The sequence below is a fragment of the Lycorma delicatula genome, chromosome 4, assembly GCF_047948215.1.
Source record: "Lycorma delicatula isolate Av1 chromosome 4, ASM4794821v1, whole genome shotgun sequence".
Taxonomy (NCBI): Eukaryota; Metazoa; Arthropoda; class Insecta; order Hemiptera; family Fulgoridae; genus Lycorma; species Lycorma delicatula.
In genome coordinates this window covers 203,534,462-204,687,894 of record NC_134458.1, presented here as the reverse complement: position 1 = coordinate 204,687,894, position 1,153,433 = coordinate 203,534,462, and the positions used below count along the sequence as shown (strand labels likewise).

General features: G+C 32.2%; 1 protein-coding gene across 1 annotated transcript; it reads left to right on the top strand.

Moving 5' to 3' along the window:
• Window positions 1-240,079: 240,079 nt before the first annotated feature.
• Window positions 240,080-1,118,929, top strand: LOC142324229 (phosphatase and actin regulator 2). The gene is made up of 13 exons (XM_075365060.1): window positions 240,080-240,787; window positions 691,097-691,261; window positions 720,324-720,443; window positions 782,247-782,336; window positions 1,074,493-1,074,756; window positions 1,094,292-1,094,513; window positions 1,096,038-1,096,266; window positions 1,101,850-1,101,992; window positions 1,106,641-1,106,797; window positions 1,108,755-1,108,810; window positions 1,113,595-1,113,698; window positions 1,115,036-1,115,208; window positions 1,118,413-1,118,929. The coding sequence occupies exons 1-13, from the start codon at window positions 240,535-240,537 to the stop codon at window positions 1,118,426-1,118,428; spliced, it is 1,992 nt and encodes a 663-aa protein (XP_075221175.1). The 5' UTR covers window positions 240,080-240,534; the 3' UTR covers window positions 1,118,429-1,118,929.
• Window positions 1,118,930-1,153,433: the final 34,504 nt, after the last annotated feature.

Here is a 1,153,433-nt window from a genome sequence, read left to right as displayed (position 1 = left end):
TCCCATGATGTAGAAGGAAATGAATGGTTGTTGGGGGAATGTAAGAAGGTATCAAAATTCAAACATGTTTGAAAGTTAGTGTTCAGCTTTTACTGGTTAAACTTCAATAAATGCTTAATAGTTTTTTGAAGAGATGATTTTCTAGCTATGCTCTTTCTACATATTTGTCCCTGTCTATTCCTCTTATTTTGTCTTTTGGTAAACTTCATTGTCTTTTAAAGTTGTATCTTGGTTTTACTAAGGATTAGATATTTTTAATTATAAATTTTATTGGAGCCCAACTTTATCCTGTAGATCAGCATATGTAGTATGACTGCATATTTGAGTATTAAAAACTTGCTAATTTCTTCTTTTTTTGTATACATGAAATTAATTCACCTGACTTAATTGAGAATCCACTTTGTTGTCAGTTGATTTAGTGGACTTCACTCTAAACCCTGGAATTTTTTAAATAAGTATATATAGTTTTTAAAAGAATTATATTAAACATCAATTAAGCATAAATAGTGGTGTAAAAGCCAAATAATTGTTATATCCATCTTGTACAATTCTTTTCAATGTTTGTATATATTTTTAATTAATCGTATATATAATGTACTGATAATAATAATTTATAAATTATGTTTTATTTTAGTTTTGTATAGTTTTAATATAAATATTAATTTTTTGATATCATGCAGTGGACATGTTTATGTAATGATGTATTTTTTTGACAATGTTTTATATGTTAATGTATTGTTGATTTAACAGAAAATTCAGTAGTATTATGTAACAAAACACCGTTTTTGATCTTATTTTACCTTGTGCAAATTAAAATTATCTTAACAAAAGGGATATTTATATCCAAATAATTCCAAAGAATAGATAGATATTATAGAAAGTCAGTCGTCCAATACATTATATATTACTTTATAAGATAGTTGTCTGGTATAATTAACACTTAGTGAAGGAATTTACTGTATTATTATTTTTTACGTTGCATTTTGGTTTACGGTTTACAAAACTATTGTAATTATTTTTTCTTTATACTTTAGTTTTACTTAAAATGGTTTTTTTTTTAGTAAAAACCAAACTATAAAGCTAAGAACCTGCATCAGTAACGCATCTTTAATATTTGTGTGGTTTGGTGGGAGTGAATATGCCTCTAGGTCTAACCTAAGACGTTGTATCTAGTGGCTATAAATCCAATCTGGGGCTGACATTCCAACCTAAAAAAAGAAAAATAAGGCCTTCGAATGCATTTATACATGTATCGCATAATAGAAAAAAGGGGTCATTCATTTTTAAGTAACCATTATTTGTTGTAAATAATCTTCTTTCTTTTTAATTTCAAATTTAATTTATTATTATGGTCATTAGTAAATCAACAACATGCAACAAACTTTATGCAGGATTGTTTCAGTGGTGTATAGGAACTAGTTGATTGATTATGGCTATATTGTTTTATTGAATATCTGTGTTGTTTAAATAAATATTAATTAATTTATCAAACATATTTTAATCACCCACCTGAGATCGAACAAAATATATGTAATCAGTTGTTTTAAAGATAAACAGTTTCTTTTTCAAACTGCACTGCTTAGATTATTTTATATGTAATACATAAAATTTTAATGATTGACTGAGGATGTATTAAAAAAAAAATCAAAAGTTATATTTTTTATTTAGATCTAATCAGAGAGATTACAATCTGAATATACAATAATATTCATAATTTGAAAATATAGAATATGTAGTATTGATATTTATTCATTTAAATATCTCTACTATTATTACTGTTTGGTGGTAATGAGTTTGGTTGTTGTCAAATAAATATCTTATACTTTACATCCCTAAATTCTCAGATTGGTGGTACCTACTCATGTGAATGGTACTGTTAAAAAAAATAATTTTGCTAAAAATTATGCGGTTGAAAAAAAATTCACCACCATAAATAAATAATATCGAAAGAATTATTTGGAAAAGTATAAAACTTATTTATTTACCTTTTGTTATATACATGCTAAAATACACTCTTTGTAATTTATCATTGTAAATAATAACTGTATATAGTATGGAAGTAATTGTTGTAAATAATAAATGGAATACAGCAAAGCTGTTTATTTATTCTTATTTAATATAAATAACTATTATTAAATTTATTATAAGCTACATACTATTGTTGACATTACTTTCTATCTTCTATTAAGCAGCTTTCTTGTAGGTTAGCTACTTTTTGCGAGAATTAAGAATAGCTGTTTAAATAAGGTTGTACAGTTTTAATTATAGATGGGTATTTGTGATTTTTCATTTGTAATATTGTTGTTTCTGACTAAATGCTAGTCCTGTATACTGAGTTACAAAAAAAAATGTTTTGTTTGAATAAATATTAATTTATAAAACATTATAATTATCTACCATAGATTGAATAAAATATTAGGTATATTTTTTTAAATAAATCGTTTAATCAATTGTTTTAAAGATAAACAGTTTGTCTTACAAATTATACTGCTTTGATTACTTTTATTTCTAATATATAAAATTTAATGATCAACTGAGGATGTACTAAAAAAAAAAATCAAAAGTTATGAAATAATATGTTTTTTTATTTAGATCTGAATGGACAGATTATAATGTGATTATATAATAATTTTGGTAATTTGAAAATATATAAAATATTTAGTATTGATATTTATTCATGTAAATATGTCGTCTACTATTCTTATTGTTTCATTGTAATGACATCACTAGAATGTTGAATATTGAATTAGTAGAATGTTTAAAATTCAATACTGTATTGTTAATGAACATTTTACTCGTAAAATTTCCTTTACAAGTTGAAATAATAAGTAATACATTGTTTCACAACAGAAAGAGGTACATTAATTTATTGCTTTATACTGCCTGTTTCAATTTTTTTTATCGCTGTGTGATTTTTTTATGTGTGTGTTTTTATGGCTTGCAGTTCTAAATATTTTCTGCATTTCGATGAGCTTGCCATGCTGATATGCAGCAGTATATTCAGCTCAATGAAGAAGGAAATAAAAAAACATTTCACTCCTTACTTTCCACAGAAAATTATTAAAATTATTATTATTCTTAAGAATGGTTATTTCATTAGTTTAGAGTAACTTGTGATTCATAGGTCAGCTACAACCATTTCAGCAATAATACCTAACACATGCACTCGTATTAAAAATAATATGAAAAAGATAAATATTTCAATTAGAAAATGTTACTCTTTTGTTTCAGTTTATTATGTTAACAATTATGAATTATGCAATCGAATAAGAATTAATTTTATCTTCACAAATTATATCACTATAATGTCTGGTTTTACTATAAATAATTTAAGTTTGTCCAGAATATAAATCTTTTATTTTTATTTTTAATTTTTATTACAAAAATAAAAAAAAGCTTTTTTTTATAATTAATTAATTTAGAATGTAAATGGATTTTTTTTTAGGGTGAAAAACACTTTTGTATTATCATTGCCCAGAATAAATGGATTTGAAATATCTCTCCAATATCAAAAAGACTATTCCAGGATGCCTTAAGATATGGGCTATAAGTCTGTCTCTTCTTTTAGCTGTATTTTTCCAAATGCTTCTTTCTTCATCTATTTGCCGTAACACTTCTTCATTTGTCACTTTATCCACCCATCTGATTTTTAACTGTCTCCTATAGCAGTGCATTTCAAATCTTATCTTTTCTTCTCAGGGACTCGGATCGTTCAAGTTTCACTTCCATATAAAGCTACACTTCAAAGATATACTTTTAAAAATTCTTTCCTGATGTTTAAGTTAATTTTTGATGTTAGCAAATTATATTTCCGACTCAAAGCTTGTTTTGCCAGTGCTATTCGGCATTTTATATCGCTCCTGCTTTGTCCATCCATCTTTAGCAGTCCATTTACTTTATTTCTACTACATTTCATTACTTTCATTTTGATCTTGTTTATTTTCTTGCTATAGTTCTTGCATAGGACTTCATCTATGCCATTCTTTGTTTCTTCTAAATATTTTTTCCTCTTAGGTAGAATTACTATATCATCGCAAATCGTAGCATCTTTATCTTTTCACCTTGCACTGTAACACTAAGCTCTGAACTGTTCTTTAACATCATTACATCATTAATTGCTAGTTCTATGTAAAGATTAAAAGGTAACAGAGATAGGGACATCCTAGTCTACCTCCCTTTTGTATTACTGCTTCTTTCTTATGCTCTTCAATTATTACTGGTGCAGTTTGGTTCCTGTAAATGTTAGCAATTGTTTTTCTATTTCTACACTTGAACCCTACATTTTTTTAAATGCTTAACATTTTATTCCAGTCTACGTTATCAAATGCCTTTTCAATGTATGTTTGTTTGTTTTTCTTTAATTCCTTCTATTATTAATCTGAGCGCTAAAATTGCTTCCCTTGACTCTCTCTATACTTTTCCTGAAACCAAATTGATCTTCTCCTAACACTTCTTACACTCTCCTCTTAATTCTAGTTAAGATGTTTGATGCATGAGTAGTTAAACTAATTATTCTTTATTCTTCACATTTATCTGCTCCTGCTTTCTTTGGTATCATGGTAATAACACTCTTTTTGAAGTTTGACGGAACTTCCCCTTTCTCTTACATGTGTGTAACTATAAAAAAATATAGGTGTTGGCTTTTATTATTAGTGTTCAAAGTATACTTCAAGTGTGCTCAGTAGTTAGATTAAATTTTTTTATCATCCACCACTTTTCTGTTTCCTTAATCCCTATTTTAAGTTCTGATGAAGGATATGTTTGATTCTGCTGGTTCTGTTCTGAGTCCTGTAGAGACTGCATTTTTTATCTTCTTGTACCGGCAGATACTCAGCATTTTTTTGATCGATGATTACAATTAGATTCTAATGGTCAATTCTAATTAGCTTACTGATAAGCTAGTGCTTATCAGATAAAACTGAGCCTATTAATTCCTTTGAAAATACAAATATGAAAAACTTTGGTTTTTTCTCTTTGTCAATAAAAAAAGAATCCTAAATATATACTATCCATATGAATACACATACACACACACACACACACACACACACACACACACACCATCAATGCTAACAAGTCAAAACAAGTATTAAAAAGTACTTAGGTATAAAATGATATCTTCTGTTTAAGTTGAGTTTAAATTATTACAACAATTGCCCTATGTTAGCACAACCTTAAAGTAAGGTTGTGCTAACATAAGCAAATCCAATTCCTGTTATTATAAACACAGCATGTAATATGTTTGGAATACATTTATTACGTTAACTTAAAAAAGATGTAATAAAACAATATAAAGCAAAAAGTGAGAGAAAAACTTATTCATGAATGATCAGTAGAAAAACTGAAATATTATTTAAAAATACCTTCTTTCAGTTGCATGATTCAATCAGATAAACAAAATTTTTATAAATTATAAAACCGTAATTTAGTAGTAAGAGTGCATCATAACCAATAAAACAGCTATACTATTTCATATGGTTCTATTCATCTTTATGTCTTGAAATGGGCAAAAGATAATCGTTGATATCATAAAACTTTTGTAAACATTATTGAAATAATGTTACTTTGTAATAATTAATAATATTAGTAATAGTTTAACAAAAATAAATTTATTGTTACGATTGATCACATTCTTTCACATTTCTCTTTAATAATATATTAATTTTATTTGTTATAATTTATATTTCTAGAAATGTTTTAATTAAAGTCCTGATATATAAGTCAGCTTCTGGCTTTTAAATTATATTTTTGATTCCTTAATCTTAAATACAGGATTTATTATGTGTTTTTGTATGTCACATTGTAATGGCACGACCTAGTACAGTAATATCTAGAATAAGTTAAATAAAGAAATTAGAATAGTGTTTTTGCACTTGTAAATAATGATTTGCTATTTTTGATTAAAATATTTGTATTAAGGTACCAGTGGTTAGGTAAATTAATGATTAATTCAACTATGTGTTGCTTGTTTTTTATTTGTCAATCAATACCTGTAGGTTGTCATTCATACAACTAATAATTGATAATAGTAACTTTTTATTTAATTCGTAACTGTTAAACTTATATAAGATTATTATTTCTGACACCTAGAGAAGCATTACTTAAATGAATATTGTGGCTGTTTGACTGTTATGTGATTATAACATTACTAACTAGTCGATTATTGTCACCGAACTCTGAGGAAATAACAACGTACATAACAAACAAAATTAATGCAAAATATCATCTGGGTGTCTTAGTATATCTGTTTTAAACTGAGCTAGCATATTTCTATTGATTATACAAGCGTGTAATTAAAAGTAAAGAATTATTTGTTAATATTCTGTTAAAGTAATGAACCTTAAGATGTTGATTGTATTTTAAAATATTGTAAATTGTTAGATATAACTTATTATGATTATTATTTTTAAGTAGCATTCATTTGTATGATTATTCATATTTAAATAAAGAATTTTAAACAAATAATTGAAAAATTATGAGTCTTTTTCCGATTACGTATTACAAAGTAAGATATTATTTAAACCATAGATATATAATTAATTTGAGAAAGTATATATTGCTCCTTGAAAAATTCAGATTTTATTTAGATCTTATCTGTTATCTATCAAGATTTCATTTATTGTATATTCTAATTTAAATTAGTATTAAGTTTAATTTGTTAATATAAACTTTAGAATTAGAAATTTGTTCTTAAATTGTGTGATTTTATACAGGGATTTTATGGTTGTGAAACATGGATATTGGCAATGCAAGAAGAAAAAGAGTAGAGGCTTTTGAAATGTGGTTTTAATGTAACATGTTGAAAAATCAAGGGGTTGATAAAATACAAAATGAAGAGGTATTAAGATGAATTAGAGAGAAAAAAGTTTATGGCAGAATCTTTTTAAGAGAAAAACCAGATTATTGGATCATGTATTAACATCAGAGTTATTTCATTTGCTAATAAAATCATATGTTTATAATAGAGGCATCTGGAATGTAGTGCAAATTAGTAATTTCTATGTATTTGTTTCAAAGACAAGACAAGGATTTATGTACCAGATATCTGGGGACATAAAATGTATTAATTATGTTAAAATTAAGAGATTAACACAAAACAGAAAGGTATGAAGAATTGAATAAAATGAAGTCTTAACAAATAATAAGATCTTTTATTTGTATAAACAATACATACATGTATTCAAACAGTTTACTTAGACACAAAATAAGCTCGTAGTCTAATGAAATTTTGTGTAGCCTGTTGCGTAAAATAAACAAATAGGTCCCTGAATATATCACTGATATTTTATGGATTGACTAGGAGTCTCACTTCAGCTCTGTACTCAAATATGTTTACATTTGATGTTATTGCTTTTTTTGTTGTTAGATTTGGAAATAGAAGTCATTTAAGGCTACCTTCTGTCTTATTATTTAATTAAAAGTATTTTATAATATTGCCCAGTATTCCAGTTCAAATGGTAGAATAGTATTGAAGTGCAATGTATTAGATGAGTGCAAATATAGAGCTTGCCAGTCTGTACTGGAGGTAAATGGTTAAGGAATTTTCCAGACCATAAGGGACACTTAATCAATCATTTTTTAAACTGGTTATTTAATATGATCTACGTAATTATGTTGAAATTATATTTAAAGAAAGGGTTAGTGGAATCTCTTCTGTTATTATAGAAGATAGTTCAATTTCCTTTCTTAATTGAATAGATAGGGGAGATGGTTATTATTTACTTATTGAAACTGCAACTCGGCTGCTTGCCAAATTCACTTTTTATATGACTACTACTTTACCTTAAAGGATATCATCCTTAGTTTAATAGAATGATTTAAATGTAATACAATATTTAAATAATAACCAATTATCTGATGTACATGAAATAGAATGCATTTGAATAATTGTTTTTTTTTTCTATTAATTCATCAATTATATTGTATATACTAAGGATTATCTATTATTTATTTAATATACTGGTGCTAACTCAAAAAAATATGTTTATTTCCAAGGATTATTTGGCTGATTTTAATTTATTCTTGTTAAATTAGAAAACATGGTTTACGAAAAAATTCTTTTTCTATTTAACAGCATCAATATTCTGTTGGAGAAAATTGGAACATTCTTCTCTCATAAAATATTTACTTCTTACCATAACAGTAATAATGAATTTGTTTTCAGATACTGTTCCCAAACCTAAAACAATCAGATTTTCTTTGTTTTGTATTCCAGATTTTTCAGTATTTTATTACACATATATTTTATATTAGTCAAATAAGGAACAATATTTATTCTGTCTAATTTTTTTTTTATGGGCTAAAGTTTTATGGATGCCCTTTGTAACACTAACAACTTGAAGGTAATGCACTATGTAAATTTGCAACATATGAAAAATGCTGAGCCTGACCATGAATTTACCCCTAGATGAAAGATAGAAATGATATTAGTTACAGAGGTTAGCATAATGGTACTGTTCCCCAAACATATTTTTTCCAGATAAGGAAACATCTGAAAAAAGTATGGTACTTTAAAAATGGGGATTGATAAAAATATAGTAAATTATCATTTGAAGTTTAGCATGTCATCTGAATTTTTCGATTTTGAATTTGGATCTATTAAAATTTGTGATTCATCTACATCACCTTCTCACCTTGAAATAAGAAACCATTTTTCAAAAACTTGGTTATGGGGATGTCTGAAATCTCCTGAAATGAATTACTAAAACTAAATTTTTCAAATAAACATTTGCTATGTTGTTATCTTAAAATTTTTGTTGGGAAATGCATATTAAAGAAAAATCTGAAAAATGTGGGAGCTTAGAAAATTAGTAGATTTTTAGTTATTAATGCATTTGTGTAAAAATTATTTTACATAATTTTTTTAACAACTTTATAATGTCTAATGATATATATGTAATAAAATACATTCTCATACTTCTAAAGGAACGTACGTACATACATACATACATTGTGTTGTGTGTATTAGAAAGTTCTGATGTATTTATATTATACATAGAAAGTGTTAGGAATAAACAGAAATATTTTGAATTATGTAGGTAAACAGTGTAAATAACTTTTGTATTGTTTGCTTTAATTACAAAATTAATTCTTGGCAGTGTGATGTAAACAGGTTTAATTAATTTATGAGTTTTATTTGTCTTTTGTACTTACCGACTAAACTGAACTGAAAATGTTGGTTATTTTGTTTTTTTTTTAAATGTAATTTATGGCATTATTTTGCATTATTATCAGTTTCTTTTTATTTAAGTTATTTATTTTACTTTAAAATATTTTTGCTTGATTATTTTTTCTTTATAATGTAATGGAATTAATTACAGATTATAATGCTCATGAAAATACATCTACATCATTAGAAAACAAAGATGAAACACAAACTGGATTATCAAGAACCACACCATCACAACCTCAACAAACTGAAGACGTTGTTCATCATTGTAATGGAGATATAGGTAAGTATTTTTATAATTCTTAAAATTAACAAATATTTTTAACATTTTTTTTTACAGGGATGTTAATTTTTACAAGGAATGTAATCCAAGGAAGAGTATTAGAAATTGAAATAATGTCAGAGTTATTCATAGGATTTCAAAAACCTAAGTGGTAGAGCAGCACCTTACCAATTCAAGGTTGCTTATTAAAATCTAGTTGAGATCAATTATTCTGATGTTTTTGCTAATAGTTCAATAGACAATTTTTAACCTAATAGTTCACTTATGCAGTGAGCCATTTATGTTGATTCATATTCAATAATGTACAGTTTAAGGGTTATATTTTAGTGAGGATGTGTTTGAATGGTATGTACAGTTCAGTTAGATTCTTCTAATTCTGGGAATGGATTTTATATCTAAAAGTTAAGGAAGCCTGAGCCTCACCTCAGATGATTCTTTACCAACTGGAAGAAAAGCAGTGTTACAGCATGTGTTTAAGGTTGTGTACCTGAATTTGTTGATTAGTAGATACATTAAAAATATTGTTGTTACCTTAAGTAAAAATAACTTGATCTCTTGGGAGGTTGTAGGTAGGATGGATCTCATCTTGGAAGAGGCTTGAGGTATTCTTTTGGGTGGTGTGGTTTGTGTCATTTTACAGCCTCTCTGTTCCCCTGAATCATCATCATCTATTTCCTTTATGATTGGATCCTTTCTTGTCAGTGTAGGTTTTTGTTAGATATGAGCCAATGATTAAGAACCATTGGTTCCTTGTTAAGGCTTAAGAACCTTTTGAGTTACTGCATTTTTATTATTTGTATGGTTTGATAAGAGTATCTCTATCTGCAGGTCACCTGTCTGATAACTCTTTCCTACCTGGTGAATGTATAAAAAGCCCAACCTGGAGCTGAGGTGCTTATTGGGTAAACTTCAGCCTCCCTTTTCCTTCCAGTTTAATAAAATATAATAATTTTAAAATGTTTGGGTTTGGCATATCCAGTCAATGTACTTTCTCATATTTATATCATCCCCACAGGGCAAAAGAGAGAACATTTAATTTTACCTTATTATCTATCACCCTTTGAAGAAACTTTATATATTTTCTGGAGTCTGTTAAGTGTTTAAAAATATACATATTAAAAAAAAGCTTTTCTTTTCATCCCGAAATTAAAGAACCTGCTACAATAGACTCAGGTTTTTTTAAATAACATTATTACCCATTCATGGAATTTAACTCATGGAAGTACTCAGCTAAATTACTAACCTGTTCACCCCAAACTCAGGCTTTTGCAACTAGAGGATGATCTTTGGATGACCTTATATCATGTTTTTATTGCTTTAGGTAAGTGTTTGAAAAATGTGTACCAAAAGGTTTTTTAACGTTCTTTTACAAAATAAAAACTAATATTTTGAAAAACTATTCTTTATTGTAGCATTTTTAATTTTTAACTGCATTAATAATTTGAATTAGGGTTAAAAGTTTTATCTACTGTTATTAATTTAAAACATTATATCATTAGAGAGTTAAATGTATACTTATACTTTTGTCTGATACATAATTTTACATTCATGCTGATTGATTTGAAGTTCTTGTATATTTATTTATTCATTTATACAGAAGCTGAATTCCAACAATTGATGATAATGTATTTTGTAGCTTGTGAAAAATGCCATGTCTGAATGGGATTCAAACCAGAAATTCCACATGAATGGCAGTGATGCTGTCACTCCATCATAGTTCAAAACATAATATAGGACTCCATTGTTATTAATATGTTCATGTAGTTTGATTGAATACAGCTTTGGTTGTTTCAATAATTAATTTGTATGTTTGTTAATGTAGTGGTTTGAGACATTTAATTCCTTCTATTATATGTTTCAGGGTTTGATAAATATTAAATATCATTCCAAAAATATGCTTTGTTTTATTACTTTTGCATTAGCATTTAATATTTGATATAAATCATTTATCCATTACTTTAAACACCAAGGAAAACAATTACATGTTTTCAAAGCTAGGAACAAAAAGTAGTTTGTTCATCTTCTTCATCATTTCTTTATCAACTCTTAGATGAATTTTTTTGGTATCTTTAGATTCTGGTCTGTGTTTCACTTTCTTATAATTGTTTTAAGTATGTAAAATTCCCTCGTTACTTAAAAATCCATTTTCTTAGTTCATAAATTTTGCTCCCATATTGATTTTTCTTTTATATCTCCATTCTCTCTTTACTTCTCATTGTAAATTTTGTAATTTTTTTCTCTCCATGCTGATTAGGACCTGTTCTTCTGATTTTGCTTTATTGTATGGTTATATTACTATACTTAAAAGTTCATATTTCAAAATTATCTGTCAGCTAATTTGGATATATATCCAGTACATGCTTTTTCAAAGATCTCTTTATATTTGGTAATTGAATTGATTACTGCTGTTATTCCAAGATAAGATCTGCTCATACATCGATTTCTTACTCTATTTATTATGAACTATACTACTGCTGTGAATTTTAATTATCAATCCAAACAAATAGATCATACAAGATTATTGTTTCCCAAAAGCTATGGCATACTTATAGAGTAAAGAAAGTCAATCCCCATTGCTCCACTTACAACAGTAACAGTTTGGCTAAATTGTTACAATAGCTTTTTCCTCATTGTTTTGACTAAACAGTTGGATTTATGTCACTGAAATATTAGGTATATTATCTAGAGTTCATTTTTCATGGTTCTGTCAGAGTGTTATGCTGCAGCTAATTGTAAACACTTCAAAAAGTTTGTTCACTTTAAGTTAGCTTCAGTAATTTTTATTAAACTTCTAACACTTATAATGATGATACTATTGAACAATATGAAAGATAGTGGGCTCCTCACTTGATAATCTGAGGGTTGAACCCCCTCACATTTCTTTTGTTTCCAGCCATTACATAAGTCCTGTTGAAAAATCTGAAATAGTATGGTTGCAGAATATTTGCAGAACTATGTATGACTACTTTAAAGCTTTATATTCAAGTAAATGCAGATTTACTAATTTCCATTTAGTTTTCCTTACTTGTTTGGTTATATTTTATTTGTAATTTCGATTTTTTGTCATCTATGTTTCTTTTCATAGCTTTTATACTTAATAAGATCTCTCTATTTTTCTATTCTTAGTTTTAAATAACTTTTGTTAACAATCTCTTATTTTATTCATATATCTCAGATCAGATGTTATCCACTAGTTAATTACTATCAAAGCCAAGGAGCAAACCAGTGGTTTGCTGGATTAACAAACTACTTGCTTTTCTTTTTCCTGTTTAGCCTCCCATAATTACCTTTCAGATAATACTTCAGAGGATGAATGAGTATGATATGTATAAGTGTAAATGAAGTGTAGTCTCTTGTACCTTCTCAGTTCAACCATTCCTGAGATGTGTGTTTAATTGAAACCCAACCACCAAAGAACACCGTTATCCACGATCTAGTATTCAGATCCATATAAAAATAACTGACTTACTAGGACTCGAACACTGGAACTCTCGACTTCCAGATCAGCTGATTTGGGAAGACGCATTCACCACTAGACCAGCCCCCTGTTGGGTTAACAAACTACCTGCTAGTTTGTATGAATCAAACTACACTAGTGCACAGTATATTCTCATAATAAATAGATAACTATAGAATCTTTTTTAAGTAATGTTTTTTAGTATTAGTTCAAAATTTATTTAATAACATTAGTTATTTTCATTAAAACTTATTTCCCCCCTAACTGTAGTGCATAAAAATATATATGTATTTATTTTTATATTTTATTATTGTATTGCTTAAAGGTTGTTCTCTTACTTAACATTACTATGATTATTATTTAATAATAGCAAGTTAGAATTTATTAAACGTTAATTAAAGTATAAAAAATGACATACCAGTGTATCATACAAATCAGTTTTGCATGACAAGTAGAAATTATGTTCATTACAATAATTTTGGTAATTTATGGTGTATAATAACAATACCTATGTGCTTATGTGCATAAAACATAACTCTTAAAACATTCCGCTCTGTTAAAGTTACCTCCCTTTAATATTACATAAACAGAGTTAATGCTGCCTTTTCATCGAGAACAATTTTCTATTTTGCTTTGTCAGGTTTCTTTTCACATGTATCAGTTATCTATATTTAAAAATTCTTTGACATACAAATACACTTTTACAATCTTAAAAGCGGCCTTTTGATTAAATAATTTTATTTTTTTTATTATTGTGCCTGTACTGTTATTCATTGTTTTTCATTGGAATACTTAATTTTAAACTTTGTTTTCATTAATGTATTTATTCTTGTTTCTTTAAGTTCATCCACTACTTCAAGAAATTCTCCTAAATTCTCTAGAAACAAGATTAGTGCTAATTGTAGAAAACTTCTGGTAATGTTATCTTTAACGCCCTTCTTTTTGTTAGGTTGGTGATTTAGATACATTTAATGATAAGTTTGTCAAGTTTGAAAATCATACAAGAGAAAAGTGATATGATAGTTAATTAAAGTAATTACAAAATTGATTTAGAGTAGAGTATTTTAAATGTAGTCTAAAAATGAAAAAGGGTTCATTAATAGTAAATAATTTAGTGAACGTTACTCTTTACAGAATGTAACTTAAGTCAAATGTGATGATAGATTGTTAGTTATTTTCATCTTGACAGTTGTGTTTACTAACCAAGCCAGTCTGGTGAAAATGTTTAAAATAGATGTATTAAAAATCTGCTTTGTGTTATTTTTATAACAAAATTCAAAGCGTTGGCAATTATTAATTTATTTTTTCTTATAAGCTTATGAAGTTTTTTATTTAAGTAAAAGTATGCATTTTTACTGTTTCTACTTTTGAAGATGTTTTCTCACAATAAAAATTGTTTTTGCAAAGATATATATTTACATTTGGTGCTTATGATTTGTTGAAACAAAACAACAAAATTGATTGACTACACATATGACAACAATAAATTGTCATTTGAATAATGATAATAAAGAATAGTGAGAACTGTTTAAAAGAAACAAATAAAATATGTTCCTAGGAATAAAGATATTCTCATTACAGCCAGTAGGCTACACACACCATGCTAGAGAACTGGAATGGTCTATAATTTTCAAGGGGGTGCTGATTTTACACTCCATGAAGTTTCTTCTACATCTTTTCTGTTAATTTCTAACTTTTTATTTATCTTTTAATCTTTTTATCTAAACATATCAGCTACATCCTCAATTATTTGTTTTACGTATTTTAACCTTTGATTTCCTCAACAGTGTTTACCTTCTCCATATTCCTGTATCACCAAATCAACTAAAGGTGACTTAATCTGCAACAGCGTGGTTTGTTTCATTACAAGGCTCTGATACAAGCTTCTCTCCTTTCCTATTCATCTCAAGACCTTTTCATTATGAATTTTATTGATCCGCTATCATTTTCATGCCCTCCTGTAATGCCACATCTTAAAAGATATCTGCAGCGTTCGTCTCCTTACTCTTTTTCTATTGTGCACATTTCATTACCAGAAACCATTACAACTTTCACAAATGTTTAAAGTAATTTATTTGTAATTCTTGCTTCAACATTTATTTGTTCTTAGTTGACTTTTTTTTTATTCATAAAAGCCCTCTTTACTTCTGCCATCCGCATTACTTTATCCATATTTGTAATTTAATTATCTAAAAAACAAAATTTTGTATTTTCTGGTATTTTATGTTCACCTATCCTAATATTTAATTCCTCTTTATCATCATTTCTATTAAATTGAATTATTTTTGTTTTATCTCCAAATTTAATTTTTTTCTTGCCAATAAATTCATGCCGTTCAGTAATTTTTTGTAAATCATTTTTGACTTTTGTCTAAAGAGCAAATGCTATCAGCAAATCTTAAATTATTCATTTTTTCCTTGAACTGTTATTCCACTCTTAAATTTGTTTTACAATTTCTGTATTCTTCTGTTGTACACAAGTTGAAAAGTGATGGGGACAGACTACTATTTTCTCCTATTTTGTCTCTTATTTTTCATTTATAAAAGTAAAATACTATGTGATTACAGAAGTCAAGTAATTTCAGTTTTAACATTAATCTAGACATTATAACATTAAAAAGAGTGGTCATAAATAAAAATGCCAATTAATTTTTTAATGGTAGTAGTAATAATATAATTTAGAGATTATTTCATGACTACATAAAGTTGTATGTTTTACGTGTACATCAGTAAAAATCATAAGTAAATTCCAACTCATTTCATATGAGTACATACATGTAGATATAATAATTTTATTCATAAAACTTTCTAATTTCCTGTTAATTGTAACTTAAACCTTTTATCCATAATATTAAGGTCTTCCTATCCTATTCGCAATAAGTTTGTGGAATATATCCTCAGGGATAGGAAGAGATAATCGTCTGCAAACGTGTGTATAATTTTTGAAGATGAGCTGTCTTGTAAACTTGAATGCTGGCAAACTCTTTTATGTTATTTTGTATTGTATCTGAACAAATAGATTAATTGTGCCAGTTACCTCATTTAATGACTCATAGTATACTGACACCGTATTTTTGTATTCGTATGTTGGCAAGCTAGTCATGTTTTGTTAAATAGAAGTATGATTCAGTTTTATGCATTACTTTATGGGTAAATTTAGTCTTTATTACTTAAGGTGGTGAAATTGCTACCATTTTTTTCATCTCCCACATTTCAAAATAAAATTCTTTTAAATGAAAACCGATACAAGATCAGATTTATTAAGGAGCATTGTCATCCCAGATTGATTACTGTTTTTGCATGGAACTATTTTTAGCTTTTTATATTACATTGTAGGCTAAAACCTTGTTAATTTTAGTAAAAATAGGTGCAACTTTATTTTCTTTAATTTATTTATTTTTGAGATGTAGGCAATAGAGGAGTAATGTTTTTTTCAGTTTCAAATATGAAACAATGAATGAATTTGTTAAGGAATGGATGATACAGATGTTAAAAGAACAAATTGTTTAATTAATTTATGTTTCAAACAAGTTGAAATTAATTTTTTTTTAAATTCATAACACTTAAATTATTAAGTATTAAATTAATCGCTTTCAGCTTGTTTGGAAAACTTTTTCCAAAAAATTCTTGTTGCTAATTAGCACCACCTTCTTCAGAGGAGTTACTAGTAGCATACCGCTATTGTTAATCGGGAACATTTCTTTTCAAAGAGATATTTAATAGTAATATTATAGTAGCAGTTGAGTGTGACAAAATACTATTACTTAAATTGTTTTTCAATAAATTAACAAAAGAAAAAAGAAAATTTAAAGTACATAACGTACAGAATAAATTACTAAAATTAAAATACTATGGTATTATAAAAATAAAAAAATAATGAAATATCCATTCCTTGCCAGTATATCAAAAACCAAATTACATCAAACTATTTTTACCAGTAACAGAAGAAATTTAATAAGCCATATAATTTTCTTGTATTTTTATTTTTTCAAAAATTATACCTCACAAGCAGATAGAAATTACAAAACAAGTTTCTTTGTTTGGTAGATTATTACAATTGTTTAGTTTTTGAATCAAGATGAATTTTAGTTCCATCGGGGTGATAAGTAAATTACACAACTTTGCTGTTTCTTAAGTTGAGTTGAGCCCCTGAAGTATGATGCTTGTAGTTATCATGTTATTCACTGTGTTGGATGCTGTATAAATTTCAATACTTGAAATCTATTTGCTGTTTTTCTTGTGATTTCCTGAAAAACTATTTTCAAACATTTCTGTCGAATGATCTGTTTTGTTTTGTTTTTCTGTAAACAAAAGAATATCAAAAGCGTATTAATTAAAAATTTTTAAATAAATAAAAAAAAAGTTTTTAAAAATAAAAATGAACAAAGATAAGCTTATTAGGCTTTGAAATTTACATGCCACCTTCAATTTAAACATTCATCATTCATTATTTTTAGTATGAAAGTGATTGAGTTAATTAATATTTTTCCAACAAAGTCAAAACTCTCCTTACGGGTCTTAGCTCCAGGGGTGTTTATCCTATTACTGTATTAAGCAGAATTGAATGGTGGAAAGGAGTAAGGGTTAGAAAAATCTTCCCTGTTTGTTGCTCAATGACATATCATACTCATTCACGCTTTGAAATGATGAACTTGGCGTTAAAGATCAGTTGCTGTCAACAGTTGCTAGACAACAGGCACCTGTGCCACGAGGTAACGCTGCATTTAAAAGGTGGTGGATGGCATGTCGCTATGACTACAGCCAATAAAGGTAGAGTACCTGTAGACTAGTCCACCTCCAAACAAAATGTGGGGTTCCTGTACAAATTATACAGGTGCAGTTTTGTATTTATTGCGATATTAATTTTTTTATTTATTTAAAGCGTAAAAGTAGACTTTTTAATTTGCATATTTTACTTGTATTTTATTATTTTGTTGTTAATAAACTAATCAACACTCTTCATAGTAGTAACACGCTTCATATTTACTGTAAATTAAATTTTATCTCTGTATTTTGAGTTACTGATTAAACAGTTTTTAGTATAAATATTTTTGAGAAAATAAATAATATTTCCTTACCTTCACTTTTTCATTTCCAATTCAGTAATGTTATTAATTTTAATTTTTTTTATCATTTTATGAAACTTTTGTACATATGAATAAGCGTCTTAGTTGTAGTATTTAAATGCACTTCAAATAAAATTTAAAAGTATTGTTTGAAGAAAATTTATGAGATATGCAAGTTAGATAGATCTATTCTTGCTTGCTACAGGCAGAGAACGTACTAAAACTAGTCGATCGTTGTTGCTATGGAATTATCAAGGAACAACAATAAAATATAAGTATAAAACGGATTTACAGATGTGAATCCTCTAAATACACGCACAATTAAATAATTGTGTATGCGGGTAGTTTGTTGTCAGTATTTGTGAACTTATTAACTTTGTATACATCTAATAAATTAGTTATTTATTTTTATTTTGCAATGCTCTGAAAGAAATAAAAGAACTGTGATACTGCAAAAATTAAAAATTTAGTTAAGGCCAGATTTACAATCCTCAAAACATGAAGAATTGTTTTGTCTCCGATTTATTTTTGTTTTGAATTTTTGAAATGAAATTAGTTAATAAAAAATGTGTAACATCAGGAACTATTTTGATAAATACAAGTAAAATGACTTGTAAATTATATATATTACTGGTAACTACAAAAAATTTGGTAATTGTGGTTTTTAGATAGCTGTTTTATACACCCTTTTTTAAGTAATCTTGTAAAATGCCATTTTATCTAATCATTTTTTTTTTACTTTTCGGCGAAAAGCTAGACATCGAAGGGGTAGCATCAAAGTATGGTGATCATCCCAAAAATAGGGTATCGGTTTTTTTTGAAAATCTTTATATTTTAGGGTCCAACTAACGCATCTAGACTAAAACATGTATACAAGTGATTTCAAGTTGCACGGAAATCTCTCGGGAGAGGATTCTATATCCAAAAATAAGAAAAAATTTAATGTAAACATAGGTCAGAAATTGTTGCGAGTTCCGGCACGCGAAACATCTAGTCTTGTTTTCTGCTCCCTTTGTGAAATTAAACAGTACTTAAATTCTGGGATACAAATTGAAGGGTAAATTTGGTGCTTCCTTGTAGTTTTTGAGCTAAGAACTGAATAAAAGTGAATCCAGACCCAAACTTACGTTTGCAAAAGTGGTTTTTCAACTATGAACTTGCTAAAATGAAAGTTCAGATCCAAGATAAATAATGAACATCTGAATGACTCCATGAATGTAACTGTAACATTGTATGTACCAACAAGAAACCGGCAGAAGAAATGCAGTCAGGTTTCATATTAAAATATGCTTTTTATATTTAATTTGTTCTTGTATTCTTAATAAATTACGCATTTTCTTTAACGTATTTTTTTTTTGCATTACGTTACGTTTTAAATTGAAATATTACTCGTAGAAGCAAAATATATATGTGGCTTGCCAAAAAAAAAGTTAAATTCTTAATCGGCTAAAGCCCAGTTAAAGGTTGGGAACCAGTGTTTTAGGATTTCTTTCAAATTTATTTTTATAATTATTACCATTTGCATGTAAGTTGTTCTGTTTAAAATCGTATCGCTTTTCCGATCCAGTTTGTGTGTTTTCTTTTTTTATTAAAGTTGAACTTCTCAAATTCGTGTTTAAATTTAATAAACGTTAATTACATCAACTTTCTCAGAATTAAATTCTCTACAAAGTGAACTAGAAATTTTTATTAGTTTATCGGTAAATTAACAAAATTATTTTATTCCAAACCTAAAAAAGTGTATTTTCCGACAAAACGTTTTCGTGTTTTACCCCGTCTTTCTTAAAACTAAGTGAAGTAGAGGTCTGGGACCGCTTTTATTCAATTTCTTAGATCAAAAACCATAAGAAAGCACCAAATTTACCCCTCGATAGTACCCCAAAAACTTTAGTACAGTTTAATTTCACAGAGGAAGAAGAAAGAAGGGACAAATGTTTTGCAAGCAGCAAGTCGCTAACTAACCGTTTTCTGACATACGTTTATAAGAACTTTTTTCCTTATTTTTGGCTGTAGAATCATCTCCCGAGAGATTGCCATGCAGTTTGGAATCACCAGTATGTCTGTACACACATGTCTGTACAGTATGTCTACGTACTTTTGACCTTATATCTCAGGGTTGACCAGATTTTCTTAAAAATTTGCCTCAAATATTTCTATGTATTGATCATATATATTTTTAAATTCGTTAATGGATGAAGGATATCACGAGAAAACAAATTTCTATTTTCCTCAGAGGCATTTTAGAGAAAACTGTAGTAAAATAAATTTGTTACCTACATTGCATGTATAAAATAAAAAAAAGTATTTCATTTTTTTTTGTTCTTTTGTTGTATCTCTCTTCGGTTTAAATATTTTTCAAAACTTTTGTACAAGTTTATACTTCATATATAGAACTATTAATAAACGGTTCAATTTTAAAAAAAATTATATACCCTAAACCTAAAATGCAGAAAATGTTTTTGAAAATTTTCTTTTTCTTATTTTAGATTTTATCGAAGGGGGTGTTTGATTTAGAGAAAATTTTACTAAAGTAAATTTGTTAAGCTTAACCTATTTGTGAATAATTTCAGAAAAATGTTTTTAAAATTTATTCCCCGGCTCTAAAATATATATATTTGTTTCTGACTCGACTCTTTGGCGCCTATATTAGAATCTGGACCCAAAAAATGAAGCAATTATATTTCCATTACACTCATAAAAAGTTGTGCTTTATTTTTTCAATATTTTTTAACAATTCTCTTTTAAATTAATTTTTTTTTGTTAGGGATCACTACTTCATAAATCAATTTTCCCCACAGAGTAAGGAATTTCCTAAAATCAAAGATTTCTTTATTCGAAGTTTGAAAATTTTGAGACTTGATCGGCGTAGCCGGGAAACATAATAATAAATTTACAGCGCTGTAGACTTGAGATACCGTTACGTACATAGACTCAACCGGGCCTATTTCGATAGAAAACTGGGAAAAAAGTAGGGATTTTTTAAAAAGATATAAAATTGAAAAGCGGAAGGTCGGACCCTAAAATGGGTTCGAGAACGCTGGTACAAACGGTTTGGAATGCTATTAAATCCGTCCTTAAAATATAACATAATATAAAACTTAAAACTTAGACCCATCATTAAATAAATAAACCCTTAAACACGCCCGATTATAGAATCATACAGCAGCAAGGGACACTGTCCAGGTTCTGCGATTCGTACGGAGAATTTGTGAAACTCCCACCACCTTTGCATACCATTCTATTCCAAAAGCGGAAGCGATTTGAAAAATGCCAATGACATATTTTTAATGCTCAGGTTAAAATAACGATTTTCCTAATTTTAAGTTTTTTTTTTTTGTAAGTCTTAGTTTCTAATCTCTAATATCTTAGGATTCTAATGAATTTTAAGATTTAATGTATACACGCTTTATCAATGAACACTGTATATATGTTTTATCTATCCAGTTATATCCATTCTACGAGCATAGTCTCTATTGAACTGCAGTAGTCGTAGAGAATCACAGTTTTTATTGTTTTCTTTTCAAATTGACTCGATACTTCTCCCTTTTTAACTGATTTATTTATTTTTTATTTTTTTGTAAAAAAGTCATTAAAGCAGACGTTTTTATATTTTGTTGCGAACTTTAATATTAAAGATTCAATCTAATTTCTAAGAATTTTTATTTATAATTAATATTTATTATAATCCCCATGCAATATCTTCTTTTTTTAAGAAGATAAAATAATATGTTAAATATATATTTTAGTATTTTTTAATGGAGTTATTAATCAAATTGTGTTAAAAAAAATTGATTTTTGTAAATTTATTTACTAAAAAAACATTTAGTTAAATATGCTGATCGTAAATCAGTCATCGTTCTTTTTTTGTTATTGTTTTTTTTACATATCGGCTTAAAAATATATTCTTGCAATCTTGAAATCACCAGAAATGTAATTTTCTGTAATATATTAAATTAATAAAAATATAAATAATAAATTACATTTTCATAATTCAATTTTTTCTTTAATAACTAAAGAAAGACTAAATAAAAAAAAGTGTTCTTTGTGATTATTTTTTAATCGTATTCCACTTTACGCCTGTGTACAAAACGCAAAACAGTTTCAAAAATATGTCCTGTTAATTTCAGAATAATGAATATTTTCTCGTAGTCATCCGATTTTAACCGGTATTTTCCCACTGATCGGCCAAATAACAGCTATTTCATTTAGGAATGATTATTTTAAAAAAATTAAAAAACTTCTATCTGTCTGATAAGCTGAATTAAAAAATGTACTTAATAATTAATTAAATATATATGTTATCATGTTAGAGGGGTAAAATTAACCTTTAAAAGAAAATTCTTCTAAACTTGCTGTTATGAAATATAGAGTGAGCAACATAAGACCGAACTTATATCGTAACCGCTGCAGAATCGGTAGGTTATTTTGGAATGAAATTTTATGAATGATACGGGTAAATTAAATAAGAAAAACATTAAATGTTGCATTTATTTACCTTATTGTTACAAAAGATGTTCAAAATGACCATCCTGGGCGTCGAAGCACTTTTGTACTCGACTGATCATGTTGAGAGAGTTGTCTGACGCAAAACATTGTTGTCAATTGCGTTGATTTCTCGTTGAATGTTCACCTGAAGGTGAACTACGTAGAAGGTGAACTCGTAGAACGTGAACTGAAGTTCACGTTCTACGAATTAACACGGCCGGATAAATGAAACCAATAAGGCATTTTACACAAATACAGCTGCACTCGCAATACTGCGCTGTAATAAAACGTATACTGCACTGATACGTAACCACCTGACAAACGGCAGCAACTATCATTAGTAACATATACATTCACTAGACGCGCTAGTTGTGCGAGAGTCTTTTGTAAATAGTGTTGGGTAGTGGTTTCATTACGGGTTCGGTTTTATGTTGCTCACCCTGTACAACAGCACTGCTATCATGAATTAACTTTACTTCATCTATGCTGGCGCGAAATATTTAATTACTTTCATTTTCTTTTGAATATCACTTCGTCTGTATCGTAATACTATTTTGTTTAATCTATTTATTATAATATGCTTTTTAAACAGCAGTTTTTGACTAAATTATAACTTTTAAACCAAAAACATCCAAATTTAGCGTGAAAATAAATATTACATATTAGGCAGCTAAATAAATGTATTTTTAGAAAATACTTTTCGTGTTTTACACCTGCATAAAGTCGAGTTACGTTTTATAATCGATTAAATTACTCGATTAATCGTAAATTATTCAAAAGGAATGCTTTTCTATAAATTTTTAACAGATTTTTGAGAGAAAAACAATGAATAACGAAATGAAATTCCATCGGTTAACAGAGAAGTTATAAGAGTCAATTACGGTAATAAGTCGTTAAATATATCGGTAATATTTATTAGGATCCGGTATGTGTGGCTGAAAAAACTGTTTTTAGCAGTTTTGAATCGATTTACTTTGAATAACGTGTGTTTATCCCTGTGGATAAGCTTAATCCCTGTGTAGCTGTATCGACGGATACGTAAACTTTGAAATAGATTTTTTAGATTATTCTTTTATACGTTAAACTCAGTAGTTCATTTTCTTTTTGTACGAACAATTCATTATCCCATTAAATTAAACACGCATAATTTTTACGTAATTTGCAATTTTCATTTGAATTACTAATGCTTTTATTTTCTTACTTGAATTTAGTATAAAAATGATCTCTTTTACATCGAATTATAATTAAAAATTACTTTATTTGCAATACACCGATTACATCTTATCGATTTTATTTTTTGAAATTTTTTTAATTTAATTTATTACGGTTCAACATACGAGTGTGTGTGCGCGAGAGCCCGGACCAGTGTGATTTGTATAAATAAAATTACAATAAAAAATAATAAATAATTGCAATTTTTTTCAGATTGAAATTACTTAACACAAGGTTCGATACTTCTACTTATATGTACTTAAATATATTAGTTAACATTAGTTCAATAGAAATATAAGTATATGAAAAATGAATGATCTGTCGTAAATAGAAATGAAATGGATGGATATGTACATATATATAATATATAAGCAGAAAACGAGCAGTTGAAGTATGTATATTCGTGTATAAGTTGGCTGTAGTGGGGGGACGAGATCAGGATGTAGTTCCCTAGGGATTGGTATACACACAGCCCGCAGTATCGGTCTATCAATGTAACTGTAAGCACGTGCTTATTGTCATTTCACGTTTAGTTAAAAGTGTTTTTATATTTATTTATTATTTTTATTTCTTTTTATCGGTTATTATTTTATAGAACTCCTTTATCGACAATGAACTTATCTATTGTAACTTAATTTTAAATATATATATATTTTTTTGAAATTATTATTGTTTTGATTATTACCTTTGTCCGTTATGTATACATTAATTATAAATATATGCTTTTATATTTTAAATAATTTATTTTATATTCTCGTTATATATTAAGTAAAACTTCAGACAGGATTGTAATGTATAATGAAGATAATGCTGGAAAATTTATTTACTTTTTATTTCACTAAATTAAATAAAAATAATAATTCTGTTAAAATTCACGTTATATTTTGAAACGTTGTTCCTAGCTTGTGAGAATTGGGGTGATGGAATTGTGAGATATTTGTAATGATAGTGAAATGTTAGGATATAACCTAGACATTTTAGGAACGCGGATTTTAGTGTTAGAATATTTTCAGAAAGAATTACAGTTTTTTTTTTAATTGAGTTTTTTTATCAAGTCTCAGAATGTTAACACATAGCTTTAGTGATGGTGAATTTCTTCTGTACACCGAAGGTAAGTGGATATATTAAATTCCATGAGAATAGTTTGATCCCTTTAACAACTTAACTATTTTGGTATTTCGTAAGTGTGTGTGTGTGTGTGTGTGTGTGTGCGCGCGCGCGCGGAGTCTTGCGTTATTCCACTTGACTAAACCTTTTTGAAGTGCTTTTGAATGGATTTCAACAGATGTTAGCAAATCGTTCGTTGAAATTTGGGAGAAAAAAGTTATAGGAAACTGGGAAAACCGGCTTTGAGCTCAGACATCTAAATTATAAATGAATTATCAGCACATTTGTAGTTTTGTTTTCTCTTTTGTCTTTTTTATATCTCTTTTGTGGAAAAAAACTGTATGTAAAATTAAAGCAAAAATATTTAACCCTATACGAAATTAGATTGAAATGGTTTTACTACGTAACGGATTGTTTTTTTGTGTTAGTGACAAAAATTCAAGTCGTTTTTCTGAAATCGTTAACAAACCGAATTCTGTATATTATTTTTATTATTCGTTAATCGATTCTGTAAATATATTTTAATTGTTTTCAAAAATATTGTTTCTATATAATATCGTATGATATATTGTTGGTTTTTTTAACCAAGTTTTATCCAAAATTATACTGTTATTGTGTGTTACCTTTGTGAACGAAAATATATAAATGAATTAACAAAACATAAAAATACCCGTATAATCATATCTTATGTATATACAAAGGAATCTTTGTTAAATCAATCGTTTACTTTTAATCGAATATTTGTGTTGTGTTTAAATTTTAATCGTTCAAGCGTTCAGATATGTTTTTGATAGATTCTTGTTTTCCTAATTGAAATTTACATTTATATTAGAAATAACGGTCTCCGAAACTTTCCGACGGGAGTGAAAATTTATGATTTCTTAAGTGTTTTCATTCGCTGCGTAATTCTTCGGACAGTCGACGGTTTCCTTAGGGAGCCTGAGTTTATTTTCATGTACTTCTTTGATACAAAGAGAAAAAAACAGTTTGCACCTTACGTATTTGAGTAAGTCATTTTATTTATAACGTGCTGCTCTCATCCTAGGTAAAGGTAATTAGAAACAATGATTTTGGCGTGCGTTTCCACTACCTTGGTTTAGGTTGATTTTGTTTTGCAGTTCCTCTGTGTGTATGGCACTGATGGGGAAGTGAAGTAGATAGCCCAAGGGCGGGCCAAACCGGTTGTATTTCAACTGCAAGAGCTTCGATGCTGTTCACGACTATCATTCTGCTTCTGTTCAATTCTATTCGACTTCGCGTTCTGGGCCGGCGATCTATGGATAAGATATTTTAATGTACCATAACTGAGGGACGCAATTGCCTGTAGGGTCTAATCAAGAAAACTATATGTATCTGAAGTTTTCCAGAATTCCATACGGATCTATCGATCTACGAGTAAATAATCCCTTTCGAGGAGTTGTAATAATAATAGATCGTCCCGAAGGTAAGAGAAAGGAATAGGATACGGTGCATAGTAACATCCTTTTCCTTTCTGTTATATTTGATATCTTTTTCTATCGATTTCTGTAGATTTTTGCTAAAAGGCATGCGGTATTTTTATAAAATATTGTGTCCTTTGTACTTGAGTGGTTTCATCTGGCAAGTTTGCCTATTAAAACTATCCGAGAACTCAGTAACCCAAACAAAACAAACCGAGGCCTCTTATCGGCAAAACCCAACCGCAGTCCCTCCTAATAAACGCTTATGTTCATAGTTCAAATTTATATTATCTAGTTATGAATGACGGTTTTGTATTTTTATATTTAAAATAGTTGTCAGCCAGAAGTGTTGTTTGAACTAAAATATTTTACCATCAGCTTATGTAAATCCTTTGTTTACACAAAATGGTGTGAAGGTAAGGTTAAATATTTTTCATCTGAAACGTATAAAAGTGGATAGTCGCAGGTATAATTGATCCTGAAGTAGGTGACAAGTCAAACGAGTTGACAGGCTAATCTGCCGGGTTATTTAACGCGAATAGAGATATGATTTTCTATTATAATATATACTGACTTTTATTAAATCAATATTTTTTGTTGGGTTTGTTTTGTCCATGTTGTGTTTCATAAATCTGGTGGTGAGCATCTGACTGAAAGTGGGTGCGCGTTAAGAAGAGTATGATTCCTTAAACGTGACGAAAAATGAATTTAGTTAAACTAGAACTCCATATTTCATTTTATTTTTAGTGATTGCAGTAGAAAATTGCAGAGTTAGTTCCAACGAATCTGTAAAAGTTTTCTAATAAAGTCTGTAGCTCTTTATTTTGTAGTTCTGTTTATTTATTTGTTTTTCGCTTCTGTAGTTATATAGTTATGTATATCAAGGACATTATTCTGTTTGGTCTTAGAATCAAGTTATTTATCTTAATTTTATTTTCGCCAATAGAACCTAATGATGGAGACAATTAAGGGATATCCATTTGATAATGCCTTTACTTATAACATTAAAGAAATAACTAGTAGACTGTCTCAGAGATAAAATAACTGATATTTCTTTTGTTTTTGTAAATATAAACCTTAGAGAAAAATTGAAAGCTATTACCTCCTCCTTCTTTTTTCGTGTTTAGCCTCCGGGAATTACCGTTCAGGTATTACTTAAGAGGATGAATGAGGATGATATGTATGAATTTAAATGAAGTGTAGTCTTGTACAGTCTCAGTTCGACCATTCCTGAGATGTGTGGTTAATTGAAATCCAACCACCAAAGAACGCCGGTATCCACGATCTAGTATTCAAATCCGTATAAAAGTAACTACTTTTACTAAAACTTAAACGCTGGAACTCTCGACTTGCAAATTAGCTGATTTGGGAAGACGCGTTCACCAGTAGACCAACCCAGTCGGTTGGAAAGCCATTACCTGGTAACATCGAACTGAACTATTTAAGCATTATTAATGAAAACACACATCAGATTTTTGAGAAAAAAGGAATTTTTTTTCCATCGGTTTTCCTTCTCTTTAAACATGTATGTATATCATTCAGGTTCTAGACAAGAAGGGCTTTTTCATGTTTCATTTTGAATAATTGATTTAATAGAAAAATAACAAAGTGTTTTTTGTTTGTTTTTTTTTTGCCAAAAATGTATATTTTATTTTCCGAGAATATTGAGAAATATTTAAAAAGTAATGGTGATACTATATTTATCATTTATCAACGGGTTTAGTTAAAACTTTGTGAATGCATGAAGGATGTATACGTTTTAAAAAGTCGATTTAATGAAAATTTCGTAGTATATGATTAGATTGATTGTAGTAAAAGGAACGTAACAAAAATGTTGTTTAGGTATAATGCACTATTTAAAATATGGAAAGTTGTTGAGCGTAAATGGTTTTCATTTTATTTTAATTTAGAAAGGATTAAGAGGTTCTTTACTTGATAAGCTTCTCGGTCTGAGGTTTGGGTTTTTATATATCTATGACTAGGAAGAAGCACGTCCCCATTTTTATCAAACCGTACCAAGAACCCAGTAACTCAAAGTGATCCCTACATCAGTAAAGAAAGAACCGTCGGTAAAAAAGGATAAACGAAAAAAAATGAATAGGAAGGAAAGGACGATTAGCGCGTGTTAAGTTCAAGAAGTTAATCAAATAACCCATCCTAAGTTATTCTTGAACTTTTGGGTTATCTGTCTTCTAATTAGAAGAAAGTCTTCTAGGTGGCCGGAACCCCTCGGGAGATTGAAATATCTTTATCCATGAACAGCACATTACTGATGAAGAGTTTACATTGATCAGCTTAAAGGAATATATATTACAGTTTTTTTTTTTTTTAATTTTCTCTGTGTCTAGTTTTACGAATCACCTGATCCTCTCAGGTGATTCGTATATCTAGATACAGAAAATTAGAAAAAACTAAAAAAAGATACATGAGCCGAGGAGGCTCATGTATCTTTACGAAAACCCTCGTCCATTCACAGAAATTGTATGGCTATGAACTTTGTAAATTCCTTATTTTCAAGGGAAAAAAGTAATTTTACTTGTTATATTATTTTTCATTTCCGTTTTTCCCGTCTTCTGGCAATGAGTTTCAGGTTTTTAACTGGTTTCAGGCCAAGGGGATATATCCGTAACCAGGCTATACGGTTTAACATTTTGAGGAAATATGATGTGGCAAAAGACTACTAATTTTACGGGCAGTAGCCTAAATACCTTTGGGGTGTTTCAGGTATGGCTGGAGATTCCCCTATAGTGGACGTTTCCTCCCTTGGAGTTATAGGTAGAGATAGTTAATTAAAGTTTCTATCTATCAATCAGTTGTAATTTTGTGTTCTTCTAAATAAACAGCTTCTTATATTCTTTATATATTTCAGTTTTACTAATTTTAAACATCATCACAAATCCAGATGATCGACGTCAGGTTAACTGTTTGTAAGTTATTAGTAATTATTTGATTTTAATTTTATGCCGACTTCAAACAATCGAGTTGAAAAAGTGTTATTTATTATGTTTTATATATTTCCTTTTTTCTAATCGTTCATGTTTATTAGATTATAAAAACCATGACAAAATTTAGGTGTGGTAAACACAACATTCATGTTTTATAGAGAAAATAAAACTTCCAGGCAATTTAAAATTAATATACAATAGGAATAAGTTGTTATTAATGTCTAAAAGTGCATTGTCGTTATTAAAAGTTGTTGAGGGTGATGGAACTTTGTAATTAGTGTCTAACTTAATTTACACATGGGGTATATATATATATATATATATATATATATATATATATAAATAAATACAAATATGGTTTCCAATACGAGGTTGAAATTATTTTTCCAAGTTCCCGTATAAATTCTTTAATTTTCTTATTTTTTATTTCAAGAAAAGAAATTAAACCGTTTTAACTTTTACTACGAGTATCTTATTTACATATTGATATTTTTTTATTTATTTTGCGTCTTAATTAATTTACATCTTGACTAATAAAAAAAAAAAAGATAAAGTTTGATTATTTAGCTACTTTATTTAGTTTTTTAATGTTATTGGATACTATTTTTATTTATTTTAAATGATTATTTAATTTTAAACAGATTTTTCTTTCAAAAATGATGATATTTAAAAACCGATCTCCGTAGCGATCCCGAGTTCGAATCCCGGTCAGGCATGCCATTCTGCATGATCAAATATCTCCGTTTTCACATTCAAAAAAAAGAACCTGTTAAAGTAAAACGATTTACGTCATTGGCAGAGATAAGCTTATATTTTACGGTTTTAGTATGTTTATTTATTTTTATTTATTTTATTTTTTATATAAAACTCCTTTCTGAAAAAGCAAAGCTCTCTACAAAAGTAATTAAAATAAACAATTAATACAGAACATGTAATTTTAACCCAATATTCTGCCAAGATACAATTAGTATTTATTATTATAAAAAAATAAATGAATTTAAAAAAAATTAAATCTTATGAGATCTTTGGAATAATAAAACTACTCAAAATAAAAATAAAGCAGTTATCAACCTTATCGTTTTTTCTAAACAATGCTGAGAATATTTGGTGGATGAAAAGAAATAAAAATATTGTTGAAAAAAATGATTAATTTGACTATTATAATTTTTATTTTGTTGCCTTGAAATACTGTATTAAAAATTCATAATTTGTAACAACATATTTGACATCTTAATAACTTTTAAAAAATGTAGCGAGATGTATTGAAGCTAGAGCGGCTGTAATTATTACACCATATATTAAACGATTTAAAATATTTCACTAAACCATAAGATTAATAATAAACATACATAATAGTAATATTAGTAATTTGTGCTGATTTTTCGAATTTACTCGCGTAAGTTGTACTTCACAAATACTTTTGGCCGGAAAATATATATATGCAAAACGATATTGATGCCTTCAAAAAAACTGTCACCAACTTGTTAAGGAGTAAGCAATAAAAATCTTCCCCGATAGGATGATACATATTTTCATTGTAAAAACAATAAATTTTTGACATAAAGATTCTTAATTCAAATACGACTTGTATATTTATAGGAGAGTATTGATCGATCACAAATCACCATTTGAAATCATGTTAAAAATGTGGATAGAATATACCGTCGCGTGCGGTGTGGAACCGCGCGGCTCGATCAGGATATTGTGAGGTTCTTGACAATTTATAATGTTTATATAACTATAGTTTATCGATTTAAAATGTTCAAATTACAACCAGGCAAATTAATAACAATAATGATAATAAATGACAATAATAAAACATGACATAAAACATAAACGAAATCAGCAAAGGTAACAATCAAAATTATTACACATCAAATAGTGATAGAAATGTCAATAGTATGTAATAAATACTGATTACACGTAAGAGAGTTTAAAATATATAATCGTTCGGAATTTACTCCAGGTATATGAACAGAAAACTAGTATTCAGACCCATTAACAAAAGAAACGGCTAGTCTTAACCCTTTTTAACCACTAATCTTACTTTAACAAACAATCATAAAATTCACTTGCAAATCCTTTTTTTGTGTATTTTAACATTTAATGAATGAAGTCTATGGCATTATTTATTTCACTTATACACTTATAGTTTTACTGTAACTCACCGATAGTACTTTCTCGGTTACTGAATTACTCGTGGCGTTACCTTAATCGTATCGAACTGGATACTCTCCTCGCTGGACTGACGTCTTCCACACTCGTCTGGCAGACTCACACTTGTGACTCTTCACGCTGGACCGTCGTCCAACAGACTGGTTCGCAGAACTCTGCCGAACTCACAGCCCCTCCTCGCAGAACTACCCTTGCGGGACCTAGGTCGTAACGCCTCGCAGACTGGTTCGCGGATTTCCGCCGAACTGAAATTTTAGCCGGTGTTACTGGGCTATTTATACTGTTAGCCTCTCTACCTGTAGGACCGGATCCAAGTCGAAGCGTGAGAAGAGTCGAACAAGGTTTTATTCCCATGAATTCCAACCCTGGTCTCTTCTCACCGTACAACAGGTGTGCATTGTGTGTTAAGGGATAGTATAACAAAAGACAATTGTAAAACGGACCTATTCTTTACAAAAAGGGTACTCCTTTTTGTCCCTTTCTGGATTCTTACCAGTCAATTACATTTTCTATTGCTTTTGTAATAATTGGTAAGAATCCGCTATTCAGGCCTGCTATATGGGTCTTGTTACAATACGTTTATAAAATCTTAAAAGAATAGGATTAATCAGAGTTATTTCTTCTTTTTTTTATAGAAATAGTTTCATGAAAATTTGTTGGATAGTTTTCAAAAGCTAGGCGTGAATAAAAAGGTCGTGTAAACTGATATCCAGTTTTATTTAACTGATTTAAAAAATTAAAATTCTGTTGTTTTTACGTTGACCACGCGTAATACGTAGATCTAACATTTTTGGCACGTATAGTGTACCAGACAGCCTAAAAAATTTGTAACTAGTGTGGGAAAACGCTCCCATATACCTAAACTCATTTTTTTAAAACTCCAAATCTTTTCTTTGTTTAAAATCTGTTCTTGTTTTAATGATTTTCTTAACAACTAACCTGAACTATTTTTAATTCTAATGTTTTCTATGAAAATTATAGAATGTATATGTTTATTATTTAAATTTAAAAATTAACATTGTTTATATACAGAGTAATTCAGGAGGAAAGGGAATAATTTGAGAACTGATTCTAGAGCTTGAATTAAGGAACAAACATATGTCCGAAAACGCTTTGTTGTGGAGTTACAGCTAGCGAAAAATTTCGCCGGATTTCAATTTCCCCAGTCAAATGATACTGAAATTTTTAAAATGTAATGTGAGGGATAAGCTTGTTGATGGTTTCTTATGCCTTTTTATCTATAAAATTGAATGCCGAAACTAGTCAAAATGGATTCAGGGATGGTCAAATGGATATTTCCGTTGAAATCTGAAAACCGAAATTTTTCGCGATCACAATTCTTCCTTTACTTCCCCGTAAAATACAAAATATTAAGAAATACGTACGTATTTCTTAACTGCAGTAATAGCCCTCACTGAGAGCTTTTCAACCACAAGTAGTACTTATTTTCATTGGTTCCTAAATTATACCCAAATAAAATGTTAATTAATGAAATATTTGGATCTTACATGGAGAAGGCACATCGGTTCAAATCCGACTTCATCTCTTTTTTTAAATTTAAACATATTGATTTTTTTTTTAAATTGACTAAAAATTGTTTACAATAAATAATAATTCAACAATAACAATAAAAAAAATATCATAAGTTATTAATGAAATAAAATGTTATATACTTTTCATTTTAAAAAAAAAATGTGTATATGTAATTTAATAGGTGTACAAGGAAGTCATGTAGGGTCTACATCAGATTAAGTTAGTAAAGTAACTTAATACCCCTCCCCTGATGGGACTCCCAATTTAAAATCAATTTTTAGTGAATAATTTTAATCATTAAAAAAGCCTCCTGATGCCTGAGCCCCGCCGGATTTTCTATAAGCCGAAACATATTTTTCGAAATTTTGATGCTGATATACTGTTTAATTTTCATTTGATTTATTTTAAAAATTATTTCGTGGCACTAAATATTTTTCGATATTTGCATTCGTAAAAGCTGAATAATATTTTTTTTGTCTTCAGTCATTGGACTGATTTGATGCAGCTCTCAAGATTCCCTACCTAGTGCCAGTCGTTTCATTTCGGTATACCCCCTACATCCTATATCCCTAAGAATTTGCTTTACATATTCCAAATGTTGCCTGCCTGCACAATGTTTCCACCTACATGTCCCTCCAGTATTAAAGCGACTCTTCCCAGGATGCCTTAATATGTGGCCTATAAGTTGCCCTCTTCTTTTAACTATTTTTCCAAATGCTTCTTTCTTCATCAATTTGCTGCAGCACCTCTTTATTGGTCACTTTATCCACCCATCTGATTTTTAATATTCTCCTACAGCACCACATCTCAAAAGCTTCTAATCTTTTCTTCTCAGGTACTCCAAACATATACTTTCAAAAATATTTTCTTGACGTTTAAATTAATTTTCGATGTAAGCAAATTATATTTTTGACTGAAAGCTCGTTTCGCTTGTTCTGTTCGGCGTTTCATATCGCTCCTGTTTTATTACTCCATTTTTTATTACGGCTTCTTTTTTATGTTCTTCTATTGTTACCGTTTGGTTCCTGAAAATGTTAGCAGTTGTTCTTCTCCCTGTATACTTGAACCCTAAATTTTTTTAAATGCTGAACATTTTATTCCAGTCTGCGTTATCATATGCCTTCTCTATTTCTATAAATGCCAATTATGTTGGTTTGTTTTTCTTTAATCTTCCTTCTACTATTAATCTAAGAGCTAAAATTGCTTCCCTTGTCCCTATACTTTTTCTGAAACCAAATTGGTCTTCTCCTAACACTTCTTTCATTCTTTTCTAAATTGTAGTTAAGATTTTTGATGCATGAGTAGTTAAGCTAATCGTTCTGTATTCTTCACATTTATCTGCTCCTGCTTTCGGTATCATGACAATAACATTCTTTTTGAAGTCTGACGGAACTTCCCCTTTTTCGTAAATATTACACACCAGTTTGTATAATCTATTTATCTCTTCCTCACCTGCACTGTGCAGTAATTCTGCAGGTATCACGTCTATCCCAGGAGCCTTTCTACCATTCAAATCTTTTAATGCTCTCTTAAATTCAGATCTCAGTATTGTATCTCCCTTTTCATCCTCTTTGACTTGTTCTTCTTCCTCTATTTCTATTAGTTTCTAATTATTTCTTCCGTATATCTCTTCAATATATTCCACCCACCTATCAATCTTTTCTTTTGTATTATTAATCGGTTTACCATCTTTGTTTAACATTTTAGTTTTTAATTTATGAACCACAACATTCTTCTTAACTTTCCTATATGCTCCGTCTATTTTACCAATGATCATTTCCCTTTCCACTTCTGAACACTTTTCTTTAATCCACTCTTCTTTCGCTAATTTTCACTTCCTTTCTTTCTTTTTCTTGTTTACCCTCCGGTAATTACCTTTCAGATAATACTTAAGGGGATGAATGAGGATGATATGTATGAGTATAAATGAATTGTAGTCTTGTACAGTCTCAGTTCGACCATTCCTCAGATGCGTGGTTAATTTAAACCCAACCACCAAAGAACACCGGCATCCACGGTCTAGTAAATTTGCACTTCCTGTATATAGTTTTTCTTAAGTGTTGATAGTTCAATTTTACTTTCTTCATCACTAGCATTCCTACACTTTCTATGTTCATCCATCAGCTGCAATGTATCCTTTGATATGCAAGGTTTTCTACCAGTTCTCTTTATTCCGCCTAAGTTTGATTCTGCTGATTTAAGAATTTCCTTTTTAACATTCTCCCATTCTACTTCTACATTTTCTACCTTATCTTTTTTACTCATACCTCTTGCGATGTCCTCCTCAAAAATCTTTTTACCTCCTCTTCCTCAAGCTTCTGTAAACTCCACCGATTCATCTGACACCTTTTATTCAGGTTTTCAAACCCCAATCTACATTTCATTATCACCAAATTACGGTCGCTATCAATATCTGCTCCAGGGTAAGTTTTGCAGTCAACGAGTTGATTTATAAATCTTTGCTTAACCATGATATAATCTATCTGATACCTTGCAGAATCACCTGACTTTTTCCATGTTTATATTCTTCTATTATAATTTTTGAACTGGGTGTTGGCAGTTACCAAATTATACTTGTGCAATAAGTCGGTCCTCTTTCATTCCTTTTGCCCAGCCCGTATTCACCTACAATATTTCCTTCGTTGCCTTTTCCAGTGCTTGCGTTCCAATCTCCAACTATTATTAAATTTTCATCCCCTTTTATGTGTTTAATTGCTTTGTCAATTTCTTCATATACACACTACCTCATGATCATGGGCACTTGTAGGCATATGGACGTTAAAAATCGTTGTCGGCTTAGATTTTCATTTTATCCCTTCGTTATATCCCTTCGTTTTCATTTTATCTCTTCGCTATCTTCTTGTTCATTACGAAACCTACTCCTGTCTGCCCTTTATTTGAGGCTGAGTTAATTATTTTAAAATAACCTGACCAAAAGTCGTTTTCTATTCCCATCGAACCTCGCTAATTCCTACTACATCTACATTTAACCTATCCATTTCCTTCTTTAAATTTTCTAACCTACCAACTTTTTTTAGATTTCTAACATTCCATGCTGCAAATAATATTTACTGTTTTTATTTTAAATTAAATAAATCTTACTTTACAACTTATTTTTATTGTATTATTTCCATTTTAAAGAGTCTTGAATATAATGCACAGCGCTGGGAAAGTTTCGCAATCCTTTGTGGACTTTTTTTTTATTAAAAAATTAATTTGTTAACTTTTGTTAAAACAAATATTGTTGTTTATGTCCCATATAAATAGAAAAGCAGACAAGAATCAAGACAATAAATTAAAATGATAATTTACTAAAAATTAAAATAATTAATTGATGTTTGGTTTAATTTTGTATGAAAACCAAACATAACTTAAAAATAAAACGCACGCATTCTTAGATTTACAAGCGAAAATTTTAATTAAGTAGTGTGTAGATGGTGAAAATTACGACACAATCGCATACATACGAAAAATGTGAAGCGATATACCGACACTGGGTGATTCAAAAAGGACTTTTAATTTTAAAATCATATGAAAATTTATTTGCATAACTTATAGATTCGGTTGAGGTCTGATTTCATAGCAAAACATCAATCAAGGTTTGACTCGTGTAGTTCATTAATACCGAATTCGACCACCAGTGGTGTTACCAATGTTGTTAAAAATGGATACATTTACTGGTGCGGAACGTTCTCGCTTTGTTTTGGTTTCACGATTTGCAGTTTAACGTAATTTTCGTAGAGAGTATGGTAGGGGGCCTCGTAGTAGGAATACAAACTCTTGGCACCAAACCTTCGTTGAGACAGGTTGTTCTGTTAAACATACAAAATCACCAGGACGCCCACTCGTCCCTGAAGCTGCTGTGAATCAATTCACAGAAAGCTTTGTACATAGTCCGAATAAATCAACTGGACGTGCGTCGCAAACAACTATTTGGCACGTATTACGCAAACGATTCACTTGAAGCCATACAAACTAACCGTTGTTCAATATATTACAGATGACGAAAATGTTGCTCGGCTGCAGTTTTGTGTGGAAATGATGGAAAGAATAATAGACGATACATTTTTGGGCAGTGTCATTTTTCGTGATGAGTCAACGTTTCACATCAGTGGCAAGGTGAACCCATAACTGCCTAATATGGAATAGCGAAACCCCTTATGAAACTTTGCGGCACATTCGTTAATGTTTTTTATGTCCTAAGCAAACAAAGATTGTACGGCCCGTTCTTCTTTCAGGAGGCGACCGTAAATGGTATCGTTTATCTGGACATGATTCAAAATTTTCTAATTCCTTAGTTAGACGATGATGACCAAGATGGACACCATTACTATCAGCAAGACGAGGCACCGCCTCACTACCGCATAGAAGCCCGAGATTTTCTTGATACTCGATTCCCCAGTCGGTTGATTGGTCGTGAAGCTCTAATTAAATGGCCACCTCGCTCCCCAGATTTGATCCCGCTATATTTTTTCTTGTGGGATATCATTAAAGATCGGGTTTATATACTACCGTTGCCTGTCGAGCTAAGACTTCAAATTAACGCCGTAGCTGCATAGGTAACGCCCGACTTGCTGGCTACAGTATGAAATCGACTTCAGTGTCGGAGTCGGATGTATGTCGCATTACAAATGGAAGCCATATCGAAAAAAAGCGAATTTTGGGTGACAGATTTGATTTATTTTTCTATGAAATGAAACCTCAACCGAATCTGTAAGTTATCTCAATAGATTTTTATATGCTTTTAAAATTGTGAAGTCCTTTTTGAATCGCCCAGTATTTAACTTGGAAAAATAAAATAAGAAATAGAGCTTGAAATATGGGGAAAACAAAATTTCTAAAAGCGGAAGCGAGAAGATACAAGTGTGAAGGAAATCTGAAAATTTTCGATACTGTCTTATGCATTAGAGACAGGAAATAGATAGGGAAATTAAGAGGGGAGAGTGTAGATGTCTGGAAAATGTTTTTATAATTGAGTAGAATAATGTTATTGTGTAACAATTAATTGTGTTTAGTAAAAGAATTTCCCTCTAGAGATTAATAGAATTGCTCGGATATTCAGAATCGGCGAGAAGAGAGTCCTGTGTCTCCTGATGGGTAATACTATTAGTTTGGCGATACCATAATTATTTGAGTGGAGAAGCCGAAAAAAATATCATTCCAGATAAGAAACAGCACAGCTCGGTAGTTGAGAGCACTAAACATTTGTCAATCGACTGAGCAACTACTAGTAAAATAATGGGAAAATTATATTGGTAATTTCTGAGAAAATGTTTATTTCATTCCTGTTCAGTCTGGAAAGACATGATGGCATCATCATTGGTAAAATATTCCCCACATCGGACCTTCTAACTGAGATTTCTCAAAAGTAAGTCTTCATAAAATATTTGAATCATGATATCCTTTGAGTCTAACCGTTGAATGACGGAATTTAAAGAAGAGCGGTAGGTTAAACAATTAAAAAAATAAATTGTATAAATTAAGTCAGATATAGAATGGATTAGTGAGGTGTGGTGGAGGGAAAGCGTGATTTTTATCATGTAATTGTACGATTATTAGCAAAGCGATTTGATTGTGGAAGTGTAAAAGTAACAGTAATAATGAGTAAGTAGATAGGATAGTCTGTAATCTACTCCATAAAGTAAAATAAGAGAGTTATTTTAATAAGGATAGATTAAAAACTCTATTTAGCATTTTATATTATCGGTTCCTACTACTGATAAAGATCTTCGTTTTAAGTAGAAGATGAAAAAATATATATGATTTGTTCGAGTAACAAAGAAGTGATAAGAACTTAATGATACTGGGAGACTGGTATGTTGCTGTAAGTGAAAGAAACAAAGTGATAATAGTTTGGAATTATTCAGAAAAATAAAAGTGGATGTAAGTTATGAGAATTCTTTTCAAATGAAAATATTGGCTGCAAAAGTTTTCATTAAAGAAGAAACATTATACATGATGCTAGTTGATGACACTACATTAGAAAGATTATATATTGTTTAAACACAATATAAAAAAAAAATGTTACAAAGAATTTTAAATCGTATCCAGCAGGAGGCATAGATATTTGTAATCATTTAATCGAATCCACGAGGTTGGATATAGATCAGATTGGACAATTCATGTAAAATATATTTTATGTGATTTACAATTTCAAAAATATGCTTGTGTGTGTGTAGAGAATCCTGGATCCCGTAGGAGAAGACACGCCTTCTGACGATCCCAGTTGTTAGAACACCCCTTTCGTTCCTAGCCCTGATGGGTTTTACCTGAGGTCGTCTTTTAGACCCTTTAAACTTGATAACAACATAGTCATCAGTTTGGCCTCTGTCAGGATTCCACCGATGCAAATGCCTTGGCAGACATTTTCATCAGTCTGTTTATACAACCTACTATCGCCTTCGTGTGGCCTACTACAATCATCTACGATAACTTACAAACCTCAATTATCAAATTAACCGATTCGCGGAAGCGCGATTCTCGCGCCTTCCTCTAACATTGAAGGTTTCACATAAAAACTCTTCCTATATCTGGCTTCAATTAGACTGTGCACTCAGATTACTTGATGAGTCTTTAAACACCAAAAATATTATTCTCATACCAACAAAACAAATGTCGATCGCAGCAATGTCAATTTCATCCTACAATTCAATTTACTCAAAGTCCTCTTGATTTACTTAAAAATCAAGAAACAACTTCACAATTTTAATAAGCCTCTAATGAGAATATACCCTATTTCTATCTGCTCCGGTCCGCTTTCTGGAACGAGGTCAATACCCATACCCCACTACACCGCAGAGTGTACTCCATCACAGAGTTCTCCACATATCCATTTCCATCCTAACAGCGAATATCTCAGCTAACCGAAGCTCGATACCAAAACGCCTATCTTCGCCAAGTCCTAACCTGGCGGACCCCTGGCCACCCGTGTTTGCTATTCTATCTATAACAGCATCAGATCCCCACAGCCATCCTTTGCAGGGCTTAAAATCTAAGGAAGCTTGCAACTATGTTCCATTCCCTTTCGGTTTTCCAATTAACTTGCAGATCAAAACCAAAATTTTTCCTCGCAAGCTTCCTATTTGCTACTTTAGTACGTTCAACTTCGTACCTGGGGTAAATGTATAAGACATGGCGCACATTATCAGCGGCCCTACACTTCGTACACAAGCTTGAATTAACCAAACCAAATCTGGTCAACCTATTTCGAAAAGCACCATGTCCAGAAAGAAACCGAGTAATATGCCGATTGGGGGAAATCAAGCTAATTCGATTGTGAGAAGTACCCACCTGCACAATTCTCACATCAGAAATACCTTGCCCGTAACGGCCATCGGACGATTCAGTCCACCTGACCTGCCATAAATGGAAACCTTGGTCGTCTATTTTTTTTTTTTTTTTTGCGCCCAGAGGTGGTATAAATATATGAGCTTACGTTTTGTATGTGGATATATGTGTAACTGCACATCGCGCGCGCGCCAGTGTGCTTCAGTACAAATGCAGCAATACCGTATTCATAGTGTTTATTTTCGTGTTATTTTGTTTAACATAATTTGAGAACAATAATTATAGTTGTAACGATAATATTTGTACACTGGGATAATTTTGGTTGATCGATGGAGAGAAATGTACGGTAAAGGAATACATGCATACTTACTCGGTTGTTAGATGTTTTGATTCTCAATGAAATAGTTTTAAATAATATTTGTGAAAAGTTGTTTTATTTAAGATAAATGAACTAAACTAGTTAAAAATGTTTGTAGGATGCATCTCAATAGACCTATTTTTATCCGACTGCAAAAGGAAAAAGGGTTATGGAGTTCAGTGTGTTCGTGTATCTCTCTCTTTTTCTATATCTGTCTGTATGTATGTATTGTGCGTGCTTGCATTATTCTTAGCGACTAAAGAAAGAGTGGTTTTTCTTAATGTTATAACTAGTCGCTAAAGTTTTCTTATATTGTAGTAGTAATTTATGTTAAATTACAATGCGACAGAGGAGGTTAAGTATATTTAGATAAATTTACAAAACGTGATCGTGCTGTTACCGTAACTAACATATCTGTTAAAAAAGAAAACAATAATTAATTAATATTCATTAAATAGAATTTTAACGTTTAACTTTGTATTCAGAAAAAAATCATTTGTTTAATATTTTAAACTGCTTTTCGTTTGAATACTTTTTTAGTTTTCTTCACCCATTTTTGCGTTTGCCTTTGTTATTATATACGTGAAGGGAATGTGTTCCTAACGGCAACACAAATGATCCACCCGTAATTTCGCTTATCTCAACAGCTTCAGATTCTTGAACTTAAAATGGGTTATATAGATAGATATTAAATCATTTTTTAAAACAGCGGTTTTAAATGTATCGATATAATGGTGTTATATCTGTTTAGTACTATTATCAAATTGTTTTAGAGGACTTAATATGAGACAGCAGTCGCTTCTGAAATTGGCATAGACATTTTCAAGAATAACAAAACCTTCAAGCTTACTGGAGAACGTTAATATAAACTTTCGTTATGAATTCGGTTACTCGTTGCTTTCTTCACTTAACCAAATGTAATATTCCTTGTCAGCGCGCTTGGTTTACCGAAAAGAAAGTAATATCCATCCGGTCGACCTGATGAGACCTTTTCTCTGTTCACCGCAGAAGCTATGAAATCTGTATATTAAACTTTATTACTGCCAAAATAAAGATCTCTTACTAATACCACTTTTGTCATGCATCCTTCACAGACCGATACAGATAATTTAATTCGACAAATTTTTTACTCTGAAAAACTGCATTGTGTCCAAAGTAGGAGAATCGATTCAATAAGAAATGTTTTTAGCTTATCAAAGGTAATACAGCTTGGAAATGAATTAGGAGAATTAAAAATTTTTATCTAATTCTCTACTGTTAAGTACAACCTGCCGATTAATTATGTTTTAATTATTCTCTCTAAACGAGCTGTCATTAAAGTGGGCGTGCTTTTGTTCCGATGGATAGGAGTACAGCGTAGACAACGTATATTTTTTTGAAATTCGGGTGTTAATTTAAATTCAATTTGTACTTTTTTTAAATAAAAAACGATAGTAGTTTGTTGAACTAATGTGAAGTTAAAGAATAGAAGTTTAATTATTTTCTTTAAATTGATTTATTCTTCTTTTTATTTTGCTGTAGTAAAATGAAAGTACATAATTCTTTTTTAAAAAGTTTGTTGACTTTTTACTACGCGGGTGGTTAGAATGAAACAGAAAAATAATAATAGAAATTACATTTTAGCTGTAAATATCGTAGTTATACGTAAAAGGTGTATCTTTTCTTTTAAATTTATTAATATTTTTTTATGTTTTTACGCTTCATTATTTAATTACTAAAAACTGATAATTTATTGTTATCGGTGTAATATTTTTCGTGTCATTTATTTTTAATTTTGTTATTTCTTGTTTAGTATTTGTTATGTAGGATAGATTTTTTTACGGTAGAGATACACGGTTAGTTAATGGTATATCCCAGTTAAAACGGACTTAGATGTGTGCGTACGTCTATGTTGTATGTTAGTGTTAGTGTATACTGTAAAATATATTTAGCTCATGTGTCGGCGGCAATACTAAGTATCTCTAGTAACTGCTGCGACGATACGTTTCGCGTTCGTTAGTTCGTTTCTGTATTATAGGCTGGTCTCTAGTATTCACGGTAGTGTGTGTAAAGTGCGGTGAAGTGAATCCTTATTACTGCTTTTTTTAACTCCCTTTTTTCTCTTGCATTATTTCTTTCATTCGATTTTTATCATTCATTCATTTAACACTGTATTTTGATTTGTTTTATCTATGCTCAATATCGAATCGTTCCGTTCACTTTTACCGTTCTCTTCATCTTCATCATCTACAATTTTTTCGGAAGGTAAGTTGAAAATATTAAAGCGGATTTATTTATTTTTTCTTTCTTTATATTTCTGTCCTTCGATAGTATTTATTGATTCCTTACGATGTACATTTATTATTCTTTTATAATTATAGGCCTAGTATAAAACTTAACGCGATTCACATCCATTTTGTGAAACAGTGTCGATGTGACTTCTTGAAGACGTGCGTGCGTAAACACACACATCATATTACATTTTTGTCTAATTTAATTAATTTTACATTCTCCTGCAGATTATTTTGTGATCATTACTCAAGTTTTCTTTGTTTCGGCGGTATAGATTATATAAATAGCCTTAACACCGGTTTAATCCGTACGATGCAAGTTTCAACAGTTTCTTCAGGCGTAGGTTGGCTTGGTGAGGCGTATTATTCCAACAGTCACGGGGTAGGATGAGAGGTTCTTTTTCTCCTTTCAAGTGTGTGCAACTGGATTACGATTTATAGCGTATAGAAAAAATTACGTCCAAAAAATTGATATACTTCTTTTTTAAATCGAATATACTTTCGATCAGTCAGCGATATAATTTGATGAAATCATATGTTTTATTAAATTTATGACTACGACTGCTCGAGAAAATATGATTCAATTTGAAGGTACAAAAGTCTTAAGCGCACTTATAATTTATTTGGATAGTTCCATACAACACTCGGTTTTGAAACGCATTAAGGTTTTCGTTCATGAATCCTGAACCTGTTCTTTCATTCCATCTTAAGTAGAAAAAAGAAATTATTTGCAGAATTTATTCCATTTTGTCAAGAATTAATCAGTTTTATAAACTTGAACCGCTCACAATTCTTTCTTTAATATTACTGCTTTCTGAAACCGGTTGAGAACCTTACAAAGGACTTGAAACATCTTTTGAATAATATTCTCTATCTCATTTTGTGATGATTCTTCATTTTCCTTTGTATCCATCCGTTTCCCTTAATTTTTATCCTTTTTTTTACGGTGTCGTTTTGTGATTTTAGCTAGGTACCCGCTGAATCATCGCTAAGTTTACGGTGATTTATTTTGACTTTAATGTCGATTAGGTTTGGTTGGAGGGGCTTCGTACGAATGGATGTGTCAGAAAACTGTTTGCAGACGGGTGGCTGTTCAAAAGCCGAATTTAAGTTTAAGATGCTTGTCGGGTCTTATTTCATTCATATATAAACGTAATTAATGGAACGGGTATCGATTATAAGAGATATATCTTTTTTAAATTTTTTGAGTTTTTTTAATATTGAAAGGTATATTCTCTTCTTAGTTATTTATTTTAAGTAATAAACAATTTAGTATCGTAAAATGTCGTTTTAGGGAAATAAACTTCCTGTAACTACGTTGAATTTGTTTTAGATTTAAATTTACTTTGAATTTTATACTTAACTACTTTAGATTTAGTTAAATTAATAACTACTTAATGTGAATTGAAGATTTCTTCAATTATTTTATGAAATAGACTAGTATTTTTATGTTCTAACGTAGAAAAAATATTTTTAAAATTACTTTTTATCCAAAAAATATTGATTTAAATCGTTACGCTTATAAATTATTCGGTTGCGAGTTTGTAGTTTACTATTTATTGATGATTAATACGAATCATTGTTTTAATTGCAAGGTAGAATTGATAATTTTCTTTTTTTCGAAGGAAACAGAAATTTTTTAACCAAAATCAAATGTGTTTCGGTCAGAAAATTGATCTAGGTTACTTAAAAATGTAATCGGGTGTCGATTTACTAGTAGCCTAAACGTCTGAACCGATTTTTTTTAATAGAATGATCTAAAAATTTGTTGTAGCCGATTAAATCAAAAGTATCACGACCGGTATGAATTATATTTTATTAAAAACTATTATTACTAAAACTATTGTTTATCTTACGTAGAAAGACGTAGTTTCAGTTCCCTAAATGGGATTTTGTTAATTTAAGCTAATTGAATTATGTGCTCAAAAAGTAAAATCTTTTTGTAAGGGATCGTTTATTACTAAAAAAATGTATAAAAAATATTTTTAAAGTCAAGCTAAATTTGGAGCGTAGATTGAATTTAAGATGTTTTTGTTCATGTAAACTTTGTATCGGTTAACAAATGCTTGATTGTATTACCAACAATATAACGATCGAAATTCATTGTTTTATGTTATGCGTTTTAGAAGTAAATTTGTTTCGTTTTCTAAATAATCGTGCATTATTTGTTATTTTATGTCTCATCGATTAAGAAGTAATAGTGTAAATAGTACTTGTAACATTTTAATTATTCCCTTGTTTATATTTTAAGAATTAAGACGTATATAATGTACTTTTAATTCATTGTGATTTAATTTTTTTTTTTTTTTAATTCGTGAAGATGTAGTGATTTTAAAATGTAGCCGGCATGATGACACTGATCTATATTAATTAGAGCAAGGCTACAGCTTGCTGGCTGTCTCTGCTATACTTGATCGTACTTTTTCTGTCTGTTCTCTCACACTGTTTCTATCACGCATATATGCACACGTGTTCACATAGTTTCTGGTCGGCTGACTTTTGAAGTTAAGGTCAAGATTTAAATTTAAATAACATAATATGATTTATGTAAAACATAAAATAATTTTAAAATTATTATTTTTTAATTATCATCTTTGTGGATTTTAATGTTTTATATATTTCTTCTTTTACAATATGTACATGTACAATTTTTACAGAAAATTCAGTTATAAATTTAAGGCGATAACCTTTTCTAAGACTAATGTATTAATATTTCTCGTTCTATCTAAGGTTTAATAAATTTTGTTTATATGTATAAAAGAAAATTAGAAAATTTACACGATAAAGGTTTATTCAGCCCAAAGTTGGGCTTTTTTAGAGCTATCTCCAGTAAACCGTACTGATATTAATTATAAAGTAACTATATAAATCTTTACAATATTCAAAAGAATTCAGGTCACCTAATCCACAGAACTATCCGGGAAATAACGGATAAAGCAGTGGCAGCTCGTAGCTAAAATTAGTGAGGATGCTGCTCCCGAAAATTTTTTCTGGATCTTTTCAAGGTCATGGTTAAAGTTTTCTGTGAAATAAAAGAACCAAAAAGAAAGAATCAAACAGAATAGCTGGAAACAGGATAATTACCTAATTCTACATATCACATCATTCATCAATTCTACATATCATTCAAGAATATTGTGCTTAAAAACTGTATTCGGTGTAACCGAATGAATAATAAAATGTCGGTATAGCTAATATTTTTTACTATTGTTAGATAACTTAATAAAATGTCCGCTTAAAAACACTATAGTCCAACGGTGCTTAATTTAAATTTCTATGTACACAGAAACAAATACATATTTAATTTGTATTAATTACTTTCTCTTTCCCCTTTCCGCCATCTTCTGATCGCTACTGAAAAAAACAACTAAACCGCTTTCATGTTGCTTCCACCGATTAAACTAGAAAAGGGAACGAACAAGGAACGTTCCATACACACGCGGAGTAAAAAAAAAACTACCTTCCACCAGCACGCCAGGGTCGAAACTGCGGGAGCGACAGTGCTTTCTCACGCAGCCTCGCTTCCTATGTGCGCATGCGCACAACAACAGCCAAACACCACGCCGCTGAAACTGTGAAGCTCACAGTTCCATACAAAGATTTTTGTACCTTTTTCATAAACTGGGGGATGACTACTGACATTAAGCTTAAGGATTATATATTGTACAACTATAAAGAAAAAAAACTCATATTAAGTGTTATCGGTAATATCAAGTGGAAATAGGGGTGCTGCAGTTCCACAGTGCCTATACGCGAGCCGCCACTGGGATAAAGGATACTAGAAACTGTATAAAGTAAGAAAAAGACGAATTAGGAGACCGGAAACAATGTTATAAACTTCACACCAAAAATTGCAGCTAGGTCCCGTCCGGTTGCAGGTATCATATGGATCTACGGTAGGACAAAGTAGGTTTATTCGGGATGGGCGCTAAAACTGTTTTTGTTTCTTTAGACAACATTATCTCATCATCGATAACTTTTTTAAGGTGAGAAATGAGCTAAATTTTGCAACAATCTTCTTGATTTCAACCGGATTAGACTTTTTTTTACGACGTCGAATGGGAAACAAAGTCCCGGGATGGGTTCATAGAAAGAACCCCCGTTTTACAACAAACCATAAAAATACCAATGATGCGGCAACTATATCAACATTTTTAGCATAAATCTTATAATTCTTACTTAAATTCCGAAAACTGATCTTACACGAGGAAAGGAGAAAATTTAGTAATAAAAAGACTATTTATCTACAAAGGATAATAAAACTAGACGAATAGCTAGCAGCTGTTGTCAAAGGAATGCTTCAAATTTTCCTCCAGATAATATGCTTGCATTTCGTTCACACTTCTTCGAGAAATCGATAAATTTTAACTAGAATGGGCGCAACAAACTATTTATTATTAATCAATTATTTTGGTTTGATCGGGTGGATGCATTTACTCCAAATTACATAAAGATCATCATTACATAAAGAGGGTTTATTAAAGAAAAAACCCTCACCCATCCCTAGAATAGTGTGCTATGTGAGAAGTATCCAATTTAAATACATGCTGTTAAACCAGGTACACATAAAAAAAAAGGTATTAAGAAAATCAAAGTTTAGATATCTCAGGTTAATACAGGGTCATTCACGGGAACCGGATGTTTTTGAAGTGGGTTGTACTCGGACGTTCGTGGTGGGAGGGGCACGTGGCTGGTGTCTGACGTTTCCTTTGTTCATAGCATTTACATTTTAGTCGTTGAGATGTAGCCGTGGACGCTAGACCAACGCCTGTACGCGTATGACAGGTTTGTGCGAAATGACGAATCCGTAACTGCTGTTCAGCGAGATTTCCGCCGTCAGTTTAATATCCATCGTAATGCAAGTGTCCCTTCTCGTAACACAATATTGCGACGGGTAAACAACCTTCGAACAAGCGGTTCAATATTGAAGAAAAAACCACCGGGTCTCCGACGAACTGCTGGCACTCCGGAGAACATCGAACGAGTAAGGGAAGCCATTGTCAGAAGCCCACGCCGCTCTATTAAGAGGCATTCAGCAGCGCTTCAAATGAGCACAAGTACGGTAAGACGAATTCTGCATACAGACCTGCATGCCCATCCTTACAAGATAGCCGTCGTGCAGCAGTTAAACGAGCAAGATTTCACGCAGCGATTACAATTTTGTCGACAAACGCTTACCATTTTTGAAGAAAATGAAAATTTGTTATTGTTAATGAGTAACGAAGCCCATTTTCATCTGAATGGCTTCGTCAACAAACAGAATTGCCGGTATCGGGCAGAAAGAAACCCACATCAGCTTCACGAGAGACCACTTCACAGCCCAAAGGTGACTGTCTGGTGTGCAATAGGAAAGGTCGGTGTTATCGGACCGTATTTTTTTAAAGAAAATGACGCTGCCGTAACTGTAACAGCTGATCGTTACATTGCGATGTTGAATACGTTTTTCATCCCTGAGTTACGAAACCGGGGAATCGATTTTCAAAATGTGTTATTCCAGCAGGATGGAGCTACAGCGAGGGCAACGATGGCTGTTCTCCGTAACTTGTTTCCGGGACGGATCGTTTCCAGATTCGGCGACATTCCTTGGCCCCCTCGGTCCCCCGACTTGAGTAGTTGTGATTTTTTTCTTTGGGGGTTTCTGAAATCGCGTGTGTACGACAATAAACCGCGTACACTGGAGGACCTAAAGATCGCAATTCGTCATCACGTCACCCAGATTGATGTAGACATGCTGCAAAGAATTGAGGCCGGTTACCGTGAAAGGCTACAACAATGTATTGCCCAAAATGGACATCACTTGCCGGACATAATTTTTCGTTCATGAGTAAATAACAAATGCTTTGATTTAACAAGTGTTTCAGTATCAATAAAACTTTTTTAAAGTAAATATTCAATTTTTTATGATTATTTTAAAAACGTCCGGTTCCGTGAATAACCCTGTATTTTAATAGAGTTGTTTTGTTGCATTTATAATCTGATTATTTTTAATTGATTTTTCCTTCCAAAAACGTTAAATTCGATAATTAGCTAATAAAAATGGTTACTTACCGCTTACTTATTAAAAATGGTTTAAAAGTGGTTTTTCTCTTCATTATTTCTTTTTTTTATTAATTTTCATATTTTATGAAAATTCATTAAAAGATAACATCAACGTATTCTTGTATATACCGTTATGAATCTAAGCGACCTAAAATGTAATAGCCATTGGGATTAAGAAATATTTCTGAAATTCTGAAATTATTGGTTTTTATTTTCTAAAAGTATGGAGAATTCCATAAATTTTTTAAACCTCTAAATTATTCTGATCACACTGGAATTTATTTGAAATGATTTTTTTTGTGTCATTTATTGTAATTGCATACTAATTTTTTAACGTACTTAGCCTTTTTGAAGTATCATACTATTTTGTTCAGTACGATATTGACTCCATTAATTTCAATGTTTTGTCGATCCAATTTGTCTTAAATTTATGTATTGTAAATTACACTACAATTTAAGTTATATTTATACTTGTTATATTTTAACAAAAAAGTAATTAAATTACAAGAATTATATCCAGTGCATACCTCGTATATATGATAGTTAAAAATAAATCCTTTAGAAATTTACCGTTTTTTCTTTAGAACCTTTTTTTGTACGAATAGACCGTCAAAGAATCTTGCAAATAATATTTTTTAATCTTCTCTGTTTCTTCCCAGAATTTTGTTCATCTGTTCTTATTTATTTTTTTATCATCTTCAGTCCAGTTTCTACAACTAGGCTTTTTCTGTTCCACAGCTACTTATGTTCAAATTTTTCAAGAATTTTCGAAATTAATTTCTGTTTGAGAAACTTTCCGTAATTAGAAAGTAATTTATTTTTGTTTTTTATTTCGATAAAAATATTAAAAAATAAATCTAAAGTTTTTTTTTTTACTGATAAATTAATTTCCCACTGAAGCTTACAAAGAAGCTTGTGCGTGAGAATATGAAATTTGCAACATATCAAAAATGCCATGTCTAACGTGATTCGAACCCAGGACTTCCGAATGAAACGCCGAGACGCTATCCTATAATAGAATATTATTGAAAATTTTTAGTATTTACTTTTCAGTTAAAAATATTTATTATATTTAATTTCTTTTTAAATTGATTAAAATTGGAACTTTAAATATTATTATTATATTATAAAAAATCAAAACTGAAATTATTTTAAATCTAGATTTTTAATTTTTATTCTAAAAACATTTACAGAATTTTATTAACTACACTTTTTCTTGTTAGATAAAATTTTGTAATGTTGATTTATATTATACTCATATAAAGAGTGGGTTTTTGTTTGTTCGGGATAAACAAAAAAACTACTCCACCAATCGCCATCAAATTTTTACCCGTGTTTCGTGACATAACTGAAGGTTTTTAGATATATGTAATTTCGAAAAAAAATATATATATATTAGTAGTAGAGATTTTCCGGTTGAAACACTAACTTTAATAAATTGAAATTATGAACTGTGAGTCTCTATCACTGTGTGAGCTGAGTTTGAACTGAATGATTCTTATCAATCGAATCAATAATACTACAAAATTTAAATTAAATAAAATAATTTTAAATAAATTAAAATGTCGGCCTCCGTGGCGCGAGTGGTAGCGTCTCGGCCTTTCATCCGGAGATCCCGGGTTCGAATCCCGGTCAGGCCTGGCATTTTCACATGCTACTTATCTTTCATCTCATCTGAAGAAATACCTAAAGGCGGTCCCGGAGGTTAAAATAAAAAAAAAACAAATTTAAAAAAATTGTGTTTAACAATAACGGGCTTTCCTTGTGGACTCCATGTGAGGCAAGTGGTGAGGCATGACCAATCGTGGGAGGCTATACCTTCATCGTGGAGGCTAGACCAATCATCAACATCCACTGGTAACAAACGGGGTACCCCTGTGGCGCTGTTTTAGGAGGTGTAATAGGGTGCTCTTATAATATCTCTGCAAACAGTTGTTCGATTTTCAAAATTCAAACGGTGTATTTGTTAGTAGGTTGAAGGTTAACTTTTGCATCCATCAGGTACACTCTCCATCTAACAGATCACGATTATTCGGAAATGCGTATACATATATATAAAATGTATACACATTTTAATGTGTCTGTTTAAATACACATTTAATGTCTGTATACACATTTAAATGTGTCTGTTCGTTTGTTATCGTATCACGCGAGAACCAACCGACCGTTTACTTTCAAATTTGCCGGATACATTCGTTTTATCCCAGGGAAGGTTTTAAGCCATCGGCCGATGCCCTAGCTCCTGTCAAGATTAAGATATTATAAATATTCATTATTTCTTTGCCCCCAAGGAGAATGAAGTTGTGAATTAAAGATATTCATTAAGAAAAAATAGGTTAATCCTTTTACTTAATTATTATATTTTTGCCACCGCGGCAAAGAAATAAGTTATGAATTTTTCGTCGTCAAAGGTGCGAGTACTTTAGTTACCTTAGTTACTATTATTCTATCTTTTGTAATTTAGTTTCTATTTCAGGTTTCTATAAAGCCTGAATACTATAATTATTATTTATCAGTATTATTCTTACAACCGTGAAGATAACATTCAGCGCGACGATCCAGGAGTGAAGCCCTTTGGGAAGATGGGAATAGCGACCGAAGCAAGCTCTGCAAGTGTCCAGGACGCCGATCCGCCTGGAAAATGGGAATGGCGAGCCAAGCGAGCTCTGCGGCCACGGGGTAGGCCCCGAGGAACCCCTGAGTTGGCTCCGGGATTTGTCTGGCCTGACCGGAGCCTCGACGGTCCAGGTTCTGGCTAGACTGGCCGGCTAGTACTTTTATAGATTAACAATATTTAATCGGTTCTTTTTCTTTTTTTTTAATTTTAATTATTTATCTAAATAATTTATCGATAGTTCACTTAGAAACCTGAAGAATACAATAAAATCTGAAAAATTCCAGTCTTGAATAGGAAAGATTTTCCAACCTGTTTTAACACATATTAAATAAGATAGTAACTAACTTACTAATCTGTAAAATGTCCTACATATAAATACTTGATTTGAGATAGAAACCGGAATAGCCAATCTCGGAAATAACTAGCGTAATGCCAGGATTTCTTAAAAAAACAATGATATGATAGTACCTTCTTTACCTAAACGAAAATTGGAATGTAGTAGATATTCTGTCCTACAGTTGACACGATCATTCTGTTCACCACTCAGATAGGAATTAAAGATAGAGCCAAAGAAAGTCATTCTTGTAGTAATAAATTAATGATTTTTAAATCTTGAGTTTGTACAAGCAGTATCTTTTTTAATATTAAATCTTATAGTATACTTTTAAAGTTTATTGAGTTGTGAAGGTAGTAGTGTACTTTTAGAATAAATATAATCGGTTCTCTGTATTTATTTATTTTATTATATCACTTTATAATTTTTGTTCTTTTTACTCTTAAATCTTTTACACATTTTTTTCTAATTATTGCTTAAAGAGTTATTTTTTACTCCATTTTATAAGATGGCGGATGACATTCTTATGATTCATTAAACGTTATGATAATTTAATAAAATTATCTACCCATGTACTATTTGTTTTAAATAAAAATTACTTCCGTGATTGACAAGGTCGGCGTGAAGATCATTAAAGATACCTGGGTAGGCGTGGTTTGTTGACAACTGATTTTATAGTATCTATTCTTTGCTGTGTATTTTTAATGACTATCCTCAAAGTATCATTCCATCTAATTTGATTTTACTTAAAAGGATCAGAATATATATATAATTGTTTTATTTATTAATATATATTTCTGATTTAACAATTCTGAATAATTATTAATTGGTTTTTCTAATTCTATCTTGATATTCAAATAACATGGCTACATTTTATTTCAGTTTAAAGTAGATTTTAAAATTAATGAGGTTGTTTCAATTCAAATTATTTAAATACAAACAAACCACGATTCGTTAGATTAAACTTTAAACCGTTCATCGATACCTCTTGAAGGCGTATTTTTTTAAAAGTTAATTAAAAATGTCTGTTCCTAATATTTATCTAAAATATTATTTTTGTTTACTTTCGTATATTAAAAAAGTCAAAATATATATTATTTGTTTATTTTCTAGTAAAATGAAAATTATAATTAGCTAGATATAGATAATAAATGTAATCTAGAGGTTCCTGATAGGCGTAGTTAGTTTGAAATTGATTTACTACTTCTCGTTTGAACAATTTTATAAAATATAATTTTTATTAAAGTAAATCAGAAAGTATGTTATTCATAAATTATTTACTCAACAAACACACGTAGTACATACATATTGTTGCGTGTTCGCGGCCTAATCAGGATATTGAGAGACTAACAATTAAAAAATGTTTGTATGATTACAATTTATTAGTTTAAGAACACAAAAAAATAAAGCAAATCAATAATAATGACCGTAATAATAGTAATAGCAACCGCAACAACAATAATAATAAATAAATTACATACAAAATAGAATTTCATGTAAGGACAGTATTTATTTACAGGGAGTTAAATCATTAAAACCAGAATTCATTATAATGTCCGCTAATATTTACACCTTTAACTGGTATTTTATTAACTACCAGATAAGAAAAGTCTAAAGTTCGTTCACTGTAAATACCTTTCCTGTGTAAAATAAAACTATCCGAACAATTTACGAATGAGTTTAATACTTTATCTCTCTCACTAATTGACTATCAGTAACTCACCGAACAACTTCCTGCATTCATCCACTGTCCACATTGGAATGCTTGTGACGTCACTTTTCATGTTGTAACTGTTATACGTCTTCTTACAATCGCGTGGACTACAACCTGCAGTATTACGCTTATACTCGCTTCATACACCTCGCTTAATTCTTCTAAATACTCGCTTCTTACTGACTCGCTCAATATTTTAAGTCGCCGGTCCTGGAGCTTGCTTACTCGTATAATGTTGGCCTGCAGAACCAGACCAAAATTTCTTTACTGTTGAAGCGTGAGAATTATCGTCCTCGTCCTTACATTTCCCCATAAATTCCTATTCTGGTCCGGTAACCCTTCTCTTGAACAACAGCTGTTACAGGTGTTTCGTTGGCAGTAATACGAAAAAAGAATTGTTAAACAGGCCTGTTAACCTTAGAAAAAAGATCCCTTCTGAATTCCTTTCACTGTTATTTTCTACTATTTTCTTCTTAATTGGCAGGGATTCGTTACTTAGGTCCGTTATACCGGTCTTGTTACAATATTAAAAATTTAGATTGTATTGAATATCATAAACCGATAAACTATACATTCCATTTCTAAAGTTACTATTTTATTATTATTATTTTTTTTATGTAAGGAATTAATTTTATCTGGCGAATTTTTTAAAATGAAAAACGGCAAAATACTATTTTACGCAAGAATAATTCCAAATGTTCGATAGCAATGTTAACATTTAGGGTTTCATAAATTAAAGAGCTTTCTACTTGACTGAATTAGTAGCTTAATGGTACCGTGTATTCCAGGGAGTTCCAGGAATTCAAGGGCAGGTTAGTAAGGAATTGTAACAAAGAGGATGCGTAATATTTTGGGGAATGAGGGAGTTGTTGAATGCCTTAGAGCTGAATTTTGAACATAGTTTGGTTAGTCTATTTTATCTTTATAACAGATTTTTTAGGTGTATTTTTATTCGTAATGAAATTCTGTTTTAACTTTTTTTTTTCATTTATATTTATTTTAAAGTAATATAATTAACATAGTTTTTTTAGCATATATGTTATGGATTTTATCGGATATAAACGTACAGGAAATTGTCTGGTACATTTATTTATCCCATATTCTTACAAAAAATAATATTACCTACCAACACACAATTGTAACAGAGCTTCAGTGGGATTATATTTGTTAATTTATTAAAAACATTTCTTTTCCTGTATTTTCACTTTAACTAACGTAAAAGAATATTGTATTGTGGTTGTTAATCCTTCCACCGTTACGCTGCGGTTGATCTAAGTTGAAATTAAGGGTCATAAAGAAATTTGTAGATATCCGCTTTTTGAAGGCAAAAATAGAATTTTATTAACCAATTCCGTATAAAATTTTTAAATTACAAGAAAAGATAAAATATCAACCAAAATGTCAAGCAAATGGTTTCCTTTGATTCGTTTTTTTATTTACAAAACAAAAAATTGGATACGAATTCAATTTCAACCAGGGATACACATAAAATTATATAAAATTTTGCAAAAAAAAAACAACCAAATTTGTTATAGTTTATTTCTGAATTAAAAAACTAATAAGCGATCTAGATTATTTAAAAAAAATAACATCTTTCATATTTAAGTAATGCCCAGGTTTAAAAATACGCTATCTGCTAAATCTACTATGAAGTTTGTTTAAAAAAAAAATTATCCTTTTTATTTATAAATAAAATCTTTAAAACTGCTGCCAATATATTGGCACGTAGCTTTGTTTACTTTTCCTCTTGTGTTATTGTTATGTTCAAGAATTATAGTAATAATATTATTATTATATTCTAGAATTAGTAAAAGATTATATATACATTTCTTATAGGTTTTAACTAATTTAAAAAGAAATTCTCTCCCCACGTTTTTAATTTGATTCTTGAAGTAAATGTTATGTCATGTCTGGGGAGAGGTAGTCTCATAAAATATTTCGGAATTGTACTATTGGGAGGAGGACTAAAAAACTAATTTTTTTTTGTTAACGTAATTTATAGGCGGCTTCTTATGGAGGTGACTAACTTTGTTGAATTCTTGAATGTAGCAGAGACCCTGTAAATTTTTAGGCAACTCAACTGTGTAGAGAACCTAATAATCTTGGGATCATAAAAAATGTATTTTTTTAGAAAATTGTCAATATGAAAAATATATTATAAAATAAATAAATAGTTTGTCTGATCTGAAACCTCTGTTATATTCTCTATGCAGAATTCGTGTGTGTGTACTCGTATGTATATGCATCTACTCGTTCAAAGATTCAGTATGAAATCCCAGCTTTCACTGTTTCTTATTTATAAAATAGCAGAGATAATCTCAAATTTAAACTAAGAAAGTGAAGAATCTTATTTTTAGATGAAAAATACTTGCAGGATCTAAAAATATGAGAAATTGACATCAGGTTTAGCATTTGCGATTACAAGAAACCTTTTCAAATTTTATCATAATCATATGAATTTTTGAGAAATTAAAATTTGAAAATTTTGAAATCATTAGATCTGTAGTAGATCTGTGTGGTGTACTAAAATAGTACGTTTTGCATTAGCTTAAGTTAGTACTTGAAACTTACGACTGATTTGTGTACTGTTTTATTTTTGGCATCGAGAAGTCCTCGTATAACGCTTTGGCTTTCCATAAGATAATTTTTTTATGAAACATTCAACCTGTAAATAACATACCCCGCAACCTATCTGTGTTTTTTAATTTAATATTTTTCTGTTTTTACGGGTAAAATTAAGTTTTATTACGATTTAACCTTTATTGTGTTCTGAATGTTTTTGTTTATAAACCTTCGAGGCGGAACGGTATCGTCTCTGCTTTTCATCCGGTAGGCCCGTAATTTGAATCCCACTGCCTTGATATTTCTCACTTGCTATAAAACTTCATCTCTCATCAGCGGCTGTAATTTTGAAGTTTTCTTATATCGACTTAAATAAATAGTAAAATGTAACAAAATAGACGGCTTCAGATTATCGTAACATTGAAGTGTACATAGATTCTATAAATCTAATTTTATACATTTTTATTCTATACAATAAGAGTATTTATTAAATTAAATAATGTAATCTATACAAAAGTATTTTCATAGAAATCTCCTGAACCTATTTTCCAGGAATGCGTTATATCGATCCGCACGGAGTGCGATATTTAAAAGTCGGTCCTACGTCCGTGCCAAAAAATGACCTTCCCCACATATCAGCAAGTTAAAAGTTGGCAAAATGTATCGCCCTTGACCCAAATCCTTGTAAAAATGAGAAGAACCCCGAAATTTCCTTCTAGAGGACCCGATGTAGAATTAAATAATATTATTTAAAATAAAGATTAATTTTATCCTGAATTACAATTTTTACTTATGTTTCTATAAAATTGGGTTATAATAAATAATGTTTTTTGAAATTAAACTTACAGTACAGCCACGCTATAACGCAGCTCGATATACCTCGGATACCGATATAACGCGAATTATAACCTGTCCCCCAAAAAATATCTGAATATCTGAAAAAATAAAATAGGATAAAAAAATGCTAGTCACCCTACCACTGTATTTGATATCGGTGTAAAACCCACCATAAATCCTTTGAAATTGACAATAATACGCTTCTAATATAACATCTGTCAATTAGTCACGACCAATTTTAAAGCCTTAGAATTCCCATAAACATGATCCAATAAAAACTAAACTATGATTCTAATACGGTAACAGTGCCTGTACAAGGCACAGTATATACGGTATCTGAATGTTATTTCGTGTTGTGATTTATTCCGAGGTGCTTTTACTGTGATTATTAGCATCGGTAAGTTTTATTACGTCGGTTAATATATTACATTTTGTAGTGTTTGTTTTCATTCGTATTTGCCTAACATGTCGTCTAAACGAAAAACGTATTCTTAAAGAAAAAATTAGAAATTATTGAAAAGGTTAAGGCAGGTCGTTCAAAAGCCAGTTTATGCCGGGAATTCGGTGTGCCTTTCACTATACGTGGTTGGGTAAAAAAAGATAAATTGCGTTCTTTTTATTGATTCGGTAGATGAAACAGTCGGACTTGATCGTAAAAAGGTTAGACTCTATGATGTTAATATTGTAGATGAGTGTATGTACTTTTGATTTTTGCAAAAACGGAGTGAAAAAATTGCCGCTGTCAGGACCAATACTTCAAGCTCAGGCACTTAATTTTCATAAACAAATTAAGAATGGAGAAGAATTCAGTGCTTCTAGCGGTTGATTATCGCGATGGAAAATCCGTCATGGCATAGGCCAAGTAAATATCGAAGGAGAATCTCGCTCGTTCAGCAGATGCTACGACAACCGAACGTTTTTCAGAAACAATATTATATTCGGTTACAGAAGAGAATAACTTCAGTGACGAACAGTTGTATAATTGTGATGAAACTGCTTTGTATTATAAACTATTGCCAACAAAAACATTAGATGCGAAGCGGGCACCAAGTTTTTTGTATGAAAATTAAAAAAGAAAGGGTGACTTTTCTTTTGTCTGCCAATAACTCAAGAAATCATGAATTGAAGCCGTTGCTCATCGGCAAGTATGCCAGTCCATGTTGCTTCAAATACGTTAATGTGAATTCATTACCGGTTATTTTTAAAAACATTAAAAATACTTGGATGACGTGTAATATTTTTTTAACGTGGTTTAACGACGAATCTGTACCTTGTGTTAAAAATTATTTACGAATTTGAAAATCGGAAGAAAAAGCTTTATAACACCTTGACAGGTGCCCTGCTCATCCGCTTATACTGAGTTGCTGAAATCTAAAGATGGGAAAATAATCGCAATGTTTTTACCCAAGAACATCACATCTTTGATCCAACCATTAGACCGAGTAATTATTCGGGCATTCAAGCTTATTACCGACGAGAGCTACTTACCGCTATCGTTAACTCAGAATTTCTTTAAAAAGTGTTGTATACAGCGCTGGAACAGCATGAAGTAACGAAAATTCTATTACGATTAAAAATTGTCGGTCGGTATTGTCACAGAGTAATACAGAAGACATTGAAACAAGAATGTTCATATTTTAATGACGAACACGCGCTAGAATTGTCAAATTTAACCGGGCAAGAATTGTCTAAGTGATCCCAATGACTTGGTTCAAGAAGGCAATCAAACACCCGTTGCCCGTTACATGACCGACGAAGAAATTGTAAACTCCGTTCTACAACCGAAGGATAATTTGTCGGAGATAGAAGGGGAAGGTGTTGCAAAGGTCGCTGTTAAGGAGAAGTCTGCACCCTTAATAAAAGACGTTCTGGAAAGTATAATTAGTGTAATAACATATGGGCGGAGAGCAACATAGTGATGGTATGATTGTCATTAATTGCATTTACAAACTGTAAAGTCATATATTATAAAGAAGAAACATACAACCGCGAAACAAAAACGCTAACTTCTCTTATTTTAAATAATAATTTGAATTCAAAGAAAAAATATCGTATCTTTCTTATATAAGTACACATTAAACTGTATTGGCTTTTTCTATTAAACCATTATTGCCTGATGTTTTGTCTATTTTTTTTAATTGATCCCCTTTGTGATTTAAAATATACTTCTCAAAATAACGCGGGTGTCACGTAGGTCCCCCGATAACCGCGTTGTAGCGGGGTTAAACTGAATTTGGTATTGTAGAATTTACTTTTTTATTGAATTTATATTTTTTTTAAAAATGAGTAAGCTAGGAATGTTGAATGAGGTCAGGAATATGTAACTAATAAATGTTTAAAACATATATTCTGTATAGTTTAGTTTAAACTCAGAATTATTTCTATCTTTTCTTTTCTTTTTTCGTATTATCCATTATAATTTTGTAATTATTATTAATACTCGTTTATTTATTATAGTTAGAAGTACGAATATATATATGTATATATATGTAAAACTCAACTTGATCCACCCAAGTACAGAGTTAAATAAAGTAAATTGACACTCACCTTATTTCTTCATGTCTACAATAGTACTTTCGTGGCAACCCGCATCATCACTTGTAATTCTTCTTTATAAAATGTTTATTACCAAATTACATATTAAATTCAAAATGATAATTAAAATATATATATATTATATAAAAACCTTGCAGAGTATGAGGATGACACACAAATAAGAGCGGTAATAGATGGCAGCACATTTTCAGATAAATATAATAATACGTAGATATTAATTATTCTTCCAGTACTATGGTACTGGCTGGCCAAACAAGTAGTATATTTTGTCTTTATCCTATTTAATTTTGTTTTATCGTAATTGACATCATATTTTTATATCAACTTTTAATTTCGATAATTGTTCATATTATTTTTTAACATTTTTTTATATTTCTTTTTAAAAATTATAAATTAAAAAATTTTTTTAAATTTTAAGTTTTTAATCTTAATTTAATTTTTAAATGTTTTATATATATATTTTAATTATCATTTTTAGTTTAATATGTAATTTGGTAATAAACGTTTTATATAGAAGAATTACAACTGATGATGTGGGTTGCCACGAAAGTACTATTGTAAACATTAAGAAAAAATAAGGTGTGTCATTTTACTTCACTTAATTCTGTATTTGGTGAATCAAGTTGAGTTATATACAATAATTATTAATACAGAGGTGGTATGGGTCTTGAAAAGATAAATTTTAGAACGAAAAAAAAATATATATATATTTTTTTTCTTTCAAACAAACGTACGTACATACATACACACGTATATACAGAGTGTTTCTGAAATGGTGGGCTGGCTATACTTTTTTGGATTCTACTTGTAAAACTAAACAAAAAATATCGTGGCCGCCATTTTGTAATTTGCGAGGATATTTAATTCCTGAATTTTTCTAATTTTAAAACTTTATTACCAAGACGTTTACCAAATATTAATGTGATTCCTCTATCCGAACTTGAGATATTAATTTTTATATAAAAATAACAAATTGGTGGACAGGGGGAGAATGAAGGAGAAATCGCCATTTTTCCTAAAGATATTTTTTGTTTAGTTTTAAAAGTAGAATCCGAAATTTACTTATGCGATTTGTAGACCGTACAAATGATGAACGGGTTGTATCTTATCTGTTATGTCACTACCATTATAAAGAAGGAAATAATTTGTACTTACAGTAGTTATACGTCACGAATAAAAAACTTTAACTAGAAGACATATTTCATTGACCACTTGATGGGAAAAATTGAGTTTTATATTATTTTAAACCCCTGGTTCTTTTCTACGTTATTTTTGTGCGTAGATATTTATTTAAAGAAATTTTGTAGAAATTACAGAAATACGCATAATCTATACCCGATTTTTTACCTCAAATTCATAAATACAAAAGAATTAGTCTGTCTAATACTTCATAAAAGTCCAGCTTAAAAAGATTATTAAATTTCTTCAACTATGACAAAGCCCTTTTAATATGTGTTGAAGGAAATGTTGTTATGCGAGAGTACTGTACTAATAAACTCCTTTACGGATAATGTTTCATATAACACTCTACTTCTCGCCCTACTAATGATTTATTTTTTAAATACTGTACATTTTTCTTACCAAAACGTTTTTCTTATTTTAGCTACCAAAACGAATATAGTAGTTCTGTTTTTAATTTTTAAAACTCTGACATAGTTACTGCTTGAAAAACTACCAGAAATCCTGTGGTAGAAAATCGGCAAAATTTGGGTAAGCCACATTGAGAAAACTTGAGAACTAAAGGATTTAATTCTGAGAAAATTTATGTAACAAGAACATGAAGAAGAATTTAAGATATCTGACTTTTATCAAAAATTGGCAGAAAAGTACTGCTGTAATTTTAAATCAAAACAACAATCAGTTCAATAACGGAAAATACCTAGAAACAGTTAGATTATTAAAAGTAAAAATTAGTTAAAATGGATAGTTTAATACAACGGTTCTCAAACTGTGGTACGCGTACCACTGGTGTTAAGCACAGCTTCTCAAAGTGGTACGCAAACAAACAGATCAATAAAAAAAGAAAAACCTATTTACTCGTAGTTTTGGCTTTAGCAATAAATCGGATGCCTGAACAATTTCTTGTAGGCCGTCAAGATGTTCAGTTTTATTCAACTGCGGGCTTTAAACTCTTGATTATTGTCGAAATTTATTCTGAAAAGGGCAGTGACCCGCATTCAGTTACTGAAAAAGGTGAGATGTCTTTCTAAAGGAAAAATGCTGAGCAGGTTATTTGAGCTACGTTCAGAGGTGCAGATGTTACTGCGTGATCGATCGTCATAGAGGTACAGATCACAATACTAGTTACTTATTAGATGTTTACAATCGCCTCAATAACTTAAAAATTAAATTTGCAAAATGAAACGACAAATCAATTTTCAGTTGACGGCAAAAAAAGGCATTTATCAAAAAATGTCAAATGATGAATATTGTGTTTTGAATAAAACCCTGCAGTCTTTTCCAAATTTTGAAAATTTTGTGATATAAATATAAAATTTTGATCAGTAATATAAAAGGCTATTGTCCAGTGCTCGCTGAAACTTCTGAAAACTATTTTAAAGAAGACTATTCTGAATTCTTATGGATACGAAATCTTCTCGTACTGGATATCATTCTTGGAAACATAACCGACAACGAAAAAGAATCTTCGATAGAACTGTCTTGTGACAAAGGTTTGAAAATGAAATTTACTGAGTATTAATTTTGGCTAAAGGTTAAAAATGAATATCCATTGCTGTTCAGATAAGCATTGTTATTTTACTTCCGTTTTCTACCGCATATCTTTTTGAAACTGGATTTTTTGCTATGGTGACAGTAAAAAGCAGATTTTATAGTAAGCTAAACCTTGACGAAAATTTTCGCCAGGTATATCTTCACTTTGTTCAAGCGTGCAGCACCAACCATTCTTTTCTCACTGAATGTTTAGTATTCAAGAATATTGTAATCATTAATGTAAGTAAATGTATAATGTAACATTTCTGTTAAATAAATAACTTTTTTTGTAAAAAAAAAAGGATTAAAAGATTGTAATACATAATGATTTAAAAAAAATAATAAATAGATACTTTCAAAAAATATTATAATTTTTAATTTCTCTACCACTATCGCTATCTTAATGTCATATTTAATAGCTCAGTACGCTACTGATTTGTAAATTCACATGAGTGGTACGTAAAAAAAGTCTGAGAACCGCTGGTGTAATATTATTATTTAAATTACCTCTCAGGTGAACTTCTAAAATAAATGGTCCAGCAATACACCAAACATAAACGGAAAAATATGTGTTTGATAACTACTTTCTTCTGTGACATGAGAATTTCAAAACTAAGAAACGAAGCTTTGACTTTAGTAATATATATTGTTACGTTTTTAATAATTTTATTATTAAGCTATAAGTTGTAATATATACGTTTCCTGCAAGTAATTTGATTATATAATTCATTGAATTTAACATTTTTAATGATATTAATATTTCTTAATAATTACTAAAGATTTCGTTCTAATTGATGTCACGTATAGTCTATATTTAATGGGTCGTAACCAAAACGGTTTATTTTGCCAAAAAACTCATTGAATGGATGTACGATGTATTAAGTAATAATTAATTATTCCTATTTACAAATAAATATGTTTAAAATTAATTGTAAATTTAAAAGTTTTATTCATTTATATGCTGTTGTTTAACTTGTTCTGGACGATGAGTTAGTTAATGTTACGTTTACTTAATGTTCTTCTATTTATATGCTATGACGTTAATCCTTTCTTATAATAATAATTATTGTTATTATTGCTATTGCTTAATTTAATATGAAATTTATTATTATTATTATTTTTTATCAGAATTATTATTGTTTGATGACTATTTTACTTTAGGTTACTTTTTTTATCAGTTTCTTAGAATTAATTATTGTATTTGTAAGGTTTTTTTTATTGTTACATGAAAGAATTTTACGTTGAAGAAAAAAGAATAGAATAAAGCACTTCAAAAAATGTATTAAAAAGCAAATTCTTTTTTCAGTAATTCTTTAAATTTTGATTTTAGAAGTTTGCTAACATTTTATTGTTTTAAGTTTTATATTATTTTAAATAGATCTACCAAAGCCGCTATCCATTCGAAAGAAACGTAAAAGCTTAAAATCTGTGTATTTTAACAATAATAAAAAAGGAACGTTGAAGAACATTAGGCAACTATTAAAAATAAGTTTAGATTCCTCTTGACTGTAGAAATATACGTGTAGATGTGATTTTTTACCTAATTTGTTTTTCAACCAATTTTGTTTAATATTTACACAAACGTTTTTTTAATATCTATGTGACCTCTCGCGATAACAATACATTCATTTACAATGAGTGATTATTACAAAAAAAGAAAAATATCGTTAAATAGTTCATGCACACTAAAAAAAGCCGACAACAAATATATTATTCTTTCCTGGCATTGGTTATTTATTCTTTTATAGTGAAAAAAATAGGTACACTAAAAAATTTTAATAAATTCGATATTTTTTACTTGTTTTTGTTCCCCAAAATCACCTCCCAAGAAACTTTTTTTAAACTTATCTTCCTTTAGTATGTTAGATGGAAGAAACTAAAAAAAAAAAAAATCCAGTGAGAAATGTACAACCCATAAAAAGTTAACTAAGATTTCTTTTTTGGGAATGGGGGATAAATTATAATGTAATTTTATTGTAATATTATTATTATTAAAAATGTAAATAAACCAAAAACAGTTTTAAAAAATTCAAAAAAATCGATATTTTTAAACTTTGATCGGATCCCCTACCCGCAATATTGTCCCCAAAGTATTTTTTTTGTTCCACTTACACTATTACTTTGTTTAGGAAAAAATTTTAAAAAAATATGCAACAAATAAAAAGATAGCTTTTCTCAATTTTTGTGGAAGCTGAGAATTTGGGGGCAATTTTTTTTTAAATGGTAAGATAAACATGTAAGCATGTACTAAGCTAAATATGAAGTGGGGTTACGTTTGAAAAATTTTGAGAAAACTATCTACCCCACCCTGGAGATATTAACTCCATAACTGCATAAGATTATAAAAAATCTTATGCAATTTTATTTACATAGCTTTTTTACAACGTAAATGTGATTATCACCGGCGATAAGCTTATCTCGTATGCAATTATAGAAATATGCATTCTTTTTTATCTGAAAATGTTAAATCATTCTTTTTTCTTAATTTTACGTGAAAATACTTTGCCTTTAAGAATATCATCAGGCTGTATATTATCAATACACTTGAACAATACAGTACTAAGCAATTAACATCAAATCGTTTACTTAGACAAAGTAATTTTTTTGATTAAAAAGTAGTTATTTTATCGGTATCTAGAAAAGACTTACAACAGAACTATTTGTGGAATTTCCTCCAAAAAATAAAACACTTAATAAATCGTACTAGATAAAACGTACACCATGAAAAACAAATCTATTTCTTCTTAAATAGGCTAAACATTTTTAATTTGCACTGCAAGATGTTTTTTTTTTAAATAAAAAAAAATTTAAAAAGTAAAAAATTATTTAAGCGTTTCAGTCACTTTTTAGGTTTTCTGCATTTTGTCTGTTATATAAATAGTTATATGTCATACAATTATTTAATACCAGCCGAATTCCAAACGTACATCTATCGAATTTCCATTGTACATCTATTTCTACTTATTTTGTTTTCTTGGGGATTTTCTGATCGTATCGGTAACAATGATTGCAGAAACTCGTCTCAAATGCATCTATGCAAATCCATATAATTGAAAATAGAGTATTACTGTGGCCTGCATTAAGACTAGCGTATGTTTGTAGAGTTTAACACAGAATGAAAGCAAGGTACACGAACGACGTATCCCATTCAATCTGTAAATGTTTATGATGTATGTAACAGCATACGTTGTCATATATAACGAAAACAGTGGTATCGATGTAAGGGTCATTCTTGTTTGTACTTGATTTATATATCCCTTACATGATTCTGTATACTGCATAATGACTTTCTCTTGTCGTATGTTAGTATCGTTTAATTAGATTCTGTTGCGTTCTAAAATGCGATTTAGGGTAACGTCTACCCTGATTTAGGATAATTGAGTAACATAATTGAAATGTGTCTATAGCTATTTCGATCGTTAAGCGAGCGTAATCGGTAGATACTAAGGAAATGTTATACAAAAAATTTGCTTTACCGGTGAATGGAATAGCTACATTAAAGGGGAAAGGAAGGTGAACGTGTCAAAAATAAGGTATCGAATATTTTGCAAACCTTTACTTTTTAGGGTCAACTAGTTCACCCGGACCTAATAAACATGTATATGTGTGTGTCGAACTAATTTTGGCCTTACGTCTCAGGATTGACCGAACCGATTTTCTTCAAATTTGGCATAAATATTTCTTTTTCTTTTTTTTTTTATTCGTTACGGGAAGCATGGGATATCGTGAAAAAATCAATTTCGATTTTCTTCAGAGGCGTTTTAGAGAAAACTTTATTAAAGCGAATTTTTTGACTGCAGTAAATATATAAATTATCTAAAAAAAATTTTCACGAAGTCAACCCCTACCTCTTAAAATTGAAATATATTTTTCTGTCTTTTTGCTCTATATCCCTTCGGTTTAAATATTTTTTCAATCGTTTTTTGAAAGTTTATACTTCGTATTTATAACTATAAAAGAAATGTCTACAATTTTGGCCCCGGACCTAAAATGGAGAAAGGTTTTTGAAAATTTGCTTTTCCTTGTTTTAACCTTCATTGAAGAGAACGTTAGAATTAGAGAAAACTTTACTTAAGCAAATCTTTTAAGCTTATCTTATAAGAAAAAAAAACTTTTTCTTAATGACTTAAAGGACTATTCAAATTTAAGTAGCTATGCAACCTATATTGTGTTCCGAATACAGAATGAGAAGCAATTTTTTTTCATTGCGTTCATAAATATTGTACTTTATTTTTTCAGACAATGCTTTTTTTTGTTAGGGATCACTTCTTTATAAGTAAATTTTCTCCGCAGAGTAATGAAGCTCATAAAATCAAAACATTTTTATTTAAAATTTGGGAATTCTGATGCTTAAATCTTATGATAATCGTGACTTCACCGGCGTAGCATGGGAATGCAATACTTTGCCTGCTTTTTTAAATCGGTGAATAAAAAAAAATAAATAAATAAATAAATGAAAAATTGTACAATGAATATTTCCATATAGTGCCGACAGAATAAAAGTAAAAATTGCAAACCACTATTGTCGTTTTAAACGATCTCAATCGAAGGCGAAAAGTTAGTTTAAAAATATTACCACCGAAACCTTCAACAATGTGATCGGCCTCAGTGACATAATGCACCCCTTTATATACGATTGTAAAAGAAATTTTTATCTCAAAAAAGATAGAGATGGCGTGAATACTAAATAAGTCAAACATATTTTTCCACCTGAAACGGTGGGGAAATTTGAGGGAGGAGATAACCGATTAATCTTTTTATAATAAAAAGCTTTCACACAAGTTAGTATAAATTTAAATTCTAAAAGATTATATTTTTCTTTTAACATAGTTATTCAACAATGACTGTATCATCATATTAAGTTTCCTAACTGTCTAATTCCTGTTTTTATTCGCTTTTTAAACCCTTGTTTTTAATAAATTACGAGTAATTTTGTAAAAAGTTTCCAGACAAAATCGGATTAAGGATTTACTTCTGCACTGTTCTGAAGAAGCTCGTTTTGTTTTCTTTGTACCATCTCTTTTTGAATTATTTTTATTTAAAAAACCTTCATTTTTAATTCGGATACCGTTTTGTTTTACGAACCACGATTTTGAACTCTATAGTTAAAAAAATAAATAATCTGGAACTCGTCAATTTTTTTACTTTTATACATTCCTTAAACTCTCTACAACTCTGTTAAATTGTTTATTTATTGCATACTTTTGTATATATTTGTGTTTGTTTTATTTATTATCATGAAAATACTTTCATCCTAATAATTGATTTTGTATTCTTAAAAAATTAATAAGATTAATTTATTTCCTGTTACTACCATTTCGTTTGGAGAACGGTCAAGATCCTTTACCGTTCATTCTGTGTTTGCTTTAATCTCATTTTATCCTCTTTGACTGACACCTAGTATCCCTCCTTCTGAATTGTATTATTCACTAGGGCTTTATGTTTAGACTACTTCAGCCAGGAATGAGGCTAATTGTTAGTTGAAGAAGTTGCAGCTTTGTAATGGAATTCAGTTTCCACCGTAACTGCTTTCAGTGGTTTTGATTAATGGAATATAGCTTTAAGTTACTGTGATAATTAAGGTATTCAAGATTAGTGTGTTTAGGCCTACACACACACACGCACGTGTGTCTAGGCCTAAATAATTGGTTTAACATTTTTTTTTAATACAGCTGTTAAAAATATATTTGAAATCAAATTCGTTATTATAAATTAAATCCATTTGAAATCAAAGAAAAAATAATAATTTTATAGATTATTACACGGTTTTATATTTTTGAATATATTAGTGATATCTCCAAAGTAAAGATCGCTGGGAAATTTCTCTCCTTAAGGTTGGCGAACCTGTGTCGTTCATTGCCACGCTAGTAATGTTCACACTGTATTGTTGTCTGAAAGTTTGCGCGTTATAGTATTACGTATGAGTTAATACGTTATAAAATTAATAAGAAAATCGTTGTTGCCGCCGACTATGAAATACTTGGAGTCATACGTTTTTTAAGCCAATAAAACTTTTAGCCGGCTGAAATTCATAGGCAGTTGGATGCTGTGTACAGTGATAATGTAATGAATGAAAGAAAGGTCCGAAAATGGTTGAAATAACATAATTAATGTGCACGATGAAAAACGTTCAGGAAGAACCGAGGACTTGTTGAAATGCGTTGATGATGAAATCAGAGAAGATCGTCGTTCAATGATTTCCGACCTGGCCCTTCTTTTTCCTGATGTTTTAAGAGCTGTTATCGGTCGCATTGTTTGTGACCATTTAGGCTTCAGAAAGGTTTGTGCACGTTGGGTGCCGCACGTTCTATCGGAACGTTACCAAAAAATCCGATTGGGATCTACTTTGGAATTTTTGATGCGCTCCACAGAAAAAGATAATGAGCTCCTTAATTCAATTTTTACCGGCCGTGAAACATGGATTTCGTATTACACGCCAGAGAGAAAACGGTAGCCATCCTCAATCACCAACTAGACCAACAAAGGTCAAGCCACAACCATTTGGACGCAAACTGATGGCCACACTCTCTTGGGATTGGTTTGGCATACTGTTAATTGATTTCATGCCATGTGGAACGACTATAAATTCAGAAGCCCACGCGAAACTCTACGTAAGTTACGGCGCGCCATTCAGAATCTGCGACGTGAGCGGCTGACGGACGGCGTCGTCCTGCTGCACAATAATGCACGTCTACATGTTGCAGGTCCGACACGTGATTTTCTGAGAACATTTGGATGGGAAATTTATGATCACCCACCATATAGTCTGGACTTAGCTCCTTCTGATTACCATTTGTTTGGGAAATTGAAAGAATTTTTGAGTGGTAAGCAATTCACGGGTGACGATTAACTTAAAATGCTTTAATGAGTGGCTAAATGGAGTGGTGGCAGAAGAATACGACGAGGGTATATTGAAGTCTGTATCGCTACGATAAATTTTTTAATTCATGTGGTGATTATATAGAGAAGTAGTATAAGGTATGTAGTTTAAGAGAAATAAAAAATATTTATAAAGTTTTCAGAATAGATTTTTTTACAGTGAAACGGTCTTTACTTTAGAGATAACCTCTCGTATTTACTGTACGTATGATCTTGGTTTAGCATGAAAATGTATACTAGTTAAAAAAGTATTTTCATGGAAGTGTTAAAAAGGGTAAAGTGTGAACTCTTATAAATTACGGTTCTGTACAAAAACAAATACTTAAAAATTTTTTTTTAATTTAAATCGGCACATTTCAGAATAGTGTTTATTTAAAACATTTTTACTTTCCCGCTGTATCTCTATTACTGTTTCATAGCTATAGCTGTAAAACGGAAAGTATGAAGCAAGGATTATGAAAGTCCCGGGAGAACTTCATGATACATTCTGTATATGTATATGTACTTGACAAATATTTAGCAAAGTTTTATATATATCCAGTTTTGGCCTCATTTTCTTCCGAAACGGACAGATGACATCACGTTATCTATATTTTTTTTTTCCCCAGCGACAGATGTCTCGGGAGTTGTTATCCAAACTTAAGGACCGATTCACGACATCAAAGTAAACACAAAAGGCTAATCTGACAAATCCCATGTCTGGCTTTTTTTCTCTGTCCGCCATTCATAGGCAAGAGCTATAGGGGTGTTTCTGGGAGGTGTCGGTCAAATTTAAGGGACTGATTCAACGTATCTAGGTAAACAAAAATTGCCGTAAAATTAATCATTTACCCTAGACAATGTTTAAAGATTTACAAACGAAACATGAAAAAATAGATGAGTAAATGATAAGAGAAAGAGACTTTTCGTTTGTTTTTTCTTAATATTATTGTAAATCGGAAAACAAACAAAAAAAAGCCTTATGTCAAGTAATAAATAAGGAGGCTCAGAGGAAATACGGATAAATGCTCTGTCTCGTTTGTTTTCCCTTTGTTCGCTATTTTGTTTTTCAGTAAAAATCTGTATCTTAAGGACGGATTTAAATATATATATATATTATTATTTTTTTTTTTTTTATGAAATCTTGTAGCGAAAACGAAAAGGTTTTGTCCCTTACAACGCATTCCATAAAATTATTTACAAAGTATAAACTAGATAGAGTCTTTACAATTCATAAAACGTAAAAAACGTTTTAATCTAAAAGTAGATTTTTAACATTTTAAATGGTATTTTTGAATCGATCTTTTGAATCCACATGAATTAGATAGAGAGAGCTATCGTCGGGCGGATGATGTATCTATACATTTTTCTAACAACGTGTCTCACTAGCAGCTACCTACCTGTTATCCTAACGTGCCTTAAATTTATTGAAACCTACGACTATTTATATTAGTTGCATAAATCATTCGTTTCTTCATTGTTTATTTATAAATCACAAAACATATTTAGCAGCATTTTGCAATAACAATAACAATAAATAATTAATCATGAATATGTCACATGAATAATAAAAAATTTTTTTTTCTAACTAAATAGTATTTATTATAGTTATAGTTTTTAATTTTTTTATTTGCATACACCGTCGTTCCAAGGTTTTTTTTTATTGTATTTATTCCTTGTTCATAGAATTTTATTCGAGTATATTACCCGCACAAATGAGTATCATTTTTACTTTACTGATATCATAGCTCTAGAGATTGCTGCAAAACATACTTTTGCAATGTGATTTTTTTTCATTTCTCGACGTTTCATGAACCAAGGACCCCAAAAAACAAAAGGAAAGTGAGAGTGGGGTAATGTTCGTACATACTATATACGCTTGTTTGATTGAAGCGTAATAACTTTTGCCTGGATAAACCGATTATGATTAAATTTTGTACAGACTCGTGTATACGAGGCACGAAATTTGTTGCGAATATTTTGGGGGTATATCTTCATGGATTTTAGATAGTTTTTTGCGATAATTTTTCTCAAAATTTTGGAAACATAACCCATTTTATATTACGCTCAGTACATGCATGCTTATCTTGCCATTTTTAAAAAACGTTTCCCTAAAAATCGAAAAATGTATTATTTAATCTACCTTTTTATTTATTACATATTTTTTATCCGATTTTTTTTTATGTCGTAGGCGTAGTAGTAATGCAACTGAAGCAAAAAAAATGCTTTGGGGGAAATATTGGGGGTGGGAGACCAGATCAAGTTTTAAAAATATCGATTTATGGATTTTTAAAACGTTTTTTGGTTTATTTAACTGTTAATAATAAATAAATAATAATAATATTACAATAAAATTTCATCGTAATTCAACCCCCACCCATAAAAATATTTGGGAAATTTTTATTGGTTGTACATTTTCAGTGGGTCTTTTTTTTTCACTTTTTTCATGTATCATGATTTCTCCACTAAAAAACCAAATAAAGTGTTGCAACTTTGTTTTGAGATTTTATTTCTTGAATGGATTGCAATTTTGGAAAAATCGCTTAGACAATTAAATATTAGCGTTCCTTTAGATTGTATCGGATAGGAAAATATAATCGTGCCCATGCTTATTTATTTATAACCTATTTAGAATTACGGTAAAAAATAAGTAAATTAAACTACTTAAACAAATACTGTTAAAATTCAAATCATTTTGTTTTTTATTTTATAAATAATTTTAATAGTAATAATGAAAGAATGAATAAATAATAAAAAGCATTTAACAAATTAAATTGCGATAAAAAAAACATTTTTGCGTTCGATTATCATAAAAAATTTTGTTTTTTTTGTTTTTAGAATAATGGCTCTATTGTAAGCTTCAGTCTCGATAATTAACTTTTGCTTTTCGATCACGACACCTTTGCAAAATTTCCTGTTCACAATAATTTTTATTCGATTGCTTTAGACCATATGGAAAGCTTTATTGAGGGTAACGTTGACATTATCTCTATATATAAATCCCCGGTATTTAGGAACTTTTTAGAAATTCAGAATTAAAAATAAATAAAAAATTTATATGTAATCTGAAATTATTGTTTCACAAAAAGAAGTTTTTTGGGCGTGAAACGTCTTTAAAATCACATCGAAACATTCGGGTACCAGAATAGAAATTTATAGCGTCTAAAGGTCTAAAAGGTCTATATCGTCCTGCCTTAATAACTCTCTAACTATTAGTCTCAGAGACGTAAATGCGGTGTCATTTTATAACTTACATGGTCAGCTCGCCGATACGACTTTGAATTTGCGCCACTGGTGAGCGGGTTCGCGGGGAGGGGGCACAGCGCAGATCGGCCAAAACTGGCGCTCTCGCTCATTTCCATTTAGTGTAGCTCACGACTTAGATGCGATAGAGCGATGATTCGTTTGTTTTTGCTTAGATTTTGTCGAGATAGATCGATTTAAGTAATAATAAGTGTGTTTTGGACAATATTTATGTGTAAAAAATTAAAGAAAGCGTAAAAAAGTATAGAAATTCAATATGTTAGCCTCAGCCCGCGCAAACTCCAGCCGAAAATATCGATTACGCATATCGTTGGAAAGGAAAGGTTATGGGCTACGCACAGGTATCCCGATGTCCGGTGCCGAGCGAGCGAAACTGTTAGGGAGTGCTGCAAAGCTGGCAATGTGCGCTCAGTGAACGACGCCGACGGCACGAGCACCTCTATCGCTGTTATTATGCCATATTTCTCTTACTTCTCATATCACAGACCGATGTTGAACAAAATTTTCCTCAAATATTAGTCGAAATAAATATGATGTACCATTTAGTGTCTGTTTTATGCTAAAATTAAATTTACTACGCAATGTCTCGTTTTTATTTCAATCCTGAAAACTTAACGTGTTTCGTTGACATTCATACAGAGCAGTTTATCTGTACAGTTGGCCAAATGAAGGGACTAAAATTTTCCATTGAAGAATTTAAAAAATATATACGATGGTGGCTGTCCCATTTAACTATTTAAATAAGTTTGTCGGTCTGTAGCTTGGAGGAACTTCATCCAAGGTCTGTAACGTTTCAGGTTAGCAGTAGGGAAATAGGAGTACGGCGTCAAAATCCAAGATGGCGGACGCCGCCATCTTGGAATGAAGTCACGAATTCAGTTAGTTGCATCAACGGCCGTACGCGCCAGCACAGCCTTACCCGATTTTTTTTGCTTATAATTGATTATACAGAGTCCATTACGAAGTTCTCCCGGGACTTTCATAATCTGTTCTTCTCGTGAAAATAATGGGAAAAGTTCATATAAACATACGTCGCAAAATGCTTCGTTTGCGACTTGGTGCTAATCAAAGATTTCGCTCGGATTTCAGCTACCCCGATGAAATGAGTCGTACTGAAATTTTTAGGACGTTAATTAAAGGGGAGAATTAGTGATTTGTTGTGAGTCTTGACCCGAAAAATCATAAAATAGATCCCAGAACCGTATCTGCAATAGTTTTAAAGAAGTCTGGTGTGAAAACCAATCAATTACGTCAAAAACCCCTGTTTTTTATGTTTGACTTACAACACCGTTGTTAAATGGGTAATAAACACATAACATTATTTTAAACAAAACTTGTAGAGAATGAAATTCTAATCAAAATCATATGAGTTGAATAAAACAAAGAAAAGTTAGAAAATTTCGAATTTTACTTAGAAACATTAATTACATTACTACATTTGTCAGAAAAGTATTTTTAAGGTAAACAAAAATCAAATTACTTTTTGGTGATGTGAAAAATTTGTATAAACAAAATTAACTCTTAAAAAAGTTTTAAAACTGGAAATTACACGATTGTAAAATAAAAATTACTTAGATTATTTTTGTCGTGAAAGTTTCTTTACTGACTTTTTTTGTGTTAAGAAATTTTTCTTGGTATTTATGATATGCACAATCCATTTACGGGATTAGTAAACAAATTTAACGTCTGCGTATTCATTATTAGAAAATTGAAAAAGCATTTTTGACTCATATGCGCTCCACTTTATTTTATTCACTTCCGTTACGTTATAAAATCATTCAAATAAATCACGCAAGTTTTTTTGATCACGAATTAATACAGCCAACTTTTGAATTGAAAGATTGATCATGTAATTCTAGTTTTAAAATTTTTTTTTTGTTTTCGTAACTTTAAAACAGTTGTAAACATCCTTTTATGTATAGATATTTTTTTAGTATTAATATTATTTCTAATTTTTCTTTACATTCAAAAGATCTTATTTTGTTATAAAATTATAACATTTTCTACCACGTTATATTTAAAATACAGTAAAGTCGGTTACAACGAGATTCAAAAGACAGAAAGTATATAGTCGTTTACCTGAATGCTTGTTATAAACGAATGAGCCTATTCATACCGGAACAAATCTTCCCCTCTAAACATGAAATAAATACTCAACATGATACTCTACATTAAAGAATGCAACATTGTATAACAAATTTGCCTGAATTTAAAAACAAAAATTAAAATCATATTACATAAAATTGTAAGCACATACTTACTACACACGTACATGCGTAAAAAATTGTAAATTTTCCTAAAATTGGTGAGGAGGAAATAATTTTTTTAATAAAAAAATAATACATTTTTTTAATCAATGGACGGAACCCATTTTATGTTACTAAAGTACAAAATTAATTTTATTCTACAGATATAATTTATTAAATATTTTAAAAGTACAGAGGCACCTTACCAGCATTTATTTTTGAATTTCTCGAGATCTTTCAGTCCTTAGACCATCGTCAGGAGATTAAAATATCATTATAAAATAAAGTTAAAAATTAAAATATTAAGCAGTCATGCTGATTGCTAGTAATCAGTTTACTGATTGAAATTTACAGTGTAATCTGGTGGAATAAAATAAAACCAACGGGAACCATGTTGTACGAATGATGTTTATTTGAATTATTATTATCTCGTTATATCTATTAGATATAAATTGTATTTAAATTATTTAAACATGCCCTAAATATAAATATAAAGAGACAATATTCAAATAAAACATCATTCCTACATAGTTCCCGTTGATTTTATTTTATTTCACCAGATTACACGAAATTTCAATCAGTATACTGATAACTAGCAATCGGTCATGACTGCTTAATATTTTTATTTTTTAATTTTATTTTATAATGATATTTTAATTTTCTGACAATGGTCTAAGGGCTGTAAGATCTTGAGAAGGTCAAAATTAGTTGCTGGTTAGTTGGGTTTGTACTTTTTAATAATATTTAATAATTTATTAATATATTAACGGTAATTATGTCTGAGAAATTGGTATAATTTTATTTGTTGAACATGCATACAATTAGTATACGCGACGAAAAAAGTCGAGTAGGTACTTTAATTATTGTTTTCAGATTACATATTCAGATTGGATATTCAGGATAGGTTGAGTTACCCCAAAATGAAAAAAAAAAAAAAACAATTACTGAAATTGCTTCAGTAGTTTCAGAAATAATGCATTGTAATTATTGATAAAATGCGCGCTGCGCACTTCTACAGGGTGATTTTTTTAGTCCTGTTACCCAATTGTTAATGTCCAGTAATTTTTTTCTAAGAAAGGGAAATTTTGTTTTGTGACACGAAGTTAGTAGCGCTACTCAACCGGTATAGATACGGCAGTGTGAGTTGATTCTCCTTGAGCCGTGTAAACCTTTGTGCCGTTTCCGGTCGTGTTACGAACAGAATGTGTTTTACCATAGAACAACGAGTTTTCATTCTTGAACAATATTTTACTACGAAATCGTACGCGAGTGTAAAAGAATCACTTCAAATTAAATTAGTTGTTGTTCCACCGCCAGAAAAAAATTTCAATTTCTAGGCTAGCAAACCGATTTCGAGAGACAGGTAGTGTTTGCGACAGTAAACGTAGCGGTCGACCGACTCGCTTGACAAATGACGTTTTAGAGAATGTGAAAACAAGATCGTTCAATTCTCCACGGAAAAGTTTACGAAAACTTTCCACGCAAGTCGGTTTGTCATATTCGAGTGTTCAGAAAGCCGCTAAAAAATTGAAATTGTATCCGTATCGCGTACGATTAGTCCAAGAGCTTCAGCCTCCAGCTTTAAACAAGCGATTGCAATATTGCCGTTGGTTTAGGTCACTCGTAAATGATAACGGAATCGAATTTTTAAACACAGTGTTCTTTAGTGATGAAGCTTGGATCCATTTCGATGGTTATGTGAACAGTCAAAACTGTTGAATTTGAGCTGTTGAAAATCCTAACGCTTTACAAGACAAATCTTTGCATGAAAAAATTGGTGTGTGGTGTGCGATATCTCGTCATCGTATATTTGGACCCATATTCTTCGAACAGACAGTAAATGGTGAAGTATACAGGAATATTGTGCGTCAATTTGTGTCCCTCCTGGAACCTCAAGAACGATATTGCTGGTTTCAGCAAGACGGCACGACATGCCACACGTCTCGAGAAACCGTGGATTTTCTGCAAGAGTTCTTTGATGATCGAATAATAAGCAAGGGCTTATGGCCTCCAAGGTCCCCAGACCTCACATCTCCTGACTACTTTTTTGGGGGCTATATTAAGTCCGAGGCCTTCAAAAACAAGTCTCACACTATTGATGAACTTAAGTCAATATTACAGACTTAATCACGAATATTTCCAATGCAACTCTTAAAAAGGTTTCTGCTAATATGCTGAAAAGAGTCCGTGCGTGTATAACCACAAGGGGTGGTCATTTTGAGCATATTCTTTAACAGTTATGTAAGTAATAGCTTTTTATTAAATCTCTTTTGCAACAAATACATTTTTTTATTCCACCTAAATTTCCCTTTCTTAAATTACATTTAAAATTGGGTAACAGGACTAAAAAATCACTCTGCATTACTATATGTTCAACTTCTCCGCCGCTGCTGTACTCCCCCCCCCCCAACATTTCTTTCAGCCGCTAGAACGAATTTGCTCATGTTTAGATGTATTTTTAACTTATTTCAACGCATTTTAACGACGTAGTGTAAATTGACAATTTTTAATAAATTTTATCTAGTTTCCAAATATTTTTTTATAAATGTCAATCGGACCATTTCTGGAGAAAATGCACACTATGCATGGCAGGTACGTAATAGTGCGTACAAAATTCCAAATGTAATTGTAAAAACACTATTTACCGATACCACCCAGATTTTGTACACGTAATATATATCATTGACTACAATTTCAATATTGCTACAGCTTCAGAATTGACCGAGCTATGAATTTTTGAAAAATGCCTTTTTTAAGGTTTTTTTTTGTTTTTCTCTGTAAAAAATGAATCAATGAAATGGTTCAAGGGCTCGTTTTAAATGTATTTTAATTGTCTACAACTTCTCTCATTGAAATATAATAGGGCCTCTCTTAACCGAGGTAATTGGGGGTGTTGCCGGCAACTGTATGTATTATGGTAAAATCAATAGTCGCTAATCACTCTCGCAACGACTCACATTAATTTAGTTTGATTTTTTAATGAAAAAGTTCTTTTGTCTTAACTGAGTAACACGGCCCATAGCAGCGCGATCACGCCAGTTTCGTAATACCGTTAAGGCAAGAAAAGGAACATAATTTCGTTCTAAATAATGGAACGCTTTTGTGAGAAATGCAATTCTTTCGTTGTGGCTAATTTTGTTTTCATTTTCATCAGTCTGTTCGTTTTCGTCACGGGAGTTCTCATTAATTTCTTCTGTCGCAACTTTAACAATCTCTTCATCGTAAGTTTTAAATGTTGGTTTCTTTGAATCCGATTCTAACCAGTCTTGCACTTCATTTTCCTTTATGTTTTCATATCCCTGTACATTTTCTAATAAAGCACAAAACTCCTCATTCGATGCCAGAGAACGCAAAATTTTCTGATAGTTAAACCTGTCGAATTTCTGGCCATATTTTTGTAAATGATTTATTGATTATTGTTTGTTCGATTAAATTCTTCCATGATTCTGCCAACAAAAAAAAATTGCTGTTTTACGGTCAGTGCCTTTAATGCGGGCGTAATTTGAAGCTCTGATACTAGAATATAGATGACATCTTTCGTTTATAATGGTTTTTTATTGCTGCTTTGACACCTTGATCCATAGATTGACAAATGGGTGTCATATTTGGTAGAAGAATTGTCCTAATGCTCCCCGAAATTAGAACATCTTCAGATGGTGGCAGGGGACATTGACCGACAACAAAACTGCTTTTTCCGGTAATTTCTTTATTTGTAGATAATTTTTCACATGCAGGACGAAACTGTGGTTAAACCGATTCTGAAAATTGTCTGCACTTATCCGCGCTGATTTTTGGTTAGGGCACTTAATAGGCAATAAATTTAATTTTAAATCTTTTAATGTCCTAGGTGTAGCAGCTTTACCGATCACAAAAAGTACTTTGCCGTCACCGCTAGCGTTACTGCAGACAAGAATTCGCTATTTACTAATTTTAAAGTCCGGTGCAGAAGCTTCTTCCCTTGATGCTAGTATTTTCAATGGCAGCATTCTGAAATTTAATCCTACCTCATTTGCGTTATATACTTGTTCTGGCCGCAGAGTTTCTGAGTGAACAAGAGCAGAAAATATTTTGATAAAATTAGCAGTGTTGTCAGTGTCAGCAGACAACTTTTCCGTTGATACGGCTAATTGTTTTATTTTCTGACGATTTCTAAATCTATTTACTGGCAGAAAATGTATCTGGACCACTCAAATTTATGTTAAGTTCAGTAACCTTTTTTTGCAAAACAGGGCCAGATACTGGTACCCCAAAGGTTTTCTGTTGCCTTAACTACAAGGAAACGGCATCATCTAAGGTATTCTGGACAGGGTTCTTCAGCATAGATCGTTTATTTAAAAACTTTTCGGACACCTTTGAAAGTATTTTTCAGTTTCTTTTTGTTCCGTTTTTAATCGTCGATGGTTGTTTCTCCGACACTAAATTCATGAGCAATCTTTTTAATCGATTCTCCGGCATTTAATCTTTTAATTGCTTCTAATGTTTTGTCCATTGACTCTATCACCCGTTACGTTGTGTATTAGTTATATCTTTGCTACAACAGGCCATTATAACAATAACTAAATTACAGTACACACAAGTGAACAAAAAACACACTACAGCTACTACACTGTATTACAGTAGAGCAGATACACACTCACAAAATATAGACCGATCTTTACGCGTAGAAGATAACAGAAACTAAAGAGAATTTATTGTTCTGTTTTACCGCCTCGCATTGTAAATACGCACTACTAGTTACTACGCATTAGTAATTACGTACAACAAATAATCTTCAGTAATAGGCTACAATAAAATTCGTACATAGAGTAAACGGCATTTCAGTTCATTTTTTTTTTTTTTAGTTTTACTGTACTTCAGGCTTTTTTACCCGAGGCTAATTATGGATTTAATGAATGATTTGTAGCTTAGTGAAAACATGTCATGCCTGAACGGGATTCGAACCCGCAATCGCCGGATGAAAGGCCAAGACGCTATTCGACCACGGCGGCCGGTCATCTCGGTTAAGAGACCTCGGTTAAGGGAGGCCCCGCTGTACTATAATTGTTCCATTACTTTCAAAGTTAGAAGCAAAAAACTTTAAAAATTTGTTTTTTTGTTTTTAAAAAATTAGTATTTGAAAACATGCACATCTTGTTCTACAAACTATCTTACATACTGTGGTACAATTGGTTTCCTGCGATCTTTTAATTCACCTCAAAATCTCTGTGTCTGTTTATCTTAGAAAAATTGGTGTGTACACCATTTTTCTTTTAGTGACACAACTATCAACAATCTACAACTGTACATTGTTTTAGTTTAATTTTATATCCTTATAAAAAAAAGAACATATTAAAATATTTTTGTAAAAATTTAATGATTCATTTTGCTCAGAATACGATCGATTCAGGTTTTATATTCGGCCTAAATTAATTAGGTTGTCAAAATTTTATTATGATTTTTACGTAAATAGATAATATAGAGGTACTGTATTGCCTGGTTATTACGTAGTTGTACCTAATCCTTAACGGATCCTGCGTAAATTCCTGCTGGAATGTAGGTTACAATAACACTGAAGAAAATCTGATTAGATAAGAGGAAGAATGAAATGGGTGTGTTTTATTCTAGATATGATTGAAGTTTATTTCTTGAAATGTTTATTGCTTGAACGATTCTTCTTTTTTTTTTAATTTTTATTGTTATTTTATTTTTATATTAGGATGTATATGAGCGTTGGTTCCTCAGCGTTTTTTGATATTTCGTAAGTCAATTTTAGGTTTTATTGATCATTTAACTTGGTGTACTGATGTAGAAATTAGATAGCCGATATTCCTTCCCTCGTTTAAATAATTTGATTTCTAAAACTTTTCCGTATGTGAATCTAAAATTGTCATTTAACTGAATATGAAATCCTGTTAACTTTAACAGGATTTTACATTATTTAAACTTTACATTAACTTTTACATTATTTTAATCAAAAAATAAAATAACATGTTTTCTAATGCTACGTAATGAAATTTAAACTACGTCTAATAATTAATTATATTTTGTTTTATTACCGTATATTAAATGTAAAATTCGAGTATAAAAATTTGATTAATTTTAATTTAAATTTGTACATATTTACGTATACAGAGTGTATCGTATAAAACGGTTTGAGGAAAGTTGAATAAAATATTAAAATATTTTATTCAAGAGTTACAGGTTAAAGTAGAATATGTTTATGTTTCTCATATTTCTTTTTATCAAAAAGAACGGACAAAGGAGATTTCTTATTATTTTAAATACGCACATGTGTGATTTGAAATAAATTTTTATATCGTTCGTCCTCTGTTATCCTCCCCGCAGTCTGCCGAATGTCATTACCCCACGATTTATATTACATTTACTGCTGCGCTTATAAAAGACTATATTAACGAATTTTATAACTCAGATTCAGGTTCATTCTTGTGTATTTAAGTTTAATATTGTCCCCGCCAAGAGGTTGGTGCAGTTATGATTACGTTAAGTTTTAACAAGCACATCATACTTGTCTGATTACATCATCGTGCTGCATGTACTATTATTTGGATCGTTTCATATTTATTTTTAAAATTACACCAGTACATCGCAGTTATTCGAGCAGTGTTGTGTTGTAATTGTCACCGTTATAACTATTGCAATTCGTTGTCGTAATGGATCTTCCTGAGAATATGTTTAAACAGTTGTTTTATCAAGAGACAAAATGAATTGTGTTCGTTTGTTTTAACGTTTTGGTATTTTACCAGAAAATACGGTTTTATCAGGGGGTACGGCATTGCGTTAAATATTTCGATTGGTGGAGAACGACGGGGGTGCAAGAAAAGGTAGTGCCTAGTCGATATAAAATACGGTCCGATATACGGTTGTATACGATATACGGACTTAGTTTTAAACTAAGTCTTGATAAAGTGTTACTATTTATTTATTCGTGGAGCTGTGAATTGACAACTTAGGCCTTCTATAAATTCATATTAAATATCCACCGCGACGCAGACGTCATCTGGAAAAATTACCGACGAGATTTGTGCATGGAGAAGCTCAAATCAAATCGTGTAACTGTAATTCTTTTTAAAAATTGCAAATTTTTTATTAATTTTTTTAATTGTAAAAATTTCTAAAATATTTTTCCCGAAATGCTAGTGCTATTTTCTGCCGTAATGGGGGAAGGATGACAAAGGAAAACTGTTATTTATGTTTTGATAGTTTGTTTATAATATCTATATTTTATAAACATTTTGTATCGTACCTCTAATACCGAATGTAGAACGCACGTCTACTAAGGCTGATTTAACAAATATAGATTTGAAGTAATGCAACTGGCGTTTTAAATAATAAAATAAATCTTTTTCTTTTAAGTCTCTTTTAAATTGACTACCGAATGAATACAAGAACATCAAATATCTATGGAGATAAAACTGCGTTGATTATACTAGTATCGCTTATAAAAATTGATTGTACCTTTCAGTGCTAGGTTATTCCAAACTGATAAATTTATGTGTAAGTAATATTTATAATTCAATATTGTATAATCTGTAAACATTAATTGGTTGTAAAGATTTCTGATATTTTTGTTATCAATCGCCAAATATTTATTTTCTCGGTTAATATTACAAATTTGAATGATATTCTTTATAATAATGATCAGTGTTGCCGAATTTAGATTAAATAAATAAAGCGTAAAGAAGTAATTTTCTAAATTAAAATTTCTATATTAAAACAGTTAAGATTTCTGCATTGAAATTCGCTAAACGAATGCAATTTTTCTATAATTGATACGCAGTGAAAAATATTAAATTTTTATCCTCCCGTACGTGCGCTAGTAAGCTGCTTATTCAGTAATGTTTTATTATCTATTTTGAGGATCATACAGAAGTTTAAAACCGAATGCTAAGACCAGCACTCTGTTATTCAGTCGACCTATATGTTCTTTGTAAAGTCGGTTAAATAAAAAATGTTCTTAGTTCAACTTATTTATTTCTTTTATTTAATTTCAGTGTTATAAATTACTTTGTTGGATTAAATAAGCTACTTAGATTTAAAAAAAAAAAATTAAAGGACACTTAAATAATGTACCTATTTTCTCTTTAAATACCACTTTATACATTTGCAAGTGCGGTTTTTGTTTTTTTTTTATGTAAGTGAACCACAGGTACTTTTCGATATTTCTTCTTAAAGGTTTAATTGAGGTATCTATGTTTATTTATTAAACCTTGCAAATATGGTTCTGCATTTTGTTTGTGAAAAATAGATTTATTATAGTAATTTTTCTAAAATGTGTCTTTCTTCATAAGTATTGGTTATTTTTTTAAAAACAACTATTTCAAATGTTAGGAATTTTTGAATTATTTTTATATATAACATCATTCGGTTTGTTTCCTGTTTTACTATTTTCCTTGTTTGTTTTGTCTTTAAAAATAAAGTATTTCTTTTTAACTCGGGTTCTGAAACTCGTCCCTATTACACCTTCACTTATTCGGTAAATCGATCGATCAGTCGGCGAATGTTGTGTAATTTTGTCTGGTTTAATTCGGTTTGGTTTGGACAAATTAAGTTTACATTTACTGTACGTGAGCGAATCGAGTACTCGATAAAAACAAACGTTAAAGTTACTACTGATAACAAAGTATATAGGTTATACGTAATGTTTTAACGTCGACATTTGGCGTCGGTGTCGGTCGACATGTTGTAAATTGGTGCTACGATACCCTCAAAGGTACACTACGAGTGTGTTTTAAATTTAGATCACGACATTACAACTCGGTGCGGTATTTGACCGCAACATTATCATCAGGAGGTTGTGCGTCACAAATTATAATTTTATTTTATTTTCTTCTTTTAAATATTCCATTATTCGGAATGATTCGCTTCTATGTTGAGTGTCTGGAGTTTTCAAGATTGTCAATTTTTCATTTTTTAACCGTTTTTAAATAAATAAAATAAAATAAAAATAAAAAATAACCGAAAAATAATGTTTAACGACTCAAAGAAACGGTAAAAAGGCGTTAACTATGTTTTCTAGAATGTGAGGATGTTCTTTTCTCAACCGATTGATTTATTATTTAATTATGCTATAAAATCCAATACTAAATAATATTAAAACTAAATAAACAAAATAATTTTTTTGTAAATTATAAATCCGACATAAAAAAAATAAATTGACACAAAGCTCTATTTAAATTAAAAAAAAAAAAACTATTTAAATTCTTCAAGAAAAGTCAACTTATACCAAATTATAATAAAAGCATAACCAACAACTTTAATCCTTAATTTTGTGCTAACTTCAAAAAATCAGCTTATAGAAGAATTAAATAAGTATTATTCTTTAGTTTTTTATGTCTGTTTTTATTATTATTTTTTAATTTATTTTGTTTAGTTTCTTTTAAATTTTGACTAGGCCTACCAAAAGAATTTCCATGTGGAAAAACTGCTCCCAAGAAAAACAAATGTGAGGAACGTTTTTCTCAATGAAATTAGAAAAAGGGATCCAAAGAAACAACGTAAAAAACCACTAACAAATGAATTTTTAAGCTTTCCGGAATGCATTTATTTATTTAGTTGTGCCCATGTAACGCGAATATACATATCACACTATTACTGTACTACTATAAACAAAAATATTCGGTTTCTTTCACCGGTTCATTGAACTGCGCCTCAAACGCCTACTTCTGTGTTATATGAGAATATATGTAAAAAAATAAATGTAAATAGAAATAAAATTAAAAAGCATGTATGTATACTCTATATTCTGGTAGAGTGAGCTGGTGCCAATGCAAAGGTTAATACGGGGAGAGGTAATGTGTAATAATACAGGCTACACAACGCATGATTTCATCAAGAACTGGCGCCTGTTTTCAGAAATGCACAAACTGAACACCTCTAAACGGTCATTCAATTCCGCAATTTTGTGGAGTTGGCTATATTTATACTACGTACAGATCGGTTTTTTCTGTTTTACGGTTTCTTACAGACCTGGCTAAGTATCAGTTTATATTTACAATACCTTTTTCTTTTCTTTCCAATACTTCCTCATCCTGTCGGATTCGGATTGGGGTTTTTCGTTCTTCTAACCAGATGTTGGGTTCTGTTTTCTTTTTCTTTGCCTAGTGTTGGAAATTTTTGAAACTGGACAATTCCCCTGTACTCTTGTCTGTTGTTGATCACTTCCGGTTGTACGTCCTTTTCTAAACCAGTTTGTTTGTATCTTCTATTTTCTATGAATTTTAGGATTCATAGTAGTGGGTATTGCCTTGATGTGATCATAGAAGCCGTAGTGACCGTAGAAGAAGTCTTCTTTTTCTAAAGATGATTTTGAGTTTTCCTTATCGGATCTTAATCTGTAATCTTTCTGATCTCATTTTGGGTGTAGGATCTTTCTGAGGATCTTTCTTCCCTTCTTCTCCAGTTTTTCTTGCAGAGTTTTATGGTTCAGAGATATGCATTCTATTGCAAATAAGCTTTCTGGTTTGATTTCTGTAATGTAGTGTCTTATTTTGGCGTTTATCGAAATGGACTTCTTGTTGTGTACGTCACGACGCAGATGATAGCTAATTCCATCTTTCTTTCAGTGATTCTTTCGGCATTCAGGCCTGTTGGTATTATTAATATATATGGTAATAACCATATATGAATAAATATCATTAAAAAACAAACATGATTTTTCCGACATTACTCATTGGCGTAGCTGTCTGAGAAAATTAACTAAAATCCTGTCATTAACTTACATTTCATCAAATTATTGAACAGTACTTACAAGCAGATAATTTAAAAAATCTTATAATTAATTTATATGTATATAGTATATATATATATATATATATATATATATATATATGTCGGAGAGGCGAGGAGATTTGTCAGGGATTCAACGTTTTGTGCTTCACTCATTCCCACCATTACAAGTGGAGAATATATAAGATTACAATAAAGTTCAATTAATAAAAATGAGTAGACAACTCGTACAATGAAATAATTACAAATGATAATTATCACTTATCAATAACTCAGTAGCACACGAATTACAATATAAGATTAATTCAATTTAGAATTCAAATAATATTAAAACAACTTGCGATAGACCGAGGCTCAGGGAAATAACGAATTCGCGATCACCAGGACGTCCGTTCGATCTGGGTTCCAAAGCAAGACTACCTTTTCTCAATATTCTCAAATAATATACCTACTGCATATTTCCTTTTCCTTATTAATTTTATGATACCCCTATCGTCCTGGGATCCCGACTACGTTGACAACCATGTGCCTACCTAGGCCTAAGCCTACCGCAATAAAACAATTTAAACCTTATTTTACAAAACATTACAAGTAATAGTACATTTCTTAAAACTACTAAAAATACAGATATTCTAAAGAATATTCTCATCGTTTTGTCGGAAGATACTCCACTGTACTTTATTCTTCGACACGGCCATTCTGACAATCACACGCCCTCGGGTGTATCTAAAACATTGAGTTACAGTGGTATTTTAATTTTTGTTTTCAACTGACCTCGGTCATTATAAAGCATTTTACAATAGTTAAAGTACAAAAGATAGATTCAGAAGTCCTCTCGAGTAACAGAAATCCATTAATTATTCATTATCCTAAATAGTCATCGTACAGTACTCAAGAGATCGAAAAGCCATCAATCATTATTCCTTATCAGTTAACTGTCAAATAAGATTTTATTTCCTCCACCAATAGACCTCTGCACTATCTCTAGGCTACCCTGTATGCCACATACAGTATCATACATATTCTGTAGTTGCCACAACTACCTGCCCGACACATCATCAGGTGCCCATCGCGCCCTGATCAAACTAACATTAGCCACTAATCTAGTTTGCAGTTACGACTACACACTGATGCATGTGCGAAAAATAAAAATCCCAGGTCCACGACCTGCTGCCAGCCATTAGTGCATTGCGTCATTGGTGGTCTCTTTTTAAACCATAGTCCCTGTTTCAGGACCAACATCAACAGTCTCCTCGGCACAACTTTCATTGTCCGAGGAAACATCCAACTCATTAGGAATATAATTCTCAGGCATTTCTCTCAACTTATCATGACTATACTTATAACTTCTACTACTACTTAAAGATTTTAGTGTGTACCTGTCGGTATCAAGTAATTCTGTTACTACGAATGGACCTCTAAATTTCCTATCGAGTTTCGTTTGATTACGTTCTTCGTTCTTAATCAAAACGTGATCTCCTATTTTAAACTTATTAACCTTCGCTTTATTTTTATCAAATCTAATCTTCTAATAATTAGCATTTTCCTCTATACTTTCAATCGCTCGTTGTCTTACATTAGAGATATCAATTTCATTTTCGTTGTCATCAACTAACAACCCGTAAGGTCTTGCCTTCTTACCAATTAATAATTCTAACGCACTAGATTTGGTAATACGATTCGCGGTTGAGTTTAAAGCTAGCTGAACTTCACCAATGGCGTCTTGCCATGGACGATTATTAGACTCAACAGCAGTGAACATATTTTTTAACGTACTCATTACACGCTCTACTTGACCATTTGCCCTACTAGTACCTGTAGCTATTAAATGTAAATTAATATTTAAAGATTTACAAAAGTCTTTAAAATCTTTCCCAGTAAAACATCTACCTTGATCGGCAATCACACGAGCGGGAACTCCCAATATAAATATTGAAGCCTTTAAAGCTTTAATAACACTATTACAGTCAATTTTTCTGGTGTGATGTAAATAAACATATTTGGTAAAACCATCTATAATAACAATAATGTATTCTTTAGTATTATTTTTACCGCTCAAATTACCTGTAATATCTATATGGACAGTATGCCAAGGTATGCGGGTCTTAGGGATGGGATGTAATTCAGCTTGAATTTTACCTGACTGAGCTTTAGAGAGTTTACAAGTAATACAATTGTCAACAAATTTACGTACGTATTTAGACATACCTTCAAACCAGTAATACTCATAAACCTTATCGAGTTCGTGAGAATGATACCTGGACTCGGCTGGGCTTGTCCTTTTACTAAAGTATTCAATAACTTTATTTTTACCGTCTACTTTATGCATGAGTATTGCTCCGTACCCATCGGACCTAGCATCGGTATGCAGTTCTATAGGATAATCCGGGTCAAAGATAATTAAGACGGGTTCGTTGGTCAAAGTATGAATTACTTTTTGTCGGGCGTTTTCATGTGTCTCAGTCCACTCAATATATTTTTTTACCTGAGCTAAGAGCATATAATGGTTTCATGATTTGTGAAAACTTAGGAACAAACCGTCGGAAATAAGATGCAAGGCCAATAAATTGTCTAAGCTGAGTAACGGTCCTTGGAGCGGGTAACATTGTTAAAAAGTTTATTTTACGAGGGTTGGGGCGAACTTGTCCTTCTTGAATCTCGTACCCAAGGTATGAAACAGATGTTTTGAGAAAAGAACATTTTGAAAAATTAAATGAGAATCCCGCATCTATAAGAATTTTTAATACCACTCGAAGTCTTTCAAACGCTTCTTCTATCGTATCTGCAATTATCAAAATTTATAATTTCGAATTTACTACATTCATTTACTACTTTAGATTTACAGATTTTAAAATTATTTTGAGATATATTTACTTCAAAACCCAAGCTCAAAATTTCTCGACCAATTAAAATATTATAACTCAAATATTCATCTGGGACAACGTGAAAAAGGATCTCTAATGTAAACAAATCCATAATTACAATAGATAAAATTTGCATGCTACAATTTACTACAATATTTCCGATACCTTTCAAAATTATTAATTCATTAATTCTACGTCCAGAAAACTTAATCGCTATCGATTCCTTTATTAATGAGCATTCCGCTCCTGAATCAAAACAATATGGAAACGACTCACCAAGATGGTTTAGAATACCAGTAGGAGCTGCAACTGTGCAAAGATTCACACGGCGTTCGACGCTACCATTCTCCTTGTTGTTCCCTGGGCCGCTACGGCTGCTACCTGGAGCCGTACAGTTTGGCGCAATATGACCAGCTACCCCACATTTGAAACACGTCACATTGCGCGATGAAGAGGATTTTCTAATAGACACAGTTGTGCTGCAGAGCACCAAGCAACAGAATCCGATCCCGCACTCTCTGGATTAAATCGTGGTAACGCAACACTTTTCTTTGTCGATAATGGCTTTTGCATACAACACTTCATAAACTCAAACAATGTATTCCACTGATCAGGTGATGGACCAGATGGAGACGATCCCACTTCTGATGTCGGAGAGGCGAGGAGATTTGTCAGGGATTCAACGTTTTGTGCTTCACTCATTCCCACCATTACAAGTGGAGAATATATAAGATTACAATAAAGTTCAATTAATAAAAATGAGTAGACAACTCGTACAATGAAATAATTACAAATGATAATTATCACTTATCAATAACTCAGTAGCACACGAATTACAATATAAGATTAATTCAATTTAGAATTCAAATAATATTAAAACAACTTGCGATAGACCGAGGCTCAGGGAAATAACGAATTCGCGATCACCAGGACGTCCGTTCGATCTGGGTTCCAAAGCAAGACTACCTTTTCTCAATATTCTCAAATAATATACCTACTGCATATTTCCTTTTCCTTATTAATTTTATGATACCCCTATCGTCCTGGGATCCTGACTACGTTGACAACCATGTGCCTACCTAGGCCTAAGCCTACCGCAATAAAACAATTTAAACCTTATTTTACAAAACATTACAAGTAATAGTACATTTCTTAAAACTACTAAAAATACAGATATTCTAAAGAATATTCTCATCGTTTTGTCGGAAGATACTCCACTGTACTTTATTCTTCGACATATATATATATATATGTGTGTGTATAGGTTTAAGATTTGTAAGATTTAGAAATACAATAATCATAATCTCTCATTGAATCGTACACCTTTGAAAAAAAATTATCTTCTTGTTGATCTTGATAATGAAACAAGAATTATTTTCGCAACAAAATTTTATTGTTATTAAAATTATTCAACCTTAAACTCTGCGTACATTTGGTATCTAGCGACAAAATGGAAATTACCTTTCTTGTTAATGTTACGTGAAATACATTTTAAATTAAATTAATCTACATTTAATTTAATGAAGTTATTTTTTTATCTTAAAAAATAGTTAAACTATGGCTCGTTACATAATATAATCTACTATTTTATGTTATTTACAATTGAAAACATATATAATATACACAGCGATTCACAAAGGATGTAACAAACTTTCGGGACATGTTCTACTGGTAAAAATAAAGAAGAAAGTTCATATAAACACTTCGTTTGAGTTTCGGCTGGCGAACAATTTCTCCCTGAGTTCTACACTTTCGTTAAAATTAAACTAGACTGTAATTCTTAGTAGACTGTACTGTTAGTCGTTTTCGAGAAATCTGGGGTAAATGTCAAAAGATTGGCGATCGAAAAACCTTCTATTTTATGTTTGTTAAATGGGTAATAAACACGAAAAGTTTTAAACAAAACTTGTTCAGAATTCTGTATAAAAATGCTAGAAATAAAGTTCACGGAAACTAAATACAAAAGTAAGAATTTCGAATTTTATTTCGACTAAAACATGCCAAAAATTCCAAATCTATGTTTATATGAACTTTCTTCTTTATTTTCACCGGTAGAACATGTCCTGAAAGTTTGGTACACTCTTCGTGAATCACTCTGTAAAAACCAACAAATATTACAATTAAGTAATCTTGACTTAAATTATAAATCTGATTTACACAGTTTATTGAAACATGTTTAAAATTCAACGATAATTAGTTAAATCAATAAATAACAGTAAACATTTGTAATTAAAAAACGAAACTAAAATATAACAAAAAAATTATTGAATGACCAAACTATACTACAGCATTATATCGTTAAAAGATTGCACTTAATACGTACGGTTTTGAATTCTCTAATAGAATGCGTAAATTATTTCTCATTGTGATTTATGAATAATCAAAGTATGTAGTAATAGATTCATCGTTCATGTAACTTCGATACGTAAATCGATATTTGATCATTTTGAGATGTTTGTAAACATGCAATAACACAATCCGTATAAATGAAGAGATCGATGAAATCTATTTCTGTAGAATAATGCAAACTGTATTTTTATATACATTTTTACGCCAGCACCTGGTTATAAACTAAATTTTTGGTTCTTCTGTTATCACAACAAATTAAGAGCTCGCTGCTCTTGCTTACTCGAGAACATACCGCATACAATAGTCCTTAAAAAAAGCAAGCAGTTCATAAATCTACACCAGCTGTACGTAAAGTTTGACCTTGTGACTTATTGATGGTCATTGCAAATCAGATATTACTGGAAACTGGAGTCTTTTAAATTGAAACGGGAAGTTATTGGGTATGATTGGAATTTTGGATAAATACAGTTTCTCCTTTTCTGCAGCCTGTTTAAAATAGTTGTTTCGATTTGTTTTTTTATTAACGTTGAATCGTTTTCTATAACATAACTGTGTGGCTTCAGATTTTTTATTAGTATAATTGGAACACCTACTTTTAATTTTAATGTGTGAGCTGGTCGTCCTGATATTGATACAGATTTCTAAAACTCAGTCGGGTAACGAACTGCATCTCTTCGCTCAAAACTGTATTAATGAAGTAGCATGTTTTTTCGTCTCCTGGAAATTGTTGCAGTATGCAGCTATTTGTGACATTTTTAGCGCGGACAAAAAACCCAAAAGATTTATTTACTAGAGTAGGTGTAGATATTGTTATTGTTATCTTATGTTGTACTGGTGTAATAATATAAATAAGTATTTTATTTTTATTTTATGAAGTGAATTTCTTTAAAGTATTTGTCGGGTGATCTGTTATGATTATTATTGTTGCGATCTGTTGTTTGTTGATAATGCAATTTATTTGTGTGTTATTCTCTACCCTTCTTAGCTTTGTCACTCTAACATTCGTAGTCGACGCGTTTCGGAGTACTTCCATTCTCAAAACTATTTCTAGCACTGAGTCTTCCTGAGTTGGAATCGTCAAATAGCTATGTTAAAGCTCCTACCACTCCCCATCGCAACTATCCTGGCCTCTTCTGCTTTGTCGCCCGCTCTAATGGTTACACAGTTTCTTAAAACTAATCCTTCTATTTTCTTCTGACGAATGTTAGGAACATGCACTGAACGAGTGTCAGTGCTAGGAAGGGTAGAAAATAACACTCAAATCAATTATGATAACCCTAGCGGAAATATAAAATATTGTGAAAAGTCTTTTGTATTCTTTATTCTTCACTTTATTAAGGTTTTATCAGATTCTTATGTATTTACAGATTAATAAAAAAAAATACAGAAAGGCGACACAAATTCATTTTAACACATAATCTGTTTGAAGAGGTAAAATCCTATACGCCCGCGAAGTCCAATATTTCGATATTATGTTTCCAATATCAATGAAAGAAAAAACATATTTGTAGTTCCGTAACGTCTATTTATCTGTCTGGCCGCCATTTTGTATCCTTTAAATTGAAATTTGTTTCGACGACGACTGACCTATGTTAATGAATTTGGCATATTTTTTTAAACTAATATTCTCTACGAAATAAATATGGAAATTTTATTTACGTAAGTCTCATAATGAACACCATCTTAATCTTTCACTTCTCGGTAACTCATGATGATTGCTAATGTTAGGTAGTAATTATTTATTAGCGAAGAGTTTAAGCGTTTCATTGTAATCAAAAAATACTTTGGTTTTTTCCAAAACGGATTTTTTTCTAACAGCCGAGTTAATGGTAGTGTTTAAGCAAAACAAATATATATATATATTTGAAGAATATTTATTTATTTATTCTATTTATTTATTTAATTTTTTTTGGAATATTCCAAAATTCCAATCATACCCAATAACTTTCCGTTTCAATTTAAAAGACTCCAGTTTCCAGTAATATCTTCAAATTACAAAATAATTTTTTGATAGTTTTTATCTTCAATGTGATATTAGTGACTGAATAGTTAATTGCGAAAATATCATTAAACGGATGATTGTATCTTCTCCACGTAGTCAAAAATACTCCAAACATTTGTTTAATAAATTTCTTCGAAAATTTGTAAAATTAAAACTGCAATTGATTTTAATATTTTGAACAAGCAATACATTGACGTGATTATTTTTTTGCAAGATTTAGGTAAAATATATACAAATCGTAAAATGGTTGGTATGCATTTTAATTTACGGAAAAGCAAATCGAATCGTGAAGCATACCCAAATCGTAAACAACCTTCCAATAGATTGTTTATTTAAATCCATCGGCGATCGTGCGAGTCATTTCAGCCGATGACAAGTTAAATCAATCTTGAATTAAAGGAACAGATTTTATTCGCGGCAGCAATATTTTTCTTAATCAATTCCTGTATCCGTGTACCATCTTCAGTGTTTTAAGCTCTACCCGGATGATATTCAAAACGGTACAGTATAATGTACAGTGAAATAATACCCTCAGATCTATTTTAATTTCGTGAAATTCAGATTCTCTTTAAATTTGATGAAATCGTATTTTTACTTATTAAAAAATTTGGTGTTTTAATTTGTTAAAATTTAATCAATTATTAAACAATATTCAATTTATCATCGGTTAAAGATTTTTGATGAAATTTTGAGAAAAAAAATATATTTTGTCAAATTTTGCAGTATTATTATAATATGCATGTATGACATCCAAGAATATTAAAACAGATAAAGCTGTATTAAATTACATAGTACGTTACAATTTATAATAATAATAATAATAATAATAATAATAATACTAGTACAAGTAGTGATATAGAAAACCGGAACGCTTCGTTGTTATTACTAGCACACCTTTTTTTTATTTCATTATAATGTTACACTCAGGAATTTCACCTTTCATTGTATTCGTTGCGATGTTGTAACGTAATGTAACTGTACATGGATGTTATAGATAGGTAGATAGATAGACATGATAGATATATCAAGTGTACGCATATGACGATGATGCTGGTGACGCTTGGATTGGTTTTGTAGTTCGTTTTTATTCATACCTACATCGGAACCAAGTTCGTTGTTACCGCGCGTTAAATCTTTCACATATTATATTTCTTTGTGAATTTCTGTTCATCGATATGCTATAATTTATAATATAACAATAGTCGATTTATTTATTTGTTTTTTTTTACGTAATACTTTATTTCTGATTTTTTTTGTGTTTTGGAATTTATCACCCGTCAATAATTTTCTTAAATAAATCCGTTTCCAATTATATGAATAGTTTTGTTGTTTATATAATTTAAAATATACTTCAATAATCGATTTTTAACGGGTCGAATTTAAGCAATATTTTTGCAATAATTATGTATTTTCAACAACAAAAATGGAATAATACGGATTGAGATAATCCATAAATAACCTTTTCTATTATAAACTGAAATAAAATAAAATACAAAGTGTATCAAAAAAAGACTTGATTTCAAACAGATATATTTCATGATAAAAGTGTGTTATAATTTCAAGACAAATTAGTTACTTCTGATCCCCCCTTTGGGGAAGACACCCGCCTTGCCTCCTCCGTTCCTCCTGATGGGCTTTACCGGAGGTTGTCTTTTAGAACCTCTAAACTAGTTAACACAACACAGTCATTGGTTTATTCTCTGTCACGAAGCTACCGATGCGAATGCCTCGGCAGACATTTTCATTGTGTATCCTAATATCGCCTTCGTACGGCCTCTTCCAACCACGACCATCTGCCATAATTTACAACACTCGTTTAACAAATTAACCGATTCGCAGAAGCGCGATCTCCGCACCTTCCTCCAACACCGAAGTTTCACACAAAAATCCTTCGTATTTCTAACTTCAATTTGAGTATGCACTTAGATCATCGCTCGATCGAGTGTTTAAACACCAAAAATATCATCGTCATACCAACAAAACAAGTGTTGATCGCAACAACGACAACTTTGTCCTACAATTCAATACTCAAAACCCTTTTAATTTACTTAAAAATCAAGAAACAGATTCGAAAATTTATAAGCATCTAATGAAAACATATTTTAGCTCTCTCTGCTCTGGTCCGCCTTCGGAAGCGAGGTCGATACCTACACCCTCCCGCATCACACTCGACCGCAGAGATCTCCACACATCTATCTCATCCTAACAGTGAATATTTCAGCTAACCGGGGCTCGATGCCAAAACGCAAAGTATGCACCCAGGCGGGCGCCTAGCCACCCGATTACTACTCTATTTATACATCTATAACTGCATCAGACCACCTCAACCATCCTCCGCAGGGCTTAAAATTTTAAGGAAGCCAGTAGCTATGTTCCATTCCCTTTCAGGTGTCCGATTAACTTGCAGAATTATTCAAAGATTTTTAATATTTCACAGCAAAGTTATAAATTTTTACATGCCCTCCATCTGCTTTACGGATAACATCAAAACGATAGTTGAATTCTTCCGTAACGTGTTGTACTCGGTCTTCTGTTTCAGAAGTTAGTGCGGTTGTGTACCTGGTGTTGAGCTTATCCAAACCGGCTGTTTCCAAACGGTGGAATATAAACACTTTGTTTCATTTATCTCCACAAGAAAAAGACACAAGCTGTAATGCTTGGGGATCTTGGGGTCCAAGAGTATAGTGCTGTCTTGGGCTCCCATACGCCTATCCAGCGTCGAGGTGGATAGGCGTATCCTATAGTTTCTTTTCATTTAGAAACCGACGAACTCGGATGTGCTGATTTAGCAGGGCCCCGTTTTGCTGAAAAATGAATTCTTCATAATAATCATATAGTTGTGCAAACTTAACTGATGTGAAAATTGCAATTATTAAATAAATGAATTATTTACTCTGAGTACTTTTATACGAGTATTAATATGCAACTTCTTGAAGGAGAGAAAAGTCCTCCAGAATTTCAAGGTAAGAATGGTCGTCCTTCAAAAAAGAAAGGCCGTAAATTTTTTAAACGAAACGGCATTAACAAATGCTTTTTTTATTTTTATAAACAAACAAAATATACTGAAAAGCCATCAGTCAAAGTTGTGTTATTTTGCGAGGTAATAATTCAAATAATGAACCGGTTCCTGTAATGAATAGTGAAGATATTTACTTTTAGAAAATAAGTTTAACGTACATTCTTTGAGCTTAGTACCGTACTAATATGCAAAAATACTCTCCAAATCCAAACTCTTGAGTAATTGCGGCTTGAAGGAAAAATGAGATGTTAAGACGGCTACTACAAGTACTACTGTTACTACTACTACTACTACTACTACTACTACTACTACTACTACTACTACTACTACTACTACTACTACTACTACTACTTCTACTTCTACTTCTACTATACTATCTGACCTTTAATTAATGCGATACATTTCATTCGATTTCTAAAAATTCTAATTAAGCGTTACCAAATAAACAAAATGCTCCATTATAGTACTAACACTTTATTTTTTCCACCTGTTTAGCCGTTGGGCTCGACCGGTAAATTCCTCTTAGAGTAAGCATCTGGAAATCATTCATTTCATTTTAATTAATATATTCTTTTTCTTTTCCCCTATTAAGCCTCTGGGAATCACCGTCAGGTATTACTTCAGAGGATGAAGGATGATATGTTTGAGTGTAATTGAAGTATAGTCTTGTACAGTCTCAGGTCGACCATTTCTGAGATGTGTGGTTAGTTGAAACCGCACCACCAAAGAACACCGGTATCCACGATCTAGTATTCAAATCCGTGTTAAAATAACTGACTTTACTAAGACATGAAAGTTGGAACTCTCGACTTCCAAATCAGCTGATTTGAAAAGACGCGTTCACCACTAGTTCAACCCGGTGGGTTATTAATTATTATACCTGTAATTGAGCGATAGAACGTTGATCGTATTCAGTTTATGCCGTTGCCGCTACAGCATTAACAATGAAATATTAATCTGAAAACCTTCTTTTTTTAATTTTCTTATAGAAAAATGTTATTTTCGAAGCTGTACATGTTTTAAGTTTAATAATAACTCTTTCTACCTAGAATATCGAAAATTTGACCTTCTAATCTGAATTTGGATGATGAAAAACACATTTATGTGAAAACTATATTAGTTATAATTTTCACAATATTATATAATCCGCTAGAATCATCGTATTTGATTTGATTGTTATTTTCTGCTCTTCCTAGCATTATCCCTCTAACATTCGTAGTTGACGCGTTTCGGAGTTCCTACATTCGCAAAACTACTTTTAACACTCGGTCTTCTTGAGTTGGGATCGTCGAATATTTAATACCGCTATTTATTTGACGATCCCAACTCCGTGATAAAAGTATTTTTGAGAATGGAAGTACTCCGAAACGCGTCAGTTACAAATGTTAGAATGATAAACTAAGAAAAGCAGAAAATAACACTCAAATCAATTATATATATTTTAGTACAAGTAAGCCATTAAATATTTATTTTTCGTCACACTAAATCCGAGTTATAATTTCAGTTTTCTCAATACCAAATTGAAAAATGTTTATGTAAAAGTAAGAAAATCTCTTTTTTATTTCCTATTTTAAAGAAAATTATGTACATATATTTAGACATTTCTAGTACGGTAAAACTTCCCTAGTGATCGTTTATCTATGCTTACGGTTACATAATTATATACGCTACTGTAAATTGTCTTTAGCAATTAGGTTCTACGCTGTTCCTCCCTACGTCTGATATAGAACTTCATTACGTCGTTTTCTATAAACTGTTACAGAAGACCTCTCCCCCCCCCCCCAAGCAATTTGAGACGTTGTTTCTGTGCACTTACGTATAAATTGCAAACTTAACGTGGCGTTTATTTAACAAGATTAATAAGGTTTGATAAAGAACTAATCTGTGAATAATATGTATCTGGTACGTGAATACTATGTAATTTTGTTATGAAGCATTAGAAACCATAAAAGTAATTCCTTCACCTTCAAAAATAAGATTTTCCCGAAAACGTGGATTCTCAAATTACAGTATTAAAATACAGTTTCTCGAGAAATCCATTCCTCGTAAAGTAAAATGCCTTCTTTTTCGAGTTATAAACAGGCAAATTTGCAAAAACGGGAAAATCGCGGCAATAATAAAATGAGGTAAATCGCAGCGTAGTAACTCTTTTATTTCGTATTACTTTGGAATCACATCCAGTAACAAACTTGAAACATTTAATGTTGAAATTAACGGCTCAAACAGTAATAATAACAGCCTTCACAGTTACAAATAAGCTAATAATATACTCATTAACTAATAATTTGCAAGATTATGACAAATTAAACGGCTAGGTCAACTATTTACATTATTACTATTTACGTAAACAAGAGTTAAATATTAAAGATTAAAAAACACGACTGCCAAAAATAAACATTGCCGACAAACATTGTTCTTTAATAAAGTTAATTACTAATATAGGATAATAATTAAAAAGCGTGCGGGTGACAATTTTGTATATAGAATAATATATTTAAACATATTTATATAACCTATTACACTCCTGGTAACGTAAGGAGTCAACGTGGGGTCATAAATTTAAATCGGTTCATCTGTTGAGCTACTACATGGTGGAAAAAACCTACATCCATGCATACATCCTAAATACATTACACTCCTTTTTGGGCAAAAAATACTTCAACAACACAAGCAGTATACAATCACAAATTACACCTTTTCATACGTAAAAGATGTCTCGCATCAAATATAAAAGAGGAGGCAAACTTTCAAATGCATTTTGAGAAAATCTAAATGGGTTAGTTAGGAAAGCCTAGGGAGTTTTTCAAACTTTAATAGTTTGGACTTTTCAAGTCCAAATATGCCCCTTTCAAAACAAAAATCGTCTGGACTACATCCGAATGCCATGCTTACCAAAATGTAAAAGAGAAATTCAGTTCTACTGATGACAACGTTCGTCATAGTCACTAGTTAGTGAACATCATACTCGTAGAGAAAGCAACCCTGAATTGTTCTTACTACATTTGTAGAAGATATAAAAAAGACTTGAGCATGTAGTGGTAAGTAATAAATTAAGGTGAACCTTTTTGTTGAAAAAGAATGGATATACGTCGTCTGTACTTAGCATGAAAAATTGGTAAACGCTAACAATATGCAGTGTGATAAAATAGAATGTGTGGAATTTAACTTATGTGATACTACATATTTAAGGAAAGCAAATTGTATAAAAAGTGTAATTGGACTCTATGGCTACAAAAACGATGAAACGCTAATTTTTGTTTCATCAACCTAAAATATTATTATATACATATTTTCTTTTTGAATCTATTTAAAATCCATTTTGTATGTTTCCTGTTTAAAAATACTTATACAATTCATATTGTACATGTAATATCATTGTATTCACGTAAGTTATAAACAATTTTACGTACAATTTATCTACCACAAATATTGATGTACATGAATTATTTTGACAGTCAGAATGTAAAAATGAATAACAAAAAAGCTACGGAAACTTCATATTAACATTAGGTAATCTTTAATAAATTAAACTAAAACATCGACCAAAGAATTTTATTTTTATATTATTCTTTATTCATAACTTTTAATATAAGTGGATTTCATAACCACAATTAAAAAATTCTTAAAAAAGGCTTTGAGGAAATCGATGGTCAGCGACAGTACTCAGTGTGGGATTAAATGTTAATAAATTCAGATGAGACGTATGTATATTTTAATTAGATGTACGTCTTGATATCTCCACTCCGTCATTCAATCTTTGTATAAGATCGGTTGAGGGATCTAATGATGAATCGATCGACAATTAGCTCGTTGGGATTACGTTTTAATTCGTCGATGACATGTCGGAGTACGTGATTTGTCTTTGTTAACGAAGATCTCATTTATTATTATTTTTTAATAGTTTCGATTGAAAATGTTTTATTTTAGATATGAAAGTTAGTTTTTAACAATAAATTTGGTAACCGTTTACCCGAACGGGTTTTAAGAAGGAATTATAAACTCGTGCGCAGTTTTTTTATGAAGTGTATAAAGTTTCGAAGAACTGGATGCCAAGGAGTAGAATCGCTTACGTTGATCTTCTAAAGTTTTACGTATTCTGATAACATGTTACTCCAAATCAGTCATTTACCGATGTAGAAGACGAAATATTTTGTGTTAGGTATGTGCCGTAAGGGGAAAAAGGCGTATAATTTTAATATCGTAAAGTAAAAATGGTTGAGTAATCATGTTTGTGTTAATTTCTGTATTCCAGTTTGTAAAATAGGCTTTGAGATAAATATGGATCATGTAAATCAAAGGAGGTATCATGGGTTGGGCCTGAAAAAGATAAAATAATCGTATTATCTATGTAAGAAGGCATAGTTATCTAGTTGTCATGAACAACTACGTATGTATATTGTAACAAGACCGGTATAGCAGACCTGAGTAACGGATTGCTGCCGATTAAGAAGAAAGAAGTAGAAAATATAATAATGGGAGAAATCCAGAAAGAGGCTAAAAGAAATCCTTTTAGTAAAGGTAACAGGTCCGTTTAACAATCATTTTTTGTAATACTGCCCGTTGACACACAATAAATACACGTCGTTCTGTGAAAAGAGTTACCGGACCAAGGTTTGGAATACATGGGAACGAAAGGACTCCGTCGATCGTTCTCACGCTTCGAGTTGGGTCCGGTCCGGCAGGTAAAGAGGCTAAGAGTATAAATAGTTTGGGGAAGACCAGCTGAGATCATTTCGTGAGGAGACTACTGCGAAATGAGTCTACCCTGAAAGAGGGCAGCAGCTCTTTCAGTAGTTGTTAGGGGCGTGAGTCAGAATGACTTAAACGGCCATATCAACATCACTCAGTCCTCTGAGTACTGCGCAGCTGAAAGCAATGGAAAACTACAGCTGCTTTTTTTCCAAGAAAATGTGACTCTCTGCATTTTCAGATAGATGGAGGCGCCTTCCTTGGTAAAATATTCCGTAGGTAAACTAGTCCCCCGTTCAGATCTCCGGGTGGGGACTACTAAGGAAGGGGTCACCAGAAAATTAAAAAATAACATTCTACGAGTCGGAGCGTGGAATATTAGAAGTTTAAAAAAGGTTGGTAGGCTACAAAAATTTAAAAAGGGAAGTGGATAGGATAAATGTGGATGTAGTAGGAATTAGTGAGGTTCGGTGGGAAGAGGAAGGCGACTTTTGGTCAGGTGATTTTAGAATAATTAACTCAGCTTCAAATAATGGGCAGGCAGGAGTAGGTTTCATAATGAACAAGAAGATAGGGAAGAGAGTAGAGTATTTCAAAACGTATAGGGATAGAATCATTGTAATAAGGATAAAATCAAAACCTAAACCGACAACGATTGTTAACGTCTATATACCTACAAGCACCCATGATGATGATGAGGTAGAGTGTGTATACGAAGAGATTGATGAAGCAATTAAACACGTAAAAGGAGATGAAAATTTAATAATAGTTGGAGACTGGAATGCAAGCATTGGAAAAGGCAAGGAAGGAGATATAGTGGGTGAATACGGGCTGGGCAAAAGGAATGAAAGAGGGGACCGACTTATAAGAGTTTTGCACGAAGTATAATTTAGTAATTGCCAACAACCAATTTAAAAAATCATAATAGAAGAATATACACTTGGAAAAAGCCAGGCGATACTGCAAGGTATCAGATAGATTATATCATGGTTAAGCAAAGATTTAGAAATCAACTCGTTGAATGCAAATTTACCATGGAGCAGACATTGATAGCGACCATAATTTGGTGATAATGAAATGTAGATTGGGGTTTAAAAACCTGAAGAAAAGGTGCCAGATGAATCGGTGGAATTTAGAGAAGCTTGAGGAAGAGGAGGTAAAGAAGATTTTTGAGGAGAACATCGCAAGAGGTCTGAGTAAATAAGATAAGGTAGAAAATGTAGAAGAAGAATGGGAGAATGTTAAAAAGGAAATTCTTAAATCAGCAGAAGCAAACTTAGGCGGAATAAAGAGAACTGGTAAAAAACCTTGGGTTTCAGACGATATATTGCAGCTGATGGATGAACGTAGAAAATATAAGAATGCTAGTGATGAAGAAAGTAAAAGGAACTATCGGCAATTAAGAAATTCTATAAACAGGAAGTGCAAACAGGCGAAAGAAGAGTGGATTAAAGAAAAGTGTTCAGAAGTGGAAAGAAAAATGAACATTGGTAAAATAGACGGAGCATACAGGAAAGTTAAGGAAAATTTTGGGGTACATAAATTAAAATCGAATAATGTGTTAAACAAAGATGGTACACCAATATATAATACGAAAGGTAAAGTCGATAGATGGGTGGAATATATTGAAGAGTTATACGGAGGAAATGAATTAGAAAATGGTGTTATAGAGGAAGAAGAGGAAGTTGAGGAGGATGAAATGGGAGAAACAATACTGAGATCTGATTTTAAGAGAGCATTAAAAGATTTAAATGGCAGAAAGGCTCCTGGAATAGACGGAATACCTGTAGAATTACTGCGCAGTGCAGGTGAGGAAGCGATTGATAGCTTATACAAACTGGTGTGTAATATTTATGAAAAAGGGGAATTTCCGTCAGAATTCAAAAAACGTGTTATAGTCGTGATACCAAAGAAAGCAGGGGCAGATAAATGTGAAGAATACAGAACAATTAGTTTAACTAGTCATGCATCAAAAATCTTAAATAGAATTCTATACACAAGAATTGAGAGGAGAATGGAAGAAGGGTTAGGAGAAGACCAATTTGGTTTCAGAAAAAGTATAGGGACTAGGGAAGCAATTTTAGGCCTCAGATTAATAGTAGAAGGAAGATTAAAGAAAAACAAACCAGCATACTTGGCATTTATAGACCTAGAAAAGGCATTCGATAACGTAGACTGGAATAAAATGTTCAGCATTTAAAAAAAATTAGGGTTCAAATACAGATAGAAGAACGATTGCTATCATTTACAGGAACCAAACAGCAACAGTAATAATTGAAGAACATAAGAAAGAAGCCGTAATAAGAAAGGGAGTCCGACAAGGATGTTCCCTATCTTCGTTACTTTTTAATCTTTACATGGAACTAGCAGTTATGATGTTAAAGAACAATTTAGATTCGGAGTAACAGTACAAGGTGAAAAGATAAAGATGCTACGATTTGCTGATGATATAGTAATTCTAGCCGAGAGTAAAAAGGATTTAGAAGAAACAATGAACGGCATAGATGAAGTCCTGCGCAAGAACTATCGCATGAAAATAAACAAGAACAAAACAAAAGTAATGAAATAGTAGAAATAACGAAGATGGACCACTGAATGTGAAAATAGGAGGAGAAAAGATTATGGACGTAGAAGAATTTTGTTATTTGGGAAGTAGAATTACTAAAGATGGACGAAGCAGGAGCGATATAAAATGCCGAATAGCACAGGCGAAACGAGCTTTCAGTCGGAAATATAATTTTTTTACATCAAAAATTAATTTAAATGTCAGGAAAAGATTTTTGAAAGTATATGTTTGTAGCATCGCTTTTTATGGAAGTGAAACTTGGACGATCGGCGTACATGAGAATAAAAGATTAGAAACTTTTGAAATGTGGTGCTATAGGAGCATTTTAAAAATCAGATGGGTAGATTAAATGACAAATGAAGAGGTGTTGCGGCAAATCGATGAAGAAAGAAGCATTTGGAAAAATATAGTTAAGAGACAGACTTATAGGCCACATATGAAGGCATCCTAAAATAGTCGCTTTAATATTAGAGGGTCAGGTAGAAGGAAAAAATTGTGTAGGCTGGCAACGCTTGGTATATGTAAAACAAATTGTTAGGGATGTAGGATGTAGGGAGTATACCGAAATGAAACTACTAGCACTAGATAGGGAATCTTGGAAAGCCGCATCAAACCAGTCAAATGACTGAAGACAAAAAAAGTACACATTTTAATTGAAAAAGAACGAAATGGTGGACTGAGGGAAATTGAAGGGAAAAAGAGCATTTTTCATCGTGAATTTTTTTTAATTCTGATATGTATATATATTTCTTTTCATTTATGTTTAAAAAAAATGTGGTTTTCGCTCGTATAAAACGGCGTACTCCAACTTTTTTCCTTCAAATTGTCGAATATCCAGTCTCATGTCCAAAAATTCAGTAATCATATAATAAGTGTTTTAAGAAAAGCGGTGCATCCATTCTGGATTTGCAAAGACACAAACAAATTACCCTCCTCCTAGCGTTGGTTGGGAAAAAATTATTTATCTTAAATTATTTACATTTTTTATGATAATCTAATAAGTAAAGTTAAAAAATGTATTTACAAAATCATTGAGTATTATGTTCTAGTTTGGTAGTATTAAACGCTTTCTTTGTATTAAATGTGGTACTGAAGTATTTAAATTTTTTAAGGTCTTTTTTTTAGAGTACGGTTAGGAAAACAACCGCGCCAGCGCTTTTACATAAACATATATACTTGTTACGTACTTCAGCCGTTGTATCTGTCATCAACAATATTTTTTAAGTTATTGAGTTATCAGACGAGTAACTGTATTTCATTTTTTCTTTTATACGGAAACCACCCTTAGGATAAAATTATAGCTACGCTTACTTGTCAGCTGCATTTGGGATAATATTTTTTTCTAAAAGTATATGTGTAATATCTCAATACTTTTCTTTTTTTCTTTTTTTATTAGTTCAGATGTCCATTATAAATATATAAATGTCATTACCATGTATAATTCTTTTTATTAAAATTACTTTACAAATTTTCAGTAAAAAAAAAATGCATCGAAGTAATTAGTATATTTAAAAATTAATAGCATATTTTTTAAATTGAAAATGTTTCTATAAACTCAGACTTTTGTTTATAGATCTTTTATTATCATTCCTTATTTTAAATAGATATGGAATGATTTTTTAAATAATTAGTCCGATTGTAATAATTAATTGGTTTCTGTATATTGGAAAAAACTGAACGGGAGCGTAGCGAAGATATTTAGAAAACAAAATAGAGATGAATGAATCATTAAAGATAGAATGACGAAAAGAAAAATCTACCCAAAATAGGAACCGCGTTATGAGACAGATATTCCTATCTAGAATTTCGCCATAGGACTTCTCCAGGCAACGGATGTTTATCCGAGCTATATTTCCTCGAGATAAAGGGTTATTTAAATCCAAGACCGTAGTAGTTCATTACCGATCAATGGTTTTACGTGTATAATGCAAAGACGATATGTTCAATAAAAGTTAGAAGATAAATATTATATACTTTCACTTTCTGCATGAATGTCAACAATGGTTTACGGATTTTCTTAAAAAACACTTTCTTTCGATCTTCGACATGACATGGAAATTTTTTACTCGTGTGTGAGCTGTCTGTTTAATTCCTCGGTGTAGATAAATCATCTATAAGTCCTACACACAAAGTTCTAAATGAAATTTTTCTTATGGCTTGGCATCTACAATTTCATAAAGAAACAATTTATAGGTTTTTTGTTTTGTTTCGTGTGTTCTTTTCTCTTCTTCTAATATTCTTTCATTCTTTTAGAGATGGCTTTCCTTCTTTCTTCCGACATTTTGGATCCCCTTTTGACTGACTTTTCTTTTTTTTAAATCTTAGGACTTCTTTTTTAATGTCGTTCTGATCTTTTATATATCGGTGATGTTGTTTTCATAGATCTTTAGTTCTTTTATATCTTCTTGACGTGTGTTTGAACCAGTATATCTTGGTTTTTCTGTTCAGAAAGAAGTCAAAAATCTGTTCAGTCGGTCTGTTTTGGTTCATCCTTTTGATGCTACAGTAAAAGTTGATTATTTTTATCGACATCGTGTCGGAGAATATCTTGTCGATTTTCTTGTATAGTTTTTTGCTTGGTATCGGTTTTGTTTCGTCGTTTTGGAATTTCAGTCCAAGGATTTTCTTGTTATTTTTCATTCTTTCTTTTTCGGTTTGGCGTTTTCTGTTTATCGTTAGCTTTTCTGCTGAGTACAGAGTTGTAGCGTCTTATTTTGGAATTCCAGGAATGAATTTATTGTTGTAGGTGATTTTCATCCGCGGGAATACTAATTCATTCTATCTTCTGTGTTTTGTTTTTCATCGAAAATTATTAAAAATAACTTTTATTTAAATTTTGAATCGCGAATAAATTCATCGAAAACCTGGATAAATTAATTTTTTGTACGATTAAGTTTCTTTTTGTTATTCTTTGCATAGTAAGGGATTTATATATAATTAAAACTGAATATAAGAATGTGGTATGAGATATCTTTAAAATTTTCTTTCGGCAAATAAAAACTAGCTTCAGTCTATTAAGCTGAAAGGTATCTAATTGTACCTTCTTATCAAAAGATCTGCAGAAAAACTAGAATTTTAATTTTGAACTACTTACTTCTAAATTTACGAGTATATACTTTACTTAAATATTCTCAGATGAAAAGCAACATAGTAATTTAATTTTAATTAGACGCTTACTGGATTAAAATTTTAAGAATTACGTCAGGGACGCTGTAAAATCTTGGAATCAATAGAAATGAATGTTGTCTTGAAAACAGATAATATTTAGGAAAAAAGATAAGGTTTCTAATCTCTAAATCGGTGGGTGATGTACTAAGAGTATTTTTATATTTTAGGCCAGTTTTTATTTTAAATCCTATCGACCCATACGTATAAAATAGTAACCGACAGCTGTCATTTATAGAAGTACTGTTCATGTAATTAACAGTGTACCGTTTATCTGAAAACAGCAACTGTTTTATACATGTTAATCGTCAGATCTTAACAATCCATTAAATAAATTTAAAAAAATGTAAGTTTCCTCTAAAAAGTAAAAATACAAAAAAAAAATCCTGTAACAGAGTTATTATGTCTCTGGTGATATGTCTACTATTCATAATGAAAAGGAGTGGGGATACTATGGTTCTTTGTGAAGTTTACTGTATGTAAGTTAGACACTTTAAATTTTTAGAATACATTCCTTGAAGCTTGGCATCGGACTTAAAACCGTGGCTGCTAGAATTTTAATGGAATAAGTTGGTTAATGGCAGAATGTACAAAAAATATTATTTAAGAGATGTTAAAGCTGTTTAATATCTCTTAACTTTGACTTACAGTAGTGAATTACAAATAAAATAAAAGAGTAAATCTTACAGTTTTTCCCTACAATGTTCAATGTGAATATCTTTCATCACGTGGCTCACAACCAACCGATTGGTGAGTTCGTCCCATACTTTAACCAAACTTTCTGGAGTAGAAGCGACAGCTGCTTCAATCCTTTGCCTCAAATAGAGTAAATGAGTAGGTAGCGGAGACATACAAAAAACCTTTCTAAACCCCATAGGAAGTAATTCATAAGCAATTAGATAGGGTGACCTTGGAAGCCACCACAAACAATGGTTCATGCTGACCGATCAACGGGTGGGAAAGCGTCGTTCAACCAATCCCATACAGTATTATGCTAGTAAGGAGACATAGTCGTGTTGCCAAATAAAATTCTCGCTTGAAAAAGGGAATCAATCTACGGCCATGCGCGCAACTAAAACCTGTCCTTTTGCTCTTTGATTCTTGCCTTAAATCATCAGTATAAACATCATCCAAGAAATATTCTAAAATATTAACATCTCGACATTCTTTGTTGTGCATGCGGCATAGTGATATCAAAACCAGTATTATTTGTCAGATGAGCGACGAGATATCTTGTAACTCCCGTCCTTTGGGGAAAATCAATAGCAAACATTAAATATTAACAGTAACGGACGTTGTTGTCAAGATGGTTGTGTTATTACAAAGAAAAAATTTGGGACGATATCCCACAGAAATACTGATTTACCCTTGTGGGTAACGAAAATTTTTGACTAAAAACTTTCATTCGGATTAAAAAAAAGTTCTAGAAATGTTAAGAACATTATTTAGTGGAATTTAAAACTATCTATATTAAGTGCCGAACATTTTTTGGAATAATACTTTCGATAAGTAAATATAAAAACAAACTTAAGATGAATGCATGTTTTTTTGCTTTTGTTTTTACTTCAAATTAGTAAAGAAACAGAAAAATTACTTCAGATTAGTAAGAAACAGAAAAATTGGTGTAAATTTATGAATTATTGTAAAATATGTGAACGTTTTTTATCATATAGTGGGTTACCAAAATGACTTATTTGGATTGCAAGACATTAACACTTGAAAAGTAGCCTATGTAAATTTGTTTGTTTGTTAATAGTGCTGTATTTTTATTGAAGTTCAACTAACAAGGTTCATGCCATGTCTTACGCACTGTACAATATGTTAGTCTGAAGTTTTTGTTTTTTGTTACTAAAAATTGCTGAGTCTTACAAATTTTAATATAAGTTAAATGACAAAATTAATGCATTGTTTATTTTTCATTTTTCTTTTTAAATTTCTTTCTTTTCTTCTTATTTAGTTCAATTGTTTTATACCTTTGAAATATTTGTTCAAAAACTTTTGAAAGAGAGTTTTAAAAAAGTTAAAATAGTATATTTCCTTTTATTTACGTAATAATGAAAGGTATCATATTCAGTTATTACATTACTCTACGTAGTTTTACGTTTGTAATATAATTTTTGTTACATAAGACCTTGTCTAAAAACAATGTTAAGTGGTTAACATCTACTGTTGTGTTTATTTCTCTTTTTCTTTTTTTCATTGTAACATCACCTCCTCACACCCTTTCTTTCGCTCCCTATTTAAATCACACTTATATCGTGAATTCTCCTGCATTGTATTTACCTCTTACCTTTTTCAAAATAAAATGATTACTCTTTTGATTTTGGTTGTTGAGAACCTTTGAAGATAGTTAATCTGAGGAAGTAGCTAAATAATTATTCCACTTAAAAACTCATATTACAACGTAAAAGTAATCAACCACTCGATCTCTCTCTTTTTTGAATTTTATTTCCTTTTTTTTTTTTTGTTATATCTTAAGTATGTTCGGGATCAATATCCTTACTCATGTACTGTTTCATAGGAGTGATAGTTTAGTTTTGATAAATGTAAGGTAGAGATTCGATTTTCGTTAAGAAGAATTACATTTTTAATTTACCTGATTGTAACCGGCTGTGATTTATTATTTAAATCGTTGCTATTATCGTTATAAATGGCGAAATAAATATATTAATCATAATAATATCACACCTTTCGTAACATTAGTTGCAAAGTGAGCATACTGGCTTCACGTTCAAATTTTCCTTCAAGGTAATATAGATTGCTCTGAGAAGATTATTTAACCTGGTAAATATTTTAGGTATCTGATAAGACTATAGGAAAATAAAGAATGTGATTTTTCAGGAGAATCTTTTATTTTTCAACATAATCTTAGTCAACGTTGGTCAAGTTTTTGATCCCATTCTTTTAGTTTGATTTTTTCCATGTCTTCAAAATAGGCAGTTGTTTCGGCGATTACTTCATCATTTCGCGTAAATCTTTTCCAGCATGTTGTTTCTTCATATTTGGAAACTGATAATAATCCGAATATAGTAAATCCATCGGGTTGGGGGATGACAAGGAATTTCGTACCCTATTTCAAACAATTTTGTTATCGCAGTCCCTTCTTAGTAGGTTTTTTAGGTAGTTTTTCACTCCTCATTTGGACGATGCAGCAAATTTGCATATTACCCGGTTATTGTTTTACCCTTCTCAAGAAAAGCAATGAAGATTATATCATGAGTATTCCAGAAGACCGTGATACCATCTTTCCTGCTGATGGTACGATTTTTCCTTCTTTCGAGCGAGTTCCCTGACTGCGAACCCACTGATTTGATTGTTGCTTGGATTCAGTTTGGTTGTGTTTATCAACCAATCAGAACGTAGTTGTCATCAACGGTTGCAAAAATACCTCTGGATTACATTGAAATAGGCCCATACCATGCTTAGAAATATTTACTGTTTTGATCAATTCTGTATAAACGTGGCACCCATATTGCGGGCAATTTTCGCATGTGTAAATACTCGTGTAAAATACGGTGCATCCGTTCATGCCTATTGTCTTTGCAATATCACGGATTTTCATGGACTTTTAAAGTCTTCCTTTAGTTTCCTGATCGATTGTCCTCTTCAAAAAGAAATGTTTGATCACCGCACGAAATTCTCTCAGTTTCTTAGTGTAAACAGTGCATATATGTACTATATTCTACTGAAAAAGGTTATTTATCTTTTGTTTTGTCAGTCTTTCTTTTGGCTTTAATAGGTAAAGCATATGAGATACATGCGCATTAATCAGAATTACGTTTCTTCGATTGTAACAATGTTCAATATACGTCCAGTCCCTTTGTTAAACAGCATTTATTTGTAGAGTTGAATACCACGTGCATATAGCATATAGCTTCTACATTAGTATGCAACAAAATATTTGGCTGAGCGAAGGAGATAGCGGAACACCATTTCACTCCTCAGGTTTCGTAGTAACATGGAATTAGATAGTTGTTTATTTTCTTGATAATTCCTGTGTTATTTTCGGGAGTATCTCAATTCAGGACATTTATACCCAGTCAATTATGGCCACTTATAGATAGAGTGTGTATATATATATATATATATTAGTTAGAGACCATTTCTAGGATATCTGAAAAACATTTGATATAATACTGGTAATTTTTATTATTGTGATAACAAATGATATATCTGTTTTGGCAAATGAAAATGAACAACTCTTAACTTTAAGAAGCTTCTCGATTAAAAGATTAAATCAAACATGACCTGATTTTTAATTTAAGAATTTGGCAGAAGTTTCGATTCTGTATTAAGAACTAGATAGGCTGCAGTATTTATTTTTTTATAAATATTTTATTAATCAATAATATTATCAAACTAGATTAAGGCGTCTTTTGTGGATTACAGGAGTAGATATCTAGTTGCAGGCTTCATGTTCCTAACGCTTACAGTCCTGTTAGAACATTAAACTTGATGGATTGTTTCCAATCCATCAAGTTGTTTCCAGCTGTCATGGTTAGAATAACCGAAGTAATTTGTCGGGGAAGGTAATTATTATCAGAATTGGTGACGTCATCTAATACTCGGGTACATTAACTAAGAAATGCATCAATTCTAATAATCAGCATCTGTGTACTGAATACTTTATGAACACTATTTTTTTACAGAAAGAATAGTTTTAAATTTTATTTATTACGAAAGATTTATAATGTACATTCCTTGAAAGTAAAAATCAGTTTGCCTTTGCATTCAGATTTAAATTCTGTAACAAATGAGAAATTTTGATTTTGCAATTAGTGATCAGGTGATATAATTACTACTCAATTGTTCAGTTCATTTTTGTACCTGTGTTGACAACAATGACGTTTTTAAGGCTAAGCGCGGAAACAAGAATGTGTTTCCGCGTTTTATTGTTGGAAAAATAATGAAGATATACCTGTGCCCTCCGTGAAAAATTTAATTTGTGATGGCCTGATTCTTTATTATCAACTCGTAAATATAGGCATTGGTTGAATATAAATTTTAAAATACTAGAAGTGTTGGAAATAGGCCTAGTTGTTGTTTAGAAAAAATTGTGTTGCGGAGATATTAAAAATGTCAGCTATAAAGGCTGTTTTAGGCTGGAAATACCCGAAAAAATTTACTAAAGATTCGAAAGGAAGTGAGATGTCATTGGTCAAAATTACTTTATGAATATGATTTTGGTAGAACAGTAAATTTTGTTGGAAATGTATTATACGGTGTGAAAGATTCTCATTACTTTACCTCAACGAAACCGTCTGATGAAACATTGCTTCGAATTGAATGGCCTTGAAAACCGTAATAATTGTATTTATTGGTCTGATGAAATCTTCGTAGTTGTGGAGAAAAACTTTAATGTAATGGAGTTCATGTTTGATGTGGAATCACATAAAAGAAATGGTGGACGGTAATGTAACAGGCAGTTTATTACTTGAGATATGTCTAGATGTTATTATTTCCGGGCTATTTATTAAACAAGTCTGAGTTTGGACATCGGCTGAGAGAATGAGACTTCTCTTTCGACACTCCAAAGATTAAACCTAATAATTTCACAGATCTATCTACAGAAGGAATGGAACGTAATTCTAACATCCGTCTGACTAAACGAAATAAATACCAGTCATGACAATCGAGTCATCGCTAAATAAGATTCAGCAGCAAACGAGAAATGTTCAGGCCCTGCGATAATAAAAAGTAGAGAGTAATGCTCCGATAGAGTTTCGTTCCGTTCCATTCTATCGGCTGTTCCAATGTTTGGCAGCAAGACTTCTACATTTTTCAAATAAGATATTTCCTTATTCAAAAGTTTCCTGAATTGATAGGAAGCTGAAGAACAATTGAATGACTCTCTCATCTCATCACTAGGGAACAAAACAGATTTTTTTTTGTCTCAGGAAGAAATATATATGCGATTCTGATAGTATGTTTTCTCCTGAATTCAAATATGATATCGGTTTTTCCCCATCATGCAAGGTTTCCGAGAGACAGGCATTTATAATTTCAAACATTTTAATATTTTCTGCATTCTTAACTACACAATATTCAAATATTTGACTCATCCAAAAAGTAAGGAATGATGATTTTCTGCTATATTTCGCCTGTGGAGCATCCCGGTTGATGGTCCAACAATAATCGGCCAGCATATTAGAATTCCATTTTCCTTGGTACCTCTTTTCCATAGCTGAAATCTGATGAAAGTGTTCCCCGTGCTCATCGCTCACTCACTGCGCCGAGATTTTCCGGGAAGAAATCTAGGTGCGAGTGCAGGAAATGTACTTTTAAGGACATATTACAACCCAAATTTTTATAAGATGTTATAAGATCGTTGACAATATCACAGTAATTTTCCGCGTTTCGATTTCCCAAAATTTCTAAGAAACATTTTTGAATGCTTGCCAAGTTGCTTTCTCCAATGGATTTAATATTTCCTCAAACTTTTCATCATGCATTAGTGATCGTATTTTTGGACCCAAAAAAATTCCATGTTTAATTTTTGCATCACTAATTTGATAAAACTTCTGTTTTAAGTACATTAAACTAGGAGTATTGTCCATGGCCTTGACGAAATTCTTCATTAATCGTAGTTTGATATGTAAGAGAGGTACATATTTTTAGGATTACACAATGGGTCATGTTTTACATTTTTCTGTTCAGGAATGAGTGATTCGCGTTTAGGTCATTCTTTTCTAATGAAATGGTTTTTTTCTCGCCCTACTATCCCATTCAGACAAAAAAAAACAGTACTTTGTGTAACCAAGCTGCAGACTAAGAATAAGTGAAATTACCTTCAAATCACCACAAATATTCCATTCATACTCTGCTTATTGAAGCTTTTCCAATGCAAATTTAAAGTTTACATATGTTTCTTTCATAGTAGCAGAGTGAGCCACAGCTACTGATGGGAATTTATTGCCATTATACTGAAGCACAGCTTTTAAACTAACTTTAATGGAATTGAAGAACCATCACCATTCTGTTGGGTTATGTTCATTACAAAGTGTCTCCATAGAGAAGAAATGTCATTACAAGAACATTAAGCCATTTTCTTCAGAAAAATAGTCTTTAAATTCAGAAAGACAATTACGTTAAGTACATATCTTTGTATTCTTTTGAAGAAGATTCCATCCTTTTAGCCGGGAAGCAAGCATCTCAAACTGTTTTTTTTTGGATAACTTTAAATCTCGTATGAGATCGTTAAGATTTTCTTGAGTCAGTAAATGAGGCTCAGATGAACTACTTTGTTCAAAAGTTGTATCACCAGAATCTGTTTCTTTCTCTTCCTTATTTCCATCAGACTCTGACCTCTGTTCATCTAATGTCACATGTTCCGGAGGCTTTAGTATGGGCAATTCTTCACAGTGTAGAACTGGTCTCGTTGCTGATTGCTAGTTAGGGTTCATCACTCTACGCTTTGATTTTGACGTAATCCCTTTAACGTTTGTTAAGCAGAAATAAAGATCAGAAAAGTGATCTTTGGGTTCCCTCCAAATCATAGGGATAGCAAATGGCATGTGGCTAGTGCCATTTTTCCATGCAGCGAGAAGCCTAGAACACGATAAACAACAGATATGTGGGGCCCAGGCCCTTGTTTGGTCCCCTACTTTACACCCAAAATAATGTTCATAACACTTTTTTACTAATAGAGTAAAGTTTCGCCTTTGGAATCTGACCGTTACTTCACCACATAAATAACAAAAATTGTTAGGATGATTTTTTTTTTTTAAGAGGTGGGGAATCCCATTTACGGACGCCTAAGCAGTGTCGGGCTCACTCATAGGTGCCGCAAGATGTTATTAATATGCGTATGTAAATCTGCGCACTACCGGCTAAACCGCCACCCCTGGCTACCACCCTTCCTGGAACCGCTAACGAAACATTCTTTCTGGAAGGGGGTTTACACGCCCTCTCACACACTCATACATCATAGTGCAATCGCATCATAATAGGAATATCAACAAAAATACATCAGTTACAGCAAACAAGATATATCACCATACATCAAGATACAAAAAACGGATTATGAAACTACATACAAAAAAAGTCACACAATATATACAAATACAAGAGAAGAAAAACTCAAGAAAACAAGTCTCACAACAATATAAATATAGAAAAATCATCAAAAAATACAGCAAGAACATAAAGATACGCCTGAAAAGAGACATTCATTAATATTACACGATCAGTGCGACAACACTATAAATGCATGCATCGGACAGCACAAAAAAAAATCTGCAGCCAAACAGCAAAATCTCATAGAATGGAGAAGATACAAAATACTACATACTACAATAAGGCCCCAAGAAAAAGGGAATTAGCCCAAGATCAGAAAGGCATCATAGACATAATATACATCAAAAGCAAAATACTCAGATATATACGTAAAGAAAAAAAAAATTACATCATAATATCAGTACAGCAAACTTACATCATAAACTAACCAGGGACATATGCATACCCCTTATACTTACTACCTTTTCTTTTCTTTCTTTTTCCTGTTTAGCCTCCGGTAACTACCGTTTAGAAAATTCTTCAGAGGATGAATGAGGATGATATGTATGAGTGTAAATGAAGTGTAGTCTTGTACATTCTCAGTTCGACCGTTCCTGAGATGTGTGGTTAATTGAAACCCAACCGCCAAAGAACACCGGTATCCACGATCTAGTATTCAAATCCGTGTAAAAATAACTGGCTTTACTAGGACTTGAACGCTGGAACTCTCGGCTTCCAAATCAGCTCTTATACTTACTACCTGCGGACGCCATCAGACACGGGAGCAAAGTGTCCGCGGCCTCTTCACGTCAAAGCGACCCCCACATGTACGGGGGATCCCCTAGTCGCTGACTCGCGAACCTGTCCGCCCCCGCACTTTCCGACGCCGCCTATTGTTTCGTGACTCCTCCCATGCTTGGAGGTCTCTCATCATGATTTTCACATATGTAGTGATCGCCTTCCAGTTTTCATTCTTTTCTATCATCATGACCATCAGTTCCTCAGGCTGGAACATCACTTCCCTGCCTGGTATGTCAAGTAGCTCTGTCGAAGGTCCTGCGTATCTCGGACAGTGGAATAACACGTGGTATGTCGTTTCCTCTTCCTCGCATACCGGGCAGTTCTGTTTATTGTCGAGGCCGTACTTATGAAGGTATGCTCTGTATCCCCCATGGCCCGCCATAAACTGGGTAAGGCAGTAATCCAGCGAGCCATGAACTCTCCTTCGCCAGTTCCTTACATCTCACCAGAAGGTGTATTCATCTGGCTTTGTGCTGCCGTCCCACCGTTCTTGCTACTTGTTCTCCGTCTCCTCCGTCAGTGTGCGTGTTCATCTTCTTCTGTCTGCGGGAGAGAGGGCTCCAAGCTCACGTAATCTTATCCGTATTTCGATTACCAGATCTATCGGGAAGGATTCTCGCAAGTACTTCTATCGCATCCTTCGACACGGTCCTGTATGCTGCCGTGATTCTTAGGCGACACCTCCTGTGTAAGGACTCCATCATGCCTTTGTACTCTTGGTACTTCGTTACTCCCCTCCATACCTATGCTCTGTAGAGTAGCGTTGAATAAACAACGCTTACAAGTAGTTTCCTCCTTTGCTGTCTCGGGCCATGGCAGTTCGGGAGAAGGGCAGCAACTAATCTCGTTGTTCTTTCGGCTTTTTCACATGCCTCCTTTACTTGTGTGCCGTAACAAAGCCGGGCGCGTCTATCCAGACGCCTAGGTACTTAACCGCCGGACATGACACTATTGTTTGTCCTTCCAGTGGTATCACTATGATGGGTCTTTGGCCTTTGTGATCACGACGGCTTCTGTCTTTTCGGGCGCCATCTGCAGCCTGCAGCCCGACCTGGCATCCATCCGCTTATTGTGTTGAAAGCATTGGTTATCTTCTCGACTGCCTCTCTCCTGTTCTTGGCTTCAGCTGCGAGGGCCAGATCATTGGCGTAGCCCGGTAAGGAAACTTTTGGGGGGAGCGGGACCCGGAATACCCCGTCATACGCAATATTTCATAAAGTCGGTCCCCTCTTCGATGATTCGCTCCACTATCCCATTCTCCACTTCACAGCGCAATTTACGTTCGGTCAAATACGGCATTATAATTTTTGTTATATATGGAGGAATTCTGCGTGTTATCAAGGCCCTGCCTATTGCTGCGTGTGAGACACTGTTGAAGGCGTTTCTCACATTAAGAATCAACAATACGCATAGACTGCCTCTGTTAGGATTATTTAAACAAACTCTAAGCATCTTGTAACTAACGACTAATTATAAGAAATAAAGTTGTAAATTTGTAATACACAATAATTCAGACACAAAGCACTCACAATAACGTGATTACTGGTTCGTTACTAACTTACAACTGGTATCTTTCTGATGAATGTATGCTACACTAGATCACTTTTGTACATGTCTTTACACGTGCACCTGCACAACAGTAGCAACGCTACCTTTTGAGTTAGCTCATTTGGTTACATCATACTTACGATGCTCTAAGAGCTTTTACTTGACAATGGACAAATGGACGAAAAAACGTTTTAAAATATTTAAAAAAATTTAATATGTATTCGGGAGAAATCCCGAATACATATTTGGAAACAGGATAAGTACAGGCATAAATACACCTACTGGTACTCGTGAGACAAAAATCATGTTGACCAGTGTAATTGAATCACGTTCAGGTGATCTGATGCCTTGCGATTTTTCGTTTCTGGAATATAGTTATAAATTTAATATTTTTTTCAAATATAAATGAGCTATACCACCTCTAGCTGTCAGTTGAAAATTCAGATGATTTTATAAATCGTATCAATATTTTAATAAAAAAGGCTTATGTGAATTTAGTGATTAAACGTTGGTTCGAATTTATTATGGCAGAAGGAAAACATTTTGAACACACATGATGTATATTAAACATATAATAATAAAAAATCTTTTTGATAAACCTTTTTTCATTAACTGATTCCTTATTAGTAACTGAAAAACTGAATTTAATCTACCGGATTTATAAAATTAAAATTGCATCTTTATGTCTTTTACCAATGTTAAAACCTAAGTTAGTTTTATGTGCAGTTATTCTTGTAGTATCGGCAGAACAGAAAATTAATAAATTATGAAATATATTTACAGGAAAAACAATAATAAGGTTATTTATAACTAGCCGGTCGGGGCTCGCTTCGGTCGCCATTCCCGTCTAGCCAGAGCACTCCTCCCCCCCCCCCCCAGACCATGGCAGCGTTCGTTACCTCATGGTTGAGAATAGTACTGATAAATAATAATTAAAGTGTTCAGGAAAGAAATTAAATTACAAAAGACAGGATAGTGGTAACTATGGTAACTAAAGTATATACATCTTTGACGACGAAAAATTCATAAATTATTTCTGTTACCATGGTGACAGAATTAATAATAATAATAAAGTAAAAGGATTAATCTTTTTTGTTTAATGAATATCTTTAACTCCCAACTTCACCTACAAGAAGGTTAGGGCCTCGGTCTGTGGCTTAAAACCTTCTCTGGGATAAAAGGCATGTATCCTGAAAAATTTGAAAGGAATCGGTCGGTTGGTTCTCGCGTGCGAGAAAAAACAAACAGACAAACTTTCGGCTTTATCTTTAAGAAGATAAATAACTATAATTTTGTACACTAGTTGTTTTAACTCAGATTTAATTACTCTTTTTTAACCTTAATTCGATGCTAATTAGTTTTAATAAATCAGCTGTGATCTGATATTTTATTTGGTAACACTAGACTATTATACGTTGCTCATCAGAAGATCCCTGATTAGGAGAACATAATGCGGATAATATTCAACAACAAGAAACGTACAATAAAGCAACCACAATTATTCATACTCGTCCACAGTACCCGACCTCCAAGTAGCTGGATTACAGGAGCCGCCACGACTCCCAGTCCATCAGAAGATCCCTAGCTATATCCTCACTGATTAGTTCACGATACGTACTTTACTAAAAACATTGCCTCTACCTTATTTTTAAAAAATTATTATTAAAAAAAAATTGAGTTTATAAAAAAAATATTTAATAAAAATATTTTTAAAAATTGAGTGTTTACAAAAAAAGATTTGTTAATTCTGCTTAATGTTTTAGTTAATAGCCGTATAGGCAATTAGGTTTTATTTTCCCCACACTTAGTCTTGAAAACCTATTCGTAAGTAAACTTATAGTAGACTAGATTGAAAAATTAAAATAATCTCCTTATGAAATTTTGAGTTTTATTTTTAAATATTTTCTCGTAAAAATACTCTTTTCTAAACCTAAATCGATTATTTATCTATTTATTATTTTTTTCTTCATTTAATCGGGGAAAAATTAATTTTTTGAATAAAGTTTTACACAACATATTTTTAAATGTTTCTTAAGAATATTGATCAAAGGTTTGAACTTTTTTTTTTAATAATCATGAACATTCTACTTCGTAGAAGTTTATTATCGAGCAAAACTATGAATAATTCGTGTAAATCAGCATTTTATTTTCCACAAATAACAAATTACTTTAAAAAAATATGTAAACGGGAGTTTTACAAGTACTAGCATTAAAAGAAACGCATTTGCGTAAGCTTTTCTAATGTAGTTTTTATTGTTCATATCGCTAGAAGTTTTTAAAAATGAGTGTTTAAAGAATTTAAATATATTTTTAAAAAGTGAAATACTTGTAGTTCATTACAGTTGAATTTGTATTATAATACTCGTAGGTTCTACTGTAATTTTGTCTTATAGCGTTTGTTTTATAAACAAAGAGGAGGGGTATATATGTTAATTAATCTCGTCGTTAATTACTCTTATCCTTAAATTTATTATCACATAAATTATACTTTGTACGCGTTCACATGCGCGTGTGTCAATGTTCATGAGGTGTTGAAGCATCAGATATACAATATATAGCACACTATTCATTAGCATACTTATTTACTGAGATAAATTCCTTGAATACTTGTGGTGATTCATTATGAAGTATGCACGGATATTATTTGCCTGTATTCTTTCATGTGTATTTTGTAGGCTATATTTCGTAACGCATATATACCTTTACCTTAAAAAAAATAATTTAACCTCAATTTTTAAACATTCATTAAATATTTGATATTTGATGTTTAAAAAGACAATTATAATATTAGCGTCGTTATTAAATTGTAAAAAAAAAAAAACGATTAAACGGGGAAGACTATTGTATAAGCCTTATATTTTATAATTAAGGTGTTCACCAAAAGAGAATTTTTTATAATTTTTTTTCTAAAATTAATTGTTTAAATTTAAAAAAAACAAATCTTTATGTGAGGACTAATATATTTAGAATAACTTTATCTAGAAATTCGTTGACTTTTTTTCCTAAAAATTAAAGATCTCTTCCATAGGTCCTACTTAATTATGTTAAAAAGAACTTTTCTTAATGATTAGACTGAACACATTTCAGTTTTATCAAATCGCATACTAATCGTTTTTGATAAAGTTGTCTATTACGTTTTAATTAGGTTAGTTTTTTATTTTATTTATTTATTTTTTTGTGCTAGACTTTGCCAAAAATGATATCTTAGTACCTTTGGTTTGATTTTCAACATGAGTCATTTTTAATTTTTAACCCCTAGGTACTCTAACGACATGATCATTGAATTGGTCAATAATGAATATGAAAAGTTAAAGTATCTGTTGTATTTTTTGTGTACCTTCTTTATTTATGTGAGTTTTATTTTCGTTAAAAATATTTCCTTATATTCAATTTTAATGATATTTTTGTTTAAAATTTGGGTTAGTTGTCAAAATATATCGTCTGCATGAAAACGATCCGCTTGCAAGAAACTAAAATGAGAGACCTGTTTCTTGATAACTAAAGAAAGGAAATTCAATGAAACTATCTAAAACGAATACTACCAAGCGTGAGCTAAGGCTATTTTTTTTAAATTGAAAATATTATGAATATATATATTATGACTGTCTGACTGACATCAAGCTAATTAGAATTATACGCAAAATCCAAAATACGGCATTGCATTTTAAATGCTCCATAACTTCTTTAAAATATTATATATAGAATTATTTTATTGTACAATAATTAAGAGTATAATTTTTTCGGTTGATAAGTATTGTTAAAAACTTGTTTTGTGTTGTCAGATTTAATATGGCAACCATTTAAAAGAAAAACTGCTAGAATATATAAACAGATTGTTTCAGAAAGCTTCTTCTCTCTTATACCTTTTTTTTTTTTTTTTTTTTTTTTTAATAATTTCACCAGAAAACTTGAAGCTTGTGTATGGGAATACGATAATAGAATTTTGTGGCGTATGAAAAATGCCTTGCCTTACCAGGATTCGAATCTAGGACCACCGAATGAAAGGCCGAGACGTTACAATTCCCCGCGGATATTTCCTATACTTTATAGGTGTATTTCTCCATCAAAATAATTTAAAAAATTTGTATAAATATAGGCCTGGTAACGCTTTATTTTTTCAGCTACGGGTAGCAAAAGATCTCACTGAAATCTTTTTACAAAGGTCAAATAATATTGTATTAAAATTGTACGGATACAGATTACCGAGCAAAATTAATGGTTTTGTATGAAATTTTATATAAAAAGTTTAAAAGAAAATAAATGGGTTTCAAAACCTTATCTTTAGTTGTTTACGAGAAACTTGTTAAACTCAAAAGATTGGTGTTGAAATGCACGCTTGTTAAAGTTTGGCATAATTTTGTTGATTTTTTAATAACCAAATAAAAGTCATTCAAAATTTAATTTTGAGAATATTGATGCAATTAAAGCCAATATTTTTTTTTTTAAAACCAGTCTTATTCAGGACGCCCAGCTTCCCTGAAGCTGCTGTGGAACAATTCAGAAAAAGCTTAGTACATAGTGCGAAGAAATCAATTCGATGTGCGTCACAAACTACTGTTTGGCGCGCATTACGTAAACGATTGCTCTTGAAGCCGTAAAAACTAACCGTGGTTCAACACATTACAGATGACAAAGTTTTTCCGCTGCAGTTTTGTGTGGAAGTGATGGGTAGAATTACAGACGATATTACATTTTTGGAGAATGTCATTTTTATAGATGAGACTACCTTCACATCAGTGGCCAGCTGAACACTCATAACTGCCGAATAAGGGCTAGCGAAAACTGTTATAAAGCTTTACAGCAAATTCGTGATAGCCCTAAGGTCAGTGATTTTTTTGCCCTAAACAAAGACTGTAAAGCTCTTTCTTCTTCCCGTTGGCATCCGTAAGTGGTATCATTTATCTGGACATGATTCGAAATTTTCTAATTCCTCCGATGGTGACCTAGATGGACGCCAATACTATCAGCAAGACGGGGCACCACCTCACAAACCATTCAGATTCCGACGTCAATGGATCGACCGTGAAGGTCCAATTGCATGGCTACCACGTTCCCCAGATTTGACCCCGCTAGATTTTTTCTTGAGCGGTTTCATTAAAGATCGGGTTTATGTACCGCCTTTGACTGCTGATCTTGTCGAACTAAGACTTCGAATTAACGCCGCAGCGGCAGATGTAACGCCCGACTTACTGACTACAGTTTGGAATGAAGTCGACCTGGGATCTGTGTCGCATTACAAATGGAAGCCATATCGAAGCAAAGTGAATGTTGGGTGACAAATTTCATGTGTTCTTCTATGAAATATGACCTCGACCAAATCTGTAAGTTATCTCGATAAATTTTAATATGCTTTGAAATTTGCGAAGTCTTTTTTTGAATTACCCGTTACTTGCCTGAACAACTGCTTCTTTGTCAAATGCTATAAAGCGACGGTAGTCTTATCAAGGTAATTATTACTTCTCTGTTAAGCTACATTGATTAGTAATTATATTAGTTGCTGGTTAAAATTTACGTAACCAAAGTAATATTCCACACCATATTTTGAATAGTAGTTATTGTCCATTCAGATTCTTAATCGTACGGTAGCGTACTTATGAATATAGAATAATTTTAAATGCATATGAATACCTTCGGGTTATAGATGTTTTTAAATTAAGAAAACGTTTTCGGTTGGGTTTTATTAACCACACTGGTTCCTAAATGGCTTATCTGAAACTGAAATTATTCATTTTTATTAGTTTGTTGTGAAAGAATATTAAAAATAATCAACAAAAATAATCCATTATCTGATAGATACTTTAGAGTATTGTTTTTTACATAAGTGGAAAATGAAGGTATCGGTAAAAAACTGAAATCGATAAAATGGTTTGTATGACAACTCCTTTATTTTCTTCCCTGATGAACTTATCTTTCGTATTTAATAAACAAACTTGCAAAGTTTTATTGAAATCCATTTAGTCGTTTGTAAATTGAAGTGAAACAAACAAATCGTGCACGCGTTTTGTATCTATTCGTTCTTCAGTTTAATTGATTACATGTTTATTTTAAGGTTTAACTGTAACGGTTTATTTACTAAAACATTGTTTTCGAAATTAAAAAGTAAATTAAATCGATTAAGATGAAATATAACAAAATATTTTTATACGTTTATTTTAAAATATTCTCTTGCACATTTTTCAATAATTCTATCTTGTTAGATTGAAATACATTTTCGCAAATTTTCTGTCAGTTTTAGCCAAAAAAGATTTGTTTGTTACGTTACACTTGTGACCAGCGCACGGTTATGCATAAGAGTGACTGGCTGCTTAAATTCTTTGCAATCTTCTAGTTTTGAAATATTTAGTGAACTGTGAACTACAGTCGCTTCTGGAATGAGAGTACGGTATGCCTCCTGCTCGCCAGTGATGTGCATAGAAGAGGGTTAGTTTTGGTTCAGTCGAGGGGACGGTTACCATGGTAACGGCTGTTCTTTCCCATTCCCCGTGCCGACCGGCTCTCATCGTCTATAGCGGAGTTCCACGTTCTAACAACTTTCTACCCGCTCCCTGCACTCTATCGCTCTTCTTCCCGTTTTGGTTAAGTACATCTTTTGTTTTATCACCAAGACCGGCTGTTTTCCTCCAGTTCTAAAACTGCTTCTTAGCGATAAGCTTTGTGCAAATTGTCTTCGATTTCACCCTTGCTTATCACTTTGGTTGTAAGTCATTCATTAAATAATGGTAATGATAATAAATATAAAGTAATTATTATCGTCGTTCTATAGTTTATAAAATCGTCTGATAACAAATTTTTATTTTTTCAATTCAAAAAGATACATCTCCGTGCTTTATTATTATTATTATTATTTTTAAATATTACGTACGACCAGTACATGTCGTTTCAGTCGTACGTTTTATAAAAAAATATAAATGTTTACCTAAAATAACCCGCTATAATATTTTTTTTAAATTATATTTATGTAGATATAATGAAAAATTGTCACTAGAATTTACCTATAGTCATTGGTATTTACGATTAATATCGGTAGTATTTATTTAAGTAGAGACAGAGACTGCATGAAACTGAAATTACTATATCCAGTTAATGTTGTCGAAAGTGGTAATTGATGGATCTTTCTAGGTGTGAAAAATAAAGATACTGATCGGGATTTGAATCCAGAAGTTTCTGATCGGAAGAGGGAGATACTACCACTCCACTTCGGAGATCGGTAAACACATTTATTAAATTTACGTTCCTTATTCTATGTATAATTTATAATTTTTTTTTGTGGAATTTTCTATTTCAATCTTCGTCGAACAGTTGTAAATAATAGTAAGTTTATTTAAAAATGGGAAGAAGTGGAAACTAAAAAATGAAAATTAATTTGGAAGACCGTATCGTTGTTGAAAATTTATATTTTAATAGTTATTAAATTTAATTTTCCAGTTGTCTTTTAAAACAGGTTATAAAGATTACATTTCTTTCCAAGATTTTTAGTATTTCGTTTGCGCATTTAAATCTTCTTAGTAAAAAATGTAAACCTTGGTTAAACAATTTTGTTTGTATGCCTGCGTATCTTGTATGCTAATAAATATATATATTTTTTTATATCTAACGAATGCTTTAACTTAAAATTATAAAATTTCGTATGATAGCTTGTGTATCAGGAGTATTGATTGATTCAGTATTCTAATAAAAAATCAGATAATAAGACATAATATCGGATAATGGTAGTTATTGAAAGAATGCTTTGTTTCGAAAAAAAAATAATTAAAATTTTTTTGTAATTTTTATCTGCGGAGTTAAAATTATTTTTTATTTCTTTCCCTTCTGAAGTATTATTAGGCTGAAAGTAGTTTTTAATCTATTACATTGGTATAGGGATAGCCTAAAATAATATATCGCTTCTCGGTCTCTGGCCCCGTGCTGTATAAATTGTGTATATTATTACCGGTAGCGATTTGCTTCAACAAGTACGTCGTGCCTACGTTCACGTCGTCGGTGCTGACAACGATCAGTGGCTTTCAGTCAGTCTACGTTGATATGGGGTTTAGGCTACACAGCTGCGTAGTGTGTTGCAGGAGTGCCACTGTCTACTAAATAAGGACGTTTCCTTTGTCTGAATTGTGTCCCCATGTCATAGGTTCGTGAAGCCAGTAAATTTTTCTGATCCTCTGGCAGGTTCCGGAAGCGATTTCGCTCCGACCTCGCCGGTGGTCTACATTAGGAGCTTTTAGTTTTTGAGTTCTCAAGCGGGTTGTGTGAGAACGGACGGCCTTGCTCGAGGAGGCGATTGTGAACGCTCATCTGGTATTGTGTTAGGTGACAGATTCATTCAGACTGTTAACGTAGTGCCTGGCATTACAGTCGGTGCTTCGTTCTTTTAAGCGGCTATGGAGCAATCGGGAGGAGGTTACTTGGACGACTTGGTCGGTGGCCGGTGACCCCTTCAAGGCAAGAACGTTGATCGGCAGGTCGCCGCCGAGTCTCCGGTCCACCGAAAAAGAGGGCGCAATCAGTCTGAAGGACGCCTCCTCACGAAGTGGAAGGTAGTGAAAGACAGTAGAGCGGTGGTCGGCCCTAATCCGGATGTCTCTGGGGCGAAGCCCTTCTATACGGAAGTTTAGCTCTGGGGTTGATGGTTTGGAGAGGATCGAGGAGATACGGTCCGTATAGCCTTATATATCTGTCCCCGATATGAGGTCGAGCGTACACCGAGCTGTTAGGGAACTTGAGAGAATACATTCCTTTCTGGATCTCCGTATTAACTGGATGATCACCGAGGAGTGGTTTAAAGTGGCTGGTGTTTTTCGCGCCTTTGCGGTGTGTAGGTCTGCAGAGGGAGTTTAATCGAGATATTCGATCATGGTAGAATCCCGGGTGGCTAGGGTTCCGGCCTCGGCATTGGATTGGTTGGAGGTAGGCGTATTGGCATCGTGCCATGGTTATATTGATATTGTTTCTGATTCGATTTGGGGCTCCCGTTGGCGGGGATAGCCGAGCCCGGGATATAGTATCCCGTGCGACCGGGGGTATGGCTTCGTTTCGCCTGTGGCGGTCCCTGATTGTGATTTTGTAATACCGCGTGAGACTCCATCATGGAACCGGGTGGGGTTTTTCCCCGACTCCTGTGCGGTCTGAAGTGAGTTTACTTCCCCTTGTTAGGTGACCTAATTTGATCGACTTATTTGGCTGTAGGTCTGGATTTCTATGTTGCGTAAAACGTAATTTTGATTAGCATGAGTGTAGCACTGATTTAACTTAAAACTCGTTCGTTTTCCAAGGCATTCACAGTCAGGAACGGTGTTGTCAGATTTGGACTAGGCGCTTCCGCGGTGTCGGTTAGCTAGTTGAGTGAATCATGCTAGGTTGGATGTAAAGATGTCCGTTTGAGACGTATATGAAGGCGAAATTTGATTTGTATTTTACTGATACAAATGTCTGCTGAGGCATTTACATCGGTGGCATCCCGACCGAGGCCTGGCTGATGACTGTGAGATGTAATAAGTTAGGGTCTAAAGACAACCCTCCGATAAAGCCTCTCAGGGCTCAGTACAGAGGGGGTGATGTGATGACAGGTAACGTCACAAGATTGGTGTCTTCCCCCTACGGTCCGCATGGACTAAGTTCTCTTCAAAGAAGGTGTCTTGGAAAGAAGGAATCTTTCGGTGGAGTGTCGGCAGATAGTCGACTCCTGCCTGTTCGAGTGTAGTTTGATGGTTGGTGAGCGGACTTTGAAGCCCGAAAGCCCGAAACGTGAGTGGACTAAGCGTGGTGCCATACACCATCGGCTTACGTGTCCCAACCGCTCATTTGTCATATATTTGCTGTAATGAGTAGGCGCACCCCGTCACATACTTAAAATATATATGACATCCATAATAAAACTTATTTCATCTAAGCATCGATTCGCTGCCACGCCTAGGTCGCTGAATGCCAGAAAGTGCCTCTCCACCATTTTATAGCGCTTGAAGCCATAGTAATTGGCTGTTGGTCGGCCATACTCAGGGTTAGCTTCCCACGGCAGTGCGGTAAGAGTCTCTTTCCCTTAAGCAAACTACGGATGCCGGTTGAACAGAGGAACATCATTTAGGCTGTGTAATCAGCCGAGTTAGAGTTCATAAGTACCTAGGTGTTTTATTTCATGAGAAGTTGCTGTTAGCAACCACATTAGGCAAGTAGTATCGGACGCCGTCTCTGTGAAGCACAGGCTTAGGAGGATTGCTAGAAAGGATTACAGGCTTTCGGGCCGTCATTTGTTCATGGTGTACCGAGGTGTCTTAGAAAGTATGATCTCCTATGCTTTGTCTGTTTGGGCCCATAGGTTGGACAGAAATCGAGCACTTATTCAAAATTTAAGGAGTTCCCAGCGCAGAACCTTAATCGTATACACTGGTGTTTTTAAAACAACTTACTACGATGCTACCACCGTATTGGGAAAGGCTCTCCCAATCGATTTAGTGGTGAAAGTTCGGGCGTCCATGCGGAAATTGCGAAGAGGTAAAAAAGCCGAGGTATTTGGGATGCGGTTTCGAGCCGGGCTTGTACCGGAGCCGAACGGTGATCGCAGTGCACCGGTTCTAAATTTCGAACAGTTGCTCAACTCCCGCCTGCGGAAGAGATTTTACAGCCTCGCTATGGAAGCATGGCAGGAAGAATGGCACGCCACGACTAAGGGTAGGTCCTGTTATAGATTTATACAGGACTTGGAGAGATGGTCTAGTTCGTTTATAAGGGCAACGGGAGCCTAAGTTCTCTCCAACCACGTGAATTTGAACTAATATTTGTTTCGGTTCCGCCTGGCAACTGATGAGCTGTGCGGTTGTGGGGAGGTCCAGTCGTACGAACACATTATGTTCGACTGCCCAGCTCTTGGGGGGCCAGAACTCAGGCCACCGTGGAACTTAGAGGTCAAGGGGAAAATTGGCCACTCATAAGCGGCGAGTCAATGTGGCGTGAGCCGCATTGCCGGACTGTGTGGGTGTTACTTGATGCCGTTTCTCCGCCAATCCTACTCATAAGCCTGGATACAGCTGATAGAGTCCTGCTGGCCTTATCAACTACCTCCATCACATGCGGCCGAAAAGAGCGTTTGGAGTCAATCCAAACTCCCAAATATTTAACCTTCTTCACCGGCTCTATAGCCACCCCGTCAACCGTCAATGTAATTTCTTCCAGACTCTTCCTCCCCCCTACCATTACCACAAACTTTGTCTTTTCTGCCGCAAGACTGAGATTTCTCTCTCTCTCAACCACTTGTCCACCATACTGATTGCCAAATTACCTCTTCGCATCACCTCCTCCACCGTCTTTCCAATGATCACCCTAGAGACACATCATCAGCAAATCCCGTAATATGGACATCCTCAGGATACTCCAACCTGAGAATGCCATCATAAGCAAGGTGTGGAAGCAATGTTCGGCACCTGTTTTTATTCAAAATTGTCTTAGCTTTCTACTGGTGGTATTTATAAGATTAAAAATAAACAAAATATTGACAAAAACTGGATATTTTTTTCAGTAAACCACGTTTTTCCATAAACAGCAAAAAATTTTCAAAATTTTGTAAAATCAATGAAATCTAAGTCAAACATTGATAAATGTCACATTTTTACATAAATTACGAAATTGCATAAAACGTTTTCATTAATTTTTTATAACAATTTCTTTATAGCGTCATTTTCATGTGATTACGAAATAAACTGACATTTACTTTTTAAAATCATTAAAAATTAAGTTTTTGAAAAACGAAACACTGGCATCTTTAAATAAATTATTTACCTTTACAAATAACAACTAAAACATTTTTATATTTTAAAAAAAATCCAGTATTAATAACTATCGATTTTGAGCATTAACAAGGTAACAAAACTCACTTTTTCTAAAAATGCAATTTTCAAACGTTGATTAATAAATAATTAAATAAAATATAGAAATATCCTGTACGGAATGAGTAGGTAGTATGCGCAAGAAATAATGCTATATTGACTCTTTAAGTTTTTGTAATTTATTTATTGTTGTAGGCGTTTTATCAAAAACTTGCCAATTTTTACAGTAGATCCGGATTAACGGGCGATCAGATATTAGAAACACTTCAAAAATTTGATTAATTTATAGCCGTACCTTTTTGATTTTTTTAATTATCTCTAATAGGAACAGAGTTATGGAAGTTTATTTATTGCGCGTCTTCGAGTTACGCTACCTATGTACTCGTATTATAGCTGTAGCGCGTTTTGGTGTTTATTGTAAAATTCGCTATCGCCCTTAGTTTTGCTCATAGAAAAAATCTAATGTGGACATCACATGACTTCCTTGTACGCCTATTAAATTACATATACACATTTCTTTTGCTGCACTTCATTTAAACTTATTTCATTTGAAAGTGGGATACGATCCTCTAATTCTTTAATAAAGTGGACAGTTACACAATTGCATTGTGGTGGACACCACATTGCATCACTTTTTTTGTGGTGTCCGTATCATCATTTTATATTAGTTTATATATTAATTTTGTTTCACGTCGCTCAAGTAGTTATGTGGTGTAAGTGAGAACGTGTCGAATCCGTAACCATTCATACATCGGTTCGCATCCGACTTCGTACACATATAATTTTTTAACTTATTTTTTTTTAATAATTATTAATAATTTATTGTTAATATTAATAATTGTTAATTATTAATATATTTAAATTAAAAAAGAAGTTAAAAAATGTATATGAAGTCAGATTCGAACCGATGTGCCTCTTTCCCCTTATAAGATCCAAAAATTTCATTAATTACAATTTTATTTGGTTGTAACTCTGGAACTAATAAAAATAAGTACCACTTATGATATATCGTTGAAGCTCTCAATGAGGGTTTATTACTGCAGTTAAGAAAAAGTTCAAAATCCAATTTTGGGCTTTTTTGGTCCAGTCGATTGCGATGAAAAGGGGAGGTGCACAACTAGATGTTACAACGATCCTAAATCCAAAATTTTAACTTCTACGACTAATCGTTTTTGAGTTATGCGTCGATACATGCGTACGTACAGACGTCACGCCGAAACTAGTGAAAATAGATTCAGGGATGGTTAAAATGAACATTTCCGTTGACATCTGAAAACTTACATTATTCGCGATCACAATACTTCCTTTACTTCGTAGAAGGAAGTAAAACGTACCCAGGAGGTTTTTTATGCGAAACTTCCTGACCTATCTATTGGTGCTTTTTATTTTTACATGTAATTAAAAATAAAGCCCCTCTGTTGGCGAAAAACTACACATTTTTCCTTAATTATTTAATAAATTAAATAATTAATCGCTCACGTCAGCTAGGGAACACTTTTATTCCACATATTTTTCCGATCCCATTCCAATAATGATAATTATTGCTGTAGTAAATTTTTTTTTGAGGTTAAAATCTCTATTGATTTAGCTAATTTTCTGAATTTTCATTAAGATAAATTGAAAATAAATGTTTTAATTACATTCTGTACTTAAAAAGATGTCTGGAGTAAACTTGATTTTAATTATTTAAAATTCTTAGTTTTTTCCCCAATGAAATATATATATATATAATAACCAGTTTATAATTGAACTAGCATGGAGCGTTAAATCTTGTAAAGGTCGCAGTGACGGAACATCGGTTTTAACTGAAAATTAAAGCCACCTAGCACATCGTTAACAACAAAACTTATGACTTCGTATACCATAGGGAGTTTAATACCTTGTTTGTCATCACTGAGCTATTGGTGTACAGGTGTATTCGATGTCTTATTTACCTCTTGACAACGCGTTAATATAACAGCTTTCTCTGTTGCTATATCTCTCTGAATCTCTCTCTCTCTCAACCTTTCTATCTTTCTTCGTTGTCGGGTTACAGGTTTTAACGGGCGCATAGTTATACCACGTGCGTGCTTGGGTCTTATTATTAAAGTTTCCGTACTTTAGCCCTGTTACTCATCTTTGAACTTCGTGTCGTCTTACTAACTTCTGCTTTAATCACATTAACGATTTAAGTCGTTCATAAAGTTTATATCACTCGGTATTATACAGATTTGTTTGAAATTTATGTTTTTAAAAAATCTGAATCTTTTTCACTTTTTTATTACAACTGTTTTTAAGTAGTCCAAGGTTTCATCTGTTGCAGTGCAATACATATTATCTTTCCAAACATCTATTATTGTTTCAAATATTTACATTTGAAGTGCTCTGGTTGTTTCACTACAGCCGATATTGTAATTCGATTTGCTTTGATGTATATTTTCGTTATTTTTATGACCAGTACTACTAATTAAGTTTGAAAGAGTAAACCCCTTTTGATATGTAAATGAAGGTTTTTTGTTTTATTAAATCCTTTTAACTTACGCGTTCGTTTTTTATTTAGAAAAATGATGTAGACTATATGTGTCTACTTTGCTGCCCTATTTTTATCCCCGGTGTAAAATAATTATTATTTTATTAATTGTTATTAAAGAATTTTATTAATAGAAACTTCAATAACTCACATTTATTTTATTCATTTTATCTCTTTTACCGATTTACCCGGAATACAACAGTTGTTACCCGTTTTCATTGTAATGTTTATTTTCTTCCAAATTCGTTTTTATTTTATAAGTGTTAACTTTACCTTCATGTATGATCATTACACGGTTGTATAGCACGTGCAGCTGTTACTGCTACGGAACCTAAACTGCTTTGATAACATTGAAAGTTTTAGTCTTCAGAGGTACACGTTCAAAGAATAATCCTTATAATAAATCCCCTCCCGTTTTTTTCTTTTAAAAATTACAATTTCATTATTAAATTGATTGATTTAAATCAAAAAAGATTCAAGGACCGGCCCAGACAACTTGGAAAATTATTGTGTTTTTACTCGCCCGAGAAAGTTTAACAATTAAAAAAAATCAAGCGGTTTGAACGTAATAATATTTAACTTTTTTTTCAAGTGATAATTGTGAGTTCTTGAGGGTTCGGAGAACATATGGTTACAGATATATTACTTTTCCAAAGAGAATGTGGCTGAATGGTTTTTACAGTTTAGTTGAATCCTTCTAAATTTAAAAAATTCCAGGAAAAAATAAGCTTGTTCCTTTAGAAACCCCGAATTTCTTATTATGTGGGTTTACTTGCTGAAGGAAACGCCATCTTTGCGGAAGCCTATATTTAAGCCGATCGATACAAAGTTGTTGATTAGTATTGTAGTGATCCCTTACTATGTAAAAATAACTATATTTCCTGAGGAATTGTGGACGGGAATCCACAATAGTTAGGACGTATTACTATTACAGTACCTGTGAAATATTCTGTTAAATGAGACTGCTTTTCTTAAGTTGTGGTTTCTCCGAGGGAAATTTTTTGTTTCTAACCGTTCACCTATTTTCCGTATCTTTGATTTTTTCATCCCTGTTTTGCGTAGATTGCCGGGTATAGATCAGCTCTTGCTAGGGTTAAGATGCTTAGGATGCCAAACCACAATAGTGAGTACGAAGGAGGCTATGTTTATTGTCCAGTAGTTCCGTAAAAGCTTCATGTCTGTAGTGATAATCGGGAAGCTGGGCTTCTGTTTTCATCTGAAGTAAAAAAAGAGAGAGGCCAGGAAGTAATCATCGTTTATTAGTAAAAAAAAAAAAAAACGGAAAAAAATTTGGTTTTACGATGTACGAAGGAATGAAAAAACTAATTTTTTTTTGTCTTTTTTATTCACAAAAACGGGAAGTTTTTTTAAAAACATTCATTTATCCTGCAATTTGAAGTGTTAAATTTTTAATTTTTAATTCGTTTAAAATTAATCCTGGTTTGGGATGATCTTTAAAGAAAATTGTTACTATTGTTTGAAATTAATTCATTATAGATCTGTTCCAAAGGTATAATCGAATTTGTTTCATTATTTTTTTTTAAATCGTGCTGTTAATATAATATATACCTCAACCATATATGAGCTTATTTTTTAATTAATTGATTACAAGAATGTAATCGATTACTTGTATGTTGAAATAAAAATATCATTATTAATTGATCTTGATTTGAACATTATTAAAATTTCTTATTATGTTCATTATATACGATCAAATGGATTGTTGTTAAGTAATGATATTATGGTTTCATAAAATTTTGCTAATACATTAATGAAAAATTTGTTCCTATTAATTTCAAATAAATGAAAGTACTGCCTTTTATTTGAGGATAGAATTAAAAAGTAGATAAAGTAATGTTATCATTAGCTATGTAAATTTTGGAATCAGGGTAGAAATTCGATAAATTCATAACTGTTTGTAAAATTTTTCTTTAATTTATATTTAAATTTTGATTATCTTAAACCGCAGTAATTACATTAACTATATAATTCTAATTGCTTAATTTTACTTGTAGTAATAGCTAAATTATATTCCACCTATATACACCATATATTACTTTTTTTTCAAGTTTGTTCTATTATTACTAGAAAATATATTATAATTCTAATTAAATATCTTGAAAATGTTATATCATAAATCAGTATATTTACATAATTTTTGTATTATACGTCATAATTAAGGTTTTACATTCCCACATCATCAAAATTTTCATTTTAAAAATTAATTTAACAACTTGAAAAGATCAGAATTTGTAAAAGTAAAAAAAAATAATAAGGGTATATTAATTTTTATTAATTGTTGAAAAATAAATAAAGTGTACCTATTTTAATGAAGCATGTGAAACACGAGATTATTAAATTTATTTATTTATTATTTATTTAATTTCAATAGCCTGGTGGGCATCCCACCAGGCTATCGAAAGTAATACCTTACTTTTCGTCAAAAAATCGGTAAAAAAAACACAAAAAAAAACAGATCAAACAATAAATTTAATAATCTCGTGTTTCACATGCTTCATTAAAATAGGTAAATTTTTCATACGCGCTTATGTGGTGAGTCACAGCAGTGAGCGAGTTTAAACTTGATGCTTGCGTGTAGGGTCTACTCATTAATCGAACCTATGTAGTGCGTTATACTTTGAAAATCACTGCGTTTCTGACTGCGAAATAGTGAGGGCGTCAGAAGCGAAAAGTCGGTCTTTCGCATAATTGCGCAATAGTTTTATATTATTTTATTAAACTATGTAAATTCATCAAATTACGTCACTAATTTCTGTTTAATATAAATATTATTAATGTAAACAATCTGTAGTAAAACAATTAATGACTTTTTAATACGTATTTACCAAGATATAACAAAATTTGGGTTGCTGTATTGTGTGTTGTTTGATAGTACATTAATTCCAACAGGGTTGTTTCAGCCACGTTAAATAAACAGACATTCCATTTTATTTGTATTAAAATTTAGAATATATAAATCTTTTTTGAAACTGTTTTTTTAGAGATATGGAAGAAAATTACCTGTTTTGCTTCGAAGGTAACGTTTGGTGTTTGTTAATATATCGTTGAAGGACTAAAACAGATAGCGTAAAGTTTGCTTCGGAAAATAGTTATCTGAAACGAGAAGCAAAATACGCAATTGAAAAAAAAATTAGAAGATCCATTTTATGAATATGAATTTAGTCATAATAAGCTGTTTTTATTTTCATATTTGATGCGTAAATAATATGGCAGTAAATAATAATATTTGTTCATTATAAAATAGTAATATGAATTCCTTTTTTTTTGTAGAAAAATAATCTATATCTTTTAACGTAGAAATGAAATAGTCTCTATATCCAGTCTAATTTATTTCGTTATGCTTCAAAAGATCCGTTCTAAAATAACTCTATATCATTTTGTCTTTGTACCTCTAATGATTCTTGACAAAAAGCTGTCTGCCAATAAATAAATAATTTTAAAAATTGACGATGGCGTTGCTAAACTTTCCCAATAAATGGCCTACACGCGAATGAATATAATTACTCCCCTTACACTTAGTGTTTATTATACTATAATTGCCGCGATAGTAAAACTGATTGTCCTGGTACCCGGTTATGCTCTCATGTTTTCTAAGAAAACATAATTATGTTTTCTTCTAGCTGTTTTTTTTTTAGTTCAGAAAAAATTGTTCATACATATGTGTAGCGTTAAATGGTTTATAGAAAGTAACGATATGAAAAGTTGTGATGAATAACGAAAGAATTTAATTTTAAAATAAATAAATGAGTAAGTTGTAGACCTAAAAGGAAATTAATAAAATTAATGAGAAATGAAATGAAAGATGTAATAAAAAATAATTAAAACGCGAAGCCATGCTGTATTTAAGGTCGAAGAAATCGTACATTTAGGTTTAAAAGTTACTAAGTTTAGATAAAATAAAGTAAAGACGACATAAAATTCATATTAACACTGTCGAGGTGAACTGAACTTTTCTTTTAAAGAAAAATATGTCAGTGCATAGAGTTGGATCTAACAGAATAACTTTTTTTGAATGTCTTTTATACAATACAACTTTTTTTCTTTCGTTTTTTCAACAACCTTGGTGTGAAATAAAATTTATACATGTAACTTAAAAAGTGAAAATGGATAACGGAAGTAAATTCATTGGCATTTTGCAAAAGGGCAACCTTTAAACTAGTTTTCAAAAAGTCTGTAAACAGTCTCCGTTCTGCAGAATTATTTTCACGTTGAAGTGCATCCATGACAGCACAAAGAGTTTTACCGTACACTAAACTTTCTCTCTCTGTTAGAGTATCAATCCTAGGATTGATTCGTGGCAGTCTTCCTCCTCCCGGCAGTTCTATCTTGTACTAATCTCTATGTTTCCATGTACGTTTCACACCTAACATCCTGCATAGTTTGCTCAATATACCCTATTCTGGGTATGCCTCGTGCATTGTTTCTTTCAGCTGTGCTCTCTGTTATGATGTGCAACAAACTGTTATGCTGTATTACATGCCCTATCCACGTGTCTCGCCGCTTCTTTAATAAGCTCCGTAAATATGGTACCTCATAAATCTTTCGTAACACCTCTTTATTGGTTATTTTTTACACTAAAATTTTCAAAGTATAAATTTTTAAATTCTTCCTAACGATTACAAAAGAAATACGCCTTTAGTGTCAGTTTGGAGAAGATTCCAGCTTTCAGCCTAGATCGCATTTGCTTGGCTTGTTTCTTCGACGGGTTAAAATACCGAACAAAGTCTTATAATTCATCTTGAGTTATCTGATGACCTTCATGGGAAGAGGATTCTGCTCCATTTGTCAGACTTCACCAAACCACATGTCAAACCTCACCTTCTAGAGTTAGATGTGTCGGTAGATGCGGTGTAGATAAGTACTCACCATGTGGTACTGGCTTTATAGCCGACGGTAAATTCGGGTTCGGCACGGTGTGTATGGATTTACTACTTATTCCTTTTATTTTTGTAATACAGAAAAAACTATCTGACAAATGGTCTTTTGGTTCACGCATCGGTATAGCCAAACTCATGAGTCGATTTACCTTAGCTCAGACGTTTCGAACAGCAGATGTAAAGGGCAGTTCTTATCTTGATCCCATCTTTACCGCCAAAATATAATTAATAACATATTTTTAATTATCGGAATCAATTTTCGTCGTTGTTATTCATACGTCAAATCACCACACGTTACATAAGATATTCAGATCATTTACGCACTTCCTTGGCATATTTATTCACTAACACAGCACGCTTTGTGTACTAAATATAAATCACAAAACAGAATGAAACCACAGAACGTGCATATGTGTTTGTTAATTATACGACACGGAAAACTACTCTGTGCTGACATATCAAAATCTACTGTAAATAAACATATACAGCTATTGTCTTCGTAATGTTGTGTTTGTACCACAGCCTCTGTTATAAAAAAAACTTTTACGTATAAATTATCCTTTAAAAAAATACGTATGTAGAATTCCGCAAAAGTAATACTTCAAAATTATTTACACAAAAACAGCGGGTGATGTAAACATTGTATTTGCGTTTTACAATTTAGAATAAAATGTTACATTAGGAACACAATTAAAACTTCATGTGGAAAAAACTATGTTTATTGGAGTTATTTGTGGTTATTTACATTCAAAATTAAACTTTTTTAAAATACAAAACCATGTCATTGGTTTATTCAAGGTGTATTTAACTATTATTTTATTTACTTTTTAAAATATATATAGAGAGATTATGAGGTGCAAGTGAATTAACATTTTTTATATAATTATTAATTTTTTTTTTTACAACGTGGATTATACACTAGTGTTTTGGATTTGCCAAAGAGTATGACGCTTAATTCGCTTCATAATAAGGATAAATCAAGGATACTCTTTTATTATTTCCCAGATAACTTTTCTTGAAATGAAAAAGATCTGGTAATCGGTTATTGAAATAAATTCATAACCAGAAAACGCTTAAAAATGTGGTAGAAAATAAATATGAAATTAGATACCTAATCTGACTGTCATTAATAAATACAAGGAATTAGTTAAAATTAAAAAAGAAAAAAATTGTAAAGAAATATAACAGAAAAATTTTAACTTTTTGCCCTATATTCTTTTTCTGTTTTACTTTTGCATTCCTATCGATTGATTATATATTAACAAGATATATATATACATACACATACACACACTCACATATTTATATAGCCTGCGACACTCCCGGTAACGTAAGGACTGCACCCGCCTTATATTTGGGGCTCCTTGTGTCGTCATCTTCACTCACGCGGATTCTGCAAACATCTCTCAGGCTACAAGTATCTCCTACTCCAGCCGGTAAATCAGAAACCATACTCAATTTAGCCCTAAGTACGTTCGGCCATCTCTTATGTAGTAACTCAATAAGTTCTTCATCCTCTAGCTCTTTTGTGAGTATTTGTTCTATACCATCTTCTCTATAGGTGGACATCGTCTGTGTGGCCTGCGTGATTAAAGTCACAGGCGCCGACGGCTCGGTCAAAGCATTTAAGCCTTCATAAATCTTCTTGAGTTCCATTTCATAGGTGCCTATATACTTAGGCAAACCGGGTCCTATATGTTGCTTAAGTGCCGCCATCGTGAGTCCTAGTTAGTGAACCAGACTACCCAATGTCTCTGGCAAAGGATCCTCCTCATCTGTGGACCCTTGCCTCGCCCTCTTTTTTCCCTTAACGTCAGTTTTCTTGACGCGAGGTAACTTTTGTGCACTAGTGCTTTGCGTGGCTATAGCTTCCAGCGGGAGCGATAAGGTTGATCAACTAAAAAACACTAAATAAAATGGTCAGTCCGTATCCAAAAATCATAAACTTTAAAAGACGCTTCCAGTAAATTTCCACCGACAATTGCCAATAATAAAGCCTTGAGGTAGATAATCCCCACGTTCGGAACACACCACCTACATTCCATGTCCTGGGCGGCAAGAGTTGTGCATACATACAATACGTATAGCTTGCTAACGGGGCTCCGAGTGTTTTCCTCGGAAATGTGATCATTTTTAACCGGTCTACCACCTTCAGGTCACTGTGTCCGATTGGATTTTCTCAGCCACCTGCAGTTCATGCACATTGCAAACGATTTGGAAATGGATTTAAACCGCATTTAAAGTTGGCGATTTGGCTGCAAGGGTCGATGTTATTGCAAGTGAAACGGAGACCCTTATTATTATTGCAAGAGAAACGTGAGGTATGGAAATGGCATTTTATTATGAAAAATGCCATCCCTGACCGGGATTACAACCTGGATGAGAGGCCGTGACGCTACTACTCCGCCGCGGTTATTGCCATAGTTTTAATATTCCTTTTAAAATAAAAGCGTTCTACTTTATTCTGCTATCACCTTCCTATTATACTTTATAATTGTATTTCATTATTGAAATGTTTCCTAAAAAAAAATCCCAATAAAACTAAAAGCAGTATCCGTTTGCTTTACTTTTTCATATAAAGTTTTAATATCTGCATAAAAATGCAAAGGGATTCTGAAAATGTAACCTGTTAACTACTTAATAATGAAGTCGATGATTTTATTTCAGTCACAGATTTAAATATCTTATTGTGAGTAAATTTTCTTTCAATTAGGCTCTTTTATAATTTTGATTTAGATCATTTCACCTGTTTTTGAGATAATGGTGAAATCAGTAGTTTTTCGTAAATATTTCCATATCGGTAATGACAGCCGTGTCACTAAAGTTAAAGAATGAAATTATAGATAGTGTTATGAATGATATTTTTCATTTGAGAATTGATTTGTCGATATAAATGATGTTAGTGGACCCAGCAATGCTTCGCTGTAGCTAAATTTTAATGTATGAAATAAATTTCGATTATATTTACAAATTGTATTACAAAAATAATAAAATGTACGATATTAATTCACTATTATTTTTTTCTTTCTTTTTATGACCCCCGGAATGTTCACCGCAGTTCAAACCGATCTCACTTCTATATAAATCATTAAAAAACAAAAAAACGTATTAATAAACACCCTAAAACCTTTTTTTAAAAAACTGTAAATAAAAAACCTACAACTTCTTTCACTAAATTTGATGTCGTTGTATATAGATATCGTCTATATGGATTGTCATTGTCTTATCGATCGTTGTCTATGTCGATGATATCGACTTCCTCAGACAGTTATTATGTGATTAAATTTTATGGAACTAAGTAAATGTAAATGTAAACACTCCCGGGACAAATGATAATAAATTATAAAATTTTCAGCGAAATCGGTTAAGTAGTTTTTGAGTTATTAGGGCACTTACAAAACAAATATTCTCTTTTATTTATGTAGATTGCAAGAAACAAACAAAAAAAAGTAATTAAAAACTTAGAAAATCGGGCAAAAGAGAACGGAATTGAATTTCCAACCGACAAAAAATCTTTATGATAAAAAATTAATTTCCTACGATACGAAATGCAGACATTACAACACTGTTATAAAACTATAAGTCTTTAAACGGCAGAAAATTTAACGTTAAATAATCAACGAACATTAGAGAAAAATATTTTGAAAAATTAAAGAAATATTCTAAGAAAAACATTCAGCCCGAAGTGTGAAAATAATAAAAATGTTTTAAGATTAAATGACGAAATTTATTGAAAATTTGAAAACGTTATCGACACGATAAAAAAACAGAGAATAATTTTTATAGTCGTTTAAAGAGAATAAATAAAGAAAGATTGACAAGCTCCTTTCATAATCTCCTTGATAATCTGAAAAGTAAAAACGATCGGCTCCTAATGATCGAAAAGGATCGCAAAGAGATCAGACTAAGAGAAGAAGAAATTTTGGTCAGAGAGAGTTTCAAAAAAAAGTACACGATTTTAAAAGATTTAAAGCGGCTCAAGACGGAAGAGGAAACAGCAAGAAGAGATTCACAGATCGCAGAGGAATGTTAAGAAAAATGATGACTGAAAGATAGGAGAATATTAAAAAGCTTCAAAGAAAGATAAAGTTAGTTCACGCGGTCCAGAGATGACAAATTCGGAAAAAAAAGAAAATGTCGGTTTAGTTTTAATCTGAAATAAGTTGAAACCAGTTATTTTGTTGTTCTATTATTATTTTTTTTTAAAGTTATTTTATCAAGTGTTAGTACGAAAATGTTTATTAAAAACAAAGTTGCAATTCCGTATTGTCACTGTTATCAATAAAATAATCGTTTTCATTTGTCTTTAATGTTCATCATATATTTTCTTCCGATCTCTTGAATTGAATTACTTTAATTTTTCTTAAGTTTGTTTTCTCAGACCAAATCTATATCTTTTCATTTACCATTCACTTTTAAACAACTTTTCCCTTATAACATCTATTGCATTTAGCCATATTTTCTACGGCCTGCCTATTGCACTGTTTCTTTCATCAAATTCTCTTTATACTTATGTACACTAATCGCATACTTTTGTTAGAAAATTAATTGTATAGATCATAAGTGTTGGCAAAAATATAATATTTTAAGACTAGTTCTTATATTTTTATTAAATTAATTTTTTAACGGCCCAGTTGTCGAAAAGTTAACGTATCATTTCGTGTTATTGTTTGGTTCAGATGTGATGAAGAGAAATTGTTTTCTTCTTTTATTTTTTTTTTAAAAACATTTTCTTCAAACAATGGAATCAAGTATAAATAAAAATATTAGGGTTATCTACAATCGTTAACTTATCCCGTTATCCTGTTTTGGTTTATGTATGTTTAGCAAGATAAAAAGAAAGTTTGTATTCAATCTGGCATGAGATTCAAGACACTTCCCGAAAACAGAAAAACCATCCTCAACTGATTTTCCATTGATTTCTTCAGTGATCCGATTATATTTACTCGAGAATGTGCTTAACTTACCAAAATTCGAATTATATTCAACCCTTTTCATTAGATCGACTTGCTGCAGTGAATATCATTATTCTCAGAAAAAATAAGATTTTTATAATGTTTTAAAAATTAAACATTTTTCAATTAAAGCACTTCGCATTTTAAACTCATTTCAAGAATCATATCTTCATACTGATGCGATTTCATATAGATCTTAATACCGATTCAGTGTTATTTTCGGTTCTTGTGACAGTTTATTTTTGCTTGATTCTAAAAAAAATATTTCCGTAATTCTTTACAGTATTTATTTATTATCTATATTAATTTCCGTTTCTCTTATTAATTATTTTTCTTTTTTGTAACTCTACTTATGGAGGCTTACGGAAAAAATAATAAACTAATTTCTTTCCCTCAGTTTTCCTTCTTATGAATACTGAATTCGTGAAAAACGAATTTTGAAATGGGAAGAAACACCAATAATAATAATAATATTTCTTATCTACTAATTTTTTTTTAATTTCAGCTGCTGCTGCTATTGCTTCTAACAATTGACTAGGAATTTAATACTACTATATTTTTCATGCAGTATGTAATATATATATATATACAATAATAACAGTTGATATCTATTGGAGTTACGATTATGGGTTGGTATAGTATGACTTGTCAACTTTTTGATATCTTACGCCGACATGTCGCGAAATGATATGGTTTCATATTATATTAAACATTATTACGTAAATATATACAGTGTTTTTTATCTATTGTATCTCTGTCGATTTTTATGTAAATTTATTTCAAGCTCTCTTGTACTTTGGAATAAATTACTTTATTTTTTGTATTTTTTTTTGCAAATGTATGTAAACACCTTTTTCACGTGTGAAAATGATATATATGGAGTGATATCGTTTAAAATTTAGACAGTACTACAAAATTAGATTTACATTCTTTAATTCTTAAGATGTTACATCTTTGCTTCTATTTTAGCACGAATAATATATAAGGGCTAACTTAACAGTAATTGAGTAATTTATCATGCAGCGTTCGGCATATCTACAGGACTCGAGATTAAGCAGTTGAATAAATTTTTTAGATTACTTTTCTATTTGCCATGACGCGATCTGGTCATTTATTTGTGATTTCCAAAGCTGTAAAATTAATCAGACGACGAGAGTTGCCGTTAACAGTAAAATTATCTCGTAATAGGTTTGTTAAACTTCAAAACGTGATACCTGCTGAAATTCATAGATAATTATTTACTGTGTGCGTTGTTAATGCAACGAATGAAAAAAAAAGAAAATGGCACGAAATGTTGCGGAAAGATAGAAAGAATTCTCAATGAACAACGTTCCGGGCGCCCTCGTTCTGTACTGATGTCTTTAAAAAAAACTGGACTGGTGATTAATAAAAGAAAGACCGTCACTTTCTCGGATTTTCAGTTAGGACTCATACATGATAAAACAGTCTACCAATATTTATGCTACTAGATTTATTTATGTTCTTACCCCGCATGTTATCGGAAGACCTTAAATGAATCCAAATTTAATCTTGTCGAAATTTTTTACTCTTGTACAAAAGAAGCTAATGAATGATCTCTTCATTCGACTGTTAACGATGATGAAGTTTGGTTGTCGTATAATACTTCAAAGAAGAACCGCTGGTCTGTTAGGTGGCATTACCCTCAATTACCGAAGAAAGTTACTTACTTAAGTGTAAAACTGTATGTAACGGTTTGCAGCCACTACCTTTTTGAATCGTCTCGGTATCCTTTAATTGGCTTTATACCGCGAGGAACAACAATAGCACAAACATTCTGTGAAATACTGAATGTTCTATCCCGTCAGGCAGAATCGGCGACGAGGGTGATTTTATATGCCGTTGTTTTTTAGCATGATAAAGCAGTTTCTGTTTCGGTAACTCGTTGTCTGCTACGAAAATTCGGATGAGCGTTTATGGTCATTCGCCATACAGTCCAGACTTAAATCTAAGCGAATTTCAGCTATTAAAAAAAGTTGAAGGAAGTTCTGTGTGGGTAACACAAAAATGCTAAAGTTAAATTATTTATAAATATTATAAAATATTGGGTTTTTTTTTTATTGAAAATGAAAATATTTAAATTTCATTGAAATAACATAAGTTTTTTTTGAGAATTAACTCGATTTTAATTTTCATGAGGAATTGAAACGACGATTACTTTTCATTTTAAAGTAGGTTTTCAAAAATATGAGTCTTAAAATTGTGGAAGTTCAAATTAAAATTATTCAGAAATTGTGTTTTCGTAATTCAAGAACACTATAGTAATATGTTGAAATTTTATACGGTTCATAACAAAAGGTTTAACATTGCTGCCGTTTGTTTTAGAATCGATACCGTATACAGAGTGTTCTATGATGTGTTGGCCAACTTATAGAATAATTCAGGGCAAAAGTGAACAAGTTCATTTGGGCAAATGATCTATATCATTTTATTTTCCCCTCTTGTTAACCACTTTGACCTCTTTTAATAAAATTATATGTTTTAAGAAAGGATCGATATATCTAAATGAATTTTGATGTACATTTATCGAAAAACATCTCCAAGATAAATAAGTTTAAAAATTTTACTTTTGAAAATTCAAAATGGCGGCTATTTCAGTTTTTTAATTCTCCGTAAATATTAGTTGTATTAATTATGTTAACCCTTTTATTCTAACTAAAATAACATCTCTTTTGTTCAAATTTAAACAGCTAAAATATAATTTTCTTATAATAAAAGGCTTATTGTTTCATTTAAAATAATATAATTCAATACAGTACGACTAATATTTATGCAGCTATTAAAGATTAAAAATTTAAAAGGCCGTAATTTTGAATTTTCAAAGGTAAAACATCAAACTTATTTATTTTGTGGATGTTGTTTGGTGTATGTACACCAAATTTCATTAGAATATCTCAATATGTTCTTAAACTTTTATTGAACAAACAAAGGCGGACAAAGGAAAAATGAACCGATATAGATCTTTACTCATTTTCAAGCGAATCGGTTTACAAGAAATGGAGTTAGAGCCAAAAAAGACCGACTTTTTAATATTTTATTTAGATATTCTCCGTTATCTGTCACCACTGAATTAAATCATGCACATAAAATAATGCTTTCATGAAAACTACAGCTCCATTTACCTATACATAAAATAATAAGGGATGTAGGATGTAGGGGGTATACTGAAATGAAACGACTAGCACTAGATAGGGAATCTTGGAGAACTGCATCAAACCAGTCAAATGACTGAAGACAAAAAAAAAATAATAAGCTAATTATTTTAAAATGTATCGTATAATAAATATAATTTTTAAAATTATAACAACAATATTACAGACAAAAGACATAAAATAATTAGCTTAATGTTTAAAGTAAAAAAAAAAGTAGTTAAAAATGTTTTAGAAAAAGCTTTGTAACACGTACTTTCAACAAAACTGTATGTGCTGCGATCTAGCGTATTTGATTTTTACATAAGTGGAGATGTAGTTTTCATGAAAGCATTAGTTTATGTGCATGATTTAATCCAGAAGTGACAGATAACGGAGAAAATACTTCTTTTAACCTTAAATTGGGCGTAACTAAAGAACGACTGGACCGATCTTCATTAAATTTTCACATGCACAACTTCAGATACACTAATACAGCATATATAAATTTCAATGAAATTGATCTAGTAGTTTTGGAAATTTTCAAGCCACAAAATTTTAGACCTGTAAATATATATATATATATATATATATATATATATATATATATATATATAAGCAAATCCCAATGTAAGTGAATGGTATTTTCTTACGCCTCACTCTTCAAAACGTAGTGAAAATCCATTTTCACCCTCCACTTCCACTATGCGACCGAAAGTAATACCGTACTTTACTTTTCTTCAAAAAAGTCGAGAAAAAACGCAGTTACATAAAAGAAGCTGCTAGTTTCGCCGTCGTACTTCAGTTTCGCAATAATTCAAAATGTAACATAGTATGAAGGAAAGGGGCTGGTGTCAAAAAAATCGTTTTTGGAGATCTAATCAGTTTTAAAATTTTGAACACATGATACTAACATAACATGAAATATCGAAAGCAATATTATTTTCAAAACCTATTACAGCAGTGTAATATCCTTTCCTTTATAACTAAAACCGAAAGTCCGCCCTTCTGACGCACTTACTGTGACAGAGTTTTTTTACTTTGATGTCCTGGCTCAGTCCCTTAAATTTGGCCAACAGGGCACTGTATTATAATGATCGCTATAAAAAATTACTTCACCCGAAGTAATTTTTTACTCTTAAGAACTAATTGTGGAAAAGCTCTAACCAAACTTACGTCCAAATAATTTTTCAATAATTTAAAAAACGTTTTTCTTCAACACAGTACTTAAATAGTATCTCCAAGTTAAATACTACAGTTCTACGTAGCTTTATTGTTCGATTTTACAGTACGGTGATTTTGTTACCAAAAATTACGTTTCTCTTATCTATGAATAATTTAAATAAATGATATTCTTTTATTTAACTGATAATTTCTTAAGAACCAATTGTCATATTTTAATAAATGGAAAATCGAAAGAAAATCCGAAGTGTATTCTAAATCTTTCTACCGAGGTCCATGTAACTACTGATTTAAAATATCATTACAAAAAAATTATACTGTAAAATGCATCATACTTCGGCACCCTTATTATTGCTTACTTAGTTATGGCGTAATATCTGTTTAAATCACAAATTTTCCTAAAAGAACAATGAATGTATTGGTAAACATTATAATCGGGGGTTCCTGAGACGAATCCAGGTAAAAACACCCGATTTATAAATCTCTAATCATCAATATTTAACTCATCGATTTCGGTTTCTGTTGTTTACATATAATATGTATAATATATATATGTAAACATATATATTATATGTATATAATATAACATATAATATATATGTTTATATATGTATAGCTGACGATTCAAGTTATCAGTATTTAGAGTAATGATTAAAATCATAATTTCCAGTAATATTTGTATTATGTTTCATGTTTAGTGGTAGTTTTTGATTTTATACGTAGTGTATGCTAATGGAAATAATAAGACGCCTAAGGATTGATGGAATGTTATAAGATTAATTAGAAAATCGCTAAAGTTGAGTAGTTAGACCTAGGAAGAGGGATGCGCAAGGTCGTTGTCTATCGCTGATCTTATTTAATGTATATTGAAGCTATGATTAAAGATTTTTAAAGCAAGATGAAGGAATCATCGTAGGAGGAAGGAAAATAAATTGTTTAAGTTGGCAGATGATCTGGTTTAGGATGTCACAGAGGATATTCAATAGATAAATTCAAAATTAGAAGATATTATGATAAAATATGAAGCGAAAATGAGTGTTAGGAAGATAAAACTGTGAAGATAGGAAACAATAAATAATCCAATGAATGTCTGCACTATAGAACAAAAGATTGAACAAATAAATCGTTACTTATACTTAGATACTGTGACTGAAACAAATGACTGAAAAAATAAAAAGTGAGTAGAAACAAAAATAATAATGACTAAGGATGCATTTAATAAAAAATAACCATTTGTAATAAGATCAGTAAGGTAGAAAATATTTCAGGTGCTATGTTTAAAATGTACTTTTTACAGATGTGAAACATACACGCTCTTTCACAAAGAGGGAAAAAGAAAGCATTTGTATTATAAAAATGAAGGAGATAGAGAAGATAGAATGGGCAAGCAAAGTGAAATATGAAGAAGTAATGAGGATAACTGAACGAGAAAAGAAAATTCATCATAACGGTTAAGAACAGGAAACTAATTGACTTGGATATATTACGAGAAAAGAGATCTTAATTAAAAGAGTACTACAAGGATCATTAGAATGTAGAAAAAGGTGAGGCTGGTAAAGTGTAAAGATTACAAACACTTATAGCACTTAGCGCCTAAGTGCTATTTGGAACTCAAAAGTTTACATGGTAGTAGAGAATAACGGAGACGTAAAAGGTGCAAAAGGTTTGCCTCTGGGCAGATAGATGAATGGCAATTTATTTTTCATTGCTTGGGTAAGAATTATTCAAAATTTTATGCGGGCTTAAATTTACGAATAAAACCGTAAAATGTAAGTGGTCTTTTACATAAATATCTACGCTTAGGTTAAATAAATAAGAAAATATCGTGTATGCAGGGTGTTATTAAAGTGTGGAAACGGCTTCTTATTTCAGTACTGGGGGGGGGGGGGGTACTAGGAGGTAAAAACTAGAAGGTAATTTTTTAAGTTTATTAATAGGAAGGTGGTAGTTTATTAATCGATCATGTGGTACATGATTTTAAATGTATCACGGATATTGCTTAAGGTTTCCGTACGCCAAGCTGTAGAGGGAAAGCACTTTAACGATTTTTTGTAGAATGGTATGCTTTCAAAATTTATTGTAGTAAATAATTTAGGACCGAAAATATTTAACTGAATTTTAAAATTAAACATAAATATCTTTAAATTTAAATACCGAATGATTCAAAAAGAACTTCACAACATTAATAGCGCATAAAAATTTATTGAGATAAATTGCAAATTCGGTTGAGATCTCCTTTCAGAGAAAAACACATCAAATTTGTCACCTAACATTCACTTTCCTTCGGTATGGCTTCCATTTGTAAAGCGAAATACGCGTACATCTCACCTGATGTCGATTTCATTCCGGACCGTAGCCGAGTCGGGCGTTACCTCTGCAGCTGCGGCTTTAAGTCGAAGTCTTAGCTCAACAAGATCACCAGTAAAAGGCGGTATATAAACCCGATCTTTAATGAAACCCCACAAGAAATGACCTAGCGTGGTCAAATCTGGGGAGCGAGGTGACCATGCGATTGGACCTTCACGACCGATCCACCGACCTGAGAGTCGAGTATCAAGAAAATCTCGGACTTCTAGGCGGCAGTAAGGTGGTGTTTCGTCTTGCTGATAGTAATGGCGTTCATCTAGGTCATCAGCATCTAACTGAGGAATTAGAACATTTTGAAGTACGTCCAGATAAACGATACCTTCTACGGTTATCTTCTAGACGAAGAACCGGCCGTACAGTTTTTGTTTGCTTAAGGCACAAAAATACAGAAGGTCCACGGTCTTATTTGTTAACAAGGTAGAGGGGTCGAAAACCATGAGCCAAGACTTGAAGCGTGATTTCCGGGCAGCCCTTCGTGGTAACCGGAATCAGTTTAAGATCAGAGGTATTAAGGAGACAAGCAAGGGGCTGGTAGTTGTCGCTGAAAACAAGGAGACGGTCCAAATCATCAAGGAGTCTTCCGGTAGTCAAGAAGCTTGAGGTCAAGGTAGACCCCAAGCATTTGAGAAGGCCCCGTGTCATAGTGTATGACATAGAACGGTGCCTCTCCGATGACGAGGTTCTGTCTCTCATCCGAGAGCAGAAAACTGACTTGGATGAGGCGAAGTGTAAGGATCAGTGTAGGCTCATCTTTAAGATTGCCAAGCGTGATGCCCCATGGTATCAGGGTGTGTTCGAGTTCGGGGCTGTTCTCCGTCAGAAGTTCGTGTCGGAGGGACGAATCTTTCTTTGTTCACTTCGCATCCTGTCGCGTCAAGGAATACCTTGATGTGCACCAATGCTTTAAGTGTAGTTTTGGCTCGTACTTTCAGTATAGGGATCCCACTGAACAGCACTAGGAAAGATGAGACAGAATTGTTAGGTTGGTAGCGAATCGTCCTATTCTAATAGGAGTTGATGCGAACGCCAAATCGCTTCTTTGGCACAGTGGGATCACGGACGATGGCGGCGAATTAATCGAAGGTTTCATGGCGCGGCATCAGTTTGATGTTTTCAGTGTAGCCGGCGAGTTGACTACCTTCGCCGGTGGAGTTGGTTTGCGGAGGGCCTTCCATGGTACCAACATTGATGTTAACATTGGTAAGGATATTCCCGGTAGGATTCTGAATTGGTCAGTAATCGGTAATTGCAAAAGCGATCACCAGCTTATTGTTTTTGATTGGGTAGGCGGGCTGCGCGATTTCTGTAGTCATGGATTTGACTTCAGCCAGCGAGTGCAAGTATATACTCGGTGTCTTCTTGGACATATCCGGGGCGTTCAATAACTTGTGATGTCCCTCTGTTTTGTTTCGACTGCAGCAGCGTGGTTGCTCGCTAAATGAGATCAAAACTTTCTCGAGTTACTTCAGCGACAAAACTGTTGTCCTTCGTGATGGCAGTTCGGAGGTAGGAAAGACCCTGTCTAAAGGTTGTCCACAGGGCAGTGTTCTAGGTCCACCCGTCTGTGTCGTTGAGTTCGATTCTCTATGCGATTGCGGATACCCAGTGACTGTCGCATCATGGCTAATGTCGACGATGGGCTGCTGCTGGTCGAGGGTACTTCCCATGCCAAGATAGAACTCAGAGCGACACAGGCATGTAAGGTATTAATGTTGTGGTGTGTTCAGCATAAGATGGTTTTCAGTGCGGAGAAAACCACTATGATGTTCTTGAAAGGTCGTCTAGCTGCAACCCGTGATCCGCGGGTTGTGATGGACAGCTTTCCGTTTAGGTACGTTACCGTTTAGAAGTATCTGGGTGTTATCCTTGACGAGAGGCTTCTCTTCATGGAGCACCTCCAGTTTGTAGCGAAGAAGGCCATTGATGCTTTCTTCGGTGTCCGTAGAGTCATTCATCCCGACTGGGGGTTGAACTATCGTACCATGCGTATTCTTTACAAAGGTGTCTGTGAGGTCATAATGTTGTACGCTGCGCCTATCTGGGCTCATCATTTACAATTCCAATGTTATAGGGATATTCTTTTACGAGCCCACCGTTTTCTTTTGTTAGCTATTGTCGGTGGCTACAGAACTGTCTCGCGAGATTTTAGTCATTGTGATCGCTGGCATCGAACCCCTTGACATCTCGGCTACGGAACGTAGCCAGCGGTATATTTCCAAGAAGGGAGGCCTTCTAACTTCAGGGCGTATGTGAGAAATTGAAGACCAAGGTTTTGACTCTTGGCAAGCTAGCTGGAATGATTCTTCTACTGGTCGATACACGCATGGTATTTTCCCAAATGTTAGAGAGTTGCGAGGGATGAGCTGGGTTTCTCCGAATCGGCATATTACTCAATTTCTTTCGGGACATGGTGCTTTTAGGGATAGTTTGGCTAGGTTTAGGTTAGTTGATTTCAGCTTGTGTCCGGACTGTAGGGACGATGACAGGGTGGACCATGTCCTGTATGTCTGTTCCCGGTACGAAGCTGAGCGTACCAGAGTCGTTAGGAAACTCGAGAGTAAACTCCTTCTTTGATCTGCGAGTCAACTGGAGGACTCGCAAAGAATGGGCAATTTTTGCTGGCTTCCTTCGATTCCTCTCCCTGTGCAGGACGGCCGAACGGATTTAGTAGAGTAGGAACCTGGGTGGCTAGGGTCCGCCTGGATAGTTTGACTGGCCGAAGGTAGGCGCTTTGGCAGCGAGCCTCGGTTAGCTAGAGTTGAGACTGATTAGAAATAAAAGCTGTCGATTGGTACTTGTAAATTTCAGTAGTTCTTATATGAGCTAAATCTGGGGTATGAACTAAAGTTGAGTTCAGTAAAGGAATTTAGGACTAAATTTCGTTGTTGCGATCAACATTTTTGGTGGTATGTTGTGTACCGAGGCATTTGCATCGGTGGCATCCCAACGAGGCCAGGCTTATTACTATGAGATGTAAAAAGTCAGAGTGCGATAGACGGCTCCCGTTAAAGCCCATCATGGCTTGGAAGGGGGGGATGTGACGGAAGGTCACTAGGCGGGTGTCTTCCCCTACGGGGTTGGGACGACTGCAAATCGTGAAACCAAAACACACAGCGATCACGTTCTGGATCAATAAATGTATCCGTTTTGTAACAACACTGTTGACAGCACTGTTGGCCAAATTCGGTACTACTGAACTACCCGAGTCAAAACTTGATGGTTGTTTTGCTATGAATGAGATCTCAGCCGAATCTGTAAATTTTCTAAATAAGTTTTTGTTTGTTTTTAATGTTGTGAAGTTGTTTTTGAATTAAAGTAAATAATATCATCAATCGACCTAGACAGCCATTTTATTTGTAGTAGTGTTGCAAATTTTTGTAGTTATTGTTTATTATTAATATTAGAGGTATTTATTATTGTGAAGGTTATTATTAGTGTTTATACATTAATTCCAGCAGTAAATGTTTAAAGTTTGTTATCAGATGCAATTGTAATGGTAATAAGAAATAAAAAGTTATTAAGGGGCATTATGTTCCGTATTTTTTTCGATTTTTACAAATGTGATTTCATATTTATGGAAATTCCATCGTTTTTGACGTAAAATTTTTAATATATTACGTGTATTACATGTTCACTTTCCTATTTAAAAAAAAAAGTTTGATTTAATGTGGCGGATCCAAGATTGCGAATAAAAATTGTCAACACCTTAAAGTAGTAATTTTTAACTATGTAGATCCGCACTTTTTTATACCTCATACTATCCCTCAGTTTTAGCATATGAAGTCGTTTTCATTCCCTGTATATTTTTTCTTTTCTCATATTTCCAACCCACATTCTATTTATTATTCAGTTCTGGAGTGGGTACACACGTACGTACGTAGTTTAAAAGCGATAGAAAAATCGGTCGGTTGCCAAATATTAAAACAAAAATAAACCTACGTAGTTAAATTCCGCCAAAATCAATTTCTACTCGACCTCTTTTTGTTTCCCCGTTATCATTTATTCCCTTTTTCATTTAATCTTATTTTCTGTTGTTTCTTCGCACATTGATGCTGTAGAAAAAGGCAGAAGGAGCGGAAGAAATAACAAACGTGATACAAGATTTGTGGTCATTCTTTGGGTTGTGTGCTACTTTTGTGCTCTACATGCGGTTGTGTATATTTCCTTTCCAAATAGGGAATGAAGTGCTTTACTTAGGGTAGCGATTTTCTGTGTGGAAATGAAAGGCCTTGAGTTAGGGAGAATATTGGTATTACATTTTACAATAAAATAGCGTCCTCCTTTTATTTTTATTTACTATCGTTTTGTTTTGGATTTATTTTTCTGTTTTATTGAATCAAATTTTTTTCAAGAAAAGAGATTTAAAATGTTGTATATTGAGGTTCCTTTTTTTGTAAAAAAAAATAATGTCAGGAATTAAATAAAGATTCTAATCTTTTTACTTTCGTCAACAAAATATTAAAAAGTAGAACTTTTTAAAATATCTTCCATTTTTACTTGGTCTTAAGTTTAATTAAGGGAAGATTTAAAGATTTTTTTTTTCCTTCGTCTATTGTAAATTTTATATATATATTTATAAAGAAATCTATTACTCTGATCAGCCAAGCTTATTATTGCCTCGTGGAATAAACCTTCCAACCGTTTCAAAAATCAGTTTTAGTGTTAAATCCTTGAAATAATACAAAGAAATAGGTGAAAATTTCCATTACTCGGTTAAAAAAGTTTACACTATTTTATTTCTTATAGATCGAATACATATAAAATAGCTGGGGCATGAGAGACATCAATTAGAATCGGTTACTGAGGTTTGTTTTGAGAATTCATTTTACAGTCTGTTTCTACAATTTATAGAGTAGTGGTGTATCTTGTAGCCTGAGTACCAGTTATATTGAACGCTGATCCACAACAATATGTTCGGCTCAGAAAAGAAGGCAGTGGGAAACCACTTCACTCCTCTTTTTTTTTAGAAAGTTCAGCGTTAGATCCTTGTTATTTTTAAGGAACGCTGTGCCATTTTTACAGCTAAATTGTGTTTCGTGTCAGATCACTTACAATAATTTCTCGGCTATGGCAACTGACATGTAACATGAATCCTGTAAAAATTTCCTATACAAACTTTGTTTCTATTGATTGGTACTTGTAGATTTCAGTGGTTCTTATATGAGCTAAGTCTGGGGTATGAACTAAAGTTGAGTTCAGTAAGAGAATTTTGGACTGAATTTCGTTGATGAGATCAACATTTTTGGTGGTATGTTGTGTTTAAATTTGCCTCCAAAATCGAGGCATTCATGAAATTGGCTCAATATAAGTAGAACTAGGCGCGGGGTTCGTGCTTCCGCGAACTCTATCAGCTAGCTCAGAGGGATACGATGCAGGACATTCGAGATGTCCGGACGAGATCTACAGCGAAGGCAAAAGCTAATAAATCACCGATGCAAATATCTACCGAGGCATTTACATCAGTGGCATCCCAACGAGGCCAGGCTTCTTACTATGAGATGTAAAAAGTCAGACAGAGGGCGATGGACGGCTCCCGTTAAAGCCCAACAATGCTATGAAGGGGGGGGGGCGACCGGAATGTCACTAGGCGGGTGTCTTCCACTACGGGGTTGGTTCTTATATGAGCACTCAAATATCAATCCTAATGAAATGAATGAAAATACTGTCATGTGTAAAGAATTCAAGAAATGTGATATATCAAAGCGAACAAAAGTGTTTAAAATTAACGAATTTTATCAAAACTAGAATTCATTTCTTTGATAAATATTTTCCTTTTTCTGACGTATACGGTTATGTGCGCGCATTTGTTGTTTTTTTTTGCGTTAATAAAAAAGAGTAAGGGAGAGATCGTCTGCCTATCAACTAAGGATGTTAGTAATTTGTTGGTGGCATTGAGAGGCTATCAATATTATTTCCTCCTCTGATTCACCAGTGTACGGTACAGCCAAACACTTAATCGTTGAACACTTCAATCTGAATAACAGCAACGTTATTGTTATATAGAATATAATATTGGTTGAATGAACCTCTAGTATGTTTTTAAGTATAATCTTTTGTTAAGACCGTTTTTATAATACTTGTTTCATAAGTATAACGTCAGTTATTTCAGTCCTTTACTCGGATGAAACTAATCGACTCGAGAGACATTTATAGGAAAACTGGTCTAATAATAAAAGCAAGAGAAAGGAGTTAGTTTAAAGTTAACCTTCTGTATATAATGTATTTTTTCATGACAGAAAAGAGGTATTTAATATGTTGATTTATACCATCTGCTTTAACACCTGTAAAGATGGAAAAAGTCAAAGTTGTTGTTTTTGAGAGTTATGATGTCCATTACATAGCCAGTCTCAGTGGTTTATTCAATGAATATGTAGCTTGTAAAGATGAATATCATACGCGATTAGTAAGGCTTAGAATGTTGATGCGGATTTAAATATTTAATTAAGTGCATAAAGCAACGGAGAAATTACTTCACTCCTTAGTAAAATAGGAATATGTTCGTTATTGTTTGAAATAGCTTCTCTATTCTCATAAGCGATTTACGTTTCATATCAGATCGATTACAACTATTAGGTTATGATAATATTTTTAAAGATTAGAATTACCAAGTTTAGTGATTTGTTTTTAAATTACATTTTTTTAAATTACTATTCAGATTTTTACTGAAAAAAATCACTCTAGTCTAGTTTGTTGATTTATAAAGTTAGCAGTTATACAGAATGATTTACCCTAATATGCAGATACTTTGGCAGCTCATTCTACATGTAAAAATGAAGAAAAAAGTAGATAAACGTAGGTCCCGAAATGCTGTAACTCGTTAACGTAGCGTTTCTGGACCTTTGTTTATGTAATTTTTCTTTATTTTTACATGTAGAATGAGCTGCCTAAGTATCTGCATGTCCTGGTAAATCACTCTGTGTAATTTATTTTTTATAAAAAGGATATACAAGAACCAAAACACATTTCTGTTTAATTTGAGGTAAATTTTTATTCTGATGCGGCGTTTTACTAATACCAGAAGATCGTTTTAAAATATAATTCTTCTTTGTGTTTCTCAGTCTACTTTTCATAGTGTTGGTCTTGGTATTAATTTAGACACAATTTCCCTGAATCATTCAATATTATGAGTTGGTATTATAATTGATAGAAGAACCGATTCGTTTAGGAATTCCTAGGTAAGCTTATTTTATAAGAAAAAAAAAGAGAATTTTACTGTTGGATATACGAGGTCTGTTCAGAAAATAACCGAACATTTTTAGTTGCGCGCCAACGAAGATATTTAGTGACGTGCGGTTGGCAGCATTGTGTTCCTCATAATCTCGTCTTTAACTACATGTTGTTGGATTGTTGATATCTCGTTTAAGTTTTGTTTTATTGTTATTTGAGGGCAAAGTGTTAAGTGATAGTAGCGATTTTTGCAATATGGGTTTTCGTCAGCAACGATACAACGTAAAATTTTGCGTGAAACTGGAGAAAACTTTCACAGAAACGTCTCAACTATTGAAACAAGCTTACAGAAATGATGCTCTGGGTCGTACACAATGTTACAAATGGTTTTCACGATTTAAAAGTGGTCGTCAGTCAATTGAAGGTGACCCTCGACCAGGTAGGCCTTCGAATTCAACTGATGACACTTACGTTTAGAAAATCAACGATCTATTGCTTGCAAATCGCCGATTGCCTGTCAGAGAACTTGCAGAAGAAGTTAGCATGTTCAAAAATGGAATATTTATCGAGTTGCAGCAAAGTTTGTTCCTTGTTTAATGACCGAACAATAAAAAGAACATCGAGTGGACGTTTGTCGGCAAATTCTTGAATAAGTCGATGACGTTGAAACATTCATGCAAAGGATCATAACGGGAGGCGAAAGCTGAGTTTACGGTTACGACATCGAGACAATGGATCGGCAAAGGATTTCCACGCCCCAAGAAAGCACGTCAGTCTCGAGCCTATGTTAAAGTGATGCTCTCTATTTTTTACTATTTTAATGGAGTCCTGGATTTTGAGTTCTTGCCTCAAGGTGAAACAATGAACTGTGCTTGCTGTGAAGACGTTTTACAACGGTTACGTGAAAAAATACGCAAAAAGAGACCAGAATTGTGGTGAGACAGCTCATGGTTCCTTCACCATGACAATGCGCCCACGCAATCAGCTTTGTTAATTGGTCAGTTTTGTGCTAAAAATCAGATGACTGTCCTCCCTAGCGTCCCTTCTCTCCAGATCTCGCTTCTTGCGATTTTTTATTATTTTCGAAATTAGAATCGGTGATGAAGGACGCCGTTTTAAGATCATTGATGACGTTAAAGCAAATTTGTCTCGGACCTTAAAGGTTATTTCAAAAAGCTATCCAGGACTGCTGAAAGCGGAAACATCGCTGGGGAAAGCATGATGATAGGGGAGGGGCGTACTTTGAAGGAGACAAGAACCAATCATCTGTAAAATTAATAATAAAAATTAAAAATATAAAGTTCGGTTTTTTCTGAATAGAAAAAGTGTAGGTGAGTTTATAATATTTTTTAAGTCTAAATTTAAATGGTAACGTTGAGTATTTTGTAATGTATCTGTACTTATAGCGTATAATATTTATTGGTAAATTCCAAATATTCCGAATACTGAATTTCAATAATTTTAGAATTTAATTAATTTGTAAACTAACACAATAGAAAATTTAATACCAGTGGATGTAGAGCAAACTGATAGTAGAGTGTAGAGTTACATAGCCAATCTGATTTATTATTCTCATAATAAGATTCTGCTATCAATATTAAAAAAAAAAATTTGCATTTTTCTGATTCTCAGTAATTTTAAATTAATTTATTGCCTAACTGTAATTGGGTAATTTTAAAATGTCTTTTTAATCATCCTACTTAACAATATTTTATAGCATCAAAATATTTTTTTTTCATGAACAATATAACTGAAATTGATGTAACACAAATGAAAAAATATCTTAAAAATTAAATCTTATAAAAATGTATAAACACATAATTAGATATATGTAAATAATAGATAATGTACTGCAATATGCATTGTTTTTTAACCGACTTCAGAAAAGGAGGTTATATATTCTGCCAGTATATTTTTTTAATGTTTATTCACGCGTAACATTTTTGCTATTAATTCGATTGAAATAAATCTAGTTGCAATCGACGCAGCTGCTTTTTGCGGTGGTACCATGATGTTGAAACCCGTTTTAGACACAAAACGTCGGTCTGAAAATGGACAAGAAAATTTTTTTCGCCTTCCGGCGGGTAAGTAGGGACAGTGGGAATCCTGATATTGTATATGTATGCGTCACGATAGATGATGTTATATGGTCTTCTGTCCGGCAAGTAATGTGAGTTTCTGCATAAGATATGTACTACCACCGTTAATAAAATCGTCAAAAATCGAAAGAGATATCTCTTTTTAAAGCTTTCAGACCCGATATACGTTATATAATCGGTAGGGACAAAGGAATCTTGCAATTCGATATACGTGCATCACATTACATGGTCTTTTGCAGTCTTTCACAAGGTCATACAGCGAAGCTAAACCATCGAAGTTTCTGATTCGACTTAGTGCAACATAAACTTGTCAGTTTGTAAAATACTTTTTTTCCCAAATCTACTACAGCTCTATTTAATGTTGTACCTTGCAACTTGTGCAAGCTAAACTTAAATTTAAAGGAAGTATACGTCTTTCTACATCTCCATATCATTTAGTAGCTGAAAACGTTGTACTTAATGGTGTAATAGGTACACCACCATCATCATCTTTCATTTTTGTAGCTACTGTTTCGTCGTCGAATTTTATAAACACAGCTTTTGGTAACACCCCTTTCCAGTCAGTCCCTTCGTAGGACAGGCCATCTGAATATCTTTATAATTCCCATAGCGCCGTTAACTAAAGCATCAGAAATCGACATATTACGCCGTAGCATAACTCTTGAACCCTCCGCCGATTGTACATTATGCAACAGTCCACCACAGTTGTTGATGTCTACCGGAAGAACACACCCGGGGTGAGTTTTCCCATACGTTTGAGCTTCTCGTGATTCATCAGTAGTGTTAATAATATGAATTCTGTTTTTGATATCGTATCATTCATATTACGATTATATTCATCTATTAATTTAATAATCGGGAATATTTTTACAGCGTTTCCATTTGCAAATCCGTCTGTTAAAGAAACCCACTTTTCGGAAAGCATTTTCAATCGGGCATTTATAACTTCGCCAAAACGCAAGTCATTCAATGAATCACCGAACTCCATGTCATTTCTTTATCGTTTGTCGTTAGTTCACCAAATGAAAACTGATACCACAAATTTATTTTTGCTTCACATCAAGGATGTTGAACAAAACACCAATGACCTTTAACTGAAGGCAGCTGTATTATATCACCAAAGAGAAGACGTTAACTTCGTCGAATAACTTATCATTATTAATCAGACACAGAAAATTATTAAACAAAAATAGAGCCGACTTCAAAATGCGTTAAATAGTAAGAAATAATTTCGTCCAAATACTTTATTAATTCCTTAGACGGTTTTTTGAATCGGCGCCAAAATACATGATCATACTAAAGTCGTACTTGAATGGACCTATAGTTGGCGTTTATAAAAATACGTAATAATCACAAACGTAAAAGCAATTAAAGCACATAAATGTGAATTCCACGGATGTAATATCGGTATTGATTTTTATAAGTATACGTTTATAGTATTATATCTAGAAATTAATTTTGTAGAAGCAGGCGGCGATTCAGGGAAATGTCTTAAGGAATTAATTAAATATTTAGACGAAATTATTTCTCACGTTTTAGCTCATTTTGATGTCGGTTTGATTTTTAAAAAATTAATTTAATAAATTTTTTGATTCTATATTTAGTTACTTGGTAAGTCTATTCCATCTATTTACTACAGCGATAAATCGATTGTTGACGTTACACAGTTTTTACGTATAGATTTTTTATTTATTTAAGAAACAGATATTTATTTAAATTACCAAACAGGCCTAATCTGGATGCAATATAGATGATCTGTGTTAATGTGATAAGTTGTCTTTTTCTAATTGTAGAAAAAATACAATGAGGTAAGACCTTGCGATCTCATGTCCTCGTATTTTTCAAAATAACATCCTGAGGGAACCATAAATTATTGTATGGGGACAAAGTTTCTTTAGTTTTTTTTTTAACTTAATAGCATTTTGTGAGTTAATTACTTAATTACTTTTGCTGTTTTTCCCATGGTTAGAGATATTTTATTCTAACTATGAAATATTAAGTGGTTTTAATTTAGTAAATGAAGATTTTATATCTGCCGCATAAAATTTTATTTAACTTGTTTTAGCCATTAAAAACTTTAATTTACCCCTTAATTAATGACGGCTTTACATGAATGAATCTGTAAGTGGAGTAACGCTTTAAATAGTACGATTAGGGATGAAAGTTTGTAGTTTCGATCGGTGTTAACTTTTCTCTTTATATAGATATAAATACAGATTGGTACCATATAGGTAAATTTCATTTAATATCAATAAAATTTACTTTTTAAAAAATGTGTGAAGTAATTAAAGATTAAAATAGGATAATAAAATTTACTCTTTTATTTTTAATTCAAAACACTATTTTTCTTATGATTTATGTGCTTAAATTTTAGCTTTGTAATTTTTTTGATGCGTAGTTAAAAAAATCATTAATTAGAAAAAAAAATATTTTAAATAATTATATAATTAATGAAACCTTCCGTGGGCTTTGACTTTTATTTAATTCGTATTCTTTACATTACCTTTAATGACGATTTTTTATAAATCACAGTATAACATTAAATAATTTCGGAAACAACTGAGTAGATTTCGATTATTTTCAATGTAATGTTTGTGAAAAATATTTGTATGAACATTTAAACTCATGTTATAAATTTACAAACAGTGTTTGCAAACTTTTATAAAGGGAAGTTCAAAAACAAATGACAATGTAACTAATATACTAAATAAAGTTTTGAGTATATTATAATGTATATTTCTGACCCGGCAAAATCGATTAAAGTTTTATTCAAATTAATTACACTGAAAGTAAAAATGTTAATTTATTAGTTATTTACGTAATCCTAATTCAAATTTCTTTATCTGGGAAACTTATTACTTAACGATTTGACTAATTTATTCAAGCAATTGTTATATATTTTTCATTTCAAAGTGAATTTTTGTATTAAAAACCTTTTTATCCTAACTACCGTGATAAATACGTGTAATTTGTTAAATTAAACGAAAACTTTTAAAGGGTTTAGAAAATGTTTCTTCTTATTTTAATGAATAAATAAAACAAAGGATTTTTATATTCGAAATAAAGTTTTGATCCACCATTTTTCCCATTTTTGGAGTAAAATCATTACCCCATCGCTGTGTACTTCTGTATTTTCTGGGCCAAAAATTGTGATAAGTGATTTCTACAGGCCTCTTTTATAGCCAACTTTCTATAGAAGAATTATTTAGAGACAGAAACGAGACCCTGATAGTTCAAGGTCAGGACTCTAGGGTGGATGCATCAAAACTTCCAAGTTTTTTTCAATTTTCGACGGTCACCAAAGATTTGTGGAGCGTAGCGTTGTCGTATGGAAGACGATACCTTTCCTGTCGATCAGTTCTGATTGCTTGGCGTAATCTTTGCAACTGTTGACAGTAGAGGTTAAAATCGATTGTTTGATCGGTGTTTCTGTTTAAATATCATATCCGAGCAGGAAGGCAGACGACAGGATGGGCCCAGGCGGCGTAAACCCAGCGAGGTTGTTGCTGAGGTGTGGTTCGTCGATTCAGTCTCTTCTTCTGGGGAGGAGAAGGCGCAGGCAGGGGCGTCAAGAACGTCTATTCAGGCTAGCAAGGGTGTTTACATAGAAGATTGCGAGAGAATGACTAGGGGCTGTCGGAAGTTCAGTTGTGTTTACTAGGCATTTAATGAACGCTTTGATAGGTTGTAAAGATTATAGAGAATTCTAGGACTGCTCGAGGAAAATCGTTCCTAAATTAAAGGAGTTTAAGCCGATCACGACTGCCCTAACAGACGGTATGAGCGGTTAGCTGCTAAGCCAGCTGTAGCTCGGGAGGTTATGTTGAGGGAAGCTGTTCCTGTTTCGGTCCCGGCTGAACAGCCGCTTACAGTTCCTCAGCGTAAATTATACGCAGATATCTTAAAAGAAAAGCGCGAGACAGATCTGCTTGTCTCAAAAACAACCAGAGGTGGTCTTCGTAGATTAAAGGAAGGGGCAACACTAAATCCAGCAAGGAGATGAAGGTCGAATTCAAATTGTCCTTAAACAAAAGAGGTCGAGCTTAAGAATTCATAATATTAAGGAAACAAGAAAGGAGTTAGCTGTCATTGCTGAAGACAAGGAAACCATTAAGGTTATTTTTGACTCTCTAAAGGTCGGTGAGTCTATATGAAAGTCAACTCTAAGAACAAGAGGCGGCCAAGAATCATAGTTTATGATATAGATCGGCGACTGTCTGAGGATGAGTTGATGACTCTCATTAGAGAGCAGAATACTCAGATGGACGAGGCTTCTTTCAAGTCTGAATGTCGGTTATAGTTTAAATCGGGTAGGTGCGAGGTAGAGCGCTACCACGGTACCTTTGAGGTAAGTAATACTTTATTTAACAGCTTCACTAAGGAGGGCAGGTTGTTTATAGACTTCTCTTCTAGTCGAGTTAAGGAATATTTAGATGTTGACCGTTAGTCATCCAGCTTTGGACATATCCAGCGTTGGTTCAGGGGGTGACGCTGGTACCTTCGACACGCGGATCTCACTCTTTTGAGCAGCTCACTCATAGGACCACCACATTTTCCCAGGCCGTCGCCTGCGGCTAACAGATGGCCCCCCGGAAGCAGATGTCATGACGGCTCCAGGCGCCTTTGATCAGCGGACGGATCACTACCCAAGGGTCCGTCCATTGGCCGTGGCCGCCGTAGGAACCTATCGCTGCCAGTCTTGATGGCCCTGCCGAATTGCTCAGCCATCAATTCCACATCCTCCCTGTACTCTATGCGCCATTCCAATTCGTGTAAGACAGCTGCATACTCGCGCCGTAGCCTTTCCTAATCCAGGTTCGTCAGGTTCTAGCGACCTGAATCTGGAGATCTTAGACCGCCTTGTCCGGCATCAAATACCTTCACTAAGCCACAAGGAGCGCAATTTGCAGGCGCGTTCTTGTTAGGACAGTTAGCTGCCCTGTGCCCAGCAAGGACGCACTGACCACACATCTCCGACTGTGCTTTACAGCGGAGAGAGGTATGACCAAAGCCTTGACATTTGAACCACCGGGGTACTTCTATATGGTCGACGACCCTGCAAGAGGTCCACCCAAGGAACAGCCGACCATCGGCAACCAATACCTGCCGGATCTTTGGCAAGGTCTCAATTATCCAGTTGTTTTTTGGGTCCTTTTTCCGCCCCAACTGCCGAAACACCCTGGTCCCCTTGAGGAAGTACTCGACAGCCATATCCAACACAGGATTTTGACTGTTTATGGTCCGGAGGATTTCGGGCTTCTCCACCCTCGTTGCTCTAGTTAAGTTATAGAACAGTATATGCCGCCTCCACTCGGACAACAAGTGAGCTCCAGCCCGTTCTTCTTAAGAACGTCGGCCTCCAGCAGCCGCTTTGCTTGCTGCTCGTTTACAACCTGCAGGACGACGCCGTGGTCTATTGTTTTAGTGACCAGTGAGATCTGGAACTTTTGCCTCCGCGGGTCCAGGACCTTCTTTAGAGTCAGCTCCGTCATCGCAGACGAAGCCCCCGGACCAGGTGCGACAGGTACCACCTTTTCAGTGGCTGGCTTAATTTTGATAGCCGACGCTGGAACTGGCGGCGGGGGACTAACCCGCCTAGGCCCTGGCGCGGCTGTTACCGCAGCGAAGGAGACAGGCTTTTTCAACTGCTCCTCCACCCGTTTAAGTGTGGATCTCGCCTAGGACCCTCCCCGTTGTCGGTGGAAGGAGTCAAGGACTCCTTCCACCGCCTTGCCCGATAGCCGAGAAACGGCTGAGTCAAGGGCTCGGTTTGCGCCTTGAAGGTTCTCATTTTTAACGCCAGCTCAGCAACAATCAAGCTACACTCAGGTAGGTACGAGTCGACCAACTGTCTAAACTCAACTGAAATTCTAGACTCTTTCTTTGAGGATATTTTGGCTCACGCGGACCACATCTCCTCGATCCGTTCAATGCCTTTGGATCCCGAGCTCGACCTTTTTAAGGGAGATGTCGCCCCGGAAACCTTCGGCACAACCTGACCGCTGCACTCCACCACTTTTGACTTTTTTTTTTTTTTTTTTTTTTTTTTGAGAGGAGCCGCCCTTCAGACTTGGATCGCCTTCCACAGACTTCCCCGCACAGCTGAGGCTTCGGCAGGAGTTTTTGTGCAAGTCGTCGGTATACAAGGACGCTCCACTACCCTCGTGTGGACACCCGAGACCTCCTTCTCGGTGGACCGGGGTCTCGGCGGCGACCTGCCGATCGACCTTCTCGCCTTGAAGGGGTCACCGGCCACCAAGTCCTTGACCAAACCGACCAAGTCCTCCAAGCAACCTCCACCGAATTGCTCCATAGCCACTTAAAAGAATAAAGCACCGACTGAAACCCCAGGCATTACGTTAACAGGCTGAATGAATCTTATCACCTAACACAATACCACGTGAGCGTTCACAATTTCTTCCTCGAGCAAGGCCGTCCGTTCGTACACAACCCGCTCGAGAAGTCAAAAGCTAAAAAGCTCCTACTGTAGGTCTCCGGCGAGGTTGAAGCGAAATCGCTTCCCGAACCTGTCAGAGGATCAGAAACATTTACTGGCCTCACGAACCTAAGAACTGGGGACACAATACAAACAAAGGAAATGTCCTTATTTAGCCGACAGTGGCACTCCTGCAACACACTACGCAGCCGTGTAGCGTAAACCCCACAGCAGTGCAGATCGTTGTCAGCCCCGATGACGTGAACGTAGGCACGCTGTACTTGTTGAAGCAAATCGCTACCGATAGCAGTATGTACAAGTTACACAGCACGATGCCAGAGGCCGAGAAGCGATCATCGAAACTAGTAGTCGTATGTAGTGCTTTGTACTTTGAAAATCAGTGCGTTTCTGCTGTGAGTTAGTGAGGGCGTCGGAAACAAGAAGTCTTCCTCGCAGAACAAGAGTTTTTGAGGTTGAAGCTGGATTTTGTAAATGTTAATTAATATTTTTGGCTAATAGCGAAGAATAATTTACTGTCAGGCTAAAAAAAAATTATTTTTAGGTGAAAGTTCGACAAATTGAAGGAAATGATGGAAAAAGAGTGGTTTTCTAAAGGAACTTTATATCAGTTTTGCCACAACGTTTTAAATATTATTAACTGTTCTAACACTAAGTTTTATTAAAAATAATCTTTTTCTTAATTTCTGTTTGTATGTTGATCGATTCGACAAATTCATTTCCTTTTGAAATGAACAATATCTTTCATAGAAATTTTATTATATCGTTTAAAGTTCATTGAACTTTATCGAATTAATATCGGTTAAAATTATTTTAAATATTGGCTAAATTTTTTTTTTTTTTGTATATGTTACATGGAGATTTTGAAGCTTGTAAAAACTGACATACCTATCAGTGATTTGAACGTGAAACCTTCAAGACGATAGGTCGAGCACTATCGTTGCGTCACGGATATCGGGACGATTGCTTTTATGTCTTCATTTCGGTGTGTGATGTCGAATTATTATAAAAATATTAATTTTTTTATATTCTACTATGTTTTCGTAAAAATGTAATATTTACTTGTCCATTTGAAATAATAAATGACAAAATAATCAAATTAAATTAAAAATATTATATATAAATATTATTATTATGATCAGTTGTTTTTTTTTTTTTTCATTTGCCATTGATATTCGAATATTTTAATTTACGTATATGTGCTATGCACCAATTATTTAACCTAACTGACGTTATACGTTTGCTTTGTATGAAGCTTATAACTGTATAAAAAATTAAAGAATGAGATTCTATAATAAATATACAACAGGAAGATAAGTAAAATCGAAATTATACCTAGTTGTTTTGATACGATACGTATTGGAACTTCTGTTATCTGTCAGAAGTCGAAATCACGGTCACGACGGATAAGAGAGAAGACGAAACTTAAAATAGGGACGTTAAAATATTGCACCGTTTAGATTTACAAAAATTCGTATTTATTTAGAAACAAAATACAGAATAATGTACAAATTAGGAGATTATAGCTGATTTAACAAATATACAGTAAATTAAAATTTTTAGAATTAATAAGAAGATAAATCAGACTTATAAATTCTATAATGCATATATGTATCCGTTTATATTTTTTTAAGTTAGGAAACACCCGATTTGGATGTTTTAAAGAACGCTAAAATGAATGCGGAAAATGAGAGAAGATTAGTTATTGATGAGTCAATCGGCACTTTTAGAAGTGGTTTCTTATTACATCTCATGTCGGCATTAAGTCGAATTAGTTAAAAGCGTAGTCTAAAAAGATTCTTCTGTTTAGTTTTTTTTAAAGAAAAATTTCAATATTGAAGTGAAATAGCTTAGTTAAACGTAAATGTGATTAGGGAATAAGATAAGATGGTAATTGTGAAGCAAAGTATTAAACTTGAGGCTCATAATAAAAAAAATACAGGGCGACCAGTATAAAGAGAATAAATCTTCCAGAAGCTGAAACACTCGTAGAATGGCAAGGTGGCAACAGGCAAACTATTCCAAGCCGTAGGTTTATTTTTGTCAGACTTACAGTTAAACGGTTGACGCATAAACGAGGTTTAATATATCTGAATAATATTGTTCAGGATTTTTTTGTATATAATTAAATAATTATTTTAAAATTAATACCGAGTAGGCCCCAAATTAAAGATAAACGACCACCTGCAGTTTAACAACTGCTAATTTCGTTCTGCTCCAGAAAGATGAAATTTAAAAGTAATAAATAATGGGAAAAATGTAATTTAAAATGTTTTAGCTGATATGAACTACTTTATTTCAGCTAATTCATATTTTCAGTTTCGTTTTCTTCCACATCTCCTTCAGTCATTTCTTCGTGTTTTTATTTTCATTCTTCTGTCCGGATATACTTCTTGCGTTGTTTTTCTTTTTCCTGGAAACATGATGTTTTACAATTTCTTTCTCGTTGCTGATCGTTTTTGATGTCTTTTTGTGTCGTTTACAGTTTTCATGTATTTTTTTCAGTTTCTTTGACCAGTTATTATTACTTTTTAGATCTTTAAAACGTATAAAATTCTATTTGCCAACCTGTCGGGATTTATTCTTTGTAGGTGACCTAAGATGGCGATTCTTCTTTTTCTGATTATATCCGATTTTTTTTCTGTACGTTCATCTTGTCTTCTATTTAACTTCTCCGTTTTGGATCGGATCCTAGGACATTTCTGAGTATTTTTCGTTCATTTATCGGTAGTTTATCGATTAGAACTTTCTTGTTATGTCAGACATTCAGCGGCGTATAGAACTTCCTGACGAACGACAGTAGCATGGTTTCGTAGTTAATCGTTCATCGATATCGATTTTTTACTGTAGTATTCTTAGTTAATCGATCGGTTAATTGTAAATTAATAATTCTTTACCTGATGGCTTCCTTTTCAGTCATCGACTTCAGCTATCACCACTATCAATTTCCGTTTTTTTTTAATTTCTCCATATGCCGTTAGTTTTTGAGGGTGACTTGTTCGTCTTGAATTCTGAGATTTGTTTTCCTGCCAGTTTTAATTTTTTAGTCTTTTTTAGTTAATTTTATTTTATATTGTTTAGTTTTACTTATATATAGAATTTAAATAAATGGATAAAACAATTTGATTAGAAAGAAAAACTCTGTCGTAGAAAGAAATTGGCTCATTTCTTATGAGCTATTTTTTTAACAGCTTTTTTTTTAACTAGCTACACTACGTTAAAAATAAGAAAATAATGTCGATAAAGATAAACATAAACCGTTATGTTATGTTATGCATAACGGTGGAAACTTTTAATGTAACTGGACGTATAGTCGACATAATTTTTTAAAACATGACAACCATTGTTGTACATTTTACATATCGACTTACATACGATGAATGAGTTTTATTTTTTTTTTAATTTTAAAATGGTGTAAACGTTTTTTGAGTTCCTGAAGACGGATTTGGTATCCGAAAGTACTTGAACACATAAAAAAGTTGTTAAATGGTTTTTATAAATTATTATTAATTAAATATTAGTTCTCGTCCTTTTTTCACTGACTTTTTATATATTTGTTTTATTTCTCATGAAAGTGTTATTAATATTTTCCATTAGTTATAATTAATAAAAGAGGTATTTATTTTTAGTTATTTTTTGATCTGCAGCAGTGTGACGTATACACTGGTTTAAAATTGTGTTATAGTTTTGTGTTGGTGGAAATTTTACATTTTTTTAATGGGTTCATTTTTTTAATATTATTATTATTAATCTTATTATTAGATATTTAATGTCACCTTTAAAAATGCTATTTTCTTTATGGAGCTAGTTTATTTGCGGTATAATGTACTGTATATTATAGTTTAATAACATTTGTGTAATAATTTATACAGTAACAAATATGTCTTGACGTTTGTTCTTTGTTAAAGCTTCACGTTGTCTTTACAACATGGTGTGCGTTACATCATACGTCAGCTCTTATAGTCATTGAATGTTCATACATACACATTCTCACGTGTACAAACACGTACACGCGTGCACATGAGATGGTAGTACCATGAAGTGTGGTAAGTTGGCCTTTACACATTCTCTCATCTTAAGGTTTTGTTAAAGCCAGCTGCTGCTAGCCGGTTCGTCTTGCCTAATTTATGTTGTGTGGCTTACAATCTGTTGCCCAAGGGGTTGTAAACAAAAAAGGGGAACTACAGTCTTACTGTATATATATTTCTTTCTTTTTTTCTTGTTGCTACAGCTTCATAGCTATAAACACTAAACTTTCCCCAATTTTCTTTTCTTTTCGTTCTTTAATTATTAACATTAATTTGTATATCTATTTTTAAAGTTGTAAGATCTCTCGGAGATTTAAAAAATGTATTCTCTGTAGTCTATATTGATTACACTGCCCAACAAAAAATTTTTTTTTAATGTTTCCTTCACTTCACGAGTCAAATGTTACTAATTTTGGGTTGAGAAAAACGAATATGACAAAGAAAAATTTTTATTACATCAAGTTTCGATGATATGCAATAGATGGAAGTATTTTATTTTAACGAATTAAGAGAAAACGAGATACATTTTAATTACATATACCAACAACATAGAAAGTCCATTTCACATTTTTTAATGACAGTTACATTTTAAGAGTTCTTAATCGATGTAAGATTACCTGGCAGTTGGTTGGGTCTGAAGAGAATCATGTGGTGGCTTCATGAGATGGTTGTCTTTTGGCTTTCCTCTTGTAAGTGAGTTCCGGAGCATCCCTACACGCAGACCAGCAGTAATCCGCAAGCATGCTTCATTCCAACGGCCCTGATATCTTTGTTCCATTACAGAAATATTCTAATGGAATCTTTCTCCGTATTCATCACTGACAACTAGGACGGAGAAAGTCCAGGTGTGATTGGAGAAAATGGATTTTAAGGGCATGTACATCCGAGTTGATGCTATTTTTTCAGAAGTACTCTTACCAACTGACTGTAGTTTTCATTTCTTTCGTTGTCTAAAAATCAATGAATGACTCCCTTTAAGGATTCCCAAGCTTCCTTTTCTTTTCGCTCCAGAATTTAGTCAAACGCAGGATCCTTTACAACTTGTCGAATTTGTGGCCCAACAAAAAATACCTTCCTTAATGTAGGAAATTTTTCCGTTGAGTACTTCCCTTAACTGTTCTTCTCGGTTCTTAATTTTAACAAAACTTTTCATCAAACTCAGCTTTATATGAATGGGTGGAAGAAGAACATCTTTTGGGTCCACGAGTTGCTCGGCAACGACATTTTTCTCGCTAGAGTTAAGATTTCTTACAGGCCAGTCTGCTTGAATATGTTTCTTATCCCTACTGTCCCACATACATAAATATCAGCAGTATTTAGTGTATCCCAGTTGCATTCCTAAGAGTTCAGCGATGACTTTTAGATCGCTACAGATTTTCTACTTGTGTGCAGCATATTTGATTGAGTCTAGGAGAATTGCCATGTTTGCATAAGTCTCATTCATGTGAACTTCATGACCAACAAGAATAGAAGGAAGACGGTTGCTGTTGTGAAGTAATACAGCTTTCAAACTAAGCTTGGTGGAGTCTATGAATAGTCTCCAGTCAGTTGGATCATGATTCAGATTCAAACATTTCATCAAGCCATTAACATCTCAGCAAACCACAAGATTGTTTTTCTTCTCAAAAAAAAAAAAAAGAAAGAAACCAGATCCCTATGACGATCTGTACTGTGAGACCCTGATATCACAGTGGAGAAGATTCCATTGCTCTAGTCTAGACCCTAGAAGTTCTGCCTTCTCCTTCGACAAATCAAGGTCTCGAATTAGATCACTCAATTCCGCTTGACTCCGTCTGTGCGGTTTATCATGTTTTTCGTCAAAATCAGAATCATGAGATGTGGAAGGCTTGTTGGATTCTTATTCTTCCACACTGTCTTCATTTTCTACTTCAAACTCATAAATTTGGGGTGGGTTGGAATCGGCAAACTATCTGAATCTGTAGTAGGTCGAATAGCAGGTGGAAGATTAGGGTATTGAACTGTTCCTCTTTGCTTCCTTGATAATCCTGCCTCTACAGGTGGAGTCAAGCAGAAGTAACAGTTGTCTGAATGGTTTGTAGGCTCCCGCCAAACCATAAGCACAGCAAAAGCCATAGATGGTTTTTTTTTTATTTTTCAGCCATTCTCGTAGTGTAACTGAACAAGAGTTGAGACATATACGTGGAGCCCATGATTTATCCTGGTCCCCTTCCTTCATACCAAAATAATGCTGATAGGCAGTCTTCACAAGAGGCGTCAGATTGCATTTCTGTGACGAAAATGTTCACTACATGTGTAACAAAAATTACTTTGAATTTATACATTTTGATTACATTTACAACAAATTTTTCACTTCAAAAGCAATCGAAAACCAGAAGTCTGCACTAATTACAACACAAATAATAAGAAATCACAGTCACAGCAACAGTAATAATGTTTATAATATACAAAAAGCTGGAGCATTGTGTTTTGTCATTTAACAGGTATGACAACTCCAAAAACAAAATTACCCCCAAACCGAAAATATAAATCGGGTAAAAAATAACATGTCATATATCTCCAAAGTAAGAACTAATCGGTCATTTTTATGGTGCTTTTTCGATTTATCTGATGGAAATACGTAAGAATAAGTCATTTTTGAGCCCGAAACATTTTCATTGTTGGGCAATACAATTAGTTTCTTTATACGTGGTCATATCTCCTGTGAAGCGTTACCACTTTTGTTTGTTCGTTTAAAAAATATCAGATATTACATCTATAAGAATAATGATTTTTAGGTCGGATTATATTTAGATCCCCTAATAAAACCTTTTCTTTTTTAAGAGTTCTATCGTACAAAAAAAAATGTTCTACCATTTATAATTTTTTTTTTTTTTTTTAATACTGTGAAGTGATCTAACACAGTTCCGAAGTATTTCTATTAAAAATTTGTTGTCAAAAACTGGCTGATATTTTTTGTCAATTGTTCAGAGATGTTTACCCCTCTGGAATTCGGGTGGTTCAATTTTTAAAAAAATTAATAATGTTGAATTTTGTTTTGTTCTTAAACTTTGTATGATTTACAAAATGTTACTTTAATTTCCTTCTGAGATCATTTGAGACTTTCGCAAGCATATATAACGTGGAAGAAGGGAGGTTTTATTGACTTGGATTCTTTCCTGACAAGGAGCGAGGCGGTCTACTCAAATGTTTACATAAGATAGGATAGACAAAAAACGAACAAAAGCGTAAAATGAACGACGAAGTAGAACTACTAGTAAAATGAATAAAAGCGTTTTGTCAATAAATATTTGACATGAAACCTAACAGAATGAACTGTTATATTATTTCTGGAATGTTTTAGAAACGTTAAAAACATTTGGTTATTGAAATATTGGAAATTTCTAACAATATTTCAGGAACAATGTTTACATTTTCGTCTTAATTTTATATAAATAATTTTTTCCTGAGAAATCGATATGTACATTCGTTTCGATATGAGAAATTGTCTCGGTAGTAAGGATTTTCGTTCGCAACACAATCAAACCGTACTGTTGAAGCGTCTTAATAAGACACTATGCTTGTCATTATTATGAAACATATATCTTTTCTATGTATATTCGTGTCAGAAATATATAGTATTTTCGCTTCAGGCACCCTTAAAAACTGAATTAATTTACAACATAAAAAAATAGCAATCGCACTTTTTGGCGCCCATAAATATAAATGGATTAAATCTCGTAAAATGCAATATAAATTATGTAAATATATTTTATATAAATATAAATTGTTTAAATTTAGTAAATTGATAATTTAAATTCAAAATAATTAATTATTCTTGGTTTTACGTCTAGCAATGCAACCCTTTGCTTAAAGAAAAACAGAATACTTACTTGTTAATATCCACCTTTTTGTAAAAAAGACGACATGACTGTTTTACTCAACACAATACTTCGACGCACGAGAAAAAATCGTATTAAGCCATTATTAATAATCTACCCGTAAACTTATTTAAAATAAAATTAAAAGATATCTTTTGCAGAAACAAATATCTCGTTGAGTTTTTGATATAATAAAAATTAAAAAATCCTGAATTTTCTGTATCTCCCTTTAATGTGTATGGACTACATAATTTTAACGCCTCTTGAATTTTTCATTCAGTGTTCTGACATTAGGGCAGGTAATGCCACGGCTGCTGCTCTCCACCTTGTTCTACCCTTTGCTATCCTCTTTGTTTCCGCATATTTTATCTTTTCCATAATCTCATCCATCATTTGAAATCCGTTTTTTCCTCTTCTTTCCTTCCATTCTCCAAACCTTCTATTGCATCCACTAACATACATCTTCTCTTACAATGTTCTAGCCGGTTCCTTTTCCTATATTCAATCGCGTTTAGCATTTTCCTGTTCTCCGTTTCTCCTTAATATATTTATCATTTTGCGTCACACCCGCATCTCAAAAGCCTCAGTCGTTTTCTGCCTGCCTTTCTCATCGTCCGCGTTTCAGCCCCGTAGGACATCACACTCCAATAAAACATTTCATTAATCTCTTCCTTAACGCGAACTTTAACTTTCCAGACAGCAGTCTTCCCTTCTTATTAAATGCCTGCTTACTTTTTGATATTCTTGTTGTAATTTCTAATGTGCAAGTCAGTTCAACGGTTATAAAGCTCCCCTTCCCTTATAAACTACTGAAATTTCATCACCTGCTCTAAAACATCATTTCCTATCTTAATTTCAATCCTCTCCTCTTTTCCACCTAATACCATACATTTTGAATTCGTTTTGTTTTTCCTCATATCCTAACTTTCCCAAGCTTGATTTAAGTCGTCGAGCATTTAATTTAGTTTATTTGGACTCTCCGCCAGTACCGCGATGTCATCAGCAAAACATGACGTTCTATTCTTCTTCCCCAGATCTTTATTCCTCTTTTCTCATTCAGACAGCATGTAAGTATTTCTGACATGCAGCATCCCTGCCTCACTCTTTTCCTAATCCCTATTTTTCTTGTCATTTCTTCTCCTACCCTCTCTTTTACTGTCTGATTGTAATAAAGCTCTTTCATTAGGCGCCTCTCTTTCTAGTTAACTCCCTTCTTTTCCAAAATTATCAGTATTTTAAAATTTATCCCATCTAGCTCTGTCAAATGTAGGTCGACAAATACAACATAACCCTCCACCTCCTTTTCATGTATCTCCCACCTATTACTCTCAGCAGCCCTATAGCGTCCCTTGTTCCAACACCTCTTCTAAACCCATACTGTTCTTCGTCAATATTGCCATCCGTTTTATTGTATATCATCTTATTTAGAGCCTTTAATAGTACCTTAGCTGCGTGTGATATTAGGCTAATCGTTCTATGTTCTTCGTACTTGTTTGTATTTCTTTTCTTTTCTATTTGTAGCATTTTCTATTGAATTTTTGGTATTTTACTCGTATATTTATGTAGTATTTTTATATATTTAATTTACTATTACTTTTTAGCATTTATTATTTTTAATCACTATTTCCCTTGTTTTTGTTTTTATTTTATTATTTATCAGTTATTTTGTAACCTATCTGATCAAAATTTAACCACACCTTTTCTTTTGATCCGTCCAGGAAAATAATGGGACAGTTCCTTTTTTTTTCATTAGAATATTTAGTATACCTACCCGTTTCTAACGAATGTATGTAATATGTTCCGTTTAAAATATTTATTTAAATTGCCTATGTCAGACTAAGTACGATAACTTCTGTAATTACTGACGTTTGTAGTTACGTTATTAACGACTGATCAACAACTTTGTGACAAAAGCCATTAATCCATTTGACTGTTTACGTGGGAATATTATTTTCTAAATTTTATTACAAGTCGTTGATTACATTAAGAACCTCGGATTAAAGGAATCATCGAACGGTAGAATAATCACGATAGAGAACTAGGTAACGAGGGGGAATTATTTCCAAGTACTTAAAAACATAAGGGTAATGGATTTACAGTTAGAAGTCCATTAACCGAGTTCACTTCTACATTACGAGATAGGAAAACAAATTAGCAAAGTAATCTCTATGTTACGTCGTATATTCTGATTACCAAAACTAACTGTTTACAAAACATTTTTCTGCAAAGAGAATTATTTTGGTAAATATAGATTAGTTTGGTAAATATAAAATAAGTTCAGAATAATCAAGTGCGACCAATCAATGAATTGTCTAATTACATTCGTTATTAAAAAAAAACCTTTTTCTTGTTTTTCATAAGCTTGGGAACGAACCACTTGATGGAAGAAAATTGACTTTAATGTTGTATTATTTTTTTTCTTAAATTATTATTCTTGAAATTACCATATTCTTGAATTTAGATGAAAAAATTGAAATTATCGAAAATTCAAGTTTTCATAATTTTATTAAAAGATTACATTAAATATTTGTTACGGATATATTTAAGAACAGAGGTCGTTTAAGAAGTTAAAACATTTATTTATCGGTGGTTGATATCAAAGAGGCAGCTATTTCAAAATTGAATACCTTTGGAAAAAATAGTAATAGCATAATAGTGAAGGAAAATGTCAGATCCTCTTGCTCTTCACGGGGTTTTTGCGCCTATTATTACTCCCATCATAATCAGAAATTTAAAAATATCTTGCGCATTTCTTCGCAAAAAGACCGACTTTTCGTTATTCTATTTTGTTTCCACGTTCAAGTTCCAACATCGTAACGAACCACCCTTATAACTTACCCCGCTCAAATTTTTCCGACTTAAATTTAATTGAGCGTAACTGAAGAACGACTCAACCAATCTTCATCAAACTTTCACATGCACAACCTCAGTACATGTGAAAATTTCAATGAAAGCTTTATTAGTTTTGGAGATTTTTGAGCTGCGAAATTTTATGAATAGACGTATAAATAAAGTAAACAAATATTCGACCGTAAATTGAGCGTAACTCAAGAACGAAATGAACAATTTTCATCGAATTTTCACATGCATAACTTCAGATACACTACTAAAGCATACATAAATTTCAATGAAATTGATTTAGTAGTCGAGCCACAAACGTTTAGGGAGTAGTCAATCCAAATTTTCACTAAAAACGAAAAATAATAATTTATTTTCCATTTCTTGATTATTTAAAATCTGCTGTATGTGATGTATATTTTTTTTCTATATTTTAACTTTAAATATTTTTTTTTTTAATGTATAGATAGTTTGATAGGTGAAATTTCTAAAATTTTTCGATTTTTTAAAATCTATTTTTCGGGTTTCCTTATTGATAAACAGTTCATTTAGGACTCATTTTAAAGCTTATTTTGTATTCTTTTAAGCTAGTTTTTCCCCCTAATAGTAGCACTACACTTTGAGTAGTATGGTTGTTTGTGTCGTGCAATTTTGTTTACTGTGTAGTATTTTAACAAATACTTTTGGGTTTTTCGATATTTTTGGATTTGTGACGTAAATTAGTTACAGTTTTTTTTTCACCTTGTGTAGTTATTTGGGATAAATAAGGTGCCGTTTTTAAAACATGCTTTACATTTGATTGTAATATTTAGGATATCTATTGCTTATAGGTACAGACATTTGCTTTCCTTTTTTTGTTTACATTTGTTATCATTTTTATTTGATTATCTTTTTAGTGTATCAAGTAAATTATAACATGGGACCTATAGTAGAGGGGAAGAGGGCATACTGTCGCACGAGTACCCTTTGGCTGCGGCCAGGAGCGCTTGTGTCGCAGCCGCCAGGTTGGATTTTCTTTTTTCCCTGTCGGAATTTCCCTTTTCCCTCGTCCAATTAGAGCGGAAGACTTGAAATTCCACAGGATACCTAAGGTAATTATTTTTTTCGCTGTAAATAATAATTATTTATTTCAATATTTCAAAACTTGGTAGCACATAAGCTGTTGTATTCGTCTACTATGACGTGTAGTCACAGGTGAGCGGTAGAGTTAAATAAATAATATTTAAATCGAAAAAAGCAACTAGTCTGGCTGGGCTTCGAACAGTTTGATTACGGGACGCGGCTGACTGACGCCTTAAACCATTCGACTACAGCGGCTCCCTGACATATTGAGTGAAGTTATTTATACATAAGTCGGGCACGACTTATGATGAACTTATAGATTCTTAAACTTTGTGTTGTTTCTTATATTATAAGTTTATAAAAATTTGTTAAAAGATACTGAAAACTGTCATAAGGTAACTGTTTGTTGTTGACGGGTAATTTAAGGTGGTGCTCCTGCTCGGATTTGATTTAGATTTTTGGATGTAATTAGATTTTGTTTAGGACTAACAGGTAATTTTATATAGAATTTTACAATATTTTAATTCCTGAAATTCGAGATTGTGTGTGTGTTGTCTGCCAACAACGTTGGCGTTACGTGTAGGCTTAAACTAATGTATATAATACTTAAACAGAGAAAGGAATAATATATCTATCTTTGCCTTTTCTTTTACAATTAAAATATATTATTTCTTCTTTTAAACAAAGACATAATATATAATTTCTGTCACGCTAATATAAATTCTTTCATTAATAATATTGCAGATAACAATGTTTTTCATGTATAAATTAATTAGATTATTTATTTTGTAAAAAACATGATTTATTTTATCTTTTCTAATTAAAACGAAACTTTTCTATTTATTTTTAAAATTTTATTATTTTATTCGAAAAATTACTTGTAAAAGTAATTTAAAATATTTGTTTTGTAAAAAAGATAAAATATTAATTTTCTCGCAATTAAAATTCACATGCACATAAAGTTAGTAAAAAATAAACCCCAAGGTTGATCCACGATGCCGTGGTTTTTGCATCGGAAGGCGACACCACGAGGCCCTCTCACGTCGAGACTCGTAACCTGGAAGCGAATCATTTGCAGAAGTGCGCGTGCGTGCATCAGCTAAGCGACATGGTGTTCGCTGTGCGAGATTTGGCGAGCGACAGAAGAACGCGGGCTGTGGTCGAACGTTCTGTTTTTTGAACCGCCATTACAGTAGTATACGCCAAAAATATTTCGCCCTGCTGGCTATACGCGCGCGACCTCGAACATCCAACTCCTTATGTATCGCAATATGTAGGTAGGTCAAATAAAATAATTATCTCAATTTATTGTGTAAATAATTTCAAAACCTACAGACGCGCAGCAGCAGAAGTCATCTGTTACAGCTATATATTCCCGAATACGAGACTGATTAAAGGTGGGGTAAGATTAAAGGACCCAATACTCCCTTTACCTTCACTCCTCAACACCGGTCTTATTTGATTATTAAAGCCACCCCCCACACTTACTTTTAAAAATTAACACTTCCTTTCCGTTACATTATTGAAAGCTTACACAACATTACATTATTTTTCATATAGTTTTCAAAGCGTAAACTGTGTCTCATTAAAGTTAATATTATTGTGCTTGTATCTTCAAAATGTTGTTAAAAATAATATCCTTTGAAAGAACACCAACAGTGCTGTTTAGAAGTGTATGCCAGTGTAACCATCAAGATATTAAATAAAAAGGTAAGTGTGTTAATAATTTACATATAAAAAATTAATTAAAAATTTCCATTATAGTAATCTGGTATAATATAGTAATAATTAATATATATTACAGGAATGTAAAACAAAGTTTACATTATTTTATCGAGGTTTTTGTTTTGTTTAAGGTGTTGTAGGCCTGAAAAGGACTATTTTGGAGATACCCTGCTCTCGATGGAGATGGTCTGAAACATACACAGATAGTATAAGTCGTTAATTAAAATTTAAAAAAAAGTTAAATAAAAAAACTAAGTTAAAAAATTTTTTTGTATTAAGTAAGTCAGCTTAGCTTACGCGCGTGCAATGTAATACACACAATATCGCATCTGTTATAATTCGGTTTATCATCGGTACCTAAGGTATTCGATATATCGTCATAATCTGTAGTAGTCGTCGATGTTACTTTACGCGTCTTAATTGCCACATCCAATATCGGTTATAATTCGATATATCGTTTTAACTTGAATTAGTCGATGTTAATATAGGCCCGCACATAGTGCCACTCCCAATATAACAAATATTGGGAGTGGTAAATATTCTTACTACTGAAAATTAAAAACAAACATCTTTCTTACTTGTTTCAGATAATGAACATTGTAAAACCAACATCAGCAACTACAACCTCTCCAGTTTTCTTTGACGTTACTTAAAAAGTAAGAATTATAATATAAATTTTAATAGTAACAATAAATTGTGCGTGTGTAACTGTCTGGAATAGTATTATAAAGTATTATTTGTTCATATGTTCCAGTTTATAGAAAGAATGTCATCTCCACTAGTTGTACGCGCCGTCAATAACAACATGAATCTCTTCAGGTGGGATCTAATTGAGTTTAATTTCACTGACATCGTAAATGTCTTTGAACAGCATAGGACATCCGTGCTGCACAATCTGAAGACGGAGGCTAGATGATTTGATGGCAACATTAAATGTTGGGTACGTTAAATGGTGGCTATGATATATATTTCATTATATCTACTAATAATTTTGTTTTCTTAGCTGAATAAATAAATACTAATAAATTTGTTTTCTTTCAGCTATTAAAAAATAATTACTCGAATCATGTACTAATATATAGCTTGTTTTTTTTGCTACAGCTACGTGGTGGTCAACGAGGGGATGAAGAAATCAGTTAGGATGGAAAAAGCGTTTGAGGTCACCTGCAACCCTATCTCTACGGGAAAACAAAAACGGTAATTAATGTAGATACTAAACAATGACCTTATTGATAATCAATGGTGTGAGTCTGTCGAAAAAATCAATAGGAGTCATGGACTTTATTCAGAACGGTAATTGGTGGGTACTGAGCAAGGTGAGTAGTGTAGATCTAAACGTTGTTCGGTACCGCTCACTATACAGCAAAGATAGTTCATACATCGAATTTCCACCGAAAATTCTAAAGTAAAAAGCGGTCAACAATATTAAAAATCTATGACCAAAATTGTTTCCTATTGTTAGTTTGGACCATTTGTTCAACAAATCTCGCTCTGACCACCGTATGTCTAGTTATGTTAGACATGTGAGGAAAATTGATATGACTGGTAAATGTATACGGTTACGAACTGGTAAAGGACTGGATCACCTGCATATGATCAACCTGTTCTAGTGACAGTCAACAACCGAGACTGGTTTCACAACTGTCTCAACACCAAAGACGGATACAACTGACTATCACGACTACTGTCTGGACTGACAAAGACATCACCCGTCTGTCACTATTCTTCTTACTACTTACATCGATTTAGTTCATCCGATGCTTTTGTTGCAAAACGAAACTTGGATAAACATAGTCGAATGTAAGCGGAATGGGCTACAATGAGTGAAGATACCCGATCCTAACGAGAAGTGTGTTATAGGATTCCGTGATTATTTATCCTTTCTGGGCACCGTATACTGTTTATCTAATCTGAAGTGTTTTATAGTTGCCGATTGATACTGCTGCCCCTCAACCGCATACCAGTTTTACGAATAAAGTGGACCTCCACCTACCTTCGTGTTACTGTTATGTAATCTTTGTTGAAAAGGGGGAGATTTATGTGTTCCTGTACTATAACGAGCGACGAATGTTGCGAAACAGATTGTGGAAAAAATAGTAGATCAGCTTATCGTGTATGGTAAACGGTTACATATGATTATGACCACGGAGAAACCATTAAAGATGAGACAAGTGGACATATTAGCCTTTAATCGGGTTATTGAATGCTTCTTTTGCCAGTCAGCTGTTATTGACGGTGTACGCCACCATTTTCATACGAAAGGTCAATATCTCGGTGCTTGTGATAAATATATTTTGCACTGTAAACGTATACTCCACATTCCTGTATTTTTCCACAATCTTCGCGGCTACGATGATTATCGTATCGTCTAGGTTCTAGGAAAATAAAGGGATGAGAAAAATCTTAAAATAGACTATTGCAAATACATATAAGCGATTCCAGTCGTTGAAAATCGGTCTTTTACGGTCCTTGGACTCATTTCCATTTCTGGGATCATCCCTCGAAAAATTTGTCGACAATATTGGAAAAGACTACCGACACGGACAACGTACTTAAATACATAAGAAGTTTTCAATGACCGAAACAAACGTGACCTTATGAGTACGGGTATATTTGTTTTTGCATACGAAAACAAATATACCCGTACGAGTACATAACGGACGAACGTAAATTTGAAACCGCTACCCCCGACAAACACATTCTCAGCAAATTATCCAGAGAGACTATCTATTAGCAAGATTCTGAACACGCCCATCAAGTCTGGAATACCTCCGTGTCGTAATTTAGGTGATCATCACGATCTCTACCTTTAGTCTAATGCTCTTCTAGCTCATGTCTGAGAATTTTCGTGATACATGTATGAATTTCTACGAGCTAGACCTATGCCACTTCTGCTCGACCCACCACTTTTCCTGGAACGCAATGTTAAAATACACAAAAAAGATTAGAACTTTTAACCGACAACGACATCCACCTTTCCATTGAGAAAGGTATACGTGGGGAAGTGGCAGTTATTTCGAATAAGTATACCAAAGCCAATAACCCTGTTATCCCAGATGATTACGACAGCACCCTTTCTATCATCTGGACACTATCTGGATTGTAATAACCTTTTCGGAACCGCCATGATGAAGCCCTTGCTTTACTGGGGTTTTCGATGAATGAGTGAAAAAGAAATCGAAAACCTCAAATTAATTCCATCAAAGATGACGGTGACTAGGGCTACAACTTGGGAGGTCGATTTATTGTATCCTGATCAGTTGCACGACCTCCATAAAGAAAATCCCAACTAACGAAATGGTTTCGCTCCGCTGTAGGTCGCAAAAGCGTTGTTCATTACCGAAACTTTTGACAACACTTTAAGAAAAGGAACGGTAAGTACTGTATTTCTGAAACCCCAAACTGTACACACAACTTAGACGTGTAACTAAAATACATAGGGTTTTTAAGTTCTCTGAATTACGTTGGTTACAACCATACATTGAGTTTAACATTCAAGTAGGGCGGTGGCTGAAAACAATTTTTAAAACGACTATTTCAAACTGATGAACAACGCAGTATACGGTAAATCCGTTTTTAACGTACGCAACAGAATTGGCTTTAAACCTTGTACTGACGAGAGATAACTTGGCAAGGTAATCGTTAAACCAAGGATCAAATCTTGGTTCATTTACAACATTGATGTTTTTGGGGTTTGTCTCAAAAAAACCCCAAGTTGGTTCTCAGTATAAAACTTTAGTAAAATGATCATGTGCCAATTTCATTACGATTATATCTTGAATAAGGTTTGGTCCTAATTTCAAGCTTTTAATGACACCGATAGTCTTATGTATGAAATATAAACTGAGGAATGTATAACGATATGCTTGAAGATTTAGTTAGATTTGATACTTCTGGCTATTCTCTTCAACATCCATGTTTTAGTTTAATTAAGAACAAACTTGTTAAGTTTAAGGATTGAATGAACGGTAAACCTATTCGGAAGTTTGTAAGACTTCGTGACAAGATGTATGGTATTCTCGATTTTGATGAGAAGGAGAAGAAAGTAGCAAAAGGTATCCCTAGAGTATCGATTGTGAAAGATCTGAGATATGATCTCTATAAAGGTTGCCTTCTTAGCAATGTCATCATAAACAGTGATGCATATTGTATAAGCGATCATCATTGTTTCTTTATCGTTCATCAGTTTAAAAAGGTGTTCTGACTATGACTAAAGATAATTTTAGAGAATCAGAGACACCATACCATACGGACATTACAGTTCAAAACGAACAGAGGATGACAATGAGGATGGTGACGATAACTTGATATCGTCTAAAAAATCGATATTTGAAAGTGCCGCATGTAGTTGATCATGATTATTTTTAATTAAAAGGTCTTTGTTGCTATTTACATTGTTTTCCCATGATATAGTGATGGTTGTTTATGGTGTTCGTTGTATTTAAATGATTACAGTTTCTTAACTATTTTAAAAGTATTTTATTTATTGTTTAAATTAATTTTTTTATTTAAATTATTTAAATATTCTTTTTTAATGTTTGTTAATATAACTATTTATTTTTAAATTATGTAATTATTTGTAAATAAATTATTTATTTTTTAAAGTAATAACACTTGTACTTTAATTTAATCATCATCATCACTATTTGTCTCCTGATCGTTCCAGTAGCAGTTTACCCATATTATATAGTGTTAAAATTGTAAACGTAATGTATAGATTATTCTTTATAATGGTTTTATTTAATAACCGAACCGAACAAACGTAAGGTAACAAGTTAATAAAATTATTTAACTTGCAGTTTAAAAAGGTTTTATTCGCTAATCCTTACTGCATACAGGAACACAAAAATAATTTTAATAATTGTTTTTTTTATGTAAATCGATTAATGATTTGTCTGTATTATAGATACTGTCGAGATACAAGAGTGATAAGAGTTGGTAAAAATATAAAAGATTATTTATTATATCTCTGTCAACATGAGATACAGTCAGTGTAACAATATATGTCAAAGCATGAATAGTTAAAGAGCTCCGTCATCAGGCTCGGTATGCTAAACATCGAGGCCCGTTAAGCTAAACAATTTTACTGATTTATACCAGGCTGACCTAGTCGAGATGATTCTTAATGCTAAATTGAACAAGGGATATCGGTATATATTGACGATGAGAAATTGTTTTTCTAAACTAGGTTTTCTTGTAGCGGTAAAAAAACAACCGCTACGGAAATCGCCAAAGCCCTTAGAACTATATTGGATAAACACGCGAAGCGACATTTTCTAATCGATTCGTGCAATGAGTTTTACAATCTGTTGGTTAAAACGTTATTGGTTTAATACAATATAAATAACTATTTTATACATTCGGGTAAAAAAGCTTCAGTTGTGGAACACTTTAAACGAGCTCTGAAAACAATAATGAGGCTAACGTTTATCGAATATGGTACTTACAAGTGGTTACAATTCCTGGCGAAATTGATCTTTAAATACAACAACCGTCACTGCACTGTCGGAATGAAATTAAAAGATATAAATAAGGAAAACGAAGCTATTTTTTAAAACGATTGATTGCGATACTCATCGAAAGCATCCTTAACCGAAATTCAAAGTCGGTGTTCAAGTACGTATAACCAAATTTAAAAAGCTTCGGCAAAGTTTATTTACCAAATTGATCAAATTAAATATTTATTGTACATAAAGTACACAACGATCCTCGTTCCTGTACCTATACGTTTAAAGCGGTAAAGTTTGCGATGAGGAACTTGGTAAGTATTCGTCGTCAACAATAACGTGAATCTGGTGGAGAAAGTCTTACAAATAAAAGGCGATAAATTGTTTGTACATTAACAAGGGGTTGATAAAAAGCACAACATTTTGATAAGTAAGGCGGATTTGGTACGGTGAACTCGTTAGTAATAAACATAAGGTTGGAACGTTAACTAAAATTAGAAGTATAAAGTTCCAAGATTTCGACGAATATCCTGGTGGCCGTGGAGGCGAAAGAAAAAAGTGACACGGGTTCTCAGTTACCAATCAATGTCAGATCTATTACTCGGAGACCGTCTAATTGCGGGGGGGAAACGTTTTATTAATTTGTTTTTTTTGCCCGACGGCTCACGATTCAAAGGTTTTTAGATTTTTCCAAATCGCTATACCAAACGAAATTTTTAGAACGGATCATGATCGGTATACTGGAGGTTGGTTATTTTGTCTACTTTAAAAACGACTATGTGATGGTTCCTGACGAGGCTAAACCGAATTCGATAATGATTTTCGACGCTGTAGCTTGCAAAAAGTAACATAATATTCGAAAGTACTTTTCTATGAGACGTCACAATAATATCGTTATTTTCTCTGACACAATCCTATTCTAATACAAGCACCTTGTACGAGATAACACCAATTTTTTGCCTGTATATAAACAATATAATCTTAACGAAATTTGAACAGTTTAAAATTTATGTGAAGAGGTTTGGAAAACAGAACACGGATTTCTGTTTACATAAGGAAAGCGATATAAACAATGGACGATATCGATTAAGCTTTGATGTCTGTGAAGGAGATAAAAAATGATGAGAAACATACACGGTAATATCGTCTGCGAACGCAAAACACCTTAAATAAGGTGATAACATGCATTAAGTGTAATCAATTATTTTTATGATGTACAAGTATAATGTCACCGCATCGTACGCGGTGATTATTGAAATCGATTGAATTAGGGATTCAATTAAAAGAAAACATTGAGCTATTTCCCAAAAAACAATGGAGACCGATGCAGTGCTACAAAAGCATTTTAAACCGATTGTCAAAGCTTTACGTTAGCGTAAGGAAACATTGAAGCAAACAAATGAACCAACAGAAGAAATAAAAGAGGTTGAGGAGGAGGTGAAGGAGGACGATGGTGAAGTATGTACACTAACAGTTATAAGAAGACTTTAAAACACCACAACATCTATGTGCTAATCCTATAGATCCGTCGTCGCCTGGTGATCGGGTAAAGTATTTCTTGGATCTAACCTTTACGGATAGAAAAAGACAAATCGAACACGTATACGGGGTGGAGAACGTAAACGACCGGTAGATTATTAGAAACCGCAATGTGTTAGAAGGAAGAAAGTTATAATCGATAATAAAACTTGTAATGGTATCAACGGTTTATAGTAATGTATATTTTTGAAGTAACTCAAAGACTATGCTACCAGAGACTTGGATAATTAAAAACGTATTACAATATACTGATCCGCATAAAAGTCAAACTACCGGAGGTATAATTTTTAACAGGACTAACAAATACAATACTATTAAAGAATTTTTTCCTTTGAAATGATTATGTATCAGTTAAGAAGAGCAACAACAAGGAAGCCCTTACAAGGAGGATGCCACTTACAGACCCCTGAGTCTGTTGAATACCATGGGGAAACTTGTGGAAAAATGCTGGCGTGCCGTATTAATGGGGAACTAGAAAAGGGAGTTGGGATTAGCCCAAACCAGTATGGTTTCTGGCGGGGGCGGTCCACTGTTAAGGCCATCTGTAGGATTTCAGACTGGGCTAATGAAGTCAGAAGAGGCACATGGCGCACAAGACGCATTCCATTAATGATTTCACTTGATATAAAGAATGCCTTTGGCTCAATCAGTTGGAGTCACATAAGGGCAATGGCTACAAAGGGATTGAGCCCTTATATATGTAGGCAAATTGAGGACTACCTTTCGATTTGATTGAAGCCAGGAAGGAAGAATTCATTTTGAGATGCACGGTGGGGTGCCACAGGGATCGGTCCTAGGGCCGTTGCTATGGTTGCTAGTTATAGATAATCTCTTGCACAGGATTTTCCCTGCTGGAGTTGAGGTTTTGGCATATGCAGATGATCTCGCGGTACTAGTTGAGGGCAGGACGGTAATTGAGGTCCAAGAGACGGCGAAGGCGGCCACTCATATCATTAATGAGTGGATGGATGATTTCTAGGGGTCTGCAGTTGTCATCGCAAAAACGTAGGTGTATCGCCTTCACCGGAAGAAAAGTATTGGATCCTATTACTATTTTCATCAATGGTAAAGTTATAGAAGAGGTACATAGTTAGAAATACTTAGCAGTTACCTTCCAGAGGAATTGTAGATACACTGACCATATAAGTAACATATGTAGGAAGGCTGAAGCAATGGTAAAGAGTGTTAACATTATAATGACAACTCAGAATGCCCCTAGAGCATCAAAACGCAGATTGTTGGTGTCAACGATAGTATCCTCGTTGATGTATGCTGTTCCCGCATGGAGTCACGCTATAGATATCAGGTGTAAAAAGGAGAAGTTAGCGAGGGTGCATAGGAGAGGGCTTCTAGGTGTTGTGGCCGCGTATAGGACAGTGTCCTATGAAGCCCTTTGTGTTCTCGCCGGAGTACCGCCGATAGACCTCATCGCGAGATATAGAGTCGAATGATCGAGGGGCAGAGCAGATCAAGAGGCCAAAGATAAAGTCAATACTACCTGGCAGGAGAGATGGACTAATAGCGGTGTGGGTAGCTGGACAAGACAACTCATCCCGGAGATCGAACCGTGGATAAGAAGAGGTTTTGGCGAGTTGGATCACTTTTTAACGCAATTTTTCACCGGGCATGGCTCATTTAATAATTACTTAAATAAAGTAGGAAGGAGAACAGAGGCAATCTGCATGTATTGCGAAGAGATCGACGATGCAGAACATACTTTCTTCATATGTGAAAGATGGGCCGCCCTCAGATTTGATATGGCGATCGACGGGATGACTCCCGAAGCTAATAGTACCTTTTATGACTAGTCGGGAATCCAACTGAAAGAAAATAGCGTGTTTCACCAGACAGATCTTATCGCAGAAAAACATCGACGAAAGGAGACAGGGTTTTTGATTTAGGTTAGGGGTGGGAGGACAGCCTCAGCGGGGAGAGCCGGCATGCTGAGGTGTGTCGGTTCCAATGACCCGCTGGGGACTCCTGGGGATATAGTTTAGGGAATACTAAAACACAAGATATAGAGAAAAGACCTTGACACCACGTCACGACACTCCAGGTATGGCGTAGTGTCTGAAAGGGGCATATAAAATAAAAGATTACTCTCAAAAAGAGCTGCTGGTAGGCGGACCTGCCATGCCAGTATATAGCTGGTAGGCGGGAAGGCCTATTTGAGTATAAAGACACTCCCTTGGGTGGCGTAATACCAACAAGTCGGTCCGGCCCAGGGGAGCTGAGAAAAAAAAGAAAAAAGGAAGCCTTATAACCGTTTCTGGACTGTTTATGATGGCAAAGAAAACATTTAGAACGGATTACGTGTATTGGGATGGTCCGAACGAACTTAGCGACAGACTGTGCTTATTGGTGGTCTCAACGCGTGCGGGTCGTACGGTTCATAATAATTAAATAGATTCCATTGCAGAAGAATTGCAAGAAAGTGGTTACATAAAAAGTAGAGGCAATATTTTATTTTAATCCGTCTAAATATACATATCGACAAGTTTTGACAATTTTTCGGCGTAGCGTACCGTAATAGACCACCGCCTACGCGAGTTATTGAAACATTTGACATAATCACTGATGGGAATTTCAATATCAAAAAACTGCGGTTGTGCAACGTGAGAAGTCTCATTGAGGATGATGATTTTTTTTAACAATAATTTATGTAAAGCAATGCGATTTGACCAATCGATACATACCAACGGTTTTGTCCTTGGACAACATCAACAACGGGCTATCCTTTTCACAGAAGCGTTTATGTGATGTCGGTGAACCTGTTGACAAGAATTATGTTGTTAATCTCAATTATATACACTACTTGTTTTGTGAAAAGAATATGATTTATATGAAACGAAGCGTCCTGATGAATTCTAGTGACGCGTTAAGAGCAAAGGATCTTGTCGCAAGGTGGTATGTTAATCTTAAGGTTCATCACATTAGAAACGTATCGCTGAAAAGTGTTTGTTTAGCAAAGTTGGACTGGTAGATGCCAACGGAAGTGTTCTTACCTACGCAAGCGTATTGATAGATTTATCGGATCTAACTACAAAGGGCTACGTTGTGGAATATCTATTCAGACTTTACAGACTTCTAATGCAAAATATATAAATATTGCATATTTAGAGGACTCCAGTTTTCGTAAAATGGATTTAGATGCTTTTATGCAACTTTTAGACAATGCTAGGGTGTCAAGCAAATAACAGTCGAATGAAGAAAAAGGGAGGATCTAAATCAAAATGAGGTACGTCTACCAATTATAGTTCCGAGGTACGTCGGTGGACGATCATAAAATATTCAGTCTTTCTCTAACATCAGAAAAATGAGGAAGATAAAATGTATTGTCAGTGATCAGATTCGTAAGGGTAAGGTAAAGAAAGCTAAAAGAATCACCAGTATTAGATGAGGCGGTTGACCGTTAACAAGTCTAACTGCAGGAGCGTTAGGATCTTATATTGAAGAAAAATCAAATGAAAGCGTCAAAAAGGTAATCGATAAAGTGATAGATAGATCCATTGGGTATAATCAAGCAAAGCAGTAGATATATTTGACACTGAAATAGTTTACGTTTTTCCAGTAAACATTCTGGACTCAAGTTGTAGTTATTAAAATTAGAATTGTAATTATTTGGCCAGGATAATGAAGATTGTGAAAGCCAACTCGGATCATGCCACCATAACGACATATTTATTAATCTATTTTGTAAACAACCTTTAGATAATAAATCAGCAGGATTATCCCAAAGATTTGACATAATGCCAGTTAGTAGCTGCCTTGTTTTATTTAATTTCAGCAATTCTATTGTGTACAAATATCTTTCGAATGGATGATTGCCCATGAATTCAATAAAGTGCAATTGTTGAATCTGTATATAGATATATCTCGCCAACATTTATCCATAAGGCATTAGCTACCTTTATCAACAAATGAGAAAGTAACAAACAAGCTTATAATTCCAATCTTGGTAAAGATATTTATTTAAGAGGGGCCAGTCTTGATTTTGAGCACAGTACATTTGATGGAGATGGTATTGTTGGGAAATAATGATCGTATATAAATACAGCAACCATAATTCTTTATAGAGGCATCAGAAAAATCTTGTATTTGTATTGACTTAATCGTACATTTAGTGTTAGGATTTATAGAACGATTTATCTTAAATTATTGAATTAAAGATAACTGATTATGTAAAGAGATCCATTGAGGTAATAGTGGTTCGGGTAACGTTTGCCATAGTGATTGGCTTGATTAATCATTTTTCAGAAATCTTGGGACCTAATTTTGTAGTTGAGAATTGAATTACAATGAGTTCATATTATATGTTAATTGGAATCTCCAATACTGCTAAAGCATTTACGTAAGAAGAGACTTCAATAATAAATCTGGACAACATGTCCAAAGATTCTCCCTTTAAAGATTTTATTCTTAAAATTCATTCGGCATTATGAAAAGCGTCATTTTAAAGGGCGACAATAATTATAGAATCCCTTTTTTAATAGCTGTAGCGTTATGATATAATTTTCATTTGTTATTGGCAAATTCTTAACAATTGCCAACTTATAAACCTTCAATGAAGAATGTAGGTAATGCAGTTTTTGTAGGTTAGTCAAATCATTTCTACTATGAACCAGATCAATGAAAATACTAAAGTAATGCTGCCAATTTAGTACATTCCTTTTAAATATTGGTATATTAATTGGCTGCAATTGTAGTTTGTTAATATCTATGTTTACTCGAATTGTTGTGATTTGAGTATTATTTTTATCACATATTGTAATCTACATTCAATGGAAGAATACTTATCTTCAGCCGGTCTGATGAATACGGTCTGATGAAATATCATCGTCATCATCAAATTCCGTTTCAAGGCGAGATTGTATAATTTCATATTTATTTTGTAAATCAAGAGGATTTCTCAATTTGATTTGAAGGGCATAAATATATCCACTGTAACTTCTAAATTATGAATAAATGTATTAATTCGTTTAACGGCGGATTTAATAGTCAGTTTCTATTGTAATAATTGTTCTCTATCCATTATAATGAAATTTTTAATAATATAAAGTAATTAAAATTAAATAAATAATATTACGTAAATCCTGGATAGATAAGATGTCGTATCTCAATTCTGATGTAAGACGCCAACTTAATTCATTTTTATGTATTACTCAGAATCCAATTGAAGATTAAGTGTAGTTAATTTGAAGAATACATTTAAATTTAAACTATCACCAAAAAATCTTTAAATCCGGCCTGGAGGACCACAAATGTGAGAGTCGAATAGCGTTCGCGTTCATGCCCACTATTCTAAATACTGTAATCCATAAAATTACTTTAAATAAAACGCACTGGTTCACTTGTTCAATTGGTTCTTTAATATTTCTTTGTTTACTTTACTTTAAACATTTAATTATATTATATTTTATTATTTTTACATGGCGTCGTATTTTGTTATTAATGAGATGGGATGAATATATCTGTCTGTATGAATTTGATTTCTGAGTGTCATGTGAAAAATACAATATGTTAATTAATATACATTTTTGACAGTTGTATTTAGCTACTTAGATAGATTTATCAATAAGAAGAAAACGAGACAGTAATATATTACTTCATTTCATAAAAAATGTAATAAATAGCATATGGGACCGAAAATGTAGAGCTGTAACCGATGGCTGCTGTGCGCGCGTAGTTTTTTTAAATATTTACACAGATTCATTCAACGCACTACAACGATGATGTACGTACACACGCCTATAAAATATTTTTTTTAATAAAATGTAATATTTTAAAAATAAATAACTTATGTGTAATTATGCATTCGTGTTGTGCATTTTAATTTCAGGAGAGGAGAGGGAGGAGAGAGAGAGAGAAATAAATAATATTCCATCTTGGTTTCAATGAAGAAACGGTTTATTTCTATTACAAAAGAATTTAAGTTGACGGGGAATTGACTAGTGCGCATGCTCCGCTTCGAATCCGAACGCTGCGATTGGTCGTCAGGGCGTGGCACTCTTTGCGCGTAACGGCGGTTCAAAAAACAGGACGTTCCACTTTAGTCCGCATTCATTAGTCGCGCGCTAAGCCTTACACTCGAAACATGCACGTCGCACCGCTGACGTGCATGTTTAGACCGCTGAACATGCACGCACGCGTACGTCTCCAAATGATTCGCCTTTGGTTTATTAGTTTCGACGCAAGAGAGGAGCTCGATGCAGTGACGCCTCCCGGCGCGACAGCCACGGCGTCGAGAGTTAATTTCGAGGTTCGTCCCTAATTTATTTTTTACATATATCTTAAGACATTTTTCTTAAGACGTAAAACGCCATAGCAGACGACTACATCAGCTGTATATAATGCTACAAACCTTTGATGAAAATTAAGTTAATATTTTAACTGTAAAACATAATTGTTGGCTGCTCTGTGTAATATATTTTTCTTAGGAAATTCCTTTAGTTTAACTTGGTCTTAACTGACCGGCTGCTGCTCGTTCTTAGGTTTAATATTTATTTACACATACACACACAGAGAGAGAGAGAGAGAGAGTGAGAGAGTGAGAGAGACAGACAGGCATATATAAAAAATGAAGAATGAATTAAATGGGGGATGCGTTATGACGTTTCAAGATGGCGTTATGTACTGAATGTAATTTCTCGCTCGCGCGACTTATGAAAACTAATTTTACTCAATATGTCAGGGATCCGCTGTAGCAGATTGGTTTAAGGCGTCAGTCAGCCGCGTTCCGTAGTCAACCGGTTCGAAATCCAGCCAGACTGGTTACTTTTTTCGCTTTAAATATTATTTATTTAAATATACCGTCACCTGTGATATCACACGTCGTAGCAAACGAATACAACAGCTGATGTGTTACCAACCTCTGAAATATTGGAATAAATTATTAATATTTAAAGCGAACAAAATAATAAGTTTTCCAACCATTGCAATTTCAAATCTTACGGTGCAATTGGACGAGTGAAAAGGGAAATTCCCACCAGAAAAAAGGAAATTCCAATATGGCGGCTGCGACACTAGCGCTCCTTGCAGTGACACGAGGTACTAGTGGAGCGTACGCCCTATTCCCGCACTACTACTGGCAAAACATCGTGCTTCACAAAAACAAAATGTAAGGGACGAAAATCAAAAATTAAAATTACGAACGAAAAACGTTTGGAAAAAATCTAATCCTGGTAGCTCCTGAGATTCAAGATATGGTACTTTTTCGGAATCCGACAGCAATTTTATTTTTAACTTAATACTTGTTAAATAGTTTGTTTTTTTTAATGATTAATTAAAAATATGTTGGAGCGATAAAGGTAAAATGATAAATTTAGGAAAATATTTTTGTTGAAAAATCGAAACTTTAATTTAGACAAAATATAATGTCTGTTGATATAAGTACATGATTGGTCAGTACACGCAATCAACATAACCTAACTAAACATAATCGACGTTAGCTTCGCTCGCTAACCACGTCTAATTACCTTCAAAAAAAATTATATACAATAAATTTTATATAAGATTTTGGTTGTGAAATATATATTTTCTTAAAGTGTGAAATATTTTTCTTTCTTACAAAACTTTCACTGTTTTTTCAGGACTATTACCATCTCGAACGATTGACGCAAAGTGTATGGAGCCTTTCTATTCAGCGATATAACATACAAATCACAAACTAGTCAGAAGAAATAAATACGAATACCGCGACTCTTCACGGGTTTTTTGAGTTATTTCTCGGATTTAATTTTTGTTTATTGCTTCTTAAAAAGTAATAATTCATCTATTAAAATAAAAAAATGGGCTTTTGGATTCCGAAAAAGAACTCAAGATAATGAACCGAAGGCTGGCTCTTCTCATGTAGAGAAAAGTGAGCTTGTATTCCCAAGTACAGAATTCATTTGCATAGAAAATGTTAATATACGGGTGTGTGATTCTCAAAAATCAGAACTTTCAGAAATTAATGGTGTTGGATCTGAATTTATCAATTAATTATCTACTAAAATTACATTTTCCTAAAACTTTTTTCCAGGAATTTAAAATGCTAGAAACTTTATAACTAAACTTGTATGCATTATATTTTAATTAATGCATTTTTAAATTGCACAGAAATTCTTGATCTGTGATGTGTAGAGAGGTCTGAAAATAATTCACATGAAATTAAATAAAAAATATCAAGGAAACGTTATCATTTTTGTTAATTTTTCGCAAAAACTTTTTTCTGACAAAGTGAAAACTGGCAAATAAAAACCGTCTCTACACATCACAGAGCAAAACGTTCTATTTATTTTGGTTAAAGAATTAGGTTTCCGGGATAAATCATATCTGAGATAAAGCATTTCCCGTTATTTACCCTCACCCTCAATTTTAGGGGTTGTAAATATGGATATGATTTTTTGTAGCATTATTTCCATTTAGTTATTTTCAGACCAGAACAGCAAAAGAATCCCAAAAACAAAAAAAAAACTAATTGGGTTGACTACCCTTTTTATTCACAGATCTATACGTAAATATATAATAAAACAACAATTTAAGTGAATGGTATTTTCATACTCCTCATAATTCAAAATGTAAATAAAATTCATGTACATTTCCCCGCTCCCACCGTGCGACCGAAAGTAATACCTTACTTTTTTTATTAGTCTGTAAAAATGTGTTCCGGTATTGCGATATTCGAATGGTTCTGCAAAATGTGTTTTTCCTTCAAAAAAATCATAAATTATGTCGGAAATGATTTATAATTCTTGCCCTTCCAAACTTTTAATATTCCTAAGTTTCTCGGTTATAATGTAAATTTATGTATTGCACTATTGGAAGATTTATTTTTAAAGATGTGCTCCGTTTATGAAAAAATGTTAAAGAAAGTAGATTTGTACAAGATATTCAGTTTTCTAGCCCTCTAATGGATTTTAGTTTCCTTTAATCCAAAATTGAAAGCTTAGGATTCTTTTTAGAAAGCTATATTTGGGGGACCGTTAAACATTTTATAAGATCGTAAATTTGAATCCTGTTCCGACTAACCTTCATTAATGAAAAAATATTTTTTCACATATTCAAATTACTTTCAACCTATATATATTTTTAGGAACACATAAATACCTCAGAGAGGTAAACCTTGTCAAAACCAAGTTTTCATTTAATCAAAATTATCGCTAATTATTTCTTTTACGTTTAAACCAATCTTTGTCAAATCATATTTTTGGACAGAATAAAAAATCATCATCTCGCTCATGTCGATTATCCTCTTTGGAAAATCCAATTATAAAAATCCGACGAGTTTCGCGTTAATTACAAATTTAATATTTCAGATAATTATGAGACCTGCTAAAATCTATGTATTTAAAATTTAAATTTTACTGTACATATTCTCATCAGTATTGTCTTTTTATGTCTCATTATTTAAAAAAAACTAATCTAAATTACCCTCATTAGTTCACCCCATTTGTACCGTTTCTGTTAATTAATTTTCTTATTACATAACACAAATTCGCCATCATTGAATTTTTTTTATACCGTTTAAAGTAAAATATCTATGAAAATATATTTTTCATGTAACAAATTTAAAATTATCTTTTCTGAGGATAATAAAATTTATATTTTTTATCTATTATTCTTATACTTATAAATTTATCTGGTAACAAATTTTACCGCAGTTTTATAATATTTTCATCATTCGGATGAAACCGGGTTCTCCTATTTGTTCCTATTAGTCGGTTATAAAAATATTCCCGTTGCTGGAACATAGTAATTACATGATTTAACTTTGGAAGGTCAAGCTTATTATAACCAGATAACATTTAATATAAATACGATGAACGGAAGAATGGTTAAGTAAGATCACTACTACTATTATGTTACATCTGTATGAAGAAATAAAATAATGCTTCGAAATGATGCGTTCAGAGAGAAGGGAATATTCTCAAAGGAATAAATCTCTCTCTACTCGGCGTAATTACATACATATTCATGCAATTGTACTTTTGCTGTTGTATATGTGGATATATGATGTTTGAGAGTTTCTTATAATATTTAAAGTATTACTTAATGTTTCATTAGTTATAATGGGATATACTGTATATCTTACTTTTCCCTTAAAGGCTTCGTTATGAATTGTTTATAGTAATAATACATACAAGTGGTAAAAGGAAAGTTTAAGTTAGAAAAGTTTTATAAAGTTCATATAATGTTATTTACTCTCATTTTACTTTTCAAGTACATTTTTTTTATTTACGTGTTGTTTTATGTTAATATTTTTTTTTACATTTTATTTTCTATTCTTGCATTATTATTATTATTATTTTAATACAATAGTATAAATACAGAGTTTCCGGGCTAAAGATTCCAAAAGTAATGGCCTATATTTAGAAAACCAGTCGTCGTAATCTCTTAAATGTAGGCTCAATCGACGGGAAATATCTCCAATATTTGTTCTGTATACTCTCAAGGTCAGCGGAATACATATGCGCAGGCAAGCCGACTCACAATCCAATCGTAGTCAGTCGGGTGTGGACCCTATAACAGAAGCTTCAGAGCGTACTTTATTTAGCGTAGTTTCAATCGGTACAAATAGACTTGGGTATAGAAGGATCGATATTCCATTCAGTTTGTACACGCCATTGAACACGCGTAACTGATTGAAACTTCGCTTAACAAAGCACGCACTGAACCTTCCGTTGTAGGATCTAAATCTCGACTGACTATAATTGGGTTGTGAGTCGGCTTGCCTGCGCATACGTATTCAGCTGACCTTGAGAGTATACAGAACAAGTCTTGGAGATATTTCCTGTCGATTGAGCCTGCATTTAAGAGATTACAACAACTAGTGTTCTAAATATAAATGTAGGCCATTACTCCAAAAGTAAAGGTACCCAAAGTACCTTTAGCCCGGACACCTGTATATTATTTTTATATTTGATTGGTATTCAATGAAAAATCATTAAATTATTTCATAAATTATTTATGTAATATTATACACTGCATATTTCAGTAATGATTTTTTATTAATATTCTCTGAAAATTTTATTAAAATCTTTCCTTTTGTTACATAATTTAAAAAATGTTAATTAATAGAAATAATGCAAATGGAATGCTAATGGGTTTGATTACATCAAATGGTTATTTTTTTTTTTAGTGGTCATGAGGGTCGAATTTTTTAGGCTCTTTAAAAGTATGGTTTTTTACAGACCTTTCAAAGAAAAGTACGGTATTATTTTTGTCGCTTGGTGAGATTGGTGGGGTGAAATTGAATTTTCTTTACGTTTTGAGGTTGGAGGAGTATGAAAATACCATTCACTTTATATATATATATAAAATTTGTGGCTCGAAAATTTCCAAAACTACTTGATCAATTTCATTGAAATTTAGACGTGCTGTAGAAGTGTGTCTAAAGTTGTGCTTCGAACATTTGATAAGATTGGATTAAATCTTTCTTGAGTTACACTTAATTTAGGTGGAAAAAATTTTGAGCGTGGCAAGTTAGAAGCGTAGCCGGCCTTTGTGGCGCGAGGGGTAGCATCTCGGCCTTTCATCCGGAGGTCTCGGGTTCGAATCTCGGTCAGGCGTGGCATTTTCTCACGCTACAAAAAATGTCATTTATCTCATCTTCTGAAGTAATACTTAACCGTGATTCCGTAGGTTAAAAAAAAAAAAAAAAATAGAAGCGTGGTTCGTTATGATGCTGCAAGTTGGATCGTTAATATTTCTTTGTATGCGGTTTATGTTGTTAGCAATGTTAAACAAAATCCAAAAAAATATACTATTAAAATATTAAAACAAAATTAAATTAACGAATAGTCGGTTTTCTTGTGCAGAACTGCGCAAGAAATCTTTTGTTTGTTTGAATAAATTCACCACAGAATCTTACTTAGAAGCTTGTACGTGGAAATTTGGCAATGGAATTTTGTGGCGTATGAAAAATGCCATACCTGACTGGGATTCGAACCCAAGTGCCCGGTCTCAAGCATACTTGTTGATTGCGGTGAGCCATCAATTTGGGATAGGCGGGACCAGCTACTAGCATCTTACTCTGCTGTCTTAAAGGACCACCAAATACGAGGTATGTGAGAAAAGTAATGAGATTGGTAACACTGCGAGCGATCTGGCAATGCTGTGTCTACCGGTTTGTGCTAGACCGGTTTGTTCATCACTTCCACATGCTCAATACGAGTTTGAACTCCGTTCAGCAACACATTATTTTTGACAGCGCGATCAGTGTAGTTGTGTTTTTGTTGTGTGTTACGAAAATGGAGCATCGGAATTTAGAGCAACGTTGTGCGATCAAGTTTTGTGTCTAACTTGGGGAATCCGCGAGTGTGACCTTTGAAAAGTTGAAACAGGCCTATGGGGAACATTGCTTATCAAGAGTATAAATTTTCCGCTGGCATTTTTGGAAGGCCGAGAACACGTTGATGATCAACCTCGCTCAGGAGACCTTCAACTTCAAAATATGACGAAAACGTTGAGCGTGTGAGGGTTCTTTTGAGATCAGACCGTCGTTTAACAATAAGAATGATGAGTGAACAGTTAAATTTAAACACTTTCTCCGTACATCAAATTTTGACAGACGATTTGGACATGCGAGAGGTTTGTGCGAAATTGGTGCCAAAAAACCTCACAAAGGAACAGAAGGACAGTCGAAGAAACGTGTGCGTTGATCTTCTTGAGAGGATTGAAAATGGCCAGAAATTATTCAATCGTGTGATCACAGGTGATGAATCCTGGATATTTGAAACAAAGCGGCAAAGTGAAGAGTGGCACACTCCGTCATCTCCTCGACCGAAAAAATGTCGAATGAGCAAATCAAAGATCAAAACCATGCTGATGTGCTTTTTTGACAGTAGGGGTATTGTGTATAAAGAATTTGTTCCTCCAGCACAAACTTTCAACCAAGTGTCTTACCAAGGTGTCCTTGAAAGGCTCAGGAAAAGAGTGCTTCGCGTGAGACCAGACATTGCAGATAAGTAGATACTTCATCATGACAATGCCCCGTGTCACACGGCCATTTCCATCAGGGAATTTGTGATCTCAAAACGCATTCCTACGGTTCCTCAACCCCCCTGTTCACCTGATTTGAGTCCTTGTGACTTTTTCCTTTTCCCGAAATTAAAACATGTTTAAAAAGGACGTCATTTTGGAACTCTGGTGAACGTTCAAAAGACTGTGACCGACCAGTTAAAAGCCCTACCAGTTGAAGCCTTCCAGCGCTGCTACCAGGAGTGGGAACAACGACTCCGCCGGTATATAGCTGCCCAAGGGAACTGTTTTGAAGGGGATAATATTGTTGTTTGAAAAAAATAAAAACTTTGGTAAGTAAAAAGTCAGTCTCATTACTTTTCTCACACACCTCGTAACCTGCTTCTTAAAGCAGTCTTCGCAAATCCTGATTTCCAACGGTATAAAAACAACATCTACGTAATACAGCACCAATGGGTGTCCGTACCCGGCGATTAATGTACGTTTTACGTTTTGATCCACCTTCTATTTTCCCATCCTATCCCTGCACATATTCTCCGTGGAGACTCGACCCCATCAATTTTAATTACGATCTCACCGTATACAATAAACAATTAACAACTCCTCTCGTATTTCAGTCAACATTTCATCATACTCTATCAGAGACAAACCCAGACGCAGTAGTATACACAGACGGGTCGAAGCAGAATGATACCGCTGGATGCGGTTGTATTGTAAATAACAGAACTTATGTGTTTGGCGTACCTGGTATTGAAATTGTCTTGAATATCATTAAATAGAAATTTCGTCACATCTTTTGTATTCCGATATCCTATTGTCACCGAAATACATAATACAATCGCTGAATTAAATCCTTGCAACATACAGATGAATTTCTACTGTATCCCTAGCCTTGTGGAAATCCTGGTAACAAACTTGCGGATTCCGCTGCTAAAGATAAACGTAGCCGACCGTTTTTCTCCACTTGAGTTAAAACTGCTGATTTCATTAATTCCATTAAACATATACTTCGCAAGATGACTGGAGTGCTACAGTAGATAATAAACTTCGACACATAAAAGACACGGTGTTAACATGGGATTCTTCATGCAGGAAAATTCGCCGCGAGGAAGTGGTCCTGTGTCGTTTGCGATTAGGATAGTGAGATACTCACGGACACCTGATGTCAGCGGAGAGTGCACCACTGTGCGTCCGATGTGACTGCCGCTTGACTGTGCCCTACATCTTTGTGGACTGCTTATGGTGTGCAGCCTTACTTCGCAAATCTAAATTGCGGAGGGACATAGGTCGCGTCCTTGGAAATGACAAGAATGTACTAGACCGGGTATTGTTACTTCTAAAAAGAATTAATATACTTAATAAGATTTAACCCGTCAAAATTTTGATATTATTTTGTTTTTTACGTTTCATGTATTATCCTAATTTTTACATTTCTTTTACTATTTCAATTTTATTCCTATTATTATCTTAGTTTTCATCATAGTTTTAACCCTATTTTAATATCCGAGATGGTGGTTCTTTGTTATTATTTTGATCCGGGCGATGATAACGTGAAAGCGTTTTTTACCCCCTCCCCAAAAACAACCTTGCAAAAGAAAGGATTGAATATCATAAACTTTAAAGGAAGCTAGAAGTCCGTGGAGGACTAGACGAACTGAACCTCTTGGATAGTAGAATTTTTTAATTTTTTTCTGACTAGACATATTTTTTTAAAAAGACATTTTTACTGTTGCAATACTTCTAAATATTTATTTCATTCATGAGACTATGGGGCATGAATACTTGGGGCGTAGAAAGCTTGAATTTTTTATTCATAAAAAATTATATGATTTACAATTTAAACGTAGTTATTACCTAATTAATTTAGTCATCGATGTAAAATAGTAATTACTTATTAAGGAAGCAGAAATATACGTATAAATTATTTCCCTTTTAAAATAGTATACAATCTTGTTTAACTGTTCATATGGCATTGATAATATTTCGGCTTAGGCTACAAACATAAGATTTATGGAGTTGTGCTCTGCAGATATTACCTATTAATCTGTAAGGAACATAAACGACGTAAGTTGTATCAGTCTTACAGTTGTGTCTGTGTTCTATACAAATTAAATTTATGAGTTAAAAAACAAATAATGTAACAGATATACAAAATATAAATAAGGTAAATTAATTAATTTATTAGGATAATAACATAATTATGGTTTATGTAGATCACGTCGGTAATGGTTTAATATTTCCTTGATAACAAAAAGGGACTTTTCTAGCATTTGCTTGGAAGGATCAAGGGAACTCGTGAAAAAATCTTGATCAGAGCAGTAATACAAAATACAAAGTTAATAAACGAGAAAGATAAGTAGTTGTTCATATTAATGCGTAAAAATAATAATTATAAAATTAGCAAGATAACACTTTATGTCAATGTATTCCAAAGCTGGTTCTCAGTTAATTTTTTTTAAAAATGCACGATTTTAGCTGCTATTTCACGGCAAAGAAAGAAAGCGAGGAAAGTCTTTTCTGTACTTTGTCGATCAGTAACTACCCGCTACTCAAAATTTGGGGGAGAACAACAGCTGCATCTATCAGCATTTCGCATACTTTGTACTCCCAACTGTACAAGCGAAAAACATCTATTGGTAAGACATACATCCTCTCTAAAAAGTACTAGAGGATTTACGAAATGCTTTTTAGCCCGAGATTCGGTGAAAGGAAAATCCTGATATTCAACTCCCTGGGAGTAGAGAGAAGGCAAAGATTGTATATATTAATAATTGTTAATATATACAAGCAGGATCTGTTACTCGCGGTGTAAAGATTTCCTCCCATTACTACGTCGCGGGAGCAACGCCCGTGCCAACGGTTTCCTCAGAGGATGCGCGGTGGTGGGTACAGGTCACACCCTGGAAATGCGAAACTTTTCAGGAAGCTTCTTCAGGAAGTCAACTTATTAGAATAAAAAAGGCAACGGAAAACCATTGTATTAAAGACCCTAGTGATAATTCCTTTCATTACGCTATGATGCTGACTTCTGTTAAATGTTCCGGATTTAAAATAGCTTCTGATTCGGATCTCCGGGAGAAGCAACAAAAAAAAGTTAAAGGACCGGTTGCGTATAGGAATTTGAAATATCAAGACTTTGTTGAGTGGGAAGTACATAAAAGAAAAGGATATCGTTTAGGACATGTGATTAGAAGAAGTAGAATCTTTACAACCTTTTGGAAAGGATCAGTAGAAAGAAGAAAGAAGCGAGAAAGAAGAAGGATTAAGTTAATAGATGAGATGAAAAATCGAAACTACACGGTAACGAAGAAGACATGAAACAGAAGTGGATGAAGTCAGCGGTGGCGTAAGGGACTGCTGCCCAGGCAGAACTCCACTTGATGTTGATGATGATGACATACTTTTTTGTATCGTGTTAGCTACCTGGTTTTCATATCTGTTAATTATTTTTAATTAGTTATCTACTAAATCTGTCTATTTTATGACTAAAATTATTTTTATGCTAAATCTATTAACCGAATAAAATAATTATTAATCGAATTCTTTATGATTTTTATTAATTGCATATCTTGTTAGATATTGAAGTACATGCTGTTTGTCCGGTTTAATGTGAGAGAAAATTTTTATCTTGTTTAAAATTGTAATTCTTCGTATCTTACTCTGAATAATCTGCGTATTTTACTCGTAATTTCCTCACTTTATTTATCCAACCTGATTTCATCCTGTTTGTGATAGTATGATTAATAACATTGTCTTAATAAATCATCATTAAGTCTGAAATATAGGCCAGTCGGAATATATTATTTAATTCTCAGGATCCAGAAAGGAGGGAATTATCACTATTTAGTAAAGATACAAACTTCAGTAACTCCTGGAATTCTTCCATTAATGTGAAGGAAAAATTTTAATATTATTATAATAAAATTGCTTCTATCTTCAAAGACAAGTAAAAACTGATTTGTTTAAAACAAGTCTTCTAAATTAATTATTCGATCTCCATGACCGTTTCGCTACCCTAGTTCCTCTCCCATTTTTCATAAAACAAGAATTGGAATATTTCAATATTCAAGTTATCATTTTTAAAAGTATTATGATTTTAAAAATAACGGCTTTGATGTTATTGAGTATAGAATTCTGCAGTTCAGGCCATTTTGTCAACTCCCTTTTACAAATAATTTTTTGAAAATCTGTAGAACTTAAAGAATAAATTAAATATTGGAAAATTAGTTTGTTATACTCACAAGATGGTCATTTAAATTTTTACTGTTTCAAACAAACCTGAAGCAAAGCGTGTAAGTTTTAACCCCTTTTTAATCTTATTTTCTGATCATCGCATCACAGTGGAATCAATTAAATCTACCTCAATAAAAACTAAAGAGTTATCTGGTAAGATAACTCTTTAGATTAGCGGATAGACTCTGGTAATATTAGTGGTAACTAATTGATATGTTTCTGGGAGATTAGTATTCACCTCTTATTGCTGGTTCATTTTTATTTTATACCTCTTTTTATTCGCCGTTTCTTTTTATTTATTCGGTTTTATTTGGGAAGGAAGTTTCTTTTTTTAATTTTACCACTTCTGAGTGTAGGTATTGGTGGCAAACCGACCTCCACCTGTGTGAAGACGATGCTGCTAATATTTAGAATAAGATTATTTACTTAATTTTTTATGTACAGAATACAGACGTTTAGAATCCCACTTTAATAATCATTAGTTTGACAATCTTTGTATTTTTTTACATTGATTACTAAAGATTATGGTTGTAACACATGATAGAAAACTCGTTATAGCTGATTTGCACTTAATTTAGTGTTAAATAAAACACGCACAAATAGTTCATGCGGTTATCGCTCTTTACCGACTTATTATTACGCATTTGTTCTAAATATGTATCGTTTGATATTGAAATAAGTTTGTTAGAATTTTTTGGGTGGGAGAAAGAATGAAATGGAATAAATAGCACATAAGGGAATCTTAAAATCGACCGGAATTAATATAAAATTATGTAACAACCTAATTTTAATACAAAAAATATCAACTTTTTCATTAATCTTCTTTAAAAAATCAGGCCACTTGTAAACATAAATATTTTTAATGGTGTATGATTAATATGTGTTTCGTTAATAAGTTTATTATCTCAGTTTAATTATTTAGCCAAATATTTTTTTTAATTTTTCATTTACTCTTATGAAAATTTTTATTTTGGTTTAATTGCATTGTGTAAGAAATAATTTGCTGATGGAATTAAAAGTGTAAAATTTATTTTGGTTTTAATTCTTTTTACGAAATTGAAACGAATTTTTTTTACGTTTTTATTATGGATTGTTGGATTGTGAGCGGTGACATGCTGCCTGTGAGAACTTAAGCTATCCTGTCGAGGACAGAATTGTTATTCTCTTATTGCGGTTCTTCCATTTGTAGATCTTCCTATCTCATCCCTATTCCTTTTCTTTAATCTCATTTCATTCTTCCCTAGTTTGGGTTATTTGTGTGAAGGCCGGTAAGTACTAAAGATACGTAGATCCACTGATCTATGTAGAGCCAATGTACCTACAATGTGATCTGGTGGGGAGGGCTAGGGACCAACGGGACTTTGTTTCCTGTTTAATGGTTCTACATTAGAGTACGTATAACGTAAAGCGACGCCTCCTATTATTCATCCTAACATAAAAATATGGATACGTAATTTAATGTTATCTCTGTCATAGGTATAACTACTACTTTCATTTATTCAAATGGTTTTAACGTCGATAACATTAAATTTTTCCAGTGGAGGAAATAAATTAAGAAGTTATTCTACGTTTTTAAACAGCTAAATTATATCTTTTCATTATAAAAATTAAAAGTTAATTATTTTTAACACATTAAAAACCCCCTTCATTTTAACACTACTTATTTTAACTACATTTTAACACAAACATCCTTCATAAAATAAGGAGGTTCTCAGTAAGTTCAACCTGTAGTTTTTGTTTATATTAAAGCCTTACGCTTAAAAAATTCCTTTTTAAAAAAGGGCGTTTTTAAAAAATTCCAGAAAATTAATATATAAATTCGGGTTACTTATAAATATGAAGTAGAAATAAAACACATTTCTTTATACCATAGAGAGCTTACGCTCAATAAAGATTTATTTAATTTGTTACTTTATATTCATCTTATTTTTATCAAACTCCAGTTTTTTTCCCGTTTCATAATTTTACTAATCAGAATTTCTTTTAATTTTTACATTTTATGGTAGGAACCTAATAAAGTAGTCTTTAATTTGGTGCCGAATTTTCAAAATTTTGATATCTAAGGAAGAATCGATAGTGTTATTTTTTACTTTTAAGCAGTTCTTTTATTAAATCAGTTTCATTTATTGATACTCTACGCTCAAGAGTAGGGTAGAAAAGTATTCACCCTAAACTGCCCAGTGAACTTTAAACTGCCCAGTCAGTTCTTTACAACGGGATATTTTAATTGTTAAAGATCTAACTAAATATCTTCTTATAAAAATTCTTATATTTTTAATTCTTTTTTTGAAATTTAAAATAATTGAATTTGATTACGTCATAAAATTTTTGTTCAGCTCACAGATTTTATGATAATAATCTATTTAATTTAATTTTTTATAATTAGATATTTAAAGTTATAATAATAATAATGATAATAGTGTTTTGTTTTTAAACTTATTTTCATAGACTATCAGTTTTCTCTGAATTTTTTGTAAATTTTTACTTTGATCACTGTTTAGGTTTTAATGAATATTTTATTATAAATTAAGTTAAATTACATTACTTTTCTTTTGCGTTTAATTAAAATTAAAAATGCTTTAAACTAGTATTATAGTTTTTCTTGAGTTGCAAAATTTTTTTTGTTTTTTATTTATTGTCGCTAACATAATTATCTTCATACCATCCGATCAGTGTAAACGCATTTTAAATACTATTATAACAGACTTTCTAAGTTTCTTCTTTACGTGTTGTCTAAAACATAATTGTTGTTTTTCACTTAAAATCTAATTTCTTTATATATATGTATAACTTTGTATAAAATTTGTGGCTCGAAAATCTCCAAACTACTAGATCATTGCCATTGTAATTTAGATATGTTGTAGCAGGGTATCTGAAGTTGTGATGTGAAAATTTGATGAAAATTGGTTGAGTCGGTCTTCAGTTACGCTCAATTTAAGGTCAACGCCAGACAAAATAATCTCAATTTGAGGTTATGTTGATTTTGTATCGGTGTGTTTTTCATACGCGCTTATGCAGTGAGTGAGTTTAAAGTTGATGCTTGTGTGTGTGTAGGATCTACTCGTTAAACGAACGTATGTTGTGCATTTGTACTCTGAAAATCAGCGCGTTTCTGACTGCGAAATAGTGAGGGCATCAGAAACGAAAAGCCCTTCTTCTTGCGCAGAACTACAGAATAGTTTATGTATTATAATAAATATATAAAATATTACTTTATGTTATTCATTTTCGTTTTTTATTAAAATCGATTGCCGACTTCTTTTTATCTTGTTGGTCTTGGGTTTTAATCCCGGTCAGAGTTGGTATTTATGCTACATAATTTCCACTTCTTATTACACCATCGAACAAAAAGCCGTGACGTAACAATGTCTTTTTTTAGTCTTTTTGAATAATATAAGGACCAAATTAAATTATTTTTATTTTTTATTACCGATAAAAAATTATTTCAGTAAATAATTTCTCCAATAAATAAACTTTTAAACCCCAAAATACAAGGGGGCTGAAATTGGATCCGTACTTAAAGTATCAGTTTTTTTTTTTTTAATCAAGAAGTTCGTTAGGATTTTGCCGGTAAGAGTCCGCAGAACTGGACAGCGCGCGAAGTCAACGGACTATGTTTACAGTTCTAAACGTTACCTAACCTAAAAGTGAAATGAAAATGGGGAAAAAATTAAATAAGCATGAAAACATTATATTTCAGTTCAGTTAGATTTGTAATAAAGAATACTTTTTAAAAATGCCTTGAATTTTGTTAGATAACGTTTTTTTCTTCCATATGATGAACCGCGGGACTCGAATATATCACTTTTTTCTCAAAAAGGTGGGTTTACGAATTGCGCCGCTGGGTAACAGTACTTATTCCTCAAAAAGGTGGGTTTATGAATCGTGTCGCTAGGTAGCAGTACTTAATGGCGCCTTTTTGCACCTGATTATATAATTGAAATAATAAAATTTAAAAGAAAATACATTATATTTTCTTTTAAAATTTTTCAGTAAACAGTAAACAGTAGACAGAGGTTTAACAGTAAATGTTCTAATGTAAATGAAAGTACTGAAGATGAAATAATTTTTTGAATTCCCATCACTTCATTAAAAAAAAATAAAAGTATTAGCTTACAAGAGATTATAGCGCAAAAAAAAAAAAAAACAAAAAAAAACACGAGAACACGAAGTAGGAAAGTGTTGCAAATGTGGCAACAAAGACTTGCTACGTAAAACAGAAATAAATTCGATCGGAAAAAATGTTAATTCTACAATTAGAACTATTTGATGGAGAAATAAAAAAGAGTTCATTTCAGAATAATATGACAAGTGTGTCCACGGATACGATAAAAATCTATGGTTATACTTACAAAGTGCAATATTACAACACGGATCTTCGATTAGTGAAGTCATTATACTAGTTTTATTAAAAAAAGAAAAATATAGTATGAAGTGAATGATATGACTATCAACAAAAAAAAATTGCCCGTTGTAATTAAAAAATTTGTTTGTTCTAGAAAGACAAAAAATTTTAATAATAAATCCATAAGATAACAATCAGTAATTCATAAAAAAAATTAAAAGAATAATCTAACAAAACGCAGTGATATCCAAAAATTACAATGAAATTGTAAACTGTACGGTAAGAGTCTTGCAGATATCATTTCTTCCGCTCAAAAAAAAAATATTTCTGTAATATAAATAAAACTATTTTTGACAAAATTATACTGATATCAAAAAAGGTAAGACACTACATTTCAATTATCAAAATCTGTTAATAATTTAGAATTTTCTTTTAAAAAAATACATGTTAAATATATGTAATAGACAATAGATATACACTAATAGATAATAAATAATGTTTAAGCGTTCCATATATAATAAGAAAAAAATAGAAAAATTTGTTACGTAACTCTTACCGGCCCGATTTCATTTTTACGTAATACATATCAGATTTACAGAAATAATACAATTCTTAGAGTTATTCGTTGTTTATTAAATGTAATTGGGCCAGTAAGAGTTTTGTAACAAATTTTTCTATTTTTTGCTTATCGCATGGAACGCTTAAACATTATTATTATCTATTATTGTATATTTATTGCCTATTACATGCATTTACCTTTTTTGATACCAATATCATTTTGTTAAAAATAGTTTTATTTATATTACAGAAATTTTTTTTTTTTGAGCGGAAGAAATGATATCTGCAAGACTTACCAAACGATTTTCAATTTCATTGTAATTTTTTTGGACTTTAATTTTCCAGATTAAACATCCAACAACTGTATGTAGTTATACTATTTACATTACTTATAATCATTGAGACGACATAGTTTTATAAACTTTCTAAAAGTCGAGTCCCGTATGACCCAACAAGAATTTAATATTTTTAAGATTATTTTATAATTTCTGATACTTTATTTGTTTTTTTAAGTTTTTGCTGTTTTATGAGATAACTGTTGAGCAAGAAAATCAAACGGTATCCAAATTTTTTTAGCAATTATATTATTAATTCAAAATAAGTTTGATGATAAAAAAACTGATTCGATCAAGAGTGCTAACGAGAATCAAAATCTTTTACTAAGAATTTTGTTTTTTCTCAGTTACACTTTTAATACTACATTATTTTAAGGTAAAAAGGTTGTTTGGTTGAGTGGTAAAGCGGTCCCAAATTTTTTACTGAATATTTTGATCTTTTATACACATGTGGTTCAAATCTGCTCCATGTACCCGGTCAGCCAAACCAGTAAAAATACTACTTTCACTTATTGATAATAATGATTATATCATTAAAATCACATGTTTAATAATAATATTCATAATTTTTCGTTCATTTAATAAAATTATTAATTTCATCCAGTAAATATTATTTAGTTTTTTCATTCCTCAAAGCTGAAAAATAATATTACAATTTTTGTTTAAAATTAAATAAATTTTACTTTACAATTTAATTGTATTATTTCCATTTTTAAATTTTGTGGAACATAAGCGACAACGCCGGTTAAGTTTTGTACTCCTTTGCGGATTTTTATTTATTTTTTTTTGTTTATTCTCTTTGAATTCGACTAAACCATTCAGATTTCAGAGTATATGACTTTTTAAAGCCCTTTGGGGAGGGGGGGGGGGTAACGTATTATATAGGAATTGGGTTTATTTTAAACTTGTTTGTTCAACTAATCTTTAATGTTTTATTATTTCATTTTACAATTTGTTTTCGTAATTTTTGTTACAGGTAAGCAAGATGACTTTGTGTTTTATTACAAATGTTACGTACCAGTACAGGTGAGATTTATTAATTACTTTCAATAATAACGCTAAGTTAAGTCTGTGAATCAGATATTTGTGTTAAATTTAAAATAAATATTTAATTTTTATCTCAATTACCATACCAAAGAATCATACTAAATTCCTTACTAAAGCCATTTTTAAAACAGATTTTAAATTAAAAAAAAAAATGTATAGGAATCTAACTCTCAGTTCCGCCTGTCGAAATGGCGATTGTCGTCATCTTATCCTACGTTGTTAACATGAATAGTTTTTTTTTCATGTACTTCATTCAGTAGAGTTAGTCCTTTTCTCTAACGTCATTGATGTAAATATTTTGTTTTTACTTCTGCCTTACAGTACAACGATCGGTATATGTATCGTGTGGAAAGATTTTATCTATTATAAATTAATTTTTTTTCAGTTTTCATAACTTCTTCGTATTTCCTTTTCTTCACTTTAAACCAAAAAGATCTGAAAAGTTGTGAAGACTTTTCTTAATAACTTCCTAGAAGTTCTTATTTCATTTGTTCTTATATTTTTTTCATTCTATCATATTTAATATAAAAATAATCTAGATGCCAAGGTATTTAATAGCCATGGAATCAACCCTCCTTTCCGCCATTTCCAACGACAGTGTTTGAAGTCTTTTCTTAGAGGTGATAAGTACATTCTCTATCTCTTCAGGGGCCATATCAAGGCCAACCACAGCCATCCAAGTGCTGATCCTAGTATACAAAGCCTAAATATTATCCACAATCTCTCTCTTTGTGGTAACCCCGACTGCAAGTACTATGTCATCCGCATAGCCGACCACAGCTACGTCCTCCGAAAGTGAAATTCGAAGGACTCCATTATATACCATATTCCATAAGGTCGGTCCAAGGACCGACCCTTGCGGCATACCCCGATCAATGGTCCTTACAATCGTGCCGTTCTCCGCCGTGTAAGTCAATCGTGTGTCTCTTAAGTAAGACAACAATAATTTTAACAGATATTCAGGAACCTGCAGATTCCGGAGAGCATTCGCAATGGCGACGTGAGAAACGCAATTGAATACGTTTCTTACGTCCAATCCCACCAACACACATTTTACGCTCTGCAAGATACATCCTAGCCGTGCCTATAAGCTCCTACACCGCATCAAGTACAGACCTGTCAGCTTGAAAACCCTATTGTCTCCCCGAGAAGTCGCCTGCATCCTCCACTGCACGAACCAGCCTTTGCTGGAGCATACGCTCCATGATTTTCCCCTGTATTAAATTTTTATTATACTAAATTACTAATTACTATTATACTAAATTTAGCCTAGCCTGCGTATCCGTACCTCGAACTTTGATTAATTAAACGTTCATGCACTTCTTTCATATGATGTTCTCTTTCAGATGGTTTTTCATTTCTCAATTTTAGGGCGCATATATTCACGCACACCAGCTGGTCTTTTTTCGTTTGGTCTTCTCTAATTTTTTTCTGCTGATATTTTCTATTATCTTCAGTTTCATTTAGCCTAACTTTTCTCATGGGAGCAGCATGTTTCGTCGATCAGTCCGTTATTTTGATCTGCGTATAATCATATTCATAAAACTATGAAATAATTATTTTAAAAAAACCACGGAACCAAAATCAAAATTCGCTAAAAAGTAAGAAATAATTTCGTCCAATTACTTAATTTATTCCTTAGACACTCTTTTGAAAAAGCGCCTGCTTCTACAAAATTAATCTCTACATATAATAAAAATTTTTTATATAATGTTTTACACGTATATTTAAAAGAAAACCAATACCGATATTACATCGGTGGAATTCATATTTATATGCTTTGATTTGTTTTCCGTTTGCGATTATTATGCTTTTATATACGCCATCTTTTTCAAGTACCACAGAAGTATGATCATGTATTTCGGAGCCGATTCAAAAAAGTGTCTTAAGGAATTAATTAATTAATTATTTGGACGAAATTATTTCTTACATTTAGCCCATTTTTGTGTCGGTTCCATTCTTTTTCTTAAATAATTATTTCATTTTGTGGAATATTTTTTCAAAAGTTGCCTTTTTTATTTCATTCTAGAAAAATGTAAAGTGGGTTAAAATGAAGAAATGCAATGGGAAAAATTGTAATCTATTTACCCACCTTACCCGTTGGATTGAATAGATTAGCATTATCACATAATATTCATACATACGAAAGTAAATTTAATAAGATTTTTTTTTTGGCCGGTTGAATAGCGTCGTAGGCCTTTGTTTTAGTATGGCGTTAGTAGTAAATATGTTTAACTGTCGGATCTTAATTAATCACCTGTCTTGACGAATGTTGTTGACACAGACGGATTAATGTAAACTATCTGCTAAGAATATCGCTAGAGTTTGGATGTTGTATACCGATTGTTCTGTTCATTTTTAGCTTCGCTTACGAACGAAATTTTCAAAAAGTTTTTAATAGGTTACATTCGATACGTTTAAGGCTGCTATATTTTATCCACGTAAATTTATATCAACGTATGAAAACTACTTACCAGTGGAGATATTTCAATTTCAAAAGCCGGATAGTTGGCTGTCACAAATTCATGTGATTTTATGTCCTATGCCTAAACTATGAAGTTTATATAGGTCTAAATTTGAACTTTGTATAGGTTGATGATCCTTAAAATGAACTTCATGTAGGATAATTTTTCGGTTGTATATTATCATGTCTTTTCATTTCCGAAAAGTTATCAAATAATTTTGTCATTCTTGGAAATGGATGGTTGATTCAAAGTTACGCATCGGTCAAATGAATACGAATGGAATAAAAAATAAAGAAAACGAAAAAGTATTAAACGATTATTCGTTTTATATTTTAACACATTCCATACGAAAGAACCGAAGACATATTAAAATAAAAAATATCAAAAAAATAACGTAATTACAGATAAATAGTGTCTTGATTCCTACTCCGAACATTCGTATCTTGTTTTGATATTAGTACAAAAGATGTTTTTCTTTAAATAAGTTAGAATTAACATTTAAATTTTTGAAGTGCGTTACGATATAACGGTCGACTTAAATGATCGTATGTTATGAATTATATCTTGAAATAGGCTTTTCAGTTTTTCAAATATCTTCCTAGAAGCTCTTTTTTCAATTCTTCTTATATTTATTTTATTCTATCACATTTCACACAAAAATAACGTTTTTATGTTGATTCGAGGATGGAAGAAACTGAAGAAAAAGAAACTAAATGTAGGAATTGTGTTTACTCGTCTCCAACCGTTGATCGGCTAATCACCGTTATCTCATTTTGTAATACACGAAAATAAATTTCATAATACTTTATTTGATGGAGTGAAAATTTGGTTCCGTAAATTTTGTTATTTACAGGAGGATGATTCCAAATACAACTGTCATTTGTAGCAATCGAGGAGTTTGTATTTTGTATATTTTCAATTGACGGTTTTCTTTTTGACCTTTAATTAGCGAAAAAATTATGAAAAATATTTTAATATGAAGTAATTTTTATTCGCTCTATTTATTTTTGAAAAGTGTTAATTTTTTTAAACAAAAGAGATTGTACAATTCATCGTAGATGTTAAATATTTAATTTTCTGAATTATCATTTTAATATCAACAAACACGGCTATATAACGGAACCAGTTTTGGTAGAGATAAGAACCAGTAAATGTTTACAGTATTATTATCTTATATAGTTTGCACACACTGTTTACACGTTAGTCTGTTTATACTGAAGTTATAGTTAGTTATTTTTTCATCGAAGATCACTTACACATTCTGAAAAGTGGAAGCACACCTTTTTCATTGAATTATATATTTTTTTGAATAATGTTTGTAATAAGTTACAAATTTTCAGAACGTTAAAAACACACCACTTTCCTCTCAAAGCGTCCAACTGTATTGTATAAGAGAATGCTTTCTCTTCAGTGAATGATCTATGACGTATATGTGGATGATTGGTTAGGTATATACTATTTTTCTGTGTGAATGATCCCAAACATTTGTTAGTGAAAGGTAGAGAACAGTTTCTTGTAAGCACCTTTTGGGTTGGGTATTTAGGATATAATAAAAGGTAACCGTAAAGCTAAAGATGAACGAATACCTCACACTGAGAAATCTTTGTGTTCGTGCATAGACAGATTTATTTACTCATTTATGCAAAAACCTACGACAAAACGTTTTTGTGTTATCCGATGGTTTTCAAGTATGTCAACTTTTTTTATTCTTCTAAATTATTTGTGCTACTTACCGTCGAAGTTAGAGCATTATAGCAGAACATATTTGAAGCATATACCTGAACGTATCAGGTATTTCGTCGAGGCCAGTGTATATCGGTATCCATCTATATATGAGTATTGCACGATACATTAATATTTGAATTATATTTTATTATGATTTATGAATTTCGGAAATTGAATATATATTATACCGGGTGATTTAAAAAGGACTTCACAATTTAAAAGCTGATAAAAATTTATTGACCTAACTTACAGTTTCGGGTGAGGTCTTATTTCATAGAAAACACATCAAGTTTATCATACAACATTCTCTTTGGTTCGATACGGCTTCCATTTATAATTCGACTGATATCCCACCTGAGGGTCGATTTCATTCCAGACTGTAGCCATCAATTCGGGGGTTGATCTCTGTGTCATAAATTCGAAGTCTTAACTCGAGAAGATGAGCAGGCAAAGTTGGTACATAAACTCGATCTTTAATGAAACCCCACAAGAAAAAATCTTACGGGGTCAAATCGGGGAAGCGATTTGGCCATGCAATTGGACCTTCACGACCGATCCACCGACCTGGAATGGAGTATCAAGAAAATCTCGGACTGCTAGGCGGTAGTGAGATGGTGACCCGTTTTGTTGATAGTAATGGCGTCCACCTTATTCATTATCGTCTAACTGAGGAATTAGAAAATCCTGAAGCACGTCCCGATAAACGATACCATTTACGGTCGCTTCCTGGAAGAAGAACGGACCGTACAGTCTTTGTTTGCTTAGGGCACAAAAACATTGACCTTATTTATCACGAGTGTGCTGCAAAGTTTCATGAGGGTTTACGCTACTCCGACGGCAGTTATTGGTATTCACCTTGCCGCTGATGTGAAACGTTGACTGATGACCAAAAATTACATCGTCTAAAAATGTGTTGTCTGCAATTCTATTCATCGTTTCCATACAAAGCTGCAGCAGAGAAACTTTGTCTTCGTCTGAAATGCGTTGAATCACGGTTAGTTTGTATGCTTCAAGTGCAGTGATTTATGTAATACGCGCATCCTTCCACAAACATTTCGACTGGCATTTCACAAACAGTCGTTTGTGGAATGCCAGTCTCACTCTCACGTGAGGCACGTCTAGTTAATTTCTTCGCACTACGTGCAAAGCTTTCCCTGAGTTGTTCCACAGCAGCTTCAGGGACGCGTGGGCGTCCTGGTGACTTTGTACGTTTAACAGTGCGATCTGTTTCAACGAAGTTTGGTGTCAAGAGTAAATTGTATGCCTACTAGGAGGCTTCCTACCGTTCTCTTTAAGAAAATTACTGCATTTCTGACTGCAAATCGTGAAACCGAAACTCACAGCGAGCACGTTCCGCACCGGTAAATGTATCCATTTGTAACAACACCGGTAGCCAAATTTGGTAGGAATGAACTATTTGAGTTAAAACTTGATATGTTTTGCTATGAAGTCAGACCTCAACCGAATCTGTAAGTTAATTAAATAAATTTTTATATGCTTTTAAGGTTGTGAAATCTGTTTTGAATCATCGGGGTATAACTTATCACCAAATAGAATATCAAGAAAATCAATGAGGTGTATTTTTCAGGTTCAAGGTTAATGCGGAACCTTTGAGCCCAAAAACATTAAGTCTAGCGTTACTGGCTCTTAGGGTTATAAAAATATTAATCTGGTCTTATCGTAAAGGCGCAGTTGACTACGATATTATCGTAGTCAACTGGGTTGACTTTTCGATATTATCGAAAAGTGCAGTTCATGTTTTTCATTTTTTGTAGGCTCTTGGTTGTTTTCTTGCACTTAGAACAGGATCTGAACAATATTTCGTGTCATCCGATATTTTATAATATCCAAAGGTTTTCTACCATATTTAATTATGTATAGAATTTTTATTATATTTTCTTTACGAGTACCTAAAAGACAAAAAAAAAATTATAAAAAGATTAAAATGTTTCAATTGTAAGTAGTTTGTTAGTTAAATACTGGTAAAATAGTATAAAATTGTTGTTAGTGTTTTCATTCGATTTAAAAAGATTTTAAAAATATGTACTTCTTTAATTTTGTATTTTCATAATTTCTTTGCGGTTTTATAACGCCAAATATTTGTAATATTTATTCAAAGAATATCAGGAAAATTAAATGAATTTTATTACACGATGTAAATGTTTCCGTCCGTTGTAGTTGTATAAAGATTATTTTTTTATTGTTTAGAGCTAATCGTGTGAAACGATAATTGGTTTCCCTTTTACGTAAATAATTTTATAGAGGACAAAAAATTTGTTTGGAGATACCCTGTCGTTTAGAAAGTAAACTTCGCTAAACTAAAATATCACCTCATAGTGTTTTTCTGTATTACGCATATGAATATTTTTGATTAGTTAAGTGAAAAGAAAGAAAAGAAAGGGAGTACCTGTGAATCATCAATCATTGTTGAATTCTTACCCTTGTGTGCTTAGTTTTTACGCGCGTAAATTATTTAACACGCAAACGCAGGAACTTGGTGTTTGTTTGAACTTCCTTGTCGTTAGATAACCGGCTATTTGTTTACAGTTTCGTAAATGCTGTATAATAAAATGATGGAAACTGAAGCTTAAATAATGGTAACACATTTTCCTTAATGTTATTTTGTCTCGATAATTATAATTATTATATTTTTAAATATTATAATTTAATTCACAGATTTAATTTTTGTTTTCTTTTTTATCATTCGGTCACTTACTAGAAAAATACATTTTTGTGTTTAAGAAAAAATAATACGCTTGCTGTTTTTAGATTAGGTGTACTAATAACGGTGTTGTTAAGCTTTTTTTTAGAATTTCCTACAGTGTAAAATCATTTTCACCTCCCCTTCATAAATATAAAAGAAGGATATTAAAGAAGGATTTTACATTGATATTGTAAGTTTAAAAAGAGACTTTTTGAACTTTAAGAATAGGTCGAGTACAAAATTATTTACTTTTGAAATTACCCATTCTTGAAAATTCCATAGACATTCCTAAAAGCATCTACCATTCCACGACAGGCGGAAGCGGTACCGAATAGTTAACCACTATACCGACGATCTTGGCAAAGTGGTAGCAAGAATATTTGTCTTTTATATGAAAGGTCTGGGTTCCAATCTCTGTCAGCCGACTACTTTCTTTCGCTACACAATTTATTTTTCTTTATTATCACTAACTTTAACCGGGACTAATATCTGTATCATTTTACGTATCGCCTTAGACATTTAATTGAAATGCATCTGGCTTTCAGCCGTACAATTGCCGCATTCATTTTGTTACAGGTAATAGTTTAATCAACATTAATTGTAGTGAAAGAAATTTTAATTCATCTTATACCTAGGGATTTATATGCAGAAGAAGGTGTAAAGGAGAAATTAATTACCTGCATTTTATGGCAAAACTGCAGGATACTAAATTACTCTTTATACCACACTAAACGAATTAGTCGATATTAATTATATGTATAATAAAAATAATAACTTGAATGATTTTTGTGTTTGATGCGTTCGTTTCAAATTTCAAAACAAATCGTTGACAAATTTATCTTTTATCTATAAAAAAAAAACTTTTAAACTTACGAGAGGTTCTAACTTTTTGCATCGAGAATAACATAATAAAAATTACGTTATTACGTAATATAAATTACGTTCATTAGTAAAAATACCAACGTATCATGTTCAAATTAAGATTCAAAAAATGAAATTTTTTACTAGCATTTACTCCGATAATCCTCCCCTGTATATTTAAGTTTAGGAAATATCTTTAAAAAATAAGCCGTAAGAGGAAAAAATAAATGAAATTATATTTCCTGATTTCTGTGTATCTTCTAAATCTATTGTGATTTAAGCTTGATTGATATTCAGCGCACAGGACAATTCCAACATTTCATGGAAGCATATCTCGGGTTTCTATTTTTATTACCCCTAAAAGGGTAAAACCGTATTAATGATATATTTCATATATCCATCGTATATCGTGTTACAAAGTAAAAGTTGGCTCGGGTAGTAACAGTTCATGAAAAAGAAAAACAAAATTGAGCCGTCCCTTTTAATCATTCTAAAAACATTAAACAGGATTTTCAGATTATTTCTAAAACAGGATATTTCTTAAAATAAAAATTGTGTATATATGCGTACTAAGAAGTTCTATAAAATCGTAATTTGGGATTTTTCTATTAAACCTTTCTTTAAGAAAATGGAAATAAACGGAGATGTTTTATCAATTTATATTCTGTAAGTGCTGCCAAAAATTTAACAAAAATATCATGCAAAAGATAAAGTGCTATCAGATAACTATTCACAAATGCATACTCTTCCGTGATCGAAGTTCAGATTCGTATGATTAAATAAATTGCATATTGATTTACGTATAAGGGCAAAAACACATTATACGAGGGTAAGTCAATTATTATCCTCAATGTAGTTATAAATTTTATTGCAATACAAATAGGAAACTTACATGTACATCATTTTTCAACATAGTCTCCTTGCATTTCAACGCACTTGGTCCATCGTTGCACAAGCTTCCTGATGCCCTCATAAAAGAAGGTTTTCGATTGAGCTGCGAGCCAGGAATGCACCGTTTCCTTCACTGTATCGTCCGAGGTAAATCGACGGCCCCTTAATGCCTCTTTGAGTGGACCAAACAAGTGGTAGTCAGAAGGGGCAAGATCAGGACTACACGGAGGATGAGCCGGTACTTCAAAGTTGAATTTCTGGAGTGTTTCACAGTGTGGGCAGCAGTATGTGGACGGGCATTGTCGTGCAACAACACAACACCTTTCGACAGCAGTCCTCGGCGTTTGCTTCGAATTGCAGGCTTCAGCTCGGTAATAAGCGTCTCACTGTAACGCGCACTGTTTATTGTCGTGCCTCTTTCCTCATAATGTTCCAATACTGGACCTTGCAAAGTTCAAAAAAACCGTAAGCATCAGTTTTCCTGCGGACGGTTGGGTCTTGAACTTTTTTTTGCTCGGCGAATTTGGATTTTCCATTCCATACTCTGCCGTTTATTCTCCGGCTCGTAATGATGGATCCGTGTTTCGTCACCACTGATTATTCTGTCTAAGAAGATGTCCCGTTCGTTACCATAGCGATTCAAATGTTTTTGGCAGATGTCTAAGCGCGTTTGTTAATGCGACTGTGCGAGTTGTTTTGGGACCCATCTTGCGCAGACTTTATGAAACCCAAGTCTGCTGTGGATGATTTCGTAGGCAGAACCGTGACTAATTTGCAGACGATGTGCCACTTCATCGTGCACGCTCAAAGTTTTTTTCATTTGTGGCGGTAAACGGTCGTCCGGTTTCTTCGTCGTGCGTAACACTTATGCGACCATTTTTGAATTTTTCAATCCGTTCGTAGACACTCCGTTGCGGCAACGCACTGTTCCCGCACTGTACCGAAAGTTTTCGATGAATTTCGTCCCCTGATACACCTTCCGACCACAAAAAACGGATCGCTAAACGTCACTCTTCTTTGGTGCAAACAGAAAGCAGAGCAGCCATTGTTAACGGCAGGGCAACGATAATGGAACTAACCTACCAGCATCAAACCTGCACAGACATAACAACAATTAAACCACGCATGCGTCATCTACACAACACGACAGTACTACCAACATAAACAACAATATAACTAAATTGCGGATAATAATTGACTTACCCTCGTATATAATATGCTTGCTATTAATAGAGTGGAAAGAATATCGCTTCAATTTCAGTATATTTACCTTGTCGTTATTTTATTATTTTCAATGCAGCGAACATTACGCCCCCGTGTTTAAAATTCGATGAATATTCTATTTTTTTATTACCTCGCCTAGTAAATAGTTCATAAGCCGATTACTGTCTGAAACAAGGCTACGGCAAAACAGTCTTAGGAAGCAAAGTAATCTAAAACAAACTGTTTTCCCCCTGTTGGAATTATTGAAGAAAACCCCATCATTTAACAGCTATTGTTCTATATTATCAAAGTAGAAAAAGCTGTGTATTGTAACTCGAGGAAATAATTTTCTTATTGACCACCGGTCGATAATCTTTTGATCTTTTTTTAACATTGTAATCGACGGTAATATATTTCATCTTAACTAAAACCAAATAATATTCCATTTTGTTATTTGAGATTTACAATCTATACTCGATACAATACAATTTTAAATTTAATAAAATTTTTAGGTGTTCCTACGATTATAATAAACTACTTTTAAAGAATCTTTTAATAAGTCGATATCACTTACTGGGAAATGTAATATTAACGTTTAAATAAAAAATAATTAAAACCAAAATTGTAAGATACGCTAAAAAGTTATGCTTTTTAAAATAATAGGTTTTTATTTAATTTGTTGGTTATAGTTGATAAACATTATTTTTTGTTTTAAATATACGTGAGCTTCAAATAGCTTAGACAGTTTCCTTTTTTAAATAGACGTACAGTTTTGTGGTGTTTTATATAATACACTATGGTAGTGGGTATTCTGTCCTTAAATAAAATAATTCATCGGTTTAAATTTTTAGCTGGCTCTTGTACACGTAAAGTGAAGGTGGGAGGAAATTGGTTTATATACGGTAGGAAAGGCGATTTGAGTTCAGAATACAAAACATGAAATACGTTTTCTCTGCAAATATTATTTTCTATAATTTTACAGCGTAAGTGTGTTGAATAAAAAAAGATATTTTCAGTAAATATTTTTTGTTTTTCAATTGCTTATCTATATAGAATCGTTATAAAAATATGTTTAATGAAATATGTTTACTGGAGTTTACTGTGAAAATTTGGCTTTAGATTTAAATTAGGATCGAATATTTGTAAACTCTCTTATGTTATTTATCCATTAAAAAGGTTCAACTTTAGACAAGAATGAATATTATTATTAATTTTTTTGTGAGTTTCCTAGATGATGGTATTTTTTTATTTTACTTTAAAAAAATATTTTTTTAAATTTGAGTTTTACTCACAAGCCTCTGAGTAAAATGAAAAAGTTTCTCACAAAGAAATCCGAAAGGCGAGAAAAGATTTTAGTAACTATTACGAAGCATTAGCTAAGGCTGTTTAGAATTCGTAAATATGTTTTTTTTATATTTTCAATTCAAAATTCATAATTATTTTATCCAAGATTCGTCAGTTATTCAATCGTTTATTATTTTTGCACAAAAATATTTTAAATAATAAAATTATCTCTTGTATGTAATATAACATTATTACATTCTAACCAATAAAGGTGACAATAAAAAAACTTTTCAAACCTTTTACGTACACCATTTAATGCATTTATATAAATCGTCCACGTATGTTATCTGGAAAAAGGTTATATCGGTCGTCAAACTATATTCTAAAAAAATGATTATTGGTATCGATTTATTTGATGAAAACCAAACATTTAGGATAAAAAAAAAAATTTACATACAGGTTGACTTGAGAATATCCCCTTCCTGTTATCATTCTGCTGACGTGTCCCCCTCTTTCAAGGATTACATGGTTCCATATTCGGAGACCACAGCATTTTTCACTCTTTACAATTTTCCAGATTATTCTCCTCTTGTAGATCGGTATCAGGAAGCGTATTCGGCCTAAAAAATACCGCGAAATTCGTATGATTTCCGATGACTGAATTCTCTCTAGATCGCACATAGATTTAAGGATACTTTAAAGTTAGATTTCATTTATCGGTATTTACCTACTGTAATTCATAGCCCAAAACGATTTTCATTTCTTATTTGTGAAAATTAACAATTTTTTCAATACTGAAAAATTAGTACTCGAGATATATCAGTAAATTTCCCCAGTCGTATTAATTTAATTTTTATTTTCACGATTCTGTAAAGTAAATGATGTACTTTTTTTAAGTTTTAAGTCATTTTTCGTTCTTAATATTGTTGAGGAGTTCTGTTGTTTGTTCAGAGTGTAGCAGGGAATACATAACCCCTCCCCTTCCCCAAAAAAACGATTAAAATGGCTTTTTATTATAAATTATTCGGTAAATGTGTTCTCTAATAATATCGCTCGTATAGCATGTCGCAGATATCGCATATTGTAGAGCCTGTCGCTCGTATAACACCTCATACTGATTTTATTAATAACCGTGATTTTAATTTTTCCTAATATTTTTGACTCAGTCAAGTTTGGATACTCATACTGTGAGGAAGTCTTATTATTGCTCCGCGTTTTGTCGCTTTTTTGATAGCTTTTTTCGGTTTTTTCATTGATTTGTTAATTGGATGATAAAGTGTTATGGTTAATGGACTAGATCTGAAAATTTCAAGAGTTTTGGACACGAATTACTTTTTTATTAGTGTTTTTTAGTTTTCAAACTATTCAGTGAATTTTTAGTGAATTAAAATAGCTATAATTTACTTTTTATAAGGTGTTGAAGTGATTTAAGTTATCAATAGTGAAGAAGTATAAACTGAGTTTACATAAAATTCAGAAGAGTGAGTAGAAGATACTTTTTTAGAGTGTTTTATTATATACTGTTGAGGTTATAATAGTATAATATTAGTGAAAATTTTCTAAGTGTTTGAACAAGCTATTGCAAGTTAATAGTTTTAAGTAAACAACCACTTAAAAAAATTTTAGAGAATTTCATAAGTTTCAATACGAGATTTTTTCTAAGTCCTACAAGACTTTCAGTAGGGGGAATTCCTTTCCTTTATAATCCCCGAACCAGACATCATAATCCAAAAATTCCTTGACCAAAATCCGAATCATAACCTTCCTGACCCTTTTACCCCCTCCCCAAATTTTACCCCCCCACCAATTTTTTGGACAGCATTTTTGGCATCATACATTTTCGATCCCCCCAAACCCCCCAAAATTTTTGTTTTGGGGCACCAAGGCTTGTGGGTACTCATAGGACTTGGGGCAGTCCCCTGAGTACTGTGACACATGAGAAGACGAAGTTTGCTCCCTCTGGAAGCTACAGCCATGCAAAGCACCAGTGCACAGAAGTTACCTCACGTCAAGAAAACCGACGTTAAGGGAAAAAAGAGAGCGCGGCAAGGGTCCACAGATGAGGAGGACCCTTTGCCAGAGACATTGGGAAGTCTGATTCACCAACTAGGGCTCACGATGGCGGCACTTAAGCAACATATAGGGCCCAGCTTGCGCAAGAACTTATTGAATTATTACATAAGAGATGGCCCAACGTACTTAGGGCTAAATTGAGTTTGGTTTCTGAGCTGCCTTCTGGAGTAGGGATACGTGTAGCTTGAGAGATGTTTGCAGAATCCGTGTCAGTTAAAATTATGATGCAAGGAGTCCCAAATATAAAGCGGGGGATATTATGAAGGATGAGCAAACTGTCTTTGGAGAGGAGACAGAAGTGAAGCGGAGGAAGTATAAAATTTACTATGACTCTAGCATGGATGAGAAGAGTACTATGTTTACCATACTGAAAGCTCTGAGAAGAATTAAAAGAAATAATTATGAATTAGCATATATATTGCCTAATAATAGTATAGGAAACTATACTAAAAAGATTTTGTCGTACCTCTATAGGGAAAAAGAAGAAGCTATCAAAGTTCTGACTCTACATAGGGACAGTGCTGATATCCAGGTTAGGCCCAGGCAAATGCGTATTAAGAAGTCAACCCCTCCTGAGGAGGATAGCAGAACATTAGTCGTCAAAGCTGCGGGTAAATCATATGCTGAGCTTTTGGGTGCCATGAAGACGGCGGTTGCAAAAGATGATACTAAAGACGTAATTTCACTACAAAAAGGAAGAAATTATGAGGTACTGGTAAGAATTCAGGGTTCTAAAAGTGCTGAAGAATTTACGAGTATTCTAAAAAGTAAAGCTGCAGACCTAAAAGTGGATCTTAAAACAAGAGCCGGGCGTCGAACCATTGTCCATATCAGAGATGTCGAAGTAGATACCACTGAAGAAGAAATCTTAGCGGCAATAACGGCAAGAGCTGGTGATATGGAGGACGTCAGGATCTCTTAAATTAGACCCGGAATTGCGGAGACTAAGAATGTTACGGTGATCACATCCTATAAGGCAGCCTGTAGGATGGTGGAGCAGCGCTTACGTATCGGCTAGGTGAACTGAAGAGCCTTTATTAGGGAAGATGACGAAAGGTGCTACAGATGCTGGGGCTCTGGGCACCGTCGACAAGACTGTAAGGGCCCAGACAGGCTGGACCTATGTTTTAACTGTGGCGGCAAAGGGCATAGGATTGCGGAGTGTCGGGAGCCTAAGAGCTGCCTCAATTGTGGAAGTCATGACATCGGACTGGTGCTTGGGCGTGTTCTCATAATAAACATGACTAAACTCCTCTTAGCTAATGCGAACAGAAGCACGCTGTCGCATGACTTGCTACATGAACGGCTTTTGAACGTGATGTTGACCTGTTGGTGATCACGGAACCTAATAGATATGAATCGGCGAAATCAGCATGGATCGCTGACACAGTGGGTGACCTGGTCATCAGGAATGTAAGCAGTAGAATGGCCCTGAGCTTTAAGGAGAGAGCTGAAGGCGTAATAGCGACGGAGTTGGATTCCATAATTATTGTAGCGGCGTATGTTTCCCCCAACATCTCAATCATCGATTATGAGAAGTTTTTGGATAACATTTATAGAATTCTGTCTAGGCAGAATAAGAAGTTTGTTTTGTTGGGGGACTTCAATTGCAAAACTGTATATGCTGGGTGCTCGCACAGTAATAGACGCGGTGAATTAATGGAAGAGTTTATGGAATCGATTGATGGTCACTGTATAAATGATGGCACACCGACCTATGAGGCTCGGGGTCATTACTCGATACTTGATCTAGTCATCATTGACAACAGATGGTTGAGGGATCAGTGTGAATTAACAGTCCTGGACAATGATATCGGCTAGTGACCATTTTTCATTACAATTGGTCATAAGAGATGGCACTTATACTGCAGTAGAAAGACCTATCGTGATTAGACCCACGGCTCGCCAGGTGGATAAAATAGTCGATAAAGTGTCACAAAGACTTAGCACTATAATTGAATTGACACCTGATACCCTCACATCAATTATTCAACAAGAGATGGACAGTGAGATAAGGGCCACCAGGAGTAGAAGACAAGTATACTGGTGGTCCAATGAGATAGCGTGCTTTCGCAATACTCTACAACAAGCTAGGAGGAAAAAGCAAAGACTAAGGATCAGAGGCGGCTCTGAATATGACACCGCAGTCAAGTGTTATATAGAGGCAAGGCGTCAGCTTAATAGGTCTATCAAGAGAGCCAAAAGGGATCATTGGGCCAGACTCTGCGAGGAGTTGGACAATGATCCCTGGGGCCAGGCATATAAAATCGTCACGAAGAAGTTCGGCAGGCGTTTACCGATATTGAGCGAGCATCACGCCAGGGTCCAGTTTAACCAGTTATTTCCGCGCGAAGAAGAAGCGATTGTCACCTTACCCGATTTTGAGCCCAGGAGATTTACACCTGCCGAACTGAATTGTGCCATTGGCCAGCTTGGCAATAAAAGAAGCCCCGGCGTAGACAGAATTCCAGCTGCTATACTTAAAGGACTTTTTAAACAACGGCCTTGGGAAATGACGGACATTGCCAGCCATGGGCTAGAGAATGACTGCCCATCTGACTCAGTGGTGAGGGCTGACATGCCGAGGTGTGTCGGTTCCGATGATCTACTGGGGACGCCTAAGGGGTTTTCGTTGGGTTAATATCAAGATCTGAGATGTCCCAATCGCCACATCACGACAATACATGGTATTGACGTGGCGATATACGGATGAGGCAATTGAACTCAAAAGAACTGACCGGTGGGCCGACCTGCCATGCCGGACTAATAGCTGGTAGGTGGGAAGGCCGATTAGAGTAGAACAGGCACTCCCCTGGGTGGCGCAATACCAACCAGTCGGACCGGCCCAGGGGAATAGAGTTCAAAAAAAAAAAAAAATCTTTGGCTCGTTTCAGAAAAATTTTATTTTTTATTTTTTTCATAAAAAGAAGCCTGCTGGAGCGAAATCATGGCTGCACATGTCGATTGAAATCGTGTGATCTTCATAAAGTAAGAGTCCATCGTTCTCTTGCAACGTTCAACATAGCGATGTATATTTAGCTGAACGAACAGAACCTGTTCTTCCGTTTTCAGACGTGCTGAAAATTGCATGATTTCGCGATAATTTTTTCCAGTGATGATCGTATCAATAAAGGTTCCACCCGCAACTTTTTTTCACGTCACCACATCTCTCTGTTCTTAGGTCGAAGGCGGGTCTCACTATATGATTTTTAATTTTAACTGGAATAAAACCGAAAATTATTTGAATTAATATAGGAGTCGGTGAGATGGTAACAAGTTTCATAAGAAAATAGGTAATTTACCAGAATACCAATTCTTTTGTGAGAAAATCCAGTAACCCGCTTACATACCCTTGGCGTATGGAAAGGCTTCATTCCCTGAAACGTTGCACACTTTGAGTACATATTTGTTTGTAAGGTCATTTTTCGGATTAATGTCTATAAATGATGTACACGTTTGTTATGAATTCATCTACTTTTTCTGATTATAATAATTTTCTTGTTTATTTTTTTATGCTGTTTGGCATTATGATTCCCGTTTAAAAAATCAGTCTCCATAGCCACTGAAAGCGAAGTGTATGGTGAAATCGCCCTAACCATGTTTTCACCCCTTCAATATTACCATAGCAACCGTAGAAATCAGAGTCACGTGGCAGTCCCCTTCTATCCCCCCTCCACCCCTCCACACACACACACACACACACACACACACCCACACATACATACGTATATATATATATATAAATTAATAAATACATCTTTAATGGAAATGTTATTTTTCTCTTTTTTTTAAATTATATTATTATCCTCTCATTATGGAATGGAAGTAGTTACTATAATGGAACGACAATTGAACAATTTAATTGATCATTTGTTTATTATTGATAACTGTTTGAGTATTTAAATATAGGTCTATTTTTTAAATTGTTTTTTGCATTACCTTAATTTTAAATCAAATTCAACACTTTTGTTTGTCACCTACAGAATAATTAGTTTCAAAAATTTTTGTTTTTAATAAATTGGAAGAAATGATGTTTTTCAATCGCCATTTTCTTCTCTTTTTTTAAATCATCATATCTCTATCTAGTACTACTTGTGTGATTTAGATGAATCGTTTATTACTTATTTAATGAAAATGGAAAAGTTACGTGGATGTGTACACAGATCTCGAACATCTTACTTGACTCGGCAGCAATCGTCAAAATAATATTATGACTTGTACTTTTTTCTTAATAAATAAAAAATTATTGTTAAAAATGATTTGTTTTGCTATTCATTAATGAGCCATGGTATTTTTTTGCCATAAGTTGTTTGTTTTTTATTAAAAAAACTAAACAGATTATTTACATTCGTTTTTATTGTCTTTTGCATCCCGTTTCCTTTTGTTGTATTTGGTATTGTTGAATTGATACTCGAATTGTTATTGTTTTATGATACTTAGTTTTTTTTTGTTTTTTAGCTTCCTGTTCTGTGAAAGTGAAAGAAAAAGGTTTGCAGCGACAAAAGCTTTTGTGCTATACGGTTGATTTTTTATGTTGAAGTTAGCCAACATTGTATTGTCTAGAGTGGTGTCCTATAACATAACAACTTTGGGAAGATTTAAAAATACGAATTCATATATATATTTATTTATTTATTTGTCAGTTGCTTACGTGCTCTCTGTTTTTACAGCTTCGTATTTTACGTAAAAATATATTTTTTTTTAAATTATTCGGTAGTTACCTTCTTAATTAATACAATATATTTTATATACAGTACTACCTCGGTTACTCGGCGTTGCCCGGGCTTTGCGCAGAGTATAGAAAGGAGACTTCATTTAAATATTTTTATTTTTGGGTGTATTTTAAGAGGAAAGGGGGTTAGTAGATGGCATACCGACCGCAATATTATTTATTTCAAAGTTTTTTTTGTAAAGCATGACGATACACTATGTTTTTCGTTTGTCCGTTCGAAGGACAAATAAATAAATTATTTGGCGTGCCGATTTCTCGCCCTTGACGTATAAGCTCTTGACACGGTCCTAGTGCAGGTGAAACTCTCTTTCCTCCAACGTTTCCTTCGTTCTTGACGTACAAAACTCTGATACGCTCTTGCTGTAGGCGAAGCTCCGATATTCAGGTGTTTCTGAGGCACAGACGGATTTTTTTTGGCTGCAAGAGTTATCTGAACGATACTCTTTCTTTTCTTCAGTGGCATTTCGATAGATTTAAAGGGTGCAAAGTTCCAATTTAAAATTTCTAAAATTATTAATTTTCCAACGCCCTTTTTCCAACATAATTATTTTCCCAGTATTATTAGTTTTCCAATTCTAATTGTCCAACTATTAAAAAATCATTTTTTCAATAATTATCCATTTCCGTAATAACGATTTTATTTTGTTACTATAACTTTGAAAACTAAATCGTAAAATTTGAGTTTGGTTAGAGGCTTCAATGAGCGAGTGAAAAGGGCGGTAGGGGTATCTCACAAAATGAAATTTAAATAACAATTTTCCTCTCGTTTGGAACAGTTAGTGTGCAAAATTTCATCACGGGCGGAATAAAACTGTAGATCTGTTTAAAACACAAACGAATACACATGTATTTTCTTTATATATATATATATGTGTGTGTATAGATTATATTACTGTTGAAGATAAGAAATTAAATTTATAGAATTGTGAGAAAAACCAAGGCTGTATTTATACTTCAACCGGTAGCGTTGCCTTGATATCATTTGTTGATATTATGATTTGTTATCTTGTACAGTACGTAAACATAAGATAATATTTTACATTTTCTTCAGTTAAATGCAATATTATAAAAAAATTACATTCTGTTAGATGGGTAGAATTTTATGAAATATTGAATACTGCCGTCTACGTACATCATAGCTGAAAGAATAACGAGTGTATATATATATAAAAGTCGTCATTCCGACGTCACTCCGTAAGCCCGGAGTGATATTTCTTTCTTTTCTCTTATGTAAATCTTTCTTTTGACACGTATCAACTGGATGTACTTCGTTTCCCCAAGTCCTTAATATTTTCCTTTATTTTTGTATAACTTCTTTCTTTGATGTATGTTAGTATTTATAACTGTCTTTTTTTCTTTCTATGATCATCTTCTGAAATTAGATCCTATTGTATATTGGAATCTAGCGAAATTATTCTCGATGTTATTATTCTTAATTACGGTTTTTACCAGTGTTACCCTTTTTAACCGATCCTCAATCCTTATTTTTCCGTCCGCTCATTTATTTACTACGTTCCCTTTTTCTCATCTTTATTAGAATTTTTAAAATTATTTTTCTTGTTTGTGATCGTGCTTGTGCCATTTTGTATTTCACACGAAACAACTAAGTAAAATGTGTTAATTCCAAGAAATTTCTTGAAACTAATTACAAAAATTTTTATTATAATAATATACCTTATTATGTTGCTCCAATTAATTTTGCTACTATTTGCTTATAAAAAACACACAAATCTTATAAAATAGATTTATGAAATATTTGATGAAAAAAGTTATATCTTGAACTTTTAAAAATTTTATCATTAGGTATCCTTGTCATTAAAAATTGTTTACCATTCTTCACGTGTTGAGTACCACTACAAAAACTTTTAAAGTTTACTAAATTTTTCCATTTAGAATAACGATAAACTGGATGGTTTTTCTACAATACATATGTTTACGGTTGTCATCACTAAAAAATACAATCTTCCTTGATATGTTGAATAGCAGTACATGAAATGTTGACTGTTCATATTCATATTGACTATTCATATTAATGTAAAATCTTCAGATAGTAAAATTTTACAAAAATATATCTTTTAAAATTTTTATCCGTTCTATAATTTTTTAGTTTTAAAAAATTTTTCCATTTGAATATTTTAGAAATCTTAACTAAAGTTTTAAAAAGTAATACAAGCATATTGAATTCAATATGTATGTGTGTGAACAGTGTTTGTTTCGGATTTTGATTGAATAGCCTCACAGTAGTGTAAAAATGGGAAGTGTGGTGCAACTTTGACCTTTGACCCCGCGACGTCATATGGAGTCTTCAGTTCCTCCGCCTTAAGTCTCGGAGGAACTTCTGCTGCCGGTATCGGACGATGCCGGCTTCGATGGCGCAGTCAGAAGTACATCGCAGTCCAGACTTGATGTACTTACGGCTAAAACATGTGGGGCGGTCGAGTTTCTCGCCCTGTCAGCTAAAGGCCCCCGTGCTTTCGGAGGCTCTATTGTTGTTTTCCTTAAATCTTCCTTTTCTAAGATCACCGTATTTGCGACACCGTAAATACTGATTTACGGTGTCGCAGATCCCAGAGTTACTTGATCTTGCACTTTTTTGTACGTTACATTTAACATATATCGGCGGGTTGCTGCACGGATCATCAGGGTGCAACAGGTCGCCACATGTGCAAATATGTTTCCTCGTTCTTCTCGCTGCCGTCTGTCCGAATTTTAGACATCCGAATCACCGTAATTCTGTTGGGATGAACGGACGTGCGTTTACCTATGGAATCCTACCTTTATTTTTTCTGGACATGTAGTTTTATTGAATGTTAATACATGCGACGCGGAGAGTAAGACTTCTCCGTTACGTCCAGTGTTTAGCCGTCGACATGCAATAAATCACCGTCTATGAAGCTCATCCACAATTTCATCTTCAGTGCAGTTAAGCAAATCCCTGCACACAACTCCTTTAGAGGTATTAAATTTACCGTGACACAACCTCGACGTTGATAACTCCAATCTTCTTAGCCTTCATTAATCGTGACGACTGTATGTCGTTGACGATCTCAACAAATAATTCCGTCGCATTCTTTCTTGTATCTTTAATCGGTCCTCCAGCTGCCAACGTGATGCCTCGAGCTATCACGAAGGGGCTGATCTTAGAAAAATCACCTTCCTTTTTCTTGATAATAGATACTTAGGAATAAGTCCTCCACTCTTAGATCGAAACTTGATTCGATCCTTCTTTTCTAGAACTATAAACAACTATTCTTTGTCACTGAATTCGACACTTTTCCTCCTCTTCGCTTCCGAAGAAAGAGGTTCTCTAGGACGAGGGTTTTTACGTGGACCCGCTGCCTCGGAAGATGTGGATAATAATAAGTTATTCATAACCTATATTTACGCCAGTTATGATGTCACAAGGTGCGGGCAAAGAGACGGTTGGGCGTGCCCCGGATCATTGATCCTGCCTGGTTTTCTCCAGTCAGCCGTTTCCCACAAATTTAACCCCGGCCGGGGTCAGGTACTGCCTGACCCACGTTACCGACATCCCAGGTTTCGCATGTGGCAGTTAAGACCTCCGATACCCTTACCTATGGGACCATCCCTTCCAAGGACCGAAGTGACTGACTTACGCTAGACGGCGCAAGACTTCGGTAGAGCAAGCTCACAGCAGCCCACCCTCAACCCAGCTCCACAACCGAGAAGAGGGATGAACACTTCCCGTTTGCACTCCGTCCAGCTTCGGCAAAACAGATCACGGTCACGCCTCTCACCCTTGCTGCAAGCAGCGAAACCGAGAAGCACAACCGCAACCAGCTCGGATAGCTCGGGACCGCCAATCCCGTACCCACAAGGACCTCCTGAGCAAGACCATTACCCGTTGGCCTACATAAGTGAAAGTGCCGAAGTACCAGGTCGTTGTCCGCCCAGGACGTGTGCGTAGGGTTATAGCACGGACGTGGGATTGGATTTGCCCGGGGCATTACTATTATGGTTGTTGTTATTGCCGTTTATTATTATTACAATTTTCATTATTTTTTTTTGTATGTATTTTTACGGGCATCGACTACTAAGGTCATTAGCCCTCCTCACATTCTTTAAAAGAAATTAGTATCACCATCAGGATCGTCATATGTAAGGGTGTAAAGGGCCCTTGCATTTTATTTAAGAGTACAATCTACACAGAAACATTAATCACAACAACAAGACAAAACAACACTTATGGGGTGTAAAGGGCCCCGTTATTAAAATTTGAGATAAGGTTCTCAAAAGACCATGAAATTAAAAATACAAGATATCAATACAATTTCCTTCTTCTACGTGGCTCGTTTATAGTTTGTTTAAGCACCCTCGGGGCGACCAGAACCGCTGTTGAGCAGTATATCAGTCGCGCCAGGACACCGTGGCAGTTGACTCCTCCTTATAAATAAATAGGCTACAGGCATGCACCACGCACACCCATAGCCTCGCGCCCTCAGTCCACCCTTGAGGGTTCCCCATGCCATCATCGGACACACCCCGACTCACTGCTCTTGAATGCAGACGAGCCAGGGTGGCCTAGGCAAGAGGGCTACCTCCCGTCACTATACGTGCCACGCTTCGAGACTCCCATATATAAATGAAGCTACTTCTCAGAGACTCTTTATCACAGCTTTAAATTTCTCACTTTTACAGACTTCTAAGAAGTCCACTGGCGTGTAAATAAGCAACTATCTTTTTTTCATTTCCATTATCTAGATCAGCACTAATGTCATTTCTTAGACGGAACCTCTTTCTGAGGTCCTTTTATATTGTACACTCTTCTATTAGATGCTTGATTGTCCGTGTTTAATTACAAACACCGCACATTGATCTCTCTTCGCCGGTTAACAAATATGAATTTGTCAATCGCGTGTGACCGATTCTAAGTCTGGTCACCGCTACTTGTTCACGGCGAGTCAACTTAAAGTCGCTTTTCCATTTATATGGAGAAGTTTTTACTGAGTTTAATTTTGTATTTAAACTCCTCCATTCAGTATACCACTTGTTTTTTACTACGTTAGTTAGACAGTTTTTAACATCTGCCACTCTTACAGGAAATGCATCCAAATCATTGCAGACTGTTGCCTTTCTGGCAGCTTCGTCTGCGCACTCATTACCTGTAATACCAGCATGCCCTGGAGTCCATACAAATACACATCGCTGTCCTCGTTGATTTAGAACTTATAAAATGGACAGGATGTTTGAAATTAGGACATCCCTAATGTTCTTGTTCCGAATTGCGACAAGTGCACTTAAAGAATCGGAACATATTAGCACTATCTCTTCGCAATAGTATTCAGTGTAGCGAAGAGCTTGCTGAATTGCAGTAAGTTCTGCCGTGTAGACACTGGCCACATCTGGCAGTTTCCAAAAGTGGGCTTTTCCATTTACATATATGGAGCATCCAACACCATGTTCGGTTTTAGAACCGTCAGTATAAATTCTAATATGTTCTTCGTAACTACTGACGGTTACCAAAAATTCCTGTTGGATGATCACTGCTGGTTTCTTTTTTATTTCTCCTTGAGAGAGATCCAACCTTGTATTTACCGCTGGCAAGAGCCATGGCGGTATTTCTCTAGTAGAAATTACTAATGTATCTCGAATGGCAATTTCGTATTTACTTCTTAATTTGTGGCACCTAATTCCGGCTGGTCTGGAATAGGTAGCACGACGTTCGTATAATGCAGCCATAGGATGGTTGTAGAAAAGTTTATTATTAATATGGGCAGGAAAAGCCCATATATTTGCTGCGTATCTTAGTAAAAGGATCTCTCTTCTATAATGTAGTGGCATTATTCCGACTTCAGACATCGGACTAGCCGCCGGACTTGTGCGGAAAGCGCCTGTTGCATATCTTATTCCGCTATTATGAATTACGTCTAACTTTCTTAAATGCAACTTCCTAGCGGATGAATATACAATACATCTGTAGTCAAGTTTCGATTGAACCAATGCCTTATAAAATCTCAATAATGTCTCTTTGTCTGAGCCCCAATTCAAGTTCGATAAGCATTTTATAATGTTTATGGCTCTTTTGCATCTATCACTCAAGTCCTGTATATGTAATCCCCACGTAAGGGATTTATCCAATACTAGTCCTAAATATCTTACGTTGTCTTTATATTGTATTGGATTATCACCAATTGTCAACGCAGGACTTTGATGAGGAATTCTCTTCCTACAAAAGTGTACACAGCACGTTTTTTCTGGTGAGAATTGGAATCTATTATTCCTTGCAACTTCATTTAGAGCGTTGATCGCTCGTTGCAATTTGTACTTCACCATAGCAGTCTTGTTGCTGGCATACATAATTGCCAAATCATCAACATAGACGCTTTTGCTGATTTCTACTGGAATGGCTAATATCAATTTATTAAAGGCGATGGGAAACAAGGTACCGCTCAACGGCGAACCTTCTGGTATGCCATTTTCCAAAATTCTTACAGATGAATATTCATTATTGACACGTACTTGGAAAGTACGGTCATTCATATAGTTGCTCAATAAGATTGGCAGCTTGCCACGAATGCCCATTCATGTATCTGGAGCATTATACCATGACGCCAGGTCATATCGAAAGCCTTCTGAAGATCAAAGAAGACTCCGACACAATGTTTCCTTGTAATAAAGCTGTTATATATAACGTTCTCTAAGTTGATCATTTGATCAGTGGTAGAATGGTATTGTCGAAAACCTGCTTGATATGGTGATATCAGGTTTTCTTTTTCCAAAACCCAGACGAGTCGATTATTAATTATTTTTTCGAGTATTTTTCCCATAGCACACGTTAAGGAAATAGGACGGTAGCTAATGGGTTCTGTTAAATTATTATTTTTCTTTGGTACTGGAACAACGTGAGCTTTTTTCCACTACTGCGGGTACATTCCATCCCGCCATATTTGATTATACAGTTCTAATAATCTGCGTTTTGCAGTGGTATTCAGCTGCCTGATCATATTATAATGGATTTCATCCGGACCAGCAGCTGTGTTGCCTGCTTTCTCCAACGCTTTCGCGAATTCTTCCATTTTAAATGGTACATTATAAGAGTAATTATACTCACTTCTGAAGTTTAGTAGACCTTCAAGTTCTTCCTTTTTCATTTGAAAATCTTCTTCGTAGTTGGCCGTTTTGCTGGCTTTCTCGAAGTGATTGGATAATATCTCTGCGATTTCGTTTGGAGTGTCCTTAATATCATCTTCATCTTGAAGGCTAGTTATGGGGGCAAAGTTTTTACGCCCACAGATCGCCTTCACTTTCCTCCAAACATCTGATGCAGAAGTAGCTCTATCAATGGATGACACGTATTGTTGCCAGGATCGTTTCTTCGAATCTATCATAAGACGTTTTGCATACGCCCTGTATTTTCTTAAAGGAATAAGATTCTCTGTTGTTGGACGTTTCTTAAAGGCGTTATACGCTCTTTTCTTTCTTTTAATAGCTTCATTAATTTCATCGTTCCACTATAGAACGGGTTTCTTTGTAAGTTTCCCAGATGTTTTGGGAATAAACCTCGATGCCGACTCAAGTATTGCATTTGTTATAGCGTCGACATCGTCTCCGATAACTCCAGTTGTTTCAGGGAGTATAGTTCTAGCTGTGAAGGTCGTCCAATCTGCCTTTTCAAACAACCATCTTTTAGAGATGGGATGTATTTTTCTTGTAACATCAGTTACAATTTGCACCGGGAAATGATCGCTTCCATGCAGATCGACTAAAACATGGAAGCTGTACCTCGGTGCTATCGATCCGCTTATCAGTGCAAGATCATTACAGGACGTCGATCCATCTCTGGCATTGAAAAAGGTTCCTGACCCGTCGTTTAAAAGCATAAGGCAGAAATGCGTTTCTTGCAGACATATACAAATCGGGTCTCCATTAATTACCCAGCGTTGGAGCTCATGTATGTTTGAAAAACATCCATTGATGTTCCATTGTACAATCGACTCGCTAATTTTAAATTAAATTATTGTCTGGGTTTGCCTTTCGGTCACCCTTTTTTCCTCTTTTTCTCCATCTTACGAACAGCATCGTGTTCGTGGAGAAGGTCGTTGCCCGTAAAGCTTCCGGTCTCCGAATCGGAGACCACCGAAGCCGCCGACGACGACGGGCATGGATCGGCACCGGTTACAGGCGCCGATTGTGGGGCGGCAACCTGGCCGACCCCAGACACGGGGGTCGCACCGGTCACCGCCTGTGGAAGGGGGGACACTCGTCCCCCCTGTGAAATTTGTTGTGCCCTCTGAGGCTTAGAGGCCACTTCAGTTACAGGAGACTTGGGAGCCTCCATAACAGACTCTGTAGCTGTTACTTTCTTTTCATCAACTAAAATCTCACTAAGACGGACTTGAATTTCAGGTTTAGCGTCCGGTTTTTTCTGTACTGGAGCAACTTTCTGTTTCGGAAATGTGTCTTCAGGAGGCTGTACAATTATTCTTGGCTTAACAGATTCTTTAGTGCTGATAGGCTTCATTTTATTTTCAATGATCCTCTCAATTAAGCCAGCCAAGGTAGGTGCAAGTTTTGTTGATGATTGTATTCTCATCAACAGCCACTGGAGCAGGAGCAGGAATAGCAGCCGTAGCCTGAGCATAGGTTGTTGTTGCTCTAGGTCTGCGGGCGTTTACGATCTTTTTTGCTTCGAAGTAGCTGACCTTTTGCAGGGTTTTTACTTCCTGCACAGCCAATTCGTCTTTGTAGACAGGACAATTCCTGGATCTACATGAGTGCTGTCCCTTGTAATTGATGCATGTAGGGGGCTCTTTACACGGCTCTCCCTCATGCACCTCTTCGCCGCACACGCACATTTGCGTTCTCTCACATTTGATAGCGGTGTGGCCAAAGCGTTGGCATTTTAAGCATCGCATTGGCTGCGGGATAAATGCCGCACATCCAGTCGATGTATCCCCGCTCTTATCTTCTCCGGCAAGGTAGGCCGGTTAAATGTGATAACATGAGAGGCTGAAGGTAGGACTTCGCCATTCCTCCTCATGTTCAGTCGGCGACACTCTATTACCCCTTGTGATGACAACTCCTCAACAATTTCTTGCTCCGAGCAATTTAGAAGATCCCGACAGACGACAACACCCCTTGAGGTGTTGAGCGTACCGCCAGTACACGTACAGCCAGTTCTCCAATCTTTTTAAGCCCTAGGATCTTTTGAGACTGGGCATCATTTACACTCTCAACATGAATGTTCGTTCGGGAAAATTTTTTTAGACTTTTCATCGATAACCGGTCTCATTTTTTTCAGCCGTTTTTACTTTCCTGGCGATACAGCTCTGGAGCTATGTTGCAAGAAGGAAAGTAAGGTAACCAGTCAAAAAATGGGGTGTAGGTTTTCCATTTTTCGACGTTTCAGACCCAGGGATTGAAAAAAAGAAAAAAAAAGAGGGGGGTAATTTCGTACGTTACGTATGCACGTGCGTTGGCGTATGAGAAGCTTAATAATTTTAAAAGACTCGTGTAATAGGGGGCAATTTGTTGGTAAAATTTTAGGAGTCAGTTTCTGCAGGAAGCGCGTTAGATAGTTTCTTTGGGGGCCAATTTTCTCAAAATTTTGCAAACAAAACCTCGCTTTATATTAAGCTTCCATCGAGCTTATTAATACGTTGCTTATTAAGTTTGATTACATCCGTAAAATAAATGTACCGCTGTATAATAATAAATAACCAATGCCGGGAAAAGTTTAAAGAACCTTATTGTCAGTTTTTTTTACTTTTTATCTTTCAAATTTACAAAATAGTTATACTTTCTATTTTCTTTCTTCCTACTTAGATATCTTATATAAAAGGCTTTTCAAAGGCTTTAGAAAGTAGTCTTTATATTATAATGTAATGTTGCTAGGCAATTGAAGTGGTGGTGGTTCCCCTTTCCGTTATTTTAGAATACCTTATATCTCGGAAAGGGTCAAGGTAGAGAACTTAAAATCGGATAATGTTTGATTTTTACGTCGAAAAATGAAATCGAAAACGGTATTGGGCCGTTGTTCAAGAGCAAAAATTCATAAGTTCACCCCCAAGGGGACTAGGGCCTTGATCCGTGGCTTAAAGCCTTCCCTGGCATAACACAAATGTTTCCTGAAAATTTTAAAGCGCTCGGTCGGTTGGTTCTCCCGTTATACTGTTGCAAACGGATAGAACCATCACAAACTTTGCTTTTTATATATTAGATATTGTTTATTTATAGCACTTTGAATTATGTTAAAATTTTAATTAAATTAAAATTTAACACAATTGAAAGTGCTATAATTAAACAAATGAAAATAAATGAATTATTTTCATTAACTAAATTTTGTTTATTTAAATGAAAATAAAAATTTATTACATCTAATCTTCATTAAATAATGACTTGCAGAAAACATTATTCGCATCGAAATTAAAAAAATAATATTAATCGGGGTTTTAAACGTGTAATTTTTTTAGATTGAGATTTTTCTTACTAAAAATAAAATTGTACCTGTATGATAAACGTTCTCTCTGTGGTGATATATTGGTATTATGACATCTGATGAGTAACGATACGTGGAATTGAATATAAACTACATAGTTAACTTTTTTTTTTAGTGATTTCACAATCATTAAAAATTTCATTGGTTTCTATTTTAAATGAATTTTGTACCCATGATAACGATCTAACGTTTTCTACTTTTTTTCAGATTTTCTAATTTACGAGGATACTATTCTAAGTAAAAATCGTTTTATCATAAACGGTTAACAAATTACTGTAATTTTTTTTTTTATTATTTATAGTCGCATTAACAATTGAAATCATTAGCGACTTAGTGTAATGTAACTATACCTGTAAATGTGTAGTTTTGAACGTACTCAGTTCGACCGTTCCTGTGTGGTTAATTGAAACCCAACCACCAGCGAAACCGGTATCCACGATCTAGTATTCAAATTCGTGTAAAAGTAACTGACTTTATTAGGATTTGAACCTGCGAACTGTCGACTTCAAAATTTGCTGATTTACGACGACGAGCTTACTACTAGATCTGTTGTATCTTGTTGTAATGCTTGTTTTTTTTTTAAATAAGAATGTGTCTTTAAACTATTTTCAACGTAATATCAGATGATATTCAAGAATTTTTGTGATCGAACCTGACTAAACCATTGAAAAGAACTCGTTTCTCCTGTACGTTGAACTTCTCAGGAGTAGTCAGTTTTATGGAAATCGGTCGAATACGTCCAAAAATGTATTTAATTTCAAGAAAATATGATTAGATAACGCCAGAACATTACTGTATGTAGGATAGTCCAGTATTTTACATCGCAGTTTTTGCAATTGTTCTATCGTTTTTTGAGTAACGTGTGAATATGTGTAATCGCTGAAGAAGCACACAATTTATCGATCAGGTTATATCTTTGTCTCTTATAATGCTCCGTAAAGTTTTAAGGGTCGCAGCGGTATGAAGTTGATAAATGATGAATTTTTTTTGTCGAATCGGTTTGTCGGTAGCAGTTATCAAATTCTCTTTTGAACGCGCATTTCGTTCATCACACTTCTCTATACTCTTCAACTAATTCTCGATAAAATGTCAATCGTGTAGATATACTATCATTTAAAACTGAAATCAGGGTAGTATCTCGCAATCAGCGAGATTAACGATCGTTATAGTTAATGAAATGCTATTAAAAAATAACTCTAGATAAATAAGTCTTCTCCCACTACCACCCCATTCGGTCGCCCTAGAGCATAGACCAAATGTTCCGTGCCAAAAACGGTATAGCGACCTCGATCCTATCTGCTCCTAATGAGCTACCTAACTTGCGTGAGCGAATAAAAGGGGGATGCGTGGGTTTGTTTGTTGTATGCGCTCGCATTTTTATTTTAGCTACTATTGGCGCAGAGCGGACCGATGGTGGTACGGCTGCGCGCAGGTTGGCGGTTGGTGCACTACGGCTGCGCGCAGTGCACCAACGATTCATTCGTTCGAACGATTTATACTTCGTTATACGGACGACTTATCGTCCGTATATATGTTATATGTCGTCCGTTATATGTTTTGGAGATAAAAAAGGAAAACATTGGGGTTAGACTGTGTTAAAAAATCACAACTTAAGAAACGGCTAAAAATGTTCAGGATTTTGAAGCTTTTCGTTGTTAGTACGCTAAATTCATTAACGTTATTTAGTTACAGTCGGCAAAAACATTTAACAGAATCAATCACGTGTAATGAGACATAAACCATGTAACATTTTCGCGGCGGGCCATAGCCCCGCCTTTTTTCTAATATATAATATTAACTAGGTGGTTCAGAAAAAAAAATCATACTTTCCAAAATCTAACCTTAATATTGGATTTTTTCCTGAACGAGCTACTATTTAAAATATGAATTGCTTTATGTCTAACAGTACAGTGGTACAAATCTGTATGGTTATTAAAATATATTTTAACGCATATTTACAGTAATTTGTCAAAAGTGAATGTACCTTTTCTTTCATTCTTATTTTCTGTAGTTTCTGTAATTGCTTGAAGAAAAGAGGAAAAATATAATTTATAATTTAAAAGGAAATTATTCTATTTTTTTAAAAGAGCTTTTTTTGTTCGGTATAATGTTAGAACAAATTCATTACTACTCTATTTAAATTTAAAATGTACAACTAATTTATGTAACCAAATGAGTACCAGTTCACCTTGATTCTATACGTAATAGTATTAGTATTTTGCTATTTGTACGTGCCGATGTAAATAATCTTATTCCTCGTTCGATCATAAATTACTTTCGATTATGCTGTAATAATTGGTACGTTTTCAAACGCAAAAAAATTGTAAATATTCATGTAAAAAGGCACTAAAATGACAATAAATAAAACTTTTTCAATTCTTTAATAACCCGGTTTTTTAATCGTCATGAAATTAAGGGTTTGTTACTTGATTTGAATTTTATTTATTTAGTTTTGATATTATTATTTTTTCGAATCGGCCATCTTTAAATCGGGTGAACAAACTATTTTTTCTTGGAGGCTTTAATCTTCTGCATTTCTCAGTCGTCATTCTTCTTAATCTTTCTCTGTGTTCTACTTAATTCTCCTGTTGTTATTATCTCTTCCGTCTTGAGCCAACTTAATTTTTTTAAACTCGTGTACTTTTTTCTTGAAAATTTCACTGTCTAAAATTTCTTCCTTTCTTATTCCTATCGCTAGAAGCTAATCGTTTTTACTTTTGATATTACCAAACAAATTGATGATTTTTCTTCACTCGTTCTCTTTAAAAGACTTTAAAACATTATTTTCCGTCTTTTAATCGTATCTATTATGTTTTCTAATTTTTTTGTTAATTTCCACGTTTGATCTTAAAGCATTTACTTTCCATTAGAATATTGCTAGAATAGCTATATTAAAAAGGAAAGTCTGATAATCATGTCAAAAATGGGCTATCGGTTTTTTTTGCACAGTTTTACGCTTTAGGGTTCAACTAGTTCATTTAGACCACAACCTTTATCTAAGTATTTATGTCACATTATTTTTGGCCTTAAATCTCAGGACTGAACGAACCGATTAAACCTTTTTTAAAGATTCGTTATAGGGGTGGGGGTTATCGCGGAAAACCCAATTTCGATTTTTTTCAGAGACGTTTTAGAGAGAACTTTATTAGAACAAATCTAATGCATATAATAATCCAAAATATAAAAATAAAATCGATCCCCAGCTCTTAAAATGGAAACATGGTTTTTGGTTTTTTTCTCCGTCTTCCTTCGATCTAAATATTATTCAAAACATTTTTTTCAAAGTATTTACTTCCTGTATACAGCTATCAAGAAATTTCTACAATTTTTTAAATTAAATACTTCGGACCTACTTGTAAAATGAAAAAAAAAAGATTTTGCAGTTAAAAAGCTGCTTTTTTATTATTTCTACGTTTCGGACTTAATATGTTTCTTAGAATTTTTATTTCCTTTTTCAAAATATTCTTTAGTCTTCCTTGATTATTTAATGTTAAAGCTTCTGCCGCATAAAGACTTTCAAGTTTTACAACCGTGTATATAAAAATGTCTAGTTGGAAGGAAAGTAATTTCCATTTTATTGGCCCGATTTTTCTTAACGATTTTTGTCTGTTTCATTTTTCTGGATTACTTCTCCGAGACATTTAAATCATTCCATGACTTTAATTTTCCTGAATTTTGTTTCTAATTCTATTACAATTATTGTTTTACTTTATTTTTATTTAAAACATTAGTTTACCTGTTAATAAAATCACCGTTCTATGGAAAAAATAGTTCTTAAGAAACGCGAAATTTTTTTATATAAGATAGTAAAAACGTGCAGACAAATTAAGGTAAGTAAATTATTACGGAAAATAAATTTACTGTAAATTATTACGATTATTACGGAGGTACTGGAAGTATTTTACAAAATAAACATATTCATTGAAATCTGTTCATTTTGTAAAAAATTACACTTTAATTGGCTTTATAATTAGCTATAAACCCGCCGGATTGGTCTAGTGATGAACGTGTCTTTCCAAATCAGCTGATTTGGAAGTCGAGAGTTCCAGCGTTCAAGTCCTAGTAAAGGCAGTTACTTTTATACAGATTTGAATATTAGATCGTGGATACCGGTGTTCTTTGTCGGTTGGGTTTCAATTAACCACACATCTCAGGAAGGGTCGAACTGAGACTGTACAAGAGTACACTTCATTTATTCATACATATCATCGTCATTCATCTTTTGAAGTAATACCTGAACGATAATTCCCGGAGGTTAAACAGGAAAAAGAAAGATAATTCGCTTTAAGAAAATTTTTAAAAAAGAAACACTGAATAAAACTAAAAACATAATTGATTTTATTTTTTAATTAATTTCTTTGCAGGGAATTATTTATTTTAATTTTATTTAAAGTAAGGATGTATTTTAATAATGAAATATTTGTTATGTGTGTCGCATAAGATATTTTTTTCTACAGGAAAAATAGTTTATTACTCGTATATTCTCAATTCGTTATAATATAAACATTAGAACTGGCTGATGTTTTCTACTTTTAGTGTGATATCTTCAATTGTATTGTAAAGTTAAATAAATAAATAAAAACCCGACTAACATTTGCTAAAAGCATATTTTTATTATACAGTCTATCGAAGTATTGTATTACTACGGAGGTCATGAACATTTCCTGTATATTTAAATTCACAATCCTACAAATCTTTAATCAAATGGATGGCGGTAATGAATGTTCTGTATGCAGAAAAACACAATTGTAAGTCAGAGAAGGTAGTAGGTAGATGAGAGATATTAATAGGGAATTTTCATATGCTGATAGTGGCAGCATTGAGCGGCAGCATGCTTTAGGAGGGAGGGGAATACGCTGTCTGTGTCTGGTTCTCCTCAGTCGACAGTTCCCTCGTCATCGTTGCACGCTGTTGTCGCGATCGGCCGTTTGGTTGTGTTTGTGTTTCAGTTATGTATACCGTTCCCTCTGGATTCTATCGAAGATAATATGGGTATATTACGGACCGCTAGACTTCGTATTTGTTTTTTAAAATCTTGATAACGTGATGTGCGATGCGTAATCGATTTCGTAGTGTGTTGTGTGGTTTTATTGTATAAACGGAGTGTTTTTTTTTTTGTTAATTTCTTTTATACAAATCTGTGGTGTGTTATTTGGTGTTCATAATGAATATCTACACTGGGAAACGTCCCTATAATGTGGCCTGCCGTTACTGGATTTTTTTATTTTTGTGATTATTACCGTAATAAAATTTATGATTGTTATTGGGAGTGTTTTCAAACAGATTATCCATTAATTAATATAAACGAAAACTTTTTTATTATGCGGCGATGGTACCGCGGTAGCGGGTAATGTCCCTGCGTGTAACAACGGGAGGTGGCGTTTGCCTTGCCCCCGGGGAAGGCTCTCCACAAAATCAGCAACCTCAAAAGCTTCCCGCCGCTGTGGCCATCGTCACTCCACAGCGTAGTAATTCCCTCGACTTCCTTAATTTTGAGGAAAAACGTCAGATTATTGCTTCATCGTTATCGTTAACGGATTTTTTACATCACAGCGGTTCGGCTACCAGTCCATCTTCACCGACTTCCGGTAATATATATTTAGGTTTGTATTCTGATTTAGTAATTCTGGTTTGATAAATAAACTCTGATTTTTATACTTATAATTCAATCTCATTTTTTGATGACGGTCGATAAAAAATTTAATTCCTTTCTTTGTACAAATGCAAGATTAGCGGGTATGAAGCCAGTTAGGATATTTTGAAGTGTGCAGAACGCGAATCTTAACGTAGGTAGATAAGATGCTACGTTAACAAGAATTGTTTAATTTCATTTTTTTTTTTAATGAAACTGAAGAATTATAAATCAATTTGTTTATTTTATTTTATACGTTGGGGGACAGTTAGTCGTAAAATGTGGCCAGCTAGTGGATGTGGTTAGCATGCTAGTGCATCAGTTACTCTGGTTCAATTCTTGGCAAGGAATTTACATTTATTTATCTTTCATTTCTTTAGTCTCATCTTCCTCGTCATAATACATAGAGTAACATATTCGTATAGTAGTAACATATTATTTTGTATAAATAAATTATCACTGTTCACTTAAAAAAATGATTTATTGAATGTAGGGAGGTAAGTCGTGAATGACTGTGCTGCAGAATTTTCCATTTTTTGAATATTTTAATTCGAACAACTGGGAAGATCTGGAAAAAAATTGTGGAATATTTTCTTGATGACTTACCGCTTAAACCTTGACAGAAGTCGGTTGAAAGAGAAAATAAACCACAGGTCTACTTCTTTTTAAGTTCCTTTTCTTTGCCGATAATAAATCAGTTTCATTTAAAAAAAAATTAAATTAAGAATTTTTATTATAAAGAAGTATAAAATTTACCCACCCAATTTAATTTGGCGCCATCTCCGAGATTGAATAATAGAGATAGTTTTTTGTGCATTTTGTTTCGATATAATTTATTTTTGTATTTTTTTTATTAAATATTTTAAAGATATTTTGATAAAAAAAAAAAATGGATGAGAAAAAACGACGTTAAATGACTGCAAACGGAGCGTTAGCGAAGTCTCTTATTTTACTTATATATATATATATATATATATATATATATATATATATATATATATATATATATATATATATAATTTCTTTTAAAATATATATTTTTAACCAAGTTTTTAAATTTATTTAATTGAAGATTTGCATGAAATAATTTTAATGTTATGATTTTATTCTGCATATTATATGCTATTACAAATACATCAAACTAATATTAAATAATTATGAGAAAAAGTAAAAATTAAATATCTCGAAAACGTCTGCGTAAACAATGTAATTCCTTCTGTTTAAAGCAAAAAAAAAAAAAAAAAACAATCACGGAATTGATGCGTTGGTCGTGAGTAGTCCTTGAACTAAATAAAAAAAGTACCTTCTATTTTGTGTTTAAAGTTTGTTTAAATAAACAAATATAGCTTGAAAGATTGTTTATTTTCAAAAAGAAATTGACTGCTTATTATTGGTGTCCAATTCTTTTCACAGTCGATTAAAATTTCAAAATATTACGAGTATATAATGTTCTTTAAGCCATTACCGATCTAGGTAATGAAATGACAGTACGATCATTTATTTACTCGTATAATAATATTTTGTTCACTTTTGTATGGTGTATTTTGACGCTTTATACCTAGTATATATTACATTCTACGGTAAGCAGAAAATTTCAGTAACATGAGAAATTTATTTGTCGCCCAAGCAATTCTATTTTCAGAATGTTTACGGTTTGTGTTGTAGCAGCGGTTGTTAATTCGGTATTGTTTCAAATCGGTTGATTAAAAATTAAAAAAAAGTCAGTCGTAATGCATTTTTCATATTAGTTAATTACGTAGTTTTATCGATACGTTACTTTTTCTATTTTTAAATGTATTTCCTCGACACTCGTACATAATCATCCTCATTCATCCTCTGAAGTATTATCTGAAAGGTAATTACCGGAGGCTAAGCAGGAAAAAGAAAAGAAAGTGAATGATTCTATCATTTCTCTCTCTCCCGATTTGCGTATGGAATGTTAATTGATATGTTAAATATAGTTACAATTTTAAGAAGTCGTTATTAGATACGTAGGAATTCGAATGCAATATTTGACGAATAGTCGTATACCGTTATACGCAACTTTACAGTCTGGTTTATGGATGCATTGTCTTAGGCGCACGCGTTGACTACTCGTTGTGTTTTGTTGTGTGTGTGTGTGTGTATGCACGCGCGCACTTTTATAAATAATATAAAACGCACCGTTTTATACTCCTCCTAGTCGTGTCAGCAGTCAGACTATGTTATTTTCATCAGACAGACGTAACAAAAAACTAAATTGTACAGAATGCACGAAGACAGAGTTGTTTTCGAATTTGTCCGGTTACATTCTTTATTGTATATTTATATTTACTGCGTTGTGTTGTCTTTCTTTGCCCTCAGGTGACTTAGTCAGTTGCTTGTTGTACTGTATAGATAGGACGACTTGTGTATCGTTCGTTTTCTTTCATCCATTTTCTATACTAAATTTGTTTTGTACTTATATTTCTTATGCTGTTATGTACCTCGTACTTTTTGTTATATGATTTTTGTAAAAAGGCTTGTTTAACGTTTTGTTTAACTTGTGCGTGTCGCACAACGTTAAACAAATTAGTGTGGATGTCAGGCTTAAGTGGTGGAACTAAATTAGTAAACGGTGTTCATGGACTAGTACCGTATTCGTATAATTATCTGTATTTAATTATTAAAAAATAATTTGTAAATTTCGTAGCGTATGAAAATGCCATGCCTGACCGGGATTAGAACCCACGACCTCCAGTTGAAAGTCCGAGACGCTGTGCTATAGAGGCTGGAAATAATAATAGTACCTAAGATGATTAATACCGATTTGTGTGGTTGCTAAACAAGTCTGTTTTTATGGAGTTTATAATTAAACAGTCCCTGCACTTTCTTGTAATTTGATTTTTTACGGTTTTTTTTAAATTAAAAATATAAGGGCAAATAAGGCAGTTTTAGGATAGAGGTTGAAAGAACTGAAAATTTTGCTCCGCAATAGGAGTGGGTGGGTGTGCTTTGCGGATGAATGTTTCCCAGAATTTGTTTGTATGGAAAAATAGGACACCTAGGTAAAATGTTGAGCAGTGTACTGTCACAGAATATAAAATTAATAAAAATGAAATAAAAAATGTGTAAAGTTTATGTTAATTCATTTAAAAAGTTATGAAATCATAATTAAATATACGAAGAAAGGAAATAATTATAAAAATAAAATTTTACAAAACTTTAATGGAATATATACGATATTGTTTTTTTTTACATAAAAAGAGATGCAGAAAATTCACCGGTTTCTTAACGGGAAAAATTTGTTTTGTTTTTTATTTTTAATTTATTTGTTTATTGCGGTTATAGGGAAAAATATATATTTCTTAGATTGATTTTGTTGTATATTATCTTAGGTAAAATTACTTATAAAATTATCAAAAGACATGTTTTTAATTGTAACCGTTTTTCCCATCTCTTTTTCCCTCCATTAACACGGTTATATTATTTTATTTATATTAAATGAAATTTTATAATAGTTACCAAAATAGGAGTAGTATTTAAGTGGTTTGGGCATCAATAACATTGGGTATCCATTACTAAGATTCTTCGTGATTTCAGTTAAACCACGAAAAAGGTGACAAAAAAGGGCAACAAAACCTTTGAACTTAAGCTTAATCGTGTGTCAACATGTTCATATTATTATTTGCCCTTTTCGTTTTCAAATTAAAAGTTACATTTTAGTAAAAAAAAAGAAGAGAAATAGTTTCAGCTTTTAAAAATTCTGTAACATTTTTTTTTTCAATTGCCGATCTCCTTGGTGGAGTAGTTTCATCCCGAGGTCCCTGGTTCTAATCTCGATCAGGCATGACATTTTCCATACTCTAAAATTTTCCATTCTGATATTCCCACGCACAAGCTTCTGTGGTGAATTAATAATCGATCGATAAAAAACCATTCTAATTTTAAATATAGGAATATTTTAGTGTTTGAGTCGTTAAAAAATTATAAAAAATACGCCTTTGGGATTTCCTCTTTTAATTGTTTATCGTTCGAGTTTTCAGTGTTATGACTAGTTTAATGCTCTTACCCGTTTCTTATTTTTTACGCAATTTATTTTTTACGTCCTCAAAATTATGTCGTATTTATAAATATTGTGGTCCATTATAGGTTTTACCTTCTTTCTATTAATCCGTCTTTCCAAATTAATTAAACCTCAACGTCTGGTTATAAACTGTTAGAAGGCGAATCGTTTCCTTATAAAATTTTATAATAAATTTTTCCTTCATCAGACTTATTTATTTCAAATTTTATCGACTCGAATTATTTTCAACGTTCTCTAAAAATACTACTTTTCTAACGTCTCTACTGTTTTTCTTTTTGTTTTTCATGTGTTTATCATTTAACAATAACATAAAAAAGTTCTATAGCTTCCTTTTATTTTACTTAAGTCGACCGAACTTTTCATGCGGTTGATTTTTTACTTCTTCGCATTGCTTATTTTGTTTGCTGTTTCCCTTATAATTCACGTGGGATTTTTATTGAAAGAAGTAAATTTATAAAAAAAAAAATATTTTATCAAATTAAATTATAAATTAAAATTTAATATTTCTAATTCAAAGTTTCCGTTAGAATTCGAATGCGACTTAAAGTTTTTACAACCGATTATTCTTGTCAATCTAACTTTAATCGCTGTTAATTTACATAGAGAAGTAAATTAAAAGCGATAACTTATTACACCGTAATGAACACTTTATTGTGAAGTGAAACTCTTTTTACTTGCTTGTTCATCAGAACTCTTTGCGGTGGTTAATTCTTCGATTCAACAAGTAAATTTATCTCTGTAACGAATAAACCACTGATTTTTGATAAGTTCCTTATTTTTAATTATTTAATTACATATTAATGCAAGAATTATGTTTTAATGCAAATATGAATAAAATATTATACAAAACGAATTTAAATAAACTTTGGATAATAGTGTTATTTTATCTATTTTTATTTGTAATTTGACAGTGTACCGTGTAATCGACTGGAAAAGTGTACGACTGCTTGGAAAAATTAGCGCAAATGATAATAATCGAACCGATTTGTTTCGATATTATAAAATTGTATACTGTATGGTTATACTGTTTGATTTAATACAAAATATATTTATCTACTTCCAACAGTAATTCTAGTTTAGTTTTGATCGTTGCGTGTTCTGCGTTATAAATTTTCTACCGAACGTTTGTTGTTTATTAATACGTAATATATATTCTACTAGAATATTTTAACTATGCTCGAGTAATTTGCCCTGTAAACCGAGTTATATTAATATAAAATTTGTGGTTTTATTTTGCGTTGTTTTCATGACAGAAATGTTTCGTTGTTATCAGGTGAACGTGATGTAATGTATCATGTCGTCAATTACTATTGTTATTTTAAATTTTAGTTAAATTATTCGTTATTCGTATATTTTATTTTGTATTCTAACCTTCTAATTTCTTGTTTAATTAAAAAAAATGTGCTGATAATTTTAAAATAGCAAATTAAATTATTATGTTAATTGAAATCTATGTTACGACTGATATTAATTCTCCTAACTGAACCAACCAATAATTTTTTCTCACAGAATAGATTGACTTAATGAGATTTATATATATATAAAATGCCGTTGTTAATGTATGAATAACATTTATATAACATTATTATATAACATTTTATTAATATAATAAGTGGTAGTAGAAGTCTTGGTTTTACCATAAATCGCTGCAGGAATTACATCAGAATTTCATGTTGAACAAACATTATTGTACTGTATACTGTGCTGCTCATCCTAATGTAGATTTACGAAACATTGAAATTTAGTTTCTCCCACCGAATACGAGTTTAATTTAACCGCTTGACATGGGAATAATAAACAAAATAAAATTTGTTTACCGAGGTAAACTAATAAGTTACATTTTACAAGAAATTGACTTCTTCGGCTACAGCTAAAGATGACTTCCTCGGCTACGACTAAAGTGCACGTGTAAATTTGATGCAGGATATTCAGTTCATCGCCGATAGTTGGAATGAAGTGAAAAGTTGATTCTATCGAAAGTTGCTTTGCCAAACTGGTGTTTAAAAGTCAATGCCAACGATGATACTGAAACAATCGATGCTGATGACAATGATTACGTTTTTTTGCAGGACCAGGTTTAAAATTTTGAAGAGTTTTCAAATATAGACGAAAAAATACAACGCTCTAATGAGAATGAAACCGGTGATGAAGAAATAATTAAAAACATTACTGGTACTCGACAACTGGACGAGATTGAAGAAGATGAAGACGAACCCGATGCCAGACGCGTATCTATACAAGATGCAAAAATATTCATTGACGCACTTCAGCAGTATTTTATACAAGAAGGCAGTGAAGGAAGCCTGCTAGAAGAACTACGAGTGTGAGCGAAATTAGTAGAACGCCAAGTATTAAAAACGGGACGACAAAGCAAAATAAAAAACTTTTTTCAAAAAGTAATAGACATTAAAGTATTTTTTTAATGTTACTGATCATAAATAGCAATCATTACTCTATTTTGTTTATCAATTGTTTTCTTTTATTTAATTATTTTTTTTTTTAATTACGTAAGATTACAAAAACTATTCAGTAATGCATTGTACCAGAATAGGCCTGTTTTTATCTGTAGCTATGTAATGTAAAAGGATAGTAAATATTGTATTGTATTTTATTAGAGACGTATTGTACGGTAGAGTATTAACATTTTTATTATGTTGTAATTAATAGCATTGTTCATCTATCTTAACATTAGAAATAAAATTCAGAATAGTTTATCGCTAATTACAGCTTAATAATTAGAATACACCCGTATATCCTATTTATTCATAACTCCTGATTTTTCGTTAATATCGCTTAATAGGGCCATTTAGCAGCGGTCCCGAAGTGGTCCGATTATCCGGAATCTACTGAATATATAAAATTTGTGGCTCGAAAATCTTCAAAACTACTTGATGAATTTCATTGAAATTTAGATGTGCTATAGTAATGTATCTAAAATTGTACATATGAAAATTTTATGAAGATTGGTTGAGTCGTTCTTGAGTTACGCTCAATTAAAGGTCAACAACAGATTTAAATTGGTGTATTTTTCATACGCGCTTATGCAGCGACTCAGATTGGCGAGTGATTTTAAACTTGATGCATGTGTGTAGGGTCTACTCATTTTATACTATTTCTTCAAATTGCGGTTGTAATAATTTAATTTTCTTATTAACAGAAAATTTATTTTAAGATTAAATTAAAAAAAATTATACTTCCTTCAGTTTTCTTATTTAACTTATAGTTTGTATATTGCTTGCAGAGAAGATTTCACAAAATAATATAATATGGTTGGTCTTGCTCTACGAATAACTGCGTAAGAATTATTTTTCTTCAGTATGAAATAAAAAAAATCTGATGTGGACAACACATAACTTTCCTTGTACGCCTATTAAATTACATTTACATATTTTTAAAAAAAATGAAAAGTACATAAAACTTTATTTCATTAAAAACTTATAATATTTTTTTCATTTTTTTTATTCATCGTAAAACGTTTTTTACGAGAGGTTAATAATTTATTAATAAATCAATTTATTTAAATTAAAAAAAGAGTTAAAAAATAATAAAAGGAGATGAAGTCTGATTCGAACCGATGTGCCTTCCCCTAAAATCCAAATATTTCGTTAATTAAACTTTTACTTGGCTATAACTCTGGAACCAATGAATATAAGTTCCACTTATGATGTACCGTTGAAGATCTCTCAATGAGGGCTTATTACTGCAGTTGAGGGAAAGTCCAAAATCTAAATGTTTTTTGATTTTGGGCTTTTTTGGACACTTTTGGTTCAGTTTATTGCAATAAAAATGGGAGGTGCTGAACTAGATTTTACAACAGTCCTAAATCCAAAATTTCAACATTCTGCGGCTAATAGTTTTTTAGTTATGCGAGATACATACGTACGTACAGACGTCACGCCTAAACTAGTCAAATTGGATTCAAGGATGGTCAAAATGGATATCTGGGAACCGAAATTTTCGCGATGATAATACTTTCTTTACTTCGTACAAGGAAGTAAAAATATTGTTCCTCATATTATGCAGTTGGTCATGTTAAGTTAAAACGCTATTGTTTAAACAGTGTCATTAATTTTAACTTAATAGCAACTGTTTATAGGTAACAAGGAATTCTGAATCTGAAACAGGATCCTGTAAATACCATAATACAGCCCATACGTAATGCGTCATTTAAAATCTTCGCCACTAAATGCGTGTGGTCATATTAATAATGTACAAAATTTACCAAAGTAATCATCTCTTTTCATTGCTGATTGTGATACTCTATCAAATAGTTGAATAAAATTCTATGTTGCATAAATAGAAGAAGATTATTTAAACTTCGTATAAAAAGTATTCATATCCTCAGGAGGTCGAGTGCCTCGCGTACGGCACTAAAAAATTTTAGTTGTTGGAATAACGATCTACTAAGTATTATTTTGATGATTATCTTAAAACTTATGATAGTTTACGGTTTGTTATGGTATAACAATTTTGTGAACATTTCCCAGGATTAATTGCCAGGATAATCCTTAATTGCCACTTAATCTTTTAATGACGTATGGATTTTGTATGATTGTTTTTCTATAATATTTTATGTATTTATTTTTCTTTAGGTGATTAATTAACCGTGTAAGCTCCTCGTAGTTTAAACGTATGAATATGATACTGTATGTAAACTTCCAAACTTGACCGAGTTATTTAAAACCCGGTCAGGGTTATGTGACCCTATCTGTCGTTGAGAAACTACTGCACGATGGAGATAGGCGGAACTGTGTTTAATTTTGTTATTTTAATCGAAAATAATTATCTTTTTTATGGGTTAAAACTCTGCCTAAAGTTATTCGTTGTATCCACCTCTAACTTATAAGATTTTAATGTAATTACATTCATGAAGATATTGATACATAAGAATATGACGCAGCTAGCTTCACATCAATACAGGACATATTTAGTCGTATATACTTTGAGCCTTTGTGTTTTTTCCCCATAATGGTTTTTTACGTTACGTATTAGTAATTGCTCATGTTTAAACTAATCGGTCATGTTTAAACATGTTTAAATTAATTGTGGTCATGTTTAAACATGTCTGATTTCTTAGTACATTGCACAATATTACTAGATTTGGTGTCGCCGTCTGTATGTAATCAGGCTGGTCTAGTTATTGCGCTGTAAAGATGTTGTTTCGTTTCGTTAATTCAGTAATTATTGCAATTATTTATTATTTAAATTTATACATTTTATTTATTGTCGATTGAAAATTACATATACAATTCTATTCAACTTATTTATCCATGACGCAGCTAGCAAAAGAAGCCCTGAGCGCTAGCCGCGAGTTCATAATAACAAGATGATTATTAAAAAGAACTAATTAAAAATACAAAATTAAATAAATGAAGATACATAAAAATTCAAATTGAAAAATTAAGTTAAATATTAAAAGAAAACATACATAGAACCAGAATGTAAAATTATTTAAATTGACATTGAAATCCGTAAAATAATATACAATAAATTCTTGATTTAAAGACTGAGAAAAAATAATAATTTCATAATGGAGAAATAAAAACTAATACCTTATAGGATAACACGTAAGACAAGAAGAAACATTGATAAGATAAGACAGCTGAATCTGTATAAATAAAAATGTAAATCCTAAATCTCCGAAAGTTCTTCACCAATTTTTTTAAATTTGGACACAACGTTGCATTCGAATACGCGAGTGTTTTTATGTACCTAAGATGTCACATCTGTGACAGGTAAAAACATGCTTTTTTTGAAAACCAGCGCTATTTGTTGGACGTAAAAGCGACATACGCTATACTAAATATTTTACGATTCCTTTTCACTGTTTCCGATACGTGTGTCCCCTATAAACTAAAAAACTACAGGACCGATTTACGCGCGGGAAAAGAGGGAGAAAGGTAAAAAGGGAAGAAGGGGAAAATGGAAAAAGTAAAAAAGGGATAAGGAGAAAAAAGAAAAGTAGATGTGTGGGAAAGAGGAAGGGAGAAAGAGAAATGGGCGAATGAAAAGGGGGAAATAGAACACGGTAAAAATGAAAATGGGAAAAAGAAAAGGGAGAAAGGGTAAAGGGGAAAGGTTAAATTTTGTGAAGTTTCGAAGTGTTCATTTTGTTAATGTTTTTTCAAACTTTAAATTGTGTTCATTTAATCTATATATATACTCAAATCTAGATATAGCGAAGTATTGCCGGGGTCTGCCGGTACGAATTTATACTTCCTTAGCGTTCACTTAGATATTCGCAGTTTTATATATATGTAGATTTTCTAATATTAATTTTTTTTGTCGTTTGCTATTCATTATAATATGTTAAATTCATTTTTATTAGTGTGGATTATTTTTGTATTTCAATTTGGCAATTTAAAATATATATTGCGTTTCATCCGTGTATCTACTTCTTTGATCAGATTACTTTTAAGTATCGGACGTTAAAATGATCAAGCGATCGACGTTAAAATGAAATGAAATAATTTGTGTATTTATTTACGCGTTGCATTATTTTCGTGACATATACTTGCCTCAAAGTAGGTACATTAAATTCTTCAAATTAGCGTGTACCGGAATATAACCTCGGTCTACCGAGAGTTACTTTAATTAAATATTTCTGGAAAAATAAATATTTTTTAAGACGGGTATCATATGTTCCTCCCCATATCTCGATTCCGTATTGAAAAAGCGAATGAGCATATGAAAAATATATAATTCACTTCAAAGAAAAGCGAGTTATATATTTTAAAGTGAACTGTTTCAAGATATTTAATTTTTTTTTATTTTGTAAAAAGTATGTAAGGTATTTAGTCTTAATGTAAGCACTGTACGTGGACATTCCATTTCATTTGATCGTCTGATATTATTAAGAGATATTTTATCGACTTGACTTCATCTATCGACTGACAACGACAGTTATTGTTTATCGATTATTATTTACTATATGTAAATAATAATTTACTGAATATGTATGTAGGTTTAGTTGAAGTTCACGAGGGGGTTTGCCGGTTTCAGTAGGCGAAATAGATACATATTTTGTCTTATTTACGTTGAGCGTAAGAATATGGCTTTCAAACCAAGATTTTACCGTAAGTAATCCACGGGTAGCACTGTTATATACTTCATTCCACGTCTCGCCCGAAAAACCAAAGCTGTGTCAATAGCGAAAGATAATACGGTACCATTAGGAAGGTTCAGTTTTAAAAGGTCTTTGACATATTTTAGAAAAAGTATTGGCGAGCGAACAGTATCATGTGGTAGTCCGAAGTTTGTAGATTTTCTGTTATCATTGACATCATTTAAAGTCAGAATTTGAGTTCTACCTTTAAGTTACAGGGTGCGGCACGAAATGATGCGACATTTGGTTTTGTTAAAAAGCATTTATTTGAATCGCAATACAGTGTTTACTATATACCTGGAAGGTTATGTTCAATATCACCACCATCACGTCTAGCAATTTCAACATGAACTCCTGTGTCGTTAGTAACTCGACGACACATATCTTCTGTTATCTCGATGCACGTCCGATGATCAGCACTCTCAGTTCCATCACTGTTCAAGGTTGTTTAGGGAAAATCTTCCTTCTCCTTTAGAAATCTCCGCCGAAAATAATCTCATGGATTCAAAGCAGGACTATTCGGCGGCCAGTTCTGTCCCCACGCAAAACTATTAGAAAATCGATTTGAAATGACATTGTGTTAAAAATTTCCTGTAGAAAGTTTAAAACAACACTAGCTGTGTGCGATCTTAGCTGAGCCACTCGGCTAAAATCCCAAGAAATCCCGAGTTGTGGTGCTGCTTTTCTTGTTCATTTGCCCGGGCTCCTCAGCAACGCTGCTCTGACAGCTTCGACATTCTGCGGAAAACGAACATCGGCCGGCCGTTCGCGCTTACTCTGAAATACAGAAACCATCATTATTAAATTTCTGTGTGAGATCTTAGCCGATTAACTGAGCCACTCGTTTTCTAATCGTAACCCTTTTGCAAGAAGCTGAGCAACAAAATTATTATGCTGCATGTTTAGATAACGTTCATTGTCTGTTCAAAAAAGAATGGTCCTATTACTCTGTGACATGAGATAGCGGCCAGTACCTTAATTCTTAGAGCGCGTGTGGATTTTCGGAAGCCCAAAAACGCACATGTTTTTTTAACAACCCATCTAGGTGAAAATGTGCCTCATCTGAAAACCAAACATCGTTCAACAATACGTCTTGGTTCACAGCCCGTTCAGCGAATGTCATTTTTTGATGTTTGTTGTCAACTGTTAATTAAGACAACACCGTTATTTTGTACGGATACAAATCCAAATCGGTTTTTAAAATTCGCTACACAGATCGCCTAGAAATCCCAAGTGTTGCTGCTAATTGTTGATTTGCCCGGGCTCCTCAGCAACGCTGCTCTGACAGCTTCGACATTTTGTGAAGGAATATCGGCCGGCCGTTCGCGCTTACTCTGAAATACGGAAACCATCATTATTAAATTTTTCGTAAAGTCTACATATTTTTTTAAATGAGGGCGACCACCGAGTTTGAAAATGTGCAAGAAACCGTCTTTGTGTAAGCACCACGTTTTTAGTTTCATTAGAAAACAACACAGTCTTTACGCGTTGTTCAACAGTCAAGTCTTACTTTGTCAGCCATCTTGGAACGATAAAGAAAAAGCGCACTTTTTTTACTTTTTTGAAACAATTCTTTTACTGATCCTCGTATACCGCAGTTATTCAGTTTATGTATTAAAATTTTGTGAGGAGGTGTGTCAAATGCCCTAGCTAAATCGAGAAATATCGCTATAGTCTTATTGTTCTTATTAAAATTGTCGTTAATTATTCTAATTAAATATAAAACCGCATCTTTTGCTGATTTTCCAGATTGAAAGCCGTACTGATTTTTATGTATAAAATTATTTTTGTCAAGAAACTATTTTAATTTTTTCAGTTAGTTTGGTAAATTTATCTAACATACTTATCGGTTTGTCATTTGCCGAATTGTTTTTATCCCCCGATTTATGTATTGCGATTATGTTGGCTATTTTAAATTTTGTATTGAAATATCCTTCGATAAAACATCTATTTATTATACGGTTTTACTCGATAGTTACTTATTCTTTTAAGTTTCCCTTTCTTCCTACAAATCGCAGAACCTGGACAGTGTCTCTTGCTGCTGGATGATTCTAGTATCGGGGGTGTTTAAGGGTTTATTTTTTCATGACAGGTCTAAATTTTTCAAGTTTTGTGTTATTTAATTGAATTCCAATCCGTTGTTAAACCGGCGTTATCGAACCCATTTTATGGGCCGACCGCGGGAGGCTAGGCTTTTGAAACCTGTCCTCCCGACGTGATTCCCCTTCAGACCGTCCACTGAAGTCCTTTCGGTGCTAAAGCTTCATAGGCTAGCAGGAATACGCCACAACGGGGCACCAACTCTTTGGAGGGAGCAATGCGCCCCCTTCTCTGGAGGAAGTCGCAATTGCTGATTTAATTTAATAGTAAGTTATGCAGGAAAAAGTTAAGTAGAAGCTCTTCATCCACTTCTTTGATGGCTGCCCTTCACGGCGCATCTCCGCTGTCCGCTCTCATACGGACTCCTGTCCGTGACGTCGGGTTGAGTCGATTGTCTTCTTTCTTCTTCCTCTTCATCTTACAGGTGGCCTCTTCTTTCTTATTTGGCCTGCACTTTCCGAGAATTGGCAGTAATCGGAATTACATACCGTTAACCTTGATATTCCCGTGGCCCCGAAGGGCTGAACGGCGGAAAGTGCAGGAAAGGAAATTGGGAACTTACAGCTTTTTGTGATACCTATTCGCGATCGCGGTCTAAGGGCGGCGATCGACTTTTGTAGAAGAAGTAAATAGCATAATTCTTACACAACATAATATTAATCTCCAGACACTCGTGTGTCCGGAAAGGGTTTGGGGGGACCGCGTGGCTGCATTGAAGAAACCATTTATGTTTGCTGTGGGGGCTGTCGTGGGTGTGGTACCTGAACCATGAGAAACAGAACACACACACGGAAAAAGGAAAGTTTATTTTTGTTATTTTATTTGGGATGAAGGGATAAAAAGAAAGGCATTTGCCCTTACTGTTTCGATGGGTGCTTAGACCTAGATCAAGACCAAGTGGGCACGAATCGCTCCACAAACACCTCTCACGCAAAAAAAAAACGCGCATTCCCGACGCCAAACGGCGTTTATTCGATACCTTACCTCTGTCGGCATTGCGGCAAGGTTTCAAGTTAAGAGTTGTCTAGCGGAAGTTGGCAATCTAAAAAAAAAAATTGACTGACCGCCTTCCATTGTCTCTTAGCGAGACGGTGTAACTCGTAGACTTGATTTGCAATTTATACTTGAAAGTTTTTAACTCGTGACCCCGGAAACGTGTCTGACGCGTTGTTCCGTTTGTAGCTTACGCGATATGGAGGCCCCTAAGCCTGGTTTCTCGATCCTCGGCTCCCACACCGCATCATCACGGTGGTTCGTCCAATAAGGCGTGAGGCTGCTTCTTTACAACTATCGGGGTTGGGTCCTCTCGGCAGATGTCCCGAAGATGACTGTGTTCGGACACAGCGGCTCTCCCGAACCGTCTGCGCGCCTGTGCCACACCCACTTCGGACACGGATTGCAATCTCGCGTCGGATCGGAGAGTGGCGTTCCTGACAAACCACGGAGCTCCAAATATCGTCCGCAACGCTATGTTTTGGACGGCCTCAATCTTCTTTTGAAGCGAGGAGCTCAACACTGCCCCCCATGCCGGGTAAGCATATGTCAGAATCGGTAGTACGTATAGCCGAAAAATGAGTAACTTAGTTGCCAGTGGGTACGGGGTGGCACTGTTCAGCACTGGGTATAGTGAGGGTCTGGCAGCCTTAGCCCTCTGGGTCACATAATTAACATGTTCGCCGAAGGTAAGCCGCCTATCCAAGACTACCCCCAGGTACTTGACGGTTTTCTCAAAAGGGATTTTCTCCCCTGAGATTTCCAACTGCCTGGCCGGTTTGCGTGTCCTGTATGTGAACATCACGGCCACCGATTTTTCACCGTTGACCCTGATTCTCCACATATCGAGCCACGGCTCCACTAAGTCCAGTTGGCTTTGGAGCCTCCGGACAGCGTAATCCACATTTACAGATTCGCAGAAATATGCCGTATCGTCTGCATAAAGGGCCGTTTTTACCCCTTCCGACAGCGGCATATCGTTAATGTGCAAAGTGTACAGGAAAGGAGAAAGCACTGCTCCTTGGGGAACTCCAGCGGCTATTTCTCTGGTGGAGGAAATTGTTTCCTCCACGCGCACGACAAAATGTCGGTCTAGCAAATATGACCGTATCAATCCGACATAGCGGTACGGAATCGCCGATTGCGCTAGTTTATAAAGCAGCCCGCTATGCCAAACTTTGTCAAAGGCCTTGGCCAGCTCCAGAAAAACGGGGCTGCAGTCACCACTTTCCTGTTCAGGCCTCCGACAAGGTCATCTATTATTTTTACCAGTTGGAGAGTCGTTGAGTGACCCTCCCTGAACCCAAATTGCTGCGGCCGCACTTCTCCCTCCATGTATCGCCTCAGTATTTCGAGGAAAATTCTCTCGAACAACTTAGACAATACCGGTAACAAGGAGATTGGCCTATAATTCCGGGGAAAGAGTAAACTTTTCCCAGGTTTGGGTAGACATACGACTTTGGCCGTTTTCCAACAATTCGGGAAATATTCAACGCACAAAATCGACGTGAATATCACTGAAATAGTTGTAATCACGGAGGCCGGTATGTTCCGGAATGCACGGGCGCTGATGCCGTCGACACCCGGAGCCTTGTCGGGGCTTGTGGCCTTAATGACTGCGGAAACGTCCGCTTCAGTGACTTGGTCTATCTCTAGAGGGGCGTCCTCCACCTGTGAGAAATAATCTACAAGAAAGGACTCCACCTCGGTTGTGTGCTCGTCGTTCGTGTCGGGAGGGGGTTTTGGAGTAAATTGCTCCTCTAAGGTATCGGTGAAAACCTCAGCCCTCTCCGCCTCCGAATATGCATGGAAACCTCGCTGCCCCACAACCGGATGGCGGGGCTTCTTCCCTTCTCGTAGTCTCCTGTTCAACCTGACCGAGGAAATGTCGTCCGAGACCGAGGCGAGGTAATCGTTCCACGAATCCTCTCGATGTTTTGTCAGCAGTTGCTTCACCCTGTCCGTTTGTTTATAAAAGGCCCGTTTATCATCGGGGGATAGGGTTATTCGATATCTACTCCTCAGTCGCCGCTTCTCCGCTATGGCGTCGGAGATCTGAGGAGGGAGGTCGTTTCGAATAACTCTGGGCGATTTCGCCGTGGAGCTGCCTGACAAGGCCTCGGTCATTGACGACGTTTCGCGCTCGACCGTGTTGTCGATTTCCTCCGGGGTGTTCAGGACCCCAGGATTCGCTGGCCTGCACTCCCTTTGGAAGGTCTCGTAAAACCTTTTCCAGTTAACTGACCTTCGGGGTATAGGCGGGGGATCTCAGCCGCCTCCTGTATGACCCAGTATTAACAAGACAGGAGAGTGAGGTCCTCTATCGTTTCAGTCATAAACGGGAGTGTTACCCCATTCCCAGCACATCAGGCCAGTTCAGCCTGTTCGGTGAACGAATGTGGGCACCTCAGGGCCTACGACGACCAAACGGTGGGCTCGTGCCCTTTCTTGTTTATTACGTTTAATATTTCAGTAATATTTGTTGGGTTAAGAAACAGGCTATTAATTAAGGGTGAGGTTAACGAAAGAAGTAGATTTACAAATTTTTTTTTTAAAATCAAACTATTACTTTTAATTAGTCATAGTTTGCGAGCGCGAGCGTTGGTTAAATTTGGTTTCATTATATTTATATTATATTATGGGGGAGAAACAGAAAAGACCACCCTATACATTTTCCCCACAAATATTTATTGATTATTTTTTTATTATCCTTACAAAAGCTGAGATTTGTACGCGAGTAATAAAATGAAAATGAATGTTTTGTTATTCATTTTTGCTATGTATTTTTAATTAATTATATATTTTTTTTTTATTTAAATATAAACATTTATGTAAAATTATTTGTCATTGTTGTAAATACCGGTACCGTTTTATTTAAAAATATTTAATAAGAAATTTTTAATTTGGAAAAAAAGGTGGGAGCGAGGATAACCGAAATTTTAAGTTTCTTTGAATTCGTTCTAATTTTGTGTTGCAAATTATTCATATTTTGTATTGGGCACATAATTTAAACGTACCGTTTTCATTACTCCAAAAAAAACTTCTGGGAAACAGTAAAACAAGTACGTTTCTAAATTCAATTTTATTTAAAATTTGACTGCTTTAGATATTTAAAATTTTGAATCCGGAATTACGTAATTCATTACAATTAAAAATATTTTTCTTTGGGCTGATAATTTTTATAATAAATACTGGAAGATGTAATCGTATACCGGACAGCTAATTGGGTTTCAAAATTCAATTTAAAAAAAAATTGATCTATAGTAACCCGTCTGATTTTTCAGTTAGTACGAGTATAAGCTGGTTATTATTTAATCTCTCCGGACTGGTTAATCGGAACGAAGGGGGACTTCATATTTGTGTGATTTTTTTGTTGTAGATAAGAGTAATTGATTTTGGGAAATTACAGCAGGTGTTCGTTATTTTTTTTATCGGTTTTTGTTTTTATTGAAGCACAGCTTGGTTAGATTCATAGGCTCGGTTTATTACTTTTGTACGAGTACATATCGCCAGATATATTCGTCGTTTGGAGTTCCTGTTTTTATAGTAATACTATCGCATTCGTTAGGTCGACTCGATGTCGGCCGAGTATTTCTCTCTTCCGCACAGTCTTTACTATCGCACTCTCTCCGGCTCCCGGTGCTTAATGTAATCAGGTTTAGCAACCTTGACCCCGCTTCAAAATTTCCCTTTCACGGGTCGCTTATGAATTCGCATGTTATTTGTCGTTTTTATTTTATAATAGTAAGAAATAATTTGACGTACTACTCGATCATTTATTTATTTATTTTTTTTGTGACTGTGTCTTTTATATATGTTTATTTCTTTAGAATATAGTATTGTATATATTTAAATATTATATTAATTTACTGTTCGATAATTATGGTTATTTTACCATTAGTTTATTTTTTCAAGCTCTAAAATTGTTATTTTTTAAAAATAATTTTTCCTTCGCTTGTACTTAGTAAATTACTTCCTTTTCGCTTTTTACGCGTGCATTTTTGTTCGTTAGCTGCTATTGCTATTATGTTTTTTAACCGAAACTAATCCGATAAAATATTTGTCGGATTTTATCATTAAAGGTTATATCTGAATAAAATAATGAGGTTTTTAAACTTTATCATTAATATTTATTTCACATTATTGAAATTATTTTTAAAAGGAATTTTTTCTAATAATTTTTATCCGTTTTTTTTAAATATTCAATTATAGTAAAACGCAACGACGCCTACTTTACGTCAACTTCATCATCGGTGATCCTTTCTCTGGTGTCTGAGAGTCGGTGACCCGATTGGTATCCTGCTGACGATTTCCCGCCTTACTTCACGGTCCTCCACCGTTCGAACCGATGCGTCTTACGTTTCTGCAGTCGCCCCTTCGATTCGGTCCGGCCGTCTTTTCTGCGGTCTTTCGCGTGACCTACCGCCCTCGATATTTCTCTGTCCGATAAGCCTCTCAAGATTTTCTCCGGGGCTACCGAATATATAGCTGAAAATAATTTACGTCTACAAATTCTCTTAAACTACTGGACTGACTTCTAAGTTATAAATCAACCTTTGAAAACCGTGGACGTGCAGTAAAGAAATTTTTCTAATTTCCTTACCTTTCCCTCAGCCAAAACGATCGTCGAAAAGTAGTGGATATTATTTTTGGCACTATTTTTAAGAATTACACACTAACGTTTATGAATTCATCACTTTATCACGCTAATACATATTAAACTGATAAACTTATAAACAAATAATGTTTATAAGATATTTTTTAAACCGAAAAGGAACTACATGTATCTGCGGTTAAGATTATGATTTTACTTATTCATGAAAAGGAAGTTATATACCTTAATAATAATTAATAAATGCTGATTGTTTTACGGCATTTAATGAAGCGGTTTACATATTGTTTCGTATAAAATCCATAGGATTATAAAGATATTTTTAATAAATACGCAAGGTATCATTTGTTATTCACTTCTGCCGTGATGTAGGAAATAAAACAAGGTAGGTTATATATTTTTTTAAATTTTCGAATATTTGCATGTCCGATGGTAATGAACAAAAACCTGTTTTTCATTTTATTTATTTATTATTTTAATATAATCCTGGATCTCCTATCTATAATAAAAGTAAATAACTTGCAAACAGATAATGTGTTTTAAAGTAGTCAAATTATTTCGATATATCGTTTTTTCCTACTGAAATTCAATATTTTGTAAGGACTAACCGAACCAAATTGTATACTAAACATTTTTAAAAACTTTACAAAATTTTAAGACGTATTTCTATCGTCTGCAGCAGCCGTTATGGTGTTCTCACGTCGGTGTCCACTGACGACACTACTAGCAGATTTTTTTAGCTAGATTTCATAAGAAAGCTTGTAATGGGTACCATGATTCGACTTTCGGAAAATTTCTACATATCTTCGCGTTTCACATTCCTCAGACCCCAAAACCACCGTCAGTTCAAAAGTTTGTGTATATACATTTTTATATATATATATATATATATATATATATATATCACTCTCTTGTGGACACGATAACTGCTGTAATTTTGCGCCAGTCACTTTCGAATTGATACATAAAATATAACGACCCAAAATCTCGGTCGACTTCGTTAATGGGCAAAATCGGGCCATGGTTGGTGGGGGGGGGGGGTAATGAGGGGGGATTTTTCTAAAACAAAATATTGCTATAACTTTCTTATTAAGTTAAATATCGAATTCGTTTAAAGTTCCTACTATTCTTTGGATAAGGACCTAAAACGTATCTAAGTAGAGTTTTTTGATATCACCGACCATTGGCCATAAAAAAAAAAAATTTGATGTAACCAACCCTTACGGCAACGGATGACCAAAATGTTGCTGGAATTGTAAGAAGATGGGGCTTGTCGCATGCTAAACATGTGAAACTTTTTTCACCTGAAACCATTGTCGTATTAAGTAAATTTGAAGTGTTTCTTAACTTTAAGGTGGAAATCTTTTTTATCCCCTAGTTAGCACCGGTGAAATCTACCTCCGCCTTCTGGCGTGCTAAAAGGTATTTTTTTAAATTAAGGTAAACGCATTATTAAAAGGCGGTCGAAAAGTGTGTATGATTTGAACTCTTCGGTTTATTTATTTCATAATGTTCAAAATGTTTTTTTTTTTTTTTAAATGTGGAATTTTTTCAAAAATTGTTTTTATAACATTTAAATAGATACAAAATAACACAATGTACATATTAAATGTATGAACACTACTCAAATTCAACACACGTTTTGATCGCAAAAAACAAAAAGAAACAGTAATATCAGCAGAATGTCAATTTGATAACAGCAATATGAATCGCTGAAGATGATCGCAAAGACGGCTGAAGATGTTTTTAAATAAAACATTTATTATAAAATTTTAAGTTAATATCGTACCCACGACCGTCGTGGACAAAAACAGAATTTTTTTCATCTTAATTATCCAAACCGTGCTGATAAAAATTTTTTTTCCTAGTCGCTCCGATGATGAATTTTTATATTACTTTTAATTATTTTCTCTTGTCCGGATTTATCAGCGTAACGGTTCGGCTAATAATTGTTTAATCTCGTAATTTTTTGTTTGTATTATTCCGTGTAACACAAAGTTAATCGTTTTTCAACGTCGATCGCGGCTCAGGATTCGTATTTCTATTTGTTCCGTTTAAACGAAATCAAACCGTTCAGCTTTCTTATTTTTAAGATGATTTTCTATCGGTTTAAGGACTTACCTTTTCGAAAATTTATCCTATTATTTATATTCAAACAGCAAATTAAGTTTCAATTTCGCATTTCAGCGGGTGTACAGCGTTATTTTATAGTTCAGAAACAGCACTTTTCTCATTTTTCATCTAACGCGAAATGTTAAATGTACGATTAAAATAAACTTTATTATTTAATATAACATTTTTCTGTAGATTAATAGTAATAACGAATAACAATATTTCGTTTAATTATAATTACTTGTATAAAAGTAATTATATATGTTTATAGAATAAACAGCCGTTCGGTTACGGTTCCTGAGATGTAATTATTTTAATTACGTGTCGTTTACGATATGCGTTTATACTGTTACATATATATTTAGTAGTACTTGAAGTGTGACCGATTAATTTAGTCGTTAAATTGCGTGAGTATGCGCGTTTTCTTGGGCCCGTATATCTACCTGGTTAGGAAAGACCTATTTATGGAATAGAGATATTGTTAATTTTTTTTTATATGTAAATCATTGTCGTAGTTAAATTTTTAGTTTTACCCTATGTCTCGAGAGAAGTTTTTCTTGGTAGTTCTGCGCAAGAAGACCGACTTTACGTTATCGGTTTAATATTTTAATACTCATATATTTTTGTAATTTATATTTAATATTGCTAACAGTAGATACTGCCTATAAAGAAATGTCAACGTTCTTACTTGCAGCATCATAACGATTCACGCTTCTAACTTGCCCCGCTCAAATTTTTTCGACCTTAAATTGAGTGTAACTGAAGAACGATTCGACCGATCTTCATAAAAGTTTCAAACGCACAACTTCAGATACACTACTACAGCTTATTTAAATTTCAATGAAATTGATGTAGTAGTTTTGAAGATTTTTGAGCCACTAAATTTTATACTTAGGCCTATATAATATGTATAAGGAAACCCCGATTTTCGTACTCCTCATACCTGAAAACTTAAAGAAAATTCATTTTATCCCTGCTCTATCAAAAATAATACCGTTCTTCCAAAAGTCGGTAAAAAAAATGGAATCTTTAAAATTGTTCAGTAAACTTTAACTTGTTTTTTCAGAATTTTCAAGTGTATATATATATATATATATGCACGTACACGCCTTCATAAAGAAATTATGAAACGTTAAAATTCTGAAAAAACAAGTTAAATTTACTGAACAATTTTAAAGATTCCATTGTTTTACGGTTGTCGTTTAAGTACAAGTATTTAAAGAAATTTAATTCTGTGTCAATAACGGTAGAAAAACCTTTTTACCCTGAATCGTGCAATTTTGTAACGAATTTGCATTGATTAGTCTCTTAACTTTTATAAACAATCTTTTAGAAAAGAGTTGTGAATGAGAGTTGAATTTACGTTAAAGCATCTTATAATCTCTCGGTCTTTTTAGAAAAAAAAAAAAAAAATTATTAGCACTGTGTTGTAGTATTAAATGTGAAAACAGTTGTTTATATTTACGCAAATCTGTACCGTATTCTAGTTACATGAAGGGCTAGACTCTTTTCTAAAAATTCAAGATTTAATTCAAATTTATTCCTCTTTCGCAATTCTTTTTTTTTCTTGTTATTGTTAATTAATATTATGTAACTATATAATACTGTAGTTGTGTTCTTAAAATGTATTAATTCGTTGCAAAAACTAAACATCCCCCTTTTCTTTCATTTGAAATAGCAATTGAAAGAAAAAAATGGCTGCCATATTGTAACTAATTATCGGGAAATTTTTTAAAATTTGTATTAAGACCAGTCAAATTTTATTTTTAAATATACATGAAATATTTTTGAATCTGTAAGTAACGTTTTTAACGTTAATTAATATTTCGGTAAATGAATTTATGTACGGTTTTTTTAAAGATTTTTTTAAAATTCGGAATAGTGATGCAGAAAAGAAAAAAGTTTTTAATCCCTTGTTAAACTCTGCTTATTCCATCGATCGAATCGTAAATATAATTCTTCAAAATCGAACTTTTTCTTTCATAAAACATATTATAGCGGTATTATTATTTGGTAAGGAACTTTTAGTCCTTATGTTGCTTTTTTTATCCTGTTGTAAAGTTTTTTTTCTTGAAGGCTACATCTTTTGTAATCTGTATAGAGCTATGCATAATTAATGCATAGAGTCTTATTGTGTAATAAGTATAATCAATTCCGTGTAATCCTATCCTGATCTTAATACGTATAAATATATTAAATCCGCAGCGAAACACAAAAAATTCTAATTTTCGTATGTGATAGTTATATGAGCTTTTTATTCCCGATCTTAACTATTGATAACTTTATAATTAATATTCTGTAAATATCTTTACGATTTATAATTTAGTTGTTAAAATCTGTCATCTGAGACAATCTAAGGTAATAGATTTTAAAAAAATTATAAAATAAAATAGTATAAAAAAAAGAAATTGACAAAACCGCAGAAAACTTTTCTTTTCTTTTTTTTGTGTAAAATTAATAAATACTTCCAACAGTGCTTGTTAATTTATTGAACAAAGAATTTTATATTACCGTGTATAAAGGTTTTCATTATCCTGTTTTTATTTGGCGATGGTTTATTCACTTGAAAAGGATGAAGAAAATTAAAAAATGTTGAAGAATGATTGCAAATTTTCCGTTTCCGACTATACTAAACGAGATACTCACCATATTTGAACTTGCAAATACTTTTAAAGTAAATATATAAAAACAGTTTTCGGGTTTTTTTTTTAATTTCTATTTTTTAAGAGGTGTACAGTGTGGTGACTCAAGTGACAGCCACTGCTACTGTTACTGTATGTGCGACGCAACTGGCTGCACCTGCGTCTGGGTACTTTTCTAAAAAAACATTAAATTAAAAAAATGAGACGAAGTACGGTTACCTCCTAATGGTGTTTATTGGGTAACGCCAAGAACCGGGCAAAATAGGTTTTTACCCGATAGTAATATTTACAGATGGTAACCATCTGTAAATATTATTTTTAAGATAAAGACCGACTATTTTGAAACCAACATTCCTCAGATCACTGAAGGTTTCGGGTCCTGTAGGGAACAAAATGTTGCTCTGAAGAAATTACAATACATTGATCGTTTTAATAAATCGTTTATAAATTGAACAGGCTTTAATTTTTATTTATCATTATTATTTTCACAAGCATGAGTGTAATGAACATCGGTGAGTCCAGGGGACAAGAGTCCCCTGGCTAGACGGAAACGACGAACGAAGGGAGCCCTGATCGACTAGTGACTATCCGGTAAGTAAAAATACACAGTCTGTCCAATGGAAAAAGTGACTGATGCGAAATAAAATACTAGACGTGATTTATTTTTTGTTCAAAATAGATTTAAGAATAGAGATGTATTGTGAGTCAATACAACGCTGGAAACGATTATAAAATTGTTCGAAGCACTTCTGATACTCATTTGTAGGAATTGCCTTCAAAACCGCGGTCGAAGCCTTCTGCATAACTGAAAACTGTGTCGAAACGCCTTCCTTTCATCGCCAATTTTAATTTCGGGAATAGCCAGAAGTGGCATGGTGCCAAATCAGGTGAATGTAGGGATGCTCAAGCACCATGATACTTTTTTTAGCAAAAAAATCGGGTACAATCTTGCACTTGTGCCCTGTGCATTGTAGTGCAGCAAAGACGATATCCCTTCTTCCCGACATTTGGGTCGAACTCGAAGAATCCTAGCCCATAAACGATTAATAATGCCGAAGTAATAGTCGCTGTTCATCGTTTGACTTTCTGGTTCAAATTCTTGATGTATAATTCCTTTGGAATCAAAGAAAACGGTTAGCAAGATCTCTTGATTCGGCTCTTCTGAATTCGCACTTTTTTCGGTTTGAGTTTTTCTTGATTCTTCCATTCCGAGCTCTGACGTTTTGTGAATGGCTCGTATTAAAAACACCATTTTTCATCGCCAGTTACGGTTCTTGATATGAAGTCTGGATCCGTATCGGCTGTTCTCTTCATATCTTTGTGCAGTGCTCCACTCTGTAATCTTTTTGATCAATAGTCAGTGTGTGCAGTACAAAGCGTGCAGAGGCCTTTCGTTTTCCTAAATTTTCTTTTAAAATAAGATGGACAGTGGATTTCATAACACCGGTGAGTGAGCTCTTCGATTAGTCTCGTAGACGCACAACGATCATTTCGAAGAATTTCAGACACATTTTGAACATTTTTTTTTCAGTTCGAACTGTGTCTAGAAATAGAAAATGTTCTTACGTCTCATTGCCTACTACCATTAACAGTCTGAAAATTTTTTAAAGTTTCTGTAGTACTTTTACCTAACTTATAACAAAATGTAATGTTAGCGCGTTGTTCCGTTGTCTTTTCGACCGACACTCGAAATGTAATGTCACGTGTTTTGTCATTCATTACAACTAAACAAAAGATGCTTGGGCTTTGACTTTTTTTTTGTGGTAAAAAGCTCAAATATGTCATCATATAACGAACGTGTTCATTCAGAGATGGCGCTGCTAGTTACACGAAGACTGTCACCTTTTCCATTGGACAGACTGTGTAGACTTCACGTTTATACATATCATCCTCATTCATCCTCTGAAGTAATACCTTACTGTGGTTCTGGAGGCTAAACAGAAAAAAGAGACTGTGTAGACTAGCCGCATGCCTATTATATCTTACTTACGTAGAGTAGTTTTTTCTTTCAATGTATAATTTCTTTTTTATTAATTGTAATTATAAATTTTTATTACTTAATAATAGAATAGTATCTTATTTCATGTTTCACGTGCTTTATTACTTTAGATTAATTGATCTGATAGTATAATCCAGTATAGCTTGGGTAACAAAAGAAGACACCCGAGTTTAAACTGTAATTAAAAAATAAAAATTTTATACACCAAATTAAAGTCTGTTCTTTTACGTCTAAGAATTCAATTAAAGAAACGCGCTTGCCTTTTTACTTTACATTTAAAGAAAAATTGTTTAGTTTTTCTAAAATTTAATATGGAAATACTAAGTTTTTCCACATTTTTATTTAATTGTAATTAGTTTTTTTTACTCCTTAAACGAGTTCTTAGCAAAATTTCGTAAAAAAGAATACGTTTAAAATTTTTTGACCTGATAACAGTATTATAACGGTTTAAATTTAGACGTCATATTTTGTTAGCCAAACTATAGTAAGTGATGGATGTGTATCCGTGTTTATTTGTAATACGTTTCTTATAATGTGGTAGTTTATTATTCTAATCATACAAAACTTTATAAGTCTAAGAAATAAATAAAATTTTTACCTATATACCAGTAGGTAACTTTGGTTGTTGTGTAATTAATTATGAAGTTAAAAAATATATAACGTAAATCTAATACGCCTTGCTATTATTTTTTTTTATTAAAAATTTATTGTTTGTAAATTTAAAAACTGTTTAAAATGATTTATTTCATAACGGTCGGTTCAAAATTCAGATTAAATTAATCTTGCTAAAAGAAAATGTACCCTTACCTTTTGAGATTATAAATTTCTTGTTCTACTATTGATGTTTAAAATAAGAAACGTGTAATTTTTTCAGGTTTTTACGAGAATTCTAGGAAATAGATAGAGGTGCAATTTATGTTATTGGTTTCTTCTAACAATTAGACGTTACACATAAGTGCATACGTTATTTAATAAAGAAATCTTGTGTGATAACAAAATTTGAAAAAAAATTGGGTTAAATTGGAAAGTACTGGCCTCTTCGTTCCCTCCGTCGGGTGGTTGCTGGATTTCTTCTCCATTCCTCATCACTGTCTTCCGTCGGTCTATTCCGTCGCTAGGATAAAGGATTGTGGAGGAGACGTACAATTAATATCAGTCGGGTTTATACGCATACGCGGGGTGACAGCGATCGCATGTTGTGGAACTTCCATAGAAAGAAAATATCCTAATCTACACATACGTGTATCAAAGAAGGGGTTGGAGAGACGCGCCATAAGCGTAGTTACTTAACAGAAATTGTCTCTATTAATCGGTAAACGATGGTAAGCTAGTGTTGTAAAAAATTTTTATACCGAAAGAAAATACCGTTTTTAACTTAAAACTATGTATTTTAAAAATAAAATGTGTTAATTGTATATTTACATCCTGCTTTATTAAAGATGATTTATTAATGTTAGTAAATAAATTAGCTAACCGTCTTATTATTTAGCTTATCGTCGTATGTACGATAAGGGTTGTAAAATAATTATGGTGGAAGAGGATAAAGATTTCGATTTTCTTAAATCGAAATTCCTATATCGATTTATTTGGCTATATTCCATTTTTGTTTAAAACGGTTACTTTCTCGCAATTTAATTGATTTTCTGTTATCATTTTTTGACTGTTAAATTTGAAATTGAAAGTTAGATTATTATTATTTTTTTAATTTATGGTAAAAAGTATTCTTCATATTCAAATATAGATTTACTTTACCATATTAATATATGGTGAATCAATCGTATTTAACCTGATAAAGAAATATATGTCGAGTAAATTGGCGAAATGGTATTGACCAAATAATTTTTTACCGAATTATTTTATTCTCTTACCTCAAATTAACTTGTGTGGTATTGAAGTAGTGTTTCTGCTGAAAAATATTTATTCATAATTAATAAATTTTAATTATAGGTAATATAATTTCAAGCATTCGACTCGTGCGAGTTAAACTGAAAGATAATACTTAACTTTTTAGGTTATTTTGTTTTCAGTTATTTAGTTGGAATATTATGTAATTATTTCTTTTAGACTCCTGAAGAGGAAAAATTCAGGAATGGCATTTTCATACGCTACTCGTCATACATCTCATCCTCTGAAGCAATACATAACAGTTGTCCCGAGGTTAAAAAAAAAAGAGGTTGCTTTGCCTGTAATAGTGGTTGGTGGAAGTAAAAATGGTCAGAATTTTACATATATAACCCATAACGCTACTATTCAACAACAAATAACCTGATCGGCATTTTTTTCTCTAAGGGAAAGTATAATTTTTAATATTATTTTTCTTTTTCGTAATGCAGAATCACAGGAGGAACAGATAAATTCTATTCAATTCAGGATCAGTTTATAATATATATATATATATATATCTACGTAGCTTATACGACTACTTCGTGTCATATAAAATACAAGAAATACCTTCGTATATTGAAACCAATACAGATATATGTAATGTGCCATAAAAGTCACGAAATAACGAATTCAGTGTAAAAATAAAAGTTTGTGTACATTAGTTATATGATGTACCAGTAACCGTATTATGTATTAAAATGTTGAAGATTTTGTCATGAAAATCTTCCACTACAGATTCTATTTACTGGATTCTTCTTAAAGAAAATATCTTAAATATATAATTCTTAGACGTTTTCGTAACTGATAACTTATTCATAGAAATAGGTTAAGTTGTACTCTTACTTGGTTGTGTTATTTTCTTTACCGGTACTGTACTGCAATTTACAACAGTATACTGAAACTAACGTTTTACTACGGTCAATACTACTACTACTACTATCTGATTTTAAGTTTCTACAGCCGTATTAGAAATTACTTTTATTTTAACTTTAAATTCTGCTACAGTTTGTTTTTATGTTTTTAAGTTGTATATTTTAATCGATCTGTGTGTCACAATTGTATTATACTTTTAATCATAAAGGTATTAATAAATCGGTGAATTACTTTCAGGGCGAATATAGCGCTAGTGTAGCTATTTTAAAAGGAGAAAATGGTATGGTGTCATGTCAAAAATAAGGTATCGGGTAATTTTTGCAAATCTGTACATTCTAGGGACCAATTAGATAATTTTATTAAAAGAAAGCATGTACGTACATATATGTGTCGCATTGTTTTCGGCCTTATATCTCAAGATTGACCGAGCCGACCTTTTTTAAATTTGGCTGAAATATTTTTTCTGTATATATATATGGGCATTGATCATATTAATCTTTTTTCCAAAATTCGTTAAACGGGTAGGAGAATATCGCGAAAAAAATTGGTTTTTTAGAGGTATTTTAAAGAAAACTTTATTAAAGCAAATTTGTTACCCACAATGTATACATAAATAATACAATAAAAAAAATTAAAAAATCAACCCTCACATTTTAAAATTAAAATAAATCTTTTTTGTTCTTTTATTCTATGTTTATCTTTGATTTAATATTTTTAAAATTATTTTAAAAAGTTTATATTTCGTATATGCTATAAAAGAAATCTCTACAACTTTGATCCCAGACCTAAAATGCAGAGAAGTTTTATTGAAAAATTGTTTTTTTCTACATTTTAGCCTCTTTTGCAGGGGATTTTAGATTTAGAGAAAATAAGTAAATGTATTAACAAATTGTGAATATTTTTAGAAAAGCCTTTCTTAAAGTTTATCCCCCTCCTCTAAAATATATATATTATGTTGGTTCTAATTTTTTTAATTTTTATTATTAAATATGTGTTCATAATTTTCTTCATTACTTAAAGAGCTATTACAATTAAAGTAGCTCTGACACCTATATTATATTACGGACCCAAAATTAGAAGCAATTTTTTTTCATTACTTCCATATAAGTATAAAACTTAAACTGTATTTTTCAGTATTTTTGAACAATTCTCTTTTAAATTAATCCTTTTTTGTTAGGGATCACTTCTTTGTAAACAAAATTTTTCCCACAAAGTAAGAAAGCTTCTAAAATCAAAATTTTTTTTCGAAATTGGGGGGGGGGAATTTTTATGCTTGAATCTTATTACACGACTGCCCAGAAAGGAATGTATTGCATTTAGGGTGTATTTATATATGTATGTTTATTCCACCGTTGCAGCTGAACGGCTGAACCGATTTATGTATGACCTCGCGTTGGAATACTTACGTTACCGGGAATGTCATAGGTTATATATATATAATTGTTACCACATATATGTTTAATTTAATATCGGCGGGCGATAACGGTAGCAACGATGGCAGCAAGCGCACAGTATACTGACACGCTCATACAAGTATCACTGCCACCGCGCACTTCTCCCACCATAGTGGCGCTGCAGCCCCGCCACTCTCAGGTTCCGATAAAATAGCGTGCACGAGAGTAAATTGGCATTACTGCCGAGTCTCGGAAAGGGCAGGTCAATGAAGAACGAAGAGGTCATCTGTAGAAGAAGAAAAAGAAGACTCACTACGCTACCCGACATGGCGTACAGGAGTCTGGAAAAGAGCCCATCAGAGAAGCACCGTGAAGGGCAGCCATTGAAGAAGTGGATGAAGATCTTCTCCTTATCCATTCCTTAAAACATCTTAATATTTACAATTAATTTAATTAAATCAGCAATTACGACTCCCTCCGGAGAAGGGGGCGCATTGCTCCCTCCAAACAATTAGTGCCCCGTTGTGGCGTATTCCTGCTAGCCTATGAAGCGTTAGCACCGAAAGGACTTCAGTGGCCGGTCTGATGGGGAATTACGTCGGGAGCACAGGTATTAAAAGCCTAGTCTCCCGCGGCCGGACCCAGAAATGGGTTTGAGAACGCTGGTGCAAACGGATATGGAATGCTAATAAATCAGTCCATAAAACATATAAAAACTTAAAACTTATACCCGTCATTAAAAAATAAACCCTTAAACACGCCCGATTACGGAATCATACAGCAGCAAGGGACACTGTCCAGGCTCTGTGATTCGAAGGGAGAATCTGTGAAACTCCCGCCACCTTTGCATACCATTCCATGAATTGGCAATTCATCGTCGACTACCACCTGGAGAAAACCAAGAAGAAGAAGAAGACAGAAGAAGTTTCCTGGCCGGCTCAACGTGGGACCTCCCGACGGATGCCAACATCCCCGCCGGAGCAGCAGACCTGGCCGGTCCGCCGAGGGAGCTGCTGGACGCGGACGCTACATTCCCGGGCAGCAGCAAGAGCCGGCCCAGCGTGGGATCGCCCGGGGAGAACCGCCTCGGCCGCGCCGGCGAAAGACGACCGACGCCGACCCGACATTGCGGGACTGGGGGGTCCACCAATACCACACTGTAGTGGGCACCCAACTGCCGCTGAGGGAAAGTCCGGTCGGACTTCAATGGACGAGCTGCAACTCCCCGATTTCGACCAGCTTCCGGAAACAACAGCTAACGCTAAAAAACGGCCCTTTTCAGGACCACCGCAAGGTTATGAATTACGTTCCGTCGAAGCCATTCGGCGACTACATATATATATATATATATATATATATATATATGTTTAAATAAATTTAAAAAGTATGAAAAAAACTATATACAAATACTGTTTAAAAAACTGTCACCCACACGCCCTTTGATTATCCTATATTAAAGAGCAGTGATTGTAATCTGCACGCGTAACGCGGTCAGAATGCGCTCATTTGAAAATCAAAAGCGAATTTCAAAAACCGTGACCAGAATTGTCGTGCGAAGTGTATTTATTTATTTTTTTCAGTTTTTTTGGCAGTCGTGTTTTTTTAATTTTTAACAGATTTAAAAGTTGTTTTGATAATCATGACGTGACTAGCATAACCGAGATTCATGTAATATTTTGCTAGCTTTTTTTTTTAATTTCTTTCGAAATATGCGTGAAAATGTTATCCATTTATTTTTTATTGCAAGTTGTAATTTTTTTCTTTACAATTTATTTCACCAGCGAATAATATTTTATCAATTTTGAGTTAATAATAGTTACTGAAAGTAAATGTTATATTGTTATTCAATAATACTGTTATTGTAAAAAAAATACAGTACTGTCCCAGGTTTCGATATTTATTCAGCCACTGACTAGGAAGAAAGTCCCTCAACCGGCCTCCAGGCAGAACTGTCCTTTCTAAACTATACCATAACTTTGAACTATTATATTCTTGAAAACATAACAGCCTAATGTAATATCTAACACGGATCCAAGCTTCACATGGACTGCGCAGAAAAGTAGCGGGGAAAAATTAATTGAGGATTATGGAAAAGAGTGGTTGATGTTAAACAATCTACTGAAAAACCACAAATCAAGTCGCACAACCTTATGTTCCTACTTAACGCAATGGGTATTTCTTATTCAAGTTTTCTTGGAAAGATAGAGTTATCTTTATTTAGGATACGATCAAGACATTAATGATTGACGATGTTTATAATATATCTACTATTAAATACGCGACAAATTAATTTTTCTCAAAATAGCAACGTACCACTTGATGCGAAGTTAAGGCTTTCTTAAGGTAAGCCCACTACCTTAACATGAATTGTGTGGCGAGTGTAACAATTTAACTGGAAAAATTCTTCCAGATTAATATTAAAATAGGTATGCGTGTTATACATTATGAACGTAAGTGATCTGAAAAGTTGGGTGTATCTTTAGAAATATAGAAGAAAATTTTCTTATTTTTGAAGTGTTATGTATAAATTTGAGAAAATAGGCCATTTGGCCCAAAACAGATGAATAAGTCATTTTTGGCCTTAAAAGTGTATTGAATATGCGCGGTAGAAATACTTAAGCTCTGTTGCCCAGTTATTTAGATTTTTCCATTATACTAGAGAAATGGAAAACTGAACAATGACATTAAAACAAAAGATCTTTGTTATTTTTGACCTAAAATACAAAAGTTTAAATGGAGAAAATCGGATATAAAGAATAAGGAAAAGAGGTGGATGATGGATGGTCTACATAATGGAGGGGTATTAAAATAAAGAATCCTGTTTGTAGATAGGAAAGGGGAAAAACCCCTTTCAGACAGTAGGATTTCATTTTATTTACATTCAAGATCTCTTTACTATGAAAAAATTCCATCTTTCAGAACTACAGCATCACGGTAGTAATTAATAATTTTGCGTTCGTGCGTTTTGTATCACAGTTATCTTTCCTCTGTAAACTAAAGAGCCGTCTGAGAAAAGGTTCAACTTTACTAAAGAAACTTATTCGTTCATCTCTGAAATATTATGGTGCTTAGAATTATAATCTATTCAGTTAGACCTCGTACAGGTAATATGGAGCGTTAGATACTTTAACCGAGAAATCTGTTACTTCTCTTGTAGAAATATATTACGGATAAAAATTTCAAAATAAGAACATGTTGGTTGTAATCGGCTAAAACTAATATTTTAAATGACGTAATTTATCTCTTAATAATCAGAAAAGGATGCGTCTTAGATGGCGTATACAATTAACGTTCCCGGGAGGAAGGTTGATATTTTTTTATTTTTTTCCCCCTACATCCCCGAGCCGGACATCCAATTAAGTATACTCGACTCGGGGACGTGTCCTTTCCAGATCTTTTAATTGCCTGCTTCTAATCTCCAACGGAAGAACCAAGCCCGGCTATGCCGTTCCCAGCCCCCCCACCGGAGACCGGGTCTCGGTCTTTCCTTTTGCCAGCCTCAAACCGACGGCGCAGGAGCCGAAGCCGCCAAAGCGTATCCGGGAACCCACCCCGCCGGCCGGGTCTCGGTCTTTTCATTCATTCACACCTAACGGACCCCAGGAGTCCCCGCTCCATCACAGGAACCCACACACCAGGGCATGTGAGCCCTCAGGAACGGGGCTGTCCGCCCAGCCCTACTATAAACTACAACCCTCAGTATCCCAGTCGTCTTTCCTCATCTTCTTTTATTCTGAGAAATGCTCTTGCAAATATTGCAAAATTATTCCAGTTTCCGAACATAGCCAAGAGCCACTCCAAGAGCTGCTCCGGTCGGGTATGCATCAGTCCTGCATTTATACGATGTTCCTCCCATCGTCTGCACTCAAAAATAGTGTGTTCGGCATCGTCAACCGCATCGCAGTAACAACAGATTGGTGACTCCCTCCTGCCAAACCTATGCTGGTATTGTTCAAACGCACCATGTCCCGGAATGAGTTGCGTTGTGTGGTAATCTAATTCGCCATGAGAGCGATTTAGCCAAACATTCAGGTCCGGGATAATTCTTCTTGTCCATGCGGCCACTGCTGAACCCGCCCATGCCACCTTCCATTGTTCTCGTATGATAGAACTGGCCTCATCTTTGGCTACGCCGGACGCCCTTAGTTTTTGTCCTTTAATCTGCAATTCTATCGGGGGCACCGAAGAAAGCACGCACAGTGCATCATACGATAAGGTTCGGTACCCCGAAACTACGCCCAGAAGCGACTTCCTATGAGTGCTAGTTAATTTTCTTCTGTTACGCTGGACATTAACCGCATCCGCCCATACCGGGGCGGCGTACAACAGAGACGACGTTATCTCCGAGGTGATAAGTCGCCTCTTCGACGAACGTGGAATTCCTTGTCCCGCAAAGAGACCTCGCGTGGCACGGATTGTTGTTTCCATTCTGTCGCAAATCATGACTGGAGTATTTGAGGTGTTTATCCAGTAACAACCCTAGATATTTAGCACTTTCCACCTTGACAATTGCCTCTCCTCTCAGGCGCAGATTTAATCTTCTTAGTATCCTCCTACCAGTGAAGAGGATACCCTTGCATTTGGAAGGAGAGACCTCCAAACTGTTGTTGACGAGCCATTCATTCACTAATTCTAAGGTAATATCCCCTTTGTCCTCCACTTCATCTAAGGTACTGGCCTCCACTAGCAGCGAGATGTCGTCCGCGTATCCTACGTCATTCACCCCCGGTGGGAATTGAAGTCGGAAAATTTCATCATAGAATATGTTCCAAAGTAGGGGTCCGAGTACAGACACTTGCGGGACTCCACCGAAGATCTGATGAGTTACCACACCATCCACCGTATTAATTTCAGTCCGTCTCTCGGATAGATAGCTGGCTACTTGCGTCATTATGTATTCGCTTATATTTATTCTTTGAAGTGCCCTCAATATAGCTGGCCAAGGTACCGAACCGAAAGCGTTCCTTATATCCAGGAGTATCATTAGCGGGATACGACTGGTTCTCCAACTCCCAGCCCTCACCGCAGCAGCCCATGAAAAGACTTTGTTGATGGCGTTAATAGTTGACCGCCACCGCCTAAAGCCAAATTGATTCTCATGGAGGAGGTTGTTGTTTTCCAGCTCCTCAATTAGCGATGAGCCTCTCCACGACTTTTCCCATATTATTAATGAGACTTATAGGGCGATATTCGAGAGCCCCTGGAACTGACTGTTTGGGCAAGAAAACAGTTCTTACCGCTTTCCAGCAAGCAGGAAAAAGCAATGCTGGACCCCATAACTCGCAATATCTGTCATCTCCCATGGGATGACGGACATCAGACCCTTTATGACTACATCTGGCACACCATCGGGTCCTGGACTCTTTTTATTTTTTAGTCTTTTAACCGCAGTCGCCACTTTATCCTGGGTGAACCTGCCGCGTTCACCAGGTATTAGTTCCGTGACGCCCGTATCAACCCGCGGGAAAAGCGCTTCCATGTGTCGTGTAGCTTCTATCTTATTAAAGACGGGCAACCGTCTTCCCAGTCTCTTCATGACTACTTGGTACGCCCGTCCTCAGGGGTCAGCATCTAGTTCACTGCATAGCTCCCTCCACTTCTGCCTTTTTGCATGCTTAATCATGAAGTTTAACTGTTTTCTTGCTGCTCGGTATTGTGTAATCGCCGTGTTCAGGTCTCGATCAGCTCCGTATGTTCTCGTTCTAAGTCTCTGCACGCGTCTCTTCATGGATTGCAGAACCCTGCGTTGATCCGCAATATCGGAAGACCACAGACACGGTGAATTCTGGTAGCTCTTTCGGGGAGCCTGGCCAGCTCAGTAATCATGATCTGTTGTAATGTATCTGGCGTGACCGGTTTGCCATCCGTTATTTTTGCAGCAACAATGGTCTCTACCTGACGTTCCGAAAGTCTAAAGCATAGATGTTGATTTCTAATATGAGTCTCAGTATCAAGGATTTCAACAGAAACAGCCAAATGATCACTTGCAGTCTCGACCTGCAAAACCTGCATGCTTACCACGTCTGGTGGAAATCTACCGTCGATCAATACCAGATCCAGGACAGAGGAATGCCCGCGGGCGTAAAAAGTGGGCGACTTATCATTGATGCACACAATCCCAGCAGTTCCTAGAAGTTCTTCTAGCGCTAGTCCTCTGTTGTTCGAGGAACCAGCCCCAGCCGCTATGGTACGGCAGTTGAAGTCACCCACAACAATTGTCCTTTCTGGGGCGTTCATCACCATCCTCTGCAGTCTGAGAAGTCTAGCTTCGTACTCCGCGAGCGTCACATTCGGGCTTATATAGACCCAAACAATATATAGTTACAGAGTTCTCTCGCAACGACTCCTTCAATCCTCAAATATAAGCTATAGTCCCAGTTTCCAGTAATTTTCTTGATAGCCACATCCCCAGCGGTATCTGGTACCCATCGAGACCCAGCCTCAGAGTATACGTTAGGCTCATTGGCAACAACAAAGTTGTACTCTTCAGTACTAGCTGTCTCCTCCACCAAGTCATGGGATAGGAGGCTTCGATGGTTATTGATTAGTAAGACTTTAGGCATCGCGCTTCATTCCGCATTCAGTACCCCCGGTGCGGTGGTTTAGGCTACGGCAATCAAGACATCTGGATGCCTCTCTGGATTCCCGGATACGGTGTCCAGCGCCACCGCAGTTATAACAGAGATTGGTTCTGTCTGGGCCCTTACAGTCTCTGCTACCGTGTCCGGTGCCCAACAACGGTAGCAGCGGTCTCCTTCTACGTGAATATAGGTCCTACAATGGACCCAGCCAACTCGTAGTCTTGTTGCCACCAGCTTTGTGGCGCCTCTATGTGTCGTGATGACGGTGGCGTTTTTAGTGTCACCATATGCTTTCCTCAGGGAGGTGACCTGAAATGTCTCCCCCGCGCCAACAACTCTGGAAACCGCTTCTCTCACCTCCTTTTCGGTTGTGTCTACGTCGAGGTCCTTAATATGGACCACAGTCCTTCTGTCACCCCTAGAACGTAGGTCCACCTGAAGTTCTGCTGCTCGATCTCTCAGAAGAGTGGTGGGTTCTCCTGCCTTCTGCGCCCCTTTTATCCTCACCTCTAATTCTTCATTTCGGCCTTTCCGGAGGGAAAGGACCTCGCCTGCCTCTTTCTGGGTGACTTTGTTTTTCATTGTTCTTAACAGGTCGGCATAAGTCTTTCCCTCAGCCTTAATAACGATAGTCTTGCTATCGGTTACCGGTGGTTTGCCCCTTCTGGTTGAAGCCGATCTTGAGCGAGCCCGAACCGAGTCCCCCAATCTGGGCTGGACCATCTTTGGGAGCTCCTCTTTTCTGGTCAGATATATGATCAGTTTCCTTATCGTTGTACCCGCGGGTCCTGGTGGAAGTACGAAGACCGGAGCGCCCTGGTTTTCACCACCACTCGTTTCAACGCCCTAAGGAGAGTGGCGGCTGTAGCACGGTCTCCTGCTGATGAGTCGTAAAGGACCGTGTATCTAGTCCAATTAGTAGAAACACTATCTTCTTTAAGAAATTAAAAAATCACCAGTATTTTTATTGAACTCTGTGCTCAATTCCAAGTCTGTAGATACCCCACTCGTGGGTGGCGGTTGGGGTTTGGGTAGGGGTGACGGGTTTTTTTTTTTGAGGGGGGTCGGAAAATATATGATCCCGAATCTCTCCTCAGAAAAATATTTGCGGTGGGGAGGTCGGGGAGGGGGTCGAATATGTATCCGATCAAAAGTGCCCCCCCAAAAAATTGGGGGGTGATGGGGGATCTATGGAAGGTAGGAAGGTTGATATATCGAGGCGCATCCGAACCGGTTATATTTTAACATTAATGATTTCTAGATATCCTTATCGGCCTCCATATATTGTCGGTTTCCAATTGCTTAAATATCTTGATACGATGATTCGTGGATGTAACAAGCTACAGGTAGACTCATTGCTCGAACAAGTGAAGCAGCTACTTATATACTGTTAATAAAGAAAGCTGTACCAAATATTTGGTGATTCTCTGAATATTATACGAATTAATCGATAAAAAAAGGATTTTTTATTATATTTTAACTCTTTATTACTGCCTATGACATGTTAGTGACAGATTTACTCGTATCTGTTAAATAATATGTTGTCTGTTCATACTAGTTGCATTGCTTATTAGACAAATTACATTAAATTATATTATGTTTGGTGAAAAAATTAATTTAGGCGTATTAAATTAATTTTTTTTTTTTTTTTTTTTTTTTTTTTTTTTTTTTTTTAAGCTAATACACCCATTTTTGTTCTGAGCAAAGTGGAGTTTATGAAGTAAGAAAGAATTTGATGTATTTGTGCTGCGAGTGTGGAAACAAATGGGGAACATTAAACGGTCAGATAAGGTTAGAAACGGAACATTTCGTAAAACAGTAAATTACTGCTGAACACTAGTCGATACAGTTTAGGAGAGAACAAATAATTGGTTTGATCATTAAGTATATAGTGGTTGAGATTAGACGCGCGCTTTGGACTTTGGATGTGAAGTAGCAAATTGCTACTGTAAAGTAGGGTTTGAGTAATTCGGAGGAACGGTTTAACAACATGTAATTAGTAAATGTATATTTACTTTTTCAGAAACATTAATTTATTAATTTTGTACTTAAAAATGTTTCTACTCACATTTTTGCACGCAGATCTGTTCGTTTTGTTGTAATTTTTAAATCTGCATTAAATTCATGTATAAAATATTTTTATATTAGAATACAGCAGTAGTAGGTTGATATTTGATCATATCGACCAGCAACAACCCGGTGTTTATTACAGTCATAACTCGCCTCATTAGTTGTTATTAAAGAACAATTGGAAAATTAATGAAATAAAACGTAGATGGATGAAAACAATACTTTTTTTGAAGTAGTAAGGTACAGAAAAAAATAAAAAAATAACTACTTTAAGTTTTAGAAATAATTTACTACAGTTTTTCGAGCAACCAACTTTTTATTCTTTGATGAAAGCAATTCATATAATTTGTGAAAGGAATCTGGCAAAATGGAACTCTTTATTGGCGACAAATCGTCATTAAATAATGCCAAAAAATTGTAAAACTACTACTCATTGTAACCACAATAATGATAATTTTAAACCGTGACTTCGTGATGGACCTGTCGTAGTATGTCCTATAGGTTTTATATAAACCTCTATAGGTTTTAGTTTTGGCCATCTCAGATGTTCATAAAAATGAAGAAATTACTTCATTGATTTGAGAGATAAATTCAGTTCACTCTTAACAAATAATTTTTCAAAATTCATAAAGGTTTGGTTGGGGATTTCGTGTGTTACTCTTACCAAAGTAAGGTCATTGGATTCGCAGCTATAAAAAAGCAGGGCTTATTCATATTTAACTAATCCTTTAAATAAAGTGTAAAAATATTTAAAGGTAGTCAGCAAACTCTAAGATTAGCAGAATAACATTTCTTTTATTTCATAAAATGAATTCAAGAACTTTTGTATATATAGTCGTATATGCGCGCGAGTGATTCACGAACGAACTTTCAGTCAATGTTTTACTGGTGAAATAAAGAAGAAAGTTAATAGGAATATGGTTCGGAAACGCTTTGTTAGCGAATATCGGCTGGCGAAAGATGTCGGCTGAGTTTTTCGGTAAAATTAACCCAGATTCTTGGGACCCAAATTAAGTCGTAAGTTTAGAAGTTTTATATGAAATCTGAACTGAAAAATTGAAAAAAGCTTCAGAACCGTATTTTTGTCTCGAATATTTTATGTTTGGCGTAATTTGATAATTTTATTTGCATGGCCCTCACCACACCATTCGATCGCCCTAAAGCACAATACCGAATGTCTGTGCCGCAAACGGCTACTGAGCCTGGAATCAGTTTAGCGACCAGTGTTCTAACTAGCTCCTAGAGCTAACTTAAGAATGTGAACGAACCAAGCATGGTGCCACACACCACTTGCTTCGAGTCCCACCGCTCACTTGTCATATATTCTAGAATGGGTAGGCGCACCCCGTCAACTACTAAAATATATATGAAATTCAATAAATTAAATTTATCTCGTCAAGACAGCAATTCGCTTCCACGCCTAGGTCGTTGAATGCCAGAAAGTACCTGTCCACCAATATTAAAGCGCTTGGTGCTTTAATTGGCTGATGGCCAGCCAATATCTCTAGATTAGCTTCCCACAGCAGCACGGTAGGAGTTTTATACCCTTAGATAAACTACCGAAGTCGATTGAACAAGGCAACCGCATCGAGGAACTCCCATACGGTCCGACAATGCGGCTCTCGCCACACTGACTCGCCGTTTGTGAGCGGCCAATTTTCCTCTTCACCTCTAAGTTCTAGGGTGGCCCGGTCTCTGCCCCCCCCCCCCAAGAGCAGGGCAGACAAACATCATATGCTCATTTGACTGGACCTCCCCACAGACGCCCAACTTATCAGCCGCCAGGCGGAACCAAAACAGTTATTGGTTCAAATTAACATGGTTGGTGAGCACCTGCGCACCCGTTGCCCTTAAAAATGAACTCGAGGCATCCCTCCAGATCCTGTATAAATTTATACAATGTTCTTCCCTTACTCGTGGCGTCCCATTCCAGCTGCCATGCATCTACCGCGAGGCTCTGCAGCCTCTTCCGCAGAAGGGAGGTTGGCAACTGAACGAAATTTAGATCCGGTGCGTTGAGATCACCGTTCCGCCGGTACTGGCCCGGCCCGAAACCGCATCCCAAATACCTCGGCCTCCCGACCTCTTCGCAACTTACACATGGCTGCCCGAACTTTCACCACTAAATCGACTGGGAGAGCCTTTCCCAATACAGTAGTAGCCTCCAAGGAGGTTGTTGTAAAAACACCACTGCATACTATCAAGGCTCTGCCTTGGGCACTCCTTAAAATTTTGAAGTAGTGCTCTATTCATATCCAACCTATGCGCCCAAATGGGCGCCGCGTAAGCGGTCTTGCTTTCAAAGACACCTCGGTACACCATCTACATTTGACGGCCTGACAACCCATAGTCTTTCCGAGCAATCCTTCTAAGTTTGTACATCACTGTGACAGCGTCTGCCGCTACTTGCTTAATGTGGTTACTAAACAGCAACTTCTCATCAAACAAAATACGTAGATACTTGTGAACCCTCACTCGGCTGATTAGACAGCCTTTATACTTAATGTGGGGGTTACGATTGCACGATAATTTGCCTGCATCCTTGAGAAGCAAATACTTCGTCTTGGGCACAGAAATCTTCAAATTCTGCATGTCCATTCAGCCCTCCGCAGTCGGCAAAGCCGCTTGAGCCCTACTTTCTAGCTGCGGTCGTGAGTTACCACGAACTAACAGGAGACAGTCATCGGCGAAAGCCTGGGCCTTGACCCCTTCTGGGAATGTCAGTCCTAGAAATTCATCAAAAACCAGGTTCCAAATGTTTGGCGTAAAATAATTTTGTTAAATGGGCAATAACACAAAAGTTTTAAATCGGTAGGGAATTTGATTCCGAGTAAAACGGTGTAATAAAAACCGCAGAATACATACAAAGGAAAGAATCTCCAATGGTTTTTTTTTTTTTTTTTTTTTTAATAAACAACATGAAAATGTAAAATCAGACACAAGACACAAAACAGTGTGTTTTGTTTGATCTTTTGTTTTTACATCAGATTTCTCGAAAAGTACGGTTCTGAGACCTATTTTTTTTTTTCAGTTTTTCAAATCAGATTTCAAATAAAACCGCTAAATTTACCCGTTAATTTGGGTCCGAAAAATTACAGTCTGGCTTACTTTTTTTGAAGGCGCAGAAATCAGGCCGAAATCTTTCGCTAGCCGACATTCGCTACCAAAGCATTTCCAAACAGATATTATTATGCATTTTATTCTTTATTTTCAACGGTAGAACGCAAAATGAAAATTTGTTACGATCTTCATGTATCAGACTGTATATCCGTCGCTGTTAACATACTACGACAACCCGTTAATAGTTTAAACGGAAAAATAAAATTTAGTGAACGGTCCTACTTAGAAACTATGTGTTTTTCGGTAATATTCGTTTACACTTGTGTACTGTAGGCAGCTTTTAAACATCGTATTAAAAGGCTACCATTTTTTTTTGTTATGATTGCTATGGCTCGACATTTTTAAATGAAAATTTTATTTTTCATTCATTCTAATTGAGCTCTACTCCTTTCCATCTGTAACTTTTGAGTCGCCAACCATGGGTTCCCCTGGGTGCTACGCGGTGTAGTCATACATTCACATACGTTAAAGCAAATATGTAGCATAAAGGTATTTCTGTTTATTAAAATAAAATTGTCGCATAAAAATTCAGAAATGTCGTTTTTGTACAGTGTTAGGGATTGTCCTCAACAATACTTAAATCTTATTCCAGTCCCCCCCCCCCTTAACGACTATGGTCATTTAAAAATGATAATTGAAAGGGGGTGGGTATGGTTTTAGATTCATTGTTTTTTATTTTAAATGTTTTTAAACTTCAAATTTATATCAGTAATCGTCTTAGTTGTCGTAGTTATCACTGTCGGATCAGTGATAACTTCTTTCTTCTTTATATATACTTTATGAAAATCTCAGTATCTATTTCCGAGATAGTTACCCTCAAATTTGACTGCTCTTAACATTTAATCCGATAATATTCTCGTTTATTAAATTTTAACTAATCCTTTTTTTTATCGGTGTTAGCGTTCGTAAAAGGAATAGAAGGTCATAGAATTAGAACTATTAAGAAAAAATGCTATGAAAATATTAGTTTTTATCTACTTGGTGTTCGATTTTGTTTTTTAACATTTAATATGGTTTTTTATATTACTATTTTCCTGATTATTGTGTCTTTGAAACGTGACTTATACTATTTATTTTTTACGCTATTTATTTTTATTATATTCAATGAAATAGTATATTGTCATTTCATTATCTTGATAATGCTATCTATTTAATGTGTTTTTATTATAAACGAAATATTTTATGTGTAATTATATTGTATAAGTTAATCCTTATCTGTATATTATGTTGTTGGTTTTTGGTTAAATTATTTTATCAGTTTATATTTAATCTGTACTTTTACGTAGTTTTTATATCTGTAATGTTACATTATTAAAATAAAATATTTTATTAGATCTGATATTAATTGAAAGTTTATATGTTTGTGAAAAAAATAATTGATATTCCGTATTTAATAAGTGTACGGATTAGAATTGTAGTGCTCTCTCACTCTCACTCTCTCTCTCTCTCTCTATATATATATATATATATATATATATATATATAGTTCCATTTTTCTTGTATAATGAAATGTGAAGCCTATTGCCAAAATAAAAAAAAGAAACAATTTTCTGCTTGATGGGTAAATATATATTTCTGTGAAAGTTGTTTTGCTTTAATTTTTATCCTTACACATCTTTTTTAAAAGAATAAATCGAAAATAAACGATTTCGCCAAACGGATTGGAGACCGCGTCCTTAATTCTGAAATATGGACGTGGTTTTCAACCTCTTTGGACGTAAACTATTATAATCAAAATCGGAACGGTATCGTTAGGTAAAGTTTGATTAATCTAGCGATTACCGCGTCTTGCTAGAAACCGATAACAAACAAGCTTTAAATATGTAAACGGTATCGGTAGTAGCCCGAAGCTGTCGCTTAGATGCTATTCTATTATAATAATGTTGAATGTGTGTAGAGTTAACTCGATATATTATGTAGCATTTTACGGAATTTATGTTTTGTATGCGAATTCTCGAGTAGATTATTTTTTATGATTTTCTTATTTCTTTACCTTTTAGTTAAGTCCGTTTTTATTTTATTTGAAAATATTTTTTCCTCGGGTTTATAGAAAAGAAATCTTTGAGAAGCCGATGCTGTGTCGTTTTAGTTGGATTCTATTTCAGTTAAATTACATTTAAATATTTTGGATTCAGGAAGACGTTCATGAAAGCTTGGCGTTAGACTTGCCAAACCAAATATTTTGAATAGCGGATACGTCGTTAATAATTTGAAATAATATTAAAATTAAGAGCGGTATTGATAGTTGGACGATGAGTCATCGTAATTACTGTATTGCTTTCTTGATAACCAGTAACGACTTTAATTTTCACTTTCACTATCAGAGTCTACATATATAATATAACGTTCTGTCATTTCATCTAGCAGTGGTTCCAGTTTTTCATACTCTTTTTCAGCATTTTTCACTTTTTTACAATAGGATTTCCAGTCACCTTAATTCGTGGAATTAATTTTCTCCGTATTTTTCAACATTTCTGAAAGAAAATGTTGTCTTATGGCTCGCCACATGCTCTTTTTACGGCTCTCCACACCATCTCGATCGGATTCAAATCAGGATGGTACGATGGGAATCTAAGAACACGATGTCCACGTTTTTTCAAAAGTTCATCCAAGTGATATTTTTTTACTTTAGTTTTATGTAAATTTACTAATTCATATAACTATGGTTTCAGCATTTTTGAACTATACGGAATATGAGTTTATGTCTTTTCTTCTGGAGTTAGAATATGGCGCTTTATCAATGCATGTATTGTGATAAGGAGTGTTATCAACGACTGCTAATGACATTGGTGGAACATTTGGAATCATTTTTTCACGCGCCAATTTCATGAAATTGTCTGTATTCATGTTGTCATGGTAGTCGTCACTTTTCGAACGACTTTATCGAACAGTGCGAACTTAAGGGGGTAAAAATATTTTTTTTGGTTTAAGTAAGGTCTCGTGAATAATATTTTTCCCATTTGGAGTTAAGTTGTCTCGTTTCTTCCACTCTTTGGTAACATAATATTTATCCCTATCTCGGCTGTCCCATTCGCAAAGAAAACACATGTACTTAGTATAGCCTAATTGCATGCCTAACAAAATAGCTGTAACTTTTATTAAATCACCACTTAAGTTGCAGCTATGTTTTTTGTAATTTATTTTTTCAAGAACGTTTTTCATCACATCGTACTTCTCTTTCAAATTTAAACTATATACTATACTCTAAACTATATACTATATACTCTTTTAAACTATACTTGAACGAATCTATGAAAAGGCGCCAGTCCTCAGGTTTTTGAACTTGTCGTAAGTGCTGCATAAGCTTATCAATATTTGTGCAATAAACCAAATTATTTTCATCAGTAAAGTACTGCGAAAGTTCTTTTTGTCGGCTTTGAAAGCCCGAAATTTTTGTATTTTAATGAAGTAAATTCCAACTTTGCAGTCTTGATCCTATCAGTTCAGCTTGATTTTTTCATAAATTTAAATCCCTAACCGAGTCATTTAATTCACCTTGTGATATAAGATTTGGCTTATTGGTAGATAATTCAAAATCATTTTTGACTTCTTCAGTACTGCCTGATTCTTCATCGCTGCTTTCGAAACGTACATTCACAGGTGGCTCAGGAACTGGAATAATTTCACTGTGAAGTACAAGCCTGTGAACTACAGATTGCAATGAAAGATATTTTACAGTATGTTTAGATTTTTTAGAAATTCCAGACACACTTGTTAAACAAATGTAACAATCGGTTACATGAACCTTTGGTTCACGCCAAACCATAGGTACACCAAATGGCAAAGCCTTCCGTTTACCTTTCAGCCATCCTCTTAAATATACGGAAAAATTAGTGCATACTATATGAGGAGCCCACGTCTTATCTTGATCACCAATTTTACACTGAAAGTACAAATGATATGCTTTTGTAATTAAAGGTGTAATGTTTTTTTCTATTTGATTTTACGGTAAAGTCACCACATACATACCAAAAGGCAACCACATCATTTACACAATTTCGAGGCATTATGACACTGCACTGTTAAACTTAAGACAGCAATAAAACTGAACAAAATTAATTCATTCCTAAATCCAGTGCTTAATACAAACAACACTGTGTTTTCAGCTACATGTTTTGACCTGCACAGACATGAGTAGTCTTGTCCATAAAGGCTCGCTCTTCAGTATTAGATATGATGTCAATATATGTAACTATGATATGGTTTAATTCTTTCAGCATTCTTTCATATTCGTTTTCTGCATCAAAAACAGATTAAAATCACGTATCGCATATTAGGAAACAAAAATTATGTGTATCAGTGTAATATGATCGCACGAAAACGCCATCCCAATATCTACACTGAACATTATATAAAATGGACTGAAGCTTATTTCTTTATTCACTCACTGTGTACTACGAATGACGGATCTAAATATAATCGTGACGAAATACATCATTTCTAACTGCATGTGTAAGTTTGTATAGGCTTGTACATAATACGAATCAGAGCATCTGTCATTGGTTAACGAATTTTTATTGTTTACAAGATTGAGTCATTAAGAATTTTTTTACATTTTTTCAACTGAAGTAGAAAGAATTGAACACACAACAACATAAATGTATTGTTTGGGCGCTCGTCTTGTTTGTAAGTGGAAAAATGAAATAAAAATAATAATTAGGCACAAAAATAATGTTGTGGAAAACAATAATATAATGAAATGTCAGCACTTGACTTTACAAGCTCGTAGATTCGCTGGAGCAACTATATATATTTAGATATATCCTGATAAACGCGATACATTGTTGCCGCGTTTATTAGTAAGAAAAAAAAAGTGTAAGTCGTGTCCAAGTACGTAGTTCATTAATTGCTTATATGATATATAATTTGTTTCTCAATTTTGTTCCGATTTCGATTTTACACTATGATCAAATAACTTAGAGGTGCGTGTATTGTTCAGGGTAGTTCTATTGTAGATTCTAGATTGTTATTTGATTTTTAAGAATCTATTTTATCTTTTTTGACGAATATAGAGTAAGACAACATAGCTACTCTCGATATAAATTTCGTAGAAATATTTATTAAAGTAATAATATTTCGGTAATTATTTATCAGTTTTTAAATTTGAAGATAATATTTTACTCTAAGGATAATAGTATAGGATTATTAAATCAAATGGAATAATATTTGCGAGAAGTATTAAAATAAATTGAAGGAATTTCATTACAATCGGCTCATATTATTTCAAATTATCTTGGAAAATTTTGTTTCCGTGCAAACACAGATATATTATTTCGTGGAATTATATCGGTTCTTGTTTAAGTTACGTGTAATGAACTATATTGTAGAAATATTTTAATACTATCAGTTGTTGCTATTGCATAAAATTACAGATTTCGAACTTTATTGTATTGTGTGTGTGTGTATATATATATATATAATTATCAAAATTTATTTTGCTGTAATAATTCATAAACATTCCATCCAGAATATTTGTTCATTCTGTTAATCCATTCCTATATATGATTTTATCTGCTCCACCCTACAAAAGCCATATTATACCGTGTGGCGAAGCTGGAATTTCAGTTGTTTCAATTGTTGTTGAATGAAATATGTGTTATTTTACCTAATGGAAAATTGTTGTATTGCTTAATTGTAATGAAACGTTTTGATTTTGTATTCCGTTCCTTCTGTTTTACTAATTAAGAATATTCCGTTTTTTTAAGCATTTAAACTTATTCTAATTTTAGTTCTTAAGAATAAATATTAGAATAATTGTACACGTTTATTATACAAACGTTGATTTTAAAGGATGATGGGCGAAATAAAAAACCTTTGATTATTTTAAATAATTTTGTGATCTTACGACTAGTTCGATCTACTTATCTTTTCATTTATGTTTTGTAAGGATATTTATTTAATGTAACTTTTGTGGTTCCTTAATAGTTTTACCTTTTATAAAAACATAAATTTAAGTTCCTAAGGAACCCGTTAACCTTTAGATCGGCGGTTTCTAAACTTCATATTCTGGCGACCCACCTATCAAAATAAATCTTTTCTTGTGACCAGGTATACTTACATAATTGATAATAATTTATAAAGTTAGTGATATTCTTTCTCAATTTCCTAATACGATATAGCGAGTTAAGTTGAAAATATTGGCGAAAAATAATTACTTTAAGTCTACTATATCTGTATTGAAAGAAACATGATACACCTGATTATATCTCGCCATGAGACCTCCTTGGCAAAGTTGAAAAGGCCTTAGCTTTTCATCGAAAAGTTCTTTCAAATCCAGTCTGATCCTGCTTTTTACGTGTACTATGAAATTCTATAGCCCATTTTCCCACGCACAACTCCGTTATTATTTGGTGAATTAATTATAAAAAAAAGTAATGCGCTCTTTCTGGTAAAGATGAATCGTTTACCTATCTGTTATGTTAACAAAACTTCTATTTCTAGCTTATCGGATAAAGCCTGGAATGGTACAATTACATATAAATCATATATATATATATATATCAGATTGACGAACTGCTTCGTAATTTGATTACAACTGGAATAAATTTATGGTAGATCGTCGTATTTAAGACATGAAGTTTGTTAACTTTATATTTCGTAAATTTTATTTTTATTTGATTTTGAAGAATTTTGTAAAAAAAAAAATTTAAGATATTTTTTTAATAGTTAATATATTTGTTGGCGTAGATTATCAATTTTTTCATAGCTAAATATTTTTCTCTTTTACTCTTAGATAATAAATTAGGAGATATGTGAGTGACGTATTGTTTAATTTAATCTATCGTTGTTATCGAAAATTAATGTTTAACGGAAGTTTAAAAAAAAACTGCTTGTTTTTAAGTGAAAAATGTCGTGGAAAATTGAAGTAAATGGTGCTACAAAGTTTGTCGTCGTTTTCTTAATTTATTTTTATTCTTCCCTTTTTTCTTTACGTGTATGTTTGTATATTTATATATTTACACACACACACGAATATATAGAGCAGCAGCATTGCTTTAGTTGATTCTATATATAGTTCTATTTTAGTATTCGTGACAAGAGAACTCATCTTTGAAGATTTATATTTTACGAACAACTCGGTAGAAAAGAAATAAATAAAATAGTTGATGTTTTTGGGTTAACTTAAGATTTCAAATTGATTTAAAGACAATAGTTCGTAATTACTAATAAATAGTATCCCATTTTTCATCTGTTTATGTGCTTTGCTCAATATTTTTCTCGTTTACTATCTGAAGATAAAAAATCAGGAGGTAGTGAACCAAGAACGTAAAGGGTTCTTACTTAAAAAGAAGGTGGTTACGAAAAACCAAAAAAATATACCTTTTTTGAAACAAAACATTGAAATTTCAATGTTCCCTTACTTAATATAAAAAATGTTGCGTTTAAATTTATATATTTTTATTACAAGGTTTTCCTGTGGTTTTAGTGTGTGTAGAACATTCTTTTAGGTCGGTTTCGTTATGGCGATATTCAAGAAAAAATTACTATTTCTGCTCTTGTTAAAAGTTTTGTTATACAGTTTTTTTTTGTTTTTTTTTTTTTAAATACTGTTACGGTACCATACATAGGTAATTTCAGCTAAGAAGGGATAACAGATAGTAGTTCATAACTGTTAAAAAGTGGTAGTGCAGGAAAGAAATATTTTCATTAGAACTGCTTGCCATCTCTACTTTCTATTAGTGAAGACTGCAGTCCCCTCATGATTTTCCTCAGCTGCACTTTATTGCACGCTTAATTATGTAGTTTAAAACATTTTTCGTGTTTTAAAACACGTTTCGTCTTCATCCAGTGTCGGTAAAAATCAAAGAGAAAATTTGAAACATGTTACAAGATCGTTTACAGTATGTAACATAATTACGTAAAAAGGTCTTGACTTGCAGTGTTGTACTCGCTGAACTATCGGTAAAAATTTTTGTTTGTATTCCACAGCTGAAATTATCAGATGACTTGTACTGTTATAGTTTTTTAAACAAAATTTCTATTACAAATGTTTTAAAAAATCTTTTTTAATTTTTTTTTTTTTTTAATTTTAAACGCCGTTTTAGTAATCGGTGGAAGTAGCCGTCCGTTTTATTGGATACTTGAGAAATTTCTCCAGTAATAATGGGATATTTCCCATTAACTGAAATGATGCACCTACCGTAATTGTATTGTTAAAAAAACATCGATTAGTTAAAAAAAAAACTAGTACAAAAAGATATATATATTTTTATTTTAATTTTTGCCGCTTTGAAACCGATCATTAGAACATATTTTAAAACTATTTAACCGGTAGAAGACTGGTCTTTAATATATGTAAACGTAATTTTTTCATACATTCTATTAACCGCGTTATGGAAAATTGAAGTTACATTATTTAGTAAACCAGAATAAAGGGGTATTTTTACCCACTTTTTTTTGTAATTCTCGCTATTTTTGTAATAAGAAAAAAAGATATGAGGTTTAATGTGGTACAATTTTTACTTCCTTTTACGAAATAAAAGAAGTATTCTGATCTCGAAAAATTTCGGTTTCCAGATTTCAACGGAAATATCTATTTTATTAGTACGTATCGCATAACTCAAAAACGATTAGCCGTAGGATGTTGAAATTTTGGATTTAGGACTGCTGTAGCATCTACTTGTGCACTTTCCGTTTTGATATCAATCGATTTGACCAAAAATGTCCAAAAAACCTAAAATCAAAAAAATCTGAATTTTGGACTATTTCTTAACTGCAATAATAAGGCATCATTGAGAGCTTTTCAATGATATATTATAAGTGGTACTTACTTTCATTGGTTTCTGAGTTAGAGCAAAATAAGATTTTAATTAATGAAATATTTGGATCTTACAAGGGGAAGGCTTGTAAGTCTGACACGAACATCGGTTCGTGTCAGACTTCATCTCCTTTTTTTAATTTAAATATTTTAATTTTTTAATGATTATTAACCTCCGATTGTAAAAAAAATTTTACGGCAAAAAAAGATGAAAAAATAAGAAGTTATTTGTGAAATAAAATTTTATGTACTTTTAAAAATGTGTATGTGTAATTTAATAGGCGTACAAGGAAGTCATGTGGCTACACAGATATTTTTCAATCAACTTTCACGTAAAAGATAACTTTTGACTTACAGGCTCAATAATAATAATAATTCATGACAATTATTGTAGTACAGTTTATATATATATATCATAATTTTTTTATCCGTTTTATTTAAAAAAAAATTGTATATGTATATTTTTAAAAAAGGTAATACTGTCGTTATTTAACGTATATAAAGTAAATTATTAATGGGGGAAAAGTATGTTCAAATTATAATCACGAAGTAGTTAAGGTTTTAGATAATGCATAATTTACAACACAAGCATACCTGTTTGAATGTATACTTTCTGCACATCCAAGTTTATCTTTTTAGTGTACTAAAAGCGACTGCGTTTTATAATATTTCATATATATGTATTTTCTTTTATTCTAAATGTGTACGTTGTAATTTTTCAACTAGTGGAACAATAATCAACCTCTCCCTCTCGATAAGTGAAGATGATATGTATGACGTGTAAATGAAGTGTAGTCTTTATCAAACTCAGGCCGACCATTTCTGAGATGTGTGCTTAATTGAACCCCAACCGCCAAATTACACCGGTGTCTATCACTTAGTATTCAAATACGTATTAAAGCAACCGACGTTTACTAGGATTTGAACCTGATAACCTTCGATTTCGAAAATCAGCTGTTAAACAAGTGATTTACGACGACGAGTTTACCTAGTCCATCCCGATGGGCTATTCCGAATGTAAAATAAATTTTTGAACATTTCAAAATTATGTTTATATGTGAACTTCATTTATAATGAAATTTAAGTAACTTAAAATCGTAATCGGTTAACCTGTATACAAAATCCTATTTCTTACATTTGCATTAAAAAATCACTATTTTAGAAACTTTTCGAAGCTGAAATTTAACGTAAAAAAATTTTAATTTTCTCTTTTCTCTGAAACAACGATACAAAATGAGGAAGAAGGTACAAAATTATTTAGTATAAAATTATTATCCGGTGAAATTTCGTTTTTCTTATTTTACATTTGTTCTGTATTACAGTAGTTTGAATCAGATTAGAACGTCCCTGTATTTATTTATTCTAAAATTCGCTTAAATTTTATAAACGCTCGGCCGGTTTGAATTATTCTTTTGTCATACTTTTTACATTTTGAAGAAAGTTTTTAAGACGTAAATTTATCTACTGGTTGTCTCACAGGTTTCCGTGCACAGGGGAAATAAACATTGTTTTTATGAAAACAACTTTTATGTATTTATTATAATTAATTTTTATATATTCTATGTTTGGAAACTTATGGGATACTCCGTAGATAATTCCATCTATATTGTGAGCAGTAAAGTTTAAATTGCGTCGTGTTTTACTACGTCATTCGTTACTGACCGAGCAAGATTCTGTTTTAACTAGACATTTATTTATTTGTTTAATTGTGATGCGATTATGACCAAAAGTCTTTCCGATTTTTTATAATATTTTGTTTTAAGTTTCTTGCTTTCAAGCTGAACGACGTATGTGTAACGGTTTTAATAAATTTCTGTTTCAAAATGGCGGTTGCTATTTTTGTTATACGAGGAAGCGTCTGTGCCAAAATACGATCATATAGTTTCCTTTTTACTCTTGAGGATATAATTTATTGGCTGAACGACTACTTGTTAGATATGTTTATCTCTGAAATCATTCTCCTACTACGGTATAGCGTTACATCTTTTATAATATGTAGTTAAATACTAAATTCAACGTTGATTTTTTATAAACCTTTATTTTTTTTTTCTGTCGCCATATTTAATTAATTAATTATCAGTTATCAGTTATCAGTTATCAGTGATTTCCGGTATTCTTGGAAACGGTGCTTACGATATTGCTAAAACAAAAAAAAATATTTTTTGCTCCGGCTAAACCTTCCACAATTACTATTAACAATACAGTTTGTTTTAATTTTTCTTTTTCGATTGAATTTATTTGTAGCCTTCGTTTTTTTAAATTCAATACAAAGCGAACGAGGTTTTTGTTTAATACAAAATAAACAGAACTACTAGTATTGTAATATTAGTCGCCGGTAAGACCATATTACGTAATCCACCGGGTTGGTCTAGCGGTGAACGCGTCTTCCCATATCAGCTGAATTGGAAGTCGAGAGTTTCAGCGTTCAAGTCCTAGTAAAGTCAGTTATTTTTACACGGATTTGAATACTAGATCGTGGAAACCGGTGTTCTTTGGCGGTTGGGTTTCAATTAAACCACACATCTCAGGAACGGTCGAACTGAGGCTGTACAAGACTGCGCTTCATTTATACTAGTATCATATCTGAAGGTAATTTACCGGAGGCTAAACAGAAAAAAGAAAGATCATATTACGTAACCGGTAAGTATGTACTTCTGACTGATGTGATTTAGAAAATAGATGGAATTTTATTTTGATATTAATTTCTCTCAATTTAGTAATAGCGTATATCGGATCAGTGTTTGAATGGTACTGCATAAACTCAAAAATTGTTTAGTCAAAAGTGTGTTTGCTGTAAATTAATCGATCTGTACCGCCGGCCTCCGTGGCGCGAGTGGTAGCGTCTCGGCCTTTCATCTGGAGGTCCCGGGTTCGAATCCCGGTCAGGCATGGTATTTTGACACACGCTACAAATCATTCGTTTCATCCTCTAAAGAATTCCTAAAAAAAAATCGACCTTGTACCCTTTATGGGTTTTATAGACGATACAAGAATAGGATGTCGGGTTGGGAAATTTAACCGTTACATTTTTAAATTTACGGGTTCATTTGTTTATTATTTAAAATAATGTTGTATTTATTAAAAAAGCATATAATTTTTTTCTCGAAACTGGTAACTACGATAATTCTTTTTAAGTAGTAGCTACAAATTTAAAATAATATTAATTTATATTTTTAATATTATGTAAAGCCGACCTCGTTTGTTAATTTAAATATTGATTTTATTTATTCAAATTTATAAAATTATAATAAATTTTTATATTATTGAATATACACGAGTTTAATAAATTATTTATTCATTTATTTAAGTAAAAAAATAATCTTATTTTGATTTGATAAATAAATACCCAATTAGTTAATTTTCTCAGCCCTATTTTATTCATCCCGTTATGTTTTTTTTTAAGATATATTTCAGTAATCTGTTAATTAATTTTTTTAGCACTAGGTAATTTTATTAATAATTAATTAGTGAAACTAATTTCAAAGTTTGTGATTTAATGTAGTTATTTTTTCGTATTAAAATACGTATTTAATTCATTTAGTTTTTACCGGTTTATATTATTTTCGGTTTTCGCCTTATAAAATGTTGATATGTATTATAATGATATATTAAGTAGTTTTCATAGCGTATTTAATACGATACTTAACTTAAATAGGCGTATTTCTCTGTGTATGTTCATTTTCTTGTCTATTTGCAGTCTAAAATAAAATAATTCTACGCCATTTAATTCGTGTTTAATTTGGACGTTTACGTCTAATTAACATGGCTTATATGAATTTATACACGGCTGTATTTTGTTGATAATTAGAATTTGTGTCAAAAATGTTGTTTTTACCCAAGTTATATGTTACTCTCTTACTGTTACTGTCTGGCTGAAGTTCGGATGTATTTATGCTCCAGTCGGATACTTTCAGATGCCGACTTTTATCATTTTTGTGGATAAACATTTATTTTAAATTAGAGCATAATTTTTTCTGATTTGTTTTATATAATCTTTTTTTTACATTACGTATTATCTTTGGTCCGATAATGGAAAAAATATTGTTTCGTTAGAAACCCAGACGTGTTTTCGGATCTTTAGTTTAATTTTTAACGGAAAAGTAAAATTTTGATATATACATTTAAGCTGGTGAACACGACGTTGTTGAATAATAATCTTCTGCTACCGTCCAAAGATACTAAGACGGAATATACGTCCTCTTCGTAGATCGGTTCTTGAAGTTTACTCTGGGTGGTGTTTTTGTCGCGTGTTGCTATTGATTTTTGATTTTCTCCTTGGTAGATCATCATATTGAACCGCATATCACGGTACACAGGGACTGCCTTTAATAAACCGTAGAAGATCCTATTCTTTTTTTTTTGTTGTTCGATCGCAGCACATTCGTCTTAAAGATTTGTACCATTACGGTAAGGCTAGTCGTCACTGGGTACGGTAAAAATAAAAGTGATTTATAATAATCGATCGGGCTAACAATTTATTTGAATCTGATTAATGTTGTCCTCTTTTTATTTTGTTCCGTGCTAATTTTCTAACTTCATATTTATTTTCTACTTATAAAATATTTTTTATACTCGTATATTCCAATTTTTGTCTTCAACAGATTGTATATTCTATCGCTAAATTAACTAAACTTCGAGATTAACGCGTAAGAACTCATTAAAAAGATATGTTTTAATGATAGATGATTCCAGTACAAGAACTTTGATTTTCTTTGAATGATGACGAATTTTTGAAGCCCATTCCGGGAATCAAACTCGAAATTTAAAAAAGCTGTTTTGTGATGGGTTAGGTTAGCCATGTATGAATTTTTTATTCATTAGTCAGCTTTTATCCGTACTTAATAATTAGAACGGAGCAATGTTTTTAGATGAAATTTGATTAATTGAAAAGAGAATTAGAACCGGGTATTAATCTAAAGGGATTAATGGTTCCTTGAGAAACAACTACTAAACTATTTTTAATAATTTTATTAAAAAGTAAAAATAGTAAAAAACATATTACTTACCCAGATCTGTTATAATCATGGATCAATGTTGTTATTACAAATGTATGATTCATTTCGTCTTGACAAGATCGGGCCAATTAGCCTTATCTGGTTTATGGTTCCTCCCTTTGGATTTGGTTATTAATTTTGAGTGAATTTAAGAACTTTCTATATGCCAGCATCTTTGAACAAATCCTCATTTTTAAAACTTTGCTGATAAAATATTATTTTATTCAACAATGAAGTGGTTAACGTATAAAAATTAATCTTCTCATTTTTAATCGATCATCATTCTTCTCGTAGATTTCTACAAAATCGTTTTAATATGTAGCAATTATTTAATGCTAAAAAATTATCTTTATAATGATTTTTATTTTAACGTATTACCATAATTGATTTTCATAAAATAATCGTAATTTTAGTTTTCCTTGTTCGATGCCAACTATTAGAATATTATTTATTCAGTTCATTTAGAATATGTTCATTTCTTCTCGATTTATTATAATTTCCGACCTTTTAACGAAGTTCATCAGTTAATTTTAACAATCTCAGGAGAGTCAGGAGTTCGAAAATTTTATTTTTGTCATTTTTTGTTTTTGTCATTTTATTATATTTCAAAATTTTGTGATTAATTTGTTAGACTTGACATTGTTGCAAGATGTTCCTTGCTGTAGCGACCAGAAGCATCACAAGGCGAGTGTCTTCCCCTGCGGGGTTGGGATGTTGCTGCTTGTAGACACAGTAATCGTGTTTTTAAAAAACGAAAACGGTTTCGTAAACTAATAAGATATGGCAGTGTGGTGAACGAAAGTGATAGTACTGATTTAATTCAGTGTGACAGTTCTGACAGTTCCTTTGAAGTTAGTATGCAGCCTAGTACATCTCAACCAAAGGTGAGCCCTTGAAGAAGAAAATTGTCGGTAGCTGATTGTAGCAGGTTTGGAAAACACAAATATAAGTCAAATTGTAGATGTAAATTTATTATCCAAACCCCTCACTTAGAATGTCCTTTGCAAAAGCTGTAAAATGGGAGGCGTTAATGGTAGAAACTTATGACCAGAAAGGTCTAGCTGCTAAATTTAGATGTATTTGTAAAAACTGTGGCTATAAGTTTAGTTTCTCTAACACCACTGAAATTGAAGTTGATGTACAGAATAAAAATGTTACACTGAGTGAAATAAATTGTGGTTTGCTTATGGCTTGAGGTCTGACAGGAAAGGTGTTGCAGCCGGTCAAAGGTTATGTGGCATTATGAACCTTCCCAGGCCTCCTGATTATTTGAAGTATTACACAGAAATTCTTGGAAATTCTGTAAAACTTGTTGCTCGTTGTCAGTATGAAGGAGGCTGTTGAAGAAGCTGTTATTAAAAACAGCGCTGACTATGAGAATGAAAACCGAAAGCGGCCGGTTTTGATGCAACGTTACAAAAAAGAGAGCATCAGTTCCTGAATTTAGTTGTGACTGCTACTAGTATTGAAACGGGTAAGATATTGGATGCAGAAAAATTAACAAAATACTGTGATTGTTTGGATAAAAACAATCATAATGATAAAGGTATTGATAATTACCAAGGCAGCAGCGGTGGGATGGAAGTGGCCGGGATTAAAAATATATTTCAGCGATCAGTGGAAAAGTATAATGTTATATATATCGACTATATAGGAGATGGTGATTCCAAAGGATTAAAAAAGTTGGAGTATTTGCAAAAGAATGGGTGCAAACCTACGACAACTGAAGAAAGAATTGAAAAATAAAAAAATACTGGAAGATGGCAACCACTCGGAGGGAAAAATAGACTAACTCCAGCTATAATAGATGAATTGCAGTCGTATTACGGGAAAGCAATTCGAAACAACAGGACTGACGAAAATATGCAGGCGGCAGTGTGGGCCATTTATTACCATAAGTGGTCCACCGATGATGGCAACAGGTTGTGTCCTAAAGGAATAAATAGTTGATGTAAATGTAATAAACATTTTGTAAATATTCAGCAACAACCTTATAAACACAGGAAAAGTATCTCTAGGGCAATTTTGAAAGTAATAAAACCTGTTTTGCTTTATTAAACCATAATTTATTGAGTGAGTGCATTAATGGAACTACACAAAATGTAAATGAATCCTTCAATAATGTAGTGTGGACAGCGCTTCCAAACCTCTTGAATTTGGCGTGTATGGGGCTGTGAAACAAAGGAAACATTAGTTGCGATGTTATTCATAGACTTGGACTTCGGATATTACATGATAAAGGCCATGAAAAAACTTGACGCACAACGAATCCGACGAGCTGAAAAGTCAATTTCATATTACGAGAGATTAGCCAGGAAAAAAAAGAAGGTTGCCAAGAGAAAGTTGGTGGTGGAGAAGAAAGAAGAATATGTAATTGGCCTGTTTTGATGTTTGATAAAGTTGTATCTTACTTAAGTTGTATTTTACTTTTTGCAATTTTGTTAGTTGTATGATTTTAGCACAAAAGGAACATTTTTTCGGAAAACAAATTTCCAGTCAAACCCAAATTTCCAGGCATGTCTACATATCCATTTACACATTTTAACATGAGATATTTGTTGAAAACAGTTTCTGTATGTTTTTATGCAGTTAATTTGACCAAACTCTGATACATGCAGCACTAGAATACAAAAACATTTTTAATTATTTTTTAAATCAAAATTTTAAAAAAATCCTCAAGTTAAAATATGTATCAAGAATAGAGTAAACAGCACAAAAAATTTCATAATGATCAGGACTAATACAAGCTGAGATAATGTTCCTTATGTTAGTATGGGGAAGATAGCTCGAAAACAGAACTCCTGACTCCCCTTCAGAGCGGCTCTCCCGTTATTTAAAATCATAGTTTCATTTTATTTTCCCGTTACAAAGACGTTTTCTCAGTAATTTACTACTATATTATCCTAATTAAAGATCTCCCTCGAGATTGAAAGTTTTTATATGATTTTATCGAGTTTGAAATCCCTTTTCGTATTCCTTTCTCGTTATCCACCCGTTTACCTCGTGTTTGATTTCTTTCTAGTCGATGTTATTGTGTGGGTATTCTGAACTGGATTAAAGTTAAGGATATGAAGACCTTTGGACTAACCGGGAACTCCTATCCGGAATTCTCTTCGATGAATGTATAAAAGGCTTGAGATTATCATCTCACGGGTAAAGACAAGCGTTCTGATAAAATACCGTATGGTTAGTTACATTTTCTTAAAGGTTTGTAAATTACGAAATATTTTGTTAGCTTTGGAGGTATTAATTTTAATAGAACGGGCCGTACTAGAATGTATGTAAAAACCTTTTTCTTCCTAACCATATTAAAAAGAAAATCTTTCGTTAGAAAACCATTTTATTATAATTTATTATAATAAAAAAGAAAAAAAAGGTTAACTACGGTACATCTCAGAAACCGTATTAAATAATTTTTTTTCCTGATTTGTACGTTGCAATCTATTTAACTAGTGAACAATAAGAGGCTCCCCAAGGTCCAGTGAGATGAGGATGATATGTATGAATGTGTAAATGAGGTGTAATCTTTTACAGACTCAGGCCGATCGTTCCTGAGACATGTGGTTAATTGAATCCCAACGTCATAGTACCACCGGTATCCTCTCTGTAGTATTCAGATCCAAATAAAAACAACTAACTTTTAGTAGGATTTGAATCTCAGAACCTTCGACTTCGAAAATCTGCTGTTAAACAACGGATTTGTGACGATTACTAAGTTAACCGCTAGACCAGTCCGGTGAGCTAAAATAATTTTTAAAAAAACCTTTTCTTAGTTGAATTTCATCTCCATTTATCGCATAATTTAGTAATTTATGCAATTTAAGATTGTTTTTTTTTTTATGTGAATATATTAAACGGCAACGGAAAACGGAAATCGAATTTTAGTTAGACTTGCGTTTTCTTTTAAATTAATTTTTTTTATTTAATCTATATACTCGTATACTTCATACAAGTCTTAATTATATTAAACGTAAGTATTAATTGAGGATAATTGGAGTCTGTTACAGAAATCGAATTCGGGACCCACTTGTTTAGTAATTATCGCTACCACTGAACTATTTACATATAAGTAGTGAAGGTTAATTGATTATAGTTATTACATATCATTTGATAAATGAAAAACATTTGATTAGGGTGGAAAGTTTCTCGAATTAGAGGCACTAACAGGAAATGAAATGATCGATGTATAATGAATTCTTATTTACGGTGTAAGATTCGCAAATTTTTAATTTTCAGTAATACCATTACTAAAAAACAGAGTACAATAATTACGTTATGTAACTATCAACAAGGTCAAGGTTTTATTATTCCGAACAACGTTATCGTTATATTTTATTATGTTTTAGGTTCTTAATGAGTTTTCTTTCAAGTTTTTTCTTCTTAACAGTCGCAAATTATTTGTTTTAACGATGAATCATTTTATTTCATTTAAAAAAATTCCATTACAGTAGTTGTTAAATAGTGAATGTTTATTTCGTATATGTAATATGTGTAAATGAGGAAAAATCCAATGCCGACGATTTCAGCTTCAATTATAATCGGCTGGTTTTTCTTGCTTTGTTTAGTTTACCGCTGACAAACATTTATTTTAAATAATAATGTAATTTGTTCTGATTTGTTTTATGTAAATTTTTTATACATTACGTATTATCTTTGTCAAGGTTAATGTATATTTATTCGTATTTACCAAAACGGCTGATCGACGTTACGTGCCGTAATATTGCATTAGAACTGTCGCATAATACGTATTATCTATTTACATTTATTTCAATTTACAGTTAATAATCCAGTGTTTGACGGTAAAAATAGAGTATTACCTCAGAATTCTTTCGGACAACATTGATTTTCATGAAAATTTGTAATTAAGCTTATCTCCTCTGCTTCAAAAGTTATATGATCCTGATGTGTGTTTTTTGTTGTTTTTTTTTTTCTTTTGGGGATGAAAACTACTTCTTGTTAAAAAAAATAGATTTACAAGTTTCATAGATTGAAATCGTGTTTAAATATGTAGAATAAACATTCTTTTATGTTTTGGAATATAATTTATGATGTTTTACTATGTTTCAACCCTTATAAACAACCCCTTATTATGAAATTTAAAAAAATTAGTTTTAACTGTTTGAAATGTGTATTTGTAATGAAATAAAATCTCTTTACTGTTTATGATATTTAATTTGTGATTTATTGCAATGTTTCAACCCTTAATAACCAACCCTTATGAAAAAAATTGTTAAAATTATAGATGTGTTTTGTAGGTCAAAATCATTTAAATGTGTAGAATAAACATTATTCCATATTCTGAAACATAATTTATGATGCTACAAAGTTGCAGCCCTTAGAATGACGAATAAAAATCTTAGTTTTCAACAGCATAAAATATTTTAATGGTGTATTTGTAATAAATTATAAACTTTTTACTGTTGTTAATGTAATTTATAATTTTTTTTTAATAATTTTATCATGAAAATTAAATTACTGCTCGTGTATTCAATGATGAATTTATGATGAAACTTGAATTTGATGTACTTACATTTTTATTAATAAAAAAAAAAAACACTGTAATTCTATAATTTTTGAAAGGTGATATTAACGAAGTGAACCACGTGTTTATTCTTTCAGTTTTGTAAATGTACTGACTACACCATATAAAAGAGATATACATTCACATATATACATGTGCAATATACCTATATACATCTATGCACGCAAAGTTCTATCATCCACCAGCAGGTGTTCGCCTACGGTGTGCTCCGTTACTTTTCTTCTCCTACCTGTACTTTCATATATATGCATACACACAGAGAGAGAAAGAGATATGACTGTATGAGGATATACTTATACATATATAGATATAGTTGTATATGTTTACATGTATTCATAAATGCTCTGAAACTCGAGAATATAAAAATTTACATGCTCCGAAAATTTCACCGAAAAAATGATGCTATTATTGGTTTTTCAATGATAACTTCCTTAATTTTTAAGCTATCCAATCCCTCAAAAAAACCATTTTGCAGGGAATTTCAAGGGATACAAGGCTTGTAAAGTTCAGATTCCTTGAACCCTTTGTTTTTAACGTTTTTAAGTTTAAAGGCTTGGGAAAGGTGGTCCTCGCACTCAAATGCAAACTTCTAACGGTGATATCTCAATCAATTTTTATTCTACAGAAATAAATTTAAAAAAATTTCAGTAAAAAGAATGTTTATATATTTTCTTTAGGTTTTGAATTATCGTGAAAAAAAGAACATTTTTAAGGAATTTCAAAAACTTTTTGAAATTTGAAATAATTTTTATTCAAATCTGGGCATTCCAAACCGGTCAAACTTCTAGAACATATTGTTAGTACTTAAATAAAGTAAATTGTAAAAGGATTACGTTCAATTTCAATTCTTGCGGAAAAATCATTTGTTTCGTTGCTGATTTTTTCTCCGAAAAAGCGAGACGCCCATTTTATTTTCATCATAACTCCGTTAGTTTTAATGCTAATGACTTTTGACAGAGCTAATTTTAAAGGTCTTTTCAAGTACTTTGAAAAGTATGCTATAAGTTTTTCTCAAAAACTTTTGCGTTATTTAACGTTGAAGATTCGACTTCAGTTTTCGGTGAACTAAAAATTACCTTCAACGAGGCATAACTCGGTTCCTATTGCTTCTACAGAAATTAAAAAAAAAAAAAAAAAAAAAAAAAAAAAAAAAACACTTCGTTATTATATAAGCTTCATTTTTGCTAATAATATTTTTTCGATAAAAGCTAAGGTTTTTGAGTTATTCGTGAAAAATCGTTCAATGGTTGGAAGAAAAGTCAACATTTTCAATCACGAATAACTCAAAAAGTATCTACTCTACAAAACCTTTTTATAGAACATTTTTTGCTTAGAATTTATTCCTCCATCGATTTCTGCGGTTATTTTTAATGAAATAATTTCCACCCTCGAGAAGGGGTGGCATCCAACCCCAAGGGAAAAGCACACATCGGCACTATATAACGTTTTTCCTTAAGCTATTCCCTAATTACAGTCCAAATTTCACGTCAATCGGTTTTGTCCGAAAGAATTCTGAGCGAAAAACCGTCAAACACTGGACTATAAGTAAATTTTTTTCTAGAAACGTGAAAAAAATTAGTAAATTGTTTCATCGGTTTCTTTGTATGAAAGTTAAAAAGCGAAACCTAATGAAAATTGTAATTTTATCATTAGTTAAACAGATTTTCATTGTAATTTATTTAAATAAGAAACCATATACAAATACTTGTGTATTTCTGTATTCGTGTAAGATTTGAACTTTTGATTTAAAATTTAATATGAAGTTGTAAAATAATTTGTCTTAAATTTTATTTACTTTCTATAACGGAAAAAAAACTCAAATTTTGTAAAATGTTTATTTACGACCGGGTTCGTTTTTTAGTACTTTTCCACTAGTGAAGTGAGCTTTTGGACCGATGTTTCTTGGATTTTTATAAAAACCATTTTCTAGCCTGAAGATAATTATCATAAATATTGCGGATAGTGTAATTTTTGGTTTTTTGGACTTCATTTTTTCAATATATCAAGAATTTGTGCAAGGACATAATAAAAAATTGTCCGAAAAAAAATTGGTAAAAATATTATAACAATTATATTCATAATTTCCTTTTCTTTTGTAAATACAAATAGATTTTTCTCTATATATCCCTTCCGTCTGCTTCCTCTCGTAGTTCCTAAAGAAAACTAGTTTTGTTTAATAGACCGATCAGTCGGTAGTACTTCTTTATAATCGGGTTGATTTTTAAATCACAAGTTATCATGATTACCCACCGGGTTGGTCTAGCGGTGAACGCGGCTTCGCAAATCAGCTGATTTCGACGTAGAGAGTTCCAACGTTCAAATCCTAGTAAAGGCAGTTATTTTTATACGGATTTGAATACTAGATCGTGGATGCCGGTGTTCTTTGGTGGTTGGGTTTCAATTAACCACACATTTCAGAAATGATCGACCTGAGACTAAGACTACACTTCACTTACACTCATACATATCGCCGTCATTCATTCTGTCTGATGTAATACCCGACGGTGATTATCGAAGGCTAAACAGGGAAAAATTTATCATGATTAACCAATTTCATTTGGATTTCCAAACCATCGCCTTGTGAATTTTGTCGATTGGTTACAAACAGTATACGTTACTTCAATAAATACTAAAAATGTACTGTGCACTTCAGGTTGAAATACTTTTTTAAAAAAATGACATTAAGTTTTCATCTTTCATGTAGAGATTTACTTTTCAGGTTTTATAACTGAAAGCGACTATAATATTAAAATTCTTTCTTTAGTTTCGCATTAGATTTAATGGATATTTTTAAATATATGGATATTTAAAATATCAAATATATCATTTGATATTTTACCTCCAATATTCAATGTGAAACTGTTGTTCATATTATTACTTTTTTTTCATCGGCCTAATTCAATTACATACTGTATCCGATGTTTATTAATGTAATAGTGTAGGAATTGTATTAATTTTAAATTACGTTAATTTTAAGAGTCATTATCATCAATTTAAGTTTTTAATAAATGTAGATGTATACATGTTATTTCCTTATTGTTTTTCTTGCGTTGATCAATTTGTTTTACGAGAGATTATGTAGGTCTGTGAACTTTGCTCTAGTTACAAAAAAAATAAATATATATATATATATATATATATATATATATATATAAATATTTTCCCCGTCTGATTTTAATCCGTCTAAAAGTTTTAAATTTATTGTTTTTATTTTTATAATTATCTAATGAATAATTTACTATTTTTAACGGGCATTATTAATTATTTTATAGAATTGTCTTTTTTTAACGGATTATAAATATATAAAGTCACACGTTTTTGTTTATATTTTTGTATTAAAAAGAAATTACAGGGATATTTAACATTTCATTTAATATGATATTCGATATTTATTATTGGATTTATTATATTTTACTTGTATTTATAATTAACGACGCACTTGCAATTTGTTTATATTATTAATTTTTTATCTTTATCAAATGACATTTTTACAGTTAATTTTTTAATGTGCTATGATTAATCAAACAATTAAAATAATTCAATGATTTTTTGAAAATATTACTTTTGTGTGTAATATTGTTATTACATTGAAGTTTTGCATTCCGCCTAAAAACAATCTTATAAGGTTTTAACATTAGTTTTAGAAAAGTTAAATTCAGGCGTCCCAGGTAATTGTGAAAAGGGATAACCGTGTGTAAAATTATCGTCTTTGAAATTAACCTTGGATTGTGATACTTTTTCAATTGATATTAAGCTAAAATAGAGTGCCGAAGCGAAGGTCGGTAGGAGAAAATTTGGGGAATACCAGTCGTTATTTATCGCTTCGCCACAGTTCAATTGATGCTTCATACTTCGTACACTTCAGGTATTATTAAATGAATTTTCCCTATGCATCCGCTTATTAGAAAATGAATAATTTTTGCGTAAAAATTGTCATGAAGCGGTAGCTTAATTTGTTATATCGTCACCGCTCCTCAAATTAATTACGTGCCACCGTGAAAGATTCAAGTTCGCTTACAGTGTGTCAGCACCTGTATTATTATTATAACTATCCCTATATTATTATTGATAGCTACTGTGCGTAACGATTCGTTGACAGTAAGCTAGTAATCATCAAAATGGCCTTAGAATTCGCCATTCTTTACAGGATGAATAGAAAATCGATTTACGTACTATAATGAAATCATTACTGTTATTATAATCCTTATGATGCAGATAATCACGATATTAAATTTTTACTGCAACCGTCGCATTTTGTAAAAAAGAAATATACACTTGTACAATTCGAATGATTATGTGAACTTCTATAGATTAACAAACGATGAAAAAGTTTAGAATTTATAAACTACATCTCCAAAACCACAGTATTTTAACAAAACTCAATACAGTTCTATCCCTCTTGTAACTCCATTAAAATTCAAAACGTTCATTGTGAAAGAATATATGTACTCGTATATACATATATAATTATAAGTCATTTATCGACCTAATGTAACCGCAGTTAATCTACGAGTAATTAATATCCATTGCTTTTTAATAGTTTCAGAGTACATAGAAATGTGTTCCTTCGAATATTTCAATAGCTGTTAATTGTTCACTACTTTTTTCATTGGTTTTTTAATATGAACTTATAAAATGATGTAAGTTATTCATTAAACTTTAAATTGAAATAAAATCAAAAGATGTGGATGTAAGATAACAAATCGGGTTCATTTCGTTAGGAGATAAAAACTAATACATTTTCCAGTGAAAAATACTTCTTTTTCTAAGAAAATAATTATTTTTTTCGTATTCTTGTCATAAAAATATCAATATAGCTCGTTAAATTATTATATAATTGTACAATTAAAAGATTTTAAAAACCTTTGAAAATATAACATCTATGCTACTCATGTTAATTCTGCATTGAACATCGATCATAAATTATTTTTATCGTTATCGCATAACCCATCTTAGTGTCAGAAGTGATGTAATGATTTGGCGCTTACCTTCACATACGGGAGGTGAACAGTTGAGATGATTTAAATCGACAAGGAAAACAGGGAGATGATTTAAATCGACTATACTAACGAGGGACTTAGCTGCCTTCGTACGGGCAACGAATCACCAGAATTATATTGGCTAACTGAAGACTTCGGTAATATACGAATCGGTAAAAATTTATCGTTCGAGGTACAGACTAGGTTTTTATAAAAGAGTCTTCTTCAAAACTTTCTTCTATGAGATTATTTAATTGTTGTCATTATAATTTCTTTTTCTCATTGCAGATAACTACTCATTACCAGAATAGTATTCGTAAGACCGTGATTTTTAACTATAGTTACAATCACTCGTTTTAATTTACTCTTGTCTTACTTCTTATTAAATTAATCTCGGGAAAATCCTTGTCTGAGGTTGTGCATTAAAAAAAACTACGTTGTGAACTATGTAAAATAGGTTTTTTGGATTAAAAGAGGTTTTTGGAGGTTGTGGTTTTGAAAAAAAAATTATTTTTAAATTAGAAACGTTCCAAAAAACTTCTCATGAAACCTTTCTATAATAACCATGTTTTAATTGAGATGTATTTTACATGTCTTGATGAAATTCAAGAGTTTATTATTTCTATGACGTACAAGCGTCATTTTTAGAATAATCATTTAATTATATTTACTTTTAAATAATTACAGTTTATTTACATTTACATTGCAATTAACCAGGAGAAAGTGCGTAGCACTTTGGTGCCTCCGATTAACATATTTCTCGTGTATATTCTAACCTATATACTTAACACTAAAAGAAAGTACATAAATATAGATTTTAAAATATCTTTATATATATAGATTTTTTTATCTGCATCTTTTTTATTTCTGTTTATATAACTTTCCATTCCATTATTTGTACTTTTTTTTGTTATGTACCTCCATTTTCATTTTCTTTTTTAGCGTAGTTGTTTCATTTATTTATTTGCCTCAGTTCATAGTCCTATGTTTTGTTTTAAATCTAGTTCTGATATATTCATTAGAAATATTTTTATTGTTGGCGCTAGTGTAGGATATTTATTTATATCAACGATGAGCGTTTGCAACCACAGATACCATGTATAGGCTGGCTGAAACGAGTGCTACAATAAACAATCCCGCGAGTTGTGAAGTTCGATCAGTAATTCGTAATCTATTGGCGAAAAACAAATCTGCTGCTTATATTCATAGAGAAATTTTCGATGTTTAGAACATAGTGTCCTAATCCTCATTTAGTGTTATCTGCGAAAGTAAACTTCGCCGATGATGTCGTTTGTTTCGTGGAGAAAGAACAAATATTCGCGTCGAAAACGTAGCGGTCGCCCGACCGTCATCGCAGATGAATCGACTGAAAATGTGAACGCCAAATCCGTGAACGAAGGCTTACTGTTTCCGCCTTACATTGCGGATCTTGCACCGAGTGATCATTACCTTTTTCTTCATTTAAAATAATGCTTGCATCGCAGAAATTTGAAGACGATGAGAAATTGTAAAACAGAGTAATTAATCGGTTTAAATCACTGGCGGGAGAATTCTTCCGTAACGGAATAATGAAGCCGATAAGCCGACATTAAAATTGTATTGCAATGAATGGCGAATATGTAGGAAAATAGTATATATATTAAGCTTAGATATTTAAGCTTATTTTGTTATAATAAAGTTTTTTTTTCTATTGCGCTTATTTCAATTTTTATATAAAAACGGCCTTTACTTAAAAAAAAATACATCGTACTATGTTGCCAGCGTATATGTAATTTCTTTGGGTGTGAACACAATAATTCATTATTTAATCTTAAATCTCTATCATGTTATACGAATTCAACATTCAAATGTTATACGAATTCAAGATTTTGGTTTCCAGCATTTTCCACTATTTACATCGCTATTCGACCACGAATTGTATTAAACCACTAATTTTACACGGAAATGAGGTAAACTATAAAAGGTTCTGGTCATGGTTTGGGTTTTTATTCGTATATCGTCAAGGTAGTCATGTAGTCGCCTATACTTGATTCACATTAAGAGCTATCCTGTTGTATTACCGCGTGGCGTTGTAATAGACTGTCTCGAAAGTTGCGCGTACAAATTATATGTTTTATGTTTGATTTACAATCTGATTTGTATTGTTTTCATTTGGCGCCGACTGAAACGAGTTATTTACGAATTAGTTACACGGCAACTACATTTAAAGTTACAACACTGTTGATGATAAACACGATAGATGATAAGTATTATATAATTACTGGTGAGGACTAGCAAATGAGTCACTCGGTACGTCACTGCACAAAATACCACACGCTACAGTAAAATCTCATTACTACAGATAACAGCTAGGATGCTCTTTGCTCAACACAGTTTACAACAGAGCGATCAGGTTGATGTCTGTTACTGGAGGCTGTACTAGAGGGATAATTCCCCAAGTATATGGATAAACAGGAGGTACGGAGAGGTGGGCTTCCATCTCACACAACTCTTAACTGGACACGGTGAGTTTGGGGCCTTTCTCCATCGTTTTGCAAGGCAGAAGACCCCAGACTGGCGATACTGAGACGAAATTGACCCGGTAGAGCACTCGATATACAGATGTAATAGATGGGACGAGATTAGTCACTCATTTGGGATAAGTCAATTGCATCCTGAAAGCACGCTGCAGTACATGCTAAAAGGTGTGATATTGCTAAATATTTTTTGGAAATATTATTCTTTTTTAATTGTTAACAAATGTGCCTAAGAAAAATAAGACCTTAATTAGGCGAAGTCTCGAGATACAGATGGTGATCTTGCTCTACAGCCTCACCCCCTTGACCTTTAAAGTTGAACATTTAATGACATCAATCCCCCATATATAGAAGTAATATGACTAAGTTTGGAAAAAATCGATCGAGTAGTTCTGGAGATATAAGGTAATTTAGAGGCCAACACCGAAAATTACACACATCTAATACGTTTATTGGGAAAATCTCCGTTCTGTTTTTTTTTGGGGGGGTCTCTAGGTTTCAAATCGTAAAGATCCGGTATAAACCGCATATAACCGATTACCATACTTTCCGATCTACAGCTATAGCTCTGTTATAGCGCTAGGCAGGAAAGTAAAAATATTAACAAATATTTGTGTCTTCTTGTAATTATTTTTTATTTTACTACAGATTTCTTTTTCAAAAGTTTTCGTTTTCCATTAAGCCTTCATCAGAATGATATAATTCTCTTTATTTGAATATATATATATATATTATATATGTTTTATATATATATAACATGTATATATATTATTATATATATGTATATATATTTGAATATATATACATTCACGTTTGTAGTGTAACGCGTTCAAACTACTTCGGAAAAATTTCTAAACATTACTAATTTTATTTAGCATATAAATATTTTTCTTGTCCGTTTTGATTTGTGTGGTCGCCTGTTCAATGTTTATTTAAGGAGTAAGGTGTCGGATAAAGAATGCCCTACAGAGTGAATGTTTTTGGTTGATAAAATTGTACCTACAGATGTTATCTCTACGGATATTTCATCGTTGCACCCTTCTTCATATGTTGCGGAATAAGATTTACAAGAGGGGTTTGCTTCTTACTTTTAGGTAAAAGGGGTAATCTTATCCCGGTTATGTACTTTTCTATATAAAAGGATAAATTTTAAATCAGTCTATCCGATCTTGATGTAGGGGTAGGTTAGATGAGAGTGCATTCTGCCGTACATGCGCTGATACATGTGTACAGATGTTCGATCTTTTTATTCATCGTACCATATACTAAGTGCTTTTTTTTATTAAGGATAATTTTTGAGCAAATAAAAATTCTTGTTTTATTTCTGACTTTATTATTGCATACAAGTTTCTGTATTTTTCATTGCTTTCCTTTCCTTCTACTTGAATTTCTTTTATAACCGATTCAAATGATTTTTTTATGAAACTAATACATCGATTACTTTTCCGATCAGGCGGTTTTTTTTTATTCTAAATAATATCAAATGGTTACGCTTTATGTTAATTTTTTTACTTGTAATTTTTATTTGTAATTTATGACCCTCGAGAAAAATCAAAAGGAGGTAAGAATTAAAAGAAAAATCTTTAAAAGAAAAAATGTTATATTAATTTATAAACTAGTTTCTTGGCATTGAGCTATAGAAAAAAAGTGCTGACGCCTTTTCGATAGAAGTTGAATTTTGTATTTTGCAAGTTGACAAAATACAGTTTTATCTAGTAAAGTATTTAATTAATTTAGCTGTTAAACTCTGCATTTTACAGTAATTTCCTAGAAATCCCTTGTTTTATTTATTTCGCATAAGGTTTGATGTTCTTTCCTTGTGATAAAAACTTAAAGTAATTATGCGTGTAGTTTTATTTATGGTCTCAAATCGTGTATAATTCATGATGTAAAAATCTAAGAATTTAAGTTTTGTTAAGGATACGTGAATCGGATGTCCTGCCTCCGTGGCGCGAGTGGTAACGTCTCGGCCTTTCATCCGGAGATCCCGGGTTCAAATTCCGGTCTAACGTGACTTTTTTAAACGCTACAAAATTGTTATTTTATCTCATCTTTTGAAACAATATCTACGGTGATTCCGAGACAAAAAAAAATATTTTTCTATTATATCTGAAGAAAACAAGCAACTGTTTGAATCCAGATAAAATGTAAAATATTAAAGTAGTATTTTAAAACAGATCCGTAATTATTTCTGTAACCAATGAGTCACAAGTAAATAATGTTAAAATCGTAGCGGCTTACTTCACTTGAACGTATCCTTATATTAATAAAGCGAAATTTGTTGTATACCCTAATAATCAGATTAATTTTTCATCATTTTACGATTATATATAAATCTTATACGCAATTTTTTTTAGTGTAACCTTTTTATCACTGAAAAATTTATTTTATTTTTATTTTTTAAGCCGAGTTGAAAAAAAGTGTTAAAGTAAAAAATTTAACCACAATTAAAGGGTCAAACTTCTCTACAACCCTTGAAGCTTAAAAATAGAATTAATTTCACTTGTACTTACGGATCGAATTTTTTAATATCATATCTTCGTATATACGCCTTACGGAAAAAGGAACGCAGGATGTCGGGGAATGTTGCAGAGCTTGGCCACCACTTTCTTGCTACTGGGTCTTTTTATTTATCTAATCAGTATTATTCTTTTAATGACGGTTGTATATTTATCTTTAGTGCGTTTTTAAGATGGACGGAGTTTGGAATCGTGTCCCGATCCTTTGTAGATTGTGAAAAATGTTTTTCTTCGGACTATGCCTTGAGAAATTAGCAAGATTTTGCGTCTTTCTCCCGAAGCGGTTGGCCACCTGATGTTGCTCTTCAGTGCTAGTGCGTTTCAGTCTAGGGGAAAGCGCGTGATGTCCTAGTTGTGGAGGCTTCAATCAACTTCCTTTCGCGGAAGTAGTCGCTCACACTGTGCCTGTTACTTATCAGTGTGTCAAGAAAACCGAAATGTAGGCGGTAGGCGGTCCTAAGCCTAAAAAAAGGTTGTATTCATTCTGTTCACTACAAGGAATGGAATTTAGATCGTTATTCTCAGAGAATATATTCCTCACTAGTACCTCCTGTACTGAAGATATTGTACAAAAGCGTTACCGTCGTAAGAAATGCTGCACAGATATTTTCAGCTTAACGCATGCGTCTTTTTGATGAAAATTATAAGAAAATTTTTTGTTGTACAGTATTTATTTGTTAACGTTTTATTTAAAATTCATCCCCTCCATTGAAAAAAAGAATTTGAACGACCAGTGTCACCCGATTTATCAAAAACGACCGTAAATATCAGTAATGATAAATACCCTTTTTTTTATTTCGTGTAGCTTTTAAGGTAAGATTTTTTTTTTATTGAATTGTGAAATTTACGTTTCGGGGTTACTTTAGTAATGGTAACTTTTAAATAACGGTAGGTTTACCATTATTGTGCTTCCCTTCTATTTTGTGTTATAGTATTGATCGAATCGGTCAAAGTTCATTTTGGAGTAAAATTGCACGTAGAATTTATTTATGGACTGATACGGTGTAGAATTTGTTAAGTTTATTTAGTAGGGTGCATTCTGTATGATAATAAATAAGGCTATTACTATTTCATGTTATATTTAAAGTATATTCATTTTATTTTTCCGCTTTGAATAAAGGAAGTCGTTTGAAAAAAAAACTAAAGTACTGTACGTCGAATAGTAAGTAAAGAAATGGACTCTTCTGCTCGTTCTTTACAGTAAGGGCTATTGTATGTAGGGCTGAAAGAGGGCTAGTTGGTGGTAACATTGATGGTACACAGCACCGTGTACTGTGCTGCGGGGATTAGAGTGAGTTAGAAGGTTTTCTAGGCCGTACCAAAGGGTTATGTTTTGGAGGGGGGAGATTGGTCACTCACTCAGCTCCAGTCAGTGCATCCGAGTTATGCTGCAGTCTCGCCGTCATGTCACGCTCAACCTATCTCTTTTCTTTTCTCTTTATCACTCACTCGTTTTCTTTGTCGCTCACCCTCTCTCGCGCCGGTGTATAGTACTCAGGCGTCCTCTTTCTCATTTTTCCTACACCCCCTAATCCTTACGCTCTCTGCTCCGCTGTATCATCCATCCCCACCTTTAGTACCCTTAGTTCCACCCCTCTCGTGCCTACTCCATTGATTTTCACCAACAATCTACCTACCCCTCCTTTCCCGGCCGACAACACTTCAGGGCTAATTTTCAATTTTCAGTATTGTGGTACCGTGCCTACGGTAAATGTTACAACTGTGTTCATTCATTTTCTCTCACGTCTGGACTGTAATTAATTAATTTTTTTTTTTTAATCTATTAATGTTATTAAGATTATTTTCTTTTTTTAAATAAAATATACAATGTTTTACAAAACGCTAATTTGTTAGATTTTATTTAAACCTCTAAAAAATGTCTTTCTCTTTTAATTTTTATTTCATTATTTTTATACTTTTATTTATCTCCCCGTTTTATACACAGTATAAAGAATGAGCTAAGCTAAACAGTTATTTAAATAAATTCAAACTAGAAAGCGATGAAAAAACGTGTACAAGAAAAGAAGTACATTTCAAATCTAAAATGTAACATGTTGATTATTAAAGAATCATCAACAATAAAAACTAAAAAATTTATATTAAAAAAATTAATAATTAAAAAGCTGATAATAGTAAAAGTACTAATAATTAAACTACAAAACTTCGAAGCACGAATTTTATTTATTTTTTATTACATTGAAGTTACATTAAATAAAGTAAACGAAATTGTTGACTGTAGTCTTTATACAATATCGGTGTTGTAAGCAGAAAGTTAACCTAAAACCAATTTAAACCGCTGAAAACATGCTACTCAGATTGCCATAGTAATCAATCCAGTTTGAAATTTCAATAGTATAAACGTTTTTAAAACTAATTTTCCACCTTCAACAACGGTTGCCTAAAACTATAGTAAACAGTTATTTTTGTTTTGTACTCGCAGATAATTATATTATTTTTGTAATTTCTTAAACATTGTTTATTTAGACAGCATTTTTTGTTATTATTTTATCATTATATCTCGTGTATTTTTTAATATCTACTAATTATCATAAGCTATGAGGTATTGGTAGATATAAAAAAGGTTTGAAATATCTATTTATAATGTTAATTTTTTTTTTGTAGATAGTTTTGAACGTTTTTTACTTTCGAATTTTTGCACGTATATTTTTACCGCTTAGCCGAGTGTGATCTTCAAACCGAGATATCCACTTGTATCTTCTCATTCTCATATCCAAATTTATTAAGTAAATATTAGCTAGTAGTATTTAGAAAAAACTACTACTATAGTACGTGAAAATAAAAAATTACTAAATTCAATGAAATATTGAAAGAATTAACTTTCTGAAGATAAATTCTTCACTAATTGAAACCTGAACTTGTATCTGATATTCCATATTACACCAGCTGTATTTTTTCAAGTTTGTTGCATTCATAGAAATGTTGAAAAAATGTGTAGATTTTCGTCGCATACTTAGGATGTCATGCGTTTTATTTCATTAAAAAACTCTTTATCTAGGGCTTATCATTCGTGAAGCTAAATATGCAATTTGGCTGAATTAATTAATTAAGCTGAGGAAAAACTTCAGTGATCATCGTAGAGTTTGATGGAATCTCCACAACTAACATGTTTTTATATAAGCTGGCCATTTACAACATCTTATAATGAACTTTAATCTCTGTGGAGGGGAGATAAGAACTTAATAAAAAAAAGTAAAATTTCATTTAGGTTATACAAGGAGTAGCGACACAATTTTTAATTATGCCTTGGATGTTTTTTTTTGGCGTAATTAAAAAATGTTACTTCCTAGAAAAGATAACTAATTATTCACATTTTTCTCGGTTGGATGGTTTTTTTTTTTTCATTATTTCATTTATTATATCTCTGTATATCTGTAGTAAATATTTTATTATAAGGGTCGTTTCTTACATAACATAATCTTGTTAATCAATTCAATTGACGATAGATTTTAAAATAAATCGTACATGAATTTTGTATATCGAAATTTTCTAACTGGATATTTTCACCATCAGTAAGTGATCTGGTTAAACGGTTTACAGTTCAGTTGTATACTTCCGTATGTTGTTCAATTCTTTGGGTTAGCGAGATTCTCCGCTTAGTTATTTTTTGGAGGAAAGGAAATTTTTATATAAAGAAAAGAGTGTGTGTAATACTTATCATTTATTAGTAATGTACTACTAACATTCAAGGCAAAGATCTACGGAGGCCGCTGTTGGTTAGCTGTGAATGAGATAATTCTATTAGTCTAAGCTTTTACTTATCCTTTTGTATATTTACGATAAAGAATTTTTTAATTTATTACGATGAATGCTTTTTCCTCAGAAATAATTATTTTAATTACAATGATAAATTACGTAGTTTCATTTATGTTATAATTTTTTTTTTTCATTTTTGTTACAGGTAATTTATACATTAACTGTAATTACTACTTTTATCTACAGTTCTACTGTTCGACGGTGTGGTAAGCCTATCTATATTTGTAGACCGTTATAAAATTGTGTAAGAGAATAATTCTGTTTTATGAGATTAACTATAAGCTCGTATTAGATAGTGATAAAGTAATAAACAGTTAAAAGAGAAGCAGAATGTAATACTTTATATTAAGTATAAATTCTTATTTTCTGTTGTCATTAAGATTTATTCCTTACAGTTATAAAATAGTTATCGAAAAGTCACGCAATCCGATGTATTAATATGTAGGGGCTAACTAAGTTTCGTGACTTTTCGATACTTTTTACTTTTACCTAACTAGTCTCTTCAAAAAAAATCTGATGTGAGCACCACATGACTTCCTTGTTCGCCTATTAAATTACATAACCAGATTTTCTTCAAATGAAAAGTATATAGTTTTATTTCATTAATAACTTATGATATTTTTTTATTGTTATTGAATTACTATTTATCGTAAAAAAATTGTTACAATCAGAGGTTAATAATTATTAATAAATCAATACATTCAAATTAAAAAAAAAGGAAATTAAGTTCGATTCGAACCGATGTGCCTTCTTATGCGTATCTTATTTTTATGGCGCATTGTTTTTCTTGTAGTAGAAAAATATTTTGAGTCGTTGATTAGATCACGTTTTGTGAAATTCGTAAGTTATAAGGTTAACAGCGAATTTAACGGAAAACCTAAAAGTCTATATATATATTTTTTATTTATCGCCCGCTGGGTTGGTCTAGTGGTTAACTCGTAGTCGCAAAATCAGTTTAACAGATGATTTTCAAAAACGAAGATTCAAATCCTAGTAAAAGTTAGTTGCTTCTATACGGATTTGAATACTAGACAGCGGTTACCGGAGTACTTTGGTAGTTGGGGTTCAATTAACCAAATGGCCGGCCTGAGTCTGTGCAAGACTACGTCTCATATACTATTATATATGACATTCATCCTCATCTCATCGGGCCGTAGAGTGTTGCTTATTGTTCACTACTTGAACAGATTGCAACGTACACATTAGAAAATAAAAAGTATTTTACTTATCAAAATCGGGTAAATTATTTTCGGTGTGTATTTGCCGTTTAATAGAAAAGTTTTATCTGTTTTCCACTCGCAGACGTGAATTTCTTCAATGAAATAATAAAATAGAAGTTTTAAAAACTTATCGAAAAATATAATTTTTATCTATATTTTTAAGTATTATACAAAATACCTTTAAAAATTTGTATTGATTATTTTTAGATTGGTTTAGACATAATTTTGTCAAGAAAATTTCCTAATTAGATGAAGAGTGAAAACAGCACGTTTTTTTCGTTTAACTTCCGGGACCACCGTTAGGTATTGCATCAGAAGATGAAATGAAATGATTTGTAGCGTGTGAAAATGCCATGCCTGACCGGGATTTGAATCCGGAACCTCCGGATGACAAGCCGAGACGCTACTACTCGCGCCACGGAGGCCGGCGAAAACATCACGTTGGTTAAATTCAACAGCACGATATATTTTACAGCTTAATTTTGCTGTTGTGATATTTTGATTCAATTCTAAGTATTGCAGCACGATTCCTTCTCATACCTGAGGTATGGAAGATGTGTGAAGTTTCTTTTGATTTTTCATTTATCAGAATCAACTAGTCATTTCTGTTTACATAACCGATTTAATAAAACATTTTCACGTATCAAACTTTTCGTTATAAATGAGTGTCCGAAAAATTTGTTCTGTGCGTGAATTGGTATGTATGCGTTTTAAAAAGATTAAACCTAAGGCTCATTATATAAATTGAGCCTATTATCTGGATTTCTCTTTATTTTCTGTTTACAGGATTACGTATGAACAACAAAACTTGACTTAACGAAATTTATTGAAAAAATTTGTTTTAATCAGACACATTTTAAACTATTATAATCTTATTGCTCCACTCTTGAAATTTTTGTCCATTTGCTCCGCTTCCCGTGACGGAAAATAGTTATTATAATAAATAAATAATAATAATTTTACTGATTGTATGAAGATAAATATTGAAACAAGTTTTGAAAGTTTTTTTGCCATTTCGAACTAAGAACAAGGTTTTGCAAACTTTTAAAAAAAATCTTATAATTTATAAGCTAACAGCTTATAAATTATAATTTGCTTCATTAATCCATTATTAAAGCAAACAGAATTAAATTCTAAAAATCGGATGGCCTCCATCCTGGAGAAAGAATTTTTTTGTTTTATTTACTTCAGATATATTTTTGTAAAAGATTTCTGTAAAGAATATTTAAGCGTAATAAAATCCGTTACAAATTTTTTTGTTTAGTTTGGCTGAGGTTTTTTGTATACGTAATAAGTGAATGCGTGCAATAAGAATCCTGTCTGGTGCGGTCATCTATTTCTTCGTCAAATGTGACTTATGTTATGTTATCTAGTATATTATTTAGTATCTTTTACAAATTAAATTCAACTATTCTAGAAGAATGTTGTTTCATTCGTTCATCCAACAATCAATACAGTCCATCCTAGCTCGTAAAACGTAAATTCTTTTTAAAAATTAAGATCAAAACACTAAAAAAAAGACTTTATTTACGAAAATACTTGTGACGTACTTGTTTTCTCTACTTTTTTTTTAATATAACTTTATTACTGTGTTGTGAACGTATTATCTTGTGTACAGCCTATGTATTTATATAAGACATAATTGCGTTCCATTTTTTTTTGTCAACGTTTTTATTTTGTTTCTTGTTTGCCCAGAGACAAATTTCTTTCCGGTGAAGCCTATTCTTTCTTAATTCTGCTTCCTGGTATGACGGGATGTTATTTATTACCGTTTCCCGCCAAGCGATATTATAACAGACGACAGCATTATTCTGATACGCGATAATTGACCGCTTATTTTATAATTTTACTTTAATTTTTTTTCGGTGTAATGTACATTACATTTTACCGAATGTAAATATACATTTTGACGAGAAGTCAACTGACGTGACCAGTTAATTAATTTGTACTATTAGTTCACCTACGATGAACTATTATTCTCGTATTATTCAAAATAACGCGTTTCCTTTATTAATAAAAATTAATTATTTCACGGAAATAAGATTAATAGGAAGAGCTCTTTGCGTGTTTTTTTTTCTTTAATTTAGGCTTTATTGCTTTTACATTCAAACATTTTGTTTTTCCCCCTATTTAATTATTTATAAGTTTTAAGTCTTCTTTGCATTAAATAAATTTTATAAAACGAGTCACCAATACCGATTTACCTTTTACTTTTTCCTGTTTAGCCTCCGGTAACTACCGTTCAGATAATACTTCAGAGGATGATATGTATGAGTGTAAATGAAGTGTAGTCTTGTACATTCTCAGTTCGACCATTCCTGAGATGTGTGGTTAATTGAAACCCAACCACCAAAGAACACCGGTATCCACGACCTAGTATTCAAATCCGTGTATAAATAACTGGCTTTACTAGGACTTGAACGCTGGAACTCTCTGGTAAATATGATATGATGAACGCTGGTCATCTGTTAAATGTGTTCTCACTCGCTCACACCCACAGCTATCATGTAACTTATTCAGATTATTACACTCAACGGCAGTAGCCGCCATATTTAATAGTTATAGTGGATTACTTCTTTTTGCTTGATCCATAGACACAGTCAGAGTACAAAGAAGATAATATTGTCGTAAGAAAAAGAGGGTGCGTTAACTTTGGCAACATCGGCCATAAGGTGTAGCATTGTCACATAATATAAGTTGTTCACTAAACTTTGCAGATACTTTAGGAAGTATCAGCTCGTACTTTGTTCGAATTTCCTTTTCTTCAGGTAATGGGTATTCATCGCACCCGTAATTCGTTGAGCGATCGGTATCTTTATTCAAAAAGGAAAGAAGCATGTTACATCTTATCACATTCGCGTTAATCAGCTCAAAAATATGCTGAATAATTCGCTTTATTTCCAGATACCGTAGAACCACGTTAGTATAGGCTCGCGCTTCACGGGTATAAGCGTTTCTTATCCTCAGACGAGTATGAAAATATTCAACTGAACCGCAACCGTTTAAGCAAATACTTGTTTGAGAACATTCTGAAAGAGAACTAAGGAGAGGAAAAATAATAAACTATTATTAAATGATAGAAAATGAAGACTTAAAAAAAAAGGATAAATATCTAATAAAAAAAAAAAGGATATAATTCTTTCGAGAGTTATCTTACTGAGAGCAAGGGGTAATTATGATCTCAGCAGAATTACTGTTAGCTTATCTTCTAATTGGATATTTGGCTACATACCGTACTTAGAATTGGATGTACCATTCGCTGTTTGTCTACATACATTCGAAAATAGAAATGTGCTCGTAAATCATTTACAAAACTGATTTAATTTAAACGTAAAACTGAGCTGTCATTTCGGCAATTAAACAAACTTCACATTATATAGCAACATTCAATTTAAGGAAAGTTTAACAGAATTATAATAATTAAGATTAGTAAATATTTAGTATGTTATTGTTTGATTTTCCCCAGCATCTACTCGTGATAATTTTTTAACGTCTGAAATGTCATCAGTTTTTAGATCTTTTCTTTTACTTTGATATCGGTTTTCGTACCTTTTTCTAGATTTATTTCAGTAACCGTTTAGCACAAACTTTCTTTGTTTCTATGAACTCAATAAAAAACATTACTTTCTTTTACAGAAAGGAAGGAATGGAATTCTGTAAAATCATAATTCTTCTAAAACCAGGAATTTCAGTTATTCTTAAAGAACGCAGACTCGTTTCAACACTCCTTTTGCTGGATTGTTCCTTTTCAAAGGATAAACTTACAGATTTAAAACGAAATGCTTCGGATATGAAATATTAATATCCTGTTAATTAAATAAGAAAATTCGGGATAAAACGGTGATGGATTGAGTAAGTTCTAACGGTGAAACGTTTAATGAGAAGGATTAATGAAATTTACTCTCTGTTGGTAATCGGTAATTTTCATCAGGCAATTATATAAATGATTATCAAAATACGTGAAAAAATGTACTACATATATTGAATCGGTTTTAGTTTCCCGGTTATAGCTCTATTGTTACAGCAGGGGCTGTAAAGGAAAAATACTACAATCGACTAAAATTTTGGGTATCAGGGTTTTGGCATATGTTGTTATTTCAAGAATTCTTAGTCAAAAAACACAATAACGTCATAGAAATTTTCGGAAGATATATGTACGTTTATATTCACGTACCCTATGTTGTTCTGTATTATGGTTAATATCTCCTGGCTGGTTGAACATAAATTCTTCAAAAATTACTTCAGAAATTTTTATATATATAAGGCATAGATTACATTAAATTTTGGCAGGTAAGGTGGACTGAATCGTCCGATGGCCGTTACACTCAAGGTATTTTTCTCGATGTGAGAAATATGCAGGTAATTGGTGGATTTCACCCGATCGGTATATTACACAGTTTCTTTCTGGACATGGGGCTTCTCGAGATAAGTTTGTCAGAGTTGGTTAGATTAATTCAGGCTTCTTCCGAAGTGTAGTGTCATTGATGATGTACGCCATATCTTATTTGTCTGACCCAGGTACGAACCTGAATGCACCAAAGGGTACGTGAAAACCGAAAGGGTATGGAACGTAGTTGCTGGCTTCCTTAGATTCTTAGCCTTGCAGAGGATGACTGATGGGATCTGATGCTGTTGTAGATGTATAGATAGAATAACAAACCGGGTGGCTAGGGGCCCGGCTGGGTGCTTACTTCGCCAGGATAGGCGTTTTGTCATCGAGCCCCGGTTAGCTGAGATATTAGCTGTTAGAATAAGAATGGATGTGTGGAGAACTCTGTGATGGAGCTGCGATTGGACAATGTGAAGGCATTGACATCGCTCCCGAAAGCTGACCAGAGCAGAAAGAGATGAGGTATGTTTCCATTAGAGGCTTATTAAATCTGCGAATCTGTTTCTTGATTTTTAAGTAAATTAAGAGGACTTTGAGTTAAATTTAATTGTAGAACAAAATTATCGTTGTTGCTATCAACACTTGTTTTGTTAGTATGAGGATAGTATTTTTGGTGTTTAATCAAGTGATCTTAGTGCATGGTCTAATTGAAGTTAGGTATAGGAAGAGTTTTTGTGTGAAACCTAAACTTTCGGTGTTAGAGGAAGGCGCGGGGATCGCGCTTCCGCGAATTGCTTAGTTTGATAGTTGAGAGTTGTAAGTTATGGTAGGTGATGGTGGTTGGAAAAGACGAAGGCGATAGTAGGTTGTGTAAATACACTGATGGAGGCATTTGCGTCGGTGGCATCCTGAAAGAGACCAAACTGATGACTGTTATAAAGGTTAGAGGGTCTATAAAACGACTTCCGGTACAGCCCATCAAGGCTAGGAACGGAGGGGTTGGTATGGCGACGGGGATCTTCACAAGGCGTTTCTTCCCGTACGGGGTCAGATTAAAAAAGGGATAGTAGTTTTAACCATAGTGGTTGTTGAAAATTGAGTTTTGAAAGTATTTAAAATTCCAACATTTGAAATCAATCGAAGTTAGGGCTACAATTTCATCTAATACTCGTAAACCTGTTGACTATAAAGTTGAAACTTATTGGTAAATATGTCAATAAATTTAACTTATTGATTTAAATAATTACTCCAGTATATCAACTTTTAAGTCCCCAAAAAACAAGGGGACTGAGGACAGAATTCATCCTGTTGTTTTTAATCATTAGTTTTCAAAATTGAAAATCTAACTATATCTAGTATTTATGTGGACTATATAGGAACTTTATTTTTTTAAAAAAAGGGGTTCCAATGACAACTTACTTAAGAATTTAAAAAATTATTGTTTTTTTAAAAATAATTTACTGATATTTTACCTGTGTTTCAAGTTGCGGCTATCTTTGAAAATGTTATGCGAGGTAGCTGTCGAACTTGGTAAAATGAGACCCAGCTTTTTTTACTAATATTTTTTCGTAATTATATTTTTATTACTGCATAATGTTTAAAGTAAAGACGTCATTTTATCTGGGTGGTCGATATCGAATCAAATTTTTTTATTGAACTTTTTTTGTAATTTGGGTATGGTTTGAAAGAAAGGGAGCTTAGATGAAGTTCAAATGAAAAGAGAAAATTTTGTAAAATCGTTAAGGTTTACAGAATGAGTTAATTTGGAAGTAGAAAAACGTGTAAATTATAAAAATTATTTTGGAAGAAAAAATAATGTAATTAAAACCAAATAATTGAAGATAAAAGATATAGCAGAAAATGTAATGTTACGTATTCTTGTTAAATGATAACAAGAGATAATACAAGCAACTGTAGAACTACATCAGAACAGTTAAATGACACAGAAAAATCTCTGTGGTCAAATTTGCTTGCGGTTAGTAAACAGTTATAACGTGTCTTATTTTATTTATTTATTTGTGAATTAAAGTTTATTTCTGGAAACTGATGTTATGTTATACATAAATCTTTTTTAGTGATGGATATCAAGTTATAGTTATTTCCCGATCCATTAATTTGTTTAAAAGTATTGTTTTTTTATGATTAGAAAAATGTTTTTTTCCGATATTGTTATTGTATAGTTCTTTTTTCAGATATTCATGATATTAAAGAAAGTTATTTTCAAACACCTTTTTTCCTCTATTACGTACATGTAACTGTGTTTTTCCTTTGTTTATACATAATATTTTTAATATAATTTTATAATATTCACGCTTTTATTGGTGCAATTTCTGATGCATAAACACTATTCTACAGTAATGAGACTTTTGCTCGTGCAAGTACAGTCAGAACTATATTTGTTTTTAAGTTTATTGAAGTAACTCAATTATTTTTGTTATTGACGTTTATAATGCACCGTATTTTACTCTGAACACCAGATTCTTATTACTTACACTAGGTAACTCTTTCTGTTTTTTTTATTTGTTTAATTTTTTTTTAATTCACCGTAACCAAAATGTTTTACAAAGTTTTGTCCTTTAATCACCTATGACACCTGTTGTTTTGTAAAATAAATATAATGAATATAAAAACGTTATATTGAATTTTCTTCTTTTTTTTGTTGATACAGTAGAAAATAATATGGATGCAATAAATATCGATCAACGTTATTATATATATATATATATATATATATATATATATATCAAAGGTATATTCAGTATACCGGCTTTTGCTTTAATATTTATTAATACAGAATAAAAATACAAAATATATTCATTGCTTTTTTACGTAGTCTCCCTTAGGTTCTACAGGTACTGTATTTCCCAATGTATGGGGAGCTTTTGGATACATTTTTCATAATGCTTGAGGACGCGTTTTCGCCTGTACAGAAAAACGCTCTGTGCTTCTAGGTCGATTTAGACTCGGGAGTGTAGTGAAGGACGTATGTTTCATTAATGTGACTATTCGATCCAAAAAATATTATTTTTCTCTCATCAAAATCGATTCAGGAGTCTTTTGAAAATTTCCTATCGGACCTATCTCATTTTGAGCCAAATAGTCATTCTATCCGCTTCGTACAGACTTTGCGGAACCCAACGTTCTTTGTGATAATAGAATGGACACTTTCGAAGCAATTTCATCAACCGTACGATGCCGATTTCTTTACTGAGGTCACGGATCGATCGATTGCCGTCATCCGGATCTATATGAACGCCTATTTTGGCATATTTTGTACAGCCATATATCATATGGCTGGTCATATTTTGACATAGTTTGTATTTTACGGGCTCAATCGTAGACTTAAGTAACATCATATCCCCAAACTGCGCATGGAGTTAGTCAAAATTTCAAATGGTTTGATTGTCTCATTCGAGAGAAACTTCACGATAATACGTTGCGCAGTTGACGATGGAACCTCAGATGATGCTTCTGACCAGAGGGACGGCTGGAGTGTCCATCTCCACCGTCATTATCCCTACAACCCAGGTTACTCATTTTTTTACGCGAGCAGAGAAGACAAAAAGGTTTATATTTGTCTGATTCGGATATAAGAGACTGGAAATCTTGTAACGTTTGAAATTGCCATGCCTGATCGGGATTTGAACCCTGGATCTTTCAGATGTAAGGGACTATTCTTTACTATTATATTTGTGAGTTTCGAACGATGTCCTCTGGGCATGTGGGTGAACCCAGTTGTATTCAGATCTAGCTTCAGTACGCATGCGCTCTGCTGGAATGGTTCGTTAGGTCGCCGGTACTCGTGGGACGAAAATTGCTAGCCTACAAGAAACCCCTATGATGGTTGATAATCCATCTGAAAAAACCACCGAATCCAATCTTGTGAAAAGGCCTCGATCAGTTTTATCTGACGAGAATATTAGTAATAGCGAAGACAAAACGAATTGTGAAGCAACCTATCTGCAAGTTAAAAAGTTATTATGCGGATTCGTCAGGAATGTGGCTCTCTTCACAAGGTCTCACCCTTCCTGATCAACAAGGTAATAACAGGATCATGTGGCTCACCGAAGAAGATAAAAAATTAAGAGATAGAGCAATATTAATTTAGATTCATAACAATTAACAGAGTAGATCTTTTTACGTATCTCTAATATGGGCGGTATAAGCTTAAGTACGATGTACCTGCCACAAGACTTTAAATACCACTCGGGGAGTAATTTTTTGCAGAGGCCTTATGGAATTGAACGTAATGGAAATAGCTGATGATCTACGATCCCATGAAGTTGTAGATGTGAAACGTATAATGAAACAACAGGGCGGAACGGAAGAATCAACACCTTCTCTTATACTAAAATTTAATCTCCCGATACCATCAGAGAAGATTAAAGCGGGTTACCTGTCGGTTCGGGTGAAATCATTCATACCCAACCCGCGTCGATGTTTCAAATGCCAAGAATCATACTACATTTTACTCATAAACAGAGATGTGTTCTCAATTTGCAAAGGAAGGCCACAATGACACTAACTGCAACGAAGATGAAAAATATACGAACTGTAATGGTTCACATACAGCCCGCTCCTGAGATTGCCCAACTTTCAAAGAAGAGAAGACAATTCTCAGAATTCTTCTCTTCCGGAAGATATGAGGACCATCCACGTTATACTGCACCTATAGGTATTCGTACCCGTCGCTTACTACACTGTATAAATGTTGACGCACCTTCCATTTTTCTGATTTATCCGTGTTCATGGCCTGCGTGAAGAATCAACCTTATTAGTTTTATGTTTGACCTCACAATATACAATAAAGAATCAACGCCATCTATTTTCTTTCAGCAAATGTTTCACCATGTTCTCTCCAAGGCAAAACCGGACGCAGTGGTCGAAACAGAACGATACTGTTGGATGCGCGTTTTTTGTTAATAACCGAACCTACATGTTTAGTCTACCCAGCCTTACGAGTGTGTTTACTGCTGTACTATAAGCTATACAGAAGGCTTTGAATATCATTAACCCTAAGTATCGTCGTATGTTTATTTGTAGCGACTCCTGTATAGTTCTCTGTGATCCTTAGAAAACTTTTATTCCAGGCATCCTATCGTCACCGAAATCTACAATGCAATCGCCGAGTTCAACCATCAGAACTCACAGCTGAGTTTCTGCTGCCATGTGGGGATTCCGGGTAATGAACGTGCAGATTCTGCTGCTAAAGATGCATGTAGTCAACCGTCTTTCACTTCACGTGTTGCTGCATCATACAGTAGATAACAGACTTCGGTACATTAAAGGTTCTGTGTTGCCATGGGCTCCTCATACAGGAAAATTTGTCGTGAGGAAGTGGTCCTCTGCCGACTGCGGATAGGACATATGGGAGCCACTCACGGGTATCTGATGCCAGCAGTAAATGCACCAGTATGCATGCGATGCAACTGCCGCTTGATTGTGCAGCATATTCTTGTGGAATGCATTCGTTTTGCGGCCTTGCGTCGTAAATTTAAATTGTCGAGGAATTTTTGCTAAATCCTGGACAATAATAAGAAGTTTTAGACCAGGTGTCTTTATTTCTCCGGGTTGCTAATATTTTACGTACTTTTTAATACTGTTTTTAGATTTTTTTTTTTGTAGTAGTAGTATGTTTTAACATTTAGTTTTAAGTTTTTGTTTTGTCTTTATTTTTAATATTGTAGTTTGTTTTGGGTTTTTTTTTAAATTTCACCTTTAAATTTTCATTTTGTTTTAATTTTTTTATTGTATTGATTTATATTTCATGTTTTGTTTTCCGGGCGTTTTTATTCAATTTTTAATTCTGAATTTTTTAAATTTAGTTTTTTAAATTACATACGTTGTGTTCGGACGATGATAACGCCGAAGCGTTTTTCGCCCAGAAAAAACCAAATAAAAAAAAAAAACATCCGCATATGTACATTATGCTGCTTTCTTTCCTCCAGTCGACTGAATATTAAGTTCATTTTGGAGTAAATTCGCAGATATTTTTTTATGATTCACCACATAAGCTGAAGCTTAAGCGTAGGAATATAGAATGGATGCTTTATAAGGTGTGAAAGTTTCATGCTTGACCCGGAACGTTCAGGATTAAAGGCTTATTTCTTTATCATATTGTTTAGTTTTCCTGTTTTATAATAATAGTTAAGTATTAATAATCTTTAGTGCTCGTTTCGTTCACTTATTGCAGAAGATTGCAGTAAAATTGGGAAATGGCAAGTTATTGTGAATTTTCTGTTTTGTATATATTTTGCTGGATAGGAATCTGTTTCAGCACACAAAAATAAAAACCACAGAAATTTTTTTTATTAGCGAAAAAAAAGTTACAGTTTACTTTTTATCTTTATGGTTATTATAAATTGAAGGAAAAATGTTATTTTCTTGAATTATGATTATTTGAGTATTAAAAATAGTTAACTGTGAAGACTACGACACGTGTTACTTTTCATTATAATTAAAGATTTTATTTTATATGACATCATATATTGTTGATAGAGAATTATTCACAAAAAGACTGCATTGAAACTATCTGTACAAATTGTATTAACGCTGGCTGGCTTTGTCGTATTGACAAAGCGTAAATAGTGATGACTTATTATTAATAAAATTATCCCATTAAATTTTCTGAGAATATTCTTTTTAACGTAGAGTAAATGTAATTTTTTTAACATAATAAATAAGTAGTTCATTAACGGACAGTAAATAACAATTGTAAAAGCAACTTTGGGTTGGTAGCAGTAAAATCATTTAATTAGCGAATGTATGTTTGGTTAAATTGATTTCTAGAAGTGCAGCAATTAAGGTTAAATGAAAAAAAGAGTGCATACTGTGATTTTTATAGTTTTATTATGCTTATTTCAAAAGTAATATTCGTTGTGTGGTGATAAATAAATAAAGAGATGGAAAAAACCTACGAAAAAATTAACGTGGATTTTTTTGTAAAAAAACTTGATTATTGTAACCGGCTATTCGTATCTGAACACTCTTTCAGATGTTGTCGATTGTATTTCGAAAGTGTCTGATCCACATTTCCAATTTAATCCAGGGAATAATTGTTCATTTTTCGTAAATTTATAACATATTTTTGAAACTTTGTCAGTTTATCGTCATATACTTCTGGTAGCCGCTGTGCTATTATCGTTCTTTTTCTGTTAGAAAAACTATGTCGACAAAAAAATCGGCGTACCCAATTAAGACTAGCTTCATCTCTACCGATATTTAATTCATCGGCGGTTTCTTGGGTTTTTGTCTTAACACATTTCTGTAGAAGTCACAATGCATTTATATAGATATTGCTCGCTGCAAAAGTATCTATGTGTTATCCTTGATGAGAATCTTCGATTCAAGCAGCACTTTCAGTACGCTATAAAGGCTTGTAATTCTTCGGTGTTTGGTGAGGTGTTCACCCCGATTAGGAGCTTAATTTCAGAAACATGCGTGTTCTATATGAGGGTGTATGTGAAGCTGTAATTCAGTATGCTCCACCTGTCTGGGCTCATCGAATGAGGTACAAATGTTATCGGAATATTTTGTTGAGGGCCCAGCATTTCCTATTGTTATTGTTATCCGTGATTGGTGTCTTTAGGACCGTTTCTCGAGAGGTGTGCTTATTATTTCTGGTACTAACCCAATGATGTTTTTGCGACTGAGCTCAATTTACGTTATGATACGAAGAAGCTAGCCCAACTTATCTCTGGGCGCATAAAAAAAATAGACAACCAAGGTTTTCATTTATGGCAGGTCGGATGGTCTGAATCGTGTGATGGGGTCAGGATGTTCAGGATATAGAAATCGCGAATCGAAACTACGTTTGCGCTGCATGTTTTTCTTCTGTTTCCGGATGTTTCGCGTTTTTCCGTCAAAAAGGTAGTGGGATATCCATTTTTCTAATGACAACAGATTAATCATTTAACATAAAAATACATGTCAAATCACTTACACATAACTACATACATCTTCCGGAAACTTTTATGGTTTTTTACGGTTTTTGAACTCAGAGGGTCGTGAAACGTCGACATTCTAAAAAAACCCGAAAATGAAATTTTGAAGCGGTGTATACATGATAACGGTTATAACTCAAGGTGGCCAGTATTGGGGTTTCGGAAACTATTAAGTTTTACGAGAACTTTAAATGGGGCACCTTCCCCAGATTTTTCCTTGCATTAAAAATGCAGATTTAACAATTTTGAAACCTTCACCCGTTTCCCAATATGGCGGCCAACTTCATTATTTCAAATCGAAACCTCATGTTTTTACTGTATTTTAGGGTAGAAAATATTGTTATATCTTTATTCTTGGGTATTTTTCTCAAAACTCAGCCGTTACGGGATACCGGTTAAAAATTGTAAACCTACAAAAGCAATTAATGTAATTTTACTGCTAAATAATTTATTAGCTGTTTTTAACATGAAAAATTTCCTGATTTTTCAGTACACTGAATGATGGTTATGTGTGGCCTTTATTCATTTATTTCTTATTGTTATTCATATTCTTTATTTGTGTTAGTTTCTTTTTGTTTGTATCATTTTTATTTTAATACAGTTTCAACAATAACGAAAAAGTGGATATGCTGAAAATTTATTTTTTAAATAACAGGAATTCAACATCAGCGAGAAATATATATGCACAGCGACACTGATAGACATCCTCCTCACCGTGAACTATTTGCAACATTAATTGGAAATCTTCGAAGTAACGGGTCATTTCAGAAAATCGACCCGGAAGATAGTTGTTACTGAAAATATTGAGACCGTCATTCTGGCCTTCTTTGAAGCATATCCAACAGCTTCCGTAAGGGAAGCAGCGCAATTGCTACTCGTATCTTATGGCTTAATACCAAGAGAGTTCCAGAAGTACAGTTACTATGCGTACAAACCAGCGGTTATTTACAGTATGATGTCTGGTGAAGAAGGCTTGAATTTAGCAGCTGGATTGCAGAAGAGGTTGTAAATTATCGTAATTTTTTGTCTAATACTATTTGGTGTGGCAAAACAAATCTCTCCATTAATATAACGGACATTCGCAAAACAACCATTATTAGTCAGAAGAAAATCAATTAGTTTGTCAGACGACACAATCAAGTGAGATTTTCAGTAAACTGCTGATGCGCCATCATCAGCAATCAAATTTTGGCCGTGCATTTCTAAGAGGGAATTTTTGGCTCGATTGCTAGAAGTTGGTTTACTGCCATCTATTGATGACTTACGTTTAGATTTGCGTATCCAAATATATATCAAACAAGATAAAGCTACAACCTACAACTACGGCGAGGTAAAAGAATTTCTAAATGCTCATTTCAAAAACAGGCGGGTTGCTAACAAAAGAGATATTGCTTGGGCAGTGAGAAGTTCAGACCTTTCCGCACTACATTACTTTCTGTGGAGATACGTGAAAGACCTGTTGTACACATCTAGGGAATGCTCCAGTGGAAGCACGAACTGCTACAAATTTTGCGCAACATCCATCACGACACATTGTCGAAAGCTGTTAATGACGTTTTCAGGAGAGTGACTGAAAATTTGTTACAATTGACACAGCAATTCTGTTGTAATTCTCATATTAAATAAAACTAAAACCGTACCGTTCAAAGCAAAAGTTTTTTAATCTTACCTGTACTTAGTTCCGTTGTAATTATAAATTTCGAATTTTGAAAATATTATTTGAAAACGAGATACTAATACATTATGTTTCTTTTAAAATAATACAAACGGCAACCTTATTTGATTTTACAATTGACATCCCTTTGCTCCGTAACGGCTGCTTTTAGAAAACAATACCCGAAAATGAAAACGTCGTAAATTAATATTTTCTGCTCAAATACGCAATAAAATCACGATGTTTTCGTTTGACGTAATGAAGTTGAACGCCGTGTTGGAAAAAGGCAAAGATTTAAAAAAATGGCAATACTGAATTTTAATGTAGGGAAGATTCCCCGTTTAAAATTTCTCATAAAATGTAATAGTCTCTGACATCCTTATAGTGGCCATCTTGAGTATAGCTCCCTTTATAACTACAGCTGCTGCGTAGCAGCAATGTAGCGATAGCCGGTAAGTAATATGTTATGACGGATGATATAAATTGTCCGTCGTGTAAAAACGAACACTTTTTTTTTTTTTTTTTTTTTTTTATTCCCACCTACTCCTCTGGAACGGATCTACAATCAAGTTTGACTCGCGCCAGAGGAGTGTCCTTTACTCTAGCTCGCCTCCCCGCCCGCCGGCTGTATGTCCGGCACGGCAGGTCAGATCACCGGTTAGCTCTTTTATTTCGTAGGTGGAAATTCCACCTACGACAAGCCGTCATCAGCGAGCGGTTTCTTCTTGACGAGCTTCATCATCTTTCTTCTTTATAACTGCGGTTATAAACGACGAGATCACATTAAAGTTATCCTCGTTAAGTAGCATTTTATCCACCACATTCTCCGTAGATAATGGCCCTATACGTCTTACACAGGATTGCCTGCTTTCAGTCCAACGGTTACATTCAAATACTACATGTTCAGGGGAATCATAAGCCCCACAGTAAGGACAGTTGTTGTTATCTACCCTTAGTCTCGCACATAAATAGGACCTGAACGACCCATGCCCTGTAAAAAATTGCGTTATCCAGTAATTTATGGCCCCGAACTTCCTTTCTATCCATGGTCGGATCAAAGGTATCAAACGATGTGTCCATCGTCCCGTGTTGGCTACATCCCAACGATGTTGCAAATTACGCAGCATCTCTTCATATGCTTCTTTAGAAGGTTGTCCACTTGCTATACTCACTCGCATCTCCGCCAGTTGTTTAAGCGGAGGAACTCCTGCAATTACGGGTACTGCCTCGGTGGAGACTGAAGAATATGCGCATATCACTCTTTAAGCCCATGCGCCGTTGAATTCCTTCAAGGGCTCTTCTATTCTTGTCGGCACGCAGAGCTCTTTCCCAGACTTGTATACCGTAAAGTAAGATGGAATTAACTACGTGAGCGTAAATCTTACGCTTCGCAGTTCTGGATCCTGTCATATTACCGAGTAATCTGCTAAGATTTTTGACCGTGCATTCAGCTCGTTTACGTATTTCATTCACGTGTGCCGTAAAACTCCTCCTCTTGTCAAGCCAGATCCCTAAATATTTGGCTGAAGTCTGTTGCTGGACAAGATTACCCCCTACTCGAATTAGGATGTCAGATATTCTCCTACGACCTGTCATGACTACGTATTTTGTTTTACCATGCGAAAGTTTTAAGCCTTTAGTAGACATCCAGACTTCTGCCATTCGTATCGCTGCGTTTGCCTTCTCCGATACCTCTACTTCAGTTTTTCCAGTAACAACCAAGGGCAGGTCGTCAGCAAAAGCCACTGGGAAAACACCCAGAGGATAACTCAGCCCGAGAATTCCGTCATAGAACAGATTCCAAAGGAGTGGCCCCAAGACAGAGCCTTGAGGCACTCCACACGTCACTTTGAAGCGGAAGCAGGATCTACCCTGGTGACAAACAACAAACCTATCCTGCAGGTAATTCTGGATAATTCTTCTTAGGTATCCAGGAATATCCTTATCTCTCAACGCTTGTAGGATCGCATCCCATTTCAGCGAATTAAAAGCATTGCTCACATCAAGCAATATCACAATTGGTATCTTCCTGGTGCGCCAAGTACCCGATGCCGCTTCGTCCACCAGACGCATAACTGTCTTAACAGCCCCCACCGTAGAACGCCCCTTACGGAAACCAAATTGTGCGTTAGAAAGGCCACCATGTTCTTCAATCGCATTTTTCAGCCGCAATTCCAACAATCTCTCTAGGAGCTTGCAGATGTTATTAATCATGCATATAGGTCTATATGCTACTTGTAAGTCATCGGTCCCCGGTTTCTTGATAAGGGCCAACCTGGACTCTTTCCATTGCATTGGAATACAACCATCTCTCAGGATCTTATTCATGATATTAAGAAGCTCTGCAGGCATCCTCTCTGCTAATATTCTGATTATCTCGGCTGGAATGCCATCTGGCCCGAGTCCCTTATGTAGCTTCAGTCTTTTCACCGCCATTAATAGCTCACTAGCGTCAAGAAGTTCAAAGCTATTATCCACAATCTCTTCCCGAATAGGATCCGCTTGCTGAGGAAATAATTCCTTAACAACACGATGGATCTTATCGTCTGTTAAGGCAGGTAATCTCTTCCCTAACTTGTTGGTAACAATTTTAAAACCCCTGCCCCATGGATCAGCATCTATATCTTGACACAGTCGCTTCCAGCAACTAGCTTTAGCCCTTTTAATTGATGCATTATATGCATTCCTTGCTTCCACATATACCTCACGCGCAGCATCCCTTAATCTAGCATTCTGCCTACCCGATCTTTGGTAGGCTCTTCTTGCTTTCCATGCTGCCTTCCGTAGTTGTTCCAAATCAGGCGACCACCAGTAAGCATGTTGCTGCCTCCGGGGATAAACTAAGACCCCCGCTTTTCCGCATTCCTCTTGAACTTGTTCCACAAAATCTTCGGGGGACATATCGCCAGCAAGTCTTAGGATTATTCTGTCCGTAAACCGTAAGCATCCTTTTTTGGAGACGATCAGCCTTCCCGACATTACACGAATTTCCCTGGATCGGGACTCAAATGCTATAAATAGATGGTCCGATAAACTCTCTTTATTAATAATCCTCCAATCAAAGAAGTCGTTAATATCAGTACTCGTTGTAAAGGCTAAATCTATTGCCGAACACGACATTCGTCTACGGAACGTCATATCTTCACCGTTTATACAAGTCAGCCCTAGTGTATTAACATACTCACTCAGGTGACGCCCTCTTAGACTGTTTACAGTTCCCGCAAATTCGGGAAAAAACGAACACCTTAATTGATTTTAACTCAACATTCTAGAAGTTAAGCAAGAGCGTAGCTCAGCAGTAGCAGGTAGCGTCTCAGCATTTCATCCTTCGGCCCGTGTTCGAATTCGAATCCCGGTCGGGCATGGAATTTTTCATACGCTACAAAATTCCATTACCGTATCCCACCTGCAAGCTTCAAGCTTACGTGGCGATATCAAGAAAAAACAAAGAAATGAATCGGTAGTTATGGATTAATAATGATCGTAGCAGTGTAGCCTGTAATCTAAAAAAAAATTACTTATTAAAATGAATCGAGAGAAAACTCATTACAGAAATAATCTAAAATTCTAAAAAAACCGTACCTTGTAAATTATCAAAAAATGTTTATTAAATATAAAGCTTAAAAAGAATTATTTAATGAATTATGCATTCAAAGTTTTCCATCAATGCCCTAATTGCCCGTCAATTTTTTTTTTTTTTGTCTTCAGTCATTTGACTGGCTGATGCAGCTCTCCAAGATTCCCTATCTAGTGCTAGTCGTTTCATTTCAGTATACCCTCTACATCCTACATCCCCAACAATTTGTTTTACATACTCCAAACGTGGCCTGCCTACACAATTTTACCCTTCTACCTGTCCTTCCAATATTAAAGCGACTATTCCAGGATGATGTATGTGGCCTATAAGTCTGTCTCTTCTTTTAACTATATTTTTGCAAATGCTTCTTTCTTCACCTATTTGCCGCAATACCTCTTCATTTGTCACTTTATCCACCCATCTGATTTTTAACATTCTCCTATAGCACCACATTTCAAAAGCTTCTAATCTTTTCTTCTCAGATACTCCGATTGTCCAAGTTTCACTTCCATATAAAGCGACACTCCAAACATACACTTTCAAAAATCTTTTCCTGACATTTAAATTCATTTTTGATGTAAACAAATTATATTTCTTACTGAAGGCTCGTTTAGCTTGTGCTATTCGGCATTTTATATCGCTCCTGCTTCGTCCATCTTTAGTAATTTTACTTCCCAAATAACAAAATTCTTCTACCTCCATAATCTTTTCTCCTCCTATTTTCACATTCAGAGGTCCATCTTTGTTATTTCTACTACATTTCATTACTTTTGTTTTGTTCTTGTTTATTTTCATGCGATAGTTTTTGCGTAGGACTTCATCTATGCCGTTCATTGTTTCTTCTAAATCCTTTTTACTCTCGGCTAGAATTACTATATCATCAGCAAATCGTAGCATCTTTATCTTTTCACCTTGTACTGTTACTCCGAATCTAAATTGTTCTTTAACATCATTAACCGCTAGTTCCATGTAAAGATTAAAAAGTAACGGAGATAGGGAACATCCTTGTCGGACTCCCTTTCTTATTAGGGCTTCTTTCTTATGTTCTTCAATTGTTATTGTTGCTGTTTGGTTCCTGTACATGTTAGCAATTGTTCTTCTATCTCTGTATTTGAACCCAAATTTTTTTAAAATGCTGAACATTTTATTCCAGTCTACGTTATCGAAAGCCTTTTCTAGGTCTATAAACGCCAAGTATGTTGGTTTGTTTTTCTTTAATCTTCCTTCTACTATTAATCTGAGGCCTAAAATTGCTTCCCTTGTCCCTATACTTTTCCTGAAACCAAATTGGTCTTCTCCTAACACTAATATTGCGTTTTGTATTATGTTTTTTGTTATATTTATGATGACGGTCGTTTTTTTTCCAGATCTAACCATATTTTATACAAAAAAAAAATTAAACTTTAAACTTATTCTCGTAGTAATAAATACAAATTACTTAAGAACTAATAATACCTTTCGATTTTACAAAACTTCAATTTCTTGATATAAACCATTAAATTACCGGATAGCAGATTGTTCATTCTTCGGTTTTAATTTGGCGCCGACTTAAAAAAACTTATACAAGAATTAAATGATATTATTTTAAATAGGTTAACTTTTTAATTTAGTTTTTAATTACCTACCTTTTTTGCACGATAAGTCTTACTTTTAACCAAATGCAACTATTTCGAAGATTTTTTTTAAATTTAAAAAAAATTATTTTAGTGACTGTAAGGCTTTTTTCAAGAAGATAACTAAAGTAGTAGTTTTTTTTAACGAAATAGTAAGAGTCTCACCTTTATATTTTAGCAGAAAACAAATTTTTACATACCGGTAGCGATTTTTATAGACCTACTCGTAGTTTAAATAGCCTAAAAATAAAAGCCCTTTAATAAAATAAACTCGATAAAGTAAAAACCACTTAAGGAAAAAATAGTAATTTCTAAATTTTTATTTAAAATTCAAAGTTTTGAATCGATATAGCTGCGTCAGTGTTTCCGGAAAAGGACAAATGCGTAACTAAATTAGTGTTCCTCCAACGAGTAGTCGGATACAATCCAATACCAACCGACAATACATTAATATAGATAAAAATAAAAAAAACGCAACGCGTATTTCAAAGGTATACTTTTAACACAATGAAAATCCGATGAATGACAATCATAAGGCTAACAATAATTATAAAAAACATACAATTATTTTCATAATAATTTGTAAAAAAACAATAAGTCAATTATATTTGCTTTATGTGAATTTTATTAAGAAAAAAACTATATATTGTTAGTAACAACGTATCTAATTAACCGTATATAATTTAACAAGCGTGTATTTACAAACAATAGATTATTTAAGATGGAAATATTTAAATTTAAAATCACAAAATATTACAGCATTGTAAAGTTATATTATGCCATAAAATTTTTTAAAAATATCGAAAATAATTAGATAGAAAGCTTTAGTAACCAACGAATTATGCATAGATAATAATGTATTACAAAATACAACAAATATGCGGTAATGCTAACCGTACAAGGGAATAAATAAATGAAAAAAGGATTATAAGAAAATTCTTGAAAGAAAAAAAGGAGGAAGGGTAATGAAAATAGGGAAAAAATAAAGAGAAAAAAGATACGGAATGAAAAGGGATCATTGAGGAACGGTAGAAGTGGAATATTGAGAAAGAGAGAGAGAGTATGAGTTTCTGTTAAGATAATTTTATTGTTTTGCACCGACTTAATAATTTCCCACACCTTTTCTTACGCAATCAGTTCACTTCCCGTACTTGTGATGTTCGTTATTTGGTTAAAATACGTATTGTTATTACACCAGAATATCTATCTATTCGTCGCCGCCAATTCAGACTGGTCTTTTCATTTTGTTTACATTATTATTATTCTATCTCTAAAACAACTTCCAAATTTTTGCCAAAAAAAAAAAAATATTCTTAAAAATTAAATAAAACCATACATAAAATCGTACAAAAAACTCTATTTACTTAAAATAAAATAAATTACACGCAAAAAGGAATAAAGGTAACTGAATCGCAAATAAGTAATACAATAAATATAGTATGTAAATTACGACGTTAATTGAGGGGAAAATTAAAATAGCGATGGAGTTAGTTAAAGGTTACATAGCTTCCATTTTATTCAGAAATTAAACAACTTCATACTATGATAATATAAACGACTACATATACCACTTAAAAGTATTTCTATAAAAAATAAGCTGTTTTATCTTGTATTTATAAGTGGGATTATTGTATTTTATGAGGATTATGAATTCCAAAAGGCGTGTATGAGATATAATATAAAATTAAGACATACATTAAAAGAGAAACTGCATATTTTTTAGTCACTTTACCATAATGAAAACTTAAAGCAATTTATTGAATATAAATAATTGTAATATAATATTTATGAATATTCATAATAGTCTACGCGGGCATACCGTATTCAATTCGCGCGGGTGTAGCGATACTAGCGGTGATGGTCGGCACTAACTAAACTAATGGAATTTCACAACTTACATAAAATAAATTTCTGTAGTACGGTTGGCAGACTGGTGTAGCCGCGAGGCTTATCGCACCAGGTACGGAGTCAACCAGGCGAACGAGTTGGAAACCCAGCCAGACTGAGTTACTTTTTTACGTTTTAAATATAATTAATATTGAAAGTATAAAAAATAATTTGGTTGGCAACCCTGTGGTATTTCTAATTTCCCGGTCGAAGATGACGAGGAAAAAGGGAAATTCCATAATGGCGGACTTGTACAGTAGTGCTCTTGTGCTGACAGGGGGTACTATTGGCGAAGGATCCCCCACTAAGCCCCTAGTTTAGAGAATATTTTTTTGGGGGGTGCGATTTTGCAAATTCTTGTTGCACATGTTATTTTTTATGAAAAATATGACCTTAATCAGGGGAAATCTCGAGATACTGATGGTGGCCTTGCTATACAGACTCACCACCCTTGATCTTTTAAGCTGAAAATTTTATGGTTTCAATGCCTCATATATAGAAGTAATCTGGCAAAGTTTGGTTAAAATCGGTCTAGTAGTTCTGGAGATATAAGGTGATTTAGAGGCCAAAACCGAACTCACGCACGTAGATACGACTATTAACATCCGGAAAATTTCCATCCTTTTTTTTGGGGTTCCTTATGTGTCAAAACGTCAAGATCAAGATCCGGTGAAAACCGCATATGCCCAAATTGGACCTATTATAATAGTTTCCTTTCTAGAACTATAGCGCTTTCTAGGCGGGAAAGTAAAAGAGAAATAAAAAAAGTAGGAAGGCCAGCAGTTATAGAAGTTAGAACTGGCTTTTATACCACGAGGTCCTGGATTCGATTCCTGGCAAGAATGTATTACTTCTTCATCGATCACCTGTACTCCTCATTAAAATAAGTACACAGTGTAACAGAAGGCATAACAACATTACAATTCTTTTAATAGTTACGGAAAACTAATCCTACATTTAAGACGTCATCTAAGACTTTTTATTTGCGTACCATTCCAGTGGTAATAGAATAATATTTTTGAAACAGCGAGGCTTCCAAGATTTACTTACCACCAATGGTTTAAGCAACGTGCCATCCGCAAAGCCTTACACCAGAACAGTCTTTCTTTGGATTGTTTACCTCCCAATACACTTTTCATTTTTGAAACACAGTGTTTTGGTCGGTAAAGCTAGAAAAAATAAACCGGTTTCATCGAAATTACCGATATATTTTGGTTCGTAAGCTGCTGTTATTTCTTTAATTTCATTTTTCCAGTCGATAACTATTTCTTGTGCATACATTTTTAGCCTCACCTGAAAGTTGATTGTTAGATAAACAACAGTTACAGTACAGTATTATTATAATAATAATCATTTCTACTGGATTCATAATTTTCAAATCTTGGTAATGTACAATCTTTTTTTTTTTAAATTTCCTTTCCGTCTGATGAGACGAAATTAATACGTAAAATTAAAAGTAAAGTCTATGTTTCCTTTCCGGTTCCGTATTGCGGAGTTTTCCGTCTTGAAGAGATTAATTTCTATAAAAATATATCGGGACTTGGGAAACCGTACGTTTTGACGTTTCCGTTTTTTGGAGGTTCCTTTTATTTAGAGGTTTCTCTGTGTGTATATATATGTGTGTGTGTGTGTGTGTGTGTGTGTGTGTGTGTGTGTGGTAAATAGGGGAGGGTGGTCATTACCCCTTAATTTCTAATGAAAATTGCTACAAAATAAGCCTAATTTCTATTATAGTACATTTTTAAATTAAATTTATTTAATTAATTTTTATGAGGTACGTCATCCCTTTGGAAATCACTCCCACTCTTCGCCAACCGTTAACGACGAAGTATATAACATACTTACAATTTTATTCCATGTGTCGGAAGTTTCTTTGGACGGCTTATACTCTGCTTCGCGCTTATCCTTCTATGTTCTGTACAGGGTTCATCTCGGTGTAACATCCAGCAATTGTCTGCTATCATCGTAGTAGTCCATTTCCTTGATACCTTCATTCCATTTCTTTCATGTTTTTGTGCGGTTATAATTGCTCATTGTTTTTCGGAAATATTATTTTTTCTTTATTTTTGTTCGTGTGTTAGTGCGATTTATTATGGCAGAATTTAAATCGGTAGTTAAGAAAAAACTTAGGAGTCGATCGTGTGAATTTATCAATAATGTTTATGATTCTGTGAAAAAAAAATCTAAAAGTAGGTAAATTAAGTGACGATAAACATATAATAATTGGCATTCAACAATGCGAAGAAAGAACTGTTGCTGCTTGTGGGATATAAAGAACACAGGTTCAAAAACTCAGAAGAGAATAAAAGACACGATTCTTCAATCAAAATCCCAATCGTGTTCTTTCAGCACGCCGAAAAAGTATAAACGACGTTGAGTTAGGTTTCAAATGGCGTAAAACTGAAAATAACAGAAAACTTTTAATTGAGAAATTCGATAACAGGTGGAAGAGAATTGAATATTGGCAGGCAGCGGCTAAGTACAGTAAATGCAATGCAACAATTGTTTATTTGGATGAAACGTACGTTTTAAGTTCGCATGTTCGACAAAGTCGTGATCTGATGGTATTGTTGAGGGACTTAAAGGAACATTGGCTGGGCCAAGTATAAATCTTGTCACAACCAGCCGCCCAAGCTTTCCCACCGGCTCATCATCATCAACCCACCACTTCGCCGGTCTCTTCAGATCACTCAACTGTTGAGCTATAAGAATGCATAATATAAGCAGAAATAGTATTTGTTATCAATATGTTAATTTATTATAAAAAAAAGTTTTATATGTATTTTATAGTATCACATTTTCGCAAGTTTTCAACTTTTTACAAATTTCTAAATTTGTCATTTGGGAATGATCCTGCCGTGATGGAAAAATGTAGGTTATTTTCGGATTCAGCTCTAAAAAATACATAGTAATCGATTATCAAAAGTTAAAAAACATTCCACAACCCAAATTTTGCAGGCTTTCGTATTTAACTGAAAATCTTTCTAACGTTCCTTATTAACGTTTGGAGAAAGATCTTCTATAAAATAACTTTTATAATTTTTTTAGAAAGTAACCATTAAGTTGACAAGAAGTTTCTTTGAAAGCTTTCTCCGCGAACTGCTGTTAATAATATTCCAAACAATTAATATAATAATATACAAGAAATTTATGTAAGTACAGTTGACAGAATTAACAAGTTTGAGGATTTAAGAAATCGAAACCTTAAATATTTTTTACTTTCAAAATAGGCAAACCAGAGTCAACAACACTGGAACATCATTATTAAACATTACGACCATTCCAAATAGTGAACAGATGAAGGTGTAATTTATCGAACCTAATGTTATCTTTATTTCAATGAATCAAGCAGCTTGGCTTGCTGATGCGTGACATTTTATTCAGCTCAGTGAAGAAATGAATAAACCACATCATTCCTCATTTTCCTTAAATTAGTTTGTCACGGGATTTTTGTTATTACGTCATTTTTGGGAATGATTTGTGAATCATGGCGGTCAACTACAAAGCTACCTGTCATGCACGTAACATACATTCATCTCCATATTACAGCCTTCCTTGTACAGTACCAAAAAATAAAGTAACGAAATTATTTATTTTATGTAAAATTTACATATGTTAATTTTCAATAATTCGTATAAGTATTGGGGAGTTCATTCCTCAATTTTATTTTCTTTACATCAAATATGATCGAAAGTTAGCGTTTCAGTGTCTGGAATCCATAAAATGAAGCTACACTTTTTCTCTCTATTAATTACGGAATATTACGAACCGTCGTAATAAAAAAGGTTGGTACGTAGATAATGGTTACTCACCGAGTTGGTCTAGTGGTGAACTCGTCTTCCCAGATCAGCTGGTTTCGAAGTCGAGAGTTCCAGCATTCAAGCCCTAGTAAAGGCAGTTACTTTTATACGGATTTGAATATTAGATCGTGGATACCGGTGTTCTTTAGCGGTTGGGTTTCAATTAACCACACATCTTAGGAGTGGTGGAACGGAGAATGTATAATACACACTTCATTTACACTCATACATATCCTCATTCATTCTCTGAAGTAATATCTGACGGTAATTCCCGGAGGCTAAACAGGAAAAAGAAAGAAACAAAGAAACAAAGGTAGGTAATGGTAGGACGGAGGTAGAGCTCGTGGAGCGCGGCAACTTGGCACTGCAGATGATTGATGGCTGGACGCGAAGCCATGGATTGGAACTGGCGCCGCAAAACAGCGAGTATATAACTCTAACCAGTAAAAGGATAGTGGGGCCCATAACGCTCATATTATTATTAATAATTTAACGCACTATAAATTGAAAATCTAAAAAAAACGCAAAATTAAGCTGCGTATCAGCCTTTTTCCACCAAAACGAAACAAAACTTAATTAAATTCAGCAGAAAGTACAAAACTTACTAACCTAATCTTACAACTCTTCATTTTTTTTAATAAACTTTTAAGAAAACGTTTTTACTATCATCTGTTAATAATCAATACAACCGTTAGTGAGGAACACAAGTAGGTCACTTAATACAGATAAGAAAACAGGTCATGAGTTATAGGGAAGACAGGATTACAAACAGATTTCACAGCAACCTATATACAGCTTTTTAAGTTTATTTACGTTTGAAAAGGCATTTATTACTATTAAGTATAATATTCAATAATATAATTTAAGGATTACAATATTAAATAAAATAAAAAATGACGTTTTCAGAAGTTTTAATAAAATATTTCTTAAAAAACCTTAATAAAATTTAATTGAAATATAAGGAAAAATATCGTACTACAAGAATTTCATAACTGGATCTATTTTTAGGAAAAAAAATTAATAACGTACGATCAATGATAAGGACTTTTAAATGGACAAAAATTTCTAATACAACGCAAAAATAAATCTGAGTACAAATGATTTTATTTATGAATAATAAATAAAAAACAAAAAATTCGTGCGCAGAACTGCGCAAGAAGATCGAAGTTTTGTTATTTTATTTTGTTAGAACATGTATCAAGTCATTGTAATCAAAAATTTTACAAAAAATGCAAAAACTGAAAGAGGTAAAAATATATTTTGGAATATAAAATATATTTTCCGTATAAAATAAAATGAAATTATTGTAATCGTAATTCAATGGGTAGTTTTTTAAAAATGTATCTTTTTCTTATATAAAATAATTACGATGTTTAAATACGGTGGTTGGGGTTCAAGTAACCACATATCTCAGGAATGGTCGGTCTGAGTCTGTACAAGACTACACCTCTTTCAGATATTTATGTTTAAAATTTTGTTTTAATAAATTAACAATCTTGTGCTACTATCTATTGGTAAATACTTAAAACATTTACAAAAAAACGTCAACGTTCAAATTCTCAGCATCTTAACGAACCACACTTGTAACAAGCCCGGCTCAAATTTTTCCGATTTTAAGTTAGGCTTAACTCAAGACCGACTCAACCAATCTTCATCACATTTTCACATGCATAATTTCAGATGTACTACTGGAACGGAACGCAAGGATAACGGGGTATACATATTCATCATTCAACGCAATAGTTCCTTGCTGCTGGGTCTTTCTTATTATCGGACGGGTATTTGTTTATTTACTGTCGGTTATATATTTATTTTGTTTTAGGACGGAATTGTGGCTTGCATTCCGATCCTTACAGATCAATTTGAAATATCATTACCTGGGCTATCGTTGGGAGACTAGCAATGTATCTGCGTTCTTCTCCCGCCGCGATTCCCCTTCAGCCCGTCCACTGAAGGTCTGTCCGTGCTAGTGCCTTTCGGTTCAGCAAGATGTGCCTGATAGGATCCTAGATATTGTAGGATGCATTGCATTTCTTCGCTGGAGGGAGTCGCATGTGCTAACGGTAGGCAAAAATTGTAAGTTGGAGGAAAGAAGGAAGGATGGTTGGTGAATTTTGGATTCCGTAGACTCTTCTTGATTCTTGCTATGTTCTTCGACTTCATTCGGCCGGGTTCGATATCGTGGGATGTAGATCCTTGTTCTTTGACTTGCCTTCCCGTATTTTCGGTTGTAAATAATTACAGACCGTAACCTTAGAAAGACCTGCGAGGCGTAAAAAGAGCAACTCAGGGGAAAGTGCAGGCCTCTTTGATCTTCCGTGAGGCGACTGTTGGGCATCTTCCATTGTCGTCGCTATCTTCCGGCGGTTATCATTATCTACTCTAAATAGGATACACTATCAGAGCATATCTAAATTTCAATGTAATCTATATAGTAGTTTTGGGGACTTTGGAACTGCAACATTATATATATATATATATATGTCTATGTAAATAAAAATGTAAATGTTCGTTTGTTCAAAATCCTAAATCTACGAAAGTTCTTCACCGATATCTTTAAAATCTTGACACAACGTTGTAATTCGAATACGCGCGTATTTTTATATACCTTCTATTTATATACCTAATATGTCATATTTCACACCTGTAACAGGTAAAAACAGGCTTTTTTTTAAAAAAACAACGCTATCTGTTGGACGTAGAAGCAACACACGGCATACTAAATATTTTATGATTCCATTTCAGTGTTTCCGATACGTGTGTTCCCTATAGACTAGAAAACTACAGGACCGATTTATAGAAGTGGGCGAAGGAAAGGGAAAGAAGGAGGAAATGAGTGAAAGGGAATATGATAAAAATTAAAATGGGGAAAAGAGGCGAAGGGAAAAGTTCAATTTTGTGAAGTTCCATAATAATGTTCATTTTGTTAATGTTTTATCAAACTTTCAATTGTGTTCATTTAATCTAGTATGCTAGTATATATATATATATATAAACTATATATATTAAAATATACATATATGCGACGGAAAGTAATGGTGTACTTTTCTTTGAAAAATCAGTAGTTAGTTTTTTCTTAAATACTTAAGAAAAAACTAAATTTCCTATTATTTAAAGCCGACAAACCAATCGTCTTAAGAAAAATGTTGAGAATTTTTTTTTTAATATTTAGTTGTAAACCATTCATTTCCAAAAAAAATGTGTATTTTCAATCATCACCTAAGATTAATATCTGAAAAATTCTTCAACTGCAACAGATTTAAGAGAATAGGATTCTCAATTCAGCCCGGATGTATTGTTTGTTTATTAAAACCTAAATCTTAAGATTTTAATAAACACCGAAGTTTATTAAACTTAAGGTGTTATGAAAATACACCTTAAGTGTATTTTCCTTAACAACCTTATTAAGGTTTAATAATGAGGTTAATTATAATTAAGACTTATTTAACTCAAGATCGATTTTGATCATTCTTCATGAAATATTTGTGGTATTGTCGTTTAAAGTTTTATTCCATATAACTGAAGTGGAAAATTTTTTATACTAAAATTTATTCGTCACGTAAACTCTTTGTATATATATTTATCTTCATAATTGCTTAATACTGGATAGTTAAAGCGAAATGGTATGTTGCATGAAATCATTCTAGTTACCTTCAAATCTTTTTCACAATGAAATTCAGGAAAATTAAAAAAACCTTAAATAAGAAAATTATATATCCTCCCATTTTGGAGACTTCGCTTACGCTTGATAATCATATTTCATCGTCTTTATGTAATGTGCAGGCAGCTTTTTCTATAGACCTAATCCATATTAAGAAAATAATAAAATTTTTGATAGACAAAACTAATTTTTAAAAACCCCCTTGGAAATGACTTCTAAAATGAGAAGTACGGAAAAAATATGTAATTTTTTTTTAAAAACCAATTTAATTTTTATTTTAAAAGCGTTTTTGTGTTACTTTCAGAATCAAATACCAAAAAATAATGAATGGATTTCAAATAATTTTCAACGAATCTACCGTTGTATTTTTATTTTCATCAAGTCATTATATACGAAGTGTTATTTTGATATGCGTATCCGAGACGTATCGATATCTGTTTTTTATAAATTAGTTCAGTTTTTTGTAATTATATCGGCAGAAGTAAACAGCCTACTCAAAGGTATTACTCAGCTCTTCTAATACTCATATAAAATAACACTATTTATTTGTAGAAAAGTAATAAAAATAATTATTTAAAATATTAAAAAAGAAAGAGACAATAAATTAACATGATATAGCAAATGCGAAAAAAACTGCTAAATTCAAAATTGTAGTACAATGAATTTATTTTTTCAGATAATTGTTTAAAAATACAACAAAATAACCGGATGTTACGATAATTTCAAAGTCATAAATAAATAATGATAATAATAATTAAACCGACAATAGCCTCCTACATACTAAAATGGAGTACAATTTTAAATTATTCCACTTGCGCAAAGAATAAATAATTAAGTACAAAGTTCACACGAGTATATGTAGTAAACACGAGATGATATAAACAATCTACTTGAAATTATTAAATTTAATTCCAGTAACAAAGCAGCTCAAACTAAGTCCACATATTATATTAAATAACATCATTTAAATCTTCGCATACAATGAGGTCATAAAATAGCAATAATAATAATAATAAAATAATTAAAACAAATTTCTTATCTAATAATTATACCGGCGTATACATAAATTACAAAATTAAGTCTGTAAAATTGTGAATTACATAATTTGTACTAAATAAATTTAACAAAAGTGGGAAAATTATGAAAATAATATTATTGCGCAATGGAAAAAAGGGTTACTATAAATTATAATTATATAAAATAGATTACATGAAGAAATTAAATGGATATCAAGAAATTCGTAATGGTAAAAACTGCATATATAACATATGATGAAGAACGATTCTATAGTTCATACTGATTTCAATTCTAGTCTCATTTCCGCTTCGACGAATAAGTATAAGTTTAGTTTTAATAATTAAAATGAATTATTATTATTATTATTACGACATGGACAGAGTGGTATTAAAAACAAATTAATAACTGCTACATTAACTGTAGCAGAGAAGAAAGTTTAGCATTTAGTCCAACAAAAAAACCCTCTTATTTTTGGGCGAGTTTAAATTTGTAGCGAAACGTGATCTGATTATACAGAGCGTTCGAAAAGCCGTTGTACAATATGCTTTAAAATTATGTGGTTCTTTCTGTTCTTTGGCGTTAGGTTGGGGCGTTGCTCAGTAATTAACCAAGACGTCAGTCGTTGATTTGTGATTGAATGTGTTTCATTTCGTTTCGTATTGTTTCGTTTATGGAATCGATGGTTGCGAGAAACGCAACGTTTCTTTCGGTAGACGAACGCATTTTCCTCATTGAACACGTCTTTCGTGAAGGTGACAAGTATACAGATTTAGTGAAGCACAAGTTTTCTGAAAGGTTTCCAAATATCCCTCTTCCTTATCGTAATGCAGTTATAACTCTTATCTTTCGGGCAAGAGACTCTATTTAAGACGCAGATTGAAGTGGAAGACCACCTAAACTAAACAAACAGAAGCTGCTCGATATTTTGGAGCTATACCCGTAAGTCCATCAAAGTCAATGCGTAAGTTAGCATAAGAGCAAGGTATCGGACCTGGTACTGCACGTAAAGCTGCAAGAAAAGAAGTTAACCTTTTCCCGTACAAAGTAATATGTGTTCAAGAACTGAAACCTATAGATCGCGCCAAAAGACTAAATTATGGTCAACGGTTTAAACGTTTTACTGACCTAAACTCCGAAGGTATCCTCGACATTACGTTTTTTTACAGACGATGCGTGGTTTCATATGGGTGAGTATATTATTTCACAAAATAGATTGATGGACGACTAATCCCCATGAATTACACGAACAATCTTTGCACGAAGCGAAGATTGGAGTCTGGGTCGGTGTGAGTAGACCACGCATTGTGGGTCCAATATTTTTTGAAGATATAGTTAATAGTGATCGTTATTATGCTATTTTAACAACTTTCATTAGTCGGTTAACAGAAGCGGAAATCAATCACGGTTGGTTCCAATAAGATGGCCCTACAGCGCTTACAGGTTAACAGGTCAGTGACCTTTTTACGAAATGTTTTTGGTGACCGAATCATTTCGAGGGGTTTGTGGCCTGCTGTGGCCTGCACGACGCCCGATCTGTCTCCAGATTACTTTCTGTTTATGTTGGTAGAGGTTATTTTCAACAACGTTTATAGACTATTCCAGTTACTGTAATATACATTTGTATAAAATAATGAAATAAAAATGCAAAGTAATAATTAAAAATGTTTTGTCATTACATTTCCATAATTTCAGTGCACAGCAACTTTCCGCACTCTGTAGTTCAAGCAAACGTCAAAGGCTTCGTCTGGGGCTTGGATGTTCTCACGTAGCTTGTGAGCGAATTATTTGTTTGCGGTATTGGTAACACTGTCTTTGTTATTAGCTGATTCTAATGCCCTGTTTAGTAAGAAAAATCATTGGTCGAGTAATTCGTGAATAATACATTTTTAAAATGATTTCGAGGAATCAAAATTCTGCTTATTGTTAAAATCGTTCTGTAATACCTTTCTCCTTTTTTCCCGCCAGAAATTCATAGATAAATCACAGCTGTTTTAAGCAATTTTATAAATAGGAAAACAACTCAAAGATGTACCGTAAATTTTAAGACTAATATTCACTAAGAATGTAGGAGCGGTAGGGCGAGTCTCATCTTTGACGACCTTCTTCACATTACTGAAGACACCAGCCATACAAATTGACGTTTGCCTATAAAGGAATTGATTCCTGAAGCCTCTAAGACTACAGTTAATAAAGTTATGCAGAAAAGATTAGGCTATAAAAGACAGATACCGTGCGCGTTAGATATGCATATCGTTAGCTGACGACCACAATAAAGAACGTTGGGTTCCGTGCCCACAATTGTAATTTCTGATTTAGACGAAGCAGACGTGTTTTAAACTCTATTGTGACCGAAGACGCAACGTGAGTTACATCACCACACTTGAATCGAAGGGTTATTAGACACACATACGTTCTCCATTGTCAAGAAATTCAAAACACAATCAAAAAATATACAGCTTCAGTTTTTCTGGACAGGAAAGGTTTTAAGTCACCTTCAGCTTTAAAGCGAAATAACCAACCTAATGCACACTCTGAGACACCGAGTCGTCTTTGAAAATCTATTAAAAAAAAAAAAACGAGGAATATTGTCGTATGATATCTGCCTGCTCCACAAAATGCTCGGCCCCGTACTGCAAGTGCCAGTTGTTGACAGTTTGAATGTTTTTGATCGCCCGCCGCATACCTCGGACCGCACTTGAAATTTCACAGCTCAATTTGTTTAATTCAGTAGAAAATGAGCTTAGCGAACTGATCGCAGAACTATTAGTATTAGCTCCATTTATTATATTAACATAAAATACAATACTAAAATATTTGTTTATAATTTAACCAATTTTATTTTCTTATTGATGATGATCCTTAGCGGCAATGATTACCGACGATACATACAAAAATTTGTCAACCATGACAGGAATGGTTTATACAAAATAAAATTTGCGCAGGAACGGTTTGTTTAAATACGCACACGTAAGTGAAATAGATAAAAATTCATTTTTCTATCGGACGAAGCGAGGTCCTTTTTAGCATTTTGTTTCCTCTCGTTAAAGTTTTATGAGTATCTGACACTCGACATCGACGCTAGTGCACTCAATGATTTTTTATATAAAGTTTCGTACTCTAATGTATGCTGCAATGATCATTTACTGGAAAATAATAATAAGACGACCCACCAGCTGCCGTAGTGAAATGCTGTTCATATGACGAAGCCCACTAATCATTTAACTGCAAAAGCGTAGTAGTCACACTGACGCGAAATATTAATTTTCTTTTTTAGTTTTATATATTTTTTATTTCACTTATAAAAACGAACGTACTAATGAATTTAGTTATTAAAAAACGTCTTGAGAGAAATAAATATTACTTGAAAAAATAACTGGTAACATTCAGTCCATATATGGCCAAATTCGATGAAGACAATTTGTAAGACAGTTATGAAGCGTAGTTTTAAATGTTTTTTACGTAAACTCTAATTCGGATGAGTAAAGTAGACACAAAAAAATGGTACGTATTTTTTAATTTTTTTGAAATCATGAGAAAAATAAGGGAGTTAATGAAACAAAATTTGAAATGTCAACATAAAAGATTGGGCAGTTAAATAATACGATTTAAAATCTTTCCCTATATGTAGCGAATTAATAGGCTTTAAATTCATTTGTAAAAATATAGCACTACTAGTAAAAAAAATTGATGTGGATACCACATGACTCCCTTAAACGCCTACTAAATTACATATACACATTTAAAAAAAAATGAAAAGTACATAAAATTTTATTTCTTTAATAATTTGTGATATTTTCCCTTTTTTATTGTTATTATTGAATTATTATTTATTGTACATTTTTTTATAGTCGGAGGTTAATAAGTATTAATAAATCAATATATTTAAATTAAAAAAAAGGAAATTAAGTTCGATTCGAACCGATGTGCCTTCCCCTTGTAAGATTCAAATATTTCATTAATTAAACATTTATTTGCTATTGCTCTGTAACCAAAGAAAATGAGTACCACTTATGATATATCGTTGAAAAGCTCTAATTAGGACTTTTTACTGTAGTTAAGAAAAACTCCAAAATTCAAATTTGTTTGGATTTTGGGCTTTTTTGGACACTTTTGGTTCAGTCGATATCAATCAAAAGGGGAGCTGCACAACTAGATGTTACAACAGTTGTAAGTCCAAAATTTCCACATCCTACGGCTAATCGTTTTTGAGTTATGCGAAGTACATACGTATATACAGACGTCACGCCGAAACTAGTCAAAATGGATTCAGGGATGGTCAGAATGGATATTTCCATTGAAATCTGAAAACCGAAATTTTTCGCGATCACAATACTTCCTTTACTTCGTACAAGGAAGTAAACAAAAAAAATTCGCCATTTATTAACGATATTTTTTCGGATATTTTTCATTTAATTCTCTTTCCAAACGATTAAAATAATAATATTAATAATTCAAAGAATGTTGCTTCTAATAATTATAATTATTGTAACAGTAAAAGCGATCACTGGTTCAGTAGACTTTTTTTATATATCGATAATCTTTTTCTCCGACCCGATCGATTAATGAGATCTCTAACAGCGCATACAGTTTTATAGAATATGTATAAAAACAAACAAGCTTATTAAATTAAAGAAATATAAAGGTAAAAGTAAAACAGAATAAATGAATAAACTAAATAAAATAAATAGTGAAGCGGAAAATAAAATAACTGAAAAACAATTTTAAGTACCGCACTAAAACGAAAGTATTGTACAGTAAAAGCTTGAAAACGTACATTACAGTTAACTCAAGAAGTAAATACTTAAAGCTACTGTGGAAAAGTAATAAATTTGAAAATAGCAATTTATAAAACAAGCTACATAAAACCGTAACTGAGTTTAATTTAAGAGTAAAATACAACGTGTGCGTTAAAATATTAATTCTATATATTTTTAATAAAACAGACTATTTTTTTAATGATATTAATTAGTTGTTTTCAAAAATTAAAACTTTAATTTTTTATTATTATTAAAACGTCACCAAAAAAATCAACGAATCGTTTATAAATCCACTCTAAAATGTAAAAAATCATACTGCTTTAATACTTCTTTAAATTTCGACTTTTTAAAAATTGCGCCAAATTTCAACTATCTATAATCATGTATTTGGCACCAACTCCATTAATTCAGAATATAAAGAATTGGAAAGCTATAATTCCGAAATAATTAGGCTTTAAAAAATAGTATTTTTTTAAACTTTTTTTTAGACTTTTTAGTTATATTTTTACTTAAACTTTACTTTTTATTTTTACTTAGGATAGATCAACATGAAATTCTACCAGTATGAAACTTTTGTTGTTCTTTTATTTTTATTTAAAGAAATAACCTAACTGATTAATCACCCAATATAATAAAAATAAAGTATGAAAAAATATCCGAAAGTAAAGCGAAATCAAGAAATCTCCATTTTGTTAAAAAAAAAGTGTAGAGCTAAAAATAACTAGACAAACTATTATTGAACTTTAACTAAGCTAAAATATGGGAAGATAAACATTTTATTTTTCTTATAAAAGTTAATAAGTTTTCCTTATAATTTTCCTGAAATCTCGCGTGCTAATATTTAAGATATCAGAATTTACCAGGACTTATGTGTCATTACGTTTCAGTAATCAAAATACTAAACAATTATAATGAAAAAGCATGAATAATATATTAAAATTATTTACGTACTCAATTTAATTCGATATTTAAAACGTCTCTAAATAAAATTATGTGAAAAAGTTTACAACTCGACCACTAAAAGAACTTCCTCCACAAGAAAAAAGAATCGTCGAAGTCGGTCTGTTTTGTGAAAAGTAAGACAACATATATACATAGTGTAAACATATATTATAAAAAAAAATTCTATCGCAGTAAGTGCATCAGAAGGGCGGATTTCCTATTTTGGTTAACCTTGAAAACGTACCCAAAAAACGCCTTTTTATTGTCTTTAACTGCGGTTCCTACGAACCGATTCGCTTGAAAATCAGTTGAGCTCGATTCCCAATAGGTTTACATCACCCCACCTAGTACGTCAATAAGGTTTACGTCCGGTAGAGCGGATGAAAAAGTCTTTTACATACGTAATACAAAATATAAGCCGAAAATGTAATTCGTACAAAATTAACCGAAATAAAAGTCATTGTACGTTTTTACGTTTGATTTCAACCAAACTTGGAACAATTATTATTTATCAACCGAGTACAAATACTGCGGGTGTTAGTCATTCCCATCGCAATCGCTTTGGGAGGGATAAGGGCTGAGAACCTTAAAACATTTTAAAAGGCTAAAATTCTGGAATATTTTCAAATAATGTTACATTTTGGAAACTTTTAGAACTGTATAAAAGTTTCTAGAACATTTTGGAGCATTCTAGATCATTCTTGAACATTATTGCGTTTTGGAACAAGAAGGAAAGACAAAAAATGTTGTTTACGGGCAAGCATCGGATTAGTTTAAGTTGCAGCCTTGAACACTATTGTGTATTTCTGAATATACTCGAATATTGTACTTTTGTATTATGTGTAGTTGCATTAGTTATTTGTACAATGTACTTATTTTGTGTACGAAGCGTCTTCGTATACAAGTTATGACTCTATACATCTTTCTCAATGCTCAGCGCAGAATTAATTAAAATTACATTAAATTATTATTAGTTTTAAAATTAAATTGCACATATTTGTATAGTTTCATAAGTCATTTGTATATAGTGTATTTTACACATTTGTTTAGTCGCATTAGTTATTGTACGGTATATTGTTTGAAAGTTTAAAATACATGTTCTTTCTTCAAAATCCTCCCGTTTGCATTCAAATTATACTATTTTAGGGTAATAAACAGACTAGATAATAGTATTAGTTAGAATAGTGATAATTTTTGTAAAAAAAGTGGATGGGTTTATGAAGAAATTATGACCTAAGTAAAGTTGGGTACATATATAAGTTAGTATTCTATATTATATCAAGAGAAAATACAATTCTAAACATGAACGATACATCTTAATCAGTTTTAAAAATAACAGTACGCAAATTAAATTATACCTAATAAATAAAAAAGAAATTCTAAAAAGAAGCTTTTTGGGAACAGGCACCACTCGGCTAAAAATTAATAAAATCTACAAACAAGTTAATTGACCTGTATCTAAAAAAACTTTCGTAAGAAAAAATTCGGGTGTAATGAAAGCATTCCTTAAAAAGAATTTTAAATTATTCAGTTTAACTAAGTGTATTCTCAACCGTCATAAAATTTTAAGTAAAAGGCTACGGCAGAATTATTGCAACACTATCTTAATTCACTCAAATGATGATCTAATCAAATGAATAACCTTTCTAAATGGCAGTTTTAATATCGCTATACTTATTTACATTAATTACGCATAGTTAGTAATATAGAAAAATAATAAAATTCACTTTTAACTAGATTTCATATAACAAAATGTATTTATTTTAATTCAAAATGGATGCGTAATCCATCCAAATTAAAGTAGAAACAAAAAAATCCTATTCCAATTATACAATAGGTAAACTGCATCGTAATCTTATATAAACGATAATTTTGAAAAAAATTACCGGATACAAATTTTGGACTGAGACGATTTATAAAATAATCCACCCTGCATAGAACTCAATTATGAAATAAATGTAATTCCCCGTGAATGTACAACAAACTAAATCATTCTTCATCTGGGAAAAATTCTAACCCGGACAAACAAGCTGATCTTCAAACAAATATGCCAATGAATACAAACCCCTCCCCTGTCAAAGATACGCAACCCTTCCCAGTACCGTAGTTTAAGTATTCGTTTATCACCTTATAGAAACAGACCAGAAACATGGTCAGTATTATTAACAACAACTTGGGTTATAAAACAAAGATGTAAAAGTAAATGAATTCATTTTTTTTAAATTCCGTTAAATATAATTCTAAATTTTTAATATTTGATAAATTGTATTAACTCCGCAGGCATTAAATTTATTTTCTTTTCTTTATGTAAAGCTTAGTATCCAACTAACTCGGAAAAATGCAACATATGTAAAATAACAAGGTAAAGAACATGGATTTTCAAGGTTCACAAACAGGTCCACTGGCAAAGCTGTATAATCGCTGATTACGGCCGCTCACACATAGTCGATGTAAAGATTTGATGGAAAATCACAAATCTCCTTTGTATGTTTATTTGGTTTGATTTACGTTTACGCAGAAATATTTCAATTATTATATGTAACAAAATTATAATAATATATAAATAATATAATTAATTTTTGTTTTATACGTACACTGATTCGGCCATTTTAATATCTTTAACCGACTTCATTAAAAGCATACCCCGACATGAATATATATTTTTCTATCGATGAATTAATTTACCAAGAAGTCTGTACGTGAAAATATGAAGATGGAAATCTTTAGCGTATGAAAAATGCCATTCCTGACTGGGATTCGAATTCGGATAAAAGATCGAGGTTCTACCACACTCCGCTACGCAAATCGGCGGATACATTTAATTAGTAACTTTTATATAATTATATATATTTTAAACTTTACTGTTCACTAAATAAACCGATGTCAGTGAATCGTTTTATTTTTCAGTTTCATAAGTTTTTCTCGTGGTTTCGTTTAAAGTTTTTTCCAATTAAGTTAAATAATTTACAATAAAAAAATTAATCCTCTACACAATCAATCTTAAAACATAGTATTTTATTTGTCATCGTTATTTCTGAATGCTGGACTCTTAAGTCTGTTTCTGATTTTCTGCCTTAGCGAACGGTTTTTTTCTTACGAACAGAGTTTTAGATACTTAGATTAAAAAAGAAAATAATTTGCGGTCGAATAAAGTGACCGTAACTCGATAGTTCTTTGTCTTTGCTGTTGTTTAATAGAACCACGACTTCAAAAATACGAAAATTATAGCGGTATTAAAAAATTAGTTGCTTTCATGGAATTGTTTTTTTGAAATCGATTTAAACCTTATTTTATTACCAAAATTAGACATTTACTCGAATACATTTCATACCACAACCTATTGATTACAGGCTACCAGACAAAAAAGGCACAGCCACATTGATGAAAAAACTACGAGGACGAGTCAAAAATTAACTACACTATCCTCAAAATAAACCTTCAAAGTTTTCGTACAGCCCTACGCGCGTGCGTGCTTTGAGTCGGTAAGACTGCGGTCTCGTGTGCGAAATTTGATCCCGATCGCGTCATTTGCATTCCGGCTATGTAAATATGTCCGCTTCGCTAGCGGTTTGCACCAAGGAGGAACAACGATTTGATTTCTCTGGTCGGAGGATGCGAAAAAGGCTGAAATTTATTGTAGACTTTTATTGCGATACGGGGACAGAGCTTTAACATGTAAACCTGTTTTATCGTAGATCGATAAGTTTAAAAGTGGCCGAACGAGTGTGACACACGAAGAGTGAGCAGGACACCTCGACCTCCACCGCGGATGACAAGCTTCAGCAAGCCAGAGAGAGGTTTTGGAGAATAAGCATCGATGAGGTAGTGTCTTCTTTGAACATCATCACGGTTCTGCCCATCAAGTCATCCTCGACAAGCTCGGCTTCCGTAACGTCTGTACTCGACGGATACCGAGTCGGTTTACTGCAGAACACAAGCTTAAACGTATTGACACCGTTAAAACCATTTAAAAGTTGAATTTTGAGGTACCAGATCATCCTTCCAACACCCCAGATTGCTTCCTCCGACTTTCTTCTGTTTGGGCCTTCCCAAGGATGCTTTGCTAGGTCGTCGATTTTCCACAGACTTAGACCTGTAGGAAGCGGTGCAAAGCGGCTTCGCGTCCGACCGAAAAACTTCTACCGGGAAGGTAGAATATGCAAGCTTTAGGATTGTTGGAAAAAGTGCACCGACAAGGGCGGTGACTATGTAGAAAAAATTATGTACCATTCTGAATCTCTACCTTTGTGTAAATAAAGTGTAGATAATATTTTACTCGCCCTCGTAACATCCTATGTCACACTTACTAAGAATACTGAGGATCGAGATATTTTATAACATATAGTTTTTCAACAAGCCAAATTTATTTTTACAAATTAAAATTTAGTTGATATTCAGCCCGGCAAGCGATAACTTTAATCTGTTCACTGCAAGGACTCGGCTGTATAATGAGCATCATTATTTTAAGAGAAAGCTACCCTCACTAGAACATCTGAAATGATTTAGATCCCCCCTGCCGTAAGAATTAAACGTGATAGATAGCTAAAGCAACAAATTAATGAATACAAAATTATATATCCATATATTTGTTTATCAAGAACTTTAAAATTGCAAAAAAGTAAGTCGAAAAGGGGTTTCCAAATTAACAAAATTTATTAGCCCGTTAAATATTTAATCAAAAAATGCTGTTGCAAAATTTTAACAATTTGAATTGCTTTTTTCCAAAAAATAAACTTATTTTTCATATGTCAAATTTGTAATTCTTTCAATATTTAATAAGGTAAGAATATTTTTCCACTCTTGATAGTTTGTTCCAAGCGGGTTATCAATCAGTATATCTTAAAGTCAATTTTAGCACTGATAATTTTATAAATTTCCGCTTAGCAACAGTGCTAAATATAATAAGAGTACGTCTGCTTTGTGAATTAAAACTGCAAATACAGTTTGTATCGTTAGTGTGAATCTTAATTTCGCAGCGTTTTCTTATCACATATAAGTGATAAACGTAACGTTTTATATCACGATAATGAATGTCTACAACAAGTGAATTAAAAATTATTCAAATCTATTAAATAAAGAATGATATGAATAAAATATGAAATTCTCTCTATTGTGATTAAACTGGTAGGAGAAGTTAATTTTTAGTGATAGGTACGACTACATTTGAGTTACCCCAAATGTGGTAACTACGCTTAAAAAAGATTACAGTCGTTCTATAATATTATCAGCTGTGTAGTGTACTAATTATTTATATAAGGATTTAAACTTTTTCGTCGTTATTTTTCAAATCAATACGATAAGTTATCCGAAACTTGTACATTTTTTAATACTTAAAGATATTTAACAAAAAAAAGTATTTTATTATAAATGTTAAAATAAATATTTATGTGTACTAAAAATTACACGGAGAAATTATTTCCTTTTTCTAGATAAGAAAAGATTACGATAATTAACCCAAATCGTTTCTGCACGAAAAAAACAACAAATACAGGTTAATTTATTTAAAAAGTAGAACGTATACTAATCATCATTTGTTTCTGTGCATATATATACATACACAGTATATAGGGTAAATAAGAAACATCAAGAAGGTAAAGCAGATGAGCGAGTTGGACCAACAAACCTAACTACGGTATAATGCATACCGTGCTTCTCTTCATCACAATTGAAAGTAGCATACAGCAAAACGCTGTTATGAAGTGGGTCATTAGGAACATTCAGTAAATCTATTTAACGCTATACAGACATCAGTGCGATGATAACAGAAGTAAAGTAGCTTGGCCGTTAAGGTGAACGCACAAGTACACGCAAAGAAAGAGCGAGAGAGGCGGTCGGTTACACGACACAGATGGGATGAAAGAGTGATTGTGAAGGTTTTATAAAGGAAATGTAAAAGCAGGTGTGTATTAATAACAGTAAACAGTGGAACAAACATTTTCTTCCTTTCCCTTGGTAATACAGTACTACATACATACTCTACCGTAAAATAAAACTAAACAATGCCAGACTCAGTCGCAATGGGTATTTTGTTTTAATGAACAAAAACAGAATTCTAATAATAATACTGATAATAATAATAGTAGAAAAACGAATGGAAACAAAACGTAATAGTAATTTTTAACGAATAAAAATGAATAAGTAGCGTAGCGGTATAATTTTTCGTTATTGAGAAATATATTCTATTAGCAAAAACAATATTCTGAAAAAGATTTCTAATGTTTCCTTTTTTATTAAAATAAGATTACTCTTTGAGTTCAAGTAAAAGCAGGAATAGTCGGTTAAAAACCCAGTATTTGTTATCGTTAAAAAAATAAAACCTAAAAAAGTCATCGATTAACAAAATTATGTATTAAAATAATTGTAGAAATTTTAAAAATTAAAAATTATTTTCGAATAAGTGTTTTAGTACGGTGACTTACGAAATTTTGCATTTTAGAAAGTATTAGAAGATCGGCTGGCATAACCCGATAATCACTAACTACAGAGCAACTGGACTGAAAAAAGATTTCCGGGATCGTTTTTACGCAGTCCTTGCAATAGATTATGCAATTATGTAATGGCCGGTATTCCTGAACCAAGCAGAAACCGACTTGCATCTAAAGAACCAAAAATTATGAAAAAAAATATCAAAGATTAGGAAAAGAGATCGGTGATAAGGAAGTACGAATCAACCGAGGAGAAACCATAGTAAAATATAAAAACCCCAAAAGACATCTAAAGGCTCTTTACAGGCTATAAGAGCAGTCTAACCCGCAGTTCCTCGGCATATCGAAAAAATTCTATGAAATACAGGAACACACGGCTAAATAGTGGTTTCGGGTTGAGTAGCTTAAATGCAGTACGCTAAAACTGCTTTTTCTCCAGAAATTGAAGAGCCACTGAAGAACCTACCCAAACGAACTATCTTGCCCGCTATTGAAATTTTGGGGTTTGTGGAATTATCCAAGAGTCCGGCTACAACTGGATAGATGTATTCAAGAAATAACTATCTTTCTAATGTAGAAAAACGGTTCATACATTTTCAGCAATAGTTAGACATAAATCTTCGAATTAACGTAGTAAAGTAATCAAGTAATCCTACTTATTACATCCTTACAAAAGAAACCCGGATACTAGTCGAATTTTATTACATCGATGTATCTATAGAAATTGTAGCTAAGCCGGTATATAATAAATTGTCCGGTTGGTCGATCGATTGATATTCTAAATCTCCAGATATCTTAAGTAGGATTGTTAAATAGAAGCCCCTAAGCCTTAGGCCTAAGGAATAGCTTTTCTTGTTCGGTAATAAGCGTACCTATAGCTTGTTACATACCTGAATTGCTAGATAAGGATGTGCTGTTAATAGGTCTGAGTCCAGACCGGTTCTGAAATGTTTACTTCTCAGATGGGACGTAGCAGTTAGTAACCCTCAGTGTCAATCCAACATCACATAATACAATTGTTGTGTTAGCCACTCCGTCATGTCCTTTACATTTATAACACCGTAAGTTTCCAGATGGTATATACTCTACGATAGATCCTTCACAACAGTTATAAACGGTATTAAAAAAGTATTGTTATTTCACCCATTACGATCTAAAGGGGGAAAAACTTAAAATTCACATTGCCTTCACAGACAGAAATAAATTAAACCAAAACAATTACTAATACTTTTTTTTTTTTTTAATTTGTTTTCAAAAGATTTACCAATTATTGGCTCTTGATGCAGTTTTCTGTCACGGAAAAAGAATCAACTACTGCGGGTCTAGCGGTTATACCAGCCGATTTCAAAACAGATTCCATCAGCTTTTAGATAATTTTATTTTGTTGTAATTCTTTTCTACTTTTTAAAAGTATATTATTGTGGTAAGAACAAAACGAGACACTATTTTGTGAACCTTCAGTCGCCTAGCTTCAGTTTGATCCCCTGCCATTCATTCATAAACTACACCATTAATCGCAATGAATTCCTTACACAAGAAAACTCATTCTATAAACTTATCATCACTTAAATTTTTTGAGATCTGTATCTTCAACGTGTCAACTGTTTTTATTCACTTTATAAAATAATTTTATCTTGGTTCTTTTTCGACATAAAAACAAGGACCAAGCTACATTCATCGTCATTTTAGATACTTAACTATAAATATTTTTATAGAATCTTATGTATGGAGAAATAAATTGTTTTTAAGAGAATTGATAAAAGAGGGAAAATTCGTGCTGAGGTCAGTTTTCCCTCGGTTGCCTCTCTACGGATAGGACGTTGCCAAACTTATTCAATCACAAATAGATATCAGCTTTGATTTCTCACTTTAATTTTCCTTTCTTTTAGCGATTCATTTACTTTATATTCTGTTTATCGTGAATGATAATTAATTCAAGAGCTTTTTTTTTTTGAAAAATTTCCATCAGCTTCTCATCTGAAAGCGTTTAGGCCTCCAATGGCAGCTACAATGTAATAAAAAGGTAATAATAAATAAAAGAATTTTCAAAAAATTAAAGCAATGAAATCGGCTGGATATTTTTGTATTTTAAAAAGCTTCAAACTCGAGTATATTTAATTCCTGCGCGACTGTAGATATTACACGAAAAATTCTTCTCTGGGGATTATTCTGCGAATTACGAGAAACTTATTGGTAAAAGTACAATGTGATCTGTCGCTCTCATGATAAAAAAAATCTTTTCTTGACGATTCCGTGGCGGGAGTGGTAACGTCTCGGCCTTTCATCCGGAAATTACAGGTTCAAATCCCAGTCAGGCATGGAATTTTTCACACGCTACAAAATTCATTCATTTAGTAACTGTAGGAGGGCGTAATCCTGTTGCTAGTATATAAACAAAATAAATTAAATTAGTTTTTTCTTAGACTACGACGTATTAAAAAAAAATTGTATATATTACAAGAACCCAAATCTAAAACTCTTCAACAAATCGTTTCAAAATATGTTGTGAAAATCTGTATGGGGCGGGCTTCCCAATTCTTCCCTTGATAAAGATTTCCTTTGTTATTTTCACACAAAAGATATTAAAGTAAAACCAAATTGATCCAATAAAATTAACAATGTTAACTTAAATTATAATTGGAAATATTGTTTTTCTACGGATAGTCACATATTTGTCACTTTAAACATATTTTTTAATAATTCTAGTGGTTAACATACGTAAAAATGACCTAAATTAAAATTTAAAATCAATTCAGACTAATGTAACAAAAAGAATAATTAATACAATGGGCTGCACGGTGACAGCTGTTTATAATTGAGCAGTTTCAAAACCACCGATTCGCTGTGTCAAGCACAGTTTTCTTGTAACTGGCAATTATACTAAAATATTTCCGTTCGGGTAACCATGATAACCAAAATCACACGTCATTCCTAATGCTAATAACTTTGAAAATAAAATCACAGTTTCTTGTATTGTTTTCATTATTTTTCTTAAAACAACAAATAACATACAAGCACCTACAATGAATAGAATTTTATGTCCGGGATAAACAACAGTAAAGGTAGAATAATGTTTTGCATTATTGTAGTTTAACAATGATGCATCAAAAGGATAATTTACTATAATCATTCTCAAGGTCAAAATGCATTTATACAGTTGGATGCAAAGAATTACATCACTCTTCACGCTAGATATTTATATACATAAAATACATATTTACACCATGTACTTAGAAATATAATAAAAAAAGAAAACACTTAAAATAATGAAATAACATGAGTATTCAAAATCATTCAACCAACGCCTTTTAACATGTGGTGCAATACCAAATTTCATAATTCAATTCACCAGTGTTGTCCACTTAATTTAATTGCGGTTAACAACTTAAAAAACTTCTGTCCTGTAAATAATTTTATAAAACTGTAAGATGCTATTCCGTATATTGTATACACTCATGTATCACGTGCACCATTTTGTCCGGAATGACGGTTGTAAAAATAATGCCATAGAAGGATTTTAAGGTTTCACATTGCAGATGATGTAACAACACCGATAAACATAATTATTGTTTCCTAAGATGCTATACATGATTTTAATCTGTTTTTTTTTTAATCCTGAAAACGAATATGAACTCGGACTCTTTTTATCGTCCACAGTTTCTGAAAAATTTTATTAATTTTTTTTTTCATTTTCAACGTGTAGTTACCATATTAAGGTCCTACATAGTATTTTGTCAGCTCACTTTTGTATTGTTTAACTTTGTTAACATAATTTGTAAGCTATAAATAAGCAATACTAGACAAAGAATTAAATCATATCAAAGTATGATGTCATCAGGCAGAAAATTCCGAATGTAAGTGAAGGAGAAATTAAAGAAGGAATATTTTTTGGTCCCCAAATAAGAGAGTTGGTCAAAGGTGATGTATTTATATTTAACTCGATGTTAAATAATGTAGAAAGTGCAGCTTGGGCTTCATTTAAAGACATTTGCAGAACCTTTCTCGGCAAAAAAATCCGACAATTACCACGATATTACTAATCAACTTCTTACTTCATACAGAGCTATGAGATGTAATATTTCTTTGAAAATACATTTCCTCCACTCACATCTGGATTTTTTCCCGAACAACCTCGGAGACGTAAGTGACGAACAAGGTGAACGTTTCCACCAAGACATTTCGGTAACGGAAAGCCGCTGTAAAGGGAAATGGAATACTGACATTCTGGCCGATTATTGGCTTCTAGAAATAGGAAAGGATCTCCAAGAGATCGGAATAAGAGAAGAAATTTTATAAAGGGATATTTTCTAGAAAAGAAAACATGAATTATAAAAAGATTTTAAGTAGCCTAAGACGTAAGAGAAAACAAGAGCAGAAGAATTAAAGAACACAGAGATTAGTCATCATTAAGAAAAATGATGAAAGATTGCAGAAGATTAAAATTCCATATGAAAAGTAAAGTTTGTTCATGCGGTCCAGATACGGCCAATTTAACCCACCGGGTTGGTCTAGTGGTGAACGCGTCTTCCCAAATCAGCTGACTTGGAAGTCGAGAGTTCCAGCGTTCAAGTCCTAGTAAAGTCAGTTATTTTTATACGGATTTGAATACTAGATCGTAGATACCGGTGTTCTTTGGTGGTTGGGTTTCAATTAACCACATATCTCAGGAATGGTCGAACTGAGACTGTACAAGACTACACTTTATTTACACTCATACATGTCATCCTCATTCGTCCTCAATACCGGAGGCTAAAACGGAAAAAGAAAGATATGGCCAATTTGCAAAAAAAAATTAAGTTATAAAGATCTTTCTAAATACGATTGAACTGATAAAATGCCAGATTCCATTAGAAAAAGAACCAGATTCTTCGGCTACCTTATGAGAATCAGTGATAATATGCTGTCAAAACAAATCTTCATGTACATTTAAAACAAAAACCAATGGACCTCAGTGGTTCAAAACGATGAAGAAAACATTAAGAAATATTACACGATGGAAGAACGTCCAGAAAACTGGTTGAGGGTTTCAAGGGTTTTCAAGAGAGGACAAAAACGAAACCAACAAGTTTTGTCAGACTGTGTTGTGTATATATATATATATACACACACACACACACACACACACATACACATTACAATATAATTACTTTATTATATTAATATGGGGTCTTTCATTTTCAGCGCAAAAAATAAATTGCAATAAAACAAAAAGTATGTGTAATATCAACCAACAACAAGGTTTTTTGAAACCTATTAATATCATTCATGTGGCCTCCACGGTTTTGCTTAACATAGCGAGATCAATCAACAAAACTTTGCGTCACTCTTTCGCAAAATCAGCTTGAATTCTACTTATAACGCGTCAAATATTTGCTTTCAAGTCATCAGTCGTTCGTGGTTTGTTGCTGTAAACTTGTAAATGAACAAAACAACAGAGAAAAAGGCCAAGGGAGTCAAAATACAAGATCTTAGTGGCCAATTGACATTACCATTTCGAGAAATGATCGAATAGCCAAACGTTTGACACAGTAACCGAGTTGTTTCAGCAGCTGTATTCCATGTGGCATCACATGGTCATCCTATTGAAACCTCATCTCATTCAAATCAAAATTATCCAAATATGCAAACCAAAGATCACGAATCATAGCTCGATACCGTTCACCATTTACTGTAACAGTATCTCGTTGCTCATTTTTGAAAAAAAAAGGTCCAATGATGCCAACAGCTCATAATCCACACCAACCAGTTATTTTTTTCGTTTGTAACGTTCGCTGTTGAATAATTTGTGAATTATAGCATCATCCCAAATACGGCAATTTTGCTTGTTTATATTGTCATCAAGCCAAAAATGAACATCATTTAAAAAGACGACTTTTTGATGAAAATTTGGATCCACTTCGAGCTGCTCTAAAGTCCAGTCAACAACTGTCTACGCAAAGAATATTCCCCCGTGGCTTTAATTCTTGATTAGTTGAATTTTATATGGGAGTAGACTAAGATCTTGACGCAAAATTTGCCATCTTGTTGCAGAAAGGCCCAATTCTTGTGAACGATATGAATCCGACAAATTTCGATTTTCACGAATACCTGCACTTACACCAGCAGTATTTTCTTAACTCTCACATTTCTTTTATGAATTAGGGTTTCAACATCAAGTAGAGAAAAATTCTCTTCGAATTCTTTTACCTAACGATGAATTGTGCTTTTTTTTGGCCGATTATGGACACCATAAATATCGTGAAGTGCACGATACGTAGCTGTAACCGATTTCATATTTCGATAATAAATTTTTACGATTTGTAAAAATTGGCGAGGCACGTAGCGTTTCATGATGATCTTTCATAAACTACTGAAAACAAATGACGCTTGAAAAATTTAACAAGTTTTAAATCGGTTAAAAATGAAAAAAAAAAACATGACAGCCAAAAAAACTGCGATGTTCGGCCAGTGCAGATCATTACACAACAGCGTAATGTAGAAGTGAGGAGCCCCTAAACCTCGGACTATTGCCATTAGATCTGTGAAGTCTTTATGCCAACACGACTTGGTTAAAATATTAACTTAGAAAATAAGTTAAAATGCCCACGACCTATAATCTTCCCGCTGCCTATATCTTAGAAATGACACTGTTCATTTCGTTTGACGTATTGATCTTGCTGCATTATTTGTGTATAGTATAATTTTTTCCTATTTTAAACATATACCGTACTTGAAGTTGGTGATGAAAATCTCATCACCAAGTAGTCCCGTTTCGAAGAAGACTCATAATTTTCTAAAACTCAACTATAATATTGAGATTTAAATATTCAGGGATTTTCTGCTAATTTTTATTTCGTTCTGCTTATTAATTTTTGAATTATTATTCTATAATTAACAATTCTGTGTTGTTTTAAATTTATACAATATTATATTAGAAGATCGTGAGAATGGGAATCTAACTCCCACAGGATTTCGCTGATTCAACGGTCAGGTTTCCATCGAGGACGTATTTCATTAAACATTATTATACTTTGGTTACTGAAGGGAAAACGTTAGTCTTCTAAATAGGTAAATTTACACCGACAGAACTAATGTTTTAAATAATAAACATCTTTCCTTCGTGTTGACAGCCGAAAATATACGACTCATTGAATATTTGTAGAAATTACATTGACTTTATTGCGTTGTTAGTAAATGAATTTTTTAAATATATTTTGTGCCATGTTTATTTCAAATGCATAATTTTCATATGTGAATAATATGTACATTATGCAATTTCTAAACTTTTTTTTGTTTTAATCAGTTTTACGTATGTAAATCACCGACTAACCTTTATAAATTTGTTTATGTATTACAACTGATTGTTGTACTACTGCATTTTATAATAAAAATTAGTGTTATTAAATATAGAATAAATAAATAATTAATAAATAACAATATAAATATTGTTTATAAAATCAAAATTTCTGTATTGAAATTTATTGTTATTATTTTCCCTTAAGAATTCATTGAAACGTATGTTATTGTTATTATGTTAGCCAAGAAGCAAAATATATTAATTTATTATTGTATCATAACTGCGCTAAAATAGTGGTGGGTGTATGCAATATTACATTATTGTTTATTTTCATAATGTTCTCAGATTGATTTGATTGTGCGGAATATATGTAAATAAAAGATGGCTCTATGACATGATTCATTAATTACTTAATATGAGGTATGTTTTTAAAGTAAGGGCCGTTTTGGATTTCCGCCTATATAGCGATGTAAAGTGATGGCGCTTGAGTAGCTGAGTTATTTCAATTAATAGTCAGCTGTTAGCAACAAAAGTTAAGTCATTTTGTTGTTAGTTGATTGTATTTATCCATTTATTATGAGTTCTAAACTTCGTGATCCCGTCGAGCGTGAAGCATGAGGAATAATCCGACTTTTGATGCCAAATGCGCAATTTTGCTGCTAAAATTTACAGACAAATTTGTGACGATTACGAGCCGAATATTAAGTGTGAACGTTGAAGTATGGCGGTGGTGCCATTCATTTCGGGTAGAGTGAACAAACGTTCATGATGAAGACCGTAGCGGCCACCGTCGGTGATAACGAATGATTTTATTGAAATAGTTGACGAAAAATATAAAAAAAAACCGGCGCATCACTGTATCTTAATTTTCTTTGATGTTCCACGATCTTTGATTTATGAAGTTTATAAAAAAAACACGGATAGTACAGAAGATATTAGCAGATACACTGAAGGAAAAACCTTTTTTCATGATTGTAGTGTTAAAAAATAAGGCGAAAGGCGATGAATTGTTTGTTCACATTGTTACCGGAGATGAAACCTGCGTTTCTTATTCGAACGTCCTGACAGAGCAGCAGTCGAGGCGGCATTCATCATCTTCTAGGCTGAAGAAGTTCAAACGAGAACTTTCGGTAAAGATTCTTATGCCAACCGGTTTTTTTATTTGTGGGGGGGGGGACAAAAGGGTGTTCTGCCTATCGAATTCAGTGATCGCGGAACTTTAGAGAATGTCGTCATCGATACGTCTTACGAAACGTTAAAGTATCCTAGAAGAGCTATAAAAAACAAATGACGTGGAATGCTCTCCCCAGGGATTTTGTTTTTGCATGACAATTCCCGGACATACACGACAAATCAGGCGATGAATGGAAAAATTTCATTGGAAAATCTTCAATCATCCACCCTACAGCTGTGATTTAATTCCCAGCGATTACTTTTTTTTTTCACCTTAAACAGTAGTGGCTTGTATCAAAATGTTTAACGGCTTTGAAAACTATGAAATTTAAAATTGGCGCTACTGCGTGGTTTAAGTCGCTGGTGATGAAATTTCTGTAAAAGGAAAAAAAGAATATATGAAAAATGTGTTGGAAGTTGAAGGCTACCGTGTAGAAATGTAGTAAATAAATGTAGTTTTTATACTTAAGTAATCAAATTTATTCAGATTTTTCTATTTTTTTTTTTTTAACCCACCTTACTTTAAAAACACTCCTTATAATCAGTCGTTAACGGTTCTCCTTAATCAGTCGTTAACGGTGGAGTTACATCAATTTTAATTTTGTTTGTTTTAATGGAGCTTTTGATCAATTGTTATCCAGTACGTATAATTTTAAGACTAAAGAAATAACCACTTTACCATAATTCTGGTTTAGTAAGCTTTACCGGTTCCCCGAATTTTTTTAAACCCCTGGCGGTAGATCAAATTACTTTTCCACCTTAAATAACTTATATAAACTCATTGAATTAAAACTTAGGGCGTGGATTGAATTCTATTTTAAGAATTTTTATTTACAAACGTGTACATACATTATGTATTTAACTATATCACATCAGTTTCTATTTTTTTTAAAGATATCTTCTGTAAATAATGTTACGGATTACAGATAAATCATGATGGATAAAACACAAATATTATACTAGATAAAAATATGGACATAAATTAAGTCCGTTTGATGTGATGTAAAAGAGTTGGCAGAATCAATATGTTGGAAGCAACGCGTATAATAAACAGTGTAAATTATATGTAATGGAAGGTGTTCTAAGAGAAAGGGAATTAATTCTTCGGTCTAATTCATTGCCAATCGAATATTTACTTTAATATTTTTATTTAATTAATTGTTTAATAATAATACAGCTTAGTTTACGGAATGCGGAAATAACATTGCTTACTCTCGGTCGCCTTTATAACGTAATAATAATATACAATGAGGATATGATTTGTAACAATTGTGGAAAAAACTTTTTTTTATTTATTTAAAAAACCTAAAGGTCTTATAATTTTTACCCTTCACCCTTTTATAAGCGCCTCACTAGTTCTTGTTACATATTTCAGAAATCCGTCTCCGGAAAATTGTAGACTTCTTGGAAGTTTTTGCACTGCAGTAGAATTTAGAAAAACTCGTTGGAAACTACTCCTCTCGCACGACATACCGCTTCTATTTATCTTCTTTCATACATTATTCCAGCTACTTCAATCTTTTCTTTTTTCTAAGCTTTCCAAGGATAAAAAATAATTTCATTTCTATAAAACACTAGTCCTATCATAAACTAACACATAGTCTTCAGATGTTGCTGTCACGAGAACTTCCTTCAAAATAACATAATTTTTTCAAAACCAATCGACTGACGTTAAGAGTATTGAAAAGGGTTGGATTAGGAGATTATAAACAAGGAATAAATGGGAATTCTACATTTTTAATTTAGAACTATTAAAAAAAAAAAAAAGGTGATATCAAAATTGAAATGAAACAAATTTTATATAAAAGATTTTTCAGAATCACTCGAGTGATTTCTCACATAATTGAAAAATTAAATCAGTTTATATTATGTTAAATTTGCATAATGTTGCAAATTGTTAAACAATTTGTTGCCAATGACGTCTTAATTATTATCACTGTTTTAGTTAATTCTGCTACGAACCAAATTATCAACTTAAATTCTAATTAACTAAATATTAAACATGCATGCAGTTAATGCATTCCAAACTGCAAATAATAAAAATCAAATTATGGTTGAAGAACCTGATTTATTTAAAAGTTATTTTATTCTACCGCAAAATTGTTACAAAAAAATACCAAATTTATACGAAATAAGGATAATTTAATCCAGATTAAGTAAAATTCCAATTACAATTTAATTAAAATCTAATAACTGTATAATATTATACTTAACAATTATAATTACTTATGCAAGTTTTCAAATAACTATATTTAATTATTATAATAGATGGATTACTACAAATATTTTGCATTTCTTGTGTTAAATTTACCTTATTATTAAGTAATATATCGCATTCCTGTTGATTTAAATTTAGGTAATTAATTATTTATCTGTTTGCATAGTATATGTATAAATTAATGTTTTAGTTTACAAAATTCTGTATTCAGGTAATGATAAATCAGAATTGTTTGATTTAGTGCGATTTTGATCAAGTGCGAAGAAATTATGCGAAAAACAAGAATGTGGGAATCATTGTTTTTTTTTTACGTTTTTGTATGAAGGCGAGAAGAGTAACAATAGATGTCTGGAATTCCGGCTATCCGCTTTTTTTATTGTGTCTATAAAACTATAACTTTCTAAGAAACTCGATAGATAATAATATCATGTAAATAATAAAATTAGAGAAGATATAAAAAATTAAAACATTTTTTTTTTTAGTTAGTAAAATTACAAACTGTGGACTAATTTTCGAAAAATAAAGTGTTGGTAAGTCATAAACGTTTTCATATTGAGGAAAGAACTGATTGCATCAAACATAAGTTTAGGAATTAGAATAATTTTGTTTTACAGGAAAATAATAGGTAGTCTAAAAAGTAGTGAGCCTTTTGCGCACGAGGTAGCGTTAACATCCCAAATCTCAGGATTTGGTACGCACTGCGATTTTAGTCACAGTGGGTCAGGCCGAATGACATTTGACAGCTGGCAGTTCAAGCTAGTAGATGTGCAAAAAGTGTTGGAACTCTTATACTGAGACATTGCGCCTTGAAGATAGTGAACCATCCGCAAAACTGCGCTACATTGTACAATTTTCTTTCGATAAAGGCTCAAATGCTCCGCAATCCCGTGAAGATATTTGTGCTGTTTATGGGCAGGACCCGTTTTCAAAAGCAACAGCCGAAAGATGGTTCAGTCGCTTTCGTTCTGGAAATTTCTATGTCCAAGTTGCTTCTCGCAGTGGGCGACCAATGACAGAAAAAGTGAATGATGTTCTGGCAAAAATCGAGGAAAACCGGCATGCAAGCAATCGACATCGCCAATGACCTAAACATCCAACACCAAACAGTGTTAAAACTATTTGGGGAAAGCTGGCTACAAAAAGAAGCTCTACGTTTGTGTGCCTCATGATCTAACAGGGAAACATTTATTCGATCGAATTCCTATCTGCGAATTACTGCAACGTTACGAAATCGAGCCATTTCTGAAGCGGTTGATTATGAGTGATGAAAAGTGGATAATCAACGACAACAGTGAGCGAAAAGGTTCGTGGTAGAAGCGAGGAGCAGTTCCACACCGACACCCAGGAAGGTTATGCTGTGCATTTGGTGGGATTAGAAGGGCATCTTAAATCACGAGCTGCTGCCGCCAGGCACAACTGTAGTCTCAGACCTGTACTCTCGACAATTGATCGATTGCACCCTGCAATTCAAAAGAAACGGCTTGAACCGGTCAATAGAATGGGTGTCGTATAGCACGCTGGCAACACCAGACCCCATACAACCTTAGCGACCTTTCAGAAATTGAGAAAACTTGACTGAGAGATTTTAATTCGTCTACCATGTAGCCCGGACCTAGCAACCTCGGACTATCGTTTGTTTCGATCTCTGCAGAACACCCTGAATGGTGTTGAGTTAGTTTAAAAGAGGCCTGTGAAAACCACCTGTCACAATTTTTTTAACAGAAACCACAGAAGCTCTATAGCGACGGGATTATGGTGTTGCCAGAAAAATGGCCCAAGGTTATCGAAAAAGAACAATAAATGTATTGTCAATTTAGGCCAAAAAAAAAAAAGTAGGAATTGAGCTATTATAATTGATTAAGATATTTAGCTTAAGAGTTAATTTTTTCAATAATGTTAAGAAATTTAGTCGTTAAAAATAACAAAGGAAGAAACAACAAAAGAAAATTAAATTAAAATACGTATTAGTATAGAAAAGAAAGGAATGTAAAAGCAAATCAAGTCGATTCAACGGTGGTGATAAAAAAATAAAAACCATCGGTAACACGCAATACCTGTGAACCAACAACTATCAGAGCGCAAAAATCGAATTACAGATCGTCCTAAGTAGAGGTTGGAACGTATTATGGAAAGAGTGTAATGTAGATAACATTTTTGATTGGAAAATGTGAAGAGACATCAAAAGTCAAGGGGTACGAGTACACACCCTGATTTAAATTAAAAAAATTATTTTCTTAAATAAGTATTACAAATAGGAAAGTATAATACAACATTCTGACCACTGTGGCTGATCAGGTAACGTCTAGGTATTTCGTGTGGAGGTCCCGGGATCGAATCCCGGTCAGGCACGGTATCTTTTCATACGCTACCAATTTCCACCGGGCTAATAACCATAGCTGTTGATTTCCGTTCTTTTATAAATATATATATAAAACATTAAATAACATGGTATTTGTAACTACAGTTTACAGTATTTGGTGCTGCTACTCATAAGACAAGTTGAAAGGAATAAATTTTTTCAAAGTTATATGTACATCACTGCCCTTGGCACGTAATATTTTATCATATTTTTATTTACAAAATGTCAATACATAATAGTAGAAGTTTTTAATAGATTGTCATTTTATTAATCGCTTATAAAAACAGTGTTTTTTTAATACTAAATAATAATTCTTGATTGAAATAATTATTCCATGAAAAATAAAAACTGATAATATGAAACCGTTTGTCCAAAAATTTTCAAATTGGACGAGAATTGTAAAAAAGTATTAGTTATTAGGGAGTTAGTAGAATATATTTATGAAATTTTTTATCCATTATTGGTAGGAGAATTGAAAATTCAACAGTGAAATGAAATTATATGGTTAACTAACAGAAAAGTGATTGGCGAATAAACTAAGTCCTTACTAGTTTTTTTGCGGTTACTTTGAAGAGTTATTGAATTTCATGTGTATCGTTCAGGTTGTAGTTCGCCAAATTCAATTTTATTTTCCTCATATTCTTTTATTTATTATTTTCTTTTAATAAAAAAAAAAAAAAAAATATTTATAAAGGTAAGTAAAGTTTATAACATTTTCACCGTATTTTTCCTTATATTTTTATATTATAAAAAAACTATTCCTTACATCGTAAATAAGAGAAATGTGTTTGTAATTTAATTTACTTTCTAAAGAAGGAATGAATCTTTATTCATATTTTTAAAAAAAATAGTTAATTTAGAAATAAAAGAGTTGTTAACAAAATGAAAAGAATAATTTGCTTATCATCTCTGTAGGTGAAATTTTACGAAATCACATTTCGTAAAAAGATTATACGGGTATTTTTTTATTTTTCCCTTGCTATTTTATAACAGAAGTTGATCCTACCTAGTTTAAAAACAACGCTTAGATCTAGACTAAGTAAACTTTGATAATAGTAGACAAAAGACGTGTACTGTGGGATGAACAGACAATTAAACGAATGTATTATCTACTTGTTAGTATACTTTGCTGTCAGGTACAACATTGTTTTGTACAATTAAAAAGCATCAGCATATTTTTTTCCATTAAGTTTTCTTTTTTTATTTTGTATTCAGTAAGTTCATTGATTAAAACAAAGTTACGTTATATATATTTAGTTTATTATTTAAAAAATATATATATTAATTTTTTTATGGAAGTGATGTTCTTTTTAAGAAATTAAATAAAATGAATCAGAGCATTTTCCGTTTAAAAAAAGAAATAATTTAAAAATATAATAGGATCTTGGATAGTTCGGATTGATGGAATGTAGATTAAAAATATCAAAAACAGTTTTATGTTGTCCTATACTATAATTTTATACATATCAGTTGATTCTTTTAATGTATACTAATTTTTAAATGTTCTTTACTGTTTGTTTATATATCTTTTGATTTTTGTTTCGCTGTTCATAAATAGATATTATTTTTTAATAAATAAAATAATTTTTTGAAAAAATAAATAAATAGTTTAAGAAAAAAGAGGATTAGACTTTTTACTGACCCTTAAAAAGAATGAAGAACAACAAATTAACAAAAAAATTAAGCTTTTTAATTATCTTTCTAAATTAAATACTAAAAATTTTCGGTTTCGAGAAATCTAAGTTGAATTATATCTAAAGGAATTAAGGAAGAAGAAATTTCTGATCTAAATACGCTCAGTAATAAATTAAAAGTTTTTAGGAAAAAACAAGGTAAAGCAGGGGAAGAAAATTTTCCCAAAAAAAGAGTGAGACGTAGTCAAAGAATGAAGGAGTATTGGCAGAAAAAGGAAAATGATACTTCCCTTTTTTTTAATGCGATCTGTATTTGGTCGAAACGAAAGTTAGGAAATATTTTGTTTTTAAATTTTTTCTTTTATTGTTTATGTCATATGTTCTATTGTGCTATTTTTGTTATTTCTTTATATTTACCGATTTTGATTGTTTAACAAGCGAAATGCGCATTTAGTTTTATCTTTGTAAGGGATTATATAAAGTTATTTTTGTTACTTTATTTTAAGCTCAAGATTATGCACATTTTATTACCACAGATATTACACAATGGATTGGTATTTTAGGAGAATTGTAAAAGAGAAAAGTCTGTAGCGAAATTTAAAAAAAACAACGAGAAAACACTAAGTAGCTATATGCGAGGGTTATTCAATAATTAAAGACGCAAATTGTTGTTGAGGAAAAACAGTTTATAAGAGGGTTAAGAAACTTTCAGATGAGTAAATTGGTAACCCTTTCATGATTTCCGATCATCTGTCTTAGTAAAATTGTTTGTTTAAACCTCTAAATCTCAGTTTACTATGACTCCTGAAGTTTGCAAAGATGTAAAATTGTAACCGTAGAAATTTTTACAAACGGGTAAAAACGTAAGTGACGAGCACCGTTCTAGATTTCTATTGAAGTTTGAACTCCAGCTCTTGAATCTCACATAGACTCTCTCATCCGAGAAGACCGGCGGATTACGGTCGATATTATAGCTGAAAAATTACAAGTAAGTGTCGGTACAGTTCATACCATAATTATCAACAAGCGCAAGACCGGCTCCAAGAGAGTTTATAACTGACCATAAAGAGACAAGACAAGTCGCATTTTCACAAAGTTGAATTAACGATATCAGCAGGAAGGTGATGGAGGAAGGCTTTTTGCCACAGCATTCTAACCTGCTTTTTTTTTTTTTTTTTTTGTCTTCAGTCATTTGACTGGTTTGATGCAGCTCTCCAAGATTCCCTATCTAGTGCTAGTCGTTTCATTTCAGTATACCCTCTACATCCTACATCCCCAACAATTTGTTTTACATACTCCAAACGTGGCCTGCCTACACAATTTTTCCCTTCTACCTGTCCTTCCAATATTAAAGCGACTATTCCAGGATGCCTTAGTATGTGGCCTATAAGTCTGTCTCTTCTTTTAACTATATTCTTCCAAATGCTTCTTTCTTCATCTATTTGCCGCAATACCTCTTCATTTGTTACTTTATCCACCCATCTGATTTTTAACATTCTCCTATAGCACCACATTTCAAAAGCTTCTAATCTTTTCTTCTCAGATACTCCGATTGTCCAAGTTTCACTTCCATATAAAGCGACACTCCAGACATACACTTTCAAAAATCTTTTCCTGACATTTAAATTAATTTTTGATGTAAACCTATGTCTAATCTGTCTAACCTGCTGTCTAACCTGATGTCTAACCTGCTATAAGAGATGAATTCAGAATTATGAACCGGAATCAAAAAGACAGAGCTGGAGTGAAAGCACATGAAATCATCTGCCAAGAAAAATTGTGGATCCAATCATCAGCAGGAAAAATCATGATGACAATGTATCGGGATGCAAAGGCCCTGATTATATGAGTTTCTAGATGAGCGAACAGTGAACAGCGCCTACTACTGTAGCATACTTATCGACCAAGTGAAGGCAGCCGTGTTGCAAAAACGCCCTGTATCTCAGCGTAAAGCCATCATTCTGATTCATCCGGTCTCGCACAGTTTAGGTAACTCGAGAAACCATCGAAAAATTGCATCGGGAAGTATTATATAGTCCTGACTCGGCCACATCCACTTGTTTGGTCCACTCAAGGAAGCGCTACGCGGTAAGAAGTTTAATGGCGATGACGACGATAAAGAAAATCTGATAAATTGGCTTCAACAAGACAAAAACATCTTTACAGCAGGCTTAAATAAGTTGATTCAGAGAGAGATGGGACAATTGTATTAATGTTGCTGAAAATGATGTTGAAAAATGAAAAAAATGTTAAGTTGATTAAATAAACCGTTTTAGATCCAGAAAGGTTTGTGCCTAATTATTGAATAACCCACATATTAAAGCTTTCAAGAATCTTAATATAGTTGGTAAAAACGATAAACGAAGACAACGATTATTTGAAACATATAATTGAAGATGTTGGATGTGTGTAAGGTTTTTTGAACCTAAAATATTAGTATATAATAAAAAGAAATGGGGAAACACATCAGACCTGTCAAACGCCTGAAGATACCTTCCAAAAAATAACAATCAAAGTGAATTTTTTACTTGTTATATTTACTGCATTTAATTTGTTGTCTGTTGTATTTGAGAATTTTTTAAAGGTGGTTTATGATTATGTATTCATTAATTTTTTTTTTTTTTGTTACAGGTATGTATATGGAATTTTTCTTAGCCCTTTCACCTCATTGGCAAGTAGTGCTTACCAAAATAAACAGTCAGTAATAATTATAATGTCTTTTAATGTGTGTTATACATTTATTAGTGAATAGTAATTACAATAATAATAATAGTGGTAATGTTTTCATTAAAATAGCGACTAAATAAATACTCAATTGATTTTTTCTGGACGTTCTTTAAGTACAAATGAAATTTAAATGTTTTTTATTTCTCTTTTATATTTTTACTTCAATTTTAGCTAAAAAAAAAATTACTAATAAATAAAAATAGTGAAAAAAGACAGAAGCTTTATAAAGAAAAGCTTTGATTTACTCTTATTTAAACATTGTCCTGTACCGGTGAGTCCATTTAAAAAAAATTAACGTCACACTTATCCTGTACTGTTGCAAGCAAAGATGTTTTTCTTTTTTCCACTACTCCATCTGACTTACGTGCCCGGTTATCCATCGATTTTGACTTGATTTCTACGCCTTTAATAAAATTAAGTCAGACTGTAATTCTTGCGTTCCAAATTAAAGGGTAAATTTAGTGATTTTGTATAAAATCGGACTGAAAAATTGAAGAAAAAAATAGGTGACCGAATGTACTTTTATTCATTTTTACATAGATATATAAAATCTGGGGTAGAAGACAAAAGATTGGAGTCAGAAACACACTATTTTATATTTGGCGTAAAATAACTGTATTAAATGGTAATAAACGCATAAAGGTTTTAAATAAACTTGTAGATTGTAATTAAAAATGGTATGAATAAATTCCACAAAAACTAATGATAAACGTAAGAATTTTGTTTGCGTTCTACTAAAAATATAATTACGGAACCTATTTTCTAAAAGTTTTTCAGGTCAGATTTCATATAAAACCACTAAATTTGCCTCTTAATTTTGATACCAAGAATTACACTCAGGCTTAATTTTACCGAAGACGCAGAAATCTATTTCACCACTCAACATTCGCTTGCAAAGCGTTTCCAAATCCATGTTTATATGAACTTTCTTATTTATTTTTACCGGTAGAAGAACACGTCCGGAAAGTTTGTTAATTCTTTGTGAATCATTTTTATAATATATTTAAGTTTTATGCAGGGCTTTGCCCGTATTTTTATGAAGTCAACTTTTTTGCGTTACTTTTTCTTAATCATAATCTTTTACATAGTAAAACCTTTTTTTCATAAACTACTTTATTAGTGTTTAAGAGAATCGGCTCATCCGGAAAGCCCTTTTTTTAACTAATGTAATATATTCCCTTCGTAGCCATTCTTAGAAGGCTAGTCTATAAGTATTTGTTCCGCTGTGTGGGGATATAACAGGTTAAACAGATTCTGTATTGAATTAGGAAGCCGGTTTTACCCGTTAGCCATCTTAGATCCATTTTGGGCTTTTAGTACAGCTAAAGTTTAATAGGAAATAGTCCCCCCCGTAGAAGTAGAAAGGCATAGACGTCCCAATTTAACCTCTCAAATTTCTACCCACGATGCAGTAACCAGAAGTCCCAAAATCCTTAAACATGAATCCACTGGCGTCTAGAAAAAATTTCCAAAAATACAATTGAAAAAAATTAGCAAGGATAAAGGAAAGAAATGAGCTATCCGTAAAAGAACTTCGAAAGGAGTCTACCAAAAAAACCATAAGTAGTATAGTTGCCCCAGCGAATCTACGAGCTTGTGACGTCACGTGCTGGCATCTCCTTATATTGTTTTCCGTAACATTCTTTTTGCACGTAATTATTATTTTTATTTCATTTTTTGACTTTCTAACAATACGGGCGCCCAAACAATATATTTATGTTGTGTGTTCAGTTCTTTTCACCGAGTTGATTACATATATAAAATGCTTAATGATTCAATCTTGTAAACAATAACAATTCGTTAACCGATGACTAATGCTCTAATTGGTATTATGTGCAGGCCGAAAAAATTTTACATGCAGTTAGAAATTATGTATTTAAGAACGATTATATTTAGATCCGTCATTCTTAGTACAGAATGTCTGTGTAAAGAATCAAACTTTAGTCCAGTTTATGTCGTGTTCAGTGAAGATATTCGGATAGCGTTTTTGTGCGGTTATAATTGCTCATTGTTTTTCGGAAATATTATTTTTTCTTTATTTTTGTTCGTGTGTTAGTGCGATTTGTTATGGCAGAATTTAAATCGGTAGTTAAGAAAAAAAATTAGGAGTCGATCGCGTGAATTTATCAATAATGTTTATGATTCTGTGAAAAAAAGCTCTAAAAGTAGGTAAATTAAGTGACGATAAACATATAATAACTGGCATTCAACAATGCGAAAAAAGAACTGCTGCTGCTGCTGCTTGTGGGATACGAAGAACACAGGTTCAAAAACTCAGAAGAGAATAAAAGACATGATTCTTCAATCAACATCCCAATCGTGTTCTTTCAGCGCACTGAAAAAGCATAAACGACGTTCGAAACCTGTCAGTGGAATGGACAGTTTTTATTTTGATGTAGTTAACAATTAATGAATTTCATTCAAAGAAGAATGAATTACCTACTTTAAAAATAATAATGCCAGAACTTCAGTCATCTATTGATTTTAACAGTGAATCGACTTTAGCTGTTATTTTGAAAGAGTTAGGTTTCAAATGGCGTAAAACTGAAAATAGCAGAAAACTTTTAATTGAGAAATTCGATAACAGGTGGAAGAGAATTGAATACTTGCAGGCAGCGGCTAAGTACAGTAAAAGCAATGCAACAATTGTTTATTTGGATGAAACGTACGTTTTAAGTTCACATTGTTCGACAAAGTCGTGATCTGATGGTATTGTTGAGGGACTTCATGTGCCGTTTATTAAAGGTGACCGTTTAATAGTAATTCATGCTGGAGGAGAAATCGGTTTTATTCCGAACACATTACTAACTTGGAAAGCCGGTTCAAAAAGTGGCGACCACCATGACAACATGATTACAGACAATTTCATGAAATGTCCGCGTGAAAAATTGATTCCAAATCTTCCACCAATGTCAGTAGTAGTTGTTGATAACGCCCCTTATCATACAAGTATTGATAAAACGCCAAATTTTAAATCCAGAAGAAAAAAATATGACCGATTGGCTAGAGAAAACCCATATTTCCTATTGTTCAAAAATGCTGAAACCACATTTATATGATGATAATGAAGATTACTGGAAACCCATTTGTGAATAAGGGAAAAAAAAATATTTTGAAAAACTGGAATCACTGATAGATGAAGTGACAAAACGTTATATTATACGTGTAGACTCTGATAGTGAAGGTGAAAATGAAAGTGACACTGATTCGTTTAGCGAGAATGGTGAACTTGCTAGAAGTTTGAATTAGACGCATGAAGAAAATTCAAGTAAGCTTTTGCTTATTATTAAAAATTAATAATTTGGTGCAAATAAAGGTTATAAAAGAATTATTTACGTACTATTTATAATTATTAAATGTATATATGATAGTTATTACCGCGTACAATGTGATAATAAGTAATTCTTCAATTTGATACGTGGTGTTGATGTTTTCAGACTGGGTAGTAATATGTACTCTTGTCCTGACGTCACAAGCTCGAACATTGGCTGGGCTAGTATAAATCTTGTCACAACGTGTCGCCAACCTCTCCCACCGGCTCGTCATCATCAACCCACCCCCTCGCCACTCGCTCGCGAAATACACAACCAGAATTACAAACATAAATTACTATTACAATGTTATTGAATTCCGTAAAGATTGATTCAAAAACGGTAGCATAAAACTGCAAAAATTAAAAAACAGTTTGTTTTTATACCCCTTAAAATTTTTAAATTTAGCAAACCCGAAAATGGTTTTTAGATATTTATATGAGGAGTATTTGCATACCCAAATCTCGTTTAATATATTCGGTTATATAGAGAAAATTTTCCATCATTGTTTGAAATTTTTTACCTCTCTTCACCCCTTTAGAATTTCCAAAAATATAGAAATTGGTTTTTTGATATTCACATGAAGATTGTACACACCAAAAATTAGGTTGATATTTTCATTAGTTAAGATAAATTCAAAAAATAGTATAATTTAATGTTATTCCTTTTAACCTTTTAATTTCGGAATTTGAAAAATTTACTAATTGGTTATTAGATATTTACATAAAGATTACACATACCAAAAATCAAGTTGATATCTTCATTTGTTTCCGAGAAATTAAAAAAAAAAAAAAATAGTAAATCTCATTGTTACTTCACTTTACCCCATTTAAACACGGAATTTTGAAAAAATTGTTTCTTATTGTCCACTTACACCGTAAGAAGAACGTGTATACCAATTTTCTTCAGTATTTTTTGCTGGGCGTTGATTATGAATCGTTCACGATATGTTCTTTTATATATATGTAGATGATACCATAAATTACTTTACCATTGGGTACTAAAGAGCCACCTGAGGTGAAGCCAGGTTTCTTTTCAAGGAGAAATCATTGCCCTTTCTTGAATCGTGCGGGATGTGAAAGTACCAAAACGAATTACTTATAGCATTGCCCGATCCTTATCTGAGGGTAAAGGCAGAATACGCTATCGTTTCACAATTTTATTTTACGTGGAAAATTATTTAGTGGACCTTTGAAAAGTACAGGTGTAACGGTGGGCCGCGTATCACACGATTCTTTGATAACGCCGGCTACCTTGGAAGGTTCGTAATATTATATTTTTGTGAAGTCGATTAATGTTATTGGTTATTAATTTAATTTTTTTTGAAATTGTTGGTAATTAAGAAAATGTTGTCTTCAATAAATTCTCTTAACGTCATAGTTTTTTAATTGTTTTTATGTATGTTCGTTTGTTATGTCTACAGTTCACGCAAATCATTAGCAAACCGAATAATTTTATTTTTAATGAAATAATTATTGTCTATTTATTTATATTCGAACTTATTACAATTAATTTTATCTTATCTGAACTGTTTAATAAAATTTTAATTAATAATTAAAATTTCACTACGGTTATCGTTATAAAAATAATTAACGATATATATTTTTACTTGTAAATATTATAATAAAATTAAAATTCAGAAGCTGTATATAATTGATTATGCAATCAGTAAAATCGTATTATATTTACGTTTCCTTACTTAAATATTTTAACCTAGCTTTGTAACATTATCATTGATGAATGAGAGACGTGGAAATTTAAACAACTTCTGCCTTACCGTTCTATTTTGCATTGCATATATTACGTCGGATACTAATGTTAACAAATCTGTTTTTGTTTTCTTTATGAAAATTTGTTTAGTTACTTTTGTGTTTCGCGTTCGTTCATTTATTCGTCCTTTCTTTGTTTATTATCTGAATTTGTTTTAAAATAAGAATCATGTTTATTTTACATTTACTGAGTACATTAATTTTTTGTTTTTAATTTTTCTTTAACTATTTTAAATGAGGAAGTTTTTCTAAATGTATTTTCTTTTCCCTTTATTTAAATAGGTTTATTTTCTTTTTTATAGAATTTTTTTTTGTGAGTTGCTTACGTTTTTTTTTCAGTATATTAATTGCAATACTACGATAAATAATTGTATTTTATTTCTCAATTCAGAGATTTTTCTTTTTAGTCTGTGTAAAATATTGCTTGACGTTGAAGTACCTGTATAGCCGATCGCAAGTGTTTTAAATGTGTACTATTTATAGAAGTACTACAGTATTTACATGATAAAGTTCCGTCTTTACTAAAATGCCCAAAATGCCCTTTCCAAAATGCCCTTTTGTGACCATCTGTTCGGTGTAAAATAAGAATCCTACCGCTCATGGAAAAAGTGACGAAAATGGCTGTTTTTATCTGTTGGCGAGTTAGAAAATAATACATTACTGCAGAAAATTTTTTTATATTTTTTTTTTATAAAATAATATTTTTTGGCCACAAAAAGCTGGGTAGTTATCATGTACCAAATATCATCAAAATCAAAAATATTGATGCAATAAAATTTTTATTGTAACTTATAATAATTTATCGTTAACTTTTTTTTTTTGTTTGTTAGTATGAAAGAGGTAATTCTTAGCAGTGAGTCGTATTATTAAATGAATATTTGGTTCACCTAGTAGAGAATTCTGTTTTTTTATTCTAATTATATATCTGCGTTACTTATAATATTGAAGCAAGTGTCCGTTACTTCAATTTATTTCCGTTATTGTAACCTGTTATCTTTTTTATTTATATATTGTTTTTTCCGTCGATTAAGCACGGTCGGTAAATTGATTTTAATGAAAGTTGTTGCTGTACTTATTTTAATTCCGTGTTAAGTACTTTTTAACTAAACGTATTGTCGTTCTAAAGGATCCTGTCCCCTGTTGACGAAAAATATGTGTATATATATTTTTTGCCATTTATTAGTTCGAAACGCACTTAATAAAAAGTCCATAAGATGTATCTTTTAAAAAAAGTATTTTTTTTGTAATTATCATCGACGGCTGTGATTTAAATTAAAACAATAAATATTAAATAAATAATTAAATATTTTTATTTATTTTTCCTTGATGATGGATTGAATATACCATGAGAATGGAATGTAGCAAATATTTCAATGAAACATGAATAAAATGTATTTAAGAAAACTCCTGTAGAATTTTTTTTATGTTGATGAGTACAACAGTGTTTCATTTCTGCTTTTTGTGATTTTACTTGCTGATTCTAAGAAATAAAAATTAAAGCAAATAGAATTTTAAGAGAAATTTGTGGAAAAATTTTAAGAATTTCAAAAAGTAGATTCTTCTTGGAGAAAATTTTTTTGTTTTTTATTTATACATTGAAGATAAATTTTTATAATAGAAATCAGACGTAAAAATGAAACAACATTCGCTTTAAAATTACTGTACTAATTATTTATTGGAATTTTGATCGGTGATTTCATTTCAAGTACATAAAAACTGGTACTCGTACACAGGTTATTATTCAAGTAGAGTTTTTACACAAAGGAAATAACAAACACAGCGGAACATGATCTAAGTTATAAGTGCAAATTAAACAAAAAGTGTTTTATACACATTCTTTTTACAAGTCTTCCCATTCATTATAACAGTTTTAGTCATAAGTGCATTTTATATTTATCGCCGTATGCAAGTACATAAAGCGGTTGTCCATGTGTAAACAGTGAATTTTGCTTTCACAAATATTCTTTATGTCGGTTATGTTAATTACTGCATGTCGCTTTCCTTTTTCTATCATCTTGTTTTACGCAAACAAAGGGATAATTTTTTATGTAATTTTACATATTAATGTTTTGACCGGTTATTAGTAATTTTCATAGGTTTCTTTGCTCTTACACTGAGATGTTTATTGCTACTTATAATCTATTACCATAGTTTTTAAAAACTGCAAGAATATCTCAGAAATTTTAAAGGTTGTCCTGAAGAATTAAATTTTGAAATATAGATGATCTTTTTCTTCTAGAACAATATGCATAAAATAAATATATCCTTAACGATTTTTAAAAAAGGGCCAAAAAGATCGGTTTTTCTAAATTTGTAATTCTTTAAAATCTATTTTACAAAACTCCTAAAATTTTTTATACCGGTTTAGTTTTATTTTCTAAAAATAAATCGGTTACAAAATCTAAAAAAGAATTAAGGTGACCTGGAAAGTAATGGGATAAACATAAACAAGTCTAGTAAATTAAGCACGATTTAAATTTATGAGAATACGTGTTATATATCTTCCTCATTTCATTGGGCCGTGGGGGAGGTTGCTTATTACTCACTAGTTGAACAGATTTTCCAACGTGAACATAATGAAAAAAAGATTTTCTTGTCTTCCTTTGCTCAAATAAATTTTTTTTTTAAAATTAAGTAATGAAAGTATGATTTCAACGGATCACTTCAAATATGTTTATCTTTTTTAATTTACTCAAATATTCAGCATCGCAGTTGTTAGATTTATTTTCCTTTATTTTTGTTTTTATCTAGAATCATGAAATTACTCTTTATATCCCTGTATAACTCTTCAATTTTCTAAACGGTTCTATCTTGAACAGATCAGCGGTTCTGAAATTATACTTGGACAAACAATACAAAATATAATTATAAATGTTGAATCTATGATCTCTTTGCTTTCTTGAGAAAGAGGGTGATTATATATACTTCTTCATGATCACACCGACCTTGTATGCAAAGCAACCGAACCGATTTTAATTATTTCTGTACTTTTTATTCACTGTATCAGAAATAATGTAATGCGTTTGGATGGTATGTTTGTTTAATTAATGAGACTTGGTAGGTAGGCTGTATGAAATATTGAAAAACGTATATATATAAAATTTCAGACTGTAGACGTCATTACTCATTATTAATAAACGAGGTTACCAGTCTTTAATTTCTGACTGAAATTACTTGGAAAAAATTGCCAGCAATATTTCAACTAAGGTACTGTTGATAAAATAAATTGATATGAACATTGAGTAATGATTGATTATATTATTAGCTTGTTCATAGAACATATTTTCACATTTAATTACGCATTTCTCAACGTGTTACGTGGACATAGTCGAGTTAATTGTATATATATATTGAAGCAGAATTTGTTTTGTAGTTTTTCTTTACTTTTGAAGTTAAAACGTAATAAAATGAAGTTTTGTAGATTATCAGAAAACTTAAAATTAAGATTTTTTTCTCGTATAGTACAAAGTGGATTATTAAAAATCAAATTAATTGCAAAGATATAAATTGACTATAGCCTGGCTGAAGAAAGAAGGCTCTTGAGTTTGATTTGTTATAACTTTTGAAACTGATAATTAGTTTAAAAATGATTTTGTAATATCTTCAAAATTAAAGCTTATCTGGTTTTTTAATTGTTATTATAATTCACTTAAGAAAAAAAACTGTACTTCATATTTACGTGAAAACAAAGGCTTTCATCTTGGTGTGTACGATCTTTAAGCGTGTAACTTTCGCTTAAATATTCTGTAAAATAACATTTATTGAAATATGGTTTTACTTTTATTCTCATCAAATTTCACTTCCTCGTAAAAAAAAGTTATAAATATTTATGAAATAAATTTTTTATATTAATACAGTTTTATTCTTTTTAGCTGTTTATAAGAAGACCAGATATCAATAAAACCCTTTCTTTCCTGCAACTTAAATGACGTGTTTTTGTGTAAACGATTCTTTCATGAAATAATAATATAAATTAATGGGTTGTAATTTCGTAAAAGTGTTTATTTTATTTGCTTTCATTTTTTTTTTTGTTACAAATAATACCATCTCAAAATCAGTTTCAGATGCCTTTTATTTTATGTCAAAAATATTTCTTAATGTTATTTATGGTTAATGTTTATTTCTTAATGTTAATGACTATGTTGTAATGGGAAGTTGTAAACCAAAAAAAAAAAAAAATGACGGCTGCTTACATTTGTTGGAGGATCTAGTAAGATTAAGATATTTAACAGTGTTCACTCTTTTTCAATTTTGTACCATCAGTAAATTTTATGATGTTTTTTGTAATGTTCTGTATATACTGAGAAGAATTTTTATTTCACTTAAAATTAAGAGGTGTTTGGTTTGGTTGATTTGATTTTTTTCTATATGTGTTTTTATTGTTTTTCGTGAAATCCATTTATTAATTCATATTTATTTATGCAGTAGGCAAATAAACGTATGATTAAGTAAATTGAAAAATTACATCATTCATTATTTTAATTTTATAATTAAATTTTAGTATATACTGTTGAATCGGTGTCACGTATTATGTGATTATGAGATTTTTGGAATAGACTTTCAACAAATCCGTTGGTGAATATTTAACTGAATTAACAATTGATCTTTGTGTACATAATGTTACTGATGTGTATTATGGTAAATAGTTAAATAATACTGTTTAATTAATTAAATTGCACTCGACTCAATTTTAATTTAAATAAATGGTGAATTTTATTAAATCTTACATTTGTTTTATGAGTATACAGTTGTAGGCCTACGCTTATTTGTCGTAAATTTTAATTTGCCAACAAAAAAAACTGTTATCTAATTATTTACCTTTGATTTATTTTCTTTAAAAGCCAGATTTCTTTAGTCTTAATAATGTTACATTTAATTCTTTGTAAAATAGTAGAACAATAGAATATTATAAACGTTAACTTGATGACCGTCTCTAATGGTTTCTCGCAGCATTTTTGAATTATAATTTGAAAATATACGTGCAGAGTAATAAAAATGTAAAGTACAGTAGCGTGCAAAAATTAATCGAACACAGATGTTGTTTAATAAATGGTAACTTTATTAAAAAAAAAAAAAAAAATAAAAAAATCAAAAAAAATCATATCTTTCAATTTGTGAATATTTAGTCATTAATATGTCCTTTACTCTTAGTCACTTAACGTACACGATTTGGCATCAATTCAACAAGTGTAATACACATTTTTTTCATTTCTTCATCATGAAACCATACCGATATTATCGCTGTAATGCGGTCAATTTTTGTGTTACAATCCATTTTTGAGAGTCGTTTTTTGGAGGAACGAAAATTGTTTCGTTCTTCGAAAAAATTTTCCACTTTTTTGGCAGTTTGGCATAGCGCCAAATCTTATTGGAACATTCCGTTGCCTTGTGGGGATTTTTTTTGAAGTCGTGTTACCTTTCCTTGAGAATCTTGAAATATCCATCACTTTTCAACATACCATCTACTGGAAGTAATGATCAAGGATCTTCAAACGTGAAACAATCCCAAAACATGTATTTCTGGTGATGTTTAACTGATTGTTGGATATTAGCGGGTGATGAATTTCCATCTGATTCTTTTCTCAGCGTATGGCCCCATTGCCCCTGAACATAAAACTGTGACTTCCGAAAACATGAAATCTTCTGAAACTGAAATCTTTTCAGTTTTCTTCGGTTCAATTTACATTTGTTTTGGCCCACAAGAGCTTTTTTTTGCACATTGCTTGTGTTAAAAGCTGCGTTTTAGCTAGCCGATGAGCTTTCCATCCAGCTGCAAGAAGTCGGCTTCTAACATTTATCACGAGTAAATCTGTTCCACTGGTTGCTAATTTTCGATTTAAGTCCGCAACTGATAATTTTGGGTGAAGTTTACTTTTTCTCACTTATAACCGGTCGTTTGTTAGAGAAGTTTTTATATTTTGGCCATATTTGCCTTTCCTTTGAGGTGAAAAGGAACCAGTTCTTTAAAATAGCATTCACTATCTTTAGTCCTACACCGGACTTAAGGCATTTCGTTGTGGTTTGTCGTGTCATACTGGTATGCTCAGAAAGAGAAACAATTTTCGAACCCTTTCTTGGAGTTATATCCGTTATTATACATTCAAGACAGAACAAAAAATACAAAAATATGATTTTGTAATAAAAAATACAGTAAACTTTCACAAAACACTGTAATATGAAAATTAATGAATAAAGAAGAATCACCTCACATTACACAGCAATTGTAAAGAATGGGTGTGGTCAAGCAGTGCAGCCACAACATAGAAGTAAATAAAAGATTCCCTGTGTTCGGATTAATTTGCATACTACTGTATGTTGCTAGTTTAAATTTAGCTGAAAACTGTACTTTGTGTAAAAGTTGGAATGCTTTGGTTTAGGATCATTAAGAGAATGTAACAAATAAATCACATTAGAAGGGTAATTATGTACAATTATTAGGTAACTAGAAGGAAGATAATTTAGTTATTTGTTAATCTAGAGTCTGCGTCAGTTACTGGGAAATAGATATCAATCGCATAATGACTTTAGGTCGATCTATACTCCTATTAGGGGAAAAATAGTTATAGTGTAGTTCCTGTAGTAATTTACGGTATGGAGATTCCACTATCGCAAATCAGCTGATTTCGAAGTCGAGAGTTCCAACGCTTAAATCCTAGTAAAGCCATAAAAGTAACTATTTTTATACAGATTTGAATACTAGATCGTGAATACCGGTGTTCTTTGGTGGTTAGGTTTCAACTAACCGGCCCGTCTCAGGAACTGTCGACTTGAGACTGTACAAGACTACACTTCATTTACACTCATACATATCATCCTCCTTACGGTGGTTTCGGAAGCTAAACAGAGAAAAGAAAGGTTCAATTAATGAAGAAAATAAATTTATTTACTTGAACATAAATAACTAAATTCAAAAAACGAGTGTAAAAAACAAATTTTCAATTATTCTTTAGCTTTTGTCCTTTTACAGATATCGAATTAAAAACTGACGAATCCGTAATTTCGGGGTATGATTTAGAAAAAAATATATAATAAAAAAAATTGAAAAGTTTATTTTATTTGTAGTATAGTTTTAAAAATTACATTAAAAGAAAATTGTAATTATTATTTATAATTCGGGTTTACAAAATATTTCCCTTATTAAAAATATATTCAAAAAAAAAAAATACGCAAGTGCTGAGAAGCTACCTACTTTCATTTTTTAAATAAATAATGATATCCCAAAAATCACTTGAAGAGATTGTTACACGGAAAAAGTAACGAAAGATTATCTATATTGTAAAAAAACATACCTAATATTTTTCATCGTAATTATTTACGTAAAAGTACACGAATTTGTGAAGTCATTACACTATTTATTATTCATCTGTAATAAGTAGATTGTAGGCATTGATGATGATAAACTGTTAAAAAAATATTTTCAATTCGTTTATGTTGTTATGTAATAATCGAAGAACATAAGAAAGAAGCCGTAATAAGAAAGGGAGTCCGACAAGGATGTTCCCTATACCCGTTACGTTTTAATCTTTACATGGAACTAGCAGTTAATGATGTTAAAGAACAATTTAGATTCGGAGAAACAAAACAAGGTGAAAATATAAAGATCCTATGATTTGCTGATGATATAGTAATTCTAGCCGAGAGTAAAAAGGATTTAGAAGAAACAATGAATGACATGGATGAAGTCCTACACAAGAACTACTGCATGAAAATAAACAAGAACAACATGAAAGTAATCAAATGTAGTAGAAAATAATGAAGATGGACCACTGAATGTGAAAATAGGAGGAGAAAAGATTATGGAGGTAGAAGAATTTTGTTAGTTAGGAAGTAGAATTACTAAACATGGACGAAGCAGGAGTGATATAAAATGCTGAATAGCACAGGCGAAATGAGCTTCCAGTCAGAAATATAATTTGTTTACATCAAAAATTAATTTAAATGTCAGGAAAAGATTTTTGGAAGTATATGTTTGGAGTGTCGCTTTATATGGAAGTGAAACTTGGACGATCGGAGTATCTGAGAAGAAAAGATTAGAAGCTTTTGAAATGTGGTGCTATAGGAGAATGTTAAAAATCAGATGGGTGGATAAAGTGACAAATGAAGAGGTATTGCGGCAAATAGATGAAGAAAGAAGCATTTGGAAAAATATAGTTAAAAGAAGAGACAGACTTATAGGCCACATACTAAGGCATCCTGGAATAGTCGCTTTAATGTTGGAAGGACAGGTAGAAGGAAAAAATTGTGTAGGCAGGCCACGTTTGGAATATGTAAAACAAATTGTTAGGGATGTAGGATGTAGAGGGTATACTGAAATGAAACGACTAGCACTAGATAGGGAATCTTGGAGAGCTGCATCAAACCAGTCAAATGACTGAAGACAAAAAAAAAATTTAGTTTCAGTGAAAAAAAGTGTAATATTTATGTTGTTCAATATATTGCATTGCATTTTAATATTAAGTTTTCGCGTAATAAATGTACAATTGTTAGGTGAATATTACGGAACAATTTTTCTTGCTAGTTTAAAAAATTGTTGCTGTGGCGTTAACACGTGGTACATAATTTTACTTTCTGTTGTTTCGTTTTCATTCCATTATTATTTAAAGTGTTTTATCACAAAGCAGTATCATCGGACTTGACAATTCATGATTAAATTTCTTAAAATTACTAATTAATTACGGATGACGTTGCATATTTTATTTACACTCTACTTATTGAAGCATTTGTTTTTCATTTTTTCCAACTATTTAATTATTATTTATAATACGAGTATAATTTTAAAATTCTTTATGTTTATTCAAAGGTTATTACTTTAAAATCCATCTTAAGTGGTAGAAAATACCACTAATAAAGTATTTTAAATTTCTCTTCATTTCCAATTATATATTAGGATTTTTGTTGTTGTATAGAATGAGGGTAAACATTGAGTGGTGATCAGTTTTAATTATACTTTAAATAGAAATTTGAAATTATTTTTTTATTTTTTTTAATGGTATACAGGAGTGATTCTCAATATTTTTAGCTTCACAAACCCCAAAAAGTAAAAAAAAATGTATAATGAATATTTCGCGAACCCCCCTCCCCATCACCAATCCAATGAAACCTAGTTGTAACTATTTAGTTGCATTGATAGCGACGGATATGAACGTGCATGTATGAAATGTATAAACATGAGCAATTTAGAGGTTCCAACTGGATGTGCGCGTGCTCCTTGTAATTTGGTTTGCTTACGTAATATTCCCTGTGAGAGCTTTCGAGATGTTTGAACATCCATATGATACATTTGAACACGTTGTGCTCTCAGCAGTGTAAAAGAGGCGTAAGGAATTGTAGAACGTCAGTTTAGTTTCGAATGTGAAGCATACGTCTGGTGTCTTTATTTAAGTGTATAAAAGAGTAGTTTCATTGAAAATAATGATAATTGAGGTTTCGGTTTTTTAGTGTGCGATCAAGAAAATTGCATATTTTAAGAAATCAACAAGCTTGCATCTGTTAATCAAACCATACTGATAAAAGTACACTTGAAGCACCTTATCTCGTAGTATTAAGAGTAGTTAAGATGTCCAAACTCCATGCAATCGCAGAAAATTTCATATTAGCTGCTGCAGTTGATACGGTCAGTGTTTTAATAGGCTTGGGAGAAGCAAAAAATTAGTATCTAACGACACTGAATGAAGGCGAATCGATGACATAGCTGCCATGTTCGCAAACGGATAATTCAGCAAGTGATGTCAAGTAAATTGTTTAGTATTCAATTCAATTTCATGAATCAACAGATACGGCAAAGATTTCTCAGTTCTTATGTTATCTAATATATGAATGCGATAGGGAAAGATCATTCAAAGAAAATATGTTGTTTTGCAAATCAATACCTGGTCGTGCAACAGGACAATGTCTTTTTTACGAAGCTACTAAAAACTATAACATAGATTGGGCAAATTGTTTTGCAGTATGCAGTGATGGTGCAAAGGTGATAACAGGAAAGAACAGTGGAAGAACAGTTAAATGGAAGAAACTAACAGAGGTTCCATTAAAATATTTATACCCAAGAAAAAGTTACTTTGATCTCTTTTTTGAGGTTTGGGGTAAATTATGATGAAATTATATTGTAAGTAATTAAATAACTTTTACCATTATTAAAAGTTTAAATAATCTCAAAAAACTTTTGAAAAAATCGGTATTATTTTTAAACTTTGATCGGCTTCCCCAACTCATTGCCTTCAAAGTATTTTTTTTGTTTGTTTCTTACATTACTACTATGCTTAGGAAAACATTTTCAAAAATATGCAATAAATAAAAAAATAACTTATTTCGATTTTAGGGAAGGTGGAATTTTGGGGCAAATTTTTTTTTTTAATGTTAAGATTAAGCATGCACGCATTTACTGAGCTTAATATAAAGTAGGGTTATATTTGCAAATTTTTGAGAAAAAAATACCCACAGAACCCCTTATTCACCGAAGGTATTGACTCCAAAATTTTACCCACAAATTGTTCCCTTTACGCGAATCTCCGTACAAAATTTCATCAAAATCAGTTAATATTATCGAAAGTTATTAAGCTCCAAAGATACCAACACATATTCGTACGAACGAACATTACCTCCACCTCCTCCACTTTTTGTGGGTCCCTGGCTCATGAAACGTCGAGAGATGCTAAAATTCCTACCCCATTTTTTTAACTTAGTATACCATACTTTCCTTGATGCCAGAACGTAAAAACGTATATCATATGAATTAATAAAAATTAGGTTTTTTTATAAATTACATTTTTATAAACCCTACTTCCATACTAAATTTGATTTTTATAAACCTTTTGAGTGTTTCTTTTTTATTCTTTTTTTTTAAGTGAGAGTTTATTAGAATGAGAATAATTTCTGTCTTTATTGAAGGGGTTGAAGGAACATACCTTTCCCCATTCTTAAAAAAAGGATTACCATCATCAAGTTTTTTAACATTTTTTTGTGTTATTCTAACCTATCGTTTTGGAATTTGTTGGATTGTAATTTCTGTAGCTTTAATTAATCTTTCAACTTTTACCATATTTTTTTGGTTTAATGAAGGATAAACTAAATGTTTTGTATAAGTGATAAATGCTGTGACATCATTATCATTTGAGGTAGTTTTAATCAAATTTTGTGATTCCTTAATTAACAATATCCTTGCGCAGGTTTATTTTAATATTGAAGGTTTTACTTGTTTTATTATTGAATTATTATTAAAACTCTTTTTTTTTATAAGAAAATGAGAAAATCAACTGATTGTGGACAGTCGTTAGACTACCTGTGTGATTTCTCATGGTAATTAGATGTTTCTTTCTTAAATTATTCTTGCACGTAAAGAAATTTTATCGTGTGAAGTTACCTTTTTATCTTCTCATCAGAGTTATTTTATTTATTATAATACTTTATATTTAAAATACATTAAAAAATCCTACATTACTTTAATTTCAAAGAAAAATTTACAAGCCTTTTCAGGGTGATGACGACTAAGTTTACTGTAAAGAAGTATTATAAAGCTGCTTTTCGCTTGGTTTCTTCTTTCGAAAACATTCATTTTTATTTAGGAATGGAACCAAGAAATGGTTGAGGGTAGAGCATATTCACAACTATTTCGGTTCAATCTTAATAGTAAGTAGACGCTACGGTGCACTCTACGCAGTAAACACAGTTCATCATGTCTGCCACGATATTTAACTATATACCCTCCTAATGGAATTTTTCTTTATCTTTATCCTTACTGTTATTTTTATCCATTATATTTATTGTGTGTTAATGATAGTTCTTTTTCTCTTTCATTTAAGCATAGCTTCTTATTTTATCATCGTATTTAAGCGCTTTCAAGTTATCCGATCACTTTCTTTTCTTTTTTTTTTTTGTTATTATTTTTATATTTTTAATAATTATGTTCTTTCATTTTTTGTATTCTCTTTACTTTGTTTTATTTTCCCACTACTCATAGTATAACTTTTAACGTGAATTACACGTTTAGATATATAGTGTAAAATCATTAAATTAATGTACATACACTGTTCGTTTATTTTAATGTGTAATTTTGAGTTGTACGTATTGTAGATAATTCTTTTTTCATTTAGTTTACGGTTTTATTTTTACATCTATTTTGTTCCTATAAAAAACTTTTCTCTAGTATGATTTTTACATATGTTTTATAGTGTTTTTATTTCTATTTTTTTTTTCTTCTTAAAACTATGATTAATTTATTAATTGTATTAATTAAGTTTGTAAATTAGTTTGCTAAGTAGTAGATGTAGATTTGTTGAAGAAAGGGAAAATAGAGTAGATAAATTATGCGTTTTTAAATTTTGTTTAAATTCTTTAAATTTATCCATCTGAACTGATCAACCTTAACTAAACAGTTATTAAATGTAATAAAATAAAAATCAAACACTCCTAAAAGTGTACCTTAAGATTAATTTTTTACTTTATGTAATCAGAAGGGTAATTTGTTTGTGCCCCGGTAATTATTTAACGGATGCACTTGTTTTCATGAATTTGGTATTTAACTATTTATTTTAGCGGTGCGAGAAACTAGATAAAAGATTTTCGTAACAATTTATTTTCATACTGCACGTTAGAACCGATTTTTCCAAAACAAAAAAGCATATTCTTTTTTAAACATATATTGTATCTCATAAACGTTCTTGAAAAGAGTTATTAAAAAAAAGAATGTATAATTATATCACGTGGTTATTTGTTCTGATACAAGTTCTTTGCATCATTATCCGTTTCGGTTATCCTGTATTCCCAGCTGAACGTTTGATTTCTAACTTTTGTTTGGAGTTAAATTTAATGCTCGACAGTATTTTAAAATTATTTTATTTAATACTGTCTGTATATAAGTATTTTACCTTTTATTTATTCATAAGATGACTGACCGATGGTAAATTAAAAATAACAAATAATGCAAAACTTTTCGTCTAAACTCTTAGGTTTAGTCACCTTTATCAGAAGTGCAACCATGCATGTAGTCTTTGCACAAAAACAATTTTCCGTTTAATTACAAAGGCCCCAAAAATTAGAAAACCCTACTGGTATTACCGTATTCCTATATCCCTTCCCCTTCATGGATACATAAATTGATGAACTAAAAGAGTCCTATTGGAAAATCTTTCAACGACACTCGGTGACGGAACAGCCCCTTTTTCACATAATAGTTATATTAATATTGCATAAACTTTAATCCCTTGATCCTTTGTACATTGAATAAAATATTTATTCTGATCGGTAAATAACAATACTTTTATTGAACACGTCATTGTAAGATAAGTTATACGAAAAATAGTTATAATTTATAATAAAAAATATATTGACCGAATTAAAAATTAATTTTTTTAAATATAAGCACATGATTTAAGGTAAATATTTGAATAGTTTACAACACCGATTTTTAGTAATACACTTTCCCTATACAAAATTATTACCCACTTTATAAAAATTACGTTTCTTTTCATTAACTTGCTTTGAAAGAGCAGACGAATATCATTTCTCTGTATTTGTGAGATTCTTTCTTTGATAAGTAGGTATGTAATATATGCGTATATATCATTTCATTTATTTCATATATTTTAACCGAATTTTATATACGAGTATATGTATATATAATAAATAATATATGATAATTTAATGAATGAAAGAAACGTCCGAAACTGGTGTGAAAGTTTTAGAAATAACAGAATTAATGTTCACCATGAAGAACGGTCGGGGAGGCCCTCAAAAATCGCAAAAGACTTGTTGAAACACGTCGATCATGAAATCAGAAAAGATCGTCGCTCAACGATTTCCGACCTGGCGCTATCCTGATGTTTCAAGAGCTGTTATCGGTCAGATTGTTCATGACCATTTAGGCTTCAGAAAGGTTTGTGCACGTCGGATGCCGCACTTCTTAACAGAACGTCACACAAAAATCCGATTGGTAATTAACAATCTGCTTTGGAATTTTTGAAGCGCTACATCTAAAATGGTGATGCGTTCCTTAATTCAATGATTACCGGTGATGAAACATGGATTTCGTATTATATGCCAGAGAAAAAACGACAGTCAAGTGAATGGCATCATCGATCACCAACCAGACCAGCAAAGGTCAAGCTACAGCCTTTTGTATGGAAACTGGTGGCCACAGTCTCTTGAGATCGGTTTGGCATACTGCTGATTGATTTCATGCCGCGTGGAACGACTATAAGAGCAGAAGCCCACTGCGAAACTCTAAGTAAGTTACAGCGCGCCATTCAAAATCGGCGACGTGGGCGGCTGATCGACGGCGTCGTCCTGCTGCACGATAATGCACGTCCACATGTTGCGGGTCCGACACGTGATTTACTGAGAACATTTAGGTGGGAAATTTATGATCACCCACCATGTAGTCCGGAAGTAGCTCCTTCTGATTACCATTTGTTTGGGAAATTGAAAGAATTTTGGAGCGGTAAGCACTTCGCGGGTGACGAACTTAAAAATGATGTTAATCAGTGGCTGAATGGACTGGCGGCAGAAGAATACAACGAGGTTATATTGAAAGCTGGTTTATCGCGATAAATGTCTTAATTAATGTGGCAATTATACAGAGAAGTAGTATAAGGTATGTAGTTTAAGAAAAATAAAAAATATTTATAGTTTTCAGAATAAATTTTTTTTACAATGAAACGGTCTTTACTGTCGAGGTAACCTCTCGTATATACAGTATGTAATGTTGGGGGTTTGGAGTTTTTTTTTCATTTCTCGACGTTTCACCTAGGGACCCCAAAAAACAAATAAAAGTGGAGGAGGTAATGTTCTTACGTATGTACGTGTTTTGGCATGTTTTTTTACAGGGACTCGTATATATGGACCGATTTTTTGGTAAAGGATATGGGGTCAGTAACTCCAGGGGGTAGGATAAATAATTTCTTTGGGGTCAATTTTCTCTAAATTTTGCTAACATAACCCCACTTTATATTAATCTCAGTACATGCTTAACTTAACGGATTAAAAAAAAAATTGCCCCAATTTTAAAATTCGAAAATCTATTTTTTTATTTATTCATATTTTTAACCGAATTTTTTTGTTTTCCTAAGCGTAGTGGTACAGCAAGTGGTCCAAAAAAAAAATTTGGAGGCAATATTTTGGGTGTGGGACCCAATCAAAGTTAAAAAAAAAATTATTTTTAAAACTTTTTAAACGTTTTTCATGTATCATTATTTAAGAACAAATATAAATAACCAATTCCAGAAAAGTACAGCTTTTTTATCAGTTTTTTCTTTTAGGAGTTGTAATAATGTTAGACGTAAGAAACTAGTATTAATTGTAAAGCTACCTTCAAAATATACGTAATTCATAAGTGTTAGCAAACGTCATAAATATTTTTTGAACTGTTTTAGATATGTTACAACCTATCGGCGCCAAAAAAAAAAAATATATATATATATATGATAGTTAACATATTTTTATAACTAACATTTAAAAAAATATATAATCATGGAACCTGGAAACAATTTAGGGTACCAAAATTCAAGCAGGGGTAATTTTTTGACGAAGATACAGTTTCCTTCAAATTTTGATACTATTACAAAGTTGTAAAAATTAAACAAGCAAATATTGAAAATTAGTTATTAGTTTTTTTTCCAAAGTTTTATTTTATCGTTTCCTTTATTTTAATTTGTATATGTAGTGAAAATCGAACTCTTTAGATTTTGTTTAGTTATTTTCAACTATTTTTTTTTGTAGCTCGTTTATTTCCGCCCGTCAATGCCAGCCACCAAACAAAATAAAGAACATTGATTTTTCTTTTTTCTATGGTTTATTGGTCAGTCACCTATGGTTTTCTAGCTACAAATTTTATTTTTATTTCTATAATAGTGGTTGGCTTCTTTTTTTTTCTTTGTCATGAACATATAATACTATATTTACTGTTGATTTTATTTTTCTAATTTGTTACGTAAATAAAAATGAAATGCTAATTATTTATCATTTGGTTTATTTAAATAATTCTATTATCCACCTGATATTATTTTTCATAACTAATTTATTAATTTTTAATACGCTGATAACGCTTAACTCATCGATCATTTTGACAGGTTTAGAAATTATTATTTACCCTGTTTTGATTCATTAATTAATTTTTTTTTTCAATTAAATTTTATATATCGGATTGGTGAATTAGTTTTGTAATATTTCCTGGTTTTTATTATTAAAAAAAAAGAGTTGATAATAAAGAAAAAACCTAAAGAAATTAAACGTACTTGAAAACATAAAAATATGGACGCAAACCTTAAATTCATAATACAGTTTTTTTTTTCAGTTTCATTTGTTTTAATGATTTCTCCTAGATATTTAAATATTTGAACTATTTATTTCTTTGATTTTGAATTTTGATCTGAATGATCTGAATTTTATTATATTTTTATCATTGGGAAACCATTCTGTTTTTTTCACAGAAACTGTGTAGACGTTTTAGTTGCAGATTCATCTATTTTTTGTTTTGAATTTTGGTCTATATCTTTTGAAATAATTGTAATATCATCTATGATGGCTAATGCCTTCTCAGCAGAATAAAAAAAAATGGAAATCGCCTATTATCTCACGAAGGACAACAATAAATTTATATTATAACTCAAAATTAAGGCATTATGAAACTGTGGTTTTACCAGAAGCAATCGCATTGTTGTTTAGAATGTTTACAGTGCTTTTCAGAACAAGAAATAAAAAAGTAGAGAAAAAAATTCGAAGAAAAAATATGAAGATGAACTTTATATAAATACAAAAAAATTGTAGATTTAATAAAAAAAATTAAGATTTTATAGACATTTGTACAGAATGAACAACAACAGCTTGACAGAACAAATATTTAGTTCTTACGAAAACAGAACCACAAAGACCACATGGTTTAAAGAAATAGAAAATTATTTAAAAACATTGAACGTATCTGAAGATTTGATTGAGGACAGAGATGAATTTAGAAAATTGATTCAAGAATCTACGTTTTCAGAGAGAAAAAAGAAAGGTACACATGAATAGATAGATGGAATAAATGATTCGGTAATTGGACGAAAGAGTGAAGACCTTTTGGGGAAAAAAGAAGTCCAAAATATATAAACGCGATACTTAGTGATTGGGATAAAGGAGACAGAAAGAGGACTTATTTTGAATTAATATTTACGAAAGTAAATAATTATCAAAGATTAACATGTTGAAATCACGAAATATTATTATTATATGTATAGGTTATGTCATAATGGTCACATATTCACCATACGTTCCGTAGTCTTTTTAACCCCGTATTATTATTTTTTAACTGGTAGTAGAAAATAACACAAAAATGATTTGTAAGTTTAGAAGAAAGTATAGCACTACTAAAATTCTGCATTTGAATTTTGTAGAATCGGAAGGATTAATGTAAAATAGTTTATTTTATCATGCGCTATAATACAAGTAGCAGTTTAACGAAAAATCTGAATTAGTTGTTTAATATCATCCTGTTTTTTAATATTATTGTAAATTTCATCGACTATTCTTTATATCAATTGCACGATTAAGTTTTTTCTAATTTTTTATTTTACCCATTTATTTTTTATAAAATAAAGCAAAACAAACTGATGACAAAATAATATGTAACTCAAAACTATTGACCCTTCTGCGCACGAGATACCGTTGGCATATTCTTGCAAAAGTTCAGAAAGACCGGCATGTAATCGGTCATGACATCGCCAATGACTTAAACATCCATCACTAAACAGTGTTACACCGTTTGGAGAAAACTGGTGACAAAAAGAAGCTCACCGTTTGGGTGCCACATGAATTTCACTCCGAAAAATTTACTAGGTCGAATTTCTGTTTGCAAGTTTTTACTGAAACAATGAAATCGGACCATTTATAAAGCGGTTGATCACGAGAGGTGACAAGTGGATAACCTTCGACAACAGTGAGCGAAAAAGATCGTGGTCGAAGCGAGAAGCAGCTCCATAGTCTATGGCAAAGCCCACACTGACGCCCAGGCAGGTTATGCTGTGCGTTTGGGGGAATCGGAAGGGCGTCGTGCATCACGAGCTGCTATCACCGGACAGAACGACAGACTCAGATCTGTACTGTCGACAATTAGCGCGATTGCACCCTGCAATTCAAAAGAAATGGCTTTTGACCGGTAAACAGAAAGGGTGTCGTATACCACGCTGCCAACACCAGACCGCATACATCTTTAACGACCTGTTAATATCTATCCTGTTTAAATACATCTTTTGACCTGGAGTTGAGAAAGCTTGACTTTTTACTTTCTTTTTCTGTTTAGCCTCCGGAACCATCGTAAAGTATGAATTACCGTTCAGGTATTACTTCAGAGGATGAATGAGGACGATATGTATGAATGTAAATGAAAAGTAGTCATGTACAGTATCAGGTCGACGATTCCTGAGGTGTGTGCGGTTAATTGAAACCCAACCACCAATGAACATCGGTATTCACGATCTAGTATTCGAATCCGTATAAAAGTAACCCTTTCCTAGGATTTGAACCGTAGAACTCTCTATTTCGAAATCAGTTGATTTGCGATTACGAGTTAACCACTAAACCAGCCCGGTGGGCTACTTGATCCGCTCTACGCTAACAGCAGCAGCTGGACTAGCAACTAACGCAACCTCACATGAACACACACAAGATGAAAAGAAGACGGCGTCCCCAAGTCTATTACCTGTTATCAACATGGCTAGCGTTAAACATTATATTAAAAACTATTGAATTTAAATCTACTTCCTCCTTAAGCCTATTTTAAATATAAAAACACCTAATGTTGAGTAGAATATTCTCTTGTCACCAATATTTCTTAACATATTTCTGTAAAATACTTAATATTCTCACAAACATGAGGATACGAACACGTCGAGGGTCCAGATCTGGTTAGACCAGCTAGTTATTATATAAAAGAAAAATTACTGTAGTTTTAAAATAATTATATTATATTTGTTTTATAACTAGTGCATAACCCTCGTCTATCTGGAGTAGATGGGAAGGACGTGATCTGGATAATTCGGAAAGGTCGTTTATTTTATTGTTTCTATAAAATACAAAACTTTATTTGAAATCATTTGCAACGTACGTAGTAATTATAATTAGCTTAACACGTGATCAGTTTTAAGAAACATAAACGATTATTTCACTCACGTTTTTGGAATAAATGAGTTCAGTGTGATATTTTAGCTACAACAGCTTTTAACGCTTGTAAAAGACATACTCGTATCTGGTTGTCAGTCCATTATCTCTAAGTTACTAATGAATGATTATGAAAGAACTATATATATATAGGTATTAGCATCCTTGTGGAGGCTTCGCCCGACACTATATGATTAATTGCTTTCCCTGTCGCGGTCAATTTTTTTAAAATTTTAGTCAAGTAACCGGAGGCAGGTGTAATCAGTCGTATCGCACATACAATAACAGTGACATTGTCTGTATCGGTTGAGACGCCGTGCGTTACACCGTCGCATCTCTTAAAAAATTGAATTCAAAAGCCCGGAAAATGATTTTTAGATATTTATCTGAAGATTATTTTCAAGCCCACATCCAGTTAATATCTCGTTTAGTATTGTCAGAAATGGGGAAAATTTGAAATCATTCTTCAAAATGTTTTTACATTTCTTCACCAAGGTCGAATGTCAAAAAATTTAGAAATTGGTTTGTTTTTAGATATTCACATGACCATTACACACAGCAAAAATCAAGTTGATATCTTCATTTGTTACAGAGAAATTAACAATATAATAAGTTTAGATTATATTTCGTCTTAACCCTTTAAACTCGGGATTTCGAAAAATTCTTTTTTAGTGTGTACTTATGCTATAAAGAAGAACATGTATACAAATTTTCATTTATTTATCTTTATTAGTTTTTGCTGGACGTTGATGAATCAGTCGGTCAGGACAAGTTGCTTTATAGGTACAGATGTACGATATATATAAGCACTTAATTTTCCGATTTGAAAAGATAAATTAATTAAATTCATTTACAAATTTTTTACTGTGTAGTCTACCTTCTAAAATTTAAAAAATCGGACCAAATTAGGAAAACAGAAATTGAATGGATTTGAAATACTTCGATACCGGATCGATTCAAATAAAATAAGAAAGCAATTCGGTTAAATAGACTAATGATATACTGTAATTTTTTCTTTAGTACAAAATTGGCTACTCCTGAGTAGTTCACGATGTATAATTAAAAATTAATACCCAATTTCCCTTTCATTCGACAGACGCTTTATAGAATTTTTTTTATTAAATACAATTTAAATCATGAAAATTATACAATATTTTTAACATAGAGTTACAGAATTGTTTAAAAAATCATTCTTTTACGGAGAAAATAATAAGTTTAAAAAACTCCATACGGAAGAAACATTTTTTTATAAAAATAAGATAAGGGATTTGGAAAAACAACATCCACCGAGGATGATTTAAAGTTATCTGGAGAGTAAGGGGTAATTTTTTTTGCCTCAAATTTTTAAACTAATTTTAATTTCACGTATAAAATAGTTTGAATATCAGTATGATTTTATAGTTTACTTCGTTAAATTTTAAGAATTCAATGTAAAAATAAGATATGTAGAAGAGTAACAATTTTTTTTCCATATAGTTTATTATTGCTATAGAAATTATTATTTTAAAAATATCTACGATTGTTATATGGAAAAATCTTACTAAGGGATCTCCATAAAATCTTCCTTTACAAAATAAATGCATATGAATCAACAAAATTGCATTAAGGACCTCCTATAATCTTCTTCTTTTTTTTAAAAAAAGAAATTATTTAATAACTCCGTAAAGAAAAACTTTTAATATGTTTCTGTGCACATACAGACACTGGATTGTACATTAGTGAAATTAAGATATTTTTAATTATTTATATTTTTTCATATAATTTATAAGTTTTATTGCACACGTAGGTATGCAATGGAATTACGTTATTTTTAAGGTTATTGCGTTATTAGTAAAAAAAAAAAGTCCTTTATAATGACTCCTTTTTTCGTGATAAGAAAAATAATGGAAAAGTTTTGAGGTTTTCACAGTACTTCTTTTGTAAAAAGTTTTTCGTTTTGCATTACATTTAGAAATATTTATCATCTTTTATACGTAGGTCTGCTGGTTATAAAATTTAAGTACGTATATTTAGTTGAAAAAAAAAAGAAACAGCGTTCTGTTTGCTGTAACTTTATTTGCGCGTATTTTCATTCCCTATCTCTCTCACATTTTCTTTCTCTTCGTTTTATTTATATAATTTAATTTATTTTTTATTTTTAAATTTTTTATGCAAGGAGAATTGTAATTCTAGATTGTCTTATCTAAACCTTTAGGGTAGAAACAAATTATTGCATGTCATTTAATTTGTTTAGAAATATTTTGAACAACGATAATTAGACTTTGCAATCTTGAACCTTCCGAATAAGATATGCGATTGTAATTTGTTCCTATCATTATCCATGAAAACAAAACCGGTTATGGATTTTAGAGAAATCAGTAATGAAATCGCTAATAGTAGTAATTCAAGGAACGGAAATATAAACGAAGTTAAAATTGATTGTTTCTTAATGTAGGCTTGTAGGGTTAAAAATAGCACAAGTTAACGATCAATGTAGTAAAATTTATTTCTACGTATGAGTGTAAACGTTGTTAACTAAGTGATGGAAAGAAAGAAAAGTTGGAGCTGATAAAAACGAATTTCTACTGATACAGCGTCATGTTTATAAAATATCCACGATGGATGAATTTACAAATCATGTTATAAACAAAAGGATAAGCTTTTTAGATATTTCATGAGTTGAAGAACGGAATTATTGCTAAAAGATTTTTTTATAAATTGTAACGTAAACGAGATTGTATTCTTACTGCCAGGAATACTTCAGTTTAGGTCTATATATATATATATATATATATATACTACCATAATACGATCCAGTCTGAGTGCACGAGGTAAACACTTATGGTACGTACAAGTTCTTATTTATTTGGCACGTTGTATCTTTTCCTACAGGTGTAGTGTTTAATAATTCCTTTTATAATAATGTTAAAATATCGAGGATTGTCTATTTAACTCCCCAATTTTTTTTCGGTAAATTTCTTACGGAAGTTTTATTTTTTTTAAAACCGGAAAACTGGAAACTACTCGTTTTTTTAACGTAATTCGATTTTAACACCTAGTGAGACGCACGAAAATTCTAAAATATTCTCTGTTAATTATGTAATAAAATTCTTTTCCATAGGTCTTGCCGAATTTGGGCAGTTTTTGACTATCACTTTTTCATGTATTGGCCATTTTCAAGAAACAGCTATTTCAGTCAGGATTGGTTATTGTCAGAAAGTAAAAAAAATTAAATTGCCTTTTATTTTTGATTAGCGTAAGAAAGTATAAATAACAAAATAAAAATTGTTACATCGTGTGTATAGTGATATTTGTATTAAAATTAAATTAAATTTTTCGAGCCAAATGTAATAACTAGAGTCTCTAGTAACTAGATTAGTGAGCACTGTGACTTATAAAAAGCAATCTACGATGCAGTCCATGTTATTTATATTTTTAAGGTGATTTTACTTCAGCTTTTACTTTCTAATATATTTCATTCCTGTTAGAATAGTGGTTACTTTAATATTCATATTTTCTTATTCACTTTATCAAAACGAACCGAAGTTGTATTTTTATTTTTTTTAAACATATATATATAAAATAAATCTGGTAAACCTAATCTCTTTTCATAGTACCAAAGGTAATTATAATAAGTTTGAATTTTTTGGAATATGTATAGGAAAAATCACCAGATCTTTCAATAAGGAGTTTTCAGAACACTATACTAATTATAAAATGGGTAATATTAAGTTTTCAAATGTTTGTGATCACCTCATAAATAAAACACAATTACTGATGTATATAGTAACTTAGAAATATTGGTGATAGATAATGATGATAATTAGATTTACTAGAGAAATATTTGTAAATTTGAAAAATAATTATAAATTAATGAATAAACACACCGAATACGATAGTTTTTTATGTAAATTTTTATCAGAGTTATAGCTAATAATTTTAAAAAGTATTATCACTCGCTAATATACCATGATATGTGTAGTCGAATCTATTTTATTTTAGCATGTTATGCCGATATTTTATGTATAAGCTTGTAGTATTAACTGTTGAATAGAATTTCGTAAAAGTAAAATAAAGATATACACGACTTTAAATATTTAGCAGAGATTTTTTTCATAATTAAGTGAAACTAAATTAAAAAAGATTTATTGGGGCACAAATAAGAAAATTAATTCGTGAAAATATGTTTGACAGCAAAGTGAATCCTAAAGAACTAGCATCATGGAAGTCATTCAAAGATGTCGTTACTGGTTTTCTTGGAAACAAAAAAGCTGAAAACCATTATCGGCTTATAACCGAACTCTTAGTGAACTACAAAAATTTAGGCTGCAGAAAGCTATTGAAAATTCATTTTTTACATTCTCATTTCGACTTTTTCCCTTAAAACTTGGGTGATATCAGCGACGAACAAGGACACCAAGATAAATCGCGGATAGATCAACGTTATCAAAGCAAGTGGAATGAATCTGTGATGAGTGGCTAGTGATTACTGCTGGATGATAAAAAGAGAGGACTTCACTGAACACAAAAGATAAGTAAGAAAAAAGAAATTAAGATAAACGTATAAATGTCTGTAATATAAAAGTAGGAATTTTAATCTAATCATTTTTTTCTTCTATAATTTACGACTCCCTCATAATCATGAGACCTTGCCGACAGTGAGGAGGCTTGATTGCTCACTGATACAGTGTAGCTAGACCAAAGGTGCAGTCATATTGGAGAGGTATCTGTTGAGAGCTGGACTAAGGAATTATTCCTGAAAGAGGACAGCAGCTCTTTCAGTAGCTGTTAAGGGCGTAGCCCTGGAGAACGTAAACGGCCATATCATCACACAATCTCTTGAGTACCTTTTTTTGTGAGGAGGTGGAATACCAGTTACGTGCGCTCCATAAGAAGGGGCAGTGTCGAACTCGCCACAGGTTCCGCAAGGTGTTAATTAAAGTGCGTATGTGAATCCTCTGAGTACTGTGCAGCTGAAACCAATGGAAAACTAGAAAATTTAGCTGTCTGCATTTTCATGTAACAAAGATGGAGGCGACTTCCTTGGTAAAATATTCCGGAGGTAAACTAGTCCCCGGTTCAGATCTCCACGTGGAGACAACTAAGGAAGGGGTCACCAGAAAATTAAAAAGTAACATTCTACGAGTCGAATCGTGAAATGTTAGAACTCTAAAAAAGGTTGATCGGTTAGAAACTTTTAAGAGGAAAATAGATAGGTTAAATGTAGATATAGTAGGAATTAGCTAGGTTCGGTGGGAACAGGAAGATTACTTTTGATCAAGGGATTTTAAAATAATTAACTCACCGTCAATTAAAGGGCAGGCAGGAGTAAGTTTCGTAATAAACAAGAAGATAGGGAAGAGAGTACAGTATTTCAAACAGTTTATCAGTAGAATCACTGTAATAAGGATAAAATCAAAACCAAGGCCGACAACGATTATTAACGTCTATATGCCTACACGTTCCCATGATGATGATGATGAGGTAGAGTATGTATACGAAGAAATTGACATAGCAATTAAACACATGAAAGGAGATGAAGATTTAATGATAGTTAGAGATTGAAATGCAAGCATCGGAAAAGGCAAGGAAGGAAATATTGTGGTAGAATACGGGCTTGGTAAAAGGAATGAAAGGAGACCGAGTTATTGAGTTTTGCCCGAAGTATAATTTAGTAACTGCCAACACCAAATTTAAAAATAATAACTGAAGAATATATGCATGGAAAAAGCCTGGTGATACTGTAAGGTATCTTTCAGTAAATTTACGTCAAATATAGGTCTACAGCATGCATCACAATATAAATCAGATGTGAAAAAGCAAACATACAGACGTACTAACTTGTCTGTATTGTTTGTTCTATAAATGAGTGAACGGGTTATAACTTTAGAACGTTACGTGATGGGTTTTTTCGGAATACATATTCAGATTCAGCATATAAAATACTATATAGAACACTTACTCGCTTTTCAATTCCAAATTTTATGTTGACTAGTGATATTATTATCTTGCAAATTGCATATAAGTTTTATTTAATTTTAAAATTGTTTTTGCAAATTTTATAACTTTTATTTTTACTAATAAGAATTACCTTCAAAAATGTATGTGTATTGTCTGGCACGTTCAATTTCATATTCTTTTATTTGACGTATTTCGAACTGGTTTTCTGCCTTTTGAATATCGCTATTGTCTATATTTAATGCCATTGACTGCATATCTAACTGGGAAATATAATCTAGTTTCATTCACTAATTGAACTATTAATCAAATTCTTCTAGTTTTAATCTCAAAAATTATTTCTTTTTATCGTTAATTATTATTATTTTTCTTTATTACGATGGAGGCTAAAAATGTTATTCACAATTCGTAATTAAAACTTTATTATAGAAGTATTGGTTCATTTAACAAAACATCTTTACATAATTCATAACATGTAGTAGAGTTAAAGCATTTAATATATCCTACTAGTCTGTTAACCTTCGTCATGATCAAACCCTTGTCTACATCTATTTTACTTCATTAATAGTGTACAGAAGTTTTATATAAAAACCTTTTAACAATTACTATATTAGAACTTTTTCATAGTAATATTAACTAATTTTTCAAATAATCTTTACATTAACTAACATAACGTCATAGTAAAACATTCATTTTAAATATTTCGTAAAGTAACCGATTCGTATCTTCTATTTTAATTCTTTACACATTATATACTGTAAATAATTGTTTTATTGTTTCATAGTGCTTATAATATAGACTTGGTAGTATTATGTTCTAGAGTACTATCATGTCATGTGTAAAATTATCTAAGTTGTACACTATCGACTCACGTATATCATCATCTAAGGGACGTGAGATAATGTTTGTTGTGCAACTGACATATTCCACATATTTTTCCATTCACCTTTTTAACATAATATTACATTATTTTAAACATCTCATTATAAATGTAATTATTTAATTTAACAATACATAGGTTATTTATTTAACGTTTATCTTATCCAAATAATTATTTTATTTTAATAAATCTTTTCAAATATTTATTTTAGTTTATTTTACGAATACATACAAATTCTTCCTGAATATCCTTATTTATTTTAATATAATATTTATTTAATATAATATTCATGGCCCAGTTATGAATTAATATATATTTTAATTATATTTTTTGATAGTTATGTGTTTAATATATTTCAATAACATCTAATAAATTTTAACATGAGCTATAGTAAAATAATTAGCAATAATTTTTCATAGTATGCATTCATTTTCATATTATAACATTAAAATTCAAACACATCAAAATCAATAACTATTCATATTTCTTCTTAATACATATTTAACATAGTAATATTTTAAACATTCAATTCGGTAACTATCGTAAAATCTAATTTTCTCTTTTAATTCGTAGACTTGATTATTTTTATCTTCATGCCAGTCCTACGTCCGAAATTTAATATGTACAGTTACTTCTTCCTATCCGTTTGATTGGTCGTAATATCTAATATATATAATTTTTTCATTCGATTAATCATATTCAAATTATTACTAGCATTTTCCTTATCTTCATTAATAACATATTATTATTTCTACTTCTGTTACTGGTATTTGTCTTATTTTTTGTGATCTGTAGTAACTTATTTTTATTCAGATTACTACTTTTATTTTTTCTAATATTTCTTATATTTTGTCTTTTATTATTACTAATATTTGTATTATTTCTATTATCTTTATACGTACTTTTCAAATTTTTGGCAACTGTGTACACTTTTTATTATTACTATCTGTCAGTTATTATTTGTATTGTTCTGCTCTTTATTATCATCCGTATTATTATTAGTACTTGACAACGTATTATCACTATTTAAAAATTTCTTATTGTTACTATTATTTCCTATTCCACAACTGTTAGTATTTGACAAGTTGCTGTCGTTGTTTTCAATATTTTCTTGATTAACTTTATTAATATTTTCACCAATATTTATTTCACTAATTTCTTCATTAGTTTTCGTTAAATATTAACTACATTATTTGTAAAATTAAATTTATCTGTTTTAAATTGGAAGTCGTTGGCAGACGTATACAACGCTTCTTTAGCAAAATTGGTTTTCTATTGTTCCATTCATGAAATAACTACCTATTACTGATTGTAAATCTGGTGCTTTAATTTTGCCAAAATACAAAAAAATTAAATAGTCATTTTGAAAATCGTCAGGACATAACGGACGTAGTATTTAGCAATTAATTCATCACATGAAGTGACAAATTGATCCAATACTGACGGATCTCCTGAGTATCAGGGTCCGTGTCTAAATATATGTTTTCAAATACGAGTATTGGCATTGTATAAAATATTAATTATATTACATACACAAATTAAATATATATATATATATATATATATATATATATATATATATATATATATATATATATATATATATATATTATCAAAATATTCTCTTATTTACTATTAAAAAATATTTTTGTTACTTATATTACTAATTTTATCATTCTACACATGGTGATTCGTCGCTTTCGTTGATTGGTTGGGTTGCCTTCCGCATTTGAATTGCCTTTCGATGATTAGTCGTCCCTTTGATGGGGTTGTCGATCAGGATTATACTCGCTAATACTGCCGACTGCAACAGCTCGTAGAGATGTCCTCTCTCCTACTTTCCTAAAGCTTGAAGATTCAATCAACGAGGTAACGCCCAAGCTCTGTCGATTGTCGTCCTCGATTTTGAAGATTCAATTGAACTGGTAATGCCCAAGCTAGGTCAATTGTTGCCTTCGATGTGGACTCTGTTGAAAAATATGCTCTTTATCTCGTTGACCGATGATTTTTCTGCAGTAAAGAATTACATTCATTAATTCTTTGAGAAATCGATGCACCTCATTAACGATTCAAAGATCGAAGAGATTATTTTCCTTAACGATTGAATTCGAAATTAAATTATATCCGCTAATCTGACTTGAAGGGTCCTACCGACTGCGCCAGTTATGCGTGTACACAACGATTATGTTTTTTTAAAAATAGAACATTTATTTAAAAACACTAGTTATACAGTTTTCTGCGATTTACACGCAAATTCTAATCGCATTATATAATTTTTGTTACGTATTCATTGTAATAATTTGTAAGTTATTCGTACATGCTAACTTTACAATAATAAGACGATGTATTCATCGAATGAGGTCCATACCTATTGCATGTCCATTGTCACGAAGCTAGTACAGGACTAAAGAATTATTTTTAGAAAAGAAACAAAGGCTGCAGCTGCTTTGCATTCCAACACCGTAGTGGTTTCCTAGAAATTAACTGAAAGCTGGATGCACTGGCTTGTAGAATGCATTGTGTCGTAATTAACGTATTATAACTTACATATATAAATATTGAATCATAAATAGATTTGGATCGGTTAAAAAATATTATTTTATAATTACTTGATAAACATATCGTTATGATATTTCTCTCTGTTGTGTTTCATCAAAATGAATTGTTTGGATGTTTCTCAATTTTGTTGTCTGCTAAATGTAAAGTTTTGTGATTGTATATGAGAATAATGTTAACAGTATTCACAGGCGGTACGTATTTTATGGTCAAAAATTGTTGCATTCCAATTGATAAGTTTTTTCACACCTTATGATTGGTCAAAAAGCAGGAATTAACAGTTGTGATTGGTGTGAAGTATTGAATATTTGATTGGTCAATCGTATTCGTACTTGTGATTGGTTAGGAAAATACGGTATTCTGATTAGTTGGTTAACGAAGTAATCTCTGGGGGCGGTAAAACGTAATGTTATCTGCGATATATAAGGATGAATGGGTATTGTCATGGTTTTTTTTTTAATTTCATTGCGTTGGGAGGATAAGAAACGTGATTGGGTCATATTTCATTTTTATTACGCACGTAAAATTACAAGTATTAACAAGAATTGTATTACTTGTATTAACAAATAAAATGACGTAACTTATCGTGTAACTTTATCTGCTTTGAAAATTTAAAAGATTCAATATTTAGTGTGGAATTTAAAAAAAAACATATTACCTCAATTTATTTCCGATTATAATAGAATATACTGTCGAGTGTGATACCACGTTTGTTTTGAATATTAAATCCATAACATTTGCAAAGTTATTTCTTGTTTTTAAATAGAAATTTATGCGATAATTATTCTGTATTTACAAAAATGTCTGTGTGTGATAATTAATAAAATAATTGTATTATGTAGAAATATAATTCCGTATTAATATAAGTCTCTATTATTATATAGAAATAAGATTATTTTTATATTCTCATCTGTACGTGCATGCGGAGTTGTTGGCTTAAATCTTCTGTGGTGTTACTATTTTTAAAAAAAAAATCATCGCTAAAACATTTTTGATGCGGTTAGCTATTATATTATTCTGATTTCTAGTCTAATTAGCATGCAGTAGAACATAAACAAAGAATGAATGTTGTATTACAGCACAATATTTTCGGACTAAAAAACCGGAAATTGCAAATAAAAATACGTTTAATAATAACTTCGATTATCATAAAAATTGATATCTAATTTAAATTTTTTACCGTGAAAAAATAGAAACATTATTCGTTTATTTACTACAGTGTCAACAATTTATCTACCGTAAATATCTTATAATTTCCTCGGCAATGTCAAAACGTAAAGTAATATTCTAATACTTATTTACATTTGCAAATTTCTAAGCAGTATCAGATATTAAAATTTCAAATTCATTGAAACTCGGAATATGAAAATCCAAACTTATTTTTAAAATGTTACAAAGCAAGTTTTCTAATATAATTCTGACAAAGTACGATTAAATGTCTCAATTCTATTGTTCCTGCTTTATGAACGTACCGAGACTAGTAATCGCACAGTCGAGCTGTGTTTACGGCCTGAATGCAAAATTTTCAGGGTCTATTTCGTACCTATTGCGATTCTGTAGTGAAAACTAAATACTGCGACATATCATTGTGTAAAATCTACAACATTTACATTTTTGCGACATGACCTCGTCTGTTGTGTCTTACAAAGATTATTAACATTGTACGCCGCGTGTATTTTTACCCATAATAATATACTTTCATTTTACAAGTAAAATTACGTAAACTATCGTGAAACGTTATTTGTTTGGAAAATATAAATGATTTAATATCTTTATTTTGATGGTTAAGGACACTATCCATTTTTATGTTATTACCTTCCCTTACCAAACGTTTGGCGTTCTTCTCAATGGTATAAAACACAGTGCTTTATTCTTCTGCGTAGTTATTAAAATTTGTTACTCACTCCTCACAGACGTGTCTTACACATACATATATATATATATATATATATTTATTTATATATATATATTTTATTGGAGTCATTTAGACTATTGTTTCTGTACACAATACAAGTGGACTTCTTAACGATATTAGCTTAATAGAAGCTGTTTATTTATATGTTATAATATAGTGTGTGCGTCTAAGTGCTAAGGAAATCCCCTGTAGAGTGTTAAATTTTTGTTAATTTCGATGCTTTGTAAAAAATATCTGAAAACATGAGAGTAGCTAGTTTTAAACAATATTAGGATGAAAATAAAGATTACAATATGAAACGACAATTCATAAGTTCTTGGTTGCAAGGTTAAGAAATATAGACACCGAGGCCGAGAGGCGGTAATAAACCGAAAAATAAATCTATTATTTATAGCTTTGATGTAAATAACGAAACAATAAGGATCTTATTGACCTTATTGGACCTTATTAATAAGGAACATTATGTTCCTTAATACGCTTTGTATTTCAAACGAATTAGTGGTTAATACACTTAAAAAAAAGAGACGACGAAGGGGTAATTCAGCCAGATTTAAGAATTGAGAATAACTTTCTTGTATTCTCCGTTTATATTACCAATGATCATTTTCTCTTTCCACTTCTGAACGCTTCTTTAATCCACTCTTCTTTAGCTAATTTGGACTTCCTGGTTCTAGTATTTCTTAACTGTCGATAGTTCCTTTTAGCTTCTTCATCATTTATGTTCTTATACTTTCTACGTTCATTCATCAGCTGCAACATATCCTCCGATATCCAAGGTTTTCTACCAGTTCTCTTTGTTCCGCCTAACTTCGCTTTTGTCGATTGAAGAATTTCCTTTTTAACATTCACCCATTCTTCTTCAATATTTTCTACCTTATCGTTTTTACTCAGACCTCTTGCGATGTCCTCCTCAAAATTATTCTTTACCTCCCCATTTTGAAGCTTCTTCTGACACCTTTTCTTCAGGTTTTTAATCCCAATCTACATTTCATTATCACTATATTATGGTCGCTATCAATGTCTGCTCCAGGATATAATATATCTGATTTAGTGCTGTAGTAAAGTGTAGTTTGTGTGAAAGTATTCTTTTTTATTCCGGTGCGATGTTTGGTTAAAAACGCTATTAATAATAATAGTAGTAATATTTCGAGAGTGAATCTATGATACACAATCCAAACAGGTTCTTCTTACTACTATGCATACCAGTTACTACACATATACATACAAACCATTAGTAGAGATATATAACTTAAAAGTCTTTATATATATATATATGAAACCTGTATATATTATAAAACTAATGGCACCGTTCCAGTGATTGTCATAAGTACGATCTAAACACAACGTTCAGCTCGGTTGAGGTATATATTGGTTGTGGCCATGTAAAACCATGCCACCATGCCACACCTCCTGGCATCGTTCCAAACAAGCATTCACATCCATTCGTCGTTATCGTTGATTTTGTTGTTGATATCCTCTGCTCTTTCCTTGAGCTGATTCCAGATTCAGAATGGATTGATTAATACTATACTGCTTTTATCTTTCTTATCTTAATCTTTAATTTAATAATTTCTATAATTTATGTTTTACTGGTTGCTGTAATGAGAAAATGGCTATTGTCGTCGGTTAAAATCCTCCAGAATTTTTATGTTTTTCAACATTTTTAGGATGTCCTTACATCCTGAATAAAAAATACTTAAAATCTTATTTTAAAATATACGTTTGTTCATCCCTTACTTAGTAGGAACGATGTGTATCAATGCTTTGGTTTTTACAGATTAGTAACTTTACGTTAACTATCACAATCTTTATTATGGCGGGGATAATTTTTCTGAGAGTAATAGTGTACTGCCAGTCTCTGAAATTGTACATAGGAGAAGGTTTCATTTATAGACGTAAATATCAACTGAATCTCAGTGGGCTTTAGCACGCTGATAGACTCGTACAACAATATATTCAGCTCATTTAGTTAAATAATTATAAGGCAATTAGTTCACTCGGTTTTATTTGTAAGTCTGGCATGGGATGTTTGTTATTTTTGGACGGGAGTTTGTCCCGTTCTAGTTTGCACACAACGGTTAACAGTTTCATAGTAACGACGTAATATTTTATATATTATTATTATATTATTAATTTAGTCAAAAAGAGTTGTAGTAATAACAGTTTTAAAATGATAATTAAAAGGTAAGTGGTTTAGTACACGTATGACAAGTTCTTTTTCAACCTATCGGCTTGAAACTTTTATTTATTTTTTTCTGAATTGTCCTTATCAGGCTTAGATATTTTTTCAACTTCTATCACCGAAGTACAGGATTGAAAAATGTTTTAATTAATTTTTGTTTGAATAGACAATTTAATGTAATCTGACAACTTTAAACATATTTATTTAATAATAAGCCAATACCTTAAAAAAAAGATTAAATTTGTGTGTTTTAAGATTTTTTTTAGCTTTTCACTGATGTAATAACTTATTCTTTTGAACATTTTTTTTTGTCATTTTTCCTCAGATTACTGAAATCGTTAAAGATAAAAAATAATATTAAATTCAGTCACTATTTTAAGGGAAATGTTATTGTTCATTCTGTGAAAATTCCTATAAAATTAAACAGCATCGTTTTTAGGCCGTTAGTGAAAATCATGCTACTCTTATTTGAAAATGCAATTAACTCATTTAATACTTGATTTCAGTATAATTCTCTATGTCTCAAAAAATTATTCTTTAATAAACTTTAGTACCCCCTAAACTCTATTTCTCGGCAGCCAGAATAAAATAAAAAAAGCAAACTCAATCTCGTGATTTTCGTAACTGAAATAAGGCTGCTTGTAAGTTCATTACTCGTTCGAATCATTAAAAGTTTTCCTTCTGTGTGTTTCCCACTCAATTTTTTCTGTGAGTTTTGATGTAGGTTAGCAGGTGTAACTTTTAATCGTGTTAATGCTGGATTTTATCCTCCACATCTTATAGAAGCAACTTCATTACTATAAATCATCTTGATCGGTTTTTCATTAAGACTATTTGATAATGTGACAATAGGATTATACTTACTATTTTGCTTTAATATGTATGTAATTATGACGTTGCTCTATTTTTAAAATTTATATGTTTTATATTTAAAAATATAGTAATACTATTAAATATTTATAATGCATGTAAACTTAAATTTATTTATATACCACAACGCCGATCTCCGTGGTGGAGTGGTAGCGGTCTCATACAGAGGTTCCATGTTCGTATCCCGTTCAGATATAGCATTTCTCATACTCTACAAAATTCCATTTCCACATCCCACGCAAAAACTTCAAGCTTTTGTAGCTATATCATCAAGAAAAACAGACACCATATGCGATTCTCTCCGCGAAGTGAGAACGTTGGCCTCTCCATAAACCGAGGGTCTTATCAGCCGCGTTCTTGCTAGACCGAACGGCCTTCAGCGGAGGACGGACTGAATGGGAATCGTGTCGAGAGAAAGACGCAAATATCTCGTTAATTTTTCAAAGAATAACCCGAATAAAAAAATTCCAAAATCCGACCTACAAAGAACCGGAACGCAATCTCCCAACTCTTAAAATAAAATCATATACATTACCGCCACTAAAAATTAAATACTCGGCAGATAATAAGAAAGATCCAACAACAAGGGACTGACGTCCAGGCTCTGCGATGAATTGGGGAATAAAATATCCCCTGATCCCCTTGCGTTCCGTTCCGTTGTGATCCGATTAACAAGATGTATGGTGCATTTTAGAGTCCGTAACAGTAAAAACTTAGTAATCGCTAAAAACCACTAAACAAACCCATATCTTTACTGTAATGTTTCCATACTGCATCCTTTCCGACTAACCTTGGTCTTTGACAGTACTTGACAGGTGCTATGTAAAGAGTTGTAATCGAGTGCAGTTCTCGATATTCAGTTATACATTAAAACTGAAGTGCTTATAAGGTGGGAGGTCAAACTTTTTATCTTTTGTAGGATTTCAATTTATAGTGTATGATGTTACTATAGCATCGTATTTCGTAGTGATAATTTGTATTAAAGAAAATTTTGTTTATGCGCTATTACTTTTTGTCGCATTTTTTACTGTAATTACTTTACATTAGTGTATATCTCGCACAATGATTTTCTGCGGATGATATTATTATTAAAGATATCATCTTTTTTTTTTTCATTATAATTTTGTACCAACTTGTTGCCTTTCTTAGAATCTTTTTCAGTTATTTTTGATCGTTCGATTTATAGTTTTTAATATTTTGTCATAAAAACGATAAATTATTTCATCAAAGTGCATTTCTTAATTTCAGTGATAAATTTAAAAATAAAATTTATTAGCGCTAGGTTTTTATTTGAATAGCCTTTTTCTTTATTATTTCCCAAACATCAGTATTAATATCAAGAAATCTATCGTTTGAATTCTTCTTACTGATGATTTTAATAAATGTAAAAGCTTAGACAGAAATTATAAAATAGTATATTGACACGAACTACTTGCAATGACTACTTAAAGGCAATCGTAATAGTCTGCCGTCTAGACGGGAAATTAGATGAGAAGAGAAGTGAATCACGTGACTTAAAAGTGTTACCACAACTTGACTGTTAGCCAACTTCATTTCCGTTGTCCAGACGGTGAGAATCGGCTTCGAACATTTACTCAGGGACAGCAGCAGGAAAGTAGCTTGAATATAAGTATTTTACTCCTGCAAAATTTGGAGAACTTCATCAAAATAAAGTCTTTGGGATAGTGTAAACGTAATGATGGTCAAACCTTATTTCTTTACCCGTATCTTTTTCGGAAAGGAAAGTTATGAATCTAAATTAGAATATAATATAATTTTTCAAACCTTTTAAAATAAACTTTTTTTTTTCTTTATGAGTCCATATGTTATTTCAGAAGCGTCTAGATATTTTACGCAGTTTTTCTGAGGTAGCTGAGGACATTGTATGTGTATTTTATCACATTTCAGGATTACCAAACCAGATATGTTCAACAAACAGAATAATGATCGGGAAACATTATCCGATTGCGTAAAATACAACTGAATAGTGTATTTCAGAAAGGGACCCGTTCAATTTTTTTATCAGATTTTAGTTTACGGGAGATTTATAATGCCTGAGGGTAAGTGGATATCGTAGTCCAGAAAGATACCTTATTACATGTTTTCATCTAAAGAAAATGATATACTACTTTTTGCATATATTGTAAAAAACAACTGACAACAAAGTTGTAATACTTTCCTGCCATTTGTTATTTATTCTTATACGGTGGAAAAATAATTATGCATAAAAAAAAGTTTTTTAAGATTTTTTTTTGATGTGGGGGTAATTTATGATGAAGTTATATCCTAAAATTATTATATGTTAAGGTTTAAATAAACAAAAAGGTTTTAAAAATTCAAGAAATCGGTTTTTTGACCTCCAAAATCACGTTTCAACAATTTTTTTTTGGATTCTCTACGTTTTATGTTAATTGGAAGACGTTAAAAAATGTAAAATTAATTAAATGTTTCCTAATGTTTTGGGGATGAGTATGAGAATTATGATGAAATTTTATTGTAATGTTATTATTAAAAGTAAACTATTTAATTTTTAATATTATTAAAAGTTTAAATTAACGAAAAGAAGTATTGACAAATCAGTAGTAAATCGAATTCTTTCATCTTTCAGCTCCCCCACCCTCGGCATTGCCACCAAAGTAATTTTCTGACGCTTGCACTACTAATGTGCCTAGGAAGGTATTTAAAAATTCGGTTTAAAAATATGCACTAGATAAAAATATAATTTTTTTCGATTTTTGTGTAAGGGGAGATTTTGGGGGCAAAACTTTTTAAAAATGGTTAAATAAGCATGTATGCATGTACCGAGCCTAATATAAAATCGGGTTATGTTTGCGAAATTTTGAGAAAATTAACCCTCACAACCTGGAGTTATTGGTCTCAAAATTTACCCACAGATTACCCGTATATACGAGTCTCTATAAAATTTCATCAAAATTGGTTTATCCAGTCACTTTATTAAACTTTAATCTCGCCAACATTCGTATGTACGAACATTACCCCCACCTTTTTTCTATTTTTTGGAATTCCTGGGTCATGAAACGTCGAGAGATGCAAATAAGCCATACCTCATTTTTTGATTACCGTACTTTCCGTCTTGAAGCCTAGCTCTAAAGCTATGATGTCAGGAAAGTAAAAGGTACTTCATTCATTGGGTCTATTGAATAAAAAAAATAAGTAACTACTGGGAAGAGACTACTTATAAGAATAATCGAACATTTCTAAGAAGTTATCTCTTGATTGCAATTGAATAAAAGTAACCTTTTACTTAAAAATGAACGCTGGAAAATTTTTGCTGCAGATAAGCATTCTGTTAAGTGATTTCTTAATTTGTAATTACTCTCTTAATATTATGTAATAGAACATATGTGTGATTGCAGTAACATAAAAAAGTATAGCATGTTTAGTTATGCTGTAGCTATAATTCTTTTAAGACAAAAGATTTTATTTAGTCATTTGATATTGCGAATAGAAGTATCAAACATGACTTCGAGTAAGGAAGAATTGCCTGCAGATTCTAGTTGTGGAAGGCTTTTATTTGCAAAGTTTTTAAAAGATCGTACTCTTGTTTTCAATAAATCAATTATCCCGGTAATTGCAGAGGCCAAAGAAAGAAGGCATGGATAGAAATAAAAGATAAATCTGCCAGAAATTCCAAGAAAAATTATACCGTTGGAAAGTTAAAAAAACTTCTTAATAATTTGAAGACAGATGTAAAGCGGAAAACGGACCGAAATACTACAGAAAACAAAAAAAAAAATAACTTCTTGAATGAGAAAAAGCGTTTCTGGAAATGTTAAATTACGAAGAAAGTCCGATTTTCCGGAAAATTGCAGGAGGCTGCGATACTGCCAAATGTGATCCACAAATGTCATTAAAAAAGGTACTAAGGAATTAGAATCGTGAAATGTAGAATGAAAGTGTACATTTTGAATTACCGCCTGTACAGATTACAGTAATTGAACGGCAAAAGAAAAAGAAGTTCCGTTTAGAAACTGAAGAAATCGATAATTTGTCTACATCAGAACTCCAACTTCTTGTTTTAACTAAACAACAAAGTGCTGCCAGGTTGCAAGAAATAAAAACTTATCGACAGAATATCAGCTAGGGTCAAATCTGACACTACACATTCAAGTTCAAATGTTTTAAATTATAGTAGTGAAACTAACTTTGAGGTGGAATGAGATGGTTTGCTGTCAGAATATGTACTGTTATAAAACTGACAAAAATAAATTAATTGGATTACTGTAGGCCTACTTAGCTAAAAAAAAAATTATATATTATTTTGATCAGTCATAATTTTTAGATTACTAATTGTAATGTTTTCCAAAAAATAAATATCCTGTTTCCTGAAAAAAATAAAAAACTGAAAAGAGTTTTAATAATAAAAAAATTAAAAATATGAATTGAAAAAAGATTCTGAATGTTGGATTTCACTGTTAGACTGTATCAGCTGATTGCACAAATGTTGAGCTCTCGGTTTCGATTCAACTAATTCAGTCCTTACCAACTGAGATACACCGAGGCGTCATTTGTAATATATTCATTACTGATTTTATAATAATTATTTTTTATTGGTTATTTATTTTTTTAAATATTTATTTATTGTTTTTATAAGTTTCAATTCATTTTGTTAGTAATAAACAAAAAAGATGTGACAATAAATGAATTAGTTAAACAAACAATTAAATAAACTTAGTAAAAAAATGAAACAAAATGAAACAATTGTTAACCTTGGTTTTGCATTTAACGAGGAAACAGTGTTCCCAGCATTTCTTGACGTTTTAGCTGGCCTTTTTGCCTGATGTCATCTACTTCATTTACATCAGCACATTCTTCGTAGGTGTTTTCTACGTTTTCTTCAGAATATTAAAAATTATCCTGTAAATATTTGCTAATGTTGTGTAACACAGTCCAACACAATTATTTTTGGAACTTTTTCCAAAGATACTTTCACTTTGTTTCCAAAATTTGGAGACTTTTACTTAACCTGGTCGAATACTCTTTCAGCTATGTTCCTCTTTAGCATGCTTGATGTTGAACAGTTTCTCTCTTCTATTGATACAGTTTTTAAATGGCGTTAATAACCACGATGAAATTCCGTACCCCCTGTCTCCTAGTAAGCAGAAATTATTTTTAAATTCTGTCATAATCTGGTATACTGAACTCTGATTCCAAATCCTGGAATCTTGTACGCTTCCGGACCACTGAGCGTTTACATTAGTAATTATTTCAGTTGAATGACTAGTGATTTGCACATTGAGGCTCGCAAATCCTTTTCTGTTAATACAATCGTCTCCGAATGCAGATAGTTTTTAATCCTTACTTGTGTAAATAAGTAATCGAGTGCACCGATAACTGTCGGTATCTGAAATCTGAAGACTACTTTCTAGCAACTTCCTTTGTCTATTAGTCGGATGGAAATTTGATCCATAAATGTTTCCTCTTTATGCTGTCGGCTACCCTATTTATACTTTTACATACTGTTGAGTAGTGAACACCAAAATCTTGCGGAACGTCTGTTCGAAATCCGTTATCACTTATAAATCGCAAAAATATTTTCATTTTCTGGCGTGAGGTAAGAGCTTCTCTTCTAGTTTCATCTATTTCTCCTAAAAAGTGATCTGAAAGGTATTGTATGTTTTCGCTTTCAAATCAAAATAAAATCTTCGAATCGCTGTGGCTAATATCTTTTCTCTCCAAGTAAGTCTGCTTGTTTCGAAATCTTATAAACCCTGCCATACGTCTCAAATTAAAGTCAGTAGTCACTAATACTGTAATCCAAGTATTCTCAATAGCTACCTAAAAAATAAATAAGTTTTAACTTATTCATTTAAGTCAGTTCATGTTTTTATTCAACTAAAAGTAAGACGTTACTGAAAAAACTCTTAAGTAAGTTCTTATTTGGTAAGGAAACATTGGTTAAATTATAAGTTTACTTATTGCATTAAGAGAATACTTAATTTTTAAGGAATCTTTTTGTTTTATTCAATTCATCGTAAGTACTTAGAATGTTATAAGTAAGAAGTTAATACTTTTTTATTCAATAGACTCATTGACTGAGTCTACTTTCCTGACTTTTACTTTCCTGTCAGCACTGTACACTTTCCTGCTCAGCTGTTGTGAATTAAAGTTGCTTACATATTTGAAATCGGCGTCGAACTTGCTATAAAATTCAGCTTTTAGAAGAAAGGCTTGTTAAGACTCGCTCTCTTTTTCTCCTTATAAATTTATAAATACATAAACTGTCTCGTTCTTACTCCTTTGTAAAAGTAGATAAATTTGTGTATTCAGCTTATTTTATCAAGTGATATTTTGTATTAATAATTCATTATTATTAATGCATTGCTCAGTCTAATTTTACATCTCATTCTGTCATGTACACTTTCATCAACAATGTAGTCTTCATTTAATATAAACTTAAACTAAGATTAAAACGATTTTGGAATCATTATAAATTATTAAAAATAATACTTAATCGTCAAATTAACAATGAATGACTTTTATTTATTACAAAATGTGAACCAGCAAAGTTAATATATAGAGTAATTACATCTAAGTGAGATATTACACCGAAGCTATTAGTTATTTGAACAAGGCGCACTATCAAAAGTTGCTGAACGGATAAAAGGTCTGGTTATGTATAATTTTTTGTCACTGAAGACAACAGGAGACATTCATTTGCCAGAGAATTCGGCATATCCATCAGCATCAGTTCCCATTAAAATAAAAAATAATTGAACCATTGAAGAAAGTTTTACAATATATACCAGATGAGAATAATTAGTTCTACAATGAAATTGTCAATTAGCAAAGTACAGTAAAGGACGGAACAGATGATTTTGATGATAAAATATTATTTAAATAGCTATAAAAGGTTTTTTTTAATTTTAACATTTTTTTTTTTTTTTTTTTTTTTTTTTAATTAACGTTAAACAAAGCTAACGTTTACTTTTTATATTAATAAATTAAATTATCATAGTAATATTACTCTTTTTTTTTTAAATTGCAAAATGATATCTCGATCACAAAATTTCCAAAATAAAAAATATAGGGAAAATTTCATTTTTAACTCGTGAAATTTATGTACATGATAAAATACAATAAAAGTAGACGACAACCATCTAAACCAAGTTCATTTTTATGCTTGGTTGTCAGTAGTTTTTATAATTATAAACAAAATAAAAAAAAAACTTATCTTACTAGAATCCTAGCAAAAATTAATTACTTTTGTACGGATCTGAATACTAAACAGTGGATATCGGCGTACTTTTTTTGGTGATGAGGTTCAATTAACCACACATCTCAGAAACGGTCGGCCTGAATCTGTATTCTTCATTTTTATGTCATATATTTCATTCTCATCTTATTAGGCCATGGGGGAGTTGCTTATTTTTCACTAGATGAACAGATTGCAACGTACTTATTCGGAATAATAATAATAATAATGCATTTTTTTACATTGATTAAAATTATATTTGTCAAAAATCTTCAAAACGTTTTACTTAAATTCTAAATGTCACTTTTTTGTGAATAAATGTGAAACCCCTTGTATTTCAGCATAATGATCCATTGTACCATTTCAATTTTACTCGACAGGAAGATTAGCTTTTATGTTAGTTTAGGTAGAATTTTTGTAAAATTTGCTTTTCTCTTTTATTCAGAATATGGTAAAAATGTACTGGAAAATATAGCTTTTTCGGAATTTCTACCTTGCTCTTGCAATTATTTTTATGAATGAAGCCGGACAGGTGACAAACCGTCTTGGTGTGTGAACGCTGGTTTGTTTTTTAAATGCAAATGTTCTATTTATTTTTGTATACTTAGCCAAAAACGTATGCATTTTTAAGTTTTTTTTTTTTTTGTATTTACTAATTTATTATTTCACCGTACTGAAGTCTTTTTTTCTCTTAAAGTCGCTAAGTTAGTAGGTTTTTAATGATTTTTTTTTTGTATAAATTTACTTTTAAAAAAAACTGAAGTTGCCAGTGGGGTTTTCTTCTTTTTTCCATTATTGTTTAAAATAAACTTTTATTTGTTTAGTTTAAAATTTACCAGTTTGCTCAACCTCTTTGTAAACGACCCACATTGGCCGTATAGCCTCCAGGTTTCTTTTTACTACGCAGTTGTTACACCCATAAAAGTCCGTTTAACTTCCATAGGTTCAGTTGTTTAAAAATCGTTTTATTTTCAGTGTATATAAAGAAACTAATATAAATAAATGTTAACAATTCTAAAATGCCAGCTTATATAATGTGTAACTTTATGTATAGTAACTTTTATCCATTTAATTATGTTCGTTTTGTAGTTTATTTATTAAAATTTTTATCTTCTGTAAACTGCTGTCGAATTTAATATATATATATATATATATATGCATGTTGTTTTTTATTGTTATACACTTCTCAGGGCGGTATATCCGAGTTTACTTAGTTTTCAATCCTTTTGTCAGTCGCAGGTTTGTTAATTGAATCCAAATGTTAAAAAACCAATATTCCTTTCAAAACATAGTAGATGAGTACCAAAGTTTGTACATTTTTTTATATTAACCAAGGTCTTTTTGTATCTCAGAAATGCTGTTTCAATTCATCATAAAGGGCGATCTTGCGAAACCAAAGAGTACACCTCAGGCCCTCTGCAGACTTCTGTTTTATTCACAAACCTTCGGGCGATTTAGGGGTATCATTACCCAGAACGAGACCAGCACATTTATGATCGATAATTTTACTTGTACCGATTCAAATTTATATTAAAACAAATTGCTTTTCCTTTACTTGATTCACTTCAGATAATATTCACATTTCTTTAAGGAATAGTGTCGCCGATCCTTATAATTGTCTGCCATTTAGATATATCCAAGTGAACTATTGATGATGATTCTCATGAAAATGATTCTCACGAACAGCTCAGATTTAAATTCACAAGTTAGATTGCACAAGAAAGAAATTTTACTATTTACTAATATAAAACTTGTTAATTTTTTATTACATCAATCGAAAATGAAAGCGTCGCTCTCTCATGGATACACTAAGTTCATTGTAACAAATTTCATTGTCCTAATTTTTACTGAGAGTGGAATCTGATATTTTCGTGAAATATGTTTTTAGGCTTTTTTTTACGTCAGTTTTCATGTAAAAATTGGAATAATTTAAACTATTTATGAACTGAATATTTTGGAAATATTTATGTTGTATTTTTTGTGTTCCTACGTAAAAATGGATGTTTGAGTTGTAGGCACGTACATTGTACAACATAACAATAAGCTAATTAGTTTTTTAATAGGATCTTTAAAATACAGTTATTTCATTTTCATACTTTAAAAGCTGAAAATTATAACTTTAGCGTCACTGATATTTTTTCACTTAGCTAAAACTAAAATTAAAAAAAATAGAATGAGAAAATTAATTTGCTAAGTAAGAAATTTAATTTGAAAAGTTTTTAGAAATGAAAGTAATGTTCTGGTATTGTAGTCTGTGACCGAAAAGAGATTAACCAGAAAGGGAGAAGAACTTAATTTACTTAAATTTAAGAATTTTGTTTTTAGATAAAGTGCAAACGAGAATTCAGTAACATAATTTATTAGTTGATTAATTCATTGCGTAAACTAGAGGAATCCTAGTGGAAAGTAGGATACTGAATTTTATTAGCGTATGAGAGATTCCATGTCTGATTGGGATACGAACCCAGAACTTTCTCCGTAAAAGATAAAGACGTTATCCGTCCTCTTCGGTAGTTTGCAGTTGCTTTAACATAATCATGTAGAACCCTTTCGTAAATAATAATTGTATTAGTTTAAAATATTATTTTAGAAAATAGGTAAAATAAATTTTTTTTCTCGAAATTTTCCTCCGTGTAGTAGTGAATGGATAATCGAATTAAACCAATCTCCTGATTAACGAAAAAATTGTGGTCTTTGTTTCCTGTTATGAAATTTACATTTCATTACATGTACTAAAATAAACACATTCTTCATATCAGAACACAGTTTTTCATAACATAGTTCACTTCAGTAACGGTATATATATTTACCGGGTTGGGTTGGTCCAATGGTAATCTCGTCGTCCCAAATCAGGTGATTTCGAAGCGAGAGTTCTAAGGTTCAAATCCTAGTAAAGGCAGTTACTTTTATACGGATTTGAATACTAGATCATGGATACTGGTATATTTTGGTGGTTGGGTTTCAGTTAACCACACATCTGAGGAACGCTCGACCTGAGACTGTAGAAGACATTCATACATATTATCCACATTTATCCTCTGAAGAATGCCGGTGGTCCGGAGGCTAAACAGAAAAAGAAAGATATATATATGTATTATTCCATGAATAACAAAACATAATTACTGTAGGATTTGCCTGAAAATCCTTCAGTAATTATGTAGCTGGAAGGATAGATAAAGGAAAGCCGCGAATAAACTTTGAGTAGGATTACACAGTACAAGATTAATTAGCAGAATAAAGCAGTGGTTTTAGTTCATATTACTACATAAAGATGATAATAATAATTATGCGAAATAATATTTAAGTGGAGTCAGGAGTTCGAAAATCTTATTTTTGTCATTTTTTTTTTTTTTTCATTTTATTATATTTCAAAATCATGTAATTAATGTGATATATTTGACATTGTTGTACGATGTTCCTTTATATTTTTAAGAAATTTTCGAAATTTGTGCTGCAAATAGATTTTCCTCCAGTGTTCCTGACAGTGATGAAAACCAGATCGTAGGTTGTTTCCTAAAGGAATAAAGAGTTGGTGTAAATATAATAAACACTCGATAGATTCTCAGCAACCACTTTTTAAAAACAGGAGAAGTATCCCTAAGGCAATTTTTAAAGTAGTAATACCTGTTTTTCAAGATTTATCAAACCGTAATTTATCGAGTAAGTGCATTCATTGAACTACGGAAAATGTAAATGAATCCTTCAGTATTGTAGTTTGGGTAATGCTTTCAAAAAATGTATTTATAAAACGAAAAACCTTTGAATTTGGCGTGCGTGAGGCTGCGGCCACATTCAACAAAAGAAATATTAGTTGCGATGTTATTCATAGACTCAAACTTCAACCTGGATATTATATGGTAATCGACGTTTAGTTTCAATTAAATTGTTCGAAAATAATTTTGATCGTTAAGATAATCTAGGCGGTCTTTTCTAGCAAAGCAGAATGTTACGGTATGAAAGTGCAAAAATATTTTTAAGTCGGGACTGACAATTTATTATTATTTTTTTTTTTATTAATCGTTAAATTATATTTATTGGAATCAAAATATTACCTACCAGCCAGTACTTGTACTCTGAAAATGTGTTTGTATATATAGATTTTTTTTTTATTCTGATCAGTACGTAATAATATACAGTCATACAAGGGTTTGTATAATTACTATTATGTAAGTATGCTATTCCACGAAAAAAGGACCTCTTTCAACATTTACCGGGATAGATAAAGGGAAATCTTAAACCATTGATTACTACCATATCACAAAATACACAATTAATTATAAAATAAAAAATTGATGTGTTTTAAGTCATATTATTTGTTTAATATGACTTAAAACACATCAATTTTTCAGTTGAAATAAAATTTATAAGTAAATACGTTAAGATGCTGATTACAAAAAAAAATTATACAAAATAAATCACAATTAAGAAGCGTTAATAAAAATCATTATTAGCAAATATTTATGTACACGTACGGGATGCAGAAAATTAGTATTATTATAAAGTTGTGAAAAAAGTGTAAAACAAAATCTCTTAGTTGTTTTTTAAATAAATGGTGAGATAATTTGGTAAAATGGTTCCATAATCTATTAAAAAATGACAACAGAAACACAGTTAGCTCCTTTCTCGTAAACCAAGGCATTGTGTTGAGTTACACGGTAACTTTCAACGTATTAAAAAAGTTATTTTTTTTTTTACAAATTTTAAATTCCTCGTTTTTACGACCGCTTTAAAAAAAAAAAAAAGCTTCAATCAGCTTGAAATTACCTAGTTCAGAAATAACTTCAGCGATGATTAGCTAGTGTTTTGAAAGACATACAAAATCTTTTGACTCTTGGAAAGTAATATTTCAATTTCTTCGGTCTTATTTTGTACACATTGATTATAAAAATTCTTATAATGTTCGTACAGTTAATGTTTTTTTCACAGAGGAGAAATCAGAGTATGTAATTTTAAGAAGATTAGGATCATCTTGGTCGCCGCGACATTATGTGTGTTAATATTTAGTTAATTATTACTTTAAAGATAGTAGATTTTCACTTTTTGACGTAACCAAAAGATGCGGTATTAAATTTTACATGGTAATACCAGAGTGATGCACGAAGAAATGTAACAAACTTTCCATGTTCTACAAGTGAAAATAAAAAATAATAATATAATTTCATATAAACAGAAGTTCGGAAACTCTTCGTTAACGAGTGTCAGCTGGCAAAAGATTTCGCCCTGATTTCTGCGGCCTCGGTAAAATTAAACCAGACTGTAATTCTTGTTACCCAAATTAGGAGTAAATTTTGTATAGTTTTATATGAAATTTTACCTGAAAAATTGAAGAAAGCAAATAAGTTGCAGAACTGTATTTTTAATAGTTTTCGAAAAATCTGGGGTAGAAGACAAAAAATTGGTAACATACTATTTTATGTTTGTCGTAAAATAACTTTATTAATCGGGTAATAAACATAATAATTTTAGACAAACCTCGTTGAGAATTTGATCGTGAGTAAAATGTTATGAATTAAGTCCGCAAAAACTAAATACAAACGTTAAAATTTTGGTTGAATTCTGCTAAAAATACAGTTATGGGACCTGCTTTTTTTTTCAGGTCAGATTTTATATAAACCTCTAAATTTATCCCTTAATTTAATTCGGGATTAATTTAACCTAAGGCGCATAAATCAAGACGAAATCTTTAGCCGCCCAAAAATCGCTAACGAATTGTTTCTTAATCTATGTTTGAACTTTCTTCTTTGTTTTCACGAATAGATTTGTTACATTCTTCGTGAATCACTTTTTTAATTCAGCCGTTATCTCCTTAAAGATAACGTTCTCAGTTATGGATCTTTCTTAAATTTATTCAGTTCGAAGTGAAATAAAGTTGTATGCCGTTAGTTTTAACCCTACATCGTGGATTAAAGGAATTTTCCGTCGATTGATTCACTAATTTAATTTTATTTAGATTTACGATTGTTTATATCGTTTCAAGTAGCAGCTTAATTGGGTTGAGAGAATACGGATTTTTTGTTTCAAAATTCGGTTTTGTAAATCAAAGTATGCTAAGAAAACATGCTGAAACAAGAAATCCATATTTGTCAACCCTTTGTGGTTAGATCTTGTGTATTGGATTTTTTTTTAACTTTCCGTTAATTGAAAATTTAATAATCTTTATGTTATATACAGTTTGAAAGCATTGTTCTATAAACAATGCTTTCAAACAGATTTGTACTCTTTTTTTTAATGGATGGAAACATTTTTACAAATTGGGTACCAGGTCAGAGATTAAACATTTTCCGTAGCGAGCAGACCAAACGATTGTCGACTTAGTGTATAAACATAATTTTATAATCAGACAATTATTATATAATCTAAATGAAATGCATTTAATGGAAAAGTACAAAACGTTTTTAATAATAAAGAATCTATGGAAGCAGAATTCGACTAGAGGTTTCAGAATTCTCAAATTATGTTTCCTGGATGTAGTTAATTATACGTTTCTTGCAATGTTAAAATATACTACATTTCTGTTTGCAGCCTACATATTTTGTTTATTTTTTCTTTTTGTATTTAGGTCATTTGTATAAATTCAAAATGTTCTTAATAAAAATATTTGGAACAGTCATTTAATTGCAAATACTTCGAAATGGCAGACATCCAGTCTTTCATATTAATAGTGTAATGGCCTCATGTGTTAGCTTGCGCACAAGCGTCTGTTTGTATGTTATATTAGTTTGTATGGTATTTTGCTTAAAATATTTACCCGATACTGAAATTTCATAATAAGAATACTTAAATATTAATTATATTTTGTTATATCTGAATTTTATTCATATAAATAAATTGATATATATCCGAATATAATATGCTATATTCTGTATGTTTAAATACATCCTCATCGATTCAACCGGTATGGTAAATCCATAGTTATAAAAAAAAAAAAACAACACTATTTTGCATTCTGTAGTGTTGCCAACTTATTTTTAATTTTTATATTACATTAATTCACTTCATTCATTCAACCTTTTTTTTTTTTTTTTGTTTATCGAGGCCAGAGGAATTCCAGTTACGGACGAACTGTCGGACTCGCTTACAGGTTCCGCAAGGTGTTGCAAAGTGCTATGTGACCTGCGCCCAACCGACCAAACCTCCTTTCCTCCCCACTCTGGACCGGACCTGTCCATAAGATATAACGCAGCCCCGAGTGGTGTTTCGACCAGAGGAAGGAGACACCGGTCGTATTCTACTGACATGGTGCGCCCCAATATGTGTACTCCTACCCTCGAGTTACAGCCTGTTCTAGACTATATTTTTATGTCGTTTTCAATTTTGATTCTACCCCATAGGGACAATGGTTCCCGCCGCGGCAGACCACCCCCTCCTCGCCCGGGCTGTCTGCCCTTCCCTACCACGGAAGCCCCCTCGTGGTCATCAACATCATAAAAAAGAAAAAACCTGTGGTCACAGGTTTTTTCTTTTTTTCCTTATCTAATGTCCTCTTTCCCTGGCCTCCTTTTCTTTCTTACTAATTTTACTTTTGGCCGTAATCCTCACTTTCTGCCACTGTTGCTTTCCTCCGAGCATAAAGTTAATGAGGTTCTCTGGAGTAAGTCCATTCCTTCTCACATAATCCCATCTCGGGCAATCAAATCTGTTGGGCAGTGTACATCTCGCCACAGTAGTAACACTCTGGGTTCGTTCTGAGGCTAAATATGTTCAAGTAGGCACCAAATTCACCATGGCCCTTGAGGAGTTTAGTCAGAAACCAATCAACTTCCCCGTGTCTTCTCAGATACCATGGCCTCAGGTCTCTTATTAGGCGCCATTTAGTTTTCTTGGAATTTCTGCCGTCACCACCCCATTCGGTCGCCTTAAAGCATAAGACCGAATGTCTGTGCCACAAACGGCTTCTGAGCCTCGAAACAGTTTAGCGACCAGTGTCCTAAATAGCTGCTAGAGCTTACCTAACAGCGTTAGCGAACTAAGCGCGGTGCCATACACCACTGGCTTACGTGTCCCAACCGCTTGTATATTTACTACTATTAGGCGCCATGTTCATCTTACTGTTCTACTCTGGTCCCATCTTTTCTGCCACTTTTCTAGCATCCCGTCGCGTGCTTGGCTTGAAGGCATCCCCCGCCTTCGATCGTACCTTTCTTTGGCGATTATCTGAACTGGCGGTATGCCAGCCAGAACACTGAGTGCCACCGCCTATACCGTGCGGTAGGCCGACGCCACTCTCACTGCCGTCAGCCTGATCACGCGATTTGACGCGGCATTTCTCATAATTAGTAACGCCCTGCTGCATATTGATAAACCGTCTGTTTTTATCAAGCCGGATACCCAGATATTTGGCATCATCAACTAACTGCAATCTTTCTCCCCCAAGCGTCATGTTTATTGGCCTTAATCTTCTTCTCTTCCCGACCATTAGCAGGGGCTTTGCTTTTTCCGCCGCCAGGTGTAGCCCCCTCTCTTCCAGTCATACTTCAACCAAGTGCAAGAATTCTCGCGATGTTTGTTGTATTTCCTCTTCATCTCTCCCCGAGATCAGCAACGCGAAAGAATCCGCAAAGGCCAAGGGGCGCACCCCCTCCGGGTGTCTTGAACCGCAGCACCCTATCAAAGACAATATTTCATAACTGCGGCCCCAGCACAGACCCCTGGGGGATCCCACCCATCACGTTGAACTCAAACGTATCATCTTCCACCTCGACCTTGATGATTCTGTGACTTAGGTAGTCCGCTATCACAGATACTATATTGGGATCCACATTCCGTCTTCTAAGCTCATTTAAGATACAGTCCCATTCACGCTGTCGAAGGCATTTCTTATGTCCAGGAGGATTACCGCATGTATTTTCCTGGATCCCGCTGCCTGCTGATCCGCCCAATCCACCAGCTTTTCCAGGGCGTCCGTAGTTTATCTTCCTTTAACTAATCTATGCTGGTCCTCAGAGAGGCCACTGGAGCATTGTGCTTCCTCCTCCAATCTGTAACCTATCATTCATTCGTTTATCTTGCCGACTGTAACATTGAGGCGCCTGGTTGCCGCCAGAAGTTCATAAATGGTGAACCTCCTCCGAGTAGAGACCTTCTCCTCCTTCTCCAATGTCTGCCTGACCGGAAATAATGTCCTAACCGTACTCTCCACTTGTTCCCTTGTTAGAACCGGCAACCTCTTATCAAATTTTTCCAGTACCACCCATAGGCTCTGCCCTACGTATTCCTTTCGAGGTCTTCACAGAATGTTTACCACGAACGTCTCTTCTCCTTCTTGATAGTCTTCTGGAGTTCTTTCCTTATCACCTGAAACTCCTGCATTAGCTGCCCAGCTTCCTCGGCATCCCTCCTTCTGGCTCTTTGCGCTCTCTTGCGGGCACTCATCATCCTGGTCCTCAATTCGGCGACGTCGGGCGTCCACCAATATTTTATTTTGGGCCTCCTTCGTGTCATCATTACGACCCTGCTACACTCGGTGCTTACTATCTGGTCAGCTTACTCGGCTCCCTCTCAGTTCCCTTTTTTTTATTTTTCCTGTTTAGCTTCCGGGAATTACCGTCCAGGTATTACTTCAGAGGCTGATTATGTATGAGTGTAGTCTTGTACAGTTTCAGTTCGACCATTCCTGAAATATGTGGTTAATTGAAACTCAGCCACCAAAGAACATTGGTATCTACGATCTAATATTCAAACCCGTATAAAAATAACTGCCTTTACTAAAACTGGAACGCTGGAACTCCCGGCTTCCAAATCAGCTGATTTGGGAAGATGCGTTCACCACTAGACTAACCCGGTGGGTCCTCTCAGTTCCCTGTACGTAGATATTTGCACTTGCCTCCGCGATTATCTGCGCTTGTCTTGGCGTTGGCCTCTAAACATATTGTGCATGCCAGTCCGGGGGTCTGTTTACTTCTAGTCTTATGCCTTATGCCAATAGCTTTTCATTCATCCAACTAGATATGGATTTGATATTCAGAATTCGTTCTTATTATACATTGTTTTATATAATGCGCGCCTTTTTTTTATTAAATTATTTGAAATCGTTTTTATATAATTCTTTTTTAATTTATTTTTTATTATCTTCCTTTTTTTCTTTTGTAATTTTATTAAAAAATAAACTTCAATTTTGTATAAACTTTTATTTAATTTATATTGTTATTATTAAATTTTTTGGAAATATGTGAACAAAATTACTTATGTAAAAAGAAAATTGCTTATTTGTAATTAAAAGAATGGTACAAAAATCCTTTTATTTTGGGTTTTCATACTACGATCTTGGTCTTACAGGTAGGATAAATAATGCTGGAAAAATAAGACCGGCAATTCGTGTTGGAGGTGTATTTAAAAAAAAATTTTTTTTGTATATTTGAAATAATTTTGGATTATGATTAATTATTCATATTTTTTTTTTTTTTTTTTAATTTCCATTAAATGATAACCTATGAATTAATATTTTACCGTAACTCCTCATTTAGCATGGCTTCTTTTAAATCGCCACGCATGAATTGTCAATCAAGCTCTATTGAAAAATCTGTATGTTTCGTTTAAGCTAACATGAGCTCCGCCTAACTTGAATGATTAGAAATTAAACACGGTTCACCAAGCAGGTTACGTCGATTTAACTTCTAATGATAAAAAATATTGTTATTTAAAAGATCAATATATTAACTAACAGGAATTTTATGATCAAGCAGAAAATTGCGAAAGAGATAAAACAGTTTCTAATTTTAGTTTTATAAGCCGCGATTCGGGTACGGAAATGTAAAGCGAAAAATATAAGGGACTGGTTAAAATGTTATGAGCTTTTAAAATAAAATTTTAAGAACAATACTACCAAACACTGAACTGCAAAATTGCTTAATTCAGCTGAATAATCCTTTTTCTTGTCGACTATTATTTTTAAAATGTAATTTGTACAATAAAGAGATTATATTATCAATAAAACGTTAATTATACTTCTAAATTATGCGTTTTTAACGGGAAAAGCATGAATCGATTTCCTTTTTTTTCTGCAACTTAATTATAACTTTTTAACTAGTTGCATATCCTTTTCAAATCCTTATTTGGGTTATTATTTACGAAGTATCTCTGAAAAATAAAACGAAAACAAAAACTTAATTGTTAATATTCCATAGTGTTTTCATAATACGCTTAACATAATTTGGATAACCCACTTCGTTTATGAAAAAAAAAAAAATCTTTTTTTTTTAAATTCTCAATTTCATTATTTAATAAATCTGTAGATTGGGAAAAAGGGGAAAAATTAGATTTTTCATGAATTTCTGAAATATTTTAAAGAAATTATTGCTCTTGCTTTTTTTTGTGGTTGGAGAGAGGAGTAAACATTTCTCTGAAGAAAATTCCATAAAGTTTATTTACCTGTTCAATTTCCGTCGCGTATGATTTTTATTGCATAACCTGTCATTTTATCTGTGAATGAATACTCTTACTTCTTGCAAAGATGTTGAATCGAAACATGGATTCTTCAAGAAAAAATACATAAGTACGGTTACTACTTATGTTTGCAAAGATGCCCATTCAGTCTATTAAGAAGCTAAATTAAAAAGGGTTACTTATTATTTCGTGACCTGTTGTATTTTTATAATTGAACTGATATGTTCATTTTTTTATTTGTCATCATTATTAGTTGGTTAATCCATCGGAAGACAGGTTTCACAGTTTCTCTTTATGCTGAGCTTCTTTCTTCGTATCCTTGCACTTTACTTCTTTATTCAAATCAATTAATATCCCTTCTCCTTATCTTTTTCATCTTTATTTTTCTAGTCGCTTTACTTTTTTCCTTATACTTTTATAATTATGAATCGTATCCAGTTGGCTTTTCTTTTTAGTGTGATACATTTTATTATTTTTTGACACCTCAGTTAATTACTTCGTTATATATTAGTTGGTTATTTAATTCCTTCCATCTTCCTCCACCATCCAAAACTTTTTTATCTCGAAATTTAAAAACATATACTCCAACTAAAATTTAATGAATTTTTTCTTCATTTACTATTAGTATTTTTGTTTTATACGAGGTGTGTTTGTACAGTAAGGTCCGTTTTGCATTTTCTGCCTATATATCGCATATTTAGGCGGAAAAAAATAAAGTAAAAAATAGGAGTATATTGGCGGAAAAATGTATATAGGCTGATAGCGATTGATATTTAAATCATCAGCTGTTAGCAACAATAGTTTAGTAGATTTGTTAGTTGTTAATATTCACCCGTTTATAATGAGTGAAAAATGAGTAAAAAATCCTAGAAGAGGAACGACATAGGATACTATCCCGCGGGATTTGTATTTGTACGATAATGCCGGACGCACACGGGAAATCAGACAGCGACGATTGGAATACGTCGTTGGGAAATCTTCAGTGATCTACCGTACAGCTATGGTTTAACTCCCAGCGATTATTTTCTACTTCTTCAACTTAAAAAGTTACTTCACAAAAGTTGAAAACAATGAAATTGAAAATGCCGTTACTGCGTAGTTTAATTCACTGGTGATGGAATTTCTTAAGAGGGAAAAATAAATAAACTAGTGTGATATACTGTGAAAAATTTGAAGGCAGCTATGTAGAAATATATATATAAATTTATTTTCACGTAATGTAGAGTGTATAATGTAACATAACACCGGAAGTAAGTTATTGATAGTACTGATTGTGATGAATAAAGTTTAAAAAACGCTTAATTCACATGGAAAAATATGAGTAAGAACATAATAATTGAATGTATCAGTTCTATGAATGAATGAATGACGTATTATTTAAGTGTTATAAATATTTAACCTTGTAACTATTAGGATCGTTCAATTTATTTATTCCGTTCAGTTTGTGTGCGTTTTTCTTTCTTAATTTGCAGAATACTACGTGGGTTGAGATAAAAAAAATCGAGGTCAGTTACGAATTTTTTAGTTACGGAAATAATTTAAGGCATTTTTTCATTAACATTTATTATTGGAATTTCTTAAATTTGAAGTTGAATTTTTTAACTATTCCGTATTATTTTTTTTTTTTGATTATAGTATAATAATGATGAATTTTCTAGGTCAGAAAAGAATTTACCGAAACAATATATAAACAATCTGGCACAGTTCATTCTTAGTTTAAAGAAAAGGGGGAAACACTTCTTAAAAACGAGATTCATTAAAAGAGATTTCATTAAAATTAAATCTGTTTACTCTCTACTTCTATAAATGATTTAAGTTGTCTCTATTTTTAATTATATTTTAATACTGTGTACTCTGTCACAAAGTATTTAGTAGTTGCAATTAATTTTTTGGCAGTAACCGGTCAGCTTGAAAATTGATCTAGATTCACTGCCAAAATGTAATGGGGCTTAAGTCCAGTTACATAATAATAATAATAATAATACAAGAGATTATTGTTATTCACTTCCCATAACTGAAAAAAAAACATTATTTTCCCAGCTAAATATTTTCTTTTTATTTCGTTGTAAAATTTTTCCGAAAATGTTTATGTTTATAATTTCTTTTTAACTATATCAATATTTAAAAAAAAAAAAAATATTTCCAACTCGAAAGAATTTTTATCTGTTTATTCATATAAAAACAGTCTGATAATATCCAAGCATAATTATCTTATTTCTTTTGATAGGATAAGTAATAAATTTGCTTTTGTACTACGTGAAAAATAAAAATGGCAGTCCTAAACAGGTTTGAAGCTAGAACCTGCAAAGGTACGCAGTAGATGCTTCTTAAAAGAAAAAAGTGGCTGAGGTATTTAAAATCAAAATTTTATGAAAATATTTTCAAAAGTTTAGAGTAAAAATAAAAAAGATTTTAATTAGAAAAATACCGTTTGTTTGATGTTTGCTGAAAATTATAATCGTATTCGAATTTGACGAGTAGCTCCACGCACGGCCTTAGTACCAGTTGTTATAGTCATGTCTTTGATGTACTTTAATAAATCTAATAGGTTTAAAGATTTGTTGTATATCCTTAAAATGATTTTTTCTGTTTCTTATTTGGATTTTATACTTTAACCCAGTTTTGCCATAAATGTGATAAATGGATGAATTTTTATACCACAAAAAATGTTTTTAGAAACGATTTGTGGTGAAGAAAATCCAGTTGCCGAGTACATTCCTTAAGCATGTCAGTTATGATTCGAATTTTATTATAATCGTTAATAGTTTTACACACACTTATATATATATATATAAATTTAATTTCAATATTTTCAAACATTTCTCGACATTGTATAAAGTGATTCAATTTAAATATATTTCAATTAATATTTTCATGATTATTTGCTATAAATATGTTTTTTCCATAAATTTTAAAAATCTTTTCATGCTCATGCTCTGTTATTTCATATATGATTTGATGAGTATAAATAATTTTTTTTTAAATATAAAGTACCCTAATGTATTTTTTATAGTCGTCTCTCGCAAAATTAGAATGAATCATTTATTGACGCCTTTTTAATCAAAATAGGATGTACATACCAGCCAGATAGCATTTTATGTAGTTAAGGAAACAGAATGTTAGCGGTGTTTTCAAAATCATATTTAATCATTCGAAGATTATTTTATTTTGAAAGAAAGAATTGGAATTGGGTTTTTACTGTCTACTATTTAAAAAAAAAAAAAATATATATTAATTTTTTTAAAGAGATTTTTTATCGGTTATGCGCTGTTAAATAACACTAAAAATAATACTTTACATAATTAAGCGTAAAAAATGACTTTTGTTTTTTTTCATCTTTCAATGCACATTTAGTAATGCATATTTTTGCAAAAGCTATTAGCAACGTAATCTAACTTAGGATGCCAGTAAATCTAACTTATCTGCTGTAAGTAATTAATTCATCCGCGCGCGCGCGCGCGTGTGTGTTTTCTTAATACATACGTTCCTTTAATATTAATATGTACTATAAATATTTAAATTTAAAATTGCTTGCTTGCTTTTAAATATTTTCGTACCTATTACTCGTCGTTACGACACAATCTGTGGATAAATTATTTGCCATCTGTTACGTAACCGGTAGATTTATTTATTATATATACAACGAGACAATTTATTTATTTATTTATGATACGTAACGTCATTACAAATAAAACTTGTTCTTTGATATTTCATAAGTCACTAGCTACACATTTAGTTGATTCTTTCATTAAAAAAAATTCTGATCACTTCGTATAATGTAAATTATACATTTATGATGTATAGGTTATTTGTGGTAGCAAAAACCTTCATCTTAATAACTGAAAAATTTGAGGCTGAATTTTGATGTAATTTTCTGTCTACAATGTACATTTGCTACAAAGTATTATTTCTTTAATAAGTAAGTATCTTGTTATCTACGCTCCTTAACAAGGTCTTTCCTTACTTGCTCCCAATCCTTTACTAAATCTGATGCTATTTCCTGCTTAAAACGACTTCGAAACACGTGTATAAATGTGTATTTAGACACGATTAATATATTTTACCTTCATTATTATTGTTGAATTATTTTTCATTATATATTATGATGTTTCTTTATTTGCGTTTTTCCTTATCTTTTTGAATGTCCATTTTGATTTGTTAATACATCGGCATCATTATCATCACGTTCAACAATTAAATAAGCGTTTATTTTTAAGGTTCTTTCTGATAATAAATTTACAATATACCATTTAATTGATATACAATATACGACTAAGTTTTACTTATCTCTTTTAAAAACTCATTTGAATTTTATGAATTATCTATTAAAATTTATTAACTTTTGTTATAAATGAACAAAAGTCCCATATAACTTGCTTTTGTTTCCTTTTTATGTTATGAAAATTTTACGTTTACATATATAGTGGTACAGATTTCCTGTATATATTTTATAAATGTAAGTTTTATATATAACGGGGCGAGCTCGCGCACATACACGCATACACTCACTAATTTATCGAAATCTGTTTATGTAAAAAAAAAAAAAAAAAAATTAGTTAGGCCAGTTATTCTTACCGCTTTATTTATTTTTCATGTTTTTAATTTAGTGGCGTTTTACCTTTTTTTAATCAGTTATATTGCTGTATTGACAGTTTGTCGTTTAGTCGACAGATTTAAGCGTGATCTCATATGTGAACTTTTTTGTCTGATAATAATAATAATAATCGAACGTCTGGTAGAATTTTGGAAATAGATTATAAAATATTCCTGCAACATTTCATGTAAATTCATTTATTGGAAAATAAAACATTATGCGGGTGTGCTTGATGTCGCAACCCTCCTGACTCTACCTAATTTTTTTCTCTGATCTTTCAGATTCATATGACTACAATGAACACTTTAATTTTCGTAGCGTTATTAGGTAATTGATGTATGTAAGGAAGTTTCGTAAGTGAGGACTCAAAGCCCAAACGTGTCATGTCTATTCCTAAAGTGAAAATTTGTAATTTTATCCAAATTTAGGATTAAAAATGTGGTGTGCCTTTACGATGAATTCATGAATAAATGTATGATGATTAGAGCACAACAACCGTAAAACATTTAGGAGCAATCATAATACAGTTGAAAAAAAATCGAGGAATAACCTCCAAGCAAAATTAACTTTTAAGTTTCGGATCCAGGTTGAAAGAAAATTAGACGGTTTTTTTTAAAAGAGGAAATGCAAGTGTATCGTTACACTACCAAGTGATTTAAAAAAATAATGATAATAGTTTTCTCAGGCTCTTTTTCTCATACTACCATTATTTTTATTTATTTTTGATTTTTAGTGTGTACTAATTTGTTGTAGAGTTACTGCTTCCCACACACGTGCTTTAAGTATGGCTGGATGAAATATAAAGGAATTTTAGTTGTTTCTACAAACGTAGCTGAAACAATGTTTGTTAATACAATTTTTAAAAAAACAAAAAAGAAACATTGTCGTGTGCAATGCTGAATATAGAAACGGTCATTCAAGGGATTAATAAGGCTGTATCACGATTTTAGACTGAAAAAAATTTTTCATAAATTTAATGTTGTTTGTATAGTACAGGAAGTGAGAATGTTGTTTTAATTCAGTTTTAGAAAACACTCGACTGTAAGCAGCTTCGATTTCATTTTCATCCAAGTTTCTAAAGGTTGTTGTTTTCCTATTAACAGCGGGTTAGTTCCAAGTTAACGGTTTGGTTACAGTGTTCTTACTTTGCTTTACGGTTTTCTTAGACAATATTCTTATAAACAACTCTTGACTATTATATCTATACTGTCTCAAGTTTTGTTGAAGTGTCATACAGTCACTTTAGAATGAACCTAATGTAAAGTTTAAAATTTAATTGGCTTCGTGTGACAAAGACTTCTGTAGTTAATTTATATAACCCTTGATTTTGTTTAAGTGGTAATCGCGGTAGGTTTTCGGCGTTCTCCTTTTAGAGGGTAGTCATTCTTTCTTATCTCTGTAATTCTATGTTAATAAATTTAATTATTATTTTTTCTCAACAACCTATCATGTCATTAAAATATTGATGAAAGTTTTTTCCCAAATTGTGTTACCACATGAGATTTAAATAAGATTAAATAACTTAATTCAGATTAGACACAATTATTCACTTTCGGAATGTCATATCACATCGCGTGCGGAATGAATCCCATTTTTCCTGCAGCGTAGATATGATTAACCTATCATCTTTATTAATCGGTACATTTACTCCTGCACCACTGTCATCCGACCACGATTTTGTCGTCGAATGGGACGTTAATATATACGATTCGTCCTAATAAGCAATTGAAGAATTTTCTTCTGCAATCGGTGATTTTTCTTAAATATTCTATCCTCTTCTATCGAATGTCTTCTTTCTCAAACTTTTTCTATTATTATCAGTTTTACATACTTAAACCACAACTCTTTCAGGATAGCTGCTAGTGTAATTCCAGAACCTTTAAATCGAATACTTTTGAAGTTCTTCACGTAATTTATTTAACATGGCGGTTCCTTATAATTTTTCTGAAACTCGTAAATATTCGTTTTATAACGCCGTGATCAAAACTGCCTAATCCATTAACTAGTTTTGAATGTTGTTTATACTTTTTTGATCTGCTGAATGAGCACGACTGCAACTTACATGTAAGTCCTGCTTTTCTTTTCGGAGTTTTTGAACTTGTGATCTTTAAATCTTTCAAGTTGCAGAGGTTCTTTCTTCACATTTTTGAATGTGTATTAAATATTTTTCTTCTAATTTTCCAGACTTTATAGCTTCTTTCATCGTAAAATTGTGTACATTATTAACTGTTTCACGAGCTTAACTATAGAGCTTTTAAACAACGCGTACAGTAAATATTTTAAATTTGTTCAGGGCTTCTCTACCCAACATCCCTCAGCATCTCCTCCCATCAACTTAACCGACGCCCACTAGCCACCCACCATCCACCTATTAACCGTATACCATCCATCCACCCCCGGCCACTCTTGAACACTAGCCGTCCACCAAACACCCACCCCACCAACCAAATATCCTACCACCATCCACCCATCCACATAAAAAAAATTTCAAAACACCTTAGGTAATGAAATATAAAATATTGTAAAATACCTAAATATAATTATGATATTTATATCATGATAAATATCATAAAAAATATGCGAAAACGACTTATACACAAAACATTAACACTGTACACATTATTGAAGGAGACAACTATACCATTTGTTCCGGGACACGCCAAGAATTGAACTGAATCACTTTACTGAAAAAGAAAAGTAAACATTAGTATGGAATATTAGTCAGCAATGCCATATAAAAATTGTTTAGTTATTATATGAATATGTATAAAATGACTCTACTATTAATAAATTATTATAATTTGATGTTTATTATTATAAACATCATAAACAATACTAATACTATTACAACAAGTGCATAAAAATATAACTCAAATGAAATATTTTGATAACCTTTATTCGCTTTATTACTCGCTTGATGGAGGGAGTGTAATATTTATCTATTAATACAAGTATAAACTATTCGTTTTTGTATTCTGTACAGTAAGAAATACGAGTATTTATAAGTATGCTAAATATTTTTAAAAAAATTATTATGTGAAATTAAACAAAATGATTATAAATTTTAATTGTGGAAAGAAGATTTGCTATTTATGAAAATAATTAAATTAAACATGCTGTATTGCAGAGTACTCGGTTTCAGAATGAGCCTAATGTTGCGAGAAAAGAGTAATATAATGCTTTGTACAAGCAAGCTTTTATTTTCAATCGTACGCACGGTACACAATTATGAATTCAATATGGAAAGGATAATCCATATTAATATATTATAAATACTTGGTAGAATTTAGAGCTAGTGTGGACTGTATTTTTTTTTATGAGATGGTAGATGATGAAATGAAGCAACGCTATATTCTCGTTGAATTATTATATTTAATTTGTTGTCTCCCTTGATATTTTAATTGAATTACAATAGTTACATTAAACTTAAGACTGTATGACACTTTAGTCGTAATTGAACTTGAACATTATCAAGAAACTATGAGTCCCCTTGGACTGAAATGAAAACACGACCGCACTGTACGAGATCCTAACGTAGAATATAACTAACACTAATTTTCCATCCGGTCGAAATGAAAAATGCGACCGCACTGGGCGGGATTCTAACGGAGAATACTAGTACGAGCCTCACCTTCCGGTTAGCGCCAGCACCCACTAGATCGCAGCACCGGACGGCTTGACGTGGAACGGAACAATACTAATGTTACTAATTCAACTTTGTAAAGATAATTGAGTAAATAAAATCGTTACGTTATAAAATAACAGTTTGGAAAATGTTAATTGAAAAGATATTTAAGTATTTTCGTATTCGTTAAATTTGTATTCCGAAAAATCAGATTTATATCGTTAGTGTCATTTAAAAATTAATTTACTGAGTATTGTTAAAGTTGTTGTAAAAGTAAATTTTAATTTAATTTTTAATAAATTTATTGAAAGATATAAATAAATAAATAAATAAAGGCCGAATTATTCTGTTTGAAGTGAAATTGTTTTCAGGTTTTATGAAGCAAATATTGTTGTTTTCATTTTAGAAAACATATTAGATATTCGTAAATATATATCCGAAGAAATTTCAGCTTGTTAGTTTGTTGATCTACACGATTAGAATTTATCAAAACCAAACAACGTTCTGAAAGTTTTTTTGTATCTTAAAATTATTTTTAACTTCATAAAGTAGCCAAAAGATTAAATTTTTGTTTGCTTTGATGAATCAATTCACCACAGAGAATTGAAGGTTATACGTGGGAATATGAAATCGAATTTTTTAGCGTCAAAACAATGGTATGCCTGTTCGGGATTCGAATCGGGACCTGCTGATGAAAGGCCGAGACGCTACCACTCCTCCACGGAGATCGACTGACTGGTAGTATTTATTATGCCGATTTATTTGACGGTGTGGTAGCAGTTTTTTAATGGTAATATATTTTAAGCCGATGTCCGTGGCGGAATAATAGCTTCTCGGCCTTTCATCCGGAAGTCCCGGGTTCGAATCCCGGTCAAGCATGGCATTTTTCGCTATTTCGCTAATTCTATAAAAATGTATTATCATTCATGAGTAGCGAGCGTAAGCTTGTTCTTAGTATATAAATAAATAAAATAAAATATATTTTCATGTAAATCAATAAGTATACTGTATTTTAAAACGTAAGTGATTGCTGTTTGATATCCAACCACCGGAAAATTGACTTAACATTTTGTCGTTTTCCATTCGTAACCGTACATCTTATAATGCTGCTGGCTTTCAGATTAAAATGTCGTCTAATCGAGCTAGTTTTAACATAATGACGAAAAAAATAGAAAATTGTTTGAATAGAAGTAAAAATGAAATTTTTTGATAACTTACCATTATGGATGCTCCATCACTATTTTCTTTTTTTATTAATTTTTTTTGTTATAATTTCGATACGTAATAAAGATATTTTATCCTAAAATTGTAGATAATGATTTGATTTGATCTTAACATAAAAATTATTATTGGATATTGCTGCACTGATATTCATTTCATATGAAGATATTTTATTTTTATTTATTATTATATAAAGAGAAAGTTTGCGTGTGACCGATTCATTTCAGTTTTAAAAAATGTATACTATTATTCTTATTTTTTCTTTTTTCAATTAATCACGTTTTGTTCAGAACAGGTAGAAATTATTTTTCTTAGGTGAAAGTGAGGAAATCCTTTCAATTTTCTTTCTTTTCTTACTGTAAATTATATACAGTAGAGAATACAGTGTTACAGTTGAATAAAAACCATTTTGAAATTTCACACTGGAAATAATTTTCATAATTACATTTGAAACCGTGTAACTTTGATCGGTTCTCTTTTACATTTTCTTTTTTGTGGTAATTAAATACTGAATAAAATTGCTTTTAGATATACATACCTTTCTGCGTAAATGTAGCCTGTCCTACCAAAAAAATAAAATAAAATAAAAAAGTTTATAATCGGCGATAAGAAAACTATAAATTGTTGAAGAAAATTCAAAGAAACGAACAAACAAAAAAGGTTTTTTATAAATCAATTTAGACGTGTTTAATATATTTTTTTGATATATCTGCGGTGGTTTCTTTCTGGCTTTTCGTTATTCGTTCATTATTTTATTTATTAATTCATATAAATTCCATTTATTAATGAATGAAAAAGACGCGCTTATATTAAATACAATGATAATATAAATTAATTATTTTGTTAATATTTATTGAAATAATATTTAATCAAGAAATAATTATAACCGTTTAAAGAAAAAAATTTCTTAAAATTTTTAAATAACGGTCATTCCTCGATTCTTTAACAATCATTATCAAAGTAGGCGTCAAAATGAGTAGGTTAAATAAAATATTTTTTTTTTAATATAAAATAAATTTATAGAATTAAGATAGTTAAAAACGAAAATTTCTATTCATGTTTAAATAATAAAAATAAAAGAAACCGTTGTCCAAAAAACGACTAAGTGTCTTTTAGGTAGTCCCAGTTGAAAGCGTAAAGTTAGCTTTAAAACTGTTTGTATGTAAAGAGCTGTTATATATCGGCCTTCTACTGTTATTTCGCCAATTTATTGCGAGTGTTTAATTGTAATGTAGGTTTTCCAGGTTTCTAATTACAGATAATTTTTATATGCGTTCCCGGGATATATTAGAATAAGACCGATTTTTATGATATTGTATGCGTTTAATAATATTTGTCTTATTACCTAATTTATAATTTTTTAAATGGTCTTGGATAATGTACCAAATGTATTTAGTATTGCCGTATGTATCTTAAATTGCAGTTATTGTACGAATCATTTTATAAAATTTTTTTTAAAATATATTTAAAAAAAAGTAATTTCTTTTATAGAAAATTACACTTTTATTACCTTACTTTTTTATTTCTTAAAACTGTTTTTAAGCTTCACTCTTTAGACTGGGATCTGTAAGACGTCACTTTTTTTTAACAACTGTTGTTTTTACTTTTATCGTATAATAACAGTAGAAAAATTTGTTTTGTAAATTTTTTAAGTATTGTTTATTTGATAATTTATGTATTTCTTCATTTTTTTTCTAATATTTTCTCAGTCTACTGATGATAATTTAACAATCGAAATGGCCCCTAGTAGCTAAGTCAACAGAGACTCAAAAAGGTTTTTAATCTTGAAAGAATTCACTACAGAAAATAAGTTATCGGATTGGGTTCGGAAAAGTATGTAGAATAAAATTGTACCCTAAAGGATGTGAGCGAATAACTGTATAATTTGTTTATTAACAAATTAAGGAAAAACTTTTAGTTTTTCGCCAGTAGCGGTCTTACTTTTAATCGCATATAAAAATAAAAACACCAGTAGATAACTGAGGATATGTTGCATAAAAAACATCCCGGGTACTTATTTCTGCGAGCAAAATTAAGGGCGCTGTCGAATTTTACAATATGCATCAAAATCGCGCTATGGTAGAGTAGTTGGGAAACCTACCTTCTCGTATACATTAAGACTAAATGGAAAATCCACGTTTTTTTCCACAAACAAAAAAATTTGCAAAATCTTTCAAAATCAATCAAATTTAACTTTGATAAATGCGTATTTTTACCTAAATTTACAAAGTTGCATAAAAAGTATTCATTAATCTTTTATAACATTTTGTTTATAGCGTCATTTCCATGTGTTTACGAAATATACTGACAATTACTTCCTAAAACTCATGGAAAAATTAAAGTTTTTGAAAAACCATCTCTGCCATCTTAAAGTACTTGCAAATAACAATTAAAATATTTTTTATTTGAAAAAACAGAATTAATAATGATCGGTTTTGAGTGTTAGGCAAGGTACCAAAACACTTTTTCTAAAAAATGTAATTTTCAAATGTTGAAAAATAAACAATTATATAAGATATAGAGATATCCCGTACGGAATGAGCAGGTAGTAAGCTCAAGAACGGAACGTTATATTCACTTTTTCATTTTTTGCAATTTGTTTATTGTTATAGGCGTTTTATCAACAACTTATGATTTTCACAGTAGATCCGGATTAACGAGCAATCGGATATTAGAAATACTTGTAAAATTTGACTACTTTATAGCCTTGAGTCTTATCATCTGTAACTTTTTTAATTTTTTAATTATCTCTAATAGGAACAGAGTTATGGAAGTTAATTTATTGCGCGCCCTTGACTTTGTTACATGTGTACGATAGCTGTGTGCGATTTTTGTGCTTATTGGAAAATTCGGTAGCCGTTAGTTTTGGTCGTAGAAAAACGTACCCGGGTGGTTTTTTATGCGAAATTTCTATTGGCGATTTCTATCTATTGGTGCTGTGATTAAAAATAAAGCCGCTATTGGCGTAAAACTAAAGGGTTTTCCTTAATTTGTTAGTAAACAAATTAAATAGTTAATCTCTCATGTCCGCTAGGCCACACGTCTATTATACATATTTTTTGAACCTATTTCAATAATTTATTTAATTGCAGTAAATTTTTTCGAGTTTAACATCTCTATTGACTCAGCTGTAGTTTTAGATTTTAATTATTGTTAATTAAATACCGTTTTTTATTTATTTATCTTTTTTTAGCACTCTTGATTTCCGACTTATTTCAATAACAGTTAAACCTTTTTTAGCATTTAAATTAGAATACGGGATTTACGACGCAGCTTTTCGGGTACCTAACAACAAAAAATCTCATATTACTTAAATTATGAAAGAAAAATTAAATTTTTAATAAGAGGTTGACCTTTTAGATGCAATCTTAATTAAATGGCAGTGTAAAATATTTGAATAATTCGTAAAACACAATGTTCATATGCGGTCGGTTATTAATATTAGTTGTGTGTGATAAATGGTACGTCAGATTCTTTTTTTTTTAATAAATGTTAACTGCTTGTAACTTAGTTACAATATATCCGATGTTATATTCCATTTAACAATACGGCAGTGAAACATTGGTTGCGCTGTTTATGTTACAAAACTAGTTTCCATGTTAAGTAATGAATTTTATGACCTTTTAGAAGAGTACCACTATTGTTATTGTTTTTCTTTTATTCTTTGATTTTTTAAATAACTAAATATTAGCGTAAAAATTAAATAAAAATGTTATTATTTAGGCAGCACGATAAAGTACTGTGTCAGACGGTATATCTGTTTAGTTCTTTAGACTTTGTATGTACTATATTGTATGTTTAATGTATGTTACAAGCTAGAAAAATTTATATAAAATCCACAGTGAAATAATTTACCAGAATATTTTTACTTTAAATTCGTTAATTTATTCACTTTAATAAGTTTTGTACAGTTATTTCTGACTTCCTTGTACGAGTTAATAAACGCCTAATTTTCTCTGATATGTACTTGTTGCTTTACACGGATTGGGCCAAGAAAACCAGAACCGGACTTGGGATTTTCCGTTAGAGTTTAAAGCTTTACAAATTCTCTTATCAATAGAGGTTAAGAAAAAAACATTAGTTTAGTTAAGAAAAAAAACATAGTTTTTTAGTTAATCTGTAGAATATCATTTCATTTCTGAGATTTTTCTTAAAAAATAAATATCCGTTTGTATTATTATTTAACTTATTTTTTAACATAAAAAACGCGCAAAAATCTACCATACTCAATAATAAAAAGTCCTCAATAACTATTTTTTTCCTAATGTTTATTTAGTCATTTCATTAACGGACCGTCGGGTTTCCGGCTTTCAGTTGCTGTAATGATTACGTAATAAACATGACTGCGTAGTACTATTCTAAAACACATCGTTTAATCTTCTTGCGGAAGGTACTGTATTAGCGTGAATTGTTTTACCGAATTTTAATTTTCTTTATATAATTTATTCGCAATCATTTTAGAAGTTTTGCGGTGATGTATAATAATTTAATTTATTAAACGGTTAAAGTTTTTAATAATTTATATAAAAATACATTATGTTTATTATATTATTATTACATTTATACATGCTACATATTACATTTATTTAAATTTTTATTGAATCATCTGTGATTGTTTGTAAAAAAATATCTGAAAAGTTTTCTGTGTAGAAAAGGAAATTTTATTGGTAACGATTTAATCGTTAACATGATTTAATTATGTACAAGCAGTAAAATAATTTTCTTTTCTGCAAACGTAAACAGACTACTGTTGCGTCTTCGTTTGCTTAAATAGGAGTAGTTGAATTTTTCCAGTTATTTAATGCTTAAGTTACGCTGCTTACTTTACTGTGTCGTTAAACTTGTATGCTTCCTTCTGACTGCCGTAGTTCTGTTTTCTGTTCGCTAATCTGTAACCTAGCTTTCTACCAGTTCTTCTCTTCATCTGTATAGATTTTGTTTTGAGTCTTCTCATTTAATCGTTATATTAAATCATCCGAAAATAATTATTTTATTATTTCTCTTGGTTCCATTTTCTAATTTTAAACAAAAATTTTTAGTCGTCTTTGTTTAAGATATTATTTTAATTGTACGAGTTAAATGTGTTAGAAGTAATGTTTTACTTTATATTTTTTTTAAATATTATTTTATAATTAATTTCTTTTTTTTCTGGTTTTTATTCTGTTACATTTTTATTTCTTCTTCATTGATTCTATAGTTCAATGATTTTTAATCGATAATTTTCATTTAAAGTTATTAGGGTGTATCCAAGTGATTTCGTTTATGCTAGAATTATTATATTTGTGTCTTAAAAAATAAAATTAAAAAAAAATCGATTAGTTTGATAATGTGATTTTATAAAAGTGATTTTTTTATTGATATCAAATCGGCCTAAAATTTTAAGATTTAAATAAAGTAAAAGTAAAATGTGTTGCGGTGTAACGCCATGCTTAGATGGATGTAGTAAACTACTGAAGTTTAAAAGCGCAATTTATTTGGATCAGGCGACGTAAAGAGTAACATCAATGATGTACTATAATATTTATCTACCAGCGCTCTTAAGAATATTTAGCTTTTCTCTAGTACGTATTAATGTTAATTTTGAATAAAATTGTTCATTTCTTATGTTATACAGTAATAGTCTCTTCTCTGCTGTATTTAAAAATATATGAACAATTTTAGTTGAAACAAATGTGGAAAGAATTTTAATATCTTTCCTCCTAAAACGTCTCATTTATGATTTTTATCTCCTTTTGGACCTTACACTATTCGTTTATCAGTTTTTTCGTTAGTTCCTCGTAACTTATTATCCTTTAATTTTTCTATAATCTAACTTAAGTATCATTCTTAGAGCACCTCTTTCAGTAATTATTTGATCGTTCTCTTATGTTTTGAGATTTGATCTATCGCACTGAATTATTTTGTTTAATTATATGTTGATAACATATATCATATTTAATATATCCTATTTAGTTTTTAATATTATTCTTTAAAACGGCATTCAAGGTTATATTAATCGAAATATATGGGATTATTTTTATCGAAATTTATGTGGTTTAACAGTAAAGTTATTTAACTTTTAAAGTTTATTTTTAATTTATTTTCTTTATTCGTTTTGTTACTAAATATTTAAATTAATATTTATGGAAATTTTCTACTGGTTCCATCCAAAATTATATAAAATATTATTTTCTTCATTTATACTCTTTTTTTACTATATTTATGCTCACTTCTAGTAAAACGGGCGAGTGGTCCGACGTCAAATGTTAGCTGTTTTCTACCAGAGTGTATCTAGATGATATACCTAAAATGGTAAAAACGTCAAGTAAATCCGGGATCTTTGTTAGGTCCGTAAGCCAGTATGTCGGCTAAAATACCGAAACTTTGTCAAAGCGTAGATCTTGAACACACCTCCTCAACATCCTTCCTCTGCTGGTTTTTTTCTGTTTAGCCTCTGGAATCACCTTAAGGATTACTTCAGAGGAATAATGAGCATGATATGTAAGAGTGCAAATGAAGTGCAGTCTTGTACAGTTTCAGGTCGACCATTTCTGAGATGTGTAGTTAATTGAAACCCAACCACCAAAGAACACCGGTATCCACGATCTAGTATTCAAACCCTTGTAAAAGTAACTACCTTTACTAGGATTAAACCTTAGAACTCTTGACTTCGAAAATCATCTGATTTGCAAAGACGCGTTCACCACTAGACCAACCCGGTGGGTTTCCTCTGCTGGTTGTCAACCGCGAACCCTACAACGGGTCTTTCGCGTTCCAGTACCCTCCAGCGATGAACCTAGAACCTAATGTTGAAATCTATTCGAAGAAAAACTCGTTGGTTATAGTATGGCGCCGAGGGCAGTATACCGCGGACGGTATTATAGATCCCAACCAGTCTGTAACTTCAACCATGATTGCCTGAATCTGGTTAGTACAAAAATCTGGAAGTTGGTGATGTCGTAAAGAATTTCTAATCAGTATCGCAGTTCCACCATGAGCTCTCCCTCTTTGTGATTAGTTACATACACCGGGAACCCTTGAAGCCTAAGGTAATTCCGGTGTGTCTCTGATGAAGTATTACGTCCAGAGAATTGGTAATTGCCATAATCTGTAGTTCATCCCGTCTAGAAAAGTAGGCTGTTCATGGTCATGTAACGATCCGGAGAAATTTTGTCATTAACAGATTTTTGAGAGTAACTGAGTGAGCAAGGTTATCAGATTTCCAATCTGTTAAACTAGGAAATCTATATTTGAATAAAGCCTGTCTAACCTGTCTACATTATTCTCACCATTACGACCAACTGCCGCAGCATACGTTCGGTGGAGAACCTCTGGCTTTGCGCCGACGTTCCCAGGGGCTCCACGTCCCAACGTGGGGAAATTTTTTTATCAAACGTGAGGTTGGTTGCCCTACGGCTAGCGGATTCAAGTCTTGAAGCATGTTGTAAGTTCCAATTCGCCGTTTGCCTTTGTTTCTGTCTAATATTTCGTGGTACATTTTGCAGCCTTGATAATTTGCCGGATGGTTGGATTGACATAAACCACAGCTTTCAGTAGTGCTCCTGTCCGTCCTGGAACAATCAGCTGTTCGGTGGCCTTCCCCACACTTCACACAGTGGAAGAGCCTCATGCAGGTGGTTTTGGTGTGCCCGTGCTGCACCTCACGCACTGCAAACCAACACCTCAGGCCTGTTGGTTTCTGCGGTGTTTTGAACGACACGCTGCAATTCGCAATGTGTTTTAACTCAAATATAGCTTTATTATTGTTCTCCTGCGGCTCTAGGTTCACAAAAAATGTTGATGTAGGTTCTTTAGTTACTCGTGCGGTGCATTTATTTAGTCCTTCACCCTATGCCCGTGGCCTTCGATTTATTCCTTGATTTTCTCCAGAGGGATCGAGTGGTGCAGGTTCCTAATCACAAAGCGAAAGGCCCGTTGATCCTTTTTAGTGAAGGTATGGCCTATTAATTCATGTTCTCGAGCTATATTTATGATTTTCTTGTACGCTTCAAAATCTTTAGAGATTATTTTAAGCTGTTTACCTCCTACCAGTCGAATGTTGTAATCTCCCTTTCACAAGACAATTTCTATGAGTTTATAACCTTAGCACATCATTTATCCCGTAAAGTACAATACAAGGTTGGGGCTTGCTGGGTTCCGTTCGGTTCGTAATATTTGCATCCTCTAATGGAAAGCTACCAAATCTATTTGATATGGGTAATCCTCCATTGCTAGGATTATGAATTGCAGTTTGTTTTTTTCGGCATAGATATGGTTCTCCACTGACTAGTAGTAGGCTGGGATTCCATAATTGCACTGTCGTTATCTCTTGAATTTCCCGATAGATTGTTTGCTATGTCATTTCTAATTAGTTTTCTAGGACCTACCCTCCCTATCTCTATTTGACGACGTTAATGGAACACGTTTTCTTGATGTTATCTGATCCTCCTCCACAATCACACGTATACCTCCACAGTCAGACGTCTCATCGTCGATCATATCAGCTGTTACAGAATCCATCCTAACCTCGAGGTTAGTCGGGCCGAAGCCGGAATATAATTTAAAAAATTGTATACCTTTAAAGTGGTTGTTAGTTACCTCTTACCCACAAAAAAACACCTAAAATGAACACGTCTAATTTTCTCAGCTGTTGTTGAGAGAATAAGACGTTGATTTTAGATGCTTTTTTAAAATAGAATTGTGTTTTATTACTTTGCGCTATTTTCTTTATTTAATTTACTTAAATTAAAAAACTTAATTTATTTTATTTAAAGAAAAAATATTTTTCATAAAAAATACATTTCAAAAAAATACAAATTAAATTCATAAATGTTGCCAGTATCTTAAACCAAAATTGAGGAAAAAGTTTCAATTTTTACTTCCTTGTACGATATAAAGGAAGTATTGTGATCGCGAAAAATTTCGGTTTTCAAATTTCAACGGAAATATTCATTTGACCATCCCTGAATCCATTTTGACTTCGGCGTGACATCTGTGTACATACGTACGTATGTATCAGCATAACTCAAAAACGATAGCCGTAGGGTGTTGAAATTTTGGATGTAGGACTGTTGCAACATCTAGTTGTGCACTTCCCCTTTTGATTGCAATCGAGTGAACCAAAGGTGTCCGTCCAAAAATTCCAAAATAAAAAAAAAAAATTGGATTTTAGGCTTTTTCTTCATTGCAGTAAAAGCCCTCATTGAGTGTTTACAACGATATATGATAAGTGGTAGTTATTTTCATTGGTTCCAGAGTTATAGCCAAACCCACCGAGTTGGTCTAGTGGTTAACGCGTCTTCCCAAATCAGCTGATTTGGAAGTCGAGAGTTACATCGTTCAAGTCCTAGTAAAGCCAGATATTTTTACATGGATTTCAATACTAGATCGTGGATACCGGTGTTCTTTGGTGGTTGGGTTTCAATTAACCACACATCTCAGGAACGGTCGAACTGAGAATGTACAAGACTAACACTTCATTTACACTCGTACATATCATCCTCATTCATCCTCTGAAGAATTATCTAAACGGTAGTTACCGGAGGCTAAACAGGAAAAAGAAAGAGTTATAGCCAAATAAAATTTTAATTAATGGAATATTTGGATCTTACAAGGTAAGGTACATCGGTTCGAATCAGGCTTCGTCTCCTTTTTTTAAACTTTTTTATTTATTTAAATATACTCATGTATTAATAATTAATCTCTCATTGTAAAACAATTTTTACGATGAATAATAATTCAATAACAAGAAAAAAAAAATCAAAAAATTAGAAGTTATTGGTGAAAAAAGTTTTATGTACTTTTAAAAATGTGTATTTGTAATTTAATAGGCAATATTACATGTGATTATATGTATTAGATTTGGTGAAACGTCTGATTATTTAATATTAATTGAAAATTATCATTTAGAATCGTGTTACTTTTGGATTTTCTAGTTTAATTTCTGTTTAATTTTATTTAATTATTTTGGGATTTCTGTTTAATGTTTATTACATTAAAGTTAACTACAGAGTGACTGAAAAATACACCCTCACAAGAACAACATATACACTGAGGCATACAAGCCAGATCTTTAATAAATTGCAAAAAATCGTATCTTCTAGTTCATTATGCCTCTGCTATTGTCGGACAATATTCTGCCTTACTCGGAATTCATAATCGTTTCGTTTATTTGTTGCCACTCATTTAATCGCTCATTGGTTTGATATAATTCTTCTGATCTTAATTTGTGTACACGTTCTCTAGTTTTCAAATTTTCTCTTCTTATATTCATCATCCTCTTAATATTTTTGTTCTTTCCTTGGTCTTAAAGTTTTATTCCTCTTTATATTTATCATCTCTTAATATTTTTATTCTTTCTTTAGTTTTAAGATTTTCTTCATCTTTATATTTATCATCTTTTCTTAATGTTTTTGTTCTTTCTTTGGTTTTAAAATTTCTTCCTTTTCATATTCATCTTCGTCGTTTTTTTTTTGAGATATATTTCATCATGTTATCTTTCTTTTTCCTGTATCATTATTTCATTTTCATATTTTATTATTCACCAAATAATTCAATAATAAAAACTAAACTTTTACACGTAAAATCGAAATTCAACATTTGTTACCAGTATACAGGAGTTCACGAAACGGAATTTGTCCTAAAAGAAGTTTGTATTATCAGGAAATTCACTAGTTTTGTTGAAATATGTCTCTTTAAAAATTACCGACTATATTAAATTTTTTCTTCGTTTAGAAAAGTAGTTTAGTTAAAATTAGTTTTTATATAGGTTTTTTAATATTAATTTTTATTATTTCAGCCGCTTCCAACTTTTATAAGAATAGCTGTTTTAGTATATTTTAAGTTAAATATTTATTATAAACAATTAGGAATAAATAATTTCATAAAATGTTTTCGATGAATTGAATTGTTCTGAAAGTATGCATTTAATTTTCTATAATGACTGTTATTTATATTTTATCCAGAATTGGCTTTCAACTAATATGTTATATATTTCTTTACTACATAGTGGATGAAGATAACCAACGGTTGCATTGTTATCTTTCGGGCGTATCCTTTTGGCCGATGACAATATTATTATATATGAATTCTATTTACTCGTGTTTTGTTTTGGAGCTATGTGTGTGTTTCTGTATAGTATGCTGGAATGTCCATTTCCACCTCCTAACTCTTAGAACAATGAGTCTGCTTTGAATAGCGATTGTGAATTTCTTCCCTACGTAATTTTTCGCCTACATTGAAGGTTTTGTAGATTTTTTGTCTATTGAATTTTTTAATAAGTTTTTATTTATTTCCTTTAGTATGATCATTGTACTAGGGTACAGTGAAACAGTTTCTTTGAACCGCATTTTAATGAAACGTTAAGCTTACTGTAATTATTGAGTATATTCTTTATATTTAAATAATATTGCGTACTTAACAGGTTGAAATATAATGCACCACTTTCTGGGGCTACCATAAAAAATTAGAAGTGGGTTTTCAAGGTACAAAAAATTGACTGTCATATCGTTTTTGTACGTAAGTTTGAATAGTGTAGAGACCGATACTTGATAAATTAAAACCTCATCTCGCTGAAAATGAATTCTTCAGAGTCTTAATTTAGTTGTGCTAAAATCCAGTCTTGCAGCAAATCTAGATAAGATGATGCCCTGTTCTTCACAATGCTCCTGTCTTTCTTTTAAAAAACACAGGCCAATAAAATTTTGTAAACGAAACCGTACAAAAAAAAAAATTAACTCTTGGGGAAGCTTACTTCTTGTACTATCGCGTGTAAATTTGCAAGTCTCCATGAGGGAACATTATGACGTGAAATTTTACTGCTTAAATGAAATGTAGCTACATTTCATTTAATAAAATTTGATAAAATTTTACGCGGTTAATTTTTGTGATAAAGCTTCATCACTAAAAATTAACCGCGATAAGAACTTTTTTTTTAATTATCTTAATTAAGCATCCCAAGGCAACCGGTCCCTCGCCGTTAAGCAAAACCGGTCGACTTAGTTTGCCGTGGCAGCAGTTTTTCCCTCCCTGTCTTCTGCCTCTCCAAGGGGCGTACCCATCGGGGTCCTTCTAGCTTCATCCAGAGTATACATACTTCCACTGAGGGTTGCCGATACATTCCTCCACTAGTGGGCTACCCTTCCCGGTCCTACTCTACCAGATCCGTGTGTGCATTTCGCACACCCTTCAGTCTCCCTACGGCGCAACACGTATTCTCATACCTGTAGGGTCCCGCATGCCATCATCGGGAAGCCCCGACCCACTAACTCTTCCGTGTGGGCAGACCAGAACATCGTACGCATAGAGGCTACCTCCCTGGCCCTAAACGTCGCCACAGTTCATCCCTTCCATAATTTTTTTTTTATATATATAACATCATCTTATACGATGCCCTTCCCACTATTAGTCTACGCAAATCAAGTCACGTCACAGTGAGACATGAACAGCTCAGTATCATTCCATGAAACAGGGTCTCAAGTATTCACAGAACGTTGTGGAATAATAGCAAGTATGGCACAACTCAGGATCACAGCTGTCTTCAGCATTGGTTCCACTTCCAGTATGTCATGAATGTCAACATGTTTACCAATGCACCGGTGTGCATACAAGGCAATTAAAATAAATAGAAAGAATGACAATAAGAGTTATAATACGTCAATGGATCGCAACAATTCAATATTAATACATCAAAACTTAAAACTAGAATATTTACAGATGAAATTACACATCAAGGTTAAGTACCGTACTTGAGGGAATTTATCGGGAGTGTAAGTATAATTCGTCGGGAGTATAACTCTCCAATCCCGATAATCTTCTAAATAGTTTTCGGACACAAAAGTTAAATCTATTACCGAAGTTGATAGAACCCTCTGGAAGGTTCTTCTTCGTTCAAACACGCCAGACCCCTATAGTTAATTCTTTCTGACAGTAAATTACCACGTATATTACGCACATCACTTCCGAATTCCGGTCACTTTGCGTTAAAATAACCAGCCATAAGAATACGTCTTCTTCTACGCTGACGAACCACTTCTTCTAAAGCGTCCAGAAAACCAAAAAAATCTTCAGTTGTAGTATTTGGGGAGTGGTAGCAGGAAATCACTACCACATCCACCAAATCCGCCCAAACAAAACCAGAGCCGTTACCATTTCCAGCCACCGGAAAACCAATAGCGGCATTCATACTTCTGTCCACGAGCCATGTGGGTCCAATCACAGCCCCTCGATTTGGTTCGGAAAGCAGGATAATCTCTACATTATTTCTGAGCGCCACTTCCCATGTCAGATCAACGAGTTGTCTACACTGGTTAGTATTTAATTGCAGTATCTTCATTATTTTGTATTACACTCCACAGTTTTGTGGTCCTCCGAACCACATATAGCACATACTCTGGGGAATTCACATTGCACGTACCTTTGCCCTTGTCTGCCGCAACGAAAACATAATTTATTTCTGTCTATGCCTCTACAATTGGCCGAAACCTGGCCTGAGGCCCAACACCTATAGCAACGGTCTTCATCTATTCTTACATATGCGTGACATGAAATCCACCAAACCTTGACCCTCTGTTCTATAAGTTTTTTAGCTGCCTTGTACGTCGTAATCAGTGTGGCTCTCCGCGTCGAACCGTAGGCACGACGAAGTGATGATACCCTGAATTCTTCCTCGTGACCTATAACATTAGCCACCGCCCTTCCAACTGTTAATTCATCCGTATCATCGTCAATGTCGCACACATGCACTATTGTCCGACGGTCTGCCCTGGATCGTATGGAAACTTGTAAGTATTCGGTCTTTGCGTGTAGAACCTCCGTAACAGACTCTGCCGCTTTCATATTTTTCACCCTAATGTACATTTCTTCCTGGCTTTCTTTTTTAAGTGAAAGGACATCGCTGATTTCTTCAGATGATACTCGTTCTTTCATCGATTTTAATAACTCTGCGTACCAACGGCCTGCTGATTTTATGACCAGTGATTTAGCATCTTAATTCACTGGTTTTACTACTTCTATTGTCTTTTTACCTCCTAGTTTGGAGAAAAAAACCTTCTCCAGTTTGGAGAAAAAAACTCTTGTAGCTTTTTCTTTGCCCCTACCAAGATATGTCAGCAGACGTCTTGCAGAATGACCATTTTTTCTGCTGGCAGATGAAAAACCGGGTTGACAACATCGCTGAGTATAAGCTTATATGCTTTCAATAGTCAGTACTTCTTCTTCATCCTTTGAGTTGTAGAATACAGAATAACTCACTGCCCCAACAACTGAATTTAGCATTCATTTGAGTGCTAGTATTTCATTCTAGCGGCCGGTATTTGAAACTGTAGGGCGCGAACTCTCAACTGATGCAAATTTCATTCGCTGTCCGTGCACGGTTGCACAGGTATGACTTTGAAATCGGGTCATTATTTTTTTATACACGCTGTAATATTATACATCTCTATGTAACCCTTTTTGGAGAACTATACTATACTGTGTAGTATAATCAGTATAATACTTTAGCGTTCAAAATAGGACCATATTGTATTTTCGATACTAGTTTTAATAAATCGCCAGCCCATTTAAAAGATCTACTCACCAATTTATTATTATTTGAAATAATTTTTTTTTTTACAAAGACGATATTATTTTTCTGTTGTGTTATTTTTTAATAATATTATGAAAAAAATAAATAATAACATGAATTTGTTGCGTATACGGTTTTTATGTGTTACTCGTCAAAGATTACAAAACGTTAACACAAAGATGCGCAGTACGTTGTACCTCGAGTAGTTAAAGTAGTGATGATACTGCTGATAGTACAGTGGAATGTTTCGCGACAGGATATCATCGGTAGGCAAAAACCAGTCGCCGGTCCAGCAATCTTTCCCCAACCTTAGTGATAACTGAGCTTTCTAAACGTTGACGATTAATATATAAATATGTGACCAAATAATTTTTATTAACGCCTGAATTTTTGTTTATCTTGATAGTTATTTATTCTTCACATATTTATTTACCACTATTTCATGTATTTATATTTTATAATTATTTGTGTATTTTACGGTGGTACTCTTATAAAGGTTTCCCTTGATCCATCCAGGAAAATGCTACGGGAATTTTTTTTTTCATTATGGATGGAGTAAAAAATACCTATTCATTAATGATGTGATCTACATAATGTATTATTTGTTTATTTGTCGCAGGATTTACATTGTACATGTTAAAGTAGAAAGTTCATGCGGTATAAATCGCTACTAGAATTTTATATATATCGCGTTTGATAATGAGCCGCTTGAAATTAATGTCTATTTGTAAGAATTAATGTTATCCACAGGAAAAATGTAAATGGTTTTGTTGCGCTTACAACTGTATGAGATGTTTACTAAAGGTTAATGATCAGCCTCCTTAGCGTTGTACAACTCTTATGATAATACAAAGAGCATAGAAAATCATTGTGTTGTAGATATATACCGTTAAATACAGAGAATTAATATTAGTTGGAGCGGGCAGATTTAGAACTTTAGTATCCGAATAGAATAAAAAAAAACCCATTCCTTTTTCTACTCGCATAACATCACTTATTGTGGTTGTTTAAATTATTATTATATATTCAGTACTGGGATAAATGGAAAACACAGTATTGGCAGCAGTTCTGAATTACTTTTTCACCACAGCTGGTTTTCTTTGTATCCGTTGTGATGCTATTTGTTATTTGATTATTTATTAATTTTCTCCTATTTTTCTTCAGTTTTATAAAACTCATTTTTTTTATTTTTTATTTTGTTCCAGGTATGTTAATTGTTCTTTTTATGAATATGTGCTGCTTTCGACTCTTTATATGAATATTTTATAAAACAATGTAGCCTTTCTATAGTGAGATTAATTATTATTTTATTTATTTGTTTTTTTTTTTTGTGTTTTAACATGTTACAGTGTAGTTATTTTGTCTTTAAGTAATTTTTCTAAAATTACTTGCATTAGGCTAGTATGTGTGTTGATATATATTATTGTATCTATTAGTGTTTTCACATAACGTTTATAAAGTTATTTTAACGTTTATAAAATTAGCGTTTTAAAGTAAGATTGTTTTTACACAATAAAACTAAATTAATCAATTAATTATTGATTGTACTATACTGAAATTTGAGAAGAGTAGAAAATCGGATTGACTATATAAATTACTGTCTTGGGTTTGAGTCTTTTCTTCTGAAACCAGGCTGTACTTTTTGTTTATTAATTTTAAATTTCTTATACAAATACATAGGCGTTACCCAATTAATAAAAGCCAGAATGGTTATTCTGCCAATACCAATTATATAAAAACTCTTAAGGATGCAAATTTATAAAATAATAAAATTTAAATTATTGAATATTAGGTTTTTGAAATGCTACTCTTTGAACAGTTATTAGTTTCGCTTAACTAGTACTCATATAAGCTATAATAATTAATTCTGATTAGTAGTTCGTAATTTTGCTGATTACATACGTAGCAGATGTAGGCAAGTTTTATGGTGTATCTGGATCCAAATTAACATCCAGTTTAAATTATATGCTCAGTGAATCCTACTCCCAACATTACCGTTTTGCTTTATAACATGGGTTTCAGTTAACTAAAGTCTAATAGAGACAGTTTGGGGTTACTCGTTTTACGAAAATAATTTTAGTTATAATTTGTAAACTACAGTAACATAACAAAATAGCCATTAGTTTTTATAGAACACTTATTTACAATGTAAAACCGATATCGATAATGTAATTCATTATTTACAGTTTCGATAGTTCCACCTGCAGCAATTCGTGATGAGAATTTAGAGAACAGTCCTTAGTTTTTCTTTCTTGTTATTATATTCGGCACTAATTTTAGTTTAACGTTGTTGTTACGTTCCCGAAACAACCGACATTGAACAGTTTCCTCGTTATAAACAAACATGTAGTATTGATTATGTTCTATTAAAATAGCGTCATTATAAAAATTAAGGATTAAAATTATTTGTATAGCTTATAGAGATTTTTAGCTTTGTTAACTTAAGTATCTACTACCAAAAATGATAAAAAGGTCTTCAAATCGATTAAAGATTTTCATGTTTTTATCCACATTTCCTTTTATTTAACCGTTGTACTGTCTCTGGTCTTTCTCTTCGTGCTTTCTTTATTAAATTCATAATAGCATTAAGTCCTTTCCGGCTACTATTTCTACTTTGTTGTTGATTGGGTAACCTACTAAAAGTTTCAGTATTTCATCGTTATAGAAAGTTATAGACACCTTTTTCGGATTTATAGAATTCTTTCAGATGGTTCTGTTTCGTCTCCTTCCTCTGAATATTTAGCCAGATCGATACCTAGAGTTCAAAATCTCTTGAAATTTGTAATTAACATTATTTTCAGGAAACCTCATGCTGGCATAAATATTGTGACAATCTGATTTTTAATAGAAGAACGGTCATCAACTTATTCTTGATTTAACGAAATGACTTTAACGAGGACGGTGTTATATGAGGACATGTATTATAGTGCCACGATTTTTTTTTTGATTTTTTTTTTTAGCTTAAAAAATATTATTCAGATCGAATTGTTATCTACAATACATATTTTTAAATACTCAAGCTCCGCTGCAGAATTTAAAAGCATTTCGTCACAGCCATAGTAAAATAATTGGGGGATTAAGAGTCTACATCCCACGACTTTGAACTGACTCGATGCATGACGAAGAACATGGCAGTAGTGAAGAAAAGTCTGCAAAACCTAATTCAATAACCATCCTTCTTACCTTACAATTTTGGCCTACCGCTAGCACATGCGACTCCCTCAGGCGAAGGGAGTTCGTTGTACCCTCATAATTAGGGTCTTATTAGGCGCATTCCTGGTAGATTGAAAGGCACCACCGCCGAAAGGCCTTCAGTGAGGACTAAAGGGGAATCGTGTCGGGAGAAAGACGCAAATATCTTGTTAAACTTTCAAGGAATAAAACCAAGTAAAACCATTTCAGATCGATCTGCAAAGGATCGGAACGCAATCCCTAATTCCGCCCAAAAAATAAACTAAATATATAACCGCTATTAAATAAATAAATACCCGCCCGATAATAAGAAAGATCCAGTAGCAAGGGACCCTTGTTCAGGTTCTGCGATGAATAGAGTGATATGTGCCCTCCTATATCCTTGGATTCCGTTCCGGATTAAGTGTTTTCCCGTTGTCTGTCTTCACTGACTGTCGCCCATCTGCATATATGATCTTGTACATTATTTATTTTTAGCCTATATAAAAGTAATTACCGGAGGTTAAACAGAAAAAGAAAGAAGCCTTTATAAAATAATGCTGGTTTTAATTTTCTGAAGCCTTTATAAAATAATGCTGGTTTTAATTTTCTGTTCAACTAAATATGTGGATATGTAAATGGAGAAAATATATTGATAAAAAGCTGAAATTGAAAGTAACCATTGTGAAACATTGCAATCAAACTCTCATATTCTGGTTTCAATCTACAAAAACATTTTCTCTTGAACTACGAAGAGTGATAACTACTATCTGATATATACAATATTCTTTAATCCTTTTACGCGATTAAAACTTTCCTAATAAACTGCAGACAAACGTCCGCAGAGATCTTCGCACAGTTGGTTTCTCTAGAGTAGACGTTTTAAAGTTGAATTTTTAAAAATATTTTGGACGGCTTATGCAGTATTAATCTAGGCAATGATAAAAAAGTTTTTCTTTTTTATAATTTGATTGTCTTTTTTTAAACAATTTTTAACAAACGTTCGTTATTGAATTCAATATGTATGTGAATACTTTTTGCCTCAGATTTTGATTTTGATTTCGGATTCGGATTAAGTATCGTTAAAGGATAAGAAAAATATACGAATGGCCGCGATCGGCCGTCGGGTTCACCTCAAAATGATTGACAAAGTTAAAATTTTGTAATCGTTAGGCAATAATGATGTAAGCTTTCAACTTTGTTTCAAACGCACTAATGTAAGGTTTATTATTCATAAAATATTTATTTATCAATTTTATGACCCCCAAAATGACGGAAAAATTAAATTTTTGATAATTGAAAAAAAAATGCCATAAAACCGCCAAACACGAGAAAAATATTAACTTAGCGTAAGTAGAAATTAGAGACTTTGTTAGAAATGAGATAATAAATGAGAGAACAGTAATAAAAATAATAAGAATGCTTGTTCGGAAAGTCTTACTAGACTTTTCAATGATAAATTGTTTAAAATTGTTTTTTATCTTATTCGTGACGAAGTATGTCGTCTTAAAATAGTTTTATTACTTCACGGTGTTTAAACGCTTGATGTATCAGAGAACAAGTTAACAGTAAGCGATTACGTTGGATTCCAGGATCCAACGTAAAAGTAAGTTGTGTTCTAAGTTCTTAGGTCTAAACTGCGGCTTTCTTTACTCATTGTGCATTCTATCGTAGATGTTTAGAGCTGTGATAATTTGCGTAGTTCGTTTTGTTCTAAGAATAGTAATCGGTTATTTAAATAGTTAAAAGCGTTTAAATGTAAAATTTTACCATCGCTGTATTTTAAGTGAAGTATTTTTAATTTCTGTTCGTGTTTAATAATCATTTCTGCTTTCTTTGTCTTACTTTTTTTTAACAGTTATCCCTTTTAAATTAATTTATTCTACCCGCTTTACATAGTTCCTTACTTACATACTTAACCTTACTTTTCTTTGTATCTACATTACTATAACCACTTTCCCTTTCCTATTTGTAGTACTCGTCACATTCATAATGTAGAAACGATTGCGTCATCCAACGAAACTAGTTTTTACTCTTTTTCTCACTCTCAACCAATCCACTTCTCTTACACACATATGCGCGCGCTCACGCACGCACACACACACACACACACACACATTATTTTCTACTATTCCTCATTTTTTAATTATTTCTCTTACTCATTCCGCCCTGAGAATATAAATGTAATAATAAGTACGTAATTCTAATATTAAAAATGTCGTATTTTATTTTGTTTAATTCCCAAGCTTATCCTATTCGACTGGTTGTCTATAGTACATATAGTTTATTAGGTATTGTAATTAAAGAAAAACGTATTCTTCCGCCAGATATTTAAAGTTATATTTTATTATTTCCTTATCATATCCGAGTGGATTTTTTTTTGTAAATATGTTCTTTTTCGTGTTTCTTTATTTATCTTTTGTTTTATAAAGGTATTTTTTTAAATATTTATTTTAATTCTATTTCTATTACATAGAATACTTTATTCAGTAATACTGCTTTATTTAATTTTTCAGGAAATTCATTCAATTAGTAAATAAGACCTGTAATCCGTGTGCCTTTTTTCTAAGTCTAAAAAAAATCTGTAGGAAAGATTATGAAATCATAAATTGGGAATTAAATTTTAATTATCAAATATTAAAATTAAGATGATTTTTAAGAGTATGATTTAAAAAATTGAAGTATAAATTTATGATGATAAAACATTACTCATTATTACCCTAAAATATAGTATAAACAAAAACACCGACCGAAAATAAAACCAAGTGAATGTCTGTTTCATGACCTCTCTTTTTCCTTACATTGACTTGTCGAACGTGTTACTGAATTATTGGATGGCCTTTATTTTATTCAGCCGGTAGACTATAAATCGTAAGAGCAGATTTAAAAGCCCTTGCTTTACAGGGTTTTCAGAAACTATTTTTTTCTTCTTTTAATGTAATTCTGTTATTTATATTTTATAGCAGATTTGAAATCTCTGCTAAACGTGATAATTTGTCAGTTGTTTGGTTGACAGAATTGCTGCTATTAGATTTTCAGTTGAAATATTTACGTAGTAATCGTGAAAAAACAAATTTCAATTTTTTTCACAAGCATTTTACATAAAACTTGAAGAAAATTTGTTACCTAAAATGATATAAATAAAGAGATTTAAAAAAATAATCAACCCCCACCTTAAAATTAATTTCATTTTTGTCTTTTGCTCTATGTCCCTTCTGCTTAAATATATTTCCAAAGTTTTTTGAAAGTTAATGCTTCATATATTTATAGCTAACAAGAAATGCCTATCTTTTTTTTAAATTACAGACCCTAGGCTTAAAATGCAGAAAAGGTTTTGAAAAATATTTTTTTTTTATATTAATCTTTTTTGAAGGGGTTGTTAGATTTAGAGAAAGTTTTACTTAAACAAATTTGTTAAGCTTAATCTATTTGAATATTTCTTTTTTGAATAACGTTTCTTAAAATTTATTCCCGACCTATAAAAAATAATTTTTTTGTTTTGCCCTTCCTTGTACGAAGTAAAGGAAGTATTGTGATCGCGAAAAATTTCGGTTTTCAGATTTCAACGGAAATATCCATTCTGACCATCCCTGAATCCATTTTGACTAGTTTCGGCGTGACCTCTGTACTTAAGTATGTATCTCGCATAACTCAAAAACGATTAGCCGTACGATGATAAAATTTTTGGATTTAGGACTGTTGTAACATCTAGTGTTGCACCTTTTCTTTTGATTGCAATCGACTGAACCAAACGTTTCCAAAAAAGCCCAAAATTTGGATTTTGGGTTTTTTGTAATAATAAGCCCTCATTAGAGCTTTTCAATGATATATCAGTCGTACTTATTTTCATTTGTTCCAGAATTATAGACAAATAAAATTTTAATTAATGTAATATTTGGATCATAGAGGAAGGCACATCGGTTCGAGTCCAACTTCAGGTCCTTTTTTTTAATTTAAATATATTGATTTAATAATAATTATTAGCCTCTATTGTTTTTTGTTACTGTTTTATAAAAACGTGAAATTATTTTATTATAAAAATAAACGTCAAACCCTTAATGTTTTGAATTAGAAAAACTTTCGGCGAAGTCGGTAAGATTTTCGACGAAAAAGCTATTCAAAAGTATCACCAGGCTATGTTATATATATATTAACCTTTCCTGGCTACACCAGTCGTAATACAGTAATTTGCCAATTTTTGTTAATATTACTAAGCCTGTGGTTGGGAAATTATGCTCTTATACTTGTTAATTCCTAGTTCGGTAATGTAAATGGGAACTCGTTTTAATGAATAAATATAAGTATATATATATATATATGTACTGGTATTTATTTTTTAAATTGAATGCTAGATTTTGTCGCAGTGTTATACGATTTGACATGCTTATTTTTTTTTTTTGACGGTGTTTGATTTCTTTGCAATCTAAATAATGCATGGTATTTCAGTTACTATTCCGTTACAAGAGTTTCAGTTGTATATTATATCGTATTCATAATATTCTGACTATGCACTGGAATATGTGTATACCTTTCGTTTCTTAAACCTTTTCTAAATATGCTATCTTGCGTGCCAACTACTTACGTTGTCATATTATTTCTATTTACATTTTTATTAAGCTTTTTCACTTCATCACATATATGTAACATCTAGTACATTATTTAGTAAGGTAATTAATTTGCTAATACATTTCACAATCAGTTTTATTAAAAATGTTTAGTTTCTGTATATTTATATTTTACAATAACTAAAAAAAAACAAAAAAAACAGCTAACTGATTTGAATAAATCAAAAAAAGAATTGTGTATTGTCTAATACTGTTTTTTAGTTTAAACTTTTTAACATAATTTTTATAGAGCATTAAAAAACTAAGAGTGCGGTCTTTCAACAACAAAAAAAAAAAATGCTGAAATTAATAATTATTTTTTAATTAATAAACGGTACGGAAATGATATATGATTGTTTCTTTTTTTATTTATATTTTATTAAACATAATCAGTTGGTTGAATTAATAGAAAAAATAAATAATCCATCTTTATCTACACAACCCCATTCTAAATATAACGTAAACGCTTTCGAAAAATCAGCAAATATTAATTAAAATAAGCTGGTGTACAGAGCCGTCTCTCTGCGGCTACAGGGACATTTGCGGTTACAGGTATGCTGCGAATACAGAATCATTTCAGGCGGTGCCTGAAATGATCACACGCATTGTGGCCGAACTTGCGCCCGTGCATCTCCTCTCCTCGTTCAGAAGAGAAAGATGTACAGGGGAGCGGGTAATGCGGATGCGGAGGCATCGCTTTTCCTCAGCTGGCAGGAGGTATAGGATTAGTTGTTAAAAGCAGATGGACCCAGATTTTTACCCTGACCTTCAGAGATGGCTGTACCGAAAACTCGGGGAACTGGAGTATGAGTTGACCCAGTTCATTATCGGTCACTGATAATTTAAGGTATACCTCTGAATGCGAAAGATAAAACCCTTCCTGGAATGTAATTTTTGCGGGGAGGAGGTTACCGCAGAACTCACGGTGTTCATGTGCGATCGATTCCTGGAGCATAGGGACGCTTACTGGATAGAATTCGGCGTGCGTACCCCAGAGAACATCATTGGGATTACGCTGCAGACTGAACGATCGAGGCACGCGGTGTCCACGATACGATGTTGGTTAAGACCTTCAAACTAAAATGACGAAGTCCAGGGGTGACTAATAACCTCTGAATCTCCCTTGAGATGTGTCCCCAGCCTCAAGGTCGAGGTGTATGTGTATATATATATAAACAGATTTATGCTATGATAATACTGTAAGTTGGGCCTGGCATCCTATGTTTTTAGTAGGTAGACCCGTAAGGGAGAGTCCCATACTACCATGCGGTTGGAGTCGAGATCACATAGTGCCTGTAAAAGGTTTTCGCTTCGACAAGAAAAAAATAAAAATAAACTTAAGATACATGTACATTGTCATTTATCTAATATTTTCTTCCGTTTCCATCAGAATATTTAATGTACGTAATAAAATAAAATTAAAAAGAAACGAATAATGCTTCTAATTGTAAATTTTTTTATGAAATAATTCATAAAATTAATTATTGTTTAATTTACTGTTATTTTAGTTCGATACTGATCTATTAAATTATTGTTTCAAAAAAATGTTTTGAAGGTTTTTAAAAATAATTTATAGAGAATCCACATGTATGTCCGTATATGTAAGTTTATATGCTCTCATCTCTTTGATGATCTACATTAACATGAAATACAGATTATTTACTGAAGTTTAAATTTCAGAAAAAATTTATTTTTTTATTTAACAGATTAATATAGGTATGTAGGAATACATTTATTTATCAGTAATAACTTATTTTTCAATATTCTCGCGGAGATTAGTTTTAGGTTTTACAAATTAAAGATATACGTAAATAATATGTAACAATAATCCCGTTTTCTTTTTTTGAGGGGAGAGCAGGAAATTAAGTTTCATTTCTGTTGTACAGAAGTATCTTATACAATTGGTTTAGTCTGTAGTAAGAATAAAGATATAAAAAATCTCTTTTATTTTTTTTTTTTAATTTTTACCCTTTAATTTTTCCAAATTTCATTGAGGGTTTTATGTTTTTTATATTTCTATGTTGAACGTTGTTAAAAATATGACTGAACCGTTAATTTTAATGTTAATGTTGAAGTGATTATATTAATGCATCAATATTTTATATCGTTAACGAAAATAAAATAAATTTTGTATATGTTTATTTTTTATGACTCTTGCTTGTCTATTTTTATTTTTTATCTCACTGTTTTGTCCGGTTGATTATGTTAAATAAATAATGAAATCTTATAACATTATTCCCTTAAGTAAAGCTGCAACATATTCTCAATTCCCACCGGTATCAACCATCTTTCTCGTGTTTGTATGTATCGGTGAAATATAGATCCTTCGTAATCCTATGGTTACAACAACCTACCGAGTAACCTTCCTAGTATATTTTATGATTACTGTTTGGCTCATAAACACTGTTCACTGGACCTTAGTGTAATATCGATTAATCCTTTGAGTCTCGTATTCGTTCGTTCGTATTGTGTAATTTAATTAAGGATTTAGTACCCTCGAAGAGATTTATGTTTTTGACAGGTTGTAGATATTGTTATTACCGATGGTGTTGGCAGAAATTAAGCGTGGATACCCCCCTCCAAAAAAAACAAAAAAAAAATACTATGAAAATTTATTGTTTTACGATGCATTTCTTTTAACGTACAATAGTTCAACCGTGTCCTGATATCATGCCACCTTAATTAAACTCATTTGCCGACAGCATACAGCGGTAAAAATTTACACAGCGACGTAGTTCGGGTGACAGTACAATTATTTGATTGTTAATTTCTATATTTTATATGTTGAATATTTATATATTAGATACGCTGGGGAACATCTCGAGGAAGGGAGCTGAATCGACAAGATGGAACTATCGATCCTGTTGATTTTGATTGTTTACTCAGTATGAATAGATTAGGTGGCTGTTGGAGAAGCGGATTTTAGTATAATTAATGTAAATTTACCTTCTAAAATTTACGTAGGCTAATCATCTGATTTACTTATGAATAACTGGTATCATTTTTAATAATGGAAACTAATTCTCCAGGCTATAAAATAGATTAAAACTGAATTAAGTTTTTTTTTTTGAAAACCTACTTTCAGTTTAAATACTTATAAAAGTTAAAAAAAATTTGTAAAATTAAACACTTTACAAAGAGATTATATAACTTAAGAAAATGTAATTTGTTTAAATGTTATTTCAAACATCTCATTTCTGTGGAGGAAATAAAAAATGGACTAATATAATTAATTCCTCAGAAATTATTGTAAAAAGAAGTGTTGAAAGACACCGAATCTCGGCAACCACGTAGAAAAGGGGAAACAAACAAAATTCTACAACGGAGAATTTTAAAAGAACTCTAGAGAAAGTGCGTCACAAATACCAAGAAAAGAAAGGAAATGAAGATAAAGAAGCCAAGCAGGCAAGATTGGATATTCATAACCAGTGCAAAGCGCATTTGAGAACTACCGAAACACAAGAACTGCGTGAAGTTCGAATGGCACTTCGAAGACAGCGCGAATCGCAATATCGTGCAACAGAGACGCGTAAAGATCGCAAAGCTCACTTGGAAAGTCAGTGCCAGCGCTATTTAGAACGTATGCCCTAACAACATGAAATTATTTTAGAGCATAGGCATCAACGACGTCATGAATTAAATGCTGATCTTACACCATTCGAAAATGCATTTAGCACGTCTTGTGGCAGCATCTGTGAAATTTGTACAAAACTGTACTCTCCTAACCAGGTTTCAACGTTTTGATATGGAGTAGTAAAACCATGATATCTGCAGTATTGTGTATACGAGTATAAGATATATATATATAAAGTCGAAAATAAAAAAATAGTTTTTTTTTGTATACATGCTTTTCTTTCAAACATAAATAATAAAAAAAATAACTGCTCGTACTAAAAAGTAAAAAATAATTTTATTTTTAAGAAAATTACTTTTAAACTATTTTTTTACTTTTTAGTACGAACTGTTTTTTTTATTAATTATATATATATATTAATTTTAAGAAAAGCATGTTTTTAAAAAAAATATTTTTTTATTTTTATTTTTTGCGTACAAACAATATAGTGTTTTTTTTTATAATAACATTTCTGGTTTTAGTAGTTTAAAAAATTAACTTTATAACGAAACAAGTGCGACCACTGACTGATTTTTGCAAAGTAGTTTCCTGATTTATCTATCGTAGAATTCTTTTTTGTGATTTCATCTTTGACAAACTACGAATAAATGCTTTTTCTATTTTTTATAAAATTATGTGATTAAATTCTCTGGTATTATCCGGAACGACATAAGGATAACAGTTTTTTTTTTTGTTTTTCAAATGTGTGTTAAGAATGCTCTAGCTGTTTGCCGTTATTCACTGCGTATCTGAATGCAGAATTGTTTATAAATAGTTTGTACCAAACATAAATTTTTGTTTTATCGTTGTTGTTTGTAATTTACTATAATTTAAAAATTTTGAAGAAAAAATAACTATGGGGTTATATGGTGTCAATATAAGTACCTTCGAGAGGTACTGCTGGCATACGTGTATCAATGCTGTTGTGTTAACTGTTCGTAGTAGGATCACACTTATTTTATATCGAATTTAATAAATTAAGTTTACAAGTAAATTGAATTAAGAATAATTAAATTGAAAATGTAATTGTCTGTTGTAATTGCTTGTAGCAGGTTTTTTTTGTCTTCAGTCATTTGACTGGTTTGATGCAGCTCTCCAGGATTCCCTATCTAGTGCTAGTCGTTTCATTTCGGTATACCCCCTACATCCTACATTTCTAACAATTTGTTTTACATATTCCAAACGTTGCCTGCCAACACAATTTTTTCCATTTGCATGTCCCTCCAGTATTAAAGCGACTATTCATGGATGCCTTAATATGTGGCCTATAAGTCTGTCTCTGCTGTTAAATATATTTTTCCAAATGCTTCTTACTTCATCCATTTGCCGCAACACATCTTCATTTGTCATTTTATCCACCCATCTGAACATTCTCCTGTAGCTCCACATTTCAAAAAACTTCTAATCTTTTCTTCTCTGGTATTCCGATCGCCCAAGTTTCACTTCCACATAAAGCTACGCTCCAAATATATACTTTCAAAACGTTTTCCTGACGTTTAAATTAATTTTTGATGTAAACAAATTATATTTCTGACCGCAGGCTCGTTTCGCCTGTGCTATTCGGCATTTTATATCGCTCCTGCTTCGTCCATCTCTAGTAATTCTGCTTTCTAAATAACAAAATTCTTCTTACCTTCATAATCTTTTCTCTTCCTATTTTTATATTCATTGGCCCATCTTCGTTATTTCTACTACATTTCAATACATTCGTTTTGTTCTTGTTTATTTTCATGCGGTATTTCTTGCGTAGGACTTCATCCATACCGTTCAAATTCCTTCTAAATCCTTTTTACTCTCAGCTAGAATTACTATATCATCAGCAAATCGTAACATCTTTATATTTTCACCTTGTACTGTTACTCCGGATCTAAATTGTTCTTAACATCATTAACTGCTCGTTCTATGTAAATTCTTATCGAAATAGCGAATATCTCAGCTAATCGGGTTCGATGGTAGAGGTATATCGGTACGAATGGTTTCCTAATGAATTCGTTTTATATGGTATTGAAAAGGCGCGTGGTTTCTTATTTATGCATTCGTGAAGGCCAGTTATATTTTATTTTTTATTGTAATTTTTCACTATTGTTTCCCATAGCAAAGTATTTTACTGTGCATGTGATAATTTTTGTGTGTGCATCAGTATTTTGATAGGTGAAATAAGATTGCCTGTAAAAATCTGATATCCCAAGCCCTCAAAATTCCAATTTGTATATTTTAAATTGGCTATGTTTCTGGAAGATAGTTCACGTAGGTGAACTAAAATTATATACGTGAAGAAATTATAGGATACATTTTTTATAAATATGGAGCAGTTATTTAGCGATATGCTGATGTGATATAACTTCTTTAATAGTTCACATAGTAATAAAATTTATTTTTTTACGTTTAAAATTGGAATGTTGTTTGCAAAGGATATATTTTTTCATGCAAAAAATTAAAGCTATTTTGGTAGTACATTTAAAAAAATTTTTCGATTCCGAGTGAGATTTAAGTCAAATCGTTAAATAAACTACCTGCAGCCAACAACATATGAATCTTTTCGTGATGCCTTTTATATATAGACAAGAATAGAATGTCTGATGTACGTACATTAGTGTCTTGTAAGAGATAAAGGAGATTTAATGCTTGGTTGTCCAAGCGAGACATCATTTTCACATTTAAGAACTCTATTTCGTTGTTAAATGTAGTGATATTGTCAAAAAATTACTGTATAAGTTAATGATATAATATGTATGCAGATTAGAGATCTAACACGTATTTCATTTTTGAATAAATCTATTTCCTTTTTTTATGAGAAAAATTAGAAATAAATACTAATATATAATAAGATTTCTTCGCTCTGAGCCTTAAAGTCGTAATATACAGTGATTTCTTTAAAAAATGTAAAAGTAATATCTCTTTCCTTTAATTCTTGTGAATTATTTCTTTTGTTTTCAACTATTAATCTTATACATTATGAAAATTTGACAGCACTGATGAAAACTGTGCCAGTGTAACCGCTCTACTAATTCTGCTGCTTATAAAGTCCACATAAAACAAGAGAAATTTAAATGCAAAATTTAAACTGTACGTTTTTAGAAGGTACTTTAGTTACGTAGATCTTTTGATTGATTGAATTAATCATATCAGTTTTTACTTTTCCTGGCATCATAGCTCTAGAGCTGTGCTGCAAGAAGGAATGTATAATAATCGGTTCAAAAATGGGGTATGGTTTTTTTTACTCGACGTTTTATGACCCACAAACTCCAAAAAACAAAAAAAATAGAGGGTATTGTTCGTATGCATATCTGTTGGCGGATTTGAAGCTAATAACCTTTGACTGGATAAACCGATTTTGATGAAATTTTGTAAAGACTCGTGCATACGGGGCAATTTGTTGGTAAATTTTGGGATCAGTATCTCCAGAGGTAGGGAGGTTTTTACGTTCAATTTTCTCAAAATCTCACAAATATAACCAACCTTACTTTATATTAAGTTCAGTACGTTCGTGCATCCTTACCTTACCATTTTTTTTTTAAATTGTCTCATTATTTCCCCTTTCCTCAAAAATCGAAAAGCCATCTTTTTATTTTTAACCGAATATTTTTTAAAATGCCTTCGTAGGCAGAATAGTAGTGCAAACTACCAAAAAAAAAACTTTGTGAGCAATATTGGAGGGTGGGAAGCCGATTAAAGTTTAATAAAATCTATTTTTTGAATGTTTGAAAACGTTTTTTGTTTAATTAGACTTTTAATGCTATTGTAAGTTTTAGTGATACTATTTCAATAAACTTTTATCACAATTCACCCCTTTCCACTAATAAAGAAATCTCTTTAATTGAAACTAACTTTTTATTGGTTGCAAAATTTTGTGTGTTTTATTTCTGCCATTTAACATAATAAACGTAGAAATATAAAAAACGTTTTTTGGAATGTGATTTTGGAGGTAGGCGAGCAGAAAGAAATGCCGAATTTTTAATTAAAATTTTTTTTTTGGTTTATTTAAACATATAATGTAATTTTACAACAAAACTGCATCATGCATAACCCCTTTCCCAAAAAAGAAATTTTAAGGTACTTTTTCTTGTACAATTATTTTTCCACTATATATGAAAAAAAAGTAACCGATTCCAGGAAAGAATTAACACTTTGTCAGCTTTTTTTATATACAGTTTAAACAAATTAGTTTTTACATCACCCATGCTCCGTACTTAAATATATTATTATTAATAGTATTACGTTTAATTTTAAAAATTTTGTATAATCTTCTATCAGATGATTTACAAACTTCAGCCACAGGTTTGTCTGTTATTTCTTCGATCGATTCATTGTTACTCTGGTATTGTAAGCACGATAATTGTAAAAATATGGTTTTAATTAATAAAGAAAGTATTGTAAGATTCTTCGTAGAAAATCAATATCAATAAAATTTTGATTTATTTAATGTCAGATCATGTATAAACATTACGATTAAGGCTCTTGATATTCATACATACTATGAACTATCTTTTTATTATTCTAGATGCATTGACGAATATAATTCATGTGATCTGCGCGTTGTATTTCTTTAAATAAAGTTGTATATTTAATAATCATTTTTAATTTATGATAACCTTAACATATCTACAGGGATCATTTATTTCGATTAGTTACAAGAAATAAATAAATAGATTCCAGCAATTTAATTAAATGTACTGGCATCATTGAGGTTTTTTTTACAATTCATGACAATATTTTTTTTGGTATTATGGATTATGTTCTTACACTTAAGTTTTAAATTTAATAAGATGAATAGTTCTATAACGTTCGTAATGGAGGTATAGTTTTTATTTTATTTTTGTTTTCGCAAATTTTGAATATTAAAAGATTGTAAGAAGATTTGAAATAGAAATTTGAAGTCATGTACAAAAAGGATACAGTGAATTCCGGTTTATAGGACCACCGGTAATTCGGAATGGCCGGTTAATCGGATCAGGTTTGTAAAAACAGAAACATACTGGTATAATTCTCATCTAAATTACCCCGGTCTGCACAGTTCGTAATTCTTTCAAATTGGTGTGGGAATGAAAACGAAATAATCAAAAGATTACTCAAAAACTGTACGAAGCTTAAGATAATGAAGACGAACCCGAAGTCAAAAACTTATCTAAATAAGATACAAAAAAATTATTGAGGACTTCAGCAGTATTTTATCCAAGAAAATAGTAAAGGAAGCTCGCTAGCGCAACAGCGAGTCTGTGTCAAATTTTTAGAACGCCAGGTAATGAAAGAGAAACGACAGAGCAAAATATAAAAATCGTTTCAAGAATTAAGAGACATTAAAGTACACACTTTTGTATTTTATTGAACATAAAAGGCGGTCACTATTTTTATTTGTAATTCTTATTTTGTTTATCAATTCTTGTTTTTATTAAACAATTTAATCATTTTATTATTTAATAATGTTTATGTATTTTTAATTTTGTATTAAAAATAAAATTCTGAACATTAAGTTAAATCGCGTTAAATAATTAGTATGTACTTTACTGTATTTGTGTATATCTCCTCATTTTTTTGTTAATATCACTTAATAGGACCATATGGTCCCAGTCCCGAAACGTCAGATTATCCGGAATCCACTATATTTACATTTTAATTTTTTTTTGTTGACACTACTTGAAAATCAAACCGTGGAACAAATATTTAATATGAATTTTCACTGTGAGCTACAGAGTTGTAAAAATGTTTCATGTTTCGTTATAACGTATAAGTTTGATGGCCTACTTCTTTTTAAAAGAAAGGCTGCAATCTGAAAAAATCCCGGGGATCAATATAATCTCCATACTGTAAAATGAGAGACGTACTAAATTCAATTATTAAAAATTTCAAAAATAAAAAATGATCCATATTTAGTTACTGATTATTTAAATATGTAATAATAAACTAATATTTAAAGATAACTATTTGTCTAATTATTTAATAATATCTAAAGATAATATAACTAATAAAAGCTGTGAAAAAAAGTTGTATTAGCTTTGTTTTTATATAGTTTCTCTTTGCTTATTCGACTGAATGATTTTACTTTTAGCACATTAGGTTTCAGTATCACGAAGTGGAATGGATGTTGTAATAGATTCTTTTTGTCGATTATTAAAAAAAAAAATTTTCTCCTTTTGTAATAGTACAGCACGTAAAAATATAAACGCGTTGTAAAACAATGTTTTTTTTTTTTTTTTTAATAATAACTTAGAAATGAAATCTATATATAATTTTATGTTATGAAAAAAAATTAGTTACGTCATTCATACGAGTAATTTAAAATAATATTCTATCATTTTATTTATGAAATAATGATTTTAAATTACATGTTTATTTTTGTTACAGTTACCTTTTTTTAATATTAATATTATGTATGTGTTTTTTTTTTTTTATTATTATTTTTACTTTCATGAATTTTATTTTTCATAATAGGCAACAACGGGGAAAGTGTTATTGTTGATCGACAGCAAAATTACCCTCCCACATATTTTAATAATTCCGATTTATCTAGCCCCTTTGTCTAAATTTGAAAAATTCTGCTATTAGAGTTTATCCAAGTTTATATTTTTCATTTTCGTTTTCATCCTATTAACGTGAAAATTTTAAACCGGCTTCAATAAAGAAAGATGTTCTCGAACCAACTTGTATATATATCTATTATTTTTAAATTACATTTAAAATTAAAGCCGTCAAATTTTCGTGATTTTTATTTATTTTATAGATTGATTTTATAGTTCCTCTGGTGGTCCCGAGGTAAGGTTTTCCAAATTACTTTAAAGGTAAAACAGTTTTAACGAAATATTACGTGATCGATGTAGAGGATTAAAAACCTTTTTAGCATCATAATCATTTAGTAGATTGATGTAATGATTTTTGGCGTTTTGAAATATAACTCGAAGTCATTCTGATATTTAAAATATTTTTGTATGAAATAAACGATGATGATCCGGCAGGAAACCTAAGATAAAGAAATAATACATAATTCTGCGTTCTAGAAAGTTTTAGCACACACTCGGTAATGATTTTGTTTTTAACTTTCTTTTTTTTTTTACGAAGACTTTTTCAATTTCTTGCGAACGGCTTTTTTTCATTATAGTTAACTATATTTTTTTATTCCCATCCATATTTTACGTAAAATTAAATTTCAAAATTACAATAAAATATATTTTTAAAAAGACAAAAAATCGCTTTTTTTTTAAATTTTATAATTTCGCCTTTTTTCGTATAGAATGCGTGTAAATGATTAAATAATTACAGTAGTATGTATTGAAAATGTAAAAGGTTCTTTTCAGAATTATTCCTGGAAGAGAGATTGAATTCCGGGAAATTTGACTAACATCATCGTAGCCAACTTTAAATTTTTTAATTTTTGCTTTTAGTTTTCAAGCACTCATAATTAGTTTTTTTTTTTTTTTTAAAGAAAAGTTTTCCAGTGTAATTTAATTACTTAAAAATATTTAGATTAGATAACTTAAACGGTTGCTTTACACGTTAGATCGGTACCGCATTCCTAGATTTGGAAAAAATGATTAAAAATTATTTCAGTAGTTTTTATTTACTCGACTTTTACACTTCAGGTGTAAAAGACTTTTACATATTAAGGTAGAGGATATGTCTGTAGAAAAAAAAAATATATATATATAAATGTACAGTTATGCGTTGTGTTAAAATTAATTTTCATTTTTCCTGTTTACCACTGGTTTCATTTTTCTTGTTTACTACTGCTTATCCTTTTTTTATAATCTCAGTTGAATAATTTCGCAGAGATCTCAGCGTTATCAGAATGTTGTTTTTTAAATTTAATAAAAAATATAATTTAACGTTATTTATTAACTAGTGATAGATATATTTATCAATACAGATTCTGATTTAAAACGAACTGTTAAATAACTATTTGCGACTCTTACCAAATGTTCTAAATTAAATTTAAATTTGCTTATATCGACTTCTAAAATTGTAATATTCTTTGTACTTGAAATTATATATAAATTTCCCTGATAAGATCAGTGTAATTAGATTTTTGTTAACTGTACTTTTTTATGCTTTGTAAATGTTCCTGGAGGATAGTTTTTTAAATTTCTATTTGTCATTTTAAGTATAATTTATAACAATTTTGCTCTCTTCATTTACATTATTATAAATAACACAATTAGATTTATTGTTTTTAATTATTTTACTGAATTTGTAATTTTACAGTTAGATAAATGACTTATGTATTTAGAATTAGTTAAAAGTTGGGTAGGAGAAACTAGAAAAGATCTAGAAGAATAAGAAATTAAACAAGACTTACAATATGTGATAGAAACAACTTGATAAACAAAATTAACAAATTTAAAGGTAAATGAAATTTATAAACTTTTAGACAAGTTTAAAATGTGTAAAAATTAAAAAACACGACTGCCAAAAAAATTAAAAATAGGAATACCCGGCCAGTGCAGATCTTACAGTGTAATGTAGAAGTGCCGGAGCCTCTAAATTTCGGACCGTTGTTATTAGATCCGTGAAGGCTTTACGCCAATGTGATTAGTTTAAAATATTTAATTTGATTAAAATGCCCACCTACAACTTCACGTTGTCTATATCTTGGAAATGACACTGTTCATTTCGCTCGACGTATTGATCTTGTTGTATTATTTGTATATACGAGTAGTATAATTTTTTTTCTAATTTTTTAAATATATTTAACCATATTATATACATATATGTATAGCCTATGACACTCCCGGTAACGTAAGGATTCCAACACGGGATCATACGCTTAAATCGGTTCAACCGTTCAGCTGCTACGGCCGTACAAACAAACATACATACATGCACTATAAATACATTACAATCCTTTTTGGGAATTCATGTAAAAAATATTAAATTTTTTTTGTGTAATTTTGTCAATTCATTAATTTAATTTTTGTTTAAATTGGCATTAATTAATTGTATATCCTCTATTATAATAACCATTTCGATCGCTATGTGTTCTATTAAATTACATTTTTCATTTAGTCCAGTATTATTATAACCCACTCACCTCTCCCTAAGCTCATTCTATCTCTTTCTGGGGTTCTTAACATTAATCGGTTGTTTATTTATCACGCAACATTTACAATTTATTTATGTAACATTGTTACAATATAATTCTCTTTTTATATATTACAACCAAAAAGATGGTTTTTTTTCTAATGCTAATTTAAAGTTAGCATTAGGACTCGTCTATTTGTATATTTATACTTAATGTAAATAGTTTTTATATATTTATGTATGGACACACAGGCGCGCGCGCGAGTCTTTTCTTAAAAAAATTACTGTGTTATTTTGAAAAGTTTTTCAAGAGTTTTGGGGGTACAATACGCAATTTGTGTAAAGTCGTGAAAACGATTCATTTTAACAGGCTATTCTTTTGAAATTGGTTTTCTGTGGGCTTTCTTTAACAGATTTTTTGTTGTTATTATTACTGACAACTTATCACTTACACATATGACATTTATCTAAGTTTTGCATTTCTACAAGTATTTTATTTTGCTTTGGTACTTTTATTGTCTGCTTATTTTTAAATTATAATATTTATTTATGTATGAATATTAAAATATATATAACAACGTTATTAATTTAATAATTAACGTTTTTTCTTGTTTTCCTTACATTAGAAAGAAGTGTAAGATTAAAATACATATCGTATTTTTCAGGAGACAAATGTCTCGTTACCATTTTTGTTCTCTTGTCTAGGATTAATCTCGCAATAACAATTTGATTTTATTACTAGTTATAAAAATAAATAAATTTATTTCAGTTTTAAATTTGTCTTATTATTTATGTTTAATAACAATAATAGTCCTTTTAACTATTATAGGTGTACAAAGAAAAATCTGCTTCACTTTAGATTACGCCTACTGTTGCATATTTTTGGTTAGTTACGGTGTGGTTGGTTTTATTTTTTGTACAGTATAGGTGTGCCTGTTGTTAATTATACTTCAGTCTATTTCGCTATATATATTTCAAAATATGAAAGATTTGAATGGACGGAAATTATAATTAAAGAGCTAAAATACCCGTATATAATTCATTATTTATGCGGTTAGGTATTTATTTGGTGTTAATATGTGTTTCAGATACGTTATTTGCGAGCATTCAAGTGTTTTTATATTAGTTTTAGCCTAATTTTTTATTGATTTATGTGCATAAATTATGTAGAGTGGTCGTATGGTGCATTATTAAATATATATATTACTAATGAAAATTATTTGAATTACAACCACCAAAAGAACAATTTCATTTAAATGTGTTAGTGAATCTCGTTATTATCCTCACAAAAAAAAATTGAGTTGAAAATTGGACTAAAAAACAATTGTTTTTCCTGAATACTCTAAATTCTTAAATTTCTCCCGAATTGTTAATCAAGTATCAATAAACGATATACAGTGCGATCGGAAGTCGCCGTGCATTATGTTTTGTAGTTGTGTTGCATTATCTTCTTTCGGCGTTAGCTGGTTGTCCTGTGGATTCGATGGGCATTGTTCAGTAATAAACCAAGACTTAGTTGTTGAGTTGTAATTGAACGTGCTTCGTTTCATTTCGTGTTATTTGGTTTATCGGAATCAATAGTTGTGAGAAACATAACTGTTCTTTGGGTAGAGAAGCGTTTTTATCGTTGAAGACGTCTTTCGTGAAGGTGATAAATATACTGATTTAGTGAAGCACAAGTTTTCCGATAATTTTCCTAACACTCCTGTTCCTCACCGCAATGCAGTTAGAACTTTGTCGAAAAATTTCGGGTAACAGGTTCTGTTGAAGACGCTGATCGAAGTAGAAGACCACCTAAACTAAACGAAAAAAGAAGCTGTTTGATATTTCCGATGCTGTGGCCGAAAGCCCATCAAAATCAACGCTTCAGTTAGCACAGCAACGAAATATCGGACTTGCTACCTCACATTAAGCTGTAAGAAAAGAACTGAAACTTTCCTCTACAAAGTAATGTGTGTTCAAGAACTGTGAAACCTACAGATCATGCCAAAAGATTAAATTATTGTTAAGGGTTTAAACATGTTATTGAAACTTATCGGAATAAAAAATTCCATACGTATTTCCTAAATTCCAAAATTCCGTAGGTATCTTTAACATTACGTTTTTACATATAAGCTTGGTTTCATCTGGGAGGGTATATTAATTCACAAAACACACGACTGTGGTTGACAACTAATCCCCATGAATTACACGAAGCGAAAATTGGAATCTGGTTCGATGTGAGTAGAACGCGCGCATTGTGTGTCCAGTCTTTTTTGAGAATACAGTTAATAGTGATCGTTATTGTGCTGTTTTTAATTTTTTTTTTCTGTTTACGTTTATTCATAATTTTTATTGATTTATTTAGTTATAATATTTATTTTGAGAGCGATTGGTTTTAAAAAAATTCGTATAATTTTTTTTACAACATATTTTTGTTTTCCACTGTCGATTATATTATTTAGGATTCCGATAATATTAAACATAGAGTTTAGTATTGTCTCCTTTTTTTTAATTAAAAATTCTGAGTATTGCAATTTAATTATTATTAAATACCCGTGATTTAAAAAAAAAATTATATTTTTTAACAAATTAAATTGTTCAGTACTTAAATTTTATGGAGATAAGAATCAACCAGTTTAGTAAGATTACTTAAGATTATTCCTTCATTACGTAAAAAAAAACACAATTTTAGATACGGATCGTATTTTTTGATATTGTGAAAATGTTATTTTACTCTTTATTTTAACGGTATTATTTGAAATTGGTTGTTTATTTTTTTAAGAGTTTCACGGTTTAACTTTTGTCTTCCGTCAGCGTACTCTTATATTAAATTTTTTTATTCTGGTATTTTGGGTTCATAGTAGCTAGCTATTAAGTTTATAATTTAAAATCCTTTCTTTTTTTTAAATTGTGCACATCCATGTTATAGCGGTAGATTGCTTTTAATATGTTTTTTAAATCGGGAAATTACTGAATGAACCGTGGTTGTTGCTCTATCTAACTTGATTGACCGCTGAAACTTTTTTAACACTATATAGTGATCGAGATAGTAATTTGAATTAAAAAAGTTGCACCTTTCGTTATAGTTTTATATAATTGTGTAATCTGTTAATAATAAAAGTAAATAAATATATTGTTAAGTTTTGTTTTATATGTGTATATCTATTTTCTTCCGTCAAGTAAGAGGTATTTCTGGAAAAAACATTTTCAAACGTACCATCTGCTTGCTACTTATTTTCTTTTATGTTTTATTTTATGACTAAAACATTAATTTAAATGTAAATACTAAAATTGTAATTCTTACTGTTGACCTCGCTCCCAAAAGCGGACCAGAGCGGAGAGAGATAAGTTTGTTTTCATTAGAGGCTTATTAAATTTGAGAATCTGTTTCTTGGTTTATAAGTAAGTCTAGAAGACTTTGAGTAAATTAAATTGTAAGACAAAATTATCGTTGTTACGATCACACGTATTTTGTTGGTATGAGTATAGTATTTTTGGTGTTGACTCAATCAAGTAATGATCTAAGTGTATAGTCTAATTGAAGTTAGATATAGGAAGAGATTTTGTGTGAAACCTTCGGTGTTAGAAGAATGTGCAGGGATCGCGCTTCCGCGAATCAGTTAATTTGATAGTTGCGGGTTTTAAGTTATAGTCTGTGATCGTGGTTGGAAGAGGCCATACGAAGACGATAGTAGGTTGTATAAATACACCGACGGAAAAATCTGCCGAGGCATTTGCATCGGTGGCATCCTGGCAGAGGCCAAACTGATGCATTACATTAAAAAGTTGTTGAAAATTTAATCAAGTCGTTAGAGCCGATTTAGAAAAGCAATTTTAAAAACACTACTTTCAAGTGCCAAAAATTTTAATGTAGAACCATAAATTCAACCGCAGGTGCTCCACTGCGGTTCGAGTATGAAGAGAAGTGTTTAAGTATTAAGAAGAGTAAATTGAGATTAGAAGCGTAATCAAGAAAATTCAGAGTAGGAAAGTAACTGGTTGGGACACATGAAAGGAGAAGAATTGATTAAAACAGTCCTCAGACGTTTAATAGATAGTGCAGAGCAGCCGGAAAAAAGTAAAAAAATTATGGACCTTAAAAGGAAATGAGAGTTAAAACCTCAAAAATTTAGCTAAAAATGAAGGAGAATGGAGACGGTAACGGTACAACGGACCAAGTACAGGTAAGATAATCAAAGATTCTTTATTGCTATGCTAATAGAGGATTTTCTCCCTGATGAAGTAGTATTAAATTGAAAGAAAATTGGTTCAACGTTTTAGTTATCTAGCGGTCAGCGATAACTTTATAAAGATCAGGTTTTTCACTAAGCTGCCCCCAAAACGTCAAAATCCATCAAATATTTTAAAGTTACACGATTTCAAACCTTTTTCTTTTGAATTCTTTATTAATGAAAAATTAACAAATTGGATTCTGGAGTAAGACGATTATTATCAAAATTATATATTATTTGAAATTAAACTTTAGTACTTTGTGTAGTTCTAGATTTTTTTTTAATTTGAGGATATTTTGCTTATATTTTATAAGCAGTCATTTTTTTGTCTTCTAAAATTCCTTCCATTATTGTTTCTGATCATTCTTTTGTTTTTAATGTTAACGATTAAAATCATTTTAATGCAGTTTTCTATATAAAAATTTTAAACCATTTCCAGACTTTAATGCTGATAGATTTACTTTTTAAGCATACTGATATAAAAAGAAAAAACCTAATTGTACGGGCAGTGTTAAAAAACTGCAGTGAAGTGATCCTCTGAAGTTCAGAACTTGAGTTTCACGTCACGGATGGACGGAATCAGTTTCCTTTAGTTGAGAGTTCATGGGAGGAACGGTTATGCCGTACGCGTTAAATCATTTGAAATCCACCGAGGTACGGTTAGTTGATGTTGAACCTCGAACCTGGTGCTTCTCGGACAAAAATCCATTGTTCTAGAAATCGGACTTCCAATGAAAACAGAGGCATATATCCTGGAGTTATGCAACATTTTGATTGTTACTGGGAATGCCTTTCACAACGCTAAATTTTGTTCTCCGGGCAACGGTGAAATGTTGATAACAAAATCATTGCAGCCTTATAAGGTATCAATTGGCATTGTATTCGGTCAGGTGTGATATTACCGGAGTATATAGGTGATCGTATGTAACATAGGACGGTGTTTGCGGTGATTCAATCGTGGTTAAGCGGGCGGTATGCGGCTTGATTGAGCCCCATATGGCTAGGTGCGGTAGATCATTTATAGTTCTTTTGCCGCACCGTCGGTCGCAAAGGGAATCTTTCTCTCCTCTGCGTCACAAATCGTTATTCTGCCTCCTCCTCTAGACGACATAATTTTTTGGCTGCAAGACTGCCTCCTTCATAATTATCCTTTTTATATTGTATAATTTTTTAACAGTTATGTGTAGCTTTGAACGTACATAAAATTTTATGTATTTAAAAAACATTTCAACGTACAAAATACGATAAATATTTTTTTTAATTGGTCATTAAATGTTAAGCCGTTCGAATATCAGTTATGAAATAGTATGTCATTATTTAAGTTTATTTTTAAATGTTAATTATTTACTCGCTATTTCATTTTTCTTTATATAAGTTTTTAAAATCAAAAGGTAACGTTATGTATAATGACGATAAAAAAAATCTAAGTGATACCTTGAAGATTATCATGCATGATAACTTGTACTCCAATCGTGCACGATATATGGGCTGTCTGTTATGTTACATTATATCTGTTAACCACTAACGATATAACTGCATCTGGTGTTAACAAGGATAGATCGGTGTGGTTGATGCTGGTTATATCGTTAAAATACTGTATTGCAATGATTTGATACGAGAAGAAACGTTTTTTATTTTATTCTTAAATGATGCACAGTAAATATAGTTTATATTAATATTAACCGTTGTGATTTTCATTGAAAAATAAAGGTTACGTCAAATTGCATTCATCACAATTGATATTTATTATTGTATATTTGTAGTGGAATAGTTGGTTTGAATTAAAACAATAAAGAAAGCAGTTATCGTTTTATTTTATAGGTTATAATATTCTTGTTAATATTATTCCATACAATTTCTTAGCTCACCATAGTTTCGTGGTGGCTTATGAAATAGTGAATGTTCATAATAATTTCCTGAATCGTAACTCGTTTGCCGTACGGATAATTACAGCACGTCTGTTTGTGGCACACTCAACCAGAATGTTTCATTTCACCGCATAATAATCAGTATATTATCCCTTTTACGTTTATTAGTCTATGTATTTAAAAGTGGATTTAAAATTAAGTTTAATTTTTCTATCAGACGTACCCATATAAATTGTAAAGATCGGTACATTTCACTTCTTTAAAAAAGAAAAAAGTAATTTTTCCAATAACCGATGGGTATGTCAGTGTTGCAGTATTACAAATTGTGATATCTATAAAAATCACTTTATAATTATTTCTGTATCTGTAAAATCATTAAAAAAACTTTGAATGATACAATCAATCTGAATGGTGTTTTTTAATTTGATATATACTGCTGTCTTACACCCGATTTCAAACCTTTTTAGCGGATATCCAAAGAAAAAGAATTTGGAAATCGCTACTCTGCTACTTTTATATATTTTATCGTTCGCTCTACCGGACGCAACTTTTAACCGATTTTGACAAAACTTGGTGGGTTGATGTAAACCCACCATATTATTATTGTTATTGTTATTGGAAATAAAGCCCTTTCTTGATTTTCAAGGTAATCGGTTCGCAGAAACATGGCAAAAAACATTGTTTATGTGTACATTTTCAGCTTTTTTTTGTTCTACGGAGCGCAATTTTTTTATATTTCCTTTTATTTTCTTATGATTAAATTATTTTAAGAGGTAAGACTTCTTTTTTTCTGTTTGGTTTCCGGGAATTACGGGAGGTATTACTTCAGAGGATGATATGTATGAGCGTAAGTGAAGTGTTGTCTTGTACAATCTCAGGTCGACCATTTCTGAGATGCGTGGTTAATTGAAACCAACCCACCAAAGAACACCGATATTCACGATCTAGTATTCAAATCCGTATAAAAATAACTGACTTTACTAGCACTTGAACGCTTTAACTCTTGACTTCCACATCAGCTGATTTGCGAAGACACGTTCTCCACTAGTCCAACCCAGTGGGTTTAAGAGATAAGACTAGTTTGATGCTTATCAACTATTCTATACAAAGCCAATGTAGCACTGGTGAAGTGTACAAAATACTTTTATTTATACGGTCATAGGTAACATTTAAATAAATTTAAATGTTAATATGCCACTAGAAATATTATTTTGATTAAGGTTTGATATCCTAACCGAGAAACAGTAATACTTAAACAATAATACAATAATTTTTTTTAGCGGATTTTCAAAAAATAGTTGCTACTGCGCTCGGTCACATTTTATAAGGGATGGGGGAAAACCTTTCTTTATGTTTTTGAGTTTCCTGAAGATTGTTTTGCAAAGTTTATTTGCATATGTATGTCGAATTATTTTCGACGCAAATCGTAACCGATTTTGACGAAACTTGGCGGGTGATATAAACGTAGTAAAAATAGTACCCTATTATTTTTCAATCGAATTGATTCACAGGAACCGGAGTTAAAGGCAAAAAACTGGATTTTTGGGTTTGTTTTCAAGATAAACTAAAACCGGAAATTCACTCTTCTGATCTCCTTACTGTGACAATTTTTTATTTATTTTGGTATTTATTTAATACCATTAATTGAATTCCAGTCATAAAAGTACACCTATAACACGATAATTTATATTTAAATCACAAATAAATAAAATTATTAATGTTTTGATGATTTATGAACGAATCGTTAATTTGTACGTTTCATTTATAGAATCGAATAAATCTGAGATTAATTTAAAGATTTGATTCGTTTATTAAATCGATTAATCTAATTAAATATAATCTTGTTCAATACTAGTTTATTTTTATAGAAATTATATTTACAATTTTTTCCGTTTTTATAAATTAAAAAAGAAATTAATGCCCAGCTGTATTTATGACTGTTTTTAATTGTAAGAGGTTTTTTGTTTCGCTGATAAAAACGAATGTAACCCTTTTTTGTCAGCTTTTTGAAGAAAAGTACGGTTCTGACTTTCGGTCGCAAGTTGGGTTTTTGGGGTGAAATTGAATGTTCTATACGTTTTGAGTTATGAGTATGAAAATAATGTAATTCTCTTTATATATACGTCAAAGGCCTTTGTATCAAATTTGTAGCTCGAAAATCACCAAAACTTCTACATCAGTTGTATTGCAATTTAGATGTGCTGTAATAGTGTATATCTGAAGTTGTGGATGTAAAGATTTAATGAAAATTGGTTGTGCCTTTCTTCAGTTATAGTCAATTTTAGTTTAAGTTGAATTTGTATTGGTGTATTTTTCATACCCGCTTATGCACGGAGTCACAATGGTGAGCGACTCTAAACTTGATGCTTGTGTTAGGGTCTACTCGTTATTTTAATTACTTCATCAAATTACGATTACAATAGTTTAATTTTTTTATAAACAGATAATATATTTTAATTTTAAATAAAAAACGTTATACCTCTTTTAGTTTTTTTTAATTTAATTTATATTTTGTATATTTCATGCGAAAACATTATTCAAATCATATACAAAATAAAATAACAAAAAGTCAGTATTCTTGCGTAGATATGCTCAAGAATTTATTTTTATATTTAAAAATTATTCCTGACTGGAATGGCTTACATCTTAAAAATTAGGGCATTAGTAGAAAACTAGTGATTTTTAAACATCCATATTAATCAATGAAAAAATCGGAAATTTAGATAATAAATAATTTTTTTGTGTGTTGTTGCTCAAAAAGTACTAAAAGATCGCATTTCTTTTGGTATTTTTTTTTACTCGTACATTCTCCTATTTCAAAAATATTCATGTAGTTGACGTTAGTTGTAGCGTAGTGTATATATATATATATTCATATTACGAAGAATGTAACAAACTTTCAGGATATGTTTTACTGATGAAAATAAAAAAGAAATTACATAAACATTGATCTGTACGGAAACGCTTCGTTAGCCAGTGTCGCCTGGCGAAAGTTTTCGCCCTGATTTCTACGCCTTCGGAAAAATTAAGTCAGACTATAATTAATAGGACCCAAATTAAGAAGTAAATTATGTAATTTTACGTGAAATCTGACCTGAAAACTTGAACAAAATAGATCCCGTAACTATATTTTCAGTAGTTTTCGAGAAAACTGTCGTAAAAGGAAGTGATTGGGTTTGAGTAAAAATACTGTTTTATGTTTGGAGTAAAATATGAGTAAATTGATATAAAAACTTTTTTTTTGTCGTGTCATTTGACTGGTTTGATGCAGCTCTCCAAGATTCCCTGTCTAGTGTCACTCATTTCATTTCGATATATCCCCTACATCCTACATCCCTATCAATTTGTTTTACATATTCCAAACGTTGCCTGCCAGCACAATTTTTTCAGTTTACATGTTCCTCCAGTGTTAAAGGGATTATTCCAGGATGCCTTTTTATGTGGCCTTTCTGCCATTCAAATCTTTTAATGCCCTCTTAAATTCAGATCTCGGTATTGTATCTCCGTTTTCATCCTCTTCGATTTCCTCTTCTTCCTCTATAACAATAGTTTCTAATTCATTTCCTCCGTATAACTCTTCAATATATTTCAACCACCTATTGACCTTTTCTTTCGTATTATAAATCGGTGTACCATATTCGTTTAACACTTTTAGATTTTAATATATGTACCACAAAATTCTCCTTGCGTTTCCTGTATTCTCCGTCTATTTTACCATTGATCATTTCTCTTTCCACATCTGAACACTTTTGTTTAATCCATTCTTCTTTCGCTAATTTGCACTTCCTGTTTATAGTATTTCTTAACTGTCCTTTTAGTTTCTTCATCACTACCATTCTTATACTTTCTACCTTCCTCCATCAGCTGCAATATATCTATTCTTTGATATCCCAGTTTTTCTACCAGTTCTCTTTGTTCCGCCTAAGTTCGCTTCTGCTGATTTAAGAATTTCCTTTCTAACAATTTCTCATTCTTCTTCTATATTTTCTATCTTATCGTTTTTACTCAGACCTCTTGCGAGGTCCTCTTCAAAACTCTTCTTCACCTCTTCTTTCTCAAGCTTCATTAAATTCCACAGATTCATCTGACACCTTTTCTTCAGGTTTTTAATCCCAATCTAAATTTCACTATCACTAAATTATGGTCGCTATCAATGTCTACTCAGGATAAGCTTTCCAGTCGACCAGTTGATTTCTAAATCTTTGTTTAACCACTAACTATATAATCTATCTGATAGAGGTATCACTTGGCTTTTTCCATGTGTATATTCCTCGGTATGAGTTTTAAACTGGGTGTTGGCAGTGATATAATTATACTTCGTGCACAACTCAATAAGTCGATCCCCTTTTTCATTACTTTTCCCCAGCCCGTATTCACCTACAATATTTCCTTCCTTTCCTTTTGCAATGTTTGCATTCCAATCTCCAATTATTATAAACTTTTTATCCTCGTTTATGTGTTTAATTGTTTCGTCAATTTCTTCGTAACACACTCTAACTCATCTTCATGGGCACTTGTAAGCATTTAGATGTAAACAGTCATTCTCGGCATAGGTTTTGATTTTATCCTTATTACAATGATTCTATCGCTAAGCTGTTTGAAGTACTTTACTCTCTTCCCTATCGTCTTGTTCTCTACGAAATTTACTCTTGCCTGCTTTTTATTTAACGCTGAGTTAATTATTCTAAAATAACCCGACCAAAAGTCGTTTTCCTCTTCCCACCGAACCTCTCTAATTCCTACTACATCTACATTTAACCTATCCATTCCCTCTTCACATTTTCTAAACTACCAACCTTTTTCCGACTTTAACATTCCACGCTGTGACTCGTAGAATGTTATTTTTTAATTTTCTGGTGACCCCTTCCGTAGTAGTCCTCACCTGGAGATCCAAACGGGGTAGTGTTTTACCTCCGGAATATTTTACCAAAGAAGGCGCCTCCATCTTTGTTACATGAAAATGCAGAGAGCTACATTTTCTTAGAGAAAAAAACAGCTGCAGTTTTCCATTGCTTTCATCTGCACAGTACTCAGAGGATTGAGTGATGTTGATATGGCCGTTAGTCGTCTTGACCTACGCCCTTAACAACTACTGAAAGAGCTGCTTCCCTCTTTGACGAATCATCCCTTAGTCTGGCTCTCAGCAGATCTTTGATATGGTTGCAACTTGTACCCAGCTACACTGTATCACTGGGCACTCAAGCTCCCTCACCATCGTCAAGGTCTTATGATTCATATAGGGAGAATAAACGCATAAAGAGTTTAACCAAAACTTCCAAGAGGTTGATTCTGAGTAAAATGGTTTGAATGAAGTCCACAGAAACTAAATGCTAGTGTAAAAAGTTTGAAGTTTAATAAAAGCAATAGTTTTATTTGATCTTTTGTTTCCTAATGTGTACGTTGCAATCCTTTCAACTAGTGAACAATAATCAGTCGTCCCCCCTCCCCACGCGTAATAATGAGATGAGGATTTATATATGACATGTAAATTAGCTGGAGTATTGTACAGACTAAGGTCCTAAGACGTGAGATTAATTGAACCCTAATCACTGAAGTACACCGGTATCCACTTTCTAGTATTCAAAGCCGTTTAAAAGCAACTAACATTTACTAGGATTTGAACCTCAGAGCCATCTACTTCGAAAATCAGCTGTTAAACAACTGACATGACGAGTCTAGCCGGTGGGCTAATTTTAATTTTAATTTAACTGTTTATTTTTCTAAAATATTTAAATCTTTTATTTAGTAATATTAAAAATTTTGTTTCGTTTATTCCTAGTTAAAAATCGTCAGCCTTTTAGAGATGCATTAAAGTTGTTTAGAAGGGAGTTTTATTTTCTTACCTTTGGTAATTATTTGATATATTTTTTTGTTCCTATTTTGGGTCTATCAGTTTCTTTATCATAGTGTATTGGATTTATTTATGGTTTTTTTTCTGTTGTTCTGGGTTAGGTGTTTATTTTATTATAATTGCTGGTTGGTCTTCTAATTTTAATGTTTTGTTTTTTTGAATCCCTTGTAAAGTTATAACTCGTTTATCACTAATACTTTTATTTTTCGAATATCCACAAAGATAAAATCTAGTTTATTATTTTTTTGACATCTTTGGATTTACTGGTTTCATTAATTATATCTAATTTGCTAAAAGTTGTTGAATAATTTTCAAAAAATTCTCAGCAGGTTTAACTTTTCGAGTTGGTTAAATCCCTAAGTCGTAATTTTTCTTTAAAATGAAATTTAAAAAAAATCAAGTTTTTATATCCATATCATTTGTTTGAATTCTGAAATTTTACGAGTGAAACTATTAATTTCTACACCTTTCAATTTGTGTACCATTGAATTTGATTGTGTACGTTTTACAAGTACAAAATATTTTCTTGAACTTAAAAGATTACATAAATAGAATTTGAGTAAAGTAAAAAATTCCAGTTGTGCCCTATGGGGTCTTTCCTTAGGTAGTTTAAAAAATAAATTAAAAATTGTATCAGTGGAAATTCTTTGGAGAAGAAAATTAAAATCAAGACTGAAAAATAATTGAATTGGCTTATAGAGTTTAAAAAAGAATGAATTTTTCAATAAAATTAGTTATCCAATTCTCAGAAAGATTCTCGAAGGGTTGCTTTTTTTCTTAATTTTTCTTTTTTTTCATAATAAATATTTTCTATTTCTGTAGTTAACTTGAAGTAATTTCGTTAACATAAGACTGAATTGTTGTGTATTTTCTTAATAATTTTTTATGTAAATGTAAACAATATATTGCTGTTCATTATTATTTTAGTTTCAGTTTTTTCTAAGAATTTTTGTGAACTTTTACTTTAGGGGAATTTAACTTTCAATTTTTTTATTTTATTTAATTAATTAAATGTAATTTTTTATTTTATATGATAGTTTTTTTGTGTCTCCTGTTTATAACTTTATTTTTTACTTAATTCATATACATTTTTTAAGTAGAATGCTTTTTTTTACAAAATTGTTATAAATCTATTAACAAATTTGCTTTTGATGTAAACGTTATTGTATTATATAATTTACTTAAAGTAACTCAAATCTATTCTTTTCTATATATATATATATATATATATATATATATATATTTTTTTTTTTTTTTACTAACAAAGTATTTTTATTTTTTGACGGTATTCTAATTGATTATTTATGACTGAATAAATTGTAAATAATAAAAAAAAGCAATTTACCTTTAGATTTACTATCTAAGCTTTCTTATTGTTCCTTCTAATGAGTTTTTTAAGTAACATAAATTTTTTCGTCAGATAAAGTTAATAATTTATGGGGTTTTTTAATAGAGGTTGCTAAACGTTACTCTTCTTTTTAAGAAAAAAGTATTTGCCTCATCGTCTTCATTTAATAGAAACGGCTCTTTTTTTTAGGTAACCTTTTAAGTTTATGAAATAAGTTTTTTCTCTTGACTACTCTTGACTGAACTATTTAAACATTAAAATTTAAACTGGATACTAGGGCACTAGTTTTTACTAAATTTTGCTAAACCTTTCGGGTAGAGTAAACTGACAATGATTTTTTAAGATGAAAGATCCCGGCACAAGTTTACACTTACGTATAACTTCAAGCCAAAAGAAAAGAAGAAGTAATTTATCACTTTGTAACTTAAACTAAATTGATATTTTAACTGAACATTTACTAGAATGTGTATATTTATTTTCTTATCGTTGCGTTTCGTACAATAATTGAAGAAAGTAAGTCAGTTTATCCAAATATATCACCTTAAAGGCCAGACCGTTTTTAATAAAATTTCTAGAACGAATTTAATCTAACACTGACTTAAGTTAGGTAGGTTAGACTTTCATAAAAATAATTAAAAACATTAAAGCTCAAAATTTAAATGGGTTTTTCTAAGAAAGTTTTTGAACTCTGGAAGATCGTTCTTTCTTGTAGTAATTATTTTTTTTAATTTCACTCCTCAGGATTTAAAAAAAAAATAACTGGCAGAAATGAACCAATGAGACGATTTTTGTAATAAACTACGTGACGATTCTTCTAAGAAAAATAGTCTTAAAAATTTTGAATAGGTCGTGCTCATTAATTTGATAAAATTTATTTTTTATGATTTTCTTGTTGAAGGTGCATTTTTACTAATATTTTTGTGATATACTGCATTCGAAAGTATGGTGAAGGAACTTCCTGAATAATAAATAATAAAGGTTATTTATAATTTACATCAGGAAAGTCTTTAAATTTAATTATTATACAAATTATTTCCTAGCCTATCAAACCTAAGGTACCAGATTTTTAGGTAGATTTCATAAGAAAGCTACCTATTGTACCGTGATTCAACTTCCGGAAAATTCTTCCAGGGGCTTTTTCCAAAAAAACAAAATATCGCTATAACTTTCTTAAGTAAAATATCGAATTCGTTTAAAGTGCATACTATTCTTTGTATTAGGGCCTAAAACTTATTTAAGCAAATTTTTTTGATATCACTACCATTGTCCCAAAGAATGGAAAAATGGGGTTTTAAAGACAACAAAAAATCATTCCTCCCTTAAAAGGCATAATATCGAATCGGTTTATAGTGGTCATTTGTCCTCTAAACATTATTTAAAACTTTTTTCTGCAAAAACTTTTGATAGAGTTCTTCCTTGCCCTTACTGCAAGGGATGACCAAAATGTTGCTGGATTGTAAGAAGATGAGGCATGTCGTATGCTAAACATGTGTATCTTTATTTCTCGTGCAACCATTGTCGTATTGAGTAAATTTGAAGTTTTTTCTTAACGTTAAGGTGGAAATCTTTTTTATCCCCTACTTAGCACCGGTGAAATCTACCTCCGCCTTCTTGGGTGACGAAAGGGATTTTTTTTTTTTTTTTAATAATTTTTGACTGAAGATGCTATTCGTTGAAACATGTGCGATAACTATAAAACTTATCAAAAATCACATAAATTGAGTTGGACAGTGCAGAATTATTAATCCTTTTGTACAATTAATTTACAAATTATTTATGACGTTTTTGATGGAAAATATGGTGTGGAAATTTTGTAGGGTATGAAAAATATCAAGCGTGACGAGGATTCGAACTCGGGTCTTCTTTATAGATGTAAGAAATATTGAGAAATTTCCATTTCGTCATGGAAATTGCCAAGTTGTTTAGCTTGAAATTTATTATTATGCAGTTAATAAGAGATAGATTTTACGTTTGACTAAAACGTGAGTAATCGAATTACAAAATGTTATTAAAAAAATTACGTTACTTTAGTTTTCTTCGGTATAGCCAAAGATAAATCTCAATAATAAATCTCAAGATAAAGTTTTATCTTGATTTCTTATGTTATTGCAAAATAATTTCCAAAGCATCAAACTCATCGGAAAATACGTAACCCGAATAGTATAGTCAACAGATTTAGTGACAGAATAACAATAAGTAAATTCTGGTTATTTCTGTAGTGTACTAATCATAATAATCACATAACTGAAATAATTAACAAAAAATTGTTTTTCTTTTAATATTGGACCCGCTATGTTTTATAAATGTTAACCGTTAGGCTTCCGTTTGCTACGTATTTCCTTCCAGTAGATTGTTGATGCTTTGCAACAGTAATCGTAATCCATTAACTGTAATATATATAATATATCTATATAGGGGCTACCAATAAGTTATCATATTGTTATTTTTATGCGAACAAACAAGCGAAATAAGTTTTTTTCTGCTTTTCATAATAGCGATACTTTGGATAATGATATACATTTTATATTATAATTTTACATTTTAGCTTGCTTATATACTACACATAAATATTTTTTACAATGTTTTCTTTACTTATATTTTTATATACGTATATTTTGTACGTATTCCGTGTTGAACCTGGAAGTAATCGGCCTTGACGCAAATACCTTTTTTTTTTTTTTTGTTTCACGCATTCTTTAGCTTTTCCAGTTTATATACAGAATGAAAAAAATAGACGTCTTCTGCTATTTTTCTAACATAATTCACACCTTTTGTTATATAAAGAACTATGAATAGCAGAAGCAGCTATGTTATCAAAGGGGACACACGAAGTAGAATTATCCACGGTTCTCATGTCGTCAACCGGTTCCCACGTGGCTCACTGTTCCCGTTCTTTCATCCTTATATTACGCAGACTCTTTTCTGAATATTATTATTACTATTAGTATTATTTTATTATAAGGTGGTGAATAAAACTGGTTTTCGGATACAAATAACTGAACCTTTTTTATTGTGAATTTTATAAACATTGCAGAAGAATTAATTAATTAAATGAAAAGTATAATTTATTATTAATGCTCACAAATCACGGTTCAAGATTTTTAAATTTATGTTTTATTATAATTCTATTAAAATTGGATAATTAAGTAATCTGTGAATGAATTTTACAAAATTGTTGTTTTTCCCCCCAGAAATCAATGTCTTAGGGTTCATGTTATTTTGATTTTAACATCGTGTAATTTTGATTATATGGGTTTACTAGTTACCTTGTGTCATCCGCAGTCTCTCTTTCTCTAGTTCGCCGAATGACTCGGATTCTATTGCTGGAAGTTTTTCTAATTTTTATTAACAGCGATTTACAGATAATATGAAACTAAAATTTATTAAGTAAAAAAATTGGAATATCAACGTAGCGATTAGGCCATAATCTAATTCCGGTGCGTCCGTATATATATATATATATATATATATATATATATATATATTAGTCATAATAATAATAAAGTCTGTTTTGTAATGTTTAATACCTTGTAAATGATATAGAAGCTTCCAGTAATACATAGTACTAGAATAAGAAAGAGAAAGAAAATGAAAAACGGAAATCTATAACAAATTGCAAAATAAAAATCCAGAAGATATAACAAAGAAATACTTTCTAGAAAAAAATTTAAATCATTATACTTGAACAAAAAAGTTGAGTTGCTGCAGTTAGTACAAGTTAAACCCACCGTGTTGATCTGGTGGTGAACGCGTCATCCCAAATCAGCTGATCTGGAAGTCGAGAGTTCCAGCGTTCAAGTCCTAGTAAAGTCAGTTATTTTTACACGGATTTGAATACTAGATCGTGGATACCGGTGTTCTTTGGGTTTCAATTAACCACATATCTCAGGATTGGTCGAACTGAGAATCTACAAGACTACACTTCATTTACACTCATACATTTCATCCTCTGAAGTATTATCTGAAAGGTAATTATCGGAGGCTGAATAGGAAAAAGAAAGAAAGTTAGTTAATCCCTAGTCCTGAAGGTATAAATACTGCCAGGGACCGGCGAACATCAGTACGGTGTGCGAGAGCATTCGAAGTGAGGGCACGGTAACAGTCTAATGTAAGAGTGAAGAGTGCTTTGCTAGAAAACTATTCCATTTTGGAATAGCGTTCTTGTCTGCTCGGGATAGTATTCTTGGAATTGGTCAAGGGAATCTGGTCGGCAAGTTTGTTATGAGTAGGGGGAGAAGATGACATTGTTCATTTATAAAAGTGTAAGTTAGTTTTCTTTACCAAATATTAAAAGCAAATAATTATTTTATAGAGTTAATTATTGATTTTATACATACTCGAAATAAAAATGGGCACTAAAACTAAATTTATAAATACAAACGCTCTGGTCTTCGCAGAGGATTTACTGCAGTTTTCGCAAGAGGTATAGACGACACAAAAATCAAAGTTCAAAAACTAAGCGAATGTGCAAACAAAATTGAACTTAAAATTTCTTATGAAAAAACTAACTGATTTTCCAATAACAAAGAATAATACTCAAATCCTTAAAATTTTTGACAAAAAGAAGTAAGTAAAATCAGAATTGTATTTTCCGACTTATAATGAATTTATTTTTTACGTAGTAATTTATTTAAGTGTAAATCAGTTGTATATCTGTAGGAATTTTTAAGTGTGTCATCTCTCTTTATTCTTGTCGAATCGCTAACAGGCGACAATATTGTATAAAATAATTCAAACTCTCAGCATTAGGGGAACTAATCTGTGTCTACTACTACCCGAACCATTATTCATGCCGATCGATCGCTATGTCTGTTCACCGTTATCGTCTTTCATGTTTTTCTTGATCGGATCTACTTTCCCGGAGAGCAGAATCAGTATTTTCCGATTTAACGATAACGAATGAACATCATCGTACAGGGAATTTTACTAACCTGTCCGACATTGCTTCACGAGTAATGGGATACTAGTTTTTTCTTTGACCTTGAAGGTTATTATTTGCTACGTTCTCTGAAAGCGAACCTTTTTGGGCAAACCTTTCATGGTGTGACTTAAAAATCATGAGCAAGATTCTTTATTATATGAACTTTAAGAGACCTTACCCGCGGCCGGTTTGAATTTATACCTAATATATATTGTCCAGTTCGTGCTGTTTTACTTCCAGAGATGGGCTTAAACCAATTTTTATAAGTATTATAAGATAACGCGTTAAAGATTGAAACGAAAGTGATATCAGCGACACCGTCTCCGGCTAGCGTTTAACAAGCCATGAGATGTTCACGAAATACTTCTTCTAACTTCTCCCTTCGTAAAATCTACGTAACGGTTCGCATCTTCACTATTAAAAAAACCCCAAATGAAAGTTACTGTGAAGAAATATAAACTTAGTTGAATCTATTTAAAATCAGCTACCCCAAGTGTGTAATATGGTTTGTTTATTTTTCCCGTATAATTCAAGAAGGCTATTTTCTAGAAATGGATACCAAATGGTTCATCCAAACATCACGATTGATTTTGGTATATGACCATTTAAAAATAATAATACCTGATGATCAGTAGAACCTTTTTTTTTATTCACATAAAATTATATTCAAATTACAAAAGAGAGGTGAAGTAAGCAAAATAGCAATTATGAAATGGAAAACTTTCATAGTAAAAAGAAATATGTTGATGCAAACATAAAAATAGGTATTAGAACAAATAAAAAGAAATTGTGGAGTATTGTGCTTTGTGGTAATGAAACGTAGTAAGAAACACAGAAAAATAAAAAATTGAGGCTTTGAAAAATGTTGAAAACTGTGAAGGGTGATATGGAAGAATAAAGATTTTTTTTTAACAGTAAAAGAGAAACTTTGTAGCCGAATTTTTTGTAAAAAGTACAAGGCTGGTGGATATTATATTTAATTCCTTTTATTAAAAAGGAAGTGTAGAGGGTAAAAATGGTAAAGAAAGATATATGGAAGTGGTAATTAAGGATGTAGAATGTAATAAATTTGTTAAGGAAGAAATTGGCACAGAAAAGAAAGTAATGGAGAAGTGTATCGTTACGATTCAAGCAGCTAATGACACAAAGTAAAAATTATATTTTTGTTTTTACGATATTTAGTGGTTTAATTAAATTTGCTACCGTATTAAATTTTGATTGTGATGATATTCTTTTAGTTCATTAACGATGGTATTCGTATTAGCATTTTAAATTTCTTTACGAGTTTGTAACAACTTACCTGTTTTCTTTCCTTTATATTTTTTTACTTTCAATATCATTTTTCTTGCTTGAAAACGTAAATTGTTTTTGATTTTTCTTGTTCAATATGTCAGTTGAGTTGAAAATTATGTTAACTTTTTTTACTGAAATTTGTCTTTAAAAATTACTGTCTGTCTGTTTGGCTTTTTCTTTTATTTTTGTACTATATTGTGTTGTCTGTTTTCGCGATTTTTTACCCTCTTTGAAAAGTCTACAAAGCTTTGTTCAAGTGTTTTTTTTTTTTTAACATAAATCAAAATTGAAGATGTATAATATTTTTTGTACGTTTACTTTTGTCAGATTGTTCCCTGCACTTTATTTAAAATGTATTCAATAAATTATAATGCATTTTATATAGATTATTTTGCATAGGAACTTTTTTTGATTGAATTATATATCTTTTTAAGGAAAATAAAAAGAATTTAAAAGAAATACTCAACGGCTTGGACTAAATAATTGTAAAGAAATTCAATTGTAAATTGTAGAGTAGAATAAAAAAGTAAAATAAAATGTGCTAATACAGAGAAACGAACATAAATTCTTAAGAGAACATTATTTACTAGATAAAAGGGTAGAGTACACAATGTCTTGGTACGAAAATGGCAACTGCTTTATTAAACATAAATTTTTGATTTGGAAAAATTATTTAAAAAAATAATGTTTCTTTATATCAGTTCACTAAATAATAATAATGCGTTATAAAAATTAGAAATCAAATTAATTTTATTTAAAATATAGTTAGCTGTATAAGAAAATCGTTGTTGGAATGAAAAATTTTCAAGAAAGGCAAAAGGTGAGAAAGCTGCAAGTTAATAAAAGGAATGGAGAGAAATCAGGATAAGTAATTATTATAGTTAAAGTTAAGGAACGTTTGCGTACTTTCAATATATGGAAACTGTATCGAGGTGAAAAAATAATTTATCACGTTAGAAATTTTCTTTATATGATACTTAAAAAAAAAATAAACGTTAAAACTGATTTCAAGAAAGTTCATTAAATATAAAGCCTAATTTGAAAACTTTCTATTCATTTTTAGATTTAAGTTTTTGATGTCTGCATTAATTATAAACGATTTCAAAAGAAAAAAATACACTTAATTTTGGTATTGAAGAATTGAACACTACTCTCTCTCTCTCTCTCTCTCTCTATATATATATATATATATATACACGGTTTGGAACGTGTGTTGTGTATATGTATATATATACACACACAGACGCGCGCGCGCGTGTGTATATGTTTATGTATTTTCTAAGGGTTCATAAGCTTGCAAAAAGTAAAACCGCTACCGTTGTGAAAAAATTCGTATGATAGAAATGTAAGAAATTATCGATCTTCGTGGCGGAGTGGTAGTGACTTGGCCTTTCATCCGTGGAAACCGGGTTCGAATCCCAGTCAGGCATGACATTTTTCATACCCTACTAAATTACTTATTCATATTCCCACGCACAAGCTTTTGAACGTTTCTGTGGTGATTTATGAATTAAATCATTATTAAAAAAAGGGAGTTTTCAGACAGAGCTCTATAGGTTATACTTGTATGTATTAATTCTTTTTTGTGACAATTTTCTAACTTCATTTTTTAGAAGTTTGACGAGAAAATACTGTGACTTATGATTTTGGCTATAGGTTATATCATCATTCCATTAAACTATAACAATCAATATTGAGTAATGATGAGACAAGAATATTTTCAAACATGATGTAATATTAACGTGGTGTAATATTTTATTTACCATTTTTATAAATAAAATCAGTACAGATTAAAATAGCAATTTAAAATTCTTGACTATATAGTGCTATTTTTAAGAAAATTTATTTTTTTAAATGAATTAATATTGATTGATTGTTCGGATGTTCATTTTATATACCACAAATTTATTAAAAATGACAACAAAATCTTTATGAAACTTTTATACACACTAAATTATTGCCCGTTTACGCGAAAATACTTTTCTGGTGTCTAGTTTCATACATCCCGATCTTCTGTTTTTTGAATGAGTGAATTTTTCATTTCTATTATTACTTTATTTTTAACTAGGATCCCCCCTTGCAGCTTCGTCTGCATGTTATATGCGTATAGGACTTATTTAAGAAATAAGACTTAAGAAAATGGATATTTTTTTAGTTGTTTTTTTTTGTAATTACGTGTGGGTTGATGCTCTCAAGAGTTTTCGCTATTCACAAGTTATCCGATAAATAAAATTTTTGCAACAAAGACGTCTTCCGAAAATCAAATTTTTAATGAAATGAAGGAGATATTGAAGTTTTTTTAAGAAATTTGCCCCCAACCAGGAAAGTTCAGGAATTTCATTCTTTCTTTTTTCCTGTTTAGCCTCCGGTAATTACCTTTCAGATAATACTTCAGAGGATGAATGAGGTTGATATGTATGAGTGTAAATGAAGTGTAGTCTTGTACAGTCTCAGTTCGACCGTTCCTAAGATGTGTGGTTAATTGAAACCCGACCACCAAAGAACACCGGTATCCACGATCTAGTATTCAAATCCGTGTAAAAATAACTGACTTTACTAGGACTTGAACGCTGGAACTCTCGACTTCTAAATCAGCTGATTTGGGAAGACACGCCAAAAAATAGAATGAAATTCCTAACCCACCGGGTTGGTCTAGTGGTGACCAACCCGGTGGGTTAGGAATTTCATTCTATTTTTTGGCATCGCAACGGTATTTTTATTTGAATATCTTTAAAATTTAGATAGTCAATTTCGGGATGAAAATCAAAAGCCGATTTGAAACTTGTAATTTTTCTCGAAGGTTGAACTCGATTTTTAGCCGAGCGTATACATTGCTCTTCAAGTCTTTGAAAACGCTCCGTCGTAGATTCACATCGTCTACGATCCTAAATTTTAGTAGCCCTAGAAGTTCTTCTTTATATCTCTGATCTTGCCGACCTAGATGTTAAGAAAATATTAACATCTAATTGAAATTGGAATCTATGCCGATTATATGTTGTAAGGGTTTCCTTGATCGAATTTATAGTTCTATATATATAAAAATCTACAGTTCTTTACTCTCATTAGAATGAGTTCTCGCTATCGCCGCCAGATTAGAGGATGACATTAAATTTAGTAAAAACAAAACTAACTTTCTGAAAAAGTAGATGAAATTCAATATTCATTAAAACGTCAACATTTTGTTAAGTATGTAAATAGTCTCGTTTTCTTTAATCGTATTATCGAACTGTTTGATTACGTATATTATGATAGTAATACAAATCGATCTTTTATTGACGATTACATTAAATTTAATAAATCACAAATGACAATCGATATAGACGACATTAAATTTTGAAAAACAAGTTCTAGGTGTTTTATTTACACGTTTGTCTTATTTATGATTTTTATAGAAGTGAGATCGGTGAAGTTTGATCCGTACTAATCATTCCGGTGGTTTACTGAACCGATCGGTTCAGTAATTTTCGCAGTTTTCGGAAGCAGACGAAAAACACGTCTCTATACAGTAGCGAGAGATTTTTTTTAAGCAGCGGTGGTAATGAATTCGTAAATTTAAACGATTGGAGAAGTTATAATTTTTAATTTACTAAATAATATATCTATATACGGCAGTAAAAAAAATTGAAAATAAGTAAGCCGTAGACAAAAATATAATATCTTTAGGATTATTTTAAAAATATTGGTAAGTAAGATTCAAAATTAGAGAAGTTTTTAAGATGAATTTGAATAAACGAAATTAACGTTTATATATTATTAAAACTACGTCGGTGTATCGTATTATAAGGAATTCAGGATTAGTAAATTTAATATTTGATGGAAGGAAATTAAGATTGTAAAAACCGAAAGGTGGTAAAGGAAGACAAAAATTAGAGAACAGCCTGCTGATATAATTGAGGATGTAGGATGTAGTAAATATAAATTTTATTACACGACTTGATTATCTCGGACATTAAACAGTGAAGTATTGCATCGAACTTTTAAATGATTGATGACAATAAAATATATCCTACGTATCGAATAAAATTAATTTTATTTTTATTTTTATAACGTGAATATTGTTATTAATAAAATGTATTACCATTAAGAGTCGTTCTGCCTCCTGACGGGTTATATCACGTTAAAGGATTATGTAACTCGACAATATATGTGGAAGGATATGTTATTGAAATATTAATATACATTACAGTATATATTGTATTCATTTTACGTTTAAAGAATCGATTTATTCGTGAAATTTCGTACTTCGTATTTGCTATTAAATTTTATTTACTTCACCTAATAATGCAGAAAATTTTCATTATCTATTAAAGTGATTCCCAAACAGTGCGCTGCATCCTTATCACAGGGTTGCCGCGAAATATTGTAAAAGCTTCATTGAACCAAGACATTTATAATTATTAATTTAATGTTAATAGAGTAAAAAAATAATGAAGATACACGAGTTTTATTTATTTTTATCTCTTAAGAGTAGTCATACTTTTACTTAAGGTTGGGCGCCATGGAAAAATTTTAATTGAAAAAGAGCGCCGCGACTCGGAAAAGTATGGAAACCACTGATCTGTTATAAAACAGGTGTTTATAAATTAGAATACGGTGAGAAAAATTGTAAAAAAAAATATTCTTCGTAGGATTAAGAAATAAAAATATTAAAAAAAGCCTTCATGTACTTAAAATAAATAAATACGTATTACTCTGATCGTATGAGGGGAAAATAAATATATATTTACAAATTTGAAAACATTTCAGTATTTGAAATCAACAGGAACAAATTTAAATCCCTTAACGCTCTAAAAAATCCGCATAATAGAACATTTTAAACAAAAATATAATTAATGTACAATTAGAATTTGTACGTGACGATCGGGTTGGAGAACAAATAAGTTTAATTTAAATTATTTATAAATTAAAATAATATATTTAAATTATTCTAGAAAAAACAATAGCTTCATTACTCTATCAACGGGTTTGCAATAGCAGCAGGTTTGATTCGACGACTTAGATTGTAAACATACGTCTCTTAGGTTTTACAATTTCTAATTAAGCAGATTTCTGCCTAAGTGACAGTTTTCTAATTAACCTGAAGCATAAAAAATATGTAATGTATAGGAGGTACTATTAGATTTGCTTTCCCTTGAAGTAAAATTGTTTGTACACAGCTAGTCCCGTGGTGAACAGAACGAAGGGTAAGACTAAATATCACGTGATATTTGTTGGGATTTGTAAGCCGGTATACAACAATACATTCGTCTCAAAAAATAAGTCGAAATTTTTCAAAGAGTGACATTTCTCGTGTTAGGTCGCTAACAACCGTCGTCTTATATGACAAATACAATTATGGATATATACCAAAATTTTAACTCTCGATTTTAAATTTAAGTAATCGGTAACACGGTTGCAAAAATTTCCCGATGGTATTTAATCCTTTCGTAGATTAAAGACGAACCTTCTATTTTTGGGGGGATTTTAATTAATAATGTGTTATAAAAAATTTTAATAGCATTAATTTCCTGTGTAGTATATTACTATTGAATTTCACGACTGTACGTTCAACCGTTCAAAGATATTAAAGCAAAACAGATATACAGGTTCGTATCCATATCCGTACCTATAAAATTACGTATATATAATCGTTTTTTATTTCTGGGTTAGGCCGCAAACGATATCCTTAAAATATCAAAAAAATTAAATCAAAGATAGTTACCTAGAATTTTCAGACTATGCTATTTAATATTTTCTCTTTCCTAGATCGGTATACTATTACTGGAAAAGTAAAAATATGTTGTTTGTATAGGAGAATTTTATTTCAGTCGGAGTATATCCTAGAATATTCATCTTGCCCTAAAACTTCCTGTAGACATCTCATCGTGTCAGGCGAAATAGTATATATTTTTTCTCTTCGTAATGCATTTTTAAAGTTACGTTTATAATATTAAAAATTAAAATCCGTTTTCTTCCTGTAGGTTTTATTCGCAATATATTTGTGAGCAATCTCTGTTTCACTTTATTATTTCTATTAATATATAGTCGTGAAACTTGATCCGCGTATACTGTACAGAGTAATTCAGAAGGAAAGAGAAATAATTTGGGAACTGTTTCTACAGCTTGAAATAAGGAAAAAGATTCATACAAACATATGTCCGAAAAGGCTTTGTTATCTGGTTACGTCTATCAAAAATTTCGCCTGAATTTCAGTTCACCCCGTGAAATGAGGTCGTAATGAAATTTTTAAGTAATAAATTTTAAGTAAATATCGACCTGAAAAATCTAATAAAGTAGGTCCCACTAGTTTCATGGTATCCAACAGAAAAAATCAGTGACGAAAAACGCGTTTTTTTTTTTTTAGATTAGAAGTAAATTTTATTATTAAATCTTGCAGAGAATTTAATTCTGAGAAAATTGAAAGTCTATGAAAAACAGAAAAAAAATTCAACTTTTGTTATTAAAAACAGAACTTAACAGAAAAATGTTATGAACTTGTAGAAATTAAAAACAGCTGTATTATTTATTAGGCCCTTTCATTCTAGATCAACGTGTACAATTAATACAGTATAAACCATGGTGAATATTCTTTTTAAAAGTAAATCAAACGTTTTCTAATTTTTCAAAAGTCTAAATTTATTGTACTAAAACAGCTATAAATAATAAATAATTTGCAATAAATGTTCGAAAATTTCACTGTTGTCATCTGTGCACTTTTCAAATCGTTTACATTTTCTGTCGTCATCCTAATATCTTCGCGTTTCTTGATGAGGACGCACTGAGAATACTTAATCCTTATTTCAAGCTCTGGAATCAGTTTCTAAATTACTTCCTTTTTTGCCTGAATCACTTGTATAAGAAATTAATGCTAGTAATTTTTTTATGAGGAGCTAATTAATACTCCTTTCTTGGTGATGAAATATGGATCTAAAGATTTTTTTCTTCTTAATTTAGTATTATTTCGTAATATTTTTGTATAGTATAGTATCTTCCGATGATTTACTTACATAAAAAACTAAAGGAATAAAGATTAAATTTTGATTTAATTCTAACTATAGTCTTTGAAAGATTGAAGTTTTTTACCCACAACATGGTCGCACCTGCGTCCGCGTGTACAACGTAAATTGATTGTGTACGTATTTGTATGGCATATTTTTTTTCTTTTAATTAAAATAAAAATTTCTTTCTAAAAAATGAATAATTTATGATTTTTTTTTTGTTTCAGGTAAGACAATCAAAACTACGTTTCGATGCATATTTTTTTTTAAATTGTAAGTTATAACTTTATAATAATTTTATTGATTATTTATTTAAACCAGTATGTCTCCATACAGGAGAACAGTTTATTCTAGTCTAAGAAATTGATTCCGATTTAGTTTATTTGTGAAAAAATTTGTTGTCTCATGAAAACTTAACTCTCTTAGTTCGAAAAACTTAGCCGAATCGAACCTGGTTTGTTTTGTTTTTTTTTGGCTTTAGAAAGATACGATTTTACTTAATTTTTCTATTAATTTATTTTTAGACTCATCTTCAGTTGACTGGTAAAATGTAATTTCCCATTATTTTTTCTCGAGTACCGATCTTGTAATTTTAACGTATTTATTATATCCTAAATCCTCAGTTATCTGTTTCTATATCCCAAACTTTGGCTTTATCATCCATTTTTACGTAAACCTAGATTTCTGTATTAACAAATTAACTTAATTGTAGCATATTATTTGTCAGCCAAGTTCTTCACTTCACAAGGTTTTACCACAAGTTCTCTTCGCTTCCGTTCATCTTGATTTCAAATTTGAATGATTTACGTAGTTTTCAGTATTCTGCTGTAACACCAAATTTCAAAGGCCTGTTTCTATTCTTTTCCCTTTTTTCTAATTGCCCATATTTAACAATTAGTTAGACAATCGCTATATTTGATGTAAATTTAATCTTGTCAAGAATTTATATCTCATTTTTGAATAAAAGATTAATAAATCATTTATTCTCATAGATACATCATTTTAAACAATACATTATATAAATCACGTCATTATACCGGGTGATTCATAAAAGGACTTCACAAATTTAAAAGCATATAAATATTTATTTAGGTAACTTAAAAGCGTTGCCACCAGTGTTGTTAAAAATGGATTCATTTACTAGTACGAAACGTAGCGAGCACGTTTCGTGTTGGTTTTACGACCAACACGAAACTAAATAATAATTACGACTAAATACTAAAATACTAAATACTAAATACTAATAATTACCAACACGAAACTAATAAACTAAATAATTACGTTTGCAGTCGGCAACTGCAGTTGCCGACTGCAAACGTAATTTTCGTAGGGGATACGGTAAGGACCCTCCGTAGTACGTGTACAATTACACCAAACGTTCGTCGAGAGAGGTTGTCCTGTTAAACATACAAAATCAGCAGACGCTCTCGCGTCCTTGAAGCTGCTGTGAAACTCAGAGAAAGCTTTTCTCGTAGTCCGAAGAAATAGACTCGATGTGCGTCACACAACGATTGTGGCATTCCACAATCGAATGTTTGGCGCGTTACGGAAACGATTGCACTTGAAACCGTACAAACCGTGGTTCATCGGATTACAGATGACGAAAAAGTTGCTCGGCTGCAGTTTTGTGTGGAAATGATGGATAGAATTGCAGACGACGATACATTTTTAGACGATGTAATTTTTAGTGACGAGTCAGCGTTTCATATCAGCGGCAAGGTGAACACCCGTAACTGCTGAATATGGGGTTAGCGAAAACTCTCATGAAACTTTGCAGCACATTGGTGATAGCCCTAAAGCCAACGGTTATGTACCCTAAGCAAAGACCGAACGGCCCGTTCTTCTTCCAGGACGCAGCCGTAAATTGTATCGTTTATCTGGATGTGTTTTTCTATGAAATGAGATCTCAACAGATTCAGTAAGTTATCTCAAAAATGTTAAGGTTGTGATGCTTTTAAAATTTAGTTTTTTAGTTGTGATGGTTTTAAGTTTTTAAAGTTCTCATGCTTTTAAACTTATGAAGTTTTTTTTAATAACCCGGGTAAGATAAATTAAAAATACAGATGACTCAAAGAAACGGGAAATTTTTAAATTAAATAACGTTAATGAAAAATTTTTTTTAGAAAATGAATTTTATTTCATGTAATTGTACAAATGTTGCCATTTTAGGATACATACATTTTAGTTTATTTTTTAAAGATGACGCCTTGCAGGTGACCTCCTCTTCTACGTAAACACTCCCGAAGTCTCTTCGTTAAATTGTTCATGGTTTGACGTAACATCTAAACTGGAATTTCCGCAATTGCTTCTCGGATCTTTGCCTTCAGTTCTTCCGTTGTAGCAGGTTTACTGAGGAACACTTTGCTTTTAAGGTGACCCCACAAAAAGTAATCGCAAGCTGAGAGATCAGGCGATCTGGGAGGCCATCTAATGTCACCATTTCGTGAAATGACACGTCCAAACAATCGGCGTACAGCTGCCATCGATATTCGTGCAGTATGTGACGTTGCTCCGTCTTGTTGAAACCAGGCCACAACAAAGGTTTCAAGCACGGCTACGTAACGAGCCAACGTCACTGTAATCGCAAGACCGTTGTCATCCTCAAAAAAATAAGGGCCTATAACACCGTAAGATGACATAGCACACCACACGGTCACTTTCTGGCTGTGCAACGGACGCTGGTGTAGCTGCGTAGGATTTTCTTGTGCCCGGTATCTGAAATTTTACTTGTTAACAAATCCACTGAGGTGGAAATTCGCTTCGTCTGACATCCACAGTTCGTGAACAAACTCTTCGTTAATCATTTATCTTCTGAAGCATTACATTACAAAATTGTGCTCGCACAACTGCATCGTTCGGTTTCAGTTCCTGGACGATCTGCAACTTGTATGGATGGTATTGCAAGTCTTTCACTAACATTCTTCGAACAGTTGAACTATGCAATCGTAAAGATGCTGAGAGACGACGGATTGACCGATGTGGTCTTCGTGTGACAGCTTCATCTTGTAAAGCTTGAACATTCTGTGGTGTACGGACGGTTCGATCACGGCCTGGAGGTTTCTTTTTCATTGCCGAACCAGTTTCCTCAAAATTAGATATCCGTGTTTTAATTGCATGTGCTGATGGAACACGGTCGTGCCGTCCCAGATTAAAATGACGCCGAAATTCTCTACGCGCTCCCTCCATACTGTCATTGTTTTTGTAAAACGCTTTGATAGCAAATGCACATTGCGCACCACTCCAAGGATCCATAACAACGAAATGGCAGGTTAGGTTAGAGAGGCTGGCGCCACTTATCAAGTGGTACCAATCGCCCACGGCTACCAACACAACTTTCAAAATTTCCCTTTTCTTTGGATCACTCTGTATAATAAAAAAAATAGATTGTAAGATAGAAAATAGATGTATTTAAACCTAAAAAAAAAAATATACATTAATAAAAATTATAATTCACATTTCTAGCTGCTATAAAAATTATTTTGAGCACATATTTATGTACACGTTGAACGTGATGCAGATAAGGCGTGCTTTTTTTTAATTAGTATTATATATATATAAATTTCATCGACAGAGTAATACTGTTTCCAAAAAAGGAAATCTTTCAATTATATTTTAACTAAACTGGTGGTAAGATTTTTCAGCTGGTCAGGCAATTTATCAATTTACTTTACATTATTTTTTTATTCAATATATAATTATTTTTTATAAATTTCAATTTATTTATTATTATTATGCAACGGAAGCATAATAAGGCCCTTTGTCGTAAGCCTAAGTATGTATTGAGTTACCTGAAAACATAATACTGTTGCCTGGTTTGGTGGGGATAGATATTGTTCTGGAGGCTAAACAGCAAAGAAAGGGGTGGATATTACTATTTGTTTAATAAGTCACTATATTTTTTATTAAGGGATTGCAAATTCCTAAATAAAAACATAAAGACAAGTTGAAATGTTTAATTTTGTAATTATCGATGTATACGGTTGCACTTGATAACAGTAGGCCTTTTTTTCATGAAATTCGTCCCAATCTCTTTTTACTTCTTCCGTCCTATGTTATTTGACTTATTAACTAAATTCTGCAATTTCTAACAAATTGTGCCCAACTATCTTTAATTTCCTCATTATCCTACCTTTTTATTGATAGGTTTTTAAAAGTTGTTTTTATTTTGGGTTGTTTTTTTCTTTTACTCTATTGTAGGTTGTTTTTTATTACTTTTGTTTTTATATTGATTTAATTTCAAATTCCCATTTCCATGGGGATTTTCCAGTTTTTTTTTTGTAATCATGAAATAACTTTATGAAGGTTGTCCATTCTGTTAATTATTGGAAGAAAAAATCAAATGCATAAAATAATTAATACAAAGAAGAAAAACATGGTTGGTGACGTACATGTATGTATCATAATGATAAAATGTATTCATAATTCATAAAATGTGTAAAAAATTATTCTCGTTTTATGATCTTCTCTCTCATTCTTTCTGCCTCGCTCTCTCACTCATTCTCTCTCTCTCTCTCTCTCTCTCTCTCTCTCTCTCTCTCTCTCTCTCTCTCTCTCTCACTCTCTCCCCCCGCTCACCCTCTTTCACACACACACACACACACACACACACACACACACACACACACACACACACACACACACACACACACACACACACACACACACACACACACACACACACACACACACACACACACACACACACACACACACACACACAAAAGAAATACTTCAGGAATGTATTTCTTATTAAAAAGCTATTGTAATTGCTTCCTATACAATTGCAGGTAATTCTTCTATAGTACTAGTTTTTTTTTTGTTTTTTTATTTATTATTATATAGTAGCTTATTTATTTACGAGTCACGTTACTGCTCTGTTGCATACTTAGTGTAATTTAAAATATTGTACTTGCTAGGTAAATAGATATGTATGTTATTACTGTGACCTTGTATTTTCATTGTGTACATTTGTTTGAGTTTAAATATATATGCAGTAGTTAGATTTGTGTTCATCTATCTAGGTTATTTTCTGTTGTATTAAAATCATTACTATTTCTCATCATCGCTTAATGACAATCATTCTTTTTTTTTAATATCTCTATGTGTGTTTATTCATTAAACATTTATATTCAAATGGACTGAATTGTTTTTTGAAATTAATTTTTTAATTTACATCTGTATTAATTTTGTGGACAGACCCAATTTTATTTATTGTTTCATTTTTACTTTTTAAATTGTATTTTTGGTCGGATTAAGAAATGAATAACCGGTTTAACCCGATAGACATTTTCAGCTATTAAATATGTATTGGAAATTTATTGAAGATTTCGGACAAGAAGTAATTTTCTCGTTAGGCTCATCCATATATCTCTTACCACCAAATTAATCTTATGCGACAACGCATAGAATATTCTTTGTAACAAAATCGCATGATGAAATTTGCCACCGTACGAAACATTTTGTGATTATTAGGATCAAGGATACGAAGTAATAAAGGAGGTTATAAAATTGTTTCTTATGTTGATTTGCATTTTTGACCTTACATAATACATTTGTTTCATTCAAAGAGTGATCTTAATCTTCCTTGCTTTAAACTTTTTTATTTTTATTTTTTTAATGAGGAATAAGGTTGTATTATTTTATTTACTTGATAGTGATATGACTTTACTTGATAGTAAAGACTGATTATATTTCAGTCGGTAATATTATTACGTAGCCGCTTGGACTGGAAAGGTAACTTTCGGATAGGTTCAAAGGATTCGCCGACCAAATCCCACGAAGGTTTTTTTGTCTTTACAAATCCCAGAATCTTTAACGACGTTAGATTCAACTCCATACCTACGAAAACGGAGTAAAAGGAAAATACGAGTGAGGAAAAGAGGCTGATGATGAGAAAGGTGGTTCTACGTTTTTTAGGAACCGCATTAATTTATTAGACTGGATCCTTCGGTCGATAGAAGAATTTTTAACCGGATGGCAGTAGTACCGTTATTAACCCACCGGGTTGGTCTAGTAGTTAACGCGTCTTCCCAAATCAGCTGATTTGGAAGTCGAGAGTTACAGCTTTCAAGTCCTAGTAAATAAAGCCAGACATTTTTACACGGATTTGAATACTAGATCGTGGATACCGGTGTTCTTTGGTGGTTGGGTTTCAATTAACCACACATTTCAGGTACGGTCGAACTGAGAATGTACAAGACTACACTTCATTTACACTCATACATATCATCCTCATTCATCCTCTGAAGAATTATCTAAACGGTAGTTACCGGAGGCTAAACAGGAAAAAGAAAGAAAAGTAGTACCGTTATTGATCAAACATTTTTTACGTCGAGTAACTGTAAGTACATGATTCTGCAAAATGGTTTTACCTTTAGGATTTAAAGGATCAACCTAGAATTCATACAAGGTTCTTGAAGGAGCAATGTAACTGGAATTTTGTTTACCTGATGGTATCATTTTGAATTTAAGACCGTTACTTCACATTCTCCCTGGGTGATTTCCTTATTTAAATGAGAGTATTTTTACCGACTTTTCGAAAAAAGTAGATACTACTTTCGCCGCACTGTGGGAGTTGCGGGAGGACGAAAATGAATTTTTCTTTTCGTTTTGAGGTATGTGGAGTACGAAAATACTACCGTTCAGTTAAATTGGGATTTCCTTATACATTTATAGGCCTATGTATAAACTTTCGTGGCTCGACAAACTAAAACTACTAAATAATTATCATTGAAATTTAGCTGTAGTAGTGCAAGTTGTCGGCTGAAAATTTAGATCGGTTAAGTCGTTCTTCAGTTACGCTCAACATAAAGTCGATAAATTGAGCGAGGTAAGTTAGAACGGTGGTACTGCATGATGCTGCAAGTTAACGTTTATTTATCTCCGGTATCTATCGACAGCAGTAATAAACCAAATTAAAAGAATATTAAGATATTTTAATTCAATTAATGAAAAGTCGGTCTTGTTGCACAAAACTGCGCGAGAATTTTTACAAAAAAATATTTAATTAGGGTACCGTATAAGAATAAATTCGATAGATTGAACGTATTTCTAGGTTTTTTCAGAGTTATTAAAAACAAATATTCACACGCGAAATGAGAATTGGTAAAACGTATTATTTTGTAATTAAATCTTTTTTTTATATTTTGAAAGAAGGAATTTATTTATCCAATAATTTTCAGGAGAAATAATTTTGAGAAACTGTAAAATAGGAAAATTTGTTCATCTCCCTCTGGGTATGGATGGTTTATTTATTGTTTACGATTTTATTTATTTTTGCTTATTGTTGTTATATACATATATATTTATAAGCTACAGCACTGAAATAATTTTGACTAGTTTTTCTTAACCATTTAAGAGAACTGTTTCTATAATAATAATAATAATAATATATAATATTTGATTATGTGTGGCTGTTGTTACCGCTAATAATATTTATTACTGTATTTATTGTATAATGTTCATTATGAATACTTTTTGTTATAGGTTAAATACATTAGGTTACTGTCTTGTAACATATTGAGCAACCTTGTCTTTTATTATAAATATTTTTTATTTGTAATAAGGCGGATTTATGCTGTAAATATTTTTTATTTAGTTTTTGCATCATTATAATATAAAATATATGCATGATTTATGTAACTGATTTTTATGTTTATATCAATTCTGTATAGGTTTTTAATTATGTTCGTTCTAATGTGTTATTAAATCATAAATTATTGTATAGTTAATTCTCATAATTTTTTTTCATTTCATAATTACGTATTGTTTTATTAATGAAGTTAAGTAGTCTATTGTATTATGTAAGCGGTTTTTTTTCACTTTTTATCGGACTGTTATTAAGTGGTTGTTTTATTTTTTATTAATTTATGTTGTAATTTTAATTACGATTTTTATATAACGGCGGAAATTATACCTTGTGACAGTTCACATATTATATAATCGATGGGCTTTTGTAATTATCATCAGATATTGAAAATCGTAAGAAATTTATTGAATCTCGTTCCATTAATTATGTACAATTCTGCATTGAAGTTTTCCCAAAGAATAGTACATTAATTTACCCGGTGATTGTTTTTTACAATAAAATATTTTGTTTACGTATTATGACTTCACATTGCAGTCGATAATAAGTTAAGTATTAAAGTAACAGTAGTGTGAATAGTATCCTGTTATTACAACTATTTTTCTTCTTAATATCAGTTAAAAAGTAAATTAAGGCTGTGGTATTGGATTTTAGTAAACACGATTCACCGATCCCTTAATCGGGACGTTATCTCAAGTGTAAAGTAACACTCGTTTGGCCGAATCTTGTCGCACGTTTTCATACTAATTTTTATTTTATGATTTTCCATAATTATGAAGTACATATCGATTAGAAAACCTTCTTCTTAAGTTTCTAGCATATTCAATTTGATAGTTACAATCTAGAATAGAATTTATTTTTCATGTATAAAACATGTGACTGATTCGAATAATCAAAGCTCAGCTAAAACTTCGTGAGATAAATTGATGAAAATCTGTATACAAGTTTTTTTTACGGTGAAAGTCAACACTAAAAACGAATTTTTGATGAAGATATCAACGGTGATTTTTGGTGTGTGTGTGTGTAATCTTTATGCGAGTATCTAAAAACTAATTTCTAGATTTTTTGAAATTCGACCTTGAAAGCGATGAAGATTTCAGACTACTAAAAAGCGAGATATTCACTAGATCAGGGCTTGCAAATACTCTTCAGAATATTTTAAGGGTCGCGGCGGCTCATCCAACACCGCCCCTGTTACTGTAGGTGTGACACGACTGGCTGCACTTGCCTCCGGTTTCTTTACTAAAAATATTTTTTTTTAAATTGACCTTGACGGGAAACGCAAGTAACCATATAGCGCGGGCGAAACTGCGACGGAAACGCTACTCTATATATATAAAAGAAATGTTTTTCACCATATGTTTCTCCTTCTCTCTCTAACTCTTGTATGTTTGTGCGCCTTGCCCGGGTGTGTAAAATAAATGAAATGTTGATTTAATAATTAATGAATAATATTCATAAATTTTTAACGTGATGCCTGTGCTTTTATTTTGGTTGAATTACCAGTGACTATGATATTTCTACGCTAAAGAAATTAAGAAATCCATTGAGTTACTGAGTCCTTGATATCTGTACGGTATGATTAGGATGTTCCTGCTTAAGTACCTTTCCGAAAACTTGTATTTTATATCCGGTGATTGTATAAAAATCCACCTGGGGTCTAAGATGCTTATCGGGTAAAGTCTGGTCATTCCTAATACATGTACTCTCAATAATAATCACTCTTAATGGATTTATTAAATTGAATTTTCTGTTAATAATAAAGAAAACTTGGCAGATTTTATTTAAAAATTCATTTTCAAATATTGCGATGTTATTACTTTTGGTAAATGAAATAAAATTTTGTTAGTTAATGGAATTCTGAAAAAAGTTATGTAAATCCTTAAATTCCACTTTTAATAAATTTGTCAATCGTTTTTGGAAGAACCCTTAGTTAATTAAAACTCTGATAAATTAGGCCGATATATTAACACATTTCTAATGTGGCCTAGTCTAATTATTTATAAATCCGTTAGCTTAAATCTTGTTATAGGAAATATTCCAACTAAAAGGTTTTAAAGCAGATTATGTGAAAGCATTTTCTTTTCGGATATAATTATTTTTTCTAGATTACCGAAAAAACAGTATCTCTTTTAGTAGGTTATTTGAGATGTTAGAAACTAGCAAATTTTAGTTAGTATTGTAAAAAGACAACTTTTTATGTTTCAGGTTTTTTAATATTTAATTGATATTAAATCTATCCTTTTTTACCAGATTGGTAATAATTATTGAAACCGGCAAGTAGCCGCTGAATTAGTTTTTTTCTTATTAAATTTAATATATTTTTTGTGTAAATTATTTTTTTTTACGATTGAAAGCCGGCTAAGTAAACCTCCAGTTTTAATTTACGTCCTCCTCGTATAGATGATTAATTCCTTAATTAATTATTTGATTAATTAATTTCACAAAGAATAATCACGCTTGTTAAATTCTTATATTTTTATTAAGAAATATATTTTACAAACTTGTTAGCGATATTCTATATTGAATTTAATGTATATTTCTGTTACGTTGAAAAAAATTGCATTATTTTAAGGCGGATTAAACAGGAGACTTCAGGAGTTATTCGGTTTTAAATTTTATTACTATTGTTTTGTTCGCGTGTTAAATTAAATTTTCAACCGCTTGTTACTTATTTTCTTAATTAGAAACATTTCTACTTTTTTCATTTATATTTATAAAAGCATGAAACAGTTCTGTTTTTTCGCTTAATTTGTTCGTGTATATTCGCATGTGTTGTTTAATGCTAAGAAAGAAAGAACGCATGATTTTGATAAAGATAACCGTTCAGTTTCACTAAGTTAATCTAGTAAACTTAACCTCCATGCGCAAATGTGTGAGGGTATGTATGTGTGTTATTAGTAATAGTAGTAGTGGTGATAGCAGTTCGTGTATGTACATAATTTTGTGTTAGGTTACTATAATGTTTCTTTCAAACTACGATTCGGGTTGCCTGTATTTTACGCGTGTGTGTGTTTATATATACACGAGATATATGTGTTATAGTGTGGAATGGAGGTAGAACAAGTCATGCATGTTAAAAAAGTTTCTCTTCGTTAAAAATGTAATTAAGATCACTGTAATGTTTTTTTAATTATTTACTTACAATGTCGGGTTAATTTTTTAGTAAAGTTTATTTATATTTTAATTAGTGATATTATTTTTATGATGTACTAAATAGTTGCGTTTTAACTATTTAGAATTAACAAAACAGTTTTTTCTCCTACTCCAGACAGCAGGATAATGAATGTATTTCGTGCTATGTGCATTAAGGTACTATTTAAGTTATACACTGGCTGCTGTGTAAACTAGTCGACTTTTATTTTTAAATATTCTCACTATATTTGAGAGTATGCCTTAAGTACGACGTTGTATTGCAATGATGCGTATACGCTTTTGCTTCATACTTATATTGTTTCTGCGTTACGGTAAGGTGTGTTTTTCCAAATCAATTGAGAGTTTTTTTTTTTAATTTTTATTAAACGGGAATTTGACTGTTCAAGAATAATTTATTTGTGTAATTCTGAAACAAAGTTTTCGGAATTTTAATTCTCAACTTTCTTGATTTTCTGAGAAGTAGTTTCTACTTTCTTTCGTTAATATACGTACACGTAAGCGCTCCTGTCCCTGGATTATTTATTATAATATATGGTTCACTATAAATAGCACACGCAAAAGTAAACTATCTCGAATATCGCTATCGAACGGATTAAAGATAATCGAGTCAAGATTTTTATATACATTACCAGAATGTTTTGGAAATTTCAGCAGAGAACAACAGAAATATTTTGAATTTATTTTTCAGTAAAGAAAACTTCTGATCGGCTGTTCGACCAAAAGGCGGGTTCTATTGTGTAGGCAACTTAAATATATGAGCGTCTGCCCCTCTACTGGAAGCGTGTTACGCCTGCACAAATTAATAAGTGGGTTCTGTTACATGTTATTTACCACATTTACTACCATTTCGTAATCATTGATATGATGATGCAACCTATTTCATAATCAATGATGTAGAACATAATTAAAATAGTGAGGAAAGAAGAAATACGGGTCTCGGTACATAAAATTTAGAAGAGAAGTAAAAAAATTCGATGAAAAAACTGTTGATCGTTGTACCGCATCGTCCCTGAAAACTGCAGTGCACAGCTTGAGAATTGCTATTAAAAAATTTTCTAAATTCTTTGCTGAATAGATTGGTTGTACTTTTGGTGTCTCAACGAGTATATACACCGTGAAAGAGCGATATCTGGCAAATGTCGATATTCTCTGGTGAATGTCGACACATACCAAATATGTCGGTGAAGAAAAAAATATTTTCTTTTTCGGATCTTCGCCGGTATATATGTCGACAAACACAGGTAACATCCTCTGGTGAGGTCGAAACGATAACTAGAAATTAAAAAAAAATCACCCGTTACCGATCTCTAAGGTAATTAGTTTACGAGAAACCCTCGTAAATAAAGGAAGTTTTAATTTAAGCCAAACATAACCTACGCTTGATTCGCTCGCTTACTTCGTCTAATTAACGTTAAATATACTAATTATTTATGTTATTTTCCAAAATTGGATTAATTAAATTCACCGCATTTATAAAAAAAATTTAATCATATTTTCAGTATTTTGTTTCATGATATACAGAATATGTTAACTGCATGGATGAACGATAACGATACAAATCAATGGTCAGTTGGTCCTTTGTTCAGTTTTGGTATAAAAATATTTTTATTCGACTTTCACCATCAGTGCATGCTGAATGCGTTGAATTTGATTAATCGCCTCCAATTCTGGCGAAGAACATATATAATTTGTATATTTTACGTTAATTAGACGAGTTAGCCAGCGAAGCGAGCGTAGGTTATGTTTGGCTTAAGTTTAAACTTCCTTTATTTACAAGGGTTTCTCGTAAACTTGGAGAACCTTAGTGTTCTTTAAGTTAACTTCTTTTTCTTCGAGTTCTCGTGAACTTAGAGTTAGAACTTAGAGAACTGGTAATGGGTGATTTTTTTTCATTTCTAGTTATCTTTTCGACCTCCACACAGAGTATTTCTGGATTTGTCGACATATACCGGCGAAGGTACGAATGCATATAATATAAGCAAATATGTCGGTCTTTCACCGATGTATTTGGTATGTGTCGACATTTACCGGAAAATATTGACATTTTCTAATTTCGATCTTTCCCAGCTACATATATAGCCATACCAACATATATAGAATGTCTAACGAATATATATATATATATATACATATATATAAAGTAAATTCAGCATTTACTTTACTTTGTCTTAAAATTTAAGACAAAGTTCCGTGATATGCATGAATCCAATGAATTTTCAAGATGTTTGCGTAACCGCTCACTGTAGGAAAAAATAAGATTTTGAGATGTTGGCCATTTACTTCTTTCAAAATATTTTTGGGTTTGGCTAAAATATTTCCGGTTATATTTTCATTTCGAAAATAAGTTCTTACCCGAAGTGCGTAATTTTATAATCCGATTGTTTAAATATGGTTTTCATTTTTTTACTGACTGTCTAAAGGTTGTTTTCATTTTTCCACTAATTTTTCTTCTTCATACAATTTATTCAAGCAATTTACAGTTGGATTTAGAAACGATTCTGTGAATGTCACGTTATTTCCGTCGGAAGAGCATGTATTTTTTTACCCAGTTATTAATGTTAAAAAGATAACGATATGAGAATTTAATTTTTAATTACTAAAATAATTTGCATGTCGACTAAGAATGAAGGAATTATGAGCGTCTTTTCCTTGTGGTTAAGCACCGTGGTTTATAATTGATTGGATTACGAATCTAGAAAAATCGCTGACGGTTTTTCCCCTGATATTATAGAATACAAGTTATGTTGAGGGGATTAGTTTTAAAATAGAGTTAAATTTTTGGCATTCTTTTAAAAAAATATAGTGTTTACTTTGTTTTCAATAACGTAAATGACTCGAATGAGGAAATGAAAATATCGTTTGGGTTCAAAATGGTAAATTGTTAAATGTATTATTGTATCGTTCTAATCGAGTAACCGGATGGAATTCGATGGTTTTCATATTTGTTCCAGTGATTCTATTTCGTTTGTTGTGGTACAATTGGATATTAGATTTCCTTAAGTTGCGTAAGGTATTTTATGAACACTCAGACTAAGTTTGTTGAAAAACCTTCAATCATTGTAACCGTTAGTTATATACAGTATATCAAAACCAAATATAATTGTTTAAATAATAATAGTAATATACAGTTATTTCTCCGCCATACAAAAATATTTATGGTTTTACATTCCTTACACCTTCTTTGATAGGTAGTTTCTGAATTGCATTGAAATCCTTTTTTTGCATCGATTTATCCACTGCTTCTTGTTATTTAATTTAAAGATCTAAAGAACATTCTAATTTTTTTTTAGAAGTTACCTCCTTGACAGTAATTCCAGTGTTTTATAATGTTTATGAGATACGATTATTTTAATTTTTAATTAACGTATTGGTTTCAAGGATACAATTTATAGGATAATTATTTTGTATAATTCGTAATTTATAAATAGTAGACGTATTAATGTAAATATAATTAATGTCTTATCATTGCCGTTTGCTTTCTTCTTCATTTCATCCAGTATATATGTATTATTGCAGTAAAGATATTTTCTATCGATACAGTGATCCAAATCAATGAAAAGTTGTTCATACCTATCGCGATTATTTATTGTTTTATAGTTTAATGTGTAGTTAATATCATTAGAATTTGTAATTCTCTTGAAACCGCTGGGTATTGGCTGTCATTTAGTTTTCTTTGTAATAATAAATGTTTATTGCTAATTGTTATTAAACAGAATATTAGTGTGTTTGCCCAGAGACAACCCTGTATGTGTATATATATATATATATATAGGGTTGTCTCTCTATATATAGGGTCCAAAAAAAGTACTTGCTGTTTGTAATTAAATAATATCTAAACAAAAAGATTGTGACTATTCTAAGTTGTAATGTAGCGTAAGGTATTAAATTTGTCGTGGTAGGCGGAGGTGGCAATTTATGCCGCGTTTGGGCGGGTGGTTAATGGTGGAAGGAGCCAGTCATATTAGCCAGTGCAGCGGAAGACAGTCGAGTAACAACAATGGCTGTGGTTCGCTTATAGTTTGTTGAACGCAAGGCTGTACTGAAGTGGTACTGTTAATACGAGAACATTATTCACGAGGTACAACGGCAGTGGAACAAGGAAAGATCCGGCCGACGACGAATAGCTACAAGTCCGGCGTCCAGCGCTGCGGTATTGCACATTTCTCCTGATCAGCGCAAAAATCAATGAACCAGGGAGCGCACGAAAGTGGGGTGAGCCGGTCAATTGTAAGACCCGTTTCTGAAGAGTGCAAAGTGGAAAATGTACATTCAAAGACTATTACACGCGATGAATGAGGACGACCCAAATCGAAGGATGGAGTACTGTTAATGGTTTCCACACATGGTTGGCGAGGATGAGGAATTTGCAGGGAAGTTTGTGTGGACTGACGAGGCGCAAATGAAACTTGTCGGTACTATGAACCGCCACAATTGTGTTACTGAGCTCCTGAAAATTCTCACGCTCATGCGGATAGGGCAGTGAAAATCTAACGGGGGTTACTGTGTGGTATGGTCTATCAGTGCGTGGTTTGATTGGTCCATTCTTCGAGGCTACCGTAACTGGTGAGGCATACCTCGATATATGCTTCAGACAAGGATTTTGCCTGCCACCCAAAACCTGTATGGTGATGAAATTTTTTATGTGCTACAACACGGAACCCCGCTACCTAAATATATATAACCCCGCTACCACTAAATTATGGTCGCTATCAATGTCTGCTCCAGGATAAGCTTTGCAGTCGACGAGTTGATTTCTAAATCTTTGTTTAACCATGATATAATGTATCTGATACCTTGCAGTATCACCAGTTTTTTTCCATGTGTGTATTCTTCAATTATGATTTTTAAACTGGGTGTTGGCAATTACTAAATTATACTTCGTGCATAACTCAATAAGTCGGTCCCCTCTTTCATTCCTCTTACCCAGCCCGTATTCCCACACACCTTCCTTGTCTTTCCGATGCTTGCATTTCAGTTTCCAAGTATTATTAAATTTTCATCCCCTTTTATGCGTTTAATTGCTTCGTCAGTTTCTTCGTGTACACACTCTACCTCATCATCATGGGCACTTGTAGGCATATAGATGTTAACAATAGTTATCGGCTTAGGTTTTGATTTTATCCTTATTGCAATGATTGTATCGCTAAGCTGTTTGAAGTACTCGACTCTTTTCCTTATCTTCTTCCCTATTTCTAATAGCGCCTCTATCTTTGTTACATGAAAATGCAGAGAGCTACATTTTCTTGGAAAAAAACCGCTGCAGTTTTCCATTTTTTCAGCTTCTCAGTACTCAGAAGATTGAGTGATTTTGATATGGCCGTTTAAATCATCCTGACCTATGCCCTTAACGACTACTGAAAGAGCTGCTGGCCTCTTTCAGGAATCATTCCTTAGTCTGGCTCTCAACAGATACCTCTCTGATATGGTTGCACCTTCAGTCCAGCTACTCTGTATCTCTGAGCACTCAACCCCCCTTATCATCGGCAAGGTCTCATGATTCATAGAGTGGAAGTAAATGTCAAATTGTACCTCGATGAAACTGTACCCGGATGGTGGGTCGAAGAGGTGCTGCTGAGTACCCACCTCGGCCTCCTGATTTGATAACTCTGGACTTCTACCTTTCGGGGACCGTCAAGAATGACTTGTATCGACAAAAACCAGCAGCAATCGACAAGCAACGTGAAAATATTGTAGTCATGTGCTGCCATTACGCCAGATATACTAACAGCCGTAGTTCGGTGTGCAGTTCGTCGCCACGGGCATTGTACATAAACTGCTGGTGTTCAAGTAGTGTTATAACCCTATCAGTGATAAAAATTGTCACGTCAAGTCAAATCTGTCAAGAGATATGGACTAGCAAACAGTGAGTACTTTTTTTGGCCCTTTTGTATATGCAAACTAAATACATAATGTATATTGTCGCATCTTATTAGAGCTTTTTTTTTCATGGCCAGTGGTACATAAGAATATTTTAAGTGTGATACTTGATGTGCCATTTGTAAAATATCACGTCTTGATAATTTCAGCGATGTCATGATTTGGATTGGTGAACGTGATGAATGACATCATATACTAGGAATTTCTATATTGTTACCAAACATTTTGTATATTTTCATTTATTGAATAAATTTAATGAATACGGTTTGATTCTATCTCTGATTTTCATATTTTTTTTTTTTTTTGTCTTCAGTCATTTGACTGGTTTGATGCAGCTCTCCAAGATTCCCTATCTAGTGCTAGTCGTTTCATTTCAGTATACCCTCTACATCCTACATCCGCAACAATTTGTTTTACATACTCCAAACGTGGCCTGCCTACACAATTTTTCCCTTCTACCTGTCCTTCCAATATTAAAGCGACTATTCCAAGATGCCTTAGTATGTGGCCTATAAGTCTGTCTCTTCTTTTAACTATATTTTTCCAAATGCTACTTTCTTCATCTATTTGCCGCAATACCTCTTCATTTGTCACTTTATCCACCCATCTGATTTTTAACATTCTCCTATAGCACCACATTTCAAAAGCTTCTAATCTTTTCTTCTCAGATACTCCGATTGTCCAAGTTTCACTTCCATATAAAGCGACACTCCAAACATACACTTTCAAAAATCTTTTCCTGACATTTAAATTAATTTTTGATGTAAACAAATTATATTTCTTACTGAAGGCTCGTTTAGCTTGTGCTATTCGGCATTTTATATCGCTCCTGCTTCGTCCATCTTTAGTAATTTTACTTCCCAAATAACAAAATTCTTCTACCTCCATAATCTTTTCTCCTCCTATTTTCACATTCAGTGGTCCATCTTTGTTATTTCTACTACATTTCATTACTTTTGTTTTGTTCTTGTTTATTTTCATGCGATAGTTTTTGCGTAGGACTTCATCTATGCCGTTCATTGTTTCTTCTAAATCCTTTTTACTCTCGGCTAGAATTACTATATCATCAGCAAATCGTAGCATCTTTATCTTTTCACCTTGTACTGTTACTCCGAATCTAAATTGTTCTTTAACATCATTAACTGCTAGTTCCATGTAAAGATTAAAAAGTAACGGCGATAGGGAACATCCTTGTCGAACTCCCTTTCTTATTAGGGCTTCTTTCTTATGTTCTTCAATTGTTATTGTTGCTGTTTGGTTCCTGTACATGTTAGCAATTGTTCTTCTCTCTCTGTATTTGAACACTAATTTTTTTAAAATGCTGAACATTTTATTCCAGTCTACGTTATCGAAAGCCTTTTCTAGGTCTATAAACGCCAAGTATGTTGGTTTGTTTTTCTTTAATCTTCCTTCTACTATTAATCTGAGGCCTAAAATTGCTTCCCTTGTCCCTATACTTTTCCTGAAACCAAATTGGTCTTCTCCTAACACTTCTTCCACTCTCCTCTCAATTCTTCTGTATAAAATTCTAGTTAAGATTTTTGATGCATGACTAGTTAAACTAATTGTTCTGTATTCTTCACATTTATCTGCCCCTGCTTTCTTTGGTATCATAACTATAACACTTTTTTTGAAGTCTGATGGAAATTCCCCATTTTCATAAATATTACACACCAGTTTGTATAATCTATCAATCGCTTCCTCACCTGCACTGCGCAGTAATTCTACAGGTATTCCGTCTATTCCAGGAGCCTTTCTGCCATTTAAATCTTTTAATGCTCTCTTAAATTCAGATCTCAGTATTGTTTCTCCCATTTCATCCTCCTCAACTTCCTCTTCTTCCTCTATAACACCATTTTCTAATTCATTTCCTCCGTATAACTCTTCAATATATTCCACCCATCTATCGACTTTACCTTTCGTATTATATATTGGTGTACCATCTTTGTTTAACACATTATTAGATATTAATTTATGTACCCCAAAATTTTCCTTAACTTTCCTGTATGCTCCGTCTATTTTACCAATATTCATTTCTCTTTCCACTTCTGAACACTTTTCTTTAATCCACTCTTCTTTCGCCAGTTTGCACTTCCTGTTTATAGCATTTCTTAATTGCCGATAGTTCCTTTTACTTTCTTCATCACTAGCATTCTTATATTTTCTACGTTCATCCATCAGCTGCAATATATCGTCTGAAACCCAAGGTTTTCTATCAGTTCTCTTTATTCCGCCTAAGTTTGCTTCTGCTGATTTAAGAATTTCCTTTTTAACATTCTCCCATTCTTCTTCTACATTTTCTACCTTATCTTTTTTACTCAGACCTCTTGCGATGTCCTCCTCAAAAATCTTCTTTACCTCCTCTTCCTCAAGCTTCTCTAAATTCCACCGATTCATCTGACACCTTTTCTTCAGGTTTTTAAACCCCAATCTACATTTCATTATCACCAAATTATGGTCGCTATCAATGTCTGCTCCAGGGTAAGTTTTGCAGTCAACGAGTTGATTTCTAAATCTTTGCTTTACCATGATATAATCTATCTGATACCTTGCAGTATCGCCTGGCTTTTTCCAAGTGTATATTCTTCTATTATGATTTTTAAATTGGGTGTTGGCAATTACTAAATTATTATTATATTAAAATGATTATTATTTTCATATTAAAGAATTTAAAAATCATGATTCTAAAATGTTCAGTTCTCTTCTAGATTGTATGCCAGTCCTTTGTATACCTGAATTATATATATATTTTTAATGTATGTATAAAACTGGGGAAGCATATATGTCAGTTTGTAAAAATACTAATCCACTTCTGTAGCAAATTTAAATCTTTTCTCAATTTTTGTTACTTCTTTGTACGAAATAAAGGAAGTATTGCGAAAAATTACGGTTTTCAGATTTCAACGGAATGTCCATTTTGACCATCCCTGAATCCATTTTGACTAGTTTCGGCGTGACGTCTGTACGTACGTATATATATCGTATAACTCAAACGATTAGCCATAAGATGTTGAAATTTAGGATTGTTGTAACATCTAGTTGGGCACCTCCCCTTTTGATTGCAATCGACTCAACCAAAAGTGCCCAAAATTCAAAAAAGTTGGATTTTTGAATTTTTGTTAACTGCAGTAATAAGTTCTCATTTAGAGATTTTCAACGATGTATCATAAGTGGTAATTAACTTTTTATTTTTAATTTTAATATATTGATTTATTAATAATTATTAAATGTAAATAACAAATTACAATAAATAATATTTCAATAAAAATAAAAAAAATAAATGAAAAATCAAAAGTTATTAATGAAATAAAATTTCATGTACTTTCCATTTAAAAAATGTGTATATGTAATTTAATAGGCGTAAAGGAAGTTATGTGGCGAATTCATCAGATTTTTTTTAATAAACAAGAATCACTTCCTAGAATTAAATAATAGTGATAATTTTTAAAAAAATAAACAAAATTTTTAATTCCAGATATTCCAATTATATTAGTTATCCATTGAATTCTAACATTGGTGTTATTATTATTACAAGATTACTTTTTTCTAGTTGTTATTAAAAATACTATGAATGTATCCCATAAAGTCTTAATTAAATTTTTTATATTATTTATTATTGAATATAATTATTGGTTTTTCCCTTATCATTTGTTTGAATGACAATCTTGGTCGGCTTTATTTATTTATTGTTGTTTGATTCGTATGTTAGTCTGAAGATGTAGTGCGCAGCCTTTTTAATTTGAAACTAGCAGGTAGCTGCGTTTTTTGTTTATTAAATATTGCTGTGTGCGTTACGTTTCTGGATAGTGAGGCCATAATGTACCTTCATTAGAACTCAACGACAGAACGATAGCTGGGAAACTGTACCTAAGAGCAGTTAACATTAAACTATATTGACTTCGGCCTGGCCTCTAACTGTCTGTTTACTACCTGTAAAGGAACCTTTTCTCATTCCGAGATATTATTGTCAGATTCTAACAGTATTCTATTGTGTTTTTTGTATATACGTTACAGAATTTCTAAATTTATGAATTATTTGTACTGATTTTTCTTGCGTTATTGAAGATTCGATCTCATACAGATATTATAAAGTATTTTCCAGCACTATTGTAGGTTTTCTCGGAAAATAGATGATCATCTATTTATCCAGATTTCTGTTGAAGGAAGCAGTTCTCAATTCTTCTTTTATATCTGTTTCCCTTAGATATGTTGATTAGGGTAAAATTTTTGTTTTCTTTTGAAACTTTCTTTAGAAATTACCACAGAAAAAAAAGCAAAAATTAAAGAAACTTTTTTCGGTAGTTAGTTTTTTTTTTTTACTTTCATAAATTGGCACAGACCACAGTTATTAATTTTTTAACGGTTTATACAAATTTTCAAAATATTGTTAAATATCGTAAAAAAATAAATATTTATAATTTTATCTAAGTATGTGAATTATCGGACTTTGCTCAAATATTAGTTATTTTCCATTATTGATTAATTTTTTATCCTATTACGGGACTTATTAGAATTTTTTAATGCTGTATATGTATGATTGCTTTAATATATTTACCCAGTTTTCCCCCATAAATGCGTAAATATGAGGCCCGTTCGAAAAATTCTCGGCTTGACAAAGTAAACACAAGATTTTCAGGAATTTTTTTTTAACCTAGTCACTTTGCAATTCGTACATATTGAACAACAACTTTCAAACTTTTTTAATAATCTCAGTATAATGTGATTTGTCCAATACTGTAAAATAAGTAATCGTCTCAGCTTTCCATAATCATTTGATGTGAATCTTCGTCCAGTGAGCCATTTTCTCCGGTTTGGAATGAGGAAATAATCCCTAGAAACTAAATCCAGAAAATTTAGAAGCACTTTGAAAAATAGGTCATGGAGTTTTCAACCCGTAACGTGTATAAACAGGCGTATTATCGTGACAGATTTTCTTTTTTGCCAGATATAGATGTTTAACTTGAATAACCCTCTTTGTGTGGTCCAGTTGTGTAGCATAATACTCTTCGGTGTTGGTTTTACCTTATTCCAGGTAGTCTATGAGTACCACAACTCGAGAATTCGAAAAAAAACCGTAGCTATGACTTTTCCTACAGATGGAACCGTTTCGCTTTTTTTGGTGCACTTTCACCTTCTAATATCCATAGTTTGGATTGCTGTTTGGTCTTTGGCGTGTAATAGTGAATCCATATTCCATATACTTATAAAACATCAAAGAAACTCACCACATCAGTGTTTAAATTCGCCTAAATACTCTTGAGAAATCTTCGAATGCGTTTTTTGCTGCACCCATCGAGGTGTTTGCAATGTCCGCAAGCGCGTGTTCCTTCAGTCGCCGATTATTTGTAATACGGCTCTGTCGATTTTTGTGACGATTTGGTCGGTTGTAGTGGTTTTTGGTCCTCCCGAGGGTTCATCATCTTCAATGGATGTAGCACAACATTTTAATTACCTCATAAGCAGCCCGTTTTTTTACTGCCGAAAACGAAGACGAAATATCCTAGTGGAATCTTTTTTTTGCACGTCCGTCCGGATTAAACCTTTTAAAAAAGTACTTTATAATAACACGAACTTCAGTTATATACATTTTTCAGAAAATGTCAAAGGTTGTTTGATTTACTCGATCGCCACAAATGAGTAAATATTTAAAGTAACAATATAGTTAAGATTTCAAATTAGGTTAAAGGTTAAGTTTCGTAAAAATCGTTAGGGCGATACTTACGGAATGTCCCCACACATACAAATAAAGGCTCAGTTATAAATGACTCTGTTTTCCAATAAACGCTGTGCAATCATGGTTGAGAATAGTATCCTCAAAATCAAAAGTTTGAAATAAAAATCTTACCACAATACACAGTTCCCCCTTCTCGCTCACGCTGTCTCTCTCTCTCTCTCTGTGTACGCGCGCGCGCGTCTGTGGATACGTCTGCTAATTGCGTTCGACAATATTTATTTATTAATTATACTAATTTTTATTTAATAGTGACATTATATTTTATTTTACATTATTTTATTCTAAATGTGTCAATTAAAGTTTAATGCATTTGTATGTAAGTGCAGCAGTTGGTGAGATGGGTTTTGGCAAACAAGGGAATTGTACATCCTGTTTTTAGTGCTGCTTACGTCACCGATATAAATGTCAGCTGAAAACACGGATACACTGACGTGTATTCTAAACAAAATTATTAATTAAAGCATTTTTGTTTTAATATATTATTTTATCTGCTTTTTAATACTTTAATGAACATTTGATTTACTAGTATATATGTTGAATGAAACGTCAAATTTACGGCTAAAGTGAAAGATTTGCCTTAAATTATTCGGGAATAGTTCGTTAAAATTCAATTTATTCAATTTTAGTGCAGTTTATGATTCCGATTTTCACAGAATAATAACTGGGTTATAAAAAAAGCTTCTCATCATTTTAAGCATATCTATCTACTTCAAAAAAAAGGTGGGATTCTCAGTTTGTATTTTTTTAACTTTAAAACCATTAACTTTTTATTAAATAGACTGATATCGATGATTTGTTTTCTAATGGAGGATGTTTTAATGAAGTAATCATCACTTTTTAATACCTGAGTTTTATAGCAGTCTTTCTGATATTTAAAGCATATTTTTTTCAGCGATGCATCTTTCTCTTCTGCGTTAATTGTTTTTCATACGTTTAGAAAGTGCATTTTTTTCGAAGGGTGTTTTTAATACAGATAGCGTTTTTGTAGACCTCCTTATTGTAAACTAAATAATATGAAACACAGAAAAAATTTCAAATAAACTCGCCAAACTTAATAAAATGAATCCATTGTTATACTATCAAAAAACACCTCTTTAAAATAAAAATAAAAATTATACTTTTTCAGTTCTTAAATTTCGACTTGCTGACAAATCAGGGAATGATTAATAAAAGTTATTGTTCGGCGACTGGATACAAACTCAGGAGGTACAATTTTTAATAGAAGATCCAGGTATTAGCTTTCGGAGATAATTTAACTTGTTACCAAGAAATCAAGGAGATTTTAAAGCGGGGGTTGTTTAGTGCTATGAAAACGACAGCAAAAAATGGAACTTCTAGTCTAACGGCTTTCAACTACGTATTGTAGAGAAGTAGTAAGAGTAAATAATGTGTTTGACAGGTTGAATAAATTTAAATACCTCGGTGCAATGTTTGACCAAGAGGACAACAAGATCTAGATGGAGTTGCAGGTGGAATGCTACGCTTCCCAAAACCTTTCGAAAGTTAAAATGTATAAAGCCTTTAGCTAGAAACATATTTGTTGTAAAACCGAATGGTAGAAGGAGAGGATGGTGATTTGATGATGTATAGAATAGGAATGAGATGTTGGAGGAGGGTTGCTTAGAGTCGAGATGTTTGAAGGAATGTAATGCGAGAGGCCATGGTCCTCCATAGATTGTAGTGTTAACCAATAAGTTATTTTTAATTTGGCTTTACGAGATATTAAAAAAAAATGAAAGTGTTTATTTATTTATTGTAATATATTTATTTTAAAATAGTTTAATGTATGTTACTGTGATTGTTATTTATTAGATTTATACTGAATTCAGAATATTTATTAATATGTTCTATGTATTTTCCATCATTTTGAACACATTTGATCTAAGACAAACTTGGGATTCAAAAGGTTGAAAAAATGAATGCAAGCTGTCGTTTGTATCAAATCAAAAAACCTGACGTACGGAAAGAGAAGCTAACTTTTATATCTCGCGTTTAATGGCACTTAAGAGAGTAATGTGCTCATTACCAGGGCCGCCCCTAGCTTTTGTGGGGCTTGGGGCAAATCTGAAATTGCGGGTCCCTTTCTAAAAAAAAAAATTAATAAGTAAAATAATTAACTTAAACTTTTCAAAAAATGTTTAATCAAAATTGCAGAAATTATAAAACAAAAAGTGTAAAAAAATATTTTTTTAAGATTGTTTGTTTCTTTTTATTTATTTTTATCGTAGTTATTTTTAATGAATCTTTCGTACTATTTTATGAAATCTTTCTAAATCAAATCTGTCTTCACATAATTTATTCGGCATTGCCAACGTGTATCTGATAATGGTTTTAGAGTTGAATTTGTTAAATGTTTCATTAAAATAGCCCACCTGTGAGCAGACGAGGAAAATAGTGTATACAGTTTTGAAAGTGTTCCAAAAAATGTCATAGTCGTAGGAACCGAGGAAGCTATATCACCTATTTATAAATTTAAATTGTGCGCAGAAAATGACACAAAACATGCTGTCGGATATTTTTTCAAAATCCTTGCTTGAACACCTTGTCTCATGCCTACCATGTTAACCCCGTTGTCATAAGCTTGTTCACGGCAATAGTTCAAAGAATTATTTAAAGTTTTAAGTTGTTTACATAATTCCTCTGATAAATCAAACCCTGTACTTTTCGCATAGGAGAATATCCAATAAAATAATCATTAATTTCAACTTAATGATTCATAATGAGATGAATTATCTCATTTTGAATTTACCAACCTAAATAATGATCGTTTGTTTCTTTATCTTGGATACTTCTTATATATTCTGTCATTCTTGCATCGAATTTTGAAATTAATTCAATTAAACCTAAAAATTTACGATAATTTTTCGTAAAAATTGTTTGATTTGTTTCACGAATTGGAACAAATCAAATCAAATTAAATCAACAAATCAATCGTCTTTCAACACGGTTAATAATTCTTTGGTTTCCTCGTCTGCGCTAAGAAAAAAATCAGGTATTACTTCAGAGGATGAGTGAGGATGATACGTATGGGTGTAAGTGAAGTGCAGTCTTGTACATCTTCAGGTCGACCATTTCTAAGATGTGTGGTTAATTGAAACCGAACTACCAGGTAACACCGGTATCCACGATCTAGTATTCAAATACGTATAAAAGTAACTGTAGATTTCAACGTTGGAACTCTCGACTTCGAAATCAGCTGATTTGCGAAGATGCGTTCACCATCAGACCAATCCGGTGGGTGTGTTTAAATGTCCTTTTCTTTCTTTTTCCTGTTTAAGCCTGTGGGAATTAAGGCTCAGGTATTACTTCAGAGGATGAATGAGGATATGTATGAGTGTAAATGAAGTGTTGTCTTGTACAGTCTCAGTTCGAACGTTTCTGAGATGTGTGGGTTAATTGAAACCTAACCACCAAAGAACACCGCTATCCATGATCTAGTATTCAAATCCGTACAACAGTAACTAGGAACTGTTGTAACTTTACTAGGATTTGAACGCTGGAACTCTCGACTTCCAAATCAGCTGATTTGGGAAGACGCGTTCACCACTAGACCAACCCGGTGGTTTAAATGCCCGGGGGTATAGATGTTCTATGCTATGCTAACTTCACGAACCTGAATTGGCGCCTAGTTTTGTTGGTAGGTTATATACTGCTAACTTTATATTAGTTTATATTATAAAAACTATTTTTTTCTTTATTATTATTTTTAAGGTTGTTTATTATTATTATTGTTTTATTAAAAAAAAAAAAAAAAAATACTAACAGAACACTAATAAAAAGAAATACGAATATTTGAATTTGTACATTAAACAGTTATTTTTTTGTAGATCATAAAATCAATTAGTAGCAAAGTTGTATCAAGAAATCAAGATCGTGAGCTTTTTCCAATGTACCTTACAATTATACTTTAAAATTAAATTTTACATTGAAATACAAGTTGTTACATTTTAATTATACATCATTATTATGCTGCATCCTCTTAAGCGCGGGGCCCGGGTCGGCTGCCCAATTCCCCGGCCCTTGGGGTGGCTCTGCCCATTACTAGAGATATTTAATCTTTTTAACTATCCTACTGATATCAGTAATCGGGTATTAACACTCTGATTTGTCCAGATTTCCGTTTTAGATTTCATACTTTTACTCTTTTTTGTCCCAGTTCATCTACACAATAACAGAAGGGTGAGAGTAGAAGCAAAGGATCTATCCGGGTCTAAAAATTACAAATAATTTTATAATTGTGCCCGTTTTTCAGTTAAACAAGCTTTGAAGAAAAAACTTAATTGTAATTTTTCACCCGTCTACCTTAGATGGAATTCGAACCAACAACAATCAGATAGGCATACATCGGCTCTATTCAATTTAATTCTGATTGGAAAAATAACGTAATAATCTTGGTAATCAGTCCATTAGTTAAATTACAAATATTTTTCTTGTAACCAAGAAGATTTTCGTACTACATAAAATGTTAAATTTGGTTAATTAAGTGGAATCGATGTTTTTAGTGATATTAACGGTATTGCAAACTTTATTTACTTGTTTCTAACGACATTGTTTGAACTACTTTTACTTAGTTTTACTTTCTTCTTTTTTTAATTGATTTAACCGCTTTGGGAAGGAGTTTTACTTTTATGTGGTTTGTTATGGAATCTATTTAACTGTGGTCCTTTACTTTTGTGTCGTTATATTCTTTACAATTTAAAATTATTACCTTAACTATTGAAGTTTTCTTATAAATTTTTTAACGTATCTTATTACGTTCTTTTTAGTGGAACAATCATTCTGAAAGATTTCCTCCTGATCATGTGTTTCCCTCTGTTGTATCTAATGCTTTTACTACTATTTACTCTGTTATAGCGTACATCTTCTGTACACTGTTCTCTTTATTTCTGTGAACTGAGGGGGAAAAAGTGTGGTTGCGGCAGATACCTACACCAATACCACTCTGACTATCATTAAAAAATAAAATATGGCTGACCGGTTTATCCTCTTTACCACGCAGATCATCTAGAAATCAGCAATATCCAATTATAACAAGGCAGTAGTATGGATTTTATATTATATATTGTCACGTGTTATCGGTTCGATATAGGATTTTGAGAGATTGACATGTTAAAATTCTTACAAATATAATTTACGTACTCTGTAGTATCTTACCGTTTACACTATAAGTGTTGCGATCTGTAATTCCGATTCTATTATGAAATTTCCAGTAAGTAATAAAAATGAATACAAGAAGTGATTGTTACAGCGCGAATACGATTACAAAATCAATAGTATATTTTATTCGAGGATTATAACAGAACTAGTTTATGTTTTCAATGAATAATGAATTCTTGTCTTTTATTAACAACTCACCGAACTGTTTCTCGTAATTAACCGCAGAACAGAACACTGTTGCAGAAGCGAATACATTCATGACGCACTTTTCGCTCATGAAAGACTTACTGCATACCCTCCACTCCCGGCCCTCGACAGTATTTATCTTTCCCGGGCCATGGGATGTCCTGACATAAAAGCAGCCGATCCAACCCTTTGTTTATTCAAGCTTAGTGGTTTCAGAGCGTTTATTTTCCAAACCTTTTTTACTATTCCAGAAATTCTTCCCGCTGTTGCTCTTTTTGTTGTGTTTGGATTTTTGTCATTTTAAATTTATTTCTCGGTATACATTCTTCATATTCTCTTTTACTTATTTTCTCACTTTCTATTATTAGAAGCTTCTGTATGTGCTACAATATATACGAGTATATAGAAACTTAGCGGAAAGTACAGGGTAGGCCAAAAGTAACTCTCACTATATTTTAATAAAACAATACAAATTAACTCGAAACTATTTTTTTTTTATCTTTAAATTAAATTTGAATCAAAACATGACTTATTGAATTAGGATTTGAAAATAATATCTAGTAAGTGCTGATCTCCGAAGAGTTCACAAGTCTCGGCTTTTTTTAACATATTTTACATATTTAAAACCAATGTTTCTCCCGGTATTTTCGGCTCGAATGTTGTTTTTTTAGCTCTTCTAAATTTTGTGGCTTATTGACGTAAAATCTTTCTTTATATAGCCCTATAGAAAAAAATCTGAAACCTTCATATCCGGTGACCTTGGAAGCCAACGAAAATCAAAAGTTTTCGAAATTATTCGATGTTTAGACTTTGACCTAAGAAAATCCATTGTGGCTCTGCTGGTGTTAGGTGTGGCTCCATTTTGGTGTAATCAGGCTTCTTCAACGTCATCACTATGATCCGGAATGAAAAATCCCTCAAGCATATGCCGATATCGCTAATAAATATCAAGAATAGCGCTGAATCGATATCGGTGAATAGCGATAGCTGTTCATTGATATCAGTGAATGGTGTGTCATCGAAACACCATTTTCTTTAAAAAAAATACGGCTCAGTGATTCTTTGTTGAGAAACAGCACACCGCGCTGTAACGTTTTTTGGGTGTAAAGGATGTTCGTGTGTAACTTGTGGATTAGCTGTACCCCAAAAACGAGCAATTTGTTATTAACTCAGCTGGTAAAGTGGAAGTGGACTTCTCGCTCATCCACAAATTAGGCAAAAGTGAATCGTCAGAATCATTGGTAGTGATAAATAACCGCCAGTATTACAGGCATATGCGTAATCGTTTGAGTACATTTTATGTGCTAATAAGATTTTGTAATGAAACATTTTTAAATTCTTGTGCCATGATGTTTGATTAATGCCCGACTGAGTGGAAGTCTCCGTGTTGACAATGTGTCATCCGCCTACCACAGACTCAATATTTTCATTATTTCTAGAAGATCCTGATCTGGCATCACCCACTGATCCGGTCTGTTCAAATTTTAAAATCATTGAGCGGATGGCTACACCAAAGGTGATATTCTAGATTTACAAGATTTTCCAAATTTTAATTTTGTTTCAGAAACATTTTTCATTTTCCAAGAAAATTGTTACTATTTTTTTTTTTTTTGGAGGGTTTATTTTCCCATAATGAGTCTTGTTGTTATTTAAGTTTAATCTGAAAGAAAAAAAAACATTAATAAAAAAATTATAAATATTTTTTCATCGGATGTGTTTTTGGCCCGCAGAATAAGACATAGAGATTGTTTTTATATGAACTTTAATTTCTCCGAGTCTAGGAAGTGTTCTAAAAATAAAAATCCGAAGTCCGTTAAAACTTGTTTCAAAGGTGTAGAATTATTTATCCGAATGAAAACACCGTAATCAATCTACAATTTGTCGCTACGCTTTACTCATTTCTACGACCCTAAACGATAGCCGCTTTGGTAGATCACAGATGATAGCCGTGTGGAAACATTTGAACAGATTCATATTTGTCTTTCGCAATGACCTATGCCTTTAGTTGGTGCAGATTTCTGTTCGCAGTAACAGACTTAACGATCTACGCAACATAACAGACGATACATTCCACTTAACAAGAAACGTTTTATCTGCAGAAATCGGTTTAAACTTCGTTAATATTTCCTTTAAACTTATGTCGTCTTATACTCTGAGATTGAGACTTATTCGATCCGACTTAGAATAACCATTCGTTTTTTATTTGCCGATCAACAGTTTTATAGACGAGTAAATTCCAAAGAAAACGTGACGTAGCCGTTCCAGTTCTTACCGAATGTTTAAGTCACGTTTTTATGTGAACTTATATTTTTTTAACGTTTAACGTGCGGTTTGAATAAATAAAATTTACTCAGAATGACTTTTATGTTACGAAAATAATGAAAAAGAAGAATTAAAAAGTTTTTTATTTTAATGAAAAGATGGTGGGACGAAGAAAGAAAGTTTATTTTATTTATTCGAAAAGAGGGTAGTCGTAGGAATGCTTATTTTTGCTTAGGTTATGATGGAACTTGAGGCTTAAATTGCTAAAAGTTTTCTTGTAAATTACTTTGTTGGCCCCCTGACCTGTGTCTAAGTTTTTCAAATAATTGTTTAAACAGAAGTTTCCGCTTTTATTGCTGTATGTTGATAATTAGTATCTTTAATGAAAGTTATAAGTGCTTTAATGATTCATCGTTTCATTTTATAATTTTTATTTTTTTATAAATTAAAATTATTTAAATAAAAATAAATAACAATTAAAACATTTTTTTATTCTTGTATTTAAGGAGTTTTTTCAAAATATTTTTAATTAAATAATGATAATCGCTTAGAAAAATAGAAAATAAATTATCCTTTAATTATAGTATTTGTTGTTTAATATATGAAATTGTCCCTCTTAATAAATATTTATTTTTATGTTGCAACCAAGCGCATGATGAATTAGCCTTGAAATTAATTTATTTTAATAAATTGTTCTTTAAATGTACTTTTATTCTCTTCTTCCATTTTATCTTTATTGTATATTATTTTTATTATTTTCTTTTCCTTTTGTCTTTCGATGTTCATAATATTTGTAATAAAATTAATTTCTCTTCTCTTTTATATCGTTCTTGTTATCTTCTTTTTATTAAATATTGTTTCTCATTTAATTAATGGAAGTTTATGAACTAAACAGAGAAATACTTAGCTATTTATTTTCAAGATCTTACATTTATAATTCAATATTATTATTACCGTATATCGTTGTTTTTTTTTTATTTAAATATAAATTACTCTCCTGGATGGTAATATTTTTCTGTCGTATGTTTTGTTCACGGGCAGATCGTCCTCTCCTGTCAACTAATTTTCTTTATCTGTTTTTGATTCCGTGTATATACGCAGGTTGAATTCTGCTTAGCCATGGTGAAGATGAGTTTTGTAGAAGGGCACTGCTTCTAGTCTGCAATAAGGACGCACCACCCTTATTGTGATCTGGAAGGGGGAGGCTGTTGTGGACCGATCGAGAACTATATTCTCTCGACTTTGGCGGGAAAACTAGGTCCTTCTAATAATCCTTCGTAAAATATTTTAACAACCCAAGATATTTTCTGGGAACTTTAGTAGTTGTTGATTTACTAGGTACTGGGAAAGCCGGCCTCAGTCCTGAACCGTGGCATACAACCCCGTAAATGAACATCAATAAATGAAGATCAATCCCATAAATGAAGGACTAAGGGACCCTTCTATTGTGATACCGTATTCTAGCCGAATCGTCTCTGTTTTAAGGCGCCGATCACTGGCGGTTCGTAGCTAAAATTAGTGGGGTGCTGCTCCAGAAAATTCTTTTCTGGGCCTTTTCAAGGCCGTGGTTAAAGTTTTCTGTAAAATAAACAACCGGAAAAAATGAACAAATAGAATAGCTGGAAATAGGATGATATCTGATTCGAAATTTTATCACATTCAAGAATATGGTACACGGTATTTAAGCACATTGTGCTTAAAAACCGTATTCGGTTCAACCGAATAAATAATAAAATGTCAATACAGATAATATTTTTTAGTATTATTAGATAATAACTTAATAAACAGTCCGCTTAAAAATACTATAGTCCAACGGTGCTTAATTTAAATTTCTGTGTACACAGAAACAAACACATAATTAGTTTTTACTAATTACTTTCCCTTTCGCCCTTCCAACGTGTTTTTGGACAGATTTGGCAATCAAAGAGCTTTTGCTTTCCGACATCTTCTGACCACTACTGTAAAAACAACTAAACCGCTTTCATATTCCTTCCACCGACTAGACTAGAAAAGGGAACGAACGAGGAACGTTCCATACATACGCGGAGTAAAAAAAAATCTGTGTTATTTGTTTATTTTCGCGAACATTATTTCTTCTTGTTAAATTTCAACTTTGTTTTTTTTTATAATCTAAAAGATCCAGTATTTCTGTAAAATTCTTTAAGTAGTGTAGTATGTTATTTTATTGATTATTTATTTTTTTGTAAGTTCCGTTTCAATAAGTTTTAATATAAGTTCCATTTTCAATACTGATATAAGTTTCATTTTCTGTATAGATAAATTGAGAATTATAAAAATACTAGTAAGCCCAGACTTTGGATCGAACAAAACCTTTATATTATTTGAATGTTCTGCTGAATGAGCCTTCAAAAAGATTCGTGTGGAGGGCTTATATATATTTTTAATCAATTAATTTTAATGAAAATTAGGTGAATATTCGTATATTAAGATTAAACTCCCCGTCAAAAATATTGCGTATGCAATAAATTAACTTTCACCGTCTATTTTATCATTTAACCTATAAAACTTAGCGAAATGGAATGGGCTTTCCCAGAAAGGGGATTTAATAATTTTTTTCAAGACTTAAGATTTAATTATGTCGATTGATTTTAGTAAAAAATCACTTAAACTTCCACATGAACTTTTAATCTATAATGTATACTTAGAGTAAATTATCTACAACTAGACAGGTTTTTTAATGGATACGAGTTAAAATATAATTCGTTTGTGGAAAAAAAACTACAGAATGTACATACATAGCTTCCTATCTTAACGAAATTTATAAACGAAAATAAAATTCTAAAATTTCAGGTAACTTTTTAATTATTATATCTTGAGTATTAAAAAACGTTTTAAGACTTTTTTAGACTTTTAAGACGTATTTTTTCAATATTTTGTTTGTTTGGTAAATAAAGGTCTCAATCGATCTGTTGTAATTTAACTTGAAAAGGGATTATATTGTAATTATTGATTTTTTAACAAAGTTATAAGTAATTATAAAGAGATATTTTCTATTATGTTTCTACACGTCAGTTGAAGATTGCGGATGTCAGTCACCGTTGTTCAGTTTCATGTCCTCCTTATAATAAATTTATGTAAAGCATATAAATTTTTTCATCTAGTTTAGTTCAACAGCTGTTTTGTATTACATATTTTGTCTTTATTGTTGTATTGTTGGTGTAAATCAAACAGTAAAAGATGTAGCTTAAAATGTGAAACTATATATGAATACATTAATTATAATAAATACTCTTTAAACATAAATATTATACATGTACACCATTTTTAAACTCATCGTGAGATAAGTTACTAATAATATAATATTTAAATAAGTGAAAATGTATCTAAATGTGTTATAAATTAAATATAAATAGAATATGTATTGATTAGACTAACAAGGACATTATTTAAAGATATTAATGATCCAGCGGCATAAATTCTGAATAATGGAAGGTGCACTTAGATTCAGTTATTCCAATCAACCGTCATACCCCTATCATAGTATTCAGTCCTAGATGTGGATTACTTTCGTAAGAAGCCTGTATATCAAAAAGCTATTCGCTGTACATAAATTTTTTTTAGACTGTCATTCGAATTTGTAGAACTGTATTTGATATTAGCAGCTTGTTTTACATGAAATTTCTTTTTGTTGCTTTTGATTCTGCTGCTCCGGTAGTCTGCTTTTGATCTTAACCTTGCTTCGTTTATCGTTAGTAATTTCTTATCCGTGTAACAATTCTGCCAACTCTTGAATCCACCTTTGTTATATTTTTTCGTCTTTCTTTAGCTGTATTTTTTTTTTTTAATTGAATTCCTGTTCTAGCAGGGAATCTATGTACGTATTATTTTTGGTTTACATAAAAAATACTGTATAATCAGTGAATCAATACGTTTTTATTTTTACTTTACCCGTGAATAAGCTAGAAAAGTTATATTAAAGGTTCTTGCAAAGCTTTACGTTTTTTTTTTCAACTACTTTATCTAGACCAAAAAAATATATGTGTGTTTGTAGGTATATATGTATCCAACCGCGATGCATATATAAATAATGCAAACAATTGTTTTTCAAAAATTCAACTCTAACCTATTAAAATTGAAATACCAGTATATGGTTTTGTTCTTGTGCTCTATCTCTCTTCCTTTTAAATATTTTTCGAAAAGTTTTTGAAAGTTTATACTTAATATTGTCGCGTGTTCCCAGCTCGATCAGGATATTGAGAAATTGGCAAATGAAAATGTTTTATGTAATTACAATTTGTTAGTTAAAAAATATAAGTAAAAGAAGACAATAGTAAGACAAAATAATGACAATAGTAATAATAACAGACAATAAAAAAACATCTTGCAATAATGACAATACTGGCAAAAGTAGACAATAATATTAAATGTCAATAACAAACAAATAATTCTAAATATCAATAATAATAATAATAATAATAAACAGAGTTTACGTACAAAATAGAATTTAAAGAACTCGTCAGAATTTATTCACAGGTAGATAAACAGAATGGAAAAGCAGAATTCAGTCCCATTGACAAAAGATATTAGCTTGAACGCTAGTCTTAACACTTTTAACCACCACTCTTGTATTACAACAGTAGATAAGACGTATAGAATTCTTTTACTGCAAATACCATTTGCTATTCACAAATAAAACTATCCTAAACAGTTAATGAATGAAATTTAGTACATTATCTCTCTAACTTATAATCTTGCAGTAACTCGCCGAACCACTTCTTATTTTCGTGTACCGGGATTACTTGTGACGTCACCTTAGTTTCATCGAACCTGCACTCAAAATTCGCTTCTTCACTGACCTCCCGCAGAATACTCTCGCTGCCTGAAGTCTCGCGGACTGTTTCACACAACACATCGCAGACTGACATCTGCAGACTCTCATCTCACAGACTTATATCGCAGATTGTCCTCGCGGAACTGATTTTTAGCTGGTCTTCCCCGGAGTATTTATACTCCTATCTTTACCTGTTGGACCAGACCGAACTCGAAGCTTGAGAATGATCGATCGCCCTCTCATTTGCTCACAAAATTTCAAACCTTGGTCTGTTAACTCTTCTCACGGAACGACATGTGTTTAGTGTGTCGGTAGGCAGTATTACAAAGGATCATTATTAAACAGACCTGTTACCTTTACTAAAAGGGTTCCGTTTAGTCCCTTTCTGGATTCTTCCCATTATATTGTATTTTCTACTACTTTCTTTTTAATTAGCAGGAATCCGTTGCTCAGGTCCGCTATACCGGTCTTGTTACAATATATAGAGCTATTAAGAAGTGTCTACAATTTTTTTGTAAATTGTAGACTCTGGACCTAAAATGCAAAAAAACGTTTGTTAAGAGATTTCTTTTTCTTATTTTAACCTTTATTTTTCATTTGCTAGAAGACAAATTCAATTTGAAAAAACTATAATAACAAGAAAAGCGAAAAATATAAAAGAAAGGAGGATTCAATTACTAACAATGCACAATGTAATATTTAAGATCATAAGCAGACAACCAGAAGCAGCAACATCGAAAGCAGCAAAAGGTTAGATTTTGACAAAACCTTACTTAAGCAAATGTATTACGTTTATGCTATGTATGAATATTTTTAGAAAATTTTTTCTTACAATTTATATTCCAACTTTGAAAGTTTATATTCTGTTTTTGATTTTTGGGTGTTTCATTGATTCAACATTGAGAGCGCACAGAATGTTGAACATGGATTATTTCACATCTTTCTAAATTAAAACCTGCACTTCACATCTTTTAAATATTTATCACTGCTTCCTGGTGCTTGTACATATTGTAGTAACTCTGTTTTCCCTATATTTTAGGTTCAATTTTCTTTAAGGTTTTTTAAAATTTTTTCCATTATACGTTATTAATGGCCTTCACCAGATCTATAAATTTTCTGTAAATGCTTTTATTCTTCTGTTTTCCGTAGGCAGAAGGCATTAACTCTGGCTTCTATAGGAAGAGTAAGGTATATAAACGACATTACACAATTAAGAATACTGAATGTAAAGAATTTATTTATATTATTTGAATTATTTTACTTTAATAATTATTTTGTATGTAATTCATGCTAACTAATTTAATAAATAATTAACGTTTTGATAGAAAACGTGGTCAGTTTATTGAATTAAAATTAATGAATTGAAATTTTACATTTTTGAAAGTATTTTATTAGCTCAGTTAAAAAAAATAGTTTCGTTTTGCGTAAATAAAAATGCTTATAACTTTAATTGGAATTTGTCTAAAATATAATGTAAGAAGAAGGATGCATTAATAATCAATGAAATGATGGAAAATTATAGATAATTGCTGGGAATAGAACAATCCATTTTTTAAACAACACAGTAATTGTATTTTCCAAAGAATATGCTTCCTTAGACAGACGTTTCAATCACCTTACTTGGAGAACGGTTGGATTCTTTTACCTGATTTACTGTATCTTGACTATAAGATCGAGTTTTAATGTTTTACCCTTCTATAGCAAGAATTGCTGCAGATCGATAAATCTAATTACTAGATCATCCCTTAGTGTTTGTAGTTCCATCTTCTCCACCAAGTATATTGTAACAAGGCCGGTATAACGGAGTTGAGTAGCGGATTCATACTAATTAAGAAGGAAGTAGTAGAAAATAACAGAAAATAATAGTGAAAGGAATCCAGAAGGGGATTAAAAGGAATCCTTTTTCTGAGGTTAATAAGTCCGTTTAATAATCGCTTTTCGCCCCGGCACATTTACAAGGACTCGGTCGATCATAGTCACCCTTCAACTTGGGTTTGGTTCTGCAGGTGAAGAGGATAGGAGTGCTAATACTCTAGGAAAGACGAGTTAACATCAGTTTAAGCGAGGAGTAAGAAACGAGTATAAGCGTACTACTAGTTGTTCGATGCGATTCTAACACGCGACGATGTGACAGAAGTGGGATATTGAGAGTGTTGTAGTTTTAATTTTTCATGGTTTACGGGTTATGTTAGTTTAAAGTTTATATTGGTCAAATCTTTTTTTTTTTTTTTTGATACTGATTACATATTTTTTGATTTATTCTTGTGTTGTTTATAATTGACGTATTATTAAATTTTCATTTGTAGTAATATTTAGCTTGTAAGTTATTGCTAAGGTTTTTCTATTTATTTTGTGTTTGTAATAGTAATTTATTAATACTAATATTGTATAGTAATTTATTAATACATCTCACAGTAATAAGCCAGGCCTCGTTGGGATGCCACCGATGTAACTGCCTCGGTAGACATTTACATCGGTGATTTATAAACTCAGCTTTTGCTTTCGCTGTAATCCTCGTCTGGACATCTTGAATGTCCTACATCGTTGCCCTCTGAACTAGCTATCCGAGTTCGCGGAAGCACGAACCCCGCGCCTAGTTCTACATTTAATAGAGGTAATTTGTGTGTAAATGTCTCATAGATTCGTGACAAATTGAAAAACAACATACCACAAAAAATGTTGTTCACAACAACGAAATTTAATCCTATTTCCCTTAGTGAACTTAAACCTTCAGTTCATATCCCAGACTTGGTTAATTTACGGACTCCGATCTGGTGTACAAGGGAGAGGCGGTCAGACCTCCTACTCCCACTCAGCTGCATCGCAGAGTCCCGCTTGACATTTACTTGTTTTCTGCCATCGTCGAGATGCCGCTACATCTCACGCCTGCAAGGGAATCCATGCCCTCGGCAGTGCAGTCGCCATTTCACCGACATTGAACATTATCGAATATTCCAAGACACCTGCCTAATGACGTTCTGGTTGCTACAACCCCCCCCCCTCCCGCCTATCCTAGCGCTGTTGGGCTAAAACGGGAGTCTTCTATCGCCCTCTGACTTTTTACATCTCATAGTAATAAGCCTGTACTCGTTGGGATGCCACCGATGCAAATGGCTCGGTAGACATTTGCATCGGTGATTCATTAACTCAGCTTTTGCCTTTGCTGTAGGCCTCGTTCGGACATCTTGATTGTCCTACATCGTATCCCTCTGAATTAGCTAACTGAGTTCGCGGAAGCGCGAACCCCGCGCCTAGTTCTACTTATTTTGAGCCAATTTCGTAAATGTCTCGTAATTCGAGGTAATAAATATAACATACCACCAAAAATGTTGATCACAACAACGAAATTTAGTCCTAGTTCCCTTAGTGAACTCAACTTAGTTCAAGCCCCAGACTTAGGTTAAATTGTAGCCTCCGGTCTGGTCCACGAGGGAGAGGCGGACAGACCTCCGAACATTATCGAACAGCTAGCTCAGCGGGTATTAGTAGGCCTGCCACCGGAATACAATCAAGGAGGAGGTAGCACATATCTTCATCGACGGGCTACTGGACGTCTAGATCAAGAAGCACCTTCTAGGGACGGCGAAGTCGGTCAACGACGCCCTTGCTCCGGCTCTGGGACTGGAGGCTGCCGGCGTGCATTCTCGTCATACTGCTCGTCTTTAGAGAATTTGAGTTGACTTCAACGAAAAGTCGGGTGTCGATTTGAAGACTTCCTGCTGCAGCACCGAAGAACAGTGGTCGACAAGTCTGCTGGAACTGCGGCGGAATTGGGCATTTGAAAATCGACTGCAAGAAGTCGGCAAGGCAATTAAGAAGAACTAATCGTTGGATACCAGCAAGATAATCCCCGTCACCTCGACAAGTTTCGTTGAACGTACCGACGCTATTTAGAGGTTCCGACAGCTTGATCGTCAACGGTGTAATCGGAGATCGTCCATGTCAGATAGCAGCAGATATGGGAGCATCCCGTGCTCTGCTGCAGATCTGTACTAGACCATACATCGTTAGTGGATGTGAAAAGAAGAAGCTTGGCCGTCCTTACGTCATCAGTGCTGCTTCTGGGGATACACTACCGGTTATCAGCGTGGCTCGCGTCGAGTTGCTGCTTGCCGCTGCTTCAGTATCAAAATTCAGTTGCTAGACTTCGTTTTCCTCTTTTTTCAACGTGGGTCTTGGCTGAGTTATTTAACCTACATAACGTTTTTTACTTAATCGAGCTAAACAAGGTTGTTATTGTATCCGACATTGTACATTCCTATCCCGGGATGTTACCTTAAAGTTAACCACTCCCTTGATATTTGACGTGTAGAGGATCATAAAGTCTGTTGGTAAAAATCTCGCAGACGCCATTAAAACACATACATAAGTGTAAATGTATATTGAGCGTTCTAAATAAAATAGAACAGGATAGGAATGATTTTAAACTATGTCGAACCTAATCTGCATAATATCTTTATCTTAGCTCCAATGATCGTTTGGTCTAAATTTTTTTCCGGAAAACTTGAACATCAAAACGTAAACATAACTGATTTCATATTGTATTGGCAGTTGCAAAAATGCTATGTAGCTAGATTAAAATACCTAGTCCTGAATGTTGCTATGATTTTCATCGTCTAAAATCTTGCATATTAGGCCTACAAACTATTGTGATTAAGGATCAGGGCAATTTGATTTATATGTTGGTGGGAATTTTTAATACTAATCACGTTTCTAACATCAACAAAAATATGCCAAGGAAGTTTTTCTTTTGGCACGATTATAAAAGAAAATTTTTTTTCGATGAATTATTTTCTTAATATCTACCCTTGAAAGATTTCCTCTTTTTCCTTATTAATGTAATCTTATTTTTAAATCGGTTTGTATAATTTGCATCGCCGTGATCGAAAATACGAGTAGAACAATCTTAGGGAAAAAGTTTATTATTATATATGGAAAAAGTTTAATTATTCGTCAAAGTTTAGAAAACATAAAGACATAGATTCACAGTAGTTCTACGGGCGTCTGAAGTACTGACGGTATTGCTAATAGTGCAGTAGAGGGGTTAGTACTCCGTGGCAAGACGGTTAGGTAGCAAGAAACCAGTCGCCGCTCCAACTGAGCTTCTGAGTCTCTTCCTCTGAGCTTTGATAAATAATATTTGTTATAGAAAATTCTTTGAAATAAAATCATTGTCCGTGCTATTAATTGTTATCGTTAGGTAAGTCTGCCCATTAAGAGCCAGCAGAGGAAATTAAAATGACAGCTCCCGAAAAACGAAGCGGTATGTGAATATCATCCGTGTTTGATAACAATTCATCGTTACAAAGGGTTCGTTTGCTTTCGTAAATGTAATTTAATATTTAGGTTTTAATCTATTTTTATGTAATCCATTATTTTCAGTTTTTCTTTTATCTTCGTCTCGTTCGTATTATTTTTATTAAATTAAGTTTTAAGTATGTTAAAATTTAATTTTTTTAAGTATGTTATTCGTATTTTTTTGTATTTAAAAATAAAGTTTAAAATAATAAACTAATTTTTTTCTTTTTTTTTAATATTCGTTTGATTGAATGATTACTATTTACATCGATCAGTTGTTTCATCTGATTTTTAACCGTATGCTATCATGGTTCAGATGCATTTCAATACACAACTATTATACATATTACTTAGTTTTACAAAAATGTTTCTCATTAAAAAAAAAAACGAAGCTCTTGATTTACGAACTTCATAGCGGAGAGATGGGATCTCGGTCTTTCATCCGATTGTCCCAAGTTCGAATTCTAATCAGGCTTGGCATTCTTTTATTCGTTACAAAACTCCAATTCCATATTCTCATGTAGAACCTTTAAAGTTTGTGTGATGAATTAATGAATTATTTCATTAAGAAAAAAAGTAAATGAGAAAAACCCGATTTTAATTTTATTTTTGTTATAAATTTTTATGTTAAACGTATATTTTCCTAAGCGTAAAAATAAATGTTTAAAATTTAATAAAAGAACTCTGATCGAAATTTATAAAAAAAAAAAAAAATTAATAATTTTGTGAACCGACAACTTGATTGACAGTGAAACATGTTAGAAGCTTTATTTTGTGACGTTTTTATTTATATCCATACTAAACGTAGCACGAAGAAATAAATACTGTGCAATGTTGATTGTGTTTCTCTCTTATCGTTTAAAATTTTAAGGTGTATTACATATCGCCTATTAGTAATTTTTGTGTTACGTTATTGACCGTAAACCATGTTTTTACTAATTACCGCTGTTGGTTTAATCATTGCTTATAAAAAGCGCATGCCTTGTACAAATATACTTACGGCTATTTGTAGAAAGTTGAAATTTGTTATGATTATATTTGTTGTGTTTTTAAATATGTTTATTTTTACTGTTTTATTTCAGTTTTATCATTAATTACAGCAGTTTTTTCTTATAATTAAAACATCTATAAAAAAAACTTTTACTAAAAAATTTATTATGCTGTTAATTCAACATCAATTACAAAAACTGACGACAAAGGTGAAATACTTTCCTGACTACTGTCAGGAAAGATAATGGAAAAATAATGACATATGAAAATTGAACAAAAAGTGTTTTAAAATTTGGTCGGCACCCCCCCCTCAGTAAAATATTACCCCAAAAGTAATTTCTATTCGGGTCACCTGCGCTACCTTCCTTAGGAAGACAAAATTAAATTCTGTTAAAAATATGCTATAAATATAAAGATTGCTTTTTCGAAGGGAGAATTTTGGTGTAATTTTCTTTTTATGGTAAGATAAGCATCTACGTATGTACTGAGATTGATATGAAGTGGGCTTATGTTGCAAACGTTTTGAGAAAATTGACCAACCCACCGGGTTGGTTTAGTGGTGAACGCGTCTTCCCAAATTAGCTGATTTGGAAGCCGAGAGTTCCAGCGTTCAAGTCCTAGTAAAGCCAGTTATTTTTACATGGATTTGAATACTAGATCGTGGATACCGGTGTTCTTTGGTGGTTGTGTTATTAACCACACATCTCAGGATTGGTCGAACTGAGAATGTACAAGACTACACTTCATTTAAACTCATACATGTCATCCGCATTCATCCTCTGAAGTATTATCTAAACGGTAGTTACCGGAGGCTAAACAGGAAAAAGAAAGAGAAAATTGACCCCAAAAAACAATCTCCCTACTGAAGATATTCACACCAAACGTATACTAACAAATTGTTCCGTATGCACTACTATCTGCCAAATTTCATAAAAATCGGTTTATCCAGTGAATTAAGCTTCAAACGCGCCAACACACACGTTCGTACGTACAAACATTACCTGCCACGTTTGTTTGTTTTTTTGGGTCCCTAGATCATCAAACGTCAAAAATACATAAAACTCGTATCTTATTTTTTGACTGATTACCATACCTTCCTTCTTGCAGCTTAGCTCTAGTGCTATGATGTCAAGAAAGTAAAAAAATGCATGTGTAAGCTTTTAATAAAAAAATCTTTTTAAAATAAATTAAACAAGTTTAAAAAAAATTATAACATTTTTTCTTCTTTTTCTTTTAAACTGATTCTGGTTAGTCTCTTTTCATTTTTAAACGCATAAAAAATGAATATATATTCATATATAATTACACAAATATTACAACTTTAATGCACTTAACATGTGAAGTTTTAATTATTGTTACAATTATGACAAAAAATGTTAGTTCCTGAGAATGGAATTTAATTCCGAAAACGCTTGAACACGTCATATTCATATGTTGGTAAGCTATTTTTTTTTTTTTGTATATTAACTATAAGAAACTACATTGATTGTTAAAAAGGATCATTTATGAAAATGTGGAAAAATGTTTCTTAAAAATTTATGGTATTATTTGAGTATTGTGAAAGACATAATTTTTATTTTGAATTGTTTTATTTCCTGAAATTAGTAAACAATTTTTTGGTTTCACCTAAAAAAATTCGTCCAGTATATAATGTATATATATATATATATATATATATATATATATATATATATATAAATAAAATTAATATATAGTTTAATTATATAGGTAATTATTAATATATCATTGATAATAATATATAATATATATATATAATATATAATGTCAGATGTTTTAATAATGGGAATAAAACAATTTTTCACGATATACCATATAAGTTAATAAACAGTTTAATTTGTAAAACTGTAAACTAAATATTAATTAATGGTTTTTTTTTTTTGTAAAACATTAACTATAATAGAACGAAAAATTTAATCTTGTCTTTTTTTATGAAAGAGCGGTAATCAACAGCTATGATCATTACCCCGTTGAAAATTGGTAGCGTATAAAAAGATGCCTTGCCTAAGCGGGATTCTAACCCGGGACCTCCAGTTGGAAGTCAGCGGCAGATTAATCTTAAACGAACTTAATTTTTTTAACTGAAAACTGAATTAATTATTGTGCTTACTTATAAAATAAGTAATTTGTGTTTGTATCTAAATTTTATACCACTATATAATATTTGTAAAAAAATAGTCTGGTGTAGAGGAGGTATTTTCTTTAAGAAGCTGTAACAGTCGGATTGAACGTAGTTGATGGAACGTAGTTGATTGAACGTAGTGTTAATGGCAACTGTTTATTCTTAAAAGTTCATTAAGTGAGCACCATCAATAAATCTTTTCGCCCTACCAACACGATGCTAGTCGGACCCTTGTTCTTTATTTGGTTTCTTATTATTTGCCAGTCGTTTAGATTAGTTGTACTGATACTGTCGTAAGTAACCGATACTGTCACCAACAAGTAAACCTAAGGAATTCATTTTCAAAAAGGTTCTTTTTTCTCTCATTGGTGTGCGGCTGTTTCACAAAACCTGTTTTTTATTCTTTTTTCTCTTTTTTTCTTTCCTCCCTTACCACTGAGGATGGACCTACGTCAAAAACATTACACAATCCAGCGGGTGCCTCGCCTCTAACCCTTCGAGATCCCGTGAGATCTGACAAAGTCGTGCCCCACGGGAGTAGCTTACCTGGCAGGTCGGGACTCGGTCTTTTCTTTGCCAGACCTCAAACCAGGTCCCACCCGTGAGGGATAGACCCAGCGTGGACTACGGTCTTTTATTTACCCACGAAACCCAGGGGTCCACGGTCAGTCATCAAGGGCGGCCTACCTCAGCGAACCACCCTCTCATGAGCAGTGCTGCCCTCGAAAATCCCTACCTGTAGATCAATCACCATTCCTTTCCCTAATTTCCTTGCTTTGGTACGTAGTATTTTAGTTACTACGTACTATTGTTGTAACTTGGTCCTATTCATATCTTTCTTTCATCATAAACGGGACAATCTCTTCTGGTGTTATTTTAGGAAGTCCCGTTTTTTGACGAATCTCGTCCCATCTGCTACAAATATAGATTGATGTTCGGCCGTATCATTTTCATCGCAATGTTCATCGTAGCCATAATCTAACCTCTGGTAGTTGACAGTCTGCCACCTAACTCGTAGCTTTCAGTTATAATCTCCGGTGAGGACAATAGCTTTTCTACAGCTTCTTATATAATCTACAAATGCCCGAAATCTTTCCATCCCAGAATTGGGGGAAATGTAGCCCGATATGAGGACATGGTCTGCAAGTTCAACTGCGACTGTCTAGGCAGTAATTCGCTGCACGCCTACGTCGCTGAATACCAGCAAGTCTGTTCACCAGTGTATAGCGCTTGGAGCCATAATAATTGGCTGGTGGACAGCCATACTCAGGGTTAGCTTCCCACGGCAATGCGGTAAGAGTCTTTCCCTTAAGCAAACTACGGATGCCGGTTGAACAAAGCAGCCGCATCGAGGATCTCCCATACGGTCCGACAGTGCGGTTCTCGCCGCTTGTGAGTGGCCAATTTTCCCCTTGACCTCTACGTTCCAAGTTCGCCCGGTCTCTGGCCCCCCAAGAGTAGGGCAGTCAAACATCAGGTGTTAATTTGACTGGACCTCCTCGCAGACGCACAGCTCATCAGCTTCCAGGCGGAACCGAAACAGATATTTGTTCAAGTTAGCGTGGTTGATGTACACCCAGGCACCCGTTGCCCTTTAAAACGAGTTCGAAGCATACCATCCCCCCAGATCCTGTATAAATATATACAAGGATCTTTCCTTAGTCGTGGTGTTTCATTCCAGCTGTCATGCTTCCATCGCGCTGCTCTGCAGGCGAGAGATAGGCAACTGAACGAAATTTAGATCCGGTACATTGCGATCACCGTTCCGCTCCAGTACTGGCCCGGCTCGAAACAGCATCCCAAATACCTCGACCTCCCGGCCTCTTCGGAATCTCCACATGGCTGCCCGAACTTTCACCATTAATTCGATTGGGAGAGTCTTTCCCAATTTGGTGGTAGCCTCTTAGGAGGTTGTTTTAAAAGCACCAAGTCATACAATTAAGGCTCTGCGCTGGGCACTCCTTAAATTCTGAACAAGTGCTCTAATCATATCCAACCTATGCGCGCAAACGAGCACCGCGTAAGAACTCATGCTTTCGAATACACCTTGTACATTTGACAGCCCGACAATCCATAGTCTTTCCGAGCAATCCTCCTAAGTTTGTGCATTACTGAGACGACGTCCTGCTACTGAGATGAGTACTTGCTTAATATGGTTTTTAAAAAGCAATTTCTCATCAAACAAAACATCTAGGTACTTATGAACTCTAACTTGGCTGATTACACAGCCTTTATAGTTAATGTGGAGCTTACGACTACGATAATTTGTCTGCACCTATGAGAAGCAAGTACTTCGTCTCAGGCATAGAAATCGTTAAATTTTGCATGTCCATCCAGCCCTCAGCAGTTGACAAAGCCGCTTGCCCTCGATCTTCTAGCTGCCGTCGTGAGTTACTACAAACTAATAGGAGACACTCATGGGCCGTGACCCCTTCTGGGAATGTCAATCCTAGAAATCCATCAAAGACCAGTTTCCACAGCTAGGGACCGAGAACGGAACCTTGCGGGATTTCCCTGGTGGCGGATATTTCCACCACTAGGTGCGCATCTTTAAACAGAGCCGAGTGGTTAGACAAGTAGTCACGTAATACGGTCTGCAGGGCTACGGGAACATTGCGGCGTTCCAACTCATAGAGGACAGAACTCCAACACAAGGAAGATAATGCTGCCTCTATATCAATAAAAATTGCCGAAACATATTTGCAGTCGGCGCTTTCCACCTCGGCAAGAACATTTAAGATGTAATCCTCACGCCAACCCCTTTCTTGAAGCCAAACTGGCCTCGATTGAGAAAACAGTTCATATTGAGTATCCAGGAACGCCTGGTAAGTCGCCACACATCTTAAAGTGTGGTCACAACCATCAAGCCCCCATCGAACACTGGACAGCACGTGCAATGGCTTTGACCGGTAACATTATTTTAGGAACTGCCAGAGATTGCACTGCAACTCGCACATGGAGTCTTACCATAACTTCGAGTCTGGCTTCCTTGATGGCATGAACATACTCATTACGGGTGCGCCGGTAGATGTGCAGACCCTCAGCGCGCACGTCATCAAAGATAATCCTTGTTAGGGGGTGACGCTGACGTTAGGGGGTTACCGGTTTCCACACCACCCCCTCCGTTCGGAGTCCTGAGTGGCTTTACCTGAGGTCGTCTAGAGACCCTCTAACTGATTAGAACGTAGGCCTCAAACGGACGTCTTCATATCCAACCTAATATGATTCCCTCAAACTAAGTAACCGAAACCGCGGACTCCGTGCCTAGTCCAAATTTGGCAGCACCGTTAGTGACTGTGAATGCCTCAGAAAACGAACGAGTTGAAAGCTAAATCAGTGCTATACTCATACCAATCGAAATTATGTTTTACGCAACATAAAAATTCAGACCTACACCCAAATCAATCGACCAAGTTAATTCACCTAACAAGGGGAACGTAACCTCATTCCGGATCGTGTAGGAGCCACGCCCCCGGTCGCACGGGCTACCATACCCCGGCAGCCCGGCTACCCCCACCAACGGGCGCTCCAAATCGAATCATAAACAATTCCAATATAGCCATGGCACGATGCCAATGAGCCTACCTCCAACCATTCCAATACCTAGGCTGGAACCCTAGTCACCCGGGATCCTGCCACGTTCAAATACCTCGACTAACCTCCCTCTGCAGAGCTACACACCGCAAGGGCGCAAAGAAAACCAGCCACTATAAACCACTCCTCGCGGATCATCCAGTTAATACGGAGATCCAGAAAGGAATGTATTCTTCAACTTCCCTAACAGCTCGTGAACGTTCAACCTCATATCGGGGACAGACATAGAGGACGTGGTCCACTGTACCATCAGTCCCACAATCCGTTTATTGACTCGAATCCACCAAAGGAAACTTAGCCATACTCGCCCGAAAGGCACAATTCCTGGAGAGAAATTGTGTTATATACACCTACATCAGACACTATAGGAAATATACCATTGGCCTCGGCCAATCGACGGACCGTTAGGTAGTGGCCAGTCCGCTGATCGGAAATTGCCTGGATCCGTCATGACCACTGCTTCCGGGCAGCAGCGGTCTGTTAAACGAAGGCGGGGCCTTGCGTCTTGGCAGGTCAGGTGGGACGAATCCCCCACAGGTCGCTACACGCATGGTATATTTTTTATAGTGTTTAATATAGGTGCGATTAGATGGGTTTCCCCCCAGGCTGTATGTTACACAGTTTCTCTCCGGACATGGTGCCTTTCGGGTGAAATTGAATTTTCTTTATGTTTTGAGATAAAGGACCGTTGAACCTACCATACCAATTTCAATGAAATTTTAAATATGCTATTTTATAGTATCTGAAGTTGTGTATTTGAAAATTTGATGGTTTGGTTGTGTTTAATGTCAGTTTAAGGTCGATAACAGACTTTTATTTGGTTTATTTTTCATACGTGCTTATGCAGTCACAGTAATGAGCAAGTTTACACTTGATGCTTCTGTGTAGGATATACTCTGTTATTTTTAATAAAAGTTCTTGCACGTAACTGAGCAGGAATTAAAAATATTTTTTTATAAAATAAAAAGTAAAAAATTTTAATTTTTAACTTCAAGGTTAATTTTTAAACTCTATGTAAATGCTAAAAAAATAAAGTAAAGTGATTTACAGTTATAAAAATTAATTTTACCGGTTTTTTTCATTTAATTGTTAAATAATAATTAGTTTCATTTTTGGGTCATAGAAATCTAAAATATTTTCGTTTTTAATTTTAAAATATTTGGGAAAAGTTTTTTCACTTTGATTTAAAAAATTTTTTTTCAAATCTCGTTAATTCTATATTATATCATGTTATTACGCCTTCTTTTGTCCTTGACTATGGGATTAGTCACGAGTTTCTTCTAAAGATATGGATATCTTTTGAAATGGCTAATTTCTGAGGGTTCACTTTTGTTATCCCTCAAGCAACTCTTGTTTCTTTATATAACTTTTTCCTTTACATAAAAAACTTAAATTTTTTCCCCCTTGACTTACGGCTTACATAATATTTCAATAGCTCGTTATTGCAGGTTATACTACACACTTCATTCTCTATTGCTAGTCAGGATTATGTTGTTAACACCTCGTTAACTGTACTTGCAACCTCTATTCGGTACATAAATTTAAATGATTTTTTTTTATTCCCTCATGAAATATGAAGGGTGAATATGTTTAATCCTTATTTACAGTTCTGTATCTAAGCATATATATTTTTTAATGTATTTTTTATATTTGATCATAATTTAAGACAGGATGAAGTTGTTTGTTGATGTGCTTGTTTTTAAATTGTAAAAATCTGGTGGGAAGCATTTCCTCTAGTAAACAAAAATAATTAATATATCATACGTCGTTGTAATGTACTACTAATCATTGAGTATCGATTTTTTTAATAGAGAAACCAACAATCCTCTATTGTTCTATGAAACCGTGTCTCTATGGATCACGATATTAATTATTTTAATTGTAACTTGCCTAAAAATTATTTTTCTAAAATTTAAAGGATAAAGTAACGTGTATGTACTATAATCTAAGTAAGAGAGAATCATTTCATGGGAAAAAATTTAATTTTATATATTGGAAATAGTTTTGAAATAGTCAAATTTCGACCGTTGCTCAGGTCAGAGTACAGTCCTTTCTTAGTGATTAAGAAAGTACAAGTGAAATCAAAATGAGGTCCCTACTGCATTCTATGTTTATTTGCAGTGACTATACTGTACTGATTTTTTAAGATTGTTATCATTTTTAATTTAAATCCTTATCTTCTTTTCAATACTTTTTCATTCCGCTGTTAATTAAATGGAATTATATATCTGCTGTAATTATTTTTTTGCAGTGCATAAAAAAGTCTCTAATATTACTGATTGTCGAAATAGCAGTTCTTTTGTACGGCTATTTTATTATTATCGAGTTTTTAAAAAAAAGAATCTAATTAAAGTTTGAGGGATAGGACAAGTTAAAAAAATATTTTTAAACCTTATTCTAAAAACAAGATTCACATTTTGACTGAATCTCATGGAGGTGAAAAGACGCCAATCACTGATGGTAAATACGAAGGTCATTACAATGGCGATTCTCCAAGGTTGCTGCTGTTCACAGAACTAAATGTGAACGCATAAATAAAGCACTTTTTCTTTTCCGTGAAACATGCAATATCAACCTAAGAAACTACGTATCAAAAAAAGAGGTGGCATACCTAAAGGCTCTCACATTTTCCTCCCTTAAATCATCTCATGCAAGTATAGTGTATAGACCGACAACTCTACAACCCTGATTTATCAAACTCTAAAACATTTTTTAAAATGAACAAAATATAGTTTTTTTTTATACAGTAGCCTGCAAATTAATCCGAACACAGGGAATCTTTTGTTTATTTCTATATTGTGGTGCACTGCTTGGATATTCCATTCTTTAAGTTGTCTGTGTAATGCAAGGTTATTTTTCTGTGGTTATTTAGCAATTTTCTTGTTAAATAGTTTTTTGTGAAAGTTTATTTCACTGTTTATTATAAAATCATATTTTTTATTTTTTGTTTCTTGAATATATACAGTAATAACGGACATAACTGCAAGAAAGCGTTCGAAAATATTTCTCTTTCTGAGCAAAGCGACAAATAGCTTCTGAGTGTGGTATTTTGACTAGGGATAATGAATGCTATTTTAAAACGATTTAAAAATTCCGGTTCCTATGGCACCCGTAAAAGAAAAATTACTCCGACTTGATTAAGAAAAAGTAAACTTGATCCAAAATTATCAGCTGTGGATTTAAATTGAGAATTAGTAACCAGTGTAACAGATTTACACGTGACAACTGTTTGACGCCGTCTTCTTGCAGCTGTACGGAAAGCTATTCGGCCAGCTAAAACCAGTTTTTAACAATAGAATTGTGCAAAGAAAGGCTTTTGTGAGTCAAGCACATGCTAACTGGACCGAAGAAGGCTGGAAAAATATCTTGTTTTCCGACGAGTCACATTTGTACGTTCAGGGGCAAAGGGTTCCATACGTTAAAAAGCATCAGATGAAAATCGGTCACCGGCTCATATCCAACATTCAGTTAAACAACCCAAAAAAAAACTTTTGTGGGTTTTTCCGCGATTGAAAGCTCTTGCTCGTTACTTCCAGCAGACGGTTTGTTGAAAAGTGGTAGATATTTAAAAATTCTGACGGAAAAAGGGTTCTGACAACTTCAGAACAAATTCCCACTAAGCAACGGAATGTTCCAACAAGATTTAGCGCCACGTTATACTGCCAAAAAACTGGAAACATTTTTCGAAGAACGAAACAAAAGTGCTTCCGTGGCGCAAAAATTAACCTCATTAAAGCAATAATATCGGTAATGTTTCATGATTAAATCAGAAAAATGTAAATTATACTTGTTGAATCGATGCTAAATCATGTACGTGTAGTAATTAAGAATAAAGGTCTACACATTAATTACTAGACGTTCACAAATTTTACAGGTATGATCTTTTTTTTTTTAAATAGAGTTACTTTTTATTAAATAACATCTATGTCGGGATTAATTTACACGCTACTATAAAATTTAATTGGTTAAATTTCTCAATCGGGAAAATGGCTGAAAACCAGGTTACACTTTTACGAGTAATTTTGTATAACATCAACAGCCTTTCTTTAGACGAAATTGTCACAAACAAAACCGTAGAAATGATGAAACATTATTAAAATATAGATCTCAATTTTTTGTCTGCTAGTAGTAGATAAGGTATAACTTTTGAAATACATCTCTTTCTTTCGTGACTGATATTAACGTATGGTTTTGGTTTACTCGTTTAAGATGAGACCATTTTGTTCCATCAATTTTTGAAATTCGTTTATATAAAAAATAAAAGATGATTCTTACATTTCAATCCGCTGTTTCCTACTAAAAAAAAATTCCGTTTTGTTTAATCTAATTTACAATTCCATTTTAGCGTAACCTTAATTTTTGTAGCGATTTTAATCCTATATGATCTTAAAAGAATAGAAAATTGTTTTTTGCAAGTATTTTCTTCCATTGATTCCACGTAATCATACTTAACCGGTATCTTCTAATTCCTGTTTTGAAGAAAAATTGACCTATTAATAAATGGTGTTTCTGAGATAGTACAGTAAAAATTACGGCTTCATTTTATAATTAATATGTATGCGTGCATAATTTTATACACAGAGTGATTATAAATGTAATAGACGCTTTCAATTAAAAATAAAGGTAGCCTACTTTCAAATATGGAGAGTATAAACCATTTAGATGGTTTTTTACGGTAATATCTCTTAAAATTTGAACTTATGTTTCTTAAAGTTTATACCTAATTTTCTTAAGTTTTTTACTTGTGTGCATCGGGAGCCACACAACAGATGTCAACACGGAAGATCCAATTCATTCTAAACACATGGAAGCATCTCCCGTTCAACACTAGCAACTGGGTTTTTTAACGTTGATTGTCATTTATATGAACAGATAGAGGAGGGAAGTTTTACTTTTTATAAAATCTCACAAAAAGTAGCCAAAAGACAGATATTAAGTGTAGACCACTTGGTGGCCGATGTATAACGTCATGTTTTCATCATTTGCACGCCCCATCCAACTTCTTGGAAGAAATATTCATGCAAATAATATCGAAATTGTATGTGCCAGTGAGTGGAGCTTCATCATGTTTGAGAATGGAATTCTAAGTGTATTCTCGAATCGAGGCGTTAACCGTTCACTTAAATTGAAATAAATTCTTCCAGTTACTCTGCGTTTGTGGAAAAAGAAATAGTCGTATACCTTTTCACGGGAAATAGCAAAAATCACATTCACTGTATGTGAATCCCGTATATGCTAACAGTTTCGCTAGGGTTGTGGTACCTATATTTGTACGTTGTGCCTATTACTTGTCCACTAGCTTGAAATATATTCTCTTCAACAAAAATTAGGCGGTAAAAATACCATCTTCGACGTTACTGCATATCCGCTGAAACTCTTCTCGAAAGATTTTTCGTTGTCGCTTAAATTTTCTACCTACTGCAATTTTATAATACGTCATTTTCGAACCGTTTCTATCAAATTTTTCGCACAATCGGTTGAGAAATTTGTAATTAAATTTGCTGATCTAGTTGATTTACTTAAGGCTATATTGGTATGAGGCGCGATTATTATCGATTTGTTCTGACACGACAGGTCTTCCAGAATTTTTTATACGTGTTACCCTATGTTTTCTAATTGTTTTTTCAGCCGTAGATTGATTGCCATGTTGGTAGTCGTTTACCGTTCTTTGTTCCGAAACGTAGCTGCCGGGTAGTAATTAGTGGCCACTTTGGCAGAATGGTTTTGCGACACCAAAATCAAAATTAACGTCAATAGCAACAGTTGTACTGACTTAAAAATATACCATATAAAACCATATTAGTTACTGTTAACTTATAAAAGTTAAATTTTACATAAACCGTTGTCTATTTCATTTAAATATTTATCACTGTGTATATTCCGTAAAAAAAAAATTATTTACTCTTTAAACCCAAAATAAATAGATTATTCAAAAGGTATAATCCAACAAAGTGAACAGGAAGAGACAAGGCTGTTATTCACATCATTTATTCAGATGGATTTTAGACGACGCATGCGCTTTATCTCTAGCTTCTCTACACGTTGTCTAGTGCAGTCAAGTAAATTTTCTTAATATTTTTTCACAGTATTTTTGAAAGAAAGACACAAAATATCTTATAATTCAATAAGTTTTGTTTAATGTAAACTTGATTTACAGATGATTCAAAACTGCACGTCAATCTCTAGCGAGATGATTTTATAGCCGGAAATAAGAAATAATCTTCATATAAACACAGGTCAGAAAACGGTTCGTTAGCGAGTTTCGGCTCACGAAACATTTAGCCTGTTTTCTGCTCCCTCTGTGAAATTAAACCGTACTAAAATTCTTGATGCACAATTCGAGGGTTAAATTTGGTGCTTTCGTATGGTATTGGATCTAAGAAATTGAATAAAGTGGTCTCAGATCTCTATCTCGCTTACCTTTTAACAAAAACGGAGTAAAACCCAAAACCTTTTGTCAAAAAATACACTTTTTTAGGTTTGGAATAATATAACTTTGTTAATATACCAATAAACAAACGGAAATTTCTAGTTGACCGTAGAGAATATAATTCTTAGAAAACTGATGTAAATAACGTCTAACAAAATTAAACACAAAATTTTAACCCTTTTGATATTTAGTAACTTACATAAAAACCAAAAAGTATGTGAATTTTTGATTTTTTAAAATTGATTTTTTTATTCATTTTTTTCTATTATTGATAAGTTTTCAATGTTTTTTCATTTACAATCTGTTGTTCAAACATTGATGAAAATTTTTCTGTTTAAGATAGTATCACTTTTCCGATCCGGTTTGGTGTTTTGTTTCTAATTAAAGTTTATTTCTCAAATTTGTATTTAATTTTAATTGACGTTATTTACATCAACTTTTTTCAGAATTAAATACGCTACTAAGTTAACTAGAATTTTTTTGTTTATCAATAAATTAACAAAGTTATTTTATTTTAAATCCAAAAAAAGTGCATATTCCGACAAAACGTTTTCGTGTTTTACCTCGTGTTTCTTAAAACCTAAGTGAGATAGAGGTCTGGGACCACTTTTATTCAATTTCTTTGATTATATACCATAAAGAAGCACCAATTTCACCCCTTTTGTACACAAAGAATTTTAGTACAGTTTAATTTCATAGAAGGAGTAGAAAGCAGGGATAAATGTTTAGCGAGTCGAAACTCGATAACGAACCTTTTTCTGACCTATGTTTATCTGAACTTTTTTTCTTATTTTTGAATGTACAATCATCTCCCGAGAGAGTAGCGTGCAATTTTGAATCGTCCAGTTTATTCAAGTTACATCAAGTCCGATTCTTAGGTTTTGTAACTGTTCAGCAGACGTGCTTTAAATTTAAAAACAGTGGAAGAATTTTTAAATTATTTAATGAAACTATTTTTTTCCGAAAATGTATATGTCAACGAATATGTTAGCTAATAATAATAGTAGTAATAAATTTTATTTAATTTTAATTAAATAAAATATGGAAGGATAAATAAATTAATAATTTTAATTAAATACTAATATACTTTTTTTAATTAGTTCTAAAATCAAACTTTATTTAATTATCATAATGATAGATAATAAATGGTGAAAGTTTTTATGTTAAAACATTCCAGTCTTTAAACAACACACAAATATGAGGGGGAAAATAAGCTATTTACCGACTAGTAAATGCGATTGAGAATCATCTTAGTATTACGATATTCGTCCATTCATTCATACATTAACTTTTTCATTGCGTTGTAAATTTCTTTATACTTATTTCAAAAGAAAAAATCTTACTTATTTAATTTTTCATTCATCGTGCTATGTCACGGCATACTTACTGTTTTAGTTGATTACTAAATGTTTTAGTCCTTCACTCTGAACGTTAACTTCCGTTTGCTCTTTTTTAATTGGTAACGTGACCTCTTCCTTTTACTTTTATTGTTGTATCTTTTACTATTACTTGACTACTTAAATGAAATTTTTATTCTTCCATCTATATGATTGTTGATAATCCAAAGCCTTATTTATAAAATACGCCGATCCGTATATAAAAAGTAATTTTCCTAAATGATTTATAAATACTGAATGTATGAGGTTTTTTTATTGTTAAAAAAAAAATTCGCTGTATTAATAAAATATTTATTAACTTATTTTAAGGAAAGGAATCCTAGTTCTTAATTCAGTCGGTTTATTTTTATGTCTGGATGTAATTTATTCCCTATATAACTCAGTTGAGATAAATGTATGTATATTTTTTTTTTAAATTGAAAATTAAATTGTGTACATAAGATATTCTGAAGAAATTTTTCATTATTTCATCAATCTTTGCGTTGTTTCTCTGAAATTTCTTTGTCTATCTTGCGAAAGACTTAAGTTTTATATGATTAGCGGCATTTTTAAAATTGTTTGTAGATCTATCCGTATTTTAAATAAACGTTTATCCGAAATACCTTATGTAAAATAGAATTTATAAAACTTGTAATATTAAATTCGTCCTGTAAAATTTTAACAAAGTACCTTTTCAATTTTTTTTTAATTTCGATTTTAAATCCACACAAAAGTAAGCTGTTATGTAGTATGTAGTTATTCTTTTTTATAATTCAAAAACTTCAAAAAGGAAAAATTTTTACTTTACCCTTAGGTTCAGTGTTTTTTTGTTTTGAAGTAGGTTGTTTTTTTTTTTTAAGTTAATATACTTCAAAAATTCCTCCAACCCGGTAATACGAATTTGTTATCTCAATTAATTTTGACGGATGAGGCCAGCTCCAAAATGATAATTGCTATACTTAGTGATTGAATTAAATAAATTATGAAAATATTTCTTTAGTCGAATAGCGGCAAAACATATATAATATTCTTATAAACGTTTATTATTTCTGTACTGATAAGCATATTAATTTTTTTCCAGTTATTTTTTTTTTCCATAAGACTGAAATTTACAGTGTTGTTGAGCATACGTAGGCATTTTAGTGTGCCTATATGTTATAATTTATTCACTATAATGAAAGACGGCAAAGGAAACCACTCCACTCTTCATTTTCCATAACTAGCCTGGCATAGTATCTTAAGATTCTTGAGAATTATTACGGCAATCTATGGAGCGAATTTTGTCATGTTTATTAACACCGGTTTTTTATGCCTTCAAACAAACAAAACATCAGTATGAAAATAATATCTTCCTTAACCGACTGTGTTAGAAAATCAGTAAATGATGAAATAGAATCGATGCAAGATTATTTAGGTGTACTAACAAAAAATCAAAGATGAGAGGGTACATTGTACGCACGTACGCATATGTTTACACACGTTCTGTTAATTAAAATATTAAATACGTTTTTATATGGAACGAATATTATTATTTATAATATTTTCTTTTTGTTTCAGGTAAGAAAGCTTGATTTTACAACGCCTTTTTAATCTAGAAGAACCGTAAGTTATAATTTTTAGTTTATGATGTATGGCTTTATTAATTGGTATTTTTAAAGGATTGAACGTTTTAGTGAAATAATTTTAGCTTTCTAATGCTATATTTATTATTACTATTACCACCTCAGACGTACTTTTGTTCCTATTTTAACGACAACGTATGTAGATGAAGTGAAAGATAAAAAAGTCATACCGTTTCCGGGAATCAAACTTTAGGGAAAGGGATGTAGAATCCAGCACGTTCATATCACAAAATACTAACAGACTTTCAATTTAAACAATCTCTCGTCAGAATTAAATAGTTATAATTTTTTATTTGAAGTAAAAAGGAACAGCCGGTTTGTTGTTGGGTTTAGTTGGGATTATTGAACGATGTAAATCTGTCTACGTTCTCAAACGTTTCTTTAATTTCGATGAATTAATTTTTATCTTATCATATGCATTCAATTATCATTTATCGTGACAAATTTATAATTTATAGAAAATACGGAATATAGAGTATTTACGAGTGAAATTATTTTCTAAGAATCTGTAAAGGTTCAGTTGTAATTTCGTTTGCGATTAAAGAATTAGAAAAACATTTTGTTGCATCTTTCAATACTGATGTAAAAAGAATTGTGTTTTGTTAGTTTATCTTGATGTATGTTTTAATTTTTTTTTTAACTCTTATTTCTCTTGAGACGATTTTATAAAATTAAGAAAGAAACGTTTGTGAAGAATATTAAGTTTTTTTTTCTTATTCAGTGATACCTCTACAAAACGGAAACTCCAAAAAACGGAAACCTCAAAACGTACGGTTCCTCAAGTCCGGATATATTTTTATAGAAATTGATCTCTCCAAAACGGAAAACTCCGCAATACGGAAAGGAAACATAGATTTTAATTTTAATTTACTTATTAATATTGTCCCATAAGACGTAAAGGAAATTAAAAAAAAAAAAGATTGTACATTCCCACGATTTTCAAATTATAAATGCAGTAGATTATTTTTTCCCCTGTTTAGCCTCCGGAAATCACTATCAGGTATTACTTCAGAGGATGATACATATGAGTGTAAGTGAAGTGCAGTCTTGTACAGTTTCAGGTCCACCGTTTCTGAGATGTATGGTTAATTGAAATCCAACCACCAAAGAACACCAGAATCCACGATCTAGTGTCCAAATTCGTACAAAAGTAACTGCCTTTAATAGAACTTGAACCGTTGGACATTCGACTTCGAAATCAGCTGATTTGCCAAGACGCTTTAACCACTAGACCAAGGGTTTTTTCTTTTTCCTGTTTAGCCTCCGGTAATTACCTTTCAGATAACACCGGTATCCACGATCTAGTATTCAAATTCATGTAAAAATAATTGACTATTAGGACTTGAATTCTCGACTTCCAAATCAGCTGATTTGGGAAGACGCGTTCGCGGTTAGACCAAGGGTTAGATGATTATTATTATTACAGAGTAACTGTGGTTTATCTAATTATACGCCGTCACATTCTTGGCTCCAAACATCCGGCATATAAGCCGACGGTCATTAATAAAATTTGATACCGGGCGGCAGCTTACGTAAACAATCCATGTACAGTTCTGATAATAATTTTATCCAATGCCTTGAACACCGTGGTAACAGTATAGTTTTCATTTTGTCGTAGAAGTAAATTGTTATAGTTCGCGTTCTGTTTGTTATCTGTTGAGATTTTAAATACAGTACATACGTGCCTATATCTTTAGTTTAATCTAATACATCAAAAACTGTAACTTATTTTAGTTTTAGATACTTGCGTTTTTCTTCTTTTAAAATTTTGCTCTTAATTATGCTCTTTATTACGAGAAAAAATACTTCACGTTTAAAGGACAAAATAGAAGTTATTAATTTAATTTATAAAACGAATGTTAAAAAACGTACTGAAAAGTTCAATTGCAGAATAACACAAATTTACATAAAAAAGGGAAGAATAGTTGAACAGGGAAAGGAATGCTAATTGTAGACGGCAGACTAAAGCAAAAATGAAGAAATAAATTAAATTTTATTTCAACGGTTCACACATGCTAGATCAAAAAATCTTTTTATTTCAGAGCCTATCTAGCTACAACAGGCGAAAGAAATTGCAGCTAAGTTAAGTGTTACTACATTTATGGCTTCTAATGGATGGCTAGAAAAATTTCAGGTGAGGCTAAAGATTTAGACACAATAAATAGTTATCGACTGGAAAAATAAAATTACAGAAATAACCGCAGGTTACGAACCAAAAAATATCGGTAACTGCGATGAAACCGGCTTATTTTTTTCGTGCTTTACCGAACAAAACACTTTGTTTCAAAAATGAAAAGTGTTTGGAAGCAAACAATCCAAACAAACACTGACTATTCTGGTATGCGGTTTTGCGGATGGCAAGTTACTTAAACCATTGGTGAAACGCAAATCTTGGATGACGTCTAAACATAACGGAAAAATGGCTATATAATTTAAATGAAAAAATGGTTAGTGAAAATAGAAGAAATATTCTACTGATTTTAGACAATGCGTCGTGTCACGCTCGTGGAAGTTATTCTAACATAAAACTTGTGTTCTTTCCTCCAAATCCAACTAGTGTAACTCAACCAATGGATCAGAGGGTTATTAAATCGTAAAAATTAATTATCGGAAACACATTCTGGAGTCGCTAGTCGCCAATATGGATTCATGTTCATCTGTTCCAAGAACTGACGTATAAAATTACTGTTCTGGATGCATCAAGGTGGCTCTTAATCGTACAAACAAATTACAAATAACTGTGTAAAAAGTGCGTTTAAAGAGCTGGTTTGCACAATACAGCAATATTACGTGAAGTTGAATTTCTGTTGCAAGAAAGTGGTCAAACATCGGTCCATGCTGAAGTACAGATAGTGATTTGGTAACCGAAGAAGGATTTCAGACTGTAGATGAAATTATTTTGTCTGAAACTAGCAAGATTAACGAAAGTCCAGAAGAACAAGAAGAGGCCACAGAAAACAAAATTACCAGTTTCGGAGATGCATTGGGTTTGTTCGCACAGCTGGAAGAATTCGCGATTCGTATAAACAGCGATGATTTGCGACAGAATATGTTAAACACTAGAAATATTACTGAAAACAAAAGTTCCAAGAGTAAATTATTGAAACAGAAAACTGTACTTGACTATTTTAGAAAATGATTTTATTTAGGATTTACTGTTAGATCTTGTCGTGTTTTAAGCTAAGTATATGTCTTCTAATTAAACGTAACTGTTAAATGAAAAATTACTAGTTTGTAAAAATAAAAAGCATTCTCTTTTTGTGTAACTGAAAAATGTTTGAAAATTAATGAGTAATGTTCTCTGTATTCAGTATAATTTCCGGATTATTCCAAACGTTTATAATTGTCTAACTTCATTTTACATTTGTGTAATTCATAGCACAGGACCTCACGATAAATTAGCTCAGTTTTTAAAAACTCAGCAAGACGAAATTTTTTTCAAAACGGAATCTTACTTGTCTCGTCTGATTCCGTTTTGGGGAGGTTTTACTGTATATTATCTTTATAACTGAGGTTGTTGTTATCATTTCAGAAGACAGACTGAAGGGGGATCGCGATGGGAGCAGGATTCAAATATATTTTTCTAATCTCTCAAGAAGTAATCCGAATGAAAGAAAATACTTTTCACAATCACGATCTACAAAGAATGGTACGCAATCCCAAACTTCTATCATCTTAAAATTAAACTAAAAATAAATTTATAACCGCCAATAAAAATTAAGTACGTGGCAGATAAATAGGTAAACCCAGCGGCAAGGGACTGATGTCCAGGCTTTGGAATAAATAGCGGTAGTTGTTCGTTGAAAGTTTGTAGTCGTTGAAATTTTACGAATTATATTGACGTGATATATTTATTATTGCGAATTTATAAAACATTTAACGTAAAATTTTACGTTTTGTCTTCAAACATTTTATAGCATCCACTTAAAACATTTTATGGTTAAAATAAGTATAATAGGCTACTCTGTACTTGTGTTATAAAATGTTATTTATAACTTGTAAGAAGGAAGGACGTTTTACTGGCGCCAAGGTTGTTGTCAGTTCATTACTTCTCTAATAGCCCCACTACAGTTCTTTTACATTCGTTGCTGTCACTTCTTAAAAGTTAGCTATCGCATTCAGTGATGGTATTTGTGAATACATAATTTACAGCTCACGAAACATTTATTATACATAAGAGCAACCGGTGGCTATTTCTGTTGTAAGAAGGTTTGATTTGAGATTTTTAAATGTACTGTTTTAATTTGTTCATTCGTATCTTAATTTTAAATATTATGAGTTGAATATTCTCTTTCTAATTCAATGCATATGTTAAATGAATCTGGAATTAATTCTCAAAAATTGCATTCATTTTACTGTTTAATTTTTGAAACTGTTCTGTTTATTATATAACTAATAAATTCAAATATTTATAAATCAGTTGGAAAAGTTGCCTGAATCACCCACCCCCCCGTTGCCGTATTATAAATCCTCTGTAAAATCGAACTAGGTCAAGGAGTAGAGGTATTTAGTTAATTTTTCTTGTTAATTGATTTTATATATTAAAATCTGGGTATTGAAACGGTTTAAATCTACTTTTCCGTGTGGAATGTCAACAGATGAAATCCTAGTTAACTACCACAGATTTAAAAATCGAATCCCCATTTGATGTGTGTCTTTGATAATCTGCTGTATTGTTGAAGTTAATCGTTGCGTTAATTTTATCTGATCAACAGTGGTTGATAAAAAATGAAGGTGCTTTTTTAAAAAAAATGCCTTATTAACATGTGCTATACGAACAGGGAAAACATATTCACCTGAATTGAAGAACCATAATATGGTCGAATATTCCCTGATCGATATATGATAACCGACCGAGCTGATATTTTAACAAGAATTTTCTTTCTCGTTGCATCAGTTTCCTGGTTGCGTAGTTTAACATTTGTGATTCCGAGTTTCACACGTACGCAGTTTCTGAGAGTTAATTCCCAATCCATTTTGTCGTATGTTGTATGTTGATTTAGGAAAAAAATTCAATCTTTTTAAAAATTTTCAATTAACATATTAACGAACAATTTCATTTTTTATTTGTTAACAATTAAAAACTGATAAAATTATTTTACCAATTGGTTGGTTTTCTTTTTTATAAAATATGATTCAGTACAGTACTTATTAGTTTTATTTTATTAGACTAGCCTAGGAAAAAAAAGAAAAGAAATCAAATTCCGAATATAAGTCAACCCTCAATTTTGAATTACATTTTATGTTCAAAAATCAAATTATACTCCATTTGCTATAAGGTTCTAAATAAACACAGATCTTTGCTAGCCCAAGGTATTACAGCTATATCTGTATCGTTTTATGCATATAAAACTGTAACAGATATCTCGGAAATTTCCGGATTACATTTCTAAATATGTGCCACGGTATCATTTTTATTGAACAGTTAATACGTACGAATCAGTTAAACTGTAATCACTTATTCGTGGGAATGCAGTAAGATAACGATTGGAGACAAAAGGTGCTTATTTGTGTATCCATTTCATGAAGCGGTTTTATCTTTTGACTGGTTCGACATTTATGTGCTACGGAGAATTTTAGGGTTTCGACATCAAAACAGAAGGGGTTGATATCTGTATCAACCCCTTCGACAGTCTCTAGGCTGTCGAGGAAAATAAATGTTTGTGAGATTCTTAATCGGTAAAGAGTAATTCAGTAGTCAGATGGAGATTAATAATATACTTATTAATAGGAACCAAATAATTTCGTTACCTGAACTCGGTTTTTTCGGTCTGCAAAAATTATAAATAAAGAAAAAACTAGAAATACTAAAATCATTTATCGAAGTATAATAATCGACAAATGGGAAATAAGGAACTTTGAGGTTTGAGATAACCCTTAAAAAGAAAGAATAAGATTAAGAAAGTAAAAAATAAGTAATTGATATGGATTTAACGGAAATTTAGGTTTTATTGGTTTCGAGATTAAGTTAGAAGATGAGATAAAAATTAAACAAAGTAAGTGGAGCAGTGTTTGAGAACATAGTGTGTCTATAGACTATATGGAATGAAGAAAATACGGGGACCACTCGTTAGACGTAATCTTAGGACATCATTTGGACGATTCATAGAAAAGTCAGGGGAATTAAAACGAAATAAAAAAGTCCTTGTATGGAATTAAGACTAGGAAAAAAGGGTATATACCTCTCGATAAACATGATGATATTAATTTTTGACTGATAAAGATGTCTCATGTCGGAGGTACACGAATAATGACTACGAATGTTTTGTTTTGTTCCTTCTAGAGTCTATGTCTTTCCCTTTGTCAAGCATCCTTCGGATATTTACCCTATTTTTTTCTTTCGCATTCTGGTTTTCACTGTACTCATAAAAAGTGATTAATCTTTCTTACTACCTTTTCAACAATCCTCCTTTTTTCGTTGCGGCCAGCTTAGGACTACGATTAACAGTTTTGTTTTGGGTATTTGATTTTATTTTTACCCATACTTTAATTCTCATTTTTAGATCTCATTTTCTGACTTACGCTTTTGTCGATCAGTTGGTTATTTTCGGTAATTTGTTTTGACTTGGAACTACTTAAAACTCTTTTTTAATAAATTTCCTACTTGGTTTGAATCTTAAAGTTTTTCAATACTGAGTTTATTTATTTCTTTTTCGTTTTCCCTAATCTTTTGATTTTCGTTTTTAGTTACCTTTCAAGATACGTTGATTAATCTTTAAGAATTTATTGTGATTGCTTTCCATAATACATTATTCTTCTCTTTCCAGTTTTATCTGAATTTTTTTTTGAAGCCCTTTCGATATAATTTTTCGTTCAATTTCATTTCATAATCTGCATTTTTTTTATCCTAAATCTTTTCGAAACCTTTGTTTCCAATTTTAAATTCATTTTTATAAAATTTAGGCACATTGATGCGGTACTGGCTTTCCTGTAAAATTACCATGTTGTAGTGTGTTAACTTCGCATTATTAGATTATTTATTTATTTTTATTATTTTTAGAATAGACATTTTTTGAACTACAGTAAATCCTTTTGGTAAACGCTGTATACCAATTCCATTTTATTTTTGAGATTGTCTGAACTGCTGTTCAGGTATCAGCAGTCTGAATCGTATTAGTTGAAGATTTATTGAGTTTACACAGCATTTCAAATGTTCAGAGAAATATTCATTCTAAATTACTGCATAATGTTTCACTTTCTTTTCCTGTTAGGATGCGGTGATTACCGTTCAGATAATACTTCAGAGGATGATATTTATGAGTGTAAATGAAGTGTAGTCTTGTACAGTCTCAGTTCGACCGTTCCTGAGATATGTGGTTGATTGAAACCTAACCACCAAAGAACACTGGTATCCATGCTCTAGTATTCAAATCCATATAAAAGTAACTGTCTTTACTAGGGCTTGAACATCGCATAATGTTTATAAATTTATATCTGCACTTACACGTTATAAGCTGTTAATACTGTTTTGTTACTAGTTTTAAAATTTGTTAATGATTCATTCAGTTTTGATTTATATTGTTTGTTAAATCGTCATCGTGAATATAATTTACTAGCCCTTCAGGGGTCCGGGGCCGATTGCTGTACGCCGTATTTGTTTATAGACAAATTTAAATAATCTTTCCATTATATTGTGTACTCAATATGTCATTTTATAAAATTAATTGTGAATGTGTTGTTACTGCAATCAAGCGGTCAATTTTATTTTGAAATTGTTAATAACGGAAGTTTGTTAAGTTATAAACGGGGTTTCTCAATCATAAATTTGTACAATTCCGGTAGTTGATTGACTATTATTCTTCCTCATTAACATTCAGAAGTAATAATTTTAACATTTAAATTATTGAATTTGTACTGCCGTTCAAATTTAGTTTTTTCAGTTCTTATCAAGCTGAATTATTCAATGCTACCTGCTGGTAGAACTGGATGGTAGTAGGTTGTTCTTGCCGACGATCAAAAGCGAAAAAACTCGATAAATGTTTCTCACAAAAGTATTTTTTAATTCACGAAGATAAAAAAATGTTATCTTAGTAAACAATTCCTAATCTAGGCCAAATAAGTTTGAAAAATTTAATAAAAAACACGAACCTTTGTTTTTTTTTTTTGTGAATTTTGGTTAAAAAATCTTTTCGTTTAATTAATGTTTATCCGAAAAAATTTTAACTTTAAAACCGCAAAATACTGGCAAAACTCTGATCGTAAATTATAAAAGAAACTTAATTTTTCGTAAGAGGATGGTGTCCTTTCTTTAGAATATATTAACCCTTCTTCTAGCAAATTAGGAAAAAAATTAACAAATTCCCTTTTAAAATTCATTTAATAGTTTACTTCTTTTAACAGAGTTCAATAAAAGAAGGCAGTTCTCAATATGACACTTATTTAATCTTTTTTTGTGTATGTATATATATATATATATATATATAAGACAGCCTTTTTTGTAGTCCTGTCTAAATTATTAAATGTAGAAGTATATAAATTAAACGGTTTTCGAAAGAATAGAATCTTCTTAAAATAAAATCATAATAAAATTGTACTTTTATCAAATACCGGCGCTTCCACACTTGTTTCCTTTAAATCTTTTGATTTTTGGAACGAATTCATTTTGAACGTATTCATTGTTAATTTGCACAGGCTTCTGCATTATTTCAACTTAAAGGTCACGGAAAATCTACTTACTGAATGCTAGCTACATGGCGACTTTCGGCGGCCAGGTATCTCTTATCGCAACGAGTATTTTCTGGAACGAGTTCTCTACGTCTATAATCTAAACTCCACGTGATTTTGGCGAAGTACGAATCCACGTGGTGCCAGAAAGTTCCTTTGCGCTTTTTATTCTGACATTTCAGCGACCCCTACAAGTCGTCAATGTGTATGAGTGCTGCTATGAGAATCAACGAAATGGTACCGATGATTCACATTGTAATGGGGAAACCCTTTCATTTCCATTGTATCGGTTTAGTGCTCACGCCAAGTACAATATGCTTCCGTCATTAATTGTCTTTGATAGCATTCAGCAAGATTTGATCGATCTGACAGCAACTTTCAAGCGAAACATTCGCCGTTTTCACGACAAATGTCGCCGAAAGCCCATCGATGCGGATAGACGCGATCAGCATGAATTTTAAGCCTCGAGAGCAGCGTTTCATTGATTTCGACTCCATACCGTCTGTAATTTTACTTATTTGTGCTGCTCGGTCCTCTAATGAAATTATTCCAGTCGACTACTGCATTCGGACCCATACCCGATTCAATAACACTTAGTGTTTGAAGCTTTAACTTTATAGAAAATTTTGACGGTTACGAAGTTGAGATTCTAAATTTTCAGCATATCTTTCGACCGCAAAGGTGCGTGTGTTGCAGAATCATACAACACCGTCAGTTTTTTAAAAGACGCTTAGCATGTCCATTGTGGCATGTCCTAATTCATGGTAGAAAGCCAGAAATTCCAGGAACTCAGTGGCATCGGTTTTGTTAGTCGGCAAATTCCAAACATTTATTTTAAACCGGAAATATAACTGCTATCAGCATAAACGTACAGAACCGACTCTAGTAACCGGCTGCAATATATTAGGTTCAGATATACAGATACCTAGTTGAATTTACGTCATTCTGACGAGGAAACTTACTCTTATATTATCATTTACGATCGAGGCATTTAAACAAATAGCATTTCTATATTGTTAAATAAAAATAAATTGGGTAATTAAAGAAAAAATCAGTGGCGCCAGTATTCGATAAAAGTACCAAAAAACTTTTAAATTTCAATTTTTAGAATTTAGCACCAGATTGAAAGAAACTATTCAATAAGTTACTAATATTAAATTTGTCACCGACTTATAAAAGTCGATTTGAAAAGTCTTTTGTTTTATTATGTTTTTTTTTTCAAGTCGGTTTTATTTATTTTCCCTCTTTAGTTTTGTTAAGTGTTTCTCTCTTACATCGATATGTTAAGCGTAATAAGTTAAGTACGAATATGTTGACATGTAACAGGTTGAGTTCTTAATTATATTATTATCCGACTTTGCGTGTTACCTCAGTTGTGTTACGTGCATTCGTTACTAACATGCAAGTTACATTATATTATTTGTTGAATGTGTATTCATATCAAAGGTCATTATACTTCGCTTACTTTTATTCTATTTTTGTATAAATTTATTTTAAAAGGAATTATATAAATGTTAAACCAAAATCTTTTTTTATTTTGTTTAAATCAGACGTAAATCAATATTGGCTTTCCTCATGGGTCAAAATTAAAAGATTTTAAAAAAGGTAACTAATGAAAACATTATATACATTAAATGTTGGCAATTTGTTTTCTTAATAAGTTATCTTTATTTTTGACTGACTGATGAATTAATTCACCACAGAAGCTTAAATAGAAGATTGTGCATGGGAATATGAGATTGAAAATTTGTACCTTATGAAAATGCTTTGCCTGATCGGGATTCGAACCTTGGACCTCCTGATGAAAGGCCGATACGATACCACTCCGCCATGGAGTTCAATTGGGAATGTATCTTAAACAAATGGTGGTTAGCGTCTGCTTTTCTTCTTTTTTTTTTGTTGGTGTCGCATGGAAATAAACAATAAGTACATGAAACTTATTGATCCCTTGACTTTTATTTTCCTTCGTCTTTAAATCGTAATCAGTTTACGAACAATTTAATTTTGTCATTATTGTACTACAATGGAGAATTTAATTTTATTATTGTGCCAAAATGTTACGATGTTGGAGGGTGGCCAGATAAGCTCCATGGTCCACGTTTGTGTAATTTGGTCTTTCTTTCTTTTTCCTGTTTAGCCTCCGGTAACTACCGTTTAGATAATTCTTCAGAGGATGAATGAGGATGATATGTATGAGTGTAAATGAAGTGTTACTCTTGTACATTCTCAGTTCGACCGTTCCTGAGATGTTTGGTTAATTGAAACCCAACCACCAAAGAACACCGGTATCCACGATCTAGTATTCAAATCCGTGTAAAAATATCTGGCTTTACTAGGAATTGAACGCTGTAACTCTCGACTTCCAAATCAGCTGATTTGGGAAGACGCGTTAACCACTAGACCAACCCGGTGGGTTTGTGTAATTTGGTCTGATCTTATAGAATTTTACGGATGTTTTCCAAGAAATTTTACTCGCTTATTTTATATTGAATTTAAGAATTTGAGGTCTGAAACCTAATTAATAAAGGAAAAATAAATAATGTATAAAACGAAATTGTTAACCCTGTTTAACTGAGGAAGACTTTAGCCATTGGTAAAAAATAATCTTATCTTACTACCAGTATCGTTCGCACTTTTCCAAATACACCGGTCGTCACTGATTACTGACTATCAAGAAGTAATTTCCACTGCACCCCATAATTTTTTTTGTGTTTTGTACAATATAAAAGGTGACGAATAGAACGTAAAGAGTGAATTTTCTTGCGCGTAGCCGCTGAGAGCTAGATTGAACATTTTTAACGACAGGAGTTGGTCAGGTTGCGAGTGGTGGGGGAACCATGTGTGGTTGGTTAGTGTTAGAAACTTCCTCTCCACTGCATCACTCCCATCACAAATATATAAGAAAAATAGCTACCGCCGTTTTGAAATGGAAAATTTTTATTAAAAAAATCGTTATGCATATGTCATTCTGTCTATAGAAAGGTATTTATTTCAAATTTATAAAAAATCGGAAATTTGTTTGGTCTTAATGATCTGAGGATCATGCAGAATCTCAAAAAAGTCGAACGAATTGAGTAATTCAATTAATGAGGCCATTTTTTTTCTCTTAATTTTCATTAAAAATTTTTTTTTTTCAAAACTATAAATGCTGCTTAAGTAATATGTAACAACATAACAACCATAAGAATTCACTTTGTTTGTAATATTAATTTTTGAGAGAATTGGAAATCTCTGGCAAATACTGTTTATAATTGAAGAATCTTACTGATTAAATAGATGTTATACTCAATTTATTCATGCAATGAACTGATAGTAGTAAATCCAGAGAACACTTTCTTGCTCCTGGTTTTTGATTAACTTGTCTGATTTAACTTGTTTGATTAACTTTTATTGATTATTCAGCGCAGAACTGAGGCGATCAATTTAGATTTTGATATTTTCATTTCATCTGCTGTAATTGGTATTTATGGTATAATTATGATAGTCTTACATAATTTTATTTTAAAACATTTTTCTACCGGTAATTTAAAATTGACTTTTGACGAACAAATGAAAATAACTGAAAATATTGATAAACTTAATGTTTTTTCTATATTAATTTTTTAAATATTCATTTTATTAAAGCTTTGTTGATAAAACTACAATAGATAATTTTATTGAAAAATCAACTAGTTATAAATTGTATTTTCATTGATCAAAGTGATAATAACATTAATTTCAAAAGTAGTTAAAATTTTGCAGATGAGAAGTGACCTACTAATAAAAAAAAACATTTATTATTAACTAACCAGTCTTGTCCCTCAGCTTGAAAATGATATTGAAGGATTTTAATCTTTAAAAACACTCTTAAAATTAAAGATAATTGAAATATTAAATGAAATCTTATTAAAATGTTGAGGTGTAATTTTCCCAACTTTGTTAAAAATATATCCCCGTTGTAAATATATTAAATTAGAGAATTCATAGTCGTAATAATATATACTTTTTCATATCTGTTTACGTATTTATTTGATTTGTGTCTTTTCCGATGTTTTGTCGCACCTTCTTTGTGGCGGTAACTTTTTTTTATTTTCTTTCGTTTAACCAGTGTACTAGGTCGGGTTAAAATCACAAACCGCAACCTCTTTCTATCTCTCTACTATTATTCCTACATTACCCGCTTTTTCGTAATAATCTCTTTAACTTTATCTAGTCATCTTTTCCTTCGTTAATCTGTATTCTTCCTAATTCAACGTTTCTATACTGTTCTTTTTCTAATCTCATTCCTTTTTTATCCTAAATTACAATTTTTAGCCTAAATTACCTGTTTTTGCTCTCACTATTGTATAAAATGATTTACGTATTTTTAATAATCCTTATCTGTGCGTTAACTATACGATCCCTTTTTTTATTGTCGTTATAGATTTAATTTCCACAGCTTTTAATTTAACTATCCTCCTGTCTTTTTGTAACTAAACCCTCTGAAATAAATTTCAAAATGATTTGAAGCTCATTTTGTGAAAGACTTCATTACGTTTTCTTTTCTTCTTTTAACAGCTCTAGTTTTTAATTTTTTTTCGTTTTTAATTGTATGTTTTGGCTAGATTTCTTCAGGATTATTATTATTTAAAAAAAATTATATACCGTATCACAATTCCTGAAATAAATACAATAAAATTGATAGGTTTACTGTAATAATGTTAGCTGCTGGTGATCGCTGCGAACTCCGCCGGATCTTTACGGTGCTACAGTTAAAATGAAAATCTTATGTCGGGTGAATGTTATATTTTTACAGTATTATTTATAATATTATTAACGAATAATTGGCAAATATATCAATGCTTTCAGTTTGAAATTTACTTTTATTGTAGTTGTGCTAAAGTAAACATTATCAAAGGAAACGACGTTTTATGTTCGCGTGTTACGTCATCCACAGTTTTACGTAAATTATTACTTCTGTTATAACTCATAAGTTTATTTTTGCGAAAAATTGATCGATAATATTTTGTTTACGAAAACTAATTAAAGGTAGTAAGAGGTAATAAACTAATCAAAATAAACTCTTAATACGTCTTAGAACGAACTCTAGATTTGTTATTAAAAAAATTAAAGGTGAAAATCTAATAACTTATATCTATGTAAGAAGTTGAAATATATATATATATATATATATATATTTCAAATTCTTTTATTTTAACTTCTATTATGGGTTAATGATGAAGGTTTGATTAAATTTTTCCCCAGGTTCTCTTTTCGTGAAATGAACACTAAAACAATCAAGTAAATTAAAAATAAACCATTTAGGTCAATAGCGTTTTTATTTGATCTATCACTGGAGCTATATTTGTTTTTGTGTTGTAGTATTTTCTTCTTCTTTATCAACACTTCATCCTTTATCGTTGTTCCTCCTTTACTATTATTAGCTTACATTCAATTACTTTAGAGTTTTATTTTGTTTACAGTTATATAAAAATTGATAGTAGTTTTACAATTTAAAATAAAAATACGTTTAATGGTAAAAAAATTAATAATTTTTTTTACAGGTTTCTATAGAGGTAAATGAAATTTTTACGGTTTGATATCCTTCTGATATTAGCCTTAAAATAAATTTGTTTCACTATTTATGAAATTTTTACGGTTTGATATCCTTCTGATATTAGCCTTAAAATAAATTTGTTTCACTATTTAAAAAAAATAATTTATGATAATTTCTAAAATAATACATAATTTATTTTAAAATAGATTTATAGTTTTTAGCTTTGCCGATGTATTTGTTTTACCAGTTACAAAATAAACCGTATTATTACAGATTTTGTCCATCCCATTTTGTCTTGACTATTCCTAATGTGTATCTCGATTTCATGACCTTCCGTAAATTATTTTTCGATTATCATTGCTGACGTGAATGGTATAAAGTTTTGAATTTCAGCTAGGTTATTTCAATAAATACGTTAAAAATTTACTCTGGTTTTAAGGAAAACAAACTTTGCATAATTTTAACCAACATTTCTTCATGTTACCTTAAAATGTATTTATTTTGAAGATAATATGTTTGCCTCATGTTTTATTGTTTGGTAAAACTTTGTGTTACAAAGTTGTTTTGAAATTTATTTTTAAAAAAGCAATGATTTTTTTTTTTAATGTAAATTTCTCATATTGTCCTCTGATGGTAACATTAAGAATTATTGATTTAATTTTTCATATTTTTTCTCCAATATTGTGATTAATATTCGCCCTGACATGAGAAGTCGTATTGTGAAAAAAGTTTTGGGGTTTGAAAATTTTTAAACTTCTTGCGTACTAAATATATTTTATATCTATATATATAAAAATGTTAAGTTCGTTTGTGTACGGCTTCAAAAACTCAAAATGTTCTGCACCGATTGAGCTCAAATTTTAGCACGATATATAACCCCCATCAAAGATTGTTTTCATCTATTTTTAATAAATCTATCTATCTATTTTTAATTTGGAAATGTAAACAAAGGAAAACCAATCAGATCAATGCAAGATGGCCGCTGTCAAACACAACGACCAATCACTAAGAGCCCGTATGGCCGTTGCCAATGTAAACAAAATCACAACTGATTAAGTAACAAATTTCTTTGAATTATATTTAGCAGCTAAAACATCTGTATTTTATTATAAAAAAAACACCAAAACAAAAAGAAAAGCCACCAAGAAGGATGACTTACAGTAAATAAATTAAAACACCCAACTTTCTTATAGCCCAGATAGACTTAGGACTATGCAAACAAAAACAGTCGAAATAACCAAATACACAGAAAATAATATCCCTACATAATGACCAAAAAATCCTTTGTTAGGTTATTTTTTTACATATATATGACCAAACAATCGTTTTTTGGTCATTTAGCGTTCTTTGCTATGTAAAAGCAAAGAACAAAATTCACAAATAGTAACACTGAAACCACACAACTAAGTATTCGTTTTTTTTGTTTTTTCCAACCTCCGAAACCACCGTTATGCATTGCTTCAGATGATGATATGAATGATTTATAGCGTATGAAAATGCCATGCCTGACTGGGATTCCAACTCGGAACCACCGGACTAAAGTCCGAGACGTTACCACTCGCGCCACGGAGGCCGGCAAACATATTCGTTAGGAGCCGAATAAAAACACTACTTACCAATATGGCGTTGTGTGTCAAACCAATTTTATACGGACTATAATTACTTTTAATACGCGAAACCCTTTGCAATGATTGAACATTAACTTAAACCTCTTCAAAAATTATTCCTTTTGAACTAAGCCACATTTTGAGATCATTGTTTTCCGATAACACGGCTGGAATTCTTTTCGTTTAATGATAAGAAGCGTTGTCGAAGACAATAACCGAATTCTCTTCCAAAGGACATAATACACCGCTAAACTATTTCTAAATAATTCAAATTCGTGTAATTTTTTTACGAATTGCGTTTTTATCAAAATCTCACGTTTTTCTCAATTGACCTACGGGGTTTTGTTTTCTTTGGAGACCGTAATTCATTAGTAGATTCATACTCGAGAATCATGTTGTACGCTGAAGCAGCACAACTTCTACTTACGTTAGCAGTTTATTAACATCTGAAATCAACGCCGTTTGATTATTCTGTAATTTGTAAACATTACTCTGCTTTTGTAAGCATTTAAAATGATGTGTTTTTTCGCACGACTTAAGGGCTTTTTTTCGCAGCCCACAAATCTTTATATATAAAATGTTAAGTTCGTTTGTGTACGCTTCAAAAACTCAATGTTTCTGCACCGATTGAGCTCAAATTTTAGCACGATATATAACCCGCATCAAAGATTGTTTTTATCTATTTTTCGCATCAGTCACATACCCGTGACCGCGAGAAAACAGTTTTTTAACGGTCAGCTGTGTACCAGTGACCGCGCCATCTGCCGGAAGCGAGGGGAACACTCGCCATACTAGCTAACGACAACCGCAGTCACATGTAAAAGAATACCTGTTCCCAATTACATTGTTTATTAACAAAAAAATAAAACGTATCCACTTGCATCTGATTCAGATTATTATTATACAATCTGAATTAAATATTCACTTTAATCGAGGTACTTTTGTGTGATCGTGTCGTGATTGAGCTGCGCCTTTCACCAAGCTCTGAATTTATTAGAAAACTACCAACAGTGGGATATATGTATTAATGACGCGTGCAATACTGCACATCCAAACCAAATTCGCGCATTATTCGCAATTATATTGACCGCTTGCTTCCCTTCATCTCCCACAGAGTTATGGGAAAGATATCGATCGCATATGGCTGAGGATATTTTGCATAGAGTACGCCTAGAAAATACCAATATGACCATGGAATTTACGGAAGGCATTTACAACGAAGCATTGATAAACATTGAAGACAAGTGTGGTTAGCTATTGAAAATAAAGTTCTTAGTCAATTGGGAATGCCAGCACCCACCCGAGCTGCGATTGCTTCATTTGATGTGGATTTATGCCGTGAACAGAGTTACAACATTGGTGATCTTCAGTCATATGTCCAATCAAACATTCCCAAATTAACGCGTGAACAGAAAAGCATTTATGATCGCATAATGCAAATGATAAATGACGGAGTTGGGGGGACCTTCTTCTTCGATGCCCCAGGAGGAACTGGGAAAACATTCCTCATTAGATTGATTCTAGCAACGGTTCGATCAAAAAATGACAATTATCCTGTTGCGGAATATTAATCAGCCAAAACTCTGCAACGGCACGCGACTTGCAGTTAAGAAATTGATGAATAACGTAGTGGAAGCAACGATTTTAACGGGGCCTTTCAAAGGTGAAGATGTCCTCATTCCTCGAATACCCATAATCCCGACCGATACACCATTTTAATTTAAAAGATTGCAATTCCCAATTCGATTGGCATTTGCAATCACAATCGATAAAGCTCAAGGTCAGTCTTTAGAATTGTGTGGTTTAGATTTAGATGCGGATTGCTTCTCACATGGGCAACTGTATGTTGCGTGTTCCCGAGTCGGCAAACCAGATAGCCTTTATATCTACGCAGACAGTGGAAAAACAAAAAATATTGTATATCCACAAGTATTGGAAAATTAAACTTCTATGAAACATATGCTTTGTTTTGTTTCTCATTTCTCATCCATGCAACCAAAATGTGTCACAGCGAAGCGTGGCGGGTAGAGCTAGTATATATATATATTAGTATGTGTTTGGGTTAGCCCATTTGTTGAATTATCATTTCCTTTTCGTGTTGAATGTCGATAAATCGAGGTTTAGCCGTAACAATTAATTTTAACCTTACCAATCCTTCCCTTCTACCACTTTAGCCATATTTTGTTATCGGATTTTAATTAACTACTTATCCTCCTGCCACGGCAAACCAAATTTGTATAACAAAATTACATGTGTTTTATCATTTTACGAACAAGAGTCAGATGCTTATGGATTACTACTAAATGCGGTTGGATCCGGTATCCGGGGATGATTTTCGCATTATCATATGATTCACTTGTCGATTCGCTTAAACTTTTATTAATATTTTTATTTTGAAATAATTTCTTTATTATGTTTTAGTGAATTTAAGTTTCAGTAGGTTTTACTAGTTTACATACGATTAATATTACATCGTGAATTAAACTGCACGTTTTTTTAATAACACCAAAAAACAAACCGGTAGTTGAAATAGAACAAAAATGGATGTAAAGCTTAGAGTTAAAAAGTAATACATATTCATGAATTCTCAAAGCTGAGCCTTTACGAATACGTGTAACTTTTTTTGTGGGCGTATCCTTATTTTAAATGTACATAAAATTTAAAAGAAACTTAAAATAAGTTTTTAAAGAAGAAGTATTAATTTCAGAAAAGCCCACCCGAATATGAAGTTGAAGAATTATAATAGATTACTTTTTTAATTTATAACCTTCTAAAATCGGCCCTACATTAAGGACTGGTAGTTATTTATCATTACATATCAATATATGGCTGTCTGTGGCGGAGCAGTAGCATCTCGGCCTTTCATTCTGAGGTCCCGATTAGGCATGGCATTTTTCATACGCTACAAAATCTATTTCCATATCCCATGGATAAACCTCAAGCTTATGTGACGTGATTTATCAAGGAAAGAAATTAGATTAAATGGGCTTTATTATAGAAAGTTTTATTAAAGTATGAAAATGGCTTCATATTTCAAAAACTGAGGGATATTAAGAGGTAAAGCAAGTGGAGAACTACATAGTTAAAAGATTACCACTTTATAACGTGTTTGGTATTTTTTTCCGCTATCTTTGATCCGCCAGATTGAATCAAACATTTTGTGTTTAATAGGAAGGCGAACGTGTTGTATATGACTTTAATGTAAATTTTTACCAGTAAGATGATGGTAAAATCCGGTTTCACGATGAATTCCTTCGTTTTCGAATAATAAGCGATCTAAGTTGCTAAATCGGAAAACAACGCGGTAGTAAAACGAGGTAAAACGCTCCGCAGTAATTTTTTTTATTTCGTATTACCTTCAGAATTAAATCCAGTAACAAGTTTTAGACAGTTAATGTTGGAATTATTGGCCCAAGCACTAGCAATAACAGCCTTCGCAATAATAAATAACGCTAATACTCGTATTAACAATACACAATAATTTGTAGTAGCGTTTGCAACGCTACTACAAATTAAATGGCTAGGTCAACTGATATTATTTAAATGAATTATCACGGTATTTATTTTTAAAATTAAATCTTTTCAAACAATAGTTACAAAATTTATTGTATTACATAATTTAGGATCGGGCCTTTTATTACTACAGAGATTTTTCCGTTGTTGCAACTTAGGTCGCTTATTAGTTGAAAATGAAGGAATTTATCGAGAAGTGGTTTTCGCTTTCGTTTTTCTGTAAAGTTTTACACTAAAATCATATGTCACATGTCTATATCAGTATTTAAAAAAAAAAAAATCTTGATTCAATCGGCGGATTTAATATAAGAGACAAAAATTTCAGATACACATAAAGTAGTAATTTTGTTACTATGTAGATCCGCACTTGTTTCTTCCTCCGTATCCATCAGTTTTGAAAAATAAAGCTGTTTACGTACTTTTATGTCACTATGCGTAATCGTACATTTTTACGTTTAAAGTTATTAAATTTAGTACTTTTTAATTATGAATTAAATTTTTTTCTAATTTTGTTATATTTCGAGGTTTTGCAGATTTCTTACAGAAAGAGTGAATGAATTAATTGAAATCGTTGAAGATTATTCTTATTTGATGTTAAATAAAGAGTAAAAGTGTAGTTCCTAAAACAAGAAATAAGTTTTATTTTTAAAAGTTTTGAATTTTTAAAAGCTCTTAAATTATTTTAACGCTTCGTTAAAAATCTCAAAATAGTTTTTTTGTCCACTCAAGATAAAGGAAATGTTTGCTGAATTTTAATATTTTTATAACATGAAATATTATTTTTTGGTGGGGGATTGAAAAATAAAAAAGGTGACAAAAAAGCTGTAGGACTGTCCGGACACGAGGCTAAAGAAGTGTCCCGGGAAAGTCTTACAACTGTGGGTTGTTTCTGATGCACGGCTTACATTCACAACTTAATTAAAAATATTTTTCATTTTATTTAAATATAATATTTTTTCGTTTAATTAAATTATTCTAACTAAGCGCGCGCGCATACTGTATTTAATTCGCGCGGGTGTGGTGGTACAAGCTGCGACGGTCGGCACTAACTAAACTAATGTAATTTCACAACTTATATAGAACGAATTTCGCTTGTACGGTCGGCAGACCAGTGTAGCCGCGAGGCTTAACACACCAGGTACCGAGTCAACCGGGTGATCGAGTTGGAGACCCAACCAGACCGAGGTACTTTTTTACACTTAAAATATTATTCATTTATTTAATTCTACCGCTCACCCTGTGACGTCACAACATAGCAGAGGACTACAACAGCATTTTTTGGAGTAGGGGTGCGATTTTGCAAAAAAATATGTGCAAATATTGTTATTTTTTAATCGTTAACAAACGTGCCTAACAAAAATATGACCTTAATTAGGCAAAATCTCGAGATAATGAGGGTGACCTTGCTCTGCAGCTTCACCCCCTTGACTTTTTAAGTTCAAAATTTAATTGTATCAGTGCTCCATATATAGAAGTAATCTGAAGTTTGGTCAAAATCGTTCCAGTGGTTCTGTAAGTATAAGGTGATTTAAAGGCCAACACCGAACACAAATACATACGAACATTAACATCCGGAAAATTTCCATTCGGTTTTTTGGGTTACTTAGTGTCAAAATGTCACAATATGGTGAAAACTGCATATGCCCAAATTGGACCGATTTCAATACTTTCCCTTCTAGAGCTACAGCGCTACCTAGACGGGAAAGTAAAACTTATAAGTAATGCACACTTTAAATTGTTTTTAATCGTTTACCTTTGTTTTATTTTGCGTTTATTTTTATGTAAGTAAAAGTTCTTTTTATTTACGTAATTCAGCTTGTTATTATTTACTGTTTATTTTCTTTCCAGTTATTAAATTTCAACTTTAAAGTTATTTTCTACTGCGTACTTGTTGCTCCTGTTTATTATTGCATGTTACAATCCTAGATTGCTCGGTTGAAACCTCTCTTATACTAACCTAAACTCTTAATTCTATATATGATTTCTAATGCGATACAAAACTATATATAACTACTTGCATCTAACTTGTATATCATAGATGATATCGCACATACCTTCAAACGTTAAAAAATTTATTATCGTTTCTGAAGGGTACGCATACGTAATTTTGTCATCAAGTTTTGTTGCGTTATATTTGTTTTGTATATATTTTAAAGGTTGCATGATAATAACGACGCGTTGGAAAATATAATTAAAGGTTTTAATGAAATGTCTTGTTCACGCTTTTATGAACATACTTACGCTCGTAGGTTTTATATATATATAAACAATATTAATATTACCTTTATGAATGAAGGAATCAAACGAATTTAATGCTATTCGTATTACATTTATGATGAAAATTTTGGAAATTCTTCCTGGTATAATAAGATGATGGTTAATTATTATTATTATTATTTCTATTATTATTATTAAAAGATTTTCTTTGATCATTCTCTTCTGTTATTATAACAGTAAAATTCTTCTGTTGAAACGATCTATTTATAAGAGATGCTTAATTAGTTTAGAATTTATACACTAATTAATACATTATTAATTTGTTAAATATTATATACATTGATTGTTTCTACTTTAATTATGCCTCTTTGAAAATAATTTTGTACAAGCGTAAGAGAACCGATTTAAATCCTTACTTTAATGAGGTGTGCGTAGGGTGAATTTTTTAAAGAAGAAATCCAAAACTTCATATTTCGTATTCTTTTTTAACTCAAAATGCACGTAAAGCTCAGTAAAGTAAAAGAAATAAAAATTAATTATATTGCTTCCTCGTGAGTAATGACATTTTGTTTTTTTATACAACCAAAGTGTACTTGTTACTTGTGGAAAACGTTTCACCCGCATTTCAGTAGTTCTTGATGAGTTTGGCAACCCTGATCTTGAAATATTATCAGGGTATAAGAATTATTATCAGGATATTATGTATAAAATATTTCCAATAATGTGTAAAAGTTAAAATAGCTCGAGATAGATTTTTTTTAAGAATTGCAAAATTTTATTCCTGTTTAAGCCAGTTAAATTTAATAGTGCGGTGCAGGTGATTCAATAGTCTTGATTAGCTATTATCACATTAATGAAAATTGAGGGATATTTTTTACTTTAGCCGGAGTATTTCTATCTTCTATTAGCTATCATCTATTAGCTTCTATTAGCATATCTATTAGCTGCGGAGGGTGAAGCGGAAATCGGCGTTAGGGCGGGTGAAACACCATTCCCTGACGTTCGGATCGTGGAACCCGAAGATATAGACCGAGTGGTTTCTCGAATGGCATTGAAGAAGGCACCGGGGATTAACCAACTTGACCCGGATATTTTTCACCATCTAATGCCTGTCATAAGGGAGCCGCTTGGCAGACTGTTCACGGGATACCTAAGCTGGGGCTGCTTTCCGGCTTGTTGAAAAGTGGCTTTGGTGAAGGTAGTCCTGAAACCTGGAAAGGATCCTGGTGAGGTCGGCAGTTATCGACCCATCAGCCTCTTGCCGGTTCTTGGCAAGTTGCTTGAAAGGCTGGTTGTGGAACGGCTCGAGGAAAGCATCGATATGAGCTCTTTTCTAAATCGAGGCCAATATGGTTTCATTAAAGGGGTTGGCACCGAGGATTGCATCTTAAATGCTCTTGCCGAGGTGGAAAGCGCCGACTGCAAATATGTTTTGGCTATATTTATTGATATAGAGGCAGCATTTCCTTCCTTGTGTTGGAGTTCTGCCCTCTATGCTTTGGAACGCCGCAATGTTCCCGAAGCCCTGCAGGCCGTGGTAATAGACTACTTGTCTAACCGTACGGCTCTGTTTAAAGATGCGCACCTAGTTGTGTAAAAGTCCGTCACCAGGCGAATCCCGTAGGGTTCCGTTCTCGGTCCCTGCTGTGGAACCTGGTTTTTGACGGATTTCTGGGGTTGACATTCCCAGAAGGAGTCACGGCCCAGGCTTTCGCCGATGACTGTCTCCTTTTAGTTTGTGGCAATTCACGACTGCAGCTAGAAAGTAGAGCGCAGGCGGCCTTGTCAACCGCAGAGAGCTGGATGGACATTCGCCCAAGACGAAGTTCATGCTTCTAAAGGGTGCAGACAAATTATCATGCAGTCGAAACCCCCATATTAAATATAAAGGCTGTTTAATCAGCAGAGTGAGGGTTCATAAGTACCTAGGTGTTTTGTTTGATGATAAGTTGCTTTTTTAGTAACCATATTAAGCAAGTTGCGGCGGACGCTGTCTCTGTGATGCACAAGCTTAGGAAGATCGCTCGGAAGGATTACGGGCTGTCGCGTTTTCGAAAGTATGATCGCATACGCGGCGCCAGTTTGGGCGCATAGGTTGGAAAGAACTAGAGCACTGCTTCAAAATTTAAGGAGTGCCCAGCGCAGAGCCATGATAGTATGCACTGGTGTATTTAAAACAACCTCCTACGAGGCTACTACCGTATTGGGAAAGGCTCTCCCAATCGATTTAGTGGTGAAAGTTCGAGCAATCATGTGGAAGTTGCCAAGAGGTCGGGAGGCCGAGGCATTTGGGATGCTGTTTCGAGCCGGGCCAGAATCAGAGCGGAACGGTGATCACTATGCACCGGAACAAAATTTCGTACACTTGCCCATCTCCCGTCTGCGGAAGAGGCTATGGAGCCTCGCGATGGAGACATGGCAGCTTGAATGGCACACCACGACTAAGGGAAGATCCTTGTATAGGTTTATACAGGATCTGGGGGGATGGTATGCCTCGAGTTCGTTTTTAAGGGCGTCGGGTGCCCAGTTGCTCACCAACCATGTAAACCTGAACCAATATCTGTTTCGGTTTCGCCTGGTGGCTGATGAGTTGTGTGTCTGCTGGGAGGTCCAGTCGAATGAGCATATGATATTCGACTGCCCCGCTCTTGGGGGGGCCAGAGTCCGAGCCACCATGGAACTTAGAGGTCAGGGGGAAACTTGGCCGCTCAGAAACGGCGAGTCAATGTGGCGAGAGCCGCATTGTCGGACCGTGTGGGAGTTCCTCGATGAGGTTGCTATGTTCAACCGTCATCGTTAATTTTAAGGGTTGCATAATCTAATAATGACTCCTAAGCTCTGCTGTAGGAATCCTTTCTCGAGATAATGGCTGGCCACCAGCCAAATTAGCTCCAAGCGCTATTAAATGGTGGATAGGTACTAGCTGGCATACAGCGACCGAGGCGTCGCAGCCTAAATTGCTGCCTTTTATATATAAGAACTACGATAGTTTTAATTGTAACAAGGAGTGCGCCTCCCCGATTTAGTTTTATTGTTGACAAGTGAGCGACTGGGACACTTAAGCGGGTGCTGTACGGCACCCTGCTTAATTCGCTCACGCAAGTTAGGTAGCTCATTAGGAGCAGATAGAATCGAGGTCGCTATACCGTTTCCACAGGCTCAGTAGCCGTTTTTTGGGCACGGAACATTTGGTCTATGCTCTAGGGCGACCGAATGGGGTGGTGGTGGGAGAAATGCCAGCTAACCAATTACCAATTATCTTCTATTAGCTAAGAAGTTTTCCGAATATACTTAAATTTGAATTTGCTAACTTTCTAGAAGAGAGACATTATTTTTGTCTGATGATGTTGGTCTTACAGCGATGGACAAAAGAAACGATAATTCACTTCTCCCTTACTATTGAATTTTATTTTATTAGGAAGGATTAGAGATGCAGATTTATCTATTAATTACATCTCTACTTTGGGCTTTTTATCCAACCCTGGACAAAACGTTTGTGTGCTATCGGATAGTAAAAGTCACAGCTTTATAGGAAGATCTGATCAAACCACATAAATAGAAAACTGTAGTAATTCAAAGAGGTTTTTGTCCCTAATTTGGATCCGATAGGATTAATTTGTTCACATTACTTTCACACTATCACTGTCACCATTCATACTACCGTTCCAACAGCTCATCTAATTATTTAGAAGAGCCAGTTGGATGCATCTCGCATAAACGCACAGTAAATTACCAGGACGGAAAAGATCAAGGACAAAAATATGGGTGGTGGTTGTTGATAAAGGAATGATTTATCCTCGAAAAGACGGTGAAAGAGATAAATAATTACACCTAGAGAGATACCTTAACTTTCTCAACGAGTGGATGTTTTACCTTGCCACAACCCCTATGGAGATCTTTATCCTGGATGAGGGTAGCGAATTACCGATCAACAATTTTGCGTTAATCACCTTAAATATATGTGTTTACAGATTTCTCTTCCTCCTGATAATAAAGAGCTTGGGTCAGACTCATTTAGGAAAACCGTCGGCCGTCCTCAAAATTGTGTGAGGTCGAAATATCCAACTAAATGATATAAACAATTCAATCAGATTACCACTGGAGCATTATTCTACCAGTGATGATATTATAACCAGTTATTGTATAACTGGTTATCATCATTACAACACCACGGTTAGGCTTAAAGTAATATCTTGTGATACATCTGAAGATATGATGTCATAATTTTTTTTTGTACATACAAACAGCGTTTTTGTTCTACTTTTCCTTTGTTTTTTTTCGTTTTTAACATAATTCAGTTAATCTTTCCCTAATAATATCCTGTAATGAAATGTATTTACATTTTACCCCTATCAAAAGAGTTAGTTTCTTAATTGAAACATTTACTCAACAGATTATGCTTTATCCAGTTCTTCCTTCGTCTATTAATATTTTCTGCTGTATTTAATTGTTTTTGTTTGGTTTCGTAGTATTTAAAATATTTTAAGGAATGAAATAAAATTCTAAGATAAATAATATAATATGTATAATAAAATATTTTTAAGAAAATCGATCCTATATAGCTAATTATTATAGATTACAAAAACTTCTGTTCTTTTTCACAATTTTTTTTTTAATCCAAAATTCTTACGGATTTGAAGGAAATCTAAAGATATTTGCTATAAATAGAAAAATATAGATTATTTTTATATAAAAAAGTTGGATTTGTATTTTTTCCTTATGAAATCTCAGTCTTCAAGTAATTTTTATTTTATCAATGGAATTACATACTTAGTTACTGGATCGGTATAAACAACTGGTGGTTAAAATATATCCCGAAATTTTGATTTTCAGAAGTTTCGAGGTTTTCTGTTGTTATATTGAACCTAATTTTCAGTTTTAATATTGTATTGATGAAGTGAGGCTATTTTATATTATTTTTCTTTCGTTCGATTAGAAGCGATGAGTGAATGAAACGGATTGAAAAAGATTTGATACGAGAGAAGCATTCATCGGTAAAAAATAAAGATGAAGATGTGATTTAAATGAGTGTTATTGAAGGAAATTGAAAAAAAAGGAAGGAACGAAAAGAAGAGAATGATGCTTACTACTTGAACGGTGTAACAATCAGGAGGTCCGACCGACCGCTCTAGCTAAGCGATGCCGATAGCCGAGCCGAACTGAGTCGAGCGGCTGGTTTGGAAACAACATTCCATCTATCCGACTTGCTCACTCTGATGATATCCCAATATATAATTTTACACATGATTTCAGATTCTCCCCTTGTTTTTTTTTTTTTTTTTTTTTTTATATATTTGTTTCTTTACCTAACGTTTCTTCGTGTGCATGTATCATTCTTCTAACATAAACGCGTATATTCAACTATGATTTTACTTAATCTTTCTCTCTCTGTTCATTTCTCTTTTTCCACCTTATTTATTATTCTGTCTCATTTTGATTGAGCTTTCTGACTTTCCGTGTTATTTCTTGGCAGCCACTTTCCTCTGTTACTCGCACAAGAACTACACTACTGCTATTATTATTATTATTCAACTCCGTTCTAATTATTGCTTCTCTATGGAGCATGCATTGATCTCTTTTGAAAATCTAACCAATTTTCTAATGAAAACACGTTCATGATACCCAGTCCCTTGTCTAATATATTACGATTCTTTTAGCATCCTTTTGTATTGTGATACCTTAAATTTTATTTTATATATTAATTTGAATACTGTTTAATTAAATATTATATGCGGACATGTTTTTTACTGAATATCTCAAAAATGGATTTCCAGATTTTCATTAAATTTGTATGAGTTTAGTCTTTTCAGTTTCACATCTCTTACCCTACAGTATTTAAACAATTTTCAGACTGTTATTATATCAAAGTTTTTTTTGGTACTTTTTCGGAATTTCATATCCAGAATTTTCATCTTTTTTTTTCGCGAATCATTTTACTTTAGCATATTATTTGGTTGTATATAATTTGCATATTTAACGTTAATTAAACGACGTTAGTGAGCAAACCGGACCGTAGATTGTGTTGATATACGTACATTCGTTTACGATATCGTGTACCGACGAATCATACGTGTGTCAGCATAACCTCTCTCTTCTTCTGCTTAGCCTCCGGAACCACCGAAAGGTATTACAGTGATTAATTGAAACCCAACCGCCAAAGAACACCGGTATCCAAGAATCTAGTATTCAAATCCTTATAAAAGTAATTAACTCTACCTTTATTACGATTTGAACCTTAGAACTCTAATCAGTATAACCTAACCAAACACAACCTACGCTCGCTTAGCTCCTTAACCTCGTCTAATTAATGTTAAATTATCAAATTAAAATTTTTTTTTTTTTGACTGAAATTCCGAAAAAGTACCGTTTGTTTTTTCTCTTTTTTTGGTAAATTCGAAAAGAGCTTAATTTCATAGAGCTCTGTTTCCGAAGTCCTTATTTTTACCTGTTACATTGTTTTAAAATTAAAGCATTATTCACCACAGGTGTTGCGACGTCGACGGGACACCCTTGGTTAACAGCGTTGCGGTAGATTTTAGAGCGAGGGTGGATTGTATGTGTTCATAGGCGATGGATGAAGACAAGACCTTGTTGATTACTGAAGGATTGTTTAATTGTACGCCGTTGGCGGTTTAAAATAATTTTGTAACATAACACTTGTAACTTATAACCTAACGTTAAAGATAGTAAACATAAGCTAAATAAAACTTAAAAGTAATGTTCATCCGGACATGACCGCCTTGGGTCAGGTATGAGTGCAGACTGGTATAAGACGCTACGTACAGTGCTCGAGGGAGCAGCTAGTGACGTAGAGTGGTGTGATGGTCTGGTGACGATAGTTTGCTGTGGGCAACCTAGCCACCTCTAGGTGTCAGCACCCGACAGCAAGAGCCCATGAAAACGCCCACCAAATTATAATTGTAATTATAATTTTTATAAAAATTACAATGAAATGACATTAAAAGAAAAAAATCATTGATTGGGTTTAGAATGATTCATATCATCCCAGTCGTCTAAATTTGGAATAACAATCAGTTTATTAATGGCTCTTTTTATGGTGGTGTTATTTGTTTTTACGTCTACTAGTCTAGTGAGTCTATCCTTGCCTGGATGCACTTGAACTATTACTCCTAATCTCCACATGAGTGGAGGAAGGTTATTTTTTTTAATTATAATCAGATTACCGACGCAAATGTTGGTATTTGAAAACCTTGCACTTCTCTGTTGTAGAGAATGTAAGTAGACGTTAGACCATGCCTTCCAAAAATCTCTTAGTAATTTTTATGTAAGCTGCCACCTAGCGAGCTTATTTACGTTAATGCCTGAGAAATCAGGCTCAGGTAAGGAAGTTAAAGGAGCAAAAATTAAAAAATGTCCAGGAGTGAGTGGAGTGGGATCAGAGGTGTCAGATGAAGATAAATATAATGGTCTTGAATTTAAACATGCCTCTATTTGGATTAACAGGATAGATAATAATTCTTCGTAGTTAAGACCAGAATTTCTCATGACTCTTCGCAGGTGAAAATTCATGCCTTTCGCAGCGGCTTCCCATAAACCACCCTAACTAGAAGAGTATGGAGGAATGAAGGACCATTTTATGTTGTTAGAGGTGAAGAAAGATTTAATTTTGAAATTAGCGGTATCGGTTTTAAGAAAATCATACATTTCTTGAAGATAGCGATTTGCACAGCAAAAGTTTTTTCCATTGTCAGAAAAAGTGTGAGGGCAATCCTCGGCGTCCTAGAAATCTTCGTAGGGCAACGATAAAGCTTTCTGTTGATAAATCAGTCACGAGTTCAAGGTGTACTGCCTTTGTGCTGAGACATACAAAGAATGCGATGTAAGCCTTAGTAGGATTTGTAGATCGAGTACGCCGCTCACCATGACGGATTCGTATTGGGTCAGCATAATCAACACCAGTTGATTGGAATGGTATGGATATTGTGACTTTCTTTTGGCAGTTGACCAAGTAATTGGCTCTGAGGTTAAAGTCAAGCGAAAACAAGTTAAACGTTTATGTATGACGGAGCGAATTATGATTTTGGAATTGAAGATCCAACAATTTTGTTTAATTGTAATCCTCTGTGGGATAATCTTAAATGCTCATGATAAATAATCAATCGAGTTAGATGACTATGAGGACTTAAACTCATAGGATGCTTACCATTTTGAGACAATTTTGAAAAACTTAAACGACCTCCTTTATCGTTTGAATTTATCGATTGACCATTCGTTTTATCCAGTATGCTTCCTTTCTGATTACTCCGTATATATGTATTTACTTGCGTTTGATTTTCTACTTCAGCCTTAATTCCAAAAACCGTTGTAAAATGTTAGGTTAATGAACGTAAAATGGATGATTTAGTGTCACTGTCTAGTATTATTTTATTATGTCTGCAGTGTAGTACAAAATAGCCAATCGAAGGGAATCGAAACCGATGTTGTCTCAGGATTCTTATACACCTCTTGCCGAACGGAAAATATGTAAACAACCCGGACAAGAGACCATCCTCGTTATCATCCTCTCTTTTAACGTGGTAGTACAAGTACCACAGGACTGCCCTCGATATTAGCATTTAATGAATTTGATTATAATTTCAATTTATTTTAATTGAAAGGGCATAAAGTCAGACAATTTTGTAATTAGGCAATATTACCGATCGATGCAACCTCCGTAATGGAGACCCCCCAGACGTTTTTCCAGATTCTTCTGCAGCCCGTAGGAGGGTAATTTACCCCTGGTACTTCCGTCCCTTTACGACCGGGGCAGAACGCCTTTTTCGAATATACCCAGATGAGATCCAGAGAAAATGAAGACAGTCGACACGTAGGAGATGGGTCGCGTGTTCAAAGTCGACCGTCTTACTCTAACGTATCGAATTGCTACGTTCATTGTGCAATATTAAATGGGAAAAATAAAATTATGAAATTTATAAATAGCGTTCGCATCGAGGTAGTACATTTCATTCTTGAAAATCTAAATTTTCCATTCCTGCTCGCATGTTCTTAATGGGATTTGGTTTTACTGCGGTATGATTACCTACCGTCAAACGAATATGCCCATTTATATATACTAGCACCTTATTGCAAGTATTAACATCAAGTTAACAAGTACACACCTCGGATGTTTATTATTTTCAACGTCCGTGATGAAGCGGTTCATCCGGAAGATTTTGGATTGCAATCCGTATTAGGCGTGACATTCTTCTTACGCTATTAAATGCCCAATACTTATTCCCGAGGACAAGTTTCAGGTTTATTTGAGTCGAAGTTCAGCCATTTTATTTGATGAAGTATGACATCATTTTCCTTTCTTAGACTAATTGTTTGTCATTAAGGCTTTATTTTTTCAACCCCGCTGCAACTTGTATTTTTTTGCTTACAATGTCGTGACTACTTTAGTCCCAGAATTTTGTTAAAATCGTATTAGGAAATTTTTTTTGCAAGCTTTAAATGATATAGGAAAAATCTGATTTGAAATTCCACGCAGAGGAACGGAACTTTGTTTAGTTTTTTACTTTTGAAAGAAGATTTACATTAATAGATTTCTTTAAAATAGATTTAAATTTTTGCATTAAAATCAGATCGAGTCGTATTTCCAGCCAGCCTGTTTGTTAATTTTGCTTGTTCTTTTTTTACAGAAATGACATTTACATTAGAACGTATTAAAAATAAGTTGGTATATTTACTCACGATTTTATGAATCTATCATTTATTGTTACTGGAAATTAATCGATCGTGAAAACAAAATGTTTTAAAATCGACAACTTTTAAGGATTATTCATTTAGTCATAAGAACGTAAATTAATAATACTGCTATTAAATATTGTTCGAGACATAACAACTGTCGAGAAGAATGTAAAACAAAAGGGTAATAAGTAATTTCAGCACTAAAAAATAAAGTGAATTTTTGTTTTGATTTAGTTCTAATAAAAAAAACGCCAGTCGTAGACTATCCGTTTAACGTTGATCGTTAGTGATGTAATACCCTGGCGTTGTTTTAGTTTTCATTATATTACCGTTATTTTATATTTTTTAACATTTTTTCTTATTTTAAAAGAAAAATTGTTTATTTAAATTGAAATTTGAGGGTAAAATTCTTAATAGAATGAGAAAATATTTAGCAGTGATGATAGATTTATGAAAGACGTTTATAAGCAATCGTTTACATTCTGGTGGCATAGTTTAGATAAAGGACCGGCAAAGCTGCTAGTATTATTGCGGCTGATTACCAGAATTAAAAAAATTAGAATCTATGTTAAATGCAATGTAAGTGTAGATTTATATTACAAATATTTTGTGTATTTTTTTAAAAGAATGACAATTTATTAGAATGTAATAAAGTAAGTTGATATGAATAAGTTGGTATGAACCTGTTTACTGTTATCTTAATTTAATCGATAAAAAAAAACTAAATCGTTGTAATATTTTAAACAATTGACAAGTATTAAGGATTATTTATTTAGTTATAAGAACATAATACGAATTACATTCTTATAACGCGCAAGATAATAGGAATACATTGATTGAGTATAGGCCGTACACAGTAATCGTATAATGTATAAATAATCTAATATTATGTAGACTTATATGCGATTATTCGATGTATAATTGTAACACAATTCAAAAAGGGAAAATGTTTTTACACGAACAGTACACGGCGAGTTATACGCCTGCTACATACTTCTTTCTTTTTCCCGTTTAGCCTCCGGTAATTACCTTTCAGATAATACTTAAGAGGATGAATGAGGATATGTATGTAATGTAAATGAAGAGTAGTCTTGTACAGTCTCAGTTAGACCGTTCCTGATATGTGTGGTTAATTGAAACCCAACCACCAAAGAACACCGGTATTCGCGATCTAGTATTCAAATCCGTGTAAAAATAACTTTACTAGGATTTGAACGCTGCAACTCTAGACTTCAAAATCAGTTGTTTGGAAGACGCGTTCACCGCTAGACCAACCCGGTGGGTTACTTATATATATATATACTACTTAATAAAAAAACTACGCGTGTTCAGAAGTGCTTTTTTTATATTGTATCTAAATTTAAAAACTTGTTGCGATCACGGTGTATTTATTAAAAAATTATTCTAAAATGATTTATTATTCTTTTTTTGTTTTCAGTCAATTGACTGGTTTGATGCAGCTTTCCAAGATTTCCTATCTAGTGCTAGTCGTTTCATTTCGGTATACCCCCAACATCCTACATCCCTAACAATTTGTTTTACATATTCCAAACGTTGCCTGCCCGTACAATTTTTTCCTTCTACCAGTCCCTCCAGTATTAAAGCGACTATTCCAGGATGCCTTAATATATGGCCTATAAGTTTGTCTCTTCTTTTGACTATATTTTTCCAAATGTTTCTTTCTTCATCGATTTGCCGCAACACTTCTTCATTTGTCACTTTATCCACCCGTCTGATTTTTAACATTCTCCTATAGCACCGCATTTCAAATGCTTCTAACCTTTTCTTCTGAGGTACTCCGACTGTCCATTTCTCTTTCATATAAAGCTACGCTCCAAACATATACTTTCAAAAATGCTTGATGTTTAAATAAAATTTTGATGTAAGCAAATTACATGTCTGACTGAAATAGCACAGGCTCATTTTGCCTGTGCTATTTCAGTCACCTTGCACTATTACTCCGGATCTAAACTGTTCTTTAACATCATTAACTGCTAATTCTATGTAAAGATTAAAAAGTAACGGGGATGGGGAACATCCTTGTCTGATACCCTTTTTTATTAATGCTTCTTTCTTATGTTCTTCAATTATTACTGTTGCTCTTTGGTTCCTGTAAATGTTAGCAATCGTTCTTCTATCTCTGTATTTGAACTCTAATTTTTTTTAAATGCTGAACTTTTTATTCCAGTCTACGTTATCGAATGCCTTTTCTAAGTCTATAAATGCCAAATATGTCGGTTTGTTTTTCTTTAATCTTCCTTCTACTATTAATCTGAGGCCTAAAATTGCTTCCCTTGTCCCTATATTTTTCCTGAAGCCAATTTGGCTTCAGGAAACACTTCTTCCAGAATTGGAACACTTCTTCCACTCTCCTCTCAATTCTTCTGTACAGAATTCTAGTTAAGAGTTTTGATGCCTAAAATTATTACTAAACGGTAAAACAATTTACTAGATTACGAGTACTATAACACATTGTACAAATATGTACGTAATACGTTCAATAAATTATACAAGATTATGGGACATCACCTTCGACTTCGGCTTTAGGTGATAAGATTCTTTGCATTTTAATTGCTTAACTGTTGTAAATATGGCGCCAAGCAATGCGCTTATGTAGTGCATATGCGCAAAACACTCTACCGTCTAGCGTTATCCTTCTAAAAGCTTTGTGGAAGCTCTTTTGCGTTGTGATATTTTCCGAGTCAATTTATTTTAAAAACTAAGGTGCAGTTCGTAATTTTTCTACTTTAAATGTATAGGAAGTTTTTTTTTATTTTATTGGTTATGCCATGCTTCTGAGCATTTATTTTTGAAATGCATCCATTGAACGAATAAATTTTACTTCTGCAGGAAATTTTATTGCATTTTGTAAAGTTATTGTGGAATATAAAATTTATTCGATGTGACAAACAGTAGTAATAACTTAGTAGTCACTAATATCTTTTAAATACACGATACAAATTTTGCAGAATACTATAGGGAGAAAAGTCTTAACTATGTTACGGGTAATGCGTTGAACTTAAAGATATATTTATATATCTTTATGTCTGTTACTTAACAAATTAATTTTGCCTTCAACTATTTGGATGTAAGACTCTTTTTAACATGTGATCAGATATATATATATATATATATAATATATATATATATATATTATATATATATTCAAAACTCTATATTTATGCAAAGTAGTGGGAATTTTAATGATAAAAACAAGATAAAAAGGACAGTAATACCCACTTTTTAAATATTTAAAATTTATTTATAAAAATCTTCCATTTAATAAAAATTAAAAAAGTGTCCACTTTTGTTGATATTCATATGATTCGTTCAGAATCAGAGTTTTACTTACCAGTTTCTTTAATTTTATCACTGTTATATTTTGATTACAACTCATCAATTTTTCCTTGGTTGTGCAGTCCTCATTAGCTACCTTTATCTTCATTATCTCCCTGAGATTCCCAATGATTTGATATCAGGGAAATTTCCTGGTAAAAATAACAATTTTTAGTTATTATTCATTTTTTTTTTTTACAGACTTTTTGAAGAAAAGTACAGTGTTACTTTCGGTCGCATAGCGCGACTGGTGTGGGGGGATATGAATTTTCTTTACGTTTTGAGGTATGAAGAATACGAAAATACCATTCACTTAAATTGGCGTTTCCTTATATATTTATAGTCTTATTTATAAAGTTTCGTGGCCCGAAAATCTCCAAAACTAACGCATTAATTTCATTGTAATTTAGATATGCTGTAATAGTATATTTAAAGCTATGCATGTAATTTGATGAGAATCGTTTTAGTCGCTCTTGAGTTACGCTTAATTTAAGGTCGAAAAAATTTGAGCGGGCCAAGTTGAAGGGTGGTTTTTATTATGCGGATGCTGAAACGTGGAACGTTGACGTTTCTTTATTTGCGGTATCGTTGAGTTCCAAGTCTGAAGTTTTTAGTTTTTATTATAATTCGTTTATGACGTGTAACTATTTTTTTTAGGATCAAAGGTTTTTTTTTGTAAAATTTTCAATTATAATGAGTGAATACTTTTTCTAAAGGAAACAAAATAAAATAATGAAAAGTCGATGTTCGAATTTCAGTTAACAGCTATTTCTATTACGGGTGTTTTTCATCGCTCATATGTACTCCGTTTAACGTTTTACCGGTTCTAATTCAGTATTTATTTTCTGAGCTTGAATTTTATAATAGGATTTTCTCAAGAAGCATTGCATTATATGTTTGGAAAATTTTTCTTCCGCCCGCATTTTTCTCTTTATGTCTAGAAACAGAAAAAGAAAAATGATTTTTTTTTTCAGTGGAACTAGTTTTAAACTTTAAAGCTATAATGATTTACGCTTAATTCACACTCAATTTCAGACTGTATTTAAATAACACATGAATATTTCGATGGTGTATTATCTTAGTTCGTTTGTTTAAGTGATTTTATAAATTAAAATGAAACCGATGCTAAATTACATTTTAAAGAAGACCGCAATCGTAAAAAAATAAGCCAACTGATCGCTGTTACCTAACATTATTACAACTAAGCATTATTATTATTAACTAACATTATTATTAAAACTAAAACAAATTATTATTTGTGTAATCATAGCGTACAGCAAAAAAATCATGGGACAGCAACAATTGAGGCGTACGTATAACGTACAATTAAATTGTGGAGTGAGTTTTCGATCCCTTTTCATCGTGAGTCATCCCTTTTCAAAATTCGATTTAAAATTCTGTTGGCACCCGGTTGAACCATTCTAATTATAATTTATAAAAATATTTAATCGCGTTGCTTTTACCCGTAAATCTTAGAATATTTGACAAAGAGTTTTTCTAATTCAAGAACATATGTTGTACTTTGGGCGATAGAAACATATGGTTATGATAAATAAATGAAGTCGGCTGCAAGATGTCAGCGTTGTTACATTTTATACAGAATGTTATTTATTATCAACTCGAATCAGGCTTATTATCGGTCTTTAATTTTAATCGGGGTCATGGCTTTTATTTATCTTACATGACATTTATGTACGGACTTAACTAGTTGAGTTTATAAAAAACGATTGTTTCTTCCTATTAATAGGTCAATCGATATGAACTAAAGAATTTTTTAAATGTTTATTTGTTTATGTATGTCGCGTGTGCGTCTGCTAATACACGGCCTTGTGTTTACATGAGAATAAGAAAAGGCTTAAATTCATCTTAAAATATTTACGATAAGATCGTAAATACGTACGATAAAATCGCCTTGATATCTTGCCTTTTGACAGCACATCTTTATTCGGAAATGCAAAATAATACGCGCTTATTGAACCTCGAGTTACTTTTTTTTCTGATGTTTATAAAAATGTAATTTCATTTTATTTATATGTAAATTTCGCTGCTACTTCAATAGTAATAATCTTTATTCACGTCCGAGATTACTTCTTTTTTTGGGATAAATATTTTCTGGTCGCATTGTTTGTATTTCATTGAATTAACGACGTTTAATTTTTTTTATTCACAAAATTCTAAGATTATCTTACTGTAACTTAGTCGTAGATAAAGATCGGCCTAGGATTTCATCCGCGTTGCTTTTTTTGCGTTATTCCTTTACAAAGTATAAAACACTATTTACGTTATTATTGTTATATCAATTTATTTTTATTGATTTACACAGAATTAAAGCGTTACGTAGGACGTAGCTATTCTAAATTCACTTAAATCGATAAATAAAAGTGAAGAATTTTTCTCTTAGTTTCCAGTATGAAAGTGTAACCGTTCAAGTTTATTAGTAGATATTATCTCCTTTATTTTACAGTTAATTAATTACAACTTTATTGTGATATACTACAAACTGGAAAAAATTACTTCTTAGGGATCTGTTATAATATAAGATTATGAAATATATCTTTCTTTTTTTAATTAATAGCTCCGTAAAATAGACAAACATAGATTTTATGTAAAAATAATTTTTAAAGAAAAATAAACAATTAAACATAATTAAAAAAATAAAAAATTCCTACTAAAACCGCCATCACTTTTATAATTGTCGATAACTGGAAGACTGTTGATCTAGAAAAAATTAGTATGATATTACTAAGATAAAGTTTTTAGAATCTCATCTGCGTTTACAGAGGTATAAATATAGTTAAAAAAGTACTTTTCTGAATCGTTTCGTTGAAAATTTTCATTATCAGTTAAAATTTCCTAGGTGGGCGGAAAATTGATCCGGGAATGAACTAAGACCACTCGTGATTTTTTACGTTATTATAAAGCGAATTTTTAAGCTTCAAAGTTGTAAACAAAAATATAGTGCGAGTAGTTTGCTTACAATTCGTTTTCAAGTTCTGATGGACGAGAAATAAGAGAGTATGAAGTTTGATATTGAGTTTGCGTAACAATTTAAAAAGACTTTTTACGTTTTAAACGGCTCAGTTCGTCGTTCGGTTTCTAAGATATACTAATGTTCCTTTTTCGATTCATGACTCTAACGAGCTCCAAAATAATCATGTAATGACATAAATAAAAGTTATTTTACCCGCAACACGTATAGCCTAATATTTCACTTCATTTTAGAGATTGTATCATCAAAAAAACTAAATTATTTTTCCTTGGAATTTATTATAATTACGGGAAAAATGTTTAAATCGGGCTGTTTAAATACATCTTTTGGAGAAGTTTATTTTTATACTTAATATCTTTCGTTGTAACGGGGAATATTTAACGTTAAACCGATTACATATTTGCCAGGGACTGAAAAATTCGTTTCAGAAAGGCTTATCGTTACAGTGGGTTTGTTGCGGTGGGGGTTTTGCTTTATACCTCTTAATTATTTTTTAAATTCTTTTTAAGTTACATTATTCTATAATAATATATTTAAGTACATAACACTTGCAAGAGACTCAGTTAAAGATCCTTAAAACTGTATTTAAATGTTCTAGTTTTTTCTTTTACGTTCATTTTTATTGTACAAATTATATCTATAAATTAAAATATTCAATTATTTCTAGAACTTTTCAGAACATGTTTTCGTATTGTAACTTGTTTAGAAATAATTAAATTATTTAAAATAAAGGTGATATTAAAAATAATTTAATAATAAAATTAATTCAGATATATTTCTTCAGTTCAGTGTTCAAGCAGATTCTTATTACAGCGTAGCGAAAAGTTCGTGGATTATTATTATTATTTTCGAATTCTCTCACTAAAAAGAAGACATTAAGCAAATAACTCAACTTTCCTTTCAGTTCTTCTTGTTGCTCCGATAAGTTTTCATTCTTTTCGAGAAAGCTTGTTTACGCTCTTCTGACACCATTTTGGTTTATACTGTTTTTGTTTTGGTTGCCCTGATGTAACTTCCGATTCGTTTACTTTGTATCTGAAGGTGTCTCTTTTTAAAATGTCTTTTGGACTTGTGTTGGCGTTTTTTTAGGTTCTTTCGAAGTTTGTCCATCTAAGGTGTTGAGTTCTTGAGCGAGGTTACATATTCTATTACCCTTTTTGTCAATCGATTTTCTGGTAGTCTATTGAGATGACCAAAGAATTTCATTCGTCTTTTCTTAATGTCAGTTTCGATGTTTGATACTTTTCTGTTGTTTTGACCGATTGTAGTCTGCAACCGTCTTGGGTATATTTTGCTCCTAGGATTTTCCGAATGATCTTTCTTTCTACTTTTTTAATTTCTTCAAGTTCATGTTTTCTGTTAAGCGTCAAAGTTTCACTGGCGTAAAGGACCGCTGGTTTTATAACTGTGTTGCAGTACTGGAGTTTAGTCTGTCTTGACATAGATTTTTTTGTTGTAGATGTTGTGAACTGACCCTAGTGCTTTTTGACTTTTTGGAGACGATTTTGTTGTGAGATTTTTTCAAGGCCTGTTGGTTCGATGATTTCCCCGAGGCATTTAAAGTACGGGACCCTATCGATTTTACCGTATTTTGTTTTCAGAGTTGTGATATCTGTCTTTGTACATAAGAATTTAGTTTTCTCGAATGAGATCGGCAGTCCCACTTTTTCTGCATTTTATTCAAGTATCTTGAGCTGTTTGACAGCAATCTCCTCCTCATCATCGGTTAATATTGCCAGATCATCCGAAAATGCGAGGTATGGTATGTAGAGGTTGTTTTTGGGAAAGCCCAGCCGGATTGGTTTCCAAAACTCACATTCCTTAAGTTCCTTCTCCCATTCTTCCATAACCTTGTAAAGGACAACACTAAACAACATCGGAGAAAGTCCATCACCCTGTCTCACACCTGTATGAATGTCGAAGGGTTCTGAGATTCCTCCCGTAAATTTAATTTTAGACTTTGTGTCAGTTAGTGTTTGTTTTATGAATTCTGGGGTTTTAGGATCTTTTACTATTATTATGATATATTATCGGGATGTATTTTTAATTCCTTTAATTATTTTTATTCCGCTTTATTCTTTAATTTCCATGTCTTTTTTCTTCTTTAATGGCCTTGTTTAAAAATATAAAATCCTTATTAAAAAAATAAGCGATCGTAATCCTATGTAGGTCTGTATAGCCGAAACATTTATTGTGAGATCGTTAGATTTCATAATAATTAATTTTTGTACAATTGATGTTAATAAAGTTAAATTTTTTAAATAAGAATAATTTCATTAGTTCAATATGAAAATATACTTTTGAAACGAAACATTTCTCATTTAACTTTACAATTAAAATAATCTTATATATTAAACAAATCGGGCTGAAAACCTATTTTCAGTTTGTATGGGCGTTCTACTGGATGGATCGGGCTAATTTTTTTTTTATTCTGTTCGGAATGATCGACAGTTATATCATCGGGTCCCAAATTTGAGTCTCCTCTGAAAATTCCTCATTTATTACTTAAGTGAGGAACTTTCCTGGGATTTTACTCACAGGAAAATCACTTTTAAGGTCCTTCATTGCTCGATGACATATCTGCGGGCCATTCCGATCAGAATGAAATAAAATCAGTCCGATCTGTCCAGTAGAACGTTTGAACAGACTGGAAATATGTTTTGAGCGCGCATTTTACCTGTGGTATGAAAGGAAAGAGAAAACCAAGGGATTGGGGTTGAGACGGGCTGTAAATGGAATAGGCTTTTTTTAGCCGATTTTTTAAAATAAATAACATTAATTTGTAAGATTAACGTTTTAGTGCAGCGAGGGGCACTAATTATCCATTAAAACACAAATTGAAGACTGCCGATTGTCTTGTGAAAGAAAACTGTGATCTATAAGCTTCTACACAACTTCCTTGATTATATCCTCCCTTAAAGTAATAAACGCATAAGAAAAGACAGATTAAAATAAAAACATTCTTGTCGTTTCACGAAAATCCGCTCTCTAAAATCAGAAAAAGTCTCGTGAAACTGCTTATGCGAATAATTCGTAATCATCTATGGGCACCGATGTAGGTGAGATATTGCCTTAAAATATTCAAAGACTGGTGAAGATAGAATATTTTGAATCTTCGATTTTGATACTCCACCTATATTGTTGGAAAAGATCACATCACTCGATTGCTTCCTAGACTAATGGAATAATGTTAATCTGTTTCCTCAGTTCAACGGTTGTGCACATTAAAATAGTTTTTGTGCTTGTAAATTTCAGTAATTCAAGTGATTTCAAAGTATAATATTTGCCATGACTTTTATGTCTACTAAACCGAATGATTTTTGATAAATTTTTTATGTAGCTGTTAAAAATACAATACGAAAAACTGATTATTTGTATTAAATTAATAGTAGCGATTGAATTTATGGTATTTGTGTATTTATTATTTTTATTACATTTATCTGTGGTCATATTTAATTACTTCCTGTATGTTTTATTATTTATATTTACTTCCACATTTATTGCTTTTTGTTGTATGCAGATTCATATATCTGTTTAATTTTTGTCCATGTGTATATAAAACAGATATAGCCAACAGGTAGTAATTTAATCTTTGGCATACGTATCATAAACTGAATCGTTATACTTTGTTACGTCATCGTCAATGTTAAAAATTCCCTACAGGCAATTTAATATACTGTATATACATGCAATAAAACTCCTTTATTCTTGTATTACATTATTTTCTCATCAAATTTCGTTTTATGTATACATACTCTGAAGCTTTCCTTAAACCGTTTATACGTATTTAATGTTTTGATAACATTTTTACGTTTTGATATTTTTTATCTTCTTTCTTGTAGTATTTCTCTTCACTTTGCCGTACTGACATTCCTTTTTTATATTATCCATAAACATTTATTTTAATGTATCCATTTGTTTACCTTTTTATCTAAGTTGGTCCCGTGTGATGAAACTATGTCTAGCGACGTTCGCTGATTACTTGATTTAGTTTAGTTAACTTTCTGTATTTTCCATAATTTTCCTTAAATTTTTTTTCAATATTTTATTGTAGTATTAAGAAAAGTCGCCTTTTTATAGGACTTATTTTTTTTCAATTACATCTGGTGGTGAAGGAAATAGTTATAAAAAATGATATAGATTGCTCCCGCGTAAGAAGTTGCAGTATAGAGCCGGACATATTTTGATTTCAGACTATACCTTTTATTAATTTTATATCAGCTGTTTACATATTACGTCTAAAAATGATATTTTTTTTCTGTTCGTAAAAGTTATAAAAATGGAAATATTTTTTAATAGCGCACAAATCTAACCATGTCCTCGTTTTAGTAAGAACATCGTATTGAAATCATAAAAACATATCATAAAATTCGTTACTTTTTCATAGATTTCAATCGTTCTTCTGAACAAGAATTCATAATTTTGTGAGAGGATTTGAAAAACTGGGTCTGTTCACAACAAACCTCACTCGAGGAGACCAAAAACTGCACGTTCTGCTGAAAACTTGGTCTTGTACTAGAAAGTGTCGAAAATGAGCTATCGATATCAATTTCACGACGATTTCAAGGATTACGTATTCCTTGGACCAGTTTATTGGATTCCTTGGACCGATTCTTACACAAGGACTTGCATTTAGTTGTATACAAAATTCAGCTTAGTCAAGAGTTGAAGAAGACGGACCATCAGCAACGCAGCAATTTTGTTACTTGTATGTTAGAGAAGAAAGTAACAGATCTACATTTTGCGCGTAAAATCATCTTTGTAATGAGGCTCATTTATCGGTAAATGGTACAGTTAATAAACAAAACTGTAGAATCTGGGGTGAAGAAAACCCTCGAATGATTCACGAAGGATCACCTTATGCGCAAAAAAGTACGGTTTGGTCCGATTTATAGTCCGGAGGTATCATCGGCGCATTCGTCTTTGAAGAAAATGGCAGTGTTGATACGGTGAATTCAAATCGATGAATGAGATGCCGACAGACTTTGTATGGCCTCGGTTAAATGGAATAGATCTTTATTTTCAACAAGATTTGGCGACATGTCGTTCAACACGAGAAAAGATCGCGTTATTGCGGGCGAGATTCTCCGGACATGTTATCTCACGCAATGGTCATGTGAATTGGCCGCAAAGATCTTGCGACCTGACCCCTTTAGACTTTTTTCTTTTGGGTTATTTGAAAAGAAAGTTTATGTTAATAATCCAGCAAACATTCCAGCCGTAAAAGATAACAACCGACCCACCAAAAGAGTGATTGAAGCTTCCTTGCTCCAAAATATCTTACTAAAATTTCAGTACCTTAACCTTACTAAATATGCCCTACTAAATTTCAATTTTTGCTTGGATTCCTACCAACGTAGCTGTGGTTGACATTTAAACGATATTATCTTTCATGCATAATTTAGTCAATACTACTTTAATTTTAAATTAAAAAACCCGTACGAAGTATTTCGTATAGTTTCATATTTATACGTAAAGCAATCCTAAAGCCATTTTTTGAACACCTATATATATATATATATATATCTGTTCACATCCTTTGAATCAAATATGCCGGTCTCCGTGGCGGAGTAGTAGCGTCTCGGTTTCATCCGGAGGTTCGTGATTCGAATCCCGGTCAGACATGGCCTTTTTCATACGCTACAAAATTCCATTTCCATATCCCACGCACAAACTTCAAGCTATTTGGCGATATCATCAAGCGAAAAAAATCATTTTATTCCACTCTTTTATTTAATTATTCGTATAAGGTATTGAATAAATACGTTTTTATAAACATTTTTATTAAGATTATCATAAAAGAAACGTTCACGAATCGCATCTTCCAAGCAGGTCGTGATGATAATTTGAAAATTATGTATTACGAGATGTGCGTTTATTTTTTCGTAATGACCAATGTAATTTATGTCGATTTTTAAATTAGACAGTAATGATATGGAACTGTGTAATATTTTTCCTAAAAACATTTTTAAAATTTCGATCATAAACATAGGCATTATCGGGATATTTTATTGGATTATATATAGATATGATCAAAAGAAAATTGTTTTTTACTATATTCATGTTTATTTATTTATTCATAATTTTCACCGTTTCAAATGACTATTTATTTCTCACGTTGTATCTGTTTTCCATTTATTTAACCTTTTGCTGTGTTCGTGAAAATTGATAACCTGAACGTTTTGTTTAGGTATCTGTTAAATCTATAAATGAAATTCATTTACATGTAATATCCATTGTACATATTATTCTATGAATACTTTTTTCATGAATAACATTTTGTTTTCTGTTTTGTTTTACAGGTGAGTGCCATGATTCCTTCAAAGAACGTTAACTAAGATTTCAACGGTAAGATTATATTGCATTTATGAAAACGTTTAGAAAAAAAATTGTTCGTGAATGCTTTTTGTACAATTGCTTTCTTAAAAACTTGTCAACTTTCATATTTAAAAGTTAAAATCTTCAGAACCAGATTAACAATAGAGATCAATTATCCGTAATAGTATTTCTCGCTTATTTTTTTTTTAAATTTGTAATTTCTGTTATAAGTTGTCACACTTTGAGATTAAAGGTCACTTTAGTTTGATGATGTAATTGCTATATGCCGAACCTTTGTATGATCAATTTTGTTTAAATTTTAAAATTTTAAACGATAGACTTTGAATCCGACTGTGAAATTCGGGTAAAGTGCTCGGGTAAATTTGGGTCCAAGTGCTCAGTTTTATGGTCTCTCAAAATGCGATACCACTGTTATTTAAAGGCTACTGGTTTTCTGGTAATTTATTGATTTTGTGTCAGAAGGACGAACGATTAGAGCTCGTCTGTTTAACGATTTAGAAGTTGCACCGCGCTATCAAAAATCGGAGTTGGATGGTAAACGGCATTGTGTCATTGCACAGTAGCACGTGTCTAACTTCGTAAATGTGATGCGATGTTTTATGGGTAAATTCCGATGAGAGGTTTTCAGTCGTTAACCGTATATTTCAGATTTAGGAATTTTTAGATCGCAAGTGATTTGTTAGTGATGTCAGAGTGAACACGTTTCGTGCAGCGTACGATAGAAGAATGTAATTAAATGGACTACCAGCGAAGGAATTTGAAGGGAAAATTTTAATATAGTCTATTAATATGACAAATGCCTTTTTGGCGATCAGTTTGAGAGAAAGTTAAGGTTTGAAGTTTTAGAAAAAAGTAAATTTAGTACATTTAATATTACAATTTATTTTATTAAATCAAGAGGATTTTATTTTCGATATAATTTTTTTTATCAGAACATCTGCGTTCTTGCTAAAGTTTTACTTAAATTAATAGTTTATTGTTTTTGTATAGTTCGTTTCGATTTGTTCTTATATTTCTAGTTTTTCTGTTTTATAAATCGTAAGCTTTTATTGAAATATTTTTCACGTTGTTTTGTTCATTTTTTGTATTCAAATTGGTAATCTGTGATTAAGATATAGCTGAAAAAATTAAAGTCGGTATTAGGAAAGAATTGCGCGGGCATTCTTATTGCAATGTCAAATACAGTCGCTTCACCTTTTTTTTTTTTTTTTTTTTTTTTTTAACTACTCCCCTGGGCCGGTCCGACTGGTTGGTATTGCGCCACCCAGGGGAGTGCCTGTTCTACTCTAATGGGCCTTCCCACGTACCGGCTATATAAGTCCGGCATGGAAGATCGGCCCACCGGTCAGTTCTTTTGCCCATCCGTATATCGCCTCGTCAATACCATGTATTGTCGTGACGTGGCGATTGGGTCTTGATATTAACCTAACGAAAAATCCTTAGGAGCCCCCAGTGGATCATCGGAACCGACACACCTCGGCATGTCAGCCCTCACCACCGAGGCTGTCCACCCTGCCCTATGCTAAAGTTTAAAATCTTAGTCTCCTCTCATCGTTGTTTTTCTGCATAAGTATTCTTTTGATGACCAACTCAACTTTTTTCCAAGTTTCTTCACTGTTTAACATGCTATTGATTAGTCTCCCAGTTCCATCAGATGACAGGTCAATACCGTCTGTCTCTTCCCTCCATTTATGACATACAGTGAAAGTATGTTCGACATCATCATCACAGTCACAGTACATACAGGCTGCAGTTTCCCTTCTACCGACTCTATGCAGATAGTAATTAAAACTACCGTGTCCTGTAAAATACAGTGACGTGTAAAAGTTTATTTCACCGTGTTTTCTATGTATCCAGTTCCATAGATTGGGGATTAGCCTTCTGGTCCTGTCTCCAAGGCTTGCTGTGCTCCACCTGTCCTGCCATCTCTCTAGTAGCCTATGCCTCGCTTCATGAACTTCAACACCTTGATCTCTTTCGACTCTGAAATGAGCCATAAGGTCGATCGGAGGCACTCCTGATAAAACGCATAACGCCTCATAGGAGACTGTCCTGTACGCGGAAACCACGCCAAGCAACAGTCTCCTATGGGTCCTAACTAAGCGTGCCAAGTTCTTCTTTATCCGTACTGAAGGCTACATACCGGGACAGCATATAATATCGACGACATAACCGAGGACGCAACAACACTCCAGTCGCTTCACCTTTCTTTTTTTTTTTCTCTCAGCTCCCCTGGGCCGGACCGACTTGTTGGTATTACGCCGCCCAGGGGAGTGTCTTTAAACTCAAATAGGCCTCCCCACCTACCGGCTATATACCGGCAAGGCAGGTCGGCCTACCGGTTAGCTCTTTTTGAGAGTTCTTTATCAATATTGCCACTTTGGGGACCCAAAAGGGCAATATTAATACACCACATTATTACACCACGCCAGACACAGTTCGCCGCGACGCGGCGCCGGGTCCCTTCAGTATTCAGTGTGCTGTTGCCTGACTGTTACCCGTGGAGTCCTTGGTGGCTCATCAGTGCCAACACACCGCAGCATGCTGGACCTCACCAGCAAGGCTGTCCACCCAGTCCTATTCTAGCCAACACCTTGTCTTCTCTCATCGGAGTATTTCTGTAGAACAACTTGTCTAACAAAACTAGCAAAATTATTCCAGTTTGACTCGCTTCTTAGCATGTAGTCTATTGTTGTCTCTGGAGTTATACCTGTGAGTGCCTTACTATGTCTAAGTGTGTCCCACCTATTGCACTCAAAAAAGGTGTGTTCAGCATCATCTATCTCGTTGCAGTAGTTGCAAATTGGCTCTTCTCTCTTGCCTATTTTGTGCAGGTAGTTATTGAAGGAACCATGTCCTGTAAAAAACTGCGATAGGTGATGATCAACCTCGCCAAATCTTCTCGACAACCATGGCTTGATGTTGGGGATGAGGGTTCTCGTCCATCGACCCACAGCTTCTTGCGACCATCTTTCCTGCCAGATATTATAAACGGCATCCCTCACCTCTTGTTCTGGCTTGCCTTGTGCCCTTTCCACCCTCTTTTTTGCGGTCGCTTCACCTGTTTGACCTTAAGTAACCCTAGGCACCATGATTATGTTTTTCCTTATAGTTTTTTACGTTTTCATATTCACAGTATTATTCTTTTCTCTCATTTATTTTTGTAATTACTCCCGTTTACCGGATACATTTGAAACTGAAAAATATTAAATAGATTCCTATATTAGAATATTTTATTTCTTATTTCTATTTCTAACTATATTACTTATGTTTTACATTTTATAGGTTTTTGTTTAAACCTTTATATCCATTTTATTACTGCTCGGGTTATTAATTTCAAAATGATACGGAAGTACAAATATTTACCGTGTAAACCAGAAGAAATGTTTATATTTTCAAATTGTTTTTTTTCTCGAAAAATATCTGGTTTATAATTAATGATAATTTTTTTTTTAAACTGCTCAGCGATATAAAACGAACTTATGATATTAATTAGCCGCTTTCCCAGAACATAAAATATGTTTAAAAGGTTATTTTTCTCTTCTTTTTGTAATATCAGTTTTACAATTATAAAAACTTCAATATCGTCAGAATATTACTGTAAGGTGTTTTCTGAAGAATTAACAATAATTTTTTTTTAATTTTTTACTCGTTGACGATATTTTATCAGATTTCATATTTAAAGACTCTTTATTTGTAATAAAATATCATAAATGCTTACTAATGATTTTTTTTTTACTATTTAAATCTATGTAATTAGTAAGTGGTAAAAGGTTTAGATTTTAGTGACGTTTTGTAGGGAAATATTTCTTTGAAAGATTTATTTTTTGTTTTCAAGTTCTTGCAATTAAGCGCACTCCTTTTATTTTTAATAGTCTATAAGGGTATAAAAGTACACTCATGACAGATTTTAAGTGCTACACCTTAAACTCTACTTCGCTATTGTTTATTATTCATTATACTCTATAGTTAATTCGTGAGGACTTAATTTCTGAAAATCTTCCATTTTATTTTGTTTAAAAAAAAAATTAATCAGTTTTAATTATTTAAATTAATTTATTTTATTACTTATTGTACTTTACGTAATTATTTAAATATTAAACGATAAAAGTTTATGAATTTTATTATTTTTTTATCCTCTATAATTTGTTCTAAATATAAAATTTTATTTCTTTATTAATTATTTTGTAATAATAATTTAAACACTTTTTTAATATATATTTTTTTTTTATTATTTTTTGATGGATAATGATTTTATTTATTACGTTAAATTAAATTATTAGTAAATTTTAGTTTTCAGATGAAAATGTTTTCTTACTTTCGTTTTTTAAGCAATATAGTTGTATTTATGATTTATTTAAATAAACATATATTAATTATATATATATATATATATATATATATATATATATATATATATATATATATATATATATAAATAATTAATATTTTTATAATATACTAACCGGTCAGGGCTGCTTCGCTCGCCCTTGCCGTCTAGTCCCTCTTGCATTCATTTACCTCATGCTGGGAGAATAAAAATGATAAATAAAAATTAATACCTGTTCAATTTTTAAAAATCTCAGTGTATTGTAATTTCTTCAGAGCAACAGTTTGATCAGTACAGGACCCGAAACTCTGAATGAACTGAAGAATGCGGGTTTAAAAATAGTCGGCCACAATCTTAAAATTAGTAGTTGTAGTTGCTACCCGTCCCTTGTACGGTTAAAAATATTTTTTACCCGGTTCTTAGCGTTACCCGACAAACACTACTAGGAGGTATCCGTACTTCGTATCTCTTTTTTTTCTTCAATTTTTTATTTTATGCTTTTCAGTCAAGTAACCCGAGACAGGTGCAGCCAGTCGGATCGCACATGCAGTAACAGTGGCAATGGCTGTGTTGCCTGAGCTGCCGCCTTACACAGTCGCACTCCTTAAAAATTTGAAATTCAAAAAACACCGAAAATTGTTTTTAGATATCTATGTGAAAAGTATTTGCAAGCCCAAACGGATTGAATATCTCGTTCAATATAATCGGTGATGGGGAAAATTAGCAATATTGTTCAAATGTACCAAATGAAGTTAATACCTTCATTTGGTACCGAAAAGTTCAAAAAATTCAGTGTTATTTCATCTTAACCCTTTAAACTTTGAATTTCAAAAAATCCTTTCTTAGCGTGCATTGCAATTTGTAAGAACACGTATACAAATTCTCATCAATTTATCTTCAGTAGTATTTGCTGAGGGTTGATTATGAGTCAGTTACGACATGTTTTATAAATTGAGATTTTATTTCGTATTTGAATAAAATATATTAATTTTTTTGTTCGCATTATACGTAAATAGCATATTATATTTAAAAAGATATTTAAATGCATTCAGTTTTCTATTTTTATATATTGGAATGGGAATTTTTGTATAGAATATATTACGTACGAACTTTTACTTTCATTTTTAAATTAAACTGTTGTCAGTTGAATGTTTTTTTTATATTAAATAGTTGATTGTTTTTTTTAAAGTTATTGAAAAATAAAATTGTTTACATTTTATGTTACGGTGTGATTTATTGTTAACGATTTTATATTGACTCGAAAGTACTTTTCAGTTTTTAATGCTACAATGAATGTTTTTTTTTCATAAATTAATTACTGTAATTTTAATAATCGAATCAAAGTGTTATACTAGAATAAATTTTCATGTTTACATTTCTATTAATTGTTAATATCTTTAAATAAAAATTGTTTATAAAGTTAAAAGAATTTTTTTTTTTTAGAAAAACATGCTCCAACATTTTGATATAGTTTATATAATTTTACGTTCATATTTTTATTTATCGGGTTAAAATTTATACCTTTTTTTACTGTATCAAACAAATAGATAAACTTGTTTTCCGATAACTGTTAAGATTTACCAGTAAACTGATGAAAAGAAAACTGTTAGTCTTTATTTAAATTATTTTACTATTGACATTACTTTGGTTTTAAATTTATTATTACAGTTGAAAAGTTATTCGTTAAATAAAAGTTTTTTAAAATAAATTTGTTAAGGTAACTCATTTTTTGGTTCTTTATTTTTTTTCTTTGTGGGTTCATAAATTTAAATCTTTTACATTATACATTGTGTTTTTTTATGATTGCTAAATGTATTATATTATTGTATTAGGTTATATGCAAAGAATATTTGTCAGCCTTACTATAATAACCGGAATATATAGTTGCGTACGTATATATATACACACACATGTATATCAAGCCACGGTATGACGTAGACGGCAATGAAACCAGTTCGTTTGCACAAATGAATGAAAGTTACATTACCTATATACCAACTGGTTTTTACAATTCCGGTAGGACGGACGGGTTGAAAAAAAGGAGGGAGTAATAAGTTTCCTATCATATAATCATTTGTCTGAACCTGAAATCTGTTTTTTCTTATTGTATACACGCGCGCGCGCTTTAACATCATTGTTGTAATAATCTTTAGTAAATACCACCAAGGTTTAAGATCCTTCATAGTCGAAGGTTTATTTCTTGTGTAGTCCTTTTACTAGGTTAATAAGAATCACCTGACTCTTTTATTCTCAATAATCGTAAATTCTTTGGATGACGTACACATGTCATATTCTATACTTGACTAGCATAGTTGAATTGGCAACCGATTAGTGCTTGCAGTCTCTTTATTCAACCGGTTTTTAATTGGGAAGTTCATTTATTTTATTCTTACATTTTGCAGTAGTAGAATTAATAAATTCATTAGAAACTAATTACCCTGGGTAATAAATCTAATTATTTTGATCTATAACAACTGATTTAGTTTCATTTAAAGTTTTTTTTAATTTTTATTAAAAACCCAATTTTTCACGCATATATTCACAGTTTTATATATATATTCTTCTTTGTTTTAAAAAATTAAAAATCTGTAGACATTTTTTTTTTTAAATCTTCCTTTGGGAAATCCCATTAAACTATTTTGAATATGTTTTCATAGTTGCCTCATATGTTTCAAGGACTGTAAGTTCCAAATTATAATTTTTAATTGTTTTGGGAGAAATAATCCTTTTTGTTGAGAAGTATGGGAAGAGGAAAGTAGAAATTACATATTTCAATATCTTCAATATAGCACAGAAAAATTAATTAATCCCTCCAATAAAATTTTTTGAAGTCTACGCCTAAATATTCACAATTTTAAACAAAGTCTTTTTGATTATAGTTGTTTTTAATTTAGCGCCAACTCTTAAAAAGTCAAATCAATCATTGAGAGGAGAGCTATTATTTTTTTTACTTTTACTATAGTTTCGTATTTTATTAGATTTATTATACAGGTACCTGGAAAGTCTGGAAACTGCTTAATTATAGAAAATGTAGTGCGAGTAAGTTACTAGAATAAATGCGGTTCATTACTGTATGAAAGAAACTTCACTGTTGATTTTGCAATCGGAACACGATCAGGAAAAGTGTCATTAAATAAATCTCTAACTTGGATGTACAATCTTACTTGATCGCCATACCCACGCATCATTAGAAGAGTTATACTAATATTCACGGAGTTCCATTACCATAATGAAAATAAAGGAAGATGCAAAGAAACACGAATTGGAAAACCGGATAAATTAATCAATCTATTAATGAAATAATTAAGCACCTGAAACAATAATTAGAAACCAGATAAACTAATTTATTAATAAATTCAACGAGGAAACTAACTTTACAGAAATTATATTTGCTGCGCACCTATTCAAAACTAGAGAAAATGGTAAAATTAATTCTCACAACAATGAAGCTGTTGCCAACCATGCAAAGTAAACTTTTTCAGTATAATCTTAGAAAAAATATTTAATAAAACCACTTCACTCTTTATTTCTGAAATAAATATTGTTTAATTAAAATTCTTATGCGTTCTTTCATTATTTTACATAAATAACTTATTTTCTCTAATTTGAAATAAATGCGATGAATCAACAGTTTCTAATTTTGTTAGAATTTCGTTATCAAATATCTTGATAAATTTCGAATAATTAAGTAAAGAGACGAAATTTTAGAAAAGATTTGCAGAATCGTTCCAGCATGAAATTGCAGTATAACGTAATGTGTAATTATCCCTCTTTCTACCGAAAATATTTGTTCTAATTGGAGGTTTGGGACGGTCGTTTTACCCGGATCTGGACACTTTAATGGTCAATATGTAAAACACGGATGAAGCTATGGATGCGGAGTTTTCACTAAAGTTTTTTCCGTTCAAACTACATTGAAATCATGTGTGATATGACCATTATGCCATTTAAAAAAATAAAGTTTAATTTAGTATGGCGGATCCGAGATGGCCGACCATAATTTCAAACACAACTCTGAGTAGTTTCTTTGATAGGGTAATCAAATACATTTATTCTGATAATGTAGTCACACTAAATTTTCTATAATTAAGCCGTTTTTAGACTTTCCCGACACTTTTTCTATATATATTTTTCTTTTTTTTGTATTTTACGTAGTTTTCACATGTTTTACCTATTAAGAAATTTTTAATTGGGTTTCTTTTATCATATCTCTTTTTATTATCAAAAATTTGATAGTTTTAGTAAAGTATTATGTGAAATATTTTATGTCAATAAGATTTTTTACTGTGTAATTTCTTTCAAGTCTTAATATTTTACAACGTTGCGGCCTGCTACTTTCGATTCTATGTATCACACAGAGATACATTGAATGATGGAGAGAAGAAGTTTTTAGGAATTTTAAGTTCTAAAAAAGTAGACTTACAGGAATGTTTTGGTTCTAGCTTTTACGTACCTGTAGCTACCACATTACCAAAATAACTTGTTTCCCTGAATTTTTAATTAAAATTTCTAGTATATCAATTTATTAAAATTTACCAATTATTCGCTCCTAGTACTCGTTTGCTTTATAAATTCCTGAATTGCGCAAGTAATTTAATATTTTGAATATATTTATTGTGATTTAAAGATATTAAACATTTTTAAATAAAATAAATTTTATTCTAAGTGGAATATTTTTTTAGATACGTTGATTAAACAACTTTTATGTTCTTGAGTACAACTATAGGAAAAAGTCTAAATTACTACAAAGTCCTTACTTTGTTCGATCATTTAAAAACGTAGTCTGCTATAAAATTGTCTGATAAAATATTTTTTTACGAGGATGCATATAAAAAAGTGAATTATTTATTTGGTAGCTTTTTTATTGATCGTTTGCACAAAAAAAAAACCGCTCGTTTGCTAAAATTATATTAACTATATTAATTTATCATTTACAAAAAAAATTATAATTACTTACTTCATACCAAACTTTTATAGATAGATATGAATATCTATCTTTATTAGATATTAATATTATTATTATTATTGATAAAGATGATGGTATATTTGTTGTATCATATTACTAGATATGTCGTATCTTTATTAGGTATGAAAAGCTCTAGTACAAACTGCTGGGCCAAGATTGGTAAAGGTAGAGTTCCGTTTTAACTTGGAAATAGATTTCACAGTTTGTTTTATTCGTTAACATTTCAAAATTTTTGTGTTTATTTTTTTCGCAGCAATTATTATATTGGTGGAAATAAATATTTGAGGGGTCCAGTAATAATATTATAATTTTACTTTTCCCTCCATCTTAGGATTCGATATCAGCGATGGTTTTATTTGAAAATATTTCTTTTTGCATCTGCCCTAACGGTTCACTTACTATTTTTTTCCGTGATATAAAGATTAACTTTTAAACTGTAAGCTAGTGTTAAGGACTGTCGAGAAAACTTATCGATCATGTATTGGGTTTTTCATTTTCAACGAATAAAGTAAAATTGCAGTAAGACAAAAATTATGTGCTATATCAACCAACATTTTTTTTTAAGCTTAACGTTACATTATCTTCGAAAAACAATATCATTCAAATGGCCTTTACAGCTTTTCTTGGCATGGCAAAGTCTTATCAACAAAATTTTGTATGACTTTCGCACAAATCAGCTTGAATTCCACTAATAACACGTCGAATATTTGGTTTCAGGTCATCAATCGTTCGTGATTTGTTGGTATAGACTTTTTATTTAACATAACTCCAGAGAAAATTGTTTAAGGAAGTCAAATCAAACTATCTTGTTGGAGATTATGTAATCTCCAAACCTTTGACGCAATAACCTAATCGTTTCAGCACTTGTGTAGCATGTGACACCATCCTGTTGAGACCACATCTCATTCTAATCAAGATTTTTTTAAAACAAAAATCATGAATCATTGCTCGATAGCGTTTTCCATTTACTTGCATCTACTTGATTTACTGTATCTCCTAGCTCATTTTCGAAAAAATAATAGCCCGATGATGCCACAAGCCCGTATAATCCACACCAAACAATGATTTTTTTCTGATGCAATGGTTGCTGTTGAATCATTTGTGAATCGGAATCATCCAAAATAAGGCAATTTTGCTTGTTTATAAATCCATCAAGCTAAAAATGAGCCTCATCTGAAAAGATGATTTTTTGATGAATTTTTTGATTCACTTCGAGCTGCTCTAAAGTCCCGTCAGCAAACGAATGGTCCTGTGGCTTTAATTCTTGAGTTAGTTGAATCTTATTTAGTTGTAGACCTAGATATTTACACAAAATTAGTCATGTTTTTGAAGAAAGGCTCAATTCTTGTTAGCGATGTGAAATTGATAAATTTAGATCTTCAAGTTGCATTTACAGCAGCAATATTCTCTATACTTTTTGTGTTTTTTTTAATTGGTGTTTCAACATCAAATAGAAAAAATTCTTCGAATTTTTTAACCGAACAGTGAATTGTGCTTTTGTTTGGCCGATTATGCATACTATTAATATCGCGAGGTGCACGATACGTATCTGTAACCGATTCCATATTTCCATTATAAATTTTTATGATTTGTAAACGTTGTTGAGGAGTGGCGTATTCCATGATGATAAGTCAGTCATAAACTAATGAATTAGTGACGCTTGAAAAATCTTCGTCGCCACCACAATCTGTCAATTTTTTGTGATAAGTTTGAAAGACACATACATTCTTTATTTTCTATCATTTCAGCAGTACGTTTACGTTTTAGAACTTTTAATTTACAATATAAACTTTTATTCCTGCTATTTCTAGACTACAATGTATAAGTTATTGAAAATTTCTCATTATTTTTTTGATTAGATTATTTTTGAGGAAAATAAGTAAATAAGATATTTCTCTTTATTCGGGCTAATTTCCGCTCATGGCATTCATATACTTTTCCAGTATCTAAAACTTTTCTTGTAATACGTAAAAATCGATTTTTATTTCGAAGGATTTCTTGGAAAATTATATTTTCTAGACAAAATTAAAAGTTCCGATATCGGTATTTGTATTGTTATTGTATTCAGGAGACCCGGTTTATCCGGTAATTTTAACATTCTGGATTGGAATTTTTTATAGCTATTAACTTAGAAAGGTTTATGTCAAACTATAAGATTACCGAAGAACATAGTTACACTTAAATTAATTACATACTTAGTCTGATTCAGTGACCTTTAAGTTAAGAAAATCACGGGAAGGGATAAAAAACTACAGAAAAAGATGATGTAGATCATTTGTCATTTAAGCGATGCGAAATGAGAAAATCTTGCCTGAAACAGTTTGAGATCTAAGAGTGAGCCTTGAGGTATTCCTCAAGTTCACTTGGAGCACTGGACTTCAGTTTCTGGGAAATCGGGGTGTTTATCTTGAATTGGAACTGCATATGATCTCTCGTTGACTATCTCAAGTATATCTCGGTAATTTGTTTTTCCTGCAAATACATAAAACAGCGAACTGGGAACAGGTTCAGTTTCCTTAAGAAAAACTACCATTAATCTGTATCTGTCCGTATTATGCGCGAAGTGTCCAGCGCAACTATATGAATTATTCTGTCTAGATATTTTTAAGGCTTATCTTATAATAATCTTCTGGACCGTCCAATAATTTTTCACCCGTATGAAAAAAGAACTGTCGTAGATGTTGAAAAATTTAACTTTAAATCAAGTCTTGAAAAAATTACTAAAGTTACCGTTGTCAATGACGCTTACTTTGAAAAATATCTTGTATTAAACTTTTCCTTCCTTTAGCGGTGCTTGACGTAGTAAATAAAAATACAAAAGTATGTATGACATTAATTCCAACATACGTAACAAAAACTATTTTGACTTGTACGATTTGTGTCCATTTTTATGTTCCATGAAATTCCTTGAATTTCGATGCTGTTTTTTTAACGATTCAATTTATATATTAAACCCTAAAATTAAGTTTACCTTTATTTATTGATATTTTATGTTTATATTTAGTACGTCATATTACCTACAACTAGATAAATTTGTTCTTTGCTTCGGTTTTTTTTTTAATGAAAAATTTGTTTATCATTAAACTCAGAAACAATTAAAATTTATGTTTTTACCAGTTAGTACAATTATTTATTTTGATATTTTCTCATTTTCCTTGATCGTATTTTTTAAGTACTTAAATTTTTAAGATTTTCTCGCATACCAACACAAATTATATCTGTTCTTGTATGAAATAAACGTTATAACTTTTCGTTTTGCGATAAGGAAAGTTTTGATCGTTTAATACGAAAATGGTTTTTACATTATTTATTGATTAAATTGAAGTTAGTGGGTCTACGATAACTTCTTGTTTTCTCTTTCCTATTCTTTTATATTTTTGATCATGATTGCAGTTTTTCTTTAATCTTTTATTTTGAATTATATAAAGTAAGGTCATTTTGTATATTTTCTTTTATATTTGAAAGATTTAAAGGTCATTTTACTTTGATATAGAATTTAATATCTTCTTAATTATTTATATTGCATTGCACTCTTTCTTCTTGAATTTTATTTCGGTAAAATAATAAATTGAATTATTTATTTTATTTGATTAGTGCTTTATTTTCTTTATACTTTGGGATTTTACTAATAATTTTTTTAGTTTTATTTAAAGTTTTTTAGTTTTTAATCTATGGTGTTTGACGTTATTGTATACTGTACAGTTTTATTTGTAAATATATAATAACCTTTACTATAATACTCACGTATGCATTTGGGTGATATATTGTGTATTTTAATGTATTTTATTGAAATATTTAGTAGATATTTTCTGTTTTTGGCTGCTGTTTGTTGTTCTCCTTAACGTTATTCGAAGGGCACCCTTCATCATCAGAGGTAAAAGTTAAATTTACATAAAGATAAAACACGACCGGCCTTCTGAGTTTAGTTTATTTGAGTTTAGTTCAGTTTATTTTAATTACAACTGAAGGATTATTTTGATCTTTAAAGAATACTTTATCTTTTTTACATTTTAAAATTTTATCCTAAGAGTATCCTTTACTTTTAATAATTTCGTTGAATTATTTTATTTCAATTTTTTTTATAGATTCAGTCTTTTCCTCCGTCATTTTTTGAAACGCTTTCAAATTATTAAATTATTTTATATTATCTATAATTTTTATGTATATTTATTGTTATTGTATTTTTTATCTTCAGTAATTTCGTTGGTTTTTAATTATTTAATTATTTTTTTATCAGACTTAACCATAATCAATTGGTGTAATTAATAAAAAAAGATTACTAATAATATTAATGAAAACGATGTCTTATAAAAATGAAAATAATCCGTAAGTAGTGATGATAAACTTAAAAAGAACTTTTTAAAATCTTTATAAAAGTACAAACATTTGGCCATAATTCTAAATAAACAGGATTGTAATTTTTGCTACAATAAATAAAGGGAGTGAAATTTTTTGGCTAATTTTCTTTTTTTTCAAGAAATACTAAAGAGTGTGTAAGCGGTATAAAAAATTATGATTTTTACATTTAAAATGCAAATGGGTAACTTGCGAGCTGGATTTAATTTTAAACAATTTTTTGCTGCTGCTGCTACTTTCAATTATTAAATAAACTTTCCCTGTTAGTTTACTTTTCAATTTCGACGTATTACATTTTTTTCATACATCCTTACTTAACTTATAAATCATTCATTCATCATTTCATTCTTTTGCCAAATGAACTTATCATAGTTGCTTAAGTTTTTATGTATTGTGTACGGGCGCACACGTGCACGTTTGTTTGATCGATCTGTCTTGTGTTTTACAAGATATTTTCACTGATCTCTTTGTTTTACAGTTGGTCCTAGAATCTATTTCTCATTCCTTCGTTTTATTCAAAGCGATCTAAAAGTCACTATAAATTTAAAAACGGAATCGGTATTACGATAGGTTACTGGCATACGGTAAAATAAATTTAAAAAATAAATAAATTTTAGCTAAACGTTTTTCTATAATGTTTCTTTTTTGGTCACTCTTGTTTGTTTTCTTATTTTTAATTAAATGTTAAATTTGTTTCATTGCTTATAATTTTTATTATTATTATTATTATTATTATTAGGTAGTAGAGCCACTTTTAAACGTAAAACGTAAAATAGTGCTTTAAAACTAGTATTTACTTTTAAGTCTGTAGTTTTCCTTACATTTATTTTCAGCTTCATGAGTTTACTAATTGAGTACGACAATAAAGCAGCTGATTTAACTAAATATTGTTCCACAACTAAAGATGTGATTTGATAATACTGAAAGCGTTTACTTTCAGAGTGATGGTCATTCGCAATGCTTGTGGTGTTATATGCGTGCTAGTAGTGTTATATATTATATTGATGAAATCTTAATACTGCTGTATAATCTGATTGAACGATTGGGCTAATTAATTTGAGGTAATTTTGTTGTTACTTTACTCGTATAATAAATTCGAGATAATGCATCATGAAAACGAAAGAGTTGATTAATCTCAAACAGACTTAATTGATTTTCAAAAAAAATAAAAATAGATTTCACTTAATATATACACGTGAAACAGATTTCTTTGCTGCTTATCAGTTCCTGTCTCAATATATTGATGCAGTGGAAAGGCACGGTTAAGCAAAAATAGTAATCCTAGTGATATATATTAATAATTCAGGTGATATTTGCTTTTTTGGGCCATTCATTAGATTAACTTTCTTTGCCGTTAAACAATTTATTTCATAAAAATGTATTTAAAAAAATTTCTTTTAAAACTAAACAAGATATAACATTTATCTTTTTCGGTACAAAATGGTGGATTTTTTTTAATACTTAAACCGTTCATTAAAATGCTAGTAAACATTTATTTATTATACCAAAATCAGTTCATAATGTTACCGTGTTTTTTTTTTTTTTATAATTTTAAAATTGTGTCTTGATTTGCATTTATGTAAAAGATTTTTTTTAATCTAATTATCTATTTCGTTTGAAACGAATCGTCGTTAGTCGATCTTTGTCAATTAATAAAAAAGTTATGGTACCTGCATGTTATTATATATTGTAGGTTAAAACTATGTGAATTGTTTTCGAGTGATTAGTTAAAGTTATGATTACTGTAGTCATTATAAGTTAAAATTATTCATTATTTTAAAAATATTTTAATATTTTCTTTACAATTTATTATCGTGAATAGCCTAAACTATTATCGTGAACTAACCTTTTTTCTACTTTTACTATAATTAGTAGTACTGTATTTACTCTTTATTTAAAGCTGAATGTTTTGTTTTTAATTGCAGTGGACAAAAGTTTTTCATTGCGTTTTGTGGTTCGTTTTGATTAATACGATTGATTATAGTAATGATAGTAATACCGTAGTAACGGGTTTTTTCTGTTTATTTTGAACTTCCTTCCGCAGGAAATGTTATTTGAGTGTTTTAATTTATCTCTGATTAATCTGCGTTGTATCATTGCATTTTAACGTTTCTACTTATTTTTCTGTTGTAGTGTTCCAGGGAGATTGACGATTAATCAGTACGATAAGCTATAAATGATTTGATTTAAAAAATTGCCTGACCTTGGCTTTTAATATTTAAATACTATTTTTGCCGTTCTGTTATTATAATTTAAGGAATTATAAATTAGTATAATGCCAAATAAACAACATAAGAATTTATGTGAGGTATGTACGTACGTACAGTATATTAGCATTTTGTCGTTGTCATTTCCTCCTCTGTCGTATTCGGGTTGAAAGTCTTCCTCCTCTACCGAACGAACTCCTTCGTATATGGAATGAGTTGTATTACCTCGTTTATTACATATAAAAGCTTAATTATGTCACTCCTTTTATCTAGTTTAACTTCCTTACTTTACCTTTTAACAAATTATACGTATACGCCCAATGCAAAACAAATGAACTTAATGGATACTAACCCGTGTCATTTGTGTTGGTTCAGTTAGTCATTGATTGATAAAAATATTAAGGTAAAGATAGATACGGTAAACGATAGCGGTTTCGTGTTGCTAATCGGTCTTTGTTAATAGTATAGTTATCGTTTACCTTGTGTGTATATTTTTTGCTTTGCAATTATGTACATTATTATATAAATTGCTTATAAAAACTTATTTGTTTGGTTTTCTTAGTTTTGTAATTAAAAAAAAATATATAAATTTATTATACAACTAGTTTGTTTTTATTCAAAATGTTTTTGAAAAAAATTTTTCGATATCTATATTTTTTCAGTATTATTTCGCTTTTTAACAAATTAATCGTAGGATAATTATCTCTAATCTGACATTAATTTATATATTCCTTAAATTTCTAATTTAAAGACTTGAGTTATTAAAAAAAAAATAAATAAGTAAAAATATCTTTCTTGTATTTTATTTTATAAGTTGGACTACTGTTTTGCAAACTTTTAAACCTATTTCTCTCAAAAACGTTGTACTCAAAAAAATTAAAAGAAAATTATGCGATTTTTATTTCCTGACATCAGCTCTAGAGCTATTCTGCAGGAAGGTTTGTATGGTAATCAAAAAAAAAATAGGGTATGGGTTTTTTTATTTTTCGACGTTTCGTGACCCAGGGACTCCAAAAAAAAAACCAAAGTGGGGGAGTAATATTTGTACCTACGTATGCATATTGCGTACAATGAAAATAAAGCTTATGTTGGAGAAGGTCAAGGTTGCATTACTACCGAAATTGAAAACAATTACATCCCTGTAATGGGAAAACAATAATAATCGTTGTACACGTTTAATTTATTACTGTTTTCATGGTTTTTTTTTTGTTATAATACATTACGTAATTCATATTAATAATTCAATAAATAAAGATTGAAAAAACATGAATTTTAATTTAGGTGTATTTTTGAACTAAACAAATTTTATTAACTAGTGCATGAATGTAGATTGTATCCGTAATTACACCAGATTAACTTTTTTTTATAGGCCAAAATTCATTGTCATTCATCTTAATAACTCATATTGGGTTTCAGCAGCTTGTTGTTAACTATGTAAATAAATAAATCAATCAATTACGTGTATGAATTTCATGTTGATGATGGTATCAAAATATAAGAGAAACAATATTACTCTGTTCGTGAATTTATAAATAATATTATTTAAAAATATATAAAATAATAAATATACGCTGAATAAGTTTCTGCATCTTCGTTTAACGTGTATATAAATATATGTTGATATAATTTTCATTAATTGGTATCTATTGCGGTAGTTATTCTATATTTAACATCTTCAAGTTTGATATTATTTCATGGGTTTATTAGTAAAATTGGGGATATCGCTTTAATTAAATGTTTACCGCGATTTCCCTTGAACCATTCAGGCAAATGCTAAGTCAGTTCTTTTGTTTATCCGTGGAATAACATATTTACTCACCCTGACGTATACTATATTATTTATACAGATCAGAATAAAAGATTTATCTCTTTATTGTCGCTGCAAATCGTAAATTACTTATCAAAATCGTTTTAAAATAATTACTACACCAGTAGAAGAATACACGTGCGTGCACAAAGTCATTCCGTGGGTATCCAAACGAGTTTTGAGATATCTCAAAACTACTTAATAATAATAACATAATGTTATATGTTTATTTCAGAATGTCATGGTTATTTCAGAATGAAGATAATTACAAAAAAAAGTACATAAATAACATTTTATAGACATGACCATGAACCTGACAGTCGTCTGTTCGGTGGAGTTCTAATATTTTAAAAGTCTACTATAAATAAACACAAGATTAAAATAATCTAATGATTGTATAATATTTATATAAAAAGGACATAAAGTAGTAAATAATCTAATTCCCAGTAAACCAAGTAAACCAAATGTTACTACCATTAACGGCCAAATGAAAATAAACTACAGCTAGACATAATAAAAAAAAACACAAAATAATAATCAGTACAGTACAACATGTACAAGATCAATCCGCACCCAGACTAATAAACATGAATTTTATTAATGTAGTTTTATTATGACCTGACCTTTAAATTATGTTTCAGTGCAGCAGGATTCAGCGATATTTACTTCATCCTAAATTCGAATCATCTGGATAGCACACCCCCACATACATATACTTTCATATTTGACTCTTAAGTATTAAATTCAGCATCTAAACTACATCTGTAAGACCAAGCACGCCTAATAAATCCTATCGGCCTTTTCCAATCCCTTCCATTAAGTAGATTAATTATCCGTTCTCCTGTTGGTATATTGTTGCCCAGTTTAGAATTTCTTATATGCGCTAATATCGGGCACCTTCCGATAAAATGTGATATGTCTTCTTCTTCTACCAGCCTATTGCATAATGTGCGTAACCATTGCCACCCTCCCTATCCGGACTTTTATTTAATCTCCATGGTGCACCCCGCGTTCTAAATATTACCGACATTTCGCTCTTGTTAAATTTACCAGTAAAATAATACGATGTAGGAGTACATGATCCAGACGATGGTAAATATTGTGAAATAACGACTTTTCCGCACGCGCCATCCATTTCTCCTTTAATTCTTTCATACATTCATTCACACCATTCAGCTGTGCTTCCAATCACACGCGCCATCCACACCCTCTCTAAAATCACAGTCATACCTTTCCGTCATTGACTTCCACACCCTATACCATCCGATATTGTACTCGTTAACTTTTATGGAAAGTTTATACGGCCAACGATCTTCTTTTAAGTTTAATATCTTTATAATTCGAGCTAAAAGTAAAATGAATTAAATGAATCTTATCCGTTTCCAAGTATGTTACATAATTAGGAGTGGACTGCGGCAAACAGAATAACTTTTTAATAAACAACCTTAACAAAACCTCTAATTCATTGAACATATAATAACCCCAAACCTGTCCCCCGTGTGCTACCACCACCCACGTTACCGCTTCAAAAACGTCCCGTTTACTTTTCACCGGTATTTCATTGTTAGCCAGAAAACCACGCCACATATTATTCAAACCAAATTTGGCTACCGATACCCGTTCCTTATGTGCTCTCCAAAAGACATCAAAGAAGTGAAAGTAGCGCCCAAGTATTTGTATCTGTTAACCACATCGATTTGCTCATTTACCCAGAACCATCTTTCATATCTCGCTAACCGAGCCCTTCTCCTGAAAACCATAATTTTTGTTTTCTCCATATTAATTATTAATACCCGATGTTCACATTTTTAGATCGTTAATCATTATCTGAAGCGCTTTTGACGAGGACTCCACTAGCGTCAGATCATCAGCATACAACAGTCCTTTAATATTAAGATCATCGATCCAAACGCCCTCCCCGATGCAATCCATAATGTCATTGATAAACAATGAGAACAAAGCAGGTGACAATAAGCATCTCTGTTTTAAGCCGCTAAATGTACTAAACCCTTCAGTTAAACCCTCAAAACACCACACAAATGCACGCGCATTTTTATATAATTCTCCAATAACCCTGCAAAACGTGTAAGACAAACCCGTTTCATATAACTTATATAGATGCGCCGATCTGTCGATGCTATCAAAGGCGGCCCTAAAATCGACAAACAGACAGTACATTTTACCACCCCTATTTTTGAATTTCAAATTAATTAAAGTATACAGATAAAATATATTTTATATAATAGAATACCCTTTTCTATAACCAGCTTGTGACTCATTTAAATTAATAATCGTCTCCTAGCCAGTTTATTAGTCTGTTTAATAAAATATCCGAAAATAGTGTTGGTATTCTGTTAATAAACGAAACATCTCTGTCATTCTTTACATCCGATAGATCTTCTTTTTTATTGATCGGGAATATGATTACTTCCGAAAAATCACTGGGCACTTGACCGGTCTCTAAAATATTATGAAAAAAATTAACCAATATTTTATTGAAATCCTTCGGTGCAGCATTGTAAAATTCAAAGGTTCCCCATTTGTACTCGGGGCTTTATTTTCTTTTGCTTTCTGCAAGACAGAATTTAATTCTCCCTCAACGATCTTAGAGTCCAAAATTTCGTCTCTTCTGAACGGTAACGGATATGCGACTGAAACAGCACCTCTTTCCACAGATAATAGACAACGAAAATGCTGCACTCATTCACATGCTGTAATTTCCCCTATACGTCTAAATTCCCTCTTTTTAAATATTATTACTAATTCCCAAAAGTCCCGTAAATCCCGAACTCTTCGATTTTTTCTCTTACCTCTTTAAAAAAACCAAATTTCTTTATTACAGATACTATGATAATTCTTTCTTTCTTCCAAATAAATTAGGTGCATTTTTTCTGTATTAAGCTGTCTATATAAATTTAAACAAGCAAAACATTTTTTCTTAGCCTTAAGACATTCCCAGTCAAACTAGTTCTGCCTACCGGGTTCTTTAATGTTTCCTCTATTTGTCAGATTTCCTCCGGCTGCCTGATAAATCATACCTACAATTTTTTCCCCATGCTGATCACTTTTCCCAGACAAAGCTTCGCCCCGTGTTAAATTTTCCATTGCATGCTAGTACCTCTCTGTCTCCGCTGCAGACCATCTCAGCTTCGGTAACAGAGACAAAAAACAATAATAATTTTTAAATGGTCGCACCTATTGTACTCCCATCTCAGTCGGCATGTAATCCGAGAAATCTGCGGAAATAACTTGAAAATCGTTAACTGTACTTAAAAACTTTCTTGATATGCAACATAAATCTACAACCGAACTTCCCATCCCCCCAGTAAAAGTCCATTCACTCTTCTCATCACTCCTTGTTCTCCCATTCATCACACACAGATCAAACCTCTCACACAATTCAATCACTTTCCGCCTCAGAATATTAACCACCTCATCTTAGAACACCTAATTGCATTTGCATTCCATTCACTCTCCATTATTTCACCTGGCAGTACCTGTCGATCTCCTATTCTACTATTAAAATCCCTCTAACAGTACAAAGTACCACTGTTTTCCATAAAGCTCCACAATCTTTTAAAATCGTCCTCCTACGTCCCACTATTGTTTAAGTAAACTAAAATTACGTACACATAGCAATCATTCCATTTTACTGTCATACTTCTATAAACGACAAATTCATGCATTATATCGTAGAATCTTAAGTATTTTATCTCTCTCCCCTTCCTGAGAGACAACCTCACACTATTGAACCTCCCCGGTTTGTCCATTATTTTTTTTTAATAATTTCTCCAAAGTCATAATTGAACATCTCCTTCAATTTTGCCACTCCATCTTGCGATCCGCACATCAACCGTCCCGTCGCCGTCCAAGTAAATTTTTGACCCTCCACAATCAGCTGGTTTACATTAATAGTTATGTTCTTATTGCCCACCGCTTTAATAACTTCTCTTCGAATCGCCACAAGCTATCCCTTTTTTTCCTAGTTTCCCAACAAAAGTCCTTCTGTACTATCATGCTAGTTCCTTTTAACCTCTGTGTTGTTTAATATACACTCAATATATTAAATGGCAAATGCGCAATAATGGGAGCATTATCCTTTTTTTACTAAGTGTATGGGCTCGATTAATACTACTTGCCGATCTATTGGTAACACATTCCTACAGAAGTCCCTCACAATCACACGACAATCCGCATTGGAATTAAATTTCAGCCGTTTGAATATTAAATTATTACGGCGTCCCTGGTCTTCGTTGTTATCAAGGCGGCTCAAAGTTTTGGCGTTTTCTTCCTTCAAAATTTTGTATTCTTCTTTCAACGATCTATTTTCCTCCGCGAGATCTTGAATCGCAGCCGATATACCCAAAATATCTTCTTATGTTGCCAGTTTTGCCGAGTTTTCATCGAAGAATTTCTTCATCATCGCTTCCGTGCCATGAAGCAGATGTACATTTTCAAATCCAGGGATTCGTTTTGCTGCTTGGTCCTCCTCGTCAAGCGAAATTTAACTGGACGATCTCGTTTTTTTTTTTGAGACTGCGGCGTTAAAAATTCATCCATTATGTAAACAAAAGTTGTAGACCTCTCGGAACACAATTTAAAATATTATAAATAATATTTTATTTAACGATTTATAAAAAAAATAAAAGAAAACCGACTTGACACAGGGAGTGTGTCAGATTTACTAAAATACGCAGAAGATATTAACTATAAGTAAAATACAGTTAGTCATAACAACGCGTGTATCAGCAAGCAACGTGAATAGACTTCCGGACAGCAGCACGTCCTTACTCCACCAAGGCTAGAACTCAACTTCTCTCGAAACTACTTTTTATTTTAAGTTTGCCATACTTAAAAACTGTTAATTCTTTTGTGATCCCAACGTTATATAAGATACTCTGATATTGTGTTTTATTAAGTATAATACATGTAGTACAAGAAATCTGTTTTAATGATGTATTGGGAGAAAATATTTTCTTATTACTTTTTCGTATATATATATATATATATATATATATATATAAATTGAAGAACAAGTCGACAATGAAATAGGAGAATATCAAGGAGGGTTCAGAAAAGGAAGATCGTGCGTGGAACAAATCTTCAATTTAAAAAATATGTTAAGACTAAGAGCATTGAGAGGTATTAACACCGTAGTAATATTTGTAGATTTCAAGAAGGCATACGATTCGACAGACAGACAGTCAATGATGGAAACGCTCAAGGAATTCGGTCTAGACAGGAAGACGCAAACATTAATAGGACAAACGTTGACAAATACGCAGTCCAAAATAAAATTTTTACGGGAGAAATATCAGAACCTTTTGAAGTTAAAACGGGATTGAGGCGGGGAGATGTATATCATACGGATCAAAAATAAGACACTACACTACCGTGCTCAAACCAGAGGCGCTCTACGCATCAGAATGTTTGATACTCAGGAAAAAGAATGAACTGAAGGAAATGGAAATACGTGAAAGAAGAATCTTGAGGAAAATATTGGGACCAAGAAAACTAGAAGACGGATCTTACAGACTAAGAAGTAACGAAGAACTTTATGAAGGGAACAATGAACCGCTGACGTCGACGATGAGAACACGAAGGGTGAAGTTCTACGGTCATATACTTAGGATGACGGATGATAGGTTAACGAAGCGCGTCTTTAGTTTTTTAAGAAATATGAAATCGACTACGGATCGGGTCGTCGAAGTTAAGAAGGATCTCGGCGAACTACAATTGAACGAAGGCGATGTGTGTAACAGAACTGAGTTTAGAGATAAAATTATTAAACACATTTTCCGGAAACTTACAGATAAGACAAGATCTGGGAGACAGTGGACCGATGAACAAAAACAAGTTAAACGAAACGAAATGAAATTGTACTGGGAAAACAGACGGAAGACATCTGTTGTGCAAAACGTTCGACGCGGTCCAAAGAGACCATAACGAAAAAAAAAAAATTTTTAATTCATATATATACACATATATATATGAATTTAACTGTTATCCAGGTAATAATGTATGAACTTTTGATTCTGATCGTTTTGAACCGTTTAGGTAACAGGGAAATGGTAGTGTTATAACCTCCATCGAGTAATTCATACATGCTTTATTTCTATTTCTGTGAAATAGTTAAGACCTATCTGTAGTTTTAGAATTTACCTTAGCATTTTAATTTACATGTAGTTTTATAATAAATATTTAAGTACCATTTGAAGTTGACAGGGACTTTTAAATTTGTGTTGTCTACGTGTTCGAGAATAGGAATGAGTTCCACCTTTTTTGTCATTTTTGTAACTTTTCACAACTTTCAGATTTTAAAATATTACAACTTTATGGTCTTCGAGTTAAATTCAAAAAATTAATATTAAAAATATTTCATCTTTACATTTGTTTATATCTTCTAGTGATACCAGATATACATTTTCAATGTAAATTCATTTCATCTCTGTTGTGATGAAGATCCTGTGACAAATTGTATTATGAGACAAAGTAAAGCTTTTACTTAAACGAGGGATCAGTACTACTTCTCTTCATTTACATGCTGAAAACAGAGAATCTTATAAATTATAGTACGATTGTTTTATTGTATGTTTCTAGTATAGATTAGTAAAATTATTACAAAAAATAAAATCATTGTTTCGGAAAATACATTTTTGACATTTATTTAAATGAGTTTATAATTTATAGATTTTGATTTGTTCGAAATCATTTAACATTGATAAAATATTCATCTCATATATATATATATTTTTTTTTTTCAACGAAACAAAATAAGTATAAGTTTTTGTTGGTAGATTCAAAAATATTATTACATTTTATGTAATTCAATTAATAGGTTTTAAAAATAAAATACTGTGTAAAAATGAATTAAATTACAATTCTTAGCTTTTAGGTATATTAAGCTAGAGGTTTCATTAATTCGGACATTTTTTAACTTGACGCTTTCCTTTGGGATTCCGTAAGATGACAATTCTATTTTTACTTTTATTTTTTATTTGAAGTACTCGTCTTATAGCTTCTTAGGTATTGTTTATTTATCACTATTATACTTTATTTTTTCCATTTATTTATTTGATTATTACATGCTGTTTGCTTACTATCTGCTGATGATGATTGTTTAAAAACCGAAATGACAGTTTTGTTTGTGATTATAAGTACAGAGTTTTTTGTGTAAACGATTTTTGAGCCTTTTCTTGTTTTCCAGTTAATTAATAATAAGTTCAATAATGACGTATTTTTTACCAGAAGGTATTTTACTAGTGACATCAGATTCTTATAAATAAATTTACTGAAAAGTATTTTGCCAGTTATTTTTGTCTAGTAGTACGCATTATGAATGATTCTGTTTGTTTTTGTGTTCAAGTGCGAAATTTCCTTGTCTTTAAATAATATATTTTAATTACTGCTTTGTCGTAATTTTATGGACATAATTTTTATCAGCATTCAAATTTTACGTGTTTTTACAGGAAAATGGACAGATTTGGGTTTCATCCTGCATAAGAACGTTTTTTTTACTTGATGCCTAATTTGAAAATCTGTTATCAAACAATTAGAGGATCGTAAAAATCTTTTAAGCTATTTTTCTCAAAGTATTGTTTTGTTATTTTAATTTTGTAATAAAAAATGCCAAAGTAGTAATAAAGTCGCACAATTAAGAGTAAAATCAAGCAGTCTCTTTATCTTTGCAATTTCGATTATTCGGTTGGGATAACATTACAAGCCGCTTAAGCGACTTTATTTTGTATTAATTTATTTCCTTATAGTATTTAATTTTAAACTTATCATTTGTTGCTTTCTTTTAAAATAATTGTTATTAATTATGGATTATTGTTTTTACACCATAATTTCTATTTAATCCGGATTTTTTTTTTTACTCAACATAATTCTGTTTTTTATTTAGCGCAGTCTTTATTTATTTTTTTTATATATAAAAGAAAATTTGTTGAGAATACTACTGAATCGTTTACACTAAACTAAAATAACATTTAATAGGTTGAATAATTAAAACTTCCCCCACCCATTTTCCTGAGTTAGTTTTCAGTTAGATAAGAAAACATGATTGTATAAAGTAATCTAACACCATCTTTACGGTAGCGTGTATAAACTATAATTTATCAATACACTTGCTATTAAACAAAACGCTGATACCGTTTTACACGTTTCTGTTATTATGATTCAAATAGAACAACGAATAACAGAAGAATCATTCATTTACCGAGGATCAGAGTTTGTTTTAAGGGATGAAAACCGAATGAGTGCTCGAATGATGGAATGACAGGTTCTTTTTCCCAAGGGGAAATTGAGGATTATACAATGCGACGTACTGTACATACATATTCAAAACTTATCCCACAAGCAAATACACGCGCGCTCGCGGGTACACGTACAGTAATACAAGGGTAAAAATGCATATTGAGAAAGAGAATGCTGCTGCTAAAATAAAACATATATTTTCTCTTTCCCCTAAAAGACCACACTCAAACCCGCGTAGGCTTTATCTCTTTTTCTCTCTTACAAACACACAGCCTTACATCTATGCGTACACATATATATATATATATATATATATATATACACAAACTAAATCAATAATTGCTAACTAGAAGGGATTATGGTTACACGGACGGATTGTGTTTTGATAACATGTGAATGATAACATGTTTTAATATTTAGTGTGTTCTATAAGGTGGGATAATTTGTATGTATAAATAAAATGGTTTTACTGTTAATTAAACGTATTGTACATAAGTATTATTGAGTTTATTATGTATTATTAATGTTACTGGCATTTGCTTTGTAATGATTAATGTATGTGTTATGTACAGAATTAAAAGTAGTATGCGAAGTTAGTTCTGTTTTATTTGTTAAAGAAGAAATGGATAAATTCCAGTATTAAATTTTATATAACAAGTCTAGTCTTTAAAATGTATTACAGAAGGGTTTTAGAAATTAAACCGGTCGGTAAAATACGAAACAAAGAAGCCTTAAGACCAATAGAAGAGTTGAAAAATTTGCGGTGTATCTCGTTAAGAGACAAACTAAGTCGGTAAGCAGCGTGCTAACATACGGTTTATACTAAATGCACATATGGAGGAACGTGTAGATAATAAAAATTCTTCAGGAAAGTCTCCGTACAACGTTATTAGAACATACGTTAATACCGCTAGAATCGGTATAAATGAGTGAAATCATCTCTTTAATTTGGTTTAATTTCATACATCCGACATTGAAAAGATAAAATGGACATTTTAGGCGTTTTTGAGATATTAATAACAGGCAGATTTTTAAATATATTCTTGGATTTTTACCCTCAGGGTGATTACAGAAATGTTGGACATCCATGGAGGAGGTAACGAGAACACATTCATTGATGTTTTAACAAGTTGTGAGGCTTACTGCTGACGATGAATGAAAGAAGAAAATTAATTGAGGATATACATTTATTAGATATGTTGAGGTTAAAATATTAACATTGAACAGAAAGGAATAGAAAATGGGATCAAATCAGTCAATTGACATAACTACGGAAAACATCAAGTGTTACATCATACCGATTATTTTAAAATTTTAAATAATCATTTCTTAATAATGGTAAAAGATTATTCTTAATTTATTACATAAATTAATTTCCAAATAAACCCTTAGAGAATTAAAATGAAGTAATTTATTTTATATTACTTTTTAACTGAACTCGAAATTACACATACCCCTTAAAAAGTTTTAAAAATTTCTTTTAAAAACACACAAGAACATCGTAATGTTTTCAGATTGCCATTACCCAATTCGGGTGTTTTTTTTTATAACCAGTTTGCCCGTTAAGAAGAATTTATCATATAACGGCCATATTAATAAACAAGTGATTATATCAATAATCAATATATCAACGGCCATATCAATAAACAAGTCAAATTATAACAATTATTTTTGTTTCGATTGCTAAATAGGGAAATATGAATTTTTTTTACCTGCGGATCCACCGTTAGGCATTCTTCTGAGGATGAGATGAATGATTTGTAGCGTGTGTGAAAATGCCATGCCTGACCGGGATCGAACCGGGGACCTCCGGTTGAAAGGCCGAGACGCTATCACTCGCGCCACGGAGGGCGGCAGGGATATAGGAATTAAAAAACAAAACGTTACTATCCTTTGCTAACGGGCGGTACTTAAAAATGAAATCGTAATTAAATATTATATCTAATCGTAGCCTATGTGTTGTGTGGTTTTTCTTTTTCTTACCGCTTTTTTCTTCTAAAAGTTTTAGAATTTCTGTGAGCGTAAATTTTGGCTAGGTTATAAAGTGTATTTTTATTTTTCAACAGTTTTTAAAATAAAATGAACGGTGAATTGAAAGCGGACAATGATAAAATATAACAAGGAGGGGGAAAACTTCTAGGAAAGTTTTACAACATTTTTTCGCGTTTCTCACCGGCTTATTTGAATTAGGTTAAAAAAATGTTAAAAAGGGAACTTTTGTTTAGGGTATACAATCGTTATTTTCATTTGTATAAAAAGAAAGGAAAGAGCTTTCATAATGTAAAAAATGGATGGATTTTTCTGAAAAAAATTATGATTATAACTTTTTGTCACAGAAAGTTTCTGAATGGAGAAAACTTAGCGACGTTGAAGTTTTGGTCATATAATGTAATTAAAAGTCGCCGTATTAATTTTCATCCGTCAAGTTCTGGAAAGGTTGTAGAAGCAAAATTTAAAAATACATTTTCCTTTTGTAACTTTTTTGTTTCTTTTATTTTTGAATCAAACAATTCTTAAATCTCCTAAACTATAATCATGGTGAGCTCATCTGATCTTTTAGTTTGAAAAAATGTATAATATTCTGTACTTTTAACATCTATAACATTGAAAAAAATAAAAAATAAATAAAATTGTTATCAACTGTTATTATTCTGCTTCCTTTGATTTTTCAAAATGAAATTAAAAAAAGTACATCTAATTGAATAAAAAATAGATATTTCATGCACAGAAATATTAAATCTCTCTTGATTAGCCTGTATATTTTAAGTGCAATATTTATTCTTAATACGGTAAATAGATAAATTCAGAACTATTACCAAAAGCTGCATTAATGTCTCTGAAATGTACTCATCCTGTTTAACGAGGTATGTATGTAATCTGTTTTGACCGGTCTTACCTTTTAATTGCTTCCTCTTAATTGTAATACGTTAGCTGTGGTTCGTTTTACGTTTATTTATGTAACAGGCTTCGTATTTTTAAAATTAAGTTACTTATCATAAAATTTGTCTTTAAACCATGACCTACAAATGCTAAGAACGTAATTCGAAAGTTTTTTATTTTATTATTATTAGTTTGTTTTATTATTATAATTATATTTTTTATTTGATAATTTTCTATGCTATTTATGCGTATTACGCTATTTATCTCTTTGAAAATATAAGTATATTCATTTTAGATAGGATGTAAATAATTAAACGAGCATGTAGGTTATGATTAAATTATAGAAAATTGTATTTTATAATTACTATGATGAACAAACAACCTTTTTTTGTTATTTTTCACTAATATATTTTCACTACAGTGAAGACATACTAATTTCATTTTAATTTATGTTTTCATAATCGCGTATCGTGTGATATTTTGCCCTCCTTTGTCTTATAATCATTGACATCCGTTTATAGTTTACATTTTAACCAATAATTATCGTCGCTTTTAAAAATTACTACGATAGCTTTTTTGATGACTAAAACGGATGTAGTGCAGTTATATTTAATTTTTTTTTTTAAATTACTAAATTCTTTCCTTAAGCTTTTTCATTCTATTTCTTTTTGATAAATATGGAAAATGTTGGCTTATATTTGTAGCCTTTTCTCCTTTTGTACTCGAAAAATTAACAATATAAAACCCAAATTATAATTTTTCTCAAAACGTATACACTATAGAAGAAAAAATGAAGAGTATACAGTATTGAATTATAATTGATTTATATATTTTTATTTATTCTTACGATATTCTCGCAAGTTTCTACTTAACTAGTTTATCATTGTTGAATCAGCTGCTTCTCTTTTTTGTGTGGTGAATGTATCTGTAGATTGTTGCGTCTCAATCGCTGGGTTACGTTGCTGATTGGATCCCAACAATAGAGTGTTAATCAAAAGATATCGTCAAGGAGTTGGTGAAGTTAAACTTATCCTGCGGGATCTTGAACTATCAATCTAGGAAATAATAAAAACATCTGATAGTTCAAAAAGTCATTATCCATTCCTTATGTACTTATGGCGTGTTAATTTCCTTACAAAGAGTGAATTTGATAATCTACTGTATCTAAGTAAAATGAAATATTTTAACACAATTTTTTCCTATAATAGGATATCATACTCCTTTTCAATCAGTTAAGTTTGTTGTTTGCCCATGGACTAAACAGATTTAATGATATAAATTAACAAATATTTTACGATATTCAAAATCCATTGGTACCTACCGATTATTCGTTAAAATTCGGAGATTACAAAGTACATCGTCATTTGAGATGTTTTTGACTTCTTTTTTAAGACATAAGTCGATCTTAGAACAGAGTACTTAGTACAGTTTTTTATTTTATTTATTTATTTTTTTGGAGTCATCAGGCAGTTGACTGGTTTGATGGTATTTATCGTTACTTTTTTTTCTATTTTACCAAGCGATTCAAAAAGGACTTTACAACTTAAAAGCATATAAAAATTTATTGAGATGACTTAAAAATTCCTTTGAGGTCTCATTTCACAGAAAAACACATTCACTTCGGTTCGATATTGCTTCCATTTGTTATGCGAGATACATCCCGCATGAAGTCGATTTCATTGCAGACTGTAGCCAGCAAGTCGGGCGTTACCTCTGCAGCTACGGCGTTAATTCGAACTCAGCTTAACAAGATCAGCAGGCAAAGGTGGTACATAAACCACATCTTTAATGAAAACCCACAAGAAAATATCTAGCGTGGTCAAATCCGGAGAGCAATCGTCCATGCAAACGGACCTTCACGACCGATTCACCGACTTGGAAATCGAGTGTCAAGAAAATCTCAGACTGCTAGGCGGTAGGGATGTGGTGTTCCGCCTTACTGGGAGTAATGGTGTCTACTTTGATGATGCACGTCCAGTTGACTTCTTCGGGCTATGTGCAATGCTTTCTCTGAGTTGTTCCGTAGCGGCTTCAGGGACGGGTAGACATCGGATCCTGGTGATTCTGTATGTTTAACATAACAGCCTGTCACGAAGAAAGTTTGGTGCAAAGAGTAAATTAATTGTACGCCTATTAGGAGACCCTACCGTACTCTCTACGAAAATTTAGTTGACCTGCAGTTGTTGACTGCAATTCGTGAAACCAAAACGCACAGCGAGCACGTTCAGCACCAGTAAATGTATCCATTTTTAACACTGGTGACAACGCTGGTGGCCGAATTCCGTAAGTCAAAATTTCATGTGTTCTGCTATGAAATGTGACCCAACCGATTCTATAAGTTACGAAAATAAATTTTTATATGCTTTTAAAGTTGTGAAGTCAGTTTTGAATCACTCGTAAAATAATCTTTCAACATCAATATTATTAATTCATCCTATATTTTCAATTATTTGTTTTATATATCCGGTTTTTATTTTCGTATAGTTTTTAACTTATCATGCCCTTCTATTTCTGAAATTACTAAACCTAAATGCCTTAATATATAACCCACCAATTTACAAAATTCTGGCGTAAATTGAAGCACACGGGAGCTTTTTTCTTCTTAAGACCTCTTCAAGCCACTTAATTTTTAAAATCCTCCTGTAACACAAATAATAACAACAAAATGTTTATTTAAGAATAAAGATTACAAAAATTACATAAACAACATTTTATTTATGTATGATCACGAACCGGTCATCTGTCAGGTTGACTTCTTTTTTTTCCTGTTTAGCCTCCGGTACCGTTCAGATAATACTTCCGAGATTGAATGAGGATGATATGTATGGGTGTAAATGAAGTGTAGTTTTGTACAATCTCAGTTCGACCGTTCCTGAGACGTGTGGTTAATTGAAACTCCGGATGAAAGTCCAAGACGCTACCACCGCGCCACGAAGGCCGGAGATATTTATTCCCTTAGCTTACATTCTGTATTCGCAAACTTTTACCTAATTGTTTTTTATTTATTTTTTTATTTTTATCTATAGCCTAAGTTACTTGCACTTCTTGCATATTTGCACACCAAATTAAGGTTCATTAGGGGCTTTCTCGGCTAACCGTATTTCAAATTAAAAAAATGAAGAAACGCGATACATTTTTTTTGTTATTTAAATTATGATTTTTTTTAAGTTAGCTCCAAATTATGGGTTATTTTGCGACAGTTGTCTGTAATTTGGTAACGATTTAAAAAATGTAAAGTTTAATGAATTTGAAAAGTAATAATTATTAATTATTCTTTCGTGATTTTTATAATACGTTTTTATTTAACTTTTAAACTTATTTTATTCGACAGTTTTAATTTAATCGTCTATTCTGAATTTTATATGGTAAAATTGCCATATAAAATTCAGTTTTATTTATTTGTGTGTTACTAACCGATGTAAAAAAATATTGTTTTTATATAATATTTTGTTTTTTTATTTATAGGCTTTTTATAGTCTTTTACTGTTATTATTTAAAATATACTGTATAGTAACATGTATTTTTATTACTATAATTTATCACCGTATTCCCTTACGGGATTTAACTTCAGTACTTCTTTACTTTGTACATCGTTTTTACGATTAATAATATTTAAATTCACACTGTTGTGGATAACTTCCCTTGTAATGGAACACATTGTTTTTTTTATATCTTGCTGTATTTCACCTTTGCTTTCTTAAATCCCATAATAGATACCTTGCGGATAGTGTCCTAGATCTCTTCCTGTATATCAGTGTACCGCTTTTCTTTAAAATTTCTTGATACACCTTGCATATATATAAATAATTAAATTTAGCTAACTGAATTTTACTATTTATTTCCCTTAGGAGCCGCATATATGGTTCATTAGTTTGTAACCGTATAGAAAATTATATTTTTTTGAGAAAAAAAAGATGACCTATGCTTGTGTTTAAAAGTTTTAGATTTTTTAAATTAATTTATTAGGTTTTTAATTTATACGTAATTTAAAATTCGTTAATTTTATGATTTCTATCAACGATCTCCCTTATATACATAAATGTGACGTTGTGTGCGAAAGTATTAATGGCGGAAAATTGAGTGAAGGTCGATAAGGGGTGGGGAATTAAGAATAAATTGTAACATTGACGGGTTGGTTAAACACAAGTCTAACCGAAATGTTATTGTTATACGTCTATATGCCATTTTTGTAAATACATTTAACTTACGTTGGTTGTAACCGTAAACTTGATTTGATTTCAAATTCAACTTTTGTCAGTTCGACGTAAATATATATACTAAAAATAGTAAATAAAATGTATTGTTACCAGTTATTTTAAGTAAAATGGTATAATATTAAAATGTATTAATTATTTGAAAATTTATCGATTAATTTTAAAAAAATAAACCCTTATTATTCTTAATTTTTGAAAAATAATCTTACTAAGTATGAAAGGTGATTAAATTCCCTAATATTATATTGCTTCTCTCAAGAAACGTTTTTTTGTTTATGCGAGTAGACGTAGCCTGATTTTCACCCAACATTTACAGAAGTAAACGATAAGGAAGACAGCCGTTATTAACTCTCGCTACCTCTGACGTAATACTGACAATGATGATAGTATATTAAACTAAGGTTAATTTTGTATACGTTTGTTAAGTAATTATAATTTCTATAAGATAAATCTATTGGTAAACAAAAAAATTCAACTATTTTTTATTATCATCCACCAGAGGATTATTTTAACAGCTCTTTATTCATTCAATATTAGATTTGGTCGTTGAATTTTTATTTGTGTAAGGATTTATGGGTTGCGGTTTACATACCTAAGACGTTTAAATTTATTGTAGAACTACCGGGGAAGGTTCACAGATACCTGCTTTCAAGGACTCACTGTATTTACAGAACTCTATTACTCCCAAATATTTCGAAGGGTGGTGGGGGGGGGGGGGAGCTAAGCCGAACAAACAGAATGTTATTTCGGTTGAAAGATAACGAAAAAAGTTGAGTGAAATCAAGGATGATCAGTTTTCAGAAGAAATACTAAATGAGATAACTAACCTCACTCAGAAAATAATTTTAATGCTCCATCAAACTGAAAACGAACATTTCATTTATAATTCTTTATGATCAAGATATTTTTCCTACGAATGTAGCAACGTATACACGGTTAACAAGTTTGCGTTGACCAGAATAAATTTGTTTTACTTCAAGATTACTTTTATTTCAGAAACTAGAGAGCCATCAGCCCAGCTCAGGTTTTTTTTAAAAGGATTCTCTGGAACGCCATTTTTTAGTGCTTGGAAATATCCAATTGACGTAATAACCGTTCAGCCTGACTATAATCGGTAGAATTCCATTAAAATAACAAATAAAAATAAAATTTGAATTACTCTGAAGCAAAATTAACATACATTTTCATTATTTTGCGCGTTATTTATTTATACAAAGTTGTTTGAGGCGCCTGATAGAGAATGCTTGTGAACTACAATAAATCTTTTGATTCACCCTCAAAGTTTACTTAGGAAATGTGATCAAAAGGTATCCGACCTTGATACATAATAATAAACATCCGTAACCTATCGAGTTAAATTATTTCAATCCCCTTCCAAGTAGGGCCCTTCTGTTGATCACACTTATCCCAGAGATGTTTCCATTGTCGGAAGCATTTTCAAAGTTAAGTAAAAAGTAAGTATTTTTCAAAGTACTAAAATTGATTTTAAAAAATGCTTCCGCGAATGGAAACACCGCTGGGATAAGGATGTTACAACAGAAGGGACCTACTTTCAGAAGAAGTCATTGAACTAAGTTTTTTTGTTTTTATGAAACAAGATCTCTACTTTTTGATCGCATCTTGAATTTGTTTATTTTTAAAAAGTGGATAATTCCAATTATAAGTATGAAAAATTTACTTTCAAATAAATAATATTCCTTCAAAACGTTTTTTGAAGCTAATATGTCTTCTTTACTGAAATTTCCTGTAGCACTGTTATTACTAGCTCCCGTTTTAATAAAAATTAGGAGACACCTTGTGTATATAATAGTAATGCATTCGATCTATGTCTGTTTAATATGTTTTTCTTTTCACTTTTTTATAATATATGTATAATTTACGTTAACCACAACATGTAAATGTTATACACAATGCGTAATTAACAACATTTCAACTGTTTGAACTATATTCAATTAACAAAATTAATGTAAATTTGATTTTAAAATGTACTAAACAATCAAACACAATAGTTTATGTTAAATTTCATTCTTAAAGGGGTTTCTCTAACCTTTTTACGACGGGTGTCATTAACAAATAGGACTAATGGAAATTCCACTAAAGAACGTGCTGATGATATAATTAAATCTCAAAACACTTTTGGAAGAACTGTTCAAAACCAGATTGTTAGGTTTATCAAAATATTTTGATAAATATTTAACATAACCTCAAAATTTTTTGGATGGTTGATATGTTTGCATTACTAATAATATTTTTTATGTAAAGTCTAGACAGTACTTAAAGGGAATATTAAATCAACATCTTTGGAGTAGGTAGTAGTTCCTATCGTCGTCTCCTCATAAGTAAAAAGAATTGAATTTGTTGTATTACGCTAGCAGTATGATATGCGGTAAAATTAATATATTCACCGATGCAGTGACTAATTAAATAATCTATTATTAATTAATCATTATGCTTGGCTCGTTATTTCAAATATTATTTCATATTTTGTGTGTGTGTGTGCGCGCGTGTTCTTTGGATAATTGTCGTGTGTATTTGTATTCAAGTTAAGAAAAGGGATGGTGTATTGTATTATAATAAGTACGAGTTGTTTGATTTGTCTTTTGTTTTGCGCGTGCATTAGACTTTCTGTTGCTTTCGTCACGTCTTTTCTAAGCATGATGAAATCATCGATAATTTACATATTTTAATGAATCATTCACTTCTTTGTTTTGTTGGGTTACTTTTACATACATTAATAAAAATTTGCTACTTATAAAAATAATTTAGTTCTATCTGTGAGTTTTTTGTAGTAGTTTCAATACTTTATATTCTACGTACGAATATAATAAGAAAATTTTATAGAGAAGTTTTTTCAATGTTAAAATTTGTTTCTTTATTCGATTGATGTTTTGAAGTAAACTTGTTATCGGTTCATTTAGTTTAAATATTTTTTTTTGTTGTTAATTTTAACTTTATAGTGTTTCAAAGCAAATGGGGATATTTTTTCCACATTATATCAATTTTATATATATATACACACGAGGGTTATTTTTTTTTCAAGGTCCGATCGGTCACGAAATTAAAACCAGAGTGTAAATAAACTTTCTGTAGCTGTTTTAGGTATAAAGAAAATGAATGATATATTTATAAAGAAATAAACTCAAAATATAATTTAAAAAAATTAAAATTGTACTTTTAATTAAATTTGTTTAAAAAAAAAATGTTCTGATGAGAGATCTCTGCGAAAGTATTAAATATGGAGGAAAAAATGTTGTAGTGCAAATATTAATTTTGTAAATAAATGTGTACTGGTTTATGTAATGTAGGTATTATATATTAATTGTTGGACATTGAGAAGTGGTTGCAGAACTTGTAATAAGGTTTGGTTGTGGCTGTTCATTAATTCAGTCGTGGGTAGCATTTGTCGGGAGCAACATCGTCTTCACTCCAACAGCGAACAGTTGTGTTTTAGCACTTGTCGGGAGCAAGATCGCCTTAGCCCGCAAGTCTGTCCGTGATTAGCATTTGTCGTAAGTAACACGGTTCCGCTCCGTCAGCGAGTGTATCTTATGTGCGTTTACTATGTCTTGTAGTTTAGTGAATCTTATTATAAATTAAATATCGTTTATCTTATATATCAAATATCTTCATTCTCATACTGGTCCAAGGGATTGTTCCAATCTTATCGTTGTCCTGTACAGTCCACTATCTCCAAATCAACATAAATTTTCTACCTATATGGTATCATTCTGTCATTCATTAAACCCAACATTTATTTTAATTTTCCTGAGTAAACCCACATTTCTATGGTCCTCCGAATTCATTACTTCTTTAGTTCCCTATCCCACATTAATCTTTAGTAAAATTTATATCTGTAAATTTCTGATTTAAAAAAAAATGTATTGTTGAAAAATCCCCAGATATTTTGTGTATGTACCCCTCGTTTAGGTCAACGATAAAGTGTTTACTGAATTAGAAATTTTTATGATATTGAAATGTGCCATTTTGTCGGAAGACGGAAGACTGAAAACAAAGGTTATTGCTTATTTCTTGGTTATTATACATTCGTTTTGCTTTAAGATTAAAGAAGGATGTTTGAATTTATCTTCTCATACAAATTTACTTCGAAGGAGGGATGGTTTCGCTTTATTAAAGAACCGATTGCAATACAAATGCCAGTGGAAGATGTAAAATTTATCTTTGAAAAAAAAGCACTTTGCATTTACTTAGTTTCACTAAACACTGATTATTAATTTTTTTCATAATTATTACAACTATTTCCCAAAAGTAAAAAAAATGCTCAGAAGAAGCTTTTCTTCTTACTTTGTGATCTTATAGCCTTTCTAATCACTATTAGTATATACTCAACACAGAATTATGAACATTCATAATCTGAAAACCATGAAAAATCTTTTTAAATTTTATTTATCTTCGGAAAAATTTATGTGAGCTATTTTGAAAATAAAACTATACAGTAATTTCTTTGGAGGACTCATATCAACCGGTTTGTTGATATTTTTTGTTGCGATCTACCCGCTTGCTCTTTTCTTGTGAAAAATTTATTTGTGACTTATAAATTTAAAATAAGCCAGCCAATGGATGTAATCATTGAATATCAAGTCGCGTCAGTTATACGTTTATGGAAATTTCAAAACGTGATACTTAGTGAAATTCGAAGACAATTGGTTTTTACGTATACTGTTCATATGGTAAATGAAAGAAATGGACGAATACGGTTTGAAATTTTCGGGATGTTAGAACGAACTTGCATGACGAAGAGCGTTCTCGGCGACCTTTGATCATCAGTAATGACTTTGAATCGGTTTGGTGTACTGTCGATTAACTGTCACAGGAAACTGTGATTATTGAATGAACTGTTATACCCCCTGAAAGTCAGAGTGCGTTTATCAAAAATCGATGACAAGAGTAGCTGACAAAGGATTTGCTTTGTTGCTCAATATTATGCAGCTTCGGTACCACAGAGTTGTATAATATTGATTGAAAAAGTTTTCCCTGGACGTTTTCAGTTAATCCATCTATCAGTTTGGCTAGTGCACCTTGTCTGTTCAAAGATTTCAAGAAGTAGTTAATACTACGGCTGTTTTATATAAATAGAAGTGGAGGCTAAGTAGTAATTTAAGTAAACATTGAAAACGTTCTTTAACAAACGGTCATAACTTTCAATACAGACTCCTTAAAATAAGTAAGATAGTTTTAAATATCAACGGTAAATATCATAACAAAGATCGCATATATTGGTGTATCACAAAGTTCTCCCGAGACTTTCATAACCTATTTTACTTGTGAAATTAATGGAAGAAGTTCATAAAAACATATGTCCTAAAATGCTTCGTTTGCTAGTGAAAGATTTTGCTCGTATTTCAGCTACCTAGGTGAAATGAGTTCGTACTGAAATTTTTAGGACGTTATTAATTAATTAATAACGTTTATTAATTAAGGAACAAAATTAATAATTTCTTTTTAAGCTTTTGACCTGAAAAACCGATTAGAATAGGTCCTGAACCTATCTGCGGTAGATTTTCAGAAATCTGTGGTGAAAACCAATAAGTTGGGTAAAAACCCCTATTTTTTATGATTGACGTGCAATACCATTGTTAAGTGGCTAATAAACAAATAAAACTTTTTAGCAAAACCTTTAGAGAATTTAATTCTGAATAAAATGGTGTAAGATAAGTTGAATAAAACAAAGAGTCGGAAAAATTCGAATATTATTTAGAAACAGTTCACTAGACCAAAGTGCATACGTACCAGTTTATAATAAATGTTCAGAAATGAGCCCGCCATTTTTAACATTTCTTGACAGGCTTGTTACTATTTTTATTGCTCTTTTCAGGGCTGACGTTAAGTTGCTCAGCCGCATCAATTAATTTCTCGCGAGAATGTATTTTGCTTTTTTTTTACCTACAATATTTTTCATTCATCCTAGGACGCAAAAATCTAAAGCTGTTAGATCAGGCGATCTTGGTGGCTAGGAATGTGGATCTCAACGATCGATCCATACCTCAGGGAAATTATGTTTTAAGTGAGTGGAAACGGCGCAAGAGATGCGGGGCGTCTCCCCGCACCATTGTGCTTGAATTATATTTTTCGTCTTAGTGCTAGAGGAACATCTTCGAGCAGCTGCGGCAATTCTTCTTGAAGAAAGTGCAAGTAGACCTAACCCAAGCGACCAGTTAATATGAACGGCCCAAACAGCTGATGGTGAAGAAGGCTGCACTGTACAACGACGCTAAATCGTTGTTGAAAATTGCCTTCCACCGTTTCATGAGGATTTACTTCTGCCCATTGTGTTAATTGACGCAATCTCGAGTAAAATTTGCCTCGTCGGTAAACAAAACATATTTGTAGAGTTGTCGACTTGTATTCCACCAGTTGAGGACTCCAAGCGAAGCGGACCGTCTTCTGGATGTAGATGTTGAACTGGCTGTTTAATAAGCACAAAACTTGTTTTAAGTGTCCTCCAAATCATAGAACGCGAAACCCTGCCTGATTCGCTTAGAAAGACGTCGTGTACTGACACCTTGATTGCACCGAACTGCATCGATAATAATTCCATCAATAACAGCGTGGTGTTGTAGAGATCGTTCGTAGCCGGTACGATACTTAGTAGTGAACGTGCTTCCTGAAATTGCTAAAAGTCGCGCTAATTGTTTTGGTATGTGGAATCCTGCGATTCGGAAAATTAATTTTATATTCTACTGCAGCAGCTGTAGTAGTACCATTTCACACACCCAAAGTGAATAAAATGTAAGAGTATTCCTCTGTTATAAATAAGTACGGCAAACCGATCACGTTCAAACGAAAATTCACTGAAAATCTTCGCTCACGACATCACAGTTCACAGTATGCGATATTAGTAATGTATCTTACAGAATAGTTTAAATACTATTACAGTATTACGCATTGTTGATCAGCTGTTGTTATTTTATTGTCAACTTACAAATTATCATTTTTCAAATAATTTATACGTAAGTCATTTTTATTTTACAGTTGTGCATTTCCATTTTTTTTTTTTTTTTTTTTTTTTTTTTTAGTTTTTTAACAGCAACTTTTAACAATAAAATTTGTAATAAGTACTCTATGTCTAATTCAGTAATGTACTGTTTCTAAGTAAAATGCGAATGTTTCTAACTTCCCTTTGTTATAACAACTTATCTTACACCATTTTGTTCAGAAGTGAATTTTCTACAAGTTTTGTTTAAATGTTTTTTTGTGTTTATTACCAATTTAACAATCTTATTGTATGTCAAACAGAAAAAGCGGTTTTTTACCCCCCAATTTATTGATTTTCACTCCAGATTTCTGAAAATCTACTGCAGATACGGTTGTGGGACCTATTTTATTATTTGTTAGGTGAAAACCCATAAGAATCATAAATTCCGCCCTTAGCTAACGTCCTAAAAATTTTAGTACGACCTCATTTCACCGGGATAGCTGAAATCTGAGCGAATTCTTTCACTAGCCTTAACTCGCAAACGAAGCATTTTAGAACATATATTTATGTGAACTTTTACCAGTATTTTCACTGTAGAAATCGAATAGAATCGGTAGGTTATGAAAGTCCAGGAAGAACTTCGTGATAATCTGTATAACTTACAAAATTATTTTAAAAAATAAAAAAATATATGTATGATACATTTGATTACCAAAGTAAAAGCATGGTAATAAGAAAAACGCGATAAAAATTATTTTACAATAAAATCAATCAGAAAACTTAAAAATCCAATAAATAGTAAAAAATACCGCAGTATAGGCGATTAATAGAGTAACATAAATGTTTAACAACATACAATAAAAACTTTAACATTATTGGTAATATAATATTTGCAATAAAACAAAACTACATATAATTTTTTTCACGTTAGAAAATCTGTATTCCATTGTATTATTTCTTTTTTTCCTATTTTTTTTTTTTGTAACTTTAAAAATATAACTAATATGTAAAATTATACGCTTGAAAAAGCTTTTAAAATTCCATTGATAAAAAAAGATACGACCTGTAATAAATTTTATTATAAAAGAAAAGTAAAAGTAAAATTTTTACTATATCCGCTGAGCGAATAAAATGTATACACCAATATTATAAATAAAATAAAATAAATATAAAATTAATAATAAAAAGTTCAATCTCATTTAAAATACTATTTAATGAAGTAATATTTCTTTATTCCATCTTTTTTTATTTGCAAGGTCTATTCAAAAAATAACCGACGTTGGGGTGTGACAGCAAATTTATCTTTGGTTTATTTTTTTTTAATTATCATACTTCTAATTTAATACCATAAGACTAGTTTATTTGTTAATGAGCAAAAAAAAAATTACCGTCTGGTTTAGGTATGGCAACCGTATCGTCGCGTTTTCCATAATGTCCTCGATGCTCTTAAATTACGTACCTGTGCGTAGCTTTTTAACATATCTGGAGAGGATGTTTGGTGGCGAATTGAGGAAATCGCTTTTGTATTGGAAAATTCTGGACTAAGTATGTAGAGTGGTCAGGAGCTTTTTCATTATGGAATTTACTGATACTCAATTATAACATATGTTATTTTAATGAATTTTATTAAGCATGGCCCGTTGGTATTAATATATAAATTATTTGTATAATAGTTTCCTCTTACCAACAATCTTTAATAGTAATGTTCGAACGCTTTCGAATTATTAATCCATCCTCAGGAACAATCATGTTTTATACATTATAATTATTACTTCACATATCATTAATTATACTAAATTTAATTTTAAAAAATACAGATATAACAATTGATCGTCAAAAGGTAAAATAAAGTTAACGTATCCGTAATGTCAGTATGAAGGTCTCAATTGTTATGTTTATTAGTATGGAGCAATATTAGCAATCTAAGAATCAAAATTATTGTTTGAATGATACATCATTTTCAAATTTCTTTTGATCATTTATCAAACTTTTATTATTTAAAAATATATAACATTTTTCTATAATATTTGTTTTATGAAAGTTATTTGAATATTCAAGAATATTAATAAAATAATCGGGGTTGTAATTATGATTATATTCTAAGAAGAATTGGATCGTTCTTTATTTCAGCTATTTTAGCTAACATTTTCATCTGTGAATTAGAGAAAAAAATGTACATCATATATTTAATAAACATAAAATTTCAATATATAAAAGATGTGTGGATGGCATATTGATCATATAAGATCAACAATTTAAAGATGAAGTTAAATTAATCGAAGAAATGAACTCCTTAAATAATGACATTAAATTCGGCTTAGGTCGAGAAAATAATAACGGCATCAATTTTTTGGATATAAAAATAATTATAATAATAATAATAATAATAATAATAAACTTGATATCGACATATAAAGGAAACCCACTAAACAGGACGCCGTAATACATTATAATTAGTTTTATCCTTGGAATCAAAAAATGTCGACGTTAATTCATTAATGTACAGGGCTATAAAATATTTAAAACATAACAATATAAAATTAAACATTGAATTAAATATATAGCTATAACTAATGGATACAATGAAAACCTAATAAGTAAATTATATACTAAAATAAAAAATAAAATTTACGTAAAAGATAATATAAAACTAACATATAATACTAACGGATACAAATATGCTAAAATTGAATGCAATATAAATTACAAAAAAATCAATAAAGTATTTAAATCTTTTGGATTAAAAACTGCATACAAAGCGAATAACAAAATGATAAACGATGTATAAATAAAAACATAGATGTTTGTTCGTTCAACATCTTAAATCTCCGAAAATTCTTCCCCGATTGCTTTGACATTTTTACACAACGTTGCAATCGAATACACGCGTGATTTTATATACCTAAAATGATACACCTGTGAAAGGTAAAAACATGTTTTTTTTTTTAAACCCAGCGCAATCTGTTGGTTTACGTCCAAGCAACACACGCTATACTAAATATTTTACGATTCCATTTCAATGTTTCCGATGTGTGTGTCCGCTATAGACTACAAAATTACTGGACTGATTTACGCAAGGGGAAAAGGGAGAAAGGGAAAAATCTGAATAGGGGAATCGGGAAAAATCGAGAAAAGGGAAGAAGAGGAATATGGAAAAAAGAAAAAAGGGAAAACGGGGAAAAGGAAAAAAACGGGAAATGGAAATGGAAAGGGCAAATAGAAAAAACAAAAGGGGGAAAGATGAAAGGGAAATAAGGGAAAGATAAATGGTGGAATAAAAGGGAAAGGATGAAGAAACGGGGAAATGAGAAAGGGAATATTATAAAAATGAAAAAGGAAAATGGAGAAAGGGCGAAAGGGAAAGTGGAGAAAGGGTAAAAGGGAAAGGTTAAATTTTGTGAAGTTTCGTAATGTTCATTTTGTTACTGTTTTATTACAATTTCTATTAAGTTCATTTAATATATATATATATATATATACTCATATCTAGCAATAGCGAAGCATTGCCGGGTTGTCTCCTAGTCAAAAATATAAAAACAGAGATCATACTAGAATAATAAAACAACAATAAATTTAATTTAGATAAACAGGAATTATATATGAATTAATATTCTTGAATATTCAAATAACTTTCATAAAGCAAATATTATAGAAAAATGTTATATATTTTTAAATAATAAAAGTTTGATAAATGAACAAACGAAATTTAAAAATGATGTATCATTCAAACAATAATTTTGGTTCTTAGATTGCTAGTATTGCTTCATACTAATAAACATAACAATTGAGATCTTCAAACTGAAATGACGGATAACGTTAACTTTATTTTACCTGTTAACGATCAATTGTTATATTTGTATTTTTTAAAATTAAATTTAGTATAATTAATGATAGGTGAAGTAAGTAATATAACACATCATTGTTCCTGAGGATGGATTAATAATTCGAAAGGGTTCGAACATTACTATTAAAGATTGTTGGTAAGAGGAAACTATTATATAAATAATTTATATGTTATTTTACGGTAAAAACTATTAGGATATTTATACTTACTTCAGCGAATAATTCATCATGTAGAACTGCTCGATTAAAAAAAAAAAAAAAACTAGAAAAATTGGCAAGGTGGGTGTAGTAAATTTTTTTCGTGTGTTGGCCCTTACTTGGATTAATAATTCGGAATTTAAGTAACCAAAACTGTTCACATTTTGTATGGCGATTTCAGGAATTGATGCATTGATGCATTGAAAATTGAAAGAAAATTTCTATGGTTGAAGTTCGACATTTTCACATTTTTATTAAAACGGTTTAATTGTAAACTATAATAGGACAAATAATATTTTTGGTTGTAGCACTAGTTTTAAGGTTTTTTTTAAAAATTGATATTTCTATTTTTGTAAAATGATGTTAAAGTTATGGTTTCAACTGAGATGCTTCTCGTTTTTGACGATCAAAGAAGTTAGTCTGCCAGTTCATTAAGGATGTCGTTCAAAAAACATGTATTGAATATTAATGCAGACGGTTGTATTGATTGGCCTTTTTCCTTTTTAGAATTTCCCCCTTTACTTCGGGTTACTGCGCTTGTGTCTCTGTATTAGTGAATATATATAAATTAATTACTGTTTTTTTATTTATTAATTTTGTTCTATCACATTCGTATTATGTTTATTGAATGTGATTAGTTTTATTTCAGACGACTTAAAATAGACTGAAGTGAAAGGAAATTATAAAAAATTGAGATTTATTTTTAATAAAAATTAAATTTTTTACATAAGTTATTTGATATTTATTACTTTTGCAAATATAAATTAAAAAAATTGTTTGTTTTAACAAAATATTTGTCGTTTACTTAACAGTTACTCACATATTTACGGGATTCAAATATTAATAAAAATTCGCCTTTCGTAATTTTTTAACATTTTTGTATAGATTGTAATAATGTAAATTAAGAATTAACCGGAACTGTAATCTTCATTCTGTTATAGCTATTTGAAAACCCGTTGTAGTTATCGAATACTGTGTAAACAGTTTTTTGTGTAACTGTAAATATTATTTAATTAATTAATTACTGAAAACTTTCGGATTAGTATATATATATGTATGTAATATATTCGTATAATAAATGTTGCTAGTTTTAATACATATGAATGTACCATTATGTATAAATTTTACTTTCTCCCTTTAGGGGGACGGGCGTTATAGCGTTACCTAATTATTTTTAATAAGAACTATATCTGGCTTGTATATCGTACTATTCGTCTTTATATAAATAACAATAAGAGTCATTTAAAAAATAATGGCTACAATAATCCAGTGTAAAATTATGATTTCATTGTACAATGTACCTTCAACCGCATTACGTATAAAAATGTTTAAGACATTACGTGAATCTACTTAGCTTGTTTTTTAAAAAAATAACTATTACAATATGAATTGTGAATTTTTTATTATTTTTTTACTTTTATTAAAGCTTTAGGTAAATTCTTAAAATATAAATTAATTTATGAATCTGAGAGGTTGGGTTGGGTTACGAGTAGAATTAATTATTTTTGGTATAAGTTACTGTGCTGAATTTCCAGTTAGATTTTTATTTGCCTAGGCGTGCTGAGCATTTTATTCGTTTGTATTTTTTTAGTTTACCGTTATTTTATACGATCAGAAATAAAATTTTTGGTAAGAAAAGAAAGCCAGCCATTATGATCTGGTGTTCTGCCTGGCGACAGGTCCCGTAAGCCATCTCTCTCTCCATTCATATATGTCATAAGCCTTCTCCTTCGTCCCCTTGTAGTTACCATTCTTCACCTCATCTATTATGTTCATCCTACTTCTTCTTCTTCCTCATTTCCTTTCTCCTTTTACTGACTCTTCCCGATGCAGTCGTCAAGATTCCACATCCTTAAACCATATGTGGTACCAGTTTCCTTTTATTTTTCTACCCGGATAAGTGCTCTTTCTTCTTTAATCCTATTTATTTATTTCTAATTCCTCTTTTTATCTTATTTTCTGTATCCTTTCCGTATTCACATCTTAAAAGCTTCGATCCAGTCCCTCTCCTCTTCCTCGCGGTCTATGCTTCACTTCCAAACAATGCGTTTGGCTAAACTCTTCCTTAACTCTAATTCCAGACTTTATGAGTAATTTTCTCATTTTACTGGAGCCTTTGTTTGCCATTGTTATCCTTCTTTTTATTCCACTGCTATCTTCTATCGTAATTTTTCTATTCTTCCTTCGCTTGTCCTTACTGTTAAATCCTCTTTGTTGTTTATTTTTATTGCTTTAATTTTTGTTAAATTTATTTTCATTACAAACTCTCTCATCCCTTCCTACAGGGTTTTTAACAATCTTTGATGCACGTGTGTGCCATTAGGTAGAATTACCATATTATTAGCGTACCTTATGCATCTTATTTTTTAAATTTTCTCTGGTTCGAGTACTTTTAAAGGCAAATCTGCCTTGTATGGATTTAAATGTTAGACTGCAGATACTAGTGTTCTTTGGTGGTTGGGTTTCAGTTAACTACAGGTCTCAGGAGTGGTCGACCTAAATCTGTTTCAGGCTACATTTTTTTACCGGTTTTACACTTAGACTCCAGCTACGTCAGGCCTGTCAAACCGGTAGCGGTAATTGCATTCGCCTGTACACACACCTAAACCCGGCAATAACTGGAAAACTGTTTGGAGAAAACAAACGTATTATATTATTTTAAATAACATGTTAATAAAGCCGTATGCTTAACATGGAATGAATTTATTGGTAAACATAGATTTAAACTTTATTACACCGGGGAAGTTTAAATTTTAAGGTTCATTAGATTGATAATAATGAGATTTGAAAGTTATATGAGTAGTCCGAATTTGATTTGAAGGCTACCTGAAATAATCTATATCTTCAAACTAAATAATTAGGTTAAAATCGAAATGAACCATTCACTTCTTAAATGTTCTGTCTGTCATGGTTTCACGGTTGCAACCATGACAATTCATTTCATTTCTTAAAGATCTTAACAATGTTGTATCCTTTACCGGTCTATATAAAACATTTTATCTATTGTTTCAGTTACATTTAAACAGCATACTTCCTGGTAATTTTCATAAAACAGTGGATAGGCTATTCCCATTATTCGTATAACGTGTATAAACTGTATATTGTGGTACGGTAGGAAATAACGTGAACCAATGTAAACTGCGTTAACGTCTTGGGTCACCGCATCTCCTCATAACCCACATTTATTGTACTGTACTCTGTATTTTTTATGTAAAAAGAGATAAAAAAAAGTTTATGTTCTTTTCACGCTTTCTTTTTAATCTTCATTAATTTTTAATTATTAAAAAAAAAGAAAAAGTGGAAGGCATTTATAATGAATAAGCATTTCTTCTAGTTTTTTTTTTCACTGATTAACTTAGGTCATTGTAAAAAAAAAAACAACGTATTTGTTTATTTTTAAGAAGAAGGATTTTTTTATACGGGTCAAAGTTACAGATTAAATTTATTTGTTGAATTACAATTAAACTATCGTATTAACTTATTCCTACTGTAATTGGTTTTTTTTTTCAGTTGCAATAGTCGTGCTGAAATTTTTAAGGATAAAAATTCATTTTTTTTAATGAAAAAACATTTAAATATTTTATAATCAACTTAAAAAAGTAATAATAAAAATATTTACTTCCGAACGGTTTATTTCTTCAGAAATATATTGTACATTTATGTTTATTATAGCGGTTTGAAAGTATTAATGAAGCGGAACAAAAGTAAATCATCGATTTAAACTTTTATAAACATTAGTAAAATATTTTGATTTTTTTTTAAATTCATCTAGCCTAAAAACACTTTTTTATTTTACACAAAGGTGAAAATTAGATAAAAATCTGTATTTAATCGAATGTAATCCTTATTTTAGCACGGTAATCTTGCCCTTTTTTTACAGAGTACTAAAGCTATATTGATGTGAATTTAATAAAAGCCAACAATGATGTTACTGAAATTTATAGACACTTGAACGAAACTTAAATACTTCCCGCTTTAATGAAGTTTAGAAGTACGTTTACCACAAAATTCATTTCACGGGTAAACATATTGCTTTATTAACGCTTGTATGTATGTAGGACTTATGGCGGAGTGATAATGTGTTTGTTTTACATCCGGTAGATCCTCGGTTCGAATATTAGTCGGGGTTGGCATTTTTTCATTCTACAAAAATTCATTTCTCATCAGCAGACACAGATGGTCGGTTAGCACGTAGTTTCTTAAAAAGGGACGTAATAAATATTCATACAGAAATAAGAGTCCGACATACGGTCTTGGTCTTGGTCATAACCGTCGTTATGGCAAAACTCATGTGCAAATTACCTATAGGCCAGTCTGTCAGACATTTCATACAGATCGTAGAGCAAATTAAGGGGCCCAGTTCTCATCTTGCCCCGTTCATAACTTTTTTCCAAAATAGTGTTAATAACGTTTTTTAACTATCGGAATCGAACTTTGTCGTTTTCTTTAAATTCTTAATCGCTTAACTTTCACTATGTGACATCGATTCAACAAGTATATTACCCTTTTTTTTTATATCTTCATCATGAAACAGTACCGATATCATTGTTTTAATGTGGTCAATTTTTGTGGTACAATTCATTTTTGATTGTTGCTTTTAGACTACTGCCTAAAGATTTTCAATTGGGTTTAAGTCTGGAGTCGCCTGACGAAGGGAGCACTTTAGTGGTTCGTTCTTCGAAAAATTTTTTCATTTTTTTGGCAGTATTTCATGGGGCCAAATTTTGCTGGAACACTCCGTTGCTTTGTGGGATTTTTTTTTGAAGTTATCACAAATTTTTCCTTCAGAATCTTGATATTTTCATCGCATTTCAACTTACCATCTACTGGAAGTAATGAACAAGGGCCTTCAAGTATGAAACAACCCCAAAACATTTTTTTTGTGGGGCATATCTAATTGATTGTTGGATGATGTATTTTTATCTGATTCTTTTGTAACTTACGAAACCCTTTGCTCTTGAACATAAAAATGTGATCGTCGGAAAACATAACATTTTTCCTGTCTTCTTTGATCCGGTTAGCTAGCATGTGCTTTGGACCACAAGAGTTTTTTTTGCACATTTTTTGTGTAAAAAGCTGCTTTTTAGCTGGTCGTCGAGCTTTCCGTCCAGCTGCAAGAAGTCGGCGTGTAACAGTTATCACGTGTAAATCTGTCCGCTGGATGTAATTCTCGATTTAAGTCCACAGCAGATTATTTTGGATCAAGTTTACTTTTTCTCATAATAACCGATTCTGTGTTGGAATATTTCTTCTTTTACGGCCACATTTGCTTTTCCTTTGACATGAAAAGGAACCGGTTTCTTAAAATGTTTTAAAATAGCATTCACCGTCCCTAGCGCAACACGATACTCAAAAGCTATTTGTCATTGTGTCATACTGAAAACAAGAATTAGAAACAATCTTCGAACGCTTTCTTGGAGTTGTATCCGTTATTTTATTTTCAAAATCCACAGATCAAAAAATACGAAAATACGGTTTTGTAATAAAAAGTAAATAAACTTTCACAAAACACTATTTATTACATGAAAATTGCTAAATAACTTCTCGTTACACTGACAGCATAAATAATCGGTGTGTTCAGGCAGTGTAGCCACCACCATAGAAATAAGCAAAACATTCCTTGTGTTCGGATTAATTTGCATACTATTGTCAATATGTGCTCAAATAACTTTTTAACAGGTAATGGATTGTAATCTATTTTTTAGTTATTTTAAATGCGTTTAGTATTTTCGTATATTTATTATTAATTATTTGGATTTCAACCACTTCTATTTTTAATTTTATAATTAATTGTGACTTTGAGATGAAGATTTTACAATGGTTTCTCTTGACCCATCTAGGCAAATGAGTGGGAGTTTCTTTTTATTGTCCCTGGAGTCGCATGTTTAGCTTTTTCTGACATGATTTATATACTGAATTATTTTATACAATGATTAGAAGAAAAAAATTATTTATTTTATTAATATCACTAAACACAGAATTTGTATCTTAACACGTTACACAACTTTTCTCGCTGTAATTTGGGTGCTGATTACAAATATGCTATAGAAATTGTGTTACTACGAAAGGTTTTACGTAAATCGTAAATTTAAAAAAATGTTTTTATAATAAACTCATTTTCATCAACGTCTGGTTACAATTAAGAATAGTTTCTGTATTTTTAATTTTAAACAATATGCGTACATGCTTAATAAATAAATAAAATATATATATATATATATATATATATATATACACTGATCATGTGAAGTTGACTCGTACAAACATATCATCTTACAGACATCTGTTGTTGCGTACTACAGAACTTAAAATCTTATTCGATCTAGCTTCACTTTTCTATGCTGTGTTGCATTTCACTGAGTTGTTAGTATTTTGCTATATTTTCGTCAAATCATTATATAATACAAGAGTGATTTTTATCGTTTTTATTAGCTACAACATGGCTTTTGCAAAAGTTCGCTGATATTCAAATCATCCAGACAGTTGTTATGTCTGTGGCAAATTTACGCCTAAATCACAAAGAAAGAGTATTTCTGAATTGATAAAAACAGCTTATAAATTTTATTTTGATTGTGCACTCGGGGATCGAGATAAATTGTGGGTGTCTGATGATATTTACATATCGTGCTCAGTAATTCTAACTGAGTGGTGGAAGGGAAAACGACGAGCCATGCCATTTGTTGTACCGATGGTTTGGCGTGAACGTAAGGACCACTTCTTACTTCTGTATGACAAATATATTTGGATTTTCTTTCAAAAATAGAAAGTTCATAAAACATGCAGATGTATCCTCAGCTTTAAGCCGGTACCACACGGGGAGGAGTTACCTGTACTAAGATCTAATCCGACATTGCTCTAACAGTAAGCTGAAAATGAAGCAGTTGATTTAGAGGATACTGAAAATTTTCTTCTTCTTCCTGTATGTGATGCGAAATCTCCTCATTTAATTCAACATGAACTTAATAATTTAGTTCGCGATTTAAAGTTATCAAAATAGTAAGCTGAACTTCTGGGGTCTAGACTGCAACAGTGCAATCCTTTAGCGGAAAAAGAAAATTTATTACGTTTAGAACACGAAATAAAACTCTGTAAAGTTATTTTATTATTAAAACTTCATTGTGGATTTGTATTGTTGTCGATGGCCTGATGAAAGAGGTTGGAATTCAGCATATTCCTGAAGAATGACGTCTGTTTATTGACTGTTCTAAAATTAACATGAAAGAAATTTTATTGCTTAACTGTAACAGCCATCTATTCCATTATCTCATGCAGTCGACATGAAAGAAAGTATGAAACTACGGCATCAGTATTAAAAGTAATAAAATACACAGAGCATATGTGGCAAGTTTGCAGTGATCTCAAAGTTGTTGGCGTTACTTCTTGGTTTAAGAGGTGGGTTTACGAAATATTGTTCTTTTCTTTGTGTTTGGGATAGTCGTGATATAAAAAGTCATTACCAAGTGAAGAACTGGCCGCTGCTGCAGAACTTTGTGGCCGGTGAAAAAAAAAAAAATAATAAAGCATTTATCATTCATTTATTGAGAGTGATAAAATCCTACTGCCGTCACTTCACATAAAATTCGGACCCGTGAAAAACTTTGTAAAGGCACTTGACACAGGTGGATCAGAATTTAATATTTAAAAATAAGTTTTTGTAAATTGAGTGGTGATAAGCTGACTGAGAGTGTATTTTTTGTTCTGCAAATCAAGAAACTGTTTATTGACTCAACTTTTGACGATGAACATAGAGAATGTGAATTAGCTGCACGGAAGTCCTTCAAAGACGTTGTTGGTGGTTTTTAGGCAACAGAAAAGATGACACCAATGTTTTTTAGGTTAATAAGCTGTTAGAAAATTACTAACGTTTAGGATGTAGGATGTCATTAAAAATTCATTTTCTACAGTCCCACGTAGACTTTTTCCCGAAAATTTGGGCTCTGTCAGCGATGAGGAAGGAGAGCATTTCCATCAGGATATTCTGACCGTGGAGCATCGGTACCAAGGAAGATGGGATCCTGGAATTGATGGGTGACTATTTTTGGTTTAGGTTTAGAGACACTAATCAAACATCGTACAAGCGAAAATGTTTGTCAACATATTTAAAAAAATTAAAGTTAAGACAATTGCAATGATTTAGACTTTTTAAAACTGTTATTTTTAAACTATTTTAATGTATTTCAATTTTTGTGTATTTGAATAAATAAAAATTTAGTTGATTTAACCAAATTTTAAATGAGTACACATAAATAATTTTTTTTTTTAAATATTAATTTTACGGTGATTATGCATTATTGATAAATAAACTACGTAATTAAAATACGTGACTTATTAAATAAATTCTGATGAACAGTTTTGAATTCAGCACCCCAAAATTAGGTAAAATCACCATGTACGATTCCAGTTACACGAATTTTTTTTGGACTAGTGTGATCAAAAGTAAAAAAAAGAGTTGGTATATAAACCGATTTTATCTGTTGAAGATTATCTCTCTTTAGCACAACTAAAAAAAAAGTAGTGATGCGCGCTTCGCATGGATAAACTATTCACCATGTCGGGTTGTAGGAATTCTTAAGGTAAATATTTCCAAATATTTAATCCTCAAGATTAATGATGAGTTACTGTATTTTAAACCAGACTACGCTAAGTTTTTAATCCATTTATGTTGGGTCTATCGCAAGCTATATAATACGTTTGTTTACAAGCGCTATATACTTAGCTGAAATTTTCTGTAGATACATACCAATTAGAAGTAAAATAAAAGTTTGAAAAAATGTTTTAAATATTATTTAATATTCGTGTAGCCCTTTATAATTATTTACGGAATAGGATATCTCGCAATCAAGCATCATGTAGTTTTCTTCTTCTTATTAGAAGTTAATTACATAATAAAAATTATGTATTTTTTATTTATGAATAAATAATATAAAGTTTACTGGATATAATTTAATCAGTTAGTTAATCGTTGTAACCTTAATTATAAAGTTGATTTTTATTTTCATTTCTTTAATGAAAATTTACTATGTAATATATATGTCATAATTTTATTGATAAATAGTTATTATTGTTTGGTTCCTCGCTGTTTCGTTTTTCGTTATTCTCTTCTGTTTATTTTCATTTTTCTTCATATATTCTTTCATCCTTCGATTGATTTTATAAAATTGCACTTGAAGTATTTCATAAATCAGAACTAAGAACGATGTAGATTCTGACTTGCTTTATCGAAAAAGAAACGAAGCAAAAGATTTAAACCATTAATCAATGTTATAAAATTTTTCCTCCCGATTGAAACCTCAAGAGATAGCAGGAGATACGGCAGTATATTTTGCGTTTTAATATCCTATATATCCGTAGATCTGATGGCTGTTACATGATAAGATTTCTTTAATGATTTATTATTAATCTTAATAATAAATATTGTCAGCAGCATAAATCCAGTATTTATAATAAATACTGTCGTTCATTTGAATGCGCCTTTTGTTTAATTAATGAAAATATACTGTTATTTGTAAATTAGTAAATAATGTTTTTACTAATCATTATATTTTTAATCTGATTCAAAAAGAACCTAAAAGCATAAAGGATTTTAAAGGACTAGGGTCTTAAAGGACTATAAAGCATATAAAAATTTATTGAGATAACTTACAGATTCGGTTGAAGCCTTATTCTGTAGAAAAACACATCAAGTTTGTTAACTAACATTCGGTTCGGTTCGATATGGCTTCAGTTTATAATGCGACATTCATCCCACCTTAAGTCTTTCTCATTCCAGACTATAGCCAGTAAGTCGGGTATTACCTCTGCAACTGCGGCGTTAATTCGAAGTCTACTATTTACGCTTGCCTCCTGGAAGAAGAACGGAACGTACAGTGTTTGTTTGCTTAGAGCACAAAAAAGTCGGCTTTAGGTCTATCACGAATTGGCTACAAAGTTTCATGAGGGTTTTCGTTACCCCGTATTCAGCAATTCATCTTGCCGCTGATGTGAAACGTTGACTTATCACTAAAAATTACATCCCCTGAAAATCTATCGCCGTCTGCAGTTCTATCCATTATTTTCACACAAAACTGCAGCCGAACAACTTTTTCGTCATCTGTGGTGTGTAAAACCACGGTTACTGTGTATCACTTCAAGTGCAATCGTTTACGTAATACGTTCCAAATAGTCGTTTGTTAAATGCCAGTCTTACGTGACGCACGTCGAGTTGATTTCTTCGAATTACGTGCAAAGCTTTCTCTAAGTTGTTCCACAGCAGCTTCAGGGACGCGTGGGTATACTGGTGATGATTTTGTACGTTTAACAGAAGAACCTGTGTCAACGAAGGTTTGGTGCCAAGAGTAAATTGTATGCTTACTAGGAGACTCCCTACCGTACTCTACGAAAATTACGTTGAACTGCAATTACTGACTGCAAGTCGTGAAAAAAAACACGACGAGCACGTTCCGCACTAGTAAATGTATCCATTTTTAACAACTCTGTTGACAGCGCTGGAGGCCGAATTCGGTATTAATGAAATACGTGAGTCAAAAGTTGATGTGTTTTGCTATGAATGAGACCTCAACCGATTCTATGAGTTATCGAAATAAATTTTTATTCGCTTTTAAATTTGTGAAGTCCTCTTTGAATCCGCGATAATACGGATGAATTTTTTAGCGTGTAAAAAATTTCAAGCCCAATCGTGATCATTGATCAGTGAGTGTTTAAGAGGTGTTTCTTATTTTAAAATTACCAAAAATGCTATTATCATCAAAATGTTGTTAATTGAAAATTGTGTATCTAATATATATATATATATACAGTGAATTCCGGTTAGTAGGACCCCCGGGTTATTCGGTGCAGCCGTTTAATTCGGGCTGTCTTGTAAAAACAGAGACATATTTGTGTAATTCATATAAAATTATGCCGCTTATAAGGCTTACTAGTTCGTATTTTTTTTATCTTACTCGTAAAATAATACAATTTTACTAGTTATATTAATCGTTTCTTCTACTTCTTCTTCTTTCTTTTCCTGTTTAGCCTCCGGTAACTACCGTTCAGATAATATTTCAGAGGATGAATGAGGATGATATGTATGAGTGTAAATGAAGTGTAGTCTTGTACATTCTCAGTTCGACCGTTCCTGAGATGTGTGGTTAATTGAAACCCAACCACCAAAGAACACCGGTATCCACGATCTAGTATTCAAATCCGAATATAAGTAACTGCTTTTACTAGGATTTGAATGCTGAAACTCTCGACTACCAAATCAGCTGATTTGGGAAGACGCGTTCACCACTAGACCAACCCGGTGGGTTTATATAAATCGTTTAACCGTTGTTTAAATACTGTAGGGAGAGAGGTAACTTCTCCTTAACCACTAGGAGAAAGATTTTGTACGTACTTGTCTGCAGAGTACCTAATTTTTTCAAGTTGTGTGGGAGTGATGACGAAATAATGAGAATGTTACTCAAAAACTGGACAAAGTTGAAGATGATTGAGACAAATCCGAAGTCAAACGCGTCTCTACACGAAATGCAAAAAAAATTCATTGACGGAGTTCGGCAAGAAAGTAGCTAATGGAGCCCGTTAGCAACACTGCGAGTCTGTGCCAAATTTATTATATAGAACGCCAGGAAATGAAAGGAGGTCGACAGAGCTAAATAAAGGAATTTTTTCAAGAAGTTTAACCAAGTAAAACAGTAAAGTATATATTTTTGTATTTTACTGACTATAAAAGGCACTCGTTATTTTGATTTGTAACTCTGGTTTGTTTATCGAGCTTTGTTTTTTATTTATGATTTACTACAAAAACAATTTAATGATTCTGTAATTTAATAATGTTGTTTTTGTAACTTTAGTGCTTACTAGAAATAAAACTCCGAACAATAATACGTTAAATCGTGTTTATTAATTAGTATCTATTGTACTGTATTTGTGTATATCTCTCCATTCGTTATTATTTGTTAACATGGTCAGGCGTTTAATAGAGCCATTCGTTTCCGGTCCTGAAGTGATCCGGTTATCCGGAATAAACTGTATGTAACAGGTATCCGGGTCTTCTCTTTTATTTATTTTTCATAGAATATGTATTTTATCAATGTACGTATGAATTTATTAGCAGTTTTTTAAAGCTAATTTTTTTCCGATTGTAACATCTTCCAATCACCATTCTGTTGTTGGGTTGTGATAACATTTTTTTTCTTCTCTTTGCATAGAGGGAGGAAGCTCTCATTTGACCTTGTAAGTCTATGGGCGGTACTCCAGCTATAATGGATGTCGCCTCAGCGCTGATCTTACGGTACCCTGCGGGGATACGTATTTTTAGCCTACGCTGTTGCATAACCAAATGTCTCACGTGCCTGGCCCTCGACAACGCTCCCAGCCATACAGGAACTCCATATAACACCGCCGAAGAGTGCACACTGGCCAACAGTTTCCTCTTACCCGTCTGAGGACCGCCCTTATTCCTCATTTTGCTGAGCGCCTTCACATTTTCGCCCTTTCTCGCCGCCTCCTTAGCATGCATAGTAAAGGATTGGTTCTTGTCCAGCCACACGCGTAAATACAGAGTGATTCAAAGAAACGGGGAATTTTGAAAGTTGGGTTGGTAGTCGTGGGCGATTGGTACCACTTGATAAGTGGCGCCAGGCTCTCTAACCTAACCTGCCATTTAGTTGTCATGGATCCTTGGAGTGGTGCGCAACGTGCATTTGCTATCAAAGCGTTTTACAAAAGCAATGACAGTGTGGAGGGAGCGCGTAGAGAATTTCGCCGTCATTTTAATCTGGAACGGCACGACCGTGTTCCATCAGCACATTCAATTAAAACACGGATATCTAATTTTGAGGAAACTGGTTCGGCAATGAAAAAGAAACCTCCAGGCCGTGAGCCATAGAATGTTCAAGCTTTACAAGATGCTGTCCACGAAGTCAACATCGGTCAATCCGTCGTCTCTCAGCATCTTTACGATTGCATAGTTCAACTGTTCGAAGAATGTTAGTGAAAGACTTGCAATACCATCCATACAAGTTGCAGATCGTCCAGGAACTGAAACCGAACGATGCAGTTGTGCGAGCACAATTCTGTAATGTAATGCTTCAAAAGATAAACGATGACGAAGAGTTTGTTCACGAACTGTGGATATCAGACAAAGCGCATTTCCATCTCAGTGGATTTGTTAACAAGCAATATTTCAGATACTGGGCCCAAGAAAATCCTACGCAGCTACACCAGCGTCCCTTGCACAGCCAGAAAGTGACCGTGTGGTTTGCTACGTCATCTTACGGTGTTATAGTCCCTTATTTTTTTGAGGATGACAACGGTCTTGCGATTACAGTGACGTCGGCTCGTTACGTAGCCATGTTTGAAACCTTTGTTGTGGAACAACAAAAGAGATTTCCACCGATTCTTAACACAGCCTGGTTTCAACAAGACGGAGCAACGTCTCATACTGCAGGAATATCGATGGCAGCTGTACGCCGATTGTTTGGACAACGTGTCATTTCCCGAAATGGTGACATTATATGGCCTCTCAGATCGCCTGATCTCTCAGCTTGCGATTACTTTTTGTGGGGTCACCTTAAAAGCAAAGTGTTTCACAGTAGACCTGTTACAACGGAAGAACTGAAGGCAAAGATCCGAGAAGCAATTGCGGAAATTCCAGTTGAGATGTTACGTCAAACCATGAACAATTTAACGAAGAGACTTCGTGAGTGTTTACGTAGAAGAGGTCACCTGCAAGATGTCATCTTTAAAAAATAAACTAAAATGTATGTATCCTAAAATGGCTACATTTGTACAATTACATGAAAAAATTCATTTTCTAAAAAAAATTTTTCATTAACGTTATTTAATTTTTTTAATTTCCCGTTTCTTTGAATCACCCTGTACTTCGCGGCTGGACTAGGGTGGACCATCCAATAACATATTTATACCAGACGAATGAACCATGATGCAAATTAAAAATAAATATAATAAATTCACTTAGCGGACAATGGATTCGCTTGTCCACGGTTCTTTTATCAAAAACGTTACTCTAGATGGATATTTTGAGAGCTCCAAAATATCATACGAAGAATGTGTTGTCCTTTTTATTAAACGACCAATTGACTAATAAAAACTATGTTAACACGCTGCACATTATTATAAAAAATGTTTAAACACCAACTAAATATTTTCTAGTTTGCGTAGTGAAATTAATTTTTGTATAAATTTGGAAATTCCACGCACTCATAAATAAGGATTTTTTCTAATTCATGAGAATTTGTTTCTTAAATATTAATTGCTATCAGACACCGGTAAGTGTCCAGTCATTTGCAGTCAGATTGTAGATAATATGGCTCCACATTCCGACTGATAAAGCTGGGTGGTTTTTCAGTGCGTGAAGGGGATTAAGATAGTTTTTAAGTGAAATTGTGGTCTCATTCCGTGATCGTTTCCTCCCAATGGTTTTTTTTTTTGCTTTGGTAGAATATTATTGGATCCCTGTTAAAATCTCTCTTTCTTACTACGCTCTTGCTTTGCGTGGTTTAATAAACGCGATTGTACGCGTAATATTGTTCAGAGATTGTATTTCCTGTGTGATGGGTGTAGAATAACTCAGTAGAATTATTTTTTATTGAAATTCCATTATTTCTCACTGATTTCTTTCCATCTATGAACTAAGGTAAAATAAAATTAGTTTAATTAGGTTATACCAAACACGTTTTACCTTACTCATGAAAGATGTAAATGGTTGTAACATTACCTGTAATGAGTTAAAACTGAAGGTGGGCAACAACTGTTAACAGTTAATTAGCATTATTATGGAAAAATAATAGTAAAGAGAATTGAAACAAAAATATATATATATTTGGGCTTGATTCTTCATAGAGCATTTTTCTTGACAAAATTACACTGTAATATTTTATAATAAAGGGTAGACGGTTTTATATTTAGAGCTGTGAATTTAATTATATCTAAATTTATTATTTAATATAGCCGTCTTAACTTACTGTTTTATTCAGGGCGAGTGGGTTACGTGGAAATTGAAATTCACTGGGAAATATTTACGCGTTTAATTGTAGCTACTTGTAGCTACCGCTGACTGTGAATCAGAACGAACAACATGCACTTAACCGGCTAGCAAGCAGGTTATAGATTACACTCGGGAGAATTATGATATTAATTATTGTGCTATTGTGTTTGCCATTTAAACCACCATATGTTGCTTTTACTAACGAGTAAGGTAATTAATATAGGTTTTAATATATGAGCGTACGCGCGCACGCATATTTATTGTGATCCCTATTGCGTAATTGACCCCGTAATTAATTTCATTCGTGAATAAAATTTTGTGTAGGTCTAATTTATATAACGGTATAAGTAAAAAAACTTTCAACACTGTTTCACCTGTCACATTATGAATAAAAATAAATTTCTATGTTTTATAGCATAATTGCTGGATTTTCTTGTAAAATTTCAATCGAATTGATTGATTTTATAGATTTGACAGAATTTAAAACAAACGTTTCTATGAATTTGTAATTACAATTTCGTTCAGAGTTTTATTTTAATAGTCCAAAACTACCCTCCTTCACTCCTCTCGCAACAATTTTTATAATTTAAGGAGCCTAATACCACGCATATACCCGTGGTGGTGTGGTAGCGTCTCAGCCTTTCATCCGGTGGTCTCAGTTTTGAATTCTGATCAGGCATGGCATTTTTCCTCTCTCTTTCTCTCTCTCTCTCTCACTCTCTCTCTCTCTCTCTCTCTCTCTCTCTCTCTCTCTATATATATATATGCGTATATCATGGCCCAATGAAACGAGGATGAGATTTATACATGTAAATGAGGTGTAGTCTTGTACAGCCTCAGGCCGGCCATTCTTGAGATGTGTGATTAATTGAACCCTAACCACCAAAATACACCGATTTCCACTGTTTAGTATTTATATCCTTATAAAAGTAACAACTTTGTTAGGATTTGTATCTCACAACCTTCGACTCTGTTTACTACTTAACCAACTCGGTGGGTTATATATATATATATATATATATATATATTTGAGAAAACTATGATTAAAAAAAAAAATCTATATTTAGTATTTAAAATAATATGTTGGAAATGTGCAGCTTTCTGATTATGATTAAAAAATGTTCGATCCCATGAACCTTTTGCCAGTTCTATTTCATGAGCGTGCTTCTGTTACTATTTTGTTAAAATAACAACAGAATGATTTTTTTCGGAATTTAAAAATATATAAAATTCCAATAACATTTTAAATTAAAGTACGATATTAAAATATATTTTACTTTCTCTCAGATATTAAATATTGCAATTTCATGTGACAAATTTGCCTGTCCATTCCCAATATAACAAGACGTTACCCTTCGTCGATACAATACGTAATAGTAATAAAAAAAAATTAAAATTATATACCGTTAAAAATTATCTTAAAGCGTATAATGATTTGTAAATATAAATTATAACAGAACTGTGTATATACGTATAAAAATATCAAAAGTTACACGTAAATTCATTCGTATATAAAATAATACTGAAAGTTACGGTAATAATTATAATTATGATCTGTTATAATGGTTTTACATTATATAAATCTCTCCAAGAATGATTCCATAATCGCTGCCTGCAAAAGTGGAAGGCAAGCGTAATCATTAAATATAAATTTAAAAAAAAAGGTTTACTGGGTTATATGACTTCAATGTATAAATTTTAAATAAAACCAAACGAATCAAATAACGCTATAACTTAGAATAAAATATCCTATTACTTTATTATATCTTTAATATTTACACTATTAAATTGTGAGTGTATTTCTTTAAAAAAAATATTGAAATCCAGGATGAAACAAGAAAAACAATTATAAAGAATAAAAAAAATATTTATTTTGCCATTAGTTTGTGAAGTGAAGAAAATTAAACTGCTTGAAGGTGTTGGAAAATAAATGAGCGAGGGGGATCATACCAAAATATATTAACGATTAAAGGGTAGTCAGTGTTTCAGGATGTAGGCTGCTGAGTGAATACGTAGAAAACTAGTTAAAAAAAAGATACAAAAGGGAACGTAACTTAATTTACAGCCATTTTTTTTAGTGGTTTTTATGCACGTAAAATATTTTATTATAAAATTTTTCATCGAAATCCCTTAATTTGAAAATTCTTTAATTTTTACAATCCAAAAACGAAATAAGTTAAAAAGATTAAAAACAACACTATTATGAATATTTCCTCTTCGATTTGTTCGTATTGTTTACGAAAGAGATGTACGAAATACGATCTGAAGCGGTCTATATTTAAATGACTGTGAAAGGTAATTTATCAAAAAGTATAAAGTAATGTGATTTTAATTCTGATTGCTACTGATAAAAGATAATTAAATATTAATAAACTTTATACTGTAGAATATGTTAATCATCCGATGGATTTTAAATGCTATTTTTGTTTGTGAATGTTTTAGATAATTATAGATTTCGAGATAAATAAATAATTTAATCCTTGAAACCCATAATATACGAGTATAGCTTTTTCATCGTATAATAATTGTAAATTTTAGTTTAAATTAGAACATTTGATATTAATTATGTGCACAAATGGAGAAAAAAATTAATAGTAATATTAATTTAAATCGGTATTACGAATTACTGGAATACGAAGGTTGATACGAGTAGTTGATTATTAACATTACCAAATCTTTGGTGGATCGAAAATTAGCATATTACCAAACGGTATTAATGTAACATTAAATTTTTCGTGAAAAATGAACTGAGATTTTTATTTCCAGTGCTGAAAGATAATATGATTACCGTTTATTTTCCAATTTTCTTTGTTCTAGGAGAATGTTTGTTTTGAACAGTAATTAATCTTTTAACCTGTTGTTTGTAAAATGTGTAGTAAGTTATATACAAGTAAAATATAATAATAGTAATATTACATCATAATAACAATATTATACTATATAAATACTTATTATTACAAGTATTTCTCATAATAAACAATAAAATTAAAATTAAATCGTATTATTTTAGATGAAATTATTAGCTCTTTACAAAATAGAGTTTCTATATAGATTTACTTACGAGGCATGTTTTTAAAGTAAGTTCCGTTTTGAAATTCCGCCTCTGCTACGCTGTGGTCAGCATTCCACACATGCGCACTGTGTACCCTCATCTGTTGGCAAGCCACAGACGTCGTTACGAAATTAGTCGGCGGGATGCTCGATCCAGCCGACTGTAAGATACGTGGTGCGATTCGTTTTCTTAGTGCTAAAGGCATGAAAGCGGCTGAAATTCATCGTCAGATCGGTGAAGTGTGTGGAGAAAACATTATGAGCGGTAGAATGGTACGAAAATGGGTTAGAGCTTTAAAAGATGGCCGCTAGAATGTTCATGATGCGAAAGAGAATGGACGACCTTCTGTCATTACTGAATATTTGGGGCAGAAGCTGACGAAAAATTTAGATAGAACAGACGCTTTACGATTTCTTCGCTATCTGAAGAGTTTCAAGAAGTGTTGTCTATGAAATTGTGACCAGACGCTCTTAAATTATCGACGATGATGGTGTCAAAGCGACTGTGTTTCAGTGGTTATTAAGTCAGGCGGCAGACTTCTGTGACGACTGTGTTCAAACGCTGGTTGCACGCTACAAGTGCCTTAATGTTGGTGGGAATTATGTAGAAAAGTAGATTAAAGTTCAGGCTTTCATGTAAAAATAAAATTGTTAAGAATAGTGTACTTTCAAAACGGTACTTACTTTAAAATCATGCTTCGTACATTTGGAGTAGTTGTGAACATTAAACGTTTAAAACTCCATTTCTGGAACGTTAAATGTACAGTAAATGAGCGCTTATACACCTGGCGTATGTATGAAAATTTGTTAAACTTTACCGTAGGTAATATAACTATGGTGATAAAATTATTAAGTCACGAACTAAAGTTTTGTATAATTAGTGTGTTACGTAACATCTTTTATTAAAAATTCATTTAATTGGTTTGTATTAATTCAAAATGTTTGATATTTATAATTTTTTCTCAAATCTTTTCGAGTAAAAATGTGGTTGATAAAACCATCCTTAGATAACGCTAAGGTCGTTTTTTATATCAATTTCTTATTAGAACCTTCGTTTTTTATTCATAGTTTTCAATAAAATTTAATTTTTTATTTTTAAATTTGAATAAATTTTTTTTATGAAAAGCATTTTAGCATTCTTGGAGATATAATCTTCGTTATTTATGGAGAGTCGGTACCACACGTTATTCTGAATAGCTTAAGATACACTTACCCAAGCACCACGAAGTATATCGGAATGTTATTTTTTTGTTTTTTATAATCATTAAAATAAATTCATGTTTTTGTTAAATATTTTAATACAGATTTTTCAAAATGTTTTAAACATTCAAATTTTCCTCATATTCCCTTTAAAAAAAAACAAAGAAGGTGTTATAAAATGTTTACCGTAAAAATAAAGATTTCATTAAAATGTGTTGCTTAGGAAAAATAACGGACAAGAATTGCCTGTTTGAAAAAAGGCAACTTTCTTTGAACAGTAATTTAAATTTTTTTTATTTATTTAGTTTAATACAATTGATTTTTATAACCCTATTCAATTACCGGAATTGTCGAAGTCCAGCACTTTTTTTAATGTTAATTTGTTAGCAGAATTCTTTCTATTAAATAGCAATGTATATTAATACCCCTTGCCTTGTTTATCGACAGGAAGGATACGTTAATTTATTATTTACAATATCTATCTTATTCTTTGTTACGTCTCAACTACGTGTAAAGGACTTGAAAAAAAAACACCAATCAGAGTTACTCTTTCTCTTAAAATAATGATGTTCAATATACAACCATTCCCTATAGTGGATGAATGGAAGGAGTTAGGAATGTAGGTGAATATCATTCCCATTTGTCTGGGCTTGGCGTAACCCAAAATATTGCTTTTCGAGAAGCTTTTAATTAAGTTTTATTGTACTTTTGGACGGAATGGCTGAACATACGCTTCAATATTTAACAATGTTTATAAATTTAATGGTTTAAGTTATCTTTCCAGAATTTTTTATTTTGACGATTTATATGTTTTTTAAACTACGGATATATTGTTGGGTGGTCGCGATTCGGTCATCATATTGAGAGACTAACAAATTACAAATTTCTTATAAATACAGTTTATTACTCTAGGGACATATGAACAAAATAAATAATAGTTACAACAATAATAATAATAATAGATTTAACATACATAATAGTAATTCAAATAAGGACAAGACAGTTAAATTATAAAAACCCGAATACAGTCCAATTTACTAAAAATGTTATATGACCGCTAGAACCTGATATTCCATTAACAACAAGAACACTAAAAAGTCTAAAATTCCTACAATTTGATTTTCTACAAATATTTTTACTTATACAGTTTACAGTAGAATTACCCTACACTTTATGAATGATTAGAATAGTGACACTAACTACTGTTTACCGGTAACTCACCGAACAGCTTGCTGCATTCACCCTAATCAGAGTGGAATGCCCGTGACGTACTCTTCACTCGTTACCACACGATTATTGATATCGCCGTCACCGCAACCACTTCGAACTCCGTCTTGCAAAACTACTTTGTTAACGCTTGTTATCACGATTGCGCCGAACACGACCTAGCAGAATTTAATGACTTCTCTCCACCGGTCCCTGGCAGTACTTACATCCACTGGCCTCCAGAACCAGTATCCGCCTCATCCCTTTAATTGTTGAAGCGTCCACTTCTTTACGTTTTTCTTTAAGTTTTATTTTATTCCGGTCCGGTAGCCTTTCTGGTCGAACAATAAGTGTTTGAAGTGGATTTGTCTGTATTATAAAGAGCAGATTGTTAAACGGACCTGTTAGTCTTGAGAAAAGAATCCCTTTCAGTTCCTTCTGGATTCTACTCTTCATTATTATTTTCTCTTTCTTTCTTTCTTTCTGCTTAATTGGAAAAAATTCGTTACCCCGGTCAGTTATACTGGTCCTGTTAGAATATATTCTAAATTGGATTTTAATTTACGGAACACGACAAAGTTGATTGTATGAAAATTTAGAATTTTTGGAAAATTTTATTTTTAGACATTAAAATTCACTTTTCATTGAAACAATTTTTTTTCATTGTAGCTACTCTATTCGAAATAATTTATCTGCTAAATTTTAATTTTTTGTTATAATTGGAAATATTTATTTTAATCTGGAAAAAAATAAATGAAATAAATTACACAAATTGTATTAAACCGTGATGAAATTGGCAGGAATTATCACTCGGTTTATGTTAGTTTGTTTACTTTTTCAAGTAAAAAAATAACATATTCGTGTAAAAAAAACAACACATACAACAAATCAAAAGGAGAGAATCTACATCTTTATGATTATAATAAGGAAAAAAAGAAAGTGTTGAGAAACGTCGCAAAGTGGTTGTAAGGAGAATGAACTGTGGCTCTTTAAATTGCATGAATATGTACATCTTTTTCTAACAATGCGTTCTTTAATTAATTTTTTTCTTCTAAAATATTTTAATTATTAGAGTGATACCAGGGTATATAGTCGGTGGGTGTACCATAAAGCATGACAGAAACGTGAAGTATACCTCAGAATGAAGCGAAATTCATCAAGAAGCTTACCTATTCAGTAGGTTTCAATATCCCTTCCTTCAGATGACCATCTGTGTCTGAAGAGACACTGATGGTCGTCTTTGATGTGATTACTTCAGTACGCTGCTCGTTTCTCGACCATCGATCAGTTGTTTAAACCACTCATCAGCAAATGTAATTTTCGATCTTCATTGAAACCAAGGCGGTCTCCACGCCTTACTGTTTTAAACATAGTAAACAAAAAAACACATTGAAGTTCCTCTTTACCGTAATAATTGTGACTAACGCACAATGCACATGCGGGATGGTACCAGAACATGTTCACATATCGAAAACTTGGATAGGTTCTCTTTATTTTGATATATACTCGTATTTTATTTCTTCTTGATTTTTTCTCAAAATTATAACTGTTTGAAACCTCATCACTGTTTTATAAACATTCTGTATACCGTTCGTTACACTGTAAAAGTTCATAATAAATCGATGATGACAAAAAGAAAAGGAATTCATTCGCAAAATGGTAATTAGTATAAAAAAAAAATCATCTACTATTAATGAACCTATTATAAAAAAAAAAAACAAAAAAAAACGTTCTGTCTCAAATAATAAAAAGAATTATCGAAGTCGGATCACATGGTGAAATGTTAAATTTTGTACGTACTCGTATATTAACAAGATAAATAATGAATTGATCCGTATATCTCTTTTTTTGAAGTATTTTTTTTTGTATCTATTTTTTGAAGTCTTAAAAATTTAACAATAAACATGAAGACTAACGTCCCGCTGTGTCACTGTTTATCAGGAAACATTCTGTATTCCTTACAATCCTATCGTATTTCCCCCTTAATAATTACGAACAGTAGTTACAAACACTGATAGTCAAAATAAACGTTTTTTATTGTTTCTCTAAGCGTGATACCATTTCTTGAATTGCTTTTTTGCGTACGTTACAGATCTGTAAATACAATTTTTCTATCACTCTTAGTTTTAAATAAATTACGCTTCAAAAAAAATTAAGAGAAAATGTAGTTAAAATCTGTAAAATTTATAATTTTGCATGGCCATACCTGTGTTAAAATAATTTCGCTGATGCTTTTCTTTTATAAATAGCCTCAGGCACCCGAATTAATGTCCAACAGTAATCGGCTAGCATGTTAGTATTCCATTTTCCTTTACAGCGGCTTTCCATCACCGAAATGTCTTGGTGGCAACGTTCACAGTGTTCGTCACTTACGTCTTTGAGGGTGCCCGGGAAAAAATCCAAATGTGAGTGGAGGAAATGTGTTTACAAAGACATATTACATTCCATAGCTCTGTATGAAGTAAGAAGTTGATTAACAGTAACGTGGTAATTGTCGGATTTTTGTTTGCAGAAAAAAGTTTTGTAGACGTCTTTAAATGAAGCCCAAGCTGTACTTACTACATTATTTAACATCGAGTTAAAAACGTCATGTTTGATCAACTCTCTCATTTGAGGACCAACAAATATTCGTAGCTTGATGTTGAGAGGGAGTAAAAATATTATTTTGAGTTAACTAAGGACTCGTGAATAATATTTTTCCCATTTGGAGTTAAGTTGTCTCGTTTCTTCCACTATGATAACATAATGTTTATTCCTAGCTCGGCTGTCCCATTCTCAAAGAAAACATATGTACTTAGTATAGCCTAACTGAATGCCTAACAAAATGGTTCAAGAACGTTTTTTATCACATCGTATGTCTCTTTCAAATTAATACCGTAAGCGATCGGTATCGAAGGATATTTGTTACCGTTGTGTAGTAGAACTACTGTTAAACTATACTTGGACGAATCTATGAAAAGTCGCCAGAACTCAGGTTTATGAAATCTTCCTAAGTGCAACATAAGCTCATCAATATTTGTGTAATAAACCAAAATATTTTCATCAATAAAGTACTGAGAAAGTTCTTTTTGTCGGCTTCGAAAGCCCGAAATTCTCGTATTCTTTTTGAAGTAAATTCCAACCTTGCAGTCTTTATTCTAATAGTTCGGCTTGATTTTTTTCATAAATTTTAATTCTTATTAAAATCATTTAATATCATTTAATTCACTTTGTGATATGAGATGTGGCTTATTGGAAGATAATTAAAAACCAAAATCATTGTTGTCTTCTTCAATACTGTCTGATTCTTCATCGCTGCTTTGAAAACATTCACAGGCGGCCTGGAACTGGAATAATTCGCTGTGAGGTACAGGCCTGATTGCAGATTGCAATAAAGGATATTTTACTGTATGTTTAGATTTTTTTACAAATTCCAGACACACTTGTTAAACAAACGTAACAATCTGTTACATGATCCTTCGGTTCACGCCAAACCATAGGTATACCAAACGCCAAAGCCTTCCGTGTACCTTTCAGCCTTTCTCTTAAATATCCAGAACAATTTGCGCATACTACATGAGGATTCCACGTCTTATCCTGATCACCAATTTCTCACTGAAAGTACAAATGATATGCTTTTTTTAATTAACGGTCTAATGTTTTTCTCTATCTGATTTTACGGTAAACTCACCTCATACATAACAAAAGGCAACCACATCATTTACACAAGTTCAATACATTATGATACTGCACTGTTAACAAACTTAAGACAGCAATAAAACTGAAAAAAATTCATTCATTCCTAAATTCAGTGCTTGCAACAAAAATCACAGCTGTGTTTTCAGCTTCATGGTTTGACTGGCACAGACGTGATTAATTTTGTCCATGAAGGCTCACTTTTCAGTACTAGATATGATGTCACAATATGAGACTATGATATGACTTAATTCTTTGTTTAGTATTGTTCATTTATAGCTTAAAAATTATGTTAACAAAGTTAAGCGATAAAAAATGAGCTAACAAAATACAATATAGGAGCTTAAAATGCTAACTATACGTTGACAAATGAAAAAAATCCTTTCATTAAAATTTAAAATTTTTCAAACTTGGTGGGCGATAGAAACATTCTGAGTTCATATTCGTTTTCAACATCAAAAATAGATTAAAATCATGTATCGCATGTAAGGAAATAAAACTTATGTTTATCAGTGTAATTTGTATTTAAGTAGCTAATTTACGGTTTATAAAAAGTACAAGGTCAAATCGTCAGCATGTGCCACCAGTGTGGCCCCCTCCGGATATCTCTCCCTGAGCACCCCGTCAAAAACTACGTTCCACAGGGTAGGACGTAATACCGAGCCCTATGAAACACCTATCTCTACAGTGAACTTCACCTCACCATCCTCACAATTGCCTACTATATATCTGTCCTTAAAGTATTCTTATCAAATATGCCGAAATTTGTGTAGCCCTGAGTTTGCGGAAAATCACATCCCACGGGATCTCGTGAATGCATTACGTGTTTCTAAAAGCATAACTGCAGCTAACCCTCGTCCTCCAGGTAACTTGGACTGCAGTCCGGACTGTGCCCATTACACACGCTCCTACGCGTTTAACGCTGAACGACACGGCCCGAAAGCCGTGTCGATCCTTGTGATACCCGCAGTCACCTCCACTCCTTCATTTATTCGTTTGAGAAGCATTTCCTCGAATAATTTCGCCATGCAGCTCAATAAGTAAAGCGGTCTTTACTGTTTCGAGTGCCCAATTAGCCTTTCCTTCTTTTTTAACAATACCAGCCGTGCACCCGTCCATGCATCGGGTATTCATTCCTATTCTATCACTATGTTCATGGCTTGCAGTACTACATCTGGCGCCACCTCAGCCATGATTTTAACGACTTCCAGGGAGACTCCGTCTGGCTTCGGACTCTTACCACCTTTGATCTTCTTAGCTGCGCTACACATGTCCTGCAGCGATAAAGGAACTATATTTTCGGCGACTACTTCCTCCCTCCAAAAATCTCTTCCCCTTGGGAACAGCTGTCTTAATCTCGTCACCAATTTTGCTCTTTTTAGGAGTGGTAGTCTCCTACCGAACCTCTTCGTAACTATCCGAAAGGCGTCATGAATCGTCGTCTACTGCCTCACATTATTTTTTTCACTTACGGTTTTTGGCAATTTCTCTTCTATACTCCCTTCTTGCCATCCGCAAACGATGAAGCTTTTCTTCAGCGTCGTCACCCCGTCGATGCGCTCTTTGTAGGCATCGTTTATTGGCGTCATAGATTTACCGTAGCTCCGTGAGTTCATTGGACCTCCAGTAAACTCCTTTACGTTCCGCTGCCACTTCTTTAATGCACCCGTCTCTTGCCTATTCTATAGACTTTTAGTCAACAAATTCAGATCCATCTCCGCATGCTTCCAATCTCAGCCTGAATGGATGATCTGAACTGCCCTGCTCTGTTTTTCTGGAAATGTGATCTCCTGAAGTTTATCAGCACTTCCGGGATGTTGCTGCCAATCTCGAATGAGATTATACGATGTTCGCTTAACATTTCCTCGTCCAGTTTCTCCCAACTCTTCAGCTGCTGTACACTTCTCATACTGACAAAGGTCAAGTCCGGAGCGCAGACACCTCGGCCACCTCTCTCGAATGTCATAACCCTTCTGCGGTTTACGCAGAAGAGGTTGAGACAGGCCATTGTATCTTCTATCATACCACCCCTTTGATTATCCAGATGCCCCCCCCTGAGTTCCTGGATTTAGCGTTGAAATTCCTGCCGACAACTACGTCCTTTTTCCTCCACCTCGCTACGTCCTCGGTTAGTTCATCAACCATTCTCTTGGTATGTCATGATGTCTCTATGTCTGGGAACAGGTAGACACTATACACTACCTTCCCCGCCAATTCCACCCAGGCAGAGCAAGACCCTGCGCCTTTGTTGTGTACCGCAACTGCCGCAGAGAGTATTAAAACCGCTGTATCGGCATTTGCCACTGCCACCCACTTGTCCTTGTTAGTTCGTTTATCTGTTTCGCTAACCAAGATTACATCAGCTTTCTCTCTAAAGACTATTTCCTAGCAGGAATCCATCGCCCTGCTGCTTTGATCGGCGTTAAATTGGAAATAGAGCATTAACGAGTGGCTTGTGCATCACGACTGCCTCCGCTCCGGCTCCTCCGGCACGTACACTTTCTCTATTCGCTCCCTTATCTATCCTCTGAATACAGTCACTACTTTTATGTCCTTCCTCACCACATCTGAAACATAACTTAGAGCGATCAGGTCCACCGCACTTCTCCGCGACGTGCCCATTCTCTCCACATTGAAGCACCTAATCACATCCTCCCTTGTAGTAATTCTGCAGTTGATCCATCCCACTTGTAGTCTTTTGACCTCAATCTATTTTCGGGGCACAAACCCTTTTACCAGTATTGTGGCGATCTGCGTACCCCGATACGCATGCTTTATAGAAGTGAATTTTAATTCTGCCTCAGCACAGCCCACACGTGCCGCCACAGACCTAGCCACCTCCTCAGCAGTTCAAGTTCACACTCAAGTTCTTTAACATGGAAATGTATAGGTCGAGATCTCCTGCCTACCTCTCTGAACGCCATCCCCTCAACGTTATGGCTGACAGTATTCTTCAAAGCTTCTGCTTTTTGCGCCTAACTCTGATTTTGATTTCGTCCTCAGCACCATTCCTCACCGATAGCATCTCCGCCACTTGTTTGCTGACTCTTTCCTTAACCGTTTTAAATAACTCGGCGAAACTACGTCCTTCCGACCTAATTGCCATAATGTGAGAGGGCTCCTCCTGCCTCACAGCCTTGCGGTCCCCTACCTCCTCTGCGAGGTCTAATATCCCTTCTTTTCCTATCTTCCATCTTTCGCACTCGAGTAGCCTTTTTAATATTGTACCAGTCCTACCAGCCGGAGCCACGTAGGGCGCCTCGATTCTCATTTCATTTAACTTCCTGATACATTTGAAGCAATTCTCTATCATCTCTTCAATGTCGCCTGAATTCACGACAACCGTATATACAGTGCCTCCTACCTCTATTTCTTCACCACCAATGATGTTCCTTACCCGTGTCTATCCACCAGCAGCAGCCCACTTTAAGCTCAGCCCGATCCGCCAACCTCCTGACAGTGGGCGCCATCCTGCTTGCTCTACACTTCTGTTCTTGCACATCCTCTCTCAGATCATGAAGAAGCACAAAGTTGCTTCCCTCCTTCTCTGAATACGTACTCTCCGCCGTGCGTACCATCATGAACAGTCCTTCCCTCCAATGGTTGGCAACCATTGTAGGGATTTCCTCATCGCTGTTCCCCTCTTCCAGTTTCTTAAGCAATTCTTCATTTCCAACCCCCGTGGGAGTGTGAGTTGCTACCCCAGAGCCTATCTTGGTTCCTGTTCCGCAGACCTTAGAGACCGTCGGGAGTGCCACATCTTCCGTCTGTGTGACCATTTCCGTCTTGTGAACCATTGTCTCCTTGTTTGAAAGTTCTGACTTGTATTTTGCTACTCTGTCTATCATTTTGGCTATGCCCAACTGCAATTGTTTAATCTCGCTTTTAGTATTTTTTGTCGACTGCCTTGCGGATCTCCCCACGTAAACCTACCAAGTCAATGAAACAAAGAAAATTATATCAAATAAAACAAAATTAATCGATTCACTCAATTTTAAACAATTATGTAAACTTCTTCCGAGTAAACGGAACAACCAGCGAACAATAAGAACAATAATAATGAAACGAAATAACTGAAAAAACGAAATCGAATACAGCACACAACCGTAACCAAACAGTACGAGTCAACTCGTTTTGGTAAACAACTTTTATGTTTTTGTAAATTTTAATTTAAGGTATATTATTATTTTGTCTGTAATCACCATATTGTCTGTTATTATTTTTGTATAAATTATTACAGAAAAACATTTACTTTTTTTTAAATTTTATTTTAGTAACATCGTTTGTTCTTGTATTTATTCTGTATTTTTAGTGTGTTAAAAGCTTAAGTTAAATTTTATAAAATAATACATTTTTCCGAATGTTGTTAAAATACTATAGTATTTTAACAACAAAATACTAAATACTAAAGTGAGGAGGTTTGCTCCAGTTTCGTGTATTATTGTTTGGAAAGACTTCAAAAAATACATAATGTGAACCGCATTAGGCAGACCGTGATTATGTGATAGTGGATTAATTATGTAGTATCTTACTTTAATTTAAATTATAGTAAATCTTTAAATTGCTACAACCCATTTATTCTAACAGATCGTTATTAGTTTTGAGAAATAAAATATTTTAATGTAATATAGACCGATAAAAAATTAATAAATTTTGTATTCCTTTTGACTTCTACTTTTAACACCCTAAGTTTATCGTTGAAAAATAAATCGATGAATCGGTTAAAAGTCAAATTTATTATGAATTAAAATTTGTGTAATAAATTCACAAAATTGATTGTATTATTATTAAAGAAAATGCCTGTAATATAAATATTTTATAATTCGTTTTTATTTATTATTACTGATTGATATAATCCATTAATCGATATCAAACTTACTGGTTCTGGTATTTGAATCGATGAAACTTCCGATTGATTAATAATTGCTCTACTAGCACACAAGTATGAGCTTCTGTTGATAGAGGCTGATTAGTAAGAAAAGCATTTTAATACTATAATCCTAATTCACGATCAATTAATTATTGGTTCTTTTTTTTCAAATTTAATTCCTTTTTATTGTTCATTATGTCATTTTGTTTATTTACTAGAAAAGTTCGTATGATTTGTTGAAAATTATTTTCATAAACATAAGAATTAAAATTTGTGCTGGACTTGTTGTGTTTAAGGTTTTTTTTTTTAAATGCACAGATAGAAAAACACTATCATCTTTTTTTCCTTTTTTAATGATGCATACGTGAAGCAGTTACATGTCTTTTATTTGAATGTATATTTTCATAAGTTATAAATTTTTGCAGTTAAAAAATCATAAATATTTAAAAGAAATAGAAATTGATTTATTTATAATTCTAACTGGTTACGGCAACTTATAATTCGGTCTGTAGACTAATTTACATATCTTAAGAATAATTGTAGTTTTGTTTGTAGGTAGGTAAAAAGGGTTTCTGCGATATTTTGATGTACGAATTTGTTCGTATTAGTAGTATAAAAACTACCATTTTTATGGTTACTTACCTACTTTCAAAACGGAAATAAAAAAAAAAGTTTATTTAATTCAATATTGTAAATCGGAAGATAGTAATCGAATAAAGGTAGCTTTATGGGACGTGTCGAAACTCGTTTTTTTTTTCCATTTTGTGTGGTCCAAAAAGCTAATTCTCTTCTTTTCTTCTACTGAAGTATATATGCCTTATTATGATTTGTTTGCATGAATTCAAAACTTTTTCTTTATTTATTTTGCGTTATTCATTTTTTGTTGCTTTCATTTTCTATTTTATTATGTTTTATTAAAACAAGTTTGTAAGAAAGTTAAATTGTCAAAATTAATAAAAAATTGTTTTTAATCGATGTGATAAATTTTACGCTGAGTAATATTACTAGATTATGTGCCTGCGAAGAGACAATTTTGTATTTGTTATGTGTAATTTTAATTATTGTGTTATAATTTTGCTCTTTAATTAGAAAATTATCATTTTATACGCGTATATACTGTAAACTCCTTAAGAATTTGTTTAATAAAGGCTGTTGACATTTTTAATTCGAGTAAAAATGTACTCGTAATTAACTTCCAGGATCTACTCCCATAATTCTTCGCCCGACTCGGAATACATTAGGAAGAAGAAATAATACGATGAGAATTATAATTCCATAATTTGATGGGATTTTTATTAAAAAAAAAGGAAATCGATGTTGGAACTTCAGCTAGTAGATGTAAGAGTTGTAGAAGTTTTATCCGCGTATATTTATTGTTGTAGTGTTTAAAATAAAAAGAGTTCATTTAACGGGTTATATTATCAGATTAAAACCATCTTCACAAAAAAATTGCCATCTATAACTTCTTGGGAGAAGGGCACGTTCGTCTTTTTTCTCTGTCTAAGTACATTAGTGTATAAACATAATCTTTTTTACTGCCTTCCATACATTCTCCATCTGTTTCTGTTTTTCTTCAGTGCAGTACAACTTCAATATATCAGGTCATTGACTTCACCATGTGACTTGTATTATATATACCTGTACATGTTTCTACCTATTGTTAGATTATCATCAGTCGGCAAACTGTTCGTATACTTCTTTTATTAGTCGTGTTTTGTGTGTGTTTATGTGTGAGCGCAGACACTTATAACACGTATACTACCTGCTTGTTGTTATTCTTGAACAATGTGCTGTTGACTTGTACGCAGGTGTTATGTTATTGTATTACTATTTGCAGTTCTTCATTTTTATATCCACTGTAGTATAGTCATTTATAGATAGCCTACAGTATTGTGCTACTTGCCCACTTTCACTCCAATAATTTCTGTTCAATTCACGTTGTACAATGAATAAAAGATTACAGAATGACTGTTTGATATTCTTTTATTGGCTCCATAACTTATTACGTCATAATCAATTTATTGGCTGTGAAAATATTTCTTTTCAGTTACATAAGCGTAGGTATGTTTATTCCCGCGTAATTCAGTTTGCTTTTTTTAAATATATTTATTTTTAGTAAAAAATGATTTTTTTTTAGTATTGTATAATTTAGTTTGAATTTTGCTTTTAAATAAATATCGTAGAAACCGGTAAAAAAAGTTTTGATAAGTATCTTATTGAATAAGTTCCTTTAATTTGCATGCGGTTGTTGAAAAATGTAATGTAAGTTATAATGCTGTTATTTTTTTAAATCTGCTTATTTAGTTAATAATATATTTGGTGATATTAAATTAAAATCATCATATCTGAAAGACATCAATAAATCATCAAACGTAATGCGTACTCCAGTTCTGTGAGGCTAACCGTGGTCAGACCGAATAGAATACGAATGACTAGGAATTTACAGGGGCGGATCCAGGGTGGGCATGGCCATGCCCCCCCCCCCCCCCAAAGGATCGAAGGCCTTGAATTTTGAAAACCCGGTTGAAAAGAATTGAAACATTTTACTAATACTGTTTTGTCAAAATAAGCGATTGCAAGTTGCAACTCTGTAATTAACGTGACATGTCGTTTTTCTTAGTAGGTAATTAAGAGAGGCTGACGTTACTTACTCTAATGCATATTCATAACGACATGCAAATTGATATAGATCGCGTTATCGATCGATATGCTAAGATGCGTAATCATCGAGATGAATTATTTTGTAAATAAACTATCGTATTATTATTATTGTATGAAATAAAAATGTGTAAAATTTTGCATCGTTTTGGATTAATTATAAATATTGAAATTAATGCACAAATAAAAAGCAACTTTATTTAAATCTTCATCTTATTATTTTTTATCCCGTCTTATGTTATGTAATTTTGATCGTCTGCACGGCAGTTTTGATTACAGTTGTTAAGACTATATAGTCCGAGCTTAAAGTTAATTTAGCTTCTGAAATCCCCGTGAAAGTCACTTCGAATAACTTACAGCTTAATTGTTATAATAAAAATAAAATTGAAGAAATTTAAAACACTTTTTTGGTTTTTCCGATACCATCCCTTTTTGCCTCTTTTACAGCTATACTAATGATCGGTTAAACTATATTTCGTATTTAAAAATAGTTCAGATTATAGCATGTATCCGATAAAAGTATGAAATATTATACACTCGACCCGATTAGAAGGGAGTAAGAAGATGTGACCTCTTCCCCCAACGGCCTTCTAAATTCAGTTGCAGGATCCACCCCTGGGCACATGAGCCAGTAATAAAGATTTTTACTACAGTAAGCGTTGCCTGCTGACGTTTGATAACAAAATCGTAGTTAAGTAATAGCGGTACCCACCAGGTGCGATCATCCCTTTGTTTCAAACCACCGTAGTCGTCCGCTTAGTATTTTCTTGCTGCTCACATGTTGCTGTGTGTACAAACGAAGATTCTGTGTTATTTACTCTCGGTTATTACGCATCAATCAAAGTCCAGCTCTCGTTTAGCATAATTGACCGAGAGACACCGTATCAAACTTCTCCGTGTCTTTTCGGGAGAAAACTGATCTAGATATCAACATTGGTTGTGAGCAAGGCTACCCGACCCGGTATGGTAATCCGTTTCCAGGAAACTCTCGTCACAAGGCGGAAAACAAATGTCAAGAAAACCTGACTGACTCGGTCTGGGTTCCTCATTACGCCGCGTGTAAATCCGAGCTCTGGCCTTTTTGGAGATGCAAACCAGACACGCAAAAAAGAATCTGGTTAAGACCCAAAACCTTACGAAATGTCGTCGTGGTTTTGAAGAAAATACAGTTTTTTTTTTTTGTTTAGTCTCCGGAACCATCGCAAGGTATTATTACTTTAGAGGATGAATGAGGATGATATGACAGTATCTTATCTGCCCTGAGTGAAAAGGCTGTCATTACTTTAACGGAGATAAACCTCACTGGATTGTTACGTTAAAAATTTTGACGTTATTTCATCGTTACGGGGATCAGTACCTGTTCCTGCTATAATAAGATCGGATCAGTTAGCGGTTGGTCGTAGTCTTATCAGCCTGTTGCGGTTTTATGCTATAATTTATTTTCGCCAGTTGTTAGTTAAAGGATAATTTACCGAAATTGGGTTATTAGTTAAAGTGAAAAATAAATTCCTCGTATAAAGTAGAAAAACTCTTAATCCAATAGAATATTATTTTAATGGATAATCTTTCTTCGTTTTGTTACAATTTATAAATTGTTCCTTTTTGTGAAGAGTAAAATAATTATAAACGAGATGTCGCCATGTCCGCCTAATATTATAACGAATGTTATTCGTCCAGTCTTAATATGTCATCCTCTGTCCTGGGAATAACGTTATAATGTGTCCATTTTAACATTTATTCGATTCTTTTTTTTTGAAGAAACAACGAATGAAAAACGACCGTCTTATATCGATCAAGCTCATTTTTGATCTTGTGTCTCCTTAGATATTCCCGTAGGAATTAGTTTGTTGCTTTTGTCGAGTATTAGGTTTTACTTGATAAGTACTTCAAAACAAAGTTGAACCGTTAATACAAAAACAGGAAACAAGAGTCGCCGCCATCAAGTCGGACGAATAACAAGGCACTGTAATTTAAGAAGATCTTCACCACGTTAATACGAATCAGTTGACGTGTAAAAAAAACCACTCAGATGAGAAGGATGAAGGATAAGAGAAATCGGGTTGGCGGTAAAAGAAATCGTCAAGGGAGGTGAGAAAGACTTGTATCCTGCAATTTCTCGAAAGATTAAGGATATTTTTACCCAGGGTGGGTGCAACACATTATTCATCAATGATTTTGCGTATACTATTATATCTTGATTTTATTCCAGATTCTAAACATAATTCTTTGCCCATTTTTACAATTATTGGATTAGGGTATGAAATATCAAACAAAACCGTATGAACCTATCGGATTTTGTTTATGATGAAATAGAAGGGATGAAAAAACATCAAATTTCAATGTAATTCGCTATTTGAAGATTTCAGGAACGTACGAAAAGCGTCACTTGCGTGAAATTCATGACCAGGAAAGAAAACCAACAAACTAAAAAACCTTACCCGTATCCGAAGAAAATTCTTCAGGAAGATTAAATTTAAGACACGTGTACTACAACTATGTTCATATATGACAACTTGTCAAGAAAACGTTTCAACCTTATAAAGTTCTCATTTTCGTTTAAGAATAAAAGTAAGTTTAGATGTAGGTATTGAAATATGTTTAAATATACATACTTTTAAAATTTTCAAATTTTTTCATTTTTTCTTATTTATATTTTAGTTTGCTATAAATTAAATAAACACGAAGAAATATTTTTTTTTAACAAGACCGTAATTTTGAAATATAAACATTTTAATTACCAAATGAAATTTTGTATGTTGGCCCTAAAAATCAAAAGTTCAAAAACTTATGATTCATGAAAGTTGGTTTTACGATAAAAACATCTACGTTTTAAAACATATAAGATAGTCGATGAAAATTATTATATTAAAAAGAATCAAAATTACAATCTTTATTATGACACTAAAAATAAATTACTGTTCAATTATAACTAAAAGAGAGCAACAATTTTATTATAACGCGACTATAAATCTAAAACTAGACAGGAAAATATTTTTATTGATATTTTTAGATATCATAAAAAAACGATCGAGTCCATTAAATGACCTGCGATTCGTTTCAAATATACATTTTTTTTTTTAACTGTGTATTTACTAAAGATTATGCTGTTTCTGATTTGTCTCTTTACCTTGTTTTTATTGTTTTCCTCTTCCTTTTTTTTAGTCACGTGAGTCATTTATGCTATATTCTCTGGCGATACGCTCCCATTACTAAAGAACGTCTGTGTGTTTTGATAACATAGCAGCTGTATTATTGATGTGGCGTTAACCCCCAAGTCTCTGTAGTCAATACCTATCTTTCTTTTTACTTTATTTGTGTTGTACTATAGAAGAAGAAAAAAAGAAAACAAATACTTGTTGGAAGAGATAGTTGTGGGTAGTTGAAAAACTGGAAGTTCGACGAATGACTCGATCGTTATGTTATATATACTATTTATTTATGTACATGTATCCATCTGTAAGAATATAAATATACAACTGTTTTATTTCTTTAAGAAAATAATAAAATTGGATTGTATAAAAAGGAATTTTATCAGACTGTTATATGTGTAGTCATAACTTTTGTCGTATTATTTCTAGGTCTGTTCCTTATCTATCTATTTTCCCGTTTTTCCTTTTTTTTCATTATACAGGTATTTTTATATATTTTTTTTTTCGTGAGAAGATTTGTTTTCAACTTTTTATAACCGTTTTTGTTCCTTGCCCTCCTTTAAACGTTCCTTTTTCCTCTTTAACCTCCGGGAATTACCGTCAGGTATTACTTCAGAGGATGAATGAGGATGATATGTATGAGTGTAAGTGAAGTGTAAATCTTGTACATTCTGATGCTGACCATTCCTAAGATGTGTGATTGATTGAAACCCAACCATCAAATAACACCGGTATCCACGATCTAGTATTCAAATCCGTATAAAAATAACAGCCTTTACTAGGACTTGAACGCTGGAATTCTGGACTTCGAAATCAGCTGATTTGCGAAGACGCGTTCACCACCAGACCAACCCGGCGGGTTATGTTCCTTGTCCTCCTGTAGAGATCTAACTGGACGATTTGTATAGTTGTACGGAAATATTTTTACAAGTAATTTAATTCTGAAGATGGTTTTTTGTAGAAGGTTCATGATGACAAAGGTTCATAGTAGGAATCTAATTCATTACGTAAAAATAAAGAAGATAGAAATGTTCATTGAAAAAAAAACAACAATGTTTTTTGACCGCAGTCTTTTGTCTTTTACCTCCCAGATTCCTTGAAAATCATTAAAAATCCATTTCTGGGACTATTGTTTTTTCAGTTTTTTATTTTATTTATTTTTCTAATAAATTGCTTCATTTCAAATAAAATTTAATCAAATTAATTTTAAATTAGCTTTAAAGACGAGTGATAATTGTTTTATTTGATTTTCCATTATTATTATTTTAATTTTATTTGTTTACTTTTATAAAATATTTAGAATATTTTGTTTCGATTATTATCTAGTTCAAATCTGGAAAAAGTTTTATAAGTTTTGTATTTAATAAACTTCGAAATTTCGTCGTTAGTATTTAGTTTCTGTGGATTCACAGAAACCGTTTAACGAGAATAAAATTTTCTGCAATATCTTTTTAAAACATTTATGTGTTATTACCCATTTAACAAAGTTATTTTATCCAAACATAAAATAGTGTGTCTTTTGATCCCGATGTGTCTTTGATAAGAGTTTCATAAATCAGAAAAGTTTACATGATTATAACTTACCATATTGTTCTCCATTGTAAAATGGAGGTTTTAAAAACCTCCTTGGGAACTTTACGGTGAAATTTCTACATGAGACCGTTTGAACGTTTGTGTTGTTGAAAATAAAGAGCATTTAATCGCAGAAAAAACTCGACAGTAATATAAAGTCTATCCCAAGTTTTTTTCTAATAAATTATGTGAAGAGCTTTCATCTGTATATGTGCTGTTTTTTTAATAATTTTGTAATCCATATTGTTATATACACGATAAGATGATAAAATGTTGTGATAGTAGTGACTGTTCTACAATAAAGTCCTACGAGGTCAGCACGACATTACGCAGTAATTTTTCTATGTATGATAATGATTTGGTTATTTAATGCAAGGAGGATTTATTAGTCCAAGGTATTTATAATCATCCGTATAAGATTCCCGTAGCACATATACTGTATGATAACGATTACGTAACCCAATTTGTTTTCTGTTATCGGTTATTGAATGTGGCAAATGGTAATTTAGACTTTTTAAACAACCTTTTGATGATGGAGGCGCCTTCCTTGGTAAAATATCCCGGAGGTAAACTAGTCCCCCGTTCGGATGGGGACTACTAAGGAAGGGGTCACCAGAAAATTTAAAAAAAACATTCTACGAGTCGGAGCGTGGAATGTTAGAAGTTTAAAAAAGGTTGGTAGGCTAGAAAAGTTAAACAGGGAAATGGATAGGATAAATGTGGATGTAGGAGGAATTAGTGAGGTTCGGTGGGAAGAGGAAAGCGACTTTTGGTCAGGTGATTTCAGAATAATTAACTCAGCTTCAAATAATGGGCAGGCAGGAGTAGGTTTCATAATGAACAAGAAGATAGGGAAGAGAGTAGAGTATTTCAAAACGCGTAGCGATAGAATCGTTGTAATAAGAATAAAGTCAAAACCTAAACCGACAACGATTGTTAACGTCTATATGCCTACAAGCGCCTATGATGATGATGAGGTAGAGTGTGTATACGAAGAGATTGATGAAGCAATTAAACACGTAAAAGGAGATGAAAATTTAATAATAGTTGGAGATTGGAATGCAAGCATTGGAAAAGGCAAGGAAGGAAATATAGTGGGTGAATACGGGCTGGGCAAAAGGAATGAAAGAGGGGACCGACTTATAGAGTTTTGCACGAAGTATAATTTAGTAATTGTCAACACCCAATTTAAAAATCATAATAGAAGAATATATACTTGGAAAAAGCCAGGCGATACTGCAAGGTATCAGATAGATTATATCATGGTTAAGCAAAGATTTAGAAATCAATTTATTGACTGCAAAACTTACCCTGGAGCAGACATTGATAGCGACCATAATTTGGTGATAATGAAATGTAGATTGGGGTTTAAAAACCTGAAGAAAAGGTGTCAGATGAATCGGTGGAATTTAGAGAAGCTTGAGGAAGAGGAGGTAAAGAAGATTTTTGAGGAGGACATCGCAAGAGGTCTGAGTAAAAAAGATAAGGTAAAAATATAGAAGAAGAATAGGAGAATGTTAAAAAGGAAATTCTTAAATCAGCAGAAGCGAACTTAGGCGGAACAAAGAGAACTGGTAGAAAACCTTGCATATCAAAGGATACATTGCAGCTGATGGATGAACATAGAACGCGTAGGAATGCCAGTGATGAAGAAGGTAAAATGGAACTATCAACAATTAAGAAAAACTATATACAGGAAGTGCAAATTTACTAGACCGTGGATACTGGTGTTCTTTGGTGGTTGGGTTTAAATTAACCACGCATCTGAGGAATGGTCGAACTGAAACTGTACAAGACTACAATTCATTTATACTCATACATATCATCCTCATTCATCCTCTGAAGTATTATCTGAAAGGTAATTACCGGAGGGTAAACAAGAAAAAGAAAGAAAGGAAGTGAAAATTAGTGAAAGAAGAGTGGATTAATGAAAAGTGTTCAGAAGTGGAAAGGGAAATGATCATTGGTAAAATAGACGGAGCATACAGGAAAGTTAAGGAAGATTTTGGGGTTCATAAATTAAAATCTAATAATGTGTTAAACAAAGATGGTACACCAATATATAGTACGAAAGGTAAAGTCGATAGATGGGTGGAATTTATTGAAGAGTTATACGGAGGAAATGAATTAGAAAATGGTGTTATAGAGCAAGAAGAGGAAGTTGAGGAGAATGAAATGGGAGAAACAATACTGAGATTTGTATTTAAGAGAGCATTAAAAGATTTAAATGGCAGAAAGGCTCCTGGAATAGACGGAATACCTGTAGAATTACTGCGCAGTGCAGGTGAGGAAGCGATTGATAGATTATACAAACTTACACACCAGTTTGTATAATATAATAATAATATTTATGAAAAAGGGGAATTTCCTTCAGACTTCAAAAAAACGGGTTTTAGTCATGATACCAAAGAAAGCAGGGGCAGATAAATGTGAAGAATACAGAACAATTAGTTTAACTAGTCGTGCATCAAAAATCTTAACTAGAATTCTATACAGAAGAATTGAGAGGAGAGTAGAGGAAGTGTTAGGAGAAGACCAATTTGGTTTCAGGAAAAGTATAGGGTCAAGGGAAGCAATTTTAGGCCTGAGATTAATAGTAGAAGGAAGATTAAAGAAAAACAAACCAACATGCTTGGCGTTTATAGACCTAGAAAAGGCATTCGATAACGTAGACTGGAATAAAATGTTCAGCATTTTAAAAAAATTAGGGTTCAAATACAGAAATAGAAGAACAATTGCTAACATGTACAGGAACCAAACAGCAACAGTAATAATTGAAGAACATAAGAAAGAAACCGTAATAAGAAAGGGAGTCCGACAAGGATGTTCCCTATCTCCGTTACTTTTTAATCTTTACATAGAACTAGCAGTTAATGATGTTAAAGAACAATTTAGATTCGGAGTAACAGTACAAGGTGAAAAGATAAAGATGCTACGATTTGCTGATGATATAGTAATTCTAGCTGAGAGTAAAAAGGATTTAGAAGAAACAATGAACGGCATAGATGAAGTCCTACGCAAGAACTATCGCATGAAAATAAACAAGAACAAAACAAAAGTAATGAAATGTAGTAGAAATAACAAAGATGGACCGCTGAATGTGAAAATAGGAGGAGAAAAGATTATGGAGGTAGAAGAATTTTGTTATTTGGGTAGTAGAATTACTAAAGATGGACGAAGCAGGAGCGATATAAAATGCCGAATAGCACAAGCGAAACGAGCCTTCAGTAAGAAATATAATTTGTTTACATAAAATTAATTTAAATGTCAGGAGAAGATTTTTGAAAGTATATGTTTGGAGTTTCGCTTTATATGGAAGTGAAACTTGGACAATCGGAGTATCTGAGAAGAAAAGATTAGAAGCTTTTAAAATGTGGTGCTACACGAGAATGTTAAAAATCAGATGGGAAGATAATGTGACAAATGAAGAGGTATTGCGGTAAATAGATGAAGAAAGAAGCATTTGGAAAAATATAGTTAAAAGAAGAGACAGACTTATAGGCCACATACTAAGGCATCCTGGAATAGTCGCTTTAATATTGGAAGGACAGGTAGAAGGAAAAAATTGTGTAGGCAGGCCACGTTTGGAATATGTAAAGCAAATTGTTAGGGATGTAGGATGTAGAGGGTATACTGAAATGAAACGACTAGCACTAGATAGGGAATCTTGGAGAGCTGCATCAAACCAGTCAAATGATTGAAGACAAAAAAAAAATTTGATGACTTCATTTCCATTTTACGGACTTCATAAATAAGCAAAGTTTCGCTACCGCTCGAATGTAAATCCTTAAGGTTGTACGAAAAGCCGCTCCATAGTTTCGAACTATCAGTCTGGTCATTATTCCCTATTTAGAGAAAATGACGGAGACCGCCGGAAGATGGAGACGACAGTGGAAGAAGCCCAGCTGTCGCCCGACGGAAGAGCGAAGAGGCCTGCACTTTCTCCTGTATTGCCGTTTTTAGGGTTCACAGATCTTTCGAAGGTTACGGTCTGTAATTATTTACAACCGGAAATACGGAAAGGCAGGCCAAAGAAGAAGGAACTGCGTTCCACGATGTCGAGCTCGGTCCAGCCCTGACCCGACCGCTGCAAGACGAAGAACACATCGAGAGTGAAGAATAGTCAATAAAACCTAAATTCACCAGCTTTCCTTCTTTCCTCCAGTTTACATTTTGGCCTATCTCGCTAAAACATGCGACTCTCTCCGGCGAAGGGAGTGCATTGCATCTTTTAATAACTGGTGTCCCATCTGTCGCATCCTGCTAGACCCAAATACATTAGCACCGACAGATCTTCTTTGGACGGACTGAACGGGAATCTGCCGGAAGAAAGACGCAGATATATTGTTAGTCTCCCAAGGATAGCCCAAATTATGATTTCAAATCAGTCTGTAAGGATCGGAACACAAACCACAATTCCGTTAATATTTTAGACAGTGGCGACATTGCCGTTAATATTGACTTGAAGATTGTGGCATCTTCAAGATGTTATTTTTAATTAATTGTAAATAATCAGTTTTCATTCATATATAATAAATTTTTACTTATTTACGGTGCATGTTCTCTCAATTCATTGCCGCATATTGTACTAAAAATAATTTAATAAACTTAGAAATAAATATACCGATCTTAGAATTAGTAGGAATTCCTTTTTTAAAAGTAAGTTATCTTATGAGTAAACGAGTAAATATGCCACAAAGAAATGAACATTACTGTAGTCGATTAAAATTATAATCTTTAAATTGATATTAGAAAATGTCAGTGGGTATTACTTTTGATGGCTTTTACGTGTACTATATTACTAAAAGTATATAATCATATTATTTTGTTATAATTCTGACGTTGATGTTTCCACCTGGTGACAGTTTATAAAGAAGATATTTTATTTGACTTTTAACAGACGTTTTAATTTTATTTTATCTATTACCTTATGGATTTACTTTTTTTCCTTTATTTTATTTTTCTTCGTTTTATGTTTTTTTTTTAATTTTTCTTCTTTTTATGTTATTGTATTAATTTAATTAGGTCCCAGTTTTCTTCGATCGGATTGAATAACTGTTTTTTATGTGAGAGTTATAAATTTTTTATTATTACGATATTTTATTAAACGATTTCTTTTAGTTATTTTTGTTCTTTGAGTGCTTATTATGCAATTTATCTTTATAAAAATGTTACATTACTAGTTAGAGTATGGTGTTACCTTTCACTTTTTTTTACGTTTTACGTATGTATTTTATTAATGAAACCAATTGTAAATTGCAAAACTGAAAAAAAATTAACCGGTTTTTCTTTTTATAGTTTTCCTTTTCTTAGAATAATTGCATAATATTATAGTTTAAATTGTGTTATACAATTATTAAAAAAAATTATCTTTATTAAGCAATTTTTATCAATTTTCATTTTATGAAAATAAATTACTTTTATAAAATGTACAATAATCATACCAGTATATTCTGCACGAGTGAATAGACGCGGCATTTTTCAAAACAAACAATTCAATACGGAATTCCACTTTTTTAAATCTAGATTCAGTTGGAAAAATGTAGGTACAGTTTGGAGTACAACAAATACAAAGCCACAATATAAATTGATTCCTAAAAATATCTAAATACTATCAAAATTATGTAAAAAGCAACTAAATCGCCTAACGTTTATTATTAACATTTAATCACAATTTTTTAACAACAGTGAGTAGTATTTAAATTAATTTCGAAGCATAGAGTCCTATTAATTTTTCAATCGTCTAAATTAATTGTACCAAAAATAGCTGTTTTTAATTTTTACATATTCATAACATTTTCTGTTTTGTTTTTAAGAATAAAAATTAATTTTTTTTCGTTGAATTTATTACATCAATTTTTCTCAGAATTAAATTCTTTAAAGGTTTTGATGATTAAATTTACGCGTTTATTAGTTATTTAATGAAAGTTATTGTTCTTCGAACCTAAAACAACGTGTTTTTCGTCACCGAAGTTTTCTGTTTTACGTTGGATATCGTGAAAACTACGGCAAATACAGTTCTGCGACCCGTTTAATTCGATTTTTCAGGTCAAGTAACTTATGAAACCATGTTTATTACCGCCTTAAAAATTTCAGTGTGATTTCATTTCACCAAGTGAACTGAAATCCGGATGAAATTTTTAGCTAGCCGAACTCGGTAACAAACTGTTATCGGACATATGTTTGTCCGTACTTTTATCATTATTTCAAGCTTTAGAATAAATTTCTAAATTATTTATTTTTCTTCCTGAATCACTGTATTTATATAGATATGATCTCTAGAAATTTTTAAATATTCTATGCATGTAACATTATTTTAAAAATTTATATTTTTTCTGTTATGCCAAGTTGATTTTCATAACTTTTCTAATAAATTGCTTTTAAAATATCTTTGTTACAATTCTTGATTCTTTCAATAAATTTCTTTGTATTATAAAGTACTGGTAAAATCATTTTTAATGTATTTTCTGTGATCTGGTATTCGTTTAACACTCAATATATCTTCTATAAAAGTACTGCTTGGCCTAACTTATTAGTATCTTTTCTTTTTTTTCCATATCTGCATAACTTTACTCCTTTAAGTAGCAAACAACCGGAGGAGTAAAATTGGATTCCTTACCCTGATAATTGTTTAAAATTTTAATCTCAAAACATTTTTATTTTGATGCAGTAGTCTAAGCTGTTTTCAGTGTCGTGATTTAAAAAACAAATATTTTATTGAAGTATTTACGCGTATTTTACAGAGTTTAATTGAGAATTTAATCAAATTTATTGCTTATATATCTTAATTTTCACTTAACGGTTATCATTTAATATCCGATTTTTTATAACATAAGGTTGAACAGATCGTGCGTTTTGCAAGGAATTATGAATCTTAAGTATATTTTTTTTATTACATTAAAATTTCATAGTTTTGTTATTCTTAGCATTTCATGAATTTATATTAATGTAATTATATATTATTGTTAAATAAGTATAAAGTTCTTATAAATAAAAATATTATCACATTATTTTATTTTTTGTTACAGCTAAAAAACAGAATGGGGCTGCTTTACGTACAAACAGTTTGGGTTCCGGTACAAGAACACCTCCTCTTGAAAGGAAAAGTAAATTTTCTGCCCTCGGACGATTATTTAAACCGTGGAAATGGAAACGAAAAAAGAAATCGGAAAAGTTCGAAGCCGCTTCTAGATGTGAGTATAAATATATTTTTATTTTATGTTCGATAAAAAAAAAAATGATGATTGAAAAAGTTAGATGTACTTGTTACGATAGAAAGTAATCCTTAAAACAAATAAAAATATTAAGTCGTTGGACTGAAACGTGGTTTAATTTTCACCATTCTCATCATTATTATGCTACTATTTTGATATCGTAATGTATGCATCAAAGTTTATAAGTCCTCGGATTCCGAAAATCGGCTACGTTTTACTGATTTACTAAAAACATACTGTAATCTCCTCTATGACGTATAATTTTTTTCTCAAGATCCTGCCTGAAATTTCAACAAAAAATATGTCATTGAAGAAAAGAAAACAAGTGAAATGAATTGTTACCACTAATACTCAACAAATGTACAAGTCGATGCATTATCTTTTCACGTGGTCACCGTTGTTTTCTAGGAGTTATTCACATATTAGATTGAAATCTCTTTTGTGCTATTCTTATATATAAATATCTTCCGCATGGAATTTCACTTTAGCTGTTTTCATCTTCTCATTCTAATTTAACAGTTTTTTACGTGAAGGAAGGCTGAAGTCACGAATCGCTTGGTCTAGGTTGTTGATAAAAAAAGTTTCATCGAAGTTGCTGAATCTTTTAAACAGTGCTAGCAGCAATGCATGGATGGATACTTATGAATGAGATTTTACCTTGCCGGTTTTGAAAAGCATTTCTCGCTTTTGAAATAGTTTCACGGTGTACTTCACTGTAACCGTTTTTTTCGGCTCAGAAAATCCATCAAAGACAATCTTACTGTTTTGGAAAGAATGACTTGATCTTCTTTTCTGACTAGATTTGCTTAAATCTTTTGTCTTCAGTGAACTGTGATGATCTCGGTACATGGATTTTTTGTTTTGACTCGATGTTTATGCTTTTCCCGTTTAACAATGCTTGTGGTGTGTACATTGTTTGATTTTTGTGACCATCAGTCAGAATTTTCGGAACCTGTCTTGTACATAAAACTGTAAGAAATCCTTTTTTAATTTTTGTAACTTCTGAAAACTACATGGAAAGAATACTAATTTCAAAACGTCCGTTTTCTGGAAGTGTTAAATATACGTATTTGTTAATCAAGATTACCGGTCTCAATTTTCGGTGTCTTTTCTTCGTAATGAACATTCTTACAGCCTTCCTTAAACTTATGAAGTCTACTTTTATTTATACAATACCGTAGAACCATAAAGTTTTCATTTTTATGTCAAATTTTGATATTGTTAAGACTTTGCATTGAGGAATCATAAATCATAAGACTCCCACGCCCGGCGAGATTTTTTTGTTAAATAACTGCATGACTTAGTGAAGCTATTGGCATGCGTTTTCTACAGCTCACTTTTTCGATCAAATTTTCTGAGCAACCGACTCTAATTTTTTTACACCAAGATGTTGTTTTATTGCATAAGGTTCTTTCTCTCCGGCAAATTCCATTTTATATCTTTTTACGTTGTGTAAGCCTTAAGTTATTTAAATTAAACCATGATAGATCTTGAAATAAACTGACAATCTCCGAAACTCTTCTTTATCTTCGACTGAAATTGTAAGGAGAAAAATACTTTTTCTGATTATTGATTTATTAAAATGTGGCTTTAATGGTCCATGGTGTGAAGAGGTGATTGTGGTATGTTCGAAGATGCCTTTTTTCTCTCTTTCTATTAGTCAGAGAGTGTTAAAAAAATATTCGTTCTATAAATTTTGATCACGGTAGGTTTGATTTGTTAATACGCACTTTATTCTTTATAATCTACATTCTCACTTAGGTTTTGGTTCTATCTGTTATAATATTAAACGTTGGTCTTTTTAAAATATTGTTAATAAAACCTACTTTTTTCTGATTTAAAACATAATTTATTCTAGTGTATTTCAACCTACCTCAATATTATGGGTTTTCTTCCTAACACATTCACTTTTATTGGTTTCTTATTGTACACGTTTGAACCATAAAACGTTACACTTCAAACAGATATGCAAAAATTTCTTTCTATTTCCAATTCCCAAGTCGGTGTTTGAGTCTTAATAGATTACTTTTCTGTTGAAACGATCCTGCTTTTTTATATTCTGTTTTACGCTGTAATTTACTGTATTTTTTTATTACGTACGTAGCAAAATTCTTTGTCTTTTGATAAATTTCCTTCGTAATTTTAATTTAAGTTTGATGTATATTCTCTGGATTATTTATTTAAATGAAATATTAGATTATTTTTCTCTTAGGATAAAATTTTGATTCCAGTCATTATTTGTTTGAGGCCTTTCGAAAGGATAATTACAAAACGGTGTAAATTGTACCTATTTAAACTATACAAGTTATCCACTCAAACCTTATAAATAATAACATTTTAATAATTATCTGTATTAAATAGTAATTATATCGATATATACAGAGTGTTTCTAAAATGGTGGGCTGGCTATACTTTATCGGATTCTACTTTTAAAACTAAAAAAAAAATATATTTAGGAAAAATGCCAATTTATCCTTTCTCTTCTTGTCCGCCAACTTGTTATTTTTATATCAAAATTTATATCTCGAGTTCGGATGGAGGAATTACGTTAATATTTGTTAAGCGTCTTTGTAATAAAATTATCAAAAAATCAGGACTTAAATACCTTCGCAAATTACAAAATGGCGGCCATGTTTATTTTTCAACCTGTTACATCTCCGTAAATATAAGTTTTATCAAAATTTATGTTATTCGCTAAAATATTAAACCTTTTATTTTAAACAAAACGACATTTTATTTTATTTTTAAATCCGTTAAGAAATAGCAAAGTTATAGCAGAAAATTGATGTAATTTTTTGTCTGTTTTCATGTCCAACACTTTACGTTCAATTCAGTTAAATATTAATTGTTTTTATTTATTATTAATTCTAGTATTATAAATTAGTATCAAATTACCTATTAATTTTCTCACAATAAAATTTAACATTACTTTTAATAAAACAATTGATATTAATTTTCAACTTTTTAACATTAATTTTAACTTAATTTTTAACACGACTATTACTGCTGATCATGTTAACATTGTAAAAATTGAAGCTTCTTTCAACAGGAATAGTGTTTAAAACTATCACAACCAGCGTATCTGGAGCGACGAGAATCCTCATGGTACCTTCCAAAGTAGCCGTCAACAAAGATCTTCCCTGTACATATGGGCAGGTATTTTTAATGACTATATTTTGGGTCCTTTCATTCTAACAAATCATTTAAATGGAGAAAATTATGTTCCTCATTTGACCAAAAATCTTCCAAATTTTTTGGAAGACCTACCTCTACAATTTAGAGGAAATATGTGGATACACCACGATGGAGCTCCAGCACATTTCAGTCAGTTGGTATCAGATTTCCTGCATGAAACTCTCCATGCAAAATGATTAGGCCGCGGAGGATCAGTGCCCTGGCCTACCCGATCACCTACTTAAACCCTCTTGACCTGTGGAACCATTTGAAACATATTTTTTATTCAAATCCAATACTCAACATTGAGGATCTTCAACAAAGGATCCAAAATGGATTTCAAGAAATTAGGAATACTCCCGGAATTTTTTAATGGGTAAGACAATCTCTCGGAAAAAGACTGGAGTCTTGTGTGATTTCTAATGGTGGATAATTTGAACATCTCATAACTTTTAACAATTATTGTTAACTGTTTAGTAAACAAAAAAACTATACCTAATGTTCTTCAACAATTAACGTAAGATTATTGAAGGTAGTTGTTTTATTTTTTTAATTATTAGGTCTATTATTGTGAAAAAATTATATAATTTGATATTGATTTACAATACTAGAATTAACAATAAATAAAAACAATTAATATTTAATCGAATTGAACGTAAAGTGGAGGACATGAAAACAGACACAAAATTACATCAATTTTCTGCCACAACTCAGCTATTTGTTAACCGATTTAAAAAAATAAAATAAAAATAAATAACATAGATTTTTATAAAACTAATTTTTACGGAGATATAATTGATGCGAATTCTTAAATTTTAAAACTCATTTGCAGTGATATACCGTAAGTCAGCGTTTCTTTGAATTTTATAATAAATCACTCTTTGAATTTTGAGCAGTGATGGATAATGGGGTTTTTGCACTGAAAATAGAACATTTCGTATACATTACCAATTTCAACATCATACCTTCGCGAAACTGGATTTTTTGCGGTGGCTGCTTTGAAGACAAATAGATCTCGGTTAAATATAGAAAAAGAACTCAGACTTTCCATTTCTAATAGTAATCCTTCGGAAATCTTTGCTCTGCAAGACAGGCCCAAGGGGTTCGCTAATAATTATTAAACTTGTTTTTAATTTATTATTAATAAGTTAATTATTAATACAGCGTGCAGTACCGATACAATCCTATTTATAAGTGTATTATATCAGTATAATTGTATTTTATTATTTTTTATGTCAGAATGTATTTTGTTTTGCTTTGCTTTCAGTAAATTAATAAATTTTTTATTAATATTTTCTTTTCGATATGCTCGCGCCTACATTTAGTGTTACCAGGCGCCCTCCCCCCCACGTATCGGGGCGCGTCCCACAGGTTGAGAAACACTACTGTAAGTAGTATAATTCTATTTTGATAGAAATATAGAAGTTGTTTTGTTAATAACACGAATACACGTCGGGTGTTACAGTATGTAACAAAAAACCTGTCTTTATTCTTAGTAAATAATTTTCGTTTTCACTCGATAACCAGCTTGATTTAAAAAAAAAAAATCTTTATTCTTTTATTATTCAATTATTGTGCAAACAACCCACGTACATATTTATTTTCAGAGTGAGTAATCAATGTTTCGCTCTCACTCGTTACTTCATGGGTGATTCAGCTTACTTTAGCTGTAAATTTCAGCTGTCAGTGCTGTATAAAATTAATTACCTCATAATTATCCCACTGTTGAATTTAATTATTTTTTTCTTTCATTTCATCTTATAAATTTCTACTTATTTCTTTATGCAATATTTTAGTTTCTTAAAAATTAAGTGATTCGAAGTAAGTTATTATTTTGTTGATAGATTTAAATTGAAACTCCACTGTAAAGGGTTAAAAAAGGGCTTCCGTATTTTTTTTTTTTTTGAGTAAAATGAAATAAATCCATCTGATTCATTAAAAAATCTAAAATCTTTAACTAAAATATTATTAATGAACTATATTATTATTAATATACTATTATTATTAATAACTATAATATTAACGAATGGTATTTGTATTTTATCCGATCGACCCTTCAATTTATTGATTTTGAATTAAATAATATTTTATCGTTTCATCTAAATTATATTTCTAAGGTACTCACACTTTTTACATGATTATTTCCAAAATAAAGGAAAGGGCACAAACATAATTAAAAAACGGCATCGCCGATTTTTTTTAAAAACCTGCTTCATCTCAGTTGAATGTGTTAGGCTTGCTGTGTGTTACTGGTTATTGTTTGAAAATTTATCAACTGATAAACTATATATATGCAATTAATACATACGATATATATCGGAAACACAGGTTAGAAAATGGTTCGTTAGCGAGTCTCAGCTCGCGAAACATTTAGTTCTACTTTTTGCTCCCTCTATGAAATTAAACTGCATTAAAAATCTTGAGGTACAAATAAAAAGGGTAAATTTGGTGTTAATCTGGTATTAATCTAAGAAATAAAAGCGGTCCCAGACCTCTATCTCACTCAGATTTTAAGAAAAACAGGTTAGAACACGAAAACGTTTTGTCGGAAAATACACTTTTTAGGTTTGGAATAAAATAATTTTGTTAATTTACCGATAAACAAATAAAAATTTATAATTAATTTTGTAAAGAATTTAATTCTAAGAAAACTGATTGATGTAAATAACGTCTATTAAAATTAAACACCGATTTGAGAATTTCAAATTTAATTAAAAACAAAACACACAAACTGGTTCGGAAAAATGATACGATTTTAAACATAACAATTTACATACAAATGCCAAAAATTATAAAAATAAATTTGAAAGACATTCTTCTAAAACATGTTAAAAAATTGTATTTTTTCAGAGGTTGGCAATAACAGCTGATCGACAGTTAAGTTTAGTTTTTCCATTATAATGATTACCAAAATAAGATTCTCATCAATATTTCCAGTTTTCAAATAAAAACATTTTTGATTTTGGGGCTCCTTACTCTGTACTTTACTCTGGGACAATTTAGTAGAATCTTTATTATAAAGAAGTGATGCTTAACAAATAATAACGTATAATTTTTATGATAGTAATAAAAAACTTTTTTCTTATTTTGGATCTGGAGTATATTATGTGGGCCAAACTATACTTTCATTTTAATGTGACCAAGAAAAATTAAAATTAAAAAAAGATTAGAAGATTTAGATCCCAAAAAAAAATTTATATTTTTTAGAGGTGGGGAATAAATTATAAAACATATTTATAAAAATATTCACGTGCAGGTGAATATAACGAATTTACTTAAGTAATGTTTTTTTTAAAAATCGAACTCCTCCCCTTCCAATAAAAGCTAAAACAAGAACGTAAACATTTTCAAATGTTTTCTGTGTTTAAAGTATGGGGTTAATAATTTTCGAAAATCATATCATATGATTTTGGAAAATCATATTCTTTGATAGTCTTATATATGATGTATAAATTACCTAAACATTTTTTTAAATATTAAAAGGGAAGGGAAATTTTGTAGGTAACAAATTTGCCAAAGTAAAGTTTTTTTTTAAATACCTCTGAAGAAAATCGAAATTTGGTTTTTGCGATATACCCCCACTCCTTGAACGAATTTTGAAAAGTAAAATTGATATGAACAATGCTTTATTTATAGAAATATTCGAGCAAAATTTGAAGAAAGTCAGTTTGGTCAATCCTGAGTCTTAAGGCCAAAAGCAGTGCGATACACATATGTAGCACGCAAATAGATGTGTATTTTTACCGTAGAGAACTAATTGGACCCTAAAATGTAAAAAATTGCAAAAAAAACTTGTCCATTGTTTACATGATCACAATACTTTACTTTCCTCTTTAATATACCTATTCTAGCTATATTCGCCGGGAAAGTAATAATAACTGCAGACTACATTTATTTATTGCATAGATATAATACATTTTAAGCGCGTTTTTGCATGTCATTTTAAGTTTTTCCATATGAAAAATGTATAATTTTCATCACTATGATACTTAATTCGTTGTTTATGCCCTACTACTGACATTGGGTTCTTACCGATCTGAAAAAACATAGTCGATTATAAAATTATTATTCATATCCTGTCCTCCGATATCGTATAGGAATTTTTGTAGCCTATCGTAGATATTAATTTTTTTTTCAATAAGTTTAAATTCGCAACGCATGAGTGTTTCGTATACATTAACTCGCCACAACCTATACTACATGTATTATGTATACGTACGACGGGAACCAAGCATTGCTTTTAATTACAACTGGTTATTTAACTAAAGCTTTGTAAGTTACTGTACTCGGTTAGGGCATGCGAATTAAACGCCGTCGCAACGTTCTAATCATAGTGTAGTAATTACAAGCTGATACCCAATTACAGTTGCCAGTTTAAAAAAAAAATTATTTGTTTATAACTCGTCAGATCTTAAAAGCGTAAACTCATAAATATACAGTAGTTCTACTTAGGTGTCTGAAGTAGTTTTACCACTGCTAATATTATAGTGAATAGGATAGGAATAGCGTACCTCGACAGGACGTCGCCGCTCTAGCAATCCATTCTCACCCTACCCGTCAATTGAGCTTTCTAAATTTTAACGAGTCGTATTAATTTATTAATTAACGTTCGTAACTGCAGGAGACCCACTTATAATTACCGTACTTTTTTTTGATGAGAAATGAATTTTATAGCGAGTGACAAATAAGATTAATATGCAGTGTTCAATTCTTTTGAACATCGATTATAATTAAATATAAATTTTGTTTATTGGATAGAGCTAATTATGAGTTAATAAATGTTGAATGTAATGACTTATTCGTGGTTGGTTTTTTCTTTAACATTTTGCTTTTGTTTGAAAATAATTGTTTACAATATTTTAAAGTAAATTATATTTATTTAAAAGTTAAATATACTAATTATAATTGTTCTCTGATTAAACTATAAACCTAACCAAAAGGACGGAGACGGCTACCATAGAGGATTATTCCGCCGTATCTTATTCTCTCCTACCGGATTAGGCATACTGTCGAAAACAGAATGGTTTATTTTCATTGAAAAATCTTTTCCTTTGCAATTTAAAATCATCGGTTATAGATGGGTCTCTGGGCGTATAACTAGATGTACACCTGAAATTCTTTACAATAAAATAGGTATAGGAACTATATTTTGTTTCTCTGGTACAATTTATTATGAACCTTATTATAAATCCTGTATTCTTTATAACTGTTTTGCAAACACTTTATGAGCTTCTTGTACGTTATTTCTTCAAGCTTATTCACAAACTTTTATTAATGTGATTGAGACTTATCTTTTGGCATAATATCGGGGTACTGCCATTCCGTGGTTACAGACGCACAAACTCCTAATGATATTGTCAGTATCAAAAAGGGTAGGTTTATTCTTGAATAATACGTACAGAAAGATTCACTCGCATAAAATGTGGGTTTTAGGTTATAATGGTCAGTGTGTTACTTTCTTTTCTTAAAAGGTTTTGTCGTGCACTGGGAAATGTGACCTTTAATTACATTAATAATTGTTGTTATTTGAGTATATCTCATCAATTTTCTTGTGTACTTGACAAAAAAAAAAAATCATCAGAATTATTAATTTATATTCTGTTATAATATTTAATTTACACAGTTGTTACTACGAGTAATTATTGTGGTCATTCGAATATTTACATTGTCCTGTCTTCTTGAATGAAAAAGGTGATTGTATTTTTATGCGATAATATTAATAGTATTGGTTCGCTACAATTCTTTGAATATTAATTAAATTTATTTTTGTATTATAGAAATAAAATTAATCGGTCACCATAAAAATTCATTTTTATGGTGACCGATTGAATTTTGAGGACATTTACTCTCAATAAAAACTGTACACTATAAATTTTATGTGAAAGTTAGTTATGCTGGTATGATTTAGTTCTTACAAATTATTTAAATGCCTTTCAAATTATTTATTATTGTTATAATTGTTTGAAAAGTTTGCATTTTACTTTTACTATTATTATTTACGTACATAAATACTTTATTGTTCATTTTTTTGTACGTGTTTATATATCCTTTACTATACACGTTTATATTACGTAATTACTTTTTATGCCTCTATTATTTCGACTTAGTTTATTATTGTTGTAAATTATAGACCCCGACAGGGTAGTCTTATTCTTTAAAGACTTTGGGGGTTGGCATCCTCACGGCCCTAGCCTCTGCAGCCTTTCTTACGACTTCACCCAGAGCTGCAGAACACTTTACACTATACTCATACATTACACTATACAAATTATGACATACACCCTTACACAACAACATCCCACACTGTTTCTTCTTACATTACACTCGATGGTGTTGCGACATCTTACGAAACGCAACCTTAATCCAACCTGGAAACTAACGTGCTGTTGGGTGAATGGCTCTACGTAGTGAGTCTTAAACGATGTCCTCTGGGCACTTAGGCAAACCCACTTGTATTTATCTTTAGCACCAGTACGCGTGCGCTCTGCTGGAGTGGTCTGTTATATCGCCAGTACTCGTGGGACCGAGATTTCAAGTCCACAAATAAATGCTATGATGGTGGTCCATCTGAAAAAACCACGAATTTTAGTCTAGTGAAAAGGCCTCGGTCAGCTTTGTCTGATGAGGATAATACGAGGTCTGTAAATAAAGTAATGAGACTAGTTTGTTTTGGCAGCCAAAGTGGCAACACTAAAGTTACTAGTACATATAACATATGGTTATATGAACAGCTGATTTATATTAGATATTAATATTTTTAATCTATTGTTTCCACGTGAGACGTAAACAAACTTTTCGTGAAACGATTGTTTGATGTACGTTACAAAATGAGTGATCTAATTTTGAGCAACGTTATGCAATCAAGTTTTGTGTTAAATTAGGTGAGAATGCTACTGAAACATTTTTAAAATTGAAAAGGGTGTATGGACGTGACGCTCTGTCATAAACCGAAGTTTTTAGGTGTATTAAACCATTTTCAAACTCACCACGTCCCAAAAAAGCAAAACTGAGCAAATCAAAACCATGCTAATTTGTTTCTTCGATAGTAATGGCTTTGTCCATAAGGAGATTTTGCCTACAGGACAGACTGTAAATCGATATTTTTTCCGAGAAATTCTTGAAAGACTGCGGGAAAAGTTGCCCGCGCGAGACCAGCCATCAAAGACAACTGGATGCTGTATCATGACGATGCACCTTGTCACACTGCACTCTCAATTAATTAGTTTTTGGCAAAGAAAAACATTCCTGTAGCTCTTCAACCACCTTAACCATCTGACTTGAGTCCCTGCGACTTTTTCCTGTTCCCGACACTAAAAAAACGCCTCAAAGGACACCGTTTTGGAACAGTGAAAAACATTTTAAAAAATGTAACCGACCATCTGAAGGATATTCCGGTTTCTGAGTTCCAACACTGCTATGAAGATTGGGAAAACCGTTTGAAGCATTGCGTGGCTTCCCAAGGGAACTATCTCGAAGCTTATAGAGTCCGTGTTTAATTGGATTGTAAATAAAAGGTTTTTCTGATCCAGTATCATTACTTTATTTACAGACCTTGTATTATTGCAGAAGAGAGTATACTGAATTTTAAAGAATCAAATCTAAAATATAAGAATATTCGTTTTGTTGTTCTTCGGATTAATCAGGAGGGTGGCTTCCTCCAAAAGGTCTCGCCTTTCGTGATTAAAAAATGTGTAACCGGTTCTATTGATTCTCTGAAGAACATCAGAAAACTACGAGACGAAACGATTCTGATCGGTTCCTGTTACGGCCCAACAATATGGGCGGCATAAACCTAAGTGCGATATGCCACAATACACTAAACACCAGCCGGGGAGTAATTTTTTGCCGCAACCTTCTGGAGATGGACATAAATGAAATTTCTGATGAATTTCGTAACCAGGAAGTTGTGAAGGTGAAAAAAATAAAGAAACGAGAGAATGGAGTGGAAAAACCTACACCTTCCCTTATGTTAACTTTTAATCTTCCGGTACCACCAGAGGGGATTAAAGTAGGTTTGGGTGCAACCTTTCATCCTCAACCCACGACGATGTTTCCAATGCCAAGGGTACGGCCATACCACAACTTCTGGGTTCCAAAACTGCAATTTGCGCTCGATATGCGAAAGAAGGTCACAATGACACCAACTGCCAGGAAGAAGAAAGTGTGCTAACTGTGGTGTAACACATTCAGCTCGATCTCTAGATTGCCTAGGTTTTTAAAGAAGAGAAGGCAGTCCTAAAAATCTGTACCGAGCGAAAGATTTTTTCCCAGCCGCCCGAAGAGAATATAAAATAACACTTCTTAGCTCTCGAAATCTCGTTAAACTAGATGTCTCTTTCGCCGCTGCGACATCAAATAAAGCTCCTGTAAATGCAGGCAACTAACAGTGCGGATCCTACAGTGAGTTGAAAAAAGCTTGTTCAGGTGTTATCTGATCATGTTGCTTCACTTACTGCAACTATTTTTGAGTTAACGAAGATGAATAAGAAGTCGGTAATTACAGCTAGTGAAACTAACACTAGTGGGATCCCTCTGAAAGTTCCTGTCCCTAAAGTTTTACCTCTGCGGACAGAAGTAAATACAGCTGGTGGTAAGTCAACAAATAAGCTCCCTGTTAAGGGACCCCAAACAACCACCTTCTCTGGGATGTCTGCAACTTCCTAGTTTTCTAAATCTCCTCCTCCAACACCATGTTTACTGAAGGATATTGTAGAGGAACTGCCCGACTTCAGGGAATCGGAGTTTTTTTAAATAAAAAGTTCGAAAAATGAAAACCGAATCACCTACAACTCATTTTTCATATATATTTATCTGCCTTTCTGTATCTAACTACCTTTATGAGCATTATTCAGTGGAACATTAGAGGTCTTAGGTCCCGCATTGAAGATGTTAGAGTGTTGATGCACGTACCCGAACCATTTATAATGTGCTTTCAAGAAACGCATCTATTCAAGATGACACATCTACAAGATGCGGTAGCACTCAGAGGCTATACCTGTGAGAGATACGAATGGCTTATAGATAGTAGAAAGACTGGTGGTGTTGCTATTTTCATGCAGAATAAAGTGTCGACTACAAGGCTACAGCTAGCTACCGTCATTCCTGCTGTTGCTGTAAAAATTTCAGTCCCCTTTAAATTGCATATTTGCAATTTGTATCTCTCACCGAACTCTGAGTTCAATACCCTTGAAATATCAAATCTCCTCACGCACATCCCATCGCTGTCTTTACTTCAATGCCCACCATATTTCCTGGGGCTCATCTTTCTGCTCCTCTTGAGGAATTATGATAAACGAAGACTTTGACCTTGTCTACTGAATGATGGATCATACACATTCATGTCCTCATCTTCTGGTGCACTGTCAAACATCGACCTTTCTTTATGCTCATCAAATTTACTCCCTCGTCTTAATTGGTCAGCTTGTGTCTACCTTCACGACAGTGATCACAGACCAATTATTATAACTTTTGATGTCGACTGCGAGGTGAATAAAAGGCTACGGAGATTGATTGTTGAAAAAGCAGATTGGATCGGTTACCATAAAGCATTCCCATCATAGCATTACAGTGATACAGACGCCCTTGACGAACTTACCTCTTTTACGTCTCTGATACTTGAGAATGCTAATAGATGTATCCCACAACCATCGGGAAACCCAAGACGTCTTTCCGTTCCTTGGTGGAATGATGATTAACAATACTCTGTTAGCAATAGACGACAAGAAATGCGAAAATTGAATTGCAGACCTACAAATGAACATCTAGATTTGTACCGTAACGCTAGAGCGGTATGTCGTCGGGTATTCTTGGACGCTAGGAGGAAGTCACGGAGGAAATACTTGGACAACATCTCAAGTACTACTTCCTCGTTTTCTGTGTGGAAAAAGATCCATACAATGTGCGGATCACAAAAACAGTCCATTCTCGGACTCATTCATAAAGGAGAACTCCTTACATCACTTTCTGCAGTGGCAAGTAACTCGGCAGATTCTTTTCGTTTGGTGCATCTCACCTCATCATACAAATGAAAAGAATTCATCATAGAAATGAATTTCAGAGGTAAAAATTACAGATGGAACTACTACCGTTAAACGTTGGTAATTCGGTCGGTGAATTAAACGCTCATTTTCATTCAATGAGTTGTCACACGCACTTAAAAACTCATGTGAAACTTCTCCTGGACCCGACAACATTCGTCTCAGTATGCTCTCACACCTTCCTAATTCGGCGCTACTACACCTATTGTGTATTTTTAATAGTCTATTCTCCTCACATGTTTTCCTCGGTTTGGTTAGAAGCCATTGTCGTACCAATACTTAATTTTTTTTATTTATTTTCCCTACTCCCCTGGGCCGGGCATGCATTAAGCAAAGCTCAGCCCAAGGGTGTATCCTTTTACTCTAAGGAAGCTTCCTCACCCACCGGCAGTAAGTCCGGTACGGGAGTTGAGCTCCCCCGGTCGGATCTTTTGCATCTCTTTTCGCCTGCCTCAAATCCCCAGGACGGAGTAATCGGGCCCCATCCCAGAGACCGGGTCTCGGTCTTAACAGTGCCAGCCTCTAACCGCCGCACGAGGTCACCAGACCCGACTATGTCGTTCCTGAACGGCTGACGGCTGAGTCTCGGTCTTATCAGTTTACGCAATCCTACTTTCCCCCGAAATCTCCACCCGCTCATCGAGACCGGTACAAATAGGCATGCCGGCCACGGATGAGGCTGTCCGGCCAAACCCTACACAGCTACTCAGAAACCCCTCCTTCTTTCTTCAGATTCCTTAACTCTGATGGTTCGTCTCACGAAGCCCTCCACCGCGCCACAGTTATCCTCATTAGCGAGCATAAAATAGATCAATTGGTAAGGACCCAATCCATAGAGGCTTGAAGCCTCTCTATCCACCTCACATTTCCTCCCATTTCAATATTGTGTGTTCCACCGTATCTGTACTATTGCCAAACATACATATTGGTGAGGCCCGCTTACCAAATTTGTGTAAGTACTCATTGAAAGTACCATGTCCCGATAACGCTTCGGCCAAATGATAACCCACCTCTTCATGTTTCCTGTTGAGCCACTTGATTAGATCAACTATGAGCCTTTTGGTCCAGGCAGCCTTGTTACCAATGCTTCATTTGTCCTGCCAGTCTCGAATAATCATATTTTTAGCCTGCTCCTTACCGATTCCCTCAAATCTCTAACAACGCTCTTTAATCAGAAGCTCAATCGGGGGAGTACTTTGTAGAACACATGTTGCCTCATATGAGGTTGTCATATACGCCGCTATAACTCCTAGCAGTGATCTTCGGTGTACAGTTATTAGTTTGGATAAGTTACGTTTAACCTTCATCGTGTTTCCCCATACCGGCGGAGCATAAAGCATAGTGGATGTTATCGTCGACATAATCATTTTTCTTTTTCAAGATCTGGAAGCCACATGTGAAGTCATGAGCATGCTGATTGCTTTTCAGGTTTTCTTAGCTTTACAGCACACTGTCAATACATATTTGCTGAATCTGGAACTCTTATCCAATGTAACCCCCAGATATTTAGCCTTATCAACCACCTTTATGTCGCAGTTTCCTACCTTAAGTTTGATAGGTTCTATCCGTTGTCTGCCGGTTAAAGTGAGTAATTGGTTCTTCTCCGGCGATAGTAACAGTCCACACGATCTCATCCACTCCTCGGTACTTGACAAGGCGTCATTACCCCTTTCAGTAATTTCAGCCTCCGTTTTTCCGCTAATCATGGCAGCCAAGTCATCAGCGTATGCTAAGACTTCTACGTGAGGAGAAAGCCTAAGTCTCAGCACCCCATGAAAAACAACCAACAATAATAGAGGCCCCAAAACGGATCCCTTTTATACTCCCCCAAACATCTAGTGACTTAACTCCCCGTCTTAAGTCCGCAACCGCCCAGTGGTCACAGATACTGACTTATTTGCTTTAGTACACTTGGCTTATGTCTCTGTCTTTTAACGCCTTCATGATATATGTAAACTTTTTTTTTGATACTCTACTCCCCTGGGCCGGTCTGGTTGGTATTACGCCTCCCAGGGGAGTGTCTGCTACACTCTAACGAGCCTTCCCGACTACCGGCTGTATGTCCGGCATGGCAGGTCGGCTCGCCGGTCAGATCTTTTGAGTACTTAATTTTTGCCCTCTTTTCTGACCATGATTTGTCTTGACGTGGTGTCGGGTCTTTTCTCTTTTATTTTATTTAATTTTGCAATTATTCCCCTAACCTAATTTCCCATGGAGTCCCCAGTGGATCCTTGAAGCAGGCACACCTCAGCATGCCGACCCTCACCACTGGGGCTGTCTGCCCTTCCCTATCACTATCCCTAAAAACCTAGTGTCCTCTCATCCGGATCCTTCTGTGATATAATCCCCTTCGCGAAGTCCGCCACCTTTCTCCAATTATTCTCGTTGACCATCATAAATCTAAATACTTCTATTTTTGTTTCTTGTACCTCTATCCCCTGCATCCTCTCTACCCTACTCAATGCCATTAAGTCTATTGGGGGGACCCCAGACAGAACACATTATAAGACCAGGGTATGGTGAAACACAGAATGCTACGGTAGTCACGTCCTACAGAGCAGCATGCAGATTGGTTGTAGGATGAGTCAATTGTAGGGCGTACATACGAAAAGATCAAGAAAGGTGTTTTAGATGTTGGAGCATGGGACATCGCAGGAGTGAGTGTAACGGCCCAGATAGATTGAACCTTTGCTTCAATTGTGGGGACAAAGGTCACAAAATTGCAGATTGTAAAGAGCACAATAGCTGTCTTAACTGCGGGAGCCAGGATCACCGAACAGGGGCTTGGGCATGTTTAAAAAATCAAAATGCTTAGGGCTCTCCTAGTTAATACTAATCGGAGTTCTATGTCATGTGATTTGGTCAGTGAACTGGGGGTGTCACAGAAGACAGATTTGTTGGTGGTTACAGAACCCAACATTTATGTAGCAGCACGAGCGGGCTGGATAGTCGATACAGAAGGGGATGTAGTGGTGAGAGATATCAGTGGGAGAATAGCCTGGAGGAATACGGCGAGATCGAAAGGGATAGTGACAATCGAATCCGACTCTGTACTCGTAATTGCAGTATATATTTCGCCTAATTGTGCGTTGAGTGAATTTGCGAGATGCATGGATACCATACAAAGAATAACTACTAGAAATAGGAAGAAATTCATACTGGTGGGGGATTTTAACTGTAAATCAGTGGTTACAGGGTGTGCTTACACAAATAGAAGAGGTGAAATATTGACGGACACTATGAGCTCTATTGGCGATCATTGTGTCAATGACAGTACCCCCACCTATCAGGCGAGAGGGCACTCGTCGGTTCTGGACCTTACAATCCTGGACAACAGGTGGAGAGGGGGAGCAATGGGATTGGCGAGTATTACCTCACGAAATCGCCAGTGATCATTTAGCGACCAGAATTTGTATTGATGATCCGATGTTTGCTACTATAAAAAGACCGTTACCCCGGAGGTTTACGGCAGAAGAGATAGAAAGAATAGGACATCCACGAGGCTCATAAATATGACTGAATTAACACCGCTGGCGCTGACCAATGTAGTCAAACAAGAGATGGAAAGGGAGGAGAGTAGGAGCAGAAAGAGAAGCTCAGCATATTGGTGGTCAAAGCAAATAGAGACCCTAAGAGATAAGTTACAAAAATCCAGGAGAAAGAAACGACTTAGGATCACAGGTGGACAAGAATATGAGGCAGCGGCCCTTGTATATATTGAAGATAGACGATCATTAAATAGAACACCGGTATCCACGATCTAGTATTCAAATCCATGTAAAAATAAGTGGCTTTACTAGGACTTGAACGCTGGAACTCTCGACTTCCAAATCAGCTGATTTGGGAAGACGCGTTCACCGCTAGACCAACCCGGTGGGTTGATATATGTAAACTTTTTTTTCCCCTTCTCGCCCCGACCGGATATCCATTTAAGTATACGCAGTCGGGGAGAGTGTCCATATACTCAAAGAAGGCGTCTCTTGTAATATCGTACAGCAGGTCCTTGACATGCACCACTGTTCTACGGTCGCCTTTGGTTCTAATGTCAACTTGAAGTTCTTCAGTCCTATTCTTGAGCAGAGAGGAAATTTCACCTGCTTTCTGTGATCCGCTAATTCTGACCTCTAGTTGTTGGCCTCGGCCTTTCCTGATGGATAAGATATCCCCTGCTTCCTCAGCCTTGACTTTATCTTTCACTGTTTTTAAGAGATCCGCGTATGTTTGTCCCGGCGCCTGTAGAGAGACATGGCCTTCTATATCTTGAACAATGCGATTTCCGCCAAGGACGTTCTTCCATTGACCATTCAGTGTCACTGGAAGCAGCTATTTAAAACGCTTTCCTATTCCGCCAGCACCTCGTCGCTATCTTCTTTGATATCAAGAAGGCGTACTACACGGCCTGGGGACGTGGTATTCTTAACACCCTTAAAGAATAGGGAATCAAGAGCTGCATGCATGCATTTATCAAGGATTTCTTAAATGACCGAACTTTCCGTGTTCGTGTTGGAGATTCCTTATCGGGTAGCGTCACTTTGGAGAATGGAGTACCTCAAGGAAGTAAATTAAGTACCTCCTTGTTTACTATAGCCATCAACGTATTACTGAATATGTGCAACCGCGTGCTTCATGTTTGTTATTTTCTTTTGATTTTGCCATATATATTACGTCCCGTTCAATAGCCATAGCAGGGCGACCATTACAGAACACAATATCTCGCTTTGTAACTTGGTCCAAGGTTACCGGCTTCACATTTTCACCTGAGAAAACAAAATGTGTAGTCGTTTCTCGGCTGCGGGACCCTTCCATTCCGCAAGTTTTTCTCAACGGAGAACGTTGTTTTCTCAACGTAGGTATCTCTTTACCTACATCAGATTTTTATTTTTGATAGCCGCCTTTCTCGGGTGAAACACATCAAAAAATTAAAAAAAAACAAAATGTTCCAAACTGCTAGATATGCTACGAGTTCTTAGCAACACCAATTGGGAAGCCGATAGGCTATGTATGCTGCGATTTTATTATTCCTTAGTTCGTTCCCGTTTAGATTATGGTTGTATCGCCTACTCTTCAGCGCGTAATACCGCGCTGAAGATATTAGATGTTACACATCATGCTATGTCAGATGCTATACATCATTTTTACTTTCAGCAAAGTTTTCACCATACTCTCTCCAAAATAAACCCAGACGAAATAGTATGCACAGGTTGATCGAAACAGAATGATACCGTTGGATGCGCGTTTATTCTTAATAGCATAATATATATGTTTGATCACCTAATATTAAAATTGTATTTACTGCAGAACTGTACGCCATAAATAAGGCTTTGAATATCGTTAATCCAAAATACCGTCATATCTTATTTGTAGCTACTCGTGTAGTGCACTTCAAGCTTTAGAATATTTTTACTCTAGACATCTTTGGTTACCGAAATCTATAACGCAATCGTCGAGTTGAACCATCGTAATACACAAGTGAGTGTCCGCTGGATTCTTAGCCACATAGGAATTGCGGGCAATGAACGCGCAGATTCCGCTGCTAAAGACGCATGTCTTTAGCATGTCTTCTTTCACCACTCATCATCGCATGTTACTACATGCGATTTTAACGGTTGTGTAAAACACGCTCTTCGATCAAAGTGGCAAGGTGACTGAACTGCCACAATGGATAATAAACTTCGATACATTAAAAACACTGTGTTGCCATTGGACTCGTCTTTCAGAAAATTACGTCGAGAGGAAGTAGTCCTTTGTCGATTGCGGTTAGACTATACTAGAGTCACACACGTTACCTAATATCAGAAGCAAATACACCAATATGCCGCTTGACTGTGGTTTACATCCTTTTTGATTGCATTTGTTATGCGGCCTTGCGTCATAAATTTAAATTCCCCAGGAACATTCGTCATATCCTGGACAATGTTAAAGAATTTTTGGACCGGGTATTTTTATTTCTTAGAACTATTAGTATTTTACATAGTTCTTTTTTTACTGTTATGTTTCATTTAAAATGTTTATTTTCTTTTGTTATCCGAGAAGGAACCTTATAAACTCTTGTCGGTTTTGGTTAAATTTATTTTTTATAAATATATATTATATTTGTATATCATATTTATTTATTTGTGTTTTTATCTGTGATAGTAGTTATATTTCATATTTTTAGTGATATTGGTTTCAGGTTTTTTAATGTAATTTTATCTGTGTCATTAGTTGTAAACTTTAGCTTTTTAATATTTTAATTTTTAAGGTAGGTTTAGTTTATGTTAATATTCTTTCCGTTATCCGAGTTGGGGCCCTTCACACCCCTATTGGACTTCATTAAATTCGTTTTAGTTTTGTTAAATTCTACTTTTTTAGTTTTACGGTTGTGATATTAGTTTTAACTGTTTTTTTTTAAAGAAATTTTAGCTGTGATTTTAGTTGTAAGTTATTGTTTAATTTTTTAGTTTTCAGTAGTTCTAGTTCTAGTTCTAGTCTTACTTAGCTATTTTTTATTTCTATAAAATTGTATTCCGGGCGATGATTACGCCAGAGCATTCTTTGCCCACAATCCCCCCCCACAAAAAAAAATAATGAAAGTTATTTAATTTTTCATTCATTCATGTCTTCAATATACCGGTTGATATTTAAGTATGGAATCAGCTTTATACTGCATATCTGAGAGTTACTTGTAGGGAGAAAAAAATGGGGTTCTACATAGTAAGAAAATCTGCATTACGGTAGGTTTTTAATTTTTGTCTACCATCTTGTGTCCGCCGTATTGAATATTAAATTTAATCTTTTTAAATACGAAGGTAGGTGATATATGACACACGATTTTGATTTAAAATTTTCCAAGAAAAAACAATGTTGACCCGTTTTTTTCTGCTAATGCCTTCGTTCAAAATTGCAAAACATTCAAAATTGCAATGCCGGAAAAATCGTGTTAAAAATAAAACGAGGTAAAACGCGCTGCGTGAATAATTTCATTGCATTTTACATTCACAATGTATACAATAACTAACTTTAAACAGTGCTATAATATTGATAATAATAAACAGTAAGTAATAATAATTAACAACACATCAAATTAAACGACTATATCAACAAAAAAAAAAGTAACTGATCCGAATAATGTATCTGGCAGTTACTTAAATTATATAATTTAAATCATTTAATTAGTTATGAAAATTAAAATTACTATGAGATGGTTTTCGCTTTGGAGAATAGGATTATTTCTGACGTGGAAGTCATATCTAATCGATTTTATTTAACATTCGCTTTCATAACGCCTAAAAAAAAAGTAACGGTATTTATTTACAGTACGGTAAACGAGTCCCTTTAATATTATTTCAAATATCACTTATTTTAAAACAGTTAGAAAACTTATTTACTATTAGTTCAAGCAGTAGTTTATTTTTGATCTGACTCGAGTCGGCATAACTAGTCAAATGAATGGTCACATCATATAGTCATATTGAGTTTTGTCAAATATAATGTAAATTAAAAATTTCGCATCCTTCAGCTGTGCTGAGCACGATTTTTACCTGATAATTATGAAATTTAAATTTTGTAGTAATATCTTTGTATGCGTGTAGGCTGATTGGAGTGTTTACTGATTAATGTGTAATATGTTGGAAAGGTTTGATTCTGATATGTTATTATTTCTAAAAATACATTTGTATCTGTGGGTGAATGTATGTCCGGTTTACTCAATACTTTGTACATTTACTGTAGCAAATAAACGCTATATTCAGATCAGAAGGTTATTTTATATTTACGTAATAAATTGATTAGATTTTACATTATGCTTTTTTTTATTTTAATATTTAAATTTTTTACGTATTATTACATTTTATATTTACATTATGTTTGGAATGATAGGTGTATTACTACGTGGGCAACGAAATAGAATCGTTCCAGAATTAATTAGAAGAATGAAGGGAATGGGGAAAAACTTTGGTTGATCAGTAACGAGTCAAAAATAAGTTAATCGATAGAATTAAATGGTTTCGTCCATATTAATACATAAAAATAAAAATTTTACGAAATATTAGTGACTTTGTGTGAAAATAAATAAAATCTGTAAATTCAGTAAACCTTTAGAAGGCTTAAGGGAAAAATATTTTGAATTTGTAAAAATATGATATATTAATATATTAATGTACTTTAACGAGTAGAAAAATCTGTATTTTAAAAAATTAACACACAATGGTATGCTCGTAGGTTTTTTTACTAATAAAATAATTCATCACAGAAGCTTACAAAAAAGCCTGTACGAGGGAATGTGAAAATCGAAATTTATAACCTATAAAAAATGCAATCCCTGACCAGGATTCGAACCCGGGACTTCCGGATGAAAGGCCGAGATGCTACCACTTCGTCACGGAGAACGGCAAGGGTTTTGTTAAGAAACATTTTAAATATAATTTTAAATAACTCTTCGGGTAAATATTTTATATCGTTAGGTAATTTATTAAAAACGACTACAGAAGCCTAATAAGGCCCTTGTTTGTAGACCGAAGTACTATTTTGGGTAGCATGGAGATATACGTTTTAATTTGGTTTATTAGATAATCGTTTTTACTTCTTTGTACGAAGTATTGGAAGTATTGTGATCGCGAAAAATTTCGGTTTTCAGATTTCAACCGAAATATCCATTTTGGCTAGTGTGGGCGTGAGTCTGTACGTACGTATGTACCTCGCATAACTCAAAATCGATTAGCCGTAGAATGTCGAAATTTTGGATTTTGGCCTATTGTAATATCTAGTTGTGCACCTCCCTTTTTATTGCAATCGACTGAACCAAAAGTGTCCAAAAAAGCCCAGAATCCAAAACATTTGGATTTTGGACTTTATCTTAACGACGTATCCATAAGTGATACTTATTTTCATTCGTTCCAGAGTTATAGCCAAATAAAATTTAACAAAGTATGACAAAGAGTTTGAATCAAAAAACAATATATATATATATATATATGTTTATTTTTGAGGTGGCTAATAAATTTTAAGAAACATTTCTCTAAAATATTCATATATAGGTAAAGCTTAACATATTTGCTTTCGTAAAGTTTTCTCTAAATCTAACACCCCCTTCAATAAAGGCTAAAATAAAAATTAGATAATAAAAAAAACTTTAATGTATTTTAGATCCGGGATCAATAATTTTAAAAATATTGTAGCCATTCCATTATAGCTATAAATATAACAGTATAAACTTTCAACATATTTTTGAATTATATTTAAATCAGAGGGAGTTAGAGCAAAAGAACAAAAAACGTGTATTTCAATTTTAACAAATGGAAGTTAAAAAATTCTTTTTAGATTATTTGTTGTACAGGTTGGCCGGGAAGTCATTGTACCCCCTAAAGTTAGAAATACAAATTTTTAATGAGTTATAAGTGAAAAATGCGGCAATATAATAATGAATTATTTTATTTACTCGCTTGATACGTAGTATTAATTTTAATGGTCCAGTGGGTCTGTGTGCTTGCCCTCATATTGCACGCACGTCGCCATGTCCTCTGCGACATGGGATGGAGCATTTCTGGTGTTACGTTACGGAAGGCGTCCGTCACAGCGTCACGCAATTCTTCATTTGTGGTGTAGCGAGGGTTGCAGATACGTGTGTCTCGATAATTCCCCGTTATGAATTGCCTTGGGTGGTGTGATCAGGACTTCGTGGTGGCCATGATAACGGAACCGGTGACCCTGGGGTACCGCGGCCGATCCAACGTCCTGGAAATCTTTAATTCAGAAACGCGCAGACTGATAGAGCAAAATGTGCAGGTGCTTCATCCTGCTGCAACCTTCTCGTTTCATGAGATTCTTCTCTTGAAGCTGTAGTATTAACCGTGCCTCCAACATCTTTAAACAAGTTTGTGCATTCACCGGCCCGTCAAAAGAATAACGGCCAAAAAATGACGAACTGTCATTCCAACCCGAATCCTGACGTGCGTTGGATTTCTTTCCGACTCTTTCGCTTAACAAGGATTTTCTATCGTCCGAAATAACACATTTCTGGCACGTGAACTGCGATAGATTGCACATTCGTCAGTAAAAATCACCTTTCCACGGTGCACTGCAGCGGGTAATTTTTCTAATAAAGTGACGTTCCATAGCTACATCTGACACTTCATTGATGAACAGTGGACGAAATGGGCTAACTTTCAAGTCCTTTTTTTATACGGTCTTGCGTTGTCGTCCGCGGTATACGAAGTTCAGCTGTCCGTTTACGAGTCGATTTCATCGGGGATATTTCAATGGAAACTACAACAGCAGCACACGTTTCTAACCGCGTTAACTTTCGTCCACTCCGCGACCTATCTTTAACACTGCCTAATTGAAACTCACGCTTTTCCCAAGCCAGGATTGTTGCTCTTTGTGGTGGCGGCTTATTAATCACTGATTGAGCTTCATTGTTTGATTCGCATGTTGTCGTTCATGAACCCATACACTTGTCACTAACCGCTCCTCGACGCTGTAACTACTCGTGTCTGCCATTTTAACAGAACTGTCTTTTACTCAGAGTGTGTGATGTAAAAGCTCTTGCCAACCGATCCCAAAGAAAATACCGTATATTTTAAACACATATCCTAACTCATATTTTTCGTTAAGTTTAGGAGTGCGGTGACTTCCCGGCCACTCTATAGGTAAAAAATTAGCTTTAATAAAGTTTTGAAGAAAATCGAAACTGGTTTTTCGCGATATATGTAACCTTCATAACGAATTTTGAAAAAAAAAATGAATACGATAAATGCACCATGTTGCATTTATCATATTCATTTTTTTAATGATTAAAAAAAAATCTCTGTTTCCCTATATTTAAGTAATTAATTTATTAACATATCATTGTGTTTATATTTATGATTGTTGTGCAAGCTTTGCTAAAAAGGATGGTCACAAATTTAAAAAAAAAGAAAAAGAATAACAATATCCAACCTTTACCAAACCAGACAACAGAACTGTTTTCCGTTGAGGAGTGTAACTTAACATCATACTTCGGCTTACGAAAAACGGCAGGTATTATTATGCTTTCATTGCCATTTTTTTATAAATTCCCGAACCATTTGAAAAAGCTCACCAATTTACTTAAAATACAGTTTCAAGGTTTTCTGTTGGAAACATGAGTAATCTGTGGATGAATTTTTAAGTAATACTAATTATAAAAAAAGAAAAAAAACACGATGTATCTGCATCCCTTTCAACTTGTACATAAATGTGTGCCCAAAATAATTTTTAATAGCGATTTGTGAATTATTTTGTAACTTTTTTATATAATGTATTTACAAGAGATCAGGACTGTTATCGAGTTTAATAACGGTTTTAAACATTTATTTTTGCTTATAATCGGTTTTTATATTTAAAACCTATCTTATATTGACGTGTTCTATATAATGTATTTTTATGTTTACATCGGAAAAAATATTTATTTATTTTACAGATCCTTTAATTTAATCTAGGATGACCAGCAACCTAAATCAGTGAAAAAAGCACTGATTTATAATTTTGAAAAGATCTTTTTGAACGGCATTTTCGTGTATTTATGTTTTATTAGTTTATCGTTATACTGCATAACGAATAATATCTAATTTTTTTTTTTTTTTTTTTTTAGAGTGGAATTGATATTAATTGATCCATTAGGGAGATTGAAGTTTATTCGGAATCGGGATCTTATTAATTTCATTTTTTGTTATTAATTCGTTGTTTTTTCATATCTGTTTAAAAGTGAAATACTGTTTTAATTAATGTTGCACGTTTGGTTAACATCGCTAAAGGAGTTTACGGTACTAGATAATCACGTTTTCCCTTAAGGTCCTCGTATCCTTGAACTATGGTAGGCATACACAGTTTTGTTGTTTATGTATTGTTAGTTTTAAGTACAGTAATATTATCTCGTAGAATGCTGTAATAATAATAATAGTTTTATGTGTGTGTAACTTTTACGTATAAAGTAAATGTCTACTGCAGCATTTAAAATTCAAAACATGACTGTTATTTTTACTGGAATTTTCCTTCTTATTTTTATTAAAAGTCCGTTACTTCATATATCGTAGAATTGATGTACTTACGCTTTAATTTATTACAACATTAGCTATTGAAAATTATTATTAAAAAAAAAGAAATCCTAAAAATTTAGTTTGTTAATCAGAAGATTTTTAAAAGTCGTTTTTTCCAGTTTAGAATTTTTTTTCTACGAGTGAATATATATATTTTGCGCGCGCTTGTGTGAATACACACACACACAAACACACACGCACACACACACACAGTGAGTGAGAGAGTGAGGGGGGTGTATCACGAAGTTCTGCCGGCACTTTCATAACCTATTCTACTCGTGAAAATAGTGGAAAAGGTTCATATAAACATATGCCCTAAAATGGTTCGTTTGCGAGTTACGGTTAGTGAATGATTTCGCTCGGATTTCACCTATTCCGGTGAAATGAGGTCGTACTGAACTTTTTGGACGTTAATTAAGGAGCAGAATTAGTGATTTCTTATGGTGTTTGATCCGAAAAATTGAATACAATAGGTCCCAAAACCGTATCTGCAGTATTTATTAAGCAATCTCGGGTGAAAACCAATAAATTTGGGTAAAAACCAGTTTTTTATGCTTTTCATACAATAACTTTATTAAATAGATAATAAACACGCAAAACAATTAAACAGATTTGTAGAGAATTTAATTTTGAACAAAATGGTGTAAGATAATTTGAATAAAAGAAAGTTAAAAAAAATTGAATTCTGTTAAAAAACTGTACACTAGACCAAATTGCTTTATACGTACCAATTTATAATAAATGTTCAAAAATGAGCCCCCCATTTTCAACACATTTCTTGGCACGCTTCTGTACTGCTTTTGTTGCTCTTTTTAGTTCTTCAGGGCTGTCCTTAAGGTCCTCGGCCGCATTCATAATACGGACAACTAATTCCTCACGAGAATGTATTTTTGTTTTGTATGCAATATTTTTTATCCATTTCCGGACACAAAAATCTAAAGGAATTAAGACTAAAATCTAAGTTGACTAGCCACCAAGATCAGGTGATCTTGATGGGCAGGAATGTGAACCTACACAGTCCTGCCTACCAAGGGAACGATCCTGAAAAACGATGCGTTTTTCAGGAAAATTATGATTTAAGCGAGTAGAAACGGGACAAGAAAAGCGGTGAGGCGCACCGTCGTGCTCGAAGTATATTTTTCGTCTCAGTGTTAGAGGAACAACTTCAAGTAACTGCGGCAATTCTTCTTGAAGAAAGTGAAACCAGCCCTCATAATTTAAGCGGCTAGGTAATATGAACAGTCCAAACAGCTGATTGTGAAGAAGGCCCCACCATATATTGACGCTAAGTTGTTGTTGAAAATTGCCTGCCACCGTTTCATGAGGATTTACTTCTGCCCATTTTTGCTCATTGCGTTAGTTGTTGACATCTCGATTTAAATTTGTCTCCGTCTGTAAACAAAACATATTTGTAGAGTTGTCGAATTGTATTCCACCAGTTGTAGGACTCCAAGCGAAGCGAACCGTCTCCTAGATGTAGATATTGAACTGGCTATTTGATAAGCACGAAACTTGTTTTAAGTGTCCTCCAAATCATAGAATGCGAAACCCTGATTCGCTTAGAAAGACGTCATGTACTGACTCCTTGATTGCGCCGAACTGCATCGATAATAATTCTATTAATAACAGCGTCGTGTTGTAGAGATCGTTCGTAGCCGGTACGAATACTAGGTATTGAACCTGTTTCCCGAAATTGCGAAGAGTCGCGCTAATTGTTTTGGGACTGGGAATCCTGCCATTCGGAAAACGTGTTTTGTATTCTACTACAGCAGCTTTAGCATAACATTACAGTCACCAAAATTGAATACCGTACCGTATAAGCCTGTTGTAAATAAGAACGCTAACTGGCTGGGAATTATCATAAGAGGGGTTGATTAAAACAGCGGTAGAAGAAGTAACAGCAGATGCAACGAAGAGAGGTGAGAAAGTGTAAAGATTATAGAGCATCTGAATAGAAATGAGAAGTATCAGGAATTCATTAGTTTAATTAGGAACAGGATGGATGTACACGGAAATGATGTGAGGGAACTATCTCAGAGCAGATAACATTATGATATGAGCATGGCAATTATTATTTATTAAAACTTATGAAAATTTTACAAATGTTAGTAAAATATTTTTTAATATGAAAATTTAGATAATTTGTTAACGTTAGATTTAATTTGGATTTCAGAAAATTAAAGAAATATATTATTCGAAATGAAAAGTAATCTGGAAATAAAAATTCAAAGAGATCATATAGAACACTATAAAACAGTAATCCTTACAAAAACTTGATATGATTCAAAAACGCTACAAATATTCGTTAGGAAAAACATAAGCAGAGTTGAAAAAATAATCCTTATAAAATATACGGTCCGAAATATATGGATACAATATACAATGTACGGACTAAGAAAGGCGGAAGAATTATATTAAGGAATAGAAAATATTGAAACATAAATTAAGAAAAGAAGGATAAAAGTGTATGGGTATCAGATAAATTGGTACGAACAGATCGAAAAGACCTCAAGGATCTAATGGTAAGTAAAAATTTTATAAATGAAAGAGATACATATAGGAAGTCGGCTGATGAATCTAAGTTTCAAGTAAACATAAAACCCAAAAGAAATCTTAAATTGAGCGAAGAAAGAAGCAAAGCAGAGAAAATGAGGAAGTTCTGGGAAAAGAAAAAAGCCAAATTATGTAGACATGGTCAAAAAATTGCCTCAGCGAAAAAAAAAAACATAAATAAAATGCTTGAAAAGTATTTAAACATTTATATTATTAGAGGGTTAGTATTTAAAAAAATTATTTACTTTTAGTCAGTATTAAAAAAAAATCACGAGTAACGTTAACAAAAAAATTTAAAAAATCAATCAACATATATAGGTACTTTTAAATTAATTTTAAATTATTACGTTATAAATTGGTGCTATCAAAAAATAAACAAATAAACAATATTATATATTAGAAATTAATTTTTTTTTAAATTAATTAAATCGAAAATATACTATAATCCATGTAGTGTCAAAAAAAAGTATAATTTATCCGAAGCTATCAATATTTTTACGTTAAACAAATTTAATAACATTTTTTTAAAGACGTAACTCTTAAAGTTTTTGGTCACTTTTGGACCCATCAATTCAAGGTGATAAAGAATAAGAGTGTTAAGACGCGAATTAATAAAGTGTTTTTTCTTCGATATTTCGTCAAAATATTGATAATTACTTAAAGTAAATTTATGTTGAAATTTAAAATCGATTGCGGAAAATTTTTTGAGAAAAAAATGAAATTTTTTCTGATAAAAAGTAAAACAAAAATTGGTTAATTTTTCTTTAAAGTTTTCATAAGTTTTAAAAATTCAAATAAATGTGTGTGTTCGAGTGAATCTAGCGTCTTTAGAAAGTTGAAAGTTTTGAATTTTCATTAATAAGTAATTATTATACTGTTTATCTGTGTCGTATGTAAAACTGAATAAAGTAATATTTTATTTTTTTGCTTTATTTTTCAAATTCTAATTTTAAAAATCAAAATCAAACACTTTTAAAGTTTGCCTTATGTGATAATAATTTTTCAAGACATTATTACAGTCAGAATTATGTTATATTCCTTGTTTTTTCATAAGAAAAATAATTTATTTGTGCTCTAAATAGATGTGTTTGACATAATTTAATTGTATCGGTTTTTCGGAGTTACTTTTCTTGGTGTTTTGAACTTTTAACGTGCTAGTAATTTTGAATTGGAGATTATTTTTTAAATTACTCATATATTTTTATTTAAATACAATTTTAGTTATTTATTATTTTTATATTTCAGCGTTGGAACGAAAGATCTCTGTTAGAGCACCCCGGGATGAACTTGTTCAAAAGGGTATCTTATTATTAGAGAGCCCAACCAATCCATTTCCTCAACCACAGCTTCCGCCTACAAGTCAAGGTTTGTTTTAAATAATTTTATCTTTCTACATTATACTATCCTGGTCTATTTTATTTTTATCGAGAAAAATTTTATTCCTGATCGTATAACTGCATAAAAATCTCATCTTTAAATTTTGATCGTTTTTAAAAAAAATGTTAAGTTTTTTATCAGAGTCTTTTTCGAATTTCAGTATGAATAAGTTTTATGAAATTACCTCTATCAAGGATGAATAACCTGTATATAGCAGTTCAAAGAAGAGGTTAAAAAGTAGAGTATTGTATACAGTTTTGTTATAATTACAATGTTTCATTTTAATATGGAATTATATTTATTTTTGTATTTACTGTTTTAAACGATAATAATATTAATTTCTCGTTATTTTCTGTTTATTACTTTTTCTAGTATTGTCGGTTTTAACGAATGAAGTAAATATTTTTCAATATACTCGATAGAGCGCAGTACTTTATATAGTTATTTCTGATAGAGCATAGTACGTATAAATTCCGCTAGATGGCGCTGGTAGTGTCACTCGTGGTAAACAAAACCCACCTACTCGGCACACAATTTTTTGTCGTAGGTGTTCACGGAGACCATGTGTTAAGTTCGTTCATTGCTGTATCCACCGTATCGATTTCAAGGTTTCTGCCGTATACATAGATGGTGCTTGCGTAAACTGTTCGGCACAGTACTGAATGTATATACCATTCATGTGCGCGCGCATACATATCTTCATTAATTTTTAAATAATTTCCATATGTATTTATATTTAATTATAAAATATTAAATCCCTTGTAAATGAATGTTTATTATTTACGTTTAATTATATTTAATTACTTGGGTGAAAAATATTTCAATTTATGGTACTATGAATTTTATAATTGTGTATGTTTGAAGTAGTAATAATATTCACAGTTGTGTTAATAAAATAGTTGTATTAGGTATTGGGCCTTTAATCATTTTATTTCTTAAATATTATTTTCTAACTGATAGTATTATACCAAACTTGTTTTGGTAGAAAAGTAGTTAACTTTTATTCAGAAGTTCCCGCTTCATACTTCATTGTAGTAAGATTCTAAAATTCTGATTCTATTAACAAAATATTACTAATATAAATTTCATAAGTCTTATTTCTTAGTCGCAAACCAAATTCTATTAAATTTGTTATATTCTATACATAGTTATATATTTATCTTTTATATCTCTGGTACCTTACATCGTAAAAACTAACAGAAATTCTTCAAACTAGCCTTCAGACCACTTAAATCTAGTAGTCAGTATGGTATTCTCTAAATCAGTTTGCTTTTGGTTTGTTTCTTTTAATCTAAAAAGAAGAAAAAAGATTATTTACGACAATTCAGCTGAAAAAATCCATTGGACATTGTTTAGGGTACTGTATCAATAGAATTGTTGTGATTGTTTTGGTCAGAGATTTATTGATACTTAATGCATTTTTTGATTAGATAACTAAAAGTGGTCAATCTCATGTGTTTTTTCATATTTAAAATTTACCATGCTGTCTCGTCTCTTTCTTCTTTATATAAATGCATAAAACATGTAATTCCGTTAGTCTATCAACAGCTGATAGCTTTATTTATAATTTATATATTCATTATTTCTATTGTTAAGTACATTTAATAACTCATACAGTTCAAAGTATATATTCAGTTTCATTCATATTCAACAATATAATATATATAAAACGTAGTATTTATGAGTGTTTTATTTAAGTATTACAAATGTATCGGTGATACCAGAGTTAATAAAATGAACAGTTTTGGTCTTGTGGACCGTGGATATATTTAATTTTCTACTTTGATATACAAAGGATTTAATATTCAATCTACTATCATTATCATAAAGAGTCCATGGATACACAGACTTACTTGTAACTCATTTAAATAACATACTCATTATAGTAATATTTTATTTTATTCTATTTTTAACTTTATGATCAATGATTTACATTATTATTATTATAAGAAAAGTTAGTAATTCAAATAGTCTATAAAGGTTTACATAGGAAGGATCTTGGTGCATTCGTTGATAAGTGCATTCATGACATTGATCCACAATGTCATGATAGTCATTCTTTACAAATAAAATTACATAACCTTTTAGTTTTACAAGGCAAATATGATTTTATTCAATCTAAGCTCAAAATACATTTTTATGATGTCCGAGCATTGGCCTAAGAACAGACGGAGGAAGACTTATGCACCATTGAATGTAAATTACAATACTTAATGAATAACAATGATAATCAAAAACCATCTAATGAAAACATTTCAAATACACCAATTAGTCAATACAATTAAATCCAATTAGTTTACCTTTATTCACAGGTAACATTTTGGAGTGGCAACATTTTTATAACACAAAAGAGCTGATTTAATAGATTTACAAAAACTTCATTATGTACAATCTTCTCTAAAAGATGATCCATTGGCCATCATTAAAAATTGCCCTAAGATTTGCTAAAATCAAGTTATGATAACAAATATTTAATCGCATTTCACTATGCTGATTGCATTTTAAGATTAGACTATATTAAAGAAGAATCCCTAAATATTCTATCTAATCTTATTAATGAAATTTCCTCACATGTACATGCATTTGAAGCAAATACAGCTTCCTATAATACATTTGAATTTATCATAATTTTGTCTTTAACATCAAAATTGGATCATAACACGTCAAGATCATGGAAGGAGAAATAAATCAAAGGTTCCTTACATTCAAAGACTTAACAGAATTTTTTAACATTAAAAGACAACTTCTTGAAATATTAATGTAGATATTAATCAAAGCAAAGGACTACAATAATTCAACAAAGACTTCAATACAAATAAGCAATATAAAAGATATGCTAGTTAACTTTTCATCAATGTAAAGAATTTTTAAACTTTTCCATTAATGATCGGAAAAACGTTTTGAAGAATAGTTTAACTGTTTATGTATGGGTCATTCTATTAATTGTACAAATTTAATGATTCTAATTAGTAAATAACTCTAAGATTAATACGTATTGCTCATTTAAGAATCATTCAAATGGAAACATAATTTTGTCAGCAGCGGTATGTAATACCATAAATATACATGGTTAATACACATTCTTGTAGAATATTGGATTCAGGTAGTCAAGCGAATTTCTGCACACATAGTTTTGCCTTATAAAGAATAATCTTACTGTCGTGGGAATAAACAATTCATTGTCATAATCAGAATATAGTGTCAAAATAACATTGCATTCCAAATATAAGAACTTTACATTCTGCATTTATATTTTATATTTCAATTTGCCTCATAATATATTTCTGGCAGATCTCAAATTTAATATACCAAATACCACTGATATCCTGATAGGAACTAGTATTACTTGAGCCTTTTCCTGGCAGGTAAGTTCATTCGAAACTACAGACATCCCATTATTCAAACTAAATTAGGGGATATAATCAGCAGCAATATCCTGCTTGTTCGCAATAATGATGGGGTCTTTTTGGAATTCACCCTCTCTTAATTTTTTTTAACTAGTGGGCCAAAAATCTATGATTTTAATATCCAATATGAATTAGGTGGGAAAAATAACAGGAAATAACTCAATAGCAGGAAATATTGATATTAATAACCAGATTGGAGAAATAACCCAATAACACTAACATGCTGTTTTATACCAGTCACTTTAAACATTCTCCATATTAACATATTTTACATATTAAAAATATAAGCATTACGATCAACCAAGCTTAACCTACACTCGCTTTGATCGCTAACCTCGACTAACAGTATTGTTTTGATTATTTTAATAATAATTGCAATAATTACTGAATTTATTATTTAAATATTCAAAACATTACTATTAATTAGTCAGCTTTAGTGAGTGTAGGTTAAGTTTCGAGATTGTATTTATAACCCACCGGGTTGGTCTAGTGGTGAAAGTGTCTTCGCAAATCAGCTAATTTGGAAGTCGAGAGTTCCAGCGTTCAAGTCCTAGTAAAGGCAGTACAGACTTGAATACTAGATTGTGGATACCTGTGTTCTTTGGTGGTTGGGTTTCAGCTAACCACACATCTCAGAAACGGTCGACCTGAGACTGTACAAGACCACACTTCACTTACACTCATATATATCATGCTCATTCATTATCTGAGGTAATGCCTGACGATGATTCCCGGAGGCTAAACAGTAAAAAGGAAGGAAGATTATATTTATAAAATAAATATAAATGTTTATAGGAATTGTAATCAAAATGGTTACATCTGATTATTGGGTTATTCCTCCAACCTGGTTACTGTTAATATCAATATTTCCTGCATTTTGAAACGTGCATACTCCCACTCTAATTCTTAGTGGATATCTCTCAACTCCACTTGAGCAATTCTGGAAAACAGAAGAATTACCAATGATACATCAGTTAATGATTTTTGTAAGTGTGAACATTTCCAGTCGAATACTATTCGAGTTGTAACTTTACCACGCAAATCTGATAATATTCGATTAGACGATTACTTCGCTAAGAACAAATTTTTATCCTTAGAAAGAAAATTTATTAACATTCCTAAACTTAAAATGGACTATTCTAATTTCATACAGGAATAGTTGAATTTAAGTCATATGACACTACTCATTTTTGAGGATTTACTAATTGACCGATCATATGTGTATTTACCACTCCATCCAGTATCCAAACCATCAAGTTTGACGTCTAAATTACGAGTTGTCTTCGATGGTTCAGCAAAAACCACCAACGGTTTATCCCTTAATGATACTTTATTAGTTGGACCTGTGGTTCAGCAAGACCTATTTTCTGTATTACATAGATTTAGGAGTCATAATTATCATCATTTTAGATATAACAAAAATGAATCGTCTGGTCTTTTTAGTTAAACCTAGCGATTCCAACTTACAGTGCATATTATGTGGTGTGATTTACCAGATCACGAAATAAAACATTACGCATTACGAACAGTTATATATGGAACTGTTGGTGCATCATATTGAGCCACTAGATGCTTAATTCAAATAGCTAATGAAAAAGAACATGATATACCATTAGCATGTAACTGTATTCGATATGATTTTTACGTTAATAACCTTATTACAGGTTCTCATAATCTAAACTAGTCAATTAAAAAGATTTCCACATTATTACAACATTGTTTTCCATTATGTAAATAGTTTTCAAATCATTTCATTTCCTCCCTTGATCACGATTCTTTCATCCCTACAAAGAAATGTATGTACTTTGGGAATTCAATGGAATAATTACACAGATACATTTCATTTTCAAACCACTCATTCTAATAGCTCTTAATTATTACAATGACACTTTTTAGGTATTATAGTAAGCATATTTGATCCTTTAGGCCTTAATGGTCCTATTCTATTTTGTTATAAATTTTTCATACAAGTACCATGGTAACTTAAAATAGGTTGGGATGACACACTACACAGTACAGTACCTGACAAATTGGTTCAAATCATATGATCAGTTCACTTAATTGAATCAATTACGGTAAATCGATCTATAAAACCTAATATTAATAGTAAAATCAAATCGATTAAGTTTCATGGATTTTCTGATTCTTCCATAAATTGTTATGGTTGCTGCATTTATATACGAACTGTGTATTCGCCAATCATATAGTCACATTTAATCTATTGTTCTAAATCGAAGCTTATTGCCTTGAAACAGACATTACCCAGGCTTGAGTTATGTTTATTACTCGCTCGTTTATTAGTAAAAACAACCAAGGCACTAGATAAAATATAACAAAATACACCTTTATACTGATTCAACAATGGCACTGTGTATTGGATACATGTATAATGATCTATCTGCCAGGAAGACATTTATTAGCAACAGAATTTTTGAAGTACAACAAAATAGTGCAGTTGCTATTTGGCACTACGTCAGATTTTCTGATAATCCAGCTGACGTATTAAAAATAAATTAAAATGTTACTTTGGTAGCATGGTCCAATTTGGGTCTCACAATCTTCAACCTACTGGCCAGACAATCATAATCTTAATTTTAATAAATGCCATTTGAATTCTGATCATTTTATCAGAAAAACATTAAACCATGTCAACGTCATGGGTATCTATCGTTATAATTGCTTATACAAAGAGATTTTCATCCTTATATACTTTACTCTGCACTTTTCGTTATTGTTTTAGATTTATGTAAGTCCATCTAAATGAATTTCTGGTCATTTACTATACAAGAACTAAACCAGACTTTTACCTTCTTATTGCTACAATCACAATCCATGTATTTTAATAATGAGATAAATAGCATTAAACATAATCAAATTATTTTTAAACAAATTAAACCTTTTTCTCTAGATCCATTTCTAGACGGTTAAGGTTTGTTACGAGTAGGTGGCAAATTACAACATTCTTTATTACATTACCAGGTAAAACATCCTATCATCTTCACCCTACAGCAAGTTTAATAAAACTAATAATTAATGCCGAACATTTGCGTCTGCTACAAAAATATTGAATTGTAAACGGCAAGAAAATCATTTCATTAATCATTCGTAAGTATTTAAAGTGTTTTCGATTTAATGCAAAGCCCCAACATCAACAATTTGGTCGGTCAGCTATCATTCTTATATTACATCATGAAGGGCAGATATCCAAATCCTTCAGTAAGTCATGCATTGCTCCGTTCATATCTTTGTGCTACCAAAGCTATACATTTGGAATTGGTTTCAGATTTAACTTCACAATCATTCATTGCAACACTAAAAAGATTCATATCTCGTAGGGGAACTCTACTCAAATCGTCTCAGATAACGTTTCTAACTTCCGTTGTGCTAAAATCATTTTACACAATTTATACAAATGAATTCAAATTAGATTCAAACATTTAAACTAAAAAAGAAATCAATTGGTCTTTCACTCCTCCTACTTCTCCGCATTTTGGTGGTTTATGGGAGAGCGCGATTGTCAATTTTGAAAGTTGTTAAAATTTTCAATTTTAACTCAAATTGAAGCATGCCTTTAACTCACGCCCCATCTTCTCTGTTTCTACAGATCATAGAGACCCGGAACCTTTATCTCCAGGACATTTTATTATTGGTTCCCCACTTACTACCTTGCCTGAACCTAATTATCAAAAAATCAAAATGAATCGTTCAGGTCGCTGGCAATTACTTCAAAATTCATTCATTCAATTGGAAACGATGGTCCAAAGGATTGTAATTATCTCTATTACCTACAGCAACGCAATGTGGCAATATCCATCACGTAATCTCTCAGTAGGAGACAAAATCCATCACGTAATCTCTCAATAGGAGACTATATACTAATTACCGACGAAAATTCCGCACTCATGTACTGGAAACATGGAGTAATTACACAAACTTACGCGGGTTCTGATAATATTGAATACTTCGGTTGATATAAATACTTCCAATGGTCAGATACCATTATCCAGTAATTGAATTATTAGTCGTATTTATTTATGTATTCGTAGATTATATTTCATGTTATCAGATGTAATTTTAATATTTTTATTAGCTTTCATTACTGTAGATCATATTTCATTTAATCTTACAAAAAATATTCTTTTTTTGGCGGACAGTATGGTCAGTCTCATTTGTTTTTTCATATTTACAATTTACCATGCTGTCTCGTCTTCTTCTCAGTTTTTTCTTTATATAAATGCGTAAGACATTTAATTCAGCTGCCTATCAACAGCTGATAGCTTTATTTGTAATTTATATTTTCATTATTTCTATTGTTCAGTATATTCAATAACACGTACAATACAGACGTATTTATACATAGTTTCTTTCATTCATAATTTCATTTATATTCAACAACATATGAAATATATGTATAAAATATATTATTTATGAGTGTTTTGTATTGTAAGTGAATCAGTGACACCAGAGTTAATAAAATATTTTAACAAAAAGGAAACAGTAAAACGACGTCGTGGTTGGTAGCCGTATATCTTAAATTTAAAAACGAAACCTATTACATAACTTTTTTGTCTTGTGACTTTTGGTGAAATGTCTGTTCCAGTGACCCGTTTCAGAATATATTCCATAATCAGACATTTCAGAATTATTGAATCGTATAGGTCTCGAATACCGACACTAAAAACACAATAATAATTGTTTTGTCAATATTACATCACTGTACTGCTTTTCCTGTTGATTTTTATTGTTACCGTAATCGTAATTTTTCTATTAGAGATTTTTATTTGGTAACGTAAGTTTCCATCAGTCTCGTTAGAAAAGATAGTTCTATGAAATGTTTTTATTCGGCGCAGACTTGCTCTTTTATTGGACTTATTACTGTTGTGCTATGTATATTTACGCTGCAGGTTTTTAAATAGCTGTTCTGTTGTATTTTAAAGAAATTCTCATTGTATTATTGCAGAAATATAATTGAAATTTTATATTACAAATTTAATATGTAAGAATGAAAATTAAATGCTTTTTACCTGCATCTGTTTTAAAATACAGGTGATTCAAGAGAAAATACATACATTCAACATATATGTCCAAAAAAATTATTATCGAGTTACGGCTAGCTAAGAATTTCGCCAGCTTAATCAGACCTAATTCACTGTTTATCAATTCTAAGATTCAGAATCTTCTTAACTTTAATAGCTTCTCGTTCCATTGTGATATGTTTACTTAAGAGTTTCCAGTGGATAAGTCCTTTTTAAATAAATTAACTGCCCAGTTATCAGGACTCTGTAATAATCCAGGAGTACCTGGTAAAACCTCACAGCGTCTTTGATACTGCAAGCGTGCTCATTGATAAATCGTGGTCCTAGCACCTGCTGAAGCTATATGCATATATCTATTGTTTGGTATCTGGATGTTAAATTTAACCCGTAATTCTCTTTCTGATCACATTAACATGAGAATCTGCGTGCTTCATGTTGAGAATGCTCTCACATTTTGAATTGGGATTTTCAGTTTGGAAAAACCCATATTAAGACTTTTTCTCTTCACTTAAGTAACCGTAGCGTCGGGCAAGTCTGTATTCTTCTTTTCCACCTCTTCCCTGTCATTAACCAACTTTTACCTACCACCTTTCAGTCGATTTCATTCTGTCCTTGCATTCGTAAACAGCTTAATCTTTATTTCATCAACTATCCTTGCCACTTATCCAAACCATCCCAACTTTATTGCAGATTTAAGCATCTCCTCGTCCCCTCAATGTTCTTTCCTATCGATAACCTAATATCCCAGTTTCCAAATCTCGTACACGATTCCATATTTCCCACCTTAAATTCTGGTCCACGCCAAGGCTTCTTACACCATCTTGTATCGCTTAATTTCCCTGAGTGAACGATCACCATAAGATTTTGTACGGGGTATGAATTTCTTATTTGGCTCTGTGCCTCCCTTCATTCCTAGATATCTTTATTACTCTGGTAATAATCTTTTGAAACCACAGTCTTTGAGGACGCGATTTTTCGTCATGCCCGAGACTAGGCAACCATTATAAAAGCTAAATTATTTAGTTGGGGTGAAATTTGGAATAGGTTTCTGCGTTGTATTTGCTGTAAAGTGTCTAATTTTGTCTTGTCCGTGGGATATTCCTTCTGAGGATTTTAGTGTTTCGTCCTTAAAAGGTTGGCGTGAAGTGTTTCTCTCGTTTTGTTGTATAACTTAATTTATAATCTGATCGTAGCCTCTTGAGAAAATTTTAATGTCTCGGTTCTGCTACTTATTAGAAAAAGTTTCTTATTTTATAATTTTAGATTAGTTAAGGTCATTGGGTATTTTCCTTCCTTACCTGTTACGGATAATTACATAACTTTATATATTTTTTAACTTATCTGGACCTGTTTGGCGTAAATTCTTTCTAATTTCAAAGATAAACATTTATGTTTAATTTCAAATTAATGTGGATTATTTAATTTGATTATGGTTATTTAATTTACACGTTCAGTATTGTGGTCATCTTTTGTTAAAATTATGGTGTTATTCCTTTTGGCCTAATTTTTTTCCACAATTTTTTTAAATTATTTGTTAAATTTTCTTCCAATTTTGTGCTTTAAATGTTATATTTACTAATTTCTACTTAAAATTACGATTTATATCTTAATTGGGAAGGTTTAGCGTCTTTGTTCATCCCGAGATTTGGATTCGAATCCCGGTCAGACCATATTTTCACATACTACAAAACTCATTATCATCCATAAATAACTGTATATTTTGAAGTCGGCCTGTTGTTCCTGTATAAATTAATAAAAATAACTTATGTCCGTAATATTATTGAAAAATATATATATAATTACTTATTAATTATACTAGTTGCTCAGCAAGGCAACTAGTATCAATATCCTAATATCCTATATTAGGATATTAGGATAGTATCCTAATATAGGATATTATCCTAATAATATCTGCTGTGCTCTTTGGGGCATAAAAGAAGATTCAGTTTTTGAAAACTGATTTATTTAAAACTAACTTAACTATAACTTTACTTGTATTTTTAACTTTAACTTTAGTTATGAAATTTACTAAAATTTTACAAAATAATTGTAACCGTTTTCCATACAACCTGTGAAGTACAGCCAGTCTTGAAAATTTTCAAGACTGAAAATAAAAAGCAAAAATGAATCTTATCTTGTGAAATACACGATTCATTTTTGCGTGCTTCACATTAATTGCGTATTACGAAAAATTACTGTAATTAAAAGATTTTTTCTATGTTTTTCCGGTACTTTAATTATTAATTTCGATTTCTTATTTCTATTTCATAATTTTACCGTTAGCCCTTGTACTGCTATCAAATACGCTGTTTGATTTTAAAAAAATTGGTCGCGATGAGTTATTTCGAAATAAGAGAATCACTGGATAATCGGATCGGATCTACGTGGAACTCCATGGACAATTCCATCTTCAACTCTGTGAAAAAAATGAAATCAAAATACATTCTGTGAACCTTAAATTTTGCTACTATCATTTTCCTGGTACATGAAGTTATATTTCAATATGACTATTTTCTACATACAACTCTATCCCTAAGCATATTTATGTTGAACTAATGTTTTTTTGTAAACCATTTATACCGGGTGATCATTTGAAAAGTTAATTTATTATTCAACACGTATCACTGTATACCTTTTTTTTTTTTTTCCCCCTACTCTCCCCGACCGGATATCCAATTAAGTATACTCAGTCGGAGAGAGTGTCCTTTTACTCTCAAAGGAGGCGTCCCCCACCCGCCGGCTATACGTCCGGCACGGCAGGTTGCCTCCCCGGTCTCGGATCTTATGTTTTACATTGCCTGCCTCTAATCCCCCGCTTTAGAGCCAAGGTCCGGCTATGCCGTCCCCCAGCGCCTCAGCAGGGAACCGGGACTCGGTCTTTACGCCTTTGGCCTCTAATCGACAGCGCCGACCCCACAAAGAGCCTAGGCTCCCGCAGGGACGACCCCGCCGACCGGGACTTGGTCTTTTATTTTAACCCAAACTCAAACTCCCCTGGAGTTCACCCCCTTCTCAGGTACCCGCACACCAAGGCGTACAGGCCCTCCATGGAGTGACTGTCCGCCCTACCCTACTGTTTATACTCCCTTCTTCTGTCTTCATCCTCTTTGGCCCGCAGGACCTCCCCGGCGAACCTGCGGAACCATTCCCAGTTCTCATTGTTGTACTCCAACCAGTTTATGAGATTTTCTGGTGTAAGACCATTAATTACTATTTGACCTCTGTTAACATCTTGTTACATATGAACAAGATGCACAATCTTGGACATATGAACAACGTATGTTCGGCATCGTCGTTCTCTGGACAATAGATGCACTGCGGGGTGGCTCTCTTCCGATCCTATACAGATACTGACCGAAAGAGCCGTGCCCCGTCAGTAATCGTGTCATGTAAAAATTGACATCTCCGAGTCTATTGTTATTCCAGGTTTTAATATTAGGGATTAGGCGTCTGGTCCATTCTCCCACTCTGGACCCTGTCCACTCTTCTTGCCATTCTTGTTCTATAATCCCTTCCATCTCTTCTTTCGACATAAAGTGTCTGAGGGTTCTGGCTTTTATCTGAAGGTCTATGGGTAGGACCCCGGTCAGTACGCACAACGCGTAATACGATACCGTACAGTAACTAGCAGCTACACGCAGCAATGCCAGTCTATGGATACTTCTCAACTTCTTTTTATTTCGCTGTATGTTCATTGCCGCCCCCCCCCCCATATGGGAGCCGCATACAGTACCGTCGAAGTGATAGCCGCGGTTATCAATCTTCGAATAACCATTTTAGGTGTGCCGTGGTTTTGAAATAATCCTTTTAATCCCTTTACAGCAGGAGTAACTCTCCCACAAATCATATCAATATGCTTTCTGAACCTTAAACTTTTTTCCAGAAGTACCCCCAAGTATTTTGTTTCTTTTACTTCATCAATTCTCTGTCCTCTGATATTTAGATTCACACTTCTTAATGGTCTTCTACCCGAGAGGACCAGGCAACAGGATTTATTAGGAGCTATTTCTAATTTGTTATCCTCCATCCATTCATCTATTGTTCTAAGCGCTTGGTTTGCCTTGTTCTCCAGTTCATTAATATCTCTGTCTTCTACTAATATTGCGATATCATCCGCGTATCCTACTATAGATACCCCTTCGGGGTAGTTCAGCCTGAAGATTTTATCATAGAAAACATTCCATAAGGTTGGGCCAAGGACAGATCCCTGCGGCACCCCTCCGAATACCTGAAATATGGCTTTCCTTTCTAGGGTTTTGACCTCTATGAACCTATTTTGCAGATATTGATCTATCTGATTTACTAAGTATTTACTTATTTGCATGGCTTGAAGCGCCTCAATGATGGCTGTCCAGGGGACCGTACCAAATGCGTTTCTAACATCAAGCATTATGATCATGGGGATTTTTCTAGTCCTCCATGTACCGCTTCTGCAATTTAATGCCAAGTTTTTTACCTTCTCGACTGCGGTCACACTGTATGATACCTGTTGACGGGTATGTATACCCGTCGTATTTCTGTATGCAGGCATGTACACCATTCTCGGGGAAATCTTTTTAAAATTTTCAAAGGGTTGGAACCACTCTCAAAAATCTTTAATGGCAATGGTAGCATTTAACTACCCGAAAAAATAATGAATTTTGGTGAAAAGAGAATTAAAATCCGCCCATCCCTTCGCTCGGTAGGTGCTAACAATCATTTGGAGGGTAGTAAATTTTTAAATTTCATTCCAACAAAAATAGCTATAAAATTACGTGATTATTATTTCTTTCGTCATTTGAAATAATCATAATCTGCGGATTAAAATGTGAAAATTATTTTTTGAACTACAAACACAAAATTTCGCTCTTAAATGTTTTCTAAATTTTCAAGGGTTGAAAACTTACGATTAAAAATTTGTTTTTTTAGGTTACGTTGGGATAGTGTTACTGACCCAAAGCATTAGGTCTGAAGTCGTCCGTTCTAGTTAAAGAATATGAGTTTTAAGTTTCTCCAGAATTATAAAAACGTGCCAGTAAACACAGTTAAACATACGAAAAACCAAGAATAAGGTAGGTATCTACTTATTTGCTGGCAACATGTTGAAAAATTGATTACCTTGTTATAATAGATTATAAATTTCTGCCAACTATTGAGATCTTAGTTTCTATTGTAATTTTTTGCAAATTGTTTTCTTTCATATTGTATGTAATTAGTGGCAAAAAGTATTTGTTTCATAATCTTTTGTTTAAATTGTGTTCTTTAGTTAAAACTGGCATTTGGTTTGTTATTGCTCTACCATTTGGCCTTTCATTTTTGTGTTTCATATATTTGTACCGCTAAAATGACTTACAATTTCGAAGAAAGGACTGAATTAATTTTTACATACGGAGAACAAAATGTGCTAGAACTGCCCAAGCGTTTAATGAACGGCATCCAGATAGAAATATTTCATATTTTTACGTTATAAAACTTGTAAAAAAAAAAAAACAATTCGCAGAAACCGGATCCGTCATGAATAAGAAACGTGCAGGGCAAAAGGTTTTAGACGAATTAATTTCGGTGTAATTCTTGGAAAATTAGTAGGAAATCCTCAGAGCTCAATTCGTAAAATATCCTGTGAAACTGGGATTTCTTATGGTTGTGTTTACTACATTAAAATTGAATACATTTTTTCCGTATAAAATTCAACCGCATCAAAAACTGAATGAGGATGATGCTGGCAGAAAGATTGAATTTTGTGAAGAAATGATTCAATTAATAGATGCCAATCCAAATTTTACGAAAAATATTTGTTTTTCTGACGAATTCACCTTCTTTCTAACTGGCTTTGTTAATAAACATAATTGCCGATATTGGATCGATGTAAATACTCATGTTTTCAATGGTGGAAACACGCAGCATCCTGGAAAAATGAGCGGGCTTGGATTTACAGTAACAACATAATAGATCCAGTATTTATCGATTGGAATTTGACAAGTGAAAAGTATTTGCAGTTAAATTCAATTTTTTTTTAGTGAAGTCAGAAATTGCTGGATGAAGTTATTCACCCGCTAACAGTCCATACCTTAGAAAATCAGTTAGATGGCAATGGAAACATGTTACATAACGAAGACATGCTTCACTTTCAACAAGATAGAGCACCTACTCACTGTTCACTTCCGGTTCGACAATTCGACAATGGTTGGACCGAATGTTTCCTGGGAATTGGATAGATTGGTAGAAGAGAAACAGTTGAGTGGCCGGCAAGATCAGCTAATCTTACACTACCGGGCCTTTTTTTTGTGGGGTCATTTAAAATCAGTTTATAAAGAAATTCGTGTTAACATTCGAGTTGTAACTAAAGAAACTTTAATAAATTAAGATGTCAGTTTCAACAAAGACTTTATTATTGTTTACAGGAACCTGGGAATCATTTTGAACAAATAATTTAAAAATTGCTACTTTTATTTTATTGAGGTAAAAAAAAATGTTTCATTTATTATTTCTTAACAACTCTTATTGTTAAAAACCTTCATAATAAAATTAACTATATTTATTTTTATTTTTGATTAACAATTATTCATTTATGAATTAGTTTTTATTTAATCATTAAATTTTTCAACATGTTACCAGCAAAGAAGTAGTTACCCTGTTGGTTTTTTGTATGTTTAACTGATGTTATAATGGTGTGTTTATTGATATTTTTTCAGTTCTGGAAAAATCTAAAACCAATATTTTTATCAAGAACGAACGATTTCAGACCTAATGCTTTGGGTCAGTAACACTGTATCCCAACATAACATACATTTTTAATCGTAACTTCAATACCAATTAACCAATTTTTATTTTATTTATACCATATTACTTGTCGTTCAAAGGGCCTTCCAATGACTTGTCACAAGCTACATCGTCTCTTTAAAAAAAATAAGTTTTCACCCGTTGAAAATTTAAAACACAAGCAATTTAAAAAATAATTTTCACAATTTTAATTCACAGAAGTTTAAGAAGTAATATCACATAATTTTATAGTTATTTTTGTTGGAATGAAATTTAAAAAACACTATCCCAAATGGTTTTTTGCACCTACCGGGCGAAGGGGTGGTGGTTTTTAATTTTCTTACCAAAATTCATTATTTTTTACGAGGTGTCAATTAATGTAAGAGTTTTGAGTTGGTGGTAGTTGTAGCGGTGAGGGTGGGTTCCACCCCTTTGAAAATTATTTTAAAAAGGATCCCGGTGTGCATGCCTGCAAACATAAATACGATGGGAGTGATAGCTGTCGAATAATAAATGCGGTAACTTTTCAAATGATCACCCGGTATATTAGATAACAACGAAAGAGATGCGATAAACAAAACGTATCACAATTTATTTTTATGTAGTATTCTTAAAGCGTTTCGTTTCTTACTGAATTCATCCTGTAGAAGTCGTATCAGTATAAAAACAACATCTCATATTTTTATGGGATCCCTATAGAAATAATCCCGACCAAGTAACCTACTAAGTTAATCGACTTATTTTCAATCGAAAACACACGGGACTTACCATACTTGACCGGTCTTACTTATTATTTAACAAGTACCCACTTGACCAACAATATGTACTGACGAATCGGGATTTTCCGCTAGTATTCGGTACATTCCGGTGCTAAGCTAAGGGGGACGGACACACACATTCAAATTCCCTTTAATAGGGTAGGATTATGTTTAAAATATTTTTATATTTTATGTTTAGGACAACAAGCTGTGGGAATTCTGGATGCTTAATCCAAATATTGTTCAGTGATATATAGGTTGGCTTACGAAGAATGTAACAAATTTTCGGATCATATTATTGGCTGGGAATAATAAAGGAGAAAGTTCCTATAAACAGAAATTCAGAAACGCTTCGTTATTGAGTTTCGGCCGGCGAAAAATTTCGCCTTGATTTCTGCGCCTTCGATAAAATTAAACTTGACTGTAATTCTCAGGACCCAATTAAGTGGTAGATTTTTAGTGGTCTTATGCGAAATCTGATCTGACATTAAAAAAATAGATCCCAGAGCCCTAGATTTTTTCGAGAAATCTAGGTTAAAAGACAAAAGATTGGGATCGAAAAACACACTATTTTATGTTAGGCGTAAAATAAATTTGTTAAATGGATAATAAACAAGTAATAGTTTTAAACAAAACTAGCAGAAAATCTGATTCTGAATAGTGATATGAAGGCCGCAGACACTATATAAACGTAAAACTTTCGAAGGTTAATAAAAACATAATATACCAAAATGCGGCAGATTTTCTCCATCCAATATAAATGACACCTACTCACTTTGTTCAGTGTGCAACTGACAAATTATGCCCTTAAACTAGTTTTTAAATGAAACAAAATGTTCAATATTACAAGTGTATTAAAATATTTTAGAAAAATAACAAATACGAACATAAACAGTAAAACACTTAAAAGAAAAATGTAGTCGTCAGTCCTTTTCAAATAACGGCTGAAACTCTTTGCTTCCCCTCAGTAATTGGTGTCCTAGTATCTATTCCGACTCGTAGACATTAAAAATAACATTGCTCCGATAGAAATTCAATCTTTTGTTTTATTCACTGCTACAGAACCTTAAAATCGATGTAACCGAGATTGTGTTACATCATCAAAGTTAAGGGACAAAGTGATTTATATCACCGTAAATATATCAGCCGATTTATATCATCGTAAATTTACATATTAAGCTCTGATTGGTCGTCGGTCACAATCATCCAAATTCCTATTACCTAAGCTTAGAATACCCCTAAAATGACCGTATTTATAGCCTAGAAAAAAACATTTGTATATGCATTGTAATATTACGCGTAGCTTTTTCCTTAGTATTGTTTCCTTGTATTCAACAAGTATTCTAAGGCGTGTTTTAAAAAGAAATACAATATGACATCCGTTTTTTTATCCTTGTACGAATTAATGGAAGTATTGATATCGCGAAAGATTTCGGTTTTCAGATTTCAACGGAAATATCAATTTTGACCATCCCTGAATCCATTTTGACTATTTTCGGCGTGACGTCTGTACGTACGTACGTATCTCGCATAACTCAAAAACGATTAGCCGCAGGATGTTGAAATTTTGCATTTAGGGCTGTTGTACCATCTAGCTGTACACACCTTTTGATTGTAATCGACAATTATTAACCTCTGATAAACAATTTTTTTATGTACTTTTCATTTAAAAAAGTGTTTATGTAATGTAAGAAGTGTACAAGGAAGTCATGTCGTGTCTACATCAGATTTTTATTTTTTATTTTAAATTCTTGCAAATCGTTTGTTAAAATTCTTCTTACATAAAATTGTGAAAAGTATTGTTTTCGAAATTTTGTTTTCTAAACTGTATAAATCTTATTCTAGTAACTCGCTTATGTAATGTTGTCGTAAGTGCAATACCAAACTACTATCTGTACAAAATATTAAACTCCATAATTATTATTAGTAGTAATAATTTATCTTAATACAGTTTTTTGAGGTTGGAAAAGAATTTTGGTAAAACATTTATGATGGGATGTTAATTAACATCCCGATAATACGTGATGACCGATGATATCTAATTTAATTCAATCGACTGGAAAATACTAATAAAATAATATTTTATTAAATAACATTAGTATTTTATTAAAAAATATAGTACTATGTTGGTAATAGAGCATATGGAGGATTAGAGTATTAGAATTAGAGCATTGTTTGCACTTTTCACTGGGATAAATTCAACTTTTTTGAACATTTAAAAAATAAATTACAAAAATTAAATTAAACTTTATACATTAACATAAAAGAAATTGGGAAATAAAATAACACTCTTGAATTTTTTTACTGTCATTGAGGCGTGTCTTATTATGAGACTAGTAGAATAAGCTTTTACGCATGCGCACTACATAAATCCACACTCACTAATTTCCCTGTTTCATACTTAACACCAGTCCTGGAGTTACCTCATTTTTAATTTTTGTAATATATATATTTATATATCAAAGCTTCTTCTTTTTCTTATAATTGGCAAATAGTTAGGTAAAATTTTTAATAAAAGTAGAAAGAAATGTTTGGATGTGTGCCATTGTTAAAAGTAAAACTAATGCTTATTTAGACTAAGAAGTCTGGTGTTGTAGTGGTCAGTGACCTGATTTTTTTTATATCCCCTCTTCTCCTTCCCCCTCATCAATCTCTCCTGTGTGCTTGAGAGAAAGAAAATGAGTGCGTGTATTTTATGATATATTACTTAAAAAATTTATTACGTAAAATTTATTTAAATAGTAACTCCGCACGTATTGGGTGTATGCGATAATAGTCCTAATTTAACGTGGTGAGGGACTTTGCCGTGTTACTTTCAAAATCGTAGAAAAGATTTAATTACACAGTTAAGATTCATTATTTGTTTCTGCGTAGTGTTTAAAAAAATTCGCGTCTTTCTTTTATTGGCGTGAAAATTCGAAAAAAAATACGCCAAGGAAAAGTAAAGAGGTAAATACTGAAAATGGACGGTGAACTATCCATAGAAGGACTACGAAATCTGATAAAGAATGATACAAAAGAATGCTTCAAACTTTCCTCCGGGCATCAAGCAACCGTCTAGCTCACTCTCTCTCGAGTATAAGGGTTTTGCTTATCCACTTTGGGAGGAGTGCATTACTGACCAACGATTGCGACGTTCAACTGGAATGTATCTTCCGCTTTTTATTCGGCCATTTCAAAGTTGGGAAAACCTTAAACTGCCTTTTTGAGAGCCCATTTCCAGAATTATGTGAGAATTGAGTTACAATTTTAGAATTTTAAATTTTTTACAATTTAGTTACAATTACCAGATTGAGTTACAATTTTTTTCTAAGGAGATTATTTCTATTGAATATTTTCTGAAACAGAAAAGAAAATTGATCCCGATAATTAGTCTACTTTTTTGACCGAATTACTGGAAAATTATTCCCTCTATATGCGTTTTATTGTATTTGAATGACACAAAGTTTATGCAGTATGTGAAGTATTGAAATGTAAAATGTTTGTGTATGGGTACGTAATAAGTACGAATGTATTCATCGTTGTTCGTTTTCGTCTACTGCTGTTTCATTTCCTCTTTATTCGTTTTCGGTTCCTTTTTTTAATGAAATATTCGTTTAGTGTTTTATTGTTACTTTTTTATTAAAAATAAAATTTGTATTATGTATTCCGTTGAAATATTTTTATTCGGAAATGGAATTTAATATATAGTATAAAATCTTCATAGTATAATTTAGAATTTAAAAATAATTATTTTACACTGTTTTATTTTTGTTGTTAATTATTTAGGTCTTAAATATTTCATAGATTTTTTTTTTTAATGTATTGAGAATCTCTTTCAACTTACTGTAATAGGTTCTCTTTTTATTTGTTTAAAAGCACTATTTACTTGAAGAAATGTATGAATTTATACAATACCTGGCTGACCCGGCAATTCTTAGCTATTGCTAGATATATATATATATATATATATATATATATATATATATATATATATATATATATATATATATATATATATTGTCGCCGAATGGCTTCGACGGCACCTGGCACTTGTGGTATCACTTTGTGGTAGCCCTGAGAAGGGCTGTTACTGTCGTTGATTGTCTTCGACGGATCGTTGTAATTTCTAACCTTGTGGTAGCTCTGAAAAGGGCCGTTTTTTGCGTTAGCTCTGAGAAAAGCTATTGGGTCCGGGAGCTGGTCTCCGGCGAAGTCGGGGAGTTGCAGCTCGTCCATTGAAATCAGACCAGGCTTCCCCTCAGCGGCAGTTGGGTCCCCACTACAGCGTGGCAGTGGTGGTCCCCAGAGCCCCGCAGTGTCGGGTCGGCGTCGGTCGTCTTTTGCTGGCGCGGCCGAGGCGGTTCTCCCCGAGCGATCCCACGCTGGGCCGGCTTCTGCTGCTTAAATTGAAAACATGTATTTCGAGCATGAATTGGTATTAGTTACACGTGAATGTTCAACAAAATTATTGTGATATTTCCACAATATCAGTTGTGGAAAGGAATTCCCATTGGTTTGAGATTTGAAATAAAATAACTCAAAGCTACGAGACTTCTAGGGAGTTGTAGGTCAAAATTTACCGCGGTTGCATTTAACATGTTTTTGTGGAATGTGTTTGGTTTGTTTAGACCATTTAGTTTGTTTAATAAGATTCTGTAATGAATAAAGTTTTCTTATAGCTGTTGAGTTTATATATAAAGTTTAAGGTAATTTGTAACTTAGAGTGAGGCGCGGGATTCGGTCCCTCGCGCCCACGGGTAATAGTTGTGGAGGGCTATAAGGTAGGACAGAATAGCGGAGATGTTTGAAAAAATTTAAAAGCGAAGGGAAAGCTGAGCATAAATCACTGATTGAAATGTCTATCGAGGCATTTGAATCGTTGGCATCCTGATGGAGGTCTAATCGATGACTGTTATAGGTAATCAGGATCTGAGGGTCAATAAGATCTCCCTCCGGTAAAGCCCTTCAGAACTAGGAACGGAGGGGGTGTTGTGGCGACCAGAATCGGTACAAGGCGAATTTGTTCTCCCTAGGGGGTCAGGATGTACCCGATTTATGCAGACGGTAGGTAATAGATGAGACTCCTTTTTGACATATTAACTCGTAATAAGACCGGCTTGTTTGATGTAAAAAATGATTGTTGGTATTAATCGGATTATATGTTCTAGAATATTCTACATTAGTTTTTTCCTACCGTTAGGTATTGGTCAGAGGATGGGATGAAATGGCGATTTTGTAGTGTGAAAATGACTGACTGGGATTCGAACCCGGGACTTAGGATGAAAGGCCAAGACGCTAAAACTCGCGCCACGGAAGAATACAGTATATACTTCGTATAATTCTAGAATATAAGTCTAAATCAATATTCTAGAATCCTATTTATATAATGGTTGGCTGCGCATTAACTAGAAATGAATTAGATATCATTTGAATTAGATATGAGTTAAAATGTAACTCAATATAATATTGAGCTGTAACTTTATTCTTCGTTCCACTAAATTTCGTTGTATATATACATACCTATATAAAAAGAACTAAATAATATTTCCTCGCTTGGGGTTAAATTTCAGTTATTTATTTTTTAAAGTTTTATTATATTTCATTTATTTCCTTTTCATTTACTTCTTACAATTCTTAATTTATCTTTTTTCTGTTATTGAATTTCGAAATTAAATTTCTAGTTTATTTCCAATATAATAAACTGCATTTACTGATTAACTGTTTTATGTCTTATTACGTCATACTTTTATATATATTTATGTACATATATATATTTGTATATATATTTTATTTTTCAGTTGGGCGATTTATTTACTTAGGTACAAAAATATTTCATATTGCTTTTCTAGTCCATTGGGCTAGTCTAATGGTTAATCGTCGTCGCAGATCAGTTGTTTAAAAGCTTATCTTCGAAGTGGAAGGTTTTGAGTTTCATGAAACATGAAACGAATTCTTGCATTCACTACACGTAATAGCTTCATTTTGCTTGAGAAATACCACTTTACATTTAACACTCGACATTTTTCGCTGGAGAAGATATCAATGACACGAAGTAAATAACAGTAAACCTTTCGTAGTACGGATATTTGTAGTTAAGAGAAAAGTACTAGCAGACACATAGGTACCAACAAAAATATATAATATTTTGATCGCGATGAATGGAAGTTAATAGAATTAGCTAAAAATCAGAATAATAGAATTAAATAAAGGCCGAAACGCTACCACTCCTACTCCGCCACTCCTAAAAAAAGAAAAAATATTTTTTTATTTTCTTAATGTATTCGTTGCAATCTGCTCAACTAGTAAACAATAAGCAAACCCCCCCTAAGGCCCAATGAAATGAGGATGAGAAGTATGACATGTAAGTGAGGTGTAGTCTTGTACAGACTCAGGCCGACCATTCCTGAGACGTGTGCTTAACTAAACCCCAAGCATCAAAGTACACCGGTATTCACTCTTTAGTATTCAAATCCGTATAAAATCAACAACTAACTTTTGCTAGGATTTGAACCTCAGAACCTTCCACTTCGAAGAAATCCTAAATAAATAATCCATGGATAAAATGAAGTTTCTAAAAAATGTAATGAATTGGAACAAAATACAAAGTTAACCCAAGACATGTCGCAATTGCAACATGAATTACATTACCTACAGCAACAAACGAGAATAAATAACATCGAAATATCCGGCATTCCGGAGACTAAGGGCGAGGACTTCATACAACATCTTAGGAAACTGTCTTAGGAGCAGCGAGGGATCTCAAGATGAAGAATAAACTGGCATTCGTGTGGGTGAGACGGGAACATCTTAGTCAGCATCAGCTCCTGTGAGAAAAGTATTTTAAAAGATTTGCAGGTTTTTGTGGTTTAGTTTAGTTTTCTTATATTGTTAGCATAGTCATAATTCTTTAGTCTGGCTATTTTCAGTGATTTCAGTAATAAAATTATGTTCTCCTAGCCACTACGTTAGCTAATTCTTTATCGCAAGAAATATTATATTTCACCTTATAAGTGGAATATATACTGATAGTAGTAATGGTGTAACAGTTTTACTCTTTACTAATTCAGTATTTTTGTTTTTACTATTATAATGATACGTGCTTCATGAACATGACAGACAGCTGAGCGGTTATTTATTGATTTCATATTCTAGATTTTATTTTTATAGTTCTTAGCAACAATTTTGCTAATGAAATTTCTTATGAAATTCATGATACAATTGAGGTCGATGATAAAAAGAATTAATTTTGAAGTACTCGAAGCAAATTCAATAATCTTGAGTTTTGAGAATCCATAAAATTCCACAAAGGATTAGTTTCAGTGATGTTTATCTAAAGTTATGGAAAAAATTATGAAATCGCGAGTGACAAAATATTTAAGTAAATCCAATATAATTCACGCAAATCAATATGGATTTCAACCAAAGAAAAGCATCATAGATGCGATTTACCTTAAAAAAAACTAAGTTGTGTTTTTAGATCTGGCGAAAGCCTTTGACACAGTCTCACATTCAAAGCTGCTACAAAAATTAAGTTTGGGAATAGGTGGCTTATCCCATAATTATTCTCGGTCGCAAATTCTTACGACCGAATAAATACCAGCATAAAACACCTGACTGAATTTGGCTTACCACACGGATCAGTCTTATTCCCTATCTTATTCTTATTGTACATAAATAATTTATTAAAATTAAAAATAAAAAACTGCGATAATATCTTTCGCTGATGACACTGCTAAATTTATGTATAGCAGAGTGAACAAAAAACTCCTTAAAACAGACAGATGAGTGGATAACGACAAATAATGTGTACGAATCCCTGTTAGATTTGTTTTTGCCATCCTGTCTAAATGATACATAATTAATCTTCTAATCCAATCTTAATAACATTTTGATTTTTTATATGAAATCCTATAACGAAGCTAAGAATTAAGCAGGGCAAACTTAAGGGTAAATTTATTAATTATCATATTAATACTAATATTATTTAGCATTATTTTATATTTTTACAAAATAGTGTAACATATCAGATATAACAATATTGATTCTTCTCCAGTTTATATAATATACTAAGCATAAAAGTGTAAAATATAAATATTATTTACATCTTCATATTCTTGTTTCCTTAATTTTACCAAATTTAGAATGTTGAATTATAAAGCAAGGGTACGGATGTACATTTATGTTCAATCTTTTTTATTCTTTGGTCGTTTTTCTAAGATAAGTTTAAATTTTAATTGATCTCAATCTTTGACAATTAATTTTTTTTGTTTATAACAACTTTCATTTATTTATATTGGAACTTTTAGTTACTATTTATTTTAAAAATAGTTAAATTTTTATATTTCCCTTTTAAATTAGGTCATGCCTGCGCACAGGTTATCCTTTGCAGGTATTTTATTCTTATTTTTATGTCATATTTTGTACAAGGGAAATAAAGATTTATTCATTCATTCATATTCAGTTTTATAAATTTATATTTATTACCTTCTGTTTTATGAGATTATTATTGTTTGACAAATTTAAATTATCTCTAAATGTTGAGGCAGATTTTAAACTCATATAGATGTTTATTATCTGTTATATGAAAATATATTTACATGTGCGCGCGCGTTTATTTTTCTCACCAGCATAATAAATTATCTCTAGTGAATGGTAATTAAATAATTATTAAGCGAACTTCATGCTAAGTGTAATTTAACGTTGATATTTATAATGATCTGTGGTTATTATGCACAACGTATTATAAAATTATAAACGTTAGCAGTTTACTGATTCTATTTGTCGGACTGCACAAAAGGAATACATTTACGATATTAATAGTTTTACACCTGTTGATTAATACGATCCGTACTGAATTAGATCGTGTTCGCTTGTTCAGGTCGGATTTTAACTATTATGTCGACGATGCTACGGTAATCTTCGGTATTAATGCTGAACATATTATTTGTTAATGTTAAAATTATTAGATGTTATTACTTTTATTTTTTATTTCATATTTTTTAATAATAATAATTATATTAATTTATAATTATAATATTTATAACATAAATAAAATTTAATAAATATAACCCGTCATATAGTGTTTATAAGATGTGAATTGAACTGAGTAAATATCTAATGTGATTTGCATGTAAATGATCGTGTTTACGTTTGGCTTTAAACTCTATACTTAAAAATAAACTCTTTATATTGTTTTTATGGATTTTTATCTTGCGTAATTTTTTTTTTTTGTATAACTGGCACAGATTTTTGCGAAATTGGCATCAATTCATCTCAATTGCGTGAATAACGCTATATATATGAGATTTTTAACAACATAATATAGGCAGTTGTTAATATACATTTAATAAAAAAGTACCAGTGTTAATTATCAGTGTAACGATTTTCATTGATTTATTTTCCGAGAAATAAGTTACTCGGAAAATAGTTTTGCATAGTTTAAAATTGCTTAGTTACAAATTTTTTCATAAAATTCGTCTTTAATAATAATGTAATGTAAAATGTTTAACTACGTTGTTTTAAATTTTTAATTAAAAACAAAACAAGACTAATTTTAAAATCCTGCATTTGGGTTAAAAGGATATATAAATACTGGCTAATTTTTTATTTATTTTAAAAAGGATTCATACATATATAATGTACCACAGCATTTTATATGTATATATATATATATATATATATATAATCAAATATCTGCATCTTGAAAACAACTTTAAGTAATATGAAAATTAGAGCAGAGTTAAATTTATAAAAGAAAATGAAAGTTAAGAAAATTAAAAAGAAAAATAATGGTACTTGCCTATAAATAATTCATAATTATACATTTATACAGTGGTTAAATTAGATTTTTTGTATTCCATTTAAATAAATTGGAGGTTATGTTGAAAGTAAATAAACATGTTTTTTTAGGTTGATATTCAGTTATTTTTGTAATATTTTTTTTGTGCTGTGGCTTTAACGATAGTGTAGGATTTATATGAATAAAAAAATCGGAAATTTTTTTCAGAAAGTAAGAAGTGAAATTTTTTCTTGTTATATGTATTGTTCCATAACGTAGATCGCTAGCATTATTCACCTCTGTAAATAATTACCTTACTCATGAAATATTATTTTTTCAGAGAAACTCTGAATTCTGCTTCTTAAATTTCGGTTCGTATCAATTAGAAGTTTATGATAAAAGTGATGCAGTTAGTGTAAATCAAGTTAATCCCTATCGTGAAATCATGCTTCATGTTTATGTATGTGACGATTAGTTTCACACTCACCATGTTGTTTTAAATGATGTTTTCCGATATTCTTGAAAATTCACATTTTTATGTAGATTATTCTTGCCTGAAACAAGTTTTAAAAGTTTTCTACTTAGACGATTCTCTAAAATATAATTATTTTTCATTTTATATAAGATTCAATGTGTGCTTATGACATTCGTTTATGTAAAAAATGTAGAAAAAGAAATTGTAGAAAATATTTTTAAAAATATGAGCGCTGAAAAATCTTTAAGTAAAATACTAATATTGAATTTAAACAGTCGGCTCCCTTTTTTCGGCTTTGTTCTTTATAATAATAAACAATTCAATTTGAAAATGTACTGAAATTAAACTTGAAATTGTACTTATCAAAAAGTATTAAATGTTACACACATTAAAGTTGAAATGAAAATAAGTTTCTTTGTGAATTGTTATAGTACTACTAGAGAATTTTAAAAATTATATTGGTTAATAATTGAAAAACTGCCTTGTCAGGCCAAATCTGTAGTCAACGAGTTAATTTATTGTTATTGGAAGGAACTCTTTGAGAAAAGAAGGAACTTCACGAAGAGGATCAATATCAGACTTATATTTTACCATTTCAACTATTATGCTATGTTGTTCTAAGTTATCTTAACTGTTTATTTTTTTTTAATATCGTAAATTATTTAAAAATCATAGATAAATACACAGATGGTAATTATACATCACAGTAAGATTTCTTAATTTTATTTTGTTTAAAAAATGATTGATATTTTAAATCATTAGAGACAACTAAAAATAAAGGAATCCAAAATTATCTCGGAGTAAAGTTTTTATCATAGTCCAGAACATACTGTTTTCATTTTAAGTTACATGACAGAGGGAAATATTGTTGTGTATAACTACAGTTTATGTTAAATCTAAAGGGGGTCCTCTCTACAAGCTGCTTCTACTTGCGTCCTCTAACCCCCTTCTATAACCCAGCATGCGGTACACGTACTACTGAAGGCCACAAAGGTAATGCATACGTGCTGTTTAAAAATAATTTTCGTTACAACTAATCCACGTCAAAGAAAATCACAACGTTGTAGGCAACTCATTTCATGTACTTTTGTATTACGTCATTGTTACTGTTTATTTATAGCAAAATCTTAGTTTAAAAAACTTGGAAAAACATACTTTCAAGAAATAAATTACTTAATATTCATCTTGAACAAAATATTAGGCATAAATAATTTTATTTGTATTAACAAATTACCAGAATATATTTCGTTACTACAATAGTGACGTCATAATTAGAAAGGTGAAGTGATTGCTAATTTATTGATGTGACTTTTGGAATTCACTACTTCGGCTGCTGGTGTAAGGAGAAGCGCTGAGTAGAGAGCAGTGGTGGGGATGCTATTGCATACTACGGACCCGCCTTCAGATTTACATACACAATAGATCACTGATCCATTAAAATCTAACCATTTTATAGGAAATAATTTCACTAATTCTGTTTTTTAACCAGTGCACGTATATAAAATTATTTAGTCGAAATGTTTCTTTTAATGCTACTCCTTCATATCAACCTTAGTATTTATCAGAATATTAGAAGTATCAGTATTACTTCACACTCCTTAACGAAATTCCATAATAAATAATTCTATTATCCTTTATATTAAATCAGGAATTTTTATAAGAAATTTTTTGTAATTAAATAGGAATTTAGATAAATCTCAATGTAAAATTGTAATGGTTAAAATTTCTTTAAACTTTTGCTGGACCAAAATATTCTCCAAAGATAAATATTAGCTGACGCTAATGTAATTAAGAAATGTAACATGTTGTCCTTCTCCAAAATTCTGTAAAGGAAGACAAAGAATAGAATTTTATGCAAAAAATCTAAGATGTAATAAGTATGTAAAGTTAAAAGAAATGCAGGTTCTACAGTTTCAGTATCTATATAGAGAAATTGATATGATTGAATGATAAAATATATTATACAACTTCTGCTAAAATAAGATGCGAAAAATGTAAAGAAAAAATAACTAACACTTTTACCTCGGCCAGGCAATTAAAAACATGTGACACCGATCGTGTTATTGCTGTTCCCTTATTCAGTGTTGTCATATTCGTGCCAGGAAACTGTTCACATTGATTGTCATTGGTGGAGTACGAGAAAGTCGGAGTGTAAATGCCATTCTACGCAGCCCTATAATAGTTATTAAAGTTCACAACAAAATCCACATTAAAGTTGAAATGATGTGAGCTAATCATAATAAATTAGCTATTTGTTTTTTTTATCTTTGTCAGCATTTTACCTTTCCTTCCTGAGTTACATTGTAAATATGTATTTCAATTATTATTTTTGTATAAAAAGATAAGATGTGAATAAAAACCTTAATTTGCTAGTTTTGTTAATGCGAAACAAGTTATTCTTTTCTATTCAAAGGCACGGGTGAACTGATCGCATTACGTTGAACATCAATTTAATTACTGTTTGGCCTAAAAAATTATTTAAATGTTAAAATACTGTCAAAAAATAGCAATTTATAGAACATCGGTCAGAAATATTAAAAAATATATGTAGAATAATAGTCTCAAACCATTGAAATAAATTATTTCGTCATATATGTACTGTTTGCCGAATAAATTTACGGTCGTATAAATTGTCTTACGTAGTAGAAGCTTTAATAAAAACAAATTATTTGAGTTTCCGTTAAGAGTACCTGCAGTCATATTTTTACGTGCATCGGACAAATTCTAAAGGTAATGCTTTTTTTATAATTACCAAGGCTATTATTTTGAAAAAGTTGAAAGCTGAATTTCTCAAAAACGGTTATACAATTACGATCAAATTTTAATAGGTTGAATTTTTTGTTTTTGCACTGTTTGTTACGCGGGAACCCACACAGACTTTTTAGATCCATAGAAGGAAAGCTGAACCTATTATAATAATTTCGTATCTAGCGTTCAGGTACTTCCCACCCACTGCGTGAAAGATATTTTATATATATCAGAAAAATACTAGATTTTTCTAGTATCTGTAAACAATTTTTTACATAATTAATTAAATTTAAAAAAATATTTTTTTTCCTTAAATGCCCTTAAGCATTCATCTTCTTTATAGAATTATCCTGAACCATATGACGACAGCTTAGCGTATTTTTCTGTCTTTATCCTCTCATTACTTTGCTTCCCATAATATCAGTCTCGCCACCCTTTCTTTATTTTTCTTTTATCCATCGATGATTCTTCTTTATGTATAGTTTTGCCTCAATTGTATAAGCTAAATCTCATAAAGAATTTGTTCGTACTTTCAATTTTTTTTTTTTTTGTTATTTGACACGTTAATTTATTACGTTATAATCATTTTTTTGCAGACTCAAGTTTATTCAATTGTAATAAATAAACCAATAATTGTTCGCTCTATTACGACATTTATAAAACATTATGTTTCTGATTTACTTTGAATGATCGCACTGGAAATCAAAACCGTAAATTGACTGTACATGAAAGAAATAATAAAATGGGGGTAGTAAACGTGAAAAGTTTGTGTAAAATGCTTATATTTTCTGCTGTGTTGAATGTAGGTAATTTTTTACGGGTAGTTTTCTAATTTTGATTACGCGGTATTATTGAATCAAGGACGCAGTTCAGCATTGATATTGGAGTATGTTATTCTAACATTTACTCCGTAATCTATAAAGTGTAAGAAGGTGCAGATCTAATGGTACAAGTTTAACCAAGGAGTTAACATAGTAAGAAAAGAATACAATGTGTGTTAAACTTGAAAGTTTTATTAAAACAATCTTTATAAATTTTAACCGTTAGCGACTTAATTATTAAATTATTTTTTTACGTGCTTTACGCTTAATATGTATATATAAAACAGTTTCTCTCTATAATACTTAAGCAGATAGATTTTCAATTTTTTTTTAATTCCAGGTTAGATTAATGGATTACGTATTATTATTGAGGGTCAACTCGTATTTCTCATTTTAATTATCTATTATCCTAAAACAAACAAAAAAATGGACGCATTCGGTTGTTTATTTAAATGTAGTGAATGTTTTAACTGACGATTACGTATGTTTATTTAAAACGCTTCTTTTTTAGAGAACTAATCGAAAACGTTGAACTCAACAGAGTCTAAAGAATTAATCGAGGTTATTAAGTTAGATTCTCTAAATATTTTTCCTTCCTTCGGCTAATAATCGATTTCATTTTGAACGATATTCTAGAAATTTACATTTGCCTTTAAGTTGGCTTGGCTTTTTACTTATTCTCTGGATGAAATAGAAAGGACTTATGCTGTAAGTTTAATGAAATGAAATTATATTTTATTCTAGCTTTCCGCCTCCATTCCATTTTACTTTCATTTTATAATTTCCCTTTTTAAAGTAATTCTTTGTATTTTTCCCAAGTAAAGAATGTTATATGATGTTTTCAAGTGTTTTATATATATATATATATATATATATATATATATATATATATATATATAAAATTACAATGGAATTGTAAACCGTACGGTAAGAGTTTCGCAGATATCATTTCTTCCGCTCAAAAAACAAAAGTTTCTGTAGTATAAATAAAACTGTTTTTAACAAAACAGTACTGATATCAACAAAGGTTACACTACATTTCTATTATCAAAATCTGTTAATAATTTAGAATTTTCTTTAAAAAAAAAATACTCGTTAAATATATGTAATAGACAATTGATATACAAAAATAGATAATAAATAACGTTTAAGCATTCCAAGAAAAAAGAAAGATTTATTACAAAACTCTTACTGGCCCAATTTCATTCATTAAAAAACGAATAATATATATCACATTTACAAAACAATTCTTATGATTGTTCATTGATAATAGTGTCTTACCTTTTTTGATATCATTACCGTTTTGAAACAGAAAAAAAAACGTTTTATTTATATTGCAGAAATTTTGTTTTGAGCGGAAGAAATATCTGCGAGAATTACCGTACGATTTACAATTTCATTGTAATTTTTGAATATCACTGCGTTTTGTTACATTATTTTTTTATTTATTTTTATGAATTACTGATTGTTATCTTATGGATTTATTATTAAAATTTATTGCCTTTCTAGAACAAACAAATGGAATTTCACGGCTAATTTTTTTTGTCGATAGTCATGTCATTCACTTCATATCATATTTTTCCTTTTTTTAATAAAACTTGTATAATGACCTTTACGAATCGAAGATCCGTGATGTAATATTGCACTTATTACTTTGTAAGTTTAACCCTCGATTTTTATCGTTAAATTCGATTTTACCAATCGAATTTCTCTTTTATTTATTCCTTTTTTAATAAAACTAGTATAATCTCTTGTAAAAATTGGGAAGAAAAAAATGTTTTCTTCTTCAGTACTTTCATTTACATTAAAATTTACTATTAAAGAGCATTTATTATTAAAACAAGCTGTAGGATATTTTCTTTTAAATTTTATTATTTCAAGTATATTATCAAGTTTTGTACGCTATCTAGCGGAGTGATTCGTAAAGGTATATTAAAAAAAATAATAAAACGTAATGGCGTTTTCATCCCGCATGCTAACTACGTGCGATATCAAAGACCGCCATTTGGATCGCCCTCTGACATGGATTATTCATGTCAGGGAGTAAAAGACTCAGCTTAACATTAAGTTCAGGGAGATGTACTGGTTGTTAGGCAGAGGGTCTCAACTAACATTACCTAACAAGCAATTCCTGTACTCAGCGGTCCCGAAACCGATTCGGGTCTACGGAATCCAACTGTGGGACACAAGTGAGAGTAACATCGAAGTTGTACCGCGTTCTAGAACAAACTATTTAGAAATATAACAGTGGCGCCGTGGTTTGCGAAAAACACTAAAATACACGATTATATGGGATTGCCGACCGTTCGAGAGGAGATACGGCGATTAGGTACAAGATACAAAATGAGACTGAACAAACATGTGAACTGGCTGCCGGTTAATTTCGTGGATAACAGCGAGGACTTAATGCGCCTGAAGCAACTGCATGTATTATATCTGTAAGTCTCCGAGATTTGAGGTGAATTAGCTGCCCTAGGATGTTGTGCGTCGTCAGAATTCATTTCGTTTCGCCACTTACTCTTGTTGGTTCTTAGGTTTGTTTCACTGTTTCTATGCTTGATTAATTATACTTAAGTCTATTTTTTAGTGTTTTGGTTTCTCTTTCAGTGTTTCTTAGACTCGTGTTTGTATGTACTTAGCATTTATTATAAATTACATATACTGTATACATATCATATGTATATTTATGTTCTTTGAGAAATTTCACTGGGAACCCCTCTCTGCATGCCAATTTTTGTATTCAAATTGATTTATGGCTCCGGTAAATTGGAACCGATTTGAATTAAACATTGCGGTAAGAAAAAACTAAATTGTTGCATGTACTTTTACATGCAGCCATTTAATAGGTATATTAATCCTAGCAGTAGATGACACGTGAAACTACATAATTTTAATTTGAGGTCTCCTTAAAAAGTTCGTTCCAGTCTTTATTATCTAAAATTCATAGTGCGTTCCTCTTGTCATAACAAAAAATAACTTTTTGAGCTATGTACAAACGTTGAAAATAATTGCAATTGGTGTTTTTAAGATGCGCACTTAAAAACTGCAATCGCAATTATTATTTTTAAACGTGGCATATCCTATTTCTAAGTTAAAATTAACATTTTAAATGACAAATTAAAATTAATGATATTTAGAAGTATTTTTATTAAAATTGCTTTCAAAAAAATTGCAGTTGTATCTATATAGTTAAGAACAATAGTGATAGCATATTCAATATATCAGTACAATAATTAAAAGCTTTCAATTGAAAAATTACACGTACATTGTGTAGAATGAATCTGATGTGGTGTAATGAGTTTAATATCAGGTAAATATGGCTGCATCTTCGGTCACATGCAGCCGATTTCTCTTTTTGGTTAGCAACGTAGGTACAGCACTAAATCCATGTTCAGACAAATACGACGGTGGGAATGCTATCAGAAATCGTTGAATGGACCATAATCCAGGGTTCAGTTGCGGGATTGGCTTTTGCAGCCAAAATTCTGAATAACATTCTTGAATGTTATTTTTATTTCTTCGTTTGTTGTCAGTTCTATAAACTGTTCTTCTAACTGGGATGATCCTGATGTCTGGTGTATCCGTATTTAAAATGTCCTGGAATAGTTCTTTGAATTCAGTAGTTTGAGTACAGTCAATCATAAAATATAGGTGTCCTTTAATTTTTTGTACTAGTGTAGTAGGTATTTAATTTTAATTTGAAATATCAGGAAATCATCATTTTTGCCTTTTTGTTTTAACCGCCTGAACGTCCCCAATTTTCTGTGGGCCTTCTACCTCCCCCTCCCCTGAAAGCCACCAGCGATCACAAGAGTGCGTTATCGCCTACTTTGAGCACGAGTGCTGTAGAGGCTGTATGTTTATTATTATTAATCGTGTTATATCCTTCTAAAGTGAGACAGTTTATGTAAATGTATTATTTCACAATAGAAACGAGAAACAGGACCATTTATTTGTTTATCAGACTAGTCCTTGAATTCTTTTTTATAAGATCATTAAACAAATCAGTTTCTGTAGCGAACAGATCATTAAGATTTAAAAATAGCGTAATTTTTAAATTTTGTCCCTCAGTGTAGCGCCTCTAGAAGGAGGCTTCTAGATTAGACCATTTAAGATAGTTTCTTACTTTCAGACCGACAGTCCTGTTGTTACCCAAAAGTAGGTTGTAATTGGCTGGAAATGTGAAGATACAGAAGGGAACAGACATATATTACAGTGAAATAGAATAACACTCCACCTATGAAAACAGTCGGGTAAACATACATTCAGTTCGAGAAAGGAAGGCATGAGAAATCCCTTCATTTCTCATTTCCAGTTTTGGCATGGAATGCTGGTTATTCTTGCGAATAATGCCATTTTCAGCAATAAGTTGTGGCTTAATGTTAGTTCCCTATTACGATTACAGTTCAGGCAAATAACAAATAAGGAACCGTATGGTGGTGATTTGTTACAGTAGTAACTGTTATACGTGTAGGAAAGCGTACGTATTTAGGTTGAAGCTGATGTTTCAGCTTTTTGTTACCTACACTTATTGTAAAATCGTATGATGATTAGGTCTGAAGCACACGAAGTATTACGTAAAATGAGCTGTTGATATTTATTAAAAATATTTCTCGTTTTTTCAAGACTGGTTGCTGACCAAATTTAATGACGACTTTACCACTTTCCTTCCGTTAAATGCATTTCACTTACAACAGTCGTTTTTATTTTTTACATTTCCTGTTTTTTATTAGTTTAATTTATAATTATTATCCGTTGTGTTTCTTATTTCTGTCTTTTTAAAAAATATCGATGCCCTTTAAAAATTGATGAAAGCGAGACTTCCTGAAATTTAACTATTTGTACTGATCATCTCTATTTTTTTTTTTTATTACTTTTTCATTGGTTTTTTAGTCTTTAGTTCTTAATTCCTAGTAATGATTACATCTCGGATAATGATATGAGGACTGTGCAGTGCTAATTATCTAATAGCTAATTTCCAAATCGCTTTATTCAGTGTTTGAATTAAGATTGATTGAAAGTTGACAAAATAAGTTGATTGAAATTAGTTAGTTGAAAGAACATATCATCCTGTCCTGATCCAGGCCCCTTAGGTTACAGCGACCCGAATCTGGAGCTCTTAGACCGCCTCCGTAAACGACCTCATAGATTTATGATCGCTCACACTATTGACGGGCGACTTGCTACGATTTACTAATCCAGGCCGGATTAATTTAATCTTTACCATTCTTCTCCACACCTACATTTCCATAGCTTGGATCTTATCCTTCTTTCTTTTACCCGATGTTCACGCATCGCATCCGTATAAAAGCACACTTCATATCACTTAACCAACCTTTTCTTTAGATCCATCTCTATTTTACTACAAAGCAGTTTCTTCTAATTTAAAGGCCTCCTTTGCCATGGCTATTCTTCACTTAATCTCTATCATTCCTCCAATTATCATTTAACATGCTTCTCAAATACTTCAATTTTTCAACTAGTACTTTTTTCCATATAACATAAGAATTTCCATATTTATTGATTAAAATAGGTTCTATATTTAAAAGATTTATATGATTTTATTTATTTTGAAGTCAGTCGGTTAATGGAGGCGGGTATGTATACTTAATACTAATTAAATGTCGCAATAACGGTTTGTCATACAATCTTCAATTTTTGCATGGTGAATTGGATGTAAAAATTGTAAACGTTGTTAAGTTTCTGAATCAAACAACGAAGGTATGGTGTAATTTGTATGCAGAAGTAATTGAGAATCTCAATAACTGTTTATCATACAAATCTTAAACTTTGTACAGGCAATGAAATATGTGAATTGTAACTTTACAATAAAATTAGCCGAAAGTATAACGGTGTAAATGCACAAAATTATTAAAGCTAAGAGCTTATTAATAACTTTTCTCTTAAGTAGTAGTCAGCCGAATGCGAAGCCTTCCATACCCAAGTTTTGTAAAACTTTCGCGGCTTTGCCGGAAAAGAAGATAATTTTTAAAAAATGTATTTTTCTTAATGAATAATTTATCAGTGGAAACTAGAGCTCGTCATCATGTAATATATTAAATCTCTGGTATTTGATACATGCCTGATCTTATTGATATTCGAATTCAGAATCTTAGGAAAACAGAGATGCTACCATTGCATTAAGAAGATCGCGTAGTTTATGTCTGTCTATATTTTACATTATTAAAAAAAAGAAAATAATTGTATATTACTGTAGCTTTAAACCTGACTGAATTGTTTACATTAAACTGTGTTGTAAAGTATTTCGAAAGCTTCAAAATATTTTTTTGTTCTTTTGCAAAGATGCGGTTGACGGTTCCTTGCGTACAATTGCTTGTTTCCTTTTATTAGATTATACCCTAAGAGTATTCAGTTTCTTTAATTATAACTATTTTTTAATGAAAACTGTTAAATATAACATAATATTTCATTTTCAATCCGCTGTATATAGATATACCCCTCAGTTGGCCGTTCGTTTTAATGGAAGAATTTAAATTTTAACGAATACTTAAAATCTTTCCTTAACTTTTGTTAAAAAAAAATGTAAACATCATTAATTACAGTCAGATTAAGTTTTACAGCATAAATGTATACGCTGGTTCTTAATTACTCTTTAGTAGTAAGCTTCTGTTAGAATCTTAATTCTCTTGGGATTAATAGGCTGTTTTTTATTGTAATTACGACTGTTATATTTTATCTTTTACTATCTTTAAATAAAGTACAACAGCCTCTAAATTAACATTTTATTATATATTTTTTTCTTTTTTTATTTGAACTAATTCTAATATAATTAGAATTAGATTATTATTTAATTTATCATTTATTTTACGCACATTGTATTAAGAAAAATAATTAGTGTATGTAATAAGGATAAATAAATTGTATATATAATCAATAAATTATAAATATTTTCTGCTGAACACTGAGGAAATGTCATGATTATATTACGAACTATAAATTGCGTTTAATATTTTATTATTACATTCTACGTATATATTTTAATCTTGGCCGAAACATATATTTCCATTTTTAGAATTTTAAAACATTCTTTTAACAGTTGCAGGGAGCAGAGGAAGAGCAATTACAATAACAAAATCAAATTTTGCAGGAGTGCCATTTGAAAATTTCCAGTTAACCTAACTATGACTTTCCTATCATATAATTAAATCCTTTCCAATTTCTGTTCTTTAAATCTTAGATAATTATGTACCGATTCGAGCAATTTCGTTTTGTGATTATTTTTTTAAATTTCTTGTTTGGTCTCTTTGAACAAAATATTTTTCATTTAAATTTTATTCAATTAGTAAAACTATAAATTATTAAAAGATAGTAAACAGTACAATTTACTACATTTTTCAAAATTATGATTAGAATTAAAATTTCGGTTTGGAAGGTGTATGAGTTAAACAAATAGATTAAACAAATTTTTGACAAAATTAAAGTAACATTAACAATAATATTAGCAAATCAAAATATCAGCTGAAAAAAACTTTTTTGTTAAAATTTTGATCGTAACTTCTAAAAATCGTCTTTTAGATATAAGCTGATGTGAGATTGGCAGCTGCTACTGAAAAACTGCTAATAAAGTTTAAAAATGTTTAGCCCTGAACCGTTACGGACTCTTCTTGATAAATTATGGAATACGAAACTCCTTTTTTTTATAGACGCCATGTCGTTTATAACTGAGGTAGTATTTTTGTCTGTTTGCGGTTCTACAAGGATATTGAGAGACTAACAAAAGTAAAAATTCTTATAAATACAACTATTACTCTAAAAACATAATAGTCTTGTACAAAAATACAGTCCAATTTACTGATAGAAACTAGTATTGCATTAACAACCAGATAACGATAGAAAAGTCGCGATAACCAGTAACTCACCGAACAACTTCTTGCATTCAACCACTGTCCACATTGAAATTCTTGTGACGTAGTCTTCATTCGTTACAAACTGCTTACTGTTACCGCTGGTATCGCCTGCTGCACCGAACTCGGGCTTGCAAAACTGACTGTCCGTTGGCCCCCGACAATATTTATACTTCCTGGTCTGTAAGACCAGTTAACCTTTTATTGTTGAAGCTTTAATAATTTTCATTCCGCAGGCACCCTTACGTTTTTCTATAAATTCTTTTTCAGTCCGGTAATCTAGTTGTACAGATGCTTTAGGAGGTTCCGTTGTCTGTATAACAAAGAAAAAATTGTTAAACGAACCCTTTACTCTAAGAAAAGAATTCCTTTTAGTTCCTTCTAGGTTCTTCGTTCTTTCTGCTTAATTAGAAGACACCTGTTACACCGGCCCCGTTACAGTATATTTGAGCGCTAGTATTACATTCTTGCGGCCGGTATTCGAAACTCTTAATCGGCTCCTTCTTTACTGTGGATATTTTGCATGTATCCCTACTCAGCCGAAGCTGAAATTATACACGAAAATAGTGTTATATGAGCCCTGGAATCCTTGGCAAGAGGGCTACCTCCTGGCCCTATACGTGCCACGCTTTCAAGTCTCCACTTTTGTACATAGAATTATATTACTCACTTAGAGATTCCTTAACACAGATTGAATATGCTTAAAGACTTGTTAATAGTCCACATTTCCATTTCCAAATCGGCAGCAATACAATTTCTTGGACCGAACCTTTTTCTGAGGTTCTGATATATGGTACACTCTTTCATCAGATGCTTGACTGTAAGTGCTTTATTACAAACACCGCACATTGGTCTTTTTTCGCCAGTTTACAAATATGAATTTATTATTTGCCGATTAATGTTAATTAAATATGAATTTAATATTAATTTATTATGACCGATTCTGAGTCTGGTCACCGCAACTTGTACTCGGCGAGTCAGCTTTACGTCGCTCTTCCATTTATATGGAGAAGTTTTAAGTGCGTCTAGATTGGTATTTAATCTTCTCCAGTCATTACTCTACCTGTTTATTATTTGTACTGGTTAAACAATTTTTAATATTTGCCACTTTTACAGGAATTATATTCCTGTCAGAGTGGAAAGAAGCTTTCTGTAAGACAAGGAATTTTCTGGCAGCTTCGTCTGCGCTTTCCTGCAATACCAGCATGCCCTGGAGTCCACACAAATATACATCGCTGTCCTTGTCTATTTAAAACGTACAAAATGGATAGGATGTTTATGATAAGGGCTTCCTTAATATTCTTGTTCTGAATTGCAGTAAGTGCACATACAACACTCTTTCTGTAAGGAACATACAAGAACCCATCTAGCGAAGGGGTTGCTGAATAAATTCTGCCGAATAAACACTGGCCATAACTGGCAGTTTCCAAAAATGGGCTTCTCCATTTACAAATATGGAGCATCCAACACCATGATAGGATTTAGAACAGTCAGTATAAATTTTAATGTATTCTTCGTAACTAATGACGGTTGATACAAATTCCTGTTGGATGTTTACTGCTGGCTTCTCTTTTATTTTTCCACAGCAAAGATCCAATCTTGTATTTACCGCTGGTAAGAGCCATGGTGGTATTTCACTTGTAGAAATTGCTAATGTCTCCAGAAGAGCAATTCATATTTATCAATTCGTGATACTGTATTCCGGCTGGTCTGGAATAGGTAGCACGATGTTCTTATAATGCAGCCAAAGGTTGATGGTTGAATATTTTATTATTTATGTGGGTAGGAAAGGCCCATATGTTTGCCGCATATCTTAGCAATAGCAATAGGTCTCTCTTCTATAATGTAGTGGCATTATTCCGGCCGGCTTCTGACATTAGACTTGTCGCCGGAATTTTACGGAAAGCGCCTGTGGCAATCTTATTCTGCTGTTATGTATTACGTCTAACTTTCGTAAATGCGACTTTCTAGCGGATTAATATACATACATCCGTAGTCGAGTTTCGATTGAACCAATGCTTTATACAGCCTCAGTAGTATTTCTTTAACTGAGCTACCAATTGATGTTGAATAAACACTTAATAATGTTTAGGGATGGTTAATAATGTTTTTATCGGATGGTTGTCGATGAACAAAACAGGACCTTCGTTGAGGAATTGTCTTTTTACAGAAGTGTACACAACACATTTCTAAACTTCGTTTAGAGCGTTTATCGCACGTTGCAATTTGTACTTCATCATACTGTCGTGTTGCTGGCATATACAATTGCCAGATCATCGACATAGACACTTTTGCTGATTTCTGCTGTAATGGCTAATATCAGTTTATTAATGGCGATCGTGAACAAAGTACCGCTCAACGGCGAGTCTTGTGGTATGCCATTCTCCAATCTTTTTTCTGTTGAATATTCGTTGTTGACATGTATTTGAAAAGTACGATCATTCATTTAATTGCTGAGCAATAGTGGTAGCTTGCCGCGATTGCCCTATTCATGTAATTGAAGCATTATTCCATGACGCCAGGTCATATCGAATGCCTTTTGCAAGTCAAAGAAGACTTCGACACAATCTTTTCTTGTGATGAAGCTGTTATATATTATGTACTCTAAATTAATCATTTGATCAGAAGTTGAGTGGTATTGCTCGAAACCTGCTTGATGTAAGGGTAAGAGATTTTCTTTTTCTAAAATCCAAACGAGTCTATTATCATTTTTTCAAATATTTTTCCCATAGCGCTCAATTAAAAAGGATAGTAACTACTGCGATCTGATAGATTTTTCTTTTTCTTTGGAACTGGAACAATATGTGCTTTTTTCCACTTCTGCGGGTACATCCTATCCCGCTATATCTGATTTTATATTTTTAACAGTCTGTTTTGTAGTGGTATTCATCTGCCCGACCATGACCTAATGAATTTTATCCGGACCAGCAGCTGTGTTTCCGGCTTTCATAAGTTCTTCTATTTTGAAAAGTGCATTATATGAATAATTTATGTCAGTTCTCAAATTTAGTAGACCATAAAGTTCTTTTTTTCGTCTAAAATATTCATCGTACTTAGCCGTTTTGCTGGCTTTTTTGAAATGATTAGCTAGTAACTCCACAATTTTGTTTGGAGTATCTCTAACTTCTTCGTATTGAAGGATACTTTTGGGAGCCCACTAATCGTCCTCACTTCCAAACACGTATTGCACGGATGTATTTACACAATGACACGCATTGATGCCAGGGCCTTTTTTTCGCATCTATCATAGTTTTTTTTTGCATACGCCCTGTATTTTTTAAACGCAATTAGATTTTCTAATGTTGGACGTTTCTTAAAAGCATAATATGCTGTCTTCTTTCTTTGAATAGCTTCACTTTTTTCATCATTCCACCACGGAACGGGTCGCTTCTTCAGTTTGCCGGATGTTCTGGGAATATATTCGGATGCCGAGTCAAATATGGCGTTAATTATAGCATAGATATTGGCTTCGTCAGTTACAATTTGCACCGGGAAATGATCGCTTCCACGCAGATTTTCTAAAACTCATCGATCCAACTCTAGCATTTAAAAAAGTTCCTGAACCACCATTTAAGATAATGAATCAGAATTTAATAGGAACTTTTCCAGTTCTCTTCCATGGGGATATACACGATCCGACCCCCAAAGAGAATTGTGTGCATTAAAGTCACAAACTAGTAGTATTGGTGGAAGAAGCTTAGCAAATATACGCCCCGGTGAAGTCGTTGGGATCTCTTGGTTAGTTTTATTTTAGTTTGAGTGGACGTTAATTGGTTATTCCAGTGTATTCGTGAACTATATGATAGCTCTTTTAACAAAAACCTATACGTAACCAAGTTATACCTATACTTATATGTAACTAAGCTTCTTATTGCGTTATCAACGCAATGTTTATTTGATGTAGTAGTATGAAGTTACCACGTGATTTTTTGATTACATTATTAAAAGCTAACTTTTCTTTTCAATATTAACCTAATTTCAATAATCTCGAATCATATTTATTATATATCTGAAAATACTGATTGATTTTTCATCTAAGACGACATTTCATCTCAAAATAAAATTCATACTTTTTAGTTCAGTCTTGCCGACTTTTATATCTTTATACACCTCTGTAAACTTTCTGAAATTAAATTTTCATCATCGTTCCTTACTCTACTATACTATGTAAAATTTTACGTTTGGAGTGTAGTTTTATGCGAGTCAGTAACGTTGACACTGAAGAAACAAGTAATAAAATATCCAGAAAGTAGAAACAAAAAAGGTAAACGTTACTTAGAAGTGGAAAAGACGTGAATAAAGTGATGAATTTTTAAAAAATTATTTTTAAATAGAAGTGTATTAATTTGATACAAAAAGAAGAATGCTAGTAGAATAAACCGGATATTAATAACTGGCCCCCCCACATAGAAAAAATATTGATGTGGACACCACAGACTTCCTTGTACGCGTATTAAATTACATATACACATTTTTTTGTTACACCTCATTTAAACTTATTTCATTTAAAAGTGAGATATGATTCATCAACCACAAAAAAAGAAATTATCTTAACAAGTAAGAGACGATATATGAAAAACAATTAATAGTTATTAATAGAATACAATATTCTATTCCTTTATAAAAAATATTGCCATCGCAAATTGAATATCTCCCTAATAATGAATATAGCATTTAATAGATGTAATGACAGCGAAAAGATCGATTGCTATCTAAAATTATCAGTTATCGATTTACTTTTTTGGTTATTCCAATATATTTATTTTATGTTTTTTATTCAGCATACGAAATTTTAAATCTGACTATTTTAAACAAAGGACAGGTGTCTTATTTATTAATTGGTCTTATTATTTGTTAAATCTTTCTGTAACGATAAAATGTAGGTATTACAATTCATATTGTTTATCAGACCATCTGTCTTTCTTAGCTGTCAGGATTCTAATTTAATTACATAGTTGATATAATGTTATTTAATCAAGGTATATCCCCTACCACCTACCTGATAGATTTGCCTATTCTCGAGTACAAGATAACTTGCAATCGTCAATCAATAGCATATGTTTGCATATAATACATTACACTGATCTATTAACTATTCCTATGTAGGCGCTTCATTAATTAACCCATTAAACAATACCACCATCAAATATTCGTTATCATTTCCAGCCATACGTCCAGAAACGTGTATATAAAATCTCATATAAATTTATCTAAGTAAATTAATTATGCTTGTATCAAAATATATATAATGTCGAGTTTCATTTGTATTAGTTTGTGCCGTCAAATACAATTTAAAGTAAATATAATATTTTACTAGATAATTTGCATCATCAGTTTTTGGTTTTAAATTGATAAAAACCCAACTACCAGTTTCTCTGACCTCTGACCGCCTGAAAAAGATCACTTTATTATCCTAAGAAATTAAAATTTGATAATTGTTCCTGACGTAGTGCCAAGTTACCATTGGTTTCACGATATTTGATCATTATCAAAAAAATCTTTAAGCGCTAAAATTCGTTAGGCGGGTTAACATTGTAAGGAAAAAAGTACAGTACTGCGACGTACAACCAGAATTGTTCTCTACGGTTGACGTCTTGCCAGTCTAAGTTATCTTGGATAATGGCTCTAATATATTGTTTCAAATAAGCAAAAAAAGCTCACAGAAATGTGGGTAATATTCACAAGTGAAGCATTTACTTTCTTCACTGTAGTGAGAAGTTGAGATTTTTTGACGGTGTTGCGGAGAAATACCATTTACGTACTCCCACAAGTGAAGGAGAGTGGGACACGGGTTCGGCTAAATTTATTAACCCTATGTGTGCCCGCACCCTACCGACTAAAACTCCTAGTTCACCGTTCCTCCCCACACGAGGTCGGATCAGTAATTGAGCATAGCACGACCCCAGTGCCTTTGAGCCTTTGAGTTACCTTGGTGCCTTTGAGTTCGGGGGGTCAGGAGTCCTTGTGCCTCATCACCACCGCCCATCCACACAAGTGCAGACGAACGGCAGCTCTGTAGGGGGCTGTCCATCACCCCTTTGCTCTCCGGTCAAGCTCTTCACCTGGGTTCCAGAACTTTTATCTGCATCATGGTCTCTTGTGTATCCTTTTGCTTGTCCCGAACCGTCAGGAGGGGATCCAGGCTTGACTAAGTCACTCCCAGAACCCTCCCCAAGCAGCCGGGACCGCCCCCACCTCTGGAGGGGAACCGGGTCCGACTATGTCGTTCCCGGAACTCCATCCAGCGGCCGGGGCACAGCTGCCGCCGTAGTTCTACCTTCTTACACCTCTGGATGCTAATTTTTCCTTCCGATGCAGGACTTTGTAAACGAGGCCTGAAACTGCCCCGAATTAATCTGTCCCAACATAACAGTAATCAGGTTGTAGGAATCTATTATTCTTGTTCCGTTGGTATATTCCTTTCCTTCTTTCAACGGATGCATGAAAAGTATACATGCTCGGCCGTCTCTTTACCACCACAGTAAAGGCAATCTGGACTCTCTGACCTTTGCCTCCAAAAGAGGTACGCTTTAAAGGAACCGTGGCCGGTCAGGAATTGAGCTAAAAATTCAGCTCACCAAACCCCGGCCCTGTCTCACAGTCTCCGGGTCCACTCACCCGTTCTTGCTGTCATCTACCTATTTTGACATGTTACCAGTAGCTCTCGGTGGGCTTCCTTTTTGCTCAAGCCTTCAGCTATTTTCATTCTCTCTTCTGTTAATTGTTGGAACGGTGGCACACCTTTGATAACAAATAAAGCCTTAGTGGACACCGAGGAATAGGCATATGCTATCTTCAGTGCCTTTTTCCTCTGAACCCCTTCTAAATAGCCCCTGTTTCGGTCTCTACCTAAAGCTCTGTACCATACAGTGACTCCGTATAACACTGAATGCACAACATGTGCATATAGTCTACGTATTGATGTTTGAGGTCCAGTGGTTGTTCTCAGAAGTTTACGCCTATATCAAGAACGATCGATATTCGTCAATAAAAACTGAGAAATGTTATTTAAAGTGACAAATTATAGTACTCCTCTGTCAAGAAACAATACTTTTTACCTTCAGTGCCTCAACCCTTTTGGGAGAAGTATGCAATATAATTAATTATATTTACATTCAAGTGGAGGTCCGGTAGAGAACGTTTTGTTTAAGATTGGTATATTAATACGCCATCCAATTTTGGAAATGACAAAAATTTGTCTTAAGGGTTACTTTCACCTTTCCCGGTTTTTTAGTATCCGTGGAAAACTCCAGATACATGTGTGTTGCATATATTTAACCTCAACTAAAAATCTTTGATTAGTATAATGTGCTTTTCCTAAAGTAAACATATGCTTACTTAACATATCTTCCGAGAGATTGTGGGTGGAATGGATGCAATGCCGTGAATTGGTCGTGAATTACTTTGCATGTAATTTTTTTCGTTTCGCTTTGGCCCCTTTTTAGAGTACTCAAATCTTTTTCTTATCTCTATGATCCTTTGGTCGGTGATTTTCTCTTTTTTAACGCCAATTTGATACTTAAGGATATAAGAAGTCTTGTAGTTAATACTTCGGTATTCCATAACGTGATCAGGACGGCTCTGCCTATAGATCTGTTTGAGAATATTTGTTTGTTACCTGATAGCTATAAAAAAAGCTCAACTGTGGTCAGTAAAGTGGTTTACATTTAATCATTTAAAATGTACATCTTTAAATTTTTGTAACATGTAATTTCTTTATAACATTTTTGTAAAACTTAAAGTACCGTCGCATGTTCGCGACTCAACGATATTTAGAAATTTAAAAATTAAAAATGTTTATATATACAACTTATTAATTTAAGAATATAGAAAATAAGGCAAATCAATAATAATAATATTTTAATATTACTAAAAATAATAATGACAATAAAAATAATAATAAAAGGTAATAAAATCAAATAATAGTAATAACGACAAAAGTAATATTAGTGAAACCCCGGACAAATCCAACCCCACGTCCGTGCAATAACATTTACGCACACGTCCGGGGCGGGTAACGACATTGTACTTCGGTACTTCCAATTATGTCGGCCAACGGGACAACGGTCTTGCTCAGGAGCTCCTTGTGGCGTACGGGATTGGTGGTCCCGTGCTGCCCTGGCTGGTTGCGTTTGTGCTTGGTTTCTGTTTGCAGCGGTGGCGGGAGGCGTGACCGTGATCTATTTTGCCGTCGCTGGGCGGAGTGCGGACGGTGAGTGCCTATCCCTTTTACAGATTGTGGAGCCGGGTTTCGGATGAGCTGCGGTGAGCTTGTTCTGCCGATGTTTTGAGCTGCCCAGTTGTGTGTCACTTCGGCATTTGGCAGGGATTATCCCGTGGATAGAGGTATCGGAGCCCTTGCTGTTACGTGAGAGCCCTGGGACGTCGGTACCTGACTCCTCAACCCGGGTTAAATTTATGAGAGGCGACTGATTGGGGGAACCCAGGCAAGAATTCATTGTTTTGAAAAGACGGATTGAACAAAGTTTCGACCGAACAGTAGTGGACCCATTTCAAGATCTTGTTATCAAGTAAAAGGTAGGCGATTTTACGAAGACTAGCCCTTTTGTGATAGCTCGAGGCATCACGGAAACCGCCGGAGATCCGGTAAAGGATGTTTCTAAATTATGGTTACTTAAGCTAAGAAAATTGGAGTACTAGACATCGAGGTCACGCCGCATGGTACATTAAATACCTCAAAGGGTGTTGCTGTATGTAGAGATTTATCGAATTACAGCGTAAAGGAAATCGGAAATTACAGGCTGAAGGAGTTGTGCGTGCCGAAGATTGAATATAAGACGAAACAGAAGTTATTCCCTACGCGTCGCACGTCATGACCTTCAATAAATCAAAGTATCGGGAAAAGAGTAAGGCAGGATTCCATAGATTAGATGTACGTCCTTTTAAACAGACTTTACTGCCATGCTTTGGATGTCACTGATTTGTACATACAGTAGCGAGATGTACCAGAAAACAAACCTGCGTCTGGGTGAGCCACTGCATCCCGATGACCAATTCAGGTACCACCCACCTGTTTGTGTAAATTGTCATGGACACCACTCTGCGAGATCTCGAAATTTTTCTATTTGCAAGGAAGAAGTAGCTATTCAGGAAGTTATGACGATACAAATGGAAGCTTGGAAGAATGTGATCAGCAGAACTTCAAAAGTTGCGTCACATGCGCAGGTTTCTGCAATCCCTGTAGCTTCAAATGAAATAATATCAGAAATAGCCCGGTCCTAGCAAATCGTCAAACATATTAATCAACAATTGAAAGGACGACCCTCAAGAGGAAATAGTCCAAAACCGACGCAGAAGAAAACAGAGGTTTTCGAAAAAGTGAACTACGTAAAGCCCAAGAACGAGCCTACGGCTAGTACAAAAATCGAGAAGAAGCCTGAGCCATCTGCATCTAAAACCAGAAGTACAGATACTGAAAAAGATTTAAAAACTAACATTGGAGTTTCTGAAAGCACGGAGGCCTTTAGCTAAGAAGGTGAGAAATTGGACCGCTACACATGTTCTAGCGGTGAGTGCATCCAGTTCGTACTGTGATGTACTTCGGACCACGCCAACGGTGCTGGGGTCATCCGGTGCCGAGACTTATGGCGGAGGATATGAAAACTCCATTTGTGAGGCCTCAGATACCTTGGAATTCGACATCGAGGCATTAAGAAAAATGGAAAAAAGCAAAAAAGGATGGCCTAAAGGAAACCAAGGCGATAGAATTTAAAAAAAAAATTGATTTTAAACTTCTATGAAGAATTTCTTATAGATTGTTTTTTTAATTTTGAATAACATGATAATTTTAACATGTGTTTTGAACATCTTTTATTATAAGTGATCTGTGTGAAGTGGTAAGAACTCTTTACACTCTCATCTTGTGTTTAAAGTCTTTTCAATTTGTGGTTTAATTTTTATCATGTGGACCATTTGATAATTTTTCACAAAACTTCGTAAGAAATGGTTAGAAAGGTTTTAAAATAACAAGTTCCGTTACACTCTTGTTATGTTGTGTTTTTGGGATTTTAATTATTTTAGATTGGTTGTTTTAATTATTTTAGATTGGTTGTTTTAATTATTTTAGATTGGTTGTTTTAATTATTTTAGATTTGTGAAAACTTCTACATTTTTTAAGTCTCTTTGGAAAACGCTTTTCTTAACCACAAATAGATTTGTTTTATTCATTACAAAGAATTCTAAATTAATTCGTTATGACTGTTTATAAATATAATAAAACCGGTTTTACAAAAGTGTTTTGTGAGAAATGTTTAATATTACACGTTTTAGCAGTTTTTGTTTTTTTTTTTTTAGGAAAAAGGGAACTTTTTTTATATTTCCCCGTATTTTATAATTTGTTTAGAAAATAGCCGTTCATTCTTATTTGAATAACGTACCAGTTAATATTCACTCATCTTCTATTAGGATTAATATCTAGTATATGTCTTGATGCCTGCAGATGTTGAGAAGGAGATGGTAGTGTTTCGCCGGAGTGACATCATTACCTAATTAACTAGGCAGACTATTAATAATACGGAGTGTGACACTTCGTCCATCCTATAATCTAGCCATCTGTAGGCTATATTCTCTGGTATATCAGGCCGGTACAGTATATCGTACCGTCCCATTACATAGACTATCAATTCATGTCTCTCGCATCTCACACTATTACTCCACCCATTTAAACATACAACGCACAAACGCGAGAGAAGGGGCGAACGCTGCACGCAAACAGAAAAAGAGAACTGGCTGGTACTTTCAGTTAGAGCTTGGGTTTTGGATTTAGCTGAATTTTTTATTCTGATGCGATGGGATTCTAGTAACAGTAATATGGTTCGTAGTGTGAGAACTTTTGATCTAACCCAAAGCAATTTATAAAGCGCCTAAACTAAAACCACCCTAAATTTACATCGCATACATCATTTTGCTCAGTTTTTGTATAGCCAATACCTTCTTTTGTTGGTAAGGTTCGAATTTTAGTTTGCAAACTTCTATTGAGATTGTTTTTATCTGCATACGTTTGACATTGGGAATGTATGTGTGTTTGTGTTTTTTCTGTATGAAAGAGAATGAGACTTGGTTAAAAGTGGCTGTAGGGAAATGGAAATCTGATATTTAGGACAAAGATTTGATTTTTTTTGTACAACTGAATACAGTTAGGTAGACTATTTTAAATAATATGCATCATCCGTCGAATATTTAAAATCGTTTATTATAGTGTACCTCCTCCGATATCTTTTGGTAAATTATAAAGTAAAGGAATTTTTAACTTGCTGAATTTTTAATTTATTATTGAAAACAGAGTAGATCTCTACTACTGTTATGTAAAAAGGAAGGTTTTTTTTGTTCGGGATAAATAAAAAACTACCCGATCAATCACAACCAAATTTTTACCCATTTTTCTTGGCATAACTCGAGATTACATCTCGAAAAAACATGAAAAACAATAAAAAAATACGTTTAACACATAATGTTTTACTGTCACCATACATGACTCTCCACTAGGCGGCGGATATGTTGCACTCAGGCAACAACTTTTTACGTAGTACATTGGCTCTCCGCTAGCCAGCGGATTGTTGCGCTAAATTCAGTCTACTTAATCACGAGACATAAGCTGCCGATAATTGTTAATTAATGAATATCAGACAATTTTAATTCGTTTCTTTGATATACGTTTAGTAGTTAGCTTAACGCAGTTGTATTCGATTTCTCAGGTAATATGATATATTGGTTCTGCTATAGGCAACAAATATTTGATTATTCAAATTTATTTGTTAATCTATCTACTGTTGGTGGTATTTTTTGCGTTCTTTTACTAAAATCATACCGAAACGAAAGAGACGTAATGTTGGTAGAAAATGTACAGATGGGAGGCGAACGTTTACATCGCATTTACATGAAATTATGGAAGAGCGTGAGGATCTATTTTACGATGCTATACAACATAGGAAAGCCACTTTAAAGTTCGGATCTGCTTTCGAATATGATCCTCATTTGGATTATATTAATAGTAAAGGTTTACAAATTGGTGCAATATTGTTATTAAAAATATGTTATAAAAATATTAAATATTATTGTTATTTAAAATATGCAATCATTGTTTTGCAAAACAGTGGAAATATATAGCAACTGGCATGTGTTGTTCTGGTGGAAAAGTTTCACCTCTTACACTTAATTACCTACCGGAACTAATCAACAGTTTAGTTCAAAACATTTTCTCGATAATGTTGGAAAATATAAGATTTTGAATTCTTTCGGTGCTAAACAAATTGTAGAAGGGAATTTTATGCCTATGTTTAAAATTCAAGGTCAAGTTTACGATCGCATAGGAAGTTTATTTTCTTATCACCAGGTGATCGAAACCAAATTGGATCACCAATTTTTACAAATTTACGTCCTTTCTGACGCTTATCAAACTCCTCTTTGTACTAATTGTTCCAAACTTTAAGAAAGAATTAATAACAGCACTCCAGCAAGTTTTGCTGGAACATACTTTGATTAGAGAGTTTAAATGGAATATAGACAACACATCTTTGGTTAACACAGAAGATTTTAAATTAATAATTCATGTTGATTCTGTATCTATTAATCAGCATAGGGGTCGCTATAATGCCCAAACTTCTACTGTAGTTGCTGTTTTACTGGTTGCTGAAGGTAAAGGACCTAGAGATATAATCTTGGGTTGTCGGGACGGCCAAATGCAACGAGCTTCATCAGTCTTATGATCCTTTCCAGTATCCTCTTATGTTTTTGAAGGGTGAAGATTGTTATTATCTAACCATTCTACTAAATAATAATGAACAAAATAAAACAGTTTCCTTTATGCAATCTTATGCTTATGATTTGAGATAACATTGACAATTTTTTACATCAGAAAGTTATTTAATCAGTATTGTGTTGACATGATGGCTAAAATGATCACTGAAACATTAGCCTTTATTCGTACAACAAAAAAAATTAAGTGCTGATTACATTCATCTTCGAGATACTGTGGAACAAAACACCAATGTTAATGCTAACAACATGGGTCAAAATGTCATACTTCCTCATCTTTCACTGGTTCACCACGATATATGCATGAGAAATCTCAAGATGCTATGATATAAGTGCGTAAACATGGATGTCCATATTTATTTATAACTTTTACATCCAATCCTGAACGGCTAGAAATAAAAAATTAACTATTCACCGGTCAAAAATCTACTGATAGACACGATAGTATATCCAGAGTTTTCCATTTGAAAATGAAAAAACTCCTAGACCTTATTACCAAAAAAGAAATATGTGGTTCGACCAACTGCGCTAAGTGTCGAGTGGCAAAAACGAGGCTTACCTCATTGTCACTTATTGGTATGGCTACTAACTAAATATGACCTGACGAAATTGATCTTATCATATCTGAGAACTACCTGATAAAATTGTTGACCCATTATTATATTACATTGTTTGTAAAGATTTATGTCATTGACCATGTGCGATATAAATAAGTTATCACCATGAATGATAAATGGGAAATGTTCAAAAATGTATCCTCGAATGTTCATTTGCAATACTCAGATGACGGTTATCAGACTTATCGCAGGAGATGTCCAGAGGACGGAGGTCATGCGGCAACTTAAACATGCAAGGCAACATAATTGATATTGATAATAATTGGCTCATCCCGCATTGTTCACTATTGTCACTTTGAATTCCCACATAAATGTTGAATTTTGCAACTCCATGCAAGCGATTTGATATATTTGTAAACGTATTATCTGTTCTGAACTAAAAGTTCAGATCAAACAACTTTTTCGGTTAAAAATCAACAAGATGTATTGAATCAATACATCGTTGTTACATAATAATTGGCGATTTATTGACTTTCCAATACATCTACGTTATCCTATTGTTCACTTAGCGGCTCACTTAGAAAATTATCAACGTATTTATTTCACTGAACAAAATCTACAATCCTTGAAAGTCCACGGAAGACCAATCTTATTACTTTTTTTAACTTTGTCAGTCCGATTACTTCGCTAAGACATATCCTGAATTTTTTAAATAGTATACCTATAATAATAATAAGCATAGCAGAGGTAAGGCCGAACTAAGATTGAAGGATTCCTTAGAAAGGATGCTACTGTGGGTAGAGTATATGAAATTGATCCGAATGAAAGTGAATACTTTCATCTACGTACGTTATTGCATAATGTTAAAGGGTTAAATCTTTTAATTTACTTGAAAACTGTTGATGGTGTGCTACACCAAACGTATAAAGCCGCTTGCGTTGCACTAGGCTTATTGGAAAATGATAATCACTGGAAATACACGCTTTCCGATGCATCTATCTGTCAGTCTACGTCTAAATTGAGAAATTATTTGCAATTATACGTATTTTGGGAAATATTCCAAAAAACATTTTGTAAAGATATCAAATCCGATGTCAATCCAGTAACGTTGAGATTACAATTTCAGGTAAAATATTGAATAGAGGTCTCATTTAAATTAAGATATTTTCGTTAGGTTAGCTTATAAGAAATAGTTCTGCGATTTCGGACAGGAGTTTTACAGATCCAGCTGCAGGAGAGCTTGCTCTTATTCCCCGCATTGGAATGATCCCAGCAGACTTATGATCCCATGAGACTGGCTAGGGAAGAAGAAGCCCCAAAGAATCACTGGGTTTTAGAGACCTCGTCTAAGATCCAGCAGGTCTTGGTGGCCGGTGGACGTCTGTTTTTCAGGTGAACCTCATGTAGGGTTGTCGACCTTATAGAAATCGCCCGGTGCTTCAAATATCAGGGCTTTGGTCACACCTCTCTCCGCTGCAGAACGCAGTCGGAAGTGTGTGGTCACTGTGCTCTTCCGTGACACAGGGTAGCCAATTGCCCTGCCAAGTGCGCCCCCTGTACCTTGGTGAAAGGCAGCGATGTTGGATACCAGGTCAAGGGTAGGCGGCGTAGGGCGTAACAGATTGCTGGGGTGAGAGCTGTAAAGAATACAGCTTATGGCGACACCTGAATTGGAGAAGTTTTTTAGGAAGGACTCCACCATGTCGAACGCTTGCGCCTTGGGCAGTTAAACCTGCATATTTCCCGGGCAGCAACTAGTGAAGCCATGAGACTCCTGGAGGAGTACAACTTTGTCTAGGAGCCGTAAGTGATCGGGGATAGGTGGTTTGTTTCCGCGGGGTGGATGTTATTCATTCTCGTGGCGGACGGCCGCTCTCCGCGGTCGTGATTGGCTCATTCATTGGGTGTCTTCTGATTACCTCATTGGTCTGATGAGCAATTCACCGTCGTGCGAATCACGAGGGATACTTCCAGCTTGGATGGAGTATCGATAACTTGGTAGCAAAGTTGGGCAGGGTTCTGGACTGTCTCCCTTTCACATCAGAGTGCTGGTTGCTCTAGATGCTAACACCAAGCTTCTCGCCTGGGATTCACCACTCACTGACTCCCAGAGATGCTGGTCTCGAACAATTGAAGCCAGGAACCTCTATTTAATTAACGACGCAGAACCGCCAACTTCCTCTTGCGAACGGAGAAAGTTACATCGACGTCACTTTGGTGATGGACGACCTGCTGCGAAGTACAAGTAGTTGACTGTCTGGCCCGATACCAGTGTGAGCGGCTAGAGGCTGATAACCTATGATGAGATCATTTACGGTGGCGGTCTAAGAGCTCCAGATTCGGGTCGTAAACCTAAGGAGCCCGGATCAGGACAGGCTACGGCTCGAGTGCGCATCTGCCTTGCGGGGGTTGGAATGAAATGGCGCATGGAGCACAGAGTGGAAGTGGGATTGATGGCCTAACAATTCGACTGGGCCATCAAAACTGGCTGCGATGGGATCCTACGACGGCATCGGCCAATGGACGAACCGTTAGGTAGTGGCCAGTCCGCTGATCGGAGAGTGCCTGGAGCCGTCATGACGTCCTGGATTCCGACTGTTAAACGCAGGGGGAAACCTGGAAAAAGGTGGTGGTCCTCGTGCGTGCTGCGCGCAAGAGTTAGGTCCGTTAGGAGAAGACACCGAGCGTCGCCCTCAATGGGAATTATCGTTGATAACGTATGGACTGATGGTCTACGGATCTACCGGCGCGCCCGTAATGAGTATATTGATCTCATCAAGGAAGTCAGACTCAAGTTAGGGCAAGACTCCACGCGCGAGTAGCAGCGCAACCCATGGCAGCTCGTAAAATCAAGTTACCGGTCAAAGCCATTGCACGTGCTATCCAGTGTTCGATGCGGGTGTGGCGGTTGTATCACAATTTATATCTGTGGCGTCTTACTAGGCGTTCCTCGATACTCTGTTTCCTGATGCTCTGTAGGGTGAAGCAGAAGTCTGCGTCAGGGTGGGTGAGACACCATTCCTTAGCGTGTGGGCTGTGGATCCCGTAGATATAGACAGTGGTTTTTCAAATGGCACTGAAAAATGGACCGAGGATTGGCCACTTGACGGTGATATATTTTACCATTTACTGCATGTCATAAGAGTGCCACTTGGTTGGCTGTTCTCGGGGTGCCTAAGCTGGGGCTGCTTCCCGACTTGGTGGAAAGTGGTTTTCGTGAGGTCGGCAGTTACCGGCCATCAGCGTCTTGCTGGTAATCGGCAAGTTGCTTGAATGTTTGGTTGTGGAACTGTTCTGGGAAAGCATTGAGGTGAACTGTTTTCTAAATCGCGGCCAGTATGGCTTCACGAAAAGGATTGGCACCGAGGTTTGTATCTTAAATGCTCTTGGCGAGGTTGAAAGCTTCGACTGTAAATATATTTGGCAATTTTTATAGATATAGAGGCAGGATTTCCTTCCTTGTGTTGGAATTCTGTCCTCTATGAGTTGGAACGCCGCAATGTTCCCACAGCCCTGTAGTCCGTGGTACGTGACTAGTCTAACGTTACGACTGTGTTTAAGGATGGACACCTAGTTGTTAAAAAGGCCAGTACCTGAGCGGAATGGTGATTACAATGCACCGGATCTAAATTTCGTTCAGTTGCCCATCTCCTGCCTGTGAAAGAAGCTGCAGAGCCTCGCGATGGAAGCATGGCAGCTGGAATGGGATACCACGACTAAGGGAAGAATCCTTGTATAGGTTTATACAGGATCTAGGGATGGTATTCCTCCAGCTCGTTTTTATGGGAAAAGGGTTCCCAGGTGCTCACCAACCATGCTAACTTGAACCTGTTGAACTTAAAGCTGTGCGTCTGCGGGGAGGTCGAGTCAAATGAACACCTGATGTTTGACTACCCTGATCTTGTCGGAGGGGGCTGAGACCGGGCCATCCTCACTTGGTGGTCAAGGGGAAAATTGGCCACTCACAAGCGTCGAGTCAATGTGCCCAGAGCCGCATTGCCGGATCGTGTGGGAGCTGCTAGATGCGGTTGCTTTGTTCAACCGACATCAGTATTTACTTAAAGGAAACACTCTTACCGCATTGCCGTGGGAAGCTAAAGCTGAGTATGGCCGTCAGCCAATTTTTATGGCTCCAAGCGCTATAAAATGGTGGAAAGTACTTGCTGACATTCAGCGATTTAGGCGTGGCAGCGAATTGTTGCCTAGACGAAATAAATTTTATTATATACGTCATATATATTTTTAGTAGTTGATAAGTGAGCGGTTGGGACACGTAACCTGGTGATGTATGACACCGTGCTTAGTCCGTTAACGATGTTAGATAAGGTCTCGAATCTAGGTTAGGATACTGGTCGCAAAACCTTTCGAGGCTCAGTTTCCGTTTGTGGCACAGACATTCGATCTTAAGCTTTTGGACGACCGAATCGGTTGCAGGCGGGAGAAATGCCAACCAAAGCAAATACGAAAAAACCGTGAGACTGTTTTTCTTATGAACACTTTTATGCTGGAGTTTTCAGAACTTGTAATTCGGAAATTTTTCCGAATTTATGGTAGCATTCTGCATTCTGCTCCCATAAAATAAAAGCCGCAAAAAAATTCGTGAACCTGGAAGTATTATCACTTTAATAGTGTTGGATTGTGAAACCTCGTAACTCCACCCGGTCTTATCATGGAGTCACAATCAGGGATGAGCCACCGGCGGAACAAAGCCACGCCCCCAGTCGCACGGGCGACCATACCCTGGCAGCGCAGCTACCCTGCCAGTGGGAGCCCCAAATCGAATCACAAATGATACCAGTATAACCGTGGCACGATGCCAATGTGCTTATCTCTAACCAATTCAATGCCTAGGCCGGAACCCTAGCTAAAAGGCCTAGGCCGGGATCCTAACATGATGAAATACCTCTTCAGACCTACACACCGCAAGGGCACGAAGAAAACCAGCTAGTATAGACCACTCCACTCAGATAATATTGATATCCAGTAGGAATGTATTCTATCAAGTTCCCTAACAGCTTGTGAACGTTCGACCTCATATCGGGGACAGACATTGAAGACGAGATCTCTGTAATCAGTCCTACAATTCGGGCATTGACTTGAATCCACCAAACGAAACCCCAAACTCGCCCGAAAGGCACCATGCCCGGAGAGAAACTGTGATATACCAATTGGGGGAAACCCATCTAATCGCAACTAAATGAGACACTATAGGGAATATACCATACGTGTTGCGATCACTGGGTGATTCCTTTCACTTACCTACCAAGAAGCAAGGCCCCGGTCTTCAATCTTCTGCTTTCATTTTCATGTCAATAGGTTATTTACCTTGTAAATATAGCGTTCCTTACGCTCATTAGCCGAGATATCTATTGGTTTGACTCCGGCTATAACACAGACTGCCTCCCGCAAGACTGTTCTATAATCGCCTACAATAGCTAGCAAGAGGAGTCGCTGGGTTTACAGCAAAATGTCCGCCTAACACCTAAACGCCAAGCGGTGATCCCAGACAGGTGCAGCATATAGCATAATAGCCTCATTGCCGCCTTTGTAAAGGATATGCATTTTACGGTAATTCAACCCCCAGTCGGGATGAATGACTCTACGGATTCCATAAAAACCATCAGCGGCCTTTTTGCTACATGTTATAGATATTCCATTAACCGAACATTCTCAAGGATAACACCCAGATACTTTTGAGCCGTAACATACCGAATAGGAAGACCAGCCATCCGAATCCGGATTCGTCGGCAAGCAGCCAAACGGCCCTTAAGCAGCATTATTGTAGTTTTCTCTGGGCTGAAAATTATTTTATATTGCAGACATTACAGCCGGAATGTCTCAGAAGCATTAGCAGCTCGGAACTTTACTTCGTTACACGAATCTCCTTCAATCAGCAGCAGCGCGTCGACAGCAGCGATGACACGACAACCACATGGCAACCTCAAACGCAACATGGAATCGAATTCTATACTCCAAAGTAGGGGACTCAGAACACTGTTCTTGGGGCATCCTTTAGTTAGGGTCTCCGAGCCACCGTCACGCAGGGAATCAATCCGATGACTGAAATACCTTGAGATCACTTCTAATTCATTTCGTGTACATTTACGGTTCTGCATCTCAAACAGGGCAGAGGGCAACCATAAGTTATTAAATCCCTCGGATATGTCTAGAAAAAATCCCCATTACATATTTGCATGAACTAGAGGAAGCTATAGCCATCAATTTTAATTTGGCATCCTCAGTTCTTTATCCCGGTCGGAAACAAGACTACTTGTATATTAGCAAATGATCAGTGGCCAGTGTATGTAGGACCTTTTCAAAAACTTTTCCATTAATAGGCAAGAGCGTTGGTGTACGGTAAGAAGAACTAACAGTATGATCTGTTTGTCACCACTTTTGAACAGCAATACCAAGCCACCACGCTTCCAACACGCCGGAAAGTAGCCGGCAACGAGCAACCTATTATAAATTTTGGTTAGAGGACTAAGAACTACTGAAAACGCTCGGACGAGGAGTTCCACTGTGATACATTCATATCCGGGAGCCTTGTGCCTTGCCATACTGCAGAGTGTCATACTACACGTGCCAGCTTTAATGTCATCCGGGAGCAAATCATTCAGCAAAGTATTAAGGACACAGTCCTTATCAATTACTACACCCTTGCGGGTCGACAAAGCTGACAGAGGACATCTTTCCTGCGCTTATGCTCAAAGGCTCTATATACAACGCCCCAAGGATTTCTATTTCCTTGTTCCTGAACGAAGGAACGCCAGGAATTACGCTTGGAGGACCTAATGCTATGAAAGTACCTAGCCTTCCTTCTGCGGTAATCCGCAGTTAGGGCCGCACGCTGATCGGGATCACTCTGTTATTGCGCAGCCCTTATGAGTCGCACATCTTCATTTTTGTTTGAGGTATCCTTTACCTGCATTCCTCATAATACGAGGGCATTATGACCGAGCGGTCATAAACGTGCCAGAGGCACACACCGTGCCCGGTGCAATACTTCTGTAATATTTCTTAGTCCTTGACTAAGGAATCACAAGTAACCACATAGCGCAGGCGAAGCTGCGATGTGTGTGTGTGTGTGTGTGTGTGTGTATATATATTTTCTTATATACAGTATACGTACTGTAGAAGTATATTTAAATCGTTAGCGGTGAAAAAGTTTCAATTGAAAATGTATGTTATGCCTCCCAACCTTATGAGTTCTTTATTGTATTCAGTTTTGTATTCGTTCACGTTTTGTTAGTAAGTGTTTGAGTGTATATATTTATATCGTCCTTTCAAAGATAGAAAGAAAATAAGGAAGATTTGTGGTTATTTATTAATTATAAAATTATAATTATTTTATAATTATAAATTATTTATATTAATTTTATGGATATAAGCCTCTGAGTCTTTTTTTAAAGTAATTACTATTATTTTCCTAAGGGTGTTGTAGACCATAAAAATAATTTATCTCTTTATCCGCTGACAGAAAACAAGTAGCAGCATTTTTGTAGTTCACTTTTCTCAAGTTTGGGTGTAATTAGTTACATTAGCTTTACTGCGTTGGAATTAAAACTGTTTATTTTATTTTATTAACTTTTACAGGTTAATTTTTTTTTAATATTATCTTACGAGTAGTTTTTTGACTTTTTTTTATGGGGATTCGAATCCCCCGGTCAGCCATGGCATTTTTCACACGCTACAAAAATTCTAACCGGTATTTCCATATCCCACGCCCAATCATCAAGTTTATTTGGCGATATTATCATCATGGAAACAAAAGATCAACGTTTATTAATAAAGAATCAGAAAAAATTTCCGAAATAAAAATAGAAATTTGTACATTTAAACTTACGTATTGGTATATATCGTTATAATGGACAAACAATACTGATAAAGGGAATTTTTATTATATTATACGTGCAATCAATTGTTCTCTTTTAATACTGCACGGAATGTACTGAAGGTGTCGGTTGGTGATGAGGTGTGGGGGCGTTAGACAATTGCGCTTGATCAGACAAACTCTTATCAATTCGGCCAATTTGTAGTGCATTTTTAAAAAATCTTATACTGGAACCTCCAGCATTAATCGTAGTGAAATTTTTTTTACAGTTTCTGATTAAAGATTTGTAGATGAAAAACTGTATGGATAAATGCTCAAGTTTTTTCTGTTTTGAAATGAAATTGTGACTCCTTTTCGTGATCTAAATGAACTTTACTTTTTGGGTTTATTGGAAATGTTAAATTTATGTAACGTGTTGTTGTAGTTGTTTTTCAATAATTTTGTTAATGTTTTTAGTATGTTTACTTTTTTTTTATTGGTAAAAGTAATTTTTTTATTTTCTCTGTATGAGAACAACTTTGTAGTAGTGGTAAAATTTGTGATGGTGAATTTTTGAAAGCGATAGAGATACTTTTACGCATCCCTGAGTCCATTTCAACCAATTTTGCTAAAAGGTCTATGTATGTGTGTCGCTATTTTTCTGTCCACACTAGTTGACAAAGTAACAAGCCAATTTAAACTAAATGTGTGACGGAACAATTTTAAGACGTTTATTTCAGTTTTTAAAAAATGTAAGTATATTCTTCATAATGTTGTATTATTGACTGCAAAATAATTTTTCTAAAAACAAATAAACTATAAAGTAGTATTAAAATATTAAGAAAATTTGATTTATTTTACCATAAACATGGTAAGTTTTTTTTTGGGGAGGGGAGAAGACTCTGTTAATTAGAGGTTAAAGTCACTATTTCTTGATAGTGATCTTCTACAGATTAAAAAGTTAATGATTCTACTAAGTGCTAGTTTTTAAATTAATTTTACAGATAGGTTATAATTTTATATTACCCAATAGTACTTTCATCAAATTGCATTGATAAAATAATTAATATTAAACACTGGAAGTAAATTGTTAAAGTACAGTTCGAAACTAACTTTGCTATTTTAGTGAGCTTAGTTGTTAAAAATTAATTCTTAGTTTATATTACGCTTATAAATTTATCAGATATTAATTAAACGGAGTGCCTAAATTCCTGTGCGAACTCTCTCACCTGTTAGTTTTTCTGTTACAATTCATTCCTTATTTAATCGTTTTCCTCTACGAATTTTACTTCGTTAAAATATTGAACAGTTAGTTAAATAATTTATTGCATTATTCTACTTTCCCTTAAAGAATTAAGTTTCTAATTTAAGTTTCCTTCACTGTTTTCTTTTTTCGTTTTCTTATTCTCTTAATTTCAAACGAATTACCTACTCAAGTTCATTAGACTTATTAAGTTTGTTTGTTTTTGGTGTTTATAATTAATATTAAAGGTTTTATTTATATTAATTTTAAATATGTGTTGAAAGTTTTAATTTTAATAAACTAAATTAAAAGACGATGATTGTTTTGATTGTTACATTCTGCCTCGCACGTGTGATTTGCTTTAACTCTGAATTATTATTTTTTACTTTTTATCTTTAACAATATTAAGCTAATACCGTTTCATTGTCAGTATTTTTGTAATTATCATAGATGAATTTTTTTCATCAGAAAATTACCGAACTTTATTGCGATTTGAATTCAGTAACTTCTGGTTAAAAAGAGGACTATCATTCCTCCTTGCAGGTCGGTAAAGTGGCAATTATATGAAGCATTATATGAAGCTGAAGTGGCAATTAGATTAAAAATGTTTACTTTTCTGTATAGATTAATAAAAATGTTTACAATTCGTTTTAATTTTCACGAATAAAAATGTGATTCGTGGTATTTATGGTTTGATATAAAATATTTTAGATTTGCTTCATAGGCTTATTTCGTTGTTTATTTTCCACTTGAAATATATATATATTTGAATTTATTTTGAGTAATTGTAAATAAAATAACAAAAATATATTGCAATTTTTTCATTTTTTATTTTTTTAGATTTGCTTAAATAAAATTGTATTTTCAAGAGTAAAACCAAATTACTATAATAAACAAATAAGTGATTTGTTTTTTAAATCACTTCCCTTTATGATTTGAGTAATTTAATGAAATGAAATTTGTTAAAAGAAAGGATTGAAATATAGATAATCCTTTATGAAAATTCTTTTCTGAATAAGTGTATGTAAAACGGTAACCTTGGTGACCGCAGTTGGTCTCTTCTTTTGTTTTAGTCTTCGAAACCACCGTAAGGTATTATTTCAGAGGATGATATGTATGAATGTAAATGAATTGTACTCTTGTACAGTCTCAGGTCGACCGTTGCTGAGATGTGTGGTTAATTGAAACCCAACCTTCAAAGAACACCGGTATCCAGACTAGCATTCAGATCCATATAAAAGTAACTGCCTTTACTGGAATTTGAACCTTAGAACTCTCGACTTCGAAACCAGCTGATTTACGTTGACGAGTTCACTACTAGGCCAACCCGGTGAGTTTGCAGTTGGTCTCATTGTTACTCAAGTTACTGCATGGAGGTAATATTTTGTTGGAACCGATACAATCAGTCGGGCGTAAATTTACAAATAAATTTATGAAAATTTACCCAATTCAATAAATTTTATTTTTTGCTCTCTTTTAATTTTGAAAAAAGTAAATATTATTCTTTATTTTTGTATTTATTCATAAGTTGAAATGAATTTCTTCTTGTCTCATCATTTTATTTTAGAATGTGACTGAATCCTATATCGTTGGCTTACTATTACTACTTTGTCACTATCCGTTTATTGTTTACCTTGTGTGTTTGTGTGTGTGTGTGTGTGTGTGCGTCCGCGCTTATGTGTTTGAGAGGAGAGAGATAGTTACAACACTGCATAATGTCAGATTTTTTGTTTATGTATAATCTTTTAAATTGTTTTCTTTCATCAATATTTAATGTGTTATTTTATTTTTTTTAGGTGGTGGGGATTCAACACTGTTGTCACCCAGTGGACAACCGCAGCCAACTTCTCAAACCCTATCGTTGCCATTTGTACTGCCGCCCCTTGGTAAGTTTTTTTTTATTACTTAGTTAATAACTTATTTTACTATGTTTTTATTTCGGTGTTTTAGAAATACCTTTGTTAATAGTGTCCGATTGATTCGTATGATATTCCCGAAATCTTCAGTTGTGTATTATTAATGGTTCGGAGTTGCTGGAAATTAATCCGCCGGAATTTTACAGTTCCAAATCAGTTACAAAAGTAAATGATATATTCCATAACAAGGGGTTATGAAACTACGAATGAGTTAATTGTTTGTAGTTGTGTATAAAAAAAAGAAAACCGCTGAATCGTGTCGTGATAAATGGTGTTAGGTCAGTCAGGTGTAACAAAACAATACGGAGCTAACAAGTAATTGCTTATTTAGACGTTAAATTACCTGTTAATCTGTTTTAAAATATTTTTTTTTTTTATAAAATGATATTTTTTTAATGCAGACTGTTTCCATTAGAAAAGTTGACTTGTTCGTAAGTTTGGAATTTTCTTTTATTTCGATTATTTATTTTTGTTACTATCTTGTGTCAGAAATAAAGCATATTAAGATATTTATTTGTTAGGATCATCTAAAGCATATTCAATGGCTGCAGATAATAATTTTCTAATTCTTCCACGCTCTGTTAGGAAAGAAACTTTACGTTACAACCTGTAGAGGTTAATAATGTAAATGTAACGACGTATTAACGGTATTAGCTTGTCAAAATAAACAAACATTTGGGAGTGTAATAGTTATTTTTATTGAATGAATTTTTGTTTTCATTCTTTTAATTTTAAAACAATTGAGATTGATTCTGTTGTTGGTTCCTCACTTATTTCATTGAAATGTACGCTATTTAAAAATATTGAACCGTTTCCGATACGCTCTGTTCAGATAATGTGAGAGTCGTGTAGTTAATCAGTATTGTATAAGTGCAAGATTTTTTTTTACTCTTATTTATTTAAAATATAGTAATTGTTACATCTTTATTAATATTATTATATTTGCAAACGTTACAATTAATTAATATAATATTATCATTATTAACTATTTTACATGCAAGAGTGTTAACAGACTACACACTACGGCCTAATTAATTAAATGCTTCAAAAATATAACACTTTGCAAATTATTATAATCATGAAACTTATTTTTCACGGGAACTGAAGGAGATAAAGATATCGATACTGCGTTATTTAAATCTTACATGTTTGTATTTAATTTCTATACTTGTTGTGGAGAAAGTATATATATATGGTGATTCTGTTAAAGGCTATGAGTATTTAGGTCAGGCTGTATTTTCAACAGAGAAATAGTGAGGTGAACAGCAGAATAAAGTATGCTTGGAAGAAGTACTGGTCTCTCTTGAAAGTTGTATAGGGAAATTTCTCGAGAGAATTAATTGATAAAATGATAATTATCGCGTATATCCATCGATTTTATACGATTGTCAAAACTGGACGGCGGGCTAGTAGAAGACTAGGCGTAATGCATCGTAGGATGATTAGGAGTATGCTTGGTGTCAAGAAGGAAAGTTAAGGGTAAGGATTAGGATTTTTAGATTGAGGAATTTGTCAGTGAAGCATATCTTCTAAAATGGCCGGTCATGTGGCCAGAATGGATAAATTGCTTCAGGCTAAAATATGTACGGAATGGGCTACTAAGGACAAGAAATGACGGAGGGGAAGACCTGTTTTTTAGATGACGGATAGATTAAGAGGAAAAATTTTATTCACTAGCGAGAGACATAATGATATTATCAACATTTTTAAAACGGCTATTGATCGTGCAGATGTATTATGTATGATGATTTTGATCGGTATTGATATTTATTGTACTGTTTACATCTGTAGCTCAACACGCTACAGTTATTAAGAAAAAAAAAAATATTTTAAATAATTATATTTTTTCTGAAATGAATATATTGTCGCAGTTTTGTCGCATAACTGGAAAATCCATTTTTACAAAAACTTTTAAATTTAGTAAGTACTGTGAAAAAGATTATTAGGAATTTAATAGAACATATTTTTTTAAATTTTACTTTGCTTTTTACGCGCTTAGAAAATTGAATTATGTTAAAAAGTAGTTAAAAGGAACATTTTTTAGTTTTATTTCGGAATTTGACGAATTGTTTTTATTAACGAAATGAAATTACTTATTTTAACAGAAAAACAATGGTCCGGGAGGGTAATGAAATAAAATCAAGTTTGATTTTTATAGTATTTGTGACTAGAAATCTAGTTTTATCGTATATTTACATGATTAGGTAATTAAGGTAAGTACTTTTAGAATAATGATACTTAAAGTAATTTACCACATCTTTGTAAAAATATTAAACTTAACTACAATTTTGTATTTCAATAATTAATTAATCTTTAGGGCGTTGTTCCATCAATATATTTATGTACTTTTAACACGTCTGTGTACAGTTTATTGAATGTTTGTATAAGCTTTAATTGTATACTGCTAAATTACAAGTTATTTTAATTACTGTGCTTGTCACTCATCGTGTTATGTATAATCCTAATTGTTTTATATCTGGGAAAATAAAATTCATTGTATATTTTGGTATCTTATTAGCGAGTCTTATAACTTCAGTACACCTTACTTTTTAATATAATGTTTGTTGATTCGATTCCCGTTCCTAAGTGGTTGTTTCGTTGAATATCGGGTTACAGTTGTTTAATGGATGATCCCCATCCCAATTTACTTAGATGAAATAAGAGTCTGCTATGTCGAGTAATAACCGATTTTTTATTCGACTGAAATCGATTCCTCACTGCATCTTTAATATTTCGATTTGTCACCCATAAAAATAGTAATCATTTTTTGTATTTATATTTTTTTTAATTTAAGTTTTAGTATTCATTTTTTGTTTGTTCATGATTAATTCGCTATAAAAGCTTTAAGTTGTACGTGGGGAATATATACATATATATATATATATATATTTTTTTTTTTTTCTTTTCCTTTTTTCACTTTATTGTGGACACGATAACTGCCGTAATTTTGCGCTAATCACTTTCAAATTGGTCAGTCTCTTTCAACGCCAAAGTCAAATCTCGGTCGAGTTCGTTAACGGCCAAAATCGGACCGATGGGAATGGAAATGGGGAGGGAGCTTTTTCGAAAATACAAAATATCACTATAACTTTCTTCGTTCCTACGATTCTTTGGATAAAGGCCCAGAACTTATGTAAGTAGTTTTTTGATATCACCAACCATTAGCTCAGGGGGTGGAAAAAATGAGGTTTTGAAGATAAAAAATATCATACTTCCCTTAATAGGCACAGTATCGCATCGGTTTAAAGTTAGTCCTCTAAACTCTACCTAAAACCTTTGTCAGTAACAAGTTTTGGACGAACCCTTACGGCAAGGAATGACCAAAAAAATAAACCAGTAAAAACAAAATATCACTATAACTTTCTTATTAAGTAAAATATCGAATAATTTCCTACTATTCTTTGGATAAGAGCCTAAAACTTACGCAAGTAAACGTTTTTGTTATAACCAACCATTGGCTTAGGGGGCGGAAAAAATGGGGTTTTGAAGACAAAAAAGACCATACCTCCCTTAATAGGCACAGTATCGAATCTGTGGTCGTTAATCCTGTAAACATTACCTAAAACTTTTGTCTGAAACAGGCAAAGGATGACCAACATTTTCTGGAATTGTAAGAAAATTGGCATGTGAATCTTTTTTTCACATACAACCATTGTCGTATCGAGTAAATTTCAAGTTTTTTTTAATATTAAGGTGAAAATCTTTTTTTATCTCTTACTTAGCACCGGTGGAATCTACCGCCGTTTTTCGGCGTGCCGAAATGGATTTTTTTTTTATTTTATTGTGTTAATTTTTTTACAGTTGATATATGGATTGATGGGTTGATAAAAATACTCAAAAAACATGATTCATGCGTGGGAACAGACTATTCAGCGATGGAGTTTCGTTCATAATTTGTCATGGTAACATTAAAAGACTAAATAGTAATTTTAGTGTGTTCCAAATTTTTCTAGTCGTCACAGAAGAAATTATATGTCTGGAATGTACATATCGGCAGTGAAAATGCCGAATGAGTTATTTTCGATGTTTTCCTCCTTAGTTTTCTGTAAATCGTTTATATATGTCGTATTAAATTATTTCTCATGTATGAAAAAAATAAAATCCGTATGTCTAAGATTACATTTTATTTAGACGGTGAACTTTTGGAGTGATATGCTTGTAAACTAGAGCTGTATTTCTTGTATTTTCGAGTCTTAGATTTATTAATCGTATTGGTTAAATATAATTGTAGATTAACTTTTTTTTTTTTGAAAATGTTCTTTGAGAAATTTTTATAGGGTTTTCTTTAATACATTTTGACAAGAGATTATTTAAACAAGATTTGTAATACTTAATAGCGGAATAACCTATTGCTGATTTATATTTAAGGTAAAATTTCTCGTTATAAGTCAATCCCATCTCTTAAGAGATATGGGAGGATTTCATCTGGCCTTACAAAATATTGTACTTCCGGTACCTTTCCCAGATTCTAAACCCGGTTAGGAACGACATCTTCCTTAAGCTACAAATTATCCATTTTATATTTCCCATGCCCAAATTCGAGGTTATATGATTGGTTTTTAAAAAATTGAGTGCATAAATTTAATTTATTATGAATGAAAACGAATAAGTGAATCGTATGATTTCTGATGATTTGTTAATATATTTTATGATATTAGCAAACTGTTTTATTAAGGAATCCTTTAACGTTTGCAATTTTCAACGACCGTTTTTATTTGACACTTCATCACTGCAGTTTTTTTCTCTTTAGAGAAAATCACCTCTATTTCCGCCACTTTTTTCAAATGTATTTCATAATTGATATTTCTTTATATTCAAACGGATGAAGTTTTGGAATTAAAAAATTCCAAACATAAATATAAAAAATGAAAACATATTTTTTGATCGGTTCAATAAAGAAGGTCCAGTAAAGAAGCAGCTGCTAGAAAATTTTTCCGGCTACTAGAATATTTCAACATGGCGCCAGAAATGAAACGCAGTTCGTAGCTGACTTCATGCCACGTGCCCAATGATGTAAATTAATTACAGGACCTTTGTAAACACATTGTTTTAATAGAATTTCAGATAGTGCGGCAAGGTGGTGTTTTAGTAAGAATCATAAGTATCCTGATCCCGTTGGGGAAGACACCCGCCTTGTGACGATCTTGGTCGCCACACTTTCGCTCCGTACGTAGCCCTGATGGGTTATACCGTAGGTCGGTCATCTTTCAAACTCTCTAGACCTGATAACCCAACACAGTCATCAGTTTGATTTCTTGTCAGGATGCTACCGATACAAATGACTCGGCAGAACTCGGCATCACCTACCGTAACTTATAACCTTCAACTATCAAATTAACCGATTCGCGGAAGCGCGAATCCCGCACCTTCCTCTGACACTGAATGTTTCACACAAAACCTTCAAATTTACTTTCAAAGTTTTTCCTCATACCAACAAAACGAATGTTGATCGCAATAATTTTCCTACCATTCAATTTATTCAATTCCTCTTGATTTATTTAAAAATAAAGAAAAAAATTCACAGATTTAATAAGCCTCTAATGAAAACATACCGTATCTCTCTCTTCTCTGGTCTGCTTTCAGGAGCGAGGTCAATGCCTACACCCTCCCGCACCGGAGTTCCATCACAGAGTTCTCCACACATCCATTCTCATCCTAACAGCAAATATCTCAGCTAACCGGGGCTGGATGCCAAAACACTTTTTTTGGCGAATTAAGCACCCATGTGGGTCCCTGGCCACCGGGTTGGTATTTGTCGTTACATCTAGTCAGTAAGAATCGGTCACTTCGTGTTATAACATATGATGAAATCCCTTACCTGAAGTCGAATATTTAATCCCAAGATATTAGGGAGTGTTTTAGTATACATTCCCTCTTAATTACTTTATCCTGACATACCTTATAAAATAAAATGTTATATTGCAGGACATTTCGGTGGTTGTTTTTTTACAAAGTATTAAATTTTGTTTATCTATTGATTTTTTTTTTTTTTCATTTGTTTCGTAAGATTATCTTGTCTACAACATGTAGGTTTCATGAGGTTTCACTTCCTGAATTACTTCCTTTGCCTTCATTCCCATTTTTTTCTTATATATTTTTTTTAATGCGCAGAATTCGTTTAATTTCGACACTTTAAATTCAACACACAATTATCGGTTAGTAAAAACCTTTTTTGTTTTTTTTTTTTCAATTTAGCACTATTTAAAAAAAGGATGAATAGTATTCTTTTACACATATACTTGCATTTATTTGAAGTCTGTTTTAGAATTTTATTTGTAGTTATATAATATTATTACAATTTGTAATTACATAACTACTGAAATCTGGTCTGGACGGGCGTTCTTATTAATTTTATTATGAAAACTTAACACGGATTTGCTGTTTTATTATTATGGATTTTCTTGAAATTATTATGTGTATCTATTTAAAAAGTGCACAATACGGTTTTTGCGTGTTAAATTTAATTTTGAAATATGCTACTTTAAACGTACTGGTTTCTTAGAAAAGGATTTGAAGAAATTTCTATCCTTAATGAGAAGATTGCGTGTATCTTTCACGTATGAATTACAATTTAACTTTCTTTGTTTTTTGTGGTCTTTTAATAGTGAAATTCTTTATAACGAGATAAAAAATATATTCCGTTTATAATCTTGTTAAGTAAGATAAATATGATAAAATTGCCTACATATAAAACGAATATAAAAGAATGTAGTATTCCACTTAACTACCGTAAAACATTTTTTATAGTTATAAAAACTATATTTATACGGAATAAATAAATTCCAGTTAGTAAATTGTAATATTCATGCATAGAAGTAGAGCAATTTCTGATACATATGTCTACAATCTACTGGCTCATCTTCATGATCGGTTAATATTGCCTATCGCTTTGTTGTGATCAGCCGTATTTCAAAAAGGATAATCGTATTTAGTGCTACCCATTCAATAAGTTTTACGTAATGGCTGCGGAGTATTTTATTTTTATTTATTATTTTTATATAATTTATTATTTTGTTTACAGAAAATCTCATAAAAAGGGGTTGTTGCAGTATTTACAGTTTTTCTTAATGTATGATATATGTATGAGTGTAAATGAAGTGTAGTCTTGTACAATTTCAGTTCTACCATTCCTGAGATATGCGGTTAATTGAAACCCAATCACCAAAAGAACACCGGTATCCACGATCTAGTATTCAAATCTGTGTAAAAATAACTGACTTTACAAGGACTTGAACGCTGGAACTTTCGACTTCCAAATCAGCTGATTTGGGAAGACGCGTTCACCACTAGACCAACCCGGTGGTTAAGCTAACTAAATTGACTTTTATTAAAAAAAAAAAAGATAGAATACATCATAATCTTACCATAATATAATAGATAAAAAGAATGATGTTATTGAAACATAAACAAATACATTAAATCTCAGAATGAATTTTGAACAATAAGTCAGTAATAGTATTAATATGTTCAATTTATTAAAAAAAAAAACAAACAGAACAATGCAAATTAATACCGCAAATAAAACTTTATAAAAAAAAAATCAAACCTTAATTAATTAAAATGACAGTACACATAATATAATAAAAGATAAGATCTATTAGATCAGCAATACATCAATTAATACAAAATATTACATCAATTTATACAAAATTTCTATAAATATTCACCGATTAAATTTAGAATTACAAAAATATAAAATAAAGAATTTTCCTACTTAATTTAAATGTAACAAAATGAAAATATAAAACTAAAATTACAAAAATAACCATTACAAAAAGTATTATTCCTTTAAACATTTTATAATTATGTATTCCATTTTTATTTATTGTTTAAATAGCTTTTATTCGTTTATTATAAATGATCTAATTTTATTATTCCAACAAGCAAATTATTCCAATAAAAATTCAGTAGTGTTTTAATTTAATTATTTGATTATTTTTCGAAAATTGAATTTTAGTATATTACTCTAGCCAGTGAAATAATTTACGTGGTTGTTCATATTAGATTTTTTACATCTCAGACTGTTTTTAATTTCACATCTCAGGCTTGTTATTTCACGAACGATTGATAAAATCTTGTATTGTAGTTTTTATTTAATTGAGTTGAGGGAGTAAATTTTTAAAGAAACCAAAATCGGATGCGAGTTGGAAGATTATTGAAAACTATATCTAATAGTAAATTTATTTATATAATTAGATTTGCTTCACAAATAAAAACAAAAAAACTGACAACAAACGTGTAATACTTTCCTGTCATTGTTTATTTATTCTTATATAGTGGAAACATTTATTTATACCTTAAAAAAATTACGTAAGATTTTTGTTTGGGAGGGGGTAATTTTGAAGAAGCTTTATTGAAAAATTGTCATTATATATTTAATAAAAAATAGACTTAAAAATTCCAAAAAATTCGGTATCTTAAAACAATTTCTGCTCCCCACCTCCAAAATCACCCTCCAAGAATTTATTTTGGTTACTTTCACCAATAAAAAGTTACCCATGTTTACTTTTTAGGGGGGGGGGGAGGTGAATTATGAAATTTTATTTTAATAAAAAAAAAGTTTATTGTTTTAACCTTCAGTAATATTAAGTTTTGACAAATTAAAAAAAATATATTTTTTTTTAAACTTTTCAACTTGCTCTGTGCCACTACTAATATTGCCCCCAAATTATTTTTTTAATTTTTTTTGGTTTGCACTACTACTTTGTCTAGGAAGTCATTAAAAAAAAAATCGTTAAAAAATATGCAATAAATAAAAAATTCCTTTTTATTCGATTTTTGAGGAAGTGGGAACTTTGGGACAATTTTTTTCAAAAATAGTATAAGCATGCACGCATTTATTGAACTTTATATAGTTATGGATTATGTTTACAAAATTTTGAGATATTGACCTCCAAAATCCTCCATCACGTGGAGATATTGACCCAAACTTTTACCTACAAATGGTCCCATATACACGGTAAACATTTCATCAAAATCTGTTTACCTTGCCAAAAGTTAAGCTTCAAACACCCAAACTTATGTACTTATATACACTTACTTATGTACGTACATACAAACATTACAACCCACTTTTTTTTTTAGTCTTGAGAAATTAAAACTACACAGTTTCCTTCTTTTCCATTCCTTCTTTTTTTTTACTCCTGTTGGGATTATTACTTCTAAATATTTGAATTTATTTTTTACCCTTTTGATTTTTCGATATTTTAATTTCTTTGTTTTTGAGAAGAACACAAGAAGCCCAATGACTAAGATCAAATAAAGAGATGTACGAAAAATTGAAGACTTGGAAGTAACAATAAGAAAACGACTAAAATTATGTGGACACATGAACCGAATAAGTTTAAACAACAAATTTTCAATAAAGTTTGGTATTATAAAGATCAAGGTGGCTACATTAAACGGATGAAAGAAGAGCTCTAAAATTTCAACGTTACAGAAAATGACTGTCTAGATCGCAAAGAATACAGAAAGAAAACTTTCTTATTAAAGGTTTTTGTGGCTGAAAAGAAAAGACTCAACAGAGGAGAATGAACTGAAGAAAGAAGAGCTAAACAGTCCGAAAGAATGAACTTGGATTGGAAGAAAAAGAAAGAAACTACATGAAATGATATTTGTGTGATCCTTTAAGGCCTATACAGGAGGAAAAAACAGAATTAATAACATTTATCTTTTTAATTAAAATCGGAAAATAAATACAAGAAAAATTCAGAACAACACAATTTTTTAACGTATCAATAAGGATAACTTGCATGCTTTGTGTGGTTTTTGTTAAATGTTTAAATGTATCTCTGCTAGATGTTCATTAAAGATTCTGTTATCTAATAAAACGCTTTATTAATATAATAAACTGTATGCTTCCTCTTTAATTCTTTTGAAGATGCTACATTTTTTAAATTCTTAACTATTGTATTATAAATGTTTATATTTCCATATAAATATTCTTCTTTAAATATTATTTGCAAACTTTTCCGACTGCTTTAAATATTTGAATTTCAATAATCTTAATTGCGATAAAAAGTTTTATGGAAAGCAAATGACTGTTGAAAGACAGCATTAAGGTCGGGTTTTATTGATAGATTGGAAGAACTTAGTTTTTACAGTTTATGTGTATTTACTATCCGTATAGTTCGATTGAGGTAAAGGGAACATTGTTTTATCCGGTAACTATATTGGCTAAGGTCGAGTTTGAAAATCATTGTAAAGAAGAATTAAGTCTATGCACTTAAATACAAATGTATCTGTATTTGACCGGTTCAAAGTAAATATAGAGAATATCGAAGATGGAAACAATTTTTTTTTTATCTAGGGTGCATTTTGGCGTGCACGAGTTTACAAGGGAGAATATTCCATATAAAACTCAGGAAACATGTCCGGGATTTGTACAGCCACATAATATTTGGAAAATGAATATCTCAAGGTGTACTAGACTGCGTATTTTTCCCTCCCAGTATTAAAAGTATCTTACGCTATGGAAGTGAAAGTTGGCCATTAATTAAAAAAACAAAACCTGGAAAGATCCCAATTTTTTATTAATGGTTATCTCCGTAGAATTTTGATAAGTGGAGCGATAGTTAATTATTATTTATTTCTTATTAAAAAAAAAAGTGGAAATTAAAAAGTAAAGGTGATATTGTATTTGATCGAGGAAAGATTTTTTAATTTGTGATTGAAGATTGTGAGACTGGAGTTCGGTATAAGAAATAATTTAAAACCTGGGAATGATTTGTCAAGAGAGATCGAGGAAAGGGAACCTGGTTATATGGGGGAGATTCGGAAAGAGAAAGAGTTTGCAAAAAAGTGAAGACACAATGGCGCCGCTTTGTTGAAGCCTTATATTCCTGATAAACAGAAAATAAAATAATTTAATCTCTTAAGGGAGGGTGTTGAAATTATATCTTTTTTTTAGCTACACGTCGACCTCGAAGTATTATACGAACAATATTATAGTTTTTTTTTTTTTTTTTTTTTTTTTGCTTTATATAAAGTTCATTGATACAGAGACAAACATAATGATGAAACGAAAGGATTTTATTCAAATAGCGTACACTATTTCGTAGATAACGGTAGTTATGTTTTCATTGTCACAGATATTATAAACCGAATGGAAAAGCTGGGCCTGACTACTTTATTTTAATGTGTAATTGTGTATGTACGCTCGCCCTTTCAACCTATTCACATATACGTGTTCAGGTACACTCTTTGTCTCCTATAAAAGTATTGCCCCATAGAGATATCACGAATCATTGAACAGTGAAGTGTGTTAATCCTTTCTTTTTTATTTTTGATACCTTTTTTCCGAGTTGAAGCGTTCATTACCCTTTAAAAAAAAGTAATAGTCTGTGTAGCTTTAATGCTGTTAAAAGATTACTACGGTTGATTTTTCAATCGTTTAAAGCTCAGTGGTGATGACCGTATAGATTATTAACTTTGTTACTTAACAATTTTTTTATTTTTTAATTATGTACATTTTTTATATTTACAATGTATAGACTAATTTTATAAAATTTAAGGGGCGTTTGTTATATTTTTATCTATGAGATTATGAAATTTTATTAAATGTATCATTTTAAAACGAAAAATTGAAGCAAATTTTATAAATAACAGAAATGTTAAAATCAAACTTACATGATCGCAAGAGCGATTGAAAGCGTTATGACGTGAATTTAAAAATTATCTGTTTAATAAAACTTCAAAAGTTCACAATTAAGTATTATAATTATTCCAACTAATACTATTTTTTTAATTATTTATTTAATTGCATAAAATATAGAACGATTTTTTTTAATGGTTTTAGTAATTTTTTTCATAAAAACATTCATTATATGATCTGTAGTAATATTTTTTAAATGTTTAAAAGTTTTGTTCGATTGAAATGCTTTTGTGTTAGATACCGTTTTAGACATAAAAACGTTATAGCCGTTCTCAACAGAACAACATGCAGTTAATACGAGGCCTACTTATAGTAAAATGAGGAACGAAGTGGTTTCCTTTTTTCACTGAGCTCAGTAGTATACTATTATACATTTTGTTTTTTTTTTTCAATAAACATTTGTATCTTAAGATTAAATAAAGATATTTTAATGAAATTTGTTGTACATGTACCCAACTGCAAAAAAAATTTGAAATTTTATATTTGAAAATTTCAAAATGGCGGCCATTAAACTTTTTTAATCAATAACTCTTTAAATATTGATTTTATCGTTTTGGAGCCGTAGCTTGTGAAAGTGTGAAAATGTTGTGAATTGGGCACGTGTTCGAAACCGGTCTAGTCGCTGAACAGTGCCGATCTCCCCGGCTACAATAACAGTTGCCATTGTACCGCTATAACTCTGGAATGCTAAGTCGTACAAGAAAATTGTTTCAATAAAATTTGTCTGTTTTTTTGAGATTAACAACTTTTCCAAATGCAGTACAGAGGAAAAGCAATTTTTTTCCGGTGAAAATATCGAAAAACACGTTTTTTACAACTTCAGCGCCACCTAGTATTTCAATGTCAAATTATACGAAAATGTCCTCTACATTTTTTGTTTGAAAAACGTTTCTCTAAAATGCATAGATTCAGAGAAAAACGCATTTCAAAAACGTTTTGAGTTTTTCAAAAATCTATGGGATGGGGATGTTAAAAATCTGGAGTTAAGCTTCCCTCATCAACCCTAACGCATGGACAAAAGATCAATCGATAGGTAGGGATTTTCAAATACAGCCTATTTTGATGACAAATTGCCTGTACTAGTTCAATATTCAATATAGTTCAATGTACTAGTTCAATATAGTTCAATATGTATTAGTTCAATATTGCCTGTACTATTCAATTCAGACTGTTTGTGCCTGTTCACTTTCAAGGAAAGCCATTCAGACTGTTGTTAACTCTTATAACTCGGATATACAGCCATAGGAAACACTGAGAGATGGGGCTTCAGATCGGCTAATTGTTGTAAAAACTGTCTGTAATCGTTTCGGAATAAACGGTGATTATTATTAATTTATTAAAAGAATTAAAAAACTGATAATTTGTTTAACCCAAAATCCTTGTTTTTACAATAAGTCTTAAATTATTTTTCGTTATAATTCCTGTTGATATATCAACATTTATTAAATCGGAAGTTGATCTTGACTGTCCCCTCGTTGAAGAACTCTGTAGCCTGTTCTTTGAACTAATCGGTTACAATTTAGAGGACGTCGGTTTAGGTCAACGTGTTGTGCATACGTTATCTACTCAAAAATTCCTTTAATTTTAGGAAAAAGGAAATAAGATGGTGCTAGATCCTGACAGTAAGAAGATAGACTAAGATAAATTGTAATTGAATTCCTGCAAATTTCTTAGAGAAGCATTTTGAATTAATTACCGAAAAAAACAAATGAAAATACTACGTTAATAAATTGTTAGTTTACAATTTTATTACATTTGAATGATTTTTATAGCTTATTAGGTGGTTATTCAATTCTTCTTCTATGTGTTATGATTTAGCAGTGTAACCTGCTATGTTGAACAAAGAAAATTGAATATCTCGTTAATTCGTGTAGATCAGTTTCACGTCGGAAAATTCCCAGATATACTTTCCAACTGACTTCCAACTACTTTCCAACTGTAATAATTCACCAATCGAAGTCTGTTATATTATTTGGGACTCGTACACGACCGACATCCAACTTTGAAACCTCACGTACTTCATATATAGACTCGCTTAGAACTAAGGTCTCACAGACTATATAGTTTAACAGAACGAAAATTTACTCTCCTCTCTTGTGAATATCATTGTAAGTTAGTAATTATCATTGTATATAAGTTAGTTTACTACTAGTTTAGACTTATGACATCCCAACTCCGTAGGGGAAGACACCCGCCTTTTGACGCTTCCGGTCGCCAAACCACCCCTCCCGTTCATAGCCCTGATGGGCATTAACGGGAGTCGTCTTTCGCCCTCTTAACGTTTTACATCTCATAGTAATTAAGCCAGGCCTCGTTGGGATGCCACTGATGTAAATGCCTCGGTAGACATTTACATCGGTGATTTATTAACTCAGCTTTTGCCTTCGCTGTAGGCTTCTTTCGGATATCGTGAATGTCCTACATCGTTGCCCTCGGAACTAGCTAACCGAGTTCGCGGAAGCACGAACCCCGCGCCTAGTTCTACATTTAATAGAGGTAATTTGTGTGTAAATGTCTCATAAATTCGAAGCAATTGAATAATAATATACTACCAAAAATGTTATTCGTAACATTGAAATTTATTCCTAGTTCCCTTAGTGAACTCAACTTCAGTTCATTCTCCTGACTTGGTTTCACTTTGGACTCCGGTCAGGTCTATCAGGGAGAGCCGGACAGACCTCTACTCCCACTCAGCTCCATCGCAGAGTCCCGCGTGATATTTACTTTCCCTCTCACTTACTACCATCGTCGAGATGCCGCTACACCTCACGGCTGCTACAGCCCTACCTCTGGCCAATCAACTGTCCAGGCGGTCCCTAGCCACCCGAGGTGCTACTCTACTTATACCTCTTCGTCGTTCTGCTCAGGGCGAGGAAACTGAGGAAGCCAGCCACGATAGTCCATTCTCTGCGAGTCTTCCAGTTGACTCGCAGATCATGAAAGGAATTTACGTTTTCGAGCTCCCTAACAGCTCTGGCACGTTCAACCTCGTCCTGGGGGACATACATAAAGGACGTGGGTGGTCCACAGTGTCGTCGACCGTACAGTCCGGGCACAAGCCCGAATCAGTCAAATTAAACCTAGCCAAACTATTCCTCAAAGCACCATGTTCTGAAAGGAATTCAGTTGTATACCAATTGCGGGAGACCCACCTAATTGCTCGCAACTCGCTAACATTTGGATGAAGCTGAACGGTTTAGACAGCCTCGCTTTAGGTTAGTGTTTTAACTTCACGCTAAATATCATTCACATATGTCAGTAAAAATATCTAATATGCATGACAAACGGGCTGTTTTTCGTAAATATTCATACTCGCACAAAGATTTTAAAAGTTTTTGACGCATAAAATACCTATCGATATTTTCACAATTGAACAGTCTGTCACCGTTATGTATCAGTATTATTTTGGAAAGATTTTAATTTGACCGCATAAGTATTACATGCTGGCATCCGTGGATCGAGTGATAGCGTCTCGGCCCTTTCATCCGGAGATCCCAGAGTTCGTATCCCGGTTAGGCATGGCATTTTCGCACGCTACAAAATTGTGCTTTCATCTCATCCTCTGAAGATATACTTAAGGGTGGTCCTGGTGGCTAAAAAAATAAAAAGGTATTATCACATAGTATATAGCCATGCATAAAATTATCATATTATTTCATGCCATTTCATACCTTCCATTCGTAATCTTATTTACGAAATGTACTTTATTTGTGCATTGCGAATAATGAAAATAAAACAAAAGAAAAAAAATCACGTCTTTAAAATAAATTTTACCATATTATTTCATGTTAATAAAAATATGTTGGATGACAATATATATTGATTAATGGATGACGTTTTTATTTTTTCAATATTGTTGTGTTAATTTTTTTAATATATTTACCAACAGAAATTGTTATAATGCTATTTAACAAGGTAAATTATTTAATATTTTATTAACATGCTAATTAAGAGAAATATTTCATTAACTTATCTTAAAGTGTGTGTTAGGTAAACTGGTATTTGTACGGTTATCGAATATACATTAGAAAGTAATTTCTCTCATCAATCCCGATGATGATGATGTTAATATAAGCTAGCTAGCTATTAAGGGTAGCGGGAAATGTGCCTGGAGTGTTATAATTGTTTATATATGGTTAGTGTATCCGTAAGCTGGAAATTGACTTTCATATTAAAACATTTAATATACATATTCGCTTTTGGTTTTGTTAAAAAAAAGTATATTTTTTTGCATGACTTCTTAGTCTTTTCTGATGTTTTACGTGAAAACTTTTAAAACGAATATAATGGTTTTTACCATGTAATTTTTCTAATTAGTTTTAATGAAATTGGGTTTGTATTTTTATCTTAAATTAATTATTGTACGTAATTAATAAATTAAGATGAAAAAACACGAGAAACGTAGAGATCCTGATTTTTTTTCTTCCTTACTGATCGCCATTTATTCTTAAAAGTCGTTGAAATTTTTTTATGGAACTTATTTTCAATATTTTTTACAATAAATTGTTATATAATAAATTTATATGTCCAATTTTCTTTCGGTTGTTTATTGCATATTATGGGTATTTATTTTCGTGTTAACGTGTTTATTAATATTTTATGTATAAAAAAATAATATAAAAATGGATTTTATTATCCTTCTAATAATTTAATATTTTAAAAATAAAACGTTTAATTATTTAAATTATTATAAGTATATTATTTAATTAATAAATTAATTAAATAAATGTGTATTCAAAATTCAGTATCATTGGTTAAGAAATAGTTTAGAATAACCAATAGATACTGCTTGTTAAAATTGTTTATAAATTCATTTTGTTACTTGATTTTTAGTTGAAAAATAATTCCGAAAGGGCATACATATGGATGTAATTTGGTCTCTTAATATTTGTTTTATTTTTTTTTTTATTTATTACTTTTTTGTGTTTGTATTATATATGTTGGAGAATGAGCTGTCGTATAGTACTGAATACACAAAGGATATGTTTATGAGGAAAATTCTTAAGAAAAATAGTTCTAATGTAGATTTTGCCTTTAAGGCATTTGAAAACTAGCTGTAGCACTATCTATCTACCTTTCTAGGTCAGCGTAAACGTACATACTCATAATAAATAGCCTGCTTTTTAGTTGTCACTACACGTATAAAATGCGCGCGCGCGGTCACACACACACACACACACACACGTATAAATATATACAGTTAATAATTTATTTTTTTCATTTTATTTCAAGTTGTTATGGGTTTTTTACGTAGGCAAATTTTCAGATACTCTTCTATTCAGTAAATGTTTTTTTTATATAAGCGCACTTCAAAGGATATGTTGTTATATTTGAAATGATAATATATCAAGATATACGTATGGATATTTATCAGTTTATCACTGTCCTTCTTGCTTTTATTCGTTTATATATGATGAAACTTTAATCAGTAGTAATACTTCAAAAATCTGTGTGTGTGTGTGTGTGTGTGTGTGATCTCTGTTCATTCTAAGAAGGAGATATTACATAAACATACTGCAGACGGCTATGGAACAGTATACATAAAATATATATTTCATACTAAACTAACAATTTTTTGTAATTCCTCACAAAATTTATGCTCTCTTTACACTTTATTTATTTAATTATAATTATTATAATTTGAAATTAATCTCTTTATATTTACGTTATAAACTTATAACTTTTTAATTCCTCACAAAAGCTTTAATATAATAAAACCTACGAAAACAATAATATCCCAAACAATAACTGCCATATTAATAAAAATAATTTAATTGGTAAAATATATAATTTGAACAAAACTTTACCACTTCGAAACGTTAAGAAAATTGGTTACCTTATTCTCTGTCAGTGTCCGACAAACACTGGATTGCCTCCATTATATCCGATTCTTCACCACTCTCAGAAGTTGGCGTTGACGATTAATAATCATCTCTAACATTAATTTATAGTTCATCAACCACAACATGTAGAAAGTTATCTAAGTCCCACATTTTCTTTTCTTCTGTAACATGCTTCACGCACTGTTTTCACTTATCAGTTGATTCCTTGTTAACGGCTTTTTCAAGCAGCATTTTAACGTCTTTCATTTTATATGTTATTTGTTTGTAAGTTTTCGGGAAAAATAGCCTTTTATAGTTGCCCCAGCGAATCTACGAGCTTGTAAAGTCACATGCTGATATATTATTATATTATTGTTTTCCAAAGCATTTTGCGCGAAATTATTATTTTTATTTCATTTTTCGACTTACAAACAATACGGGCTCCCTGATAATACATTTATGTTTTTGTGTCTTCAGTTCTTTCCACTTCGAGTTGATTACATGTATAATAATGCTTAACGACTCAATCTTGTAAACAATAATAATTCCTTAATCAATCACTAATGCTCTGATTGGTAATGTGTACAGGCCTATAAAAATGTATACATACAGTTAGAAATGACGTCTTTCGTCACGATTATATTTAGATCCGTGATTCGTAGTACACAATGTGTGCATAAAGAAATAAACTGAACTTTTTAGTCCAGTTTATATCGTGTTCAGCGAAGGTATTCGGATAGCGTTTTAGTGCGGTTATAATTACTCATTGTTTTTCACAAATATTATTTTTTCTTTATTTTTGTTCGTGTGTTATTAGTGCGGTTTGTTATGGCAGAATTTAAATCCGTAGTTGAGAAAAAAACTTAGGAGTCAAGTTTATAATAATATATATGATATGAAAAAAGAAGCTATAAAATGTAAATTAACTGACGACAAACATATAATTGGCATTCAAAAATGTGAATAAAGAACTGCTGCTGCTTGTGAGATATCAAGAACACAGGTTCAAAAGAAGAGAAAAAAATACATTCTTCAGTCAACATCGCAATCGTGTTCTTTCAACACGCCAAAAAATTATAAACGACATTCGAAAGAGTTAGGTTTACTTTGAAAGCATTAGGTTTCAGATGGGGTAACCCACCGGGTTGGTCTAGTGGTTAACGCGTCTTTCCAAATCAGCTGATTTGGAAGTCGAGAGTTACAGCGTTCAAGTCCTAGTAAAGCCAGTTATTTTTACACGGATTTGAATACTAGATCGTGGATACCGGTGTTCTTTGGCGGTTGGGTTTCAATTAACCACACATCTCAGGAACGGTCGAACTGAGAATGTACAAGACTACACTTCATTTATACTCATACATATCATCCTCATTCATCCTCTGAAGAATTATCTAAACGGTAGTTACCGGAGGCTAAACAGGAAAAAGAAAAGGTTTCAGATGGGGTAAAACTGAAAATAACAGAAAACCTTTAATTGAGAAATCCGATATCAGGTGGAAGAGAATTGAATGTTTGCAGGCAATGGATAAGTACAGACAAAGCAATGCTACAATTTTTTATATGGATGAAACGAACTTTTAAAGTTCGCATTGTTTGACAAGTCGTGATCTATTGTTAAGGGACTTCATGTGCCGATTAATAAAGGTGACCGTGTAATAGTAATTCATGCTGGAGTAGAAAACGGTTTTATTTCGAACGTATTACTAACTTGGAAATCGTTTCGAAAAGTGGCGACTACCATGATAACATGAATATAGACGATTTCATGAAATGGGGGCGTGAGAAATTGATTCCAAATCTTCCATCAGTGTCAGTAGTAGTTAACGCACTTTTAGTTAAAAAATGCTGAAACCACATTTATATGAATTAGTAAAGTTATATATAACTAGCATACGAAAATATCACTAGGATGAACTTTTCAAAAAACATGGGCATCGTGTTCTTAGACTCCCACCGTACCTCCTTGATCTGAATCCGATCGAAATGGTATGGTCAGCCGTAAAAAGTCACAACACAACATTTTCTTTCACATTGAAAATAATTCCATGAATGAAGGTGACTGGAAACCCTATTGTTAAAAAGTAAAATATACTGAAAAAGAGTATAAAAAATTGGAACCACTGATAGATGAAATGACAGAACCTTATATTATACGTGTAAACTCTGAAAATGAAAGTGACATTGATAGTGTTTCGTTTAGCGAGGATGTTGAACTTGTTGGTTTGAGTTAGATGCAAGAAGATTCAAGTAAGCTTTTGTTCAAAATTAATAAGTCTCAAGTTAATAAAGTCTCAAGTTTGGTGGGCATATAGAAAATGTGTGCAAAAAAGTGTAGGGCTCACCATAAAAGCCATCAGGCAAGAAAAGATCTAGTACCGGGGCGGTTGACCTGCCGTGCCGGTTGTAAAACCGGTGGGCAGGAAGACCGCCTTAGAGTCAAAAGACACGTCTCTGGGCCGAGTATACTTAATTGGATGTCCGGCCCAGGGATGTAGGGAGAAAAAAAAATTAAATAAGATAGTTATTACCGCGTATAATATGATAAGTAATACTTCGATTTGATACGCGGAGTTGATGTTTTCAGGCCGAGCAGTAATACGCAGTGTGCTCGTGACATCACAAGCTCGTAGATTGGCTAGGCCAAGTATACTTGGCTCCACACTAGCTGAATTGGATTAAGGTTACAGTGATAAGGGGCCCCCTTATCACTGAATGATGAAAAACCATCGTATGATTTTTCGTTTCAGCCAAATCATCGATTAAAAATTTATTAAATTTATCACGATTGTGTTTTACATGTTCAAGGTGTTCTCTTTTTAAACTGTTTTTTCTCCAAAGTGGATATTTTTTGATTGCAGCCATAAAACAATTTGTTTCTTCCATAAACTGTTTGGAATATATTCCAGTTTTACACTGTTACAGAGCATTGTCCATTACAACAATACTATTATGAAAAAAGTAATAACGACAAGACTTTTTCAAACCACTTCCTAAAAATATCTCGGTCCATGTCATCGTTGTAGTCTCTAGTCTCCAGATTTTTTAAATTCAAAAACGAGTAACCTCCCCTTCATAAATCCATTTTCATTGCCAGGATGTACCACAATTAATCATTTTCCTTTATTTTTTTGGAGGTTTCAGATCCCTGCTTAATCTTGACAGAAATGTTGTTTTTACCGATGTAACTGTCGTATCAAACCGAATTCGCATCCAGATAAAATATATTTCTACCCCTCTCTACAATTTTATATTTTTTTGAAATAATTACGCCGCCAAATTATGATCTCTTCTCGATCACAGTTACACATTTTTTTAATTTCTTTTAATAAATTTAAAATTCATCGACATTTAATTTGTATAAACTAGTGCGTCCAATCTTTTGTAAACTTTTGTCACGCCGGCCTCCGTAGCGCGAGTGGTAGCGTCTCGGCCTTTCATATGGAGGTTCCGGGTTGGATTCCCGGTCAGGCATAGCATTTTCACACGCAAAAAATTTGTCATTTATCTCATCCTTTGAAGTACTGCCTAACGGTGGTCCCGGAGGTTAAAACAAAATAAAAACTTGTCACAGTTTATCACAGCCAGCAATTTTTTTAAGGGTGGTATTTCATTTCAAAAGAAATTATCTACACTCAATCTTATTACATTTTTGTCAAATTCATCCCATTTTCCTAGCACAGGTTTTCCACGTTTTCTATTTTTAACAGGAGTTAACCTAACCTATAATTTCCTATCTATTACATCCGTATTCTATTAATACCACTAACTGGCACACCAATTAATTCAGAAGTAAGTTTCATTACTTCCTTTTTAACCAACGTAGGATCTAGCAGTTGACTGAATCCGTTAAAAATTACTTTTTTCACCACTTCGCAAATGTTTCCCTTTTCAATGCTTATTAAAAGATGTTCCTGAATTATCATCCATATCGATAAACTATTTGAATACACACGCTGCAGACTAATCTCACTATCAAATCTCACAATAATCAGTAATAATCGCACAGTAAATAAAATCTCGCCAAAAAAAGTACTGAAACACAGAACTACAATTAAAAGAAAATTAAAAATATCCAGTATGGAATAAGAGAATTTATGCTGTTATTTTGAAGTAAGTGGTAAACAACGATGTTTTGTTTATAAATATCCGATAGTTAACAACAGTTCAGCACGTATAATAATGTACTGTATGTACACGCGCTACCACATTCCCAGTTTGTTTATTTCATATCTCCTATGAATAAACAGATAATATGTATGTACTTTTATTTTTTAATAGAAATTAACTTTTAGAAAATTATTTTTTCTGAAAAACAAAATTATCACATTTTACAAAGTAATATATTTAATAAGATTTGATATAACGCCTTCATTTTATCGTTTTATGCAACCCTTTTATTTGATTTGTATTGTAATGTGCATAAACAACGCCTTATTGTAAGTACTATACTTTGTTAGGTGTATTTCGTAACTTGTTACAGACTATCGTTTCTAGGTTTTTGCATAAATATTGTTGTCTTGGACTCCCTTGAGTTTGCTTGAGCCTTTGATTTCCCTTTTTCTTAGAGGAATTTCTTTATTAGTCCTAATTAAATTTCTTACTGATGACCAAACTGTCATGCATAGACGATTTAACACACATCATTACTTAGATTTATACTATTATAACTTAATGATATGTAATCTGATCTCACTATGATATGTGAAATATTTCCGCCCGAAAATGAAAGAAAACTACTTACAAAACTTAAGGAATGTGTAATAAACATTCCTGACTTCCAAAGCCTCAGCTTATGCTTAGTAGCGCTCTTTTTATGTCGTTTCTCTGCATTATGGTTGTTATATATATATGAAGATTTTTTCCTTTCGCGTTTTTTTTTCTTTAATTATGTTCTATTATGTTCAAATAAACAAAATTCTTTCAAAAAACAATATTGAAATTTTTTCGTGTATTTTCATTTTTTGAGGTCACTGCCAGATTAAGTAACTCTGTAGTTATTTTTAATTTAGTACTAACTTCAAAACGTCGAAATTTATAGAAATTTTATCTTTTAACCGTTCAAGCGTGCCTGACGTGACATTCTCGTCAACAACTTTTCATTCCCCAGTTTGACTGATGAACAGCCACACCGAGTTGATCTAGTGGTGAACTCGTCATCGCAAATCAGCTGATTTTGAAGTCGAGAGTTCTTTGGTGGTTGGGTTTCTATTACCCACACATCTCAGGAATGATCGACCTGAGTATGTACAAGAGTACACTTGTATTACCTTACGGTAGTTCCGGAGGCTAAACAGACAAAGAAAGAAGTGTGGCTCACGAAACACTCACGTTCAGTGTAGTGCCGTCACGTGTTGACCTCTAGCGGCTGTAACTTGTAACTTTTATCATTGCATTCACGAATGCAACCGTCCAAAGATAAATCGATAACCGTCCAAATGAATTGCAAAGATAAATTTCGATATGTAGTTTATCGGTACAATTTTTAACGATTATATCGTATTGAAAACAATGTGTTTCTTTGGTTATGTTTGCGCTTATATTCCACGTGGTAAATGCGTGCGTTGTTTAATGTAATTAAATTACAATAAATTTATTTGTGTATTCAGTTTATTTATATCCTGTTTTCTTTTTATAGTGTTATTTTATACTAGCGATTTAGTTTAGTTTTTTAGCCGATGATGAGATTGGAGACTTATTGAATTCGGATCTTAACATAATAAATGATCTGTTTGAACCTAGGGAGGATGAAAATGATGAAGTTATTTCTAATGTTGGCCCTTTGGGGATATATGAAGTAAATAAGTTTATTAGTCGATCATGTCAGTTTACCGAAAATAGATGTTTTTGGGAAGCTAGACCATAATATAACACCTCTGGATGTATCTTAAAATTATACAGGAGACCAAGAGATATGCTTCTAAATTTAGATTATCTACTCTTTTATTGCCAAAATCCAGGGTTCATAAATGTACTGAAACAAAATTTAATGAAATGAGTATATATATATATTTACTTAGTCATAATTCTGTCGACGGATATTGTACAAAAACCATCTGCAAAATTGTATTACACTGGCTTTTCTGTTATGATCCCTATTGACAGATTTATATTAACAAAATTTTCCCATTTCAACAACAACAGTTCAATAGATAACACTAGTCCCAACAAACATTTTAATCAGTGGTAATAGATGCCTTGTTTGAAAAGTATCATTTATTGTATATATCCGAAAGAAACTTGTCAAATGATGAATCCTTGCATTTATGGAAGATTCATTCGTCTTAGCTGGAAGCAATATATTCCTCTAAAGGCAGCTGAAGTGGGACTAAAGTCCTATGTATGAGCTGTGTGAATCTAAAAGTGGCTACTTTTGGAATTTTTCTTTTACACTGGAAAAGAAACACAATTTATTTTAACGGATGACACCACAGTATTATCAAAAGCAGTTACTTGTCTCTTATTTTTTATTGAATCTTTATTAAGAAAATGTTATGCAGTCTGGATGAACAATTACTACAGTAGTCCAAAACTGGCCTATTTTTTAAAAGAAAATAATACAGACCGCATAGATACTGAAAGGATTAGTAGGAAAGATGTTCCCGAGTCGTTTAGGATTATCATTTATCACGAGTAGTTGATTATCATTTGTTTTGAAGCTTCTAAAACTGAAAAAAGGCGACAGCTGCGCCATATATTCTGACATAATGCTAATGAAATGGCATGACAAAAAATCCATATCTCTTATTTCTGTTTGCCACAGTAGCGATATGATAACTCTTTCAAAATAATGGGAAGATGGCATCTAAATCAGTACTTGTGGTTGATTTCGAATAGGGAAGTTGATTTAAAAGAGCAGATGATTCAGCCGTATTTTCTAGAGATAAAAAAAAGTTCAGTGTGGTATGTAAACGTTTATTAAATAGAACTATTCACAATTCATTTGTAATTTATAAAAAAACTTACCGATGAAACAGACTATTTAAAATTTAGAATGAATCTAATTGAACAAATATTTGAAAAATTTGGATCATCAGTAACTAGGCTGAAGGCTTAATGACCATCCATCGAACCGCCACTGTCCAGATTAAGTGATAGACATTTTATCACAAGAATCCCCCCCAGCTGGAAAGAAATGCAAACCTTACCGAAGATGTGTTGTGAAAAGAAAAGAAACAATGTACTGGTGTTCCGAATGTGAAGCAGCGTTATGTGTAGACGAATGTTTCGAGAAGTATGTAAGTACGAATGTTTTACACCGCAGAAGTAAAATTTTAAAATGATAAAATAGGTTTTAGGTATTGTAAAGTATAAATAGTGCCTCTTCGTGTTAAGTGTTAGTGTTCACAAAACTTTTTAAATATTCATCAGCAATTCAGAGATCACTAGAGTTAAAAAAATGACATATATTGTCATTTATGACACATATTGTAATGTTTATTTTTAGCACGACAAAATTATAAAAATTAAATTCTGCATGTTTTTCTTAAATGATTGTTGTACAATTCAATAAGGTAGAGTAAAAAATAAAAATGTTTTCTTCAGTTCTGTAAAGCTCTGCAAAACTGCGAAAATATAAAATTAACTCCACACTGGGGATAAGTAATTACACAACACCCACGGATGGGTGGTTAAAAAAAATCACTTAAAAACCATTTTATTTTTACGTTATATTGAAAAAAATGTGTAGTATTGGAATCACAAATGAGTTGTTATCGACGTGAAATTAAACACAAGTTTAACCTGAAAATGTAATTTTCATTTGAATAATAATTATCTTGCGCCAGATATTTTAGAATGGAATGAAATGATTTTCCATTCTTTTTTTCATTGAGCGGAATATAGGTACTATAACACATTATTAATTTTAAATACACTGAAATATGATTTCAGTGCTATTAGTTCCTTCATTTAGTTCATTAAAGGGAGTAATTGTGTAGTGAATATAATTAAGCTTAAACATACTCTGAAGTATTAGATGCGTCACAGGCGTAATAAAAATTCGAACGAATTGCAACAAATTAAATTTTATGTGGTTCTCATCTTTAAGGATTTATACTATATTGTAAGATTTCTATCTTAAAAAAAATTTAATTATTACACGAAACCATAAACATGGCTTTCTGAATTTACCTATTTCTGAATAATAATTAGTTTATTAAATACTAATAAATTTTTAGTTTAATTTTAGGTATCTAACAATTTAAATTTTGTTTAATTATATTTATACGTATGTATACGTACATCTGTGTTCGTTTTAAATACGTAGTTGTATTACTCCATTCTGTTATAAATAATTTATTTATTTATTTATTTAAATATGTTTGTAAAATATCTGAAACAGATTTGTATAAGTTTGAAAAGAATATTACTTTCCTTTAGCATCCCCGCTAGAAAATAATAATGTAATCCTCGTAAAATATTATGTATTTAAATATAATATTGTATTTTAAGTTTAAAACTGAAAAGAAAATATAATATTTTATTGTAGATGTAGATGTAGATGTGTGTGCGTATGTGTGCTTTTGCAATCGTGAAAAGAATTGTGGAAATATCTATGTGTGCATGTATATGAAATTCCGTTAAGCGCCAAAGGAGTCGTGTGGGGTTTGAAAACGGTCGAACACAACGGTTACGAATGTTCACGATTAGTGCCGATAATATCCGAAGTTACCCCCTACCTTCAGTTGTTTATTCTTTACGCTCGTAACCGGGACCGTTGTAGAATATCTTTCTCTACCTCCGTATTATTGTGTTTTCTTGTTTTGTGTCTCACGTTATTATAGTTATAAGTTACTGTTATAGTTTTAAAGTTTGGTGTTGTAGTGTTACGTATTTATTTATATATATATTTTAAAATCATTATATTATTTAATACGTTTAATTTATTATATATAAATTTTTATGCCCACGCCCATGTATTTTAAATGACAGTTTGCAAGTTGGTTTCATCGTCATAGTTTTGAACGTTGAAATAAACACAAACACCTTTGTTATCGGTCGTAAGAGGTTTCCAATTTTTAGCATATTATATTTACAATCAATATTAGTCAAGTTTCTAAATGTATTAACCTATATTTATACACAATAAATATCTTAACAAGAAATTAACCTTAAAATCATATCATGGGTTTTCAGTTGTAGGCTATGCGTATGTAATCACAACACGTGATGATTTTATAGGTTTTTTTTATTTATTTATGAAAATATTTTTGAAAAAGGAATTCCGTATTTATTCCTTTTGTAAAATTTTGTTGTATACGGGGGTATAATTATTAATCGTTTTCAAATATATGTATGTAATTATATATTTTTTTATTAAATATATTATTGACGTAAATAATAGTATTATTTTTTATTATGTTTTTATATTAGCAACATTATGATTTCACGAAAGTATTTTTTTATTAAATAATTTACTACGACAGCTTTTTATTACGGTGATGGGTTTTCTTCTTTTTTTTTTCTTTTAGGGAATATGTTATTTAAAATTTTGTATTATAAAAAAATTATTTATCAACTGAATTTCCGAATAAATTTCTGCTTAAAATTAGGGTTGTAAATTTAGTTTTTCCTTTTAATTGATTAAATCTTAAAAAGAATGCAATTTTTTCTATGTGTTAGTATTCCTTTCCTTTGATTATAGGTTGTATACACAGTATATTTAGGTAATTTTTACTACTAAATGTAACGTTGATTACACGGTTTGATTCTCGATAGAATTTTCAGCATTTTAAAAATTATTTCTTCCATTATATCATCCACCTTCAAATACGTTTAAATCCAAGTTTGACGTTTATGAACAATAATAATAATAATAATTTAACAACTTTTTTTCTTTAGTTCATTAATTTTAATTGTTCTACGTTTAATTATTGTTTTGTGTGTACTTTTTATGTTGTTCTATATTACATGGAGCATTAATTTGAAATTATTATTAATTTTATCCAGAACTAGGCTGTTTCTGGTAGTTAGTTGTTATTTTTTATGTAATTATTAAAACAAAACTGATTAATTTAATCGTAATTTTATGTTTATAATATGCGACTGATTAATGTTACGTTTTTTCAATCTATGATGATATTTACAACTCTTCGGTACTGTATTGCGTGAATTAAATATCTGATTTTTTTGTAATCAATTGATATTGAATTAATGTAAATTTTTATTGTGTTTCTTCCAACACTTACAGTTTTTATAAAGCGATATTTTATTTTTCAATATTTTCCTACGTTTTCTGTTAACAGTGGAGTAATTTATAGTTCTGTTATGTAATATACATGCATATAAAACTTTTTTCTCCGTAGTTATATATATAATTTTATTATTTAATGTGTTATTTACATTTTGATAAATAACTTAATTTCATTAAATTATATATTATTAAGATTTTGTTTTAATTAAATTGGATTTCTGTTGTTTTTTCCTGATTAAATCGGTACATATATTATTTCCATTGCCAGTGTGAAAATTTCTGTCCCTCTGTGTATGTATGGTAAGTGTGCACGCGTGCGTATGTATGTGACCGCTATGTATTAAATAATTTTTCTAATTAACTTAAATGAAATATTTTACATATATATTAGAATGTGTTATTTTTATAACATAATGTTGTGTGTGTGTGTGTGTGTGTGTGTGTGTGTGTGTGTGCTGCGGTAGCCCGACCGTCTAAACGGGAGGCAGAGTGTCATGGCTTGTGTGAATATTAAATATTTTACAAATATTAATTAAAGAAAAAAAAAACGTTTTACTACAGTGTTTTTATTACCAAGGTAAGAGAAATATAATGAGAAAAAAGAATTATTTTTTGTATCTTTAATGAATATCTTATATCTTATCCCCCAAGGGGGCTAGGCCCTCGATCCATCGCTTACAACCTTCCGTGGAATAACATGAATGTATCCTAAAAATTTGAATCGGTCAGTTGGGTCTCACGTGATACTATTGCAAACAAGCAGACAGACAGATCCACAAACTTTCTCATTTATATAAGATGTAGATAAAATTATATTATTGAGTGGAATAACCTCATTTGTATTTATTTATACTAATAATTTTTGTATTGTGTAACGGATGAAAGTTGAGTACATTGTTATATAATACTTTGGGAAGGGATCTGATTAGTTCCGATAGTTCGTAATGTTATTAAATATTCCAGGAATTGCACATTCGATTGTTGTTCAGCTTAGTTTAATTTTGTTGAATAACGGATAGTTCCTCCTCAGCTTTATTCTCAATTAATCGATATTTATTAATAGAAAAAAAAATTACTTTTCCTAATGAAAAATAAGCAACCCCCTTCCACGGCCCAATAAGATGAGGATGATAGTCTTCTACAGACTCAGGCCGACCGTTCCTGATGACGTGTGGTTAATTGAACCTGAACCACCTAATTACACCGGTATCTATTGTGTAATATTCAGATCAAATCCTTATAAAATCAACCAAGCTTTACTCTAGGATTTGAACTTCAGAACCTTCAACTTCGAAAATCAGCTGTTAACGGCTGCGACGAGTTAATCACTAGACCAGCTCGGTGGGCTAGAAAATAATATAATAAAATGATAGAAAAATGTATGATATCATCTACATCATCCTTTACACGTACCGCTGGTTTTTTAAATGATATATAATCTATCGTTAAGGTTGATTATTTTGTTTGAAGAGTAATTTTGTAATAATTGTGAATAGGATTCATTATTTTCCATTTACGCTTTCTGCTAAATATTCAGTAATGCTCTTTGGGATCATTCATTTTTATATTTTCGTATCACATGTAGGTCTTGCTTAGTCAACGTAAGGAAATTTTAAATTAATAGTAATTATTAATTTAGAATTAGAAATTATATATATAAAATATAGTTTTTGTACCTTTATTCCATAAAAAACCCATGACACCAAACGGCAACTAGTGTATGTATGTAATCAGAATTCAAGGACGAACCAATCATCTTCCTGCATTAACCTTACACTCGCGTGGTTAAACATGTACACTTCTACACACGCTACCGCGCGCACGTATTTTACTGAAGTATTGATTTCCGTTCTGTGCCAATTTATATTCTGTTTTTTTTTTTTAAGTACATTTTTTAGTCATTCTATTTTATTCGTAATAAATTACATATTATTATGATATATATTTAATTTATTACTTTTTATAATATTTTATGTTTTATGAATCATTTTATTTATTTTTTCTTGTTATTGAAATTAAAAATATTTTTTTCTGAGCTTAGATTTTATTTGTTGTAATATGAGTGATAATGTTAAAATATAAATATTTTCCAGATTATTCGTAGAAAATCCTTTAGTTTGATAAATTTATTATCTTGTTACTGGAAAATTTAATAAAAAAGTATCTATAAATTGTAACCAGCTGATTATTTTTGTTCTCACAATTTTTTTTTATTCCTAGTTGTCGTATATTCCATAGTCCTTGTATAATATAAATAAATTTTATTTGAAAACTTTTCCTGAACGTACAATTTTCTTCTTCATAAACGTTATAAATTAGTTGATATTTTATTAGTAAGGATTATTTATTAACATTTTTGGATGAATTTAAATATATCTAAGAAAGTTAAATTCTCTTGAGTGTGATATTAACAAAACCTATTTTATAATCGTAGTAAAATGAAATGAATTCTAAATAATAATTATACACTACCGCAACATAAAATAAGTCATATTAATATGTCGTTATCTCATAAAGATAAAAATCTCTTTAATTTTTAAAACGGTTGAAGAGTTTTTTTTAGTTGACCTAAATAAATAAAATATAATTGCCAGTTTCGCTAATTAATGAAGAAAAAATTATAATGTGGTGCAAAATAAAACTTTCTAGATGTATTTTTCTTTATAGCTGAAGTGAAAAAATATAGAAAAATTTCGAGATTTTTTAGTTTTAGACTTAAACATGAGGTAAGAATTCTAAATGTTTTTCAAAAAAAAATTATCATTTTCCGGATGGAATTTGGCTAAAAACTGATTGCAATGGTGGCGCTTTCGTGAGACGAAATAAACGGTTTTGAAAAAAAATTATGCTTAAAACATTTTACGCTTAAACCGATGGGTTATCTTAATAAATCTATATTGCTTTTCATGTTTTAAAATAGTTTTGGGATAGTTTTTTAGTATTAAAACAGTTGTTTTTATAAATGAAATACCTTTGTACTATTTTCTGTTTAACCTCCGGGTCCACCGTTAGGCATGCTTCAGAGGATGAGATGAATGATTTGTAGCGTGTGTGAAAAATGCCATGCCTGACCGGGATGCGAACCCGGGACCTCCGGATGAAAGGCCGAGACGCTACCACTCGCGCCACGGAGGCCCGCATAAATAAAATACCGCCTTCGTTTTTCTCTACTTTTTTAAAATTATTAATTATAGTTGTTTTTTCCTTTATTATTAGGAGAATTTTAACCATCAAGAAATATTTCAGTTAAACAGCTGATCTTTGAAAAAGTTTCTGAGTTCAGTTCCTAATAAATGTTAGTTGCTTTTATATACGGATTTGAATTAGACGTCGGATATCGGTGTACTTGATAGTTGGGGTTTGATTAACCACGGGTCTGAGTAATGGTCGGCCTGAGCCTATACCAGGCTACACCTCATTTACATTTGATAAGCATCATCTTCATCTCATCGGGTAGTGAGGGAGGGTTGCTTATTCTTAACTAGTAGAACAGATTACAGCGTACACATTGGCAAAATAAAATAAATATTTAGCTTATTTTTTCTATTTAATCGCATAGAAATTCAATTTTTATTCTCATTTTTTGCTAAACTGTAGTAATTAGTAATAACTAAACTGTTGTAATCGGTTAATAATATTACTATTAAATATAACATTACTATTAAATATAATTTATAAATAAAAATAAGTCAAATTATCTGTTCGGATATATTTCCAAAACGGCTTATCAGTCGGTTAATTTTGATTTATTTTGCTATGGTATATTTTGATTTATCGGTTTTACCCTGATTCAAACTTAATCTATCAAATTTCAAAATGATATTCCAGGACAGCCTTTCCTTTACCGCTTCAATTTTTCTTTTTAAATTTTCTCACTTGAATCTTATTTTAATTTTATAACGTCGTAAATTTAATCTCCATATTAGTTCAAACAACGTTTTGAATACATTTTTACGCAGGTTTTCCCCGTTGTTTTTCTTCACCTTACGTAAGAAAATATTCGTAGACCTAAAAATACTGGCTTTTATCAAAATTACGTCAAAATATATTTGGAAATAGTTAAAAAATATTTATTATCAAATAAACATATAATTATGCTAGTATTTATATAATTACGTTAAGTACTTTGTAGAAGTACTAAAAAATATTTTCAAAACTTTTCAGGTTGAAGAAACAGTGTTTCGTACTCGTGAAGATAAAAAAACCAAACAAAAATTTTAGTGCTGCTAAATCAATATTCTACTGTTTCTAGAAGTATTTATTACTTTCCTAGTTTGAAAATCTTTTAAAAATCTCCTTTTTGATTTAATTTAAATTTATTACAAGATTTTTGTGTTTATTTTAATGAAAAATACCTTTGGAAGAACTAGTGGAACATTTTGCAACCGAAGTAATTTCTTCACCCGTTTCATTGTGTAACCTCTAGCTTGTTTAAATTACTCGTAGCTGTCGATCGGCTTAAAAGTTATTCCGTAGCTCGCTTAGCAATCTCATATATATTAAACTGAGGCGATGAGAATATGTTGCTCGGTAGTTTCAGTTGGATCACTGATGATGGTGATTAGAATATTATTTTAGTTTTTGATTTCCTGGAAATTATGATCGTTCATGACTGTTTAATGGAGAAATTTTACGGCAAAACTCCATTCGCTAAAACCCATTTTTAGCGATTGTTAGAGAAAAAAAAATTGTTAATGTTGTTTGTTCAATATATGTTTAAACCATTTGTTTTCTAATTTTTATTTATTTCTAACTTAATATTTATATTTACAGGATAAAGTATTTTTTTCTAAGTCTTCATTATCAGTGTTTTACTACATCTGTATAGTGGTTGGTCAGTGAGGTATTTTTATCTCCAAAAAATTCCCAAAAATGTTGTATTTCTTTATAATTTATCTTAATTTTTGAAACAAGGTAGTTTCATAGAGTAAGAAAAATGTTCAAAAGTAAGAAACAATAGTTTCAAAAATATTTAACGAATAGTAAATTATTCGACTATACCGCGTTTGCTATAAGAAAGCCTGCTTTGCTTTAGAAATAAATACTTTAATCTAGCTTAAAATTTTTTTTATTGCGTTTAAAGTTTACATAAATTATAAAAAAATTAGAGCACTTTACGATTATTTCTATTAAAAATAAAATTAAAAATATCCTATTTTTGATTTATCTGTTGTCCTTTTTGGCATGATTGGTAAACCATGTTCAGTTTAAAAATAAATCAGTTTTCTGATAGGATATCTATTTTTTTTTTGTATTCTACACTAAATTTTCAACATTTCATTCTAAGGTTATGAGATATCATTATGTTATTATTCTAATAACAATTTGTCATACAAATAAACTTTTTTTTTATCAAAATTACTTTTATGCTTTTTGTTATTAATGAACGCCTTTTTCGATAATCGTGTATGAAAAATTGAAAATGGTGACGGCTGATTGTATTAAAATGGTATTGACATTTAGTGTGATACTGTTGCTCTATTCCAACATCTTTTTCCTTCACTTTAACAAACATGCAATATTCACGCAGCATGGTCTATATTACGAACTATTTTCGAATCGTATCAACTTCATTAAAAAAAAAAACTCGTAATTACGGAAAATCGACTGTTATATTCTAACTTAATAAAAATCTTAAGAAATCTACAATGAGAAGCAATTACGTTTTCTTGTTACATGAATATTGTTGTTTAACCTAACAATAAAATAATTAATTGAAGTAGTATTAGATCAAGAGCTGGGTTACGATTTTCCACCGATCGTGTAAATGGATAAATTATATTTGAAATAGTGGGGGGTACCGAGAGTATCTCAAATCCCGATGGCAGACTTGAAACTGGGGGACCAAGGGCCCCGGGCTGGGGTAAAGTTACAAAAAATCAGTTTTTTCCGTATATTTCGAGATATTTGTCGGATGAAAAAAAGTTTACAATAAATTTTGTTTGTCTTTCTAAGCTCTACAATGTTTTCCTTTAACACTTTTATCCTGAAATTAATAGTTTTTGCAAAAAAATGAGAAACGCATAAAACATATTAGTTTTTTGCTTTTAATTTCCAAAAAAACTAATTTTGAAAAAATAAGTTTTTTGTTAGCCAATTTGTGTGGAAGTCATATGCGGTTTCCTGATGCCAAATTCAAAAAGGCGTAGAAACGTAGGTGACAATCAAGAACTCGGGGTAGGGTGTAAAGTTGCAAGAAAACAGTTTTTCCGTACATCTCGAGAAATATCTGTCGTATGAAAAAAGATTTACAACAAATTTTGTTTGTGTTTCCAAGCTCTACAGTTTTTTACTTTAAAACTTTTTTATTATTTTTGTAAAAAATTAGAAAAAGAAAAATGAGTTTTTTGGAGATTAAAGGCAAAAAATATTTTTTTGCGTTTTCTTATTTTTTGCTAAAATTAATTAACAAAAAAGGGTTAAAGAAAAATATTGTAGAGCTTGGAAAGACAAACAAAATCTGTTGTAATTTTTTTTATACGACGATATTTATTGATATATATGGAAAAAACTGATTTCTTGACATCTTTACTTCTGCCCGATGGTCCATGGTCTTCAGTTATGTTTCTGTCCGAGACACTCTCGGCGCACCATACAATTTCAATAAAATTTGTCCATTTACACGATTGGTGAGAAACTTTTACCTGGCTCTCAGACTATAAATAAGTAATAAATAATTAGATATCTTATTTGGTTAATATATAATTGTAGATAATTAAACATAAAACTACCAGAAAAAAAATGTTGCGTAAATAACGATATTTTTTCGTGACTTATGAAAGTATAAAGATTAAAAGATACTTAGAAAAATTACCTACAAAGATCTACTATAGCAATTAATTTATTATTTTAAACTTTAATGAAGTAAAGGAATAAATTAATAATTTAAGTGTAAAATTACAATGATTATCATCTTGTTTTCTCTTCTGTCGGGAGTAAGTTCTTTTATATCAAATTAAATGAAGGAACGTATTTGAGTGTTTTTGTTATAGCGCAAGTATTAAATGTTACAGAAAGAAAATGAGCGAGTGTGTATATGTAGGGGCTCATTACTGTTTGCAGCGCAAAGGAGATGTAAATCGTTTGTGCTATCTAATGTTTGAAACGCTTTAATTCAAACCTTTTTTTATATTATATACATTCCCACTCCGAGCTAAACTAACTAGATATTATGATTCGTTAATATTTACAACGGGTGAATACACAATATATATTTTTTTGATGTTTCTGCTGTTTCATTCTCAATTTTATTTTATTATTTACTTTAGAAAAAAAAAGATAAGATAAAAGGGAAACATAGCAAAAAAGATCGGTAATATTACATTGTAAGGTTTTTATGACTATTTCTTACAGTTTAGAATTATATTAAATTGGAATTTTATTTTAATTCTTTTAGCAGAGATTTTCTGTTTACGATTACGAGTTTTTTTCTGGAAAAAGAATTATTTAAATAATATTTAAACTGTAACCAGATAAAAAGTAACCTGGAGGTCGAGAGTTCCAGCGTTCAAGTCCTAGTAAAGTCGTTTATTTTTACACGGATTTGAATAGTAGATCGTGGATACCGGTGTTTTTTGGTGGTCGGGTTTCAATTAACTACATATCTCAGGAACGGTCGAACTGAGACTGTGCATTTACACTCACACGCATCATTCTCATTCATCCTCTGAAGTATTAACTGAAAGGTAATTACCGGAGGCTAAACAGAAAAAACAAAAGAAAGATAAAATGTACCCCTAAAAAATAGTTACACGTCAAAAACGAATTACAATTTAAAAAAATTGTTGACAATAGATACCGCAGATGAATAAACGTGTCATAATGAGAGGAAGTTGAATAGTTCTAACTTGCAGCATCATATCAAACCACACTTCTAATTGAACCCGCTCAAATTTTTTCGACCTTAAATCGAGCGTATGTCGAGAAAAACTCAACCAGTCTTCATCAAATTTTCACATGCACAACATCAGATACACTACGACAACATATCTAAATTTCAATAAAATTGATGTTATTAGTTCTGAAGATTTTTGAGCCACAAAATTTTTTACGTAGGCCTACATATATATATATATTATACGAATATACAAATGATATTTTCGTTCTCTTCATACCTCATAACGTAAAGAAAATTCATCTCACCTTCATTCCCATCATGCAACCAAAGTTAATAACTTACTTTTCTTCGACAAGTCGGTAAAAAAAATTATTAAAAAATATTTAAAATTGTTTCATTCTCCTAAAATTACACATGAAAAAATAGTATAAAAGATTGTAGCTATAAGAGAACACTTTTTATTCCTGATTTTTAACATTTGACTTATTTTAAACATTTTTATTTGATATACAGTATGATAAAAACTTCACATGTAGTGTAAAATAATTTAAAATATATTTCCTCTTTTTGCTTGTTTTATTACTTTAATGTATTTCACGGTGATGTTATTCCTTATTCATATTAAATTATTATTTATGTGTTTACCCTATCGGATGATGTTATTCAATACGATAAGAACCGTAAATTTTGATATTGGTTTTCTAAACAATTTGTCAATCGTACGTAAGGTTCAAGCGGTTTCCAATACGTTTATTATTTTCATTTTGTTTATTTTACCTTTCGTTTCCTGATTTTTTTTTTAACGAGTTTTACGATTTAAAAAATAATTACTTTAAAAACAGCTTTTTGTTATATAATAATATAAAATGTTTTCTTTTACCGATTTAATTTAATTACCCGGGACCCAGGCGAACCCTGGAGCCGGCCCACGGAGCCTATCCTAGGGCCGCAGAGCTTGCTTCGCTCGCCATTACCATCCTGCCAGGGATCCTTGCCCCCCACCTGGACCCCCTCTGTGTTTGTTATCCTCATGGTTGTGAGGATAATACTGATTAATAACAAATAAAGTATGAATGTATTTAATTCACAATTTCACCTCTAAGGGGGCTAGGGCCTCGATCTGTAAAGCTTTGAATTTACACGAATGTATCCTGCAAATTTAAAAGCAATCGATCGGTTGTTTCTCCCGTGATGCGAGAAAAAACAGACTTTCGGTTTTACATATAAGATTGCTGTTGTAATTAATTCGAGTAGTTATATTGTTTTTATGGAATGCATACATATAAAACGGTAATTTAATGGTAAGTTTCTAATTTTGTATTCATGAATGTACTAAATTGATTGGTTTCTAAAGTGATATCAACATAAATCCTGCTAAGAGATATTTTACATTAATATAGGAATTTTTTTTTGCGAAAAATCCATTCTCTTACTTTTTGTATCAAAAATCTGTTGATTAAACTATAGGTTCTTTTAATGAAAATCAAGTAGAACAGAACTTCTTAAAATATGTTTTTGAAAATTCAATCTTCTATTTGTTCACGATCACGATTAGTACTCCTTTTTGTGCTAGGTACAGTATATTTACTTTCATATCTTTAGATTTTTTAGATTTAGAAATTGTAGAATTTACAAAAATTCTACAATTTTATTTATGATAAGTCTACTGTTAATATTTCTTGCTGCATTTAGATGCAACCCAAATGAGATAAGAGGTTTTTCGTTTCTAAATTGATATTGAAATCAAGTGACAAATCAGTTTTTATTCTAATTTATGGCAATATGTTGAATTTGTTTCGTATTTTGTCATTATCCACGACATTAAAACGCGTCCGGGTCTGGATTTACATCGGAGATATTTTCAATGCTTTCATGGTTTTTTCCTTGGTTACAGCTACCAATTACAATTGTGTTACAAGTTCTATTTTCATAAATAATAATAAGGGGCAGGAGCTTCCTTCCTTCTGTTAGCATGTAAAAGTTTAATAGTACCCTTCTAATTTTGTAAGATTTTTAAATTTATTTTAAACACTGAGGTACAATTTAAAAATGTTTTGGACATTAGTCGGTTGTTTTAAATACTTTTCTTATCTAGAAAGCATTTTTCTTATAAACTCTCTTCGAAATAAATAAACACATAGTCCCATTAAAAACAAATTAAGAAATTCGAAAAAATTTTGTGGCTTTAAAATTCGCCATTTTTGTTAACCAGTATTACTTCAATATTCTATCGTTCTGTCACTACGTGGTAACTAATTACTTATATATAATATAAATTTAATATTTTCGCGTTTTTCTTAGATCGAAATTATTTTTTTTTTTTACTGTTTTTATTTACGGAGAATAGTGTAATGGATTAATTAAAATATTGACACTGTATGGTGATTTTTTTTAATATATAGATCTGTTTTCAGTGGATTTTTTAAGGATAATGATCTGTAGTTATTAGGCCATAACTTCAAATGCGATATTTATTTAAAAAATAAAATAAAAGCTGATTTTTTTTATTTTTGATAAAATTAAATTAAAGTTGATTAAACAAAATAATATACTTAATGAATTAAGTTCTGCAAAGATTTATAAAATATTGAAAAATCAAAGACCGTACTTCAGCGGTTATATTATTGTTATTTTAAATTATGACTCAATTTATTGCAGGAAATATTGCTTAATTGTGTTGGCGGTAGAGTATTTCAGTTCTCTCTCTTTATTGTTTATTTGTATGGCCTGCTTGTTATTGTGCTTCTGTATTCAGTTTGTACTTAGTTTACTACTTGTAGTTTTCCTGCTTGTAATTTTACAATTTATAGATTGTAGATTTAAATTCCCATTTTTTCTGTGCTATTTGTTCAAGGTAAACTAATATTGTAATAAATTAATACAAAGAACAATATATTTTCGAAACTGTATCAAAACAGAATATGCATTTAAAATTTTATACGTGTAATTTTTTAACTGAAAAATGTGTAGTTAAAACCAGAAAATTGGGATAAAAAACCCTGTTTTTTTATGTTTGACGTACAATAACTTTATTAATTGGGTAGTAAATACATAAAGCTATAAAACTTGTAGAGAGTATAATTCTGAACAAAATGGAGTTAAGATAAGTTGAATAAAACTAAGAAAAATCTTTTCGATCTCATTTACCAAATGATGTAGCTCAAATCCGAGCGAAATATTTCACTAGCTGTAACTCGCAGACGAAGCATTGTAGGATATATGTTTGTATTACCTTTTTCCATTGTTTTCACGAGTAGAGTAAGTTATGAAAGTCCCGGGAGAATTTCGTGATATACTTATCTATATATACTAGTATATTATTATTTTGTTACATTAAATATATAGATAAATAGCATCTAAATTAGCATGAAAAGAGTTATGTAAACCGTGTAAATCAACAATTCAAAGGCTCTGTTGATAAATTGGAGTATGTGTTACAATGTAATTTAAATTGATGAAAATTATTATATAAGTTTTTAAAAGTAAAAATTACAGTAATTAAAAAAAAAAAATTTTAGTTGGTAGTCGCTTAGGGCTCTCTTCGCTCGCCTTTCTCGCCTAGGACCCTTTCTGTAAACTAAATTAAAAAGACATAATAGCAGCAAGTATTGTAACTAAAGTACAGAGACCTTTGACGAGGAAAAATTCACAGTTACACCCCCAAGGCGCTAGGCCTCGATTTATGCTTTGAAACCTTCCGTGGGATAACACGAATGTATCCTGAAAATATGAAAGCAATCGGTCGATTGGTTCTCGCGTGATGTTGTGGCAAACGGACAGAGAGACAGAACCCGCTACAAACTTTCGCATTTATGTATAATACTATAATAATCAATTTGTGGTTGTGTTCAGTTATAAATAAATAAGAACAACTAAGAGTTATCAAGCAACTATCATTTTAAATTAGGTAAGGAAATAAAAAACTTGAAAATATAATCAATTTTCAGACATTAAATAATTAAAATTAAAAAAAAAAATTTATTCGGATATATTTTTCGCATTTATATTATACTAGCATCCCCGTCGCGGTCAGAGGATATTTAGCAGGTCATGATTCGCTTTCCTCGTCCTTCCTGTTTAGCCAGAAAGCTCTCGCCCCTTGGATCCCGCTGTGTTCATTAAACTCATGCTTATGAGAATAATAATAATAAATAAAAATTTAAAGACTGTTCAATTTATTAAAAAAAGTATATGTGTATTGTAATTTCTTCAAAGCGTTTAGTCAGTACAGGACCCGAAACTTTGAATGATCTGAAGAATGCGGGTTTCGAAACAGTCGGCCTTCGTCTTAAAAATATTAGTTATAAATAATTACTCGTACTTCGTTCGTGTAAAAATTTATTTTGGCCGGTTCTTAGCGTTACCCTACAAACACCACCAGGAGGTGACCGTACATCGTTTCTGATTTAGAAAAAAAATCTTTTAATTTTTTTTTATTTTATGCTTTTTAGTCAAGTAACCGGAGGCAGGTGGAGCCAGTCGCGTCGCACATAAAGTAACCGTAACAGTGACTTTATTGGTTGTACTTCGCACTCCTTAAAAAGTCGAATTCAAAAAACCCGAAAATCGTTTTTAGATATTTATCTGAAGAATATTTGCAAGCCCAATCTAGTATCTAGTTTAGTGTAGTCGGAAATAGGGAAAATTTGCAGTCATTGATCAATTTTTTTTTCTTTTTTAGGTTGAATTTCGAAAAATTTCGAAAAACACATGAAAATGACACTTGCCAAGTTTATATCTTCATTTGCTACCAAAAATTAAAAAAAAAATAATAGCTGGGTTTCAAAAAATAATTTCAAAATCCATTTACTCTGCGTTTCAAAAAATCTAGAAAATTGTTTTTAGATGTTTACATGAAAATTACACCGACTAAAATCAAGTTGATATATTCATTTGTTACTGAGAAATTAAAAAAAATTAGTAAATTTCATCGTTACTTCATTTAAACTTCTTAAACTCGGATATTTCAAAAAATCCTTTCTTAGAGTGCACTTACACCGTAAGAAAAACGTGTATACGAACTTTCATTAATTTATATTCAGAAGTTTTTGCTGGGCTTGATGAATCAGTCAGGACAAGTTGCTTTATAAGTACAGATTTAATTATCAGTCTGCCCCCCCCCCCCAATATAACAATGCCTTCCTAAAAATGATGCTATTATATGATAAAATCAGTAAATTATTTTTATAAACAAATTGCAGTAGACATTTTTCATACACCAAATCCTTGATTCCCCCAAATCACTGTATAATCATTGTTTTAATTTTTTTTATTTATTTAGAAATAGTTTGAATGTTTTCAACCTTATCTGTCCGTAATACACAATAAATTACATCGTCATAATCAATTACAGATTTTATTAACGCATAATAAATAGTTCGTAAATTTTTTTTATAAAATATCCTCTAAATCTATATAAACATGCACATACACAAAACACATAGGTTTTCCTATTTATAGTATGTACATGATTACTATGATTACTTCAACATGATTTAATATTGAAATTTTCAATTTACTTGCCATTAAGAATAGTATGGCTGTTATTACAAGTCGTTATCCAACCTGGTTTTATTAAAGACATTAAGTATTATTATTTTATTTTAATTTTACTCTCAAATAAGTTAAAACTATTATTAAGAATTTCATTTGTTAGCCATTATTCGACTATGCACAGACTCTAGTGTAATGTAATGGTCGGTGACTAATTATTTTGATGACTCCTAACTAAAGTTTAATAGTTTCTGTTACAGATATAAATATGTGCGTTAATATCCCCATGATATAACATTAAATCCGACTATCGGGATCTATTATTACAGCCTTGAGTAATATCTTTTTAGATTTAGAGTATTGTAGCTAACAGTACTATAACGAAACTATGTATCGATCGACTTCTGGGCCGAAGAGTTTGTGAAAGGCTTACACGATTCCATATATTACTATAACATCGTACACTGTTTTACATAGTTTTAATGAGTTTTACATAGTTTTGTTATTTTCTCCGTTGTTCAAGGGGTTTAAAATTTATTTATTGTAATTATTCCCAATAATTTACTTAAGTATTTACTAAGTATATAAAACTGGCACATCGCATAATTTATATAAAAATAAATAATTGTAATGTACTATGATTATCTGCCCTGAGGCAGATCTTTCTCACCACACACAAACACTCACTCACTCACACGAACATGTCCATTCGCTTCTATTCTCGACTAAAGATCTATTTATTTGCTTTACGTCATCTATTATTTTTTTATTTTTCTGGTCTTCATCTAGTAATCCTTCTAGCACTGTTTTAACCAATCTTTCTCTTTTTCAGCCGGTTCACTCGAGACATATAAGAATTGTTATTAAAAATAATAAACAAAAAAAAAACTTTAAAAGTTAGTGAATTAGTCCACGGGGTTTTTAAAATTTTAATTTTGATTCGTGTATATCTTAACGTACTGTCTTATTGAAGATTGGATATTTATAGCTATTTTCAAAAGTTCTTTTAAATAATTTATTGATCGTTTAATCCTCTTTTCCGTAGAATGATTACCCAGGAAGTTTTTGATCCCACAGTTCAGCTTTAGCCCTTTATATTATTGAGTATTGAACATTTTCTCCCGCTTTTAATAACACCCCCCCAAATGTTTAAATGTTCTTCTTTAAACAGGAATTCAAACACTCTGGAAACAAGATAAGTATTCTTTTTTCCTTTTAAATAAATTCGTATAAAATTATCGGTAAGTATTTTTTATTTCTTTCATTAGATTATTTTTTTTTAAGGGATGATTGCAGTCAGTTTTAAATAATTTTATCTTTTAATAATAAATAATCAAGTTTTTTCATACAGTATGAAAGAAATCGAATGAAAATTCTACTTTATTCAACTTCTTGTGTCATACGAGTCGACGTCGTATCTTTTTATTGCGTTCAGTTTTATTGATCCGTATCCTATTCACAGTTTCCACTCCTGTTAACTACTCGTAGTTTACTCCATTACGGAGAATTATTAGTAGAGAATTTAAAAAAATAAATTAGGTTTTAATGTATTAAGGTTTAATGTAATAAATGTATGAAGAATTTTGTTTTAAAGTAAAATTTATCATTTTATACTTAGGTTTTATCTTTCTTTAGACAAACTATATCATTTACGTTAAGCATATGTTCGTAAAAATAACTTATAAAGATTTATCTCTTTCCTTTATAATTTTTCATCACATGATTCTATATTTGAGATATGTTACCGTTCTTGGATATGTTACAGGTAATTTAGATTTATATAATCAAGTTTTTAGCGTAAACGTATTAATAATAAGTGAGCACCAACAGACTATCCTGTTTAAAGTAAAATTTAATTTGTATCAGCGTAGTTGTTTCAGTTTTGTGATAAATCCGTAGTAATTTCTGTCGTAATATTAAAAAACGTATGTATTTTTTCTTTTAAAACAATGATTTTTGATTTTCAGTTTGTTTGTGTATTCTTATTACTTTTTTGTGGTCTCTAGCCTAATTAAATGTATTTTTAAGAGAATCTGAGGCGTCCCCACTCCATTGAAACTAACCAGTTCTTTCCTCCTATCACTTAATATAATTACGCCTTTTACTCCATGACGCCTTTTGATAAAATGATGTGTGGCCCTTAACATATTTGACATTCAGTTGTGTGGTGGAAACGAAAATGTTATGACGCTTTTCAGCTGTGACGGTTGACATCACCCGTTGCGTCATTTATAAACTCATAAGTTTCTGCTTCAAAGTCGAAGCTTACTTGGGATTTATCTGTCTCTTTTGTGACCAATAATTAACGAATTCTTTATTCTATTCTTTAATTCCGTGACTCTTTTGTGTACAATAATTCTGTATTATGATTAATATATCGATCTAATTTCCTTTTCTTGGGTTTATGACGATTTATTATGTTTTGTGTATTATGAAAAAAAAGTAGTTTGCGATAAGGTGTACAATACAACAAACACTCAAATGTATAATAATTGATGGATGAAGCCTTTATTTGATGAAAATCATTTTTAAATTTAAATAAAAAAATATATATTGTTTCATTTTCTTTTTGTTCAAATGTATAATTGACATATTGTCCGTAAGTGTTTAATTTACTCAAAGTTCACACATATATTTAAAGTGAGGACTTTTTTATTGCGAAATAGCATAAAACAATCCTAAATTTAATATTACTTACTAATTATTATTTAATTATATATGTTTTGACCTATATTTTTTCTTTCAGCGTAAACTGTTAAAAAGGTTTATAGTTTTAAAAAACATTTGATTTTTTTATTGCGCGAATTAAATGTGGTTTTAACATTTTCTAGTCAAGGTTTTTCGCTAAAACACATATGTAATATAAAATTTTATCTGGATCTTTTTTTGTAGTAAAAGATTACAGAAAAATTGCCGTGAGGATCTAGATAAGCGATAACCCACTGAATAAAGCCAGCTTTCGACTAGAAGCGTGCGTTGTATAATATAAAGATGAACACGAAGACGGTAAGAAGGATTTTATAGATACGAATCAGAAATGCTATGTTATAAGAAATGTATGGCTCATTAAGAAAAATCTCTAAAAAGAAAATGAAATCGAGTCGAAATTAGAAAATGAAAGAGGGATGCTAGGAATGATTAGATTTGACTGCATATGTGAAAGTGTCAAAGACGGTAAGAGAAAGAAAGGTCTAGTGGTATGGTCATACCGTGGAAGAAATAAAAATTATCTGATAAAATAGTAATGGAAATTAAACGTTAAGAGCCAGAAAAGAGATAGGTAGGCCTAGAAGGAGAATGATAATGAGAAGGCGATGAATGAATTGAAAAGATTTTTGTGGTTTGTAAAGGATAACAAACAAAACCTGTGGCCTTTTTTACGATTTTAACGACTAATTTCCTTAGATTTTAACTCTCCAGTCGGATGAAGTATTACATGGTATATTTCCTACAAATCTCAAATCGGTTGTAACATGTTTTTTAAAGAATCTGTATCCTCGTTAGTTATTCATTTGGAATTCACGTGCGTGCTTATTTTTTGTGTGGGACGTTGCTACTTGTTATATTAAATTGGCTAAAACTGGAAACCTCCAACTTATTACGTAGCACATATTAAGCTTAACTTCACTGGAATAGAAACTCTTGTTTTTAATCGACCATCTCTCCTACTCCTTTTGAGGTTTTGTGGCTATAACGTGAAAATTTAAGTTCACTTCATTAAATTTAGTGACCGACCTCTTGCCTAAATTTTGCTAGTTAAGTAGTAGTTAGAATCGATTTGTCGTAAATTCACCTCTTTAAATATATAAATTTAATTAATATCCCTCCCTCACCATCTCTTTCCTTATGTTCTTTTGTTTCATTTTTTATTTCTCTTTTAATATTTCATTCACTAAAATTTTTCCTCTACAGCCTTTTCTCCTTTTTTTAATTTTTCTTCCTTTATTTTGAAATTTCCTTCTCTACATCCTTTCTTTTCATCCTTTTTTTATAATACTGTTTCTCATTATTTTTTCACTTTATTTGTTGAGTATAAAATGTATAAGGAGAATATTGTAGTTAAAAATTTCAATATTTTGATTTATTCTTTATTTACAGGTTTGTCATTAAAAAAAAAATGCTTCTTTTGCTACTTTTATTTGTTAATCTACGAGTAGATTAAGAATCGTAAGGTTACTACGATTAATCAATCGTAGAATTTATTTCGGGTTTTTTTTTTTACATGGAATCCAAAAATGTCTTCATATTATTTGTGTCACGTTTAATGGATTTTATTATTGTAATAATTTTTATAATCTCAGTTGAATTGGATTTTTATTAAAAAAAATAAATCTCGGAATTACATGGCGATAAAATTATAAACCTTTGAATTATTTTTATTGTAATCGGTTACGAAGGTCCATTTAATTTTTTTATCGCCATGCATCTGAATTATCTTTATCTTGCAAAAGAATTATGTAGATACAATTATAAGCCGATAATATAATGATTATGACGAGAATTGAGGATACTGCCCGTATTTGAAAATTCATCACCTCTGCAAATATGAAAATGGTTTGATAAGTTATACATATGCAAGTAATGAAGCGTTTTTTTAAGTTCGTATTAGGTGGTATGTATAGGGAAAGGTTCTTATATCTCCAGCCATGTGTTTTAGTTCGATTTTAGGTGCATTCCTTAGCTAATAAGAAGCCCTCTTATGGTTTTATTATAATCCAAATATAATTTACTTGAAAATATCTTTAAAATTTCTTTTATTTCTTTGTCTGGAATTTCGTCTGAACATTCTACCTAAAGTATATACGCATAAGTGAGTCGATGACATATGCGGAAGAGTATGGAATGAAAATAAATGTAGGAAGAACTACAGTAACGGAAGTAAACACAAAAGAATATTTTGTGGTAAGAACAAGTGAAAAAACATTAGAAAAAGTAAAAAATTACAGATATTTGGGGACTATGGTGACTGGAAGGATTGGAAGATCATTTGGGGATTGTAAGAACGAATTGGATTGAAGCTTTTGAGATATGGATATGCAGAAGGATGAAGAATTTAAGATGGACGGATGTGAGAAATGGAGAAAGTAATGAATCGGATTGAAGATGATGGAGCACTTATACAGGAGGTACACACAACTAAAGGAAACCGGTTAAAAAGTGGAATCTTGACAAACTGCATTGGAAAGATCGTTAGAAGGAGAGAGGAAGCAAGAATGAAATTAATAGATTAGGTGAAGACTGGAAACAAGGAGACAAAGGAGGAGGCTTGCAACAAAATTGATGGAAACAGAAATGGCAGAACAACAGAAGATAATGTTTATATGAGTTTACGTATATTTATTCCACTCTTGTAACATTTATTTGTTTTCTTTTGAATGAATTATTGTAATAAGAATTCAACATTGCATTTGAAAGCATTCAGTTTGAAACACGACATTTTTGTTCTTTAGTAATTTCATTAGTTTTGTGCTATGCTCAGAAATGTAGTATTCTACTCTATAATAGTAATAATATTAACATTTTATCAAAATTGTATGTACTTTGTTTTGAAGAAATCTTGTTTTTTAATTTTATAAAGTACTGGTTACCTATGATGCAAAACAATACCTGTAACTTTTGAATTCAACAACGGCTGATTTTTTATAGGCGACCAAGTGTGTTTTGGCATTTTATTAGAGTATTTTTTTTGTAATTAAGTGTACTGCATTACATTCATTAAAATTTCAGAATCTTCATGTTGTAACACACGGACGATAAAATTATAAGAGTTCGGTCGGACTATTGTTTTATTTTCGTGGTTTTTTATTTCCCTTTAACGTATTTATTCACATCCATATTTACAGGGAAGCGACGCTCTCTGCAAACGTACAGCTCTAATATACTTGTACTCTAATGAGCGTATTTCCCTCAGAATATGTATTTTCTTTGCCATGTTAAGCTACAGTACTTAGTCTAGTTATACATACATATATATAAGCAGACGAACACATGTAATTCATTATATTGAGATAAAAGGAACGTAAATGAAGCCAGTAGGATCATCATTGGGATTTCTGAAGTATAACGGTTTGCAGACGTATGATTACGTTTCGTAATCTGTTTTTTAACTGAATGCTGTTGTTTACCGTTGCTGAAAAATTCTACAGGTAAAAACCAATTTACAGCTGTCCTTGCAATAATGCCTTCAATATTGATTTATGGATAGGATAAATTTTAGATGTTATATTATTTGTCAGAAAAGATTGTTTTTGAAGATTTATATCGTACGAACAACTTGATTGAAAAAGTTGGAGTTTTAAACGGTATTAAAAAGTAAAACTGCCGAATCTGAAACGTATCAGAAAACGATATATTACTATAGAGCAAAATTGTTGCGAGAAATGTACAAGATTTGAACCGTATTTTTTGAATTTCAAAACTGTTACGAAAAAAACCCGTTTGTAAAATATATATTTAAATCATCAATTCGTTGTATATAACGTCTTAATTATGTTAAAAACTTTCAAATTTTGCTAGTAGAAAATCAGAAAAATAAGGCATTTTACGAGTAATTTCTGGTACTTCGGTTTTTCAAATGTATTAAAAATTCGAAAAATAACATAAAAAAGGCGTAATACGGTATAAAAGTAATTTTTTCTTCATATAATAATTCGTAAGACTGTAGTAGTTTCTAATACAAGCTTTTTCTTTCGTGACGAATGGCTCTAGTTTTTCCCGACAGTCTATTAGGTGCCATAAAGGAAGTGTTTATGCGAGACATAATCACTCCAAAAAATTGCATAACACATTCTCAACAGAAACGAGTAATTTATTTCAGGCTTTTTAAGAAAAATGCGGCATGAAACACCGGTTTCCTTTTTGTAACGATATACATATTAATTCAGATATTACGCAAATATTTATGGTTCTCCATGAAAAGATTTCAAGTTTATTTCAAAGCGAATGAATATTGCTTTCTGTTTTACATAAAACTTAAGTTTTTTTAAAGTCTATGTAATTCTTTTATATATTGCTAATATTATTGTAATATAAGGTAATAAAAAGGAAAGAAATACCGTAATAAAAAAACATCAAAGAAGAAAAAAAATAAAAACGAACACTTTCCTAGCAAATGTAAACATATATTTCTTTTACGTATGGTTGTATAAAAGAAAATCAAAGAGCTTATACCGCTTCAGCGCAACCGATAGATATTTCAATTTAATATCAATCACGTCTGACTGTTAAGAATATGTATGTAAAAAAATCGTTTGCGTTTCTGTTAAGTATTTTATTGCAAAATAAATATTACAATAACCCTTTGTAAGTTTGTAATTTGCATTATTTTTTAACTTTTTAAAATTTTTATTTGTGTTTTTTTTTTTTATTAAAAGTTTCCAAGTGGTTTTTGTTTATCTGCAATTTCCTTCTTTCGTGTCCTGGGTTTTCCTGCATTTTTCGTTTTAGTGTTTTATGTTTTTTCTATTGTTAAGAGTTGTTAGAGATTCTTGTTACCGTCCTGGTTCACAACTTTCCGAATTTATGTTTACTAACTTAGATTTCTTACACAGTTAAATTTATTTTATATGTAAGAAGAGAAAAAAGTTTTTATTTTAAATTTATAATATAAAACTATCTCTACATTAGTTCTATTGTTATGATTAAATTATAATCACTGTTTCCATTCTTTCTTTGAAGTTACTTTAGCTGTCTTGCTTTATAACCGAATAGAAAAAAATAATTAGGTGAGTCGACTCTTACGTAATTCTGATTATCTTTATGCTCAAGTCTTTTACTACCAAATGCACTAATTTCGATAAGTTTTTTTAAAAGGAAATTCCTCTTCCACTCGTAGTCCCGTAGAAAGTCTCTTTATTTTAACAAGACAACATGCATTACTTAGTTTTATTACTTTTCGGTTGTTACAGCGTAATGATTTATAACATAAAGTCTTTATGATCTTCAAAGTATTTCACGCGCTTCTTCTGTAAAATTGTTTGGTAATATTTCAGTACGTTCTCAGAAGATTATATTCCATTACATTTTCCTTAACTAACTTATATGTAAATCTGTAAGTGTATTACTAGATTCTTTTTTTTTTCATTTTTTACTTGGGCGCAGCCGTTTCACAGGTTTTCATTTTATATGAACGAGTTTTTTTCATTGTGCTTTTTTTCTTTTCGGTCGGCTTTTTCTATTGTGGACAAGAATTAAACAACAAGTTTAAAATAAAATACAGCGCAATTAATTTAACATTGTACGCGGAAATAATTTGAACTAAGACTTCTAAACCGCCTATTACAGCTGTTCGTGTATTTTACATTAAAACATTGTTATTCTCTGACTGTTACCAATAAATTTTCCCCCATTTAATTTTCTTTGTGTATGCGTTGCAATCTTCAACTAGTGAACAATAAGCCGAATTGCTTATAATTCGGCCCAATGAGATGAGGATAATGTGTATCAAATCTAAATGAGGTGCAACCTTGAACTGACTCAGGTCTACTATGTCTGAGATCTCTGGTTAATTGATCCACAACCACCATAGAACACTGGTATCCACTGTCTCGTTTTCAAATCCGTATAAAAGCATCTGACCTTTATTAGGATTTGAACCTTAGAACCTTCGAACCCTAGACTTCGAAAATCAACTGTTAAACAAACAACGGATCTGCGTCGACAAATTAACCACTAAACCTACCCGGTGTGCTTCTAATAAATCCAAAAAATAATTATTATTTGTATTCAGTATGGATACTAATATTCAATTTTGATTTTTTTAATAACGGAATTTTTAGTTTAATTAAATTTAGTCTACCAGTTCTTTTATTATTTTATTCTTTATCTCACCGTCTTTTTAGTATTTATTTTGCTATGGTAAGTTGTAAAAAAATATCGCAAATATGAGAACCATATTCATAGCTAAGTTATTGGTTTCCACTTCAATAGTGGAAACCGACAGTCAAGATTACAAAAACTACCGCGGCATCAGCCTCCTTTCAATCACTGGCAAAGTGTTCATGAAAGTTATTCAACGGCAGCTGTAGAAACATCGTGAACAGACTAGCCGTATAGAGCAAGCTGGATTACGGCCACATCGTGGCTGCTGTGATCAGATCTTCTTTGCCCTCCGCCAGCTGATGGAAGAAACAGCGTAGAACAGTTATTGTGTTCATCGATTTAAGTCGGCATTCGACTGCATCCGCTGGCCTGCATTGTGAAATTCACTGAAAGCCGAACATGAACCCCAGGAAGCCATTCGCCTTTTCCAAGCATCAGAGAAGGGGTCAAGTATCTGTGTGCGAATCCAAAACGAATTATCCGATGGATTTTCCATTCAAACAGGAGTTCGCCAGCGGGATGTCGTCTCTCCACTGCTGTTCAATATTGTAATTGACGCTATAATGAGGAAAACGTTTGCAGGAGGGCGTAAGTACAATATAAGAATCATTACCTAACCGACCTGATCTTTGCAGACGACAGCGTACTTTTTTATTTTTCAGTACTTTTTATTTTTAAAAAAGTCATCGTTACTTACTTTTGGACTGTTATGTAGTAATAGTGTATTACCTGAAGACTTACTGATATTTAAATCGTTTTCAAGCGAAACGTTAAGAAAATTACTTTTGGAAAGTTTGACTTACATAATCTCATCCATCAGCATTTACGTACGGTATTAATTACTTAACGTCGTTTCTTACTATCCATTCTCTCATGTTTATTTATCAAAAATTGATAAATAATGCACACATTTGCATTACTATTCAGAATTATGATTAAACTTCTACTCTAGTTTCCTCTTCTCATTACTTTTTTAATTTTTACCCTGTTTGTCAGTTTAATCATCTCTAATTCCTCCATGCCCATTTTTTTAAATTACAAGCTAATTTTTTACCATTTTTCTTAGGGTAAAAATAAAAGATTTAATATTGTTTGTTTTTTGTTTGGTATCGAACGCGAAACGTAAACATTTAATGATGAATTGTTTTTTTTTTTTAATTTTATTTTCCTTCACCTGTCATCACTTGTTTCAAATAAACCTTATCCATCTTGAGTTGTGTCGTTCATCACTATAGGTCATATTAATTTAAACTAGTTTATAAAATAATCATTCATCTTAGAATTCACCAATTTATTTGTGTTTTTGATTAGTTTTATTTTGGACACTTTCAAGTCTAGTAGTTTAAAAAAAATAAATAAATGAATTGTAAGTTGGATTTGAAACAAGTTATAATTAATTAAATCTTTAAATAAATTAACGCAACTGTCTAAATATGTTTCTCTTTTTTTTTGTAAGAGAAAATTGGAGAGTTATCTCCAATTTCCTTTGTGTCTGGGTATGTAACTGATTAAACCTATTAATTGAGAGCTAAGCCTAAAAGAGAGCTACTATGATTATTTACTTAATTTTTTCATATTAAAAATATATTAAGATTTTTTTTAAATTTTGATGCTGACTTTCAATTAGTAGGCAGTCAAGTATGGAACATCCGCAATAAATTATGACTAGTATTTTTATTTACACAACGGGCGTGCGTGCAATCCTGAATAATTTTCTTTTATATTTCTGCATTCACTTATATTCGTAACACGAATATTTTTATGGAATAAATTATATTTTTTTTTTTTTACGATTAGGTTGTTGTAAGATTTAGTCGCATAATCTAATGTTTTCATTATTTCTGATGTGTAAGAAGCTTTAATAGTCTGTTTATTAATTTATAGATTTTTTCTTTAGATTATAATCTTAAGTTTAATTTATTCTATTATACATATAAAATATATTAGGTTTATGTTGAATGTATTGCAGTGTTTACGGTACAAAGTTGTTTGTTTATATTATAGATCAGTTCATGAACGTGAGTTTGATATCTTCCACTTTCGTAGAGCTGTAGTGAAATTTTCAACGTGCAAGTTTTTTTTTTATGGTGTGAGGGAAACGATTCTCTTGTCAAAGTGAAACTGTAATAGGGGTTAAGTTAGGGGATATACATGTATACTTTCTGATAGGAGTAAGTTTCTACGTATTAGCGTAGCGATATTGATTTTTTTTTTTTTAGACTAACAGTAATGTTTACGCTACTTCTGACAACGACCTACTCTTCATTACTGTGGAAAGGAACCGTTCAGGGTTCTACTATATCCATTCTATCCACATACCCCTCTTCGTTTTCCTTCCTTTTTACATAACAGTGACCGAACGTCTGTGCTGTTCGTCCGACCTTCTCTTCCTGCCTGTTGAACTCTTTATCACATAAAGTCTAAACGGCAAAACCGTTGTCCGTCATTTTCTACTTCCTTATATTATTCCTTCATTTTTATTCTCTTCCTTTCACATTGCCGTTATATTCTATTTATATTGTGTGCTTTTAATTGTCCTTTTTTTATTTCTTTTTGCATTTTTGGAATGTAGATGTTTTTTTTTTTCTAATACTGATATATACTATGTATACATCTAACACATTTTTTTAATTTTATTTTAAAATATAAATACAAAAATGAAATTTTTATACGTAAAACCTAAGCTGTATATAAAACTAATGTTTAACCTTTGAAGAATGAGCTTTTAAAAATAGACCTTTTAAAAAATTAATATGAGCCTTTTAAAAATAATGAGCTGTTTAGGAAATGTTTATGTTAATAACACGTAATATTTTTAGTAGAAAAGAAATTAGATAGCTTGGTAAATGTAAAAATTGTTTAGAATAATAGTATAAAAAATTAACTTTGGTATGAATATCTTGCCTTTTTTACTAAGATACAAGAAAAAATAATTTGTTAAATGTATTTTTTCAAATGAAGACTTAATGGTGTTAATAATGCGGTCTTTATTTCTTTACTGAATGGAAACAGTTTATATAATGCAATGATTTCCGTAGATACGGGTACATTAATTCTTTAACTCTAGATTGACGTCCTTTTACTGTTATGAGCGTAGACACAGGTGGTACGAATCAGAGCTGCGTTTACTGGGAATAATGATTGGTATTTGATATTTGGGAATAATGATTGATATTCATTATACAGCCAGCCCGTTTGAGAAATACAATAAAATCATTTGTAAAGGGAATTTTTGTATGTTCTTTTACGACATTAGAAAATAATATTTGAGAGAAAGTTTAAAAAAAAACTAATATTTTTGAAAATGCTGATTACTTTTCTACGAGATAGAATATTTAGTAATCAGAAATCGTTCTACCTTATTCGTAATTAAATAAATTTATTTAAAGTTTTGATATTTGTACAGTGTGAAGTTTTTTTATTACTGGGGTTCTGATTTGTAATTTTTTATTATGCTGTCTCTTTAATATTTCCTGACTGTATATTTCATGAAAATAAAACATTTTATTTTAAAGTGTTTTATTTTTTTTTTTGTGTTATTAGCTGATTTGTTCTTTTGTTCATTTAAATTATTTTGTGTTTGATCGTAACTGATAGATATAGTAATGAAGAGTATTTTTTTTTTTTAATACGTAGATTGTTGATTAGCAAGAGTTTATTTGATAAGCTTGAATTTGTTGTAAGGATTTATTTTGTATCCTGATTAGTTCTTGTAAATATTAAAATACTGCCTGCGTTCAAACCGAAAATTTAAAGGATTAGTTACATATAAATCGGTCCCTGCGGTTCATGAGTTTTAATCTATCAAACTTATATAAAAGATGATTGTTAAAGTTATACATTTTTATTACTGAAGATTTCCGAATTGATTATTAATTCTATTAGTTTTTGCTAAATACTTGCAGTAATCCATTTAAATTTTGCATTGTAAATTGTAAAATTTGACGCGTTTCACTCTTCAAAAAGACATCAGTAAATATTAACTTAAATTTAATTAATTATAAAAAAACTATGTTTTGTCGGTTATATCGAATAAAACAGTAAGAGTAAAATTTTAATTAATGAAAATGCGTGTACTCAATGTTGGTGATGTCCACCTATTATTATATTATTGTTCATTTTCTATTGAAAATTACATTTACAATTTTATTCAATATAATTATCCATGACGCAGCTAGCAAAAGGAGCCTTGAGCGCTAACCGCGAGTTCATAACAGGATGATTATTAAAAAAAAAACTAATTAAAAATACGGAATTTAACTAAATGAAAATATATGATTTTTATAACATGATACATAAAAAACCCATAAAACATTTAAATTGAAAAATTAAGTTAAATATAATAGACTTAAAAGAAAAAATATGTAGAACCATCATGTAAAATTATTTAAATTCACATTGAAAACAATAAAATAAAATGCAATATATTCATGATAAGTAAATTGTAAGATATAACAAGAAATTTTATAACTTATCAATTTAGATCTGTTTAATAAACTCGTTAGAAGTATTTTAAATACGCGTTGTAATGTTGTTGTTAATAGTTTTTTATTAATTTATGCTTTGGCCTCTGTACTTGTTACCATAATCGGAACTATTATCTTTTTTGCATGATAATTTCGCCACATAAGCCTAAAGTTTGTGCGTGGGATATGAAATTGGAATTCTGTAGCGTATGAAAAATGCCATGCCTAACCGGGATTCGAACCGGGGAAATCCGAATGAAAGATCGAGACGCTACTACTGTACTATGGAGATGGGCAAAATATGTTGCACATAGTTTGTAATTTTATTTTCTGATTATTAAAGTAAAATGAAATTTTGTTTATATATATATATATATATATATATATATATATATATATATATATATATATATATATATTTATTTATTTATTTATTTATTTATTTATTTATTTTTCATTTTAAATAAGTAAAACAATGCAGACCAAAATGTAGCAGAAAAATACAATTTTCAATTGTCGATTAGCTGTTAATAGTGCCAATTTACAAAGTAAAGAATTCTCAATCTACTTTCAAAACTATTTGTAAAAAATAAATATTTGTCTCTTAATATTAATATATCACAATGAAATGTAAATATTACTATTAAACTCTTGTATTTTGAATTATTTTTAATAATTGAATTAGTTTTTTTAGATATTTTTCAGTACTGAAATAATTCATGTTTCGGTTTAAAATTATTATACAATATTTTTCTGCCACGTTGCAGTTTGTGTTTACTAAAAGTTAAATTCTTTAAAATCTTCATGTTTAATACCTTAGAATTAAATCTCTGAACGTTTTATCATAAAAATATACATTTGTTTGTTGGCAGTTTATTAGAGTTGTACCTAAAAAAAATTATGTTTTCCGACGTCAGTTTTTTGTGTTTTACAATTTCGTAAAAAAAAAAAAAAAAAAAAAAAAAAAATAATAATTCGACCTGTAGGTCAAAAACCATCACATTTAACTCTACCTTAATTTTTATCCTTAAAAGAGAAATCAGGGCTGATTTTTTCGCAAGTTGCAACTCTAAAACGAAGCATTTTAGATCCATATTTACATGAACTTTTTTTGTTTATTTTCACTGGTAGAACATGGTTTTTCCGTTCCTTTGTGATACACTATATTTAAAAGAGAGTGTAAATTTATTGAGACTTTTATTTTCGTTTTTAAATAATTTCGTCAGTTTTTATCCATAAAAAAATAAATTGACAATATATTTTTTAGTAATATAAAGAATTATTCACAAAGAATGTAACAAATTTCAGGACACGCGCTATTGGTGAAAATAAAGAAAGAAAAAAGTTGATTTAAAGATTGATTCGGAATCGCTTCGTTACGAATGTCGAGTGGAGGAAGATTTCGATAAAATTAAGCTAGAGTGTAATTCTTGGGTTCTAAGTTAAGGAGTAAATTTAGTTTGTGAGTTTCAAGAAATGTTTCTGGAAAAAATAAATCCCAGGACTGTATTTGTAGAAGTTTTCGAGAAATATGGAGTAAAAGACAAAAAATCGGGGTCGAAAAATTAACATTGATATATTTATTATAATAGGTTTTTTTAAAAAAAGATATTTTAAGCAGATAATGTTATATATTACTTACGAGAGAAAAACGAATTCTGTAATGTTTCAGTTTTTAAAGATTTTTTTTTATTGAAATATTCATAAAATAAGTCTTAATTAAAAGTACTTGAAACATTTTTCCCCATTAGTTCGTAATTTTACATTATTTATGAATATAATTACAAAAAGTTTCTTTTTGTTCGTTTTACATTCAGTTCTGTTTAATACACGCTTCAATTGTAAAGCTCTAGCCTGTATTCCAGAAAAAAGTTCATATAATTTTTATTAAGTTTAAGTTTTTAAGTTCTTATATTTTTTTTGTTTTTTAAATTTCTTATGGAATTATTTCACGGTATGGCTTCAATTTTAAATTTTACAAAATTAAACTTATATGAGAATTAAGAATATTTTAAACGACTGTTAAAATAACGTTTCAAAAAACTCTTTAGACCAGATCTTCAATGTGATGTACTCGTAGGTCGAGAAATAAATTAACGATTTATATATCTTTATGTAGTGCTTCGTCGGTAACTTAACAAGGAATAATTCCGTACCTTTATATTCGTGAGTGCTTGTTTCATTAAATGGACCGGCCACTTAATTTCATTACGTTTATTCCTCCATCGTGTTGTAACATTATCTTTAATTGTGATATTTCCGGGTTTAAATCTCGTTTACTCGTAAATTTCAGCATATTACAAATTTCGTTCTTCATTCAAGATAATAGTTTGATGTTAGGAAAGGGATTTCGGATCAAAACCTTCTATTCTAACCCCCAAAAAATTGAAATATCGGATAAATGGGAAATATAAATCCAAAAAGTAAGTCTTTTCTTAAAACTAACTTTTGTTCTTTTAACAAGTTGACTGCCACGAGCATCAAATGATGTCTCAGTATAATGTTATGCAATATTATTGTTTATTTTAAATTTTTTTATAAAATTACGTATTATTAAAGATAAATTCTGTATATTTTTGTGTTGTATGTAGCACAGAATTTTTTCTTTAAATTTTGGATTAAAGAATGATTTTTTTTTTGAAAATCACCAAAATAAAAGCAAAATAAACATAATTGAATAAATGTAATATCAAGTACTCTTAAAAATATTAAATTCAAATTATACTTTAAAAATCTCAATTCAAAGTATAATTATCAATAAAAGGTGATTTTATAACAGAAGAGGGAACTGCGTACTTGTAATAATTTATGTTAAATTCTGGAGTTGTAGATTTAAAAATAAATACAATCAGTTGTTAGTAAGTAAAATATATTATAATTCAATTAAGGTATGTATGTTAAACAATCTTGAGACGTCGATTGGTGTCTCGTTATCCACGGTTGCTATGAGACACAAATTGGTATCTCAACTTTATTTTTGAATATTTCAAAAAGTAAAATCGCAAATTAAAATCTGTTTCAAAAATTAGTAATAAGGTAACAAAACCTTTATTGAAATTGAAAAAAAAAATGGCAGCACCGGTGGATATTTTTAGCAAAATAGCAGCCTTGGAAATATTGTATTTTTCAGTGTGGCAGTCAACCTGTAAAAATTGTGCTCTGTTAAAATATCATTATCATTAAATAACGTGTATTTTATAATGAACTATTGTGTATTCCTTTTGTTTACACATTTGTCATTCTGTGTATTTATATGGTATCTTGTAACGATAACATCTGTTTAACTTAATTCGATTATACGATTCTGATACTGCTTCGATCGAAATATAAAGAGAAATTTATCATCTTAGTTATAAAATATAAAGAATTATATTTTATTTGTTTAAAATATAAACAATTTTCCACTTCATAGAATTGCTATTCTAATGCGAAATTAAGGTAAAAATTATGATTTATAAGTTACCATAATATGTAGACTTTTCAGCCACCATGTTACTGGCATCTTAATAAAAATTTGTTATAATACGATTACATTTGCTGAATTATGTTCTCAGAATTTGACTAATCGGTAGTAATTTTTTTTAATTTATCTATTTTGTCGGTAAACAACAAAACAAATTTATCTTGCATTACATTGCATTTACTTTTGCGGTTAATTCTGTTTAAAGCGGCCCACCTTCAATTAACTAATTGTGTTGTAGGGCTTTCTGTGTAGAAAATCGTTATTAATGTTTTGTTTTAAAATTATCTCTAATTTATTGAAATATAAATTTTTGATATTGTAAACTTTTAAAGAAGAATAATTTTATATTTGAGAATATGAAAATTTTGATGAAATTATATTAACGTAATTGCAATACTTCCTTTTTTTTTAATTTTATATTTTGTACACCCTTCAGTTCAGTTTTGGAATTATTACAACACAGTACGGTTTTAATTATCTTATGAAGATGGAGGAAGGTGAGCATTTGTAAGTCTGTAGCGTTTCGTCGGTAACTTACTATTCGTAAGCATTTTTTTTTAAACATAGTTTAGTTAATAGATTGAAGATTATAGCAGAAATTAAAACTTGGAATCATATCAATCCTAAACTGATCGGAGAACTGCTTTATTTCTCTATTTTAAAATTTTAACGGTAGAGTAATGAAAAGATCTATTTTTGTGTATTCCATAGCAGCTTATGTTTTGTATTATTTGTTTTCATGTTAGGTATCGATCAGTATATAGTCTCGGGGAAAGTCAATCAATGGAATAGTCGATCAAGAAATGAGAACTGATGTTTTAGACTAAACGTTTCGAAAGTTATTTTCATGAGGTTAATTTTAATGCGATAACCAATAAACCGTTGTTTCAGTTTGAATATGTAATATTGTATATTGACTAATGACTAATGACCTCGAAAAGGTCATGTGAGATATCATTATTATGGAACCTTAAAGAACACCAGCCAAAAAAGGAAATAGTTCGATTAAACAATAATAGAAGAATAGAGGTCTGTAAGGAGGGATTACAGTATCACATAATATGTGGGAGATAAAAATTTAATTTTGGAAAGGAATGTAAATCAGTCCATGTAAGTTCACATCATTTAGTAAAACTTAGATTGTTTAATATTCATTTTCAAGACCAGTAGAATATATATAATTTTAACAAGAAAACTTGCGAAATGTTACATGATTATCCAGTTAACCCGGTCAAGTTTTGATTACCAAAATAAGATTTAAGCATAAAAATCTCCAAATTTCGGATGAAACAATTTTGACATTAGGGGAATGTCCCTATGGACTTCTTCCCTATGGGAATCACTTCTTTATTATGCGGGGAAAATTTATGAAAAATTAATTAATAAAGAAGTGTCCCTAACAAAAAAAAATTAATTTAAAAGAAGATTGATTGAGGGTTAATTGAACCGTGACCACCAAAGTAACCACTATCTAGTATTCAAATCCATATAAAAGTAACTCGACTTTGAAAATCAGCTGTTAAAACAACTGATTTCCGATTACGAGTTAACCACTAAATCAGCCCGGTTGGCTAGACTGATAATTTGAAATTATTTTTTGTTCTGATTTTAATTTGAATATTTGTTTGTTTGTATACTGTACTTTGTATAGATACATAATTTGTGTTTGTCGATTAAAACTAATTATCGTATTAACGTTGTTAATTGAAATATAATATTGAATTACTATGTTAGATATGTACATACAGTATTTTAAAATTGATGCGTACGATTGATTTCATCATTATTCATATCGATATAGAGCTTTAGGTTTACAATTTAGTTATGACATAAAATATTATTTCAAAGCAACACAAATACGAGTTGAGAATTTATTCGGCAAGTTTACATTCAATTTCATTTTTTAATTTGTTTCTGTACTATAAATATGGTTTTCCATTTAGTTGTATCCGTTTTTTCACAGGTTCATTAGTAACTTAATATTCTCGTGTAACTTTTCATTTTTAGAGCGACTGTTCAATTCCCCTTCTTGTTGCAATTTTACTATAACATTTTTGCTCTATGTTTCTTATGTGAGAATGTTTCTCACATAATGTTTCTCTATGTTTCTTATTTGAGAGTATTTCTTATGTACTCACCACTTTATGTATTTTCACTTTTCCTGCAGTTTTATATTCCGCGGTGTTAATACACATGAAATCAGTTACGGCTTAATTTTTTTTTTTTTTTTTAATGTTCTGATTGTTTGACTATTTTTTAATACGTTGGTTTTAAATAATAAAAAAAAAATCATGATATAGTTTCATTTTATATATTTTTCCATCTTATTGTTTTAGTGGAAAATAACGGATGTTTTGTTTCTTAATGGATCCAATTTTAATTTTTTTAATTTCAATTTTTTTTCCTGTGAACGTAAATTAATTACTTATTAATTTTTTTCTATTTTGTAATTTTAATTTTTTTTTTTTTTCAATTTCTATTGTTAATCTTAAATTTATCTTAATCTAATTAATTTTTTTTTTCATTTCTATCTCTTCAATCGTACTTCTTGAAGTACTGTAATTCAGTAAAGCTTCTACCAGATAATTGCATTAACCTAATTGAGTTTATTTTAGTAAGAACTGTTATATACTTATATCTGCATACATTGGTATTAATAGTGATTTATATTTATATTATTTGCTACTTAAGTATATTTTTCAGCCAATCCGGATGAAATATAACAGTTTTTAATGGACTTAGGTGAGATTAAAATACTATTTTTCAATAATTTATTTTGGATAAATTATTTTTTATTCGTTTCTTCTTGCGACTCCTTTAATAAAGTTAATTCATATTATATTAAATCACCTTCAAATTTTTCTACGTTTGTTATTATGTCCTTAAGTTATTATTTTTTTTCGAGCAAAACATATTTTTTCACTTAAAAGATTTTAAATACTAGATTTATATAAATTAGCATTTATTTTTTTAAAAAAACTGTCTTATGTTATGAGATTTTAGTTTTTTACATTACAATTTTTTTACAGTAGCATTCTTGTACTAGTTAAACGAAAAGTTAAAGCTGAATAATTTGTTTCTCTAAATGAGGTTGTTCAGGTTTTTCTTCTCTTTTTTAAAGTTATCTCTTATTCCATTTAATTATTAAAAAATCTTTATTGTTTTAATTTCTGTATTAATTATAGTGAATAAAGGAAATCGTTGGATTTAATCTCGTATTATTTGACGATCTGTCAAACTGATCTCTATTATGACTGCATAAAACAATAGAAATTTAAGAAAACGTTTTGCAGTATATATAATATTATAATTAAGTAGAATTTGAAAACTAAAAAAATAAGGAATTAATAATAATTTTGATAAATATGTTAATTAATTTTAAAATGAAAATAACGAAAAATATATAGAAAACGGAGAATAATTTTTTTTTCACAAAAATTGTTTTAAATCCACTTGGTTTATAGATAAATACCTTCGGACTAAAAATTTTGCTTAAAAAACGACAAAGTATACTACTTATTTCTGAAGTTTTAGATTGTATGTTACGGAATTTATAACTGGTGTTTTTATATTTTTCATCGAAAATCGAATGTTTTACATTTTTCGCAAAGTTGAATATTTTATTACACGTTTGCATAGACAGAAAATTATATACATTCCATGTTTGTCGGTATGTAAGTACGTTTGTTAGTCTCTTCTTCTTTAAAAGTTAGATCGATTTCTGTTTATTTTTTCGAATTTTCTGAGTCACGAATTACGGTTAGTGAATCATTGACGCATTGTAATCCAATGCCTTTAGCGAGCAGTAAGAAAACAAATCGATGAAATCATAAAAACTTTTTGAAATTCTTAATGTGAAATTAAACCATCGTCTAGTGCGCTCTGATAACTCTAGAACAGTTAGGACTTCTCAAAATAGCAATATGAAAATTAAACTAAATTTAACAAGCCGGTTTAAATAGATTATCGAAGTGAAGTAGCACTTGCGTAATTTTCAAATATTATACCAACGGTGTGGTATATTTTGTGTAACGACCTAAATATTTGGTATCATTAAATATTGACTACAAAAGATTTAAATGTTATACGTGTTTTGAAAAGAAAATTTTAATCGTTTTAAAATCCGTTCCAAAACTTTCAAAATATTATTTTTAGAAGTGTTATTCGCTTTTTTTTACTCCACCTTTTCTCATTCCTTTTTGTTGTGTATTAATATTTAACCTGAACATATTTACTATATTCACAATTATTTTTCTATTTTATTCTTTGTTTTCTTCTACAGTTTTTACCGTCTGCACTTCTTAAATTACCAAATTGACTTTACTTGGAACTAGATGTGCTCAGATCTCTCTTAGTTGAATTTCGAACGTTAAATTAGTTGAATTTCTATCTTGTTAAATTTCGAACGTTATTGATCTAATTTATAATATCCTGAAATACTTGATTTTAAAAGTTTGTATTCTTTTCCTTTTTGATGTTCTTATATTCATGATAAATTATATTATAATATAATAATATTATATAATTATATTTATAATAATTATAATTATAATATTTATTATATCCCTCATTTCCTTTCTGTTAGACATACGTTTTTGTTATTTCTATGAATCTCTTTCCGCTTAAGAAGTCTGTAGTATACAATATTTATTTAAATAGTTCATAAGAAAATGTTAACGTAGTTTTTCCTTTTTTTTTTGAAGTTTGTATTTTGATATTCAAAACTTGAGAATGTTAGCTAAAAGTTTTTCCTAAGTTTTTAAGACATTAAATGAAATGTTGTATATCAGCGGACCTCCGTGGTTGAATAGGTAGCGTCTCGTCATTTCGTGCAGAAGTCCCGGGTTCGAATCTCGGTCAGACGTACGGTACCAACTTTTCATACGCTACCAATTTCCACCGGCCTAATGACCGTAGCTGTAGATTCCCACTCTTTCATAAAAAATCTCAGTTTTTAAAAACTTATTAAGCTTTATACATTATTATCCCTGTCTTCCAATATTTTTGTTTTTCTTCCTAATTAGATTTTTTTCTCTTTACTGTAATTATGGCTATTTTATATTGACGTGTATGATTTTGATTACAGATGATCGGTATTAGAAAACGTTTACAGAATCGTATTTTTTTAAAGATTCACATTAAAGATTTACGTTTCTGTTTATAAATATTGACATTATTTTGAAAATCTGCTTAAGCGTAGTTTACTTCCTATCCTTTCTTTTTGTTTTAATGTAAACAGCAGCTGGTTATTTTAAAATTGGTTTTAAATATTTAGTTTAATCTTTATTAATCTTTTTCTTAAATATTTTTTTTTTAGGCTTGCTCTTTTTTAAGCTTCTTTTCAATTGTTTTTTTACAGTTTATAAATTTCAAGTTGTTTGATAAACAGTATGAAATGTTTTGATATTAGAGAGTTTTGTTGTGCGGCATGTATCTATTATAAATTATTAACACGTACTTATTGAAGACGTGCAAATATTTATTTCATTCAAATTGTAAATAGCGGGTTTAGGTTAGTTCAAGTAGTCGGAGGGAGGGAAGTTTGATCGAACGGAAGTGAAGTGGTGTTATGTGTATTATATTTGTTAAGCTGTGATTGGTATGGACTTATTAATAATTACTATTAAACATTTGAACCTTAGAATATGAAACGACGTCGTAGACGACGAAGGTGCTTTTCATTAAATTATTTAATTTGTGATTTTTTAATTTTCTTATCTGTTGTTAAATTTTAATTTCCCCACCAATGATGGGATACATAATGGGCTGTTCTTGTTTCTCAAAAGGTAAGCGAATAATTTCTTAATTTAATAATTATTATGTCATAATCACAGTTTTACTTAATTTTTATGTTATTCACTATTTCTAGAGATACGATTCTTTGTTTATGTTATTCACGTAAGCTATAAATATGGGAATTCACTAAACATTTTTTTAAAGATTCATTAACGTTAAAGTTCAATTTAAAATAAAGAATTGATAATTTCTTAAACGCATTTATATAATTTAATTACTAATCAGCGTCTCGTTATAAAGGTTGTACAGGGTTATCACAAAGAACCTAACAGACTTTCATGACATGTTCTACCGGTGAAAATAATGAGGAAAGTTCATATAAATATATTTGAAAGACGCTTTGTTAGCTAGTGTCAGCTGGTGAAAGATTTCGCCCTGATATCTGCGCTTTTGGTAAAATTAAACAGACGGTAATTCTCGGGACCCAAATTAAGGGATAAATTTAGTGGTTTTATCTAAAGTTACCTGGAAATTTAAAAAAATAGGTCCCAGAACTGTGCTTTTGGTAGTTTTCAATAAATCTGCCCGAGTTGAAAAACACACTTTTATGATTGGTGTAAAATAACTGTGTTAAATGAATTATAAACACATAAAACGTTTTAGACAAAATTTGTAGAAAATTTGATTATGAGAATAACGATATGTACAAAGTTCACAGAAACTAAATACACATATAAGAACTTCAAAGTTTAATAAAACGAAATATGTCAAAATGTGGCAGATTTTAATTAAGTATTAAAAGAAACAAGATTTTCAATATTACCAAACAAGTATTTTAGAAAAATAATAAATACAAACATAAACAAAAAACCAACTTACAAACAATTAATAAACTGCTGAATTTGTCCTCCGTTACAGTGGATAGTCTTAGTTTGTATTTCTTTTTAAATAACAGTTCACATTTGTTACTATGACCTTGATTTTTTATTTTCATTGTGGAACATGTCCTGAAAATTTGTTACATTTTCCATGAATCATTGTATGTTATATGGATTCAGTGATGGAAAAAACTGATTCACTGATGGATTGTTGACTGAAGGAAAAAAGCTAAATAAGATTCTTTTAAATAAAATATAAGCTGTATTTACTTAAACATGTGTACAAATATAATCAGTTGTACTTTAATTTTTGTTAAACTTTATTCCTTAATTGTAATATTTAAAATATTTTGTAAAACCTCGTAATTTAGTATCATTTATTTATTTTATATATATATTTAACTGATGGATGATTTAATTCACCGTAGAAGCTTGTATGTAAATGGGACTATAAAAATGGAAATTATAGTGTATCAAAAAAATAATGTGCGAGGTCCGAGATTCGAACCTGGAACCTCCGGATGTAAAGTCTAGACGCTATTTCTCCCCTACCCAGCTCTTCAGTTTCTTTTTCAATAATTTTTTACCGACTGTATCCCACGTAATTTATTTTACTAAGAGATGGATTTTCAGTTTACAAAGTTGTCCCGTTAATGAGCGACTCTTTATTATGCTTTCTTTACTGATTCATTATAGCTGTTGTATTCAGAAACTGCATTATCCTTGAGTATTTTACTGTGATAATTTATTTAATCATTTTCGTTCTTTCTTCAGTTTTTTCTTAAAATTCTATTGTAGTCAAAAAACCGTGCGGTGTTTGTTGCTTGGATTTCTCAGGCGGTAATAACATTTATGATGTATAAATATTTATCCACTATTTCAAACAACTATATTATAAATCTGTTTATCTTGAAGGATTTGTTGAACATTTTTTTTCTATTTGATACCCAAGAAGTAAAAACATGTATTTTAATTATAAAGTATTGAGTAAGTATTAATGAAATTCTTGCCAGTATTTTAAAAGCAGTTAGATATTATTATCCCTCGTACGAATTTAATTAAGAATCTTTCAACAATGGAGTATTTCCCAACTGCTTTAAAACTTTTATTGTTGTTTGCCTCCTTATTCTTAATATACAAAACTGTTCTTTTCTGTATTTTCTTAAGTATATGAAAAAAAATTATGAAAAACATACTGTTAACATTTCTTGAAAAGTGTAACGTATTGACAAACATTCAGTATAATTTAGGGAAAAAATTGTCCATACAGCCGTTAACCAATTTTAAGAATTTACTTTCATTTTTTATGCGATCTCATTAAGCATTAGATTCAGTTTTATTCTTCTTACTGATAAAAAACGTAGTAGCCATGGTATTAGAAGAGCTGCTTAAAATCTGTTAAGCTTATACTTTACCGACCGTACACAGGAGTTGAAATTTTTTTGATAAGAACACTGTGAAAATATAAGTACTCATTTCGATAAGTAGAACGTGGAGTGCCATAGGGAAATCTCCCTGATCCCTTCCTCTTGTTTTGGCTTATTAATTATGTGCCTCAAAATCTTAACCCTATTAAGAGAGATGACACTATATATCTTTAACCAAAAGTAACTACTTAAAAGAACTAGAAAATTCTACATGAGCAGTTAAAAAACATTATTCACAGAACGGATCGTAAACTATTTAATTTTAAATGTGGATTAAATAGATTTAACATTGCTTATCGCGTAATAGTGGTAAATTTGTCGGTGTTTTATTTAATGACAAATTGTCTTGTAAATAGAATTCCGTTGCCACAAAATCAGACCGTACTGTTTTTTTTTCTTTGAAACCGGAGGGGTACATTAGTAAATTTTCCACCCGGAACGTTTGATTATGTATTAGCAGACAGCAAGAGTATGGTCCACAGCCACAGGCGGCTGGCAACGAGACATTTATGAAAAATTCACATTCATTTCGATGTTTGCACTGATAAGAAGCAAAAGTTATCTTTTTCATGGAAAATTAACACCTTCTGAATTGGGATTTATTTTTTTATATTTAATGTCTACGTATTAAATTATTATTATTTCTTCTGTGTATATTTTAAATCATCGATAATAAATTTTAATCACAGCTATATATTGTGTAAATCTGTTCTGGCAATTGCTGGGACTATTCATATTTTTTTTTATTTATGGAGGTACAAATCTACGTATTCCTGAGGTGGATCTACTTATATATAGTGTATATGCGTATCTAAGTATCAGAATAAAACATTAATTTATTACGTTTAAAATTAATTTTTCAGTGAAACTGAAAAACATTCCCCGGAATGTATTACATATATTTCCAGGCTGATTACATCTTAAACGGATAAAAATAATACGAAATAACATTATTACGCGAAGTATTTGTTCTATAAGAGAAATTAACATTACGGATATCACGAGTTTGAGAGTAAGTATTTTCCTGAAAGGTACTTTGGCCTAATAATTGTTGCGTATTATGAGTCAACAATATGAGTTTTAAAACAATTTCTTTTATTTCTTATGAATTAATTTACCTTAAAATCTTACTAATATGCTTGTACGTGGAAATATGAAAATGAAAATTTGAAGCGTGTGAAAAATGTCATGCCTGACCGGGATTCGTACCCGGAACCTCCGGATGAAAGGTGAGAATCTACCACTTCGATACGGAGATCGGAATTTGCATTAAATTATTTTTTTAATACTTTTTCTCTTCGGTAGAAAAAGTTTATTTACGATAAATTATACTTTCAGTTGGATCTAAAAATAAATCGAAAAAATACTCGCGACTGAAAACGGAATTAAAAGTAACGGTAATATATCTGTCTCATTGGAAAGTTGAAGGGATTTCAGTATCTTATTTTAATAATCTCCAAAAAATTAGGGGCAGTTAATTTCGTTTAAAAATAAAATTATTATAAATCAAATTTAACCTCTTAAGAAAAACTTTTAAAAAAATTAAATGTCCTAAAACATTTCAGCAAAAACGTACTGAAAAATAAAAGTTTTACATTTACTGCAGTGTAAGTGTACATAAGTAAGTGTATTTTCTACCTATTCTTTTAGAAATGATTTGACAACTGAAAGCGCAAATGATAAAATGGTCTTGTAATTCTTAATAAAAGTGTTTTTATTGATTTTATCAAAAATTATTGTTACGTTCGATAAAATGCCTAATTTAATTATATATAAGTTATTTCAGAGATGGGGGCTGAATTGTTGTATTGTTTAGTTGAATATTTCCTACAACAACATATGTATATATATTATTTTTAATTTTTCTAACACAACATTTAATCTCTGTGGATGCTGTTATGTATTGAAAATACGTTTTTTATTCATGGGTGATGAGTTTTTTGGAACTGTCAACACTAGTTCAAGTTCTGTGGTGTCAATTTGCTCGTAAATTCACTCAGCGGATCGGATGAATTCAGAATTTAATTTTTTTATTTTATCGGTATACTCGGAGTTTCTTTTTTTATATTTCTATGAGAAATAATTAATAAACATACAGTTTTTTATCCATAATTTAGCAGTACATTTAATTTTTTTTTAACGCTCCAATATTTTATAAAGTTGAAACAGCATTTCCAATTTACATTAAAAGAAGGTTGTAGCCAATAAAGTTCAATTAATTAAATCTTACTTCAGCTTAAGTAGTTGAAATTTTCACTCTTTTACCCTAATTCAAATTGAATTACTTTAATAAATATTCTGATTATTCTTTTTTTTACCATAATCCATTTTATTCTGATTATTCTTTTTTTTACCATAATCCATTTTTTGTATTCATTAAAAAAAATTTACTATTCAATGTACGATCGTATTTCTTATGAAAATATATGTAATGAAATTTCTTTTTTTTTTTTTCATTTAGTTCTTTAACTTAAACGTAAAAATGTTTTTGACTCTTTTGTTATTTTACTTCTGAATGACTTTGAAAGTTGTAAAGTTATCTCATTTACGGGATTTTGTTTCTTTTATTGCTTGAAGTTTACTTATCGGCTCATTTATTTTTAAGGTATTTTTTTGTGTTTTTAAGTTAAGGATTTTTTTTGTTATATAATTTTTGTATTATTATAATACGTTTTTTTGTTTATAGCGTCAAATAAATGGATTAACAGATGATGCATCTATTTTGATGTGATTTTTTTTTACTACAGCAGAATTTATGGCCCTTATTTTCGTTTCATTTTATTTTAATGAATTTATTTCACACCAGTCATGTATGATTTAAAATTTAAAAAAAAAAATGGATCCAAATGCTAATAAAAAAGTATATAGTTTTTTTGATAATATATCATTAATTATGGATATTAGCAAAATTTTGTGCCACTGACTTTTCTTTCGTCTGCATTATTTTGATGCCTAAAATTTGTTATAATATACTTATTTATTTTATACTTATTATATTTATTCCAAACTCTATATTTTATCGTTGAAGTTAAATGTTAAACTTTCAGTGTTACTTTAATTTCTTATATTCTTTGAGATAAGATAGTGGTATGCTGTAATTTTATAACAAACTTATATACGGTACGGTGGTAGGTTTAACTGAAAATTTTAATATATTTTTCCTCTTGATTTTGTATTTACCTATTAAAAAAATTTAATTAAAATATGATTAGGTCTTTATCTTTAAAAAAAGTGTGAATTTATCGTTTTATGATGCTACATGTCTTTCAAATTACACCTGATATTATTAATGTAATTAAGATCAATGTGTTCTTTTATTTTTAGTATTAATTCGTTTTTTCTTTTTGAGACATTTGCGTGCATTTTTTTCATATTCTTTATACATAATGTTACGTGATGAATATATATATATATATATATATAAATGTTTATATAGAAAGGTTAAAAAGGTTTGAACAATGATTACAAATTTTATCAGTTTACGAGATATTCAATAAATTTGGGCTTCCAAATACTCTTCAGATAAATATCTAAAAACCATTTCCGGTTTTATTCAATTTCGATTTTTTAAGGCGTGCGATGCTATACGGCGCGCGGCTCAACCAACACAGCCATTGCCACTGTTACTGTATGTGACGCGACTCCACCGGCCTTCGTTACTTGAACGTAAAATAAAAAAAAAGAAGATCCTGACAGGAAACGCAAGTAGCCATTGTCGCTGGATTGTCAGAGGATTTGACGTAATGCCAATCAGCATTTGAAGTATTTTTCTGAATGTCAGAAGTTCTATTGCTGACAAATACTTCCCAATTAGGTGGTTGTCCATGAATCCAATGTAGTGCTGTTCTAACTTTAATATTTAACTTTAATTAAGGTAGTACCTTTAATATTCAACGACGAAGTAGTAAGCAACCACAGAGATAAAGTCTTGGTAGTGGCGTTCCTTGTAAATGCAACAGCCATAGCCTTTTGTAGAGACATCGGAGAATCCATGAATTTGAATAGAATTAATTCTACTATCAATGTTAGGTTTAATGGAACGATTTATTTAATTGATTCAATCAAAAGCAACTGGTTGTATAAATTGAGCCATTGTGTTAGTAGCGTGTCGGGTAATATTTCGTCCCGGTTAATTTTAAGTTGCCACAACAATTACATAATACTTAATTTGAGAGAATAGGACCAATCAGTCCTAAGAATCACACTGCTGTAATGTACAGAATATTTCTGTTAGTGTTTTTTTAGAATCATTAGAATATGAGTCTGAAGAATTATTTCAAAGAACTCCTAAGTACGTAAATTCTGTTTCTTGATTTGAAGGAATGGAATAATTGTGTTCAGAAGAAGAAATATTATTGGAAAATTGTTTTGAAAATTGATATTTCTAAATTATTACAACAATTTTCAATTGAACTTCATTTAAGTTATCTGAAGTTATGAGGTCATCAACATAAAAATCATTTCGAATGCCCTTAGAGGCTTGTGGAAAATCATTCTCATTTTCATTGGCTATTTAAATTAGACATCTAGTGATTAAATATGGTGCACAAGTGGTCCCGTAAGTTATGGTTCGTAATGCGAAGTGTTTTATTTCTTGATCTGGAGAATCACGCCAAAGAATACATTATAAATTGGAATCATTAGGTTTACCTAATTACCTGACTATATATTTTAGCTATGTCAGACGTAATAACGTAATTATGGATTCTGAATCTAAGCGGTATGGAAGATGGGTCTTTGACTACAGGTTCGACTAATAAAGTTAATCATGTTTACATGATGCATAATTGTCATTTCATCTAATCCGGAAGCAATACCAAAGCTGTTCCCGAAGGCTAAAAAATAAAAAAAAAAATGGATTTCGTAGTGGTAAATTGTTTAAAAATTTAATATTTTCCTATAGGTTTTTTATTTTTTTCTGTTATAAGGACTGATTACAGAATATAGATATTTAAAAAAATCACAGTATACACGATGTAATACTGTTTTAATGGCCTGTAAACATGTGATGATGATTTGATTAATAACCTGAAACGTATGATGTAAATAAAAAACAAATTGAGTTTTTGTAGATATTTATTAGTTTTACATTTTTTACATAACCATAAAATATATTGAATTATTTCTCTTATCACATGATAATAATTAAGCTTTAGAATTAAAGGGTTATACATTTAGGGTATTTTTATGAAAATTAAAGATCGGTTGAAATAAAGCTTAGGAACGGGGAATATTTTGAACGGTTGAATTTTTAAAACTGGATTTTCTCTATACCTGTTCTTACATACTATTTAATATTTTTTGAGTTCATATTGTGTAGTTACACTGGTTACAACGTCATACAAAAAAAAAGTGGACTGAACGAATTATAAAATTGTTCAGACTCATAAATTTAGACTTTAAAATTTAAAGGTCTTTCGACATATTCATGTAGATTACTGTTAGATTCTGGTTCGCAAGCAAATATTTGCACATTTAGTTTTTCCCGCAAACTACGTGTCAAACTCGTTATCAGAATATAAAGTCAAAATTACATTGCGTTCCAGATACAGAAATTTTACTTTCAATGTTCAATGCGCTGTCTCACGAGATATGACAGCCTCCCTTCATCCTCATAATATATTTCTGGCTGATACCAGTTTTAATGTACCAAATAACATTATTATATCCCATTATTCAAGGGCAATAACATTGTAGCATCCTTTCTTACCCGTAACAGTGATAAATCTATAACATAATTGAACAATTCTGGAAACAGAAGAGATTACCATTGATACATCAGTCAGTAAGGGCTCCAAATGTAAAGAACATTTAAATCGAATACTACTCGAAACAATCAGGGCAGATTTGGTGTAACGTTACCACGCAAATCTGATAATATTCAACGGGGCGATTCCTTTACTAACATTAAAAACAGATTTCTATCTTTAGAAAGGAAATTAATTAACAATCCTATGCTTAAAAAGCAATATTCCACTTTCGTACAAGATTATTTATATTTAGGTCACATGTCATTACTAAACTCCAGTGATTTGCTAATTGACAGACCATACGTGTGCTACTTACCACACCAGCCGGTATTTAAACCATCAAGTATAACTAAACCACTAACGGTTTATCTGTTAAGGACACCTGGTACCTTTTATCTCGATAATTTTATTTTTTGTAACTTTGAGACCCATTATCTCAGCTACTAGATGCTTAACACAAATAGCTGATGAAAATGAACATAATCTACCGTTAGCATGTAATGCTATTCGATATGATTTTTATACCGATGACTATTACAGGTTCAGACAACCTAAACAAAACTATTAAATTAAAAATACATTTTTACACTAAAATTGTTTACATTTCCATAAATGGTTTTCCAATAACAGCCATTTGTTCTCAACACAATTCTACCATTCCTACAGGCCAAGAACAGAACTTACGGACATAAGGAATCCGTTGTAATAATTTCACAGATACATTAATTTTTCAGCCAACTCATTTTAATAGCTCCAATTTTTACAATAGAAAAAATATCCTTTCTACTATAGCAGACTTATTCGATCCCTTAGGACTTATGGTCCTATTCTATTTTCTTATAAGGATTTCATATAGATACTGTGGAAACTTAAAAAAAAGGTTGAGAAGACAAATTACCCAACACAACATTGACGCAATGGTTCAATTTATACGATCAATTACACTTGATTGAATCAATTACGTTAAATCCACCCGTAAAACCTAATATTAATAGTGAGGTAAAGTCAATATGTATACTTGATGTTTCCATAAAGTATGTATATTTGCTGCGTTTATATACGGACGATACTTGCCAATCACACAATTACATTTAATCTATTATGTTCTAAATCAAGAATTGCTCCCTTAAAGCAAATAACATTGCCCAGGCTTGAATTATGTTGTTGTTTATTACCGACTCGTTTGTTACTAAAAACCATTAATGCGTAAAGGAACAATTTGATGAGATACATCTCTGTACTAATTCAACAATCGCACTTTATTGGATTCATGGTCAACCATCTGCCTGGAAGATATTAACAGAATTTTATGTCGTTTTATGATATATGTCGTTGTAGTTGATTATACAATGTGATTTTCATCCTTACATTCTTTACTCCGCGTCTTTAGTTTTTGTTTCATATTTATTCATAATGCTAAATCAAAGCAATCAAAATAAATTGCTGGACCTTTAACTAAACAGGAACTAAACCGTTACCATTTTGCTAATAAAACACATAGTATTAAAAATAATCAAACTATTGTTAAACATAGTAAACTTATTTCTCTTGATCCATTTCTGGACAATACAGGTTTGCTACGTGTAGATGGCAGATTACAACAGTCTCTGTTGCATTACCAAATGAAACATCCTATAATTCTTTACCTAAATTCAAATATAGCCAAATTAGTCATTAACGCCGAGCAGTTACATCTTGGTGTAACAGTCTACATGCTGGATTCAATTAAGTCACCATTCTCTACGACAGAAATATTAGTTTATAAACGGTAAAAAAGGTCATTACATCAATCATTCGCAAATGCTTAACGTGTTTTCGATTAAATGCAAAACCCCAGCTTCAACGACTTGGTCAGCTACTATCCTTTAGAGTGACTCCTTCCCGATCGTTTTCCTTTTGTACAGTAATTGTACGGCGGTACAATTATAAGTCATGGCGGGCAGAGATCCAAATAATTAAGACATATTGCTTTGTTCATATGTCTTGCTGCTTAGGCTATACATTTGGAACTGGTTTCAGATTTAACTTCACAATCAGTCATCACAGCTCTAAAAAGATTCATATATCGTAGGGGAATCCCTACTCAAATCATTTCAGATAACGGTTCCAATTTCTTTTGTGCCAAAAACATACTCCACAGTTTACACCAACTATTTAAATCAAATGAATTCAAATCAGAAATTAAAACAAGGCGTCAGCTGGTCTTTCATTCCTCTCCTGTTTCTCCGCATTTTGTTGGTTTATAGAAGAGCGTTAAATTTCATATGCGCCGATTAATAGGACAATCGATTATTAATTTTGAAGAATTATATACGATTTTAACTCTGATAGAAGCATGTCTTAATTCACGTCCCATATTTGCTGTCATAGAGATCCGGAACCTCTATCCGCAGGACAGATGCCCACTTACATCCTTGCCTGAACCTAACTATCAAAAAGTCAAAATTAATCGTTTAGGTCGCTGGCAATTACTTCAAAAATTTATTCATTCGATATGGAAACGATTATCTAAGGACAATCTGCATTATTTATAACAACGCTCTAAGTGGCGTTAGCCATCACGCAATCTTTCTGTTGGTTACTTAGTGCTAATTACCAACGAAAATTTCGCCCTCATGTTCTGGAAACATGGAGTGATTACACAGACTTATCCGGATTCCGACAACTTATCTGTATTTAAATCCGTTGATTTAAATGCAGTCAATGGGCAATTACGTAGACCAGTGCACAAATTATGCTTACTACCAGTAGTTCATGACTGGATTTATTACTCCCAATTTATTGTTATTTCAATTTATTTAATTACATATTTATCACTGTTACATTTTATTTAATCTTTGTTTATATTTCATATTAATTTGCAATACTATTTATTATATTTCGTTGTTCATTGACATTAAAATTGTCCATATTATTAATTAATGATTTCTTAATTAATTTATTGTACATTTATATGAGTAATATTAATATTATATAACAATGGATGTAATCACCATTTCAGTTAACCATATATATTATCAATTTAATTATGTTATTCATTTATTTTTAACTAACTTGTTTGTTATTGTTTAAAATGTTTCATTACAGATTGTATCATTTATGTAATTTCTCAAATGGCGTCCAGAGGGAAAATAAAGCAAAATAGAACTTATGTCGATGTGAACGATTTTGCTCGTTTTGGTGTCCTGAATCAGTTCCTGAAGTTCGGCGAATATGTCCCGGCATACTCCGTATAATACTTTAAGAATTTATCAAATCATAGAAATAGGCCATTTTGTGATTTTCAACAAAAAACTTATTTCTCAGGAACGGTTAAACCTACTTTAATTAAATTTGGCAAATCTAAAATTCTACAAATAAAAAAATTTGAAAACGTCACCTAAAATTTAAAAAAGGCGGCCATCTTAATTTTTTTTATTTGCTTGATAAAATTGGTACTTCGCATAAAATTTATGAAGCATTTTATCTTTTAGCAAAATGAAACCTCATTTATAAAAATCCGTTGACAAACAATCGAGTTATTGCAAACAATTAGCCCGGCAGTACGCACCGTATTGCAAATGATGATTCTTTGCCTGTTTTTATTCCTCAACTAGATGTAGTAAAAATTATTAATTACAAATAATAATAGTAAATTAATAAATATTATCAACTTACAGTATGGTATTGATGAAAATTAAAAAGTTACGGCCGCTTTTTTGACATTTTTGATGTTGACGTTTTCAAAATTTTTTATTTTGTAGAATAAGACAGTAGTCTCAGATTTGCCAAATTTAATAAAGTAGGTTTACCCGATCCTGAGAAATAATTCTTTCGTTGAAAATCACAAAATGGATTTGTCCTAGTCCACAAGGAAAACAAAAGTAAAATAGGACTTATGTCGATATGAGCTTCTTTGCTCATTTTGGTATCCTTAATCAGTATCTGATGTTCGACGAATACGTCTCGGAACACTCTGCATAAGAGAAAACACACCCATTTCGTTTTCGTGCTTAATATAATCCAATAAAGCTTACCTACACAAATTCGTTTGACCTTTTTTTTTCATTCTTTACGGACATAGTACTTGGAAATTATTTTGCAAGTATTTTTATATTTTCTCTAAACAGGCTCGATACAATCTTCATCTAGTTAAGATTTATTTAAAATTTAAATGCCTTTTTTACACTTATAATTATTACTGTTAGTAATTAATTATTAAAATATAATATTAGTAATAATTATTTTTCTGTTAATTAATTGAGGTTAGATAAATAAATTATAACGTCTGAAAATTGTACATTTTTAAGATTAAGTGGGAATTTATTTTCTCGTTTAATACATATGTTAATCTCAGTATTTAAACAGTGAAGATAAATCAGCGTCAAATTATGCAAATTAATGACATCCATTGCGCGTTGTTAATCTAAGTTTAATTTATGCATAAGCTTATTGTATAAAATTATGTTATTCTTGTTAACACCTGAATATTGTTAACGTTTATAATAATATAATATTTTTATTTAATTTAATACTCATCTTACATACGGCTTCGTCCAGGTATTTAAATTGGATATTTCAAAAATATTTTTGATAAGATTTATCGACAATTTAAATAATCAAAACTCCAAAAGTTATTTCAAACTGTTAACATGGTGTAAAGTAAAAGTGCTTCTAAATTAAAAATAAATATATAATGTCGAAAATTTTAAAATATTAACAAAAATAAATATCATTTAATATTCAGATTAGAATATAATTATACTTATCACAAAAAAGAACTCGTCCACCGTTTGCCTGAAGGTAAAGAACAACCTTGATCAGAGCAGCATCACTTCTAAAAAATAAATGTGAAAGAATTGGGAAATGAACATATCGATACTTGAAAATTATACAAAATAATAATTAGGGGACTGCACCCTTGCTCCTTCGCCGCCAGTAAATCAATTGGATCTTCCCAATATACGAATTATGTCTCCAGTTATTGCAACTTTCGTTTTTTCAGCATTTTTCTTACCGTTTTATAATATAGGGAGGATATTAATCTAATTATGGAATAGTAATAGAATTTTGAAGGCTAAATTTATTGAAATATGTTTAATTAGTTAGTATTTTCCATACCAAATGGAGAGAATGTGTATGTGTTTCCGCAGAAATAGGTACATTAGCTAATCGCTAATCTTTTGATTTAACCCTTATAAAGAATCTGAGGTAGAAATCTCACTAATCAGCGGTGTTTCTCTGAGAGTAATGATGTTCATCGTACAGCCAATCTGCAGTGAAGGGAGTCTTTTATACAGCAAAATATAGTTTACATTTCAATGGAGCTTAGACGACATGCTAATATGCATTAGTACATTAGGTAGCGGATCAGAACTTCATCTTTTTTCTCTCTCTTAAGCCTATTTTTTTTTTTTTTGGAATAACTACATACTTAAAAGAATTATTTATCCCATGTTAAGTACAGCAATTACGGATATGACTCATAATGCAGTATATTAACGAAAAAAATAATTTTCTATTTTTTTTTTAATTCATCAAAATAGTTTCTTTTTTTTTGAAGGAAATCTTTTAATTTAATTTTAAACAAATTGACGGTAAGATGTTTTAGATGGTTAAGTACTGATCGTTTATTGAAAAAAGAACCAAAAAAGCACAGCAAGGTCTTTCTGTTAAGCCGACTTAATATATTGTGTAAGAAAAAGTATTTTTAATATATACCTTGATAGCAAAATTTATAAAGTTAGTTAAGTAAAAAAAAATCTATATATTTAATTTACTAAATATCGGTTACGATAAAGATCTGACAGCTTATAATAAATTGACATTATAATTACATGCTTCTAATCAAAAACGGTAGAAGATGTAGCACATCAGTAACAATTAAATTTTAAAATAAATGTAGTTAATTCACTAGATGTTAACCGCTAGGCCTTGCAAACATGCTTTTATGCTTCGTTACCTTAATTGTTAATCTAATGATATTAAAAGGCTAAATATCATTTTTATTTCTTTTAATTTGCTTTTAGATTTTATAGATAAAATTTCGATTAATTATCTATATGTATTATCTATATGTATTTATTTATATGTATTTCGATTAATTACCTAGTATCAGTTATGTAAATATTTTTGGTCGCATAATCATAATCATGTATGTCAGCATTATTTACTTATTTTTTTATTCGTCCAGCTTTGTATGTATTTGTTTCATGTGCAGTATTTATTTTCTGTTAAATTATTCTTTTTAAATTTAAAAAAAAAAAATTAGTCGTTATAATAGTTTAATAAAGGGAAAAGATGGCTGATTAAATAAAAAATGAGCTATCACATCTTTTTCAAATCTTTAGTTTTTAGGTCCGACTTGTTCATCTAGACCGAAAAAGGTATGTGTGTGTGTGTGTGTGTCGCATTGCTTTTAGACTTGATTTTCTTCAAGTTTGGTTAAATGTCTATCTATGGGGAGGGGGAGGATTGATTGTCTAAATTCGTTAGGCGAAGAGGGGATGTCGCATAAAAATCAATTTCGATTTTCTTCAGAGGTGTTTTGAGAAAATCTTTAATTAAAGAAGATTTTTTATCTATGATGTATGTATAAATAATACAGTAAGTGTTTTCAAAAAATCAGTCCCCATCTCTTAAAATTGAAATTGTTTTTGTTTTTTTTCTCTCTTCGGTTTAAATGTTTTTCAAAAAGATTTTGAAAAATATTTAAAACAAAGCCAATTTGACTGGATTTTTTTTCTTCTTTAAAGAAACATACTCTGTAATCCGAAGGTCTATTTTAGATTTAAATGTTAACTGGAAAAGGCGGGCCGAACAGTCAGTTGTGGAGAACTTCATGAAATTTTTAGTTCTTCAGCGAGTTGCGGAGGTTGTGTAGGATGGGGAGTTCTAGTTCCCAGGGTATTTAGGGACCGCTTGGGCATTCTCTTGCCGCCAAGATAAGCGCTCCGTAGTTTTGTTTTTGCTGTTATTTCGTGATGTTCGTTCTATTTCGTCGGTAGCTCCAAATTTAAATATTCTATATTTACTCTGTTCTGTTTGTTTGAGCAGTTTGATTTTGTTATTTTTTTTTTTGTTATTGATGTTAGTTCGTTCTTACACTGATGGAAATGTTATTCGTGGCATTACATCAATGGCATCCTGACGGAGGCCAAGCTTTTAACTGAGGGATGTTATTCAGTCTGCGGGTTCGGAAGATAACCTCCGGTAAATCCCACTAGGGCTAGGTACGGAGGGGATGGCGTGGTGACCGGAATCGTGTCATGGGGGGATCTTCTTTTTTGGGGTCAGGATGTGTAATCCGAAATAGTTAATAATGATCCAAAATAGAATCATTGGATGTCTAATAAAATAATAGAAAAAAATACGATCTGTTTCAGTGTTTATGAATTTTCTCGAAAACAGTTTCATATTCCTTTTTTGGTTAATAAAGCGATTACATTTTATAAAACTATTATAAATCTATAAAATTATTAAAAATTGCTTACTTCGGGAACTTATTTGGAACATTAATATAAATAAAAAATCTCCTATAAATATATGTCATCTAACATATATATATGTCGTGTTATATATATATGTCGTGTTTCATCTAACGAAATGTTGGCTTTCAAGTTACGATCCAAATTAAAGGCCATTTTTGGTGGATTTATTTGTTTTTATTTTGTGAGACCTGAAAAATTGAATAAAACTTTATTTCTTAGTAGTTTCCGAGAAAAACCTTTGTAAAACCCAAAAGTTTTGTGTCGAAAAAATTGCTTTTTTAGGTTTACCAATTTCTTTAAGTTGCCGATAAACAAATAAAAATTTCTAACAAATTCTGTGGAGAGAAACAATAATTGAGAATAAAGTTAATATAAATAAAATTATTAGAACAGAAGTTTCAGAAATTCAACTTTGAAATGTTAATTTTAATGATAAACGTTTTTTGTTTTAGTCCTTTGTGCTCGCTGCCGTAAGCATAATATTAATAACAAAACAAATTTATTGAAAGATTAAATAAAATATAAAGCCTCTTAAAATATTTTAATATAAAGTTTATTTTTCCTTTTAAATTAATATTTAAGGAATAAAATAGAAATAGTTTTTAATAGTATTTGTAGTGTTTGTTTGGATGAAGCTCGTAACCAAAAAAAAAACCTATTTGTTTCAATAAAGATACGTATTGGTATTTCATTAAAAATGTTCTATTGAAGGATTAATTTAGATCGTCCTTAAACTCAGTGATTTAAAGCTTCGTGTGAAATATTGCTATAATAGTGTTTAATATTGGTTAACTTCAGAGACGTAGACTATTACTAAGAAAGAAGGAAATTCTATCAGAAAGTCAATATTAAAGTGAATTGTAAAAGTAACGTTGTACATTACAAGTGGAAATGAAGGAAATGTGCTGCTACTTAATCATTTTGGCATTTTAGAAATTCGTTCTAATATTTTTCTTTAATGTATGTTCTGCGTTATTAAATCGGCTATTTATTACTCGTAAAATGTTTACCACAGCCTTTACAGTAACACTTGTATAATTTTTAAGTTTCTTTATTACAGTTGGGAATTTTCAAGCCCTACTCTTTGTCACGAAACTGGATTATATTTTCTATTGTTGGTCTTAAAGGAAAATTCTTGTTAGGAAATGTCAAACGGAGTTAATAAATTTTATAATTTTCTTAATATCCTTTCAGTTGTTTCTGAAATATGTTTAAAAAATTATTTCTGCAGAATAATTAAGAGTGAAATATTTTCCTTTTTTTTAAAGGTCATTGTTGATCAAATAATAATCAAAGAAACGATCTGTCATTTGATTATTCTAATTTTTTTTCGATGTACGATTTATCATTAATTAGCGTATAATCAGGTTTATAATCAGCGCGTTTTAGGTGTAAATAGAAAAATAACAATGCTTGTTCTACTGTTGAGCAGGGCATTTCAAATAATTCTGTTTACGATACTTATTAACCTCAAGCAAGTTTATGTCTTTCTTTTGTGGTGCGTAAAATGTGTAGACCATATTCAGTTTCACGCACACATTACGAAGAATATCTGGAATTATTTCACTAATTACACCTTCGATTCTTCGTTGCATACACCCTTTTCTTTTTCTTTTTCCTGTTTAGGTAACTATCGTTTAGATAATTCTTCAGAGGATGAATGAGGATGATATGTATGAGTGTAAATGAAGTGTAGTCTTGTACATTCTCATTTCTACCTGAGATTTCTATCTCATTCTCATTTCTATCTGAGATTTGTGGTTAATTGAAACCCAGCCACCAAAGAAAACCGGTATCCACGATCTAGTATTCAAGTCCCTGTAAAAATAGCTGGCTTTACTAGGACTTGAACGCTGTAACTCTCGACTTCCAAATCAGCTGATTTGGGAAGACGCGTTAACCACTAGACCAACCCGGTGGATTCGTTGCATACACCCTGCCTTTGACAAACCCCTCCCAAAGAAAAAAATCGAGTGGCGCAACAACCCAAGGGATCGACCCCGCGATGTGGCCAGGTAATTAGTACATTACGGCCAATCCAACGCTGAGGAAATTGTTCGTGCAGATCCCTAACATGTAATCCCGCCATCGTTTTGGAAGTAAACATCGGATTGCCGATGTTCAATTTGTGGTACTGCATACTTCTGTAACAAGTCTAGACAACTAGTACCCGTTAGCTCGGCGAAGAAGACTGGTTCGATCACTTCATAACCAGTCGACACACATCAAACGTTAATTTTCGGGCTATCACGTTATGTTTGTCGAATTGTATTAGGGTTCTTGCTACCCCAAAAATCACAATTATTACGGTTAACGTGATCAGAGTCGTGGACGGTAGCTTCATCAGAGAATACTTTTTCTAAAAACCCATTATCATTGTTCACTTTATTAAAAATGTCCACGCCAGAATTATAACGGCGTGATTTATTATTCAATGTTATCTTCAATCCCATGCACCGACTGAAATTTATATGCAAAGTTGTAGGCGCATGCGTAGAATCTTCACAGTTGTCGATTACGTATTCCCATTTTTAAACTCGCACGACGAGTCGATTTACTGGGCTTCTTTATAAAGTTTCTCTTACTCGATATACAACTTCCTCGGTGACGGAAAGTCTGCTAGCATCTTTTTTTTGTACTCTACTTCCTGTATCCTTAAACTGCTGATATCAACGTTAGTAGTCTTTATTAGGAGGATCACGGCCGTACTCTTGACGAAAACGTTACGAACAGTAATAACAGATTAGTTTTTATGAAACCATAATGCGCGCACTGCTTTCTCCGGCACGGTAGCCACTGTTCAACTGACTATCCCCCTGTCGTTACATCGCGTCGGCGTATTCATTCAAGGTCATCAGTAACTCAGTTGCCTTCACTAATGTTTGAAGAAAAAATCAGCGCACGCTCTCATTGTAGCGTGCCCTGATTTCATTTTTGCTTTTTGCAAAAAATTTCATTTTTGCTTTCATTTTTTTATTAATGTCTAAAATGCGCTGAATTATTTATGTTAACTCTGTATTTACACAACCATAACTGTGATTTTGAATTTTTTTTGGAAGCGTAAACAAATCATTCTTGTTATTGACACGAATTCTTCATAAAATAACATAAAACATCTTAGTGTTATTAAGATTTATGTTGCACCTCAAACAGAGGCATCGTTCTTTCGTTAGCTTTGCTGTTTAAATGTTTTTTCTTATTTTTAATTTTTTCTTTCATCTTTGTCTTTTCCCAATTCGACTTTCTTTTTTGTTCTTGCTGCTTTTTTCCATCGCTTCTGATTTTTCTTGTGTCAACTTATTTGGTTATTTCATATTTTTTATCTTGTTGGACTTTCAACATTTTTTTTCTCATTTTATAACCTTTTTTTTCTTTTTAAAAGAATAAAAAAGAAAAAAACCGTTAGAAAGAAGTTAACTAATTTATAAAAAAATTTACTGAATAGAGTATGCTAATTTATTTAAATATACAGTATAATTAAATTATTCTATTAAACGAACAGCTTCTAAAAGTAATTTAATATTTTTCAGTAAGTTTTAGTTAATTTAAGACTTGCTTTCAGAACATCAAAACCGATTTAAAATAATTAACTTTATTACTATAAAATATTTTATGAGTTCTTTATTAATTACCTAATTATTATTTTGTCTTACGTAGTTTATTCTTTTTTTAATTATTAATATAATTATTTTTGAAGCATAGTAATTACATTACAGGATACTTATTAGTACTTTGTCTATATTTGTTTTTGTTATTCAACAAAAACAATCTCTTGTTGATTATTTTGATTAAAATGTTTGATTTCATCAAGGTAAGTCGCACAGAAATTTTACGTCGTTTTTATTGATAAAATTTTGTCTGGAAGAGTTTATTATCTGCATTATTCGTTGATCGGCTTAACTAACAGCGAAACTATTATTTTGGTTTCCTTTTAAGTAGTAACAATAAAAATATTATTTTAATAAAATAAAATAATATATAAATGATTTGTTGTATTATATTAAAAAATGTTTATGTTTACGTTCTTTTTCGTAAGTTAAATTTAAGAAGATGAATTCCCTTATTTTAAATAAATAGAACTTCATAAAAATATCAAGTTTTTTCAATGACGTTACAAAAAATATGGGCGTTTTATAGTAGTTATTTGTTTCAGAAAGTTTTAATTTTTTGGAAATGTATAATTAATTGCTTCCCAAAATCAGTTAAGGACAACTGCAAAAAAATAAAGGAATAGATTATTTTGGGGTTCATAAATTACCATGAAAATTCAAGTTTATGAAATTTTTTTGTGAAAATTTATAAACTATCAATAACCTGAAAGAAAGTTACTTCCACTTTATAATTTTAACGTTCTCTGTCAAAAATGTTTTTCCATCGTTCAGATCAGAAGTTCACAAGGTTTTAATTTTGAGAAATAAGTCATGGCTGCTAAAAAATACTCTTCTGAATATAAAATAATCACAATCCCCTTTATTTTGGACGATTGAAATGAATTGTATAATAATTATTTAATAAAATTTATTTCAGTTCTTGAATAATGCAGAGTTATAAATATACAAATTAAACTTCGTGGCAAAGTTAAGTGACAAACCGGCTGTTTGGTGAACTAAACTCACGGATCTGACATTTCTAGCAAAATATCTTATAATAAATAAAATACTTTATTTTTTTATTTTTTATTTAGTAATGTTAACAGATAACTACAAAATTACCATGTATTGATGATGATTACATACGCCTAATTTAACTTATGATTTATAATATTGGTAGAATAACTTATTCTGTTTTTAATATTGTTATCTTTTTCGTTTTATGATTTCGCACAATTTAATTAAATAAAAATTATGCATGTTAGAATAATATTTTTTTGTAGTAAAGTGTCCCAAAATAGCAGACATTTTCATTTTTTAATAAAACACACTATTTTTGCTTTGTTAGAAATTAGTGACGTGGAGGTTACGCGTGATGCAAAACGTCTGACAAATGAGCGCTCCAGCTTTGGCTGCATATGTTTATTCTCGACAAAATTTTACAAAATAATTTGGTTAATCGTTGGGAAATGTCGGCAGTGTTATGTCTAATTTCTTTTTCAAGGTCCTTTATTGTTTGTAGTTTATTGATGTACACTTTATTCTTAAGATAACCCGAGATAAAAAATTCCAACGGAGTCAAGCCACATGATCTTAGCGGCCAATTCACATCATGGGTCGTGGTAAGTTTTTCTTGCAATAACTGCATGGTTTCACCGGCAATGTGGCATGTTGCCACCATCTTGTTGAAACCACATGTCATTAATCTTAGGCCGTAAAAAGTTTGAAATCATATCACCATATCGAACTCCACTGTTGGTAACGGCATCTCAATTTTCATTTTCGAAGAAGTAAGGGCCAATAAATCCTCTAGACCAAACTCCGCACCAAACCGTGATCTGTGGAGGATGCATAGGAAGTTATCTTTTGGATTTTCTGATACCCAAATTCGACAGTTTTGTTAATGACAAAGTGAGTTAGAAGAAAATCTGCCGCTGAAGATGATTTTTTTTCGAAAACTCGTAATCAACTCGTTGTATTGTTATTTTTACAATTTCTACGCGTTATTCAAGTTTGTATTTTTCCATAATTTAAACCTCGATGTTTACTGATAACAGCATATAAAAATTTCTACTGTTTTTACAGCGAAAAAATGGCGGCAAATTTAAATATCAGTTTATTTTGGGAGACTTCATTATAACTATTAAAATAAATACGCAATACAATCCACTGTATGTATTCTTCATACATTAGCATTCTGTCTATTACCTCGAAATAAGCTGTAACAGTGCTGTTCTTTCTTACGAGTATATTTGGGTAAACTTTTAGGTTTGCCTCGCTATTATAGGTCTTATAATCATTTTTATATGTTAACATTCGTACCAAATGTACATAATGAAAGATAACTGTTTATATATTTTTAAAAAAGTTAATAACAAATTAGTTTTAAAATAATATGTTTTATTTTATTATGATTACTGATAATTGCCGAAGTTACAAGATAAATCTGCTGTTTGTTTTAATATATTGTCGGGTCCAGGGACTAAGTCGGGACTTCATATTTAATTCCCGACTATTTATAAGTAGCAGTTAATAATCGATACGGTTAAATAAATATCGAGTAGCATGTAGAGTATTACTTCTGTTACAGTTTGTTGTAGGTTTCAGGGGGTTAGAGGAGACAGGTATTTAACTGTGGAAAAAGTGGTCTCTGTCTGTATGGGTCGGGTTATTGTTAGAGAATACAATAATATTTTATTGTATTGTGTGCGATACAATACTATTTCAGGATAGTAAGAGAGAGTGAATGCTAGGTTATGTGCAAAGTCTTCGGTCACATCATTTATTTCCTGTTTGTGATCTGTGTGCTATCATTTTGTGTTACATTTTAGGGATTACAGTTTAGTATAAATCATGTTTGATCTATATCCGACTTTTTTATTTTTTGTTTCTTTCCATTTTATTTTGTCGTTTCATCAATTACAGTATTTATTTTCTAATATTAATGATAATAATATTCTTATTTTAATCATTTGGTCTTTTTTTTTTGCTTTTGTTTTTCTGTTATTTTTTTTTTTGTTGAATTTTTATTGATTTCCTTAGTGGGAAAAATTCACTGAGATAATCGTAGCATAGATTATTAACAATTTTCTATCTAAATTTACGATGCTGAGCAATGATTTTAAATGTATGTTTGAAAGAATAGCCCCATACCGGCACAGATTTATTTTCCAAGATTATTAATTGGTTTAATGACCATAGCAGTTGACGCCGGTAATAATCTGAAAAAAAAAGATCATTGCTAGTGAGGAATCATGATGTATTAAGATTATGTCCCCGAAATCAAATAACAGTCAAGCCAGTGGAAAACTAACATTGGTGATTACATTCGGAATTCGATCCCACAGGTCAGACTATTAACCAGGATTTCTACGTGGAGGTTCTGAGAAGATTGCGCAGCATTTTGCTAAAAAAAGGCCAGATTTTTGGCAGGCCTGCTTCGAAGCTCTTAGTGCATCAATTTGTTTGCAAACAGCGCCTATTTTCTCAATTTTTTTTATTTTTTTTATTTTAATCATTTTTTTTTGTCTTCAGTCATTTGACGGGTTTGATGAAGCTCTCCAAGATTCCCTATCTAGTGCTAGTTGTTTCATTTCAGTATACCCTCTACATCCTACATCCCTAACATTTTTTTTACATATTCCAAAAGTTACCTGCCTGCACAATTTTTTCCTTCTACCTGTCCCTCCAATATTAAAGCGACTATTCCAGGATGCCTTAATATGTGGCCTATAAGTCTGTCTCTTCTTTTAACTATATTTTTCCAAATGCTTCTTTCTTCATAGATTTGCCGGCAACACCTCTTCATTTGTCACTTTATCCACCCATCTGATTTTTAACCTTCTCCTGTAGCACCGCATTTCAAAAGCTTTTAATCTTTTCTTTTCAGGTACTCCGATCGTCCAAGTTTCACTTCCATATAAAGCTACGCTCCAAACATGTTCTTTCAAAAATCTTTTCCTGACGTTTAAATTAACTTTTGATGTAAGAAAATTATATTTCTGACTGCAAGCTCGTTTCGCCTGTGCTATTCGGCATTTTATATCGCTCCTGCTTCGTCCATCTCTAGTAATTCTACGTCCCAAATAACAAAATTCTTCTACCTCCATAATCTTTTCTCTTTCTATTTTTACATTTAGTGGCCCATCTTCGTTATTTCTACTACATTTCATTACTTTCGTTTTGTTCTTGTTTATTGTCATGTGGTAGTTTTTGCGTAGGACTTCATCCATGCCGTTAATTGTTCCTTCTAAATCCTTATTTTAAATTTTCTACCTTATCTTTTTTACTCAGACCTCTTGCCATGTCCTCCTCAAAAATCTTCTTGACCTCCTCTTCCTCAAGCTTCTCTAAATTTCACCTATTCATCTGACACCTTTTCTTCAGGTTTTTAAACCCCAATCTACATTTCATTATCACCAAATTATGGTCGCTATCAATGTCTGCTCCAGGGTAAGTTTTGCAATCAACGAGTTGATTTCTAAATCTTTGCTTAACCATGATATAATCTATCTGATACCTTGCAGTATCGCCTGGCTTTTTCCAAGTGTATATTCTTCTATTATGATTTTTAAAGTGGGTGTTGGCAATTACAAAATAATACTTCGTGCGAAACTCTATGTCGGTCCTCTCTTTCATTCCTTTTGCCCAGCCCGTATTCACCCACTGTATTTCCTTCCTTGCCTTTTCCAATGCTAGCATTCCAATTTCCAACTATTATTAAATTTTCATCTCCTTTTATGTGTTTAACTGCTTCGTCAATTTATTCGTATACACACTACCTCTTCATCATCATGGGCGCTTGTAGGCATATAGACGTTAACAATCGTTGTCGGTTTAGGTTTCGATTTTATCCTTATTATAATGATTCTATTGCTATGCATTTTGAAATTCTCTGCTTGTTTATTATGAAACTTCTTCTGCCTGCTCATTATTTGAAGCTCAGTTAATTATTCTAAATACACCCGACCAAAAGTCGTTTTCCTCTTCCCATCCAACCTCGCTAATTGCTACTACATCTACATTTATCCTATCCATTTCCCTTTTTAAATTTTCTGACCTACCAACCTTTTGACTTCTAACATTCCACGCTCCGACTCGTAGGATGTTATTTTTTAATTTTCTGGCGATAGTCCCCACCCGGAGATCCGAACGGGAGGATTAGTTTACCTCCGAAATATTCTACCAAGGAAGGGGCCTCCATCATAATAAATAATCATATAAATTAAAATTTTTGGGTACCCTCCCCGGAAAGTATAATTTTTCACTGGATTAAACAAGCTTCGCGTTTGGATATTTTATTCTGTCGAGTATCAGGTATATCCCCTAATCGAGCGTCTTGCTTGCTGTTGGTTACTGGCCGAACAATTTTCAGACTCCTACAGATATCACTATTCACATTTATAGCGGTTCTATTTTCAATGTATCATGAGTTCCTATGAACAGTTTGGAACAGTTTTCTGTAATTACATACCAGAATTTACATGGCTCGAACTGCATTGTTTAAAGGTAAGAACCATTCTAAAACTATAAATATTTATTTTATTGATCTGAGCATAAAGTGACGCCGTTTTAAGCACTCTGGTAGAAAACGCCTCAGTTCGTTAATAATAAATCGCAAACATTTTCTGTAATTTTAATCACATTACAAGGCAGCAATTGGTATTTAAAAAAAAAAACAGTTTTTATATATTAATGGTTAATTATGTCGTATTATTGATTGTTATTATTATTATTACATTAGTCGTGCATTTAATTTTGTATTTTAATTTTCAGTTCATTAGTATTTTGGGTTTCACAATCTTCATTTAATGTAAAATTCAGACTACTAACTAAACATCACCTATTTCTTGCTTATACAGATTTTATCCTTATTACAATGTTTCTATTTCCTGTAAAAGACACATTTATTGAAGAAGTCTTTGTTTATTTTTTTTCAATCTGATTACCAATTATACAATTTTGTAACTAAAATTACGTCATTGTCATTAATGTTTATGTGTTTAATGATTTATTATATAAAGGAAAATATAGTTAAAATCGTAAAATTTATAATTTTGCATGGCAATACCTGTTTTAGAATGATTTCGCTGATGCTTTTCTTTTATAAATAGCCTCAGGCACATTCCGAATTAAAATCAAACAGTAATCGGCTAACCTGTTAGTAGTATTCCATTTCGCTTTTTAGCGGCTTCCATCACCGAAATGTTTCGTGGAAACGTTCACCGTGTTGGTTACTTATGTCTCCAAGGTTATCCGAGAAAAGCTCACATTTGAGTGGAGGAAATGTATTTTAAAAAGACATTTCCATCCCATAGCTCTGTACGAAATAAGAAGTTAATAATATCGGGAAAAATTTTTGCAAACGTTATTAAATAAATCCCAAGCTGCACTTTCTACATGATTTACATTGAGTATCATCGTTAACCAACTCTCTTATTTGAGGACCAAAAAATATTCCTTCTTTAATTTTTCCTTCGCTTACATTCGGAAATTTCTGCCTGATGTACAAAAATCCGGGACTATCCTTCGTTATTGCTTTTACAACATTTTTCATTAGTCCTAGCTTGATTTGGAGAGGGGATAAAAATTTTTTTGGGTTCAACTAAGGGCTCATGAATAATTTTTTTTCCCTTTTGGAGTTAAGTTGCTCCTTTCTTTCACTTTGGTAACGTAATGTTTATCCCTAGCTCGGTTGTCCCATTCGCAAAGAAAACACATGTACTCTCCCCGACTGGATATCCATTTAAGTATACTCAGTCGGGGAGAGTGTCCTTTTACTCTAAGGGAGCGTCCCCCGCCCACCGGTTGTACACCCGGCACGGCAGGTTAGTTCCCCTGGTCTCGGATCTTTAATTTTATTTTATTCGCCTGCCTCTAATCCCCTGCCTCGGAGACGGGGTATGGCTACGCCACTCTCCATCCCCTCAGCAGGGAACCGGGTCTCGGTCATTATGCCTTTGCCTCTAATCAGCGACACCGACCCCACTAAGCGCCGAGGCAGCCGCAGGAGCGGCACCGCCAACCGGGACTCGGTCTTTTATTTGTCCCACACTCCCCAGGAGTTCCCCCCTTCTCAGGAACCCGCACACCACGGCGTACGGGCCCTCCACGGAGGGACTGTCCTCCCTACCCTAATTTCACAAACCCCTTCTTCTGTCCTCTTCTTCCTTGGTGCGTAAGATTTCCCCGGCAAACCTACGGAACCAATCCCAGTTATCGTCACTATAGACCATCCAATTTAAGAGGTTTTCAGGTGTAAGTCCGTTGTCCGAAATTTCTCTTCTATTTGGAGCCCATCTTGGGCATACAAACACAGTGTGTTCCGCATCATCAGTCTCTGGGCAGTACACACATTGTGGGGTAGGTCTTTTTCCAATTCTAAACAATTAATGGCCGAACGAGCCATGCCCCGTCAACAGTTGTGTGGTATAAAAATCTACATTACCTAGTCTATTATTAGTCCACGTATTTATGTTGGGGATTTGTCGCCTGGTCCAATCCCCAACTCTAGAGTGTGTCCATGTATCCTGCCACTCTTGATCAATTAGCCGTTCAACCTCATCTTTGGGCATACCCCTATATCTAAGTGTTCTTCCTTTAATTTGTAAATCAATGGGTATAACCTTCGTTAATATACACAACGCGTCGTATGACACTGTTCTGTATCCCGCCGCTACACGCAGTAAAGCAAGCCGGTGTACTCTTTTTAATTTTGTTTTGTTTCTCTGAATATTCATTGTATCTCCCCATATCGGGGCCGCATATAAAATTGCTGACGTGGTAGCCGCAGTTATCAGTCTCCTTATTACCATTTTCGGTGTACCATGGTTCTGGTAAAGAGTCCTCAATGCCTTAATCAAAGGAGTGACCTTCTTACAAATCATCTGTACGTGTTTGCTAAATCTTAGGCTTTTATCCAAAAGAACCCCTAAATACTATGCTTCTTTGACCTCCTTAATTCTCTCTCCTCTTATGTTTATATTGAGGTTTCTAATAGGTCTTCTACCTGAAAACACCAAACAACAGGATATGTTAGGGGATATCAGTAGCATGCTTCCTACCAGCCATTCATCAATTATTCGTAACGCCTGATTTGCTTTATCCTCTAGGTTATTAACTTCTCTGTCTTCTACTAGGATAGCAATGTCATCAGCATATCCAACACAACAAAAACCCCCTGGGGATAATCCAATCTAAAAATTTTGTCATAAAAAATATTCCACTGTATAGGCCCAAGGACTGATCCTTGTGGAACTCCTCCAAATATCTCAAGTGTGGATTTTCCTTCTAACGTTTTAACCTCAATGAATCTATGGTAAAGGTATTGATTAATCTGGTTGATTAGATAATCACTTATATTCATGGCTTGTAATGCTGCGATAATGGCTTTCCAAGGAACAGATCCAAAAGCATTTTTTATATCCAACATTATAATAAGTGGGATTTTCCTAGTTCTCCACGTGCCGTTTCTACTATTTAATGCCCAGGTCTTAACTTTGTCGATCGCGTTTTAAACACATGTACTTTCTTTTTCCTGTTTAGCCTCCGGTAACTACCGGTTTATATAATACTTCAGAGGTTGAATGAGGATGATATGTATGAGTGTGAATGAAGTGTAGTCTTGTACATTCTCAGTTCGACCATACCTGAGATGTGTGGTTAATTGAAACCCAACCACCAAAGAACACCGGTATCCACGATCTAGTATTCAAATCCGTGTAAAAATACCTGGCTTTACTAGGACTTGAACGCTGGAACTCTCGACTTCCAAATCAGCTGATTTGGGAAGACGCGTTCACCACTAGACCAACCCGGTGGGTTAAACACATGTACTTAGTATAGCCTAACTGCACGCCTAACAAAATAGCTGTAACTTTCAAATCACCACATATGTTCCAGCTATGTTTGTTTTCTCATGAAAGTCTTTCATCACATCGTATGTCTGTTTCAAATTAATGCCATAAGCCATTGGTATCGAAGGATATTTGTTACCTTTGTGTAATAGAACCACTTTTAAACTATACGTGGACGAATCTATGAAAAGGCGTCAGTCTTCAGGTTTACGAACTTGTCCTAAGTGCAAAATAAGCTCATTAACCCACCGGGTTGGTCTAGTGGTGAACGCGTCTTCCCAAATCATCTGATTTGAAAGTCGAGAGTTCCAAATTTCAAGTCTTAGTAAAGTCAGTTATTTTTACACGGATTTGAATACTAGATCGTGGATACCGGTGTTCTTTGGTGGCTGGGTTACAATTAACCACACACCTCAGGAATGGTCGAACTGAGACTGTACAAGACTACACTTCATTTACACTCATACATATCATCCTCTGAAGTATTATCTGAACGGTAGTTACCGGAGGTTAAAACAGGAAAAAACATAACCTCATCAATAAAATTCATTCATGCAATAAAATAAAGTTCTTTTTTTCGGCTTCGAAAGCCCGAAATTTTTGTGTTTTTTTAAAGTAAATTCCAACCTTGCAGTTTTGATCCTAACAGTTCAGCTTGATTTTTTGATAAATTTAAATCCCTAACCAAGTCATCTAATTCACCTTGTGTTATAAGATTTGGCTTATCAGAAGATAATTCAAAATCAAAATCATCTTTGTCTTCTTCAGTACTGCCTGATTCTTCATCGCTGCTTTTGAAACATACATTCACAGGGTACAATCTTATTCTGATCTCCCACTTTACACTGAAAGTACAAATGATATGCTTTTTTAATTAAAGATGTAATGTTTTTTTTAATTTGATTTTACGGTAAACTCACCACACACAAAACAAAAGGCATCCACATCATTTACACAATTTCAAGACATACACTTACTGTTAACTAACTTAAGACTGAACAAAATTAATTTATTCCTAAATCCAGTGCTTAATACCAACAAAACAGCTGTGTTTACAGCTACATGTTTTGACCTGCACAGACATGAGTAATCTTGTCCATGAAGGCTCACCCTTCAGTATTGGATATGTCATATTATATGACTATGATATGGTTTAATTTTTTGTCTAGTATTGTTTATTTATATAGGAGCTTAAAATTCTAACTATACGTTGAAAAATGAGAAAAATCCTTTAATTAAAATTTTAACATTTTTCAAAAATGGTGGGTGATTAAAAGATCTGAGTTCATATTCGTTTTCAGCATCAAAAAACAGATTAAAATCACGTATCGCAAGTTAGGAAACAAAAATTATCTGTATCAGTTTTATCATTATTTAGATATAATACAAACAATTATTTCTACTGTATTACAGTCAATTTCGTTGATTCCGTTAATGTTAATAATTTCTGTTACAAGTACAATTTTATTGACATGTAGTTATTTTTCTTTTTTAGTAATAATTTAGTATATATATATATATATATATATATATATATATATATATATATAAAATTACAATAAAATTGTACTTGTAAATTGTAAAAATATTACTGCAAATTACTCCTTATAATTATTACAATTTAAGGAAGTTATTGTTACATAGTACAGGTCATTTAGTTATAGTAAATTAACATATTACAAAAATAACTAACCGTTTTAAATTCTGTTACGGAACATAATAAGAAATGGAAAGTTTCCAATGTATTAAATAATTGTAATTTTTTTAAATAGACGCAGTACGTTATAATGAAGTTCTGGTAAGACGTGTAATAAGACGCATACACATGTACGTATGCTTAAATACGAACGCAAATTTGCGTTTGTTGTACCCGTAATATTATTATTTAGTAATTATTAAGAGCTCTTTTAAAAATGCGTTGGTGTTAAGTGTTTTGGATCATGTGTTTGTTTATTTTAGTAATACTGTTAATAAAAAAAAAATAAATTCAGACTACTAAAATGCGTGGTGGTATACTTTTCTTTGATTTTCGTTGACCTTAGTAATAAAAATTTGTTTACTTTTGACGTAAGCTAATTGTATTGACGTATTTTACCTCCTTGTTTCCGTACTTCCGCTTTTTCACACTTCTTTGTTTGTGGTGCTTTAATATAATAATAATTAAAAGAAACTTAAATTGCTATCGTTGTTGAAATGCGTTGAACTTTATAAGCTATTTTGAAACTTTATTCGTTCGTCCGTTCGTTCTTTTTTATGTCCTGGTCTTCGTCCCGTGTTTTGTTTTTATTTTATTTGATGTCACTCTTCCTAATCCGATATCATCAAAATCTTACGCAATTCGTTTTGTTTGTTAATTTAACATTTTTGAACTATTTTTCATATTATTTAAGCCTGGGTGTCGTGTAAATGACAGACGTCATTTGAATGTACGTATGAGTTTTAATACACGTAGGATGTTGAATTAATTTCTCTTTTATAAAGATGTACATTAATTATTCTTCGAAAAGGGAGCCTCTAAGAATCTGATTTTGATAGAATAAATATAGGTTCGAAAATTTTTAATTTTTATTTTGGAAATCATGATTACAGAAATCAAAGCAGGAGTACACATTTTTTTGTGAAAAAACGAGATTTATTTTAGGAATCAAACGCTGAACAATTTTTTAAAATATCGAAACTATATACAATAACAATTTCACTCTGAACGGGTTTAATACAAAAGCAAATTTCAGCCCTCTAATTTATGGAGGATTACAACAAAATTCTTCTTTTTACATATAATATACATACTATATACATATATATACATAATATACATAATATATATATATATATGTATGTATGTTATTCCATACGTAATTTATATTTTTCATTTAACGCTAATCCTGTATAATTAGATCAAAACACGAAATTACTAAATTTGTATATTCATTATTTGCACTGATTCTCTTTGTAATTTATCGTACGGGTAGCATTTTCAGTGGCTAATCATCCTCAGAGGGTTTTTTTGAAGTTATTTTGTATTAAATTAATTAAAAAGTAAAAAAAAAAGCATGTTAAATATTTGCATAAATTCACGTTGATCCCTTAACTCTTTTTTTTATTATTTCATATCTGTTTTTGCAGAATTGTTTTTTTTTTTTATTAGAAAAACTAGGCATATTTTAAATAAGGTTTCTTTTGAAAAAAAAAAAAACAAGACTGAAATATATGATTGAACTTTATTATTTACGCATAAAAACTAAATTTTTTACCACTTTTCTACACAGTAGCCTTCAAACCTTAACAAGAAATTCCGCTACTAGTGACATAGACCATGTAGTAATTTTTCAATTCATTTCATCGTCAAACCTTTGTAATGCAAGCAGCTGTTTAAGAAAAATAAAATAATCACTGGGCCATTGAAAATTTAAAAACGAAATTTGTTCAGTCGCCTCACTGTCTAATTTGCCCTGTGTGGCTGGGCATTGTCATGAAAAACCCTGTGTAGTAGTATTCTACTGTTAGGTTTTTTACAGCTCTTCTAAGATTTTTGCAATACATAATCGCAGTTATTCAGCGTTCTCTTAATTCTACAAGTAAGACGCCGTTTTGTCCCAAAAAGCAGTAGCCGTAAGCTTCTGTACCGAACGTTCTCTTTGAACTGTTTCGGTCTAAGAGATGAATGCCACCATCGCATCGACTGCTGTTTCATCTCGACGTTCGGATAAGAAATCCAGATTCGTCTCCGGTAACGATGAGATCAAATAATTCATTTAACCTTCATTTTTATAACTGCACAAATATTGTTGCGCTGCAGCAGGTTGTTTTCCTCGTGTGTATCGGTTAACATTTTCGGCATCCATCCGGCACACTATTTTTATAATCAATTTTTCAGTCAAAACTTCACATAAATGATCTTGAAACGTCAAAAAAACCATCAAAGAAAATTGTGACACGCTAAACTGCCGGTTTCTTCGAATTTTTCGTAACTTTTTCAGTCAGATCATTCATTATAACAGACTGCCGGCCACTACGTTCTTCATCATGAACGTTTGTTCGCACTTCTTGAAACGAACGGGACAAATGTCTTACTTAAGCGTCACTCGTAATATTCGGCCCGTAAACGTCACAAATTTTCCTGTGAATTTCAGTCGCTGGATTTTTTTAAATCTCAAAAATCGGATTATTTCTCGTACTTCACACTCGGCGGCATCACGATTTGTTGCATTCATTGTAGGTGAATGAATATGAAAAAAATTAACAACCAAATGACTAAACTATTGTTGCTTGTAGCTGAGTATCGATTGAAATAACTGAGCTATGCAAGCGCCATCTGTTTAAATCGTATATATAAGAGGATAATTCCAAAACGGAACTTGCTTACAAAACCCTCCAGATTTGTCATATTAGATTACTTATATTTAGTCGTGATAGCTCAGTATATATTTATTATTTTTAAATACCGAGTATTAGCTAGATAATTGACGGGGAAATCTTGTCTCTGATAACAGCGATAGCAGTCATACGATACTAGCGATTGTAAACTTAATCAATTTGTCCCTGTTAGCCGGTGAAGTGTGTAAAAAGAAGAAATGTTTTCACCTTTACATAATGTCGGTGATTTCTATTGTTGATGTTATTTAAAATCGAAATCTTATGTAAAGTGCGTTTCTCGTGTTTACCGGTAATGAACTGCCAAACAATCCGATATTGGGTTTTGCTTTACAGGATCATTTAGGTCGTCTAAAGACGATCTCCGATAAAGCCATCAGGGCTAGGAACGGAGATGGTTTTTCGACCGGGTTCGTCATAAGGTGTGTTTGTCATCCCCTAAAGGAGATAAATTGTTCAGCGTCGTAGAATTATCGATCGATTTTTTTCTCAGAAAATGACATACAAGTGTTACTTTGAACTTCATAGCATTATTAAAGTGTACGAACGAATGCTGTATGATCCTTATTCGTCATTAAAGATTTTAAACTCAATGTTTTTGCCTCTTTCTCTCTGACTTTAGGAATTTTTTAAAAGAAAATATTTACATTACATAAAGTAAGTTTATTCTACTAACATATATACTTAATTACTTAATATGTATACTTTTTGCCTATTGGTTTGCTTCCATTTTAGTTCTTTTGTACAGCTGGAATATATTTTTGTCAAGGAATTATCAGACTTCTTCGTATTATTTGTATTTAATATACTTTCCGGGTCTTCAATTATCACAGTTTGTTTCATTTTTTCCAAAATTATATTTTTTTTCTAGTTTTATGCATTTATGAATTTCAGATAATTCTGATCTTCATATTAATCTGTGTTAAAATGATGTTGCGTTTTAAGCAGAGATTAAATATTTTGATAGAGTTGCGGAATGTTCAACGCACGAGATAGTCATCGATAAAATCCATTTTTTTCTTAATCCATTTACGTACATTTTATTAAAAAAAAAATAAAACTTCTATATTGTATAAATTATGCGGCAGATCTCATCTAGAATAATAATGTAAGTAATGTACACAAAAAAATATTGTACATAAATTTTAGGTATTTGTTTATTACATACTTTTACGGCTATTTTCGTTTATTATTTTACGAACTTGTTTGTTGTTTGAATTATATTTTAATATTTTATTTAACTTTTAAAAATTACTTTAGTATAATTATGAATACGTTATGTAGGTGTTATAGATTTTCACCAGTAATTTTTATAAAGTGTTTTCTTGTTGTTTCTACAGTGAACCAAATATACGGTTACATATTAGCATTAACATATCAAGCCCACCGAAATACAGATAATATTCACTTTGTCGATATCTGTCGACAATCATTTTGATATGAAGTCCTGATATTCACTCTATTATACTTGTAATAACAGTTTTACTTTGTTCAATATGACTGATTGTAGATAGCATATATATATATATAATGTAGAAAATAATTTATATACTAAATAAAGGACCCTGTACGATATAACAAAAAATATATTTATTCTTAAAGCCTCTGAATTTATATTCAACAAACATGTTAACAAAGCGGTATTATAATATTAATAATTCGACGGAAACGAATGGACCTCTGTTGAACATGTAAAGGAGTGAATACCGACCGTTTATCTATTCAAGGAGCAGAAATTGTTCAGATTACGTGGTTTTGTATAAATATACTCTTTCTAAAGAAAAGTATAGTCGCTTTTGCATGTATACGATTAGTTTAACCGTTATTGTATGCTATATATTACCAAAATTGTTGGAATTAATAAATCTTTATATTTCATTTATTTGTACGTACGGAAATTGTAACGGTTAGTTTATAATATAACCTCGTTTTTTATTTTGTCGAACTGATCATTAAGTTGTTACTGTATTTTAATAATAATTTCTCAAACACGGTACCGCTGATGCGTTTACCAGCTTGTTTGATACGTTCTCTAGATCTTTCGCCTTACTTGGAAGCCATCATCAGGAGTTAAAATTAATGCGTTAAAGTCCAAGTTTAAAAATCGTCATGACTGTCCCGGTCCTACTAGTATACTCAAGTAAACTTTTCAAGTATATTAGTAACTTTGAGTATACTAGTCGGACCGGAACAGTCATGACTGTTTTTAAACTTTGACTTTAACGCATTAATTTTAACTCCTGATGATGATTTCCAAGTAAGCCGAAAGATCTAGAGAACGTATCAACGTGCTGGTAAGGTGGATTATATTAATTAATTTATTTATTTTAATAATAATTGATTATTATTATTAGTACGGTTTTTTAATTATATTAAATATTGTTTTATTGAACTATTTTGTACTTGTTTCATTTTTTTTACTACAAGAAATTTATTGTCGTTATAAATCTCCATTGGGAATCGAATGTGGATTCAACTTAACATTAATCCACTTCGTATTTTATTTTTAAAACATAACTTTTTTTAATACTTGTTTATTTAGAAAAAAAATTGTATTTAGTGTAAAATTAGAAAAAATGTTCTTATAATTTTATAATATAAAATTGCATTTACAATTAAGAGGAAACAAAAAGCACAATACGGTTTATAATTACGAATAAAAGAAGTGCTACTTCCCCTAGTCACGCTTTCCCTATTGTAGTTTTGTATTGAATTTTATTTCAAACCTAAGTTTAAGTTTGTTGGATTTATATACTCGTGATAATCTATTGTTATTCCGTAGTTGTTAAAAAGGACTTTGTTTACTGTTTTTTTTTTTAATTTAATTTTAATTGTATTTATGCATTACCTTTATTTGTTCATTGTAAAAAAAAAAAAAAAAAAAAAAAAAAAAAAAAACAAAAAAAAAAAAAAAAAAAACATTAGAATTATACTATTTGAATGTCTTAAAATCTGAAATTTAATTTCCTTATTTTAACTGTTTCTTTCTTAAATATTAATCTTTTTAAGTAATAATTATTATTATTATTGATAATTTTTTTGTATATTTTATATATTAGCTGATTTATTTATTTTTATATAGAGAAAATTTACTTTTCCATTTAAATTTATTAACATGTCAATTCGAAAGTTTGAAACTAAAAATTAGGAAATGATTTTCAATTCCTTACTTTGTATCAGGAAACCTTTGTTTATTTAATCTAAAATTGTCAAAAATGTTTCAACAGAATAAATAAATTACCACAACCCAGACGGGTAGACGTTTATTCCACCCGCATTCCTCTATAATTCTGTGAACAGTTTAACAGATTATTAAGCAAAGATTTGCCGAGATGAAATTGTAATAATAATTTGAATTCATACTGTTAGATAATATTATAAAAACATATACATGTTGTATGGTTTCTGGTGTTAGAAAGTATTCTCTTAAAATATCTTCGTAATTAATATTATCCATAATTATAATTATATAAGCATCCCGTCTACGATGCTATGTGGTTAGTTGCGTTTCCCGACGCGGTCAGGGGTTATTTAACCGGTCATGGCTTGCTTCGCTTCCCGTCTAGCCAGAGGTCTCTGTCCCATAGGCCTCGCTGTGTTTATTAAACTCATACTTGTGAGAATAATAATTGCAAATAAAAATTAAAGCTTGATAAATTTATAAAAAATATCAGTGTATTCTAATTTCTTCAGAGCTATAGTTAGGTCAGTACATAACCCGAAAGTTAGAGTAATCTAAGAGTGGGTTTCAAAACATTCCGCCTTCATTTTAATTATTAGTTGTAACTGGTTACCCGTATTTCGTACGAGTAAAAACGTGTTTTGCCCAGTTCTTAGTGTTATCCGACAAACACCACTAGAAGGTGACCGTACTTCGTTTTTTCATTAAAAAAAATTTTAATTTTTTTAGTCAAGTAACGGTGGCTATATTCGTTGAATTCCCACCGCGGCGCTCAACCAGCATATTTTTTAAGGAATGCGCGTATACCGTCGCAGCTCTTAAATCGAAATTCAAAAAACCGAAATTGGTTTTTAGATATTTATCTGAAGAGTATTTGAAAGCCCCAATCTAGTGAATACCTCATTAGTATGGTCGGAAATGGAGAAAATTTGCAATCGTTGTTGAAATTTTTTTTACCATTCTTCACCTTTTTCAAGGTCGAATTTCGAAAGATCTAGAAACTGGTTTTTAGGTGGATGAAAATTATACACATCAGTGATAAAGTTGATAATGTATCATTTGTTATGGAGAAATTAAAAAAAAATCAAAATCCATTTTAACCGTTTAAACTCGGAATTTCAAAAAATTTGAAATTAGTTTTTAGATTTTCTCACGAAATTTACACACACTAAAAATCAAGTTGACATCTCTATTTGTTACAGAAAAATAAAAAAAAATAAAAAAAATAAAAAAATAAGTTTCATTGTTACTTCTTTTTACTTCATTGTTAAACTCGGAATTTTAAAAAATCCTTTCTTAGTGCACTTATACCGTAAGAGCATGTACATAAAATTTCATTCATTTATCTTAAGTAGTTTTTGCTGGGCGTTGATGAATCAGTCAGTCAGAATAAGTGTCTTTATAGGTACAAACGAAGGTGTCCTGATTACTGATTCATTCACTCATCAATGCCCAGCCTAAGCTGTCAAAGACAGAGACACGAAATTTTGAGGGTATGTTCTTTTTATTTAGTTCAGTTAAGTAGTGGTAAGAAACGATTTTGTGAAAAGTCGACTTCTAAGGAGATGAAATGGAGTGAAATGATATTTTGCGTTATTTTCGATTTTCTCAGCATATCGACTTGATCTTTTTTTAAAAATATTCCTTATACAGGTATCTAAAAAGAAAATCTCTGATTTTCTCGATATCATGCGTCTGAGGGGGTGAAAGTGGCTGAAATATAATCGAGCGACGGTTGACGATATCTTCTACTATTAATGATTTATTCAGTCAGTTCTTGCTCACAAAAATTTCTGAAATGAATATTTAAAACCGGTTTGTGGGATTTGCGAAATTAGATTTCTTAGGGGATAAATGGGGTAACTCTGGATTTCACCTTTTTTCGAATTTTTGCGGAACAAATTTAGATAAGATTTAACGAACATATAAACGAAATGATTTCCCTTGCAAATTCGACAGCCTCTTGAGGAACAATAGCTACAATAATTGTAGCATAACGTTTTAGTCTTAAACTAAATTAGTTTTTTTAGAGACACGTAAATTATTAACTTCGGACATTTGTATAAAGTGTGAGGTTGGTATTATATTTTGGAATCAGTAGCAATATATGTGTTAGAATGTCGAAAAGGCTTATATTTTTGCCGTTCATCTACTATTCTTTGTTTACTATTGCTTGAAGAGGCTAAAAACTCCAAGGCTTGACATTTATTTTCCAAAAATTCAAAGAGATCTTTGAGTGATGGAAAATCTTGTGTAGAATTTTTTAATTTCCATAGACTCAAGATTATTTCATGAATTGGTGTTTGAATATTTAAAATATTAAGAGCGTTAAAATTGCTAATCGCCGTATTGATAAACTGACGTAATTCACTGGCATCTTCGTTACTAACTACCTTAATGTTAATTATCTCTCTAACATGCACCGAAGCAATCAATCTTTTATTTTCATAACCGTCTTGTAATAATTTCCAAGCAGCAGGGAAATTAGCATCAGTAATAGCTAAGTTTTTTATTAACTGAGTGCTTCATGGGTTAATGTGGAACTCGGATAATAGAATTTTTGGAATCGGACTAATATCCTTGTTGTCATGTGCCTTGAATACATTTGCATAAGGCATCCAATTTTCGTATGTGCCATTAAAACGAGGTAAATTTATATTTGGTAGATTTTCTGATGGTTTATTTTCAGAAATGGAAGAGTGATGCGCATTTAAAATTTGGCTTTCTGAAACTGATGTTTCCTTTAAATATTCCTCCAATTGAGCCCTAATTTCATAATAATAGTCTTAAAAAATTTAACTTATGTTCTACATGCGTCATATCTTGCCTTTACTTTTTTGGGAGTCCTTATTACATTTATCGAGATATGTTTTTATGCGTGTTAGTGTTAACTGAGCCTTGCAAATTCTTCGCTGTTTTATTAAAATTTTAATTTCTACTTTATGAGACGTAGTGAAATTTAAAAAAAATAATAAGTAATAATGGACGTGACCCAATTTGTCATACCTTATCAGCAGCAATAGGCTATGCGACTGGCAGCAGCTGAATCGTTGGAACGTCAAGGCGAATGGCTGACACGTTATATCTACGTTTCAAGGCCTGAAGAGAATCGAGGCCGTGGAAATACGTATTTCAACATACATGCATGTAAATTTTAATCTTAATTTTACCGTCATTCCCGATGAGTAGTTGGGAATGAATTACATTTACACACTATATATATATATATATAGTGTGTTTGTGTATTTTGATGGGCGTTCATTTTTACGGTAACGTCATTTATTGTTAAATTCTTTATTTCAGCTTAAACAACAGACACTTTTTATGCAGACAGTTACGTTTTTATTGTATTCTATATAAAAATAATGGTTATTTTTTGTTTTTAATGAGGTTAGGCTGATCAATACCAGAGGTGTATATGTATAGTTAATTAATTCGTTTACAAAATTATTACACTTCCCTATTTTTGCTGAAGAATTTGTTTAAAAAACAAAATTGTGGGATGTTTGCTTAAAGTGTTGCATGAAACATGTTATACTGTGTACTTCATTGTTGCCAACGCTTATCATACACGATGACCGTTTTGACCATATGCAATGTTACTAGTAAAATGTTTTCCTTGCAATATTTTGAAAAATGTAGGCAACTGGTGTTTCAAAATTAAAAAAAAAACAAACCAGAATTTTTTTTTAATAGTGATTTATTACACCGATATATGTCTGTGTGTGTTAGTAGAGGGGATGGACGTATAGTTGGGTGGGATTAATGGAATGTTAGTCATGAATTAGGATAAGGTCAACGTTTTCGTTTCAGCGAACGGCTCCTTATAACTATTTAATGATTACCCGTCTTACATCAGCATAAATCTATTTTACAACGGGCTTTTTATGGAAAAAAAAAACCATCTAAATATCAGAGTTTTGAAAATTCTTGTCGAAATACCATGCTAAATAATAAAATGTTTTTTTTTTTTGGCTTGTAAAAGAGTGTAAAGAAATATATTTTGTGGTGTCTGTAAAAATATTTAATAGTTAATTAATAATTAGTGTACAAAAATTAGTGTTCGTTTACATACATTTTGTAAATGACACTGTGACACGGTTTTACAGTACCTTTTTATTCCCTCCAAACATTTCAATGTAATGAACATTTTTAAAATTCTGACTAACCATAAAAAACTAACTTAAAAATTGTATAAGTTAACAGAAAATATTAATAGTCAAATCTAATGTCGGATAAAAACACACAAATTGCCAGGCTCACTCCAGTGATAAAAACTTTTCAATATTTTACGCCTACCATCTATGGACAAATCACTCGATTTGAAAATTACTTTACAGAAAATAAATACAATATCTTTACCATATTTCATCCGTATATGTATATAGAAATCTCTCGTACTAGCAGAAAGAAAGAAACACCTTTGTTACTTCATAAATATAAATCCATATGATAATTAAATTATAATTTTTGGAATGTTATTTTCTCGTGAGTTAAAAATCTCACGGCGTTTGGTTATTTTAAAAAAATCCATGGTTAAAAAACATAGCTTTTTTTACAAATCCAATTTTTCCTAAATTTCCAAATCACATTTTAACGGTTAGGTTTCTCGTAAAATTCTACTAGACAGAAAAAAATCCTTAATACTATCGTTGTTTAAAGCATACTTCATTTTAAAATTACTTCAACAATAAAGCGTGCTTATTAAAATGATGTAAATTTAAATTTAACTCTGATTTTAGATTTACGCCCGTTTGCGAAGTTTGGTCTTTTCCTAAACAAAGAATAGTACATCTATTTATTTTCTATTTAGCCTGTACTGTCGTACTAAATCCTCTTTATAATTTATAAACCAACCATATCAGAATTAGGATAACGAATCGATATTGTCATAAAAAATTCAACTACTGCGGGATATACAAGCCTTTTTTTGTTCTGTACAACTAAATTATATATAAATATAATTCGGTCTGTTTATTTTCGTGTTGTCTTTTTTATATTAACTTTCAGTATTATTAAAGTGGATTTCTTTTCAAGGTTTTCGTATGTTACACGTCCGTATACTCTGTGCCTATGCGTGAGTCACACTTGTTATTTTTGTTCCTGTGAACCTCTTATAATGAGCAAAATTACCTAATAATCTTCTTTGCTTTTGATTACTGAGTAATTTTTTTATCATTAAGTTATTATAAACCTTCATTTTCCATTTTGGTTATTAGATTATCTATTTTTAATTTCGATAATTGAAACAGTTCTTCTAGTTGTTTAATAGTAATCGGTAATTGGTAAATGTAGAATAATTTTTTTGGGGTTATTACATCAATTTGTATTATTAATGATTTTTGTGTATTCATTGACAGAAAAAAAAGAAACTACCTCTCTTGATAACATGTAGCAACACCCCATAAGTATCTTCCGGGCTTTAGGGGAAGGCTGCCGAATAACGGATACTTTTTGCTTTAATTCTATAGAAATATTTTTATTCAAATTGTTTGATATATTTTTATTTTAAAACATACTATAGTATACTCTATAAAAGATTCAACAGTTTTATTATAATATGTTTATATTTATTGCCCCTTTTTTATATTTTTAGTAAAAGTTGACACTTTTCCACTTTTGAAAAACGGGTTCCTAATATCGGATAGGAAAATAAGCCAGGAATAAACATTTTACATAGTAGATAAGAAATCGTTTTATTACACTAAATAATAAACTAACGTACAGTATTATGAAATATTCTTTTAAATAAAAATGTAAATTGAAGTTTGTAAACTGAAAAGCACTACATCACACGATAAAAAAAGCTGTGGTGATTAAAGGCTCTTTACAACACGTGAATGTTTTCAATCTCCTTTTTTCAGTTCCAAAGCACAGTTCATGCGCCCATCGAAGACATTTCATGCATCTTATCCACTGCTCTCCACATTCATCCAATTTGTACGGTTGACAGCAGTACACACATTCCTCATCTGTACTGTCCTCGTTATCTGTAGATATCAAGGAGATGTTTGAGTCATCGTCAGATGTGTCGTTTAGCAGGCCTGCATTAAATTTATGCTTTGTGCCTTGCTTAAATGATAGTTTCTTGCAAGACATGTTTCATATTTTTCCTTTGTATGCCTACGCCTACGTTCTTAAGTTCTTTCTTAGGCCTATTTTCAGATAACTTTTCTTCTTTTTGTTTCTTATTTTCTTGTGATTGCCTTTCTTTTTCAAAACGATCCTGGATTTCTCTTTCCAAATTTGATTTGTAAGGTAAACTAGTGATAATTGCAGCTTTCTCAGTAGGACGTCCTCTCCGAGCTTTTGAGGATTTTCAGGTAGTTTAGGTGGCGGTTTCAGAGCAAATGAAGAGGAAACGGACTCTGGAGGAGCAACTGATAGGTCATTTTCTTTCGTTGATTTCTTTTACGTTGACATGCTTCTACATCAATGAAAATCAGCTTCCTGAAATCTGTTCCTATCAAAGTGTAAAATACCACACTTCTTAAAAGCACTTGCACCGATTTGAAGAGTAGGACACTTAGCATAAATTTTACCCAGCAGTTCTATTTGATAAGAGCTCAGCGACCTTTAAGGATTGTTAGACAATCATGTTTCAACATCTTGAGAATAATATGCCTTTAATGGGCTCATAGACGATACATCCATCGGTTGAAGTTTACGTGATATATGGGGTGGCAGACATACTGTGATCACTCCATTCTCCCTAGCTTTAATTATCACATCAAGGTTTCTAATGTAAGATTCATATCGTCCAAAATTAAAACGACAGAATCATGTGGTATCGGTTTGACATAATCAATGAAATGTTGCAATCAGTCAGTAAAAATGTGCGCTTGAATCCAGCCAGACTTCTTGTGGCATCTTGCAATTGTTCCTGGGGGACATCCGTTCAAATGTTCTGGCTTCATGTTTATTCTTGGAAATATGATAACTGGAGGTACAGATATTCCCGCTGGGCTCATACTATTCACAATAGTCACAAAAGTATCTCTTGAGCAGATAAGGTTCCGATTTGTTTTTTTTTCCTTTAACAGCTAGGACTTTAGAGCGTCGAGCCTGAACTGCAGTGATTCCTGTCTCGTCTATGTTGAAAAGTTTGTTCGGTCTCACATTGATCTTCTTCAATTCAGATTCCTGTAAATCGTAAAACATCTTTACATTATCCTTAGTAAAACCCTTGGCTCTTGCTAATGACATAGACTGTGGTTGGCGCAAAGAAAGAGTTGAATTCCTCTTAAAAAAATTCCTTAGCGTCTTCGAGAGTGTGATCGCATACGCGGCGCCAATTTGGGCGCATAGGTTGGATAGAAATAGAGCACTGCTTCAAAATTTAAGGAGTGCCCAGCGCAGAGCCTTAATAGTAACTTGCGTTTTTAAAACATCCTCCTACGAGGCTACTACCGTATTGGGAAAGGCTCTCCCAATCTATTTAGTGGTGAAAGTTCGGGCAGCCATGTGGAAGTTGCGAAGAGGTCGGGAAGCCGAGGCATTTGGGATGTGGTTTCGAGCCGGGCCAGAATCGGAGCGGAACGGCGATCACAATGCACCGGAGCTAAATTTCGTACAGTTGGCCATCTCCTCTCTGCGGAAGAAGCTATGGAGCCTCGTGATGGAGGCATGGCAGCTTGAATGGCACACCACGACTAAGGGAAGATCCTTGTATAGGTTTGTACAGGATTTGGGGGATGGTATGCCTCGAGTTCATTTTTAAGGGCAGCGGGTGCCCAGGTGCTCACCAACCATGTGGATTTGAAGCAATGTCTGTTTCGGTTCCGCCTAGCGGCTGATGAGTTGTGTGTCTGCTGGGAGGTCCAGTCGAACGAGCATATGATATTCGACTGCCCCGCTCTTGGGGGGGGCCAGAGTCCGAGCCACCCTGGAACTTAGATGTCAGGGGGAAACTTGGCCGCTTACAAACGGCGAGTCAATGTGGCGAGGGCCGCATTGTCAGACCGTGTGGGAGTTCCTCGATGAGGTTGCAATTTTCAACCGTCATCGTTAGAGTTGTTTAATTTTAATCCTGGTTATATTGATTCCTATAGCGCCGCTGTGGGAAGTCTTTCCTGAGATAATGGCTGGCCACCAGCCAGATTTAAGCTCCAAACGCTTTAAATGGTGGACAGGTACTAGCTGGCATGCAGCGACCGAGGCGTGACAGCCTAAATTGCTGTCTTTTTATTTTTGATAACTATTATATTTTATTAGTAACAAGGGGTGCGACTCCCCGATCTAGTTTTAGTTTTGACAAGTGAGCGGCTGGGGGCAAATAGCACCCTGCTTAATCCGTTCACGCTGATAGGTAGCTCACTAGGAGCTTTTAGAAATTGGGTCGCTAAACCGTTTTTAGAGGCACAGTAGCCGTGTCTTAGCACTGACATTTGGTCTATGCTCTAGGGCGAACGAATGGGGTGGTGGCGGGAGAAATGCCAGTTAACCAATTAGGTGGCCTTGTCCACCACACCGGAAACAATACATCGACCGATTCGGGCCCCTGCAATACGCAGTCACGTGGCCTTGTGGTTTGAGAGTGTCTAACTTATAAGTTAACACGCCTACGCTGTTGTCCAGCCGTAGTACGGCGAGGCTTCCCTTGAGAAGGGAAGCCTTGTGGCTTGGACCATTCTGAACCAAAAAATTCGTTCGCAGTCTATCACAATATTTAATATATTTTATATCGTAGTTAAAGCTATTAATCAACAAATAAATTGGAATTTATTAAATTCCAATACTCAATACCATAGCTTAAGATATAAAGCTATTAATCTTATCAATAAAGATAATGAAAATAAAATTAAATTTATTTTCGACACTAATACTAGCTAATAATAAGTAATACTCAATGCCCACCCGCACAGAAAACCAATGTTATTTCAACGTTTCAATTAATGATAACAACCAATGAATATTGTTAAAAGAACAATAGCAAGATAAGTAATAAATAATTTCTTACTCGCAAGAGGCCTCCTAAAGGGAGCACAATAAGCGATTATAGACCTTATTATTTATACAAATAATAAAACTTGATAAAAAAAAGAAATAATCCATTCCCTAAAACTTATAAAAAAATATCAAATCGGTTCCGATTACAATCCACAGTATCCGTTTAACAATCCGTGTATAAAAACCGACTAAATCCAGACGAAAAACACTAATAAAGCAAGCGCTCAAAATAGCGACAACCACATACTGTAAAACCTCCAACTCGACTCGTTTTCTTATAACTTAATGAAAGTTAACGGCTATCGGTAATCTAAGTACGAGTAAAAAACCTGTTTTTATAGTTGAAATGACACTTCTCCCAACAGTACAAAAATCTGATGTGGACACACATCAGATTAATTGACACACAATAAATTCAGTAATTATTGCAATTATTTATTATTTAAATAATCAAAACACTCCTGTTAATTAGTCAAGGTTAGCGAGCGTAGGTTAAGTTTGGTTAAATTATATTTATAAAATAAATAAATATAAATAACCATTTATTAAAATTAATAAAGAGACTGTTTTGAATCTATTATTCAAAATAATAGATTCAAAACAGCTTTTTAAATACAAGCTACAGCTTTATTTAAAAAGCTGTAGCTTTTTAAATAAAGCTACAGCTGTAGCTGCGGTGGCGTTAATACGAAAGTACCTTTATTAGTTTTTAATAATTTTAATTTTCTTTTTTTTTGCAAGTAAGATCATAATAAAATTGCGTTCGTGCAGTTTGTGCAAGTTTTATTTACTTTTTTTACGTCTAACTAGTTTTTACATTACGGGAATAAAGATTTCTTTATTAGTTTTCTCAAAAAATTATTTTTGCATAATTTTGCAATGATTTTTCTAGGTAGTATGATTGAAAAAATGTAACAAACCTTCAGGACATGTTCTACTGGTGAAAATAAAGTTCATATAAACGTGGCTTCGGTAAAGCTTCTTTAGTGAGTCTCGGCTAGCGAAATATTTCCTCTGATTTCTGCGCCTTCGGCAAAATTAAGCAAGACTAATTCTTGTGACCCAAGTTAGGAGTAAATTTAGTTTTTCATATGCAAGGTGGCTTGAAAAATTAAAAAAAAAAAAAAAAAATAGATCCCAGAATTGTATTTTCAGAAATGTGGAATGAAAAAAAAAAGAGTGGGGTCGGAATAGGCATTATTTTATGTTTGGGGTAAAATAGCTTTATTAAATAGGTAATAAACACGTAAAAATGTTCAACAAAACTTGTAGAGAATTTGATTTTAAGTAAAATGGTACGAATAAAGTTTACAGAAAATGATTACAAACGTAAGAATTTTGAAGTTTATTAAAAACAAAAGATATCAAAATGTGGCAAATTTCTGCTAGGTATTAACGAAACAAAATTTTCAACGGGCCGATGAGGCTGCCAAGAGAGCTGCAGTAAATGGCATCAGAGTACAATCGACATGTGAGAGAGAGACTTCATGAGATCACTCCGTGTAAAATTGCGGGATCAGTGGAATAGATTCTGGCTGCTGAGTCCTCCCACGGCATTACACAACATCCAGGAGAATGTGCTCCAGAAACCTCAATCCCCGAGCAACAGAAAAACCAAGTCATCTTAACTCGGCTAAGGATTGGACACACCAAGCTTACTCACGCTCACCTACTTGGCTCTCCACAGATCTGTGATGCAAACCTCACAGATCTGTGGAGGTCAAATGGTCCGTGAACCACTTGCTCGTTGATTTCCCAATCTTTGGAATCATCCGACAAAACTTAGACCTGGGTTCGGATATGAAATTTCTATTAAACCAGAACGAAGGTATAAAATGTCCTCTTGTATAGTGGAATGAAGAATACGATTTAGTTATTTTTGTCTGTTTTATGTATTTTATTTTGTATTTATTGTCACGTTTGTTATTTATTGTTGCTATTTCTTTATTATTTATTTTTGTTCTTTATGATTTTTGTTGTTTTATATAATACTACATGATAGTGTTACTGTAGTCGCTAATGACTATAATTGTTGATGCGACTCTAAATAAAAGCATTAAAAAAATAAATTCAGTATTTTACATAGTATTATTAATATTAAAAATAGTAAAATCACACAATGGAGGTGTATAGGAAATACATTGTATATTGAACTGGAAATAATAAAAATAAATAAATCTCATGACACATAGCTAAGCGAATTTTAGTTAAATAGGTATAATTTTTTTTTCTCTTTTCTTTTAAGCAATAGTTTCAATTATTATAATTAAATTCCCTTTGTTATTTTATTTATTTTTTGTTCTGTTTTGTGTATTTCCCTTCATTGAATAAATTGATGTTTGTTTAATTCTATTATAAATTGGATTTATTTTTGGTGTTAATAGTGAGTTCAGGTATGATAATAATGAATTCGCAGAAAACTAACAAGATTCAGGGTCGCCTACTAAGGTTTAATATTATCCTTTCGATAATATCCAAGGTTAACACCCTGTAAGGATTAGCTACATTAATTATAGTTCGTAATAAAATAAACACGTTATACATCATATTACAAAATGTAGTTTCTAAACCAATCAAAATGGAAAAAATAGGTTTTCGATCGTTGAAAATCCAATTAAAAAACTAAAAACCTACATATTCTGTTTTAAAACTTGTTCCTTGTTAAATTTAATAACGCTAATTACATTTTATTATTGTTATTTCGACTCTATGCAACTGTTAATAAAAAGTTTTTTTCTTATTGGTAAATTTTCTTTTATAAGTAGAGTTTAGTTTTTTATAATTTTAATAATAATTAGTACATTTTAAATCGGCGAAAAGTTCTTAAAATATATCTTGTTAATTATTTAGTAAGTAAATTTTCTTTTAATTCTCACTCAGTTTGAAAATTTTTGACCGGCTGTATTTCAGTTTATTCGACACTTTCCTAGTTATAATTATATTATTAATTCAGGATTTTTTTTATAATTAAAAATTAATTAAATTATTATTTTCGCTTTGATAAACTCTAAAAAAAATGTGAGTATTAATCATTATTTTACGATGGAAATGAAGTAGTATTTAAACATTTTTTTTTATTGTTATTTTTGCCCGACCCAGTAACAATCGGATAAAAGAGAAGAATGATAATTATGATAAACCATGTAATATTTTGGCAAGGATATATTACAGATAGTATAACTTAGTAAAGTTGGACTCGTTAAGGTAAGGTAATGCGCCAACTAATATAATTACTTTCTTGCCAGAGTCGAGAACATTACTTGCACTTAATCGAAATATTTAATTTTTTTTTATTTGCCAGCCTTTCATCCGGAAGTTCTGGGTTCGAATCCTGGGTTTTTTTCATACGGTACAAAATTCTATTTACATATTCTGTGCAAAGCTTCAAGCTTATGTGGTGATATCATCAAGCCCAAAAAAAATCCTGTCGTTCACTATTTATTAACGTGGGCTTTTTTTAATAGTTTTTTGCTAAAATAGCTGTTTGATAAATTTTATTAAGTACCTAACAGGATATATTTTCCTATATTTTCTGCTTGTTTCAATTTAGGTAGATTGATAACTGTACGAAAAAGTATACTTCAGTTTTAAATTAATGTAAAAAAAGGAGTTGGTTCTTAATTCTAATTATATGTACTTTTTAATGTATTTTGAGGTATCTACTTTTTATTAAGCGGACTGATTTTGATGAATCGTTTTCTTTTTATAAGTCAAACGTTTCTTCTACCGGTTCTATTGCAAGTTTTTTCCGAGTTATCTTAAATGAAAGATTTTTAATGAAAAATGACTTTCTCGGAATTTTCGATTTGATGATACTTTAAATTATTTTTTCATTATAATTATAACGTGCTCACTGTGTGTTTTGGTTTCACGATTTGCAACCAGCAAAAAGTACGATAGGGAGTCTCCTAGCAGGCATACAATTAATTCTTGACACCACACCTTCGTTAAAGAGTTTTTTAAACCTACAAAATCACCAGGATCCAACCAAAATCGCCCACGCGTCCATGAAGCTGTTGTGGAACAACTCTGAGAAAGCTTTGCACGTAGTCCGAAGAAGTCAACTCGGTGTGCTTCACGTCAGACTGACATTACACAAACGACTGTTTGGTGCGTATTACGTAAAAGATTGCATTTAAAACCGTACGAACAAATCGTGGTTCAGTACATTACAGTTGACGACAAAGTTACTCGGGCTGCAGTTTTTTGTGGAAATGATGAATAGAGTTGCAGACAACGATACATTTCTAGACGATGTAATTTTTAATGATGGTCAATGTAATTTTTAATGTGGCCTTTAATGAGTCAACGTTTCACATCAGCGACAAAGTTAACACCAATAATTACCGAATTTGGGGTAGTGAAAACCATCATGAAACTTTGCAGCACATTCGTGACAGCCTTAAGGTTTATTTTTTGTGAACAAAGACTGCACGGTTCGTTTTTTCAGGAGGTAACCGTGAATGATATCGTTTATCTGGACATGCTTCAAAATTTTCTAATTCTTCAGTTAAACGATGATGATCTAGATGGACACCATTACTATCAGCAAGATGGAACACCACTTCACTACCGCCTAGAAGTCCGAGATTTTCTTAATACACGAATCCCAGGTCGGTGGATCGATCGTGAAGGCCCAATTGCATGGTCACCTTGATCCTCAGATTTGACCCCGCTAGATTTTTTTTGTGGAGTTTCATTAAAGATCGGGTTTATGTTCCGCCTTTGCCTGCTGACCTTGATGAGCTAAGACTTCGAATCGATGACCGCAGCTGCAAAAGTAACGCCTACTTGCTGGCTACAGTCTTGAAGGAAATGACGAAGGTGGGATGTATGTCGCGCATTAAAAATTGAAGTCATATCGAACCGATGTGAATGTTGGATGAAAAACTTGGTAAGTTATCTAAATAAATGTTTACATGCTGTTAAATTTGTGAAGTCCTTTTTGAATCACCTGGTATATATATATATATATACCAGGTGATTCAAAATAATTACTATAGTATATAGTACAAAATTAGTATAGTATATACAAAATAATAATATAGTATATATATACATACATACAGACCATTTCTCGCTTTTGCCTTTGATTCGATTAATTGAAATTAACCTTTTTTTTTTTAATTTTTAGAAGACGAAACTAAATTAATGGTTTGTAAATTATTGGCGAGACTTTAAATTTGGCGAAGATTTTTAAAACTCGAAATATAAACAACGTTAAATTTTTTTTAGAAAATTAATTACGTTGACAAAAAACAGTAAAATTGTCGGTATTAATATAGAGGAATACTTGTAAATATGGTGGATTTAGATTTATAGTCTGCTCCAATAAAGTGTTTTACGTTTTCCTTTGAACTTTTAAATCATAAATTGTACTTTTTTCTCCTTACAATTATTCGTTATTTTCAATCTATTGCAAGTTCTTATTTTTAACGATTTTTTTAGCTTTCTTATAAATAGATTAGTCCTGTTACAACAAAACTGCTTATCTGGTTACAGAATCGATCTTTTCTAGAACCTTTTAATCCCGTATCCCGTTTTTTATCCGTATAATTTCCCGTAATTTAATATCTAAAAGATTTTCGTCTGTTGAAAGTTTAATAGATTTTAAAAAAACATTTAGAAAATAGGTATTTTTTTTTTTTTTTGAAGGTTATGAATAGGAATATGAAATGGACATTTTGTAGCCTATGAAAAATGCTTTACCGGGATTAGAATCAGTTACCTCTGAGTGAAAGGCTGGGAAGCTACCACTCCAATATGGGGATTTTTTTAACAGCATTATTTTTTTTCTTATTGTTTCATCGTTTTTCTTACTAGTTAGGTGTCAAATTTTTGTTTATAATTACTTAGTATATGCGCTGCATACACTAGTTTTTTTTTAATACTAGTTTGTAATCTTTGAGTAGTTTCGCTGGGAACTCTTTTATCACGCGATTCCGAGTGCGATCCAGTTTAGTCAAAGTTAATGCAACCGATTGTAAATAAACGTTGAAACTATAAAAAAGAAAAATTGCACAACAAATGATTTTTAATTTTAAAAAAAACTACTTGTATTACAGATTCTACATAAGAAAAAAATTTAAGTTTAGAAACAATGGAAGTTTTTAACAGATTGATAACATTCAGTTTAGTTTTCTCGCACAGAAGCACATTGCTTCTGTAAATACAACTTATGTTACTGAACGGTATTATGGATTACTTTTAAATATTTTCTTATACTGATTTTTACTTTATAAATAATTAAGTATTTTGCCATAAAGTACTGACATATAAATACTGCCTTACAATCTGACATATAAACATCAGTTTTTAATCTATCGTGATTTTATTTATTGTAAAAATAAACACGCAAGATTTATAACTCAGGAAATGAGTCACCTTTCTTTGAATCGTATAATGAATTAATATCGTTAACTTGTTTATGTGCTCATATTTTGCAAATACTGCCAGGCTAGTGTAAAAATAATAATTGCCCGTAAGCCTTCGTTATTGAATGCTCGAGTATAATCCATTAACTAATAATAATAATTAATTGAGAAAAATAATAAAAGAATTCGGTTTTGGGTGGAGAAAAACCGAAAATAAAAGGAACATTCTCACTGACTGACATGACATAATATAATGTTTAAGCATATTAAAAAATTTAGAACCGAAAATAGGGGATAGCGTACCTCGACAAGTCATATATATTATCTTCTCACTACAAATAAATCGTGGTGGTACATATATATATATACCACGATTTATTTGTATATATATATATTTTAAATCAAATTAGATTAATATTATTAGCTATACATTGAGGTGATTAAAATTTCAAAAAGTTGTCTTCTGCTATCCAATATTATTAACACCACAATACATCCATCTTACGAATATCCATTCGCTGTTAGGTAATGAAGCAAATGTTATGCTAAAAGCATAATAGAATGAGTCAAATTGTGGCTGTCGCTGCCGTGGCACAAAGTATAAAATTTTTTTATATATTATTTTTAATACTTTTATTTATGGTCGCATCAACAATTAGTCATTAGCGACATCAGTATAACTGTACCGGTAAATTTGTAGTCGTGAACAAGCTCAGGTTGACTACTCCTGAGACGTGTGGTTAATTGAAACCCAACCACCAAATAACACCGGTATCCACGATCTAGTATTCAAATCCGTATAAAAATAACTACCTTTATTAGGATTTGAACCTCAGAACTATGACTTCGAAAGAGCTGATTTACGACGAGGAGTTCACCACTAGACCAACCCGGTGGATTAAGTATCAAGATTGGTTGCGCCATTTAACATCTGATCTATTCTACTATTTATTTTTTTTTTATGTCGGATCAATTCGGTTGGTGAAATAATATGTGGGATTATTTACGAGTTATTTTTAAGGAATTATATTAATTTTAATTTGATATTGAATTAACTTAATAATTGAACATTATGATTATCACTTAAATCTTCCCTGTCATATACGTTCATGTTTTTAGTACTGTTATGAAATAATTGAAATTCCTGTACGTGTGAAGACTGGTATGCAGTTTGGAGTTCATACTAGCGTGTAATAATGGTTCATATTATTGTTCATTTTGATCTGGTATTATTTATAATTCCCCGTTCTATTCATTCCGTAATCAAATAGCTGTGATGTTTCTGCTTTTGTATTATAAATATATATTGTAATATTCCGTAAATTATAAATCGCTGAAATCATCTCATATTGTATAGTAGTAAATTTATTATAAATTATATGTAATTTGAGTGTACATTTTAATTTTAAGAATATTTTTTTCGTATTATTTGTTGTTTGTTTTATTATTTTTGATATCGCTAGCAGTCATTTTTTTAATATTTTTGTTAATGAATAAAAATTCTTGTTGTGTTTTTTAAACACGAACAAATGTTTTATTTTTTATATATTTTTTTCTTGAATTTTTACGGACATCGACTACTAAGGTAATTAGCCCTCGTCACATTTTTAAAGTAAATTAGTATCACCATCAGAATCGTCATATGTAAGGGTGTAAAGGGCCCTTACATTTTATTTAAAAACACAAACTACACAGAAACATTAAAACACCACAAAAACAAAAACAAAACAACACTTATGGGATGTAAAGGGCCCCAAAATTAAAATTTGAGATAAAATTCTCAAAGAAGATAAAAGTAAAAAAAACTATAAAAAACAATACCATACCATTCCATTTATTTTCTTATACCCGTCTCGTTTAGTTGTTAATTTTAACACCCTCGGGGCGACAAGAACCGCCGTGAAGCAGTATATTAGTCGCGCCAGGATGCCGTGGCAGTTGACTCCTTATAAACAGGCTACAGGCATCCATTGCGCTTACCCATAGCCTCGCGCCCTCAGTCCACCTTTCAGGGTCCCCCATGCCATCATCGGACACACCCCGACTCACTGCTCTTGAATGCAGACGAGCCAGGGTGGCCTAGGCAAGAGGGCTACCTCCCGTCACTATACGTGCCACGCTTCGAGACTTCCATATATAAATAAATGAAACTACCTCTTAGAGACTCTTTATCACAGCTTTATATTTTTCACTTTTACAGACTTCTAAGAAGTCCACTGGCGTGTAAAAATGCAACTATCTTTTCTTCATTTCCATTATCCAGATCAGCAGTAATATCATTTCTAAGACGGAACCTCTTTCTGAGGTCCTCATATATGGTACACTCTTCTATTAGATGCTTGACTGTCAGTGTTTTATTACAAACACCGCACATTGGTCTCTCTTCGCCAGTTAACAAATATGAATTTGTTAATCGCGTGTGACCGATTCTAAGTCTGGTCACAGCTACTTGTTCTCGGCGAGTCAACTTAAAGTCGCTTTTCCATTTATATGGAGAAGTTTTAACTGAGTTTAATTTTGTATTTAAACTCCTCCATTCAGTATTCCACTTGTTTTTAACTACGTTAGTTAGACAGTTTTTAACATCTGCCACTCTTACAGGAAATGCATCCAAATCATCGCAGACTGTTGCCTTTCTGGCAACTTCGTCTGCGCTCTCATTACCTGTAATACCAGCATGCCCTGGAGTCCATACAAATACGCATCGCTGTCCTCGTTGATTTAAAACGTATAAAATAGACAGGATGTTTGAAATTAGGACATCCTTAATGTTTTTGTTCCGAATTGCAACAAGTGCACTTAGAGAATCGGAACAAATTAGCACTCTCTCTTCGCAATAATGTTCTGTGAAGCGAAGAGCTTGCTGAATGGCAGTAAGTTCTGCCGTATAAACACTGGCCATATCTGGCAGTTTCCAACAATGGGCTTCTTCTCCATTTACATATATGGAGCATCCAACACCATGTTCGGTTTTAGAACCGTCAGTATAAATTCTAATATGTTCTTCGTAACTACTGACGTTGCCAAAAATTCCTGTTGGATGATCATTGCTGGAGAGAGAGAGATCCATCCTTGTATTTACCGCTGGCAAAAGCCATGGCGATATTTCTCTTGTGGAAATTGCTATTGTATCTGGAATAGCAATTTCGTATTTTCTTCTTAATTCGTGGTACCTAATTCCGGCTGGTCTGGAATAGGTAGCACGACGTTCATATACTGCAGCCATTGGATGATTCATGAAAAGTTTATTATTTATATGGGCAGGAAAAGCCCATACGTTTGCTGCATATCTTAACAAAAGGATCTCTCTTCTATAATGTAGTGTCATTATTCCGGCTTCGGACATTAGACTTATCGCCGGACTTGTGCGGAAAGCGCCCGTCGCATATCTAATTCCGCTATTATGAATTACGTCTAACTTTCTTAAATGCGACTTCCTAGCGGATGAATATACAATACATCCGTAGTCTAGTTTCGATTGAACCAATGCCTTATACAGTCTCAATAATATCTCTTTATCTGAGCCCCAATTAATATTCGATAAACATTTGATAATTTTTAGGGCTTTTTTGCATCTAACACTCAAATCCTGTATGTGTAATCTCCATGTAAGGGATTTATCCAATACTAGTCCTAAAAATCTCACGTTGTCTTTATATTGTACTGGATCATTGCCGATTGTCAACGTAGGACTTTGATGAGGAATTCTCTTCCTACAGAAGTGTACACAGCACGTTTTTTCTGGTGAAAATTGGAATCCATCATTTGCAACTTCGCAACTCGCAACTTCATTTAGAGCGTTGATCGCTCGTTGCAATTTGTACTTCACCATAGCAGTCTTGTTGCTGGCATACGCAATTGCCAGCAACATAGACGCTTTTGCTGATTTCTACTGGAATGGCTAATATCAATTTATTAATGGCGATCATAAACAAGGTACCGCTCAACGGCGAACCTTGTGGTATGCCATTTTCCAAGATTTTTATAGATGAATATTCGTTGTTAATATTTTTTTAAATAGTTATAAATTTACCTTTTTAAAAATTCGGCGCATTTTAAAAACGTCAGGTTTTTACGTTTGTCTAAAAAAAAATTGCTGTCAGATTAATGTTGCTTGAAGAGACCATATCACGAAAAAGGTGCTAAGAAATAAAAACAGCAAATAATATTACTTTAGGAAGCGTTTCCAAAGCTTTTTTATGTCAATAGTGGTGATTTTAATAGATGCCCGTCACATTTAAAAATATCTCTTTTCTCTGAAGTACTTACTATTTTGGAACAAGAAAGGCTTACTATTTTGGAATTCATAGAATTTCTATCTTTAACTATTATAAAAAAGTATGACAGCCCTATTTTTCTGATATAATAAACGACGAAATGATTGCAGAGAAGAAAATTATGGATAACTCGGTTATGTTTGGAAAACTTTGTTTTTTTTAGGGTTTTTTTAATTTAGGAGTACATTGTCTTACAGGAAATTGTTAATCTAGGTATTATTTGTCAGATTGCTTTAACATTCTCTTATAAACTAGTTCATGACGTGAATAATTGAATCTCATCGATAGAAGTCCTCCGAGAACACGAGCATAAACTACAAATGCATTTAAACGTAACCGTATGTTACATTGTACAAGAACCAGCTGAGAAAGGGTTTTAAAATTGTTAAACGGAAGAAATTTTTTTTAGTTTTTACACAATTTATACGTAGAAATGTATTTTAAAGGAAAAACATGCCATTTATACACTTTGTCGTTAAATATCACCTAAGAACTTTCTCCTGTTGGAACACAATCCTGCCAGCCTTAATTTAATTTTGCCTGTTGTGTTGCCATATATCGGATCTCTTCCCACTACAAGATTCCCTTCGTAACCTTACTCAAACCTGAAATCCTGCGTTGAAATGGCAATGTTTTAGATATTTTTCTCGATAGAGAAAAAAATTTGTATCCACGCTATAATTTTTTCATTGTAACTAAAATGGTTAAGTATGGAGCTACTCGATTTCGCTTATTGCGCATTTCTCATATAATCCAAACTCGAACTCAAGTAACTTTATAATTATTCTGTTTATTTTCGGTTTCTGTGTTTAAAATTGGTTCTTATAACATGTCAGCTCTTCTTTCCCGATTAGCAGTGATTATAATCGCTTAGACAACTGCAGTTTTTCCCTTAAAATAATTATATAAAGTATTACTATTATTTATGACGTTTCTGATTATTTACCGTTGATTCTGTCCTCTTTACGAGGCTTGTGTGTGTTTTTCAGTAATTTGATTAATCCGCTGGCCGTGTTACGAGCACTGCGCAGGTTAAGCTTGATGGTAGCACAGCAGTGCTACCTTGCTGTAGGCAGCAAGGCAGCAACCTTGCTGCCTGCAAGCGTGCAAGGCACTGTATTTGAGATGCCGCTCTAGGCTCTACCGCCCCCTCCACCGTTGGGAAATCCTCTTCTGCCTTCGGGGCCGTTGACCATTCATGACCTTTCAACGTGGAAAATTTAGGATAGAAGGATAACTGGGATAAGGGAACCCGATCACAATATCCTTAGACGTGGTGTGGAGTACTACCCAGGTTGACGGCAGGGACATTACCATTACTACATTAAATCCTTCCAAGGGGGGAATAACCTTGGGAGGGGCAGTTTTTTCCACGGTGGGTATTTTATTTCCCCACCTCCCTCCGACTTTACGCTTGTAAAGCCGGCGAGAGTTCCAAACCCTACGGAGGTAACTGCCAACTCCCCACACGGGAAACCTATCATTTTGCGGAGTTCCGCAAAGTGAAAGGGCTAAATTAGGAGTGGCAACAATGGTTAATAAGAAGTGGAAAATATATTTGACTATATAATAATAGCAGAAGACCTTAACGTTCATGTAGAAAATGTACCATTAGAAGGGGTAGTTGGTTCGAATGGTGAGGGAAGTGTGAATCATAATTGAAAACAGTTAAGGGACTTTGCAGGGTTTAATAATATGAGAATAATTAATTCATACTTAAGCACAAGAGAATCCATAAAATAACATGGGGAGCTAGAGGTCAAGCATTTGTAATAGACTACTTAATTGCAAATCAGAAGACGTCAGAACTGTTTAGAGACATAAGAGTTAGAGGAGCTGAAGTAGGAACAGATAATAGTAGGATCTTTTAAGAGTAGAATTAATATCAAAGGGCATCGGGTTAAGACATAACAGAGGAAGAATATGACTTACAATACAAGATCCACTTCCTTGAAGAAAATTCAGTAAAACTGCTGTTTAGTAATAGATTAGATATCCATAACAATAGAATTATATTAAGTTATGATATGAGTTATATGTATGAGGTAACTCATGACAAAAGATGAAGACAGGGAAGGATATAACAGACAAAGAAACATCACTAACACGATTTGGAACAAAATAAGAAATGGGGGACTCTTTTATAACAAGACTAGAAAACGACATCCGCGGGCGACAAAATATAGCATATAATGTTATCAATGTCTAAATAGTGAGGAGTCTTGCTAAAATAGAAGTTGTAGAATCACGAAAGTTCGTAGAATATTTTCAACAACTACGGATGATTAATGAACAGAATGGTGAGGAGGGGAGAGATAATGCAGTATACGGAGATGTGGACAGGCTGAATATGTCAGAATTGCAGAAGGCATTGAAGGACAGCAGAAAGAGAAAGGTTGCTGGACATGATGGAATTATCGTTAAAATACGCTTCGAGAGACGTTAAGCAAATATTTACGTTTATTAAATATATGCCGGGTAAGGAAGGTCATCTCAGATGATTGGAGAGTGGCTACCATTGTACTCATCTTTTAAAAAATGAGAAAGAAGCGAATGCACAAAACTACAGATGAATAAGCCTGTTACCATCCGGATATAAAATATTCTCAAGAATCGTAACACAAATACTTAAAAATACAGTAAAAATGATTCTAAGAAAGGAACAAGCTGGTTTCAGAAAGGGTAGAAATTATACAGATAATATATTTGCATTGAAGCAGCTGATAGAAAAACATCAGGAATTCGGCAGGGAAACATATATATATGTAGATTTAGAGAAAGCATTTGACAAAGTAATACGAGAAAAGTTATGGCAAATATTAAACAAGCGAGGAATTCTAAAACAACTCGTAGGCATCATACAAGAAGTGTATAGAGGCACCCAAATAGCCATTTCAGGGGAGATAAATAATTGAATAAAGATAAATTTAGGAGTTCGACAAGGCTGCAGTATGTCACCAATATTGTTTAATGTGTACATAGACGATCTTCTGCGGGAATGTATAGATGGCATATCAAATAAATTCTAATCAATGTGTTTTTAATAAATTCTAGATCATCTGCAAGTAACACACATGTTATTTATTTACAGATGATCTAGTAATTATGAGAAATCGTATAGCAAGTGTCACAGATAAATTATTTAGGATGTAAAGTTTCAGTCTGGGGAAGCAGATTGAATATTTATCAATGTATTATTCATTACAGTAAAAAAGGTGTTAAACATAATCAAATATTCAGTGAATTATTTCTTAATCATAAATATGAAACGGTGACATCAAAATCAAGAAACAGTTCACCAGTAAATACCAGGTTGTAGAAACCTAGAAAATACAAAGTTTGTAGGTTTAAAGAGACCAAAAGTGTAATTAGTATAATCTTATACCGTACATAATATTTGACTGATGAAGGACTACTAAGAGTCTAAATGTTTTTTCGTTTTTCACCATCCTTATAAGTTAAAATAGACGTTATTTGTTTTTTATTCGTCGCATTGTAAAGAAAAAGATTATAAATATGTCATCATTATGCGTAAATTTGAACAACTCCAGTATTTCACATTTGTATGTTTTGTGTTCATCAGATAACTTCGACTGTAACTGGATGTCAACGATATTTTATGTAGTGGATAAAGAATTGATAGGTTGTTAAAGAACAATTTTATTTTTAAAAAGTTATGCAGTTAGATCATAAAACAAATAATCGGATTAGATTAGTAAAACGTTTAGAAAAAAATATTCTTTTGACAGATTTCTTGGCAGGGAGAATTATAGGAAAAACATGAAACTGAATTTCATTCAAATTCTTGATGGCAGAATTCCTGGATGGCAAAAACATAATTACGTATTTAATAATTAAAAATAATAAGAATAACAAGAAAAAAGTATAATAGTTTGATGAATCTTCTTCGATTTTATTATTGCCAAAATAGTTATTTCAAATTAAACCTTATTTTAGAGGAGAAGTCAAAGCCTGTTTTTATTTTCCTTAAACTTTAATGGTTTTTTTTTACTACTGCAGTTCTGTGCTCTAATTTTATAGTAATGCGTAAATGAGATCGACTCATGCTCACCGGGTTGGTCTAGTGGTTAAACTCGTCATCGCAAATCAGCTGATTTTGAAGTCGAGATTTCTAAGGTTGAAATCTTAGTGAAGGCAGTTTTGAAGTTTTCCTTGCGGGAAATTGAAAGTTTAGGAGACCGGCTAAACAGTTACATTTTCAGCTTCTCGATTCTACTGTTGCTGGTATCAACAACATACTCTGGCTTGGCGATCCATAAGTCTAATGAACATACAGGTGTACTTATTGCGCAAACAGCGATGGCAGCTGCCTAGCGGCTTTGAATCAAGATGTAACAAACTTTTAGGACACGTTCTACTGGTGAAAATAAAGAAGAAAGTTCTTATAAACACAGGTTCGGAAGTGCTTCTTTAGCGAGTACTGGCTGGTGAAAGATTTCAGTTTTATTTGGCTGCGGTAAAATTAAACCCGACTGTAATTTTTGGGACCAAAATTAAGCGATAAAATCTAATGGATTTATGTGAAACCTGAACTAAAAATTTGAAAAAATAGGTCCCAGAACTATATTTTTAGTATTTCTGGAGTAAAACACAAAACATTGGGATCGAGAAACGTTTCTTTGGTTTGGCGCAAAATATTTTTATTAAATAGGTACAACATAAAATTTCAAATAAAACGTGTGGAGAATTTAATTCTGAGTAAAATGGTATAGAAAAGTCTTCAGAAACTAAATAAGATGGTAAGAATTTCCAAGTTTATTTAAAACAAAACATCAAAAAGTGGCAAAATTTGTTGTGTTGTCTCTGATTTTTCTTTCTTTTTAATTTTGATTGTTTATTTTTTTAAAGTATTTAATTCTGTTGTTTTATTAATATTGAAAATTTCGTTTTGTTTAACACATAATCTATCACATTTTGATATGTTTCGTTTTTAATCGCCTTCCAGATTCATGTGTTTTACTCGTATAATAAAGTTATTTTACGCCAAAGGTAATGTAATATGTTTTTCGACCCTAATCTGTTGTCTTTTATTCCAGTTTTCTCGAATATTACTAAAAATACAGTTCTGGATCCTAATTTAATTTCATTTCTTTGGGTCAGATTTCATGAATCGCGCGCGCGTGTGTGTTAAATGAAATTAATACATACTTGTTGAATATTAATTTAAATTTTTTTAAACAATATTGAATTTCTTTGGAATAAGATATAATCATTGCCTATGTTCTACAATTGACACTTTTTTTTCTAATTTATAAAATGTTTTTTAAAACTCCAAAAAATAAGTAAACATTATAAGTATTATTTATTATTGTGAAGCTGTTGTACTCGTTTTTTGGGCTGCGCGAACCGACATCAGAATTAATATGAGTTTTTTCTTTCCTTCTGTAGTAACATAACTTATTTACATTATAACATTAGTTTTGGTAAATTTACTAAAAATCTGCTTTTATATGAGATTTCTTTGGTTCGTAGATGGGTATTCGTCTATTTTTTAAATCGCATGTATTGTGGAATTTTATTTCAGAAAATTTAAATTATGACATCATTTTGGCAATTATGCCAAAAATTCCGTTCCGTGAATTTGTAATTTATATAAATGAATGAATCCGCATTATATGATCTATCTGGAATTTTCCATGTGGAAAACGCTTGTAAGATTAAACTTGATAGATCCTTAAGAGAAATGCTATTCCGTTAGCGTGAATGAAACCATTTTTCTAGAACAAATCACATATCCCTTTTATGGCTAACATAAATTCCATTTATTCATCAAACATGACAATCGTTTTCTTTTTTTTACAATTTCCTCACTTTTGCTTTCAATCATTACATCAACTCTGAATCAGCGTAACTTATTTCATATTCAACCGTTCTCAAAATATAACCGAAGTACGAGACATTTCACGTCATATTTCTTGCTTAGGATATTTTTTTAACATTTCAGTAATTTTCTTTAGTCCTTATCTTTTCATTTATTTATTTATTGTGAAAAAGTAATCATTATAATAAAGAAATAATTTATATGTATATCAGGATTTAAATAGGTACATAAGAAAAAAAACTTAAATTTATTACTTAATATTTACAGGGTTGTATTTTAATTGGATATTTTTATAGGTTGTTATGTCTGTATGAAATAATACATTACAGTTTACATTTCTGAATAGATTTAAATTTATTAAACGAATATTTGTTAATGTAACTAAAAATTATTTAAACCTAATTTATATGTAATATAATGTGCGTCGATTTGATAAAGTGTAATTCTGTCCAGCGGTATTTGTTTCCTAATGTTTACATTAGCTACTTCTGTCGACAAAGCTGCAATTTTATTCTGAAGTTCCATATTTCCGTTCAAAATCCAAGTATTTATTTCTTTAGACTTTCCATTGTTTGTATCTTCTTTTATTCAGCTACACAACAGAACTACCTAAACGCTTTTCTTGCATTGTCAAGTGATCGAAAAATTTAAGAGTTCTACAAGCAGTGAAAAGTTCTTTATGTAACTGGTCAACGTGTGTGTATCCGATCTGACATTTAACGCTAAAATGTAGAATTATTATTACTATCATTCTCCTAGTTCAGAACCTAGCTTTTACTACATTGTTTGCTACAAATTACAACATTTTTAGATCGATTGATGACTTTTTAATAATCAAATACTCCATTATATCGGATTGTCAGTAAAGCGGTTGTACTCTGCTTTGAGTTTACCGTAAACTACTTTAGTCTGTAAGTTAAAGTAATTGAACTTATATCGTTGTTTATATAATAAAAAAGAAAGTCAAGTTAAAAAAATTGTTGAACGCTGAATTGTTGAATCGTTGACAGCTGAGGAAGGAACAAAGAGAATGTAGTCAACGCAAGATAAACAAAATAAAGTAAGACAGTCTGATAGCCTGGAATCATGATTTTTTTTTTTAAGAGAAAAGAGTTTATTAATGGTTAAAGTGAGGAGTGTATAAAAGAAGAATTACTTGAAATCGAAAAAAAAGGAAGAAAAATAAAAGTGAAGATTAAATTGAACCTTTTTAAATCACAGCTTCCTAATTCAACATTCTGGTCAAGACCTGTTGTAATAAGGTCGTTCGTTGTGTACTAGTAGTCGCATACTACGCTATACCGTACACACTTCTACGATCGGTTGACAGCAACCTCCTGTTTCACCCGCTACATCACTCCTTGTGCTAGTCGATCTAATTCTTAACCTCTCTACTTTATATTGATTTTCAATTTTGAAGGCGCCTTTATCGCAGCATGCTAGCACCCGTGATAGACACAAATTTGTTTTAATCTCATCGGTACTACGTAAAATTTGATCATACGTCATAGTCGTTTTTAGTTTTACTTTTATTAAAATATGACATATTTTATTTCTATTTTTGAATATTAAATTGTGATTAAGCGTAAATAAAAATTGAGAAGTACTGGTTATAATTTTTTAATTTAAAATTAGGTGCAAATTACCTACTTGGTTTATCGTAAAGCGATAACATTTATCGAAAACAATTTTCGGTTTAATGTAAATCACTGAAAATTGACAGGTATTTCATCCCGCGGCAAAATTTTTCTGCTAATCGCTCAGATTCGACCTTCGATGATAATTTTTTGTTTCATACAAACATAAAACAAACTAACCGATTACAATTTTCTATAAGTTTGTTGGTTTAATTTTTTCATTCGTTCCACAAAAATGGTTGGATCAAATGAATGTAAACAAAAATTTTAATTTAAGCTATGTTAAAATTTTTACATAAATTAAATTATTTGTTTATTAAATCATATTAAAATATATTATGTGAATATTTCTATGTTAAAATATTCACGACAGTTTCTCTTCTAATTTCTTGATGTATATATAAAGCTTTAATTTTTTGCGAGAAACGTTTTTAGAGATTTCCTAAGGATTTTGCACCCCCCTCATAGTGAAGCAGTTTTATATGCGATTTACTCCTTGGAATTGTATTTTACACAAAAAAAATTTTGTAGGAAATTTTTTTTTGGAGGAATGAAATATTTTTCAGAAAATATTTCATTCTAAACTTCAAAGTTTTTGCCCGACTAGTATAACAGTTTCTTGACGGTTTTATTCCAAACTTCCTGATCCAGAAATTCCAGGTTTAAGTCGGTTAAAACCAGTTGCAGTTTGTTTACGTTATGTAATAATATGTATATATATTGTAAGGTTTACGTTTTACGAACTAATTTTTAGAACAAATTTATTTATATATCTTGTGTATATTATAAACTCAATTATGAAATGGGCTTCCTCGTTTCAAGTAGGCTGTGTATTTTCTATCAGACGGTCGAAATTTTTAGGTTTGTAAAACTTTTTTCCCTCGTCACATTTGATCACCTGTTGAAATTAGAATAGTCTGTAGTATGTAATGTAAAAGTGTTATTAGAATACGTATTCCTGACAAATAGATAATTTATTGATTTTTTTATTTAGTGCCAAAATAACAATTTTTTCTTACGTGCTATCAGTTGAAAGGGGCCCATCCAAAATAAACTTTAAACAAGAAACAAATATTAATTTTATTTTTAATTGTTATTTAAATTTGAATTTTATTTTATAAATTTTTAACGTTATTATGGATTATTGAAATTACGCGATCAGGTAAACATCCGAAAATAAAGTACTTTTATTTATAATTTTCCGTAATTCCTATACGTTTCCTTCAAATAAATTACAAATCACAACTATTACGTTAAAAAAAGAAAACGTTTTAACATGGTGTGAAATTCAATTTTTTCCATCAAGTGTTTGGTAAGGTATAAGTAATTAAAGATTAGCGACGCTTTTCCTTTCGTAACCTGTATTATAAGGTAAAAAATTTATAACCAGCTTTAATATTTGTAAATGTTTATAAAGCAAATGTGACAGGGCATTTTGCTAATCAGTCTCGCATATTTGATTAATGGTAAATTGACAAATTTCTATCTGTATTATGTCTCAGTTTTCATGTCTTTAATCTTACCTTTTGTATTGTATTTTTCTAATTTCCATAAAATAAAACTCATTTTTTAAATTATCTTTGTAGATGTAATTTTAAATTTGTAATAAATTATCCATTCACTCACTTCGTGAGTGAATTTTTTTGGTTGATGAAATTATACGGAGCTGTGAAGATTGTACGTGGAATATGGAAATGGAATTCTGTAGAGTATGAAAAATGCTTTGCCTGACCGGGATTCAAACCCGGGATTTCTGGATGAAAGGCCGAGACGCTATCACTCCGCCACAGAGATCGACAGTTATTTCAATTAATAATTCAGAAGAATAAAAACTGTAAATTATCCGAAAAACCTCCTTTGCTAATTAGCTAAACTAAAATTAGCTAAAATTTTTTTAGCAATATGAAAAGTATTGTAAATATAAAAGTACGCCGCATCACCCGACAGGCCACATACCCAATGCGGACTCGCCCATCCTTGCGGACAGCAGTTTGTCCGCAAGGATGGGCGGCACTGCCAATGTGACTATCTGCGTTGAGCCGTAAGACGGCCGCGTTGATAAAATATCTATAGTGACCGACTCGCCCGTTATTTTGCGAAGTTTCCTAAGAAACTTCGTCGTAAGAGCATCCACGACTTTAACTAGGATGTGGACCCTCCTACTACCCCTTCCAGTCAGAGCCGTGGTAGCATCCTCCACTTCTTCGGCGATATCTCTGTTCAACTGTTCGGCCTCACCACTATCGGCCCGCACCTGGTGGTGTAGGTTCTCCCCCTGTCCCTTCCGTACAGAGAGGACTGCGGTTTCGCCCGGTGACACTGCCCTCTTTACCGTGCGGAGGAGATCTGCGTAGGCTTTCCCCTCCGCCCTGACCACAACTGTGGTAGTTGGAGGGTCTGCCGGTGGGCATCGACGTTAATGGCGCTCGTAACAAATGAACGGAAAGCGGCTTCTCCATCCTTCTAACCACAAATTCCACGGAACATCGTAGAATCTGCCCTTGTGAACCACAGATGTGGCCCATCTTGTGCTCTTCATCCGTCAGCTTCCGCGGGATAGACCTGCAAATAACAAAGACTACTCAGGCGAATCAACAACCCTCCTCTGGCGTCGAACAGAAGTTTCTCCCGGTGTCTTCTTCCTACTTCTAGAAATCAGGTGATCAGAGCGCCGAATTTCCTCAATGATCGTTTCTCCAATGCTGTCGCTATCGTAGTCCAACAAAATTACTCTTGAAGAAAAAAAATGTTACCTGGACTTTTATAAGTGGAAAATGGTAAAGAGGCTTATAATAAACGTAAAAAAAGTAAATGCGTGAATGGAACTGGTAGAGGAGCGATTGGGGGGGGATTGAAAACAAAAAATTTCCCAATATAAAAGTACAATTTTGCATGATCTTATAACAAAAAATTTGTGTTATAAACTAATGTAAAGCACAACAAAAACAAAAAATTCAATCAATAGGTAGGTAATTAATCGCAAAAAACAATCAATTAAAACTGCACTCGAAAAATGCACTGACGAAAATTTCTCTCCAGTTGTAAACCGACAACCCTGACTGAGGGAAAATTTTCTTTAAAATTTTCCTACTCTATAATTTTAAATAAAATTATTTTTATAAAAAATTCGACTTACTGAACTCTCTAAATCGAATGTAAACAGAGGTAATACAATATCAGCAGCTAGGTAACTAAGGTAAATAAGTCCTAGTTACCGTTGGCTAGTCAGTCTATTATAAAATAGATTTTTAATCTATTTAAGAGCCGAACCCGCAATTAAGCATAAATACAGCTCCGGGGGGTGCCATCGCCTCAAAACTACCTCGGCAGAACTCAAGGTCCCACCCAAGGACCCGGTCTTTCGTTTAGTTGCCACGCCTCGAAAGAGGAGACTCCGAAGGGATCCCCCCACCAGGACTCCGGTCTTTACGCCTAGCTTCAATTGAGAAACCCCCAGAGGGATCCCCCACCGGGACTATGGTCATTTACCTCACTATGGTTCCGCCAGGAGTTCCCGTCCACTTATCGGTGATGAGACGCCAGAGTGTCCCATCCCTCCTGGACGAGACTATCCCGCGCCGGAGCCACCATAATTTCATGCTCCACAGCGAGTACACCTCACTTCCGGTGTACATCTCTGCTACTTCGGTCCCCCACAGCGTAGCCAGGGGGTTTGCAGAAAGTGCAGCGGGCTTCCTTCTGGCAATTCATCGTAACATGGTCAACCTCCCCGCAGTTAAAATATTGGCCGGTGCTGTCAGAACCATAACACAACTTTGCCCGGTGCCCCGAACGGAAGCACCGCTCTTCCAGCGACTGGCGCATTACTCTGCAGGGCACCCACCCAATTCGCACCCGGCCATCCTGTAGCAAGCTGTCCATCAGGATGGGTGGCTAGCGTCACCACCTGAGTGGCTGCGTAGGAAGGTCTCATCGAAAGCACATCAATCGTAACAGAGTTACCGGTAACACGACGAAGATCTCTCATGAACTCTTTTTCTCTGGTTAAGGCATCCTCATCCTTAATAAGGACAAGGACCCGCCTACCTCCCAACACCGTCTATCTTTTCCGTAATTTCCCTACGGAGTCGCTCAGCATCGTCCCCCTCGGCCCGCACTCGAAGGAGAAGGTTTTCCCCCTCACCCTGACGGGCCGAGAGGACACCAGACTCACCCGGCGATACGTTGTCCTTCACTGTTCCCAGGAGGTCCGCATAGGACCTCCCCCCCCCCCCGGCATCACGACAACGGTGTAGGTGGCCCCACCGGCCTCTTCGGTGGAAGACAACTCTTAAGCTCCTGCTCACCCGAATTCCTGTCGTCAAGGAACACCTGTATTTTACAGCCACAAAATTTACAATCACACACAACAAAAACTGGAGTTAACTTCAGAAACACAGATCACAAACGCACAACGAAATTCAGTTTAACGTAAACTAAACATGTCACAATAAAAAACGAAAAAGTAACCAAACCATTAACAAAAATCGCAGTAATAACCACGAATACACTCGGAGCTAGAAAAACGCACAGCAGTCGTCAAGAGTTAGACATCAACTCAGTTAACTTTTTGTTGAAAAGCTTTAACCGAAATTATGAATTCTTTTTATAGCAATTTTATGTAAAAATACTTGTAGTTTTATGATTAAATTTTGGAAGGGGTTGACATTGTTGATTAATCTTTTTTTTCCTAGTAATAGTAAACGGTAACGGCTATCAAACAAATTTTAATTTCAATAAATAACTGTGAGATGGATTTAAATTATCTTTTTTTTTAATTAAAAAATTATTTTTTGTTACGACAGACCATTGGAGCGGGATGGGCAAAAAATCTTTACACTGGTTTGACGATATATTGATGTACAAAATATTGATGCAAAATTAAATATTTTTCTGAAGCAAGATAAAGCTACAAAAACAAATATTTGGGGGGGGGGGGGTAAATATTAAATAAAAATGATTAATAATTATTGACCTTGATGAAAAAACTTAACGTTTGTAAAAAAGGTTTTTTGTTAAAGTTTCCCAGTAAAAATTTGGCTAAAAAAACCCCACCCCTTTTTCCCATTTTTGCAAAAATTTGATAGTCTTTTCCCCCGAAGGTAGTACCTGTCTACCAGTTTTAATGTCTACTAAATTTAAATCGGTCCAGAAATATAAGATAATATAAAATACAGGCCAACATACTATACGCACGAATGTCTGTCTGACTAAAATTTAACTTTTTGAACGGGTGGATTATTGTTTACATGAGAAATATAATGGTAATCCTCAAATAAATCTTTAAAATATTTTATTACCTATGTAAATTGTATTATATAGAGGATTTGCATTTTTCACATCCTTTTTTGCGCATAAACATAAAGAGAAATGATTTTTTTTTTTAGTAATCTTTTTTCAGTATTAAGCATTTTATTTAGCTTGTTAGCTTTAAGAGCGTTTTTTCTTCAAGCAGTATAAAATTGTTAGATATAAATTTAGTTAGGATAAAATGCAAAAAGTGGATGATGTTAGATAGAATTCGTTTTGTAAAGTGATTTTTATTCGTTTTTCAGTGTATTATAAAAAATAAAACGGTAGATTTAAAAAAATCTTATTTTACTCTGTATATATCAACAACAAAAAAATTAACATACATATATTTTCAATCTTTTACAACAAAATTCTAATCGTTCATTATTATGTAAATATAAATCCCGATGTCTCTTTCTTATTGTAATACTTTTAATATTATATTTATTATTTTTATTTTCAGATTTTAGTTTCAAATTTATATGTTATTTGCTCTAGGTAATTTCTATTGCATCATTTACACTACGGGATCAGATGATTAATAACCATTAGGAAAATTGCCTATTAACCCAACGTTAAAAGTTTAAAACTAATTATACATGCTAAAAACTGTTCTAGCGGCGTGTAGTGTTAGAGGAAGTCTTCGGTAGTAGTTGATATTTTATTTTTGTGATATTGTTCTGATTATCTTGTCCTCTCTGCGATCTGTTGAAAAAATCTTTACTAACCGAAAGTAGTCAATACATTCAACATTTTATTAGATTAATTTTTGGGTCATCCGTTTTATAGAAAATATGGAATGGTAGTATTGTCTAATTAGGTGCAGGTTTTTTTTTCGTTCTAATATCTAGGGTGAGCAACATAAAACCGAACCCGTGATGAAACCGCTACCCTACACTATTTATGAAAGACTTTCGCAAAACTAGCGTGACTAGTGGATGTATATGTTACAAGTGATTTTGCTGCCGTTTGTCAGATGGTTACTTTTCAGTGCAGTATGCGTTTTGTTGCAGTGCGGTATTGTGAGTGTAGTTGGGTTTGTGTATGAACCCACCGGGTTGGTCTAGTGGTGAACGCGTCTTCCCAAATCAGCTGATTTGGAAGTCGAGAGTTCCAGCGTTCAAGTCCTAGTAAAGCCAGTAATTTTTACACGTATTTCAATACTAGATCGTGGATACCGGTGTTCTTTGGTGGTTGGGTTTCAATTAACCCACACATCTCAGGAATGGTCGAACTGAGACTGTACAAGACTACACTTCATTTACACTCATACATATCATCATCCTCATTCATCCTCTGAAGAATTATCTAAACGGTAGTTACCGGAGGCTAAACAGGAAAAAGAAAGGAAAGTTGTTTTTGTGTAAAATCCGTTATTCAATAAAGGAGAGGACAGCTGTAGTTGAGATCTGGTGTATGTTCGTTCTGGATCGTTTGAAGAATCTCGTCAAGTATTCGTAGAAAAATTTCTGAATGCCCGTATCCCAGCGAAGAGTAGCATACAGGATTTATTTAAAAATGGCGTACAACAGGTTCGGTTTCAAATGCAAAACGAAATAGGCAACCTTCCGTTAGGATTCTACAGGCCTTCTGATACTGAAAGGAGAATCTGCGAACGCGTTACAACCATACCGCGTTACAACTGTACAACAACTGAGGAAGACAGACAAACCGAAACAACTTGATTATTGCAACTGGCTTCTCGAAAACATTGTTGGAGGATAGATAGACCCGATGTCGTATTTCATGTCAGACGAGGCACGGTTTCATTTACCCGGCTTTACAGCTTGAAGAACAGACATTGGGAGGGAAGTTTTGTGAGAAACAACAGGTTTTTGTGAGCGTCGTTGTTTGCAAAACAGCTATGACGCCATTCTTTTAAAAAATCATAAAAAAATGTATTTGTCAACATGCCGTTATGAATTTTATATCAAATGACTTTACCCCCTTACCGGTTAAGACTGCCTTTAAGCATTAAAAACAAATAAATTACGACAGTAGTAATAATATATCCTTGGTACACTAAATAAGTATAAAAATAATTCATCCTACTAATAATGTCGTTATCTTGCTTTGTATGAAAAGTTATAAAAATCTCTATACACTATTCGAAATTTGATCGATTGGTATAAATAATATTACAAATTCTACAGATATATTGGCATCTTTTTTTATTTAAGGCCGGGTTGTGGAAGCTGTATTCCTTCTTTGTTTGTAAGTGTCGCCGGAAGTTATAGTCGGATGTAGTTTTTTACGTCAAAATTCTAGAATAATATGATAAAATAGGAACGGAAAAGGGATTTTTCCAGGAAAATGAAAGAGTATTGGAAGATAAGAAAGACTAAACATAAATGACTAATTGGTCCTTCCGGGCCGTAACAAAAAAAAAAAATGATAAAAAAAGTAGTGTGTAAATTATTTCAGGCTGTCGTTTTTTTATTTCTTAATTTTATATATTTTTCAATGGAATATATTGTTTTTATAAAAGAAAATCGTTTAATTGTATAGAGATTTATTAAAAATGGTTACGAATGAAAGCGGTAAGGTATTCTCGGAGGCCGAAGAATTTAATTATGTGATATTTTTTTTTTTTTAGTGAAGAATAAATTTTTTTGTCTTTTTTCAACAAACGTAATAATAAACATAATAATAAATATTCAAAGGAAAGTTAGATTTTGGTTTTTTGAAGTAGCTTCAAAATATTAATTTCAGACGGAAATGTATGTAGATAACATTTAATAACTTTGACAAGATATTATTAACACATTTCAAAATTTTATGGTTTGATTTTGTTACAAATGATAAAGAAAATTGATCATTTAAGTGTTCATTTGATATATACCGTTAGATCGGTGGAAACAATCTCTTTTAGTAATGATATGTACTCCTCATTGGTTAAATTAAGTTGTGTTTCTAGAGAATTTAATGTCCTTAACGGTGACAGGATTAAGAAAAACAAAGCTTGGACATATTCAGCTTTGTGAGTTTCAACAGCCTGTTTGCCGGCTCCCGGGGCCGTTACCCGGATTCCAGCGTTTAGTCGGGTCTAATAAGGAATCTGATTACAATTTTTATATTCTAATGAAAGCTTGAATAAAATTTTGAATTAACTATTTGTAAGAGTGGAAAAGTTTTGTTTCAAGACTTTTCTGAGAATTTTTAGTTAGATTTATCATGAAGCTCATATGACGGTTATAATCTTTTAATTTTTTTTTTTTGTTAAATTTTGGTTCATTATTTTTATTACAACATACAAGTAGCTTAAACTTTAATTATTAAAAGTTTTCTCAAAATTTCGGTTAATGTTTTCCGGTTCTTTATTCTTTAAGAAAATTATTTACTTGTAAAACAGCATAAAACTTTTCAGTAGCCAAGAAGTAGGTTTTAGAGATAAATATATACATTGATAATAAGTACTTTATCCTGTATTTAAAAAAATAAAAAGTACCTTCAATATAACAATCTTTATTTTAAAGTAGGATATATATATATATATATATACAGTTACCACATACATGTCTAATTTAATATCGGCGGCTGAACACGGTGTAGCAACTCAGATCCGAACTGTCGCACAGTATACGGACGCGATGATACAAGCATCATTACCGCCGCACAGATGACCGCGCAGTTCTCCCACCATAGCGACGCTGCAGCCCCACCCCTCTCAGACTCCAATAAAAGAGCGTGCACCACGAGAATGAATACAATTCATCGTCGACCACCACCTGTAGAAAACGGTAGAAGACAGAAGTTCCTTGGCCGGCTCAACGTGGAACCTCCCGGCGGATGCCAACATCTCCGCCGAAGCAGCAGGCCTGGCCGGCCCGCCGAGGGAGTCGCTGGTCGCAGACACTACCTTCCCGCTCCAGCTTCAATCGCCCTGGCCGGCGAACTCTGCAGCAGTAGCCGGCCCAGCGTGGGATCGCTCGCGGAGAACCGCGCCGGCGAAGGACGACCGACGCCGACCCGACACTGCGAGGCTCTGGGGGCCATCACTGCCACACTGTAGTGGGGACCCAACTGCCGCTGAGGGAAAGCCCGGTCGGACTTCAATGGTCGAGCTGCAACTCCCAAAATGGACCCTGCGGTACTCCTCCAAACATCTGATGGTTTAATTTACCTTCTAACGTCTCCACTTACGACCAGGAATCCTTAAAATACTGACTTATCTACCTCAACAAGTAAAACGCTTATGCCTCTCTCTTTAGCGCAGTCATGATAACGTTCCAAGGAACCGAAGCAAAGGCATTCTGGACATCCAGTAACACTACAGCCGGAATGCCTGTCGTCTCCAGGTGTCCCTTTTGACCTCAGCGGCCCATTTCATCACTCCATTTACCGCCTGTATGGCAGACCGACCTTTAACGAATCCATATTGATTGTTATGGATGTCCTGTTTTGTGCGGAGTTCTTCCATAATCTTATTGGTAGTTGCCCTTTCGACCGTTTTAGCTATATTATTTAACAAGCACAGAGGTCTGTGTAGACCTTCCCCAGACCTTCAGTTTTGCTATTAGGTATAAACATCATTTTCGCTTCTTTCCAACATGTTTGGAAAACACCTCTCTCAATTTGTCTGTTAATCATTTCCAACATCTCACCAGGCAAACACCTCATCAATTCTCAAATTCCGCTGGACATTCAACCACCACCTCCCAGCACGGGAATAGTTTTACCAGTTCTCTTTACGCTAAAACTTTGGAAAGCACCGGCAGACACCTAACAAATCGTTTCATCACGATTCAGTAGGCTTGCCCCTATGGATTACTATCTATTTCTTCACATAGTGTTCTCCATTTTAACTTTTCCGCCTTCTTTATCTCAGTGTTAAGGAAATTTCTAGCAGCCTTATATTCATGCGACTCTTCCTCAAATCCAGACTTCATATTTCTGGTTAGCCGTTGAGCAATCCTTCTTCGACGTTTCAATTGCATTTCAAGTTTCAATTGTCCGATTCTAGGGGACTACCAATAGACAGGTTTGTGGCCCACACTACCTTTCATTGTCCTGGCTATTTCCTCCCTGTCAACGTCTCTGAATACCTTCGGCGTTAGCGGGATTCCATATTTGATTCTGTTTGTGACTCTTCTCGCGACAGTTTCCACTTGGTGCACTGTAAGCCGCCTAGGAATTTCTCTTGTCCTGGTTCTGATGCGTAAATCTGTAACCTCCAACAACACCGCAAGATGATCACTAGCTGTTTGGTTCTCAAGCACCCTCCACTTAAAATTATCGTGTCTCCATCTTCCATCCAATATGTCAAGATCCAATATAGAACTATGTCCCCTCGATCGGTATGTTGAAGACTGATCATTCAGACAGTAATAACCTGTCAGCTGCAGAAATTCCGTTAGGATCTCTCCTCTTCTATTGATGACATTACTTCCAGCAGCCACAGCCCTGCAGTTAATGTCACCGACTATTATGCCTCTCTTGACCGATTTATTAACCAGCCAATGCAACATGTCAATAAACTTTGCTTACCTTGAGATCTCACAATTAGGCGTAAAATATACACCAACAACTAACTATAGTTTCAGCAAGTTCAATTGCAATCAGGTCATTATCCCTATAGAAAAAACAACATTCGTAACTACAACTGACTTCCTTGGCGGACACATCACCCGCTGCATCAGCACACTACACATTACTTGGCACAGTATACCTGTTAGGCTCCGAGGTCACTATAAAGTCCACCTTATTCTCTCTCACAATGATTTCAACAAGATCATGTGAGAGATCACTCGTATTAGCATTAGTTAGCAGTATTTTTAGTATTTTACGTTTTAGAGCACTCCATGCCTCCATGTTATCATTTATCTTTCTAAACTTTTCAGGGCAGTCGACCTTAAAATGTCCCTTCTTACCACAAGCAAAACAGGACCTTCTCCTGTTCGACCTTAATTTAACCTGTACTGTATAAAATTAACCTAACCTAGCCTATTGTAAAATGTAAAACCTAAATCCAAAATCTTACTGTATATCCGCATTAGAGAACCGTTTGCGTCTCGCCTACATCATCTTTATCCCTGTGCTTGCTCACTAAAATGAATCGTTGCAATTTCTCTTCACCTTAATATTTATTATATTTTCTCTCTCTCATTCCCTTACAAAAAACAAAACACTCACACACAGACAGACAGACTTACTGATTGAGTTTGTGCACACATACGTTGAAAAATGATTATATAGCGGAGGGAAATAGGTGTAACCGAGGAAAGTGCTGCTGACCTGCTATTTGGGTAAGATTTTACCAGTTTTTTCTTTTACACACACACACACACACACACACACACAAATGTGAAACCCCTTCGTGACTTGCTCAACACGAATTAATTATCTTATTTCGCGAATAACGAGAAAATTAATTGAAACCTCCTGGGAGGGGTTTTCAAGTAAGATAAGCTGAAATTATAACCCCTCCTAATGAGTTAAAGTAGTGGTGGACCAAAAGAGCTGAAAACTTCCCATAGATATTCCCCTTCGATTGTGAGATGCTGCTTAAAACAGATTTTTTCTTCAATCATTTCTAAGGGATGAAATGAAGTGTAAACCATTTTTTTTTAACCATTGTATTGAAATTTTCCAGGAATATTTACTACAGTAATACCAAAAATAATATTTACTCTGTATGTTAAGGAATTTCCCTTAAAAAATACTCCAAGTGGATTAAATTGTGTTCTCTAATTTCCGTATACTTTCTAAATTTGTTATGGTAGAAGGCTGTTACGTAACTCAATTAATTCCAATATTTTGTGATAAGTAGCATTCTATTTTTTCCTTTGAATTGTTGATTGGTGATTCATAGTTTCCATATCGACGAGTGGTTAAAATTTGGTTCTGAAAGTAACAAAAAAAAAATACTGTGAAAGAACTTGGTCCCTTTTAACCAACTTTAAAAGGATGAAATAGAGTAATTCCCTAACAATTTACATGAATATTTCTTACTAGTTGAAAATAAATTAAAGCTTTGGTACAGATGCTGAATTTCATTAAGTATGAAATTTACGATATAAAAAAGAATTTGAAATTTTACGAAAAAAATTTTCGTAAAATTTTCCACTTAATGGAAAAACATTGGGATTTTGTGCCTCATTAATCCTTGTTTTTGTCCCTAATATGATCAAAGAAATCCTGTTGAAGAATTATGGAAAGTTACAACTCGTTTTTCTTCTCTTTGCCTGGTAGTGCCATTTCAGTATTACATAAATTCGTTAAGATATTGTATAAAAAATTAATATTTAATGATGTTAAAGAGATTTTTATTTGTCTTTATTTCTGTTGGTCAGTCGCAGTAAGGATACTTTAAAAAGATGTATTTCGTCTCTCAGTAAGGTAGGATAATGATTTTTTTTTCTGAACGTGTTTTATCGTCAGCCGTTTCCATTAATTACCGGTATCTTTGTGATTTCATTATTTAGTATTTATTTACCAGATTAAAACAGCTTTCATCCCCAAGTACGCTGCTTGCAGGTTGAACAGTTGATCTTCACGTCACTCCTGCCGTGACCGATTCCTGACGTTACAATCTCTAGTCTCACACTGCGGTTAGACATAGATACTTTTCTTTGTAGATGCTACAAAGTCTCTCTACAAAGTGTATTGCAAGGCAGCAGTCGATTCTGCCGAGCACACATTTTTTGTGTGCCCTAGATGGGAGCTCCTGAGAATGCAGGTAATCCAAGATGTGGGTCCCATCTCCCCGGACAGTATGTTAAGAAGTGAGAAGTCCTGGGCTGTCGTGGCCACGTTTATCAGGGCAGTAGTGAAAAAGAAAACCGAGGAGGAGGCAAGGTTTTATTCGTAATTAACGGTAATAGAAATATGTTGGGTCGCAGAGTGCTATTGAAGTCGCGATATATCTACCTATCTACGTGTTCGTAAGTCGTAGTTGCCTCGGGGTGATTCCGGGATGCGTAGGTTACTCCAAAGGGGGTGGTTTTAGTCGGTAGTCTATTGATGGCGGTTGGATTAGACCACACACTTCGTGCGTAAATGCATTTCCACCTCCATCCCAAAAAAAAGAAGATATTTCTTTATCTTTGCACGTTTTAGTTCATCTTTAAAACTAGAGTTTGTTTCTTTGATTTTTTAATATTATTATGTACTACTTTCTTAGTACTTAATTTTACGCTATTTTGATAATCTTACCTTTTAGCGTAGTTCATTTTATGTAATGGATACATCTATTACAAAACGATTCACTCATAAAAAATAAGGTAATGAGTTAAGTCAGATGTAGAAATGAGGAAAATGATGTAATAAGTTAAATGAGGCAACGAGTCACCCGTAGAAAATGGTACGAATCAGGTAAGCAGGTAATATTGAGAAGAACACAGCTACCGTCTAATTTTTCTATTCTAAAATGAGTAAATAATTACAGCTTCTATTTAATTTAGTTTAAGTTACATGCTATTTTTATAGAAAACGATTTACTGAAATTGAATAATGGTGATAAATATACGGACAACCCGATATACGAATAAACGATGTTTATTTTTAAACCAGGTCGATAGTTTTGTGCGTATTTTGTAGATAAATGCAGTATTATAGATAAATTTAAAGAGAAACTTTTAAGCAAATTCTAAATGAATTTAGAATATATTTTAAGACCAGGTAAATTACACTAAATTTATTTTATTGAAATTTTCTATACCTTTTTGTCATTTTTAAAAATAGATAAAAACATTTTACTGATACTATCTCATGTTGTAATTCGTTTAGTCAAAAAAATTTCTGTTGCTTACTCTTCATTCAGTTAGTGAGACTAATTTATGTGAATGACCTAGCAAGTCGGTATCTATCTTGGCCGGTGATATACACTAAGATGTCTCGGCGGCGACTAGGATGTTGTTTTTTATTTTGTAGGCTGTAGCATCTTGTTATTGGTTATTTTATATTAACACACGCGATACAAATAGAAAGAGACGGTATATATTAATATTTGTGTGTTCGCGTGTGTGTTTGCACAACTGCTGAAAAAGCTGTAACATTCGCGCGGGAGGAGTGACGTGTCGTGGGGATGAGGTTGAAATTATTTATCACGTGGGCTTCTGGCCAACAGCTCCACTCTCTGCATTCCTTTCTAAATTTGTTTTTGCTTGCCTAAAAGTTATATAGTTTAAACTATATAATCGTTCTGTGTGGTGGCGTCTCTCATATATTCGTCATATCGTTTAGTCTACAAAAAAAGGAAGGGGATATATGATATTATTTTTCTTGCATTCTCTCTGAAATTTTTATTTTTTTTTATAACTAAACTCTAAAGCAGCTGTAGGTGCCTTCTAAAGAATCGTGTATGTGTTATTGACATTTGTTATTTGTATATTATGCTTTTGTCTTTCTCCCAAATGTTTTATTATTTGTTATAATGGATGTAATCCTTAAGTATGTGGATCGGTGTAGATATAAGCTTAGGAAACAGTTTAACGTCTAGAAAAAAGATTTCCAATAATATTTTCTACACTTTTTATCTCTTCTATTTTTATTTATTACATTTCGTTTAAATTCTTGCTGTAAGATAAATTTTTTAGTGCATTATCCGTTTGTCCATGTTTTGTTTATAAATTTTCATTTGAAGTCCTAAATTCGAGTCCTTGATAATTTGACAACTAGTATTCAGCACGCTTGATAAACTCATGTTAAATTCTTTTTCTTTTATTTTGTATTTTAATTTTTCAATTAAACTTCTCAAAAAAGATGGATTTATTTGATTCGATTGGGATCTCTGAAGTATCTTAATATTGCTATGATCTGAAGTCCAGACGCATTTAAATGTTTGTCGAATATTCAGTGTTTTTTAATATTCGTGGTTTAGTTTAACTGTATTCCTTTATTTTTTTTCCATTGAACTTCCAAGAAGACCTTTGGTTTAAATAAAGCCCAAGATATACTCGTATATTTAGCTGTTTCAGATACAGAATATGTGCATTGTGTTATTGGCGTAATAATGCAGTTAGACTCTGACCGACTCGATTTATTTACATGATACTTCTGCCGATCTTGTATACTCGAATTTGAATTAAAAAAAACGATATTCGATCTTTATGATAAATTCAATAATTTGAAGCGTTAATTTGATTAACGCTATTTTTATGTTTTCTAAACGGTCTACAATCAAACATAGGGTATCTAATTTATTTCAATTATTATTTTGTTATCAGAATGTTTAATACAAAGCCTCTCCCCCGCAGAGGCTTTTATCCCATCACGATATTTTTATGTTTTATCGAGTTGGTTGTTTCTCAGAATAATTTTTTAAACACCATAACTTTTTATTATTTCTCTAAGGGTTTAAAATGGTTTGTAAATGTTCACATACGATCGAAAATTCTAATTTTTTTAGGAACAAGGGTTTGAGAGATACTGAGATGAACAAGTAATTAAGTAGTATTTAACGGTAAAAGGGTTGTATCTGTTTATATAACCATTTGCTCCTGTCACGGACAAGGACAAATGTTCTTATGATCAATTTAACGTAGTCTTTTCCTGGTTCCATAGTCTACTGACGGTCTGGTCAGCCAAACAACCATCATAATTTACAAGTTCTTGGATAAACATAAAAACCCTCCTCGGCTCTTATTTTTTTTAAGTATAAATTTTATACGTACTATAGAACGTTATGATAGTAAAAGTTGGTAAAAAAAATTATTTTTTCTTAGCAATCAACTTGATTTAATTAACTGATACATCAGAATCTTGGTTTCAGATTGCTGTTTAATTCTAGGCAAGTTTTGGAATTTTTTCATTATTTTACATGAATTTCTTATTCTCTGTTAGTACCATCTTTAACCCTATTTCTAGTTTTGTAATATTAAAAAAAAGTAAACATAGTACACTGCTATTTCTGTACTACAAATTAAAATTTATTAATGCTTATAGTTTTAATTAATCCGAATGTCTAATTCATTTTATCTGTTAAATATCAGCCTTCATTGTGTCAGACATCATGTCTTTAGCAAAATTGCAAGACAAATTGCTATTAAGACGAGGTATTTGTCCGTAACTTAATTACCTAGTAATACAATTAAAGTATTAATCGATAATTAATTAAAATGTATAACTTGTATTTGTTGGGAAAAAATGTTTTTTATTGTTTTTTAAATTGAAAGATCATTTAACTGAAATAGCTTTAAATAAAATTAAAACACCTTTGTGTTCATGTTTAGAATCGAACGTAACAGGTAGGTGTAATAACAATCGTAATAAAAGTTGTACCAAGCACTGCAGTTAGTTATATTCTCTTTGGGAATTTGGTAGTTTTAAATTTTTACGCTTGGGTAAGAGATGAGTTTATAATTTATTTCACTTTTAATGTTTCACTTTGTTTCCTCCTATACTAGAACGTATTTTTGATAAGGTTTTATGGAAAAAAATAATGTGATTTTTTTAAATTTTATGTTGTATGGTGTTTCTCTTTATTTTAGTATGAATAATCATTCCTATATTTTAGCTTCATAGTTTTGAAATATTTTCCGTTGTGAGGGTTTAACATCTCTTTCTGGTTATTTTGCTCTCCAGCCTCTTCTATAGGAAGTTTCATATTAATTTTAAATTGTTAAATCATTATTAAAAATAGTTTGCGACACCCTTGGATTGCTCAAAGTTGGTACAGTTTGCGATGGTATATTGTCTGTTTGGGAACCCACAGTGTCAAATTCCCTTTCTCTCCCTGAAATATCATTAATACTATCAACATTATCGTCTGTAATCGATCTGCGACGTGCTGCTGCTTTCTGGGGGTCTCTAATGTCATTATTAGTTCATCGCCGTCGTCATTATGAACACCTATTCTATAACAATGTTACAGACAATAAGTTATATGATCGAATAAAGCTCTATAGTATTTCTAAAAAAAATACAGTTCAAGCAAACATTATTCGTAATACAATACCTAGTAATTCAATCCCAGTAATTCCGCACTATGACTTGGTACACTATTTCCACTGTCTTACAAATAAATCTGCACTAATAAATAAACCAATTTTTGTATTCTTATATATATGTATAAAACTATTTCTCCAAGAGGTTTAATTTGATACCCCTTTGATAAGTTTAAAACAACATTTATTTTTCGATCTGCAAAATAATAATATAAATTATCAGTAGTGTAATCAAAACAAATATTTGATTTTTATTTCATGAAAATCGATGCGAACTTTGTGGAATTATAGGAGCGCGTAACAGAAAACAAATTATTTAATTACCTCACTCCGTGCTTAATTGAAAAATAGATTTAAATGTTACTTTAGAAATGTTCATTTTTTCTTTTTCTGCTGAGTTAAAGCAATGTGTATAAGTATTGTTCCTCTGCAGAAAGGGGGGCATTCATATGTTGATTTACACTATTTGTTCCAGTCTTTCCTATGACTTGTTGCATTTTAAGCTCCTGAGGTACAATAGACATCGATCGGCGTTGCTTTCTCTGAAAGTAAGATGTCTATTCTACAGCCAGTCCAGATTGAAGTTATGCGTAGGGTTGAATATAACCTGTAATACATTAGGGTTGATACGCAGCCTTATATTTGGCTCAGCGAAGCAAACGTTGAGAAACCGTTTCACTCTATTTCCCTAGTAAGCCTTGGCATGGGATGCTTGATGGCTGATCTTTTGTCGGGAGTCATTCATGTGAGGTCGTTCAGAAGCGTTACGATTACGGCAGTTAACATACATACCGGGTGAGGCCTTCTTTGAGATGCCATTGGGGGAATGTAAGACCGTAGTCCCGGTGGGGGATCCCTTTGGGGGTTCCCCACTAGACGCGAGGCGTTAAGACCGGAGTCATTTGGGAACTCCTCATTTGAGGCATGGCATGAAAAAAGACCGAGTCCCGGCTGCCTGGGCAGGGCCTAGCGTCCTTCCGAGGTAGTTTGGGGCGAAGGCACCCCCGGAGATGAGTTTATGCTTAATTTCATGTCCGGCTCCGTGTGGCGGGGAAACATTTATACGTGTTTTCTTGTGGTCTGATATTTAACAATTATTGTTATAGTAGAACTATTTTAAATAATATTTTAAGAAAGGGAAAAGTTCTCTTTGTCGTTCGTAATTATTGTTTTTTTAATTTTTTTTTGTAAAATGAAATGGTTCCATTTTGAGTACTTCATAATACAATTTGTTTTGGTTACTAAATGGTTAGTGTTTTTCCATGTAAATACTTGATATTTTTATATTACCACGTATTACTAAGAAGCCCCAGTTTTCACCTTTTGCCTTACAATGCAGTAAAAATGTTATTACTTTCACGTGACTTTTAAAACATTTTTCTTATGAAAATTTGTTTTCTTATTTATTTTTTGTATCACCTAATCGGTATTCTGTCATTAAAAATCCTTCAACTCTATTAATAGAATACCTCGTTTCTCATTATTTTAGTCTTTGACTCTATCATGAACTGATGATTGATATTTCTCGACGTATATAATTACTTAGAAATTATATAATAAAAATGTTATTATAAAATATTAAATAATATTTTTTAATTATAATATTATTAAAAAGTAATAATAAAATATTATTATTAAAATAATATTATTCTGTAAAATTTGAAAATTTTTCCCCAATAAGATCTAATTGCCTCAAGTATTAATTATTCTTTTCAATATGAATGATCATTATTAAGTTAAAGAAAATTTATTATTTAGCTTAATAATTTTAATGATTAAACAATAATTCCATCCTCTTACAACTTATATATAGCACCGAAACACTGGGAATATCTTAGGGAGAAAAATTCCTTATGTAAAATTTCTAGAACCAAATCATGTTTAATAAACTGGCTTCATTAGATCACCGAAGTTAAATAACTTTGGATCGTGGTTCTTTTCCTCCTGAATCACTTTTAACAAACGTCGTAATTATCATTAAAAATCCTTATTTAAACGGCAAGGAAATACCTTACTTTGATGATTTGTTACTTGTTAACGAATCCATGTATTGATTTTTTAATATTTGTTTTCTTTAGAATGGTAAAATATTTTGATTTTGAATTTTTTCATTATATAATTATATTTATTCTGAAATAGAATTCAGATGTTTTTGGGATAAATTTTGAACCATTTAATTATAATTTTTATTGTCTTTAACCTATAAATTTAAACTTATTTATTAAATGTAAGAATTATGTAAAATATGTAATTAAATTATTTGTTTCTTTTTTGCAGGTAAGTTTATACGATTGTGGAGTTTATTATACTGCATTATAACGTAAGTTGTACGTTTTATTAATATTTTTATTATCTTGTAGCGTTTTATATTTTTGTTTTCGTTGATTAGAGTATAATGTTTTAATTCTGTGAAATTTAAGCGGTTTATTTTACGTACAAAAACTTTATCGAATTAATTTTACTCTACTCTTAATTATTTTTAAGTTTGCAAATGTCATAACTGTACCTATTTTTTGGTCACCTGACACGAGTCATAAGCCTGGCATAACCATTCCCAAAAATTACAAGTATCCGATGCCATATTTACTGATGAAAGCAAGGAATAAACTGGTTTATCATTGCTTTCTCAAGCCCATAAGTGCAAGTGATATTATTACCTGTAAGATTCGTTTCATTCTTTTTACGTATGGATTAGTCGTGTAATAAACATTAATACCTTCAGAGAAAGCTGATTGGCGCCAATTTTACCCCAGGTCTTCACATCCTTGTAAAATTCTATGAAAAAATATGTAAAGCAGAAAATTAATGTTCCTTTTTCTGTTGAAGAACGGTAAATTAAATACACAACATTTAAAAAATGCTGTGCTATTACAAATTAAAAAAATATATATCCTAGACAAAGTTTTGAGCAAGACCATTTTAATCCATATTGCTAATCGGTTCCTCACCGATTTTAGTTCGACAGGGGCAGTTTTAGAAAAGTTCTATTTTGCATCACTGGACGTAGACGATTTTGGAGATATCTTTTATAATGGTTTTACTCTCAGGAATGGTTCTATGAAAAGTTTACAGTCGTTCTCCTCAAATTGGAAAACATATTGTCTTTGAACTTTGGCCGTTGAAAAGAAACGTTACCCAATCTGGGTTCAGTGTTTTGGGAGTACAAATAAATCAGTTATTTAAACAACAAAAAAACAAACAGGCACGATAATAAATTAAAAAATGAACTTTAAGATCTTTTCTGTTATCTAGTTAGATGAAATTTTAAATAATTTGGGAATTTGATATTTCGAATATTGTTTGTTGTATTATATTTGAATAACTTATAATCACTGAAGTAGTAAGGAATTATTTATTGCTTATTAATCTGTAAATTAGCACCTCTGCTTCCAAAAACTGGAATTTTATGAATTTTCAACTTTTGATCGTGTGTTTTTTTTATAAATATTTTTATACAATTGAGTAAATTGAAAATAAGTTAAATAATACATTTTTACCACTACTGTTTAGATCTTTATTTTTATGTTGATTTAACATATTATTGTAGTATATCTGTTATTAGTTTCGTTTACGTATAAAAATGAGAAAAAAGGTATTAAAGTTTAAAGAATTCTTTTTTTAACTCATCTCATCGGGGGCCTGGTTAAATTTTATAGAATAATCAAAATTTGGAAAATTCAGGAAGATTTTTAAACATTACGTTATTTATTTGTTTGTTTATACTGTAGTTCGATTACATACTTTGTACTGTAAAAAATATACGTATATTATTTTTTTACTGATATATTTACTAGTAAAAGAAATCAGTATTCTTATAGAATAATTTTATTCAAAGTGTGTGTATATATATATATACTCAAGTATACGCATTTTAAGATTCAAGAAATTTACCAAAAAATATTTAATATTGTTTCTTAGCGCAGTTAAATATAAAGTTAAATATAAATAATTCAACATGCGATTTAATAATTTTCTTTATTTTTTTTTCATAGCATAATTAATTTTAATTTAATTTATATTTTTTTATTACTATATCATATTTTTTCTTGTTCTTTTTTTAATAATAATAATAATAATCCTATTTTCTTCATGTAATCCCTGTATATAATTTAAGAATTATTATGTTATTAAAAACTATACCTACTGTAAAACGTATGAAGGTGGATGGATATTATTCTACTGATTATCTGTTATTGTAAAAATCTTATAAGAATCTGTTAAATCTAAAAATATTGTAAGAATGCATTGTTTAGTGTATGGAGATTTTTTTTGTTGAAGTATTAGTGTATGTATCTTGATTCTGTGTATATTTCTTTTGATTTTATTCGTCGGGGTACCCTGTTATTTGAATATTCATTATGAGATTATGAAGTATCTACTTGAAATACAAGCACGAGTTGGCATCGTTAATTCTTTCTGTAGCAGGCCTTAACATAATTTTATAATAATTTAGTTTTTATATTCAGCTGAAACATATAAATGAGAAAGAGACGTTTTTGTTCCTTAAATATTTAAATTAAGCTACGATGATTTTTTTTGTGTTCACGTAATTAATTTTACTTCACAATATTCAGAATTATTGTCATTTCATAAAATTATTTTATTGTAAACAATTAAAAATTTTTTTTTTTTGGAAATTTTAAGCGATTAGTTGATCAAATTTCACCGACTAATTTTGTATTGTCAAGAATTTTTTACACCAGGTTCTCTGGTGAGATATTGATTCTACAGTGTAGGCGAAAAGTCTCATTACATGTTAATAGCATAGAACAGTTAGACATGTATTGGTTTGCTTGGCATTTTTCCCGCCACCACCCCACTCGGTCGCCGTAAAGCATAAGACCGAATGTCTGTGCCACAAACGGCAACTACTTTGAACACTTTAGCGACCGGTTTCCTAAATAGCTCCTAGAGCTTACCTAACAGCGTGAGCGGACTAAGCGCGATGCCATACACCACCGGCTTACGTGTCCCAACCGCTCATTTGTCATATATTTGCTAAAATGGGTGGGCGCACTCCGTCAACTACTAAAAATATATATGTAATTCATAGATTAAAATTTATTTCGTCTAGACAGCAATTCGCTGCCACGCCTAGGTCGTTGAATGCCAGAAAGTACCTGTCCACCATATATATCTCTAGGTTACCTTCCCACAACAGTGCGGTAGGAGTCTTTTCTCTTAAGTAAACTACTGATGTCGGTTGAACAAAGCAACCGCATCAAGGAACTCCCACTCGGTCCGACAATGCGGCTCTTGCCACATTGACTCGCCGCTTGTGAGCGACCAATTTTCCCCCTGACCCCCTTCCCCTTAAAGAGTAGGGCAGTCAATCATCAGGTGTTCATTTGACTGGACCTCCCCACAGACGCACAGCTCATCAGCTGCCAGGCGGATCCGAAACAGATATTGGTTTAAATTAACATGGTTGGTGAGCACCTGGGCACCCGTTGCCCTTAAAAACGAGCTCGAGACATACCATTCCCCCAGATCCTGTATAAATTTATGCGAGGATCTTCCTTTAGTCGTGGTGTGCCATTCTAGCTGTCATGCATCCATCGCGAAGTTTTGCAGCCTCTTCCGCAGGCTGGATATGGACAACTGAACGCAATTTAGATCTGGTGGATTGTGATCACCGTTCCGCTCCGATACTAGCCCGGCTCGAAACCAGTTAGACGTGTAAATATGTTATGAATACAAAACAATACAAAAAACGGTATATTTTTTACTATTCTTGAGTAAATTGACTCATTATTTCCCCCCATAAGTTGAATCCTGCTCATGTCATTTCGGTTAATGTGGGAAGGACGTGACAGTCGCGTGTTAAAACTGTAGCGTATACAAGTTCTTTCGCTGTTGAGGAGCATTTGGTGGCTTCTGTGTGGGTTCACGAACGTCAAAACATAAAGAAGACAATAACAGACATTTTATGGGACTTCGCGGTGTAGTTTGGAAAACCGCTGCCATCACGACCAACGTTATTCGCATGGGAGAAGAAAACCTTTGCGACGGGAAGTGTTCTCCGTGCACCACGTAACGGAAGGCCTACGACTCGCACCGAAACTTGTGTTGCTGTGGCGGAATCAATTGAACGATCCCCGGTAAAGTCAACCCGTAAGCTGTCTGGAGAATTAGGCATCCTGCGATCAACTATGCGAGACCAAATGCGGATCGACTTGAATGTTTCATGTTTTCGGCCATCCTCGGTGAATTAGTTGAGTGATCGTGACTAGGAACATTCATGTGGAATTCGCACGCTTCTCACATACAAATGATCAAAAAACCGTTATGTTCTCTGACGAATGTGCGATTTATTGTAGCTCACGAAATCTTAACGTCTTTTTTTGGGAAAAAGGCAATCCGTACTTTTCTGAGGAAATCTAGTGCAATCCGCCGCACGTTATGATTTGGGCAGGGGTAACGGCAGACCATCTGCTTGGATCATATTTCTTTGATGGTTCTGTGAACCAGCACAGCTATCTTCACGTGATTAACACGTGGTTGCTTCCAGAATTAACGGCAAGAGGAATAGCTGATATCGTCACACTTCAACAATACGGCACTCCTCCACATTTTGCTGTGAGTGTCCGCACACGGCTAAATGAACTGTTTCCAAATCAATATATGAATCTTGAACCTTTGTAATAATGTTATTCACAATAAATGTTAATGTTAACGAGACATAAATGTTAAAAAATACTGTTTTTTTTTTTTTGCATTCATAACAATGTTTTTCTCATATCTAACTTTACTGTGCTATTAACATGTAAAGAGACTTTTCGTTCACTTTGTATAATCTCAGATAAATAAATGTGCAAATAAATCAGCACTGTATTTCACCGCATATGAAATAATTAACTACAAATATTAACGGGAAAACTCTTACTATGTCTCCCATTTCCTAGATAAGAAACTCAGAAAGTCGGTAAAAACATTTAATACTTCAGGATTAAGGAAATCTCAGGATTAGAGAAATATCGTAGACAAAGTTTGAGCGAGATTTTAATCCGGTGTAGCTAGCTTATCAGTTTCTCATCGATTTCAGTTCAATACGGACGTCTTTAGAAATGTCCTATTTTGCATCAATGGACGTAATTTATTTCGGAGGTATCTCTGTCAATGATGTTCTTACGCTAAGGAAAGATTCTATGAAAAGTTTACACTCCTAAAATTGCAAATCGCATTGTCCTTAAACATTATACCGTTGAGAGGAAACGTTATCAAATCTAGGATTAAAATTTATCAGTTCTTAAAACAAAATTCTGATTTTGGTTTTTTGAACATTCTGTCATCATTAGAGATACAGAACTTGATAAACTACATTAGGTTTTTAAAGAAAAGTCTTTGGAAAAAAACGCTGATGAAGAGGTTTAGGTCATATCCCTGTTTCCATCTTCAGTAAAAAAGGCGTAAAATTTTCGTTAAATAATTATAACCGTCGAAATGTGTAATAATGCAGCCAAAGCAGCCACGTCTTTAACATATATCTATATTTTCTTTGTTACTTATTATCGCTGAAGGAAAGATGAAGTTATTTTTTTCTCTCTTTTTTAAATTTGATATAAGTAGCATAATTTTTTTAAATTTACGTACTTCTAGAAGATTTTTTGAGCAGTTCTAGTGTGATTTCTTCAATGTGATCTTCAAGTTGTGATTGAATATATTACATTATTTAACACATTCAATCATGCGTGATGATAAAAAGTTACGTTGTGGATGAGCTGTCATGGAAAATAGTTACGATAGACTAGACATAATGTAGTGAATCTCGAACGATGTCCTCTGGACACCTAGGCGAACCCAGTTGTATTTAACTGTAGCTCCAGAACGCATGTATTCTACTGGAGTAGTCTGTTATATCGCCGGTACTTGTGGGACCAAAATTTAAAGTCCACAAATTAATTCTATGATGGTGGTCCATCCGATAAAACCACCAATTTTTGTCTAGTGAAAAGGCTTCGGTCAGCTTTGTCTAACGAGGATAAAAGTCCTACAGAAAAGAATTGTAAAGCATCAGTTCTGAAATATAAAAAAATATTCGCTTTTTGTTCAGAATAATCAAGAAGGCTTCTTTCATAAGGTCTCGCTCATCTTTCCTGACCAGTAACTGGTTCAAACGGTTCCCCCAAAAACATAAGAAAACTGAGGAACGGATCAATACTAATAAAAACTATAAGCGATGAACAAAGTCGATCGCTTTTACGTTTAACTAATATGGGCGGTATAAGTAAGTGTGGTATGTCATAAAACCTTGAATATTAGCCTACGAGTAATTTTTTGCCAGGATTTTATTGAGATTGACGTTACGAATTTGCCGAAGAGCTTCATCCCCAAGGTGTTACAGAGGTGAAGAGAATAATGAAACGTCAGAGTGGGGTGGAAGAACCTACTCAATCTCTTATTTTAACCTTCAACCTTCTCATACCACCGAAGAAAATTAAATTACGATACCAATTAGTTAAGAGTACGACCATTCGTTCCTAACCCACGGCGGTGTTTCCAGTGTCAAAGGTATGGCCACACTAAAACTTCTTGTCCGAACAACGCAATATGTCCTACATGTGCAAAAGAAGGCCACAAGTCTTTGTGGTCTTCCTGACAGTCTTCCTGTCAGGACAGTGTTCTTCCTCCTGACAGTCAGTGTCTACTGAAATGTGCAAACTGTGGAGGAACAGATTCAGCTCGATCTCGAGATTGCCTAAGTTTTAAAAAAGAGAAAGCAATCCTAAAAATCTGTACCGAGCAAAAGCTTTCTTTCCCAGATGCCCGACGAGAATATAAAAAGACGCTTAGCTCTCGAAACCTGGTTAAACTGGATGTCTGTTTTGCTGCCGCCACACCAAGTAAAGCTCTTGTAAATGCAGACAACAAAGAGTGCGGATCCTCCAGTGACCTGAAGAAGCTTGTTCAGGTGTTATCTGATAAGGTTGCTTCACTTACTGCAACTATTTCTGAGTGAACGAAAATGAATAAGAATTCAGTAGTTACAGCTAGTAAAACTAACAGTAGTGGGATATTCCTGAAAGTTCCCGTCCCTAAAGTTTTACCTTTGCGGACAGGGGTAAATACACCAATAAGCTCCCTGTTAAAGAAGCCCACACAACTAACAACCACCTCCTCTGGGATGTCGTCTGCAACTTCCCATTTTTCAAAATTCTCCTATCTAACACCACGTGTACTGGAGGATATGGCAGTGGAACTGCCCGATCCCACGGCATCGGAATTTCTTAGAAGAAAAAATTCGAAAAAGAAAAACGGGATCACCTATAACTAACTTTGTAATATATTTATCTGTATTTCTGTATCCAGCTAACTTTATTTCTGAGCATTATTCAGTGGAACGTTAGTGGTGTTCGGAATTTAAAGTGAAGATGTTAGACTTTTGATGCGCGCATATGAACCATTAATAATGTGCTTCCAAGAAACGCATCTATTACAAGATGCAGTAACATTCAGAGGCTATGCCTGTGAGAGATACGACTATTTTGTAGATAGTAGAGAGAGTGGTGGTGTTGCTATTTTCATGAGGAATGAGGTGTCTGCTACAAGGCTACAACTAGCTACCCTCATTCCTGCTGTTGTAAAAATCTCATTCCCCTTTAAATTGCATATTAGACTAACAATACAATAAGAAAAAGGTAACATATAATAAAAAATCAGCTATTGAATTCATCAACTGAAATAAAGAGATTTATATGCTTTTATGAAGTAAGAAGAAAAGGCAGACAGTTAGTTTTATCAACGAATAAAGGGAAACAAAAACACGATACTGAACAACATCTTTCCGTTCCTTGGTGGAATGATGATTGCCAAAACACTATTAGCAATCGACGACAGGCACTGCGCAAATTTACCCGCCGGCCTACAGATTAACATCTAGATTTGTACCGTAAGGCTAGAGCGGTATGTCGTGTTGAGTATTCTTGGACGCTACGAGGAAGTGATGGAGGAAATACGTGGACACTATCTCGCGTACTACTTACGTCTGCTGTGTAGAAAAAGATCCGCGGATCACCAAAACAATCCATTTTCGCACTCATTCATGAAGAACTTACATAACCTTCTGCAATAGCAAGTAACTTGATGCGTTTTTACTATTCCTTATTTCTTTCCCGTTTAGATTATGGTTGTGTCGCCTACTCTTCAGTACGTAATACCGTGCTTAAAGTACTGGATCCTGTACATCATGCTTTCCTTCGGCTTGCTAAAGGTGCCTGTAGATCAAGCCATGTCGTAAGCATCCTTGTTGACTGCGGTGAGCCATCACTTTGGGATAGACGGGACCAGTTTTTAGCATCTTATTTTACTCGTCTTAAGGACAGCCAAATCACCCGGCTTTTGACGCAGTCCTTGGAAGTCCTTATTTTCGAAGTTATGAGGACCATCCACGTTATACTGCACCTGTAGGTATTCGTACCCGACGTTTACTGCACCTTATAAATGTTGACCCACCTGTTTTTCCAGTTTATCCGTGTTCATATCCTCCGTGGAGAACCAACCTTATAAATTTTATGTTTGACCTCACGATATACAATAACGAATCAACACCACCTATTTTCTTTCAGCAAATGTTTCACCATATTCTCTCCAAAACAAACCCAGACGCAGTAGTATAAATGGATGAATCGAAACAGAACCTATATGTTTTGTCTACCTGATACTACGAGTGTCTTTACTGCTGAACTATACGCTATAAATAAGGCTTTAAATATCATTAATCCTATATACCGTCATGTCCTTATTTGTGGCGACTCGTGTAATGCTCTCCAAGCCTAAGAAAAGTTTTATTCCATACATCCTATCGTCACGATCATCAGAAAATCAAAAATCAAAAAGATTCATCGTCGAAATCTACAATGCAATCGCCGAGTTGAACCATCGTAACACACAAGTGAGTGTCTGCTGGATCCCCAGCCAAGTGGGGATTTCGGGTAATGAACGTGCAGATTCCGCTGCTAAAGATGCATTTAGTCAACCATCCTTCACTATCCGTGTTACTGTATCCGACTTTATTAATTATGTAAAACTCACTCTTCGCGCAAAGTGACAAGATGACTGGACGGCTACAGTAGATAAAAAATTTTTGCACATTAGAGTCTGTGTTGCCATGAGACTCCTCATACAGAAAAAATCGTCGTAAGGAAGTGGTCCTATGCCGATTGCTGATAGGACATACTAGAGCTACTCACGGGTATCTGCTGATGTCAACCGTAAACGCACCAGTATGCATGCGATGCAACTGCCGCTTATAACTATTTTCATTTTATAGCAGTTATACTCGTAAATTTCATATTAAATCTAATCTTTCTGTTATCCTAGAAGGAGCTCTTACACTTCTCTTAGATTTTGTTAAATTTATTTTATATTTTATTGGTTATATATATATATATATATATTTTTTTTTTTTTTAAATATTAGTTATTTTTAAAACTTTGTTTGTGATAATAGTTATAAGTAATTTTTTAGTTATCTGTGATAGTAGTTGTAAGTTTTTTTTGTTTTTTTTTTTAAATATATTGATGTGTTTTCCGTTTATACTGGAGATGTAGAAAACACTGTTTTAGAGCATTCGTTCTCAAAGTGAGTGAAAATGCCCCTTGTGGGCGCTGGAGGCCTTCAGAGGGGGCGGTAGAAGGTCCACAGAAAATTGGGGGCGTTTAGGCGGTCTAGGAAGGCGACGGCTAATTAAAAAAAGGCAAAATGATGTTTTCCTGATATTTCAAACCAAACTTAAATACCTACTACATTAGTACAAAAAATTAAAGGGACACTTATACAATAAAATAATTTGTATTGTTATATTGAATATACTATCACTGTTGTTATTATATAACTATATAGATAAAATTGTAATTTTTTTGAAAGCAAATTTAATAAAAATACTATATTATATAAAAATATAAATTTCAACTCAGAAATAGGATATGCCACGTTTAAAAACAATAATTGCAGTTGCTGTTTTTAAAAATGCATCTGAAAAACAGCAATTGCCGTTATTATTTTTAGCAGATGGTGTTTAAAAATTCTGGGGGCGCTAGAAAAGTTTTGATTCTCAATGTGGGCGTGGGCGATAAAGTTTGAGAAACAATGCTTTAGAGCAGCGAAGAACAAATAATACTCAGTGGTATATACAAATTTGTTTGCTAGAAGTATCAATGAAATCAGAAAAAATAACTGAAAACGTCGCATCATTCTTCATCATGACATTGCCAGCTCTCATACAGCACGTCAAACAATGGATTATTTGACGGAGAAAAACATTGCCCATATTCCCGTGATTTATCCCCTAACGACTTCTTTTTGTTCCCGTACAAAAAATGCGTGGGCAGCGATTTTCATCGCCTCAAGAAGCTGTTGAATCCTTCCTAAACCATGTTTTTAAGGTTTTTAACCTTGTTATTTTTCCAACTTTAGAGTGAAAAAAATGTTTCGAGAATTGCTTCGAACGTTTGCAAAAGTGTATAAATCTTAAAGGTGAGTATTTTGAGAAAAAAATAAAATGATTTGTACCAAAAAATATTTTTTCTTGTAATTGTTTTCGTAAAAACTTACAAGGCAACCTTGTATAACAAAAAATAAAAGATAATTAAATTTTTCATTACTTCTCATATATTTTTTAATCTTTATTTGTTGAAAAACTGTACGTCTACTTCTAGCATTGTTACCATACTATTTCTTTTTTTCGAACAGACCTGCAAAGGACCAGGCAAATGTTATTTCAATTGCTTCTATTCTGATTTTCCCTCTTTCTCCTTCAGAATTCTTTCATTATGCTGTGTTGTTTGTTCTTCTGTCCGGCATATGCAGTCTCTTCTTTTTTACATTCACAAAAACCTCTGTTCTGCGGATTTTTCTCTAAATTTTTTTTTCTATCTTGACAGTCTTTTATTTCCATATATGCTTTATTTAGGTCTTTCTTTATTTTATTTTTATTATCCTTATTTTCTTTTGTGTGGTAAATTTTTTAAGGTTGTTTATAGCATTCCTATTTTAATGAAGTTGTCCTTAAATTGTTTGAATTTTAACCATACTTTGTTACGTTATTTATAATTTTAATGAGAAATGGGAATGGCAGCTTACTCTGTCGGCGGTTAACTTGAAAGCAAAATATTCTGATCTGGTTTTGATGGATGACAAGGATACCGAAGGGATGAATACCTCAGTCTGTTGGGCATTATAAGGTTGACAGTAGAATCAGGTGAAGCTCTTTTAGATAAATCTATATATAATGTTAGGGGTCGTAGGATAAATTTTGGGGTCTAAAGTGATTTGTCAAAGAAGCTTTGTGATTGTTGCTTCAATAAAAGTGGTACTATATTTCTATTAAAATTCAAGATATTTATAATATGTTTTTAAATTGTATTTACGTAATATTGTTTTACATTCTGCGTATTTTTTTATTTTTCATCTTACTTATTTACTTTTATGCATATGAAACAATAATTCAATTCAGACTTTTTTAGAACAAATATTTCATTTCAAGATCACCTTCTCTGGTAAGCTTCTCTTTGTTATAAAATTAATTTTTATTACATTTTTTATTGTGTATTTAAAACGTAAAATATTTCATTGTATTATTTAGTCACTATCGTTGTAATTTTGTATTATATGTTATATAAATAAATCTTAACGTTTTCGAAAGGTGCTCTTTATTATCAGTAGTATTAAGTAGTAGTTGTAGTAGTAGTAGTAGTAGTATTGATTTACAATATGATATAGATTAAAAATTACAGTCTATTTGTGAATTTCAGCAAAATGCTGCTGTAGATAACATTTTACTTAATATTATAACTTATCATTTTTACAAAGATATTGAGAGAGATTATACCCTTTAAAATTACTCAAATAAAAATTATATATTTTTTAGTATCTTATTATTTACAAAATAAGTAAAAATTTAAGTAAATAATTCATAAAACACAACAATAATTCTGATTCTACTAAGAAATTTACAATAAATAATGAAAAGTTTATACAAAACTTAAATTGTAGTGAGATTACATTTTATACAGAGATAATTTATTTACAAAGGAACAGGTACTTTTGTGATGAATAGTGGTACCTTGTTTACTGCTCACAGTGAACTCGTCGAAAAGCTTCTGTTCGTACTTGACCGCAGAACGGTATATTGTCGCAGTCGGTGGCAGTCGGAATCTGCTCATGAGTTACTCTTCGCTTTTACGCTCGACTGTTTAATTGCAGATTGACTTCAAATGTTCTTCTTAAACACTTTCACATCGGTTCGCCCGTGGCACTATTCATACCCTCGACTTTAAGTCTTGTTTTGATGTAACAGAAGCTAATCCATCCTTTTGTTCATTCAACCGTGATGATGTCAAAACATGTATTAAACGAACCTTCTATAGTATTCTAGAAATTTATTTATCGGCTTATATTCTTCATTTTCACTCGCTTCCTTATTCTCGCTCTTTGAATTATAGAAGTTTACGCGTTTTTGAAATGCATCGTTAATTTAATGTATTTATTATTTTTGCTAATTCGTTGGGGATTTACTCCTTTTGAATTATTTAACTTTTCTGAAATCGAAACCGGGATCTTTAGTGTACCAAGCAGGCATGGTATCGCCGTGCTTATTTAACCGTTTTTCTTCTCTGATAAATCGTGTATTATATTTTAAGCTCATTAATTGTTTTTTTTTTCATTTTCAGTTTAATTATATATCGTGTGTATTGAATGTATTGAACTTCAGCAATATAAAATACGACACAATAAACAATTTTATTATTTAATATGATGGTGGAACCTTTAGATTATTATATAATAAATGATTTTAAAGATTATAAGAAACTTTTGTTTATATTGTTTGTTTACCCAATAATAAAGTGGAATATTATAATAATAATGATCATAATCATTATCATTATCAATGATGATGACGGCGACGGCGACGGTGGATGATGAATGGCGGCGGCGGTAAAATTGAAGACCGTGTAGAACTTTGTAAATATAAAACTCGGTGTTTCTTTTATATTTAGCAATATGTTTTTCATATTTTTATCTAGTGTTAAACATCTGTTTTTAACGATGTTAAACTGAAATCAATTTAGTTGTGAAAATCAGTTATTTGTCAATAAAAACACAATAAAGTAATTCAAAATTAATTATACTCAAATGAAATGCCTTAAACATTTAGCATTTAATGGTATAAGTAGTATTCAAAACAATAAGAGAGAAAAATACTAGTAAATGGAAAATAAAAGATGGGAAAATAAGAAAGATTTCTTTTAAGTACAACTAATTTCTTTATCGTAATTTACACGCGCTGCATTTGAAGAGAGGTACTAATTTAGATAGTGTGTCCTTTTTACCCCTGTAATCCCAGAATGGCGACATCGATTTTCATGAAATAGGTATTAAACAGTTCGTTTCAGTCACACTTTGGCGGAGCGGTAGCGTCTCTGTCTGTCATCCGGAGGTTCGAATCCCGGTCAGGCATGGCATTTTTCAGTTTTTCATACGCTACAAAATTCCATTTCCAGTATTCCAAGGACAACCTTCAAGCTTATGTGGCGGAATAATCAAGCAAAAAAGGGCTTTAAAAATGTATATAAAACTTGCATATTAATATTAATAAAATTGTTTAAAAAAAGCATATGAATTAGTGTGTATAAAATGATCATGAAAATATTAACAATATATATTTGTAAATAAATTTATAAATGAATAAAATTAATATAAGAAAGTAATATTTAATTTTTTATTATTTGAATTGAAACTCTTGTAAGAAAATAGTTCGAAATTGGTATTGAATCAAAATAAATATTATTATAATTAAATTAATAATTAAGATTTAAATATTGGTTGTAATGCAGTTTTATGAATTTTCATAGAAAAAGCTATTCGACAACCTTATGAATGACAATGTAACTTGAAAAAAATAAATTTAAAACCTATTATTTGGTATTTGTATACCCAACGTGCTTGTGAAATCTGCTTTCAGAAATCGAATTGTGTTATTTTTTTGATAATAAAAATAATTTATTTAACTTATTATGTTGACATAATTCAGTAAAAGTTGTCTATATTTTTGGTGTTTTATTTAAATCTAGTTTGTTTAAAAGAAGTAGGCTGTATCATTTATTTTATAATTCGATATGTAAAATTCAGTTACAGTTATAATCGATTAAACTTCACCAAAGTTGAGTGTGCATATAAAATACACGTCACGTAAAATTTCTGGTATGTTTATTTTCTCTGTTGTTGGCGACAGTGACATGTTTACTATAAAGATTTAATATTGACTAAAGTATTAAGTCATATTTTATATTAAGTCATAATATTTTAACATATTAAAATTACTACAGTTTTACGTAGTAAATTTATTTTTATTTCTTAATGTTCACGTTGTAATCTGCTCGTCTACTGAACAATAAGCAACCCCCCTCATCAGCACAATGAGGTGAGGATGATATGTAAATGAAGTGCAGTCTTGTACAGACTCAGTTCGACCATTCCTGAGGGGTGTGGTTGATTAAACCCCAACCACCAAAGTACACCTTTTTCCATCGCCTAGTATTCAATCCTGTATAAAAACAATCAACATTTACTAGGACTTGAGAAACGCTAGACCAGCCCCGTGGGCTACGTAGTATATACGAGTATAGATAAAATGTATTGTTTGACTTTAAAATTAAAATAATTCTGTTCGAAAATGAAATAAATTTGATTCATAATTTTGTAAAACTTACAAAATTCAAATTAACATAGGCGTCTGGTATTTTTTTTATACAATGTCCGAGAAGTCATGTATATACTTCTGGACAAACATATGTTCTGGACTTTGTAAATATTTTGAACATTTATTTACGTTTGTACTTACGAATTATTTATCTATGGATGTGTGTGCGCACCATCTTGCTGAACGCACAGAGCTATTCATCTCAATGTCCTGCTCACCTTGTTGCGAAGCACCACCAGAGTTGTAGTTCGAAAGGCTTCCTTAATACTGCTATTCGATTTTTCATTTACTGCTTAACGACGTTGAGTATTGAAAAAGCCCTGGATTATTTCTCACAGTGAGTTGCAGCAGTGGTAAAGTTTGGGCTTCGTGGTGGTATTTCAATGGGGCCGGTGATGCGTATGAGCCACGGTCGTTCCATCGGTTTAAAAATTGTAAATTTAAGAAATCGCTCATTCGAAGTGCAAAATGTGCTGTATACAGACAGCAAAAGGGCTGCCATGAGCAAATGGGCCTTTATCCTTAGTCCTGCTCGCGCTCTTTTAGAGCGGGGGCCGTAATTTGTGTGTTGTCTTTGATTTCACGCATTTGATCCAGTAGCGGCGAAAAATAGTAAAGTGACAGGAGAATACAGAAGGTCTCCAGCTGCGGGTAGTCGTCACGCTTGTGGGCTTGTGCCCCGTATCTGTGATAGAAGGAATACAGCGAGCATTTTGTTCGTTTGCTGTTAGGTCAGGGCATCTCCGACCATGACAGATGTTAGTGAGGTACGTAAGAAGCCTAGTCGGCGGAGGGGGCAGAACTTTTTCCTTCGACCTCCTCGAACACTGGTTCTGAGAACGATAGTTTAGGAGTAGATATAGGGATGACAGTCCGGGAGGGTATGAACCCACTTATTGAAGAGTTTTCGCAAGCCGGGGCAAGGGATTAGTTTTGGTAGTGGATGACACAGACACCATTCAGGCAATTAGAGATTCCACGGCGGTTAAGCGATTGAATGTGAAAATAGACCCGAAGAGAACGCGTAGGTCACGTATTATGTTCTATGATATTGACCGTAACCTGACCGATGATGTCTTGTCCTTCATTAGGGAGCAGAACAATTGATTTGAATGAAGCCGCTTCCGGCGGGACTGCAGGTTGGTCTTTAAAACGGGTAGACGTGATACCCAGAAATATCACGTCTTTCAGGTAAGTTCTGGTCTCTTTAAAAAACTTACATCCGCAGGCAGACTATTAATTGATTTAGTGTCCTGCCGACTAAAAGATTACGTGGATGTCCAAAAATGTTTCAAATGTTGCAGATATGGTCACAGGGCTAAATTTTGTAAGTTTGCCTTGGTGTGTCCCCATTGTGGCGAGGAGGGCCACAGACGAGACGGTTGTTCGCATAGGTACGAGGCTCTTGCCTGTGCTAACTGTAAGAGGTTGCACACAAGAATCATGAGCACCCAGTTATTAGTAAGGAACACCTACTAGCGAGATGGGATAGGAGCCTTCGTATTGTGGGAATTGGTCCAATCTTTATTGGGGCCGATGTTAATGCGAAGTCGCTTTTCTGGCACAGTGGGATCACTGATCATGGCGGTGGTCTAATTGACAGTTTCATCGCGCAGCACAATTTTGAGGTCTAATGTTGCAGACCAGTTGGCCACTTACGTCGGTACGGTTAACGGACGACGGGCCTTTTCGGGTACAAATATTGACATCATCATCGGTAGGGACATCCCTGGCAGGGTCCTTGACTGGTCTGTGGTCGACGATTGTTCTAGCGATCATCGATTGATACTATTCGAAATAGTGGATGACCGGCGCGTTGGCCATGAGGGACACTTTCCTGTTCACCGGGATAATTCACAAAATTATGCAAACACAACCACTTTACATTAAGCTTAATACATGTATGGATGCATGCTTACCTTACTATTTGCATAAATATTTGGCCCCAAAATTCCCTTTTCCCCAAAAATCGAATCTGTATGTCTTGGGATGAAAATCCAAAAGAAGCACAATATCGCAAGGGTATAAACAGTCCTTGCGACTTAAAAACATAAACCATTTGTAACGATACGTTGTCAAAATATTCACTTATATAAAAAAATATTTAACACGTAATGAAAAGGGTGTAAAGGAGCCTTCCCATTTAAACAACCACTTCAGTCAGTTATTAAAAGATCATCACATCACGCAGAAATTAAAATATTCATCATTTCATTAACATTTGTCAAACCACATAAAAACGAGCTTCACCTTAATGCCTGTCGCCTAAGTTTTCCCTTAGGCTATCCTTTTTTGTTCCTTTTCTCAATCGTCCTACCTGTTTGTCAAATTCTGAGGTATCTGAAGCCTCAGAGATGGAACATTCAGTTCCTCCGCCGGAAATCGCAGAGGATCTCCTGCTGCCAACATCAGAAGACACCGACTGCTGTGGCGCGTGAGAAGTACAGTCCGGACTAGACATCACTCACCGCTGAAACATGTGGGGCGGCCGAAGTCCTGGTACTGTAGGCTCCATTTTTGTTTTCGTTAAATCCTCTTTTTCCAGAATTTTTATATCTATTTTCTCAGTTCCCTGCGTGGGAAACTTTGCTGCTTCCACTCTAGTTTCAGGCATTTTGTCTATTTTGCTTTCACTGTCCTTCGCCTTGTAACTTGTCGATGGTTCATTCCTCAAAGGAGACGAACTCTTTTGTTTGACAACTGCTGGTTTCTTCTCCTGTTCTGAGCTATCTTCTCTGGCTGAACGATTTCCAAGTTCCTCTTTAGGATATGTTTAACTATGCTTGCTAATGCCGGTTTCAGTTCCGCATTTACATTTTTTGCTTTGAAAGAAGATGACACAACCTGTGCATATTACAATAACTTCGCTTATCTACTTTGCACGATTTTCTTTGCTTCGAAGTTGCTCTTTTTTTTAATTGCTTTGACTTCCTGGATGGCTACCTCCTCTTTGTACATTGAACAGTTTCTAGATCTTGCCGAATGATTCCCGTGACAGTTCACGCAGACAGGTAGATTTCTACACGGGTCGTCGGTATGCAATGGGTTCAACACACACAGTTTTTTTTTGTGCAACATGCCGCAGTATGTCCCAATGGTGTAGGGATGAAAAGACGGACGTCTAGTCTGTGAAAGTCAGCCTTTATCTTTTCTGGACACTCTGGCTTGTTGAATGTCAGTACGTGAGACGCAGAGCGTAGAACTTCTCCGTTGTGTCGGGTGTTCAGTCATCGACAAACTATAACTAAGTCCCTGCACACAGCTATACCTCTTGATGTATTTAGAGTACCATGTGGTGAAACCTCTATATCCTACAGTCCTATTGTCTTCGCCCTTAACAGACGTAACGATTGTATATCTTAACGGTTTCGACGAACAATCCCACAGCAGTCTTCCTTACATCTTTTACCGGTCCTCCAATAAATTGAATTATCCATAATCCAGAGTTTCGCCAGTCAATATGTCAAAAGGTGCGGGCGGAGAGACGGTTTGTGCCTGCCCCAGATCATTGATCCCACCTTGATTGTCCCAGTCAGCCGCCTCAAATACAAATTTAACCAGGGCCGGGGGGTCAGGTTCTGCCTGACCCACGATACTGACATCCCAGGACTCGCACGTAGCCTGGTATAATGTTATTTCACTTATGGTGATGGTTATCAGCTGCCAAAGTTGTGGCAAGAGTTTGCCTGCAGTTTTTAACGGCCATAATCGACCATCTTATTCTATATTACGTAGGTATACTTAAAAAGAATTCGATACTTTTTTTAGTATATTATGTTTCTGTTAAACCTGTTTTATTTGTAAACTACGTTCTATATGAAATATTTATATAACTTATACAGTTATATGTCATTATCGATTATCATAGATAACATTATGTAGTCTTGTAACAAAAGTGATTTTGTTTTGCTTTTGTTATCGATACAAAGTTGCAGATGCAATTTGTACATTTAAGTTTGGGGTTTAATATACTTTTTATTATCTATTGTTATTTTAGTATATCTAATTTGTATATACAGTTTATGATACGTTGAATTAATTATTTATTAATTGAAAAGTAACTTTATTTATCGTTGTGTGGTAAGTAAAATCTTACTTTTTATTAACAAACTGTTGTCGGAACGGTGTTTGCCATGCTTTGGTTTGCTACCCAATGAATTTACAAAAAAATTTAGGGAAATTTAGTTTAAGCCGTCACTCACAAATGTATTCAGATTTTTGTATAAGCTTTTTATGTTTATAAATACATAGGATGAACAAAGTTAGAAAGAATCAATAAGTAATCCAACTGCTGAGCTAAAGACGTATTTTGGTGATCAATCGTTATATACACAATACATTGTCTTGTAGTATAATCTGCCGGACTGATCAAGTCGAAAAAATGTCACCGTCCATTGATAAATAATGAATTTCGGTCTAAAGAATCCCGATATCCGAAATAATATTGCTTTCTTTATCTTCTCATTTAGATATTTTGTATAGTTCCTTTGCTGTAGAGGTGAACCCGTTTTCGTGCATTTGCAAAAAGAATATAACTATCGAATATAACACGTAAGTTGGCAATAGAAACTACTAGCATTCAGTAAACACTTGGCACGGTACTAGGCCGACTGAAAACATGTAAATGATACTTATAACCAAAAATACATACGATTTTATGTAATTAAAACTAATTTAGTATCCCATATGTTTTCTACTCACTTTGTTGCTGTAGCTCGCAAATTCTGAAGTCGCTGTCGTTGATATTAAAGATCTAGTGTCCAATTCTGAATTCACATTTATCACAAAATTGTCGATGTGTACATCATATAAATGTTCATCTTCAATGTATTTTTTTCAACGTTGACAACATGCTCGCAGACATTGCTACACTATGAAATTCCTCTTCAGCTAACTTAAGAACGTCCGACATGTTTAAAGTTGTATCTCTTTTACCTACTTGTCCTTTCACTTGACTCCAAATCATTTCAAGTCTGGGTGATAAGGTGGCAACTGTAGAACCGAACAATTCAGTCTTCGTCATAGCAGGAGAACAGTTAATTCGTTGTTCGGCTAACCATTTTATCATACCGCTTTTTAAAGAGTTAGAATTTGGCTACTTTTGTAGCAGAACGTTGTGATACGATGTGTTATCTAGCACAATGACCGACCAAGGTGGCAGGTTGGGGAATACTCTTCTTTCGTAACCATTTCGTGTACTTTTCGGAGTTCATCGATTTGTGCTCATATCCTTTCTTATTTGACTCATACGTAAGTAAAGCATTGTTAATGAAACCTTTATTATAGCCGGAATAACAATTATTAATATTGAGCCCTTGGATTCTGGTGTTTTCAGTCCCTCATGAAGATTTGTTGTCTACCCACGATTGTGTCACATGACTACTGTGAATGTAAGTTTCATCTGTGTATAGAATCGGTCTTCCTTCTTCGCGAAATAGAGAGATTTATCGTAGAAATTTTTTTCTTTGCATTCTAATGTCATGCCGTTCTATCATTATTTTCCTGTTGTCTTCTGTTTTTTCCCATCTAAATCCCATCTTAAGTAATATTCTCCTTAAAGATCTTTCATTCCATTTGAAATTAATTTCACTTTCGCGGGCTATTTGCATAATTCTCTTCACAGTAGGAACGCATTTTTCGGTTATATAAAATTTATTTATTGAACGCCTCAAAATATTCGTGTCAAACACAACAAATAGTAAAAATAAATCATGAACAATATTCACTTCATTAAGAAAAATATACACCGCAATAAATGTTTCTATAATAACCAACTTCTAGAACATAATTACAAGCTATGTGTAACATATGATTCTTCACACCGCAATGATTAGATTAAAAATAAGTAAATGAAATTCTTAGAATTGCGTTTTTTGTTTACAACAATTCATAAATAGCACATTAGTCATGTATGATTCGGGAATGATTCTACTGTTATTAGTTGCTATACAACTGGAAGTAGGCCTTGATCATAACATCAATATATAATTTAGAATAAACCTCAACAATTACATATGCTATAGCAAGTTTATGAAACCCACAAAAAACATATAGAAAATGACAATGTGTTTAGTTTGCTTATAACAGAGGCCAATGCATGCAAAATGCTAGTACATAGGATCTCAGTTACCATGCCAACATATGTACCAGCGAGTCTACCAGAAAGAATGTACTGTTCCCATCAGATCGCAGTAATTTAATGTTTTATTGCTTACTTACACAGCATTTTTGTAGACAGTTCAAAGACATTTACCACAACCCAAAGCTTTACCGGTTTCTATCAAAAACGTTATTGTCTTTGAAACTTTTTTCTATAGACGTGATGATGTTTTTTTTTTATCCGACTTTTCCTAGGAAGTTCTCTCGGAGTCTAGTATTCTACATTTGTCTCAGATGGCCGTACGAGATTACTTGTTTTTCTTCTTCTCTATTTACTCAAAATGATTGTTATATTTTTAAGGATTTCGTCATCGCTTGTTTTTATCTATTTTTCGCATCAGTCACATACCCGCGACCGCGAGAAAACAGTTTTTTAACGGTCAGCTGTGTACCAGTGACTGCGCCATCTGTCGGAAGCTAGGGGAACACTCGCCGTACTAGCTAACGACAACCGCAGTCACATGTGAAACAATACCTGTTCCCAATTACATTGTTTATTAACAAAGAAAAAAAAAACGTATCCACTTGCATCTGATTCAGATAATTATACTATCTGAATTAAATATTCACTTTAATGGAGGTACTTTTGTGTGACCGTGTCGTGATTGAGCTGCGCTTTTCACCAAGCTCTGAATTTATTAGAAAACGACCAACAGTGGGATATATGTATTAATGACGCGTGCAATACTGCACATCCAAACCAAATTCGCGCATTATTCGCAATTATATTGACCGCTTGCTTCCCTTCATCTCCCACAGAGTTATGGGAAAGATATCGATCGTATATGGCTGAGGATATTTTGCATAGAGTACGCCTAGAAAATACCAATATGACAATGGAATTTACAGAAGGCATTTACAACGAAGCATTGATAAATATTGAAGACAAGTGCTTAGCTATTGAAAATAAAGTTTTTAGTCAATTGGGAATGCCAGCACCCACTCGAGCTGCGATTGCTTCATTTGATGTGGATTTACGCCGTGAACAGAGTTACAATATTGGTGATCTTATGTCCAATCTATAGTCATATGTCCAATCAAACATTCCCAAATTAACGCGTGAACAGAAAGGCATTTATGATCGCATAATGCAAATGATAAACGACGGAGTTTGGGGGACCTTCTTCTTGAATGCGCCAGGAGGAACTGGGAAAACATTCCTCATTAGATTGATTCTAGCAACGATTCGATCAAAAAATGACAATTATCCTGTTGCGGAATATTAATCAGCCAAAACTCTGCAACGGCACGCTACTTGCAGTTAAGAAATTGATGAATAACGTAGTGGAAGCAACGATTTTAACGGGGCCTTTCAAAGGTGAAGATGTCCTCATTCCTCGAATACCCACAATCCCGACCGATACACCATTTTAATTTAAAAGATTGCGATTCCCAATTCGATTGGCATTTGCAATCACAATCAATAAAGCTCAAGGTCAATCTTTAGAATTTTGTGGCTTAGATTTAGATGCTAATTGCTTCTCACATTGGCAACTGTATGTTGCGTGTTCCCGAGTCGGCAAACCAGATAACCTTTATAACTAAGCAGACAGTGGAAAAAAAAAAATTGTATATCCACAAGTATTGCAAAATTAAACTTCTAAGAAACGTTTTGTTTTTGTTTTGTTTCTAATTTCTCATCCATGCAACCACAATGTGCTACAGCGAAGCGTGGCGGGTAGAGCTAGTTATTAATATAGTGTTAATAAAGTAAGAAAAATAATGAAGATACTGGTGTTTTATTTATTTTTATCTCTTAATTACGAGTAGTCATACTTTTACTTAGGGTAGGGCGCCATGGAAAAATTTTAATTGAGAAAGGACGCCGCGACTCGGAAAATTTTGGGGACCACTGCTAATATTATTATACATTCGGACCTTCGGGTATATGTGTACAAATACAGATAAGCTCTGGTGGGGGTGGTCGCTACGATAACTTGAAATTAAAAAAAAAAAAAATCACCTGATACCAATCTCTAAGGTAAATGGATTACGACAGACCGTCCTAAAAAAAGGAAGTTAAAATTTAAACCAAACTTCATCGTAGCTCGCTTCTCTCGCTAACCATATCTAATTAAGGTTAAATATACAAATTATATACGTTATTCTTCAACATTGGAGGCGATTAATCAAATTCATCGCGTTTATAAAAAAATTTATGCAAATTTTCAGCATTTTATAAATTGAAAGGGGCGATCAGAATATACAGAATATGTTATCTGCATGGATGAACGATAACGATACAAATAAATGGTCAGATGGTGTTACCCTTTTGTTTAATTTTTTTTATAAAAATATTTAATTCAACTTTCACCATCAGTGCATGCTGAATGCGGTGAATTTGATTAATTCATTCAAAATAATACGGGTGCATTCTTTGTATTTTTTGTACAAGCAAGATAATATAAATTGAATAAATAACATATAATAATATAAATATAAATAATTTTATTAATAAGAATGTTTATAAAATAATTTGCTGATTTGTTTAATACATTGAGATCATCAATCTGTGGCAAGATACAAATTTTAGGTCTTTCAATTCTCTTGAATAAAAATAAGCAACGCAGCCATCTGGTCGTTCTGTATGTCAATCGCGTTATCTTAGTTGTCAGAACCGTTGCACAAACACTCATTTTAACCTTTGAATTATCCTGTTATCTAATTCTGCTTCACTTTTTTTTAAATGCTTGTTATATAAAATTACATGGTTATACATCCCATTTAATTATAATGTATTTACATTTTGAATTTTTTTTCTGTTTCTTTGTTTTAGGTTTGTACAAGCTTAAAAAATTCTGTTTTGGAGACATTATGCTCACTCATTGTATTATTGATATAAATAATGTAAACTAATGTTACAAAGCGATATTTATTAATCAAATATAAATTTTCGTTATTCTATCTTTAGCAATTAATCGTAATATTTTATTTTAATTATTACACTTTATACAAAATTTATTTAATTTCAAAATTATTATGTTATTTGAATAATTAAAATTTGTTTATTCAGTAATAAGATTATCAGGCGCGGTATAAATGTTTTTATGTTGGGTAATAACAATCATCACTGCGAGCTTGTAAATTGATGATGAATACTGTGTATACGTTTTAGCGTGTTTGTATATATCATTTACAATTCCTATTATCTACATATTGTACTATTATTGGTTTCAAAGGTGTATTTTCCTGAGTTTGAGATCAAATTCCTGTTAATAATTTATTGCCTATTAAGATAACATTACTTCAAAATTTATATGTTTTTAATTTGCGTTTAACCAATAATCGATTATAGAGGTGATTCGCGAAGAATCAAACAAACTTTCAGGACATATGCTGCCGGTAAAAATAAAGAAAGTTTATATAATCTTACATTCAGAAAAACATTTCGTTAGCGAGTGTCGGCTAGCGAAAGATTACTCTCTGATTTCTGGTTCTACTGGATCTACTGGTTTTATATGAAATCTGACCTGAAGAAATGAAAAAAAAGAAGTAGATCCCCGAACTCCATTTTTAGTAGTTATCGAGAAGTCTGAAGTAAGACAAAATATTGTGATCGATAAAAAAAATTAAAAAAATAAAGTTTATTTTATGTTTAGTAGCGTAAAATAACTTTGTTAAACGGTTTTAAATAAAAGTTTCACATAAAAGTTTTAAACAAAACTTGCAGAGAATTTTATTTTGAATAAAATGGTGTGAACAAAGTCTACAGACACTAAATACAAGCGTAATAATTGCAAAGATTATGTTAAAAACGAAACGTACGGAAATGTGGAAGATTTTAATTAGGTATTAAACGAAACTAAATTTTCAGTTATTCCAAAAAACATTATATAATATAATCCTGTGTGTAAAAAATTTTAAACATTATAAAATATATATCCCAAATATTCGGAGCGATTCACTTCGTAAATCTCCTGTATATTTTAGGAACTTTTAAAAGTTTGTTTTTAAGGGAGAAGGTGATCATATATCTGATGACGGATTCTATAGATTTAGGAAAACCTATAGAAATTACGAAGAATAAATCTTCAACATAAATACTTTTCATTTAATCGTTATTTATTACGTATTCTAAATGAACGAATTGAATCTGTACTGTCCTTTTCATTGGTACCACCAAAACCAATGATTACGTCATTAACAAGTTTATTACCATTATTTTCACAACCTGATAAGTATATACGTACAGGTGTTTTTACTTTGCTGTTATTAAACTTAACATTATTATTTTATTTTTCTCGTGTACTATATATATATACTTTTTTTTTGCCGCAATGTTTGATTTTCAATCGGTTCCAGTTTACCGGAACCATAAGCAAATTTGAATACAAAAAAATTACATACAGACAGGGATTTCCATTGAAATCCTTCAAAGAAATGTGTATCTTACACAGTATACATAAATATATAAACACATTAATAAACATATACATACATGAGTCGAACGAACCTTGATAAAAAATCAAAATACTAAAAAAAACAGAGAGAGAGAGAAACTAATAACTAATCAAGCGTAGAAAGAGTAAAATAGTGAAATACATTTATCATATATATCACTTTAAAAAGTAATTTGCTTAATTTCAATTAGGAAATTATTATAATAGTACACTGCTGTAAAATAAATTCACATCAATCATATATTAATTGTTTTTAAGAAATTCATCGTAGTTGTGTTTCTATGATGAATTTCATACTTTCATATTACTTTTTAACCGTCGTTCAGTATTTTATTTTAAATTAAAAATTCATTATAACCATTTTTATGATTTTCATACAACTTTTTTTAAGAATGCTCTTGAAATATTTTTCGTTTCAAAATTTTTGTGTATATTAAAGAAGGAATAATATTATATACATTTAATATGTATGTATACTTGAAAATTTATTTATGTAAATGATCTAAAATACTTGTTCGACTTTAAATTAATAATTGAGGAGGTGTAGTATGTGTTTTGCACGCAAGCATCGTGCGCGCACGTTTCTGTTGTATATTGGTTCGATGGCCTGGTTGAAGGATAATGAAGTAACAGGTACGGTGCGGAAGACCGGGTTAAATCGGCATGGTATGGTTAGGTATGGCATAGCGTGGCAGATCAATGCCGTGGTAGCGTGGGCGTGTGACGTCACGTGGTGGCGGCGGAGATTGGTGTGGAAGGGTTGTTTTTGGGAGAGGGTAAAAGAAATGGTTGTCTGGTTATAATAGTAGTGGGGGAATAACTAGCCAATATACTGACTGGCGCTGGTTGGTGGCGTGCTATGGTGATTCTGTTATGTGGCACCACCGAAATATTATGTTATTATTATCTATTAAAATGTTTTGTCATTTTAGTATGTTTTTGATGTAAAACACAAAAATAGGATTCAAACAGCGTCTTAGGATTTTTTTCTTCTCAATTCATTTTCTTTTATTTCCTTTTTTACGACTCTTGGACCTATAACTTCTGAAAAGGTTAAATCAAATTTTTTTCGCAATGGAACGATTGTGCTCTTACTGGAATATACGAATTAAGAAAATAAATATTACCTTATAGTCCAGGTTTTATATCTTGTATGCAGCTTACTTGTTTCGCGACTAACGATTTTATCAATTCTTCTGATATTACTAAGGATCGTATAAAATATAATCGAATGAACTATTACTATTTTTACCTGTTTAATTTTGTCTTCCTTTTCCTTTTTGTCTTTCCTTTTTGTCTTTATTTCGAACTCTCTGAACTCCGAGCCTTTTTCGTATTTTAACAGTCCTTATATATCAATATTAGAATCCTCTATCGAAATTGTAAGCGCAGTATTAAATTTTAAATATTTACTGATTTAAATTTTTTTCAGCGAAGAGATTAAAATAAATTAAATAAATAAATAAGAAACTTAAAGTAGATTTGCCGACACCCGTGGCTAAGTAACGTCCCGACATTTCGTACGGATATTCCGGATTTGAATCACAGTCCGGCATGGGATTTTTTCATACGCTACCAATTTCCACCGGGCTAATGACCATAGATAATGCCCGCTCTTTCATAATAAAAAAGAAAAACGAGAGATAAATATTAAAAATATTTACTATTTTAACATACATTTAATATTTAAACAACGACTACTAACAAAAAACATTGCTGTCAAACATTGTTTTTTTAATATAGGATAGTTAAAGAGCGTGCGGGTGATAATTTTGTATGTAGTATTTGAGCTACTACGGTGGAACCGACATACATACATTTACCCTAAATACATTACACTTCTTTTTGAGCAAAAAATATTTCAAGAACACATGCAATTTTATTAATGTCATTAATATAAATGAAAATATACAGATCACATTAATAAATGAAATCGAAATATCGGTTGCCAAGATATTACAACATTTCCGAATAATCGTGATCTGTTAGATCGAGACTGTACCTCATGCGTGCAAATGTTAGTCTTCAACCTACTAACAAATACCTAGATTGAATTTTGAAAATCGGAACCATGTTTGCGGAGGTGTTATTAGAGCAGCCGATTGCACCTCCAAAAACAGCGCCCCAGGGGCACTCAGTTTGTTACTAGTTGATGGTGATGATCGGCTAGTCTCGCATAAGGTGCGCGCAACACCTCACCACTCTAACTTCACAAGCAGTCCCCACGGAAAGCCCAATATTATTGAACAGAGATTTTTTAAATTTATTTAATATTATTTTATTTAACGTAAATTTAATTCTATTATTTTTGTAATATTATTGATTCGAATCCTCTGGAACCACCGTAAGGTATTACTTCAGAGGATGATATGTATGAATGTAAATGAAGTGTAGTCTTGTACAGTCTCAAGTCGACCGTTCCTGAGATCTATGGTTAATGGAAACCCAACTGTTAAAGAACACCGTTATCCGCGATCTAGTATTCAAATCCGTATAAAAGTAACTTCCGTTACTAGGATTAAAACCTTAAAACTATCGACTTCGAAATCAGCTGATTTGCGATGACAAGTTTTACCATTAAACCGACCCGGTGGGTTGGTACATCTCCACTACTGCATTATTTATATATATATATATCATTTGTATAGCCCGTGATACTCCCGGTAATGTAAGGATTCCAACGTGGGATCGTACATCTAAACCGGTTCAGCCGTTGAGCTGCTACGGTGGAACAAACATACTTACATACATACACCCTTAATACATTACGCTTTTTTTTTGGCAGTCGTGTAAAGAATTAGATCTACTTAAACTTTCAGTATGTATGTTATTTTAACCAATTTTATTTCTAAGTGAAGTGCATTCAGAACGAATAAAATATGAAAAAAAAAACAAGTAAGACATGCTGATTCAATTACGGTTAAAAAATTCGTCCTGTAATTTTATTTTCATAACAAGCTTCTCTACAGCATATGTTGATGTTTGCAAATTAACAGATTTATGAGATGCAGGAAAAATTTAATACGTTTTTTTTTCTTGTATGAATTGTTTTGAAATTTCACGTAAATAAATAATGGTATTCCGAATAATGTAAAGGAAAAAAGGCTGGATGTTTTTTAAGTTTTTGGTTCAGATAGCACATCGTTATGAATTTTTAGGAATAATGTGATGTTTCTATTTTTCTTGCGGCACAAAGTTTTATTCCATTCTTTTTATAATTTTTTTATAAGTTTTTCGATATAATGAAAATTGTGTATTTGTTGAAATTATTAAAAAGTTATCAATTTTGCATGGAATAAAAAAAATTCTATCAAAAGCTTTTTGTAGAAAAGAGGCTTTCTTATTGTAACATCCAATTGTATTTTGAAAAATCTTGGTTGGTATATTAATATGTTAATAAATTATTTTTTAATTCTTTCATTTATAAATTTTTATTATTATCTAGTTCAAGTTTTTTGTTTATTTATTCTTTTTTTTTTGTTAGAAGAAATCATTTTTACTTCCTTGAATGAAGTAAAGGTATTAAACGGTGTAAAAGCTTAAGAACAATTCTTAATTTTTAAATATTCAGTTATAAAAATACATTATACTTCTTTTTTGGAGAGATATTGAATGAGTGTCGGGATGTCTGTTAATCGGTTTTATTGTCCAATATTAAATTAACCCAAGTTTTGAATGAAGTAACATCTAAATTGATGGAAATAGGAGTAACTGTATAATTTTAACTTAAAAGGTGCAGTTTGTAAAATTTAATTTTAGATGGTATGATGGTGAGATCGGTTGCGTAGGTAGTTTATTTATTCCTTTGAATATTGTCTTTTAAAGTTTCCCGTTTCTTCTAAATGCGGAGGAATTGTACTGGATATCTTGGTTTTGACATCGCTGGTACTTGTTACTAATAGTGTATATATTTGTTTTTGTAACAGAATTTTGATGTTGATTATAGTGCTTGATCGTTTGAAAAATAATAATTTAATTATCTTTTGTTGTACTTGTATTATAATTGCATTAATATATTTTAATCTAGTAAATCGTATTAAAAGTATGTTGAAAATCAATGTAGATATAATTAAAATCATGCTATAATTATCCTTGTTTACGTGGTAAATGTTTAACAAATAAAGAGTGTCCCATGAAGAACGCAACAAAAACTATCTTAACGTATTGCGGTAGCGTTCGCCGCTCACTGTTAATGTGTCTGGCGCCATCTTTGAAGAAGTACGGCCCAACTACGCCCTCAGCTCAAATTTCACATCACACAGTCGCTCTGGCGACGATGGCTCCGATGGCGGAGCTAATCGGCCGGGCCATCAAGACTGGCTGTGATGAGGTCCTACGGCGGCCTAGGCCAATGGACGTCATTAGCAGCCAGTCCGCTGATCAGAGCGTGCCTGGAGCCGTCATGACCCCATTTTCCGGCGGGTCGTCTGTGGAAGGCAGACGGAGGCCCGGCAAGAAATGGTGGTCCTCTGACCTTAGCGTGCTGTGCGCAAGAGTTAGGTCCGCGCGGATAAGGTACCAGCGCTGCCCCCCAACGGGGATTATCGTTAACCACGTGCGCGCTGAGCGTCTTCAGATCTACCGGCGTGCCTGTAACACATATGTTCACGCCATCAAGGAAGCCAAACTCAAGTTTTGGAAAGACTCCATGCGCGAGTTGCAGCGCGATCCTTGGCAGCTCGCGAAGACCTGCTACCGACCGAAGCCATTGCACGTGTTGTCCGGTGTTCGATGCGGGTTAGGTGGTCGTGACCACACTTTAACATCTGTGGCGACCTACCGGGCGTTCCTGGATACTCTGTTTCCAGATGCTCCGGAGGGTGAAGCGGAAATCGGCGTTAGGGCGGGTGAAACACCATTCCCTGGCGTTCGGACCGTGGAACCCGAAGATATAGACCGAGTGGTTTCTCGAATGGCATTAAAGAAGGCACCGGGGATTGACCAACTTGACCCGGATATTTTCCATCATTTATTGCCTGTCATAAGAGAGCCACTCGGCACACTGTTCACGGGATGCCTAAGCTGGGGCTGCTTTCCGGCTTGCTGGAAGGTTGCTTTGGTGAGGGTACTCCTGAAACCTGGAAAGGATCCTGGTGAGGTCGGCAGTTATCGACCCATCAGCCTCTTGCCGGTTCTCGGCAAGTTGCTTGAAAGGCTGGTTGTAGAACGGCTCGAAGAAAGCATCGATATGAGCTGTATTCTAAATCGAGGCCAATACGGCTTCATGAAAGGGGTTGGCACCGAGGATTGCATCTAAAATGCTCTTACCGAGTTGAAAAGCGCCGACTGCAAATATGTTTTGGTTATTTTTATTGATATAGAGGCAGCATTTCCGTCCTTGTGTTGGAGTTCTGTCCTCTATGCTTTGGAACGCCGCGATGTTCCCGAAGCCATACAGGCCGTGGTACAAGACTACTTGTCTAACCGTACGGCTCTGTTTAAGGATGTGCACCTAGTTGTGGAAAACTCCGTCACCAGGGGAAGCCCGCAGGGTTCCGTTCTCGGTCCCCTGCTGTGGAACCTGGTGTTCGTCGTGTTTCTGGGGTTGACATTCCCAGAAGGAGTCACGGCCCAGGCTTTCGCTGATGACTGTCTCCTTTTAGTTCGTGGAAATTCACGACCACAGCTAGAAAGCAGAGCGCAGGCGGCTTTGTCAATACTGGCGGCTGGATGGACATACAAAATTTAAAGATTTCTGTGCCCAAGACGAAGTTCATGCTTCTGAACGGCGCAGACAAATTATCATGCAGTCGAAACCCCCACATTAAGTATGAAGGCTGTGTAATCAGCCGAGTAAGGGTTCATAAGTACCTAGGTGTTTTGTTTGATGACAAGTTGCTTTTTAGCAACCACATTAAACAAGTTGCGGCGGACGTTGTCTCTGTGATGCACAAACTTAGAAGGATTGCTCGGAAAGACTACCGGCTGTCTGGTCGCCAAATGTACTTGGTGTACCGAGGTTTCTTCGAGAGTATGATAGCATACGCGGCGCCAGTTTGGGCGCACAGGTTGGATAGAAATAGAGCACTGCTTCAAAATTTAAGGAGTGCCCAGCGCAGAGCCTTAATTGTATGCACTGGTGTTTTTAAAACAACCTCCTACGAGGCTACTACCGTATTGGGAAAGGCTCTCCCAATCGATTTAGTGGTGAAAGTTCGAGCAGCCATGTGGAAGTTGCGAAGAGGCCGGGAAACCGAGGTATTTGGGATGCGGTTTCAGGCCGGGCTAGAACGGGAACGGAACGGCTATCACAATGCACCGGGTCTAAATTTCGAACAGTTGCCCATTTCCCGCCTGCGGAAGAGGCTTTGGAGCCTCGCGATGGAGGCATGGCAGCATGAATGGCACACCACGACTAAGGGAAGATCTCTGTATAGATTTATACAGGATCTGGGGGGATGGTATGCCTCGAGTTCATTTTTAAGGGCGGCGGGTGCCCAAGTGCTCACCAACCATGTGAATTTGATGCAATATTTGTTCAGGTTTCGCCTAGCGGCTGATGAGTTGTGTGTCTGCGGGGAGGTCCAGTCGAACGAACATCTAATGTTCGACTGCCCTGCTCTTGGGGGGGCCAGAGACCGGGCCAACCTGGAACTTAGAGGTCAGGGGGAAAACTGGCCGCTCATAAACGGCGAGTCAATGTGGCGTGAGCCGTATTGTCCGACCGCGTGGGAGTTCCTCGATGAGGTTGCGATGTTCAACCGTCATTGTTAGATTGGTTAATTTAAATGGGATCTATTGATTCCTATAGCGTGTCTGTGGGAAGTCTTCCTTGAAATAATGGCTGCCATCAGCCAGTAATAAGCTCCAAGCGCTTTAAATGGTGGACAGGCACTAGCTGGCAAACAGCGACCGAGGCGTGGCGGCTTAAATTGCCGTCTTTTTAATGTATAACTCTATAGTTTTTAATTTGTAACAAGGGGTGCGCCTCCCCGATCTAGTTTTAATGTGACAAATGAGCGGAAGGGACACATAAAGCGGGTGCTGTACGGCACCCAGCTTAACCGCTCACGCAAGTTAGGAGCTCACTAGGAGCATTAGTAAAACAAGGTCGCAAATCTGTTTCAGAGGCACAGTAGCCGTTTTTTTGGCACGGAACATTTGGTCTATGCTCTAGGGCGACCGAATATTCGGGTGGTGGCGGAAGAAATGCCAGCTAACCAATCACACAATCGCTCGTTGTGGATGTAATAACTTCTCCATAATTACTGGAGGGTTTTCTGAGCCCCAAATCCTGCAATTCTGTTTGTTCACAAAGCCGTTCAACAGAAAGTGTGCCTCATCACTGAACATTACTTTCTTGATAAAATTGTTGTCCACTCTTTGTTTCGCAAGCATCCAATCGGCAAATGCTCGGCGCTTTTCGTGATCCTTTGGCTTCAGTTTTTGTGTCAATTGGATTTTATAGGCCCAAAGTTGCAGATCTTTCAGAATTGGTTGCATGCGATTCTGGAAATGTTCAATTGTTGTGAACGTCGGCGATTAGATTTCACCGGACTTATCACTTACGATGGCGATGTTTTCCGCAGAACGACTAACACGAGGACGCCCCGAGGGTTTAATGTTCACAACCGAACCGGTTTTCTCAAACTTAGCAATCGGTCTCATCACAGTCGACTTATTCGGTGCATTACGTTGACCAGACATTCCACCGAAGTTTGCGAACAGTCTGCACAACATTCACCACATTTGTAATAAGTTTTCACTATGACAACACGCTATTCCGTCATGAAGCGCTCCATTCCTACTCTTACAGAAAACGGATGACGACCATGCGTTATTCAGCGCTCCGTGACTACTAATCACAAAGGCAACAGATGGAAATCGTGTAACGTTCAGTGCTGCCAACTTACTAGAACAGAATGGCGGGCAATTCAAAATTTGGATTCTTCATGGGACACTTTATAAATATAGATATGTGCACATATCTATATTTATAAAGTATAGTGTACATAGCTTGTACAGCTTGTATAGCTTGTATAGTGTACAAGCTATGTGTACATAGCTTCGTATGTAAAATACTTGTAAAAACACTTTATTTTTAGCCGACTATACCTTGAAGAGAGTAAGAATTTGAGTGGGAGCGCCTTCTACCGATCACTGTCTATCCCATCTCGTACGTCATTACGACATCGTAGCCTAGGGTACATGTGTAGACAATACTGTCAAAGGACACTGAAGCTTTATATCTGACCCTTAGGCTGTGATATCAGAATAGCATATAGGTAAAGCTACTATCCCCTTTGGGTAAATGTGTTTATTTGAAATTTGAACCTATGTAACTCGAGATCGGTCGCACTGATGTTTGTGTAGTAGGTATCGAACGGTGCGTCTTAATTACGCAAACATAACTGATATCTGTGTACGGTAAGGTGGTTAATTTTTTGAAAGTTAGAAATTAAAATTATTTTTAAATTTTCAAGCTCGAATAAAAGAGCTTGAGAAGATGATTTTTAAAAATGTACTTATAGTATGCAGTAATATTATTATTATTATTTTTTTTTTTTTGATGTTTTTAGGGGCATCGACTACTTTGGTCATTAGCCCCATCCCACTTCAAAAAAAAAAAATAAATAAAAAAAAAGGTTTCAATATTTCAAATTTTCATGTGTCAAAAAATGATCAAAATTTTACATTTTCCTATAACTTCTGATCCAACAAATGACTTCCTAGGCTTTCCTTTCGGCCATCCTTTCTTGCACCGTTAATCCATTCTGCGAACGGCCTCAACTTCCGATGACAGTGTGTCTGAGGCCTCGGATATGGCATCGTCTTCTCTTTCTGATGCAAATGACGTTCGCCGGCTTACATCAGGTGATGAAAGCTTCATTGGTGCTGTTAACATCGTTGCTATTGAATCTGGACTAGCAAGCGATGCAGTTTCCGCGGCTGATGAGCTGGATTCTATCTCTACAGTAGTGCTGGGTCCAGCTGAAATAGATGGTCTCGCTGAAGCTGTTCTTTGAGCTTTTGGAGGCCCCATTGTTACAGTTTGTATATCTTCTACCTCTGGTGCTTTCTCAATAACGACTTGCACCTCCATTTCGGTAGACTCGGATTTTCTAGTGACTATTTCCATAGTTTTGTAACTACACGACGGAGTGATCTTTTCCTCTTTTCTAGACAAATCAAGATTTTTATTTACTACTTCGGGTGATGGTGTTATGATCGCAGGTTTAGCTAGTTTTTTATGCTGCGCTGGTACGTTTCTTTTATCATCGATGTCAATGCGGGATTGAGCCTTCTCATGTTTAGATGGTTCTGTGCGATGAGTCGACTCCATCTTAGCATCAATGATTTTTTCTATCATTGTTGCAATGCTTGGTGCCATTGTATTAAGCAACTGCTCCACGTTAATTTTGGTTGAAGAAGGGGCAGCAGCTGCTTTAGCATAAGTGGTCGATTGTCGAGGTGTTCGTTGACTAACAATTTTCTTCGCTTCAGGATAACTAACCTTCTGAAGCGTTTTAACTTCCTGAATGGCCGTTTCAGATTTATAAACTGGGCAATTACTGGATCGGCAGTTATGGTGCCCTTTACAATTAATACAGATTGGAGGGTCTTTACATGGTTCACCCTCATGTATCTTCATTCCACATATGCAGATTTCCTGCGCTTCACATTTAGATGCAGTGTGCCCGAAACGTTGACACTTGAAACATCGTATAGGATGCGGAATAAACGCACGTACATCAAGCCGATGTATACCAGCACGCACCTTTTCAGGAAGGGTAGGCATGTTGAATGTCAATACATGAGAGGCCGAAGGAAGAACTTCGCCATTTCTTTTCATTGTTAGTCTGCGACACTGAATCACTCCTTGACTCGACATTTCCTGTACTATTTCCTCTTCTGTACAGTTTAGAAGATCACGGCAAACAACAACTCCTCTGGATGTATTAAGGGTTCTATGCGGTTGCACTGATACCGCAAATTCACCGATCTTCTTCAATGCCTGGACTTTTTGACTTTGACTGTTGTTAGTAGTTTCAACGTGTAATCATTAGACTTATCGCCGGACTTGTGCGGAAAGCGCCCGTCGCATATCTAATTCCGCTATTATGAATTACGTCTAACTTTCTTAAATGCAACTTCCTAGCGGATTAATATACAATACATCCGTAGTCTAGTTTCGATTGAACCAATGCCTTATACAGTCTCAATAATATCTCTTTATCTGAGCCCCAATTAATATTCGATAAAAATTTGATAATGTTTAGGGCTTTTTTTGCATCTAACACTCAAGTCCTGTATGTGTAATCCCCATGTAAGGGATTTATCCAATACTAGTCCTAAAAATCTCACGTTGTCTTTATTGGATCATTGTCGATTGTCATCGTAGGACTTTGATGAGGAATTCTCTCCCTACAGAAGTGTACACAGCACGTTTTTTTCTGGTGAAAATTGGAATCCATTATTCCTCGCAACTTCATTTAGAGCGTTGATCGCTCGTTGCAATTTGTATTTCACCATAGCAGTCTTGTTGCTGGTATACACAATTGCCAAATTATCAACATAGACGCTTTTGCTGATTTCTACTGGAATGGCTAATATTAATTTGTTAAAGGCGATCATAAACAAGGTACCGCTCAACGGCGAACCTTGTGGTATGCCATTTTCCAAGATTTTTATAGATGAATATTCGTTGTTGACACGTACTTGGAAAGTAGGGTCATTCATATAGTTGGTCAATAAGATTGGCAGTTTGCCACGAATGCCCCATTCATGTATCTGGAGCATTATACCATGACGCCAGGTCATATCGAAAGCCTTCTGAAGATCAAAGAAGACTCCAACACAATGTTTCCTTGTAATAAAGCTGTTATATATAATGTTCTCTAAATTAATCATTTGATCAGTGTTAGAATGGTATTGACGAAAACCTGCTTGATATGGTGATATCAGGTTTTCTTTTTCCAAAACCCAAACGAGTCGATTATTGATCATTTTTTCGAATATTTTTCCCATAGCGCATGTCAAGGAGATAGGACGATAGCTATTGGGATCTGTTAAATTTTTCTTTTCCTTTGGTACTAGAACAACATGACCTTTTTTCCACTGCTGCGGGTACATTCCATCCCGCCATATTTGATTATACAATTCTAATAATCTGCGTTTTGCAGCGGTATTCAGCTGCCTGATCATATTATAATGGATTTCATCCGGACCAGCAGCCGTGTTGCCTGCTTTTTCCAACGCTTTCACAAATTCTTCCATTTTAAATGGTACATTATATGAGTAATTATACTCAGTTCTAAAATTTAGTAGACCTTCAAGTTCTTCTTTTTTGGTCTGAAAACCTTCCTCGTAGTTGGCCGTTTTGCTAGCCTTCTCGAAGTGATTGGACAATAGCTCTGCGATTGGACACTATCGACACTCTCGTTTGGAGTGTCCTTAATTCCATTTTCATCTTGAAGGCTAGTTATGAGTGCAAAATTTTTACGCCCACAAATCGCCTTCACTTTCCTCCAAACATCTGATGCAGATGTTCTATCAATAGATGACACGTATTGCTGCCAGGATCGTTTCTTCGAGTCTATCATGAGACGTTTTGCATATGCCCTGTATTTCTTAAAGGCAATAAGATTTTCTGTGGTAGGACGTTTCTTAAAGGCGTAAATAAGCTTCACTTATTTCATCGTTCCACCATGGAACGGGTTTCTTCGTAAGTTTTCCAGTTGTTTTGGGAATGAATTTCGATGCCGACTCAAGTATCGCATTTGTTATAGCGTCGACATCGTCCCCGATAACTCCAGTTGTTTCAGGGAGTATCGTTCTAGCTGTGAAGCTCGTCCAACTGCCTTTTCAAACAACCATCTTTAAGAGATAGGATATATTTTTCTTGTAACATCAGTTACAATTTGCACCGGGAAATGATCACTTCCATGCAAATCATCTAAAACATGGAAGCTGTACCTCGGTGCTATCGATCCGCTTATGAGTGCAAGATCTATACAGGACGTCGATCCATCTCTGGCATTGAAAAAGGTTCCTGACCCATCGTTTATAAGCATAAGTTCAGAATTCATCAGGAACCTTTCCAATTCTCATCCACGGGGATCTACTCGATCCGATCCCCAAAGAGAATTATGAGCATTAAAATCACCCAGCAGTAAAACAGATGGGTGAAGCTCAGAAATTAATCGTGCTATATCATCCTCCTTCCAATCAAAGTACGGCAGGTATATGCTCCAAACAGTGACCTCTAGCGGACGCTTCATTCTAATGGCGACCGCTTGCAGGTTTGTGTTTAGATCAACAGCTTCGGCGGTAGCTCTGGTCGATGTTAATATGGCTACTCCACCTCTAACTCTTACATTTGGCGGTTGATCTCGCCGAAATAAATCATATCCTTTTAATTTAAAATTTTCATTTCGGCTGAAATATGTTTCTTGCGGACATATACAAATCGGGTCTATATCATGTACCAAGCGTTGGAGCTCGTGGATGTTTGAAAAACATCCATTGATGTTCCATTGTACTATCGACTCGCTGATTTTAAATTAAATTATAGCCTAGGTTTTCCTTTCGGCCATCCTTTTTTTTCTTTTTTCTCCATATTGCGAACAGCATCGTGTTCGCGGAGAACGTCGTCGCCCGTATAGCTTCCAGCCTCTGAATCGGAGACAACAGAAGCCGCCGAGGACGACGGACATGGATCGGCGCCGGTTTCAGGCGCCGATTGAGAGGCGGCCACCTGGCCGACCCCCGACACGGGAGCAGCACTGGTTACCACCTGAGGAAGGGGGGGACACTCGCCCCCCTGTGAGGTTTTTTGTGGCCTTTGAAGCTTAGAGGCCACTTCAGTTACAGGTGGCTTGGGAGCCTTCATAACGGACTGCGAAGCAATCACTTTCTTCTGATCATCTAATATCTCACTAAGACGGACTTGAACTTCTGGTTTAACTTCCGTTTTCTTTTGGCCAGGAGCAACTTTCTGTTTTGAAGATTTATCTGCAGGAGGCTGTACAATTATTCTTGGCTTAATAGCTGCTTTGCTGCTGAAAGGCTTCATTTTATTTTCAATGATCCTTTCAATTAAGCCAGCCAAAGTAGGCGCAAGTTTGTTAATGATTGCATTCTCATCAACAGCAACTGGAGCAGGATCAGGAGTAGCAGCTGCAGCCTGAGCATAGGTTGTTGTTGCTCTAGGTCTGCGGGCATTCACAGTCTTCTTTGCTTCGAAGTAGCTGACCTTTTCAAGGGTTTTTACTTCCTGCACAGCTACTTCGTCTTTGTATACAGGACAGTGCCAGGATCTACAGGAATGCTGTCCTTTGCAGTTAATACAAGTAGAAGGCTCCTTATATGGCTCTCCTTCATGTACTTCGTCACCGCACACGCATATTTTCGGTCTTTCATACCTAACAGCGGTGTGGCCAAAGCGTTGGCACTTAAAACATCGCATTGGTTGCGGGACAAATGCTCGCACGTCTAATCGGTGTATGCCCGCTCTTATCTTCTCCAGCAAAGTTGGCCGGTTAAAAGTAAGAACATGAGAGGCTGAAGGTAGGACTTCGCCATTCCTTCTCATGTTCAATCTCCGACACTCTAATACTCCTTGCGGTGCTAATTCTTCGACAATTTCCTGCTCCGTGCAGTTAAGAAGATCCCGACAGACCACAACACCCCTTGAGGTGTTGAGCGTGCCGTGGGGATCGACGCGTACAGCAAAATCTCCTATCTTTTGGAGCCCTAGGATCTTCTGAGACTGTGCATCATTCACAGTCTCCACATGAAGTCCATTAAAGGTTTTTCTTATTTCTTTCACAGGGCCTCCAGCGCATTTAGTTATTTCTCGAGCAGTGAGGAAAGGACTCACTCTCGAGAAATTACCATCCTCCTTTGTAATGACCAGATACTTAGGCTTTGGAACATTACTATTCTTGAAAAAAGCTTTATGTAAGCTTTTTCTAGCTTCGCCTTCAATTTTATTAAACTCTACACTCTTTCTCCGTTTTGCCTCAGGCGAAACGGCCGGTTCTAGACGAGGGTGTTTACGTGAACCCTCTGCCACGTTTGGTTGTTCAGCTTGCATGAACATTTGATCCCTTCTGTAATAAGGCTAGCCGCCGGGGTACACCCCCACTCCAGGGCTACCAACCCTGGAGGTCCGTTCCGGTACTCCGGTGGAACCGGCATATGTCTTGGTAGAGAGCGGATGCACAGTCTCTGCACTGACTCCAGGCCCTTACACACCGAGGTTTTCAGGGCTCCCATGCCCCGAAAAACCGTAACTACATGCTTGCCATCGCGGGGGGCATGTGGACAGCGAAAGGCCTCCGTTACACCTGCAAATAACTTCGACCGTGACCGCCACATTTCCAGCTCTAATGGTGGTATGAATCCATTTCCAAATCGTTCGTTTGTCCATATCCTGCAGGTGGCCGAAAAATCCAATCCGTCTGGTGACCTGAAGTTGGAACCAAGCCAAAAGTAAGAAGCATAACCGAGGAATTTACTCGGAACCCCGTTAGCCAGCTATAAGTATTGTACGTAAGCACAGCTGTTTCCGCCCTGGAGGTGGAACGTAGATGTTGTGTTCCGGACGTGGTGATTACCTACCTCAGGGCTCTACAGTTATTATTATTATTTAAAATTTGTTATTAATTAGAAATAGTGATATAAATATAGAAAAAATTAGTTAAATTTTAAGTTAATTATTTATTAATAAAGCGTTTAAGATTAAAATTTATATGAAAATATAATAGCCTCTGGTAAAATAATTCTATTTATTAAATGCAGATATCTCCATGAAGATTTGTATTCTTTGCTAATTTGCGAACGGCTTTTTCATTGGACAGCATTTTTTTATGGCCTTCCCAGATATTAATAAATAAAAAAATCGTATTTTATTATTTTTTATTTTGAAGAGTATAACAAATTAACGGTTGGTTTGTAATTTATTAATGATTGTAAGTGTTTAATTTGCGACATTAAGCTAAATCTAACATAAAAGTTTTCATTTGTAGGCTACCTGTTACTTTTATAACTTTTTAGTGTGTTTTTTAATCTTATTTTTAGTATTATTATTTCGTTTTATTTATAATTTAGAAATTCATTTTAAGAAGGTTAATTTTTTTTTCTTATAAAAAATGATTGTTTAATAATGCTTGTAGTCTTCTACTTCCGTCAATGGCGGAAAATATTAAATTTTAAGTGGTTTGTAAATGTTCGTAAATTTACCGGTGACGTTGTTTTTTTCGGTATAATTTACAAGAAATAAGATATTATAATATTTTTATTGATAATTTAAATCAATAAATTTGATAGTTTAATAAGATCAGTAAAGATCTTATTAAATAACACAAAAGATCGATAAAATCCTAGAGGATCTTTTGTTATTAAATATAAGAAATACCACAACCCTTTTGCTGCTCTCCTCTTTTTCCATCCATTTTTGTTTTCCATTGACAAAAACTAAAGTTGTTCGTTCACCGTCATTCTCCATTCTCGACTGTTAAGTCGAAGTTGTTTTGATAGAAATTTTGGGTGGTTAATGAAATTATAAACAGGTTTATGTGGCTGGTTTAAGTTCGACCTATATTCTCTCTATAGGTCGAGTTCAATTTATCGCGATGGTTGCGCAGCTAAGTATCCTAACTAAATTTATCGCTAAGATCAGTGACGCTACAATAGTAGCAAATAGCTGAATCGATAGAGATTTTAACCTCGAAAAAATTTACTACAGCAAATAAATTATTGGAATGGGTTTGGAAAAATATGTAGAATAAAAGTGTGCTCTAGCGGACGTGAGCGATTAACAAATTAAGGAAAAACGTTTAGTTTTTCGCCAATAGCGACTTTATTTTTAATCGCATTTAAAAACAAAAAACACCAATGGATAGCTGAGGAAATTTTGCATATAAAACCTCTCTGGTACGTCTTTCTACAAGTAAAAAACTAAAGGCGCTAGCGAATTTTACAATAAGCACCAAAACCGCGTTACAGCTATCATACATAGGTAGCGTAACTCGAGGGCGCGCAATAAATAAACTTCCATAACTCTGTTCCTATTAGAGATAATTTAAAAAATCAAAAAAGTACGGATTCGTAAGACCCAAGACTATAAATTAATCAAATATTTCAACTATTTTTAATATCTGATCGCCCGTTTATCCGGATCTACTGTGAAAATATAGAAGTTGTTGATAAAACGCCTATAAACAAATTACAACAAATTAAAAAGTCTACAGCGTTCTGTTCTTGAGCTTACTACCTACTCATTCCATTAAGGATATCTCTCTATCTTATTTGTTTATATATCAACATTTGAAAATTTGCATTTTTAGAATAAGCGTGTTTTGGTGCCGTGGCTAACGCTCAAAATTGAGCATTATTAATTCTGATTTTTCAAATATAAAAATATTTTTATTATTATTGTACGTACTTTAAGATGGCATATATGGTTTTTTAAAAACTTTCATTTTTCAATGAGTTTTAGAAGCAAATATTAATATATTTCGTAAACACATTAAAATAATGCTATAAACAAATTGTTATAAAAAAAAAAAAAATAATAATGAAAACATGTATTTTTATGGAAACTTCGTAGATTTATCTAAAAATAGTCATTTATCAATATTTAACCTTAGATTTGATTGATTTTGCAAATTTTTTGCTAGTGAATCTTTTCGTGTTTAAGGCCTTTTGAGTTTCTGTTGATTCTGCATTTTTCTAATTTATTGTAATTTTTTAGCAATGACTGCTGTGTAAAATATAATTCTTAATTTATGTTAAAAATCGTCAATTTTGCAAAAAAATTCGAGAAGCAAAACAGAGTTTTAAAAGTCGTTAAAAACTTTGTTTAGCGGAAATATTATGACATTATCTTAAAAACTTCCTCTTACTAGATGTTACATCCAATCACGCCAAGTTTTACTGACCTTAATTCGAGAACCAGATACTTTCTTTTTCCTGTTTAGCCTCCGGTAACTACCGTTTAGATAATACTTCAGAGGATGAATGAGGATGATATGTATGAGTGTGAATGAAGTGTAGTCTTGTACATTCTCAGTTCGACCGTACCTGAGATGTGTGGTTTATTGAAATCCAACCACCAAAGAACACCGGTATCCACGATCTAGTATTCAAGTCCGTGTAAAAATAGCTGGCTTTACTAGGACTTGAACGCTGGAACTCTCGACTTCCAAATCAGCTGATTTGGGAAGACGCGTTCACCTCTAGACCAACCCGGTGGGTTGAGAACCAGATACTAAATTGTTACCTAAAAACTGTCTAACCGGCTACTTATTGCAAGGATTTTTCTTTCCTTGGCACTTATTAGCCCAGGTCAAATCTGTTATTAACTATTTTTAACGAGATTAATTGGTAACTTATCTTTTCATACATAAGGCGATTTAGTTAACATGTAGATACCTAAAATGAAACGGGTCAAAACTGTGCGCCTCAGTTCTGCAAGTTCCAAAATGAATAAATTATTTGATAACTTTATGTTGAAAACTCGACTTTCACATTGAAAACGGTCACCTCCCAGCAAATTTAAAAATATAAATTAACGAAGAAATTATTGCTGTAAACAATACTGTTAACAATTATATGAAAATGTATCGTTAAATAACTTGTTCTACCATTGAACAGTATATTTAATTGTTTCTGTTAAATATTTAACTGAGTATTGTTACAGTATTTTTTTTTGTATTATAATTTTTATTTTATTACACAGATCACATCGATCAGTAGTAACCCGCACTCTTTGATCCTCTTGACATTCTTCACTACATCATTCAACCATCATCTTCTTGGTCACCTCTTTTATTATTTTACCACCCGATACATCAGTGAATATCCTCTTATTCAGCCTTAAACTTGTTCTAACAAACGCGACCACCTCAATATTATTTCGGACATCGTGTTCAAATCGCCATACACATCTTTCAGTTCTGTAGTTTTCCTGTTTCTTTTCTTCAAAGCAGCAGGCCGTTATAAACTTAAAATATTCCATGCATCAAAACTAATTTTTATGTTACGTCTAGTTTTGTTTTTTTTTATTCTTATAAAAAAATGTTTAAAAGACGTCAGTAAGTAAAAAGTAATAATATTTCATTCTTTAATGTTTACTTTATGAAAATGAGCACCAGATTAAAAACCCAAATCGGGCGCCGACTTCAAAACGACAGGATTCAATAATTAAAGGATTGAATTTTTTTAGTCACATTTTTTATTTTAAAGATTTTAGTTTTATTTCCTTTTTAATAATGGTAAGCTTACAAAAAAGAATTATTTTTTTCAGAAACGTTTTTCAATAAACGTTATATGCAGGTTTATATATAACCTGCATATTGAGAAAAATAAGAAAATATTGCACTAACTACTGTGTAGTGTGAATTAAGGCTATCAGTAATGCAGAGAAGTGTATTTTTATTTTACTTAAAGTTTACCAATTATTTTTTTTAATCCTGCTAAGTTTTCGTAGAAGTAGTTTGGTTATCAAAACGATGTTATGCTGTACATCTTATAACAACGCAGTATTAAGTAATAATGACAATACATTCAAAGTATGTTCAAATCGTAATATGTCCGTAGAATCTTTTGTTAAAAATATCTCCTATTGAGTTTATATGGATAAAACTTACAACTGGACCGTGCAAGGAACCTTTTCACGGTCCGAGTTTTGTTAGTACTGTTTAAACAAATGTAGAAATAAGGTTTGGAACATGTTATCTGCCCTCACAACGTTTTTCTATTGATGAAGTTTACTATATAACTAGTAAATAATAGTGAAGATTGATAAAATATGTGGAACAGTGGAAAAGGAAAACACGTTTAACGAATAGAATGTGAAAACACACAAAATCAGAGGTGACATTACTGAGGAGCCCAAACGCTACCATTTTCTTCCTGTATGTTCTTGAAAGGATTGTCACCGTGTTTAAGGTTCCCGCCGCATCAATTCACACAGATAGCTGGCCAGTATTGCTTAATTAGTGCCAAAACGGCGCCTAAAAGATGACTTCGCTACTCCCACAATCTCTCTAACGTAATAGCATGAGGACCTGTGATAGCGGATTAATGAAATTGCAACTGTGGAAATTGGCTATAGTTAGATCTAGGCGCGGGGTCTTCTTTCCGCGGTTAGGTTTCTAGCTTAGTTCCTGAGGGCGACGTGGTAGCTGCAGGTGTCCGTTGTCTTCATTCTGAAGGCATAAACACGTAAATCTATCTCGGGGTGAATTTTTACCGATGTAGATGTCCCTCGGGGCATCTGCATCGGTGGCATCTCTGCGGGGCCTGGACTGAAAGCTGTGTGGCACAATCAGTTTGAGGGCGAGAAGATGTCCTCCGTTAAAGCCACTACTGGCTAGGAACGGAGGGGGTGGTGTAGCGACCGGACACGCTACGAGGTGGGATCTTCTCCCCTCGGGGGGGAATCGAGATGTGGAAATTGGCTTTGGTTGAAATTCCTTATGCCGTGGCGCGATATTGATCCGAAAATATAGGAGATCCAGGAGCAATATTTTCAACAATGTAACAGCTGATCTATGTTTAGCAGCGAATAAATAGCATTATCGGATCTCACGACAAATGCCGATAAACACCCGCTGCTGTTCGGGACACGGTCAAATAAACATGAATTCGTCAATTTCCACTTTAAGCCCTGATCCTTAACTTAAGGAGAAAATAATAATTTTGATATGCAAACTACCTGGAAACAGTTGTACCGTTAAAGAACAGTACAACATTAATCCCCGATTCTCATTCACAAAACATTCACAAACCCTTGTCGTAAACCAACATTGAATCGGTAAACTGTATATTAAATCGCAAGTGAACATGTTTTTCTGCGCTTACTTTTACAAAAACGCCACTTTTCTCGACTATCCATAGTACTTAAAGCTGTGCCGTGTCCTTTTTCATACTGTTTCTCTTTCGTCAAAATATTAACAGGTTGAAGTAATTTAATAGTCTTCTTTAGATTTAACGCCTCATAAACTTCATTAATACTACATATTAGTAAACGGAAAAGTTTATTTTTGTGGGCAGATAACAGATTCTGTTCAAAAAAGGAAATAGGATCTAAGTAATTTTTAAGTGTTTAGAATGAGAGTAAATGTAAAATTGTTGAAAACAAATTAATTTCTTTAATCTATCATGACACTATTAGGAAAATGGTAAATGTAACGATCGCTAATTAAATTTATCTTCATATTATTTATTTTTACAAAAAAATATCCAATTTTTGTTACGTTTTTTATTGATATATTAAAAACCCTTTTTAAACAGTAAATTGTAAATCTAAAATCGTACAAAAATGAATGGCAGAAAGCACAGTTTTAAGAACTGTGCTTTTTTGCTTGTTTTATTTTTTAGCTACTACAAATTAGTTGTAGTTTGTGTAATTGTAACCTGTGGACATTAATTTTTTTAAAAGTTTTTTTAATGTTTTCCTGCTCGTCTATGCAAATTTCAAGTAAGTAAATTTTATAATTTTTGGATCGTAAAGTTTTGCGTGGGCTATTTTATTTACGAGTTTGATTTAAAATTTTTATGAATTATTTTTTTTTTTACTAATTCAATCATTTATTTAAGTGTTTTTGTATGTCATTTTCTATTTTTAGCTATACAAATGACCAGCAGCATTGCATCTTTATTTATTGTTGAAACTGTAATTTTTTATTTTATTTTGACTAATGAATAAAAGGGGCGTCTGCTTTTCAAGGTTCGTTGACCTTATACGTTATCGGTAGGGGTACACATCGTTAACCCCTATCACGAGTCTTCTGTCTCTATTGTTCATTCTCTATTTCACTTTCTCTCCCCCGTTTATTATATTTATCCTTTCACTACTTTATTTTGTTCGCCCTCCTGTCCTCAATTTTCATTTATCGTGATTCCTATTTTTATTGATTAAATTTTGAAGTATTTATAATTTTATATTTAATTGTGTACACTAAGTAAAAATAGATAAGAGTTGACAGGTTTTCTGTTAATAATCTTTTGTTTGTCTTTTCTGTTATATTTCTTTGCATTATTTATACGCTTAAATTAACATCATTTTTACGTGATTATATTTTATATGTTTTAAGAAAATTATATTATTTTAGTTATTTAATAATCTATTTGAAATTAATTAGAAAATTATTTGTAAGCATTTGTTGTTGATTTTATTGCTAACATCATAAAAAATATTAAATATTTAAAAAAAAATGTTTATGATTAATTCACCAAATAAGCTTCAAGCTTGTTCCGTGAAGATATCAAATGGAAGTTTTGAGCGTATGAAAAATGCCATGCCTGATCGGGATTCGAACTCGAAACCTCCGGATGAAAGGTCGAGACGCTACCACTCTCTCTCGGAGATCGGCAAGGAGGTGACCTTTAGTCGGTAATCTTTTTTTTGCCGTTTTCATTTTAATATCGATTAATATAAAAAAAGAATATACTAACAAATTTTTTCAACAATATTTCTAACAATTTTTATTTGAAAAGTTTTCTGATACTTTATTTTTCCCGGTTGTTAGTATCGTACTTAGGACCAAGATACTTTCCTACTATCTTAAATGCAATAATATTAGATTTTATTCGGTTAGTGTACGGTTAAACTCGAATCAGCTGATTTTGATGTCCAAAGTTCTGACGTTCGAAATGTAATAAAGGTGGTTGATGTTATTCGAATTTGAATACCGGTGTTCTTTGGCTGTTGGGGTTCGATTAACCATACGTACGATTAACCATACACGTATGATCGACTTCGGTCTACTCAAGACTAAACGTCACGAAAAAGGGGGGGCCCGGCTGGCTAAGGGCCCCGAATCCAGAAAGCTGCATGGGATATTTGTAGATTTCATGATTGGTTGATTCTATTATTTTGCATGTTTTGTTAATTCAGCAAATTACTGGTTTACATTATCATAAGTTAAGCAATTAATTTGAAGATACGTAAAATGTGTTCAATGAACTAACCGGTCAATGGGTTTGTGCATTTGTAATACTAATGCCCATTTTAGGCATACCCTTAATTTGAATTTCAGGTATGTTCAAAAGTTTAATTAATTAAATTTAACAAATTAATTTATATAACTTATATTTTATCATAACGGACGATTCATGTTCCAGCATTTACGACAATTTTTTGTTATTTTTACATTTTTTAAAACTTGTAATAAAATTTTATTTTATTTTAATCAGTATTTTAGTTGCGGTGTTTTGTGTAAAAAAATTCACTCCGTGGAATTGGATTGTTTGCTAAATGAATTTTAACTTTTATAATTATCGATAGAACTTCGTTGGATTTTTTTCGTCTTAAACCAAGTTCATCGATATTCCGGCAATCGGCTTGAAAACAAAGAAATTCATTTCACATTTATATAACATTAGCCTTTGAAAAAGTCTGGCATAATGGAGTCTGTTTAGTATTAAATTTTAAATGATTTCCGTCACAATCTTATTTTTGAATACTGGTGTTTTCCAAAAGACAAATTCTATATTTGTTCGCCTATGAAGATTCCCACAAAGTTTTATACTCTCACTGGTACGAAACCCGCTTTACGCTTCGAACAGTTATCGACCTTAAAAAAATTACATGATATCTTGTAATGCAATATCTTACAATGTCAAAAAGGAAAATTCATAATGTAAAATGTAAAATTGATTCATTATGTAAAATCGATAGGTAAAATGTCGAAGAAAAAGATTAACACAACAAAATCTACACGCGTCACTTTCAGCGATGATATTATTATTCTTAGAACCGTTTAGATAAGAGACTTCGCTTTTTTCTTTTTTTTTTACGATCGGGCCTTCTAAGGATAACGCATGCAGAGTCCTGATTTCTTTCTTTCCAAAATTCTTTTATTCTTTACCTTAACTTTTCTTTCTTCGGTCCATCCACTGTATCTTTTCTGTTTCTTATTTCTTGATCTTATTCGTTCTCTTAACGAATAAGCTCTTATCGTTCTCTTTACACCAACTTATTTTGATTTTCGTTTTTTTCGAAAAAATTAAATATTTTTTCTGTTAAATACTTTCATCCATTCTATATAAGACTGTAAAATTTAAATATTTTTTATCGTTCTATATTCTCTTTATTTAAAAATTTTGGTAAATTTCTTCTGATCGTTGAGATTTGGGATGCGGGTTTATTCATAAAATCATAATTTCAACTTTTACTGATTTTTTTCCCTGACAAAATCTGTAATCCTCAGGCATTGTATAAATGATACTTCTTTTTTTCCTGTTTAGCCTCCGGTAACTACCGTTTAGATAATACTTCAGAGGATGAATGAGGATGATATGTATGAGTGAAAGTGAAGTGTAGTCTTGTACATTCTCAGTTCGACCATACCTGAGATGTGTGGTTAATTGAAACCCAACCACCAAAGAACACCGGTATCCACGATCTAGTATTCAAATCCGTGTAAAAATACCTGGCTTTACTAGGTCTTGAACGCTGGAACTCTCGACTTCCAAATCAGCTGATTTGGGAAGACGCGTTCACCACTAGACCAATCCGGTGGTCTTGTATAAATGATACTGTAAAACTACGTTTTTTATAATCGTCTTTTATTTCGTTTTTATTTTAATGTTACTTGTAAGATGATAAGCCACTTCCATATTTTGTGTTCTGGCTTTTATTCCTTCTTTTATAAAAGTTCGGGGTAATTATTTCAAGCTAAATAAAAAGTACTTTATTAATTAGAACATTATTTATTCTTCAAACCGCTTTTCAATGCAATCATTTTTAATATTATTTTTATCCGACGAATTCTTTTTGCTTGATATCGCTGCCTAAGCTTGAAGCTTGTGCGTAGGATATGGGGATGGAATTTTCTAGCGTATAAAAAATGCCATGCCTGACCGGAATTCGAACCAGGGATCTCTGGATGAAAGGCCGAGACGCTACCGTTCCACCGAGATCGGTATTTTATGTTTGTATTTAAAATAATTTTGCTGTATCTTTTGAAGTTTTTCACTGATAGATTGAGATGGCTATTCCATCAATTATTTGATTAGTTTGAATCTGTTTTTCATTCCTTTATTATCTGTTCTAGCTTTTTAACCTCCAAAAAATTTCTAAATCGTACGTCTTCGGCTGTCTGTTTTATAAATTCCAATTTTTGATTTTCTGTACAGTTTTTATCCTCTATTCCCTTTGTCAACAATTTGTCATCGGTTTTACTAATTTTGAATATCAGGTATTTTAATATAAGGGTTTTTCCTTACCTGTTTGTCTTAAGATCTCTTCATTTGATATTTTATCGATTTATTTAAATTTTTAAATACGCAAGTATTTAAAAAATATTTTTAATCCATCGGTCTGTATTTATACTAACGTAGACTTCTTTGTATAAAGGCTTGTTCCTGTCCGCTTTTGATCTTAAGGCTTCCTTCGTCCATCCAATACAGTTCCTAGATAGAAAAATGTTGTAACTGCCGGTTTAGTGTGTTCAATTATATTTATATTCCTCGTGTTAATTTTTTATTGTGTTGAATCATTTATGTCATTTCAGATTAGAAATCAAACATGTTATTTTTCTCCAATTACAACACCTCTTTTTAATTTGAACGACAGTGTGGTAGAAAAGACGATGAGATTTTCGCCTTTAGTGAAATCAGGTGTTCTACTTCCTATTATTTTTTCTGTTCTTTTTTTTAAAACTTCAGTTAACTGCATAAATGTGTATAGTTATTCATCTAATATAGTTAAAAAACATATTTTATTTTCTTTTAGGTTTTTTTTTTATATATTGTGTAATAAATGAAGGAAAGAACAAATGAAACCCTTATTTTGCTCATTCAAAGGTAAAACCAAATGAAATTCCGTTTTATACGATTATCCATTAACACACCAGTAGTCTAGTACACGAAACTGTTACATTGTATGACGTTTTTATTACTTTTAAACTAAGGTCCGTTTTGAATTTACCGCATATATACGTGATGCAAACAGATGGCGCTTGTGTAAATCAGGTATTTTAATCGGTAGTTACAGCAACAACAATTATTTTGTTAATTTTTTTTATTCATACCCTTACAAGATCGTTACCGTTCATAAGATTTCAAGGAGTAATCAGATTTTTGCTGGCAAAAAACAATTCTGCGGTTGAGATTCACAGCCAAATTTTTGACGAATATTTGTGACGAATTTGGGCCGAATATAATAAGTGACGCTAAATTAAGTAGTGGTGTCGTTCGTTTCGAGAAGGGCGAATAAACCTTCACGATTAAGAACATAGCGGCCGGCCATCGTTGATAACGGATAATTTGATTGAAGAAGTTGACGAAAAGATTGGAAAAAGATCGGCGTTTCATGTATCGTAATTATTTCTAATGTTTCCCGTTCTTTAGTTATGAAGTTTTAATCGAAAGATTGGGTATAAAACATTGTATGCCGGATGGATGCCGAAGGTGTTAACAGTCACACACAAGGAAAAACGTTTTGCTTCAGTACATGAATTTTTGCGGCGTTACGAAAAGGAAGGTTATGAACTGTTTGATCGGATTGTTACCAGAGATTTCTTTTTCGAACGTCAAGACAAAACAGCAATCTATGCGATGGTAACATTCACTCCTAGACCGAAGAAAATCAAACAAGAATATTCGATGAAGTCTCTTATGGCTAGTTTTTTTTTTTTTTTTTTGACAAAAAGGGTCTCTTATTGGCCGAATTTAGCGATCGGGAACTACTGTGAATACCGATATCGATTGCAAAACGTTAAAAAATATATTATAAGAGCTACAAAAAACTATAATCGTTATAAAAGCTACAAAAAACAAACATGAGATGCTCTCTTGTGAGATTTTGTTTTTCCGTGACAATGCCCGACCGCATAGGGACAGTTAGACGATTGGAATAAATTTTTTGAAAATATTCAATCGATCATCTCTGAATTATCTCCTAGCTATTACTTTCTTTTTCTTCACTTTAAACAGTTGCTTGCATCACAAAGGTTTGACGACGATAAATTGAAAAATGGCATTACTGCGTGGCGTAAGGCGTTGGCGGGAGAATTTCTTGAAGAGGGAATGAAGAAGCTAGTGAAATGCTGTGAAAAATCTGTTGAAGGATGCTATGTAGAAAAGTAATAAGCAATGTAGTTTTTATGAGTAAATAACGTTTGTTCATTTTTTCACTTTTATTTTTATTTCAAAACTGATCTTACTTTAAAAACGCGCCTGATAACTTTTCTATTTTTAAGCAGTGTCTGAAGCCTGGCAATACGACTTCATTAATTAGTTTTTATAGATTTCAATTATATGTATAGAATTTACAGTTCTTTTTAGTTTATTTTTATGGAATTATTGAGTTCAGATATTCTTTGATTTTATTTTATTCGATTTAAATTATGCTAAGGATTTATTTTAAACTTCTTTTTTTGTTTTTAAAATCATTTTATGTTATGGATATTCCTTTTTAATGTTGGATGTAAATTATATATAAGGTAGGTTCAGTAGAAGACTGCATACATATTTTTCTTTTAATTTTTACACGGCAGGTTTTCAGGCTATGTGAACAATTTTAAATATGAAGTATATAACGTGTATAGGTTTTTTTTTAAAAAAAAGATGGAAAGAAGGTAATGATGAATTTTTTGTTAGCTTTTAGTATCGTTGAATGCCTCGGCGGTTAATTCTTAAAAGGAATAGTTCGGTCGATAATTTCCCCATTATAAAAGCGAGCAGACTTCGTCGCCTTAGTTCATTTATAATTTCTGTGGCTGTTGTAACCACCACCAACCTTTCCTAATACTCGCTATAAAATGACTTACAATATAGGCTTGTATATAAGTTCTGCTGAAATAGACATTATTTATGTACTACTTACTACAATATAATACAACCTCCAGTTGAAAGAAAGTTACATATACATAAAACAAATATTAGTTACCGGTTTTTTTGGAACACTACAAGATTGTTTTTATAATAAAATTCAATTTGTTTACCGAGATTATTTTATTGTTATTGTCCTTAGGTATTCGAAAAGAATTTTGCTTCTCTGAAATACAGTGTGATCATTTTATCGTGTACATCATATTATTCCACTATTGACTATAACACAGAGATAGTCACATGCCCCTTAGAGTAAAAGGTCACTCTTCTGGGCCGAGTTTTACTTAATTGTATGTCCGGCCCAGGGGAGGAGGGGATAAAAAAAAGGCTGGAGAAGAACTATAAATTGCATAATTATATCCTGGTATGCCAGGCTGTCAAGGGTTCGTAAAAAAAATTGGGGTCGCATCGTCGAGAAATCGTACAGCAAACCCGTTCTGACAACCTTCTGTGAGTGCAGCGGCGATTCATGTAAGATCTGTGAATTTTGCGTTTACCAATATCTGTGTTTCTGACTATTGATGTAACCGCTAAGGTGAAAATACGCCTCATCACTAAAAACACAACCAATATGCCCATCCCATTATTTACCACCTGGTTGATACCACTGGCGGTATCTTATTCTTTTAACTGTGTTTGTAGGTTTCAGTTCCTGTACGCATTTTATTCCGTATGCGTGTAAACCTAATTTATTTGTGGTCTTTTTTCCAGTCCCGTACGATATTCCTGTCTGTGATGCTAATTTACGCAAACGTTTCCTTGGAGCCTGTTCAAGTAATGCGCTTAGTGCGGGTTAGAATGATCGCACTTTAGATCAGGTATAAATTACACTTTAGTTCGTGTATTTATTCAGATAGAGATGGATTTTTTTCGCTTAATAAATTGCGTAGTCTTTTAATTTCACGTAATACCTCTTAATATCAAGGGGTCTATTCTCCTTAAAATGTGGATCCTTAAAACCTGATGTTTCCTAAGCAGTTGTAATGTCTTCAATAAATTTAGCTTGTAAAAATCTTTTTACTTTTATTGAAATAAAAGAATATGAAGTTTGGATAGAACAACGAACAATATAGTAATCGCACTAAGAAAGTTATTACAGTAGGCGTGGTTTGTTAGAACAGTATGTTCTAACATTGTGCACATTCATCCAGTAGTTTACTTATCCTGAAAACATCCTTATGAATTAAATATTACGTAACCTAAACAAATAAATTAAAAAAGGGACATTACTACATCCGTGCGTTTATCCAAAACCTCCAAAGTACACCAGTAAAAACTGAAATAAAATATGGGAAAAAATGTAATAAGTAAAAAAAAAAACAAAGAAGTGATATTCCCTTAGAAAAACTTCAAAAGAGACAAAAAAGCTCTTCGTTGCGTTCATTAGGTTTTAATAACTATATGTTGCTCCTTACCTCCAAATACTAAAACAACTATTCGGTAGGATCAGCGTTTCATAATCCACATTCATACTCTGAGTACGAGTGTGTTGCAAATCGACAAGTCACATTCCCACTAGTTACGGTTTTATTTTATTATCATGTATTTGTGGTCGAAAACAGATCATTTGTACATCTATAACAGCATCAGACCCTCTCAGCCGTCCGCACGGTTAAGAATCTAAGGAAGCCAGCAACTATGTTCCTGTGCCTTTCGGCTTTTCAGTGAACTTGCAGATAAAAACCTCAATTGATCCTCGCAAACTCTCTTGCTACTTTGGTGCGTTCAGCTTCGTACCTGTAACAGACGTATAAGACGTAGCGCAGATCATCAATGGCCCTAAAATCCGGACAAAAACCTGAATTAATCAAATCAAATCTGGTCAAACTATCTCAAAAAGCTCATGTCCAGAAAGTAACTGCGTAATATGCCGATTGGGGAATCCACCTAACAACTTGCATACTTCTCACATGAGGAAAATACCCTGCGTTACACGCATGGTATTAAATGGCGCTATAACAGGTTACGATTTTTTTTTAATTATATGAATTTTGAACCATTAACTTTTCTCTTTTTAAATATTCTCTCGGCTCTCTTCTTTTTGGGTATACGTAAGAAAACGTTAATGTTATTTTTTATAAATTATTTACGTTTTTATCCTATTTAGCGTGATCATACTACACACACGCTTATACTATTTAACGTTGATTGCATATATCACCACCACTCCGGAAGGTTCTAGGTTGAAATGCTGATCAAGTGCGCCAATTATACACTATAATATTTCTGTGGTAGTTGTAATAGGTATAATAAATGGTAATAATAATTTTTTTGAAGGTAAAATTTTAAATTAATAAAATAAAGTCTGTTAATCTTAATAAAAATTGGTTTATTCATGTCATCTTTTGTAATCTGTAGTGAAAATAATGGAAATGCAGAACAATATTTATTAAATACATAAAATTAAAATAATTCTATAAATCACCTCAAACCAATATAATGGGAAATTAACTGCAGATGAATAAATAAATATTTTAAATAAACTCGTTAGTATATGTGTATAAAATATGTTGATATTGTTTAACTTTTTTCTTACCGGAATTTTTATGATTATCCGATAGTCCCATACATAAGGGAGCAAATGTTGTAAAGAAAGTCTGTAATGATTTACAAAGTTGAATCGTCGGTGTACTGATTACGATAAAGTAGGACAAAAAGCTATCCTATCTATATCTCTGTTTTTTAAAACGTGGTTTATCAAACATAGTGAGAAGTTTTTAGTGTAACGGAATAAGATTGTGTAGAATCATCGCTACAAATGTGGCAATGCGGCTTTCTCTACATTGACTCGCCGCTTGTGAGTGGCCAGTTTTCCCCTTGACCTCTTAGTTCCAGGGTGGCCTGAGTCCTGGCTCCCCCCAAGAACTGGGCAATCGAACATCATGTGTTCGTTCGATTGGACCTTCCCAGCTGACGCACAGCTTATCAGCTGCCAGGTTGGAACCGAATCAAATATTGGACGAAGGAGAGGCATTCCATTCCCCCAGATCCTGTATAAATCTATACAAGGACCTTCCCTTAGTCGTGGCGTGACATTCTTGCTGCCATGCTTCCATCGCGAGGCTGTAAAGCCTCCTCCGCAGGCGGGAGATGGGCAACTGTTCGAAATTTAGAACCGGTGCCTTTAGATCACCGTTCCGCTCCGGTACAGGTCCGGCTGGAAGCCGCATCCCAAATTTACCTCGGCCTCCCTGCCTCTTCCCAATTTCCACATGGCCACCCGAACTTTCACCACTAAATTGATTGGGAGAGCCTTTTGCAATACAGTAGTAGCCTCTTAGGAGGTTATTTTAAAAACTGCAGTGTATACAATTAAGGCTCTGCGCTGGGCATTCTTTAAATTTTGAATAAGTGCTCTCTTTCCAGCCTATGCGCCCAAACGGACGCCGCGTAAGAGGTCATACTTTTGAAGACATCTCGATACACCATTTACAAATGACGGCCCGACAGTCCGTAATCCTTTCGAGCAATCCTCCTAAGCTTGTGAATCAGAGAGACGGCGTCCACCGCTACTTGCCTAATGTGGTTGCTAAACAGCAACTTCTCATCAAACAAATCACCAAGGTACTTATGAACTTGAACTCGACTGATTACACAGCCTTTATACTTAATACGAGGGTCACGACTGTTTGATCATTTTTCTGCACCCCTGAGAAGCATAAACTTCGTCTTTGGCACAGAAATTCTTAAATTTTGAATGTCCATCCAGCCCTCTGCGGTTGACAAGGCCGCCTGCGCCCGGTTTTCTAGCTGTGGCCGTGAATTACCACAAACTTAACTGAAGAGAGTCATCGGCGAAAGCCTGGGGTGTGACTTCTTCCGGGAATGTCATTCCCAAAAATTTGTCGAATACCAGGTTCTACAGCAAGGGACCGAGAACGGAGCCCTGCGGGCTTCCCCTGTTGTCGGATTTTTCCACAACTAGGTGCGCATAATTAAACAGAGCCGTGCGATCCGGCAAGTGGTCACGTACTACGGCTTGCAGGGCTACGAGAACATTGCTGCATTCCAACTCATTGAGAACAGAACTCCAACACAACGAAGGAAATGCTGCCTATATGTCAATAAAAATTGCCAAAACATATTTACAGTTGGCGCTTTCCACCTCGGCAAGAACATTTAAGATACAATCCTCGGTGCCAACCCCTTTTATGAAGCCATATTGGCCTCGCATTAGAAATGAGTTCATTTCGGTGCTTTCCCATAGCCGTTCCACAACCAGCCTTTCAAGCAACTTGCCGATTACCGTGAAGAGGCTGATGGGTCGATAGCTGCCGACCTCACTAGGATCCTTTCCTGGTTTTAAGAGCACCCTCACCAAAGCCACCTTTTAAAAAGTCGGAAATCAATCCCAGTTTAGGGATTGCCAACAGGCTGCCTAGCGGCTCTCTTATGACAGTCACCAGATCATAGAAAATATCCGGGTCAAGTTGGTCAATCCCCGGTGCCATTCTAGAAACCACTCGGTCTATACCTACGGGTTCCACAGCCTGTACGCCAGGGAATGGTCTCTCACCCGCCCTAACGCCGACTTTAGCTTCACCTACGAAGCATCTGGAAAGAGAGTATCCAGGAACGCCTGGTAAGTCGCCACAGATGTTAAAGTGTGATCACGATCACCATCGCAGCCAGTCTTGATGGCCCGGCCGAATTGTTCAGCCATCAATTCCACCTCCTCCCTGTGCACCATGTGCCATTCCATACCCTGTCAGGCAGCCGCACACTCTGTGCAGCAGCCTGTGCTGATCCAGGCCCTTTAGGTTATAGCGACCGGAATCTGGAGCTCTTGAACCGCCACCGTAAGCGATCTCATAGGTTATAAGCCTGTGATCACTCACACTGGCCACGGGCCAGACAGTCCAACTACTTGTACTCAGCAGATCGCCCGTCACCAAGGTGTCGTCGATGTAACTTTCCCCCAGTTCGGAAGAGAAAATCGGCGGTTGTTCTGCCTCGTTAAGCAAATAGAGGTTCCTGACTTCAACGAACTGTTGACCAGCGCCTCTGGAGCCAGTGAGTGGTGAACCCGAGGCGGAAGACTTGGCGTTAGCGTCCAGAGCAACCAGCACTCTGATGCCCGGCAGACCGTCCAGAATCCGCCCCAAAGTCGCCAACAAGTCATCGATACTCCATCCAAGCAGGAAGTATCCCGACCCCAGTACAACATCGAGCGTACCCTCGTGACTCGCACGACTATGAATTGCTCATCAGAAAACTGAGACATCCACAAGACACCCAACGAGATCGAGCCGACCACGATCGCAGAGAGCGGCCGTTCCCATGAGAAAGAATAACATCAACCCTGTGGAAGCCGACCACCCTATCCCCGACCGTGTACGGCTCCTGGACCAAGAGGACCTCGAGGTCGTACTCCTCAAGAATCTTCATGGCTTCATTGGTGGCCGCCCGGGAACGATGCAGGTTTAACCCAGGCGTACGCGTTCGACATAGTGACGACCTTCCTCGAAAGCTTCCCTCAATTCAGGCGTTGCCATCCGCCGTATTGTTTACGATCTTCGCCCGGTCTATGTCATGGAATCTACATTGTTGGTCCTCGACCCGGTTTCCGCCATCAAAGCCTTTCACCACGGCACAGGGAGTGCACTTTGCAGCGCGGTCTTATTAGGGCAGTTAACTGCCCTGTGTCTAGCAAGGGCCAATGACCACACATCTCCAACTGTGCTCTACAGCAGAGAGGGAATATGCCTAAAGCCTTGACATTTGAAGCACCGCGGTAGTTCTGTATAATCGTCAACCCTGCTAACCCGCTTAGGCCCCGGCACGGCGGTTACCGCAGCAAAGGAGGCAGGTTTCAGAGAAGTGTGGATCTCGCCAAGGACTCACCCCGTTTCCGGTTTGAAGTCCTTAACTCCTTCCACCACGTGATCTACCCTGTCCGACAGTCGAGAAACGACCGAATCAAGGGGTTGCGCCCTGGAGGTTTTCGTTTTCAACGCCAGTTCAGCAACCATCAAGAAATATTCAGAAAGGTACGAGTCGACCAGCTGTCTTAACTCGACCGAAATCCTCGACTCCTTTTTTGAGGATATTTTGGCCCATGCGGACCGCATACCGTCGATCCGCCCTATCTCTTCAGATCCCGAGCTAGATCCCTTCAAGTTTGGCTTCGCCCCGGAGTCCTCCGGGACAGAGCCGACCATTGCACCGCTGTACTTTACCATCCTCGACTTCGCAAGGAGCTGCCTCTCAGCCTTGGGTCGCCCTCCACTGCCTTGCTCTCTCTGCACGGTTCCGACCGAAGTCTTGGCTGAATTTTTCATGCAATCCGCCGGTGTACAAGAGGGTAGGGGCTTCCCTCTCGTGGAGACCTCCGTGACCTCCTTAACAGAGGACCGTGCTCTCGGCGGAGACCTGCCTAGGGACCATCTCGGCAGGAAAGGGTCACCGGTAAACAGGTCCTAAACCAACCAAGTCCTCAAGGCAATCTCCCCCGAATTGCTCCATCGCAGCTTATTAAAACAATACAACTGCACTGCCAGTACAGCAATACAACTACAGCTGCGGTTTGAATGAACCTAACTCCTACCACAAGACAGGTGAGCGTTCGGCTTAGTTATTCCGAGCAAGGCCGCCTGTTCTCACGCAACCCCGCCCCAAAAAGTCAAAGCTTAAAAGCTCCTAATATAGACCACCTGCGAGTTCGAAGCGAAATGGCTTCCCGAACCTGCCAGAGGATCAGAAAAATTTACTGGCCTCACGAACCTATGAAAATGGGGAGACGTTTCAAGCAAAGGAAACGTCCTTATTTAGCCGGCAGTGGCACTTCTGCAACACACTACGCAGCTGTGTTGCCTAAACACCACAGCAACGCAGGTTGACTGATAGCCACTGATCGTTGTCAGTCCGGACGACGTAAACGTAGGACGTAGGCATGAAGCAATATATCGCTACCGGTAGCAGTAAATACAAGTTTTACAGCACGGGGCCAGAGGCCGAGAAGCGATAGAAGACTGAAGATGTCCGAAAGAAGCCTAAAGCGAAGGCGTTGGCTGAGATAATAATTTTTACTGATGTAAATGTCTGCCAAGGCATCTGCATCGGTAGAATTCCGACTGAGGCCTGGCTGAGAGGGTCTAAAGACGATATCCGGTAAAGCCCCTCAGGGCTCGGAACGGTGGGGGTTGGTACGGCGACGAATCTCCACAAGGTATGTGTCTTCTCTAACGGGTTCGGGATGTCATACAGACATACCTATGGGATGTAATTTGTCCACAAAAAATCATTTTTCGGTATAAGAGTACCTGAGGTATAAGAATAAATTTATCTATATAAAATGTAACGTGTAAAAAAAATAACATTTAGCGCAGTAAAATATTTGGATATTCGTAGAAATTGTACGATTATAAAGGGAATATTAGTATATAATTTATCTTATATCAATAAAACATCCTTCCCTTTTTTCAAGATTTTATGAGAATGTTATCACCCAGCCCTCATCTTATACGGTACATTGTTTTTATGAATCTAGCACACGACCTATATCGAACAATTTATAATTGGTTGATAATAAAAATAGATTTGAAAAAAACAATAAAACGCTTTATCCGCTTTCTAAAACGATAATAATAATAAGAAGAAGAAGAAGAGGAAATTAAAATCTGTAAAATATTTTATTAGTATTTTGTTTGTAAAAAATTTTTTTTTAAATTTCAGGTGTATTTATTTATAGATTAGCTGCTGTATGCGGCTGACCTGATTGATGTGCTCTCTGCGGTTCACCGCATCATTCCTGCCTTCTGACTGGTGTGGTACATATTCTTCCGATGAGTAGAAATATTTATAGAACCAAATCGAATATCAAATTAGTTTTTTATAATATTTATTATTCCACTAAATATCAAAATTAAAAGGATATAAGTCGTAAATTGACATTTGCTTGTGGATTACGGTACAGGTAGATAAATGAAAATTTTAATTATTTTTGTGATAAATTATATTCATACAGTGTAATGTTCACAACTATTGTGTATTTTTTTTGCCGGTTTATCATTATTTTATAAAACTTCGTGGTTCGTCGGCTTGTTGATTGGCTGTTTTATATTTTCTTTCAACCATTTCTTATTAATCAGCAATAATAAATTGTAAGCAACTTAAAATGACTCGTTTAATCCTGTAAAAAGCAGTTATCTTTTTTTTTATTGCGAATATTAATTCAATAATTGTTTCTATGTATTCATCACAGCATTTAATTCATCAGTTTATTGGAGTCCAACATTGTTTCTGTCCATGGAGAAAAATAGCAATATAATTATTAAATCTAAATATTTTGCCAATAGTGACGTCAGTGTGAGGGAGGGTGTTGACCTATTTGTTTGATTATACAAAGAGTAAATTTCTAGTTTGCTCTCTTCCTAATCTATATAAATAAAAATGTAAATGTTCGTTGGTTCAAAATGTTAAATCTCCGATAGTTCTTCACCGATTCCATTGAAATTTTGATACAACGTTGGATTCGAATACCCGCGTTTTTATATACCTTAAAATGTCAGACCTGTGACAGGTAAAAACATGCTTTTTACCTGTCACAGGTCTGTCTCAACATCTGTTGGACGTAAAAGCAACACACGTTATACTAAATGTTTAACGATTCCATTTCAATGTTTCCGATATGTGTGTCCGCTGTAGACTAAAACCTACTGGACCGATTTACACGCGGGCAAAAGGGAGAAAAGGAAAAACTGGAAAAGGAAAAAATCGAAAAGGGTAAAAGGGAAGAAGGGGAAATGGAAAAAAGAAAAAAGGGGGAAACGGGGAAAAGGAAATGGAAAGAGGAAAAAATAATGGGTGACGAGGAAGGGGGAAAGGGAAACAAAGGAAAGAGAAATTGGGAAAGAAAAGGGGAAATTTGGGAAAGGGAATATGATAAAAATGAAAATGGGAAAAGGAAAATGTCATTTATCAAAATTTCAGTTATGTTGATTTAATCTATATATATATATATATATATATATATATATATATATATATATATATATATATATATACTCAAGCCTAGCAATAGCGAAGCATTGCCGGGTCTGTTAGTTATGAATAAGTTAAGTATGATTGACTATGAAATTATGAATTTATATAACACTTTTATTTTATAACATTTTTCGTTATTAATAAAGTGAATAAAACTGTTTTTTTTTGTTGTTTTTTTTTAATGAAATTATCCTTAAAAATGTTTTTCAAAGATTCCCCATCGTATATGTTGTGTAAAATAATTTCATAGTCGTTTTCATACAAAATAATGATTTAGTGTCTAGCTGTGTAGGTTGATTTAAAAAAATAATTTACTTGATAGATTTTTTGCTGTAGGTTTAGTTTTTTTTTTTGCTGAATGCCCTGTTATGTTTGAACAATTGGAAAGAATTCAAAGCTAAATGATACAGGTAAGAGTAGAAGTGTGGTAGGACAATATGAAATATTTGTACAAATCTTAATGTTTGGAATGCGGAACAGTTGATGATCGTCTACAATTGTTTGTTTTCATATAAAATATTGTATTGTTGTTGATTACAAACGATTAAACAATAATAATAAAATATTTACATGTTTACTGTTGAATAATAATATAATTAAAAGTTATTTAATAAATTTCAATGATAATTTAACCAAGTCATGATAATTTATTCCAATCAGCCAACCAAGTATGACTTGCTTGGCTGATATAAAATCTCGCGATGGTTTTAATTTTATATATTTTCAAGTAACTTTAACCATGCATGATAACACTGATAAACATAATTTTTGTTTCCTAACATGCGATACATGATTTTAATCTGATTTTTGTTGCTGAAAACGAATATGAACTCACAATCTTTCTATCGCCCACCATTTTTTAAAATTTTAATTAAAGGATTTTTTTTTTCATTTTTCAACGTATAGTTAGCATTTTAAGCTCCATGTTATATTTTGTTAGCTCATTTTTTATTTTTTAACTTTGTTAACATAATTTCTAAGCTGTAAATAAACAATACTAGACAAAGAATTAATCACATATTATGACATCATATCTAACACTGAACATGTAGCTGAAAACACAGCTGTGTCGTTTGTCTTAAGCACTGGATTTAGGAATGAATTAATTTTGTTCAGTCTTATCACTGTCTTAAGTTTGTTAACAGTGCATTGTCATAATGCCTCGAAATTGTGTAAATGATGTGGATGCCTTTTGTTTTGTGTGTGGTGAGTTTACCGTAAAATCAAATAGAAAAACATTACACGTTTAATTAAAAAAGCATATCATTTGTACTTTCAGTGTAAAATTGGTGATCAGTTTAAGACGTGGGCTCCTCATATAGAATGCACTAATTGTTCTGTATATTTAAGAGGATGGTTGAAAGGTACACGGAAAGCTTTGCCATTTGATGTACCTGTTGTTTAGCGTGAGCCAAAGGATCACGTAACCGATTGTTACTTTTGTTTAACAAGTGTGTCTGGAATTTCTAAAAAATCTTAACATACTGTAAAATACCCTTCATTGCAATCTCCAATCAGGCCTGTACCTCACAGCGAAATTATTCCAATTCCTGAGCCACCTGTAAATGTATGTTTCGAAAGTAGCGATTAAGAATCAGGCAGTACTGAAGAAGATAAAGATGATTTTGATTTTGAATCATCTTCCAATAAGCCGCATCTTATATCACAAGGTGAATTAAATGACTTGGTTAGGGATTTAAATTTATCAAAAAATCAAGCTAAACTGGTAGGATCAAAACTGCAAGGTTGGAATTTACTTAAAATATTACAAACATTTCGGGCTTTCGAAGCCAAAAAAAGAACTTTATTTTATTGCATAAAAATTGATGAGCTTATTTTTTTTTTGCCTGTTTTAGCCTCCGGTGACTACCGTTCAGATAATCCTTCAGAGGATGATATGTATGAGTGAGTGTAAATGAAGTGTAGTCTTGTACAGTCTCAGTTCGACCATTCCTGATGTGAGGTTAATTGAAACCCACCCACCAAAGAACACCATCCACGATCTAGTATTCAAATCCGTGTAAAAATAACTGACTTTACTAAGACTTGAAATCTGGAACTCTCGACTTCCAAATCAGGTGATTTGGGAAGACGCGTTCACCACTAGACCAACCCGGTGGGTTAATGAGCTTATGTTGCACTTAGGACAAGTTCGTAAACCTGAAGACTGGCGCCTTTTCATAAATTTGTCCAAGTATACTTTAAAAGTGGTTCTATTACACAACAGTAACAAATATCCTTCGATACCAACCGCTTATGGTATTAATTTGAAAAAGACATACGATGTGATGAAAGACGTTCTTGAGAAAAAAACATAGCTGGAACGTATATGGTGATATGAAAGTTATACCTATTTTGTTAGGCATGCAGTTAGGCTGTACTAAGTACAGGTGTTTTCTTGGCGAATAGGACAGCCGAGCTAGGGATAAACATTATGTTACCAAAGAGTGGAGGAAACAAGATAGCATAACTCCAAATCAGAAAAATATTATTTAGTAAGCTCTTAGTTGAACCCCAAAAAAAAAAAATATTTTTACCACCTCTTTAAGTATATATATATATATATATATATATATATATATATATAGATTAAATGAACATAAACGCAAATTTGATAAAACATAAAAAACTGAACATTACGGAACTTCACAAAATTTAACCTTTCCGTTTTTCAGTTCTTCCCATCTTCCCTTTCCCCTTCTCCTTTTTTCTTTTTTCCCTTCTTTCCTTTTTCCCTTTCTCACTATTTCCCTTTTTCCATTTTTCGTAGAAATATTTCTTTTCACATAATTAATATATATTCTGAATATAAATACAATTTTTCGAAATATCTCGACCCCTGCACCACCTAGCGGGTCCAAACTAATTCAGTAATATTTTTTAGCATTAACAGCATTTCACTTCAAATATTAAAAACGCGATTGAGTTGAATTATATTTATGTCGTTCAGGTAACTGACAGGTGGATCTAGCCCAACAGCGATGGATATTTTAAATCGATCAAAATCCACCGATGAGAGGATCATTCAAATATAATGCACGTCAACGTTATCTATTTGTGTTTAGACAAAGTAGAACTTAGATGCCCTTCTAAAAATTTTTTGGGTAGTCATTTATCACTTTATTTACATCAATTAAATTTCCATTATTTATAACCTTTAATGAAGATAATTTTTTTTTGTAATCATAAAAAAATATCTATCAAATAGTGAATTATTAAAAGCATTCCAGTAACAGAACTGTTTTAATAAATAGCACGAACATTTTAGAAATTATAATTTATAAGTCTAGTTCTAAACGGTAATATTATGTCACTATATTCTCAAAGAATATTGTAATTACAATAATATCAACTATATATTAAATTATTTTCAACGGTGTGTAAAATTAAGTCGTATTAATATCAGCTTCTCGAACAAAACTTTCGTAAAACGGTTCCATCACTAAAAACGATACTGAACCATCAGTTGATCATTTGAACTATATCATGAAATTTTTAATTATTTTAATAAATGTAAATAACGTTTTATTAGAAAAATCAAATATCATTAAATTTTGTTATCTTTAGGTATCGTGTTACAATTGTTATATTAAGTTATAAGTTAAGTTATTAAGTTGTTATATTACTGTTATACAATTGATATAAAAAGTAACAATTGTTACTTTTTACAAATATCTTGAATATAAAAAGTGTTTTTATATACACTTTTTATATACGTATATAACGTTTTAAAATAAGTTAATATTATACTTGGACAGTTACAATAAAATCTACTGCAGATTATACTGCATTATGTATAATTTTAAAGTTGTTCAAATATATGTTTCAGCTAGCTGTCTCTTTAGTAGTTTTTTTACAGACTACAGCTGGGTGATCTGGGTTTTGAGGTTTGATTCAGTCGGGCGCGGGTATTCGAATTGGGTATTGAAAGATATTTCCTACTTATGATGTGTTGAAGAATGACATAAATTGTTTTTCTTCATTTATAAGTGAACATTATATATCTCGAGTAAACATATCTAGAGTTGCTGAGCGTGTCAGGTTTGCGTCCGTTTGTATGCAAGATTGTATGGTGATGTTTGTGCATGTATGGCTTTTTCAATGAGGTGATTTCCGATGCTGAATTCATTGTTGCAGTGAAGTGCTTTTATGTGTTTTTTGTATGAAAAGCTTCGTCATGTTTGTAAAAGGAAACATTTATTACAGTTTGAACAATCAAATCAAGTTATGTACCCGCTAAATTCATCAAAATTTTTGATTTGTTATTTGAATTTTTTTTCGGTGTATTTTTTGTGTGTTTTTTTTTTTGTGGTTCCTTATGCAATGTTGAAGCCTTCCTTTTCTAATTTGAATGTAATTTTTCAGTTCTGTGTTTGTGATTAGTTGTTTTATTCTTAAATTTATGTAAAAATTTTAATTGTTCTATTCTTTGTAGTTCTTCCTGGTAGTTTTTTTTGTGAAAATAGAATGTAGGGAAATATATCTAGCAAGATTATGAAAGCTGAAATTTTATATTGTTTGAGGTGATTGGAAGATCTTTTTTTGTGACTATTTCATTTGTGGTTAGCTTTCTGTAGACTTAAATGTGCATCTATGTTCAAGTTTTGTGGTATGTGTGATCTAAGAATTTTATGATTTTATTTCTCTTATTTGTTAGTAAATTTTGGTGGGTGTAAGACTTTGTGTATATTTTAAAAAAGGATGATTGTCATCCATTTACTTATGGAAATGGATAATTTTGTGTGCATGCCACTGTTTGTAGGGATTTTTATTTTTTCATTGTGTAGCACGAATATTTTTAGCTAACATAGGTGATCCTATGGGTAATCTATTAGTTATTATCTAGAACTTTTTATCAAAGTTGAGGTAGGTTTGTTATGTGATAATATTGACGGTGTTATTCGGTGATTACATGTGTATTTCTACTTCTGATCGTAATTTTTTAAACAAACCACAGTCCTGCTTAATAATTTCTAAAGAATGATTGCATAGTGTTTTTTTTTTTCATATCAACTGAGGCGTTGTAGAGATATGCGTACTATTTTTTTCCCCTAATTCGTTGTTGTCTTTTTTGAATAATAACTATATACATTACAATTTATTATGTTTTCCACTGAAGTGGTACGTGTTTGAATCCTGATTTAGTTTTCTTAATTGTCTGGGTCTCTAAGGGTCTTCAGTTTCCATCTGAGTACGATTGTTTTTGTCGCAGGTAGGTCATTAAATTAGGTAGACCTTCCTTTCACAACATCCAGCCTTTTACTTTATCCTTTTTACTATGTCTCTAATTTTCGGTTCCGGGTGAAGATCTGACCTTGTACCTATACCAAGAATAACGCGCTGCCTCTAAATCTCTCCCGGGCCTGATTCTTGTACTTGTCTTCATAATGAGCCCTATAGCAGCAGTTATCCATCGAGTAATACCGTGTCCTTCTAATCTCAAGTAAGATCATTTAAAACGTAACCCAAAAAAAGGAAACCATTTTACATAAAAGTAATATGTTATATTTTATGCGATTAGTTGTAAATATTATTACATTGATTTGTGCAAAACAATACTGAAATCAAATTTCAAAGTTGAAAGTGTTCAACATTTTTATTAATGCAAGCCTTTATTCCGTGCTTTCTCATATTGGCTTTCAGTTCTTTGAATCTCTTATGTTATTTGTGTGGATTATTTTTTAATATCCACTAAGAAAACTGCAGCAGAAAGATCAAGTGACCTAGCTGGCCATAAATCGGTCGATATTACTCTTTCACCAAAGAAATTGCTCTAAAGGTCCATTGTTGCTTTTACCGTGTGACCCATCTTATTGAAACCACGATATCTCTCATTTAATTCTAAATTTGCTATAAATTTTGTAGCAGTTCCTTGATAGAGGTCTGTATTAAGTGTTTTCAAGGAATATAGGGCCAATTATTCTTCAACTGGAAGCTGCACACCACACACCAATTTTACATGGGTGTAGAAGTCGTGAATGGATGATGTGAGCATTGTTGGAGCTCCGGTAGCGATCATTCCGACTATTAACGTAACCACTCAAATGAAACCAAGCCTCATCTGTAGGGGGAGAAGATATAATCATCGCCCCCTAACCGGGATTATCGTTGATAACGTGAGCGCTGAGGGTCTGCGGATCTGCCGGCGCGCCTGTAAAGAGTATGTTCGTGCCATCAAGGAAGTCAGACACAAGTTACGGCAAGACTCCTTGCGCAAGTTGCAGCGCAAACTCTGGCAGCTCGCAAAATCATGTTACCAGGCAAATCCACTGCACGTGTTGTCCAATATTCGATTCGGGTTTGGTGGTCGTGACCACACTTTAACATCTGTAGCAACTTACCAGGCGTTCCTGGATACCCTGTTTTCAGATGCTCCGGAGGATGAAACAGAGGTCGGCGTACGGGCTGTGAATCCCGTTGATATAGACCGAGTGGTTTCCCGAATGGCACTGAAAAAGGCACCGGGGATTGACCAACCTAACCCGGATATATTATTCCATCTGCTGCCTGTCATACGAGAGCCGCATGGCAGACTGTTCTCGGGGTGCCTAAGCTGGGGCTGCTTCTCGACTTGTTGGAAAGTAGCTTTGGTGAGGGTGCTCTTAAAACCAAGAAAGGATAGTAAGAGCGGCAGCTATCGACCCATCAGCCTCTTGCCGATAATCGGCAAGTTGCTTGAAAGGCTGGTTGTGGAACGGCTCTGGGAAAGCATTGAGGTAAACTGTTTTCTAAATTGAGGCCAGTTTGACTTCACGAACGGGTTTGGCACTGAGGATTGCATCTTAAATGCTCATGTCGAGGTGGAAAGCGCCGACTGTAAATATGATTTGGCAGTTTTTATAGACATAGAGGCAGCATTTCCTTCCTTGTGTTGGAGTTTTGTCCTCTATGAGTTGGAACGCCGCAATCTTCCAGTAGCCCTGCAGGCCGTGGTACGTAACTGTTTATCTATCCGTACGGCTCTGTTTAAGGATGCGCACCTTGTGGAAAAGTCTGTTACCGGGGAAGCCCGCAGGGTTTCGTTCTTGGTCCCCTGCTGTGGAACCTGGTATTTGACGGATTTCTGGGATTGACATTTCCAGAAAGGATCACGACCCAGGCTTTCGCCGATCACTGTCTCGTGGTAATTCACGACCACAGCTAAAAGACCGGGCGCAGGCAGCCTTGTCAACCGTAGAGGGCTGGATAGACATTCAAAATTTAAAGATTCCTGTGCCCAAGACGAAGTTTATGCTTCTCAAGTGTGCAGACAAATTATTGGATATTCGTAACCCCCATATTAAATATAAAGGCTGTGTAATCAGCCGAGTTCGAGATCATAAGTACCTAGGTGTTTTGTTTGATGAGAAGTTGCAACCCCATTAGGCAAGTAGCGGCGGACACCGTCTCAGTGATGCACAAACTTAGGGAGATGCTCGGAAAGATTATGGGTTGTCGGGCCGTCTAATATACATGGTGTTCTGAGGTGTCTTCGAAAGCATGACCTATTACGTGGCGCCCGTTTGGGCGCATTGGCTGGATATGATTAGAGCACTTCTTCAAAATTGAGTGCCCAGCGCAGAGCCTTAATTGTTTGCACTGATGTTTTTAAAACAACCTCTACGAGGCACCACCGTATTGGGAAAGGCTCTCCCAATCTATTAAGTGGTGAAAGTTCGGCAGCAATGTGGAAATTGCGAAGAGGCAGGGATGCTGAGGTATTTGGGGTACGGTTTCGAGCCGGGCCAGTACTGGAGCGACACGCTGATCACAATGCACCGGATCTAACTTTCGTGTAGTTGCCCATCTCCCGCCTGTGGAAGAGGCTGGAGAGCCTCGCGATGGAAGCATGGCAGCTGGAATGGGGCACCACAACTAAGGGAAGATCCTTGTATAAGTTTATACAGAATTTGGGGAGTTGGTATGCTTCGATCTCGTTTTTAAGTTCAACGGGTGCCTGGGTGCTCACCAACCACGTTAATTTGAACAAATATCTGTTTCGGGCCTGGTAGCTGATGAGCTGTGCGTCTTTGGGGGAGGTCCAGTCAACTGAACACCTGATATTTGACTGCCCTGCTCGTGGGAGAGCCAGAGACCGGGCCACCCTGGAACTTAGAGGTCAAGGGGAAAATTGGCCACTCGCAAACGGCGAGTCAATCGGCGAGATCTGCATTGTTGGACCGTGTGGAAATCCTAGATGCGGTTGCTTTGTTCAACCGGCATCCGTAGTTTACTTAAGGGAAAGACTCTTACCGCATTGACATGGGAAGCTAACCCTGAGTGTGGCTGACCACCAGCCAATTATTATGGCTCTAAGCGTTATAAAATGATGGACAGGTACTTGCTGACATTCAGCAACGTTGGCGTGGCAGCAAGTTGTTGTCTAGACGATATAAATGTATTTATTGAAGTCATATATATTTTTAGTAGTTGACCGGGTGCGCCCACCCATTATGACAAGTGAGAGGTTCGGACACGTAAGCCGGTGGTGTATGGCACCGTGCTTAGTCCGCTCACGCTGTTAGGGTAAGCTCTAGGAGCTAGTTAGGACACTGGTCGCTAAACTGTTTCGAGGCTCAGTAGTCGTTGTGGCACAGACATACGGTCTTATGCTTTAGGGCGACCGAATGGGGTGGTGGCAGGAGAAATGCCAAGCAAACCAATATATTGTAAAATCTAGTGCCAGTCGTTTCATTTATGGTCAGATTTGGCTCATATTCAGAATATATATTTATTTTTTTATTTTTTTTTTGTCTTCAGCCATTTGACTGGTCGTGCTAGTCGTTTCATTTCGGTATACCCCCTACATCCTACATCCCTGCCATTTGGGTTTACATGTTTCAAATGTTGCCTGCCTGCACAATTTTCCTTTCTACCTGATCCTCAAATATTAAAGCGATTATTCCAGGATGCGTTAATATTTGACCTATAAGTCTGTCTCTTCTTTTAATTATATTTTTCCAATTGCTTCGTTCTTCATCTATTTGCCACAACACCTCTTCATTTGTCACTTTATCCACCCATCTGATTTTTAACATTCTCCTATTGCACCACATTTCAAAAGCTTCTAATCTTTTCTTCTCAGGTACTCCGATCATCCAAGTTTCATTTCCAGATAAAGCTACGCTCCAAACATATACTTTCAAAAATGTTTTCCTGACGTTTAAATTAATTTTTGATGTAAATAATTTATATTTATTACTGAAGGCTCGTTTCGCCTGTGCTATTCAGCATTTTATATCGCTCCTGTTTCATCCATCTTTAGTAATTCTACTTCCCAAATAATAAAATTCTTCTACCTCCGTAATATTTTCTCTTCCTATTTCTACATTCAGTGGTCCATCTTCGTTATTTCTATTATATTTCATTACTTTCGTTTTGTTCTTGTTTATTTTCATGCGGTAGTTCTTGCGTAGGACTTTATCCATGTCGTTCATTGTTTCTTCTAAATCTTTTTTACTCTCGGCTAGAATTACTATATCATCAGCAAATTGTAGCATCTTTTCATCTTATACTTTTACTACGAAACTAAATTGTTCTCAGTAACTGTTAGTTCTATATAAAGATTAAAAAGTAACTGGGATTAAAAATAACACCAGTTTCAAAGTCATGTCCTCCGTATAACTCTTCAATATATTCCACCCACCTATAGACTTTGCCTTTCGTATTATAAATCGATGTACTAACTTTGTTTAACACATTATTAGATTTTAATTTATGCACCACAAAAATTTCATTAACTTTCCTGTATGCTCCATCTATTTTACCCATGATCATTTCTCTTTACACTTCTAAACACTTTTCTTTAACCCACTCTTCTTTTGCTAGTTTGCACTTCCTATTTATAGTATTTCTAATTGTCGATAGTTCTTTTTACTTTCTTCATCACTAGCATTCTTACATTTTCTACGTTCATCCACCAGCTGTAATATATCTTCTGATATCCAAGGCTTTCTACCAGTTCTGTTTGTTCCGCCTAAGTTTGCTTCTGCTGATTTAAGAATTTCCCTTTTAACATTCTCCTATTCATCTTCTACATTTTCTACCTTATCTTTTTTACTCAGACTTCTCTCGATGTCCTCCTCAAAAATCTTCTTTACCTCCTCTTCCTCACGCTTCTCAAATTCCACCACTTTATCTGACATCTTTTCTTCAGGTTTTTAATGTCGCTATCAATGTCTGCTACAGGGTAAGTTTTGCAGTCGACGAGTTGGTTTCTAAATCTTTGCTTAACCGTGATATAATCTATCTGATACCTTGCAGTATCACCTGACGTTTTCCATGTGTATATTCTTCTATTCTGATTTTTAACCTGGGTGTTGGCAATTACTAAATTATACTTCGTCCAAAACTCTATAATTTGGTCCCCTCTTACATTCCTTTTCCCAACTCGTATTCACACACTATATTTCCTTCCTTGCCTTTTCCAATGCCTGCATTCCAATATCCAATTACTATTAAATTTTTGTCTCCTTTTATGTGTTTAATTGGTTCGTCAATTTCTTCGTATACACACTACCTCATCATCATCATCATCATGGTCACTTGTAGGCATATAGACGTTAACAATTGTCGTCGGTTTAGGTTCTGATTTTATCCTTATTACAATCATTCTGTCGCTATCCATTTTGAAATACTCTACTCTCTTCCCTATTCTCTTGTTCATTACGAAACCTACTCCTGCCTTCCCATTATTTGAAGCCGAGTTAATTATTCTAAAATAACCTGACCAAAAGTCGTTTTCCTGTTCCCACCGAACCTCGCTAATTCGTACTACATCTTAATTTATCCTATCCATTTCCCTCTTTAAATTTTCTAATCTACCAACCTTTGTTTAGACTTCTAATATTCCACGCTCCGACTCGTAGAATATTTTATTTAATTTTCTTGTGACCCCTTCCTTAGTAGTCCCCAGCCGGAGATCCGAACGGGGGACTAGTTTATTTCCAAAATATTTTACCGAGGAAGTCGCCTCCATGTTTATACATGAAAATGCAGAAAGTTACATTTTCTTGGGAAAAAAGTAGCTGTAGTTTTCCGCAGTACTCAGAATAAGTGATGTTGATATCGCCGTTTAAGTTCTCCTGACCTACGCCCTTAACAACTACTGAAAGAGCTGTTGCTCTCTCTCAGTAATCATTCCTTAGACTAGCTCTCAATAGACATTTTTCCGATATGGTTACACCTTCTGTCCAGCTACTCTGTATCACTGAGTAGCACTCAAGCCCCGTCAACAACGGCAAGGTCTCATGATTCACAGAGGTAGAGAATATATTCGCATAGTATGATATAAATAATTCAAGTTAACTTTTTGTTTTATCGAAGTTACTTGAACGAACTTTAAAATAAACTTTACTACCATGGTCGATTGAGTGTTCACTTTTCCAATGAGAGATTATTTTTTCTTTCTCGGAATTTTTGTCGCTAACTTCTTCGTGATCAATTGATTTTTTCTCGTTACAGATCTGTAACATTTATAATCGATATTATTTTTGTTTATTATTAAAGTACATTTCTTGTTTCTCTTTAGTTAGTTTAATTAAAATGACTAAGATTTCTTTAGACATTTCTTTTTTACTTCTTTGTATGCGAAAAATTTCGGTTTTCAGATTTCAACTGAAATATTTATCGTGATTATCCCTGAATCCATTTTGACTAGTTTCGACGTGAAGTTTGTACGTACGTATTTATCTCGCATAACTCAAAAACGATTAGCCGTAGGATGTTGAAATTTTGGATTTAGGACTGTAGTAACATCTAGTTGATTGAGAGCTTTTCAACGATATAAATCGTATTTATTTTCATTGGTTCCAGAATTATTGTCAAATAAAATTTTAATTAATGAAATATTTGGATCTTAGGGGAAGGCACATCGGTTCGAATCAGAATTCATCTCTTTTTTAACCTTTTTTTTATTGTAAATATATTCATATATTAATAATAGCTAACCTCTTATTGTAATAAAAAAATTTACGATAAATAATAATTTGATAAAATATCAGAAGTTATTAATGAAACAAAATTTTATGTACATTTAAAAAAAATGTGTATTTGTAATTTAATAGTCGTACAAGGAAGTCATATGGTGTCCACATCAGATTTTTGAACTAATAATTTTTCATATTGATATTGTGCTGTTGATTAGTACAAAACATGGAAATTGATTTTAAGTTAAATTTGTTTATTTTCTTGTCTAATTATGAAATTCAGATTTTCTAAAGTTTAATTAATTTTGTTGTATTTCTATATCGGAATGTTTCTCTATCAGCTATCGTAGGTTATCTTAAATTCACACTATTCATTGCCGGAAAGCTCTTCGAACTCTCCCAGTTGTAGTTACATTGTTTTAAGTAATTTTTTATTAAACTTTTTGTTTCCTTTGAATTATAATATTTTTCTTGCTTAAATTATATTTTCATGCTCTTCTATTTATTTAATCGTACAATATATTCTTTTTTCACGTTTTATTTGCATAAATAGACATTTTAATTTGGTTAATTTTGATTTGTGTGAATTTTAATTTTATCTGTTTCTTTTCTTTTGTTACAGGTATGTTAATGAACTTGATTTCATTTCAGTAAATGGATTATTTAAGCATCTTATCTTGTAATCGATAAGTAATATTTTTTTTTCTTTTATTTAATTCCCCGAATAATCTAGTCATAAATGTATTATTATTACTATTATTATGTTTTAAAATTTGTTCCTTTTCTATATTATATGTGCTTTATAAACATTTTAAGATTTTTGAAATATCTGGATGAATTATTTGTAAGTTTTACATGTGCTTCTTATAGTAAACCGAGTACTGTTTTCATTAATAATAATCTCATTGTGTTAGTTTTTAATTCATAAAAAAATTATAAACAGGGGAGATTTTGAAGTTCAAAAAAGGATTATGAATATAATTTATGTCGATATTTTCCCGCTGATAGTGGTACTTTTAAACGTTTTAAATTTAACTAGAATTGAAATAAATACAATATTATTGTTTATTGAGTTTTTATAATAAAAAAATAAGATATGTTACGGATATTATATGCGTCTATTTTTATATTTTTACAAATAACCTAATGATTCATTCAACCCGATACAACTGATATACCGACATAAATATGTTCTTGATTCTTCTGAATAAGATATTGGAATTCCAGTGACATAAATAGGGAAGTTTTCCTTAAATAAAACGGTGAACTCAGATTAAGAATTAAGCAGTCATCAATAGGGGAATGTAAATTTGGACACATTCTAGAAACTATGGCTTTTAGACGCTTATATAGTGGAGTTAAGTAAATTTGGTTAATTCAGAGGTCTGTTGATTTTACTAACCATATAATCTGGCCATCCACAAAGCCAATTGGAATTTAAGCTATCATTTTGTAACTATTAGCTGTATAAAATAAATAAAAAAATACATTTTTAATTATAAAGTTAATCGGTTTTTCTTTATTAAGAACTCCTTAAAACAATATGAAAAGAAAAATTTCAATTCCCATAAAAATATGAGGGCCGGCCCTTCATTTTGGTATATTTAATTTTCCTAGTTCTGAAAGTTTGATATAATATTTAGTTATATTAAAAAAGTAAAATTTAAGTTTAAAATTTAGATTTTTATCTTTACCCTCATTAAATTTAACATACTTTCGTTTATTATTTTTGACGAAAATGAGCCTTTTAAAACAGCATATTTTCATCTTCAGTTATCATATTGAAATGATTTTTTAAAGAAACTAGCTAAATCATCGGACAGAAAGAGGTTCTGAACAAGTCTCCATATATTTACTAGAACCATCGGTTACTTTTTGTACATCTTTTCGGAGTACTGCAGACATCCAGGAACTGGATGCTTTACATGTTTATTCTCCATGCTAGATATGAATCTAACAAACATCTGACCGAAAATTATCGAGGGAAGAAGGAATTAAGAATAGTGAAAAAGACTGGTTAATGTGAAAGATCAGTTTAGTAATACGGTAACCGTGAAACAGGTGAAAATCTTCACCAAAGGAATTATTCCAAGAATTGTATTTTTTCGTGTATGGATATCGTGCAATTCTCGAAAGCTGGCTTTACCCAGGATAGGGATAATCATTACCGATTAACGATTTCAGTTGACCGGCTCAATCATAAAAGTTCCTTTACTTTCCATATTAAATAATCACAAAAATCAGCACGATACTCGTCGTGAAGCTTTTGCGTGGAATATGGAAATTACATTTTGTAGCGTATGGAAAGTTCCATGCCTGACCGAGATTCAAACTCGGGACCTCCGGATGAAGGGCCGAGACATTACCACTTCGCCACGGAGATCGATATAGTTCGAGGAATGGGAAAAGTGTTCCTTAAGGATTCCTTAGCCGAACTATAAATTGTTCACTAGAACCTCATTGAGGACTAAACGTTAAAGAAACCTTTGGTGAATTTAATTCAGTTGTTTGAACTAAAATAGCCTCAGCTTTGTTTTCTTTAGAAAATTACACTTCTGAATTTCAATGCTGTGATTTCTTCTTTCATTATATTTCGCTCGTTTAAACACTTATAAACGACTTCTGTTCCTACTCTGCTTGACTGCTTTTACCGAAATCTGTGGTTCGGTTTGATTGGCATCAAAAGGGGAGCTGTACAACTAGATGATACAATAGTCGTAAATCCAAAATTTCAACATTCTACGGCTAATCGTTTTTGAGTTATGCAAGATACATAGGTACGTACGTACAGATATCACGTCGAAACTAGTCAAAATAGATTCAGGAATGGTCAAAATTGATATTTCCGTTGAAATCTGAAAGCCGAAATTTTTTGCGATCATATATTTTTTCTGTATAGACTTTTGCAATAGTTATAATATAGCTTAGTTCTAGTTTTTTTTTTGTTTTTTTCATGTAGCTTATTCTGTTTTCTTTGTACAAATGTTTTTTACTGATTTATTCGAATGTTTCGTAGCTTTACAATTTACTTTCCATTTTATTCATCCTATGCACGATATTGTGCTATTTAAATACGGTAACTGTTTGTTTGCATTCGTGGGAATTTTTTGATTCAACAAATAGATAATTTTAAATGAAGTTTCCTGTTTTCCTCCAACCTTCGTTCAATGTTAAGTGAATATTTATTGGATTTCTTTGCATTAAAATTAACGCAATAATAATTTAAAATGTAATTCGGTAGGTTTTTCTTATTGTAAATTTAATTAAAAAATCTATGTAATTTTAATGGTTGTTTTCCTTAAGTACTATTACGTAAAACAAAATTCGAATCTGTAATTCCAAGAAATTACCTTCGCCGCTTTTTTTTTTGTTACATTTTCTGTAATCGAAAAATATCTATGAAACATAATTCGATAAACATTTTCGTACCATGATACGATTTACAAATTTTGACATTTTTCATTTTTAAAATAAATTCTAATAACATTTTCATTACGATAAATCAGTTCTATGGTACATTAACTTTTATACTTTTAATAAATATTGAATGAAAAAAAGAATAATAGAAGATAATAAACTAATCCAGATTGTATGCATTGAATTTAATTCTTTATTTGTATTTTCATTATGCTTCTTAAAAAAGAACGTATGAAGCAGATTTTTTAACTTTCTTAAAAGAATGAAATATGAAAATGGAAAATTATTTTCCAAGTACTTTTGTAAATGTATATGTATGTGGACGGTATAATGAAACAGTGAGGTAGGATGAGTCATTGAGCATTTAATGAGTGTGATTAATCAAAATTAACAGTTTTTTTAAAAACGTTTTATTATTTTTATTATAACTTCTTTGAATAAAGTTTCAAATCAACTAGGGTTTTCCTTAAGGGGTTAAGGACATTTATGCACTTCAAATATTTCATTTGCAATATTTCGGTAACATTTTCTCATCTATTAAGCTTTGAAAAAAAATTAGATTCTCTTTCCCGCTTGGTCATTTATTTAATAATACATTTATTATTCGTTGTAATAATTAAATTCGTTACTGAGATTTAGTATGTATAATGCATTGCTTTACATTAATGAAAGTGATTAATTATTTTTTTATTTTTTGTATTATACTATCTGGTCGTATTGTTATGATTCATATAAAACATCTGAAGTACAAGCGACACTAGTTAGATATTTTTATTTGAAAGTGACGATGTTCATTATACTCCCAGTTTGTGCTGAACAGATTGAAGGTATCACGTGTACCATTAAATATCGTCTGCAATTAGGCTTATTTTATATGCTATTGTGGAACAGTATTTTCAGTTCGGTGAAAAAGTTAATAGAAGCTAGTTCATTCCTCACTTTAATCAGTAAACCTGTTATGAGATTTATTATTCTTGAGGATGGCTATAATTGATATGAGTGTTATTTTCTACCGTTCCTAGCATTGTCACTATTAACATTCGTAATTGATGCGTTTTGAAGTACTTCTATTCTCAAAAATAATTTTAGCACACTGGAGTTCCAAAAGTAGTTTTGAGAATGGAGGTCCTCCGAAACGAGGCAACTACGAATGCTTGGTTGACAACGCTAGGAAGGGCAGAAAATAACACTCAAATCAATTATAATATTCCTAGCAAAGATATAAAATATTGTGAAAATTTTTGCTGTGATTTTATATATATTACGCGCGCGCGCGAACCCACACATACTACGGAGTTTTTAAAAAATTTGGTCCTTTGGTAACGTTATTCAATGGATCTACGTATGAAGTTTATTTTTTTGTGTAAACGTAGAATACAGTATTTGTTACCTGTGGTCAAAAATTCCTGTACAGTACTATTTGTAGTTTGGAAACGATGTTCTGTTTATATTCACGTTCACTGAATAGTTTCAGACTTGATCGTAGACGTATTTTGTACTGCTATTTTACACAAGTGATCTAAATCACAAACTTTCGCAGATTAATTGATGTTCTTTATATATTTTTAACAAAAACGTTCACTGGCTTGAGATGTAGACTTCAATGTAATTAGGAAATAGGCTGTCCTATGAAGATCTAACATATGAGACCTCTCATAGAATGTATTTCTAACATCAAAGTAAAATTGCTTCATACTGTTGGTACATAACCTGACAGTATATTTCTTCAGTTTCGTCAATCTACAGAAATAAAAAACTGAAGTACGTCTAGTTAGTTGGCAGACATGATAATTTTTTCTGAAAAAAAAAAACGGCCCTGTAATTTTTTGTAATGGAATTCACACTAATTTGCATATTCAGTGAATCTCAGAAAAATTCAGGTATCCCATTTAGGCACTGGCCCCTAAAACTGGCAGTTATATGTTTCATGCAATCATTGACAGGAAGTTCCCTATCTCTTGAGTATAAATTGCCTTTTCCCGATGTAAGAAATTTCCACCAATGTCTGCTGATACGTTTGATTTTGTTAATCGGTTTTAATTCGTGTCGTAATTTAAAATTGTACGAGAGTAATTGTAATCTAATCTGTTCATTATAATGTGTACAGTTGATTTGGGAATAGAACATTTCAAAGTACAGTAAGTGACTGATGTATTCGGGTTCCTAACGTGAAACTGTAGAATACATTCCACATATTTTGCACTAGTGGTGTTGTAGACGGTTATCCTTTTCTACGCTACCCGTTATTTTAAATAAAGTTTAGATATCGTGCATGCATGTTTAATCGAATCCTGTATTACCTTCTGGGTATCGAGGAATAAACAGCTTTCCACTTCTGTCTATCTGTCAGTAGTAATTAACTCCATTAAATTCAACTCTCCTTTACCGAATCACACGATGAACACCATCCTTCCATTTGCTCCTAGATCGTCCTCTACGTCTCCGCCCACTCACAGCGGCCTTCTAAAAGTTTTATTGTAGTCTTTCAGTTCACAAATCAGTTCTTGTACTATCTCAAATAACCCACGTATATTCCATCCGCCCAAAATTCTTTAATTTAATCCATAATCTTTATTTAGCTCAAAATAGATTCGGTTAGCTCTTTTGTACTTTAACGGTTGAGATTTACGGTGTCCAGGATGTCCGGACATCGGCACCCCTTAATTCTCGCCAGGAAATCAACAGCTTCGCAGTCAGATATAGACTTTTCCTACTTCCCGAATTGATTTGGTCTCTATCAGGTTCTACTGAAAGAATTAAGGATAAGTCCCCGATGTCTGTCTGATTGCTGATCCGGATTCCCCCTAGGATTGCATACTCTAATAATCTTCCATCGGTTTTCTTAGCGTAACAGGGACGCCACATAAAGATTACACATTGTATTCGCATATTGTACTTACACTTCTAATAGTAATATAGCAACCATATTAAACAAGTAGCGGCGGACGCCATCTCTGTGATGCACAAGCTTTGGAGGATTGCTCGGAAGACTATGGGCTGTCGGGCCGTCAAATTTGCTGTACCGAGGTGTCTTCAAGAGTATGACCAATTAATGCGGCGCCCGTTTGAGCGCATAGGTTGGATAGGAACAGAGAACTTATTCTAAATTTAAGGAGTGCCCAGCGCAGAGCCTTAATAGTATGCACTGGTGTTTTTAAAACAACCTCCTACGAGGCTGCTACTGTATTGGGAAATACCAGTCTCCCAATCGATTTAGTGGTGAAAGTTCGGGCCGCTATGTGGAAATTGCGATGTGGTAGGGAGTCCGAAGTATTTGGGATGCGGTTTCGAGCCGGGCCTATACCGGAGCGGAACGGTGATCACAATGCACTGGAGCTAAATTTTGAACAGTTGCCCATCCTCCTGTCTGCGGAGGAGGCTTCAGAGCCTCGCAATGGAAGCATGACAGCAAGAATGGCACACCACGACTAAGGGAAGGTCCTTGTATAAATTTATACAGGACTTGGGGGATGGTACGCCTCTAGTTCATTTTTAAGGGCAACGGGAGCTTAGGTGCTCACCAACCATGTGAATTTAAAACAATATCTGCACAGGTTCCGCCTGGCAACTGATGAGCTGCGTGTCTGAGGGGAGATCCAGTCAAACGAGTATACGATGTTCGACTGCCCCGCTATTGGAGGGACCAGAACTCGGACCGTCCTGGAACTTAGACTTGTATGTTGTGCGGTAAGGGGAAAGACTCTTACCGCACTGCTGTAGGAGGCTATCTTGGAGAAATGGCTGGCCATCAGCCGATAGCTCCAGCGGTATAAATGGTACTTGCTGGCATTTAGCGACCAAGGTGTGGCAGCGAATTGCTGTCTTTGACGAAGTAAATTTTATATTTATGACAGTCATATATTACAGTATAGATGGGATGCGCCTACCCAATTTAGTCTTCTTCTTCTTCTATTTCCTGTTTAGCCTCCGGTAATTAGCGTTCAGATATTACTTCAGCGGATGAATGAGCATGATATGTATGAGTGTAAATGAAGTGTACTCTTGTACAGTCTCAGTTCGACCATTCCTGAGATGTGTGGTTAATTGAAACCCAACCACCAAAGAACACCGGTATCCACGATCTAGTATTCAAATCTGTGTAAAAATAAACGACTTTACTAGGACTTGAACGCTGGAACTCTCGACTTTCAAATCAGCTCATTTGGGAAAACGCGTTCACCACTAGACCAACCCGGTGGGTTTACCCAATTTAGTCTTAATACAAGTGAACAAGTGAACGGCTGGACACAAAAGCGAGTGGTTTATTGTACCTAGCTTAAACCGTTCACGCTATTAGGTTAGCTCTAGGAGGTAGTCAGGAGACTGGTTGCATAAGCTGTTCGAGGCACAGACATTCGGTCTTATGCTTCAGGGCGGCCGAATGGGTTGGTGGCGGGAGTAATGCCAGTAAACCAATACACTTCTAATAGTGCAGTGCGTTTCAAGAGAACAAATAAGCGAATTCTATGTTCTGAATTCAAAACGATTTCTTAAATATTAACCATACATGTTTCTTATAACGTATTAAATTATATATATATATAAATGTGTGCTACTTATTTAATAATCTATTGTTTTTATGGATAGCAAAAGATATACATATAACGGGGACGTTTTATCGGTAAGACGTGACTTAGTGATATTAGATTATATGATGTTGGGTATGTTATTCGCTTTCAGTATGCCGATAACTGGGCTATAGTATGCATACATATTCATATGTACAGGATTTAACCGCGTTAACTTCCTCTCACTGTTAATCCAAAAACATATGACGTTTATCTTTATAAAATACCCGATACTTCCAAAAAGTATAATATAATAAATAAATGATAAAAAAAATTACCTTTTAAGGAAAGAAATTGCAATTGTAGAAAATTTGTAAATGAAATTTTTCTCGCAAAAATATTTCTTTTCCATTAATATGGTGATGTAAATATTTAGATATAGATATTTAGGGTCATAATTTTTACGTCAGCTCAGAATAAATATATATCATAAAAACCGGTATAAATCAGTATTTAAACACTTTGTATAGAAAGGTTTTTTTGGCGACTAACTGCTGAAGAACTAATCCTTACTTCCCTTCTTTTAAATTTAATTTTTTTATTTGCTGGATTTAAGTCAGTTTTTTTATTTATTTATACTTTTTTTTTTTAGAAATAATTATTTTAAACTTTGAATTCTAAATTTCTGTATAACATTTTTTTGTGCATTATCAACTTATTATTAAAGCATTCCTTTTAAATAAATATAATCAGAAGTACTGCCCTATAAGTACCCAAGGGTACTTATATTCTTGATTTCTTAAGACTTTTTTTTGTTACAGATAATTTTTCAAATAAATTTTAATATTTATTGAAACTAAGATTATAAAACGTTCTCTTTTTCTCTATGTATCTCAGTGGTCTTAACTAAAATCTATATTACTTTAAATAATATTTTCTTTTTAAGAGGAAAATTGCTAAAAACATTTTTTAATATTCTCTGAGCTCTGTTTTTTTAATCTGGGAAATCCTACAGCAGTTTAACAAATTAAAGATAAACAATTGTTCAGAGATATGTACGTAAAGTCTTATATTTATTCGTATTGAAGGTGGCTTAGATTATTTTGTAGGATATGTGACTACTGGTAAAGCTCCTGTGTGAGAAATCGTTTAGACTAATGGTCCTGTGAGAATCGAATCAAGGTCTGTCTTGAATAATCCATCAACATGTTTCAACATATCTGTTGAAACAGTGAAGTGAATAGTTTAGTGAAATTTTTATCTTTTTTTTTTTAGAAAAAAAAAACCTGTTATATGTACACAATGAAACCTCGGTAATTTTAACATTTTCTACTTGAAATTTGTGTTAGTATAAAAATAATTTGGACCAAGTTAACATCACTTTTTTCTAGCTTCTTTTTTTTCTACCATGCATTTCTCATTTTTTGCTCAACTGTCCATTCTCTTGCTATCCTTTTTGCTGCCACATGAAGTTTTATGTTGTAAATTATTCTTCAGAAGTTATCTCTATCGCATCAGTCCTCTTCTTTTAAGCCTGTGTTTTGAGGCTCCTTCCATTTGTTTCAAATAGTTTGATTTGCTTTTCATGTTTCACAGCTTTTCAAAGATTTGTTTATTTATCTCTTTGGTTCATCCTGTTCGTATGATCGTGCCCCAAATTTAACCTTCTTTTCCTTATGGTTGTTTCCAGGTCTTCTTGATTTTGGTAAACCTTCTTGTTAGATTTCAGTCTGTATCCTTCCTCCGTTATCTTTGAACCATGGATTTTCCTTTGTAAACTTTCGATCTTTAGCGATTTTTCGAGGTCGGTTAGGTGTGTTTCAGTGCCTTATAAGATAAATGGTCTTACTATAGTTGTATAATGTCAATTTCGCGATGTTTGAAATATTCTTCTAATTGTAATTGTCTTTGTTGAAAAATCGAATCTTTTTCAATTTTACCATTGTATTTTTAAATTACGTTTTATCTATTTCTATTCTATTTATAATCTTTCTTAGGTACTTGGAAGTGGTTGGTGACATCTATCTATTCGTATTTAGTCCCTACTGTCTTTTATGTGAATGATTTGCTGTTAGTCATTTTTCCGTCTTTGTAAAGGATACATGTACGCCTGCTTTTTGGGCTGTGCCTGTTAACCTCTTGTATTTGTGCTGTGTTTTTCTTCGATTCAGTTAAAAGAAGGCATCTTATTTTGACGTTCGGTTTTTGGATCCGATCTTCATAACCGTATCATTTATCTCCGAAAAGCTTTTTGTTATTTCATCCAAAATCAAGATGAATAGGATCGGTGATAGTTCATCATCTGTCTTAACCCTTTTGTGACTAGGAAAATGTTCACCTATTTTTCCCATAAATTTAACTTTGTGAGATTGAGTTTAATGAGGTTCAAACCTTTCTTGTCAACCCATCGGGTTGGTCTAGTGGCGAATGCGTCTTCCCAAATCAGCTGATTTGGAAAGCCGAGAGTTCCAGCGTTCAAGTCCTAGTAAAGCCAGTTATTTTTACCCGGATTTGAATACTAGATCGTGGATACCTGTGTTCTTTGGTGGTTAGGTTTCAATTAACTACACATCTCAGGAATGGTCGACATTTGACTGTACAAGATTACACTTCATTTTATGAGTGTACATTTCATTTACACTCATACGTATCATCCTCATTTATTCTCTGAAGTAGTATTATCTGAATGGTAATTACCGGAGGCTAAACAGGAAAAAGGAAGAAACTTTCCTTGTCAACCCCGTATTCTTTCAAAGTATGAAATAAAGTATCTCTTTCCACAAAATCGTAAGTTTTCTGAAAGTCAATGAAAAATATGAAGATGTTTTTGTTCCTGGATAGGTAGTTTTTTAGAATCAATTTCAAACTTTGTATTTGTTCTGGGTATGATCGTCTCTTTCGAAAACTTCCTTGATACTCTCCTATTTTGTGATTTGTGATTTTAATCTATTCAGTTGCATTTTCGACAGTATTTTATTAGTCACTGGCAATAATAATGAAATACCTCTACAGTTGTTGACATCCGAATTGAAGTTTTTTTGTGTGTAGTGTTTGTATTAATGTTTTCTTTCATTCTTCTGGAATTTCCTCCGTTTATGATACATTTTATGATATTATAAATATAAATATTATATTATAAATTTTATCGGATCTATAATAAATCCGATAAAAATAATTTTTGGAATCTGAATAATTTTCATGTTTTTAAGGGGTTCCTAGTTAAATAGAACTTTATTAACTAGTTTTACACTTATAAAGATACTTCTTTATATTACAATTTTTTTGTAACACTATGATTTTATTTAATAAGAAGAAATAAATTATAAGTAATAAATAATAGTCATAGCTACTTAGTGATACCATGTCTTATTTGTTTAATATGAACGTCGTATTTAAAAACATAATTGAAGCATGTTAAATATTTAAAAAAAATACTAATTGTTTTAAGAAAATATAAATGACAAAGCGACTTCAGTAAACGTAAGACGCTAACATATTTTATGGAAATGTAACGGATGTAAATGAATTCAAAAACTGGAATGAACTAGAAACCGAGTACCGTACCGTTTTCTTTGTTTGTTTGCTGGTTGACAACGTAATCGTTCCTAGCGAATAAGCCGTGAAAAGGTATTGTTGGTATGGTGTAGTAGTCCAAGAAAGAATAGGAAATGGAAACCGATTAAAGTGTAGAGGGTGAGAATTATAGTGTCGGGCAAACAATCTCCTGTGCCCCTCAAAAGCATTGAATATGTTTAGTGTCCTACATTCAGAGACGGATACGAAGGGTGGTCGTCCCCTTGAGAAAATATTTATTTAAATGCTTGAGTCTATTATATTAAATTAAATGTTTATTTTCTGAAGAAAAATATAATACATATATATGTGTATTATATATTTATTGTAATAGTACCAGTATAACGGACCAAGGTAACGGATTTCTTCCAGTTAAAAAAAAAAGAGAAAATAATAATGAAAAGAAGAATCTAGAAGGAACTGAAAGGCATCCTTTTCTTAAAGTAATGAGTTCAACAATTTTTGTTCTTTGTAATACGGACAATGGCACCTCAAAAAGCTCCTGTTCGACCAGAAGGATTACCGAACCGGAATAGGAATTTATAGAAAAACGTAAAAGCGTGGACATTGAAAATTATTACGCTTCACGAATTAAAGAGACGAGTCGGGTACTCCTGCAGGCAAGGAGATATAAATACTGCCAGGGACCAGCGGAGAGAGTCAGTAGTTCTGCGAGGTCGTGTTTGGCGCAGTCGTGATAGCAAGTGACAACAGTCAGTAGTCCGGCGTAGTCGTGATAACAAGCGATAACGGTCAGTAGTTCTGCGAGGCCGTGTTCGGCGCATTCGTGATAATAGCAAAATTAGTGAGCGGTTGTTAACTGCGAGTGATGAATACGTCACGAGTATATCAATGTGGACAGTTGGTGAATACAAGAAGTTGTTCGGTGTTATTGGTAAACAGTAATGAAAGCGACAGTATTCTATTCATTCATAAAGAGGAAGGGTTCTATAAAAGAGGTCTTTTATAGACGGTAAAAATAATACTTGTAAAAATTGAATTGTATGAACTTAAGATTTTTCTAGTATTACAATATTGTTAATGCAATATTAATTTCTATCGGTCATTATAACGTGTTTTGTGTATTGGACTGTATTTCAGTATTTATTAATTTGACTGTCATTAAATAAATCTTGACTTTTTATTTGAATTACTATTTTGTATGTTATATATACGTATTGCCGTTATTATTATTTTCATTGTTATTATTTTTATTATTTATTTTGTTTATATGTCTTTAGGATAATAAATTGTACTTGTAAGACATTTTTACCTTTATTAGACTTTCTATATCCTTGTCGAACCGCGAAACGCGACAATATATATCTGTAGCATTCCCGTCGCGGCTTCGCCCGCGCTATATGGTTATTTGCATTTCTTGTCTATCCACGGGCTCAGACTGCTGGATCCCCTCTGTGTTTATTAAACTCATGCTTGTGAGAATAATAATGATAAATAAAAGTAATTTCTTCAGAGCGACAGTTTGGTCAATACAGAACCCGAAACTTTGAGTAAACTGAAGAATAAGGGTTTCAAAATAGTCGGCTTCAATCTTAAACTAGTAATTACAGCTGGTTAACCTACGGGTAAAAAAAAAGTTTATTTTGTCCGGTTCTTAGTATTACCCGACAGAAACCACTAGGAGTAACCGTACTTCGTTTCTCATTTTTTTTTTTTTTAATATTTTTTACCCAAGTAACCGGAGTTAGATGCAGCCAGTAGCGTTAAACATACAGTAGTAACAGTGACAGTTGTTGTGTTGGTTGGGCCACCGAGCCGACATCTTCGTACCCCCTTAAAAAAATCGAAATTAAAAAATATCCGAAAATGGTTATTTTAGTTATTTATCTGAAGGTGATTTGCAAACCCAAATCGAGTGAACGGCATCCCGTTAGATATAATCAGAATTGGGGAAAATTTGCAATCATGTGCAAATTATTTTACCTTCCTTCGGTAGAATTTCGAAAAATTAAGAAATTTGTTTTTAGATATTCACTTGAAAATTACATATACCAAAAATCAAGTTGATATCTTCATTTGTTACCGTGAAATAAAAAAAAAAGTAAAAGTCAATGTTACTCCATTGTAACTCTTAACTCTTAGTTTTAAAAAGTCCTTTCTTAGTATGCGTGCACTTAGACCGTGAAAAGAATATGTATACAAATTTTCATCAACTTATTTTCGGTAATTTTTGCTGGGCGTTGATATGAATACATAAGGACATGTTTTGATAATATACTCGTACTAGCGTTCACCCTTTGCGTCTATGCCCGCGTTATGAATTCGGCTACACCCACAATACTTATTAAATAGCCAACTTAATTTATAAATAAAAATTATTAATAAAGAATATGGTTTTTAGATTTTCCTTATATCCGGATAAAACGGTAAATAAACATTTTATTAAAAATGTAGAAGGAATAAACCACGAATTGTTGCCCATCGCTTACATAAAGAAGAACAAAAAAATGGAAGATAAGAAAATTGAACAATCTTTGTCAAACCAATCCATTTTGTTAATGAATTGAAAAATCCAATATAAACTGATAAGCAAAAGCCCAATAAAGATAAAGAAGAAATGTATTACAATCCCCATCTACAATCTCCGTCGCGGCTTCGCCCGCTCTATATGCTTACTTGCGTTTCTCTTCGCGGTCAGGAAATGTTTAGCCGGTTATGGTTCGCTTCGTTCGCCCTTCCCCTCTAGCCAGAGGGCTCTGCCCCTTGGACCCCGCTGTGTTCATTAAACTCATGTTTGCGAGAATAATAATAATAATGATAAAAAATATATATGTATATTTAAAATCTATTTAAATTATATGATGTTCCTGTGAATAAACAATTTAATCATTCGTTAATTGTAATTGATCGTAAATTAACTTAACGTATCTGATAGTTGTTTTTTTTATATAGGTTTCTATAATAACTTTACCATATCGAGCTTTTTAATAAAATCTACGAAATATTAAACATAATTTAAGGATTTTTTTATGTCGAGGCGTATACTATTCGAGTGTAAAACTGATCTCGCTCATGAAGTCTAGGCATGTAACTGTATTTCTACTTCAAAATTCATCACTTTATCAAAGAAATAATTTTTTATTGCTTTTGAAGCACAGGAAAAATCACCCATAAAATATAATTTCATCCATTAAAAAATTGCGTCCTACTTAGTCTGTCGGTGGTAATTAAGAAGTACCATTTTAGTATAAGTTTATTTGTTCGTGTACGGAAAAGCATTTTTATTCTTCTTATATACTCGTATTTGTTTTTTCTTAATCGTTTTAAAAATGTAAATACATTGATGCAGCTGCTGAAAAATGTATTTAATGTACGCTTGTTTTGATTTAACTCTTGCGAATATTTTTTTAATAGTTAAGCTTTTACTTTGTTATTTATATATAGCCTAATAAGAGTCTTGTCTTTTAATTAACTAATTTATTTATTCTGTATACAGTGACAGACTTCAATCATTTTATAATAGAAATGAATTTTGTAGCACGTGAAAAATCCCTAGCTTGACCAGCATTTGAATCCATGTATACACATGTGCATGTACGGTTTTGAATTTGAAATTTTTAATTTGTCCCTGTTATTCGTCAAACCCATCAGATAAAATGGAAAATCAATATTAGTGTTTTACTGAATTTTACACCATAAATAAATTTAATTTCATACAAGTAAATTTTTGATATTCTTGTGAATTAAAATAATATTACTGGAACCAACCGTTTAGTCGCGTATGATTAATATTTTTTCATTAATTCAAAATAGTATCATAATGGAACTACATGTATTCAGTTTAATCATTGAATCTTATAGCATCGTTTGTAAATATTTTCCTTCCTCAGTTTATAGCTGTTGACCTTGGAATAGTCAAATTAAAGAATTTTTAATTGACTTAAAATGAATTCAGCTTAAAAGATTAATTTTTCTGACATTAGGATTACATTAAATAAAATGTAAGATTATAAGAGCGTAAAACTCCGCTTAAAATTAAAAAAAGACCCCAAACAACCGTGAAGTTTGTAATCTATATAGGGTGGAAGTTTTAAAACAGGTTCGGAGACCGTTAATCATTTTTTGTCGTATACGAGTCAAAAAATATCTGGTAACGATGTTTCTGGTTTTTTTCAGCTGTATAATACTATTCCTTAATCGCTATTTAAAAAAAAAAAATTGTCGCTGAATAAAAAACAATACCTATCGGTAACTTATTGAACCGTAATTTTGTTACCGGCTTCAAAACTCGAAATTAAATTTTTTTAAAATGGCAGAATTTTTAACTCATTTTATATTTTTAAAATTTTTATTTGTAACATACAAGATGGAGATCACGAAGATATTTCTGGACATGTTCTGAAAATAATAAAAAAGTTCGTTAAAAAAGGTCCAGAAACGTTTCGTTTTTAAATTGTAGCTTGCTAAAAATTTCTAATAATTAATTTTGTTTCTAGATATTTCGTGATATAGAAATGTTTCTTGTTTTGATTTAAAACTATAATTCAGTATTCAATCCACCAAATATTGTTTTTTATTTTTATTTTGAATAAAAATCAAATTTCTAACATCTTAATTTTCAGTTGACATTACTTATATTGATTTTTTTTTTTTAGAATTATTCGTTTTATTTTTTCTTACATTTAATCAGTGTTATAATTATCAATTTTATTAGAATTAATTTCAAAAAAAATTGATTGTAAAATGTTATTTGTTTATTGGCAATTAATCAAAGTTATTTTTCGTAAAACTTATAAAAATGTGTTTTGTGACATGAATCTTTTGTACAATAATTTTTCTTTTATTTTCTGTATTTGACCTTTTTGTATTCAATTCTTAAGCTGAAAAACCAGTCGAAACCATCAAATTTAACACTTAGTTTAAGTTTACAAATTTCGTTATGGCTTCATTTTACCTTTCGAGTAGAAATCAGGGCGAAATTTTTCGCAAGCTATAACCTGTAAACAAAGCTTTTCTATACCCTTGTTATTTGAAGGTTTTGTTTTATATTCACTTGTAAAACACCGCCTGAAATTCTTTCCGTTTCTTCAAGCGATGCCGTGTGTATTTTTTCTTTTTACAAGTAAATAAAAAAATAATGAATGAAAAGTTTATTAATAACTACTTCCTTTTGAAATCTCTTAAACAATTTTATGTATGCTTCAAAATGCACACATTGTTTTGGAAAATAATGTGTTGCTATTCAGTGAATATGCAGCTGACTAACCGGTTTACACCGATCAGTCAGATACTTTCATACGTCACAAAATTCTTCTACAGATGTAAAACGGTTTTCCTTAAAGAAGCTTTATCCGATTCTTAGGTAACTGTTTAATGTCTGAAGAAAAAACAGCTTTTTTGAGTATTATATGAATATTGAGTGTATCAAAGTTTCATCTATAATGCTTGCCCTGATTCTGGGAAAAGGTGCTCTTTGTTTATCTAGACGGTAACTTGACGCCTTCATTCTATGAGATTTTCTCTATGAGTTGATCTTCCTTTCCTCATTATCTATCATCGATCACTTCTAATTGTTGAAAAGACATTTCTAAGAGTTTTGGCTGAATTTTCATAGGTTCACCTATTAAGGACATGGAAATTTTTAGAGAACTGTGTTCTTGGTATTTGATGTAGGTCTTTTTTCTTTATGGCCCTTTTCCCGTGATTTTACAGAAAGCTCAATCTGACGCTGATTTAATTATATTGGTAAATTCGAGCTTCTAACTGAATTTTTCTCGCAAATGTCAGGATATTTTACAATACGAGTAGTGGTAGGTATATTTTATGAAGAAAGTTTTTCATTCCAATCGTATAACTTTTTAAGAGATATAAGTAACATATTTTTACAAGTAACTTTTACATACAGCACTTGTAAATATCCTGTAGTACATCCTGATCAGTTATTCGATTTATATATCATACTTTTTTAATATTTAAAAATTATCGTTCTGTATGTTCACTATGTTTTTAGGTCCAGCAATTTGTGTTAGTGGACACTTACCCTTATCATAATACAATTAATTTTTTACAACTGAGACCCACTCAGTAGTCGCTTCTTGCAGTAATCAATCCTAGGATTAGTTTGCAGTAGTATTTCTCCTCCAGGCGTTTCTATCGTGTGTTAATCTCTTTGTTTCCATGTACGTTTTACACCCTACATCCTGTACGGTCTGTAATATACCCTAGTCTTGGTCTTCCTCTTGTATAGTTTCATTCGACTGTGCCCTTTATTATGGTGTGCAACAAACTGTTATGCCGTATTACATGTCCTATCCACGTGTCTCGCCGTTTCATTAATAAGCTTCATAAACTTGGAACCCCAACGATTCTTCGTAACACTTCTTTTCAGCTGATATTTTCTCCTTCCATGACATCCGTTGGTAGCACCATTGCTCAAATATTCTCTTTTTTTCCTTCTGTCCCTATGGTCTGTGTTCCAATTATATTACTCTTATTATTTTTTTAAATTTAATTTATTAATGTTTTAAAAACGAGACGTATAGGAAAACACTCCATACGAGTAGAATGTCTTCATGAAGCCCTTCCTCAATCTTTTGTTTATATTTTATGAAGCGAATACCCGTAATTCAATAAGCCGATTCAATGCTTGTATAAATCAACACTGGTAGTGACCGTTACATAATCCCGCCGTATATAAAACGATAGAAATTATGCCAAATAAGATAATGATCTAGTGTAATATCTCATTCTGTTCAATCATTGTGTTTTTTTTTTTTTATCTATTAACCAGTATCTAATATTTTAAATATGAAATTTACACCGGTATGCAAAAGTAAATTTTTCTAAACTTTAAAACACTCACTTGTGATGAGAAAAGTTAGCGTTTTACTTTTATCTAAATTTTATTGTATGAACATTTATATACATTTTTTTATCTTGTACGAAGTTTACACAGAATTAATGCATTTTTAGTACATTAATAAATTAAATAGAAAAAAATAAATTAAATTTGAAATAAAATTGTTTAAGAAAATGCGGATAGCAGTAGATTGATAAAATAAAAGTTATTCCATTTTAAATACAATAATGCCGTATGTATATTTTCATTTTTTATTTATGTTATTATTTTTTTCATATTTTTTTTTTATAAAATATTTCTTCTTTTATCTTAGGTGTGAAGTATAAAATGATGATGGTGTATTTTACTGTAGAATAAGTTGTATGGGAGGGGGTTGGTAAATGGTAGCTATGGAGGGGGTAACTTTGCAGTAGGAATTGGTCGATGTCTATTGGTGGGGGTTTGTGACTGCAGAGAACAACACCGCAGCATCAGTTCAACCCAGTCAGTAGTCTGCAAGCAGCGTTCTCTCCAATGTAATGTCGTCTGTAGTTATTTTATTATTATTATTTTGTTGTTTTTATTCTTGTTGTTATGAGTGGTGTTAGTTTTTTAGCTGCGGTTAAAACATTTACACCTCGACGTAGACGTAGTGAAAAACGTAGGCCCGATTTATCTTCAACCGCACCGCTTCCACCAGATGTCGTCCCTTCTTGTCCACCAATTACTCCACCCCCGGCTTTTTTGCCACCCGGACATCATAAGGCTATTCAAAATCAAGGTAACCAGAATTCTGCATTTATTGTTTATTTATCGCTTTTTAGTTTCTATAGAACCAATTATACATACCCATTCTTTCGTACTTGCTTATAGGTGTGTGGATTTCGAACTTGATCTAACAGGTGGTGTTTGTTTTAGACTATTTCATTGGCATTTCTCTAAAAGCTTGTAATTGATATATTATACTATAATATTAATACAATTGTAATCAAATATCATTAATAAATTATTTTTTTTTAAATATTGTTTCATTGATTTCATTTTATGTTTTAAATAGTACCTTACCGTTTTTAAATATTATTATTAAATAATATAATGAGTTTTTTTGTTAAAATAAAGATCTTAGAAACCGTAAGATTCATTTGAAATAATTTTGAAATCTATACCATTTTAAATCCGTTCACGGTTCCAGGAAATTATTATTTTACGAATATCATAAGTTACATAAACAAAATAAGCCTAATTTAAATTTTAGCTTACCCCGATATTTCATGTGGTGTTTTTTCTTCAAATAGCATCGTGAGAAGGAAAAATATGAGTAAATTCATATTTTATATTTTACTAAATAGATGTAATAATTTGAATTTTTTAAATATTTGATTTAGCTGTATTTATAATTTAAGTACACCTTATTTTTTTATCGCGTAAAATTTTTTTATGTGAATAATTTAATTAAAACTTAACGTTTCTGCTTAACTCATAATATTAATGAAATTAGATTTTTCGATTTTCATGTTATGTTTTATTTTAACATAGTGATAATTTTGATCAAGGTCAAACTGTAAATTTTAAATTTATAATATATTTATAATTTCTTGTTCGGACATGGAAAAACAATTAGTAGCTTACCGAGCTAATTCGTGCGGCTTGCAGGTAAAATGTTATTGAAAATAAAATTACATCGTGGAAATTCTAACCTGTATATACTGAAGGAACCCAGAAACTTTCGATGAAGAAGCTATCGTGGTTATTATCCCGGTCGACCGATCGATTATTACTTTGTATTCATGTTATTATTAATATAAAATATTTTGGTGAAATATATTTATATCAACGAAGTTAAATTTAGTTCGTCTTATTGCCATAAATTTTGTGAACATGTATATAATATTTAACAGTATATTCTACCAAAAAAATCCAAATATTTATGACGATCAATAATTTAACAGTTCAAAAACTATTACAGACTAACTCTAAATTATATATTTATTAATATTTTTATAGAAATTTATCCTGTAGTTCTTAAAAATACCTAATCGGGGTTCGAACCCAGAACTTTCAGAATTAAAGACAGAGAAAGAGAAGTTATATCTCCTTTAATTTTAATCTATAATCCGATCTACTTTACGTGGTTTGTAGTGATATTTTTAATCTTTAATATAATTGTCTTCAGTAAAGATTCTCTTTGAAGCAGGCAGTTACGCTACTACTCCGTCATTAAGGTCACGAATCAATTACTGTTTATTAATTCTAATCTCATTTATCTTCGTTATGTTTATTTTAACTAATATTTTTATTGGCTAAAATTATTTATTTATTAGATATATATAATTAGTAAACTGCAATTGAGAAAAAATTCGTTTTTCATAATAATTTATCATTAGTATACTAGTATTATTGTATTATTAGTCATAATTTATCCTTAGTATAAGGAATTCCTTATACTAAGGAAGGAATGTTAATCATTGGAATATTCAATATATATATATATATACATTAGAATTGTTATTTATTATATTGCGCTTCTATCGATTTCTTTAGTTTTAATTAATTACTTCTGTTTATCTTATTTTATTGTTTTTATCTGTAGATATTTTATCTATTTCTACTCTATTTTGAGAATCGACTAATGGTTCGATATGAGCAGAATATTGATTATAATTTTTAACAAAGAATGAAGGAGTTTATTTCCTAATAAAAATGTAAAAAGTAATGCATAAAAACAGCTTTAACTTGTACTGGGCTTAAATTACGGTGTCTGGAGTGCAGATATATTTATTATGGTTTAAGCTCAACTTTTTAAAATAATTTTCTTGATTTTTTTCGTGTGAAAATACTTCAAATTCGTGTAAGAAAGACTTTATATATCATTATGATTTAGTAATCCAATTCTAAATAGATGTAACGAAAAAACAAATTTAAAAGTATTTACAAATGCAGTTTTTCGTTAAAAGAATCTTCCACTGATACTGAAAGAATCGTACTACGGGACCGCTACAGTAGCCTACTGTCCAATAAGCTTAGAAATCGCTTTGTTAAGACACGAATCAGTCATGCTTGGATATGAATAGATTTTTTTATATATTGAACATTTATAAAAAAAAATTACACGCTTGTCGAATTCAAAGTCTCGGCTTGATGGTGGTAATAAAATGAGATAAGGAAAAAATATATTTTACTTCTTTGTTTGTATTATTAATTGTTTTTATACAGAAATTAAAACATAAAACATATTATATATATATATATATATAAGGCAAAAACAATTAATTTTTTTTAGTAAAAGGTGTTTTAAATATTTGTTCATTAGTTATTATTACCTTTCGTTTCGTATAAAATCGGTATTTGGTGAAAGAAACTATTGAATTTTATTTACTTTGCGAAATTAAAAATGTTCAATTTGTTTTGTTTTTTTTAATACCAAAATTAAGTTCTTTAAACTTTAAAAAAATATATATATATTTTTTTGTCAGTGGCAAAGTGAATTGTGTAAACCCATAAATTGGCACTTGGATAATTGAATTTATCAAGAAATCTTTTTAGATTTACTAACAAGGGCCTTGCAGATGAGAAGTGTAAAAAAAATTTGTCAAACTTTGGCACGTTATCAAATACTGTCCTATGCTGTTACTTATTTTCGTAATTATTCTTTTTATATAAACAATGTGAATATTTTATATTTCTTTTATCTATTTCTTTTACACAACACAACTTGTCTTTCTTTATAATGTACACCGTTATGACTCGACCCTTATTAACAAACATAACTGAAGAATGATATGAGATTAATAGTTTTCTTTCCTTTAATTATTTAATAATTGTGAATTTTTTAAAGTTTTCATGTTTTTTTACAAATTTTTCTGTGTTTGGTTATTAAAAAAAAAAAATTGTTTGGAATTTTTTATCATGTGTATTTATGGAAGAGAATTTAGTTAATTTAATGTAATTACATACTATTATTCAGTAATTTATTTTCTAATGCAGTAAACTATTATTTATTTATGAACCTACGCCATGTAAGTTATTTTAGTAATGTGTGTACGCGTTGTGTGACATTGAGGGTTGAAACTCGTCTGTTTAAACCACGTGTGTTTTACTGGTTCAGTATTACGTATTTACTTTGGAATGTAAAAATCTAATCGACAATAGAGTATGTAGAGAATAATTATTTTTAGTTCTTATTACTTTTTTCGCAAACTTATATAGACTACTTATTTCCGCGTTCCAGAAAAAATTTCATTATACTAACAATTGCATTAAAATATTTATTCTTAAATTTATGTTCGCAGATAAATTTTTAGAAAGAATTTTTTTATGTTGGTTTTTTTAATTCCAGAATTCTCTTATTTTTAAAGCCTTACTCCAGTTTTTAAGATGATTGTTAATAGATTCCTTGTTAATATAATTTAAGTGTTTCTGTACTATCAATAAATTGTTATGGCATATCGATTATAAATGAAATTGTTGGTGTTTACATAAAAATTCATGCACATATGTGCGCATTTCTTTTAATTTTAATATTTATAAATATTTTTTTTTAATTTTTAATAATAAGCTGAAATATATAGTATTCATCCGTTTATTTCCACGGGTGGATTTTCCGATTAGAATTCCGAAAAGTATTTTCTATGTGAAATCTTTAAAATTTTTATTTGTGGAAATCAAATTTTTTGATGTATTATTAACACGCTTCGTGAAAAAATGAATCGAAATAAATTTTGGTTAGGGGAGGACACTCTAATTATTCTAAAAAAAAGTTGCGACCTTTTTTGTTTAGTCCCCTAGTTTTTTTTTTTTTTTGGTCTATAATAAAATTAATTTTTAGTTGATTAAATATAGTAAAACTGTTTCTCTTGTCTGTTTATCCTCCCATTAGTTAAATAAATCATCGAAAAAACTAACCTTATTTCATATGCAATATCCTATTGGCAGTTATTTGGTATAAAATATCATAAAACAATTAAGCATCAAGTGACTGACCGTATTAAATTGTTAGTTTTTATCGTGCTAATACATTTAATTTTTGTTACTTTCAAAAAAAAATTGAAGAATGCAATATAGAAAGTACTTTTCAGAATTTTGATTGTAGGGTCCATCCCAGGCAATAAAACTAGCGTTATAAAATGTTGCCGTTAATAAAAAAACACATAAAACGGGCTTTTGAATAGATAAAGAATACACATGAATTAATAGATGATAAACTACGATTTAGTAGTTATTAATGAAAAGGAAATATTATTATACATCAGTAATAATAATAATTATAGACACTGACTCTTGCATGTTGTAATATAGATTCTGAAAAAAATTAATACTTAAATACTACTTAAAAATATCTTAAATAAGTACTGTTGCTCTAATAATATAGGGTTCGCACTGATTTCTGCCCTCGTCGGTAATTCTTGCGACCGAGATTAAGAGGTAAGGTTAGCGGTGTTATATGAAATTTGACCTGAAAAATTAGAAAAAGGTTCCAAAACTGAAATTTTAGTAATTTTTGAGATATCTTGGGTAAAAGGCAAAATATTAGCGTCGTAAAACACGCTTTTATGTTTGACGTAAAATAACTTTCTTACAAATAGGTAATTAATACATAAATGTTTTATAGAAAAGTTGTAGAGAATTTTATTCTAAGTAAAATATGCCAAAACGTATCGATATTTGGAATATTTTAATTTATTATTAAACGAAACAAAGTTTTCAGTATTACAAAACAAAAGAATTAAATGTTGTACGAAAATAACAATTACAAACACAAACTATAAATCAACTTACAAAACGATTAAATAAACTGCTGAAAATATCCTCCGCCATAGTGGATATAGCACTCTACCCGGCTAGGAATGTTTTTAGTGGCTTTCCGAATTTCAACAGAGTTGTTTTATAATCGTTAAAACTTTACGTGTTTATTCTCCATTTAACTAAGTTATTTTATCCCAGACATCAAATAATGCGTTCTTCGTCCCCCATCTTTTGTCTTTCCCCTCAGATTTCTCGAAAACTACTAAAAATGTAGTTATGGGACCTATTCTTTTTTCAGTTTTTCAAGACAGATTTTACATAAAACCACTAAATTTACCCCTTAATTAGGGTCCTAAGAACTACAGTCTGCCTTAATTTAATCGAAGGAGCAGAAATCGGGACAAAATTTTTCGCCAGCCGACACCTATGTGTTTATAAACTTCCTTCTTTATTTTCATTAGTAGAATATATCCTGAAAGTTTGTTTTATTTTTCGTGAATCATCCCTGTAGATTTAAAACAATTTTAATGCAAACCTGTTTATTACGGAAAAAATATTAAGGAAACTGTATAGTTTAATATTATTATAAATATTGTTATCCAGTTGTTTTATTTCATAATTTATATAATCTAATTAATAAAGAAAAAATTAAATATTGCTAATTATTTGAAATGTTTATTATTTATGTGGTAGTCGTGTTTTAACGAGAGATAGAGTGAGTGAGTGAGTTCCTAAGAAAAAAGATTGAATCGTATAATGTAAACAAAAAAACTATTTATTTATAAACATATAAAAAGATTCTTTTTTTTGCGTGGAAAATTTTTGTAAACAAGATTAAATTATGCACTGTTTTGTTTCGTTTTATTCGTTTATCTTTTTACATGTTTTTTATTCAGTGTGTGCGTGGGTTTGTTGTAATTGTTTGGCGTGTTGTTAGTATTTGTTTTCTATTATTAATTTTTTTTTTTTTAATTTACTTGTTTAGTACATAGGATGCAGAATGAAATCTGTGTAGGAGTTAGAAATATGGTTATAATAGAAACGTTTTCCTTTACAAACCGGAAATCGGTTTTAACTACGCGTTTATTTTATAATATACGCATTTGTAAATACTTGTGGATGTTTGTTGTACGTATGTGGAATGAAAATAGAGTATAGTAATAAAAGTATTGAATTTTGTCGAACAATCTAAAATAACATACGATTTGAATGGTACCATACAATATGAAACGTTACATTTTCAAGGTCACCGCAGATAATGTGACATCCGTATATTAATCTCAAGTTACGAGCACCCGGTACCATGTATCTCAGTAATCTTATGTTTTCTAACTTTAAGGCTCATTATGTCAGGGTGCTGTACGAATTCAGCAGGCAAATTTTGCTCGGTTGTTTTAAGGTCTTTCTTTTAGTTACTGAATTTTTTCATATTTTTACTACAAAACCTTTTTCACTTACAATTTTAATTCGGTTTTCCTATTTTTGAAGCTGACTTTTTGCCCAAAAATGTATATATCTTAGAAAATATAGATCATTAGGTCTTAAAAAAACTCAGTAGCTGTATCTTACATACACAAACACACAATACAAATTTAATTTTTTTACTTTAAGTGGTTCTTGAGATAATGGGTTTTATAGTTAGTTAATAACATGCAATTTTCGGAAAACGATTAAAAACATCAATTACCGCAGGTCAATGCGTCCCAGCACCGTATTCTGGATCGTCTAGGTCTTCCTCAATCTTATATTCCGGTCTAGTACGATTTCTGTTTTTCTTCGTTCCATGCAAATAAACTATTTTTGCTTCCTTATCAGCACTTTTCATTCGATGATAGTCCATTGTTTTTAGTTCATTGCGCACATGTTTTCACCCGGTTCCATTCCAGACTTTTGAATAACCTTAAGAATTCCTGCGTTCCCATCATTTTATGTTAAGACAGCATCATAAGCACCGAAATATAAATTTATACAAAAGAAAAGCTTTCGGTCCAACAAAAACATGTTTCGGTACTCTGGACAGTAAAACATTGTTATAAGATTCATCGGGATTCTGCGTGAAACCGTGCAGACATTTTCTTAAAAGAGTAATATCAGCAAGATTGAAAAATCGGTTTTATTACTGTGGCAATCTATTTAGGTATAGGCGATTTATGTGAATGTTTATTTATTTTAGTTAGGTTATATTTACACCATGTATTTTCATTATTCGTATAAAGCCCGTTTGAAGGGTTTTCATCTGTCGAGATTTTATGGCATGGGTTTTCATCTGTCGAGAATATAAATAGGCGTATATCACGCTTCATGACTTCTACACTGTGTGTATTTTTTCTTATAACAACTTCATAGTAGCCCTATGAATTTCATCGATAAGTTTTTGTGTCAGTCGACACTTTCCTGAAGTTTTTTTACCATCTTCTGACACAACATTCTTCAAGTCGAATTGAAATTTTCATTCTTCAACCTCGAATTTAGATACTAAAACGTTTCATGTACAATGCAGACAGACTATAAAATTTCCCTATATAAAAGCTAAATTTTCCTTTCATAATAACTAGACAGTGCCAACAAAAATTAAACAATCTTTAGAAAAAACTTCAAATTCGGATTTTTCGGTGAGAAGTACTTAAAAAATGCATTTTGCCGCTAAATTTTTTTTGCTTATTTTATCGTGTTATACGTATAACATAACATTTGAAATAACCAAAAATGCAAAAAAAATCTAATAAAAAGAAACAGGGGTACCGGGTTCCCTTAAATTATTAGTTCAAAATTGAGATATTGATTTTTTTATAATTAATTTATTAGATGAAATTAAGATTCGTCCTTATTCGATAGGAATAATTTTTAAAGGTGTACTGAAAGATTTCCTATTGTGCGGAGGCACTGTATATGTTAGTAAATTTTCCACAAAACAAGAAGGTTCTCAAAATCGTTGCATTTAATAACAGATAAGTAAGACTTGGCGATACATAAAAAAATAAAATGTAGAAAACTAATAAAAACAACTTTTAACATCTATTTTTGTTATATTGTTATTAAAAAAAAAAAAAATTAGTTTTCAAATATTTAAATTTAGATTCTTAGAAGTCGACTTGTAAGTAGAACAAACGAATTATTAACTCTAAATTTTTTTTTTATGCTGACTTCAAAGTGTGGAAATGTAATGAAGACTTAAAACGGTTTTTAAAAATAAAAAAAAGTCCTAGAACGTTTTAATTTAAAAAAATTAAAACATATTATGTTTGTTTTTTATGAAGTGAATAAGAAAAAGCGTGTTGTAATTAAATGTAAAATTTGTAATGACGGATATAATATGACATTATTTTTAAAAATCATATGATTGTAAAAATATGGTCGTTAACATTTCCTTGTGGTCGAAATCTTTCCTTCATAATGTAAAAAATTTCGTCGAAATCGATCCGTTTGATAAAAAACACGTATTAAAAATACATACGGGTTGAATGGAATACATTCTTTTTTGGTGTTAAAAACACTGTTGGTGTAGCCTTGTACTATTTACTTCTAACGTTAGTAATATTTAATAATAAGTTCTAGTTTTTTATTTTACATGGGTAGATGATTTTATCTGATAAAGATTAAACTATTTTAATAATACTGACTTCCGTAGCAGTTTCTTCCTTTCATCCAGAAGATCGTGGGTTCGATTGCAATCGGGCTTGTATTTTTCACACGCTATAAAATCTATCTTTCATCAGCGGCTGTAACTGGGCATAAGCTTATTGTCGTTAAAAAAATAAAATTAAAAAAATCGATCTTAAACTTATATCCTTTTTAACTTTTCCTTAAATTAGCCTTCTATCTGAACTATTTCTGACACGATTTCGTATACTTTAAAATATTTTAATGTTGTAAACAACATATATATTATGTTACTACACAAGTACTTGCTTGCGTTTAGTTAATAATAATAAGGTTATTTTTATAGTAAGATCTGGAAGGTGGACTTATCTGTTTTTATATAGTACATATTATAACTTATTTATTAGCGGTAATGATGAAGTTCTTCTTAACTAGCTGGTCATAAATTATAATCTTAACTTTTTTTGGCGCTATATCAGATACCTTCATTGAAGTTCTTTGTTTTATTTTGCTTCACACTATGATATTTTATATATATATATATAAATCGCTTCCGTTAATTTCTTGTGAGTAGTAATTATGTAAATGATTTATTTTTATAATTCTATTTATATTTTTTATGCGTAGTAATGTCCTCGTTAACCTCAGTATAAATGTGAGGCACGATAAAAAAAAAATCAACAAATATGTAGTTTAAAAAAACTACTTACCACTGAATGTTTTTTTTTAATTATTGATAATTTTTTGCGGGTTGGAAATACTGTTTCATTTTTACCCTGTGCCAATAATACGTTGTTTTCTTCTGACATACTTAATTTAATAACCCTAGCAGTGAAAATCTTTATTTTTAGTTGTTACATTAGTTTATAAACATTGGATAGTCAATATTTTGATCGCAAAAACCATATTCCGAATTTTGTTTGTTACTTACATATATTCTCAATTGTTATTCTCTTTCCATGTTCTTTTATTCCTCTTTATATTGTATTGTTATTCTAATTAGTTTTGATTGGTTAGATGTGTCGTTTGAATTAATGTGACAACTGCGTACAGTGATAATTATACACATGTTGTTATTTACTACAATTCCTTATTAATATGATTGAGCGTACAAATATATGAGATAATTGTTGTTTCATTCAAATATATTCTTTAATATAAGGGGTGGTTTACGCAGAATGTAACATTCAAAACACGTTCTTCTTGGGAAAATAAAAAATAAAAGTGATATAAACAACATCAGAAACATTTCGTTACCGAAATGTGAAAGATTTCCTCTATTTTTTTCGCATTCGGTAAAATTAGGTCAGGCCTAAAATTTTTTGGGACCAAAATTTTGTGGTTTTATATGAAATCTGACTTGAAAAAATATAAAAAAAGTATATCCCAGAATTGTATGTTAGTTGTTTTTTTTTTTTAGAAATGAGAGATAAAAAAAAAGATAGGTGTCGAAAAAGTCGTTATTTTACGTTTGGCGTCAAATAACTCTAACACAGTGGGGCAACTCCAAATTTTTCTCCAACAGTTAGACCACACTTCAGTGCGATTTTTTTAAATAAGTGGATTGGACGTGGTGGATTTATCAGCTGGCTTCCACGGTCGCCGCACTATTACCTGCGGGGTCTCTTGAGATCATTATTACACAAAAAAAGAGTAATACAAAAGAAAAGTTAGTTATTCTAATTCTCATTGCGATACAACTAACATACAACAATCTTGCTGAAAGCCACCGAAAACATTGTTCGTCGGGTAGTGCTGAATCCACTGTGAAGGATACTTTCAGAAATTTATTTATTGTTTTTAAGTTTGTTATTGTTTCTGTTTTTTTTATTTTTCTACAATATTTAATTCTTTTATTTTGTAGTATTGAAAATTCTGTTTTGATTAATATATAGTTAATATATCTGCCGCACTTTGATATGTTTTGTTTTTAATATATTTCGATTTTTTAAGATATGTATTTAGTTTCTGTGGATATTATATCAATTTACACAATAAAATTCTCTACAAGTTTGGTTTAAAACTTGTACATATCTGTTACCAATTTAATAAAGATATTTTACGCCAAACATAAAATAGTATTTTTCGATCACAATCTTTTGTTTTTTTTACACTAAATTTCTCAAAACATAAAATACATTTCTGGGATCTATTTTTTATTTCCAGGTCAGATTTCACATAAAACCACTAAAATTACTCCTTAATTTGTTCTCAAGAATTGCAGTCTGGCTTAATATTAATAAGGCGTAGAAATCAGACCGAAAAGTTTTGCCAGCCGATATATATATTTACAAAAAAAAAAAACGTTTAACAGAAAGAAAAAAAATTATGATAATAATAATGAACCCTACAAATTACTCTGTACTCTTACTAAGGATCACTAACTTGACCTACGCAATTGCATAATGCGGATTAGTTTTGCATCTTTCATTATACGTTTTGAAATAAATTTGAAAATATTTAAAAAATAATAATTTCCCGGATTACGGTTATACGAGACGTAAAATAAATAATGGAGTCTTTCGCATCGACATTTTTTCATTACTAATCGAAATCTGCTATTTCATGAAATAATCATTCTTAATTTGCGTTATATTTTATGAAAGTATTCCTAATAGTGAGTAATTAATTAACTTAGCTGCATGTCATTTTTTTATTTTGATTGTCTTGCGTAAATGACATCGTTATTGTTGGTTTATTTCCAAAAAATTTGATTCTGGGAAAAACATCGATATTTATTCTGAACTCAAAAAAATTTCACGATATGTTCGCCTACGCAATAATAACAGATTTTATTAATAAAATTATTATTATTATTTTATTAATACTTTTTTAATGGTTTAAGGGTGCATGGCGTTATTCCTGAGTAATACGTTTATAAATCAGTTGATATCTTGTTGAGCTTGTATATCAGAGTTATAATTCGATTACGTGGCCCAGTTAACTGCAATTTACAAATTATTCAAATGTCTTTCTGTTTCTTTGTATTTAAAAGTTTTTTTGTATAATTTTCCAATTATAATTAATTAATATACGTATAATTTGTATTTTATATCTTCCTCTTTAATTTTTAAGATGGCAATGGGAAAGTACGATAACGCAATAATCAATAAATAACTCTCACGATAACCTTATTAGTGTTATTGAGTTTTTGTTCATAATTTAAGTAAATTAAACCAAATTCGGTTTAATTTTTCAATAATTGTTATAAATTATCGGAATTTATGTATATATGTATATATATTAATCGTTGAAATGATAACTGTGTATAACTGATTAGCCTGAGATACTCTTGGTAATAATAAATTATCTATATGTTATTAATATTTTATCATTTTCAAAGTTGATTGTTTATTAATGTTTGCGATTAAATATTATTTAATGTATTTTGTGTAGTGGATTGCAATTTGGATGTATTAAAATTTCGTAGTTACTCGTATAATACCGGCAGTGTTTTATTTGTTTTCTGTACTTATAAAGCGACTTGTCCTGACCGACTGATTCATCAACGCCCAGTAAAAACTACTGAAGATATATCCATGAAAACTTGTATACGTGTTCTTATTATAGTGTAAGTGCACCCTAAGAAAGGATTTTTTGATATTCCTAGTTTAAATTCTCTGTAACAAATGAAACTATCAACATGATTTTTGAAAATTCGACCTTGAACGGGTTGAATAAAGGTAAGAAAAATTTGAATAATGATTGCAATTTTTTCCCATTTTCCGACCGTACTAAACAAAATATTCACTAAATTGAGGCTTCGAAATACTCTTCAAATAAATATCTAAAAACCATTTTCAGGTTTTTTGAATTTGGATTTTTTAAGGGGTGCGCGGTGTACAGCGCGGCGGCTCAACCGACACAGCCACTGTTATTGTATGTGCGACGCGACTGGCTACTTGACTAAAAAACATAAAATTAAAGCAATTAAAGAGTTTTTGAAAAAAATGAGAAGCGAAGTACGGTCACCTTCTAGTGGTGTTTATCGGGTAACGCTAAGAACCGGGCAAAATACATTTTTACCCATAGAAAGTACGGGTAACCAGTATATATAGTTTTTCTTATGTAATTTACTTTAAAGTATCGTAAACTACATTACTAACCGAATTGTGCTGCTAACATTGTACCTTCTTGTAATACTGGCGTCTCAATTTTTTTTTGCGTATTGAATTTAGTAAAATTCTTTTCGATGTTTATTTTTATTAAAATATTTAACTTTTAGCAAAAATTAACGAATTTAGTTAATTGTAATGTACGAATAGGTCTTCGTAATACAAATAAAATGAAATATTTTTCCATTTTTCTGGTGTTTAAGGGGGAGTGATTTTGGCGATTCATGCAAAAAAAAAGATTGGGCGGTATTCAATCCCAGAATTTTTGGGATGAAAGATAAGTGTTGCTACAAAAATATCGATATTAAATAAATTAAATTGAACATTTTTATAGTTAATCTTTGAAAGTTTATGTACTAATTTAAAAAAAAAAACATTTAGGATATCTTTACTATAATCTTAAATTAAATTGGAAAACAAGACTATGCTCAAAAGTGATTTATAAAAATTCTATATCAAATATAAAACATTTTGATTGTTAAACCGATCATAATCAGTAGACTTCGCGGAAAATCTATATACAAAGAAATTAATTAAGAATTTAACAAACTTTCACGACATTTTTTACTTTATTTTGGTGAAAATAAAGATGAAAATTTATATAAACATAGAAAACGCTTCGTTAGTGAGTGTCGGCGGGCGAAGTATTTCGCCCTGATCTATGCATTTTCGAAAAAATTAAGCTAGATTGTAATTCTTGGAACCCAAATTAAGTAGTAAATTTAGTGGTTTTATAGAAAACTGACCTGAAAAATGGAAAAAGATAGGTCCCAGAACTGTATTTTTAGTAGTTCTCGAAAACTTTGAGGTAAAAGACAAAAGATCGAGGTTGAAACACACTATTTTATATTTGGCGTAAAATAGCTTTGTTAAGTACGTAATAAACACCTAAAGGTTTTAAGCAAAACATATAGAGAATTTTATTTCGAGTAAAATGGTGTGATTGAAGTCCACAAAAACTAAATAGAAACGCAAGAATTTCGAAGTTTATTAAAAACAAAACAGCATGTGGTTTGCTATGTATTTTTAAACGAGACAAAATTATTAAACAAAACAACAACAAACAAAATAACAAAACAAACAATTTGTTTGGCTATTACCAAACAAAACAATTAAATATTTTTGAAAAATAAACAAGAAACCCTCTAAAAAAAATTGAATTTGTTACATTTTTCCTGAATCACTTTACGTAAAAAAATAATTACATAAATTAATTATTAAAGAAAAAATAATACTAAAATAAGATAGTAATTGACAAATAAACAGTACTTAAGAAATGATATAAAACGAGTATTTTTTGTAGGTTTTTTTGGAATATTAGTAAATTAAAAGCAAAGTTTACTTTTATTTTTTACGCTTAATAAACATTATTCGTGAAACTGTTTATTGTTAGTATTTTTTCTTTTTTCATTTATTTTTTATACGTCGTTTTTATTCGATCTTTGCTGCTGATGATCTTATTTTTGGTGCAGTTTATTCTAAAGGTCTTTTGTAACGTAATTGTAAACAAAAGAGCAGTACTTTCATCGGTTATGATATATTTAAAAATATATCTTATGATACAGTGTTTCCCATCGAAGAAATCAACAGATATTGTTTTCTGGTACTAATAATACACATTTTCAAATTTTATTTGCGAGGGTCTTAAATAATTAAAAGAGACAAAAGACTGAACAAATATTATTTATTCAGTGACAAATAAACTTACTAGAAATAAACGTTATTTCTCAACGTTATTAAGATCTACTTGTGCTATCCTACCTTTCTTGTGCTATCTTTCTTATTCTACTAGTAAAGAATCGTCCACTTTGGTGTCGGAGCCACTCTTCTACCGCACTCTTGACCTTCAGTGTAGGCTAACTCGGTGTCACGTAAAAATTCTATGAGAGAACTAAACAAAAAAGTGTGACGGTGCGAGACTTAAGTCTAAGGGTGTCGGGACTATAAAGTCAATGTAGCAACATCTCCCGACTCAACTTTTGAAAAGCTTCCTGTATGGAGGCGGACGTAATCATGCAGAATTACTCCTTTTAAGAAAGTAAAGGTGCATTTCCTCATTGCGCGTTTCACTCTGTTTTCTAGCACTCGCTATAGATTAATTATAAATGGAGCCATTATAATGCCGAAACTCCATTAGCGTCACTTTACTTGCTGATGAATGTGATTTTCATCACAATTTATTATGTGATTTAAAAAGCATTCATTATCTTCCTTTAAATTCCGCAATTGCTTTAATTTCCGTAAAAATGTTGAATTCGGATATTTGCGAATTTGAGTCCACGTTTTGGGGCCCACTTTTTACTCGTTTTGCGGTAATTTAGTTATAATGAAATAGACTTGCCGATATTCGCACTCAAAATTTCAGCAGTTTTCAAAATTTGTATTCTCTGTCCTTTCTAATGAGATCATTACTGCGATTTTGCAAAACGTCGCGCTCTAAACTTCCTCTACGATGAAAATCGGTGAGACATATTATACTCTGATTTAGTTGTTAATCTAACTACTTAAAAAGTTTAAGCCCTGTTTGATCAACTTAGAAAACTTTGTTCGGTTAATACAACACTTCTTACCGTATACCTTCAGGAAATAAAAATCTTATCACAACAGACAGTTATTCCGCGGAAGAACAAGCTTCAAGTATAGCCGATATTATGAAGTAAACAATAGAAGTGGTAATAATTGAAATTCTTGTCGAACAGCTGGTATTTCTACGTCAAAAGTGCTGACTTGAATATCAGATAGTTTCAGTTTATTCTATTAAATAGTTTTCTGTTACAGTTTGTCTCCTGAACGCCCCGGTATCAATCGATTATATTATATAGTACTTACAACTTTGAATATATTTCTGATAATCCGTGACGTAGATAGTACGTTAAGTCTCTTTGTTTGCTATAATTCATTTAAACTTTACTTGCCTTTAATATAGCTCTAGTTTTACTTACGATATTGGGTCTGTTTACCTATAAGTTAAAGTAATTAGTAACGTAACTGTTATTTAATGTACATCTGCAACAGGCGCATATTGTTATAAACTTCACTTTCACTTGAGAAATAAAACCAGTAAGGCATCTATATAATCAATTAAAATTTAATTAAATTTACCTAAGAAACACTGTTAAAAATTTGCTATTATATTTGCATAATGAAAAACCGCATGGAAATCGATTTCCTGTTCAATCGCAACATGGAAATATACAAACGGATTGTTTTGTTTTTTAATCGAACGTTAAAAATTTGCTATTTTTTTAATGTATACATTTTAGATTGTTTACATAAAAATTATTTTTATAGTTAAAATGCAGGCATCTTTTTTTTTGGTCATATATTGATATGTTAAAATTGATAATTTATATAAAGTATTTGTATTAAATATACATATACGTGTAAGGCTGTTATGAGTTGACCTACAATGTAATTAAACTTTTGATCAATATCTAGTGTAATTATGGTTATTATTATAGCAATTATGGGCTTATTGTACTCTTGAGGTATTCTCCAAGTAAAGACACATTTGTCAACTAACTTAAACCATTTGTCAAAACTAAACTGCATTGTTGAATATAGTACGTAATTTGCGTTCCACGGTAAATGAAACTGGTATTTCTTAATAATTACATAATTTTAAATTCTCTGCTTTTATAATGAATTTCCTTACCAAATTTTACGGTAATTATATTTAATTACCGTAATTATGCTATTTTTAATTTATAGTTTTTTGTTTTTTTTTTTATTTTTCCCACTTGTTTGACAGTCATTAAGTAGGGTTTTATTTCGTATCGTGCTGTAATTTTTAAATAAGTATATAATAACTAGCTTTATTTTCTAATTAACAGGTTGACTGCCATTAGACATCAAATGATGTCTCAGCCAGTTATTCATTACTGCTATGAGACCCTTAAGATGCCATATTATTGTTTATTTTTAACTTTTTTTGTATCAAATTACGTATTATTTTAAAGATAAAATTCTGTATATTTTTGTGTTGTATATGTAGCACAGAATTTTTTCTTTAATTTTGGGATTAAAGAATGTTTTTTTGAAAATCACCAAATAGAAGCAAAATAAACATAATTGGAAAGCGTTGTAATAAAATGTGAACTAATTTTAGTTGTTTATCGACAAAGTTTAGTAGATTTTAATATCGAGTACTCTTAAAAATATTAAATTCAAATTATACTTTAAAAATTTCAATTCAAAGTATAATTTTCAATAAAAGATGATTTTATTGCAGAAGAGAGAACTGCGTACTCTCTAATTAAGTAATTTATGTTAAATTCTGGAGTAAAAGATATTATATAATTCAATTAAAATATGTTAAACATTCTGAGACATTGATTGGTGTCTTGTTATCCACGATTGCTATGAGACACTAATTGATGTCTCAACTTTATTTTTGAATATTTCAAAAAGTAAAATCGCAAAGTAAAATCTGTATCAAAAATTAATAATAGGGTAACAAAACTTTTGTTGAAATTAAAAAAAAATGGCAGCCATTACTATAAATGGATATTTTTAGTAAAATGAGTATAGCAGCCTTGAAAATGTTGCATTTTTCAGTGTGGCAGTCAACCTGTTAAAATCAATGGAGTTTATTGAATATAATAGACATTTCTTGTAAAAAAATTTTCCGTAATTGAATGGGAACTAAAATCATTTGTAACCTTTTTACTTATTATATTAGAAGATATATTTGTTTATGTCCCTGTAACTCCGTTCTTTCTCCAGTTGTGATGTATACTTTTGAACCAATTTTCATGAGAAACGATCAGTCCGAATCACAGTAAAAGTAATAAATGAGTTTGAGAAGCGTATATATATATACCAGGACCGTCCAGAAAGTAAAGAACGCTTTGATATAAAAAAGTCAAGATAAAAGTTAATAAAGGAATTTCTGATTTATATTTACCAGGAACCCTTAAATTAGGTTTCAAATAATCGCTACACAAATTCAAACACTTGTCATATCATTTTTTTTAAGACTTCATTGTGGACGTCTGCTTCCAAGTTCTTAAACCATTCACTGACTTCTTCCAGTTTATTATCGTTTTGAAAGTGCCTAACTCCTAAAAATTCTTTCAACTTGTGGAATAAATGATAGTCGCTTGTCGTCAAGCCAGGACGATGACTACGCATGTTTTTTTGTATTCAAGATGGATAGTTACAATTTCATGAAGTAAAACTCTTTAAGTTTCAGGAAAAAAACTGTGTAAACCATTTAATGTGAAATGTTCCTTCTTGTTCTTTTTCATCAACTTTTTTTTTGAGTTCATCAGCGATGAGGTCGTCGTGCACGTTAGTTCGTCCCTTGTTCAACGCATTGCACCATTTCCTAACCGATGCTTCATTCATCACAGTAGTACCGTAGACTTCCTTTATCTGTAAATTTCAATGGGCCAAAACGTTTTCGCATTCAAAACCAAATCGCAAAGACACAAGCATTATAGCTTATATTTATTGGATTCGTGCTCCTTCTTATTTAATAGTTACATCTCTACCTGACACTTTAGTACAATTTCACCAAGATCATTGGGTTTTCTTTATTTTTTTTTTAAACAAGAACATCTTTGTTGATAATTAAAACTTTTTTACCGTTCTTGATCTTATCTTATCTGTTTTTATTTCAAAATTCATTTAATTTATTTTTTATATTGTCTAATCTTTGATAAAAAAAGGAAAGATTCTTGAATAGTTTTTTCTCATATTTTGAGTGTTATTATGTAAAGAGATGTTAAAATTTTTTTTAAAAGAGACATTATTAAGTAATAGTCATTACTTTTCATTGATGATGGTATTAGTTGAAAACGATTATGGCTAATATACATCGGTGCCATTACGGTTTACGGTTAAAATTATTTGTCACTTGCAGTTTGCATTCTACAGCGTCATTATAACTATTCCTGTCATATTACAAAGAATATAGAATACTAGCTGCAAATGACAAATGACCATGACCGCTACCGACTCGTCATTACAACAGTGTGTGATGTCGATTTTTATTTCAGATGCTTTAGACATCTAAAAAAAACCTTTTAAATAAAAGTCCCTATTTTTTTTTTTCGTATTATTATCCTTTATTATGTTAATTCTATTATAGGTTGATTATTAACTACTTTTAAAATAAGAATTTCGATTAATTTTACGAGAATAAAAATAAATATTAATAAGTAATAATAAATCCCGGTCAGGCATGGTATTATTCATACGCTATAAAATTTCCATCTCATATTCTCTGTTATGGTTTTATTGGATTTGAAATATTATTTTTAGTTTAAAGAGCCATTTCTCTGTATGTGGTATTATAATAGCTAACTATAATGACGTTAAAGTCCTGTGACAGTTGAGAAATACAGAATAATAACAGAAGATAATTTACGTTGTTGTGCGGGCATTGTATCGCTTCTGTAAGGTTGAAATTAACCACAACCCTTCCCAATATAACTACATAACCCCTTTAGCTTTCCCTTAGTATCGTTATCTTGTTACAATTAAAACATGGTAGGTTACATGACAAAAGGAAGCCGTACCGTCAGCCTAACTAGTGCTCTGTATTACAAAGGACTGATAATAATGGGCTGGAGGATTTTAGGTATGAGCTTGACCGTTATATTTATAGAATTAGCTTTTGATTTTAACTTTTCAGTTTATTCTTATTTTAAAAGGTAAATTTATATTGTTGATTAAATTGATTTTTTCCTTTAAAGCTAAATTACCGATCTCCGTGGCGTAGTAGTAGCGTCTTTCATTCAGAGCTCCCGAATTCGAATTCTGGACAGGCATGAATGACGTTTTTCTTACGCTACAAATTTCTATCTTCATATTCCCACGTACAAGCTTTTCTTTTAACTGTGGTGACTTAATTTATCAGTTAAAAAAAAGAGAAGGAAAATTTTCTTATAGTTTTTCATATTAGGCGTTATCGATTTCAAATAATTTTAAATAAATGTCTTATATGATTACATTTTATATTTGTACTGGGAAATAAATGTATTTATATATATAGCTTTGACTGCGGTCCAAACCTTACAAACTTGATTTAAAAACTTTACCTGTAAATCCCCCAAAAAGTTGAAGGCCATTCACGTGCTGGCAGTAAGCTTAGTTTTATCTGGCATACGTAATCTGCGGATTTAAAACTGTAGGTTGACGATTGGCCTTCAGTGACGAAGTTGGTGAGTCATCAGTAAAAATTATGAGGCAAGTTAATGGCGGATACATACCTTTTGTTTTAGATAATAAGCAATTTGGTCTGAACTTGAAATTTTATCCGAGTGTAAAACTTATTTCTTCAGATTTGTAGGTTTTGCTAGTACGGTTAAATTGTAGAATTTATATACATATTTTTATAATATTGAATAAAGGTTGGTGTGATTATAGTCCCGCAAAACTTTTAGGTTTATCAAAAGATAAGCCTAATAAGTAACCGTAACATGGCTATCTATGAAGTAATTATGATCTTAAAATCTATAATAACCATTTAGGTCATCGGTTAGCTTATTTTTGAATTTTTCCCACATATTTATAGAGGAATATTCAAAATTCCTCAAATTCAAAAAGTTGATTATTCTACACGAAATTCTTATAAAAATTTTACTTATGGCTAAATAAAATTTTCACTTTAGTCGATATAACAAGACTTTAAATGTTAACATAGTTGTAGATGCGGGCGTGGTACTTTGCACACGCTACAAAAGTTTATTTCTCATCATCCGCTGTAATCGGGCGATTAGCGTGTTGTCGTGAATATAATTAACACTGTTAAAAAATAAAGTTACTAAAACTTTTGAAAAAACATTAAGCCAAAACTGATGATAACGTCCATGCTTGAATTGATTAGCACAGGTTTGTAGTAGAATTGAACCTTCCGTCGAGCAAAAGAACAGTTCGAACGAACAATCAACCTGCAAGAACTGTAGATTGTATGTAGATATTCTTATTCTGCCAGTGCTTATCCATACACCAATAGCTTTGTCTTCGAGCTGTTTATTTGTTAAACAGAATCAAAGAAAAAATACAGTTTATGCTGTATGTCTATCAAATCTGGAAAACTGGAATATCCGGTGTAATTTTATTTAGTGTGGATCTTTATAAAGCTTCATCTTTTTTTTGTGAGTGAAATGTACACAGTTATACTATGCCTGAAGTTTGCCGTTTTAAGATATACTTTTTAATTAGAGTACAAACTAGATATAAGAGCCAGAAAAGAGAAGGCAGGAACTGTTAAGGTTGAGATTTAATTATTATCATTGCTTAGTTGTGATCATTTAGTTTTCCTTCAGGAAAACAAACATTTAAATTCTTACATTACCACAATACTAATATATTTATTTTTTTTAGGAACATTGATTAAAAGTTAATAAGTTTTTTCAGTATGTTTTGCTTTTTACCGTAGACTGTAAAAGAAAATCGCACAGGAATTCGAAATAGTACTGTATAATGTTATTTAAAATTCTAGATAAATAAATATTTAAAATTCTTAGTAAATACAGGTTAGGAATGAAATTTCTTCTTTGTAAAAATATATTTTTCTTTAAAATTTGAAGGAATGTAACAAAACGCAAGCATATCGCGGAGAAGGTGTGTGTGTTCGTTACTTTCTATATATCTACGTTACTTAATCATATAGGTTTGGTGTTTTGTCCATTGTTGCTGAATTTTCTTAAAGAAATATATATTTATAATTTGCGTTAATCGTAGTAACTGAAAAGGATGGATTGGATACCGATTTTGGAATATCACAAATCTTAAAATCTTAGATCTCGCAATCTATTACTGTTTAGTTTTACTCTTGTTAGCTCGGCTCCCTTTCTGTTCTATAAAAACCGAATCTTCTAGAACCATCAGTGTTCTAGAAGTGTGCGTCATTTTATAATCTGATAAACTGTCCTGCACAAGTTAAGGGTTGTTCACAGCCAAAGAATAAAGTTGTTTTTTTTTTTTTTTTAAAAAGGACATGAAATGTCCTTGATATATAGAGCTGTATTAAAAGAATTGATAGAATAAAATAAATTATAGATGATCCTACAATAGTGGCAGATTATTAGTGCAAGTTAATTATGAAAAAAACGCTAGGTCGTCCACAGTAAAGATTAATGGAGAATTTCATCATGAATTTGAAAGAAATTCTCAGGGTACTGTTAAGATAATTGAAAGTTACCTAGTACATTGTTATCACTTGTAAAAATACTCTATATTTTTATTATTATAATTTAAATTTTCTAAAATTTTATTGTATCCTACCTATAATTTTACGTGCTATAAGACAAATGGGAAGAAAAAAATTATATTTATTATTTTTATACTATTTTTTTTTTTTAAGAAAATTACTCTTTAAAAAACCGTGTTTTGGTGATACCTGGTTAATATTTTTCTTTTCCTATTCCTCTCCTTTTATATTTTTTTTACACCCGAGATAAGCAACGCTCTCTCACCGTAACTTTATATTACGACCGAGATGAAAATCCACCTTTTTCCCGGAAACTTCATTACTTTTTTTTTAAAATTATCTTACTAATTAAATGAATAGGTGCGGAAATGTTAATTAATTTTCTTGTCTACTGTATTTCTTTTATGTTAAAAAAGAACTTTTAAAATGAGTTAAATTAAATACGTATTTTAATCACTTGTATCGAGTAAACAGAATAAAAGGAATTGAATTAAATGAAACAGAATATTTTAAGAATTTTGAATTTTTAATATTCTTTAATTAAATTATAATCAGATATAATCATATAATTATTAATAGTCCACCGGGCTGGTCTAGTGGTTAACTCGTAGTCGCAAATCAGTTTTGTTTAATTATTTTCGAAGTCGAAAGTTCTGAGGCGTAACTTATAGTACTCAACCACACATCTCAGGAATGGTCGTCTTGAACAACATATTAATATTTAACATATTTAATGATTTAATCCGCATTCGAAAGGATTTAACAAATATTCAAAAGTTACACTACTTACATTCGTCGCTTAGAGGCGAAGCCTTAGCCATTATGAAAAATCTTCCAATAACCAATGAAAATTATAAAATCGCATTAGAGTTATTTAAAAACCATTTCATAATACATTTATGATTATATATTTTAATGCAGACCGCATTTTAAAAATAATTTTTTTAAAAGGACAATCATTTGATCTTCTATCATTTGTCAACTCACTTAAAGCAATGCAGCTTCCGGTGAACATATTTAATTCATTGTAATTCAATTTCTAACAACAAAGCTAGATTATAATACTTGAGATCAATGATGACTGAGTCTATGAAACCCTCCAACAGGATTACAGGCCAGCGCATTCTGAACTCCTGATCACACCGGATGAAATCGACGACATGGTCCAACGCGTTACATCGTTAATGACCGAGGCTCTGTCAAACAGCTCTACGGAAAAGACTACGAGGCCTATCCGTAATAAATTTCCCACCTCACAACTCTGACGCTATAACAGAGAAGCGCCGACTGAGGAGGGGATACCGAATCACCCTGTCTCCCGATGATGAAAGGGCTTTTTATATTCAAACGGACAGAATGAAACAGCTGCTGGCACAACATCGAGATGATTCGTGGAACGAATACCTCGCCTCGGTTTCAGACAACCACTCCTCGGTGCTAAGGCTAAACAAAAAACTACGAGAAGGAAAGAAGCCCCGCCACCCGGTTGTGGGGCAACGAGGCCTTCTGGCATATTCGGAGGCGGACAGGGCGGACGTTTTCGTCGACAGCCTGGAGAACCAATTTACTCCAAACCTCCCTGGTTTAATTGATACTATTATTTATTAGTTGTACGCGTAGGAGGAACAATCTCGTCCACCAGAGACATAGCCGCTGGAGTCCCCCAAGGAGCAGTGCTTTTGCCATTCTTGTACACGGCCTACGTCAACGATATGCTGCTGTCGGAAGGAATCAAAAGAGCTTTATACGCAGACGACAAGGCATATTAGTATGAATCCAAACGCATAGATTACACGATCGAGAGACTCCAAAGACAATTGGATCTAGTAGAGCCGTGGCTCGATATGTGGAGAATCAAGGTCAACGGTGAAAAATCTATGGCAGTGATGTTCACAAACAAGACATGTGCTCCAGCCAGGCAGCTGGAAATCTCACGAGAGAAAATCCCCTTTGGGAAAACAGTCAAGTACCTGGGTAAACGGCTTACCTTAGGAGAACATGTTAAATATGTGACCCAAAGGGCAAAGGCCGTCAGGGCCTCACTATACCCAGTACTAAACAGTGCCAACCCAAATCCACTGGCGACCAAACTGCTCATTTTTCGGCTATACGTCCTGCCGATTCTAACATATGCTTACCCGGCATGGGGAGCTTTGTTAACTCCACGCTTCAAAAGAAATTAGAAGCCATCAAAACATAGCGTTGCGGACGATATTTAGAGCACCATAGTTCGCAGAAACGCCACTCTTCGCGATGATGCGGGACTACACACCGTATCCGAAGTGGGGGGTGGCGCAGGCACGCACACTGTTCGGAAGAGCGGCCGTGTCCGAACACGGCCTTCTCCGGGACATCTGCCGAGAGGATCAGTAGGATCCTCTAGTAGCCACAGGGTATAAGAAAACGACCTCATGCCGTATTAGACGAACCACCGTGAAGAGGCGGTATGGGAGTCAAAAACATGATAAACCAGGCTTAGGAGCCTCTGTATCGCGTAACCTATAAATGGAAACCGCGCGAAAATTCCGGCCGCGAAAAAGACCGTTTTCACAATTAAATTTTGTTAAAATTCCTAGACAACACCCCACAACGTCTCACGAAGAGACTACAATTTAATTCAGTCAGTATATGCGACTCCTTCCGGAGAAGGGGCGCATTGCTCCCTCCAAATAACTAGGGTCCCGGTAGGCGTATTCCTGCTAGCCCATAAGGTGCTAGTACCGAAAGTACTTCAACGGACGGACTGAAGGAGACTCACGCCGGGAGTACTAGGCTCAAGAGCTTAGTCTTCCACGGTCAGACCCAGTAAATAAATTTCACGTTGGTCCATACGGATAGGAACACAAATGACCAAATCCGTCCAAATATAAAACTTAAAATTCATAACCGCCAATAAAAAACTCATGAAACCCGCCCGATAATAGAAAGATACACAACAAGTGACATTTTCCAGGCTCTGCAATCTGTAGGAAGAAATATTGAAACTCCGGCCATTCTTGCGTTCCGTTCCGTTGAAGAAGGGCCTTGAAATGGAATAGAGTAGACTGCGTCGCTAGTTATGACAAGAAGAAGAAGGTTGGAACGCATCTTCTTTGAGTTGGAGGGTACGGAAATTCTCCCATCTGGGACTGTTAAAAACATAGGCGTGTGGCTGGATAGGAGGAGATATTTTCAAGTCCATATCCAGCAAACGGTATTGAAGGCAGAGAGAGTGGTTAAAGCCCTCTCAAGGATTTTGCCTAACGCATATAGCCCTAGCTATGAGGAAAGAAGATTGTACGCTCATGTGGTGCATGCCGTCATCCTCTACGCAGTCCCAGTTTGCACGAGAGGGTTGGCGGCAAAGAGTGTGCGAACGTTGTTGGAGAGAGTTCAACGTTACCTGGCGTTAGTGGTGGTGGCAATCCCTCCAATAGACCTCCTCGCTTATCAGGGTATAGAGAGAAAGGAGGGTATAAATAAGAAGCAGGCAGAAGAGCAGGCAGAAGGGATAGTTGGTAGACCAGGCGGGAGGCTGCTAGTAAAGGAGCATGGAGAAGACGGTTGCTTCAGTTGATAATGCCATGGATAGAAAGAGGGTTCGGTGGGGCAGGGTACGAGCTAACACAGCTCGTACAGCCTTCGTAGAGCTTCTAGATTGTACATGGGTGCTTCCGCTAGTACTTTAAGAGATTTATGAGAGTAGAGTCATACCTTGGGTTAGTAGTCACTGTCGAGCATGCTATATTCGAGTGTCCATATTGGGAGATGCCAAGGAGTGTGTGTTATCGGTTTTTAGGAGAACTGAATGCTGATAACATTATAGCAACAATGTTCCAGTGTAGAAGGAACTGGACCTTGATAGAGGGTTTGGTCTCTGGGATCATTAAAGGCAAGTTGGCGGATGAGCAGCGGGTGATGGCCTGCCTTCGGGGCGGCAGCGGGGGCTTAACTGAGTCGTCTGCCAATGGCTCCCGGTGAACGCTGGAGCCTGCTGTTAAGATACCAGCATCGGGGGTGCCCGCGGTGGTCACATGGGAACCGTGTTCATGCCTTGCGGTTGGGTCCAGTTCCTATGTGATAAACTGGGAGGATTTTTAGTCAGTGCGAGTCCGACACTGACGTCTGTGTTGGCGGACGGCGCTGATAAAACGTTTCCTTCCTTCTGCGCTCTTTTCAGAACGGGGGCCGTAATCTGTGGTTTCGTGCCGTACTTTCACGTATTGCACCCAATCGATCCAATAGCGGCCAAGAAGTACAAAGAATTACAGGGGAATACAGAAGGTCCCCGGCTGCCGGTGCTCGGACAGTAGCCAGATTTGTGGGCTTGCCCAGAGTTCTCAGGTAGGAGGAAAATAGCGAGAGTCTGTTAGTCTGCTAGGTGTTAGTGTGTCAGGCTTTAGGGAATCTTCGGCCATGTCCGAGTTCCAGGAAGTGAGGAAATCCAGGCGGAAGAGAAAGCCGTGCCGTTAACGAGATCCTCAGAGGACGAGGTAAGCTAGGCGATGGACACGGGGGCACCCACCCCGGTAGTTGAGGCATTCAAAAAGGCGAAGGGCAGTCTTGGCAGTTCTTCCCCGCTGGCTAAAGTAGTCCAGGAGGATCTGGACTACTTGTTAGACTTCTTGTAGCGTCCCGGCGGCGTTAGTGTAGGAACAAGGAAGACGATTCTTTTCCGCCTAGTTAAGATCAGGGAGGGTTTTACGGCGGTGTGTTAGGGCTTCTTCGAAGCTTTGGCCTCTAAGCCCAAGGAGGTGAAAGCGATTCCAAAGGTGGTCCAAGCCCCGGCGCAGCCTAGGCGCTACGCCCATGTGCTTAAGAGTAAACGCGAGGCCAGCAAGGTGGCTAAGAACCCGGAGGTCCTATTTGTCAACAAGGGCTCGAAGACCACGAGCCAAGACCTGAAGCGTGATATCCGGGCAGCCCTTCGTGGTGACCGAAATCAGCTTAAGATTAGAGACAATAGGGAGACCAGCAAAGGGTTGGTAGTTGTCGCTAAAAACAAGGAGACTGTCCAAATCATCAAGGAGTCTCCGACAGTCAAGAAACTTGAGGTCAAGGTAAACCCCAAGAATTTGAGAAGGCCTCGTGTCATAGTGTATGACATAGAACGTAGCCTCTCCGATGACGAGGTTCTGCTTCATCCGAGAGCAGAACACTGATTTGGATGAGTCGACGTTTAAGGATCAGTGTAGGCTCATCTTTAAGACTGACAAGCGTGATGCCCCACGGTATCAAAGTGTGTTCGAGTTAGGGGGCTGGTCTCCATCATACGTTCGTTTTGGAGGGACGAATCTTCGTTGATTTCGCATCCTGTCGCGTCAAGGAATATCTTGATGTGCAGCGATGTTTTACGTGTTGTAGGTTCGGCCACAGGGCCAAGTTCTGTAAGTATGCGTCGGTCTGCGCGCATTGTGGCGAGGAGGGCCACAAGCATGACGACTGTCCGCAAAATTAAGAGGCTCCGTCTTGCGTTAACTGTAAAAGGTTGCACAAAATTCATAGGCACTCGGTGAATTGTAAGGAGTGTGGTTGTTACTTGAGAGCAGTTTATATGTACTTTAACTCTCTCGATGGTTAGGTTCGGTCAACTCAATGCCCAGGGAGCCTATGCAGTCCAAGTTGAGTTAGGTGAGGTTGTTGAGAAACGGAGCGTCGATGTTCTTCTTCTACATCACCCGTATGTGGTCAAGGGTGATCTGGCAGGTTTTTCAGGCTGGAGTAAGTTTTTCGTTGGCGGTAGCAAATCCGCTGTTCTGTGCAGGAAGTCGATAGATAGTGTCTTCATACGGCAGGCCTCTGACACGCATCATGTCGTTGTTAAGCTTAGCTTGAATGGTTTGGACCTGGTTGTTCGTACTTTCAGTACAGGGATCCCACTGAACAGCACTTGGAAAGATGGGATAGAATTGTTAGGTTGGCAGCGGGCCATCCTATTCTAATAGGATTTGATGCGAACGCCAAATCGCTTCTTTGGCACACTGGGATCACGGACGATGGTGGCGAATTAATCGAAGGTTTTATCGTGCAGCATCAGTTTGATGCTTTCAATGTAGTTGGCGAGTTGACTACTTTCGCCGGTGCAGTTGGTGTGCAGAGGGCCTTCCATGGTACCAACATTGATGTTACCATTGATAAGGATATTCCCGGTAGGATTCTTAATTGGTCAGTGGTTGATGATTGCGAAAGCGATCACCGGCTTAGTTTTTGATTAGGTGGTTTTTTGATTGGATGTCTTTAGGGGTGGCGTTCCTGTTCAGCAGGGGCGCTTCCTGCACAGGCGGGCGGATTGGCCCAAGTTTTCTAACATTCTTGTGGCCAGGCTGCGAGTTCGCTCGAAGTCTGGACGAGGTCCCATTAGATGATCTGCAGAGAATTTCTCTTTTGCGGTAGTTGAAGCCGCTGAACACTCTATTCCTAGAAATACGGGTCGTGAGAGAGTGGCCGGATGGTGGACTCGGGAATTGACAGCGATGAAACGGACTGTGGGCCGGCTCAGGAGAGCCGCATAGCGTGCGGATGATCCTGATCGGCGTGCAGTCTTGATTGCAGATTATCGCCGGAAAAGGACCGAGCATTTTCATAACGTTAGGTCTTCCTGGCGCTCTTTTTTTCAAGAGCAGGGGATAAAGACCCGTGGGGTGTAGTTTATCGAGTTCTTGGTCATAAGCGGATAAAAGACATTCTTCTGTCGGCTCTCTCGACCCAGGATGGTGTTGTTATAGATAAAGATCCTGTCCTCACTCATCTGATGGACGATCTACTTCCAGATGATACCGAGGTTGGTGAGACTTCGTATCATCGACGTGTCCGAAGGGAAGTTGTAGGTTTTCGCTCTGAGATTATGTCTTCAGAAATTACTGAGGCGGAAATCTGTCAAGTAATTTGTAGCCTGGCTAGGAATAAAGCCCCCGGATGTGATGGTATCACGGTGGAACTCCTTGTTCGCACATTGCCCGTATTTCTTGGTCCTCTGACTAGGGTTTTCAATAGGTTGCTTTTTGCTGGGCACTTCCTAGCGTGTTGGAAACGTGGTGTGATAGACCACGTTTCAGCACTGATGGACGATCAGTAATTTTCAAGAGTTCCTAGAATTTCTTGACCAGACGACACATCCTTGAAAATGCTAGTTTAGGTTCTACAAACTCACAATTCAACAGTGGAAATGTTAAAGGACTACATTAGAACAATGCATTTAAATATCATCATAAACATCCTACTTCAAACGTTAAACGATTCATAAACAACATAATGTTAGCTGTTATTCTAAATTTAATTTTAGATATTGTTCTGTAATTTCAGTCATCAATTACAAAAATGTAAAGAATTTTTGACTTTATCTAATGATAAACGAAGAGACCTTTTAGAACATAATTGTTGTTTCATGTTTTCATAAAGGTCATTTCAACAATCAGTGTTACCCAAATAATTTATGTGATTTATGTCAACAAAGACACAACACACACTCGTTCATACTGATAAACTTAATGATTTTAAATTAAATTATGATAAATTCAGAAGTAATGATTATTATTCACAATCCAACAAAAATAAAATTTTGTCTACTGCTGTATATAATGTAAATGGCATTCTTGGTCATACTAATTTATGTAGAATCTTGTAAGACTCAGCCAGTCAATCAAATTTTTGCAAATTAGGACTTTACTACATTTGAAATTTCCCATTTTGATTTATCTCAAAATTTATCTTATGCAGATGCTAAATTTAACATATCAAATAATATTGATATTCTAATCGGAGCCCAATTTTATTTAGATCTTATTTTACCTCGTAAATTTATTCGAAATCAAAGAAATCCTATTATTGAAGAGACTAAGTTAGAATATATATTTAGCGGGGTTGTCTTCCTACTAAAATGAAACATGAGAATACTGTCACATCCCTTTTTACAAGTAACAATAACTCAAATCATTCAACTATACTTGAAAATTTTTTAAGATTGACGAAATTGATTCTGATGTTTCAATTAATGAAACTTCTGCGTGTGAAACACATTTCCAACTTAATACCACTAGAAACAATCAAGACAGATTTTATGGTTTCGTTACCACGTAAATCTGATAAATTGCGGCTAGGTAATTTTTTCATTAACGCTAAAAATAGGTTTTTAAATCTGTAACGAAGATTATATAACAATTCTAATCTTAAAATGGAATATTCCACCTTTATGGAAGAATACTTAAATTTAGGTCGTATGTTATCATTTAATTCTTACGATTTATTAACTAATTAATCAGATATATTATTACTTACCTCACCACCCAATATTTAAGCCCACAAGTCTAACTACCAAAATGCGAGTTGTCTTCGACGGCTCAGCTGAGACCTCTAAATCATGAATTAAAATATTTTTCACTTAGAACTATAACATATGGAACCGCTTCTGCTCCATATTTAGCCACTAGATGCCCAATTCAAATATCAAATGAAAACCAAACAGATTTCCCATTAGCATGCAATGTTATTAGAATTGGGAAGAAAGATTACTCACAGCGATGTTATCTCAGTGGTGGAAGTTATAGAATCAGTTGCTCTTAATCGAATTAGGATAAGTCGACCAATTAAATTCAACAATGTCGCTAAGGTTAACTCAATTCAAATACACGGATTTTCAGACGCCTCCATAAAGGGTTACGGCTGTTGTATCTACTTTATGTGGAACTTTATTCTCTAAATAAACGGCTGTTCGAACTTTATTTTCTAATCAAACAATTTGATGTAACTTACTTTGTTCCAAATCAAGACTTGCTCCTTTAAAGCAAATAGCATGCCAAGGCTTGAATTATCTGGTTGTTTATTATTCTCACCTTTATTAGTTAAGGTTTTTTTTTTGTCTTTAGTCATTTGACTGGTTTGACGCAGCTCTCTCTGAGATTCCCTATCTAGTCGTATCATTTCGGTATACCCCCTACATCCTACATCCCTAACAATTTTTTTTTACATATTCCAAACGTTGTCTGCCTGCACAATTTTTTCCTTCAACTCGTCCCTCCAATATTAAACCGATTATTCCAGGATGCTTTAATATGTTGTCTATAAGTCTGTCTTTTCTTTTAACTATATTTTTCCAAATGCTTCTTTCTTAATCGATTTGCCGTAACACCTCTTCATTTGTCACTTTATCCACCCATCTGATTTTTAACGTTCTCCTATACCACCACATTTCAATACTTCTAATTTTTTCTTCTCAGGTACTCCGATCGTCCAAGTTTCACTTCCATATAAAGCTACGCTTCAAACATATACTTTCAAAAATGTTTTCCTGACGTTTAAATTAATTTTTGATGTAAACAAATTATATTTCTGACTGAAGGCTCGTTTCGCCTGTGCTATTCGGCATTTTATAACGCTCCTGTTTCGTCAATCTTTAGTAATTCTACTTCCCAAGTAACAAAATTCTTCTACCTTCGTAATTTTTTCTTTTCCTATTTTTAAATTCAGTGGTGTATCTTCATTATTTCTACTACATTTCATTACTTTCGTTTTGTTCTTGTTTATTTTCATGCGGTAGTTCTTGCGTAGTACTTCATCCATGTCGTTCATTATTCCTTCTAAATCCTTTTTACTCTCAGCTAGAATTACTATATCATCAGCAAATTGTAGCATCTTTTCATCTTATACTTTTACTCGAAACTAAATTGTTCTCAGTAACTGTTAGTTCTATATAAAGATTAAAAAGTAACTGTGATAGGGAAAATCCTTGTCGGACTCCCGTTTTTTATTACGGCTTCTTTCTTATGTTCTTCAATTATTACCGTTGCTGTTTGGTTCCTGTAAATGTTAACAATCGTTCTTCTATCTCTTTATTTCAACCCTAATTTTTTTTTAAATCCTGTGCATTTTATTCCAGTGTACGTTATTGAATGCCTTTTCTAGGTCTATAAATGCCAAGTATGTTGGTTTGTTTTTCTTTAATCTTCCTTCTACTATTAATCTGAGCCCTAAAATTTCTTCCCTTGTCCCTTTACTTTTCCTGAAACCAAAATGGTCTTCTCCTTACACTTCTTCCACTCTCCTCTCAATTCTTCTGTACAGAATACTAGTTAAGATTTTTAATGCATGGCTAGTTAAGCTAATTGTTCCGTATTCTTAACAATCTGCTCCTGCTTTCTTTGGTATCATGATTATAAAACTCTTTTTGAAAGCCTGACGGAACTTCCCCTTGTTCATAAATATTACACACCGGTTTGTATAATCTATCAATCGCTTCCTCACCTGTGCTGCGCAGTAATTCTCAAGTATTCCGTCTATTTCTGGAGCCTTTCTGCCATTCAAATCTTTTAATGCTCTCTTAAATTCAGATCTCAGTATTGTTTCTCCCCTTTCATCCTCTTCGACTTCCTCTTCTTCCTCTATAACACCAGTTTCAAAGTCATTTCCTCCGTATAACTCTTCAATATATTCTACCCACCTATCGACTTTGCCTTTCGTATTATAAATCGATGTACCATCTTTGTTTAACACATTATTAGATTTTAATTTATATACCCCAAATGTTTCTTTAACTTTCCTGTATGCTCAGTCTTTTTACAAATGTTCATTTCTCTTTCCATTTCTGAACACTTTTCTTTAATCCATTCTTCTTTCGCTAGTTTGCACTTCCTGTTTATAGTATTTCTTAATTGTCGATAATTCCTTTTACTTTCTTCATCATTAGCATTCTTATATTTTCTACGTTCATCCATCAGGTGCAATATATCCTCTGATATCCAAGGCTTTCTACCAGTTCTCTTTGTTCCTCCTAAGTTCGCTTCTGCTGATTTAAGAATTTCCTTTTTAACATTCTCTCATTCTTTTTCTACATTTTCTTCCTTATCTTTTTACTCAAACCTGTTGCGATGTCCTCCTCAAAAATCTTGATCTCCTCTTCCTCAAGCTTCTCTAAATCCGCTGATTCATCTGACATTTTTTCTTCAGGTTTTTAATGTCGCTATCAATGTCTGCCCCAGGGTAAGTTTTGCAGTCGACGAGTTGATTTCTAAGTCTTTGCTTAACCATGATATAATCTATCTGATACCTTGCAGTATCACCTGGCTTTTTCCAAGTGTATATTCTTCTATTATGATTTTTAAATTTGGTGTTGGCAATTACTAAATTATACTTCGTGCAAAACTCTATAAGTCGTCCCCTCTTACATTCCTTTTGCCCAGCCCGTATTGACACACTATATTTTCTTCCTTGCCTTATCCACTGCTTGCATTCCAATCTCCAGCTATTATTAAATTTTCATCCCCTTTTATGTGTTTAATTGCTTCGTCAATTTCTTCGTATACACACTACCTGATCATCATCATGGGCACTTGTAGGCACAACAATCATTTTCGGTTTAGGTTCAAATTTTATCCTTATTACAATGATTCTGTCGCTATCCATTTTGAAATACTCTACTCTCTTCCCTATCTTCTTGTTCATTACGGAACCTGCCCATTATTTGAAGCGGAGTTAATTATTCTAAAATCACCTGACCAAAAGTCGTTTTCCTTTTCCCTCCGAACCTCGCTAATTCCTACTACATCTACATTTATCCTATCCATTTCCCTCTTTAAATTTTCTAATCTACCAACCTTTTTTAGACTTCTATCATTCCACGCTCTGACTCGTAGAATATTTTATTTAATTTTTTTTTGACCCCTTCCTTAGTAGTCCCCACCCGGAGATCCTAACGGGGGACTAGTTTACCTCCGGAATATTTTACCAAGGAAGGCGCCTCCATCTTTGTTATATGAAAATGCAGAGAGCTACATTTTCTTGAAAAAAAAGCAGCTGTAGTTTTCCATGGCTTTTTTCAGCTGCGCAGTACTCAGTGGATTGAGTGATTATATGGTCGTTTAAATCGTCCTGTCCTACGCTTTTGACAACTACTGAAAGAGCTGCTGCCCTCTTTCAGGAATCATTCCTTAGTCTGGCTCTCAACAGATTCCTCTCCGATATGGTTGCACCTTTGGTCCATCGGTCCAGCTACTCTGTATCACTGAGCACTCAAGTCCCCTCACCATCGGCAAAGTTTCATGATTCATAGAGGGAGTTAATGTAATCAATGTTAGTTAAGGTAATCGATGCTTTGAATACACATATTGATGAAATACATTTGTATTCAGATTCAACAATAGCATTATCGTGGATTCATGGACATCCGTCTGCTTGGAACGTATGCATTAGTAATGGAATTACTGAAATTCAAAGATATTTCTCAAATGCTAAATGACACTATGTTAAATCTGGAAAATCCAGCTGGGGTTGTAATCCGATTAAATTAATTGATATGTCACTTTGGCGGCATTGTCCTTTTTGGCTCTTACAATTTTCATGTCGCTGGCCAAATATTCAGTATTAGTTTTGATAACTATAGTTATCAAGGCATATCTACAGCTTTAGTACGTATTATTTTAGTCGACTATACACAACAATTTTCATCTTTACATAAGCTAATTTGCATATTTAGGTTTTGTTTCAGATTTATTTACAATCTTAAATTAAATCGGCCTGAACGAACCATCGGCATCGTCACTGCAAGAGAATTAAATCAGAACCACCTTATTATAAACAGTCTAAACATGTACATTTTAGTGATGAAATAAATAAACTTAAAAACAATCAATTTATTTCTAATCAAAGTAAAATCATTTCACTTGATCCATTTCTGGATGACTTAGGACTATTACGAGTGGGAGGTAGATTACAACACTCTTTATTATATTATCAAGCTAAACATCCTATTATCCTACACTCAAAGGCAAATATAACTAAATTAATTATTACTGCTGAGCATTTACGTCTTTTACATTCTGGTATACAATTGTGTAATGAATGATGCATTAATTATGCCAGAAATACTGGATCTTAAATGCTCAAACAAGCATTTCATCAATCGTTAATAAATGTTTGAATTGTTTTCGTTTTAACGCAAAAACTAAAGTGCAAAAACTAGGTCAGTTACCACCTTTCAGAGTCCGTCCATTCTCTGTCTGTGCAATAGACCATGGAGGTCCCTCTACGATTCGTCATGGCGGGCAGCGGACCAAAGCCTTAAGTAAATCATATATCGCACATTTTAATGTCTCGGTACTAAGGCGATTCATTTAGAATTAGTCACGGATTTAACTACACAGTTATTCATAGCAACACTCAAGAGATTTATTTCATGAAGAGATATTCCTACCTAAATCTTTTCCGATAATTGTGCTATTAGTTAACATTTTCAGCATTAAATTTATATTGCTGTTAAAAGCGTTAACAAACTACGAAGTTCAATTTTTGCGTGTTAATCATTATTTAACCAACATAAATTATTCCTACTGTACGTACAATTTTCTTTTAATTTAGTCTTGAATTTTCTTTTTATCATTCAAATTCAACAATACGTCTTTGTTCAATGTTTACATTTCTTTTTATTTAGTATTATTTACAAAATTACTTAAATATTACAATTTTCTTTTTTTATGCATATTTCTGTAATTTTACGAGGTTGACGTGCTTATTTTTGAAAATGAATGTCCTACATTATTAACATACTCTACGTGTATACGAAATCCTGAGATATAATGATGATTTTCTAATAGTGAATTAATGAAAGCGGTCGGTCGGCTGGGTAATGTTGAATCCATCAAAGCAAGTATTAAATTACTTTACGTAGAATAGTGTTCTATTTCTGACCTTAACCTGTGTCACTACCTGATAGAAAGACCCTTCCCGTTAACACGGAGTGGGTGTCCTACATTATGTATGATCAAGCTGTAAGTTCAGTGAAACAGTTAATTATTACGTAATTTATCAACCGCTATACTAAAGATATCCAATGTAAAACGCAGCCCACTTATGTCAGTAGGTATATTTAAATAAAAAAAGCATTTGTAAGTTATTAAATTAAATATTTTCTTTCCAAACTTTCCAACGACTTAAATTTTAGAATAAACGTTGAATTTTGGAGTAAACTTTTTTCGTGATATCGCACACCAGGCGCCCATCTTCTGCGGTTGCAATTGTTTATCATGATATGCGTGGGGATTTTCAGCACTCCAAATCCTACTGTTGCTGCTATCCAAATGAAACCACGCTTCGTTAGTGAAAAAAATCGAAACATGAATACCCGTACGCACGAATCGACGAAACGTTTGACGATATTCTAGCCGTTTTTCTATGTCACGATCAAGAAGTTGATGAACTGTTTGAATTCGATATCTAAGTTTCATTTTTTGTCACCCGATGAACGGTTGATTTTGGTAAATTAATTTCAGCTGACAAGCGTCTAATTGATTTTTTTTAGGCGAGGCAGTTAATCGATCTTTGATTTCAGCGACTGTGTCTGCATTCAACACTGTCATCGATCTTTTGTGTTCCTTGTTATTAACAGAATCTGTCTCTACAGAGTTTAGCCAGTAACCTCAAAATCGATCTGTTGTTAAATGCTGGTTTATCACGGTACTTACGGCAAAAAGATTCTTGCACTGCAACCACTAATCGCGTGCTAAATTACGACCTAAGAATAAAAACACCATTCGTCTTGTGAAAACACTATCTTCTCTCTAACAATACGGTGAGCGTTATGATCTTTTTTAGTGGTTTTAAGCGTTTTAAATGGAACACTGCATTTAGTCTGAAATTTCATGTCTCCTTATACTAGGCCCAGCCAATGTACGAGCTAGTGACGTCACGATGAGACTGCGTATTACTACTCGGCCTGAAAACATCAACTCCGTGTATCAAATTGAAGTATTACTTATCATATTGTACGCGGTAACAACTATCATATTTATATTTACTAATTATAAACAATACGTAATTAATTCAACGATTTGGGAAAGGCCGTAGAGAGAATGCTAGCGTCCCGTATCATAGACGAACTTCATGCGAATGTCGACATCCACGAAAGTCAGTGTGGTTTTTGGCGGCGGCGGTCAATTACTCGGGCAGTAAACAAGGTTGTTGAATGGGCGGCCAATATTCGGAGAGGCATGTGGAGGACCCGGTGCATACCCATGCTAATCTTGTTGGACGTTAGAAACGCTTTTGGTCCCTGCCCTGGGACGTCGTTATATCGGCCCTGAGACCAAAGGTATAAGTAAATACCTCCAGAGGCAAATTAGAGAGTATTTAAGCGAACGATGGATCACTGTCGAAACAGAAGGGAATCCGCTTAATTTTCAGACTTTCGGGGGAGTTCTCCAAGGCTCTGTTTTGGGTCTTTTGCTTTGGTTGATTGTATACGACGAAGGTCTTAGACTGTAGATGCCATAGTGTACAGAATCAGTAGCATATGCCGACGATCTTGCGTCCACAAGGACGGCAAGACTGAAGAAGAGCTACAAGAGCGAGGCAATACGGTCCTAAATACTATTAACGTGTGGACGGAGGAGCAAGGAATCCACTTGGCTCCTGATAAGTGTGAATTTATAACGCTCTCGGACAGAAGAGTAATAAGACCTATTGACTTGCGGTTAGCCACGTTGGCCTTGCAGCCAAAGAACAAAGTTAAATACTTGGGTGTCATTTTAGACAAGGCTTGTCGATTTAGTGAACACGGGAAGACATGTTGTGAGAGCGCAGAAAGGACTATGAAATCATTAAACACGATATTGTCATCCCATACGGCAGTGAATGTGAAGAAAAACTTGGCTAGGTTAAGAAGTATACACAGGAGGCAACTACTGGGTGTCGCCTCGGCTTTTAGGACTGTCTCGTATGACTGTGCTTGTGTCTGGCGTCTATCCCTCCACTTGATCTGTTGGTGTGGGAGCTGGTGAGCAGACAGGGTGGTATGAGTAAGGCTGAAGCAAAAAGAATCATTCTTAATCGTTGGAGTGAAAGCTGGAGGACCGAAGAGACTTCAGTTTGGACACAAAAATTAATATCGGATCTTGAGGCGTGGTGTAATAGGCAGCACGGAGTACTTAATTTCAAACTAACCCAGATTTTCACAGGACACGGTAATTTCGAAGCCTTTCTACATCGGTTAGTAAGGAGAGTGTCGTCACGCTGTATGTTTTGTCCTGGAGAGGATACGGTCGAGCATACGCTTTTTCTTTGCCTAGAATGGGATCCCCAGCGAAGGTGGGCGGGTTTAGATGGTCTTTTGCCTGAGGACTTAATCAGTTACATTCTCGCAGCTAAAAGGAATTGGAGGTTGGTAGACACATTCGCTACAAAGGTTATGAGATTAAAGTATACCGAGGGTATTTATTATACGCGGTTTCTAGTGTAGATTAGGGTGTGTTGGACAGCCCCATCCGTGAAGGCCAGCATGCTCAGGTGTGTCGGTTCCGATGGTCGAGTTGTGGGACTCCGGGGCTTATTAGGCTGTGGACTAAAAGTCCCCAGCCTAACTTTTTTGTAAACATTATTTAGCATTTACAAAGATGTGTGTTTTGCAGTATTTTTATTAAAGATACTGCAGAGACTAAACACAAACATTTATGTTTGTGTTTAGTCTCGTATATTAATGTTTATGTTTTGAAGTATCGTTTCGCTTTAACATTTTTCATTACGATTATTATTGCATTAATTGATATGTAATATTTTGGAAAAATTTTAATAGAACTTTTTTTTTTGAGCAATTTCATTTTTATTTTTCTAGAAAAGGATTTATTTTACAAGACGTTCCTTCGGTGTGCTGTTATTAGTACTTAGGCCTACATCGGGTTGCTATCGGTGTAAGCTATATCTTAGGTCTTTTTATTATTTATTTTTAATAGCTTATGCTACGTGTAGTAAATTATAAAACGACGCTAGTTTTATTATCATTAAAGTTTTATCAACTGCAAGGTGATATTACTATTTAAGTTATAAATTTTAATAAAGAAACAGTATCTATTTTATAAATATTCCAGTAGAAATGTATGAGTTATATTTTACTACGTATCAAAGCTAACTGACGAGTGTTTGGAGATATTGTTTATAAAAAAAACTGTGACGTCACTAGTGCAATATTTTTAATGAAAATAGATCACTATTTTTTTTTTTTTACGAGATAACATTTTAATATTATATACTAGCTTTTACCCGCGGCTTCGCTTGCGGGTAACCATCTTGCCTATGTCGTTAGGTCTAATATTATCATCTGCGCTAATCGCATCTTGTAGATGAATTTTCAGCTCGTAATTTCGTCTGGTTTATAGAAATGTAACGAAGGCGTTCGCTCTCTACTTTAATATACATATCTACCAAGAATTGATGAAAGAGTTGCCTTGACCGCGAAAGGAGATTGAAGTCGTGCTCTCGAAGCATCATGTGATACGCATAAAAATCCATGCAGGAAACTTTTTTATTGGGAAATGGCTGTTTTGTTGTTGGATTAATGACTGGAAGATTGAAATGATATCCTGGCTCACCTTTACTGAAAATTAACGGGTACTGCAAAGCATCATAAAATTTATGAGTATCGGCTACGTGTTTCAGCGTATTATCATGTGCCCATAACACTATATCTCGTGGAGAGCATGGGTCACCAGTAACCAAAACAGCAACTTCATTGATCATCGGCGCATTATAACGCCTCTCATGTTCGCCACGTGGAGTCCGATCAGCATGAATGACCACTATGTAATTATCTGGAGGCCAGTTTTCTATTGCACTTTTAAAGGTATTTACCAACAAATTGTGGCAGTGTAACATTCGTTGTATTTTCAATACTGTATCTCTTTCGACTCCTTTAATATACTGACAACGACGGTTTACTTCCTTTTCTTCATCACCCGTAAAATTCACTTGCAAAAATTTATGCTGTTCATTATCTGCTGGAAAAAGTGATCCAATTTGATGATATATCTGTCCTTGTACAGTAAAAGTTGGTGAAAATCCGGGCATTCTTATCACTTTATCTACTCCAAAGGATGTCATTTGGAAGCAAGAGTTATACTTTCTGATTTTACTTAAAAATTGCTTCGACTCATCTGTAATACTTAAATATATAGTTTTCAAAGGCTCCTCTGGTTCACCAAGTAAAGGAAGCGAAACTTTACCGCTGGAACAGCACATTCCAGCAGTTTCATCTTTCCATTTCAAAGCATCACAATGCTGACATTTTCTATTCATTGAGCCAATACCGATTAAAGAACGCTTATGGTATTCAAGTGAAGGATCATATTGAAATCCAGAATTATTAAATACAGACCAATTGTTACGTATGAAATTTCGACGGCGCGCGATTTGCATCTCTGCATGAACGATTCTCAAGCCTGCGATTGTTCTGGAGTTTCTCTCGCTCTTATAGCTGCCTGCTGTTCAGTTGTCTTTATAAACGAATTTGTGTTTGAATCGGCGTTTCAGCTGCTCTTAAGGTAGCTTGGCGTTCAGCTTGCTCATCTAACCTTTCTTGTCTCTTAGAAGTTGTTTCACCAGCCCTCAAAGCACATTGTCGCCTCGCTTGTTGTTGTCTTAATTCTGCGCGAGCGGAAGATTTTTGAGTTCGAGCAACTTTTGCCGCCCGGGCCCGTGATGAATCCCTGGACAGGTTAGATTTGCGCTTCCGAGGCATTTTAGAAAAAAAAACAGAGTAAAAACTGAAAATAGCGTTAGAAGTAAAACAATAAAAGGCACGTAAACTCAAAAACTGGAAAAGTTTTAGTATTACTTAGAAGTGACAGAAGAATAACAATAAATATAGAAGGATTCAAAACAGCAGAAGCACTATAAATTGAATAGTGACTTGACCGTCGGTATTACAGTGTTGAATTGGCACTTTATTTCATTTACTTACTGGAACGCCAGAAGGCGTTGAATTTGGTCAAATTTTTTGTCGGACGATCATACCTACCAATATAAATATTTTTACCCTTCCGAAAAAATATTGTTTTTTTTTTTACTAAAAAATGTCCTATGTCCTTCGCAATACCTTTGAGAATATGTGTACGAAGTTTCATGATGATCGGTTGAGTAGTTTCTGCGTGAAAACGTAACAAACAAACAAACTTACATTCACATTTATAATATTAGTAAGGATTAAAAAAAAAACATTACTACTACATTACATTATTACTATAAGAACATTATTTTGTGTGTGTGGGTGTGTGTGTATATATATATGCACGAGAGTGAATTTTCAATTCATCGTCGTTCACCATCTGAAGAAGTTCCCTGGCTACCTCAACGTGGGACCTCCCGGCGGATGCCAAAATCCCTGCCGGAGCAGCAGGCCTGGCCGGCCGGCCGAGGGAGCCGCTGAACGCGGACGCTACCTTCCCGCTCCAGCTCGCCGGGCTTCAATCGGCCTGGCAGCAGGAGCCGGCCCAGCGTGGAATCGCTCGGAGAGAACCGCCTCGGCCGCGCCGGCGAAAGACGACCGACGCCGACCTGACACAGCGGGGTTTTGGGAGCCATCTGCTGTCACGCTGTAGTGGGGACCTAACTGCTGCTGAGAGGAAGCCCGGTCTGATTTCAATGGACGAGCCGCAACTCCCCGACTACAGCCAAGTCGACTTCGCCGGAGACCAGGTTCCGGACCCAACAGCTCTTCTCAGAGCTAACGCAAAAACGGCCCTTTTCAGAGCTACCACAAGGTTAGAAATTACAACGAGCCGTCGAAACCAATCAACGACAGCAACAGCCCTTCTCCGGGCTGCCACAAGGTTATAAAGTGCCAGGTGCCGTCGAAGCCATTCGGCGACAATTTATATATTTTCACAGACTTTCTTTAAATAAAAACCAACATCAAAACCTACAAATTTATTTTTAATCGATTAACTATGCTGTAGAAAATACTTTGCACGTTTGCTTTATTGCACATTTTATATTTATAAAAGTTCTTTTTTAACGACTAAAATTATTATTATTTTTTTCTTAAAAAATAACTACCCGTTTACTTTTTAACTTCGTAGATACGATTTTAAATCTTTAAAAGGCTGGTTTATTTTCTTTTTTTATTTTTATTAATAGGTATATTTAAAAAAAATTCACATCAATCGGTCGGATTGTTTCTGAAAGTACGTTGCTGAAAGTCGAATTTCGGCATTTATGTAACGTGGATAATATTACACGTGTTGTATCATAATTCTAGAAAACATTTTTTTTAAATTGTACAGTTGAGAGAGAAATATTGTTCTAATGTAACTGTCCGTTTTTTAAGAAGTTATACTGTATAATATAAAGAATGTAGGGGAGGCGAAATTATTTTATTATGTAATTTAAAAGCGTAGGATACATTTTAATGTAAGTGTAAGGAAGGAGCGCATTAAAAATACAATTTCGAAAATTATTTGATAATTTTCTTTTTAAATAAATGACCACGTGTAAATTCGACCTTGAGGTGACTCAAACGTTCTAAGTTTATCGTTACTGTCCTTCCTTCCTAACCTAACCGGCGACGACCCTGAGGTCAGTATTGCTCATCTGCCGATAGTCAATACTCTAATGCTGTACTGTTGGAATGGCTGCCAGCTGTTTTCATCTGCTGCTTATATTTTGTTTGTTTTTTTTCTTCGAACGTTGTAATATGCAATAGGATAAACACAAAGGTTGGCAAATAACTAACTTGTGACCAACCTGTTCGTTTGAAACGGTGATTCATATGTAATACATTATTGCGTATTCATTCCCGTACTAAAAATATTAAATTTTATCTCTTCCTTACCCGATTTCGTATTTTACTAACTTTTTGAAGAAAAGTACGGTATTTAGTTCAGTCGTACGGCGGGATTGGGGGATGAAATTGAAATATCTTTACGTTTTGAGGTATGACGATTACGAAAATACCATTCAAGTATAAATTTTTTTTAATTTTTTAACCGTAATTTCATCAATTTACGGTTTTAATAATTTTTTTTATAAACAAAATATATTTTAATATTAAGTAAAAAATAAAATTATACCTCTTTACTTTTTATCATTTAATTAATGTTTTGTATATTTCTTGCGCAAAAAAAATTATACAAAATATATAACGTGCGCAGAACTGCACAAGACTTTATTTTGTATAAAGTTTTATAGTACTTATTTAAGCAACCAGTGCCATCAGATTACGATAATTTCTTTTAAAATTTAAGAAAACTTGTTTCAGATGTATCACTCGCTACATTTACGGTATAATATAAGTTACTAATCCGTACTATAAGTTTATTTCATTGATTATAATTTGTAATTTACAATTTATAATTTCTTATTTAAAATTAGAGATGATGTTAAAAAAATCGGGTGGGACTGTGTCGGGGCGCACGGCCGTTGGTTTAACGTGAAACGTTACAAAAAATGAAGTTCGGATGAAGTTCCTCCGAGCTACAGACCGACCAACTTATCCCTTGAGCTAAATGGAAGAGCCACCATCGTATTTTTTGAACAAAACTGAAAGTCTCCGATGGAAAATTTTAGTTCCTTCATTTGGCCAACTCTACAGATAAATTAGTCGGTCTGTACTTTTAGTGTATCAGATTGCAATAAAAATGAGGCATTGACTGCGTACGAAATTTAATTTTAACATAAAACACACTAAACGGTACATGATATTTATTTCGACTAATATTCGACGACAATTTTGTTCGACATCGGTCTGTGATAGGAGTAAGAGACTTAAGACGTATCAACATCAAGGTACCTGGTGAACATACAATCGATAGCGGTGTTGCCCAGTGTTTTTGGTTCTGTGGGCACATAATTAAGGCCGAATTCATTCTTTATGAAGTATTGTCAGCTCGCGCTGACAGCGCGAGCGCCAATAGCGCGCCGTGCCAGCTTTGCATCGCCCTCGAAACAGTCTCGCTCGCTCGGCACCGGACATTGGGGTACCTGTGCGTAGCCCATAACCTGCCCTTTCCAACGATATGCGTAATTTATATTTCCGGCCGGCTTTTGCGCGAGCTGAGGCTGACATACTGAATTTTTATACTTTTTTTCGTGTTTACTTTAATCTTTTACGCATAAATATTGTCTAAAATACACTTATTACTTAAATAGATCTATCTCGCCAAACACAAACACACGAATCACCGCGTTAGTACGTCTAAGTCGTGAGATACACTGAATAGAAATGAGCGAGAGCGCCAGTTTTGGCCGATCTGCGTTGTGCCCCCTTCCCGCCAATCCACTCACCAGTGACGCAAACTCAGTCGTATCGGCGAGCTGACCGTGTAAGTTATAAATGATACCGATTTTTATCTCTGAGGCTAATAGTTATTGAGTTATTAAGGTAGGGCGATGTGCAGACCTTTTCGTTACACTACAAATTTCTGTTCTGGTACCCGAACGGGTCGGTGTGATTTTTAAATACGTTCACGGCAAAAATAATTAAAAAACGCCTACGATAAAAAAGACCCATCGCATTTGAACTTTAATAAATTAAATCAACACATGTTGTCGACAAAGTAAATAAATTATTATTTTTTATTTATTTAGACGAGGAAGAAGAAAATCGTATAAATTTCTGAGGGCGCTATTTAAAATTTTTATCATCATTTTTACTTTATTATTAAAATCTTTACATTATTAAATATTAAAAAATTTATATTAAAACTGTATCAATTTAATTTAAAACGTGTAGTCAGTTTTTAATTTCCTGGCAAAACATGCCGTAGCTGTATATCTATACTGCAAGAATGGTAATTGTTCAAAAAATGGGATATAGATTTTTTTCATTTCTCGACGTTTCATGACCTAGGGACCCCAAAAAACAAAAAAAAAAGATGTGGAGGGTATTGTTTGCACGCACGTACGTACATACATACGTTGGCGTGTTTGAAGCTTAATAAATTATGACTGGATAAACCGATTTTTATGAAATTTTGTTCAGAGACTCGGGTGTATGGGACAATTTGTTGGTAAAATTTTGTGGAAAATATCTCCATGGGGTGGAGGATCAATTTTTTTTTAAATTTTGTAAACATAACCCCACTTCATATTAAGCTCAGTACATACGTGCATCGCTTATCTTATCATTTTTTAAAAAAAAATTGTCCTAAGTTCCCCTTCCCAAAAAATTTAAAAAGCTAATTTTTACTTTTTGCACATTTTTTAACTTTTTTTAATCTCTTCTTAGGCATAGTAGTAGTGCAATCGATCCAAAAAAAAATACTTTGGGGCAATATTGTGGATGGGGAAGCCGATATCAGTGTTTAGAAATACCAATTTAAAATCTTTTAAAATTATTAAAAGTTAAAATGAATAAATATTTAGTAATAATATTATAATAGAATTTCATCATAAATCACGCACCCCCATCTACAAAAAAATCTTAGGTAACATTTTATTAGTTGTACATTTACCAGTGAAATTTTTTTTAGTTTCTTCCATTTAACAAAGTAAAAGTAGAAAATTCAAAAAACCTTTCTTATTAGGTGATTTTGGTGGTGGGGAAGCAGAAAAAAGTTAAAAAATTACCGATTTTTTGAAATTTAAAATTTTTTTTGGATTATTTAAATATAATTAATAATTATACAATAAAACTTCATCATAAATTACCCGCATTCTAAAAAAGAAATCTTAAGTAATTTTTTTACGTATCATTATTTTTACACACTATTTAATAATAAAAAGCGGATGCCAGGAAAGTTTTATCGGTACTAATTTGAACTCCTGTATCTCCTGTTACAGTTTACAGTAATTTAGTTTAAACTTATTTTAATATAAACAAATATTTATTTATATAGATTTATAAATATACATTTATGTACGTCAGAAATATCAATTAAATTTAGTGAGGATAGGTATGTGCGTATATAACGAAGATAATACCCCGCTATTTACTTTGAAGAAAATTAAAAATAGGAAATTGTTCTTTGTTTACGTGTTACTTGACAATTATCTTGTCTGGTTTCTGATTTGATAATTGGATATCATATCATTTTACGGTTGCTATTTTCTATATATATTAAAAAACATATGTCGTATGAGTGATTCATAAACAACGCCTAGTAAGAACTACTGATGATAAATTGATGAAAATCTGTATACACGTTTTTCTTACAGTGTAACTGCACTCTAAGAAAAGATATTTTGAAATTCCAAGTTTAAAGAATTAAAATAGAGTAACAATGAAAGTTAGTATTTTTTTTTTTTTTTAATTTCTCGATAATTAATGAAGATATAAACTTGATTTTTGGTGTGTGTAATCTTCATATCAATGAATATCTAATAACAAATTTCTAGATTTTTCTAAATTCGGTCTTGAAAGGAAAAAACGTTTCGGACTATGATTACAAATTTTTCCCATTTCTGACTGTACTGAAAGAGATATTCAATGGATTTGGACTTGCGAATACTTTTTAGATAAACAAATTCTACAGGCTTCAATCATTTATTCTCTTGAGCATGATTTATTGTGAACCCTTGGGGGGGGGGGAGGGGGGTTTAGCCCTGACCGACTAAGCATCCCATGACCGCGAAACGCAAGTAACCACATACTGCGGTCGAAGCCGGATACTGATGGTAGTTGGAATATATGAAACAATAAATGAGGATGTAGGACGTAATAAATTGTAATCAACACAGAACAAAAAACACTGAAGGATAGCATCATACACCAATCAACTTTAAAAAAAAATTGTGTTTTTTATCACTAATTTAATTTTCTTATAAATTTTCTTCTTCTTGTTATAAATTTTTACTATTTCTACGAAACATCGATTTTTTAATTAGAAGTTTTATGTTCGAGGTAATTTGAGGTTTGAAATTCGTGTTTCTCCATTCAATTCTGTTCTGGATAAAATTTCTTATTCGTCAGCCTCAATTATCAGCTTTGTTCATTGCTATATTTGACAACCCGTAACCATACTTAAAAACAAACTTTAAAATCTCTTTATTATAAACAAAATATAACATTTGGTATGTTAGCTTAGGACGTTCTTTGATTGCGTAAAATGAATAATTTTTTGGTCGTGTTTTTCTTTTTATTGTTTTTTTTAATATATAAACACACATACCCGATCTCCGTGGTTGAATGGTAGCGTCACGTCTTTTCATTCGGGGGTCCCGGGTTCGAATCCCGGTTTGGCGGGAAATTTTTCATCGCTATAAATTCCAGTACCATATTCCACATACAAGCGACTGCTACCGCTATTAAAACAATATTATGAGATTTGGTAACATCAGCATGGTAATTTATGTTTGTAATTCTGATCGTGTATGTGCGAGCGAAGCCGCGACGAAAAAACCCACAACGGGACATCTAATCCCCATTAGTGGGTCCTGTACTGATCAAAATTTTGCTCTGAAGAAATTACGATACACTAATAGCGTTTATGAACAGGGTTTAATTTTTATTTTATCATTAGTCTATTATTATCACAAGCTGGAATTTAATGAACGCAGGGGGGTTCCAGTGGGCAGAGCCCCTGACCGCAACGGTAAACGCAAGTAAACATATAGCGCAGGCGAAACCGCGACGGGGATGCTAATATATATATATATATATATATATATATATATATATATATATATATACATACGAGGTGCGACAATAAAGTAATGAGACTGATGTGAAAAAAAATGTTGCTTACCGTTTTAGTCATGTTTAGTGTTGTCTTCTTCAAAGTAGTTCCCCTCTAATTGCGCACACTTCTTCCAGCGCTTCTGCCATTGATGGTAACATTTCTGGAACTCATCTTCTGTAATATCCTCCAAGACCCTCGTCCCAGCTTTTTGGACATCATGTGTTGTTTGAAAATGGTGTCCCTTGACCGCCATTTTGACTCTTGGAAATAGAAAAAAGTCGCACGGAGCGACATCTGGTGAATAAGGTGGCTGTGGCTGTACTGAAATTTGTTTTGAGGTTAAAAATTGCTGTACTGACAGAGCAGTATGGGATGGCGCATTATCGTGATGCAGAATTCAATTATCAGCAATGTTGGCACGGACACGAAGAACTCGTTTACGAAGTCTTTCTAAAATTTCTTTGTAAAAATATTGGTTAACTGTTTGTCCAGGAGGCACCCGCTCTTTATGAACAATTCCCTTGGAATCGAAGAAGCACACAAGCATGTATTTCACTTTTGATTTTGACATGCGAGCTTTTTTTGGTCTGGGTGATCCCTTTGAGCACCATTGCGAACTTTGGCGTTTTGTCTCTGGATCGTATTGAAAAAACCAACCTTCATCACCAGTGATAACACGGCTCAACAAATCTGAATTGATTTCCGTTTGCTCTAACAGATCGGCTGCCACATTTTTCCGTGTTTCTCGCTGTTGTTGTGTGAGATTTTTGGGGACCATTTTTGCACAAATCTTTCTCGTACCAAGATCTTCAGTTAATATTAGACGAACCGTTTCTCAATCGATTTTGAGTTCTTCTGCAATCATTTTCACGGATAATTTCGATCAGATCGTACGATTTCACGCATCCTGGTCAAGTTGACATCTGTCCGTGAGGTTGATGGTCGTCCACTGCGGTCTTCATCTTCAACATTCGTTCTGCCTTCACTAAAAATTTTATGCCACCTTAAAACTTGAGCTCTTGACATAACCTCCTCTCCAAAAGCCTTCTGAAGCTTACCATAAGTTGTCGCGTTTTCACCCGATTTAACGCAAAAAGAAATGGCATACCGTTGCGCAATATTTTGCGGTTTCATTTCTGTGACGAGAGACAAACACGTGTTCACTTATTACAGCACAACTCACGACTGAGCAGTTGCATCAATGTGCCGCTTGGACTAGAAGTAGCTTATAGACCAAGGCAAAGATGGTGTGCCTACGCAAGCTGCAGGGTTGCCATATCTTGCAAAGAAAAATCAGTCTCATTACTTTATTGTCGCACCTCGTACATATAAAAAATATTTGGGGTTATATGGGATCCTTCTCTCTATCTGGATAAACTTCAAGCCTTGTAAATTTATTTTTGAAATAAATCATTGTGATACACGGAATTATTTCATAATTACTTTGCAGAAAAAAGTTGCCGTTCGTGACGTATGTCATATGAAAGCTGGTTTTCACAAAAACAAAGAAAAAAAACAATTTTTGTGAAATTAATTTTGAAATTTTCAAAATAGGTAGTCATAGAAAAGTAGAAAATTCTGAATTCGGCACAGCGGAATGTAATAACATTACTGTATTATTAATTCATTTAGGGTATCACTTTTTGCTAAGGTTAATTAATTTGAATTAAAGTTGCATTTTCTAGAAAAAAATATTGAACAGGTCATTTAGATGTATTATTTTTATGACTAATTAAAGTAAATGTGCTCGCAATTAAATTATTCTATTACTGACAGTGTTTCAAAACAAGTTGCTAAGAATAAAAAAAAGTGATGAAACAATGTTATTTTATAAATAGCTGGACGTCACTTTGTCATTTCTTCCCTCTCTGATTGTTCTATCTAAATACGTACTGTATAAGTACCAACACACACACACACACACAGTCCCCCATATACTTTTGTTTAATAAGTAAAAGATATACACCGTACTCTTTTCATCACTTTGCTTTGTTCTACGACAATTTTAATATATTGTTTCGCAAACTAACTATTCTTTTAACATACCTTGACTAATTAACATGTCTTTATATTATATATGTCTATATTCGAGTGCGTATGTGTGTACGTCCTCATAATACAGATTATTTCATTTCTTTGCTTTTATAAACGAATTATAATCGATTTAACTTTTTGGCAATCTGTGTTTTACCTAAAATATTTACCTAACCTCTTTGTATAATATTTTTGGCAGATCTTATTATTCAATTAATTATATTTGACCTAAATTTATGCATTTGTATCGTCCTTTAAATAACTTAAATAAATACTTATAAATTATTTTCTAATTTTTGGAGTCTGTGAATCGTTCACAATTTACTACGCGTAGTTTGGTGACGTTTTCATCAAGTCTGGATTTATCAGCCGATTGAAAAAGTTTTTTTTATTTTTTTTTATTTGCACTACGGCCTTCAAAAAAACGTTTTACCTATAAAAAAATATTAGAAGAAGAAACACGTTTGCAAGAAATATTAAAGATGAGAAATAATCGGGTTTTTGCAGACTATAATCGATCATAAGCTATGGATTTTTTCCCAATAATTTAATTTTAAAATTTCGCACGTAAGTACTTCAGATATAATAATTGCATCGTAACCGTTTAGATAGCGAAGTAGTATTTTCTTCACTGAAAAGTACTTTCAGTCTGTATTAAATTGAAGAAACAAAATAAAATTTTAAAACATTTTTAACAGCAATTCATAAATTATAAATGTATATTAATTTTTATTTTTTTTATTTTTCAATAGAGCCACTTTTTAACATCAGTTAATTTATAATGACATCGTGTTGATATTTTGTAATAAATTAACGTAATTAAATGATTGTTTTTATTTTATTATGGCTAAACTACTCAGCGTTAATTTTTAAACTTAGTTTTACTTATTCGATTTTGAATAATTAATGTTTATGTTATTTTATTTAAAAATCGTTAATTATGTTATATAACTTACATATTTAATGAAATATCATGTAATAATGTGGATTTAACAAAAGAATAAAGATAAAGTTTGGTTATCGTTCAAGTTATACGGCTCTAAATTTTTATTAATTCGTTTGTTAATTCCTTGTGAGCTTTTTTATGAAAACTTTAACCCAGAACAAACAATGTTTTTTATATACATATTTATGAAATTTTCGTGAGTGGTGCGCATGCTCGTGAAGGTTTCTGAATTAAGTTTGGACCCGCTAGGTGGCGCGGGGGTCGAGATATTACAAAAAATTGTTTTTATGCTCCGATTTGGTTCCAATTCTTAATTTCTATTAGTTTTACATGAAAAGAAATATTTTTACAAAAAATGGGTCCGCTAGGTGGCGCTGGGATATTTCGGAAAATTGTATTTATGGTCAGATTTGGCTCATATTCAGAATATATATTTATTTTTTTTTTGTCTTCAGCCATTTGACTGGTCGTGCTAGTCGTTTCACTTCACATCATTCTTCCCTACATTCTACATCCCTAACAGTTTGTTTTACATATTCCAAAAGTTGTCTGCCTGCACAATTTTTCCTTCTACCTGTCCCTCCAATATCAAAGCGACTATTCCAGGATGCCTTAATATGTGGCCTACAAGTCTGTTTCTTCTTTTAACTATATTTTTCCAAATGCTTCTTTCTTCATAGATTTGCCGCAGCACCTCTTCATTTGTCACTTTATCCACCCATCTGATTTTTAACATTCTCCTATTGCACCGCATTCTAATCTTTTCTTCTCAGGTACTCCGATCGTCCACGTTTCACTTTCATATAAAGCTGCGCTCCAAACATATACTTTCAAAAATGTTTTCCTGACGTTTAAATTAATTTTTGATGTAAATAATTTATATTTATTACTGAAGGCTCGTTTCGCCTGTGCTATTCAGCATTTTATATCGCTCCTGTTTCGTCCATCTTTAGTAATTCTACTTCCCAAATAATAAAATTCTTCTACCTCCGTAATATTTTCTCTTCCTATTTCTACATTCAGTGGTCCATCTTCGTTATTTCTATTATATTTCATTACTTTCGTTTTGTTCTTGTTTATTTTCATGCGGTAGTTCTTTCGTAGGACTTCGTCCATGCCATTCATTGTTTCTTCTAAATTTTTTTTAATCTCAGCTAGAATTACTATATCATCAGCAAATTGTAGCATCTTTATCTTTTCACCTTGTACTGTTACTCCGGATCTAAATTGTTCTTTAACATCATTAACTGCTAGTTCCATGTAAAGATTAAAAAGTAACGGAGATAGGGAACATCCTTGTCGGACTCCCATTTTTATTACGGTTTCTTTCTTAAGTTCAACAATTATTACTGTTGCTGTTTGGTTCCTGTAAATGTTAGCAATCGTTCTTTTATCTCTGTATTTGAACCCTAATTTTTTTAAAATGCTGAACATTTTATTCCAGTGTACGTTATCGAATGCCTTTTCTAGGTCTATAAATGCCAATTTACGTGAAAATAAATATTTTTGCAAAAAAATGGACCCGCTAGGTGGCGCTGGGATCGAGATATTTCGAAAAATTATATTTATTGTCCGATTTGGCTCATATTCAGAATATATATTAGTTACGTGGAAATAAACATTTTGCAAAAAAGGGAAGACTGGAAAAAGGAAAAGAGGGGTGGGGGTGAAGATTGGAAGAGAGAAAGAGGGGAAAAAAGGAAAGGTTAAATTTTGTGATGTTCCGTAATGTTCAGATTTTTAATGTTTTATCAAATTTTCATTTGTGTTCGTTTAATCTATATATATATATATATATATATATATATATATATATATATATATATATTCAAATCTAGCAATAGCGAAGCATTGCCGGGTCAGCTAGTGTATATACTAGCGGACCCGACAGGCGTGGCATTGTTCTATAATAAATGCACAACACATAACTTATTTAAGTTAAAATTATCAGGAATGTGGACGAAATTTCATTAGTATGACTAGGTACTTACGTATTAACGCCACCGCAGCTACAGCTTTATTTAAAAACAAAGTAGTCAATCGGATTTCGGTGGAAAATGGGCCGATATAGAGTTTAACATAGATTCAAAACAGTCTCTTTATTAATTTTAATAGATGGTTATATTTATTTTATAAATATAATTTAACCAAACTTAATCTACGCTCGTTTCGCTCATTAACCTTGACTAATTAACAGGAGTGTTTTGATTATTTAAATAATAAATAATTGCAATAATTACTGAATTTATTAAATAAGTACTCAAAAAATTACGGTGTTAATTAGTCAGGGTTAGCGAGTGAAGCGAGCGTAGGTTAAGTTTGGTTAAATTGTATTTATAAAATAAATAAATATAAATAACCATTTATTAAAATTAATAAAGAGTCTGTTCATTTTCCACCGAAATCCGATTGACTACTTTGTTTTTAAATAAAGCTGTAGCTACGGTGGCGTTAATACGTAAGTACCTACGACTATTATCAGTTTGTGATTGATGTATTATTGTAATGGGTTTATTGAATAATTATGTGTAGTATGGCTAATATTTACTTTCACTTAATATTAAGATGTCTAATGAAAATTGAATTAAAAAAAAGAAACGTCGTAAAATTAATAATTAGTGTAATTAATAAATTTTCATCCGCATTACTGCTAATTTTCACTTGAGATCATTCTAAAGAAGTACCTCCGACATTTTTTTTTGTATTTTTTATTTATTAATTTTGAAGTTTCATAACCATGTGATAACTTAATTAATCCATTAATAAAAAAATTAAAGCATTGTAAAAAAAAACAACGTAGTTAAAATTTTAATAGAAAGTTTTCTCATTCTTTATTTTAACAAATTTTAGATAAATGTAAATTGAAAACAATTTTAGAAAATTTTTTATAAAATTAGTCAGGCACAAAAATTATAACTTCAATTTTTTAAATATACTTTAAACTATAATTATTATAAGTAACTTATATTTTTATTTTCAAAGAGCCGTTCAATACTTCATAAGTTGTATAGAATCAAATAACTGACAATTTAAATTTGTAGGTTAAGTTGATTGTTATTGAATGCAGGTGTATACATCATTAAAATTCATGAAAATCATGTAAAATACTCACTTCAATACTGCATCTTACAAATTTGCACAATGTATATTTTTTTATTACACTTTAAAACGTTATTTCAATAAATAATAATATAATATAATATTCTCAATAAGCGCGCAATTCTAGCAGACTCGGCAATGCTTCGCTATTGCTAGATTTGAGTATACATACAGATTAAATGAACACCTTAAAACCTTAAAAAACTGAAAGTTTCATAAAACCTTAAAAACTGAACATTAAGAACTTCACAAAATTTAACCTTTCACTTTATAAAAGACAGAATGTAAATAAATCCAAATGGCAAAACAACAGCTCTACCTATCGGATTTAATTCAAACCACTCTCTAAACACAGTAGTCCGTTAAAAATACGAATTTTAATGTAATAACAACACTAAGGTACGACGCAAGTAACTGATATGCGAAAAAACAACAAAGTAAAAAAATTTCGTCGAATCCGATCGCAGCACCAACTACCGGGTCTGATTGATATGCCAAAAATTAAAAAAAAATTTCTAAAACGCGATCGCAGCGCTGCCTACCGGATCCAATTGTGAACCTTAACCATCCCAAGATCAACAACACATAAATTAATTAAAAAAATATTTTCTATCGGATCAAATTGTGAATATAAACCATTCTCGAATCAACTTAATCACACACACAAAATTTCATCAAAATAAGTCCAGCCGTTTACGAGGAGTTCAGTCACATACACACGGACAGAAGAAATATATATGTATAAAGATATATACCTATAAAAGAAAACTCAGAATATTTATAAAAATAGGCGGTTGAGAATCAGATGACATCTAATTAAGCTACTTTATCTGGTTGAATTTTTGTTACTCCAAAATTTTTTCTTTTTGTTTTTTTTTTTTTTAATTACGTATTTTAAATTTGAGAAACTCTACCCCGTACCTATTGCAGTATTTTTTTAATAAAGGAACTTATGAAGTTTATTTGTCCAAACGTGATAAGCGTACATTAATTAACTTCATTTTAACTTTGATGCCGTTTATTTTTATATTAGTTTGCAACTGCAACCTAATAAGAATGACTTAAAGTAGTGTAAATATATATTTTTTTCCAATAGTACTTTGTATTATTTATTTGCAGCGTGAAAGGATGTTAACGTTTCTTATCATCCAGCGAACGAAAAAAATTTAGTTTTACGAGCATACACAATTGTATTATGAAAATCTGTTATTTTTTTTTTTTTGAGTTACAATTCATCAGAAAAAAAGACGTGTTAGAGTTAAGGAAATTTATGCATAATGTCGCCTGTTTTCCATATAGACGATTTCATCATTTAATTAAAAAGCTAATTTAAAAAAATAATATATAAGTGTGTGTAAAAACATAACTTTTTTACTATTTATGTTATTTAATCAAAAATGTCCAGTGTTCGGTTTCAATATGGTGGTCCTTAAAAAAGTTGATATTTCGCTTTTTTGTTATGAAAGGATTTTTTTTACTGAATCCTGTATTTTCACAATAAAGTCATTTCACGTACGTGTATTATTGATTACAGTCGTTTGTTGAAATCCCAAATAACAATTCTTTTATTTTTTTATTTTCAGAGTTGAAGAAGGAAAAGACTGATGCAGCATCTTCATCACCGCAGCAGGCAAATGGTGGTTGTGTTTCCCCCAGCGGGGGGGATCCGCCACCATCACCTCCCCAGGGTCCTCCTGAGCTTCCTAAGCCGGAGCGGCCTTCTTCTCTTGGGACCGGTCCTGGTCCTGGACCTGGGAAACTAACCCGTCGTCTCCTCTGTTACCACAACGAGCAATACAGCTCATCTCCCACAAGATCGTCTTTACCACCTTTTGTTGACAATCAGTGTAAGTATTAATAAAATATTTATTTTTATTTTTTGTATAAAGACAAATGACTGTACCTGTTGTCAGTTATTATACCGTTGAGAAAAACAATACATGTTTTATCTTGGTCTGAATGAATTTCATTGTCGCAAAAAATGTTTTATATATAAAATAAAATCTCGATGATGATAATATCGGTAAAAAAAATGAAAGCTTAAAAAGTAAAAGAGATAAAAGAGATTTGTACTTACTTAAGTAATGATTTCATAAAAAATGTAGAAAAATAAATATTAAAATATAAAGTCAATTCAGATAAGTTTTCCCTTATTCCTACACATTTTCCGTCGTAACTCAGGTCTGAGAAATCGTACTCAAATAGATTGAATAAAAATCTGAAATGAAAATAAAAGATTATCATTCTGTATTTCAAAAAAGAATTCTTTAGAACCGAAATATTATGATTAAAAATAATGAACGGTGACCGTTTTGATATTTGAAAATGTGAAATCATCATCTTTTTTTTAACTCGTTAGAAAACGTTGGAGTAAACATATACGATTTGCATTCAGAAAACGATAGAACTTCAGTAATAATACGCCAACCGATACACAGAGCATATTTCAGCAAAAGGAATAAAAATTCATAGTATAAAAACGGAATAATATTAATTTGTATATTAAAACATTAATTAGACGAGCGTAGGTTATGTTGATATACGTATAACCTTTCTTTTTCCTGTTTAGCCTCCGGTAACTACCGTTTAGATAATTCTTCAGAGGATGAATGAGGATGATATGTATGAGTGTAAATGAAGTGTAGTCTTGTACATTCTCAGTTCGACCATTCCTGAGATGTGTGGTTAATTGAAACCCAACCACCAAAGAACACCGGTATCCACGATCTAGTATTCAAATCCATGTAAAAATATCTGGCTTTACTAGGACTTGAACGCTGTAACTCTCGACTTCCAAATCAGCTGATTTGGGAAGACGCGCTAACCACTAGACCAACCCGGTGGGTGATATACGTATAACCTAACCAAACGTAACCTACGTTCGCTTTGCTCGCTAACCTCGTCTAACGTGAAATATACGGAATTATATACAACCTGCTAAAATGTAATGATTTGTGAAAAATTTTGGCTGTGAAATTCAAAAAATGATCAAACCAAGACGTAATCATGTCGGGTGGAAGAAAGGATTAGCCTGACCGACCAAAAAAAGCCCACTTGAGTCAGTCAAGCATGAAGGTGATGCTAGTTTGAACACGCTCATTGTAAAGCTATAGTAAAGTAGGGTTCTACATTTCAATGTAGTATCTTACTATTACATAAAGAGAGGTATTTTTTGTTTGTTCCCAATAAGTGTGCAGATTAGTGAATTGGTCATTACAAAATTTTACTGTAACTTTTTTATGACCCCCAAAATGTTTACCGCATTCAAATCTCACTACTATATAAATCATAAATAGAAAAAAGTATAAAAAGCAACCTGAAACTTCTTTTAGTAAATGTCATTGGTATATCGATAGTAATGTCATGGTATGGATATTGCCCATATTAATATCAACTTCTTCATAGAGTTATTATATGATTTAGTAAATTCAAAGTCATTGTCTAAAAGATCATTTGTATTATCGTAATGCGCATAAAAACAGATTAGTTTGATAGTAGAATTAAGGAAATTAAGACTATTCGTATATTTAACAAACAGAAAGTTGTTATTCATCAAAATCAATCTATTTTTTACAGTAAGTTGTGAATAGTGATAATGTTGAGAACAACAACCTACACATAATTACTAAAAAAATTATTTCCAATTTTTGAAGTTCCTTAGACATATAGCTGGGCAAAACCATGACAGAGAATGCTAGTATATACATATATATGTATATATACTTGTACATATGTATTTATGATTGTGTGCATGTGTGTGTGATTAGTAATATAAATATTAATAAATTAAATAATAGTAGCATAATAAAACAGAATTTACCAAATGATAAATATTTTTTGCTGCTTTAGACAATATTTAGTCTTGATTCCTTCCTAGTTTTAACTTATTTGATAAAAATTTAAGTAATCAATATCTAATCTAAAAAAAAAAATTCAATGACTGTCAAACAGACAGTCAAGTGTAATTAATATTAAATTTACAGTAAATCAAAACGGCTCTGATTACCAAACCTAAAGGATAATACATGAAAATATTTATGAACAATGTATCATCAAAACAACTTTTAATTCAAAGTATATGTAAGTAATATTAAAGAATATTGTACAGCATATGAAATCATTGTGGAATTAATCAGTAATAACAAAAACATAAATAAATACAATCTAAGGAGATATAAACAAAATAAATGATTGTGATTGTATTTATACATAAGTAAAACAAACTGATCATTCATACAACATTTCTCCATATTAGAGCTTGCAAAAATAGAAATTCAGAATTATATAACATTCTAATCTACTGTTTAACAAGTGCAGAATAATAAAAATATAGTAAATTATAAATACTAGTTATTATCAACTACAACAGTATTAAAAAATTATAATAGATTAGAACAATTTTATAAATTTAAACATAAAAACAATAGTTTAAGTTTATTTTATTTTATACTATATTAAGAGAAATTTCAATACATTATGTTGGTTAAACTTTACTTTCTGTATTCTAAATTTTGAACCATAAAATTGATGAATTTCAATATATGATCAGATACATAAGTAGTAATCATCAGATCTTCATTTTATTATAAATTATTACTTCTACATTAATTCATTAAATTCATTTATTTAATCTATTTTTTTACGCTTTAATCGAACATAGAATTATTTTTCTAGCTTTCATGTTCCTTGAACTTGTCTTTTTTAGAAGATTCTTAGGCATAAAAAAAGTCTATAATTTTTTTATAATAATAGTTTTTCCATTTAATGAATTTTTAAGTCTGACTAAATTATACTCTGTTCAGGAAGTTGCATAGTTTCCTAGTTTCCTCAAATAAAATTTAAAAGTTAGTATGTTTTTGAAGTATTGCTGAAGTATGATTGGGGAGTTAATCAGGGTTGGCCTGTTAGTACTCTGCTACATTGAGGGTCCCTGCTGAAGTAGAGTTAATGTACCTTTGAAGCAAAATGGGTGGTTTAGATTGTACTTCAAAAATCCAAACTTTATTAATTAACTTTTTTAAACAGTTGGTTAAAAATCCATGAATAAATCCATCAACAATCCATGAAATATTGTTGTAGAGTTGCTCTTCTATAAAATTGGGAACACTAGATTTCATTAAAGAATTTTTAAAATATATTTTTTGATCAGATGTATACATTGTTTTACTTAAACTTAATTTTATTACTGTTTAAAATATACCACTTAATAAGTTTTGTTTATGAGCAAACCCCACAAAATTTCCTAAGCAATGAATGAGCGATGGATGATCAGAATACAGAATGATGATAGTGGTACTACTGCTTATCAAATGTTTATAGTATGTATTTTATTACAATGTACTTATGTACATTACATTTTAGAGATTCAGCAAGCTGATTGTTATACACCTATATCAGTTTTCATCAAACTTCTTGAAATGATTTCATCCATATTTTTAGTTTCATTTCATACTTTGCTCATTGTTGTGTAGTGTTTTTGTAATCACCGATATATTAATTTTACTAAAACACTTGGTTTGTTGATTTAAAAAAAATAAATTGTGATTAAACATAGATGTAATTTACTTATACTTTATTAATATTTATCTATAACTCTACTGCTGTTCTAATTCACATAAGAATAAAGATAATTTAATTTTGATTAAGATTGTTTTAATTTATAATTTTTGTATATTTATTACATATAATCTAACGTTTGAAAAATTAAATCTATTAAATTAATATTTATTGGCCTTGACCTTTGGGATAGAGTGTTAGCATCTAAACCTTTTATCCAGAACACCCAAGGTTCGAATCCCATAAAAAATTTCACAATCATAATTTCTGTAACATATTTTTGTTAATATCTTGTTTAAATAATTTTAAGGTTTTTCTTTTGTTGTACAACTCTGAATGTTATTTAAAAATAACCTGGAAATTATTGATGACTATAATTTAAAGAATTGAGTTGATATACAAATTAATTTTTACTTCCTTGTATGAAGTAAAGGAAGTACTGCGATCATAAAGTCTTGGTTTCCAGACTTCAACAGAAATATCTATTTTGACCATCCCTGAATCCATTTTGACTAGCTTAGGCTAGTCAAAATGTTTGATTGTAATACAATCTGTTACGTATTTATGTATCTTGCATAACTCAAAAACGATTAGCAGTAGGATGTTGAAATTTTGTTTTTAGGACTGTTATAACATTTAATTGTGCAACTCCCCTTTTGATTGCAATTGACTGAACCAAAAGTGTCCAAAAAAAGCCAAAATCAAAAAAAAAATTGGATTTTGGACTTTTTCTTAATTGCAGTAATAAGCCCTCATTGAGAGCTTTTTAATGATAATCATAAGTGGTACATATTTTCATTGGTTCCAGAGTTATAGCCAAATAATTTTTTAATTAATGAAATATATGGATCTTACAAGGGAAGACACATTGGTTCAATCAGACTTCATCTCTTTTTTTTATTAACTTTTTTTTTTAATTTAAATATATTGATATTAAAAATTATTAACCTCTGATTGTAAAAAAAGGTTTATAATAAATAATAATTCAATAATAACAATTTTAAAAAAATCAGATGTTATTAATGAAATAAAATTTTATGTCCTTTTCATTTTAAAAAAATGTGTATATGTAATTTAATAGGCGTACAAGGAAGTCGTGTTGTCCACATCAGATTTTTTTGAATTAGCATTCTCAGTTTCAAATTGTACTGTGTTACTTGTTTTCTGTACAACACCAAATGTAAAACTTAAAATAGTAATTAAATATAATTATTACATAGATAAAAATATAACTATTGCTTAATGATAATTTTCAGTAAAAAAATTCACTCAAAAATTTTCAGTAGGAATATGTTGAACCATTTTAATTTTAAAATGACTGTACAGATTAGTATTAAAGTTGCATTTCATTTTCTAATTTGTTCACATGATTTACATAAACAGCTTATAAATTTGACAAGATTTATACGTTTTGGTAAATTTGAAACATTGGTGTCATTGTAGTATGGTTTCAGAAGAACAATTTTTTTCATGCATGCTGTATTCATCAAATTAAATTAACTGGAATGAAATTACATTAGCCTGTTTAATATTCTTGTCAATTATATTAAATGATGACGTGAAAAGTAAAATAAACTACCTCATGTACTAACAGAAAATTGTTTAGTTCATAGTTTAAATTTAGAACTATTCAGTAATAGGTGTATGGATTTAAGTAGTTAGTTTATAGCGTTTTCTGTTAATAATGACAAGTAATGTGTTTTAGACATGTACGTGCAATATTTGTTTAATGCGTAACTTATTTATTGCGTAGTGTTTAATAGTAGTAAACTAATTCATCTATAATACATGTTTAGTTGTACAATTTATTTTTGTAGAATACAAAAATTTTTTTAATTTTTATTCTGTGCCTGTTTAAACCAGAAATAGTAGCTTACTTAGTGTAAAAATGTAATGATAAAGTAGTATATGATAGATTCTATTTCCAGTAAAAATAGTAATTAAAGTTAAAAATTAAATATTAAGATAAAGAAAGAATTTTACATGCTTTGAAATATAGTTTTGCACAAGATTTTATGAATTATTTGAGAACTTTTTAAACTGTAAAAAAAGGACTAGGCTTGTAACAGTAGGCTAGATCAGTTTCCCGTTCATGTAGATTTAAACTCTGAAAAAAGTGGGAAATTCTGGTTTTTTAGTTGGTAATAATCAGGTGATAAATTAATATTCAATATTTAAAAAGTTTATTTTTGTGTCTATGTTAAAAATAATGATATTTATATACACAAAACAAGAATGAATTTCATTGTTGATGGAAAGATAAAAAGGATTTTGCTGCCATCCGTAAAGAATTCAGTGTGAGATTTCTGTTTTTCTCTATTTCATCATATTTGTGTAAGCGGAATTTAAAATTAGAATATAAGAACACATGAAAATTTTTCAAATCCAAATGACCTGATCTGCCTCAAGTTGTTAGTTGATTCATAAATCAGAACAAAACTTTATTGGAAAAAAATACATTATTCAGTGTGGTTATAATTTACTATGAATATATAAAGAAAGAAGGATATTTTGAATATTTCCTGTAATGTGTATTAAGCATGTAATAACAAAAACTATTAAAACTTTATAAATTGGTTCTAGATGGAAATGTAGAACACAAAGCAATTAAGAAAGACAAGTTTTAGCATATTTTTTTTTGTCTTCAGTCATTTGACTGGTTTGATGCAGCTCTCCAAGATTCCCTATCTAGTGCTAGTCGTTTCATTTCAGTATACCCTCTACATCCTACATCCCTAACAATTTGTTTTACATATTCCAAACGTGGCCTGCCTACACAATTTCTTCCTTCTACCTGTCCTTCCAATATTAAAGCGACTATTCCAGGATGCCTTAGTATGTGGCCTATAGGTCTGTCTCTTCTTTTAACTATATTTTTCCAAATGTTTCTTTCTTCATCTATTTGCCGCAATACCTCTTCATTTGTCACTTTATCCACCCATCTGATTTTTAATATTCTCCTATAGCACCACATTTCAAAAGCTTCTAATCTTTTCTTCTCAGATACTCCGATTGTCCAAGTTTCACTTCCATATAAAGCGACACTCCAAACATACACTTACAAAAATCTTTTCCTGACATTTAAATTAATTTTTGATGTAAACAAATTATATTTCTTACTGAAGGCTCGTTTAGCTTGTGCTATTCGGCATGATATATCGCTCCTGCTTCGTCCATATTTAGTAATTCTACCTCCCAAATAACAAAATTCTTCTACCTCCATAATCTTTTCTCCTCCTTTTTTCCCATTCAGTGGTCCATCTTTGTTATTTCTACTACATTTCATTACTTTTGTTTTGTTCTTGTTTATTTTCATGCGATAGTTCTTGCGTAGGACTACATCTATGCCGTTCATTGTTTCTTCTAAATCCTTTTTACTCTCGGCTAGAATTACTATATCATCAGCAAATCGTAGCATCTTTATCTTTTCACCTTGTACTGTTACTCCGAATCTAAATTGTTCTTTAACATCATTAACTGCTAGTTCCATGTAAAGATTAAAAAGTAACGGAGATAGGGAACATCCTTGTCAGACTCCCTTTCTTATTACGGCTTCTTTCTTATGTTCTTCAATTGTTACTGTTGCTGTTTGGTTCCTGTACATGTTAGCAATTGTTCTTCTACCTCTGTATTTGAACCCTAATTTTTTTAAAATGCTGAACATTTTATTCCAGTCTACGTTATCGAATGCCTTTTCTAGGTCTATAAACGCCAAGTATGTTGGTTTGTGTTTCTTTAATCTTCCTTCTACTATTAATCTGAGGCCTAAAATTGCTTCCTTTGTCCCTATACTTTTCCTGAAACCAAATTGGTCTTCTCCTAACACTTCCTCCACTCTCCTCTAAATTCTTCTGTATAGAATTCTAGTTAAGATTTTTGATGCATGACTAGTTAAACTAATTGTTCTGTATTCTTCACATTTATCTGCCCCTGCTTTCTTTGGTATCATTACTATAACACTTTTTTTGAAGTCTGACGGAAATTCCCCTTTTTCATAAATATTACACACCAGTTTGTATAATCTATCAATCGCTTCCTCAACTGCACTGCGCAGTAATTCTACAGGTATTCCGTCTATTCCAGGAGCCTTTCTGCCATTTAAATCTTTTAATGCTCTCTTAAATTCAGATCTCAGTATTGTTTCTCCCATTTCATCCTCCTCAACTTCCTCTTCTTTCTCTATAACACCATTTTCTAATTCATTTCCTCCGTATAACTCTTCAATATATTCCACCTATCTATCGACTTTACCTTTCGTATTATGTATTGGTGTACCATCTTTGTTTAACACATTATTAGATTGTAATTTATGTACCCCAAAATTGTCTATTTTACCAATGTTCATTTCTCTTTCCACTTCTGAACACTTTTCTTTAATCCACTCTTCTTTCGCCAGTTTGCACTTCCTGTTTATATCATTTCTTAATTTCCGATAGTTCCTTTTACTTTCTTCATCACTAGCATTCTTATATTTTCTACGTTCATCCATCAGCTGCAATATATCGTCTGAAACCCAAGGTTTTCTACCAGTTCTCTTTATTCCGTCTAAGTTTGCTTCTGCTGATTTAAGAATTTCCTTTTTAACATTCTCCCATTCTTCTTCTACATTTACTACCTTATCTTTTTTACTCAAACCTCTTGCGATGTCCTCCTCAAAAATCTTCTTTACCTCCTCTTCCTCAAGCTTCTCTAAATTCCACCGATTCATCTGACACCTTTTCTTCAGGTTTTTAAACCCCAATCTACATTTCATTATCACCAAATTATGGTCGCTATCAATGTCTGCTCCAGGGTAAGTTTTGCAGTCAACGAGTTGATTTCTAAATCTTTGCTTAACCATGATATAATCTATCTGATACCTTGCAGTATCGCATGGTTTTTCCAAGTGTATATTCTTCTATTATGATTTTTAAATTGGGTGTTGGCAATTACTAAGTTATACTTCGTCCAAAACTCTATAAGTCGGTCCCCTCTTTCACTCCTTTTGCCCAGCCCGTATTCACCCACTATATTTCCTTCCTTGCCTTTTCCAATGCTTGCATTCCAATCTCCAACTATTATTAAATTTTCATCTCCTTTTACGTGTTTAATTGCTTCATCAATCTCTTCGTATACACACTCTACCTCATCATCATCATGGGCGCTTGTAGGCATATAGACGTTAACAATCGTTGTCGGTTTAGGTTTTGATTTTATCCTTATTACAATGATTCTATCGCTATGCGTCTTGAAAAACTCCACTCTCCTCCCTATCTTCTTGTTCATCACGAAACCTACTCCTGCCTGCCCATTATTTGATGCTGAGTTAATTACTCTAAAATTACCTGTCCAAAAGTCGCCTTCCTCTTCCCACCGAACCTCACTAATTCCTACTACATCCACCTTCATCCTACCCATTTCCCTGTTTAAATTTTGTAGCCTATCATCTTTTTTCAAGCTTCTAACATTCCACGCTCCGACTCGTAGAATGTTATTTTTTAGTTTTCTGGTGACCCCTTCCTTAGTAGTCCCCACTCGGAGGTCCGAACGGGGGACTATTTTACCTCCGGAATATTTTACCAAGGAAGGCGCCTCCATTATTGTTGTGTGAAAATGCAGAGAGCCACATTTTCTTGGGAAAAAAAAACAGCTGTAGTTTTCGATTGTTTTCAGCTGCGCAGTACTCAGTACCGAACCTCACTAATTCCTACTACATCCACCTTCATCCTACCCATTTCCCTGTTTAAATTTTGTAGCCTATCATCTTTTTTCAAGCTTCTAACATTCCACGCTCCGACTCGTAGAATGTTATTTTTTAGTTTTCTGGTGACCCCTTCCTTAGTAGTCCCCACTCGGAGGTCCGAACGGGGGACTATTTTACCTCCGGAATATTTTACCAAGGAAGGCGCCTCCATTATTGTTGTGTGAAAATGCAGAGAGCCACATTTTCTTGGGAAAAAAAAACAGCTGTAGTTTTCGATTGTTTTCAGCTGCGCAGTACTCAGAGGACTGAGTGATGTTGATATGGCCGTTTAAGTCATTGTGACTCACGCCCCTAACAACTACTGAAAGAGCTGCTGCCCTCTTTCAGGAATCATTCCTTAGTCTGGCTCTCAACAGATACCTCTCTGATATGGTTGCACCTTCGGTCCAGCTACTCTGTATCTCTGAGCATTAAACCCCCCTCACCAACGGCAAGGTCTCATGATTCATAGAGGGGGGGTTTTAGAATATATGAAATCAGAATGTAGAAATGTGTAAAGCTTGTAAGTGACACAAGAATAGAAATGGACGAAGATTTATCTTAAATCATTTAAATGATTGAAGAAAAATGTCTGCTAAATTAAAATTACTTGTTTTTATTGTTTTAATATAAAAATATGTACTATTTATACCATAGTATTATAATTTTATTGGTAATGGTTTTATTTAACATGGAAAAATGTAGTTCTTAAAATATCTTGTTTCATGATACCTTATGACATTAAATGACAATATCCTTGAAAAGTGTGGAACAGTTTTATTTATGTGTACTATAATTTGGCATTTATTGCTGCAGTCATGGTTTTTTCATACTTTATATTGTATTATAATCGAATCTCTTTATCAAGTTGATTTCATATTAAACAAATTCACTGCTTTGTTTGTGCTTGAATGTTAAAATATTTTTTTCTGACATTTGATTGGAGCCTTATGTAAGTATGAGAGAAATAGAAATGTTTTTGGTGGAAGAACTGTCATGCAATCTTTCCTGACTGCATAATAAAATGTTGCGAAATAACAAACCAATCAATACAGTACTTAATTTTCTTCACTCTTATTTACCCTGTATTAATTAAATTTTTATTTTATGGTAAAATTGCTTAATTTATTCTGTTAGTTTATCTATATTGTATTTGTTCTTTTTACTTACTTTACTTTTACTGTTCTTTTTACTTAAGTAGGAGAACTACTTACTTCTACGAAAGTACAAGGAAGTATTATGTAAAACTGAAATTGTTTGCAATTTCAGTTCGCAATTGTTCGCAATTTAGATTTCAACGGAAATATCCATTTTGACTAGTTTCGGTGTGACATATGTATCTTTCATAACTCAAAAATGATTAGCTGTAGAATGTTGAAATGTTGGATTTAGGACTGTTGTAACATCTAGTTGTGCACCTCCCCTTTTGATTGCAATCGACTGAACCAAAAGTGTCCAAAAAAGCCCAAAATCCAAAAAAATTGAATTTTGGACTTTTTCTTAACTGCAGTAATAAGCCCTCATTGGGATCTTTTCAACAATATATCATAAGTGGTACTTATTTTCATTGGTTCTAGAGTTGCAGACCAATAAAATTTTAATTAATAAAATACTTGAATCTTAGAAGGGGAAGGCACATCAGCTCGAATGCGATTTCATTTCCTTTTTTTTTAATTTAAATATATTGATTTATTAATAATTACTAGCCTTTGATTGTAAAAAAAATGTACAATAAATAATAATTCAATAACAAAAAAAAAAATATAATAAAAAATATATGTAATTTAATAGGCATACAAGAAAGTCATGTGGTATCCACATCAGCTTATTGTTGTCCATAGACCCATAGCTACATAGATTGTTGTCCATAGATTATATAACTACACTTACTATACAAAATTTATTTTTAGCAGCTGTAAACAAAATCTTTTGAATATAACTGTAATATAACAAAGTACTGAGTCTTAATTATTTAATTCTTTTGAATGGAATTGTGAAATGAATAATTGTAGTTTGGGGGGTTATTCTAATTAATTGTATAAACAAATATTTGTCAAAATCAAAAAAAAAATTATAACAGCTTTATATATCTTCATATTAGAAAATCTTATTCAAAAACTGGGATATTAAAATCAGCCTACTGAACGTGTTATATTCACTTTTCAAGAATGATTATGTTAGTTCATGTTCTTATGTAATATAATCTTATTTTTCCATATCATGTTAGTCCAGACAGTTCAGATTATCAGACTGATTCAGAACCAAGCTACTTTAAATGCACATATTATTTACTTTTAATAAAATTTCAGAACCTCATTTTTTCTATAATTTTTGATATTATTTTTTTTAATTAGAAAATTAAAATTTTTTATGTTTAGATATTAAAGATTATAGATTATAGATGCATCAGTTAGATGTGCATGTTTATATAAGACTATAAGCTGCTTTAGTTACAATACAACATTTAACACAGTCATCTTTTGTTTAAAGACATGTGTGCTTGTATGATACAGTGGCTTTAATTTAGGTCTGTTTATTCATAATTGATGCATATTGTAAGTAAATTTTATTGTTATTGTGTTCATTAAAAACAATTTCAAATAAGTTTATCCTTACATTTATTGTGATCTCAGTAGTCTGTATGTTATATCCAGCCTTCTGATAAATCATTCAATTGGACGATGTCTGATCCTGTTTAATTCTAATGAACAGGACTAAACAGTATATTGATTTTGGTCAGTGTGATTCTTAGTTCCTAGGTTAGATCCTAGGTTTATTCTTTGGAAAAAGGCTAATGTATGAGAAATAGTTTACTGTTTGACACATTTCACATCTGATTCAATTGAGATTAAAATTAATATCATATTTATAAATATCCTTTTAACTAATTTTACAGAAAGTCTTCATTAATTCTACAATGCAATGAAATTTTCCATAAAGAATTTTACAACATGCGCCAACCTTTATTTCAGATATATTTTATTAGACAAATACTATTAGATTAAATAATCCTCTTTTAAATACTACGTAATATACTACAACAATATCGTATACAAGTGTAAATTTTACAAATACCATGTTGTCAGTGATATTTTCTTGAAATTATACAAATAGTGTAAAGGACAAATGAATGAATTGCTCTAACATGTTTATTTATTTAACTACAGGCTAACACCCAAAAATATTACAGCAAGAGATGAATTTTATCTGACTAGGATTCTTACCCAGAATCTTCAGTTGGAAGGCATTAATGCTACCACTCCACCATGGGGGTCAGCAGTTAATCAGATAATAGTTTATATAATTTATACACTTTTCTTACATCTTACTATGTGTTAATTTTAGCAACGGAGTTAGGATTAAAATATAATAATAACATTTATTAAATAAAAAAAGAATTCAAACTTGACAACAGATTCAAATTCTTGTTAACGTGATGAGTTCTATTCATATTCACAAGCTTTAATAAGCTAAAGGAGTATTTGTATTTCAGATTTTTATTCCTCAACTGAAGACCATTGGTTGCTTGAGCATTAATACTATAATTTTATTGATAGTGATTTGAATTGTTTAGTAGGCATGTAATGTGCTGCAGTTGGTATTGCTGTCTTTCCTTTCTGCTAATGGAATAGAAAATGTAGTCATATAATAATAGCTAATTACTTCTCTAAAAAATATACACACTGAAATTCTATTACAAAAATATTAAAAATTATAATAAAATTGGGAATATTAAAAATTAATATTCCCATTGTAGACTAAGTAAACATGAGTCAAATATTTACTTAATTATTTCACATTTTAATAGTTTCTTGTCCTCTAATGATTAAAAAAAAAATCATACTATAAATAAAGATATTATTTGGTTATAAACTATAACCAGATAAATTTGATCATAAGTTTAATTTATATTTCTTGATATGGATTGGATATTAAAATAAATGGGTGATTTTTACTTGTACTGTTGCGATTTTAATTGAAATTAGTAGAATTTTAGCCTTGTAGAAATAGTATTGGCATAAGTAAATAATTATAGAATTATTATCTCTTACCACATTAAAGTTACATTGCTTATATTGATGGCAAAAGAGGAGACTAAATCAGTTAAGAAAATGTCAAGAATACAGATTCAATGGCAAATTTTTAATACTGCTATAACCATTAAAAGTTGTAGATGCCTAGTAAGAATATCAGGTTAAACGTGAAATGTTGTAGACATTATCAAGAATAACCAGCATTATCAATAGTAAGGCAGAAAGAATGTACCAACTGTAATACATTAGTGTGCCAAGCCTACAGAAATTCTGGTTATATTCAGGCATATAACTGAAAACTTTTTATATTAATAATTGTCTTCAGAAACTGAGTCTATTAAAAAAGTCTTGAATTGGTGATGGTTGGCAATTTTCTGCTTTTATTTATAAAATTAATCTCCCTTTATAAATTATATGCATTTACTCCTTCAATTGGCCCCTTCCATTTCAGCCAAGATTCATATTCACATTCACATTCTAGAGCTAGCTTAGAAATTAAGTTGTACAGATATTTGTCCATTTATTTCCGCTACAGAATTTTTAGAGAAAATATTGCATTTAAAAAAAATCTTTCAACATATATTACTGATTTGTAAACAACTGTATAATATGAATTATGCATACTGAAAAACAATAAAAGAAATAATACTTTTAAGTCCTTTGACAACAGAAATGAAAAACAATAAAGAAATATAAAGAAACACACGAAAGGTGAGCTGAGCCATATCCCTTTCCCTGGTAGGATTATCATCCTGCAAATTCTTCTGCATTTTGCATTATAATGAAAAAATTGCCAACAGTTTCCAGAGCCCATTTTATTTTTTCGTCCAGCAGATTTTAAGTCTTTCCTTTATATTGTAATTGCGTAATTTGATAATATGGTAGAAACATACTATGGTCAATTTGTTGTAATTTATGATGAAATTTAAACATGGTCAATTTTTGTAAGGTATTTTGTTGAATTTTTCATGTTATTCTGTGATATAGCAATAAAAAAATTCTCTTTTTTCAAAATTAGTAAGCTCGTATTGTGTAACACAGTTTAGTAAAAGAAGAATTTAAAAAATAATACATGTAAGCTGCAGTGTGTTTTAATTAAACATTTTAATTTAATTTGGTTATTTTCATTGTTTGCCAAATTTAATTTACTTCGTACAAAACAGTTAAAAAATTAACTTCTAGAAGTATTAGTATATTAAATATATATATATATATATATATATATATATATATATATATATACATATTTGATGTTTAATCACATACATATGATGTTTAATTTGCAATACTTCTCATAAAATAATCTACCATGATGAATTTTTGGCAGGTTTTTAATTATCTGTCATGTAATTTACCGTATGACATAATGCAATTGTTGGTTATTTATATAACTTTTGAATTTATAAACTATTTATTGTTAAAACTAGTAAAGTGGAGATGTCAAACATATGTGCCACATGCACCCTCATCTGTAAATATTATTACTAGAATGGAAAAACTTGTTGGCAGTAATATTATAAATTGTATTCTGTTGGCCCTAAAACAGTTGTAAATATGTAGAAAATAAATATTAAAATTACCTCTTGGAAGTGTATTGTGAAAAGTTAAATTTTCTTTTTTAATTTTTAAATGTGTATTCCTAAAACAGTCATTTATGTGTATTAATTATCCAAATTTTCTTTTACTTTGCTACTGAATTACTGACATACCAAAAATCAGTGTGCTGCAATATGAAATATATAATTTACAATTCTAGAGCATGAAGAAATTATATTAACTTGATATTAGGGCATTGCTCTATGTTATGAAATTAAGTTTTTTAAGTATAGCTAAATTTATTTGTATTTTTAATTTTTTAAGCTATTTTCTAAACAGTAGGTAATACACCTTCGGTAAAATTTATGAAAGAAGTTTTGATAGGCTAATAAAGAAATCACTGTTTTTTCTGAATGGCTCACTGTAGGGGGCATGATTGATCAATAATTTAGGAGTACTCTTTCTCTCTTCCTTTTAAATTCTTTCCAAGCCCTTTTCAGAGTTTCTGATGTTAACTTCCTTAATTCTATATTTTCTGGTACCTTTCTTGTCCTTTTTCACAGGATTCTGGGTGTTAAAACTCACTCTCATTTTTTCTTATTAATTTATAAATACATAAACTGTCTCATTCTTCTTATTCTTTTGTAAAAGTAAATAAATCTGTATATTCAGCTAGCCTATTTTATCAGCTGATAAACCTCCAGGACCACCATAGGTATTGCTTCAGAGGATGAGATGAATGACAAGTAGCGTGTGAAAATGCCATGCCTGACCAGGATTTGACCTGGGACCTCCGGATGAAAGGCCAAGATGCTACCACTCATGCCATGGAGGCCAGCAGATATTTTATATTAGTAATTCATTATTATTAATGCACTGTCAGTCTAATTTTACATCTCATTCTGTCATGTGCATTTTCATCAGTGTAATCTTCATTTAATCTAAACTTAAATTAAAATATGTAATGATCATTATAACTTATTAAAAATAATATTTAATCCAGTGAACAATGACTTATTTACTATAAAATATGAACCAGCAAAGTTAATATATAGAGTAATTACACCTAACAGGTATTATAATGAAGCAGTTGGTGGTTATTCGAACACTGGGTTATTATTAGTGTTTTAAGCACCTCCCGGAAAAGTGTTCTATCTTTAATATCTTGCACATTCAGTTTTAGTTGTTTGATGTCCTACTGTTTATTGTTCAGCCAATGTGTGGTTGCCTTGTATTTTGATATTAAATTATAAATTTGTAGTAATTCTATCATTCATTTTATTTAGATGTCAAAAAAAAACCAATCTTCATTATGTGAGGTATGTTTATTGTCTTCAAGTATATTTCTTCAATCTTCCTTGGTCTGTTGAATTTCTCTTTTTGCCCTTCCCTGGTCCAAGGATGCCTCTTATGATTTGTTTTTCTAATACATGAATTTTCTTTGACATTCCTATAACGTCCCAATTTATTTGACATTTTCAACTTTTCTACACCATACGGTGCCTCTGTTCTTACTACTATCTGATAATGCATGGAATTAAACTGAGACACTATCAGATAGTAGTAAGAACAGAGACACTGTATGGTGTAGAAAAGTTGAAAATGTGATTTTTGTAAAATATAGTGATTTCTTGTTTGTAAATATTTTTGCTGAGTTTCATTGCTCTTCTCATTTTGTCCACTCTTCACTTGAATGCTTCCATTTCATTATTGTTTATTTGATCCACTCACTAAGATACTTCTGTCTTGTATACTTATGTATGTCTTATGTCTTGTATGTGTTAAACCTTCTGTCTTCTTAATTTTGTTTTTATCAATTTGGTTTGTCATTCTCTTATTGTTGGTTAGAAATTCTGTTTTGGAATATGAAATCTGTTATCCTATTTTCCTCACTTGTGTAGTTAAACTTTTTAATTGTATTTTGGCATTTTCTGTTGTGTGCATGGCCAAAGCACTATTGTTAGCAAATGTCAGACAATCTATATAGATCTTGTTTTTGCCTGCTCCTAATTCTATCCCTTTGGTGTCTGATTTTCTCCATTCCTTTATTACCTTCTCCAGGGCACAACTAAAAAGTAATGGCGAGAGACCATCATCCTGCCATCCTCCTGTGTTGATTCTAAATTCTGTAGAGAATGTACCCATAAACCTGGCTTTGGATTTTTTGTCATTGAAAGTATCTTTGATAATACTTGTCATTTTATTGTACAACCCCAGTTCCAGAAGTTTTGATATTGAGTTCCTATCATCATCATTGAGTTCCGTTATCAATGTCATATGCTTTCTGAAAATCATTGAATGTTATTGTAACATTCTTTTGTCGTTTCTTACTACAATTGATGACTGACTGCAGATTCCAAATTTGTTCTGCACATGATCTGTATCTCTGAAATCCTCCTTGATATTCATCCAATTTAGAATCCAACACTCATTCTGCTTGCTTTAAGAAGGCCTTAGATAAGCTTTTATATGTCACTGGTAGAAGTGAGATTCTTCTATAATTGTTAGGATCAGACTTATCACCTTTTTTATGCAGCAAATGGATTATTGCAGACTTCCAGTCCTCTGGGATCATCTCTGTTCTCTAAACCTCCCCGGTGACCCTCACCAAATGTTCTAGGCTATCACCATCTAGGGATTTCCATAATTCAGCTTTTATTCCGTCTTCACGTAATGCTTTGTGATTGTTGAGTAATTCAATAATTGTTTTAATTCCCTCTAAATCTGGTGGCTGTGAATCTTTATGCTTTTTTGTGTCTTAGATTGTGACTTTCTGTTACAATTTTTACTATTTGGAGTGAGCTATTTTGCATGTGTTGGGATCCTTTACTATAGTGTTGGTGAAGTTTATTTCATTAGTTGTTTTTTTTAATATTTGATAGTATTCTTTGCTATTGTTCTTGCTAAATTCTTCATTCATTTTCTTCAGTTCTTTCCTCATGAATTGTCTCTTGTTTTTGAAAATCGTTGATGATATTTTCCTTTATTCTGAGAATTCATCTTTATTAACTTGAATTTACTATTCCAAATATTCCATGACTGTTGTCTTTCTTCTGGTGCTTTTTCACACTCTCTTTTCCACCAAGAGAGTTTTATTAAATGTTTGTTTAATGTTAGTCTAATCTTGATTTTGACTACAGATATATAATTATCTGACCCAGTCAGATCAGATAGTGATAAAATTGCTCATTTTATCACATAATTTTTCCCAAAGACTTTGTTACTTATGGCTATATGATTTAATTGTTTTTCTCCACACATTACATTGAGTGAGACCCACATTGTTAGTTCAGATCATGATTTTCGCATAACTGAATTAATGTTTGCTCATTTTTCATTGTTTGTTATAAGTGAATATTTACTGATGTAATTTCTTTATTTTTCCTCTTTGAAAAGTTGTACATTAAAATTTCAACAAGAAGTATGGTGTTGTTTTCTGGGATTTTTGTCAGGTAATTATCTAGTTTTCCCAATATTCTTCTACTTCTTGTCTGTCATTCTGATTTTAGTCATTCATTGGTGCATGAATGTTTAGCATAGTGTAGATTTTATTGATAGACTTAAAAATCAACGCTGATGTTCTTGCATCTACTGGATCAAAATTCACTAAAGAGTCGATGATTGTAGTGCTGACTATAAATCTACTCCCAAAAATCCATGTTCCTGAAAATATCTCACTAGTGGATTTACTCTTGTATACTGTATACCAATTTGATTCAAACTGATCATTGTCTGTGTTTCTTGTTTCCTGCGCTGCAGTGATCATTATTTTCTTCTTCTCAAGAAAGTTTGTTGTAGTTTTGAGTTTTCCACTTTCAACAGTGATTGGATGTTGAGAATATACTTAATTTTTCTGAATTTAATTTTATTCAATGTTATTAGTTGTTGTTGTATGTTAATGTATTTTCAGAGTTATCTGTTTCAACTTTTAATATTTAATGCGTAGCACCCCCAAAATCTGAACCTGCATTTTGCATTGATGTCACCATAAGTACCATCAGTCCATTGGATCCCTCTTGTACTACATAGAGGTAAGGCATACTTTTCCGACCTTAAACTTATTCTAATCTCGCAAATAGCCTAACTTATCGCTATCTACTAGCATAAATATTACCATTTAAATATTTTTGTATAAAATGTGTGTAGAATGTACAATGTTTTTAATAGATTGAATATTATCACTCCAAGTAATAATGTGAACCAAGTATCACAAAATAATAATGTGAATAAGGACTCTGAATTAAGTGAAAAAATTGGTTAGGAAGAGTTTGAAATGTTGTAAAAATTATTAAATGTGTAAAGAAAATTTGTTTAGTTAAATAAGTGTCTAAATTTATTAAATATGGTGAATTAAAATTTTGAAGTATGTAAAATGTTAACATTACATTTTTTTTTATAAATAACTATAAAACTTTTATAAATTTATAAATAAAAAAAGTAATTTTTTAAGCCATATGAGATTTGATTTCCAGCAGTCTGATACATCATCACTTTAAATATTTAAAAATGTGTTATATTAAGATTTTTTTTACAGATTCAGGAGATGGAGGTTCTCCTAGAGTGGGTACGCCACCTCCACCATCATCTGATCCTCCATTAACATTGTCTGAGTTGCCAGAACCTCCCATACCTGTGTCAGAGATTGGACCTATACCTCCTCCTCCAATGTTCAGTTCTCTTTCTGAGCAACCACCAGCTCCAACTACATCAATACATAATGCACTGCCGCTCAATTTTTCTGATTTCATTTACGAAGGTATGTTTTCTTTTTATTGTTTTTTCTAACTCCCTTGCTTTTAATATTTTGATAATCTGGTTGTTTTTAATTGACTTTACTATTTTAGCTGTTTAATTGATTTGAATGTAGTAAATTTTACTGTTGTAAAAATTTAAATCCATGTTTATCAAAGTAAATTGATTAATTTTATCAATTTTATAAAAGTTTAGTGGTTAAGTTTCACATATGTATATATTTTTTACAATGTTAAGAAATTTTTTGCAATGTTAATTTTTTTTACTATGTTCCCTATTAGAATTTTTCATAGAATTTGACTGACCTTATTTGCATAAGATTTTTTTCTTATATATATATATATATATACACGAGTATATACTTTTTTTTTGTTAATAATTCTAGATTTTCATTTATTTTTGATTGTAAGTAAAAGAGAACAGGTTTATTACCAGGAAGCTTTTAATTAAACAAAAATTAATATGTTGATGCCAAATTAATCATTCATTTTTAAATTTTAATAAGTGCCACTCTCATAAGTTATTGAGACTAATTTTGGTGAGATTAAATAAACTGGTTTGTTACTGAAAAGGTTTTAACATAAAAAAAAAAACATTGTTTTGGATGTGCTGAAAAGTAATGTTTTCCTTATCTTAGAGAGGCAGATCAATTCACTTATTTCTCACCAAGTAACTTCATTAAATATTACAAAATGTAGTTATTTGTGTATGTTTTTCAATATGTCCTCTGTACCATTTTATGCTTTTTATTTTTTTTTATAAAATGTTAAATTTAAAGTAGTTTTTGTAGAGGATAAAACTTTTATGACATTTTTCTGTTGATTATGATGTATATTAGGTTGATACAAAGGATTAATAATGCTTGCCTTTTCACATAGGTAACTCTACCTACGTGAACTTCTATGTAAACTTCTCTGATGCTGATTTCAGCATCAGACCGAGTAGTTTTATTTTAACGGTAACAAATGAAGATTGTAGCTATCTACTGATCCTGCATTGGGAAAACTATTGCAGACTTTGGGAATGTTACATGAACTAGTAAATTGTTTATAATTATTTAATAAAATATAATTTATTTATAATATAAAATCAAGATTTTTTTTTATTAATTTCAGTAATGTAATTTTCATAAGTCAGTCAGTTTAAGTGGCCAAAAGTTTATTAAGAGTCAAAATTGTAAGTGAGTATTATACAAAAACTTATTCTAATCCTGCAAATAGCCTAACTTATCACTATCTACTGGCATAAATATCAACATTTAAATGTTATAATCATAAAAATTGGGTAGAATGTACAATGTTTTTAATGATTGAATATTATCATACAACTGAAACTTTATATACTATCTCTACAGTGTGTTACTATTTACTTTTAATTTAATTGGATTTAAACAAAGTTCTTATAGTATCACATATCTGTTAATCAGCACTTATGCTGATTATTCAACTGATATGATATTTTGTTACATTATTCTAAGTTATATAATCTATCTATGTTTTAAGTTCATCACTGATTTGAATTTTTACAGATTTTGGTGATAATGAATATGGAGAAGATGATTGCGGAGAAGAAGATGATGATGATGATGAAGATGATGTTGATGGTGAAAGTAGATTACTTCAACCTGATCCTGGTATTGATACATCTAAAATAGAGGAAATACCTGCAAAGGAACCAAAATTCCATGCAATGCCTCTTAAATCTGCGCTCAAAAAGCCACCGACCCCTACTCAAGATGCACCATCTGCACCTCAAAAGTCAGTAAATTATACATATTATCTGATTTATAATTGTATGTATATCAGTAAATTATACCATTTACTAATTTAAATATTCTAACAATTTTTATGATTATAACATTTCATTTATGATTTTGCCCATTACTGCCACTTATAATATTTTTGCAGAATTTTTATGAAAAATAAATTAAGAAAGTTAACATTATATACAGCAGTTGTTACTTAATAGTATTGGTATATGTTGTAGCTTGCTAAGTTTAATGTGTCTTGAACAATAAGCAAGAATCACACCAAATACGTAGTAGTTATTTTCATTCCGCAGACAAAAGTAGATTCATTTACATACATGAATTATGAGTATTTCATGTGTATCAAGAAACAGGATTCAGTTTATCTAATATGATTAATTTTTTTTATTGTTATTATTACTTATTTATATATTTTAATGAATTTTATGTATTTATTTATTAAAAAAAATAAATAAATAAACAGTGCTAGTAAAATGCATAATACGATTGTTATAAGTTTAAAAATGTATAATACAGTGTACATATACTGTAAATATAATACTTGTTCCATTTTAGAACAAATGCCTTCTATAAAATACAATTTCAAATCAATACTGTTTCTTTGAAAAAGTGTGGTTTTTATTGTTAAATTCACTTTGAAAAACATTCCTTATTCTACAGAACAAAATTTTTAATAACATAAAACTGTAAAAGGAAAAAATGAAAGAAGAAATCAGAAACAGTATGCGATCACTTGCAAATAAGATCTATTTTTTTCTTTTCTAATTTTGTTTCATTACATAATATTATTTTAAAATAAATTATAATTGGAAATCAGAACAACTAAAAATAGTTTATAAGGACTGAAAAATGTTTGCCAGATTGTGAGTAGTTTTACTGCTCTATTAGTAATTCATTTATTAATATTGGTAATGGATAATCATCAAGTAGTTACTACATAATAAAAAGATATATATATATATATTATTTTAAATTGTGTGTGTGAAGACTGAAATCATTTCAAGAAGTTATGAGCTCGTTAAAGAAAATGTTCTTAACTTTAATTAAAGAAATAGTTCATCATACACTCAAAAAATGTTTTACAAGAAATACCTACATTTATAAGTAATGCATATTAGAATAAAAAAAGACAGTGAATTGTTTTTGAAAATAATCCTTAAGATGACAATAGTAAATAATATTTGATTATTTTTGTAAAAAATTTTATTTTATTTTCTGTAATAAATCTTTGCCCTGGTATCAGTAATTTTATTTAAGGTCATTCTGTAATTACCCCTGTTTCCTACTGCACCTATGCACAGATTTGTGATTTGTGTTTAGAGTTTGTTACAACTTTACAGTCTAAGTGCAACATTTGTTTTTACACTTTTAAAGTTGTTAAACTGTTTGCTTTTATGATTTTTTTTCATGTCATGTTAAAATTCATGTTTCTTAAAGGTTATTGAATATTCACCTTTTTTTAATTATTAAGGTGTACTGTTGTTAGGTACTAAGCTTTGTTATAACTTAGATCCTGCTCATTATTTTATTTTGAACTTAAATTAGTATAGATCTTTTAAAATTAATATAAGGTACCTCTTCTTGCAATGAATTTCATAGTATTAAAACTCATATCTTTCTCGTGTTGACTTGATGTTATTTTTAATATGTCATCGATTAAAAACTGTTTTTAACACATGTGCAGTTCATAAAATATGAAAATATTATAAAATTAAGAATAAAGTATGCAAGGGAAAAAATCTGAAGATAATAGAAAAATCCTATTTCATTATAGTTCCAGGATGCATTGAGGGAGAAAGCAAAATTTTGAACTGCATTATTTAGAATTTTATTAATACAAAAATGAGTAAAATACTCAAGTGTGGTTAACTGGAAAAAAATGTATGGAAATTTTATGTTGTTTGTTATACCATTGTACTTGTTAGATGATACTCGTTTCAAGGATTTTGCTTACATAACTGTTCAGTTCTATTCTTAGTTCTGAATCTACAATGATATTCTTTATAATGAAGCAGAAGCCACTTTTAAGCAAAATCTGGACTGTAAAACCAGTTGTTGATTACTTGTTAAGATTGTTCTGCCATTTGACTTTAATGTCATGTATAAATTTATACTGTCAGATCATTACAATTTAAACTGGAATGCTGTTAAAAATCTAGCAACAGATGATTCTTACATTGTTGACATTTTAAATACCAGTTAATCTCATGCAAATACTCAACTCTTTTTAAACATTTGTGCTTGAAGTACTTTAGTAAAGTAAATTTCTAGCATTTCTAACAGCTAAACTTGGGTTTTTGGTTGTAAGGTTTCCTACACAAGATTGACTGCCTTTAAAAAAAAAGAAATTATGGTTTTTATTTTACTTCTTCAGAATTAAAATTATAAAGTAGATCAGAAATGTATATATATATATATATATATATATATATATATATATATATATATATATATATATATATATATATATATATATATATATATATATATATATATATATTGGGATATTAGTTGTTCTACGAGTTTTATAAGAATGGAACAGTTAATATCTGTATTTTATTTTATGATAAAAATACATGACAATACGAAAAAGAATTCTCCGTTGTCCAGTAGTATAAAAAAATATTGCAATTACTTTTTATCCTGTTTAAACTTTAAATAACATTTCCTCATTAAAATTTTGTTAATGGAAGATATATTTTTTATGCTGGACACAGAAGGCCACCATTACGGCCTAGGATTAAAATATGGTAAATTTGATTATTTTAGTATGTTTTTGCACTTAATTTCAGTGTTCTTTTCTTTTGTTCTATATATGCTTTAATTTGTTATTCTCCTAATTTGTTTCTTTAGTAAAATTTTCTTATAATTTCTTTTTTTGGTCAAAATTATATCGTTAAAAAAATTCATTTTTGTTATGTTTTTTCTGTTTATTTAAAATTATGTAGTTAAATAGATTTATTTATTAGGGCCTTACAGAAATTTTATAATTTTATTGAAAGAAGTGTATTATTTCCAATATTTTATTCATCAGTATCATTTTATGCAGATATTAAATTTTATGCACATTTATTAAAGTATACACAAAGATGAATTTATAACAGCTACATAAATTTATAATTAATGATTTTCAACTTCAAATTGTACTTCATGCAAAACATGCATTATTTTTCTACAGAAAGACCACAAACAAATATTTCTTATAATAAACATGAATTCCGACTTTGGTCTCTTTTCCAAATCTGCTTAAACATATATGTAATCTGCAGGACTTTTTTTTTTAATGTAATAATTTACATAGTGTTTATTTTATTGTCTACACCCATTCATTGTACAGTGGTTTTTTGTTATTTATTGGGCTAAGTAAACTTATAAAGGTGAAATGATCAAATGTAAACATTGTTCACATTTGATTGTGTGAACAAATTAGGATGATGTGATTGTAACAATTACTTTAATGTTTCAGATAAGTAGACATATCTTTTCATCTTGACATCACTAGTTTTCATATGTAAATCTGGTATAATTACTGGTATAATCATTGTAACAAGATAATTTTCATTTTTTTAAAACATTAGATTGATTAAATTTCTGCACAAGAAATTTAATCAAAAAGTTGTGCAGAAAGACTGTGTCTGGAGTTTGTTCTATAATACATTTTTTAAAGAATATGTCAAATAATTTATTAGTTCTTATTTAACGTAATTAATTTAATTCTCACCTCCCTTTGTACTTCATTTCATAATGAAAAAAATCTTGTTCAAATTTTAGTCAACAAAAATTATGTTCAACATTTTTATAATTATAAATTGGCCAGTACTAAAAACATTTGTCTGGAGCATGAGATAATCTTATTAATTTTCTTCTGAAATTTATAGGCCAGCAGCAAATAATTAACTATTTTCACCTGCACAAATCTTAAACTAAATTTTTATTTGAGTTATATAAAAGTAAAATTTACTGTGTTTTTTGGATCTATCTTCTGTCTTTCTTTGATTGTAAACTACAATTATGTATTTTGAGGCTATACTCCCATTCTCAGTTTTAACTATAAAAATAAATAACAATACTGCATACTGCATTGATTATGTTTACTTATAAGCATAGTTAAACTTTTGAGTGGTCTATTTATCTATTTTTTTATGCTTGATATGATAGGTAGCTTTTTAAAATGATAATAGAGTAATCATTTTTAAATATGAACTTATCAAATGAAGTTGCAAGACAAATAAAATAAAATTTACTTTTTTATTATATAGGTAGAAACTGCATGTGGGAAATGAAATCACCAGAATAAAGTTTTTAGTTAGTTGTGAATTACATTTCATAATTAACTAGTAAATTAATAGCTTTGAACTAGGAGCAAGTTATCCAGTAGGGGCCTGTGAAGGCAAGTACTCTCCACTGAGAACAATTATTATGCTAAATAGACAATCTCTGTAACTCATGTGGAAATGTATACTGTAAGTTTGCCAGCTTTAATAAATATTCCTGGATTAAATTCCCATTTCAGACATATTCATATACCATCTCAATTATATTTCATTAAGTTAAGAAATTATCGTAACATAAGTCTTTAGAGCATCATAGATTCTTTTTTTCTGGCCCTCCCAGGAAAAATTTGTCTTTTTTTTATTATTTTTAGAATAAAATAATATTCAACATTTTATTCTCTTTAGCTATTTTTCCACTGAAAAAAAAATCAGCTTCTAATATTTTATAACATTTTTTAATTTTCAAACATGACCTTGAACAATTATTGGGTCTTTTACTTTATTGTCCTAGGGGTCATGGATTGTTGTTCTTTTAAATGTAATATCTTATCAATAAAGTGTCAATTTTAAATTTTGTTAAAAAAACAGACATTGGACATTCTCTGGTTAAAATTGAATGGTATGAAACGTTTAAGTTCAGTACTTTAATAATTTTTAGAATGAAATAATTTGTTCATTTTTTTTGTACATATGACATGAACTTTTTTTAAATGCTGTAAATATTTAAGTTGTGAAATTTATCACAGTCCTTGCTGGAGCTTTTTAATGCTTCCCATTGTTGTGCACTTTCTCATAGCTTTATACAATAAATGAAAATATTTAACACTTTATTTTTTGCTACTTTCCTGTTCTGTCAGTCAAATCATTAGAATTTTTTGTTTTTAATCAGAAATAAAAAAAAAAGGTATTTATTTGATACACTGAATAATGTTTTGTTTATAAATCTTCTTTTTTTTGTAATTATTTACAGTTGGATTTAAATGTTTTGTTTGTCTGCCGTGTTTTATATAAAATTAATGCTATTGTATTCTGTGTGTTTAAAGTTTTGTAGTATTCTTTATAATATTTTAAATGTGTTACAAATGTAAATGATAGTCTTGATGCTAAGCATTTTTATTATTTATTAGATAATTTTCGTTTTAAAGTTGAAATTTTTGTTTTATTTATCTTTTAATGTGATATCAGTAGTGGGGTTTTTTTTTTTGTATAAATGAGTTTAATATTTTTTCATAATGTGTTACTATAATTTTGTTTTTTGCTATTTCTTAATTATATGTATTTTTTATTGTTGTCTTTAGCTCAAGACCAGTTAGATTCGGTTTGTCTCTTCCTTGTACACTGGAAAACAAGGAGAATACACGCCCATATTCAGATAATGATAATGATAGCAGTGACAGTAGTGGAGATGGTCCTGTTTTATATCGAGATGATGACCATGAGAGTAAGTCTGCTAAGTTTTTCATTTTAGTTGCTCATTTTAATAATTTACCCATTTTGTTTTTATACTATGGCCATTTTTAGAATTTACCTTGAAGCCTCAACTTTAATTTCTTTTTACATTGATAAGCATTGTGTTTCTTTTTTTATTACTCTATATTCACAATTAATGTAGAATTTATAAATTGCTGACTCAGAATCTGAACCGACAGAAAAAAAAGTATCTATTTTGACACTTGGCAAATTGTAATACCTGTTCTCCACAGAATCTGATGCCTCATTAATATTAAATGAATATTTTGTTGAAAAATTGAACATTACAGTGACTTTTTGATTAATATATATATATATATATATATATAAAATAGTAACACTGTTGAAACAAAAGGTAAAAGTTTCTAAGATGATAATTGCAATAATGCATAAAATTTTAAATGCAGTTGCAACAGTAGTTCAAAGAATATGAATTGTGTGAAAATATTTGTAAATTGAATATTTTATTTACAAATCATATTGAGAATAAAATCATACTTTTTTTATGATTGTGAAATTTAAATATTTAAGTTGAAATTATTAGTTAGTTTTATAATATCGTAAGTAATGAATAAAAAATATGTGAAATTAAAATTGCATAAATATGGATTTGTTCATATGTTAGTTAATATTATTATTACAATGTATGTGGATAGTGTCTTATATACATATTGTTATATTAGTGTCTAAAACATTAAGATTTTTATTTGATATATTACCTTATCACAGTTGTTGTATTTGTATTAAATTGTAAGTAGTTGTAACTCGATCATTGTTAGAAAATGACTATTTCCAGTTTCTAGCTTGCCCACCTACTGATGTAATTTTTGGACCCTAATGATTAAAGTACACCACAACATATTTTAAGATCAGATATCTTTAATTTTGATTGAAATTAAATAAAAAAATCAGTAGTCACTGTTTGGTTAATTTACAGCAGCGTTTCTCAGCCTGGGTTCACAAAATTATCCTACAACTTACATGCAAACAGTAATGAAATCATTTTATGAGAAATCATTTATTATAAATGTTTTACTTACAGTTATAAGTACACATGTTAAGAAAATAAATTAATGAGATGGTTGTTTGGTTTTCATTTAAGATTTTCTCCATTTATGAATCTATGGAGAAAATATATTTGTAAGATAATGTACGAAAATAAATATGTATGTTAGAAATACACAAAAGCAAATTGTTTTCAATTGATAAAAGATGATATACTTGGTTTTTAGTACAACCATAGACAAACAACTCTTTTCACAGAGGTAAGAATATTTACAATGCTTCTGTGATTAAGTTTTGTTATTCAGTTTGACTAATAAACCAAAATGTATCTAAATCTTCAGATGTGAATTGTAATTGTAATGTTTTATCGGTAGACATTTCGATGAGCTGATCGTGAATCTCAACTGCTAACTTAGCAACTACAACAACGTTTTCACTAAATAGATTCAGTACACTTCTCTTTGAAAAATCATTATCTTCTGGAAAATAATTTGCCAACTGAATTCTTAGTTTACGCAAATGCATCTTCATGTTATCCCAACTGTAGTGAATAATACTGTCTTCTTCATCCAAATATTTCTCAGTATAATCGAAAATGAGTGAAAACATATCAGGATTTTTGTTTTGAAGGCAAATAATCCATATAATGCTTCTTGATGAAAGCATGGACTTTGTCTGTCATTGATAAAATGTTTTTATCATGTCCTTGTAAATTAACATTCAAGTCAATTAAATGTGATCAGCTAAGTAAGCAAACAGCAACATATACTCATTCTGTAAAAACATTGAGAGTGGTGTTTGTTTATCCTGGAAAAATATTAATTCATCTCGCAGTTCTAATACCGGTTTAACACTTTTCCCTGTGATAACCGTCTGTATGGAAAATAAAAGATTTTCCTTTTTGCCCATTTCATTGCATAGTTTAGCATACTATTTTTACAGCTTTACAAAGAATTTTTTGAGATTTTCCAGCATATTTTTTGTAGCAAGAGCATGTCTGTAAAGGAAGTAGTGTGTTCATTCCACCCGTGTATAAGATGATCTTTTAATTTTTTCAGAAATCCACCATTCTTTCATGTTTATCACCTTTGCACCATCACTACATATTGCAACCCCTTTTTTCCAATCTATGTTATAGTTTTTAAAAGCTTCATAAAAGACATTGTCTTGTTTCATAACCAGGTACTGATTTGCAAATCAACACATTTTCTGTGATTGATCTGTCCCTATCACATTCACATATCACAAAACATAAAAACTGAGAAATGTTTGTCACATCTGTTGATTCATGAAATTGAATAACTAATCCACTTTACTTCACTTGCTGAAAATTATCTGATTGCAAATATTGTCAGCCATGTCTTCAATTCACCTTGATACTCTGTCGGAATGCGAAATCTTTTTCAGCTTTTTTGCTTCTTCCATGCATATTAAAACACTGATCATGTCAATTGCAGAAGACAGTATGAGGTTTTCTACAATTGTATGGGATTTGGACATCTTAGCTATTTTTAATGTTAGAAGATACTTCTAACATCAATGTACTTTTATCAGTATGGCTTGATTTACAAATAGAAGTTTGTTGAATTCCCCAAGTATGTAATTTTATTTCAAAAAATTCCAAGGGTTTGCTTTTATGATCCAGATCTTTAGTTTCCAAGTGTCAAATTAATTTTGATGGCTTCATGCCTTCACTGAAGAGGACTTGAAAGCAAACAATGCACTGTGACTTTCCATCCAATGAGGTAAAACCATAATTTAAATAACTGTCATTGTTCAATTTTGTCTTTTTACCAATCAATTCACTGGATGCATAGATGGCTCACTTCGTTTTTTTTCACAAATTTATCCATTTTTGCATAAGAATGTAATTGAAAAAAAAAAAATAGTTCACAGTTTGATTGCACCCTAAAAAGCAAAGCCTCAATTATTGTTATTTTCAATGAAACTTTGCTTTTAAAAACTTAAATAAAGGCACCAGCTTTGCATTCGAAACTAAACTGACGTTCTGCAGTCTCTTATGCCTTTTTTACACTACAGCATGACGTGTTCAAATATATCATATGCATGTTCGAACATGACGCCCTCACACGAATATTATGAAGAAGATCAAATTAAGGAGCACATACACATCAAGTTGGAACCTGTAAATTGCTCGTGTTTTGTACACTTCATAAATGCACGTTTATTACCTAACGCTATCAACGCAGCTAAATAGTTTTAACTAGGTCTTATTAAGTTGGGGTTGGGAGTCACGAAAATTCATTATATATTTTTTTTACTTTTTGGGATTTGTGGTGCTAAAAAGGTTGAGAATCACTGGTTTGATTGAGCATTATTAAATTTTGATGAAGTAGTAAGAAAAAGTTTGAATTTTTCAAAAGGAACAAGTCTCTTAATTTTCCTTGGTTTTTTTTCATTTTTCAACTTCTAATACCATTTCATGAACTGGTTTCATTACCTGCATTTTCAGTGATATCAAAGTATCAATATATGCAGCTTCTAAGAGTATTTTAGTATTAATGCTAAATTAAATTGTTGGAAAATAAGCCATTTATTGAAAATAAATCAAACGTGAAATTAAAAACTTGATGGTAGGTAGTTTGAGATATTAATCTAGTCCATAAATTCAATTTGGGAAAACCCCTGCAAATAAAATATTGTTTTAAAAATTTTACTTGCATTACAGTTAGCTTCTTTTTTTAATCATATTGAGCCATGAAACAAGTTTTATCACTGCAAATTTCTTGACATTGAGAGTCTATTTATATGATTTCAAATTAATGGAACAATTAGAAGAATTGGTTTAAAAAGTAGGATAGAGTTCTCAAGAATATTGACAGCAAAGCCACTGTCTCGGTATTTTTGTAGTAGCTCATTAATTTTATTAATAAATGAAGTTGCGGAAGTAAAACACATTGTGTGGTTCAATTGTGACAACAGCTAATTCTTGTGCAAAATTGAATTACTATAAATCTTTTAATTTCACTTTAAATTTATAGCTAATTAATGGCTTATTCCAAAACAGTTTTAATTTAAAAAATTTAAAGCTTCTCCTACCACATCATTGTATATTCAGAGTTTGTATGATCCCAAATTTCTTGTACTACTTCTGAATCATTTAGTTATTCATGATGATATTTATTAAGCAGTTGTTATAGTGATTTAACTGACAAAATTCTCTGATTAATCAATTTATACTTTCTGAAAGATTTAATTACAGAATAGTAATAATAAACTAATAAAATATATTCATCCAAGTTGTTTTTTTAGAAAATACATTGTAAAAGTTGGTAAGAAGTTGGGTGCAAGAACTTGCTGTAACAAAATTTCTCCTCCAAAACCTAACTTGAACATGAGTCTGTTGGTGTTAGTACATGTAATTATAGAAAAAACCTTTCAAATTTTAATCAGTACATCGTAGCAAATGTCTCATTTTCCCCAGGAATTTAGTTGTCATGTTTATGATTGTTGTTTATATTTTTAATGTTTTTTTATTGAGTCACACTTATCTTTCTACATTTTATTATATTATTTAATCAGTTTTTATAACTGTTGGTTTTTGTAACTTTTGGTTTTTTCTTTCTAATTAATATATAATTTAAAATTTTCAGGTCGATTAGCTGCAAAAATAGCTCGTAAAGATAGTTTAGCATTAAAACTGGCTCTAAGACCAGATAGGCAAGAATTAATAGATAGAAATATTTTGCAAGTGCAAAGTGAAAAGGAACGTCAGGAAAACAAGGAGGCTGTAGGTGCACGGCTTATTAGGTAAGTGTTTTAGACATACAGAATTTTATTCAAATTTGATGAGAGGTTATTTCTAAAGTAAAGACAGTTTTATTGTAAAAGCGTTTATTATGAAAATTTTATAAATGTTTTTTATTTCTCTTAAACTGCATACTTTATACTGTTTCTGTATATAATCGTCACATGAATTAAGACATTTATTGTAGTGATATGTCAGCTTCAACATACCCTCATTGTGTTCTTCGGCCGCCAGTCCATTTAGCCACTGATTAACAGCATTTTTAAGTTCATCGTAACCTGCGAATTGCTTACTGCTCAAAAATTCTTTCAATTTCCCAAATAGATGGTAATCAGGTGCTAAGTCCAGACTATATGGTGGATGATCATAAATTTCCTATCCATATGTTCTCAGTAAATTATGTGTCAGACCCGCAAAATTTGGACATGCATTATCATACAGGTGGACAACGCTGTCGGTCAACCACCCATGTCGCCGATTTTGAATGGTGCGCCGTTACTTATCTAGAGTTTTTTAGTAGGCTTTTGCATTTATTCCATGTGGCATGAAATCAATTAGCAATATGCCAAACTGATCCCAAATGACTGTGGCCATCAGTTTGCATGCATATGCTATGGCTTGACATTTGTTGGTCTGGTTGGTGATTGAGGATGACGCCATTCACTTTATATCCATTTTCAATTTGGTGTGTAATACGAAATCCATGTTTCATCCCCGATAACAATTGAATTAATGAACTCATCACCTTTTTCTGTGTAGCACATCAAAAATTCCAAAGCATATCCCATTTAGATTTTTCGTGACGTCCATTAAGATGTGCGGCACCCAATGTGCACAAATTTTTGTGAAGCCTAAATTGTCATGAGCAATGTGACCAATAACAGCTCTTGAAATAACAGGAAAAAGAAAGGGCAGGTCTGAAATTGTTTGTTGTAACTACCTTTTCTGATTTCATCATCGAGGTGTTTCAATAAGTCCTCAGTGATTATCAAGAGCCTCCCTGAATGTTCTTCATCATGCACATTATTTCTGTAATTTCTAAACCTTTCACACCGTTTTCAGACGTTTCCATACATTACATTATCACCGTGCACAGCAACCAGCTGCCTATAAATTTCAGCTGCAGTAATGTTTTGATGGTTTAAAAAACGTATGAATCCATGTGTTTCACAGTTGACGACAACATCGATTTTCCTATTCATATTATAACGTAATAACTCACATGTAATCAAAGATACTACAACATGAAAAGTTAGTTACTGAATTGTGACTCTCCCTACAGGTGCAGGCATTCTCTTTCTAGTATGACAAATGCTAAATTTTTTTATAAATTTTTATAATCTATAGATTATTCTTATATTCTTACAGTACAGACCTACTTTAGTTGAAACATAGAAAAACATTTTGTTAATGTTGATTGTAGGTAAAACTTTAATGAAAAAACTGTTCAAGAAAATATGAATTTATAAACAGCCACAAAATAAAAAAAATTGTCTTTTTTTTTTAAAAAAAACCTTCCTTTCCCTTTCTATGCTAATAATTAAAATTAACTTTATTGGTTTTATACAAAACTATTTCAGATTCCACCAGCATTATATGATTTTTTCATGACACGCACCCTAGTAGGACAATATTGGTTGTATAGGTATAAAATATAACAAAGCGTAGAATACATTAAGCAAACAGTTAAATATGTAGGTTGTTATTTTGAGATTCAATAAATTATTCCTTTTTTTTTATCAGAATGAGAAAATATCTTCATACTGTTGAAAATGAAAAATATCTTAATATTTTATGTGTAAACATTTAAGTAATTTCCTGTTAATCAGTTAAAAGTTGGACCTGTAACTAACTACAGGAAACTTCATTATGTGTTAATAATTGTAGTTTTTATTTTTTTTTAAATTTTACATGTATTTTTTTTTAATTTTAATACAATTTTTTTAAATTTTTTTTAAGGCGGCTTAGTATGCGGCCAACACAGGAAGAATTAGAAGACAGAAATATTCTAAAAAGTAAGTAGTTATGTTGTGAATAAATAATTAAAGGATGACCAAGTAACATAAAAAAATGTTGAAAATATGCAACATAATCTTTCTTTTTATCTTCCGGCAAAATTATTGCAGATGTATTTGAGATAATAAAATTTTCCTATATGAATGATTCACCTACTAATTTTGCCTTTATTGCTAATATTCTTCAAGCAATATATTTATGAAAAAATTCATGTCATAAGTTTCAGCTGCTTTGCTTTTATTATTAATGTTAAGTTTAAATACAAGATTACTTGGAATTGAAATGTCCTATCAATCAAAGTCATCCCATTTGAATTATATATTTAGTTTTTATTCTTAGTTTAATTATATAACTTAGTATCCACAAGATAGATTGCCCATTTAAAACAACCCTCAGATTAAGTTTGAATTAATAAATCGCCTGTAAGATCAGTTATTAGCAATCCTTTCTTAATCCTGTAACACCCAAACCCAACTATAATAATTTTCAGTTAACAGTAGTAATTGGATAAAGTTTACTCAATTGCATTTTTCATCATAGTGTGCCAAACCAGATTTTACTCATTATTTATAGTGGCAGTTTAAATAGTTGCCAACTGCATTTTATAATGACACAGTGTGACTTGAATAATGTTATTTTTTATATTGATGAAATAAAGTGAGTTTTTCATATCAGTTTTTTACAAGTTGTTAGATGTTTGTAAATAGTAAACAGTGTCTTGTAGATCACATGTTATCATAACAGATAAAGATTTTTACTTTTATAACTAACAATTCTAGGTTGATTGCCTGATAATAGTTGCTTCTTTTGTACGAACAAAATGGGAAATGAGTTTTGTATATACATCTGAGAATTATCAATTTCCTTTACTTAAAATAAAGGAATTATTTTTCAGGTTATGTTATAATAATCATACGCATATAATTAAATTCCTCAAACAGTAATTAATTTGTTTTTAATATCTTCATTAACTCTTCGTAAATTTATTCCCAAATTACAATAAAAACAATAACCATTTTTGACATGAACACCATACTTCCCCTTATTTTTGCCAGGAAAATAAAACTCATTAAATTTTAGTAAAGAAGTTCTGTAAACTTAGTCCTCTGAAACATAAATCCTAAAAAACATACTTAATAAGTATGTAAAATTTTAAAAAGCTTTTTCTACAAAGAGAATGACATATTTTCATATTCCTGAGGTATTTGAGGGTGAAAAGGTTTTCTTGATGGGATTTTTCTCATCCATGTATAGCAAAATTTAAGTACTCCAGAAATAGTAAGTCCTATTACTAATCAAGAAACATTTAAAAGAAATCTATTTAAGTATGTGCATATAGATACTCATGACTGTAAATGTAACATTACAACTACCTATTATGTCTATCACCCTCTCCTTTTCCTGTTTTTATGGAGAATGGATTAGAAATTTTGCCTAAAAATTTAATTTTAGATGTGTTTATTTGTTTTTCTTTTATTATATTTCTGATTTTATTATACACCTCAAATTCTTTTAGTATTTCAAAAACGAATTGTCAGTCCTTTTTTTAAATTTAATATAGTTTATAGTTTTTATTTATTGATGCTTCATGGGTAAGAAGTTTAACAGAAAGAATTTGATCTGTTCTGCTCAAGATTGGGACTTTAATGGTCGATGATCCACCTTGATATTCTCCTAATTCTTTTTCTATTTTTGATTCAATTGAATTTTGTTGTGCTTTAGATAATACTTTTTGTGAAAGGAGTAACAAGGATATTCCTCTATAGTTGTTTATAACAACTTTTTTGTAGAATGGATGAATGAAAGTTGTGTCCATTCATCTGGAGTTTTTTCATTTTACCATAATTTGGGATAATTTTTCAAAATTTTTGAGCATTTTTTTTGGAGTATATTTTAAAAGATCCATATGATGGAATCCTCTCCAGTTGCCTTTTTATTTTAAGGTTTATAATTATTTCTTTAATAATATTATTAAAGAAGTAAAATTTAGATGACAGTTTTGTTTTTAATTTAATTTATAAAATTGTTATCTTCAACCATTTTATCTCAGTCAATAGTTGGCAAGTGTGTGTGTGTGTGCACGTGCTTGTGTGTATGACCAAATATACACTTTACTCTGATAAACCGTTTATAATTAATTGCCAAGCCGAACTGGGTCTTGAACCCAGAATCATCTGAATGAAAGTATTGTATGTAAATACAGTAAACTCTTTCAGACTGTTGTTTTATGTTTGTATTGACCTGCCGATGATTGTGTGAGTAGAAATGTACACACAGATGTAATTAAAGTTTGTTCTATTGAATATAAAATGTATTACTTATTGAATAATTGAAGAACTACAGGACTCTAATGAAACATGTACACATAGTCCAGATATGAAGGTGTAGAGTTGATTTAAAAAAGCGCCTGTCTGATGTTTACGTTGATCCATGATTTTTAATATATCCTCGTATTATTAAATTTGGAAATAGTTTATAGAAGATTTTACAAATCGGTTGTAAGCCATAATAAAACAAGCCTATTCTTCATTCTCAACTCTATTTGGCCATTATTCATTGATTAAAAATCAGTTACATTATATTATATAAATTTCTTCAAGTTAAAATTGTTACTCTTAAGTAAATTCATTTTCTGAATCTGAAGCTGATTATTGATTCTTAATTGAAACCTCAATTATCATTATATTTTAACAACTTTTATCTTAATTTATGTTTTGTAATTTAATTTTTACTTTATTTACCTTAATCTGTTCTTTTGTGGTCAGTGAGAATGTGGTTTGGCTTAAGTTTTAGCAGTATTTGAAATTCTTTAATAAGTTTTATTCGTGATTCATTAGATGTCTAATTATTTTCTTATTCTGTAACTAATATATAAGACAAGTAGTACCATTTATAAATATGGCTGCTGAAGTGTGTCAATCACCTTTGGACTTGCATGAATTACGCTACCTGAGCTCCTTCATCTATTAGCCTGCTACAGACACCATTTGGGAAAGTAGTTTTTGTTTACGGTTTATTTAGTATGTATATTAAATGTTTAAGACAATTGAAGATCCCACTTGCTGTGAAATACAATCTTAATGTTTTTTTGAATACATGAGTTGTGAGACCAGTTGAGATTCATTGGAAGTTTGCAGTGAAAATGTGATAAAAGATGGAATGTGGAGAAAATAGGTTTGACAGTTTAAAAAAGTACCAGAAAAGTTTCTATGAAGCACAGAATTGAGAACGGGATCAACTGTTATTAGTGGTGCTTGATACAGCTCTTAAATGAAAAAAAGGTTTTGAGAACATACAGTTTATGATTTCATCTCCTTCTCATGATTTTCCACAAATTTCAAGAACTCTTTTATGTAATTTTCACTATGATAATGTCAAAATTACTGTAAAACATTGGCTGTTTCCATAGGCAGCATCATTGTGATGAGGATGTTTAAGTATCTGTTTGCTCCATAAAATATTTTAATACTAGTAGAAACTATGTTGAAAATTAGTTTAATATCTGGCCTTTCATCTATTCATAAAATTGTGTAAAAAATAACAACATATTTACTTTCTGAACATGTCTTGTATCATGTATGTATTTCAAATGAAACTAATTCATTGAAATCATGGAGAATAAAACAATGAAATCTCTAAATGAATACTTCACTTTGAGAAAATAATTGCCATTTTGGTGTCTGTTTAGTTTTTTAAGCAATGTCATCTAACAGCATCATATGATTAAAAAAAAACTGAGACAAAAATTCCTTGTTCCCTGATGGTTGTTAGGACAGCTCACAAGAATGAAATGCATAAACCTGAGCTAAAGTGAGTTGACTGTGTAAGTGATTGTTTAAACAATAATCAGGACAGTGAGAATGAAGAAATCTCTATTTCTGATCATGTTACTTTAAATTTTCAACAAACATTGTCATTATCTGTGCAGTATTTGGTTAATACAATGTGTTACAAAATTCAGTTACAAATTTGCTAAGATCACTTTTACTGTACAGCTTTTAATTTTATATTTATTGTATTCTTTGGCTGGGCAATTATAAAAGGTGTTCAATTACAGGATTTTTGTTTGAATTTTGCTATTGAAACTTTTAGCTCACCTCCTATGCCAATATATTAATTAGTTTATGAAAAAAAAATTGAATCTTTAAATCTTATCTTAGGAGTTCAGATCAAGTTTTAATTAATAGGGACATAGTTGTTAGTTTGGTTTTTTGTATAAACCTTGAATGGGAAACAAGACTCAATCAGTACTGTTGGTGGAATTTGCCACCCTTTTGTGCCTCTACAAAGAGTTGAATAGTATTAAGCACTAATATTTCAAAATCATCAAGATTGAAGAACATTTGCAATCATGCAGTCATTATTGTTCATTATCACTTATAGTGCGTTTTTTTTCTGGATGACAATTGAGCAGTAATGTTTAATTTATTTTGCAATCTTACATTAATATAAAGAATTATTTTTGAAAACACTATATTTGGATAAGTTTCCTTTATTTGTGGTAGATAATTCTAAGAATACATGAATCATTTAATGAAACAGCTGACAGTATTATATTAATGGGTCATACTCAGTCATCATAAATACTAATACTACTAATTAGTGAAAGAAGTAGCAGATGCTTCTAATGTCTTGTACACAAGGTTACATTTTATTGTTAATGAACTTGACAATTATTACTATAATTATAGTTGTGATATAATATTGTTCCTAATTTTTATTTGGCAAATCAGACAGCAATGTACATAGTAATAGTGACTTCATTTTATTATTATTATTTTAGAACAAAGTGCGGCAGAAGAAAAGAAACTTAAAGAAGAAAAAAAACGAATGTTATTAAGAAAACTTAGTTTTCGACCGACTGTGGAAGAATTAAAAGAAAAAAAAGTAAGTAATTCTTATTAATTAATTCTATACTGAATAGTTTTTTTAATACTATGTTTTATTTACTTAGAATCAGCTGTTAACGTCAAATTTAAAAAAAAATTAATTAACCACTTTTTTATTTATTATCACTATATACACCAGTTTTCAAATTCATTCTACTTTTATATTTTGCATTTATTTATTAACAAAAAAATAAATAAATGTTAAAGTTTTAATTTCCATATTAATAATAAAAATAATAAATACTATTGTACAAAAATGATTATAGTGTACAGTTATCAAAAATCATAGGAAAAATTGTCAAAATTCATTAAAATTACATCTTATGAAAATTTGCACACATTTTAAAACATATTCATTTTTGAAATTGAATTTCCTATAATTAACAAAAATTAAATAAAGTAGGAAAAGGGAGGCTAAAATAATTTTTTTGTTAATATTTCAAAAAATATTAAAAGAACACCTATACTTTTGTACTTGATCTTAAAGTATATTTTTTAAAGCTTATAAAATTGTTTTCTCTTACTAATGGAAATAGATACGTATTGGATCGTTTCCCCCACAGAAAGGGATATATTAATTTATTTACTTCAATCTTTCTTATAGCTATGATGTTTGTAAGAGATGAGTAAATCAGTCAGTTTTATTAAATGAAGAAATTGTGTTGATTTTTGTAAGAGCAATGATATCCAGCCTCTCTTCATCACTGTGATGAGAGTTTTGAAGGCTGTCATTTCTAAAACCATTTATAAGCTCTAATCAATAGACATGGTTTGCTGATATACAGAAATATATTCACCTCAATGAAAAAAGTACTGGGAAACTACTTTCTTTTTCATTCTTGGGAATGGTTTTGCAGTTTTCTGGAGTGAATTGTGTTCTGTATCACATACAGCTATTTTTGTCTATAGCACCCAGTATTCTTATAAAATTACCTTTAATTTGTTTTATGTGTGTAAATTAAGATAGTTTTACTTATCAATGTACTCTTATCCTTCACAAAACCAGCCCTCTTTCACATACACAGTTATATATTGTTGGTTTTTGTCTCAGATTTATTAAAAAATATATATATGTTGATATATATTAAATGCCTACTATATATATTTATATTAATGCATGATCTCAGCATTTTTTAAAAATAAAACATATATATATGTATATATGTTTTATTTTTAAAAAAAAATTATATATATATATATATATATATATATATATTATTGAACATTTTTTTTTACTGGTACTTAATCATACTTTTAAAAACATTACTTTGCTTCATTGAATTTTATTTTATTTTAATTTTGTGTAATAAAGCATATTTTTCATTTTTTTTATAGATAATACGTTTCAACGATTATATTGAAGTTACTCAGGCTCATGATTATGATCGAAGGGCTGATAAACCATGGACACGGTTAACGCCCAAAGATAAAGCTGCTATTCGTAAGGAATTGAATGAATTTAAAAGCTCTGAAATGGAAGTCCATCAAGAGAGCAGGCATCTTACTAGGTAATATATTTGTATATTTGTGTGTATTTTTTTCACTAGAATGAAATTGAGTTTATTAGTTGCAATACAGGAGGAAGGAAAGTAAATTGAGTTAGTTTCACAGATAACATTGTGTTTTTAGGGGATGAAGCGTAGGATATTCATTCGGTTGTTTCAAAATTAGAAGACATAATCTATAATAAAATGGTAATAGATGCTAAGAAAAAAGTAATAAAACAAGGGTAATAAGTCAATGAATCCCTGCACCAAAGGGAAGAATTGAATGAGTTAAACAGTATAATTAGGTACCTTCTCTTAACAAAAGATTGCGAAAGTGAAAATAAAATAAAAATAAAAACAAGAATAGCAATAGCTAAGGAAATATTTAATAAAAAGAAGCAGTTATTATGCAGTTTAATGAAATTAGATTTGAAGGAGAGCCATGTAAACTGTTAGGTTTGGAGTATATTTACGAGTGGATGTGAAACATGGACATTACAAAAAAGAAAGCATGGAGAGACATTGAATGCGGATATTGGATTAAATGGAAAGATGGAGTGGAAAATTAACAAAAAATTGGAAAAGTGAACAAGAATAGAAACTTAATTAATCAAAACAATTCAGATTAGAAAGGCTAACTGGCTGGGACATCATGAAAAGAAAAGAGTTGATTAAAACAATGATAGCAGGTTTAGTAGAATGTTCAAAGAAGAGAGGATGGAGAAAAGTAAGAAGTAGTAGATGATTGTAGGTGGAAAAAATTTACTTGGGAATATAGGAGATGGAGTTGGACATGGTGCAAGGGTCCTGCTTCGGTAGATGTGAATAATGAACTACACATTCAATAATAGGTAATATTAATGATTCATGGCTTATTAGTAAACAGTTTATATTCCACATCCTGTTTTGTAACTTTTCCAAAAATTGTAATTGTTATATATAGAATTTAATTAATTTTTTTTTGTTAACAGTTTATAAATATATTACAGAATATTGCATAACATTAGTAACAATAGCAATAAAAAAAAGGTAATTTCAAATTTATAAAATTAATTGATTGATCATGGTCCAACCAATTAATAATGTCTATCAGAAAGACATTTAAATGTATCACTATCAGTAAGAGCAAACCTTTGTTTATGATTACTTTATATTAAATACAAGGTACATACACAGATGTAAGCAGTGACAAAATGGCCTCTCTATAAAGTATAATCTCTAGTAAAATCATATGGAAAGATGAATATTTTAGGTTTATATAAATAATTTTAATATTTTCAGTAAAAGAAATATATTAATTTTCCTTCCTTTTTCCTGCTTATTACATTTGTTATATGTTTACATCATATGCATAGTTCTAAAGTTAACTGTCATGTGATATTTTTCCTACTACAGTTTTGTTATTTTGTTATTACTTGTATACATGTATAAGCTTAAGTGTGAGACTATTTTTTATTGATTTTTCTGATGGTTTAACATTTACAAAGCAAAGACTCTGCTAATTGGTTATGGTGATGGAAAATGATCAAAAACTATTACAAAAAAAGTATTAATTAAACTCTAAAGAATCATTTTGATTTTTAAACGGTAATCATCATTAGATACTGAGAATTAATATTAAAATAAACCAAACTCTGTTTATTAAACTCTGCAAAAAAGCATTCATGAGCATCTACAATAAACGAAGAAAGAATTAACAGAACCTAGAGCTCCAACAATAGCAAATGAAAGATAAAGATATTCAGACAAAAAATACATAAAGTTGAATGGTAAGGAAGAAAAAGAATTGCACCGAAATGAAATGGTTGGAAGAGAGAAAGACCAAACTTGTGGAATGAATGAAAGATTACTTGTATTGGAAGAAGAGAAAAAGAAACCAGAAGAAAATATATTTGTGTAGTTCATAGTTGGCCTTAGCACAAAAAAATGACCATGATAAAATAATTTAAAAACTAAATTAACATTTTTTTAAAAATAATTCAAAAAGAATATTTATATCAGTTTATAAAATAAAAAAAATAAAAATGTTGACTACACAAACTATGGAGCATTGTCCCTCAAAAATAAAAGCTTAATTTAAAACTGTTATAAACCTTTAAAATCCTGATCCAGATTTCCCCACAACAATATTATACATGTTTATTTTGTACAGTTGATATACATACAAAAGATCAGAGAAATTGGCTGTAGCCTAACACAATTAACCTAATTGTTAATTTCAAAATTAGTTGATATGAAACCAAAGTTTTTAAAAAGTGTCCAAAATAAACAGGAATTAGATGATTGGGAAATTAATCAATAATGATGGAAAAACTTAGTTGTTGAATTTAATTGATTAAATTATTTATTTAGAATTGGATTGTAGAACATTAAATTTGTTAAAAGCAGTTTATGAAAATCTTATTATTTAACAGAGATAAAAGTGTGCTCTTTTTTAGTATTTGTAGGTATGTAGGTGTTTGTAGTTCATGTGGTATTTTTCCTACTACAGTAGATTTTGTTATTACTTTCAAAGTATAAATATATAAACTTAAGTATGAAACTATTTTTTATTTGTTTTTCTGATATTTTAACATATACAAAGCTAAATACTTATATGCTAAATGGTTATGGAGTTGGAAAATGATCAAAAACTTACTTTCAGTTATTATTATAATTTTGTCTTTTCTTTCTTATTTATATTAAGTTTTTTTATACTAGTTTCTCTGTTATCTACTGATGATTATGGTATAACAGTTAAAATGACCATCTTTTAGATTTGCGATAACATTTTTTTAATAGTTTGTAAGTGCTTTTGTACTTTAAAATTTAATTTGGCTACATAAAAGTGAATACTCCTGCATTTAAACAATTACTATACAAACAACATTGTTTCTTATTAAATCATCCTTTTATGGCCTTAAACTGAATTAACGTGGATTATTTGATATTAATCTGTTCAGATTATTATTAGATTGAGAATTTGATATTAATAATATTACAGATTATTTACATGGATTATTTGATATTATCTGAACAGATTAATACGATTAATCAATGTACAGATATATCTTTATCTGATGTACAGGACTGTATATCAGATAACTGAAGAAGTAATATTAGATACCACATTCAAAAGTTTATTATTTTTTTATCAAATATTTATTTAAATTATTTTTTGTTATATGTACAATATCAACTTCATTATTTAATGTTAATATATTTCTTTTTTTCTTTTTTTTTCAGATTTCATAGGCCATGACGATTGCGGGTTATGTCAGGTTAATAATATTTTCATGTTCGTTTTGTACAGTTTTTTTTTTTTAATTTAGTCCCATCGAACAAGTGATCTTTATATAAATAAATACATATAAATACAAATAAAATAAAATATACATGTTGTATTGTGTGAATTATTCTGTAAATAATTTGTGAACGATTTTATTATAACTATTAATATAATTTTTTTTTGGCTTTTTATTTTATTTATTTTTTTTTAAATTTTAAATACTTAAAGTTATATAATATATACTATGCATATATATTTATAGAAAACAGAATTACGTTTTATTTTATTTTAAATAAAAAAGAAAAGATTTTTGGCTCTATGTATATAAATAAAGAAGACATGTATGTAGAATTTTAAATTTAAAAAAAAATAAATAAAAATATAACAAAACAAAGTATACCTAATTAGTAAAATATTTCTTTTTTCTTACAATGTGCACATTGTATTTTTTAGCCTATCGTAAAAAAAAAACTTGTAATGTAGCATTGAAAAAATGATATATTTATTAAGATTATTATTGCCATGTTTTTAAATGGTCTGTTTTCATTTATATGTAGTTATAAAGGTATTTATATAATTTGTATATAACCTAAAAAAAATTAATGAAATGAATTTGTTTTATTACCTATTATTATTATTATATATAAAAATATAAAATACAATATATATTATAATATTAATAAAAGCCATTTCTATTATTGGTAATAGAGATGGAATGTTTATAGAGAACAGTAGTGCGTTTTTGGCACAACTTTTTCCACCTTATAGTTTTTGTCTTATCTGTTATTTTGCAGATAGACAAATATATATATATATAGATATATATATATACATATAGTGAATTATAATAATTATCTCATATTATTTTTAAATACAAAAAGGTTGCCATCTTGTTTATCAATTTTATATGTATAGATATTTTATTTATACATATAATAATAGTAATAATTAATTACAATAATAATTATCTTTAGTTTAAAATCAATGTTGGGAATTATCTATTTATATATTATATTATATAATGGTATATATTATAATACATTCTTCTTCTTTGTATTATTTTGATTAGTTAATTATTATATATGAATATTTATAAGTTATAATGATTGTATTATTAATTTTATTTAGTAGAGTCCATTTTATAACATAAAAATTGAAAATATTAAATTAAAAAAAATAAAAAAATTTTAGAATCATATCATTTTAATTTTTTTTTAAAATTATTATATGGATATGTTTTTTAAGAAGTACAAAATTTTGTTTTTAATTTGTGGCTGATAAGATGTAAAAGAAATGAAATTTTTAAAATGTTACGGTACTTTCAGGTCTGTGGTAGTTGAACCAGCTTCATTTTATTTTATAGACTGTAAGCTACACTTACATTTACGTGTACCAGTTCAATATCCTATCTTTGGCTTTTATATAATGTATACTCATCTATCTCATTAATATTGCCTTTACTCTGCCCCTAACATAAGATTTTATTATTTTAAAATTAAGTAAGATTGTCTTTCATTCTAAGCAATGCCACTTTTATCACTTCACTGGCATACTGTTGTTATCTACACAGAGGCTAATCAGTTACTGTAAAAGAATTTTTATAATTCATGTATCGCAAAAAAAAATTATTTTAATTTAAAATTTGTTGTTAGCCAATTTCTGTAAACAATAATATAAGACATCTATATTTTTTTTTTGTTTGCTCAAATTTATTTAATTTTTGTAAATAGTGTGTGATCTTATGAAATTGCCAAATTACTACTCAAAAAAGGTTTGCAGATAATTATTAATATTGAAATACAAAAAAGTATGGTATGCTGGGAAAAACTTGATTCATTTAGATTCCAAAATTTTAAAGATTGAGAAAAAGTACACTTTTTTCTGTAATACCCATGTTAATTTGTTAAATTCCGGTTTAATTCAAATGAAAGAATGTATCCTATGATGTGACAATCACAGTTACAACTACTAAATTTTGAATTCAGATTCCTGGAACTTCATTTATCCATAACTCTGTTTTACATTAAATTTTTTAAATTGGAATGTTATTTTTAGGAATTTCTGGGAGTCCCCCAAAGAATTAATTCTGTTAAAGATTTCTGTGTGTAAAATTTATATTAATATTTTTAGTTACATGTTCTCTTATATTTCTTAGATTGATAAAAAAGTCAAATGTGAAAATACTCCTTTCCAAAGTTAGATCATTATGTTCAAAATAACAGACCTGAAAGTATGTAGTTGTGTTTGCAGTTAAGAATTAATTAGTTATGCAGAATCAGTTTTTCTTTTCGGTAAATAAAATTATCGTTCACGTAATTGGAAATAATTGTTGGGCTTCGAATGAATAAATATTTGTGTCTATTAAAATATATGCAATTTATATAGAAGCAAGAGCTTTGATGTGTTTTATTATGTATATGTTGTCACTCAAAAAATTCTTAACTTTTACATAAACAGTCATAAATGAATGGAATTATTACCATAGAAGAAAAAACTATATAGATTTATTAATCTTAATGCTGTGATATCAGTTAATTAGTTTCAATTTATGTGCTGTATGTATTTTATTTTGCAATCTTTATTTTTTTATGTTATCTGTTTATATTATTTTATTTTGTTTTATCTGTTATAATATGCGTGTGTATATCCTGCGTGGTACATGTATATTATATGCAGTGTTATATTTAGGATTTTTTTTAATGTTTGTAATTTGATAAATTTCAATTTATTTGTTGCTCTTGAGTAATTTTTTTTAAATCAAATATTTTGTTAAACATTTGATTTGTATTTAATTAAAAATGTCTGTTTTAAAATTTGTTTTTGGAATCTCATTTAATAATTTTGTTTGAAAATTATTAAATAAATATTTTTTATTTGCATTTTAATGTAAATATTTATGTACATATGCCTTTTTAATTATGCAATTATTTGCATATTGTTGTTATGTAATCAAGTTCTGTTATATACTTTTTGAAAGTATTACACTTGTGTTAGAATTGACAGTGAAATATATTTTTTATTAATTTGGTGTGTATAAACTACAATCATTAATAACATTTTTATTTGTAGTCTGTTGTGTGAAAATTTATCAAATAAATTTATTTTAAGGATTATTCAGAAAGTAAGGATTGATACATTAAAAAAAAGTGTTTTTGAACTTTTTAAGTCGATTCTTCATTATTTAGTTATAAATCCAGTAAATAAATAGCATTTTGAGATCCAAAATATAATTAAGTATGACCAGGGTTGACTATATGACGGAAAATTTAAATGTTGTAATTTTTCTAGAATAGTTTATTCAAAGATGTGAATCTAATTTAATTTAAATAAATCACATTACAAGAAAAGTTACAAGTTGATTACTCGGAATCATTTTTTTAAATGATGTCTATATTTTTCTAATACTAATCAACAAATTTTGAGCCATTTCCTTAAATAAATAATCATACTACATATAAAGAATATTTTATAATATTTCTTTAAAATAAAAAGTCTTATTGATTATTAAACATTTAAAATTAATAGAAACATTCATATACAAAACCACTCTGCTCTAAAATCTGTACGATTCTACTTTGAACATTTATCAGTTTAAATAAGAGTTTTTTCTAATATGGACCAGTCTTAATGATGATAATATATATATAATCTATTTGTTTCTACTAGTGGTTGAAGTTAATGTTACAATTATCATAGCCATAAAACATATTAGGATTGTTATTTATATGTGTGTCAGGAGTAATTTAAATTCGACTTATATTTTGGACTCTAAATTAAATGTTTTTAAACTCCTTTCAAAGTAAACTTAGATGTATATATACGCTGAGATTTATTGTAATTAAATTAAATAGAAAAATGTATTAGTATAATTATTTTAAAATGACCAGAGAAGTAGATTTCCATTAAAGTAATTAAGATATCTGCAAAAATTGTATGTATTGACCTTTTTATAATAAAGTTTCACAAAATAAATCATGTGCTTTTTAAAATTAACCATTTATTTTAACTAGCGAGTTCAAACTGCTATACACACAATGAATTATTATAATTCTATATACTGAATACAGTAATACAATTAATATACTTTATGATTTCTTTTAAAAAATTATAAAATATTAAACTGTAAGAATAGAAAAAATACCACTAACAAGAGTTTTGAAATCAACATTATCTGTCGATCCCAAGATATCAGATATCAGCAACCAAAATTTAATAATTTTTTTTACATTATATAATCAAATCATTAATGTCTGTCAAATAACAAATTTGAATCATTAATCATTTGTAATGGAATTACTTATGATTAATTACAATTTTGAATGAATTTTGATTTTTAATTAGGTTATTTATTCTTATTTAAATCTTAATGTAAGATAAATCATCATATTGTCCATTAGGACTTCTAACATGCTGTTATTAGCAGATTTTGTACAAATTAAGATGTACATTAATTTATAGATCAAATTGAAATCTTCAAATTAACCTTATACGATATAGAAAAATAATGATGAATAATTCTTCATGTTAAAAGAAATTTTTAGTTAAATCAATTTAAGGTTTTATATTTTATAAATTTAAAAGTAAAAAATTGCTTTTATATATATATTATATTGATCCCTAAAATTGTTAACAGATTTGCATATATAAATTAAATTTGTAAATATCAATTAAAACCGTGATGAAAAATCAGCCCTTACTTTCTGGATACTTCATATATATAAATTGAAGTTGATACATATTTAATGCCTACAAATTATTATTTTTCCTATCTCTATACATTTTATATTTTTTTGATTTTACACTTTTAAGCATTATTTTAGCATAAAATCTTGCTGCACAACTAGAAGGTACCATTAAAATTGTTATGCTTTTAAGTTATATTTACCAGTGTATAAAGTGAATCAAAAATAATTTTTGTTGTTTTTAGTTTAGGTAAGGTATAAATGTTTTGGTGTCAGAAAAATGTGTGTTAATTGAGGATTGCATTTTGGTGAAGGTTATAAAATTGTTAAAATTATAAATATAATTAAATTTTTTTAAATATATAAAATAAAATATGTGATATAAATTAAATTTAAACAATTTTTTTTCTATTATATGATTTTTTATAGCATAGAAAATATTATGTCCAAATGATTTAATTATATACATTATTATTTTGTTAAACTGAAATTTATTTTTTATTAGTCAGTCATTATTGAGATAAGATATATTTTTCTAAAGTAAATTATTACTGGTTTCTTATATGAATCTCTTTATGATTTTATTTCAACATATTTGAATTTTGTTTTTCTTTGCTTTTTTCATCATTCAACTTTATTTTTAATTATATTGTTCAATGAAGATTCTTGTTAATTTAAAATAATAAGAGAAAATTTTAACTTTTTTTTTAAGAAACTTATTTTTGTAATATATAAGTATGCTAATTTATGGGAAAAAGAGTTTTGTTTGGTCTTTGCTGAAAAACTATGTAGTACTCCTGAACTTGTATAATTTTTAATTCACTTGGCAGTTGTTGGAGTGGTTAGCATGTTGGTTTATAGATCAGCAGGTTCTCAGGTTTGATTCCCATTTAGTTTTGTATTTCTTCAGTTATCATTTCATCTATCTCATTTTTCAAGTTAAAATATAAACATCTGAGTAGTAGTATTAGTAGTAGTAATGATGGTAATGATATTAATAAAATTAAAACTAATTAATTTAAAAATGTTATTAGAACTATTGGTAATTATAAAGTACATATAAAGATCTAAAGCATTTATACATTCTGTTTTCCATATCATAGGTTTGCTGTTTAATGATAGGTACAAATTTAATATTCTGTGACCTTTGTTATTATTAGTAATTGGCACACTACCAGTTCTTTCTAATTGCAAATATTTATAAAAGAAAATTAGTATTTTCTTTTGTAAATATTTGCTTTTTTCAAAATAGTTTTCATTGTATTACTAAGTAAATATGTATCAAATAACAATATGGTAAAACAGATAGCTCTATATACATATATTTCACAGAAGTAGTGCCGATGTAGTGAACTGAACATTTTTTCTTCATATCTACAGAAGTTTATAAAATGGGGATATCAGCTGTACTCTTTTGTATTTCATTACTGGGATCAAATTTTTTCTTCTTGTGAATATGAAAAGCACAATACAATTTCATTATTATCTTGGTAGACTTATTTCATTTTCGCACATTTCATGATATTTATTAATTTTAGTAAGAGTTACCTTTATAATGCAATTCAGAGTTATATTAGTTGGTGTGTTATTCAGGCGATCAATAATTAATTTATATTTGACATATTGACTCTTTACGCACTTATTTCTGATGCTTTCTATTGTCATTAACATAGACATACAACTGATAAAAGAACAGGTATACGATTTAAAATATTTTATCAGTTTCATTATAGTACATGTATAATATTTTTTCATAGATAAACCAGGTTTATATTATATAAGATTATACTGAATAATTAAAAAATGATTTATTTTGATATATTCTCACAAATATGTTTTTTAAATATTAAGTGTTGATACATTTACAATTGTAAATTTTTTTGTCATCAGCCTGTAAATGCTAAAAGCAAGCCATACTGGCCTTATAATAAGCAATAACTTTGGTTATTTACTGGTCCAAAACTAAACTTAGCATTGTATAACTCTTTTGGTCAATGGAAACCAGTTTATGAAACTTTATTTCAACTTTTGGGACTACGTATTATTTACTCAGTATCCTTTTATTTTCAAATAAAAAATGTCAGCATCCTTTTTTTATAAATGCTACTTCAAGATATATTAGGTTGTAAAAGTTACAGTTTACAATCTTATGACAAATTGAAATTCATGACAGATTGATTGCAGTAAAGTAAAACTGACTGTTTTTTTGTTTTTTTTTTTACTATGATTGCTGTGACAAAGTTAGTTTATAATTTTGTTGTATTTCATGCATATTTATTGATAAATTTAATATTATATGCAATTTATTGTTATTATTACTGTTCTGGTTATTGAATTTTTATCTGCTTTTGTTTGTTAAATTTGTATTTTTGACGTCAAAGTGATTAAAATGTTTGAGCTAGTTACAAGAAATTAAAACTTTACATTAATCAGTTTCTGCTTATTGTTGTTGAACATTTTTAATTTTATATTAAAACAGTCAACTGTTAAATTATTCCCTAAAAGAAATATAAATTTCTGATTTGTTTTATAAATTCTTGTTATCTGAATAACATTATCTTTTGATGTTGTTGCACTATAATATTGAAACTGTTGTTAAAACAATTCTTCAGTTTAATACTTGGTGGAAGTATATTATTTTTGTTATATAAGTTTTTATATTGCGTAAATCCATGACATGTTCTATATGGTATAAGTCTGAGGGAAAATAAGTTGTCACATAATTAGACTTGTAATAATTGTTCTGTGTGACAATTTTTGTAGCAATATAAAGTTAATTTGTTAAAAATGTAATGTCATTAACCAAATTAAAGATTTTAAAACAAAATTTTCTATAAGTTTCATCTGAAAATATCATTCTTAGTTTTAAATTTATAGCTTTAGCAAAAAAATAAATAAAATAAATAAATAAATACAATTGGATCTTACCAATTCCTGACAATGTGTTACACACAGTGAACAAAATGTAAATGATGAAGGTGATAAGTACTATACAAAAAATTAAATATAATTCTAATACAAAAAAAAGATTAAATAAAAAATTTAATTAAGCGAAAATAAAAAAGTGTTAAATTTAATTTATGTTTTATATAGTAAAGTAAAATAATATTATACGCTTCAACATTTTTTACAAATACAAACTTAGAAAAACAATGAGTGAAACAATAAATTAAAAAAAAAAGATAAGATTAATAGACTTAAATAATACAGAAGAATGTTTCTTTTCTATATTAAATTTTTATGATTTTAAACTTTCTAAATTAAAACAATAAAAAAGTACTATTTATGAATTTTTATTAAAGATGCAGTAAACATAATATTATCTAAATTATTAAAAATGCACACTCATTTAAAAAAAAATCATTGCTAAGCTCAATAAAAATATCTTGTAGGAAAAAATGCAATTAACTAGTTGTAAACAGTTGTAAACTAGTTGCAGCAGTTAACTAGTTGTAAATAAAATAAATAAAAAAAATTACAATTACTTTTGTTCTATTTTAGGGGCATTAGTATTGGGTGATTTATGTTCCATTTCTTTATTACATTCAATAAATCCACAACCAATTTCTGTCATTTTAGTGGTTTGGCCATCTATCTATCTTAAAATTTGAGTTTTTAAAATGACGTCTAGTAATGTTTTCCTTAATCGCCTCTATATCGGTTACAAATTTGTAATTCATTATATTAACATTTTGAATTTATAAAAAGTTTTCTAAAAATCTTTCAAAGAGTGGCTTAATTTCATCAATGTTTTTCTTATTGTTATTTTGGTTTTGATACTGTCCTACCAGTTTTTAATGTACTTGAATTATTATTTTATGTAAAGAACTTTAAGACTCCCACGTTTTGTTTGGTATAATCAATAAAATTCAATGTAGTAAAGTGGAAATTCATTGGAAAATGCTAAATATTGAGCAGGATATCTAAATTGTGCTTGATTATAAGTATCTTATAGTTTTATGATGAAACACAACAGTATGGGTGTAGTTATTGAAGGCACCAGTCTATCTCGACAGGAAGATTTTTTTCTCATTCACCCCTTTTCATTATCTTTGTTCTCTTCTTTTTCATTAAGCTTTTTGTGGGTGCAGATCTGATTGTAGGTTCATCATCTGAGGATGCCTGGGGCCTTAAGAGCCAGATTCTCTTGGAATCTGTGGGGGGGGGGGAACTGCATATTTATTCTTTAACAACTGTTTATACAATTCAATGTTATTAATTAAATTTCCAAATAAATACACCTTTTCCAAGGTGTTTATTATAACAATATAAATATAATTTCTAAGAGTTTGAACAAATTTTTTTTTAAATTTATTTATTTTATTTGCACCTACAAAATTGAGTGTGCTATCAGCAAAATTACTAACAGTGAGGTAAGCTTTTCAATTAGTGTGTATGCAAATATTATTTACAGAAATCTAGATATTAAGTTTTATTTATGATCAACCAAATAACTATATATTTGTGTATTTTTGTAATTTATAAATGTTTCTTCCATTACCTACTAATGGATAATTTTATCATTTTTAAAAAATTTGGTGTCATTTCTTACAATATAAAATTTTCTTAAAAGTTAAAAGGATTGCTATATTATTCAGGTCACAGAACTTATTGAATTATAAAATTAAAATTTTTTTTATCAATCATTTATATGGTAAGCTCGGGTTTCTTTGATGATTGAATATAAAAAGTTAATTTCATTTGTAATTATAAATAGTTTTAAATTTGTTAATTAAGTAATCTCTTACAAACTTTTTGTTTTCATTTTTTTTTAAATTAAATTTTCCTTTTTTTAAACAGTAAAAGTATAAAATTAAGATTTATTCATTTAATGTCATGTTGTCTTATATCAGTGATAATATTTACATAAATTTCTCATTCCATTTAGTAATTTTTAATATTTATTTATTTATTTATTTAGTTTTTTAATAATTGTAATATTTTGTATGAAGTACGAGTAATTTAGTTTGTATTGTATTTATTAATGCAATATATTTTGTAATTAAAAGCTTTTTTTTGGTTTTATCTATAATTTTTTTTTAATTTGATTAAAAAATGGTCTTTCATGTGAAAAACATTTTAAAATGTTATAGTAAAATGTATTATTAAATTTAAAAATAAATAAATTTTTTTATTGTAGATGTGCATAACTGACAGAATTTTTTTATTTCATAATTTTTTTTTTACAATAATTTCTTACTAATTATTTAAATTAAATTTTTTAGGTAAATTTGCTTGTCAAAAAAGATAACATTTTAAAAGTTTAATGGTTGGATATAATTAATGTGTGATGGTCCTTAGAATTATTGTAGTCTTAAAATATATTGTCACTCTAGAATTTATTTAAACATGTATTTTATTAGCTCGGGCTAAATTAAACAGAACACTAGTAACTTTGATTAATCTCTTATTTCTTTAATATTTCTCCAGGTGAATATAAAAAAAGAATTGTAAGAAATTTTTTAAGAACAATATAGTCACTATTAGGCTACATACATTATGAGACATTAGAAATAAAAAAAAAGAACTTATAGGATTTAAACCTATAAAACTATATGTTTTCCAGTAACTGTAGGTACTGGAGGTTTTACTTATAATACAATGCCCCAATCATTGTCATTATTTTGTACAATTTCTCAAGTTTACCCTAATTTAGGTAATGGTAATATAATGTAATGTAGGTAATATAACCACAGAGCTTTTGTGAAAATCTCCTCCACTTAAATTTACCATATTTCATGAACATGTTACAGTTTCATACTAGCCAAGTTTCCATGATACATACACATAGCAATTACTCTAGATAACTTTTAAGAGTATGATACTTAATTTTGACTTACATTTAATAAAACGTAAATGTTTTCAGGGACCTTCCTATCAATTTTTTTTTTAACATACTTTGATGTCAGTAATTAAGGTGAGGTAAACAGTTTTAAATTGAATCCTTCAAGATTTTCAATTTATTGTGTTAAAGTATTTTATGTTTAGGTAGAAAGATTTATTTTCACAATTTTAATTAAATTAATTGTCAGTTATGCTTTGTAAAAGTGTCGTAAAATTGAATTTAAATTTACCAATAATATGTAATTTTTGAAGACATTACTTCAAAATTTCTTAAAAAATTAAAAACATTTAATGAAAGACATGTATGTATTTTCCATACCTCTGTAAAAAAATAATTTTTGAAAATTCTTTATTATTTTTAACTACCTATATAACTAAAACAACTTTAAAAATCTGTAATGCAAATTAATGGATCCATTATAAAATTCTTTAGTATAAAAATACAGCTGCTTCATAGTAGAGTTAATACTTTTTTAATTTTATGTAATGCAGAGTCAAATAGATAGATAGATCATCTTACTACATTTTCTTTGGGAATATGCCTGTGAAATAATATAATCACTTATAATTCTATGATATTTTGTATTTTAATTATCTAAATTAATGATACAATTCAAAGTAATTGCGAGATGAATAATCTTTTAATTCATGAATAACTTTGTTGTTACAATAACTTGTGCCATGTGCATTGATGTGCTGTTAAGTCATGTGTATAATACATTATTATTGAAAACTGTGTATAATAAATTGAATTATAATTAATTTATTTAACATACAGAGGTATGAAAATATGTTATTTAATTAATTTCAAGTGGAAAAAATAGGTACGGGTATCATATCGATACAAAGTAATTATGTATTATTATAAAGAAAGATTTTTTGAAGTAATATGTTTGTAATTTAGATAAAAGTTTAATGTAGTTTAAGAAATAAGTAAATAAATTTATGTACGTAAGTTTTTTTTTTTAGTAAAAATAAATTTATTGTATTTTCTTGTTGTCTACATTCCTGTATTATTTAACAGGTGCTTGTTGATATGTATATGTTATGTTTATAGTTTAGTAAGAATAGTTTTTAAATATTTATAAGTAATGATAGTTTTTATACCTAATGTCTTGTTGTTTAAGGTATATTTATTTATTTAATATCTTTATTTATTTTTAATAAATTTAGAACATTTATTGTTTCATGTTAATTAATCCCAACATTGTAATAAAATTATATAAGAATTTATTTATGTAGAATAATTGTTAATATGAACTCTTATACTTTTTTAAAGCCTCAATATTATGTAATATTACTTTATGTATGTATATAGTATATGTACTATACATAATACATAAATATACACATATAGATAATTATGAAAAGAAAGAAATTAATATGCATTCATAAAATTAAAAAAAATTTAAAAAATGTTATAAAGAAAAATGCTGTAACATCTAATACTTCATCAGGTCAGTCTATTTCTATAATTGCATTTTTATACTTTATTTCTGTAAATATTAAAATAAAAAGACAAATTTTTATTTGTTGTTGAGTTTTATTTGAATTGTATGACCCTTCACAGTAAAAGGATAAAAAATAAAAAGGTTTTAACTCTTTCTTATGAAAGTAATAATAGTCTAGCATAGGATATTTATTTAATAGAATTTATTTATATATAGTGGAAGGGGTTTTTTTGTTCGGGATAAACAAAAAAACTACCTGATCAAACACAACCAAATTTTTACCCATGTTTCTTGGCATAACTGAGAACGTTTGTTTTATATTTCGTCTCAAAAAAACATTAAAAACAACAATAAAAAAAATATGTTAAAAAGATAATGTTTTACTACCTCCATAGATAATATGTTGACTCTTTACTATGCGGCAGATATGTATCACTCAGACAACAACTTTTTACATAGTATATTGGCTCTCCTTTAGGTGGTGGACATGTTGCACCAAATTCAGTCTGCTTAATCATAAGAGCATATGCTGCTGATAATTGTTAATTAATGAACATCAGAAAATTATAATTTGTTTCCTTGATATACATATAGTAGTTAGATTAATGCAGTTGTATTAAATTTCTCAGGTGATATGATACATTGGTTCTGTGATAGGCGATAAATATTTTATTATTCAAATTTATTTTGGTGGTATTTATTGAGAGATAAATTTGATTTAATAATCAATTTATAAAATTGGATAAATAAAATTAATAAATAATAATAAGTAAATAAAAATACAAATATAAGATATAAATAAAAATAATGTATGGTTAGAAATTAAAAAGAAATCTGTAAATTAGTTGATAACAGACTGCTTCTAGTGGGAGAGAGTCGTAGATGGCTCCCACACGCTAAAGGGATTCCTTTTTTTACTGCTAAATATTAATTAAAAATCCCTTTCTTATTTTAATACAATTAAATAAATAATAAGTAAATAAAAATACAAATATAAAACTAATTTACGCTTAGAAATTAATCTGTAAATTGACAATGGACTGCTTCTAGCGGGAGAGAGCGTAAAGCTTTGCTTTTAGTGTGGAGAGAGCCGTCCGGTGAACCACCATTGGTCCGCTCTGCGTCAATAGCAGCTAAAACAAAAATGTGAGCACATACTACGACAAACAAACACATGCACCAACATTTTTTTATACAGAATGATTTTGGCGGTATTTGTTCAACGATAAATTTTTGATTATCAAATTTATTTATCTATCTACGAGGTGTGGCTATTAACGAGACTAATGCTGCTACAGAAGAACTGCACATGCGCCAAATTCGTACGACCGACAGCTGTGTAGTGTGAAGCCTTCTCTTTCGATTGTTGCCACTCCAGTGAGTTCTGTAAACATAGTTTGGGCGTAGCCTTCATTTGGATAACATCTGTTTTTTTGTTTTGTCAAAAAAATTGTACGTTTTATTAGAGCAAAGAATGTCGTGAAATTTCATATAAAACTTGGAAAAACCGCTACTGAAACTTATCTTTTATTAAAAAAAGTATATGGCGATGAATGTTTATCACATGCGTGGGTTTTTGAGTGGTTTAAGTGTTTCCAAGATGGCCGAGAAGATGATGTTCGCCACCACGACAAAAACTGATAAAAATTTGAAATCTGATACAATCTGACCGTTGGTTAACTATTCTTGTTTTTATTCAAGGTTCTTGCTCAACGTAAAAAAATAAGAAAAAACTATCCTAATTGTGGAAGAACAAGTCATGGGTTCTTCATCAGCACAACGCACCGGCTTACACTGCATTGTCCAGACGTTTCTAGCCAACAATGGTCTAACATCCCAGTGTTAGACCATTCGCCTGACCTGGAAACATGTGACTTTTGTTTGTTCCCCAAGGTAAAATCTGCATTAAAGGGAACAAGATTTCAGACCGTTGAAGCTGTGAAAGAAAAAGCGGCACGCATCATGAAAGAGCTCACAGAAGTAGACTTCCAGCACCGTTTCAAGTAATGGAAAATTTGCATGGAGTGTTGTAGGGATAGAAGAGGGGTGTATATTGAAGTGGATAGTAACTAAATATGTATAAATTTAAAATAAAATATTTTACAGCATTAGTTTCGTTATTTAATAGCCATACCTCGTATTTTGGCGGTATTTGTTGAGTTCTTTCTCTAAAATAATGCTGTGTCTGTTCGCGTGCGTGAGTGGCGGCGCGGTGTTGTTGAAAGTGCGAGGTGTGGCGGCGACTGACGAACATGGCCAAAGGTTGAGCGTCCTATTTTGAATGTCCGTTACAGTGGAAGACACGAAAGCGCCACACCCTACAGACCAATCACAGCGCCGGATTCAAAGCGGTTGCGCATGCGCAACACGTAGACCATTACTGCTGCTACTACCACCCCCACCTAACTGAAATACAAAGAAAAAAAAGTCCGTTACAATTCAAAAGAAAAACCAAATCAGCCCTACATTACCGTATGATAAATTATAGTGTTGCTGTTGCATTTCCACTCCACCCAGGAGGTAGCAACCATGGCGTGTTGAGATTTTTTAAAGAGTAAAATCTCTCCCCTAGAGGCCTACAAAACCCTCATACAAAATTATGTTGTTTACTACAAAAATTTACCACGAGCAAAAAAAATAGAGAGTCTTGTATACTATCATTAATATTTCTGATTTAATATAAACTGTTCATAATCGGATCTGTTTTTGCTTTTTTTGTATTGTGCACGAAGGGCATTGATACTAATAAGTTCTTTCACTGTTTCTTTCAAATCAACACATTTGTCAACGCACAACACTATATTTTAAACCAAATATTTACAAACTGATTCTAAGTAATGAAAGTCTTTTAAGTACTCAGGGATGTTCTATATAAAATCTATAGTTATTTTCTGGATGAAATGCAAATTCTAATTTACCTATGTATCTGTATTTTATGTAATTAAATATACTTGACCAATCAAATTTATTATAGTTTATTTTATTTTCTGTTTTTAAAATCGTTACTGTTTTTTTTAGCATTGTTTGAGTTAAAAATTACCTTGACTGCTGGTTCTTCTTCTTGTTCGCCTTCGCAGAGGGAGAGAGAGTTTTGCATTACGATAATTTAGCACATTCCTATGTTTGTGATTAGTGTTAGGTTTTACGTAGGCACGTGTCTGCAGCGGTGGTAGTGGTGGTAGCAGCAGTAACGGTCTACGTGTTGCGCATGCGCATCCGCTTTGAATTCAACGCTGTGATTGTTCGGAAGGTTGTGGCGCTTGCGCGCCTACCACTGTAACGGACTTTCAAAATAGGACGCTCAATCTTAGGCCATGTTCGTCGGCTGTTCTTCAGTCGCGCGCCACAACTCGCACTGTCAACAATACGCGCCGTACGTGAACGCACCACGCGAACACACACGCAGCCGCCGCCGACTCCTTGTGAACGACCCACATCCGGTGGGGGGTTGGTGGGGTGTGTGTACAGACTGATGTGACGTTAAAATTTACAATTCACTCAATACATCAGAGAGCCACTGTAGCCGATTGGTTTAAGGCGTCAGTCAGTCGCGTCTCGTCATGACCGGTTTGAGTCCTAGCCGACCAAGTTTTTTTTCACTTCAAATATTATTTATTTATTTAATTCAAACCGACACAACAGCTGTTCACCAGTGCTACCTACCTTTGAAATATTACTTCAATAGTTTAATACAAAATATATAACCAGGTTGGCAACACTGACGGGATACTAGCGTCACTGATGTCATAATCGAAGATGGCGGTGTCCGCCAACTTGAATTCGTGACCTCATTCCAAGATGGCGGACTGTTCCCCATCTTGGATTTGACGCTAGTACCGCTATTTCCCTACTACTCATATTGGTATGATTAGTAACTAAAATACGACCTGACGAATTTGATTTTATCATATCTGTTGAACTCCTGATAAAAATGTTGACCCGTTATTATATGACGTTTTTTGTAAACATATATGTCACGGACCATGATTTGGTTTGCATGGCATTTCTCCCGCCCCACCTTCATTCGGTCGCTACAAAGCATAAGACCGAATGAATGTGCCACAAACGGCTACTGAGCCTCGAATCAGTTTAGCGACCAATGTCCTAACTAGCTCTTAGAGCTAATCTAATTGCGTGAGCGAACAATGCGTGGTGCCTCACACCAATTGCTTCATATCCCACTGCTCACTTTTCATATATTCTAAAATTTGTAGGCGCACTGCGTCAACTACTAAAATATATATGACATTCAATAAAATAAATTTAATCTTGTCAAAACAGTACTTCGCTGCCACGCCTAGATCGCTGAATGCCAGCAAGTATCTGTCCACCAATATTAAAGCTCTTGGAACTTTAATTGGCTGATGGCCAGCCACGGACTATGTAGTGATGTAAATAGGTCATCACCGTACATGATAAATGGAAAATGTTCAAAAAACGTATCCTCGAATGCACATTTGCAACACTCAAACTGCAGATGACGGTTACCTGACTTTTGCAGGAGACGTCCAGAGGATATAGATCATACAACTTGAAACATGCAAGGTAACATAATTGATATTGATAATACATGGATCGTCCCGCATTGTCCACTATTGTCACGTTGCTTTAATACCCACATAAACGTTGAACGTTGCAACTCCGTCCAAGCGATTCGATTTATCCGCAAATATATTTTCAAAGGTTCAGATCAAGCAACTTTTCGGTCGGTTGAAAATCAGAGATGAATTGAATTAGTACATTAATTATAGATATATATGTACATCTGAAGCCGATTGCTGATTTTTTGACTCCAATAATTCTACGTTACCGCACTATTGTTCACTAGAAAACTATCAAGGTATTTATTTCACTGAATAAAATATCAGAGTCCTTGAAAGTCGACAGAAGACCACTTTTATTGTTTTTTTTTGTTTTTTTAGCTTTTTCGTCCAATGACTTCACTAAGACTTATTATATCCTGCAGTTCCTAGATACTATACGTATAATAATAACAAGTTTAGCAAAAGAAAGCCTGGAATTGACATCGAAGGATTTCCTGGAATCAAAGGGATGCTGCTCTGGATAGAATATAAACAATTCATTCAAACCAAAGTAAATGCTTTCATCTGCGCACGTTATTGCATAATGTTAAACGACTGCATATTTAGATTACTTGAAAACTGTTGACGGTTTCCTACACCAAACATATAAAGCTGCTTGCGCTGCACTTGGCTTATTGGAAAATGATAATCACTGGAAAGACAGGCTTGCTGATGTTTCTATCTGTCAGTCTTAGCCTAAATTGAAAGAACAGTTGCAATTATATTAAGTTTTTGTCATCCTGCCCAACCGGACGTATTGTGGGGAATGTTCTAAAAAGAATTTTGTAAAAATATTTTATATCAAATCTGACATCGAGTAATTTTTGCTGTAGTTCACATCGAAACCAACGGGCCCATATACTCCATCTATCGTTGGACCAGAGCATCATTCGCATGACTCCTTCCGGCAAGTCCAAATCTTCCCGAGGCCTCTCCTCCTGCCACCTGGGCACTCAAAAAAGGTATGCCTTACGATGTCTACTTCACCGCAGTATTGACAGATATCCTCCTGTCTTCTGCTAATTCTGCGAAGGTAGACCCCGAACGATCCGTCACCCACTGAGCCGTCCATAAGTCCACCTCCCCGTGCTTTCTATCAACCCATGCTGTAACATCCGGGATTAAAGCAAAATGCAAGGCGCCTTCCTTCACACAACGCCACCTCTCCTGCCACTCCACCAGCATACACTGCCTCGCCTCCTCTTTTTTCTTGTGGCTCTATCCAGCGTCTCCCCGACCACCAGGTCCAACTGTGACAATCCTGCTACCACAAGTGCCGCTTCAAGGGAGACCGTTCTGTATAACTGCGCAACACGTAACGCCAGTTTCCAATACACCCTGTTTATATTCTGGGCATTTCTTTTTATGCTGACAGCCTCCACCCATACCGGCACTGCACGTAGCATGGCCGACACCACCGTTAATGCTACCAATCTGCGTCTAGACGCTCTAGGGCTCCTAATATTGGTCATTAGTCTTACCACCAGCGTTGCAGACATCCGCTCCGTCTTCATAGTCGCTCCTGTATGTAATAGGAGAAACCGCGAGACCTATGGAGCCATATTCCAAGATACTTCGCTCCAATTTTCGGGGCGACATCCACCCCCATCCACTCTGACCGAAAACAACGAGGACAAGCGCCGCTTTCCATCATCATTATCATTTCGGTCTTGTGAGCCACAAATTGCAGTCCCCATTCCCGGAGTCAGATCTTAATTTCTTCGACCATCTCCGTAGCCGTCATCACTACCATGTTCAGCTCCTTTGCTATCACAACCACGGAAAAATCGTCCTTTCTCGCTAACAGACGTAGATATCAACTTAATTTTTGGTGAGTGTAATCTTAATATGAATATCCAAAACTCGATTTGTATATTTTTTGAAATTCAGAGATTAAAAGTGTTAAATGAATTTTTTTAAAAACCCTGTTTATTTTTTTAATTTATCGGTAACAAATGAAGAAATCAACCTGATTTTTGGTGAGTGTAATCTAGATTTTTGAAATTAGTCCTTGAAAGGGGATAAAAAGAGGTAAAAGAAGTTTGAACAATGACTGTAAATTTTCCCAATCCCGACTTAGTAAACGAGATATTCAGTAAATTTGGGCGTGCAAATACTCTTCAGATAAATATTTGAAAACCATTTTAGGGGTTTTAATTCTTTTTTAAAGATTTTTTAAGGGGTGCGAAGTTACGTAACTATATGTGAAACTGGCTGCACCTATCTTCGATTACGACTAAAGAGCGTAAAATAAAAGAATTGGCAGTTACGGAGATACGCAAGTAACCATATAGCGCAGGCGAAGCTGCGATGGGAGTTACTTCGTTAGTGTAATTTTTCCTACTTTATTTTATTCATAATATTGGTAAAATGTAACAATTTTCATAGTTGAGTCGTTAAAACTTAAAAATTTCAATAAATTATAAATGTACATAGAATAAAATAAATGTGAAAGTAAAACAGTCTTCAAATAAAGGATTGAAACAAAAAATAATTTATGAATCTGAGTATAAATAAATAATAAACTAACTTATTTGTTAAAAGTTATTATTTAAAAAAAATTGTTCAATTAATTATAGAATAATTATTTTATTGTACATAGATGTCTGTATAACTTCGTTTTTCAGAGTTGAATGTCGGTTGGTAGGGAAGATATGTTTGTCTGTATTTGCCGGGCTGAGTATATGTTTAAACAACCGGGTTGGTCTCGTGGTGAACGCGTCTTCCCAAATCAGCTGATTTGGAAGTCGTGAGTTCCAGCGTTCAAGTCCGAAAATGTTTCAATGTTGCGCCCGTTATGAGATTAAACCAATTAAAAGAGGATTAATAGAAATAGCTGAGTCAACAGAGACTCAAAAGGGCCTTGACCTCGAAAACATTCACTACTGTAAATAAATTACTGGGATGAGTTCGGAAACGTATTTAGAATAAAAGTGTGCCCTAGCGGATATGAGCAAAAACTATTTAATTTGTTTATTAACAAATTAAGAGAAAATATTTAGTTTTTCGCCACTAGGGCTTTATTATTAATCGCATGTAAAAATAAAGAGCACCAATGATTAGCTGAGGAAATTCTGCATAAAAAATTTTGAGGTACTTTTTTCTACGAGCAAAAGTAAGGGCGCTAGCGAATTTTAGAATAAGCACCAAAATCAGATATGGTAAAGCAGATTTGAAACTGGGTATCTTCTCGTATACAGTAGATCTAAATGGATAAATTAATAATCAACCCATAATTTCTTAATTTTGCTCGTAGAAAAAAGCGTTCGAGAGCTTTTTATGCAAAACTTTGTTAATCTTCTACTGGTAGTATTTATTTTTTATAAGATTAAAAATTTTAAAAAATATTGTCATAAAACCAGATACTTTGTCAAAAAAACACGTTTTTCCCCACAACAGCAAACAATTTGCAAAATCAGTCAAATCTAAGGCTAAATATTGATAAATGACGTACTTTTACATAAATCTACGAAGTTGGATAAAAATGTCTTCGTAAATTTTTTAATAAAAATTTGTTTATAGCGTCACTTTCATGTGTTTCCGAAGTATACTAACATTTACTTCCTAAAGCTCATTGAAAAATTAAACGTTTTTGAAAAACCATCTCTGCCATCTTAAACTTTACCTTACATGTTTTATCTTACAAATAAGAATTAAAATATTTTCGTATTTGAAAAAACTTAATTAATAATGATTGGTTTTGAGCGTTAACAGAGGTACCAAAACACGCTTTTTCTAAAAAATGCAATTTTTAAATAAACAATTAAATAAGATGTAGAGATATCCCTTACGGAACGAGTAGTAAGCTTAAGAACAGAATGCTATATTTTTATATTTTGCAATTTGTTTTTTTTATAGGCGTTTTATTAACAACTTTCAAATTTTCACAGTAGATCCGTATTAACGGGCAATCAGAAATTAAAAATACTTCGAAAATTTAACTAATTTATAGCTTTTATTATTATTTTTTTTAACCTCCGGTGTTTACGCCATTCTAGCGTAAAGTTTCCGTTATTTTCTACGAATTCCAAGCTAGGGTGGGTCCCGTTGTCTTATTACAGGAATGTTAAATTTCACTTTGTTCCGAATTTTTGTGTTTGTCAAATCTACCTGTTTCTATTATTTGTTCTTGTATTCGACCCTCCCTCCGTCATCCTTAGTGACCGCGTCCATTCTTCTATCGAATTATTTTTGTCTACCCTTTTCATACACCCGTTATTTTTTCGTCCCCCTTAATAATACATGCACACATCTCTTGTCTTTTGCACACACTCTCTCCTGTCCACTACCTGGATCTGGTTTCCCCCTTTTTCTTTCGCCATCTTTTCGGCAGAGTAGATCCAACATCTCACCAGTGCAGTCGCCTATGGCCATACTCTCCTGCAAACTTTGTGGTAACATTCTCATTCAAGCAGAATCTCAAAACTCGTCACTACACATCTGAGATTCTACGCATCATTCTACCACCAAACCACATCACACCTCTGTATTCCTGATACACCAGTGCGGACTACGCCCAGGATTACATATGTATTCATCTGTACTTGCTTTTACGAGTTCATCTCTTGCTAATATTTGTGTGTGATACAGGCAAGTGCAAATTATTCATTATTATTCATATTAAACGTTTATGTTATCCTTGTTCATGTGTAGCCCATTTTATGGGTTATTAAATGCAAACTATTGTTCTTATCAAATCTACTTTTAATTTAAACACTACTTCAGAATTATAAAACTTTATGTGCGATATATTTCATATATTATTATTGATAACTATTATTATATTTCGTGTTGTTCATCAAAAGTTCGTGTTCAAACGTCAGTTACTCAGAGCAAATTACCTTTACTTGAAAGGTTTATTGCAATCAACTCTATCATTTAATCTAATTTAACTCGTTAATCGCCGAGATTAATTCTTATCTATTCATGCACTGAATTCATATTCTCTTAAATTAATCTAAAGAAAATTACTCCGGATATGAAGTTATGTTTTTGTGCTTCTTTGTAACTTAATACTTTCAAGAAAACTTACTATTAGAATAAATTCTATTTATATTATTATTTATTTTAATGTGTTTATATTGTGATTTAACGCCTTCTATAGTGAAATTATTGTAAAAAAACTCTCTTATTTTCCGACTCTGTTACACTGTGTATTTATAAAGGTTTATTCATGTATTTTTGTATTTAACAGCATTATTCATTTGTTAATTCAGCTGATATATTAAGTAGTATTAAGTCATGCTAATTTCATAATTTCCTGTTATGTTTTAAGATTATAATTATAACATAAATTCATTTGGTACTCTTTCAATAAAGTCCAATTTCTTTTGGCAAATACTAGCTGTGTGTTTTTTGTTAACTTTACCCAACATCCAGGACTACCGGTAGTTATTGCTTCAGAGGATGAGATGAATGATTTGTGGCGACCGTGAAAGTACCATGCCTATTCAAACCCTGGACCTCCGGATGAAAGGCTGAGACGCTAACACTCGCGCCATGGAGGCCAGTAACTAATTTATAGCTTGGGTCTTATGAATCCTACGTTTTTGAATTGTTTAATTTTTATTCTACATACTCTTCCGAACCCATTCCAATAATTTATTTGCTGTAGTAAATTTTTTCAATGTTAAAATCTCTATTGATTTAGCTTTGAAGAGAGATTGGAAGTGATAAAAGATTATTAACAACCTAAACAGAAATGGGAACTGTCAAGATCACAAAAGTTTATCAGAAAATAAAAAAGGAGAATGGATGGGGACATGATGCAAGTGTTCTGCCTCAGATAAGAGCTTATCTCTATCTCATCAAAATATAGTCTTAAACTCTGAAAAATAATACGAGGGTTAGCATTATGCAATGTGTAATAACTGCAACAAGTTAATAATGTGAAGAGAAGAAAATTACATACGTAGTTATTACAAACAGTTAATATTAATAATTGTAACCTTGATGGAAAAAATAATATCTCATATTAAAAGCAAAATCATGTTTTTTTTTTTTTGTCTTCAGTCATTTGACTGGTTTGATGCAGCTCTCCAAGATTCCCTATCTAGTGCTAGTCGTTTCATTTCAGTATACCCTCTACATCCTACATGCCTAACAATTTGTTTTACATACTCCAAACGTGGCCTGCCTACACAATTTTTCCCTTCTACCTGTCCTTCCAATATTAAAGCGACTATTCCAGGATACCTTAGTATGTGGCCTATAAGTCTGTCTCTTCTTTTAACTATATTTTTCCAAATGCTTCTTTCTTCATCTATTTGCCGCAATACCTCTTCATTTGTCACTTTATCCACCCATCTGATTTTTAACATTCTCCTATAGCACCACATTTCAAAAGCTTCTAATCTTTTCTTCTCAGATACTCCGATCGTCCAAGTTTCACTTCCATATAAAGCGACACTCCAAACATACACTTTCAAAAATCTTTTCCTGACATTTAAATTAATTTTTGATGTAAACAAATTATATTTCTTACTGAAGGCTCGTTTAGCTTGTGCTATTCGGCATTTTATATCGCTCCTGCTTCGTCCATCTTTAGTAATTTTACTTCCCAAATAACAAAATTCTTCTACCTCCATAATCTTTTCTCCTCCTATTTTCACATTCAGCGGTCCATCTTTGTTATTTCTACTACATTTCATTACTTTTGTTTTGTTCTTGTTTATTTTCATGCGATAGTTCTTGCGTAGGACTTCATCTATGCCGTTCATTGTTTCTTCTAAATCCTTTTTACTCTCGGCTAGAATTACTATATCATCAGCAAATCGTAGCATCTTTATCTTTTCACCTTGTACTGTTACTCCGTATCTAAATTGTTCTTTAACATCATTAACTGCTAGTTCCATGTAAAGATTAAAAAGTTACGGAGATAGGGAACATCCTTGTCGGACTCCCTTTCTTATTAGGGCTTCTTTCTTATGTTCTTCAATTGTTATTGTTGCTGTTTGGTTCCTGTACATGTTAGCAATTGTTCTTCTATCTCTGTATTTGAACCCTAATTTTTTTACAATGCTGAACATTTTATTCCAGTCTACGTTATTGAAAGCCTTTTCTAGGTCTATAAACGCAAAGTATGTTGGTTTGTTTTTCTTTAATCTCCTTCTACTATTAATCTGAGGCCTAAAATTGCTTCCCTTGTCCCTATACTTTTCCTAAAACCAAATTGGTCTTCTCCTAACACTTCTTCCACTCTCCTCTCAATTCTTCTGTATAAAATTCTAGTTAAGATTTTTGATGCATGACTAGTTAAACTAATTGTTCTGTATTCTTCACATTTATCTGCCCCTGCTTTCTTTGGTATCATAAATATAACACTTTTTTTGAAGTCTGATGGAAATTCCCCATATTCATAAATATTACACACCAGTTTGTATAATCTATCAATCGCTTCCTCACCTGCACTGCGCAGTAATTCTACAGTATTCCGTCTATTCCAGGAGCCTTTCTGCCATTTAAATCTTTTAATGCTCTCCTAAATTCAGATATCAGTATTGTTTCTCCCATTTCATCCTCCTCAACTTCCTCTATAACACCACTTTCTAATTCATTTCCTCCGTATAACTCTTCAATATATTCCACCCATCTATCGACTTTACCTTTCGTATTATATATTGGTGTACCATCTTTGTTTAACACATTATTAGATTTTAATTTTTGTACCCCAAAATTTTCCTTAACTTTCCTGTATGCTCCGTCTATTTTACCAATGTTCATTTCTCTTTCCACTTCTGAACACTTTTCTTTAATCCACTCTTCTTTCACCAGTTTGCACTTCCTGTTTATAGCATTTCTTAATTTCCGATAGTTCCTTTTACTTTCTTCATCACTAGCATTCTTATATTTTCTACGTTCATCCATCAGCTGCAATATATCGTCTGAAACCCAAGGTTTTCTACCGGGTCTCTTTATTCCGCCTAAGTTTGCTTCTGCTGATTTAAGAATTTCCTTTTTAACATTCTCCCATTCTTCTTCTACATTTTCTACCTTATCTTTTTTACTCAGACCTCTTGCGATGTCCTCCTCAAAAATCTTCTTTACCTCCTCTTCCTCAAGCTTCTCTAAATTCCACCGATTCATCTGACACCTTTTCTTCAGGTTTTTAAACCCCAATCTACATTTCATTATCACCAAATTATGGTCGCTATCAATGTCTGCTCCAGGGTAAGTTTTGCAGTCAACGAGTTGATTTCTAAATCTTTGCTTAACCATGATATTATCTATCTGATACCTTCCAGTATCGCCTGGCTTTTTCCAAGTGTATATTCATCTATTATGATTTTTAAATTGGGTGTTGGCAATTACTAAATTATACTTCGTGCAAAATTCTATAAGTCGGTCCCCTCTTTCATTCCTTTTGCCCAGCCCGTATTCAACCACTATATTTCCTTACTTGCCTTTTCCAATGCTTGCATTCCAATCTCCAACTATTATTAAATTTTCATCTCCTTTTACGTGTTTAATTGCTTCATCAATCTCTTCGTATACACACTCTACCTCATCATCATCATGGGCGCTTGTAGGCATATAGACGTTAACAATCGTTGTCGGTTTAGGTTTTGATTTTATCCTTATTACAATGATTCTATCGCTATGCGTTTTGAAATACTCCACTCTCCTCCCTATCTTCTTGTTCATCACGAAACCTACTCCTGCCTGCCCATTATTTGACGCTGAGTTAATTACTCTAAAATCACCTGACCAAAAGTCGCCTTCCTCTTCCCACCGAACCTCACTAATTCCTACTATATCCACATTTGTCCTACCCATTTTCCTTTTTAAATTTTCTAGCCTACCAACCTTTTTCAAGCTTCTAACATTCCACGCTCCGACTCGTAGAATGTTATTTTTTAATTTTCTGGTGACCCCTTCCTTAGTAGTCCCCACCCGGAGATCCGAACGGGGGACTATTTTACCAAGGAAGGCGCCTCCATTATTGCTATGTGAAAATGCAGAGAGCCACATTTTCTTGGAAAAAAAGCAGCTGTAGTTTTCCATTGCTTTCAGCTGCGCAGTATTCAGAGGGCTGAGTGATGTTGATACGGCCGTTTAAGTCGTCCTGACTCACGCCCCTAACAACTACTGAAAGAGCTGCTGCCCTCTTTCAGGAATCATTCCTTAGTCTGGCTCTCAACAGATACCTCTCCGATATGGTTGCACCTTCGGTCCAGCTACTCTGTATCCCTGAGCACTCAAGCCCCCTCACCAACGGCAAGGTCTCATGATTCATAGAGGAGGCAAAATCATGTAAAAATTTTTAAATATATAAAAACAATTAACTATTCAAATTGGTACACACAAATATATATATATATATATACATGCTCGGTTGTTAGTAAACACATAGAATGAAAATGAGTAAATTCAGCTTTTGCTGTAATGGATAAGTTAAGATACATAAAAACGATTTTTAAATTACAAATTTCTGAATCTAACATTGTTTGTACTGTAATCAAACCTTATGATAAATAGACCTCTATTTTCTTTTCGTATGCGATGTCTTTCAAGATCTTTCAATATATTATAATACTCGTATTTAATTTATTGTTCAATAATACATAATATCGATTCATTCTTTTTATTGATTTTTCAACAATAACAAGCAAACATGTATATTTACATAAACGGCCGCGTGACTAATGCAATAATAATTCCAGGAAATCGATTTTATTTTTAGCTATTATTAAACAGGTCCTGCTGATTATTGATGTGGAAGCTAATTTTGGATCAACAATTACATGACACCGCATAAGAAGAAAAAGAAAAAGGAACTTCTTATACGAAGCATGAGATGAACCCATCACAGATCCAAAAGAAAAATATAAAATAAATTTTTTTTATATTACAATCGATCAAGCACTAAATGCTAGATTTGAATAACTTAGTAATCACAGTAACTATTTTCAGTTCTTATATAATATATATGATTTAAAAACCATGTCCAAAGAAATGCTACTTAAAACACTAAGAATTTAGAATTTATTTTAACTGATGGTTTTTTTTTTGTTTGGGGGCGAAAAACACCTGTGTATTATCATCGCCCGAAATTTTCTTTAATAAAAAGGTAAAATAACTCTAAAATAATAAAACTTATAAGGTTTAAAATTAATATAAATTATATAATAAAAATTTATTAAAACAAAAGTCAAAAAAGTGAAATAAAACTCAAAACTAATATCGCAGATGGAGTCTTTAAAATATAAAAGTTAAAATAATAGAAAATAAGAAACTATATAAAACTTACCTAATTCCAATAGGTTGTGCAAAAGGCTCCCTTCTCAGATAATAAAATTAAAGACATAGAACCAAAAAAATCAAAATTGAAAGTAAAGGAAAAAAATTCAAAAACTTTTCTACCATAAAAATATATATGATAATATTAAAGTTTTTGCAATAACCTGGTACTATGCAAAAACAGAAACATCCGGTTCAAAATTTTGTTATTATTGTACAAGATACCACGGATTTTTCTGGGTAGATTAAATTAAGATGCAGTCTATGAGAATGTGGTGCACAGTCATGCAGCAGTTGCATCATGTGCATAGGGGTGCGTGTCCTCCTGACATTAGGTACTCGTGTGTGATCCTCGTATGTCTTATCCGTAATCGGCAGAGGACTACTACCTCACGATGAGTTTTTCTGCAAGAGGAGTTCCATGGCAACACTGAATCTTTAATCTGTCAGAGTTTATTATTGACGGTAGTCGCCCAGTCACTGTGCCATCTTGCTCTCAGTGATTGTTTTACATGATTAATAAAACCAAAGGTAGTAACTCAGGTGGTGAAAGGAGGTTGAATACACGCTTCTTTGGTAGCATAATCTGCTTGTTCATTACCTGGAATCCCTACATGGCTAGGGACCCAGCAAAAACTTATTTCTGTGTTGCGATTGCTCAACTCAGCGATTGCATTGTAAATTTCAATGATGACAGGATGTTTGGAATAAAAGTTTTCTAACGCCTGGAGAGCACTACACGAGTCACTGCAAATAAGAATGTTTCTATATTTAGGGTTAATGGTATTAAGAGCCTTATTTATAGCGAGTAGTTCAGCAGTGAACACACTCGTAATACCGGGTAGGCCAAACATGTAAGTCCTTTTATTGACAACAAAAGCACAACCAATGGTATCGTGTTGCTTTGATCCATCAGTGATGGTGATTCTGATGATGTAAATGGGGTAGAATTAGCAGAGGAAATTTCAGCAGTATCTGCACTTTTGGGCAAAAAGAAAGCCTAAGCAATGTACTGAGCTTATTACAAAGTTAAATTTTGCCCCAAACCTTACCATTGCTTTAAGAATATTGCTAATGATACCAATAACTGTAGCAAGTGACAAAAGGAGTTTCTCTAAGTTAAAATTAATTAAGAACTTTTTACGTTCGACTACTACACAAAATCATCTTAAGGGTTTGCTGATCAAGTAAATTTAAAAGATGTAATAAAAAAGGTTTGCAGAACTGAGTGAGAAAAAATTTTTTTTTGCGATTTTAGTGTAGTTGATGTTACATTGTTTTATTTTCAAAATAACGGCATTTTGATTGTTGTGCAATAATACACATTTTTAAAACCATTTAAAAATGTAAAAAAAATATATGGTTATCAGTTTGTGGCTAGGTACAGATATTTCGTAATTAATTTCTACTGTTTTGTACTGTTTGATTATCAATATTATGTTGTTACATTTTTATTTCTAAATATATCCTTTTTTTAATTTAAATAAAACGATTTGATTTTTATTGAAAAAAATATATATATAATATTATTAAGGTGGCAATTATCTTTTTGTCTGGGGCGACATAATCACTAGAGCGGGTGTTGCTCCCTTCATCAATCAAAGCATGGCTAAGAAGGACCATTGGTAAAAACAGGTTAGCTATGTTAAGCATTCACCGATTGCAATTAGTTGAAGCTGTAGTTACAACAATTTGCATCTAATCCTAACGAACTATTCTTATAAAATTAACTTTTTTTTTTTTTAATAGATATTTTATTCTTCCATTTGTTATTGTGTATTATTGCATAACATCTCCCCTCATGTACTATCCTTCACCCATGAAAGAAGTTCAATTCAGAAAGCTGCTTCCCCTTCTGTTTTGAACGGGATATGCCCCTGAAGATAAGTCTTATCTCAATATTTCTGCACTAGGTTGTTTATTTAAATATAACTTATCAGTACTGAGGAATAATATGAATCTTAAAAAGATTAATTTCAGTAAAATAATTATGAAAAAGGTAATTTAAAACTTAATTCTGAAACTCTACATTCTATTTGCTATCTCAATACATACAGTAGAATTGGTTGTAGCTATATATGTGGTTAATCAATGCTGGATTTGAATTCTTTTTGAATATCTAACTTCTTAATATTCTAGTAGAATAAGTTGGAACAGCTCACAGAACAAAGCATAAAGAAATTAATTTTGATTTTAAAATACTTAAAAAAAAAGATTCCTGATAGTAAACAGTTAGGTTATAAACTTTTCCCCTTATTCTCTTTTTACTTTGTTCAATTCTGGTTATTCAAGTGAATTAAGTTGAAAATATGCATACCATGGGTTCAATTCCCAACAAGTTTGTATAAAATATGTAAAGCAGTTAGTTTTACCATTATTTTTATTATTTCTAATTACTATTCCTTTTATGCTGTATTATCAGAGAATCTAATAAATTCTTTTTTTCATTTACTTATACATTGTGGTAAAGTAAATTTAAAAAAATATTATTTAGGGTTTAATAGTATATATCACGCTGGAGAAGGCTACCAGGATAAATTAAACATGGTACTTTATATCTTTCTAAAATGCATTTGAGGTACAGTAGAAGTACTGGAATTGTTCTATGAAGTATGTTATTAGGAGTATATCGTAGGACCAAATATGATTTGGATAAAGGAAAAGTATAAGGGAAAGAATTACTGTAGATAGTAACTAATTACAGTTTTTTTCAATATAAAGTGTGTTTTATTAAATAAAATGAATGATTATCATAGTACTTTCTGTATTTTACAAATTTATATTCTAAAACAATACAATATATAAATATGTTATACTTTGTATAATTAATTATAACTATATACTGTACTAGGAAACAGGAATAATCATATTTTTATATAAAATAAAATTTGCAAGAATTAACAAAACAGACAAAAATAATATTATTATACATAAGATTGAAACTACATTATAAGAAGACTATATATAAAAATAACAACAAAGATTTTTTTTAAACAAAATACATCTTTCATTAAATGATAGGTATTGGTTTTAGATATAAAAAAATAAATTAACTTGCATATTAAAATTATATTATGATAATTCAAAACCAGTATTGCTTGTTATCGCATATCTTAATTTTTCTCTTAATGTACTCTTATGTTGATAATTTGGTAACTTTAATAAATTAAAACAGGTTGAAGAAGTTGGTAACCTATGTTGTGGATCCTTTTTTCTAATTGTAAAAAATCCTCTAATTACACTTCCTAGAAACAAGAAAATTAAATATGAATAAAAATATTTTAAGTCTGTAAATATAGTACACTGTATTATATTAAAATTATGAATTCTAATAATAATAGTTTTACATAAATGAAATGTTATAAGTAGATTTTTTATTCTTATGGTAAATAATAATATATTATATATCAAATTTTTATAAACTAAATTAATAAGTATTTAATAAGTAAAAAGAGAAATTATAAGCCAAAAAAATTAAATGTGATTACAGTCCATATTTTATTAAAATACATAATGTAATGTTAAGGTAACATTACAATGTTAAGGTGTAATATTACACATAAAAACATTACCACAAAATAATTCAAAAATCAAAGGTATTGAAAATTATTTTTATACATTTTTCACATACATTATTCACAACCAATCACCACTCATTTACAACTTGAAATACATGTGATTTCAATGGTGCAATATAAATCAAGTTTATCACACTTTGTTTACTGTGTTTTTTAGAATGGAATAGAAGAGTAGGGCAGTTGTTTGTTGTATATATTTAAATCAAAGAGGAAAAAATTCTCTTGTTTTTTCTAAAAACTTTTATATATTGTATGGAAGGAACCAATACAACTTGTGCTTTCTCATATGGTTCTGAATTTTGAATGGCAAGTTGTTTGTATATGTGTCCATGGCAGAAAATAAGTTAAGCTGGCAATGTAATAAGTACAGTAATATAGTACTTATTGACTACTCAATTACATTCACTTTAATTATTGTCACAGTGCATGCCAATATAATCTGTAATTGATATAAAAACTAAATGTAAATAATAAATATTAAAAACCAAAATAAAAAAAATTAAAATAATTGACCTATAGTACTGACCTATAGTATCACCAATGTCATCATCATCAGCCACTTCAACGCAACGTATTGAAAATGGAGGTTCAAGATGAGCAAAACCAAGTAAGGGAGGCTTTGAACAACTTGTAACAAACTGTAATAAATAAACATTAAATGTTTTATTTGATAACCAGATATTAAATTTATTTCCTGCTAAGACTGAAAAAATTTGTAACCGTTCATTTTTTTACAATAAATTTTCTGAGTTTTCCTAATGTAAATGTGTTCCAAGAATAATCAAGAAACTAAAAACTGTTTGCCCATAGTTACTGTACAGGTCATTCTCTCTTCCCAATTTTACAGTTGGTCTGTCTTTGTTTACAGTTGGTTTGTCTTCTTATAGTTCTGAGTCGCATACCTTATTACATATTTTCGTTGTTAAAATGAACCCAATTGTGTAAAATACCACTCACTAATTTCGAATAACATAGTGGTATTTGATTCTTAAATGCTCAAGAAGTGAGACCTGCTGAAATTTATCAATTAATACAGATTTACGGTAATATGGTAATGAATGTGAAAAACTGGGATGAGAAATTTAATACTGGACAAATAAACATCTATTATGATCAATCAAGAGTCCCGTAACTTTTGATGGAATTAATAATACATTTCCCCAAATGTTTATTTTTCTTTGTTTGGTGAAATTATTAAAACATCTGAGCTAGAGCAAAATTTGGATGATGGGTTTCACAGTAACTGACTAATCAAAAGAAGAATCACACAGTCTACAAAAACTACAAAAATCAAAAGACTACAAAAGAAGAATACAAAATCAAAAGAAGAATCATTGTTATTAATATTATTCATTGTATAGACATATCAAATAGATGATAATTTTAGATTGCTTCTGGTAATAAAACCTGAGTGTTTAATTTCATCCAAAGAGTATCCAGTCACTTGAATGGTAATCCTTATTCTCCCAAAATTATGAAAATTCTAACAAAATCTTTCAAATTCAAAACTTACAGTAATTATTTTCTAGGAAGGTAAGTTTCTTTTAGTGGAATTCATCTCAAAATATATTACAACAAATGCCTACTGGTAATTGTAAGGCACTTTAAAGGCTATGGCAAAACATTCCAAATCAGAACATCAAAAACTTTATCAATGCATTATTTCCTAAATTTTTGTTAAAATAAAATAAAAACAAGTTTACTAGATAGAACCAGTACTATTTTGAACGCATACAACATACTAGTTACTGAGCTTCATTCAGCCAATAGAATTATTACAGCTGTGTTACAGTGGAAAATTAAATATAATAAAAAAGCCTTCCATATGTTTTATTTATATTCTTTTAAAAATTTATAATTCATACATTTTATCTAATTATAAGAATTAACATTTTTTACTTTGCAAATTTATTATTTTGTTATTTTATATTAGGCTACAATATGTTATACTGAGTGCATCATACACAGATTTGTTATGTAGTTGTATACATTTTTAGATTTTTAAAATATGAAATTTAAACATATAAATCTTTTAAATAATATGGAATTGATTTTTGTACTTTTCACTTTTTTTTTTGTGCGAGTGTAAACACCAATGTATGTCAAATGTTAATGTATTATATTTTTGCAGAGTGTCTGCAGAAATTACAGAAGCTAATTAAAAATTCTTTTCAGATTACCAGACAATAAAAGTGGAATTACAGATATAACAACGAACAAAGATTTATTTTTTAAAACTTTAAAACTTAGTTTTAAGTCTTACACAAGTTTTAAATAATAGATATTCTTTTACTGTGTAGTAAATATTAATAAATAAATGGTCATCATGGTCCAATAATTCCTCCAAGATTCCCTATCTAGTGCTAGTCGTTTCATTTCAGTATACCCTCTACATCCTACATGCCTAACAATTTGTTTTACATACTCCAAACGTGGCCTGCCTACACAATTTTTCCCTTCTACCTGTCCTTCCAATATTAAAGCGACTATTCCAGGATGCCTTAGTATGTGGCCTATAAGTCTGTCTCTTCTTTTAACTATATTTTTCCAAATGCTTCTTTCTTCATCTATTTGCCGCAATACCTCTTCATTTGTCACTTTATCCACCCATCTGATTTTTAACATTCTCCTATAGCACCACATTTCAAAAGCTTCTAATCTTTTCTTCTCAGATACTCCGATCGTCCAAGTTTCACTTCCATATAAAGCGACACTCCAAACATACACTTTCAAAAATCTTTTCCTGACATTTAAATTAATTTTTGATGTAAACAAATTATATTTCTTACTGAAGGCTCGTTTAGCTTGTGCTATTCGGCATTTTATATCGCTCCTGCTTCGTCCATCTTTAGTAATTTTACTTCCCAAATAACAAAATTTTTCTACCTCCATAATCTTTTCTCCTCCTATTTTCACATTCAGCGGTCCATCTTTGTTATTTCTACTACATTTCATTACTTTTGTTTTGTTCTTGTTTATTTTCATGCGATAGTTCTTGCGTAGGACTTCATCTATGCCGTTCATTGTTTCTTCTAAATCCTTTTTACTCTCGGCTAGAATTACTATATCATCAGCAAATCGTAGCATCTTTATCTTTTCACCTTGTACTGTTACTCCGTATCTAAATTGTTCTTTAACATCATTAAGTGCTAGTTCCATGTAAAGATTAAAAAGTAACGGAGATAGGGAACATCCTTGTCGGACTCCCTTTCTTATTAGGGCTTCTTTCTTATGTTCTTCAATTGTTATTGTTGCTGTTTGGTTCCTGTACATGTTAGCAATTGTTCTTCTATCTCTGTATTTGAACCCAATTTTTTTTAAAATGCTGAACATTTTATTCCAGTCTACGTTATCGAAAGCCTTTTCTAGGTCTATAAACGCCAAGTATGTTGGTTTGTTTTTCTTTAATCTCCTTCTACTATTAATCTGAGGCCTAAAATTGCTTCCTTTGTCCCTATACTTTTCCTGAAACCAAATTGGTCTTCTCCTAACACTTCTTCCACTCTCCTCTCAATTCTTCTGTATAAAATTCTAGTTAAGATTTTTGATGCATGACTAGTTAAACTAATTGTTCTGTATTCTTCACATTTATCTGCCCCTGCTTTCTTTGGTATCATAAATATAACACTTTTTTTGAAGTCTGATGGAAATTCCCCATTTTCATAAATATTACACACCAGTTTGTATAATCTATCAATCGCTTCCTCACCTGCACTGCGCAGTAATTCTACAGTATTCCGTCTATTCCAGGAGCCTTTCTGCCATTTAAATCTTTTAATGCTCTCCTAAATTCAGATATCAGTATTGTTTCTCCCATTTCATCCTCCTCAACTTCCTCTATAACACCATTTTCTAATTCATTTCCTCCGTATAATTCTTCAGTATATTCCACCCATCTATCGACTTTACCTTTCGTATTATATATTGGTGTACCATCTTTGTTTAACACATTATTAGATTTTAATTTTTGTACCCCAAAATTTTCCTTAACTTTCCTGTATGCTCCGTCTATTTTACCAATGTTCATTTCTCTTTCCACTTCTGAACACTTTTCTTTAATCCACTCTTCTTTCACCAGTTTGCACTTCCTGTTTATAGCATTTCTTAATTTCCGATAGTTCCTTTTACTTTCTTCATCACTAGCATTCTTATATTTTCTACGTTCATCCATCAGCTGCAATATATCGTCTGAAACCCAAGGTTTTCTACCGGGTCTCTTTATTCCGCCTAAGTTTGCTTCTGCTGATTTAAGAATTTCCTTTTTAACATTCTCCCATTCTTCTTCTACATTTTCTACCTTATCTTTTTTACTCAGACCTCTTGCGATGTCCTCCTCAAAAATCTTCTTTACCTCCTCTTCCTCAAGCTTCTCTAAATTCCACCGATTCATCTGACACCTTTTCTTCAGGTTTTTAAACCCCAATCTACATTTCATTATCACCAAATTATGGTCGCTATCAATGTCTGCTCCAGGGTAAGTTTTGCAGTCAACGAGTTGATTTCTAAATCTTTGCTTAACCATGATATTATCTATCTGATACCTTCCAGTATCGCCTGGCTTTTTCCAAGTGTATATTCTTCTATTATGATTTTTAAATTGG

Coding starts and splice junctions, on each gene's coding strand:
- LOC142324229 (XM_075365060.1), top strand. CDS start 240,535: ATGTCCCTGCGTGTAACAACGGGAGGTGGCGTTTGCCTTGCCCCCGGG. Junction 240,788..691,096: donor TTCCGGTAATATATATTTAG/GTTTGTATTCTG, acceptor TTTTTGTTACAG/CTAAAAAACAGAATGGGGCT. Junction 720,444..782,246: donor GCTTCCGCCTACAAGTCAAG/GTTTGTTTTAAA, acceptor TATTTTTTTTAG/GTGGTGGGGATTCAACACTG.